Source organism: Bolinopsis microptera, chromosome 3, assembly GCF_026151205.1.
Source record: "Bolinopsis microptera isolate Bmic1 chromosome 3, MBARI_Bmic_1.0, whole genome shotgun sequence".
Taxonomy (NCBI): Eukaryota; Metazoa; Ctenophora; class Tentaculata; order Lobata; family Bolinopsidae; genus Bolinopsis; species Bolinopsis microptera.
This window is the reverse complement of record NC_087074.1, coordinates 7,417,053-8,569,675: the sequence shown is the minus strand read 5'-3', so window position 1 is coordinate 8,569,675 and position 1,152,623 is coordinate 7,417,053. Positions and strand designations below refer to the sequence as shown.

Below are 1,152,623 nucleotides of genomic sequence, written 5' to 3'. Positions count from 1 at the left end.
ACAGAAATAATTTTGAACGGACATTAATTTTAAAATGAACGCTTGAGGCATTCATTTATTTTAACGTATTTAACGTAACTACCTTGTCGGACTTAATTTGAATGGACATTAAAACGAACGCTAGGGCCTTCAGCGTCCAATTAATGTCCGTTCAAATGAAGTCCGATAAGATAATTAATTGTATCAGTTTATGGCTTTAACGGTACCCCAGTCACAACACTTTATAGCAATCTACTAGTAGTAGTACTTACAGCCTTCGTGTACATTGTACGAGCTAAACAAGTGATCATACAATAACCAGATTTTGTAATTAAACCATTTCAAGAACCTTCTGAGGAGGATCAGGAAAGTAACACTGGAAGCAGCACAGAGACCAGTCCCGTTGGCGTTACCGAACAATATGCTTCAAAACAGGAGTCCTACTCCTAACTCGAGATTGTTAAGGCTACATTTTTGTAAATTTGCGAAACAAATTTGTTCCATGCACACTTTGGGAAACCTTCTGCGATCTTCACAATCAGAGATCAGAGATGTATAAAATATTAACAATGGCTATAAGTATAATAAACGTGAATACAAGTACAACCTGAGCATCGTTTTATTTATAAATTAAGAATTTGAAGTTATGAAATCGATTTTTTATTGTAAATAGAGTTGAGTCTTAATGCTCGTATCTCGTTCGTATCTAGAAAATAAAAACCTTTATATTTCTTTTTGATTTTAGCATCTCCAATAACTATTCGAAACCTGACCCTGGAATTTTAAACAATATTACCGAGAAGACAATTTACAATTACACATATATTTTGAAAGCTCCTGCTAAAACAAACTTTTCGTATCTCTTATATGTTTTAAAACAAATCTCCCTGCAGATATTACCGAGCTATTCTCCGTACTTTAAATCGCCACTGTAGCGGCCCATTTGATGTCATCAGTGGCTGTTTCAATGAAAATCATAGTTCGTATCTAGTGACGTCATAGGCAACGAAGTATCTCCGCTGAATGCCATCATGATATTGATAACGATAAGTTAAATTCTTCGCGGCCTTTTTTTTCTTCATACTATTGCTATTTCAGAGGACGATGAGAGCAAGATGGAAAACAAGTTGCTAAGCTACAGAAGTTCAATCTAACTGCTAACAGACAGACCTAGTACCTACTTCTTCTTCTATCTAGCTCGAAGAGGATCCGAATTTCTCAGGAACTCTAGTTTTACAAATATTTTAGAAGAATAGAACTATACTGTACTTATCACATAATCATATAAACTGACAATACGTATCTACTTCGGTTCAAGTGCAATGAAACCTTCTGCTTTCTATACTTTTAATTTTAGGTATAATCTTACGAAAATAACAGCAAACGGACTAGTAGTAGTAATCTTAACAAAGGTAGTTTGTATAAATACAGAAAAAAAAGTAATTAAACAGAAAAGAAAAAAATACATGAATTTCGATTAACTTTGTATCATAAAACTGGCAATGTTTTAATAATCAACTGTGAGCATTTATATATATTTTCCAGCGAGTTTAAAAATTTCCTCGATAGTTTAAATATGTTTTAGTTGACATACGTTGCATGCCACTTTTCGCGCGTCTCTGATATTTGGGATACGTAACATGTATCAATGTTTTAGTTATCAATATCATAATAGTTTAATGGAAAATGAAATCAAATTCAATTTTTTTTGCTGTGTTATTGTGTTAACCTTTAAACTGTTTCACTTTCAATTATGATGATGTTTCGAGCTCAGTGTTATGTTAAGGTATTCACTTTTTATTTTTACTTCTTAAATTTATTATAAATTTTTATTAAAAATGTTTAAAAAAAGGAAAAAAGACAAAAATTTAAAAAAAGTATTTCATGATTTTAAATTTACATTTAGCATTTCCGTAGCAAGAAATGGTATGTGCGGAAATGTTTCGATAGAGATGATAATGCAAATATTCTTATGCAATACCATTACCCTTGCTATTGTGCCTATGAGACAGTATATTCTTATGGTGCGTTGCCGTTTAGACAGTTATATGGTTTATATATCTATAATTTGTAATTAGTCAAAAGTTAAATTAATTAAGAAATAAATTGACTTAATACACCAAAGATTTGGTTTTCGACAACATCAATATTTATTTATAAAAAGCATGCAAAGCAACTTTTAAGCGTTTTATCGATAATAGAATTCTAATAATAATCATTGATTATATTCTTTTTTCCCTTCTTAATAACTGGTGTGATTACTTTTACTTATTCGCACTCGATCGATATCTGATATATCATACACAGTATGTTATAATACACTGCTCAATCTTCATTTAGTATAATTGAAATCAGTGTTCCGTTAAATTGGAATGACATATTCAAACTAAAATACAAGCATACAAATGTTATGCAGGATGATGCAGCATAGTTTTACACGGCTGATTATTTATCTCTTTAGTTTGTAAACGAAAACTGACAGCCTTTATAATAAATTTTTGTATTCAAATTTAAATTCATAAGTTATTAATAACGCTCGGTGGTAACGAGTATACATGTCTAAAATATTCGAAATCTTACTGAAGTCATACGAGAGTGTTCGCTAACAATAACTGCAAAAATCCACTAAGTTTTGTTTTTTATTATCGGGTTTATCTTGGTATCTACAAATAACATGTAGTCTTCATATTTCATAACCACTGATGACTTTCGATTTGAACTTAATAATAATTGTTCAGTGGCAATACTAAGGCTTACAATGAAGAGTAAGGGTTGAGGTCAATAGAGCTTAACCCTAACCCTCACCCTAGAATAAGAGAGCTGACTAGTGTCTACCATGATTAGTGGTAGTGCTTCTTGGATACTGTACGGATTTGGTCTCACTTATTTCAGTTATGGTTATACTCATAGTCCAAGTCGTGCTAGCTGAATCATGATAAACAAAACTAAACACTTGTAATTTGAGGTTAAACAAAATATTTAACGAAAGAGATGAACATAATATCAAAGATGGTATCAAAAATAAACAAATATCAACAAATTCTTTCAAGAATAAAATCAATACACAATTATCACTAGTTGGCAGGCGCCTTCTAGTTCCTGGAATCTTTTGAAATATAAACGAAACTTAAAACTCTTATTGTCGCTGATTAAGTTTTAGGAAATCCGTAATATCACTCGTTTCGAAGCAACAAACTCGACATTCGGAACAAAATTTTGAGTAAAACTGGCGAAAATAAGGATACAGCCAAAATGAAAAATCACTTAAATTAATATTGAAATCAAGCAGTACAGGTACATAAGTTTTTGGGACTATATGATTTATTAATTTTTATGACGACAATATACAGCCGATTAACTTGTTCGTATTTCAGGAAACAATCATAAAATAATGGAAATGATGCAGGATGCAGGATGCAATGTTGATTTACTCTTAGTTTCTATACATACTTATTAATCACCCAAAAATGCAAGGAAAACGTTTCAATATCATTATCATTCTCTACAACAAACGTTTTAAAGCATAATCAACTGCCAATTCAAACAATAAATTAACCAAATATGCCTACTAGCGTTCTGTTTACAACTTTTACTGTCGAAAACAATGTTAAAAACGATAAGAATTTAGCACCATAGGGCCTTCGATACCTAGCAGAGGAAAGCTCAACCCCCATCTACTCCCATATTATCATTAACAAAAAATTAATTCTATCGATAAAAATTAGATAATCCAACAGTGGGAGTATCACCTTGAAGGCCTCGGAATTCCACCAGAGCTGGGTTTTCTGAGGCCTGTCGAAGATGGGGTTTTCAACCCTGATTTAGGAGCTGGAAGTCCAGATTTTGGGAGTTTCGTCTCGGATTTGGGCGGTTTTAAAATCGATTTAGGAGTGTCCGTTTTGTCTTCGGTTCCTCTAGATAGCCTACTTTCGGATGTTTTAGACGAAGTTGACACAGTTCGTAGTTTGGAAACAGAACTAGCTGGAGACTGGGCAGAGGATCGAGATGGAGATCTGATTGAAGATGGAGTAGGAAGAGTGCTGCCTCTAGATTTGGCAGGAGCGCGTGGTGTTGGAGAGGAGGAGTTGGAGCCAGGTAAAGAGGACGTACCTGAGGTTCTTAGACTCGTGCTTCTCTTGGGGACGGAGGGTTCATCACTCCCTGATACTGCATTCTGGTAACTCGGGGAACGCAACACTTCAGGAGCTATTTTCTTAGTTCCTACTGATAAGCGCCTCTTTCCTGTGAGAGTTTTGCTTGTTTCGGTTGACAAAAGTCTACGTCTCATGGACCTCTCAGTAGGATTGTTCCTACTCAGAGAGGACCTGGTTGTAGCCGAATCACCCGAGTCTCTCCTCACTGAATCTCGATCTCCAGTAGAAGAAGCTACTGATTCTCTAGAAGATGATCTAGATCTGACTGTCTCCCGCGAGGCTGGAACCTTCAAACCTGCTGGTTTTTGAAGACCAGTACCCGAAATAGGTCGAGCAAGACTCCTAGATGGTCGGGGCAGAGTGTTGGTCTTCTTGGGGGCCGCAAGTCCTGATGATGAATCACGTGATGTGTTTTTTCTGAGGCCAATACTAGGACTACTGATGGAAGTGGCGCTCGGACTGGCCCGGGGTCCTGGTATTCCACCCTCACTGCTGTTTTGTCTTGATCTGGTCAGTTTGGTCTGTTTAGGAACGGTCTTCTTCTTTCGCGGTAAGGTGCCGTAAGGTGATGTTATTTTTGAGTTTCGTCCCTCTGTTGAGGTTGGTCTACTTTTAGGTAAGCCAGAAACGTTATCTGAAAATAGAAAAGTGTTAAAATAAACGATATAATAGGATGAATAAAGATATTGCAAAAACTTCAACTGTTTATGATTTTAAGCGGCATACAATATAAAATTAATCCGTTGTTAGTTAGTCTAAATTTTGACATAGATACAGTAGTTGGATATGATTGTACGATCACGAGACATAGTACAAACTAACAAACACAAAACACTCCGACTTACCACTAGATCGAGAAGCAGTACATTTCTTAAGTGTGCCATTGCGAGATGTTCTAGGACTGGGAGTAGCTAGTTTGGTTGGTGGCGCAAGGCCAGAAGGTCGAGCAAGTTTACTGACAGGTTTTCCAGCTTTAGGTTTTGTGGCAGCTGGGGGATTGTCAGATTGGGGACTTTCACAACTGTCTATGCTTGATGTTACAGGACTTGGCAAGTCTGCCGCAGAGTGGTCAGTGTATTTGTAACTTTCATCTTCTAAACTTCCTGAAAAGTATTGATAATCAAACCAAATGGAAAAATAACTCTGTTGACTGGAATTTACGAATTTAATAGTCAATTGGTTTTAATTAATTGATCAAAAATTCACCAATATCGTTGAAAATTGAAAAAAAAGGGAGAGAGCAAAACAAGGGAGAGAGAGAGAGAGAGAGAGAGAGAACAAACCTAGTTTCAAAAGCAGTTGATCAGGGAACATCCTGTGCTCGTGTTCCTCAGTTGCTTCTTGGAGGATCTTAGAGGTTCTCAAGAGAGACTCCTCCAGCCCACTGTCCCAGGTCTCTAATTTATCCAAACTGGAAAGTCTGGACACGTTAGAGTGAGATGGTTTGGGTGTATCCTCCAGCGTCTCGGATACTTTGTCTGAATCATCGGGTGTTGATGACGGTGGATCAGAAGAGGAAGTTCCTGAAGAAGAAGAAGAAGAAGATGAAGATGACGGGGAGGAAGAGGTAGGTCTTAAATTCCGATCTTTTGAGGGGACGTTTTCTGTGGCATCTAAAATTTCTTTCTCACTGATATGTTCCAAGGGTTCCTCAGGAGACACATCTTGAGAGACGATGTCGTAGCTCGAGTGTGAAGGGTGTGATTCTGGCTCTGAAACTGGAGTAGGAATCTCTGAAGGCATATCAGATTGCTGGGAATTTCCACTCAGTCTGTTCAGATTTTTAGGTTCATCTAGCTCTTCAAGTTGATCCAAAAGATCATCGAATGGGAAATCTACTGATTGATTGATTAACAGATCATTGCTACTGCTAACTTTTGAGGACGGATCCCTCTCTGAAGAGTCTGCGCTGTCCAATATTTCCCTTTCCATGCGCTCGAACTCTCTGTCTGAAATCAACTCCAAACTCTCCACTTCCGGAAGAAGATTCGAGGTATCAAATCCTATTGACCCAGAAGACTGATTAGAATTTTTAACACTGACAGGTTCGGGCTGTTGCTCCACCAACTCAACCTCTGCAGGTTTGTCAGCAGGCTCGGAACGAGGCTGTCTGGACTCCGGAAGAGGGGGAAGCTCTGCGTAGTCCTCGTCCTCTTCCTCAAAATTAGCTGCCATCTCACGGGTCGTGAGCTTTTCTCGATTGTCTATTTTAGAGTTGATCACGTGATCGCGAGGTTTCTCAGGTAGGTCAGGTGGTTGTGAGGCGTCGTGTTCGTCGTATTCTGGTTCAACTTGCTGCACTTTATCTACCCACTCTTCAACCTGAATTACATAATCTTAGTCAGGGGAGAAATTGAAATTCGGAATATCTAGGTAGGCAAAATACAGCACAATATGGACTGTCAAATAATCATAAGGACTATTGCAAATTTCAATAGATCCAAGAACTAAAAATTGTGCGCCAACATGCCTTACAATGAACTTACCATCTCGTTAGCTTGTCGCTGAGGGACTGATGGAGGCACGTGACCCATATTAACATAGTCCTCGTACTCGGAACTGTTTCTGTTGCTGTGATGCTTGCTAACATTCTCGTACATTCCAGACCCAACACTGTTTAGACTTTCTGCGCTCCCATACCCGGATGTGAAACTGAAAACAAGGATATGTTTATTGATTGACTTTTAATTGGTTTATGAGGTTAAATTCGCATTAGAAAAACTGAAATTAACAAAAGTAGATCAAGAATAGTGCTACTGATAAGAAGGGAACAGGCGAAATATTCTTAAAATAAAGGAGACTAATATATATAAGGGGTGAACTGAGTGACAGATGACGGTATAAAGTCTAAACGAAGGGTAACTAAGGTTTCTTGTGTGGTCCACATCTGAGAGACATATTTAGTCAGTATATAATTACTATGCAACATGTACCTGCATTTGCTTGGTTTGCTTGGAGGCCTGCGTATACTGATAGAAAGTTCGTATTGTGGCATATCGGCCAAAAAGATATTATCAACTATACAAGCCCAGCGAAACGTAAAGGAACGGCAACAAAAACAAGAGATTCCTAACAATATCAACACGTCTGCCACTACTACATCGCAAGCTTGCTGCCACGTTTCACTAAGTAAGATCTGCCCTATCGTGACTCAGAGAAGCAGCCCAAGTTAGCTCAGTAGAATTTGAGGCGGGCAAGGAGCGCGGCGTGTTGACAGAGAATCATACCTTCACAAAGTTTCCAGGTAACCTAGCAACAGGTTGCTATAGTACAAGCATGGTCCGGTGAAAAGCGTCATGGAACGTCATGAGCAGGTGACGATGACATGAAGAAAGGTTGTTTTAAAGCCAGGTGGTATCTTTTTTAAAGCCAGGTGATAGCAAAATAGCAAAACATGTTGACATGTGTCATAAACAGCAGTTTAGTCAGATCATCACAAGCGCTCTGAGGTCATTCCTTACCCCTAGTGAGATCACATTTTTTTCCCTACTCTTGCCGAAGGCAAAAAGATCGTAGGGAATAAGTAATCGGGTTTGGATATATGAGGTGGCCCGACGGTCCTACGGTGTCGACAAAAGTCTGCTCCTTCGCAATATAGACCACTCCCCTATAATTGTGTGTATTGGAAGCGTCTGTTATGCTGCGCGCGACGCTAGCCACGTGTTAATTAATTACAGTGAAGTTCCTCCTTCGCAAAGTTATTTTCCGCAATTTTCTGGATTCATTTATTGTTGATGCGCGCGGCGCTACAATGGTCAAATAAATCGTCAATTTTTACCATGCGCGAATCCCACTCGTTTATTATTTTTTCCAGTCACTCTTTTCACTCGAAAGAATTAATGGTACAAAATACAAGTACATCGTGTCGTAGGGAAAATAGATCGTGCGTGGTTTAACCGCGGCGAAATTCTTGTTAGGGTAAAAGATCAGAATGAACTAAATATTTGAAATAAATACAGACGGTGAAGAATGTGTAAATGTGTAAAAATGACAGGATGAACGCCCAAAAATGACCAAAATTTGAAATGAGCTGTATTAAAATTCCTAACATTTTGGACTGTAAATTGCAACGTGAAGCATTAACTAACTAAATTAGTCGGTGACAGGCCACATGACTTCATTCTTGAGCAAAAGATACGAAACTGAGAGGGGACATTCTCCTGGCCCACACTACCGCCTAAAATATACCCCTATCAGAGAGGGGCTATCCTGCAGATCCACTTCGTCCCACCCTTAAACTTACCGTTCAGCAGGTAGACTCTGACTGCTATTATCCAGTCTTTCAGCGCTGCTGGTCGTACAATAGTCGGAACTCTCGTACTTTCTCCCGAAACTGTCTCCTCGTGTTGACGAGGAGCCGGTGGCGGTGCGCGACCGAATCGTCGTTGCCATGGTGAAGCTTGCACACCACCTCTCAAAGTCTGTTATGTTTTCTGTACCCAGTGTCAGGGTCTGATGGAGAAGGGAGTTCAGTTAGCATGTTAATTGTCAAAATTCCCCGGACTAATCAATGATAATTGATAGCACTGACTTTCATAGCAGACACGTCAGGAGCAATTAAAACACAGGTCAACTAATTAAATACAAACAGAAGAGCAGATAATAGGTACGCTGTTTAGCAACTATCAGGTAAACACACAGATAACTCACAGTGTCCTGATTAGAAGGTGTAATGAGGAAGCGGTAGATGTTATGAGCGTGGTCTGTGGCGATGTCTGCTCCCGACAACTTGACCGAGTTGAAGGGGAGGGCCGAGTTTTCTGAGTCGTAGAGCAGGAGGTTGCTATGGTGCCGGGCACACCACGAGCAGATCCAGTTACCGTCCACTAATCTGAAGAGGAGACCCTTGGTGTGGGCTATCTCCCTCATCTTGCAGGCTGGGATGGGTGCTGGTGGAGCTGGTTCACTTCTGGGGGCCTGGGAGAAGATGATGCTAGGTTAGTGGAGAGGTTCTTGATTGTTTATAAAACATGCCAACAGCTAGATAAAATAATGAGCGCCTACAATCAATGGTTTCTCTCTACATGTAAATAAGATTAAAGTACCTTGTTATGTGAGATTTGGTCTCTTATAGGGACAGGTTTACCAGCGAGCACCAGGAGCCACGTGTCATACTCCTCCTCACTCTCCGCAGCCAGGAACAACTCTCTGGCTATCTGGGTTGATATTAGCCGGAATGCGTACGGTTTCTTCAGTTCTAAGGGGAGCAGTTGTTAGGATAAGCAACTTGTGTGATCTTGGTAGGTTTATGGGGAGTTATAGGAGTGTGACGAGCACTGGGTTTGGTAACCACAGCTCAAACCATCCGCCCAGGAATAGTGAAACCAAAACAAACTCAACTTATATTTTTGTGGTGGTTTCTTAGACTGTTAGTTGGATTTTGGGTATAGTAAAGACAGTGGATGGATTCACACGTGTTGGTGTTAATTTGGAAAGAAACAGGGCGTTGAATCCGTAAGAGTGGTAAAAATAATAATTCGAAAAATAAGCAGGATCTTTTCTAACAGACCAAAGATGGGCATTAAGCAAGGTCAAAATATAAGAATCAGGGAGTGCTAGGCAGTACATGCGCCACAAAGCTAAAACCCGGAGTAGCTCTCAGTTAAAGTAAGCTTGTACCTGAGTCTGGGTTAACGGAGATGGTACTGAGAACAATCTCAAAGAGGGGTTCTAGATTCTCCTCGCTCAGCGTGATGTAGAGGCTGTGTTTAGTGACGAAACAATATCTTCTTGTCCACTGGAATAGAGAGAGGTTAAAAATAGCACGAGGTGAAATACCAGAAATATACAATAAGTAAGTGTTAGATAATCAGTTTATGTAAGATGTTTAAAGAACCAACAGTGTGTACAGTGAAAAGTTAATTAAACCAATTAGACTAATTTAGAGGCTACTTTTAAAGGTTAGTTCGAGTTCCAATTACCTGGAACATGTGTGTCTTCTCCCTCAGATATCCCTTGTATTCTGCAAAAGTGATCTCCTCCTTCACATCTTTTATCTTATCTACCGTGTTTAGTGTTATCGTACTCCCGTTCATGGAGTTGCTTCTGAAAGCTGCGGAGGAAGAAGGAGTGACGGACACGTTTTAAAGTAATTTTCACTTTTTAGATGTTTTAGAGTAATTTTCACTTTTTAGAGGTTTTAGAGTAATTTTCACTTTTTAGAGGTTTAAGGCTCGATCGAATTTCAACCTCAAGTTAACGGCGTTTATGAACTTGTGAATGGCAACATTTTTAATTTCAATTTTAAACTTTGAGAAGTTTAATCCAGTGTTAAGCGCTTCGTCTCACTTAGAAACTTCCTGATGAGTAGTGCAGTCAAACACACGCAACATGTGAATGCTAAAACTTCAACCCAGCCAAACCCATTCATCTTAGTTTTACTAGGTACTTAATTATAATACACAACAAACAAACAAACGATACGCAAATGTTTGGGAAATATGTTATTTACATTTTACAGTCGTCACATAGAAATCTAACATAACAAATGTACAGAGTGGAGTACAAAAGCTAGAGTAAGTGCCCAATGTTCATCAGGAAAAAAACTCGTCACACCATTTGTCATTTGTACCAGACCCTTTTATGTGTTTAAACATTTGTTTTGATCCTCACCTCGGATATGACTTTCAGCGTCATCCATATTCCAATCTACAATCCTAGCTTTTGATAATGATATACAGTTTTACCAATCTCGTTATTCGTTAAACATGTGTCTAAATATGTTAACCTAATGGGATATGTAAAATCAAACAACCGAGAAACAATAGAAAGACACAGAGGATAAAGCAATTTACTGGACAAGTGTCATAAACTGTATACTGGCACTAACTCCACTAAGCAACTTAGAGGAAATAGTTAAGATTTTTGTCCGTTACAAAAAGGCCGATAGCAAAAGCAGCAAAGCGAGGCTAAAAGTTCAAGCGAGCTGAAATTAAATATACAGGCTCCATATATATATGGAGCCTGTATATTTAATTTCAGCAATATATATATCTGATTTCGGATGTGTGCGAAGAAGCCTACAATACTGCAGCACTAACTCCTACGTAATTCATTCCAGCAGGTAACAACAAGTTGACATATGACAGGACTATATTTATACGTTCACTCCTCATACCAGCTTCACTGATATACACGCCCTTTTGGAAACTGCAGCTTCTTGCTCGTGCAAGGTTACAAAACTAGGGTTACAAATACAGGGTGTTTTGAAATTCCTGTGTATACTTTTAACTCGCGTGTATTTCTAAACTAATGGTAAATAACAGTTGTTGCAATGTTAAACTCTGAGTCCAACCATAGCAATAACATAATTTAAAAGAATGAAACCGCTCGTTACTAAATACTTTTTCGAATTTCAAACTATACCCACAAAATATGAAACTCTCTGTAGATGATTGAAAGGGATACACAACTAAACAGAACAGGGAAAGGAACGAGCAACTGACTATGTAATGGTGTTAACGTGAGGACAGATCAGGATATCACGTGTCCACCTCATAGACCCCTCTCAAACAGACAGTTCCCCCTCTAACCATCAACAAATCACGTGTAACTACACTACTGACCAGCCTAAAAAACTCCAAAGCAAGAACGAAAATGAATAAAAAGCGCGCTGTTGCCCGCAGAGCAGCCCTTATTTGTAGCGAAGCGACCGCGGTAAGCTCGAGAAGTGCGGAGAAGTCTAGAAAAGGACATGTCACCTGTCAGATGGTAGCACCCAGCACTGAACTTATCGATATAGTGTGGCAGTGTTATAAGTGTAGTGTTATATATGGTACTGTCACCTAATAAAACAAATACAGAGACTAACACTACAACAACTATCCCCGGCGACAACCATCTAACTTAGGTTTTTACAAACTTTAAACAGGGGTAAAGTATAGTATATAGTAGTACATTGGTCGTTGGAGTACCGGGGAAGATGCCTAGAGGTGGGGAGGCCGTATAAGGTAGAAGAGAATGATGTATCTAGTTTTAGCATCAAGATACCTCTTCCTTGTTAGTAAGGGTTGGTATTTATCTCTGAAGACAAATCATCACTTCATCGAAAACGTACGATTACAAACGGTGTCAAACTAATCTCATCAAAGTTTTCTAATTATAATTCTAGTGATGAATGTATTAATTAAGCCGTGCTGAATGTACTAAATATGAGGCGGTGGTTCTGGGCGGTACACGAAATTTGATATACGACGACAAATTATTTTTCAGGACACGTACAATTTGGAGTAGGAGACAAAGTTCGATGATTAATTTTACTCGGTTAATAAGATTTCCATTCATCAAGTTAGGGAAGAAATTAAATGTCAGACACCGAATTATAGATACGAAGTCACGAGTATCTACGGTTATAAATGTTATCGTGCGATTTGAAATTAAATTATGAGATGAATTAATAATTCTCTAGCGAAATCTTGAGAATTAGTGAATTAAAAGGGTAAAAGATCGTCATGCAAAGTAGGGATGGCGGTACTCACATTCGAGACTGTCGTTACTGCAACACTTGTTGAGGGAGAATATCCATTTGTCACGTGATTCCCGCGTGTGAGCTGCAAACATCATCTTTTCATCCTGCCAAAGTACTGGTCAGATATTTAGATAAAATGGAACCGAATCTGATGGAATAATAGCAAAAGAATCAGTGTCAAGAGCAAACAATGTTGAACAGATTGAGAAGGGAAGTTCTCGTTTTCCAAACATCAGGACAGTTGGACAAAGTTAACATTGAGTACACAAACGTAAGACTGTTACACTCTTGGTTAGTTATAGTGGAACAGATGAGAGACTGCGTTTATGACGAACGAATGATATTTACATACGTCAATCACCAGAATAATGTAAATATTATATATACACAACACACCGTAACTGTTTTAAACGTTTTCTGATTTTCTAATTAATCTCTGAACCACAAAACGGACACGCCCAAACACCTTATTTAGCAGCTTAGTAAAAACATATTCTGCTAACCACAACATTGCCCACATTGTGCCTCTAACCTTGATTATTCCTAATATTACTATATCCAGCATTTCCTCATATTCTAGAAATATCTAACAACTGTTCATAATTCCTGGGTTTCTAAGATAGTTACTTAAACTGTACAGTATACAGTATACACACATGTTTCATAGGATCTATATTTCTATTGAACAGAATTTCAATTAGACACAATTATATAATTGTTATTATCAAGCAACTTAATTAAACTAAACTAAATTAAAACCAAGGGACTAAACTAAAAACAAGAGACTAAACGAGTAGAATAAATTCAGCATAATGAAACATAGTCAGCACGCTAACTCCAACTTGGTCAGGTCGGCTACTTTCATCAAGCTATCAACAAATCCAAATTTCCCGACGTACACAGAGCGACCTCTGATTGCTCAGATACACAAGTCATACTGTCACGTGTTATGGTAATGTCACGTGTTATCTAGATGCATGCTGGAGCACCGGTACTCTCAATATTTCCCTAATCACATGAATTATCATCCGATACGTGTGATTATATTGTGAAGTCTGTTGTGTTTGGACCCACCCCAACCCTAAACACCTCTAGGACACAGCGTGACGAAGTGGTTAAAACTGATCATATTTCAGGTGTTACCAACCAATAAAGTCACCTGCGCCGGGTAAAAATGTTTACAGGGAATAATGTTTCGAGGTTTTAAACTAACGATACAGATAGCAGATGAGAACATGCTGATGATAAATTAAAATGCAGACTAAATTGATAAGTGAACTGGCAGAATTTACAGATAGATCATAGATAAGATTCCTTATCAATCTGTCATAACTGTGGGACCCTGTGGGAGTGATCGATAGGTTGTTTGACGAGTTAATTTACAGAATGAACCAGAATTATAAAAATGTACTGATTGGTAGCACAAAGCCTAAAAGAAAGTGCCGCAACAGTACCGCGAACACTACACAAACTACGTTACAGTCTGCACAGACAGTTAAAGTAAACAGATACACTGTGTACACTGTGTACTAAGCACTATGTGGGTCACTACAAAACTTAGATAATTACTCTCAAAAGTTTGAGGAAGTAGTGGGTACACGTTACTATTTAATATAAATGTCACACCACTTAGTAGCTAGACTGTATACTTCATGTTGAATTAGTTTCTGAGAGGGAAGAGAGGGAGAGAGGATAGAGAGAGGGAGGATGGGGAGGATGGGGAGGAAAGGGCGAATATTTTTAAGAAATCCTTCAACAGAATGACCACCAGCAGAAAACAACAGGATTCTAATATTATACGTATAAGTTCGTTTGTTACAGACAGTTTATTTTAAAGACGGCGTCAGTTGACTGGATTTAAATTCTATTGGATTAAAGAAACATAATACATAAAGAGACTAAATCAAGCACTTGGCAGTTGGCTCCTATCCAGACACGTCAACTATTTGACTTTTGAAGCAGAGCAAAAATTACTTGTCAATAAACAGATAGTACTGGCAGCATTCGTATTTCATCGCGACTTTCGACACAAAGACTACAGCAAATAAAACTAAGAAAATATATAGAAAAAAGAGAGACGGAGGAGAAATTGTGACAAAATACTTGAAAACAGACAAATTACAACGAACAAATAAAGCTGAAAATTATATTTCATGACAGAACGGCTAAAAAATCAAACAATAAGTTCACCGGCCCCAACTGAGAAACTATCTGATATCAGCACACTCGTCCATGTGACAAAACGGCAAAGTGGCTAATATCACAGTTGCTGCCGACCACGGTGGCAGTTACCCGGAAGTGAGGGTGGAAGTGTGGTGGAACCTGTCTGCTACACTGAGAGAGATAGCACTGTGCAGAGGCACATATTAGGTGCGGTAAAAAAATCGAAATTATGCGATACCGCACCCGACTATAAAGGTTAAATGTGCGGTAAGGTGCGGTAAATTTTTACCAATTATGCGGCAAATGTGCGGCGATGTTTTCGAAATTTGTGCGGGAATTGTGCGGTTTTCTTTTGCATTTTCTCAAGGACTTTGGAAATTCTAAACGTATAACCGCCGCTCTTATCAAAAATAGGTCTGTTTATGTGTTACTGAGGGTGTAGTTCTTTACTAAGACCATGATTGAACCTAATATTGAGATTCAGTTATCTGAGAACAGTGACTTGATCTGGTAGAGATCAGGAGACAGTTATTTGAAGACGCCTCTTGATAGAGTCGATCAGATCCCATGCAGGTATCTTCTGTTTCTTGTGTGGTGAGCTTGATGATGGGTCACTGTCTGTAGCTGTTCGTTTCTTTAGGAAACGGTCCATGACGTTGTGATGTGATATACGAGCCTGGTACGGTAACGACGAGGGTTCCATAACGGCCTGGGTCACGGTCCCGAAAGGGCCTGGGTCACGGTCCCGAAAGGGCCTGGGTAACGGTCCCGAAAGGGCCTTGGTCAGGGTCCCGAAAGGGCCTGGGTCACGTGGTAACTGGGTCACGTGGCCTAGGCATGAGTTCCAAAAGGGCCTGGGTCAGGGTCCCGAAAGGGCCTGGGTAACGGTCCCGAAAGGGCCTTGGTCAGGGTCCCGAAAGGGCCTGGGTCACGTGGTAACTGGGTCACGTGGCCTAGGCATGAGTTCCAAAAGGGCCTGGGTCAGGGTCCCGAAAGGGCCTGGGTCAGGGTCCCGAAAGGGCCTGGGTCAGGGTCCCGAAAGGGCCTGGGTCACGTGGTAACTGGGTCACGTGGCCTAGGTATGAGTTCCAAAAGGGCCTGGGTCACGGTCCCGACAAGGCCTGGGTCAGGGTCCCGAAAGGGCCTTGGTCAGGGTCTCGAAAGGGCCTGTGTCAGGGTCCCGAAAGGGCCTGAGTCACGGTCCTAATAAATAAAAGAGCCCGACTTTTAAAATATTTTGGTTTTCACATCGAAAATCTTAACGCGAAAATTTCAAAATTATGCGAAATTACGCGGAAAATTCTAGATTATGCGGAAATATGCAGAAAATTACAAAATGTGCGGAAATGTGCGGAAAACAATTAATTATGCGGAAATGTGCGGAAAACGGTAAATTGTGCGATCCCGCACCCATCGCACCTAATATGTGCCTCTGGCACTGTGGCAGTGTGTGGTGTTCCAGAGCAGCTGGAGAGACTGATTGCATTTAAACAGACAGGGGATGTGACAAGTTCCTAGTAGTGCTCTCTCTCTCACCCTCTCTCTCTCTCTGATAATTAGTAACAGAACTATATGACTATGAAGTTGCTGGATTGTGGGGGTTTCTCGTTGCATATGTAATTTAGAATCGGACTAGGTGGAGTGATGCTGTGGACAAGGCCGTAATTTGTAGGTGAGAATTTTAAACTAGGGGAAAGCTGGTGTGACTGTCTCAGTTGAATTTATAAATGTTGTAAATTCAGCAATAAAAGGTCGGTATTTGGATTATCACGCCCCATTCAACACTCAAAGATCCAGCCAACGCTCGAAAATCAAAATCATAAATTCTGGCAAAGTAACAAAAAGCTCAAAACATTACCAAAGCGACCAACCCTACACCCGTACAGCAATACAGAATAAGGGATGGTAATTACGGTGCACTGATTACTAAACTTAAAACTGTCACACAAATCAATTTCCCACGGCAGAAGTGATGAGTTGCATGCAGTTCTCCTCCCTACTAGGATAAAGTTGCAATGATGTAACCACAGGAACAACACCAGATCCTTCACCCAAAACAACAGATGTTCCGAGAGATCAAAGCTGCATGTATACCAGATACAACAAGATGACGCAACTTCACACAGACACCACCAGAGAAGCGCAGCAACGTGTCTTTGTGATGTCATGTGTGTGAAAGAAGCTCACACCGTGTACACAAGCTCTCGTGCAGCTCACTTATGAATATTGGCACCGGCTCAGATAAACCAGCTATTATTGTTAGCTCTGCAGCAACATTGAATCTTGCAAAAATTTGCAGAGAGTTTAGAGTCTGCACACCTACACATAGCCTTCGTCTTCAACTGTATAATAGTAACAATGACTCACTACTACTAGTAACTATTTAGCAGTCTCCAACAACATGGGAAAACATAACAACCGAGAAATTTATCACCGTTTATCCCTTTTTTGAGCGGATAAAAAGTATAGAAATTACTGGACTCGCGTTACTATAAAGACGAACAGTGCGGTTACTCGTCATTATCATACAACAGCTAGGGAGATTATGGCGGCCAGGAGGAGGAACAGTGTAGGTGCTATCGTTTACAAAATTGTCATTCGTCATGACAAGAAGTAAAAGAACAGTCAAGATTTTCGATAGTTACTAACTAGAAAACGATAAGAATAAGAATGGTAAGTGGAACTGGTTGGAGAAGATATAACTATCTGTTGACAAGGAAGCAGGAAGTGGAGCTGAGATCGGATACACCCACATATCAGATCAGAATTCAGAACAGTAGTAGAGGTTATGTGGAGTTAATGAGGGAGTGGCGCTGAACAGTTAAAAACAGAGATACTAACTTGTGATAATTAGGTCTCATTAGACGCCTGAAAACTTATCAGTTGAATAATGAGTCCTGGTTACCGATTAAACAGCGGATTAAACACCAATCAGCTGGACAAGATTAGGGTAAGATTGGGAGAAGCTGGGTTGCATTTGAGCGGGAAAACGAGAAGTATCGGTTTCAAAGAATCGGATCATCAGAACAATTCCGAGGTGGGGCAGAGTTAATGAAGCGACTAAAAGAGAGAACAGTGCAAGGTATCGAGTGACCGAACAAAGCTACAACGGCACAGCCTGAACTCTCACACTGCACTAATAGAACGACACATTGCTGACATTCCTACCTACCGTGATATCATCGGCACTAGTTCTTCAACGCAGGTGAGTTCACTTGGACAAGCTGTACTTGTAGTTTGGATCATGCAGTACTAAGCTTGATGAATGTTGTGTGCTGCAGGTTTGGGAAGAGGTTTGGTGACTGGAGTATGTGATCTAATTTATACTTCAGATCGAGTCTAATCTCGCAAATGACTTGATAATGGTATTCTTTAAGTTATGAAGCAGACTGAGGGGCGATGGCATGGGTGGAGTGGTAATCAAATGGTATTTAATAAGTTTTATTTGATCAAATATTAAATATTATAATTAACAGAGAGATTGCTTGGAAAAGAACAATATGTTAATTACCTACAAAAGGGGGTATTTATCTGCTTATTAATATGTAATGACGTCTTCTGGAAAACTGTTAAGAATCGGTAAACATTCTCGACTGTTTTGAAATGGATTTCAAAAAACTCCAAACGTTTTCCGGCACCTTCAGCCAAGATGTTGCAAATTTCAAGAAACACAATTTTGAAATCTGTTTTATCATTGTCGAAACATAAGGATATAAAATCCAATGTACAGGGTGAGTTGAAAATAGTGTGTAGAATGTAAAAATCGATCATTTTTTTAACGAAGGAGCAAATTTTGAAAGGTGAATTGCTATCAGTTCATAAACGTTACAAATTTCATTTTTGCCTCTCATTTGATTCTTACTCATAATTTGGTTGATTTTTGGCAGTTTACCAAAAATTCGTAAATTCGTCCTAATGGGGTTCTCAAATCGCGTGCCCTGAAAATCGAGTCTAAAAATCTATCTTCTCCTACATTTTGACAATTGTCTTACACGTTATCAACATGTCATAGCTAATAAAGGACGATGGATTGAGCAAATTATTAATTATTAAGTATTTTTATTGTATTATTATAAAATTTATATATTTTCATTACCTAAATATGCAAAAATTAAGCGGAAATTTCATTTGTCAAAAAAAATAGAGCCATTTACATTCTACACACTATTTTCAACTCACCCTGTAGATACAGTACAAGAAATTACACATGAATTACGATACTTTCTTTGTATATTTGGCGATCAGATATAGAGCAGCTTCATTATATATTGGCCCACAATAAACAATATTTTCAGTAAAAGGTGGGGGTACGGTGTTCGAATCACAAGATTCTTGAATCAGGCTTTATATATCACCCTTCTACTAAGCAGTAATTCATACTTAACTTGTAGACAGCCTTTATTTCAGTTGCAGTAATCTTTGTTACTGTGTCAGTGTCGCGTACTTGATTGGATCTGTATCCGATTGGATCTGTATCCGATCTGTATCCGATCTGTATCCGATTGGATCTGTATCCGATCAATCAAATACCTATATGTAGTATGTACATACAGTCCGCGTATTTCTGAAACCCAAATCTTGCGCTATAGTTGGAATAGCCACCAATTCTCAACACAACCGGCAGTGGTCATCTACACAAACCGGGTTTCGAATGGTTTGCTTAGCCATTCGGCCACCGAGACCCCGAGAAAAGAGCGATTTAGCGATATATAAGGCTCTAGATCACCCATATAAGGAATAATTGGTGAGGTATACGTTCTGAGGGGTCATTTTGACATATGATACCGCCAGGGGTATTTATAAAATTAAGATAAAATTGCTGGTTACTCTTCTGTGCCGTGTTCAGTATTTTCAATTAAATTAGCAGGACACAATCCAGCTAGTATAAGCCAGAAATCTGATATTTTATATTACACATTCTGATATTACATGTCAGGGTTCATCAGACGTTCAGAAGCCTAGCGATTATAAAATTCAGATAACATTACTGATTACTCTTTTATGCCGTGTTCAGTATTTTCAAGTTAATTAGCAGTACACAATTTGCCCCTTGTAGTCCAAATTTACATTCCTCATCGCTAGAATTCATTCCTTAGAATAAATTTTCCAAAAATTGTTCCAAATTCTCCCTATTTGTATGTTGCACCATCTTTGAGAGTGTGATCTATTACTGTAAGCATATTTTTCAAAGTTTGCAGGACTTTTCCTTTGGCCCTTAAATAGTTAAATTGGCACAACAAAATCTTGCTGTATTTATCATTTCACATTGCTAGATTTCAATTCTGGAAGCAAATTTCCTGAAATTTTTTCGAGAGAATACAATTTGCATCCCTTTTTCGAACTACACTTATTTCACAAGAGCTGCTTGCAGGCCCTAATATGAATTTAAAATTGTATTATTTTAATCGTTCTTGAAACTGTGTTTGAAAATGATCTCTATTGCCAAATTGCTAGGCCTTTTTACACGTTTTGCTGTTTTTGAAATTCAGGCTGTGTCCAAAGCGCGTGCTAAATTTGAAAAACCCTAAGATTTTGAGCATCAGAACACAGTTAAGGCAATTTGTATACGTTGACCGGTGCGATATAATATCACTTGTATGCTTGTCGTTTTGATGTTGGTATAACCCAATTTCTAATATCAAAGGCAGCTTTGCCTGCAGCCTGCTAAGTACGGAAAAAGTGAGCTTAGCCACTCGTCCTAATAATTGGTAAATATCAAAATTTGAGAAGGTGGGATACACGGCTTCCCAATTTCCCCTAACTACTCCAATACCAGTTGTCGTTATAACATATGTGCGTATTGTATCAGTATACAGGCAATGAAACATGAGCGTATTAGTATAATAAATGCTTCATTCATTCATTCATTCATTCGTTTATTAATAGTATATGTTATTCGAATTATTGCATTAAGTTTGTTTTATCATTGTTGTTAACTGAGCATTACAGACGGCATGTTCAATATTAACTCGCTCGTTGATTATTACATGTATAATTAGGTGCTAGGAAAAAATCACCTTAACAAATATGGTGCATTTGACATCTGGGCAAACTATCTTAGATACGTCAAGATTATCTAGATAGAAGAGTTAAGATATTCAGTGTAATTAAATATCTTCTTAGTCTTTAGATGTCAAATCAGGATGAGGATGGGCTTTATAACGTAAACGAGGACCCTCAAAATAATACTGAAGCACAAGGTGAGGCTTAATTTGATCTAAAAACCTATAATTCTAAGTTGAAGATAGACAGAGTGATATAAGATCCGATATTTCATCAGAAATTACGGTAGTATACTCGGTTATTGTCACCTTTTTACAATTAATTAGTCGCAGTGATTCACAGGCTTTATATAGAAAATATGGATATTTAGTATGACTTAAAACTAAGATATTGATATTTAAACATTAATCGAGGAAAACTTTCAGGCGAAGTGAGAGGAAATACTTTCGATTCACAAATTGCAGTGTTAGATAATAGCTATGGAAAACCAGGAAAAAAGGTGCTCCGAGCACATTGCAACGAGAAATGGGATGGATCCTCAGTTATGTGCCCTCCAGTTCCTAACCAACAGCGTCTCGATCTAATAACGATTGATTCTGCAGCGATGTCCGAAACTGAACGGCAGGATCAGGATATGCGGATGGAATATGAGGCTGAAGTCACTGTTTACAGATTATTAGAGAAATTGCGGGAGAATTGCGTTGTTCTGCATGGGGTTGAGTTTAAACATTTACTGTATGAACAAGTTTTCTCATATCACAGCTGTACATCAGACAAGTGCCGTCGATCGGGTGATCATGCTTGTCATAAAGAAAATCGGGGCCTCGAAGGAGAGACTGATTTTCTTGTAATTGGAAAAAATTATTTCGCCATTATCGAGGTGAAGCACTGCAAGCCGGAGAACATTGAGCAAAACCTTCGTAAAGGTAAAAATCAAGCAGATAAAGCTGCAAAATTTCTTAAAAGAATCATAGAGATATACGGAAACGACGCAGATATGAACCCAGTCTTTCAGTTTTATGCATTTCCTTTCTTACAAGAAAACGAAGCCAGACAATACCTCGAAGACGCACTGAATGAAAACACATGCCAAAACCCTGTGAGAGGAGAACAATTATTGTTTGAAGATGTTCTCATCAATTTCCATCCGTGGTGGATGAAGAACGTAGAAACGCGTGGTCGAGGATACGAACCCATATCTGAGAATGTGAAATCTGTCGTTATTGGTATAGTAGGTACCGCAGAGAGCTTTGATATGGGAAAATGTATCATCAAAATTGATGAAAATCTTCGGAAGAGCAAAATAACTCGTGAAAACAAGAAGGGTCGCCCAGTTCTCAACAATGCTCAGGTCCACGAGACATGCAATGAGATGAAAATTCTCGGCATTAGCTACATTAGAGATGACCAAAAAACAGCTTTAGATTGTGATGAAAAAGTTGTTATTCTTAATGGACCAGCAGGAGTAGGAAAGACTGTGATTATGTTGACTAAACTGATGCAAATGGCTAAGTACCCAAGTGTCAACAAAAAGATAGTTTTGTTCACAATCGGTAACCAGGCGGCACTTTTTCACGAGAGCTGTATCATAGCAGCGGGTATTGCATGCTATCTTAAGAGGATTAAGAACGATACCAGAATCGAGGACATTGAATCGCTGATACAGAGCACTTCCGAGGACAAAAAAGTTCTAATTTTTTCAATCACCATTTTCTCGTTCCCAATTGAGTTTTTAGGCAGAATCAACGCAATGGTGGAGTTACTAAAAGATCAATGTATCTTTATGGATGACGTACAATACTTTATTGTACCAAGCTCAAAAAAGACATCACTCGAGTACTACTCTAACGTCTCCCAGAAATTCCAGGAACTTCTGAGGACTCTGAGCGAATGTTCATTTGCTCGTATTGCCATTGATGCAGCCCAACTGTTTTACTACCCGAGTTCAGAAGGTGGTATATCAACCGTAGCGGAGGCTCTTAACAGCATTACAGCTCACGCAAGGATAGTTACACTACAATCCAACTTAAGAAACTCTTATGAAATGTCCCGGCTGTTAGCTGTCGTTAGAGAAGACCTGAGAGGTGAATTTCCAAACATAGACCGAACCCTGATGTCCACACAAAATTTCTCTCATTATATACACGGAGCCAAACCGGTCATTCATGTTTTGTCATCCAGTCAACGTGCAAAACTAAGTGATAAAATAATCAGCGTCACCGAGAGAGAATTTGGGCTGCTTGGAGTTGGGGCGTTAGGAAGGAGAAATACAATTGAAAACGATAAAGTTCGGGTCCTGGAGTTTAAGAACATAAAGGATTTTGAAGTAGCAGACAGTCACAAAATGAGTGAAAAGCTTAGAAACATTATGAGTTCAGGGACTGATATCGAGATGATACGAAATTGCTATTCTAGAGAATGGGCCGCAGTAATTGCATTGATCTGTCCTTGTAACATGACATACAAAGAGTTCCTGTCGCGGGTTTATCTTGCTGCTTCAAGAGCTCGTGTCTACTGCTCCCTTATATTTTTCATGAGAGAAAGTAAGCCGCCGCCATTTTTCAGCAGATTTTTGGATAGTGTAGAATCTAGCGATACAGCGATTATTAAGAAATATAATATATATAATATAAATATATATAATATAAATGTTAAACAGGATTCGGTTAACTAATACCTACCTAGTTATAGTTATCAGTCGTTGGTTACGGGCTATCACAATACTTTAATTGTTTATTAAGTTCAGATCAAGTTTTGTGGTGTTTTTAAAGTTAATACGTCATGTTGATTGTTTTCGTATTGATTTTAATACTGTACCACATTTTCTATTTTTTGTAGAAGTGTTTTTCATTGATTAATATTTTTTCACTGTTCTATATACCATTAATTACCCATTATTTTAAAGTATGTATCATTAACGTAAAATAATGTTCATTATGTTATTCTTTCTAAATTATATTTAGACGTAAAATTCAAAAATTATAACAAAATAATTATTCATAACTGTGTAAGCTATTATTTGTTCGAACTCATACTGAATTCCTATACGTCGCCATTATCCATACAATAAATTTGCACAGCAGTTTAAATCCATTTGCTGTTCTAGAATATAAAAAAGTTTTGGGTTTGTAATTTTAACACCACACTCGGTCTCGAACCCACAACCTCCACCAACTAAACAAAATATGTAACTCCTTTGTAGTGTACGCAACTCTTTAAGTTGATCCACAAAAAAGTGATAACAGCCACATTTACCGTTTTGACGGTTGGTATATTTAACCCGGGTTTTTCAAGGCGGGGTAAAGCTCGACTCCAGAGGCGAATAGCGTGATAGCATGGAGACGACTGACCCAGTACAATAGTACTAACAGTATGGGCTACTGCAGCCTATGACTAAGACGGAATATCAAGGCATATACTATAACATATTAAAGTAGGTCATTCGCTACGAAATATGAATATTAATACCCTGTATGGCTGCATTGGTGAGGATCAAGTTACATATGATGGAGCATTATGCGTACCTCTGTATTACAGCGTTAACATAAACCTCACACAAGGTGGCTCAGTATTTAATTGATGTTGGAATTTCAGAGTGAATGTAAGTGTGTGTGACCCCTCAGAGGTCTCTACATACCGCACGTAGTATTGTGATGTGGTTTACTTTGTTCTAGTTACATTCCATATCAGTGATTCATTCGTATTCTAATTGTACTTTATAATTGTGATATAGCTAGGTAAGTGTTGTATGCTCATCGAAGTAAAAACGTTGTAAAATCTGCTAAAAAGAGGTAAAACTTCTGTACGTCCTAAATATTGTACATTAATTACTTATTCAGCATAAATTTCTTAATCATCGAGAAATTTCGTTCAAGTGGATTTGGTGACAACACATTTTTATCTAGAGAGGATCCTGCGTCAAAGGAACCTCGTTCACGATATTTCCGATATTGAAAAAAGATCCTCGGAAATTGTATCAATTGCCAAAATTCGACTCAGCCCTGGATTGTGAATATAACTTATATTTTATCCAAAGCTAGGGATAGATCGAGGCGAAAGGCCATGGAGGGTGTGCAACGATTGTTCTGGAACATTGAAGAAATGGAGGAGAAAATCAAAAACAAACACGCATTGACAGCCGGTAAGTAATATAGAGTATGCCGTTCAGCTGTTAAATAGATAAGCAGTAAAATAAAAACATTATCCGAGTAATCTTAAAAATAGAACATCATTCTTGCGTCGCTCAGTAAAAAACGTGCATAACTTTCGTCCCTTCTTCCCTTGAGTACTGTTTACTTTTCAGATGAGTCGGTATTTTACATTCAGGAATTGTTTGGAGAGACCGGAAGAAAAATTCTAAACAGATACTGTGGAAATGAATGGGATGGATATTCTATAATGATTCCATCAATACCAAACCTTTCCAAACACATCGACCTCATACACAGAGACAAATTAGACATGAGTGAGAATGAACGACAGGAACAAAAATCATCAATGGAGTATGAAGCGGAGGTAATAGTTTTTCGGGCACTGGAAAGAATGAAGAAACATTGTGTGATTTTGCATGGGTTTAAATACGACCACCTTTTGTTCGAAGCAGTCTTTCCTGATCATGACTGTACAGCCGGCAGATGCAAACGAAAAGAACCCCATCATTGTCACAAACAGTGCAGCGATCCGGAAGGCGAAACTGATTTTCTAGTGATCGGGAAGAATTTTTTCGCGACATTTGAGGTTAAACACTGTCGATTAGAAAAGATCGCAAAAGCAGATAACCTCGGCAAGGGCATCCAACAAACAGAGAGGACGGAAAAGTTCCTGAAACGGATCATGGAGCTAGTTGTTGGATCTCCAAAGCCTATATTTAAGTTTTGTACATTTCCTCTAATCAAAAAGGAGGATGCAGAGGGATATCTAGCGGAATATCTAGCGAAACACCCACAATCAGACACTCAGATTCTGTTTAAAGACGATTTTCACAATTTTAACTTGTGGTGGAATGTTGACATCGAAGGTCAACTTCAGCTGCAGTTTACTACACCATTGAAAGAAGAGATTAAAGAAATTGTGACTGGTCTTAGTGGAAGTTCAACAGATGATCAGTTTGGAATTGATGTCAAAAACATAGACGATAATCTTCGTACCAGTAAAGTCACACGTGAATTTAAGAAAGGGGGAAAAATTTTGCACAACAATACCGAGGTCATCACAGCTACTGAAGAAATGAAAATTCTAGACATAAAATATCTTCGAGAAACCCAAAAGGCTGCTTTAGATGATCAAAGTGACCGTTTGCTGATCAACGGACCAGCTGGAACTGGAAAAACTATAGTTCTTCAGACAAAATTGCTCAATATAGCAATGGATGTCTCTTCAGAGGAGAGGGTGGTAGTTTTCTCGTTTGGACATAGAGCCACAGCTGCCTACATTGAAATAATCAAGAGAGCAAATCTTCAGTATTATTTCAAGAAGATTGGAAATAACTTAAAAGCAAATAGCCTCAGTAAAATAAAAGAAACTGCAGAGGAGTCCTCTGAAAAGATCTTGTTATTTTCGATCACTATCATTGACTATTCACGAAATTTTTTGGACACTTTACGCCAGATAATAGAATATTTCAAAGACTGCAAAATATTAATTGACGACATTCAGTGCCTTTTGACCCCAAAGTCTGCAAAGTCATTTGAAGAGCTTATCGTTAGCATCAACAAGTGTTCATTTGTACGAATGACTGTTGATGCTGTTCAATTGTTTTACCATCCAAAATCGGAGGAAGATGCGAGAGCAATAGACCAAGCCATACGAAGTATAGAGACTCACATGAAAATGATAACCCTGCAATCAAACATGAGAAATTCATACGAGGTATCCTCTCTTCTCTCGGTAGTAAGAGAACAATTTAAAGGAGATTTCCACGATTCAACGACAATAATTCCATCACAAAAGTACTCTCATTATATTCATGGGCCTAAAGTAGTGGTTAATTTAGTACTGTCAAACAAGGGCGGTAAATTAACCGATAAAATAAACGAAATATTGAGAAGAGAAATGGGACTTCTAGACTTGCAGGACAAAAAGAGCAATGCCAACGGAAAGATACGAAAACTTAGCAAACATGAAGACTTTCAAATTGTGCGATTGACCAATCCAAAGATTAAGAGCAAACGGGTGCCTACTCATAATCTAACACTTGATGATGATCTTGAAAGCTGCTCGGAAAAGATACGATACTGCTATTCCAGAGAATGGGCTGCAGTTGTTGGCCTAATTTCGATAGACAGAAGGACACTCTACCGAGAGTTTCTGACCAGGGTGTACCTCGCTGTATCCCGTGCTCGGGTGTATTGCTCACTGATACTCTATGTGGAACATGGCAACCCACCCGACTTTTTAAAAGCCTTCCTGGATAACGTCGAATCTGGTTCTTCATCGGTTATTGTTAAAAGACATGTTGTAAAGAGATTTTCGGTCAGATCACAAGTTGAGTCTGCGACTAGATCTACGAAGAAGATGAGGTTAGAAGAAGACGAGGAAGTTCCAACTAGCAGCACTCAGCAAGATACTGACATGGAATCCGCCTAGTCACAATATCATAGTACTACATACAGAGTACATATACAGAACCGAAGTGATAATGTGTATTCACATGGAGATGAAGATATCAATATGACTGTTTTTATTTAACTTAGTGTAATTGAATTGACATGTATCATTATTGAATAATAAAGGGGCGTCATCGCCATAGACTTTGGAGGATAAAAAAGGATTTTGAGACAGTTCTGTCATTTTTAGCCAGTGACGTCATGACAGAGGTTCTTCTTCAAATTTATTTGAAGTTACAGTTATTGGTAAATTTGAATAGACGATGACGCCCCTGACCCTTTTTATATTGAACAATAACTGTGAAAAATATGAATCTGGTTTTCAAATGTTATCGAATGCGAAGGGATTCGAACCCACAACCTTCGGTTGAATAATAGCTTATCATTATCCCCTCGTTCATAATCATAATAAAACACATTCTTTGTCACGGGGCAGTGACGCAGAATGAAAACTATTCTGTGGGTAAAGCTCGTGGGGTGCATGCTGGAGAAGTAACAAATATAGGGTAAAAGACACATCGACAAGAGCACCAATTGAGGTAACAAAGTACCATCCGAACAAGAAAATGCGCATCGAATGATCTGAGGTCAAACCTCATCCTTGATGGAAAATATCATCATAACATTTTCACAAACATTTTTCAGCAATTTGAAAATTTGTGTAGTTTGATTATGATCATTTGGATACCTTTTTTTACTTTTTAATAAGTACATTATACACGATTCAATCGCTGATTTTTTGTATATAAACAAATCTGCCTACTGTACCGTATAGATTTAAATAATTTTGTTATTCATGAGACAGTAAACACCTTACCTTCTAGAAAGTAAAATTCCCATAGAATTGAATATTCTTAATCGGTGTTAAAAGGAATGAAACGGTAAAATTGCTCTTCAAACGCGACTTTCTTACACGGTACCAAAAAGTAATCCACCAGAACACAACTACTAGTTGAACTAGCTTATGAAGTGTCATCAGTCATACTAAACATTTATACCAAAACACTGTTTATTCCCTTTATTCTTATTTGAACTAAATAAATGAATAACACATGACGTGCGGGCACGGCTGATAAAAGGTAACGAGTGTCACTCTGATGAAAAGTTCAGTAATTTTCAGAGTGGTTAGCCAGGTCTGATGACTCCCCCTCCAGGCAGGTTCTCCGGAGACAAATCACAGACAGTACCTGGCAACTAGTGGTAACTATGGTAACTAGTACCTGGCACTGTCTGTAACCTGTAGGAATTACCGGCAAGTGCTCGAAGCTGAAAGTGCTAACTAAATAACCTGTGTCGAGACGTATAGTCGAAAAAAGTGAGAAAATAGAAATGTCTTTTAAAACATTTGACGCTCGTTTCTATTTGACTGTTAAAAGTTTCAGTAGTTGGGACTTGTGGACGCCTTGGTGAAATAAGGCGCTGATAAATCATAGCTTAAACCTTGAGGTCACTTAAAACGGCTGAAAAATAAAATTGAAATTATTAGGGTGATGTCATAAGCAGAGTGAGCAAATTAAGTTTCAGTGCTAAGTTTTCAAAAGACAATATTGACAGAATGAACGCCAAACTACTGCAGCAAAAGAGACGAGCTTGCCAAATAAACTAAACTCAGACAAAACAAGTGCAACTCTAGAACAGGTCTACGTTTTACCAAATTGCACGTTAATTAGGGACGAAGCAGGCACGGTCAGCCCAGGTAGACAACATGAAGCCAAGACGTGTTGTGTACTAATCCACCGGAACACGTGTTGTGTATCTTAGTACGGAACTTTCTAGATATTCTTTACTGGTTTCATTCATACGAGGGGTTCATGTGGACTGTGCTATAAAACAGAAAGCTGATTTAGAATAGAAATACACCAAAACTCAACGTAAAATAAGTTATCAATATGATCTTATCAATTAAATGGGTTGGGTCAGGAAAGTCAGACCTCAAATCATCTAATTTGCCGCACCGGAGCAAATGTGCCAAGCTAAACAAATAATGAAATTGAAACGGAGCAAAACATTAAGATCACTAAATTTACATCTTGCGTGATTTTGAAATATCTTTATGTCCTGAAATATTATGATGATCACAGCTATATTTGTAAATTTACTAGATTCAGACCTCTACAACCAACCCTCGGAAGGGAGTATTTATTTTGGGATGGGTGGTTCATTTTAAAGTATTTATGAGACAACGTGAGTGGGGTAAGGGAATAAAAGCTAAATCTGAACAGTCGCTTATTTCGGGCTAGGTTAGAACAACATAAGGCTGGACATATTCGCGATCCTGTCGCTGCAAAGTGTCAATCCGTTAACCATCACCGTCATCTGATTATCTGACAACAGTTGAAAAACACTCCGGAAATCGCATGGCAGAAACATGTGGGCACATGTCCGGAGAAAGGACTCCCTCGCACTTGCCTCCACAGTTAGACTGTTCTACAAACTACAAACTATATTCAGTGAGGTCATCTCCGCACTGTTATTGTTGTACACCGCAGGTTGCTGTATTTATTAAGCAGGACAAATACAGTGCCTTGTATTGAGAGATGCGAGCATGGACTCTGGAGTGATTTAAAATTACAATGAGTGAGTTTGAAGTCTGAATTTCTTTAGTACTTCACACCTTTAAGCAAGTAGTTTTATAACGGCAGCATAATGGATTAAGTCGATCATAAAGCGATGATAGAACTTTACTTGATCGAGAAGTCCGCCCTAACAAAACCGGTAACCTACCATGTTCCTTTTGATATTACTAAACTTGCGACGTTTTAAGATGAGCGTTCTGGATTTTAGGCAACAGTCTGGTGTTTTATTGAAGTTAAGTCTGGTTTTGTATTTGCGTAAAGATAAGAAAAATTAACCGGAGAAAGTATTGCATCAATAAAATTACATTGAATTAGATTCGCCAGAATATATGGCACAATTCAACGCTAGCAAAACAAATCAAACCAAAGTGGTTGAACAAAAATAAATGTGGTGTTAATAATTTCCCGTACAACCAATGATAAGCCTTATCTTAAAAGATTATACGAATCATCTCCCTTCTTAAACCGTTTTATCGCACAAACAGTATAACTATAGGGCAGAATAGATAAGGGAAACGTAAATGAGTGTAATTCACTGATCTTAAAGTTAAATCATCTCAAACTGAAGGATCTGGTTCAGTCAGAATGGACAATTATGGGAATAAATATAGAATATCTAATTAAATTAAGCCCAAAAAAGACTTCCAATGAACATTAGGAAATTACCCTGTTCATGATTCTAAGACAGATGAAGATTGAAGAGGATGCCCATCATTACAACAATATTCAGTTTACAATTAACATGCTCAGCAGATTCAATCGGGCGTGATCTGGAGGCGGAAACAATCCTGACGTCTGCAATTTGCTAGAACAAATTGCAAGCTGATTAACAGTTGATGGGCGGTGTTTTACAACTGTAACTATAAGAACTAACTCATCGGAGAATATAATCACAAAAGCTGGGAGAAGGAAACTATCAGCGAATTATCGTTTATCGGATATACTGCATCAAGATGGACATATAAGGTGTTGTTTTTGTGACGCGTGTTGTGGGTATAATCACTGTATCGGGGGTGCCTAAGTAGGTGTATAAACTAGGGAGGTGATGAGGTAGTTGAGCAGTTCAACAGTTTCAACTTTCATCAAACTAGCTTCCTACAAGGAGGGCATCTGTTTGTAGGTTTTAGTCCGGTAATCGGGGAGTTTTCTGTAGCTCGTAGGTGCACACCTACCCTCATGGACACAGTAGCTTTTGACCAGTCAACAACCCGCAATCTGTGAATTAACCAATCAGTGAAGGATGTCAGATCACGTGCACATGGTAAAGAGAACGTGTTGACAAAGTGCGCGGGAATTGGTCACGTGGGCGATATAACGTCACACCTCGTGACTATCTGACTGCAGGTGTTATCTAACCTTATATCGAGACCTTACTTCTCGCCTTATCCGAAACAATCGACCGTTATTATTCGTAATTTTACCGGAAAATGAATTTTCGCATACGGTCGAAGTGCAGCTGAGATGGACCGTCCCCGTGCTACCTCTAGATAATATGGAGGTAGGCTGCCCAATACCCAGATACATTCCACTTGAAAATTTACTAGGTTTCCGGAAACCAAGTAAATCATGAATCACCTCCTTTTCTCGCTACACTATTCACAGGATTCTAAAGCAAGCTGAAAATAAGATGCTATTTTATGATGTTTTAAAAGCGTCCCTCGATCGGATTAATTAAAATCAGAGTCCATAACGCCGGACTAAGATTGACGTAAAGCAAGTGAACCTAGACTATAATGAATAAATTAACGAAAATATAAGACGTTAAATCTACACAAACATTCAGGAGAGCGAGCCTAATCAATACCACTAATCAAAGTTCTTAACTCATCCAAAATATACAGAGCGAGGAAATGTAGTCGAATGTTCAAGAAGTTGTGAAGTAGCTGAAGGTAATGCTGGAGTGTCGGGCTCTGAGTCAGGTCCTATCTCACGCCGTGTCCCAAAACAACAAAATCTATACTTTGGTGAACCAGGAACTCCAGTAATGCCGGAATAATATGAGGGTCATTAGCATAGATTATGTGCTCATTATCCCAGGGATAATGCCGATGAGTACGAATCAGACTCGGGCGTAGGTCAACTCAGGACCAGCTTCTTGGATTCTGCAGCTTTGATAATTAACAAGTCGAGTATTCGCTAAAGAGGAGAGGACAGGTTCCAACTTAGCTGGAACTCATAATCATACATCATACTAACGAAGAGCACGACCAAGAGTACCAACTTTACTGGAACTCATAATCATATATCATACCTACCTAACTAACCACCACTCATTAACATACATTGTGCAGAGAGCTGCAAAATGCAAATAAGAGGAAGAGCGTACATTACACTGGGCCCAGATAGAGGACCTGTATATATAATATAATAATACACGAGGAGGGGATTTAATGAAGAGAGGGCCCGTATTGAGGACAATACCATTCACCAACCCAAAACATAGCTCTGTTACTTGATCTCACACTGTAATCAATATTCAATCAACAGCAAAAGATTGAGCCTGCGATGGCTGTGAATGGAATGTTTAAACAAGCCAAAACACTGAGATAATAGATGTGTCCCAGCCATGGAGAGGATGACAATAGAGGACCATTACTGGTGCCGTTTAGGGGGGTATAATCGATACTGATAGTACAGGACTGAATGGAGCTGAAGACGGTGACTGGTCTTCATTAGCTATATCAGGGCTTGAGAATTGAGATGTTACATTTAATTGGACTGAGCTCAAAGCTCAACATCCAATAATTGCGCGATAAAGAGAGTTGGAACTTGAAACTGGTTCAAGGAATGCTGAATGGTTCTTGTGATAAACTAATTATCAACTAATCAGATCATAATTGACACGTTTCAATTACATCAATGACCGGAATAACCCCTCCCTGAGTGAAGTACAACCCTTTTAACAACCTCCCCCACAAAAATACCACACATGTGAGTCACCTACTAAACTTTTAGTCCAGATTGGTTTTGTGATTACTCACAACATGATCAGAAGACGAGCTTTTGGCGAGAGTTTGACCTACATGTACAATGTTACTTTTTGAACCATGATTTCAAATGTGATTTATGGAAACCATCCCAGCCTAAATAATCATACATCCCACTTGAATAATTGGGAAAACTCAAATAAAAAGTTAACAGGACAGATCTTAAACTGAAATTTAACACACTTGAACACACGTCAGACTCGTATTGATATAGACAGTGGACATCATAGCGTGACGCTACAAACAGAAACAGAAACAGAAACAGAAACAGGAACAGAAACAGAAACAGAAACAGAAACAGAAACAGAAACAGAAACAGAAACAGAAACAGAAACTCACATTAGAGCCAGGTTTTGAGAGGAGTATAGCCCACTTGTTATCCTCGTCACTAGAAGAGATGATCCAGCCAGCCATCCGACAGGAGGTGATGACGGTGTTATCCTCCTGAGTTGCTTTTATCCGCACCACGTTACCTCGCACTGACACCCACCTGGTAACCCAATGGTGTGTCTCTGTGGACAAGGAGGAGAGTTTAGAAGAATATTCGGTAAATTAGTTATTATTAACAGCCTTATTGTTGTAGATGTAGATTCTGGTGGGGGAGGTGAAGCATTTTTTGACAACGTGACAGTGATTCTCAGGTTTGATTGGTCGATAGTGGATGCTGATTGGTTAATTGATGTCATGTAAAAAAAATTCATCACCTCCCCATCAGAATCCACATCTATTAACAACTGCTTAGCATATCTATATGGACATAACAGTGTAGATCATTGCCCATTGGGACTGTTGTGCTGAAAATACGAAACTCTACAAGTTCAGCTCAGGTGTCTTAATGAAGAAAATAATCAATTTAAGATGGAATCAGTGTGGTCTTAGACGATATGCCACGACTCTAAGATGTCCAGTGTAAGTCGACCCACCTTTGACCTCGAGATGTCCCTCTGTCGGCTTGTCATCGGCTGAGCAGTGTCGGGACCTGGTAGCCTGAAAGTACAGGCTATTAATTTTATTGCGTAAACTTTTATGGCTAGAAAACCTATGATGAAAATATTTATCCGGCGCTAATTCAATGCAATTTATAGATTTATGGAGTAAAAAGTTGCATATTAGGTATTTTTGCTGAATTCAACTCGGACTTTCGGTCAGAAACCCCCAATAAAACGGTCAGAGTAAACGTTTAAGTATTAAAAACCAGCTGTTTTCATAGCGAGCACTGGAGGGAAGATTTTGTATGGCATCAAGTTGTCATTATAATGTCGGGGTTTGGTTTGGATGTGGAACCCATAAGTTCTCAATTTGAAACCATAGGACACCAACATTAAGTCTAAAGTACCTATATATTTAATCACAAAACTCCTTGATAAAGATTTAAACATGTCACATTAATAAACTCAAAGGCGATCCAAATGAGAAATGTAACAGCTTCTTCTGTTGACCTACCGACAATGACACGATTTGGGTAAAGGGCATGGTTTAAAGAGGACAACCGAAGATCAGTGACGCTCTTGCGAGTTTCATGGGCACATGTGTTGTAGTCACAGCAACTCTCCTAAAACTACAAGAGTACAAATATTATTCAGTGAGAATAATTGAAAGTAAAAAAGTGCCACTGCAAATAAAAGAGTTCACGGTCCGAGCCACCATCACATATCCGGGAATAGAAAAAGAGCACATTGTTATTGTTTTCCTGAGAAACACAACGGCCTGCAAAGAAAGAAACTGCGCTCCACAGTCGATATTGAAACGCTGAAAAGAAGGAGTAACCGGTAGTCACTGAATAATTCGCTAAATTCGCTAATTCAACTGCTGATAACTGTTGACAGTTTCGTTTAGCAAAAGGAGGGGTCGATTCATCTGGACAAGCCGGTCTGGAAACGTCGTTTTTTTTGTAAAAACGACATTAAAACCATGCTAGAACAAATTCAACATCAGCTCCATGTCCAGATGTGCACGATTAAGAGTTTCCAGATGAGGGTTCCTACTCATTGGAAGAAGGAAATGAGGCTAAATAGAGGGGGTTTGCCGGGTTCAGGGCCAATCTAAAGGACCAATTAAACTTGTTAGTCTGTCTATTAAAATCTAGATACACAAAGGCTGACGAATCAATGTTCAGACTTACTCTCTTTACACGAACCTACCGAATGAAGTCAGGTAGAGTAAGAGAGTAGTAACTGAACATGAACATCCTGTATAAAACCAACCCTTGTATACGTGGGGTAGCTTATTTGCGGGGGAACTTGGACCAATAGCGGACAATAGTGATCAGGGGCTAATTGTGGGGGTTAATTACATAAACTGTGTAGTCGGGTGGGGACCTCTATATGTTACAAGTAGGAGGAGGAGTATTGGATACTGTGGAAAGAGATTGGGGTCCGGGAACAGAAGTTATTGAGGCGTGGAGGGAGAGACAAGTAGGTTTAAAGTCTATCTAGTGAAAATGAGTACCTACAGGACGCTAAAATTACGGGGAGACTTAGTAAAGACTGATACGGAAATTGTGAAAGGATCTGACAGCAGGTAGTTATCCTATAGAGTCTAGAGTAAGAGAAAATAAATTATCATGAAAAATTTCCGCTCAGATACAAAATACTAAATCAAACGTAGCTCTCGGAGGCCATTAGCATAAGTACGCATTACGCAAGGGCTGAAGAGTACATAAGCGAACTGGCCAGGGGCCAGGACCCCAAATAGATATAGTACAAGGAAGTCTAAAATTTAGGTTTAGATAAGATAGACGACCCCTGATACGGGGTAGTGGTAGGTACACGAACAAAGAGACCACAGCAGGGGTTATACTGAATTCTTATACTAAATTGTATTGTTTAATGTCCTAAGGATCTTAGCTAACATTTGCTGACATGTAATTAAACTGCCTGTATGTTGCTTTAAAGGGTAAATTATGCAGCAATGTGTCTCAACACAAAGCGTATAATATTTGTGTAATATAAATCAAGTAAACAATAAAAATAAGGCGGGTGTTTCGCAACAGTATAATTTGGGTGCGAGTCTTGTGGGGGGGTACGTTACAAATTGTGATGGTCAGGCTTTGCACAAAGTGACGTAGGATCTAGGTTATTAATCACGCGTATTGTTACGAGTGACGCGATCGCTTGTAATGCTATTGTTTAAAATATGGTTACGCATGTAGTTTTCAGATTTAGTCATCTCATAATATGATCGCTTAAAACTTTACAATATGTCGTCATATGGTCCACGCAAAAAACCTTTATATCGTTTACGATTCTTCTTCATTATTCTGAGGAACGCTATATTATGTTCTGATGGAGTGGAGTAACATTGCGAGACTGATCAGAAGAAATGTGAGTCATACGAAATGTGAATCAAGACTCAATAACAGTGGCCCACAACATCATTTCTAAAAACTGCCGTATTAAACTATCACTTAGTGTAGGTTTCTCTGGTGCCAGTTAACAGTACACGGACAAGCTCTAGGCCCCAGACAAGCCCCCAGACTAAGAGGAGACTTATATGTTATAGAGGAGACATAGTTTTGTCACCCAGTTCTCTACCACTCCTGTAACAGTCACAACAGGTAGAAATTGGACAGAAGCACCAGACCAGACCTGGAGAAACAGACACAAAAACTTCAAACAAAGCAGGGTAGAGCTACGTGCGTACATATATATGAGAAGAATTTGGGTATACTTTTTTACTAGAGTTTGTGAATTGAGGTGATGATAGGAGAACAAATTGTACAGTGTACAGATGTGTGTTGTGTGCTGGGTTGGTAATTGTCTGAACACACCTCACACCTAGAGGCGACACTCAGTCTGTTAGTCACACTGTTCTAGGTGTGATTAGTCACACTCTTCTAGGTGTGACTCTTTCAGCGCTTAACTTTAGGGTAAATCGTGGTTTTAATACCGTAGTCGGAACTATCTGTTGCAATAGTTTCTCTGTCTGTCTCGCGAATAGATCATGACATGATGGTATCGACACACTTGAGATCATATCCCTTATCTGGAGTCAGTAGAGCGCATTCCTTGGTGATATCAGTGAATTCTGAAGATTCTTGTACAATGACACGAGCCTTATGTTGTTTCCGTTTGTATCAGTGTGTCCGAACCGTTCTAAAACCATAGTAACTATAAGCTAGACGATCAGTGAGGTAATATCTAGATAATATCTAGCGGTGTAATGTATGTAACCATAGAAACTGTGAGATAATATCTAGCGATATAGTATCTGTAAAAGGGCATGTGTAGCACACTTCACGGAATCCTCATCACCGCGTACCGGGTACAAGCACGAGTTGACTATGGGTGGTATATTATAATACAAACTGTGTAATTATTACACAGCGATAAAGCCTAACTGTGTAAAGTACGGTCACGCCCACAGTAGTCTGCAGTCCTACAGTATCACGTGATAACAACAGCAAACTAGTGACTAATCATGACTAATAACACAGTGTAACTCCCTGGCTACTCCGTCACAATTGTGAGCGTGTAACTGTCACAAAATCAACTTGCTGACAAAAACTCATGAAAAAAAAGTGCACAGGGCACTGTAGCTAGATTTAATTAGCCGCTCTCACAAATCACTCACCAGCTGGAAATACTGCGCAACGTTGGTTGTGATGTGAACCGTTCTTCTTCGCCTCCCAATCATCACTCAGCAGCCCAGTGGTGGTTGTAGCCACATTCACAACTTCGCTACAAATCGGAGAATTTATTCGTTGTGTCCGGTAGTTGGTTCCAGACAAATGCAGACATAAATTATGTAATACAACGAGGGATTGCAATTGGCCGAATTGGTCAGAAAATACAAAAGGTCTGGCGGATATGAAACTGAGAATAATTTCAAGCTGAGTTGAAGGGAGAGGTTGACGACCACTGTCATCGCTACCCGGCTTCAGCTCTCCTTCGAGTGTTCTAAAATAAGAAATCATATGTCCTGTATGAAAATTGCACAAATTTGTCAAGGCTTGAGGGAATCGCCAGCAAATCAGCTCACACATCAATTAACCCTGACACCTGACAGGTACTTAGGAGAAGGAAAGAAAGAGAAGGCAGAGAAGTGAGCTGGGGGAGATTGTGGGAGGTGAAGAGCTGGGGAATTGTTAAACAAGAACACGCGTCAGAGCGATACAGGGAGCACGTGACTACTCTTGGTGTTTCTTATTGGTGGGTGGCGTTCACAGCTACTGGGTGGGAACAGAGGGTGAAGTCAATGAGAACTTCTGATAGGACCTTCGATTTAACCAGTTTTCATTGGCTGCTTACATCTTTTATCTGACTTCTGGTTGTTTCAGTTTCAAGCAGCATCATCTGATTAGCTATGGCTTGTTGTGTTTGAGCCCCCGCCAGACAGTGTTTTTATGGGGAGATGGAGACTGCTGGAGACTGTTGGATGCGCGGTCTCGTCTGTCAACACTGAGCACACTAAACCTGGATAGGATAAGCCTGCAACACCAAGCTCCATAACTCAGCTTATATTCTGTATTCTGTAATTAGCACAGGGATAATCAGCGTCAACCACTATGCACTGTACCATATTCAATGTACACTCTATTCTTAGCTCGGTAAAGAAGCCACTTCCTAGAGCCTTCATAAAAGGATCTAGGACTTTACAGAGTTCATGTTTTAAGTCTCAAGGGAACGGAGCAGCTCTAAAAGCTACGATGAAGCAACAAAATAAAGCATATCACGGCTACGGACAGATACAAACTATTAGATACAAATTATATCGAGATATAAGTTTACCATACAATAAATCCTGATAACAGGATGCCTGTCGGAGATAGATAACAAAGGGTACCCCCATGAATTGTCACACTACACACACAGGTTCTACATTCTACAAGTGACAAACCCATGGCAAATGTATCAGTATTTGGCACGTGGCCGCGTGGATGGGCTGTAAATAAGTTTAATCATGATGATGGTTCTAAAACAAGGAACACAAGCCTATATTTAGTAGGGTACGTGATCTGCTCTGCTGGGGCTTCAGATAGATGTCTCCAGGATTTAGCTTACAAATTGTTACATTCTATTGTATCATTGGAATTAGTTCGTCATCTTGTAAATCGTCAGATTTAATGACATGACAATCATTGGAAGGAGCAATCAACTTTCATCAACTACTCCCAATTTACAGGCAGTTGCGAAGTATCAAGATTCCGATTTCTATTTTTAAACTGTGTTATCCTCATTTAGACCATATGTTTCATTAGCATGAGTCATGGTTTAAACTAAAACTAAAAACGATGGACAATCTCTTCTGAATTCCACAAATATTCAGCCGTGCAAGATAATGACACTAATCATGTCTTATATAGTTTCATAATATTAATCGCTGGTTAGGAGTGTGTTAATAGGTAAAAAGAATCAGCTTATTTGAGTAAACGAACTGTGAACTGTGAAGTTTGCGGTTACTTTAACCACATACAGTGTAGTTTAATAGTTTCGAAGGAATCTGGAAATAGCATACCTGTATGGCTTCAAGCCAGTGCCGAAATCTGGCGATAGCACGTCGAGCGGGTAACGTTAAACATCCCATACTTCACCCAAGATTGAGATCCATCTAACGAGCAACTGCTTAACAGGAGATCAAGAAGAAAGACTTACCAATTTCATAAAGGCGATGGCGTTGCTGACCCGTCTGAACTTCTTAAGCATGACTGGGCAAATCGGACGGGAACCGCTAGCAGAATGAACAATTTCACAACTTTATCGGAGGAACAGGCGCAAGAGTATACGGGTGCTATATTTGGTAGCAATCAACAACCGGGTAGGAATATTCTGGTACTATTAAAATATAACGAGCGGTTTCGGTCGGGGTAGTATACCCGTACAATTGTGAACTGCCATGTCATGAGTCACCTGACCAAACGTTCACAGTTCTTGAAAAGTCACGTGATGCAGATAAAATTAACCCCACTCCTCGTGAACGCTAAACGAAACAAAGGAACATAAAACCGGGCTGCTTCACCAGACGTCACAAGATAACTAACAACTATAATAGGACCTGTGAAGGTGGCCTGAACAGGAATGAAAACCAGCAGATCAACAAATGCTGATCACCGCCTAACAAGTCTCATTATGATGACCTACCATTGTGGTTGTGTCCGTGACAAATACCGGATAATTGGACCCCTCATTAGTTATCACTTATCTCGTGCTGGACAAAATAAGGTTTAAATAACCTGTCATTAGTTATCAGCCGAGTTGGCTGACAGAAAAGTGAGATACTAGTCGGCCAAACAAAGATTTATCAGGTCACGTGATCTAGATAATGTAGGAATTAGAGACGGAAAACTTATAAAATAGACATGGTGGTAGAATAGGGACAATTGTTGATCACAGCACGTGAAAAAGTCTGTAAGATATTATTACATTGATTTCCCTGATTTGTTCTCAGAAATGGTATCGAGAGAGAGAGAGAGAGGTTGATAAATTAGACATCTTTTAATTAACAAATTGTAACAAATCTCTGCAGCTATCAACTTCTAATGACACTAATTTTCCAATGCAATCTAATAATTCTAATTGGTTACATAAGTTAAGTTTGTAATTCTAGCTAAATCTTCAAGGCTGAGGAGGCCTGAGCGACTCATGACTAAGCTTAAGGGCTAACTTATTTCAATAATTACAAAGCTAAATATTCATTGCTAAGAGCCTTAAAGCCGGTCAGAGTAACCGGAAAATATTTAAAGAAGAAATTGTAAGAAAGCTGAATATAAGCGGACCGAGATCAAGGAGTCGAGATTAGAAAGTAGGCGTTAGGACGTAAGATTCAAGAGTTATTACAACGGAATTAATAGGTAGGCCAATGACTCACCCTGTTTATAGGATCTTTATGGGCAGCAGCGTTGAACAAGGGCTGTCCGCAGTCAAGATCCTGAGAAAGTAGCCGGGTCAACATGACGAATTGCAACTGAAGCCGGGCAGTCACAGCGTTAATGACAGCGATAAATGGATCCAAGATTAGCAATTTGGTAAAACACCCTTCGTAAACGGTCAAACTGAAATGCGCTGAAACTCACGCGGTCATGCTCACTCTCAGACTTTACAACAGACGCCAATCTTACGATTACCGCCCACTCAAAACGGACTAACGCGGTTCACACAACAAATCATACAACTCACACGGTAAATCACACATGCAGGGCTCAATATAAATCACACATTCACACACGCTCTCACCTCTCTCTCGAAACTCTTGTTAAACCTGGTGCCTGGTGGTGTATTTGCTCGACGATTAAATGGACTGACAGGCTCAGAGGGGTCTACATCAGAAAGTGGATTCCGGAAACGAAGGCTCAGAGGTGAAACATTGCTTCCTGATCCTTCTAAACGCTGGGATCCTGTGGAGCCACCTCCTTCAGAACTTTTGAATCGCGATGATTGGGTTGACAAGCTGGTCCCAAAACTATCAAATCGAGACGATTGGGTTGACAAGCTGTTTCCGTAACTATCAAATCGAGATGATTGGGTGGACAACATTCCCGAACTTTCATATCGAGACGATGTAGAAGACAAGGTATTTCCAGAGCTCCCTAATCTCTGAGATCCGGCAGTAAACCTGTTGTACGGTTCTCCTGGATCGAACGTGTCCCTTGAGTCGCTGTAAACGAACGTGCCCCTGTTTCTCAATTTGTCAGGAGTAAAAGATCGGTTCTGTCGGAAGAACGGCGAGGCATTTTCTGCGGAGTGGAACACGTGATCATTGGGTGGACTGCAGTATTGAGACTCCTGGTCAGATAGAGGGTTGGGAACAGGATAAGGCCAGGTACTGTCTTGTGGAGGGACAATTGGTTTGTATTTTGGTGGTTTCACAGGGGGTCGAGAAGGCATGGTTACGTTAGGGGGTCTTGAGGGGAGAGTTGCACCACGAGATCGTGGTCGGGGAGAATCGTTGGGACTGTGAGGAGGTAGAGTGGGACTAGGTTCCGGAGGAAGGGTTGGTACTGGTCGGTTTGGCGGAGGTAACATCGGGTGAACATCAGGTACTGGCCGGTTTGGTGGCGGTAACATCGGCGGAACGTCTCTGTGTGGAGTCACGTGGTGGTACCTGCTGCCACTCCCGCTGGAAGCATACCGTGTTCTTGATTTCTCCTCTTCAGAGTAAGCAGTGTACCGTGGTTGTGGAGCAGCTGGTGTTCTCAGCTCTGCAGGATTAAAGTAGTTATCTGAGTGGGTCCTACGGTGACCTCTCTGGTATTTCCCACCCCCTCGTTTCGGTGCAGGTGGAGTCTGGTGCACTTTGTTCCTACTGCCAGACTGCATGCTGCTCGACCTAGTTTTTTCGTCTGGTTTCTCAGTGTAGGCCCGTGCCCCGAAGGAAACTGTGGCCCCTCTTTGTGGCACACCCTGCTCCTCAGACATATGCGGACCAACCAGCTGGTAAAGATCCACATAATCAGGATCCATGTCTCTGAGTATTATGGGGTCTGGTCTAAGTTTAGAAAGCGCCTTTAGTTCCTGCTCCCAAACGTTGAGCTCCAGCCTAGATTTAGCCGCCAGAATTATTGGAGCCTTGGCAATTGGTTCAATTTTTATAACGTAAGGAGGATTAGCTGAGCTGTTGCATGTTGTGGTTATTTTCGATCCTGGAAGGTAAACTGAATCTTGTGGCCATTCATCAGTCCCACTTACATATTCCCTTAATATTGATCCGATGACGACGTAATGACGGTAATCCCACTGGTCACCACTCCGCCTGTTAGACTTTTTCAGGGTTCCAGAAAGGACAACAGTCTCCGAGCCTGACTCAGTTTCCAACCACACATCATCAGAAGCTTGAGATCCTCCGTGAGATGGGAACTCGCGTTCAAAGGCTGACGTTAGTGATGCTTTGTTAACTTCTGTGTCAGGAGGTGACTTTGGGAGGCTGCTCACACTTTTAGAAGATGTCCTCTCTCGACCCAGTGTAATGCCTTTCAGGGTAGTGAGACTAGAAGTAGCCATCTGCTTTATGGTTGATTTCGTTAGAGTGTTCACCGGAGTCCGCTCTGTTGATCTCGCTGCTTCTCTCAAACCTTGGACCCAGTGATCCCTAGACTGCTGGTTTTGGGCTGCTAAATATATGGTCTTCTTTCCTTCGCCCCATATCTTGAATACCCATTCTTTTTTGTGCTCGTCAAACTTGCTTCTACAAATGGAATAATGTGGCAGATAAACTTTGGTGACCGAGAGATGGTCTTTGGGAGACTTGCTGATGTACAAGGAATTGTCAGAACAAACACACCACCGTTGGATCCAGGACAGACGAGTTTTACGCATCAGGAACCCATACAGAGGCTCCGAGTCCTCATCTACACCCATTTGCTGGTCGATGGTCAATATTTTGCGTGCTTCGTCCTGTACAAATCAGGGGATGAAATCACCCTGCACTCAACTTACACTTTATAGTCATGAAGAAGTTTATAGAGTTAATACTTTATAAAGTTGTACGATGAGGGAAGATTATATCTAAAGAAGTTTATTGTATGGTTTCTTACCATCAGTTGATCACGCTCACTTATGTCAGACATCTTCTGCTTGTTCCTGAAAATAAGGTAATTTAAACTAATTTAGGATTTCTTACGGTTTCTGAAACCGCTGAGTTGATTAAGCATCAGATTTACGGATGGATAATTTGCGGTTATATTATTGACGACTGCGCGCAGTCAACAAGTTTTGTGAAATTAATTCTGTTATGCGCGGCTCAATATTACAAGTACCATGGCATGGTTATCGATAAAATTGAAGCGCGCCGTACGTATATGTGAGGATCGAATTTTCCCGCTTTTCTATCAGTGCGAAAAATTAAATTATGGACCCGGCATTTGTCAATGATTCCAAGATGTATGAAATGGACCTTAATCATAATTAATTAGGTTAATAAACTCTTCGACTAAAAACTCTTCTTGGCACCTGGCAGCAGAATACTATCTTATCGTCCCTCATTAGATTAATATCAACCAACTAACTTTATCAATATAAGTTCAAAGCCAAAGACACGGTTCTTTTCAAATGAAATAAAATTAAAACTAGTTATCTCGATACACCCCTACCTGTCTGCCAGAGTATGTGAAGTATAACGAATCAGACAGGAACGCTTAAATGAACAAAGCGGGCCTGCAACACCCCGGGGCACTAATCAGAACACTAACTCAGCCATTCAAACATGAAATATCAATTTCAGTGGACCACTGGTAATGTTATTTTCAAGTGCATAAATTTTATATCCTGTTATTTGGTAGGCCTGGGGGTTACCAGAACAACACTAAAAACGGATAATAACTCAATAGATATTTAGTAAACTTGGTGAACTACTGCGTGTTGCCCATATTAGATGTGGCTATTTTTATAAGCCATGAAAGTCCTAGGAAGACCGCAAATGCGGCACTGGCTCCTTAAGATGGCTAATAGAAAGTTTGCAGACAGTTCAAAAAAACTAGGAAAAACTTCAACTCCAATAGACCCATAATAACTCTAATTCAAAACCACCAAACAGAGATGCATAAACAATAACAGAAGAACATGATATGTGCATATAATAATATCACGACAGCAGTCTCCAAACGGCACTCCTGAGCAACCAAGTATTGAAGTTTCCTATTTGCAGGCTTGCACTTGTAAGCTTGTGTTTCATGTTAGCCACAGTGGCGCCAGCCCCTTCACCCATATTGTACATTGCTAGCACAGGTTTCAGTGCGATCTAATGCTCTATATTAGTCCATTAGTTCCGGAATAAAGGTGACGTAACACTTAACAGAGAACTGTAACAAATGGAGACTGCCAAAAGATACAGTCACGTGATCACGTCAAACCAATCAAATATCAACATTTAAGAGGGGAATAGCATTAGAGCGCTATGACAGAGATCGAGGAGAATTCGGCAATTGTAAGCTAGTGTTACAACTAATGTTGGGGGGGGGTGTCATGTCCGTCTATGTCCGCCTATGTCCTGTCCTTTTTGGATTCTATGAGACAACGGACGTGTTTTTTGGGACATTGGCGGACACGGACGGACATTGGCGGACTCGGACGGACATTGGCGGACTCGGACGGACATTGGCGGACTCGGACGGACATTGGCGGACTCGGACGGACATTGGCGGACCCGGACGGACATTGGCGGACTTGGATGGACATTGGTGGACATTAGCGGACATTGGTGGACATTAGCGGACAAACATTTTGAGGACTGAAGAGTACTGAAGAGTACTGAAGAGTACTGAGGAGGATGGCTGAGAAGGATGGCTGAGGAGGATGGCTGAGGAGGATGACTGAGGAGGATGACTGAGGAGGATGACTGAGAGGGAGGAGAAGGATCAGGAAGACCCAGGAGGAGGAGGACCCAGAAGGAGGACCTAGGAGGAGGAGGAGGAGAACTGAGGAGGATGACTGAGGAGGAGGAGGATGGCTGAGGAGGATGACTGAGAGGGAGGAGGAGGAGGAAGAGGAGGAAGAGGACTGAGGAGGAGGAGGAGAAGGACTGAGGAGGAGAAGGAGGACCCAGGAGGAGGAGGACCCAGGAGGAGGACCCAGGAGGAGGACCCAGGAAAAGGCCCCAGGAGGAGGAGGAGGATTGGGGAGGAGGAGAACTGTTGAGGACTGATGAGGAGGACTGAGGACGGGGAGGAAGAGTAGGAGGAGGACTGAGGAGGGGAGGAGGAAGAGGACTGGGGAGGATGGCTGAGAAGGATGGCTGAGGAGGATGGCTGAGGAGGATGACTGAGGAGGATGACTGAGGAGGATGACTGAGAGGGAGGAGAAGGATCAGGAAGACCCAGGAGGAGGAGGAGGAGGACCCAGAAGGAGGACCTAGGAGGAGGAGGAGGAGAACTGAGGAGGATGACTGAGGAGGAGGAGGACTCAGGAGGAGGCACGAGGAGGACTGAGAAGGAGGAGGACTGAGGAGGACCCAGGAGGAGGACCCAGGAAAAGGCCCCAGGAGGAGGAGGAGGACTGGGGAGGAGGAGAACTGTTGAGGACTGATGAGGAGGACTGAGGACGAGGAGGAAGAGTAGGAGGAGGACCGAGGAGGGGAGGAGGAAGAGGACTGGGGAAGATCAGGAAGACCCAGGAGGACCCAGGAGGAGGAGGAGAAGGAGGACCCAGGAGGAGGAGGAGGACTGAGGAGGACTGTGGAGGAGGACTGACGATGACTGAGAAGGAGGAGGACTGAGGAGTACTGAGGAGGATGGCTGAGGAGGATGGCTGGGGAGGATGGCTGAGGAGGATGACTGAGGAGGATGACTGAGAGGGAGGAGGAGGACTCAGGAGGAGGACTCAGAAGGAAGAGGAGGAGGACTCAGGAGGAGGACTTAGGAGAAATGAGAAGGAGGACTGAGGAGAACTGAGGAGGAGGAGGAGGAGGAGGACTGAATAGGAGGAGGAGAAGGAGGGGGACTGGGAGAGGACTGGGGAGGAGGAGGACTGATGAGAAGGATGAGGAGGAGGACCCAGGAGGAGGAGGACTGAGGACCGAGGAGGAAGAGGAGGAGGATGAAGAGGAGGAGGAGGACCCAGGAGGAGGAGGACTGAGGAGGAGGACTGAGGAGGACTGAGGAGGACTGAGGAGGATGGCTGAGGAGGATGACTGAGAGGGAAGAGGAGGAGGAGGACCGAGGAGGACTGAGAAGGAGGAGGACTGAATAGGAGGAGGAGGAGGGGGACTGGGGGAGGACTGAGGAGGAGGATGGAGGACTGAGGAGAAGGATGAGGAGGAGGACTGAGGAGGACTGAGGAGGAGGATGAAGAGGAGGAAGAGGAGGACCCAGGAGGAGGACTCAGGAGGAGGAGGAGGACTGGGGAGGAGGAGGACTGTTGAGGACTGATGAGGAGGACTGAGGACGAGGAGGAGGAGTAGGAGGAGGACTGAGGAGGGGAGGAGGAAGAGGACTGAGGAAGATCAGAAAGACCCAGGGGGAGGAGGAGGAAGAGTAGGAGGAGGAAGCATCTAAATGTTATTTCCATTTTTGTCCGTTTTTGTCCATTTTTGTCCGTTTTTGTCCGCTCTATTTTTTGTCCGTTTTGAAAATATAGGGTACCGAACGGACAAAAAACATGATCCCCCTATAACAGCAAAAATTGAACATTTTATTTAGCAATTTAGGTGTCCATTAATGTCCGCCTATGTCCGCCTATGTCCGTCTATGTCCGCTTATGTCCGTCTATGTCCGCCTATGTCCGCCTATGTCCGCCTATGTCCGTCTATGTCCTGTCCTTTTTGGATTCTATGAGACAAGCGGACATAGACGGACGTGACACCCCCCCCAATGTTACTTAGAACATCGAAACAAACAATTTATTGAGGGTCTGCCAGAGGTAAAATAATTTGAACTAACTAAAGTCACAGTATAAGTTACAGTACAAGTCAGTGTTATCTGTTTAAATAGGCCCCTGAGATAGCTGAAAATTAAAACCCTCTCCTCGGTTTTAAGCTTGCTATGGAACAGACGTATATTTAAAACAGAGCAATGAGTCGTCAGACGTTCGATCACCACCCAATTTTATGGTGGCTAACCATGAAGCATTATTACATATCTTATAACATTTTGAAGTTCTATAAAACACCTACCCCAGGGACAAAAGGGAATCGCGGCATGTACGGAATCGCGAATTTTCCCATTATTTGCGACAAATTTTATGTATAGTTTAATATACCGCGAAATGTAATTCGTGGTATCGCGATTTTTGGCCAAAATCGCCGCGAAATCCTTTTGTCCCTGACCTACCCTGATATATTTTGCAGGATATCTGGTACAAACAAAAACTACGGTACAATAAAGTCAAAAGGGAAGCCAAAATTTAAACAAGTAAAGATGACAATCGAGCAGCAATATTGTTAACACTAAATATAAATCAACGTGATCTGATTGACGTAAGATTTGCGGGATGGGCCCTGCTCCCCATGCCATACTCAAAGTAAATATCAACTCTAGAACCCACCAACAACAGGAAACCCTCACCTGGCATAATATCTATATCTAGATATGTCCCCTCCTGCACTGCTACTTTTCTTCAGTGTCAGGTGCATCTGTGCTCGCCTCTCCTCGAAGTACTCAATAGCTGGTTTCCCGGGGGAAACTTCCCGGATAGGCTCCCGCCGGTAGGTCATATAAAAGCAGCTGCTGTCTCACAAACTACAACATGTATAAGACGAAATGTGTGGCCTGGTCAAGCTGTGTTCTAATTAGAAAGGTAAACCGTCAAATAGATGAGTTAATGCTGTATGCATGAACTGCTTAGAACCGCGATTGGACAACTTTAAACACAAGTTTTAATTTAGTGCTGCTACCGGATAAGAAACCGTTCTACCATCACCGTTTGCAAATTAACACTGTTAAGCTGGTTTGAGTCAGAAATTCAATTAACAAATTATCATGGCTTAGTTCATATTTTATATAGTTGTGATAAAACATATTTCGATAGTGAATTTATGTGTAATGGTGACCTATTGGTATGCAAATGTTAAATCTTATAGATTTGTTCATGGCTTAGGCTTGAAGGTGATTTTAATAAACGCTTTCAAAAATATTTTTTCCGTCGTCAAATATTTTGTTACAATTATTTACTACTTTTCAGCGTTCATCACTCATGTAGTCATTTCGCAACCATGCAGTCACTCTGCAAAAATTAATGTAACTTTTTTGCCAACTGTTGTACCTGATTTCCCACGGAGCACATGCACTTTCAGTTAAAATCGTGAAAAAAGGACCCAAATTGCACAGTAGACCTCAAATGTTATGGTCAAATGACTTGGAAGCCGCAACCTTTTGTTGATGGCAAATTAGTTAATGGACCAGGCTGCCACCTCGTGACCTTGCACTAGGTACACCACGTGACCTACCATAGTACTAGGCAGTGTACTATGAATATTGAATATATGTACCTCTATGTACAGTAACATAAGGGACGCTGTATGTTTCAAACTTTAGTGAGGTACGTAAGATTGAGGGTTACTCCCACCTAGGAGCTTTGTATAAACTGGCATGAACAAACTTGTACAATTTAATGTACAGATTGTGGGTAAATGCTAAAGAATTGCAATATCACACAGTTGTGAAATAATGATTTTATTCTGTAGAACTAGAAAGTGTGTATAATAGCTTTAAAACACAAGATTGCATACTTGTGCTCTCAATACATTCTGAAGAACCAACCATTAAAACTAAATTGTCTAAAATACAATTTGTATTTATTCGAACCCTTCAGAAATTCTCATATGTTCGAGAATGATAATATAATTTAAGTGGTTCTTCAAAAGTTCGAGAATGATAAGTGGTTAAAATTTCTCAAATATTAGGGTACTTACTTCTTCCTGAAGCGTTTGGGTATGGGGGCTCTGATAAAAGTCTCTGGTTCTTCCTGAAATTAGAATAGATTAGGGAAAAATTAAAATCAGACGAATCAAACATAGGATACGATATGATTTAAAATTAATCATAGGCGTGACATTTCCGGTAGCTCTAGATAAATCTACTTAAAACGGCTTTATATTTTTACGATTCGTCTGTTAGTTCTTGCACGTTTAATGTCATGCACTTAATTTTCAAAGTGCATTACATTTAGGGCAAGTGCACCTCCCAAATACTTCTAACATAGTGTAATTTCTTGGAATAATATTCATTTGCATGTTATTTATTATTATGTTAATAGTGCGTACTAATAAGTACAACACATCAATCGTCAGACAAAAGACGTAATGTCATTTAATCTCTGATTAAGAAGCAAGATCACTTCGTCATAATAAGTACGGCAACCTGCCAACAGGAGAGCTGTCCTAAATGTTCAGTCTTAGTAGAGTCACGTGTTGAGTCACGTGATGGAGAAGGCTTGTGAGGAGCCTCTCAGATATTAGGATGAGTGGATTATTAAATATAGCTTTATCTAGAACGTTATAGAAGATACGTTAAGATATTACTGATAATGTGCGAGGACAGCATTTGTACTGTATCTACTCAACAAATAGATTGAAAAGCAAGCCACAAACAAAAATTTGATAGACGAGAACTTTTACTTAGGAATAAATTTGTAAAAATATGTGAAGTTGGTCAATCAGGGTTATCAGTAGAAATAGGAGACTTTATTGTATTTTCAACAGACATATTCATAATGACACATGGTTCCTCGGAAATGAATCAAAAACCACTTAATAACCCCTTTATTTCATTTATGAACTCGTTGATAAGTTAATATAGTAAATGTGTACTGTATTTATACAGTACACAGATTTACATCAATTATAAATGATGTAATTTGGATTTTCTCTGATTGTAGATGAGACCAAAGTCTACTTTTCTGTTATCCAAGTATGAAATATATCTTATTGGATGTATTTTTGAGTCAGGCAGTCGGCAGTAATGTAAAAACCTTATCAAATCAAAACTTTTAAAAATTATCTGTTCAGTTAGTTTCATTTGTCGCTGTTAAATGTACCATTATCTACAAGTTAAATCACTAAGATTAAGAACTCCTAACAGTCAGCCCCACCAACCAACTAACAATTTCACGATAAGAACTGGGACTCCAATTAATTAACCAATCAAACCTTGAAAAAACCTTGACAATTCCGAGTCTTATCATACAGACAGTTGTAATATTCTTAAAGACTTTCACAATCCTGCCACCCCTGGGGAGTATTATTTTAACAGTTCTGTCTGTCAGGTAGATAATATGGTTAATATTATGTCTGTCAGTATCTCACCAGTACTCTACGACACCTCCTCTCACATCAGTTTAACACCTGGATACACACCACCCCTGTATCTGACGGAGTTAACAGGTACTATCTGTTAACCCCGTCACAGCACAGTGTTATAGATAATTATAGGGGAGGGATACAGAACACAGATGTGTGTGTTGGGGGATATTGTAAGTTGGACTGGTGGTGGGCATGTGCTACCAATGTGCTACCAGCCTGGTGTACCAGTGCCACCTAGGAGCGGTGAATCTTGCGAGGGTAAATGGTGTGAAGTGTCGGGTGGTGGTGTGAAATGATGTGTTATAGTGTTATCTGTGTCTAGTAGAGGGCAGAGGTGGTATTGTTCAGCTAATATATCACTATCATAGTTATCTAGTAACAGTACGCGCTATGTAATCTTATCATAATTAGAGTACTGAACGTTACCCGGTTTATGAGCAATCTGAGGTGGGTTAGCAGTGAGTCAGTAAGGAATGGCCCGGATGGCAGTAATAAGGTCAGTAAGAAATTAGGACTGAGGTTAAATTGGGATCAGTCGATGGTGCAGGGCTGTAACTTTAGGTATGAAGTCATAGGACAATAAGACAGACCCTGATGTAGGTTTTGGCAACATTTTGCTGTATGTATCAGTGTAAACGTGGTACTGATCACTGTAAATGTCAGAATGTCTGAATGCACATTGTGCATTGTTACAGTATTATAAGATTTGCTTGCATGGCTGATGAATGTTTATTGTAATTTATCTCCTCTGATTAGCGAAGATACCAATGTTTTAATCCACAATAAATCTTGACATGTAGTTTAACTCTGTTGACTCTTTCTCTTGAGCATGACGATTTTCAGAGCAACAGCGATCATTGACTACACTGCCCATGATCATCTCCGAAAGTGCGGGAGATCTTCTTGCCACAAGTATTTAAACACACTTAACACAGCAGCACTTATTATGTGTATTTGTTTATAAATTTCATAATATATGTGCATACGAAGAGTGCGAGGTCGGCGCTGTTACAAACAGGCGTTTTCCAAGCTCAGGAGCCAATCAGAACGTTTGATTTCTTCATGTGCAGCCAATGAAAACGGTCAGAAACATCACGTGATCAATCGGGGTGCTTGTTTTCGTCAGATACATGATGTAGATGTTTCAGAGTGAAAAGAGTGTAGATTAAGACGAAAAAAACGGCGAATGAGATTCCTTGGGGCTCGGAGTAAGGACTGAATCTTTTATTTTATTGTGGACGATTTTGTTTTTAAATTGTGAAAACGAAGTATGCAATAATTGGAAATTTCAGTACAAGCACAGTTTGAAAATGATAGTTATAAAATATAGATGCAATAGAGCAGTTATCTAAACTTAAAAATTAAAAAGTTAAAATTTTAAAACTCATGATCTCACAAGTCACAGGATGATCAGAGTTCAAAATGTTTCCAGTTATTTTGACGAGTGACGTCTCCTCCGTGACTTTTCAAAACGAGAGCGTCACATGTTTTAATACAGCTTAAGCTAATTTCTTTGCAATATATCGCGATATGTGTCTCGAACATGTAATATTAATTAATACGGGCTGTTGACCCCTCAAGGTCCAAGGGTCCTGGAGATTGCAGTGAAATATGATGGTACTACATAAAAACCTTCAGTTGCGATCTTTTTTTGGCTGATTCCCCAAACTTGAGGTAGAGTCAGGTCAGAACATATTCTGACGAAGGACCCGGTGGTGTTCAATGTTTCTCAAGTAACACGACTGTCATGGGTAATTATTTCTAAAACGATTAGCAGAATTATTTTGAGTCATTTAAACTTGAAGATTAAATCGGTCACTCTCTCATTCTCTCTACACATGCTGCCGTACATAATAACACACTACTAACATATTGGTAGCTGTAACATAGTGGTCCAAGGTTCCGTACATTAGTAGTGTAGTAACACAGATACATGTAGAGTACACTGCATATCATTTATATCGTCTGTCAAAGCCACTCTTTTCACTACGAACAGGACCACACTTAAGGGGGCATATCCCAAAACAGTGGTTTGTGCCGTCCAGACCAAATGACCTCATAGGCAGTTCAGTGACCTTCTAGCGCACCGTTTCCACACAAAAAAAATTATTTTGAGAATTCCCATTTTTGTAATCGAGCATTTCCTGGTTAAGAGTGCAATTTTCGGAAAAAATTATTTTGTGGTTGAGACGCTATAAGTTAATTATTTCTTTCGGTATCGGGTTGAAATTTTGCTCGCCGTTTATTCACATCTATGTCAAGGTGTGTGTAAAATCTTGAAATCGTATCTAAAAAGGCTGGTGTGTTATGAATTTTTAAAGTCAAAAAGCTAAAATTGTCCTTTTCAGGCTTATTTTAACAAAAAGTCAGTCAGGGAAGATCGGATTATTTGATGCTTGACATCAAATTGTTCTCTGAATTCTGGCGCAGTTTTTGATGCCCTCAAAAATGTTCTTACTCATTCACCTTCTGATCTATTGGACCTCAAAGCCAAACAACAAATTTAGGCACATTTTTTGTTTTTAATATTTACTGATTTTTCTAAAATTTTGATAGGAATGTGCTAGTGACTTTTTGAAGGGTGCAAAATAACCGCAACTAGCACATTTATATATGAGTTATGAACAAAAAAACACCCTAAACTGCTTCCCTTTGGAGTTATGGGAGAAAATGTGATTTTTTATCTGCAAAGCCAAAAAGCCTGAAAAGGACAATTTTAGCTTTTTGACTTTAAAAATTCATAACACACCAGCCTTTTTAGATACGATATCAAGATTTTACACACACCTTGACATAGATGTGAATAAACGGCGAGCAAAATTTCAACCCGATACCGAAAGAAATAATTAACTTATAGCGTCTCAACCACAAAATAATTTTTTCCGAAAATTGCACTCTTAACCAGGAAATGCTCGATTACAAAAATGGGAATTCTCAAAATAATTTTTTTTGGTGTGGAAACGGTGCGCTAGAAGGTCACTGAACTGCCTATGAGGTCATTAGGTCTGGACAGATTTGGGGTATGCCCCCTTAACAAGCTGAGGTATTTGAATTTACACAACAAGTGTTATCACAACTTCCTGCAACAAGTGTTTCAAATATGTAATGAATTGTTTCAGCATTATTTGAGTGATTACTGTCATTATCCGGGAGCACGGGACCGTTATTTGTTTACTCAGCTACACTACAGCTATGCTACACTTAAATAGCAATTCATCGGCTGTAACTCTGTAATTATATTTTATTTAACCTGTTGATAACTGAGGGAATTTGTATTCTTATTGGAATACTCAGATAGGGGTGGCTTAAATCTGTAACAGACTACTGAGTAGTTCTCAATAGATAATTCCTAACTGCCATCTGGGACTCCAGATTCAAATAGAAACTCAATTATTTGATTTTTTAATGAACACAGACAGAGATCACGACTGTGAAATCAAATTTTCTGATAATATCACCGTATCGGGATACTAGGCTATTACGGAACTACTATTTTTATCAGTGAAAACTCAATTAATCAAATACCAGGTAATCACTGAACTGAATCCTCTCCCACACCATGTACTAGCAACTCCAGGGTTCAGCTCTGACTACCTTTACAAGGTGGGACACTCATCTAGAGCTAGTATTACCACAGTTATTACCACGTATCTCACATCCCCTCACACCCCCCACAGTTACTCCAGATCTATACAAGGGCACATCTGGTACCACTACCAGTCTCAACAACACTGGATCAGAGCCCACGTGATACCAGTCCGGACAACACTGGATCAGAGCCCACGTGATACCAGTCCGGACAACACTGGATCAGAGCCCACGTGATACCAGTCCGGACAACACTGGATCAGAGCCCACGTGACCATCAGAGATACACAGGGTGCTAACTAGTACACATTACCTCGAAACAATTCATTACAGAAACCCAATCAGTTCTGCACAAACTTACCCGTGTTAGATGGCTCTGATAAGATTTCATGAAACCCAGTATTGATGGATGGCAAATTAGTTTAGTAACTATGGCCAGGGTGCCAGCGGGGCCGGGCTGGACCCCCGGAGGGGTCGCTCAACAGGTGCTTCACCTGGGTGAAAACGTGATAAGGTGGGTGGTGGGTGTCTAACCGCTGAGCGGTGTGAACCCTTCAGTTATCGTTCAGGGAGTGGTAGAGATGTGGGAATTATATTGGGAATGTCAAAGGCAAAAGATACTTGGAGCTGGTGCCGAATTATAATCACAGAGTTTCAGATATTACCGGTCTTTAATGGTCACATAGACTTGCTGAAGCTTTGATCTTTATAGATTTATATGGCGGTAGTAATGAGTTTTTGACAATTTTGTGATCAAAGAACTAAGAGAAATAAGATTAAACATCTATTTTGGGATGAGCCCTAAATTAGTAAATTGCAGTGATCGTATTAGACACGTCATATATCCAAGTAGTGAAGTAGTAGCCCCTAAAAAAAGGAGTGACCAACACTCGCCAGGTGGAGAATATTTTGCAGAATGTTTTAACGGAGCTGAAGATGGCACATTTCTAAAGATCTGTTGATGATCTAGTAGTAGCCAGGATACTTACAAAGGAGGTAGTCAACTAGAATGACAATGGTATTAGTCCTTTACAAATATGTTGTCTGGATAAAACGTTATTGAGTTACGCAGACAGGTTCGTTCGTGTTATTTCTAAGTGATGAACCAATACTCAATAGTAGTGTAGCTGCACCCTTGGCCCATGAAGAGTTGACCTTCTGAGAAGACTTCAAGTCATATATTAAATCAGTTAATATTTGTTTTTTAAAGGTAATTATAATCAATTAGCGATCCCAGCACCACTACAACACGCCCGGTAAAGACTAGTTTTGTTATTCTCATGAAGCATCATTCTGCAGTGTTCTACTGTTCTCACCTTTGTTTATCTAACAAATGTAAAACAAACACAACACATTAACCACTTCTTCACCAACCACTGAAGATCACCACTTTCCTGAACTCTAGATATGAATCACATATTTTGGTGAATAGCCAATTGAGAGCAGTTTTCCGGGGTGCAGATTGAAAGGCATTTGATGTTTAACATGGCAGTGGCAGTGTTCGTGATTTAATGGGGTCCATATTTGTGAACAAATCATGATGACGCAATGAACTCCTTACTGTTTACAACCATCGCAGCACATTTTTTGATCTTGTCAAAACGGTTTCAATTCTTTCGACTTCTCGACGAAATCAGAATATCATTAATCTCCACAAATCCATTGGTTCTCCAATCTCCCTGCACAACTCACTAGTGACTAGACACATCATTAACGTATGTAAATACTAAATACTCAAATAGTCCCTGTACATATTTCTTCGGCCTCTAATTTTCAGAACCTCACCCAGAATCTCCGTTCAAAGCTACCTGTAGCGTCCGGATCATTGTAGTTTCTAGGTTCCATATCATTAACATGGCTCTGGGGTCTCTAGCAAATCAATGACAAAACATTCATCATGGTATTAAGCCAAGACACTTCGGCAGCTTCTCTATACACTCTATTATGTGTAAAAAGACTCATTTATAAGACTAGATATTCATTCTATAGCAGTGAACATTTTATCTACATTTTGCGATACAATTTCAATAAGCATGTCCGTGATTACTGATGATGGTGACAACTCAAAGCTCATTTGTATGTAATAGTGATAACTACTGAAAGTTATCACTCAACCTGATGCATAACATATAATGTCAGTTCTAACATTTCTTGTTAAAACTCTAGACTCAGCAGTCAGAATACTTGTCAAAAGTAAGTCAGGACAAATGGTCAAGTGATGGTCAGGAGTCTGAAAGTGAAACAGAGGGTTTAAGGTACAGATTAGCTCATGCTCAAGGGTGAGGAAGGTGAGGAGGGTGAGAAAGAGATTATCCCAGATGTGTTCACCGTTTCTACATACAGTACAAAAACCCCACAAGTATAGGACTAGGTAGATGATATTTTAAAACTCCCCAACTCCCCAACGGTTGAGTACTCCGAACAATGGACCCATTGATCTCCCTCGCGTCATCAACCTTCTCCTAATCAACCTTCACCTCAGTTAACATTTCACCCTTATTTTATAACAAAGATCTGCCGTGTGCTTTTACCAGCGACACGTCATGTGCCTCATACCTCCCAATCACCACTCACCTCACCCAACATGTCACCCTAATTTTATACCAACGATCTGCTGTAGTAGTTTTTAGTAGCGATATGCGGTTATGTTGGCACTATGCCAGGGGAGGGGTTAGTGTATGATGTGTCAGTGAAGTTGCTTCATAGAGCAGTGCACGACAATACCTCTACACACAACCCTACTAAAACAAGACATCTTCATGACCCGGTGCGACCACAACAGTTTCCCATGACAGGGGGTGAGAGAGGTGGCAGAGAGAGAGGGTAGTTGTTTTATATTCTTTGTTAAACAATACCACATCATGATATGGGTGTGATTTTACCAGATCGGTTACACACAACTCAAGATCGAGACTATATATTTGCATATGTGAACACCAATACACCGCATACGCCCAAATCTATTGCAGGCCCTTACCCTGAAAACATTATTACCAAGATCACCTGCCAAGACAGAACATTTGTGGGGTCAGGACAAAGACTAAACCCATGATATCACGTTTATCATTTGAGCCGACCTGATCCATTTTGACAAAAATGGATCAAATGGATTTTGTTCAACCCTTGATAAAGGGTTGAACAAAAATCAGACCTCAATGCATAGCGACCGTTCTCCCCTCTGTCGCTGCGGTTAGCTGCTTAATTTATGTATCAAAACGAACCGGTCACTTTGATTAACTTATTAAACGTCCAATCTTTCAAAATGGCAGTTTTACACCAAGACCAAGTTACAAGCCCTTCTTTGAGTGGTAATAGGGCGATAGTGGTAAATAATAAAGCGTGAAAATGATTACATAATCTTTCTATCGGTCTATTGTCTTACAACAAAACGTTATTTTATTGTTTCAGAAATTACTCTGTCAATATTAGATGGCAGCCGGAAAAATATTCCGACGCACAGCTGAAAGCGTAGTGGATCTCTGATAAGGGTACTTAAGATTAGTATTTTAGGGCTTACAGCGATTATCTTTTAATTATTTATTTATTTAAAAATTGTCCGATAAATCTAAGCAATTATAAGGATGCCAGTACGTGCCCGTCAAATAAACAGAGATGAGAGTACAGAAATAATGTAACTTTATATCTGATTGACATCGAGGAAAGACTCACCAATCTGTCCACGTTACAAATGGGCGCGAAATTTTTGACTTGTTAAATGCTACAGTCAAAGTTCAGCCGATAAAAAAACCTGAGCGGTTTTTCAGCGTCTCAAATTGAGATCATGCTTTTTCAAGACGGAGTGATAAAATCGCAGACGTACCTCAGCATCAACATGCGGACTATCATAGTCCGTATCCTGGAGTTCGTGTGTCGCTATAGCAACCATATCCAAGGGCATTTCGTCAGCATAATCATATTCTTCCTCCAGGTCTTCTTCTTCTAACTCAAACATCTCCTCAACTGTTCACTAAGGTTAGGGTAAGCTGCACTGTTCACTAAGGTTAGGGTAAGCTGTACGGCTTATAATATAACATGTCTCACGGGAATTAGGTAAATGATCTGTTTTCATCTTTAGTTCAGGCAAAATGTTAACTTGTAGCGCTGGGGATTGGCCCACACCCGATATCTTATCAGTTAAAATTATGAGAAAGTTTGATATTTTGAGTTGGCTGAAATCTGTATGACACAACATTAGATGTAGGCATTATCCGAAAATGGAGAGGGAGAAGGAGAGGGAGAGGGAGAGGGAGAGGGAGAGGGAGAGGGAGAGGGAGAGGGAGAGGGAGAGGGAGAGGGAGAGGGAGAGGGAGAGGGAGAGGGAGAGGGAGAGGGAGAGGGAGAGGGAGAGGGAGAGGGAGAGGGAGAGGGAGAGGGAGAGGGAGAGGGAGAGGGAGAGGGAGTGGGAGAGGGAGAGGGAGAGGGAGAGGGAGAGGGAGAGGGAGAGGGAGAGGGAGAGGGAGAGGGAGAGCCTGATCAGTTGATTTTGATCATTTAGATTCTGTCAATTCATAATAACTTTTAAAATATAGCAACACGTCTGATAAAATATCAGGGTCTTTGATATAATTGTGCCACACCTAAATTAAACGAGGTCGTATGTTTTGAAAACAAAGTTATCCGGTATAAAATAACCGTACCGGTGCAGTGGACAGAAATATCAGACTAACGGTTTGAGACCCCTCCATTAGTCTAAAACAGAGCAAAGTTACACCACGGCACGGTTTGGGATCTCATTAGTCTAAAACAGCAACAGTTGTACTACAAGAAACGCCATACATAACCCAAACGAACTAACTGAGATCTGGGGAAGCCAACTCTAAGCCAACTCTACAGTATACAACCAAGAAGTGGGTTGAACTAAAAGTTGAGCCCAGGGAGAACCTGTCAACACCTAACGATTATCGGAAATTAAGAAATAGTTTCATCCGCTCCTTCTTGCAACATGCCGTGCGGATGTCTTCGCAACACCAACTAGTTTAGTGAGAAATTCCACAGTCCGATGCAGGCATGTAATTTGAGTTATAAGTGATTTCCTTATGATTTCTGCCTTGTCGTAAGAGTATTAAGCCTTGTTAAAGTTTTGAAACTCTAGATTGTACTTGGAATGTCTACTCTGTACGGAATAATTAAGTATGTAAAGTATTCTCTCGACAGGATGAATATGCATTAATCTATGCACTTAACATGCTTCAGACAGGAAGGATAAAAATGTGCATGGGGACGGTTTTAAAGTTGCAACACCTTGAACGTAGAATTATGCTCACTAGAATAAACATGTTTCATTTTTAAAAAGGTACAAACAAACAGACGAGCTAACACACGTCACTACAAATATGTTTGGAACTTGCCGCCCGTTCTCAAATACAAACACCCAGCAGCAACACGCTTTAAATTTGTACTGTTGAAGCCATACATCTGATAAATAGCATTATCTAGTGTGTTTGTGGGAAAAACTAGGCGGTTTGGGTAATTGCAAATGTCATACGGCAATTTACAGATTAATTAGCTACACGGCTGCTAGTTCACGGGTATTTCATTTGTAACGGTGTGATAAGAGTTAAAACATTGTACGTTTATTTATCCAAGTATTGTTAAAGATTGCTCAGTGACCTATTTAGAGATTGTATTTAAAAATAAACTTTAAAAATGCTCGGTTATTTTTGCAATCATCTCCCACGCTCTCCTGTCCGAGTCAAGCCTTCTGTCCGCGCAGCACAGGTATAACAGTATTTATCAACTTTAAAAAGAGCACTACAATTTGCCCGGCTCCTAACCCGGGTAAACTTTGTGAGATTACAAGACCGCCACAACTTGGCGCCACCGCCGGTTGCTCCTAGACGAGGGGAAGAGTGAAATTGAAGAGTTAACGGCAGAGTGGCTAGATTGGGGGAGGCATTCTGGGATTTCTGAGCACCAAGTCAATCTTTATGTGATTCGTAGTCCTTCTGTTAACGAGCTATCTGACAATCTCTCATCACAATAACGCAGAACGCTATAACCACGCACCATGCTGTGTGTTTATCATGACACACCAGTCTTCTGAATGATGCAGTGAAACTTTTAAAACCTAGGACCGTACCAAGAACTCGCTAGCAAACACGACATTCACCGCCAAACACCACTCCAAATATACCAGACCATCACTCCGAGGTAACTTCTTCTTATAGTGCAGTAGAGTCCCGACCCTGGCTACAACAACTGTACAACATATCGTACATGTACGACATTTGCGACATTTCAGAACTCTAACCTTAAAACCCTGTTTAAAGTGGCAGGAGGAGGGATATTACATGAAGTGTCTGGTCCGGGTCTTATCGCCAGTAACAGTTAGTCTGCTGCCTTCTTCCACACTGTTAATCTACCTCTAATTCACGTTAATCTAACAATGATCTGGGAAATATGAGGTCCATGTTCAGGTTTGAGGAGCCAGGAGACTGGAGGATAGTGCTATTACTAGGATCTAATGTCAGACGTGCTCCTACTTCCACTATTGTTCCGGGTGGGAGATCAGACCCGCTCGGATTATTATATAAACTAGCCTGGTCCTTGGCGGGAACTCTAACCTGGTTTTGCACAGTAATCTGTGACTTGGGTTGGGCTTACTTTTATTGTATCGGTAACTGATATCGTACTTCTAGTATACTGGAAGTGCTGGAATATATAATTGCATTTTCAGATCTATAATGAAATAATTCAAGATAAGAGGCACTGTCTGTACCCTGGTTATGGAGCATGATTCAAGACAGCCGGGAACCGGGATAATTAACTTATACAGGTACTGGTACTGAAAGTAACAAGATGCAATACAGAGTACTGGTCTTTGCCGATGGCGCCATTAAGTCCCCTGGTTCTGTATAATTTAGCAAGATAGCCATTACAACTAGATTATATTCCTCAGAGATACACATCACGAGATATACAGGTGCCAGATACTGATAGCGCACGTTCATACATGAGATAAACATTCCCGTCATTCCAACATTCATATCGTATGGTAACTCTATTATATATATAATGTAAAGTTATGCATGACTAAGTGTCCCAGCAGCATGGCGGCCAGTAAGTGATAAGGGACGCCCCTGTCAATGCTCTTATCTCCACCCGGACACGAGTACCAGATAAGTTCATGAATCCTTACGCAGGAACTTCACAGGAACAGTAATAGTATAAGGGCAGACGTGATATTTACGTACCAATATCACGACTGGGAGGGAGGGAGGGAGGGGAGGTACCTAATACTGATAGTAATTATTTATACTTTACACTCTTCTAGTGTATATTAACTTTACATAATGTAACATAAATTAGCTTATGCTGTTAGGTCTAAATTAAATGCTCAAATTTGCAAGATTAACAATAATTATTGACATTCACCTCCCAACAATCCTCAGAACTTCTAAAACTGTTAAGTCTTGTACTCTAGCAGCCCAATTATTGTGGGAATCCCCCTGAGCTAACAACCCACCGTTAATTACCGTTTTACTAGGACTTAATTATCGTATTATCGGAGTCAATTATCTTGTTAACGAGCCGATTTGAAACCACACAAAACGGATCTATTGACAGAAAATCTAATTAAATCGCACAATCATTACTCTATACTCATGCTCTAGAGAGACAAGACCTACACTTTCAACTATTCTTAACATTTCGCAATTTTTAAGACAAAGACTTAACTGTGACACTTATCTATAAATATGTATAAATATCATATAAGGCCTACGTCCTTTGAAGAAATAAAGGTAGATCAAATAGATCCGACATTGAAGCTACTAATAAAGTAAAAGTGGATAAAATAAACTGGACAGTTAAAGTAAAACGGGTTTTAAAGCACTACGACCTGCATCGATAGAATATACATACAATATAGAAGCAAATACAAACAAATGTTCGTATTGACGGTTGACGCAGTTTGAATATTCCCAATTATAAAAGCAAATATAATTGGCCAGTTATTGCACAGAAATTCTCTGATTTTATCCGTGACTGGTTTTGAGTGGTGATAACTGCAGATCAGGTTGAACTAATTCAAATCATAATTCTCAATTAAACTGTAGAATATGGGATAATCAGTGCGTGTTCATTAAAGATTCCATTTAACTATGAAGATCTATTTAGGATTTTTGGAATCAATTATGAACATCGACATTCAGCATTACAGTGCAAAAGGAATGTTTAGTCTTGTGATCTGATAATGTTGTACCCTCGCACAAGTCTGGTTATCTCTTTTTAAATCAAAGTTCCCATCGAGATTTCTACTAAACTCCACGGGAAGAAATATGCGGGAAGAAATATGCTACAACACCGTTAAACTCAAAAGATGGCAATGGACATAGAAGTGTACTAACTTGGGAAGAGGAGTAAGAATTACACTTAAAGGTAACTTGGTGGTCCTTATTAAAGCATTAGGGCACAATGCTCGCTTTAAAGCACAATTAATACACAAAGCCTAGGTGCTTGCTTCAGGATAGCTTTAGGGTCGCTTGGGGTACATACACTTGTGGGAAACTTAGGCGACCCTTGAATGTGTTTTAAGCGCCCTTAAGCGACCATATAGACAGATTACCAGGTTGCCCACCTAAATGTTAAATTCTCCAACCATTTCAACCCCTGCCCTATGTCCATAAGATGCTTGATAAGGTTATGACGGATGCCACGTGAGTAGATAGCAGCTTCTTCACCGCTCCGGGAAATCGATATAAATCCGTAATAGTAGTAAAATTACTGGCTCCGGATTGGCAATGCTAAATTTATGTAATAAAAATGTAGCAAAATCGAATTATTCGGATACAATATACATAGCTACATTCACTTGAATGGACTTATATTCATGGACAAAGAACAGTTAGGAGGATTGAAAGGAGAACTGAAAATAATGTAGAGACTTAAAACCAACCAAAGCTGTCATTGATTTTTTTACGTGACTTGACTCTAATATTTTTTTGAAAATAAAATTTCAAAGAACTATCTGTTCGCCACGACTTCAGCTTGTAATACAGATAAGATCACCTCATTACTAACCAATGCTAATTAGAAAAGTTCGAGTAGGTTTTGTTTTGATTGGGCTCAGTGCCAGTTAAAAGAAACAAACAATTAGTACGTTAACTAAAGTATTAACCCTCAGACCACTACAAAGTACTTCAGTCATTACCTAACATGTTACTCTTGTAGCATGAACTTTATCTTCACATCTTTTCTCTTTTTCCAATCATACCAATTAAGGACTTAATGTAAAAGTTTGGAAAGAAAAGAGCAGATTTAGTATAACCACCCTGCAATCTCAACAACATGGTTAAAGCCCTCCACAACTCCTTAAAACCAGCATCATATTAACTCGTAGCTGTGCTAGTCTACCTTTAAATCTCGGACATCTGAGTTAACCGCTGCTCATAACCGTAACGGTCCTACCAGAAAGTAGGGTCTGACTCCGGGTATGGGGTATGACCAGCCACTATTCAATTTCGTGACACCAGTGACCCGTGCCATGCTGTATCACCCCCTAATTGTAATATAATTAGTTGGTGAATGAATGTTGGAAAACTTCTCGACTGGTGTTGAGACTTCCCTCATTCTGGGGGTGTGTCCAGGTGTGACGCATGTCACAGCAACACTTCCCATGCTCCATACTCTTTAGTTCCTTAGTTCCTTAGTCTCAAAACCATACCAATTCTTTCACTTCTTCTATTTTAAGTTCACGGTTGAAGCTGTGGAAGTACAGCTCATTATGTTTTTAATATGTTGGCTATACTTCTCCCAGTAAGAGGAAAAAGAGAACTTTCCATGTTTAGCACGGAAAGTGACAAGTTGACATGGATACAACTTGTCACCAGTCACGCCGGCTAAATGTTGGACAAATTGAAATAATTAGTCGCTGTTAAAACTAAAAAGACGGTCGCCGAAACTTGTTTTATTATTAGATTTCCGATCAAAATGGCAGCGATTTACAGGAAAATCGAGAAATCAGACAGTACAGATGAAAAGCAGGTCTAATAAACGAGATGTACGACCAGGCTTGCAGGTAGTGAGGCACAAGTGACATCTGGCCAGCAATTATCGTCATCTTAATGACTGCCTGTTTAATCATCAGCTCACCTGGGTTATCACGTGACTGTGAAGAATGTTTTGATTGGGTGAGCGTTAGTCACGTGGTGAGATACTCACTTGTGATTCGTTGAAGTTCCAAGTGAGGAATTGGGTGAACCAAAACACAGTCAACTGCGAAATATCAGAACAAACGCGTCTATGTCTAGCTCAATGTACACGATTGTACATTTTTAACATGATACCTATAAATATACTTCACCACAACATCGAGGCTATAAATTATAAAAGTTAAAATTGACTGTCAGTTGTGCCAAAATGACTCCTCATGCAATCAGAAGACAGCAACACCAGAACCAGCCAATAAGCGCTCAGAACAGAACCACGTGACGGCAGTTTTTACAGGCTGCTGAAAACTAAATTGGGTTTCCGTGCGAGTTTAGCTCATTCTGCATTTTGTTTGTCGTGTTGTCAGGCGTATCTGAGATTTGATTGGCTGGAGCACTGTAATTAACCATGTTAATTGGTTAATTGGTTAAGGAGTCGCACCGTCTTATCTAGATATTCACAGTGTGGATAATAATGAGCGGTAAATTAGTTGATTGTTCGGTGCAGTAATTAAGTACTCGAGCTTTTATCGTTATTGATGAATTATCGCATATATTATGATTAGTCTTAAGAAAGTTTATGAGTGCAAATTCACTCAAGTGTATCATTAATTATAAGTAATTTTATGTGGTTATTTCATGAGAATAATTAACTCAAATTTATGGAGCGTATGTAAGTTAAAATGTGGTACTATATATATATATTATGTACATAACTATAAGTTAAGCGGTAACGTATTAACATTACCAGACTCAGACAAAATCTTCAATATAGCACATTTAGTAATGATTTAACTGTTTAACATCGTTTAAGATTTATCTAGACTACTGAACTTATAGAAACTGGGAGATTATGAATAGAATGCTTAGTAAATTACTCAAACTAAAGCGATATTTTTATAATCTTCGCCTTTCCCCTAGCTTAGTAAGACAACTAAACACTCATTCTATCAGAACACCTTATAAAACGGGCTTTCCTTGACCTTCGGGTTTGTTTATAAAACTTCTCCTTTTCTATTTCTTTTACTTCTTTTAGTTTTACTCTATTACTTGGATGAGGAAGTCTGCAGATGACACACTGCAAAGTTTATTAAGTACAATATGCAGAGAGCACTAATCAGTTGAACCAGGTTGTAAGGTCATCAATCATCATGACCACATTTAGTAACAAGCTTGTGACTTTCAGGTCACGTGATGAAAACACCTTCAATCTCGTCGCTAAGCAATATCTTCCATAGGAACCCACGTGCCTTGTCATGTGATCACGTAAAACACCTAGCCAGTATTACATCCAATAACATCCAGTGCTCGCTAGCTTGCTGCAAGTCTACCTTCCCGTCCAATTAGAAGACAGGCGACGTGAAGTAAGTGGTGTTGCTAATTGAGTAGGTAAATTAAATGTTGTCTGTAACACTAACAAGTTAACAAGAGGGGAGAGGTCAGCACTGGTTTAATTCAGACAATTTAGATGTTAGTAAAAGAGAACCCAGCACAATAGCAGACAATTTAAGGTTTATTTGTCCGACGGGTAAAGAGCCCTAATGGATCTATTTGTCAAGAGCAGATCCCAGATGTGGGGGGCTTTACATTTCTTAAGAATTTACACACTCACAACATATTAATGACACTGTCTAATATAGTGATGTCATTTCTAGCACTCTGCACATTTTGAGAGGTCTGATTCCTCAATGTTTCAAAACTTGCACGTATGCTAGACAATGTGTACAATGTATTATAATTATTATTTTAGCGCACGATGTGACTGTGCAGAGCTACATGGGAATAACTATAACCCAAATTGCCTGTAGTATGTGTAATGACTGTACAGGTACGTTGTGAATATCATAAGTCTTACTATAATATAAGAGTCGTTTAGTCTGTAAATAAGTGTGCTGTCTGTAAATTAAGTGAACTGCTATTCAGTCATCAATCATGTGCTGAGTACTGAGCAGTGGGAGGTTCCCAAGTGCGTCATAATGTAGTCATAATGTAGTTTTAGGACAATGCCCAATGGACTACAACAGTACAACAGATGAGAAAGCGAAAATATCACTTACGGCACTGTCCAGCATAAAGTCAACATCTATCTCATACCCATCTGATGAAGATCCTGAAAATAATCTTATTAAAAATCTCAACCTCAAACATAATCGATAAATTTCCACTATAATTTGAGACCTCTAGACAGCTACAAAGCGACCTAAATTTTGACAAATTTACCACACATGTACCTTGGAAAGACACCCGATGAAGGGAAGGAGATACAATAGGACTCAATATTGGAGATACCATGGGAGAGGTAGATACGGATCTCTGAGACTCATTACTGAGCTGGCTAAGAATGTCAGGTATGTCAGGTGAGATGGGACTGTCGCTACGCAGAGATGACGCTGTGCTCCCGAGTCGGCTACTTTGCAGGGACAATCTCTTTATAGTTAGCTTCAATTGCCGTTTATTGCCCAGCTGAAATGATTTGGATACAGTTTAATATTTTAGAAATTAGAATGTTGTTGGTTCTAATTACCGATTTAAATGTATCACTTAGTGTGTGGCAGTAAATAGAACTGATAGAAGCATAAAAATCAAAAACCATGGGATGCTATTTTTTCAAATGTTCCTGGAGATCCACCTCCTAATAACTTACTAAATCCAACAACCGCCTCCGTGTGCATTCAGCACAAGGACTAAGAGTTTCATTCTCCAACTCTTTCAGAAAGCTGGTGAGCTGGTCAAGTGTGTCAGTGCTTTGTGAGGAGGAGTCTGACACACTCTTCCTCCGCAGTATTGAGGACAATACCATCTCTTCAGCATTGACTTAAACCATTGCCCTAAAAAATATAAGAGATAATGGAAGTTAAATGAACAGTAGGAACACAGTACAGACATTAAAAAGTCAGGGTGAAATATGCTAGGAATGTGAATTGTGAAGTTGAAAAAAAGGAATAGTAAAACTTTGACATGAATCTTATAAATCACGCTAATACCTACTTTATTACCCTGCAGGTGCTCTCCGTACCGCAAAAATAAGTCAGATCTTGGCTATCGTAATTACACTACTCAGTGTTATAACATACTACAGAATATTTCATCACACTAATCCGAGAAATGTTACAAGTTTATATTAATTGACAATTAGTTCCTGCAGATCTTGCAATAAAGCACCCCGTACTGTGACGTTTCTGCACAGAGGCACATATTAGGTGCGGTAAAAAAATCGAAATTATGCGGTACCGCACCCGACTATAAAGGTAAAATGTGCGGTAAGGTGCGGTAAATTTTTACCAATTATGCGGCAAATGTGCGACGATTTTTTGAAATTTGTGCGGGAATTGTGCGGTTTTCTTTTGCATTTTCTGAAGGACTTTGGAAATTCTAAACGTATAACCGCCGCTCTTATCAAAAATAGGTCTGTTTATGTGTTACTGAGGGTGTAGTTCTTTACTAAGACCATGATTGAACCTATATTGAGATTCAGTTATCTGAGAACAGTGACTTGATCTGGTAGAGATCAGGAGACAGTTATTTGAAGACGCCTCTTGATAGAGTCGATTAGATCCCATGCGTGATTGCAAATATGTGACACGCTTGTTGGCATTGATCGTCAGTACTTGTAAACCATTTGATCCAAGATCCATTAAGCCCACTATAAAGCCAACGCTACAACGAATAGAGCTCATTACCCGATAAAAAGGGCTGCAGGTATGATCGAAGTACGGTAACGACGAGGGTTCCATAACGGCCTGGGTCACGGTCCCGAAAGGGCCTGGGTAACGGTCCCGAAAGGGCCTGGGTAACGGTCCCGAAAGGGCCTGGGTCATGGTCCCGAAAGGGCCTGGGTCACGTGGTAACCGGGTCACGTGGCCCAGGCATGAGTTCCAAAAGGGCCTGGGTCACGGTCCCAAAAGGGCCTGGGTCACGTGGTAACTGGGTCACGTGGCCTAGGTATGAGTTCCAAAAGGGCCTGGGTCACGGTCCCGAAAGGGCCTGGGTCAGGGTCCCGAAAGGGCCTGGGTCACGTGGTAACTGGGTCACGTGGCCTAGGTATGAGTTCCAAAAGGGCCTTGGTCACGGTCCCGAAAGGGCCTGAGTCACGGTCCTAAAAGGGCCTGAGTCACGGTCCAAAAAGGGCCCGACTTTTAACATATTTTGGTTTTTACACTCGAAAATCTTAACGCGAAAATTTCAAAATTACGCGAAATTACGCGGAAAATGCTAATTATGCGGAAATATGCAGAAAATTACAAAATGTGCGGAAGTGTGCGGAAAACAATAAATTATGCGGAAATGTGCGGAAAACGGTTAATTGTGCGATCCCGCACCCATCGCACCTAATATGTGCCTCTGTTTCTGCACTAAAGCACAGTAAGCACCCATGCCAACATCAACACTGATAACATTGTTTGTATTGATAGTAATGCTAATGATCATATATATCGTGTAATTTCTTTAAAACATTCTGATATATTCTTGTTTAACTTAACGGTTAAGCAGATGCCTGAGTAAAAAGGGAAACATAAAAGTAATAATGTCCTTTGCCGAAATCATATTATGTCATTTTTCGAATATTATGTCTTTTTTCAAATCTTATTAAGATAAGCTTTGAAAACTCGTTATTAACTCGAGTCTTGAAACCCCGCCCGTGATCATATCGATCAATTTCTTTATATAGAGTGGGCCAAAAGTCAGTGGGCATACGTTGGCCTTAATATCTCAGTCACTGAGTGCCCAATTGAAATAATTCTTTCTGGTATGACTTACTTCCACCACTGGTTCGAGGAATTTGTCAAATCGAAAAATATTCGAGTTCATTTTTTTCAAATGAAGGTTCATTTTTAAATTTATTTGATAGTTTGGATAGTCGGATCGAGCTAAATTTTAATGAATTGTATTTGGCCATTCGAATTACGTTTGTCTTGAAATGACTGAGATATGAAGAATAACCAGTTTATTCATGTTACGTGTGATCAGGTGATTGGTTTACATAATCACGTGATTAGGTGACCCCGTTAACCACCCCATTAAACAATATGGGAATTGTTAAGGGTGCCCAATTAAGGTGTCGTGTCACAGTGTCACATAATCTCCCAGTCAATTTTGTTAACGAGATACAGAAAATGCTTGATAACTTCGTCATTTCTAATCCGTTTTGCCTCATGTTTTCAGATCATATGCAACATTTAATAATCTACCGTCTCTGAAAATATTAGGCGTTCAGCATGTTCAGAGAATACAATATAGGTGTTTTGATATTGGATATTGAATGGGCGTGGTCTAAAATATTCGAGTTTTCAAATTTTGACGACGGAATCCTCAAACCAGTAAGTACAGTACGCCATCTGCAAAGCAACAGCTCTCAAATATAAAACACGGCGGAGCTATTAAGGCCAACGAATGCCCACTGACTTTTGGCCCACCCTGCACATTCCTATAGAGTCCTCTTGAACTAAAAACTTAAGCAAACGGAAACATTTCAAGTTATTCTAGCAGTCTTTTCTATTGATAGCAAAAATTATATTCACATAGCGATTTGATATTATATATTACATATTTTCATCTAGAAGTGAAACAAATTATTTATTGTCATACGTTGTATGACCTCCCGCGCGGCTTCCCCTGTATCGTCGAAACTCTACAGTATAGTGAAGCGACCGTGGGGGTCACCACGTGATACAAATTATTTATATTATGGAGCTAGGGTGGGGACTAAATACACATGGTAAAAAATTTTCCATCCCATTACATAACGCTCTATAAATTTAATAAACGTAATTTGTTGTAATTAGTTTAAAACTTGGCCAGTTGTGAGTTGGTAATTTAGCTAGGCACAGGTCTTGAGGCACAAAATTGAAATTCCTTGGGCACAGTTGTGGCAACAATTTATTTGTGGCACACTTGAGCTTGGGGCATAGTCGGGCAAAAACAATTGGGGCACAGCTGGGGCACACTTGGGGCACAAAATGACTTGAAGCACAGTTCAGTGAAACAAATTTTTAGTGAACAGTGAAACAAATTTAAAATTTTATCCTTCATTTTACAATCATAATATAAAAAATATTTATAAGCCTCCGTTTTGAAAATTTAAAATTTTAATATATCCGCATTTCTATTTAAGATTCAATTTTATGTATAAATCAATAATTGGCCGCCAAAGTCGCGCATTCTTGAAAACAGGATTAACTCATGTTAGTACGACAAAGTAAATTTTAAAATAAATTACAATTATATACCTAAATCCAAAGCCAGTTTTGCAAAACTTATTATTAAATCATAATATATCGTCAATTCTAAATATTTACAATGCAATAGTTCATTAATTTATAAACAAGCGTACTCCAGCCCCAATACACGCATCAATTTTTATTGCTTATGCCATAATACAGCCATATGCAGCGCGGCCCAAGCCGCACACGCACGTATTATTTTTGATTTTATACTTTTCCTTTTTAATAAATATCGTGTCAATGTGTACGTCTAAAATGTTTATGTTTTGTGTAAACTGAATCCAATTGAGAGTGACAAGGATAAGGACCCAAGTGCATGTACGTCTTTTTCGGACCCCTGTGGACCACTTCTCTTGAAATTGCTCTACAACATTGAACATTTATATTTATATATTAATTGACCATTGTTAATGGTCTGGCCCGGCGCGCGCTACTTCGTAGCACTTCACACTTGCCGTCGGGCCATTTCGAGAAGAAAGCGGCGCGCGCTACTTCGAAGAAATTTAGACGAGTAACATCCGTCAATATATTAACAGTTATATAATATACTACGTCATTTGACAATTATTGTCATTATTCTAATCGTCTTGCTGAGGGGGATAGATGTGTGGCCAGCATGTTACCACAGATTGAGGATGATTGCGTTGGTGAGTATTGACCATGGTTATATTATTATTAAGCTGGAGGACCTTCTTGGAACATTAATTGAATTAATCTTATTTTATCCTTATATACCATGTATGATGATGAAAATCTTTTAAAAATAACTAGCTACAATGAGCATTTTAATAACAATAAATAGTAGAGATCAAAAACTTTAATTTCCAATAGAGAAATTTATAGAAACACACTTAACAAATTTTACCCTGCTAATAGCTATTTAAAAAAAAACATTAATAGTTTCGTATAAAAATTATGATCTAAACAATTACTACCCTTCAAAAATTGATAAAAATGTTTATGTAACAAAATATTTGACTTTACCAGTCTCTTGACGTTTCACAATGAAACTGAGGTTGAAGATGCAGTTTCACCTAACCACGTGCTTTCGCGCCACTGCGGGCGCGCTTGTTTCACAAGTCAAGAAACCGCCGTGAGGCGGGCGCGCGCTACTGCAAGCGCAAGGGCTCTGGATAGAGCAAGATGCAGTTACAAAAGGCCACTGGTTCTTAATGGTTACTGAAACAAACGTTATCCAAAATAAAAGTTTTAAAGCAGTCCATATCTGCTTTCCTGTGAACTGAACAGTTCAAATAGAAAAACTCATTCCCTTGTTATTACAACAATATTTAGTTTAAAGGTGATTGTTTTCAAATAAACATAGTCCAATAACTATGGAGGGTGAGAATCCCTGCCACGTTTTTGGTCAGTTTCGCCGGGGCTCGTGTCTTTCCTCGAGGGAGCATTAGTGTCTACAGAAGAACTGACAAATCCTAGCGAAGTCCAATCCAAACCACATCTTCCACCAAAGGTGGTGCTGGGTCAGCTGGTTACTGAACGGATTGGCCTGGAGAAAGGCATAGTCCTGTTATTCTCAAGTTAACCATAGAGGGGGTCAGGCGCTGTTCGCTCACGGCTGGTTCTTGGAGCCAACACCCTCAGCCCCACAGAAGTGGGAGCACTGTCGGTGGTGGCTCACCCAGATAACGGACAGTGTCTCTCCTTCTTTCTTCTTGGACTTGCATTGTTGCTGGTGAGTCAGCTGGCAACAGTGTACCATACTGACTGGATCAGATCACACCAGTCTCATTTCCAGGCGAACCCACCCCCACTCACTCACTCACTCACACGCCGCCCCCCGGGCCGCTCCAGCTAGTGGATATCTAGCAATTAGTTATTTTCCAGCTAGTGGATATCTAGCACTTACTCCTTTTCCAGCTAGTGGATAATCAGCACTCAGAAAAACTCCGGTAAACGGAAGCAACACAAACACACAAACAAAGAAAAGTCACGCGCGGCGCTAAATTTCAAATTAAACAAAAAAGGGTCTTCACAAAACACAAATTTGCTTGGTAGCTTCTTATTGTCAACATTATACCGCGCGCGCGTCGCAAAGACGCGCGCAAATAAAAGAAATCGTAGATTTGGGCAAGAGATACTAGATGCTCAGGTATGCCCGGTAGGTTCCTGTCTGCTCACTAGAAAAGACAGGGGGCAGCCTGTTCTAAAAGAGCGCCCGGGAGATCACCTAGGCATGGGTGGTGCTCTCCCGAGAACGAACATTATGACAGTTTTCCTTCGGGAAAACGTCGCTCACCAGGCTTTATCCTCCGGAGGGTAAGGAGCACTAGCCCATGCCAAGTGCCCGTACCCTGAGACACCTACAACTGGAGGGACCCCAATAGACGTTAGTCACCAGACGGACGTAGCCTTCCGAAAGGAAGGTAAAGTGGGTGCCCCAACCCAAAAAAAAAAGAAGAAAAAGTAGTCCAATAACATTATACTACACTTCAATATGCTTGGTATTTAATCCTTTATCATAATAGTAGCAAAATTAGCAAAATTAAATGCTATAATAAAGCCTTATCTTTTCGAAAGATTTATCTTCCGCTTAAGATTTAACCCCTCGCTTTCTACAATTTTAACACACACACTTATAAATATATCGTCCCTTGAACAGTTCAATATGATGGAGCCCTGCTCAGTTGCTAGATCGACTATGGGCCTACCGCTGTTGCACAGGGTGATGATTCGTTCCGCTTGACATTGTAGATTTATGTCCACAAGCTCACAACTTGATAGTAGGTGCAGTGCTGTTTGCTCATCCGAGCCACAGATGCACAGCGGAGAGGCCGCTGCTCTGTCAACTCTGAAGAGAAACGAGTTCAGTAGATTGTTCTTGTACATGAGACTCATAACCAATACTTCCACTTCGCGGCTCACTCCAAAGATTACCCTGGGGCAAAAGCTGCTAAGCCCAAATCAGAAGACCTCCCCGATGTTCTTGTTGAACTTGCCTCAAGAATAAAGAAGCATTGCCCTGGTACAGTTATTAATCAATGCTTGATCAACCGGTACAATGATGAGAGCAGCTTTCTCCCCAAACACTCGGACAACGAGAACTCGCTTGTGCATGACAGTTCGATTTTCACAGTATCCTTAGGAAGCCAGTGCTCGGTTAAGTTCTCAATGAAAGGCTCAACAAATGGGGAAGTCATTGAGACGATAGAGGGACGCAGTCTTTATATCATGAGCAAGCAGTCCCAGTTCCTCTGGGACCACAGAATAGATAAGAGCACTGAGAAGAGGGACATAAGATTCAGTATAACGTTCCGTTATGTTAGCAACAGCACCAATGCAACATTGATTATTGGTGACTCAAACACCCGGTTCCTCCGGTTTGGTGCAGGGAAAGGGACATTTGGTCACAAACTGCCTGGAAAAAGAGTTGAATGTTTCACAATAGATCAGTTAGACCCTGCTATTTGTGTAGGATACAAGAACGTTGTAGTACACTGTGGTGTAAATAATATTAAAAGGGGAGGGGGTGATGTTAAACATTGGGCTGATGAGCTGACGAAGAAGCTCAAGAATATTTGTGATTTGTGTCCATATTCTAAAGTTATAGTCTCACCCATCCTACCAACTAGGTCCTCCTGGCTGAATGACAGAGCCATGGAATTTAATAGTTTATTATTTGGTTACTGTAATACTAACACTAGGATAGGAACTTTAGATTTTGATAGTTTTGTCGATGAAGAGGGTCTACTGAACAAGCAGTTCTGTAGATACAAGAAGCCGGATGACCCAATCCACCTTGGATCAAACGGTATCTTTAAACTCTCCCGGGCAATTGCCCATAAGATCCTAGGTAGCCCCGTTGATGGGAGGTTGTTCAGTGCTGTTGCCAAGGCCCAAAATAGATTTTCCCCACGTCCCCGTAGATCTGTACTTCAGTCATGATAGTCAAACTAATATGCGAAATTTGCTGCTGCTGCAATAGACCTGTGCGTGCTGGACATCCATTCATAATTTGTCAAATGTGTGACAAAATAATGCACTAGAAATGCAAAACTGATGATAACATAGTCAAATTTCGAGATGGAACATACTGCAAAATATGCACTGATGCCAATGATATTGTTCGGTACAACCCTTTCTACCAAGCTCCCCACTTTGCAAACAATGGCCTCATTGATGATGAACCAGTCAATTATATAGAATCTATCTACAATAGCTCAAAGGTTCTTGAAAATTGCAAAACATTCTCCATAAAAGAGTTGAATGCCACCATCCTACCTAAAAATTCAGTTAAATATTTGTCCAAATTATTTCTTAATATTGATGGAAATGCATCCAACTTTGACAACTTTGCAGTTGAGCTGTCTTGTATCGACCACAAATTCTCTGTTATCGGCCTTGCAGAAACAAACACCAATCCCGAAAATGGAGCCCTGTATCAGCTTAACGGATACTCCTCCTGTTACCAATCACGTTACTTTTGTCAAAAGAAAAACCAGTTCAAGAGTAAAGGGTCAGGAGTGTGTCTTTACCTGCACGATTCCCTTAACTTTAACAAGATTACTGGCTTATCTCTCTGTAATGAACACATAGAATCACTATTTGTATCTATCACTAGCTTGCAAGACCCAACTGTTGTAGGGGTTATCTACCGTCCCCCGAACGCATCACTTGAACTGTTCAACGAAGCATATGAACGTATTCTCTCAAAATTGAATGGCAAAAAAGTATACATTCTTGGTGATTTCAATGTCAACATTTTGAAAGACCCATCTCCATCAGAAGACAAATTCCAAGAAATAATATTCAACAACGGCTTCACACCAACCATATCAGTACCAACACACCAAATGCCTGGCTGTTCCAGGACTTGTATTGACAATATCCACACCAATGTAGTAGACCAATCCCTTATTTCTGGTGTGATATCTGATAATATCTCCCACCATCACCCTGTATTCACTCTTGTTGAGCTTCCCCCTAAGTATAATAGCCTCAGGCACACTTACTGATCGTATATCCCACCACTCACCAGTTTTTCAAATATTCGAAAAGAGTATAGGATCCACTAAGAGTAACCTAAAATATAAACAATATTACGACTACTGTAAGTCTAATGTTACCTCTTTTGTAAAGGACTTGGAACATGAATTAGAGAATAAAGTAATTGACAACTTCACGGTATTTCATGATGTTTTCAAAAGTAGTATCGATAAAACGTGTAAGTTGGCAACCCCTAAGTCTTCCAAAAGAACTACACAAAATAACCCATGGATCACACCTGGGCTTATAGCCAAAATCAAGCATCAGCACCAACTCTATGACAATTGGGCTAAAGTTAGAAAGATAAAATGTAAACTCGGTGAAACTGATTATAAAGGTGGAACATGTCAATGCTTGAAATGTTGTGAAAAACGTTCTAGATACAAAACTTATAAAGATTATAGAAGGATGGTTAAAAAAGATCGCAAAGATGTTCAAACTAAGTATTTCATGGGAAAATTTGCAGACACAAACGGTAATAGTAAAAAGACATGGGAACTGATTAATCAAATACGGGGCAAACAGAAACGGCAAATAAAACCACTGTTTACTATAAACAATGAGAAGATAACCAATCGTAGAGTAATAGCCAATGAATTTAATAAGTATTTTGTCTCTCTAGCGTCTAATTTAAACGGGGCATATAATGAAATTGGAGAACTAACTATTAACAATCTTCCTAGTTTTTATGACTACCTGCCTAGAGCAAACACGTCCAGTATTTTCATTAATGACTGTACAGCTGACGAGGTTAGAATGATTATATCTGAACTGAAGAATGGGAAGTCATCCGACATCCCAATACATGTAGTTAAAGAATCGTCTAAAGTGATCTGTCCTATACTATCTTTATTATACAGTGAATGCATGAGGAATGGAGTATTCCCAGATGATTTAAAGACTGGGAGAATCAGTCCGATCTATAAGAAGGATAATGAGGAATTGCTGGAAAACTATAGGCCAGTATCAACCTTAGCTGTTTTTGGTAAGATATTTGAAAAAATTATTTACAACAGACTGTATAGCTTCTTTCAGTCCCAGAAAATGATTTACGAGAACCAGTACGGATTTAGAAAAAATCACTCCACAAGCCATGCCCTCAACTCCTCAGTGAATTACATAGAATCCTTACTTAATAAACTAGACAACTATGGAATACGTGGAAACGCCAATAGACTCATCGCTAGTTATCTCTCTAATAGATATCAATATGTCTCTGTACTGGGCGAAGAGTCTGACAAGCTGCCTGTTCTCTTTGGAGTTCCCCAAGGCTCTTGTCTCGGACCCTTGCTATTTATAATATATGTTAACGACTTATTTAGAACAACGGATCTGGGCAAGTTCATACTATTTGCAGATGACACAAACATATTCGTAGTAGATGAATGTAGAAAAAAACTGTATGAAAGAGCAAACGAAATTCTCCGTTTGTTACACCAGTACATGAAATGCAATCTATTACATATAAATATAAAGAAATGCTGCTACATTCACTTCAATCCGTCACGTACAGCTACTGATAATGAGGCAGATAACGAATCAGAATATATACTAACTCTGAATAATACGGTAATAAAGCAAGTTAAAGAGACCAAGTTTTTAGGTGTTATTATTGACGAAAAGCTAAAATGGGATGTTCAAATAAGAGCCCTCAACTCGAAACTTAGGTGTGAGATCGGAAGACTCAGTAGAATACGACACGTTATCCCGAAAAAACACCATAAAGAATTGTACCACACGTTATTTGAGTCACACCTAAGATTTGGAATATCGGTATGGGGTGGGTCGAGTAATAATATGCTTCAACCTATCTTCATCACTCAGAAAAAATGTATCAGAATACTATTTGGTGACCTTGAAGCATATCTAGATAAATTTAGAACATGTGCCAGAACACGTTGTATAGATGAACAAATCCTAGGAAGGGAATTCTTTGAAAAAGAGCATACAAAGCCGTTGTTTAACAAGAACGGCCTTCTTACCGTCCACAACCTGTACAAATACACATGTCTATTAGAACTGTTCAAAATTGTCAGATTAGAATCTCCAATCTCACTCCTATCTTTACTCCACAGATCACCATCACAAAGACGTTCAGACCAGTTCATCACCCCAAACCCATCCTCCTCTTTCATTTATCAATCAACAAAAATGTGGAACGACTGTCGAAAAATTGACAGTTTGATAAGCTTTACTAAGTCAACGAACTTAGTTAAAGTAACACTGAAGAGTGAGCTACTCAAGATACAGTCAAGGTACGAAGAATTAGAATGGACAGAATTAAACTTTGATAAGAATGAGCTTGTATTTTAAAACAGAGTCCTTTGACTTTATTATTTTGAAATTGAAGAATCGTCTGGCCACAACTCATTTCGTTCGCATTATAGATTCACATTCACTTTCATTCTCACTATCACGCACAGTACAGGGTCATACCTCAATACCAAATTATTATAGGGCACAAGAACAAATTTGTTTACAATTATCAAAATTTGTTGAGCCCAGCAGCTTACTTCCTTTCCTCTCTTCCCCCGTCGTCTGGAGCATGTGATTTTTGTTGATATCCGAGCTCTTGTTTTTATCTTTTGGTTAACTTTCTGTGATTGGACTCGGTATTTTCGTCCCCGCCGAGTGGGACGATGCTTGCTCGCCAGTTAAGCTATACTTTAGATGACACTAATTTCTACAAACCACAAAATATTAAATATAAAATGTGTCCAGTATGGCGCAAATGCATAATTTGATAATTTCTCGACGCCGTCGTCGGGGTGAGAGTTATCTGAACCAACTACATGCCCCTACGATTGCGTCACCACTGGTGAGCAAGCATTTGTTTGTTGTTTAGTTGTGTTGAAAGGGAACATTACTTGATTAATTCATCCATTCGGATTTTAATAACGATGAGCTATGATATACCGTTCATCTTAGACTATTGGATCAATCTTATTATATGATTAGATTTTATAAACGAACTTGGCACACAAAAGATTATAATGCGGAGGTTGGCTGGCTCTTCTATAATAAATACGACACTTCAATTTACAGAATGCTTGCTAGAGGTAAGACAAAATATTATCAGACTATACATGCAGCATGAGTAACTGGTGGATAAGCCTTCGGTAAAAACGGATCCGGAAAAGTCAATGCGGCACTCGGGTCCTTGGTATTGTCGTTGGTATATTGTCCATTATCTACGTTCTGCTTTCGTAGTTTAAACAATAGTGAGTTCTAAATATACAGCTTTAAACCGATTAAGTATGAATGAATGAAATACCTGACAATCCGCACTCTAATAATCCAAAAGCATGAGTAACTCGTAGTGATGTATGATTTTTAGAAACTTTAAATTAATTTTGGCGCTCACAGGTCCTCATGAATATGTGATTGCTGCATAAGGTTCTGTAAATGCGCAGGGCACCTTCAAGCTTAAATTATTCACCTTACTGAGGCAGTCAACCAACGCGTGGCTTTATTTTTATGATATGATATGTTTTGATTGTTATTAATAAATACCAAAATTTAAATTTGTTTTCCTAAAAATTTGTTTTCCTAACTCTGTGCCTAAACCTGATTCACCAGACAAAATTACCATACACTACGACTATAGTAATGCTAACCTAGAGAAGCTCTGTCTTGAAATAGAAAACGATATAGATAGGTTCCAGCACAGCTGTGACACATTTGACTCTTTCATGCAGTTATTTCAAGAAAAGATAGATTTGTCTTGCAAACTTCTTACTCCTAGAACCACTAAACGCAACAGCATAACTAACCCTTGGATTACCCAGGGGCTAATTAATTCCATAGACAAGAAAGCTAGGTTGTATTTCGAATGGAAGAAGACTTGTACATTAAAACTACCTGACGGGGATCAAAACAAGCACATCTGCTACAAGGAATTCGACAAGTTTCTCAAAAACTCAATAAATATGGCAAAAGCTATGTGCTATACTAGAAAATTCGAGAAGTACAGCATGAACTCAAAAAAGACCTGGGAAGTTATCAATGAACTCCGTGGTAAGAATATGTCTAGATGTAAGGACGATTTTGTCATAGATGGCCAGAGAATTACTTGCAGACGAATAATTGCTAACAAATTTTGTGAATACTTTACATCTCTTGCAAGCAATCTCAATAGAAATGTATTGTCGAACAATAGTATTTCTCTGGAACCAGTAGAATCATTTGCTCAATTCATGTCTAATTCAGTGTCTGACTCCATATACCTAGAAGAAACTAATGAAGATGAGATTATCGAGGTCATCAGAGATTTTCAAAATGGCAAGGCAAGTGACATTCCTATAATCGTTGTAAAAAATTCGGCAAAGCTCATCGCTGGTACCTTGGCTAGGCTTTACAACATATGTATAAAAAGTGGAACATTCCCAAGTATTTTTAAAACTGGTAAAGTTATTCCTATTTACAAGAAAGACAATAAGGAATGTATTGAAAATTATCGGCCTGTATCAATATTACCTTTATTTGGAAAAATTTTCGAGAAGGTCATTTACAAACGGCTCTATAATTTCTTCACATCTAAAGGTGTACTAACAGACTCGCAGTTTGGATTTAGAAAAGGCCATTCTACCGCCCATGCTCTACACAAATCTATAGACTCTGTTACAAAGTCCCTGGCTAGCAATAATCATGTCCTAGGCATATTCATTGACTTGAGCAAAGCCTTTGACACCCTTGATCACAATATTCTTCTAAGCAAGCTAAATTCCTATGGTATTAGGGGCACAGCACTAACTTTACTAAAAAGCTACTTGACTAACAGAAAGCAGTATGTGATGTATAACGATGTACCATCAGAAACAATGGATGTGGAATTCGGGGTTCCTCAAGGGTCAATTCTAGGGCCATTACTCTTCCTACTGTATATGAACGATATAGTAAACTGTTTTTCAGACAGTGAAGTGAAATTTGTACTTTATGCTGATGACACTAATATCTTCATATCAGGACCGTCTAGAGAAGCAACATACAAAAAAGCCAACTTAGTGCTTAAACATGTCTCGATTTATATGAAATGTAATCTACTTCATATCAACATGTCAAAATGCTGCTACATCCATTTTAAACCTGCCTCTGAATATGATGACACTTGTGCACGGACTAGACCATTTGCTACCCTGCTAGATGAATCTAGATCAATATTCATCAATGGTAAGGTTATCACTAAAGTCAAGGATACCAAATTCTTAGGTGTTGTTATAGATAGTAAGCTAAACTGGTCTGCCCACATGCACTACATCCGTAAAAAACTGAGGTCCATGACTGGTGCAATCTGTAGAATTCGGCACTCGATACCTGCTGAACTATATTTAAAAATATATAATGCTCTATTTGAATCACATCTAAGTTATGGTATAAGTGTTTGGGGAGTTGTCCTCAAAGAACGGTCAAATGATAGTCTTTTTATCACACAGAAGCACTGTATAAGAATCCTTTTTGGTGATCTCGACGCATATCTAGATAAACAATCAACATGTGCAAGAACTAGACCATATGGCATGCAAATACTAGGCCATAAACATTTTGAAAAGGAGCATACGAAACCCATTTTTAATAGGTTAAAAATTCTTACGGCTCAAAACTTGTACAAATATCACTGTATTTTAGAATTCTCTAAGATTATCAAGTACCACTGCCCATACTCCCTTTATGAGGCTATCAACATTTCAAACCGTGCAACGAGTCTAACAGTTATTCTTCTAAATAAATCAAATACCTTTTTGTTTAATGCAGCCAAGCTTTGGAACACTGTTCATAAAAAAATTTTAACTTCAAGCAATTGTCTAGAAACTTCCATTAACTTGATAAAATTGAGAACGAAAGCACTATTAATACAATCACAGGCTGCTGACTTAAAAGAGACTTGGACTCCTAACAATTTTAAGTTACAGTAATTTAATCTAATTGCAGCGGCACATAACATAATTTAAACTATTGCTATCATTATTGTACTACAGACTGAAAATATCTCAGATCTATTTTGGGCGTTTTTAACAACTTGTAGTTGTAATTCTTAAATATTAGATATCCTAATTTATAACTTTTTAATCAGAGTGAATTAATAATTGATATTTGATAATTTATTTATTTGATAGTTTAGTCTGATATTGATATTAATATTGATTATATTGATATTGTTATTATTGAATGAAGCTAAATCCAGACATAAATAATACTACTTCTATTAACAAAGGGACTTGGAGTATAAACGACCAATTTTGCATAATTGTCTTTCCAACCAAGAATTCAGGAGGCAAGGGTGGGTGCGTAAACTTTATGGTCTGCACTCTCAGATCCTGTATCACCCTGGATTCATTTCGACGTATTTTTGGTAAAAGTATACATATACTTTCTGGTCACTCTCTTGCTACTCCAAGTCCCCTAATATATATGGTCTAAAGTTTGCACTAGTTATATTTATAAAATATGTTTTTGTCTGCTTTAACTGATACTAAATAAAATTGTTGTTTTCTTGAAATTGTTGTTTTCTTGATGGGAAGGGGGTTGCAGGAGACTCTTGGAATATCAGACCATCCTTCCATAAGTAGTAGGTTTTGTAGACTTTCTTGCCAAAGTAGCTCTGTGAATTGCTGTATCATTCCCTTGGTGTACTTGTAAGTCTTTGGGGATAGTAGCAGAATGTGGTCCAGGTTTCTGTGGCTGATTTCACCGAGGTCACAGGCCTGAACTTCTGTGTTAAAATGTTCTGCTTTCCATTGTAGGAATTTCTGCACCTCTCGGAGATGACAGAGCACTGTTGGGTTCTTTTCATTTAGCTGAGTTTTCACAAAGTCATAGTGAATGTCATTTGAGTCATGGAGAACCTTGAGGTAGTGTTTGATCGAGATTATTCTTCCCAAAGTTTGGAGTGGTGGCACACCCAGAATGACTTCAAGAATGGCCCCATGGACGTTGAAAACAGCTCCAACTGCAGCTTTGACACTCTGTACCATAGTTTGTTTATGTCTGACATATTTGAATTGTTCATCCATATGGTAGAACCATAAAACAAGGTCGAGAACAGAATTGTTTTGGTCACTCTCACTATAACTGCTTGGTTCATGCCCCAGTTTCTGTTTGCATAACGGCTCATACAAACCCAGCGGTATACTAGATTGTTGTATACATACTTGCTATGCTGTTTGAAGGTACCACAACTTGCCTCAAGAATTTTTCCCTAAACTGCATGTGCTTATGATAATTGTTTGCCTCAACTGTGCTCCAACTGTTTTTGCCCCAAATTGTGGCCTGATTGTGCCCCAAGTGTGTTTAGTTTTCCTAAACTGTGCTTCAAGTCATTTTTTGCCTCGACTGTGCCCCAAGTGTGCCCTAACTGTTTTTGCCCAAAATATGCCCTAAAGTAAAGTAAAGAGAAACAAATTTTTTTAGAGAAACAAATTTGAATTTTGATCTTTATTACAGATTAAACATATCATATATAACCATAAAAGCCGCGCGTCGGCTGATTGCCTCAACTTGGATTGGTAGTAATTTCAGTTTACAGAAGCTGAAGGACGGCAGCTCAAAAGCCCCAGTGAACCATCGGAAAGATCAAGGACTCGAGTGCCAATAGTGGCTTTAAAGTAAAGTAAAGTAAAGTAAAATGTATGACATCACATCATCACATGGGTAAACCGCCTCTGGACGCTCTCCAGCTCCAAAACAGTCCCCTAACTTGCATGAACCGCAACTGGATTCCACAATTGGACACAATACTCTAGATGAGGTCTTATCAAAGCTTTATAGATGGCTATCATTACACATTTTTCTCTAATTATCAAATTCCTTACAACCCAGCAAATCATACGATTTGCCTTGGAAATACATGCTTTTATTTGTTCATTCCAAAGTAGGGAACTGTGGGTAATAACCCCCAAATCTTTTTCCTGATCAGATACTTCAAGTTCTACGCCATTTACTAAATAATTTAAGTTAGGGTTGCTATTAAGATTAATATGAACAACTTTACATTTATTATCACTTCGAGATGGCCAGGCCTACTCTCATGCTGTCTATATGTGATGATTAACTCTGAAAAACTAGGGACAACTGGGGAATGATCCCAGAACCTCGAGATTTCGCGTCTCTTGCTCTACCATCACATATAGACAGCATGAGAGTAGGCCTGGCCATCTCGAAGTGATAATAATAATTAAATGTTTCGCAGATTGGCAATTGATTGGTGTAGTTGGTGTTGTACACACTGCACTGATAACGATATCACGTTGTACGTGTAATGTAAATATAGTGTGGATAAATGCGAATATATATTCTAAATAACTGATAAATGATATTCCACACAAAGCATGAAATTGTGCTGTATATGAGTGGTGATTTCGCTCTGAGAATCAGGGTCAGTAGCTCAATTGGTAGAGCAAGAGACGCGAAATCTCGAGGTTCTGGGATCATTCCCCAGTTGTCCCTAGTTTTTCAGAGTTAATCATCACATATAGACAGCATGAGAGTAGGCCTGGCCATCTCGAAGTGATAATAAATGTAAAGTTGTTCATATTAATCTTAATAGCAACCCTAACTTAAATTATTTAGTAAATGGCTATCATTACACATTTTTCTCTAATTATCAAATTCCTTACAACCCAGCAAATCATACGATTTGCCTTGGAAATACATGCTTTTATTTGTTCATTCCAAAGTAGGGAACTGTGGGTAATAACCCCCAAATCTTTTTCCTGATCAGATACTTCAAGTTCTACGCCATTTACTAAATAATTTAAGTTAGGGTTGCTATTAAGATTAATATGAACAACTTTACATTTATTATCACTTCGAGATGGCCAGGCCTACTCTCATGCTGTCTATATGTGATGATTAACTCTGAAAAACTAGGGACAACTGGGGAATGATCCCAGAACCTCGAGATTTCGCGTCTCTTGCTCTACCAATTGAGCTACTGACCCTGATTCTCAGAGCGAAATCACCACTCATATACAGCACAATTTCATGCTTTGTGTGGAATATCATTTATCAGTTATTTAGAATATATATTCGCATTTATCCACACTATATTTACATTACACGTACAACGTGATATCGTTATCAGTGCAGTGTGTACAACACCAACTACACCAATCAATTGCCAATCTGCGAAACATTTAATTATTATTATCACTTCGAGATGGCCAGGCCTACTCTCATGCTGTCTATATGTGATGGTAGAGCAAGAGACGCGAAATCTCGAGGTTCTGGGATCATTCCCCAGTTGTCCCTAGTTTTTCAGAGTTAATCATCACATATAGACAGCATGAGAGTAGGCCTGGCCATCTCGAAGTGATAATAATAATTAAATGTTTCGCAGATTGGCAATTGATCGGTGTAGTTGGTGTTGTACACACTGCACTGATAACGATATCACGTTGTACGTGTAATGTAAATATAGTGTGGATAAATGCGAATATATATTCTAAATAACTGATAACTTTACATTTAGCAGGATTAAACTTCAAAATCCAAATACTCTCCCAGACTTCCAGTTCTACAATATCTTCAGCAACACTGCTGTGCTGTGGTTAGCTGCATTACCAATCAACTTGAGGTCAGAGAATAGAGATCCGGCGGAATGGCAGGCTGAGCGCGGCCCAGTAATCTGTAATATGCCCCTAATAAATTTTAACCAAATTCCCTTTTTTATGTATTTTTCCCGTTCCCTGCTTAACCATATATATATGGGCTGTTAAATGTTCAATCTTTTAAAAAACTTAATCTTTGGAGGTAGCTCGAGTGAGCTATCTTACAGTTCAGCTCTTCATTTTTAGCTGCATGGATAGCCACAACGATTCTCTATAAGATGCACACAAGTTCAACAAAATATGACGGGTTACCTGCTCCTGGTTACCTGTTCGCGTCCAGGGGGTTTATATAATTACTGTGATAATATGATACTTTGAAATTCTATTTACCAGTTCATATTGAGAGACTAAGCATTTTCCTGAGAAACTGATCTTAGATTAGATAAGATGTGATCAGCCATTCAATTTGATTTATACTCAGTTGAAATGAAATGAAATGAAATGAAATGAGGTATTTATATCCCGCTCATATGATTAACCAACAACACAAGGAAGAGGTTAACCATGTCAGAGCGGCTGACTGTGAGTAATGTGAGCAAATGTGTAAAATGAACAAAAGTATAACTCAAAAAGGCTTAAGACAAAAATTAAAACATCTTTTATTGTAAACACCGCACTAAACTAAAAAGAAGCAGAAACTTAACCATACAATACGTATAGGTATTATAAATGATAATACAGTGACATGATCAACAAAAAAGAGAGACAGATCCTAGAAAGGTAGAGATCAAGACATAAAATGGAGTGCAGTAAAAAATAAAAGCCAATGTGTCTTGCAAAGTGAAGACAAATGGGAAGAAAAAACATCAAAACTGATTATATAAATGGTTCTTTAACATTCGCTTGAAGCAGTTGGTATCAGTAATACATCTCAACATCATTGGAAGAGAGTTCCATGCAATCGGTGCATGGCTTGAGAAACGTCTGTCATCAACTTTTGACCTTTTATTCTTTGGTACCTTTAACATGAGATGGTCACCAGATCTTTTCGACCTGGTCATGGTGTTTGAAAGTTCTGTATCCACTACAGCCACATCTATTAATGCTTTTAGGTAATCAGGTGCAGTACCGTGAACTGATTTGTGGGTTAAAAGACACCTTAAAGAAGATTCGTTGGTCTATAGGGAGTATGTGGGCCTTCTTATAGAAGGGAACCAAGTCCGTGGTTCTGTCTTCTATGTTGTAGATGAAACGAACTGCCCCATTAAGGGTGGATCTAAGTTTGTTTAATCTGGTCTTGGGTAGATTCATGTACAGAGAATTACAGTAATCTAATTTAGATATAACCAGTTGTTTCACCAACATCAGTTTAATGCCTTCATCCAGGTAACGACCAATAGTTCTTAAGTTCATCATTGTCCAGCTACATTTCCTTTTCACATTATTTATTTGTCTTTCCATGTTTAAAGTTTCATCAAATTTGACACCTAGACTCTTCCAGCTGTCTCCTTTGCACTCCGTAGGTAGAATTTCAGTGCTTCCGAATTGTAGTCTGACACTGAGTTCACACTTTTTTAGAACATGGCTCTTTCCTAACACCAGTAGTTCTGTCTTTGTTTCATTCAGTTTCATGTAATTGTTCACCATCCATGTTTTGATCTCTGCAAGACATTTGTTTGTCCTGTCTTGGACATCAGTGAACTGTACCACACGGTTTGGTTGAAACGAGATGTACAGTTGGGAATCATCTGCATATAGCTGTATATCAAGACCATATTTGGCAGCAATTTTTTGGAGAGCTTTGATATAGAGGATGAAAAGAATAGGCCCCAAGAGTGATCCCTGGGGAACTCCAAACAAAAGCTCCAAGAAAGTAGAAAGAGTATCGTCAATCTTCACACAGAAGTGTCTCTTCTCAAGGTAGGACTTTATCCATCGCAGTGCACTTCCAGTAATTCCATAGTCTTTCATAAGCTTCTCCAATAAGACTGTGTGGTCAATGGTATCAAACGCTGCACTTAAGTCGAGAAGTACAACAATAACAACATTCCCAGCTTCAATTTCTTTGTTAAGATCATCACACATTCTTACAAGTAATGTTTAACAGCTGTGGTTAGGGCGGTATCCAGATTGGACGTCCGAGTAGAGGCTATGTGTCGTGAGATGGACATTGAGCTGGTTAAGTACAGTTCTCTCTAGGATCTTGGAGAAGGCAGAGAGGTTAGAGACTGGTCGATAGTTACTGAGAATATCAACAATCAACATCAGCATTTTCCTTCTTCAAAGTCGGCTTAATGACTGCTTTCTTCATATCTGAGGGAAAGATTCCAGTCTTTAAGGATGAGTTCAAGACGTGGAGTAAAATAGGTGTCAGTTCAGCGACACAGTTTTTTAAGAGAAATGCTGGGATCGGATCCAAGCAGCAGAACTTGTTGGACATCTTCGATACCAGGTCTTTGAGTTCATCAGCTGTTATCTCAGAGAAATTATCAAAGATGAAGTCGTTATCAAGAACAGGATCTTTGTCTTTGTCTTTGTCTTTGTCGTTGTCTTTGTCTTTGTCTTTGTCTTTGTCTTTGTCTTTGTTTATATCTTTGTCTTTGTTTATATCTTTGTCTTTGTCTTTGTCTTTGTCTTTGTCTTTGTCTTTGTCTTTGTCTTTGTCTTTAACAGAATCTTTTCCTTCCTTCTCAATGGCTCGTCTGATGGTAGCAACCTTTTCAGCGAAAAAATCTTTAAAATCTTCTGATAGTTTAACAGGATCCTTGTAGTTTGGAAGGTTTTGGGTGTCATTTCCTAAAAGTCTGTTGACTTTTTTGTACAATGCTTTAGTATCCCCTGAAGAGGACCTAAGAGAGGTTTTGTGGTGAGCACATCTTTCAACAAACTCTACTCGGGAGAACTCATCTCTTAGCTTAACATAATCAGATCTCAAGTACTCAGATCTTTCACATACAATCTACTTTATCTTTTCTCCAGGCACGTTCCGCAGTTCCTCTTTTTCGCCTGAGAATACGAAGTTCTAGATCTAACCAGGGCATTGGCTTCTTGGTAATCTTCTTTTTTATGTAGGGACAATGTTTATCCATTAACTCACTCAGGAGTGAGTACGGTGTTGTAAAGGACGACAGCATCATTCGGAGACATATCTTTGGGGAAGTTTGTCAGTTTTGAAATTACAATATCTTCTTTAAACTGTTCTGTATCAATAAAATTAAAGTTTCTGTAGTTCATAAATTTAACGTCTTCTTTGGTCTTTGTCTTGATGTCTGCATCGAAGAGGACAAGGAAATGGTCAGATTTGGTTCTTGAGGGACGGATTTCAAATGAAGTCAGTTTTTCCTTGAAGGATCTATTAACTTAACTACAAGATCTAGGGTTCCACCTTGGTCATGGGTTGGTTCAAGAGGAACATGTTGATAAAGGTCATACTCCTCCAGGAGTTGGTAGAGCTTCTTTGGGTAGTGTTCTTCAGGCTTTTCCATGTGAATTGTGAAAGTTGAAATCTCCAGCGATAATAGGAAAACCAGGTTTGAGTGTGAGGTCTTTAAGGTAGTCTTCAAATTCTTCTAGAAAGGCACACTCCGTGTACCGAGCCTTCTTGGTATAAGGAGGCCGATACAAGTTCACAAGTCTCACAATATCTTGTTGAGATTGTAGCAGTGATTCCATCACTTGAAAGGATTTGTACTTCGTGACCTTACTATTACATTTTAACTGGAGGACATCACGAAATAGCATGGCTATACCTCCTCCTCCTCTATGTTTTCGTGGGTCCGAGAGTATATTCCAACCAAGGTCTTTGATCTCCATTATCTTAGCTGTGTTTCCATCACGAAAGAAAGTTTCTTGTATAAAGCAGATGTCACAGTCAACTTCTTGAAGATGCTCTAAGACTCCGACTGTTTTGTTCACTAAGGATCTTACATTAAACGTTCCAATCCTTAAACTCTTCCTAGGCGTAGTTTGGTCTCCTTTGTCTTCTGTACGTACCAGTTTTTTGAACTCTCACATCCTGCTGTCCTATTCATGATTCCAGTCCGTTCTCTTACATACGAGGGACATAGGTTGTCAGAGGCTTTGTGGGTCTTTGCTGAGTTCTTCTCAGAGTGTTTACTACTTTTGGCGCAGTTAGAGCACTTTATCTTGTTGACATTATTTTCATTCTTGTTTCTACAGTCTTTTGACTTGTGGTTTCCTGCACAGAAGAAACATGTTGGGTCTTTATCTTTGGCTTTACAGTACAGGGAGTTAGCCATGTGACCAAATTCCTGGCAATGATAACATTGGATGACATGAATGCGGTCTGTGACATGGTGTTCCCTAAGGTCAATGTGTACATAGTCTCTGTTTTGTCTGATTGACTCACGTACTGCTGCAGTGACACGGATGACAGCCGTTTTCTCTTTATCATCGAAGAAAACCACTTTAACCGCATCGTCTTTTTCAGAAGAGGACTTCAGTACTTCATTCTTTTCCAACAGTTTCTCTAGCAATGTATCCTTGTTTGTGATGTCAGAGGGAATATTTCGAATAGACAGTTTGGGGTCCAATTTCTTCCCTGGTTCGGACTTTGTCGATACCTTGTATTTATCTTGACTTTTAAATACCGTCTCAGCTTTGTTAAGTTGATCCTTGGTACTGAACTTGAAAGTCGCGGTATTTCCGGACACTCTAAAATTCTTCACTGGGTTTATTTTAAGGGAACCTTTCATTTCCTTTTCATCATCAATTGTGATAGGTTCTGCGTCTTCAGAGTCTGTGGTCTTTTTCTCAACTGTGAGTGTGTGTTTTTCTGCAAGCATAGTTTCTTCTTTTGCTTTCTTTTCTTTGGGTAGTGTTGCTACCACTGTATTCAATAAATCTGGTAGTATTGTGGGCAGTACTTCTGCTAGTACCTCTTTGAGCTGTGTCTTTATAATTTCCTTGAAATCTGGTGATTCCTGTTTAATAGGAGTTGTGGCTTGTTTTGTTCCTAAAACTTTTTGTGTTAGTTGGAGAGCATTTTTGGAGAAAGTGTACAAATCCTGGATAACAACAAACATCTCCATTTTTTTATTTGCAGACGTAAGGTCATCAAATATCGCTGATTGAATAGTTACCTTAATCTTATTGTCATTATCATCTTTCTTACCTTTAAACAAAAGTGTATTGCGGTTTATCTTTTCCAATTGTTCCTCCATCTTTTTCATGTCCAACTTCATCTTTTCCATGTCAAAAACCCTGCTAGAAAGATCAAGGACCGAAGGGACAAGTGACAAATTGTCAGTTCTTAAAAAAACTAAACAACTGTTTTGTAATAATTCGATACCTCAAATTATTTGTTATATAGTAGTGTTGAAAGTATTAAAACTTGACAGATCTGTTTTAGTTTTTACTGTAGATTTTAGTATACAGTTTTGTTTGCCATTCCCAAAATGTAATTCCCTTTCCTAGTTTGTAAGATATTTAAAGATTTTCAAGATTTGAGTATGTTTCAGTTGCTTTTTGAACGATTTTATTTTAGATTACTATTACTGTTCAGAAGGACAGCTACAAAATATATATATGTGCTTTTCTTAAATTCTTATATGAAATAAAATCTTTGTTCTCCAAACAATTTTTGTTTTTAAATGATCAAGCTCAATGTAAAAACCGACATCTAGAGGTGCACAATAATGATTTTCTACTGTAGGATTGATGTGAGATCATCGCTCAAATTGCAGAATGATACAAAACTCTTGGAAAGTAATCCAACCCATACTCACTATCGGATCTCGTTCTCTCACAACATCTGACTTACACAGACAATTTAAACAGCCTATATTGGTCACCCAATCTTCCTCCTTACAGAAGAAAATTAACTACTATGCACTCGAAGTAAGTTTGGTTTAACAATTCAGTTGTATTTGATTTTACAATGTGATTAAGGATATAACTCCACATTTGACCTATTTGGCGGCCATTTATTAATTCCATAATTGCACCGGTTTTTGTTCCAGGGGGTGCGATTACAAAACTAATTGCACTGTTTTGAGAGTGACCGAAATCTTATTAGGTACGATTACTAAACTAATTGCACTGATTCCCTGAAAGATGATGTAAATCATGGCTCAGGCAGATAATTAGAGTTAGAGAGAGCACCTCGTAAAATGAGGACCTAATTAAAACCGAGTATTTTACTACTGTGAGGTGATGATTCAAGTATTGACTTAAATCAACTACCTGAGGTAGTTTGGCGACCGTTAGTGCAATGGTCGCACGAAATTAATTTTCGGACATAAATTTAAATTTATAGTTTAGGACAACATCTTTCCTTGTGTTTGGAATAAGTCAATCCTTACATTGTATTAACACAACACAGTATGAGGCTGAGATCTCACTAATTATTTGTAAAACAAAAAGTGGCATAACTTATGTTCTGATAAATATTTTTGCTTCTAAATTTCACAGAATGTTAATAACAAGTAGCTTAACCTTTGTGGCAAGTTTTGTGTGATTGCGAGCTTCACTGAGATTATTTGACCAATTTAGCCCCTGAGCGAGCTAGCTTGAATTTCTCACCCAGAACTGTTTACATTGGTTAATAGAAACCACCAAAAAAAATCCTGGGTAACAAAATTTAAAAAACCAGCGATTTATTCACGTTTTACCAATTCTATTCACATGGATCCATCGCACATTCCATTCTCTCTATATTTTAACTGATAAGGACTATCACAGATGATCCTTCCTGCTTGTTTATATCGTTCTTCTTACATGGAATGTGCGATGTATCATGGTGAATAGAATTGGTAAAACATAAATAAATCGGTGGTTTTTTAAATTTTTTACCCAGGATTTTTTTGTGGTTTCTATTAACCAATGTAAACAGTTCTGGGTGAGAAATTAAAGCTAGCACACTCAGGAGCTAACTTTGTCAGACAAGCTCAGACTCACACAAAACTTAGCACGAAGTTGTGTCTAATTATGATTAACATTCTCTAAAAATTTGAATCAAAAATATTAATCAGAACGTAAGTTATGGCGCTTTTCCATTCTGAAATAAAATAATTAGTGAGATCTCAGCGAGCTGTTACAATTTTAAGAGATAAGGATGGGTAGACTTTTGAGGCCCACCCTGTATAACAACAAAGTCGGTGCGATTATAAACTAATTACACTGGTTATAACATCAGAGGCGTGGAGTTATACGCGAATCTAACTGCATGTATAATACGATTACACCAGTTATTGCACTCGGCTGCGCCTCGTGAAATAACTGCAATAATCGAACTCGGCTTCGCCTCGTGCGATTATTGTATCAATTTCCACTCGGCTGCGCCTCGTGCAATTAATAGTGTAATCGCATTACACGCAGTTAGATTAGCGTATATAACTCCACTTTTGACCTATTTGGCGGCCATTTATTAATTCCATAATTGCACCGGTTTTTGGTAGATTTTTTTTCCAGGGGGTGCGATTACAAAACTAATTGCACTGTTTTGAGAGTGACCGAAATCTTATTAGGTACGATTACTAAACTAATTGCACTGATTCCCTGAAAGATGATGTAAATCAGGGCTCAGGCAGATAATTAGATTAAGAGAGAGCACCTCATCAAATGAGGACCTAATTCAAACTGAGTATTTTACTACCGTGAGGTGCTGATTCAAGTATTGACTTAAAACAACTACCTGAGGTAGTTTGGCGACAGTTAGTGCAATGGTAGCAAGTAGCAGATTTATGGGCATAAATTTAAATTTATAGTTTAGGACAACATCTTTCCTTGTGTTTGGAATAAGTCAATCCTTACATTGTATTAACACAACACAGTATGAGGCTGAGATCTCACTAATTATTTGTAAAACAAAAAGTGGCATAACTTATGTTCTGATAAATATTTTTGCTTCTAAATTTCACAGAATGTTAATAACAAGTAGCTTAACCTTTGTGGCAAGTTTTGTGTGATTGCGAGCTTCACTGAGATTATTTGACCAATTTAGCCCCTGAGCGAGCTAGCTTGAATTTCTCACCCAGAACTGTTTACATTGGTTAATAGAAACCACCAAAAAAAATCCTGGGTAACAAAATTTAAAAAACCAGCGATTTATTCACGTTTTACCAATTCTATTCACATGGATCCATCGCACATTCCATTCTCTCTATATTTTAACTGATAAGGACTATCACAGATGATCCTTCCTGCTTGTTTATATCGTTCTTCTTACATGGAATGTGCGATGTATCATGGTGAATAGAATTGGTAAAACATAAATAAATCGGTGGTTTTTTAAATTTTTTACCCAGGATTTTTTTTGGTGGTTTCTATTAACCAATGTAAACAGTTCTGGGTGAGAAATTAAAGCTAGCACACTCAGGAGCTAACTTTGTCAGACAAGCTCAGACTCACACAAAACTTAGAACGAAGTTGTGTCTAATTATGATTAACATTCTCTAAAAATTTGAATCAAAAATATTAATCAGAACGTAAGTTATGGCGCTTTTCCATTCTGAAATATAATAATTAGTAAGATCTCAGCGAGATGTTACAATTTTAAGAGATAAGGATGGGTAGTCTTTTGTGGCCCACCCTGTAACAACAAAGTAGGTGCGATTATAAACTAATTACACCGGTTATAACATCAGAGGCGTGGAGTTATACGCGAATCTAACTGCATGTATAATACGATTACACCAGTTATTGCACTCGGCTGCGCCTCGTGAAATAACTGCAATAATCGAACTCGGCTGCGCCTCGAGCAATTAATAGTGTAATCGCATTATACGCAGTTAGATTAGCGTATATAATTGACTATAGCAGTATAGAGTGGAAGCCGTTTAGTGTCTAAATGAGATTAATATCTAGCAATATATATTCTTTGAGTTTGTGCTTATAACACAATTACTTGATCCATTATTATTTTTTATTCTAAAACTTTGAATCGTGAAATCGGGAAACTTGAAATCGTGAAACTGAACTGTGTTATTTTCAGCCAATAAACGAGCCTACGATTGGCATGCTGATGAAGGAATCTCGGAGCAGAGATAAGAACAAGCTTATCCGGAGCTGCCACTTTATGCACAAGGAATTTCTGGTCAGGATTGCGAAAGTGATCATGGACCTTCAGGTAATTAACAATCATCATGTCATTGAAAATCATTTTTATCAGTATTTGAAAGTTCGATAATTTCTTTTCTACTGTATCGGAAGATTATTTATATGACTTAAACAGCTTTTGTACCTACCAGAAAATTCCAACTTTGGTAAAATGATTATAATATATACACAAATGTAAAAAATATGTACAAATGATTACTTGTTTACCATAACATACTAACACGTCTTTATTACTTCAAGATGTGTTAACGATTACTCTACAATTTTAATAAAATGATGGAGCTGAGCCAGGCTATAGTGTTTCTAAGACCACTCGTATAATATAATAGACCTCATCAACTTGTGTCTTCACATTAGCTTCACCTTATGGCGCACTGTGTAAACCAACTACCTCAGAAGACATATTTACATTTTACATAGTACCAGAGTTGAGGATTTTACAAAACAATTCCACATTCTTGTCGATCAATTGATGAAATGATGATGTCATTATCATGTCAGATATAATAATGTTGAATATGAATATGTCTCCTAAGGTATAATAATTATGATTAATCAGTCTGATATAGTTCAGCAAAACGTTACCATTTGGTTGCTATATCAGTCACAGAATTTAAAATTTAGCGAGGGTAGTGGGTACTTATTGAACTCTTTGAAATTTACTCATTTACTAACCTCAAACTGACTACATAATATTATGCAGGTGCACACTGTACATAATGATCAGAGATAACATTTCATATCGTAAGTATAACACATTCCTTATGATCAAGTTTCAGAGCTGGGGATTAAGATGTTGTGAGTTTAACAATCTGAACTAACATTAAGATCAATAAAACTAACTTTAAATGTTCAGGTTAACCAAACAGCGGTTATACTGCCTTTTCTAACGATCGCATTTTTTAGAACCTACCCTACATATTACTGACAAATGCAGACATCAAGCGGGTTCTGGACCTGTACATGCACGCTTTTTCGGACATGCTTAACCAGCAGAAAATTCAGAGGTAAGAATCTTACTACAATCATAGTTCGTGAGTTGCTCACGTTTAGGATAGAAAAACAAATTGTATGACAAATGATGTGAACAAATATATATTCTTCAAGTCCAGATCATAAAAAAAACACATACTGTGAACCAATCCCACATGCTCTCTCTTTTTCAGTTTAGGAGATGTGGACACGTTTAACGAGGCTCTGAGCGGAATTCTAGACGACTTAAAAGATATAATTCTGCTCCTTTCTAAGGGAATACATGATAGTCAGCCCAATTTCAAAGGCGATAATTTTGTGAGTTCTCATCAATATTTTTATCTGCGAGGAGGGTGAAAATTCTTGTTTAAGTTACCATTCAGATAAGTGAAAATGGTTTTAATTTGTTGACCAGTTTAGTATCCAGTAAACACATTTCAAGTTAACGTTTTCAATTACTATTGTTCAGAGTTCAGGTACACTTCTGTTATCCCCTGCCAATTAACACAGACATGATTTCAGCAAAATACAGTGAAGAAGCTGATGGATCACATAGTACTGAACAGACTGGGTAACAGAATACTTGCACGTCACCACTTGTCCATGCACGTGACCAGGGTAAATATTCTTAATGTTTTTTTTATCCATTTCATGTATTTTATAAAATAGAAATTGTCATATGCTGGAAAAAATTCATTTGCTGGAAAATTTCATATGCTGAGAAAATTCATATGCTGGAAGTGTTCATATTATGCTGTAAACTTCATATGCAGGATATGGTAAGCATCAGCTGCATCCTTGGCCCATCCTTGATCTTGTAGTTATTAAGATTCTCAAATCGTTGTTTAGCGCAAAGAATATCCAAATTAGTATCAACAATTTCATTTTGATGTAAATTTACAGTATTCAAATACATAAATCTATTTTTAGGGAATAGCAATAGCGTGTTGACATAGCAACACGTTGAAACTGCTTTCAGGTAGGGTACATAAGTGAAGTGAACACTGAACTCTCTCTTAAGAAGATCATTATGAAGAACGCTACTTTCGCTGCGTAAGAAAAAACAATTGTTTGTTAAAATATGCACAATTTTAGCGATAATTGATTAAATTGTAACGTAATGAACATGGCGTAATGTTTAAATGTTGATATTGAGAAGAGCTGATATGAAAATAGGTAAAAAATGACATATTTTAGAGGCAGTAAAACTACCAGACTGCGATGAATGGGGACTAGAAAATATCGATTCTGTTACATCGCTTTCATAATAAGTGTAATGGATTTGTAATGTTGTAATCAGTTTATTCTTTCGTCCCAATAACTTGTAGAGCACTCACATACTTACATAGAAATGGCGAAATGAATCCTCATATTTCCAGGAATGTGTGTCAGAATGTCTACATGGACACGTTGCCTGAGGTGCTTATTGACGGACATGCGGAGACTAGAGTAGCTTTTATTCCTAATATTATCGACTACGTTCTGAGGGAGATATTGAAAAATAGTTTCAGGTGAGTCGGATTCCAGTTTTTAAGGAATTCCAGTTTTTAAGGAATTCCAGTTTATTTTTAAGGAATTCCAGTTTTTATGGAATTCCAGTTTTTATTCAAAGGAATTTTAGAATCTTTCTAATTTTCACGTGAGCCATGGGCCGTTATTAAAGACTGAGTAATTTCAAATTAACATGAAGCAAGTGAAGCGTGTCTTATATCGGCACGTAAGCTTAAGAATTATGTAATTAATTACCTATAAATCTCAGAGCGACGGTTGAAGCCAACATGCACCAAGTGGACAAGCCCCCTATTATATGTACTATCTGTAACACGCCTGATTTCTGGACTATCCGGTTCGTTTTTAAACATCAATTTAAATTTATCTAATTTATCACAGGAAATTTCAATTGCGTTACCGGTCAGGTTATATTTATTATTTACATTCGCCTTCTTACTTTGTTACGGATATTTTCGCCGCATATTTTTCCAACGCAACATATTTATACCGGTTCAGCAATAAATCCTCATTATTCTCTCAGTGTCACAGACATAAAGTGAATTTCATCACAGCTACAATTAACAATTATATTTATATGATACTTATTAAGTTATTACACTATACTAGTCCAGTGGGCAGTGGAAGTCCTTATAATAATGTTAATTATAACATTTTAATATAATACAACGTAAAATCTGTATTACATATTTTGTGCAGTGTACCTACCTCCTGTGGGTAATATTAGATAACAATAATAATAATACGTGTCGTAGATTGTGAAGGTTTCAATCCCCAGAGAATAACTCGTGGTGCCATTCCCCAAATTTAATAATACGGTTACTGGTATCTGGTTACTGGAACACTGGTGTTAAGATTCTAGAAGGTAGTTTGTCTAGTATCTTCTTGATGGTAGAGCTATTCCATGTAGTTATCCTACTCAGCCATCTAACTAACTAACTAACTAACTAACTAACTAACTAACTACTATGATAATATTGCAACTATTTAGATTGTTTATTCTAATGAAAGGTCACAATGTTGTCTGTCTTTGAAAAATATGATCCAGACTAGTTATTGACTCGGATTCCTAGGGAAAAAGAAAAGCTTGCTTTTTGGATTATAATACCTCCTCCTTCAGCACCATAATCAAAGTGGCATATTTCTGTATCATAAAATCAATCAGATTTACGATTGAAATTAAATCAATGGATATTGATTCGGCCCATTCGTTGAACAACATATAATCAAAGTCGCATGATTGTTTAGGCAGTAATCGATATGACTCTTTATTTTCCGGATAGAAATTAAAATAATGACTAGCAGCATAAACAATTAGTGAAAAAAACTTACAATATGAACGGAATCGTGTAGGACTAATTCAGTGTACGTGTGCCAAGGTATAATATCATGATGATAAAATGAAGCCTGGGCTAGAATTTGCTGTTTAATGTTTAAACGGGTCTTGGGTTTTAAGGCTAGTTTAATTTGGTGTAAAACTTCAGATTAATGTTGTGAGCAGTGTAGGGAGGGTTGAGATTGGGTTTTGAGGTTGCCCCCTTAAAGGTGTTGAGTAGTACTTTAGAAAGCTGAGACTGTGCTGTTAAAGCTTGCAGAAATATCATCGTCATTGGAAAATTTCCAGCACTAATGAAGGAAAAATTACTACGTAGTCGAAGTGCCACTTCTTTAAAACATGAGTTACGGACTATTGACTCAGTAGGTTTGTTGATGATAGCACGCCTAATTTATATAGAACTGTGCGTGGGACAGTGTACATGAAATTTGATTATATATAAGCCCATGGTGTTTTGCCAGAATGAACTCTTTGGGTTTGACAGTATTATTTGTAGAGATGCCTGAAATACGTAAGTTTATCGGTTCTATTGATCAAGTCTAAGAAATAAGTATCATGAGAAAGCTTTTGTGTACGGTAAATTAGTGTACAATGGTGTATGTATTGTACTTCCGTCTGCATTTTGGATATGTCGAATGTGCAGAATGTAAGAATATGGCTTAAACTTTACAAGGTAACATCTGCGTTGTTCTTGGACTAACCGAACTGTGCCTTACTGAGAGGAAAACTAATTTTATTTCCTACATTGTACACTGTACATTGTACAATGTACAAGGCCGGTATGTGCTTTCTTAGATGTCTTTAAATAGATGTGGGATTACGGTTTCTGTCACATTCCTTAGTACATTAATATATACCCAATACTTTACACGTGTAACATCCTGAAAGTGTCCTATTAATTATATTGCAACCAATGTATGAACAGTGAGCCGACTTGGGAGATTTTTAAATTCATTTCACTGAAAAAATGTGGCTACAATTGAATGAAAACTCAGAAGTTCCTCGCGATTCGACGCTATCAATAGATATTAAGTAATGGTAGTCATTAGTAAATATAGTTGTATGAGTATTCTAGATGTAAGCACAAATCTTACCTCAAACTAACCGGAAAATCCGTTAAATTGTTTGGTTCTTATCCAAGTATGAGATTTTGATATACGCAAGTTGCATTGTTTTAGCACCGTGCAGATATTCCAAATATCGGTACAATTGCTTTAGTCAACATGCACTAAAGTTCGTCACGTACTGCTCCGTAGAATTGTAGTCCGACACGTACGGATACAAGAGAAGTATAGTCGATGTGCGTAAGGATGTTCTGTGTTCAACAAGAGTCGCTTTAAAATCACGGGATTCAAGAGCCATGTACGTGATGGGATTACTTAGTTACAAGAGGATCAGTCCTCACTCCTCATTGATATCAGGTGTAACCACTCACTGCTGCACGCCGCCGCCGATGATTTTTCGGCCATGCCGCCGTTTTCAAACGGCGTACACGGCGTGAACCTGTTTATACGCCAAATGCGCCGTTTCGTAATTTTGGCAAGAATTCTTTGAACGAAATTTCCAACATTTCAAACCATATTATTTACTGTCGCAGGCATCGCTAATGTCGATATTTTGCTCTCCAAAAAAATTGCTCTCCTCATGGCATTATTCTAGAGGGAAATTTAATCTGCGAAATCACGTGACCCCACGTCGATTACGCCGCCACCACCGAAGATTTAAACCGCGCCGCCGCCGTTTTGAAATAAAAACGGCGGCGTGCAGCACTGTAACCACTACCTGGACTGTAGTTCGGGAAAAGGTTATCTCTAGCGAACTTAGGGTGTAAAACTACAATTCTTGTCAACCTACAGTGCACTAATCGTAGATATGCAAACCTAAAAACGATCATTATTTCAGGATAAGTGACAGAGGGATGGGAATGCCGGACAGTGTCTTAAATCAAATACAGAACTACTGTTACACATCCTTCAAGCCGGAGGAGGAGTACTCCCATGCTTTTGGTGATTTAGTCAGCACTGGAGTTCAGGATCAGGGAAGGTACGTTCACATAAATCGTTCTCGTAAACCACCACTTAGGGTGGAATATTTCTTATTTTTTGAAAGTGTACGAATAAAGTGACATGCAAAATATCGTGGATTTTCACAAACACTTAAAATCTTACTCGAACGTGGTCAGTTAAAATGACGCCACTTTTTAAAAACTATGATTAGCTTATGCTAGTTAAACCAACCTGTGATCGTCATTGGATTGATCTCTGTTTTCTATTCTTAGATGCGATTACAATTTATGTTATTGAGGAATATAATATGCACGTCGTATGCGTGATTGTTTATCTAAACTCTCTATCATTATTGTCAGTAGTAGTTAAAATCAGCCCTCACGCCATATATCCATTCACACACTGTATGTGACCGAGGCGATGTGGCACGCCCCTATTTCTTGCCCCCATTTTTAGCACGCTTGCGGCTAGCCCTATATAGTATATATGTATACTACATAGAGTATATATACTCTATGTCTGACCTAATTTCTTGCTCAATTCTCGAAAATTGATTTCATTCATAGTTGTTAATAGCTTAATTCAGAAAAATTTAGAATAAGGTAGAAAAATACTGGTAAGAGCTCAATTAAATAGACAAATTACATGACGGGGGCAAGATTCACATTCAACACAAAAAAAACCGTACTGGGACGTGACCAGGAAATCCCCTACAAAATCCCCTACAAAATTCAGGGAAACGTCTTCTGGGCTAATTTGTGTATCGCGCTTGACTCACAACTCTGTTCAACAAAGCGCGATATTCGAATCATGCTGCGCTGCCGCGCGCGCCCACTGCATGCAATTAACACGACGGAGGACGCACGCAAGGCACCTTCCACTGCCGGTGTCCGCTCGATCGCAGGCATAGATACATGCAAATTGCAAAGCTAACATTGGTGGCTTTTGTAATGTAATCCAGTAATCACAGTTAGCTTATATCGAATCTTCTCAAAACAATGTGTTATTTTATTTTATGTAATTCTATTTTATTTTCAGTTCATTAGCTGGATTCGGCGTTGGAATTCCAGTATCCCGTGCGTACGTTGGGTTTGTAAAAGGGAAGTTGGAGTTCCAGACGATGCCGGGCATCGGAACGGACGTTTACATAAAAATTCCTCAGCTCAGTAAGATTATTGATGAGGTTCGCATATGATATCCTGGAAGGACTGCAAAAACTATTGAAGTATGAAATAATCTCTTAGACCTCGGAAGAAGCCCTACATTGCAAATGACTAATTCGACAAGAGCTGCTGCTATTGTACAGCATGAACTTCAGAGCAGCTCCTCAAATTGAGAGCGTACTTATACTCAGAACGACTCATATTAACATTGTTGGCAAATTACCAACTTAATCTCACTCCAATATGTGTATATATGGACATTGCCCGTCGGAACAGAGTTTCCGCTGGAGTGTTCTTAATTGAGAAACTGCATTTTTTATTGTTATTTTTATTAAACTGCGATTATATGTTTTTGGACTTAGCGTTGTAGCTAAGCCAAAATTCCATGTAATAGCTTTACTTTACAGTCTCATTATTTTAAGATGACTGCCCAAACCATTGCTTAACAATGATGCTTATTAAAATGATGCTTATTGGGTTATTTAAATTTAAATGATTTTAATCTATGGGGATTATATTGTGACGACACAGCAGTCATGAGTAACCATGATATTGAGTCACATGGTATTTGAAGTTTTGGAAATTATTGATTTGATGCCTTATTACGGCTGTTGCATATTTTGTATACGGGTTATTTGAATTGGGGCACTTGATGGATTCTAGTTTATGATTCTAGTTTATGATTTATAACTCATGGCTTCAAATCAAGTTGCCGGCTTATTATGCGTGGGGTATATATTGCTGAGCATGATTTGAAAGATGAATTGAAGGTTTTTACTTTACATACACACTAATATTCAAACGGTTGAACAATAGAAAGTTATTGAATTCAGTTGTATGTATTATCATCTATATAAACATTATTTTGCTATGAATAAAATCTTTCTCGTGTTCTCCGTTCAAAAATCAAAATAAGATGGTAAACATTGTTTGCAGGACTTGCCTGTCATTTATCATCATATCAAATATTAGATAGCAGCAGCAATTATAATCAATAAAACGGACGAAACAATCAACATCTGACTTCTCGAAACCAAACACTGAAATACCATTAAATTCCCTATATGTAAACAGGGTTCATAGCAGACTTCATACTGCCCAATAAACAGTCTATCTTCACGATTGGTTGATAATGTTCTACGGGGCTGTTAAACTTGCGACAATAAGACGGCGAAATTACGGACTCGTCTTTGTAAAGCGGCGGAAAGCTGGAGTCGTTACTTCCCCTCGACTGAGCGATTGAGAAATCTAGACTAGATCTCATGCTGCCTTGTCGACCTTTAGTGGACTCCCTGGTAGACAGTCTGGAGGGAGAGGTATAAGAAACACGTGTTTTACATCGTCGTGGATTGGATATTCTGGAGATGGTGTTCTGCATTCTGGTGCTGGTGCCCCGAGTAGCTGGGGTGGAGTAGCTCCGTGCCCCGGCATCTGTTTGTCGGTTGCTGGTCAGGTAGGTCACTGCTTTGTGGATCTTCAGGGGTAGTACTTTGGAGCCGTGTATGTTGCTGTCGTTCCTGCGGGGTGGTATGTCAACTTTGGGGAATGTAGGACTGGTATTTATACAGTCGAGTTAATCAGATATATGTAACTTAACTTTCTGTACAAATATGTAGTTTGGTTGAAACCTGATCATGTCTATTGGTTGAATATTAAAACCCTTAGATAACAAATGTTCACGTTATTGAAGAATCCGCGTCAACGATTATCTCGTTTTAATAGTAAATTCTGATGTAACTGCGACTGTATATTTATAAACATTCAACAGCGATTGCGAACACTACATCAATGAGTTATTCTCAGCTTAGCTATATTTCGGATATATATATAGCAACAGAGCTGCTAAAATTAAATAGCCTATAAATTCCAAACATGCGATCTTATCACAACATAGCTTACTTGGGACGCGTACTCTCACATTTCACATGAACATCCCTGCTATCTGAACCCAGTCTGAAGTTCTTGCAGAGAATACATCTCTCCTCCTTCCGAATGTAACTGAAATGCTGAGCTTGACACGCAGGGTTATTAACAATAATTAAAGCCTATTTTATTAACATTTAACAATAACAAACGATAGTAGCAACTAGCCTGAGTGCCGCTGGAATTAACTTCAAAGAAATTCTTATCATGCTGACCCGATAAATTTAAACTCTCTTATGATCAGTTTGTACCAGTGACTAGTGAGCAACTCACCTGAATGCAGTGTATTGAGAAGTTATGAACTCTGGTAAATCCTTGTGGAATGAGCACGTCCTCCCACGATCATTCTTGGGTAACGATGGAAACCTGATGTTGAAACATCATTAAAGTATTAGCAACGATTATTAAGAAATTAGAGAATGAGTATTCAATAGAAACCACAATAAAATATCCTAACTTGTGATAGTTAACTAAAGTTCTGTCATGTGAAGTTGGTCTGTGAGATCGGCACTATTTGATCATTCAAAATGCACAAGTTATACGAGAAAAGGAACCCTAGTTTGAGTGGTCCTATATGATATGTAAAGTTAGCAAATAACAAATCTAACATTAATTTTAAAATCATCTACTCTACATCCCTCTATTATAATACTACTTTATATCCTCTACAACTTTTACTGATCATAGATCACGCTCTTCAATAATCTTTTAAATCAATTTATCTACCACCCAATTGATCTACAGATGGTATCAGATTCAAACAGGGGCAGTTGCCAGGTTCAACTGACTTATACTTATAGGCTATAACCTGTTATTCATTTACAAGCAAATAGCAAAGAGCAATAACAAATAAAATGCATACTTTTGTCCGTTAATGTAAACGTAGTTGTTGCAAGATGGGTGATGAAACTTTATGTGAGGAAACTCCAATAATTTCTCTTCTGAAATATAATTATATCTACTAACATGTTGGCACATATTTGGTACAGACAAGGACTGGAGCACAAGAAAACCGATACTTAATAGATAACATATATGAGATAACAAATCGTATTGTGAACATTAAATTCTACTTGTCAGTGTCACACGCATACACCACCAATGGAGGTACTACTATTGTTAATAACCTATGTTAATGTTATGGCTACAGAAGCCAGGAAAAGTCATCTGTCATGGAGATGCAGATTTTAAGGTTTAAGGAATCTTTTAACTAAATCGGTTTTTAAACTAAGTCAAAGTGAAAATGGTAAAGCTCAGCATACGTTACACTGTATTAAATTTCACAAAAGAAACACACTGATTCTTAAAAAATGAACAGTATAATTATTTACCAGGCCAAGCCTTTGCTTTCATAACTGTTGGCGATTTACGATCTATTCAACCTATCAATAATGCAAATGAAAACAAATCATAATGCATCATGTTCTTGCTTGACAATAGATTCTTTATCGACTCAATGATGTTTAAATGTTTGAATTAAATGAATGCGATTTTGCAAATTTTACAGGATTAAGCTGCATATATTCGTATGACCGATGCGGCTCGCTTAATAAATATAAACGACAGTCGCTCTGATCTCGCTAGACTGTGTGTCGATATTTTATAAAAAGTTATTTAAACGCTTTCATAAAATGAAAAGAAACGAGAAGAAAAAAAGAAAAACTGCGCTGAGTTTTAAACGATAACGGATATAACATCACAGTTATTTCATGAGAAATTACCAAGCAAGTCACAAATCGATAGTTTGAAAATTTGCCGAAGTCTTTGTTAAGTCCGACATGCCTACTAGCTGAATCGTATCAACGCTTTCAAATATTACTCTGTTCTTTAACACGAGAAGGATTATTATTGAAGTAAACATATTAGCTGGGGCTACTTATAATATCAAACAAGGCGACAAAGCTTTTACTACGGAATTTTAGAAAATAGAAAGAAACTCTCGTAAAACGGCAATAAACGGTGTTATATATCCGAGCCCTCAGTGTTAACTGACCATAGCTACCGTCTGATTCGGAACACTAGTCTGTTCTAGATGAATCTGATTGTTATTGATGTAAACATATTAGCTGGGGCTACGTATAATATGCAACAAAGTGACGATCTTTTGATACGGAGCTTTAGAAAGCAACTCACGTAAAACGGCAATTACTTGTCTGTTATGTCAAGCATAAACGGTCTGGTTGGCTGTCAATAGTCTGACTAAAAGCGTAATATTTGTGACTCAGTCAATAACTGGAGGTTGGGATCATAATTAGTTGTCATGGGGATAAGGGAGGTGGTATGTAGGGTATGATATTGGTGGTAATAATGTGCTAGAATTTCAATGCATTGATCTTTAATATCTAATTTAGATGGGCTGAATGCCAACCATTAGTTACCAGTTTTAAAAGGAACTGAGACAATCCTCTGAAACTATAGTCAAGGTTTTCTGAAATAACATGATACTTATAAAATCTATTGTTTAAAAGTCACGACTATCTGACTGTCTTTATACGAGCACAGGATAGCAAGTACCTATAACCACAGGTGGCTGGTGGCGCCGATAGATACGACAATTGAAACCTCAAGCTGAACGATTGTCGATTGTGCGATTGTTTATTAGCCGCTTATGATATGTTAAACATTTCTTTTATCTGCTAGCAGCTTATTTGTTGGACTAGCGATGCGATGTATTAAATTTAATCCCTTCCCATTAAGACGTAATATCACGATTCCGATAGTCAATACCAATACGCTCATCAGAACCTCAAGCCTTGTGACTTTTAATCAAAGTTAATCCCTTTCAATGTTCGAAAAACGCATATCAAGATATAGCTAATTTGCAACGTGGTCATTGGTCACTACATATATATATATAATATATATAAACGTTTAACAGAGAGTGTAACTGTAATAAGTCGCAGCATATAGCGAAGCATATAGCGCTTTATATAAAGATATCATATACTTAAACTTTAAGTCGTGACAGATGCATAGAAAGTACATGAAGCTTATATATATTAGCTATATTATATAATATTATATTATATGAACAAAACTGTTCACATACGGCAGCCCGGCAGGTTCATGTTTTATTGCCAACAATTCATTGATATGCAATCACTTATATTACTTCTTTGATCTCCTAGCCAGGCTTCATACAATCAGCCAAGTAATAAGACTAAGAGTCGTAAGACATCATGTGAAATAAAATATTATTGCACTTGAGGGATGGCGCCTCACACCACAGTTCTGGTAAATAGTTTGATATTTTGGGACGAAGTGAGAGTCTCCGACTCCACTCAGTGTTTCAAAACAATAAGTTCGTCCCCAACTATCAAACTATATGATCGACCCACTCATAAGTCTTATGATATAAGAGCTAGCGAAGAAAGATTACCATTATGAAATCTATAAATACTTGGATTTAGACTCGCGTGCGGCGTGTGACTGTGCGTCGCATTTTGTGCCAGTCAAAGCTGAAGTTTACTGGTATGGGCGACGCTCAGCTAATAATGTAAGCCTGTCATTCCGCCTAATCTCTATGATTATGAACATAAATATAATACCCTGGGGTCCCCAGGTAAAGCTGAAGTAAGTCCGGCTTCGATTTACTGGGCGACGCTCAGCCAGTCATTCCGCCGAATCTCTATGATTATGAATGGGATACGAAACATGTATCAATGTCAAATGTGCTCTGACGACGCGCGCACAATCCAATCTTGATATCGAGGTGAACGTTGAAAATTTGTTTAAACACAATCAGATATAAGCGCGTTACATAAACGTGACGGAAGCGGCGAAACGCGTGACCGAAAAGCAAAACAACGCTTTTATTACGTAAGTCATATTGTACAATCATTACAACCGACTATAATAACTATAGACAAGGTGTCTATAGCACATGTCACACCCTGTAAATTATTAGTACACAACGAACAATGAACGTCAGAAGTCTGATTTAAATCTAATAATTAATTAGTTTTCATTAAAATATGACCAGTACAGCCATAATTCATAATTGCGATATTCGTTAATACGATATATTGTGCAGAATTATGACTTATTTCCCTGAAATACAATTTTTCAATAAGCCAAAATATGAATTAATAGCAATATGGATACTGTATAGATTCAGGATGGGGCGAATAAAACTTTTATTGAAGTTTGGAGCGATGAGATGAAAGAAGTGAGAGGAGGGCAGACCAAAGAATATTCTCCTCTCAATTTACAATATAGTCAATAAATGTAACACCAGACGGTGCGTCGTTTACGAAACCAACAAAAAACTATTCCGAAATTACAGAAACATTACCTCATCTTCAGTTAAAGCGAGATTGTTTACTCGATATGTTAACATCTATTTACTTCTTCATGATAAAATGAGTTGTACCTCAGTACCTGTTTTATTCAGGAAAGCAATGAGTTGTATCTTTGTTCTTGATAGGCCAAGTTTTGGTGTAGCATCTCTCAGATTATTACTCTGTCTCATTTCATAACAGTTGTTTCGCTATATTTGGATAAAATGTATTTGTGATGAATGTTAAAATTTTTGAATGTCCTTTTTACATGTTTGGAATTAAGTGTACTTGAGGTGAGTAAAACGAGCAAATGAGCAATTTTTGTGAGTTAAAGTAAACTGTAAATTTGACCAAAGAAATAAAACTGTCAGCAGTTTGAGGAACAAGAATTTCTCATGTGACAACAAATCATAAACTCAAAAAATCTGCATTTAATCCAGAGAACATCTAACAACTACAACTGAACATTGCTTATTTACAAATAATTTAACAACTATCAATTTAGGAAAGTTTAAGCTTAAAGCTAGAAAAATTTACATATTCATTGAAGAATGAGTGGAATTTCGTGCACTTATGGGAATTAAATTACGACTCGTTTATTCTGTTTTCCAGTTAAATTATAAATTTCATTTTATCCCATACCTTATAAACATATTTAAACTTTTTAACTTTAAAGTTATACGATTGAAATGATCAAACTGATTTATATTAACACAAAACTGTCGTATAGTTCAACTTTAATGATTTAAATTAAACCATTAAATCTTACACATATTATGTAGTAAGTGCAGTGAGTAGAGTAAACTGTAACGTGTATGCATATATAATATATAATAACTAAATATACGCATATTGCTCTAAAAGGATATTTACCCTAAATACTTCAAATAACCGACTTAACCATAAACATTTACTGTCTCTAATAATATGGCATTTGACTGTTTTACATAATATAACAAAATTTTCACGCAAATTCATCAATAAATTAGAGCTTATAATACCCAGTGATTTATTATTGAATAAAAACATTTAAATCTGCAAATCTAAATAACAAACCTAAACGCGGGAAAGCTTCAAAATATTCGCAATTTGCTACTAAAAAATGGCCTGACTATTTTTCAATATTAACAGGATTTCAGTTTTCGCCATCATACTTTTAAAAGTAAAAAATAACAGCTCTCCTAACGTAAATCATATGTTCATAAATCTAACGAGCAGCTACACGTTATCACGTACGTGTTTTATGTTTTCTCCCTGTCATCTGTCTACTGGAGAAGAGGAGTCTGTTGTGACTGGATTACTCTGAGATGATGTTGAGTTATTGTGATGACGTGGGCTGGATGGCATGCCTCGTATTGGCTCGTATTTGTAGACCTTGTACTTCTCTGTCGGGTCAACCCAGCCACCGAACGCTTTCTCCAGTTCCCGAGCCACAGCTATCGTCAGCCTATCCTGGTTAACTCCTCCTATAACCTGAAGGAAGAGGACTGTGTTAGTTACTTACTCTCCAAATCTTAAAGATCTGTGATGTTAGCAAATATTTCCAATCAAAAAGATGGATTTAATATTAATTAACTTCTCGTTAATAGTGCACGCTCCACGAGTATTTAACACGTGGATCACAGGGCAAAGTTCTTGACAATATTATGAATGGTATGATATCAATGCGAATAATTATATCGTATAAGGAATGTCAAGCGGGATAGCCACTGCAAAGTGGAGCCCCCACTGACCAACTGCTGAATAAAACAAAATACCAGCCAACCAATGACACCTTACCAACAATCAAGTATAAAGAATGTGTTAAATATTGTGTTTGACATATTAGGTATGTATGCATATAAACCTGAACACCAAGCGGCAGACCATTTTTGTCGAGTCCTAGAGGGACTTGAGTAACTGGAACTCCAATAATGTTCCAGATACCAGTGTACGCAAAGTTAAATCCAGTGAAACATGGCATGTGGTGTCTGAAAAACAAAATGAGTAATTATCAAGCGATAAGGGCGATTTATTCTAAATCATACTAATCCATTATTTGTATGTACTAAGTACATAACCTACCTGCTATGAGCTGGATATAAACCGGCATTTAAAATAAATAGTCGGCTTTATTAGAATAATAGCCATTATTTACACAGTTCACAGCCATTACCCAACGGATTTGTTACACAAAATTGAGTGCATTCTTATTCTGTAGTGCCTTGCGTTTGTAGCACGATGGTTTTTTGAATCCAACTGGAGCTCAGGGCGGAAATTGCACCAAACACCTCATAATTTAATAACGTCAAAATTTATAACGAAAACCCCTGGTGTATTCATGGTATCATAATGGTATATATAAATGATAATCATAATGGTTACAGTGGTACCCATTACAAAGTTTACAAGCCTACAAACCTTGGTGCTGTCATGGGATGGGATGGGTATAACAGGACAGTATCTCCCTCAAGTAGCTCGTGGATAAAATCTCTCAGTTCTTGTCCCATCGCTAGCAATTGATCTATACTCGCTTTAGCCATCGGGATTCTTTCCATCATTCCTGAAATTAACAAAATTAGTGACTTAACTCCATTTATATTCCAAACGTCGGCACTCGGTAGTTAGGTGTGTGTACTAGACGACCACCCAGGTTCATAATGTGACAGCACATGATATCTTTATTCTATATATATCTATAATCTATACGCACAGTGCACACACGAAGCATTTAAAGTGGCTGTTTTTGTTTACAGCCTAGCTTTTAAATATATTTAAATCAGCCTTTCAGGGGTTGCGTATATTTACTATACGTATAGTCAATAAAGAAGCAGCCATAAATGCCTCTTGTTTAAGCTTTATAAACACTATATCCCCCTAAAATGTCGCACATAAGTTAAATAAGGTACGAAATGCGAATATGAGGAGATGGTGAGGATATCACAATTTTCAAATGTACTCTGTAAAATGTGTCATTCACCGGGCCCCTTTCTATCATTCCTGAAACGATCAAACATTTAATGATTTCACTCTTTTCACACTTGTTTGCACACAATGTTTTTCACAAAAACCAGATTTCCTGTGATAACTTACAATGTACATTGTACATGTTACATAGAATTGGGATGTACTCTGCAAAACTAATCATGTGATTTGATAAGAATATCACACGATTTTATCATTCGATTTTTATCAAAGTACGATTTTATCAGCCGATTTCATCGAAGTACGATTTTATCATACGATTTCATCATCCGATTTTATTGTTATAGATTGAATCGAGCTAGTTCCTAGCTCTCTCCTGATTCTTCTAGAACCTTCCACGAGGACCAAATATCTCCTGATATTTACGGGTTAAACCACTAGTCCGTAAAGAGGACAGTTAAAACCACTAGTCCGTAGAGAGGATAGTTAAACAACAGTTAAAACAACGGTTAACTACCTTGTTTTAATTATAAACTTAGACCTCTCCGAAACATGTAGGTTTAGCGTAAGGGTCAGGGTTCCGCGATCTTAGTTTGTTCATTATTCCAATTATTCTGATTTTACTATCATACTATCTTTCACTTGAACTTCGAGTATCTATCTATTCTCCACGCACCGGTGATAACATTATCATACGATTCGAAATATTCTTAACGTGAGCTTTTAAAAAGCAAGCTGCCCTGCAATCTAAAAAGCAGCGAAAATATTTCAAATATTTATTCGAAATCAAAACGTAATCACATCTAACACAAACAGTTCTTTTATCATTTATAGCGCGTTGTTGATTTACGGTTGCCCAGTCTCAGCCTTATAAGGCACGATGAACACGTGATCAACACAACACGTGATCAACAATCTTTAACCCATAACGCAGAACTGATTACACACAGTTGAAGAACATGTTAATTAATCACTCCGTCTACCCCACTCACACTATACCCTCCGTTACCCCCAATATCTTACTACATAGCATTATTAATATGGTAACTGTTACTAGTTGAAGGTTCTCGTAAGCCCGAATTCTTACAATCCAGGAAATAAAAATACAGTGGCTTCATGAAAATATTGTGATTAATAATTTCCCAGGCATTCTGAGAACGGATTTTCAAGATAACATTGACGTCAATTTGTTTACTGTCTGACAATAAAACATGCAGTTCTACAGTCTACAATACGTGTTTTGCCGTAAAACAATTATAATGTAACGACGGAAAATTATGCACATTCTTCTCCGGGAGAATGGTCGTTTCCTTGGTATGTTACGTAGCGGTACAGAATGCTACGTAGGATCGTTGGCTGTCCGAAAACATCACGCTACTTTGGCATTTCACAAAATCTGATGTTGAAAATAAATATAAACCTAAATATTTAAAATTAGAAAAGTTTAAAGTAGGAAATGTTAAACCAAGCTGAACAACCTGTGATGATAACGTAGAAGGTATGATCTGACATTCCAACACACTTCTTCAGCATTTCTTTGTACATGTTCTTTAATGGCCAGATCATAACTCGAGACCTCGGTGTTGTCCTTTGTGGAAGAGCAGAATTGAGAGAATTTAGGATCCCCGTTGTTGTTAATAATTGCCATCCAGATGGCAGTGAGTAACGTAGCAACATGATTTCCTTCTTCTCCACCTAGGAGAGTTCCCAACTGCGATTAACGGTTCATACGGCTGATTAAGATTAAATTAAGATTAAAGCTGTGCTTCTTGAAGTTTTACCCTACACATGATGATAATATCAGTGCAGTATAATGATAGTATTGTCTAGGACATGCCGATCATTACATCTAAATACCAAAGTTCTGATCGTTAAATACCAGTAGCTCTGAGAGGCCGTTAACCATTATGTAGCTTTAAGTAGTTTTCATCAATATCATGTGACAGTAGACATTAGCACTTACACTTGCACATTCCTGATATATTGTATGTGCTGTCAGGTACTCCCCCGATGGTTTTTGTATCAAATAGTTTATGTATATAATGCGTTATCCTCCATCTTGTATTTTTATGATATATCTACATCTATTACAGATGTAGGATATACATACAAATATTAGATTTAAGAACGCAGTGTCCTAGAATACTATCATTAGCGCACTACTATCATAATACCGCAGTAACAGTTTACACAGCATACATTGTGTCTGTCTGACGATATCTCATTAAAGGATAGTATCGCAACATTTGTTTCTACAATTGTTTAGCGCTGCCGTAGGAGATAGGTCTATGAAGTATTGTTACAGGCTCATTGATGCATTGCATCAGGGGTTTAGACGGTCAACATTAATTGTACATCATATACCGTACACTGCTAGTGACATTGGTTACTAGAAAGATGTTGCCAATAAATAACAATACCAACTTCCTGCACTGATAAGAAGGGTTGATATGATGTAATCAAAAGTCCCAGCTCCAGACAGGAATTAAATTTAGGAAGCCTTGGTATGTTACGTAGCGGTACAGAATGCTACGTAGGATTCGTTGGCTGTCCGAAAACATCACGCTACTTTGGCATTTCACAAAATCTGATGTTGAAAATAAATATAAAACTAAATATTTAAAATTAGAAAAGTTTAAAGTAGGAAATGATAAACAAGCTGAACAAACCTGTGATGATAACGTAGAAGGTATGATCTGACATTCCAACACACTTCTTCAGCATTTCTTTGTACATGTTCTTTAATGGCAGATCATAACTCGAAACCTCGGTGTTGTCCTTTGTGGACGAGCAGAATTGAGAGAATTTAGGATCCCCGTTGTTGTTAATAATTGCCATCCAGATGGGCAGTGAGTAACGCAGCAACATGATTTCCTTCTTCTCCACCTAGGAGAGTTCCAACTGCGATTAACGATTCATACGGCTGATTAAGATTAAATTAAGATTAAAGCTGTGCTTCTTGAAGTTTTACCCTACACATGATGATAATATCAGTGCAGTATAATGATAGTATTGTCTAGGACATGCCGATCATTACATCTAAATACCAAAGTTCTGATCGTTAAATACCATAGCTCTGAGAGCCGTTAACTCATTATGTAGCTTTAAGCAGTTTCCAATCAATATCATGATGACAGTAGTACACTTAGTACACTTAAGCACTACACTTAGCACATTCTGATATTATCTGTATGTGCTGGTCAGGTACTCCCCGCCCGATTGAGTTGTATTGTATCAAATAGTTTTAATGTATATAATGCGTATATCCTCCATATTTGTATTTTGTATGTATATATCCTACATCATATTACGATGTAGGATATATACATACAAATATTTAGATTTAATAATAGTCATGTCGTAGACAATACTATCATTAGACTGCACTACTATCATAATACACCAGTCAACAGATTTACACAGCAGTACATTGTGTCTTGTCTGACGTATTAATCTTCATTACAAGGATAGTATTGCAAATATTTGTTTCTAACAAATTATAGACAGCTGCCGAGGAATGATGAGTATGAAGTATTGTGTTACAGCTGCTCATATGATGCATTGTCAGATCAGGGCGTTTAGACTGATCAACATTAATTGATACATCATACTACCTGTAACACTGCTACAGTGGACAAATCCTTGATAAATCCTTGACAAATCCTCGAGTACTAACCTTTGCTCCACAAGAAGATTCCAGGAAGTTGACAACTCTGCGCTGAGCGAGTTTTAACTCCCGATCTACGGGAGAAGTAAACACTGACCAGCCATCAAACTGAGACCAGCCGTCATCTTCAACAGAGATAAACTTTATCTTCGACATCTGAAAGAGTTGTATCGCGTCGATTTGAGTTTCAATTCAATTCAACATGAGAAAGAGGCTTCGTTTTGGTAATGATTGTTATTTTTGACTCTACTCTGTACGGACTACTGTCGACATTATACGATGCTTTGTTTAGTTAGTGTCCCAGCCGGAAAAGCCACCATGCTTTGCAATTCTAAATGCTGAGGCATTGTTCAAAACCACACGTACGCCTTCTCAATTATAATAGACTGAATATTATGTGGAACCTTGATAACATGCACTATCTAATTAGACTCATGTATTGTATATCAACCATGAACCACGCCTGCTGCCAGCATCTCAAACCAAGTTAGATTCCAAGATTGGGACTGTTTGAAGTGATCTGTGTGCAAGCTAAATTCTAAACTTATTTCATCCTGTTTTACTGAAGAAAGTACTCACTAAATCTACTTTGTTCTTCATTAAGGGGGGGGGGGGGACAATGGATATTTTTTTGTGAAAGTTGATTTCGAGATAGCAGTTGACCAACAAACTAGGACCAGTGACCGAACTTTTGAGGGGGTCCCGGACCCCAACCGCCAAACGGTGCCCGCGGGGCAGCCACGCCCATATTTGGTCCAAATTAGGCCCAATTTAGCCAAATACCCTGAAAATGCCCAAAACCCAGATTTTAGGTGCTCTACTTGTAGCTAGTGGTCTCTTGAACTCGTAGATGAAATTTCATCAAGATTGAACAAAAAATGACTGAGTTATGGGCCAAAAACCATATGCCCATATTTGGGCATACGCACCAAATTTGGTAGATTTCGTCCCATAAATTGGGCAAATATCAATATTTTTGAATGAAACTTACTTTATAAGAAAGGTAAGCCTAAACTACATATTCTCTGTAAGTTATAGCTTTGTATTTGTTTAAATGTGGATACTAAGGCGAAAAAACCACAAAAAATGAACTAAATTGCCCGTATCTTGGTTCGCGATATTCGCGGAATTGATCTCATTAAAATTGTAACAACTCAATCAGTTTTCAAAATTTTTGCATGAAATTTTCGGAATCGACTCAAAATCGCATTTCCACCTTATTTTGAGATCAGATTTTTGATTTAGGCCTCCAAAAAAATTTGGCGGCCGAATTCCAAAATTTTCCCGGACAAATTCAGAATTTGGCCGCCAAATTTTTTTGGAGGCCTAAATCAAAAATCTGATCTCAAAATAAGGTGGAAATGCGATTTCGAGTCGATTCCGAAAATTTCATGCAAAAATTTTGAAAACTGATTGAGTTGTTACAATTTTAATGAGATCAATTCCGCGAATATCGCGAACCAAGATACGGGCAATTTAGTTCATTTTTTGTGGTTTTTTCGCCTTAGTATCCACATTTAAACAAATATAAAGCTATAACTTACAGAGAATATATAGTTTAGGCTTACCTTTCTTATAAAGTAAGTTTCATTCAAAAATATTGATATTTGCTCAATTTATGGGACGAAATCTACCAAATTTGGTGCGTATGCCCAAATATGGGCATATGGTTTTTGGCCCATAACTCAGTCATTTTTTGTCCAATCTTGATGAAATTTCATATACGAGTTCAGGAGACCACTAGCTACAAGAAGAGCACCTAAAATCTGGGTTTTGGGCATGTTCAGGGTATTTGGCTAAATTGGGCCTAATTTGGACCAAATATGGGTGTGGCTGCCCCGCGGGCACCGTTTGGCGGTTGGGGTCCGGGACCCCCTCAAAAGTTTGGTCACTGGTCCTAGTTTGTTGGTCAACTGCTATCTCGAAATCAAGTTTCACAAAAAAATATCCATTGTCCCCCCCCCTTAACCCTGTACATTGTGACATTGCGTTATTTGTACGCGCAGTATTTAGTACACCACTAATTAAAAATACACAAATAATTTCACGCTAGTATGAAGCCTCACACAATCTTGAATGGTAGCCAAGCTGTAAGCTATTTTGTCGATACATGCCATTGTCCACAGCCTGACAGTTGACACTGGCTGTAATTATACATTTTGGTGTGTAGAATTAGTGTCCAACACACTCGGTTGTTTATGCTTGAGATACAGATCATTCTAGAATATATATTTTCAACTTAGTATGAGGGGATTGAAATAAAATTTAAATATTTAGAGCGTAATTTAACGCTATATATTCAATAATCATTAACGTAGGTTGCGACACACTAATTTTGAGAAATCTGGAATTTTGACGTCTGGAATTTTACGCCGTGGTTATTATTGGCTGTATTATATGCGGCCAGATTGCGGTCAAACAAAAAACAATTCATTAGCCGAATATTTTATGTAAAATCTCATGAACGGTGCACGAAAGCATTCTAAAAATTCTGGAATTGAATGTCTATAGGCTCATTTCAGGGATGATAAAATAGCAGCTAATGAACTGATATTACAGTTTAACGTCATGTGATACTGGCATCATTCCAACAGCGTGTATCTTGGTCATATGATGTGCAACTATTTAACTGTACGATTAGACTTGCTGCGATATAAACGTATATATAATAATGGCTGTGTTCAGTAAAATCAACTCAAATTGTTAGATTATACGAATGATCTAGAAACGTTTAAATCTTGTAAATAATCAGAAAAACATGAGTAATGAGTAACTTCACGATTCAGATTATTACTTAAATGTGTTATTTCAAAGGAATGCTTTTAATTAACTAAATATTTTATTCAAATCAGTATTCCTTCACCTACATCGTAATTGAGAGGTTGTTCGAAGTCAACAGGTCCGTCCTTCAGGGCCATACACTTCAACATGGGCTCCAAGTCCTGTGCATATCTACAGATGGGGCCTAGTCCCAAGTACTTGGCTGACTCTACCGTTGCTCCCGGAAATTGACCTGAACTTTGAACGGTTTTTACTCTAAAGTCTATGTTTACTTCGGAAAAACTTTCATGGGATGCTTTGTTGGGCCAGATGTTAACATGATATTTTTGTACTGAAAACTAGCAGAAGATCCTCGAATTTTCAAAAATCACTATAAAATAATCTTGAACCAAAATCGATTTTCTCTGAATGAAACTACTGACCCTTGTTGGGGACCAGGAAAGGAGAAGGTTTGTGTCCGAACACGCCATTAAAGAATGCAGGCATTCTGATGCTTCCACCGATATCACTACCAATACCCATAACGCTGCAGGCTGATGCAACTGAAGCAGCCTGATAAGTGATAAATCAGTCATCAACAATTATATTATATAATGTACATAATATTACATTATATTTATTATACGCCTGCACTCTGCAGCAGTTGAGTAAGCATCAGTTATTAATTCAACAATCACGCACTTGAGCATCCGTGCATTGAATATCAAAATAATATGTAAAGTTTAACAATTAATAACATGCAAATATGTAATTCGTTTAAATCATTGTCCCATAACAAAATGTTGAACGACAGAACTAATACTTCCCGACAAAATACAGAAATCAGAACTAATACTTCCCGACAAACTACAGAAATCAGAACTAATACTTCCTGATTGATAATATATTTATAGATTATTAATTACGTAACTTAATATGCAAATGACTAGCAAACGTACCTCTCCTCCAGAGCTGCCCCCAACAATACACCTCAGATCGTAAGGGTTACACGTGTACCCGTATACAGGGTTATGAGACTCCCACCACATCGCTAACTCACTGCAAACGCAGACATGTTATTACTTTACAATATTACATATTACTTTACTTATTATATAACATATTACTTTACTCACTTAAATTTGAATATGTAACAAGTCGGAGTATGACCTCTAGAGCAAATATTGTTAATCAAAAAGCTGGCCTGAGTAAGAAGTCTGAGAGTGAACTGATCCTAACAATTAACATGCATGTCCTAGTTAATGCTTCGCTGTAACAGGGAGAATGAATAACACTTAAATATGCGATTATTTAAATCGACTGGACCAATCGTCAGGAATAAACCCTGGAATCAATAAAATCGGGAATCCAACCATATCACCTACAACTTTCCTAGTCACATTTTCGATTTATAAAAGTTTGTTAGAGTGTTGACACCAGTAATTGAACTAACACCAGCTGTCCATTTCGGTATCTAAAGTTGAGGTTTCTTACGCACTCTAATATCCTGTAGTTAATAATGTGATATCCACCACACAGAATGTAGCAAGACTGCGAGTTACATAACAAGATAACACTGTAACTACTATATAGTTTCTTTTAGAATTACAACACATCAGGACAGGGAGTGGATGATTGGGGTCGTTGATATTATATCTTTTTTAAGTGTCCTGCTTTAAGAAGCCAACACAGTAAATTTGTACAGCCGCAAAATAATAACTAGGCTGAAAGTATTTAAATAAGGCTGTAAGTTCCACAATATTCGAAATTGCTTCGTCGCGAAAGTAAAAGTAACAAAAGTAAATAACTCTAACTTCAGTTTCTTAATATTTCGCACCATGTTTACTTCAAACACAGTTATGCAATGGATCCTGGGACCTAAGAAGTACCAACCTGGTATTGGTGAGACCAATGATGATGGCTCCAGAAGCTCTCATATACTTTACCACCTCAGCATCTTCCTTACACACGTGACCAATTCTCCCTTTCAATCCTGCAGTTGCACTGAATCCCTGAAAATTTACATTTTCATTTCTTATCATGATATTGTCGTTCAAATTCCCTGGAATTTGAGCTGCCAAACCCCAGAACTGACCAGCCTCTAAGACTGAATCCCAATAGAAAATATCTCATATAATAATCTCACCTTAACAAAGATGATTTCTTTGCATGTGATAGGAACACCTAAGAATGGCATCTTCTCTACTGTGAATCTAGGATCAGTTTCGAAACTGTCTGACTTCATCAATTCATCAATTCTGTTAGCTTCATCCAAAGCTTTGGCAAATGCAGTTTGGACTACAGCATTAACCAAAGGGTTTACCTGACGATGAAATGAATTTAACCGCATAATATTACTTTTACTGTAATAACATTTATTGTACTTAAGTCTAATACGGCTGCCGGACATGCAGATGAAGAGAGTTGTTCCGAATCATGCCACTATGACCGTATAAAAGCAAGGCTACTTATTAGAATGGAGAAGTGTAATATTTAGATAACAATTATGCATAATATGTAATATTCATGCATCATACATGTACTTTTATTTTAGTAATATATAAAATATACATTAATACAGCTATTGAATGTTATTTAATTTTACTCACATCCACAATTCTATCAATGTAAAGCTCAACAAGTTGTGTGCTAGTGATTTGCCTTCTTCGGATAAGTTGCTCAAGAGTTGTGGCTGGCATCTTCAAGAAGGGTGATCGGATTGCTGGAAACTCTTTTATTGGTTTTTTTGGAGCAAAGCAACCGACAAACCATTCAAGTGCTATGTACACAAAACCTGATGAAGTTTTTCTTCTGTTACTAAGTACTAACTTCCAGCTCACTATATTGATTTCGACTAAATCTAATTTTCAAGTCCCCTTTTAATTTTTATCCATTAAGTTGATCTTCAGGCATGAATAACCTGCATTTTAGTCAATAAAGAAAAATCTTTTGTTTAAGAGCCATCTACTTAGGGCATCCGGCAAATAGGGAGGGGGTGGTTTTGGAATTTCAGACAAATCCGGACAGGGGGAGGGGGTGGTTTCTGAAAATCCGGACGTCCGGAAATTTTGGCAGAATTAACGAAAAAGTCCCATTTATTTCAACTCTTTGACACTAATTACTCTGTAAGTTAAGATCCCTGTATTTTGAACGAATGTTAAGTACTTAAATGTAATTAAATGTAACTGTGCTAATTGCTAAACTTGTTCGTCACTAAATGTATTATTGTCTATTTTAAGTAACTACACATTTTTTTAAGTGACAGTTGGTGACGAAGTTAGAGTCTCCACTCAGTGTTTCAAAACAAACTAGTTTTCCACGTTTCGGCAACTAGCAACATGCCTTTATCATGGATCGACCCACTCATAAGAGCGAAGAAAGATTACCAACTGCACATTTGATTAACAATGAATTTAAGTTGGATTTATTTGTACTCTTAAGAGTAGCTGGAGGAGGGGGGTGGCTTTGAAAATTCGGACACACCCGGACAGGGGGAGGGGGGCTGGTCTGAAAATCTGCGATTTTGGCGGACGTCCTAAGTAGATGGCCCCTTATTTTTTTTTTATTAAATACTTTTCAAATTTTACAGAGTACAGCAATAGATGAATATAAAATAGAATCGTTCAAAATATCGCCCCCATCTGTAAAATATGATGGGCACCCAAACACGGTAAACACATAGTGAACTATGTCCGCAGTAACTTGGACCCATTACATCGAATTAATCTAAATCCAAAAATTTATGAAAAACTATTTAATAACAAACAAATCCATGGTGAATAACTGTGGATATATAGTCAAAATTGGTATTTCAATACGTCCAATTCCAGATACATTAGATACAGGTCTAATATGGTCATTATGTAGGGTGCATATTTTGATCAGGCTTACCTCTGAGAAGTTTATTGACAACTATCACGTACATGATGCTCAGCACAATTATTTGCCGGAACCAACTCATGGGGAGCTTGACATGGCTCCGGGCTGGACTTTCTGACGCCATGCTGACCTAGTTGATAAAAAAGTGTTAGAAAGGAAAGGACTGTCATTCAAGAAGCCACGAGATGGATACTACATTAGGGACCATTGCTAGAACCATTCATATTTGTGCTACAGCCTACTTATATTAGTACATATTAATGATTTACCTGATAATATTAAGAGTAAAATTAAATTATTTGCTGATGACTTTAAAGGATGAGGGGACCTTAGAATTTACTTCCAAATATTCGCGTTTAAGTCCTGCGAAAGTGTGTAGAATCAAAAAATACACCAGACTGTGTAATCGATAATTCGCGCAATACCACGCTGCGCTCCTATTGGCTGATAGCAATTTTGGGCTGTGACGTCACTTATGTGTTAAGACCAACGTGCGCGCGCACCCTTCGCTCCTGTCAGCATTTTGTTCTGTTCTGTTTTAATTACGTCGTGTTACCTTTAGCGAGAGCGGTATCTTTGGTTGCGTTGAATTAGTTTAAGTAACGATTATTACTCTTTAATAGTTAAATGTAACTCAGAAAGGCTTTCTTGTAGTTGTAGTAGATATTTCTAAATAAGCTAAGATAAGTAGCATCCGCTAACAACAAAACTGCTATTTTGTTTTGACTTGTTTGAAACCCGATATGGACACAATTAAAAATAGACATATTTCTTTATACAAGAATAAAGGAATGTATAACACGGCAAGGGGCCACAGCAGATCTAAAAATCGATTGAATGTATGATGTAGTAAAAGACATTTTACTAACTGGCCCTTGGCGCCTCTAGTCCTATCTGAGTGCGCACGTGCGGTTTGACACTGCTCGTGTACCTTTAGTTTTACACTCATTTATAATTTACCGTTTTGAGTTTGCTGTGACTTGAGTGTAACAAATTACACAATAAATGTGGATGTTTTCGTCTGCTATGCTTGGTATTATATTTTGTGCTGTAATAGTTGAAAATCTGGCTTATGTTATAAGTAGTGTCTCATTGCGAGTTAGAACTTAAAAGCTTGCTGCTTGGTGCTTGTCCAACTGAAATGAAGACATGCATTTCATACCTACCCGATCCATTTTTATAAGGACCGTGTTGTGTTGATATGACATGTTGATATATCAATTGTGATACAATACAGGGAGTTGCTAGGTGTTACGTTGGGACACCTAGCAACTTTCTTTCTGTGTGACTTCAATCTTATTTCAGGTGTATCTCGGCTCATGGTTATCGTAGGGTGATAATTATTTTTTCAACCGGTCATAAAAAGTCTCCTCTCCATTGGTTATAGGCTCGTTAGTATCGTAAATTGTTAATGTATTCTTAATTAGTAATTTAGTCTGCCCGCACGCTCATTTTACCTGTATTTCTATATGCGCGGATCAGAGCAGGTCCCATAATTGACAGGTTCAAATTGTTTTGGCGGGATATCTTGGCGTGCGAATGAAATACAGCTTTGAGGATTTCACTAAAGTGGTTTATACGATTAATGTAATAGAAGGATTTGCACGAGAAAAAAACTTTTTCTAAGGTCCCCTCATCCTTTAAGCTCAATGGAATACTTTTCAGCATGAGTCATGACACTATGGTTAAAGATTTAAAGGAACTTAAAGGACCTCACAGTGGGGCTCCATGCTGACATTTAGCAAAAAAGTCATGTCTCCAAAATCACTTTAAACTAGTTTAATCTAATAGCCAGGTTGTTTCTGAGCTCAGAACCTTTTGATTTTTGATTCTATCTCATTCCTGAGCAAAGTTACAGCCCTGTAAAGTCAGGCGCTGGGATATTTATAGATTTGGCAGTGAAAAATATTCTGAATGTGCATGTCCAGGCAAGATATCTTAACATCGTATTTTTGAATTAAAACTATTGGGATAGTCCCACATGAGTTTTCCTAGTAATGTCAAGCTCGTTGGTAGTCAATTTAAGCAAAATTGAGATTCTTTTGGCAAAAAATCGAGATTTTGTGAATTAATTAATTAGTAAGTGGCCTTGGAGGTTGAATCCTACTCAATGTTTAGTTATGCATTTAGACTTTAATAATAAGATCAAGTTATTCTATTAATGGGGTTATTCTAGGAGAATCTGTGAAAAATATAAATATCTAACCACCCAAATCAATAAATTATTAACTACAACTTTATAAATAAATTACAAAATAAATTCAAAAAGCATCCCCAAAAGATAACCCTATTTATACTTCCCAGTGGAATAAAGATTTATAAATCGCTTTTTTGCCACAAAAGGGTGGAAATAAAGATAATCGTTATGCTTCTCTTTATTATTACTTTATTAGCATAGCTAGGTCCTTCAATTCTCCCTAATACTTCATTTGAAACATTCCAAAAATGTGAATCATTAGAAATATCCTTAGAAATTATATCTTTCTAAACCCTTCTAATTTAATCTTAAAACTTAAAACAGTCACCGAGTTCTTAACATCTGAAGGGAGTTTGTTCCAGTAAGGAATAACTCGCTCTGGAAGAAATGAACTTTGGAGATTCCTAATCTTTGCCATACTCTTACAACATCTGTTGGATGATACAAGATTAACACCAGATCTGCTCACTTTGAACCAATCTGAGCCGTACTCGGTCAAACCATTAATAACCTTAAAAGCTTCAATTAGGTCCCCACGCGACGTATTCGCCGCTCTGCCAGCGTTGTCAAATTGAGAATTTCCAGTCTACGGCTGTAAGGAAGGGTACCCACCTCATCAATAAGACGGGTAAACCGCCTCTGGACGCTCTCCAGCTCCAAAACAATCCCCCAACTTCCATGAGCCGCAACTGGATTCCACAATTGGACACAATACTCTAGATGAGGTCTTATCAAAGCTTTATAGATGGTTATCCTAACTCCTTTTTCCCTTATTACTAAATTCCTTATAATGCAAGTCACTATACTTAACTATTATAAATATACTTTAGTGGAGTTAGTGCGTATGCTGGCAGGCAACAGATAGCTGGTATTTAATACACGAGCTGTTAAAGACGACCTGACCACACCGTCACTCTCATTTGCACAGTTGGTGAAATAAATAATAAAAGGACACAGACGCAGTTAAGCTTTTATAAGCCCTGGTTGACTGCTGAGAGTGGCGACGGGTTCTTCATTATTGAATAAAGTATATTCTGAAATCTGATAATATTGCTACACTCAAGTTACATTTAATTTTTAAGCTAAATTTTCATACATTTATATGTCACATATTAGCTCATAATACTAAATGCTAAAACGATTAAAAAACAATAGGCAAGAGTTCCAAAACCAATACAAGCATGATACCAGGCTGAGACCAACATTGAACAAATTGTTATCGGCGGTCGCGCTCTACTGCAAGAAAAGGGCTTTGGTTAGAGCAAGCAGTGTCCAGATCCATTTTTGATGGATTGACGTCAGACGTGGCGCGCGCTACTTCAAAGCATTTTAACTCGAGTAAGGTGAATATCAATATTTTAGCAATTTTTACCCCCTCCCCCTTGATTACTTCCGTAATCAACCGAAATCAAGACCCAACCCCCCTCCTGACAGCAATGTTACGTAATCATGGCATGACCCCCCCTCCCTTCACATAGCCATGTGCCTACGCGTACTGCGTGACGCGCTTGTTTCACAAGTAGGATAGGCACATACAGATCAGCACACATAAGATGGTACGTGTGCGCGCGCGCAGTGCTGACAATAGCGTCGTATTTAACCCCGGGTGCACGTACATCGTGTGCGATGATTGGTATCTATTTGAGGGTTTATGTCTATTCCAAGAAGTTTTTAGACGATGAAATCAGAAATACAGGAATTGTGGTACAATAAGAAATTAGAAATTTAAAAAATCCTACGATTGAAATACAATTTGAATTACAACAGGATTACATAAAAATATAAGTATTCTTTGTATATTATAAAGAAACTAAAAAGCCCGTGGTCACACAAAGGAAGCTAATAGTATTCTTTTTAGTCAGTTTTTATCGCATCAAAAAATATCTGTCACGACCGAGTATACAGCCCATTAAAATATAGCTCGCAATGAACACAACGTATAATTACCACAACGTATAATTACCACAAAACCGATAAAAATGTCGTTTTAACAACTTTCACGTGGACGGTCGTACAATGTACAAAGATAATTCTAGAATTATAGTAGAGATAGTTTTACAATTTGAATTGCATGTAAATAATTTTCAAATGATTCTGTCATAAATGCTAAAAACAATTTCGTACATAAACAAATAATATGTACTAAATAACTAAAGACAATTTCATAGAAATGATTACGGAAGATTACAGATTGAAAGTATAAATGATAACGAGATTACATCACACTTCGTGATCCGCAAGAAACGGATTCATTTGCATAACATATAACATATAACAATCCGGTGACCGACAACCAATCCATCCGGCCGCAACAATCACTTCGCGATCAGTAAGAAATAGGTTAGATCTTTCAGTCCCAACATTGACTTCGTGATCAGTAAGAAACAGGTTAGATCTTTCAGTCCCAACATTGACTTCGTAATCAGTAAGAAACGGGTTCATTCCTGCAGGCCCAACTCCGACCGGATGCTGAAAAAGTACATGTTGTCATTGACATATTTACTCATCTGTAAATGTAATCTACTAATCTGTTACGTAAAACAGCAAATGATATATTTCAGCCCCTATCACTTGATCGTGCTAATATTTAATATGTAAGATACATTTTGTTCTTTACTACTGCCCGATCGGATGAACTGGGAAGTTAGGGGAGAATAGTGGAACTAATAATATTTTCACAATAAATGTATTTAATTTTAATTGCGGTTGTGAGTATAGTTAAACATTGACACTGAAATGATGCGAGAGATACTCTTTTGTGCTAATAAGGACATAAAGTGCTCGGTTGATCAGGAGCGAGCTTAGTGTGCAGTGTGAGCTGAAGACAATTTACACAAGTATTTTGAAAGCTCCTGCTAATAAAATCCTTTCATATCACTTGTATGTTTTAAATATCCCCCTCCAGGTTAGTGTGAGTGTGTGCAGTGCAGGAGCGACACGGGCGATTGTGTCGCTCCTACGCTACACTCTTAATCTCGGTTTACCGTGCAACTGCAAGGCATAATGCAGAAGATTTTCTATTTCAAAGTTAGCTACTATACTATCAAAGAAAGCTTGTAGGATCAGAGGTTATAAGTTGGCAACATACAGCTTAACTGAATATAGGTAGCAAGTTTTGTGAGATGTGCTTCAGTGAGCGGAAATTAAAGTCACGACGACGTCGCAGATTGTGAGTCAGCGAAGCTACATTTACCGACTTCTAATCCCGGACCTTACTAAAATGTATTCCAATGAAATCGCAAATTTGGAAAGAATTAGCTACGGTAACAAGACATCTGTCCGACAGCGACTATTGTCCGACTCAAGTTATCAGAAAAAAAGACATATGTCCGGAATTGTGATATAATTTCAATACGACACATTTCCAATTAGAGACATGATCTGAACTGTTACTAGCTACTTTGTATACGTAACATTTCCAATTTGATATATGATCTGAGCTGAACTCTACCATAGTTTATTTTCATTTGATGTCGATATATTGGACGAATGTTATATATAAATCAGTTCAGGACATGGTCCTTCGAGCCTTGCTTGCGTCGAGGGGTAAACTGAAGATTGGTTGCGTTTTTGGATTGCGATAACTGATTCCCATACCGCTCTCTTATATGCACTGTAGGCTGTGATGTGATCGACAGCCTGTTACAGCTTGTTAGTGTACGGCTAGCACGATCCTGTCCTCAAATAGTCAATCACGTATCGATGGATCGGATCTCAATGGATCAAATCAGGATTAGGACAGTGGGAGCCACTGGGAGACCTTGGGTCAGAAAACTGATCCGGCCCCCAAGAGGGGTCAGATCACATCACTAATTAGTGACATATAATTAGTGATGTGATTCACTGATTCATGGATTGAATATAATTGACACATAAATGGGCTAGATCTGGGGTAGAGTTCACATGTAAATTCTGTAAATCATAGCTGTACATTAAGAAGTAAACATGATCTGACTGCTCGACTCGTAGACCACATAAGGGACGGGAGCTCTTGCTTAAGGGGGGGGGGGGGGGGGGGGGGGGGGGGGGGGGGGGGGGGGGGGGGGGGGGGGGGGGGGGGGGGTTCTCGTATCAAGGGATGTGAGACGTACTTGCTAAAGGCATGTAAGGAGAGTGAGCCGATCAAGTGTTCTTAGGTATATATACTGGAAGATAGAAGGTCGCATTCTATCAACAGTCATGCCTACCTTCTCCACGTTCCTAAATGGTTTCAACATTGTGGATGTCTAAAGCAATCTACATCCTGAAGTTGGCGCTCATTGGTCATCAACTGAACCAATCGAAACTCTCCTGGCAGAAGAAGGAGAAAGTCCGTACCCTAGCTCCTTGGATAGTATTCTGCTACATGCAGTTCTGGTTCTCTTCTCCCTCCCTAGAAGATGCAGCCGTTAACGACCTCAAGATGTTCACCTCTCTACAGAGGTTTAGCAAAGTTCCTGGAAGACTTTCGAAGAAAATCGTGAAGAAGACGAGCGAAATCATCCAGCGACACACCTGGTACCTATCAGAAGAGTTGATTCCTATTGCACTCTTCTCAGATAAAGTCCCGGACGAGAAGAAAGAAATCCTTGCCGCTAAGATAGGAAAACTACCCTCCCGATCTTTACCTATACAGAAACCGAAGCTGCCCACTATCAATGAGAAGTCTTGCCTTGGTGACTTCGTGGGACCCCGCTCCATCCTCATCTTCCAGCTACTTGGGGAGTCTCACACCTTCCTATCAAAAGATGAGTGGTGGCTTCTACCTCAATACGACGACATGAAGCGGGGTCTCCGGAATCTTGTCCCCCTGAACGACTCCTGCGAGCGGGCTCTAGCGCTAGCCACTCGACTCAACGGGGCAATCACAAGGGACGAGGACTCATGGCAGGAGCTGGTGAGGGTGGTGGCTTCGCATCACGAGAAGTTCCCGATCAAGACCAAAGAAGATCTGAAGAAGTTTTTGTAGTTTAAATAGATGTTTTTAAGTAGTATTACAATTATGTATGATTTAATTTTCATAACTTTTAACAATAAAATTAATGTACAAATTTGTTAAAAAAATATGGGTGTGGCACATAGGGCGTGGTCACAGGAATTTTAAACCATGTTCAAACGAAATGCTTGGGTCACATTTATATTCGAGTAGAAAGTCTCAAAGCTCTAAATCAATCCAATCATTTAAAAATCTGCGATTTTCGTGTTTTTATGTGTATAAGAAATAGGGGCGTGGTCCACGGCCAGGGCGTGGTCACAGAGTTTTGAAAATATGTTTAAACGAAATGCCATCATCACATTTATATTAGAGTAGAAAGTCTCAAAGCACAGAAATGACGCTTTCATGTTAAAAAATGCGATTTTCCCTATTTTACCTGTATAAGAAACGCTATAAAAATGGGCGTGGCATGTGCGGACCATATCCGGAACACTAGAGTCAAAAAAAATTTTTTGGTCGTTCCTGACCCTATATAGCAACTAATAAGATATGATGTCTAATTATTTGAACAACTTTTGGTAAAATGAACCACTCTAGTCAACAAGTGCTTGATTCTGACAGATATATCTACACCAGGAAGAAATCTGATGACAGCGTCCTCTCCTCTGCTTGGCGTTGCCAGAAGAACAAAACTCTTAAATGTCCCTGCCACTGTTACCTCGCTCTCACAGACAACACTCTTTCCATTGGACGTAAACCAGATTCGGCTACCCCACTGAGACTCGAACTCCTTACAACGCTCAAGAGGAAGGCTGCAGAACAACCCCTGTCGGCGACTCAGAACCTGATATCAGAAGTCCTTGCTAATGCTTCAACAGAAGTAAACCAGACGCTACCTAATATGGAATCCCTAGGAAAAGTCGTCCAACTAGCCAGAGCTTCTGCCTCCGGATCTGCCCAACATACCGGGTCGAAGACTTCTCTTGAATTCGTTCTTCCTCCCAGCTGCACATCTACAAGAAGAGACGAACAATTTCTCCTCTTTGATGGGAAGACTGACAGAGATGAGAGAAGATATTTCCCCAAAGTTACACCATACATATCCAGAGGATATGTGGGTGTTCTGGAATCATTTCGCCAGTATTATTCAGGATCCAGAGCTCCCTCGGAGAGGTTTCAAAGAGGTTTCAAAGAGGTTTCAAAACCCGAGTGAATCGCCCAAAGCCCTCTGTTCAAGAATATTTTCGTGCTATTAAGGAACAACAGGTTGTTACAGATTATCATCTGGATCGGCTTGCTGTTGGAAAGACTCCTTCCAAAAAGAAGAGGATTTCCAGCAGTATTCTGTACAACCTTTCTTCTACACGGCATACCCAACAAAGATTGAGTAATTGTTCGCTGTTGCGAAATACTTTGGTAATTATATTGAGTAATTTGTTGTATTCTGAAGTATTATATCATTAATCGATTTAACATTTTAATAACATTTTATAACCAACCAATACATTGTCTCAATTTAAAACATGTTCACTTCTTAATTTATAGCTTCTATGTACAGAGTTGTCATATGAACTCTACCCCAGATCTAGCCCATTTCCAGCTCAATTATATTCAATCCATGGATCAAATCACTAATTATACGAGACAAGCTTCAAGCTTGCATGTTACTTACTTGATGACGTATATGGTAGTCATAGCTGTAATTACTGGTAATAGTAATACTGTAATCACAAATAGCTCTTACTTTTTGACATGCCGTTTCCTTAGTAGTTTAAATAATCCTAATCTGGTTTGGTACAATGGTCCCTTATCATAATGAGATTAACCATTTCAAAAAGTTGCTCAATACGTTGTGCGAGTTGAATAAATTAATTTTCCAATGAATCACTTTAATTTTCCAGTTTTACCAGTAAGTACGACATGTAAGTTGACAAGTAAATACTCCGACTTTAGCTCGAGAAGTCGAGACATCCCAGGAACGTTTCTCGCATTCAGAAGCTCAAACCAGCCCACCCCCACATGTTCGGCAGTATCTAGATAGCCCGACCCCTGTCCGCGGACAACTGTCCACGAACAACTGTCCACGAACACCTGTCTACCAGATCATGTTATAACTGCATAATAACAGTATCCCCTGAATCAAACAACAGGTGTTTGTGAATAGTTGATTGGTTACCAGATCATATGACCGCAAATGTTATGAAATTGAATGGTATGTATGGTATCTTGGATGCAATTAGTTACGACTAGCATAATCAAACTATTGATTACGATTCAAATGTGGTCCCTCGGATATAATGAGTTACGAATAATATTGATTGTAGCGTAGTATATTCCTGACATGGTACTCTTCTGTCTAATGGACGAAATTAATGGACCCACGGCCTCCTTAGAGAATGCTCGAGACTTCCTATTCCAGAAAAACCTCCTAAAGAGCTCCATGTCCTGTCCTGGGTGTAACGCATCTATGTCCCTGGTTCCCTGCTCGTAAGGTTGCTTAATCGTTTCATAAGCCTTGACACCACCGCTGATTGAAATTCGCGTGCGATGATGTGAACCCTGCTTGATTCAGGGGATACTGTTATTATGCAGTAATATGATCTGGTATACAGTTGTTCGTGGACAGTTGTCCGCGGACAGGGGTCGGGCTATCTAGATACTGCCACATGTTCATACTTAATTAATTTCAATGTTCGCAAAAGTTGTGTCTTGCTATTTTCCGATTAGTTGCAGCCAAATAGTACAGCAGGTCGCAATTTAACTTTGATTCTTTCTTACAGCAGGCAACTTAACAAGGATCTGAGAATATTCCGGTAGAAACGTCTTCCGCCCCGAGGTAATAAGTACATAAATTTCGACTCGCGAGAGCGTACAAATAGGTTTTGACCTAAGAACTCAACAACCTGAAGTCTGTAGACTTTAAAACTATGCTCTACCCCACTTAATGTGATGATGCTGACCATTTTTATGCCCAAGATGAGCCCTTAGCTCCCATCAGAAGCTGAGATATCTTGTAATAAGTACATAAATTTTGGCTCGCGAGAGCGTAAAAATAGGTTTTGACCTAATTACTCAACAACCTGAAGTCTGTAGATTTTAAAACTATGCTCTACCCCACTCAATGTGATGATTCTGATCATTTTCATACCCAAGTTGATATCCTTTCTCCAATCAAAAGTGGAGATATGTGGGGTTAGAAATCACGAAAGCGTCAAAAAGGGCGTGGTCAATTGAGCAAAACTGCCCCATATTCAGAAAGTCTACCGAAGCCAAATTTGTTCCTCGGGGCGGAAGACGTGTCTACCGGAATATTCTCAGAACCTTGTCTAGTTGCCTGCTGTAAGAAAGAATTAAAGTTAAATTGTGACCTGCTGTGACTATTTGACTGCAACTAATTGGAAAATAGCTAGTAGTGGCCGATTAGTAGCCACTTTGTGGCTACTAGCCGATTAGCAGCCGGTTAGTAGCCGTCTAGTGACCACTTTTCAAGTGCCGGCTAGTAGCCTGCTAGAAGCCGGTTTGGGACCTCGAGAAAGTAGGTCTGCTTTAGAGACAAGCTAATAGCCGGCTAGTGACCGCCTAGTAGCCACTTTTTGGTCACTAGCCGGCTAGTAGCCGGTTAGTAATCGGCTAGTGACCACTTATTAAGTGCCGGTTAGTAGCTGGTTTCATGTAAAATATCTTTTAAGTGCCCGTACAGTGGCCATATAGACTATAGAGGCCGTATTGAGGCCGTATTAATAGTGGCCGCATAGTATAGGGGCCAAACCTAATCGCCCATTTTCCCCATATGGGAGCATATCAATCATGAAATGTTATGAAATTCAATGGTAATATGTATTATATGGTATCTTGCAATTAGTTATTGCTAGAATAATTTGCCATTAATTGTAGCATAGTAAATTGCTGGATCAAACTATTGATAACGATTCAAATGTGGTCTCTCGGATATAATTAGTTACGAATAGCACTGATTGTAGCGTAGCATATAATAATTATTATTATAAAACAGGATCTTACCGTCAATAATGATTCATAAAAATACTTTAATGCGGTAAACTGTACCCTTGAAAAAATTTTTCTCAACATCTGTTGCATGCAGCTATATCTTTGATTTCGTTTAATTCATGCAAGTTATCTATGTGCTAATTTCTACTACTTAAATCACTTCTTAAAACAGATAAAAGTTCATTTTAGGTCTCCCCAATCTTCTAATAAATAAATTATCTGATTCAATAGCAAAAGAGGGGGTATTCTACATATTATATTGCTCAATGAAATAAATAATTAAGATTTAAATATGGTATAGAAGTCGTTCGTTTTTGGTGGAGTATTATCAGTTGCCATCAACAACAACAACAACAACTATTCCAATTACTGACATGCAGATCCCGGCCGGGATTTGGCGATTTTGTCCCGGTCCCGGTCGGGATTTTGTTTTTAGCCGGGATTTTTCCAAAATAAAGTCTGTTTTTTAGCGTATATTTGAGCCCAAAGTTCACGAACCTGTGAACATTTTCCGAAAAGTTTTACTACAACAGTGCTCTACAGTGCTTCTTAATAGTTAGATCATTTCACTTTCTCGTCGCCAAAAGTTTATTGAAAATTCAACTTTCAAGTCTTATGTGAAATGTTTATGTTACATGATCAAAATTCTATGAATTTTGATCGATGGTAGTTGTCAAATTTCAAGTCAAACAAAATTTACTAATGTTCAAAATTAATCATATGTTCAACTGTTCACTTCATGAGTAACAAATTACAAAATGTTAGAAGAAAGCTGAAGTCCGAACAAACTTAGAAATACTCTAGAGTCAGGGGCCTCGCCCTCATCAGCTTCTTCATCTGATGAAATATATCAAATAATAATTTGTGACACGCTAGGTCGATCCACCAATGAGAGCGCTCGCGCTCTCTATCTCAGAGATAAAGAGAGAGATAGAGAAAGATAGAGAGATAGAGATTAGAGAGAGATAGAGTAGTTACTACTACTTACTGTCAATTTTAACTTGACATACCTCAGTTTGTTCTGGAAGATTTTATTTAACATATAACATTATTTCATTTTAACTGAGATTGAGAAATATTGGAAAAATCCCGGTCCCGGCCGGGATGAATGTCATCCCGGCCCGGTCACAGCCGGGACTGAATTTCGATCCCGGTCGACCACTGCTGACATGGTACTCTCCCGTCTAGACGAAATTAATGGACCCACGGCCCCCCTAGAGATAAGAGAATGGTCCAGTCCAGGAGGAGTACAGTGCTTGCGATAATGTGAACCCTACTTGATTCTGTGTCAAGCTGTCGAGGGGTTCACATCATCCTAAGCAAGTTATTAGGCAGTCATATGATCTGGTAACCATCATATCATAAGTTTTTCACGAACACCTGTTCGTGCTATCTGGATTCGGCTCAAATTATCTTTGCGCACAACACTTCTGTGGTGAACGTACGTTGCAAATTAGATAGAGTTTCAGAAATGTTAACAGGATATACTTTTTATTCAAAAAGTGCAATTTAAGTGGTCTTTTATAGTCAGACAATGCTAGTTCTGAAGCACATTTGCAAATTTTGGCCCATCTAACAATGGGTTTACGCCAAATGGCTGTCGCGCGCTACTGCACAAGCGCGAAAGTGTCTGCAGAACAGATCAGGACTTTCGACAAATCTGTTCCAAATAAAAAGTTCGAAAATCGAGTGTTTTAGTGAATAACTTAGAATATATTTTTGATTTTCACAAGATCTGAATGACAGATTTTCTTCAATTTCCAGATAGTTAGATGGCTATATGACAGATAATGTGTGAGAGTTTGGGAGAATTTCTATGTGCCAAAATGGAGATATGACTTCAAACACAAGAAAATATTTCCAAATTGGCGGTTTCTAGCGGAACACAGGTATATATTTAGAGATCTGAATGATAGATTTTCTCTAAACTTTCCAGACAGTTGTATGACTATCAGACGAATAATCTGTGCGATTTTGGGCGAGTTTCTATGTGCCAAACTTGAGATATGACTTCAAACACAAGAAAATATTTCAAAATGGCGGTTTCTAGCGGAACGCAGGCATATATTTCGAGATATATGCTGGAGAATAATGCACCTCTAAGTCAGCATAAAAAGCACATGAAGAAGTTGAGTTACAATCAGTTATTCTCAGATTTACATCGACACGCCGAGCTAATCAGCTTGTCTTTATACTATGGAGTTCAACTCTGTGGAAAATTTGAACAAACTTGAAAAAGAGGATTGTAGGACTGAATCCCTACCGGACGGAATCACTACCACCCAAATATCACTACTGGTAGTGATTCAGTCCGGTAGTGATTCAGTCCTAAAAATATACCTCAATCCCTACCAGTTGATCTTAGTTCACTAGTCTAATATCATGACGTGATCTGAGCCGGTGCTCTCATGGAGTGCTTGCTATGGGGCCTGTCAGACACTGTGATCCACAGACTTACGTACGCAACGAGGAGCCCTAACGAGAACTGGTTCGGATCAAGTCATCCATAATGACCTGCTATACGACAATACAGTATCTCAATCAGCTAGCGGGAATAATATATAAACCCGCAACGCCTTATACCACTATGTCTTCCTCATCCATCGAGTTTATTCCTGGCAGAAAGAAAGGCAGCCGCAACGTCCTCTACGATGGTCACCTCTACCACCTTAACAGAAAGAGGAAAGACAAGACTACTGGAAGTGCAACAAGTGCAAGTCCCGCCTGATCCCTTGTCCAGGACACCTTCTGTTCGCTACCCCTCATGACCAAGAATCTCAACCAGCAGAATTGCAAGCCCACCGCTCCAAGTCTAAAATGAAGACCCTCGCAGCTACTACTGAGAACTCAACTAAGCAGATTGTTGCAGACTCCTGTCGCTGGACTATCCTTCGAAGCCTCGTCCCGGCTCATCTGTGATCCCAAGTCCTTGGCACGACCTAGTCAGACGAGCCAGAATGACAGCCTACTCCCATCCTGTCAACCCCATCTCCTTAGAAGACCTGGTGATTCCTCCTAACTACCTGACCTCTCCCGGTGGTGACACTATGTTGCTCTGGGACTCCTCCTACGACACCAACACCAGAAGATCTCTCCTCCTTGGTACTGCAGACACATCAACATCATCTATCAGTCAGATCACCTCGTCGTGGATGGAACCTTTAAGACCTCTCCAGACCTGTTTACTCAACTCTTCACAGTCCACGCCCTTACACCCTACTGGATGGAGAATCCTGCAGCCTTTGGACTCCTACCGGAAGCGCACATCATGTACGAGAACATCCTCAACGAACTGGACTCCTACGGACCCTTCTACCCTCAGTCGGTGCTGGTGGACTATGAAATCGCTATGGGGAACGCAAGTCTCCAACGTCTGGCCTGGTACTACTTGAGAGGATGCTGGTTCACTTCAAACAGTCCCTTGTGGAGACACCTGCAGGGCGAGGGACTTGCTGCTGACTACTCTATCGACAACTCTCCCTATCAGAAAGTCCTTCATGCAGATTGGAGCTCTCCCTTCGTTCCAGTCAGTGATGTGGACCAGGCGTGGCGCTTCTCAACCTTCTCTTCCTGCTGAGATGACTGCCTTCGCAAGATACTTTATTGCAAAGTTCAGTAGGAAGTGGTTAGGTTTAGATATTAGCGGTGGTTAGGTTTAGATATTAGCGGTAGTGATTCAGTCCGGTAGTGATTCAGTCCTAAAATATACCTCAATCCCTACCAATAGTGATCCGTTCAGTCCGTTAGGGATTCAGTCATGTAGTGATTCGGTCCGTTCACCAAGTATGGAACTTTGTAACTCTCGAAAACTCAAACCGTTAACAAAGCTGAATCATTCGAGATTGATGGGTATAACGAAAGACCCCTTGGCTACTGCTGTTGAAATCTTCTAAAATGATGACAGGCAATATTGAACTGTGTAAATCTGCGGCCAGTACGAGACAGACTGTGTATCAGCGCAGCCTAATTATCAGAAGGATCAGTTCCAAACACGACAACAGAAAGAGCTCGACTCCTGTCCCAGCAAACTGTACAAACTGAGATTGAAAAAACTTGGGTGTGACATCGTCAAGGAGAACCCTGTGAAAGGGCTGTGAAACAACTACCGGTGCTCCGTCGATTAAGGACAGTATAAAGACAGCTGTTAAAAACGTCGCAGAAAGAATTTCATTGTATACGGTTGTACCAGACAATATTCCTTCCGAAGAGCTAATAAAATGACAAGCAATTATACGATGACGTGACGTGTTAAAAGTATTGATTGTACAATCGCAACATTGACTCATTATGATAGGAGGCTAGGCGGGACCGGCTTTTCTTAATAAGTATAACAATTTCCCTATAGACAAGTCCGTTGAAAAAAAGCAAAGTCCTGTTATAGGCTGGATCAAACGAAGCTTGATCTGCCGTAACAAATTTGTTATGCTGAATGTTTACCGAACTCTAGTCGACCTCACATCGAATACGCTGTGCAAGTGTGGAATCTACCAGCAGAGCACGGAAACTGGAGAACTATTAAAGTATTAAGACTATTAAGAATATGTTCAAGATGAGAACTTACACGAATAATCGACGGGATTGGTATTCTACCATACGATGAGAGACTGAGAATCCTCCAGTTAACAACACAACTGGAGTGCCGTATGAGGAAGTGATCTTATTGAAACCTTTAAAATAACGACGGGCAAAGTGGACTATGGACAAGATCTTTTCAGAATATCACGTAGCGGTACCAAGATTCTAATTAAGATAAAAGAGGAAATCAGGTCCTCAGTAACCGTGTTAACAATTACTGGAACAAAGTACCAAGTTCGGTTAAAGAAGCCAGTTCAGTAGACGCATTCAAAGCTCGACTGATAGCGAGTGGAGGCTCACTTCTAGGATCTTAACGAAACCTTGATGTCAAAAATATTACATGTGAGCATGATTCATATGCCATATTTCATGTCTAATAAGCATTGATTGCTAAATACCGAGGAATCAATGTTTTTTGGTTGTTAAATTCAGAACTACATGTTCTAAAAATAATTAATCATAACACAAAAATAATTAATCATAACATTTTCCGGATAGGAACATTTTCTTTTGAAAATATTGTGTGAACTGCAATAGCGTAGAGTGCAGTTCATGGGTTTCAAGTTTTGTCTAAATGGCTATGTATAATGTGGCCATAGCCCATAATCCTATCATTATAATTATTATTAGTAATTTCAGCCCAATACAAGGTTACATTTAATTCAGAAATTTTGTTATTAAGCATTACACAATAAGTCGGTGGATGTCGGTGACTACGATAATCTTATCTATAACGAAGGCTTAAACAGAAATGCCCAAGTTCCAGTTCACTGAAACAACCATGGGAGGGCTAAATTACCACATTGGTAAAAGTCACTTATTGCGGGATAAACTAAAGGGAGACACGAAGTTAGTAAAAGTGATATTCTCACTACTGAGAAGTTATTAAAATAAAACGTACCGTGCTCTCTGTCTACCATGTACTGTGTAGTGTGTGTACTACCTCCGTTGAACTTTTGCTTTATTAACTGGCACCAACTCACTGACAGAAGAAATGATATTAACTGCGATATAGTGAGTTTATTGTTTATTGACCAATAAAATTATTGACCAATAAAAATAAATCTAATAAGTTCAGCGTATTAATTGTGCATCAATTAAACCAACAACTATACTATTCTATTTGTCGAGGTAATATAATATTAATATTGAACATCAGTCAATTTAAATAAACACAGCTCTACTTACAACAGGTTGTTTGGACAATTGCAATTATAGCGACAACAATAAGCCGCGATCAGGGAAACAGGCCCTCCTCACGAACTCTCTGCTGTGCTGGCGCAACAAGCGATACTGGTGGGGTGGTCAGAAGATGTGATGGCCCGTCAAGTCTTGGCGAAACTCAGCAGAGGTCACATATAGGATAGAAAAACAATGTTACCCAAGAACTTCTTGGTCCAACCTATTGAACTTATATAGAAGAGTAGAAATAGGTAAGTTCACGGTTATCACGCAATCTGCGGTTTCCCGTTTCCGAGAAATGTCTTGAAGATTGCAAAGTCTTTTGATATTGTCACTATTGTCAATTTAGGGAGAAAATTCCAAGTCTCCCAGCTTTCACTGCAAATGATTAGTCGTAGGCATGGAGCGTGAAGAAGCTGATTTTTTTGGTGAGAGAAGATAGTATTACTTTAACTCTCAGTCTGGCATTCTCTCTGAACTGTACATCCGATCATCTATAGGTAATTTGGACATATACCCTGGAGAAATTTCCACAGATGTATGATGGAGTCTAGCCTCCTCAGCATCTTAGCAGCCAGCAGGGATATAAGTTTCAGTTCCTTCGGTCTATCCATAGTCGGTGTTTTTGAGCCCTAGAATCTGTCTACAATTAAACTGGCGTTGTATGCTCTCGACTGACTGGATATTATAGATCTTTTTTGGATTCCAGAGCAGCAGTACTCCACTCGCTGGATCGTAATACCATGGATTTGTAGAGCTGGAGCATTATAGGTTTTGTCCTGTCTTTGAATAGTCCAAGAACCCAAGGTGTATAGTGTGTGATGCCAGTCATAAATGGCAGCTCCTAGAAAAGTTACACTGGTTAATACTCAGGTTTGTGAGAGAACAAGATAAAATTAGATGACCAATTTCTGTCAGTGTAAATATTGTCAAACATGAGCGGGCTTTACAATCATTTGAGGGGAAAGAGCCCTGAAGATCAGCTATCTAAAAGTAACTAGGCTCTAAAGTCTAAATTATATTGCAGCGATATAAAAAGTCGCTGTATCATAGAAAATCTTGCTTTTTCAGAACTACTAGAAAAGTTTGGGACTATAATTTGGAGCAAAGTTAAAGTCTAAATGTACAATTGTAGCTGCTGTAGTGATGTGTTGCATCAAATCAAATATTAAAGATCAAAACGTACACACAACGAGAGCGTGTATATAACGACGGTATACATGCCATGATTATGAAACGATCTGTTTGATCATAACACGTGTGCGCGCGCAATTCTGGAATAATCCATAAGAGATGAACTGTAGATCAGTGTAACTTTACACTGTAATGTGTATTATATAGCGTGTACATCAATAATCAATGTATGCTATTTCTGACGACCTATGGTCCTTTGTATAATAAGGGGTCATCCACATGTTTTAGTAATCACTCGCTCAGGAGAAGGGGGTGGGTGGGGGGGGGGGGGGAGATGTTGGGGGGGGGGGGGGAGATGTTGGAGGGGTTTAAACGCAATTAATATGTAAACATGTATACTGTATAGCAGGGTACCAGATTAAGAGATAAAGCTAAACTAGTAGACAGGGCATAGCTAATACTGTGGTACTGTTTGGTAAGGACAAGGTTACAAGATATTTGAAAGACAAGCTGGAGCCCCAGAGACGAAATCTCCTGGAGTCCTGTCGGAAAATCACACTCTGTACATCTGAACCAGCTTGTCTGAATCTATCTGTGTCCACCTCCTTTCTCAGTCGCGAGTGAAAAGGGGCCGGCTTTCAAGGTGACGAAAAAAGTTGACTGAGCATCCTGCCGGAAAACTTAGAAATCAACTTGATGATCAACTACGACTGAAGAGCCAGAATAACTACGAAATATTATATCAGTTCAAGTTCCCTCCTGATTGTTTATTGTTTATATTACATTACCCCGAACAATATGAACAAAGACGACTCGTACGACGAGAGTATGGTTACGGAGTCAAATGAAGAGCCAGTTAGATTTATTATACTGACGGATCAGGTGATGAGGACATTGCGTAGGGTAGCATACTAGCATGTGTTAATTTACAGATTCTGACACCAACAACTTTTGTATCCTTTTATAGCTGTACTGATTACAAGCCGTCTCACCATAATTAAAAACTGCAGCTAAAACCTGGTATCCGCTACTTTATAGGTATTACAATACCTATTTTATAATTACATAGTATGTACAAGCACAAACACAGCATAAGCTTACCCAACAAACCAGCTTAACCAACTCTGACACTATAACAACCCCATGGTATCCTTTATTGATTACAAGCACAAGCACATCTCACCTAACAAACTGGCACTTATAACTTTGACAGTGTTTCATTGATTAATTAATAACGAATTAATTGGGGACGAATAATTGGAAGATTTTTGACCGACATCGGGATGAAGCCGGGATCCCGGTCGAACCTTAACCGCAATCATAACAGTAGCCTCAGACCGGACCGAAACAGTTTTTGTCCCTTATAATTCTTTAGGGAAGCATTTTTACTACGTCATCGACCGGGTGATTTGGAATCAGCGTCCAAAAATACACCGGTTCAGGTTACTTTCATACCCTGATTAGGACCTTTTTATTTCACACAATATTTTATTGAGACGAGCGATTTAGAAGGAGCGGATTATTTGAATTGTTTTGATATGGTGTGATGAAAACCCCGTTAATTTATTAAAATGGTTTTAAAATCGATGGTCATTCTTGTTTCTCAATTCTATGCGAAAGATTAAAAACTTGATAATCTAGTTGAGAACTTTATATTGGCTGTAACTAATACTATAAGTGCCTCAACTTTGACCCGGGGATATACTTTAATATACTTTAATATACTTTAATATACTTTAATATACCTATATTATCTCCATTAAAATTTTGAACCATATTAAAGTATATTAAAATGTAGGTTTTTTTCCAATTTTGACCCGGGATATACTTTAATATACTTTAACATGTTTAATATACCTATATTATAAAAATATATGTGAAAAATGTTGTTTTATTTCATGTATATAGATTAGATTTACCTTTCATGTAAAGTTAGTCTTGTTCAAAGATATTGATACTTGACCAATTTATGAGCCAAAATATATGAAGTATGAGTTCAGGGGACTAGCAACTGGCTTATCTTCTAATCTACTTATTGTAGGTATATTAAAGTATATTAAAATGTAGGATTTTTTCCGATTTTGACCCGGGATATACTTTAATATACTTAAATATGGTTGGTTGCCCCCCCCCCCCCCCCCCCCCCCCCCCCATATATTATGAATTTTAAAACCTATACCTGTTGTGAACTCGGAGATCATGATAACAGTATTCACTATTCATGGGGTTCCGGGTTGCTTGACCAAAGAGACTAAATTAGTTCCCCACAAAACTCTATTTCGAAATTATAGACAATGACAACCTTTAACATTTTTTAAGTCCAATTGCAAATGACAAAAGTGTAGCAAAGTCTGCTGATTACTGACAATTTAACAGAAACCTTAAAACCTAGAGGGGATATTAAAAACATATAAGTGATACGCAAGGATTTAATTAGCAGGAGCTTTCAAAATATTTATGTAAATCGTCTTCAGCTGACCTTCAGCTGACCTTCAAACACCTTTAAAGTTGTCTCCCTTTGAATCATCCGCCGAATGATCTGATCAGCTGCCGAATAAAAGCAACGAACAAAGAAACATCCGCCGAATGATCTGATCAGCTGCCGAATGATTGCAACGAACAAAGAAACAGGAAACAGTTGTAAAATGAAACGATTGAACAAAGAGATAAAATTAATTCCCTCCAAAAACTCTTATCCAACGAGAAAATATTGCACTGATTATATATGTGCAAATGCAATACACGAGTCTAACAGTTGCAGTAACTATAGACATGACTAACACGTCGCGCGCGGCATCAGAAATATGGGAGGAAATCTGGCACCACGATTTGTGGTGCCAGTTTGTGGCCATCTATAGAGCCCTCTTTTGCCGCCTACGGCGGTCGCGCGCTACTGCAAGCGAGAGGGCTCTGGTTAGAGCAACCCCCTCCCTTGACTTTTTTCCTAGAAAACACTTTTCTCTACGGCTGATTACGTAATATGTGAACGACCCCTTAAAAATTATAAATATCGTTTTTTAAGTAAGGGTAATTGGTGATACTTGAAAAAAAGTTACTGGGCCGCGCTCAGCCTGTCATTCCGCCTAATTTACCAACATTAAAGCCTGAGGTCCTCAGGTAAGAAAAAAAAGTTGCTCCAAATATTTTATTTTTCACGTTTTTACTGGACGGCCGCGGCCGCGCCGCCAATTTTGTTTCAACAGATGTTCCAAATATAATACTGTCGACGAGTACGCTATACCGCGAGCTCAACTCGGCGCGCGCGTCACGTCGTTTCATGGTGGGTTATAAACTTACATTACCTTGACACACGCTGCAACCCCTTTTGAGCGCGCGCCCACCGGCCGGCGTGCACGCTTCGCGTGCAGGAGAGGTATACAACTTGTAGCAAACATTACCCTGGGCCGGGACCCGGGGACCCCAGACTATCATATTCATGTTCATAATCCGAATAAAGATATTAAGCAAAATAATACGGACTGAGCGCCGCCCAGTGAAAACTTGTCATACGTTGTATGACCCACCGCGCACGAAGTGCGCGGCTCCCCCTGTATCGTCGAAGACGATACGCGGCTCCCCCTAGGTATTGTCGAAGACGATACGCGGCTCCCCCTGTATCGTCGAATACGATACAGACTATAGTGAAGCGACAGTGGGGGTCACCACGTGATACAAGTTAAAACCTACAACACGTTTGATTGACAATGCCAATTTGTTTTAGCATTTAGTTTTTGTATTCTTGTAGCCAGTTAAAGTAGAGCCAGTATAGCTGTAGAGCTCCGCTACGATCTCGTCACGAAGCTTATCGCAACCACAAATCGGTGAGATGCGAAGGATTGACATGTGTCTACGCTTGACCATTGTTAATGTGTCTACGCTTGACCATTGTAAATGATCAGGCCCGGCGCGCGCTACTTCGTAGCACTTGCCATTGGGCCATTTTGAGAAGAAAGCGGCGCGCGCTACTTCTGACTTCGAAGAAATTTAGACGAGTAACATCCGTCAAGTTTGTAGCGAGATGCGCTAACTGTACCGCGCCGAGCTGCCATGAATTGACATCGTCAATTAACCGTCAAGTCTACGCGTACTGGGTGACGCGCTTGTTAACGGCGATCGCGCGTTACTGCAAGCGAGAGGGCTCTGTTTGAAGGAATGATAGGCTGTCCGACTGTCTTTGAAACAAATATGCATGATGCATCATGCTTTAATTGGAATATTATGCACCCATTAAAAACAATAGATATGATATGACACAGGACCTAGCTTAACTCGATAAATTCATGCGCTCAAAATACCAACACAACATGGCAATTGACACTGCACACATGACACATTACTGGGCCGCGCTCAGCCTGTCATTCCGCCGAATCTCTATTCCGCCGAATCTCTATCATGTTTATGAACATAATAGCCTGAGGTCCCCCGGTAAATGATTGTCATACGTTGTATGACCCGCCGCGCACGAAGTGCGCGGCTCCCCCTGTATCGTCGAAGACTATAGTGAAGCGACCGTGGGGGTTGCACCTCGTGATACAAGTAAATTACACAATGCTTTGAAATAGATTAATTGTGTTTTGTGTTTGTTGCTGTCGAGCTCGATTTTAGATGTTTAAGTTGTTGCATTTCATAGAGATTGGTTTAATTGTCGATCCCATAGTATTTTGGGATCATCATGCATTGTGATGATGATCAATGCAGAATGACCTTATATCTCTACTATAATTCAGAGAATTCTTTTTGTAGAATGTATGTACGACCGCCCACGTGCAAATCAGACGAGAAATAGGAAGTTGCGTAGTTACCATGGTAACAAGGATTGTTACACGCACGTGCACGTGCAATGATTGTTTTAACGTCATTTTGATCAGTTTTGTCGATATTACGATGTGTTTAGTACGAGCAACATTTTAATTGGCTGTATCTTTGGTTGTGATGGATATTTTTTGACGCGATTTAAACTTACTAAGAAAAAATACTATCAATATCAGCTTCCTCCCTGTGACCACGGGTTTTCTAGTCTATTTATAAAACAAACGTTATCTACTAGTACTAGTATGTAGTAGTAGTAGTAGTATTACCTGGCACGTGAATACCAATGCGCGGCGCTCTTTCCTAGCTTCTCGCATTATGTGTGATGTGGGAGTTAGTAGCGAGCAATAGACTAGCAATGAGCAAGCTAGGTAAGTAGTAGAAAAAGCTTACTTTGTTAGTGCATCGTATTGGGATTGTGAAATCAAGAATGAGGAATGATCTTTGAGTGAAAACTGCATTATACCATGCATGATGCAGTGCATGCCATGAAGAACATTCCGATTTAATTAAAGGTATTTTTTGTGATTGGGTGGTAATATCACGTGATAAGAAGCTTATTATATAACGTGTAACGGTTGTCAGAACTTTATTAGGTTTTGGACAGATTGTAACTTACTTTGACGTTTGACAAATTGACATGATGTGATGATGAAGATCAGATGTAATCATGTTGCAATTTGTCAGGGATTTCATTGAACTGAATCAGATTCTGATCAAACCTATGACAGCCGAGGCGAAATTTTATCTTACAAGTAAATTTTATAATTATAAAACCGCATTTTTGAGCGAAAATCGCGCCTGTAGGCGTGCTCGTGATACGTTAAAACAACTTCCAACCTGACAGAATCATGATTAAGTCGGAATACTAATAGTAATAGTGATCACTAATCATAGTTTGCGTAGCATCCTTTATTTTCGTTTATACTACATTAACACTTTACCATTTTGATCTTAAATTGTCGTGTTTTACTTTGAATACTCCTTACTTGTTATGTAGCTCGTGCTATTGGTAAATGTTCAACTTTAAGTTAGTATAAGGATATCTGAATGATTTTAACTTAATAAATATTTCTCGGATACTGTTATACTGGGAAGAAATTTATTTTCAACAAATCATAAGCTTTTATCATCAATCATGTTAACAACCTAAAACATTCTAGAAATCAAACTTATTTCAAGATAAAATTTGATTAATCAGTTACTATTAGGGGTCGTTCACATATTACGTAATCAGCCGAGGGGGGGGGGGTTTGGTTGTTGATTACGTAATCAAAATTTTAATTTTTTACCGATTTTCGAAATACCAATTGGACAATTTTCGTTAATTATGTAATCAAAATTGTAATCAAATGTATCTCTACATCAAAATTTAACTCAAAAATGGGGGGGGGGGGGGGGGGGGGGGGGGGTCTTGATTACGGAGGGGGGGGGGGGGGGGGGGGGGGGGTTAAAACCTTGATTACGTAATATAGGGGGGGGGGGGGGGGGGTCTTGATTACGGTTGATTACGGAGGGGGGTAAAAATTGCCAAAATATTGATTACGTAATATGTGAAGTAAAATATGTCCCTTTTTAGTACTACTTCTCAAATAAAACTAAACGCAAATAATAAAAACTGAAAACCAAAAACAGCACACAGTTAAAATGTAGACAAAATGTCACTATATCACATTCTTTACACAATCAAAGTAAAATAACATTCTTGTGTGAATGGTCAATGTCTTTGTAAGGCAAAATAATAGAATTAAGAATCAGGGTTCCTTTAGAGATATTGGTATTATGACCTAGAACAGTTATATTGGGATTCAACTTCCCCTCTTCGTTAAACGTTCTGTGGATTGAAATTGTTACTGACCATTTTACTATAACATTCTTAAGATATGCTACTCTGAAATACAGAACCCTTAGAGAATTCTGAAGAATTAGACAAGTATTATACTCACGAAGGATAAGTGATATGAGCGAGGGGTTTGTTAGTATACTTACGGAGGATTAGTGCTATGAGCGAGGGGTTTGTTCGTATACTCACGGAGGATTAGTGATATGAGCGAGGGGTTTGTTAGTATACTTACAGAGAATTAGTGCTATGAGCGAGGGGTTTGTTAGTATACTTACGGAGGATAAGTGATATGAGCGAGGGGTTTGTTAGTATACTTACGGAGGATTAGTGATGTGAGCGAGGGGTTTGTTAGTATACTTACGGAGGATTAGTGATGTGAGCGAGGGGTTTGTTAGTATACTTACAGAGAATTAGTGCTATGAGCGAGGGGTTTGTTAGTATACTTACGGAGGATAAGTGATATGAGCGAGGGGTTTGTTAGTATACTTACGGAGGATTAGTGATGTGAGCGAGGGGTTTGTTAGTATACTTACGGAGGATTAGTGATGTGAGCGAGGGGTTTGTTAGTATACTTACGGAGGATTAGTGATGTGAGCGAGGGGTTTGTTAGTATACTCACGGAGGATAAGAGATATGAGCGAGGGGTTTGTTAGTATACTCACGGAGGATAAGAGATATGAGCGAGGGGTTTGTTAGTATACTTATGGAGGATTAGTGATGTGAGCGAGGGGTTTGTTAGTATACTTACGGAGGATAAGAGATATGAGCGAGGGGTTTGTTAGTATACTTACGGAGGATTAGTGATGTGAGCGAGGGGTTTGTTAGTATACTTACGGAGGATTAGTGATGTGAGCGAGGGGTTTGTTAGTATACTTACGGAGGATTAGTGATGTGAGCGAGGGGTTTGTTAGTATACTTACGGAGGATTAGTGATGTGAGCGAGGGGTTTGTTAGTATACTTACGGAGGATTAGTGATGTGAGCGAGGGGTTTGTTAGTATACTTACGGAGGATTAGTGATGTGAGCGAGGGGTTTGTTAGTATACTTACGGAGGATTAGTGATGTGAGCGAGGGGTTTGTTAGTATACTTACGGAGGATTAGTGATGTGAGCGATGGGTTTGTTAGTATACTTACGGAGGATTAGTGATGTGAGCGAGGGGTTTGTTAGGGTTGACGGCAGTAGGAGTTCCCTCTAGACGAGCCCAGCTACCAACACGAGTGCCGCCTCCCACCACCGTGTACAGAATACAGGCATGTTGATCTACCTGTCATGAATACAATATATGGGATATTGTAGAAATATCTACGAGAATATAGGGGGCATTTTAGAGAGTATTTTATTATATTTTAAATTGATCTCGCAAGAACTTGTTATTTGACAGGTGAAGACCGCCCAACCCTTCTTTGGAAGAGCTGAGTACAGCTCAAGGCGCGCGTCAGTAAGTTATAAAACTACAAATCGACGCAAGTGTCTGGAAGACAAAGTTATCAAATCGGTAGGTATAAATTTTATAAATTTCATAACCTACCGACTTAATTTTTTAAGTAACATAAACTACAAATTGTCTGGAAGATAAAGTTGTCACGTGATAAGCCGGCACTTAGTATACTGACCTGACAGCCCTCTAGTAGAATTGAGTGCTTTATCCTCACTCCGTCTTTAACTACTGTGTTTGCTCCGATCGTTACGTTAGGGCCCAGCACAGCGCTACTGGAAACCTGGAAACAGAAGATTTGAAACACTTCAGATCTCATTTCATTAAACATTTAATCGTAATTTGTAAGTAAATATAAGGGGTCGTTCACATATTACGTAATCAATATTTTAGCAATTTTTACCCCCCCCCCCCCTTCCGTAATCAACCGTAATCAAGACCCAACCCCCCCCCCCCCCCCCCCCCCCCCCCCCCCCCCCCCCCCCCCCCCCCCCCTTGACTTTTTTCCTAGAAAACACTTTTCTCTACGATTCGTGCTACCCTGATCATGCTATCATGATGAGCCGAAATCATTGTTATGATATCCGGCCAAGCACCTTCTAAACTACAGGGTGGGCCAAAAGTCAGTGGGCATGCCTTGACCTTAATAGCTCCGCCGTGTTTTATATTTGAGAGCTGTTGCTTTGCAGATGGCATACTGTACCTTCTGGTTCGAGGATTCCGTCGTCAAAATTTGAGAATTCGATTATTTTAGACTACGCCCATTCAAAATTAAAACACCTATATTGTTCTCTTTAAACATGCTGGACGCCTGATTTTTTCAGAGACGGTAGATTATTAAATGTTGCATTTGATCTGAAAAAATGACGTGAAACGGATTAGAAATGACGAAGTTATCGAGCATTTTGTGTATCTCGTCAACAAAATTGACTGGGTGAATATGTCACACCGTGACACGACACCTTAATTGGGCAGCCTTAACGATTCCCATAATGTTTAATGGGGTGGTTAACGGGGTGACCTTATCACGTGATCAGGTAAGCCAATCACCTGATCACACGCAATGAATAAACTCGTTATGCTTCGTATCTCGGCCATCTGAGAAGCTACAACTTTAATTTTTTTTTCAGGACAAACGTAATTCGAATAGCCAAATACAATGCAATAAAATTTAGCTCGATCCGACTATCCAAACTATCCAAACTATCAAATAAATGCAAAAAAGAACCTTCATTTGAAAGAAATGAACTCGATTTGACAAATTCCTCGAACCAGTGGTGGTAGTAAGTCGTGCCAGAAAGAATTGCTTCAATTGGTCACTCAGTGACTGAGCTATTACAGTATTAAGGCCAACGTATGCCCACTGACTTTTGACCCACCCTGTACTTACTATAAGTATTATAGCCGGATATTCGATCAATTTCTAAATTTTATCACTATCAGAGTGAAATTGAGTGGAATTTGAATTAAAAAATCAAATTTTTATTATTCTAGAGGGTAAAAAAGAAAATTTTGATAACGTAATCAGCGACCGAAACCCCCCACCCCCCCCCCCCCCCCCCCCCCCCCCCCCCCCCCCGTAATCAACCGTAAGCATTTGGAAACCCCCTCCCCCCTCAGCTGATTACGTAATATGTGAACGACCCCTAAGTAGATGTTATAGTGAATTTATTCCATTCTTCGACATTAAAAATGCCAAAAAAAGATAAAATCACTAATATAGTTTTAAACTAATTACGCCACTACAAATCTATTACATTTATTGAGGATGACTGTAAAGTTATATTTTACCGACATTAAGACTCTTACCTACTACATGTACCGCTTATCAAGGACCTTAGCGCTTTAAGACGTGTAACTAATACTATGTATAGGCGGTGCACGATAAAATAAACTTGCTCGGATTTTCAAAATTTTTGTACCATCGTTTTCTAAAGACTGTGAGAATTTTCACAGTACCAAATTTATCATACCTTTTTGGAATGATCAGTGAGTTTCGCCTAGGTGCCATATTTGATGGTGCGCGGCTTTTGGAGCAAAATTAGGTGTGAAAGTCGCGTAATTTGACGAAATTCGTTGATTTTTGTCGTATTATTTTGTCATATCTTCGGTTCCTGAACATGAATCATGCTGAAAATTTGTCAGAACCTTCCAATCATATTTAACTACCGAACCTAATTTAGTTGGGAGAGATTGGCCTTGACTAAGAGGTCTAAAAATGACAAAATAGGTATAAATTCGTTGATAACTCAAATTTTGAGCATCGAAATTGCTCAAACTAAATTAGGTTCAGTAGAACATAAGTGTTTACGTAAACTGACCAAATTTCAACAAAATTGTTATATGGGAAGTATTATAACTTTTCGATTGTTTCCAAAATAATGTGCTGGCCGAAATAAGAGCTAAAAAACCATTCAATGGTCAGCGCGCGCGTCTTATTGTCGATGGCGCACTGCCTACTATGTATTTTATAGTGCACACGGAATTTCAGAATGACGCGCGTCGCCCCAACACCTGCTCAGCTTATTGTAGCAGGTGGACAGCTAACCTGCTGCAATAAGCTATCAGACGACTAATACCTACATATCATTTTGATACCTAGATATTATTTTTTGTACTTGCTCTGAGGAGTGAGGACCTAAGGGGCTCGTGCTAGTTTCTACTGGGCAGCTGGTCAGCCGGTGCAATTCCCACGAATATCGTCGCTTTTGGCAATAATGTCGTTTAAATTTTGATAAGAGATTAAAATGTCGTTTATCTCGTAATATTGTCATTAATAGAATATAATGTCGTTTATCTTGTAATATTGTCATTAACAGAATATAATGTCGTTTATCTTGTAATATTGTCGTTAAGAGATTATAATGTCGTTTATTACCTAATAATGTCGTTTAAGAGGAGTGACATTGTGCCGGCTGACCAGCTGCCCCTACTATTTGTTAGTTATATTCATATTAGTTAAACTGCGCTGACATGTTCGAAGTTTCACACAGTTAATAGAGTTAATAATACACAGCATTTCCACAATAAAATCCGGAGAATGAGTTTTATAATGCGACGTTAATTAAGTCACCTCCTCTGAAAATAATTCAATGTATCCGCACATTTTGAAGAAACATACCTAAGATTTTAAACTTACATTAGCGGATGGATGAATTAGAACGTCTCCAATAATATTTGGACCTTTAGCCAGGGACTCGGCGTCCTCGTTCCTTCGTCTACTGAGGTAGTACTGGGACGCAAACACGGCCGTTCCTGGCGTCTTGATCTGGATTTTAGGGATATGATAATATTATAATATATTATTATTATGTAATAAAATATATGCAATTATCTGCACCTGTCTAGAGTCTACACAGTGGTTATAATGTCAGCAGGTGTTTATACATCTGAGGTATTGTTTCTTACAATAACTTATGCTTGCATTTAATTCATGCTGTAAATGGGGGTTATTTGAAGAATTGTCACATCAACAGAACAAATTCTTCAAAAGGGTTCAAAATTAATGAATTTATCTTTTATATTAGTCTCTACTGTCTAGTCATTGACTTCTGATTACTACATTTTAGTGCACTTGCGTCTAGTCAAATTTTACAAGAGACTTGGTTTAATAATATTAAACATTATGATCACAGTAATTTGGAGATTTAGTACATCCGATTTGATTTTTTGGTGGTGCCTATCAATCACGTTATTATAGCGTACTAAAAAGAATATTCATATAACGTACTTGTAACTTTATACGTTTTTGTTGATTTTCTATTTCGTACTTATAACGTATCTGTTGTGTTGCTATTAAGTTCTTTTTACGTATTTGTAGTGTTTATATTTCGGACTGATTTCGTAGAATCGCTATTTACCTCGTACCTGAGACCAGAATCCATTGTGACGATAAACGAAGAGTTTGCGAGTTCCTGCGAAGGTAGAAAGGATGTTCCGTTCTAGTTGGATACAGTCTGTACTGAGAGTTGCACTTTGTAGTTCTTGGAACACCTCCTGCAGGTTATTTTAGGTTCGGTTTTTTCGGGAGAATTTAGATTAAATATTACCAGAACCCCCTACAATTCAGATGGTGTTTTAACAACTCTCTATATTGGATTCCAAAAGATATCATTGAATTACCTTCATGTGGTCCAAGACTCCTATTCCGAGTACATATACCCCACAGTTGATTGTGTTGCTGACAAATGTCTCTGGCTTTTCCACGTAGTGCTCTACCTGTAATAAGGATTTGTCACACACAAGTTTTGTATTCATTCCGAGAGCACTTTATTAACGTCACTAATCAGTAATCATGTACCGTGATCTGACGTCATAGCTTCGGTCAGGATTTAAAACTGTAATTATTATGTTGAAACTGCTTTTTTACTAAGTTACGCGGCTGTGTGACCACGTGTGACCGCTAGTTCCAAGCTTAAGACACGCCTTTATAATATCTCTACATCAGGCATAAATTAGTGTCTTTTAGCAATCAGGCAACAATATGAAAATTAATTTTTTTAAACAGTTATTACAACAGAAAAGTATTTAAAACTAAACATTCTGATCATCAAACAAGTATCAGATGATATTAAAAAATATAACACGACTTCATACACATTGTAAATAATAAACTTTGTAAATAAAAATGTCGCGCCATGAAAAAAAAAATTAAAACATGCATTACAAAAAGTTTATTTTTCAAAAAAACAAAAAATGTTCGATCAAAAATTCAGACATGTCATAAAAATGATTGTTCGGCGATAATTCCTCCAAAGATTTATCCAGACAATCATCATCATCATCATCAGTTAAGATACAGTGAGTCAAGGCAACCGTGTGCAAGATTATATTACATGGACATGTCAAGGTGTGTACGGTGGTGGGTCATCTCTTCGAGGGGGAGCAGGGGGGTACAGATTATAAGGGGCGTACTGACTTTGAGATGCTCCTGGAGGTGCGTTTGGAGGCAGAGCAGGAGGATCTCTTTGAGGCAGAGCAGGAGGATCTCTTTGAGGAAGAGCAGGATGATCTCTTTGAAGAAGAGCTGGGGGGTACTGTTGAGGGGATCTAGAAGGGTACTGTTGAGATGGCCCAGGATCATGCTGTTGAGGGGGTACCTGGGAAGGTCCTTTGCCATACACGTTAGGATCTGCAGGGAGGTGCTGTTCAGTTGTAGCATAAGACTGAGGAGCGACTGTTACCACGTTCTGTACCACAATAACTTGCTGACTTGCAAAAGGGATGGCTGTTTTGCATTGTTGTCGTTCCTGGATCAAAGAACAACAAGGACAACAACAAATGGCCAGTAAATCCAAACAGCAATTAGTGTGGATCCTGTATTTTCTCCTGATGCCAGGTCTGATGCAGCAACACCAGGCACAAACTGCAAATGGACAGAAGAACATTATACAGCCACAGAACGCCCCACAGCAACCTCCACAGCAAGTCCCAGAATCCCGGGCATTCAAACCGAAGGTGATGCACGGAAAACACCATGCGAGCAGACACTCTCCACAGTCGTCAAAACACCCAAACAGACTGTGACTCCATTCGTTGTTCCATTCATTACCACCCCCTTGGTTTATAACAGTTACTTGCTGGTTCATTGTGGTAACTCAATCTGTGTGACATGAAGATAATTATGTTATTGTGATTCAAGTTCTTAAACACATGCTCATGCAAACTGTATGTCAACTGTAACGAGAAGATTCACCCAGGTCTAAGGTGCACTTTCCGGACAGATAAATCATAAACATTTATTTTGATATATCACTCAAAATATATTGAGCTAGGCTGAGTGACGAGTTTTAAGGTATATAAAGTCGCACTATTAAAAATGATTAATATCCTGAATACTAGATTGCTACCCTTGGGCTTCAGAAAGGTTCCACAGTGAAAAATATCAGTGAAGGTTTTTTCAGACCAGCAAATAACTGATCGTAGGTCTTCTGGGCAGACTTGAAGTTAAAGGACCAGTTAACTGAAAAAAAAGTTATCCTCATATTTTGACAGATTGTGACAAATAGCAAACTAAGCAACGAGTCGAAATTCCTAAATCTCTAACTGCTCTCTAACGCGTGTAATTAGCGTTTGTATTATTTTGGCGATGACGTCATAAAGTCCCTTGCGCGCACAGAGTAGCTCGTGAGACTGTATTTTACAGGTAGAAAATGGACATAATACAATGTTTCTCCCCCAAATAACTCGGAAGTAAGTATTTTAGGGTACATGTTGCTTCATAAGTTGTATATAAACATGGCCATTCTGCACAATTTGCACTCATTCAAAAATCTGTAGGGCCTTCATAGCCCAATTTACGAGATGCCCATATTTTAGCATGATTTCTGGAACCGAAAATCAGTTTTTCGCCAACAACTGAAAAAGTAAGCACTTTAAGGCATATGTTTGTTCGTAAGTCATATATTAATATGCTAATTGCGGTTCTTTTGCACCCTGTCTAAAGACTCTATCACGATCCTATCGAAAATGGGCTCAGCACCACGCCCAAAATGGTTTTTGGCAAATTTCTCGAAAAGTAAGGATTTTAGGCCATGTGTTGCTCAGTAACTCCTATATAAACATGCATATGCCGCTTGGTTTAAGCCTATTTAGAAGTCTCTACGACCTTCAGAAGCAAGGGGTCGGTTACGTTATTGGGTCAATATGGGCGTGGCCCTCCTGGGTTTTCTCCACGGTCAAAAAATGTCTCCAAACGAAAATCGTTTATTCAAACCTTCAGGAAGGTCTGTGCAAAGTTTCGTGAGTATTTGAACATTTGCAGGTTCATTTCCATAAATGTCCATAAATGACTGGACTACACAACTTTAGAGTTAACTTTAGAGAAACTCATAAGTCATTTATCTCAAATTAAGCTGTTAGTGTCCATGATCAACCTGTGGCGACAATGTTTAACGTGAAATGTAAAAATCAGGAGTAATATAAAAAGTGTATTTTTAGATTAAAGTGCTAGCTCATAGTTTTAGAATTGTATAGATTAACGTTGGTCGTTTAGCCATCTAACAATCGATCGTGCCGTAATATATGGCCAGAGAATAATAGGGTCTTGGAAATTCTATAGTTGTTCAGTGGGTCAATTGACTGAAAACGTTTGCACTTGGTATTTAAACTTACCAGTAGTTTATTTATGTTATGTACCGATGATAATGCAATTAGGATAACAACTAGGTAAGCCGTAAGTCTAATTCAAAACACACCGCACACCGTACACACCAATCAGTATTACTATTTGGTAGACCGGGTATTTTGGCGGGAATTCTGTTCCCACGGCACTGTTCTGATAGAAGCTACTTCTACTAATGGTCCCAGAGGAACGGCCGTAAAGTAGCCAGACTTCTTGTCTCCTGTACTGGCTGACACATGTGGATTAAAGTTAGAAATTCCGCTATGATATAAATATAATTGCTCTCGGAATTGAACAAACTCCTACTTATCTAGATCCTTTCTAAATTCGTTAGAGTTTCATGGACTGGGGAAAAATAATCGGTACAGTCTCCCTGCTTGTGTAATTAAGCAATGAAAACAATCCAAAATTATCACATTATATGACATAAGTTGTAATAGCAGAAACTTTCTAACCGCACATTCACCCGCCACTGTTCAAGAAATTATGTCACTGTTTAAAATCATGACGTGAGCACTGTACATACAATCAGCTATTCCTTTAGTTAGGATGATTGCCAAAACTATAAGGATTTTGGAGAACTAGGGTAATAGTCATAATTCTAAAATTTGAGTGAGTTACACGTGTTTTATTGACGATGATAAACATTTGCAATGTATTACGCTATGCAAGCGCGCACTGAGGGACTTTATGACGTCACGACGCCACAGCTTATTATTGCAATAACACGCGTTACACGTACGCTAGAGAATTGGTTCTTTCGGCGATACGATTCTTTACCAGTTTGTCACAGCTGATTTAAATCTTAGCCAAATTGGAGACTAAAAATTTTTCAGTTAACTGGTCCTTTAAAGTTTGTAGAGTTTAAAATGAACTTCTTCCAAACACTAGTAAGAACATTGTTTCTTTTAAGTGTTGTTATTTCATTATCAGCTATTTGTACAATAAGCATTCGTTTAATTATCATAAAGAATCCGGCTATTTTGAGCTTCTTAGATTAATCAGTAATTCTCCGGAAACAAGACTAACTGAAATTAATCTGATCATGCTCTGACCTCAAAATCCGCCAAAATTTTGGTTTTGATGAAAGCGATTGGGTGGGGAAAATTAGCAATTAGCATGATCTTGACTTTTGCTTTTACAATTGGACATGGATAATTAGCCATTAGGATATGCCTTATTATACGAAATTAAGTTCGGTTCGATTTATCACGTCCGCTTTACACGTTGAAAATAGGGAATTTCAGCGCTATTCAGTAAAACTTTAGTCGGCATGAATTCGTTTAACGTAATTTGTTAGCACTGATAGTTATTCGCATGTTTTCTAAATTACTGTAAGATATGCTTTAAATACATTTCATTGCATGAGGACATTTAATGTTGGTCACCTCGACCACGAGCTTAGACTGGGTCACATTCCAGACCATCAAAATAGGAAGTAAGTGTTTAACTCTCCTCATCTATTTAATGGAGGGGAATAATCACAGTTTTTAAGCTTAAAGTCAAAGCTAGCGTCGCGTCGGGAGCTCCAAAAGTACGACAAAAAACAGGAAACTGTTGCTCAACAATCGAAGCATATGATCGTGTTTAACGAACAATTCCTGCTTCAATCCTCTTCCTACTACTTTGCGAAGGACCTTCGTGTGACGAGAAAATGCAGAACGCTTAGTTCCGGATATTTAATCTCATATTAAAATCTCAATGTTAAAATGTGACTAATTAATGTTATTATGCTTGAATGTGGAATTTAAGTTCAATGTGGTAGATATTTAATTACACTATACAGGCTACATCTAAGGATATTCAATCTCATTATTTATAATTTTAGCGTTAACACTCAATTTTCCAAGCCTCAGGAAGGAAAAATTGCACGGAAAATCTAAATGTCCGAATAATAGGGGTACAATTAGTTAACACATGTAAACTGTTAAGAAAATCATCCAGTCAATCGTTATGTAGGATAAGCCATCTTTGGTGTGATGTCAACATCCAATAAGCTTCACTGTTAACAATAAATGTATGTAACTTGGATAAAGAATACATGAGAGAGGTCCAGCAGACCAGCATGCGAAATTTATAATTACACAAACCAACTGAGCATCATAAGCAAGCAATTTTGAGCTGATTTTGTTCTGATTATTATTTGTCTGGGAAAATATAATGAAGCTGATTATGTATAATCGCATTATACATGTTACATGAGACCTAGAAGCAGCAAATCAGAAAACAGGAGGGATTTTATGGCACATATATCTATTTATAGCACATATATCTATTTATAGCACATAATCTAACTTAAGAACCGGTTCAAAACTTAAACTTAGGCGAGTAAATCTTGAGCAGTGTAATAGTCAAATACCACAAATATCTGCAAAACAAAAGAAAAACAAAAGAGTAAGGGTTCGTGAGTCCTGGAGATACAATGAATCAAATCAATTAATAATGACACAAGCATCATCGTACGTCATCAGAAATTAAACTACATATAATGCCTTTATGTGACTAATTAATGTTATTATGCTTGAATGTGGAATTTAAGTTCAATGTGGTAGAACGATATTAAATTACACAGGCTACATCTAAAGATGATCTCATTTTCAGTTGCTAGGGAACTAACTAAGGTTGCTATGGTGACCATGGCAACCTTCCAAACTTAAAATACACCATTTAATTTCATGGCTTTTGAGTAACTCAAACCGTAGGTTATATCCGGACTTTTAGACCACCTTATTAATTTCAAATTTAATCACATCTTTTCAGACTATTAGAAATACAATCCAAATCTTGATATTCATAAAATTGCTCTCAAATAATTTGTCGTTTTCTCTCAAAAGCTCCCTCAAAATTCGTTGGAGATTTTCAGCGAAGTGTTCCAGGGTTATAATTCTATCGGCAGACAGCCCGATTAGGAATTTCATTTTCTAATATGAAAATATGTTGGCATATAATTATACCGCTTCAGGTATCTATTTCAATTTGAACCACTTTAATTAGTGCAGACGATCCCGACATCAGCATTCCCGATGTATTTTCCCGATCGGGAAATTATTACAATTCCAATATTTTGAGTATACATTTTCAGATATTCGATCAATAGACCTAGACCATTGGATATTTTGATCGGTATTGACCTCTATTTACTTTAATCTTTAGTTTTTCACCATAGTATCTCAATTTGGTTAGTGTCAGGAGTTAGTTATATTATATTAGTTCTAGGACCACTCAAACCAAGTTTGGGAATCACTGCAAGTCTAGAACCGATGTTACCAATGTTCCAAAATGTTCCAATTTTGTCACAATAATCCTCCTGAGAATCCAGATTTTTGGAACATGGTCACATCGAAGTATTGGCTGTATTTAAGTGCTGGGAAGTCCAATTCGGTTTTCTAAGATGGATATATGTAAAAACTAGGTTGAGTTCCTCGAGCAACCAGACACTCTATGACAGCTCATTTGCTGTAAGAGGACCAAAACTGTGGAACAAAGTGCCTGATAATATTAAAGCTGAAGCTACGTTTGAGTCGTTTAAAGTTAGTTTGTCCAAGTTTATTGCTTTGATACCGGACAACCCTCCGACTTCCGGTTATAGCTGCAGCTGGTCTAATTCCCTGGTAGACTTCTCGCCATCGAGGTGGTCAGAAATCTGATGACCCTTCCTGCTACGAGGATAAACACAACCAAAGTAAGTAACTAAAGTAAGTAAGAGCCATCAAAAGTCAAATAACATTACCCAGGTTCATGGAATGAACGAAAATGAATATTGTCCTAAAAATGCTCAGAACGGTTTAAAATTGGTCGAAAAGTGTTTAAATTGGTCCTAGGACCACTCAAACCAAGTTTGGGAATCACTGCATGTCTAGAACCGATGTTACCAATGTTCCAAAATGTTCCAATTTTGTCACAATAATCCTCCTGAGAATCCAGATTTTTGGAACATGGGTACATCGAAGTATTGGCTGTATTTAGGTGCTGGGAAGCCTCAATTCGGTTTTCTAAGATGGATATAAGATTTCGTTCATTCCATGAACCTGGGTAATGTTATTTGAGTTTTGATGGCTCTTAGGCCTAGTTTTTTTTACCTATATCCATCTTAGAAAACTGAACTGAGCCTTCCCAGCACTCAAATACGGCTAATACTGCGATGTGCCCATGTTCCAAATTTATGGATTCATCTACTGAGTGTCAGCCTGCTCGATCGATCGAGCGGTCGCGGACAGGCCGGCCGGCCGAGTACGTGATATGAGCGCGCATGTGCGCGTAAAAATCGCGTGACAATCCCACCAATAAAAGTATGGCGCGTTCCATAAGAATGTTATGAAGACCCTTTCACAGGAGATGTACTCTGGGTTTTGTGGCACCGCCCCAATCTTGTCATCAATTATTTGCTCATTATCGAGCTATTAGTTATTACCAGGATTATTCTACCATATTATAACTTAATCCAAATTTAGCTATTAACAACTATGATTGATATCAATTATCGAGATTTGGGCAATTAATTAGGTCAGATAAAGTCCCCGTCCTAGTATTACAAGGAAGAAAGTGACACTATTATTATGATTACCTCGTTACTATTAGCATCGTTAGAAACAATACAGCCATACAGAGCGCTGTGAGCTTTCTCCACTTCCGTTCCCATAACCGTGATAACATCGTCCCGCCTGAAATTAGTGCTGACTGTACGTAATGCGTTATGTCATGGGTAACTGAATATGTAATTGATTTGTTCATTGAACTTAAATTATGGTAAGTAACTGATATCATGTTCGATCTCGTTACGTTATGCATTCTATCTTAAACAGACGGTAGGGGTTACAGTACTTGATCCGGTCTCTGATTTTAATACGAACTGGATAAATTCGGGTTTCTGAACTTGAACATGGCATCTTCTGCAGCAACACAATTTGGAAATACTTTGAAGTGTGTATACTAGAACATATTGAGGAATTTCATAGATATTTTCTGAAGATTCTGTCAATGGGGATTGGGGAATGTAGCAATGAGGAATAGATACTTGCTAAATACTGGATAACTCATCTCACAGTTAGATTCTACATTCTTTATAGTATCTCATTCCATAGATAAGAGAGCTAGGGTCAGTTAAAAGGTTCTTGAAGGTTCACGCAAAATCCTACTTTTGATATCCTGTAACTGTACCTTCAATAGCTAGGTTGAAGTACATGGTAGGACCATCTGCTGAATGAGGGACTCTTCTCTGGATGTAAAGGTGGACATTGTAATCAGTATCAAAAATAGCATTCTTGAGATTCATCTCTTCCATAATATCCACTGCTTATATATAAGTACTACACACCTACTTCGATTCTTCCAAAATTACAGGCCTCACAAAATGACAGTCCACATTCACATTGTAGCTCAGGTTTCCTAAAGATTGAAACTTATTATTTTTGCTACATATAAAATTTTCCAAGAAATGGTATTAATGAGCACTTTCCCAAGGAATGAAAATGAGCTAGGAATCATATTTCTTACATAAATATGAGCGTTTGTGCTGTTCATTCATTGCATCGATATTAAATACCGTAGATCTAGATAGTAAAACCTGCAAAATCAAAATTCCTTTTTTAGCGTCATTTTGTGAGGCATGCACCTGCCTGATTAATTTGATTCTACTAATAATCTCGGTGGATGCGCTTGATGTCGTGATTGCGATTTCATTTTCTCTTATCAAAGAATTAGTGATGCAGTTTAGGCAGGATCAGAGGCCGCGATATGTTATGTGATTAGGTCTCTAGTGGGCCTCTAGTAGGTCTCTAGTAGGTCTCTAGTCTGGTGTCGAGGTCGGTTCACTTCTCAGCTCTGTGAGGACCGCGTAAAAGCATCAGTCGGTCTGAAATATTCTTTAATCTGTTAGTCCGTACTTCATCTTCAAACCACCAGTCCAAATGGTCGGGTTGGTGCAGCCTGCTGGAGGAGCCAGAAAACAGCGCTCTACAGCATTTGGTTGGCTCTGTGAACAGTGATCTCTTCTAGTTGTGGGATGCTGGTGTGAAACTCTGGAATAATGGTAACATTCTTCCATTAGCGAGCATGGACAAACCAATTCCATGAATTCCATGGATTCAATGAATTCCATGGATTCAATGAATTCCATGAATTGGATATAATATAATGCTATAGAAATTCATTTTAATACAATGATATAATATAATAATGATAATAATAATAGGCTGTCATTAGAATGCGCTAATTGAATTGTGTAACAACACCACTATATGAGACAAGAGAAACGCCATCTAACATCTTAGGACGCGAGGAGGATTAGGACTCCTCGGGGCTCGGACTACATCAAATCAATTCCTTTTGCAACGTTCTCAATAAATGTAATAGATTTGTAGTGTTGTAATTAGTTTAAAATGAATATAGTAGCGTGACGTAACAGTGCTAATCAGTGTTCGGTGCTATGTCTACTCCACGCATACACGACTACAAGTTATATTGACAACTGTGAAATAGTTCCCAACTTACCCGTGTCGTAGGTGGCTATTGAGCATGTTCTGCAGTGGAAAGTCACAGCACACGTCCGCATTCAGCACGAAGAAACTGTTAGGGTTCCCTTTCCTGATGTGATCTCTGAAGTGGAATATTCCTCCTGCTGAAATAATGTATTATTAAGTTTGACCACCCAATTAGGACTGCTTTCATGGCAAAAGATCCCATTAAATGATAAGATATTGGTCATAAATCAATTAAAATCTCGAAGATTAAATTTTGATCTCAGATTTCAACTAAATCGGTATTTGTTTAAGTGCTTGAGTAGTTTCGATATATCTGTGAATTTACAAGTTTTAATGATTTCTTGAACAAAGCATTAGTGCACTTATTTTCCCAGCAGCAGTACAACACTATTCAAGACTTTCCTTTAATTTCTAATTCTGTACTAACAAGGTCAGCCTCTCTGTCGTAGAATTACTCATGTAAACTACTGGATACAAAATTGCCCTGTTCCAAGACCTTTGTGTTTTACCATTATAATATGTGTGCACAAAACGGTCACGAGACTCAGAGGCCAAACAAAAATAATTTCCAACAAAAGTTGTTGCTCAGTTAATTGCTTATTATGAGTCTCCACAACATAATAGTTTAGTTGATCTAAATAGTTTTCACGTTTGGTCTTGAAGTCTAGCTCCTGCATATGGGCACGCAATATCATATGACAAAACTTGTGAAAACCACCTCCAGTTACAGCTACTTAGGTGTCAATTTAATGTGCGAACACTGTTGTTATGGCTACTTAATACATTAGCATGACCCGGTAAGTCGTCACTCGGTCAGTGCATACTATTTAGTTCTGATATTATCGTCATGATATTAATTATTGTTTCTTCTTTGTTGCAACTCAGCCCTTACTGCATTCGATTCCTTCTAAACCACTACTTGTTTAATGTTTAAGTTGTTCTGTTCTAATTTCAAGAACACAATATGATTTCGTACTTTTAACTTGGTACTTTTAACTTCAGCTAATAATAACGTATATTAACTATATAATACACTCTGTTATTTGTAATATAATACACTAAATATAATATACTCTTTAACTTAATGAGTTACTATAATCATGTGAGCAATTAACCATTCCTTCCTTTGTGCCCGTCTGTCCCTTTGTATCAGTGTCTGTTATCGAGGTACTTTTGGTAGACTCTTTTGTGTGTTACGATAAGAACAGCTCAATATTCATTTGTTATCGTTAAATTGTACAAGTAAAGCTTAATTACCTGTCTCGAATGCAAATAATAGTGACTTTAATTATCATTTAATTGTCCTCTAATTTATCTTTTATTTATCCTTTTATCATCGATAAAGTGTTTATATTTCGTTTTTATACGTGTCTTCTTAAAGCATTCCAAGTGTAAAGTAATTTTAGAGTATAATTAGAGTGGAATATAAGCGATTGCAGATTGTTGATCTGATCAGCATAAGCATTAATAAAGCTGATGAATCGTTCTAAATGTGATTATTTAAATATTTAATGCTTCTAATTCTAATTACTAACTTATCGGCTAGCTCAAGACATGAAGGCGTCGTCCCCTGTAAAACAAAAATCTCCCCGCAAGGAACTCCCAGAATTCAAACGTTTAAAACCGCAGAAAAGCGAAGGACTTCTCTCAGTCAGGTCAGGCTGCAGTACTCTAGCAGACGAATCTGACAGCATCTACATTGACAGTGACACGGGCCGCTCAGAATCTGATCTAGCAGCAATTGAGAATGGGTTGTCATGTTGGTTATGTCACAAGTTGGAGGTGGAACCCCTGATGTTGGCGTGTGAGTGTTCCCTGCTGACCGGTGCTGTCCACAAGGATTGTCTCATCAACTGGATGAACACATTTTTCAAGGGTAGATGTCCACGTTGTGTCTACATGTACAGAGTTATAACGGATAAGATAAGTTGGAGACATTGGACAGCTGACCCGCTCATTAAAGCTCAGAAGACTAAATATATTCTGATCGGAGCACTGAATGTGGTTGTTACGGTGGTTTGTTTTGTTTGTTGCATTCACCTCCTGACATATGCGGGAAATCAGGAGCACAAAAGAGAACGTATTATCATCTCAATAGCTGTGGCGATCGGTTACGTATTTTACGTGTTTTACCAGGGGAAGATCTACGTGAGAATGTACGAGAGGTTGAAGATATATAATAATCGGATATGGAACGTGTATGATGTGAATGACAGTGTGGGTTCTCAAGTTAAGATCAGGGGAAATATGTCCAGCTTTGTCAATTTCTCCGATTTGAATCCAGTATAGTGTTGGCAGTGATTTTGTATTGTTGTTCATGTTGTGTATTTTGGGGTAATATTTTATTTTTACATTATTGGGTTGTAAATTTTAGACATCATAATGCATGTTAGTCATATTTCATAATTTAATGGCATGCAATTTATTCCATATTTGATTCTCATGAAATGTATTTCGGATTTGTAATTTCTGTCTCACCTGTACCAAGAGGTTTGTACTCTTGTAGATAGGTAACTGGAACTCCATATTTGTTTGATACCTGGAATGGCATAAATTGTGTATTTTTCATTATGAATAAAAAGTATAACCTTGTTTAACCGTTACTATTTTATAATATCTAACATTGATTGGGACACAAAGTTCTAACTACTATGCTAAATCAATCCAGGTCTTAACATTTTTCGTTCTTAAATTTGTATTACAAAACTTTACCAGAGAACTAACACTGAAACTCACCTTTCTGGTGAAGTTGGATATGTCTGACGTCGGTTCCGACCCAATCAGTATTACCTGCGATTAGTATACTGTTTTAGTATCGGCAGTTATCTTTAGTAGAGTGCTATATTTCTGAAAGTTAGATTGCAAGTTAAACGTCACGATGTTTAATGTTTATCAGGACTGAATACCGAACCTCTTGCATATCATTAAGTTCACTGCACGCCTTGATGTGGTGCTCTATCATAGCCCTGCCAGCCAGAGGGAAGAGAGGTTTAGGGACCTCTAAAGAGAGTGGCCTGAATCTTGTTCCTTTCCCCGGACCACCAACCAAAATAACAGCTTTCACCATACTCTTACTGAGGTAAATTATTGTTAAACATTTAGAAACAGAATACAAATAAATCGTAAAAGTGAAGTGAAATGTTGTTAACAAGTTATTAGCTCGTACATCATATTTAGAGATCGCAGAATTTCAATCAACGTTAATCATATTATTTCAGATCTAATGGTGATTCTTGAATAAAGTAACATATCAGTGATGTTATTAAGGGATCAAGCAATGAAACAACCTTTTTTCTCAAAAACCTAGAGTTAAAAAACTATACTCAATCAAGAAAATTAAAAGATTTCAAATAGAAACATCAACATCTCAATTTAAGCTCCTTTCGGTGGTGGTATATGAACAGCAGTTCTCTCATTAGTAAAACTATCTTTAATGATTGCCTCAATGCTACAGTCCTCCAGAATTTCAAAATGTAACGAAACTTTGCTCTTATCATCTGATCCAGCCACCTCTGCCTTAGCAATACATTTACCATCAGCCTCTATCACAATAACATTTCCCTCAGGCAGTTCAATGTCTGTTTTATATGGAAGGGGCGTGTTTTTAGCGACTGCTTGTGTCACAACATCTCCTACTCTTACTTCAATATTACTGGGGGTAAGAGGGATTCCGACCGTGCCGTTACCTTCCACTTCTGATTTAGCGGATAAGTTGGGGAACTTAGAGAGCATTCCAGCGTGTGTAGCAGCGCCGAGTGAGATGATCTCGTCAGGTGCCTGGCTGACAATACTGGACTCAGGGAACAGTTGGCTGATGATAGATTGTACTTTGGGGACTTTACAAGTGCCTCCTGTAAGAACTACTCTGGTTATGGAGATGGAACTGTGTTTGGTTACCATTTTCTGCACGGTCTCCTTTATCTTGTTCAAATCGTTCTGTATTAAAGTCTCAAACCTAGGTCTTGAGAGGTTGGAGATGAGATCCATTCCGTCGAACAAACTTTCTATGCTACATTCTGCTGTGTTTAAGGTGCTAAGATTATGTTTAGCACTCTTTGAAGCCTTCAAAACTTTGCTGTAACTCCGTGGATTTTCCTCTACTTTACATCTGTTCTTCCTGTTGAAATCATCACACAAGAACTTCCCTACAGACCGATCAAACAGGTTTCCTCCAATTTTCTCCTCTGTATTATCAACAACAGAATACATTCCAGCCACAACTTTTACCACAGTGACCGCCATGGAAGATCCCCCAACTCTTACGACGGCAGTGTGTCCGTCAGCAGGTTTAGCAGCGCTGTCAAGAGACAGCAAAGCAGCAACTGATTCCGGTATCAGATCTAGGACGTTTAAACCAGCGGAGATGGCACAGTTCTTGACGGTCTTCCTAAACTCCGGTGAGGATGTCAGTGGAATGGAGATGACAGTGTCGTGTTTATCTTCACCCAGCGCACTATCTGCTGTTTCTTTCAAGTTCTCAAACACACATTTAACCAATGCACTGACACCTTTTCTGGTTGCATTGTTAAAATTAACTATAATTTCCTCGCCGTGCTGCTCCAACTTGCAGGCTTGAGACGCGCTGTCCGCACTCTCAAGTTTGCAAGCCAGCAGACTCTTCAGACTGCTGACAGTGTTAGCAGGCTGTCTGACTGTCATCTGCACTGCGGGTGTCCCTGTCAGCAGCTCTCCTTCTTGGTGCGCCACAACGGTCGCTGTGCTGCGGTCTCCTGCGCTGTTTGCTACTATCTCTGATCTGCCATCTCTACACACCGAAACAAACGCGGACGAGTTCCCGAAAGCTATGCCAACACCAGACATCCTAGAATAGTGAGATCGGTTACAGAAATGTAAAATTCTGTAGGTATGTTGGTAATTAAGTAATAGCATATTATCATAAGAGTATTATACCCAACATTGACCGGCGAACTGATAGCTACTTCAAAAGCAATGAAACTACAATCTTCTAGATAAAATGAGTCATAGTACTTTCAGCCGGAGCCATCATAAGTGACATAAATCTAAAAGATAGTATGGTTAGTTTCTAAATATAAACTCAAACTCTGAAAAGGAAACTGCCGTGAAATATGAAACATCAATAAAAGGACCAATTATTTAAAAAAAATAATTTATGGAAAGCCCCTCAGGCAAAATAAAAATCAATTATGCAATAAAGGAATCTTAAAAGGGTTTGTACTATTCATTCCTGAGGGGCGGAGGGAATTTAAGGCATGTATATATCGGTGCTCCTTAACATCTAAACTACTAGGACTTGAATTTTCTAGGATACACACTGAAACAGTATGTAGTAACATATAAGTGCAATGTCATAGTCTGTGTTGTGCAACAATTAATTTGATAAACACGACTTGTTTTACATTCTAAAATGTACTTTTCTGGACTTTGTCTATTGACCTGGGACAGCTTTGCATAATGGAGGACAATCAGTCATTAGTAAATATAAACTTAACTCATTGGTGCAAGTTTTGACACAGAAGAAAAGTACGTCATAAAAATTCTAAAAATAGAATCCATTAAATCAATACTTATTAATCATTAAACCAAACAAATCGTTTCAAATCGTTAATCATATCTGTTGTAAGAATTCAATGATATCCAAGCTTTTGACTTAAAACTTTTTTCATTGAGAGTCACTTCACCAAGATTATATACATACACGACACCCCACAAATTAATACTGCCCAGATAATCCGATTGATACCCAAAATCACATTCCACTAAATACACATAATTAATTGTTTTATTTCAAGAGGGTCACCCTTGAGGGGGTCACACTTTGAGGAAAATTAAGATCTTCAAAATGGTCAAGTTTAAATAACTGCTATTTGAAAATATGATGTTCAAATTACAACGAAAAGCGTTTAGTTGTCTTAAACAATTTACAATGACAGATCACTTCAAAAAATGTCTGATATAAAACTCTCAAATTTCCCAAAATGACAGGATTTCTTGTACAAGACTACAAGGTACATTTAACACCTGTTCCTCGCATAGAACAATAACCTCCGGGGTTCTTGTGAAGATACTGTTGGTGGTAATCTTCAGCATAGTAAAACACATTGTCCAGTTTTATCTCTGTCGATATTTCGCCTGCACAATTGAGAGGGTTTCATTGATGGGTTATGGAAAGGGGAGGGTTTAAATTAAAAATGCCTTTCAGATAAGTGAAACCTGCTCCCTTGAGCCATGGCTTACTGATTGATTTATATAATCTTATCTAGATGGCTGCGTAATTAGCAATCATAGCCAAAATACCTCTAATCCCTCTGTCACTGAGGTTCTGTTGATATTTCTCTGCACTTTTCTTTGCTAGCTCCAAATCAGTTTCATCTTCACAGTATATGGCAGAGCGGTACATTGGACCTGAGTTTTGTGGTTGGTCATTGCAACATTCTGCCTGTACTTAAATTTTTGTAAATATCATGCTATGAAGCTACAATGACAGTATACAAATATTCATACTGCTAGGAAAAAACCTAATAACAAGTAAATAATGATATTGAATATGCTTAGAAAATCAGATATTCCTTTCAATAGACTCAACAAATCTAAACCACCTGTATCATTTCCTTGTCTATCTTTGGTGGTTGGATTGTGGTTCTCCCAAAAGTTCTTTAGTAGAGCACTGTATTTCACTTGCTCTGGATCAAAAATAACTCTCACTACCTCAGCGTGTCCTGTTGCACCTGTACACGTCTCTTGGTAAGTGGGGTTCTTAGTATATCCTCCAGCATAGCCAGCCTGAAATATCAAAATGATCTTTCTTAATTAATAATAGTAATAATATAATAAGTTGCAGATAGGAGTTTGGTAAGGATTTGGTGCTTCTCTAATTGGCATATAAAATGTTAGACCTGTAAATGACCAACATCATGGATGGAGAAAATGGCAAAAAGTTTGCTAAGTTATCTTAGCTTTTTGACAAGTGAAGCCTCAAAAAAACCATTTATTGAATGTTAGAGATCGAGATTATTCTATGATAGAAGGATATTTTACACAGATGTGCAATGTTGCAGAAAGTTTTAGATCCAACTAAGGAATCCTTAAGCTCACTCCCTAGACTAGGTGACATTGTGGTTTTGTTGTTCTCTTGCTTGGAGGTGGACATTCTAATCGTTTGGTCAAATTAGCATTGAAGCATTTCTAACCCCCTCCAAACTTCGGTTCCCCGTGCCACTATCCTTTATTAACTTGGTATAAGATATTCAAAATTCAAACAATTGATTTTTTCTGGACTTACATGAGTAGAATAGACCCCTTTTATCTTCCAGAAGCTTCTTTCAACTCCCCAAAAACAGCCCATCCCAAAGGTTGCTGATTTGGTCCCTTCAGGAAAAGGTGGAAACATTCTGTTCCCATTAAATGCATGGACTTCTGATATACCCTGAAAAACCATATACATCTTATTTTGTACATCAATTTTACACTAAAACCTGGGAGATCCTTTAAATATGCAGCAGAGGGTAACCTAGAAACAATCAGATCTCACATTGCATGAGAGGAATTTATTTATTATGCCCCCAGTCCCCTAAGTTTCAATTCAAGAACTGAGTTTGAGAATTAGAATAATCCCATGATCTACAATTAAACACAATATAAATTTAAATTCAGCTAAAAGCAGTGAAGTTCAATACAGAATTCAACCAACCTTTAAAGCCTCTGCACGTCCTGGCAAGGCATTGCTTGCATTTATTGAGCCATAGTTTGCTCCCATTGTGACAAATCCAAATAGAAAGTTTTTAAGAATAGACATACATGTGGCCCTAAAAGTTGAGCTTTATTTTAATATAAGATATGTCTTTTTATGGTGCAATGCATACTTATTCTACTTCGATAAAATAGCCATTGATTTTGTAAAAGTGGACCGAGGAGCTGCACAGACCCAACATGAAAAGATTCCACTACTCAAGGACTGAGGCAGTGACTTAACGAAGGGCCCCTCCAACCCCGCTGTTTACCAGCGTTTCCTCTTAAATCACTTAATATGTCCAATTTTATGTTTGAGAGGGGCGCCAATAGGGGGTACTTTTTAGACGGGGGGCTGGGGGAGGGGTGCCAACAGGAAAAGTTACGCTACTGGACTGACGCTTGAAACCAGCAGAGTAACTTTTCAATAACAAGCAGTGAACAATGTCATGACACCACCAATATTATTGGTGGTGTTCTTATTCTCTTCTCCCTCCAAACCTGACGCCTTTCCTTCCCTTAAAAGTTTACTATAAGTACGATATTCCTGTCGGGTGTAAGCTTTTTAATTATAATAGATTCCTTAAATCACTTGATAATACTACTATTTCCTCCATCCTGGAAGGTGATTGCCCCTGTTCCAGTAACCCTTATTGCTATCAGCCTCGAGGCCACATCATCACCGGTGACCTTGCTTTCATTGAGCACGAGGATTTAAGAGGCATCATGAGTTACGGTACCAAATTTAGGGAACCTGTGTCTGTTCCTCCTGAGCAAATCTTGGAGAGCCTCAACGAGTGTTCAGCCAACTTCGCCACCCGTATGGCTAGGAAACATGGACTTTCATGTTTGGAATTCCAGGATTGGAAAGATGAGGTCTCCCGGATCTTCACCAATCGCCTTAACTTCCTCTCCTCCTCCCCTAATAACTTCACTCCCTACAATTCCATTCTACAAAGGGATGATGTTAAATCTTATCTCGACAGTCTTTCTTCTTCTTTTATTATTTGCTCCGTAGATAAAGCTTCAAATAATTATGTTTTTGTCTGCAAGAAGTTTTATCTTTTAACCCTTCTCAACGAACTTGGCTACGATCTCACTTCTCTAGAGTGTCGTGGCAATTCTACTTATCATCCGGTTAACTCTGTAGAGGATGATATTATTCAGGAACATGTGAACTTCATTAAAGATAACTTTAATATTCGTGTTTCTGAGGACAACCTTTGTCTACCGAGAATCTTTTGGATTCCTAAACTTCACAAGAATCCTTATAAGTCTAGATTTATAGCTGGGGCCAGTAAATGTACCACTAAGCAGATATCAGTTGTAGTCAACAAAGCTTTAAAAGTTTTAAAAGAATACTTTTCCAAATACTGCAACTCTATCTACAACAATACTGGAATTAACTGCGACTGGAGCATTAACAGCTCTAAACAGTTCCTGGAAAGGCTGCCTAGACTAGAGATTTTTAATATGCAGGTATACGACTTTACCACTCTGTATACCAATCTAGACCTTCAGGTTGTACAGTCACTGCTTTTCGAGCTAATAGATCTCCTCTTTAGTAATACGAATAAATTTATTTGTGTTTCTCTGTATAAGAACAACAATTTTTTCTCTAAAAAGGAATATAACGGATACTTATGTTTTTCTGCTGATAAACTCAAAACAGCTATTACATTTATTCTGTTTAACACTTTTGTTTGTTTTGGGGATCAGATTTTAAGACAAACGAAAGGCATTCCCATGGGAGGGAATTCTAGTAGCCAGTTCGCTGATCTTTCGCTAGGGAAGTGTGAATTCAACTACATGACACGCCTAATCAAAGAAAAGAAGTTCGGTCTCGCTAAGCTCCTCTCAAGAAACTGCAGATATGTCGACGACCTCAACACCATGAACTATTTGCATTTCTCTAACCTAATCAGGTCCATTTATCCACCTGACCTGCTTATGGAGAGGAGTGGTGACGACAATAAGTCCGTAAACTATCTCGACATCAACATCTCGATGAATAACTCCGGACACGTCGCCACCAAGCTTTACAACAAACTTGATGACTTCAACTTTCCTGTGGTCATGTACACCTTTCCTAACAGTAATATTTCCTCTTCTGTTGGTTATAATGTTTTTTACGGTCAGGTCCTTCGTTACTCTTCCATTATCTCTGACCTTGATTCTTTTCTGTGTTCTACCAACACCCTTTATAGGACACTTCTTTCAAGATGTTATAATGACAGACTCCTGAAGAGTAAATTCAGAAAGCTTCTGAAAGACCGACCTAGTATTCTGTACAAATACAGTATACTTGATGTCAGCGACATCCTTGACATCACATTTAACGTGAACAGGTGATCACTGACGAGTGATTGCTAGGGGGTCTTGGCACATTAAACCGGTACAGGTATTAAACCCCCGAAACCGGTGTGCCAAGTCATCTGCTGATGATGTTCACATAACATTATTTCCTCTCTCCTTTATTCCTTCCGTCTTTTCTTAAACTTACAGTTCAGTTACTTTATTTCACCAGGTCTACCTAAGGATCAATTATTCTTTGGTGGGGTTTCACTTCTGGTATTGGCTTCATTCCCGTTCCTTTTCCTTATTCTTTATACTTATTTTTTATATAGTTTAATGAGAGTGATCTTATCTATTTAGAGTATTCAGTTCAAAAGAATCTTGCTGTGTTACAATCATGCTAATGCAGCTACAGTCACTCAGATATAATTTATATCAGGACACATCAACAAGGACCATAATTTCAATGACAGGACACATGTCTTGCCTACAATAAGAGGTGACGACCATAATAATTGCAATCATTATTATAAACAATAACCACAGCACACAGGAAAATTACAATTTTTAATTTAGTATACTTAGCCATTAATCGAGCTAAGGGACAAGCAAGCTTCTGTCATCAGTAGCTTTCAATCTTATTCTAGGGAAAATAGATCACCACCGGGACACATTTCAAATTATGATTACCATGTTGAACGCTACGAGCTTCAACATAGAACATGCAAAGGATTGTAGCACAATGCGTTACTGGCGAGCATCCAATAATGTTTCTCGCAACCACACTTCGTTAGATCGGCGGATGCGCTACTGGGCCTCACCGAGCTGCAAAGAATTGATATCTTCAATTAAGCAAAGGATTGACAATTGACATCGTAAATCAAACCATGGCCATTTTGGTAGTATACTATTTTCAACTAGCTTGATTGATGGGCAATGTTGATGGACGAAGATCACATTCGATTAATTCCTGATTGACGATGTCAGCCAATTGATATCGTCAATTTTGAAGCAAGAATGTTAGTTCGCGCGGCGCTTCGAATCGGCGAAGTCCTCCAACCTCGAAAGCTTATGCATAATATATGGCATGATGCTACTCAAAAGCATTTTCAAGTTTATATTAATCGTAGCAAGAAACATCGTGATGGGCGGTGCGATGTGCGAGGACGAAAGAAGCAGCTTAACTTCCCCAAGTTTGCGGCTCCTCCTGGGGACCTCTATTATATGTATGTTTATAATCCGAATTTTGGTTTTGTTATCAGTGCCCGATTTATTGACTATGTGGTATGCTGGAACAGTATTAGTGATCGAGTAAGCTTTTTGGACCTAGAACTCCCTACAAAATCAGGAAAATTTATCAAATGTAGGGTGGTCAATGTATATGGACCACACAAGAAACTTGCAGAAAATGATCAACAACTGTTGATCAATTTCTACGGCCAAGTTAGGGACGCTCTAAATGTCCCTGCTAATGTTGAGATATTTGTTTTGGGGGATTTTAATTCAAAGTTGGGAAAAATGACTACTTCAGATAAGGACTTTGGTTTTGGTCGTTTCATGGGTAAACATGGTATGGGTTTGCGCAACGATATGGGGGAAAACTTGTTAGACTTGTTATCAGAATTTGACCTCTTTGCCTCCAACACTGGTTTTTATCATCCTGCTCGACATACGACCACCTACACTGGCTGGAGGAAGGACTGGAGTGCCGGGCGAAATAGTAAAAAGACGATCCCGGTCTATTCTCAGATCGATTTCATCCTGTGTCGGAGTAGGTCGAAGCCAATGCTACAAGATTCTAGATCTTATGCAGGCACTTTGACATACTCTGATCACAGATTTGTTGTCACTAGAGTAGACTTTAAGGACATCTGTCTTTGCTATAAACGCCACTCCAAGACATCCTTAAAGTTCAACACCTCGAACCCCACCATTCAGGTGAAATATCGTCAATCCTTAGATGATAACTTAAGTAACACTGTTTCTGCTCTGGATCCAAATTCAGACTTGAATGGCTTACTTGAGTCCATAAAGGATGCTGCAAAATCGTCAATTGGTGTCATCAGACACAGGAAACGTAATCGCAGCGACGATGATGAGGTGAAAAACTTATCTAGCCAGCGTTACTTGTTGAGACAGCAGCTTAATGATAACCAGTCTTTAGACAGAACCTCACTTAGATCATCTATTAACTGCCTCACCAATCAGATCAAGCAGAGACTTTCTAACATACGATCAGCTGCTGCTGATGCTATCTGTAATACCATCAGTTCAACAACAGATAGTAAGAAAATGTTTGAAGATGTTCGAACCCTGAACTTACCTAAAGCCCCTTCTTGTATTGGTGTTCATGATGAGAAAAGGTGCAATATTGCAACAGACACTGGTAAAGCTGCCGTAGTTGCTAAGTACCTTGAGCAACAACTTACTCGTGATGAAGCACCTTTAGAACCTTTTGTAGGACCTCCTCGCCCACTAGTTAAGCCATTCACAAGTGAAGAAATCGGATCAGCTGCCAGAAGTCTCAAAAATGGTCGAGCTAACGGCCCAGATGGAATTCCTAACGAGCTTCTCAAGTATTCTACTGGATCAGTACACAGACGTTTTGCAGACATTATCAATAGAAGCTTCGAGACCAATTCCTACCTTGACCCCATTGGACAGGCAAACATTACCCCCTTACAGAAGCCAAATAAGCCCATTGGTTCAGTGAAGAATCTACGACCCCTCACTCTCTCAGATGCTGTTAGAAAGATTCTTTCAATGGCAACCTTGAAGAGAATTGAGAATAAAGTCAATGCCTTCACTGGTCCATGGCAATGTGCTTACAAGCAGGGTAGATCATGTGCTGACATTGTATGGTGCCAGCGTGTGATGTTATCAGTTGTCCAGAGGAAGAGGTGGGAATACCATCGTATGGGGATCGATATGTCTAGTGCCTTTGACACTATACGACGATCTACCATCCTCGATCTTCTTGTTTAGTGTGGCTGTGATGATGACGAAGTCCGTTTGGTAAGACTTTTGCTTTCCAACACCAAGCTCAAAGTCAATATCAACGGTACACTGTCTGCTGAATTCCAGAGTTTTCTCTGTGCATTCCAAGGTGACTGTCTGTCTGGATGTTTGTTCACACTTGTCTTAGCGGGTGCCTTGCGTGACCTCCGTAACAGGCTTGAAACTGCAATGAATAGGCCTAACCCACCTATTACCGATATCGGTCTTCCACTTGACAGTGAGTATGCTGATGATATCGACTTCAATGATGAAGATGAGGACAATTTGAGGGAGCTGTTGCCTATTGCAACAGAAGTCCTTAAAGATTGGAATCTCTTCGTTAACGAAGACAAAACTGATTTCACTCATGTGTACTTAGCTGAAAAGGGAGCTAAAGACGATCAGGGTAAGCCAATTGCAGGGAACGAGCTCTGGAGAAAGAGTATCACGCTTGGCTCCATGCTTTGTAGTAAGGAGGACATCTCTAGAAGGATATGTCTGGGATATGCCGCGTTTAACAAATACAAGAAAGCTTGGAACCATAAGATCCCTCTGAGCAAGAGGCTTCTGTTGAATGAGGCTCTGGTAGTATCCGTTTTAATGTACAATTCATCTTGCTGGGCTGCCCCTAAATCAGTATTGGAAAAATTAGATATTGCTCACAGACGTCATCTGCGATCAATTTTGAATTACAAATACCCTCACATCATTTCCAACAAGAACTTGTATAAACGCTGCAATAGCGAACCATTGTCAGCTAAAGTGGCTCGTAGTCGGTGGAGGATGCTCGGACATGTACTGCGTGGGCCTACAGATGGTCCAGCCTATTCGTCGCTTGTTTTTGCTGTTAACACCTTACAGCTTCAAGGGCGGCGTGGAAGACCGCAGTCAAACCTTTTCTCACTGATTCTACACGACCTTAGTGTTCGAAAATTATCGTTAAATAATTTATGTGATTTAAACAATTTAACTTTAATCGCTCAGAATAGAGTTAAATGGAGAAGTATGCAAATTGCATGACTTTTGTTTGAGAAAGAATAGGGGACAGAAATGTTTACTTTGTTTACTATCTGTTTCTTAGAGCTTTTGTTTATATATTATATATATTATAATCCGAATAGAGATTCAGCGGAATGACAGGCTGATGATCTGTGATCGCGGCCCAGTAAGATTAATTACTCTACACTTGACTGTCACGTGACTTTTTCAACCCGTTCTCCATTCTCTAGCTGGTTCTGGACGACTATTCGAAACCCTAACCCTCTTATTTAATCATAACCCTAACCCTAACTCAATCCTTAACAAAAGCATTTGCTGAAACCCTAATCCTAAATTTGATTGTCATACGTTGTATGACCCGCCGCGCACGGAGTGCGAAGACGCTACAGTGAAGCGACCGTGGGGGTCACCACGTGATACAAAAATTTGACGGGTGATTGGTGATACTCGTAAAATATTTGTTTAAATAGGACCGTCGACGACTCCAACTCGGCGCGCGTCCTAGTATAGGTTATTAACCTAGCTACACCCTAACTTATAAAATTAACTTCCTTATACGGTAATATTACGTGATCGATCAAACACAAAACAGTTTTTCGCCAATATCTCGCCAGGGGAGCATTTTAATTCTATGTCATGGCCATGGCACATGGGGTGTGGGGGGTTATTCGGAATCATCGTCCGAAAATATTTAATTGACGATGTCAATTCATCGCAGCTCGGCGCGGCACAGTAGCGCATTTCGCCGATCCATGTCGCTGTGATAAGCCTCATTGAGTTATAGGTTTAGTAGGTTTACAACCTACCAGGACGCGCGCCGAGTTGGACTCGTTGACGGTTCTGTCTATATACATGGAACAAATATTTTACGAGTATCACCTGTTAACATTGAGTGCGCGGCGCGGCACAATAACGCATCGCGCTACAAAAAAAAATGAAATACATCGATTCAAGTTTGTTTCAACTGTCGGGGGTTCGGCATTTTTAGAACAATTTGATCTCGAAAATCGACTGTAAAGTGATTTAGCACGCTTAATTGTCGCTGTATAACTATATATATATGATATAATACGCGGTGATGATCGAATCGAAGACTGGACAAATGATTTTCGTATAAATTTTTTCTAAGTAGGGCGCACCGCTTTTGGGCGTTGTTATATTGTATATTTAAAAACCTAAGCAGCTAAGCTATCTCATCTGCGTACTTAGCTTTTTAAACGTTAATTTCAATTTTTAATATGTTATTGTTAACATGCAGTTGAGGCAAAAAATTGTCCTTCAATTCTAATTTTTATTCAAACTATCACATAAACCCCAAAAACTAACCATTATCTAAATATTTAAATAATTAGAATTACGTTTTATTTTGTATCACGTGGTGACCCCCACTGTCGCTGTAAAGTTTCTACGATACAGGGGGAGCTGCGCACGTGCACTCGTGCGCGGCGGGTCATACAACGTATGACAAGTTTTATTTACTTGTCATACGTTGTATGACCCGCCGCGGACGAGTGCGCGGCTCCCCCTGTGTATCGTAGAACTGCTACAGGGGTTTAGTGAAACTTTGTGAAACGACAATATCTAAGCGAAATTTCCTTAGCTAAAGCTTGTATACTATTAACGCAATAACGCTGCTGGTTTATTAACAATTAAATATGGCTCGTTTTTCTTAAAAAGAGAAAAATAGCTTATCTTACTCTCAGCTATAAAACTGATAATGATTAGATTTAGAATATTCAAAATATTGGTTTGCAGATCAAGTCGGATCAAAAATAATTTAGCATGCAGCATGCTACTACCTCGTGGGAAACCAAAAGCAGTTAATATAAAAAAGCAAGTTAAAAGTTGTCTGTTAAAGTTTTACTTATAATAAAAATACGTTAACCCCCGATTTACCATTTACCACGTTTGCCGGGCAATAACCCAGGCCTAAACTGCAGTCGGACACAAATGACAAAGGTAGATTGTCATTACGAGTACTAGTACGAGTGGGTGGATTGATCCCCAAAACATTAATTAGCACACACACAACATAACACTCTGATCTGCATTCTGCAATATTGGCTTTCAATTATATGCATTATGCCAAATGCTTATAATAATAAAGTAGTAGTACTAGCTGTATATAGTAGTATATAGTTATTAAGTTCGCAAATTCTAAAATCTTAATACCTTTTTAACATAATCGTTACTACCAATACCAGACTATAAATATATAAATATTCATATTCATTATTCAATATTCATGCACATTCTACTGTATACAAATACTGAAATACAATATTATATCAATATGCAATATCATTTCCAGAACAATAAATTGTAATCCATGATATTATACTGATACATTTATTAATACTATATATTTTTATGGATGATAGTCGATAGATCAATAAATAACTTCATAAGTGATAAGATAATGTGTCATTATAAGTAATAAGTATACTTATATTTTATTACTCGATTTACACTCTAAGAATGATCTGAATTGTTTCAAGGCTAGCTTCTTTTCAAGCTGCTAAGTCAAAGTGAGAGAAACGAGCAAAGGCTAGCGAGCTAGGTCAGAGACACTGATGACTGAATCTTTTTTAAGATTCCAATACCCAAATCTGAAATCATTGAATACCAAAAGATTCAAAAGAGGTAGCATGAAAGTGAGTAGGATTTGTGTAGTGCTTGATTGAGCGGAGAATGCAGCACTTCTTTCATTTCCGAAACAACCTAATTGGACCGATGCGGAGGGAATTATGAATCTGAAGAATAGGTTCACGCATCCACTCAGTGTGCCGTTTTCCTGAAATATTAAAATTGATTAAAGTGCTCACATATTAACATGTACAAGGAATTAAGTTGATGCTTATTTTTCGATTCATATCAAATATTGTACTTGAGGCTTAACTTTGAGGTACTATTTGCACGGGATTTGCGATTTATTAAACACATGAAACATTTTTGTTTTCATTGAAAGCATATTAGAGTTATTTATAACTTTTCTATGATATCAGGAACAAAGTGCTACATTGTGAGGCTGATTGTGGTTATATGACTCACATGAAATAATTAATATAAGAGGGTAATGTTTGATCGAAACCACTACACTTAACGCAAAACTTACCCTCGACATCTTCGTGAAATAGACACAAACTTCAACAAGATTTCCAATCTTCCATATCGGGAGTTTTAAGCAAATGCACTCGTTAAAGTCTATCAGTTCAGCATGAATTTCGACTTGGCCGTTCCATGTCAGGAAAACATCAATTGCCGTTTGATTGACTCCCACGTATGTGATATTGACGCACAAACGATTCTTGTGGTGTGGTATAATTTCCAAGTCAGTACAGCATTCGGAACCGGTCCCGTTTTCCCCTTTATTAACACAACCGTTATTTGATATCAGTTCGCCTCCCCTAAGAGTCTTTTCAAAGAGTTGTACTATTTCAGCTCGTTGTAGATAGCTTATGGTTATATTTCCACCACCGTACTGATCGTCCTTGCATTTATTCTTGTTTTCAAAATCTGAGGACAAATTATCTTCGTAATATTGATAAGCATTTTATGCTATAATTTCAGTAATCGACTTAGGATATATTAAAAGCAAATTATATTTATCTCGACACGACACGAACAGCACGACACAAGAAAACAAAACACGAAACAAGAAAACAAAAGAAACACTAAACAAAAACCAAGTATCAGCTTGTAATAATAAACTTAGTTACCAGTATTTGTAATAATTTCTGTACATCGGAAGAGAGGAAGGACTGCGAGGAAAACCAGACTGGGCAGCATTGTCAACATTACGGACTATTTCAAGTTGATCTTATAGTCATAGTGCTTTTGGAAACTAAGTTTTCATTAGATAGAGAAAGAACGAAAAGAACCAAAGGAACTAGTAAAATAACAAAACTGGATAAATATTAACCAACTATTCTCAATAGCACGCCCATTACTTATTCGTATATATTATAATATAATATGCAAACGTAAGAATAATATGCAGTGTGCCATCAAATTCAACTCACGGATCATGTTACATGTTTAACATAACTTGGCAGCTTCAGCAGATTAAAACTACTATAGTGTGAGTGTTGAACATTCCGGTCTTAGACTGGGAGCAGTGAGCACAACGCCGGTCGGCCGCCGGTCACACCATGGTGATACATTCAAGCTATTTTAACTGTGCTAAGACCGACATTCAAACATTTTAGGAAACTATGCTACTAGTTACTACTACTACTATGTCGGAACTAAGTCCGATCTACGCCAGATAACCCCCTCCATATATCCCTGTCCCGCATCAGAATTCGCAGTTCCTCTTTAGAGTTTGTCCCAACTTCCTTCAGTAACAAAATATTCGATGAGTCCTGTCCCAATACAATAGTACAATGACAGGAAGAAAGAGACACAACAGCAAATCAATAACCATGACAACACCATGTCCCACGACTGAGTATGGATAACTAAATCTACCATTACCAATTACATATGTGTTGGATAAATATGGAATAATAGCAAAATTAATGCATATTTAGTCATAACTTTTACCACCAGCTGGCAGCTGAACTATACTAAAAAAGTTTCTTAATTATAAGGGTTTAGCTTGCTTTTGTGCATTGGTGTCCCGGTAATGAAACACGAAAAACAGGCCGCACATTGATGTTACAAATGAAGCAAGCTTAGTAATATAACGGAAAGGAAAAATTATCAAGTTGCAAGATGAAATACGAATCACAAATGTGTTATAATATATCAAAATATAGCTTTCTGCAGTCAAGTTAAACAAAGACCCGATTATAGTCATAGACTCGACCTTAAAGTTAACGGAATTTCTATCTAGCAAGGAGTAGTATAACTATACATTGTATAGGACTAAAACAATATAAGCTAAAAGCTCGAGCGGTTGTTAATTGGCATCCTTAAGGTTATGGATCAATCATCAATGAACGAACCCAAACGCTAACTTACAAGAACTTACGAGAATCCACTGCTTCACAATTGTGACAATATAACCTAGAAGTGACTCATGGTGCGCGCGTCGGAACACTTGACACGTGATCATCCATCTGACATGCACATGACCTCTCTGCTCCAATCATTATTAAGTTGCGGTTTGCCACTGCCAGTAATACTGCCAGCCAAACGGGTCCTTTATTCGAAATGTCGAATAAAGGTCCCGTTTGGCTGGCAGTAGTACTGGCAGTGGCAACCATGTCCAGCTATATCATCAAGACGTCATTATCATATTATGTTAACTAAGGAAGGAGTGCAGAGTGTAAAAATCACGTACTGAAGAGTAAAAATTACCTTATCGGACCTTATTTGGACGGACATTACATGAACGGACATAATTATGAACGGACATTAATATGAACGCTCGAAGGCATTCAAAACCATTAAAAATCCGAATTTTTTTCAATTTTTTGACGTTTTTTTAATTTCAGCAAATGATTTTTAAATCCATTTTTTATACAGTAAGTAAGAAAAGCAGTCATTAAGCAGTAAAAATGTTAAAACATGTGTACATGATCAGTGTCTAATATCACATATCATCTTCATCAAATTAGTTTTCGTCCATGAAATAGTTTATGCTTAAACAAGCATCAGTGATTTCTAGCTTTACGGAAATCTTTTTATCAAAATACCCCGGTCCTGCATTTCATTGTTAACTTTTACAAGCCATTCGGCGTGAAGTGGTTTTATCTTAGACAACTTTAGGTTAACCTTAACATCACGTGGAGCTTTCCTAGAACTGTTTCATTACCTCCCCTCAGTAATATGAACTATAACAACGTCGGACAATGTCCTTGGCAACACGATTTACCGTAATATCTAGAGGCTGGAACAAGTTTGTCATGTTGGCGGGGACTAGCTCATGAACTATGTTGTTGAGTGCCATAATTTCGTTGACTTTTTCCGCCAAGTGACCCTTGAAAACATCATATACTAGTAAAGTTTTCTGTGCCTCCGGCAGACCAAAGAGAACCTTTCCGTCGTTAACTTACGGCACAATAAAGTTCTCATAGTTGTCATATTCTGGACAAAAAATTCGAAATGGAAAAATTTTTGAAAAAATTTCAACGGACTTTAACTTGGACGGACATTAATTGAACGGACTTTATTTGAACGGACATTAAGATGACCGCTAGGGCCTCCAGCGTTCAAGTAATGTCCGTCCAAATAAGGTCCGATAAGGTACGTAATAATATGTGATCAATGACCCCAAATGTATCCCGATTTCGAAGTCCCCACCCTCGATATACGTTCTTGGAGTCAAGGCTCCCCTTTGTAATTCGATCTCGGAGGGCAGGCCTCCCCTGGACCTATGCAATACGATTTCGGAAACGGGGAGATTGCCTTTCAATGTATGCCAAATGACTAAAAGTAAAATATGAGAAGATACACAACATTACCAGTACCTCACTGGGCGTGCTTAATCACTCTACACCCGAAGCTGGAGTGTTTTCTAAAAGGGCCCGGACAATTGAACCAAAATGGAATTGATGTATTTTTGAACGCTGATTCCCAATAACACCACATGACAAAGTGTTAAAATACTCCTCGGCAAAAAACTGCCTCGATCACGTGGAATGACCAATTAAGGAAGTTTGTTTAATTACTCGTACAGGCTCCGGCTCAGCCTGTCAGTGTCATTCCGCCGCATTGTATCTTCAATCTGTTTACGAACAGAAAAACCTGAGGTCCCCAGGTAAGGGTTTTAGTATATGTTCTAGTTAGGGATTGGGATAGGGTTAGGATTGGGGTCAGAGTTAAAAGGATTAGGATTTTAAATAATAATTCAGGGCCACCTAGAGAAAGTGTTAAAGTAGGTCACGTGATAGTCGAGTGTATCAGTAGACCGATTAATCATCATCCTTCACGTCTCGAAGCGTAAGAATTGAGATCCACTACATTTTAAATTTAAACTGATAACATCACCATTACATAGTCACACATGAGCACATTATGTTTATAACTAGTGCACAGAACAACAATAAGGAAAACAAACGTAACAGTTCACACTGTCACACAACATACCTATAAAATGATCATGCTAAATCAGGATTTCATAATATACAGTGTATATTACACTCATTACTGCATGCATGCCACCACGCCCCACGACCACGTAGGAGGTCACATCAAGATTAGGATGTCGAATTAAATGGTATGTCATTACAGCTACCCAAAGTCGACTTGTTCTGGACGGATGAGTGACTTTGAGCTACCTTACTCGGGAATATAATGACTGGGATAAAGTGGTGGGTTTTGGAACATTCCGCCATATTTTTCCCGGTCATTAATTTTCCCAGTCATAAATATAATTAACCCGCTATAATATTCCCGAGTAAGGTAGATTAACAGTAGGTTAATCTAGCCGAAATAGAGCGTAGCTTCTATTTGTGAGGATATAGAAAAGTTGTTTCTATATGAAGAATTTATAAAAGCTACCAAGTGAGAGAAGCGAGCAAAAGACTAGCAAGCTAGGTAAGAAACACTGATGACTGAATCGTTTTTGGATTCCAATACCCAAATCTGAAATCATTGAATACCAAAAGATTCAAAAAAGGTAGCATGAAAGTGAGTAGGATTTGTGTAGTGCTTAATTGAGCGGAGAATGCAGCACTTCTTGCATTTCCGAAACAACCTAATTGGACCGATGCGGATGGAATTATAAATCTGAAGAATAGGTTCAAGCATCCACTCAGAGTGCCGTTTTCCTGAAATATTGAAATAAATCAAAGTTCTTGATGCTTATTTTTATATTCATATCACAAATTATATTTAAGCCTTAACTTGAAATTACTACTTGCACGGGATTTGCATTAAACACATGAAACATTTTTGTTTTCATTGAAAGCATATTAGAGTTATTTATAACTTTCCTATGATATCACAAAGTGCTACATTGTGAGTCTGATTGTGGTTATATGACTCACATGAAATAATTTAAGAGGGTAATGTTTGATCGAAACCACTACACTTAACGCAAAACTTACCCTCGACATCTTCGTGAAATAGACACAAACTTCAACAAGATCATTTCCAAATAACGGAAGTTTTAAGCAGATGCGTTGGCTGAAGTCTATGAGTTCAGCATGAATTTCGACTTGGCCGTTCCATGTCAGGAAAACATCAATTTTCGTTTGATTGACTCCCACGTATGTGATATTGACGCACAAAAGATTCTTGTGGAATGGTATAATTTCCAAGTCAGTACAGCATTCTGAACCGGTCCCGTTTTTTTCGACACAACCGTTATTTGATATCAGTTCGCCTCTCCCTGGAGTCCTTTCAAAGAGGTGCACTGAGTACAGTTGTAAGACTTGTAGTAGTTCAGATCGTTGTTGATAGCTTATGGTTAAATCTCCACAACCATACTGATCGTCATCGTTGCTGCATTCCTGTTCTTCTGAATCTGAGGACAAATTATCTTCATAATATTGATAAGTATGCTATGCCATACTTACAGTAATGAAATCGAAATATACTAAAATTAAATTATAATATCATTCGCAACACGACATGAGACGACACAAGAAAAAAGCACGAAACAAGAAAACAGAAGAAATAATAAACAAAAAGCAAGTATCAGCTTGTAATAGTAAACTTAGTTACCAGTATTTGTAATAATTTCTGTACATCGGAAGAGAGGAAGGACTGCGAGGAAAACAAGACTATTACTAAGCAGCATTGTAAACATTACACTTCCATCAAGGGGACACATACATTTGGCCCTGAAAAGAGGCAGGTCGAAGAAGAAATCGGGTTTTTCAAGAAACTCTTTAATAAATACTAGTAGTGTGTCTTCTAGTGCGTATTTACAGGATCAGCTCTACAATATTTGTAGTTATAGACTCACTATTATCCTACCAACTCTCGAATTTTCTACTGAGAGTTGCAGAATTACTCAACACGTTAGCTGATGTGGAGGATTGTCATAAATGTTCCATTTGTAGAAAGTACGATGTGTTTGAACAGGGATCATAGCGACTAAAAGTACCAGGCTTGAAATCAAAACAATGCTCTCTAATAATTATTAATATATCTGAAATTTTCAACAAAAGCCCAGTCGTAAAGATGCAGGGTTTGGACAAAGCTGAGCAAACAAAATGTTGGTTGTCAAGCACTATAAAAATCACACGAGAGAATACTTTACTTCGGCGAACTTAATCTTGAAATATACCTTAACAATAACCATTTCATTAGCATATTCTGATGAAAGAAACATATACAGTAAGGGCGTATATACATATACAGTAAGGGCGTGAGAGAGACACGTCACGTGTCCTATATTCTCAAATATTCTGGTTCCAGATAAAAGAACAACTGATGAGGTAGTAGATAGCAGAGAGTAAATAGAATTAAAGCTCGACAACTCTGTTCGTCTGTGCAGCTTGGGATTTCGACACAGTAAACTGTGACAGTTCTTTTGTGATCCAGCTTGATTAGGTTAGAGAGTGAAACGATGTCACTTGCTATGCTTTGCTCTACTTTGGATCATTGTTGCGCAATATTGGGTGGCAGTATCCAGATAGCCCGACCCCTGTTCGCCGAACAGGTGTTCGTGTTACCAGATCATATGACTGCATAATAACAGTAATGAGTTGCCAACAAACAGGCAACGTTACGCAACTGATTAAGGAAGGTTTAAAAAACACTAAAAGTGTTAGCAAAACTACAGATGCGTAGAAATGTTTCATTGCTCGAGAGGATTATGTTGATAGGAGTAAACAAATTTGAATCGCCAAGTCGAAGTAATTTATAACTAAGAAAACTGTGAGACGATTTTTCTTTCTAGGCGGGGATGCAGCCGTTTTTGAGTCGCTACGTAACAGCTGCATAACAATAGTCCTCGCTCGTTCATTTGCCCTGAATGTCTCAATCTTTTAGATTCAAATCTCAACTGCATTGTTTATTATCTAGAAGTTTCATTATCGTCGGTCTTGCACCGAGGGCTGAATTTGAGGAGCTAACCAATTGTTTAATCTGTCAGCTCTCAAACTTTTGAAGTTTAGACTGTCCCTCATTACATCGGAACCAATATGCAATATAATGGATATATTTCTTTGGTGCACAATAGTGGTGGTATGTCAACAAACTCCGCCCCCAGTATAAGTAGCCCTATAGTACTCCGTGCATATTAGTCATGATGCGATGAGGGAACGTCGAGACTGAACACACAAAGACGTGAAACCTATTAAGAGACTACCGGTGCCAAACTTTGAAATTGTTGTTTTTTTTAAACCGATAAAACTTTGAAGGAGAGCTAAGTTTGAGCTAGAATATGAAACAATTGCACTGCCACACGTAAAATTTATGATTATAATTTAGCCATATCATTAACAAAAGTGGGCCGGTGTTAATAGCTCTTCTTAAGTGTTTCTTCTAGTTGAGTTCTTCTTCTTCTAGTTGAGTTCTTTTATTTTTTAGTTTAACTTTATTGAGAGATGAGAGACCACGAGTTATTTTGAGAAGCACTAATAACTATAACTGATTTTCGAACACGAAACATACTGTATTTATATAACTTAGGAATCACCTGGCGTGCAGGTACTAACAACTATTTTGACGTTAAACCTAAGTTAGTGCACGAGTTGACCGGGGTTACAATAGTTTAATGAGCTTAGTCCACCTGCTATGGTCATGTGACCTAGGTCACATGACTTACAACCAATGGACGGCTACCTCGTCTAGTGGTTGACCAATAGTAAAATTCCCGTATATTCTGCACCTTTTTCTTCTTATTTAAAGTACTTTATTTAAAGTCAGAGCGGCCAATTATATGCATGCTTGAATGAACCGACCCTAATGGTCCTTGACAGGTCACGATCAAACCACCTGTGTCCTGTTCCCAGTTCCATATTATCTTAATCATAATTATGCAATCCTATTACCTAACACCGGCATCTTAATCTATAACTAGCTAACCCAACTATAACCGTCCAAAAGCAGTCGAATAATCAATAGGCATATCCAATCACGTAGAATATGGTATCGCAGTGGCTGATACGAGAACCGGCCCCTTTCGAACCTGGCTCACGTCCGTTATGTGAACACATGTCGAGAGCTAGAACACTTCTTAATATTATACTTCATAATACACAGCTACTTACTTAACTGTCAACAACAACAACTATGGCTCAGAGAAAACGAAACGGATGAACTCAGCCCTACCCTGCTAGTCGTAACTAATTGCATCCAAGATACCATACATAGTACATACCATTCAATTTCATATGTGGTCATATGATCTGGTAACCAATCAACTGTTCACGAACAACTGTTCACGAACAACTGTTCACGAACAACTGTTCGCGTACAATTGTTCGCGAACAGGGTTCGGGCTATCTGGATACTGCCTATTGGGTCTATATTATATATATTCGAATCTAAGATCCACTCAATATCTTTTAGGATTGCCGGTAGTACTTGCCATTTAAAGTCCCCACCCTCGATATACGTTCTTGGAGTCGAGGCTCCCCTTTGTAATTCGATCTCGGTTTTGTCATCGGTGCATAAAAAGGATGAATAATGTAACAAAGCAAAAGACGTTGAGCCGCTACCCAGTTTTTGCAATTATACCTACATAAATAACATTCTTTTAGTAAAAAGCCCAATAAAAGTTGTCAAAGTTTTGTAAAGTGTGTGGCAAATTACAGTTTTTTTAAAGTTTCGACCAAACTGTCGAACATATGCCTATTGTTCGGACAAATGATCGACAGTTTGGTCGAAACTTAAAAAAAACATTAACTGTTGGCTTTGAATTTCTTATCATCGTGCATTGTAAAAAAAGATAAGCCAAATCAAAAACTTTGTATACAAATTAGATCAAAAAGAGTATACCAGAAATCTTAAATTTTCTCCCCACAATAACAGAAATGTTTGTACGAATGTTGAAACTACAAAATACAGTTAACTCCTGTACCTCGCAGAGAACAGTAACCTCCGGGGTTCTTGTGAAGATACTGTTGGTGGTAATCTTCAGCATAGTAAAACACATTGTCCAGTTTTATCTCTGTTGTTATCTCACCTGCACAATTATTAATCAAGATTTAGATCTGCATTTCCTGTGTGATTTACTGAATACTAAATTAATGTTATTTGATTGCGCCCGTGGTAAAAATATTTAATTGTTTTATGGATTGCTTCTTTCTGTATGACCATTCAAAATTCATTTTATTTGTAATACCTTTTCCTTTAGAGCGAATAGAAGGTGATAAAGCGAATAGAAGGAGACAAATTGTACCTGGTACCCCCCCTTTCGTCTAGGTTCTGCTGAAATTTCTCCGCGCTTTTCCTAGCTAGTTCCAATTGTGTTTCATTGTCACAGAATATGGCAGAGCGATACATTGGTCCTGGGAATGGGATGAGGGAGGTCAATGTGTTATCTACTTTTTAAATTCACATTTTCTACTTTGTGGTTATTCAAAAACAGCAGACATAATGAGTAAAGACATGAAAAATTTACTTATTTAGTGTCAATTAAAAATTAAATTGAAGAAACCAAGGAAATCATACATTCCTTTTAATTGACTAAACATTAAACGCGAGTACAATACCTCTGTTTCTTCCTTCTCCACCTATAGCAATTGGATTGTGGTTCTCCCAAAAATTCTTTAGTAGAGCACTGTATTTCACTTGCTCTGGATCAAAAATAACTCTCACTACCTCAGCGTGCCCTGTTGCTCCTGTACACGTCTCTTGGTAAGTGGGATTCTTAGTATATCCTCCAGCATAGCCAGCCTGAAATATACGGATGTTTAATATCTTCTGACTGCTCTTTATAGTCTTTAAAATATAATTGTATGATTTTCTGGACTTACATGAGTAGAATAGACCCCTTTTATCTTCCAGAAGCTTCTTTCAACTCCCCAAAAACATCCCATCCCAAAGGTTGCTGACTTGGTCCCTTCAGGAAAAGGTGGAAATATTCTGTTTCCATTAACAGCATGGACTTCTGAAATCCCCTGTAAATCACGGATGCTTTATATTATTTTTATGTACGACTCAAATTATATTTCAGCCTGAATCCAGTAATTGACAAAAAAAACACGATTTCTTAAAGAAACACGAACCAACCGTTAATGGCTTTTCTCGTCCTGGTAAAGCGTTTGTTGCATTTAACTTTATTGAGCTATCATTTGGTCCCATAGTGTAGAATCCAAGGAGATATCTCTTAATAATAATATAAAGCGATTCTTTGCTTTTTGGTTTAAAATGTTGTTAATATTATGTCCAACAAGTAAGTTAAGTTATATCTTAATTCAAAATTCACGCCCTACAACTGTATAGCTTGTAATTAAATTGTGAGTTTTGTTGACTAAAATGCTTTATTTCACCATTGAAATCCATAACAAGTGGTTTGGCAATCTCCACACTTAAACACCAGTAAATACCACACTTATACCAGTAAACGAGTAGCAGAGATTTGGCCCTACAAAACTGCAATTGCAAAAGAATGATTCACTAAAAAATTAACGGGTGATACTCGTAAGATATTTGTTCCATATATTAGGACCGTACCGACGGGTCCAACTCGGCGCGCGTCCTGGTAGGTTATAAACCTACAACTAAAACACGACACCAAATACTATGTAGTTGTACTAGATCATGGACCAAGAATCAACATTTCCCGCAATCAGACAACGAATGAATGTTAAAATTCCAAAATATTTATAGCATTGGTAGAATACCAAATAGATAGCCTAGAATGTTTATTAATCAAATGATCTATTCGCTGTACGTTCGCGTAAGTGTGTGTTGAACTTTGAAAGCAACAGTAACTGTAAGTACATAATTAATTTAATTTATCAGTATCACCGCAAGGCGCAACCGTCAAAGTATAATCACAATGCTGGCAAGCATTACCGGTGCCATTATATTCACAATACTATTTACCCCCTTTACTATTTACCCCCTTTACTATTATACCACTTTATTATTTATCAGGCATTAAGCCTCATCGAAAGTAGTTCGTAGGTATATTTAAGTTCAAAACATTCTAATTCAATGTTAAAGATGACAGGATGTTATACGAAATTAGGTAAAAAAACCCAAAATCGCCATATTCAGGTGCCTTAAAAATAAAAACCATGTTAAAAATGAGTTAGAGATCCTAAATTTTGCAGGGCGTCTATACGTTGACCAAATCGACTGTAAAAAAATTTCAAGTTTCAGGTGTATCGGGAAGTGGGTTTTCTGGAACCCCTGTTTTACAACAGATTGTCGTGAAGTACCTTATCGGACCTTATTTGGACGGACATTACTTGAATGGACATAATTATGAACGGACATTAATATGAACGCTAGAAGGCAATCAAAACCATAAAAATCCGAATTTTTTCATCCTTTTTTGACGCTTTTAATTTTAGCAAATGATTTTTAAATCCATTGTTAAAATTTTATAATACCTTGTTTTTATTGATTCAACGATATAGTTTAGTTTAATGATAGCTATTGAAATTGACTGAAATAAAAAAATTGTCATATTCTGGACAAAAAGTTCGAAATGGAAAAATTTTTGAACAAATTTCAACGGACTTTAACTTGGACGGACATTAATTGAACGGACTTTATTTGAACGGACATTAAGATGAACGCTAGGGCCTCCAGCGTTCAAGTAATGTCCGTCCAAATAAGGTCAATAAAATTGAGAAAAATTTCGAAAAATTCCATTTATTTCGAAAAGTAAAGAAAAATGACTATAAAAATTTTTGCCCAAAAGTTTCAGCTGGACAGTTTTTTTTGTGGTTCCTGGGACTATGGACAACACATTCCAGTAGACAAACCTTTGTTACGAATTTGTTCACAGAAAAATCAACTCTTGCCCTAACTACAATAAGGTATTATTATATATACTAGTGTAACCCGGCCTACGGCCGGGATTTCACTGCCGCAGTTAAAAAGGGTAGGAGTAATTACCCGCTGAGTCAAAACCCGCATTAGGTGACCCAATAGTTTCTTAAACAATAATCTCATAATCAGTTATTTCTTGTGGATAATTTAATCATTATTAGGCACCACATTCCATGATCATAAGGTCTGAACACCGAGTATTACACCTCATCACTCCCGTCCTGAACCGCTTTCTATTTTTATTTAAATCGTTATAGAAATTAACCCTTGTTAACTCCGCACCACACCCGCATATTATATTTGAAAACACGCATAACATTGTCGTATGAACTCTCTCTCTCTCTCTCTCTGCAGTCCAAACAGACCCCAAACACTAACAGTACTCCCTCCCCTAATAAGCTTAAGGTATAACATTACAGCAAATCTTCCGGGGACCGGGCTAATCCAATTATGACGCTACTTAAATGCAGCAGATAACATATTACACAGTAATGAGAGAGAGCGAGAGAAAGAGAGAGCAGGCCCCGTAACTCTTGCCGTTCTGCTCAAGCAACTTTATGTAACATTTGTGGTACAAAACCATCAATAAAACCACTTACCACCGGCCGATTTAAAAAAAAATTTCCTATGGGCTTCATCAGAGTTTTGTCGACACTATACCGAAAAAATCAGTCCCGTAACTCTTACCGTTTTTTTTGTATAACCGACCGGAAATTACACACGGACAGACAGACAGACAGACACACACACACACACACATTCTGGTGTTATTAAGGTGATACTAGAAAACCCGTGGTCACAGGAAGGAACCTAAGAATAGTATTTTTGGCAGTCAGTTTGAATTGTGTCAAAAAGTATTCATCCCCAATGAAGATACAGCTGATTAAAATGTTGCTCGCACTAAACACAACGTAATATCAACAAAACCGATCAAAATGACGTTAAAACAATCATTGCACGTGCACGTGCGGGTAATATTAATAACCCTCGTTACCATGGTTACTTTGCAACCTTTTGCTTTTTACCTAATTTGCACGTGGGCGGTCGTACAAACATTGTACAAAAACAATTCTTTGAATTATAATAGAGATAGACGCTTTTGCAGTCAATTTGCAGTCAATTGTAGCTTACATTCAAGTGTCCGTAGATTCAAAAGTATAAACGATACAGTCATCTAGAACCACAGGTTTTAAAGATAATTGTTCACACTTCAGTTTACATTATATCAAAAAATAATCTAACGTAATCATCAACACTTGATGACGTAATCAAATTAGTTGTTTTTAAAACTTGATTTTTGACAGAATAACAACTTTTCAAAACGATTTTACACCATTAAGAAGTATTAGTAATTTTATTCAAAATCTGAGGTCATTTTCACCTTAGAGAATTGTTCAAGCATTCTGAAAATCTACCGAAAAATTTTCTTATCTTGCTCCTTCATAAAGATATTTGCTATTGAAGTTTTAGTTAGTGCTTTTTTGAAGAATAATTTTATAAAAACACAAAAGTTGTGAATTAGTATTCTCTGGTGTTGGGCCATCCCTTGAGTTCTGGAGCTCAATTTTCGTTCCTAAAGGTCTAAATTGTGTTATAGGCTTAGATTATAAAGTTAAAAATCGAAAAGTTGCACACGTGGAGACACGCCCAAATTGATTTAAAATAGCTAAAATCACTGAAAAATGTTATTTTCACGATTTTTATCAACTTTGGAGTCCCGTTGTGACCTAAGTTCTTTTTGAAATCTTCTGAAACTTTGCATGCTTATCAAACTATATATGAAATAACACTATGCAAAAATTTACGGTAATTCAATATTGTATGCGCACGCAACGTCCGCTCAAAGTTTGCACGTGCGAAAGGTGAGAATTTTGCTCATTCGTGATTTCGGATATATTCTGCTTTCCCACGATATTTAAATGGCATTATATGTATATTAATTTAATGCCTACTTGAATGAGTAAAAAGTGTCATATTCAGTCTGTTATCGACAGATATGCCTACCTAAACACAAGGAAACGTTTTCAAAGGTAAAATTTCGAAATCGTTGAAATTACCTACTTATTAACTTTGTAAATTATTCTGATATTATAATCAAAAAGAGATGATATTTGACCAAAACCCATAATCATGGGTAGAGTGAACCGCTGCCAGTGTCTCTCTTTTCCAAACAAAAGGAAATGATATTAATTTGAGGAACCGTCCGCAAATGCAAATTGATACCGAGAATGAAATCGGTCGCTCGCGTTTCCCATTCATTCACGGCTTACGAATTGTAATAAAGCTTAGGTATTGAATGGAAAAAGCGAGCGACCGATTTCATTCTCGGTATCAATTTGCATTTGCGGACGGTTCCTCAAATTAATATCATTTCCTTTTGTTTGGAAAAGAGAGACACTGGCAGCGGTTTACTCTACCCATGATTATGGGTTTTGGTCAAATAACATATAATTATAAAGGACAAAAATGTACAAAGTTTTGGATGTACTGATTCCAAAAGACCCCAAATTATATTAGGTAACAATTTTTCCCTGAGGAGTTAGGGGTCGTTCACAGTGATCACACATTACATAATCATTTTTTGGAAAATTTTTACCCCACCCCCCCTCATATCAGGTGCCACGCTAGGTTATTTTACAATAAATTTTTTAATCCAAAACCGCTGTACGTTTAACTGTTATTGTTAACGGGGGCTTTTCATTCCCTCAGCAGCTAATCTAGACAATTCATTCGATTTTGTACATTTTATAGATTAAAATAAGAAATACATATAGTTTTCGCGGCGGTGAAATTTCGGTATTTGTGGAAGATAAGTATATAACAACACTGTCGGTCTCCTATTATATTCCCAATGGCATAAACAATAAAATGAAAACATTTTCTATGCGGAGAAAATGGGAAAACCTGTGAGTAATTTTCTATTTTATACCATCAATTTTGGTCATCAAATTACTTGGGCACTTTACTTAGTACTTGGGCACTTTAAACATTTTTGGCTCAAACAATTTTTGGCCCGAGTCATTTTCAATACGTACCTCTAAAAGTAAAGGCAGACTCCCCGCTTCCGAGCTCGTATTGCATACGGGAGGTCTGCCCTTCGAGACCGCATTACAAAGGGGAAGCCTCGATTCCAATATCGTATATTGATCAGGAGTAGGTCCGGACTTCGAAAAACCAAAAAATGTTTTCGGTTCATAATGATCAGGGTAGTATGAACTGCGGAGAAAAGTGATTTCTAGGAAAACTTTTAAAATTGTTGACATGGCCAGCACTCAGCAGACGACTACGAGTGTGTCAAGAAATGCTTGTGAAAGTGGATTCCTGGAAACCAATTTTTCCACGGTTCATGCTACCCTAATCATTATAAGCCTAACATATTTTTTTCAGTTTTCTGAAGTCCGTACCTAGTAGTAGTACCTACCGTCCTACCTCTCGATATACGATTTTGGACTCGACTAGGCTAAGCCTAAATAAATTTCTAATTTTCCTAATTAATCAGACATCTTTAATATAAGTCTTTATTAATCTGAATCGTACTTCGCAATCTTTTTGTCGATTTCATTTTAAATTTGTCCGCGTAGATTTTAATTGCGGGGAAAGTGAATAAATGAAACAGTATATTTGTTTTAACATTTACATTGAATTCGTATCAAATCTTGAGTATTACATATAGAACTAAACAATACCATATATGAACAGATATATTGTTAAAGATTAAATAATCATCATGATATGAAAATGACTAGAGAATATATTAGAGTATAACTATGATACAGTCTTGTCGCAAATTGAACGTGCTTGACTTAGAGTGGTGATGTTGGAGGGAGCAAAATGTTAAACTTTCTTTAAATAAATTCCTATTTATAACTATGTGATTTGTAGTTCTGGGTTCTGTTCAAACTGACGGTGTATCTGGAAGTCAGTAAAAGAAACAGGAAGAACTTTCCACGGTCCGCATAATAGTAAGATAGTACAAATAACACTGAATTTAAAATAAATTTACAATCCATTGTTGATGCTAGTCTATACTACCATTCATGGTTTTAAATTATAATCCGATAAATTATCTTCTTGCAATCATTATAATATTCTCCATTAGAAATAAGTAAATCTCTTCATTTAGTCCAATGAGGCACGATATACAATTTTCAGCCCATACTAGGAGTAGGACAATAATCATAATTCTTAACCTGTCCATCAGACTTATTTCATCAATTCAACCAACAGAAGTGGTAGTATTAAGTTTAACAAGACACAGTTGTTGGTGGTATAACGACTAGATTACTAGGTGGTACTAGAGGAGCTATTGCTAGAGTTCCACTGACATTAACTTGCTGACGTTGTCTTGGTTTTCCCATTTGCTCGTTACCTGGAGGAATGTAACTTACTTTTATGTTACGTAAACCTTAAACCAATGTTATTAATTGAATTTAAAGAACACGATAAAAAACATTCTCAATTATTGGAGGTCGAGAGTTAGAAGTAAAGTTGAAGTAGGTTCTTTGTAAGAAAATGTTCCAACCTTATGCCAGACATCAATATGCTTGCAGTCACTGACGCAATCCACTTTGTTAGCTTGACACCAGCGATCTGATATGGGTGGTAAATGTTTGAGATGCAATTTATCAATAATTTGGTCGGTAGACAAGTAAGATAAGGTTCTCTAACTGAAAATTGTTATTTAGCATTTTTAAGCAATTTTTATTTTGCAGCAATTTTTAATTGAAGGTCAAGGAATTTGCGGTAAAATTTTAAAATTATAAGCTCTTAGATGATAAAACGATAGGCTCATCTTCTTTAGGGGTCGCTGGTTACATCATATATATCATAAATATATCACCAATAGTTATTAAATCCAATTTTTGGCGAACAGCCTTAATATTACTCCATAAACATTATCTTATATTATCTGACCTATAATTCAAAGAATTATTTCTGCTGTCTGTACGACCGCCCACGTACAAATTAGATGAAAATAAGAAGTTTTATAGTAACCATAGTAACGAGGGGGGAAGTTGGTCGTTTAGCTCCGGACAGTCTATGCAACGTCTATGCAACGTCCGTGCAACAACAAAAGAACCGTCTATGCAACGTCTATGCAACGTCCCTGCACAATGAACACTCTATGCACACTCCCTGCACGGTCAGTCTATGCAACGTCTATGCAACGTCTATGCAACGTCCCTGCACAGTACCATATGAACACCGGCTACTAGCCGGCTATTAGCCGGCTAGTAGCCACTTTTGTAATAACAGCTCCTCAACTTCACATTAACAACCGGCTACTAACCGGCACTTGAAAAGTGGTCACTAGCCGGCTACTAACCGGCTACTAGCCGGCTAGTGACCACAAAGTGGCTACTAACCGGCTACTAAGCGGTCACTAGCCGGCTATTAGCCGAGCTCTAAAGCAGACCTATTAGTAGCCGGTTCTAAACCGGCTACTAGCCGGCACTTGAAAAGCGGTCACTAGCCGGCTACTAACCGGCTACTAACCGGCTAGTAACCACCAAGTGGCTACTAACTAGTAGGTCTGCTTTATAGCTCGGCTAATAGCCGGCTAGTGACCGCTTAGTAGCCGGTTAGTAGCCACTTTGTGGTCACTAGCCGGCTAGTAGCCGGTTAGTAGCCGGCTAGTGACCACTTTTCAAGTGCCGGTTAGTAGCCGGTTGGTAATGTGAAGTTGAGGAGCTGTTATTACAAAAGTGGCTACTAGCCGGCTAGTAGCCGGCTAGTAGCCGGCTAGTAGCCGGTGTTCATATGGTACTGTGCAGGGACGTTGCATAGACGTTGCATAGACGTTGCATAGACGTTGCATAGACTGACCGTGCAGGGAGTGTGCATAGAGTGTTCATTGTGCATGGACGTTGCATAGACGTTGCATAGACTGTCCGGAGCTAAACGACCAAGTTGCCAACGAGGGTTATTACACGCACGTGCACGTGCAAAGATTGTTGGAATGGCATTTTGATCGTTTTTGTTGTTATTTGTGTTCAGTGCGAGCTACATCTTAATCGGTTGTATCTTCGGTTGTGATGGATATTTTTGATTTGATAAAAACTGACTGCCAAAAAAATATAAAACTACTAGCTTCCTCCCTGTGACCACGGGTTTTCTAGTCTCTACTATAATTCAAAGAATTCTTTTTGTAGAATGTATGTACGACCGCCCACGTGCAAATTAGACGAGAAATAGGAATTTAAGTAACAACCAAAAGGTTCCATAGCAACGGTGTTTTAATGCACACATGCACGTGCAAAGATTGTTTTAACGTCATTTTGATCGGTTTTGTGGTAATTAAGTTGTGTTCAAAGTGTTTTATATTTAAATCGGCTGTATCTTCGGTTGAGATGGATATTTTTTGATGCGATTATAACTTTCTTTCAAAGAATACTACTAGCTTCGTCCCTGTTACCACGGGCTTTCTAGTCTTACTTATAATTCAAAGAATTGTTTTTGTAGAATGTATGTACGACCGCCCACGTGCAAATTAGGTAAACAAATAAAAGTTGCATAGTATTAGTAACCATAGTAACGATGGTTGTTACACGCACGTTCACTTGCAAAGATTGTTAGAACGGCATTTTGATCGGTTTTGTGGTAATTACGTTGTGTTTAACGTGTTTTACATTTAATTCGGCGGTATCTTCGTTTGTGACGAATATTTTTTTGATGCGATAAAAACTGAAGTTACCAAAGATAGATACAAATAATATTACCTTCTTCCCTTTGACCACGGGCTTTCTAGTAATGCGTAAATACATACAATGTACAATATACAATATACAATATACAATGTACAATGTACAATATACATGTGTGTATATGAACTCTATTGTTTGTGTTATTTTTTATTTTTTACATATTATTGGTTTACTTATTAGACTCCCAAATTGCCGGGGAGAAAGTAAATCCATTGTTAACCGATATAATAAATGTTAACAATGGATTTACTTTGGTCAATGTTGGAGACACGTTGGTGGCATTAAATATAATAAACTGCCGCGTGGGAATCCATTATTAGCCAATAACATTGAACCACACACGTCGTAAGTCCATTGAACTTGAAGACAAAGTATTCGTGAAATATATCAATTCCAAAGATATTCACGGTTAGGTTAAGAATTCCATAAATAGCCCTCACCATCGTTTGGGAGGCTATTGATTATCTTCAATAGTTTTTGCTTGAGCTGCTCAGAAGCCGCTCCAAGGAGTTTAGCCACTAGGGTGTTCAAGCCGCCCACCGTGTTGTATAACTTTCCTAACGTAGGCTGGAACTCAATCAGCGTTTCTAGAATATCCAGGGCTGAAAAGTGGTCATAAGTTTAATTTGCGATGACTTTCAATCTTAATTTATCTTAATTAGAATTATTGGCTGTTGAGACTTTAATATAACGTTCAGCTTAGTAAAATTGTACGATTTTTCGAATAGTTTCATTAGGGTCACTTAGAGCCACTTAGAGTGTCATTAGAGATCTCAGAGTTACTTAGAGTCACTTATATTATCATTAGAGTTACTTAGAGTGTCATTAGAGTTAGACTTACCAACAAATATTCTCTCCTCATCACCATTACACAAAATGATATACTCCGTCAGCTTTTCTAGCAGATAATCGTCTACCATGCACAGCAGCTGTTCCCTCTGAAAATAATAAAGCAATTTTGTCAATTTATCATTGATATGCAAGTGCAGGCGGATGGGAATTAACTAGAAAATATAAATATTATTATTGTTATAGTTATTGGTTGCCCGTTCCCAAACATTTTAATATGAGATTGGCTGTACTTACAGTAACTGACTTGGCGATGTCTCTCAGCAGTTGAGCAGTAAGACGGGAGACCGTGTGATTGTTGCAAATCAGTAGGTTTTGTGTGAGAACTCCTGAGCACAAGTGTCCTGAAGGTGTGATGTTATTTTAGAGGCCCTTGTTTGTAGTAGCTTCAGATGATTTCATAACAATCGTACTGAAGCTGAGCTGTGTATATTGTGCTTCATGATATAGTGAGTTCTTAACTATGAAAGCAAAGATGTAAAACCAAAATAACAGTGTTTATGCAACCAATGGTGACTGCAAATAAACATATCGATACTTGCCTATATGATGTGTACACTGCTCAACAACTACAACTGGTTTCACAACCCCTGCTACTGGAATCGTTATAACAGGTGGTCGTACTATTCTACCGTGATTACTTTCTGCTGTTCGAGGCGGCCTGAAAGTATGTATCGTTAATCTGTAGCATCATCGACCATCATTAGCATACTATAACTAAAAATTTAACGAAAAATTTAACGAAAGGAAGGGTTTAATAAGCCGGAAAGTTTGCGTGAACAGAAAATGTTTAGTTGTGATTGATGTTTATAGTGTTTATAGTGTGATTGATGTTTATTATAGTGTTACTTACTGTTTTGAAGTGACAGACTATTAAAAAGTTAGAATAAAATCTGCACTCATTATTATTATATTATCACTTACTCTGTGAAGCGAACTGGCCGACTGTCCCTGTTACTGATATGTTTTGGGGTGACGCTTGTACTCTTCATATATTGAGCAACCTACGTTTTAAAAGAAGTTCGGGTTATGCAGTGAAAATTAAAACTCTAGCTCCGAATTAGGAATCACTGTTCCTGGTTATAATGAAAGAATGAGGTTTAGTCGCTCATGCGATAGTATATAATATGGTATAGATGGAACAACGCCAGAAGTGTTGGAAGATTTCTTTTGAACCAAAAACAAATTACTTGTAATACTAATATCTGTTATAAATAATCCTATGTAAGTCACACTGAAAACTACTTACATCGGAGGGTTGGAGGTTAAGGAAGTCAGGGACGTTAAAAGGTTCCTCCTTGTCTGCAGTGTCGCAATGTAGAGTGAGGGAGTGTACTGAACTGAATGTAAACAGTGAGGACAGACATCTTACCACCTTCTCCTGCGAATATAGTTACGGTTACTATGTGGTTACTATGTGGCTATTAAACGGTTACTTTACGGTTATTGTACAGTTTCATTAAGGTTGCTGTACAGTTACTATAAGGATTAATATGCGTTTACTCTTGTTGTGTCAACCCTCAAAACCTTTTTCAAAACATTTTGGATTAACTTCAAGTGGTGAAATGTCGAAAGTTAACAATTGGGGAAGAAAATGATGAGAAGCAGTATCGCAGCTGAAATCCAAAAGTATAAACCCGCCTATTATATTCGAAAACACGCATTAAATTTTCGTAGTTAAACCGGTGCAAAATTATGAAGTCGCTCAGCCCAAAAAGACCGGAATTTAAGCCCCTCAGTTTTCTGACTTTTATAACATTTTTTATAATCTGCTGCGTGCCATTAAATAACGAATTCAACATTTATTTTCAATTATTTGCAGTTTGTTGCGATTTTATCACATTTGACCTCAGTTTTTCTATTTAGTTTTGATATATTTTCTAGTAGTTATGTTTCTGGAGTGCCCATTGGGGTTTTTAATTTTAACTTATTATGATGTAAACAATAAATCAGAGACAATCCCCTTACGAGGGGCTTTTAAAAAAAAGAAAAAAAAAGAAAAAAGGTTAAGTTTTAAAAATTGTCCCACATTCAAAGCGCCAGCCCCCCTCCCCCTCCCCGTGGATGCTTGAACGTTTTTAGTAGAACATACTTCTGTCAAATTTGTTTTGCTGTCGATTTTGAACAATTCCCCATTATGAGCTTTACATTTGCAGGCTAAAACAATGAATGGAAGATGGGCTGTGTTAATCATTTTCCTGGTCTTAACATTATTTGAACTCAAACGCAGTTTTTTCATCAGTGAATTCAAAGGAAATCGTCCTAAAATTGAAATTGGGGTCCACGTCTCCAACAGTTCCACCGACCTCCATCTACCACCTCCATCTCAAGGCTGGGTTAAAGAACAATTAAACAAGACTTTATCACTGTTAGGTTACACGACTCACGAATCTCCCAATAAGTGGACTGGGAAAAATGAAAGAAATGCAAAACACACTTACTACTTTCCAAAAATAAAAACCATATTTACAGGAATACCAAAATCTGGGTGTTCGAACTGGATAGAGTTTCTACTGAAAGCTGAAGGTGCGCTGAATAAGAATTTAGATCCACGAGCCGTTTGGAAAGTTCATTCGATATACTCAGAACCATTCCGTATGTCCAATAATGCCGTATCAGAGGCGGCTAACAAAGCAAGCCTAGAAGATGATATATTCAGTTTTACAGTAGTTCGTAACCCCTGGACAAGGCTCGTGTCGGGGTATAGAGACAAACTTTCTGGAGAACACACACAGGGCAGAGCATTTACCTCTATGGCTCATATGATATCCAGGAAGATGAATATGATAGATAATATCACAAGCAGTCCTAGTCATCCAACTTTTAACCAGTTTCTCCGTTGGCTTGTGGATAATTTAGATAGATTAAACGTCCATTTTACTCCACAGTATCGAACATTGTACATCCCTGGGGTTACCTACGACTACATTTTGCCATTAGAATACAGCAATCTTCTCAGCCACGAAATACAAAATAAAATCAACACCTCAACGAAACTTTTTGGTTCCTACGACCATACAAGTGATCCGAGGAACCAAACGTCTGCACTGCGGGCCAAAGAGACGCTTTCCCAGCAGGGTCCGGAACTTATTGAAAGACTTTATCGTATATTTAAGACTGATTTTGCTCTGATGAATTACAGTAATTTTTCACACCCTGATTTCCCTTTACCAATACAATAGAACTAAAAAGTTGGGTACCATCGGGTTTACCATCGACCAGAATTTAATTTTATTCCAAATATTAAATTTTGTTAAATTTAATACTGCAACGTGGTATATATGTTCGTATATTTTGTTAAAATTTTCCCCCAATTTTATCGAAAATGGTAAAGCAAGTGTGATGAAAATTAGGTTATACTTCGGAGTAAGTAATTTCAAAAATATTAGGTAAGTGCTGAGACAAAAGCACCTGTGCCTGTAAAGTGTGTCGTTCAGATGGTTCATATTGGTGGTTACTGGTTAGGGGGTGGTTAGCTTTTGAAATAGCTGTCTACAAGAACAATTAAACGAGAATGAATGTGAAAAAGCTGAATCGCAAAACGAACGATTTCATTCTAAGTCTTATTTTGGCAACAGTTTTTCACGTTGAATTTATATAACCACGAATATTGACTGATTAAATTTTGTCTTTGTTACAATTTTTACTTTTGAGTTAATGAACTCTGATGATTATGTATGAATTTTATTTGATAGAGTGCTTATCTTAAAGTTAGATGTTTTTACAGGCTCTAATGATGTAGTTTTACGAAGATTTGTGTGTTTCCCTTCGTGTCCAAAAGCATTATATGAATTAATATAATTTCCTTTGACATGAAAATGGGAAACAGAAACTGAAGTCACGGCCACTCCTCCGCAATTTTGGGCCTTTAATTATAGAGAATGGATTATCCGATCTGAATCTAATTTAGAATTTAATAATTTGTAGAACTTATACTCACGGTGATAGGAGGATATACACAATAAAGCCACGGCACTAACGTCTCCACCACTTGGAAGGTGAGAAGTCTCCTAACCAAAGCTAGATGTTGTTCTGAGTTGTCTCCCACAGCGGGTTTTGAGGGACTGTTAACTCGGCCAGGCAGTACACTCAGAGCATACTTGTTGTAGAGCGAGTCTTGGAGGGTGGTGTACTGTGAGTTGTATCTGAAATATTCAGCAGTTATAATTCTTGAAGGGTGGTGTACTGTGAGTTGTATCTGAAATATTCAGCAGTTATAATTCTTTGAGGGTGCTGGGTGGTGTACTGTGAGTTGTATCTGAAATATTCAGCAGTTATAATTCTTGGAGGGTGGTGTACTGTGAGTTGTATCTGAAATATTCAGCAGTTATAATTCTTGGAGGGTGGTGTACTGTGAGTTGTATCTGAAATATTCAGCAGTTATAATTCTTGGAGGGTGGTGTACTGTGAGTTGTATCTGAAATATTCAGCAGTTATAATTCTTGGAGGGTGGTGTACTGTGAGTTGTATCTGAAATATTCAGCAGTTACAATTCTTGGAGGGTGGTGTGCTGTGAGTTGTATCGGAAATATTCAGCAGTTATAATTCTTGGAGGGTGTATATCGACTATCGAGATATACCCTAAATTATATGAGATGAAGTAGCTGAGCACTGGATGTAGGCTTCTAAAATTTAACAACGACAAACTGCTCAATCTATACTAATAATCTCAAGATGTGTGTTCGTTAGATTAATTTCTGAATGGTATGTTATTAAATAACAACGGTGAATGGATCCACGGAGGAGGGTATACCTAGCACTAGGGGCAATGTTCAATATTCGATATTTAATATTTGAGAGGTTTAAAACTTGAATATATTCCAATATTGAAGGAATATTGGGCTTGAGCCTTAGATCGCTTTTCTGACTGCTTTCGTATAGATATATTCTCGGGGAGCCCCACGATACTTTAAGTGAAACGAGCAGCTGCCACAGACAACACAGGGTTGCAACCTGTGTTACCTTATCGGACACAATTTGAGATGATGCAATGGAAAAGCAAAGCATTGTACATCAGTATTCTGATATTGCTACTCGCTTTACAACCAACCAAAACTGGTGAGTTTAGCTAAAACTAAAACCGGAGCTGCTTCAAAACGATTTAAAGAAGGATGTGACAGAACGATTCTATTTTTATTACGATTAAACCTTAAAGTTTGAACTGTATATAGTTCTAGCAATCAATATCGATAAGGTTCAAAATAATGAAGAAGCTGGGAACAAAATTACATAACTCAATATCTGATACTCAGGTACGAGGTGGTGTCAGCATGGAGACACATTTTTGAAAGACTACACTGCGAGACCTACCTATTATGTCAGTTTGAAAGAGGGGCTGAGCCGATGTTCAGTTAGAAACGGTAACTGTATAATATTGCCTTCTTTTCTAAATTACAAGATCAGGTCTTCATAAAATGAAACCTTGTCCAGGTATAATATAGGGGAATGCCATTTTCTTAAATTTTGGTAATTTCAGTACAATAAAGGGCATTTTATATTTAGATGTGAAAACCAAGCATAGAGATACATTGCACCATCCTGCTTCCTCATAAATGTTATCGATCCTCAATACAGATTTTGGAGGGGTGACCTATGAGCACGGATTAAGAAAATACACACTGAGACGAGGCTCCAACCCTATCCAAATCCCTTACGGAGAGATATCTTGGGTGCGCTGTGCCAAATCAAAAAGTAAGTCTTAAAATAAGACATTTCACAGACAAAAGATGTATGGTTAAGCAGGGCAGCTTAACGATACATGTTCTGAACGTTAAGCATAACTATGCAACAATGTTAAATACGGACGACGATAACAATACAACTAAGTAGTAAATGCAGATTGCTCGAAAGTAAATAAAATTCTAACCAACCTCCTAGTAGAGTCGAGAAGAGATCCACTATCGAGAGTCTGTAAGTTGAGACTACTGCTCACAGTCGTTAGCATTAAACTGAGTATCTTGATGACAGTTTCACAGTACACCAGTTCGTTTCGGGCCATCTCAAAGTCTCTGCCTGGAATCTTCAAGACAGAGTTATCACTTTCTATTTCTTGAAGTTGCCTGTCCAAGATCTGGGAGACCATCACGTTACGTTTTGTTTTCTTGATCAGGTTTATCTGGATCTTCTGGATCTTGTCTTGTAATATTTTCACGTAGCGGTGTTTTTCTGCAATTTTCTTCAAGTCCCGGAAGAGTCTGCTGCCAGTGAAAGCAAAGAATGATTTAGCCAGATCAGCATGAAAGGGAATTGAGCGCCCTTCTTTCTTTAGGGGGAAATGAAGAAGAGTGTAAACCGCTTCGAGCGCCATGAGTCTACATCTGAAATATCTAGGATCAGCGAACGCACCTTTCGACGTACACAGTTCCATGTATTTCTGAAGCATGTCCTTGATATCCGTCTTATTAACAGCCCGTTCAGGTACAGTTCTAGGTGGAGCTGTTTTGGGTCGTTTGGAGAGCTGAGGTTTAGTTTTAGGGAACACTACATCATGTACCATCTTCAGACCTCGGTGAGCCAGACTACGGTTCTGGGTGCTGAACAGCCTTAACAGAGCAGCTCCAGAGGCCGCTTTCACTTTCAAACATTTTGAGTGAGTGAAGAGGTTAGCCAGGTGTCTAACACAGGTCGCCTCATCTGCCCTCTCGTTGGTTAGTTTGCTGGTCACGTGATCTACCCCTGTGACGTCAGCACATATCGCGGAACACAGCAGTGCTGCTTGGTACTGCACTGGACACGTGGCGAACACCAGGACTCGTGATATTGTTTCTATGACAGCGTGGCAGATGAGGACCTTCCGTCCGAAGCTCGAGGAATGGGCGATGTTGCAGAAGATTTTGAGGATTTCCTCCTGGAGGAAGATGTCTTCGTCTAGATATAGTGCTTCTTCGCTGTCATCCCAATACGTCTGCTTTACCTGCAACTGGGAGATTAGTGTTGAACAAGAGACAAGATACATAACCCAATTCCTTAATTGAAAACTAGAGAACGTAACAACCGAAATACAGAGGATAATTGCAAAAGCCGATTGAAAAAAAGGATTCAAGTTTTTATATAAGCTGAAACCTGAGGCAGCATCATGCACTCAGGCAGAGCTGTATTAGCGAGAATATTAGCACAGCAGGGAGAGTCACTGAAGACCCGGAGCAGCAGAGTGCAGCATCGTGCCCTGGTGCCATCAAACGTCATCTTTGCGGTAGTCTGCTCCACTATTTGCTCCTTGTACACATCGTCCAACCAGTAGTCGTGGTGTGTGGAGTGTGTCACCTGCTCACAGTGGAGTTACTTGTCACTTTTTTAATATTGGCTTAAAAATTGTTATCATTATTTAACGTCTTGCAGTTTTTATTAGATTTAGTCCATAGGAAGCAGTGAATGGGGCTTAGTTCTTTGAACTTTCCGTGCTTACAGTTACAGACACCGTTACATGAATACATTAACAGCCATATATTGAGTTTTCACTCTGGAGTCTGGTGGGATGGACCGCTAGTAAGTAAACATTCCAGAGTATTAAGATAGAAACAGTCACAGTATAAATAATGTTGGCAACCAATGCTTACGTTTTCAATAAAGTTGATGATGGGATTGAGAAGTTTACTCGGGCAGTCGTCACTGTTAATAAGTGCCACCCACTTCCTTAACACTAACATGAAGAATTCTTTTATCATCATTTCACCCAACTCTTTCTTTGTGGACAACCTGCAAAAAGGAGGACGTTGAAATAAGAATTCCGAATAACATCAGTGATGGATTTGATTGTCCACTGTTATCAAATGTTTAAAAAATAATAATTATGAGATATGAAAATGCTTTAGTGAAAAAGAAAAAGCATTTTGCATATATAAATATTCTGTATGTATACTAAAATCGACAGACCTTTCTAAGATGCAGAGCGCCGCAAGAACTTTCATCTCACTGGAATCATCTAGAAGATCTCTGATGCCCTCAATCTCCACAATGTTTAACTGTCTACCAGGTGTAAAGGAGCTGAGATGTTGAGCTAGCTCGGTGTAGGTGACACTGCTCTCTAGTTCCCCAACTATGTGGAGGTAGTGAGAAAGTGCTAGCCGCTCTGATGTACCTTCGTTTACTCTGAAGAAGATGGTCGATATAGTGAAAGTTTGTATGATATGATCTTAAAAGTTTGAGTTCAAGTTTGTATATTTTAGCACAAGATTTTCTAGTAGGCTAGAGATGTAAATCATGAAAAATAATTGTCACGTTTTATTAATATCAAAGAGATGAGAGGGGAAGTGTTGACTGGTATCAAGTATGATTCCTTCAATATTCCTACATATGATTTAAAAACATTCCTAAAATACTAATTTCTAAAACAGAAAGTACTCACCTTAACTCCTCATCAGGCTCGTCCAAAACATAGCACTCGCACTCGTAATTAGGCTGAAGTGTCGAGTCGTATATCTCAGACTCACTTATTGTTGGCTCTGTGAACTCGCTAAGTGCCACTTGGGATCCTAAAGGAGTCATCACTAGATATTATTAGTTTCAATAATTCGATATCCTGATGAAGTTTTAAAACAAGCTATAATGTTTATGGTACTCTGAGTCAATAAGCAAACCTGGACCAGGACGCGAGTATGGAGGAGCAGATTGGGCTCTCTGTCTTGGTGTCCAACCAGAGGATGGCTGAAATATAACAGGTTTAATCGAGTTGTGCTACATTATTTATGGGTCATTAAAACAAAGATAAAAAAGCTAAACAATGCAGTCTTCTATTTAAATATTTAGCTATATCCTTCTTTGTTATGGAAATTTTTGTAGCTATTGTCCGTGATGAATTAGATCCATTTAACAAGAATATGTTGGTGTAGGTTCTCGAGTCTCAATACAAAATGTTGTCATTTTCTTAGTTTTCCTGGTCACATTTCAGTGTTTTCCTTGTCCTCCTTCTCTCCAATTTTTCGAAGCCAGATATCTTACTGCATGAATTGAGCATTCATACTGACTTGGCACTGAAGAGTGGTGCAAGGTACTCTGAATACCGCCCTAGGTCCACCCTAGGTTCCCCTGTCGTAACAGCAAGACCCCCCAACTCTTTCGTTCACGGCGCGACTACAATTATTTCAATTTGTTAAATTGAACGTTCTCCGAAAATCGATACAGTGCCGGTCTGAGTCTGCATGACATCCGTTAGGAGGAGTACCAGTCTTTTAGGTGGCAGGCACCACAACCCTGGGGTAAACTCACCGTGCTATGTAGCACTGTACGGTAAACGCACCGTGCTAAGAGCAGGATAGGGTAGGATGGAACTCCCAGTAGGTACTATCGCCTGGATGCAGCCGTGTGCACTGTACATCTAATTACACGGAATATTAGTCATGAGCTGACGTCACTGTTGGAGGGAATCGCTAATAATGTGGCCCTTCTGTTACTCTGTGCACTGCACTGGATCTCTCACTTGAAACCCAGTCAGTAATTAACAAATAATGGAGTGACGACATAACGAATGACACTATATATACAGTTCCATGGCCAGCGCTATATGTCTCCATAGTAATATGGCCCGGAGAGGTTTTGCTTCTGTATTTGCTACATCGTAGGAAGTGTTACCTCATTTACAATTTTGGCATTTTGTTCGCACGCACAGCTCGAAAGTGAAAGTTACAATTACATTTACGTCATCACATTCATAATTTAGATATATTGCAAAGCTCGCCAAAATGAACATTTTGATTGAGTAGTTTAACATTCTGCCCTACCTTTGCATAACTGATATTACCGCGTTTCAACTTTCTCTGTTTCTAAGCTCTTGATCATAAATTCGTGTTCAACCGTAATATAATTCTCGCTCACAGATTTTGCATATTTTCCTTTACATTGCTCGACAGACGACAGTGGTACTTCATTTAACTTCAAAGGCTCATATTTCAGATACTTTGAAGAGTTTGACCGAATGAAAATACTGTCTGAGTATGTACTATAATTGTTGCCCTGCCCTTGCTGCATAACTGATCTTACCGTTTCGGGTTTCTCCATTTCTATGCTACGGATCGTAATTAAGTGTTCAACAGTATAATCGTAGTACACCGAACAAATTCTCAAAGCTATTGACGTCACTAGGATAATTTGTACCATGATTTATCCTCGTCGTGGTATTTGTATCTATTGGAGAACTTCAATTGCCGTGCAAGTCAACAGTTTCCCTTTTGTACTTATTGCAACCATGCGTTATATACTGTGTTACAATTTATTTGCTGTTCTCAATCTTTAGAATAAAGTTTAATGTAATTTTGTACGCCATAATTACTTTTAGGTACGATAAGATGATTCCTAAGAGTAACCACACGCTCGATATGAAAGACGAAGAACGGCACTTTTGGACAGCCTACAACCTCATAATATTCCTGTTCTCATTCACAGGAAACACAGTTATCCTCATAGTGACAACTAAAAACACTTCCTTTAAACTACACAGGGTAATCGTAGTCATCTTGCAACATCACGCTGTGAACAATCTCCTGTTTTCTGTGTTTAAAGTAATGATACCGGAAGTGACACGTGATACTTCAGACCACATGATACTGAGTGATATCCTGTGCTTCATCCAGGATCATGTTAACTGGATCTACTGTCCACTGGCTGGCAGTCTAACATGTGCTCTGTTGGTTGCTAAGTTACTGATGATAAGGATCCCTCTAAGACCTAGAAACTGGTCGAGCAGCTCTGCTCACTCAGTCTGCGCCCTGGTGTGGGTATTCGTTATCTATCTGTGTGTGCAATCAGGCCCTGTTTTTAGCAACTCAGCCTGTGCTAACCAACAGACGGAGCTTCCTAAAGTTGTTTGGAGAGAGAAGAGTGATTTTATACAGAGCGTATGTTTTGTGGTTCTAGCATCAACAATGATCCTAACATCTGTCCTGATACCATGCAAAGTAAGGAGGAGAACCGTGCACCAGCTACACTGGCAGAGTTTACTGGGAGTCACTCTCGTTACCACTATTTACCTTCTCTCATTCCTTCCCTGGTTCACTGTCAATGTGACAAGACATTCTGACTACAGTCCCCCTCTGCTGCACGCTGTTAAATACCTCAGGAACATAAACGTTATCTCAATTATAATTTACTGTTTTCTGGAGAGGAGTTTCAGAGAGTTCTTGAAGGTAAAGTTGCGAAATTTATCAAGCTGCGTTGGGAGGAGACACTTTTCGGAACTAAATGGGAGCAGGGAATGCATCCTTGAAGGTTCCTGACTGATTCCCCACGGTACAAGAGACAGATATCCTATTCTCGTTAATTGACGAGACCACGAACGAATTGAAAATTGCGTTACTATTTTAACCGATTGATTGACTGATTACCAAGTAGGTCGACCACCCACTTCTCACGTGCCCCTTCTAACAACATGATATTTGCAGATTCTTCTAATTAATGGGTATTCTTTTTTAATCTTGTATCCTTGACTAATCCTTGATCCTAATTGACTACGGTTAGTTCTTATTTGTAATTTGAGTTTGTAGTATTAATTATGTTGTTATTTCAAAGCTTTTTTGCACATTGTATTGATTGCTGTGCATGGCTCAAAGTCTACAGTAAGCTGTAGACTTTGAAATGCTCATTATAGCTTTATAGATTCATGATTTTGGGAATGGTTCCAAAGAGATTCATCGCCATTTGAGTCCATGTCAGTACCTAAATATCGCACAAAAGATACCGGAAGATAAAATTCGAAATAAAGTAAATCTTACTTACCCTTTCCCAAGTCCTGAGTACGATAGGTTTGCAATTTCCGAATATTTTCAGCGGTATTGGGTAGTTAATACTACACTCCTTGCTATCGAGGTTTATCTTCCGTTGGGTCTGGGGATATGTTCACTGAGTTAAAATCGCATGAGAATTCATCTGATCGTACCACATGACCAGACAAGGTCCAGTTTATTATCTCTATTAGCAATTAGACAAGTTGTTCGTTTCACAGCCCTACAGTTCGTTGTTACTGATCAACCCAGTAGGCCAATGAGAAATAGAAAGAACAATTAATGAAAGTGGAACTCACCGTTGAATAGTTGAGGGACTCCCTTTTGGCCCGTTTCTCTAAAGATCTGATGATAATGTTTTGGGGTTTACCGCAGATGCCCTCAGGGAAGTCACTACGACACACATGAGTAGGCTCTGGGGGGAGGCGGGGCTTGAACGTCTCCCTGGCCATGGACAACCTTAGGAGTATACATTACGTAAGTTAGAGTGTACCAGGTCAAAATATTTTGAAGTAGTGTTTCCTTAAAAGTTGCATTTTAGTAGTCAAGCAGACGCAGTTATCAATTCAAATCAGTATCGATGAGACTAAATAACCGTACGCTGCTATTTGAAATAAAATAGATGTTAAACAGAAGCAGTAGGTAGAGTTAAAAGCTAGCAGCGCGTTTTGGAATTTGGTTTAAAGATAACACAATCATGCTAGTAGCATGATTGATGTTGATATCTTTAAACCTAATTTCAAAATTAAACGCACGCATCCAACGGAATATAATTCAAATATGCTATACCTCAAGTCAATTTGGCGAGGTTTTCCTTCAGAATCTCTATCCTGGAATTCGTGTCGTGATCTGTACAAGTCGATAGGCCGGACAGGTCCAACAGGTGCTGTAACTGGTCTGGCCATGTCACTGAGGCGACCAGGACTGAATGGCCTGATTCCTTCCGTTGTGCGGAGTGGTATAGATATTTTCCTCGTATCTTGGCTAACTTTGTAGCTTTCTTCTAATCTGCAGAAACAATTCTTTATCAATATAATATTCTTTATTATATTATACAATCTGAAGCTAGAATCGATATAGATTTGTCGACATTGCCGGGATTTTCGTGGACAGTACTAATGGGAATGGCTACGAATTTCATGTTGGTTATGTTGCTGAATTGACAGGCACAGGTGGCATCTGGCCATCTCATCTACAATCTACATGCGTCATGTAATTGTTGGGACATTCCGGACCAGTAGTCCGCCTACATGCTGGTTACAATCTCTTGTAGAATAGCGGTCAATACTCAACGTTATATAGACATGGCGCTGTAGACTGTAGAGCATTTAACAGTTCACCTGTTTATAAATTATGGGATTTTCTTTTATTGTTACCATTGTGCCAGGTACTGCATGGAGGAGGTCCAAAACGTACACCGTTCAGAAAAGCATGTCATGGAGAATGTTTGTTTACTGATCAAGTAACTACCCCTGTACTCTGACTCTTCAGATCCAATGTCCAAACATTAAGATCTCTCGTGCTATGCAGCGGTGCTAGAGTATAAGCAATAAGGACAATACCTACTGAGTACTAATCCGGCGAAGTTCATGTCCTCAAGTCAGCTCGGTTTAAAAGCCACTTTAAAGCGCTCCAAATATTTAAAACTCAACAATAGAATTTAAACAGAGACGGAAAGCCTACGCTTAATAATAATAATAACATGCTACCACATGCTAGCTGACACCAACTGTCACAAACGAGTAGGTCTTGTTAACTAGTGCAAGTGGTTCTATTTTACTGTACAAAATTGCTGCAGACTTTGTTTCATTTTATTGTTGGCAGTGGCACAGGTTATGATTTGCTAAGTTATCAAATTTAAAGTGATGTTGGGAGAAAAAATATTGTTTCAGAGGATGTGGAAGACATCAAACTGTTTCCATTAAATTTCAATCTAAAAGTTCTTTAGAAATGCTACAGAACACGTGTCAGTGCACGGTTAAGATAAAACGTGTGATTCACAAAAACAGAAATACTCAAGCAGATTGAGATCGTATCTGACCTGTAATGTTTGAGCTCGGGGTACATCTTGACCTTTTCCAAGTCTTCGAGTTTAAAAGGAGGCCCATTTCCATTATCTCCCGACAGAGTAGGCTCAGTGAAGGCCGGAACGGAGTATCTGGTCTGTACCATCGCCTGAAACATCTCAAATATCAGACACACCACTTTCACATAATACTGACAGAATGGAGGTGTTCAATTTCGTTTTCAGATATAAACAGAGTTAGGGTACGGTAATAACTAAAATGCATAGTGCATACACAACACACTCGGGACGTATTTTTTCAGATTATAGAAGAATGCATTTGAGAATGGGATCGTCAAGTTTACACCCCTTCCACGAATGCAAGTTAATCGTCAGTAGTATGGTTATAAGAGTCAGTAGTACGGTTATAAGAGTCAGTAGTACGGTTATAAGAGTCAGTAGTACGGTTATAAGAGTCAGTAGTACGGTTATAAGAGTCAGTAGTACGGTTATAAGAGTCAGTAGTACGGTTATAAGAGTCAGTAGTACGGTTATAAGAGTCAGTAGTACGGTTATAAGAGTCAGTAGTACGGTTATAAGAGTCAGTAGTACGGTTATAAGAGTCAGTAGTACGGTTATAAGAGTCAGTAGTACGGTTATAAGAGTCAGTAGTACGGTTATAAGAGTCAGTAGTACGGTTATAAGAGTCAGTAGTACGGTTATAAGAGTCAGTAGTACGGTTATAAGAGTCAGTAGTACGGTTATAAGAGTCAGTAGTACGGTTATAAGAGTCAGTAGTACGGTTATAAGAGTCAGTAGTACGGTTATAAGAGTCAGTAGTACGGTTATAAGAGTCAGTAGTACGGTTATAAGAGTCAGTAGTACGGTTATAAGAGTCAGTAGTACGGTTATAAGAGTCAGTAGTACGGTTATAAGAGTCAGTAGTACGGTTATAAGAGTCAGTAGTACGGTTATAAGAGTCAGTAGTACGGTTATAAGAGTCAGTAGTACGGTTATAAGAGTCAGTAGTACGGTTATAAGAGTCAGTAGTACGGTTATAAGAGTCAGTAGTACGGTTATAAGAGTCAGTAGTACGGTTATAGAGTCAGTAGTACGGTTATAAGAGTCAGTAGTACGGTTATAAGAGTCAGTAGTACGGTTATAAGAGTCAGTAGTACGGTTATAAGAGTCAGTAGTACGGTTATAAGAGTCAGTAGTACGGTTATAAGAGTCAGTAGTACGGTTATAAGAGTCAGTAGTACGGTTATAAGAGTCAGTAGTACGGTTATAAGAGTCAGTAGTACGGTTATAAGAGTCAGTAGTACGGTTATAAGAGTCAGTAGTACGGTTATAAGAGTCAGTAGTACGGTTATAAGAGTCAGTAGTACGGTTATAAGAGTCAGTAGTACGGTTATAAGAGTCAGTAGTACGGTTATAAGAGTCAGTAGTACGGTTATAAGAGTCAGTAGTACGGTTATAAGAGTCAGTAGTACGGTTATAAGAGTCAGTAGTACGGTTATAAGAGTCAGTAGTACGGTTATAAGAGTCAGTAGTACGGTTATAAGAGTCAGTAGTACGGTTATAAGAGTCAGTAGTACGGTTATAAGAGTCAGTAGTACGGTTATAAGAGTCAGTAGTACGGTTATAAGAGTCAGTAGTACGGTTATAAGAGTCAGTAGTACGGTTATAAGAGTCAGTAGTACGGTTATAAGAGTCAGTAGTACGGTTATAAGAGTCAGTAGTACGGTTATAAGAGTCAGTAGTACGGTTATAAGAGTCAGTAGTACGGTTATAAGAGTCAGTAGTACGGTTATAAGAGTCAGTAGTACGGTTATAAGAGTCAGTAGTACGGTTATAAGAGTCAGTAGTACGGTTATAAGAGTCAGTAGTACGGTTATAAGAGTCAGTAGTACGGTTATAAGAGTCAGTAGTACGGTTATAAGAGTCAGTAGTACGGTTATAAGAGTCAGTAGTACGGTTATAAGAGTCAGTAGTACGGTTATAAGAGTCAGTAGTACGGTTATAAGAGTCAGTAGTACGGTTATAGGAGTCAGTAGTACGGTTATAAGAGTCAGTAGTACGGTTATAAGAGTCAGTAGTACGGTTATAAGAGTCAGTAGTACGGTTATAAGAGTCAGTAGTACGGTTATAGGAGTCAGTAGTACGGTTATAAGAGTCAGTAGTACGGTTATAGGAGTCAGTAGTACGGTTATAAGAGTCAGTAGTATGGTTATAAGAGTCAGTAGTACGGTTATAAGAGTCAGTAGTACGGTTATAAGAGTCAGTAGTACGGTTATAGGAGTCAGTAGTACGGTTATAAGAGTCAGTAGTACGGTTATAAGAGTCAGTAGTACGGTTATAAGAGTCAGTAGTACGGTTATAAGAGTCAGTAGTACGGTTATAAGAGTCAGTAGTACGGTTATAAGAGTCAGTAGTACGGTTATAAGAGTCAGTAGTACGGTTATAGGAGTCAGTAGTATGGTTATAAGAGTCAGTAGTACGGTTATAAGAGTCAGTAGTACGGTTATAAGAGTCAGTAGTACGGTTATAAGAGTCAGTAGTACGGTTATAAGAGTCAGTAGTACGGTTATAAGAGTCAGTAGTACGGTTATAAGAGTCAGTAGTACGGTTATAAGAGTCAGTAGTACGGTTATAAGAGTCAGTAGTACGTTTATAAGAGTCAGTAGTACGGTTATAAGAGTCAGTAGTACGGTTATAGGAGTCAGTAGTACGGTTATAAGAGTCAGTAGTACGGTTATAAGAGTCAGTAGTACGGTTATAAGAGTCAGTAGTACGGTTATAAGAGTCAGTAGTACGGTTATAAGAGTCAGTAGTACGGTTATAAGAGTCAGTAGTACGGTTATAGGAGTCAGTAGTACGGTTATAAGAGTCAGTAGTACGGTTATAAGAGTCAGTAGTACGGTTATAGAGTCAGTAGTACGGTTATAAGAGTCAGTAGTACGGTTATAGGAGTCAGTAGTACGGTTATAAGAGTCAGTAGTACGGTTATAAGAGTCAGTAGTACGGTTATAAGAGTCAGTAGTACGGTTATAAGAGTCAGTAGTACGGTTATAAGAGTCAGTAGTACGGTTATAAGAGTCAGTAGTACGGTTATAAGAGTCAGTAGTACGGTTATAAGAGTCAGTAGTACGGTTATAAGAGTCAGTAGTACGGTTATAAGAGTCAGTAGTACGGTTATAAGAGTCAGTAGTACGGTTATAAGAGTCAGTAGTACGGTTATAAGAGTCAGTAGTACGGTTATAGAGTCAGTAGTATGGTTATAAGAGTCAGTAGTACGGTTATAAGAGTCAGTAGTACGGTTATAAGAGTCAGTAGTACGGTTATAAGAGTCAGTAGTACGGTTATAAGAGTCAGTAGTACGGTTATAAGAGTCAGTAGTACGGTTATAAGAGTCAGTAGTACGGTTATAAGAGTCAGTAGTACGGTTATAGGAGTCAGTAGTACGGTTATAAGAGTCAGTAGTACGGTTATAAGAGTCAGTAGTACGGTTATAAGAGTCAGTAGTACGGTTATAAGAGTCAGTAGTACGGTTATAAGAACTGTACGTGGTTTACTTAAGTACACAAATTGAAGAAGCTAATAATAGTAATGAGAGTTACAGGAATACACTAAAATGAACATACGACAGAAATGGTGGAGTTGAGTGGGAATCTACCGTTTATCAAAAGCATTATCATTTATCATGCAACAATCAATAAGCATAAGTGGTGAACAAAATAATACGTTGTGGTCGAAAACGTTGACTTTTGAATGAATCGACTATAAGGATTATTTAGGTTTAAGGCTTCTGCAAATTTAAAACACCAGCGAATATCAATCAAGCATAATCGGTGACACGGCGCTGCAGTTAAATAACGTATGACAATGATGTATTAATATTATCCATGACGATGAGCTATCATTGCTTCTTGCTACAAAATTAATTCAATGATCGCAGATAATATGCAATTATGTACAAAATATTTTATTCAAAAGCCGAAGTATAAACAAGCGAGAAATTGCTTTGATAAAACGGACTTAAATCAGACTTATATAAAAAACTAAACACAGTTTAAAACCGGTTTTCGAGCTACAGTGTGGCCCATATATAAAACAAATGGATCATTTACGGCGACATCCACGGAACGATACTAAGTTTACAAATGGAAAAGAAACTAAGACATGTACTGTGATTATGATACGAAAATGTGATATTGACTTCAAATGCAGGCGTCTTAAAACTTCACAAGAACGGAGCTACAAGTCTCGAACACGTAGTGAGTGCAGTGCGCATACAGAAGTTAACATTTCAGAAGTTAATGAAATGTTGGATCATTTCAAGCATGTCCTATCTGTAAGACGTCTCATGAATAGACTAACTATGTTTTAAAAAGGCGGTTCATTTTTAAAACAAAGTTAAAGAGAAAAATATGTCAAATTTAAACTAAATAGCATCTGACATGTACACCGTTGTCGTAAACAACCCCCCAATCAGATTGAAGCAAATCTTGTGGCCGCAAATTAACAAGAAATCTCTTAGCTGGGGTGGCCAAATCCGCCTTGAGCCGGTGAAAAACATGTCAATAAAATCAATAGAACTAGTGTGTGGTCGGCTGGTGTAACTAGTGACTAGCGAGGAGGAGGAGTATTATAATTATTATACACCTGTTAATATACTAATATACTCAGGTGTGACAATTGAGCAACATGCAATTGCGGAGTGCAACTGCAACATGCACAAAAGTAATTGTAAATTGAATCTCACCACACCGAGTAGTCGCGGACATCCGACCTGGACTTCTAGGTGTTCTACTTCTAGGTTAGCTGCACAGTGCACAGATTATCTCCTCGTCATTTCGGGTGAGATTTTTGGATCGATTAAATTCTTAAAGCATTTCTTTTCACTTTCATTTTAATTTTCAGTTTAAATCACATTCAGGTTTCAGATCGAGTGATATTCATATCGATATCAGATCTACTCGATCATTAATCGCTGACCGTCGGAAACAAATGAAACATCTAGCTCTTGGAGATCAAGGGTCGGACCTTGATCAATGTTCAAACTGAATAATAACAATTACAACACAGCACAGCTGTTAACATGACACATTTCCACAATCGAATGAAAGCTCCTCTTTGGAAACCAGTATGTTTATTCTATTTTTCGCATTGCATAACCAAAACAATCTTCACCAATTCTGACAAGCTATATACCAAAGTGTCCTCTCTTGATGATATAAGGGCCAGACGCGTGTTCTTTGAAAATCGTTCTTGAAACATAAAGTTGATACGCGACTGGTGTTCTAGAAGTTTTATAATAACTTGTGTTGATCGTCTTCAACGAGCTTCATAACAATGCAATTGCGGTTCACTGCAGTACTTACTACTTAGCGCCTGAAAAGAAATTTAAATTAATGTTACATGATTGAAGTTGAAGCGATTTCGCTTGAAACCATCTTAGAAAGATTGGACCATTATGCCAACATGTAATACATTTTCTCAGTTATTGATTGATGATCGCCCTATTCAATTTACCGTGGACAGAGGTGTTGCAGCTAAAGAGTCTTTGTGGTCTACAGTAACTGTAATTATATACCGCGGTTGTAAAGTCTAGTCTGGTGCAACACCGGTCCTATCTCAAGTGCATGTTCGTCACAGTTACGATATATAAATTTATTGTTGAAATGAAATCAGTGTTTTGTTTGTAAATAATTGTCGAACTTCTGTCTAAAAGTAAACTGTAATAGCTAAAGCTATATATTTCTTTATAGTTCATCACTCATCAGGTAATTATAAAATTGGATGCACAAATCACGGAGAAATCATGCAAATAAGCGGAGCATTAAGCAATGAAACGGAGAAGATGGGAGCTCGACAAAATTAGGACATATTGATTTTGAATATGCGATTTCGTGCATTGACAAACCGTGCACAGCATCAAAATGTCTCCAACATCGTTGGTGGGTAATCAAATGAAGTTAAATCACGATGTCTACAATCTCACTCAAACTGACCTATCCAGCTCAATTTATCAGCTGACTTTATCAACAGTTTTGTCGAGGATAGCAATGGGGGCCAGTACCCGTGATCTGTTAGACTCTGTTACAAAACCGTTAACAACTATCTCGTCTAGAATCATGTGAGCTCGGTCCACATTGTGCATCAGATCCAGTTCACATACGTTGCTGAAATATTAATTAATTAAATGTAAATTGGGACTTGGAAATGCCCATCATTACTTTACACAGGACCAATAAAATGTTCATTTAGATGATACATATATTAGGATAGTTTACCTAAAGTATGAGTTGAGAGTTTCAACAAGGTTGTGAATAAAGGCAAAGTGAGCCATGACATTGTCATCAGGGGAGACTCCGAGTACGAAAAACAAGGACGCGTACTGTCTGAATATTATCCTCACTTCTTCACTCCCATCCATTGTCAAGAAGTGGGGGCACTGAAATTATATTCAGATTTAAGTTCATCATTCTTTAACTGAATAGCAATCTTGAAATAGTGAAATGTTTCGTATATCTACTGAGACTTTATAAAACTTGCATAAAAACTTTGTTAAACCGACCTGGCTGGGGCTGTTTCGTTTCAAGCAGTCGTGAAGAATGGACCTAGGGTCAGGTAGGGGGCGAGTAGTGTAACTCCTGGACACTCGCACTGCACCCGTCTTGTTGCAAACTAACAGAAACTCTATCATCCTATAGTTAAATAATTCATGTTGTCAGTAATTAATTTAAATTAATAACTGTCTCATTCAAATTTCATTTAGCAATTGATCAGGAAATTTGTCTGCAGTTCTTAGATCTCAAATTCCTGATAAAATACCTTTATCAATATTCAATATCATGTTGGGACAGTTTTCAAATATGGCACGGTTGAATTGCTCAACGAATAATCAAGAGTTTTGAAGTAAAAACAACAGTATACGTTCAATCATATAATTCTACATAAATGAGTGACATTACAAATTTGTACATAAAATTTTAATTCCAGCTAGAATAGTTAAGAAATCATACAAACAGGCGTTATATATTAGTAAAACTAAAAATCATAAAACATAAAATCAAACAACTGAGGGCTATTAGGGCTATCAAGGCATGCAAAATTAGAGTAAAAATTGGCTAAATAAGTTGGCAGGTTTTTAACACTTTCACCATACCAAAATTTGACCAACAAGTTGTTAGCCGAAGATATCATAGGCGGTAATTTTAATATCGAGTAAAATATAGTTACAAATCCCCAAAGTTATACGCGAGTTCTCATCTCGACTTCCGCAATAAATTGTAATAATAGTTGTTAAAAAAAGTTTAGAGCACAATTGAAAATGTTTAAGATATCTGATAAAATGATCTAGCATCTACTCCTATAACTATGCCCCAACTATAATCTAGTCTAGGGACTCTACACATAATCCACATGTGATAATTAGAACCAGATCCAAAGATGTCATTTCAGGACTTCAGTTGCTGCATGTCAGCCCCGGGAAATCTTCAGAAGCTTCTGAAGGGTATTCCTCTATCTATTTGTCTTTGCGTTGATGATTCTTGAAAACTTCTCTCTGAACCTGAAATAACGATTATTACTTTAGGGGTTTTCAATATTAAACAGAAACGTGTTTGATTTCGCACACGTTTGCCACATGTTATACCCATAACTGAGGTTAACCATTATGGCTTACTTCAATAGTTACTATTAAATGTAGCAGTGGCTCCAAAATCAAACAGATTGCGAGCATGTAATATTCCTTACTTCATGGTGGAGATCTTGGAAGAGTCCGAAGAAGAAGCAGTACTCGAAGAAAACAAAGAAAGGAGCAGTGAGAAAGGCCTGGAGAAGGCTGTCGAAGAGAGCTGGACGTCTACCTTCAAACTTTCCGTGCCCTGAAGATGTTTATTTAGTGCTACTGGGTTAAACAGTGGGCCATATTTATATATATCCTAAAAATCCTGATTTTGCCACCGAAAAGATTTGAAGGCAACTGCAAATAGCTGCAAAGGCGACCAAATTCGGACAAATAAAGTGAGATATGAGTATTACCAACGAATTGAGCGACCCAGGAGACCACGTGAATCCCTACAAGCCACATCCACTTATCCTCACAGTCAGCGTTCCAATACTCGTGTGCCCCGTATGCCTGGTGAAGTGGTGAAATCTTTCTTGTCACTTACTGTCAATTCTATCAGTTTTCAGTCGTGATTTGGACGCTTCATATACTGTACAACAAGGTTATTCATCTTTGTCATATTATCTCCTTGGTTAAATCAAAGTAAGAATATTACTATACAAAACAGATCATGTTTTTTATTGTCAATATCCCATATTAATTATTAATGTTTTTAGGAACAATTTCCACAGAATGAACAGAAAGTACAGTAATAAACCGACTTTTATTACTATACTCTTTGTTGTCCATCGTAAATTAGCTAATGCGAGACTTAATGTCAGCGTTGGAATGCTCAGTCCTACCATCAATATGAACAATAAAATGACCAATAATGAAATCAGACAGGAAGGGTATAATGTCAGTAAAAAAAGTTGACCGCACAGCCAGTAGCAACAATAATTTTCTGTGGAACTAACTATTTGACTCACCATTCCAGAGAGTATAGGTAAAGTTATAAGTCCGACGGCAGGGAAAAGGTAGATGTAGTAGAGAATGTAGATAAGAGTAGCAAGATAAGATACAGTAATATCTAGAGTGAAGTCTGAGACCGTTACTGTCGTTATGTCGATAGGGGCCAACATTGCCATACCTGAGAAGAGAGGATTGAAAAACAATTATTACAATAAAATATACACCAGATTTTCTGTCTTCGAACAATTTGGTTGACAGTGAATTCCGTATTACAATATATATATTATATCCCACCTGTCCAAAGAAGAAGGGGCACACAGACAGCGTGGATGAGTTTGTTGATAGCATCGCTGTGATAACTTCCGTAGAATATCAGCTCCTTCTTCAAAGTTTCAGACGTCATGACCTTCCTATTACAGGTTCAAATTGTTACACAGAAATAATGTGCTATTGCAACTTTGGAAAATCAATATCAAAAGATACTGCTGCCTGAGAAAAGGCATATGTTAACATCCCATAATTTCTTTGTTATGAAATCAGTTATGACGATTTTAAGGTTTCTTAATCACTTTTGGTTATCAACGCAGTGGCGAAACGTTGCATGTTGGCGCCCCTCCCCTTTTAGCGCCCCTCTCTAAAATTTGTTTAAAAAAGTTTTGATAGTACTGAAGTTAAGTTTTTCAAAATTGTCCCACATTCAAACGACTACAGCGGGGTCAGCGGGGTCAGCGGGGCCCTTCGTTACGCCACTGTATCAGTGTTTGTCATTCACATAAGAACTTTGACCATACAGTAAACATAGAAATTTCGACCAATTATATTACTATATTAGTACAAATTATTTAAGCAAACTTTACATTTAAACACAAAATTACTCGCCATTCAACCAACTTATTAAAAAATAAGCTGGCTTTAAGCATTGTTAAAGCTCCCGTTAAAGCTTCTTTCACAGTATGGAAGTTAATGTTTGAATAATCTTCACATAAAAGAAGAAAGTATAAGAAGTTGATATCTTAATTGAAACCATTTTAAAATTGACAGTCATTTATTTTTAGCAACATATCACAGACAAAAACGCACAATGACTATTGCATATTCATTTAAATTCGATCAGATCTAAATTTATCAAAAAAAACATTCTTTGCAGAGCGTCATTATATAAACCTACGTCCCTAGAACAAGACTTTAATAGTGATACAATATTAGGAAGACAATGTTCAATCCACATTCCAAATGTACATCAGACACAGTATACATAATGTTTACAATGGAAATGTTTAGTTTGGAATGTTTAGAATGGAGAAAGCATCCACTCAGTCTTTGTAAGTCCCCTACAAGTAGCTCTACTTGGTTCCCCAAACATTCCTCTACCTCGAGAAGTCTTAAAGAAGTCCCCGACCACACCCTCGTCCCCAGATATGCCGCAGGTTCACAACAAGGAAGACTCCTAGAATTTCAATGAGTCCTCACTTTTCCAGGAACGTAGTTTTTGTCTGAAAACAAATATTTAAAACTCTCTTTTTTTTAGCGGCTTCGGAATTCATGTTGCACGAGTTCACGGAGCATGGTGGATGGGATCTCAGTTCATCATCAACCATCGTTAGAATGTAACATGACATGCATCTATCAAACCGAAGTTATGTTAAAACCGCACGTGTTCAGAAAAAGACAAAAAATATGATCTAAACGAATGATTATGGTTAAGAAACTTACCAATCATTGGCTCCGTGAGGAACATGTGCAAGCATTTCTCGTTTTGTGCCAAAGGATGTCCAGCAATCTTATTGATGAACCCCTCAATTCCTTGCCTCCGGTCTTCGATAAAATCTTCCTCGAATATACCTGAAATTTCCATATCTTAATAAGTTTTAGCGACGAGTTAGCACTCAGACGAATGCAAAGGATACGAGATGCTAACAATACTATATTTCAAATGGATACAACGTGTAATGCATTGCTATATTTATTAACCACACAATGCACTCAAGCCAGTCAATCACGGAACACAATGTGTGACCATTCGCGTAAGTAGATTCTAAATTCTACATATGCGCGCGCACCAAGATACGTGAAATTGCGCGAAAACAGGGGTCCTTTCATTTTAAACGAAAAACAAAAACTAGCAATACAACAATCAAAATATGGAATGTGAAACAGGATTCTTAAAATGCTTGTTGTGTTTAAATATTTGTAACTCGGATCAATCCTTTTAAGCTAGTTAATTAGTTGCAAATAGGTAGATGGCCGCCTAAATGATGATGACAGACAACAAATGCTCATATTTTATCCTAACTTACCGTCATCCCCTCTGAATGGAAGAAGTCTCTTTATAGCTTTTCCTGGCAGAGCGGGAACGATTATCTGAGAATATACTAAGATAACATTACAGCTACACGTATGATGAGATCAATCGTTTAATTTGGACCTATAGCCTTTGTATCGTTGCAATTATCTATGCATACTGTTATAGCGTATCCATATCAGATTACATGAGATCATATAATAATTATATTGTTACTTTATCGACCATAAGCCCTAAAGTCACTTTGGGCCGGGAACCTCTACTTCCCTGATGTTAATTTTTAATTCAAAATATACAGTTTGGCTGGCAACATGCCAAAGAGTCGAATGGTCTGCACTGAGTAAAGGAGAGCATCTCTGGATTAAAATAATTAAATGTTTCATCACCAAAGTTTTTAAAAATAGAATAAGTTTGAGTTTCATAAAAAAGGGGCAAATCGTGGTCAAGAAAACATAAGATTGTAATACCGACCTTGCTTTCTTTCTCTAGCTCAGATCTTAACCACTCAAAGTCACTGTATCTCCTCCTGACAGAACATTCTTGAACCCGGAATATCGGCAGATTGGTCTGAAATGGGTTATATTATATACAACAGGGTGAACAATAGGTTGCTATCAGGATAACAATGAACTGTGTGGAGGTGCCTGGTGTATGTGCGGAACATTAGTACATACAGTATAGTGAAAGGAACTGTATTTGTATGATTATAGAAATCCTGTTAAAGGTCTTCTAGAGTCAAAACAATATGATTACGAACTGATCAAGTATTAATTGTGAGGTTAAGATTATCAAACTGAGTAAAGATATGACACGTCACACGTGTACTGTGTGTAAATTACACAGCTCGAATAGCACTACACAGCTCAAAAGTCAAATAGCACAGCTCAAATAGCACCGAACTTGTAATAACAATCAGTATATGAAATAATCTCTAGACACAATCAGTTTCTAGCTCACAGCTCCTAATCAGGGAAGCGGAAGTATCGATTCCGTGCTTATCATGTTTTATGATCGAATCAGACTGTGTATTGTATTACAAAGTGTCTTGAGTGGGGAGGCGGTTATGACAAACAGTCCCAGAAAACACGTACACACTCAATTACGCTATTAATCAATCACATTTGTATTTTTTGTAAATGGCTAGAAATTGAAAGGTTTGATAGCCTAAATAAGCAGCCTATATTCTGTTCTGTTTGTTTTGGCCAAAATAGTCACAGTACTTTTAACGTGATTTCAGACATTCCCAAACAAAGAGCACAAATATGTGAAATAATATGGGGGGGGGGGGGGGGGGGGGTCCAACCCGATCAATTCCGATCATTCCGATCCCGATTTTGGCCTCATCAACCCTCATATCGGAAAAATCGGGAAAATTTAAATCTTCCCTCTGAGGTTTCTAGGCGATATAGGTAGCTATTTCTGTACTTAAATATGACAAGAAATCGATTGGTGGTGGTCCCAGAACCCCAAAACGGTATCTTGTTCCAAACAAGAATCGTTTCGTCCGAAAAACAACACAATGTCGTACCAACTCTTGTTTGACAGAAACATCTACCCCGGTCCACAATTGAAAGAGGTACGGTTGGTAATAACAATCGTAACAAATAGCGAACGCTTTAGTAACTTTTGATTTAAATTGTCTCCACAATTTGTAACAGGCTATCTGCAGAAATGGGTAGCACGGTTAATGACTATGGTCCTTTCTCAAACTTCCAATCCTCAGTTAGATACAAAGAATAGTCTACACAATTTTCAATAACATTAAAAGGGATGAAAATCACTTTATTTATCAAAATCTTTATTTATCATGTAACAACTTTTCCATAGTACTGGAGAGTAAAACTCTGTTAAACAAAAAAATTCTCGGGCACATTTTGAGTCAGTAACTGTAACATGTCAATATGTTACAGACTCAAATGCGTTTAAAAACATTTTAGTAACAATAAATTGTGTAAACTGATGAGGAGGAGGAGGAGGACTGAGGAGAAGGAGGACTGAGGAGGACAGAGGAGGAAGACTGAGGAGGACCAGGACGAGCACTAGGAGGATGAGGACGAGGACTAGGAGGATGAGGACGAGGACTAAGGACGATGAGGACGAGGACTAAGGACGAGGAGGAGGACGACTGAGGAGGAGGACTGATTAGGAGGAGGACTGATTAGGAGGAGAAGGAAGAGAAGAAGGAGGAGGAGGATGAGGAAGAGAAATGAGGAGGAGGAGGAAAAGGAGGAAGACTGAGGAGAAAGAGGAGGACCGAGGAGGCCTGAGGAGGAGGAGGACTGAAGAGGAGAGGGAGGACTGAGGAAGAGGAGCAGGATTGGTGTGGAGGAAGACGAGAAGGAGGAGGACGAGAGCGAGGACGAGGAGGAAGACTGAGGAGGAGGACTGTTAAAAAGGAGAAGGACGAGGACTGAGGAGGAGGACTGAGGATGAGGAGAAGGAGGACTGGGGGAGGACTAAGGACGAGGAGGACTGAGGAGGAGGACTGAGGATGAGGAGGAGGAGAAGGAGGACTAGGGAGGACTGAGGAAGAGGAGGACTTAGGGAGGACTGAGGAGGAGGAGGACTGAGGAGGATGATGAGGAGGAGGACTGAGGATGAGGAGGAGGAGAAAGAGGACTGGGGGAGGACTGATGAGGAGGAGGACTGGGGGAGGACTGAGGAGCAGGAGGAGAAGGAGGAGAAGGAGGAAAAGGATGAGAGGGAGGAGGAGGACTGAGGAGGAGGAGGAGGACTTAGGAGTAGGAGGAGAAGAAGGAGAAGGAGGACTGGCGAGGAGGAGGACTGACGAGGAGGAGAAGGACTGCGGAGGAGGAGGAGGACTGAGGAGAAGGAGGAGGAGGAGGACTGACGAGTAGGAGGAAGAGGAGGACTGAGGAGGAACAAGATGACGACTGAAGAGGATGAGGAGGATGAGAAGGAGGACTGGGGGAGGACTGAGGAAGAGGAGGACTTGGGGAGGAGGATGAGGACGATGAGACTGATGAGGACTGAGGAGGAAGACTGAGGAGGATGAGGACGAGGACTAAGGACGAGGACTAGGAGGATGAGGACAAGGGCTAATGAAGAGGAGGAGGACGACTGAGGAGGAGGACTGATTAGGAGGAGAAGGAAGAGGAGAAGGAGGAGGATGAGGAGGAGGACTGAGGAGGAGGAGGAGGATGAGGAGGATGAGGACTGAGGAGGAATACTGAAGAGGACGAGGACTAAGGACGAGGAGGAGGCGGAGGACGACTGAGGAGGAGGAATGATTAGGAGGAGAAGAAAGAGGAGAAGGAGGAGGAGGAGTAGGAGGAGGAGGAGAAGGAGGAGGATTAGGACTGGGGGAGGACTGAGGAGGAGGATAAGGAGGAGGAGGACTAAGGACGAGGATGAGGACGAGGACGATTATGAGGAGGACAGAGGATGAGGACTGATGAGGAGGAGAAGGAGGAGGAGGATGAGGAGGAGAAATAGGAGGAGGACTGGGGGAGGACTCAGGAGGAAGAGGATGATGACTGAGGAGGAGGATGAGGACTGAGGAGGAGGACTCAGGAGGTGGACTCAGGAGGTGGAGGAGGATGAGAAGGACTCAGGAGGAGGAGGACGACTATGAGGAGGACTAAGGAGAACTGATGGGGAGGAGAAGGAGGATCAGGAGGAGAAATGAGGATGAGGAGGAGGAGAAGGAGAAGGAGAAGGAGGAGGACTGGGAGTAGGACTGAGGAGGAGAAGGGGATTGAGGAGGAGGGTGAGGAGGACTGAGGAGAAGGACGAGGACGAGGACGAGGAGTCAGGAAGAGGACTGAAGAGGACTGAGGAGGAGAAGGACTCAGGAGGAGGAAGACTTAGGAGGAGGAGGACATCTAAATGTTTTGTCTGTTTTTGTCCGCCCTACTTTTTGTCCGTTTTGAAAATACAGGGTACCGAACGGACACAAAACATGATCCCCCAGCCAAGCATGTGTTACGATACAAATGTACTTGACTATACATTTAAGGTGCAGTGTACTAGTGATATTATGGTATGTTTAAAGACCGGACCACAAAATATAACCCTAGTGTTGTACTAATACATAATAACAAGTAACAGGGATAAAATTAATGAGCAGAAACAATCAATCTCACGTCAAGAGGCCAAAGCACTCGGGTCTGGGAGTACATGACAACTCCAACTAGTAGTGAGCATACTAGCCCCTGCAGTGGAAAAACACATAAAACATACTATTGGAATGTCCAATTAGTTCGTTTTCTCATAACAATATAGCATATGTAGGGGTTTTTTATCACTTCCTCACTTCTGAGAGGTTTTAGAGATCGATTCTCTAAAATTTTTCAATTTTCCGATTTTTCCGATTTTTCCGATTCCGATTTTGGCCTCATCAACCCTCATATCGGACATCGGGTTGGACCCCCCCCCCCCCCCCCCCCCCCCCCAATAATATAGAATACAATATTATATCAATTAAGATAATAAGATAATGATCTAAGCATGAGCAGCTACTAACAATTGGGTTAATACTACATCATAACCACCAGGGTACATTGGTCATAATATATATCGTCGTGGTTTTTTCATGAGGGCGAATGTGAAAGATAATGGCCCTTAAAGTTTTAAAATTGACGTTTTTGTGTGACATTCGCCCTTCCAAAATGGCGAAAGTCAAACATTCGCCACATATTGCACGTAGAGTAGATAGAGTCCGTTAGTGTGACATTCGACCACTATTATCAAACGCTCAATGTATAACATTCGGCGTTTTTTGAAACCTCGAAAATAACATTCGCCCTTTGAAAATCTAAACTTAATACGACAGAGCTTCAAACTGTTTGGGATGTTATAGACCTTTATTAGACATATGTTTTTTAAGCCATAGTGAAATTTGACATTCGCCCTTTTGATAAAACCACCACGATAATATGTCATACCCCACATTCAAAGAATCCGTAATTAACTTGGCGCTCCAATTATTATGTTAAATAAAGAATGGTTAATAATCATTATATTGCATAATATTACAATTCACAACAATTACCTTTGGAACCGTCAAAACGCTCGCATAATCATAAATTACTAAATTACTTCGTCCACCAGATATGTAATTACGGATTACAAAAGGAGGATGCTTATAAGAAGGAATCACGGTGCCCAACTCAATACTGCAGCTGTGGGAGCATAAAATATGAGTAAAGGTTCCCTGGGTCTTGTGAATAATTATTACCCTGGCTCGTGAGCCGTATATTAATTTGACTCTTTACCCACCCTCAGACCACTTAATTATCTAAATGCTAATTAGGCAAGAAAAACGGAGCTGTATAGAAATAGCAGCCATTGTCAGATTGAAACCTGCTGTTTAATATTCAACAGAAAGTAGATCAGTTACGAGGGTCCGGGTGAGAGTCTTCTTATTCTTAGTGGCTGGCTGGAGGCATGAGCAGATATACGGTGTTGTGATTGGATAGATCGTAAAACCACGTGGTAAGGGTCTTGGCACAATCAGCTAGCACAGTTCCAGTCCTCATTTCTCATTAGCTCAGTTCAGTTAAACCGCTAAATATTTCGGTTGTTGTAAACATGTAAATTAAGTCTAAAGACACGAAACAAAAGACAGGAAAGATCGTAAGAGAATGGCGACTTCCTGCTTCCTTATCTTCTTAGCAGTGGAGATAATCAGAAATACTGCTGCTAATCAAGGTAATTGTTTTTTCAAATTAAGCCAACATCAAATATTTGCTAATAATTACTATCGGTAATTACCAATCATTTATTAATAAAAACGTTATTTTAATGGGTTATCAGTTATGTCATGGACCATGTTTTGCAGATTTTGTATTACACACAGTTATGTTTTTAAGTATTTTAAAGCCGTAAACTCTTAAAATTTTCAAAGAAAATTGTTCCAAAAGACAACAAACACGACAGTAAAATGTTCAACACATGAAATATTTTATAAAATATGTGTAGACTGGTAAATGTCACTAAAACTGTACATGTTATAGGTTGGATACCAGTACGACCTGGTGAGGTTCTGGACTACGATTTGGAATCCTTCCCTCTACGGGTATATGGCCCCCAGAATATAGGTGGCCCCCAAAATATAGGTCATGTTAGTGGATACAGTTCTAACCAAGATAAGCGATATTAATGGGATCTGTTACTGCTAGGTTGGAGTAAAACATGTAACTTATGTTTCTGGATAAAAATTTTGGACCTACATGAGGTATTTTGGTATATTTGGTCATGACAGCGAAAGATTTAAACGATGTTGTCATTTTCTAGAGGGGTAAATATGGCGAAAAATTGTCATGACAAAAATCTGTCCAACACATGCCATTAAGACTACTGGTATGAGTATAAGTATTATTTTAAGCTATCTTTTCATCGAGACATCTGCAAACTGACAATTTGGAAAAAAGTTATGGCCACCACAATTTTACGGGCCCCCAGAATATAGGTCTATACGACCCCCAGAATATAGGTTGGTCAAAAACCCTGAACATGCCCAAAACCATGCTTTGGGATGCTCTACTTGTAGCTACTAGTCTACTGAACCCACATATCAAGTTTTATCAAAATTGGATAAAAATTGGCCGAGTTATGGGATAAAAACAAAAACCATATGCCCATATTTGGGCATACGCACCAAATTTGATCGATTTTGGTCCATAAATTGGTCAAATATCAATATTTTTGAATGAAACCAACTTTATATGGAAGGTAAACATATATATTACACATTCTCTATGATTATCAGCTCAATATCTACCTAACTGTGGATTCTGTGTTCAAATAATCGCAAAAAATGAACAAAATCGCCCATATCTCAAACTGACTTCGCTCAAAACAATAGAACTCAATAGGGTTTCAATATTTTCACATGAAATTTTCAGAATCAACGTAGAATTGTCTCATGACCTTAAGTTTTGGGACAGAATTTTGAGTTAGGCCTTTAAAAAAATTTGGCGGCCAAAAATGTCTGATTTACAGTCATTGAGGTGCACATTGTATTGATACAGATAAAAACAGCCCCCCTCAATCATATCTAGGGACACTCCTTCAATCTTATTTAAGTATTTAGTTAAGATCCCTACTAAATGAGTGCATGAAAGCTTTTTAACAAGTAAAATTAAAGATTTTACTCATTACGGGTATATGGCCCCCAGAATATAGGTTTTAAAAAAAAAATAGCGACCAAGATTCTGCATTTTCTCTGTCACCCTGAGCATTAAGGAATGTGGGGTAGTGACGAGAAACAGTTAAAGAACATATGCTGAAGAGATGGCATCATCAAAATGTAAGAAGGTGGAGTATTTGAGGACGATTTTTGCATACCTATATTCTGGGGGCCGTAGTTTTTGATTTTTTGCTATTAAGTATACTCTAAACCATTTCAATTTAGTATCTGGAGCCATTGGCATCATCAATACAGTCTCAGCAACATATTCTGACTGCATATAACTGTCTGTGACAATTTTAGAACAACTTAGGAACAGATGTTTGGACCTATATTCTGGGGGCCCTGTTAAAAAATGGTATTTTTACAGGTGAAAAAAAAAGTACACTTAAAAACCTAATAATTATTTTCAACTACCCAAGAAACATTTAAAGGGTTATTTTGTACATATTTACAGCCCTAAACATGCTTAGAAGTAGTTTTAACACCTGTTTCTAAGTGCTCAAAAAACGACCTATATTCTGGGGGCCATATACCCGTAAAGATAAAGACAGATAGTGTTCTGGGGAGTAACAATAGGGTGGTTGTGAACTTCTACTCAGCTGGGGGAGAGAATGCAGGTTTTACTTCAGCTCTACTCCACAATACCATCTCAACTGGTGCACCTTATCCTGGTATGAGACCACCTGGTATGTGACCACATGGTATGGGACCACATGGTATGAGACCACCTGGTATGAGACCACCCTGTGGATATCACCTCGTATGAGACCTCTCCGTAACATCTAACCCTGAGAAGAGTACTTCGTCCAACTGAACAAAGCTCCCTCCCTCAATAGTAACGAAGTTGTTAGCCTTATCGAGAAGCACCTCTTCTAGATCGTCCAGCGATCTAGACAGTCTGCTGCTTTGTGAGGAGACTATAATTCCGTTACTCTAGACAAATCTACTCCACAGCTAAGATCGCTAGTGTAAGTATTAACGATAACCAGTACCCAGTTTCATATCATAAGTATGCAGACGGGGGATTGACTTTGTCTTGGTCACGTCTATGATCATTATCCGTAACCATCCTGAGATCGATTAGTCGAGTCTCTAGACGATCTGTGACAATTTTGCGTTGTTTGAATTTGGACGGGCATTTGTATTGTGAATATACTAGCTCCACTCATGAATAACCAAGATAATAATGACAATTCCTCTGAGTACTGCTCTGGTATCGACAAGAACAACTCATTTACTCCACTAATCCGAACCTGTTAAAAGTTATGATACTTTGTGATTGGTTTAGAGTCAACAACACGTGACCCAAACCTAATACTTGCTTGGCTCCTTGCTTTGAGGTCCCACAACACAAATCGATCTTTGACCTTTGCTTCTGTTGAACTATCTGTAAGCCAGTTATATTTGCGGAGTAGAATTATAAATAGGGTCCGTAGAAAATACCTCACTTTTCAAGAACATGATGATCTTTACCGTGGCGTGCCTTTTAACATCTGGAGTAGCAGCCAATGAAGGAATCTATATTTTTGTGTATGAACTGTTATATTAATATTTTGTGTACATAGAAACCGGACTTGGTACTTGCTGGTGGAGTACCATCCGTAATTAACGAAACCAAGTAGTATTGCTCTAAGACCCATTACGAGTGAGCAGTAATTAAGGTGAGACTGCACAAAGCAGTGATATATTTGTAAATGTGCTTCCAGAGGCAAGAATTTTTTAAGTTTGATTGAGGAGCACTACCCAGAGGCATTACTCGGCACTAACGCCTTAAAACTACTACATCGCGATAAAAACTAGGTTTCTTTGCCGTGAAAAGATTATATAATTCGTTTTTTAAAGGTTTAGAGCTAAACCGTTGCTATCTACTAATTTATCAATTTACCTAAGACATCGCTAAGAATTGTGAGCATATCATAAACCTCGTTTATGTTTTCTCCTGTTAGGAAGATGTTTGCATCATCTGCGTACATGATGAATTTAGCTATTTCTGAATTCTGATATTTGAGGCAGATAGTTTAAAATGTACAGGGTGGGCCAAAAGTCAGTACCCATACGTTGGCCTTTATAGCTCAGTCACTGAGTGCCCAATTTAAATACTTCTTTCTGGTATGACTTAGTACCACCACTGGTTCGAGGAATTTGTCAACTCGAAAAATATTCGCGTTCATTTTTTTCAAATGGAGGTTCATTTTCACATTTATTTGATAGTTTGGATAGTCGGATCAAGCTAAATGTTATTGAATTGTGTTTGGCCATTCGAATTACGTTTGTCCTGAAAGAATTAGAACTGTAGCTTCTCAGATGACCGAGATATGAAGCATAACGAGTTTATTCATTACGTGTGATTAGGTGATTGGTTTACCTAATCACGTGATAAGGTGCCCCCGTTAACTACCCCGTTAAACATTATGGGAATTGTTAAGGGTGCCCAATTAAGGTGTCGTGTCACGGTGTCACATAATCACCCAGTCAATATTGTTAACGAGATACAGAAAATGCTTGATAACTTCGTCATTTCTAATCCGTTTTGCCCCATGTTTTCAGATCATATATGCAACATTTGATAATCTACCGTCTCTGAAAAAAATTAGGCGTTCAGTATGTTCAGAGAAAACAATATAGGTGTTTTAATATTGAATGGGCGTGGTCTAAAATATTCGAATTTTCAAATTTTGACGACGGAATCCTCGAACCAGTAAGTACAGTATGCCATCTGCAAAGCAACAGCTCTCAAATATAAAACACGGCGGAGCTATTAAGGCCAACGTATGGGTACTGACTTTTGGCCCACCCTGTAAATTATAAAAAGGAGAGGTCCTAGAATTGTACTTTGGGGTACACCGTAAATAATTTGATTGGCTGAGGATTCAGAGGATCCAATTGATACAAACTGGTTCCTGTTCTTAAGATATGATTTAAACCAGTTTAAAGCTAGACCCCTTATGCCATAGTGTTCTTATGCCATATCTTTGTCATTACGACATTACTACTAGCAGTGCCAATAGCGACTATTAAGTTATTCGCACTGAAATTTTTGTACTTCCGAGAGTGCTAGCTTACGTAATAAAATGTGAACAATCCCTAATAAACTAATAGATTATTTCTCTTATAATATAGCCAAAAATGTAAAATAATATGTAGTATGTCTCACGCACCTATCTTTATTAGAAGATACATTCGTGTAAAAAACATGAAATATTTTAAATAATGAGTTACAATTATTTATTTAACATATAAATCGTTGCTCAGGAGTCATTAGTTAAACATACAATTAACAGGTTGGTTACCAGTCGAACGTGGGGTGGAAATAGAGTGGGATCTTGAGTTGACACCTTTAGAAGTTAAGACTAATAGTGTGCTGGGGAGTTACGATTTGGTGGTAGTGTACTTCTACTCTGCTGGGGGAGAGCATGCAGGAGCAGTCAACCTCCATTTCACCTCTACTCCAAAATACCATCTTAGCTGGTGAACCACATCCTGGACTAACCTCCCTGTTAATCCCCCCTCTCCTACTGACAAGGTTTGGCGTATCACTCTAACCAGAACTGCAGGTGTTAGACTAGTGATACACTGTAACGACGTGGAGGTGCTCAACAAACTGCTATCGAAGTGTAGTGACAGAAGTTGGAGCACTATCTGGAACAGAGACGTGACAAAGATAACGTTTTGGTCCAGCGACAAGGCATCTGATTACTACAGAACACAACCAGGTGACTAATAGCTGAATGACAACAAGCATTGAGCTGAAAAAATAAAACTAACTTTAATTTATAAATAAGCCAACTTGCTGCTTCTCTCGTAAGCTCGTGATTTCGTGATCATAATTTTAACAATTACTATTCTCCAAATGAAATCACTCTCACTGAAGGCAGAGTTTTCCATTTAACTGGGTGGTAATAATTCTCAAAAATCCGTGGAACGCGTTGATATCTAATTTGTCACATATTGTTTATCTAATGTCATTGTAACACATCTGAACTGTAGGTCTATATAACGATTTTCGTATCTTCTAGAACCCGTTGCCATTTAAAATGTTACAATTTCAGAGCAGTTGCAGTGTGGAGAGGGAACATATAGGGATGATACTATGACAAGCTGTGAGACATGTGACGCTGGATCGACACCAAATACTGACAGAACTGCCTGTGGTAAGATAACTTTAAAGCGTATATTTGATATTATGGATAAGTTTTAAATTTGAATTAACTGTGCTATAGAATGAAAACCGAGGATATTTGTATTCACAATAACTTCTTAATAAGGTAGTTCAAACGAATTGCTGCTTAAAGATTTCCTAATTCTTCAGAGTCATGTCCAGCTGGAAGCTACAGGAACATTGCGATGAACACATGTGAAGAATGTCCTGATAACACGATCAGTTCAGAAGGAGCAGCCTTGTGTACAACTTGTGAACTTGGCCAGGAACGAAACCCAGGGAGAACAAAATGTGGTAAGAATTGTTAACAAGAACCGAGCTGAGATGATTATGTCTATATTACATAGAAGGGCAAAGATAGGGTAAGGGTTAAGACAGGATAAGGATAAGTTGCTATATAGGGCTTATAATCAAGAAGGCAAATTCGTGGATCGAGAATACAAGAAACGTAAGAGTCTGGGTGGTAATAATTCTCAAAAAACCGTGGAACGCGTTGATATCTAATTTGTCACGTCATATCGTTTATCTAATGTTATAGTAACACATCTGAACTGTAGACCTCTATATATTATAACGATTTTCGTATCTTCTAGAACCCGTTGCCATTTAAAATGTTAAAATTTCAGAGCAGTTGCAGTGTGGAGAGGGAACATATAGGGATGATACTATGACAAGCTGTGAGGCATGTGACGCTGGATCGACACCAAATACTGACAGAACTGCCTGTGGTAAGATAACCTTGTATTGTTAATTTTTAATTTACTGTGCAATTTAATAGTAAACTGTCCAGTGTCCACTGTATCTGAAACTTTAACCCTCGAGTAAGCCGTTACAAGCGTAATGAACAAATAATTCTCTACATCGTGGCCTTTTTAAAACGAAGTTTGTTTCTATCTGAAGCTTATTACAAACACTTCCTCAAGATAGTTGATTAACCCTTCAAAATCCAGTGTTTGTACCCTTCAAAATGTTCTCAGCGGGGCGCTGTGAAAAGAAAGGGCTAGATGAGAAGTTTAAAGTTCCCTCTGCACTGGACGAAACAACTCCGGAGACCACAGTTGTTAACATCACGTGTGTCAGACCTAAGCGCTACGTTCTGATGGGCGAAACAAGCATCACGTGTCAGCATACTGGTACCTGGTCCCAACAACCCCAGTGTAGAAAATGCGGTAAGCATCTTAAAATAATTATATGAAGATTTTTGGATTCATTGTCAAAAAGAACAATAATTAATAATAATACTGTATTATGTATATTATTTAAGTTCAACTTAGCCCTATTCAACTACTTAATCGGGAAAAGCAAATTACTTAAGCACTAGGGCTGTATTAAGGGTTTGCTTTTCTCTCTTAGTATTTCCATAATCTGTCTGTAACTCTGTAAGTTTACAGTACATTTTTACAAGCTAATCTAAGTTCAGTAATTGTCAACGAATCGTGAGTATTTCGAGATGGGGGCCAACCTGACTCGAGGTAATTACATATTACAGTAAACCCCCGAAATTTACCACATTTAGCCGTGCAGAAATTGTGTATGGTAATTAAAAACGTATGTCAATTCTTGAATCTTTGTAATATTTCAATTAAAAGCGATAACAAATAACTCCTCATTTCAATCTGAAAGTATAGTAAAATCGTGTTTATCAATTATTGCAGCCGTAGTCAGTTGATAACAACTTTATAACCTGACCATCGTTTTAGGCTACCTCTAGGGACCCAGATAAAGTCCTAGAACTTCAGAAAATGTATGGCATTCGAGAACTCTGCAGAAAAAACCGCAACACTCTTAACAGTAAAATGAAATATTGGAGACGTTCCCCGTCGGACTTATCAAACTATTTTCTTCAAGAACCTCTTATGAAGTCTAACAAAAAGTAAACCTGGAGTTGATAACATTATCTCAACTCTAATGTAGATATTATTAAGTAAGGTTTTAGCTGTTATTATGAGCTGACCTTGAGTCTGACTTCGTAGTCAGTATATCTTTTGTTTGCGATGCCGTGCGTTTCAGGGTTGCACACGTCTATTTCTAAGAAGTTAGCTGGTACATCGTAAGCTTCTTGCAGGGTTTGATCCTTAGGAGCAAGCCGTTGGGTCATACGGTCGTCTGTCATCCTAACAATGATTGTCGAGATTAGGTCCTTGTTATAAAACTGTTGTATGTATTTGAATTTTGAATGAAACAGATTTAAATTTTGTGGTTTTGGTTTATTATTAGGAGCAATAATAGATCAATTTAGACTCAATAAAAACACACTTTAGTTGACAAAATCCATCAAATAATAACAATGCAGAACGAATCTTAAATTTCAAATAAGGGTACATTAGATTATCAATTATTCAACCCTGGGCGATTCTCATGATGGAATACAATCAATGTTTTTATATTAATCAAAATACCATCTGAAATATTGTGTCGTCATCCTTTAGCATTCAAACTTATCAAGTGTGATAACATAATTATATCATCCGTTCCAATGTTCATGTTCCCTTGACACGAGATATTCTGTTTTTCAAACACTTCTTGATACAAACCTCCCAATACAGTAAGATCTCCGTCAGAGTGCAGTTCATTGACATTGCTATTAGATTGTTTTCCAGATCTTTCTCAATCGCTAATCCTAGTTTATTTCTCGTTCCTTTCACCTGTAATTCGATATGATAGATTTTAGCTTAAATCTTTATTGTAAGATATTACAAACATTGTGCCACTTTGTTTAGTGTCAAGGACTATGTGAAGCTTGTTAGTACATAATAATACTGACTAAAACTACTGTCTACTGGAAAAACAACCGGAAACATGCAACTAGCAGCCCGAGTGCAACTTTATATCATGACAATGCAGTTGTCATTTGACAATTATCCAGTATCAAATTCGCTTTATCAGTGTTATACATTTACAATACACTCAGGAATTCAGTTCCTAGAGCTTGGAAAAGGAATTTCCTGCAATTCTGATCTAGAATTATATAACATTAAATATAAGCACAGTTATGTAGGTACGTAACAACATTGTTGGGAGGGGTCACACAAATTGTCAGAGTACAGAAATGTATGTCAGTCAAATAGTTGTACTCGACCAATTTAAATTAACGTAAAGTAAAGTGACAATAATATAATATCATAAGTTAATAACTTAATGATGAAACTTACCCAGGGCGATTGTTCAGGGTATTTCTTGGGTACTACCACACAGAGAGAAGGTACTATACTGTGTTTCATGTGCTTCACTTCAACTTCCAGATCCCCTCGGGACCTGTTCTTTACTTGTGCCTAGAAAGACAATTAATGTTCGTTAAATAGCTCACGCGAAAAAGATTATCTGCAAATTATGATATACGTATACCAAAATCTCATAGCAAATAAAACAAACAAATTAACAAAACATCCTAACGATTGTTATCGATGTTCCCATTGAAGTTGATATCTAAGGAAATCTTGCAAAACAACCTTCACCGCACTGTATTGTATAACGTACACGTGTTGGTATTAAATATAATAGTGGTTTTTATTAAACTTCATCATTAATCACTACCATTACACACCTTGAATACAGTAGGAAGGCGCTCTATCTCACTGTCCAGAATCTCAAGTGTGCATGGCTCCCCCTTCTTAGGCCTCTTAGCTGGCGGATACTGGGTAACATCCCCGTGTAACGAGTACAGTCCCAAACCAAATGTACGTCTGGAATAACCGCGTGTTATAATGGAAAGTGTCAGATCAATTATTCACTAAAATAATAATAGAACTCATCTAACTCCTAGAATTTCTAATCATGCACGGTCTAAGGCATGATGGAATAGTTACCCCACATATTTAGAATAGTAACCCCACATATTTGATCGTGATTCCTGCTATGTTAAACTTGTTAAATGGTTTCAGTCACCACACCAGAAGCTTCTCAAAACCTCACAATAGTATCATCATAACACCCCAAGAAGAAAGAGAGAGCTACAACTGTTTTCAGACTCCTGTTACTCCAGCTAATTATATAATCAGATTCTTGTTTCAAAGAATGGTGTGTTTTACACTAAACAAACCCTGACAAACGCGCACATTGTTCAGGTGGGATGGGTGAAAGTTATACTACTTGTGGCTCGGGTTATCTTTAACAGGATTACTGATCGAAATAGAGGGAGAAACGTGGATTGTGGTCCATGATTCCATTGTTTTCAAAAGCAATACTTAAGGGCTCAGTAGCGTTATTTCAGTCAACAAGCGCGGGTGGGGACAGCTTAACCTAGTTTACTGGCTTAGTGATCTGTTGTTCTGTAATCTTAAGATATTTCTGATAACTTTACCATTGTCAGACGTCGGTCTCTCCAAGTATACGCTGTTTAAAGTAAACACTTTGTTTTACGTATCTAATCGCCTTTGTCTGATTGCGGAACTACTGATTTTTATTTGCCATTGACCGTGAAGATAATGCTAAACATTTCCCAGATATTTCCCACAAATATTGATTATGAAGAAGATAATAACGCTGAACATTCCCCTAGTACAGAACCATGATAGATCTAGGATGGACGTGCCTGGTAACAGGGGCTAACCGAGGTCTGGGATACGAGTTCATCAAACAATGTGTAGCAGCAACACACCAATCAGAAGGCTCCGCTTACTACATCTGCTGTTGTAGGAGTCCAGACAACGCCAAACAGCTTCACCAACTAATCCAGGAGAACACTACTGATAAGATCAAGTTCTCAGTAGTAAAGTTAGAGGTTACCAGCGAGGTGGACAGAGAGAATGTGGTGAAGTTTTGTGAGGATAAACTGAGAGATGGGGGGCTGAACCTGCTGGTGAACAACGCGGGGATCATGCCACATTACTGCAGTGAGGGGATTGAGACTGTGGAGGGGTCTGAACTGCACAGAACTTATAACAACAACTTTATAGGACCCACCTTGCTCACCAAAGGTCTGATAAAGCTTATCAGGCTGGCAGCATCCAGAAACCCAAACAAAACTAAAATTTTGTCCATGAGCTCCAAATCAGGGTCTGTAGGCCACAAGAGGTTCATGATAGGGGGAGCGTACGATTACAGGTGCAGCAAGGTGGCTATTAATAGAACAGCACGGAACCTAGCAGCGCAGTACGGAGGAGAGGGGGTGATAGCACTAGCAGTCTGCCCCGGGTGGGCTGCCACTGACATGGGCAGCAGAGGTAAACTTAAAGCTGAGGTACCTGTGGTGGAGTCTATTGAGGGAGTTAGAGATGCTATAAGGAATGCTACTCAGGAAACGAACGGACTGTTTGTTGATCATCTGGGTGATTACCCGCCTTGGTAATGTGGATTATGGACCTTGTTTGTTTAGTTGATAGTGAGGGAACTTGTGGCAGTATCTTTTATGATATACTTTGAGTTAAAGACACAGTTATCACCGATTAATTTATTAAGTTTGTTGATTTGATTCTAGAACAAGTTAAAATACCCAGAATGATGTTAAAGCTTGTAAGGAGGATATAACTAGCATGGTAAATATTGTATAAGTGGCATTATATTCGATAGAGTACGAGATTATTTTATGAAAATAATTTCCTTTATTCCAACTTTGATTTGATTAAAATCATTATGATATTTTTATTCCATCAGTTCTTAATTGAACAAAGAAAATGCTGAACTATTTGTGATATTATGAAGAAAGTCATAATATGAACGGTTTAGTTAGCAAATGGTATAATTACTATCTCAACGTGTTGCGTAAAGTATAAAATAAACAGCTGGGCAATCCACAAAGATTAACTGAGTGTTTTAAGTGGGTCTAAGAAGACGTCTAGGTTACAATGTAAAGCTCACCTGACAGTATGAAAGAAAGAAGAGTTACAGGCGTGATTAGCAACACCGTCTATCAGGGGCTGACAGAAGTGGGTGTTTCTAACGTTACCAGCTAGTTGTGCTGCTTTGTCAACTGAGCCTCCTGTGGGATGGAGCGTTTAGAAATCTAAATGTCCAGTAGTGTAAGTCTGGTGACTTACTCGATGAGACGATAAAATGACAAAATCAATAGACAATGAGATAATCAAAAATCAGGGAATTTGAGCACCCCTGGTATTTGTAATGAGGCGTGATAAATAAATATGAGATTTTATAAAGTGTGATAAAGTGCGATCAAGTGTGATAAAGTGTGATAAAGTGCAATAAAATGTGATAAAGTGAGCATTATAAGAATCTCACCAGCAGCTAAGTGCGCGGCTTTATCAGCTGACATTGGAGGTCTTTCAACGGAACCAGAGTCCCCACTACTGGACGACTTGTTGGTAAACAGCTTGAACAGAACTGACTCTATGCTGACTAGGTTATCCATCTTTATCTTCCGTGATGACATGAGAACGTCAAGAACTTCGTCTATTCTTTTCATTTCACCGCTCTTTTTCTGGGCATTCTTTTCTTTTAGTTTTTGGAGCGGGACTATGTACTTCTTCTGTAGTTCCGCTAACTTCATCTGAAATGCAAAACGAGATTTGAGGAGAGATTTAAACTGTGCACATTTTCTGGAATACGGCCAACTTCGTGATTTGATTCGCAAATCAAGAAAGAAATGTATGGTTATACTTTGTCACATTTCTTTGAAAGAATATAACTATACGGGAAAAATTAAAACTATTAAACGATCTTACACCCTAACAATCCAACTTCAATATCATCACTGCATTATTATTCGCTACTATAATAAAATACTCACAGCATACAATTGGTCCTCGTCAGGTACAGGTCCCCCAGTAGACTGAACATGAGGAGATCCAGGGTGAACATTAGGGTTACTGAACATTTGTCTTCTCTGAATCATACCCATCTGCACACCCCCGGGACCCGGAGCCATCCCTGGTCCCATCATACCCGGGCCACCAGGGTCTCCCTGGGTCATCTGTCCGGGATGCATCTGCATCATGCCAGGCTGTGGAGCTTGAGATGGGGGGTGGTGGCCGGGTCCTCCTGGTACCGCACCGTGCATACCTGGCATTATGTTGGAGTTGTGGGGAACTTGCCCTGCCATGTGCCGGTTCTGCATCTTGTTACTGTTACTGCAGTGCACTAATACCTGGGGTTGGGAGATTTTCTTTAAGTGTGTGAAGCAAATTGATGGAACAATAGGTTTTTAATTTATAATTCCTTAAAAGCTTAAGTAGTACTTTAATAATGCTCGAGATGTTTAAAAGCAAAGCCCTGCAAAGTGATCCGATGTTTTCAGTATTGTACATCAAATCAGATTAAAAGGTCAACCATTGCATTGTTACACTGAAATTCAAGAAATGTAGCTCTGAATATTATGTAGAGGAAACAAAAGATGTGACCACAAAGCTCGAGCTAATAGTTCAAATATTTCTAGGTAATTCAGACTCTAACTGGGTATCGGGTAACCAAATGCTATACCAAGTCAACTGAGGATGCAATAGTCAGAGCTAAATGATCTGATGTTCATTTTCGACCGCACGGCCCTGGACCCCTCTAACCTTTACATACCATTAATTCATTATCTAGTTTCAATATATTTATAAGTTGACGGGTTACTATTTACGCTAAGTGAAGATTTGCTATATGAAATCTGGCAGTGAAAGAACATGCCAGCCAAGCCATGTTGCGTTAAAAGCAGCACGTGACAGTACAGAGAATCATGTGACAGTACAAAGAATCACGTGACTATCAAAACAGCACGTGATCTACTAATTTGCCCACCTTGGCTACATTCTGTAAGTACTCCTCCATAGACCGGCTCTTGTCCAGGATCTGCTGCTCAAACTCCTCCACGCTCTCACTCTCTGCCTTGCCGCAGTTCTGCAGCGCTTGCCGCAACTTCTTGATGTTCTGCTGCCGGATCTCTTTCTTCGCCCATGGTTTCTTCTGCATCTTGATACTGGATCCTACTAAATTGTTGAATAATTAATCGCCTTGTTAGGCACTTAATTTGCCTAATCTAATCAAAATTGTCGATAACGTGAAATATTATCGTATACCAGTGTGGCACACATCATCAATATAATCCTTTTATTTCTTGGGAATAGTAAATCAGACAAACGGAGTGACTGATCTTCTTTGATGTAAAGAGCCAGACAGTTATAAACATAGTACTATTTACTATTCACAGTTGACATCCTTAATTAATTTAGTATACAAAATTATCAAATTCAATTAAAACTGATCAATCTGATATACTGTATAATAAGACTTATAAATTAACAAAACTTTCAATACAGAATAAAAAGTGATAAGAGTTAAAATATTGATATTGTGCTAAAAATTAAAAAGTTATAAAAAGATAAAGGTTCCTTTAATTTAAAAAGTTTAAAATCAGTAATAATATCACTAATAATATAATCAATAATAAAAAATTTACTGTCGATCGATTCATCAATAAGCATTAATCATGTGTACTTTATCAGTAGACTGACTTAATTAATAAAGCTACAACACGTCACAGATATAATGTTTAACTACGGAACAATTCTAAAAATAATATTATAGAATAATTATCAAATTATAATGGAATGTCCTGTCATGACAATCACATCAATTTTATAACTAGTAAAATACTTAGAGTTGGCATTATATATTTCAGTTTGAATGTATTGCCATGTAAGTTCTTTCTTATAAAGAAACATGCGTTTTGAAACTCGCTCTGAGCCAAGGATCCAGCATCCAATGAAAATAACAAAAGTTCCTCCATAAATCATGTAAAAATGACTCGCAGCTAGTTCATGCCCAACAATGGTGATTGTATCTTCCAAATTAGAGTCAGTATTTAATTGAAAGCATCCAAAACCAAACATTGCCAACATTTCAAAGCCCATTATAATATAGTAACCAAACATGGATATTCGCTTCCCTTTTTCAGGTGGCAGGTAAAGAAACACCATGAATAAGTTTGAGAGCAAAGTGCTCAGTTTGTTGTCTTCAGCAACAGGGTTATCGCTTTCCTCATTTTCTGTAAAGTTAAATGAGATAACGCAGACAATAACAAACTGGTTTAACAAAACAAACAGAGCAAAAACAGTGCCATTTCCATTGAGACACATTACCAAATATATGCTCAGTATTCTAGATAGAAGTAAAAAAGAGTAAATCATTGTTAAGTAGACTTTGTGCACCGTTTTCATATTTTGTTTTAAGAAGTTGAGTTTCCTCATTTGTCCTGTAAGGGAAACAAGCCTGTACGAAATGTTCACGATATTGATAACCAATGATGCAAGTTCAAATATGTTGAATCGATTTCCCCCATAGCTTGACAAATCAAAAAACAAGAACTTGCTGCCTTTAAATATCTCTTCTGACAACACTGTCCAATACAATAGCTCGATCAATATCATAGGGATAGTCTGAACCGTGGCCATGATCAACGATATTTGTTTTGAAATTACTTTCCATTGGGTATATTTCAGTAGAAAAGGCCGGAAACAAGCTTCTTGGACACCAGCCTTTTTAATCATCTTACAGGCATTCTTACAATATTCTTCTGCATAATGGGTCCATAAAATGTGGGATGTTCTGCAAAATTGATATTCTTGAGGGAAGGGTATCGGGAAAAAATGTGATAATTTCATGCTTAGTGTACAATGTTGACTAACTCCAGTGACAAATTCTTTCCAAGGTAAATCCTGTTGCCTCTTAAATCTAGGCTCCATGTAAGAACCATGATATGAACCACGGTATGAGGGTGTCGATTCAAGCTGACTTTCAGGTTTCTTCCTTTTAAAAGATTTCCGAATCACAGTCGGGAGAAAAGTTATTCCGGATTTCTTACTACTCTGTTCCTTCATTTCTGCATTTTCTTCTATTCCATCCGATTTAGAAATATTAGCAGACTGATGTGAAGTATGCAACTCAGGTTCGTGAACATCATCTGTTTCCAGGTCTTGACCGTCATCTGATTCTGATAGCTGTTCCAGATGCTCATCACCAGCAAAACCACCTTCAGCTCCTGTATGTAACATTTCTACAGTTTCCTCTTCACGGCCAAGGCTACGTTTTTCTATAACCTCACAATACAGAGAGTAAAAAGAACCAATGATACGAGTAAGAATGAGTAGTAGCACTGAAGACACAGCCCATCCATAATGCCCCCTCCGAAATTTCTTGGTGATGGAGTAAACGTCAAAATAAAGGGCAACAAATCCAAGTATTCTGAATATGATAGCCCACTTCCTCTCCAGCACAAAAATCCAGACTCTCCTGCATAGATTTAAATTGACAAGCTTAGGAGTTCTCTTTAAATCAGTTGCATTATGGTTGTCACTTGGTATCGACTCATAATTCGATGCCACCATCTGCATCATACCATAGTTACTAGTTAACAATAAGAATGTTAGCTGATGATTACAATTACAATTGGTGATGAAAAGTGTCAATAACATTACTTGTAATGTGAAAAAGTAATAGGTCAGATCCCGGTCAGATATTCCACTCAACACAATTAGTATTTATTAAAACAGATGAGAATCTATTTTCGAATTGAAATTCAATTTGTACTCGAATTACGAATGCAATTTTGTAAGCAGTTATTCAAATGAGCATAGCACACATATAATAATAGTATACATAACAGTATAATTTCCGAATCACTCGAGAAATAGTACTGTAAGCTACATCAGATCATGCACTACGAGCAACTTGAACGATATTCAAATATTTTAACAGCAAAAATGAAAAAAAGGCAGCCAATTGGGCAATTTCACAAATCTCTAACATAGAAAAAATCCACAAATGTTTGAATAAAAATATAAGATAAAAATCTAAAAATTTAACAGTTTTTAAATAAAATACTGCTAAAATTATTTTGAATCCCAAAAGGTTATAATTATCATCAGGAATAAATCAGCTACCATGCCATAAATAAGCATAATTTGCAACTAAGCCAGATCAAATCATACAATTTAAGGTGTTAGTTACTCAATTACAAGTTAAAACATATAATAATCAACTATCATAGCTCTTTAAATTGTTCACTTAAAATAGATGAATTGTTTGTTGAGCGGAAAAGGATGATTTGTCTTGACCGAAGTATCCAACGATGATTTGATAATCAGTCCCAAATGTGGAATTTGCCTCTCGAAGCACCTCCCTTATCTGGCCTCTATCCATCTTCTCACGATACTTGAAGAGGCACTTTGAAACACGTTCAGAGTTCAAAAACCACACAACAATAAACATAACCAGAGAAGAAGCATAGAACCAATAGAAGGTATAAGGTGGTACATCTTGACCAACTACAGAAATAGTTGGACTTGGATTAAGATCAGTGGATGTAGGCAGCTGATAACAACCAAAAACAAGCATGGCAATCATCTCAACAAGAATGATAACATGATAACTGAACATGGTAATTCTTCTTCCAAACTTTGGTGGCACATAAAGAAACAGCATCAACAGGTTGGACATTACCATTGTTACCTGGTTTCCTTCCGCATATAGATCCTTGGTGACTAGGTATGTAATTGAGAATTGCACACAAAGGATTGATATTGTGAAAACAATTCCATTTTGAGTGAGACACATAACAAAATAAAGGCTGATAATCCTGGATGTTAGCAAGAAGAAGTAGATTATTGTGAGATAGATTTTGTGAAATAACCCCAGATCCTCTTTGGAGAAGTTTAGTTTTCTGGTTTGATTCATCAAAGATACCACCCTATATGATATATTGATCATATTAATCATGAGAGAGGCAAGCTCAAAAATGTTGAATTGCTCACCGTGAAAACTTTTCACATTAAAAAAAGAAGTATCAGAATCTGTATTATATTTTGCAATCGTTTGAGATTCCATAGACCAGTAGAGAAGTTCTATAAAAGTCACTGGTATTGTCTGAGCAACTGCCATGAGAAGAGACAGCTGTTTAGAAATTATTTCTCGGTAGATATACTCATTCCACAAAGGTTTAAATGATACCTCTTTTACGGAGGCATTTTTAATGTGTGATGTTGCTTCTTTATTGAATGGTTCTTTGTAATATCTCCAAAGTATCTTTGATACATAATAAAATTTATACTCTTTGGGGAAGAGGAAAATATGAGATAAGACCATTCCCCAAGAGCAGTGTTCTTTGACTCCCAAAAGGAACTTTTTAGGTGATAATCTTGATACACTAGATGCTTTTGATACTGGTTCTGAATAATCTTCGTCTCCCTCCATTTTAGGATCCATGATTCCTGGCTCCACATAAGTCCCTTTCTTTATTTTCCTTTGCTTAGATGGAGCTTTATTTGGTGGTGTATCATCAAATCTGAGGGCAACTTTCTTTTTCTTTGCCTTTGATGGCTTTGGCTTTTCAGGAATGGTTCCTTCAGTGCTTGAATCCGATTCGTAATCTAAACTCATGACTACATCATTAAACCCTTGAACTGAATCAGATGCTGCCAATTTTGTGTAGTCTTTAATTTCATCCCGAGACTTCTTTTCTTTCTTTGAACTCAATGGGCTCTCACAGCTACCTTTTTCAAGCACTTCACAACACAGTGAGTAAATCGATCCAATAAGAGGATTCATCAGCAAAAAAGTAACAGCAATAATGACCCATTTATAATGACCTCGAGAATATTTCTTCCAAACTGAATAGATATCAAATCCTATTGCAACCATAGCTAGCAACCTGAACACAATAGCTTTTTTTCTCTCCCACAGAAATGAATATAGCCTGCTTTTAAAAGATTCCTCGTCAATTGCTAAAGCAGTTGGTTCGGTGGTAGTCCCTTCATCAGGTATAACAACAACATCAAGTTCTATATCAGCCATAAGATCTGAAAGTACATAGGCTAGTGTTGGAAAATACATTTGATCTTATCGAATCAATTTATTGAAAAATATAGGTAATACAGTAGACATTGAATCTGGTTAGGATCTGATGCAAAACTGTTCAGTAACTTTATAATGTTTGGGCAAGCGAAATATTATGAACCATCGTCAAATTTTCTTATAAATCATACAATCGGCATGATACAGTATAGTACTGTCGAGAGTACTCAACTTGGAAGTGGGTGTTGAGAATCCTCAACTATACTAAAGATAATGATGTTCAGAAGATGAGGCAGTAGAGTGAGTAGTAGAGGCTGAAGGAGAATAAATGTCACAAAGAGATGAGCACTATAATAATCATCTTTACAGTGGAGTTCCCACCTACGAGTGAAAACTGAGAGGTGGCGCTAGGTGGGAACTCCACTGTTATGATAGTTTACCAATGGCAATTTAACACATAGTTTTAATTGTAAACGGTACAAAGCACATCAAGCGCATCCCACTACAGGTAATTTATATGATTTGCTCGTCCAGGACACCTTGCAATTTGAACTATCAACTGTCATGATACTGCTTGGCTCAGATCGTATACGTGAAAAAAAAAGAAAAAAAAAAAGAAAAAAGGGGGGACCCCCAACCCCCCAGTGGCAAATAGTCAGGCGTCCAGGAATTTAACACCTAGTCAAGATTGGTTGATAACCGGTAAAAAAAGATTCTCGCGGAAAATATTTTCAAATTAATTTAAAATTAAATGAAAATTGGTCGCTCTCCGGGTTACGCGTTATTACGCCGCGCAAATCTTATAACCGACTTGAAGTTCGAATCGAGCGCATACCGAGATTGCTTGACTATTTTTTACGCATTCAGGCACCAAAAAACGCGCAGAAAACGCGCGCTATCCATTCCTGCTTCCTCGATCTTCCCGGAAGATGGCTATTTTTACTATATATATTACACCATGGCTATAAAAAAATAGTCATGTAAAATAGTCATGTAAAATAGTCATGCAAAGTTTCAGGGATACGCTAAAATATCGAGCCAAGCTTAAATAATTGACAATCTTGGAATCCTCCCAATCAATTACGGCTTAAGACGAAGTCATAAAAAAATAGCTACCAGCTATATTGTTAATTGGAAACTTACTTCAAACAAATCTTGAATTTGATATCACGTGACTTACGCTTACTTACCGCAGGAATGTACGTTGTATCCAATATCCATTTTATGATATTGAAGCATTCGCTAACCAAACGTGTAAAGAGACAAATTACCAGCTTCCTAATATGGTAATGTCATAATCAAGCGGTACTGGGCATGCTCAGCCTGTCATTTCGACTAATCTACTAACCTGGATTATGGCCATGGGTATCTCAGGCTATTATGATATCGTGTCCAGGTGATAAGGAGACCGAGAAGAAGAAATTCATTAAAAGATCGAAGGCATAGCAGAATTAGGAGGCATCTAGAATTAGCAGAAACCGCGCGTATATATATATAAATATTACTGCGCTGAGTAGGACCTAGTGGCGTGACTGGTAGGCACGTTTGCCCATTAGTTATTATTATTAATTAAAATTGAAATTTAAAAACACCACTATTAAGCGTACACTTTTACTCAGCAGTGTCACTACAACTAGTTTACAAAAATACTTTTAAAACTATATATCAAAAGCAAAATAAAGTTCTATGTATAAATTCGTTCATAAAACTTCCAAAAAGCTAATATAATTTAGATAAGTCAAAGAGAGGGTTAAAATTATTAATAAAACATTTTTGCTACCTCAGTGTCAGATAAAGTAAACAAATAAGTCTTCAGTGCGGACTTAAACGCCTCAACAGAATAACATTGTTTAACTGAGTCTGGTAGTGCATTAAAAACTCGTGGACCAACCACACTAAAACTACGATCACCAAAACCCTTGGTTGAACGATAAGGGACTATGAGCCTAACAGTGTGTCCATGGTGAGCATACTTAAACATATCTTGAAGGTACAGTGGCGCTATTCCATTAATAGCCTTAAAAGATAGGAGACATATTTTAAAAATCACTCTTTTAGGTATATTAAGCCAGTGCAATTTATCAAGATCGTCGCCTAGGTGATCAAATTTATATTTTCCAGTTACTGCTTTTGCACAGGCATTTTGAATAAGCTGTAGTTGATGTATGAGGTACTTGGAGATGCCGTAAAACATGGCGTTACAGTAGTCCAAACAAGAAACAACGAGGCTATTAACAATTGTCTTAAGCTGTTTTGTAGTCAGCAGAAACCGTATCTTAGTGAGGTTGCGTAGTGTTAGGAAACATTTCTTCTTCAACTCAACAACATGGTTGCTCATAGTAAGCCCAGAGTCCATATGTATCCCAAGATTCTTAACTGTGCTCACAAATCGAATAGTTGTGTCACTCCCAAAATTCACTCCCTTTATATTGATCTCTCGTAGGACGGACATAGGACCAAAAACGATTATCTGTGTTTTACTGTCATTCATTGCTAGAAAGTATTTTTTCATCCAAGCTCTAATAGATGCAAAGCATCCCCTGAGCTTAGAGAGTAACGTTTCGCACTGGTTGATGGGTTTAAATCTCTTTAAGATCTGGTGGTCATCTGCATACCCATAAATTGTGAAGTCCATTCCTTGTACAAATCTATAGATGGATCTGATATAAAGGTTAAACAGAACAGGTCCCAGAACTGAGCCCTGAGGAACACCAAACTTAATAACTATTTCTTCAGAGAGAGTAGAACCAAGTCGAATTCTCTGAGCACGACCTTTTAGAAAGCTAGTAAACCATTTTAACACAGTGCCCCTTAGTCCTATCTCCTTCATGAGAATGTTCAGTAAGACATCATGGTCTACAGTATCAAACGCCGCCGATAGATTAGTGGAAGATTGCACGTTCGAAACCCGTCGGAGGTAATTATTCTCCCACATTTTTTTGGCATTTATGAAGAACTCCATACCCGTAGTATATTCCATGGTAATAGAAGAGCTTTAAAGTTTTTCAAATTGTTGCTATAATTGATTTAAATAAAAATTTGTTGTTTTCTTGAAAAAATTTGTTGTTTTCTTGAACTAATATTTAGGAGTGAACTGGGTTAAGCTTAAACAATCTATTACGACTTAAGAAGAAGTCATAAATAAGTAGCTACCAGCTTGTCAATGTGCAATGGGACAACACACGTCAATTAGAACAAGAGCTCACCTGTGACCAGTCGGCTGCGAAGCGGCCGAAAAATATATAGTCTTTTTTTTTCCCCAAACTCCATTCCTAGTCATATTTAAAATTTATTCCACTGGGCCCAACCCATGTAGCTGATACACCTCACAGCAAGTATACCAAAGTGGCTCTTGCTTGTGAAGGGTGTATCAACTACCCGCCGAGGCGGTGGGTTGGGAGTCCCCCCTGGGATCATTTCGTACGTAAAATTTTACACATTATAAAAGCTACAATAAATTATCTATAAAATTTACATAAACAAACTTAAGAGAGCTCAAAGCTCGTCTTTTGAGGAATGAGATTGAAGGATACGTCATCCAGTCCAAGGTGCTGGGCTTTTTGTCTTCCTCTGATTCCCCTGAGTGCTATGAGTGTGCTTCGTAGCAGATCAAACCTGAATCGTGTTCTGATGTGATTTTTGACCTGGCTCTTAGCTTCTTTATTGTGGTCAGCTATCCTTTCAGAAATACGATCTACAAACACAGTGCAGAGTGGGCCCATACCTCCGGATGTTGTAAAGACTAGTGGGACAAAGGACCCTTTCTCTGACTGAAGTACTCTCTCCTCATATAGATCTTTCTTCTCTTTCTCATGCGCACTGTAGATTTTATCTAGTGGCTTAAATGTATTGAGTCGCAATTAGGATGAGTGACCCTGATGTCAAAGAATGTTCTTTCGAATGGTGCATACAGTCCAACAGCTGCTACGTCCAGACGGGCTTCATCCTGGGTGTTGGTCTTCCTGGAGAATGAAGTTGGTTGGACAAGTAGGAGTGCAGGTTCTATCCTTACATCCTTACACTTTGCTTCTTGAAGGAAGAAAGCTGCAGTGTCTCTAATGGCATTGTGGCACATGCAAACGTATCCACCTAATTTACAATCAAGGGAGTGGTAGACACTGTTTGCATGTCCGCAAGCACATTTAGAGGGCATTCCTTGGATCTTCCATCCATAGCGTAGGCGTATGCTGTCTTGGAACTCTTGCTTGTTTAGAACATAGTTGAGGTCCTTTAGAGGTAATGCTGAAAGCCATGTTGATGGTCCCTTCTCTCTTGCTTGGTTTAAGTGGTTCTTAAGAAGATGATCTGACCCATTATAAAGCATCTTGAACGTGTGGTGTTTTATTTCACCCATATTATAAGTTTTTGTTTTTGTTTGCTGTCGCCTGTGAAGTGTGACAAATTACATACATAAGGCCCTGTGTGTAATGCAATCGGTAGTTTGGAGGGAGCTTGGGCCGGCCCCAAGTCCCCCACCCTCTCCTCCCTTGTCATACGTTGTATGACCCGCCGCGCACGAGTGCGCGGTTCCCCCTGTATCGTCGAAACTCTACTATAGTGAAGCGACAGTGGGGGTCACCACGTGATACAACTCCTCCCCAGTCCGTCGATTGGACACAACAACAAAACTGCCAGCCACCTCCCACGAGCCGGTTCTGAAAGTAGCCAAATGACAATCAACAAACTGGCTCTAAATTTAGATCTAAATCTGCTATCTTAACTGCACTACCATTTTAATTTTGACGGATGTTACTCGTCTAAATTTCTTCAAAGTAGCGCGCGCCGCTTTCTTCTCGAAATGGCCCGATGGCAAGTGCTACGAAATAGCGCGCGCCGGGCCAGACCATTAACAATGGTCAACTTTAATTGCATCCCTCTTTCTCCTCGAAGACCGATAATTGTTCAAGTTCTCAATAATTCATATTTTATTCTTTTCCTGATAAATGTCATCGCCTTATTTGCATTGTATCTTTGACCTGATTTTCTAAATAGTTCATCAGCTAACTTTTAAAAAAAGCATTAGCTAGCTTTAACGGGTGATACTCGTAAAATATCTGTTCCATATATTGGACTGTCGACGAGTCCAACTCGGCGCGCGTCTTCATGTTAGGTTGTAAACATACAAAGCTAGCTTAGATAATATTTTGCTATAAAATATCGTGTCAAGACTTTGTAGCGCGATGCACTACTGGGTCGCGCGCGCATCAAATAATGCTTCTCGCAACCACGTATGCAGATCGGCGAGATGCGAAGGATTGACATCGTGAATCAAGTCAAGACTGAAAATCTGTTTTTGTTTTGCGTCAAATTTCTCTCTCTTCGTTTTAACACTAACAGTACTGCACCCCTTGTACTTGTAACTTGATGCCCGACCATATAGCCAAGGCTCAGACGGCCTACACTGAAATTTCCGATATATTGGATAGTTTCCCGACTATAAATAAAAGCAACAGATCAAAGGAAGACAGTCAAAAGGCGTTTGATAATTCAAAGCTGAAGATTTTCAACCTCATGAAGTCAAGCATTCTGCCTGTTATCACTGATAAGGGTGCTACATCATACACTTACATTGTAAAGGAGAATTTGCGAGTATCGGCTGAGATCAAAGATTTGCAGCTCATAATCATATGCACATTTCATGTCTAATAACCCATTGATTGCTAAATACCGAGGAATCAATGTTTCTTGATTGTTAAATTCAGAACTACATGTTAACGTCCTAAAAATAATTAATCATTAAATGTTCCGGATAGGAACATTTTTCTTTTTGATAATATTGTGCGAACTGCAATAGCGTAGAGTGCAGTTGGGTTTCAAGTTTTGTCGAGATGGCCATGTGGCCATAATCCTATTATTATTATTATTAAGACTATTCACAAGGAGACTAATGTGCAAAGAAACTGCTGCTAACTGCTGGAAATGGCGCGCAAGCGACAGCAGCCGTTTTTTCTACTTTGCACTTTAAACTCCGGCTCTGTGTATTGTTGGCTGTGTCATGTCATATGTGAAGGTACGTTAAATTACGTACGTACGTCGGCTATACTAGCTGGCATGGCGCGCAATTTATGATTTAGCGCCGCCTTGTCTATAAATTTTCAAATCGGTCCCCGCGCGTGCAGACAACTGGTTGCTGAATGTAAACAGTTTCTAACATGACGTACACAACGGTATATTAAATGTAGATGATCATTGATCATGATACATATACACAAAGGCACTTAAAGAAGCTTGTAAAAACAATATACAATGTCGATAACAAGGAATTATTAAACTCTTCTGTCAACGTAAAATTTACTGCTGAAATTGATATACTGAATACCGATCATTAAATATGGTGGTAGGAAGTAAAAATAGCAGCCGTATTCTTGGATAGTTATTGTCAGAGCAAGGATCATAAATTACAGGACGGCACTCAGCCTGTCACTCCGCCATTTCTTAGATCATGTTTTCAAACAATAATAGCCTGAGGTCCCCTTACTGGGCGGCGCTCAGCCTGTCATTTATGAACTTAATAGCTTGGAGTCCCCAGGTAAGGGTCCCCAGGTAAGGATCACAGACGCTCGCGCAGTACATTTTGGGATATACTTTTGTATATTTATTGCATGCCTGCAATGTTTAATAAACTTTGTTTTATATTGTATTGCGAGAAATAATCATTAGATTGAGTATTGTGCAAGCTAACTATCACATAATTCATCAAAGTTGTCAGCTCAATAACAAGTTAAGTTCTTCTGTAAAAATGTGCCTTTCTTGCTTTCCGATCACCAAACATTTATATAAATCATATAAATGTTTGAATTAATCTGCAGTTTTAATTCTATGAAATCCAGGATGGCCATGGGTACTAGCTTTTAGACAAATTCAAAGTACAGATATCATGTATCAATTTGGTATTAACAAATTAACTATTCGGATAGATACAATAATAACTAATATTAATGCAAAATCTCATTACATTGACAAAAGATGAAAACTGCCCTTTTTCAATATTATGTCAACTGTCAACTTTAAACTCACTATAATTGAAAGTGTACATGAAACTGAATAAATGAATCAATCAAAATCTCAGTCGTACAAGTCAATGGTAGAACGAGTGAAATTAAAATTAAACGGAGGAATAATTGTTTAATTATATGTTGCATTTTTGCTGCCGTTCTGCTTCCGACATCGACTGGTACGATCATAATTTGCAATATATTAAAGTCTGATTACAGAGATACTATAAAAAAGCTACAAAAAATGAAAGCGGTAAATACAGTACACAATCTAAAACCTTAACACTTAAAGACAATAGCATACTATTTACAGTAAATATTAACATAAGTAACTTCCGTGTGCTCTGGAAAATATCATAATACTATGTTATCTACAATAATCAACTAAACATTCATAATATATTAACATACTATACAACTACAATAATTATAACTATACTAGATCTGGAAACTGGCGGGGAGATCGACCAGAGATCAGTTTTGACACGTGACAGTGATTCTGGGTTGGAATTGAACAATGCTTGAAGCTTATTTGTTAATCACTATCACATGTCAGAAAAAAATTTGGTCCACTTCCACCAGCATCGATATCTATATAATGTTAACAAAAACATCATGACATGTTAGAGTAGGCGTGTGTCACATTATAAGGGTTAGGAGCAACTCTCAAGTCATCGGAAAAGCAGCAGAAGGTATAATTGTAGCCTTGGTATGTGACCCACTTGTCGTCGGACGCCCCCTTTAAGTGATGTCCGTGACATCGTAACTGAAATAGTTAGTCAATTAGTAATCAATTAGATTAGTAATCAATTAGAAGCTCTATTTGACGTTAAGCACTTGCAAAATGAGCAATCAGTACCACTGAATTTACCCCGCTTACATATTATTACAGTAAACACTAGAATAATTCCTCCAAATTGATAAGATAATATCACTGCAGCCAGGTTATTAGAAGGGTGATCCGTGAAACTGTACATGTAATTCAAGAAGCGGCCCAGACACATTCCGTAAACCTAATTAGAAGTTCTAAACAGGGCATCGTGCCAGCAACAGCGGAGTTCTCGAAAAGAGTTTGAAGCCTTATATAATGTATATTGTACAATATAATTCGAACAATTGGAACAAATCAAATTGGCGGGCAAACGATCCGTTTCATGATATGTATAAAACAATACCAATCACCAGTCCAATATATGTATAATAGATCTGCAAGCCAACTTACCCTGTTTCCACTGCAAGGTTCTGTTTTAGTAACTATTCCCTCGTGATACCTCCCACCACCTGTTCTCACCCCTTCCTGGCCACAGTACTGACCTGTAATTAGTTATTTATATAATACGGGTAATATCTTGGGTCGTCGGGAACCAGATTGTGGCTTTCTAGGTTACGGAGGTAAACAACACTTAAGAACTAAGTTGATGAACCACTTCCAATCAATAAAACTCTTCCATTTTCGATATATTTACGCTCTATTTAATTTCACTCTCTTTGAATTAAAAATATTAAATATTATGGAGTATAATAAATTGTCCATTTGTGCCTCAAACACAGTTATTCACGTTTAGAATCAAATTCTCCGCTTGCAGGATGCGGACAATATGCTAATTTTGTAAGAATACAATTCAAACAGATTATGATATTGTAGGAAAGTGCTCGAAGCATCGGCAATTCTTATAAATAAAGTAGTTATCACAAAAATCAAAGCAAGTTACGGTATATCACTACAATTTTACAATTTAATAAATTCATAATACACATTACAGCGCTACTACTGATTCCAATCAAATAAAAAGTATTGATTAGGTTATTTCCGGGGTTCCTAACGATTTATAACGATACAGGGAGTTTCTAGAATCATTAAATCTTGGATCAGTTAAATCAGGAATTTTGCACCTGGTATATTTCACTAGTGCAATAATAGTTTTAAATAAGAAGCTCGTAATACTATTATTATAAATTACAACCTTTGGCTCATTGAGAAATGTTTCAAATCAATCTACGCTAATATTTCCAATCAAATCATGTGCATTTTTTGCCCCGAATCTTATCACACTCATCCTTCATTGCAGGTATGAGACCGAATCTAAACGCTTTATCCAGCAACTGATTACTAGTCTCAACATTAGGATACTGTCTCCCGGCCCAAACTAGATAAAACTTAAACTCAGGCCAATCTATCATTCCATCGTTATCCATATCAAGTGCCTTTAATCCCAGCTGACTGTCCGCACACCGATAACACCCAAAGTAAGGAGCCATGAACCCGATGTAGAAGTGGTCGAAAGTAAGATGGTTGTCAGCCACTCCTTCTCTCCCATCCCACTTGTCCCATTCCTCCTTTATCTCCTCTATGAGATTGTCAATGTGAGGCCCGTTATCGTTGGACTTCTCAATAGCTGCAGCCATAGCTGGGGTCAGCTTACCTCCCGACTGATCAAACAACATCGCTAAACCAACTTCACTGTTGTACTCCTCCCGTCGACCTTCTTTCGCATTTTCTAAAATTTGTGTTCTCATCAAATCGCCCAGTTCTTCCGTAAACTGAGGGTCATCTTCAAACAGCTCTTTCATCTTCAGGATTATCATTTCACCTGATGCCATGGTTGTGATCCTCACAACTCGTTTCACCCCCAGGAATTCTGCCATGTCGAACCCTTCACATATAGTGGGATCATCATCCATCGCTGCAAAGACACCCCCAAACAGCATGTCCAGCGCTCTGTCTCCGTAGATAGGCTTCCTCGGATCAGGGCTGTCACCACTCGCTATCTCGGTCACCTTTATAGCTGCTTCTCTGAGATACTTGCAATTGAATTGTTTCTGAACTGCTTGGTTACCCAGCCTGATCATGTTCATGAGCGTGGTACAAGAATCAGCATGTCCCAGTGCTGCTCCCTCAGTGCACACCCCACACCACACCCCTGTAGCTCCACTAGCGAGACACTCTAGGTTGGTAGCGTGCATCATACCCCACTGTTCATGAACGTGGAATATGAACTGTCCGTCCTGCCATCCACATCTGTCCATTTCGTTTCGCACTGCTTTGGTCCAGGCAGCTAAGTGATCCATTAAGGTTTTACCCATGTCTTCGTAAGCAATACCAGTTACCCTCTCATTTGCAGGTAGGGTAGCTAGGTAGTTCAACACATGCCAGATTCTGTCAGGTCTATGAGTCATTGTGTTGCTGAAATCTCTGAAATTCACAAATATCATGGAGTCTGGTGATAAATTGGCCCGGATCCAATCAATTTTCTCTTTGATGAATTTGCAGACTTCGTTCATGTTAAATTTTGTGTAGTCAATTTTGTGGTACATAAGGTCAAACTCGATCATGACGTTGTTTATTCCATATTTTTTACATTTTTGAAGACCAATCGGAATGTCTGGCAGTGGCACCCAATCTACAACTTTATCCCACATCTCAGAGAAAGCAAATGCTCCCGAGAGGTCTTCTTTGGCTGCGATGAGCTCTTCGAGGAAGAGGTCACCAATTCTAGTCTCAGCTGAAAAACTTTCGATGATGTAGTATTTGAACCCGCATTTCTTGATTTCCTCAAAGATAGCTCGTTTACTTTCCACTGTGTGTGCTCTAACCGACGCTACAGTAGTTTCTCTCAGCGAATTGTCCAGAACAAAGATCTCCATGTATTTCAATCTATCAAGCTTCTTATTTCTCTCATCAATCAGACCCTTTACTTCGGAGACGAAACCTTCCATACTAGGAACAGCACTTGAGCCATCCGTCTCCACATTTCCGTTTGTCTCCACATGTCCGTCTATCTTGGGGCTGATTGGGTATTCGGGGACAAAAGAGTTCTTGCTTTGAAGGCAGGGCGTTTTTCGCTTAAATAGATCAGAGAAGAATCCCATATAAAACTTTATCTGGAATAGTAAAAACTGAAGGATATTTAATAAATATATTGGAAGATGAAGTAAAACTCAATGGAAGAAAACATAAATACGTCGACTGGCGAGGGACAAAGGTATGGAAAAGAACACTGAAAAATGAGAAAGAATATGAAAAGAAACAGATATATTGTGATACAATGTTTGTTTGCTAGAAGTCAACAGCAACACTGCAATGATATGCGGTCAACGCATGTATGTAATATAATATCCAGTGTATCTACTTAAATAAAGAAACTGTCATACAATAAGAATCAAGCAATTATTAGGTTTGTCAAGCAGGAGAGGAACGAGTAATTTTTGATGGAATTATTAGCTTCCAGGATATCATGGGAGTGGCCAGCAGTAACGAATAAATGGCCAAAATTGTACAATTTAACATTAATCGTCAATAACTAATCATTAATCATTAATCATTATAAAAATCATAATTGAAACTCCCAAAGCCTAAATCTTAAACAAGAAGGTCAGCAAAGTAGTTTATGAATTCTCAGGAACCACAAAACCGATCAAAATGCCGTTCCAACATTCTTTGCACGTGCACATTACAACACCAATGCTGTGCAACCTTTTGGTTTTTACCTAACTTCCTATTACTCATCAAATGTGCACGTGGGTTGTCGTACAGACAGACATACATACAGAGAGAATCTTAAGAATAATATTAAATATACTAGAAATCCCGTGGTTACAGGGAGGGACGTAATAGTATTCTTTGGTTGTCAGTTTTTATCGCATCAAAAAATATCTATCACAACCGAAGATACAGCCCATTAAATGTTAAAATGTAGTTCGCACGTAATATGACAACAAAATCGATCAAAATGTCGTTCGCAAATCGTTGCAAAGGCCACGGGCATGTGCGAGTTCAACACTGTTACCTGTACCATGGTTACTATGTAACTTGATCCTATTTCTCATCAATCTCATCATGAATCTCAATAGGCATGTAAAAACAACTTATAGACTTAATGCTTTCGTTTAAAATTGAAATGTAACAAAATTATTAACAAAAATAAAATGAATAACAAAATAAATAACAAAAATGATAACAAAATGAATAACAAATTGGTTTCGTGAGCTCATGTTAAACAGGCAAGAAAAATAAAAACGTGGCCCATCCATTATTTAGGTTCCGTTCATCTACTGTAAGTGAAATGTGTCAAAAAATGAAAAAGAAATGAGGTCAAAATTTTAGACAAATGAATTCCACGCACTCAGTCCAAATACGATAAAAGAACTGTAAAATACTTTATTAAGAGCTCTCGAAAAGCAAACCACTGAGTACTGACGATCTTCGATCTGAGGCTGATTTTAAATAAGCAACTGAGGGACGGCAGCGACAAGTGGGACTGAAGACATACTACCTATATCTCCAAACAACCAAGCCCTGCATCTACCAGCTACCTCTGCCCGCATGATATTATTGGGCTGGTAAGGGTTCTTGGATCCTGATAACCCCGATACAAGGAGCAGTAGGGCAAAATTAGCTACTTTCACTAACAGGGGATGTTCCCGTGTTATACAAGTATTACTGGCCAAACTATCATCTTTCCCTCATTTTTCTCCTAAAATAAATTAATAATTTAATTACCAAAAATCATACGTCCATAAAGTTATACGTTCATAAAGCTACGATAAACAAAAATAATTACAAAAGAACAACTTCAAACACGACAGCAGGGAATTCCAACAAAACACAGCACACAAAACTAGTGTAAACTAACAACCACAGTCACCTTCCCAGTTCCAGTACTACACCGTAACACCGCTACACGTCATGCATCACAATGTAGAACAGAATTCAATTTATTATCTTTTTTAAAAGACTATCAAATAAATGCAAAAATGAGCCTTCATTTGAAAAAAATGAACACGAATATTTTTCGATTTGACAAATTCCTCGAACCAGTGGTGGTAGTAAGTCATACCGGAAAGAGTTATTTCAATTGGGCACTCAGTGACTGAGCTATTAAGGCTAACGTTTGCACATTGACTTTTGGCCCACCCTGTTGTTTCCATAAAAACTCGTATTGCGAAGGGGAGGCCTGCCTTCCGAGATCGCATTACCAAGGGGAACCCTCGAGTCCAAAATCGTATATCGAAGCTGGACACTGTCCGAGGAAGTGTGGGACAGACTTTTCTTCGTCGCCGCACATAGGACTGGTATCTAGTGTTAGATTTGCAGATGGTATGAAGGTGCTTATTGAGACCACAGTGTACACTGTCCTGAGATCAGGTGCACTACAGTTCTCTAGTTTTATCTGTTGTTTTTTAATGTGGCGATGAGGTTTTTAATGATGGTGGCATGTTTGGTGCCCAATGTCATATTGGACATTGGTGTGTCTTGATCTTAAGTTTCGGGATGATTTTAGTATCTGAATACTCATATTTATAGATATAAGTATTCAGATACTAAATAAATAACTAGACGACGTTTTGATTACATTTCCAAATTTTAATTTAAAGTTTTCAAATTTTAGTAAATTGTCGAGAGCGTAGCCCATAGAAATGAAATTATTTCAATAAATAAAGATCTGATGACCCTGAAGGCTGAAACAATGACTCGCCCCACATAATATCACTATTGCAGTCATTTTGCTTATCCTATGGGGCTCCCGGCTCATGGGTGTCTTTTTGACGGTAGTTACGAGTTTTTCAAGTGCGGTCCTTAGTTACCTGTAGAAAATTTACTCTAACGTTTTTCCGAATCAGATCCAGATATAAAACTCTTTGATGTAGTTCCTGAGACTATCATGGACAACACATTCCTTAAGAAAACTGCTTGTCGCAAATTTGTTTCCAGATGGTTCTGTATTAAATTTAATTATCACTAATAATGGAATGTAATAAATTGTCCATTTGTGCCTCAAAAACAGTTATTCACGTTTAGAATCAAATTCTCCGCTTGCAGGATGCGGACAATATGGTAATTTTGTAAGAATACAATTCAAACAGATTATGATATTGTAGGAAAGTGCTCGAAGCATCAGCAATTCTTATAAATACAGTAGTTATCACAAAAATCAAAGCAAGTTACGGTATATCACTACAATATTACAATAAATACATAATACAGATTACAGCGCTACTACTTAGCTACTTTTTACAATCCGGCTACACTGATGCGCAATCTCAGGAGTAATCTGCCTTAAAATCAAATAAACAGTATTGATTAGGTTGTTTCTGGGGTTCCTAACGATTTAGGGGGGGGGGGGGGGGGGGCCAAGTGGATATTTGTAGATATTTGTACATTAATGTAGAATGGATAATCCACGAAAAAAGTGGATGACATTCTACAAATTTATACATTTATCTCCAAAAATTCAGTAGAAATTCTGGGCACATATTTGAGATATACATTTTTTGTAGATAAATGTAGATACTTGTAGATTATTGTAATGGATAATTCACGAAAAAAGTGGATGACATTATCCAAATATCTACAAATATCCACTTGGCTCCCCACCTAGATATTTAAATTTACACTTCTAATTTGGCCAAATGGCAAATTCTACATTTTCTTCAACATATTTTCACAAATATTCATCAGATGATGGGCCCAAAATCTTCGCTTCGTGAAAAGATTGAGAATGAAATTGGCAGACCGATCCTGGAAAATTATTGCACGAAAAGAGATGGTCCGATAATGATGCCCCCGATACCAGATTCAACATTTATAGATAAGCTTCCGGATGGTAGTGCTATAGAGCTCACAGGAGCTAATCAGTTGGATGTCAATGCAAAGGAGAAGATAAATCAGGACGCATATGTAGCCGAAGTAAAAGTATATCGATATCTTGAGGAGATGAAGAGAGACTATGTTGTAATTCATCAATTAAGATATACACATGAGCAATATTCTGCTTTCCTTCCAAACCACCAGTGTAAAAAGAAGAAGAGGGATGACGAAGGAGAATGTGATTTCGTGGTGGTAGGTTATCAGTTTGTTGCGGTGCTAGAAGTTAAATCGTTTCCGGGCACAGCAGAAGACACTTTTAAGTTTAAGGCTTGCTACGATAGCGCACGGAAACAAAGGAAAAGAACGAGTGATCTAGTTAAGTCCATAGAGCCCTCAATGATGGTATACGAGTTCACAGTATTTCCTAATATTTCGATAGAAGAGGTGGAAGAACAGTATCTATGTAATGAAACATTATTGTTTAGCGAAGATCTTGATAACTTTAAACATATCATCAGCTGCTGTGAAACATTTGCTTCACTACCAGTAATTGGGACGGTTGCGAAATCTGCGAGAGATAAATTGTGTTGCTGTCTTCTCGGACTGTGGTGTATCGACCAACAAAACAAATTTAAATTAGATATCTGTAGCTTGTCTTATTGCATCATTGATATAAGTGAGAAACTCAGAAAAGCATTGGTTACAAAAAAATTAATCGATGAAGAAGAGAAGAGGAGAAAAAAGAATAAGAAGAAGTATCCAGAAAATCGTGAAATGGTCGTTGCACCAGAACTCTTTAAAGAGCATCTAAAGATAAACTGTCTAACAAAACACCAGTTAGATGTATTCAATAGTAAAGAGAGATTCCTGTGGGTGGAGGGCCCCGCTGGAACAGGAAAAACTATTGTAATGTTAGGAAAAATAATAGACCTGGCTCTCAACACACCACCTGAGAAGAGGATTCTTTTAATGATAGCAGCACATTTTAAAACACCGATAGTGCTTCAATATATGGAATTACTAAACAACATCAGTGTCGACATAAAGTGTGAGATGATAGTCTAGGTAAACTATAGGTAAAAATATAATATTAATCATAAGCTAAAATGTACTAACCTTTGTATTCTAAATGGGGAAAAAGAAGAAACATTGTCAGTCAGTCGAGAAAATTGTCTGTCAGTGTATAACTTCGAAGAGGATGATACTAATGTAACTGATCAGTTGAACGAAGGGTACAGATCATTATCACAACAAATGTCTAAATGTAAGAGTAAAATCGTATTACTGGTCTTTAGTAAATGCTCATCTAAAAGTGTTGACAATTTTCTAACGAATTTTGATAGTATTTTTGTTGACGACTGTCAGGTGATTGTTGATAAAATTGAATGTAAAATTAGTAGCCTGAATAACGGTATCATATCATATCAAAGCTACTACCTATCCTGAAGAACAGTGATAAAAGCGATAGAATTGTTTGGATATTTTGTGATGAAGCGCAATCTATTCTTGACAAGTTTGTTCATCTACTCTTACCTTTTTAAAAAATGTGTATCGCTAACATGGACAATTTAAAGGGATACTTCGTAAACTCAAAATTAAAGCTTTCAATTAATCTGAGAAACACATACGAGATTTCTACCGTGTTGTCTGTAATCAGAAGACACCACGAGGGAATAGATTATACAGGGTGTGCAACAGGGTCAGCAGATTGGCCACAACAAGTGGGTGGCCACTATCTACGTGGAACGAAACCTGTCATCCACCTACTGAAAGATGATGAACCAGCTTCTTGGGAGGGCATTCTGACCAAAGAGATAGAGAAGTTAAAAGGACCTGGTAGTCGTCTTAAAAACAAAGAAATTGCAGTACTAATAAATGCTGATAATGAGGATAACTTATTGTGTGCAGCACGTACTGTTCGCACATCAACAGAGAGATGGGATAATACAGACGATAACATATCATTGCACAATAGTTTTCACAGTGTGTCAGCAGAGTGGCCAGCTGTTATCTCTATTATCTTCAGTGCAAATACCTTTACAGCTACACTACCTGATAACAGTACAAAGGGAATAAAGGTCAGTGTCAATATTCCTTGCCTCTACGTTGCAATCTCCAGAGCCAGAGTTTACTCAAGAGTGATCTTGTATAATTACACACGGAATATTTGTAAATATGCTGATAAACTTATTGATGAACTAAAACAGCGTGGTGACGTGTGTAGGATAATTGCACAATGATAAGAGTTAAGAAAACAAGTGGAGAAGAGATAAACAGCACAATAGTAGCAACATGTCAGTATGATGATTTGCTGTGATATTTAAGTTGTGCTGTATTGGTTAAATGCCTGAGACGGCCTCTATCTCGACACCTATTAGATTCTAGTCTTGCAATATAACGACATTCTACTGAATATTGTCATGAACTTGATAAATAATTCAACTTTATTGAATAAAAGCGATTTTTGTTAAAACAATTTATTCAATTGGTTGCTAAGATAGCAAGTATGTTATCAGTAGGTTATTATATTGTATTTTGAAACTTAATATATGTACCTTTTTGCAAATAAAAGAGATTATCATTTTTAGTTATTCTCCTTTAAATCGAAGCATTTGTATTTTATCTTCTTTCTACAATCTACAAACCCCAATCCCCATCACAAGATTATAAATACAATTAAATTACATTAAAAGCTCGGAAGAGGCCAGCTTTCTGTTATAACAATAAAATAATGTACATGTAGGGGGGAGCCAAGTGGATATTTGTAGATATTTGTAGATTAATGTAGAATGGATAATCCACGAAAAAGGGGATGACATTCTACAAATTTATACATTTATCTCCAAAAATTCATTAGAATTTCTGGGCACATATTTGAGATTAAATTTTTTGTAGATAAATGTAGATATTTGTAGATTATTGTCAATGGATAATTCACGAAAATTCTACAAATTCTACAAATTTATACATTTATCTCCAAAAATTCAGTAGAATTTCTGGGCACATATTTGAGATATACATTTTTTGTAGATAAATGTAGATATTTGTAGATTATTGTAATGGATAATTCACGAAAAAAGTGGATGACATTATCCAAATATCTACAAATATCCACTTGGCCCCCCCCCCCCCCCCCCCGATTTAAAACGATACAGGAAGAGTTTCTATAATCATCAAATCTTGGATCAGTTAAATCAGGAATTTCGCACATTCTAATTTATTAGTGCAATAATAGTTTTAAATAAGAAGCTCGTAATATTATTATTATAAATTACAACCTTTGAGAAATGTTTCAAATCAATCTACGCTAACATTTTTAATCAAATCATGTGCATTTTTTGCCCCGAATCTTATCACACTCATCCTTCATTGCAGGTATGAGACCGAATCTAAACGCTTTATCCAGCAACTGATTACTAGTCTCAACATTAGGATACTGTCTCCCGGCCCAAACTAGATAAAACTTAAACTCAGGCCAATCTATCATTCCATCGTTATCCATATCAAGTGCCTTTAATCCCAGCTGACTGTCCGCACACCGATAACACCCAAAGTAAGGAGCCATGAACCCGATGTAGAAGTGGTCGAAAGTAAGCTGGTTGTCAGCGACTCCATCTCTCCCATCCCACTTGTCCCATTCCTCCTTTATCTCCTCTATGAGATTGTCAATATGAGGCCCGTTATCGTTGGACGTCTCAATAGCTGCAGCCATAGCTGGTGTCAGACTACCTCCCGACTGCTCGAACAACATCGCTAAACCAACTTGACTGTTGTACTCCTCCCGTCGACCTTCTTTCGCATTTTCTAAAATTTGTGTCCTCATCAAATCGCCCAGTTCTTCTGTAAACTGAGGGTCATCTTCAAACAGCTCTTTCATCTTCAGGATTATCATTTCACCTGATGCCATGGTTGTGATCCTCACAACTCGTTCCACCCCCAAGAATTCTGCCATGTCGAACCCTTCACATATAGTGGGATCATCATCCATCGCTGCAAAGACACCCCCAAACAGCATGTCCAGCGCTCTGTCCCCGTAGATAGGCTTCCTCGGATCAGGGCTGGCACCACTCGCTATCTCGGTCACCTTTATAGCTGCTTCTCTGAGATACTTGCAATTGAATTGTTTCTGAACTGCTTGGTTACCCAGCCTGATCATGTTCATGAGGGTGGTACAAGAATCAGCATGTCCCAGTGCTGCTCCCTCAGTGCACACCCCACACCACACCCCTGTAGCTCCACTAGCGAGACACTCTAGGTTGGTAGCGTGCATCATACCCCACTGTTCATGAACGTGGAATATGAACTGTCCGTCCTGCCATCCACATCTGTCCATTTCGTTTCGCACTGCTTTGGTCCAGGCAGCTAAGTGATCCATTAAGGTTTTACCCATGTCTTCGTAAGCAATGCCAGTTACCCTTTCATTTGCAGGAAGGCTAGCTAGGTAGTTCAACACATGCCAGATTCTGTCAGGTCTATGAGTCATTGTGTTGCTGAAATCTCTGAAATTCACAAATATCATGGAGTCTGGTGATAAATTGGCCCGGATCCAATCAATTTTCCCTTTGATGAATTTGCAGACTTCGTTCATGTTAAATTTTGTGTAGTCAATTTTGTGGTACATAAGGTCAAACTCGATCATGACGTTGTTTATTCCATATTTTTTACATTTTTGAAGACCAATCGGAATGTCTGGCAGTGGCACCCAATCTACAACTTTATCCCACATCTCAGAAAAAGCAAAGGCTCCCGAGAGGTCTTCTTTGGCTGCGATGAGCTCTTCGACGAAGAGGTCACCAATTCTAGTCTCAGCCGAAAAACATTCGATGATGTAGTATTTGAACCCGCATTTCTTGATTTCCTCAAAGATAGCTCGTTTACTTTCCACTGTATGTGCTCTAACCGACGCTACAGTAGTTTCTCTCAGCGAATTGTCCAGAACAAATATCTCCATGTATTTCAATCTATCAAGTTTCTTATTTCTCTCATCAATCAGACCCTTTACTTCGGAGACGAACCCTTCCATTGTAGGAGCAGAATTTGGGCCATCTGTCTCCACATGTCCGTTTGTCTCCCCATTTCCGTCTGTCTTGGGATTGCGTGGCTCTTCGGGGACAACAGAGTTCTTGCTTTGAGGGCAGGGCGATTTTCGCTTAAATAAATCAGAGAAGAATCCCATATAAAACTTGACCTGGAATAGTAAAAATTGAAGGATATTTATTGAAAGATAAAGTAAAACTCAATAGAAGAAAAAATAAATCCCGAATACGTTGACTGGCGAGCGACAAAGGTACAGAAATTATATACATATATATTAAGAACACTGAAAAATGAGAAAGAATATGAAACGGAACAGATATATTGTGATAGAATGTTTGTTTGCTAGAAGTCAAGAACAACACTACAATGTCCTGATCGCATGTATGTAATATAAGGTAGCAAGTATGATGAAACTGTTGCAGAAGCTGTACACCTCCACTTTCAAGTGTATCTACTTTAATAAAGAAACTGTCATGCAATAAGAATCAAGCAATTATTGGGTAATGGGTTTTTTAAGCAGGCAAGAAACGAATAATTATTGATGGAATTATCAGCGTTTAGGGGATCATGTCCGAGAAAAGGATTTTATGACTTCTCGAGAGCACGTACATACGTACTAACAAAGGTAAAATGGAACAGTGTATAATATGTGGTATACTAGTACATTAGCAATACGTGCTGAAAATGAGGAGTATGTCGACTTGGTAAATAAACAAAACATGTTTTGATTGAAGTAAAAGAAAACATGTTCATGGGAACTGCACACCCGTGCACTTACGAAAACATTCCTGTCGTTGTCCAGAATATTGGCTAGTCTGAAATTCATGGTAACGGGCCCTAACGGCCCTGTTAGCGTAACCAACTTAAACCACGCTGCTATAGTGGTAATTATGGTTGATATAAGATAGTTAGAAACTAGATCTAGAATAAATAGATAATACTGTATTGATTAGTTAATTAACATTAGTTCCGGCATGCTTCTCCAAGACAACAAACTGACAAACTCTGACCAAGTCTCACGAATACTCAAGAGCTGTCACGTGATAACACTGCCCGTGTGGGTACTGGCTAAATTCTCGCACAAAAAAAACTAAATTACTAAAAGCCAAAGTTAGAAATAGAGGTACCACACCTGTTCCAATACCATGTCTCTATCTTGGGATCAGGTAACATCCTAACCTTATTTTGAGACGCTTCACTTACATCTACACTCTACGGTTACGTGTTAACTTAGTTTACAGTATTAAACACGGTACCTACTACTGACACTGCAATCCTGTGTAAAATCTCAACACAGTAGATACCGGGCAGTACATAGCAACCAGTAATTACATGATATCACTATTACACGGCTCTTTAAAACAGGGCCTTAGTAACAAGGGCCTTAGTAACAAGGATCACTGTTCACCGGTTGTGGTACCTCTGATATGCAATGAGGCTATAAGCTTAGAGATCTGACGTCTGTTTAGGCTAAGTCGTTGCTATGTGACTGAGGCTCCTAGCAACGACTATAACACTGGGTAATGCTTGATTTACAATAGCATACAAAATAATAGGGGATAATATGTCAATTGTCAGGTCACGAAATTCACCCAAAATTTGTCCGTAACTAAGACTTATGCGTGCGATCAAAAGATTATTATTGTTCGAACTTTGTAAAATGTAGGAGCAATGGCCTGCTGACCACTCACGCACACACACACACACACACACACACACACTTCCTTCACCCTCACTATATAATACACTTCCTTCACATTATATAACAGAACTAAGTCATGTTAAAATAATAATCTCAATAATAAAATTGTATCTAAAAACTACACGAAAGTTCCTACGTTAGTAGCACCTAGTATACAAATAAAACGAACTGGTTGCGTGCGTCTGTAGGTTTCACGAAACATGTTCTCCAGGCTTACAGGCTACTGACACGTAGCAGGGAAATGAGCGGTTAACTCTATTACATAATCGGTTTTATACAGGAGAGCAAGGGAGAGAGAGAGAGAGCAAGGGAGAGAGAGAGTAGATATCGAGAGCCCTGGTAACACACTGGATACAAATAGCACTAGGTAAAGATCATCGGGTTCAGGTTGGAATGTACGAAAACATATTGTAAAAATGTAAATGTAAACAATATGTAAATGTACTAAGACATGTAAAAAGTAGGTGTATTTTAAATTATTTCTAAGCATACACAACAAACCATGAATATTGGTCACCGGTCAAGGCCAGAATTAGTAGCTGCAAATCAACTCCTTTATTAAGTGACAATATAACAGCCTCTATTATCAAGCAATCTTGAGTTACTGTCGTGAAATAATAATGATATTGAATTAATATATTATTATTGATTAAAAATATTGATCGATACTTAGTATTGGAATGAGGACTATTAAGCTATTATTAGAATTGCAGATACAAGGACCAAATCACAGAATGTAAACCAGAAATGACCTAACTACCGACAATACCACTAATACGTCATCATAGCTGTACAACACTCAGCGTTGTTGGTGTGGTTACTCCGTTGCTTAGCAACTGGAAAATGATCTTGACTCTAACTACTCAGACTATTACATAATTCAATGTTCCCACACAATTATAGACCTCTTGACAACCGAAAACAACACAACAAAGTCGACCTAACTACCTAATTAGCATAAAGAGGTACCAATGCCAGGAGAGGGTGGGACTAACAGCAAAACGATTTGATATTTAAAACTGTGTTTACTGCTAGACATACAAAGGACAGACACGTGGGTATGTTAGGCATGCTAGCACGTTAAAAGGGGCCGATTGTAAGGACCATTGTAAGGATCAGTACACTAGTCTATAGTAGTACCAGGTTACATCATATCACCAGGGCACAAGGGAGGGCATTACAAAGGAACCACTGAACCATACAATTTACGTAGTACTCGGTGAGAGGCGAGCCCAAAAATAACCTAAATTTACGATGATCTAGAGGAACTGAGAAGAAGATTTATAAAGATCTAGTGAAAGTTGATTGTTGTCACTAGTAACTGGCAGCAGCTGGTAAGTTGAATGAAACGAAAAACAAATATTTCGATAATAGTTAATACTCAACTTCAACTTGATTTATAACGATCACTGCATGAACAATGGTGAGCAATAATATAATAAAATATATTATAATGTAATACTTTTTGTACAATTAAATACATTTATTGACGTGATAATCTCTTGTGGATGGAAACTAGTCTGATCACAAGCAGGTCGCCTCGAGATACGTCGTTATCATATCTACATGAAAACTTATGATGTACAGTTTAATATTTGTCGATAAAAAAGTAGTCTGGATCTATCTGGAGAGTAGATAGATCATTTCGGTCGCAGCCACATGAACAATTCATACACTTACGACTTCAGAAGTTCAGGGAACACAGTTGAACTAGCCTAGTATAGATGGTAAATCTTAAATCAAGTTAACTAAATGTATTTCCTAAGACAATGTGTATTAGAATGACGAGCTCACCTTGAGGAAAGAAGACCCTGGAACCGACGGAAACTTCCCATCTTTCAGGAACCTTGTCTAGAGCTACCATGGTCACATCCTGACAAATATTGTATTCATAGTTATCTGGGAAATTAAATGACGTTGACAGGGAAAGAGTAAAAACAGAAATGGAATTGTCTTGACTTATAATAATGATTTCAGTAGGCTTGTTAATATTCACATGATGAACGAGTTGAGAAACTTACCGGGAATCTGCCACTCTCATCCTGATCATCCCATCTGATCTCGAACTTCATGGAGCTCTTAATATACTTGACAATCTTAGCTGTAAAGTAGCTGTGTTGCAGCCAGTGCGCTATCACACGATCCCCGACTTGCGGTACTCGTTCTCTGATATCTTCTACCACGCGGCTCTGTTCCTGTGTTAGGGCTTGTTCGTAGGACGGGGGCCCATTTCCAACACCAGCTGTGAAAAAATGGAATAAAGTCTCATTTCTAGACTAGTCTTTAGTGTTATTTTAATGTAATAGTAATCAATTGTGAAAGCTACAAACTAATAGCGATTTTATACTAAATTCATGAAGAGCTATTGGCTTATTCCGCGATAGTAGTACGAGGGCGCCAGATTGCAGAACAATTCATGTTGGCTACGAACAAGAATACAAGAGGGCATAAACATGTGATAACGGTCATACAAAGAGCAGAAAGCGCAAGGCGACGACTAACATCGAGGAAGATATTGAAATTGAAAATTGTCAATAGGGGGTATCGCACTCGTGACCTGTGACCATATAATGCATAATCGTCGCAAAGGAGTTTTCGTTCGCGCTCCCAGTATAATATTCTTAGTTGTAGTGCGCCTACAGAACGTTCACTAAACATTTACTGTACATGCGTTCACTAGAACACATCTCCATTCTGAACGTTAGAAATCTGTGCACAGAAATAGGATTGCTTCATTTTGTATCAGTCTGGGAAAATTAATAATTATCATTTGGGGAAATCAAGATTTCAAACATTTTGTTTTCAGGAATTTTTGTTTTTGATAATCACTGACGTTCACTAACGTTCAATAACGTTCACTAAAAAATGACTGAAACGTGCGTTCAATACGTCAAAATCCACCGTCCACTAAAACTAAGATAATATTATTATAGCAATATTGAATTTTATTTTTTATTGATGTTCAGGCCATACCACTACAAATTTTTTAAAGCATCAGAACAACATGAAGTTTCTTCTCATAGCGTGCCTATTAAAGGCTCTTATCGCACTAGGTGAGTACAATTATTTGATTTTAATGTTGTTTTTTTTTCAATTGCTTTAAGTTGAAATTACCTAACATAAAGCAGATTCTCAAAGTATATCGATGACTTATCGGGTGGTCCGAGGTCAATTTTGAGATTTTGAGATAATATGTTGTGGAGCTCGATATAAATGTTGTTGACTGATCTCAGGGCATATACTAGTTCTGTTGATGTTGATTAGAGACCCATGGATAGGTTTAAATTCGGACCACCCCTGTGGCCTTAATGTCACCAACATGTAAACCGGGCTAATGCTAACAACGGTCTAACCTTCAGTGTCCGCCACATGGATCCCAGTGACAGAACCTGGGGAATCCCGGAATGCAACTACTGGCCGGAATGTAGCTGCTGGCCGAACGACTCCCTGTCGTCCAAGTAAGAAAAACTGGGTTAATTGGTCAAGATTTAGATAATACATTTTTTTAAACACAGCCATTTTCAAGTCACATCACCTGGTACCTTGCTACTTTTTGGATTGGTCACAGTTTACCACAGATTCCACACAAAATACTGGCTGAGAACGTTCCTACCCGGGAATGTTGAATACCCTAAATCATCTAATACCGTAATAACAACATTCAGGATGTTACTCAGGCTACCAACAGAATGTTGGAAATTTCCCCGACTCCAAGAAATTAGGACAGAGACAGTTCTTGAGTTTCGAGCGTTGTCGGGAGTGGTGTGATGATACTCCCCGCTGTGAAGGAATAGCCGTGAGTCCCATCTTTTGGGAAAACCGAGAGTGCTTTTTGGTGGGCACTACCTACATCACAACAAAGAGTAACTGGACTACTAGGATATTAACTACATGTAGCGAAGGTAAATGTTTCTGTGATGAAGGGGGGGGGGGGGGGTTCACCCTGATTTTTTTGTGAAACTTGGTTTCGAGATAGCAGTTGACCAACAAACTAGGACCAGTGACCAAACTTTTGAGGGGGTCCCGGACCCCAACCGCCAAACGGTGCCCGCGGGGCAGCCACGCCCATATTTGGTCCAAATCAGGCCCAATTTAGCCAAATACCCTGAACATGCCCAAAACCCAGATTTTAGGTGCTCTACTTGTAGCTAGTGGTCCCCTGAACTCGTATATGAAGTTTCATCAAGATTGGACAAAAAATGACTGAGTTATGAGCTAAAAACTATATGCCCATATTTGGGCATACGCACTAAATTTGATCGATTTTGGCCCATAAATTAGTTAAATATCAATATTTTTGAATGAAACTAAATTTATATGAAAGGTAAGCCTAAACTACACATTCTCTATGATTATCAGCTCAATATCTACCTAACTGTGGATTCTGTGTTCAAATAATCGCAAAAAATGAACAAAATCGCCCATATCTCAGTTCGCGATATTTGCAAAACTGACTTCGCTCAAAACAATAGAACTCAATAGGGTTTCAATATTTTTTCACGAAATTTTCAGAATCAACGTAGAATTGTCTCATGACCTTAAGTTTTGGGACAGAATTTTGAGTTAGGCCTTTAAAAAAATTTGGCGGCCAAATTCTAAAATTTGCCGGGCATTATAATGCAGTGCATGTGAGCCGATTGCCGAACAGGGTATGGGCATTGATTGAGTGACGGGATCAGTATCACTGATTAAAAGCCGAGATCACGTATATGCCAGATTTTAAAATGGTCGTAACTCGGCTAAATTAAAAAAATCAACTTTCCTAACAATCTTTCGCGAATCGAGCGATGAGCAAATTGAGCATTTGCTTGTAATTGAATCTCTTAACCAATAACTAGCTAATCTTATTCCGAAATTTAATTTTAGATTACACGATGAAGGCAAACTGTGCCGATCGTATGGAACTATGGGTTGATGGAGTCCGGAAAAATGTAGATGGGGAGACGTCTACTCAGACTCTTGACATTCCTGCAACCACTCGGGTGCTTGGGATCAAATGCGTAAAGAGAGAACGAGGAGATTACGGGATCGTGGCCACCGTTCAAGATATGGCAGGGGATGATGTTCTTGTGACTGACGACTCTTGGAACGGCTGATGATGGGTGGGAGAATGAGGACTTTGTTGAAGGAGAAAACTGGAATGCAGCATCTTACTACACCCACACAGGACCATGGAGCTCAATGTCAACTAACCGACAAATCATCTGGACTGGAAGTGCCGCAGATCCCACTGTTTACTGCCGAAAAGTTCTCCCATTGTTAGGTAATATTTATTTTTCCATGCCATTGTAAGATGTAATAGATGAAATTTCTCGTGTATAAGATCACGTCATATTAGCGACAAGAGAAACGCCATTTTCGGACGTGAGGACTCCTCAAACTACATTAAATGAATTACCTCTGTAATATATTATGAGGTCATTTTATTACGGTTGCGGTTGGCTGAGCAAACGTTTGGGTGCATCAAAAACTGCGCCAGAATTCCGTGAATTTAAATTTCATGTCAAGTATCAAAACAATGATCCGATGTTCCCTGACCTCCTGACGGACTTTTTGAGTTTTTGGTAAAAAGTAGATACCACTAAGTTATTGATTTAAATCAAATAATTTTAATGCTGAGCATTTATTTAAACCTTTTAGGGGCGAAACGAGATGCCACATTAAAAAAAAAACAATAATTTGTAATCATATGGAGAATTAATTACACTGAATTATCCAATACCGTAACACAAATATAACACAAATAGGTTGTTATGCAGACCGCATGTTTACCGATTCCCAGATGCCGATACCCACTTTACCCAGACAGGGTAAGTTCAGGAGTTTAGACGCTTGCAGAGCGTGGTTTGTTATAAGTTTTGGCTGTGTATCAGATGTATCGTTAGTCCAACCAATTGTGCTTACAGAGGTTTTTAGTAAGTACTACGACTTACGTGCATCACTGCAATTAGTCACTGGTCACTGGTCAGCAGAGATTGGAACTAGATGTTTAGGTTGTAGGCATGAAGTTTCTTTCTAAATGAAATTTTCCTTCAACTTTTATTCTTACTTTAAGTTTCTTTCTAAATGAAATTTTCCTTAAAATTTTATTCTTACTTTAGGTTCCCTCGTTAGTAGATCCTAGGAGGTAATGGGTTCAAGTATACAGGGAAGTAAACAGACTGAGAATTGTTAAGTAACAAACAGAAGACAAAATTAATTAGCAATTGTATTTTAAACTCGAACGACTGTCTGTAGTAACCTTTGGTGTGTGCAGGACTTCGAATTTGGGAAACTTTTATAATCGTGTCTGATGTGCAGTACAATTTGCTGTCGCGAAAAGATCCCTTTATAATTTACAACAAAAATCTAGAACAAACTGTATAATGATAAGTGGTAAGCTTATAAGCTATCAAGATATTTACGAACATTTATTTCAGGTGATAAATCAGTGCTGGAGTCTAATACCAGAGTCGCTCAATTGGACCTCGCAATATTAATTACAAACCTGCTCTATCTTATAGTCAAGATGTAAGGATAGACTTACTTCCATGTCCAGTTTGTCACAATATTTCATAGCAGAACAATAGAATTTTATTGCTATTTGATTTTATAAAAATTAAATGAAAATGAAAAAGAAGTGAAGAAAACTGTTTGAAATGTTATATTATAAAAGTGATTTGAACTGCAACCGTTCATGATATTATCATGTCAGTGTTACATTTCTCCTCTCTGTATCTTAGGTCGGAATGGGTGTTTCTTGACATGTGGTAAAAACTGACTTTCAAAGAACATTCCCCGTGACCAAGGGCGTCGGGCACCCTAGTTAAATATGAAATTAGTTCTATTTTTATCGAAAATTGGTTTGTGACCGCCGTGAATCCTGTTTTTTCACGTCTCCACGCCGTAGAGTCCTGTTTTGTACGGTGCCGCCGTAGAGTCCGGACCCCTACTCATAAACGTACAAATTTAAAGCTATTGCGCTATTGAATGGAAAAGAATAATCTGAGAAACTAACCTCTGGGTTCCTCCGTTATATTAAGATGATGGAGCCGCTGAGTTTCTCTATCAGTATTAACTGAACTTATCATCTTCTTTATAGCATCTGCTAAATATTCCATCCGCTCATTAAACTCTGCTTCATTTCTTACGGGACTGTCCATTTTAAAGGGTATCCGGCCGTCTTGCTCAATATATGATTCTGAAAATATAAAATATCAGGAATGTGAAAATTTCCGCCCACGCCCAGCACATAATATTTAATTTGAAGCAAAATATTTAAGAAATAAAAAAACAATGTGCACTTGACACTAAGTATCGCGATACGTAAAACCGAATAATAACTCCAGATAAGCCATCTGATTGTAGCTTCTCCGATCAGATCCGGTCTTTCTCTAGATCAACCTTTTGTGTCAACTTAGTCTGCACCGGGTATAATTGTCTTACGATCGTTGGAAGAATGGACTATGTGACTAAAAAATGGCGTAACCGAACAATACACCAATAAACAAAAGATGGACAAAATATCCTTCTTTGTTCGAACATCTCTCAGTTTGAAATAAAAGACGCAAACAGTGTTATGGTATTTTAATCAAGCTATTCTTACAACTCAATATAATATGTAGAGTATGAAGGAAGTTCGTTCTATTCTAAATGAAAAGCTCGGATTAGATATACGGCTCAGTTTTATGTGGTGCCTTCATTTTTTGTGTGCACTAATTTGATCAATCAAGATTCTTTCTATATTTGTTATCGTTTCTATAGGCATCAAACCTCGCCCTTTTATGCAAGATTACCGCAGAATTCGTCAGTTTTTGTTTTCTTCCTCCGATTGTTCATTAATTAGCGGGTCGCATAACCAAACATCGTGTGTCCAAAAACGTAGACCACTTTACATGCTGATGATGTTAATAGCAAGCTTGTTATAGTTATTATTTATAGTTCCTATAATTTGGCTCGCCTTATTAAGTGAGACCCTTGTTATTCATAATTCATTAATCTTAGTAAAATGTGAATGAGTGCCGACTGCCCGAACGTCGATTATTTTCATTTGGTTTTCACCAATCATTTGCTTTGTTTCACTTTGTCTGTCGAGAGCCGTGATGCCCCTACTATTACTAAACACTACTTAAAATGAAAACTTAAATTGAGTTGTTTAATTTCATTTTATTTGCATGGCGATGTAACCCTTCGACATCCATAATACTTCTTGGCAATGTTTTGTGCCAGAATAACACGTGCTTGATAATGCGAATCGTAATTACAGTAGCTCTTGCTTATTTTACATTTTTTCACGATCAAAGACTAGCGGTGTTATTTCAGATTTAAGCTATCGAATATGATTTCCCGGTTAAGCAAGCTAAAGAAGTCCTTCAAGAAAAAGACTAAGATTAAAAGTACTGGAAAAGAACTGTTTACCTATGATGTCAAGGCGCAATTAGCTAATTACCAAAGCAGGCTGGATAGACTTAAAGACATGGAGCTGTTTGTTTTGGACAACTCTTTAAGAGAAACAACAGTCGCATCCATAGTCTCCCATACTGTGCAGAATAAACGTGACATATACGAAGAAATCAAAAAGTGTGGGTTTAAATACTACTTTATAGAATCGTTCACGGCTGACCAACGTATCGGAGAGGTGTTTCTTCAGGAAATGATTGATGAAGGACAGGATCTATCAGGAGCTTTTACATTTTGTGACGCGTGGGATAAGATATCAAGTAAACAAGTTCCCGAGCCTGATCTATCAATTGGTCTTATAAAATGTAAGAAATTTGGTTTACAAAATGTCTTTCTCGAGTGCGACTTATCAGACTTTAGAATAGACTATGAACGTTTCAATATGAAGAAACTTTGCAACTACATGAAGAAGAAAATTGATTGGGTTCGGAGCAATTTATCGGAGAATGCTATGATATTCATAAATGTGCGAGACTTTGGACTCACAATGTATAATCATCCAGAGCGAATGTGGCATCTTGTTAACTTTCTGTGCAAATTACCCGCCCACGAAAGGATTACAGGAATCGCGTATGAAGACATGGGCAGAAACCTGATGGAACATCTAGCTGCTTGGACAAGAGCAGTGAGAACTGAAATGGAAAGAAATGGGTGGGCAGACGGACAGTTTATATTCCACGTGCATGAGCAGTGGGGTCTCATGCATGCAACAAACTTAGCAGTTTTAGCAGCTGGAGCAACAGGGATATGGTGCGCGGTTTGCATAGAGGGAGCAGCACTGGGGCATGCGGATTCCTGCACTACCATACTGAACATGATCCGTCTAGGTAACACAGCAGTTCAAAAACAATACAATTGCAAGTATTTAAGAGATGCTGCTATCAAGGTAACAGAGATAACAACTGGTGCACCACCGGATGCCAAGCAGCCAATTTATGGAGATCGAGCTCTCGACATGCTTTTTGGCAGCATATTTGGCGCAATGGACAACGACCCTACTGTTTGCAACGGCTTCGAAATGGCTGAATTTCTTGGACTGAAGAGAACAATTCGAGTGACCCCCATGGCATCTGGAGACATGATTATTACAAAGCTTAGAGAACTGTTTGGAGACGAGCCTCAGTTTACAAGTGAAATAGGGGAACGTATGAGGAAGAAAATATTAGAAAATGCAAAGGAAGGAAGGAAAGAAGAGTACAATAGTTCAGTGGGATTAGCAATTCTGTTTAATCTATCGGGTGGCAAAATGACACCGGCAATTGCGGCAATAGTTGACAAAGGTCTGAAAAATGCAAAACATATTGATAAGCTAATTGAAGAAATTAAAGTTAAATGGGACATTTGGGATGGCAGAGATGATGACATCGACGATAAGCTGACTTATGATAACTTTTATTTTGGGTTCATGTCCAGTTTCATCAGTTGTGCTAGAGGCAGAGAAATCCAGATGGGCTTGAGAGTTCTTGATATGGATGGAGATGGAATGATAGATTGGTCCGAATTCAAATTTTACCTCGTATGGGCAGGGAGACAGTATCCTGACGTTATGACTACTTATAATTTGTTGGATAAAGCTTTTAGATACGGTCTGCTACCAGCTATGAAGGAGGAGTTTGACAAGATGAGAGAAGGAAAATCAACTGCTGCATGCCCGGTAAGTTATTTATTCAAATCTTTGTATATTTGACAAATATGGAATGACGTAGGCAATAGCAGAGCCTGGGTAAAATCGTGTTTTAGAATCTCGCAGTACGTCAGTACATGAGACTGAACATTCCCATCAAATTTCTCTCAGTCACGCTCATTCAACTGTTGAATATAGATTGTGCCAGACAATAAAGAGTATGGTAAGAATTCAAACTGCATATTTGAGTCTCGTGAGGAAATTAACAGTTACGTCAGCTGGCTCCAGTGTTACTAAGCTGTTGTAAAGGTTTAACAAATTATACCATGTCACCATTGGAACTTCCGATTTTATGACACCGCGACTTGAGACCAAGTCCAGGTGTGTAAATAATTATAAAACAATAAGTCGTATTTCTTTTAAGTAAGTCTGCCTTCCAATTAGATTATAACGTCATGCTAAGTAAAAGTAGTGCTCCAGTCACGTCTGGAGCATAAATCGTGTTCTGACGTTTCAGAATTTTAGTGAGAGAACAAACGAATTAGATTTCAAACACTCATATCAGCATGTTATTATCATAATAATTATACTCTTCGAAACTGTAAAAAAGTCCCGAGAAAACCATAATTCCAATTTCTAAAATTCACGAATTAATCTTATCTAGCCACTGGAACACTTATTAGTTATTAATCAATTTAATTATTTCAGAGACTGAATGGAGGAACAGTAGCTCAAGCTGCTACACCGGCAGCTGCTGTCACAGAAAATCCAGAAAAGAAGGTTGCTCCAAAGAGGGAACTCCCTAAATTTTTGTCATTCGACGATCTCGATCGACGATTCTCTATTACGAGGAGACAGGAAATACGAGATAAACTAGCAGACCGCAAAAGATCACTATCAGTAGGAGAGATTGCCACTACATTAGTATCTGTCAACAAATTCAGAGACCTTATTTGACAGTTTTCACGTACTATATTTTGTACAGTGGATACACTTTATTGAATTTTAAGATTGGTAGGTACGCTGCGATTGTTTCTTATTAATTTATTCTGGAATTTTGTAATATCAATCTGTTCTTGGATTGAAAATTTAAAATCTGCAGTGCTGCATCTTGAACCTTTGTTTGTCCCGTAATCTGATAAGTTGTCTAGATGCAAAAATTATTGTTCTTTTTAGCTTAGCTTTGTTATCAATTTCTTTGGCTTATTGAATTAAACATATCCTATAGATTTCAGCATTAAAACCATATATAAAATGTTTTTAGTGACAGACTTCTTACAATGTATGAAAGAATGTATCCTTAAATGCCATCATATTTGTCAGTTGAATCGCCGCAATCCGACTATCGTCATACGAATAATTAAGACAATACCCACACGCCCTAAATTCCTGACGAAAACAGCACTTCACAATGGATCCGAGCCACACCTCGACGATTTCTTTATCACGTACAATTTTATTTAAATAAAAGACAGCAATGATATTTTCACTATCCAGCTGACTTGATTAAAATGAGATTGAGACGTTGAACTAACAACTGATGGACCATAGAGCGTAATTAAACAATTGCATCCTTCCGAGTTCAAGTTAAATAAAGGTTGATAGAGCAGTCAGCCTTCTGATAAAACTACTTCTCAACCGAGAGGTAGTGGTAGTAGCACTACCGAAGAGGTAGTGGGCTCTAATCTCAACGCTACATTGCCAGTGAGCGTCGTGAATGTTCAGTAAGGGCTGGTTTGTATAATAATACAAGATATAACATTATAATGAAAGTGAGTCAACCCTCGTTTGAATCTGGTCAGGTTGACTCAGGCAATTGAACGGGCAGCCTTAATTAAGTGTAGAATAACAACTAATGAGTATTCCTGTACACTTGTGAAGTGAAGTTTTAGGCTGGCCTTTTAGGATCCTTCACCTCTTGTAATTAGAAACTACAGTAAAACCCCGATTTACGCTGAGTTTGGGGAAAAACCCCGATTTACCACAAACAAAGAATTAAATGTTTTCAAGATGTATTACAGTAAATTTAGAATTTATTACAGAGTTAATAATTCAAGATTTGTTATTGTAGTGTTGTCATTTTATCGACTTTTCACTTAATGTTCTTTATTTGCTTGAACATTAAATCAGCAAAAACAAAAATTGTCCCAGATAATTAAAAATGCACTTTTAAATCACAATATATTATGTGCTTATGTTGCAACTGCCTGAATCTTACCTATAGTATCGTTAATTTTGCCGGGTCCTATAATCACAGGTAAGACAGGTTTCTTGAGGGACAGAAGCGCAAACTGGTATTCCATCTTACACTGATCGCTGTTCGAGTACTCCGGTGATATCAGTGCCACAAAAACCTGGATATGTTTCAAAATCACCTAACTAGTTTCGACTTTCATAATTCACAAAATAACGATAGAATTTTTATTAAATTCTAGCATTTATAATACGTTTTGAGGGTATTGATTAATTTCTTTGTTGTGATTTGATAGAAAAATCCGAAGACTGTCGATATTTTGTGTTACAATTCCAAAAAAATCTGTAAAAATCTGTAAATTACTCTCGTTTGAAAATGTGTTTCCAAATTGTATCAAACTTATTAATAAACAGTAAAATTCATTTTTTAAATTATAAGTATAACTGTTAAACCGTTGAAACTTCAAAAATCAAACCTTGACTTTCTTGAGATGTAAAGCTCTGTCCTCGTAAAAGTCTCCAGAGTGAGAAGGTCCGAGACACACACTAGCTACCCAGGGTTTAAAAGTCTTGGAGAGAACTGCCGCTATCTGGTTGGGATCATGATAACGGCTGGTAAAGGCACTGCCTCCACTGCAGTTGTCAGGACAGTAGCTGATGTAAATGTCGTGTTCTAAGGTAGGGTCCTGAAGATGGGGTCGGGTTAATGTCAGGACAACTTGTAACGTAACGGCTTACAAAGCGATTCAACGAAATGATTTTAATAAAAATATTGTTATATAGTATATTGCCTTTTTGCATCGCTGTTTTGAATAAGGATTAAATCGCACTTGCGATTTTCGTCTTCCCATCGATTTATTTTTGTGGCTAAACCAAGTTCTGTTTTTGAACAGTCAACGAGAAAAACAACTTTCAACAATGAAAATTGTTTGACATGATATATATATAATCTTCAAGTTTAGTTCGTTAAAGTTGTCAGAAACTAGTATAAAAGCAATAGACTACAACCTGCAGCACAAAGAATCATTAAACCAACAACATGTATATGGCACAATATCCGCAGAGACAGTTGTAACTATACATTCATTGGCTCAATTTAGTCGATTTATTTTTTTTGCTATCATTTGGGTAAGGTTTTTTTTTTACAAATGTCTCAGACCCATAGCTAGATCTGTGAATTTTAGGCAGACCCACTCGACAGCGGCCAAATTTTGCGCATTATGAGCCCCAAGCCCGATACCCACTTTGCCTCCCAATTATATTATCATCTCGTAACTTCATAATGAAGGTTCCGTTATTCATTTAAAGATTAAGTTTTTTCGATTCTCGGCACGTAGCCCGACACGACACGTAGCCGGGGCGAAGCTCCTTTGGTTGGCTAGGGAGGGGGGAAGGCGCAGCCCCCCAGAAAATTTTTGAGAAATTATGTGTTTTAGACGACATTTGGCATTAAAGAAATTTGTAGGAGAGCAATAATCATACATCAGAATAATATAAAGTTGGTGGGCTAGGGGAGCGAACCCCCAGGAAAATTTTTGAGAAATAGGGTGATTAAAACGGCATTTGGCATTAAAGAAATTTGGGGATAGTAATAATCAGACATCACAATAATATAAAGTTGGGGGGCCGGGGGGGGGGGGGCGCAGCCCCCCAGAAAATTTTTGAGAAATAATGTGTTTTAGACGACATTTGGCATTAAAGAAATTAGTAGGGCAGTAATAATCCTGAGACATCACAATAATATAAAGTTGGTTGGCTAGGGAGGGGGGGGGGGGCGCAGCCAATCAGAAAATTTTTGAGAAATTATGTGTTTTAGACGACATTTGACATTAAAGAAATTTGTAGGACAGTAATTATAATCAGACATCACAATAATACAAAGTTGGAGGGCTAGGCAGGCGCAGCCCTGGCCTTCGGAAAATTGTTGAGAAATAGGGTGTTCCAGACGACATTTGTGGGACAGCAATAATCAGACATTACAATAATACAAGGTTGGTGGGCTGGGGGGCGCAGTAATAATCAGACATCACAATAATATAAAGTTGGGGGACTGGGGGGGGGGGGGCGCAGCCCCCAAGAAAATTTTTAAAAAATTATTTGTTTTAGACGACATTAGGCATTAAAGAAATTTGTAGGACGGCGATAATACAAAGTTGGGGGTGCAGCACCCGGAAAATTTTTGAGAAATAGGGTGTTCCAGACGACATTTGTGAGACAGCAATAATCAGACATTACAATAATACAAGATTAGTGGGCTGTGGGGGCGCAGTAATAATCAGACATCACAATAATATAAAGTTGGGGGACTGGGGGGGGGGGGGGCGCAGCCCCCAAGAAAATTTTTAGAAATTATTTGTTTTAGACGACATTAGGCATTAAAGAAATTTGTAGGACGGCGATAATACAAAGTTGGGGGTGCAGCACCCGGAAAATTTTTGAGAAATAGGGTGTTTCAGACGACATTTGGCATTAGAAATTTGTAATTTCAGACATCACAATAATACAAAGTTGGGGGCTAGGGGGGAACTCAGTACTTGTCACATTGAATGGAATAAGTACATATTGTATAGTGGGATTTGGGAATAATTTACGAAATGCTAAAGTCGATTGCCTGTCGTGTCGTTTAATCAAACAGTCATAAACACAGCCCACTTACCAGGCGACCATGGGGACTAGGGGGCTTATTTTTTTTGGGGTTCAATTTTTTTCCGGGGGTCTTCCCCTTGGCTACGTGTCTGCATTCTAGTTGCCAGACCCACTCTATTAGAGTGCAGACTCAACATTTTGGTTGCCAGACCCACTATTCTAGAGTCCAGACCCACAATTCTGGTTGTCATATCTCCTATATTCTAGTTCATAGACCCCCAATTCTGGTTGACAGAGTGAAGAATTACCATTCTGGTTGCCAGATTCACTCTTCTAGAGAGGAGACCCACTCTTCTAGTAGGTACAGAGTCAAGACCCACTATTCTAAAATGCAGACCCACCATTCTGGTTGCCAGACCCACTCTTCTAAGGCGAAGACCTACCATTCTGGTTGCCAGCCCCACTCTTCTAGAGTGTAGACGCACCATTCCGATTGCCAGACCCACTATTCTTGAGTGAACACCCACCTTTCGGGTTGCCGGACCCACTATTCTAGACTCTAGACTCCAGACGCACAATTCTGGTTGCCATATATCCTATATTCTAGTTTAGACCCCCAATTCTGGTTGACACTTGACAGAGTGTAGACTTACCATTCTGGTTGCCAGACCCACTCTTCTAGAGTGAAGAACCACTATTCTAGAATTCTTACCCACCATTCTTGTTGCCAGACCCACTCTTAGCTAGAGTGAAGACCCACAATTCAAGAATTCTGACCCACCATTCTTGTTTCCAGACCCACTACCCTAAGGTGCAGCCCCACCATTCTGATTGCCAGACTCACTCATCTTGATTCCCTTGATTGCAGACCCACTATTCTGGTTGCCAGACCCACTCTTATAGATTGCAGACACACCAATCTAGTTGCCAGACCCACTCTTCTAAAGTGTAGACCCACCAGACCTATTATTCTAGAGTGAAGACCCACCATTCGGGTTGTCAGACTCACTCTTCAAGGGTGTACGTACACCCACCATTCTGGTTGCCAGACCAACTTCTAGATTGCAGACCCACCATTCCAGCTGCCAGACCCTCTCTTCTCAAGTCCAGACCCACTACTCTGGTTGTCAGACCCATTCTTCAAGGGTGTACGTAAACCCACCATTCTGGTTGCCAGACCAACTTCTAGATTGCAGACCCACCATTCCAGCTGCCAGACCCACTCTTCTCAAGTCCAGACCCACCACTCGGGTTGTCAGACCCACTCTTCAAGGGTGTACGTACACCCACCATTCTGGTTGCCAGACCAACTTCTAGATTGCAGACCCACCATTCCAGCTGCCAGACCCACTCTTCTCAAGTGCATATCTACCACTCTGGTTGTCAGACCCACTCTTTAAGGGTGCAGACTGCAGACCGACCGTTCTGGTTGCCAGACCCACTTATAGATTGCAGACCCAACATTCTAGCTGCCAGACCCACTCTTCTCAAGTGCAGACCCACCACTCTGGTTGTCAGACCCACTCTTGATCTTGAAGCCTGAAGGGTGCAGACCCACCATTCTGGTTGCCAGACCAACTTCTAGATTGCAGACCCACCATTCCAGCTGCCAGACCCACACTTCTCAAGTGCAGATCTACCACTCTGGTTGTCAGACCCACTCTTTAAGCCTGAAGGGTGCAGACCCACCATTCATGTTGCCAGACCCACGTCTAGATTGCAGACCCACCATTCTAACTGCCAGACCCACTTCTAGATTGCAGACCCAACATTCTAGCTGCCAGACCCACTCTTCTCAAGTGCAGACCCACCACACTGGTTGTCAGACCCACTCTTCAAGGGTGCAGACCCACCACTCTGGTTGTCAGACCCACTCTTCAAGGGTGTACGTACACCCACCATTCTGGTTGCCGGACCCACTTCTAGATTGCAGACCCACCATTCCAGCTGCCAGACCCACTCTTCTCAAGTTCAGACCCACCACTCGGGTTGTCAGACCCACTCTTCAAGGGTGTACGTACACCCACCATTCTGGTTGCCAGACCACTTATAGATTGCAGACCCACCATTCCAGCTGCCAGACCCACTCTTCTCAAGTCCAGACCCACCATTCTGGTTGTCAGACCCACTCTTAAAGGGTGCAGACTCACCATTTAGCGGCCAGACCCACGCTTCTCAAGTGCAGACCCACCACTCTGGTTGCCGGACCCACTCTTCTAGAGTGAAGACTCATTATTCTCGAATGCAGATCCACAATTCTGTTGCTAGACCAACTTCTAGATTGCAGACCCACCATTCCAGCCGCCAGACCCACTCTTCTCAAGTGCAGACCCACCATTCTGGTTGTCAGACCCACTCTTCTAGAGTGAAGACTCATTATTCTCGAATGCAGATCCACAATTCTGGTTGCTAGACCAACTTCTAGATTGCAGACCCACCATTCCAGCCGCAAGAACCACTCTTCTCAAGTGCAGACCCACCATTCTGGTTGTCAGACCCACTCTTCAAGGGTGTAGACACACAATTCTGGTTAACAGACCCACTTCTAGATTGCATACCCACCATTCTAGCTGCCAGACCCACTCTTCTCAAGTGCACACCCACCACTCTGGTCGTCAGACCACTCTTTAAGGGTACAGACCCATCATTCTGGTTGCCAGACCCACTTCTAGATTGCAGACCCACCATTCTAGCGACCAGACCCACTCTTCTCAAGTGCAGACCCACCACTCTAGGCAACAGGGGTGAATAATATCAACAAATAAAGATTGTTTAATTTTTGCGAAAAATTTCTCGTCATGTGACAACCCTTCCCAACCCCCCTCAACCCCCTACCCCTCCCCCCTAAAAAACTCATCGGATTTTTGCTTCCTGCGAACATGATTTTTTCTGAAAATTTTTGTCAAGCCAGATCTGTAAATCTATCAAATATGTAAAAAAAAAACCTTACATTTGGGTACTATCATCAGACTTAAGACATTCTTTTAACAACTGCATATAATAAAAACAATTCCATCTGATCAGCGTTATCTGTGGACTCCTCAATAACTATAATACGACATCTTACTTATGTCTATGATCGCTACCCACCTGGAAAATAATAGTAGGACAGCTAGAGCTAGCTTCAGCATATAAAAACAATTCCATCTGATCAGCGTTATCTGTGTATTGGTCCTAGTGGACGTCAGGGAGCAAGAAATAACAAATTACTTCAAAATAAATAATCAGAACTCGATCACAATAATATTAGATTTGTTGCGGCTATTTTATGGAGGCAAATAACTGAACAGACCGACTTTAAACACAATATATTATCGCGAGTAATCTCACTCTCTTTTGCTTACAGTGACAACTCGTTGCTGGAGGATCCATTGTCGCAAAAATTTCTCCTTTGCTGGTACCACAGCCCATCACTTCACAAACTTTAAAATAACTTTGTAACAGATTTGTAAGCATCAAAAACTGGGATAAACCAAATAAGCTGGAAAATGGTTAGGAAGGAAAGGAAAGGAAACACAGTACTTACTACCCCGCTTGTATGCGACAGAGATATTGAATAAAATATGACTAAAAAAATTTACTAAAAGTTAAAACGCACATAGCCAAAGAAAGAGCAAAGTTCAGATATTAAATTTTTCGATTTAAAAATCGCCAGGAGTTATTAACATGATTAACCAAAGATCAGTTAGATTCAGGTCTTGTGGCAGCACGCCTAGGCCCCCTGGCCATTTGTTAGTACTATGGTAACTGTTAGCGTCATGGTAACTGTTTGTACTTTGGTAATTGGTTCCCTTAGAGATCTAATAGAACGATTGAAAGCGGTTTTTACGGGGAGAATTAACCAGGTTCATTGAAACTTTTAAACGTTTTTTTGAAATTTCAGCACTTTCGATAAAGCAAAAGCACTAAAACATGCTCCCCTAAACTTAAACTTCAATTCATCGATATTATTCAACTGAGACTCATGCTGTGGATCTTTTTGATTTTCCATAACGTTCGATTTTTCGGCAAATAAGATTAACCTTTTTAAAAATTAACACAAGATCTAATTAATTCTGTACACTTTTAACGTAAACCCAAACAGTACGACTTGGCGCCATGCCATCAAAACGATCTTATTTTAGAAAAATAAACTGGTGTATTCAACATTCCCCGACTCCGACTATACCATATAATACTGATCATACACATGAGAATAATAAACAGCGAACTACTCCATCATTTGATATACCATATAATATGATACAAAGAAAACTCCATTTACGGACGTGAGGAGAGTTAGGACTCCTCAATAGTTCTATAATACGACATCTTACTTATAATCGCCACCCACCTGGAAAATAACAGTAGGACAGCTAGAGCTAGCTTCAGCAGGAGGAGCGGAAGGAGCAGAAGGAGTTGAAGGAGCAGGCCGAGCAGGAGAGGTAGAGGGGAGGAGAGGTAAGGGGGAGGAGGAGAAGCCGTGGTGGGCAGTCAGGTGCTCAATGTGGTCTACCCCTGATTTGAACTTGTAGCTGCATCCTGGTATACCTGCCACAGTTGTAGTGGTTTAGATGGAGGTGGCTTTTATTTCTTGTACAGAGATCTTAATAATATGATCTTTTAATGTGGAATAATTTTAATTGATAATATGACATTTTTTGGGGTTTTACATCAAGGTCTTACTAAATTTCAATTAGTAGGGTAAGTGATATAAATAAACGGGGAAAGAAGTATTTTCTATCAGATAACTATGTCAACTGGAGCAAATGTATGTACATTGTACATTCAACCACACTACATTGGCAATTAATTAATAGGGTTAGTAATGTTATATATCGTGAAACTTACCACAAGAAAAGTTGGCCTTGCTCGAAAACATATGTTCGCTTTTAGTTTCTGTTTCTGTTTCTGTTTCTGTTTCAATTTCAGTTTCTGTTAAAGTTACTCACGCCCTAGATACGTTAATCACAATTGCAACTCCCGTACCGTATAAACATGCTGATAACATTTATTATGTTTATTTATTGGGACCATATCTTACAAGGTTCAACACGTTGTCTACTTTACATTTATGATGAAGTTTATTCAAGAGATAAGCCATAACACCGGATTCTTGAGTTAGAGCTAACGATACACATTTCAAGACAGAAAAACATTCTTCATTCTCTATACAACACATGATTATTAATTGACAACATCAACTCCTTGGCTCAAATCCACGGGTTATTAAAAAAATCAGATTTTTTTCATTTTGAATGACATATTTGATATTCACTCTATTTAACTCGTTAAATACTAACGTCGTAAAATATAATTAGTCATGATTAAATTAGATTAAGATTAACGCAAACTTTATTAGTCAGTGTCTATCAATTCCGGAATTTGAGTCATATGTTTAAAAGGTTAAACACACTAAAATACATTACATTAATGAAGCCAAATTAATAAAATCCTTATGTAAAAACCATGTTATCAACTTAATAACACCAGAATGTGTGTGTGTCTGTGTGTCTGTGTGTCTGTGTGTCTGTGTGTAATTTCCGAACGGTTATACAAAAAAAACGGTAATAGTTACGGGACTGGTTTTTTCGGTATAGTGCTGACAAAACTCTGACGAAGCCCATAAGCAAATTTTATAAAAATCGGCCGGTGGTAAGTGGTTTAATTGATGATTTTGTTCCAGAAATGTGACATAAATGGATGGGAGAGAGAACGAGGAGGATAACATGTACCGTAATTAGTTTAGCCCCACGTAATACTATAAGCTTAGAGCTCACTCTTGCGGCCGCTTTGTTTCAACTGCAGGGAGATTTCATACTTTCATAAGACAGCGTTATGCGTGATATCAAATATATAATGCGGTTGTATACTTTTACATTGCAACTGTGACAGTAATGTCCCGGCCGAAGGCACGGGTTACACTAGTAATGCAATAAAAACGTCTGATTTAAAACTGAAGTGTACATTTTAAAACTTTAGTCGGTGCCATGTTATATAAGGTAAGGATGATGGGTTAAGCAATTTGTTTATATGGCCCCGGAGAGTGATTACTGTCACGCCATCTGAAAAACTTAACATTTCCTTACAAGGCATCGTAAAATTAGTTTTAGGTTATAAAGCTTTCAAGTAAGGAATTATAGATCTCTTACTTACCTTTATCTTGCTCATTAAATTGAATGAAAGGATACCCCATACATGCACATTCCAGAAAATATTTTTAAAATTGAACAATAATTTAGTTTCATAACATTAGTCCATCTTAATATCCCGATAGATTTGGGATAAAGAAATCTTAATTGTGAAAGTTCCATATTATTGCTTTGCGTCCCGTTTCGCTTGTTCACTTGCACGCAACACTTTCCTCTGTATTTTACCGCTTGGTAGCTTCGGGATCATGTCAATAAACTCCACCTTGGGAAATTTGAGTTTTTAAACTACAGCTTTACCAAACCCATTTTAAACTAAAACCAATCATTCAAGACTGAAATATTATGTGGATTGTGGATTAATATCTAACATGATTTTGAGATCTATATGTATCTAAATTTGAATGTTAAAACAATGTAATTCTAATTCAAATCAGTTGCACGTCCAACGTTCCTTGTAGACACCAAATTAAAATATGCAATAATCTGGAAACCTACACCAGCTGATAATAAAAAGTTGTGTAATCTGATTAAGGACACCGCGAGTAGGGGTCCCCAACTCGATATACTGTTACGGTACGTTTCCTGCGGTTCATTAAGTGTCTCGACCCATTGCATTTTTTGCAAATGTAATTATGCATTCCATAATTTTATAAATTTCCGCGTTTTTCCCATGTTCAATCTGTTCATGCCGCCTAATATTAGACAACTGTAGAATCTCAAGATGCCTGATAACTGATAACGACACGGTGAAGTGCGTGACTTTGCGAAATTTTATTTCCGGTAAACATTTGCTTCCAGATTTTTTGTAAGTAAAACTTTTCGTTTTTAAACTGTTTTTTATCTTCTTATAAGATTTGTTTTCCTTGTGAATTAAAATTGCCTTGTTCCATAATATGATATAACTACTAGGTTCCGTACAGACTCAACTCTGCACCCATGTCAATATGTTCATTATATGCAAGCCTCTTGATTTATAATGCTGATTTTAGGTAACATGTAATATAATCCTGATTTTAGGTAACTTCGTCTATTATTTCATTATGGGTATCATGATAAGTATAACAATTTCCAAGGTCAATAAGCACGTTTTACTCCACGGCATATTTTATAAAACCAGAAAACTAAAACCAGCTGATCAAGTATTCCCAACCTCGGCAGGTATCTTGTAATCCGAGGCGTGTTCCCCAATAAAACTCTTCACCCCTTCCTCCCCCAGATCAGCCCCCGGTTGTTTCACTACAAAAGCTTTAGGTCTCTCTCCGGCTCTTTCGTCGGGTATGCCTATCACTGCAGCATCAGCGATCAGGGGATGCTCTAGGAGAAGTGCTTCTAGTTCAGCCGGTGCGACCTGTGTGGGTGAGGGGTTGTTAAAATGAGGGGGCAGAAGTAAATACCTGTTGGTGAGGGGTTGTTAAAATGAGGGGGCAGAAGTAAATACCTGTTTTGTGTGAATATAATACAGTGGTATATCATTTTAAAAGGATGGGGAGGCTTAGCATTCAAGTAAATCCAGTTGAGCAGATTAGAATTTCAAGTTATTTTAATTCTTGTGTGAACTGTTACTGAACGGCACACATAAATATTATGGATAATATGTAGTGACCACTGAACATTCTACTCCATACACTCGCCTGGAAATATTCCTCGTTCGTAAGCTCTCATGGGATGTTATCATAGCATAGTTTGAATAATTACATTAACACTATCAGTGTGTAATGTAGGCACTGGCCCGACGAGTTTAATGACAAATAAAGTAGCCTCTCACATTTCCGGACATTTTCTGTCGGCTAATGATTCAACAAGAAATGTAAAATTTCCCTGAACCGAATCAATAGAGCTGCTAGTGGAGACAGCCCAGATTCCAGATTGGTATGATAATAAATGGTATGGAGCTGAGGGAGTTCTTGAAACACATAAATGATAAGATCATAGTTTGTAAAATCTTGTAATAGAGAGTCTGCAACAAGTATTGGTCCCATACTTCTTTCTTGTTAATCATGTTACAAATTAATAATTGGCCAGTAGATATAAGCTCAATAAATTTGTAAGTGTTAGTACTTAGTTTGGATACGATGAAAATACGATAGAAATACGTTCAGTTAACTTACCTGAAAGCCTTTAACTTTAATAAGCTCTTTCAGCCTATCAACGATAAAGAAATCGCCGTCTTCGTCGTAGTACCCAATATCTCCAGTTATTAGGAAACCATCATCCGTAAAAGTTTCTGGGAAATTTATGTCAAACTTAGTACATTTAATATAATTATAAATAACACGCAACTAAGACTCGGTAATATAGCTGTTTGAAGAGCTTTTAAACGTGAATCGTCGTTGAGTATAGGGCATTTCAGAATGACACGTGATGATTGATGAATTCTGAACGTAACAGTGACAACATGGCACGTGACATCTGTTAAAATAAACTGTAAAAGCGTTTTACCAGCATTAGCTTTAGGATTTTTGTAGTAGCCCTTCATAACGCAGGGTCCCTTGATGTAGATCTCTCCAGGCTCGTTTACACCGCACTCTCTACCTGTCTCCGGATCTACCACCTGACCCAGCAAATCAGTTAGCTCGCCTTGTAATTACTATTGTGAAGCAGGCAGAGGTTAGCTTATAAAATCAAAATATTGTAATATTTACAATGTACTGTCTACTGTAATTACCCACGCCATGTACAATATACAATGCAGCAATTTTGTCATGCATTTTTTTCATGCAATTTTTTATGCTATTCAGTAATCAATGTTCATGAAACAGACAATAAAGTTAAAGAAAAGCAATAACACTTAGAAATAAAAACACTACGATTTTCCGATAAAAACATCTCTTTTTGATTAACCAACAGTGATTAAAAGATTGATTAACAATCGATTTAACAGCACTTTAACAGCACTCTTGCATTGATTCCTTTTTAGTGTAAAATGTAATGCGGTCGAAATAAGCTTATTTTTTTCGATAGCCACAAGTGACCTCGGCAATGAAACTGTTTTAAGCTATATATTTTTATGATTTCAATAAATCATGGAAACAAAAGAAGCTATGAGATATGTTTTTCATTTAAAAACAAATCATGGACTTGGCCGCTCTCCATTAGACAGCAAACGGATAACCTTGCTGATAGAATTGCTGCATAATGAACCAATAGATCCTGGTTTAACTTTACGGACCAGCATGTGTGAGGCTGCTCCTGTCTCAGTCAAGCCGTACCCTGCACAGAGCACAATATGTCAACTTGGATAACTATACGAACTTAACTTACTTAGACTGGATACAGGTTAACAGGTTATTCAGCTATTTACTTATTCAGCATTATTGTAGAACATTTCCCTTAAATTATATTATAAGTATCAGCGATAGTTACTATACACTAACAAGGCAATGACAGGTTAAATTACTATACAATAAATAACCGCCAATATCTTAATTTGCCTAATTTAACACAACTGTACTTTTCAAAACATTTGCTTAAAGTTTTAGGTTTATAGGGAAACGTTTGATACATATCTGGCCTTATAATGATTTTCAAAGCTCATTTCATTCCATATTATGCTTCATCGAATGTCAAAGTGTGGCTAAAATAAGCTTATTTCTTAATTAACACAAAACATCCTATAAAAGTACTCAACAAAAAAAGATGCTCCAATCTATATGAATTTATTTAATGTAATCGTATAATCCGGCAAACTGAAAGAAAAGATTTTAAGAATGATTTTATTTTATGATTTAAATTAAGTGTGGCCAGAAAAGAGGTTCTAAGACGTAATTTGGCAGGCAGCTCACGGGTAACCTTGGTTAGAGAATTGTTGCCTATAGAACCAATAGATCCTGCTTTAACTGTGCCAGCAGTTATGTAATGTGACGCTGCTGTAGTCTCGCTCAGGCCGTACCCTGGGCACGTATTGTTACTTCATTATATCAACTTACTAATTATACTAGAATTACTAATTACTACGGTTATATTAATTACTAAACTCAATTTGTATAATTCAGTTCGGTTAAATTGATTTATAACTTAGTTCGACTATGTAAAGAAGTTTGAGTTAGTGCTAAACCTAACATTTGGCATAGCCTGATGTACAAGATTGCTGGAGTACACCTCTCTTACATCAGCATTAGTGGTGGCTAATGGTCAACCTTCACCAACAGGATAGGGCTTGACGGGTAACAAACCCCCTTCACTGAGTTTAGATTATAAGAGATTACAGTGTTATGAGGAACTACACAATGCCCATATATGGCGTATGGTCCATATGGCATATAAAATAGCTTTTAGCCAACAAATTGGTCGTAAGTCAAATATCTTCGATTCAGACTAGCTTTACATCCTAGAGACTTCATCCAAATATAAAGTTTAAGGGGCCATCTACTTAGGACGTCCGCCAAAATCGCAGATTTTCAGACCATCCCCCTCCCCCTGTCGATTACCACAAAACACACTATAAAAGTACTCAACAAAAAAAGATGCTCCAATCTATATGAATTTATTTCATGTAATCGTATAATCCGGCAAACTGAAAGAAAAGATTTAAAGAATGATTTTATTTTATGATTTAAATTAAGTGTGGCCAGAAAAGAGGTTCTAAGACGTAATATTTCATGAACTTAACCACTCTCGATCAGGAAGCCTCACGGGTAACCTTGGTTAGAGAATTGTTGCCTATAGAACCAATAGTTCCTGCTTTAACTGTGCCAGCAGTTAAGTAATGTGACGCTGCTGTAGTCTCGCTCAGGCCGTACCCTGGGCACGTATTGTTACTTCATTATATCAACTTACTAATTATACTAATTACTAATTACTACTATCAACTTACTGCGGTTATACAACAACAAGATACAAGTTGGAATGGCCTGAGGTGCTTATCAGTATCTCCTTTTCGGTAACCCTAAGCCACTCTGTGCCGAGGCACTATACTAGCTGTAGGGGGGTTAGTCCTACTGCGGTTATACTAATTACTAAATACTGCGGTTATACTAATATCCATAACTCCATTCATCATGAATACGATGTTGTCACATTGAAACGTTGAATAATTCCGGTCCTGATAAGAGCCTTTTCCTTGTCTCATCAAACGGGATCGATAGAAAATTACCCAAGAAAACAGTTCAACTATGCGACTGATTTCATTTAATTTCATTTCATTTGGTTTCTACATAATATTTCATGATACATTCTGCCACAAAAAAAGCTAAAAAATTATAGGTTTTTATGTTACACCCACTAGTTGGTACAGATAATTCAGGATATCATGCATTGCATTATTTCAGGGACAGCGGCTTGCTGAGCTGTGACCATTTTACCACGTGTAATATAAAATCAGGCCCATGACAGCTCCATGACAACGCCATGACAACCCCATGCATTATAACACCGGTAACCTGGGTCTCAGAATTGTTACAAATACCACCAATGGATCCTGGTTTATCCAGCCCTCGGGTCATGTAATGGGATATGGCCGTTGTCTCACCTAGGCCATAACCTGCACGTGACATCTTGTTACAACCGAGATAATATATTATTGAGAAAATAGCGAACTTGTCAGAATGCGAGACTTTTAATCTAGCAATCTTTTAGCAGATATTGGTTATGAAAGCATAGCTTCCTCGGGGATGCAACCCTGAACCCGGCAGACCCTGAAGTTTTTTCCTCTCCCGATTCCCATGGGCTAAAGTTCTTCCTAAGTTTCCAAATCTCCAGCCCACTGAATCCCAAGTCCCCCTGCATTATTAAGATTCGAAATTTCTGAGTCTGAATAATATGCATGGCATGAACTTCAAAATTGATCGTCAAACAATCGACCATGCAGCGATTTGTATTAACTGTTATAAGATTTCTTACTAGAACACTAACAAATGAAGCCCATGTTTGCTATGCTGGGGACTACGAACCACCTCCAGCCAGCTTCAAGCTTGTCGCCCTCATTGCATAATAATAGGCTCAAATTATTTGTTATATCTTAGTGTTGCTTGATCAGTTTTCTATGAATAATTAATTTAGATTGGATCGAAATTGACATGCAGTTTTAAACCATTTTAGATTTCTAAGGGGACGAAGCGCTCGTTTTATGGCTATTCTGGAAAATTATGACCCAAAGAATTATAATATGGCCATAATATGACAAAGGGTCCTATCCTAATCTCACAGTTTGCCGTTTGGCATTTGATCACATAATTGAGAATTGAAGATCACAAGCACTCAAATATTATTATTGCATGATACACTCAATAGGCAAATAGTTACAATGCCGACCAGCTATTAACCGGCTAATAGCCCTCTAATAGCCCTCTAACAGCTGTACTGGTTTATAGCCGGTCGGTATTGTACCTATTTGCCCACTCAATAATATATAATATGAGACACTGAACAAGTATTTCCACATAAGAATGTGTGTAATTTATATTTTAAAAGACAAAGAAGGGAACAGCACCATGCCAGCAAGGTCTGTATTATTATTCTATGATAGTCTGGGTAGTGGGTATTGGGTAATGACCTTGGAAACAGTGTTTTTAGCAGTGCCCCCTATACAACCAGCCTTCCCCGTGTCTCTATTAACGTGGTGGGATACAGCTGTAGTTTCCGAGAGACCGTAACCTAAAGTTTTAATAGCTAGTAGTTTACGTTACTTTATTTACTTAGTCTCAGTCTGTACCTCCAAACTGTCCACGTGATAAAAATGTTGAGATCTTAAAATCCGTCTTTGAGTACATAGCTGATAAGGCAAAGAAAATGAATCTGAAAGTGAAGTATACCTTGACGGAAGTTGAGCTTATCGTTGTTTAACCTGGTTCTAACTTCATTCTCCAATTGTTCAGAGAGCGGCGCAGCAGCACAGACCAGGTCCCGCAGGCTGGACAGCTCGTAGTTGTCCACCAGGGGGTGTTTGGCAAGGAATACCATTATTGGGGGTACTACCGTTGCGAAGGAGACCTGGCGAGAGAGAGAGTAGTTGTCATTCAGAGTGATATGAAACATTGGTTAATGTTTGCAGGAGTAATTGAAAATACCACGTGTTAAGAATCTGATAGCGTAGAGGAGCTTCATTATGAGTGCAAAAACAGCCGAATCTGTGGTCTGTATTTATTCTGCAAAAATAAAATTATATCTTTATATCGGATAATTATTATAACCTTATAGTGTTGTGTTGCTTCAAGGAACACTTCCGGTTGAAAAGATTCCATTTGAACGGAGAGTCCGCTCTTCATTAAAAGATGCATGAAAACAGCATTGCCCCACAGGTGGAATGAAGGGAGAAACCCATGCTGTGTGATATGTATTAGATATAATTTAAACAATATCTCCAGACAATACCTTGTAATCCTGGGTAGCACCAAGGAAGGTCAGGGGATTAAACCCATCGAGCATTACAGAGGCTGCTCCTTTGTGAAGTACATGTGCACCAACAACACTTCCAAATACGTGAAACGAGGGCAGAAATCCGTTCTGAACAAAAGTCCTTAATATGCATGCACATATTTTCAAGTAAAATGACAAGGAAAAACTAGGAAATTATAATTTCGTTCAGGTAAATTGTGTTTTGATTTATAGATAATAAACTCATTGCCTACCTGTAGACAAATAGTGTGAGCAATTAATATCAGCGTATAACATTCATTGAAAAATTTTCGAAACGTAATATTATTGTATTATATAATAATACACCCTAGGTAAGATTATCAACACCAATAACCGAACCAGGAACAATCTACTCACATTAACAGTATCAATACTAAAGTTGAAGCACCCCGGATCATCCAGCAACATGCACTGGCTCACGAAGTTATCATGGGTAATCTCCACCGCTTTGGGGAAGCCAGTAGTTCCACTGCTGTAAAACAGGGCACAGGTATCGTGTATACCCATCTCCACGTCGGGTAGTTCAGAGGAGTAATGCTTGCTCTCTTCGATGATGTTTGATATGTCTGCGGAAGTGTGGTCAATTAGGTTGTGATTTTTTATTTCGATGTCATAGAAAATTCACGATAACTGGGATCTCAGGTCATTCATTCAGATGTACGATTCCTCAGCTACAGATCTTCTGTGATGTTATAAGCAATAAATAAAATCTACAAATACCTAGGGGTTCTGGAAGACCCTGTCGTTTAGAAGTATCTTTTATTGCATCTGCATTTTTAGGATGTCCAATAGCTCTGGTGACATCAGCAGTCTGGAACAGTTGGTCCACTTCTCTACCTGGCAAAATCGAGAGAATTGGAGAGTGTATCACATAATTTACTTGTCGAGCAATAGAAGGGGGGGGGGGGGTGACAGTGACACGTCCGCCAATGTCCGCCTATGTCATGTCCTGTCCTGTCCGTTTTGGATTCTATGAGAGGTTGACACTACAAACTGTTCTAACCTGTATAGCCAGGATTACACAGAGCCACCCGACCCCCAGCAGCCATGATGCCCAGTTGTAAGGGGAAGTAGTACAAGTGGTTAAACGAACTCAGTCCCACGTGATCACCAGGTTTTACACCCCAATCTATCATCCTGCGAGCTATTTTACCCACATTTTCTGCTATTTCACCGTGGGTAAGCTCGGCTTTGGTCTCGTAGTCTATCTGGAATGATCACCATAAGGATTTAGGGAGTGAACTGGGTTATGGAGAATATGCATATAAATCATAGAACTGTTCTTGCTTTTTTCAATTGTAATTTAATTAGTACTATGAGTCTACCTAAAGATACGAGGTCTCAGTAGTTGTAACACGTACTCAATTACTTACGATGGCAGTTCTTTCAGCGTTATCTGACATAAAGGGAAGAAGGAACTTGTGAAGTAGGGCATTTTGAGGGGGGAAGGATTTTCTGGTTGATGTCAGGAGTCCTCTAGACAGAATCTTTGACGCTTGAAGTGCTGGTGGTGGAAATCTCATTCTGCTTAATATTGTTGTTATATTAATTTCACATTTTGAAGAAACAGTATTACACAAGGAGCCTTTAGGCACAATGGAGATACGAGAATATAATACAAAGTATGATTATACAGGAATGCAATTTCCAGCAACCGAAGAATTCCACTCAAGGCATTGGGGCCTGGCAAAATTAGCCGAGGGGGAGGGGTTTCCAAATCCTTACAGTTGATTACGGGGGTGGGGGGGTTTGGATTACGTAATCAACATTTTCATTTTTACCCAATATTTTAATTCAAATTCCACTCAATTTCACTCTGATAAAATTTAGAAATTGATCGAATATCCGGCTATAATAGTAAGTAGTTTAGACTTTAGAAGGTGCTTGGCCGGATATCATAACAATGATTTCGGCTCATCATGATAGCATGATCAGGGTAGCATGAAACGTATCGAGAAAGGTGTTTTCTAGGGAAAAAAGTCAACTGATAACAGTTGATTATGGATGGGGGAGGGGGGGTAAAAATTGCTAAAATATTGATTACGTAATAATATGTGAACAACCCCATAACTGATTACCAGTTTTTTAAAACCGCCATAATATTATTGAAAAAAAATTGAATTAAACAATTAAGTGCTATTTTTCTTCCCTGATACGGTAATACAATTATGAAATTATGGATGGGGAGGGGGGGTAAAAAAATTGCTAAAATATTGATTACGTAATAATATGTGAACAACCCCATAGCTGATTACCAGTTTTTTAAAACCGCCATAATATTATTGAAAAAAAATTGAATTAAACAATTAAGTGCTATTTTTCTTCCCTGATACGGTAATACAATTATGAAATTTAATATACCGGTTTAAATTTCGCTAAATTGTGTTAACAGCGCGGCGTCTCAGTTCCAGTAAATAAATCCATAAATTTGGAACCAAATGGGGACAAATTTGAAAACTGTTCATGTTGTTGTTAGGCTTGCAATTCATATGTTTTTGAACATATTTCAACTCTTTGTGTTAAATTGGTGATGAATAATAAAATTGTGTTTTCCTAAAAAATTGTGATTTCCTAAAAAATTGTGTTTTCCTGAGGGACTTTTTCATTTGCCAAGATTCACCCTCTATTGATTGTAGTAAAATTCGCTCCATTTGAAAGAAACATTGGTTTATATTTAAATACTAGCTCTTTAGCACGCAAATAACACATGAATTAAATACCAGGATATATGAATAAAATTCAAGGACCGTTAAGTAAGGAACAAGTAACTCAATGGCAAGAAAGGGGATATGTAGTCGTCTCTGGTCTTCTGGAGCCAGCTCTTGTAGAATCATGTAAACAGATAATGCTGGACACATTCAAGGACAGTGTCAGCAGAGATTTTGGATCGGATGGGAAATGTGAATTTCCAACTAGTAATGACCTGGATGATGTCACCACTCACGAAAAGTTGATTGATGCTGTATCACAGTTGCTGGGAACTCCTGATATTCTCCTTGCACAAAGGTATTCAATAAATCTTCTAATATGATCATTCCAGTAATCATATTTAATAATTAGTAACCGTTCCTCCCTTTCGCCTTGAGATATTTGAAAGGCTGAGCAATTGTTGACAAATTTGTTGGCATTTGGCACAAACTGAATAAATGTGTTCAAAAGCAAGCATGCCATATAATATTTCCATAATTATAACTATATATTTTAGTGATGGGTGGTGTAAAGCGGGACACAGTGATTTTGGCGCACAGCAGAACAATGATCAGAGGTTCCACATGGACTATGGCAATAACACTTTCCTACATCCAACACCTTGGAACCAGCCTGAAAATGTGGCGGCTATTGCTTACCTTGCAGATACTGGTACATTTTCCCTTTCCCAACAGTTTTATGACATCTTATCATTAAACACAAACTTTGCTTTAAATATGGGCACCCCTTATTATATGTAGCATCATACAGACTTTCGATCAATAATGATGCCATATAGTACACTGTTTCACAGTTAATTAATATCCCATTAGAGATAACTGGCGGAGGAACTGCAGTATGTTTTAGAGAAGGTGAAGATGATGAACTGTACAAACCCCCCTACATTAACATGCCAGGAATCGGTGGACACTGGGAGTTTTACAATGATCGGAGTCATACAGAAAGATACTTTGAAGAAAAACACCCACAAATTGCACAATTCAGGAAAAAGATTTATGACAGGGAGGTAAGTTGACAGAATTAACAACCTTTTGGTAACGGTGTAGATCTAATTGACAATGTGTAATTAATTATATCAAAACTTATAAAAGCTTCTTCCTACAAGGTAATACCAATTTATAAGCCTGGAGATGTTTTGCTATACAGATACGACGTCTGGCACCGAGGAACACCTGTTAATGTAGGACACAAACGCAGTGTTATCAATATAGCATGGAAGAAGAGAGACAGTTTTTGGCACTTAACCTGGAACCCTGCTTGGTCAAAATGGAATTATTATGGTAAGGTAGAAAGTGTGCTCATGAAGTTGTCACCAAAACAGAGAGCACTGCTTGGCATTCCAAAACCTGGTCATGAGTACTGGAACGAAGATAACATCAAATGGTTTGGTGCAAGGTATCCCGGACTTGATATAAGACCTTACATGCAGGCTCTCAAACTTTAGATATTTTTGGATTAAATCTTCAAAGTTTTGATTTTTCATGACAAAGGTTGTTTGATGATTTATATACAGAGAACGTGAATTGAAGATCATTGACGATTACTTAAATTGATTGACATTAGTATAAATGAACTCTAAAAACTATGACTTATATTATTTCAATCTTTCCTGATACTGATAATTCTGAAATATCTATTAATTTTATTTTGATTGTATAGATTAGATTAGATTAGATTAAGAATAATGACATAAACATCATCACTAGTTTTAAACATTCTTTCTGATTTAAAAAATTTTCTTTTGGAGGATTATACTATACAGTAGCAATATTGGAATAAATTTTGAACAAACTTGTCATGACTTTTCATGAAGTAAATTGATCATGATGTGCATGTTATTTCATGGTCACAAAATGGATCATTAAGGAAACCATGATAATATAACAAACAGGAAAAAGACGCAACTGTTTCATCAATGCAATCTGAATAATGCATGATTCAGATAACACAGGAAATGAATGAAATTCAAGGACCGTTAAATATTAAGGAACAAGTAACACAATGGAAAGAAAGGGTTTATGTTATGTAGTGGTCTTCTGGAGTGGTCTTCTGGAGCCAGCTCTTGTAAAATTATTTAATAACAGATACTGCTGAACACATTCAAAGACAGTGCATGAAGAGATTTTGGTTAATTGACGATGTCGCAATTCATCGCAGCTCGATGAGGCACAGTAGCGCATTTCGTTACTGGGCGGCGCTCAGCCTGTCATTCCGCCGAATCTCTAGCTCTATTTAGAACATAATAGCCTGGGTCCCCAGGTAACGCATCTTGCCGATCTAGCGAGGCCAGGAGAATCATTATTGAGTGCGCGGCGCAGCACAGTAACGCATCGCGCTACAACAAATTTGCAACACTTTTTTGGATTGATTGATGAGTTTCGTCTTGTAAGTGACTTATTCAATGATGCGCGCGCGGCTTTCGTGTTTTGTAGCCGCAAAAGCAGCTAATTCAAGCTATAAATATATATTATATAACATAATTAGGAATTGCTCGATAAAAATCGATTTCTCGGATTTTTAAAAGTTTTGTTCACATAATGTGTATACGCGTACTGCGTGACGCCTTCGGCGGTCGCGCGCTACTGCAAGCGAGAGGGCTCTGGTTAGAGCAAAAAATTTTGTATTATTGTTTTCTAAAAGAGTGTTAGCCTTTACACTAGTATCACGTCGTGACCCCCATCGTCGCGTCGTTTCACTGTAGAGTTTCTTTGTCATACGTTGTTTGACCCGCCGCGCACGAAGTGCGCGGCTCCCCCTGTAGCGTCGAATAGTGAAGCGACCGTGGGGGTCACCACGTGATACAAGAGTTTCTACGATATAGTATAATTTTTAAAAACCTTCTTATCGGACTTAAAAACTTGGTTGATATCGGAGTTGAAATAGTAATTCACCTAATCATGTGCTTTCGCGCCACTTCGGGCGCGCTTGCGCTTGTTTCACAAGTCAAGAAAAGCACCTATCCACGAACCCCGATGGGAAGGTTCGTGCGCAGTGCTGACAACAGCGTCTATGTATCGCAGGTAGTCTTGGCACTTCTCCCTTCAGTATGCAGTAACCACTTTTCAGGTTTCTATAGTACATAGTGACAGTGTATAGGGGTTAATTAGTTGATTCACGATGTCAATCCGGCCTTCGCATCTCGCCTTGTAGCGCGATGCACTACTGGGTCGCGCGCGCATCAAATAATGCTTCTCGCAACCACACTTCGGTAGATCGGCGAGATGCACCACTGCCTCACCGAGCTGCGAAGGATTGACATCGTGAATCAACATCTCGCCGATCTGCATACGTGGTTGCGAGAAGCATTATTGGATGCGCGCGCGCGACCCAGTAGTGCATCGCGCTACAAGTTAATTAGGTATAATCTACAGTACAGCTGTACTTACACCTACATTCACAAGCATGCAAGCTCACCTGGTCCAATGAGCGGGAAACGGAGGACAAGGTCTGGTGACGTCATAGTCACGTGACCTCATAGGCTCATAATCACGTGACCTCAGACCCAATCAATGATCAATTAGGTTCGGGCATGGTCAGCCCCCTGTCACCCGATCTTGAGATGACGTACGACACCTCGTTTACGCAATCAATGTCTGAAAGGCTACACACGTCGTATATGAGGAGTGAGGACAAAAGCGCGGGTAATTTTGGCACCACTGTAGAGTGGTGCCAAAATCGTTGGGTGGGTTCATGGCTAGAGCCCTTTTTACCGCCGTGAGGCGGGCGCGCGCGCTACTGCAAGCGCAAGGGCTCTGGATAGAGCAAAAATAGTAATGAAAATAGAGCAAAATTAAAAGTTGTTGTTTTGAGTTGTCATACGTTGTATGACCCGCTTGTATCGTACAAACGATAACCCCTCATTTAGCTAATCACGACTTACCTGAGGACCCCAGGCTATTATGTTCATTAACATAATAAAGATTTGGCGGAATGACAGGCTGAGCGCGGCCCAGTAAATCACGACGTAATACTTGACCATTGTTAATGGTTTGGCCCGGCGCGCGCTACTTCGTAGCACTTGTAAAAAGCGGCGCGCTCTACTTCGAAGAAATTTAGACGAGTAACATCCGTCAACGTGACATAATTTTTGATGTTTGGATATCCACCAAGTTTTTCCAGTTTTTGTAAGTCTGTTAGTAATTATATTATTATTAAGCTCAGATCACATAGCTTTACCTGGGGACCCCAGGCTATTATATTATCAATTATGTTCATATATATTTTGGAGCAAAAGTAGGTGTAAAAGTCGCGTAATTTGGCGAAATTCGTAATTTTGAATTTGACGCGAGATTCGTCGGAATGATCACAGGCTGAGCGCCGCCCAGTATTACTATATTAGTAAAGATAAAAGTAGCGATCAGCAATAAGCTAACAAACTAGGTTAGATTTGCCGTTTAATTATGCATGGTAAACTTATACATGAACATGCTACTTACTAGGGCTCTTTTGTTTAAAAAAATTAAAAATCTTCAGATGAGAGTCTAATTGCAATTATGAATTAAGTGCGGAAAAAAGTTAACGCGTAGGGGGGCAAATAAAAGGATGACGGTATAAATATAATTCGTAATTGTAGACAAATTTCGCATAGTATTATAAGTATTTAATCGAATTAAGAAGTCATTTTGATTGTATCACAATTGCATCAATAATACATTATAATACTACAAATTAAAAATAAATACCCAAATATATCAAAAATAAACACAATTTTACCAATACGAGGAAACTGTCTTAAATTTTAAAAACTCTCAAAATGCGCACGACCATACATCATAATTGCAGCAGACAACGCAATGATTATGCATAATCAATATAAATGATACAAAATCAAAAATCGCAGTAAAAGCCGGATATATAATAAATCTTGGTAACACATTTTTTAAAAGTTTATTCATTAAGTCCAAAGTAATATTTCATTTGTTTAAATATTGACGTCGTGTCCAACGTACTGCGATACACGGCGATTGTAGACGACCCTCTCGAAGTAACGTGCATGAATCTTATCTTGGAACATCTCCTTTGTCACTGTCACCCAACCGTATTTGCTGTCAGCCTGAAAAGGGAGATTCAGTGTTAAGAAGTGAGACTAAAATAAAGATTTACTTGTAACTTGTAGGCAGATTGTTAAATTTAGAAAAGACAATAAAAGTAGAAAGAAAGTCTAACCTGGAACTGAACCCCTCTGAGCGCCAGTTCCTCGTCGTCATGGTAACTGGCTATGAAAACCTCGACCCACGCATTATCCGTGTTTAAGTCTGAATCTACAGCTCCTCTTTTGATCAATATACCCCTGATTATATTACGAATAAATTTAAAATCAAGGTTAAAATCGTCCACAAATTCTTACTGTCAAGACTCAAGACCAATGCCGTGTTAATCAACAAAAATTCAAACCTTCTTAATATTTTCTTGAGTTGAATTCTGGCTGAGGCATTTGTGCTTGAGATATGTGAGAACAACTCTTTGATAAATCCACTTGTCAGAGGTTCATCAGCTTTCGAATCTAACTAAAAATAAGAAAATATGATAAAGATAACGGCCTTTAAGTTTAAACTAGAATTATGATTTCGACCCTTAACGTTTTTTCTCGCTGTAAACAGCAAACTAAACACAATATTTGACTGGTAGAAGTTATTCGTCGCTGACAGATTACATTAATCCTATAATAGTTGCTGCTAGCTGTATTAATTCAAAAGTCAGTACCTCAGGAAGATCATAATATCGCTTGTTGGCGGGGTCGGGAAACTCAACCAGCACTTCTAAGGGCGTGTCCAACTTAGGGGCTTCTTCGGGGACCTTGAACCTGCGGGATATTGAGACGAATAGTGTTTTTGTTTCTAAATAATAAATCCGATATAAAAAGAAAATAAACATTGATATTTTTTTTGAGGATCATGGCTACAAAGGATCAATCAAATATACACATTTATCGACTTCTCCCAGTTTATCTCTTATGTAAAATGTGTCAAACCTTGTCAGGATAGGAATAGATTTAAAGTTGGGCCCGTATCTGGGCAGATGACCTCTCCCGAATATCCCAGTTCTTCCTAGTGGATTTCGAGGATAGGACTTCTCGACAGCGTAGTGACCATCATAGCTTGCATTCTTTCCGGACACATTCCAGTCGGTTTCCAATTCCTCTGTGTGAGGTTTGTGTTACTGTTTGTGTTACTGTTTGTGTAACTGTTTGTGTAACTGTTTGTGTAACTGTTTGTGTAACTGTTTGTGTAACTGTTTGTGTAACTGTTTGTGTAACTGTTTGTGTTACTGTTTGTGTTACTGTTTGTGTTACTGTTTGTGTTACTGTTTGTGTTACTGTTTGTGTTACTGTTTGTGTTACTGTTTGTGTTACTGTTTGTGTTACTGTTTGTGTTACTGTTAATTTCTAATTCACATACTAAACTGTATGAATCATAAAATAAAAAGTTAAATTACAAAAAAAAACTAAGAAGTTAACCTTTAACGTCGAGGTTAAGAATGGTCGGCTTGTAGTTAGGGAGACTCATGTTCCAGTCTCTTTTCTCGGAGTTCAAATGAAATCGTACACTGTCACTTCGAGGATAACATGTGTTCTCAAGAATATCGTCCAAATCTGTGCGAGAAAATGATTGGAAGGAATACTACTAATTAGTTCTAACATTTTCAAGATTCACGATACAATTATGATCGATAGTTAATTATAATTATTCGCAGTCTTACTTTTAGCCGATGAAATAAAGCAATACATCATTGATAAAACATTTGGTTGCCTACATTTTTCCATAGGATTGAATCGTCCGGAAGGTGGGGGAGTGGTAGGGGAGGTAAATGTTATCTGGATATCCTCTGCTATAGCGATTAAGCCGTCTATCTCATTCTCATCTAGTTCCTCCTCGTATCCTAACGGTTTTGGAATTTCTCTCTTCAGAGGAGAAACTGATCTGTCGTTCCTGCGATGTTTCTCGGTCCTGAAAAGGAAAATTCTAGCGAAAACTGCTAATATCAAAATATGTTATCTGACATGGAGAAGATAGAAAAGGAAATGTACATACCATTCTGGTCACAAGCGAGTTAAGAATATCCGAATAAAAACGTAAATACTCACTCTGGATCACTACCACGCTCTTTCTGGGCGTCAACCTCAATCTTCTTAATGATATTCCTCAGACACTCCCGCTCCAGCAGTGACATCTGAGCTTTCTTGTACTCGTCGTTCTTCTTCTGAGCCTCTCTCCGTTCGAAAAATTGTGCACTACCGCACGAGCAACACCGCCTCCACAACCACCTTACCAACCGCAGAACATACGCTATAAGACTGAGCGGAAATGGAACCGCCGAGCGTTGCTTGAACTCCATCATCAGATCATACCTCTGCCATTTCCACAGCAAATTGTCCCGATTCTCCACCGTCATTGTCTCATAGGTCTTACTGAAGACAGCAATAAGCAGGTTTAACATGAGCACAGCGGCTAACATCATGTATATGGCAAGGAAGACTTGAACAACTATCCTAGCGTACTGACAAGGCTTGTCTTCGTCACAGGAGAACAAACTGTCGTCTCCCAAACAGGACGAATAGTCTATTTCATCAGCTGTTTCACCGTTCTGTACTTTGATTTTCAGTTTGCAGTAACCAATATTCAACTGATCATCAAGAGTGTCTAACGCTAGTTCTCCAAACAAATGCACGTACGGTCTCCAGATAATGTTCCAAAGGTTGGTAATACCATCTTCCTTTCCGATGGGGAAGATGATCGCTTCAGTAGCAACGCCATAAGCGACAATGAAGATGGCGATGATAAAAATGAAGAAGAGTAAATCGATGAACATTCGAGTTATCGTTGATACCTGGAATAGACTTGTATCACTAATAAAATACATAAATATTTAGATTAGAAAGTAGAAACGTCTTGGTGACATTATGAGATTTGAAAAGGACGAGTAAGTATGACAATTGAGACAACATTTGGGTCATGAAAGTACAGTTGTACTTTCTACTTACTTTGGGTCCCATTTTCGAGTTGATTTGAAGGAATTGAAGAAGTCTTGTAGTAGTAAGAGAGAAGGTCAGGCCCATGAGTGATTTATATGCCACCATATCGTACATCTGATATTTGTCGCCTTTACCAAGCGTAAAATACCCTTGCCTGAAAAATTATTAATCACTGAGAGGGAGGAACAAATAGATATGCAACAATGTGGAAACGACAATTATTGGCGCCATTGATTTAGATTCATTGGCGCTAATAGCAAGATAAATTTGGCTATGGATTCTTCTAAAATCTTCATATTTAATATTTATATTATGCGATATTTTTGTTGCATAGCGAAATAAAACTAACTTGGTCATAACACTAAGAAGCAGAGTGATGAGACTGAAAACGTCGTATTTGTTATACGTATTGGACCAGTAAGAGAAGAGCTTTGCTTTTATCGTCGAGGGCATGCTATGATAAACCTGGTAGACGGTTAATATAAAATGTTTTCTTACGACGTATTTCTTTGATTAAGACTGGAAAAAATGCTACAGCTTCATGGAGAATTGATTAAAACTTGATATAGGACGAATGGACACTGAGAGTGAGTATAATATTCATTCCTATATCTAAAACAATTATCATATGATATTGAGATGTATTACCTGCCGCATCTCAAGAGGAATCGTCGATACCATGTACAGAATGACTGTCAACTCTAGAATGCTGAAGTCTTTAAAGCGGGATCCGAGGAGATATTTTTGATTGCTGTCGTTGAGAACGAGTGCGCAAAAGAACACCATCAGGAATGAGAGGTATATCAGCTGAAATGTGTGTTTGAAAGTTTTACAGCAAAGCAATAAGTTAAAATCAAATCCCAGAGTAATGATAAGATTTCAGCTTCTACAGTAATCATAATGAGGCGCATTTAACCCCAACCATAACCCTTTGACTTATCACAAACACAAGCTAATTTAACTAAAAATAAAAGTACAGCATTATAGAGGATCAGAGGAGAGGAGTTGAGGTTGTATGGTGTATTATTAGCTAAATAGCGTGTAGCTTTGCTAGATAAATTATAAAAATGTATTAATTTTCTTACCAAATTGACGAAATACTTGGTAACAGGTGCCCGATGAAACCAGATGAACTTGAGACAAGCGTAATGAATGCTTCTCATTAGAGACCATGACCGCTTCTTTCTGAGACCCAACTCCGTGTCTCCTTTAGTGAGCTTTTTCTTTTGGCTTATGAACTCGTTCTTCTGTTTTTCTTTCTGAAATAAGTGTTAAATAAGTGTTAAATAACAATACGGCCAGGAATTTAGAAATCTTAATTTAAAATAACGGTTAGGGGATTTTGTATCAAGTATCGATCTTAAGAAGACAGTAGAGACTACAAAAGCATTTTAAAATCGGATCACAAACTAACGATTTCCTCCTCTGAGATAGCAGGTTGAATGATTTTCTTGAATCTCCTGATATCAATGAATATAGGGGTACACAGAATCCCAACCAGAATGTTTGAGTAGCTGGTGTCAGGATCCAAGGATCCCATCCAGCTATCTGTAACGTACTTGTGTACTCCAGGGTGCCCCAGAAACAGGTGCGAGTTCATGAACGCAGCTATCTGAAATAGTGCATGATGAGTTGAGGTTGGAAAAAATAAATAAATAAAATATTCTAGATTTGATAGTTATATTATGAAGACCATTTTGAGGCAATTTGCGAATAAGAACGCGAAACATTTCCTTCAGAATTTGTATAAGCCATGTATTATAACTATGTATTTGCCACGTGTCATTGACATAGTAAAGTACAGCAACGCTCCCCTCGTTGCGCACAGTTACATTACCTCGATGGAAGAGCGGCCTCCCCACGAATAGAACCGGTGCTTGATGAGATCCTGTACCCAGTTAGCATCATAGTTCTCGTTAGTTGTGTCAACTATCTTTATCGCTAAACCTTCCCACTCACTGAACAAAACAGAGGTAATTAATTAACTAACTAATTAAATTTAAGGTAATTGCCTATCAATTGCCTGATTAACATAATTGTGATAATAATAGAAGTTAGCTTATCATATCCTAATAAGCTAATACATACTACATAGTGTATTAGGATGATGTAATGAATAATATGATATATCTGACATTACGTCGTGATCATAATAACTACAAGATTATGACTACAGCGTTTCCTTATTTGGGCTAAGCAGTTCCCCTAGACGTCACACTGAAGGACGTGTTAAATTCTAGGAGTGTTGGATTCTGACGACGTGATAGAAGCCCGACCTCGTCAAACTAGGAGGAGCCAGCTCTCACGACATTATCCGTATCTTAGGGCGGATATTCTGCAGCTAGTATATATAGCGGGAGCTCCACTGAGCTGAACATCAATCTAGTTTACTTCTCTCGATAGTATTTACTACAAAGTTTTAACCGTACTGTTTAACATGTTGCTTGTTATTGCCTGTTTATTTGTTGGAGCATCTGCTCTGGAGGATCTCATGCCTGTTATACTGGAAGGACCAGCCAACTTGACGAGAGGAGTCGGAGAAACTGCTAATTTCCTCTGCAAGGGAGAAGGTAACCCCACTCCTAACGTTATGATCGTGAAAGAGGACACTATATCTGACTTCAACATGTTCAACGTTGGTGGAGCAGGTTTTAGGTCTCTGGAAAGCAAAGTGAGCGTCGAGAGGACTCTCAAGAATGTGGCCCGAACTGATGCCGGATGGTATGTCTGCATCGTATCCAACCAACACGGAGTTACCTTCAGCAGAGCTTACTTGGACGTTAAGGAGGACCCGTGTAAGGGAGTGAGGTGCCCTAAAAGGAAGTTCTGTTCTGCCAACTACGAGACTCTTACCACTGAATGCAGGTGCAAACCTTGTGAAGATTCAACCTACAAACCACTCTGCGCTTCTGACTGTCAGACCTACTTCAACACCTGCCACATGAAGACTCACAGTTGTGAGAACAACATCCCCCTGGCATTTGTTAGCGAAGGAGAATGCAGGATCGACGAACTAGAACTAACTGTACCTGCCACCAGGATTGAGCTGTTCGAGGGAGAGAGCCTGTCTTTAACTGTTTCCCACACTGGTAGTCCCAAACCTACATCTCTTAAATGGGTCAAGATGAGGCAGAACGGAAAACAGAAGATGGTGACTGAAGACAGCGAACACGTTGTACAAGAAGTAACGGAGAAAGACGCTGGAGTCTACAAGGTAATTGCTATGCAATGCAACAACAAGGTCATCTCCAAGGATGTCGAAGTAGTCATACTTCCCAAAGAAGAAGATAACTCCGTTGTTAAACCTACGGAAAAAGTCTGCAAAGTTTTCGGAGATCCCCATGTGCAGACATTTGATGGAAGGACCTATGATTTCATGGGAGCGTGCGACTACGTCTTAGCAATGGATGCCACTGCACACTCGTGGATGATTGTTGGTAAGTTTGAAATACAAAGCCTGATTTCCTATAACTTCTAAAATCATAATTTTATTCTTTCGGAACCCCTATGTTTATTCTCAATATCAAACAGACATACCAAAATTGTAAAATTAGTTCCCATATATCTCAGGATGTACACTTTACTAACAGCAACTTATTTCAGGTCGATTTATGCCATGTGGAAACGGAGTAACCTGTTTGGAGCAGATCACAATTCACCACGACAGAAGCAAGGCACCCCTGATAATCACCAGAGGCTGGATAGTCGCACAGAACGGAGAGAAGTTCCGTCTCAAGAAGAACAAGCCAGTTGATATAGACGACCTGATCGTGAGCTACACCGGATTAACGATAGAGCTGAGCAGCATGGTTCACGGGATAAAACTTCAGTTTGACGGGTTCTGGGGAGTTCAAATCATCGCCAGCCCTGGAGTAGCCACCATGGGACTGTGCGGTAACAACAACGGAGAGGCTGGAGATGACTTGTACCAGGGACGGTTCGGACTCACAGGAGACGATACCAACAAGTTTGGAACAAGCTGGGGCTACAGATACAACTGGTGTAGAGTAGAGGAACCTGTCGGAGAGGTTACCTGCGACAACCAAGCTGAGGTGGAGGAGACTTGCGATAATATCTACAGTCAGAAGCTTTCTCGGAATGTGAAACTCTTATCGGCACTAAGTTCTACAGGGACTCCTGCATAGTGGATGGATGTGCTGCTAAGGTGGAGCGATATGAGGGATCAGCTCTCTGTGCCTACGCTAACTCTATAGCGCAACACTGTCAGGTTGCTGGATTTAAAGTCCCGAGGAACTTTCTCCAGCAGATTGGATGTGGGTCTAAACGAGAGTTCCAGGAAGCTGTCTATAACTCAGGATGTCCCCTTCAAGGTGATCCTCCCTTCCTTGATACCGAATAAACTTTCCAAACCTTCCAGAAACTGACACAGTGAATTTAAGCACTAACTTTGCAGACGCCAAGTTGGAATAATCTGAACATTTTATTTAGTTTTACATTATATTTAAAGAATAATATTGACTACGTTCGAGATTTTCATTTCAGTTTATTGCACAGGATGCAAGATTGAATTTATGAAGTCGAAAGATTTTATGAAATAATTTTAAAGAACTTTTTACCCTAAATTTCTATTTGAAAATATCTTTTTGTCTATAGATTTTTTTACAGCTAAACGATTTTTTTATTTGATGTATGACTATGTAAAATTATTTGGTTTTGTTATTTGATTATTGACTTTTAAAAAAACGTTGACTCATTAATTGTTGTTTTACTTTCCATGTAGGAGCTTGTTAGTTGTTAATACTTAATAACGATTGAAATTAGCGACCATAAAACAATCATCGGGCATGTTAGATAAAACAACATGAACAGTGTACGCAAAGTCGCACAATTTATAACAAACTATCAACCCACTTACAAAATGTAAAAATGTAGAATTTTACTTCTTTTCAACAACTTCTATTAGTTTTTACCATGTACAATGTACATGTAAACTTTTATTTATCGATAAGTTATCGACGATAAAAATAAAGTTCAAAGTATTCCCTAGTTTTTATGTCGTTGCCAGGGAGGTTTCGTCAACTTCAAAATAGAGTATAGATTAGTATAGTGATATATCAGTGTAGTATAGCTATAGTGATATATCAGTGTAGCCTTACCATTTCCATTTTCTCAATTGGACTTTGTCTTCTCCGGTGATTTCTTTTCGTCGTTTCTCTTGGTCAGCTAGCCAACCACATACATGAGCGCATATCTGTAAAACATGGGCTTTTAGATTTCTAATTATCCCATTTTTTAAAATCGCGCTAGCCGATTAATGACCAAATAATTGTGTCGAGACTGGCTGCTGAGTTAAATTAAAATCGTCTGGAAGCCTGCCTAATAGATAACAGATGTCGAATATATGAATTTCATATCGACTATCAGCTATCAACACTAGTCATAGACCATTTACTAGTCGGAGTTGAGCCAATATTTTCTAGCGAGGGTATTATTCGAAGATCTTGCCAACTTTATGATTATGTCACTTACCAAGCTGAGCATGAGCGGAGTTCTGGAGTACCTCCATAAACACTTAGCAACATCGTGTTCGTAGATCAGAACAAAGTACAATACCAGCAGATTCTCTGGATCCTGTACAGGAGAGATTAAGATATGAGATGTTAAGACACCATGCTTTTAAGACACCATGCTTTTAAGACACCATGCTTTTAAGACACCATGCTTTTAAGTCGCCGTGCTTTTAAGACACCATGCTTTTAAGACACCATGCTTTTAAGTCGCCGTGTTTTCTCTATATGACCAGCTGGTCACAATTACGTTACAGCTTTATAAGGTTCCAACTACCATCATTTTCTCAAAACAAAACCGCTATTCATCACTAACTTTATAGCATTTTTTGCGTCTTTTATTGTTTATTTCATTGAGTATTTCAATTTTTTACAGTTAAAAACCTCAAAGTCAGGTAGCGGAGAAACGCCCGGTGGTAGGTCCCCAAGTGTACGTTTGCAGTAGTTAGACATGTTTACTTTCTTGATGTGGTTGTATCCCAACCCACAGCTTAGTATATCCTTCATCAACATTCCTTTCTTGGAGACAACAGCATTGCAAGTCTCTGAACTGAAATCAAGTATATAGATGGACTATGAGTTATAACATTTTATTACTGATCATTAAGTTAGGAATAAGCTCATTAAGTTAAAACGTATCGTAATCAGTATATTTGAAATTTTTACGATTTTCTCCAAGTATTACAAAATAAAATGGTCCTCTTGGAATCGAAAAAGTGAGTCTAAATAGGTAGGAATCTTGTACTTACGGGGTCATTTTCTTAGGACATTTGTAAACTCCCTGACTGATCGTATAGATGACTTTGAAGAAATGCTCATAAATAAAGCTATCGTTAAATTCCTTTATGTTATGCTGAAATTAATAATGGATGTCATTTAGTTTGCAGCTTAAATACGAAATGAAATGCCAAAAAAAGCTGGCTTCGAAAACAGGGATTTGAAACATTAGATTAAACATACATTAGATTAAACATATCTACTGTGTACTGGTACTATTTCTGACTACTTACTGAAACATGCATTTTCATGAGCTTCTTTAGTGGGCTCTTGGCAAGGTGTTTTTTTGAGTTAAGGTAATCCCAGAACCTCTTCTCCGTAAGGTATCTCTTTAAATTAGCTCCTTTTGTCAGAATAGAGGAAGCAAAGTTAATATTTTTGTGCTCGAGAGCAATCCAGAGCAGCTCGTTGAGCTGTTCCATACTGAAGTCTTTACCCTTGAAGAGATGCTCCTCCGCCAGATCCAGTCTGTTCCATCTGATGGCTAGTTCGAGCTGGTTGAACTCTCTCACGTGACGTGAAGTACAGGTGTCCGTGTCCTCTAAAATAGGAGATAGTGTTATTCTCAATTCTTAGTTTTTATTCTTATCTCATTGTTCACTTGGTGAAGAGTAAGATATGAACACGGAGGTTTGGGTTGAAAAAAATCGCGGGATAGTTTCTGATGAAGAGAAAACATTATAAGCTTTAAAAATTGCGGTCACCTTGTGAAGCAGAACCGTCTGAAGTCTGGTCAGAGGAGAGTTGCGTGGAGTCTGGTTCTGCTAACGAGTTTATCAGACCCAACAGTATTGCCTTGTCTATCTTACCAGCATCTGATACGGAGGGGTCCCATATTGTTACCAAATGTTTACTTTTTAATATTATCTTTATCGCATCAAATGCTTGTGTTAAGTTGCCAATCCGATCTCTAGATTTCGTAAAGTGAGTATCAAACTCCCTTTCCAGCTCTTCTAAAAACCTGGGAAGAACATTTGCCATGGGATTGTAATTTTAAAAAGAATATTCGAATAACATTAAGGTGTTGAGAGCCATTTTGGAAATAGGATTCACAATATTATACTTTCTCGACTTGAGATAAGCGTTCAAACTTACTCTGGATCGTCGACCCCATTATGTCGTTGTAAAAGCTGTCTAGCGTTCCCAATAAGATCTGCTGCTCTGCCAGTCCCGTTCATTACCACTATCGGGATCTTATTTTTCACTCTTTCTCCCGCTTCAATCAGAGAGGACAGTCCTCCTGCAGGGGAAGGGGTTTCTCATTCATTGGTCATTAATTATAAATTAATAATTCTTAAAACTATCAAAGAACTATACATTAATATTGCAAGTTAAGCATGGTTATTAAAACTTTTTTTATTAATACAATGTAAATTTTAATCTCGATTACTACTCAATTTGTATTAACTACTAACTAACCCTCTATCAAAATGGTAATGAGGTTGGACTTGGTTGCTTCCTTGAGCTCTTTTTCAAGGTTTATCTTAAAATCACACATCTGAAATGTACATATTGCAAATATCTACTAAAATCTAATAATCATGAACAAAACCAAACTTTGGGCAGCTGTACCACTACTTACACTTGCATACTGACGAGCCACGATATTTAAAATGATCCGAATGAAAACTATGGAAAACTACTGGAAATATAGGATAAATTACCTTGTTAACATGATAGCTTCGGTGTGTACCAAAGTCAGGCAGAAGAAAAGCGGTGTGGTTATGATCTAGAGCGATCTGTCCAGACATTCTGGAACCTTCGGTTACGGTGTAGTTAGCCGGGAACAAACCCTGTAATAAATCAGTTTAAAGTGGCAATAATCAGACAGGTCAGACTGGTTGTGTCAAGCTTCATAAGTTAACATCACCAGTGGTCTGTTCTATGGTCTGTTCTATGGTCTGTTAAAAGTCTGTTCTATGGTCTGTTAAAGTCTGTTCTATGGTCTGTTCTATGGTCTGGTAAAAGTCTGTTCTATGGTGTGTTAAAAGTCTGTTCTATGGTCTGTTCTATGGTCTGTTCTATGGTCTGTTCTATGGTCTGTTAAAGTCTGTTCTATGGTCTGTTCTATGGTCTGGTAAAAGTCTGTTCTATGGTCTGTTAAAAGTCTGTTCTATGGTCTGTTCTATGGTCTGTTCTATGGTCTGTTAAAGTCTGTTCTATGGTCTGGTAAAAGTCTGTTCTATGGTCTGTTAAAAGTCTGTTCTATGGTCTGTTCTATGGTCTGTTCTATGGTCTGTTCTATGGTCTGTTCTATGGTCTGTTCTATGGTCTGTTCTATGGTCTGTTCTATGGTCTGTTCTATGGTCTGTTCTATGGTCTGTTCTATGGTCTGTTCTATGGTCTGTTCTATGGTCTGTTCTATGGTCTGTTCTATGGTCTGTTCTATAGCCTATTCACCTCGCAACTGTCGTACTCAAGTTGGTTCCTATCCCTGATGGTGCCCCAAGCAGCCACTCCTAAAGTTGGGATGGTTTGAGTAAATGTTCTGCGTGTTCCCACCGCCTCACCAACCAACTTGGAAACACCCTGAGATATTAGGTGAAGACACATGAAATATTCTGAAAAACGATGTTGAAAACATCTGACTTTATACCACCACCACGAAAAACTGGCCTCTTAATTACAAGCTTTTAGTGTAATTCTATTGGCTTCCCTGGTAACTTACGCTATCAACACCGCTTGTGATGATCCAGGCCTGAGTAGAGAGAGCTGCCTCTACTAATCCATCTTTTATCTTCTCAATCAGCTCACGCTTTTTGTGGCTATATCTCCTAAATCCGTTGCCTGAACATTTTATAATTATATATAGAATATGTATCAGTATGTTAATGAGAGAAATTTAGCTGGCAAATGGTTCACGGAGTTCATTGCAAAGAATGAATAATTGAACTTACCGTGAGCATCGTTTACGGCATCAGTCTCAACGATTAATCCACCAAGACCTAGAGGGAAGATAAGATCAAATATAGTTGGGGTGATTCAAAAGCGACGCTTCGAGAATGCTTATAACAAAGAATAAATGCTGATAGAATTATGAAGTTGTCTCAAAGTTGGCAAAGTTGCAGAATAAGAAAGACGACTTGCAAAGTTCAAGCAGAGGAGGAAACCAAATAAATCATCTCGTGACAGTACACAGAAAAGATAAGTCATCCATACTGAAAACACTAGATCTGGATATTGGTAAAGAGGTGAACCATATTTTCTGGCACGTAACAGCGATTATTGATAAATCAACCAGCTTTGAGTATCAACGAATAAAAGCATTAATCACTGTCACGTGTCAAAACAAATATGGTTCACTTGTCTACCAGTATCCTTGTATCTCTGGTTCATTGAATTAGTTTAGCAATGATTTTCAAATCTTCTTCGTCAAAGTAATTTATCATATGATCACATTCACTTAGCAGTGATGTTATAGCACAAAACCTACACTGATTTGATTTGTGTACATTGCTTTCTTTATCCTTGCAATTCAGACCTTTGATACGATTATTACGATAAAGATTTTATAACAGAATGTTAAAATGAAGAAACCAATATTTTGGGGGAAAATCAACATTTATGGTGTTTTGAAGAATAAAATTGAATGTAGTAGTTGTACAGCAATACTAAAGTACTAAGGTGATGGGACTACTGCGGACCCTCTACCTAGACATCGAACGCTGTAAGAAGATTACGATCAAACCTCGTTAATAAAATTGAATGAAGGAACAATAAAACCAATTAAACTTCTCATAAGATTAAAGCAATATCAAACAACTCTACCTCCGATGACGACCATGATAAGATAAGTCTTTGGAAGGTTCCACTTGTCTTTGATAAGTTCTCTGATAAGTTTTATATCCGTGTCATGTTGGAACCGTAGGTACTGAACGATTATCATATATCAAAGTTTATCACAACCCACTGCCGTTATGGCATTGATAGTGTAGTAATGAACATTTTGATGACGTATTTAAACAAAGAATTTCCAACATCTGAGACAAACTCTTGAAAGTCAACATCAAGCCAAAGTAATGAAATACAATACAAGGTTTCAAAACGTGTTACTCTGACATGAAGTTACCTTTGGCAATACATCAGCTTCCACTTTAGTAAAGTTTATGTGCCCGAAAGCGTTAGTAGTGAAGGAGGCAGTGCACGTCTCAGTAGTCCACGCTATGGTGGAGTCTGTCTCCGTGGTGCAGGGGAACCTGGTTTTCTCATGATCCTTGTCGTAACGTCCACACTTACATCTGAAAATGGAGCTTTCATTAGCGATTATAGGTCCACGTTTAGAATAACATGCAATTCGTTGTACTGTTTAAGCTTCATCGGTGATCATAATTTATCTGCTCATTGTCTAAGAACTGCTTACAAGGTTGAGTCTTTGTAATCAGTTGGATCCTTTATAAATCTATTGCAGGTCACGCCCTTGAAATGTTTCGTGATCCAATATTCCTTTACGTCCTGAAAATAATATGTTACAGAATTTAGATGTTTATCATAATCATAATAATGAATATTGATTCTTGTATTCTGATCAACATCATCATGGTTCCATCAGCATGGGTATTTGAACTAAAGTGCACCTGATACATCGTGCTCGTGGCGATGCACAAAATATTGGAAGCACGAAATATCGAAGATTGAACTGAGACCCAAATCTAGAGGATAACAATTTTTGCGAGATGACCTTACGAAACATATACGATCGCAAATACAGTCAGACAAGATAAATGAGTACAGTAGCGATTCTACTTTTGCTTGCATAATCAATCTGATTGTAAAACTGATCCTTACCGAAATCAGTATATAATACCGCCCACCAGCGTTAACGTTAAGCGGTCTGAATTGAACCATGAGAACATTCGTGCAAATAAAAGAATAAAACCTCACAATCAATTAACTATTAAGCAAACTAGAATATAAAACAAACGAAACCAGTTTCAGTGTTGAACGTACAATATTACGGTAAATTTGTTAATACAAAGTACAGGTGGTTGTAATCTGATCTATGTATCTGACCAGCTGAAATGCACTGAGGTACGCAACATTCTTGCCAAGGCCTCACAGAAGTCCAGATAACAACTTCTCATTCGTATCACACTTATGCCCGAAGAGATCTGCCTGGGGCCGTCATTCCGTATTCTAAACGAATTGTCCCAAGAAAATATCACAATAAGTCAATATAATATGCCGACCCAACTTGATCTAGAAAATTACCTGTTTTAATAAACCCAACTCTTCGTCCCCCTTCATGTATTTCAGTGCAGCTTTCCATTTAACACCTCTAACTATAGTGTCGTTATACTCTATCTCATCAACAGTCAACTCCGAGTCAGAGTTACCCTGGCAAGACGTGGTTTCGTCGCTGTCGTAAGGGAATTCCTCGCAGCCGTTCATCTTGACAACAACAATACCAACAACAACAGCTGTGAGCTGCTACAGTGACTACCAAACTTCTGGATCACTAGATCGGGGGATCTCGCTAGAGGACTACAGTTTCAAATAACAAGGAAATTCGAGATAGGAATAAGAAAAAGTACTAACGGTTACAGAACAAACAAAGAGGGACTAAAAGTAGGAACTAGAATCTTAGAACTCCGATGTAATAAACAACGAACAGTGCAGTGTTACTATTGAGCTATTCATTTCGTAGTTTGCAAACAATTTTAATTATACCTCGGCTCCTTTAATTAGCAGGTTTCATTGTACCGTACCGCTGTTGCATAAACCGAAATATTAAGATTGAGATTAAGATATACAACTTTTTTTACTACGACCTTGCAGGCATACAAATATCGGTAAAATAACACTCTATTATTTGCTATTTTCCGCTGAATAAGTGGTACCACATTCCTACTCAAACCACACATTTTTTCTGCTCATGCATCCCACAAACTTTGAAAACGTATTATATAACTGATAATTTCGGACCCTGATCTCACGATTACGCAGTTAGATAAGGTTCAGACAGAATTCAGGTTGCTGTGATAAAGGATCATCTTACCTGCAGGGTAGGATTGAATATGACAATGGCCGAGTCGTCGCTGTTCATTAGGTACATAGATCACTGGAGCTGTAACCGAATAAAAGTGAATTCAGAAAATGATGGCCAGCTGGATTGAACCTTGATCATCCAATTTAATAGGTCAGGTGGTATGCTGTCTCAGATTCACGTTCTTATATTCGACACAGGTGTAAACTTACTATGTTGGTTATTTGCTAGGTTGCGCCAGCAGCACTGTTGTAGTTATAGTAAGTCTGTAGTTATGGTATAGTCTGTAAGTATCCATACTCAAGATTAAAGCTGCTCACATTATGATACGGGGAGAAATAGACGGTGATTACATTATAGATCAACTAGGCAGTAGGCAGGGTGGGTTAATCGTTAAATTACCTTCGAATTCATTAAGCCAACGCTGTAAATTCCATTACAAAGTAAATGTGTATGTTCATGAATTTAACAATTTGGCTAAGACAGCTCCCAGAGGCGAACTATTCGTAGTTTATATTGGAAATACGTACATAATAACAATAGTTATTGCAAACCACACCAACAGTTAGCCAGTCGGAAGTTCTCGCCTAAAAGAGGCAAAACAATTATCAAGAAGTTTAACCCATTAGGGACGACGAGTTTTAAAGTTTGCCGATTTTGATGCCGTTTAACACACTAGGTCACATTACAGCAAAAATGAGATATCCAAAAAAGCTAATCTGTATCTCGTTTACTTTAAAAGATACAGCTATGGTCGCATACGACCCACTCGTCCGGGTCGCAAACGACCCATCACGGTTTTTTTGCTTTAACTTCTGAAACAAAGACGTTAGGATAAAATAAAAACTGTAGCATAAGTTAAAAAAATATGGTCAATACTGTGTGACTCCAACTTTTTAAAAATAAAGAATTTGGGTCATTAACGACCCACTCGGCTCACTTGCTTATTACTACATATGTCCATGTTACTTCTTGAATTCAGCTTAAAACATGACATCATAAGTGCAAAATCGCCTCTCAGCAAGTGATAATCATCATAAACTACGAAAAATCGGTAAAATGGGTCATTAGCGACCCACTAGGACCACAAAATTTATTAATTAAATATAATGTTGTCAAACTTTTACAAATATTAGTATGTTATATGTTAAAAAATGTTATATCTTGGTCATTACTCCCGTACGTTGATTTAACTTTTAAAATCGATCAACTGGGTCAATAACGACCCACTCGGAAGTTAAACCACGTTATTAATTATTAGTATCATGCTATTCCACCATCAAGAAAGACACTCGTCGGTCTTAATTCCACGCAAACCACGGGTGGTTGACCACTAGCCCTCCTGAGATTTGGAGTCTCACGGTGATCTGCAGATCACGTCACCTAATCACTGACAAATATAATAATGGGCAGAATTGGATTGATAGGTAGGCGAGTTAATTAGCTGTTAGAACACGACCGTAATGTCGCGAGACAGCAAACAACATGCCTATCTTTTCCCGATCCCTAGAACGTCCAAGAAGAACTATACAACTGCTGGATTCAGATTTCAGATGGCTGCATCTACTCTCTTCGCAGCTTCCTTTCTTTACTTCTTAGGGGCCGTTCATATATTGCGTAATCACTTATTGGACAATTTTTACGCCCCCCCCCCCCCACCACATAGCTATTATGTCAAAATTACACAAGCGTAATCATATGGAAACCCCCCTTGACCCCTTCCCTCTCGGCCGATTACGTAATACTTCTTTTCGTTTTTTAAAAGCTGCTTCGTTGTTGCGGGGTTTGTTACCCACAACGAGGTCTGAGAGATTGCAGGTTGCAGCACCGCCAGCCAGATGGGGGGGGGGGGGGGGCTTTTTCCCTGTCCTTTACAGAGTAGATGTAGCAATCTGAATGCATCAGTTGTTTAGTTATTCTCGTTCTTTCTAGGAACCTCAAACAGTTTGGCATGTTGGATTAGATTATGAAATTTAACCACTCGTCTTTCAGTATTTACCCAAGGTTACAGCATATCTCGTATACTTCGTTCAGGGGATTTTTCTTGAGTGACATGATCTGATCACCGTGGGACCCTGGGTCTCAAGCGGTGGGTTGTAGCAGGTCGTTTACCAAGATTCGAAATTGACGAAAAAGGTAACAGAATCTAATAAGCAACAACAACAGCATGGCTAACCTAGCAAGTTAGGAACGAGGGCCGATTTCCTTTTCTTTTGCGGCACGGCCACGGTCCTTTCGGTACAGATTTCCACGCACCATAGTCAGGACGCAACTCCAGGCATATGCAGTAGTGTTATTCTCGCAGCTCTTTGATGAGTGATGACGGCCCTTCAGTTGGCCCTGGATATCAGAAGGGCTAGTTGTCAGCCACCGTGGTTTGCGTGGAATTAAGACCAACGTGTGTCTTTCTTGATGGTGGAGCAGCATGATACTGATAATTGATGACGTGGTTCAACTTCCAAGTGGGTCGATATTGACCCAGTTGATCGATTTTAAAAGTTAAATCAACGTACAGGAGTAATGACCAAGATATAACATGTTTTTATACTAATATTTGTAAAAGTTTGACAACATTATATTTAATTAATAAATTTTGTGGTCCTAGTGGGTCGCTAATGACCCATTTTACCGATTTTTCGTAGTTTATGATGATTATCACTTGCTGAGAGGCGATTTTGCACTTATGATGTCATGTTTTAAGCTGAATTCAAGAAGTAACATGGACATATGTAGTAATAAGCAAGTGAGCCGAGTGGGTCGTTAATGACCCAAATTCGTTATTTTTTAAAAGTTAGAGTCACACAGTATTGACCATATTTTTTAAACTTATGCTACAGTTTTTATTTTATCCTAACGTCTTTGTTTCAGAAGTTAAAGCCGAAAAACCGTGATGGGTCGTTTGCGACCCGGACGAGTGGGTCGTATGCGACCGCAGTTAGTAAACAGCGTCTAGCTCTGTTTGTGAACATCTGATTATCACGGGCTTTTCATATGTCTCAAGGGAATCGTTGCCCGCAACTATTTTGTCCTCAACAAAATAAGCCTACATAAAGTTTAAATGTCCCAATCAAGGCAAGAAGTTAAGTGAAATATTTTCCAATTATGGCGACTAATTAGCCTAATTATTTAGTTGTTAGTGATTAATTGGGTCTCGACTGGAAAGTCAATAATGTAGCCCAATAAATTTTGAGCATATGTGCGAAAGATTCGTGGCATTTAGTATTTTGGTTTGTCCTCTATAGCCTCTAGAAAAGGTGGGTCGTAAACGACCCTATCGTCCCTAATGGGTTAAAGTGAACCGTAACATAACATCAGATCACATCGAAATGTTCGATGTGGTCGAACAATTAACAAATATACACTATACATTATTATTTTCTTGACGGGACAGGAGGGTGCTGTATGGAATAAGTTTAGTTCAAACCTAGCAAGCAGGGCCAATAAAAATAATGAGTTTGCACTATGCATGAGTCATAGGACATATAACGGCAAGTAACAGTAATCCCGAAACTACCGACAAGGATGATTTCGTCATTAAAATTGCAAAATGACATAGGTTTATCCTAATCATATCAGGTTATATCAAAGTGAGGATTCATAATTTTAAACGAAACCATTATATACATACTATTATATTATACTTGGAATTGGACCAGGCTAAAAGATAACCTTCACCGGATGATGACCAGGCTAGGATATAACCTTCAAACTCACCGGATGTCTAAGAAAATGGTCCCCAGTCTCATGACTCCCCATCAGAACCCGGAATCTCCTCAAAGTTGAAGCAATGGGCATAACACTGCTTCCCAGATGCATACCGTCCTCCACACACACAGTCATATCGTTATCATTGTAACACACGTCACGGTTACTCGTCACGTTATCGTTAGTAGACATTGGAACACAGTATCAGAGGTGTTGGGATGGCCACAGGGTAATTTGTAACATCTTATTCATTATTATTAACCATGGTTCTGGGTGTGGAAGGTGTAGTTAGATAACGTTACCTCGCATTAAGTTGAACTGTCTCACCTGTAAGGCTAAGACATTGCTAATCATGAAAAGAATATTTGAGCAAAACTAGAGCAGGCTCAACCATCAGAGTGAATGTGGATCAAACAAGATATGAATAAACATTAGTCCTTATCTTCAAATGTCACCAAAAAAATATGTCAATTGTAAAAGCTACCGCCCTATTAGGAACACAATCATAAAAACTTTCCCAAAGGAGCACAATATCAGATCACACCGAAAGATCTGATGTGGGCCAAATATACAGTATACATTGTACATTATACATTCATACAATATACACGACAGGGCTCTAATTGATGCCTTGGTCGACATGTATACTATATGATGTATGTGCCTTAAAGAGAAATACCAACAATTATAACTAGAAGCGTCTACTTTCAAATACATACTTGCTCCTCGCGAGTAGATCACGTCTACGTAGAGACGTAGGATCTCGAGCAGCAACAATAGCTGCACCGATCATGAATATTGTAAACTAAATCTCAAGAAGTAACAATTGCGATCACAATTCCTGTACACTGCTGTGTATTATAGATAACAATGTCGCTTCATGAACATTCTCCATCGGGTAAAAGTGTATTGTACCGCCTGATTGGAAGAGTTGTACACTACCAAATATAGGCATTAGGCAGGACACACGAGAAGTTGTTCTGAAATGTTCTGATTGTATGCAAAAATCAGTATTTAGTTTCTAGTTTCGGCACTAGATGATCCTCAAAATTCAGTCTTCACAGTCTGATGTATGGTAATATCTTTGCATATGGATCTAAACACCCAATTAGGCCGAAACTGGATACCAATCAAGTTTCAAGATGAGCAGATCGAGAATTTGAACCGCTCTTCCTACCGTTTTCATCGAGATTGTCTTTGAACATCAAATGACAAATAGGATAAGGTCAGACGAAACAGTTTGACGGCTTGATACAGTTAACATATTAAACTATCACTACAATCCTAACTATCCTAACATATTAAACTATCCTAACTATCCTAACTACTATCAGTGGCGTAACGAAGGGCATCTTAGGGGGGGGGGGGGGGGGCGCAAAATCGTCGTTTAAATGTGGGACAATTTTGAAAAACTTAACTGAGGTACTAGCAAGACTAAGCGTTTTGCTCTAGAAACACACTTTTTAAAAGATTTTACCGGCGTATCCTCTAAAATCGCCTAATTTGTTCAATTTTAGCGAGGGGCGCCAAAAAGGGAGGGGTCGCCAATAGGGAGGCGCATTTTCGGCGGGGGGCGCCAACAGGCAACATTACGCCACTGACTACTATCCTAACATATTAAACTATCCTAACATATTAAACTATCCTAACTACTCAGTATAAACATTAAGAGTCACACGGATATGACTCAAGATAGGTGCAGCTCTCGGCATGCTATATAAAATTATGTAATTAATGTTCACAGACAACAGTTTCAAATCCAAATCTGTAATCTAAAAAATGTTTTCTACTTCATACCTACTTCTACCTACACTTCGTATTTCATATTAAAGAAACCTATGGGGGCAGAATTCACAGAGGAAATGTTGAACGTAGAACATCTATGTTCAAGAAGTTAGGCGCACGGTGCTCGGGAGATTTACAGTACAGTGAGGTTTGTGGCTAAGTTCAACTCACAGAAACGTGTTCAACTAATTTGACGATAATGGTGGTATGATAATTCACGGTGACTATTATGGACAAGAGAATTAAAACACAAAACAATACGGTTGTGGCACGCGCTCAACACCAAACTCTGGTCTCTGACTAGTGGAAAACATGTTTTTGTGGAATAGTATACTATCAATTAAATTGTAATCAGACCATTTTGGTTGAGTTGGACGTCGTAAAATCTCGTGACTGATTACCATACCCACTGCTGACGTAACAAGCTTTAAACTAAAACCTCTGGTGGACTATTACACCTAAATCGATCCAGCATGATCTCGACTTAACTTACTATGCGGTGATTTGAACAATGAAATAATGATACGCACAATAATGTGGAATCGTGGGAATCCTCAAATGCCTTAAATACAATTATAAAGAATAAAATCTAAGCCGTAGTACTAGTTCGTGTAAAAATATTCCTCTATATTACAGGGTGGGCCAAAAGTCAGTGTGCAAACATTGGCCTTAATAGCTCAGTCAATGAGTGCCCAATTGAAATACTTCCTTCTGGTATGACTTAGTACCACCACTGGTTCGAGGAATTTGTCAACTCAAAAAATATTCGCGTTCATTTTTTTCAAATGGAGGTTCATTTTCACATTTATTTGATAGTTTGGATAGTCGGTTCAAGCTAAATGTTATTGAATTGTGTTTGGCCATTCGAATTACGTTTGTCCTGAAAGAATTAGAACTGTAGCTTCTCAGATGACCGAGATATGAAGCATAACGAGTTTATTCATTACGTGTGATCAGGTGATTGGTTTACCTAATCACGTGATAAGGTGACCCCGTTAACTACCCCGTTGAACATTATGGGAATTGTTAAGGGTGCCCAATTAAGGTGTCGTGTCACGGTGTCACATAATCACCCAGTCAATTTTGTTAACGAGATACACAAAATTCTTGATAACTTCGTCATTTCTAATCCGTTTTGCCTCATGTTTTCAGATCATATGCAACATTTGATAATCTACCGTCTCTGAAAAAATTAGGCGTTCAGCATGTTCAGAGAAAACAATATAGGTGTTTTAATATTGAATGGGCGTGGTCTAAAATATTCGAATTTTCAAATTTTGACGACGGAATCCTCGAACCAGTAAGTACAGTATGCCATTTGCAAAGCAACAGCTCTCAAATATAAAACACGGCGGAGGTATAAGACCCAACGTTTGCACACTGACTTTTGGCCCACCCTGTATATTCCCGCTAACCTGTTCCAAGTTTCTCCGGAGAACGGTGAAAGGAATCTGACAATACTGCGACATAACTGAGGAACAACTGGGGAACAACTGCGGTAGTACTAAGGACTATCGTGTAATCTGAAAATCATGTGAAACTCGGATAAAGTCACGTGATTCAAGAACCTCATCAAACATCCCCTCAGGGCTACTCGAGACAAGGTGTGAAGCAATTATGGGACCAATTAGATAGATGAAGGCTTATTATACTAATGTTTAAGCAATAATTAAAGATGGTGTAAAAGTAATTAGGAACGAGGGAGGGGCATTAATTTATTCACTAGCCAGGACACTATTACTTGGTCACCTCTTCCGATCCAATCATTCACCCACACCCTAATACATAACCTCAATTATCTCTAACTCTAACAACATTTTAACCATTTTATACCTCAAACAAGCTAATATTTCTAATCACAACCTGAAAGTCTGAAATTGGTATTTTCCCTCTGATATCGTTATCAAAATATCAAACTAGCCGTATTCAAAATCAAGCACCACGAGCGGGCTCAAGGCCAAGTGCAGTTGCTATGGCCTTATCAAATAAGTGGCGGCGGCTATCTGTGTTGGAATACATGGTGTATATGAAACACCCTGTGGCAGGCTTAACGATAAAATATTCTCCCACAAACGAATACAATAAAAAAGGTTTGCATCGCTACCTCAAAGATTCTATACATGATATAAATACGTTAGTTATCACTAAAAAAGGAATTTAAAATCTACAAATCACTAATTGCACTAGAAGCAAGTAGGCGCAGCTAGTAAGTTGCCTGTACAGTATACTAGCTTACTAGGTATACATTTTGTTAGTTAGTACAAACAATCTCGTCTTTGTCTTAGAACCAGGAAGACGGTATGAAATACAATTATAAACTAGCCGGTTGCCAAGTTGTCATGTGCTCACAACCCGATCAGCTCTATTTAGGGTATGTAGTATAAGCGACGAAAAACGCATAGTTTTACTTTAAGTTAACACTATCAAACATGTAATACTTCGCATGTCGATTAGATTTAATCACTGTAAAATGATCGCCGGTCAACAAAATTGAATGGTAAAGAGTCCACGATAGCTAGCAATATGGCACGTTTAAAGATGTATTTCCGAATAATGCCTTCCACAGTGCGAAGGGTAGCGATACACTTTTAATCGACTAATTATCATCCAATTTAACATCACCATACGTCCGTACCCATCGCTTGCAGTGTGCCTGCAACTGCAAGCAGCTTGTACAATGTACATCTAATTAGAAGAGGATACATTTGTCAATATCTATGATAATTGGGTGTTTTTACTTTTTATAATCCGTTTGCACGGATTAAATTTTCATAGTTAACAATGCAAGAGTCTAGCAGTGTGCTATCTAAACTAATATTGCGTAGGTTTAATTAACTATAAGCAATAAAATTTTAGGTTATAAACCTCATCACCGCAGAATTAGATCACATTCCACGTAAATATTTAACTTAAACGGGTATCACCCATTTAAATAAAACTAAAAGCTAATGTTCGTGTAAAAATACTCCTCTATACCTTATATAATAAATATGTTCGAGCTAACCTGTTCCACGTTCCTCCGGAGAATGGTGAAAGGAATCTGAGCTATGGGTGCGGTGATTGCAGCCAGGTACTCAAACTGTGGGTCCGGTTCTGACTCAGAGTAGCCGTAGGTCCGGGAGTACTCAGTAGTGTCCGAGTCTGTTGAGTCTGTTGAGTCTGGAATATGAGTTGGATTCGTTTTTTGATGGCACAATAACTTGAGAGTGCCAGAATAACATTATTATCACAAATTAAATTTGAAACACTAAACAGGATACTGTAGATATTAGATACTTGATTTTTGCAGAGGTTCTACTCACTACTCAGTTGATCGTTATCTGCTTTTAAATGTTTACTAAATAGTAAATACTACGTTTTAAAAGGAGATCACATCGGCAAACTAGGATTTATAACGACAGCCGGGTGAATAATGAGGTATGCAAATATAGAATTAAAATCACCTAGTGGATCAAAGCGTCGAGTAGAAACCATTCGGCTATTCTTTTTTGAGTTTCGGTTACTCATCTTGTCGTAGAAAGTTCAAACTTTCTGGTCCAGTGTTTTCGAAACGATCTGACTAAGAATAAGACTGTTGGAGCAAACTAGGAGTAAGACAGCCGCTTGAGAAAACGTTGCAACGTAAACACTAAACAGTAAACACAATAGATAACTAAGCAAGTTTGTTAAGTTTAAGGTCCCAAATCCTTTGATTTTCGAGTTATAAGCTTTATAAAAAGAAGAAGTTGAGTCAAAAAGGAGGAAAAACACACGTAGAATAATTTTCTTATATGCTATAGATACCTAGCTAAAGTTCATCATCGATAGTATCGTGTGGTGAGCTGATAATGCGGCAAATGAATACAACAAGAGAGGGTAAAACGTGACTGCAGATGAAGAACTCATGTTGACCGCGTACTCCCAACAGACTAAAATTGAGTCACTTTAGCTCTAAGCACATCACAATCAGATATTGTAGTTGGCAACATATTGTAGTTGGCAACATATTGTAGTTGGCAACAATTTAAGCTTGTACCCACAAATGCACAATGTGTTAGAATATAATTTGCATTTGTGTAAGATTACAAATCGGTATCAGAACTTCTGGGTGTAATTCTAGAAAAGTCTAAGACCAAAGGGTTTGAGACCTCGAAATCTTCATTCGCCTACATTAATGTACTCCAGTACAGCTCATTCCGGTCATTTTGATGGGTTTCCTGATATTCTAAAACCCTTAGTATGCAAAGTTACCTAATTCTGATTTTTGGCTTAGCGACACATTTTTTGGTTTATAAATCGAAAATTGAAGGGTTTGGGACCTTAATAATAAAATCTTTATTCGCCCCTATCAATGTGATCTTAATGGTCATTTTGACGGGATCATTAACCTCAATTGATCAATCAATGATGAATCATAAGCCGAGTTAGACACATTTAAGTACGCATCGATCGCGATTTGGTCACTCAAATTTAAAGCTTTCTGTAGGATAATTTGCTCAAGCTAAAAACGCGAACGTTGTCTCCGAGTGAAATTGAGTTATTTATAGTTATACCTCACTTCGTGCAGATTTATGTGCATAACTGACAGTACTAAAAGGGGCAAATAAACCTGCAACTAACGGTCGTGCTTGCCAGCACTGTGATAATACAGTGTAGAAGCCGTATAATGGCCGTTTAGAGGCCATACTTAATCACCTATTAATATAATCCCATGATAAAGTTTGGCTGAAGTGTGGTATCGGACACATTTCTTTGAACCCCATTTCGTCATAGCAAGCACGACGATTTCAGAACTTTATCATTTATTTGAACCTTTAAGTTAAAGTCGTGAGTAAAATTAGTTTATTATGCTAGCATTCAAAAACTCCTTAAACCAATTTTGTGATTTTATTGCTATCATACGTCATATAGATCAATCAAGTTAATGGTTATAAAATTATCTTTTCTTGTATCATCGCAATTGGATATTATACATTTATCACATGCCTTCTCATGCGATATCAAAACTTTCGCCCACGAGGCTTGCCGAGTTAGCGAAAGTTTCGATATTTCCCGAGGATTGCCGAGGGTTATATCGACATTTTCAATCACGAGGCTTGCCGAGTTTTGAAAATGTTGATATCGCATGAGAAGGCATGTGATTAATGTTTTATCACACTTTCTTTGGAGCCAAATTTGGCCGGGAAAGCAGAATTTGATCAAACGTTAGTTATAAATCTCACCAAAGCAAAACTAGACATGTTGAACTTATTTATGTTCATAATGTCCAAGCTATATATAGCTCTCGATAAGTTAGTATTTCAGATATCGAAGATACAATACGTAAAATTAGGATCTCACGTTCCCACATTTATGACACAGTGAATGCTGTATGCCGCGCCCAATTTGCTTTTTATTGATACGTAGTGCATCGAATATCAATATATTCACGCCTATGGGTCTTGTACTTATTGCATTCTAGAATATTCCACCACGAGCGCGTATTTTAATCATAAATTATTTCCTGCATATCAATCGATGTGAGGGTGATTCTTATACTTTATTTCTATTAGATATATTTTGAGTCATTAAAACTGAAGATGTATAATGTATAGAACATCTGTTTTAGTGTTGATTACATCCTAGTCCTTATCATGTAATACTAATCTGCGATAAGGTGATAGTATTTCCTGGTTGTTATATTTGAATTGGGCTGTGGCGCCATGATTGTCTATTCATAAGTCCAAATTTTCAACTGTTCATGTTGTACTTGTACTACACGCCCTAATTCATATATCAACAATATTATCGCCCGTCTTGATTGTCTGTTATTTCAGAATGATTTATCACTGGAACTTGTAATCATTGACTTTTATTGAATTTTATCGAGTATTATAATAGTCTGCTTATATTCATCTTGCCATTATTTGCTTCACTAGAAATTATCAGAACAGCCGTAATATAATGTATCTCTTCAATACAACTCTAGATTGTTTTAATATCAGACATCCGTACTCTTTAGTATTGTTTATGAAAGTAACTCTTGACTTAATAGCCCGATAATCGGCCTGGTAATACCATTTTAGAACGCACTTCACCAGCCTTTTATAACCACCCTGGTCATTGCCAGGCAGTTCACCCGTACTGTTAGCAATATTGAATTGGTCTAAAGAATGGCAGCATATCAATCATCGGACCTAAATTTGCCCCAGCGACCAGACCAATTTATAACCGGATTATAGCGGATTAAGTTACGCCATTCGTCCCTTGATATCTTTATATACATAATAAATTTTATAGAATGTTTTTATTGCACTAACTAAACTTCAGTTAAAACTGGTGCAGGGATAGAATTTTCGCTCTTTATTGTACAGAATTTATAAGTCTCTTTATATATCAGCCACGAATTCCGCAAGCCATTCTAGGGGAAGCCGGTTTGGAAAAGCCTAGTATAATTTCTGCACAATTTCTATATGGAATATGGCTCACAGAAGGGATCAGAGGGGGTTAAAAGTGAGGTCTGAAATGGCTAAAATGTGGCTAAATTAATATGCGAATGATCCCATATCGTAATGTATCACAATTTATTACGTTACGATTTGCTGACCAGCCCTTTATCAATTCTTGACAATAATTTTCTTTCAAATATAACTACTTGACACCAAGATTATTGTTTTGTGTGTTTTCTTCCTTCGAATAGATCAAACATCGTTTCTGTGTTTACTACTTTTTGTGAGGGTGACTGTAGTTTGTTATGATACTTCCTTTTTAATTTCAAGTAAGCGATTAAGGAAATTAATGAGCCTGATTGATTGTATCGCTGACAAGTACCAAAACTTTGTGCAACTTTCAAGTCTGCTTGTAAACTTTGATCTCGTTTTCAGTAACCTTAAGTCGCTTGAAACTCGTACAGACCAGGGAGTTTTTACTTTGTTTCATCATCCGAAGCCTAATTAAGTTTTGAACTATGAAGTGCAGTAAAAAAGCAACAGCTTGAAAAAGTTTTACAACAAAAAATTGTATTTTGCTTAACACATCTCAAACGCAAGGAAATGTTTTTAAAACAAGGTATAAATATATATTTTTCCTGAATCTGGAAAGTTTATCTGATCACTGCATTTACGGTCATAGACTACTTCAGGTTGTTGATTTAAATCTTTATTTAAATCAGTACCTCACAGTAGTAGAACAGTTGTTGAGAGTGGGCTCCTTGTTCTATGGGATTATCGGGACTCTCTCTGAGCAACTGATTGATATTTCATGCCCCCGGGTGAGAGCCAGTGCTCCCCATCGGGGCATGTAATATCAATTCTGCTTTCCTGCCAAATTTGGCTCGAAAGTGTGATAATATTATTAAACTCGCAATTTTAGTTTTTAACCAATGGAAAATCAGGAGGTCATCTTCTCACTACAACATAATATGTACGTACTTACCGAACTGAAAGGCGAAGTTGATCACATGATCTGAGATCTCTAAAAGGCGTAACAGTCCAAATGTACAACAGCAGCAGGAGTCAGTTGTAGCAAGTGAAATAAACACATTCTTCCAAAGCACCTGAGTGTAAACTCTCGTTATGTAAACAAAAAGTGTTGTTATTATTATAGAGCGCAGATTCAATGTGTATATGTACTGTAACTAGTACTAGTAACTAGTATTAGTAACTAGTATTAGTAACTAGTATTAGTAACTAGTATTAGTAACTAGTAACTACCTGACTTAATATATTGCCTCAATTGTATTATATATTTACTCTATTTTTCATTGAAATTTGACATGTTGTTGATAACAGTTCGAAATATCTTGTATCTATATTGTTGTGACAAAGGGGAAACGGCTTTTATTTACAGTTAAATAGTTAACTTACGTATCCGGATCGGAGCATTATTTATACATTATAAGTCTCATGTTGCAATGACAATTGTTTGAAATTTATTAAGTTGCGACAAAAGAGAAACTGCGAGTAAAATATTGCTATTCGGAATATAAATAAAAGATCTGAACTGAGAATAAAATCTGTGTTATGCAGTTCGCACGGTTAAGTGACTTAACCGGCAAAATCTTTTAATTATATTCCGAGTAGCGATATTTTATTCGTAGTTTCATCTTTTATTCGCAGTTATAATCATTCATTTTTAGTATCAATGTAGATCATTGTCAGTAGCTATCGTCATTTGCATTTTCAATCATTCAGTTACACCGTAAACAGAGACAAAACAGAAACACGGAATATCAAAAAAAAACAAAATAATACAAGGATTACCTTATCGGACCTTATTTGGACGGACATTACTTGAACGCTGGAGGCCCTAGCGTTCATCTTAATGTCCGTTCAAATAAAGTCCGTTCAATTAATGTCCGTCCAAGTTAAAGTCAGTTGAAATTTTTTCAAAAATTTTTCCATTTCGAACTTTTTGTCCAGAATATGACAACATATTTGAGAACTTTATTGTGCCGTAAGTTAACGACGGAAAGGTTCTCCTTGGTCTGCCGGAGGCACAGAAAACTCTAATTATGGCACTCAACAACATAGTTCATGAACTAGTCCCCGCCAACATGACAAACTTGTTCCAGCCTCTAGATATTACGGTAAATCGTGTTGCAAAGGACATTGTCCGACGTTGTTATAGCTCATATTACTCAGGGGCGGTAATGAAACAGTGCTAGGAAAGCTCCACGTGATGTTAAGGTTAACCTTAAGTTGTCTAAGATAAAACCACTTCACGCCGAATGGCTTGTAAAAGTTAACACTGAAATGCAGGACCGCGGGGTAGTTTGATAAAAAAGGTTTCCATAAAGCTAGAAATCACTGATGCTTTAAGCATGGAATATTTCATGCACGAAAACCCATTTGATGAAGATGATATGTGATATTAAAAACTGATCATGTACACATATTTTATCATTTTACTGCTTAATGACTGCTTTTCTTACTTACTGTATAAAAAATGGATTCAAAAATCATTTGCTGAAATTAAAAAAACGTCAAAAAAATTGAAAAAAATTCGAATTTTTGATGGTTTTGAATGCCTTCGAGCGTTCATATTAATGTCCGTTCATAATTATGTCCGTTCATGTAATGTCCGTCCAAATAAGGTCCGATAAGGTAATACAAAATCAAGCTGCAAATCACACACCTAATTACAATAAATCGGGTAAACTACGGTACTAATAAGATATTTAACTCAACAAAACGTACATCTTCATTAAATTATTCAAATTAATCGGAGTGACAACAATTTCGACCAATCGAAAAATTAAATATTCAATTATAATTCCAGCTTTTTTTAAATAATATTTTTGGTCAAAAATAATAATTTTCAATGAGTGGGACTTTAAATTAGTTACGGGAAATCAATCAACTATTAAATACTATGTTTTCAGTTAAAGATTAAATATTAAATACAGCTGGCATACAATACAACTTAATCAAAAATTAAGCTTGCTGCATCGAAAAATTAAAATAATCGTCAGCATGCCCCCTCAAATATTGTTAGATTACACAGATTATATGCATGTTGATATTCAATAAATCAAAATGAGAGTGACACAAACATTTTCTACTTCTACATTTTCTGTTCTAGGCAGGAAATCAAAGGTATAAACTGCACGCCTCATTGCCCTTTTATCAGACAGTATATAAATTTATTTTAATCTAATACCCTAGCCTTTAATACTCGAGAATAGCAGGTTACAGGTTAACAGGTTAACAGGTTAACAGGTTAACAGGTTAACAAGTTAACAGGTTAACAGGTTAACAGGTTAACAGGTTAACAGGTTAACAGGTTAACCCGAACATTGGTTTTATCAGAACGATGTGATATCACCTGATCAGCACAGCCCAGCAGATCAGCAGATTTCACCAAATGTATTATATGGTTCAACATATATCATCTCAAGAGTGTCTCCTAACATAAAACTAAACATCTGATAGCACATGTAAATCTGGACGAGTATAAACAAATTAAAGTCTAGCTCCGGGGCCCTGTTGCACGTGCGCCCGGTGACGCGCGCCCTGTCACGTGTCCTCCCTCAACTCTGAGGTGGAGGGCAATTGTAACAGATCTGTCCGACTCCTTGTAGCGGAGAATTGTCTCTTTATCGTGCCACAACGAGAAACCCTCTTTTCGGAGGGGAATTTGAAGACGTCAACACTGATTGGGACTCGAGTCCAGGATGAGGATTTAGGTGCCAAGCCTTTCAGGTACTGGTAATGATCCGTGAAGTGGTTGTTGTTGATCCAGTTTACCTGAGAGACAAAGCACTATTAAATAAAACTGTGAACTGAATCGAAAACATTGCAATGAATTCTATGCAAAGTTTTATGCAAAGTTTTATGTAAGATTATATGAAAAGTGTTTATGCAAAGTTGTATGCAAAGTTTAAAATTAATGCAAAGCTGCAAAATTTAATAACAGCTGATCACATTTCATAGCAAAATCATTGCTGCTATTCGTTAAGTACTTCTACTCCAACATATTCATGAATTTATAATTTACATAATATCTAGCTGTGGCTATAAAGATGATAAGAATTAAGGCTATTACGAATCTGTAAATTTCAATTCCATGCTTTTTTCTATAGTCGATCAGTATATCAACCCATTGCCTGAATTATTGACAGGGGCCGTTGATAGTACATTTTGTATTGATTTAAAGAAAGAAATATATAAAACATCAATTGTATCTGTTTTCACTAGAAGTCACACATAGATATATATAAGCTGATAATCTGATATTTTGGAGCGACTAATTGGGCTAAGACAAAAGGAGGTCGTACAATAGTTCGTCGACGACAGTACTGCGAAATTATTGTGACACTAGTGCGACAGTACTAGGTTACAGTTACAACTTACAGTACTGTGACAGAACTGCAGCTTAAACAGTGTGCTTCAGAAGGATCTTAATTCTTATTCTCAGTTATTTTGCGGAGAACTTTACAGCTTCACGGGCAGCATATTGACGTGACAGAGACTAAAATGCGACATTTCTACACTACGATAAAGGGGACCTGGACACATGCTGAGAGAGCTGCTGTACTTGATAGAAGTGGACAAAGAACCACGGAGTCCCTTGCTTTTGCCTAGCTCTCTACTTGTGGATGCAGTACTGTCGCAGTTCTGTCGCAGTACTGTCGGACTATTGTACGCCCCAAAAGGGCTCCAATAGGCACAACAAATAACAATTAAAGAATTCACAACCACAATTTTACATAAGATTGAGATAATATTAGCTGGACGGTATTTTTCAGGCAAGTATTCGTTACGATAACATTGATCACAATTCATATGAACTAGGAATTCAGGAATTGTCATAGATATAGCTATGAATACGAAATTGGGATGAAGGGCATACAAAGCAACATCATTTATATGAAAGCCTTGTGTATCAACTATCTTTTCGTGACAAATAAAGGAGAAATCATTTTTAATGACGAATAAAGAATAAATATATGAAGATTTAACACCAAGTCTGAATACCTGCCAGAGAAATATACGTCCAACTGGAATACCTAACGTCCGCAAAATTAGTAGAGCGATCGCATTGTGGCCGGTTTTTCGTAACCAAATGACTATTAATTTGCTCGAACGTTATTGAGTCCTAGCTAGATTTCATGATTAAATTGCTCATTCAAATGTAATGTGTAAACAAAAGTTATATTCAGTAGTACTAGTTCATTTTTTCGGACGTTGAGTATGTACTTAGTAGCTTTGGTTATTGGTAGTGGTAAAGACTATACAGAGTTTATTAAGAAGAAACATTTAAAAGACAAATCACAGGAGTTGATTCCAAATTTCAGTAAAAAGTGCTGCTTTGCCAACAAGTATTCATGAGATATAATAACATCACCATGTCTCACTCTACAAAGCGAATAATATATGAATTAAGCGGCACGGGGTGCGCGCCACGTGCACGTGCGCGTGTGATATGCAAATCACGTGGAGCATCTCACATGTTATTATTGTTCAGATATGACGTTGCGTGAACCCCCGATCTGACTAGTAGAATCTCTCCTATCTTTAGAAATTCTCCTTGAAGTCACTAGGATTGGGGATGTCTCTTTTTGTTCCTTAAATGTGAGGTGCGGGACTTTGAGGGTCGAGCTGGCTCGCCGTTTCATAAGTTGTCTCAGCATTGTCAAGTGAGAGCCGTATGTTTCGTAGTCAATCGTGAAAACGTCATCAAGCTAAGACACAAGGTGAACAGAAACATTATAATGGTGGTGAAATATATATATTCCGTCTGATATCGTAGATTCGGATTTTTGAACAAAAATTATCAGAATCAGTGCTTACATCCCTAACAGTAACATCAAATCGGAATGAAGAGTTTACAATTACAGCGAAATATGAATTATTGAAACACTCGATAAATCGTGAAACATCGAAACACAAAACAAAACGGCTTAATTCGGCTGATTGAAAGAGTGAACGAACCTGATGTTTTCGCTTTGGATTCTTCGGTTTTACAATGTACATTTTACTTAGTGGAATTCCAGCTGATTGATATACATTAATGTCCTTGGAGCTTCCATATGCAGCGTAAATGTTCAACTTGCACTGAAATGGACGGAGGATTAAAGACAAATAAAATCAATAACAGTAGAATCATGTAGTCTCATCTCCAACGAAATGAAATATTATAATTTGTTCGAAAAATACCGCCATGATTTCTTTATTTACTAAAACTGAATTCTGATTTAAGTCCTGGCTATGATTTACCTCGTTTTTTAGTCGAATCAAGTACTCCATCTTGTCCTTGAGGAGATCAGTGGGACTGATTCCATCACTGAATGCCACAATGCCGTGCGGGAAATTGTGGGTACCCAGCCACTCCAACACGCTCTCCTTCTGGAGATCTGGTCGGGCTGTGATGTAGATTATGACGAAACCCAGCTCCTGCCACAACCGAACAACCTGGAGAGGATATTTAATTATTAAGTGTGTATGAGATAGCTTTATTAGTATGTAAAAACTGTTCACAGATTTAAAAAAAGAGAATTGGGAGACCTTCTTGTGGCGAGTTTTACTTTTACAAACGTTATTGCACATAAGCAATGAAATGTGAAAATTGAGCACATCAAACCTCGACGGCACCAGGTCGTATTTTAGCATCCCTTCCCATGAGCGACATGTTAAGAGTGAAACTACCGTCAATAGAGAAGACAACACATTCCGTCCCCGGAGGAACCACCGCCATAAAACCCTCAGCAGTGGATTTATCTCCTCGAACCGTACATTTCACCGGGTACAACCCCGTCCCAAATTTGTAGTTCTCCGGGATCTTGAAGTTAATCCTGCCTCCTTGACTGGTTACTTGGGTCCCCAGAAAGTTGTACTCTCCTCCGGGGTGTGGGTCCATTATACTAATATCCACCTGAAATTAGAAGTACATTCCACGGGAGGCAGTAAAAACAAATGCTGAAATGAAAAAATTCTGATTTAAGCTGGTCAAATGTACTTTTCTGTAATAAATGATTATTAATTCAAAATTGTCCCACCTTTTCTCCGACCAAGCTGAGCGCATCCAATGGTCCGTAGAAAAACTTAGCAAATATCTCCTGCTCTTGCCCCTCCAAATAGATCGTATCGAAGCAGCGGTGGTTAGGGTTCAAATTGTTAACCTTCAACTTAGTACGCCGTCTGAGCCACTTCTCCGTGTTGTTAGCGGAGCTGGCGGACTGAGCAGCAGCAAGGAGATCCGTCTCAGTGTTTCGGGGTGTTATGTGGGGAGTAGAGGGCAGGGCTTCGTCCAGTCCTAGCACCTGGTAACAGTTAAGTACCCTTAAACGCGCTCTGTGCTTACCCTTAAGTACCCTTAAGTATTTGTAGGTGATTAATATTTAGTTTATTGTTTTCTGAAAGCTACAGAATTCGATATTTCCGATTAAATTCATATTTTACCATCTAAAGATCTAATCACAGGAGGTGATACTAAGTGGAACCTGTCGACCACCCACTACCGCTTGGCACTTTGCTACGCAAATAAGTGGTATCGGAAGTTGCAGTACGCTGCACATTTTGACAGGTCACGGGACCACCACGAATTGAATTATAAAGATCTGTCCAAATTCCACGAAGACTACGGACCAAGATTAAATACTTCATTATAGTTGGATTCGGGAAGCAGTTCAATTGTGCTTTGCACGGAACAATTTATATCACGTGACCGTCATTTCTGTTGAACCGAGAGATTGCAAATTAAACTAGTTTCAATTTCAGATCACCCTTGATGTGTTCATTTGTGGTGGACTGGTCAGTATACAAACGTGGCACGTGCGGGTATATTTCTCAGTTTGAGTTACGAATTGCTTCATGCCTGAGTTGGGTAATTCTTTGTGGTCGACTTGCTTTCGATCAAAACTTCATTAAATGAAATCGCTTTAGGAACATGTGTCAAAACTTCATTACTACCAACGCGCACCAATTAGACTCCACCCTTGCTCTATATAGTCGAGTTTTTCTCAGTCAGATTTGGTTGACTGTTATTTCTTTTTGCGGTCTCGACAAACAGCTGATCATACGGTAGGCGTATGCGCGCTATATCTACGCCTTTAGCAAGATCATAGGACATAGAAGTTCAAGGAAATTTAACAACCATAACTTTAAACTTACTTGCTGGACAACAAACGCAGCCACATCGTAATTCTCCCAATAACTGCTGTGTAGAAGAGCTGGCAGGATGAGAGAAGGAAAAGAGCGCAGAGCTTCAGGGTAGTAGAGAGCGTAGTCTATACGTTTAGTTCCCCACCATTCTGATACCCCTGACATTCCTGGGATGGTAAAGGTGGTAAAGGTAGTAAAGGTGGTAAAGGTAGTAAAGGTTGCAACTCCGTGAGTCATGGCACAACGACATTGAAAACGACAAATCAAAATAGGGTAGACTCTCTAACACTAGCTATGATGTTAATATGGCGGCTTTATATTATAATCGGAGCTTTTGCCAATATAATGAGCAGATTCGGCATTGAAAAATTCTGTAGCGAGGTTTACCTAACGAAGAGGTTGTAATGGGTCGAACTAAACTAGCAGAGGTGCTAGTTGGATCATGTGTAGCAATGCTAGGGTTTATAGGGTGTATAGGGTCCTGTAAGAACGTGTGGTTCCGCTCTAGAAAAGAGTTTATATTGTACTTTGTTCCGGCTCCGTACGGAGACCTGAAGGATTAATTGTAGTGTCATTGACATTTAGGGTTAGCGACGTCCTGTCCTAGATTTGCTAACGTTCTGTTATGCAAATAAACATCTTAAGGAAAGGGTAATATTTTTTCTCGTGATTTAAATGAGGTCAATCAGTCACCTTGCCAATGAAGATATCAACTATAAAGATAAGAACGTACTTGTTGAAGCGGGGGATACAGATGGGCGGAAATGAAGCGAAGTGTCCGTCCAGAACAGGTTCAATTCTAACAGCACCCGGCGAGGAAGCGTAGAACAGGTTGTAGAACTGGGTCACCAGCTTCTTTGGGTGCACTGAGAATGTTTTTATGAACGAACAACACTGAAGGGTTTAACTATAACACGAAAAATCAACTTTGGGAATTATTGGATAGTTATTTAAGAAAACTTGGCTTGTTTCCAACCTGGCTTGTTCTGGAGTGCTCGATGTAAGACTAGGTTCCCGATTGGAGAACCGAAGGAGAAAAACTTGTCCACTAGGAAGTCAAACCTGAAATATTGCAAGTTATTTTAATGATAACGAGTAGATAAGTAGTTACCCCGGAACGTAAAAAATGCAGAAAAATGAGTTATTATAATGAGACAATGTCGTCATCAAACTTCATATTATGAGTGAATCATGCACCCAAGGGATATACCGGAAAAATTTAAGCAATTTAAAACTTGTCATCTACGAGCTCTCGTTGCAAATAGCTGGGGCAAAAATCAATGTTTTTAGTTCAGTTGTTTCTGCAGGTTTCATTCGATGAGATGACAAAAATTTAGTATTTAAACGACCTAAAATGGGAAACTAGTATTTTGCCCTTTTAATTTGCCCGAGAGATTAGCCAGCTTCAATCTCAGCCATTGACAATTTATAGGAATTCATTCAAATATCAGGTATGCTAATTATTATTATCAGGAATTCATCATTTTACAATTAACCCAGTAAGATACCAATCCTTTAAAACGGGTAAACAAAAAGATTCGTTCGAACCAAAAATAGAAGTGATTATTTTTTCATTATAGACAAGATTGGGATACAATTAGTAATCAGAGGTATCACAGGACATACCGACCCCCCGGGCTTTGACACACATTATCTGGCTTACTTTTCCTAGTAATAGAGATATGGCATAGAAGAGACATAAAAATTATCACAGTTAAACTTTACTGAACCTAAAAAACTTTACAAATAAAACATGCTGACTAAATTCCACGTTACTTATTCAAGATTAACATTTAACATAAGAATGGGTTGAGGAAGACGCTTTATATGGTATACCGTTGGGACCAGATTCCCGATATAATCACTGACAAATAAGTTAAAATGTTAAAATTTTTAATAAAAATGAAAATAATTCACAAAACAATCCCACAAAACAATTAATAAAGGTTGCTCTGTCAAGTTTTGAATAAAGTTACGTGAAAAATTGAAAAGTTACGCGACACGTTAAAAGTCACGCGAAAAGCTGAAAAGTCACGTGACACATTAAAGAGTCACGTGAAAAGCTGAAAAGTCACGTGACACGTTAAAAAGTCACTTACCCTGGGTCTAGTTCCTCGTCACTATGACACAGGATATCGTAGGCTAAGATAGAGCCTACTACATCCCCTATCACTGTTACCTAGGAGAAGTGTGTTAGGAACTTTCTAGACTATATTATTATTGTCACTGATGATATCATGGTTTTGTATCATGATTGAAACATTTGTCTGACTCAACCGGTCGTTTCATTTTGTAGAAGTTATATTATATAAAGACTACTTACCATCATACCAGGTACCTTGGAGCCATGTAGACTGGGAGCTAAATTAGCTTATATTAAATGAGAATAGATAATAACCAGGTGGCAGGTAGTCTGGCTTGCAACATTCCAGACTCCAGTCCTATTGCGTAGTCCCACGATGTTGGAGACAAGTCACTTATAGTTACCAACCAGTACAATAGATATCGACATTGATATGGTTTAATTACAATACAGGCCGGGCCAGAATTAACTATACACTGAGAAATTGGGCGCCAGTCGCCAGTTCCTCTCTCAGTGCGACCAGGGTGGCGAATACCTACATTCCAATGAATGTTTGTAAAAACATCTGCATACTTAGCTGCATACTGATATAGTATTTCATTCATGGTATAACTTGACCATGCTCGTCATTCGTATGTTTCATAAATATTCCTACTGACAGCACTATAGAGTATAGACATTGTTCTTATGAAAGATCCATGAGATCTGTAATAGAATATAATATTATAAATTAGACTAATTTAAACGATCCAGCCTTCTAGACATGCAATTAGAGCAGAATTTCTTAGCCTTCACAATTCACAGCTCCCAGCTAAACTAGTCTCCCTCACTACTTCACTACCATTCAGTTGCAGTTATTTGGCCACGTCTGTTCTTGCCCAATTCCCCCTCATTTTCCAGTACACTGTTCAGTTCAAGATTTGGTTTCCAGTCAAAATTACTAAATTCCACTTGCCCTAACAGGAATTCGCCACGGTATTGGAGCATACTACAGCCGTCAAGGCTGTCGACTCATTCGTTAACCAGCAGAAGATATAGTAAATATCAAGAAAGTAAGCTAAGTAAGTTTGATAAATGCCAGATCTTACAACCATACTACTATACTAGGCACCTGGTTATGAGTGAAACTACTGTCCTCCTCACGATAAGCGTTAAACACGGAGTTAGCTTCCCTGCACACTGTCTTGAGTCCCTCCTGGTATTTAGCGGTCTGGCATGTTAGCACCGGTATCAGCTCGAAGGGTATCTCCACCTCCCCGCTCAGTCCGTAACCATGATCCAGACATTCGTTCTGCCACCGATCTGAGAAGTGCTATTTTAAAACTTTAACTGTTTAAGACGTTTAATATGGGGAGGTTGATCGTCTACCTTTGGGTTATTTACATTGTAGATTATTCTCGCCTATTTAAACGATTAACATTTTCTGGTCAAATAGTCTTTGGTATTTGGTCTTTTGTTGAAATTTAGGGTCAAAATTTTGTAAAAAATTGGGTTTTTTTAATTTTAAACTTTTTATATGGGATAAAATGGCATAAAATGGAGACTTTTTCTATTGAGAAAATGGAAAAAATGGAGATTTATTCTCCAATTATTATGCCATTTTATGCCATTGCATAAAACATGGGAACCCCACCAACGATCTAAGGAACCCAATACTATTGGGCCAATAGTTGATTGTATATGATTGATTGTAAACCGAGACGGTACCCGGGTGGTTCTAATGACCAATGTTAACCTCAAAGTTTTGTATGCTCCAACGGCCAGAAAGAATAACTCAACAAATTAAATTGTTTATCACAATGGGACAAGTCCCCATCCTCTCACGAACACTATCGTCCCTAATATAATAGGATAGACATGCATTGAACAAATTTACTCCAGTGAAAGTTATATAATCAAGATGACGTAAATGCTCACTTAGAAACCAAAAATGTAAAACATGTCTCGTAATCCGAGTGTGATTTCTGACCTGGTCCAACAGAAGGCAGTGAACCAACCAGAGAAGCGACCACATCGGCACATACTTGTGGGCATTGAACTAACTTTATCTCTATCCTGAAAGGGAGAAATCGTTTATAGAATTCCAAATAACGACATCTTTCTCGTGTAAACATACATAGTAATGATTTCACGGTCTAGCGGTTTAATTAAAAAGGATCAGAAAATATTCGCAATGGATAATATTGGATCCTTCATCCTATGATAAACCTGTTCCATTTTGGTATTTGAGAAAATATAGAATTTATGATGGAAAAAAGCTTTCAACTTGAGCCCATAAATTATATTAGTATGTTTCAGCACATCGGTATTCGGTATTTTGATCTTAATTTTACCGTTTTTGCGGTCCCCCTTTTTTTGACTCGCACTATCAATCCATTAAAAAACTCCCGGCTTTTTATAGGAACTGGTTACTTGATGGATCCTCATATTATATTAATTAAGTAATACCTGGCTAACATTTGGGGGTATGGAGCACACGTTACCAACTATTTGCAAATTAGCACCAGGGACATGACGTACATGGAAGGTGGCCGAGGGGATGGATAAATATTGGGATTGGAAACTCACACTACTGTTTCATATCTTGCCACTCAAGCTCGAGGTAAAAGGTAGTTGTAAGTGTTTCCTTTGATCTTTTCCTATGGGGTTCAATCAAGAGTATACGCGATGAGTCTGGAATGAGTCATTCTTATCACATGACACAACCAACACATACGGTTTGCCCTCTTTCAGATCTCATCAGGGATTATTTAATCACTATCCAGAGCATCAAAGTTTCTTACACGTTCCTCCCATGTTTTCTGGATTCTGTAGTATTTTCTTTAATGCTTGTAGTCAATAAAGATACTGCGGTTATTATGTATTATAATGAAGCCTTTACAATGTAAGAATGTAGATTGTAGACGGTCGATGAGGATTGGGACCCATTCATATCACCTTACACATGTTCCCTCGGTAATTCATCAGCGAAAATGGAATATTGTCAGAAAATATAAATTTAGGAAACGTTAGGAAACTTTAAAGGTTAAGACTAAAGAAAAAATTGATTGTGAAGCACAATCAAGTAAGCCAAATTAAGTAACTCTCGTCTCTCATGAAATAATAATTTTGAAGACGTGGATCTTAAATGCTAAGGAGCTGAACAAGGGGACCATTTTTTTCATGACAGAAAGCACTGAAAATTTAAATCGCTAAATGGCCGAAGATACAGTGAATCCTAGGACCCAATTAATTGAATTGTCCTGAATTCTGAGCTCCCTTCATCATCATCAATGACTGTGCTGAACTACGTAATCCTTTTCAGTTCAGCTAATCATAGTTCGACAAATATCGTCCGGCTCGCAGATCAGCCAATTGAAAATAATAGCATTTGTTAAATAGTTGGATCCCGATGGCACTGTCGCGGCACTTCGTTTAGCTCATTTAGTTTGTATATCAGGTTTTTAAATAGAACTACTTATATAACGACCAGAAACATAGTGAATCCTACAACTAAATTCATGAATCATTGGACTGTGCTGAACTACGTAATCCTTTTCAGTTCAGCCAATCATAGCTCGACAAATATCGTCCGGCTCGCAGATCAGCCAATAGAAAATAATAGCATTTGTTAAATAGTTGGATCCCGATGGCACTGTCGCCGCACTTCGTTTAATCGTTTAGCTCATTTAGTTTGTTTATCAGGTTTTTAAATAGAACTACTTATATAACAGAATCTTTGAACATATAAAACGGTTGGGAATTTCCATTTCCAGCTATTTTTGATACTTAAATCTTAAAATTAACAGCTCTCCGACAATTAAATCTTAATCTAATATACACAGTCGTGCTGCGATTTTGAGCTTCTCATATCTTATGCATTACTTCAAGTTCTTCGCGATCGTCTTCTATATACTGATACATGAGAGAGAAGTTTTTGGGAGAGGAAACAATCGCATTAATCAATAGTCACTTAATGTGAGTCACTTATTCATGCCATATCTGCCGATGCTCCGTCTAGACTCTAGCCCCCTATGCATTGAAACAAGAGAACTAGATATATGCTCACCTCCTTCTGCTCTTCTGTTTCCCTAACATAGATCCGAGGACATACGAGTAAACGAAATGGCAGACACTCTTGCGAAGGAAGAGACCACATGCAGCTCAATAAAAGCAGTACCTCTTCCCGTAAGCCATTTCAAGTCGACTCTGCGGGATAACAACTTTACCACCAGAACCACTGACTGGTCTGCTTCCACTTCCTCTAATCCTCTTCTCTCTCTACTTACCCACTACTCTTTACCACAGCACATTATTTTCTTCAGGTCTCTTAACAGGCGTAACTTTCGCATTCTTACTGTTTTTCTGGATAACCGTGCACCACTTCAAGTTCAAGCCATTCTGAACAAACTAGACGGCACAATCAACCCTAATTGTTCATACTGTTTCTCTGGGCGCCAAGATAATTACCATATACTCTTTTACTGCCCAGCCCTGGAGTTCGAACGTCTTCAACACCTTGGCTCCTCTCCTCATCTGGCAGATATTCACCGCATCTCACCCCATTCTCTCCTCAATTTTCTCCTTAGCATTCCTCTCTATCTGCGATTCGCAGAGTGACATTGTTTTAACGATTCTACTATGCTCCTATGTTATGTCTTTATGTACGTTTATTTTTCGGCAGTACATTTTGACGTTGCTTACGTACGATTTGTGTTCATTTATATTATAACTTCAACTTTCACTTGCTCAACCTCATCATCTCGTATCATTCATGCAAATGAGTTTATGTCACCACCACCTACAACAAGAGTTTGTTACCAGCATCACGGACAAAGGATAGGACAAAGAAGACACTCTCTGCCACCTTCATAGAGCCTGGCAAACTCTAATCACAGGTTAGTCAGGCAGTGGCTCACACTCTGTTGATATCTCTTTAATGAGATTTGATTTGAGGCCTCTCAACTTCCCTAGTATGAGTAGTAGTGTGTCCCACAACCAAGCTCATTGCCCAGAAGTCCACATTATATATATTATGATGAACCTGGACATACATGGCGTGCAGCTCTATGAACAAAAACCAAACAAAAATAATCGTCGAACTCTTTGCAGATTGAGATCCTGTACAAAACATCATTTGAGGACTTACGCTTTTTGGCAGTAATCATGCCATGGGCCAGGTGATCTAGATGGAAATCAGTAGTGACTCGTTGGTCTCGAATAGCCCTAAACTATTCTTGACGGACATCACATCCCTCGACAAGGATAACTGGACATTATGTGACCCTCTGTAATGTCGTTTTGAGAATCTGACATGACGAATCAGATCACGTCACTGATTGGGAACCTGTTAATGGCCTAAATGGGCGCAACTGTCGGTAGGCCATCACACCATGTATGTTAAGCCCAATTTAGGGGAAACGAATATGCCGCGGTAAATCGGAGTTTTACTGTATCATGAACTTTTACCAGAGTAGAACAGCCTCGTTACATCTTGTGCATCATTGAGTTATCTGAAGCATACAACATCATGAAGCGATGGCACCATCTGTAGCAGTCTTTTGTTTCCAATCTTAATTCGTATTCTAATTATCTAATATTCATAAACAAACACCAGCTGTATTATTGTGTTTCGATAAAGGTGCCACGTCAGGACCCATCCACTGTTCGGAACACGAAAGCAGTATAATATATGGGCAGGCCGCTAATCGTCAATTGGTAAACAACATCAGATATTTCCTGCCGTAGTCTCAATTGTTCAGTAACTGTTGGCAATTGTTTGGCAATTGTTCTGCTACCTTTTTTGGCTGACTTTCTTTTGTTTAACTGCAGCCAGTAAGTAGTTATCTATCATGACAGTAAGAGCTCCTCTTTGTTTTTTCCTGTCCCTTCGTCAGTATGGCATCTTGCTTTACTTGATACGTCGTTTTATGGGAACGGAAAGTTTTTTCTAGTCATATTTAAAACTTGATTTTCCGAGTTAGGGAAGGGGTTTGTGACTTGGTGTTGGGTTAGTGTCGATGTGATGGTTAGGGTTAAAAACTTCGGGCGATTGGTTAGAAGTCTTACTTGAACAATACATAATATGTTCATAAATGTTTTTTTGGATCTACTTTTCTTTCCTTTTTTTCTCTTAAGCGTTAGTGATGACAATTGTCAGGAAGTCGAAATATCTAAAATTTAATTCTTCAACCGTATAACATATTCCAAATATTAAATTATGTGAAAGTGGAGTTTGGGTACCATTAATTGTCCTGTCATTACTGTATGACGTTAGACGAGGGATGTTGAATATTTTATCCGCGTTCTGACAAGGATCGAGGGTGTAGTCAATACGTACAACAGCTAATGATCATAAATATATTATGTAAATTTATCGTGGATTGTTGATAAATAATAACTAACGAGTAAATAAAACAAGAATATTTTGCTAATTAAAACATTATCATTATACTTCTTATATTAACTTATCGGTTGCCAACTAGTATATTATTTTTCTTATTGGTTGTTGTTTTTATCTTGTACTAGTACTAGTCATTGTTTTGATCTACCCCTGCAATCTATGTGTTTTGACGTCCTGTTACAAATTGTAACTACCAGCTTACGCAATATCACAATATGTGAACGACCTTCAATGAGAGGTCTGAACATGAGTAGTAGTATAGTACTTATATAGTACTACTGTCGTACTATATAAGTACTAATTTTGCTATGCCTACTGGCTAAATAGATTTTGATCATAAAATAACAGCTTTCATCTAGAACTTCCCACCAGGACATCAGATCTCTCTGTATTTATAAGTTAAAACCATGCGTCCGTAAGAAGGACAGTTTTAACGTTTAAAAACGTTTGGGTTAACTATTTGTTTAGACTAGACAACAATTTAGTGAGCTGGCCATAGCGTTGAGACTCTGATTTGGTATTCGATAGTTTATTCCAATTTTGAGATTTTGACAATCGTTTCAAAGAAAGTTGTTTATAAACAAAAGTTTATAAACAAGAGTTGTTTATAAACAAGAGTTTATAAACTTATAAATAAGTTGTTTATAAACAAACAGCCGTTGGCTGAATATAAATATTCAACCAACGGTTACAACATACACATTATGTTATCATCTTCATATTTAATTCTAACAATTATGCGAATTATGTAAACCCGTGATTCTCTAAAAGTCTAAAGTGGTGTCAAAAAGTCAAGAGACGTTAAGAAATTAGACAATCTTATTTATTTAATTTGTGGTTTTGACACAACTTGGGGGTCCATTTTCTGGACCTAAATTATTTATTCCTTGGCCAATTTTTATTTCTTTATACTTAAAGGCCATAAAAGCATTCGACCCAGCCAAAAAAGTTTCAAAAGTATATCTTTCACGTTTTTTGCGGAAAGTCGTGTTAAAGTTGATGCCGTGGTGTCAGTAAAATGGTATGGATATATACATATATATCGACTCGCTTTATATATTAAAATATAGTAAGATATCAACATGTTTGTAGGATAACAGCCGATATGCTCGAACTATTGGACTTGGTGGTATTTATCCTCATGACTGGAGCTTGTCTTCTCAACTGTGGTGAGCATCTTATCGCAACATTTGGTTCTGTTGTCTTCACCCAGTTGTTAAAACTTTATTTTTGTCCGGCAAGTATGTATTAAGAGAATTGTATCATCAGATAAAGGTTCTTCAATAAAGAAATGAACCAAGAGTACCAAGGGCTTTGACAGGCGACATATTGATAATTAGATAAATAAATTTCTTTAAATGGACACAACTACAACATTATTGTTTCACAAATAATATGGATTTCATTCTGATAAAATTTTAGTGACAGGGAAATATTACTACACAAAATTAGTAAAATGTCTCGCTATTCTGGCAGTTTTTACCGACAAAAATACCATTCCTACTATGAGTATGACTATGGCAAACAACTCTGATTGTTTTTTTTCCACATTTTTCAGTTTAATACATACTTTTCCAGGTTTACTGGGACGAAGAATGTGGTATTGCAGAAGAACGAAGGATCTTATAGAAACTCACAAACGATCTTACATATCCGTCATCCTGTCAGATATCATGCTTAGTCTACACGCCTGCATCTTCTTACCTCTAGGTTGGATACCATGGTTACAATTATGCACATAGTTACCATTGCTATGAGTTTTGCTGGAGAATCTAGCTTGGTTTTAATCTGTTGATATAGCGCTTGTATTTGACATTATGATATGCTTCAGGGGTTTGGTATGGCAGAGATAGTTCACATTTGTGTGAGATAAGCACCAACCTGTTTCTCTGGATAACATACTACAACTTTCTTTCTGTCTCTCCAGTCACTGTCGACAGAATATTCGGAGTTTTCATTCCGTTCAGGTTTTTATTAAATCAAGAAATGTTGTCATTTTTAAAGCAAAACTGTGCTTGCCTTAAGTCAGAAGCTAAGAATAAAATAAAAAAATTATAATAAAAGTGCCTAAAAAGGTTCTTCTCAAGATGTTGCTAACTTTCAACTGCCCCAGATACAAGTCAGGAACGCACATGAGCCTATCCTGGGTGACAAACCTCTTCTCCCTGGGACTCCCTTCCATCACCCTGATTCTGTACCACATAGAGAAAGGTGACAACACCATATCCCTCTACATCCCAAACGAAAACGCCAGCTCCGGTACCTGTCTCATCACCTCCTGGGTCCACATCTCCTCCCTTACCAACCATCTCCTGGTTAAGTTCCTCATCTTCTCCACCAGCTGCTTTGTAACTCTAGTCGTGTATGTTGGGATCATTATTAAGCTAAAAGTGAGAGGTATTTGCAAGGAACATGACAAATGTACCAAGCTCTCCATCAGGACCATCACTATGGGTCTCTTCACTATCAGTTCCTGGCTACCAACTATTGTGGTTAGGAACATTTTAGACAGTCAGGATACAAATTTGATTAAAGCTACCCAGAACTTATTTTATCTTAACGCCATTTTTGATCCGGTTGTCTATATTTTCGTTGAAAAGTTGTTGAGCTTTATATCGTGTTTAAATCCACGGAAAGTTGTTGGAGTTGATGCTTTAGTCCGAAGTAGCCTGCGTTTGCAAATTATTAGGGTCAAAAACTCTAACATCGAAACAATCAGTTCGATCTTGCGGTCAGCTGATCTCTTTGTTACTCCAGAGGTTAAAACTAAACTGACCATTGAATCGTTGTAGCAAGATTTTAGATTTGACCAACGGTGACGATTGAAAAGCCTTTTTTCTACAGGGGGACTATATTTATATATAAATTATAAAATATTGATGTTTTTGTTGGAAATTGTTTTAGTGCTACAATTTGGTTGGTCTGTTGGTTTGGTCTCTTGTGATTCTGTTTTGTGATTATTGCTGTTTTCGAAAATTGTTGTTATGTATTTAAAGATTGCTAAAATCAGCACTTTCAATGACATTACCTGTTTCTGTAGGTAGGACAGAGAGTGTTTATCACATTAGACAGACTCTGATGCAGGGTCTGGCAGTCTGCCAGTTTGGTGGTGTCCGTGTTCATGTCAAGCAGTGTACCTCCGTGAAATACAATAAACAGCAGCTTCTGCGAGGGCAACAACCTTCCATGACCATCTGAAAGATAGTGGGTTATTATACCTTATGGTACTGCACCAATCAGTCGGGCACGTGGTCACCGAGTGACGCAGTCACGACTCACGAGGTACAGTCAGCTGATAGGTAACGTGACCAATATTAGCCAGCTTGAAGGGCTGGATTTCATGCTTAAGCAAAATTAGATTCACAGCACACAACTCACAATTCACATCCAATATCATTGACATCGATACTTACCACCTACATTTATTCCGTACTGTACTCAATAAATGTGACTAACGTGAAAAAAGTGCGCTGTCCAATAGCAGTTAGGTAAGCTGTCATGTGGCAACCACGAGAGTAACACGATTGTAGCAGCATGGCAGGATGCTCATTGGACAATGAACACTTTGTGTCGGAAGTAGATACATTTTGTTTGCCAATTTGACACGGTTAAAATGCAACAAATTTCAAAATTTTGGTCGACTGTTGTCTTGTGCCGTACCATAAGCAATTCATAGAACTTACCGTTTTCTACAGGTCATAAGTTCTTCTTCAAGCGCAAAATAACAACATAAGCTTTCCTAAAAACCAGTATTGGGTAAATAATAACACAGAGCCCCCGTGGCTAAGTGAAAGTACGAGGTTGATGGGCCTTGGGGCACTTACGAGAGTCGTCTGACTTGGCACTGTCCGCAGAGTTGGTGGATATCAACTTGGGGTGGTCGTTGTTGTCGTGGTACAAAAACTGAAATGGGGTCACGTACAGGTGGTGAAGTACGAGATATTAGGTGAAATAAGAAGTAGAACATGTCGGAGTAAGAAAGGTTAGGATTGAGGAAGCAAATCAAGTTAATTCTAGATCTAATAATATATTAATTAAGTATCGGTAATATGTAATCAGCAAAACAATCATATACATTTTCATTTACTCCTGGCGCAAATACAGCCGAATACCGGGACTAACTGCTAAACACCACATACAACATTCTATCACCTGCTACACAGATGGGTCACGCACATACTCAGGATGCGGATCGCGGGGCTGGCTATCATCACCAATAAGTAATAACAACAACAACAACAACAACAACAACATCACTCTTGGAGAAACATCTTCCAAGTTTCCAGCTTATAGCACTCTTTATCAGACAGAACTCACAGCTATCAGGGAAGCTTGCATATAATACCTCTCAACATAATAATATACCAACAAGCATACCATGATATGGACGGATAGCCGCTCCTCCATCCAAACCTCACCTCGTGCTCAACCACGAGACTGTACTCCCTAAATAATCTCAGATACTTGAACACACTGGAGATCCGCCGGTGGATAGCATCACTCACCGGATTGTTGGAAAAAGTGGATGATCTGGCTAAGATTGGTACAGCCAGCGATTCCATTTTGAATTTCCCCGTATACAGTACCTCAATCCTTTTGAAACACCGTATCGACAGTAAAATCAACAGACTCAACCAGAAAGATTGGATTACCAATGCAATGAACCCAGACATATTAAAGACACTGCGGACTCAACGAATACCTCCATACTATCTTCAAATCAAACACTAGTGCCTGCCCTATGTGCAACCACGACAGGGAGACTGTCGTGCACTTTCACGGAGAGTGTCCAGCCGTCGTACACTTAGAGGGTAGTACTTCCAGGACTATTACCTCACGGTCAACATATCCCTTCTATAGCCAACCTTGCCACACGCGTCTTACTGTGCCAGAGCTCCAGAGGAACTGGATCATGAAGTTCAGGCTCCTCATCTAAGGATATGACCCTCCCAGCACCGGGCATTTATTTTCCTACTACCCTGACCCCAGATACTCTCCCCTCCACTTCTCCTAGATAGCCCGGTGAACCTTTTATAAACATGTCACGCCCTAGAGGCAAGCAAAGCATTTCCATGCTTCCATGCTATCCTCTCATGGGCCCTTTCGTCCAGCTTCTGTTAAATGACTTGTTTTAAAGCGGAAATGACTCAGCGCCGTCGAAGAAAAAGCATTTAAATGCCTCCTGTGTATACTTTGTATAACAACCCCAGCAAAGTTAAAACAAATTTAAATTGATTGTTGTATCTAATTATGAAAGGCTTGATATGCATGAATAAGGAAGTTCCAAGTTGAAAGCATTAAAAGCCTAAAATCATGTTGTCATGGTAACAAAGAATAAAAATACCATGCACTAGTTATCACAGATCAGGCTTGAAATATGCTTCAAAATAATTTTCTTTGTTATGTTTGTCAAACAAGATGTTCAAAATTAGCTGAAAAACCGAAAGATATGCCACAGTCCTGAGTCCATACCTCAGGAGATATTATGTTGCTTTTCGCTTTCCAGGATATTCTTAGATAACCCCGTTCATATGAATAGATAGAAATCAATGATGCAGCAAATCAACAATTATGATGTAATAAATCATCGATATTTTAGCAGAATCAAACCAAGATTCAAATTGTTCAGTGCAGATGAAGAGAAACCAAAAGGCTATTTTGAATTCCCGTTAAAAGTTACCATGACAACAATTAATTAACTTCGACTCGTCAGAATACCATATAATAGTTAAATATTTGTTAGATTGAATTCATGGGTACAAAATACTAAAATGTGTCGCAAACCGACCAATCAACCAATGTTGACGGTACTGATAAATTTCTTATCAAAAGGAATTCAATTAAAAAATTGAATTATAAAGCTTAGAGAACTGAGAAAATATAAGCGCATTGAAGGAAACCAGGTTGAAGCATTGGATGATTGAGGACTGAGGTTGTAACCCTTGTCAAACTAGCCCGTAAGATGCTTTACTAATTATAGCACAATTTTCCAGAAGCTGGTTAAATGATAAACATTGGAAAAAGGCTCCTGTCGGACGCGGATGTGAATTTGATGGTGTCAACCTAAATTTACGATATACAGCATGAGCTGCAAACATGGCGAATATCAACTCCATATTCGGCATCGTTTTCTCTGTCTACAGGGTCTGCATAGCTTGTTTCTGCATAGTTTGCCTGTTTTTCATGGTTTGCATGGCCGGCCATGTTTACATAGCTTGAATCGTTTACATAACAATCAGAACTCACAGCGTGGGGATCTTCTTCTTCGTCGTTGTAGTCTGCAAACATTGACAAAAGATAGAAGAAATATTTGCAGACGCAAATTTCCATCTACATATAAAAATTTCATAAAGCAGACGCAAAGTTTCAACTTGATTATAGAAATTAGAATAAAGTTATAAATTTACCGTTAGCGTCAAAGTACTCCGACTCAGAGTCCGACACGGTAAGAGATAGTTGGGAGAGACAGGAAGAACTCTCCAGTTTAGCTATAGCATCTAGCCGAGGAGGAGAGGGGGTAGGGATCACGGAGTTAGTAGGTGTGGTCCCTGTTCCCTCCTGAAATTGATATACACGTTACAGCCCAGGTTCACCCACATTTCATCTCCTGCCCTTTAGAATTACATTATTGGGTTAGTGTAGGGTTTTGTATAGTAGGTTTAAGGTAACATTCTAAGTTACATTAAACTTATTGTCAAATTGCCCCACACAGATCACCTCTGCACTTCTTAAGATTAATGAGATAATGAAGGTAAAGAGCCAAGTTAAGTTTTGGAACAAGCTACACTCCTTTGTTAACTTAAAAAAGCAACTTACAAAGAATTCTTACATTGTCCAATCTCATAGCTGACGTTAAAATTTTATTGTGTCAGAAACGAACGACATATTCTACAGACTACAACCAAATTAACCATCAATGAGATGAACTTAATACCTAATCGCATTAAATTTATTGACGATATTTGAGATAAAATCCCAGTACTGTACACTGCCAATTTTGTACACGACACTGTATCCTTAGACCCTTCCCATAATCTTTTATCTGCATTTTTAGCGAGTTTTAACATCCTTATTTCCGAGCAAATATTCCGTTAATCCGAAAGTGTTTAGTTTTGGCAGCTTAAATTATCAGTTTCTGTTCACACAGGTCACAGAGTCTTATAAAACTCACGTGGGTAAGCTAACAAAAGTAATAAAACTCACAGAGGAATTGAAGCACAGGTATTTGCGAACAGAAGGCATCTCCTGAGATCCTCACAACAAACCAATTCAAGTAAATGCTACTACATACTGAGAACACAATATATATAATATATAAATATATACGATAAATCCCTTCCGTCATTCATACACTGCTGTCAAAGAGAACTACGAAACGTAACTTAGCAATCACGTCTCGACAGCACAGTAACACACGCAATCACTAATACCCAAGCGGCAAGCACGATATAACCATGATACACATACTATATATATATCTATATATTAAATCTATATATAAATTTATATATTACATATATTACTATTATATATGACAAACTTTCGACCATTATTAGATGAGTATTAGAGGAGGTGAGAGGTAATAATAATGCTGTGTCGTTATTGTGCACACAAAAACTATTCAAACACCCAATCTGTTAGCTATACAGCTTACTGTGATATATAACTTAATAATACCTCCTTTTACTGTGATATATAACTTAATAATATCTCTTTTGTAAATGTATAAAAGCACTACACACGAGAATGAGAAGCACGGATAATGCGATCAAGTATAAATTTGAAAAGAACAAGCTCAACAAACCAAAGCCAGCCTCAAAACACATGCCTGATGTTAATAGAGGCCTCATGTTGTCGCTATTATACACACAACAACAGGGTATTCAAACGAACCCAATCTGTTACCTACATTATATGCGGCTTGCTATCAATTCTCACAGGCGTATTAGTATAAAACACTAAGAGACTATGTCCATGAAAACGAAGAAGTGCAAGCTCTACAACTCACTCTACAGACTGAAGCGTACCTCTCAAACTATTCCATGTACTGAAGACAATAGTGAATAAAATGAATATCACAACACACATAATATAATGCATCATCGTGTAGAGGACTTGAAAGAGAGCTGAGCTACAATCTCTTCAATCTAGGTAATATAATATTGGTTTGTGGAGACAAAGTTCCGAGTACAAGGAACAATGTACGGCTAGTGTTTGGAGAGGAGCCAGTTCCAAATACTACCTCTGTGTTGTGTAGATATCACTAACAGTTACGCTTAGCAATTAACATTCATTACGACATCATCATGTAACACCAGCTGTTTATGATTTCCAACAGTTTAACCAATAAAAGAGAACCCTGGAAGATAATCACATACATTGTTGGGATATTTGGGATAATAGTTGATTTTCGTAAATGGCTCTGAAAACACAAAGTGATCGATGTAACCACTATTATAAATATCTAATAATTACCTCAGCATAAAGTCGTTGCAGCATCTCCTGGGTCTCGTATTCTAGTTGCCTGATGTCCTCTATCGTCAGTCCATGGTAACTGTCTTGCCAGACCCAAGCCTGCCTGTGTGCCTTCACCAATATCTTCCTGATACCGTAGTCATTGGCGTACCTGGGGTCAAATAGTAAGGATGGTGTTAGGTCTACTGGCTCTGCTATTTTCTACTGGCTATTATACTGGCTCTACTGACTCTACTGTGTTCTTTTGATGCATAAATAGTGGGACACAACAAATTCCACAGGTCATAGCATGTCGATAATTGTGGTGCAAAAGACAAGTCTTATTGACAATTATTGAAGGTTGGAAATGTGAACTAAAACCATGGATTAGTAACCAGTAACCAGTAACCAGTAAGTAGTAACCAGTAACCAGTAACCAGAAACCAATAACCAGTAACCAGTAACCAGAAACCAGTAACCAGTAACCAGTAACCAGTAACCAGTAACCAGTAACCAGTAACCAGTAACCAGTAACCAGTAACCAGTAACCAGTAACCAGTAATCGGTTAGTGGAACCTCTCATTCCAATAGAATAATTGGATCTTATTATCAGAAGCAAATCAACGTTAGACGATTGCAGTTACGCCCAGAAGTATTCAAATGCAGCTACGATTAACGAACACTGCACAAAGAAAATGTAAGCGCTATGATCCTAATTCCTATCATACTAGGTTATCCATAGACTCCTTTTAACGGGAAATATATTGTTATAAACGACATAATATTTCGTGGCAGTCTACGGACTCTAACTTTAATTACTGCTTTAAAATCTTTATTGTAGGTAGTAAGGATATTCCAGTTATAATACTAAAGAATGGCGGTTGTGTTGAGTAAAAATTAGCCTCTGAGGTGGATCGATCAGAGGGATGGATTAAGGTACAATTAAAAGCTACCTTTAGAAATTAGTTATACGATAGTACACAATTCTGTAATAAAATTACTTAACAATTTTTGTATTTGTGCGATAATAATAAACTATCCCGACCCGCATCAGAATTAACAGTTGGCAACCTTTCAATCGGACACAAGTCAACAAAGCACTGGGAGTCGCATATAAGCTGTGCCAAATACGACACAATTCGTAGGTTAACCACGTGACTAATGTTCAGCAAGGAACAAACGTTTACGAGTTAATAATAATTGGTATCGTGGAACATTAAATCGTGGGATCTTGCTATATTCCTAATGTGTGTGTAGGTTCGTGATACCAAATAATTTAATTATTCTCGATTCAACGAACTATTTTACATGTTGTACAATCTCGCTGCGTCACTAGGCTTTTACAAATATATGGGTTAAATGAGCATAAAAGCCTAAAGAGGTAGTCAAAAAGGAGCCGGCCGTAAAGCGGTTATGCAAATATAATTTCATTCGCTTTAATAAAATCGCAAATTTGATTTTATTTGCATTATTTTATTCGTATAAAAGTTGCTGAAAGAGGTGAAACAAGTGAAGACAATTTCTCCAAGTAATGAATTGAGCTCACGCTTGCTACTACGGTCAAAATTGCAATCAAAAGATTGGCTGGACAATCGCGGTGTATCAGTCTAAGATACTAGTGCAGGGCATCCTAGGCTGAGTGTAATGATGCTTTCATGACTACTACGCTAGTCAATAACTATACCGTACTCATTATATACTATATCTAACAAACAATATCAGTTCTTGGTGAATGGTGATGACGTTGCAACGGTGAAATATTGTATTTACTATGTATTTTCGCAAAGAACCATCAATAGTTGATAAGTTAGATCTATGGAACCCCCGTGCTCCACCAAAAAACCGTAATTGAGGGTTAAATGAGAATAAGTATTAAGTATGGTAAAAATTACCTCGCTGTACTGGCCTTAGGCTTACTATATTAGACCAGTTACTTAATAACCATGTGGATGTTCGAAATACCGAAGTCAAATAAAAGAGTAAGCTTAAAATAGAAAATAGCTGAGCATACTACATCATGCAATGCTTGTACTCTTGTAGTTAATAAAATACTAATTAAAAAATAAAACAAACCTCTCTACTCTGGTCTGAAAGCCCCAAAAAGGAAAATCTACCCTACAGAGTTTGTAAGCACAGAAAACATGCTCCCACTCCTCGTCCTTAATCCATGTAGCTGAAAAAAGTCGTTCACTTGTTATGTGAAAATTGCTTTTTTAGCCATACATTCTGCAAAGTACAAATGCACGTGACATTACGTACTGTGATTATTCCAAAAATGGCGAACCTCTGATTATAAATGGTATGATTGGTTTTAAAAAGTAATTTAGTTATACCTTTCAGAGGGCCACGCCCAGTTTTATCTGATCTGAAGAGAAGAGGATTCTCTTCTTCTAATGGTTCTCCATCTACTCTGTCAGTGACAACGTCTAAAAACACTGAAATTGTCTCATATAAACAACATATTTGCCAATAGGCTCACATAAATTGCCACCACAATGTATTTTACACGCCAAAGCATGAACAGGATAAATTTTGCATAATTCATGATTCTTTCTGTTTGCAGCTGCCAGATGACGTCAAGGAACCTTACTCTGAATTACACTGTGACGTAGGTTAATATCAAGTTACATGTTTGAGATTATAAAGGCGAAATTTCAGGGTGAGTTCACTTTCGCTTAGAGTCTAAAACTCGTTTGTCCTTTAAACGATTACATGTGAAAACCGGTCCGGGAAGATTACACGGAATAGGGATTCAAGAGATGGCATCGGTATTCGGTGTGCTGAGTATATACATTATACATCGGGAGCTGCAGAATACCATATAACGATACCAAGCGGTTTTAAACAGTTCATATCTCATAATCTCATAAACGATTGCAAGAGTGAAGATGGCCTCACTGTTCCCGCTTAACAAATTATCCCATATCATGTAGGACAATTAGACTCTATATCGACCAAATTCAGTCTCTCGTCCGTCGTATTTATCCTGCATTTGCTGGAGAATTGGCAGGCGTAAGGTCGATTTCAGGCCGGCTATCTACGTGTCATTTCTATACACAGCGCATGAATTGCATGACTAAAATATAATATGTTATTAAATAAATAATTAGCTTTAATTATACTTAAATAGAATATATTATATATAAAATTAAATGCGCGCGGTAAGTGATGCGCAGTTTTCTGTAATTATCAGCTTGCGCGCGTTCCAATTTTATGTTGAGTAGACCTTTGACATGATGGGCATGTCTGTTTACGTGTGATTGCCAAGATATGGTTAAACTGGCAGCGCAACTGAACGAGTTCTGAAAGTTGTATGTCATAACTTTGATGCGGAAACGTTGATGCGGCACTCAATTTCACTGACCACATACGTGAATAGGTTGGCTCAAATTTCGTGCGGTGTTTGCAATAACGATGGTCCATTTTTACGATGTAACTCTCATTATATAACAAATGATACTCGGGTAGCCGATATGGAATTACAAAACAATCCAAGATTGCTCTGACACGTGAGGATACAGTTAAATAGACAAAGTCTCTATATATAATGTGTAAACGATTGCTTTTACAGGTGACCGTATGCGAGCGATTGGGAAATAAAACAGAATTGCATTACTAACCCTAGTAATTACTATTATGTTAATATTTTGACAGATATATTTACATAAGTATCATATTATTACCAAAATTGCATAATATAATTACACCCTTCCAGACAAGCCCCTACTCTGATCCTGGATAGTGGATACAGTGCAGAAACCTCGAACTCGATAACCGACTGGTGCAATCAAGGTGGTCCGCAGATTGAGTGATGACCGTTATTATGTTCAAAATTTATAACATTATGTTAAGATCGGTACTCAAATAAAACATACCAACTTCCCTCTGTGCTAACTCTTCTGGTGACAGATTGAAGATATTCTCCTGAAATAAAGAAGATTAGTTCACGCGAAACTTGTGTGGTTTTGGTTGTTTGTGTATGTAGGGTAGGTGACGTTAGTGGCTCCCAAGGTTTGTGCATTGTGTAATCAAGATTATCAATTGTTTGACGTAGAATCAAGATGGTATTAAAGGAAAACGCTCGACATGGCATAAAAGCCCCACCGGCCACCACTGATGGTCGTTAGTCCCAATTGTAATATTAACGGCAAAGGGTCCTTATTGTGCGTGGACCCATTCATTAATGGGGACAAAACTACAATAGGGCTCAGATGTGAAAGCACCAACAGCAACACGACCTATTGTTGCGAAGGTATTATTAGAGAAAAATGTACCCTAGTTCGCCACGTAATTCATGGGCTTATATATTAGGACGTAATGAAACTACCTGACCAAGATGTATGGGGACTTGCCACCCCATGGCAACATATACCATCTCAGTAGTACCATCTCACAAACACACATATCATCATATGGTCAGACAGTCTCTCCTCTATTCAAGCTATATCCTCACCTTCAACGAGGAGTAGAACTACTAGAGACTGCTACGACACCCTCAATACACTCGGATCCACTAACACCTTAGAGATCAGATGGATAGCAGCACACATCGGATTGTAGGGTAATGAAAAAGCAGACGAGCTGGCCAAAAATGGCACAACCAGTGAATCCACTTTGAATTGCCCAATTCCACAATCTTACATCAAACGCCTGATCAACGACAAAGTCACAAAACTTAATCAAGAATCATGGATTACTAATGGTCCCAGACACACAAAACTGACACTTGGACATAAAAACATCAACATCATCAAAAATCTCAACACTACACTCAGTAACAACAGACAAAATTACAGAACTGCAGTGCACCTCATCACGGGACATTGTGGCCTCAACAAACACCTACACACCATTCACAAATCAGACACAAGTGCTTGTCCTAAATGCGGCGACGGAGAGGAGACTGTCTCACACTTTCTCGGACAGTGCCCGGCTATTGCCCAAATAAGAGGTCAATATTTCCGGGACTACTACCTCTCTGTCAATGAAATATTCGACAACCAACACATCTCCACCATTGTCAATTTTACAAACCACACTAAACGCTTAGTGGTGCCGGAGGAGTTGGACCAGACAGGTGTAACATAGCGACTACTTTAACGCCGTCTTGTTTCGCCCCTCTCTTCCACACTCAACCACCACTTAAGCGTTTATCTATAACACACCCCACAACACTTACCATCATCCGTGATTACACATCTTGATTCCACTGGCATCCTCCCACAGGACTGCCATACCCCAGAGGTAGGCAAAGCATCCATATGCTATCCTCTCGTGGGCCAACCAGGCCCAGCCTCTCTTTAAAAAAAAAAAAAAAAAAAAGTACCATCTCAGCATACGAGCTTTTTATCCCAATCAATGTGATCCGATAGCGTACAGCAACAGACTGCAACTACTGTATATGAGTAGCAACAGTGCATGCCATAGGATCACGAAAGAACACGAAACTCTGTCCTCATTAATACCACTGTTCATGACGTGTGCAGTTGGATCACAAGCAGAAAATGGAGGAAAAATATTAGTCCAACTACTCTACCTGGACTTTAGTTCGACAGAGGTGATTTCTAGCTCGAACTAGAGTACGTGTCGAATTAGAGTATATAAATCGTTGCATTGAATATTAATTAAGTACTAAGCATACACATCCGATTTTATCGTCTCACTCACTCTCACTGGCCAACATAATATCACAGACTCAGAAGCCTACTCACAGTCCAATTAGTACCTGTCACGTGGTGACACAAGTAACGTAGAAGAAAAAAGTAAGAAGCTGATGTTAGTGCACTGAACTCGTTAACTTGGCCACTCCTTCTTTCTCTAATCTGCTAACAGACCACTTCATCAGCTATTTATCAGTAAATTGTTGGTCAATCTATTTATTGAGCTCTCCTGGAACTCAAACGAGAGCTCGCTTCAGACGCTTTGTGGCTCACAAGTAGTCACATGGAAACGTGACTCGGTAACAAGAACACATTTTTTGAATATCAATATGCAGTTATTTTGATAGATCAAATTGTTGAATGAAATTGTGGCGTAGAATGATCTGGTAATGCTGTTGGAAGATTCCAGGCATTCCACCATGTGGTTAACCAGGACAGGATACATGCTCCAGCAACTGTTGACATTATTATGCCAGACAACACACATCAGCTTTGCATATTATAGCATCATTAGGAGTTAATTAGAGTGCATAAAAACGTGCTGGTACCAAATTACTGGATGTTTATCGCACCAATTCAGCTGCAATAGAGCCAGGATGTGACGCGGTGTGCAGGCGCCAGGAAATTGTTGTTTTGCTATTGTCTTCACATCTAATGACTTGATCCGATGGTATGCAGCTATGAGCAGGAAGATCGTTTGAATACCAAACAATTAAAATCAAACCGTTCACCACACTGCACTTTAAATACTACCAGGACAATTAACGGTCGTTTTATGACTGTCGTCGTACGTGACTGGCGTAATCAGAAAAGATAATGTTATACTACATGTACATGATATTATTAGGATAGTTATAATACCTAGGTTTTTGAATTTTCAGCTGCTGATCAAAATCCATTCTTATGTCTGGACAGGATAAAATGTAATGATATTTGATAACTCCTAGAACCTACTCAGGTTTATTATCATAACCTACTCATATTTATTATTATTATCTCTATAGGAAGAGTTGGTTAAATGTGACCTCAACTATAGAACAACCGCAAATAGCTGGCCGCGAATAGTTGGTCGTTAGAAGATCTAAATTGCAGTATAAATTATAACCAGACAAAACGCTCACAATTTAGAGGCCAGCTTTTCACGCAGCTGTGGTGTAATATCCATTGTTTTAGAATTGGTAAGTAGTTGGCTTTCAATCGACAAGCACAAAATAGCAATATATTTTATTACTAACAGAGTTGCATAGATTTAGTTTATTGGGATCATCCTAACAACAATTTAAACACATTATAAATGTTGTTAATGACATGTATTATATCGTGGTATTAACCTTGATATTGTTACATAAACTGGTGACATTCTAAAAGGGGACATGATCAAAGAGCTCCTTAAAACATTTAACTTATTTACTATAATTGCCAAATCACCTGATCAAGACAATACAATTCCCACACATATTCCCGCACATAACATTAAACATGTGTTTAAACACACTGATAAGAGCTACTTGTTTTAATAACGGTTTATTCGCGAGGATTGCTGCAGGGTGGCGGTGCACAATAACCAGACCCTAAGTACGTAGCTCCTCTTTCAACAAAATATAAATTCAGTATCACCTGCCAGATACTGACGGCCATTAAAAATGCGCAGTAAATTATAATATCTTTCACTCGAATGTCTAGGCCTTTGTGAGGATTAACCCAAGAAAGGTTGATACCGGCTTCGAAATTATTCTGTTGAAAGAGAACCTCGAAGTATGACAAATCTACATAACAAAGGAACTAGCTCTTCAGTCTTCAACCAATGTAGTTTGTAAGTTAAGATTTAACACATTAAGCTCACGTACGGATGTGTGACGCCTAGCGAGAGGCGGGAAGGCAACACATCTAGCGAAAGGCAACACACCTTCCAAACAATAGAGCTACAATTTTACAGTGTATTTCAAGTTATCCTTGCTGGGGAACGAGACACTCTTCACTACTTCACTGTAATTAAATCCCGCATACATTATTGTACACTGTGTATTTAATAATAATAAATACTATTTATACATTAGCTTCACGCAATGGTTTATCATATTATATCCTAGAGTGCAGTACATTAGGCTTGCACTTGTAGTGTCAACTTTCATAACGTGTACAGCATTGGTAGAGAACAAAAAGTGAGGTTTGTAAAGCGGAGTCACGATACTAGAAATGGGCACATTGCCAAAATAGAACAGTTATATTTCACTTCTGGGATACTTCTGGGGTACTTCACAGTTCGAACTTCGATGCAATATGCAATTTCCTTGCTGTATTGGTTTCCGAAGAGGTGATGAGCAGGATTTCATATATAAACATCTGTGTTGATGTATCAAATCTGTAAACTGGTCAGGAGATTTAAAATATTGTTAACCAATCAGCTTGCAATATTGACCAATCAGCTTGCAATATTGACCAATCAAACCCCAGCATTAATATCACGCGTGAAAACAAACACAGTTCACCTCCCCACTAGTATCCAGATATTTTAAAACCCCCGGAGATTCTACATGAGTATAAGTTATGCCTGCAACAGCTGCTAAAAGTTTAACACTGATACTTTGACTCTGCAGTTATTAACACTTAAATACTACAATGTAATTAAAGTGTGATCTCCAATGGCTTCCCATTAATCTAGATACAGTACACGCCAAAACCGGACGCCTTGTGAAAATGCCTTTATCAAACCAGAATAGATCTCCTATGAAAGCCAGTAACGCTGATCTTTAAAACTAGAGCTATACTGTGCAGTTAGAACTGTGTGCACAATTAAAAACACAGCAAGAATACGTGCTGGACCACTAAAATGTGCCATGATAATATGCATCAATAACTATTATCGACTTGCTTTTAATCTTCCCAACTGGCTGCACGTAAATTCGGGGCTTACGGGAGACAATCAAGCAGCAATTTAAAACACCGTTCGAATTATCTACTGGCAGCGCTAGCAGTTCGTTTAATCATACTTGTTAGCTATCTTTGTGCATGCTGCAGCACTCCGCCTCTCCGATACACACCAGATCTCCAATAATACTTGTCATTTTGCAAAACTTTCAAACTTAGTCCGCTTATTATAGCTACACGGTTTTGTGTTGTTGTTACTGTATTTGTTTGTTATCTCTGCTCAAAGTTGCATGATATCCAGCTGATCTATAATGTGGGGTGTATTGATCCTCGTCATGCCTATACTGGTATGCGGTAACGAGGTGTGTGGTGATGTTAAGTGCTCCAGCTTCCAGCACTGCTGTGTTGAGAACGGGGGACAATCGTGCTGTTCAAAGAGCTCCACCGCCACGATAGGAACGATCCTGGCGTTCATAGTGGTCGTGTGTCTGGTGTCTACTGGAGTGGGGATATGTCTGTACCTCAAGAAGAAGGTTCACAAGGATACCCTCTACACGGTGGATGATATCGAGAGTATGTATGCCAGGTCCCTTAAAAAGCAAGTCTCGTTTGGAGGTGAAACTGAGTTGGTGGAACCAACACCCGAGCCCCCTGCGGTCCTCCTGGACGAGTTTGGACACCCTATTCCTCTAGATGAGGAAGGAAATCCCATCTTGAAGGAACCAACTCCAGAACCCGAGCCAGAACCAGAACCAGAACCTGAACCAGAGCCGGAGGAGTCTTCTTTCCCAAGGGGTCTGACTGAGAAGAAGAGCAAAGCGAAAGGAAAGGGAAGCAAGGGAGCTGCTCCTGCTAAGGGAGCCAAAGGAGCCAAGGGTGGAAAAGCTGCAAAGGCTCCGGCCAAGAAAAAGAAATCAAAGTGAGGACAATAGCTGATCAATATAGGGCTTTCATCATTATGTACATAATATGAACCCACTATGCAATTCGGGCGAGGGACTGTGATAACATACTTGCTAGCATTATCAAATAATTTCTTCTTGCTTGTCGAATATCGAAAGATCAGAATAATGGACATATTTATAACTATCTAAGTCCTCTGAAACTTTGAAGCGATGAACATGGAAGCTTTGCATCGTTGAGGCAGTGATGTTGAAACGTTATGTAATTTCATTACAGTTTTATGAAGAGATAAATGGTATTTAGTTTCAGTAGATCTTGGCAACCAATTTTATATAATAACAGTACATAATGGGTTTTGTAACCATATTTTTGTATGGCTAAATTTGTCTTTAAGATGAAATCTTCGCCATCGAGAAATAAAACATATCTAGGAATTGTATGTTAATATAATGTTCAATTTTACCGTGTATCAATTTTCAGTTTTAACATATACAATGCTTTATTAATAAGCATTAACAACGGATGTTTTTTAATTTGAGAAACAGATTAGATATGACATGCACGCACTCTAAAGTCTCGAGAAACTACAGATGAATAGATCTAAGAAACTGCAAGTTTAAAGCAATAACTATAGGTATAAGTTTAACACGTGCGATGGCGGTTTCTTAAAATTCTAATTTTAGAGTATATTAATATCTGTTGCTTCTTATATAATAAATGTGGACAGTACCAATTTTGCACCGCTCTTTATGCCATCCCAAGCTTGATTATTGAGCGTAAATATGATAATGTAGAGTTAGACTAACTCACCATCGTTATCTACGTCTATAATTTGTTAATTAGCGTGAACGAATTAGCAGTTTTTTGAGAAGGGAAACGTTGATGACTACTCCATTATATATATATTATATAATTAGATAATTAGATAATTAGATAAGGAACCTTACTGTAGCTGGAGAACAACAGGTTGACTAATAATAATAATAATTACTTTTCTAAGTCTATAAAACTGAATGTTGAGACGTTCCACCCAACAGTACACTAACGTGTATACTGTATATATAATTATAATGAGACTTATTTAATTGATAATAAAGAGACAATGATAACCACACTCCCTGAAACAATTACCCGGTCCAATTATAAACTTCAAATCTAATATGATGGGATTTGGTTCACATTCGATAATTCACGACAGTCGTGAGTCCGTCTTACATTATTGAAAGCTAATTAAAAGCATTGTTATTATATATATAATATAAGACACAGTACATTTTTCTCGCATGAACAATAAAACACGTCACATTAACACATGTCACATTATATTAAGCAGCTGTAAACACTTAATTTACATGAGATTTACGTTGTCATGAGATGAACTCTTAACGAGCAATTACCTGGCAGTGACCTTGTTTTAAAACAATTAATTTTAAAACAATTAATTAGATACATGTGCCAGGAAACGAGAGAATTATACATAATACATTTTCTCACCGAAGAGCTGCCCGGTGAGAAAAGAAAAATTTGCTCCACTTTCTTAGCTAAAGCAAGGTTTGGAAGAAACTATTTATATTCACGCGCATAGAACATGCTGGACATAGCACAATTGAGGGCGTTTTCAGCTTCTACACAGTACACAGTGCGATTATACCATAATATGTCATGTACACCTTCAACGTCATGAAGTCATGATAAAGTATGTTTGCATGTGTTCCTAGGATAGTTCAATAGAGAACTATACAATATACATACGACGAATGCTTTAATGAGGTGTCAGGTTATTATATATTATGTAATTACCAGGATAATTTACGGTTATATGTTTTACGTAACACAGTTTTCTACACGGAGGGTACCTCTAGAGTCTAGAGTGTTCCACTGATGTTGGTACTGTGCTGATCAATTGAGAACACACTCCCCCGCACCCTTCTTTTGTAGGATTACCATACCTTAGAGGTGAGCAAGTCATATAATACAGTCTATTCTTGTTACTGCCTTCCTAGTATATTGAATAACACCTTTCTCCTTCTCTCTGTCTCACTTCTCCTTCTTTCTGGCTCACTTCTCCTTCTTTCTGGCTTTCAGATGAACTATTTAAACAGTTATACCAGGTGAGAACATATTATTATTACATGACACAACTGGTTACTTGTTCTAAATATTATATCTTAACATTAACAATAAACATGCGGCCATGTGTTACAGTATTAGTAGCACTGATCAAGACTCTTTACAGTTAGGATATGGTGGTTAGAGGTGAAAATACTGTACATAACTTACTAACGGTGAATATCTCTTGTCGTATCCGCTCTCTTATACGGTCCTATTATTTGAAGGTGTCGAGATAAAAAGGTGTCGAGATGCCTGGTAAAATATTTAGAAACCTCCACAAATCCCAGGAAATCGTTGTCCGGAATGCCAGTAATTCTGGTGCGGAATGCCAGTAATGTAGCTGCCTGAACAGATGGTAGTTTATGTTGCCCGCAGTGACCTGGCGCTAATTATAATTAACTCTTGTGCACAGAGCGCAACAATATAGACTGCAACGTCATGCAGCTTATATTTACTTCAGAACAGCCTGTATGCTATTAATCTAGCTCATCTGACAACCGCGTGTGCACAAAACTCCACCGATAGTTACATCCCAAATCGCCTAAATTGCAATTGCTTTTATGAGCCTTAGCTGATATGTCATAAAACCCTGCTGACGCATATGGCAATGAAACATGATTCAGTATTGTCTGCAGGCCACGTGCTGGTCTCGTTACTGTGTCACGTGCACAAGTTAAATCACGTGGGCACAAATTGCAGGGTCTGTGACGTCAGAGACCGTTGAGAGAGTCAGGGAGTGCGCGGAGATTACTGCAAATACAAATATAACCGGCTCTTGACCAACTATCAGTTTTGTAAAGGCTGACAGCTCGAAACTTTGCCATACTTTAATGTTCTCAACACGTTGGAACACACACTTACTGTCATCTGGTTAAGTGTAAAACTCCACAATATTATATAAGATAAATTATTGTTGTTTCATAGCAATTTTCTACAGCCTGAGAATCTTGCGAAATCGTACAATGGAATTCCAGCCCAAATAGCAACATCGCTCTGAAATTTAACCTCTCTGGATGGAAATAGCATCTTCAGTTAATTAACGTAACAGCTGCTGTATTTAAAGTCTATTACAGAGCCGAACTGGGCTATGAACGTGCCCACTCTGTGTATTCAATAATTGCACGCAGTAAAAATATAAAGGAGCATTGGGGGGATGCTGATGGTTGATAGGTATATTGTGGATGGTAGTGGACATAGTGATAGAATCACAGCTTTGTGAATCATTAGGATTTGCTTTTAAACACTCTTTCCTAATTCATTTTATTCTATAATATGTACAATGGCATAACGTGGTGTAATCTATCATCTAAGTTGACTGACAAAAGACTATAGAGTTACTGTTAACTTATACTTTATAACCGCCTAATAACAGAGAGGCGAAAGCTAAACTTGTACACTAAGCAGATTAAAGTGGGACGAATCGATCTCCACATTATTGTTCTCTCCACTACAATTATAATGAACGTACAGATACAAATAACTAAAAGCAAGAATGAACAGTAACCTGTGTCCCACAGTCAGCTACATATCTGCTCTCGATATCCAGGACAAATCTAGGTACAAACTCGCAGGAGAACTTGGTCCTTGCATAGGGGTAGGCATTCCACGCCTCTTCGTGCAGTGACCGCGCTGACTTGGGTATAACGTCTGAAATAAAACCTCGTTACACACAGTCAAATTTTTAAACAGTAAAAGATCAAAAATAACCGTTTTCTTCTTCTCGATGGAGAGGTACGAGCAGAAATAATACAAATGAGAGTGTCTTACTTACTGAACTGATGATGTACAATGAACATGCCTGAACATGCCCAGCTAACTTACTTTTAATGTACTGAGGAACATGTCCCGCTATGTGGTATATCTTTTTAGTGTACTGCCCCTCGCCTCCTGGTCCGTCAGTGTATGGTTTGTTCTCTACTATTTCTATCCCACTGTTCCGACCTTGAGACTCTTCTTTACTTTTCCTCTAAAGAAATGGAAAATTGTTATTTCAGTAATGATATAAATATCTATTATCTATTTAGGTAAATGGCCAGGATGGTAAACTATTTTAACCTGACGTTACAATGATATTATTGTATTAACTACTCAAGTGCTGTAAGTTTTTTTTTAACGAGTCTAATTTATGAAATAAGAAAACCATATTTTACAACAAGGAGCTTTTACAGACCTAGTCTATAAACTTTATTAACAAACCTGGATCATGTACAGTTGAGCAATTTTGTACTCCTCCACAGACATGGGCAATGGTATGCGATATTCTTTAATCAACATTCTTCAAGCGTAGCAACAAGGGCCTGGAAGCCTCCCTTTCCCTCAGGTGTTCCTTTTCAATGCTATTTTCATAGCTATAAAAGTATAAGTACTAAAGTTTCTGACATTTATCGTATGGTATTTACATTAACTAGAACTTCATTTCGTTTTACATAAAATGTGTCCACATATTATATAAATAATTACTCTGGTGGGTGGACGCTTTATTTCCAATAACTGTAATTTTTCAGTTCCTGCTGAACTTAGCTCAGTTCTCTGGCATACAGCAGTAAAGCTCAATATATTAAACATGAAACACAGTGCTATAACAGCATGAAACCATGATATGTGTACTGTCCATATAAGGATTGATCGATTTGTTGCATGTGTGGTGAACTATTGGATCTTAGAGCATGACGGAAGTTTTCTTGTACATTCTTGATCTTTGGGCTGTTCACAAGATCGTACACAGTTTGATTTTTTTAAATCTTGAATTATTCTATGGAATTGAGGCATACCTCAACATTGAAATTTGACTGATTAATCAACTGATGAGGTTTTTGCACCATCAACCGTTATTTGTTCTATCAGATTTGTATACTTCAACTTGGCATCGCTGTGTACAATGAGATAAGATCGACATGCCCATAAGTTTGGTTAGGGTCAAATGTTTTACTTGACGTAACCAGTGGCATAAGGTTCCCTGTAGAAACGTAAAATTGGACAAAATTGAACAAATTGGATTATTTTAGAGGATACAATTTGCTACGGTACTACCTTAGTTAAGCTATAACTGTTATAGGAAGTTCTACCGTTATAGTACTACAGTTTTAACTACTAGTATGCTTTCAAGCATTTCCCTCCAACACAGTGTCATATCACAAGAATGAGCTCATATAACTAGATCTGTGAGCTAAAAGAAAACAAGCAGAGACTGTTATACAGTGCAAGTGATAAAACAAACATGCCAGGACACATTTAATTAATTCATGCAGCAGTATGTTAAAATAAGTCAGGGTAAAAAATAATACCAATGGGTACCAGTACGGACACCAAACGTATGCATCAAAAGACAAAATATATTGTAGTGTTAGCAAAGGCCCCAGCCTATTTAAAATACACGTAGTGCCAATATTCCACAAGCGGCAAGGGGTCAAGACATTTTATGTGTAATTACAGAGGGCCTTTGACATTAATCTTTAAGGCCCTGGGGGCATTTTCAAACACACCATACACATTTGCTTGTAAATTCTAGGTGGTAATTACTTGGCCACATTCTTCTTATCGATGATAACAGTCTTAGCTCTAAGAATTGCCCTAACATCAGGCAAACCATATAACGGTAGACGGGGTAGACCACGCATAAACTTACTAGGTATAATACAAGATGATTTGAAAGAGCATCATTCTAGTTAGAAACTGTTAAGAAAACAGAAGTTAATAACTGTAAATTAAATCTTGATTGACATACCTTGCATGCCATTTTTCGCGCGCCGCCGAAGGCTGACTGACAGAGGACATGAAAAATGGATTATGATTACAAGAAATCTCAGTATGAAACTCATCAGCCTATCAAATGAAGAAGACATAATTCCATAAATATTAAAATTTCTATAAAAATTCCTATTAGACACAGACACATCTGTCCTATCAAAGATGTCATATGACAGTTCCCAGTAGTGGCCAAGCTTATTTGCCTGATATCCATGAAGGGGAAAGGCATCTAATCCCCTTTTGAATCCAGTAACCGACTCACTAGCTTTCACAAGTGGTGGTAGACTGTTCCAGTAGCGCAAGACCCTTTGGGCAAAGAAGTCACTCTCATTTGTGGTTAATCTGTGTGGCTTTGACCTAGCAGAGACAGTCCTACCAGCACGACCAAATATATCAGACCCATAATCCACAAAGCCTTCCTGGATCTTGAACATCTCAATGAGATCCAAACGGACCCTACATTCAAGCAAGGTTTTGAGCTTCTAGTAATCCAGTCTCTCTCTGTAGGTCATGAGGCCCAATCCATCGATCATACGGGTGAATGATCTTTGAACACCTTCCAATTCAAGGATCAGTGACCAGTTTCCATGCCTTTCGAACAATACTCTATATGAGGCTTTACCAGTGACTTATTATACAAGCCCAGCATAACGCTTGTTTCCCTGTCATCACTCCTGGAGTAATGGATATTATATGTTTATTTCAATAAATATAATAATCAATAAATTAGAATAGAATCTTGTCTTCTTTTCAGCCCACTCTTCTGAAACCTCTTCCTCTACATTCTCAACCTCATCATCAACTTCCTCATCTTCATCATCAACATCATCACCCCTGTCTTCATCGCTGGTGGTGTGTGCAAGATTTAGGTCCAGTTCGTCATCAGGTATTGCTTTCTCATAATACCGTCCTCTGTGTCCTCTCACTGCAATCAAAACTGTTTTAAGTAGCTCAAATCGCAAACGACGTCTGCGATGATGAGGCTTTTGTCCTGGCTGGTCTTGGCTGCCAGAAGTGTTGCCACTTGTTTAAGGAACATGGTAGCCTGTGGGCCCATACCTCCGGTGGTCGAGAATACAAGGCCATTGCAGGTTACTTTTTCGATCTGTAACATGCACTTCTTAATGCTAAAGACAGAATTCTCAATTCAATGTCCAAAAAGCAAGTTACTTTGCTCCTTTTGATTGACTTTAGCAAAGCCTTTGACCTTGTGGATCACTCCATACTCCTGAATAAGCTCGAGCACTATGGCATAAGAGGTCTCGCTCTAAACTGGTTTAAATCATATCTTAGGAACAGAAACCAGTTTGTATCTATTGGATCCTCTGAATCCTCAGCCAACCCCATTATTTACGGTGTACCCCAAGGTTCAATTTTGGGACCTCTCCTTTTTATTATCTACATAAACGATCTTCCTCAAATATCAGAAATAGCTAATTTCATCATGTACGCAGATGATGCAAACATTTTCCTAACAGGAGAAAATATAAACGAGGTTTATGATAAGCTCAAAATTCTTAGCGATGTCTTAGTTAAATGGGTAGATAACAACGGTTTAGCTTTAAATCTTAAAAAAACGAATTATATGATCTTTTCTCGGCAAAGAAACCTCATTTATCGCGATGTAGTAATTTCTGGTGTCACAATCGAAAGAAAAACAGAAGCCCGTTTCTTAGGAGTTATAATAGATAACAAACTGAACTGGTCGCAACATATTTCTGCCATGAAAATGAAAATGGCCAGATACATTGGAGTCATGTACAAACTTAAAAAATATTTGCCTCTGGAAGCACGTTTACAAATATATCACAGCTTTGTTCAGTCTCACCTTAATTACTGCTCCCTCGTCTGGGGTTTTGCTGCCAAATCCCATATAGAAACACTATTTGTAAAACAAAAAATGGGTCTTAGAGCAATACTACCAGGTTTTGTTAATTACTGGTACAAAGATGGTACACCACCAGCAAGTACCAAGTCTGGTTTCTATGTACACAAAATATTGACAGTTCATAGTATCATTGTGAAGAACGCATTAGTGTTTATACATAAGCTGAAAAACTTCCCAAGTCTAGTGCCTCCCTCTATAAAGAAAACAATACCTAACAGTGCACCAATATTTAACGTCGCCGATCCGTATTCGAGTTTTACAACTTTATGGTCAGATGAATACGGTAAACACCCTTACAATAATTCAGTATTCTACAAAGGTCCACTATTAGCAATAAACAGATATAGTGTCGCAGCAACTTCCTTACCAAGTCTCTTCAACCTTAACATCTACAAAAGGTGCATAAAAAACATGCTCATTGATCAACAAAACGAGGGCATCACAGACGAATGGCCTAACTTTATGTTACACAATATAACGGGACTAAGGAAATCAGAGCGCAACATCAACCGTAATGCTAATAATAACTCTGTCTCAATACCATAAGCACGCCATCACAGAATCAATTTCACTGCATACCATCTCAGTTACACTGCCATCAATTCGCCAGCAAAAACGGCATGACGCTATGCGACTGATAACAGTCGTTAAATTTTAAAATTTTGGAATAGCTAGCTAGCCGTAGCTATGCACCTGTTTCCACTCTAACAACTCTTATAGCGCATTAATATGATAATTTCAACTAAAGGCAACTTTATATGTGCTCAGCTATGTTTTGTTCGACAAGCTCCATTATATACATTTTAATCTTTTTAATGAGATCTAATCTTGTGCGAGTTTTGAGTTTGAATTGGTACACAGCGGTCTCCATATTTCCTTTCTTTCTCTCTCTCATGCTTACTATATACTATACTGTACATCTTTGCTGGGGTGTTGTGATTAGCGTTGCTTTTGGCTCCGGGGTGTAAAACCCTGATATCAAAAAATGCCATCTCCATTGGTGACCACAGACCTATAGCTGCAATGTCAAGCCTGTTGGAACCCTGTTCTTGGGTTAATTAAATAACAAATAATACTTGTTGTGTGTCGAGAGTTACCAAATGAGACAGTTGTTAACAGAGTTACATTAAATATTAAACATCCTGTAAATAGTACATATTAGTAATAATAAATCTCACGACATTCTCCCCAGCTAAATAATAGAAGTCAATATTGAAGTCAAAATTACTTTAATCTCTCACAAAACTATAAAACAGGGGTAAAATTTAAATTATAAAACGGTAAAAAACGGTTCATAAAACTGAGATATAAAACGGCGAATATAAACGTAATATCGTCTCCGCGCGGCTGCGCTATATCATAAGATAATTAGATTAGAAATGTTTATGGAGACGGCTTCCAGATATGCGAAAGTCCCCGCGCGTTACGTAAACTAGTAATCAGGTTGCTGCCACAGAGTGACGGCGCCATTACGTACACACGCATAAATTATAATTTAGGCTTTAAAACTGCCAAATATAAAATGTCTCATCAATAGTGAAAAGTCTCGAAATTCACGCGGTGATCAAGCACGATCAAGTGTCTAACCAGCCTGGAAGCGGTCAGGAGGACGAGATTCCCTAGTTGAACGGCGGGGGTTGGGCTCAGGCAGTTCGGAGAGATGACACGGTTCAGGGATACAGGAGGAGGTTGGAGGGTTAGAGGGAGCGGGAGTAGATGGAGCGACCGTAACAGAGGGGGTCACTGCAACTGGGGGTATTTCCTTTACAGCAGATCCTGTGGAGTTTTCGGCATTAGATTCGCTGACAGGTAGAGGTGCCAAGTCCCTCAACGAAACAGTGTCCTCGCGGCCCCCTGGGTACCTGACTCTAGCATTTGCGGGGTTGACTGAGACAAGATCGACCTCGTCACATAATGGATCATACTTAGACCTTCGAACGTGCCTCTTGGCCAGCACTTTTTTTTGAGTCAATAGCCAAGAAGGGACTGGTTTTCCGGAAGCGGATCTCCTTTGGAAGGAGAAAAGGCGTTCATGGGGAGTCTGGTTAGTGGCCGTACAGAGCAGAGTCCTTTGAGCATGAAGTACCTCGGGTAGGACTATCTCCCAATGGGTCAGAGGGAACTTTTTGCTTGATAGTGCTAGCTGAATAGCCTTCCATATGACGCCATTGTAACGTTCAACCTGGCTATTACCACGGGGGTTGTACTTCGAACTATTACTAAACCCTACCCCGTGATCTAGGAAGAATTTACGGAGCTCACTGCTTATCAAGGAGGGGCCGTTGTCTGAGTGTACATATCCTACCGTGCCAAACATAGAGAACAAGTTAGATAAACATCTGATTATGGTAGAAGATTCCATGTTAGGGCAGGCGTAGACAAAGGGGAACCGGCTATACTCATCTATGATGACCAGCATATACTTATTCTTTGTGCTCGATGGGAGGGGTCCCTTGAAATCAATACTAATTCGGTCCAGTGGTTTTGTAGCTTCTATTAGCGGAGGGTTTAGAGGTCTGATGAACTTGGGCTTAATCCTAGCACAGTCCCCACAATCAGCTGTTACTTTCTTGACTTGATCGATGGAGAAAGGCATGTTTCTGACCCTAACAAAGTGATATAACCTGGCCACACCTGGATGACAGAGATTTTCATGAATATCAACCAGGTCAGGGTAACCATAGGCGAGGGCTGAACAGTAGGCTCGCGAAAGGCAGTCGGCTGTGACGTTTTCGGGCCCGGGCCGATACTTGATATCAAAGTCCAAGGTGGAGAGCTCGATCCTCCAGCGCTGTATCTTATTATTTTTGATCTTCCCGTGGGTCTGATGACTAAACATGAAAGAGATAGCCTGTTGGTCGGTGATGAGAGTGAATTTTCGTCCTGCTAAATAATGTTGCCATTTTCGACATGCTTCAACAATAGCGCAGGCCTCCTTCTCCACAGCGTGGTGTCTGCGTTCATGTGCTTTTAGGGTCCTAGAGAAAAATGCAACAGGCTTACCACCTTGGTTAAGACTAGCGGAAAGGGCAAACTCAGAAGCATCTGATTCAAGGACGAGATTATCACGATCATTGGGACACACGATACATGAACTTGCGATTTTTGATTTAATACTCTCGAAAGCAGTATTACAAGTCTCTGACAGTGGAAATGAGGGTTCCTTAATGAGTGGCTGGACCATATCTGAGTACTTTTCTACCCACCGTGAGTAGTATGAAAACAAACCGAGAGCTCTCTGCAAGGAAGCAGGGTCCTTAGGCAATGGCAGTTTAAGTAAGGGCTCCATGCGGTCTGGATCAGGTCTCATCTGACCTTTTGAGACCAAGTAGCCTAGGATATTAATAAAGGTAGTAGGCCCCGCTGTTTTCTCCTTGTTGAGGGTTAGACTATATTTCTCTACAATGTCTAGAAACTTCTTCACATTCTCGTCATGTTCTTCTTGTGACTCACCCGCCACCGTAATATTGTCAAGATAGGCGAAAGTCCCCTCGAGCTTCTCCTGTTCTATGATTTGGTCAATGACTCTCTGGAAGGCTGCTACCCCATTTTTAACACCAAAGGGGATGACGTTGAACTCAAATAACCTTCCGGCGGCTTCGAATGCGGTATAAGACTTTTCGTTTTCCATTATTGGTATTTGATAATACGCAGACTTAAGGTCAAAGGTGCTGTAGATTGAGTACTTTGCAATGCTAGATACAACCCTCTCCATGTTTGGTAATGGATATGCGTCCAGTAGTGTGAATTTGTTTATCGTGCGAGAGTAGTCTACAACCATCCTCGGTTTTGTGTTCGGCTTGTTGAGGCCAGTAACTAGAACCTGAGCCCTCCATGGGCTCTTGCTTGGCCTGATTATGTCACTTTCAAGTAGGCTATCAATGGTTTGTTTAATGAAAAATGACTCTTGATCGGAAAACTTGCGAGAACCGCAGGCAATAGGACGGAGATTACCCTCGAGATTGGCGAACAAAGATGGGGGCTCGATATCTGCTTTAGCCAGTGAGCAGGAAATTGACGGAGAAAAGGGACTGGTGAGTTCGATGGGTGCTTTGTGACCACTAAATGAAAGTACCAGGCGCTCGTGTTCCTTCAAAATGTCCAAACCCAGTATGATATCGCAACACAACTGTTCAAGAACCATGAGGCGCACGTTACAGAGGGAATGTTCATTTAAGTTTATATCAACATGACAGGCACCCACAGTTCTACTCACATGATTTTCTGATGCTAATGTTATTGAATTATTACAGTTTGAAAGTTTAACGCCTAATTTAGAAGCAAAACTTTTAGAAATGAAGCTTTCGGAGCTTCCTGTGTCAATTAGGAGATAGCCATTGAAATGGTCATTTACCTTGACGTTTACTACGGAGTGGGAGAGGGATGAGGGGTAAGGAGTCGACGAGGTAGCAGCGAGGAAGGGAGTATAGGCGTCCATCTCAGCAGGTACGTGATCATCGTTAGCAGGCCGGTGCATGGCTGCAGAGCGTTTGTCAGGATTTCTCTTGCGTTGTCGGCAAACACTGCTGAAGTGGCCCCGTCTGTCACAGTTGTGGCAGGGTGCATCTCTTGCAGGACAAACTTTTCGGTCGTGAGGGCTGTAGCCGCAGTAACCGCAGTGTTTGTCTCCTCCTTTTTGTGATTGGAATTGGGCACGGCCCTGAACAGCTGCAACATGAGAGATAGACTCTTGACCAACAGAGCATGAATCGGTTGCCGCTAAGTGACCTTCGTCAGAAGCCCGGTGATTGTAGTGCTTACTCTCCCTGAGGGCTTGCTCAAGTGTGGTAGCTGCCTTAGTTGTGTCAGATAAGGATTTAGTATCCTCAAGTAGCCGTTGGCGGATCTGATGTGAGCTCAATCCTGATATGAATGCCGTTCTGATACATTCCTCTTGGTGCGCTGCAGCAGTTACCTCCTTGAAGTCACACTCTTTAGCTAGTTTTTCTAGTGCCAGTAAGTATAATTCGATGGATTCTCCTTCCTTCTGGGTTCTCATGGCCAGGCAGTGACGAGCATAGTTTGGGTTTTTCGTCTTTACGAATAGAGCCTGTAAGAGGGTGCTGGCTTCAGTGTATTTAGTTAGCCCCGATATGTGCAGGAAGATATCAGGGCTAATAAAGTTTATTAAAACCTTGTATTTATCTTCGTCACTAGTTACGGTTTCTTTCAGTGTCTCGATGAAGTTGTCCATCGTAGTGCTCCAATGTGTGTATTTGTTTGCGTTTCCTCCTTGAGTTGATGTAGCTAGGTCCAGTTCTAGTCTATCCGGTCTCAGTACTTTATCCATACTTTTGTTTAGTTGAGGATGTTTAAAGTGTTGTGTGTCGAGAGTTACCAAATGAGACAGTTGTTAACAGAGTTACATTAAATATTAAACATCCTGTAAATAGTACATATTAGTAATAATAAATCTCACGACAATACTCAATTATTATAAATACAAATTAGATGAATAAAGAGGTTATACAAATAAATGGTGTTTCAAATGTAACCTTGTTACTCTATGTACTCACCCTCAAATAGTGAATGAGTGATTGAAATGTGATTGGTGTGACTCAGCTACTCACACTGCTATAACTAATACACAAATCAATACTAAACTAAATAATGTCTTTTTACTATTAGATTAAACTACTATTAAATTAAAACTACTACTCCTGATGATGATGTTCTTCTTACTATAAATGAGGTACTTCTGAATGATGAGGACTTCAACTAAACTGGAACTGATAACTATAATAAAAACCCTGGGGGAAAACTACCGTGAGTAAAGTGAAAGGTAATCCACGTGAAACTATAAATGAAAGTGAAAGAGGAAGCGGGAACTCCTAGACTAAACTACTAAACTATAACTATAAACTACTTACCACTCTTTCCACGTCACAGAACACAGATAGTATCTGTCGACTGGAATCTGTGGGATCACTAAAACAACGTCACTCCTCTCCCTTCTGCTACGCTAGAGTCTGGAGTCGACAACGTCACTCCTCTCCCTTCTGCTTCGCTAGAGTCTGGAGTCAACTAAACACTGGACACTCCTCTCTCTTCTGTTACTTCAACTAGAGTCTGGAGTCGAGCCTTGTCTGCCTTCTGGAGTCCCTTTACCCCAACACTGTATATACAATCACTGGAACTAAACCTTTGCTAAAGTGAGATACAGGGTTAGTAATATGAAGTACAAAAACAAGCTACAAATAGAATTAAGATTCTAACATTCCCCCTACTTTAAAAAAGAAAAAGTACTTACTAATAATTTAACTCATGACTTTTACAATCTTAAAGTCATAACTCCCTATACTTTCTTTGTTAAAAAATAGATATCCGACTATCCAAGTTAAATTAGGAAATAAACTCTAGAAAAAATGTTAAGTTAAAAATATTCTAATCCCGCACGCTGCACAAAAACGTGTCGTGCGCGCTAAAAATACTTTCTATGAGTTTGAGCTATATAAAAAAATGCGCGGCTCAATCTGAGTTAATCCTAAATACGTGTCGATACACTGTCATGAAAGCAGATAACTAAAAAAGCAGTTAACGATTATTCCATATTCGGCGAGTCACGTGGTACAAGTGGATTAAATCTCTGTTAACGCGGGAAAAACATCCGCTGTAAAACAGGCTAGTGGCTAAAATGACTGCCTTCCACGCTGAGCGTGAGATCTGAGAGATATAATACTTGTACAAAACGTCCGATAGAATTAATACAGTCTAACTATTAGCTAATAACTATCAAAGTTCTTAATACGAAAATCTCTTTTCTATGAACGGAATGGAAACATCGTTCTTAGACTGACAGGTGCACAAAAAATACCCATCCAACACTGTAAACAAGTGTGATCTTTAGAGATTTCTGTATCGAGTTATCGTAATGACAGAAAAACTGCGCAGTGGAAGCGTGCTGGGCCCATAACCCAGAGGTCGGTGGATCGTAACCACTTCCTGCTACCACTGTTGGAACCCTGTTCTTGGGTTAATTAAATAACAAATAATACTCAATTATTATAAATACAAATTAGATGAATAAAGAGGTTATACAAATAAATGGTGTTTCAAATGTAACCTTGTTACTCTATGTACTCACCCTCAAATAGTGAATGAGTGATTGAAATGTGATTGGTGTGACTCAGCTACTCACACTGCTATAACTAATACACAAATCAATACTAAACTAAATAATGTCTTTTTACTATTAGATTAAACTACTATTAAATTAAAACTACTACTCCTGATGATGATGTTCTTCTTACTATATGAGGTACTTCTGAATGATGAGGACTTCAACTAAACGAGGAGAAAAGAATATTCAAACAATATACACATAATATAGCAATGGCCAATTGGCTGACTATAAGGTCATGGCCTGAACAAACAATTTTTTTTAAATAGTCAAGTGATGCTAAAGCAGAGCACAAATGTGTAATAAGTTAATAGATTAAAAAACTGATTCATGTGATGCATTCACAGAGCACAGATAAAAATACTGATTCAATGATTAAAATTATAGCTGTGAGTGTCAATAAATTACTGTGTCGTAAAAAAAGGAACGATGTACACGTGGTCTGAAATACCAATATCTCAATATCAAAAGGATAGTGTCTAGAAACATTCATAGTCCATGGTGGCAGGTATCAAGTTAAACGAAGTTACACTGACTGGCAATGTATACGATTGCCGTCTCCCTCTCTCACCCCTGACCGCTATCAGGGTGCTCCTGAGGATTGAGAATCTAATCCTGGTGCGCATATAACACATAATAGCCGCATAGTCTTCTCCTCTCTTCTGGGATAGTTTTTCAGCGAGTCTCTTGTGGTATCTTGTGGCTTGTGGACCCCATCCGCCATTTGTTGAGTATATAAGTGGAGTAAAGGTGCCTTTTTCCACCTGGATGATTCTGTTGTTGTACTTTTTCATTTTCCTCATTTCATGAACTTTATAGATCTGTTCCATATCTTTTTTGTCATATGTGGGTGAGTTGGGGTGGGTAACACAGACATCAAAGAATGTTCGTTCAAATGTGCTCCAGAGACCTCGTGAGGATACATCAGGTGCAGCTCTATCAGCATTGGTACCAACAATTTCTTCATTATCAAGGGGTATCAATGCTGGCTCAGTCACTACATCTCTGCATACTTCACGCTGCAGCTCTGCATTTAGATCGCGGATGTTGTTGTGTCTCATAGAAACATAGCCACCTTTCTTGCATATAAGTGTGTGATTCACATTATTTCTCTCTCCACAAGCACAGTGAAATGGGGTGTTAGGGATCTCCCAACCATAACGCAAGTACAGAGCATCACGGAACTCAATCTTGTTCAGGGAGTAGCCAAATCTCTTCAATGGAAGTGCAGTAAGCCAACATCCTGAACCTTTCTCTTTGATGAACTGGAGAGATCTCTTTAGGTTGGGATCTCTTACACTGTCCTCTATTGATTTGCTAACCGTAAATAAGTGTTTCTCCTTGATTGCCTTGAGACTTTTTATAGTGTCATTTTGAATTGACATGTTGTAATATTCAAGGGTGTTTTGCTGGTTGATAATCAGGTCTGTGAGGTCTTTTGTGATGGTGACTGAGGCTGTGAATTCTCTATTGCAGTTTTCAACTGGGTTGGAGATACCTAGGCCACCATGTCTGACTGGCAATGCAAATATGGAGCGGTCCAAGTCTGATACGTTCTTACCCAAGATTGCTGGAATAAAATCTGTTCTGATGCAATCCTCCAATGGTTGAAACAAGTGACTTATACCCGGGATGGTCCTCTGAATGAACGTCCACCGGTGACAAATTCCCTTAGTATATGCAGTCAAAGCAGCTTGGGGCTCCTCAACAGCAATTGATGACAACAGCTTGATGTCCTGACACCATTTATGGACTTTATCTGAGACATATTTGTTCTTAAAAACTTCGCTGCCAATTGCTGCACCCAAATGGCGTTCTCCTTCAGACTCGATTTTAATACCAGTGCCTGAGAATACTTTCTGCGCAAGATCTAGGTCCTCGGTTTTCTTCACAATCAGGACGGTCTTACTGGCTTTTGGGTAATATCCATACTTTGGTCCTTGCTCCAACAGCGTATCCCACCATATCTTAATACCTTCAATCTTTCCACCAGCACTACTGTCGTCTGCATACCAAGACTGTTTGCAAACACTGGGCTTGGAGGCTGTGGCTAGGTCATCTACTAGAGGCTTGATCCCTAACGCATAGAATGCCATTGCTGCTACATCTCCCTGAGTTGAACCTTCCTCAGACTTAAGTTGGTAGTGGTCCTCGGTAGTATTAATGATCAGGTCTGCTGGCTTTTGGTAGTGGTTCTTTAGATACTGATAGAGCGGAGGACAGATCTCATGAACATTGTGAAGGGCTGCTTCTCTATTAAGACGATTGAACGCATTATCAGCGTCAACCTGTAGTATTGCTTCAGTGTCACTGTCTTCCCAGATCTGTCTCATTGCATGAATGGAAGCCTCTATTCCTGATTTGAGCCCTGCACAGGTCTGCAGTGGGCCAGCAGCATATTGTATATCAGTTTTGAAAGACATTATAACTGCTTTTCCAATGATTCTGCGCAATATCTCGCCGATTCCAATTGGTCTTACACCAGGTTTCCCGTTCTTATCCTGGCCTTTATCAAGAGGGATTAATCTGCATGCAGTGAACTCTTTCAGACAGCTACGATGGATATCTTCTCTACAAAGGCGCCTTGCAACAATTGCTATAGACTCAGCAAGTGTCACTGATGCTTTGCCAAATGATTTGCTGCAGATGATATGCTTCCACAAATCTGAGTCCGTTAGTGTTGGGTCGCCTGATCCATCCAAATATAAACAAGCCCTCTTGACAGTCTCTGCGTCAATCCTCTCAAATATCACTTCCTGAGGTGGAGGAGTACTGTGAGGGTGCAGAACAACTGGATCTGCTTTAACAGCTGGAGGGTGTTTCTCCCCAAGGACCTGTTTAATGTTTGCTGTTAGGCTGTGAACTCCTAAGGTGTCATTGGAACTGTCAACATATTTGGTGGCTTGTTTAACTTTCCCAAGAAGTATTAGTCGGCAGAAACTCTTCTTCCTGGATTCCTCGCTGATTTTTTGTTGCTGCACCAAGGCTTTCTGAATACTCCTGCACTCCATCATTAGATCGTCAAGTTCTCCATTTTTCCATTTAACCAAACGCTTGGTGAGATATGTTACATGGTCTCTTGCTTTTGACTTGCTTGACGGTTTTTGCAACATGATTGGCAAGAAGATATGAACCAGTGCGAACGATAGCCTTTCCCACTTGGTAGCATCTGCAAATAAGAGGATGAGCCGAGTCAGTTCTTTTATAAAGTCGCTACCTGATTTACCTCTGGGAACTAGGAAAAGATTCTTTCTCCATGTCACCATCTCTTGATAAACAGCTTGGACTTTCTCAGCTATCAACTCTTCATCAACCATTGAGCCCCAATTAATTTTGTTTGCTTTCACTGCTTGACAAGTATCACAAAACCATATCTCTTCATTATCCATCTCAGCGTACTCGGTTTCACTGATAAACAAACAAGGTGCATGGAACCATTCTTCACAGCCATCACAACCCAATGCCTTATCCGAATCCCCCACAACACTCCTACACACGGGACAGTTATAACAGATATCATTTTCCTCGTCAGGAGCATCAATGATCTGCTGGTTCTCTACATTATCCCTACATTTCTGACAAACCCACCGTTCACTGTCCACTGGTGCAGACTTGCCAAGACATTTAGGATGGAAAAATGTCTTACAGGAATCACATTGAATGCTACAAGGTTCTGATATAAGATCTTTGGGACAGATTCCACATAACAGAGAAACAACAGGTGTAACATAAGCAATACCTTCAGAAGACAGGTGTTGAGATATCTCCGGATCACAGGTGTCTGGTAGCTGTACACTCTCTGTTTCTGCTGTCTTGTCTTCACCGCTGTTTGTTATCATCGTAGTGGACTTTCCATTGTCATACCTCAATAAATGTAATAGATTTGTAGTGTTGTAATTAGTTTAAAACTTCAACTAAACTGGAACTGATAACTATAATAAAAACCCTGGGGGAAAACTACCGTGAGTAAAGTGAAAGGTAATCCACGTGAAACTATAAATGAAAGTGAAAGAGGAAGCGGGAACTCCTAGACTAAACTACTAAACTATAACTATAAACTACTTACCACTCTTTCCACGTCACAGAACACAGATAGTATCTGTCGACTGGAATCTGTGGGATCACTAAAACAACGTCACTCCTCTCCCTTCTGCTACGCTAGAGTCTGGAGTCGACAACGTCACTCCTCTCCCTTCTGCTTCGCTAGAGTCTGGAGTCAACTAAACACTGGACACTCCTCTCTCTTCTGTTACTTCAACTAGAGTCTGGAGTCGAGCCTTGTCTGCCTTCTGGAGTCCCTTTACCCCAACACTGTATATACAATCACTGGAACTAAACCTTTGCTAAAGTGAGATACAGGGTTAGTAATATGAAGTACAAAAACAAGCTACAAATAGAATTAAGATTCTAACAAAGCCTTGCCCCATCATCAAGAAAGGTGCCAGGGCGAAGGCTTTCTCCAGTGCATGGCTGGACTGTGGGCTCTACAACAACCTAATTACAGATTTTTTTCAAGAATGCTTGCAATGGTGTCTCTCACACAGGAAGAGCAAAGTGCAAAGAAACTGCCACAAACTGCTACAAACTGCTACTAACTGCTACAAACTGGCACTAACTGCCACAACCTGCTACTAACTGCTACAAACTGGCACTAACTGGCACAAACTGCTACTAACTGCTGCAATCATACCCACGCATTCGCGCGCCGTTTGCAGCAGTTAGTAGCAGTTTGTAGCAGTCAGTGCCAGTTTGTAGCAATTAGTGCCAGTTTGTAGCAGTTTGTAGCAGTTGTGCGCGGCGTGCGTTGCGCAGTAAAGACACGCGCGCAACTGCTGCAAATATTCTGTTGGAAACCAGACGTTTTCTTTTATTTTCAAAATTGGCCCCTACCAGTAACGTTTCCTGGGAAGGGCTCTCATGGATAGAGCAAGTACATTTTAGGTTTATACCTTACCTTGTAGCGCGATGCACTACTGGGTCGCGCGCGCATCAAATAATGCTTTTCACAACCACAGATCGGCGAGATACGAAGGATTGACATCGTCAATCAATACCTTACCATGCAAGACGCGCTCTGGACAGAGGTTTGCTCTATCCAGAGCTCTTGCGCTTGTAGTAGCGCGCGCCCGCCGACCCGTGTGAAGCGCGAAAGCACATGTGACATGATTAGGTGAAGTCAAAGGTTAAACAAGAAACTGTTAAAAGCAAATTAAAGGTTAATATCGCGTTTTTACGATACAGGGGAACAGCGAACTCGTGCGCGGCGGGTTATACAACGTATGACTTAAGTAAAACGATATTTGAACTGTTTTAAAGTAATCATGGAAATATAAATGATATAAAAATTTGAAATACAAATTCGTTCATTTTAATTTCAAATATGTACCATTACACCATTCAAATAATTACCATTACAATAAAATGTTGCATTGTAAATATTTAATGATGACGATATATTATTTGTAGGTTTACAACCTACCAGGACGCGCGCCGAGTTGGACTCGTCGACGGTCCAATATATGGAACAGATATTTTACTTGATTGACGATGTCAATCCTTCGCATTTCGCCGATCTGCTTAATCTGTGGTTGCGAGAAGCATTATTTGATGCGCGCGCGACCCAGTAGTGCATCGCGCTACAAATATTTTACGAGTATCACCCGTTAATATATTATGATTTAATAAAAAATTTTACAAAGCTGGCTTCGGGCTTAGGTTGCTCTAACCAGAGCCCTCTCACTTGCAGAAGCGCGCGACCGCCGAAGGCGGCAAATTCAATTTGTAAAACAAGCGCGTCACGCAGTACGCGTATACACATGGCTATGTGAAGGGCTTAGGTAAAATTACAATTTATTTTTTTTAAAACCACGGATAGTTTTAAATTTACGTTTTCGTATGATTATAAACAAGTTAAATCTGTTTTCAAGAATACGCAGCTTTGGCGGCCAGTTAATATTGACTTATACATAAAACTGAATTTTAAATAAAAATGTGAATATATTAAAATTTAAAACTTTCAAAACGGAGGCTTATAAATATTATTATATTATGATTGTAAAATAAAGGATAAAATTTTAAATTTGTTTCACAAAAAAACCTGTTTCACTACATACCATACCATAAAACCTGAACATGAAATTAGCATTAACAAATGTAAACAGTACGGTAAAAATTTAATTGTTCCCCTTGAACAGTGCAGTGAACAGAGCGAGCAATAAATAAAAATATCATATTTTTAAAAGAAATGTATTAAATTTACACTATGTGGTTGGGGCATTTTGCATAGTAAATATGGTTACTACTCCTATATATCATATTATTTGATTGGTATTAATACCAGAATTAATTAATATCAGAAATCGAATTCGATTTCTGATTATTTCCCTAGGAATATATTTATTATATCTCAATTTGGCTTTAGGTAGGGTGCCCCGCTAAAAGAACTGAATTCTTCCAGGAAGCATCCCGTGCACAGAGCTTGGTCTACAGTGTGAAACAAATTTTAGTGAAACAAATTTAAAATTTTATCCTTTATTTTACAATCATAATATAATAATATTTATAAGCCTCCGTTTTGAAAGTTTTAAATTTTAATACATTCACATTTCTATTTAAAATTCAATTTTATGTACAAGTCAATAACTGGCCGCCAAAGCCGCGCATTCTTGAAAACAGGATTAACTTGATTATAGTTATACGACTATGTAAATTAAAAACTATCCGTGGTTTTTTCTTTTAAATAAATAAATTATAATTTTACCTAAGTCCAAAGCCAGCTTTGAAAAATTTACTATTAAATCATAATATATCGTCAACTTTAAATATTTACAATGCAACAATTCATTAATCTGTAAACACGCGTACTCCAGCCCCTAAACGCATAAATTGTTATGCGGCGCGGCTCAAGCCGCGCACGCACGTATTATTTTATACTGTTTGCTTTCTAATAAATATCGTGCCAATGTGTACGTCTAAATTGTAAACGTTCACGTTTTGTGTAAAGTGAATCCAATTGGGACTAGTGACAAGGATAAGGACCCAAGTGCCTGTACGGCTTTTTCGGGCCCCTGTGGACCACTACTCTTGAAATCACTCTACAACATTGAACATCTATATCTACTACGTCATTTGGCAATTATTGTCATTAATCTAACTTTCTAATTAATTGCCGAGGGGGAAGAGTAAACGCTTCACATTAAAATTCAATATACAAAATTCAAAACCATCAATACGGTATTAAATATTATGGACAAGTCTATAGATCTATTTCGTAGTCATATATTCACATGATTTGCTTTATATTATATTATCTTAATACTGTAATGAAGTACAGTAGGATTTGTGTTTCGAGAAAGAAAGGTTGCGGTCAAATTATTAACAAAAGTAAACAAAAGTCCATCAGGGACTCCGTGGAGTCGAAAAAGGTACACGGCTGCTGTCTGGTGCTGCTAGGCATTTATTGATCAAGATGTTTTATTGTATTGATTTATAATGATTCTATTGTTCGTGACTAATCAAGTTCTAAGTGGAGGTATAAAGTGCTGCTCAAGATACTTCGTCATCTCATGTCCAGTATAATGATTAAGATAGTATACAATGCAGTTTTAGTAGTTGACCCATACAGTTAAGTCCGTCATAACTCACAATCGTTAAGTCGTCGGTCAATTGTCAAAGTCGTTGTGTGTTTATTCGTTGAGATAGCAGTAAGATAAGATGTTACGCGCGCGCGCGTTTAATCCCGTCGACGTGAAATGTGACAATGAAAACTCCATAGAATTATTATTTTCGCGCGTTACGTAGAGTTTACCAGTGTGTAATACTAGTTAACACTGGGTGTACACTGAGTGTAAGTGTAAGTTTCATATACAAGCCGTTGAATATTTCCAATTTTGAGTGTATCGTGAGCATGTTTTACAGTGCGATTGCTCGGTACTAGTGTGTTTGTGTATATATATATATGTCATTTGTGGAGTATGGTGTAAGTAATGTTTTTGGTTGGAGTGCAGTGGTTATATGTATGAGAAAAGATATATGGTCATTTTAGTAACTCACATAAATCAGAACTTGAGCTCATTTGTGGCAAAATTAAGCTCACACCAATCAAGTGTATCATGCTTGAATTGCAATTCTCGTAAGGCAATTTTCAATATATTCTTAAACCCGTTTGTCGGAGTATTAAAACTTATCTTACTTGATGTTTGTCGACAGCTGTTCCACATGTAGGATGATTGGTAGATGAATTGTGAGGATGGTTGTGATGTAATGAAATAATCCTCTCGTCGTGGTGACCTGTTAAATGATGAGTACAGTGATAATGGTTCCTCTAACTTATTAATTTTGAATAGTTCTAAGAGACAAGTGTACTTGTACAGATTGTGGACCGTCAACAACCTGTGGGTTTTAAACAAGGGCTTGGAGTGTTCTTTTTGGTAAAAGTCCACCCCCAGTCTTTGCTTATCAACAGGTCGTGTTCGGGCACACGTTTTAAACTTCTCTAGGTAAGCTTCTCTATCCCCAAACAGAATTCTTATACACTTTTTCTGTGTTTTAAAGATAGGTTCAAGTCGGTTATTGCTAATACCACCCCACACAGATATTCCAAATCCTAAATGTGATTCAAATAGAGTATGATATAAATCCTTATAATACTGCTTTGGGACAATGTGTCGTATTCTGCACAGCTTTCCTACTTCGCATTTAAGTTTTGAGTTAAGTGACTGCGTATGTGATTTCCAGTTAAGTTGGTCGTCAATAATAACGCCTAGAAATTTAGCTTCTTGAACTCTTTTAATAACTACATTATTTAAAGTTAGTATGTTCTCGTCATTTTCTACTTCCTCTTTGGCCCGTGAGGGTTTAAAATGAATAAAACAACATTTCTTAATGTTAATATGTAATAAGTTTAGTTTCATATACTTGTACACAAATGATAGAACTTCATTTCCTTTTTCGTATAGTCTTTTGACACATGTGTCTTCTATAAATATGTTAGTGTCGTCGGCAAATAGTATAAACTTTCCTATAATTGATGAGTTACGGATGTCATTAATATAAATAATAAAAAGTAAGGGACCAAGACAGCTCCCCTGCGGCACTCCATAGACTACTGGAAGTTTATCGGATTCTTCACCTAATACCGAGACATACTGGTATCTGTTCGACAGGTAACTTGCTATAAGGTTATTTGCATTTCCACGGATTCCATAATTTTCTAACTTATGCAGTAACTTTTCATGTGATATTGTATCAAAGGCTTTACTAAGATCAATAAATATTCCAAGAACGTGTTGTTTTTTCTTGAGGCAAGATTCTACGTGGTTCACTGAGTAATTTAGGGCATAACTGGTCGAGTGATTTTTACGGAATCCGTACTGGTTTTCATATAAGGAGTTCTGTGAATGAAAGAAGCTGTATAATCTATTGAATATAATCTTTTCAAATATTTTACCAAACACAGCTAGCGTTGATACAGGTCTATAGTTTTCAAGGAGTTCCTGGTTATCTTTCTTGTAAATGGGACTAATCCTTCCAACTTTAAGGTCATCTGGAAATATGCCATCTTTCATACATTCATATACATATATATTAAATTATTAACCATTCATTCTGTATGTGCACGAACATTTATTTCAATCAATCAATACCCTGAAAGTGGTTTCATTGAAAAATATACATTTTTACCCACATTATGTAGCAAAAACGGCTGAATTTTGTGCACACGCCCATATTTGGGCATACGCGTCTTGCCCATAACTCAGCCATTTTTTGTCCAATTTCAAAAAGAAAGATATCTGGGTGCACAAGAAGTCTGTAGCTACAAGTAGATAACCTCAAAGCCGCTTTATGAGCTTGTTTCAAAAACTCGATTTTTGGGGCCAAAATTAGGCATCTGAAAATGATGAAAAACTCAAATTTACAAGTATCCAAGCATTCTAGGGCCCTGAAATTGCTCTAAAACGTAAATTTGACACAGGTTAACTCCCTCTAAAAGCATGTGGGTATGTCCTTAACAAACAAGAATTCTTTGATGCCCTCTCACTCAGATATAATCTTACACTGTCTACAGCTAACAGAAGTTCCCTATGTGTATGTGGAAATCAAAATCATATCAACCATACTCTAACCTGCAAAATCGGAGGCTACGTTTCACTTAGACACAATTCACTAAGAGATACAATAGCTGAACTCCTAACCACTGTTTGCAAAGACGTTGAAACAGAACCCCAGCTTCTCTCCGTTCCTCACACACTTGAACTATCTAATGGAACAAATAGACAGATGGTGCAAGACTGGACATCAGTGCGAGATCGTTTTGGTTGCCGCTGGACAGGGCATTCACAGATGTAAGGGTACTTCACCCTCAAGCCCAGTCCAACAGTGACAAGAGCATCTCACAGATGTACCAATCTCACGAGAAAAGCAAAAAACGTGAGTACAATGACAGAGTCCTCAATGTTGAAAAGGCTACCTTCACGCCACTGGTGTTCAGTACTACAGGAGGAATGGCAACTGAGGCTTCACAGTTTCTAAAACATCTCGCTGAAAAGATCAGCCTAAAGAAAGGCCAACGGTATTGTGATGTGATGTCATTTGTCAGACGCAGACTGCGTTTTGATCTACTCAGAACCTGTATAATCTCTATCAGGGGGTACAGAGGTACCAGAACCCTTCCACCCACGGCAATAAGTGATTTGGACCTTAACCTGATCAACACTCTTAAACCCTAAAAGGTCATGGAGTGCTCTAGTTGGATGGGGGTCTAAACTACTTTTTGTTGTGATGTGATTTAGTGGTTTTTATATATATTATTACAAAGGGTTTTATTTTTATTTTTACCTCAGTTTCTAAATTTGTACCATTTTTACAGAATTTTATATAGGGTCATTGCTATATTATGTGTATATTGTTTGAATATTTTATGGTTAACCCAATGAAATGACATTCAGTATGTCCAATGCCCAGAAATATGCCTAATATAGCATGACCCACTGTTCTGGCCCACTGTGCACTGGCCGCACCCAGGATCTGAAACTTGGCACAGGTGTTCCATTACTTGTACTGTTACCAACAATTCCATTGTTCAGAATTTTGATATTTGCTTCTGTTCTTAAAACATGAGGTTAACTTAAACCCAAATTTTGTTATATTAAGACAGTTAACCTCATACTTCAAGAACAGAGGCAAAGTTTCGTCAAATTTAATTAATTACAGTGGGTGTGGCACGTCAATCCCTCTTTTTCGCTATTGTCACCATAGTGAGAACGCTTCCAGCTAGGAGCTTCAAAGTTTCTAGACATGTTTGGTTTGATAATTGAAGTTTGATAAATTTCAAGTTGGTTGTTTACAATTTAACCGAGTTGTGACCCTTTTAAGATATTGCAGACACGTGATCTTGGCACTTAATCAGTGATTCCATCACCCAATCAGTAATCTCATCGGGAGCTATTCGCTAGCGAGCAACAATGAGACTCATTAGGCGGTAACAAGCATGTTGGTGGATGACGATCTGATCACTTTGATTGAATACCACCCCCCATCTGGCCTTAAAAACAGAAAATTGTTCAAACACACAAATATTTAAAAAAATGGTAATTGTCTATTTATATAATTAGACACCCTCGAATATGAACAAACCAATACAATTTTTTCAATTCTTTCGATTCTTTCCACCATATTTTATCTGGTTTTATCTGCCAAACCTATCACAGCTAGAAAGGATCTTTGCTGTCAAGATCTAAGCTACAAAGAATGGAACTTCATCGTGATCTCTTCCAAGGTACATTATCAGTTATATGCTATATGAAATAAACAAATAAATTAAGTCACATTTTATACAGCACTTTATGAGTATATATTTTTCAGTTACATAAGTAGCTGGAAATCTTTTAGATTCTGATGGTGGTCTTACCTATTTTCAGTTTATCTTGTCAAGTCAGGTCTACCATCTATGTTAACGGCATACAATAGGAGATATTGTGGCTTAACAGTAGTAATAATTAAAATTTTTTGTATCTCTTTTAAATATTTTTACCATGTGCATGGCAATATAACTGGGGTCGTTCACATATTCAGCTACAAATTTTAAAGCTATTTTTACCCCTCCCCTTTTAATCTGCCATAGTCAAGACCCCAGAGGCGGCTTGTGGGAGCTGGCTGGCAGTTTTGTTGGGTGTCCGACCGACTTGGGGAGTGGGGCTTGGGGGCCGCCCCAAGCTTCCCCCCCCCCCCCCTAAACTGCCGATGTCTATTCACCGATGACTGCATACAATACCATTACCATAGCAGAGAGTTAATTAATTAATTAAATTATTCCAAAGTACATTACAGTTACACACAGGCCACAGTGAATTTGTTGTTCTCTTGTATGTAATGTGTCACAGGCGACAGCAAATAAACATAACAGTTCAGATTGCAAGGTGTCCTGGACAACCAAATCACATAGATTACCTGTAGTGGATGCGCTTGATGTGCTTTGTACCGTTTACAATTGGGACAATTAACTATGTGTTAAAACTGCACGTCTAAGTTGTCCAAACGAGGATTGGACACCCTACAACACAAAATTTCACAAAGATCATGCGTGCGCTTACATTCGAACGTATGAATGAATAGAGAGCTTATATTGCGGTTAGATATTTCCGAATACCATTACTAATCACTATTTCTATTTTCAAGCACCAGTCACCAGATAATAATTTTAGGGCGTCCATGGACGCCTGGACGCCTGGACGCCTGGACGCCCTCAATAGCCGCCTCTGAAAGACCCAACCCCCCTTACTCCTGAAACGTTATGAAATTTCCATCATCTGGTTAAATGCCAGAAAATGTATGATTTGTCTTGTAACATAAATTTCGAAATTGATAGTCTCAAGCACCTGTTATTTATATTGAACCCTTAGATCTGAAGCTAAAGACTGATTTACCCAAAATCAGATCCCGAAACAACTTTTTTTGGACCAGAGATCCAAACCTAAGGACCTGGCATGTTTAATTTTGAAACCCCCTGCCCCTCAATCAACCGTAATCATTTGAAACCCCCCTCTTTGCTGATTACGTAACATGTGAACGACTCCTAGCATAAATCTATAATTTCTAAATGAAAGCTTTTCAGGTTATTCACATGACCTCTTTGGTGATTTACCACTGCAACTGTTTGCTAGATTCTTGGATGGCGAAAGCTTCGATGAGATGTCTCAATACATTAATGATCGACTGGCTGCTAATGAGTGGAATGAATTGAAAATTGTCATGATGGCTACTGAAGTGCCTCCTTTTTCTGAAAACATAGAGTTTTTGGACAAATTTTTCAATGGAATTGTTATCCCACAGAAACATTGGAAATCTTTGCAGAGGGGAAAATCAGAGCAGTCGCTTTTTGTTCTTGATATCATAGAATCAATTGCAATTCATGCAGACAAGAATGTTGCTGTAAAAAATCTCTCCAAGTTTAGTGGCATCGAAATCTTGTGTAATATTATCATGGATCAATCAAGAAGCGATGGTGAAAAAATTTGTTGTCTCAATGCAATTAAAGCAATCCTCCTCAGAACAGAGGATGTTGAACTTATTAGACCAATTTTGCCTCTTGTAAAGCACATTTTTACAATTATGAAACAGCCAAAAGCAAACTGTGGAATTGTACATCTTGGCATTGATGTTGTTCACGCTGCTTGTTGCTGCCGCAATTCTACTAGTTTAATGATAGAAATACTAAGTTCTCTAAGCTCTGAAGTTGTTCATTTTTTAGCAAGTGCATTCAAAAGGGGTCAGGAACAGAAAGGATCACAAATTGAAAACGGATTGTACACCTGGACTGCAGCTATGAAGACCATTTCAATGATTTTAAAGAAGGCTAAGTCAGTCAAGATTAGCAAAGATAATCTATTGAACCTTACCAAGACTGTTGTTAAAATAATCAACAGTTCTATTGCAATAACTTCAGTTGAACTTAATCAATCAAAGTTTTCATGTGTAGAAGCTGCTGTTGTGGTCATTGCACTTCTTATGGACGAAGATGACAGAGCTAAAGACATGAATGTCACTCGAGGATCTAGAGTCGTGAGAGCAATCATTGAAGGAATACTATTTGTTTGCAACAATAGCAAAATCAGAAACCGCTGCTTTAAATATGATATGATGGGGAACTCATTCTTGATAATCGGAAAGATGATTGAGAAGAACATTGGAATTGATATTAAATTACTAGCTCCAGCTTTCTCTGCACTTTCTACTTTCTTTGCAGTCACAGTTTGCCCTGAACATTATGCTTCAGATTTTGCTGTAGTTTGTCTTGGAGCTGTTGATAAAGGTAGTAAAGATGATGTAAAGCACCTGCTCAGTCAACAAATGATGCCCTTACTGGCAATATTATATAATGTTAACAGCAAGAGTAAAATGTTGGGTGTTCTATTATCCACACTGTATAAAGTGATTCTTAAGGTACCAGACACAGACCAGTTCTATCATTTCAAAGACAAACTTTTCACTGCTCTGCTGTATCGCTATTGGGATCCAGTTATCTGTGATTTTGATACCGATGATGCTGAGATTGGCAATATGTGTGCCTATGTGTTAACAGCTATTGGTATAAATTGCCATTATACAGATGAGAAAAGGTTTCAAATCCTGCAAAGATATTTTCATCACAAATATGAAATTATTGAGACCGGAAAAATCCCAATAAAGGCACCCTATCCTGGGTCATTTCTAGTAAAAAAGATGGTTAATGTCAGCTGTTTTAAATCAAATGTCTTACCACATATTTGGTATGTTGCAGAGACTGGACCAAATGAACTTGTAAGTGCTCTTTTCGAGTCTATTTCTGAAGCAGAAGTGCCCACCAGCACTAAGGATGTAACTACTCTAAAAGAAATGAAAGAACAAGTGCTGAAGTTTGTTTTGATTGAAATTAAGGCTATCATTGAACTGAAATCACAGCAAGAAGATAGTACAATAATTACCATCACCCAATTCCTAACCTCTATCCCCTGCAATGAGCAAGGTGACACGGTGTTGTATCACTTAGAAGACTTAGTGTCACCTTGTCTGGGCTTGTTGGAGGATCAGAACAACAAAAGGATCATTGAGAACGTCAAGAAGTTCATCAAAAACCTGCACTGTTGGTAGATTGTTAGCTTGAGTCTGTTGAACTGAGACCCTGCAATTTTTAAATAACGGCACCGAAATTTAAATGATAATTTATGTTCAATCTTATTTCGAATCGATATAATATTAGGGATTCATTTTAATGTCATTTTTACACGATTTGAAAATTGATTTTTTATACAAAAATGTACAAAAGTCAAAATAAGTAGCTTCCCTCACATTGACGTCCAGTTGTTGGAATAGGTAGGACTAGGGGAAGCAATAGCTCACTGCTAGGAAGTAAATTAATACCTGTATCGATATTTGAAGAGCTGTCTCTAGGTAAATCAGACACACTACACAGCAACCTGAAATATGAAGGTGAAAAAGTAACGAATGAATGCAATAATCTGGAGGCAACAGGAGTAAGGATGTGCAAACCTAGCAATTACAAAAAATCTTAGCCTTGAATAAAGAGAATAGGGCCAAGACTAAGTCTAGCATTAGTTTAAACGTAATAATATTACTAATAATAATATTCATGCCCAACTAGGGATTTAAATATAAATCCCTAGTTGGGCATGAATATTATTTAAAGGACACAATAATATTCGAGAAAATATCATGATTACACCTTGATTACAAGGTAATCAGTTATAATTTATTAAGTAAATGATTTTTAAATAGCAGACTTTTATTTCATCTACACATTGAATAATTTCTGTATTCACTGCATTGTTCCATTTTTCTCTTTAATTATTTTTAACAGCAGATCGATAATTGTAAATGAATATCGAAGGTATCGAACAGTATGTCTTATTTATTATCGTAACTCGATTTAAATTTTACTTCCAATAATGTGTCGTTTCTATTATTCTCATTCTTAATCTTTAAAAAAATAAATTACGATAATAAGTATAATTATAAGCTATTTAAAAGTGTCAAAAAGTAAAGATTGTTATTCTTGTTCATCACCTATAAACTAGAAATTTACTCATTGCAGAGCTATTCGAGCTAAGCTGTATTCCATCACCAGTCTTAATAGCTAGGAAATTATAGATTTTACTTATCGACATTGCTCTGCTTTATCAATATTGTCAAATCATGATAGAATATAATTTTCAGGATTTATGGCTCACCTCCTAAATGTTTCAACATCTCTATCGATGGCAAAGATTCTTTTGGATTACTGCAAGGGAATTAATGAGGATATAAATATATATCTTAATGACGGCCCCAACGTTAATGTGGCTCTTGCTATGTGTTGGTTCAGCCGAATTAATTATTATGTAATCAAGTTTATTTTTCTCTTTTAGTTAGTTGTCATCCGGCCAAACATTAAGCAACTTATATTGCAGTTCCATTTATCAATTAGTATATCAAAATATGTCATTGTAATTTTGCATGGCTGAAATGTAACGCTTGATTTATATATATAATAATAATTAATTGAATTTTCAAAAAAAAAAAAAAATGATAATTGGATTGAATTGGACATGGCCATAAGGAATCTTGCTGAGGATCCAAATATTCGTAGCAACAATGATATATTGGGTGTGATTTTTGGCAAAACAAATGTACCTAAAAGACATTGGAAAGCTCTTGAAGGAGGAGAATCAAGGTGTTCGTTATCAATTCTACGTGTTATTGAAATCATTACCCAACACGGAAATAACGAAAGTATTTTCAAATACTTCTCAGAAAACAATGGCATTCTATTCTTAGAGAAATGTTTCAAAAGCAAACTATCTTCGGAAATGGAGCATAAGTATTGTCTAAGCATACTCGTTTCGCTTTTGAGTAAAACAGAGTCTCTTCCATATGCTAAGCTAACCGTTCCTGTAGCTGCACGATTCAAAGATATGGTAGAAGAGGAGAAAATGGGGTTTAAAGTTATGCTGCAAGGTGTCACATTGATCGACTTTTTGTGTTATTACCAAGGTTCCGAAGACCTCATGTCAGATGTTTTTAAATCTGGAATGGTGTCGTTTGTTGTTAAAATCCTCTCTAAATGTCAAGAAGTGAAGCAAGAAGAGCCACTAAAATCAATTTTTGATGTTTGGACTTCTGTTTGTACGATGATTGGAGCAGTTTTAAAGAAGGATACTGTTAAACTTAAGTTTGATAAAGTTGATCTTCCAATACTTATACTGAATGTAGTGGAGATTGTTAGAGAAACTGCTATTGGTCTGAAAGAATACGAAACCTACAAATTGAAAGCTCTAGACAATGCTGTACAAGATTTGGTGCTCCTAATATATGAAACCAAAAACGTTAGTGATCTAACTGCTATAAAAGAGTACGGAGTCATAAAAAAAGTTGTCAATGCCTTGGTTGTTATACTTCAACTTCAAGATGATGAGCTCAAACGTCATTCTCATGGACTGGTACGTAATAGCATCAAGATAATAGTATGGATGATGGATGTAGAGCCCAGTGTAAGAGTCGTTGCTCCTGCCGTGTCTACAATTCTTAAATCAATCAATGAAAATCCGATGTCTTATTCATCCTCTGATCGTTTTCTAGTCGCCAGTTTTTGTTATAAGGCTGTAGAAAAAGGTAGCCGGGAGGATTTAAAGCACCTTTTAAACCAGGGATTGATCTCGATATTGGCTAGCCTTCCTGACCAGTTAGATAATGAGATTAAATTGTTTAAATTCTTCTCAGTTCTTTATGATATGATCCTCAAGGTGCCTGATACGGATGAATTTTTGCATTTCGATAAAGGGTTCTTCGATACCCTATTTGCTAACTACCAGAGTTATATTTGCTGCGATGTTCCAAACTGTGAACACAAGGAACAGGTAACAAAAACAGGGGAGACTCTTGAACAGAAGCTTGTTTTTGTGGTAGCTGCACTTGGTATATCGTGCAAATTTACAGACGATGCCAGATTCAAGTCACTGGATAATCATTTTTATTGCAACTTTCAAGAAATCCAAGAAGGCAAAGTTGCAATAGAGTTACCATATCCTGGATCTTTCATGATAATAAAGATGCAAAAGTAAATTGCTTCAAATCGAGCGTTTTACCACATATTTGGTATATTGTAGAACATGGGCCAGATGAACTTATAAAGGATCTTTTTGAAGCTCTTCCACAAGCAGAAGAGAGGGCTAAAGTAGTAAATCAGGAGGAGATGAAGGAACAAGTTATGAAGTATGTTTTAGTTGAAATAAAAGATGTCTTTGAGAGAAAATCAAAATACGGGGGGGGGGGGGGGGGGGGGGGGGGGGGGGGGCCAACCATATTAAAGTATATTAAAGTATATCCCCGGGTCAAAATCGGAAAAAATCCTACATTTTAATATACTTTAATATACCTACAATTAGAAGATTTATATTCTTCGTTAAGATTTACATGATGAACTATATTTTTCACTCAGATTCGCAAGATAAGCCTGTTTTAGGACTAGTACATGAATTTCCATCCAGATTGGTCAAAAATTGGCTGAGCTATGAGCTTTAAAAATTATGCCCATATTTGGGCATACGCTTTTGCCCAAATTCGCTTTTGCCCAAATTCGATAAAATTTCAATATTTTTTAATGAGACTAACTCTATGTGAAAGATATAACTCAGTGTTTGTTGAATATAGTGGATACTAAGTAAAAAGACCTCCATGAACAAAATTGGGAAAATTGCACCTAATATCTCGGTTCGGAATACTAGCCAAAATGACTTCATTAAAATTGAAATAACTCCATCAGTTTTCAATATTTTTTCAAGAACTTTTTGGAATCGATTAAGAATTGCATTTCAAGCTTATTTTGGGTAAAAATGTTGGATGTAGGCCTCCAAGGAGATAGGGATATATTAAAGTATATTAAAGTATATTAAAGTATATTAAAGTATATCCCCGGGTCAAAATCGGGAAAAATCCTACATTTTAATATACTTTAATATGGTTGGCCCCCCCCCCAAATACAAAAGATCTATGATTATAAGATTAACCGAATTATATTATTCGGTTCTGATCAAATCACAAAGGATTTTTACGGGGCTCTGCAACATGAAGAAGAGAACAGTAAAGTAGCGACTCTGGAGGAAATGAAGGAACAAGTCCTGAAATATGTTTCTAGCTGAAATAAAAGAAGTCTTTGAGAGGAAATTAGAATACAAAAGATCTATGCTGATAAGAATTACCGGATTCCTCACCTCTATCCCCTGCAATGAGCAAGGTGATACGGTGTTGTATCACCTAGAAGACTTAGTGTCACCTTGTTTGGGCTTATTGGAGGATCAGAACAACAAAAGGATCATTGAGAACGTCAAGAAGTTTATAAACATTTTGCACTACAGTTAGTTTGACCATAAGTTTTCATTTCCTCCTGAACAATGATTGAGACAAAATTTGATGTAAATACTATACAGATAGCATCCGAGTTTTTTTAATTTACTTTAAAATTATTATTTGAATGATAGGTAAACAGCAGGGAATCAGCATAATATGATTTATAATATTAACAAATACACTTTACAATACACTGTACTGTACAATACAATGTATTTAATTCTCTTTTATCGTTTAATTAATTATTCCTTTTTGATTATTTCCTATTTTATTGAACCAACCAATCGTCAATTACTCACACACATTAAACATTTGATATTGGATTGCTTTTAGTAATGTCTGTTGAAAAGTTTCTCAATCACATTTCCCAAACTGCATTTCAATTAATATTACCATAACAACTCTGTGAGTAAAACGTAAGCTACATGCAAATTAGAAATTTCAGTGTTTAAAATCTGTTCCCAGTTTTATGATAGTCATATAATATTAATATCGTTATGAAATTGGCCCTTCAAAGCCAGATAGTAAAATATGTTGTCTGTTATCCAATTGTAATCCAAGGTAATTGTAATCCAAGGTAATTATAATATATAATTAATTATAATATATAATTAATTATAATATATAATTAATTATATATAATAATATATTACACATGAAGTAATTTTGACGACTATACAATCCTTGCAAGCGAAAAATTTGATATTATATCTACATTATACGGTATAAAATCAGCATTGATGTGTTTATTTGTAAATCCTAAGCGTTTAAATTGTATGTACACAGTCAGTTGTAAATAGCTAAGATTATTATTCATGATATAATATGCTTGAGTTGTAAATTTTCAATGTTAAATCATTTAATATGAAAATCCTGTTTCAGGTTTCGTGTCTCATCTCTTGGATGTGTTGCCGCTACCGCAGATGTTCAAGCCTAACTTCTTTTGTGATAGGAACAACTACAAAGGAATGCATGAGAAAATAAACAAACTTATTGCTGATGAGAAATGGATTGAAATGGACATTGCCATGAGGAACATAATTCAGGGTCCATTTTCTGACGACAACATTGTTCTGAGCGAGCTTTTTAGCAAGATCATAATTCCCCAAAAGCACTGGAAAGCTCTCAGAAAAGGAGAATGGAAGTATTCCGCAGTACTCCTTCGTATCATTGGAAAAGTGAAAACATTGTCATCTACGGAGACGAAGCAAGTATTTTTAATTATTTCTCTGAAAGCAATGGCGTTCAAGTCATAGAGAAATATTTCCAAAACCAACAATGTACGGAGATGGAGCAAATATTTTGTTTAAACATACTTAGAGTACTTGTACACAAGACGGGTGATCCCCAGTATGCTAAGCTGACTGTTCCTGTAGCTGTGCGATTTAAAGATATGGTTGAAGAGGGCACGGTAGGTTTTAGCTTCATGCTGCAAGGTGTTCGGTTGATCTACAATCTGTCTGATTGTGAAGAGGTCATATTAGATGTTTTTAAATCAGGGATTGTGTCGTATGCTGTTAAAGTCCTCACTACATGTCAAGAACTGAAGCAAGAAACGCCGCTGGAAGGTATACTTACGATTTGGTATGCCACTTGTAAGACGATTGTAGCCGTGTTATCAGAAGAGTCTTACAATTTCAACAAAGTGCATGTTCCGATACTGACACTGAATATTGTAGAAGTTATGAGAAATATTGCCATAGATGAGAAAGAACATCAAACCATCAAGTTTGACACTGTAGATGCTGCTGTTAATGTATTGTGGTTACTAATACAAAGCTGTGAACAAGTTAGTAAATTAAAGGCTATCAAAGAGTATGGGGTTGTAAAAGAAGTTGTCAATGCCTTGGTTGTTATACTTCAAGATGATGAGCTCAAACGTCAGTCTCATGGACTGGTACGTAATAGTATCAAGATAATAGGATGGAAGATGAACGTAGAGCCAGATGTAACAGTCATTGCTCCTGCCTTGTCTAAAATTCACGAATTATTAAATCAGGATCCTACCTCCTATTCAACCCTCGCAGAGTTTATAGCCGAATTTTGCAATCTGGCTGTAGATAGAGGCAGTCAGGAGGATGTGAAGTATCTTTTAAACCACGGACTGATACCTCTAATGGCTAAACTTCGTGATTACCTAGATTGTGACCGTACATTGTTTGGACTTATTTATGCTTTGTACAGTGTGATTCTCAAGGTACCTGACACAGACGAATTATCTCATATTGATAACCGGCTTTACAACACTTTGTTCAGTTTATACCTCAGCTGCCCTGCCGGTAAAATATGTGAACACGAAAATGGACACGAAACAGAGTTGATAATTCTAGCCTTTGTGATCGCAGCTATTGGTATATCGTCCATTTATTATACAGATGAGGAACGATACAAGTCTCTGGATGATCATTTTCAACGAAAATTTAAAGAAATCGAGGATATCAAGATTCCGATAGAGTTTCTTCCGATAGAGTTTCTGTATCCTGTACCTTTTATGATTAAAAAGATGGCAAAAGTAAACTGCTTCAAATCAAGTGTGTTACCCCATATTTGGTATATTACAGAACATGGTTCTGATCAAATCACAAAGGATTTTTACGGGGCTCTGCAACATGAAGAAGAGAACAGTAAAGTAGCGACTCTGGAGGAAATGAAGGAACAAGTCCTGAAATATGTTTCTAGCTGAAATAAAAGAAGTCTTTGAGAGGAAATTAGAATACAAAAGATCTATGCTGATAAGAATTACCGGATTCCTCACCTCTATCCCCTGCAATGAGCAAGGTGACACGGTGTTGTATCACCTAGAAGACTTAGTGTCACCATGTCTTGGCTTGTTGGAGGACCAGAACGACAAAATAATCATTGAAAATGTCAAGAAGTTTATAAACAATTTGCACTACAGTTAGGCTTATAAGTTGAATCAATTTCTCTCCAAAAATTACAGTCATTAGTTATGACTGAATTTAAGTGTTATGATTCTGACTTTTTTGTGGAAGCTGTTCTTTACTTCAGCATAAATTCTTGACGAGAGATGCGAATCTTGCCTATTTTGACAAATTCATTTCACATTTATTGAACATTATTTAATTGTTAAATTATAAGAATATTGAATAACAGCGTATAGTATGGGTATTTGCCTCACAGAATGGCCAAAAAAAAGGAAGGTCTCTCAAAGTCACAAAACACACTTTATTCCAGTTTTTATCTCATAAGAAGCTAAGTTGACACTCATATTTTTCTTCCCGGGGGTTCATTTAATCTCATAACCATTTTTTCTTTGAGAAAAATTGGCCGGAAAATCTTCCTCGAAAAAAACATGCCTCACAGAATGGCCAAATCTGAATTTCCATAATTTTGTTGATGGAGATACTTTTTAAATTTCTATCACCACACGTTCTTAGAAAACCTATTAAGGAATGGGGTAATAACCTAAAACTCACGAAAAAACTGAGCTGTGAAAAATTATTTCACAAAAAAGAAAAAATGCCTGACAAAATGGCAAAAAAAAAAAGAAAACGAGAAAATTTTATTTTTCTAAAACCTTTGGCTCTTGTTTCAGGCATGCTGCTGGTATTAATATGCCTTGTTAACACCCCCATATAGGTGAAATTTCTTAGAACTGAATAAAAAGGGCATAATTTCCTACACCAAAAATGGCCATTTTGTGTGGCGTTGTTCATATAATTCCCTGATTTCATGATTTATAACCTTCATTCGGCTGTAAAAACACTCCATCTGGGGTGTTATTGTATAATAAATAGCTTGTGAATACTTTAGACTTATGGTTTCATTGAATAAAAGGAGTTTTAAATTTTGGCCATTTTGTGAGGCATATTTTGGCCATTTTGTGAGGCGTTTAGCCATTTTAACATTTTGTTTCTTCCTAAATTGAACAATGTTCGTTTTGTTTGATGAATACTATTCTTTAAACATCTTCTGTCATACTGGTGCCAGAAGTTCTCACCAAAATGCAAACTTAGTTCAAAAATTTGAAAACAAATTTTGTGAGGCATATTTTGGCCATTTTGTGAGGCGTGTAGCCATTTTAGCATTTTTTTCTTCCTATATTGAACAATGTTCGTTTTTTTTGATGAATACTATTCTTTGAACATCTTCTGTCATACTGGTGCCAGAAGTTCTCACCGAAATGTAAACTTAGTTCAAAAATTTGAAAACAAATTTTTCAGTGCTCAAAATTTCTACATAAACAGTCATATTTATGCCAGAAAATGTGGTCCTAGTTAATGATTTCACCACAGGAAGTGTTGCCAGAAGACTTTTGTTTCATATGGTATCCACAAAACCTACCAGTCTTTTATAAAAAATTAGTTACAAAAACATTTACAAATTTGGCCATTCTGTGAGGCTAGCCATTCTGTGAGGCATTTACCCGTAGGCCATACTTTCCAGTCGTTTTTGGCAAAAAATGATGCCGATTGTTTATATTTTGATGTTTATTAATATGAGGTACCTACTCAAATGAACTCAGTATTTTTAAAACTAACTTTATGCAATTATACTTTTCACTTATTTTTTATTGCTTTTTACTTATAAAATAGTAATACTTGTAATATTTTGTTTTGTTAACTTATAAAGAATGTTTATAAACAATTTGCACTACAGCCAGTTAAGTTGGCTTATAAGTTGAAATACTTTCTCTTGTAGAATGTCAGTTATGTCTGAAGTAAACTGTTATGATCGAATCCGTTTTACGTCTTATAATACTTAAACTGTCTTGACTTATTTAAGACAACAATTATAAACGTTGACCTTATTGCTACATTATTATTTATGATATACCTCCATACTTATCCTTATGGAAATTATTTTGCAGAGGCTGTACCTTAGCTCACTGAGCTGTGTGAATTGCTGAATTCTGCAAAATGTGCTTAAATAATATCGTTTTTACAAAAACATTTCATGACTATTGAACAATGATATTAAATAATTTAATAAATACAAAAATTGAATCAAAGTTGAAGCTAGCAACCAGTTACTATTGGTAAAATTTGATGTCAACTATGTTTTTAATGTTTATATTATAGGAACCTACTTAGATAAATCAGAATTTTTGAAACTTAACTTATTATTTGTAATTTGTATGTAATATTTTGTTAAATTAACAATTTGTATTCAACTACTGCAACTGTATTACTCTTTAATACTGTATAGCTTAATTTATTTAACCTCAGAAAGTCGTTTCATTTTAGTAAAATTTGTGTTATGCTATGCTCAATGAGAGTTGAGGATCCATATAATATATTATAGTAAATACTCGGTATTCCCAAATGTTGAACTTAACACAAGTAAAAACAAGGTCAATGAAAATTAAGAATTCATTTTCAGAATACGTTTACTCTTTATAGTTCTATGAAGGTGACATATCACAATATTATTTTCATTTGCCCTTCGAAAAGTAGAATGAATTTGTTATTTGTGGTATTTAATTTAGTTTCAATTTATTGCAGCTGCATGAACTGAACGGTAACGACTTGAACGGATAGTAAAAGAATGGATTCAGCTGTTCTAGAAGGTAGTAAGCAGGATGTGTTAACACCCAAGTATTTGTTGTAAAAGCCTTCAGTAGTATTATTATCAAAACTTTTTAAGTTTTCCGTGCTGAAACAACCGTTATCCACAATAAATAAAGAAATAAGACTATTTAGATCACTATTTCTATAATGGTGCTATATTTCAGGTGTTATCTCCCAACTGTGTGATGCCTTGATATTGTCCCCCTTTTCCGAGTCTGACTACTTCAACAGCAAAGAAAACTTCAAGGGAATGCATCAGCTAATAAATAGCTATCTTGCCAACGATGAATGGATTAAATTGGACATTGTTTTGGGAAATATCTTTACATCTCCATTCCGTGGTGACAAGGATGTACTAGGCAACGTTTTCAGTCAAATCGTATTTCATAAAAAGCACTGGAAACTTTTGGAAAAAGGTAATCCCGATCATTTGAGATTATTTTTATGTATCGTTGAAGCCATTACTTTCCATGGAAACGAAGAAAGTGTAGCTTTATGTTTCTCAGAAAATCACGGCATCCAGGCTTTAAAGAACCTTTTTAAACGGTGCACTGAGTTGCAAAAAGTTATTTGTATTAATATACTCGGGCAGCTTTTATGCAGAAAGAATGATGTTAAGTATGTGCAGCTAATTCTTCCAGTCATTGTACAATCTAAAGATATAGTGGGAGGAGAGAAGAACATCAGTTTTAAAATTCTACAAGCAGGTGTTACATTGATCCACAACCTTTCTCTTCTTCACGGGTCCGAAGATTTTATGCTAGGAATTTTCAAATCGGGGATAGTGCCCTATGCTATCCAAGTTTTCAGCAAATGTCAAAAATTTAAAGAAGATGTGCCAATAGAACGTGTAATTCTAATTTGGAACTCGGTTTGTGACACCATTTCAGCAGCGGTCATAAAGGCAAAGTCAGATATCTTCAACAAATGTGACGTGCCAATCCTTACTGAAGCCGTCCTTAAGATCATCAGAAAGTGCACAATTAATCTGACAGAGCACAAATCTCTAAAAATTAATGCCGTTGACAGTGCTGTACGAGTTTTAGTGCTATATACTGATCACCTAGTCACAACACCTGATTTGAAGACCGTAGTAAAATACGGGATAATTAAAGAACTAGTTCCTGTCATGCTGCTCATACTTCGAGACAATGATCTTAAACGTAGTCATCGCGGATTGATTCATAATTGTTACTTGTTAACCAGCTGGATGATGTTTATTGAACCTGATGTAAGAGTAATTGCGCCTGCTCTGCTCACAATTCTTAATTCTTTCAATGAGGATCCATTATATTATTCGAGCGAAGCTACTTTGATATCAACTATTTGTTATCATGCTGTTTTGAGAGGGAATAAAAAAGAAGTAAAGCACCTTATAAACCGTGGATTGATGCCATTATTGGCTAAACTTGGGGTTCATCTTGAAATTGTCCGTGAATTATTTGAACTTGTTTCAGCTCTGTATTCTGTGATCCTCAAGGTACCTGAGACTGAAGAATTTTCTCATTTCGAAAAGAGGCTCTACGATACCCTAATCTCTAAATATTGGAGTATTATTTGCTGTCTTAATTCAAATTGTGGACAGGAGGATCTGAAAGAAAATGAAAGAAAGGAGATAAAGCTTGCCTATGTGATAGTGGCGCTTGGTATTTCAAGCATGTGTACTGATGATGATAGATTCAAGTCACTGGATGATCATTTCCATCATAACTTTACAAAAATCCAGGAGGGCAAGATTCCGATAGAGTTACCGTATCCTGGATCTTTTATGATTAAAAAGATGGCAAAAGTAAACTGCTTCAAATCAAGTGTGTTACCCCATATTTGGTATATTACAGAACATGGTCCAGATGAACTCATAAAGGATCTTTTTGAGGCACTGCCACGAGCAAAAGAGAAAACTAAAGTAGCGACTCTGGAGGAAATGAAGGAACAAGTCCTGAAGACTTATGTTTTAGTTGAAATAAAAGAAGTCTTTGAGAGGAAATTAAAATACAAAAGATCTATGCTGATAAGAATTACCGGATTCCTCACCTCTATCCCCTGCAATGAGCAAGGTGACACGGTGTTGTATCACCTAGAAGACTTAGTTTCACCATGTCTGGGCCTGTTGGAGGACCAGAACGACAAAATAATCATTGAAAATGTCAAGAAGTTTATAAACAATTTGCACTACAGTTAGGCTTATAAGTTGAATCAATTTCTCTTCTAAGATTACAGTCATTAGTTATGATTGATTTTAAGTGTTATGATTCTTAACTCTTAAGTCTATTTGAGCCTCCTGAATTTTTTGTGGAAGCTGTTCTTAACTTCAGCATAAATTCTTGACGAGAGATGCGAATCTTGCCTATTTTGACAAATTCATTTCACATTTATTGAACATTATTTAATTATTAAATTATAAGAGTATTGAATAACAGCGTATAGTAGGCCATACTTTCCAGTCGTTTTTGGCAAAATATGATGTCGATTCTTTATATTTTGATGTTTATTTATAAATATGAGGTACCTACTCAAATGAAATCAGTATTTTTAAAACTAACTTTATACTTTTCACTCATTTTTTATCACTTTTACTTATAAGCTTATATTATAAATAATATTTTGTTTTGTTAACTTATTACTGTATTTTAATTTATTCAATCCAACAATTGTTTTGTGACTCTCAAACTCATTTCATCTCAGTAAAATCTTTCTGACACTTTCCCGGCATATTTTACAAACAATATCTCAATTAAGCAATTAGGATCCTATAATCCTGTTATGAATAAAAACACAAGCTCCACGCAAACTCAAAATTCATTGTTCTAAGAATATGTTGACTGTTCTATGATTGTGATTAGTGATGTATATCACCATTTCATTGGCCTTCGGAAGACAGATCTTCCTTTCGATATAATATATATATACAGGGTGGGCCAAAAGTCAGTGGGCATACGTTGGCCTTAATAGCTCCGCGTGTTTTATATTCGAGAGCTGTTTTCCTGCAGATGGCACACTGTACTTACTGGTTCGAGGGTTCCGTCGTCATAATTTGAAAATTCGAATATTTTAGACCACGCCCATTCAATATTAAAACACCTATATTGTATTCTCTGAACATGCTGAACGCCTAATTTTTTCAGAGACGGTAGATTATTAAATGTTGCATATTAGTGCTTTTCATTCAAACAAGGAAAAACGAATCTTTTATGTCATGTTTCCAGGGTTTGGACTGGAATTGCCCGCTTAAAGAACATGAGACTTAAAAAACATGAGGCAAAACGGATTAGAAATGACGAAGTTATTTTCTGTATCTCGTTAACAAAATTGACTGGGTGATACTGATTATGTGACACCGTGACACGACACCTTAATTGGGCACTCCTAACAATTCCCATAATAACGGGGTCACTTAATCACGTGATTAGGTAAGCCAATCACCTGATCACACGTAATGAATAAACTCGTTTTGCTTCATATCTCGGTCATCAGAGAAGCTACAGTTCTAATTTTTTTGAGGACAAATGTAATTCGAATGGCCAAACACAATTCAATTAAATTTTAGCTCAATCCCACTATCCACACTATCAAATAAATGCAAAAATGAACCTTCATTTGAAAAAAATGAACTCTAATATTTTTCGATTTGACAAATTCCTCGAACCAGTGGTGGTAGTAAGTCATGCCAGAAAGAATTATTTCAATTGGGCACTCAGTGACTGAGCTATTAAGGCCAACGTATGCCCACTGACTTTTGGCCCATCCTGTATATAATAATATAATATATTATATTCAAGTGGTGTTATTTGTTGTTCATTCATTTAGTTTCAATTCATCTCAGCTGCATGAACTGTGTGGTATAAAGTCGTTGATAGTAAAAGGGTAAAAGAATGGGGCATCATTCAAATCTTCAAGAAGGTAGTTTATAGGATGTTTTAATTCCTAAGTATTTGTTGTCTTATCTTCAAGGCTTAAAGTAGCGATATTATGTCAAGATGTTTTAAGTTTTCCAAGCTGTTAGGACTGTTATTTGAAGTACCCTTATCATTGCCGAATTGCAATAAATTTTAACTGCAGACATCTTTAGAAAATATCTATTTCTTGGCCGGATTAAGATGAATTATTATTAATGGTGCTATATTTCAGGTGTATCTCCTCTATGCGATGCCTTGACTTCGTCTCCTTTTTCCACACCTGGCTACTTTAATGATAAAGAAAACTTCAAGGGAATGCATCAGCTAATTAATAGCCATCTCGCCAAAGATGAATGGATGAAATTGATCACTGTTTTGAAGAATATTTTTGAATCACCATTTTGTGATGACCGGGAGGTACTAGGCGTCATTTTCAGTCAAATCGTCTTTGCTAAAAAGCACTGGAAACGTCTGGAAAAGGGTGATACTGATAAGATAATGTTATTAGTATTACGTGTTGTTGAATCCATTTCTTTCTATGGAAACGAAGAAAGTGTTGGTTTATTTGTTTCAAAAAATAACTTTATTCAAGCTTTTCAAATAGTGTTTAAAAGGGGCTCTGAGTTGGCACAAGTTATGTGTGCAAACATACTAAAGCAGCTTTTAATCAGAAAAAAAGATATCAAGTTTGCAAAGCTAATTCTTCCGTTTGCTGTACAATTTAAAGATATGGTGGGAGGGAAGAACATCAGTTTCGAAGTCCTACAAGCAGGTGTTAAATTGATTCACAACATTTCTCTTCTTCAAGATTCCGAAGATTTAATGCTAGAAATTTTCAAATTGGGAATGGTGCCCTATGCTACCAAAGTTTTAAGCAAATGTCAAAAATTGAAAGATGACGTGCCAATGGAAGATGTAGTTTTCATTTGGACTTTACTTTGTCAATCTATTTCATCAGTTGTGGAGGCAAAATCAGATATCTTGAACAAATGTGACGTGCCGATACTTACTGAAGAAGTTCTTAAGATCATCGAAAATTGTACTACTGATCTGACAAAGCACAAATCTCTAGATAAAATTGCAGCTATTGCAGCTCTTGAAGAAGCTGTACAACTTTTGTCGATACTTATCGATAGACTAAACACACGTATTCATTGCAAGACGGTGACAGAATATGCAAAAAATAGGGAACTAGTTAACCTTGACTTAAAGACCGTGACAGAACATGGAGTAATAAAAGAACTAGTTCCTATCATACGTTTCATACTTCGAGATGATGATTTCAAAAGAAGTGCTTATGGACTCGTTCATAATTGTTATTATACAATCAGCAAGATGATTTTTGTCGAACCAGATAGAACAGTGATTGCTCCCGCTCTGTTCCCAATTCTTAAATCATTCAATGAAGATGCTTCCAATCATTTAGACAGAGCTCAAATCGTAGCCACAATTTGTTCCCAGGCTGTCAAGAGAGGGAATAAGAAAGAAGTAAAGCATCTCATCGACCATGGATTGATGCCGTTACTGGCTAAACTTCGTGATCATCTTCACCATGTCTGTGAATTGAATGAACTCTTCTTTGAACTGTATTTTGTTATTCTCAAGGTACCTGAGACAGGCGGATTTTCACATTTCGGGAAGGGACTATACAATACCCTTCTCGCCCTATACGGGAGTTATATTATCTGTCCAAATGGTGAAGAATTGGCTCGGAAAAATGGAAAGGAAAAGACAATGCAGACGATTGCCTTTGTGATAACTGCGCTTGGTATATCCTGTAAGTTCACAGAGGATACAAAGTTCAAGTCACTGGATGATCATTTTCACCGTAACTTTACGGAAATCCAGGAGGGCAAGATTCCGATAGAGTTACCTTATCCTGGACCGTTTATGATTAAAAAGATGGCAAAAGTAAACTGCTTCAAATCAAGTGTGTTACCCCATATTTGGTATATTACAGAACATGGTCCAGATGAACTCATAAAGGATCTTTTCGAGGCTCTGTCAGAAACAGAAGAGAATACTAAAGTAGCAACTCTGGAGGAAATGAAGGAACAAGTCCTGAAATATGTTTTAGCTGAAATAAAAGAAGTCTTCGAAAGAAAATTAAACTATAAAATATCTATGCTGATAAGAATTACTCAATTCCTTATCTCCATTCCTTGTAAAGAACAATGTGACACTGTCTTGTATCATTTAGAGGACTTAGTTTCACCTTGTCTGGGCCTGTTGGAGGACCAGAACAACAAAACAATCATTGAAAATGTCAAGAAGTTTATAAACAATTTGCACTACAGCTAGATGGCTCATCAACTTTTACAGCAAAATCGATTATAGCTGTTTACTATAAAATGCAGATAAACATTTCGTGCAGAACTGTTCACCTGTTTAATCAACCAGCTATCTTAACTTATTCTAATGCTGTTTTTCGCCTTACAATAATGATTATGCATTAGAAGTCAGAATTTTGTTTTTGGAGTTTTGTTTCGGGTTTTTAAAAGTTTTAACGTTTTGCGTGGATCTTATCTATCATCCATGCATGTAATTATAATATTTTATTTACTATGGAATGATTCATATTTTTTAGATAGTTTTTTAAAAGTGGATTTCTGCTTTTTAATATTCATTTTTTTGATAGTCAAAGGAGAAGTTCTTGAATTGGTGAATGCAGTTGTAAATTATTATATGATCTATATTTGTATCCTTACTAACCTTGCATCCAATCCAGACAGTTGACTTCTTTTAATTTCAATTATTTTTACTCTAATATTTTAACATACAGAGTGTTTCGTTGTATCTAAGGGTAAAATTTTTAAAATCCAATCATTGTCATGCTCATAAACAAAACAGTCAATGCTCAAACAACTTAAATATTTAAAGACTCCTCTCATCATTATAAAAAAGAGAGCATGAAATGTAACTTACTAACAGCCAACTTCGCTCAGGATTGATATGACAACGTCATGATCTCATTACTAAAATCACCTCTGAAAATGCGACCTCTAAACCTACAACTCGTGGTGTTACTAGCCTTGTTGAGCTGTACCACTGCATTCCATGAACCTGCACCTCCAGATTACAAGGACCTGGTGGGAAATGCTCGATGGATGGTAAAGTACACCAATGTCAGCATTGTCTCTACTCACTCCTCCTTTATGGATGGTTACCCCTTTGCTCAGAACAAGGATGTTGCGGATGGGCTGTACAATGAGACCCTCAGCACTGGGATTCCTATCATCTACGATTCTCCGATGTCTACTCTTACACACGATTTCTTAAAGGACCCAAGAGTAACATTCACATACAGCGCTGGGTTCACACACTACTGCAAGGAGCAAGGTATTGACAACGACAGTCCAACTTGCGGTAAAGCCATGTTGTCTGGCCTGATGGAGAAGGTTACTGACGTTGATGAGGTGGCGTGGGCTAAATATGGGATATTTGCACGGCATCCTGATACAAAGGACTGGCCTATCGGACATGGATTCACGTTCTACAAATTGAACATAAAGAATATCTACGTGATTGATTACTTTGGAGGAGCCACAAAACATCTGAATGTTACGGAATATCTCAGTTACAAACAGCCATCATGGATGTAGAGAAAGAACTCCAACAACTGGACTCGATTAAAATGATTATTTGCCAATTTTCAAGACCTTTTTATACAGTTTAATATTTTTATGTTTTTTATCAGTTTTTGAGAAAAGGTTTCTGCATGTTTCAGTAAAGATTAATTATGCATAATTTGTTGTATCGAAATTTATCAATTATTGTGAAATGTTAATGATTTATTTTTAATGTGTGTGAATGTTTCTAATATTTTGGTGTTTTAATCGTATCATGAATAAATCTATATGGAAAAATGAACTAAGAAGCAATATTAGCTCGCATTTCAAAATATTGTGCAATTATTCTGTTAATGAGTTCCCCAATATTACCCCTCGGTGATACAATGATATCAATATTAATCAAACTAATCCTAATTATTACTTCCCAGTTGAAAACATGTCTTACGCCGATATCAAAGCAAACATTGACGAGCTCCAGTTCCTACTGAGTCAAAGCAAGCAAGCAGCTGTACGCAGCTTGTTGGAAGGTGAGATTCAGAAACACAACGCACTTCTCAAGACAACATCTCCCCCAGAGAAGAAAGTGATTGTTAAGTCTGGGACCAGGACCAAGAAAATCACCCTTTACTCATGGGAGGAGAACCTGAAGTATGTGAAGGTTCATGTTCGTGATATCAAAAGTGCTGAGGACGTGATTGATGAGGAAAACATCGAAGCCACTTTCAAAGACAGGTCTTTTAATGTGATCGTAAGGAAGGTCGGACCAAAGGCTCTGAATTATTCTCTTGCTATTTGCAACCTCAACAAGGACATCAGCCCTGACGATTGCAAGGTAGTTGTTACTAAGACCGGGCTGTCTGTTCATCTGTTCAAGGTTAAAAACTCAATGTGGACTGATCTGAAGCTCAAGAAGGGGGAGGAGGAGAAGAAAGAAGACATACCAAAGATGGATAAAGATGCCGATCCCAGTGCAGGCTTGATGAGTTTGATGAAACAGATGTACGAATCAGGGGACGATGATATGAAGAGAAATATTGCGAAGTCAATGTACGAAGCACAGAACAAGAAAGGAGGTGAAGCCAGTGAAGCTCCTGGTGGTGGTATGGGTGGAATGCCTGGCATGGGAGGTATGGGCGGCATGCCTGGTATGGAAGGTATGGGCGGCATGCCTGGTATGGGAGGTATGGGCGGCATGCCTGGTATGGGAGGTATGGGCGGCATGCCTGGTATGGAAGGTATGGGCGGCATGCCTGGTATGGGAGGTATGGGCGGCATGCCCGGCATGGGAGGAATGGGTGACCTGGCTAGCATGTTGGGAGGCATGGGCGGCGGCGGTGGCGGCGGCGGCGGACTGCCTGATATGGGTGATATGGGAGCTGGATTTGATGATCTCTGAAGACAAATCGTTCTATGACTTTTATGTGCCAATCAAGAAAATTGTTTCCATATTTAGATTCTATGATCAAAAATTTTGAACTTCAATGTCCATGACTGCGGCTGCTTTTACCGTCATAATTTTATTTATTTTACAGATTGAGATCTATTTCTCTAAAACTTTGTTTCATTGCCGATAAAATTGCTGAAATCATAGATGTGGGGAGGTGAAACATATTTATTTGACACGTGACAACAATTAAGCTTCTACCACTATTGAGTATTGACCAATCAAACCCTAGAATAACTAACAGATGCCAAAAAATTTGCTTCGCCTACCCACCAAAATTCAATGTAACTATGTAAGCCTCGTTGCTGTTATATCACGAGCTCGTTTGTGTTTAAATTTGAATTATTTAAGATTGATGCTACAATATTCAATCATTTGTTGTTTGTTATCATATTCCTATCTTATAATCCTAATAGTATTACGAGAATTGTTTAGCAGTAGATGCTAGGAGCAATTTCAAGCGATAAAAAGAGTACAAATATCAACGTTCGCTCGATCTACAACAACTTTATCTCTTCTTTAAATGATGATCTGTTGCTACATCTACCTAAAGATGAGGTAAGTAATATCCTGTTTTTAGGAAAGATGATGGTCAAACTTCCGTAATTAAGATAGGAGGTAATCTATAGCTAAACCTTCATAGAACTCTCACCAATAATATCTTAAAGGTTCATGACGCCCAAAAATAACCCACCCTTATATTTTAATATATTGTTGTTATGTAACATATAACTAAGATTAGTCAAAACCGGACCTTTCTATCTGCTTCCTATCCCGAGATATTGGGAGATCTAATTATGCTCCCCACCGAGCTTGTGACGTCACGTTTGTGCCCACCTTGCTTGGTTAAAATAACACTGCTCCTACAGCTATAATAAGGTTGTTTCTGTTGTTTCTGACATAAATTAGGTTGACCCCTCTCCAGGTGACCAAGAGCTTAGGGTACCGCGACAATTGACCCCCGACAATTGACCCCCCGACAATTGACCCCTTATGTAATTACACTGGGGTCAATTGTCGCGAAATCTAGGGTTTAGTACGACAATTGACCCCCCGACAATTGACCCCCTAGGTAGTTAAACTGGGGTCAATTGTCGCGAAATCTAGGGTTTAGTACGACAATTGACCCCCCGACAATTGACCCCTTATGTAATTGCACTGGGGTCAATTGTCCGGAAATCTAGGGCTTAGTACGACAATTGACCCCCCGACAATTGAGCCCCGACAATTGACCCCCCGTGTAATTACACTGGGGTCAATTGATCGAGTTAGGGTCAGGGTCCTAGGTCAGGGTCCTAGGTCAGGGTCCTAGGTCAGGGTCCTAGGTCAGAATCCTGGGTCAGGGTCCTCGGTACGGTCAGGGTCAGGGTCAGGGTCAAGGTCAGGGTCAGGGTCAGGGTCAGGGTCAGGGTCAGGGTCAGGGTCAGGGTCAGGGTCCGGGTCAGGGCCAGGGTCAGGGTCAGGGTCAGGGTCAGGGTCAGGGTCAGGGTCAGGGTCAGGGTCAGGGTCAGGGTTAGGACTTAGGGTCCTGGGTCAGGGTCAGGGTCAGGATCAAGGTCAGGGTCAGGGTCAGGGTCAGGGTCAGGGTCAGGGTCAGGGTCAGGGTCAGGGTCAGGGTCAGGGTCAGGGTCAGGGTCAGGGTCAGGGTCAGGGTCAGGGTCAGGGTTAGGGTTAGGGTTAGGGTTAGGGTCAGGGTCAGGGTCAGGGTTAGGGTCAATTGTCGGGGGGGGGGGGGTCAATTGTCGCCCACCCGAGCTTAGCCAGCAAGGCTATGGATCATGCGATACTGATACAGACGAAGAAGGATCGTACATCCCGGAAGGATCTCGCCTCAGTGCTCTAGTACCGGTCAGGGTCAGGGTCAGGGTCAGGGTCAGGGTCAGGGTCAGGGTCAGGGTCAGGGTCAGGGTCAGGGTCAGGGTCAGGGTCAGGGTCAGGGTCCTGGGTCAGGGTCAGGGTCAGGGTCAGGGTCAGGGTCAGGGTCAGGTTCAGGGTCAGGGTCAGGGTCAGGGTCAGGGTCAGGGTCAGGGTTAGGACTTAGGGTCCTGGGTCAGGGTCAGGGTCAGGATCAAGGTCAGGGTCAGGGTCAGGGTCAGGGTCAGGGTCAGGGTCAGGGTCAGAGTCAGGGTCAGGGTCAGGGTCAGGGTCAGGGTCAGGGTCAGGGTTAGGGTTAGGGTTAGGGTTAGGGTCAGGGTCAGGGTCAGGGTCAGGGTTAGGGTCAATTGTCGGGGGGGGGGGTCAATTGTCGCCCACCCGAGCTTAGCCAGCAAGGCTATGGATCATGCGATACTGATACAGACGAAGAAGGATCGTACATCCCGGAAGGATCTCGCCTCAGTGCTCTAGTACCGGTCAGGGTCAGGGTCAGGGTCAGGGTCAGGGTCAGGGTCAGGGTCAGGGTCAGGGTCAGGGTCAGGGTCAGGGTCAGGGTCAGGGTCAGGGTCAGGGTCCTGGGTCACGGTCAGGGTTAGGGTCAGGGTCAGGGTCAGGGTCAGGGTCAGGGTCAGGGTCAGGGTCAGGGTCAGGGTCAGGCTCAGGCTCAGGGTCCTGGGTCAGGGTTAGGGTCCTGGGTCAGGGTTAGGGTCAGGGTTAGGGTTAGGGTCAGGGTCAGGGTCAGGGTTAGGGTCAATTGTCGGGGGGAGGGGGTCAATTGTCGCCCACCCGAGCTTAGCCAGCAAGGCTATGGATCATGCGATACTGATACAGACGAAGAAGGATCATACATCCCGGAAGGATCTCGCCTCAGTGCTCTACCAGCTCTAGTACCGATTGAAAGCTGGTGCTCATGTGGTCTGTGTATTAGACTGCCATCAAGATAGAGAACTACTACTGTCGAGAAAGCATGTGTCTCATGGTTTCGATTTTGGAAGACAAAGGTATACGATGTGTGACAGAGTACGAACTGTTCAAAACGGCTATTGGAAATCAGGAGGTACTGGTCTACTGGAGTTGTGTGCCTTCGGAATGGGCTGTGTGTAATCGGGGAAATAAGAAGACTGTATCCTTCAGACCAATACACAGCCATTAAGGAGTCTCAATTTTTCTCCCGTCTCGAATAAGCTGCATATTTCTTGAAACTGTTTCCACGGTTGTAAAATTTATGAATACAATTTGATTTTTAGTTATGTTATAATTTTATAAGCATGAAGTATTGATGTTTACATTGAGTACACAGCTGATTCTGAACTGCTGCAATAAAAAGTAACTAAATATAGCTAAGTCAAAACTCAAAACACCACAAGCAAAGGAAGTGGGAACACAAAGTGCCCTAGTACTGTGTTATTTTAACCAAGCATGTCATGGAGAGGGCTGCCGTGACGCTACATGAAATTAGTGATATGGGGCTGTAACTTGGTAATTGAATCAGTTAGAAAGTCCGTTCTTTCACATAGTGATTGCATTTTATATTATAAATACTATTTTTATCACTATTCAAATATTTTTTGATACCAAATCTCCAGCGTCATGACCCTTTAATATGTAACACACTTTTTTTTCATTTGTTTCCAATTCAGGGGTTGAAGGAGTTGAACAATGCTGAAAAGATAGTAGATTATCTCTACACATGCTGGCTAGTACCTGAGATATGTTATCATGTTGCTTCCACCTGTCGTTCCCTTTGCAAAGTAAGTTTTTCGGGTTTAGTCTTTTAGTCTGTGATCACTTACCCAGTGGCGTAACGTTGCCTGTTGGCGCCCTTTCCTCTTTTGGCGCCCCTCCCTGAAATTGAACAAATTAGATGATTTTAGAGGATACGCCGGTAAAATCTCTAAAAAGTGAGTTTCTAGAGCAAAACGGGCAGTTTTGCTAGTACCGTAGTCCGTAGTAAACCTGTAAACTTTTTCCAAATTGTCCCACATTCAAACGACGATTTGGCGCCCCCCTAAGATGGGGGTCGGCGGGGCCCTTCGTTACGCCACTGCAGCTACCTACATTATCTTGTAGTAGTGACTAGTGATTGACTGAGTCATCGGTCTTCATTTGGCAGAGGATGGGCGCCATGTTTTCAGTACTGCTTCCAATCACTGTGTTGTCAACTTCTCAAGTCAAATCTAATTCCTGTACCTCTAGTGAATTGTCCCCAACACAATTAATAATTTCTTAAGAAACGTTTTCAAATCCGCCTGATAACTGATCTCTTTCCGTCCAGGTTTTCGTGGTGCGAGGAAGTGAGGACCAGACGAAACATGTGGAGTATGTGCATGCCTTAGGAAAGACTGCAGCGCATACCAACATATCCGTGTAAGTCTGCCAAAAGCTCTGCCGCCCGTTAAGTCTAACTTTGTACTGTTTAAATAAGCATTCGTGACATTTTCAATTTGACAGAATATCTAGAACACGAGTACGTGTGTCGTATGTTTAAACGTGATGAGTTAATTTCATTCCTATTTCATATATAATACTCAAATTACATGTGACCTATGTTGAGTTTCGTCAAGACTTGACGGGGCCATCACATCTTCTGACCACCATGACATTATGATGACATACTCAAATTAATCTGACAACTTTCAGAGAATGCTACAATTTTATGATATCAAAGGTGGGAATTCTCAAAGATGATCTGTCCTCGAAAGATACTCTTAACATATTGTCAGGAATAACAAGGTACACTATTTACAAAGAATGTGCAGTTTTCATTCAATTCTAATCCCACCGTTCCAAAAAAAGAGGAATTTACGGAACTAAATTTGCTAACTATGGGTGTGCAAGATATTTTCTCAACTCTTGACTCTTAAATTTCAGCATTGTCAAGAGTGTTCCCCAATGCAAAGATCTTATCTGTAAAGAAGATTTGCTGAGGTTAAGGAAATCCGGTGATGCTGAAATAAGCAGGTAGGACCACTCTTTTGCCACATGTGCTCAAACGGAGCACTGTGAAATAGTAGGTTGTGTACGGCGCGATGGCACAAAGTCATGACAACTTCCTTGACTAAGCGACGAATTTTAGGTTTTTACGCGCCGCGCGCCAATTCTACGGCATGCGCATAGCACGTGAGTGCCCATTCGCGTCACTGCAGTTTGGAGGTGCCGCGTAAAGTTTGCTTGAAGTACGGCTATAATACAGTGCCCCCTTTAAAACAACTCTCACCCAGGAGTGCAGAGCACTTGCTGACACTGTGCAATGGTCTGAATGACGACGTGTTTGGTACCTCGACACCTGTGGATTACCCCGGGGATCTTTGGTAAACTCTCAAATTTTGTTGTCCCATTATTAACTATCAGGTAATACTAGAGTTGCAAAAAAGAGGTTTGAAAGAAACACCACTTATTTCCTCATTGTTAATCTGGCACCACGGGTAGGACGGCAGAAGCAAATTAATAGAAAATCCCCTCAGCTTTTTAATATTTGAACATGTTGTAATCATAACCTGCCTGGCCTTTATCACTTTTCATTTCCTTGTTTTGTCAGGAAGGAAGACGGTACTGGTGACGCAGTTATGGATGATTCAGAACCAGTGTATCTGGAGAGATTGTCACATTCCATATTTGACACTTGTGGCGGTACCCTTCATATAAAGCAAAAGAAGGTGAGTAGTGCAATGTGCATTGCTTGCGGATCAAAACCTCTTTACATTCAAACTTACAATTTTAGCCATACCATCCATTTTTTAAGGAGAAACGCTCTTAGGTGCTTACATGGTAGGTAAATCCACTTGGGACACCATAAAAGGGTTTGTCATATTGCTTTCTGCTAACTCAAACACGTGTGGTAAGGAGATGTCACAAGTTTGTTCAGAATCAAACAGTAAGTATGAAATAGATAGGTTGGTTCTACAAGCTGATTGGATTACCACTGTCACGTGTCAAATAAACTTGCACCACCTTTACCCGTGTCCGTTGGGTTACTTTAAATAACGCAGCTCAATGTTCAGGGTACAGTTAAAGAACTCGTCCGCACATCAAATGTTGAAGAAGCAATCGCACATATCGGCGAAGCATATGATGCTAGAAAGCCAGTTTTATTACAGGGTCAAATAGGGTCAGGTAAACTATATCTTGTCATTATACCTTTCGTTTTAGTTGATTTTAGGAGTTCCTGCTAATTATTGAAACCTAAAATGGTTGCTTTGATTAAATCTCTGTTCGGTCTCGCCATTCAACCGTTTCAATTTCCAGGAAAAACGTGCGTCTTGGAGCATTTTGCTTCGTTGTTCGGGCTCAGTCAGGAGGATGTGTTGTCGGTTCAATTGGACGAACAGACTGATAGCAAGGTAGGCCTAGGGGAGAACAAGTTGGTCACTTTCTGCTATCTGTTTCTCCTATTGTAATTTAAACAACATACTTAAATACTTTGTTCTCCTAAATTACTGATTTTGTGACATATTTTATGGGACTAAACCACTTCGATCACGTTTCTTTTGTTCACATTGGAACCATATTTGTGGACCATGCAAGCAATCATCTCATTGATATTTCCATTTGATATCGTCCAACAAAATCTCCTTTCTTATGTTTACCCTATTAATTAATTTAATTTATTGTTTACCTTTGACGATATTCAAGCTATGCCCAATTGGGTGGAGGGTATTGTTTGTTTTAACTTTTAATTTGTTTATTTTTAAAAGTAATTGCATGTGAACAGCATTCTAAACGATTCTCATATCATTTCATAACCGGAAAAGTATTTATCTTTTTTCCTCCAACGTAAGATCGACAATAACAAAAACTCTCATCCCAATTGTAGATCCTGATAGGGAACTACGTATGCAGTGAAGTGCCGGGACAGTATGTCTGGCAGCCTGGTATCATTACTCGGGCAGCCTCCACCGGGAAGTGGATTATATTCGAGGATATCGACCACGCTCCCTCCGACATCGTGTGTTTACTTTTCAAATTTGATCAATTTTCAGATCTCCTATTTTTGTACCAGCTGCGTCTTTAATGAAAGTTAAGGTAAAAAAGTTTGGTTTGTATTTCCTAAATATTGGCATAATTAATCTCAGAAATCATTAACCAACTCCATCGCCTCCTCAGATAGCCCTGATAAAGTCTGTAACAGAGACTCGTCGTATCCAGACCCCGGTAGTGGAACTTCCAACCCACCCCAACTTTACGATATTCCTTACTCAGCGGGTCACTGACAATGGTTTCAGTTACAAACATAACCCTGTACTGGCTATGCTGGACAACACTTTCATTCAAGTCAGACTGAAATTTTACGACGATATCCAACTGAAGCAGGTCTATATCTTGAACGGAATTAAAGTTACCAGCATTTCCTAGAGTAATATTATTGAGCAAAACTAGAAATATGAGCCGTAACTTTTACTTGCATAAATAGTGGGGATGAAACGACTAGTCATTGCGTGGCTCCAAATTTTATGGTAATCTATGAGTAATCAGAAGCATATTATGATGGTAACTCATAATACGGATTTGTAAAATGTCTAATTAGTCGTAGTCGCATTAGTCTGCTGCATAATCGGCCGCTTCTAAACAGAGCTTTTGTTTTAAAAACAAACTTTATCGTCTGATCAGCACCCTTGTCAGGTTATATCAGGGAAGTTCCCAGCACTGGCCGGCTGCTCGGAGCGCCTGGTTCACCTCTACAACTCTCTATCTAACTCTACCCTCAGACAATTAATGAAATGGTCGAGCAGGGTGCAGGGGCACCTCACTCACAACCTCACTGTCGTCACTAAAGAGGTGTTCTTGGAGGTTCGTGCTGGCAGTTTTTAACCATGTTCCTTGCAGTACTTAATATTACGTATAATAAGACATTGTAATATGAAGTAGAACCTTAGAATTTATATAAATTGACTGAGAGGAAATTTCGACATGTCCTGATTGCTCCGAAATGAACGATTTTAACTGTTGCAGGCAGTTGATTGTTTTTGCAGCTGGCAGTCTTGCCCTCAAAAGCGCACTGAGACAGCCTACAAGATCGGAACTTTTCTCAGCATGCCAAAATCGAAGGTAACAATCATTAATTTATTCAAAATCAACAAAATGATTTTGAATATTTTAAATTCGACTTATTGAAGACAGAAAGTATAGCATCATGCTAGTAATGAATATCAAAATATTTTCTCTTTTAGTTTCAGTTTTAAAACTCGAATCACTCAAGGTAGAGAGCTATCTGACGAGCTACCAGCCAGTAGTGACTGCCTCCCGAACCCACTACACGGTGGGGCGGTGCACTCTTCAATGTGGGGGAACACCCCACCCCACCCCACTCTTCGCCCACACTCGGCACACTGTGGTGTTGCTGGAGAAGCTTGCCTGCGCTGTCCTGCACTGTGAACCTGTGCTTCTCACTGGCGAGACTGGTAAGTTACCCTCACTTCTTACTTCTCACGGATTGATGATTGTTAAGTAGTTTCTCTTGCGCTCATTGGTCTGAGTTTGTCGTGTGCGAATTCGTAGACATATTTCACGGAACCGTATAACGAGGCATATTCTTGGTTTTTTTCGATTTTTTGACACGATTAACTGCCTAATTAGGTAAATAACATGAACGATCTCCAAACATCATAAGATCATGTATTATTCATGTTCTTCAGTTTCTTGGTAACAGTGTTTAGTTTCAACTTATTCGGTGAACAATTACATATTCAATGTATTATCTTGATAACGTGACGCTCTAAGTTATAGTTTTCAGTGATCTCTTAAGGTATTGTCCACCTTATCAATATAATTGTAAGTTCGAGATATTACAGTCTTACAATTTCTCTAATGGACTTCAGATGAAAGATAAAATAAGGGGCGTAACTCACATCTTGAGGAATGAATTTAATTGTTTTACTATTGAGGCCTCGCCCAACCGCTCCATGAAAGGTATTAATATCTCTGTAGTCTATTCGCGATAAATTGTACAACAAAATATTATATCGGTGGGTAGACAAGGGCGTCGTTTTCAAGTCAAGACTCTTTAAGATTATAAAATATGTTTTCCTCTGAAAGCATTCACTACAAGCAATAAATAAATTGATCAGGGAGTGGACGAGAATCTAGCGTCCTCCCCCAATAAAGCAATAACTGAACATTCTGGTTTATTGCAGATCACTAATCAGGCCGTCTCTTAAAGATTTGAATATTTATGTTAATCTGGTTAACGTCAAAATGTTGCTCTTCTGAGTGCAACATTTTCCAACTTTCCACCTATAGCTGGGTACTTGCTTGTTGAAATGTAGGTGCTGTAACTCTAGATTCACATCTTATCTGTCCTTGTTTCGTCCTCCTCCTCTTCACAAAGCAGCCTCTAACCCATGCTCTGATGGCTGTTACTCTGGTACAGAAGAGCACGGGATTAACTACAGCATTGAGCAGCACACTGTTGATGCAGGAGATTATGAAGCAGTAGTTGTAGTTGCTGGCATCCCAGGAAGCAAACACCGAGTTGTTGGGGTCGATAGATGAGTCTAAGAAACTGATCGTGCTGTAGATAACGATTGGTGTGTTGCAGACAATGTAAGCGCATGCCAGCAGAATAATGGTCGTGGTTGCGTTGTTTTTTGTGTTTACGCAGTCTGGTGGGTTATGTTTGTGAGTCCGTTTGGATTTACGGAGAGATACTATCGAGATGATACAACAGGTTATGATGACAAAGTATGGGGTCGCAAACTCGAATATTGCCCTGTAAAAAAACCAGACGTAGAATCCGCTAGTGGGGTAACCAAAGACGATATCCTCCGGCCAAATACACATGACGATCTGTTTCAGGTAGCTGTATTTCAGGCCAAAATAGAAAGGAATTAAAGAATGTGCCATCTCCCATGCAAAATATACCCCAATAAAAACCAGGATATAAAACTTGCTTATCCTTCTAAAAGGGTGGAGTAACATCATCATCCTACTGACCGTGAGAGCCATGATGATAAAGATGGAGAGCCTCATGGCAGTATTCCAAACCACACCCCAGACCCCACATCCCACCCCACCCTGAAACCACACTGCTGGCTCTCTCTTAGCAGTGAGACTCAGAGATACCGGCACATGGAACACGATGATGACAATGTCGACCAGGCAGGTGAGGAAGTAGAGCGTGTCACTGAGTCTTCTCCAGGCTCGGTTGCAGAGGAAGTATGAGAAGAGGATGAGGTTGCTGAGTAGACCTATTGTGGTGATAACCAGGGTGATGTCACCTAGGATTGTATCTCCAAGGTGATCGTACTCCATCAGGCAGTCCAGGAGTTTTCCCTATTGTTGTGACTATTTTAGTTCCAGAAATTGGTGAAGTAGCTCTTTGATCGTCTTATCGTCGGCTCATGTCACATTATGCTGACGCTACGATTTGTAAATATTAGATCATTCTAATTCTAAAGGGTAAACAAGATAAATGTTTAAGGGTCTACAAAGTGACGAAATATTCCGTTCCTTTGAAATCCTACGATTTCGCTGACTTTAACTAAAAATAGCCCTGACCAGCAATTAAACCTATCTTACCGGTAACAGGTGGACTTTAAATTGAAACTCTAGTTTTATCTTTGAACTTTATAGCAAGTTAATGCGATCTGGTCCAATCTTAGCATTGGTAATAGGTTACAGCTGCGAAAGCTACCGAGACTTTTAATATGATATTTCTCAACAGCAGTTCCAGTTCTATAAATTTCCCATATTGAGACCTTATATTGGGTGTTATGTAATAATTATACTGTAAGATAATTGCTATATAATTTTCTAATAGATTTTTCTATGCGACCTCTCACCTGAAAGTACTGTACGTATATCGGTCTCAATTTCGAAGTAATCTTACTATATATAAAGCGAGACGACATATATATATATATATGACGTATACATATTGATAAGGTAACAATACCAATTAATGTTTCTCAGCTGATTAAAATAAATACTGAAAAAAAAAATAAAAAAATAAAAAAATGAAAAAATAAATACTGTTAGAGTTGTTCATCTTCAGCCAGAGATATCATAAGTTTACCATGCTAAGTTGGATATTGTGAACACTTCCCTATTCCTCAATTTTTAGTGGTGTCATAGATATTACATCGCCACAAAATTTACTACAGATACGCTAAAGGGTCTGGGCCTTGTACTAGACAAATTCTCCAGACTCGTGATTACACTCACTGCTAACAATATCACGTGACGTGCACGCAAACTCGCGCGCTAAAATGCGCACATTCAGAAGTGACGAAAACATATGTCACCCCACTGTATACTATACGAATAAAGATTGGCGGAATGACAGGCTGAGCGCGGCCCAGTATGAGTAAACAAGCACCTGCTCAAATTGCCTTTTAAATTCGATCATTAAATCGATCCAATGATTTCTCTCCTAACAGCAGAATAGGCATGCCATAAATATAATATATTTGATTTTGTTGCCATCACAAATATACATATACTAATACAGTAACAAGTAGTATATTTCGTGAACTCTCGCTTAATTAAAGGTCTCTGTAGCAAATTATTTGCAGCTGACAAACCTGGCTCAGATTTGTAATCTTTGACAATAAAAAGCGTAATTTTTCATCCACAAAAGATAAGCGGCCGCATAATACCAATAAAGTGGTTACTGGATAATAATATCTTAATTGCTGATTGCACGGTTGAGATATTCTGTGGAAACATTTAACGGAAGGGATCCTTAATTATTAAATACTGGTATGAAGGCAGATATGACTTAGCAGTAAAAATGGGTTTCAACTTTCCAGCGAGATACAATGTTTTGATGTCTCGAATAATTGCAGTTAATAGTTACAAACAAACTACAATCTTCCGACTACCGCAAATACGTAGATATCGGATGTTATGTTCGACTAAGTTCAGATGGTCGGGTATTCTAATTCAATTTTAGATAGGGCCAAGTGCAGGAATTAAAATTGGTCTTATAATAAATTGGTCTGTGATAAGATGGTCCGTAGTTAGGACTTAAGATTTTCACTGTATATTGTATACCAGGTATACCAGGTATACCAGACCTTTCAGCTTCGAACACAAATCGGTTGAAACAATTAAAATCTTTCAAAACGAAAACTTAACCAATTACAATACTGTTATGTGCTACCGAGATTTTAGTTAATATCCAAAGTCAAACGAGTTAGTTCTATTCGGTTTAACAAAAGGCTAAAAGGTTGGCACATTCTCGAGAAAACTTAATGGTACGATAGTATTATATAAAATATAGTAGAGACAGGTGTTTCAACTATAAAGTATCGCACTGAATGATTTTCTAAGTTGATATCGGTCTGGGGGTCGTGTCACGTGTACAGTTAAACAATTAAAACAATGGCTGAAATAGACAGAATCAGTTTAACGAAATAACAAGACAACTGGACAGTTACAGTGGACGTGTGAAGAACAATTATTGAGAGACAATTATTGGAGACCTGACTGATAACCTGACGTAGCGTCTAGCTAGGGCCGGGGTTGGGACTAATATTATTATAATTATTATATTTATAGCTTGTTAAATCTTAAAGGTTAGGATAAATGTTCTGATCATTACATTATGATGATTATAGCTAGATTCAATTGTAAGTCTTAGGTAGCAGATGCTCGACTGGATTTCGGTTGTAGCTGCTTTTATAACCAAATCAAAGAAATTAAGTGGTAGCTGCCGTACGCGTAGCTGCCAGGTCAATTCGTTATTATCATCGCCCTATCATGAAGACTGAAGAGTGCAGGGGCTTTCCGAATTTGTTTGATGTGTAATGCTTCAACGTCCTGTCTCAGCTTCCCATAACAATCGAACCTGGTAACTGAAGAAGACCAGAGTGGTTACTGGTCGAGGGAGAAGCCGAGAAGGGGTTATTAAGCACAGCTGCTTGCAATATATTGCTTAGTCCGACAAAGGAAAAACGCGGCTATTCCTACTCCCTTTTCTCTATCATCTAAATTTACATACTATAGTTTAACAATTTAATTTTAATTTTACTGACAACATTAAACCTCGCAGGTAACGGTAAAACGGCGTCAGTCCAGCATCTAGCAGCAAGAACGGGCAACAACCTGGTCGTGATAAACATGTCTCAACAGAGTGATGCAGCCGATCTTATTGGCGGGTGAGGAGTCTAGATTAATGTGTTGTTATAATACTATATGTTTTAATAATTTATTTTATTAGTGGACCGCATGAGAAACCAGCCAGACGCCATAATTGGCTGAGTTTCAAAGTTAGCAGTTACACAAGGTCATCGAACGTCGCGTTTTTAGCAAAAAAACAAACCAATGACGATAGAACAGTTTCTAATCAACAATTTTATTTCAGATTTAAGCCACTTGATGTAGTCCAGCTCATGAAACCACTATACACCACCTTCGAGCTCCTTTTTAAAGATTCCTTCTCTGTCACTAAAAACGCAAACTTCCTTCAAAAAGTTCAGGTGTGTGTGTGTGATGTAATTTACTGGATAAAGAAGATTAATGAATTACCGGAGGAAGAAACGCGTGTCTGTCTTGCATCACATCTGACATCTGGCTCTTAATTACAGTTCTGTCGTCGAGGCTTTGAGATCTTATGTAATAATACATCCTTTAGATTTGTTGGAGACAAAAGGAATGGGGCACCCTTCTGCAAGCGATTCTTCACATTAGCAAGAAGATGCCAGCGTCAAAGCAGTGGTGCAAACTTGGTGCCGAGGCGAATAAGATAAGCAAGCAGATAAACCAGATTGAAAACTCCTTTGCTTTTGCGTTTATTGAGGTAAATTTCGTTTATAATTTTGATTTGTTGGTGTCATTAAGAGGTGACAGGAAAACTTTAAGTTGCCACTTTTAATCATACATTTTTTTTTGATTTGGTAGGTGATGTCTTTTCCTAATAACTTCCTGTCGTGAGACATGTTCGATGTGAATACAGTCCCCCTGAGTCTTTCCTCCGCTGGTTCCCAGCTCTATTTTGTGTAATAACAAACATAACAAATGTCGTATCTAGGGTTCACTAGTTCAAGCGGTAAGGAACGGAGACTGGGTTCTACTAGATGAGATAAACCTGGCCCCTCTTGAAGTTTTGGAGAGTTTGAACTGTATTCTAGACGGATCCGGATTTCTTGTCGTAGAATCAGGGTGGGTAGAAAGTTGCCAGAGTTTTTCTCAGTAGCCTAGTGTTGTTTCTGAAATCAGACACTAGACCTCATGATACTGACATGTTTATTTTTGCTGTTATTAAAGGTACCATGTATTTTATAAGCCAGTTCATTCAGCGAAGGATTTCATTTTCAGGAACATGGATGTTGTTAAAAAGCACCCGAACTTCCGTTTGTTCGCCGCTATGAATCCGTCTACTGACATTGGGAAAAAAGATTTACCCGTGGGAATAAAGAATAGGTTTCCTTCATACATTCAGAATGCATTTAATTATTTTCTTTTGCCTTCCACGTTATCACTTTATGTGATCGGAGATTTAAATTATATTTTTCAGTCTGGTTAAATTTATCAGTTTAATTATTAATGGTTAACTGCACCTGGTATGTCAATATTTGATTTTATTTCGACAGGTTTACAGAGATATTTGTAGACGAGCTGACGGAGGCTGGAGATTTACGAACTTTGACAGCTGCTTATCTTCACCACCTCAACTTGCCGTCCGTTATGATCACTAAAATTGTACGTCATATTATTGTTTTTAATTATTGTAGATTTTCATTTTTGAATTTTTCTTGGAAACTAATTTATTTACATCAACATTTTAAATTTCACCCTAAAACTGCAACTGGTCTTTACTTAAATGAGATAAATATCTCAATTATAGCATACTATTCTTCTCAAAAATGATTAAATAAATAATTAAATAGCTCATTGAGTTAAATCCTCCTTTAAATGTAGCTTGTCGCTCAGGTATCTCTGTACACCGACCTAAGAAAACAAGCAGCGGATGTTTTGACTGATGGTCGAGGACATAGGCCCTGTTACAGCATCAGAACACTTTGTAGGGCCCTCAAATACATCGGTAAGTTTGTGATTTTGTATGTAAATACATCGGTAAGTTTGTGATTTTGTAAGTCGAAATTGGTTCCCGAAATCACTGAAAGTAGCACATTGGGATATCAATTTTAAGTGATAATACAGATTTTAATTTTAAATTCAAAAAAATAATATTTTTTTCCCGCTTATGTACTGTATCAGCAATCTAAGTAAAAATAAAAATTGATTATGTCAAAGCGGTTATCACAATACTCCAAAAATCACAATACTCCGAAAACTAAATACTAAACTTAATATGAACTAAGATCAAGAATATGATAGTACATCTAAAAACAAACCAATTAATTCGACGTTAAAACCTACTACATCACAAAGTAAACACTCATGTCATTATTAATAATATTCACTATGAGATAATATTAACTAAAAAAATGTTACTATTTCTGATATGATGATTTTTTTTGTCTTTTGGCCGTCAGTTCTATCCCCAAGACCAACTGATGATGCGAGGCTCGCTCTTCGAGAGTGAGGGATATGAGGAGATGAAGACAGTTTAATGACGCTTTAATAATCTTTTTAATTTACTGGGATTACCAAACTGCTGAAAGGTCTCACACTAGTTCATGAATATGCCTGACTGCATACATAATCGACTATAATCATCTAGCCAAATAGACCTAAATGGTTGGGCGTACAGTTTTGAATAATCATGGTCATTGCAAATTACGTACAACCCCTACCATAATTTCTAAAAATTAAATAAAATTAAACCGTAATCTGTTCTGTCTCAAGCTCATTGATATCCCGACAAGATTTCAAAAACTGTGCTGAAAAAAGGTGGAAAATTCGGTTCGAAATATTCACCCTTAGATTCATTGAAGAACTAAACTCGAGGCTGTCATATCGTCGTTTCCAACGGGTATGTTCGTAACCGCTCGGTGGTGATATCGTCCAAATTAGTCTGTTTTGGGTGACTGTCTGTTTCATTTCTATTTAGTATAGCCGTTGACGTTTTTAAATCATTTTTACGACAAGAAAGCCAATGCGATGTTACCATAGTAATCTTAGACCATATGAACCTCCTGAAGCTACGAACAGTAAGACTGTAAATGTAAAAGTTCGCCATCACGTTTAGGAGTGTCATGTACTCGGAATGTCTTTTGAATTGTATGTGAAAGTAACCCGGTGGAGTCTCTGGAACGAATGGTCTCCTCATCTTGTAGACGGTGTATGGGAGCGAAGAAACACAGTACACAATGCCAGTTAGCAGGACTGCCATCATACCCTGCCATCTCAGAGTTCCTCCTCCACGGCGGGATATCTTTCTTGCTTTTACCAAAAATTTGAAAGTTAGCACGGAGGATAGAACCACTGCAACTATAGGAATACAATACAGCAAGCCCACACTCAACCCAGCATATGTCCAGACATAGTTTTTAGACCGAACAAAATCAACTTCATAGCTGGTGTAGTCAAATATGAGGTCCATCTTGTTGATGATGAGCAGGGAAAATGAAAATACAACACACGAAATCCAAAGAAAACCACAGGCCAGGTGAGCCTTCTTTTCAGTCCACCGTGGTACTTGTAACCGGTATTTTATCATGAGGTACTTGCTTGTTGTCAGAGCGCAGACCAGGATGTTGGTTACTGGAAACACTGAATAAGCAAAGAACTCGTGGGTGTACGCAATATAGTCCCCAAAAACCCACTTTTCCAACACCAATGACACAATAATTGGAGATATGTAGCCAACTGACATGATCAAATCGCTGATAGCTATGTGTTGTATCAGGCCAATCAGGAAGCCGTTGAGCTTAAAAACGTCTGCTTTTTTGGAAGCCACCAATATGACGACATCGCCGACGAGCGATGAGATGACAACTGTAGATAGATATCCGATCCAGAAGTATCTTTCCGCATCAGTCTTGATCCCATAGATTGTCTTATCATTGGATTCTATCGTCATCCGTAGGGCTGACTAGATGAAATTGTAAGGGTGAGAAGTTGGAATTGTTATAGAAGAATTATCAAATCGAATGAAAAGTGTCAAACCATAAACCATAGGGCTGACAAGACGAAATTGTAAGGGTGAGAAGTTGAAATTGTTATAGAAGAATCGACAAATCGAATGAAAAGTGTCAAACCATAAACCGCGACTAAAGCTTGTATTTATAGAACGTTTATTGAACCCGAGCAACTATTCAGATTGAAAATGAGCTGTAATTGTTCCAAAACAAGTTCCGTCATCAGAATTATGCCTAAAATATTTAGGTTGACGTAAGAGATCATGCATTTTGATGATTAATAACTACAATTGGCCAGTGACGATCACATCCTGCAGCTAATTATTTTTAAGGCAGATCATTCTTATTTTGAAAGGCAGCATTAAGAAGCCTCAAATGAGGTCATCAGATGGAAGGGTTAGTGTCGACACGGTCCTGAAGTGCAGTCACAAAATGGTAATTTGATGTTATATTGAGATCGGGTTGACATCAGCAAACTAATTACATATAACATATGCATCGCAAGCTTCTGAAGAATAGACGGCAAGTGAACGGAGTCCGACTTACTACCGAACAGACTGACTTGCCTAGAAATAACTTTGATCTGGTTGAAATGTTAATGACCACTTGCTCTGGAGAGAGCACCGCATCACCAGCATTTAAAACCTAGTTACACAACACATTTAACATCTGATTACCTTATTAGTATGGAACTCGTTTAAACAAATTGAGCCAGTCCAGTTTCGGGCGGCACTGTGATCGGAAGTCCCCTTTTATTTCCTGGTAGTGATAACGAGCACAAATAAGCTATTTTTCGACATAGCGGCGACCGGTCTGCGATCCGTCCTATTTACAATAGTGAGCCAAATCAAAAGCAGCATTAAACAACAGGTTGCACTACCAAGAAAACATAATATACCGAAAAACTGTTACAACTGATGAGATGAAACAATTCGAAGAGGCATTTTTCTCTTTAAAGACCGAAAGTAAATTGCCAGCATCGTAATGAAGACAACAAATTACACATCTATCGAGCTTGCAAAATACTGGCGTGTTACTCGACGCCGAGAGAAGGAATGGCTGGAGCCTGGAGAGCTAATGAAGTAAAAAGGAAAGTAATAAAATGCCGTACGGAGCACTGTCTTGGAAACGAATTATAATTGCCAAGGAAACGTGTTCATTAAGATACTGAGAGATAGTTGGTCGTTCACATAATATTACGTAACCCTTTTTTGGAACATGTTTACCCCCCCCCCCCCCCCCCCCCCCCATCGTAATCAGTTTTACACATAGCTATTGTGTCAAAATTACACTAGCGTAATCATTCGGAAACCCCCCCCCCCCCCCCCTCAGCTAATTACGTAATATGTGAACGACCCCTAACCCAACAGTGTTATAAGGTCATGACCAGTATAAATATAGGACCAGTATGCAGGACCACTTGTATATGCGATAGTGGGTTACGTGTGCCCTAGCTTTGATCTCCTGGTTCCTTATGCATGGCTTGTGCTCATCAACAGCGCTTGAATAGTGATCACAGCTCCGTGTAAAATCTTGCCCTGAAGCAAATTATTATTCATTATTAGGCCATGCTCAAACTAGGGCTTAGACTAAAGATCTTTGATGGGTATCAAAATTCTGTGGTATCAGCTGCTTATATAATGGTGATTAGATGGACGGTTACTTCAAGGCAATTTGCATCTGTACGGTTTATTAACAACAAATAACTTACTTACTTGTACTTGATTAGGTCTCCTCAATCATTCGAGTGGCCTGCACCAATGAACTCCCGTTTGTGACGTATCATCTCCCTCCAAAGTTTTCGGTCACTAGCCATCTCGCTCGCTCCTTCTAGGTCTATGTCAGTGTTTCCTGTAAACGATGCAGCATCTTCCAGCAAACATTTCCTCCAGTTCTTTCTTGGACGGCCCCTAGATCTTCTCCCATGGGCAGGGGTCCAGTTAAGCAGGTACTTAGGAAGCCTAGTGTCTGGCATTCTGGTGACATGGCCAAACCAACGCAGGCGGTTTGCTCCTATGTACGTCTCTACTGGATTTATCTTTGCACGCTCCAGCACTTCAGTGTTTCTAACCCGATCGAGCCATCTTATCCTAAGTATTCTCCTCAAGCAACGCTGATGGAACACCTCAAAGCGATGTAGCTGCTTTTTGGTTGTGTTCCAAACCTCACTACCATATAACAATATTGTCAAAACCGCTGCCTTATAAATCCTGATCTTTGTATAAGACTGGATGTTGCGGTTTTTCCATATATTACTCAGTTGATTGAAGGCTCCGGAAGCTTTCTGAATCCTAGCTGACAGCTCACGGTCGATAGTACCGTCGCTGGAAATAATTGTACCTAAGTACGTAAAGTCACTAACTTGCTGCACTGGCGTGTCTTCAACAGTGATGTTCACTGTGGCTTCTTTCGTGTATGGCCGTTGAGAGGTTGCTTTACCAATGACCATAGCCTCAGTCTTTTTACCATTGATTCTAAGACCTCCCTGGGCACCATACATACACAAAAGGTCAGTTGTTTCTTGAAGACCTTCCTCGCTGTTATCCAGTACAGCCATGTCATCTGCATAATCTGTATCTAACACAGTGATATCATCAACGAGCGGACTGATAGATCTTTGAAGAACCGCTCCGTGGGACACCACTTTGTTGCTTTCTGTTCTCTCAGCAGCCACATTGAGGCAGACATTAAAAAGTGGGGGACCCTGAATGTCTCCTTGGCCACTGCCTGAACTTACTTCAAACCATTCTGATAGTTCACCATTGTGTCTAACAGCACTAACAGTTCCATTAAAGAATGCCTGTATTATTCGAATGTATTTACATGGCAGGCCATAATGACTGAAAGCTTTCCAAATATAATTCCTGTCGATGGAATCAAAAGCTGCCTTGAAGTCCACAAAATTTACATACAGGGGGAGATTATATTCAATGCAGTTATGTATAATAGTGCGGAGTGAATAAATCTGATCAATGCATGATCTGTTCTTTCTAAACCCACACTGATTGTCTCGTAGCAGACTTTCTAAACCGTCACTCATGCGTTGTAATATGATGATTTGATACAGTTTAGATGCTGTAGATCTTAGAGTGATCCCCCTATTATTGGAGCAATGAGAGGTATCACCCTTCTTTGGTACAATTATCACGATGCCTTTCAACCAGTCGTCAGGCACTGCTTCTGAATTCCAAACTTTAGAGAACAATTTCTCCATCCTATCCACAAGACCACTTGCCCCATACTTTAACTGCTCATTAGAGATTTCGTCAATCCCAGCACTTTTGTGATTCTTCAATTTTTTGAGACAGTTTAAAATCTCAAGTCTTGTGGGGGGACCATCACCATCACCAAGATAAGGAAAGCATGGAACCACTTCAAGATGGTCCAGGTCAGACATATCCGCATTCGTGGGAGGAGGGTTTAATAGCTCCGAAAAATGTTCTCCCCATCTCTCTCTCTCTGAGCAGAGGGATCAGCAATCAACTTCCCGGATTTGTCTCTTACAGCAGTTGATTTTCGATTCTTCTTACCGGACAGTGTTTTTATCCGTTGCCAGACTTCCCTTTGACGGCCATGGACAGCAGCTGTTTCCAGATCTGCTGCAACTCTAAGAGCCCAATTCTCGTCGTCTTTCCTGCAGCTCTTTTTGACAAGTTTGTTGGCCCGAGAATACTCGCTCCTATTGTTGTTGTCATTAGGCGCCATTTGTTTAATCTTACTGCGTTCTGCAATAAGGGTTTTTGTCTCCTGAGACAAATGCTGCTGCTTTCTGCGCCGGGGGCGCTCACCCAGTACCTCCATAGACACTTCTTTAATAGTATCCTTAACTAATGTCCATTCTCCATCAAGATTCTCCTCCATTGGTAGGCAGCTAAAACGATTTTGAAGAGCAATGCAGTACTCTTCAACCTTGGACTGATCTCTAAGATTCTCAATTGCTGGAGATATCCTACGAGAGGCGTTCATTTTTTGAACTGCCATAAGTTTGACTCTAAATTGACCCCGAACCAAATAATGATCGGAGCCAATGTCTGCACCCCTGCATGATCTTACGTCAAGTAGAGAGTGACTCCACTTGGTAGAAATACAGACATGGTCAATCTGATTTACTGTGCGGCCATCTGGAGACTTCCAACTTCCTTTATGAATATCACGATGCTGGAAAAGCGTCCCACCGATTGTCAACTGATGTAATGCACAGAAATCTAATAGTCGAAGGCCGTTGTCATTTGATGAAACGTGAAGGGAATGCTTACCAATCACACCGGACCAAGCTGAGTTATCTTGGCCAATGCGAGCATTTAGATCTCCAAGTAAAAACTTCACGTCATGAGCTGGTAGTTCATCAAATGCCCCAGATAGCTGCTGATAAAAGTCATCCTTTACCCCGACTGCTGCATCCTCAGTTGGAGCATAAGCTATCACAATCGAAATGTTGATATGTCGACTGTGCAGCCTCGCTGCAAGAATACGTTCTGATATCGGACTGTATGAAATCAATGAATTTTTAGTCTTCTTCGAGAGGACTAAACCTACCCCTTGTCGTCTGTACCCATCACTTCTTCCTGAGTTAATAAAGAGGGACCCATCATCCAAGGTAACCTCACCAGTGCCGGGTCTGTGCGTCTCTGTCAGCCCCAAGACATCCATTTTATATGCTGACATATTCTGTGACAATTCATACAGCTTTGAGGAACTGCTCTCCAATGATAACACATTCCACGTTCCCACATTAATGCTGTGTTTGATAAAGTTGCACGGGAGTGCTCTCCCCTTCTCCGGGTCCACATGAGTGATATGCTGTGAACTAATAACACTGTTGAAATAAGGCGACTTCTTTGTTCTCATCTGCACACTGGGGTCCTTGCGGCTTTGCCCAGAGCACTTCATCCTGGCTACACCCCTCCTTGAACTCCGAGAGTCACTCCACTTTTGGTTATTCATTGATGTTTCAGTAGCTATTTTAAGGTTGAAGGGTAGCTGGCCCCTCGAACCTGGTAGTTTTTTGTCGACCTTTACTGGTCTAGATCCATAGTTTTTTGTTGCACCTCATCTGTTTAAACTGGAATCACCCAGAACAGATTACTGTACTTAATAGTGGCACCTCGTAAAGGGTGTACTATGGTCATTGAAATAGGAGAGGTTATAAGTTACACGATCACTATTTCCTGAGATTATAGAAATCTCTTGCCACCAAAGAAATCTCTTGCCACCAAGAAATCTCTTGCCACCAACAAATAACACACCTGATCAAATGATTCGTAAGGAATTGCAATATTTCAGATTAAGATTTCAACACGTAGCAGCAGCTAATAACTTGTTAACTGAATGGAAATTAACGTAGCGCGGTGATGAATGCTCAGTGAATGTGATTATTCTTAAATACAATGAGCTATTATGCGTAACGTATTCTTATCTAATTAGTAAAGTACAGAATTTACTGGCTGATAATTTACCTTATATCCTATTCCCGACCATGATCAAACCGTCAATTGACCAGCTGTGTGGAAATGGAATTCCAACGAAAGCATGTTACGGTGGAATTCCACCCTATCCCTAATTAATGAATTCCACAGAGCTGTGTCAAAGCTTCTCGGACAGTGTCTAAATTGTAAAATGACCAACTTCTACCTCTGCAGTAACTTATCGTTCTACCTCGACACAGTGACAATGTACATAAAGGATCTGGATAGAAGCTAAACATGTGTAAAGTAACAAAATGAACCCAGAGTAATGAAATGAACGTATGAGCTTGTGAAGATATAACATATATGTAGAGAGTCTGTGCAAGGTGGGAGAAGCCCAAAAGTTTATTACGCTATTTCTCTGATATCGAGTATCTACTATCTACTAATCTCGTGATATAGCTTTGTAGAGAGGGGTAAATTCAGTGGTAAGCAGTTGGAACAAAAAATAGGTACCCGTTTATTTGTATTTTGACCGGGCCTGCTGCCGCCTTACAGTTACTGTCTTCAATCTTGTAGTAAGCGTTGTTTATAGGCATACGTTGCGTTCATTGATAAACGTAACAAACGAAATAACAAGCATAAAATATGAGAACAAAAATATTATGTAAATAATATGTTGACAATATGTAGACAATATGTAGACAATGTAAATAATAAGTAAATAATGCGAACTTATGTATTTCAATGAATGCAAAAGCGAAAGATCAATGTTGTCAGGATGAAAAAGATCAGAATTTCTACTGGTTAATATGTTCTCCTGATATTAAAATTGATGTCAATTATTTGCTGATTGGTGAACTTTATCTGGACGAAATGCCCACTATCGAAACTAATATTACAGAGTTTTGAGTTTCCCGTACATCTTCTGTTTAGGTCGGATTCTCTATTCTCATCACGCTGCCGCGGACATAAAGCTGGTTCAGCATACATTCCAGCTGCCATTCCCTCAAATTTCAGATTACCTTTTCTAACTCTGATATATCTGGTTTGCACCATTTCCTGTTTCTCCTTCTTTCACTCGTCGTAATTTTGGAATGCCGAATAGGTCAATGAGTTAATGCTATTAATAATGGTAACTGTATGATCATTGTGGCAAAACATCTATAAGTCCTATAATAGGTCCTATAATGATTTGTATGAATATTATGTTGATCAATATACGTTGATACTGACCATTCTCCCAGCGCAATGTCTTTATTTGTATTTTGTGCTGAAATTAAGGTGAAAGAATGGCGTGCTGTTGTAAGCCAGCTGTGCCCGGACATGTTAATGTTAATACAAACTCGATCATTTTTAAGAGTAATTTATAATGTTTGGCCGGTTGATTGATTAAAATCCCGGTGAGGAGTTGTCTCACAAGGAAAATGTCATTATAAACTTATTGCATGGCAAATTTTGCAAATGACTTATGGCAATATCCCACATCAAATCATAGAAAATATTGTACAAAATGGGTTTATTTTCAGAGCTACGTTTTATAACGTATCAGTATGACAAAGAAGTATATGAAAAATACACACAGATAATAATTATCAATGTGGACCCAATCCCAGCGAGCAGTCGTAGAAATTCATTTCATAGAAAGTATGCTTTAGACTTCCGAGTGGGAAATTTGCTCAAGGATCAATCATGATTATCTCCTTTCTTTTGGAGCTTAAGTCTAAGAAATAACAATCGCCCGCTTATATGCAACTCACAGTAAATCAATCCGATAACTCCAAAACAGTCGTCGGTATAAAAAAATAAAATTCAGATCTGTTTTTCCCTATCATTTGTACGACTGTGAGAAAAACTACAAATTCTAATTAAAGTTGATGCTGATATTTACTGTGTTTTCAGGTCGTAACCCGTGTGGTAATACATTACGATCACTCTACGAAGGGTTCTCCCTCAGCTTCCTCACTCAGCTCGACAGATCCAGCTACCCCAGAGTAAGAAAACTCATCACCCAGCACTTGTTACCAGAGAACACTGCATCCGAGATTATCCGACACAAACTTCCACAACCTGGAACTAAGTTAGTTATATAACTATATAACTTGTTGTGCTTAATATAATAATGCGTTGATATATTTCTATGAATAATGGATAAAAATAGCCACTGTTATTATAATTAGTTAAACGAAACTAAATTACATACTTGTACTTGGTATATCGATTATTTATATCTTCACTTCGAGTTCTTACGTTCTTTTTCCAATATTCATGAACTTGGCCCATGACTCCAGGATTAATACAAATTCGAAACCACTAACCAAGCCTCCCCTCAGTCATGTGTTAGTAGAAGGGTACTGGATTGAGAGGGGGGACCTGGAACCGGTCACCACGCCAGGTTACATCCTTACTCAAACTGTAAAGGAGAACCTGCACGACCTAGCACGTGCTGTGAGCTCGGCTGAGTACCCTGTATTACTGCAGGGTCCTACCAGCGCAGGTCAGTACACTCAGTAGTGTTACAGAGTTACCTTTATGTTATATACTGCAGGTTTCGATATCCTCTCAATTAATTATCTTTGATCTTGCGGTCTCACTAGTTGTAGAACTTGTAAAGGTAGTAATATCATAACCTCTAAATCACAGGAAAGACGTCTGTGGTAAAGTACCTGGCCGGTATAGCTGGGACAACAGTTATCCGGATTAATAACCACGAACACACGGACCTACAGGAGTACGTGGGTAGTTACTGTGTCGGGGAGAACGACAAACTCGTCTTTAAAGAAGGTTTGGGAAGATCTACATATTACTTTTTCCAAATTATAAATAAGCTATTTTTGAGCAATAGTTACTTTTATGGACAGATTTTCCTGACATTTCTTTCCTCATGACAGGTCTTCTGGTGGAAGCAATGAGAGCCGGACACTGGTTGATCCTGGACGAGTTGAACCTGGCACCAACTGACGTTCTTGAAGCGTTGAACAGAGTCCTCGATGACAATAGAGAGCTTTTCATCGCAGAGACTCAGATAACTGTAAAAGCTCACCCTCATTTCATGTTGTTTGCGACACAGAACCCAGCTGGTGAGTGAGAGGCGGCTAGACATATTCAATTTGGGACATAGTTGGTTCGTGCGTTACTTTTCCAGAAAAAGTGCGTTTGGTTCGTGAAGATTTTTTCGTGCGTTTAAGTGCGGTAAAGTGTGTCTGCCTTTACATTACGAGGTTTACGAATTAAAAAATGTCAAAATTCTTCATTCCTACATCTTACTAAGGTAGTGTAAAAGAGAACTACCACGTGCAGCTGCACCAGTCTTTTCAGATGCACTGATATTGCGCAGATTACCGTGGATATGTACAAGTTTCTCCACTTTTTCCGTGCCCACGCACTGATTTGTTAGAAACAGATTTAAAAGTGCGTTTGTAAAAAGTTTTCGTGCGTAAAGTGCGTTCGGTTTTAAAAGTGCGTTTAGTGCGCACGAAGCAACTATGATTTGGGATAACTGGTATTCGCAATTTCGCTGAAAGTATTCCTTTCCATTATATAAAAAAATGGACCGCCATTCGCTCCTTGGTGGATTGCTTTGCGCTTCATCCTGGAAACTTACAAAACGTGGATGGCGATACGGGTGATAATTCCCTCTTACGGACCCGGTTATTCTTTTTTGTGATTTCATTGTTTAAACGTTGAACATTACATTCCAGGTAGCTATGGAGGCAGAAAAACTCTCTCACGAGCCTTTAGGAATCGGTTCATTGAGTTACATTATGAAGATTTGCCCTTGTCTGAGATAAAGACAATCATAGAAGAACGATGCCAACTTCCTCCTTCTTACAGTAAAAAGATTATCTCGGTGATGGAAAAGCTCCAGGTATTATATATGGTGTGCTCATTTTAAAATTGAGAGTTTACCAGCAGCTAAAATTGTCTAATTACAAGGTAAACATGTACCTGGCATGGAAATCAGCATATTGATTAAATTGTGCGTGACGGCGTACATAATATACAAAATATATAAAATATACAAAATCCTATTATCGGTATTACTCATTAATCAGCCGTCTCGAAGCCAAGATTTATAATCATGAAACCACTGTGAAACAACGCATGCGTTAGTCTAATTTTTTTATGAACACTGAGCCGCAGTCGGGCGTTATCCAACAGAAAATTTGCAGTTTTTTGCATTATTCGTCTACGCAAGCCACTCCACGATCCGTTGTTTTGCTGCCGAAGTTTGTAATCAATAGTTCCAAATTACGATTCTTGAAAAACGATCGTTATTTCCAAAAACTTAATCATAGTCATTACCATATCTTTATAATTAATATCTTTAAAATTAATATCATTATCATGTACAGGTTATTAATAGTTTTACAATACTCAAAAAGCGGAAATTACTTCATAACAGCTCTATTTTTAGTTTCCTCAATTCCTTACTGTGCCTTCCTTCGCTTTCCTTACGCTAAACCACCGTGAAGCAGCCGGACGCGTAATACTGGCATACTGAGCAGTGCACAGTTTGGCAGAGTTTAAATATTTGCGAATTTTCTGGGTTCACTAATCACTTGATTCGGCGTGTGTGTGCATCTCATGAGTCAACGTCTTCATATTAATCTCGAAGTAACCACGCGTCTGTTTTGTTTTTTCATAGGTGTGATAAAGCTTCCAAAACGCCGGTCATTGATCAGAGAGAGGTTGATGTTGCGTCCAATTATATCATCGCTCTCGCCGTGCCGAGTTAGTTTTAGATTAATAAGGCGCTGCATTTCTAGTAGATTGTATTAAACTCCCCTATTCTGGCTTACCCAAGACATTGAACGGCTGAATATCCAATCTCCACGCACAATTCGAGTCTGCACCACAGATTGGGAGTGCAGTTATTGTTTGCTGCTAGTGCTAAGTCTGACAAACTCCTTTACTAATTGTTGTAAGTTTATCAATAATAAGATTTACAAATTAATTTGAACTTCATGTTTATGATTGCACAGGGAGTGGGCGGTGGATAAAAATGTATAGATAGAGTTTCTTGATATGTTGTGGCCATATACTGTGTGTGTACACTGTACAATAGCATTGGTCGCAAACTCGCATCGGATGTCATTCATTAATCGACTCAATACTAATATAATGTTGTACTATTAATATAATGTTATACTAATATTAAAATGTTATACTAATATTAAAATCCCATAATTATAATTTGTTGCAATAATTTGCCTCGTCATCAGCTTTTTCCTCGTCTCCTCTTCGTATGGTTTACAAAGCACAATGATCAATTATTAAGTTACTAGCACGCAGTTAATTTCTACCATTCGGCATGTTGAGACTTGAGACTATAGCTTGAAAAATTATTTGTTTATAATACTGTTGCCAATTTCACTGTAATATGATGAGTGATGCAGTATAAAGCTATAATCTGAAAGTTAACATGCATACAGAATACAGATGACCATTACTAATACCATTAGTAATTTGTTACGGTACTGCTTATGAACATTTCGTTGCGAATTCTTTTGCCTTTGTCCTAAGATAATAGGTACAATTTAAAGGTCGAACTACATTTTGGAATTTAACTCTCAACATAGCTTCTTGAAACAACACCATTCAATTTTATGAAAAATTGCCGAAATATTATTAAATGATAATTGATGTTTTGACTTCAATTCACGATATTTCACGATATCGAGTTTCCCACGGACTACACGCATCGATAGTATCGTCTTTTAGAAAACTCGGCAGCACGACGTATTCTGTCACTCGTAAAAAATCACCATAATTAGATTCATTTAAAAATCATGTACAAATACTTAAAGAATTTGAAGACAGATCCCAGAGTTGAATTTTTGTTTGCAGTACAATTTACGACATATTTTCCTCTTAAAAATACCATTACCAGTGACTCGACCGGCCACCCCGGTCGACCGTGCTAGCCAGCACTGTGGTTATATACTACAATTTTACCTGTTAAAAGTTACATTATTAATATATTGACTCCGTTTTGTCTCTCAATTATACACTGTGTGAAGTTGTCCGGCAGCCACCATTTTAGATCGTACTTAATACGGCAGAAACTAATCAATCATAATCAAAGTGTAATTGTTGATCATGATCATGGCCCATCATTCCCATAGAAACGGAAGCATGTATTCTGCTAACTGCTTGAACTTAGAGTGCTTCTTATACTTTCATTCCAGTTACCATAGTTACCAGACTACTACCGCGTACGGCAAAAGTGCACGGCGATGTTTCATGCTTGTTTATTTCCGAATTAACTTCACCTTCGTCAGTGGCACATGGCATCACAGTTCTAATTCACTTCACAACTGTGGACCGTTTACTAAGTAATGGCAAGTGAGGGATCCTGATTAATGAAATTGAATGAAAATTGTTGCTCCACCGTCACAGCGGGAATACCCACGTTCGCACCCTCATCTAATCATTCCCCCCGTTTATCGCTCTGTTGACTCGCCTTTGGTTGTGATTGTTGACACGGAGCACCTGAGCTGCGTTACTATGTTATCCACACGTACAGGCCAGCGTGTGTTTTGCACATAGCTTTCGTTTGTTTTTTTTTGTGTTTTGTAAAACTCTGATTTCCGGCTAAAGTTTTGAATATTTATCACAGGTTGGTTTCGAGGTTAAACTGCTATTCAGATTTGTTGTTGTCCTGTAATTCTGTGTAAATGTAATCGTGGTAATGCATTACGTTTAATATTCCCTCCAAACAGAATGAACAGCACAACTACAATATCAGCACACAACACGACAGACACCCTCGTCTACCTCATTCCCTGGCTAGATAATGTGTACGGAGGAGTCAGCCTACTTGGATCTCTTACTGGAACCGTAGGGAATTTACTCAGTATACGATACTTTGCTCGAGAACGAAAGAAAGTGTCCAACATGCTCTACCTTTGGATGATCGGAATAGATGTGGTAACCTGCGTTTCCTTGTTTCATTTTGGAGTGGCCAGGATATATCCAGCATTTGGGGTTAAGTATCTTGCAGCTGGGATTCTGTGCAACATATTTGGATTTCTATACAACATCTCATCCCGGTTATCTGTCTTTATTGTGGCACTTCAAAGCATTCTTCGTAGTTATTCCCTCGTTTACCCATTTAAGAAAACTGGTTCAAGATATGTTTTGATAATTGTCAGTGTAATGGCAGCGATACAAGTATTCCAGGCCAGTTTACCCTATCTTTGGTGGAAGAAATACGAGTTCAACTCGCACTGGACGCTGTGCCTGTGGTATTTGGACGATATTTGCAAACCAGAAAGTAAAATGTATAATGTTCTGTACATCTTGACTCTTATTTTGCCGTTCTTACTTCCCGCAGTGCCTGTTCTCATCAGCTGTGGGGTTTCAATCACGTTCATCAGAACTTATCCAGTTCCAGACATTCCCGGGATGGAAATTTCTCCTAAAATCACTGTCTCTAATCGCATTTTAAACAAACTCTGTTGTAGTTCTGGCGCCGCGCCTGTCAAGAAAAAACGGCTCAGTGTTGCTCCTCGACTGAGTCAGCTGTCTTCGGTCGTGAAAAGTAGGCTGAAACATCGAGCCACAGTCACAATCCTCATCATAACCGGGATTTATATCATTCTGAATATCCCTTACTGGGTTTATCTAACCTACAATCTCATCATGCCGTACACCTTCAGCCTCTTTGATATGTACCTCGGGATATTTCTCAATCCCCTTTGTGTAATCCTGAACGCTGCCATAAACCCTGTCGTATATTTTCTGCGTATTTCTGGAATGAGGTCTCACGTGACTGATACCTTTAAGAACATTCCTCTCCCTCGATCTCCACGACCAGCGAGGAGGATGGTTAATATTTCGAAGGGGGCTGGGATTTCAAATGTTAACAGGTCGTGTGTAACGTTTAACTCTTTAGTAGTTGAAAGGACGCGTTTTACAGTTCCAGACGTCGTTGGGTCGCATGTTAGTCGAGTCAGCAGGCTTAATGATTATAAACATTTGGGCCTTGTGGTGACACAGTGATGCCAACTATGTGTTGTCAATAAATATAATTCTCGTCTTATTTTTTTCATTTCAGTTTTATTAGGAACTAATATTTTATTGAAAATGAATTTTGTGGCAATTTGTAACATTCAACTGCCATTGCAATAATCTGAGATAATCCCGATTTTTAAATATTAAATATCAATGCAATGGACATTTCTACACGACTCCATCTTCAAAAAACAATCAGACATGATTACAAAGGGACATTGCAGTCTGGAACATCGTACAATTTCGGGGCGTCGTGCGTTGGGTGTTGTATCAACGTCATGTTGGAATCGATGATTTGATCATTATTAATGGCGAAAATGTTTTTGCGATTTTTGCCTTGGACGGATGCCAACTGAATGTTAACTTCTACTCGTCTTATCCTAATATATTTTAGCATTTGACACTGTTGAAATTACTACTTTTCATAGCTTCTTTGTACAAAAGTCTCTCAAATATCACCTTGTAAGTGTCATATTTATATTAATTTTTAATTGTCTGCACAAACTAACTGGCGGTTGAAATCATGGATAATTACAATTAAAAGAGATTAAAAGTCGTCCGATATAATTGAACTGATTTTCATGGATATTTTGAAATTTATTGAGCAACCTTACTGGAAATCTCTATTCAAACTACCAATTTAAAATTGCCGCACTAATGCACTTTATTTAGGACGGAGACTGCACTCGATTGACTAAAATAGGTAGCACCGTTTAGCTAGGGTCTAAAAATCACAGCCCCAAAGTCCAAACAAATCGCAATCTAAATAATACCACCCACGGAAGTTTTGATAAACATTAACATAAATAAGGCTTTCGTAAAAAAATACGGTGCATTTAGAGTTTTCAAAAAATACGCGAATAATTTGCCAATTTACTACTTCAAGTTTTAATCTTTAGGGCTGTTAAATTTGCCAAGAAATGCGCGGAAAATTCGGTAAAAATGCGGCTGTGGGCTGTGAGAACGCGCAGCATTCTCAAATCAAGAAAGCAATGCATCGTACAGACCTTCTGTTAATGTCTTGACGGTGATGCTGTCAATAATATCTGACATCGGAAACTTGGTTTTTTCAAGATGAACTTTTTAAGTTTTTACTGAAGAGTGGTCGAATATTTTCTAGGCGCCTAATTGGAAAGACAAAACATTTGGAAATGGATTGCAAAGAAAATTGTTGTTAAATTGTTTACATTTCTCATTTTCAGCTAATAAATCCTTGACTTAGATACAGATTATCTAATAATAAATAAAAGGTTTCACTGCATTAATTGGGCATTAATATATTATATAATAATCAGAAATAAATAGAAAACTGCTTAATCGAAATTGAGTTAAAATATTCACGATAATTTTGTACTTCGACTTCTGCAAGAACATCTCTACTCGCTTGCGCTTGCAGAATTAATTTCGCTGATTTCTTTAACCACTTCGAGATGGCAGGGCCTACTCTCATGCTGTCTATAGGTGATGATTAATTCTGAAAAACTAGGGACAACTCATCACCTATAGACAGCATGAGAGTAGGCCCTGCCATCTCGAAGTAATAATAATAATTTAATGTTTCGCAGATTGGCAATTGATCGGTGTAGTTGGTGTTGTACACGCTGCACTGATAATGATATCACGTTGAACGTGTAATGTAAATATAGTGTGGATATATGCGAATATATATTCTAATAACTGATAAATGATATTCCGCACAAAGCATGAAATTGTGCTGTATATGAGTGGTGATTTCGCTCTGAGAATCAGGGTCAGTAGCTCAATTGGTAGAGCAAGACACGCGAAATGTCGAGGTTCTGGGATCATTCCCCAGTTGTCCCTAGTTTTTCAGAATTAATCATCACCTATAGACAGCATGAGAGTAGGCCCTGCCATCTCGAAGTGATAATAATAATTAAATGTTTCGCAGATTGGCAATTGATCGGTGTAGTTGGTGTTGTACACACTGCACTGATAATGATATCACGTTGAACGTGTAATGTAAATATAGTGTGGATATATGCGAATATATATTCTAATAACTGATTTCTTCAACCAGTTCTAAACATTACAATGTAATGTTTGGAACTGGTTGAAGAAATCAGCGAAATTAATTAATTAATGTCATTTAAATTTATACTGCAAATCAGTAAGTTCTTTACTCCAGTTATCAGTCATGTCTAGTCAAGTAATTTTATCATTAAGATGACTAATATCTATAAAAAGAAGGGAGCGTATAGTATTTCGTACAATAGTTACTGTCCACCACCGCAATTTCCTAACATTTTAGAGGAAGTGCAACCACACTCGAAAATCATTCTCCGTACTTTCCCGCAGGTCTTGCTCCAATTTCACTAACGTTACGCCACACTCAAGCCCCACATTCAACGATAAATTCGGCCGCATTTCTTTTTTGGGCAACCGCTCGATTTCCTGATCCACAGCGTTCCAGACATTATCCATCCCATTTTTATCTCTCAGTCTTAAGCAAGTTCTAATTAGCGATTTTTCGTCCTAATTTTAACTCCGCGCATTTAAGACGGTGATTAAACCCGGAAACCACGTAAAATACCTAACGCGAATGTCACCTTAGCAACTAAACAAACAACATCAGGAACGAGACGCTCGTGACCAACTTTAATATCCCCCTCCCAACTGCATTGATCCGTTACAAATTCCCATATTTTTCTCCCTCAGAGCAGCCGGACAAAATCGGGAATATTTGCTGGAAGACACGGTCTGATAACATTGCGAGACCTTTTTAGATGGGCAGACAGATACAGGCTGAGTGCTGAAAACGACAACTTCACTGACTGGGACCAATTGCTAGCTAACGATGGTATGCTGCACACCAGCTTGAGCTGAGAATAAATACTATTCAGTAGTCAGTTTGGCAACAGATACGCTAATAGTTTAGTCAATTCTGTCAGCGTGGGCTTGTATAAAAATCGTATACAATGTAAAAATATCCGTTAATAGTTTACGATTGTCTCATCTAGCAACGATATTAACTAGAAAAATACCGTTATAATGATCGTAAAATTTGTTCTCAGGATACATGTTACTGACGGGAAAAGTCAGGCGGTGCGATGAAGAAGAAATCATAAAGGATGTCCTTGTAAAAGTCTTTAAGCGAAAAATAGATACGAACAGTTTCTTTGATGGGTCACTGGTCTCTTTAGATTTCTTGTCTATGACCGTGAGTAATAAATGCTGGTAGACAGTAGACTTGCGTTCCTTTGGTCGTATAATTATCTTGTTTTCGCGGTATTGGAGCTTATCTAGACTAGATTATATATTTTACTTATAAAAATTCCAGTTTAAGTCTCAGTATGGAAGTTTTGCACGTATTAAAACCAGTATTTTAATTATCAGGAGAGCATTGGTATAGTGTGGACACCCAGTATGTTACGACTGCTGACCCTGGTTAATCGTAGTCTGGAGTTTCAGGAGCCGGTACTTCTCATTGGAGAAACAGGGTAATTATTACTATACTTTACAATTTATTAGCCCTTATTTGTAGTTATTTGTAGTTTATAAACTGACTCAACAGACATGGGCGCTACTTTCGCATTTCATCAGCACATTAAACCGTTTGTACCAGTTCACAAATAAAATTTGCCATCAAGATGTCGTCAATGATAGGTCTGGGAAGTATTTAGTAGTGCTGCATTTCAACTACGGGCTACAATATATTTAGAACTAAATGCTAAGAGTATACGTCATTACGTCGGATGAACAGTTTGAACATCATGAAGCTTTGCAGGGGAAAACCTATCTGATTGTTCCACGCACACTACACAGGGTGAATATTTAATATTATGTTTTAATGTCAAAAGCTCTAATTAATTGAAACCAACTCAGGTGCGGTAAAACCACAATCTGTCAAGTGATGGCAGCCCTGAAGAATTTGAAACTTCACATACTCAACTGTCACATGCATTCTGACACAGCGGACTTTATTGGGAGTCTTAGACCAGTGCGCGATCGTTTGGTGAGAAACATTAAACATTGCTGATGCTTGATTTTGAATAGATCGGATATGGTAATAATTATAGTTGTCTGTTATTGGTATCCAGAATTGGAAATCGATTGTCGTAATTCTTTTTTTTTATTAAGGGAGATAAGCTCTTCGAATGGGTTGATGGACCACTGATCGAGGCAATGAAAAAGGGGGATATGATCCTACTGGATGAGATCTCTCTAGCGGACGACTCAGTGCTTGAGCGACTAAACAGTGTCCTGGAGGTGGAGAGACAACTGACCCTGGCGGAGAGTAGTGAGTCTCTCACCCTCACTGCTCACTCAAACTTCAGGATTATTGCCACCATGAACCCTGGAGGGGACTACGGTAAAAAGGAGGTCAGTTCCTGTCTCTAAAGTCATTTCTGATTCGTTTATTCTCTTCGATCATCTATCGAACTATAGTGGTTTTATCCTCTTCTTTTGCTCTGAAATCACAATATAATTGTAATATTATTAATATTTCCAGCTCTCTCCCGCTCTGAGAAACAGGTTTACCGAGATTTGGTGCAGTGCGGGTGACACACTAGCTGAGATGAGGGCTATCATCCACCATCATTTGACCCATGAGGATAACCGGGATAAGATAAGTGATATGATGGTTCAGTTTATTGGGTGGTTTCAGGAGCATACTTCTGGGAAACAGATTATAACAGGTGACTTATCCTCTGATAACCTTTCAAAATTATCATTGTCGCTCAAAATAAGTATAACAGCGTAACCCACGATGAGATTGTCGTAATAGTTTATCTGATAAACTTATTTTGACATTGAAGCTAAATAGTATTTATGTTATCTGATGTCTGGACAATAAATCAAGACGATGTTTATGTTTCAGTCGATGCTGACTGAATTAAACCTGACTTATTATTCGAGAACTAAATCCACTTACATGAAAATAAGTATAACAGCGTAACCCACGATGAAATTGTCGTAATAATTTATCTGATAAACTTATTTTGACATTGAAGTTAAATAGCATTTAAGTTATTTGATGTCTGGATGATAAATCAAGACGATGTTTAAGTTTCAGTCAATGCTGTTGAATTAAACCTAACGTACTATTCGAGAACCAAAAATCAGAAAATCCCAGAAATTGCCGAAGTTTTCCGCATTTAACAGGACTACTTTCAGTACGTGATGCCCTAACATGGACGACATTCCTGAAGAACACCTCAGAACTACCGACCCCCTTAGTTCAGCGATACCTTCACGGTGCTCACTTGGTCCTGGTGGACGGGTTATCTGACCTGGCACTCAAACACCACTGTCGATCTTACCTGGTGGAACAGTGCGGGGAGGTCCTGGACCTCGCCTGTGAAGTGCGTGTTGCAGCAACTTGGGTAGATTTCGGATCCCTTCGTGTGAAGCGTGGATCCTTAGAGTGTCCTGACTTGGACGGTTATTCTTTGGGAGGCCCAACAACTACCGCTAATATTCTCAGGATTACTCGTGGTCTGCAAGTGAGTTTTGAGAATTAGACACGTTGAGCGAATTTTGAAATTGATTTAGAAAATTTTACTGATTGCTTTTCTAAAAGATGGCAAAAATTAATTATATGGAGTATGGACACGTTCATTGAAGTTTGAGGATGTTGTTAAACAAAAAAAATAGCGTTTTCGACGATAGTGGCTTAATTTTAGCATCTATCCATCTAGCGTGTTCAGAAGTTCTGAACATTAGCCACGTGACCCATACTCCCATATGCACTGCTCAGAACGAAAATGTATTGTTGGCTGTTTAGTTTTTAATTTTCTATTCAGGTCGACAAGCCCATTCTTTTGAAAGGGACATCCTGGAGTCGGTAAAACCAGTTTAACCAGTGCATTGGCTAAGCTGCTAGGATATCGGTTAACTAGAATCAACCTCTCCGAGCAAACGGTAACGGTTACACTGATATTGTTTTAAGTTATCACCTATCATGTCTTTTATTCAGAGTGTTTTTTTTTTCAGTTGTATTCTTCACATTTATTAATACCAAATCTTCTTTGCAGGACATGTCCGATCTGTTCGGTTGTGATTTGCCAAGTGAGGATGGATCTGGGTTTTGTTGGCGGGACGGTCCACTACTAAAAGCTTTAAAACTTGGAAATTGGGTTCTATTGGATGAAATGAATCTAGCTAGCCAAGCTGTTCTTGAAGGTATGAAATCGTTCATGTAAATTTTGATATTATATTTTTGGTAGAGTAATATATTCTCTTGACGCACTATAATTGTGAAACGAATAATCTAATTTGTAATACGTCCTCAATGAAGCAGCTTACAGTTTCTCTAATTAAACGAGCAAATATTCAGGTCTAAACGCTTGTCTTGATCACCGAGGGGAGCTATATGTCCCTGAGCTCTCCAAAACATTCACCATTGGAAACAGCCACAACAAAACTCGCTTCATTGCTTGTATGAACCCGGTGGAGCAGGGTGGCGGAAGGAAAGGTCTCCCCAAGTCCTTCCTCAACAGATTTGTCAAGGTTCGGATGCAAAAAAATTAAAGACCTTTCATACCTTATTTAAGTCAAAATGTTACAGTTTCAATTTCGATAAAATAATTCATCAGAATGTTTTTACCCTGCCACTGCCAAACATAAGCCTTTGAAATTATTACATTTTCACCAACCTTTACTCTTTAGGTCATACTTCACCTCATTTGAAATCTCTCGTAATACTTATTTATAAGTTCACAGTTGCGAGCTGTTACGAAGTGAGACTTAAGCTCAAGTTACCTATCAACTGTTTAGAACTGTCCTCTGCAGTAGCCTGAATTCAGTGTCTCTCTTAAGTAATAGTAACGCGTGTCGCAATCTGCTATTCACGTTCGTGCCGCACTTTGTTGGGAGAAGAAACTAACCGACCAGTAAGTTTACAGTTATACAGCCTAGTAAATAGTTTAATAATGACTTCTGTATATCAGGTTTACATAGAGATGCTGACTAAGGAAGACATGGTCCTGGTATTATCGAACACACACCCGCACATCCCCTCCGAAACTCTGGGCAAGATAATATCCTTCAACTGGTGTATTCATGAACAGGTTTAGAACATTTTACCAAAATAAGATCATTACTAATTTTCAATCCATATCAATATTTCACCATGTCTTGAGACATGATTGAATGGAACAAAATTATTAGATGGCTTGAACTGGATCTTTATTTTTTGAATATTTTTGAAAAAGTAACTTTTTCAGCTATAAAGCGATGAATAAATGTTATTGATGAATAAATTGTTATTATTACCAACCAGGTATGTGTTCGTGGAGAATGGGGGAAGCGAGGTTCACCCTGGGAGTTTAACCTGCGGGACACGAGACGTTGGTGCGATCTCATCTCAGCATATCCCAATGTTCCACCCCCCTACTTTATCGATACTGTCTATACCTCAAAGTTTAGATGTGAAGTCGACCGGGAGAAGGTATATCATACAACTGCATTGTCGGGCCATTTTTGTAGATATTGTAAGATAACCAGTCGTGAGCGTAGTTCGTTGATTTTGAAGTTCTCATACAACTTATTATCTTAGACCTTAGCGCTCATTTAAAGATTTAAACGGGTTGACACAAATTGTCCTCCTTTTCGGGTTGATTTCTACGTTTGTTCTATAACGATTTAATGAGCCGAACCACGTAGAAACCTAATATCGTCACAGTCGATAAAAGTGGTTGACGTTTATAAACAACCTACCGACAATCCGAGACGCCATAACCCAAGTTCCGAAATCTCAAAATTCGCTATTATATAACTCCGTAACAGTTTAATTTTAAACGTTTCGGCGCGGTAAAGTCATGAATTTAAACTCAATACAGATAATCTTCAGGTTAGGAAACTTCGATCTCTGAACTTTCCTGGTGAAATTTCCCGACCAATTCCTCTCCTTATGAGCAGCGACAAGGTTCAAATTGGTCCGACTGTTCTCACCAGACACTGCGCAAGCGTTCCTACAACCTCTCACATCTACAGTCCTCAGCTTGTTGCCATGGAGACTCTGGCACATGCTGTCAAAATGAACTGGATGTCGATATTGGTAAGAAGGAGGTTCAGGTTGTTCGGTGGTTAATAGTATTAGTAGTTTATAGTTGTAGTACAGTTGTAGTAGTTGTAGTAGTTGTAGTAGTTGTAGTAGTTGTAGTAGTTGGAAGATAAGATAGTGCTTTTTTTGACAGGTCACTAGTAACAGTTGTCTGATTAGCTTTCAGCCAACAACTAGACTAATTATCCTCATATCAGTTTAAACTGTCAAAATAAAATATTGGTAGAAGTTGGCAATCGCTTTCTCTAGAACTTCAACTGAAGTACTTAAGTCTTTAAGTGGTTTATGAAATTATATATTCACTCTACAAGAACTTATTTATCTCAGATTGGACCCAGCAACTCAGGGAAGTCGACCACTCTAAGAACGTTTGCGGCGATGTGCGGTAGAGATGTACTGGAGATAGGGTGCAGTTCCGTGTTTGATATAAGTGATCTCCTTGGAGGCTTCAGCCAGGTAGAAACAAGTTCATAGTACGGACTAAGTTCATAGTACGGACTAAGTTCATAGTACGGACTAAGTTCATAGTACGGACTAAGTTCATAGTACGGACTAAGTTCATAGTACGGATTATGTAATACTATAAGTCTAACTGCACTGCAGATGCTCTCACCTATCAATGTCCAGCAACAGGACACTATAAATAGCTCACAAGTGATCGTTTCTCAACATCTACGATCCAACTTAAGGGGGGGGGGGGGGGTTCACCCTGGTTTTTTGTGAAACTTGGTTTCGAGATAGCAGTTGACCAACAAACTAGGACCGGTGACCGAACTTTTGAGGGGGTCCTGGACCCCAACCGCCAAACGGTGCCCGCGGGGCAGCCACGCCCATATTTGATCCAAATTAGGCCTAATTTAGCCAAATACCCCGATCATGCCCAAAACCCAGATTTTAGGTGCTCTACTTTGTAGCTAGTGGTCCCCTGAACTCGTATATGAATTTTCATTTGCCGGCCAAATTCTGAAATTTGCCTGGCATTTTTCAGAATTTGGCCGCCATTTTAAAGGCCTAACCATTTTAAAGGCCTTACTCAAAATTCCATATTAAAACTTAAGGTCGAAATGCGATTCTTCGTTGATTCTGAAAATTTCATGAACAAATATTGAAACCCTATTGAGGTCGATTTTGGTCATTTTTGCGATTATTTGAACATAGAATCCACAGTTAGGTAGATACTGAGCTGATAATCATAAAGAATGTGTAGTACGGGACCCCCTCAAAAGTTCGGTCACCGGTCCTAGTTTGTTGGTCAACTGCGATCTCGAAACCAAGTTTCACAAAAAATCAGGGTGAATCCCCCACCCCACCCCCCCCCCCCCCCCCCCCCCTTAATTGGCCCCTCAGTCCTCACTGCAGATACCTTAGCTTCAGAGGGGTGCACCGTATATCATTTAGCTGCAGTGCAGATGGCGTAACTGCACAGTTAGCCGAGAAATATCTTTGGAAGTTCCCATGGTTTATTGTTTCTGAACAATTAAATGGTTATCACTGCGTCACGCAGTGACTGTGTGTGATCTCATTGAGAAATTTTAATATGCAAGTAGAATTGCTCTGTGCAGGCTACAAGGTTACCAGGTTAAGCATTTTTTTCTACGTGTGCTACCACTACTACTAATATTGTCAGGAATACTTCGGGTCTTCAAGTAAGCTTTGTCAATAAAACTCGTTGAGTGATTCCTTAACTATCTGACCAAAATTGTCTCTAAAAATTAATATTGTGGGGCGTTGGTCGCCTGAAAACTCGCTACCGTAAAAATGATATTCTCAGTATTAAACAATGTTATCAGAACCTTACCGGTTGAGAGATTCCCAGAAATCTTAAAAATTATACTGATTGACATTTATTTGAATGAGTGGTCAACGTAAATAAAACTATTCCGATAAAACCAAACTAATAGAATATAAAAAACATAATAGTCTACTGCTTGAAAGCTTAATAGTAAACTGTGAAAGAGTGGTTAACGTAAATAAAACTATTCCGATAAAACCAAATATCTCTCGCAAAAGGAAACATGCATAAGGAATTAGAAGGAGGCCTAACAGTAACACACACTATAATTACACGAAGTCATTAACTGTGAAATTATGCCAGTGTCTGAGGATAAAGTTGGCTGACTATTAATAAATAATTTAACATGTTTAAGATATCTATGTAAGATCTTCCGTTCAAAATTCTGGGTAAGTTTATCAATTACTAATTTAACATCATGAATAAATTTTTGAATATATGTATATAAAGTTGAAAAATCATATGTACTGACAGACTTTAAACCCTTCTGGGTGTTATCATAACTAAGAAAATTTATATAGGTTCATTATTATCAATAACAAAATAATCATTTCTAACGTAAAATGTATTATCATATATATAATTATTTTTAGCTGAGTGAAGCATAGATTTAATACAAATGCTAAGATAGACTGATAATTGTTGTAAACTTCTTCCACTACCAGACGTTATATATCTAACTCTGACTGGCTTTTTATGCTGTTTTGGTGTAATATATAAATAAGGTAATTTACTATTATCTTCGTCAAATTTAATACGATGTTTAAGTAGAAACGCTTTATGCTCATTAATTATATAATCTTCTGAACGATCAATGCAACTTTAGTAAATGTGGGGGGGGGGGGGCCAACCATATTAAAGTATATTAAAGTATATCCCCGGGTCAAAATCGGAAAAAATCCTACATTTTAATATACTTTAATATACCTACAATTAGAAGATTTATATTCTTCGTTAAGATTTACATGATGAACTATATTTTTCACTCAGATTCGCAAGATAAGCCTGTTTTAGGACTAGTACATGAATTTCCATCCAGATTGGTCAAAAATTGACTGAGCTATGAGCTTTAAAAAATATGCCCATATTTGGGCATACCCTTTTGCCCAAATTCGCTTTTGCCCAAATTCGATAAAATTTCAATATTTTTAATGAGACTAACTCTATGTGAAAGATATAACTCAGTGCTTGTTGAATATAGTGGATACTAAGAAAATTTATATAGGTTCATTATTATCAATAACAAAATAATCATTTCTAACGTAAAATGTATTATCATATATATAATTATTTTTAGCTGAGTGAAGCATAGATTTAATACAAATGCTAAGATAGACTGATAATTGTTGTAAACTTCTTCCACTACCAGACGTTATATATCTAACTCTGACTGGCTTTTTATGCTGTTTTGGTGTAATATATAAATAAGGTAATTTACTATTATCTTCGTCAAATTTAATACGATGTTTAAGTAGAAACGCTTTATGCTCATTAATTATATAATCTTCTGAACGATCAATGCAACTTTAGTAAATGTGGGGATATGATTGTGTATTCGATGATAATTTTTTTTCAATCATACTTATTAAATATAGAACTTTTTACAAACAATAGTAATATTATTTTTAGCTTTATCGGTAGGAACCAATACAAACTCTTTATGTCCTCTATGTCCTTAGAAGGGTATTCTTCTAACGGTTTCTGACTAACTTGAATGTCCTGCACAGCAGTTTGAAGCATCTTTAAATTATTTTTATTCTTATTGTATTGCTGTGTAAATTTAATTCTAGTTCTAATTCTAATCACTATCACAGCTATGAGAAAATACTCAATTATTTGCTAGTGTGACAACAATGGCAATTTTTACGAAGATTCAAAATTGACACAATCTGACAACGAATCTAAACTGTACCAGAAAATACTTTATTGCCCCACAACAGTCATGATTTGTGTTTTGAGATTGGCACTGCTCCTTCACTACCCACCACATGAGCAATAGCTAAATCGAATGTTCTATTTGTTGAGCAACTTGATCACATTAAATAACATAACAAATTTTCAGCAGTGAACTAATATTTGAAATGTTTCAGGTATCCAAATCTGCGTATTTTGAAATAATTCGACAGTTAGTAGATGATTTGGTGAAGGAGCTAATCGTTGTTCAACACGACCATCTCGCCCCTCTCTTGGCTGCTTGCCCGAGATTGCAGAACGACGATAAATTCGAAGAAAATGTCCGGAAAATTCTTAAAATTCTATCTACTGGTTCGTATTGTCTTCTTCGTTCATTAGTTTAACCCTAGCATAGGTAGTGTTGGCTAAAGAACCAATCATCGCCTCTCAAATCTATCACTGTGTTAATTTGAGAAATATCAAAAGGGAGAGGATGTTTGTGTTATTATTTAAATGGAGTATGTTTTACACAGTTCACTTACAACCTTTTCAGGAGTGTTCCCCGTAAAAGTGAATCTCATTTTGGAACGAATCTTAACCGTTATCCGTAAAATTGAGAAAAGTACTGATGGGACGTTTGAATGGAAAAACAGTCGCTTTGTGGACGCCCTTATCGAAGGTACAATTTAGAACAACATAGGAAATTACCGCTATTTTGGCGTTTTTATCTCCGAATTGGAGCCAAAACACCTTCCTAAGTGGGCATTATTGAAGGATGGACCAAGCAAATAGTGTGTAATTCAGGACCTTTGTAAGATCCTACCTTCACTATGATAATTTTATGGATGGCACTTTATGTCTAGTATTTCAAGCTTTTGGGGATCGACATACTTACTACAATTAAATCTAAAATCCCTTTTCATAACTGTTTCTCGGGACCGGTAAATCTCAATTTAACAGGTAGATGGGTAGTGCTTGATAACGCCAACTTAATATCTCCGAGCGTCCTAGACCGACTTAACCCACTCCTCGAACAGAAGGGTGTCCTTGTACTGGATGAGAGGGGGTATGTTAACGGTGAAGCTACGGTCATAACTCCCCACCCAGCTTTCAGGTAACTCATATTATATCCCCCAGTTTTTCTTCAAATGTTCGCTGCCTCATGTCATATACTAATAGCTCATTTAGATCTGGTATCTAAAAGCGTAAGTTAAAATGTTTGATAGTAATAATTGAGTAGTCGCAGAGGTGAAGGCTGTCATGTAAACGGGTAAGAATTAAGATCAATTTCAGTCACGATTAAAGATATTGCAAACTGCCTATTTATTATGTGAACTAAAACGATTACCTTCAGTCACGTTGAAATGAATGATGGTTAGCCAATTACCTAAAATGGCATAAATATCTATTATGCTTCATAAAATTTCATGACATTTTATGCTATTTAGAAATTTAAAATTTGGAAAAACCAATCTTTGTACAAAGTTTCAGCATTAAAGAATTAAAATGATAAAAATGTAATTCAATATTCATCTAGAATCTAAATATCATTTTGAACACAAAAATGAAATATGAACTTAAAAAAATTCCCAGCTCGAACACCACATGGGTCTCCGGTCCCTCTTGTATAAATTTTGTACCAATTTAATAAATTCGGTAGTAAATGTTTAGTCCCTCCAAGCTGATTACGATGCTGTAAAGAATATTTCAGAATAACGGACGCTTTTAAAATTATGTGACCAGTTGCAGTGACCAGACTTTATGCCATTTTAGGTCATTGACACCCCCTCCCCGACCTCGCCCGGACGTTAACTTCGACCTTTATTGACAATCTGATCCCGCAGGTTGTTTATGACAATGGACCCCCGGTACAGTGAGCTGTCCAGGCCGATGAGGAACCGAGGAGTTGAGATATATCTTGACTGTGATTATCAAATCAGAAATAATCATCAACCCCGCCTTCTCCCAGAGAACTCAGCCGCTTTCAATGTTAACCTCTATTGTCATTTGTTAAGGTAAGGACATGTTGATTGTTGATGATGTGCTTCCAGCAAGATTGGTACGACAGCGAAAATATCAAATTTCATATTTGCGATTGAAAAATCTTAATTTATTAGAAGCCGTAGAAGTTATACAATTTTATTCAATAAGATAATAATATGATAAGTTTAACATTTAATCACAGTAACAAAAACGATCCGAGAAATCGTTGAACAATATACAATTTGTGATATTCACTCCATATTAACATATTGCACTATTTCATATCTGAGAGGCTTACCTGGACTATAATTGAGATTAATTGACATAAAATAATTAAGTTATTCAAATTAGACATATAATTTATTTATATACCCTTTAAATTTAGATTTCATCTATTCGAATGAAATAATGTCAAGTAGAATCTTGACGTTCTAATACTATGTTAGAGAACGCGTTTCAAAAAACAAAAGTCCTTGATAATTATGATATGTTCTGTATATTTGAACCCTTAGGTTACAAAACCATCAAAAAAAATCACAGTTACCAACTTAAATCTTACGTGACGCCAGAATATAGGTTACTTAACAGTAAATATCTAAGAATGGCTTTGTTTTGCATTCTGATGAGTAAACTTTGACGTATTCAAAATTGAAAAGTTCTGTAAGGAAAATTGTTTACCTTGGTGATTTTAGTTACAGAATGTGTGTGAGGAACGATCCTATCGATAGCCGAGCGCCATTAACAGAAAATTATTATAATTTCAAATATTTTGTTTAAATTTTTTTTAAATGCTCTGTAAATCGATAAAATTATCTGGAGTATCTGATGATAAATGAAGTAAATGAAAACAACGGTGAAATGTCAAGACACAGTGTCAAAATGATACATGAGATACTGGCTGCAATAAATGAAGATAGAAATAAATCTGACAATCAAAAATAAAATTAAGGCTTATTCAAATTTAGCGAATTAATACAATTTATTTATATCACCCCTAATGTACATTTTACATACTCCCATTGCTCATAATGGAAAATAATGTCAAGTAGAAAAAAATCCTTGGTAACTGTTTCTAACTAACTATTTCCTGTCCGAGACACGAACAGTATAATTTATCTAAAGAACACACTGTGAACTCTGAATGATGTTTCCTTACAGATTAATAATATCTGAGAGAGACCCCTAAAGGTACAAAACATTCAATTAGAAAAGGATCACAAGTGACACCACTTAAAAAGATTTTTAGTGATGCTAGAAAGATGTCAAGCTAAAAAAAGACGTCGACTAATTAAGAATGGCTCTATAGATCTTTGCATTCTGGCGAGGAGGTGAAACATTTGACAGTGATTCAGGAAATTGAATCGCTGTGACGTGTAAGGAAAAATATGTTTAGCCTCTCCGCCAGAGTACAGATCTATTTAGTTTAACATAATCGTTGTGGTGTCATTTGTGAACGATCTCTTATCTGATAAACCGTAGTTCGTCAATGCATAGAGCAGAAAATCGTATTATGTAATATTCAAATATTGCTTTGTTTAAAGTTTTTTTAAATGGCGCCGACATAAAAACGTGAAAACCCTCAGTTCTGTGATAAACTTCCACTTCTTCAGAATTAAATCAAACATTTCATTATCATTTAGACTCAGCCTTAAATTGAAAAATACCAGAAACTCCTAAGTAAAAGGTCCCCCAGCATTTTGTCATGACTCAATGTTTCATTTTTGAAAATTCAACTTTAAATTTAACTTTAAAATGACGATTTAACAATGTAACATATCAAAGGAGCATAATTCAAGTACGCAGCGTGCAGACAAATATTACTTCATTTATCGCCGATAACCGATATTATCGCAACATTGCAACCAATAATCAACTATAAATATCAAACCAAATAGGCAAATAATGTAAATAATAGCAACTAATGGGCTTGTCGTCTTGAAATATTTGAGAAACTCCGGATCGGTGACGTAACGAAGGGCCCCGCCTACCCCGGGGGGGAGGGGGGTGAAATATTCGAGATATTTAATCAAGGAACGTCAATCAACCTCCCCCTAGTCGGGGACTGCGAGGAAACGCAATTCCTCGGACCCTAAATTTAGGGGAAGATCGCGAGCCTCGCACATTGTCATCGAGTGTGGGGAATGTCTTTTCCTTATTGGCCTCACTGAGTTTGCGGTTGTTGGAGAGAAGGAATATGAAGGGGTTGATCAGACCGTTTAGCAGGATCATCACGTAGCTTCCAATCGTACAGTAGCAGAAATCTGTCGAAGAAAACTTGGTTTAAAAAAGTATAATTTTGCTTCACATATTAAAGCAAGTAAATAAATCGACTTTATTATATCTTATTATATAAAGAACTTTCACGATTTGTGGACTAAGACTTATTTAATTGAAACAATTGGTAAAAAATCCTTACCATTAAATTGCAGTTTGGTGAGAAACCAGAAGTTAAACGTTGATGTAATCTGAAAATGGAAGCTCATCAAGATTATTTTAGGTGTTCGAGTAAATCTTCTTACTAAACAAGAATTTCGCTGCGGTTAAACCACCCACGATCAATTTTCCCGGCCCTACGATGTACTTGTACCATTAATTCTTTTGAGTCAAAAGTGTGACTGGAAAAGAAGTGCAACATATTTACACACTATTTTTTTAATAAATGAGTGGGATTCGTGCATGGTAAAAAATGACGATTTATTTGACCAATGTAGAGCCGCGCATCAACAATAAATGAATCCAGAAAATTGTGGAAAATAACTTTGCGAAGGAGGAACTTCACTGTAAGTGTAATTAATTAACACATGGCTAGCGTCGCGCGCAGCATAACAGATGCTTCCTATACATATAATTATAGGTTAGTGGTCTATATTGCGAAGGAGCAGACTTTTGTCGTCAACGTAGGACCGTCGGGCCACCTCATATATCCAAACCCGATTACTTATTCCCTACGATCTTTTTGCCTTCGGCAAGAGCAGGGAAAAAATGGAGCATAAAATAATTAAATTATCTATGATGTAGTCATGTTATGTGTCTACGAAGGATGCACTTAAACCTACCCTTAAACTACCCTTAACTAACTACCCTACCTACTGACTATTATAAAAAATCCACCAATTTGATTAAATGTCCAACCGACCTGTTTGTTCAAGTAAAAGTGTTGGATGTATTTTATCAATATTTCCACGCAAATGGACCAGTATGATATATAGCAGATGAAAAAGAGCGACATCACCAGGATAGTCGTCATGGTTGCGTGTTTCAGCCATTTGCCTCGTCCGTCACTCTCGGGCGACTTCTTTTCTTCGTCCTTTTCCCTACAAATCAGTAAAATTATTAGGCATCATCGTGAGGCTTTAATAAAATTGAAAAGATAAAAATAATATACGACTTCATATACTTCAACTTGTCTGTATTTAGTATTATAACCTATTTTAACGTGAAGATAGTTAATGGTCAACAGATTAGTAATCATGGCGAAATAAGGTTTCTTTGTGGGTGATCCTGGACTTACCTCTTTTTAGTCAAGATAGCTGACTCGTTTGTTATCGTTCCCTTGTTATCAGTTTGTGACTGCGATACAGATTCCATCTGTAATGCAGAACGAGCCTGAAATTTAGAGGTCTTGATAACTGATAAGGCACTCTTTTGAAGTCCGTCATACTAAAATGATGAAATCGAATAGATTCCTAGTTATCATATTGATTGTAAACAGGATTTTAGGTTTAACTCACCATTGTAAAAGCCTTCCTACGTTGGCGTATCTTACACATTGTTGAAACAATGCCGATGTACATGACGATGATGAGAATCCCTGGCACCATGAAAGGCACGATCACGAAGAATAGATGCGCCCATACGATTATTTTTCCATCTGGCACGATCTGGGTAGAGAAACTGGTTTTAGCCTCCAAGTTTAAAAAGATAAATGAGAGGATCTGTCGAGTGACGAGTGACTATAACCTAATCGTGATTATAATCTAACTGTTACCAAGATGTAACCCTGTTCAGGACTTTAACAGGGTTACATCTTGGTGACAGTAACATAATATGGTGGCTATACATCACGTGACATAACAATAGCGTCTAAGATCTACTACAACTGAGCTAAGTTGACAATTTTTTGATGATAATATCTAAGACTGCAACACTGAAAACATGTACCAATGCCGAGAACAAAAGTGAATAAATTAGGTTATAAACAGTGATTTAGAATATCTGATACCGCTTTACAGTCCCTCATTAATGTTAGGACGGACATTAAACATACCTCATGAACAGACCAGGAACAGACTGCAAGGTACTCGCTGTAAACATACTTCTTTCCCTTCACGAAGGGCGCTATCGAGACCAATATTGGGAGGATCCAAGCGACTGCTATGAACTTCTTGATGAGGCAGCTGTGGATTACTCTTTTGAAATGGATTGGCCTTGTAATGGCAAATAGTCTGACCACACTGAGACCTGTAAGTTTAATATTGTTAGTAATGTTAATAACTGCCAACAAGGTGTCTCATTCGTAACAAGGTGTCATCCCTTACATTTAATCACGTACATTACGCTTATAGAGTATAATTACGACTAGGGATTAAGACGGTACCGTCATACACTCACCCAGGATAGAAAGCACGGCTTGTCGTGTTGTCACGTTAAATGTGAACCCTGTGAGGTTGCAGATTATCTCACTGAAAACACCAGATCCCATGGTTCGTCCGGCTGCAATACTGCCGAATGCTGCGATCATCGGCAGCAGAGTGTAGAAGAGGTCACTGAGCGCCGTGCTGAAATCAGACACAATTAGAGGATGAACTAGTGAGATAGTTACCGTGAGCTATTAATAACTTTCCTGCTGATCATTATAATGTCCTGCATATTTGATATTGGTAGTAGTACAATTTAATTTGCCCACAACTGTCTGTGATTTATACTAGGTGCAGGATACCTGGTTGCTATTTAATTTTGCCTGGTAATGCCGGCAATATTCATATAATATTAATACTATTTTCGGATGCACGGTCATTATAGAGAAACCACGAGTTGGCTTGGGATGCCTATACAGTTGTAGCAAATCGACAAATTTTGTTTGCCAAAATTAGGAAATGTTAGCCTTTTGGTATGAAATTTAACTTTACTTGTTGTCTTAGTTTGAGGGAAAAAAATTAGATGTGACAAAAAAGCATTCAGGTTATTCTGAAATTGCTCATTGGTTTACGTTCCGTTACTTAATAGAATAAGATCATCATCACGTAATTTAGAAACATAAACTCTAGTATTTTTGCACTTCCTTTACAGACTATTATGGAACTATTCCATTATATATTTAACAGGTTATGGAGATAAACACTACGTCATGCAGTATGAGTAATGAACTATTTTTATTGGAAATGCGTTGAAGATTTGTATATTTTAAATAAAGAGCAAATCCGGTGCAAACTACCATCCAGTTCGAAGGGGGAAAAATGCTGAAAAACCCGCCCAGTTCCCAAATTGAATACTTAAAAAAGCTGATCCGTTCTGTCCCAGTTGGTTAAAAATAAAAGTCTCACTTGAATATGATGTTGAGAGTAGGATTCTCAAAACTGGATGGACTGAGAATCTTCTTGATTGTTGTGACAGTCATGAGGTTGAGACAGGTGGAAACTGCAACCAGTAAAGCGATTGATATGCAAATGTAAACATCTACACTCTCCGAGAACATCTTTTCGGGCTCCATTGTATTGTCTTTTGATCTTGCTAATGGAATAGTTTTCGTTAAATCAATGGTGTTGATAATAGAACAAAGGTCAAACAATCTGTTGTGAACGATAAAACTGCTAGTCCTGTGACGTGGGGTAAGTACACTTTGGGCAATTGGGTTGTACAGGGTGGGCCAAAAGTCAGTACCCATACGTTGGCCTTAATAGCTCAGTCACTGAGTGCCCAATTGAAATAATTCTTTCTGGTATGACTTACTACCACCACTGGTTCGAGGAATTTGTCAAATCGAAACATATTCGTGTTCATTTTTTTCAAATGAAGGTTCATTTTCGCATTTAGTTGATAGTTTGGATAGTCGGATCGAGCCAAATTTTATTGATATGGTGTTTGGCCATTTAAATTACGTTTGTCCTGAAAAAATGAGAGTTTTAGCTTCTCAGATGACCAAGATATGACACATAACGAGTTTGTTCATTACGTGTGATCAGGCGATTGGGTTGAGGCTAGATCCGCGTCAGCATTATGGGAGTCGTGCAGAGAGCCCAATTATCACCGTGCCCACAGAATGCAAATCCTGCTAGCTGCACGCCAGGACTCCCAAAGTATATACGAAATCATAAAATAATAAATATCAATGCAACAGACCCCTGGAGTCTTGAAGCTGTCGCTACCTGGCTCAGAGCAAACCCACTTCCGTTGTAGTACTTCTGCGGGCAGACAAGGGACTTCCGAGCAAGGTCAAAGCCTAGGAGATATGTCTCTATGCAGAGATAGGCCTAGGTTGAGTTCTTAGTGTGGGATTTAGCGAAAGTTCCTGGTGAAGAATCCAAGGAGGTTACCCAAATAAGCAATTCAATGTTGATTGGGTGTGGCCCCCAAAAATCGAATTTTACAATTTTGGTGACGGAATCCTCGAACAAGTAGGTTTTTTGACACGTCTTGAAACACCCTGTACGAAAATTATGATGCTCATGAAAACGAAACCTTCGTAGTTTACTCATTTTGACATTCACGTGTCTGCAGTCAAGGTAGGACCAGTGCGAAGTGTCTCGACGAGATTTGACAACTAATATTGGGTTGAGGAAATAGGCATAATTTATAACGTTTGGAATTTAAAACAAGTTTGATTATAGGGTGCGATACTTATATAGCCAACCATGCCGACCTATATCGTTATGTCATGGCAACGCGTTATGATCATATTATGTTTTAAGGGGGGGGGGCCAATGGGTATTTTTTTGTGAAACTTGATTTCGAGATAGCAGTTGACCAACAAACTAGGACCAGTGACCGAACTTTTGAGGGGGTCCCGGACCCCAACCGCCAAACGGTGCGCGCAGGGCAGCCACGCCCATATTTGGTCCAAATTAGGCCCAATTTAGCCAAATACCCTGTACATGCCCCAAACCCAGGTTTATGGTGCTCTACTTGTAGCTAGTGGTCTCCTGAACTCGTATATGAAATTTCATCAAGATTGGACAAAAAATGACTGAGTTATGAGCCAAAAACCATATGCCCATATTTGGGCATACGCACCAAATTTGGTAGATTTCGTCCCATAAATTGGTCAAATATCAATATTTTTGAATGAAACTTACTTTATATGAAAGGTAAGCCTAAACTACATATTCTCTGTAATTTATAGCTTTATATCTGTTTAAATGTGGATACTAAGGCGAAAAAACCACAAAAAATGAACTAAATTGCCCATATCTCGGTTCGCGATATTCGCGGAATTGATCTCACCAAAATTGTAACAACTCAATCAGTTTTCAAAATTTTTGCATGAAATTTTTGGAATCGACTCGAAATCGCATTTCGACCTTATTTTAAGAACGGATTTTTGATTTAGGCCTCAAAAAAAATTTGGCGGCCAAATTCCAAAATTATATTACAGAAATTCAGAATTTGGCCGCCAAATTTTTTTTGAGGCCTAAATCAAAAATCCGTTCTTAAAATAAGGTCGAAATGCGATTTCGAGTCGATTTCAAAAATTTCATGCAAAAATTTTGAAAACTGATTGAGTTGTTACAATTTTGGTGAGATCAATTCCGCGAATATCGCGAACCGAGATATGGGCAATTTAGTTCATTTTTTGTGGTTTTTTCGCCTTAGTATCCACATTTAAACAGATATAAAGCTATAACTTACAGAGAATATGTAGTTTAGGCTTACCTTTCATATAAAGTAAGTCTCATCCAAAAATATTGATATTTGACCAATTTATGGGACGAAATCTACCAAATTTGGTGCGTATGCCCAAATATGGGCATATGGTTTTTGGCTCATAACTCAGTCATTTTTTGTCCAATCTTGATGAAATTTCATATACGAGTTCAGGAGACCACTAGCTACAAGTAGAGCACCATAAACCTGGGTTTTGGGCATGTTCAGGGTATTTGGCTAAATTGGGCCTAATTTGGACCAAATATGGGCGTGGCTGCCCTGCGCGCACCGTTTGGCGGTTGGGGTCCGGGACCCCCTCAAAAGTTCGGTCACTGGTCCTAGTTTGTTGGTCAACTACTATCTCGAAATCAAGTTTCACAAAAAAATACCCATTGACCCCCCCCCCCCCCCCCCCCCCCTTAAGACGTTATGCGGTGGTGTATTTTCAGAAGCAACATGTTTATATATGGTTTATCAAAAATTCCCTGGTAAATATTAATGTGGTTTTTCATTATGGTTTTTGACTGATTGAAATGCGACAGATATAATGTTTGAAATCCGAAATCAGGACATTAATTTCGACGGAATAGGATCTGACAGATTGTTAAACAAAAAATAAAAGTCATGATATGTAATTTTAAAATTAAATAAACTCGTCTATAATACTCGTTTTTCAAGCAGATTTAATCTCCACCGGGCTGCATAACGAGAACTAACCTCGACCGTGACAGAAATGCCTTCCTTGTTAAATTATAAAATGACAGCCCTATAGTCAAGTTGTACTAGTCAAGCTGTACTAAACGTTTAAGCACTACCAATACCGCTATTATAACCACTTTTATTCTATTTCTAGAGCCCCAGCATAGCTTTTTTGCACATTTCGCATGTCATGTCAGGTATAATTGAGTTCACGAAATGTTACTGGATTTCCACATTTGATTGGTTATATTAGGTAACTTAACCCTAATGTATTGGTATAATGTTACGCCTATTTAGTTCGTTAAAATCTTAGTTCATTAAAATCTTAAACAGTTTCACTCACGAACTTCATAATGTCGATAAACAACAATACAAGGTCATTATCAAAGTATAGTAGTTAAGTAGGTATAGCAGTTTCGTAACAATTTCTAATCGCAAATAAGTTATGAAGTATTAAAGTTGATTTCAATTTCCATTCTTTCAGGAAGCTTTCATATGAGAATACAGAAGAGGTGATGAGGAATATTCTAGGATACCTCCCCATTTCAACATGGTCCTTAATACTCGCTACCTTTGGAAATAAACTTTCCAGTGCTTTCGTGGATTCATTGCGCAGCTTTATCAAGTCAAAAGGTTTGGAGAGAAAAATTGCATATCTGCTTATTATGAAACTATACCAAAATTTGTGGAAGATATTTTCGCTGTTACCTTAAGAACCACTAATGACTAATTTAGTCTACCATAAATTTAGTCAAACTTTTGACTAAAATTGTTGTAAACCAAATTTCTTGAGACTAAATTTTTCGGCGACTAATTTTAAAGCAGACCAAAATTTCAGTAGAGCAAATCTGAGTATGACATGAATATTATTAAGCTAAAATTGTTTATAATTAATATATGACATCACCGTTCGTACTGCACAAAACTGTACCAAAGTCCTATTGCAATTAAAGGGTTAGAGCTCCTCTTGGATATTACATTTTTAATCGATCCATCCCAATGCATGCTCTGTTGAAACGACTGAAGGATCATATCGACATAAACTACGTCGTACCGACAAAAATAGTAAAGTCGAAAAAGGGTGAACAAGAAACTGAACAGTGTACTGAAGAACTTAGTGATACAGAGTCGCAAACTCTGGATCTGATGTTATTGAAATTCCTGAGTAATGCATCGCAGCTTAATCTGTAATGCTCAGACGGGGTAGACTAAATTTGTCGTTCTTAAGGTAAATGGAATGGAAAATGGTCTCGAAAGTCGAAAAATGTGACTAAAATTGTTGTAGACTAAAAGTTTGCGAAATTTGTGACTAAAATTATGGTAACCAAAATTATGGTAACCAAAATTATGGTAACCAAAATTATGGTAACCAAAATTATGGTAACCAAATTTATTGTGAACCAAATTTATTGGCCCTACGGTAGTTTATTGGCCCTAAGGTAGTTGTTGCTGCAAAATTAGTCTTTTGCTGAAACACTCTGGTGAGGCTCAGTGAGTTATGCCATTATTCTATCACAATTTCGAGCTTTTAAAGTTTTAAGATGCAGCTTGCGTCGCAATTCTTGGAAATGTAATAGCTCTATCATAATTGCTAGCTTTTAGAGGTCAGCTTCTCGCGTTGAGGGTATGGACATAATTGTAGACATAGCTATATTGAATTTAAAATGTTAATGGGATACAAATATCAACAGCTAGTGGATTCGATTGCTATTTCTAATATTAGGTGCTGGGCCCCAAAAAATAATTTATAGTTTCAGTCGACTGATTACTTTGCTACAAAATTCCAAGACATGGATCAGCCTGTGACTAAACGCATAAACAAAATAAAACAACCTTTTCCCTTGTGGTGTTGCAGTACCTGGTATCCTTACCGTCACGCAACAGCCATGCTAAACCGTGACACCCGAGGAATTGACGGGCCTCTGATGCATTAGGCAAAGATCAATTTCCAGATTGATTAATAGACATTTCAACGATGACCCGAAAACGTCCATAAAACCACGTCCAACAAAACACGTCCAACAAAACATGTGCGTGGTCGTAGGTTTTCAAGGTGTAAGCTGCATAATACAAGTGGGTGAATTGATGAGATTGGAGTCTGGGCTCACCTAGCTTGAGAGGTTCTGCAATTCTTCAGAACCACACGTCGCCTTAATTTCGTATTATAAAATAAGCTGCCGAATTTCAGTCCCCAAAATGGGTCCCTCAAGAAAGATTAAGGAGCCATATATCCTTCTGTGAGTGCAATGTTTATGCAAAAATGTACCCATGTTTGATGTAATACCCTTAACGTTAACTCAAGGAAATTTCAGAGGGTCACATTGACCTCACTCCAAGCGACTCAAAACTAAGCTCATGGACTGTTAAACCCAATTCTTCATTCAAGTAAGTTTAGAAGCGTTAACAGTAATCATTTGTTGGGAAACCTTTGAATCTTCAAGATATTGATGTACACGAAAAATCTATCTTGGATTGCTCATAATTTGTTTTTTAGGTGTTACAACAAGTTTGTGTGTCTAAGTTATGATCTGAGTACGATGAGCAACAGCAAAACTCTCACTGAATTGGGAAACAGCCTGGCAGCGGTTGAGTGGACAGATCTATATCTCTTCAGGAAATTTTTGCTTTTGTTCAAAATGTTAGTGAAATCTTCATTATCGGCATTATTGCATCACACAGAGAACAGAATTCACTTTAAGTTTAAAAGTTGCAATTTTACCGAGCTGCATCAAAATGTGAAAATTGGCAATAAATCCACAGCATTGCTAACAAACGATGAACTTTTTGTCAATATAGAACTTTAAATACTTTAATAAATCGAAGAATTGCTCGATCGAAATCAGCCAGTCATGCCGTGATGCAGTACGACGTCAGATCTATTCGATAGTAAGATTAATAGTAGCCACAAATTTACTGGCGACTATCCTGTTCAAACAAACCTATCATTGTTTAATTTATCTGTACTACCTTAATTTTAATGGAACTTTTTAATTTTTATTGAGATGGCACGCTTGGTGTATATGAGTGGTTCCTCTATACAGTAATACCCCGATTTACCGCAGAGTTTGGGGAAACGAACTAACCGCAGTAAATCGGGGTTAGTGGTAAATCGGGAGCTATAAAATCGGGGTTTTACTGTATACCGCTTGATAAATAAAGTTTATTCGGCACGGCATGTTGGGCAGTCATATCAAACTCTTAACCGATTTGTTAACGCTAATTATAGCTGATTGCTCCCCCATAAATCAATCTACAGATGTTTTATCGGTACATTATTTTAAATATTAGTACATGATTTCTCAACGAAGTGATCTTGGTACAATTTGCCAGTTGTATTTATTATGGTATTTTGCTGAAACTTCTTGGCGGTTGCTTCCTGAATTTGGAATCCTTTAAAATGATATTTCAATTTGCAACAGCCACTTGTTTTTTCAGGTTCAGTAAAGGCGAGAATGGAACGCTCTGGTGGGAACTAAGAGAGGCATTACTCGACCACCCACTATCCTCCCTGTACGACGACCGGTTTGGGTCCTCCAGGGACGATGTTCATTGGCACCTGGTGGAGATTGTTGGCCATCCTCCCCTGGTTCAGTCAGAGGAACTTGGCTGCATTATCGTAAGTTGTGTGACGTAATCAGAAATACGGCCATTTTGATTTCTGCAAATAAAATTAAACAATGTTTCGGTTGTAGTAGTAAGTAGTAGGTTGTCTGGCAAAATCGAGTATTCTTGAATAGTGTTAGCCTTTTAAACTCATTAAACTGTCTTATTTAAATGCAGTATAACATTGTTTTACTGAAAAATGGAAATTGCACGATCAAATACCGGTAGTGGAGGTACGATATTATAAATAAAACTACAAACGAAGACTTGCAGTACAAACAATTAGTTACCGAGTAAATCGAAGCCCGGTAACCGACGATCATCCACAGAATTAAAAATGTCGTCTCGATTGCTGAGTGCTGAAGCAGGTAGCTGGTATGACAAATCACACGATGACGATTTGTTTGACTCTATAATTTATATGTCTCGACATCAAACGAGACGAAATCTACTTTAAGAACTTAATTTTTGCTTCTGTGGAAATGTTAGAAATAGCGGCATGAGTGCATTACCATCTACCATTAATTTCTCAGTGGCTCACTGCAAGAGTGCAAGAGGCAGAATTTTAAATATAAAACGTCCATCTTAAAGCTTTACAGGGAGGAGAGGAGCTACTGTCTTCAATAGTATCTTATTCATTTCAGATCAAGGACACTCATTGCGAAATTAAATTTGTTGGTTTGAAAGCTGGCTAGGAAAAGATTAAATTTTAGTAGATTGTAGTATAGATCTGAAAATCCCAATATCATAGCAGATTAATTGACAGAATTATTCACCGGAAAATAAAAAACAAAAATCATCGTTCTAACACATACTAAAACGACACAAAATCTTGTTACCACCTGGGTGGGCCAACCCAATACCTCAACTCGCATGGCACTTGGATAGTATAGTTAGATGAGGTAACACAGCTCTTACAGCGGAACACGCGTCCGATGAGCGTGAGGAGCGCAATTAGATACCATGGTAACCATGAAAACGCGATACAACGCCTGTACTTGTATTGTGACGCGTTTTACTAGACAACTTTGATTAACTCAGTGAGAATCTAGTAAAATTTGCAAAGATATACTTAATATTCATTCAAACCTAATAAAGCTAAGAAATACGAACTTTATTCCACGCAAATATGTTGACAGCTTAAATAATCCGGAAACCTTTTGATGTGCTCGATGTTAAACCGTTAAGTGGTCCAAGTAGCAGGATAGTTGCTAGTCAGCTCCAGGTTGATATCAAATATCAAAGTCGAATATTCGAATATTCACCTGGAAGTGACTCAAAATGTTCATATCATGGAGCCAAGGTGTAGACTAGCCACAACAGCTGGCTAAAACGGTCATTACCAAACATGATCACATACTACTCAATAAGTGTTATATATTTGTAGTTTTGTTATTAGTTTTAAATATTCTACAAAGTACGTTACAAAGTAGTTCAATTTAAATATTATAAAGATGAATACATTGCAAACAACTGAATAGTTATCTCAAAGAACCTTCATTAAAATCGAATATATTACAGGATAGTTATTTGACGGAGTGTGACGTATTCACTAGTCACGATGATGCGTTTCTGCAGATCATATTCGAAGGAATAACTCCTGACCAACGCAATCAAACGGTGAACTCGAGTGTGAAACCAGTCGAGGGTAACTGTGACAACAATGAAATACCTAATTCGACGGGGAAGGAATCCTCACGAACCACTGGACTGGCTCTGTTGTTAGCGGAGATTTTAGTCACTCCCACCAACCTGTTAGTAGAGCCTACGTAAAACTTTCCACATATTTAAACACAATTCATCAGACAACCCTAATATTTTCTTGTAAACTCCATTTAATGTCATTGAAATTACACCTAACAACTTCATGAAACCGCCCAAGATCCACTTAAATGACAGAACTCACAGAAGTCTACACAAGAAGTCATAGCTAACCCATATCCTTGTAGTGTACTGGTTACCAATACAAAAGGCTTTCTATCATGCAATCAAAAGAATCAAACTCCTTGATTCTCATTTCCCTTAACTAAATCACATTACTGGTCTTATTAAATAACCTTATTCCCAGCAATTATACACCAAAGAAGGATAGTATTATATATTATTCTGTTGATCTGAATATAATAGTATAATATCATAAGGTAATCATAATCGACCGATCACCTCGCCATGGCCCGTGTCCATTGTCCAAACGCTTTCTTCGGTATATTGTCTCGATTATTTTATTTTGATTTGATGAGATTTTTATCGGACCTTAGATTGTATAGACACAGTTCCTTGAGGTTTGATATTACTTTATTTTGAGCTATGGTCACGTTACACGAACGGCTGGGCGTACCTAATGTTAAAGTTTAGTGGCGGAGAAAAAATTATCAAATAGAAATAAGAAATACAAAAAGTTACGAAACCTTTTGACTCGATTACAGACTCGAAGGAGTCTATAGATTATCACTCGGACTAGCAGCAGCAAGGATTGCCTTAGATTAGATATGAACTCGATTTGAGCAAGAAGTTGATTACTGTTCACTCACGTGACCCGTGAACATGACCTCTGCTATAACTCGAGAGACTGTGGGATACTGAAGGGAAAGGAAGCAGTTCTAACGAGCTCTTCTCAAACACAAGGATATATCTTGTGAACTTGGCTAGTATATATGAAACATTTGATATGGAGTTGTAGAGGGAGTTATGTGCCTCGCCGGGCTAAAGTAGTGGATGACCTTGCTGTACGGCAAGTTAAACAAGGATCTGAAACTACTAGGTTCCGTACAGACTCAACTCTGCACCCGTGTCAATATGTTCATTATATGCAAGCCTCTTGATTTATAATCATTGATCAAGTCGATATATAAATCAGTCCATCAAAAAGGATCCATGCTGATAAATTGGTTCCACTTGCAAGGAGTCCGCACAACTTACAAACTATTAAGAAGAGTGGTATAATTAGTGATAAAATAATTTACAATTACCTTTTTATCAGTAACGAAGACGATAAGAGAGCTATTAGGAGTGCAGTGTTTCCTCACGTCTCACCGTATTTAAGATGGTCTCTCAGAGCATTCACGGGACAATCTCAACATCTTACGGATATACTTGCTTATCTGATCTACAAAACGTCTGATTCGGTAGGTCTAGTTTTACTAAGATAATGGAGACAGTTTCCAGTGTGATTCATGAATCAATTGGATGAACAAATACTTGATCGATAATTATAACTTTTGTTTTCAGGTTGATTCAAATGGCAAAAGTTTTAGTAAAGATCAAGATACGGTGCTCGATGTCCCATCAATGTGTTCCTTTGACGAATGGACCAAGAATCTCACACAAACAATATCAAACCAGATCCTTCGCTCGCTTATCGGGGGATCTTCAATAATGTAGGTGGAATAAAATGCAACAAAATAACCTTCGTAGAATATCATGGTGCTTGAGTCGCTTTGCGACGGAAATTGATATTTCGTCGTCTACCCGATCATTGGCTAACTATAAATTGTATGCTTAGTTTACTTCCATTTTACCGTAAAATACCATTTTTACCCAAATACCTTGTTACACTGGTCGTCTGGGCAATTACAGGAAAACGGAGCATTTTAAAATACCAGCGCTGATTTTATTAAATTGTTATAATTCAAGTAGCATGAGCTAAACTGCCGAGGCATAAAGTTTAATAATGTAGTTTCCAGAATATTCAAAAAGAAAGTGTGCTCTTTTATAAAGATAACGGAGTTTGTAGACCACCCAAGTCCAGGTATTGATAATACAATGTACTTGGCAATGATGGATCTAGCAATTACTATCCGTTCAGTTTAATCTTTCAGGAAGAACTTGCGGCACGCACGCTTGAAAACAATAAGAAGTGTTAGCGGTAAAAGGTGAGTTTCACTCTCATTCCCGCGTAATGATTAAAAAATACTCTAATAATGTTGTATGCTTTCTGCAGACTTTAGAGAAGTTAAGCGTCCTTTTTGGCTTGCCAAATGAAATTTTTGCCCGTTGGCAAGACCCGGTGGCCGGTAGGTCTATTAAAGAGTAAAATTACCCGGAAATTGGAATATTATAAATTCTTGTTCGATCGGGGAATCACAATTATTGTGATTCCATAAAAAGATTTCATTTGAGATCTGTTCAGAAATTTCGTTCGAAATAAAAGACGTCCAAAAATGCAACTCGATTTATGACCAAAATCGGCGTAAGGGTACGAACTTGCGCAATTGATAAAAAACCACCCCTTACCGCATTAAGTATAAATGATCTTCAATGATGATAATCAAATTATAATAACAATACAGTATAGAGCATTGCTAAAGAGTTTCTTACAATTGTATTTAAATATGTATCATGAATTACGTTATCGTAGAGGCGCACATGTTTGATGTTTAGAATTGTTTATCGACATAAATATTTATCGATAAATTGCTGTATAAAATTAAAATGTGACTTTATTTATTATTTATTTATGACTCTTTAGGACGGATGCGGGGACGGTGGATTCGCTGTTGGAGACCATGGAAAAGACTTGTTTACTTAGTAAATCAGATCCTGTGAAGCACTATACCATCCTCCACAATTTTACCTTGGCATATGTAAGTTCTATTTATTGTTATTCAGATGACTATAAAACAGAAACCATAACGTAGGATGATGCTCAATAAAACTGAAAATCATTAAAAACCGTTTTATTTAATTGTTTTGACGCGACGGTTGTCTTATGTTGGTACGTAACCTACCCTTGAGCTTCTCAAATATATGGATTGTTCGGCATTCCATTTAGCCACCCACGATGGCAAGATACGACATCTTGGGTGGTTTAAGGGGGCCGGGGGTCTTCATCAAAATGCTCTCTATATAGTTGTTTCTTAAAGATGGGAGTGATATCTACCAGCTGCTTTTGTGTCCCATGGAAAAATATCGTTCCTAGCCGAAATTATCGCCTGAAGCTTTCAGGATATGTTCTAGGGACCATTTAAAAGAGATCGCTCAGACACAATTTTGAGATGGGCCTTTGAAAATGTTTTATTTGATTTTGAAGATCGTGGACCTCAAAAAATCGTCAAAAAACGAGGTCGAATGCCGAACAATCCACATAATATTAAAGACTGGAGAGCTACGACAGAATATAAATAGTTAGCAGTGAATGGGAGCACTGGCCACTGTATCCTTTCAGATGTTCACTATTTACTTGACTAAGAAGATTGAGATTAGGCTTCAGTTAATCTTTGCTAAATTTGGTTTAATGATAGAATATAGACGACACAAAACCATATCTTGGTGTATGGGTCCTTTAGTCACACAGGTTGTTACAACAATCGCCCTAGAACTTTCTATTCAGGTGGAATTATTGGAGAACCACCGAAAGATGCATTCCTCGATACAGAGTCACGCTCAAGGGGGCGCCCAGGTACCGGAGTCCGCATATCCATATACTGTTATCCATGAACATCTGGAAAGAGCTAGAACCACTGTTGGTGAAACTGCCTGTAAATTAGGGCATCGTCCTGGTCAGGTGAGTGCAAAGTGGGACCCAAATAATTTGTAGAACTAGCAAAATTCTTACTATATAGTGTATGGTTGAAATTTATATATGGTTGAAATCTACATTATATATGGTTGTAATTTGAATCTTCTGCGGATGAAACCATCACAGGATTGATTTTGATAACGTTGATCCAAATCTTGATTCATTTTGTCATTCCTAACTTGAGATTCTCGACCTTCAGCCTAGTTACAGTGATCTATCTGAGGAGTTGGCAATCTTCAACCGTATTGTTTGCCAACGGGCTAGCGAATTGAAAGGAGATGAAGCTAAAGTGGAATCTTGGATGAAATCTGTCGGAACATTCGTCTCAAAAACCTATACCAAATATTGGCACTACAGAGACGTTCTGGCCCCATTTGTGGTAAGTTCATATTTTTCCAAATTTGAATAATTATGAATGAAAACAATGTTGTCGTTCAATTGAGAGAGGTTTGTCTTATTGATTATTAATTATTATTCATCAAACCAGGAAAACTACTTGCCGTTACAATCAATCCCACATCCAGAAACACGCCATCTTGCAAGGCAGCCTGGGAGGAAATTTTTTTTTTGGGAGGAAAAACGGGAGAAAAAGAGGAAATTTTTGAGAAGTTACTCCTAAATTTCGAAATATTTTTTTGGAATAAAGACAAATTAGACAAATTTTTGAAGAAAATGTTTCGATTGTATAAAAATCAAAGAGGAACATCCCGTCAGTTTTGGAACACAGTGAAATATTCTGATTGGAGAATGCAGATTGCTGTTGTGAAGTTACCAAATTTACGTGAGTACTTGATTCTTTTCAATCCCAGTTTATTGCTGTCCTACAAATTTCTTTAATGCCAAATTCCGTCTAAAACACCCTACTTCGCAAAAAATTTCCGGGGGCTGCGCCCCCTAGCCCCCGCCAAGGGGCTCCGCCCCTGGACCCCGCTGGGGGCTGCGCCCCCAGACCCCTGCCACAGCTTGCTTGCTTCGCTCTCTGTGCAGCTGGATTGGACATGTCGACTCGCTTCGCTCGCCGGCAGCCCCCCCCCCTCAAACTTGCGAGCGAAGCGAGCGGGCCACAGAATTTAGAAAAAACGCATCTGGGAGGAAATATAAAACTTTCTGGATGTGGGCAATCAATGCCAGGTTTTTCTGATGAAAACTAATTTGTCTTCGTATTTATTATTCTGAATTATTCTTTCGCAGATAGCTCTATATTGTTTGTATCGAGCGATCGAAGAGTCAGTAAAGCTAACAACTCCGAAAAAACAACATGGTTTCGTGTTATTCGACCGCATAGACCGGCTTAACCAAGTGATATCTTCAAGTTTGCAGGTAATTTATTTCAAATAAATGATTGAATCTTCTTGTTGTTCGGTATTCCAAAAAGTGTTTCACTTCATTTAGGGAGGGTGACTGATAGAGTGTGTTTCAAGTCAAATTTTTGTGGACAATTTTCGAAGAGCAACTGCGTAAATTGTGGCCAGCAGAAATGCGCGACTAATTTCAGAATTCCACCGGTCCAGAAACTCGTATTACCAGCGATTTTATTAGCTGGTTTTATTAAAAACTACCTACTAAACATTGAACATCTTCAAAGGCATTGGCGGGAAAGTTCTCTGAACGGAACCCAGCATATTAAAATGGAATTTCATGACGTGCTTAACAATAATTCTAACTGCAAAGGTATTAGGTGAAGAATGAACATTTCTGAACGCTATACTATGTAACGAGACTGTCAGCCAGCAGTATGAACTGTTTGAAAGTTGAAGACGTGATTAATTGAGTAATGAGAGGCACATGGCGTGGGCGCACGTCACTTTTTCAACGTGACTGAGATCTGGAAAATTAGAATTTGATTGATCTCTCGGTGGCTGCAAGTTGATTAAAAATACTACAGCACCACTTAACTTCTAGCTCCATGTCTACAACTGCAGTAATTTTATGACTAAGGGGCCATCTACTTAGGACTTGACTGACTGACTTAAGGCGGCTTCAGCGTCCGAGTAGAGACGTCTACTTAGGACGTCCGCAAAAATCGCAGATTTTCAGACCACCCTCCCCCGGACGTCCGGATTTCCAGATACTTTTAAGAGTGAAAATAAAATCAACTTAAATTCATTGTTAATAAAATTAAAAGAGTTGAAATAAAATTCAAAGAGTTGAAATAAATGGGACTTTTTCGTTAATTCTGCCAAAATTTCTGGACGTCCGGATTTTCAGAAACCACCCCCCCTCCCCCTGTCCGGATTTGTCCGAAATTCCAAAACCACCCCCCCCCCCCCCCCTCCCTATTTGCCGGACGTCCTAAGTAGATGGCCCCTAACTATGTCGATAGAATTCAAACCAAGATTCAATTCAACAACTTATTTAGTCAACTGTCAAACGCCTCAGTCATTTATTCAAGATGAGAATCAGCAGTAAAATGGATTGTTGGAGTATGAGACTCATAGACAGCAATTTTTATTTAATTCGTAGTAGACTAAACTTCCTGGTGTTATTTCTCGGAATTATAAAAACTTACGGACCGTTTGATTACCACAGAATTTGTTGGGAAACGGCGCTGTTTAATAAACTAAGTCCAACAACAACACTAGTGGGTTTTAAGTTTGTGGGCCAAACGTTGGTGGTATAGACACCTGTAAGTACAGTTGCTTACAACTGGAAACGTTTGAACAGTGATCCCAAGCCTCGTTTGCTGGTTTATATAGTGTTTCGAACCATCATGACATCATTCTTATTCCAAACAAATCTGTCACATGTCTTTTTCAGGGAAGTCAAGTGGCAACGAATATAAAGCTAATGGACCATATGGTAGCTCTCTACAGCTATAGGGAGAGCATAACCACCTTTGTCGAAGAGGATCTGGCAGGGTAATCATTGTATTCAGTTATAAAGCAATAATGTTTTCTGATGCTTTTAACTCGCAAATAAAAATGGGTGCACCTATTACACCACTTAATGCATAAATGCATTGCAGTTTAGCCCAATATTTGTAAACCGTATATTTAATAGTAATACAGTTCAATGCCATCTACCCTTGATCTTTGTCTCCCAAGCTGTTTCAGGCTTTAAAAAGGCGTCAGACTAGCTAATGGCATTTACTGTTTCAGAACTGTATCTGTTGTGAAATCGTTTTATCTCTCATGGGAGCGTAACAAAGAACTGCGCGATAAAATGGAGAGAAACCAGGAGTCGATCTACAAAGATACAGAACGTTTTCAAGTAAGTATGCAGATTATAAAGTGGCATTATTTCTAACGCGTATAGTTAGGGTTAGGGTTATAGGGTACATATCAACTCGCACTGGTCAAACAGGTATACTACCTGTTAACCTGTTAACAGGTAGTATTGCTCCCTCTCCGGGCACGTAGTTCTGGGTTGAGCGAATAGAAACTCTTTCACTTCGTAGGTACGCAAAATGAATAATTACAATAATTTGTGCTTTCTAAAATGAAAATACTTAACACATCTTCAAAAAAAGACACTAAGATTAAAGTTATTAGAAAATGTGTATTGTACAGCTGAAAATGTGTGTTAAACAGCTAGATATGTGTTAAACGTCTGAAAATGTGTGTTAAACGGCTGACTAAGGGTGGAAAGGAGGGTGAGTAGTACATTTTAAAATCCCCAACATACAGAAACAGCCAAATATTGTGTCTCCTGGAAATGAGTATGTGGATATGGTATTCCCAAAACGTATGTAGCTATTAAATAAACAAGAATAAGAGGTTTTATGACGGGTGCACTTGCGTCTTGCAGATGGCTGCAAATGGAGTTCGCGTCTAGAGCATCGAAAGCAACACCATTGAACCCCAATTCCTTTCGTTGATTTTACTGACTAATGGGATCGCCATCTTAACCCACCCTCATTATAAGTAGTTGCATTAACTCATTTGTGATACCTTGGCCAAGGTATCAAGCTGGCCTCTACATTAGCCCACGTAGATCATAGACATATTGAGTTCTCCCGTTTTCTCGAACATGTATCGTCTGGATCTCTGGATTAACATCACATACCCGATATATTGTCTATATGTACATATGGTATGAGATATCCAGCTGCAATGATCAAAGCAAATTATAACTGTCCATTTATCATTGGTTTCTCAAATCCTAAGCGAACTGACTAGTATAACTCAAAGAATTCGCGACAAATCATTCGACTCAGTAGATGATCAATTCTTTACTTTCGTTTCCAAAGATAAAGCTGTAAAGCCAAATTTGTTGGATCGGGACGACTACGCGTTGTGGTGATTTAAAACCACTTGAATGTATTGACAAAGATTACAGAACATAAAAACAGACTAACAATAAATTTGGTTACACCTTACTTCTTAATCACGCAATCACATTTTACCATGAATGCACTCTGAAAAGATTTTAATTTTCTTATTATCAAATAAAAGGTTTTAAACAAGGGATAGTTAAAAAAACAACCTGCCCAAGGCTAATCTTTCCCTAAAACAAATAACTAAATATCAAAACTTCATTGTAATTTCTGCCAATATCTTTTGTCATAAGCTAAATTACGGAGATAATACAGATCAAAAATATTCTTCATAGAAAGATTTCTTTTACATAAATCATGCACAATCAGCGTGAAAGTAATGTCCGTGATAATTATGACCGATAATGTATTTCTGGTAAAGTGATAAAGATAATCCGTAGTTTAAAAGTTGACCTTTTTCCCAGTACTCTAGTAGCAGTGTGTAGTTGAGTGTGCACTTCGATGTCCACGATTTCTGACAACACAGGGTTGTTTGTTAGGTCATCCTAAACCAAAATCGTTTAGGTGCGCAATTTGTATCGCTAGAGACAACCCTACAGGGCAAATTTTCTAAATTACCCTCAGTCGCATATACAGGATTTTCGTATTTCGGCTCCTGAACGTCATAGAAACTTCATTTTTAGCTTAAAATTACCGCAAAGGCCACATTTATATACAACTTATTAATCAATGTATACTCCAGTAGCAGGGAGGTGTTGAGTGTGCACTTCGATGTACAGAGTTTTTTGCTATTGAATCGGGTTAAATAGGTCATTGGTAACTCAAATCACCGAGGGGGGAATTTTGTGTCGCTAGCCCCAACCCTGTGGAGCCACGCCCATATTTCATATCAGGTGCGTATATGGGAAATATGTATCTCAGCTTCTGAAGGTCTTAGAGACTCAAATTTGAGTTTAAAATGACCGCAATGCACATGTTTATATTAGTACTATGAAGGTCATGAAAGCCCAAAATGCTTATTTTTGGAAAAAATTCAGAAAAACCGATTTTCACACGAGCGTGAGTAAAAAAATCTACTCTAGAAATTTAGTGAAAATCGAGTAAGCAGTTCAGTGTCTACAAGATTTCTAAACACAGGGTCCTCTGTTAGGTCATTCTGAATTAGAATTGATAAAGTAAGCAAATTCTATAAGTAGTTTCAACCCTGTGGAGCCACGCCCATATTTCATATCAGGTGCGTATATGCATATCCCATATATATGGGAAATATGTATCTCAGCTTCTGAAGGTCTTAGAGACTCAAACTTGAGTTTAAAATGACCGCAATGCACATGTTTATATTAGTACTATGAAGGTCATGAAAGCCCAAAATGCTTATTTTTGGAAAAAATTCAGAAAAACTGATTTTCACAAGCAAAAAATCTACTCTAGAAGTTAAGTGAAATCGAGTGTAAAGTTCAGTGTCTACAACGTTTCTAAACATAGGATCCTTTGTAAGATCATTCTGAATCAGAATTGATAAGGTATGCAAATTCTATTAGTAGTTTTAACCCTAGGGTGCAAAACTCCTAAATTACCCCCAGGCGCAAATATATGACTTTTCTATCTCGGCTTCTGAACGTTGTAGGGGCCTCTCTTTGAGCTCAAACTAACTACAATGGCCACATTTATATACCGACTATAAAGCAACATAGGGTCTATATAGCTTAGTTTATAGAAATTCATTAAAAACTGTTTTAACCTTCATGCATCATAAAATAGTAATATGATCAAACATGTACTTAATAATGATATCTCGGGCTAAAAAGATATTTGCAGCACAGTAAAACGTTCAACATAAACACATTAGGATTATAACATTTATGGAGCAGCACATACCACCTAACTTTAATTTTGGTATAACTGCGAAAATACTCAGTTTCAGAAGGCTGCCTTCAGCTCCCTCTCTGGGGCTCTCTCCAGTACTGCTCGGCTATTATGGCTAATCAACTTGAATCCAACCTCATGTAGCAGAATCTACTTCTAGCTGCCTTCTGCTAACTCCAGGTCAACTCTACCCAGCTACCACCATACGTTATAATTTTAGATCTTATAACCTCTGATATGAGTGCTACCACCGCTGCATCCAACAATTTCCAGCTCATTAAGGAAGAGGAAATTTTTCTGATGGTTGCTAGATAGGGCAAGAAGTAGTCCACTAACCTAAGCTAAGATTGCTAGAAATAGCAGAAGTTGGAGGAACCTTGGTGGTAGCTAAAGAGATAGTACCGAAGTAGGTGAAAACAGCTGGAATTGGTGGTATAGTAGCTGGATAGAGGAAGAGGTAGCATTCACATCAGAGGTTGCTAGAAAGATCTAAAATCAAGAGTTTAAATTCCCAAATAGTCAGACTGAGCAGGTTGAGCTGTAGTAAAACACAGTACTGAGGTGTTAAAACATTTTCATTACTATCTTCAGTAACATCCTGAATCAGAAACTCGGTTAATATCAGTTCCTACAAAGTGTAACATTGGAAATGAAATGACACAACTAAAAACGATATGAATATTTAAAAAAACATAACTCTTGTGCCCCAATGCAATGGAAAACTTTAAGATAAATCCAATAATGGAATCCCAAACGGGTCCATGGCATTGAGCCCCAATGGACGTATAGTTCTTAGTTTCTGAATATAACGGTGTTCATCCACTTCTAGAGTTCTTGGGCTACTATTACTGAGAATTGACACTTTATAAGCCTGGTTGAAATTGTCACGTTGTTTCATGTTATGAACTTCTACAAAGATCTAAAATCATAACGCACTGGTGGTAGCTGGGTAGAGACTAGAGATGATGCATGAAGGTTTAAAAATTTTTTAATGAATTTCTAAAAACTAAGCTGTATAGACCCTAAGTTGCTTTGTGCTTTATAGTCGGTATATAAATGTGGCCATTGTAGTTAGTTTGAGCTCAAAGAGAGGCCCCTACAACGTTCAGAAGCCGAGATAGAAAAGTCATATATTTGCGCCTGGGGGTAATTTAGGAGTTTTGCACCCTAGGGTTAAAACTACTAATAGAATTTGCATACCTTATCAATTCTGATTCAGAATGATCTTACAAAGGATCCTATGTTTAGAAACGTTGTAGACACTGAACTTAACACTCGATTTCACTTAACTTCTAGAGTAGATTTTTTGCTTGTGAAAATCAGTTTTTCTGAATTTTTTCCAAAAATAAGCATTTTGGGCTTTCATGACCTTCATAGTACTAATATAAACATGTGCATTGCGGTCATTTTAAACTCAAGTTTGAGTCTCTAAGACCTTCAGAAGCTGAGATACATATTTCCCATATACGCACCTGATATGAAATATGGGCGTGGCTCCACAGGGTTGAAACTACTTATAGAATTTGCTTACTTTATCAATTCTAATTCAGAATGACCTAACAGAGGACCCTGTGTTTAGAAATCTTGTAGACACTGAACTGCTTACTCGATTTTCACTAAATTTCTAGAGTAGATTTTTTTACTCACGCTCGTGTGAAAATCGGTTTTTCTGAATTTTTTCCAAAAATAAGCATTTTGGGCTTTCATGACCTTCATAGTACTAATATAAACATGTGCATTGCGGTCATTTTAAACTCAAATTTGAGTCTCTAAGACCTTCAGAAGCTGAGATACATATTTCCCATATACGCACCTGATATGAAATATGGGCGTGGCTCCACAGGGTTGGGGCTAGCGACACAAAATTCCCCCCTCGGTGATTTGAGTTACCAATGACCTATTTAACCCGATTCAATAGCAAAAAACTCTGTACATCGAAGTGCACACTCAACACCTCCCTGCTACTGGAGTAGTATGGTCTAAAATTGTTTGTTTCCGATATATCTGCAAAAAACTAATTTTAAGCTCAGGCGTACGCACAAATTTCATCAAATTTGTATCTCAGCTTTTGAAAGTCTTAGAGACTCAAACTTTGGCTTAAAATGACCGCAATGCACATGTTTATATTGACACTATAAAGGTCATAAAGGCCCAAGATGCTTACTTTTGGAAAAAATCCAGAAAAACTGATTTTCACTGGGGCGAGTGAAAAAAATCTACTCTAGAAGCTAATTGAAATCGAGTATGCATTTTGGTGTCTACAACTTTTCTAGAAACCATGTCCTTTGTAAGGTCATTCTGGATCAGAATTGATAAGGTACGCAATTTCTATCAGTAGTTCCAACCCTAGGGGGGAAATTTCTAAATAACCCTCAGGCGCAAATATATAACTTTTGTATCTCGGCTTCTGAACGTTGTAGGGGCCTCTCTTTTAGCTCAAACTAACTGCAAAGGCCACATTTACATACAAGCTATAAAGCAACATAGGGTTTATAGTGCTTAGTTTTGGAGATATTCATTAAAAACTGTTTTAACTTTTGTGCATCCTAAAATAGTAACATCAAACATGTACTTAATTTTGGTATCCCGGGCTAAAAAAGTCTTACAGACACTTTACTTGCAGCACAGCAAAAGTTCAGCATGAACACATTCAGATAAAATTTATGCAACACAATTCAGTTTCAGAAGAGGAAACCTGCTATTTCTAGCAAATTCTGAATGCTACTTTCTGCTCTATCTAGCTTCCACCAACACCCACTAATTGTTGTTGAGCTACCACTAGCACCAGCAAATTCTAATTTCTAGCCCTATCCAGCACAATTAGACTACCTTATGATATATCCAGATAGCACAAGCACCCTCAAATTCTAGCTGGAGCCTGGAGGTAGCCTAAATTAGATAAAAACAGATAGAATTTGAGAGTGCTCAACCAACTGAATAAGGATGGATGTAGTCCGAAGTAGCTAGAAGAAGCTAAAATTTGTGGGTACCGTTTGCTAGTGTTACCTGGATAGAGCAGAAAGCAGTCTCAGGTTGCTGGAATTAGTGCTAGAATTTGCAGGTTCTGGTGATAGCTGAACAGAGTAGGAGTAAGTCTGAGGTTGCTGGATAGGGCTAGAATTTGCAGGTGCTAACAGTAGCATAACAACAATTATTGGATGTTGGTGGAAGCTAGATAGAGCAGGAAGTAGCATTCAGAGATTGCTACAAAGAGCTAGAGTGGAGATAGCAGAATTGAAGAAAACTAGAAGTAGATTCTACTACATGAGGTTGGATTGGAGTTGATTAGCTATAATAGCCAAACAGTACTGGAGAGAGCCCAACTTATGTTAAGGGGGCCGGGGGGGGGGTCTTCATCAAAATTATCTCGAAATCGACTTTATAGTTGTTTCTGATAGAGGGGAGTGATATCTTTCAGCTGCTTTTGGTCCCATGGAAAAAAATTGTTCCTAGCCGAAATTATTGATTTCGAGAGAATTTTGATGAAGACCCGGCCCCCTTAACATTAAGACCGGGATCCGGGCTTAATCCCGATCCCTAATCCCGGTCCCGGTCTTAATACCGGTCCCGGCACTTATTCCCAGTCCCAGTCCCGGCCAAAAAAGTGGTCCCGGTCGAGCCTTGGCTTTAACGAGATGTAAGCAACAAAAGAGATCGTATAGAGATGTATAAATTTGGGGATAAGATAAGATATCTGGAAGGAGCTTCTGAAACTGAATTGTGTTGCTTCATAAATATTATCTGAATGAGTGAATGTGTTCATGCTGAACAGTTTGCTGTGCTGCAAGTAAAGTGTTTGTAAGACTTTTTTCGCCCCGATACCAAAATTAAGTACATGTTTGATGTTACTATTTTAGGATGCACGAAAGTTAAAACAGTTTTTAATGAATATCTCCAAAACTAAGCACTATAATAAACCCTATGTTGCTTTATAGGTGGCCTTTGCAGTTAGTTTGAGCTAAAAGAGAGGCCCCTACAACGTTCAGAAGCCGAGATACAAAAGTTATATATTTGCGCCTGAGGGTAATTTAGAAATTTCCCCCCTAGGGTTGGAACTACTGATAGAAATTGCGTACCTTATCAATTCTGATCCAGAATGACCTTACAAAGGACATGGTTTCTAGAAAAGTTGTAGACACCAAAATGCATACTCGATTTCAATTAGCTTCTAGAGTAGATTTTTTTCACTCGCCCCAGTGAAAATCAGTTTTTCTGGATTTTTTTCCAAAAGTAAGCATCTTGGGCCTTTATGACCTTTATAGTGTCAATATAAACATGTGCATTGCGGTCATTTTAAGCCAAAGTTTGAGTCTCTAAGACTTTCAAAAGCTGAGATACAAATTTGATGAAATTTGTGCGTACGCCTGAGCTTAAAATTAGTTTTTTGCAGATATCTCGGAAACAAACAATTTTAGATCATACATTGATTAATAAGTTGTATATAAATGTGGCCTATGCGGTAATTTTAAGCTAAAAATGAAGTTTCTATGACCTTCAGGAGCCGAAATACGAAAATCCCGTATATGCGACTGAGGGTAATTTAGAAAATTTGCCCTGTAGGGTTGTCTCTAGCGATACAAATTGCGCACCTAAACGATTTTGGTTTAGGATGACCTAACAAACAACCCTATGTTGTCAGAAATCGTGGACACCGAAGTGCACACTCAACTACACACTGCTACTAGAGTACAGCTTTCCACAGAACAAGTTTCACTGAATCAGAGCTCCTCGTGATAATATTCAATGCCTTCGATGGTCTGGTGCCACTTGTTTATGATAAAATCTTGTTCCCCCTTAAATGCGTCGGTATCACTCTCAAATATCTTTATGTTTGCCTGGAGAGTGCCAGAATCAGAGCTGAACAGACCATCAAAGAAGGATGTGTGTTGTAGTACCTTGTAGTTTTTGCCAGCAGGAATGGTTAACTGTATTTTTTCTTTCCGAGAAAGACCTCTGATGTAAACTCCGCCGATACTTCCAGTCCAATGTTAAAGATCTCGATGGCAACACCCAAGGATATTTCCATTGACTGCTTGTAGGTGGTTTTGCGTTGTATTGTAGAGGTACTTGTTCTCTTGAAGCCAGTTGTTACTGATACTGTTCTGGTAATGAAGGTAGTGCCTTGTCTGTTGTCGAGGTGAAAGACTTCTAATGTGCGGAACCCTGCCTTAAACCTGGGAACCAACTTCCACAGTTGGTCATGTTATCATCGTACATATTACGGACTCATAATATTGACGCTTTGCTGCCCACGATTACGGTGAATGGTGGTGATCAAATGGAGGATATTTTTATATTTTTTATTTAGTTTTATCACGTTTATAGGACTTATCTGGCCTTGTATTGTCTTCCGAATGATCTAATGCAAATGAGAAAGTAAATTATATCTTTATATATGATAAGACAAACGTGAAATCGTTCACGTGAGAAATATATCAAATCTTATTGGCTGTCAGCAGACCAGCTGGCATAATATATATTTTTATCGTGGACACAACTCCGATAAACATATGTTTTTCCGGTTTAACTTTTAACGACAGTGTTGGATGACAGCTGAGAATAGACCTTTGTAACACAGCTAATAGTCTTTTGTCGTACCAATGCTGGGCTATGACCAACGAAACGTAATCGATCTTACGTTTCGTCTCGAACAAGAAGATCAGGATATTCACTATTTGGTTCCGTAGAAATCTTCTTCTAATATGTTTCTTCTTAATCGATTATACATTTAAAAAATGGAACGCAACTTAACATATTTTGAGCAGGCTAAAACAATGAATTTACATCAATGTATGTTATCGTGACACTCCAATCAACTTGATATGATTTGACACAATTAACTATATATAGTAAAATAAATTTGTTAGACAATAGTATTCTTATAACACTAATTTTTCAGCTAGAAGACGACGTAACTATCGAAAAACTGTTCCCTACTTACGAGGATTTCAACGATCTTGATTCACCTGAAGATGCACAAATGGATACTACAGTAAACGAATCCTCTATCCGATTCGTAAGGATAATCCCATCGTTCGAATACTTTATATATTACCAGAAACCACTTAAATCTTCACGTCATCTGTGGATCAAATTATAGGCTTGGCTCAGCAGTATTACTGGCCCAGTGATTATCTTATGCACTACATAATATGCGATGACCACATACATCGTGGGCACAACTTTAAACCTGATTCTCGAACTTTCTCTCACTCAACAAAACCATTACGAAATCCTGAGATGGAGTAAATATTTATTTAAATATCATATTATACAAAATGAAACGATGGGTAGGTTAACGGCACAATCGTTTAAGTCGCAGGATAAAGATGGAATAGTTCCTGTTGAAGTGATGGGAGACTACATACAGCGACTTATCGACCTTTTACAACATGACGGTAGTGTCAGCCAGGCAGAAACCCTGTTACGCCTCAAAAAATGTTTATCTTTGAAACACTTAGAAGGATTGGATATTATAGACAAAGGTACGACTAGATAGACTAGGTAAAACTAGACTAGATTCTTAAATATCTTCAGAGGTAAAACGAGACTAGATTCTTAAATATCTTCAGAGGTACGACTAGATTAAATTCTTAAATATCTTCAGAGGTAAAACTAGACTAGATTCTTAAATATCGTCAGAGGTAAAACTAGACTAGATTCTTAAATATCTTAGAGGTAAAACTAGATTAAATTCTTAAATATCTTCATAGGTAAAACTAGACTAGATTCTTAGATATCGTCAGAGGTAAAACTAGATTAAATTCTTAGAAATCTTTAGAGGTAAAACTAGACTAGATTTTTGAATATCTTCAGAGGTAAAACTAGATTAAATTCTTAGATATCTTTAGAGGTAAAACTAGATTAGATTTTTGAATATCTTCAGAGGTAAAACTAGACTAGATTCTCAAATATCTACAGAAGTAAAACTAGATTAAATTCTTAGATATTGTCAGAGGTAAGATTAATAATAGATTAAACTATCATTTAGTTATATAATTAAGTGGTCGGAGTCTAAGCGGCACAATGTGAGTTCTGAATTGAAGGATAGTCAAGAAACGATGAATAATTAAATTTACTTCCTGATCCCGCTCTCAAGCTGACCGTTGACACGTTTCCAGCTTGAATTATTTAGTTCCAAAATTCACTTAAGTCTACACATCACTTAAGTTGGACAGTTCTTGTAGGGTAATGGAAACTATAGATCTGGTGATGTGTGTCTACCTGCTCACAAGCTGCACCCACAATCTTCAGGCGAAGCTATTACGGTAGGCTCCAGCTGGAGCAATCTTGATCGTTTCACCTCGCCCTCCGATACTGGTGAAGATTGTGTGGACATATACCGGGGGTCATACCCCGCGCAGGTCAAGGCAATCAGACCTTTGTTAAAGGATCTGGGTGACAGAACAAGAGGCTTCCTGGAAACATGGCCCGAACATCCCGCACTCCTTCAGGTATGGGTTCTGCTATCCTATGTAAAATCTGGTGAAACAAACTCATCCAATTGGTAATATCGTCTGACCAACATTGACTCTTCTGCTCCCAAATTTAACATTCCTTAAAATCGATTTAACGCATATACCGTAGCCTTATAGCAGCCTAGCTGTACAGATCATAATTTAGATTATTTACTGTTCCAGATAAAAGCTGTCGTTGAACGAATTGAAGGTTTTCCTCTTGACCAGCCAATTGTAAAGTTTTTACAAGGTCTGGAAATACTGCTCACCAAATGCCAGGTATTATAGTGTTTTTGTGACGAAAATTGTAACACAATAATGGTACGGTATCTAACAACTATAAAGAAACTGGGTCGACTATAATGGTGTCTTAAACTTGATCTTGTTGTAAATCTTTTAATATTGAACTTAAAGTGCTCTTGTTTTATAGTTGTGGGAGGGTATAGCGTCACGGAAAGTGTCTATGTCGGACGCTGTGGAAACGCTGACCCAACAGATCATACAATGGCGATCAAATGAACTCAGGTAATGACAGTGGCTACAGGGGTGCACTAAGTCTAAAATGTATAATCAATAATGGGGGGGGGACAATTATAGTGTTTATGGATCGTGCTAAATAGATTGCATCTGTCAATCTGGGGGTTAAATTTATAAACATAATACTACCTATTATACAACATAATAAACATCACGATGTAATGCACTTACCCATAAATCATTAATATAATGATTATCACGTGTCCTTTCAGGTCATGGCCATTACTGCTGGACAAAGCCTTCCGTAACCATCTGGCCAGTACCAATGACAACTTCTTAAAACTTGCCAACTTGGTAATCGAATCAGGAAATCTGGAGTCCGGGGCGCAGTGTTCCAGTTTTGTTTCCGCAGTATTCGCCTTTATAGGTTATTAATATTTTTAAAATCTATTTACAGTGGATGTTTTAAACGATAGTTGATTATATTGAATGAAGGGGGAGGGGGGTTGGTCTAAGAAGCGAAATAAAATTTAGCTTTAGTACTGGATTGTTCATGTTTTATTAAAAGTGCTTAATTTTAATTTCTAACTTATTTCAGAGGACAGCTCCGTCGGCGATTTCCAAGAACGTCTCCAGTATTTGAGACTTTGTTCCGATAAACTGGGTGTACATGGAAAGATCAAGAAAGTTCTTCAATCAATACATTTTTATTTCAGCCTTTTCAAAGAATATGTGAAAAAGGTACATATTAATATAGTGACAGTTTTGCGGAGTAGGTTTGTTAACACTATTCCCCTGTGATTTACCTATCGGAACTGATTTATGACAAAAATTATAATCGAGGGATGATAAATCTGTGACCATAAAATTTGGTATTAAAATCGATGATTAATTGATCAATATTCTATCGAAATAGTCGGCACATGCTGTCATCCAATTATTGCCTCGTCAACTTAGGCAAGGTTTTACTTGTCGGATATCGTGCTTCTCTTTCTGTGAATCTGATTACTCATGATTTGAAATTAAAAAGGTCCGGTATTTAAAAGGTCCAGAACATAGTTGGCCGGAATAAGTTGTTCCGAAGGTAGTAATGCCGGGAGTTAGGTGGTCCGGAATGAATAATCCAAGAAACGCAAATTCCTCCGAAAAAAGTCAATTTAATGCTTAAGGGGACGTACATCAAAACCTTTTTTTGCCGGGATTCGGGATTCGACTTCATATTATGAAAATATAGATTTTAAAAAATAAGATTTGAGACATTGAACACTTTTTTTGAGAGTACGCCCTTTCGAAAAACATTTAGTCATTTTAAAAGTTTTGTGGCTGATGTTTTTACTGAACATTACATATTATCCGTACAAGACGCCCTCCAAAGGATTATACAATTGAATAATAAATGACGAAGTTACAGACCGAACAAGGTCGAGAGAAGAAATGTTTGCCTACTATTAAAGTTGTACATTTTACCAATCATCCAGGTCATAAGATATCGCTTAAAAAATTCTTGTGAGTGTAGCCGATGATCATATCCAACGTTTTGGAACAAGATTTCTCTCAATTCTGAGTTTTAAGGTATGAAATCTGGCCTCAAAGGACTTAGTAAAATTCATGTAAAAAAGAGCCAAAAATGGCAGATTTAAGACTTAAAATGCCTATAACTCAAAAAATTCAGTTTTTTTGAATTAATTTTGCAGAACCGTAATCAGCTTGATAAGACGAAACTTTTAGTACCAAATAGATAGAACTTTTAAAATGACTAAATGATCGGTATTTCAGTGACAGACTAAACCAATTCTTTTTTAATTTCCATAAAGAAAATTTTTTTTTGGAAAGTGCGTACTATACTCTCAAAAAAATTTTCAATGTATCAAATGTATCCACTAATATCGAAGACCGGCATGATTCTCAAAAAACATAATATGAGCTTATATCCCTAAAACCGCGTTTATATTCTGCAAACCATTTATATTCCGCAAACTGTTTACTTGACGCAAACCGTTAAAACGGTTTGTGACATTAAATTATGTCACATACTTAATATTCCCCAGAATTGGAACCATTTATATTCCGCAAACCGTTTATTCCTAAGAAATAGCTTTAACGGCGGGGGCTAACTCCGTTAATTATTCCTTAGCTGTTCGTCAAATGGGCATCGATGGGCAGTCGTTTTTAAGGCTTTGTCCATTGGGCTTATACCTTAAGAACATGACTTTAGGGCTAAAAGGTTATTAGCGTCGAAAATATTTAACCCGTTAACACTAAACATTCCCTTCAATAAATATTTGTCTGCACTATCGGCAATTTTAAGTTAATAAAACCTTATTGCAGGAGCTTGAAAATTCTACTGCTGGCATGAAGAAGGAACTGAAGGACTACATCAAGATCGTGCGTTGGAAAGATGTTAACTATTTCAGTGTCAAGCAGTCTACAGATGCATCTCATCAGAAATTAGTTAAATTCGTAAGTTTTACCGACAACCTATCTTTTAATCTTTAAAAGATTAATTTAAAACTTATATTAATCGTTACGTGTTCAATGGACAGTTATAAATCACGAATGCTGAGCGGCAAAAGTCAATTTTGTGATAGTTTCATTTATCAATTTTAAGTTTTCAATTTGTCAAAATTCACTTGTCAAAATTGCAAAATAATTAATGATATTCTTATGATGATGTAACCCCGCATTTACGTTCAAAATTAGATTTTTTTCAGTAAAAGTCCATCACGTCCAGACTCCAGAATGGAGTGCTTGCGAAAGATCATTATTTTACTGATTTTTTAGAAATAAGAAAATATTTAATGCCAGAAGAACAATAAGGCGGTAATAATTAATTTTTAGGGAACGGAAAACTTAATATTGATAAGGTATAACGTGATTTCGGTTCATCAAGTATATGTGTAACACTAAAATGAGAAATGCGTAACAAACCTATACAGACCCCGTACAAGCCCCGCAGCGACCTTGTCAAGGGACCGATACGCAATCAGAACTGGACCCGAAGTTATGAGTGCTCCAAGGTGAACTTAACAAATTGCTTAACCAACATGGGAGTTATTAATCAAGATAATTTCAGATCAAGCAATATGAGGGGTCCCTCAAGAACCCCGTTACCACCACGCTTGAGAAGGATGATATTCTACCTTTGCCGCTACAAACACCGTTACTGGTACCTCAACCAAGGTAATTTGAGTATTTTACCCATCCATGACTCTTGAGCCGTAGGCACAAAAGAGTCAAGTACTAGGGTTATCGAATGAGGTGTTTCTGTATATTATGGTAGCTTGCCTCCGTGCGCTCGGTTTCGTACGTATTAATGTGATTGAGGTTCATCAAGGTCATGTTTAACAGAAGAAATGTGTTACAAAACTATATTGGCACCGTACAAGCGCGCCTTACAGAGCCAAAAAGTACAAACCGGGATTTCATTCACTGATATAGTTGATAAATCCCTGATACATACTTGTTGATTTATTTCATTTTCGACTGCAAACAATTTCTTTAAAGTTGAAGTTTTTAGCTTGCCTCCGCACGCACGGTTTCGTACGTACACAGTACGTCCGTGATATGGTAAGATTTGCAAAGTTATTTTAATTTGCGCGATTTTATGAATTTTGTTACTGTTTGTGCGCTGCGCCAAAATTCCTGCAAATTGAAAATTATCACTATGCACGGTTCCCAGCCATTTTAATTGAAAATATAGGCTAGTGGTGGATATGCGAATTGCGAATATCTTGCACTTTATCATGAATTAGCATTATGCACAGATTCGTGTCAGCTTAGAGTAATAGATATAGTCTATAATAGAACATAGAAATGATTTTCATGACCAATAATATGAACGGACGCCATCGTCGTCATAAGAAATGCAACTGCATGTTTTTGATAGTTTTTATTAGTTTTTTCACTGCCCGAAAAGAGAAGTTTTCTTGTAATTTTTGTCTATATTTCTAACATCGACAGTGAAAATTGTCATGGCACCTTTCAAATGACATCTTTTTAATGCCCTTTTAGATATTTCTGATTGAAAGCCCCCTCGTAAGGGGATTGTCTCTAATGGACTAATTTCATTGTTTACATCATAATCAGTTAAAAATAAAAACCCCAATGGGCACTCCTGAAAACATAACTACTAGAAAATATATCAAAACTAAATAGAAAAGTGAGGTCAAATATTGTAATAAATCGCAATATCATTAATTCGAAAATGATTGCAATATATTCTCAAAGATGGCTTGCAAATTCTCATTCCCTAAAGAATTAGAAAGACACTGTGCATGAAGGCGATTATTGCATGGAATAGATCAAACAACCAAGTATTAATTCAATGTCCAAAGCTGTATTCGTGAACTTGATTGCTCGCATTAAGGGTAAGATAGAAATGGGGTGGTGATTGCCCCATTATAACAAGATTATGTGATGGTTCAATTGTGATGGTAGTCTCGGAAATTTGTCGAACTAATGCACACAGAGTAATAGACATTGGTATTATCTGTATTCTGCATGCAGACCCTGGGTGGCAAAGGAAAGCAATTTGTTTTAAACGTAGACTGACCAGACACGAGCTTTCATTGTAACAATATATTATATTGGCTCATTTCACTGTGCAATTTTCCACGGAGCTATCTTGCGACCAATAATTAAATAATTAAACAATTTCAGAATCGACATCGTCGTGGAATTGGGGACCTTGATAAAAGATTCACTGTCGGAGCTACAAGAAGCTTCGTGCGGTTTTGATAAAATCGAAGATAAAGAGAAACGACTGAAGGTATGGAATGACTAAACTTGTTCAGTCCGAGCTATTCTAAGAATTGAATGCCGTTCTAAAATTAAAGGCCATTAATAATCTGTCGCAGAATGGCCAACCTGTGACCCCACAAATATGTCGGGGAATGAATAATATAAGATTTGATGACGATGTGTCAGTCTTGTGGTTCGCGTTCACTCTGTCAATCTTGCACTTGATCGCATGCAAGATCAGATTGCTGTAGCTGTACTCACAAGCTGATTAGCTCCTGTACCTGTTGACATATATAACGTGATATAACGTGCTCAGCAGCAGCTCCATAATTACTCTTTTGTCAGTTACCAAAATTTTGCGCTAAATGAACTGGTTCATAGCACATAAATCGCGAACTTACAAGTTATTAAGTTAGAGCTGAGGCGAGTTATTAACAAACGTCGCTTGGTCCTTTTTTTTGGGAAACCCTAAATTTATCCATTGGCTGCCAACTAAACCTAATTCCTTTTCAGGCTATGAAAGGGATTGATCTAAGAAAGAGGAAAGCTCTATCAGACCTCTTTAAATGTTTATCACATTGTGGGCTTTCCTTTACCAGAGGCCTCTCTATGAACTTTAGGTACGTGCACGATATTCTGCAGAGAACTTCTGTGAGTTTTCGAACAAGAAATCTATTAATATTAGCGATATCAGGTTGAGTAAATGTAATCAGTAAGTAAAAATATGTTGTTTCCATATTACCGTAATTACTCTTCAGTGTCGACTACTTCTACTCGATGATGAGTGAGACGCACCCTAGCTCAGAATCTTCCTGGGTTCTTCACAACCTGAAGACACTCCTAAAGCTTGTAACTGAGCCCTCTGACCAGCTTGGTCCTACTGAACTTGACAGAATTAAAGGGTTCTCCGGACATCTTTTTGGTAAGTTTTAGATTTACATGATTTGTATAATTTATATGATTTGTATAATTTATATGATTTATATGATTTATATAATTTAATTCACACCATTTTTAGATACCCTTAATTCGTCCGTGCTAAATGTTAAACAGATCGCAGTAATCTATCTAAACACAGAAAGAGCCAAGAGGTAAGGAACACTATCCAGTATCCAACCACAACGCGTTGCCTGACACATGCCGATATGTGTCAAAGCAAATAACATTATATGTATTATGTAGACCACGTCTGTGCAGACAACAAATAAAACTGCTTTCGCTATCGAAGTCAATCTTATGTATTGATCTGATCTGTATGGGGTCACAGATAATACATTGGTTTGATGCAATCATGCATATTAACAAACGTATCAGTGAGCACCAGTAAGCCCTGCACTGGTCTTTTTTATTGTTACAACCACTTGCAAATTAGATATATCACAGATAGCTCACTGAATAGTACAGATTTGAATGCGAATTTTTTGTTGCGTCACGCACCAAGGAATTGTTAATATCAGCTACAAAATTGACGCCAAAGTTCTGAAATTCTGTTTCCCGCGGCCGCAATAAGCTAATGTTATGCGTGAAAATTCATCGCCAAGAGATTTCCAATTTATTTTTAAATACTTCCGAAGCAAGATTAAATACATATTAGTGAATGAAAACTCGCGATTTGATCGAACTGCTTCGGTGAGTTCGGTACGATCGTTTAAAATATCCATAAATTACAAATTCTTGGAAACTTCATTATAACCTGATCTTGCTAGATCGTTATCGTGTTGGCACACATTGTCATTACGTAACGCTTCATTTCTTACCTCGCAGGTATTATTAACGAATTGCTCAACTTAAGGGACCAATCCCGCCGACATATCTCAACTCTGGAACAGATGAGCTCCAATTTATCAAGTAGACAGTATGACGCTCACCAAGTAGCCGTAAAGAACAGATGGGAAATGGTTGTTAAAAAGGCGGTTCCTCTACAAGATTGCTCCTACCAAACACTTTATCTTACGTGAGTATTTAACGGGTAATAACTTTACTTCTGACTATCGAAATTATAAAATCGAAAAACTGGTTTGAGGAAAAATAATCCGAATTTTTCTCCTCTCGAATATCAAATATACATAATATAAGAAATTAACCACAGAAGTTATCTTCTGGTTGTTTTAAACTACTTGAGTAAGCTTAACTATGATCACGCATAATTTCCAACATGACGATAATTATGATACCTTGCTGTAAAACTAAAGAAAATCGAGTTGGTAATCGAGCGGTGTTACCGGTTACGTCGATGTTTTCTTTTAAAATAATACTAGGTGTGTGTGATTCACTCACTCAGAAATTTGTCCTACAATATTACGGCAATTGGTATTGCGTTGGCACGCCTTTATAATTGAACGTGAAATATAGAAATGCGCAGGTTAGGACTTTAGGAGGTATAGCAAGGAAGTTTGAAGTTTTCGGGTAATATCCGTGACAATTATGTCCGATAAGGTAGTACTTACTCTATTGAACGCCGACGATGCATGTACCCAAATTATGATTAAACTATGTCATCGTTCCTCGATATACTATGCACTGATTGCTTTTACCCCTCGAAGGAAATTTGGTGCCAAAGAGGACATTTTTAGAAGACCTAACCTCGTTTTTGAGGGCATAAGGAAATTTGTAGGGGGGAAACATTGAAATTTACCAGAAGACATTGTACTAGCAAGCACTGACCGGCAATTACTGTTCGCATTCGCTGGTTGAGACATTCAGATCTTGAATTGTGATTGGTTGACATACATACTTATACTGTACATAATATCTACGTTACAATATATAATAACGTTACTGAAACGCAAAAAAATTAATAATATGAAGCCTGGAACTCGCTGGACTACTTTACCAAATTGTTTCTACGCACCGCGGAACTATGTGCCAAGCATGCCGCAAAGTCGAGTAGACTGACATATTATGCGCTCTCGCCGTGTCAGCCGTGGTGTCAAATCGATCGCTGAGAATTCTGTCTATAAACCTAACCACGACGGAGACCTACCAGTACCAAAATGTTTAAATGAGCTTATGGAACTAAACGTAGCCTGTTTCCATTTTAAAAGCAGCTGAACAGCAAACCCGAAATATTGTTTTGCAAATCACAGAAAATTGGTACAATTAATAACCGAATATCTAAGGTGAAATCATAAAGAATCGCTAGTGATGTTTGATATATTATGTTTTGTACATTATATAAATGCAAAACTTGATATGAGGCCGGAGGGGTGTAAATGTGTGATAGAGCCGCTGTAGATGAATAAGTAAAGTAGGAAAAAGCCGCATCAAAATCTGACCTTACGTTCCTGAGATATTGCGCACCAAATTATGTTAAAATTACAAGAATTATTTTTCCCCCTTCTCTGGCTGCTGGCATACCTAACGACTTACAATATTACAAAAGTTGCTGGAAATGCGCGAAGAAATGTTGAGATGTTCATATCAGGGGCTCTCAAGATTAATCAAAGAAAACAATTTAATTATAAAAAGTGGGAAGTCCCTTCGCTCTCTCACTCTCTCCATCATGGCTATAGTAAAAACAGCTTAGACAGCATGAGCAAATTCAAAAGGAAGCGTTTTACGTGAGCAAAGGATTTAAGGTGGACATGGTAAGTATCTGCAGTTGTATTTGCTACGGGTTACTGTCCTGGTACTTGCAGTCTGACTTTTTAAAGCATATTAATCCATATTAGTCGAATGCAGGTTCTGTAGGTTCTGTCAGGAGAAGAGTGGATCGCTGGGTCACGACTCACAGTTCATGTTTAGTGGTTTTCAGCGGTGTTATTGACGTTATCTTTGATGCAATCGCATTTTTAATCTATTATTATGTTAATTTGTAAGTTTTAACAGTAAACTATGAGATTATGCAGCAAGGTTTGGCGCAGTAAACAGAAAATAACAATCGCAATTTTCTGGTGGAATTTTTCCCCGATTCATGACCGTTATGCCGTAGGCACAAAAGGTCCACATTCAACAACTAGGGTTAGCGATCGAGGTGTTTTTCTGGTGTTTTCCTGTGTATGATGCATTGAAACTATTATGGTAGCTTTAATTTTTGTAGTGTCTAATGTCTACACTATAGAACTTCCTTATCGGACGTTACTTGACCAGACATTGTGTGAACGGACATAATTTTGACGGGACATTGAAATGAACACTCGAAGTCATTCATGATCAGTATTTTATTAAATTACCTTATCGGAATTTATTTGAACGGACATTAAAATGAACGCTAGGGCCTTCACCGTCCAATTAATGTCCGTTTAAATAAAGAAGGATGAGGTATACCTATGTGTAAAGTAGCTCACAGATGGGGTCTAGAGACTAGAATTGCCAAGAAATCTGTTAATCGTCTAAAGTAATTCATACAAATAGGCCTCTGGGAAGGACAGAGTAACATGTAGAATAATCAGATAGACGACCAGCCAACGTCAAGAATCCACTAAAACGCTTACCGAAATTAACATGAAGTGAGCCGAACCGGAGTCGTGGAGGCAGGTCTAAATTTGAGTTTTACCCTTAAAAAGGTTAAATGGTTCATAGTCGGGCTCTAAGATGAGATGTACGTACCGTACCCGGCTTAAAATACGTACGGTACGAAGTTTTTTATTAGTCCGTACCGTACAACCACTTTAAAGTACGAAATTTTTCCGTTTTTTACCTTATTTTTCTATTGTTATAAAATTGGCAGGTATGTATGCAATTTTCAAACCACGATTTTGGTGCCAGTGAATGCTAAAGTCGAATTAAACAATTTTTAAGACGCTAATTTATTTTAATAACTGCAATTATACTCAATAGGAGTACGTACACTGTACAGTCATACTATTCTAATGATGGAAATAAGAATGCGGCAACATAAGTTTAGGTGCCCGTAGCGCCATTTCAAATGTTCCTGTTATTCTTTTGTCACGAAAGTCGGACTTATCGAAAACCCATTTATCGTACTTCATAACCAATTTAATTAGTACGTACGGTACAGCCATTTTTAAAAGTACGTACAGTACGAACTTCTCATCATAGGTCGGGCTGTACAGGAATGTGGAATCGTACCTTTTAACGCTAAATATCCTAATTTTACTACTATACCCCAATTTGACCACAATGAGGCTTGATGCCCAGGAACGTAAACTGACCCCCGAAGAATGCGTTATTCATTACCGATAGCAGAATGGTTTCACTAAGCGAAATAGCGTGGTGTGCATTATCAAGAAACGATCGAACATGTGCATGCGTTGTTATGGACCCCTTATGGACACTAGAGATTCTTACAGTGATGCCATACATATAGGATGGCACTAATAATCACTCTACAGTCTACACTGGACTGTAACGTAACTGTTTCAACCCGTTCTCTAGCTGGCCCTGGACAACTAATCGAAACTCTAACCCTCTAATCTGATCCCAACCCTAACCCTAAGTCCTAACCCAATTCCTAACAAAATCATATTATGATGAAGCCTTAACCCTAACGAGAAATTTGACCAACTTCCTTATACGGTCATATCACGTGCTCGATACAGTTTTTCGCCAATATCTCGCCAGGGGAGCATTTTAACCCTATGTCATGGAGGTAATTCGGAATCAGTGTCCGAAAATACATCGATTCAAGTCGGTTTAAACTGTCGGAGGTCCTTTTAGAAAAATCTCGAAGATCGAGTGTAAAGTGATTTAGCACGCTCGAGACATATATCTGGTTAGCGATCATCTGCCACAAAAGGACAGCTTGTAAATGCTTCGCTAACCTTTGAAGTCTGAGCCAACTCTACAAAAAGGTGGAGTAGCTAGTGGACAATGGTATGAAAAGAAGGGATTAAGTACTAAGTAGTACCGGGAGGCAGAATGCCGAAGTGAGATAATACATATATAATGTACCTAAAGATTAAGAGCTAAAGCAGCATAAATATGACATAATTTCAGTCCGGTTTGATCACGTTTCTTTGATTAATCTTGTACCAGTACAGTATTAGTATGAGGCTGCAGGCAATCTAGATGTATCCGTATTTTATAGTTGTTAAAAGATGAGTTATAAATTGTGTGTTACACACTTGTGTGTAATACAGCAACTGATAAGGCATGTAATCTGTAGTACAAGTAGTGAATTGTTCGGACTGATTTGTGGCGAGATAGCTTAGTGGTTATAGCATCCGAGCGTTCATCGGGAGGTCGTGGGTTCAATTCCCGCTCTCGGCACATCTCACCCTTACTTTTCACGAAAACGTACTACCTTACTGCCTTATTCCAGTGAGCTGCATGATTAGACTTCTGACCCAACCCAGTTAAATATATGTACCAGAATGTTGCTCTATGAATCTTGGCTGCTTAAATGCTTAAATGCTGGGCCCTGAAATACGGGTGCTAGGCCCTGAAATACGGGTGCGACCGAGTTTCCTCCCCCACTTAACCTAATGGTTATATCTGCAACGATCCTTAGTCGAGAGTCTGTATAAATTGTGTGTTACACACTTGTGTGCTGCCGTTCCCTGAGAGAAGGCAGTAAGTCCATTTTTCGAAATTTTGAGATATTGGTGCCAAAATTTTCAGGAAAAGATTCTCTACAACTTAAGCTATGAATCACGTTATAAAAATACTGTTTTAGCTGTCACGAAAGGCAGTAAGCCACACAAAACGTGACAATTTAGCACGTAATCCCAAAACCTTCCCTGAGAAAAGGCAGTAAGTCCATTTGTACAGCCTTCTCTGAGGGAACTTTTTCCGTGAGGGAACTTTTTCCCTGAGAAAAGGCAGTAAGTCCAGATTTAATTGCATTTTTTATAGTTTTTGGCCTATAACTTCCACAGTTTTAGTTATATCGAAATAAATTTTATGTGGTCGTAATCAGCTCAGCAAGCAAAACATTTTGGTACTAATAATTCAAAATTTAAGAAAATATTATTTTCAAAAATTTTTGAACGTGAACACAAGGGTCCCCCCTTGTGTGAATTATTGAAAAAATTTTTGAAAAATTTGGTGCTTTAAATATTTTATGTTCAAATATATTTTTTTCGAATTAATGCGTCCGACCAAGCTGAATACGATGCTGTAAAAATTATTCCAAAATATTCGATATTTAAGGAGTTATAGGCATTTTGAGCGAGAAATTATCCATTTTTCGTCAATATTACACACTTGCAATGCACAGGAGGCCCACATAATTATATTGCAAGGATATGATCAAAAATATAGAAATGTTGTATTTTTTGTGTTGACTTTATCTGAGGAAAAATGGACTTACTGCCTTTCTAGAGAGGAATCGGTTGAAATCGATCCTGATAAAAGGCAGTAAGTCCGCAATTCCCTCAGAAAAGGCAGTGAGTCCAATGCGGATGGGAAAATAGTTCAGTTATTATGAAGAAAAATGGTTTTTATAGATCAGTGTTGGTGAATTTATGCTTTTAAGCATGTTTAGGACATATGACAATAATTTATTTACACATAGATGTCAAAATTAACCCCGTTTATACGAATAAAATTACCTAAAAAACGACAAACACGTTTGTCCCATTTTCTCAAAATGACATCGATGTGACTTACTGCCTTTTCTCAGGGAACGTATTATTAGTTATTAGTTATTAGTTATTATTAGTTAGTAACTTATCAGTTACAGCAACTGATAAGGCATGTAATCTGTAGTACAAGTAGTGAATTGTTCGGACTGATTTGTGGCGAGATAGCTTAGTGGTTATAGCATCCGAGCGTTCATCGGGAGGTCGTGGGTTCAATTCCCGCTCTCGGCACATCTCACCCTTACTTTTCACGAAAACGTACTACCTTACTGCCTTATTCCAGTGAGCTGCATGATTAGACTTCTGACCCAACCCAGTTAAATATATGTACCAGAATGTTGCTCTATGAATCTTGGCTGCTTAAATGCTTAAATGCTGGGCCCTGAAATACGGGTGCTAGGCCCTGAAATACGGGTGCGACCGAGTTTCCTCCCCCACTTAACCTAATGGTTATATCTGCAACGATCCTTAGTCGAGAGTCTGTATAAATTGTGTGTTACACACTTGTGTGTAATACAGCAACTGATAAGGCATGTAATCTGTAGTACAAGTAGTGAATTGTTCGGACTGATTTGTGGCGAGATAGCTTAGTGGTTATAGCATCCGAGCGTTCATCGGGAGGTCGTGGGTTCAATTCCCGCTCTCGGCACATCTCACCCTTACTTTTCACGAAAACGTACTACCTTACTGCCTTATTCCAGTGAGCTGCATGATTAGACTTCTGACCCAACCCAGTTAAAGATGAGTTATATCTACATTAAATGTGGGCCACTGCTTCGTTCACAAACCTGACAAGGTACAATTAATTTGAGAGAGTTCCATTTCTCACGATTTGAACCGCGAACTCGTACGGCAAATAGTAGAAAGACAGGATGAACCGAAATATTGGCGGCCCCTGTTTTATATGTCAAGGAAAGAGTTGACCGAGTGACGTGAACACAACCACCTTCTCATGGAGCATTCTAAAACGTGTGCTTACCTTGTGTCAGAATTAAATGTTAAAATGAATTTTGAACTACACCTTGTGAGAAAATGGCCAGAGTTACCCTCCATTACCAACTTTACCAGACGCACAATTTACATCCTGAACTTTTTTTCCTCGCCAGGGATGCCATTACTAAATTTGATAACGGAGCAGCTGCATTTTCGGACCTTTACGATAAAGGGTCCCTCGTTGATGGAAAACTAATGACTGACGTTAAAGGCAACGTGGACGACATCAAGACCAGACTGCTGCACCTCAGTAAAGCTGTGCACCACCCGGATCATATCTTTACGTGTGGAGAGGCTGCTGAGGTAATTCCACTCATTTTCTATGGCTTTTTTAGTATATATTATGTATATACAGGGTGGCCCATGAAACACTACCCATCCTTATCTCTTAAAATTGTTACAGCTCGCTGAGATCTTGCTAATTATTTTAAAAACAAAAAGTGGCATAACTTATGTTCTGATAAATATTTTTGCTTTTAAATTTCACAGAATGTTAATAACAAGTAGCTAAACCTTTGTGGCAAGTTTTGTGTGAGTGCGAGCTTCACTGAGCTTATTTGACCAATTTAGCCCCTGAGCGAGCTAGCTTGAATTTCTCACCCAGACCTGTTTACATTGGTTAATAGAAACCACAAAAAAAACCTGGGTAAAAAAATCAAAAGACCAGCGATTTATTCACGTTTTACCAATTCTATTCACTATGATCCATCGCACATTCCAATCTCTCTATATTTTAACTGATAAGGACTATCACAGATGATCCTTCCTGCTTGTTTATATCGTTCTTTCACATGGAATGTGCGATGGATCATGGTGAATAGAATTGGTAAAACATAAATAAATCGGTGGTTTTTTAATTTTTTACCCAGGATTTTTTTGGTGGTTCCTATTAACCAATGTAATAAATGTATAAACAGTTCTGGGTGAGAAATTAAAGCTAGCACGCTCAGGAGCTAACTTTTTCAGACAAGCTCAGACTCACACAAAACTTAGCACGAAGTTGTGTCTAATTATGATTGACATTCTCTAAAAATTTGAAGCAAAAATATTAATCAGAACGTAAGTTATGGCGCTTTTCCATTCTGAAATAAAATAATTAGCAAGATCTCAGCGAGCTGTAACAATTTTAAGAGATAAGGATGGGTAGTGTTTTATGGGCCACCCTGTATATTAGAACGAGCCATGCTATACTGGTATAGATTTAGAAGTATTGAAGATGTTCATTTATTCACAAAATAACTGCATATTATCATGTAACATGTTAGCTGATGGAACATATTTTCTGAGATCACTTAGAGCGTTTCTGAGAACAGTTGAACCAGCTGCACGAGATTAACTACTTTATTAACCTCAGATAGAACATGTGGAGGGTATGGTGGAAGAAACTCTGGTGTACCTGGAAGCTCTGGCGAATAAAAAACAAATTTTGTTCAATAATGTTCCCACAACCCTCCCCCTCTTGGATAACTTGTCGAGCACAGTGAAGCAAATAAAGGCTATGACTGTGACCCCCACCACCGGTATAAATCGATCTATTTGATTGATTGATTGATTGATTGATTGATTGATTGATTGATTGATTGATTGATTGATTGATTGATTGATTGATTGATTGATTGATTGATTGATTGATTGATTGATTGATTGATTGATTGATTGATTTTGTTCAATCGGTCAGTCTGAGTGGTGACCCCCGCCATTTAGTTTTGAAATTATTTATCGATAACTGCACTAAAGTTTTTCGAAATGGGTGCTAATAACTTTAGAAATGCCAATGGTTCTACAACTCACAAACTAGGAAGTATTCGTCATGGGTAATTTCCAAAAAAACTACGATTAATTTGAATTTGGGGATGAGAGAAAATGGGGTTGAGTATCTGCATAAGGTGGCTTCCTATCATAGCTTGACAGAAAGAAAAAATCTTTGACAGAGTCCTGGACGGAATTATAATCTGTAGTATTGGTAAGATCCCATTAATCTATTGTCTAGAGCAACACTTCCTCAATCATTTAGCCCTCCGTGATAGGTATAGCGCACGTGAGATTGCTTGCCGGTTTGGAACTGTCAGTTCTTATAATTGAAGTTTCTGTTGCATGGTTTATCATGACTTCATTGATGTTGGCGGTCATGATAATTTAACCAGCATATTATCTATCAAGAGAACTTGATTAATGTCAGAGATCAACAGCTGGATAGTTTTCAGCTAGACTGCAGTAGAAGTTAACGTATGAAATTATGTTGGAAATTCAGTAAAGTCTTAGAGTGATTCCGCTAGACAGGGGTGTAGGAAGCAGGGGGGGCTAGGGTCAGTCAACCAGCGTCTAGTTATGTGCCACCCCACGAATTTAGTTCCTGAATTGATTTATGTAGATTCAGCCGGATCAGCCCCCATCTAATTTTACCGATATTCGTGCATCTCCCCGATAGGTCCGGTCAAGAACTATTAAAACCCGTATGCTGTCAAATAAATTTTAATAAACTTGATGATAATATATAACCTTTCAGAAAGTAAAATACTCTCTTTAAAAGAGTTGAATTCACTACTTGCCTCCGTGAAGCTACCTTTGTTCAAAACCCCCAACAGCCCTGTAACTGAGGTTTGTGTCCAACATATTTGATGTTATCATTTATCATGTTATTTACTATGTTTTGAAAGATTTTTCGGCTTGAATTCTTTCTTTTGAGGTACATGTGTGTTAAACATTTGAGGTGTGTTAATCTTCATTCTCGATACTAATCTTTATTCTCGTGATTTTCAGGACTGGGGTTGCGAGAAAGGCATGTTTGTTAACCAGCTGAAACACATGACCGATTTAGCCGGAATTGCTGACCTTGAACGGCCCTTAGCTATCATATCTGATATTCTTGTCTCAGCTAAGTTCTGCAAACCACTGCCAACTAAGGTATTTAGCCAAATGCCGAATATTCATTAATCATTTAATCTTTAACCGTAAAATTTATGTTTATAAATCATCCGAGTAATCTTTAATCTTAACTTTTACGATTAAGATCGCAGAATATTTGCACTTATAATATTATGATAAAGACGTAATAAATTATTAAAGATGAATCTCAGCGATTTGATAAGATAGCCTGTTAAGCACTTTAGTTTCTAACTCGCATATCTTCAAAATCCTTGAAATTTACCTTTTAAGGAACTAACGGGACACAGAAGCCCCCAGCTTATTGATAGTACTACCTTACAAGACTTTTTCATAACGTACGAAATGCGACGGTTTTCCCGAAATTTCGCCATATTTTCGGACCGCCAAAATTTCGGTCGTCGTAATAGAATCCGTCGCATTATTTTTAGCTTATTCCAATAATTGTGGCTTCATCGATTCATTTTGTTCTTGAAAAGTTAGTGATATGATGGTGGGACAAATAAACACAATATTCCATGATGAATTTAATGTCAAGTAATACTTACTTGTACTTGAAAAGGTCTCCTCCTAGTCGTTGGAGTGGCCTGCACCACAAAGTAACTCCTTTCTCCGGTGTATTAGACCTCTCCAGTGAGCCCTGTCTGTAGCTTGTTGTTCTGCATCTTCTATCGTGATGTTATCGACACCTGTGAAGATTGCTGCATCCTCCCGGACACATGACAACCAGTTTTTCCGAGGTCTACCTCTTGACCTTTTACCATGCTTTGGGATCCAGTGCAGAAGATAGTTGGGTATTCTTTCTTCTGGCATCCTCACCACATGGCCAAACCATCGGAGTCTAGCTGCTCGTACGAAAGTATCAACAGGGGCGATGTTAGCCCGCTTAAGTACGTCAGCATTAGATACGTGATAAAACCATTTGATTTTTAGGATTCTTCTCAGACATCTATGATGGAACACCTCGAATCTTTTCATCTGCGTCTGTGTGGTATTCCAAGTAATACGTTTTAAATTTACAATAAATTACATTTATGTGCTAACTGCTAACCCTAGTAACATAAACGTCTTATAAGAGACTAAGTCAAGATAAACAATTTAATACCAAACTCAATAAGTGAAACTGAAAGAGTCGAGCCGGACCCCTTAGAGGAAGATGAAGAAATCGATTTATAAGTTTCATTTTGTTTCAACATGATTTTACCGATTTTTAGAAAATTTTGAATTTCCTTTGTGTCAGAAAACAAAATGATGAAAAATACCCTTATTTTCTGTGACGTCCGAAATGTGACGGTTTTTGTTCAATTTCGCCATATTTTCGGACCGCCAAAATTTCGGTCGTCGCAAATTGGTCCGCCACAAAAATGTCTTGTAAGGTATTAATAAAGATTAATAAAGATTTATGTCGCAGCATGACTTTAACTGGATAAATGTCTCCCAGATTTTATACAGAGTGAGAGATGTTGTGGGTCGCCTGCTGGAGTTTTGTAAGGAATACCTAAATCATCTGGATAGCTGGCTATCTCATGGGCTTCTACCTGTTACTGCGACTCTGGTGAAACTATTCAGGGATATTTTAAAGGTTGGTACAGTCTAATGTGCTACTTGACAGCTTGATGGGGACTGGGGTAACCTTCATTGAAGGTTCCTATGGCATGAACAACTTTACAACATCAACATTAAAACTAGAATTTTTCCCTACTCTTGCCGACGGCAATAAGATCGTAGAGAATAGGTAATCGGGTTTGGGTATATGAGGTGGCCCGACGGTCCTGCGTTGATACAAGGGTGGTACAGTCTTATGTGCTACTTGACAGCTTGATGGGGTAACCTTCATTGAAGGTTCCTATGGCATGAACAACTTTACAACATCAACACTAAAACTAGAATTTTTCCCTACTCTTGCCGACGGCAATAAGATCGTAGAGAATAGGTAATCGGGTTTGGATATATGAGGTGGCCCGACGGTCCTGCGTTGTTGACAAAAGTCTGCTCCTTCGCAATATATACCACTCCCCTATAATTATGTGTATAAAAGGAGTATATTTTGCGCGCGCGACGCCAGTTATGTGTTAATTATTTACAGGCATAGCAACCAGTTTTTGGTGCTTGACGGCTGTTACACAGGTTTCCACCTGGTTTTACTCTAATTCATCAATTTAGCGTACTAGTCTTTTGAACGGATCAATCATCAGTATAAGTGTTATTTTTATGAAACAAGCTTGATGAATTACCAAGTGATAAAATCCAGCAAGTCCAAATAGGGCCTGTCGTGATATCATGGATCGCTTAGGTTCCACCAGGATCTGGTAGTCCTCATAATTCTGCGGCCTCTATGTGTCGTCATCTCGCACAACTCCGAAAAACCGTTGTGAGTTTGGCATGTGAAAATTTGCAGCCCTCCAGACATCGATTGGGTTAACGAGTTGTCGTACGTCACCTCAAGATCGGGTGACAGGGGGCTGAACAGGCCAGAACCCAATTGATTGGGTCTGAGGTCACGTGATTATGAGCCTGAGGTCACGTGACTATGACGTCACCAGAGCTCGTTCTCCGTTTCCCGCTCTTTGGACCAGGTGAGCTTGCATGCTTGTGAAAGTGGGTGTAAGTACAGCTGTACTGTAGTTACATCCAATTACCCCTAATAGAATGAAGATTTATTTTCTGACAGAAAGCTAGAAATTTACCAAAATATCGACTTTGTTCAAAATTTATTTTGATGATCACTCCTAACCTAAAATTGCACGAGAAATCGATTAAACTTGGTTTCAGAACTCAACAATGCTTCCTTATGCCTTAAGGGGGGGGGGGGGGGGGGGGGGGGGGGATTTTTTTGTGAAACTTAGTTTCGAGATAGCAGTTAACCAACAAACTAGGACCAGTGACCGAACTTTTGAGGGGGTCCCGGACCCCCTCAATCTGACTAATCTGACTAAGAAAAACTCGACTACATAGAGCAACTGCAAGGGTGGTGTCTAATTGGTGCGCGTTGGTAGTAATGAAGTTTTGACACATGTCCCTAAAGCGATTTCATTTAATGAAGTTTTGATCGAAAGCAAGTCGACCACAAAGAATTAATTAACTCAGGCATGAAGCAATTCGTAACTCAAACTGAGAAATATGCCCGCACGTGCCACGTTTGTATACTGACCAGTCCACCACAAATGAACACATAAAAGGTGATCTGAAATTGAAACTAGTTTGATTTGCAATCTCTCGGTTCAACAGAAATGGCGGTCTCGTGATATAAGTTGTTCCGTGCAAAGCACAATTGAACTGCTTCCCGAATCCAACTATAATGAAGTATTTAAACTTGGTCCGTAGTCTTCGTGGAATTTGGATAGATCTTTATAATTCAATTCGTGGTGGTCCCGTGACCTGTCAAAATGGGTTAGACGGGTTCCTGCTAGTAGACTTGAACCTGTCGACAATATTTCAGGAATGATTCCCGCAAGAAATTATATTCCTTCGTTTTGCTCTGATCCCTACTCTGGAACTAACTGCTGATGGAATTTCATACGATTCGTTGATTTTTTGTAAAAATTGAACTTACATTTTATAAAATTCCGATATTCTTCAAAGGTTGAAAAATTCCGAATCTTATGGTTAAGTAAGAATTTTCATTGTGTCTTATCGAAAGTGAATGAGAGAAACACTTGTGACAATTTTATTTACTGGTCCTCTTATTTGTAAAGCTATCCTCAATACATTCAATGACAAAGTGTGATAACCGTTAAAACAGGGGTCGAATTCACAAAAATAACGTAAACCGTTGATTTAAAGCAATCGCCGCTCCTGTCTCTTGATTGCTGATGATGATCAGGAACGCATGACGTATAAATATCATCACGACGATTATTGGTCACTCGAAATCGACCCTTTAAGAATGCAATGTAAGTGCGATGGTTTTTTGTGTGCATTTGTTACCTGTTACTAATTAATCCACAGGATCAAAATGTTTATTGTATCGATAAAAATGGATTTTAAGGCATAAGGAAGCATTGTTGAGTTCTGAAACCAAGTTTAATCGATTTCTCGTGCAATTTTAGGTCAGGAGTGGTCATCAAAATAAATTTTGAACAAAGTCGATATTTTGGTAAATTTCTAGCTTTCTGTCAGAAAATAAATTTTCATTCTATTAGGGGTAATTGGATGTAACTACAGTACAGCTGTACTTACACCCACTTTCACAAGCATGCAAGCTCACCTGGTCCAAAGAGCGGGAAACGGAGAACGAGCTCTGGTGACGTCATAGTCACGTGACCTCAGGCTCATAATCACGTGACCTCAGACCCAATCAATTGGGTTCTGGCCTGTTCAGCCCCCTGTCACCCGATCTTGAGGTGACGTACGACAACTCGTTAACCCAATCGATGTCTGGAGGGCTGCAAATTTTCACATGCCAAACTCACAACGGTTTTTCGGAGTTGTGCGAGATGACGACACATAGAGGCCGGAGAATTATGAGGACTACCAGATCCTGGTGGAACCTAAGCGATCCATGATATCACGACAGGCCCTAATTAGTCCAAACCAATAAAATTATGATATCAGCTGATAAACTCGCGACTAATTATCTAATAGTTTGACACTGTATGGTAAACAGCGACTACATAGTTGAAAACAGATGTTACTTTACATTTACTATATACATTCAATGAGCAAATAAGATTGCAGCATGCTTTTAATTAAGTGTCTTATATCAAATCAAAGGCTCGATTAAGGGCCTGTCGTGATATCATGGATCGCTTAGGTTCCACCAGGATCTGGTAGTCCTCATAATTCTGCGGCCTCTATGTGTCGTCATCTCGCACGACTCCGAAAAACCGTTGTGAGTTTGGCATGTGAAAATTTGCAGCCCTCCAGACATCGATTGGGTTAACGAGTTGTCGTACGTCACCTCAAGATCGGGTGACAGGGTGCTGAACAGGCCAGAACCCAATTGATTGGGTCTGAGGTCACGTGATTATGGGCCTGAGGTCACGTGACTATGACGTCACCAGAGCTCGTTCTTCGTTTCCCGCTCTTTGGACCAGGTGAGCTTGCATGCTTGTGAAAGTGGGTGTAAGTACAGTTGTACTGTAGTTACATCCAATTACCCCTAATAGAATGAAGATTTATTTTCTGACAGAAAGCTAGAAATTTACCAGAATATCGACTTTGTTCAAAATTTATTTTGATGATCACTCCTAACCTAAAATTGCACGAGAAATCGATTAAACTTGGTTTCAGAACTCAACAATGCTTCCTTATGCCTTAAGGGGGGGGGGGGGGGGGGGGGTTCACCCTGTTTTTTTTGTGAAACTTAGTTTCGAGATAGCAGTTGACCAACAAACTAGGACCGGTGACCGAACTTTTGAGGGGGTCCCGGACCCCAACCGCCAAACGGTGCCCGCGGGGCAGCCACGCCCATATTTGGTCCAAATCAGGCCCAATTTAGCCAAATACCCTGAACATGCCCAAAACCCAAATTTTAGGTGCTCTTTTTGTAGCTAGTGGTCCCCTGAACTCGTATATGAATTTTCATCAAGATTGGACAAAAATGACTGAGTTATGAGCCAAAAACCATATGACCATATTTGGGCATACGCACCAAATTTGATCGATTTTGGCCCATAAATTGGTCAAATATCAATATTTTTGAATGAAACCAACTTTATATGGAAGGTAAGCCTATACTACACATTCTCTATGATTATCAGCTCAATATCTACCTAACTGTGGATTCTGTGTTCAAATAGTTGCAAAAAATGAACAAAATCGCCCATATATCAGTTCGCGATATTTGCAAAACTGACTTCGCTCAAAACAATAGAACTCAATAGGGTTTCAATATTTTTTCATGAAATTTTCAGAATCGACGTAGAATCGCCTCACGACCTTAAGTTTTGTATTAGAATTTTAAGTTAGGCCTTTAACAAAATTTGGCGGCCAAATTCTGAAAAATGCCCGATATTCTTGAAATGTTGAAAAATTCCGAATCTTATGGTTAAGTAAGAATTTTCATTGTGTCTTATCGAAAGTGAATGAGAGAAACACTTGTGACAATTTTATTTACTGGTCCTCTTATTTGTAAAGCTATCCTCAATACATTCAATGACAAAGTGTGATAACCGTTAAAACAGGGGTCGAATTCACAAAAATAACGTAAACCGTTGATTTAAAGTAATCGCCGCTCCTGTCTCTTGATTGCTGATGATGATCAGGAACGCATGACGTATAAATATCATCACGACGATTATTGGTCACTCGAAATCGACCCGTTAAGAATGCAATGTAAGTGCGATGGTTTTTTTTGTGCATTTGTTACCTGTTACTAATTAATCCACAGGATCAAAATGTTTATTGTATCGATAAAAATGGATTTTAAGGCATAAGGAAGCATTGTTGAGTTCTGAAACCAAGTTTAATCGATTTCTCGTGCAATTTTAGGTTAGGAGTGATCATCAAAATAAATTTTGAACAAAGTCGATATTTTGGTAAATTTCTAGCTTTCTGTCAGAAAATAAATCTTCATTCTATTAGGGGTAATTGGATGTAACTACAGTACAACTGTACTTACACCCACTTTCACAAGCATGCAAGCTCACCTGGTCCAAAGAGCGGGAAACGGAGAACGAGCTCTGGTGACGTCATAGTCACGTGACCTCAGGCCCATAATCACGTGACCTCAGACCCAATCAATTGGGTTCTGGCCTGTTCAGCACCCTGTCACCCGATCTTGAGGTGACGTACGACAACTCGTTAACCCAATCGATGTCTGGAGGGCTGCAAATTTTCACATGCCAAACTCACAACGGTTTTTCGGAGTCGTGCGAGATGACGACACATAGAGGCCGCAGAATTATGAGGACTACCAGATCCTGGTGGAACCTAAGCGATCCATGATATCACGACAGGCCCTTAATCGAGCCTTTGATTTGATATAAGACACTTAATTAAAAGCATGCTGCAATCTTATTTGCTCATTGAATGTATATAGTAAATGTAAAGTAACATCTGTTTTCAACTATGTAGTCGCTGTTTACCATACAGTGTCAAACTATTAGATAATTAGTTAGAGCCGCTCGATAGTCGATGGTGCTGTAGATGTGTCGAGTAAGCATCAACATTTATTAGTTTATGTTAGATACAAATAATAACTAAGATGAGACATAATATTATATAACAGTCAATAAAGTTGGCATACGATGCAATAATATGACGTGACATGATACGAAACAAAACCGCGCAAAATATGAAATGATCTACAACCAAACCACATACAGATCGACGGCGAAACCTCAGATTCGTGCAGGATTTTTCAAGTTCTAGTCTGACGCCTAATATAATATAAAGTTAAACGATTTTCACGTGCGACAGACACCACACTGGGATGCAATACAAGGAGAACAATTACATTTAATTGTAGCTTTGTAGGGAAATTTGATCGTGCGTGGTGTAACCGCGTCAAAATCCTTTTTATTACTGAAATAATAAGAAGATGGCCCTTGTAATTGTAGAGCTATCACGCGTCGCGCGTGTTCTCACGCGAATACAATATTTATATAGCACTCTAGTAAATTTTATTTGAAACAAATTTCCACAGAACCTCAAACTGCATATTATGAACAATAAATCGTACAACAATATGAATATGCTGGTTTTTGTGCATCGCAATAAATAATTATATAATACAAGTAGGATGGAGGCCTAATGATTGCACTATGTACGTTAATATATAGATATATATTGGTCTGGTAGCATGGTGTTGTCTGTATTTCTGTTATAAGCGAAGACTACAATAAGCCTATAATGGCAGATGGATATTAAAACGTGCCGCCGTAATTGTATTCCATTTAATATCCGGATAGGAACATTAGTTATTGTTGTGATGATTCCGTAAATGCGAAAAAAGGAATATTAGCTCTTTTCAGGTAAAGGAAATTGTTCGACGTTTCAATGTCACTAGATCATATTTATCGGCACTTGAGTCATGGATCGGGAAAATGTTAGATGGCTCAAACTGTTCAATGCCCCATCTAATTAATTCCCAATGCAAATGTCCTGAAAGTAATATCTTAAACTAATGCAGAACTATTTGGTCGTAGCAGAACAATTTAATAGAACTTCCCTTAAATTTGATTTTGAAAGAGGTTGTCAGTACTGGTTATGCTCTGCTCGGAGTAGCAGTGGTAATTAGTTTGCGATGACAGTCCTCCTTCAATTTGCCAGATTATTGGTTTACCCCAGTAATCTGTCTTGGCGCTACCGATGTGATCCCTACCATGTCAGACATGAGCCATGTCACTCTGGGTGAGAAAGTGTATTTCTGCTAATTACTGATGGTGGTGATGAAGGTTTAGTAATAACCGTTAGTTCAATATTCTAGCTCTGCATTTAAAATCCGCGGCAGTAAATATTACTTTTACTATATCGTAAAAGATTTAAAGAACTGTCAAGTCATGAGCTTTGAATGCAACAGAGTGATTTGAATAGTAAATTTAATCAAGTTTCAGCACAAAATGTTACATGTTTAATTTTTATTCATGTGCAACTTTAAACATACATACATGAAGATGTCTCCTCCTAGTCGTTGGAGTGGCCTGCATCACACACATCCCTTGTACGGCGTAACAGGTTCCTCCATTCCACTTGGTTCAGTGCTAACTGTCGTACTGCATCTCGACTGATGTTGTCAACACCTGTAAGGTTAGCAGCATTCTCGAGTACACAGGCCATCCAGCTTTGTCGGGGTCTCCCTCTCGATCGCTTTTCATAGTTAGGTTTCCACTCTAGTGGAAAATTTGGTAACCTAGTCTCTGGCATTCTTACAACGTGTCCATACCACCGTAGTCTAGCAGAACCGATGAAAGTGTCTATATAGACTTTACGCCAGCACGCATTAGAAGTTCATCATTGGAGACAAGGTAAAACCATTTAATCTTCAAGATTCTTCTCAGTTCAGATGGAAAACCTCATTAACTTTAAACACCTCTAAATTCTGCTACCATTTCCTGTCTTGAAAATTGAAATCGCTCGTCGTGAGATTATTCCAATCAACAACAACTTAACAGTTTTTATGATAGTTTCATGGCAATACAAGATAGAGAGGGGTAGTCAGTGTTCACCATACAACCATTAACTGTAAAGTTGTGATTGGCCAGAATAATCTCTCGACGAACAATTTCAAGACTTCCTAGGAACAGGAGATTATATCGGAGGTGTTAAAAGTATTCGCTCACAGTTTACCTGTTAGGAGCTGGCAGAAAGTTCTCAATTAATTAATCCCATGTCTGGAGCTCTAGTACAGGGTCTGGGTGAGATATAGTATCAATGTATTAGTATCAATGGCTAGTAAACGTTACTATGGCATATCTCTCACGGTTTTCGCGGAAAGTCGTGTTAAAGTTGATATCGCTTTGTCAGTAAAATGGTAACAGATATATTTTAATTGTGGGTGGAGTCGTCTGCTGACAGTGCTCAATCGGCAAGCCGAGAGCTAGATACAAATAGAAACGACCGGTTGAGTCAAACAATTGTTTCATGCAAAGCCATGATATCATCAGTGACAACTGAGGTAGGAACTAAAATTATTGTAAGTACAAAGCTAAAAGGTCTGTAAAATTTTACATAGCTTTTGAAAGTTTAAATAGAAACCGGTCGTTTCTATTTGTAACATATATTTTATATATACATATATTATATATATATTGTTTCGGAGTAGAGACGGGGCTCCAAAACCAACCAAGTAGGTTTTCTGTGCACAATTTTTTAGCAAGATTTTGGAGATGTTTATGTAACATTTTGCTTTTCAGAGAGGATACTGCAAGCCTGATGAGCTGGAAGAAGCAGAGAGAGAGGGAGGTGAGATGTTTGACAGTAGTGAGAGCGGAGGAGTAGGAGAAGGACAAGGTACTACTGACGTTAGTGATCAGATCGAGAGCCAGGATCAGGTACTTAATGCTGTATTCTTTAAACATAGGGAGGGAAATTGAGCTATTTTACGATTTCAAACATCTCAATTGTAACATAATTACGACCCAAAAGGAGAAGAAGGATACATTTTAATTTTAAAACAAATATAATATGTACGGATGAACAAGATACAATACACGACTCACGAGTGGCTGGTTACATTATTAAGCTGACTGTATGAACAACTTCCTTCGACGATTAACCAACAAACTTACGTTTTGCAGCTGTTTTATTATGAATCAAATCAAACCCACTTTAATACGATGCATTCTCGGTTGTGGAATGTGGTATCAATTTGAATTTAATGAATAGTATTTAATACTGAATTTAATTTGAAAGTTCTTTTGAGAACTCTCCGATCTGAAGACCTGCAGATTGTGTCGGGTGCTTGCTCACGTGACTAAACTTGGTATGTCAGGTGGTTCAGCATGCAGGTTCCAAATAAGCATGACTGTCCTTTAATTATTGTCCTTTAATTACTGTAATTCTCTCTAGCTAAGCTGGACTGCAAGTTAGATTATAACTGAATTCAGCAGAAGCTAGCTTGAGCTTGAGTTTGTAGATGAGTTTGAGGTGACCAGAGATAATAGCCGAAAGGGATTAGAAATAGCATAGCTTCAGTAATCAGTATACCATTTCAATTTCAAACATATCTAAACTAAAAATCTGAAGATATGTAATTTGATGCGCAATAAATGTTACACAAATGAGGTTTAAAAAACTGTATTTTATGAATCTCTCAATAACTAAGCAATATATTATACTCAATGTTGCATCCTAACTTGTATATGGATATGGTTGATTTGAGCTAAACAAGAAGCTCCTAATACTTTCAGTACCCGAGGTGCACTCTCGTCTGAGGGTTATTAGTGCAGCACCCAACACCTCCCTGCTACTAGAGTAACACCTCCCTGCTACTAGAGTAGCAGAAATACCAAGAAATTATATCGATTATACGTCAAATAACAATTTGAAACTGACTATTTATATAATAAGTCCTCCTCCTCCTTAGTCGTCCTCCTCCTCCTGAGTCCTCCTCCTCCTCCGATCCTTCTCAGTCCTCCTCCTCTTCAGTCCTCTTCCTGACTCCTCTTCCTCATCCTCCTCCACCTCCTGAGTCCACCTCCTGAGTCCTCCTCCTGAGTCCACCTCCTCCTTCTCCTCATCCTCCTCCTCCTCCTCCTCCTCCTCCTCCTCCTCCTCCTCCTCCTCCTCCTCTTCCTCCTCCTCCTCCTCCTCCTCGTTCTTCCTCTTCCTTCTCCTCCTCCTTCTCCTCCTCTTTCTTCTTCCTATCAGTCCTCCTCCTCAGTCCTCCTCATAGTCGACCTCGTCCTTAGTCCTTGTCCTCGTCCTCCTCCTGGGTCCCCCTCCTGAGTCCTCCTGAGTCCTTCTCCTCCTCCTCCTCCTCCTACTCCTCCTCATTCCTCCTCTTCCTTCTCCTCCTCCTTCTCCTCTTCCTTCTCCCTATCAGTCCTTCTCCTCAGTCCTCCTCACCCTCCACCTTAGTCCTCATTCCCCCTCCTCCCCCTCAGTCTTACTCCCAGTACTCCTTCTCCTCCTCCTCCTCCTCCTGCTCCTCCTCTTCCTCCTGCTCCTCCTCTTCCTCATCCTCCTCCTCCTTCTCTTCCTCCTCCTCCTCCTCCTCCTCCTCATCCAGTGTGACATATTCATGATTGAGTCGATCCAACGCTCATTCACTGCAAAAATAGCAGGATACAAGTATCTTAGCTACTGGGAGCGCCTGAAGCAGCTTGATCTCTACTTCCTACAGCGCCGCCGCGAAAGGTACACGATCATCCTTGTCTGGAAAATTTACTACGGTGAGATTCCCAACAGTGTAAACATTACTTTCCAACACTCTCAAAGAAGAGGAGTTACATGTCTTCGTCCTCTTGGCGGATCAAAATACAAAAGCACCAACACCATGAGGTTTCATTCTTTCCCTTCAGTGGCCTCTGATTTGTATAACGCTGTGCCTCACGACATCAAGTCTATCCCAACCTTGCCAAAAATCCTTCTCCTCAGTCCCCAGTCCTTCTCCTACTCGTCAGTCCTCATCCTCAGTTCTCCTTCTCCTACTCCTAAGTCTTCCTCCTCGTCAGTCCTCCTCCTCCTCCTCAGTCTTCCTCCTCCTCCTCCTCATCCTAATCAGTCCTCAGTCCTCCTCATCCTCCTCAGTCCTCTTCCTCAGTCCTCCTCCTCCTCCTCCTGCACGTCAGCCCTCCTCCTCCTCCTCCTCCTCAGTCCCCAGTCCTTTTCCTACTTGTCAGTCCTCATCCTCCTCCTCATCCTCCTCCTCCTCCTCAGTCCCCAGTCCCCCTTCTCCTCCTACTCCTAAGTCCTCCTTCTCCTCCTCCTCAGTCCTCCTCCTCTTCCTTCTCATCAGTCCAGCCCCAGTCTTCCTTCTCCTCTTCCTTCTCATCAGTCCTCCCCCAGTCTTCCTTCTCCTCTCCTCATCCTCAGTCCTCCTCGTCATCCTCCTCATCAGTGTTCTTCCTCCTCCTTATCCTCGTCATCAGTCCTCTTCCTGATCCTCCCCCAGTCTCCTTCTCCTCCTCCTCCTCTTCACTCCTCCTTAGTCCTCCCCCAGTCCTCTTCTTCATCAGTCCTCCTCCTCAGTCGTCCTCCTCCTCGTCCTTAGTTCTCGTCCTCATCCTTCTAGTCCTCGTCCTTAGTTCTCGTCCTCATCCTCCTAGTCCTCGTTCTCGTCCTCCTCAGTCTTCCTCAGTCTTCCTCAGTCCTCCTCCTCCTCCTCAGTCCTCAGTCCTCTTGCTCCTCAGTCCCCAGTCCTCTTCTACTCGTCAGCCTTCTCATCATCCTCCTCCTCATCAGTCCTCCTCCTCCTCAGTCTCCTCCTCAGTCCTCCTCCTCAGTTCTCCTCCTCCTTCTCCTACTCCTAAGTCTTCCTCCTCGTCAGTCCTCCTCCTCCTCCTCAGTCTTTCTTCTCCTCCTCCTCTCCAGTCCTTTTCCTCCTCCTCATCCTCCTCAGTCCTCAGTTCTCCTTATCCTCCTCAGTCCTCCTCCTCCGTCCTCCTCCTCAGTCCCCAGTCTTCCTCCTGCACGTCAGTCCTCCTCCTCCTCCTCAGTCCTCCTCTTCCTTGGAAGTTCAGACTGACAGCACGGGTAGAGATCAGAGCTTAAGTCCCCCCCCCCCCCCCCCCCCCTAATATGCAATATGGTACAACATTAAATTAGATAGTTCCACCCTGTTAGATCATTGCTTTTCTCTATTTGATAGTGTTTATGGACCACATTCTCCATGTAATACACTCAAATAAACATAAAAGTACTGTGCAAGTAGTCAGATAATATCATTTAAGCACTTAGCATATATCAAACTTGATGAAATTGAAGTTAATTCTAGGGCCCCAAAAGGCCCCACACAATACACATATCGAAATCCATAAAGGGCCCTAGAAATCGGGGCTTTTTGGGGCCTTTTGACCCTGACCACTATTTGATAGTGTTTATGGACCATAATCTCCATGTAAATACACTCAAATAAACATAAAAGTACTGTGCAACACAACAACACAACAACAACAACAATGGCGAACCTAGCAAGCTAGGATCGAGGGGCCGATCTCCTTTTTTTTTGCGGTGCGGCCACGGTCCTTTCGGTACAGATTTCCCTGCAGCATAGTCGGGACGCAACCCCTGGCATATGCACTCGTGTTATTTTCGCAGCTCTAATGAGAGCCACTACCATTCACACCATGGTTTGGTGAGTGACGGCTGCCCATCAATTTTGAAATCTTGGCCCAACTGGGATTCGAACTCGCAACGTCAGGGCCAGTAGACAAGCAGATTAACCAACTAAGCCACTGGGCCAAATACACTCAAATAAACATAAAAGTACTGTGCAAGTAGTCAGATAATATCATTTAAGCACTTAGCATATATCAAACTTGATGAAATTGAAGTTAATTCTAGGGCCCCAAAAGGCCCCAACATGAACACATATTCAAAATCCGAAAAGGGCCCTAGAAATCGGGGCCCTTTGGGGCGTTGGCCCCCCCCCCCCCCCCCTATCAATTTTTCTTATTACTTTTGTATTGATTTGTCTGAAATGATATGCTCAGTAATTTGAAATTGGCGTTGGTTTCTTTTGTTTTTGACGATCATTTATGGAATATTCACAAAAGAGTGCTTGTCAGTGCTTAAAATAAAGATCACCCAAGTCTGTTCACAGAACGGCTGTTATAAATACTCATTCACCCATCATCTAACATCTTTAAGTGTATTAGGAGGGTAAGTCGAAGGGTTAATTCATGATTTTTCAGCGAGTCGGCTACTTCTACCTTCACGAGAGCTAAACTTCAATTAACCTCAATTTGAACTGACTAGTACAGTGGTAGAACACATTACAACCGGGCTTATCATTTTACTTTTAAGTCAGATTTATCCTACTCTTATCTTGGACAAAACATCTCGATCGTATCGTTATTAAACTAACTTGAAAACCATGAATAACTGTCAAAAATTCTGGGGACTTATGGGGACAAATGGTGAATTACGTCAACGAGTTGACCTCTAGTCCCCATGATTTTTAGTCCCCATTAGTCCCCAAAAGTCTCCATTGGTAGTCATTACTCCCCCCCCCCCCCCCCCCCCCCCCCCGGTTCAAAAAACAAAATGTCCTTGAATAATTATGAGTATGTTCTTATCTGTTGATCCTTAGGTTCAAAGACCACCAAAAAAATTTCAGCTTCAAACTCTTCCATCTTCGGTCCCCACCGGCCACGCCCATATTTTATTGGTTTCTTATACAGGTAAAATATCTAGAATCGGCTTTTTTAGTATGAAGGAGTAATGCTAGCTGTTTAAGATTCGTTATTCAAATATAAATGTCATGAAGGCATTTCGTTTAATGTGGGTTTTAAGTTCTGATGATGTTGAGAACCACGCCCTTGGATGGCCACGCCCATTTAAGAAAATTAAATTTCGGAAAACCGTATTATTTTAGTTTTATTGTTTAATGATCTGAATTTTTTTCACATTTCACATTTCCATATGTGATAGTAGTGAATAAATTGATGATATAAACGTTCTAAAGTGCTAAAAATATGGTAGAACTACATAATCTCTGGTCGACAAATATCGTGTCAATTAATGTCAGTATTCCAAAATTTTGCAAAACTGACATTGACATTAATTGACATTAATTGACATTAATTGACATTAATTGACATTAATTGACATTAATTGACATTAATTGACATTAATTGACGTTGCATCCCCCCCTTTTTGACGTAAAATTCGGATTGATTGACCAATAATTGAAAAAACATAATACAGGAGAATAGTAGTACCTTAACAAATTCTCCCGGCAAGGTTGAGGGCACAAGAAATGAGGAAAAAGAAGAGCAGGACGATGTTGCCGAAGAAAAAGAGGGTCTAGAAATGGAGGATGATTTTGAGGGTGCCCTAGGTGATGTGGAGAGGGATGAAGAAGGAGAGGATAGTGGCGATGATGACCAAGGTTTGGCGTTTTTCGAATCACTTAATGTATTCTAATTTTATCTGCGTGGAAATACTGTTATATTCGATCCAAATGTTAGCTTCTCGGCTCTCGCTATTTTTACCTATCGTCAATAAAGTAGGGGTTGAATTTTGTGCAGACACTGCACAGTGACTGCAGAAAAATGCATTAAATTTCCCATTAACTGATTCGTGTGTTAAATCATTTCATGTTGATCTCTAATGGTTCTCTAATGTTCAAAGATTATTTCAAAAAAAATATGGTCCAATATGAAAGTATGGTCCATTGCTAAAGTAAAATAATGCCGAGGTGGCAAGGGTTTGTTTCGGGCTCTTGCGTACCGGCTATACTTCTGTATTTTCAGAAGAAGGTGAAGATGATGAACAAATGGGGGACGTTGACAATCCGGAGGACAAACAAAAATCTGAAACTTTCGGTGAAAACGAGGAAAAACTGGTAAGTCAGTGAATCCGGACGGATTGTTCAGTTCGTCATCCTGAATTTCGTGTGTATATATTAGTTCCAGTCATAACAGAATCTCATTATTATTATTGAGTTATTGAAGGCTAATTATCTCAAAAACTTAAGATTACTTAAATTGTTTAAGAAAACACCGTGGTCGCCATACTGTAAAAACCCGCCATGAATACTGCAAGGTTGTACAACAAATCCAGGTCATAAGGTTGCTACACTACTCAGCATTTATTGTCAGGGTGCGGGGCTGTTCTAAACATTCCTCATGTATTTCTGGAATGTTTGACGGAATTGACCTGGGGCTCCTTTTATCGGAAAAGGTCGTCGAATATGTAGGTTATTGTCATATATGTACCCATCCTATCAACTGGGCTTTCACAAATTTGGTCAAACACAGTAGCAAGGGGTCCACGTTTATATTAAATTCGTCGCATGTTTATAGTGTGACAATGTAAACATTTCCGTGCCCGCCGTATTTAGGCGATATCTTATCACCTGATTGAAGTAGAGAATGAGACGATTATGAATTATCCTAACCAAAAAGGGCTTATATAATTTTTTTGTGTTACAACGTTAACAACAACGTGCCTTTTAATAGGGTTACTAGTATTATCATTATCCTCAACATCAAAATATTAACATGTCTATATAGCAAAATTATGCACAACACTACTACTACTACTACTACTATGTCGGAACTAAGTCCGATCTACGCCAGATAACCCCCTCCATACATCCCTGTCCCGCATCAGGGTTCGCAGTTCCTCTTTAGAGTTTGTCCCAACTTCCTTCAGTAACATAGACAAGTAGCTTTTTCAAGTGGTCGGCCTTGCTGTGCTCTACCATGCATAAGTTCCCATAACACTAAATCACTGGCAAGTAGCTCAGGATGTCTGATGCAGTGTCCCGCTATTTTTAGTCTCCTGCTTCGTAACTTGTTTGACAGCTTTGGTAGACTATCATACAAAGTTATATTGCTGACCTTGTCCTTCCATGAGATATCCAGCACCATACGCAGCATATTTGTGTATGTCCCGTCCAAACTTTTTTCTTGAGCCTTTGTCAGTGTCCAGGTTTCTGATCCGTAGAGCAGTATTGACTCACAAGCCGCTATGAACAATCTAATTTGTAAGCTCTTTGATATTTTGGATTTCCAGATATCCTTCAGTCTATGTAGGGCACCCTATGCTTTCCCTTTCTAACCCTTGTCTCCCTATCTGTGCTCTCAGTCCAGGAGCCTAAGTAGATGAAATCATCCACATTTTCTATGGCTTTCCCAGATCGACTTCGGAGGTCGCTAGATCGATCCTCCATATTCAATGTCATAAACTTGGTCTTGCTTTCGTTTATGTGAAGCCCCACGCTCGCTGCCGCCGATTCTACTCGGAGCAGGAACTCGTTAGCTTTGTCCATGTCCTCAGATATAAGTGCTATATCATCTGCAAAGTCCATATCGGTGATGATCTTGGGCCCCACTCTTCTGCATTTTCTACACAACAGTGCATACAAATTAAAATAGACAGCAAATTGTGTGATCCTGCAGCCGCCGCAATTGAATAGTACGTCTGGCATGCTCGAATTTTAGTTAGGTCATTTTAGCCGATATATCAGAACACTCGATCGAACTCTAAGACCACACAAACCACCTTAGAGATGCCTAGAACGACATTCGCCCTGAAAATCAACTGGAAACTTTGAAGCTCACTTCATATTATTTTGAACTAATAGGTAGTGAAAATAAAACAGTCTACAAAGATTGGGTGGGTTAAATATTGCTTTGACGATTCAATTGACGTCAAACCAAGGCTACTATAACTGCTTAGGGAAATACTATCTATTTTTAAAAGTTGAGATAATTATGTGAATTGTCGTAAAATTGAACATACATCGAGTATTGACGTCATAACGAAATCGTTTGCGATGGATTTAAATTTTAATTTAATAGCATTCGTTTGAAGCTGGATTTGTATATAATAATATTTAAAATTTAAAACCCTAAAAAGCTAAAATTGCAGCCTGACTCCGAAGCTGAAGCGGACAAAGGTGCTCAAAGTGAGCAGCAAGATGAAATGGTCGCAAAAGACGATGACTTGGATCATGAATCCGGCGAAAAAGGTTTGCTGACTTGGTTATTTTGCGATTGTCTAAACGTGATGGCTAGTGCTAGTTAGTCGTAGCGCTAGCTCTAACTATCAGGTAAACTAGTGGCAGTGCTAACTAGCGAGAACTATAACTGGCCACCTGATATAGTGTCGTCGTGTCGAACCTGATAGTTAGCGCTAGTTTTGAGAGTGTGCGTGAAGTGTTTACGTCTTTGACGTCGCTTTTTTAATAAAACAATTATTTAATAATAAAAAAGTCAGCAAAAGAACCGCTGACTGTGGATTAGAATCCAAAGCACAAAAGAAGTACAGTTATTTGATATTGAAATGCATATAATCCGAATCCATTTGTCCTTGTCGACATCTAATTTCTCCTTTAATTTCTCAAATATGGAGCTTTATATCAAACCTTTTTCTTTAGAAACTGAAGACCAGGAGCTACAGCAGGAAGATGACGTTGAAGCTGAGGAATATAACCCGGAAGATGATGTTCCGGATCCCGAAGCTTCCGGGCAACCCGACGATGAAAATCCTCCTCAAGTTGAGGACCTCCCAGATGACATGGAGGGGTTGGAGGACCAACAGGTTTGTAGGGCACAAAAGAAGCTGCTTTTTTAAGTGTTCAGGAGTTTTATTTTATTTTTAAATTAGTAATTTGTATTGCCATAAACCACTGTTTATTCGATTTCCTCATTGATTATCCAGGATAACGAAGGAGGTGACGTTGACATGGAAGAGGTTGAAGAGGGTGGAGATGATCAAGAGGAAGAGGGTGTAGAGGAGGGGGAGATTGATGACATAGCCGAGGAGCAAGAAGACCAACCAGATGAAACCAACGAGGTAAAATCCGTTCCTTCAGCCACCAAAATCAACCGTTATTTTAATTGTTTGTGATTTTAACCTGAAGTGATAGGGCTATAATAGGGTTCAACTTAATTTTACATCAGGAAACGGAGAAGGTTGGGGCGAGTGTACCAACGGATCACAGCGAGGCAGCACCCGATCCACAAGCGGAGACAGAAAGTACACAGGGAGGTGTTGATGCTGAACAGCAATCAGGTGGACAGGATGACCAGAACCAGGGTCAATCAGCTGACGCTGCCGGTTAGTTTTAGCCAGAGATAATTTATATCGGACAGCTCGTGTTGTAATATCAGTACTTCAGCGGCCACTATCTTGAGATGGCAGTTAATTGGTTTTTAGCAACAACCTACTATGGATACATTTATGTCAGTCAAAATTCAATAAAAAACTTTTAGGCGAGAGCAGCCATGATAAGAGTGATGAGACGGATCCCGCTGATTTAGGAAAAAGACATCGCGAGAATGAGAAAAAGCAAATGTCAGAGAGCAAATCCGCGAAGCGGGCCAAGACTTTGCCAAAAATAAAAGAGGACCGTGAATCTTCCAACGCTGAGGTGAACCTCGTTTTTCAAATACCCCTTTTTATACCCCGATGTTTCTTTTATTTGAGTGTCCAAATGCCATTAATTGGAAATGGCCACCAACGAAGCAATTTATTGAGATATTATTTAATGACAATTTTGTCAAATTGACAAACTCGCGACAAATTTTCTCAATTTTATTTTATCCTGAGAACAATTTCATATGGTTATTTTTCCGCCAGGTAAAGGATAACCCATTTTTTACCCCGATGTTTCTGATAATTCAGTTTTAAAAACCAGTAAAAAAATTTCGTGGCCGCCAATTTATTAAGATATCATTTTATTGACCATTTGGCATTTTGTTGACCATTTTGTCAAATTGGTGAACTCGCGACAAATTTCCCCAATTTTATTTTATTTTTAGCATAATTTCATATGGTTATTTCACTACAGGTAAAGGATACGGATGTCTTCGAACACACAGAGGAAGGGGAAGCGTATGACAAAGAAGTTATGGATACGACTGAGCAGAAGACAGGTTGGCTGCACGATGCTTGCTTACTTTATTTCTGCTAAAATTGTACGAGGACGAATGGTCGTGGGATGATCGGCGCGGTTGTGAAAATAAAATGTCGCAGATTTTTGATAAAATTGGTGTCACCAATTAACGTTATGATTGTTTTAGATCAGGACTATATTGCTGATGAAAAAGAAGATGAACCAGGGGAACAGAGTGGAGTGTTGGAAGGTTACGAAGAGGAATTGCAGGAGGCTACTGATGACAAAATAACGAACAGCCAAACTGACAAACAGAATGTTCAACAAGCAGCGGAGGATGGAAAACAGGACGAAGTTGAGGATTCTGACCAGCCTAGCAACCAGCGGGTAAGAGTGAGAGCAAAAACGTATTACTTCATTTTTATTAAATTTTCACTTCTTCCTGATATACTCAAGTAGATTTTAAATTAAACGACTGGCTAACGATTCACATCAAGATCAGACTGAAACTTAACATGGTTAAGGAAAGTTAAGATTAAATCTATGAACAAAATTTCAAAACTAAATGAATGCTGAATGACGTTGAATCTCTAGCAGAGTAGTAGTACCAGGACGCACGTTGAACTGATTGAGCAAGAACGTGGGTTTTACCAGATAAGCGTTTCCTTATCAATATAGGGTATAAATGAATTAAGTTGGGTCCATGAGCATATGAGCCAGACAGTGACACTACTGTTAACGCCAAACCCTTCGTGGCAGTAGTCGATTTATTTTTTATTAGATATTTTAAATTTATGGTGGTCGAATATTAGATGGTGATGACGTAGATGCTTGATCAAATGCTTATTTTATTGACAGATTGCGATTTATTAGATATTTTGGTCATACCGTCTGATAAGTTATGCGGTTTAACTTTAGTTGTAGTGTACGTACGGAACGTTCATTAAATATTTTCTGTACATGCGTTCACTAAAACTCATATCACGTTCTGAACGTAGTAAATTATGGGCAATTCCACCGTGACGGACACCACGATTATGCCATTTTTTAAAGTTCAAACGAATGTTTTGCTCAGGATGTTGCTTCTTTATCAGTTTAAACTATTTATTAGTCCACATTTAACCTTTCTATAGGTTGTGTGAAAATTTCAGACCCCTACCATTATTACTTTCTGAGATAGCACCCCTGTGACGGACGCGACTTAGATATGACACTTTTTTTGGGTGTCTACTCAGAAGGTACCCAAATCTATCTCAAAACGTTATCTATTATCTCTTATTTGGACATGCAGTGATAGAAAAAGGTTTAGTGATTTCTGAGATACCATTTTTTTGGAGATTGCTCAGTTTTTAGTTGCGTGGCGCCATTTTCAAATTGTGACGGACGTGACTGTGACGGACACACGTTTTTTTTCAATTTCTCCAAATCTTCTATTTGACACTTTTATCTTGTTCAGTGACCTTCATTCTATATTTATGCCAATTTTTAGGCCGCAAGTACTTCCACGAGGTCTGCAATAGCCAAAATCGTCCATTTTGGGCATACGCTAGGGTATCAATCTAGGGGCAGCAATTATTTCTCTACTTGAACAAATTTATAACTCTGGTAAAACATTCATCTCTGTTCAACACATCACACTGTTGAGACCATCTCCCAAAAGTTTCATTACTTTAGTGTTTAAAATGTGGAAGATATTGAATTTTTACTTCAAAAATATGCAAAAATAGGGTAAAGTCCATTTTTTGTGCCTTTTACCCCTGAAAAAGGTTAAGGCAAATAAAATGGCAAAACTCAGTAAATTTAATTATTGAATTGCATATGATGTTATTTGATAGTCTAGTCAACATAGTCAAACCTTATTTGACTTCAATTTGTCTTGGTTTTAGTCAAAATAATGGAAATATGGATAAAAATGGCTAAAAGTGAGCCGTAAGCCCATATATGGGCATATACAAAATTATACATAACTCAGTCATTTTCTGTCCAATTTTCGATTTGACAACAATGTTTTGTTAAGGACGGTCTCAGCTTTAACAAAAATGCATTTAAAGTCTGTTAAAATATTTTTTGGAACATTTTTTTTAAATGTGACGGACGCGACAAGTTGGGACCCCCCTTCCAAAAATTTTTTCTTAAAAGATACAAGTCTGATAATTTCTACGGTACTCCCTTACCTTCAGAAGAGATAGGTTACAGTGGTTTTTTGAATATAAATAGCACTATGTGGCTCTGAAAAAACTTTTTTGCTTAATTTTGTGACGGACGCGACACCATCTTTGTGGAAATTTTTTAGAAAAAGTATTTGAGCAACGGTTTTGAAACTTTGCATAGCTCTCATTCTTATGCCTATGCTTAAGTGTATGGAATTTCATAGAGAAATATTGCTGCATACCCAAACTATGGCCCTTTGAAAATTTGAATGATTTTTAAAATTTCCGAGTAGTGTTCCTTTGAATGAGAAAAATCAAAAGTTAATGCAATATGAAACAAAAAACTTTTGTTGACCTGTAAGGTTAATAGTCTAATGAACATATTTTAACCAAAATTAGGTGCCTATCTTAACATTTTTCATTTTCACCAAGTGGAACCTTACCGTGGAATTGCCCAAATACATTGTGTGATCATTGGCTCATGGCGACAAAGTCAGAAATATACTCTCTCGCGCGACGCACACGCGTGTAGAAGCATTCCCAGCCAACCGCCATGTTCTAGAACAGACTAGATGGCTCCTCTAGTATTGCGATACTGGAGCCGATAATAGTGTTTAAATTAAGACTCTCTGATAATAGCTATAAGATTCCGGTTGGCTTTATAGGTCTGATTTACTACAAATATTATCTGTTTACTGTGAATATATAGCAAATTTTGTGTTTCGGGATAGAACCCACAAGAGACAAAACTTGCGAATAAGAGATGGAACGAATTGCACTCGCCAATTCACTCTGTGGTTTTCTCTGTCCACCCTGCATACTAGGGCTTTGACCCAAACATAAATCAAGATGTGTGGAAGGAATTCTTAGACGTTACAGACAAATGGTACGATCGAGACACCAAGAAAAATATCTTGTCTCAGTACAATTTTTACAGAGAAAAGCGAGGGCTATTTTCAAGGGAGGTTGCAGAGTTCAATGTGAAAGAAGATGACCCTGTTTCATGGTGGAACAATTTAGGCTGTGAGGTCCCGGAATTGCAGGCGCTATCGATCCGAGCTCTCTCCCAGTCAAGTTCTGCTTCTCCTTGCGAGACCAACTGGAGTTTGTTCGATTGGATCGTCAATAAAAAGAGAAATAGACTGACAGTAGACAAGCAGAGAGACTTGATTTTCATAAATGCAAGCCTACGATTCATGGACAATTCTCATGTCAAAGAATAATTCAAGTGACATTACCAGTTTATATCTACTACTATTTTTTTGTTTATATCTTGTAACTTATTGATAATCATAATATCAATATTAATGTTTTAATATTTTATGCACACAAATAGGATTGCCTCATTTTATATCAGTCTGTAAAATTGATAATTATCAGTCTGATAAAATAACATCTCAAAAATTGGCATATATTTGTATTTTTGATAATCACTGACGTTCACTAACGTTCAATAACGTTCGCTAAAAAAAACCGGAACATGCGTTCAGAACGACAAAATCCGCTGTTCACTACAACTACTTCACTGTGTTAAATACTTTAACCGTTAAAGTATTTAACACAGTGAAGTAGTTCGACCTACTTCATACCACGATTTTAAGTAACTCTTTTAAGTATTTAACGATTTCAGCATGTCAGTAAACCATTTCTCAGTGAACGTGGTAATGGTACATGGTAGTGATCATTGTAAGATACTTTCTAAGAATATGGGATCCAATCAATCAAGAGTGGCGTTTTAGGGGTGGGTGACATTTTAGGGGGGGGGGTTTACCCGTACCACGTATGCGGTTAAAGTATTTAATACAGTGAAGTAGTTAGACCTACTTCGTACCACGATTATAAGTACCTATTTATATTTAGTAAACCATTTCTCAGTTAACGTGGTAATGGTAATGGTAGTGTCTGGTATCAAAATCATTGTATCACGTCGTGACCCGCATTGTTGTTTCACTTAGTGAGGTGGAAGTCGCGATACAGCCGTGCACTTGTGCGCGGCGGGCCTACAACGTGAGTCAACAAAATCAAAAGCAACCTGTGCTACTACTGAAATAGGTTACTACTGAAATTTGAAGTAGGAAGTTATTTCCAAAACAATCATCGAGTTCGTAGAAAATCTTCGATCAGCAACCAAATTATAGCATGAATTCATCAGTCTTAAACACCCTAAGTGTTTTCTTGGGTAAATTCTATTGATCCCGTTTGATGCGACAAGGAAAAGGCTCTTATCAGGAAAGGAATTATTCAACGTTTCAATATGAAAACATCGTATTCATGATCTAAAAATATTTCTATCGAAAATTCAAAAAGGCTCTTTCCTGATAAGAGCCTTTTCCTTGTCGCATCAAACGGGATCAATAGAAATTTACCCAAGAAAACATTTCAACTATGCGACTCAATAATATTATCCGATCCGGATTTTACACGCCCTAAGTGCTAGGCCCGTGCTAGGGAAAAATCTACCTGTTTTTAATTATTTTTTAAAGACACGTTCGCAGTTCTCAGTAAATCTTAATTAAATCTGGGTATTCATCACAAGCAGCCCCTAGACAGATTTAAAAATATACAAATCGCGCTAACACTATTGGCTGACGTTCTATTATACCTTATAGTTATATGTATTATAGAGCAACCGTGATAAAACAGCAACAATATATCAAGTATTATCACCGATACCTCGACCACTACTACGTTAGGGTTACGAAACGGCAAAACATTAGAAATACTGGTGGGGCTGTGCATGATTGGGACTCGATAGGGCAATGCAATTCTCTGAGTAATGAATGATTGTCGGAATGAATGAATGATATTATACCATTGTTCAGACCACGGCCGTGGCATATACCTACAGGTTACCGTATCCAGTTATCCACGTGATCTGTAATTACTCTAGATTGTCTAGCATCCGGAGTTGGCGGTGCCATCATGTCCACAAGGAGTGTTGCTCGGGGAACCAGTCTAAATTTCTCTGAAATTGAGGAACTCCATTCTAAACTCCATTCTAAACTCCATTCTAAATTCCATTCTAAACTCCATAGCAGTTTAGAATGGGCAGGTATAAACCTGCGAGTCCCCTGTAAACGATCATGTTTTTTCTCATGATCTATGCGATCTCCTCGGTCGACTCAGCCGACTGATAGGAAACTTAATTGAGGGTTAAATGAGGAGGGGTACCTGTTAAAAGTCCAATAAACTTCCTACGATACCCCTTCAGTGCATACTCTAAACATACTATTAAATATATTACGATTATTATTATGATCGATTGATTGAGGAGCACCACCTGAGTCAGTGCTCGGAACTAACGCCTTACAAGAGTGACACGGTACAGGGTGGTCAGAAAGAATGCGCACTTATATTTAATCAGGAAAATGGCAGTGAAATTGTGTAGTTAAGTGGTGAACTTTCGTGATTTCATTTCATTTTCACCATTTAAGCAAGCTAATTGACTGGGTTATCGCCAAGATGAGATTTACAAAGTGAAACTATCTTCTAAAAAGTTGAACTATTTTTTCGCTCCACTAAAAATGTCGTCAATCAGTGTACCTTACAAGACATATTTATAACGTACGAAATGTGGCGGTTTTCCGAAAATTTCGCCATATTTTCGGACCGCCAAAATTTCGGTCGTCGTAATAGAATCCGTCGCATTATCTTTTAGCTTATTTCAATGACTGTGCCTTCACTGCTTTATTTTGTTTCTAAAAAGTAATATCAAGTAAAATAAATAAATAAATTCTGGCATCTTGGGACAAATTATCACCACACCAATGACGAATTGAATGTCAAGCAATACAGTTTAAATTTGCATTAAAATACATGTATGTGCTAACATGAAAGTTTTACAGTCTTGATACAGACTAAGTTTGAACATGATTTTACCGAATTTCAGAAATTTCCTTACTGCTTACTGTCACAAAAAATGATGAAAAATACCCTTATTTTCTGTGACGTCCGAAATTTGACGGTTTTTGTTCAATTTCGCCATATTTTCGGACCGCCAAAATTTCGGTCGTCGCAAATTAGGCCGCCATAAATATGTCTTGTAAGGTAATAGCTTTGATCGTAGAAAATGTAAAGGGAAAATGGATCTGAGGTCTGTAATTCGGCTTTTTTTCTCATCTTAAAGATGAACTGGCATGGTATATTTAATCTTAATAACGAATCCACGATTCCACGTGACAAAATTGAGAAAAGCTTACTCCCTCAACACATTAGAAAATAGAAATTTCTATCAAAAGATCATCAAATTTATAATATCTGATATAGTAGTCTAGCATGTCTAAAAGTGACATTCGGTAATATAGTTTTTAGGTCCGTATTGGATGATCCGCCTGGAGTAGGCAGTTGTTAGTTAGCGTGGTTACACATGCTGCTGCGTTTAGAGCCAGCAATCTATTAGAGCACCCTGAAATTATCTGAGTCCAGGCTGTGTCTAGTCCTTTCTGTTCTGTTTGTACTTTGTTCCCTGAGGGTAGTACAAATTAAGAAGTGTCAAGATGTGATATTGGATGTTCGCTTACCTAAACTTGGTAATCTGGAGAGGTTTTTTGAAATCTACATCGAGAGGTTTTTGTAATCTAGAGTTTTAGCGAATTTTTTGTAATCTATTAGTTTTAGTGAATCGGTATCACAGGTTTAAGTGACCCTCATATTACATGAGATTTCAACTAAGCTAAAACTAAACAGCTACCTGCTACAGGTTGAGATATTTCAACTCGTGTTACTTACTTCTTGAGGTATTAAAAGGTAGCCTTGTTATTTTATCTTCTCCAGGAACGGCCAAGTGATCACCTCAAAGAGCACCTGATAAAGACAATTTTGTATATGAAATAGTATACTTGACATTAAATTGTTGTATTCAAATATAACTTGGTGAATTAAGAGTTAGAATTAGAAATTCATCAGAACAGATACAATAACTTTAAGAGGTAAATACTTATATTTATTTTCTCTCTTTTCATCCAAAAGTCGAAGAATATTTGCTGTCATCAGTACGACTTGACAAAGAAGCGCTCACTGCAGAGTCTTGTTAAGTTGCTGTGGTTGAAGCATATTCCTCTAGATTTATTGTTATTGTGGGGTTGGTGTTAGAACTAATATTTTAATAAAAGCTGTTAAAACTTACACCCTCGTCAGTAACACCTGTTGGCTGTCTGGTATATTAACTAGATACGTTTAATTAGGGAGCATCAATTTATTAAACGTAATACATGTGCATTACGTTTAATGAATAATTATGCGGTGTGAATCTATATATTATTTCATAAATTAATCTAACATCAATATATTGGTCCCGCCAATGTATTGATGAAATTATTTATTATTAACAATTTATTTTCATAAATTGTTAATAATACATAGATAAACTCAAATATAACATAAGAATAATCAATATAGGTACTGACAAACTGATAACACCACGTCATCTTACCGTATCTCTTGCACTGATGCTGGGAGGACCATGTCCCGTTATCTTGACACGTCACATTCTTTTCTCCTACAACTACAAACCCCGCTACACATTGTATCTTGAGACTTGTCCCTACTTGTTGATCGTCTTGTGGCAGAAGAGCGTTAGTAACGTTCAGTGGCTTGCAACTGTTTCCTGCAAAACATGCTACAATTGTACTCATCAAGATGAATCAACCTTTCATATTATATTTATTTTATCAGTTTTCAGTATGCAAAAAAAACGAATACATATTTATATGTTTTACTGTACCATTTCCTCCTTCGGTTGCCCTCCATTTCAATGAAGCCGAGTCTGATGAGAATGTGATTTTAGTTATTTCTGACCAACTTGTAAAATCCGCATTATCACAGCTTACACTGTACTGTTAGATTCGTGCCTTTTCTGAAAATACTCCAGGTTTTATCCTGATCGGTTGGCATTACCTCAGAGAAGGAGTGCCAATCTTCGGTACAATACTCAATCTTGTACTTCATAGGATATTTTAAACTGATCTTGAGTTTTCCCACTATTCGCTCATCGTCATAGAGGTTAACGATGATTTTCTTCTTGCTAATCTGACTTGAATTTGTTATGATCTCCAGCACATTTTTCTGTAAGTTCAAGTCTATTTTATCACTTTTATCGCTATCATTTATAACTTGGTTCCAATCTGAAATACCATCATGGTATAAGGTATTACTACATAAATAATAATATGTGTTTTTATATGAACCTGCACATGCAACAATGGGCCAAGTAACTTGGCCCGGTTTTTTATTTTGTTGCTAGAAGTGATCAGGATGCCAAGACGCATCTACATGTCAATTTTGAACAAAATCGGACAACATTTTAGAAAATTCAGCCTTTTCTATAGTGGACAATATAATGTGGATCTCTACTTCAATCTAAGTTATGCAGTGCAAGAATGGGCTAGCTAACATAGCCCGAGATAATAATTAAGCTGTGCTTCTTCGCAGGTGGGCCAAGTTAACATGGCCCGTTATTACACAGATATTAGCAAGACACGATCTACTGTAAAGGTGGGTCAAGTTAATGTGGCCCGTTATTGCATAGGTATGAGATTACTTCTATTAAAAATAGTTGCTGGTCTATGTTACATGGCCCATATCCTTTTATATGAATGGGTGGGCCAAGTAATGTAGACCACATAAGTTTATTGGAAATCAGCGAGCCATGTAACTTTTTTCCAGATGCAGACGAAACTATTTACAATTTTGCTTAAAAAATTAATGTGCCTAATGGGCCAACCGAATACCTAACCCACGAAAAAAAAATGTTTGATGATCCAACATATCCTGTAAAAATGGGAAAGTTTTTTTCGTTTATCTCAAAACCACTAAAAACTACTTAGCCCACTCTTGCATGTGCAGGTTCATATAAAATCTGGATAATGGATATTGGGAGGTGAACCCTATTTTTTTCTGGCCCAGACAGTAATGTACCAAAAAACACTTCCCCAGCAGTATCTGGATCTTTAAGTATGTAATATTGAAACAGTTAACACATTTGTTTTTCTTCCCTTCGAGCGTTCTGATTTAAACATCTCAAAACTAAAGATAGCATCATAAGGGATCAAACACTCCAAATTTAATCTTTTCAGAGGTCTATAATATATCGTACCTTGGGCGGAGATGACATGGATTCCAAGCAGTAGAAGGATTAATGTGATCATCTAAAATCTTAAATTCTTCACATGAGCTCGTCACATGCTCATATGTTATACTTTCACCTTAAGCGAATAATGATTAATGGCATTCTCGCTGAAACTTGAAAATTCGGGTTCCATTGTAACACGTAATATTCAAAATGCACCTTACCAACAAGACGTGACAAGAACGCACAAGGACAAGAACACAATTTCAATCACAGCAAAACAAGTAACCTATCATTTTATTCAGCACGTAAGTAATAAGGTCAAATTCGACTTATTGGTGCCAAAGTTCGTTATTTAAATACTGAAACCTGGTCAGATTTTATTACGTGAAAAAATGTTTAGTCGTCCTCGTCGGAGATTCATTCCGACATGAAAATAAATTTTCCAGCTGTTACTGCTGCTTGCTGACGGAGTAATATCAACGTATTGACAAGTAGTATAGAGTTTGAATCTCCGCATATAAACTCAATATATGCTTTACTGCTTTAGAAATTTACACCACACTAATTATTGGTTCGTATATAAGAATAGATGAATAGAAAGGACTGAGTTTTTTTAAAGTTACATATTCCCTTCTTCTACTAATCTACTCACTGAAAGAAAAAAATTTTCAAATTTAGTTTATACCGTAATCTACTAAACGCTGGCAACATGGAATCTTAAAGTTATTGTTGGGGGGGGGGCCAAGTGGATATTTGTAGATATTTGGATAATGTCATCCACTTTTTTCGTGAATTATCCATTGACAATAATCTACAAATATCTACATTTATCTACAAAAAATGTATATCTCAAATATGTGCCCAGAAATTCTACTGAATTTTTGGAGATAAATGTATAAATTTGTAGAATTTGTAGAATTTTCGTGAATTATCCATTGACAATAATCTACAAATATCTACATTTATCTACAAAAAAATGTAATCTCAAATACGGAGATAAATGTATAAATTTGTAGAATTTGTAGAATTTTCGTGAATTATCCATTGACAATAATCTACAAATATCTACATTTATCTACAAAAAATGTAATCTCAAATATGTGCCCAGAAATTCTACTGAATTTTTGGAGATAAATGTATAAATTTGTAGAATGTCATCCACTTTTTTCGTGGATTATCCATTCTACATTAATCTACAAATATCTACAAATATCCACTTGGCCCCCCCCCCCCCCCCCCCCCCCCCCTATTGTTCTGTCTCACTAATAATAAAAGTGAGATTTTTGAGTCAGAGCATTACTAACTCTAAGGAATCCTGACAACAATAAAAAGGAAGTATAATCACTATTCACCAGAAAGTAAAAGTATTGAGATAATAATGGTGCGCCGTACAATGAATAATCACAACGTCACAACGTCAGGACCACCGCTAGCCAGTCAATCCTCGTGATCTCCTCCTCACTCCGTGGATCTGCTCATCCTAAGATTTCATTCACTTCACACCACACTCATACAGTTCTCCCAGGCTAATGTTGCCTCCCTTTTCCTTCTTGGCTATCTAATATATACCAGATAACCAGCTGATCTCCATTCTCCATTCTGCTAACTTACACTGAGATGAGACAGTTCTTACAAAGGTGATAATTCCTAATGCAAATGGTAGATAACCGAACTCAACTAATATCTTATGTTTTTTCTAATAAATAATAGTCCTTGAATTGAAGTTTACTAGTGCATATTGGGGAAACGCCTCCGACTACACTAAAAGGAAGCTAAACCCATATTCAACACAAAAGATAAAATTGAAAACATTGTCATTATGTATAATATATTATGTTCGGTACGATATTTAGCATAAATCAGCCACGGTTAGTCTGTGACTCTGTAGCCAAACAGTCGTATATATTACTTAGAATATATTTCATCCCTCCATACTTTTCGAAAGGTATTTTACTCTCGCTGTTCAATTATTTTAGGTTTAAGAATGGAACTGGTCAGTAAATCTGAGTTTTGCTGACCTGGTGTAACAACGTGAAGTGAAACATCTGAATATTGTGCCACGACTCGGCAAAATTTACAATTGAGGAACGTTCTTTTTACGTTTTTTTTTTTTTCTCAACAAAATGGTGAAATAATAACATTAATGATCACAACGTCAGGACCACTGCTGGTCTGTTATTTCTCGTTATCTCTTCTTCACAAGACCTGCTCGTCCTAAGATTTAATCCACTCCTGTCTTCACCTGCCCGTTACCCGACACTGATATATCCCTTCTTTATCCTACAAGACTAAGCAATTTATTTTAGAGAATTAATAAGTTTAATCACCCAGTCTGGAACCTACTTGCTGCCCCTTCCTCTTGAGTTATTGGTTTTTATTCTTCAGAATACTGTCTGGTTAATCTCTCAATTTGCACACATAGCCATATTTAGTGAAGTACACAACCTAATAATGGTTAACATCCCATTATTCTATAAAATAGGCGAAATTTAATGGAAATTTGTCTTGTCTAACGCCAACAGACTTGCATTGCTTCTTACGAACTTAAGGAAGCGTCATGCGATGCTATTACGCACGTAGGTTTACGAATTGCGTGGGTAGCACTTTGCAGGTTCAATTGACGCCCAAGAACCAGCCTAGTTATAAGTGAAACATAATCATAGTGCTATTAAACTTTAGCTACAAAACCATACTTTTATTATGCGGATGATTAAGTTACTGCAAGGAAATAGGTTATAATCTTAACTGTATTTGATTTTAAATTTTCTCTTTTTATTTCCCAAAACTGGTCAGTAAATCTGAGTTTTGCTGACCTGGTGTTACAAGGTGAAGTGATTTATATTAAGAGAAAATATTGTGCCACGACTCGGCAAAATTTATAATTGAGAACGTTCTTTTTACGTTTTTCTCAACAAAATGGTGAATCATGAGTTTTTTCATTTACATGTTTCACAACTCTGAATAATAATGTCGTGGCTGTGCCGTAACATAATAACATTAATGATCACAACGTCAGGACCACTGCTGGTCTGTTATTTCTCGTTATCTCTGCGTCACAAGACCTGCTCATCCTAAGATTTAATCCACTCCTGTCTTCGCCTGCCCGTTATCCGATACTGATATATCCCTCCTTTATCCTACAAGACTAAGCAATTTATTCTAGAGAATTAATAAGTTTAATCACCCAGTCTGGAACCTACGCTGAGATGAGAGATTACTCACAGTGATAAATCTTATATTAATCGCAGTTAAATTCCCACGAAACGCGATGAATTCTCCCTCTTGCTGCCCCCTTCCTCTTGCGTTATTGGTTTTTATTCTTCAGAATACTGTCTGGTTAATCTCACATCTTACTATATATAAAGCGAGACGATATATATATATATTTATCTGTGCCATTTTACTGACACCACGGCATCAACTTTAACGCGAATTTCTGCAAAAACCGTCAAAGATATACAACTGAAACTTTTTTGACTGGGTCAAATGCTTTAATGGCCTCCAAATCAGCATGAAAAAATAAAAAATTGGCCAAAAAATAGGAGTTTTAGAGCCCAAAATTTGGTACCCCAAGTGGTGTCAAAAACGCGAATTAAATAGGTAATAATTGTTTTAGTCTCTTGAGTCTTGACACCATTTTAGGGTTAGACGGGTTCCTGCTAGTTTAGCTAAATACACAACCTAATAATGGTTAACATCCCATTATTCTCTCAAATAATCCAAATTTGTCTTGCATTGCTTCTTAGAACTAAAAGAAGCGTCACGCGATGCTACTACGTGCGTGGGCAGCACTTTGCAGGTTTAATTGACGCCCATGAACCAGCCTAGTTCTAAATGAAACATAATCATAGTGCTATTAAACAATTTAACTGCAAAACCATACTTTTATTATGCGGATGATAAAAGTTACCGCAAGGAAATAGGTTATGCTTCATAATCTTACCTGTATTTTAATTTTATAAGCCAATCTTCGAGAGTATTTTTTCTATGATTAATTACATACATAAATGCAAATCACTACGGAAGTGACTACGCAGTGCGCTGCATTATATTGAAGTACACATATCCACAGGAAACGACAGAAGATGTCAGGACTTCCCACTTCATTACCAACGAAGATTATCAAACCACAAGAAGTCAGCAGCTCGAACAGATCAGATCTAACCTTATGGAGATCAACATATCGGGTTAGATTCGGTTTCCCAATAATTTGATCCTTAGAATATACTCAGGTTATGTTAGGGGAGCAGTGTTGATTTGGTTTGACACATAAACTCTGTCACGTGCCTAAACAAACCTCTATAACTCTGTTTGTTTGGAGAATTTTTGGACATTTTTACGAGTATCATTACTAAAATCAGATTTTATAAAAACTTATAGATTTTTTATTTAAATCCTTGGTTTCTTGTACAATTAATGATATGAACGACTCTTCCAGGTAGAGAAGATATGACTCAGAATGAAGCATCAGTACGTTGGACACAGTTTGAATCTCTGACCACCCCTCTCTCCCAGGTAATTATTATAATATTATTTAATATGAATATGATCGGGTTGGTTAAATTATATGACAGTTCGACGGAGGACATTTACAATTTTCGTATGGTTTGCAGATATCATGCCTAGCTGGCAGCTATCATGCCTAGTTGGCAATGCCAGCGCGGCGTTCAAATAATATCATTGAAGAAGACTTCTGCTAGTTATTTACCAAACTCAAATATTGAATATTGCCTGGTGATTGGTCCGAATTTGTCGAGTAAAACTTCTGTCTGGTATGAAGTTATCAAACTAATCGTGCTGTCGTTCAAAATATCACGATCAAGATAAACGTCTGTCAAACTGTAATAAATTAATATCATGACACATATAAATTCCAGGACCTTTGCGAACAGCTGAGACTTATACTGGAACCGACTAAAGCTGCCAAGCTAAAAGGAGATTTCCGCACTGGAAAACGTTTGAACATGAAACGAATAATACCGTACATAGCTAGCAAGTTCCAGAAAGATAAGATCTGGTTACGACGGAGCAAGCCATCAAGCAGAGATTATCAGGTTATGATAGCTCTGGACGATTCTGCTTCTATGTCATCTGCCGATTGTGTTCAGGTGAGTCATTCATAAATTCCCCGCTACTCTGGCCCTAGGTATTTTGTAAACTCTGTTGATTCTAACAATTTTGATTGTAAATCTTTATGTTATACTAATTGTATAGCAAATGTAATGTGAACCAGTCAGGAGCCATGATATTACGTCTGTATATTCCCTCAAATGGCTATTGTGTGAAAGACATAATTTGTAAATCATCCTCATCGCTAACATCTCCCTCTCCCTCTCTCTCTCTCTCTCTCTCTCTCTCTCTCTCTCTCTCTCTCTCTCTCTCTCTCTCTCTCTCTCTCTCTCTCTCTCTCTCTCTCTCTCTCTCTCTCTCTCTCTCTCTCTCTCTCTCTCTCTCTCGTTAAATCATCCTCATCGCTAACATCCCTCTCCCTCTCTCTCTCTCTCTCTCTCTCTCTCTCTCTCTCTCTCTCTCTCTCTCTCTCTCTCTCTCTCTCTCTCTCTCTCCCTCTCTCTCTCTCTCTCTCTCTCTCTCTCTCTCTCTCTCTCTCTCTCTCTCTCTCTCTCTCTCTCTCTCTCTCTCTCTCTCTCTCTCTCTCTCTCTCGTTATTGTGTTAATTATGCATTTAATCTATATAATTTTAGCAACCCATCAAACCCCCCAGATGTCCCTTGAGGCTGTTGCTGTCATAACTGGAGCTCTGTCCAAGTTGGAGATAGGAAGACTCGGGGTGTGTGGTTTTGGTTCTGACACGTCCCTCATTGTTCCGTTTAACGAGCCCTTCACCAGCAGTTCCGGAGCTAGGATCGTCAAACACTTCAGTTTCCAAGATACCAGCACGGATATTATCAGGTACATTTTAGTTTTAGGATTGCAACACGGATATTATCAGGTAAATCATCCCGCTTCAATTTTCATTTATTTTTGATTTTTAGTCTTTAAAATGATTTGGAATGATATACTTTTTACAGATTGTTGGAATTGACTAGAAGTCACTTCGCTCAAACAGCTTCCTTGCACTCCAACCAAGCTGTTTCTCAACTTCTATTCATTGTCAGCGATGGCAGGGGTCTTTATATCAAGGTAATGTAAATTCTATTTATTTTATGTCCAATGTGGCAATATTTAACGTCGGAAAATGGCTTGCAACATGTTTTGTAAGATTGCAAAATTCTTGTGAATTTCAACAACTCTAAAAATATATTATATATATAAACTCTTGAAATCCTGCACGTGAATTATAAATATAACCATATATTTTTCTGGCGAAAACATATATATGTATATATATATACAGTATCATATTGTGTAGCTGTACTTCTACACATTGAAAGCCGGTGTTGATTAGTATCTCTTAACTCTTTGCATCATTTTATTATTCATCACCATCTCAAATTATTTGATATAATAATAGTAGTTTTGAAAGTATTAAAACTCATATAATATAAGCTTGCATATAATATATATATACATTATACAAATGTGTTCGTTTCTCGTGGTCATCAGAGTGCTCTACTTAAAAATAAGAGCTATTTATAAGCGTTACAAAGTAAACGACATTATTTTCCAACATTATGTATTATATGATATATATCTTCCAGGGAGTAGAGGCGGTGAAGAAAGCGGTGAAGGAATCCTGGGATGCAGGTGTTTTCATGGTCTTCCTCATTATCGACAAACAGAGAGGCTCCGAAAGTATACTTGACGTCCGAACTCCAAGTAATATTTATTTCTTTTTGAGTTTTGACAATTGAATCACTGATCAGATGTTATTTTTTATCGTACAGTTTTTCTACCAGAGTGCTATCGTCAAACTATGTATTATTAGGCTAAACGCCTAGAACGTTCAAATTAGGAAGCGGTGGATTTGAAGTGACAGACTACTACCCCAATTTAATACAGATCTCACAAGGTTATCAGGGTACCTGATCAGCTTGACAAGGTGTCCAATCGAATCGCTGCTTTACCACCGTCCACCAATAAAAACAGTAACATAGTATAAGGATCCCGTCAAGGTTTCTGCATTCTGGTCAAGCTTAACGAGATTTGCTCTCATACATATACCCAACTATAAAACGGTCGAACTTAAGAGACCAGCTATGGATATGGTTACCCTAATATCCTCTGAAAAAGTGATCATGATATGTGGTACAGTTAAAAGGCCGGAATCCTACAATTTTGAACGATTTAACATTTTTTAATATTTATCTTATACAACTTAGCATCACTGGCACACGAAATCACGAAAAGCTGAAGTATTCTACCAAGTTTCTGAAGTATATTCAATTCGAGGTAACAATAACTACAAGGGAATTAACAATCATGGCAATTCCTTTCGGCTATAACCCAAAGGTTCATTTCAGTATTCGACAGTTCTGGGAAACTAGTGAAGATAGAATCATACCTGGACAGTTTCCCCTTCCCGTACTACGTTGTGCTGAGAGATCCGTCTGATCTTCCTGCTACCCTAGCTGACGCTCTCAGGCAATGGATAGAGATTGTAGCAAATTCCAGTTAACCGCTCATTCTTTTAGGCTTTTTAACATTTAAGAGTTTCTGCTTCAAGACTGAAGCCTTATTTTAACTTTGTTTGGGGTTTACGTTAAATTATTTATTATTTTATACGTTAAATTATTTACATCAGAGCGTTAAAAATTGTTAAAGCGCTTTCTTTGGGTTTAACGCCGTAGTACATACATATTACATTGCGCTGAAACCTACATTGCGATGAAAACTGCGATGAAATGCCGCGCATTTATAATACAGGCACACGTTTATAATATGTATATGTAATATGTATGTACTACAGCTTAACTTTATCTGTGCAATCTTAACATTATAACGAATGCATATTTAAGTAACTTTGTGTGACTGCCTAATCGGCGATAAGGTCAGTTATAAAATTTCCTGAATAGCTTGGAAGAAAGCTGACTTATTGATTTCAGATCTAGACAGAACTTTATTTTTATTGATCTTAGGAACAAAATTATTCATAGTTTCCGTATTGCCTGCCACTAGGGACATCCGTTCAAATATGGCAATCTGCATAATTGTCTCAATCTGAATGAAAACTGTATCGATGGAACCTATTTGAATGTAGAATTTTTGTTTGTTTCCTCTCGGTCTCCGTTCAAGATGTATTTATACCCATTTCAACAGGTCAGTTTTAACGGAACAGGATTCCGAAATTGATTTCGTTTTAAAATTGTGTTTCACTTTGCAATCATTATATTTATACAAATTCGAAGAGCCAACGTCTTGCAATGATACTAGATACACTCGTGAAAGAATTACGATAATTTCGGGCTTCGATGCAGTTACCACTACCAGTGCGGTTCACCTCAGATAATCATGCATCAGATCGAAGTGATCTAAAGTTCATTCTACTAGTACATAGTACTTATACCCATTACTGTCACCAAGATGTAACCCTTCACCTAACCAGTTGCTTTCGCGCCCCTGCAAGCGCAAGGGCTCTAGATAGAGCAAATGTAACCCTTTTAAGGTCCTTAACATGCAAGTAGACCCGGCCCTAGCACATCTAATAAAGACCTTTACAGGGTTAAATCTTGGTGACAGTTGTTATTGTTGGTAATCAGATTTGAACCACCTACTTGCACAATGTACCCTGTGTAACTGTAATATCATACACGTTGATAGTTCTCGGGGTATGTAATGTGTAACATCAATCGATGTATCTTTGTACGATGATTCCAGATCACCCCCACGACATAATAAGGTAAAAACACTTCCCTGAGGAGTTACTCAAAAATATTTTCTTAAACACATGGGTTGATTGACAATGCCAATCCCTTCCTGCTACGGTCTCGTCGAAGCAAAGCAAGCATGATAATGCGTCGAAATGTTTGATGTTACTATGGGTCGTTCACATATCACGTTATCTGTTATCGCTTTTTGAACAATTTTTACCTCCTCCGTAATCAGTTTTACACATGGCTATTGTGTCAAAATAACACAAGTGTAATCATTTGGAACCCCCTTGGCTGATTACGTAATATGTAATATGTGAACAACCCCTTACAGGAAGCATCCTCCAATATGCTCTAGGGCACACTCACAGGGTGGACACTGGACATCCACCATCAAGATCTTAGACGCGCACTACATCACCACAGAAAGCACATCCAATTTGATGTTTAATTGACGCTGTCAACCTTGTAGGTTTACAACCTACCAGGACGCGCGCCGAGTTGGACTCGTCGACGGTCCTGGTACAAATATTTTACGAGTATCACCCGTTAATGTCAACTCTTCCAATTCTAAATCGATGCGACGCAACAATGATAGTCCATAGTCGAACCAGTGACGTCCTCCTAAATTGATGTTTAACGGGCGATACTCGTAAAATATTTGTTTCAAATATAAAACGGGACAGGACCGTCGTCGAATCCAACTCGGCGCGCGTCCTGGTAGGTTATAAACCTACAACATTGAACATACAAACTTGATGTATATGTGTTTGAAATAGTTTTATATTTTATAACTTGCTTGATTCTGCATTAAGTTGACATTGATGATTGACATGGACAAATGATCCTGATATTCGTTTAAATTTCTTAGAAGTAGCATTCTTGCCCGAGTGCCGAGGCAAGTACTACGAACTAACGCGTGCTACTAGTACTTCGAAAAAATTTAGACAAGTAACATCGGCCGTCAGGACAACTGATACTCACACTATTATGGTCGCTATTATTTATTAGATCTCGACCGTTCTGTGTACACTGTACATTTCTAAATGCTGATTTCCATTTTAATCATTTAATGGTAAGTATTTAAAGTTATGATGCACTTCAAATCTTTATACTATCTTCACAATTGCTCTAAAACCAAAATAACTTGAATCCTTATGTAGCACAAACAGCCCAAATCTGTTTTACAAGCCTGTCATGTGCGCGCGTTTGACTTTGATTAACGGGTGATACTCGTAAAATATTTGTTCCATATATTGGAACAGGACCGTCGACGAGTCCAACTCGGCGTGCGTCCTGGTAGGTTGTAAACCTACAAGCGTTTGACAAAAATGGTTATTATTATTCATAACTCGTCAAGAAATAATTTTCATGCTACGTAATAGGTTTTATTCGAAATCAGCGTAAAAATACAAAATACATTGGTTGTTGGTATAGTTTACTTTTACAATCTTACGGATGATAATTAATCACTCTACACTCGACTGTCACGTGACGAAAACGCCGTGATTTCATTGGTTAACCTGATAACGCGCCGCAGATCTCTATAAACACAATTTATTCATCGCGCGTGCAGTAAACTCAAATTAAGTCTTAATTTGTTACCGAAATTTGGCAACTATCAACATCATGGCACAATTAAGTTGTAAATCGCTTGCCCAGTAAATTGCTGATCAAATGTACGGCACTTATAATACAGTCTACACTTACAGTGTATGAAGTAAAGTGATTTAGCGCGACCGTGAAGATACAGGGGGTGAGGGGGAGCCGCGCACTCGTGCGCTGCGGGTCATACAACGTATGACACGTGACCCCCAACGTCGTTTTCACCCCTTTATCATTTCTTACGACACAGGGGAGCCGCGCACTCGTGCGCGGCGGGTCATACAACGTATTAACAATTAATTGACGATGTCAATTCATCTCAGCTCGGCGCGGCAAAGTAGCGCATCTCGCCGATCTAGATGCTAGAGATGTATTGTATCACGTTGCGACCCCCACGGTCGTTTCCCTTTATCGTCCTGACGATACAGGGCCGGAAGCCGCGCACTTCGTGCGCGGCGGGTCATACAACGTATGACAAGAGATGTCGCTGTGAGAAGCCTCATTGAGTGCGGGGCGCGGCACAGTAACGCATCGCGCTACAAACAACGTATGACAAACAAAAATGGGAAACGTATAAGCATGTACATGCACTGTACACAGAATGACAGAACGGTCAAAATCTAATCGCGATCGCCATCAGCAACTATTATGGTTTTTTGTGGAGAAAGAAGACAGTAGCGTTTTTAAGTTTGTTTATTTATCAATATATCATATGCAATATGTGTTATAATTATTCATATTTCAGAATCAAGAATATAATTTAGCATTCCAAGTGCAAGTGATTTGTAAATTGCATAAACGTATATACTGTATACATAACACAATTATATTGATTCTGAATAAATTTGACATTGCATTGCAAAAAATAAAATCTGATCTCGATTCAGTTTGAATCGGTAATTGTTAATGGACTGACCCGGGCAATGCCATGAGATTTCGAGAAAAAGAGGCGCGCGCTACTTCGAAAACTATGAACTAGTATTATCCGTCAATTTGCTAAAATTTTGTATTTTGGAATTGTATTTTATCACATGTTTATTTTGCTTAGTTGATCCCTTCACAATAATCACATATGCAAAATGCAAAAAGCTCGAAAAGCTAAAAAGCAAGCTACGCATAGTAGTGATAGGCGCGTAAAAAGTGGTATAGCGTATGCAACGTGTATCATTATTTAAGTTTTGGTTAGGCCATTAGGGTTATGGATAGTTTCGGATTAATAGGTAGGATTTTGTCATACGTTGTATGACCCGCCGCGCACTTCGTGCGCGGCTCCCCCTGTATCTTCAGGACGATAGTGAAACGACTGTGGTGAAACGACCGTAGTGAAACGACCGTGGGGGTCGCAACGTGATACAAGCTTGTTGCAAGCGCCGGGCGCACTACACTGCCGTTTTCTTTGTAGCGCGATGCACTACTGGGTCGCGCGCGCATCAAATAATGCTTCTCGCAACCTCGGTAGATCGGCGAAATGCACCACTGTGCCTCACCGAGCTGCGAAGGATTGACATCGTGAATCAACCGTTTTCTCAGAAAAGGCAGTAAGTCCAATTTTTTCGAAATATGACAATATTGGTATCAACATTTTCAATAAAAAATTCTCTACAACATGAGCTACATATTAATGTATAGAAACATTGTTGCATGCAATTCCTAAGGAAGTAAGTCCGAGTTGAGAAATATTATGTTCGGTTTTGGCCAATTATTTTCTGAGAGAAGGACGTAAGTCCGGACTTACTGCCTTTTCTGAGAAAATATTGAAAATTTTCTGAGATAAGGAAGTGATTCCGTGGACTTACTGCCTTTTCTGAGATTAACTATCTGTGATAGGAAGAAGTAGCTGGACTTACTTCCTATAAAAGCATGCTAAAGATTACTGGGCCGCGCTCAGCCTGTCATTCCGCCTAATCTCTATTATGTTTATGAACATGATAGCCTGAGGTCCCAAGGTAAAGCCGTAGTACATACATATTGCATTACATGAAAACCGAATTTACATGAAAACCGACTGTACTTAGACGCGACGCGCGCGCTTTATTCACCGCGCGAAGAATCATTTATTCTTCGCTATGCGTGTTACGTTGAAAGAAGTCAGAAGACGTTTCCCTGAATTTTGTAGTGGATTTTGTAGTGGATTTTGCGCGCCGCACGTACTTAACAATATTTATCATTGTAGAATCTACGAGTCGTAGAGTCGTAGTACGACGGTAGCAGTCAGAAGTCTCAATAAACTGCTCGTACTTATACTTTTAAAGACACTTATAAGATATGAAAATCTAAGTAACACATCCACCCCACTCAGGCCGCCCATCCCAAATAGCTTGAAATCTGTGACAAATCCCTAAAAATCCAGAATGAGAATCTTTACCCCTGGGCCCTGAAGGGGATTTGTGTTGCTGAGTATTTGAAATATGTTTGGAGGTTAAATAGGTAGTACATATCCCTAACGATCACAAAGACCAAGTTTTAAGCTCTTGAACCACTCACGCCACTCACAGAGTTGGCCAATCCAAAAATGACTGAAATCCTGGTAAAATCCAGATCGAGAATCTTTACCCCTGTAGTGCTTTTATGTTCGGGGTAGGTGGGACATGTTTTAGTTTTAAAATGGGTTCTACCTGTCCCAAACCATCATAAAAATCAAGTTTCGACCTCTCAACCCACTCAGGCCACTCCCAGGGGCCACGCCCATCCCAAAATTACCGAAATCCAGCTAAAATCCAGACTTTAAAATCTTTACCCCTGTAGTGCTTTTATGTTCCGGGGTAGGTGGGACATGTTTTAGTTTAAAAATGGGTTCTAGCTGTCCCAAACCATCATAAAAATCAAGTTTCGACCTCTCAACCCACTCAGGCCACTCCCAGGGGCCACGCCCATACCAAAATTACCGAAATCCAGCTAAAATACAGACTTTAAAATCTTTACCCCTGTAGTGCTTTTATGTTCCGGGGTAGGTGGGACATGTTTTAGTTTAAAAATGGGTTCTAGCTGTCCCAAACCATCATAAAAATCAAGTTTCGACCTCTCAACCCACTCAGGCCACTCCCAGGGGCCACGCCCATACCAAAATTACCGAAATCCAGCTAAAATCCAGACTTTAAAATCTTTACCCCTGTAGTGCTTTTATGTTCCAGGGTAGGTGGGACATGTTTTAGTTTTAAAATGGGTTCTAGCTGTCCCAAACCATCATAAAAATCAAGTTTCGACCTCTCAACCCACTCAGGCCACTCCCAGGGGCCACGCCCATCCCAAAATTACCGAAATCCAGCTAAAATCCAGACTTTAAAATCTTTACCCCTGTAGTGCTTTTATGTTCCGGGGTAGGTGGGACATGTTTTAGTTTAAAAATGGGTTCTAGCTGTCCCAAACCATCATAAAAATCAAGTTTCGACCTCTCAACCCACTCAGGCCACTCCCAGGGGCCACGCCCATACCAAAATTACCGAAATCCAGCTAAAATACAGACTTTAAAATCTTTACCCCTGTAGTGCTTTTATGTTCCGGGGTAGGTGGGACATGTTTTAGTTTAAAAATGGGTTCTAGCTGTCCCAAACCATCATAAAAATCAAGTTTCGACCTCTCAACCCACTCAGGCCACCCCAAGGGGCCACGCCCATCCCAAAATTACCGAAATCCAGCTAAAATACAGACTTTAAAATCTTTACCCCTGTAGTGCTTTTATGTTCCAGGGTAGGTGGGACATGTTTTAGTTTAAAAATGGGTTCTAGCTGTCCCAAACCATCATAAAAATCAAGTTTCGACCTCTCAACCCACTCAGGCCACTCCCAGGGGCCACGCCCATCCCAAAATTACCGAAATCCAGCTAAAATCCAGACTTTAAAATCTTTACCCCTGTAGTGCTTTTATGTTCCGGGGTAGGTGGGACATGTTTTAGTTTAAAAATGGGTTCTAGCTGTCCCAAACCATCATAAAAATCAAGTTTCGACCTCTCAACCCACTCAGGCCACTCCCAGGGGCCACGCCCATCCCAAAATTACCGAAATCCAGCTAAATCCAGACTTTAAAATCTTTACCCCTGTAGTGCTTTTATGTTCCGGGGTAGGTGGGACATGTTTTAGTTTAAAAATGGGTTCTAGCTGTCCCAAACCATCATAAAAATCAAGTTTCGACCTCTCAACCCACTCAGGCCACTCCCAGGGGCCACGCCCATCCCAAAATTACCGAAATCCAGCTAAAATCCAGACTTTAAAATCTTTACCCCTGTAGTGCTTTTATGTTCCGGGGTAGGTGGGACATGTTTTAGTTTTAAAATGGGTTCTAGCTGTCCCAAACCATCATAAAAATCAAGTTTCGACCTCTCAACCCACTCAGGCCACTCCCAGGGGCCACGCCCATCCCAAAATTACCGAAATCCAGCTAAAATACAGACTTTAAAATCTTTACCCCTGTAGTGCTTTTATGTTCCGGGGTAGGTGGGACATGTTTTAGTTTAAAAATGGGTTCTAGCTGTCCCAAACCATCATAAAAATCAAGTTTCGACCTCTCAACCCACTCAGGCCACTCCCAGGGGCCACGCCCATCCCAAAATTACCGAAATCCAGCTAAAATACAGACTTTAAAATCTTTACCCCTGTAGTGCTTTTATGTTCCGGGGTAGGTGGGACATGTTTTAGTTTAAAAATGGGTTCTAGCTGTCCCAAACCATCATAAAAATCAAGTTTCGACCTCTCAACCCACTCAGGCCACTCCCAGGGGCCACGCCCATCCCAAAATTACCGAAATCCAGCTAAAATCCAGACTTTAAAATCTTTACCCCTGTAGTGCTTTTATGTTCCAGGGTAGGTGGGACATGTTTTAGTTTAAAAATGGGTTCTAGCTGTCCAAAACCAACATAAAAATCAAGTTTCGACCTCTCAACCCACTCAGGCCACTCCCAGGGGCCACGCCCATCCCAAAATTACCGAAATCCAGCTAAAATACAGACTTTAAAATCTTTACCCCTGTAGTGCTTTTATGTTCCGGGGTAGGTGGGACATGTTTTAGTTTTAAAATGGGTTCTACCTGTCCCAAACCATCATAAAAATCAAGTTTCGACCTCTCAACCCACTCAGGCCACTCCCAGGGGCCACGCCCATCCCAAAATTACTGAAATCCAGCTAAAATCCAGACTTTAAAATCTTTACCCCTGTAGTGCTTTTATGTTCCGGGGTAGGTGGGACATGTTTTAGTTTAAAAATGGGTTCTACCTGTCCCAAACCATCATAAAAATCAAGTTTCGACCTCTCAACCCACTCAGGCCACTCCCAGGGGCCACGCCTAACCCAGAAAAGCTACAGGAAGTGGGGTGGGGCAAAATTAACGTTACATACGTTGAGTATTATACCATCACCGTGTTTCATATTATGGACCTGCAACTTTGCAGATGGCATGCTGTAACTATTCATTCGAGGATTCCGTCGCCAATGTTCGAAAATTTGAATATTTAGACTACGCCTATATAATATTAAATCACCCATATTGTTCTTTCCGGACATGCTAGACGCCCATTTATTTCAGATTACTGCAGATAATTAATTGTTGCATCTGATCTGAAAAATTGAGGCCAAACGTATTTGAAATGACGAAGTTATCAAGCATTTAATGTATCTCGTTAACAAAATTGATTGGGTGATTATGTGATAGGTCACCTTAATTGGGTTCCCTTGCAATTTGACGGGGCCATCTAATCACCTGAACAGGTAATCGAATCACCTGATCACACGTAATGGATAAACTCGTCATGCCTCGTATCTCGGTCATCTGAGAAGCTACAACTCTCATTTTTTCAGATCAAACGTAATTTGAATGGCCAAATACTATCCTATAAAATTTGGCTCGATCTGATTATCAAAACTATCAATAAATGCGATCATGAACCTTCATTAAAAAAATGAAAATGAATATTCTTTGATTTAATATATTCCTCGAATGAGTGGTGATAGTAAGTCATACCAAAAAGAATACCCCGGAACATAAATCCCCTACAAGTGTAAAGATTCTCATTCTGTCTCAAATGAAACTACTTTTGTTCATGTTTCATGCTACCCTGATCATTCTGAGCCAAAAATAATTTTTTTCGGTTTTCGAAGTTCGATATACGATTTTGGACTCGAGGGTCCCCTTTGTAATGCGATCTCGGAAGGCAGGCCTCCCCTTCGCAATACGAGCTCGGAAGCGGGAGCTCTGCTTTCAGAGGTACGTATCGAGAATGACTCGGACCGAAAATTTTCTAAGTCAAAATTTTTCAACGTTTTTCTGGAAACTACTTTTGTTCATGTTTCATGCTACCCTGATCATTCTGAGCGAAAAATTATTTTTTTTCGGTTTTCGAAATTCGATATACGATTTTGGACTCGAGGGTCCCCTTTGTAATGCGATCTCGGAAGGCAGGCCTCCCCTTCGCAATACGAGCTCGGAAGCGGGAGCTCTGCTTTCAGAGGTACGTATCGAGAATGACTAAGACTGAACATTTTCTAAGTCCAAATTTTTAAAAGTTTTTCTGGAAACTACTTTTGTTCATGATTCATGCTACCCTGATCATTCTGAGCCAAAAATAATTTTTTTCGGTTTTCGAAGTTCGATATACGATTTTGGACTCGAGGGTCCCCTTTGTAATGCGATCTCGGAAGGCAGGCCTCCCCTTCGCAATACGAGCTCGGAAGCGGGAGCTCTGCTTTCAGAGGTACGTATCGAGAATGACTAAGACTGAACATTTTCTAAGTCCAAATTTTAAAAAGTTTTTCTGGAAACTACTTTTGTTCATGATTCATGCTACCCTGATCATTCTGAGCCAAAAATAATTTTTTCGGTTTTCGAAGTCCGTACCTACATTCGAAAATTTGTGGATGTGAGTGGGTTGAGAGGTCGAAACTTGATTTTTATGATGGTTTGGGACAGGCAGAACCCATTTTTAAACTAAAACATGTCCCACCTACCCCGGAACATAAAAGCACTACAGGGGTAAAGATTTTAAAGTCTGGATTTAGCTGGATTTCGGTCATTTTGGGATGGGCGTGGCCCCTGGGAGTGGCCAGAGTGGGTTGAGAGGTCGAAACTTGATTTTTATGATGGTTTGGGACAAGCAGAACCCATTTTTAAACTAAAACATGTCCCACCTACCCCGGAACATAAAAGCACTACAGGGGTAAAGATTTTAAAGTCTGGATTTAGCTGGATTTCGGTCATTTTGGGATGGGCGTGGCCCCTGGGAGTGGCCCGAGTGGGTTGAGAGGTCGAAACTTGATTTTTATGATGGTTTGGGACAGGCAGAACCCATTTTTAAACTAAAACATGTCCCACCTACCCCGGAACATAAAAGCACTACAGGGGTAAAGATTTTAAAGTCTGGATTTAGCTGGATTTCGGTCATTTTGGGATGGGCGTGGCCCCTGGGAGTGGCCCGAGTGGGTTGAGAGGTCGAAACTTGATTTTTATGATGGTTTGGGACAGGCAGAACCCATTTTTAAACTAAAACATGTCCCACCTACCCCGGAACATAAAAGCACTACAGGGGTAAAGATTTTAAAGTCTGGATTTAGCTGGATTTCGGTCATTTTGGGATGGGCGTGGCCCCTGGGAGTGGCCCGAGTGGGTTGAGAGGTCGAAACTTGATTTTTATGATGGTTTGGGACAGGCAGAACCCATTTTTAAACTAAAACATGTCCCACCTACCCCGGAACATAAAAGCACTACAGGGGTAAAGATTTTAAAGTCTGGATTTTAGCTGGATTTCGGTCATTTTGGGATGGGCGTGGCCCCTGGGAGTGGCCCGAGTGGGTTGAGAGGTCGAAACTTGATTTTTATGATGGTTTGGGACAGGCAGAACCCATTTTTAAACTAAAACATGTCCCACCTACCCCGGAACATAAAAGCACTACAGGGGTAAAGATTTTAAAGTCTGGATTTAGCTGGATTTCGGTCATTTTGGGATGGGCGTGGCCCCTGGGAGTGGCCCGAGTGGGTTGAGAGGTCGAAACTTGATTTTTATGATGGTTTGGGACAGGCAGAACCCATTTTTAAACTAAAACATGTCCCACCTACCCCGGAACATAAAAGCACTACAGGGGTAAAGATTTTAAAGTCTGGATTTTAGCTGGATTTCGGTCATTTTGGGATGGGCGTGGCCCCTGGGAGTGGCCCGAGTGGGTTGAGAGGTCGAAACTTGATTTTTATGATGGTTTGGGACAGGCAGAACCCATTTTTAAACTAAAACATGTCCCACCTACCCCGGAACATAAAAGCACTACAGGGGTAAAGATTTTAAAGTCTGGATTTAGCTGGATTTCGGTCATTTTGGGATGGGCGTGGCCCCTGGGAGTGGCCCGAGTGGGTTGAGAGGTCGAAACTTGATTTTTATGATGGTTTGGGACAGGCAGAACCCATTTTTAAACTAAAACATGTCCCACCTACCCCGGAACATAAAAGCACTACAGGGGTAAAGATTTTAAAGTCTGGATTTAGCTGGATTTCGGTCATTTTGGGATGGGCGTGGCCCCTGGGAGTGGCCCGAGTGGGTTGAGAGGTCGAAACTTGATTTTTATGATGGTTTGGGACAGGCAGAACCCATTTTTAAACTAAAACATGTCCCACCTACCCCGGAACATAAAAGCACTACAGGGGTAAAGATTTTAAAGTCTGGATTTAGCTGGATTTCGGTCATTTTGGGATGGGCGTGGCCCCTGGGAGTGGCCCGAGTGGGTTGAGAGGTCGAAACTTGATTTTTATGATGGTTTGGGACAGGCAGAACCCATTTTTAAACTAAAACATGTCCCACCTACCCCGGAACATAAAAGCACTACAGGGGTAAAGATTTTAAAGTCTGGATTTAGCTGGATTTCGGTCATTTTGGGATGGGCGTGGCCCCTGGGAGTGGCCCGAGTGGGTTGAGAGGTCGAAACTTGATTTTTATGATGGTTTGGGACAGGCAGAACCCATTTTTAAACTAAAACATGTCCCACCTACCCCGGAACATAAAAGCACTACAGGGGTAAAGATTTTAAAGTCTGGATTTAGCTGGATTTCGGTCATTTTGGGATGGGCGTGGCCCCTGGGAGTGGCCCGAGTGGGTTGAGAGGTCGAAACTTGATTTTTATGATGGTTTGGGACAGGCAGAACCCATTTTTAAACTAAAACATGTCCCACCTACCCCGGAACATAAAAGCACTACAGGGGTGAAAAGCACTACAAATCCACTACAAAAATCAAGGAAACGTGCTCTCAAAGAAGTAATCCTGCTATAAATTGCCATTTATGGCGCATTTGTGGTATGAGAGAGATAGATGGAGAAAGAGAGAGAGAGAGAGAGAGAGAGAGAGAGAGAGAGAGAGAGAGAGAGAGAGAGAGAGAGAGAGAGAGATTTATGGCGCATTTGTGGTATGAGAGAGATATATGGAGAAAGAGAGAGAGAGAGAGAGAGAGAGAGAGAGAGAGAGAGAGAGAGAGAGAGAGAGAGAGAGAGAGAGAGAGAGAGAGAGAGAGAGAGAGAGAGAGAGAGAGAGAGAGAGAGAGAGAGAGAGAGAGAGAGAGAGAGAGAGAGAGAGAGAGAAAGGGGAAAAGAAAGAGAGGCAAAGACGGAATTTTAGAAAGCGATTTCCCAAAAAGAACATAACTTTACTGCCGATCGATATTTTCGCTTTAAATTTTCAGAATCGATGTATAATTACATTTCAACCTTACGTAACCTAGGAAAAAGCAGTAAGTCCATATTTGCCATTTCGAGATATTGCGACTTTTGCGTTTATGGTTTCAGGTTTTTTCTCCGCTTACATTTTGCGTAAGATCGAAAATAAACACGTTGAGTTATCAATAATGAGTCAAATTTTAATTTGTCAAAAACATTAAAGCTTTGCGCCGTCCATAAGCTCAGTTGTCCTACCACCACTGGATGTGCAACTCGAAGCTCTTTCGGTTAAATTCATGTGCAAAATACTCACACAAGGTGACAATCTTTCAGCTACCCTCTACCAAGTTGATGAAAGCAGAATACCAAGTTTTCATGTCCTAACAATGTCACTGAAAAAGTACTTCCTCTGGAAAGAAAATAAGTCACACGGAACCAGAATGATAGACCTAACGCAGCAACATTTCAAGGATCTAGCCTATTACACTCAGGCAGACATAATGAGCTACAAAAATAAGATCTGGATTGACAGCATCGAAACAAATCTGCAATGCAGAACTGTCAGTAACAACAAGGAGACCAAGATACTCGGTGTGATCACAAAGATCAAAAACAGTGGGCTGCTCCTAGACAAAAACAACTTTTTATTCGGGCACAACACGAGTAAAAATCTGGACAGCCGAATAATGGACTACATTCACGGCAGCTCACCACTCTTTGCGAACATCCAAAAGATCATGGGTGGTGGCAGTGGTGAGGCCTGTCGTTTCTGTAACAGCTTCATTGATTCCCCCGTACACCAGCTCCTATTGTGTCTGGAGGTGCAAGACACCAGTTACCTGCAACTGAAAGAAGAGCTGGGTGGGGCAGACTCACATTCCTATCTAGATGAAGTGTTAACAAAAAGCAGCACACAAAAAGCTTTCATTAGGAGAGTCGAATTTCTTTGGGGACAAAATGATGCTCTCCAGGATTTATCCGACTAGAAAGATCATGAAATAAAGACTCTGCAAACATCTCAGAGAAATATTACCACCATAAAGAACAAAGAGGGAGTATCCTGGACCCCGAAATCCACCACTTTTCTGTACTTTCAGAGGTACCAATGTGGCAGGAAACCAGGGCTCATGCTGCCGCTGAGCTAAAGCAGTAGAGGGGATGGCGGCTTCTTGTTATGAATCGTTGTGACAAGGTAAACGCAAGACTAAAAGCTAAAAGCTAAACCAAAACCAAAACCCAGGTAGTCATCCTGAATAGTATATCGGTTAATCATACAATAAATTACTAGAATATATAACATCCCGTTCAACTAAAAAGTGTTAAAAACAATATAGATTTAATAATTTAACTGAATTCGTAAAAAAATGTGATATAAATCAATCGTACAAAATTTAAAATGTTTGAAAACGTGGTCAAAATGAAATCTACAAAATTGTTAAGTGAACTCACGTGAAAATACTGAAACGTGTTGCGCTCGCTACACAATTTAAAACTTAGCACATTCCGTTTAAAACAAAAAATAACGTGTTATTCTTCAAAACTTAAACGTGACAGGGAATATTAAATAACTTTATACTCCAGTAGCAGGGAGGTGTTGAGCGTGCACTTCACTGCATAGAGTTTTTTGCTACTGAATCGGGTTAAATAGGTCATTGGTAACTCAAATCACCGAGGGGGGAATTTTGTGTCGCTAGTCCCAACCCTGTGGAGCCACGCCCATATTTCATATCAGGTGCGTATATGGGAAATATGTATCTCAGCTTCTGAAGGTCTTAGAGACTCAAACTTGAGTTTAAAATGACCGCAATGCACATGTTTATATTAGTACTATGAAGGTCATGAAAGCCCAAAATGCTTATTTTTGGAAAAAATTCAGAAAAACCGATTTTCACTTGAGCATGAGTAAAAAATCTACTCCAGAAATTTTGTGAAAATCGAGTAAGCAGTTCACTGTCTACAAGATTTCTAAACACAGGGTCCTCTGTTAGGTCATTCTGAATCAGAATTGATAAAGTAAGCAAATTTTATAGGTAGTTTCAACCTTGTGGAGCCACGCCCATATTTCATATCATGTGCGTATATGGGAAATATGTATCTCAGCTTTTAAAGGTCTTAGAGACTCAAAGTTGAGTTTAAAATGACCGCAATGCACATGTTTATATTGGTACTATGAAGGTCATGAAAGCCCAAAATGCTTATTTTTGGAAAAAATTCAGAAAAACTGATTTTCACAAGCGAAAAATCTACTCTAGAAGTTAAGTGAAATCGAGTGTGAAGTTCAGTGTCTACAACGTTTCTAAACACAGGATCCTTTGTAAGATCATTCTGAATCAGAATTGATAAGGTACGCAAATTCTATTAGTAGTTTCAACCGTAGGGTGCAAGACTCCTAAATTACCCCAGGCGCAAATATATGACTTTTCTATGTCGACTTCTGAACGTAGTAGGGGCCTCTCTTTGAGCTTAAACTAACTACAATGGCCACATTCATATACCGACTATAAAGCACAAAGCAACTTAGGGTCTATAGAGCTTAGTTTTTAGAAATTCATTAAAAACTATTTTAACCTTCATTGCATCATCTCAAGTCTCTACCCAGCTACCACCAGTACGTTATAATTTTAGATCTTTCTAGCAACCTCTGATATGAATGCTACCTCTTCCTCTATCCAGCTACTATACCACCAATTCCAGCTGTTTTCACCTACTTCGGCTACCTCTATTTAGTTACTACCAAGAATCCTCCAACTTCTACTATTTCTAGCAATCTTAGCTTAGGCTAGTGGACTACTTCTTGCCCTATCTAGCAACCATCAGAAACAGCAAATTTCCTCTTCCTTAATGAGCTGGAAATTGTTGGATGCAGCGGAGGTAGCACTCATATCAGAGGTTACAAGATCTAAAATTATTATAACTTATGGTGGTAGCTGGGTAGAGTTGACATGGAGTTAGCAGAAAGTAGCTAGAAGTAGATTCTGCTACATGAGGTTGGATTCAAGTTGATTAGCCATAATAGCCGAGCAGTACTGGAGAGAGCCCCAGAGAGGGAGCTGAAGGCTCAAGGCAGCCTAAGATAGCTGGAAGGAGCTTCTGAAACTGAGTATTTTCGCAGTTATACCAAAATTAAAGTTAGGTGGTATGTGCTGATCCATAAATGTTATCCGAATGTGTTCTTGTTGAACGTTTTACTGTGCTGCAAATATCTCTAAGACTTTTTTAGCCCGAGATATCATTATTAAGTACATGTTTGATCATGTTACTATCTTATGATGCATGAAGGTTAAAACAGTTTTTAATGAATTTCTAAAAACTAAGCTCTATAGACCTTATGTTGCTTTATAGTCGGTATATAAATTTGGCCATTGTAGTTAGTTTGAGCTCAAAGAGAGGCCCCTACAACGTCCAGAAGCCGAGATAGAAAAGTCATATATTTGCGCCTGGGGGTAATTTAGGAGTTTTACACCCTAGGGTTGAAACTACTAATAGAATTTGCGTACCTTATCAATTCTGATTCAGAATGATCTTACAAAGGATCCTGTGTTGTAGACACTGAACTTCACACTCGATTTCACTTCTAGAGTAGATTTTTTGCTTGTGAAAATCAGTTTTTCTGAATTTTTTCCAAAAATAAGCATTTTGGTCTTTCATGACCTTCATAGTACCAACATAAACATGTGCATTGCGGTCATTTTAAACTCAACTTTGAGTCTCTAAGACCTTCAGAAGCTGAGATAAAAATTTCCCATATACGCACATGATATGAAATATGGGCGTGGCTCCACAAGGTTTAAACTACCTATAGAATTTGCTTACTTTATCAATTCTGATTCAGAATGACCTAACAGAGGACCCTGTGTTTAGAAATCTTGTAGACAGTGAACTGCTTACTCGATTTTCACAAAATTTCTAGAGTAGATTTTTTACTCATGCTCAAGTGAAAATCGGTTTTTCTGAATTTTTTCCAAAAATAAGCATTTTGGGCTTTCATGACCTTCATAGTACTAATATAAACATGTGCATTGCGGTCATTTTAAACTCAAGTTTGAGTCTCTAAGACCTTCAGAAGCTGAGATACATATTTCCCATATACGCACCTGATATGAAATATGGGCGTGGCTCCACAGGGTTGGGACTAGCGACACAAAATTCCCCCCTCGGTGATTTGAGTTACCAATGACCTATTTAACCCGATTCAGTAGCAAAAAACTCTATGCAGTGAAGTGCACACTCAACACCTCCCTGCTACTGGAGTATTACGTTTGATCTGGATAATTTAACTGGCTTAATGTGTGGTTAGATTTACACATTCAAAATAAAACAACTGTCATAAAATGTGATAATGAAACGTGTTTTATGTTCCTCCCAGTTTGCGGTAACTTAGCCTATCTGGTGGTTTACTATCACGTGCAAAGTTTGCTGGCAGAAGCAAATTAGGTTTTTGCAATTCATGCTCTCTAACAATATTAGGTTTTATAGTGCTACGGTTAATTTCTATGGCAAGCTCACGTGGTTTAAGTACAGGTTGTGCAGTGATTATAGGTTCAACGGCTGCCTTATGGTCAGGCTCAGCGGGTAGATTTGGATTATTACCAACTATAATCGAAGTTTCCGGCTCTGTACTCTCAGGTAAGCTAGCTGTCTTCTTGAAATCACCATCAGTAGCTGTAGAACTCTGCTCATCTATTATCTCCAGCTCAACTCTCGGTGTATCCGGATCTGTTTGTTGCAACGGCTCTGACACAACAGATCTCTTGATCACCTGGTCCAAATGCTTGCGGTAGACTCCATCAGGTGTCTTGATCAGTAGCACTTTGGTACCTTCTTTACCCTCGATAACACCGTTTCTCCAGCACTTCTTGTTCTCATCATAGAACGATATAGTGTCATCAATCTTCAGATCACGAAGTCTCGATTCAGCAATCGTGTTCTGATCGTTTAAAGCAACTTTGGCAAACTTACTACTCGAACTCGGGTGTAGAAAACTCAAGGCGTTTCTCGTCCGTCGTTTCATCATCGCAACTGCAGGCTCTACTCCGGTAGTAGTGTGTGGTGTGTTGCGGTAGTTTAGCAGCCAATCAGCCAGGTTACACATAACGTCAGGGTTTTTCAAGATCATCCGTTTCATAGCTCTTTTAAACAGTCCGACTGCAACTTCTGCTTGTCCATTACTTGCAGGTGAGTAAGCAGGAATAAGCACGTGTCGAATCTGGTTATTGTTCGTGAATACTTTAAACTCTTCTGAAGTTAAACTCGATCCATTGTCTGATACTAGTATCTTGGGTAGTCCCCAACGGCTAAAGATGTCTCGTAACTCTTGAATCACTCTCTTACTTGTAATGTTCGTCATTCTAACAACTTCTAACCATTTTGAATACGATTCACAGATAACTATCAGCCACATAGATCCAAGAAAGGGTCCACAGAAATCTAGATGAATCCGCTCCCAAGCCTCCATAGTTTTAGCCCATGGGTGTGGTGTAGATCTAGCGGGTTTCTTCTGGTTTAGTTGACATGGTTCACATAGTTTAACCATTTTCTCGATCTCAGCATCCATGTTTGGCCAATAAACATAGCCTCTCGCTAGTGCTTTGGTCTGTGAAATGCCCATGTGTGTTGCATGAAGCATTGAAAGCACGCTCTTTCTCATACTCTCTGGAATAACAACTCGAGATCCCCAGACAATACAGTTCTGGTCTACTGACAACTCGTTTCGACGTGTGTAAAACGGTTTCAGCTCGACATCAACAGGGGGTTTCTCGTTCCAGCCGTCTTTAACAAACTGTAACACTCGACCAAGTGTTTTGTCTCTTCTCGTGTGACTAGCTATTAACTCAGCGTCAATCAAAGGTTTGTCATCACCGAAGTAGTGCACGCTGAAAACAGTATCTAGAGGTTTCATTTCAAACTCCTCTGTTAACTCGTCATCAAACTCTCTTGTCTCTGCCGATGTGTCTAAAGGCAGTGGAAAACGGGAACATAGATCAGCATTACAATGTTTACCAGTGGGTCGAAACTGGATCTTGTAAGTGTAACCGCTTAGGAACAATGACCATCGTTGTAAACGACCTGCCACCATGCTAGGAATCCCACGACTAGGGTGAAAGATAGATTCCAGCGGCTTGTGGTCCAGCGGCTTGTGGTCTGTAACTAGGGTAAACGGTCGTCCAAAAAGATAACGGTGCAGTCTCTTAGTCGCCCAAACTATTGCCAATGCTTCTTTTTCTATCATGGAATAGTTTCTCTCCGATTTCGTCAGTGTTCGAGATATATACTCGATCGGTAGCTCTGTCCCATTTTCATCAATATGTGACATAACAGCTCCTAAACCAACGGATGAAGCGTCCGTGTCAAGCTTTAACTCCAGCTCAGGGTTGTAGACTGTTAGAACCAAGTCAGACGATAACAGTGCTTTTAACTCATCAAAAGCTCTCTTTTCTCTATCTCCAAAGTGGAAAATACTGTCAGCGGGTCTTAAACGGTTAAGTGGTTCAACAACTGTTGACATGTTGGGAATAAAACGTGAATAGTACTGTGCACCACCAAGAAATGATATCATCTCCGCTCTAGTAGTAGGATACGGTGCTCTCACTATGGTTTCAACTTTCGAACTCAGCGGTCTTATCCCGTCAGCAGATACTTCATGGCCAAGAAATGTAACCTTAGGCTCCATGAAAACACACTTGTCTAGCCGGCATTTGTAGCCTTCTTTCTCTAGTGCTGTAATCACCGTTCTCACGTTCTTCATGTGACTCTCATCATCAGGTCCAGTTATTAGAATGTCGTCAACACGCCATGCTGTATTCTCTGTCTTTCTCAAGGTATCATCAATCTTGCGTTCAAATATCGGTCCGGCAGATGAAATACCGAATGGTAGAGAAGTAGGACTGAACAATCCTTTGTGTGTGTTCAAAGTCACAATCTTTTGGTCACATTCTCTCAACTTCAAACTATTATAAGCGGCTCTGATATCCAGCTTAGTAAACAGTTTACCTCCGACAATCTTACTCAAGCAATCTTCTATCGTAGGAAGTGGGTAAATAGCTGTGTCGAGATTAGGATTTACAGTAGTCTTGTAGTCACCACATATGCGAATCGTACCATCCGCTTTCATGACAGGAACTATGGGTGAAGCCCAGTCTGAGTGCTCTGTTGGAATCAGCTGTCCATTCTTCACTAACTCGTCTATGGCTTTCCCAACCTTGTCTACGATGGCAAATGGGACCTGCCTTGCCTTGCAAAACTTTGCTCTCGCATCAGGCTTAAATTGTAGACAAGCTTCGAATCCTTTAACAGTTCCAACACCAGGATCGAACACAGGACTGCGGAGTATCTCACTAACAAATTCATCTCTCTGAAGCTTGGAGACAGCGTAAGATTGCTCAACATCAACAAGTCCTATCATATGATCCAACCAGTCTTTACCAAACATCTGGATGATCCACTCTCGACCTAGGAGTGTGGGAAACCGACAATCGACAACATATAGTGGTAAAATCCATTTCTTGCCTCTAAATTCAACGTTTACAAGGGCCTTGCAGTCAATGCTTTCACAATTAAAATTAGCTACTCGCAATTTCTGGGAACATGGAACAATCTGGCAATCAGTTAGTCCTAGTCTAGCAAAATCAGACTTACTTATACAGCTTAAAGATGAACCAGTATCTAACTCCATTTTCAAAATCTTATCATTAATCTTAACTTTAAGAAATGGTTTCTGATTACAATCAATACAACTGGATAAATTACTAACAACTGATGCAGGAAGAGTACCATTGGAAACAGGAATCTGTACTGGAATCTGGACAGGATCAGCCGTCTCCACGCAGTACAACGTGTTCTCCAACTCTTGGTGTGTGTACCCATAATCAGCAGCGCAAGCGTTGCCATCATCATGATCACCAATCCCTTCAACGCAATGGGATTGCTTCTTAGCAGAACGACAGTTCTTCGCGATATGTCCGGGTTTGCGACAGTTTCTGCAACGAACTTTGCAGTTTTTCGCAACATGACCACGAACAGTACAACGTGAACAAACAATGCTAAGGTCGGCCTTCTGATGGAACTTAGAGTTTTGAGGTTTTTGAAACTTCCCGGGTTTTTGAACATAGTGTGTTGTGACTGACATTGAACTTTGCAGAGCGTTCTCCTTCGTCTGAGCTTTATCAAACAGGCTGGCAGACGTGTCGTTGGTAGCAGATTCTGATATGAGTTCAGCACGTATCCTATCAGAGGATAGTCCAGCCACAAAACGTGTACGCACCATTAAATCAAACAAATCACCGAACTGACAAACATTAGCAGCTTCCTTCAATCGTGACATAAAAGTACATAAGGATTCACCAGCAATCTGATTTAAAGTCATAAACTTCTGCTGTTGAGCTACAATGTTTGTTTTGGGTGATAACCGATCAACAAGAGTTTTTCTCAGGGTAGCGTAGGTAGTGTCTTTAATTTCATCTGGAAATGTAAATGCACGCAACTTCTTCAACGCGTCAGGCCCCAGATTGACTGTTAACAGTGTTCTCATGAGTTCTGCTTTTTTAGCAGTTTTCTCGTTTGCGTCATCTGGTAACTTATCTGCGTGTGCGAAAATGAACACAGAAGCGGCGTTTTCAAAGATTTCCAGCCACTCTCTGACACAATCAGTTTCCTTGGATAAGCGTAAGTTCGAAACCAGACTCGTCGCCATTGTTATGAATCGTTGTGACAAGGTAAACGCAAGACTAAAAGCTAAAAGCTAAACCAAAACCAAAACCCAGGTAGTCATCCTGAATAGTATATCGGTTAATCATACAATAAATTACTAGAATATATAACACTTCTCTAGGATCTAACACGTCCTGAAGCAGACCAACACTATGTCCCAACGCACTGGTGTTGGGATGTCTGCCCCCGGTGCCTGTCCGGGTCAATAAAGCAGTCAAGCATCATGTATGTTATGTTGAGCATTCTCAACCAACAAATGTGGGAACTCCCACGAAAGACCAAAACAGATCTAAAGAGACACTTAACAACATTGGAAAATAGACTTCAATTTGTTTATATAATTTATAAAGCGTATATTATTGCCCACGTTAAGGGGCCTGTTAATAATTTATTAAATTATTAGCTATTTTAGATTTAATAATAATAATAATCCGAGAAAACGGCAGCACACACAGGGGGACTATAATAGTGCAAAGAAACTGCTGCTAACTGCTGTTGACTGCTGCTAACTGCTGCTAACTGCTGCTGTCGCGCGCGCGCCATTTGCAACAGTTAGCAGCAGTTAGTAGCAGTTTCTTTGCACTATAGTCCCCCTGTGCGCAGGGTCTATTCAATTGTTATTTTACAATTACATGTAACATTTATTAATTACTGTATAGATAAATTCAAATTAAAAATTCAACCATATTATATACTTGACCATTGTTAATGGTCTGGCCCGGCGCGCACTACTTCGTAGCACTTCACTGCCGCGCGCAGTGTTGTGACCCCTCTTCGTCGTATTTTACAAATATTTGGACGTTGGCAATTTATTCAATTGATAATTTTAAAGTTTTAACATTTTTAATATTAAATTCTTTTTTAATATAGTTCTAAAACGATTAAACTTGCTTTCTGTGAAAATTTAATGTACTTTCGTAAAATAATTTTGATGTGGCAGCGATTTGAAAAAAAAATTAGTTAAAAATGATACAAAAAAATTGGACATTTTTTGATATTAAAACATGTATAACTTGGGCTGTGTTGACAGTAGAAAAATAATTTAACCCTTGTCCGAAAGGTTTACAAAAGTTTTACGCGCCGCGCATAATTGCCGCGCAATTTCGCGTGTCAAATCCGTCTAAGAGTGAACATAATTGATGAAGGAGCACTTTGAGCTTTACACCTCGTGCGTTCACTGTTCGCGTCTTAATTGCGCCCAGTTCACTGTTGCCTCGCGTTATTCCATCATCCATATTTCTGCTCTTAGTTGCTTTATAATGTGTCAGCAGTAATCAGCCCTGCTGTATTATATATTGTGCTTGATTGTTGATACCTAATTAATTAACTGTTTACGATGGCAGTTATGGTGGATGATGATTAATCACTCTACAATCGCCTGTCACGTGACTTCTTCAACCCGTTCTGTAGATGGCCCTAAACAACTATTCGAAACCCGGAAACCATAACCCTCTAATCAGATCCCAACCCTAACGGCCTAACCCTAACCAAATCCTTAACAAAAGCATATACTGAAACACTATAGAGAAATTAGGCTAACTTCCTTATACGGTCATATCACGTGAGCGAGACAGTTTTTCGCCAATATCTCGTTAGGGGAGAATTTTAACCTTATGTCATGGGGGTAATAGGTAAGTACTTAGTAACCTCTTTGCTTTTATTCGAGCCTTTTATTAAATCGAAGTTACAGTTCACGAGGTTGATCCTTTGGGAGATATTAAATCCTGTTTTACTATTATTTATAAATTCTAACGTTTAACTTTAATAATAATAAGTAAGTTTGGACGCAGACTAGAAACGAGTTTAATCGACTAAGTTTTTGATTTTGTGTACCTTTTTATCATACAACTTTTTAATTTCAGCAAATTTTAGTTAAAGAGTAAATCAAAGTTAGCAATCATTGAACTCAATAGTTAAAAAGGTGACTGTAAAAATAGAACTAAGATTTCGATACTTTTAAATGAACTTCTAGTTCTAATGATATAATTTTAAATTATTAGATGTTTAAATTTTCCTGATAGCTGGATCATAGTCATGTAGAAATTAGGTTAAACATTGTCATGCAGAAATTAGGTTGAAATAATTTTGTCCATAGAAAACACAGTCACGCCTTACATTATTACAAGCTTTAAAGGGCTCGTGAGTCGTGTTAGTGTTACTATTACTTTTGAGCTTGAAAGCAGACAAAACTTTGCTTATTTGTTTGTTTATTATTTTGTTTGTTATTAGAGAAAGAAGACAATATTACCTCTCGATTATTTCAGGAGAAGCTAAAAGCGCTGAAAGACAAAGAAGCATCTCCCGCAGGAGCTGTTGAATCAGCACGCTGAAGAAGTACAGAGACTGGTGAACAAGCTGATAAACTCAGACAGCAGCAAAAACTTCAAGTGAGCTTCGTGACGTCATTGACATTACCATTGATGATTACCGTCGTTGTGACGTCATTTTCGATGTTGATCGAATGAATTTATTTGTATTCTAGAGATTCTATTTTAGCATTCGACAAGTAACAACTTTGGCTCTGTTTACTGTGCTGTAATGCACTGAACGACCGGGATTCCCGGCGCCGGGGGAGGTGTTTATTCCCGGCCCCGGCCAATTTTGAGTTTTTGGCCGGGAATTATAGATTAAAAAGTCACATAAGAACTTAAAAACTACTGTCTTATTTGACCCACAATTCATACTTACATTTACAACTTATCTTATATTGGTAAGGGATCAATTAGCCGAAGTTAAAATGGAAAGTGCCAGTTTTACTTAGTCTGAAGCACTGAGCGTGAAAAGTGATATTAAAATGGACTCTAAAAGTGCCTGTGTCTTCATACTATGGTGTTCCGCCTCACTTCTATATACTACTATAATCGAGCACAGGACTTGACAAGCCCACTAAAACAAGTTGTGTAAAAATACCACCAGTTCACGGCCCAACCACATTGTTTATTTGTACACCCAGTGAATTATTCCTTATATGGCGCGGAACATTCCTGGCCTAACGTGTGTGCCGTGTTTCTCCGCACTATCAGTTGACTACCATTCATGTAGTTGACTGCCACTGTACTCGCATTTATGTGTTACTTTTTTTTACGTGTTTGATTTAAATTGCTCGTGATTAGACACACGTTCGGTGAAAGGGGAGGGGATAGTTTTCACTTTTCAGACAAGGGAAGGGGCAAGGAAACGTGTGATTACTTGATTATTGATTTTTCACGTTTTAAGTTAATCTCGACACGTGTTCAGTAATTATGTGTTTTATAAATACCCTACTGTTTACACTTTTTAAATCCCTTTAAAGCCAACAATATAATCCACAAAACAGACTCCTGGCACTAATTTCAGGATCTAAAATAGGCCCGGGCTTTTTTTTAAGTTACTGACATGACGCTGGTCCTCACTTTTTGGAGTCTACTCCCTCATTTCCAGGTTAGTGCACTATTAGTGGGGCGGAGGTGTATTAACTTTATCAGTCACGTAACCTCATGACACTCCCCATCACGGGTAACTTGTAATGGTAACGTTGTCATGGTAACAGAAATGTGTTTTCAGGCTGAACAGGAAGCTGTACAACAACCGGTCTGACAAGTTACAAGTGGTGGACCTACATCATCTAGATGTACAGGTTCGTTCATTTACTGATTGATAGCTATTTTAATGAACTTATTTGTTTAGATTTATGACGTGTTTCTCAATTGACAATTTTATACCCTCGAGATAATACAAAATTCTATGAAGGATACATTTTTAATTTTCAATTACATAAATGACAAACTTAAGTTGACTAAATCGCTGCCTGTATTTGGATTATTTAAAAAAATCAATTTGGTGTGACCACAGTACCATAAGTCGCACTGAGCATAAAACCTGTGAGCGAATCACCATACTTAAAGAGTGCGTGCCAGCTCATGTCCGTCTTCATAACCTCTTCCCTCCACTGTCCCCATCTTGACTGCATCTCAAGAGAGCCGCATTGAACTTCACTTTCATGCTCGAGGTTTCTTTTAACTCTCTGAAGGACCTCAGCTTGTTGTTCCCGGGCGTTCATCTTCTTCCACGGTTTCTTCCATTCTCCAAAACCAATCCTTGCCCTGCTGTACGGCTGGACCATTCCTCTCACCGCTTCACAGACTAAGTCCCTCTCAGCACAATCTAGTTCCTTGTCTGGTCTCCAAACTCTCCCTGACCTGACTTGCGGTTGAATCGCCCTTATCATGTCATCAAAAAACTGCTGGTAGGACTGTTGGAGTCGACATTTCTCCAGCTTCCAAGTATCAGACAGGCTGCCGATGGGCAAGGCCACACTAGATGTTTGACTAAATAAGCAGATGTTACTCAGTTTGACCCACATGTGAAGGTCGCTAAACTAAATGTAATATTTCAGGTACAAATTCTACTAGTACGATTCGATGCAGTGGAAGAGGTTGAAGTTGACGTTTAAGCAGTCACCCTGCCGAACAAGAAATCAGTCAGGCAAAGAGGCTAGGTTGACTAGAAACTCAATCACTATATCCGTGAAACTTGCTGGAAGCTATGTGAGTTATTTTACCTCCTTATTTCAAATGACCTCCAAACCAATTACATTGAACTTTGAAGAGGTGAAGAAACCATTAATATTTACTGAATTAAATGCGACTATAAAACCGAAATAGTAATACACTGCTGACTACAAAGAAACATCTTACATGGGGTTCAGGCTCATATAAGTGTTCATATGTTAGTGTTCATAGCCGTTGAAAATATGGCGGAATGACAGGCTGAATGTGGCCCAGTAGAAGAAAAAAACATTATAATTCTTTCCGACCATAATAGAAATACAATTAAACTAGAATGAAACAAAGAGTATTAAATTTTTAAATTAGTCGAGCCAACCAAATTTCACAGAGAAGCTGGACATTTATACGACAATTTAAACGCAATGTGTATGCGCCGTGATCAATGGTCACGGCGCAGAACCATTGCGCCGTGACCGTTGATCACGGCGCATAACCCGTAAGATGCTGCGCACATTTTTGATTTTAAAATGGCGGGAACACATTTCAACTGCCATTGTTATACGATACATTGAAGTGCATAGTGGAGTGTGTGGTCTGATAGTAGACAGAGGATTTATTCGAAACATTCCCGGTGCCTTCAACTGTTCTTTGCACTGACTATTTGATTGCTTAAACGAATAGGCGAGCCTTCAAAAACATTAGTTTTCATAGTTTTATGATGCAAATATGATTTTTCCATTTACTTAACTGATAATACCCCCAATATCTTTTCAGGTGTGGAGGTCGGACCGAAACTGTAATCAGACACTAAACATTAACGAGGACCAATTATTTTACTCCCTTAATGATGAATAAAGATCGCTGATTGCTTTTACTAATATATAGTGTTAAAATGAAAGAGAAACTGTTGAGACGAAAGAGAAAAACGCACTCATTTATTTATAGTTTTATGTCTTAACAATGTTATTCGAAAGCTAATTTTAAAAGCTGGCTCTGAATCCTTGCTAAATGATTTGGGAAGGTGTAAGGGCTAAATATGCCTGTAGACATCATTTTCAGTGGGTTTTATGAAGTTTATGATTAGGGTATATTTTGGGACTGAAATAAGCGCAAGACCTTCGACGTTTCTATTCCTACTGTTTTTTTAATTTAGCAAATATACAAAAAAAAATTATACTGTCGTAAAGATAAAATGTTTAGTCATCGGATAGATACTTCAAAATTAAGTATTAAAATAACCGAGCTAAGATATTCAATGTTAAACTCAAAAATGTTCACGCGTTTATGAAGAAATATCTAATTCTGCGCGTAGTTTTTTGGTCACAACTATTGCAAATTTTTACCAATTTTGTTCATAATTTCAAAATGTTATTTAGTAGACAAATTACTTTCGGACTAAATCCTTATTGTTTATTCAAATCTAAAAGAAACAACATTTATTTGACTTCAAAATTGTTCAATCTGAATACGAGCTAATTACGACGAAGGGAGGTCACAACACTGCGCGCAGGAGTGCACTTGCCATCGGCCGGGCCATTTCAAGAAGAAAGCGGCGCGCACTACTTCAAAGAAATTTAGACGAATAACATCCGTCAACCATATGCATGACACTATATAACCCGCCGTGCACACAGCATCACATTATTTAGAAATCCTTTGGTACAGCTGTAAGAAAAGCTAAAATTTCAGAAGCAGAAAAATGTATAGAGAAATTTCGGTCTTAGTTTTCATGTACACGTCTTCTTCCATTCGAAATACAACCTAGCTTTCTTGTCGATGGAATTAATTAGCCCTTGGGTAATTCAAGGGTTGATTATGCTATTACGTTTAGTGGTTCTGGCAGAGCGGCGAATACATGGGGACCTTATTGAAGCTTTTAAGGGGGCAGGGGGGGGGGTCTTTTTGAAATTTCTCTCGAAATTGATTTTATAGTTGTTTTTGATAGAGGGGAGTGTTATCTATCTGTTGCTTTTGATCCCATGGAAAAATATTTTTCCTAGCCGAAGTTATTGCCGGTCAAAGGTCAGCGCTCATGGTAATTGTATTGCGCGAGCAATTTTCAATCGCGCGCCCTGAAAATCGAGTTTAAAAATCTATCTTCTCCTACATTTTGTTGAGCAATCGCCTTTGACCTTGAAACTTTCAAGATATGTTCCTGGACATTCTTGGACCTCGTTTTTTGACGATTTTTCAAGGTCCGGGATTTTCAAAATTGGATAAAAAAATTTAAAAGGCCTATCTCAAAATTCTGATCGACCAGAAGTTTCTAAATGGTCGTTAGAACATATCCTGAAAGTTTCAAGGTGATTGATGGTTTGACCGATTATGGTTCAGAGTTCAGACTTGTTCAGACCAAGCAGATCAGGTCTTAATCTGGTTTCATCCAATAGATGTAGTGAAAGTGTGACAAAGGTCAAGAATCTTCAGTGTTCTTTTCTTCCAGAGCGAGTTGTTCCTTATTGGAACAAACTCCCTTCGGAGGTAAAGAACTGCTTGACAGTTTTGAGTTTTAAAATTGGATTGGAAAGTTTTAAAAAGGATATAATTTCTAAATGTATTGTAAATGACTTTCATTTTTGGAATGTTTCTAAAGAAGTTTTAAAAAGAATTGAAGGCACTACTATATTGAAGGCCGGACTCCGAGCGGACTCCGGCGGAGCTCCTCCAAAATGTATTTCGTTTGGACTCGAAACTATTCTGGCGGACTCCAATCGGACCCAAGCGGACTCCAAGCGGACTTTAAAGTCCGCCGCGGCTCCGCGGCGGGTCGGTGGAGTGTCCGCCGCGGACTAAGTAGTAGTAGTAGTAGGTGACAGAAGCTTCTAAGCTTTCCGTAGTGCACTCCAACCTGCTTTCAGATATGGAGGTCATATATGCAGATCAGCTTGCCACCGGGCGTCTCTGGTCGGCGAGCCACCAGTGGCACCTGCGCGTAATAATATGCCGTACGGGTAATAGACCCCGGTTTGGCTGCTCTGAAATTCCGGCGGAGCTCGCGGAGTCCACTCCACGACGGATAGTGCCGAATTGAAGGTACCAGTTATGTCAGTAATAAGGAAAAACACAATGATTATCTTTGGTTTCATCCTTATGTAGCAAAGAAACGTTTTATAAATCTTTACTCCACTGGGAAGTATGAATAAATTAAATTTTTTAATGTTGTTGTTATTCATGATTAAAATTTGATAAATTATTACTTTTAAATTTGATGGAGAAATAGTTACTGTATACTTTTCCGTGTAGTGCAATGATACTTTGTAGACATTAGTGATGATGTTATGTCATAATTTTTACTTTACTTTACTTTTTTACTTTAAGAAGTTTGCAGGCCAAATCTATCTTTTCTTGAAATAACTGCATGAAAGAGTCAAATGTATCACAGCTATGCTGGAACCTATCTATATCGTTTTCTATTTCAAGACAGAGCTTCTCTAGGTTAGCATTACTATAGTCGTAGTGTATCCAGTAATTTTGTCTGATGAACCAGGTATTGGCACAGAGTCAGGGGAAAGCTCAAGTTGAATATAGCTTAGGGTGATGGTGGGAGATCTTATCAGATATCAAGTCCTGTAACAGCCAGGCATTTGGTGAGTTGGTACTGATATGGTTGATATGAAGCCGTTGTTGAATATTGTTTCTTGGAATTTGTCCTCTGATGGAGATGGGTCGTTCAAAATGTTGACATTGAAATCACCAAGAATATATACTTTTTTGCCATTCAGTTAAGATATAATACGTTCATATGCTTCGTTGAACAGTTCTCATTTCCCAGAAAAACAGTTAGTACATGATACTTAGGGGGTTTACAACCCCATTTTACCTCAAATTTCAATTTTAAGAATGGGTTTTTTGGGTTTTGAGGGTTTTTTTGGGTTTAAAAAAAAATGTTTGTAACTTTTTATCTAATTCGACTACACTGAAAACAAATACCCTACTAAATAATGGGCATAATTTGCCCATATCCCAATGTTTAATGAGCTGTTTAAAGCAATTTATGGGTGGGTATCTTATTTTATACACCAAGACACAGTTAGTACCGTGATTTCTCAACAGTTAGTACTGGCAAAAGGGGTGGGTGTTTTAATTATTATGTTCAAAACTTAGTACCTGACCCCCCCTCATGTTGATTCAAACAACACCTTTGGATTTTTAGCATCCTAAATTATAGGATTCATTTTTCCTTTTCTCTCTGCTATGCTAAAGAATTGAGATGATAACAACTCAAATTTTCTCAAGGTAGGATATTTTGATATGTGATGTTTGGCAGTATATGGGGCAAAAACAAACCTTATCGAGCAACTGATATGCCTCTTGCAACAGAAGGAGATACAGGTTAGTTCAAGATGTAACTTTCCATGGGAAACTTTGTTTTCCTCACCATTTTATTTAAAATTATAAATTGGAGATTCTTTTACATACCTTAGGGCCAATAAATTTGGTTTGCAATAAATTTGGTTACCATAATTTTGATTTACCATAATTTTAGTCACAAATTTCGCAAATTTTTAGTCTACAACAATTTAGTCACATTTTTCGGCTTTTCGAGACCATTTTCCATTCCATTTACATTAAAAACGACAAATTTAAACTGAGCATTACAGATTAAGCTGCAATGCATAATTACTCAGGAATTTCAGTAACATCAGATCTAGAGTTTGTGACTCTGTATCAGTAAGTTCTTCAATACACTGTTCAGTTTCTTTTTCACCCTTTTTCGACTTTACCATTTCTGTCGGTACGACGTATTTTACGTCGATATGATCCTTCAGCTGTTTCAACAGAGCATGCATTGGGATGGATCGATCAAAATGTAATGTCCAAAAGGAGCTCCAACCCTCTAATTGCAATAGGACTTTGGTACGGTTTTGTGCAGTAGGAACGGTGATGTCATTATATTAATTATAAATAATGTAAGCTTAATAATATTCAATATTCTTGTCATATAATATGATCTACTGAAATTTTGGTCTCCTTTAAAATAAGTCGCCGAAAAATTTGGTCTCATGAAATTTGGGAGTTGATGAATCCAGATTTTTGGAACATTTTTGGAACATGTCCCAAAATTGTCCCAAAAGTGTCCCATGCATTTATTTGCCCTAATAAGCTCTAAATAGTGCCAAAAATAATTGTAAATGATGGATATAGTTGCAAGCTAGGTCTAGGGGCCTTCAAAAGTAACATAACATTACCCAGGTTCATGGAATGAACGAAAATGAACAAAAATGAATATTGTCCTAAAAATGCTCAGAACGGTTTAAAATTGGTCGGAAAGTGTTTATATTGGTCCTAGGACCACTCAAACCAAGTTTGAGCATCACTGCATGGATATAGGTAAAAACTAGGCCTAAGAGCCATCAAAACTCAAATAACATTACCCAGGTTCATGGAATGAACGAAAATGAACAAAAATGAATATTATCCTAAAAATATTCAGAACGGTTTAAAATTGGTCGGAAAGTGTTTATATTGGTCATAGGACCACTCAAACCAAGTTTGGGAATCACTGCATGTCTAGAACCGATGTTACCTATGTTCCAAAATGTTCCAATTTTGGGACAATAGTCCTCCTGAGAATCCAGATTTTTGGAACATGGGGACATCGAAGTTGGCTGTATTTAAGTGCTGGGAAGCCTCAATTCGGTTTTCTAAGATGGATATAGGTAAAAACTAGGCCTAAGAGCCATCAAAACTCAAATAACATTACCCAGGTTCATGGAATGAACGAAAATGAACAAAAATGAATATTGTCCTAAAAATATTCAGAACGGTTTAAAATTGGTCGGAAAGTGTTTATATTGGTCCTGGGACCACTCAAACCAAGTTTGGGAATCACTGCATGTCTAGAACCGATGTTACCTATGTTCCAAAATGTTCCAATTTTGGGACAATAATCCTCCTGAGAATCCAGATTTTTGGAACATGGGCACATCGAAGTATTGGCTGTATTTAAGTGCTGGGAAGCCTCAATTCGGTTTTCTAAGATGGATATAGGTAAAAACTAGGCCTAAGAGCCATCAAAACCCAAATAACATTACCCAAGTTCATGGAATGAACGAAAATGAACAAAAATGAATATTGTCCTAAAAATGCTCAGAACGGTTTAAAATTGGTCGGAAAGTTTGGGAATCACTTCATGTCTAGACCCGATGTTACCAATGTTGTCACAATAATCTTCCTGAGCATCCAGATTTTTGGAACATGGGGACATCGAAGTTCTGGGTAGCCTCAATTCGGTTTTCTAAGATGGATATAAAAAAACTAGGCCTAGAGGAGCCATCAAAAGTCGAATAACATTACTCAAATTTATGGAATGAACAACGAACATGAAAATTTTCCTCAAAGCGCTCAGAATGGTTAAAAAATGGTGGCAAAGAGTCAATATTTTCGTCCAACAGGGTCTTAAAGTTGCAATCAGAATTATGTACAATTAGACAGAAATTATTTTATTGGGCAAATATTTTGGTTTTAATAATCCTCCAATATTTTGATATAAATTTTTGACATCACTAGCTGTATTTGAGTGTGCTGTGTATTTTGAAAACAAAGACAACAGTCATTTAGTAAACAGCAAATTAAATTCTACGTTTATTATCTAGTAAAAATACTGTATGTTATAAAATACTGTATATTATAAAATCTGTATATAAAAATAAACTACTCAATTACTCTACAGTAAGACTTCTTTATACAGACCGTTTTAACGGACCAGGTGGAGATGAAAATAGATTTTGTCGTTGTGTCGGGGTTCAGTCTTCGTCTTTTTGTCAATTTTAAACCGTTCTGAGCATTTTTAGGACAATATTAATTGTTGTTCATTTTCGTTCATTCCATGAACCTGGGTAATGTTATTTGAGTTTTGATGGCTCTTAGGCCTAGTTTTTACCTATATCCATCTTAGAAAACTGAATTGAGGCTTCCCAGCACTTAAATACAGCCAATACTTCGATGTGCCCATGTTCCAAAAATCTGGATTCTCAGGAGGATTATTGTCCCAAAATTGGAACATTTTGGAACATAGGTAACATCGGTTCTAGACATGCAGTGATTCCCAAACTTGGTTTGAGTGGTCCTAGGACCAATATAAACACTTTTCGACCAATTTCAAACCGTTCTGAGCATTTTTAGGACAATATTCATGTTTGTTCATTTTCGTTCATTCCATGGACCTGGGTAATGTTATTTGAGTTTTGATGGCTCTTATGCCTAGTTTTTACCTATATCCATCTTAGAAAACCGAATTGAGGCTTCCCAGCACTTAAATACAGCCAATACTTCGATGTGCCCATGTTCCAAAAATCTGGATTCTCAGGAGGATTATTGTCCCAAAATTGGAACATTTTGGAACATAGGTAACATCGGTTCTAGACATGCAGTGATTCCCAAACTTGGTTTGAGTGGTCCCAGGACCAATATAAACACTTTCCGACCAATTTTAAACCGTTCTGAATATTTTTAGGACAATATTCATTTTTGTTCATTTTCGTTCATTCCATGAACCTGGGTAATGTTATTTGAGTTTTGATGGCTCTTAGGCCTAGTTTTTACCTATATCCATCTTATAAAACCAAATTGAGGCTTCCCAGCACTTAAATACAGCCAATACTTCGATGTTCCCATGTTCCAAAAATCTGGATTCTCAGGAGGATTATTGTCCCAAAATTGAAACATTTTGGAACATTGGTAACATCGATTCTAGACATGCAGTGGTGCACAAACTTGGTTTGAGTGGTCCTAGGATCAATGTAAACACTTTCCGACCCATTTTAAACCATTCGGAGCACTTTGAGAAGAATGTTCATTTTCGTTCATTTCTGGTCATTCCATGGGTAATTTTATACGACTTTTGATGGCTCCTAGGCCTAGCGTACGGCTATATCCATCTTAGAAAACCGAACTGAGCCTTCCCAACACTCAAATACGGCCAATACTGCGATGTGCCCATGTTCCAAATTTATGGATTCATCTACTGAAATTTGGTTTACAACAATTTTAGTCTAAAGTTTGATTAAATTTATGGTAGACCAAATTTGTCGTTCTTAAGGTATTTAATAGTCTTAAAGACTTGACCAATGGTGTAAACTTAAAACTAGAAATGTTGATATTGTCTTGGGATAACTGCTGTAGATGATAGTGGCTCTCATTAGGAACACTTCTAATTATGATTACGTATATAATATATATTATAATTACGTATATTATGAGCCATCAGATTAAAAGTTAAAACTTCTTTGCAGGTCACCTGTATTAAAGATTGTATGCATTTCAAAAAACAAAAATGTTACATCTGACAAGGTTTAGGTGACTGACTATATTAGAGTTTGTCAAACAGTAGTACACATGAATCACCAATGTTGGAAACGACCATGTAATGGGGAATCATCCAAATGGGGGAATCATCCAAATGGGGAATCATCCAGATCAATCTTACTACTCTCTGTTGATATCCCATAAAGTAGTATGACATTAACTCGGCTGTACCAAAATACTAAAGTTTATCCAAAATCTAAGAACAGATAGTTTTTTTTAGACACATACTTGATCAATAAGTTAAATATAAACATACGTATTCTGCATCTTTTAAGCTATTGTTCGATTGTCTAGGTGCTATACTTCGCAGGTTACGGCATTAATGGGTCCACAAGCTGTCGCGATAGGCTGTAACCAAGGAAACGCCGCGGTCAACCGTAAAATATTGGAGTAGGGCTCCAAAATATTTTTAGTTTTACTATGTATAATTTGAGACAGGAGGAAAATTTAGGAGGAAATAGTCTTGTTCAGTTCGTAGCACACTTACAGGTTGACTCTTGATGTCAATGCATTTGGTGACAGTGGCTTAACGTTGCCTGTTGAGTGTTGGCGCCCCCTCTCTAAAATTGAACAAATTAGGTGACTTTAGAGGATACGCCGGTAAAATCTCTAAAAACGTGTGTTTCTAGAGCAAAACGTGCACTTTTGCTAGTACCTCAGTTAAGTTTTTCAAAATTGTCCCACATTCAAACGACGATTTTTCGCCCCCTTAAGATAGGGCCCCCCCCACACCCCCCCCCCCCCCGCACAGTGGAAGAAAATTGGAAGAAAATGGGCCTTTTTCAGGAATGGAGTGACACTGTCCCATTTTTTAATAGCTTTTCTACCAAACAAGAATCGTATGTCACAGGAATTTTGTACCTTCTGGAGTTTCTTTATGAGAAAATTAGATAAACCATTATATAGAAGTCCATTGCAATAGTCTAGTTTTGAAAAGATCAAACAGTGAATGAGCTGCCTTTTAGGTCATAGTTAAGCTTTGAGCCTATAACTCGAAGGTTCCTCAAATGGATGTTGCAACAACTGATAATTAAATTGACTTGATCTTCAAAATATGTAAGGAATTGGTCAAAGAGGACACCTAAACTTTTTACTGTGTGGGATGCATCCACAGGGTCAGCTGCATTGTCAAGTTGTATTGAATCGACTGGACATGAAGAGTAACTGTCCAATTCCAAGGAAGCATCTCTTTGATCTTCATTTATCAATATTTAAAGCACGAAGGATCTGTTATTGAGGTATGTTATATATCATAGTCGGCCAACAGCATTCTGTGCGTGATCTGCATTATATCATACAACAGGCAGATATCTGACATGTGCTGCAGAGAAACGCCCATTGTATACTCATTTTTCTCTCTATGTTCTGACAATTAACATTAATTGCCGACTACAATAGCTGACATAATTTATCAATGATCTGAAACAACTTCTTATTATATACCAATCATATGTTTCCAGAATTCCATTCATCTTCAGTAGACCATAACAGTGTCTAGACGTTACTTATAAGCCTTGAATGAAAGAGGATGCCACCACTAATTTTATTAGAACTGAGTCTAAAGGGCTAATGAAACTTGGCAAGTATCATAAACCATTAATATTTATTTTCTGGAGTCGACTCAGTGAGAAGTAATATATTAGGTCTAAATGAAAACGGAGATTGTATTAATATAAAACACATATTCCAAGGATCCTAGCTTTATTATATACTTTAAATACATCTTTTAAAGATTTAGGATAAACGATTTAAGATAAACACATTTCCAAACATATAATCGAAGTCTTATTGTGCTGGTTAATGGTTATCCTCAGATGATGTTTTCTTCCGCAAACTAATGTATCAAATCTTATTGTTTTGATGTATACTTTCTTAATATGACGTTAACAGCAGGGCCAGGGCATAAAAGCTTTTGGTGTATGTCCCCTTAATAACCATAGATAATAGAATTGTCATTTATGACCATTACAAGTAAAAATTCATCAGTTTGCCAAGGACGTAGGTTTCATTACTGCTGATAAGTTTCTTTCAATATATGGATGAGTTCCAATACAACTCGCTCCAACCGAAAGTCAGGGAAGGGCCGCCAAAAACTTATTCATCTTCTCCACTATAGGCTTCTCTGGCTCTTGGGGGAGGACATCAACAATTGGACAGTTGTAGAGATACATCTTATCATACAGTAAGACACATCTTGAATAAAAAGCTATCAGACCTGTTATATACATTGCGAACAAGAGAATCATCACTGATACTCTTAACGCAACGGGCAGCATTGTCAGCCAGACCAAATACATGACGAACCCATCCAGACCTCCGATTAAAAGTGACATGAGGATGGCCATCAAATACTGGCAGGTCATCCTATCTGTGGAGGGGTGAGTTCTCCACTCTCGTACGGGGGTTATCCTGTGGATGACATTGAAGGTAGTGTGGCAATCAGGACATACGATAGTCAGATAGTGGCGAATCCACTTGATCAGACATACCATGTGTGCGAATCTACACTGTCTTCTCAAACAGTAACAAGGCTCTATCAATATGTTTGAGCCAGATGATTTCATCACTTTGTGGGTCGTACTTGTCATCAAACTACCACTTCCTTGTTTCAAAATCTTTCCGAGAAATATGCCAGATTGTCCACAAAAACGGCAGTTTTCAATTTCCTTGAGACCGCCCCATTTCTTGGCTGCAAATCTTCCCACATTGATATCCATGCTCCAGCAGTAGTTTCTACTATAAGCGCAAAACCTGCAAAAATTGAACAAACGTAAACCACAACCAAAGGTTATCTCAGACTATCTCGTTTTAATCCCGTAAATGAATAGCAGCACATTCTTTTGCTTTGTGCACAACATTACTGTTCGAGAAAGAAGAAATAGATCTAGCTGAATAGATCTGAAATTAAACAACGGATTAATGATCTAGTCATTATCCGCCAATTCGGCTAATGACATTACTTTTCTTTTAACATACATCAGGTATCTTTATCACATGACCATCGGATTTGTGGTCTGTTCGGCATAATAGAATTTTTTTCAATACCCTATTATTTTCTTAATTCGCTTTGACAAAAGCAAAGACCACGTGGTTGTTTTAGAAAATGATGATTTCATCACTTCAACTGAAGAACTTCGGTTGAGGTGTTGAAATCATTCAATATTCCCCAAATAAAAACATTCCCAAACAAGGCAAAAATTCCCCAAATTTAAACATTCTCCAAATTAAAACGCGCTTGAGATATTCAACTGCATATAGCTGGGATAACTTTAATTATTACCAAAATATCGGCGTTGGATCATGTCATGTCGTGAGAACTCACGAATATGATGTCTCTACTAGAGGATATAATACATCATATATATAATATGTTTCCAGAACTCCCCATCTTTACACCATTTAAATGTTTCTTGACGTTATATTTATTTACTTTGATTAGAACCGCTGGACTAATCGGGACTTTGTAAGTAACATAAACCATTTAATTTTGAATCGGTAGTCATTCGAGATAAAATTTGAACTTAATTCATTTAAAAATATTCTTAATAATTTAATAAAATCGAAGACTCCAAGTGCTCATTACCTAAAAAATGTGTCCTTTAAGCTTGTATTATATATAATATAGCTTACAAAGGCAACACATAAGTGTGGTGGCCGGTGGGTGCAGAATCGCACTATTGACCTAATATCGCAAATTTTTGCACCATCGGCCGGGCCGTTATTCGTTCTATCAGATTTGTATAATTGGTATCGCTGTCTACAATGAGATATAATCGACATGCCCGTAACTTAAACTATGGTTAAGATCAAGCGTTTTTCATGATTTAACATTAAAAAAGCGGAAAGTAGAAAATTGGCTTTTAAAACATATTATACAGAAAGTTGATTATCATTATTATCAGGATAGCAAGTTAATATAATAATGCATAATTGACTTTCAATGCTATCGATATAAGATTAAGAAACAATTGAAAGTGAATATTGGATAATGAATAAATCGTCAAGCCGATTAGCGATCCCCCAACAGATTGAAATTGAGTCATATTAGTCTGTTATACACACAATGCAGGGACAAAAGGATTTCGCGGTATGTACGAAATCGCGAAATTTCCCATTCTCCGCGACAAATTTTATGTATAGTTTAATGTATAGCCTGTTAAATTTCGCGGTATCGCGAAATTTGGCCAAAATAATCGCGAAATCCTTTTGTCCCTGACACAATGTGTTAGAATCCCAGCCATCCTGATTCCTGCCCATCTAATCGTCAAACCTTCTAGGTTTACACAAAAGAATTGCCAGAAAATTCAGCCGTAGGACATTAGTCATTACGTAAGACACCCTACAAGTTAGTTGTCGTGTTAAACAAAACAATCGCGCTAGGCAACCTGAGAGTACCTAAAGACTGCAAATTTGGCGAATTGTTCAGCTCAATTGCGGTGTTTTTGTCTCCAAATTTGCTGCACATAAAAAGTTTTAGTGTTTAGGCACTAGGCAGGTGCAGGATCGCACTATGTATTTGGAAAATATTACCACACCTATATGGTATGTTGCCTCTGCCAACTTATTGGAAATATAAACTAAACACTAATTATAGCTAAAAATCCATCATCTTGTCCTCAAAGTTAAGGTAAGTTCAATAATGCAGCTTATTAGATTCTTGAGCTCCAATACATAGATTATAAGATTCACAAAGATGGAAGTTTCTTGAACTGAAAATAGTCAGGGAAGGGCTTCCGACCTTTCTGTGCTCTTCTTCTCCGGCTTTTGGGGGATACTATCGTCAACAGAATGATTAAAGGTATACAAATCACGGTCTAGCATGGCACATCTTGAATACGTTGTTATCATGCCTACTATCATGCCTGCTGTGATAGCTAGATACATTCCAAACAGAAGAATCATGATAGTTAATCTCAATCCGATGGGCAATGTTGTCGACCAGACCATATAGATGACGAAACCGTCCATGATTCCAATTATAATTGCCATAACTTGGCTCATAAAGACCGCATTGCAACATTGTCTAAAAATTCGGAATGTCATGGTCCGTGAAAGATGCAGATTTGTCGACGTCAGATCGTCTCACCCATATTCCTGGCAGTCATCACTCATAAATCTTAGACGCACGTCTATCAAAAGAAGAAAATAACACCACGACTGATGGCACAACTACTGTGAATTGTGAACAGATATTAGTTTTGGTGAAGCAGCAATATCGCAGCGACTTAGTGGCGCTGGCTGCCAGTTTTATTAGATGTATTGTAGTATGAATTATCTCTTTAATTTAATGAATAGCAATCGCAATTTTCAAAGTAGCTCTTTTGTGCACTAGAGTGCTCATGTAAAGAAAGAAAGTACGGAGGAGTAACCTAGAATGGACGTTATTGTCTAGAGCGTTAATTATAGCGATGTAGCCCAAGAAATTGACATCGTACAAGAACGAAATGTGCGATTTGAAATCATACTCGTGTAGTAGCTTTAAACAGTTTCTACAGCTCCCGGAACAAAAACATTCAGCTGAAATTTCATAAAATGATTGGCCATCAACTGCGCTGTGCTCTGTGGCTTTGGCTTGGGTTGAACATCAACAACTGGGCAGTTGTAGATATACATCTCACGATATAGCATGACACATCTTGAATAAGCAGCTATATAACCGGCTGCATACATTGCAAACAAAATAATAATGACACATATTCTCAATAGAGTTGGCAGCGTGGTCAGCCATACCATCCAGATGACGAAAATGTCGAGGAGTCCGATAATAATTGCCACAAGGATCGCACTGCAATATCGGCTCATCATCCTGTCTGTGTCGGGGTTGGTTGTCCATTCACGTAATGGGGTGACATTGTGGATGCAATCATAGGTGACACCACACCTAGGACATTCTTTTGTCAGATTTTTGTGAATCGATCGGATGAGGCAAGACATGTGCGTCATTTTGAAATGTCTGTTCAAACAATGACACGGTTCCATAAGTTTAGATGAGCCTGTCAGACAGGTGCCTGGTAGTCTACAGAAGCGACAAAATTCAACATCCTTGAAATCTGGGAGCTTCCCGTTTTCAGGGTCATTCTCGTCGCTGGAGTTCTCCGTAGTCATTTCGTGACCGTGTTTTTGTAGAATATTTTGTATCGACTCCATTGTCTCTCTAAAATAAAATACTGGTAAAAATAACAATAATAAATTAGAAGATATGTATCATTTCACTCTTGTAGATGCCATTTAATCAGTCCCGAATATAAAAAGAAAACAAATTATATTTAAGGTATAAAGCAAGATCAAAAATTCTTAGAAATTACGGGATTACTCCTGTGTCTTATATTACAAACTATTTCATTTCAGTATCAGAAGTATCCACAGAAGGTGGAATTGAGGAGACTAATGATGTAGTGAGCTCTGAACCTGTGGCCTCGGAGGACACCAAGGAGGACACCCCAACCACTGAACCAGTCCCAGAACCAGTCCCGGCACCAGAACCTGTCAGCTCATGGTGGGACTACACTGCTAGTTACACTAACAAGCTCAAACAGTCCGCTCAGACTCTACAACAGTCTGCTCAACAGTCTGCTCAGACCCTACAACAATCTGCCCAGCAGTTTGATTACAATAAACTTGGAGAAAAAATAGGTAACATGATTATTGATCGTGCAGATTTCATTCGAGACGGAATTGTTCTTGTTATGAATGTTTCAAATTTTTCTTTACACAGGTGAGACAGTGAACAAGGAGAAGGTTACCAGTGCAACCAACAACTTGGGATCCTATTTCAACTCCATGTACAATGGCTTAAAGACATCCGTCGAAACAATACAGAAAGAAGGCATCCCTGTGAGTCAATTTATACTTTAACTTAGACAACTTTGATTTAAAGCTTTAAAGGGCTTAAGGGGGCCGGGGGGGGGGGGTCTTCATCAAAATTCTCTCGAAATCGACTTTATAGTTGTTTCTGATAGAGGGGAGTGATATCTATCAGCTGCTTTTGGTCCCATGGAAAAATATTGTTCCTAGCCGAAATTATCGCTGGTCAAAGGTCAGCGCTTATGTGTAATTGTATTGCGCGAGCGATTTTCAATCGCGCGTTCTGAAAATCGAGTCTAAAAATCTATCTTCTCCTACATTGTTTGAGCAATCACCCTCAAACTTTCAGGATATGTTCTTTGGATCAGTAAGAAGAGAACTCTAGAGCCAGAATTTTGAGATAGGCCTTTAAAGATTTTTAATCCGATTTTGAAATTCTTGGACCTCTAAAAATTAAGGTCCAAGAATTTCAAAATCGAATTAAAAATCTTTAAAGGCCTATCTCAAAATTCTGGCTCTAGAGTTCTCTTCTTACTGATCCTAAGAACATATCCTGAAAGTTTGAGGGTGATTGCTCAAAAAATGTGCAATCACCCTCAAACTAAATAGAAGCAGAAACCATACAATACATTCAGTGGCGTAACGAAGGGCCCCGCTGACCCCGCTGTGCAGGGAGGGGGGGGGGGGGGGGGCATCTTAGGGGGGGGGGGGGGGGGGGCGCAAAGTCGTTTGAAGGCACTAGCAAAACTGCGCGTTTTGCTCTAGAAATACACTTTTTAGAGATTTTACCGGCGTATCATGGCTTGAGAAACGTCTGTCATCAACTTTGGACTTTTTATTCTTTGGTATCTTGAGCATGAGATGGTCATCCGGTCTCTTCGACATGGTCACGGTGTTTGAGAATTCTGTATCCACTACATCCACATCCAGTAATACTTTGACGTAACCAGGTGCAGTACCGTGAACTGATTTGTGTGTTAATAGACAAACTTTAAAGAAGATTCGCTGGTCTATAGGGAGTACGTGGGCCTTCTTATAGAAGGGAACCAAGTCCGTGGTTCTGTCTTCTATGTTATAGATGAAACGAACCACCTGAGAAGTAGTAACCTTCAAATTTCCAATGACCATGTATATTGTAATTTGATTCAAATTGATTAACGGGTGAAGAAAAAATGGTATATATTTATATATACCATAAAAGAGGGCAGTATCCAAGTAGCCCGACAGGTGTTCCCGAACAGGTGTGAGGTATGTTAGGGTTAAGGTTAACCCTAACCTTAACCCTAACCCTGTTCGAAAACACCTGTTCGGGAACAGCTGTCGGGTTACTCAGATAACAGTACATGCGATACAATTTATTGTAATTGCATAATGCATATTGACACACCGATAAAAACCACAATAAAAAGTGCGCCGAAAGTTGCGAAAGATCTGCCGACCTATTGTTATACAATCATTATTATATTAAGAAACTGTTTACACCATTAAAATATTCAAAACCCCTAAAAGAAATCAAGAATCAAGACATCCTAAAATGAAATCAAGACATCCTAAAATATTGTTATACATTACATACCTAATTGCAAGAGAATGCAAAGTATTTATAACACAGATCATACAACTTCAATTAACGGTTAAACAGTAAACAGACCTAACGTTGAAACTCAAACCTCGGAACCAATTCATTACCGGACCAGCAAATGAACATGCACATTCATAAGATTGTATCATCAAAGATGCGTCGAATGATCTTCAAAGATCATTAAATTATGTAAATAAATATATAATATTATACAATAATAATGATACAAAGAACTAACATAATATGAACTACTGATCTAGGAGTCGAGTTGATCAACTTGTTGATCTGCATCACTATAAAATATCCATATTATTATAACTTTCAGTATACCGATGAACTCCTGATAGATATTGGTATCCAAGATATTCCAGTTAAGGAGTATGGCTAAGCATTGCTGCGCTTAATTAAGAATTTTAGTTCAATAAAGCATGTGTATTGTGTAAGGGAATGAACTACAATTGGGGATTATTTTCGTCAGTTGTAGTTTCAAAATGTCGTTAGTTATTCTTTTTGCTTGAATTTTGGTCATTGTAACCGACGAAGATAATCCTTGATATGATAAATAGTTAGCGTTGTACTAGGTTTTCTGTTAAATACACTCCTTGGCTGGCCCTCCTTATAATAACAAGTATTCCTCCAGATGTTATCAGAGTTTGATGAAGAGCAGAACCAGTTTGTCAAAATGCAACAACGTCGTCAAGGTAAGTTACACGACTCCAGTTTATTTTAATTTGAAGCTTAATACTAGATCTGGATACTATATATACTATATATACTATATATAATATATATACTGGATACTATAAATACTGGATACTATATATACTGGATACTATATATACTGGATACTATATATCATATACTGGTTGTTGGGAGGTGAACCGTATTTTTGACCAATCAGAACCTATAATCTCTGTCACGTGTCAAAAACAAATATGATTCACCGTATCAGTGTAATGTGGTCCAATAAATACTCAAAATCAATTTTCGAGTATGAGAATTTGGCCATTTTCGTCGGGACTCTCAAAAATACTTATGACCCACGCTCCTCAAATTTTGAAGATTCTGCACGCCACTTTACATTTAAGTGCACCAAAGGAGAGTTACAGAAGATAATGCGCTAGTTACATCCTTTATCACTGGTGATATAATGTACACCGTCAACCATCATTCTATGTTGAATGTACACTCAATACAATGTGTGTTTGCTATACATTGGGTCTCAGCTTATTATCGAAAAGAAGAAAAGGGAACGCGATCGGCACCTAAAAGAGTACATACAGATTATACATGTTAAATTTAAAGTTAATAAAGAGTGAAGACTGCTCGATACAAACAGTTAGCTAGTGCCTTGTATACAGTGCACAGGTAGTTAAAAACATTATGACTCATTCAGTTTTAACACTGTTTAGGTGCGGCTGTTCCACCATGGGTTGGTTATAACGAGGAGGAAAAGATGAAGAAACAAATACTTTCACTTTCACTGGTTAGTCAATTTCACTTTCACTGGTTCTAGTCAAATTTAACCACCTTCACTTCCACTGGTTAATCAAATGTTACCACCTTCACTTCCACTGGTTAATCAAATGTTACCACCTTCACTTTCACTGGTTAATCAAATGTTACCACCTTCACTTCCACTGCACTGGTAAGTCAACACTCCGCTAGTATATTCAGCTGTTTAGCTAAACAATAATATCAGATCTTTGTAACAGGACGAACGAAATGTTTTGAGGGACCCTCCAGCGGGTGTAGACTTTGTGTTTGATTTTGAGAGCAATATGCCCGTAGCAACCGCAATGTTGGAAACCGATCCTAAACTCAACGACCTCAGATTTAAACTCGTTCCTAAAGTGTAAGTAGAAGCAAACATAGTTATACAGTCTGCACTGCAGCCTTTTCAGTTTTCTCATTGAAGAAATTCAAAATACTTAATTAACCAGAGATTAAAGCTTAGATCTTACATTGATTTCGATCGAAATGAAAAAGTAAGTACTCTGACCTCTGCAGGATTAAAGAAGACAAGTTTTGGAGAAACTACTTCTATCGTGTCAGTCTTATCAAGCACAGTTCTCAGCTCGCATCTCTTGATAGTAAGTTGTTCTTATATGACTACAATTATATTAAATCTAGATTGTTAATTCTACACCTAAACCACCACTTTACAAAGTTTACAAAGGTTTCACCTACATGCTATTCAAGTCTGTCTAAAATATCAGATACATAGAATAGAGTAGAATATTGTGCAATGTTACAAAGCAAAACACGTTTGAAACCTAATAAATGATTTGACCACCACGTACGCTTTGAACGATTAAACAGGTCATAGTGTTTAAAATTAAATAGAATTAATAAAATTAATTAATGAAACACAAAGAAAGGAGTTGAAGCACCAATGACATACAAATATTTTATTCATAAGAGTTGCAAGCAGAGCGTTCCTGCTTTGTTGTGGCAAAATACCTGTTGCTAACTCCCCATTTCCCCATAAACCAAGGATTAAAACAAAGGCCATTATGCATGTATGCCATTAGAAAAACTATCCTTATATCATTATTCTCGGTTATATCAACGCCACGGATTTGTGAGAGCTGGGTTTTTGGATAAAACAGGTCATAGTTTAAAAATAAAATAGAATTAATAAATTAATTAATGAAACACAAAGAAAGGAGTCGAAGCACCAATGACATACAAATATTTTATTCATAAGAGTTGCAAGCAGAGCGTTCCTGCTTTGTTGTGGCAACATCCCTGTTGCTAACTCCCCATAAACCAAGGATTAAAACAAAGGCCATTATACATTTATGCCATTAGAAAAACTATCCTTATATCATTAGCAGTTCTGCGGAAAAGATTTGCAGTTTTTGAACAATTTTTCAAGAATTAAACGAAGATGGGAACATCACTTCAAATTAAATGAAAGATTAGCTGTTCTTACTCAAATCATCTAGTGGTGTTGTTTACTGCAGACCACTTCATGACCACTCAATTCAATCAATTTGCTACTACGTAGTTGGTATTTTGTTACTCATATGAAAAATTTTATTATAGAGTTTTTAAACGAATCCTCAAAAACTTAGCCTCTTAGGCCCTAAGTAATAAGTATGTTCATTGCTTTAATATAAACATGTATCTTGCTCACATTGGTATGCAACTGAGCTCTGTATCTCAATCAGAAGCTGAGATCCCAGCATAGCAAATCTATGTTCCATAAGTTAATGTTCTAAGAAATTCTGTGGAACATACCCAACAAAGTGCCTGATAATATTAAAGCTGAAGCTACGTTTGAGTCGTTTAAAGTTAGTTTGTCCAAGTTTATTGCTTTGATACCGGACAACCCTCCGACTTCCGGTTATAGCTGCAGCTGGTCTAATTCCCTGGTAGACTACTCGCCATCGAGGTGGTCAGAAATCTGGTGACCCTTCCTGCTACGAGGATTTAAACACAACCAAAGTAACCAAAGTAAGTAAGATGTGAGTCGTCAAACGGGTACGGTTGAAAAAAGCGTGGTTCCGAGTCGAGATATGGTGACAAATACCAGTTTAGTATGTACCTGAGCTGTGTATATAAAGGTTATTTGAGCAGGCTTGTTGTCAGGTACATGATTATCATATTCCATTATTTTATAGTCATATTCATATAAATATCTGCGTAAACAATAAAGAAATTGTGAACAAGACTACTCGTCCGACACGATTACATCCCCGAGGGTAAGACCCTGTCAAAAATTTGGATCTAGAAGGCAAAGAGTGGTGACTTTATTGTCCTTGTTTTAACCTGGATATGTACCCTCAGAAAGCCCGACACCAGAAGCAGCACCAGAAGTAGCACTTCCCTCGCCCGGCCCAGACGAACCAGACTACTCCTTTTCTCCACAGGATGATGAGTTTATCAGCGACCATCTCAGTAACTATGAGGATGCTGCCGAAGGTGCCTTTATCGCTTTAACTTGTCTCGGATATACCATATGGATATTGAATATATTATACCATATGGATAGTAGTTTAGTTACTGATACTTAGCACCTCAAGACTTCCTATCAATCTGTTGATTCGTTCAGAAAAACTAACCAAATAACGCTCTGTCTTCAGAGGAGCTTGTACTTAACGAAGATGAGTTGAAACATTTGGGGCTACAGAAAGATGGAGATAAAGAGACGGAGACTGCTACAGCGGCAGATGAGGAGTGGGAGGCTGAACTTGCTCGGGAACTCCAGGTTTACCATCTTAATATAATGTTGAAGATATATTATACATACCAGTATATATATATCAAGGTGTACTCCACTTTTAGTAAGATATTATTATCTTTAGTAAGATATTATTTAGAATATCTCCGCAAACTTGGAAGTGAATCCGATGGCTACCTAATAGTTATACCTCTCGCCAGGATTTCGATATGGTAGAGGATGTTGATGGAAAGCTTGACGCAGGAGATTTCGAGGCAGAGCTAGAGGAAATGTTACAGAATCAGTAGGGGACGACAAACGTGAACAACAGACTTTCATACGTCATGATAATCAAAGTGAACTTTTTCTATTTGGACTTTGTAGAAATTTGATAGAGAATTTCCTAGTAGATTATTCCAGAAACTAGCAGATTTTACGAATATTGGGAGTAATTGAAGGTACAGCTGCCACATGACAGTGACCAGATGATTAAATTGCATGTGAGAAATAAAGTGGACGAGAAATTGCAACACGTCCAATTAGCGATGAGATTGGGTAATGTAGTAATGTGTAGGCTGATTCATGTTCTTCCAGTAATACTCTAGATGAGGACCAGTACTAGCGATCCGATAGAGATATAACTCTTGAGAATCCTTTCTATCGGTGCAAAGATTCCCAATAACGTACCTCAAGCTCAGTCATCAGTGATATCTTTGATTAGAATTGCCCTTAACGCTGATTTTTAAGCGTCTTGACTTGTCCAGGATAAACTTGCACTAGATTAGTGTAATACATTTTTAAACCCCAATTTTTGTTTGTGTTAACTACGCTAAAATTGAATGATTACTAAATATACTGTAGTTTTAAATATTCGAGAGGAAATATGAACGCCTGTTTTGTTATAAAATTATAATTCATTAATTTAATTTCGAACTGAACATAAACAAAACTCTTCTTCAATATAAACAACTCGACCGTAACAATAATGAGTACCTCGTTTCTGCACACCAATTCAGAGTAACAAATATATAGGTGAGTAACAGAGGCTAGCGTACCATGAATATCCCCTCCTAAAAAGGAGCAATAGAAGTTTAGATATGTCGCTCTGAACGCGGGCGACAGTGGAGAAGCCATTAAATGTCCATGAAACTCAATAAAAGTAACGTAAAAGTAACCCCAAAGAAAAAAACTACATGTTTCTTTTTACTATTCATTTCTTCTGGAGTCATATCTTTGAAACGCTTTGGCATTCCGTACCGATCCACTGGCTTCCGGGACAGCTTCTCGTAATGTTCTTTCTCCCACTCCTAAATAAAAATTGGTCATTTGCTCTTTTATTTTACAGTAAATATTTAATCCACAGACATGACCCTGGAGTGACTCCTAACTGAACGAGTCAAGTCTCATTCTTGGCCGTATTCGAAAGTAATTCATTTATGGGACAAAATTTGACTTTATACGATTTCACAGATATAAACTGGTCCGGGAATGAAGTTCAACTGTAGTTTACTCGCTCCAATGTCCTTAATGAGATCTTGGCTAATCGGTCACACCATTCAACTACAAAAAGGGTCTTCCTTCTAAGAAAGCGAGAGGCGCATGAATAAATATTTTGGTGTAGAATGCGCTATGTAAACAGTTAAGGTGACATGACGTGACGCGCGCGCATGTAGTTAACGCCCGGGACCGGACGGATTCGGATATATAATACAGTACTATACAAGTAATAGTAAGGGGAAAAGTGGCATTCCGTTGGATTTGAATGTTCACAAGGATTTCTCAACGGAATATGGTAGTTAAGACCCCTACGAACATAATTAGACTTGTTGCCAATTTTGTATCTCAACAGAAACACCACTTTTACCACTTTTTACCACCTTTGTACCACCTGTCTGGTTTGCCAAATATCTTTAGTTGTGAACGTCGTAAAAGGCTGCAAATTAACCTAGAATGTTTATCTTATCAAGGAGTAAAACTTTTGTGTGAAAAATTTTTACATTGGACAATCAGCTAATTGGATAATTACCAATTAGTTAATCACCAAAAAAAGTGAAAATTTTTTATTGGCTCAAAATGATTGAAATCGTTTGAAACACGGAGAAATGTAGTTTTTAGAAAAACTTCAAAAATTTTTCACTTAAAAATTTTTTTCGAGACTTTGAAAAAAGTTTGAAAATTTAAAAATATTTTTTTCCGCCAAAAGTGATCGAATTGCATGAAACGTGGATAAAAATGCTTTGCAGAAAAACTTCGAAGATTTTGAGATAGGGGAATACTAAAATCATCAATATTTGAAGTTGGAGTTCAGTAAATCTCGACATATTTTAGTAATTAGGAATAGCTTAGCGGAAAGGGCTGAACCTGAAAAAGGTTAACCACACAATATTAGAGTTTCATAACTAATTACAATACAGCTTTATCAAATTCCACATAAAGAAACAGCACAAAAGGACCATTTAAGATCGAACCGATTTTACCTGCTGTACTATCATTTTATTGATTTCAATGATCAAAACCTCTGTACCGTCAATCTTGCCAATCTATACCGGGTATCTGAATGTACCGGACCTCTTATTTACCTCTATAATTAGACCCAGTTGTGCAAGAAATGCGATTTCTCACAGGGGTTTCTTTTAACTGTGCACTTTTTGTCACTCTCGCAACTCGCAAGAGGCCCGGTATTATAGGGGGGTATAGGAAGCGAGTGTAAATATACCTTCCATCATCCACTGTGCCCCCACTGTGGCTTTTTTGTATTGTGAATGCGCATGCCGCTTCGTTTGCTATGCCAGATACCTCGAATAACCCCCATATGTCATTGCCAGGGTCGGGATAGAGCTGGAGATAGCATTGAAAAGTTGCTAGAAATAGCTAGATTTAGAGTAAACTGGTGGTAGCTGGGTGGTGCTAGCATGGATGTAGCAGAACGTAGCTACACGGGGTTTCATTGGAGTTGGTTATTTTAATGGCCAAAGAGTGCCGGAACTAAAGTTACTTAAGATTGCAGTTGAGGGGCAGTGTAAACCACGGTGTAGTCAGGGACACAGAGCTACAGTGCAGGAGTACTGCAAGTGCAAAAGAACAGTGCAAGTGATACAGTATGCAACAGTAAAACGCCGAAGAAGGAGATAAGATTGTGGCTGCAGAGGAGGAGAGGAGCTGGAACCTGATTTTGTTTGGGTTGAAAGAAGAGTAGGAAGAAGAGTTTCCTGCTCTGGTCACTGCATTTTTGGAAGAGGTGGGGTGAGAACTTATTTTCAAGCGACAAGGGTGGGCTGGAAGCAACCAGGTACAGCTATCCGACCTATTAAGATCACCGTCCTGAGCTTAACAGCCTTTCATCAGAATCTGATGAAAACAGAGAGACTGACCCACCCTTTTTAGATTGATTGATCAAAGTGAGTCTCTTTAGCCCTCTTCTTCTTTAGAGCTTTAGGTTAGTGATCAAACTCTTCGCTACTCGCTCTTCACTGGATCTATCAGGACAGATTCACATCTTTTTAGGTCTCAACCAGCCTTAGTTTTCCTGTTTTCATCATGTAGTACGTTCTGCTACCTCCATTTTAGCACCACCCAGCTTCCATCAGTTCACTCTAAGTCTAGCTTCGTCGGCGTTTTACTGTTGCAGACTGTATCACTTGCACTGTTCTATTGCACTTGCAGTACTCCTGCACTGTAGCTCTGTGTCCCTGACTACACCGTGGTTTACACTGCCCCTCAACTGCAATCTTAAGTAACTTTAGTTCCGGCACTCTTTGGCCATTAAAATAACCAACTCCAATGAAACCCCGTGTAGCTACGTTCTGCTACATCCATGCTAGCACCACCCAGCTACCACCAGTTTACTCTAAATCTAGCTATTTCTAGCAACTTTTCAATGCTATCTCCAGCTCTATCCCGACCCTGGCAATGACATATGGGGGTTATTCGAGGTATCTGGCATAGCAAACGAAGCGGCATGCGCATTCACAATACAAAAAAGCCACAGTGGGGGCACAGTGGATGATGGAAGGTATATTTACACTCGCTTCCTATACCCCCCTATAATACCGGGCCTCTTGCGAGTTGCGAGAGTGACAAAAAGTGCACAGTTAAAAGAAACCCCTGTGAGAAATCGCATTTCTTGCACAACTGGGTCTAATTATAGAGGTAAATAAGAGGTCCGGTACATTCAGATACCCGGTATAGATTGGCAAGATTGACGGTACAGAGGTTTTGATCATTGAAATCAATAAAATGATAGTACAGCAGGTAAAATCGGTTCGATCTTAAATGGTCCTTTTGTGCTGTTTCTTTATGTGGAATTTGTGGAATAAAAGCTGTATTGTAATTAGTTATGAAACTCTAATATTGTGTGGTTAACCTTTTTCAGGTTCGGCCCTTTCCGCTAAGCTATTCCTAATTACTAAAATATGTCGAGATTTACTGAACTCCAACTTCAAATATTGATGATTTTAGTATTCCCCAATCTCAAAATCTTCGAAGTTTTTCTGCAAAGCATTTTTATCCACGTTTCATGCAATTCGATCACTTTTGGCGGAATAAAAATATTTTTAAATTTTCAAACTTTTTTCTAAGTCTCGAAAAAAATTTTTAAGTGAAAAATTTTTGAAGTTTTTCTAAAAACTACATTTCTCCGTGTTTCAAACGATTTCAATCATTTTGAGCCAATAAAAAATTTTCAAATTTTTTGGTGATTAACTAATTGGTAATTATACAATTAGCTGATTGTCCAATGTAAAAATTTTTCACACAAAAGTTTTACTCCTTGATAAGATAAACATTCTAGGTTAATTTGCAGCCTTTTACGACGTTCACAACTAAAGATATTTGGCAAACCAGACAGGTGGTACAAAGGTGGTAAAAAGTGGTAAAAGTGGTGTTTCTGTTGAGATACAAAATTGGCAACAAGTCTAATTATGTTCGTAGGGGTCTTAACTACCATATTCCGTTGAGAAATCCTTGTGAACATTCAAATCCAATGGAACCCTTAAATCGACCACTTTTCCCCTTACTATAATACGTACTAGCTATTTATATGCACGTACTATTATAAAATTATAGACCCGTATAGCAAACAGCATACCATGATAAATATAACTATCTGGAACGTTTCAATGAAAAGTATATTCAGATCTCGAGATGTATGCGTTGTAACACCGCAAACCACTCATTTGGAGATAATTTTTTGTGTTTGAAGTGATATAAAAATTCGCCCAAACTTCCACAGATTATCCATATCATAACCATATAGCTATCTGGAAAGTTTCAAGTTAATCTTATATCCAGACCTCGAGATTACAATTTATTGATTTTTTTATCTAGACACTTATTTTACTTCGGTGTATTCCAACAGCCACAATGTTACACAAGTGCAACCAGCCAATTACAGGAAGCCGAAGGATCTTTTTGGCCAGTGACGGTTAAGGTAGTGTGTACCATACTTTCTTCGTCCGAGACTTTGCTGCAATGTGCAGCTCCTCATTTAACCCTCACACCCGATTTCTCGAGTATTCGGCTGAGTAGACCGGGGGGCTGCATAGACCACTCATGATCCTTAGCTGAACGTCGACGACCAGGCAGTCAGTGGGTTTCGAACTCGCAACCTAACGATTGTAAGACAGGCGTTCTAACCAACTGCGCTACCTGGCCGATCACAATTTATTTCCTGCTTCACGCTTCCACGCAAGATGTGACATTTTTCTGCTCCCTCTGTCGGGCAGACTTATCTGGAAACAGTTCTTTACACTCTAGGGTTATGTACCGCTCAAACAAGATACCTATTATTATGTTGTTATTCCCATTGGCCATTACTTGGTTGTTTGCATGTAGTAATTATGTAGATCGTATAGTACACATCTGTTGTAATCAAGTATTATCACTACACATAGAAGACGCTGGAATTTGTAACTTAATCCAAAAAGCAAATAACAATATACATACTAACAAACTATTTGCAAACTGCATCGGCAAAAATACTTGTCATCACAGCGATAAGTACGTCTTATTATTAGTTATAACTTCAAATATGCATCAGGTTCACACTGCACAGTCTCCATGTTCCTGACATTGTCTCTAGGTTCACACTGCACAGTCTCCATGTTCCTGACCCCGTTTCCAGGTTCACACTGCACAGTCTCCATATTCCTCACCTCGTCTCCAGGTGCACACTACACAGTCTCCATGTTCCTCACCTCGTCACCAGGTGCACACTGCACAGTCTCCATGTTCCTGACCTCGTCTCCAGTTTTACACTGCACAGTCTCTATGTTCCTGACCTAGTCTCCAGGTGCACACTGCACAGTCTCCATGTTCCTGACCTCGTCACCAGGTTCACACTGTACAGTCTCCATGTTCCCGACCTCGTCTCCAGGTTCACACTGCACAGTCTCCATGTTCCCGACCTCGTCTCCAGGTGCACACTGCACAGTCTCCATGTTCCTGACCTCGTCACCAGGTTCACACTGCACAGTCTCCATGTTCCTGACCTCGTCTCCAGGTTCACACTGCACAGTCTCCATGTTCCCGACCTCGTCTCCAGGTTCACACTGCACAGTCTCCATGTTCCTGACCTCTTCTCCAGGTTCACACTGCACAGTCTCCATGTTCCCGACCTCGTCTCCAGGTGCACACTGCACAGTCTCCATGTTCCTGACCTCGTCTCCAGGTCCACACTTCCAAGTCTGAATGTTCCTGACCTCGTCTCCAGGTGGCAGTCTCCAGGTGTCAGTGAACATCGCGATCATGTTCACCGACCATCTCCTACCTGCCAATAGGTAACCAACAGCCTTTTTGTATAGGTCGCTATAAAATAAGGGATTCAGAAAACTGTTGCCTGGGATGACCACCAGAGCGAACACCTCAAAAACTGAAGGTGGTACTGATTGTTTGGAAATGAGCTGGTAATAGACTGTTGCTATGATGAAGGGTATCCAGGCTATGAGTTGACTTCCGATCATAAGAGCTACTTTTACTGTTAGAGATTGTGTAATGTTCGCCTTTTCTGCTTCTCGTAGAGCCGCAACACGTGCTTTACTCTTTCTATCTTCCAGCAATATATTGGTGTATGTTACAAGTACTGTGACCAACAGTACTGCCAGAGTCGTGCAGTATAGAAGTTTGTAGATCTGATAAGATTCCTGAAGTTTGAAGATGTTGTGGACACATAATCCGGTGTTGCCGTAGTAGCCTATCTCCTCACTATCGAATATGCTTCCCTTTGAAGTCGTGTTTCGGAGCTTTTCCAGCATGGCGTTTGTGTTACTTTCCGTAGCAAATGCACCCTCGTACATTTTTGTAAGTCTAGGTAGGTCGATAGGATTCTTGCTAAAAAATGGATTTTCATCAAGATGAGTGAAGAATATTTCCGTCCTAAAAATATCCTGTACGGCAGAAATGGATAGGAGCGGAAGAACAGCATGAGCTACATTTAGGAGAAGACCTAAAGCGGATCCTAAGACAACCATCCTTGTTTTCATTTCCCAAACCATACTGGTGCAATTCAGCCATCTGATCACACTAACAGATGCGACAGTCAACAAGGAGCCATGAGAAGATACAGAGAAGAGCACACCAAGACTAGAGCACGATATACTGGCTCGCCACTTTCTCTCCAACAAGCAGTAGTCGCCTTTGAATCGGAGCACTGTAGCGGCTATAACGATACAGCACAGATATAATCCCATCAGCAGATCGTAGAAGAATATTTGGAGACGGAAAATTCTGTCAATTTGACCGGTCTTTGAATCCTTTTGGGAGCGATAGCATTTGTATCCCTCTACAGAGTTGATGATGACTATGAAGAGCCCCATGAAAATTGTGACTACTAGAACCGGTATGGATCGAATAAGGAACTTTGAGGAGGACAAACTTCCCAAGTCACATGTCCCACATTCATCACTACCGTCAGCACAATCCTTCACATGATCACATACTTTGTCAGGATCAACCCACTCTGCTGTTGAGTTTGGGCTGCAATAGAACCTGCCCGGACATCCAATTTCATCTGCCCCATTTTTACAGTCTTGCTTTTCATCACACAATGCTGTCACGTGGAAAGACTCTGTTCCAGATCTAAACGGATCTTTCTCACAGTTGAAAACGAAGTCGCTCTCTGACCATAAATCACTAAATATATGATCACAAAATTGTACCCAATTTTCCACCACGAAGTCTGTCTCGTTAGCGCAGTTATATTTGCAATAAGATGACACGAAACTTATTGGATCCTCACGCATTGATAACGTAAATGACTGGTGGTTATGTTGGTATTGTCTATCAAGACACGAGTACAAGGGAGAAATTTTATCAGTCTCCCGAAAAGCCTCCTCACATTTATCAGCGTCACTCTTATCTGGAATAGTACAATTCAAATTAGTTGACAGGCTACCCAGGCACGATACAGCAGGCAAACAATTGGGAGTGCTGCTGATTAGCGGGCAAGATATCTTCACAGAATCTTCACAGTAACACTCATCAGACCCATCAATGCAGTCCTGGGTACCATCACATAGATCGTCGAACGAGATGCAGCCTGAGCCGTCAAAGCAGTAGAAAACTTCAGTCAAGTTATTTTTGCAGCCACACTCATCAGTGAGACACTGGGACACACCATCACAGAGGTTCTTATCAGGCAGAGAACAGGTCCATACTGCATCTTCATCACTTGCAATCCGGACTATCTCATCGACATAATCTGTGGGGTCAATCCTTCCTTGGCCTTGGTAAGGGTCGAAATTGAACCGACATATTGTGGAACTATTCCCTATTTCTTTGGCCGGTTTATCATAATATTCAGGAAGCAGCAATCGAGAATATTGGAAGCATTTTGTTATTATCTCTGTGTCTCTGGGTAAATAGGGATGCTGTCCGTCATACTTCGCAAAATCAACTGCAAACTTTTTCCCCTGAGGACCAGTGCCCGGGACTTGAAATGGAAAGAGCGACAGAAGAAGCAGCAAGAAGACACCCCAAGATGGAATATCCCTCATTTACCCCTCTATTCAAGTGTATTGAAGTACGAGCTGGGTTCCTTGAGAGAACTGACGATGACTGAGGACGAGTGTTGCTTCTAGGGTTTGACCTTTTATACGCTAATTTGAGAGAATTACACAATACCCTTGGTCCCCAGCTACCTTACATGCCATTCATTTAGTTCGGTGCCACACAATAGATTATTGTATTCATAGAGATCAAGATATCAGAAAATAGTGCGAGGTCATGTAATCTTATAAAATATTGTATCGATTGCAAGGCAAGAACAGAAATGTTTCGCAAGATTACAGATTTTAGCTAGCTTTGTTTCCCAGGAAGCCTGCCGTTGGAAATTTTATGTTAAATCCCATCAGTAGTCAAGTCTATAAAAGTCAAACTTTTATCAAACTTTGTATCTACTGTGCCAATTTAAAAAAAGAAAAACCCTTACTTAGATCAGCACATTATTGAAAAAGAAATGATTTATTACTTTGACTCGAAATTTTGGCACAAAATAAGAAAGAGAGTGTCCGTGAACCTTTACCGTAGACGTAACCTTCCGTAAACGCGTTTTCTATTCGAATCACGATTTTTCACGGTTGCCGCGACATATCGCGATTGTCTCCACGAATATCTCAGCCCAAAAATTATGTTTTTCTATTATTCATACTGTATGTACTATACTATTTATTAAAGCAAGCTTCTAAATTCGGGATAGCCTGTGGCAGGCAACGCCCGATTCTAATGCTTCTACAGACCTACACAAGTGCAAGTAAGTAGGTAAATATTTCATGCTAGGCATGTGGCACCCATTAAGGTAACCACTAACCATCCATTGAGTTTTTGCTTTTTCGCTGTACTATTGCACAGCTCCCCATTTAACCCTCACACACGATTTCTCGAGCATTCGGCTGAGTGAACCGGGAGGCTGCATAGATCCTATGGGATCCTTAGGGCTTAGCAGAACGTCGACGACGCTCGCAGCCTTACGATTGCAAAGCTGGTGCTCTAACCAACTGCGCTACCTATACTATTACTAATGTATTATACTGGCTGCACGCATGTTCTCCAGCTAGCCAGACTATTACCTTAAATTGAGTGAAACGTGCTTAAATTTACCAAACTTGTGCGGGTAAAGGGTGGCGACAATCCTTGTTAGACTTAGAAATACAATGGAATGGTACTTGGGAGATGCTCTCTCAATATTAATCAATAAAGATATACATAATATAGAATATCGAGGATCTAATCAACACCGCTTATTATATTACTGTGTAGAAGTACAACTATATATAATATATATTTACCTCAAAGGCGCTCATGTTGGCTTTCTTTCCCATCTCAAAATCAGGCTGCTCGAACTGCTGTCTTTGCTGTTTTCTACGGTTGAAACGATCTTCGGTCGTCTTCTGAGCGTTCTCGAAGTCTGACATCCAGTCTTTCTGATTTCCCATAGCCCTTTTCATGGCGTCGTCAAATCCCGTATTTTTACCCCTGATGAAAGATTTTCTCTTCATCGTCCATATATTGGGTCAAGGTTTTAGTTACAGATAAGAGATCTATAGGACCTTTTCGTGGCAAAAATACGGCTAATAGGCTGTATTGTTCTACTAAACACCCAGAAAAGTGACAATTTCTACTCACACACTCTCGGCAGTTCTGTGGATCTTTCTTTTATCAGATTTACCGATCAAATCGTAAGCTTGTTTCACCTCCATAAACTGCATTGCTGCTTTTGGGCCAGGATTCAAGTCTGGGTGTAACAACTGGAAAACTTTATGTTACACTCATTTTAACTTAAGGCACTGACAAAGAAGAAACGGGTCGAATATAGAGCACAAAACAACTCCTTAATTAATTGTGATTAATACAAAATCGAATAATTTAGGTCATATGTTTCAAGATTCACCAGAATGAAATTTATATCAGACTTGAGGAGTTATCAGAAGAATCCGCCCACCTTAACTTTCTTGAGATAAGCTTCTTTTATTTCAGCATCACTCGCATTCCTATTCACTCCCAATAGTTTATAAGGATCTTTAGTCTGAGTTCCACCTAGATAATAGAGTGATAAAACTCATGTTGTATGGATATGTTAAATATACAATGCCAGAATTAGCATCTTTAATCTAAATTGTAATGCATACAAAATTCAGAACAATCGAAATCCTAACATGGTTTCATTTCAATAAAACGAAAAGAGCAGTATTGCGTACCGAACACAGTCCTCCTTATTATGGTAGGTCCGTATACTCTAGTACATATTCTTCCTTTTAACATCCTACAGGTAGATTTTAAATTCATTGCTAAAACCTATGACTTTAGTGATCATTGATGAATCGATACCTCAAGACTGAGGGTATAAAAAACAGAGCAGAACAATTGAGTAGAACAAGTAGAGAAACCAAATGCTTATAAATACAAATTCTGCAATCGATATAATTTAGAAAACTCAAGTATAACCTAATTTCATAAAACAATAAATATACTCATGATGCTAAAATCGCGATCTCACTGGGTCACCGATATGAGATCTCCTACATATTCATTTTCATTAGTTGTGTCACTACCAACTAGTTTAGCTTGATCGATTGATCATATCAGATTATATCGATCATCGAGATCTTAATTCACTCGATTTTATGATGTCGATCGGGTACGGTCGATCGATCGTTCGACGCGATCGCTAGCTAGCTAGCTCGCGTGATCCGATCAAAACAAAGAACTCGCGTGCGCACCGTTGAATTCGATGACGCCGCGCCTTCCATATGTTCCCTTCTATGGTGAGTTTGGCACACTGGCACATGACCCACATTACGAAACAAGCTTGGAACACTGGTTAGTGGTTTGGAACAGTTTTAACACCTCTGATGGTAGTCAGGAATCTAGATAGTCATAGCTTGGCTGGACAGGAGTCTTAAAATTCGGAACTATCAATTCAGAAAAGTTAGCATCAGCGTTTGTTTATAACACAGAACGTCAACATGAACAACGCTACAACGAGAACGAGAACAATGTTAGGTTCCGATGTTTGTACGCTCATTCTTGCACTGATATGCTGTTGTGTGTAATGCTGCGGATAGTGTTCAATTGTTAGTAATATTCAACATTTAGGGCGGAGTCAGTGAGATCTATTAAAGAAAGAAAAGCAGCCTTTAGTTATCATACACAATACATAAGTAACACGGTAAATCATTGAGCGAGAAAATAAGCTATAAATTCTGCCATCATATTATGTACCTTAGCCCTCTGTTCATAGAAACCAGTTCCAGTTCGTGTGCTCATGCTAGACGTTCGAGAACTAGAGCTTCCAGCTGCAGCCTTGCGGTATTTAGGTCGATACCCGGAATTTGAACTTCTTTGGGTGTATTTGAACCTATCTCTCAGGTGCTGGCTGTAATCTTCACTTACTGTCACTGTACCTGCCCTGTTGCCTTTTCCTGGTTGACTGGGAATAGAAGGGTTGATACACTGTTGTTGATTTTGAAGCTAAAACAAGCAATCTTTGGTGATACATTGAGCATTTGTGGGGGTTCTTTCAAACACATTGCGTTAAACTGAACAGCTGAATACCAGAAGCAAAGGTAACAACTTACTTTTGCAATTTATCGTAAGTACGTCTCTCATCAACATTTCCCAGGACCTCGTAAGCCTCTGCTAGCTCCCTGAACTTGTCTGCACCCTCCTCAGAGTCATTTAAATCCGGGTGATATTTCTAGGGGGAGCCAGCTTTTAGCTTGTAATATATTGACCAACAAAACACTGGACGAACATGATGGTAACTTAACATAATCATGATAATATCATCAAGATAATTAGACAATTAGGTTAATTGCTAATTAGGAAACCCAACCTTGCTAAGCTCGTAGTATCTGTTCTTTATCTGCTCGTGAGTAGCAGCCCTGGACACACCCAGAACATCGTAATGTGAACTTCTGGAGAGCACGGATATAATACAAGTACGTTGTATCCACTTGAGGTGTCCCAGTGCAAAATGCATACACTTATCGGACACCGATTAGAAAATACCCAGACCCCAGATACCGACTCATCGACCTATATGGATTATGGGTGTTCACGGTTATGTGTTAAGAAGTTAAATATTATGAGAATCACCAATAATCTTTATTTCGTTAGTTTGAAAATTTATGTGTAGTTTGATAATGTTTTTTAGTGCAGTAAAAGAAGTAGTAGAAAAGTTCAACTTAAATTGAATATTATCAGTATTTTACATTTGACACAGTAGACCTCGATGGAGGCAAATACTCCAGAAACTGTTTTAATAAGATTTAATTAACTTCTATCATCACAAAATGAGGACCGTGAATGGCTCTGATCATCAATGGTCATCTCAACATGGAAAGATAAACAACAGCTAGTCCAAGAATCCACAGGTTATCAGTATAACAGTACACCCCGATTATACACCCTAAACCACCTAATTTAACAACAGTTATTAACGCTAATTTCTTGCGCAAAGCTCTGAATTGATCTTCAAAGGTGGCGCTCTGTGCTTCCTGTGCTTTCTCTATCAGGTAGTCGTCGTCATGGTTTTGTTTGTACCAATCTAGTCTGGTTCTTCCGGGCCGGTAATTAGGATTGACTGAAAAGTGAAGTGATCATACCGCCATAAGTCACAAATGCAAACATAATATAACTACAATTAATGTTTTTACAAGCATTAACATATATCCAACATAATTCAGATAAATACAATGCACTAGGTACTTTGAAATTTCGATTCATGATAAACTAAAGGTTAGATAATCCAAATTTTCTTACCGCCTGTATAAAACTCAGGAGTGTCTTTATAAGGATTTTTAGAGAGATCAAAATGTTCGTCATACTCTATCCGCTTCCTACGACATTTGACATAATTAGAACGAAAATTACTTTAAATCGGTAAAAGAGGTTTAACTTAGCTAAACGAACGTCACAAAAGTAAGCCCAGCTAAGCTGATAAACACCAATTAATGGTGACAAAGGTAATAACATTATAATAACATGTAAAAAACAAGACCACAAACGTGAGATTTGTGAGGGTTTTATAAGCATTAGATATCTCTGCGAACTTCTCTGACGCATTCTTATCTTTGTTCCTATCTGGATGGTATTCCTGGTGACAATTACTCGTTAGGTATAAAAAGTTTTCTCGGTTATAGGAATAATGAATTGCCTGAATATCGAATATGGCGGACTGGTGTACGGACTGGTTTCTTGGGTAATGGGTAATGGGTAATCCCTCAAGTATTATCATCTTGAATCATTATTTCAGTAAAAATATATCACAGTACCTTAGAAAGTTTGATATATTTAGCTTTGATTTCCTCAGCCGTTGCGTCCTTGTTGACTCCAAGTGTTCTGTAGTGATCTATTGTAGACATACCACGTGATACAACACGTGATGAACCACGGAACAGGGAGACACTAGATGTGAGGGTGTGTAGTGTACAGCATCTGAAATTCAAACCGATTGTCACGGATGTTAGCATGAAATATAAACCGCTCACCTGTTAGCATGTACGTACATTATATTTGATCACATTATTTTCACAGAAAATTTCCCACAACTCGGAGCATTCAAATTTCAGTTTAACTGAAAATTCCAACCTTTTTCTGAGGAAGAAACGAGGAGTTAAATTCATATTCTTTAACGCCTGATGGTAAAGTTTTTAGTGGATGTCTTTATCAATTTAATGAAAATTTATTCATTCATAATAATATGGTGATACCCAATAACGAGTATTAATTTTTGATCTCTTACGCATGAAGATTGAAAAATTATGTTAATAATATTTTACTTTATGGTTGGAATCTAAGCAAATCAAGATTTCAAAACATCCGAGCTTCAGATTATATAATAATACATTTATTGAAGAAATAAAATTCGTTAACTATTTCAACGGCTTTTAAAATAAAAGAACATTTTACATCAATCAAAATGAGTAGAATTCGGTTAAAACATTAATGTGTTAGTTTCATTTCATTCCAGCGGCTTATTAAAATATAATCAGGAAGAAATCTTGTCATGAATTGAAATTTTATGTAAAAAGTTATTTAATTTACAACAATTTGCTGTATGTATGTATGAAAGTCCAATTATTGGCAGTTAACGACAAAGAAAAAGGTAGCTATTTTTACGTCTTTTGAACTCCTTAAATTTTTTAATTTTTGAAAGCTCAGCAACTACCAAACTGATTTGCCTTTTAGGCGTATGAGACTATATTACATCATTAAGTATTTAAACAGAGAAACAGAACACATACTGAGAAAAGAACAAAATACCATTATCAACACAACAAATAATAAAGACATCTCCGGTCCTAAGGCTCTAAGGTCCTTATATCGCAACTTCAGGATTTGGTGTTTTTAGGGGTGTTATGAGGAGTTATGACTCTGTTCCCCTTCATATGAGTAGCAACATAGTCTGTAACCTCCAGCAACAAAGAGTGTTTAATTGTTCTGAAGGCTGGTAAAGGTTGCACCAATGTGAAATGCTCCGCAATCATTTTCAGGGCGTGGCACTTCATATCCTCGCTATTTACCTGATCAGCTGCTTTCAAAATTTCAATAACATTTGAAGTTTTAATGTTCGTTTCCAGACTCTTCTTGCAGTACGCTTGCAGCTGGTTGTTGGAGAATCCGTAGAATTTATCAGCAGTAAAAAGGTACAAAGAATCCTCCGGAGGTATTTCGGTATCATTATAGTAAATATAGTTCATAAGGGAGTTAAAAGCAGCTGGAGTGGGTTCCAGTTCACCTATCTTGATACCCACTGTGTCCTGTGGTGGGGGTAAGGACCGGTACATACCCCTGAAGTAAGTACATCTAGCAAGGAGAATAGCACGGTGAGCTCTCCTAGCGATCCCGTCTATGGTAAGGGTGATGTCACTCAGCTGCTGATCTCCCATCAGGGCCTGTAGGTCCTCTTCCAAGGACTGTTGTCCTGCGTCACTGGAAATGTGAGGTGATCGGATTGCTGTTGTTATGTTGGTTTTCAGTCGGATGAGCTCTATAATGCTTGATTTTTCCAGCAGTTCGAACTCTTCTCGAGTTATGATGGCTTTGAAGTTCTGATCTCTTATGATGAAGTTTTCCAGCACTCCGACAAGTTCAGTAAGATTTCTATCCTTAGCAACTTTGAGGGCTGAAAGTGCATTTTCAATGCTGATGTAACTTTGTATGTAGGTTATGCAGATCTTCTCCAGACGAGACAGTTGGAAATAGTTTGCAATTCCATAGACATCAGTCAGAGTAACAATACTGTTATCATCCTCTCTAACAGAGTGGGGGATTCTGTCCGTGTAAATGAAAGTCAGGACTATTTTAAAAGCTGCAGATGAAACTTTAGGAAAAGGCAGCACTACCCTCTCTCCATTGTCCAGATCTAGAACTGTCAGTATGTGATCACGGTTCTTGTGGTTTTTAGCATCGCATAACTGGTTTAACTGGTCCATTATTTTCATCCTCAGTATCGGAGACCGAGCAGCAACTATAGATATGTGTGCAAAGAGGGACTCCTTTTCAGGTTCCTCTCCTACCACAAACTCCAGATCACATAACATCTTGTTATCCAGCAATCCAGATAGGTCCTCTCTTAAGGTAGATTTTGGGAAGGAGGCAAAGATAAAGCAGTAGAAATTGTCGGAGCCCCTGTCACTTTGATCTTTTTTGAAAGTGACTCCCCCCGAGATGAACATGATGTTGTCGATGATGGTGGCGGCATGGTAAGACCTGTTACTTGGGACATGTTTACTGGCTTTGTTCCTGGATTTAACTATGTGCCAGGCAGAGGCTTCCGGTTCGAAACAAAACAGATCGTTCGGGGATCTTGAAGTGTTGTTCTGGCCCCCGAAGATGTAAAGACACTTGCCGTGAGATACCATGGTGTGTCCGCGTCTCCTATCAGGTGCGGCACAACAATTGTTAATCAGATCAGGCAGGACTATGGACCATGTCTTTGTTGTTAGGTTGAAAGAGAGGATGTCGTTAGAGGTTGAAGCACCACACAACCCTGAGAATGTGTAAAGCTTATCGTCAATAACAGCACAGACTGCGTGGAGAACTGGAGGGTGGATCTGACCATGTTGTTCTACTTTCTTCCATGTTGGATTATCATCATCCAGTGGTAACATCCACATGTCATTCAGCTTGTTCCGACCATCATAGCCACCAAATATCCACATGTGAGCATCATACACAAAAGCACAGTTAGCTGACCGTGGGTTGGGCTGGGTTCCTGAGATGTGTACCCAAGGGGTCCAGACCTGGCGATCAAACCGGAACTGGTGAACATCATTCTTGTTGGTCTGACTGAAACCTCCGAATATCATCATAGAGTTCTCGTAGACCACTGCAGTGTGATTGTATCTAGGAGCTGGTGGTCTGGTTTGAGGTTGCACTATTTTCCAGACCCTCTCTGTTATGTTGAAACTTATCATGTCATTCAAACCGTTCCCATTTCCTGGCAGCTCACTGATGCTGTCATTGGAGAAACATCCACCGAATATGTAGATGGAGTCCTTCCAAGCGACAGCAGTGTGGTGTCTCCGAGCAAGTCCAACATTTAGCTCGCTGGACTCCGGGAGTTTGATCCAACAGTTGAGACTCTGAGAGTAAGAGTCCAGGGTTATACCATCTAGTGATTCGTTCCTCGTTTGTTCTTTAACTCTGCAATTTACTATTGCAGAGCTCTCTTTATCGATCATCACGTGTCATCACGTGTCATTGGCATATCTAGAAGGATGGTAGTTTTAAGTTTAGTCAATAGTGAAACTTAATAATCTTTAAAATAGGATTTTAAAGATTGCCTATTAAGTCTATGGTTTTACATTTTACAAATATCGTAAGGTCATCAAAATTTCCATCGAATTTGAGTAAGACTTCAAAGCTAGTTTACAAAAAGACTAAAAAACAAAATACAACGCTTATACACACATCATTTAAATTGCAGAAACCCATGAACTTAAACGTATAAAATTATTAATCTGTTTATAAAAATCAGTACATACACCAGTTAAGGAAATAAAATAAAATTTACAGACAAAAGTAATCGTTCATGCACATTATAACAGTTAACAATAATTCAAGCATAATCGATCCCATTTTTAAGGATCTTTAACAAGAGTTCTGTATAATTCTGAAACATAGATGTTTTTTTCTCATCACCTTTTATTAGTTTTCAATGTGAAGAGTTTTAATGTAAAATGGACTTGTGCTAGTTGTACCAAGCTTAATTACCAAAATTTTGTGATAACAGTTTTCACGTGATCTGAACAATGTATAAAATGTAAAATTACATCCTTTTGGCTTTTTCGTAATATCATAACATTATGTCAGTAAATTGTGCCTCGTGCTATGGGTCCTAAATTCAGCAAACGAAATAGGATACACTCTATCTTGTTTTAAATTATCCGAAACATAATATACAGATATACAAATGCCCTTTTCCGCAGAGAAGTGCTCAAGGTGCAACATAGTCTTGCAATATAATTCTGAATGTGTCGATAATCAAATTAAAAAGATGTTAAAAGGATTTTATTTAGTGATTGGTTATTAAAGTTGAAACTTCAAAATAGTCATGGAATTACCCAGTTTCAAAATCAAAAGTAGTATTATAACGAAATCAAATTATAAATTACTACGAATTTAAAACAAAATATTAACCAAAAAACAAACAATCGTATTTGCAATTACTTGAATAAAAAAATGCGGAATTAACCTTTAAATTTATTTCTTAGTTTAGCCCTAATAATCAAATTCGAAACGACAGACAAATTGTATAACAAAAATATCTGACACGTCATGACACAAATTCGAGTACAGTACATAATATATAAATTATTATCAGATTAAAACAAATTATAGTCCGATATATCTCTTCACACAAACAAGCTACAAAACAAAACGGAAAAGATCAGATAGTTTAAGAATACAAGTAAATGCAGACATTATTTATTATTCGTTGATGTTAACATTCCATTGGTAACAACGCATATTGTATGTTTTGAATTTAGTCTTGGGTAGAATTATTATATTAAATAAATAAAATAAATAATAAATTCTAACATTTATTACACGCTTCGACATTAAAATATACCCAACAAAGATGTACATTAAAGTCATTCAAGCGAGACTTAGTGTTGAAATAGCAAGATTATGGACTTTTTAAACAGTTCAGATTTTATGAACAAATATTTGTATGAAGTTACCAAAATTATGCACTTTCATATCAGTTCAGACATTATGGACAAATATTAGAAATATTATCAAAAGCTAGTTGGAAATAAAACGTCTTTAGGGCATTTTTAAAACATTCTACAGATGATAATGATCTCACTGAGTAGGGTAGTTCATTCCAAATTTTTGGTCCACAAAACATAAATGCAGCATCTGTTCGTCTGAAATGAGGAGCAGGAGGAACTTTCAACAAATAAAAGTCATCATCTAGTCTGGAACTTTGTCTTCGTACTTCCCTTAGATTGACGTGTCCTTGTAAGTACTGAGGGGCTATGTTATTAAGACACTTGAAGACCAGAAGTGATATTTTGAACTTAATTCTGAACCGAACAGGCAGAAAGTGGAGCTTTTTGAGGTAAAGCAAGATAGGTTCACGTAACTTTTTTCCGTAAAGACCAAAGATAAATCTAGCAGCATTGTTCTGTATCTTTTGTAGCTTATGAAGATTCTTTTCTGTTATTCCATAATAGACTGAGTTGCAGTAGTCTATGAAACAGAGGATATTGGAGTGAACTAACTGAACTTTTAGGTCATGGGAAAGCTTCGAACCGATTCTTGCTAAGTCCCTTTGATTCAAATAACATACTCTGGAGACAGCATTTATTTGAGAGTCCAGATTCATTTGGTGATCGAAAAGGAATCCCAGGTTCTTGGCCTTGCTAACAGGGCAGATTGAGAGGTCTCCTAAATCCATTGTCTGGATTGGGCTGACATATGGTCCTATATCAATGAACTCTGTTTTTTCATCATTCAGTTTTAGGAAGTTAACTGTCATCCATTGCTTTATCTCCAGAAAGCAATTTTTCACAGCTGTTAAATCAGGATTAGAACTGTGAACATCAAAAGTAAAGTACACCTGTGTGTCATCTGCATACAAATGTATCGAGAAACCATATTTTGTGACAATTTCTTCAAGATCTCTGGTATACAATATGAACAGTAGTGGTCCTAAAATGGATCCTTGAGGTACACCAATATCCAGATAGCCTTCAGAAGATGTGGCTTTTTTTACTTTAACCTTGAATGTGCGATTATTAAGGTAACATTGTAACCAGCTGAGTGCTAGTTCTGTAATACCATACGCATTCTTGAGTTTCGTAAGAAGGAGGTTATGGTTTATGGTGTCGAAAGCAGCTGATAGATCTAAGAGTAGAAGCACAACATTCGATTTGCTGTCAATCATCATTAGAATATCATTATGTATTTTGGTAACTGCAGTTTCACAACTATGGAATTTTCTATAGCCTGATTGATATGGGGAAAACAGGTTGTTGACATCAGCATATTCATTTAATTGGCAATGAACTACTTTTTCTAGTATTTTGGACAGATAAGTTAGATTGCTAATCGGTCGATAGTTTTTCAGCTCATCAACATCTAAGGTAGGTTTCTTGAGTCCAGGCCTAATAGATGCTTCTTTTAGGGCAGATGGAAACTTTCCGACTCTTAGTGATTCATTCACGATGTAATGGATGATTGGGAGAAGCTCGGGTAAGCAGTTCTTGAAGAGCCACATTGGTATGACATCGAGTACGCTTGATTTATTGGGAAGACTCTTAATTAAGGTTTCAAGGTCTGATAATGAGACTTCCTTAAACTGATTAAGTCTACACTTTGCATTATCTATCGAAGTAGAGTCCTTGGTACCTTGACCGTTTAGGGAAGTGTTTTGAATTTCCTTCTCAATATTAGAGTAAATGGTCTTTACTTTTTGATCGAAGAAAGTCTTGAGTTTGGCAGCCACTTCGGTATCTTCACCATTTGGCAATTTGTTGGAGCCATATTCCTTATCTAAAAGTTTATTTATGACTTTATAGGTCCCTTTCGAGTCTCCTTTGCAAGAACTGAGCTGTTTATCATAGTAGCCATCCCTAGCTCGATTGATAGTGATTTCTGCGTCAACACCATTTTTCAAAATGAGTAGTTTTAAACTCATCATTCTCTGGATACTTTTTGGCTTTTCGTTTTGCCCTTCTCCTCTCTCTGACAGCAATTTGACATTTATTATCCCAAAAATCAGACTTTTCAGCAGTAAATCGTTTCGTAATAAGTGGGGCATGTTTGTCTAGCACCTGTTCAAGGACATTTTGATAAAGGTTCACAGCCTCGTCTAAGGATTGATATTCAGAAAGGTTAAGCTCTGAACAAAACAGATCTTCCCTGAACTTATCGATGTCAATTTTGCTTAGCTCTCTGACATCTTTTTCTTCATATGTACGAGCTTTATGAAGATCGAATGTAACTGGGACCTGAAAACTTACTAGATAGTGATCAGAGCTGGTTCCAGTGCTTGTCTCTACCATCATATCTGTTACAGACAATGAGTCACTTACACAGCCTAGAGTAAATAACAAGTCCAGTGTCCCGCCGGAGATGTGAGTAGGAGAGTCGACATGCTGAAGGAAGCCTTTGCTCTCACAAAGAGCAATAAAGTTCTGGGCAGCATTATTGTATATGTCTTCAACATGGAAATTAAAGTCACCACAAATAATTGGAGATCCAGTTTTAAGCAGAAGATTGTCCAGGTATCCATCAAAGTCATCCATAAACTTAGATATTTTTGTTTCATCATATTTCGCTTTGGCCTGAGTGCTGCGATAAACTACACATAGCCTGATAATCTCACCAGCAGTTTTAATGACACATTCAAGTACTTCAAAAGATGAATATTTAGTAACATCATTGCGTACAGGCGATATCATTTTGGGGTTGAAGAGAAAACCAACACCACCTCCCCTACCTCTTCGAGGGGCACTGATAATATCGAACCCAAAATCACGGATTTCGGCAAACTTTGCCCGATCATTAGTTTTTAGCCAAGTTTCCGTGATACAACAGATAGAAATCGAGTTATCTTTAAAAGCATTTCTAGTACGCCACAAGTTTTGTTGCATAGAGACCTTGCGTTGAAACAACCAATAGAAAGCTGTGATTTCTGTCGATTAGCACCTAATTTCACATTACGTTTTTTGAAATGAAGTCAGTGTTAGCAGCAATACGTTTAGTTTCTCTTAGTCTTACCAACACAGGACAATCGTAAGCTGCCGCATTATGTGTTCTTGAATTCTCGGCATCATTAGTGTGTGTTGAAGCCAAACATCGAGCACAGGCATGTTTGTCCTTCTTCTGCTTAAATTGGCATGCTGAAGACCGGTGACTTCCCATACAGTACATGCAGGTAGGATGTTTATTTGTTTTGACTTCATTACAGTCAACAGAAGTGTGTCCAATCATTTGACAATGATAACACTGTTTGATGTAGAAGCGATCAGTTACTTTGTATCTGCGACTACCTAAATAGAGAGATCCTTGTTGTTGGTTAAAGAGGACTCTATAGACAGATGGTGATAGTTTGATTCCAATAGTGAGCTCTATGCGTTCCTGCTTATCGTTGGTGAAACGTTTTATCTTATTGAGATAGACAATACTGATAGTGTGCCCTGCTTCATACAAATCTTTGATGGACGAGTTTTTCTCCACAATTTGGGCGACTAAGTGGTTCTTTTCAAGATCCCTAAGTTTATCGGCATCATTCCCTACAGCTGTAGTGTCTATATCGTCAAGAACTTCAGAAGAAACACCATAAATAGTAACTTTTGGCAGCATTTTGTTGCCATTCTTAGACTGATATCCATACGAATCTAAGGTATTTCCATCATTGAGAAGTGAAGTAGCCTTATCACGAATTTCAGCATTAGGGAAGCCAATTGAAACTTTCTTGTTGTTTTCATTACATCTGAGAAATACTACTTGACTGCTCTTTAATTTATCAGTAGCAAATTTTTTCACATTCGTCATTGTTGCAGCATTTACCGATTGTTCTTCTTTCGGGGACAGAATTAGAATCTCGGGTGATGAAGGTTGTGTACGTGTTGGAGCAATTGGAACATGTGCAGTGGTGGTTGAGCAGATGGTGTGGAACTGTTTGAGTCGGTAAACAAGCTGGAATAGAGAACGTCCTTTGTATGAGAAACAGTACCGGATTTTGTTACAACAGTGTTTACTTTATTGTCAATAACATCATTGATATTTTTCGTGAGGTCTTCTTTTAAAGATGAAAACTGTTCAGCAAATTGTTTCATAAAATCAACCTGATCTGAGGATCGCTCTTGAGCTCTCTCAGGTTTCTGGGACAGTTGTTCCTTCAGCAAGGTTTTAAGTTCAGACATCTCTTCCCTGAACTCCAAATATTAGCAGTTCATAGAACTGATTTAAGTGTCCTTCAGAGCTGAAAGAAGCATCTTTAAATTATGTAATAATCTTACTGTATTGCTGTTTAAATTAATTGATTCTAATTTTAATTAAACTACCTAATCACAATAAAAATAAAATTAGTTTTAAAAATATCTAGTTCCTACTTCCTTCCCAGCAGAAAAATAGATATATTCTTTTAAAATCGGAGTAACACCTTTAAAACACATTGACCACTCAAAATTAAAATTTCCCAAATTGTCCAAGCTATGCTCCCAGGCCCACAGAAAGCTGTTTTATCATGCTTTAGATGCAGGTAGAGGATCTGCAGCGTTCATCAGTTCATCAGGGCTAGTAAGTTGACACCTTGTATCTTCATCTCCGTCCTGAAATTATGGATGTTTCATATCAAGGGGGTTTAAAACTTTGATGGAAAATTTGGATTTACAAATAGAGCGGACCTTTTTTTTTAACAAGATAGGCTCTCAATTACTAACAGGAGTTGTTGAAGCTTTAGGTACACCCCCTTTGAGAACATCAGAACTGGGGACAATAGGGGAGCCAGGGGTATCATCATCAGTTGTCAGAGGGTTCTTGTCTTCTCTTGTAGTCTGAGGATGCGTGTAGAACCTGGAGATAGGGATTATTTGTAGTGAGTTAATGAGTTAAATTTTAGAGAAATGAAGTAAACTTTATCTTATTCAATTATCTAAGTGAACAAAAATCATGTATACTTAATACTGTGCGTGAGTAGACATCTAGCATCAATATTCTAGTACTAACATTGCTATGACTAGGTTACATCCCAGGAAAAAGGATACAGCGAAAAAGCAGAAGCCATTCATGATGTGTTCAGTTTTATTGTAAACCAACAGGATGAGATCAACAAGAGCACTTTCAGCAAAGCCCTGCCCAGCCGCCATCAAACCCACAGCAGTACCAACTTGCTCGGGCTCAACGAGAGACAGGATAATTGATTGGATAGTTGGGGTTGTTATAACAATGAATGAGTTCAACCCCATTCCTGAAAAACAAATATATTTGAAATTTTGAAAATTGAGAAAATTATGATTGAAAAGCTAAAATTGAATAACAAATGTCAACAGTTCAGCAAGCCTTTATTTGCTTACCTATCAGTAGGATAGGGCTATTTGTAGCAAATGCTAAGAAGAATGTTCCAACAAAACCCATAAATACTCCCACTCTAACAATGGCAGGTCTGGAGAAGTGGAACATTTTCAAAATTCTCACTGTTAATACACTCTGAAGGGCAAGGACCAACATAAAACCTGTAAATTATAAGTAGTCAGTAATTTATTTTTTGTGAAAGATAATATTAGTGTTGAAATGAAAATGAAATATAATATGGTTTTATTTGAGGCAAATGTGATAATATGCTAAATAATTGCAAACTAGATTTACCTGAACCGAAGTATGCTCTAGAGCTAGTTGTCCACTTGAAGGGATCTGCAAGTAAATACACTGTGACCAGGATAGTAATTGGGGAAATGACTCCTACTGAGCTCAGTAAGAACATGAAGTTGGCACTAATAAACTTTCTAAGGAAAGTTTGATACTTGAATAGATCAATGGTATTATGGTACTGGAACTTCAAGGCCTCCACAAAAGTATCGAAAAATCCATTCTGCCGAACACTAGCTTTAATTCCTGATTTGTTTTCGAGTGGTTTCAGACAGAGAATTCCAATAGTCAGAGTGATAGCCATCAATGATGTCGACAATAGTCCGATAATCCAGTATTTTGTCGTGACCCTCAGAATCAGGCCACTCGTAACTGGGCCAAGCACAGACCCAATAAGACCACAACCCAAGATTAAACTAAACTTGCCAGTTTGTTCGGAAGGTGGTGTTGTAATTGACACGTAACCAATTAAGAAGCTGTTGACAGTAAAGGTAGAGCCTCCATTCAGTCCTAAGATGAACCCACAAACAAGCACGTACATCCAGGAGTGAAAGCCAGTAATAAATATTGTGTTGGTGAGGAGCAGAGTGGACCAGATCATATTTACAGAGAGAAGTGTAATGATAGCAAACTTTTTGCCCACTGCATCAGAATATCCACCAAGCAAAATCACAAAGATTGGAGCACAAACACCCTTAAGGGGGCATACACCAAATCTGTCCAGACCAAATGACCTCATATGCAGTTCAATGACCTTCTAGCGCACCGTTTCCACACCAAAAAAAATTATTTTGAGAATACCCATTTTTGTAATCGAGCATTTCCTGGTTGAGAGTGCAATTTTCGGAAAAAATTATTTTGCGGTTGAGACGCTATAAGTTAATCATTTCTTGCGGTATCGGGTTGAAATTTTGCTCGCCGTTTAGTCACATCTATTTCAAGGTGTGTGTAAAATCTTGATATCGTATCTAAAAAGGCTGGTGTGTTATGAATTTTTAAAGTCAAAAAGCTAAAATTGTCCTTTTCAGGCTTATTTTAACAAAAAGACAGTCAGGGAAGATCAAATTGTTCTCTGAATTCTGGCGCAGTTTTTGATGCCCTCAAAAATGTTTTTACTCATTCAGCTTCAGATCTATTGGACCTCAAAGCCAAACAACAAATTTAGGCACATTTTTCGTTTTTAATATTTACTGATTTTTCTAAAATTTTGATAGGAATGTGCTAGTGACTTTTTGAAGGGTGCAAAATAACCGCAACTAGCACATTTATATATGAGTTATGAACAACAAAACACCCTTAAATGCTTCCCTTTGAAGTTATGGGAGAAAATGTGATTTTTTATCTGCAAAGCCAAAAAATCCCATTTTCTCCCATAACTTCAAAGGGAAGCATTTTAGGGTGTTTTGTTGTTCATAACTCATATATAAATGTGCTAGTTGCGGTTATTTTGCACCCTTCAAAAAGTCACTAGCACATTCCTATCAAAATTTTAGAAAAATCAGTAATTAATATTAAAAACGAAAAATGTGCCTAAATTTGTTGTTTGGCTTTGAGGTCCAATAGATCTGAAGCTGAATGAGTAAAAACATTTTTGAGGGCATCAAAAACTGCGCCAGAATTCAGAGAACAATTTGATGTCAAGCATCAAATCAATCCGATCTTCCCTGACTGTCTTTTTGTTAAAATAAGCCTGAAAAGGACAATTTTAGCTTTTTGACTTTACAGCATTTATATAGACAGCTAAAGACGACATATCATTGGAAATTACATCCCCAATATCCTTGCATGTCACATTAGAAGCATTTTCCTTATAGCATGCAGCAATGAGTGTCACATTTTCAATTCCATACTTTTCAATTCCAATAGTTACATATTGCAGAGCAAGTTACAATATGTAACTGGTCCAGAGCATTAGCCAGGCAGCTTCCCGGTAATTCGAGCGGCTGGGTGGGTCCTGGGCGGGATTGGTGTGGGTTCGTGCTCCTCGTGGTATGGTCTGAGATCTGGGGGTTGGCACGGGGGTGCGGCGGGGATGGGTGAGTGGTGCTGGCTGGAGGGACGGTTACTATTCATACCGACCAGCTTAAGCAAGTAAAGTTGTTTGCAGTCGGGACGGATGGGAACTTTGAATCGACAGTTAGCATTGCGATCCTGGCTCTTGTCAAACTCTCGGGCCTTGGACCCGTTTCTCGGGGCTAGCACGGGGGGTTTGGGCTCCCGCCTCTCGTCTGGGGCCTCCTGGACGCTTTAGAATTGCTGGGATTATAAGTACGGCGGCGGAGTCAGTCCTGAGCACCAGAGCATTCGTGAAGACTCCGCCCACTTACTCTGATTTATCTGACTGTAATTCCTTTCAACCCACTTCTTGTTCGTGTCTTTCATTCTTGGATTGATTGGAACTGCAGCCTGGAGTCGGTTAAGTGACCTTGACGTGGTAAGGGGGCTTACTGGGCTTCACTCGACCTGCCGAAACTAAGCCGTACTGTCCAGCTGGGCATCACTGGACATAAGTCGCACGTGCACTTCTTTTGGCTATTTAACTCACCTGATCCTTCCTTCCTGAGCACTCACAGCTTTCATTCACATTGAGCTATAGGGTTTTTGAAGTTTAGGGTGTGCGCTTCAGGTCGGGCCCTTAATGCCGATCATTAGCACCCATTTTCCCTGTTTTATTGGGCGGCATTTCAACACTGTCGTCGTAGTATTTCTCAGCATCTTTCTACGATTCGCAGAAAGTGTTAAAACTCACGATACACCCTCACTGATCAACCATTTGCTTTATAGATTGTGGGTAGAGTGTGCTTCGGCAAACACGAATGTATGTGCACGGACTCTTGGGTCTGACTCATGCACTTTGTGCACCGTCCACGAACCCTATAAAGTAATATACTGTAACAACACCAAAAACCAACCTTTACTACCAACAGTGGTGCCAACTGGAGGGACGGTCACTATCCATAACGACCAGCTTAAGCTAGTAAAGTTGTTTGCAGTCGGGCCGGATGGGGACATTGAATCGACAGTTGGCATTGCGATCAGACCAACAACCTACTTTCAACCGACCACTTTTGACTCTCGGCAAGTCTCAATGGTCCAACCGACATACGACATTATTGTGTTAAAAGCTAAAAAAAATCATATCTTCGAGCGGGTGCGCGCACCCACGTGAGAACATATGGTCACAAACAAAAGATAACAACAAACACAATTTCACACACAAACGTCTATTGAGCGGACTGTGGGAGCCATGTTCAGGGAAGGTCTGGCGGGGGCTGTTTGTCTGGAAGGGACCATGCGTACCTTCTGGAGGGCCAGCTGCTGCTACCCGACCCTGTCCAACTCCTCAGCGCCCCACCGGCAATGATAGGTCATAATACCTGTCTAGGGGGAGGGACGGCTTCCACTCCGCTCAATGACGCTCAAACTAGCACAAAAAAGAAGAGACGCCAAAAAAAAGTTAAAAACTACTATTGCAGCATGCAATAAGCAGTCTGAAACTTACTCTGTCACCCAAATTAATCTCAAACGCAAGTTCAATGCATGGAAAACCCTCCTTATCAACACTCACGGCCGGAGAAATCCAATCATTCTTGCAACAGAACCGTACTCTAATAACAAAAACCTAATACCACCCATCAATAAGGATCTCACCCAATATTACTACAAGGTCGGGATAAAAGACCCCGTGCCGCTATTGTACTGCACAAAAACCTGACAGTAAAATGTTGGGAACTTACACAATTCACAACACCCGATCAAGTGGCCATTAAAATCCAACTCAGCTCGACAGAACTCATTCTGGCAGCTTCGTACATGGATATAAATGGGCCGGGTACCCGCCACAAGAAACATCACCTCTAGCAAAATACGCAAATGATAACAACATCCCGCTCATTATAGGGTCGGACACCAATTCCCACCACACCCTTTGGGGGAACAAGGCATGCAATAAAAGGGGAGAGGAGCTTCTTGACTTTCTCTCCTCCCTAGGGCTGTCATGTGCCAACAAAGGATCATCCCCAACCTTCCTCAACTCTCGAGGCCACAACTCAATTATCGATCTCACAATAACAAACCAGTTGGGAGGAGATCTCATTAGTAACTGGCATGTTAGTGACCTTTACTCCAACTCTGACCATCGCTATATTATGTTCGATATAACTACAGGGCCAAAGAAGGAACCCAAACAGATCCGACTAGTCAAAAACACTGACTGGGACAGATTTGATGAGATCCTATCGAATAACCCCAACCTTAACAACACACAAATCAACACTACGACTGAAATTAATCACAAAATAGACATAATCAATACTGCACTAAAGGAAGCCTTCGAGGAGGCATGCCCCATCACTTACATCTCAAGTTCCGTCCGCAAACCCCCCTGGCTAACTCAAGAAGTAGAGGAAGCACAGAGGGGAATAAGACAAAAACTGATTACTGCCCGCAAAAAGAAGACTGATGCCCTGTGGCTCGCTCTTAGAGAGAGCAACAAACAATACAACAGACTTATAACCAACTCCCAGCGTAATGCCTGGAGAACTTTTTGTCAGGAAACAGAGTCTGTTAAGGAATCCGGAAGGATGAATAAGATTCTGAAATCCTGTAACGACAACAAACATACACTAGAAGCCGTTTACAAACCAAACGGAGACATCACCAAAAATGCAGAGGAGACATTGGAGGTCATGACACGAACCCACTTCAAGGATAGTGTCACTGATCCGCCAGTGCCTCCACCTGGTCCTCTACCAATCACCACCACCTTACTCAATACCATCTACAGCCCAGACAGAATCGAGGAGGCTCTTAAATCTTTCGATCCGTTGAAAGCTGCTGGACCCGACACCCTCAAACCTATCATCATACAGAAAGCTTGGACACACATCAAAGACATCACCAGAACCATTATGACAAAAAATCATGAAACCCAACACATTCCAACTTTGTGGAAAGAATCCCTTAGAATCTTTCTTCCAAAGCCTGGAAAAACTGACTACAACCAACCAAAGTTATTTCGCACTATCACCCTTTCTCCAGTGATGTTAAAACTACAGGAGAAGGTGATACTGTGGCATATGCAACACGACCTTAATATCGCTAAAGACATCAACAAACGACAATTTGGCTTTAAGAAAGGATGTTCAACCGAAGCAGCCCTTCATAAAGTTACTCACACCATCGAGCGCAGGATAGCTAAGAAGGGATATGTCCTAGGCGTCTTTCTAGATATAGAGGGAGCTTTTGATAATGTCTCTTTCAAGGCTATTTCTGACGCTATCAAGACCACGAAAGTGGATCTGGCCACAGCACAATGGATTATCAACATGGTAACTAACAGATTCATCACATTAAATCATAAGGATAAGTCGACAAGGGTTCGGATCCGGAGAGGGTGCCCTCAAGGTGGCATCCTTTCCCCTTTCCTCTGGAACCTGGTAGTCGATGATCTCCTGGCCTACACCGCAAGAGACATACCAGGTTATCTGCAAGCTTTTGCAGACGATCTGCTCTCTCTAGCGGAGGGGAATGATTTAGACATCATCTGGAACAGAACACGCAAAACCATCAACACAATAGAAAAATGGTGCCAAACCAAAGATCTATCCATAAGCGCACTCAAAACACAAATAGTCATGTTTACCTGGAATAAGAAATGGACACTAAGACCTGTGGTGGTGGGTAACACCACTATAGGTCTATCCAAATCTGCCAAATTCCTAGGAGTGACCCTCGACAGCAAGCTCAATTTCAATGAACATATCACCAATACCACCAAAAAAGCTACGGCATCCCTTATGCAATGTAGAAGAGCTGTCGGCCCCACTTGGGGTATGAGCCCTAAAACATGCAAATGGATGTACACCGCTGTCATCAGACCTATTCTATCATACTGCTGTAGTATATGGATTAGAGCAACCCAAACAGACACCAACGCGAGGAAGTTCAAACGAGTTCAGGCATTGGCATTGAGAATGATGTCTGGTGCCATGCCTAGTACTCCCTTCATCGCACTGAACCACCTCACTAACACTCCAGATATCATACTTTTCCTGAGAGGTGAAGCAGCAAAGGGCACAGCCAGGCTTCAAGCTTATGGAAGCCTAACCCTCGAAACTATCGCCCCCAGAAAAGGTACCATCACAACTCACACCACTATCAACAAACAATTCATGGTAGATCTCAACATACCACCCAAAGCAGAGAGAGACCTATCTATACCAACCATGATGCTTGAACGACGCTTCACGGTCACCACTCCTGGAGCTGACAACATTGGATATAGAGGCTCACTCCAAAACACCATCGACAACATCCCCAGTGAAACCATCACCTGCTACACAGACGGGTCACGCACAGACTCAGGTAGCGGGGCTGGTTATATTATCACCACAGACAACAACAACACTACACTAGATGAAAGATCATTCAAGCTTCCCGATTATTGCACCGTTTATCAAACAGAACTCACTGCCATCATCGAAGCTTGTAAATATCTATCAACTTATACAAACACACACATCATCATATGGTCAGACAGTCTCTCCTCTATTCAAGCCATATCCTCACCTTCAACGAGGAGTAGGACTACTAGAGACTGTTACGACACCCTCAATACACTCGGATCCACTAACACCTTAGAGATCAGATGGATAGCTGCACACATTGGATTGTGGGGAAATGAAAAAGCAGACGAGCTGGCCAAAAATGGTACAACCAGTGAATCCACTTTGAATTGCCCAATTCCACAATCTTACATCAAACGCCTGATCAACGACAACGTCACAAAACTTAATCAAGAATCATGGATTACTGATGGTCCCAGACACACTAAACTGACACTTGGACATAAAAACATCAACATCATCAAAAATCTCAACACTACACTCAGTAACAACAGACAAAATTATAGAACTGCAGTGCACCTCATCACAGGACATTGTGGCCTCAACAAACACCTACACACCATTCGCAAATCAGACACAAGTGCTTGTCCTAAATAGGGCGACGAAGAGGAGACTGTCTCACACTTTCTCGGACAGTGCCCGGCTATTGCCCAAATAAGAGGTCAATATTTCCGGGACTACTACCTCTCTGTCAATGACATATTCGACAACCAACACATCTCCACCATTGTCAACTTTACAAACTACACTAAACGCTTAGTGGTGCCAGAGGAGTTGGACCAGACAGGTGTAACATAGCGACTACTTTAACGCCGTCTTATTTCGCCTCTCTCTTCCACACTCAACCACCACTTAAGCGTTTATCTATGACACACCCCACAACACTTACCATCATCCTTGATTACACATCTTGATTCCACTGGCATCCTCCCACAGGACTGCCATACCCCAGAGGTAGGCAAAGCATTCATATGCTATACTCTCGTGGGCCAACCAGGCCCAGCCTCTCTAAAAAAAAAAAAAAAAAAAAAATATTGCAGAGCAGGAACAATTGCAGAATACAGACTTGTTGAAAATAGGTTAATAAATGCGATAACATAGGGAAACTCAATACCACATCCACCCATCTGTTCTTCTGTACTTAGGAAGCATTTAATTTAAGTACATGGTAATTAATTTTTGAAATCTTGTAATCATTCTTGTTTAAACTCCTTTACAATAAATCATTTTTGAACGAAATTTGTATTACAAATCAACCAAAATGCAGTTACATGTAGAGGTGACTGATGACAACAATCAGGGGTAACCAATACATCCAATTGTCTACATAATCAGTCTGACAATCAGCTTGGCCCCAACAACTGCAATAAGTGGCAGGCTGGTCGCACATATAATACGATCACACACTCTTAGTAATGAACCATAGCCTCCTTTCTATGACTTCTGTCACAGTTGATTTTACATTTTTTCATTTTAAAGGCCTTTAATATTTTGGCCAGAAAATTCTTCTCTAAATAATGTTTAATTTGTACCTGCCAAGTTTCAGTGCAACCCTATCAGAAATGTGGGAGGAGTAGGGATTTTCGTTAAAATTCTTCATTCTTGTGTGTGTTAGAATTACACATTAATATTATATGAGCTGAACTCTTGCGTGTGTTAGGATCAAGATAAAGATCTTACTCTCCTCTTTAAGGAAACGTCATAAAATCAAGTTCCATGATCAACCATATTGGAACCCCCAAAATGGTTCCATCGATCTAGACTATAATTGGATTGCTGGGATAGCCCAAGTTTTCAATGATTTATTAACATTTGCACGGATACACGACGGACACAATCATCTAGAGAAATAAAAATGCTGATATTTTATTATTTCACACGAATAAAATAAGTATCTAACGATTCAACAATAATATATCGATTTAAAAATTTAAAACAACCATGATCTGATAGCTAGAAGTACCAATCTGTTTATAAAAATCAGAAATCTATAATCCATAATTTCCTAGCAGTAGACATAGGTCAAATATAAAATCAACAAGCATGAGCACTGAGCAGTACGTTGTAACCAGAGTATTAACAAGAAGTAACAAGAGTAGAAAGTTATTATCAGAAATGATTTTCGAATATTCTCGATACGGGAGGTACGTATCGAGAATGACTCGGACCGAACATTTTTAAAGTCAAAACGTTTTCAAAGTTTTTCTGAAAAAAAAATCCGGTCGGTTCCTAATTGAGATCTAGTAGTAAGGTGCTTCAACAAATTTATTAACCTATACCAATTTTACACACTGCCAAAGAAAATACTGCTCCGATTTTGAAAATAAAGATAATCAACAGTTACAACCAATCAAATATCGATAAAAATTACAAACTTTAAAATAAAAACCATACAAATATTAATCTTTAGCAAAAACAAAATTAATCTTTTAGTATCTGTAATTAAAAACGTACGAATAACAAACTAAAACAAGACCAATTTTAGTTAAAAACATAAATGCAATGATTAATTTAGCTGTTCAAAACAATGAAAAAATGTTAACCTTTTTTTAATTATTCAATTCCGTTAGTATAATCACATTAAAAACAGTATAACTGATAAAACTGGTAAAAAGAAATAATTCCATTTAAAACTTACAGAAGAATCAGAATTAAGATGGGTTAAATTGTCCGCAATCTGGCTCATGGACTCACAAAAAGCTGCCTTTATCTTTAAGCTTCAGATGCAGGTAGAGGATCTGCAGCATATATATTATCAGGACTAGTACGTTCACTTTGTCCACATCCATCCTGAAATGATAAATTTAGCCTAGTCTTTTGTGATAGAAATATTCGCCCACTGCCTTGTTACTTCTTAAACGCAAAAAAAGCTGGAGGTTCAATATCTTTATGGAAAAATTAGATTTACAAAGTGGAGTCCTATGTTCATCTTTTGTGAAAACAAGATAATATGCTCTGCCCCTCAGGGAAGTACCCCAAAACACTCACAGGAGTTGTCGAAGCTTTAGGTACACCCCCTTTGAGAACATCAGAACTGGGGACAATAGGGGAGCCAGGGGTATCATCATCAGTTGTCAGAGGGTTCCTGTCTTCCCTTGTAGTCTGAGGATGCGTATAGAACCTAGAGATAGGGATAATTTATAGAGTTAATGAGTTTGAGTTAATTAAAGTACATTTTTCTGATTTAATTAGTTAAGTGAGCAGAATTTAAGAGTATTGGCCCCCACCCCCCCCCCCCCCCCCCCACCCCCAGTATTCTATACAAGTATTGAAAAAGATCTAGTACTCACATTGCGATCACTAGGTTAATACCAAGAAGAAAGGATAAAGTGAAAAAGCAGAAGCCATTCATGATGTGTTTAGTTTTGTTGTAAACCAACAGGATGATATTAACTAAAGCACTTTCAGCAAAGCCTTGCATGGCTGCCATGAAACCGACAGCAGTACCAACTTGCTCAGGCTCAACGAGAGACAGTATAATTGATTGAATCGTTGGGGTTGTTATTACAATGAATGAGCTCAATCCCACTCCTGAAACATGTTCTCATGAAAATTTTAAGATATTTATCTACAATTAGTTACTTGTAAGCTTACATCGAATCAGAAATGTCAACAGTTCAGCAAGCCTTTGTTTACTTACCTATCAGTAGGATAGGGCTATTTGTAGCAAATGCTAAGAAGAATGTTCCAACAAAACCCATAAATACTCCCACTCTAACAATGGCAGGTCTGGAGAAGTGGAACATTTTCAAAATTCTCACTGTTATTACACTCTGAAGGGCAAGACCAAACCCAGACCTGAAATATAAAGGTATTAGAAAAATGAAAGTTCAGGTTTAATAGAACTAAAGAGCTAAAAACTAACGAAATTGAAGTATCAAACAGGTGAAAGTTATAATTAATAAGGCAATTTTTGAATTTTTTGTGAAGTATAATAATTAGTGTTAGTAAAGTATAATATATTGTTATATATTATTAAGCAACTGTGATTCACAAGTAACAAGACGCTTGATTTACCTGCACTAAAATAACCTCTAGAGCTCGTTGTCCATTTAAAAGGATCTGCAAGTAAGTACACCTGGGACAGGACGACAATGGGGGAAATCAATCCAACAGAACCTAGCATGTACATGAAGTTAGCACCAAGAAACTTTCCAAGGAAAGACTGATACTTGAATAGATCAATGGTATTATGATACTGGAACTTCAAGGCCTTCACAAAAGTATCGAAAAATCCTGTCAGCTGAACATTAGCTGAAATTCTGGTTTATTTTCGATAGGTTTCAAACAGAAAATTCCAATTATCATAGCAATGAACATCAATGACGTAGACAGCGCTCCGAGAATCCAGTATTTTGTTGTGACCCTCAGAATCAGGCCACTTGTAACTGGGCCTAGCACAAAGCCAAGAAGGCCACAACCCAAGAGCAGGCTGAACCTGCCAGTTTGTTTGGATGGTGGTGTTGTAATTGACAGGTAACCAGTCAAGAAGTTGTTGACAGTAAATGTAGAGCCTCCATTCACTCCTAGGATGAACCCATTTGCAAGCACATACATCCAGGATGGATAGCCAGTAAGAAATATTGTGTTGAAGAGGATTACAATGCACCACACTATATTTACAAAGAGAACTGTATTGATAGCAAACTTTTTGCCCACTGCATCAGAATATCCACCAAGCAAAACCACAAAGATTGGAGCACAGACAGCTTTTACAGTATTTATATACACAGTTAATGATGACATGTCACTGGAAATGGCATCTCCAATATCTTTACACGTCACATTAGTATCATTTTCTTTGTAGCATGCAACAATGAGTGTCACATTTTCGATTCCATACTTTTCGACTCCAAGAGTTACATATTGCAGAGCAGGAACAATGGGAGAATACAGACTGGTTGAAAATAAGGTTATGAATGAGATCAAATCAGGGAAGCCAATACCACATCCACCCATCTGTTCTTCAGTACAGCTAAGAAATAATGTTAGAGAACTTTATGATTGTAATCTTGTAATTTTTCCTATGTCTTTTAAAATAAACCACTTTTCGACGAAACATGTCCATGTATTCAAAATGAACTAAAATGTGACATGCGACTGACGATAATCAAGGGTTTGTCACAGGTATCACATGATGAAAAAGCCTAGGCAGGGTAAGGCCTAGAGTATTTAATCTGGAAATGCATGGAAGCCAGTTAACAGATTAACAACAAAAAGAGGCTAAGAGATACTTTGTCTATTGTGAATCTATATGAATCAATCAAAAATGTGAGGTAGAGCAAATATTGGTTGTGCGTAGAAGAAAGCATGGGAAGAATTATAGACAAAAAGGAGAGGGGAAGGAGGTGATGAATGGAAGGAAAGATGATATAAAGAGAAGAAGTAAAAAATAGATTTTATTTTATAACCACACTAAACGTGTAAACTAGCAAACTACGATGGAAGTAATATTATTCAAGAAAACAAAAATTTCAAGAAAACAACAATTTTATTTAGTATCAATTAAAGTAAACAAAAATATATATTATTTTTGTTTTTCTTACAAAAATACATATAAATAAAAAGAATCCAGGGTGATACAGAATCGGAGAGTGCAGACCGTGAAGTTTACGCACACACCCTTGCCTCCTGAGTTCTTGGTTGGGTAGGCATTTATGCTCCAAGTCCTTGACATACGTTGCATGCCACTTTTCGCGCGATGCGCGCGCCGCCGAACATGTATCAACCAAGTCTGTAACATGTATCAACCAAGTCTCTTTGTTCATTGTTAAAAGTAATAAAATTTATCTCAGGAGTTAACTTCATTCAACAATATAAACAATATCGATATCAACTAATCAGTGATCAGATAAACTATTACAAATGTTTGAAAATCGATCTGAAATTAAGCTTTTCAGCTTATAGTTCAAGCATGATAGTAATAGTAAGAGTTTGCTGCTATAATTTGATAACTGCAATTTAAAATTGCCACTACTGTGATGTCAGATGTTATCTTTTTACACTTAGTGTAAGTCAACATCATGCATCAACTTGTATTGATTGTACATGAAAAATTGAATGTTAAAATGTATATATATATATATTTGCTTGCCAGTGCAGCTCGGGTTAGGGTTAGGGTTGTGGTGAGGGTTATGGATAGCTTCGAGGTTATGGTTAGGGTTAGGGTTGGGATTATATTAGGGTTTATGTAAAACCGTTTTGTACGGCTGCAAAACCGTAAAAACCAAAGTCACGTGAAATTTTTGGGCGAGCGAATTAGTAAAAGCCGCAAGCTCCACGCAAAAAAATATAAAACGTGTGTCAACAATTTGTCTGTGTTAAGAATTGGTATGAGTTAACAATTTTGAGTGGCGCTCAGCTTTCGCACCACTTTAGGCGCTTGTTTCACGGTACGGGCGCGCGCTACTACAAGCGCAAGGGGCCAAGGGCTTTGGTTAGAGCAACGCTAAGCCTGGCCTGTCTTACTGGGCCGTGCTCAGCCTGTCATTCCGCCGAATCTCTATTTATGAACATAATAGCCTGAGGTCCCCTGGTAAGGCCTGTATTTCCGCTGCAACTTCAACATTCAATATTTTTAGCGGGTGATACTTATACCGTCTTGCCCGCGCCCACAGTGGCGCGGAAGCACATGGTTAGGTGAAGACTGAAGTTATAAACCTGAAACCTGTAACAATATATTTATGGACATTATCATAATATATTGACGGATGTTACTCGTCTAAATTTCATTGAAGTAGCGCGCGCGCCGCGCCGTTTTCTTCTCGAAAGCCCGATGGCAAGTGATACGAAGTAGCGCGCGCCGGGCCAGACTTGCTCTAACCAGAGCCCTCTCGCTTGCAGTAGCGCGCGTCACGCAGTACGCGTCGCGTAGGCACATGGCTATGTGAAGGGCCAGACCATTAAAAATGGTCAACATGATATATTAATTATACCTTGAAGTCTCCAGGTGATCAACGATGAAAAATACGAAATATCACCACCATGAAATAGTTAAACAAATTTTAAAATTTCTTTTCTTTAGCCTTTATTGATTATTGATAGTTGAATATTTTAAAAACTATGTGTTCCTTTATAATCGATGATGCCGACCCTTCAAAATTATGTTTTTGCTTTGCAACAATTTGCAATTGCTGATTATGTGCGCAGCAATTGTGATAATGCGCGCGTCGCATTGTCAAATGGCACCGTCTTTTATGTATTTTTCCGCTTTAATAGTTTAAAAAGAAAAAGAAATAATGTAAATTTTATGGAGTTAAATTAATTAAAAAACGTAGTAAGCGTAGGCCCATGGTTAAATATAAAATTAAACGAATTATGAGATTGATGTTTAGTTGATTGACGATGTCAATTTTTGCAGCTTCGAAAATTAGTGAAACAAATTTTAGTGAAACAATTTTTAAAATTTTATCCTTTATTTTACAATCATAATATAATAATATTTATAAGCCTCCGTTTTGAAAGTTTCAAATTTTAATATATTCACATTTCTATTTAAAATTCAATTTAATGTATATAAGTCAATAACTGGCCGCCAAAGCCGCGCATTCTTGAAAACAGGATTAAATTGTTTATGATTATATACGACAAATAAAAATAAATTTAAACTATCCATGGTTTTTTTTAATGAATTATAATCTTACCTTAATCCAAAGCCAGCTTTGTAAAATTTACTATTAGATCATAATATATCGTCAATTCTCAATATTTACAATGCAATATTTCATTAATCTACTACGTATTCCAGCCCCTGCACGCATCCGTTCTTATGCGGCGCGGCTCAAGCCGCGCACGCACGTATTATTTTATACTTTTTGCTTTCTTATAAATATCGTGTCAATGTCAAATGTGTACGTCTAAATGTTCATGTTTTGTGTAAACCGAATCCAATTGAGATTAGTGACAAGGATAAGGACCCAAGTGCCTGTACGGCTTTTTCGGACCCCTGAAAAAGATTTTTTGACGAAATCTCTCTGGCGTTGATCATGAAATGAAATGAAATGAAATGAAATGAAATGAAATGAGGTATTTATATCCCGCTCATATGATTAACCAACAACACAAGGAAGGTGGTTAACCATGTCAGAGCGGCTGACTGTGAGTGATCATGATGTGAGCAAAAGTGTAAAAAGTGAACTAAAGTAATAATATACAAAACACAAAAATGTATTACTTAGTGCAAGAGATCTTTTGGGCTTTTACTTGACCATTGTTAATGGTCTGGCCCGGCGCGCGCTACTTCGTAGCACTTGCCATCGGGCCATTTCGAGAAGAAATTAGCGGCGCGCGCTACTTCGAAGAAATTTAGACGAGTAACAACCGCCAAGGCTTTTACTAACACATAACAACTAATTCGCTTGCCCATAAAATTCACGTGACTTTGGTTTTTATGGTTTTGCAGCCGTATAAAACGGTTTTACATAAACCCTAATCCCAACCCTAACCCTAACCATAACCCCGAAGCTATCCAAGAAAACAACAATTTCAAGAAAACAACATTTTTATTTAGTATCAGTACAGTTAAAGCAGACAAAAACATATTTTATAAATATAACTAGTGCAAACTTTAGACCATATATCTTAGGCCGGGACTTGGAGTAGCAAGAGAGTGACCAGAAAGTATATGTATACTTTTACCAAAAATACGTCGAAATGAATCCAGGGTGATACAGGATCTGAGAGTGCAGACCATAAAGTTTACGCACCCACCCTTGCCTCTTGAATTCTTGGTTGGATAGACAATTATGCAAAATTGGTCGTTTATACTCCAAGTCCCTTTGTTAATAGAAGTAGTATTATTTATGTTTGGAGTTAGCTTCATTCAATAATAACAATATCAATATAATCAATATTAATATCAATATCAGACTAAACTATCAAATAAATAAATAAATATCCATAACCCTTACCACAACCCTAACCCTAACCCGAGCCCTAAACAACCGAATTCGTGTGTTACTAGCGCTAGTATAGCCTGTCACGTGACCAAAACGGTGTTTTGCCCATAACTCTCCAGGGAAGCATTTTTACCCTTTGTCATGGGGGGTGATTTGGAATCAGCGTCCAAAAATACACCGATTCTGATCAATTTCTTACCCAATTTTTTTACCCAAATTACTGTATTGTGCTCTGCCAATTGCAACACTTGAATTACTTTATTGTATATATACTGTTTGACACACTTTTCTTTCGTCCGTAAAAATTTCTTACCCAAAGGGCCTTTTCTCAAGAATTTTCTTTTTTTTCAAATTCAAGAAAATTTGGGCGAGCAATTTAGTAGGAGTGGGTAGCGGATCTTTTGCAATGATAATAACCAAATTTAGCAATTGCAAATTAATGTAGTTGAAAACTGCAACTTTTAAGTTGCAGAAATCATAAAAAGAATATATAAAAATACACATTTTACTGAATTGTGAACAAAGCTTTTCACTATCTAAATTATGTTTGTTTGGGACTCTATATTACATGCCAGGATCAGGACCATTTCAGATCATTTTTCAATTTCAGAGATGACTGTATCAAAATTATTGATAGAAATGGAAATTTGTTCTTTCAAGTGAGTTTTAAAATGCTTTATGAAAATTATGTCTCATCAGTCACTGCATATAAATAATAGCCATTTGTCTTTAATGTGTATTTGAGTGCTCCATTAGTCAAATTTCCACATGGAGCTCTCATTGTATATTGTATTAAATCTCTGATTTCGAAAAATTTCAGTAACAGATCAAGAATCCATGAATGCTATCGTGCATGTGGGAACGAAATTTGCAAAATAAGGGGAAGATGATGACCCTTCAGTACACATGCTTGCTGGCAAGGGTATGGAACAACGGGGTTAAAACTTTCAGACCTTTTCTCTGGACACCAAGTGCTACGTTTATGTATATAATGAGCCACTTTATTCACGTAAGGATGATGACACTGATTACATGTACTGAGAGAAATTAAATAGATACAGTTTTCTGTAATAATTGGATGATTTTAACTTCTAATTAATTAGGGCCAAATGAATTAGAGGGTTGCTGATAGTGGGCAGATTTTGGTGGTCACTTACAAATAGGCAATATATTTCATGATAATTTAATTACCTCAGCCATGCGAAGCCTCTAGTAATGATGAAAGCATCTGTCATAGGATTTGGCATAAAGATATACGACGGAGAAACTCTTGCCAAAGCAGCCCTGTAATTTTCTGTATCATTCTTTTGTAAGTAAAGTTTTACAAATTTGAACGATAGTAATATTTTTTTCATCTTACATTTAAAAAAAAAAAAACTTAATAAGATTATCAGTAATAAGAAAAGTAGCAAAACGGTTACATAGAAGCTAATCTTGAAAAAGTAAAATTACCAAATAATTTAGCCATGGGAAATCACAGTCTGCAGTCATGGTACAACATTAATTTCGGTACTTTCTAGTTTGACAGTAGCATAAGATAAATTCAAATGTATCCCTGGTACTGTGATGTATCCCTGGTACTGGTTGCCTGCCATGCACAGGTACGCGGCCCCATGAAGTGCCAGGGGGTTCATTTTGTGTTATATAGTATTTACCATTGCATCGATAATGAAGCATGACTCTTTTGAGCTAGTGTGAGACCATGTTATGTCTATTACATGATTTTTAACCTGAGTCAGACACATGTTCTACAAACATGGTGCAGTGTAGAGTGGTGCTATTCCTCCAGATGTTGTGAAGTCTAGAGGGACAAAGAATACTTACTCTGACTGAAGTACCCTCTCTTCGTACGAATCTTTCTTCTCCTTCTCAGTTTAAAACCTATCTTCTCTTAAAGCTGCAATCTGTTTCATCTCAAATTTGGAACTTTTAATTTTGTCTCTGAGTTGTGGCAAAATCAAGAAATATGCGGCGATTTTTAAAATTTTGCTCCTTACTCTTTTCATGAGGTAAACTGTTGACAATTTCAAAAAACATCAAATTTAGGCCTATTTTCTCAGGTTTTTGCCAATTTTACCGTGGCAATTCACATTCTAATGTATCGAGGAGATAATCCTGTAACAATCTATACTTTTAGATCTTCCAACCATAACGTAGACATATTATATGCTGTCATGAAATTCTTGCCTGTTTAAAACATAGTTGAGGTCCTACAGAAACAGTGGTGGGTTCGAGAGCCAGGTTAGGGCTCATTTCTCTCTTACTTGGTCGAGGTGGTTCTTCAGTTGACGATAAATCTTTGAGAAAAGACTCCTCTTACTGTTTTCTTAGTTCTTTTTCTTTTAGTTCATCTTGCCCAAATCCAGCTGACAGATTTAAGTCACACGAGCAGAGACCATGCTGTGAAATTTCCCTGTTTGGGAACGGAATACTGTTTTCTAGATTATGAGGTATCGGCTGGACATTTCAATAAGTGGTTTTACAAACAAGCGAATCAATAACTACAATTACAAGAAGCGTAAAAGTTTGTGACGTTTACGAAGTTACAAGTATTATGACTATCAATTATGATGCATATCACCTACTGCACGAGTGGTAAAGTTTATGTCGAGACTCGAGGTCTTGAGGTCTCGAGTGGTCAAGTTTATTTCGAGTGGTAAAGTTTAAGTCGAGTGGTCAAGTTTATGTCGAGTGGTCAAGTTTTAGTCGAGTGATCAAGTTTATGTCGAGTCGTCAAGTTTTAGTCGAGTGGTCAAGTTTATGTCGAGTGGTCAAGTTTATGTCGAGTGGTCAAGTTTAAGTTGAGTGTTCAAGTTTATGTCGACTGGTCAAGTTTAAGTCGAGTGGTCAAGTTTTAGTCGAGTGTTCAAGTCTATGTCGAGTGGTCATTGGTCAAGTCTATGTCGAGTGTTCAAGTTTTAGAGAAGACAGATTCTGAACTCTGGTGCTTGTTAGCATGCGCCAGCAAAACGTGATATTTGGCCTTTAGGGGCGGCACATAATCTGCACTGTGTAGATTATTTGGTGTAGTATGACAAATTTCACTCCTGTGAATATATCATTGATGATTAGTATTCGAACCATAATTCCATCAGTGGATTTGTTCATTGGCCTACTAGTGATACCGCGTCAAAATTACTCCATCCGATAGCATGAAGCGCATTGTCATGAGATTACTTGTATTATTTTTATTACACATATTATTTCTATCACACATATTATTTGCTGAGATATGTTATTGCACTCATATCGCGTTCGAAGTTTTTGTACCTTTATTTTTGTATACAGGCTAATGGTGTTTCACGCTTTATTTCAAACACGAGAGATTATTCGGTCACTGATGTAATAATTCGCTGAAATTAAGACTAAAGCAACGCATGGCAAATGGCAATACCCCATTCAAAGCTAAAATTTAACCTATCACAGACTCGAGATTATCAAATTTAGCTCTGCCAAACCCTGTTCTATAATACTAGGCAGACGTAGCAGCATACTCTAGCAGACTAGGTCTACTTTTCTGCATTCTTTTGTGCCGTATTTCACCTGCAGAATCTGCCAAAGTTTACTTTCAAAGACACATCAGTTGTCTGTCTCACACTTTTCACGTTGAAAAGAGTCTGTCTCGGACCAGACCTGAATCTGTCCGATGTTTTGCAAACTCCTTTTAAATACACCGCTAATGAGTGGGTTTTATATTACAGGCCGCATTACTTACTTAGCGTTTAATTATTAAACTCGATTTGAAAATTGGAAACCCATTACCCATATACAGGGCGGTGTGGCTTCATAACTACTCGAGTACTTGGATATTCATTAAATATTTTTGAGATGCCGCTAATGCATGCACCCCCTTGGTTCCAGTGTATTACTAATTATTCCTTTGCGATTAATTCGTTGCTGTTCCTTCATATTTTGACATTACAATAAAGTGGAATTATTTTTCATTTGACAGCAATATATTTACAGACCTTTAGCAGCCAGGTAAAAATGACACTTAATTAAATATCAATTTCTAAATTCGCCTCACAGTAGATCACATATTACCTCACTTTCGGTTTTGAAATTGGATATTTCCACGTGAGAATACTGCTGTAACGCGTGAGCAGACTTTACATTATTTCACCGGAGACCTGCGAACATTTAATGTTGTTCAAGTTAATGTTAGTTTTGCTACACGTTGTATACCTCTCTCGTGCACGCGAAGCGTGAACTCCGGGTGGCCGGCCGGAGAGAGAGGCCGTCAATGTTAGTTTGGTGGTATCTTGGTGTGTGTTTTTGACACAGCCTCTACCCGATGGGAACATCAACCAGTGCAGTGCAGTGGTCACATGGTAGTTACACTTCCGAGAGAGAAATAGTTATTTTCTTTGCGTTATTTAATATTTTGTACATTTGTAGCCGAATTACAGATTATGATCGCTCCGTGTAACCCCCCGTATTAACATCACTAATAATAATGGTAGAAACTGCATCTGCACTGTCCGTCCGCGTCCGTTTGTAATTTACAGACCACTTTATTAAGAAAACGGTAAGAGTTAGGGGACCGGTTTTTTCGGTATTATAGTGCCGACAAAACTCTGAGGTTGTTATTAAAAAATGGTTTCAAAATATTTAAAAAGTATGGATGCTTTTTATTATAGCGGCAGGTTGATCTGAAATATATACGAGGTCTATACATCGGCTTGAGTAAGGGAGCGGATTTGCCTTTACCGGCCACCATGACATAACTGGTGTTTTGTAGGAAGTTCAATTGGAGCACAACATTCCGTTCCGATACGATCCTCTTTATATCCCCAACTACTCTAGTAGCAGGGAGTAGTTGCCCAATGGCAACGTTTCATCATTTTGTTTTATATACGTTCTTCCGTCACATGAAATTTTACGAGCGTATCTTGATAATAATGATTGCTTGATGCGGCTTTTCAACTGAGCGGATTACACTATAGTTAAGATGATAAAACCAAAATAATTAAAAGAGTTTAGATAATTGGGAGGAGTAGAGGCAAGACAGTCAATGTGCTGGCATTTTAGCCGGATTTACTAATATCTACATACCATAATATTTGCACCGTGTAGATTATACGGTGTAGGATGACAACTCTTTACTTGTAATGTCAATACAAGTATTCGAACCATGATTACATCGGTGGATTTGCTCATTGACCTACTACTCTACTAGTGATACAGCAGCGTCAAAATTACTACGTATGATAGCATGCGGATTGTCATTAGATTTACTTTTATTAGATTTACTTTTATTAGATTTACAGTTGATTGTGTCACACTTTCCTTAGTAGCATATCTCGTTGAAGACTAAGAGTGTCTATCTCGGAGTTGTGCAGACCTGAATCTGTCCGAAGTTTTGCAAACTTGGTTCACAATGCGAACTCAGCGACAATGTAAATTTGACAGACTTAAAATGCTAAAATATAATAATTTCATTATTATAATATTATAGCAGACTATGTGAGGCGAACTCCAGAATGCTGAAAAATCTGCTTTGATGTTTTTTTAACGGGGCTTTTAGCCCGCTACACTTATTCCGAGTCTGCAGAGCTGGGTGTCTTCCACGAACAGTTTATGGTACAGACTATGATAGACTTATCACCCAAGAGTCGCCATTGCATAATGACAATGTGATGCAAAATATTCATTTAGACATAATAGTCTTCTCTACTTTTAAAACTTGAACTAATGAGCAGCCATTGACATGATTGCGATATGCGTGTATGTTCACTCGCTGTAAGTGAATTAATGAATAACTTTGGAAATTAAATCACGATTATCAACTAGTAAGCATGACGAATAATATAGTAGTAATATAAAAGTCTTAGTAGCTCCAGATAAAGTTTTCACAGAACTCCTTACTCGTTCTCAAAGGGGAATACCCCTTACGAGGTATGATCGCTTTGAATTTTGATCAGTGAGCATTCTATAATCATCATCAGCTGTATAAAAGTTTCAAGCCAAACGAGGAGCCCACCGTCCTTATCAACGATGTTCCCAAATGTTTCCAAGAAATTAATGACTGGATGAAAAAACATTATCTCCAGCTCAATGCAGGAAAAACTGAGATTCTTGTCTTTGGGACACCGCTTGTTCTCCAGCAGCTGTCCATAGGGGGCGTGTTTGTTAACTCTGAGACGTGTGTCAGGCTGTCACCTGTTGCAAAGAACCTCGGATTTCGTCTCGACTCTCAACTAAACTTTGGTGAGCAAATCAAGCAACTTAAAACATCGTGTTTTCTGAAACTAAGAGACCTTGCTAAGATGAAAACTTTCCTCACAACCAAACAGATGGGAACACTGACTCAAGCAATTGTAATCTCATCGCTTGACTACTGCAATGCACTTTACTACGGTTGTAGTCAAGCCTCAATTACGCAGCTGCAGAACATTCAGAACCGAGCATGCCGTCTGGTTTTTGGATTAAAGAAGAGAGACTCAGTCGAGGAGAAGCTCAAATCCCTTCATTGGCTCAAGGTGAAGGAGAGGATTGAGTTTAAGTTATGCTTACTGATTTTCAAAGCAGTCAATGGTGTTGCTCCTGCATATCTGTGTGATCTAGTAACATTTGTTAGTTCGAGTAGCAGAAGAACTTCCTCCTTACACCTACCCGTCGGATCTACAAGATCACACCCAAGAGCATTTCAGACTGTTGCTCCGAAAATCTGGAACCAACTACCAATTGAAATTAAGACTTGTTCCGATGTTGATCTGTTCAAAACATTATTAAAAACTCACCTGTTTAAGAAAAGTTATGGCATGAGCGATTAATTGACAATATAATAACTTTATGTTATTTGCTTAAACTGTTTAGGATGCAACCTAATGTCATGATCTTTTTGAACTTATTAGCTATTAGACTGTTAGCTCGCTTCACAAGCATGTCATCTTCGTTCCAAAACTTTTTATGTCCTATGCATACACTCCTTGATAATTATCTTGATCTAGTATCTTTGTTTCACACAATAGAGCATAAGTTTTGTGGTTTATCCACTGGGCTTAGAGTTTGTGTTTAAGCTACCAAATTTTATTATTATTATTATTATTATAATAACGAGTTAATTTGACGAATTTAATCAGGGTAATTAGGATATTAGTCGTATGAGGTCTGTCTTTTCTAGAACTAGCTTCCTTGTAAGTCTGTGTTTGTTTCATTGGCAAGTAAAATGAAATGTCCGACTAGTTGATACTTTTTAAAATTATGTAGAAAATAAGAATACACGGTATGCGATTAATTTACAAGTAGGACCCGTCTAATTTAAGTGAAGTTTCAAGAGGTGTGACATCATCTTCTCATCGTAACTGTAAATAAGGATGATTAGCCGATGGACTCAACCTGAGTATATGTAGTTTCCATTCTACCTTTACAGCTTTACATATTGGATCTGATCGAAAAAGCGATTTTCACATTTATTTGTAACTGAAAACTAGTTTAAGACTAAAGATTACGTAATTGCTGGCTCTAAATTCCCACCAGTTCTCGCAAATCGTTTATAAAGTTATCATCTGATAAAAATTCACATATATTTTCTATCGTCACATCTTTTAGGTCGGCATGGAGTACGTTTAATGAGGTATTAATTTCGCTTACAATATTGTATTAATTATACCGGAGGGAGGTATAACTCCCCTCTTAATTAGTATTTCATGTCAACATCTAATCTAAATATAATTTGTATCTTGATGACGAAATTTTATTTTAAAGCTTTTAGTTTTACGAGATATATCGTGCTCTCCTGTATTGAATAATGATTAATGACTCATGACTTATAGCCCGATTCACATATCTCTTAGAACAATGGAAATTATTCGGGTTTCCTGAAACAGTACCTTTGTTTTAAATTTCATCGTAGCCGTCTAAACGATTTGTCTAAAAATTTGTCTAAATCCAAGTAGAGAAGTCGATATTATATGAATTTAAGCCAAAATTGGTTTTAGTGGCTTCAAGCTATTGGCAATTTGCCAGGTTTACCCACGAAATATGTAATTTATTACAAATATTTTCCTCCTGTAGTGTTAGACTGTGACATGCATCTGGTTCAGTTTATCAGCTTTAAAAGTAGAGAGAAATCAGGTACAAACGTGACCAGTGTCACTTATTTAATTACATACAGGATAAGAAACACCCAAATTAAGATAATGAATAATCAGTTCTCCGTTTTTGTGGATGTTCCTTTGATGTACCAGAAAAGAAAAACACCCTACAGTGTAGACTGATGATTCATGATATAGTAAACTACATTAACGGACTGTAGATAAGAAATGGAGCATCTCTAGGTATCTTCGTCCAGACCACATTATTTTCTTTTTACAGCCCCTGGGCCCTGACGCTTCTCGTACCGTTTAAGAAGTATTGGTTCTGGTTCGCAGTCGTGGTAGGCAGTCATTTCAAGCTAGGCGGCAGTCCCTTTTGTAGTGAATATATCTCGCGCTTGTGATATTAGATATTAGATACCCTGGCGAATGACGCAGAGTTTGGGTGGTTACCAGGAAGCTAAGGGATTCCTCTGTCGACTGTAGAGGCTCATTAGTAACTCCTCCTACACTACTCTCATTAGCTACCCACAATAAGCGCCAATATTAGGGTTAGCTTTTAGACTGATGTTCGGATATTTTTGACACATTTTTAGAAATATGCGTAGATCTCGTTAGGCCGAGTTTTTAACACTGTACTGTTAAGATTAGTGCTAAGATTCATCTTATTAAAAGGTTAATTAGTGCCGAAACGTCGATTATTTCATTTAGTTTTCACCCGTCATCCGCCTTGTTTCACTTTGTCTGTCGAGAGCAATGATGCTCCCTAAATCCTAATGAACACTACAGAAATAGGCGTGCAAAACGTTTGACGTTGCAGTTATGTTTTCAGTTTTGGCGGCAAGTGTCAAATATTAAGATTCAGTGATTTTACATCGTTTGTTAACCGTGTATTCGTACATACTATACTGCATTGCACTGTGTCGTTTTTGATAGCACATTCTTTGTGGTAATAATCCAGCAGACAGCCGAATTAACGCTAACAGTTCTTTTAATTCTCACCTAGTTTGGTTTGTCTTGCCCTGCCGACCATGGCTATATTGGCTATTTGTCAGGTTCAAGATAAACCATCCGTAATTCCCCTCAATTTATCAATTTCCCTTCTATTTATTACCTATTCCACAGTTTATGCGCATTCTTCTGAACATTATTCGCTGATCTGGCTGTTACCAGCTGAACTTTGGTAATTTGGTACGTCGTGTTTTGTCCGGCTTCTTCACTTTTAGTCTGAAAATTACAGTATTTTGGTATTCTGTGAGTATTTAAAACACCACACTAACACACGTTCAGTCCTCTTCTTTTCCTCCTTCTACCCTCGTTATCTTGCTGCAGAGAGTGTTCTTACTCTCGATCTCCGGCTAGTCTTGATCTCCGGCTACAGTTCTTGAGTTCTTGTATCAGTTTAGCTGGTAATTGTATCCGTGCTTGCAATTTAAACAGTCTGGTAGCCGCATGTCCCACCTACGTACCATTCATTAACGGTTGTAGAACATAATTATAATTTTAGTTGATAAGGGATCTTGGAGATGTCAACAGATGTCAGCAAACCTAATTTTACTGCCATGTAATTTAATTTTACTCAGGTCGACTGAAAGTTTTGCTGCGAACTGAGCCTCAATTTTACTTCCACAAGACGTCTTGATTTATAATTATACAAATGTCAGTCCTATCCAGGACTATTTGCAGCATCACATTAGTTCTCCATTTTTTTCAACATTCCAATTATTCGTCGGCAATATAGAAAAACACTAAGCAATTACTTTGCAACATGTTTAATGACGAAGACTACCTCAGATCAGTAAAATGCCCAAAGGGTTCACCGCCGTTAACAATGATGACGGAGCGAAAGTCGGCACACCACAGCCTCGAACGTGCATGTCATCTCTCCATTCCCTATGTAATACCATGCTGACTATATTAGTGGCTGTATCAGTTGTAGTAATGCTGGTGAGGATGGACCAGCGTATTCAACAATCAGAGATAGAGATACAGCTACTAAGGGATGAGAATAAGATAAAGAGGGAGCAGATTGAATATTTGGAGGTGATGCAAAGGAGCCGTCCTGGTGCTCTACAAGTGGTTAAACACAGTGATGATACCCCCATTGAGGCAATCACGGGTAAGTTACGGGTAATATATATAGGTACCATCACTTAACAGTTAACAACCTAACCTATATAGGTATCCTTACTTAACAACCTAATCTATATATATATAGGTACCCTCATTTAACAACCTAACCTATATACTCAATATAGGTATCCTTACTTAACGCTAACTTTTTGTGTTTCAGATACTCCGACAGAGGGTGGAAAAGATAATCAAACTGAGATAGTGACGGGTGAGTTAGTAACTTTCCAGTGTTAATAAAACAAGAAGATTGAGAGTTGATAAATCTACTAAATCTCTTCCCAGTTTTCAAGCATCAAACTTACAACTTAAAAATAGCCATTATTCTAATAACAAGTTATCTCAATTCTAGTTCTACTAATATTATTTAATTCTGCTCTAACTTTCTGAATTTCGTTATCCCTAACACAGAGAATATAACAGAGGAGACGGTGTCTTACTGTAACTGTTCAACTCCACAACCCCAAAGCAATGATAACAATCACAAAGCCACTCCATCAGATTCAGATGAGAGCACTAAAAGCTCAGAACCCTCTGAGACGACAGGTAAGATAAGTAATTTTAAAAGTTGAGGTTATTGTATCATTCAATTAATTTAATAAAAACCCGGATTCCTCGATCGAGTTCAAATATTGCTGTCATGTAACCTCATAAAAATGTGCATTGCAAGTTATACTGTAGTTTGTGATATAAGTACCGATTAAAACCGATGTTGCTACAATATGTGAATTGACAGTTCAACCTATTTGAAAATATTTGCAGAACCACCTACGATACCAGTTAGTCCAACAACAAGCAGATCCTCGGAAATCCCCGCATCGCTCTCTAAAACCTACCAGAAGATACTGTTTGAGGTTGTTGACTGCCACGACATTTCAGTAAACTCAGAGTCAGGTGCCAGTACTTGGACATGCGGTGAGATATACCATGACCACAATATGATCTATCGGTTTATAACGGGTGTACGAGTCAATAAGAAAAAGATATTGACTCACGTTAACTGCTGTAATGTGACTGCTAAACTTGATGTCCCCTAAACTTTCCCTCTCCTTCTGTCAGCTAGTACTACTACTACTAAGCGCCAAGAAAACTTCATATTTGACAGAATTCAGGTCTTGTTAAAGCGCAAGTCTGACTTTAATTTTGTTTCATTATGTTAAATAATAGGGAATTTCACTGACCTTGTACTTCAATTATATCTGAGTTTTTAAAAGAATGTATTGCTGTTTCATCATATTGAATGCGAGAATAACTGTACATAAAATCAAACTGTAGTTGAGTCTGATTGAGGTTCATAATCATCGTTTCCGATATTATTTCTATTATGCCCAGTCCCAGAGTGGTCAGGTATTTAGCATCATATCTATTGAGAAGATATTTAAGATTGGAAATCAGTTAACATACCAACTTTTTAGATTAGTCATATCTTACGGGCATGTCATTCAATCAATCCCAGGGCAAACCCTTTAAAGTTTTCGTATTTTTTGTTCTGTCAAAGATCACATAATTTATTAACTTATAACTAGTTATAACTAAACGGAGGTAAAAATTTTATTCATTATTTAGAGCACTCTATTTGAATTTATATTTATTGTTTCAGTTTTTATACGATGATCGATTATTATTGAAAAACTGCACGAACTGATTTTGTATTGAAATGAATATCCAACTTTACAATGGAGTCAATTTTTGTTTGAAATTGATATATATATATACGGGCATTTTCGTTCTTAATTGAAAATAACATTTTAAACACTTTTTAGCGGCTATTCTAAAGAATGGTGATTTATAGGACATATCAAGGGATGTTCAATTTTATTATTTATTTAGATTGCAATTTGTAATCAATAATTCACGTATTATTCACGTAAAAAATATACATAATTTTCCCAATCGTAAAATCTTTTGATTTGTGGTGATAAACGACCAATCCTTATTCCACAACCCTTACAGGCAAAATATTAAATTGATAATTATTAAAACTATTGGAATTATTTGGAGAATTTACAGGAATTTCGTATAACTCGTGTAATATAAGTGATAATGACAATAAAATAAGTGATAATGACAATAAAAATGAACGGCTATATCGTCAACGATCAAGATGCAAAATATAATGTACATCTGTATATTGAGATTTTAAAATAAAACAAAAACCGCAACTTTAATGTTTTCTCGAGGATCATGATTATACAGGGCCAGGGTGTCCCAAAAAGGCAACCGAGTGATTAGTATTATTAACTCAAGAAAAGTTTGAGAACATAATTTGTTATTTACAGTGGTATGACCTTCAGAGTCCAAGGAAACAATTACATACTCTTCAGTCGTGTAATGAGCAATTTATTGCGGGTGTCAGATCATAATAGAGTAATAGGTGGTGCATATTAGCAAGTACCTAATCAGCATATTATGCACTGCATAATATGATGATTGGGTACTTGCTCGGCTCTAACAGAGCTGCTGGGCGCTGACTGACTGACTCGTTAGCATGCACCTTGCACTTAATCAGTTACTGAGATGATCAACTGATCCCACAAACTGACATGATCCTCGAGTCGATTCGTATTCAGATTCTGAACACATTGCACTAATTCTTAACGGAAAAATGTACTCAGAAGCTGCAGCTCCATAAGATCTTTAAAAATTTCAATCAGTGAATCAGTGTCTATCTGGTTTTATAGTTACGTTGCATTAACTGAACGGTGGTTCATTGCTTTTATTTAATTGTTTGACTTTCTTTTTTATTGATGTGTTATCCCTTTGCAACAACTTCTCAATTTATATATTCAAAGCTTAGCTATGTCAAAACACAAGTCTTTTTACGGAGTAAGTTATACATCAGTTCTACTACATTTTATTTCTACTTTTTCCAACAAGTTTTCCATCCAACAAGAATAGGTTTTAAAGATGAAAATATCAAATTATGTAGCTAAAATGAGCACTTTATTAAAAATGTATTACAATTTACAGGGTAAGAATAGATACAAATATTCCAAATGCTGTGTATGTCTTCCCAGGATTATACGATCATACGATAGTTCTGATATGTTTTTAAAACCTTTACAGGCTTGTGAAAGAGGAGACTTGACTATGATCAAGGCAATGTTGGATGCTGGCCAAGATGTCAACTTATCAAATTCATCAGACGGTTTCACTGGACTCCACTATGCAGTAGATTCAGGGAACCTTGAAGCTGTAAGAGCCCTTCTCTTTAGACATGCAGGTAAATCCACTGGGCATTTCCTTTTTCTAATCTAAATTATAATATCTGTAATTATCATTCATGAGATAGAGAGTTTCAAACGTATTTTTTAGATCCAAACAAGAGAGGACCAGATGGTGCTTCACCTTTACACTGGGCAGCTAGGACTGAAGACAGAGGTGACATTATCAAATGTCTTCTGAAGCATCGAGCTGATCCTAACTTACAAGTAGGTTCTTCTTCATTTTATCTAGCTTATATATAGCTTAGGTTCAATTGTTATGTTTCTAAGAAACAGTCATTATGAAAATCGTATCTTTGCAGTTGAACACTGAGACAATTTACTATCCACTGATCAAATATGAGTACGACTAAATTTCAGGAAAAGTTTGGAAGGGCAGCTATTCATATTGCAGCAAATAAAGGGCATGTTAAGAATCTACGGGCCCTCATGATGAAAAGCGAAACTAACTCACTAAACATTAACTTATCAGGTACTATCAGTGCACTTTTCTAAGATTGTAATAAGCTTAAATTATGTTTTTAGATTTTCTACTGACGAACAACAGTACTAGTCACTAGCAACAAGTGCAGCTTATTTTAGTTATCAAAGTTAAATAAACTTTACCTCAGACAACGTTAGTGACTTTGCTAAAGGGAACACTGCACTACACTTGGCAGCTGCCCAAGGGCACGAAGCCTGTGTTAATTCTCTATTGCTCGACTACAAAGACAATCCTGACCTTTGGGCTAGAAATGGGTAAAATAGTGAATAATGATAAAATTATTTGTCTTATCGTACCTGGCCTGGTTCATACCAACTGAAAATGTATTTGCAATTCGGCTGATGGACTGAAATATTGTTTCTAGCACATGGTTGACCTTTTTTGATGTTTGTTGATTATTATTGTTGATGTTTGTATTTCAGGAAAGACCGGCTGCCACTCCATGTTGCGTGTACCCGGGACAATGAAAATATTGTCAAAGAACTTATCAGGAGAAATGCTTTAGACAAGGGATCCAGGGACTGTATGGCGGCTGTTGATGCGTTCTCACGTAACCCCCTCCAAATTGCTTGTTTGAATAACAATGTCAACGTGGTGAAATACTTGACTGACGGGGTAAAAGAATTGCTGCCAATGCTTGATATGGAAGGGTTCGTTAACTGTATAACAGGAGAACATGGTGAGTTATTCTGTATAATATTCATGCTGTGTTTAAATAATGCATTTCTCTTCAAATTGTTGTTTAAATTTACCAAGTCCAATACGAATAACCTTGATGACACAGTACTAAATATTTTCAGGCGAGACAGCACTTCACTGTGCTGCAAGAGGAGGCAGTAAAGAGGTGATAGATATGCTGATAAAAGCGGGGGCTAAAACAGATTGTGTTTCAGCAAGTCAACGCACCCCACTGCATGTGGCTTGTAAAAGAGGAAACCTGGACGCTGCCACTGCACTCGCCAATTGGTTTGTTCAATAATTTTGAGTTAATGTATTGCAATGACATGATGATCACCTTATTACTAGTGTCTGTAAAACCGTAATTTGATTTAGATGAAAATTATCTAATTTTTGTCATCTTACAGGAACGGAGATGTGATAGGAAGTGTTGATGAATCAGGAAAAACTGCCCTGATGATTGCCAGTGCTGAGAATGATTCGCCCGCTATTGCTCAAATGTTGATAGGACTTGGTGCTAAAATTTTAGCTCACGATCATACTGGCAAAACTCCTGTCTTTGAGGCTGGTAGGTTTTATATAAGCAATAAGCATGGCTCTGTTTTGTGCAGCATACTAAACAATCAACATGGCCCTCACATAAAACTCATGTAAAATCTATAATCCCAATGTATGCAATTATTTTAAAAATGTCATTCTAACGTGGTTCTTTCAATGGTGTCTCACTCAGTTCTACACAATCGTGTAAACGTTTTGGAGTATCTGATGACACAGTTGACATCAGACATGATAGAACAAGATATTGACAAATCTCAGAACACACCGCTTCACTGGGCTGCTGATAAGGGTTTTCTGATATGTTGCAAGGTTAGGGGTTGGAAATTATCTCTTTTCGATAGAGTCAATCTAATAGGATCTATCTGATCATTAATTTGTATATGCAAAAGAACGTATTATAGTAAAAAAAGACCTTGTAGTCGAAACGATGTAGCGTTGGCGGTAGTTCAAGTTGTAACAAACTTTAACTCGTCAAATTTCTAACAGATTCTGATTGAAAAGAAATACAAGATCGGTCAAAGGAACAAAGTCAAGGGAAAAACACCAATTCATTATGCAGCAACGGAGGGGAGAACTGAGTAAGTTCGGTTTTTAATTTTAGTGGTGTTTCTGTTTTGTGTAATTTAACGTCCCTTAATCTTATCAACAATTACTTTTAACCGTACGATATCTTAACAACAAAGTGATATGCTTGATGAAATGAACCGTGAAAATAGATCTAATCAAAACTTGCAGGACGCTGAAAATAATGTTAGAAAGTGAAAGTAAAAGTTGTCGTTTTGTCGATACAAACGGCAACACGCCTCTCCATGATGCCGCTCAGCGGGGCCAGTCCCAGTGTTGCAGGTTAAATTAACAACTTTTTCCCAGATTTAAATATTTTTTTAACTCATTCGAAGGAAAAACAGCGGTTTAAAAAAAATATTGAATACCAAATATATGCGAAAAACTATTATGTCTTTAATAACATCATGAAAAAAACACGAACATCTGTATTTCAATAATCGATTATCAAAATGTATTTTGCTAGCAATAGTTTAAACTAGTACCGGGACTGTTTTTTATCAGAAACAAAATTCAGGTGATTTTAAGACTACAGAAATCGGGCAAAAAATCGAATTTGATGCGACCTAAAAAACTTAAACTCACTCATACATTAATTTTAACGCATAAAACAATAATTTACAATTTTCAACTTTAATGAATTTATAAAAGAAACAAATGTTATCAAATTCAATTGGCACACTAAAGAACAAATAAACACAAACTGACTGTCACGGTTAGTAATTTTTAATGAAAATACACAATCAATTTTTTCATGGAAACTAAAATGTTTGTATTAAAACCGAGCTATAATTAAAAAGTAAGCACTGTTTTTTAAATTTCTCTCAGCACACCTAACTGTGGGTCTCGACCCATGGTCACATCACAATTACCTATTGTTACAGCGTAGTTAGAAAAGTTAGACGATAATCTTCTTGCTCCCCTATCAATGTATATTCTAAAACTTTTGATCGAACCGTAGTAAATTAATGCATTTGCTGAACTGTTGAGGAAAGGTATAAAATAAGCAAACTGTCTAAATACTTTAAATTCATGCAAGTTAAATATGTAAAGTAATCCGATGGGCAAGCAAGTTATGAAATAAACTAAAGTAACTAGCACAACAGTAGAGACAGCTTGTCTGTTAAGCCCCTGTACTTTCCGGACTATCATCAGCATCCAGACCGCAGCTCCGCCCGTAAGAAAAGAAGGAATCACCATCAATATGAAACTTTGAACTTTGTCAACCCAAGCAACTCTGTCGGAGCCATCATCTGTCACGAGTGTACAATGGTAGACGTCGCCGTAGGTAAAGTTTGAGTATGTCTGGAGCCCTGTGTTAATAAATATTGCATGTTCAACAGAAGGGACAGTAGCTAGAGTCCAGAGAATTAGCGCAGCTATTCGAGCTTGCTTTTGTGACCATGCTTTAAGTGGGTACACGAGGTAAAGAAGCTTGCTGATAGCAAATGCACAGATCATATTGAAATCTGCAAAGCAAAAAAACTGGGCTATCAGTTCTGTTAGTTTACAATGAAAGTCCCCAAAGACCCATTTCCTCAGCAGCACAGCCAGCAAAATAGGTCCGTTGACGAAAACTGCAAATCCCATGTCTGCCACTGCAATGTGATTGATGAGGGTGGTTGACATGATGTTCAGTTTGATAGCCTGATGTCTCATGGAACCTACCAGGATGATAAGACTTCCCCCAATGGAAAGGAGCAAGGTTACACAGCTCCATATCGCTATGGCTTCTGGTTCCCCTTTGGGCACATTCAGCGTTACGTCTCCTTCATCCATAGCACCTAGAAGAGTTAAATAAGTTACACCTTCATAGTTAACGACTGGAGGAGCAAAAGCTGAAATCATAATACATAATATCTAGAAAAGTTAAAATGCTAAGTACGAACTCAGGATCATATTTTGTAATCGTTAGCTAAGACTCGTCACAGTCGACCTTTCAACAAATCTCTTCAGAAATGCAACATTTGTAAAAATAGGAGTACCGTTATTTTTTTTCCAAAAAAAAAGTACTCAGTTAACAATTACTCATGAATTTTTGTAATGCTCTACGATTCTAAAATTATCTCAATTCTCAATATTATCTTATAGCGGTGACTGATGTGTGCCTTCCAACTCATCCCTCTCTCCTCAGGATCTTGCTGTCAAATGGAGCAAGTATAAACAACGAGAATGGACGAGGTGTCACTCCCCTGCATCTTGCTGCAGAAGCAGGCCACAGAACTACCGTAAAAGTTCTGTTAGAAGCAGGTGCTAAGTTTAACGTGCCCGACCTAAACGAGGAAACTCCACTGCACTACAGCGCTCGTGCTGGGCAGGAAGACACAGCAAAGGCTCTGATAAATAAAGGTGCAAACTTGGCTAAAGTTAGCCAGTTCGGTGACACTCCTCTTCTGACAGCTATTCGGAATAATAATGAGAATGTTATAGCTTTGCTGTTACAGTCAGAACAATGGAAAGAAGCTCTGACTGTTCCTGGAACTACTAAATCAACTCAAGGTATGCTTTATAATATCACTGCAAGATATTTAAGTTTAACGTAGTTATTTTGTACAAAATAACTACGTCAAACCTGACTTTCATAGGGTTTCTTCCAAGAAAATCTTAATCCCTCACGACACATACGTATACTTGCTTTCGATAAGGAAATAGCAAATTATGAGTAATAAGAGGAAACGACACAAGCCAGATTACAAGTTGTCTCGATCTAACGCCCATTATAAAAGCTCTCTTTGACGACAAACTCATCAACAACTCCCTAACACCACCGTATCATGGATCAGTTAGATCATATTACAAGATTGCTGTCTTAAACATGATACTGGATTTTAATTCTTAATTTCACCTGAAACAACTTTTGAGTTCTCATTTACGACGTACCTTAACTTTATCATTGGTTGATAAAATTTGGCGATGCTCAAGTCATCTTTAACTTCCTTAATCGTTATCGTGAAGGGCTTCTATGGAATGCAAGGCAATTTGTATCAATGTTATATTTGAGGTATATTTAAGGTTATTTGTATCCGGGAACTAAAATAAATTGGCCCCTACGGAACAATCCATTTCATCACGTACAAACGTCACAATATGATGATGATATAGGATATCTCGTAGTGGAGAATAGATATTTATTGATATTCCCTCAAGCACATTATCAGCACGCCGGCAGCAGGCACAAACCTGTCTCCCTGATTCAAGCAGCAGAACCGAGAATATAACACTTAACTTACTTACTTACTCCCCACAATCTTCTTCTCCGCATATTGAATCTGGGATTGCAGTTCTCAACATCTGAGCCTCCAGCGGGTAATTCAGTCCAGAAGGATTTGAACACTACTCCAGAATCAGAAACCTTTCTGTTACAGATTGTTCATTTATTTCTCTGAATGCACTGGGTGACTGACTACTGACTACTGACTACTGACTACTGACTACTGACTACTGACTACTGACTATTGACTACTGACTACTGACTACTGACAACTGACTACTGACTACTGACTACTGACTACTGACTACTGACTACTGACTATGGATTTGGTGATACGATGTTAGGTGTGGTCCCAGCGAAGACAGATGTGTGCTTTATGTTAGCTAGCAGATCTTCCTTCAAGTAAGGACACCTAATCTCATAGAATGTATTGTTAAATCCCTGTTCAAATGCCTCTCTCACACCACACATAAGTACTTCATTGTTTTTACGGTAAATAAAAAATTCTGATAAATAACAAGAACTGATCACGGTACCAGCATAACATACAAGAAATATAATATTATCTAGGCTATCTCGAGCAGTATTAGAGGGATTCAGCTAGTTGTAGTAGATAACGCGTTACACTGGGGACTATATATCTGAATAACAATGCTGCTTCACCCCCTGGTTATCAGAACTTCACCAATGAATTATAGTCTTGCCATGATAGTGTACAGAGTGTGTAGTTGTTCGTCAGAACTTGGAATTCTCCGACCAGCCGGGATGGGTACTTGCGAAGCCGTGCAGAAGTCAGTACATACTGCGTCATGTTAGCCACGGAAAGGAGACGTCTGTAGATGCATGTTTTCGAGAAATGTGGTTTCAGGAATCGGTTTTTAGCGATGAGAATTTATGGAAATTGTAGCGGGATTTTACTGTGCTTATTTTAGGCCTACGTAGCGTAACACAAGTCTATAATAGCATATTATAGAATAATATATAGTTACTCCAAATGATAGTAGCACTTAGCAGCATGTTGTAACTTTTATTATGGTACAGGGTTGGTACTAATTTATGTAGACGACGGTAATTCGGCGTCAGTACTGTGGTTATAAGGCCGCCGCCGATAAGATCTTCGGCTCAATCTTTGACCAGATTTCGTGTGCCACATTTAAAGAAAACATGGATAAGATGATTTTAATTATAATAGAGTATACAGGTTGTAGAGATCTCCCCCGAAGAGGTGAGGTCCCCGGACACAACACCCCCCTCGTCCGGACTTCTCTCCGCTCAGAGCTGGTAGATCCGATAACTCCCCCCTTAAGGAATATCGTAGTGGTGTTGCTCCCCCAGGTTCAGCACACATGGAACCATGTCAGACAGTGAGAACTTGCTCTGCAGAGGTTAGTGCGAACCACGTAGTTATAGGCCCCGTCGTCGCCTAGCAACATGCTGTATCTCCAGCCATTGTGGGGAATGTAGGACAATACCAGAGGCCAGCTTGCCCGGTACCTCTTCCGAACCCACGTGCACATGCTGAACTGTCTTGTGTCTGGGATATCCAGGATGTCCGGGACCCACTCTATGTAGTCTCCTATTGTCTCCCCGAAGCTCAGTGCTCTTTCTTCACCCTCAGTGAGTGCTGGATAGTGACAGAGGAATGTAATTAAGGTGAACAGTAGTATCATGTTAACACTCCTTATATTATGGTCATCACGTGGTCACGTGTTAGCTAACAATTGTAAGGGTTAGACACGTTATGTACTGAGATGTTACAAGCAACTTCAGATCAGTTTAAAACTTTAAAACGTAGTAATATGCCACTTTTAAGGTTTACCGTGCAATGCTGAAGCAATCGGCCGGAGACTAATAGTAATTTCATGTTTTTTGGAAGATCGAAAAGATCGATAAACAAAAAGGGGGTTGAGTCTATGATGGATGGTATATTGATTATTGGTGGTAACCATGGTAACTGTAGTTATAGTTATAGTGGTATATTGGTGGTAACCATGGTAACTGTAGTCATAGTTATAGTGGTATATTGGTGGTAACCATGGTAACTGTAGTTATAGTTATAGTGGTATATTGGTGGTAACCATGGTAACTGTAGTTATAGTTATAGTGGTATATCGACCTGGTAACCATGGAAACTGTAGTTATAGTTATAGCTATAGTGGTATATTGGTGGTAACCATGGTAACTGTAGTTATAGTTATAGTGGTATATTGGTGGTATATTGACGGCCAGGTAGCGCAGTTGGTTAGAAGTTATAGTGGTATATTGGTGGTAACCATGGTAACTGTAGTTATAGTTATAGTGGTATATTGGTGGTAACCATGGTAACTGTAGTTATAGTTATAGTGGTATATTGGTGGTAACCATGGTAACTGTAGTTATAGTTATAGTGGGAGAAAAGGCAATCTGTAATGATTTCCACTTGACCAGTGTGAAAGTTAAGCTTACAACAAACTGCTAGAAACAGATTTAACGTCACAAAACAACTTTTCTTGAACAAACAATTTTATTTAAGAATTTGAACTGATAGCACAAATAGTTAAATAAGAGACTCGTGATTACAAAATGCTGCGTAACTCTGTCTGATCTGTGTTTCTAAAACACAAAATAGAATCGAATAGAATTGTAAAGTTGTGTCAAGTTTATGAATTGGTGCACAGTGCAGTGCCCTGTAGATCTAAAAACCTTACAAAGTTACAATTTCTCCTCAGAGCCAGCGTTAGAATCTGGAGGTGATGCAGTAGATACAAGTGGTGTCAAACTAAACATGTTATCGGAAGTCGGGGGAAAGAAAGCCCGGAAAGAGCAGTTGATCAACAGTCACCCTCTGCATCAACTAATCATACACTATCCCTCCCAGGCGAGAGCTGTTTTTGACAAGTAACACAATTTCTTTACTTAAATCAAATTTATTTTATATTGTTAACGTTTGTTTTAGAGGAGAGGGATGATTTCTGTTTAATTGTTACGGTAGAAAAAATGCAATAATTTTGTCTTACATGGTTGAAATTTTATACGCGCTTTTATGTCCTTACTCCTTATCTTAGATTCAGCTTAGTAAATAGAGGGAGGGGGTTATAAATAACCAAACAGTGTGACAACTACTCCTCAGGTGCACCTATGTGGATCCAGATAACATGGTTTCAGAGGAAAAGGAGGACTATTGGGTTCAGTTTGACTACAGTGTTATTGACGATGCTACGGACGGTACCCTCCACCCTTTTAACACTATGGTACCTATTTATTATCTGGATAATGGTCATGGTACTCAAACTGTATATTAAACGGTTGTCGTGTCATTAAAGCTTTTATCACAGTTTGATTTCGAGTCATTACGAAGTTTCATTTAAATTACATCGCATTTAAAGCTCATCACTATGATATTAATAATACCCGTATTTCCTTTTTATCTCGGCCCTTTTCCTTAAAGTTAAACCAATAACAACCCAGTTACAACACGACAGAATAGACTTGTTGGATCACCCTCTCATCAGCTCTGTTATCACTTACAAATGGAATGCACTAGGCAAAGTCTGGTGTTATCTCAACGTGTTCCTCAATGTCATCTTCGTCATATTCATCTCGTTTGTCACCTTACATTCACGCATTATTCACTTTTGTTATTCACTTTTGTCCAGTTTTCCTTAAAATCATTCAAGCATTATTCACTTTTGTTATTCATTATTTTCGAAAAGCCAGATTTACTGCCTCATTTTAGTTAAATCATACATAATGTCACACGCACATACATGATTCATAGGTGTATTATCTTATCATCTCCTTATCAGCTAATGTCCGCAGAACGTACGCTCTGATGGAAATTCCACCTCATGGATCAACTGATAACAGGAAGAAGGGAATTCTATTAGTCTTGTCGCTGTGCTCTATAGGACTTAGTGGGTTGAGACTAGTTCTCGAGCTCTTTCAGCTCATTACCAACACCAGAGGATATTTAAAGTGAGGAGGGAGGCTAACTTTGTTCATCATTACATTTTTAAAGCGATGAAGATTATGGCTTTGTTATTTGCATTTTTGTTGTACCAGGTTTGCTGGTAGCAGTCTAAATTGAACTGAACTCGCCGCACTAGTCATAAAATATGCTATGATCAAGACTCGAGCGTGCCATGAATTTACTTGTTAGTGTTACACAAAATAAACAAAATTAAAGATTTGCAACCTAATATAAGTGTGTTAAAGTAATATTACGTTTATTTCAGGGACCCGATGAACTATCTGGAAGTGGTTATATTTGGGCTGACTATTGTTTTCTGTCTCTCCATCATACAGTACCCAGATACTCATCCCAGCTATTTTCAGTGGGAGGTGAGTATTTCCCTGTAGTTCCCAGTTCCCACCTTGTTTTGACATGTACCATGTCTGTTCCATTCTGATTTTATGCAATGTGCTCAAACTAGCTGCACTGCAAGCTCATCGGGCTCGTTCAGGATATTATTATCATAACTCTTCTAACTAGCTTGTGGCTAAAATTTTAGATGATTTAAAGTTTCCCGGTTTTTTTTCTTCTTTGATTTGATGTAAAAATACGGGTCCACTAGATTACTAACTGCTACGATAAATTATTATGAACATGTACAATTTACAGGTTGGTTGCTATGTGGTAGTATTTGCCTGGTACAACATGTTAATGTCCCTCAAGAAACTCCCCTTTATTGGTATCTACGTAATCATGATTAAAATCCTCCTGGAATCCTTCATCAAAGTGATGCTGCCAATCTTTCTGTTTCTCATTCCATACATTCTGATGTTCCATATGAGTTTTCCACAAGTGAGTTTTCATCTACTTTGTTCAATGTTCAGTGTTCATCATAAACACCCTGATTTTTTTGTGAAACTTGGTTTCGAGATAGCAGTTGACCAACAAACTAGGACCGGTGACCGAACTTTTGAGGGGGTCCCCGACCCCAACCGCCAAACGGTGCCCGCGGGGCAGCCACGCCCATATTTGGTTCAAATTAGGCCCAATTTAGCCAAATACCCTGAACATGCCCAAAACCCAGATTTTATGTGCTTTACTTGTAGCTAGTGGTCCCCTGAACTAGCATATGAATTTTCATCAAGATTGGGCAAAAAATGACTGAGTTATGAGCCAAAAACCATATGACCATATTTGGGCATACGCACCAAATTTGATCGATTTTGGCCCATAAATTGGTCAAATATCAATGTTTTTGAATGAAACCAACTTTATATCAAAGGTAAGCTTATACTACACATTCTCTATGATTATCAGCTCAGTATCTACCTAACTGTGGATTCTGTGTTCAAATAATCACAAAAAATGAACTAAATCGTCCATATCTCAGTTCGCGATATTTGCAAAACTGATTTCGCTCAAAACAATAGAACTCAATAGGGTTTCAATATTTTTACATGAAATTTTCAGAATCAACGTAGAATCGCATTTCGACCTTATCTCTTGTATTGAAATTTTGAGTTAGGCCTTTAAAAAAATTTGGCGGCCAAATTCTGAAAAATGCCTGGCAAATTTTGGAATTTGGCCGCCAAATTTTTTAAAAGGCCTAACTCAAAATTTCAATACAAGAGATAAGGTCGAAATGCGATTCTACGTTGATTCTGAAAATTTCATGTAAAAATATTGAAACCCTATTGAGTTCTATTGTTTTGAGCGAAATCAGTTTTGCAAATATCGCGAACTGAGATATGGACGATTTAGTTCATTTTTTGTGATTATTTGAACACAGAATCCACAGTTAGGTAGATACTGAGCTGATAATCATAGAGAATGTGTAGTATAAGCTTACCTTTGATATAAAGTTGGTTTCATTCAAAAACATTGATATTTGACCAATTTATGGGCCAAAATCGATCAAATTTGGTGCGTATGCCCAAATATGGTCATATGGTTTTTGGCTCATAACTCAGTCATTTTTTGCCCAATCTTGATGAAAATTCATATGCTAGTTCAGGGGACCACTAGCTACAAGTAAAGCACATAAAATCTGGGTTTTGGGCATGTTCAGGGTATTTGGCTAAATTGGGCCTAATTTGAACCAAATATGGGCGTGGCTGCCCCGCGGGCACCGTTTGGCGGTTGGGGTCGGGGATCCCCTCAAAAGTTCGGTCACCGGTCCTAGTTTGTTGGTCAACTACTATCTCGAAACCAAGTTTTACAAAAAAATCAGGGTGAACCCCCCCCCCCCCCCCCCCCTTAAAACTTCATAATATAGATATAATGTTATATTATCATCTTTATCTATAATAGCTGACTTTAAAATGCTTCCTTAAAAATGATGCGTGGATGTATGTAGGGACAAAAGTTGTCTGTTACAAAGTTATCTGTACGAATTTATATTAAACAAATTTACCTAGATGTAACAAATTTACCTAGATGTAACAAATTGATCTCTATGTAACAAATTTGTCCGTCACAAACTGTTACAAACTCAGCACCAAACTCCCGCAGACTGGAACGTTTGAAGGAGTTGGCACCACGATTGTCAAAGTACTGACGATGTTCATTGGAGAGATCAACTTCGACATGTACTTTGTACCCCTGGCTTTTGAAGGACCGAACCCTGTTAAATACCCGTACTCAACTTATCCTCTTTACATGATGTTTCTCTTTCTCTGCCCTATCATCCTCATGAACCTGCTGGTACGTTTAATTTTTGTGAACTTGTTAAGAGTGCTTTCTATTTACAGTGTAGTGCTTGGTATTTAAGTCTAGTAGTTGTGACTATGACGGGGTTGTATGAGTCGGTTGAGTTTAAATGCTGTCAAAAAATAGCGTAAGAACCAAAGAAGTTATAATGTTAACTGCAAAATATCTTTATACATGCTTATTTCTTTAGTAATAATCCAACTGCGCATCGTCTTCTGTCCTCGAGAAAATGTATTCTTATCGCAATTTTCCTGTGCTCACAATTGCAGTAGAAATAAATTTTGGCCGCCATATTAATGGCCAGTATAATATGTGCTCATTGGTCGAAAGTAAGCTATAATGTAACAGAGGGATTACACATGCAATGGGAATTTAAACCCCGTTTTAATGGCGTTTTCGAGGTTCGCTTGGTATTGTAATTCCAGGAAGTCGGAAAAACAACTTTATCTTCTTATGAGTCGTATAATTTTATCACCTAAAAAGCTTTTGAAATTTCTCGACGTATTTGCCCCCGCGTTTACTGGTTTATGTTTCAGACTTACTTCCTAGCTCACCCAATCTGCTTTTACCCTCATTCAGTTAATCTATTGTCTCATTCTACCCCCACATGTTTCCTGATTGTTGTCATGTAACCTTATCACGTGATTCGACAACATTTGGGAAACATTGTGCGTGATGGTCGTCACGTGCAAACTCGAGACAGGAGAATAACATCACGTGACACCAACATGACCGTCTGATTAGGTGAAATGGCTTGATGATTGGATGACGGAACTTAGTGTATCATGTTTCTCGAATTGAGCTATGTGCTAAACGAGACTGCGTGACGTACTGGATCGAATAATCCGCCATCCAATCAGCAACATAAGCTTATAGCCCCTATATATAACTGTCTTACCTCTGGACACATATCCCATTATCCAACTTGCCATTTTACGAACTCTCCGTAGTTACAATCTTTTAGTTTTATCGATTTGAAATGTTTAAACGTATCCTCGAGTGTCTTCATCTTTTCAAGTTCAAGCAATTCTTCAAGATCAAGAAGAAGTTGGGTCAGGGAGGATTTGGAAAAGTTTACCTTGTCTCACGAAAAGCAGACCAAAAACTTTTAGCCGTCAAACGAGTGGAGAAATCTAAAGTCAGTGTCCTTGTTGAGTCAACAGCGGGGATTCTTCCTCTTGAACTGTACTGTTTGAAGAATCTGAGGCACGACAACATTGTTCAAACGCACGGTTATTTAGAGACCAAATTCCACTGGAACATCTTCATGGAGTACCTGCCAAACACGATGGACTTGTTTGACTTTGTGGAAGAAAAGAAACGCCTCTGTGAGAGTTTAGCTCGAGACATCTTCATCCAAATACACGATGCCGTCACTTACTGTCTTTCCTTGGGTATCGATCACCGGGATATCAAAGACGAGAACATCCTGATCGACACAACCACAAACAAGATCAAACTCATCGACTTTGGTTCAGCTTCTCTATACGACAGGTCTACCCCCTACACAATCGGTCGCGGAACAGAAGTATTTCTTCCACCAGAGTTTTTCTACAAAGGATACTTTTACCCGATAGAAGGAACAACTTGGGCTCTAGGTTGCCTGGTTTACAAGATGGTAATGGGGTACTACCCTTTCGGAAGTTCAGAGGAGGTTGTGGATTGTAAACCACGTATTGTTAAAGTTTCTCCTATGTGCAGGAGTTTCCTCAGACTTTGTCTGGTGAGAGATCCACTGGAAAGGATTGAGTATAAGTACCTGCTGAAACATCCTTGGTTTTCTTTGGATAGAACTCATCTGTGAATATGTGGTGCTTATTTTTTTAAAGAACTGATGTTTCATATTGAAATGTCTTTTTGTGAGTTTTTAGTGTTGATTACTTTGTGAGTTATTTGAAACTTCGTACAAGTTCAAAAGATTTAAATTTGTTAATTATTTATTACCAACAATATTCCAAATATTGGTTACATCCGTAAATTTCTTGTCTTTCTTAGTCATGCAATCAATAATTGATCAACAATCACCAGCCAACAAAATCACCAACCAACAAAATGCATCAATTAATAGCCTAATTTCTCCAGCAAAAATTTGTTGATCATCAATGGAAGATATAATCGATATCACCAACCAACAAAATACACCAAGCCTTATCCACTATCCAGTGAAAATTTCTTTAATCTACATAATATAATAAATCTGAACTCCACCTAAATATGAAGCTCTGACAAAATAACAAAATCTTTTATTACAGACTGGTTTGGCTATTCTTGATGTGGCTGAAACGAGGAAAACCTCCAAGCTGCGGAGATCAGCAGAGAGGATCGAGCAAATATTTCTAGCGGAGAAGATAGTTGGAAAACTTTCATTCTGCGATGTTTTTGCGGTGTCTCATTACCCTCACGTTAGTTTACAAATTTCCAAATTTTATCACAAAGGGTTACATTTGTATGTCAGATTGCCATCATTATTATCATTCCTTAGCCCCGTTTGCGTGATGTTCCTCTATACTCTGAAGTTATAAACAAATTAATTTATGAGTAATCACTAATAGGGGAGAAACACAATATCTTAATTATGAACACTTTTAAATAAAGGTTAGATGCAGCTGGACTGCTGATTGCTTACTACTGGCTAATTTAGCAATTAAGGCTATTAACATTGATTGGGGAATGGGGAGAAACTTTAGTAATTAAAACTTTCATGAAGATCGAAATCTAGTTTAACATTTCAGTTCATAGGTATGCTACCTAGTTATGACTGAATTTGCCTTCGATGTGTTTTCATCATATAGGAAAGTGTGGTATAGGAATAAAAGTATTTCGGTTCTGACAGCATATCGTCATTCGTTGGCCCCCTCAATGGGACTGTTAGCATAGCTGTTAGTCGTAAAATATGTGACCTCAATTAACACTCTGTAAACAACCCCACTTTTCAGGGAAAACTTTACCCAAACAAGGTAGTCTATTCATTGTCCAAATTGTTTGGTGGTACAATATACGACTTCAGAGGCAGCTGTGTGGTCGATATCGTGTCTAGACGTCGTCAGGTATTTTTTGGTTTACTCTCTGTTAATTCCTCAAGATTTAGAACTGAACAATTTATAATTTACGAATCATGTGTTTTATTGTGTGGATACAAGGTCTTGTTTCCTATAGCAAACACACACCACAATATGGTCATCAAAGTTCCGGTTATTGTGTTTTTTTTGCTGGAGGACAAATGTTAAATTCTTTCGTCATATAATGTTATTCCACCATAATAACCATGTGAAAATGCGAATAAGAGGTCATGTGATCTTATATATCTCAAATTTACCGCAGGTTGACGGTGATGGAGAATTGAGACTGAAGAAGATCCAGGGACAAGTTATACGAATCGTAACAGCACTCAACCAGTTGAGCGCTAAGATCGATGTAAACACCATGCAGGTCGACAAAAACGTTAACTCTGAGGAGATCGAGATAAGGAAAAGTAGAATTATTGACACAGAATCTGGACCTGCTTGATTAATGTGAATGCTGTGGTGTGAAATTATGATAACGTATTTCGCATACTTTGAATAATACGATAAAAAGTGCTTGGATAGTAACATATTTATTAAACTTTATTAACTCTAAATTGATATTCGAGTTCTGCTAGTAAGAAATTGTGGGGGTGTCATTTTTTCCTTTTTTTAAAAGGACATAAGAAACATTTAAGGTGTGTAGCAGTAAGATTTAGCGTAGAGCGGCACAATTAGTTACGACTACGTTTAGCCACTGATTCCCCACTGATTATACTTACATGCATATTGAATTTATATTTATATTTTAATACTTCGATTCAATTTAACTGCATTTTAGTGAACGCTGATCTTGAACTTATACTCCGTATGAGTCTGTAGTTCGCAGCTCCTTGGAACGAAAATAACTTAAAATTGTAGACTTAAATCCAAGAGATTAAGATCCGATTCACCGACTGTGCTACTAAAAAGTGAAACAGTCGCTCTATTCTTGTTCACCGTAAACCGGTAAACCTGAACCTGAATCAAAATAGTGGTAACACTGAAGCGCGATCCACAGTATATTGTTGTGGCGCGGATACCGAACAGCATTATTTAGTTAAAAGCTCTAGCGCGAATATTTACCTTGACATAAAACCCAGCGCGCATTAATTTGTAAGAATTCCATTTCTAAACCATAAACGGTTTTTAATTGTATTGTAATTGTATTGGGCTCAGTTTCAGTGCTGACTGCTGTGTGACGAGTTTTACATAACAGGTAAGCTGGTAAGCAGACCCCCGGGCCTTCGTTCAATCTATTAGGTCGGTTCAATCTATTAGGTCGGTTCAACCTATTAGGTCGTTCGGTTCAACCTATTAGGTCGTTCGGTTCGACCTAGTCGAACCGTTACCTAGTCGAACCGTTACCTAGTCGAACCGTTACCTAGAACAGTTACAATTATATTTACATGCTCAAAAATGCTTCTGTCTGATTTACCCGTTAAAAGCACAATACTATAGTAGCAAATATAGCTTGAGCTGAGTACAGAGTAGCTTTTGTCGATGTGCCGGATGTGCCTCGAAAGTGATCTTAAACGTCAAACGATTCCCGACGGATGATGATTAATTACTTTACACTCGACTGTCACGTCGGGTCGTCGGGGGCCCTTTTAGAACAATCTCGAAGATCGACTGTAGATATAAAGTGATTTAGCACGCTCGCTACATGTGACATGACAGTCGATCTTCTTTTACTCGTTTACTTGTCATTACTTGACCATTGTTAATGATCTGGCCCGGCGCGCGCTACTTCGTAGCACTTGCCATGCCATCGGGCCATTTCGAGAAAAAAGCGGCGCGCGCTACTTCGAAGAAATTTAGACGAGCAACACTAAAATCCGTCAACTCGTTTACTCGTAAAATATTTGTTTCGAGTCCAACTCCGTGCGTGTCCTGGTAGTTTATAAACTTGACGGATGTTACTCGTCTAAATTTCTTCGAAGTAGCGCGGCGCGCGCCGGTTTCTTCTCGAAATGGCCCGACGGCAAGTGCTACGAAGTAGCGCGCTCCGCGGGCCAAACCATTAACAATGGTCAAGTTATAAACCTATACAAATTAAAGGGTTAAGGTTTCGAATAGTCGTTCAGGACCAGCTAGAGAACGGGTCGAAAAAGTCACGTGACAGTCTGAGTCGAGTGTAAAGTGATTAATCATTGATCATCATCCAATTTGTATTCTATTAGTATTTTCTTTGTAGGTTTATAACCTACCAGGACGCGGGCCGAGTTGAAACAAATATTTTACGAGTATCACCCGTTAATATTTTCTAAACGCTTTCTAAATGGACTCGGGGTAGCACTAGCAGCAGTATTTGTTTTGATCGACAAGAAACAAACAGTTTAAAAATTGAAGGATAAAAATCATCTTGAGAAGCTGCTATAGTTTCAACAAAATAAATTCCCAGTTTTTCAAGTTTAACGTCCGACTTGGTATATATATATGCATCTTGCTACACTACTTAACACTACTAATAGTAACACGTACTACTTATACTTGTAAACACGTTGTTTACCTCTTACCTTTTCTTAGAAAAGCGGCCTTCGGCCGCGCGCGAAAAGAGGTTTAAAGCGTGTGTCAATATGCTTCCGCATAATATAATAGAAGTGCCCCCTCCGTATATATAGTAATCAGTTTTACACTTGGATATTGTGTCAAAATTGCACTAGCTTAATGATCATTTTATTTGGAAACCCTCCTCGGCTGATTACGTAATATGTTAACGACCCTATATTAAGAGCGGAAACATTCAGAATGTGGAAGCGAAATGAAGAGAGGGTTTCATACTACTTAATTGGTCCATTTCAAAGTCGTTCTCAAACCAATTATCAGTATAGTAAAATAATTTTGCCACTATTTCCTAACTCCCGTCATTCTTTCAGAATCAATAGTTCTCTACTAGTACTATTCTAAGGGGTCGTTCACATATTACGTAATCAATATTTTGGCAATTTTTACCCGAACCCCCCCCCCCCTATATTACGTAATCAAGGTTTGCCCCCCCCCCCCCCCCGTATTCAAGACCCAACCCCCCTCCTATATTACGTAATCAAGATTAGACACACCCCCCCCAGCTATCACAACGGATTAATGAATGAAATAATCGCAGAGCACTTACTAAACGAAAATTGGTTTAAAAAACGAAAATTTTGATTACATAATTAACGAAAATGTCCAATTGGTATTTCGAAAATCGGTAAAAAATTACAATTTTGATTACGTTCAAAACCCCCCCCCCCCCCCCGGAATCAACCGTAAGCATTTGAAAACCCCCCCCCCTCGGCTGATAACGTAATATGTGAACGACCCCTAACTGTACCTTTAAGTTTAGGTCACGTCTGAGTCGGAAAATTGCAGATTTAGTGGACAGAAAGTGTTAAAATGAATTGTAACATATTCTATATAAAAACTGATAATCACCAAAAAAAATATTAAAACTATAAACCCGTTAGCAAAAAGGTTTTGCTGGGTAACTCCGACAGAGTTTAATCAACAGACTGTCTTTAAAAGTGTATGTCTAATGTCTATGAAGATCAAGAGTACATACTACCCCATTTAATATGCATAATACGCGTGTCAATCTTTTTCCAGTGTATGTAGTTCTAGTTTGTAGTTGTACCAAATAAGTCTCGTGTAAATACAGTTTACGTTGAAAATAATGATTCTCATAAGATATGACTGTGAGAGCGAATATCGGGGGACTGTCAGACTTGGGGACGGTCGTGGTGCTATTCCGTAACCGAGGTTGTTCATTCATCAAGCAACAGGAGTTCTTGGCCTTGGGCTTGACCTGTGGAAAACGAATTTATACGATTTACCAGCTTAAATTTTCTATTTGCAGTTATGTTTAACGTCGAAATGATTTTAAACATGTTTAAGAATTAAAAATTGAATTTAGGAAATATAGAGAAACGTCAGAGGTTAAGGGTAGGTCGTGCTGCGAATTCAACGTGAGTAGAACATTCTAGGTATGTATGATGATCAATCACTTTGCCACCAAACTTACTGAGGAGGAACTGGTTCCATAAGAGACATCGGGGTCCTGGATCCAGGTCTTCCTGGAGAGGGGTACTGGTGTCGGCCGTGATGTGGGCTCTTCATCGGATGATGCGGACTTGGATGTGAAGGATGGGGACTCTTGCTGCTTGAATAGCTAAAGAGAGTGTAGCGCATTAGTTACAGGTCATGACTATTGATAATGCTTTAACTGCACGAGTGAGACGAAATAGTGAACAAATAAAGAAATTATTGTTGAGATTGACCTAGTTTTTATTTTCAAATATGATTTAAGCTAACCCTTGAAGATAGGTATCCTGTCTGGGAGTCCTCTGTCCAGGAGTCCTGCTGGCGTGGTAACCGGGTGTGTGGTGACCAGGGGTTCGTCCTCCAGGCGTCCTCGAACCAGATGAAGGAGGAGGCATGCCGCTTGGGGTTCGGTTGCCGTGAGGAGTACCATGTCCAGGAGTTCTTCCTCCTTGTGGGGTGCCGTGTCCAGGAGTTCTGCCTCCTTGTGGGGTGCCGTGTCCGGGAGTTCGACCTCCTTGTGGGGTGCCGTGTCCCGGAGTTCGACCTCCTTGTGGGGTGCCGTGTCCAGGAGTTCTGCTGCCGGGTGTCAAATGCCCAGGGGTTCTACCTCCAGCAGGTGATCTAGCAACTGATCCAGGTGTTCGGCCTCCAGGAGGAGGATAGCCGGGGGTTCTGCCCCCGGATGGTGTCCTTCCGCTCGGCGGAGGGTGTCCAGGAGTTCTGCTTCCAGGAGTACGACCTCCAGGAGTCCTCCCACCCTCATAAGGAGTTGTAACACCAGGAGTTCTGGCACCAGGGGTTCTTCCTCCAGGAGTTCTGGCACCAGGAGTTCTGGCACCAGGAGTTCTGGCACCAGGTGTTCGAGCCCCAGGTGTTTGAGCGCCGGGTGTGTTCCGATAGTTGGGTGTTACTCCAGGAGTTAGGATAGGTGTCTTGTGACCTGGTGTTCGTAGAGAAGTGCCTCCACTGTAGACTGAGGCTGCGTCTGAGAACGCCCCCGACTGCGAAGGATGAATTTGCTATATAACAAACAGTAATTTCATAAAACATTAATTTAAAGATCCTTCAGCATTGGTGAATATTTTACAATAAAAATTAAAGCCACGAGTAGTTTATTTTCAAAGGAATCACAAACCCTGGGAGTTTGGAAAGGCTCTGTAAAGTCAGTGAAGTCAGCGGTGTAGTCGGTTACGGCTGATTTTGCTCCAACAGCGCTCATCGCTTTGGATGATCTGATCGGAGGGGCGTCGCTCCAGTGTTCCTGAAAAATATTGCCTTATACTAAAATCTAATCGATCGTACTGAATGAAAAATTACCTCAAGTTATAGTTCTTTTGGTTTGCAGTGATCATAATATTTAAAGGATTACCTTAAACCATCGAATGAGAGATCCGAAATTGGTGTGGACCTTGCCGCGGTACTTGAACCCTATGTGAGAGACTCCGACAGGCTCGTGTCGCGGCATTGTACCAGGCATATACGACAACATAAATCTGCCTGAGAGGATGAGATATGATCAGCTGAAGCTGACAGATCTCGGGCAACGGCATAAAATCTATAGCGAGATTATGGAGTTACTCAAGCATCACATGACTGAGGATCACGAAGTCTACATTACGGTGAAAAATCTAACCTGGCCTTTTGGCAGATGCTGTCATGTAGTACGGTATGCGGTTAGGAGTTAGGGCTTTATCATTCTTAAGTAGCATATTCATTGTCTCTGTGGTCGTAGAGCTCTTGTAGTACTTGAAGGAGATAATATCCCGCGCGTTTTTGGCCTGTAAAATTGTAAGTTATATCACCGACGACAAAGAAGTAAGTTGGCTGGGTAGGGGGTACGCGATTTAAAGTTGATTAATAACAGTGTATGTGTGTTCTGCATGCAATTATTAGTACCATTGGCTCAACATATCGAGCTATGACTTCATCCAAATCCTCGAACTCCTCATCACTGATTCTGAGTTTTTTCCCCAACGAAAACTGGTTATCTTTCTCCTCCTCAAGTATCTCTTCGTGAGATAGGATGTTATTCTGTTGGTCAACCTGCACACAGTGTTTATACAGTGGGCCATGGTATATTAGTATATTGACGGATTCACGAAATGATGCTTTATCTAAATGGTAATGTACTTCCTAAGATTGGTTCGCGCCAATTCATCGCTCTCGAACCTTCCAAGTGAGAGTAAGGAACTGGGTTCCTTTCCTGGACGGTCTTATGAGAACGGAGCCCTGCTCTTTGTCTGCCAACAACTTCTCGCACTCTGCATATGTAACGTTCTTGAAGTTGGGATGCACTATGATTCTGTTGATGTACTCTGAAATAAGTTTTTTAAATGCCAGTTTAAACTTTGAGTCGGCCATGGGCTTATTCATAAATGGCCTAGACACTTGAAAATACCGTCAGACTGGCCGATTAAGATTCTTACGAAATAATCTTGTAAAATTGATATTCAGCTGATAGAAGTCCAAAAGGAAGTGTTTTAACACTTACGGTTAACTTTCATTTTCTTGTTTTTCTTTGCGTTTTTAGCCTGCTTCAGTTTCTCGGCAGCCTCCTTGTCGTAATAAAGGTCCTTAGCAATCCCGATGGAATTTAGATCAGAGGACTTACAAGACAAGTCAACAGTAACTTTATCGAACAGAATCTTTACAACTTTCGCGTTTATCTGCATGTTTATCTGAGAATTAAGTTATGATGTGTAAATGCAATAAATAATAATTCTACGATATCAAAATCGATACTTTCCATTTTCATGCTAGGTAGAAGAACTCAGTTTCAGAACTATCACCAAAAAACCAGTGAAACCTGCTTTACACTACTATTTAGAATTATAAAAATATCATTCTGTAATCTGTATAAAAAATTCTACCTTAATCCTGTCCTCAGGATTAGTGATTCTGCTATCACTGATGTTTTTAGTAGCAATGAAGCCTTTAAGGCCGTTTACTAGCCTCACATGAATTCCAACTGCTTGTCCAGGGCAACTTCCTGTTAAAAACAATTGGTATAAAATCAAGAAACAGTTTTCACTGAGGATACAAGTTACAACTATCTTATCTTATGAAGAATGAAGATCATGACCACAGACCTGATATTTTAGGTAAAAATGAATGATAGTGCTTAGGCAGTGTTAACAATTACGTAATAAAGGCGAATATAAATCGATAAAATCATTCGTGTCCTAAGTTTTCAAATCCAGACCTGTAGTATCGAAATGGTTCCAAATTTCGCTAAGTTCGGGGAAATTGTCTCTCAGACAGAGTGGACACTGCCACATTCCGTTCTCTTCATTCCTTTTTGGCTGAATATCTGGCTCGTCTCCCTTCGGCTTTCGTCGCGCTATTGCGAATACTTTACACAACGTTATTATACCCTCCGTAAACGTCTGCGGAGGAAAAACAAACCCGGTTACCACGGTGAGCTGATTATTGAATAATCATGTGATAATGTCCTCGTATGACTAATCAATAACCATTTAATCAATAACTAAAACAAGTGTTGATGATCTTGAAAGTATAGTGATACAATGGTTAGTTCAAGCCACCATTATATCACGAGGCCATATGCTCATCTCCCATCACAATGACGTCAGTGAATGTACATTACACTGTACACTTTTCATTTCGGAATATCCGACTCAAGAGCAAATTGTTATTGTCTCATGCCCGAGCGCTGCGTATTTACTGATTACATTACACTATAAATGAGCACATTTGTCCGCTGCGATTTCCAATATTTTTGTCTCTTTGCTCAAGATGAACAGTTTCGTCATCCAACATTTAATTTGTTGTTATCAAGAACGATGAAAAAAAAGGCAGTTTCACCCATCTTATCAGTTTCAGGTTGGTAATTTAGATAATGTTATTTTGAATATATATAATATTAATTGTCATGTGCTTTTAACTAACTATCGCAGTTTATCGTAATTAATATGTTGCTTTAAAATCTGCAATTTTAGCCCCGTATGATTTTATACATTGACTCTCCTTAATCTTTACTATTTAATCCTTATAGAACAGATTTATTAGGCAATAAGAGAATAAGGTCTTACAAAACTTTTCAAATGACAGTATTGAACGACTTGAAAATTTGTATGGTTATTCTAGAATATAGAATTCTGTATAAAATATAAGTGAGAAACTTTGACTGGTCATGGTAAAATGGCCAATCATAGAACTGCCAATTTTGAAATTAGTTACCTTAAAAATACTCAAATCTAAAGTTGGCATTGGCTTCATCTTCTGGAGAAGTACTTGTTCTTGCCAAATTTAAATCTACCCGAGAGAAAGCAGAAAAAGTGCTCATACTGTAAGATTGAAAAAGAAGAAAATGTAACATCACAAGGCAGAAGTATTTACAATAATCTTCTTTGACTATGGCTGCATTAGTGTCAGTTTTCAGATCACTGCAGCCAGTAACATTTAAACTGTTAACAAATATCAAAACACTGTAACTGTACTAATATGTCTGTACTGAATATAAACTGTACAGATTTCGAAGAATGCAGTGAGCGAGATCTATCTAGCGATTGAAGATGTGGATTTTGGCGGGGAGGCGAAGCATATTCTTATATATTCGCCACCAAAATTCACATCTAAAAAGAAACACAACACTGCAAGGTTTAAAGTCGAGCGACAGATAGCTTTATTAGGTTAATTCATTAATTGTTTCAGGAGAGAATGAGGAAATGATATTACTGGTGAAGCTGTGAAGGTTTGAGGCAGACATGTTTGATAGAAAAGTCCATACATCTTTTATAGGAAGGTAAAGATATATACATTCAAGATTTATATATTATACTTTGAAAGGACATTATTAATTTACTAGTGTGACCAACGACTAACAATTTCGTAGTCAATGTAATGTCGATGATTAGGGCTAGGAACTCATTGTGTATTTTCTGGATGTCTTGAAAAAAGTCTGAAACTTGCGCCGAAATTTCAAGTTGATAAGGTTTAATCCAACCGAGTTATGAACTGAAGTCCAAGTTCGGCAAATATTTTCCCTCCATGACGTGAACATATCAAGTGGTATGTAATATGTATTAGCATTTAGCAAACAGTCGTCCTTTATCTCAATATCAAAACAGTAGAACACATTATCAGTTAAGCCTCATAGAAACGTTCTGTCACTTAAATGCGTAACCCGCACACGACATTCACAGCTTTGTTTTTCAATAGATTTCTACAGATTGAAGATCTTAAATTTATATATCTCATCTTTGTCCTCCTCCTATTCTCTGGAATGTCTTTTGACGGTCCTGTGTTTCTGTAGCCTAATGACGTTAATGCTCCAATGGACGTTATATTTCTGTTCCGTAACGTAGCAGTATTTTATTAATTTATTTTTATGAATATCACTTCCAACCAGTCGCAGTTCTCTTTCCGAACTTCTGTACGTGTCGGAGTAGACCCAATGTAGCATACACTAGTTCGAAAGTCGAAATTATCTTGTCGAACTTCAGTATGTGTCGAATTAGAGTTCAGGTAGCATACTCTAGTTTGACAGAGTCGAACTTCAGGGTTTATCTCATTAGAGTACGTGTTGAACTAGAGTACGTGTACCAACAAAATCTTACGAAACTTTCTCAATATATATGTAGCTCATCAAATTGTTGTTTTATTCAGGGGTTGCAGTAGGGTAGTTATTTCTGGCCAACCCTGTATAATAGATGATTTTGAGAAGACCCTGTGTAGTGTGCACTGCAGAGGGAGAAATGTGTTTGGACAAATTTTCAATTATCTCAATCAAGCAATTACAGTCGAAATCCTAGTAATACTTGATTGGGAACATCTTATAAACGAAAGCCAATTCTGGGTAACTACGTGCTAGAATTTCCAGTTCCGATACGAGCAACCTTCAAGTACTCAAATATTGCATTGATACAATTTGCTCTGTATTACACAGATGTTCGTGAGACAATAAGGACGTTGAGGACTTGTGCCTCACTAAATTTTATCAACCAATGAAAAAATTGCGGCGCATCATGGACGAGAACTCAAAGATACCTTAAACATTTTTGTACAGTATCATGACACAGTAATTTTCCCAATTTTGTTATGATCAAACCGACCCATTGCATCACTAGCTAGTGTCGCTGGAATTTCGGACTTCTGTTTTGTCCTTTGTTGTCTAAGGAAGCCTTATAAATCATAGGTTCACTGATATTATGACTGCCCCAGGAGTCAGGATTCTTATCACGACCTTGAGATTAGAATGTTTTGAATGGTCGCCAGTATGTTTGAATGGTCGTGTACCAACCTCTGGAGTCTCATTAGACAAGAGATAAAATCGTTCCTCGTCAGTTAGAGCATGATACGGGACCCTCTTGTCAGCGTATCTGTTGGTCAACTCGTCTCTTATATCGTATAGTGTGATACGCTTGTCTGGATATTCCTAAACATTAAGTTAGATACGGTTTGTGATAGTGATATCTAGATAAATGAAATGCAATGAAACTATATCGTCTAAACTTCAATTAATTTTGAATTCAGTTAGTCTTACTTGACGCTCAAGTTCGATAGCGAAAGCATCAAGGTCAAGATCTCTTAGTTTCTCTGGGTCTTCCATTGTCTCTTCAATGGCTCTTTGTTTGATATTTGAATCCTCTTCGTCATCATCGTACTCAAGAGCATCGATCGCCATTTTTGTGGCCCAGATGTAGGTCTCTGGATGGATTCTAGTAGAGTCCAACAATTGCACATTCTCTGTATTCAATCTGAGGGAAAGGTTCGTTATAGCACATACGATAAGCTAGTTAGACGATATATAATAGCTGTAGTGCTTATACAGGAACGGGTACTTTCCGCTTACACCAGTCGACCTGTCGTACCAGTATAATTATAGAGATCAAGCAAGGCTGCTGCGCGCATCTATTGCTAGTTTCAGGGGGCTACAATAAATCTTCTAAACCGTAATTCAAATTTCGGCGGCCGCGCGCGACGTAAGAACTGTTTGGGCATTCATCTTTGAAGGCATTATATTGCGATTCCTTGGAAACTCCAAGGAATCGCGTCGCTATGTTGGAATGCTCCTTCAAGATGTAATGTTTACAGTTTACATAATTCAACATAAATTAAATTTCAAACACTTACGAGTCATCTCGGGCGTGATTTATCCTGATAAAGCCAGCACAATTCAAGAAAACTCGGCCACCTAGTTTGAAATTGGTCACCAACGCCGCTCTCGATTCTAGATTCTCATTATTCTGCTTTAAAAGCTGAAACAATTGACATGTTTTTTAATTGAATACAGCGTATTAGTCAAGTTATACGTTGTGCATTAATCAGATGGATATACTGAGTGTTAACATGCTAAACTTAATATGATCACCTCACCTAATTTACAAAACTTACTTTAAGAAGTGCATCTCCTTTTCTAGGCCCAAGTCCGCAAACAAACTGAACCAAAGATTGGTAGTGGTAATGTTCCACTGCAAAGTTTAGATCTACTCCAACTTCGTTCACACGAGTCATAAACTCTTCATACAGGCACTCCTTTAATCGCTCCGGGCTTATAAACTTCTGAAGAGTTTCATAGTTCGAATTGTTGTGTCCATATTTTGGCGATTAGCATCATGGATTACTGATAAGCTAAAATACTAATTTATCATATTCATCTTAAAATTTAAAACGTTCCACTAACTTTAAGTGCTCCCCAAGGAAGGTTGAAAATATCGTTGTTGAAGTTACAGAGCTGAGAAAACTCTACCAAAGGATCCCGCAACCTTCTGCATATTGAAACTGCCATCTTTTGTTCAGGTTTGTAGCTCGGAAATTCTGTCTGAAAACAGTCGACTGTCATTATCAGTTTAGTATCTTAGTGATTATTGATTGGTAAAAATATGATTATGTCTATATGTAATGAAAATGTGGCATATCAGCTGTATGACACATAAAATTCGACAATTACGTGCCATTAACTGTGAATGTTAAAAAAGTTATTAATTAAACTATAAGGGTAAAATTAATAAACCATACCTTAGATCTTGTGGTTTCTTTGTACAGTTTAGCGACGGAAGGGTCGACTAACTCAATAGCAATAGGATCTATCTGGTGCTGTTGTTCTAACGCAGTCACTATTTCTTGTAGATCCTTCTGATAGAACATAGATCTGAAATTGGGGTCTGAGTTATGTAATCGTGTAAATTAGATTTCGGAGTCCGTAAAGCGTTTTAATCTCGGCAACTTGAATCTTGACAACAATCGTAACGAGCAGCAGTAAATTTGGGTAACCGAAATTTTTACACTTACCAGCGGCAGATGTTTTGAATCATCAATTCGAACTTTTTAAAACAATTTGAAAATTTATGAAATTATCACATACCTGCCCTCACATGGCAGTCCAATAACATGTGGTTTGTGCTCCAGTATAAAATCTTTGAGCTTCTCTATATCGGCGACCTTTCCTTTTGTCAGGTCACGACTTTGGCTAGTTCCTCTATGACTGTACCTGACGCACGATATAAATTTAAATCGTGATGAACTGCCCGCAAAAGGAATATCTTCATAACTATAAATTCGATCAGAAAATTATTCGCTAATTCAGTTTTCTTACTAGAATATCAGTCAACATGGGATCAAGATACGCATACCTAAAATAGGGTAGAGTTATCATTTCTTCCACTTCCCCTTCCCCATTGATCAGTATTCCGTACGCAGGTTTATCCATTTCGTTTAAGTCTATGTAAATTCCTAAGACTCTTATGCCTGGTTTAAGGTATTTAAAATTAGTTATCTATTTGATGCATGATAGCGAAACATTCAAAACAGCTTACTCCGGTAAAATAGATAAAACAGCTGATAAAGAGGATAATATATTTAAAAAAGCATCGTGGGATAATATTGTGTGGTTAAATGTTAGCACACACCAGGAACTTGAGATGATTCGTCGATATTCTCAACAGTGTAGGGTGCCATCTGCAACCACCTCCTTAATTTCATCTTACATGTCTGACGTGTTTATATGGTTTTTACTTTGTTAAGGTATATTTAGAAGACATAATGCGATTTGCAACCTGATTGTAACGTATTATATAATATTATGATGCTTTACTTCAAACATTAGAGAGAAGTTGTTTTAATCATTTCTATGACTGAATGATAATTCAAAATTCGTACAGAGCCTGAATTTGTAAACATAGTGAGCTGCATTCACTTTAAGCTAAGCGTGTGAGGTTTCTACAAAGTTCCGCATTAATATCATCATGTCATTTCCGAAGAATGACGATTATTACTCAAATATCAGTTTACGACTATTTTTGTTCCTCACATGATGTACAAGCCCTATATAATATGACCTTATCCTTATCGCACACAAGTTAACGAAAAATTGTGTTATATTTCTTCTGTGAGTTGCCTTGCTTGTACCCATTTTCCTTGGAAAATTGAACATCTTTTTGTTGCTGTAGAATTTCAAATCGGTATTTATTACATGTTCAGATATTCAAAAAATAAAAAACATATTAAAAACACCGATTTTTTGGAAGATAGTTTGAGCTGAAAAAGTAAAGGCCTTCATGCTACTAGTATTCTCTGTTCAATGAGATAACACTACAATTCTCATGATTCAGAGTCTTATGATTCGGATCTTTTTGTTAACCAAAATTTCAGACAAAATTTGCATAAATTCTCTGTGGCTATATATACACTGTACATCATAATATGGCTGACGATTAGCCACGTTTTAAGGAAATGCACACTCTACTCACTATCACACTCACCCAAATGCAAATCAAGGTCGTTTCTCAAGTAGAATGCCCAAATGCATTATATATGTATATCATTCACAATACTCTTGGAGACCAATGACAGCTAAGGTCCCTACTCCCTAGTCCCTACTCCTTGTAAAGGGTATTGTGCTTACACAGCTACAGTATGCTCAACTAGTGCCATCGAAGCTTTCCAGAATTACGCATGCATGCCCGTATGTTCAAAACCTAAGATAAAACGTGGGGCAACACTTCTTGACCGTTCTGCCTAAAACCTTCGCCTCATCAGTTTTGCAGTTTATTGCCATCACATTTCCTGCCTGCTTCCAGTTTGATTATTTCTTTCATAACAAAGTCCAGACCGGATTCTCGGATTGTGTAAAATTACCGAAATGATTCCGAGAAGGTACACATTCGATATCTTTCGATTTGTAAAACCACCTTCCTTATGTTTTAGCTATTCTTCCGAAATCTCACGGCTTATAAAATATCGCTGTTTAATTAAAGCTACCTGAAGATAATGGTTTGCGGCTTCTTCCTTTAACTTTTGAATGAGTTCCTGTTCGAACATTGGGTAAAGCATCTTGTTGAGTGCAAGACCAAGAGCTTCTGTTCTTTGTTCGTTCCAGGTCTGAAGAAAAAGCGGTTATTTGTCATTGATAATGCTATAAAATAAAGATCCCATACTATAATATAAATCCTCAAATAAAATTTGTCCTGAATTTAGCAAAGTTTTTCCTGCAGTGCACAGAAATTCAAGCGATAGAAACACATCACATGACATTACAGGGACAAAAGGAAATGTGCCCCAGGTGGTTCTGCCCGAGGTGTGCTTTGTGCCCCAGGTGTGCCCGAGGTGTGCCCGAGGTGTGCCCCAGATGTGCATCGGCAGATTACCGAGTTACCGGAAATCGCGGCATGTACGGAATCGCGATTTTTCCCATTATTTGCGACAAATTTTATGTATAGTTTAATATACCGCGAAATGTAATTCGCGGTATCGCGATTTTTGGCTAAAATCGCCGCGAAATCCTTTTGTCCCTGCATGACAAGGATTAAAAATATTAACTAAGTTACAAATTGTATAAATCACAGAAAAAAGTTAACAGTTATACGTACATACTCAATTCTGTAACAGTACAATCTTGTATCAAAACTAAAACAGTTCTAATTTGTTACTTTTTTAGATGGGTGATCATGAGGGTATACGCGTAGCAAGTGCTTTCGAGAAAGACATTTGGTTCCGAGTTACGGGTGATCAAATTACGGTAAGTTTTTAATAAACCATAGCTTTTGAACTATCCTTTAAGTTTTTCATATAGAATAGAATATTAAATTATGCATATTCCAGTTGGAGAATAAACAAATATGTGATGTACCCAGTGCAGTGCATGCATATTAATTAATTTTGCACGAGTTCAGGAATCGTCCAAGGAAAAACAGGTTGGTTTTGAGGCTAGTTTTGGTTGTAAGGAAGCCTCTTTTAAAGCGGATTGCAAGACAACATCTAAAGATGAAGCTAAAGTAACAGTTGAAGCTAAAGTTGAGCCAGGATTTACTAAGTTGGCACATCTTGAAGAGAATACGATAGATCCACCGAATTCCATTGGTCTTGAAAGTGACAAAACTAGAGTTTACCTGACGGTCTATTACCTGAATAAGGAAGGAAATCAAAGATATCTCTCGGAAAATGTTCCATATAAGCGTGGACACGCCTGCATAATTACTGCAAAGGGAGGGATAGTGGAGTCTCTTAATGAGTCAGATATCTGGCTAGATAGAAACGAAGTCAACCACAAGACGCAAGATAGAAAAGAAAAAATAAAGACATGGTTAAAAAGCTTACGAAACATAGCGGATACTATGGGTCCTTCTGATGATAAAGACAAGATAACTTTAAATGCCAGGAAAATATCTAAGAAGTACAGGAAACTAGAAGTAAGAACTGATAGGGTCATTAAAAACGTTTTCCTTTATGGAAAAGAAATCTTAAAGGCAATGGAGAACCTACAAAAGGTACTTAAGAATAGCAACAAGACGGTCAAAGACGCCATTGATGAGCTTGAGTGGGAAATGGAAGAAACTAAAAATCTAAAAGAATCATTAGAAAAACTTCGCGAAGATTACCCAGTCTTGGTTGATGACCTGGATGATTTTCGAGACTCACTGAAACTAACAGAAAACAAAGATTCAATAAACTTGATTGACGTGATAAGTTCACTTCTTAGCTACGTACCCGAAGTTTCGCAAAGAATCTCGAAGAAAGCCAAAGTTCATTTGTCACCGAAGGAGACCTTGGATAACATCGTCAAAGAACTTGAAGGAATTATAGAAGATTTGGTCGACTTGGAAAGTAAATTTAATATAACTGAACGTGCTAAGGCTAAGGCTATGGACCTCACAACAGATGAAATAGTAGACAAATTAATACAGAGGGCAAAAGAACTTGTAAGTGTTTGTGATAGATTCTTAATGGAATGAGGATGATACACGATAATAGTACATATTGTAATACTGATATCTGGATATTATCCGGTTGGAAGAGACAAGGACAAGTGAAACAAGGAAGTTAGGAGTAAGGGCAAATTTTCGGCGTCAACGCCATCTTCAGGCTCAAATTATTTGTTATATAGCAGTGTTGAAAGTATTAAAAGTTTTAATATAGTATTTCAATCATGAGACTAATAAACAGCGAACTACTCCGTTATTTGAGTACATATTGTGATTGGTAATCTTGTTTTGCTCTTATGAGTGGGTCAATCATTTATTTTTAATTGTAGTTGACGAAATGAGAGTCTCCACTCAGTGTGTTAAAACATAATTCTTTGTCGACGTTTCGGCTACATGCCTTTGTCATAAACAGGACGTACTGAAAACTTACATAGCTGCAAAGATACAATGTTAAAATAATCTATTAATACTACGAAATATAACAACAACAAATAACATTTTGAAACACAACAACAATCACAAATTTTTTCCAAAAGAAACATAAACTAAAACGGCTAAAAGAATCCAAATCGCAACAAGCCGTGAACAATTCTTCATACTACTACAAACATTTTACCAAGATAGCTCCTTCATAAAACTGATTAATCAAAAATTATCTAGGTTTATAAGTTCAATATTACATTAACTTCCAAGTATATTTTATCCAATCACCTTCATTTACGGACTCAGACAATTGAGTATTTATTTCTGGGTTTTCACGTTTTATTAGAACCGACTGCCACAATTGACGGTCCACATAGTCTTTACATCTTTTTCGAACTATAAACCGAAACGGTATGTTTGGCATTGAAATGTCTGCATGCTCCTCTAGGTAGTGCTTCCCCATGGCCGTAGATTTGTTGCCATCCCTTACTGATTTGTAGTGTTCCCAGGCTCTACTTCTTTTAAACCTACCAGTTTCCCCAATGTAGGACTTATTACATATTTGGCATATTAATTGGTAGCAAATGTTTTTGATCATGCAGGATTTATCGCACTGGTAGCATTTGCTGTCACTTTGTGACAGCAAATGCTACCAATGCGACATACCGTTTCGGTTTATAGTTCGAAAAAGATGTAAAGACTATGTGGACCGTCAATTGTGGCAGTCGGTTCTAATAAAACGTGAAAACCCAGAAATAAATACTCAATTGTCTGAGTCCGTAAATGAAGGTGATTGGATAAAATATACTTGGAAGTTAATGTAATATTGAACTTATAAACCTAGATAATTTTTGATTAATCAGTTTTATGAAGGAGCTATCTTGGTAAAATGTTTGTAGTAGTATGAAGAATTGTTCACGGCTTGTTGCGATTTGGATTCTTTTAGCCGTTTTAGTTTATGTTTCTTTTGGAAAAAATTTGTGATTGTTGTTGTGTTTCAAAATGTTATTTGTTGTTGTTATATTTCGTAGTATTAATAGATTATTTTAACATTGTATCTTTGCAGCTATGTAAGTTTTCAGTACGTCCTGTTTATGACAAAGGCATGTAGCCGAAACGTCGACAAAGAATTATGTTTTAACACACTGAGTGGAGACTCTCATTTCGTCAACTACAATTAAAAATACATATTGTGATTAATACAATTGATTATTTAGTTTTTAGTTCCTTTTAATCAATACACTATAACTATCATAATATAATACGTAACATTTTACCAAACGTGTTCAAAAAAATAATGTTTGCTTCGTCGCCCATTTTCAAGTCATAAGGCGATTTTGTAACGAAATATTCAGTGAGCTTGTAGAGATATATTTTTTCAAACACTACATTAGATGAATTATTGTTTGTATTGTGAGTATTTTATTAACTTTGTTGTTGCAACGCATAGCAATCCACCGGTTGCCCAAGTGTCCTCTCACACAAGAAATGGATTATGTTGTTTCTAATTTAGGATCAAATGATCCTTTTATATTGTGTGTTGATCATTGCCGTTGTTATTATTTTTTAAAATTGTGTTTTATAATGTCACCATTTTTTAGTCAACACTTTTTATAGTTAAAAAATCTTTGAGAATTGCAGTAAAGTATTAATTCATGATTATTATATATAATAATCATGATATATTTTTTCAATATACATATTATATATATTTTTTGCATTGTTATAATAATTCTATGATAGTTTTTTACGCGTTTATAAGCGAAAAAATGTGAGGAATTCTGCTGTTAGTCTGTTCTTATTGTGAGAATATCTTTAGTATTGTTATTGAATAAACTTACACTCGATTTTGTAACTAATCACAATATTCTAAATTTTTCAAAATATAAAAATTTCGTTTGATTTTCAAAACTAAAATCGAATACAATGTGACGTTTAATCTTTTAAATTAATTGGATAAGCGAAAATTATGATTTCCGAGTCATAATAGACGCCAGCTACAATTTTAACCGTTAGATATGGATGCTAATAAGTTGTTTATTTTTATAGCAATGGCTGTGCAATCTTGCTCCAGAAATCGCAGAAGTGATGGCTTAAGCTCAGATGAGGTGAATGCTTTGCAATTTTAAATTTAAAAGCTTAATAACATAATTCTGTAGGTTATGCACACTACTGAGTCGTTAGAAATATGTCCCAGTTTTGTATCCCTGTACTACCACGATAGTCCATAGTGCACCTCTAATGTTCAGAATACACCTGGCCCCTAACGGTACTCTATGCAGCCACAAATTTTTGTGATAAAAATAATTTTTCAGGACGGTTGGGAGAATGCTTTGGAAACTCCTGAAATGATTGACTTGAGTGAGCTGCAAAATGCATTAGGTTGTATTGAAGAAAGTAAAAAATCATACTTAAGATGGAAAGCACTTATGCTTGAACCATTTAAGATGGTTCCTGTGGCAGGAAAGCAGGGAGAAACGTTAAACACCAAAGAAATAAGGAGGCATAAGACCATTTTGGAGGTAAGGATCTTCCGTATATTCGAAGAAATTGAACGTTACGGAAAGGGTGTCGCTGATGCCCTTAGAGTTGTTGTAAGGGCAGAAGATGCAGACGACATAGAAGATAGTATAGATGAACTAAAATGGGAAATGATGCAAGCAAAGCGTATCGCGGAACCTTTAGATAAAGCAAAAGAAGGGTATAGAAATCTGATCAGTGAAATCACTGAGAAGGGAGGCGTGGATGTGAGCTTATTTCGTCGGATGATCTTCGATGAAACAGTTGAAAAGATCATATCGAGCTTGGAAGATGTTTCCAAACATCTAAATAAAGTGAACAGTAACATGAAACGCTTAACAGGGCGAAATATTTCTCCAGAGCAATTAAATCTGCTGCTCACTTTGCAAGGACAAATAGAGGAAATCACAACAAGTCAGGATATCTCTTTGAAGAGAAGGCGAATGAAGTAGTATTTGATTACCTTAGTTCCCAAAAATTTATTATATTGAGCTCAATATATACGAGCCCGAAAAATGTGGGCAATCATTTGGGCAACCAAAAATTTGGGCATAATTCCTTCGAAAAAATGAACGATTTTTCCTCTAAAATTTCAATTAGATCTATCAAACTAAGCGGCACATACTCTCGGGAGAACAAGAAAGGGTGTGCAGAATTGCTGTAAACCCGGACCAAAGAAGTCTAATTTAAATTAACCATATATTATAGGCACCATCACATTCTTATTTTGACTTTTAAACTCCGTTCCTTCAAAATAAGCCTTCACATGTTCAAGCCACGAATGACAGTTCAGAAAACTAAAATTTTAAATATTATTTCGCTTGGATATGAAGAGAAAGTCATCCTTCCGCGGATCTTAGGGTGAAAGGTCAAATACCAAAACTTTGGTTAGCAAAAATTTTAGTCGTCGAAAAAGATTTTAACAATTAATTTGTGTGCAAAAAAATTGGGTGATAGGCCCGCTCAAATTTTTGGGAAATAAGGTATTCTTTGTTATTTCAAAAAACATGATAAAATATTGAATGATAAGAATGTCCTCCTGAAGCAAAATCGTGTAATATTTCATTTTTGAAACCGTATTTTTATGATTTGCAGATTTTATGTACTATGTATGTTTGACAGACTGTGAGACTGACAGAGTCTGATCGCAGTTCACTATTTTTAATGCATCCATTATGTTACTGATTACTTGATTACATAAAAACAATAAAATTATTCATCAAACCTGCACAAGTTTGCTGAACTCGTCTCTGTAGAAAAACATTTTTATCTCCTCAAAGTAACTGTCTTTTGAGCCACGATCACAGATTGAAAGAGAAAGTTTCACAAAACCATCCTTTTGAGCACCCCACATTTTCAAAAACTCTTCTCCGGTTAGATCCTGAATAAGAACTGATGATAAAACACTAAAACTATGCGAATATGAACAAGTTTGAGATTTGATTTGAGTTTAAATGTGAACTTTCCTATGAAATCGGTTAATTGATTTTAAATGAAGACTCACTGTATTATTGCAATACATTTTTAGGAACTATTTTCTGTTTTTGTCAGCAACATTGCTAGGATATTTGAAATTGAATTCAGATAGCCACTGTTTACTATCCGCTGTGACGCTGTGTACTTATTTTTGTAAATCTTTTTAGTGACCATTTTAATTTGTACCGATTTTTACACTGAATTGCGAATTCATTGTATTTTTGTTTCGATTATAATTGTTCTTTTAATATTTTAATTTCGTGAATTATGTTGATCATTGAAGAAAGTCTTCGTCTTTGTACATAGTTACCACCAAATATTTCAGGATCACAACAATCCAAAGTTCGAATTTAAAAATCAAAACTATTTGATCGTTTAAAGTAACAGAAACTAGATTCTCTCATGATCAGTGTGTAACTGTCCATAATGTAAAAGTTGTTATCTCACTCTTGTTTACGCTAATATAATGCATTAAATAGGGGTGCAATAACTGGGAGGGAGATAACTGTTGTTATCTCCCTGGTACTACATTTAGGCTGTGATTAACAGGTAAATAGGAGTGCGATAACTATTGTTATCGCACTGGTCCATCCTTATCTCTTAAAATTGTTACAGGTCGCTGAGATGTTGCTAATTATTTCAAATTGGTCAAATAAGCTCAGTGAAGCTCACACTCACACAAAACTTGCCACAAATGTTTGACTACTTGTTATTGACATTCTGTAAAATTTTAAGCAAAAATATTTATCAGAACATAAGTTATGCCACTTTCTGTTTTTAAAATAATTAGCAACATCTCAGCGACTTGTTACAATTTTAAGAGATAAGGATGTGTCCTCTAGAAAGTTTGACTTTGGAATGTTATATGTAGTAATATTATCGGTCGTTAATTTCCGATGTAAATGCTGCATTCGCTAGCATCATTTCGTAGATCATCAGATAATGCATTTACATCACTGCTTATAATATGATAACATAAGTTACACACCTCAGTCAAACCTCGGTAGTGTAACTCGTTTTATCCAACTCGTCAAACTCGTTGGATAAAACTATTTTCACAACTCAAAGTTGTGAAAATAATGTTATCACATTATAAGCAGTGATGTAACTGCTTATTATCATTGAACAAAAATTACTCTAACCTTGACAGGTTTATCCTTTATAAACTTGAATTTAGCATAAGGATGAAGATCATCAATCTCCCTTACTCCTTGTTGAGTTGGGGTAACGGTGAGTAGAGCACGCTCGTAGAATGCCTGTCGAACACACGACCTCACACTCGGTTCAGCAGATAGCTGACATGCTATCATGTACCTAGCACCCTCAAGAACCTTAGCTTCGTCACAGAACCTCCTCTTGTCTGTAAACTCAGCAGCCGTTTCTTCTGGCATGAGGGTGAACTGTTCCACTGAGTGTCGGTTATACTGATCACTGAGATTCTCTGCAAACTGCCGTGCTGTGAGACCGAATCTTTCAACAAGGGTTCCCAAGTTCTTCTCTTGGCACATTTTGTAGTTGCTCCTCTTTTGACTCAGTTTGCACTGGTCTGCTGTACCCAAACCTGTTTAAGACCAACATTAGATTGAAAGTAGTACGGTGGTCGAACGTTAAAACAACGTAATTATTGACATTAATGCTGAAATGCTGTATATCAATGATCACATATTTCTTTATGTCTGATCATGATGGTTCCTCAAATACTTTGTCCATACCATCAAGGGTAGCATTAGCTTTTGCGAGGTTCTGAAGGTCAATAATATCTGAACTATAATAAAGGGTAAAGTGTGCGTTGACATCGTTAAACTCCTCGACTGTTTGTATCGTATCAACTCTGAAAGATGTACATGTGACCGATGTTTTAAATCATACCAGAAAAGGTTTCGTACATTTGGATTAAGTATGCTTCAAGCAGAATTACAAAAGCAAAAACAAATTAAGAGCTTAAGCAGCTCCTGAAGTAGCAGAATCATATTTATTTATTATCAACTTATCAACAACTGTGGAGAAGCACAGCTTTGGTGCGATTACCAAGTTTTTATCATGACTAACATGAACGCTGTCTCATAGTTCATAATTGTATAAAACAGGACTAGTAGTATAGTAAAATATTTTGAAATGTTTAAATATTTTACAGGTTTTAGGTTTTACAATACCTGTCAATGTCCTCAGCTTCAAGAATGCGTTCCGTTCTGATGTAGGCAGATTCTTTAGTCCGTTCAAACTGATACTGCTGTACCTTCATCATGAGATTCTTCAATTTCTTTTTCCTTCTACTCAGCCTCATCCACTTCTCGTCCCAAGCATAAATTTTGTATAAATCGTCTACCGTCAGATCGTCCTGCAATCATGATAAATGAGAGTTATTTTCATCACAACTCAAATTTTAGCTGTTTTGGGCAAGCCTTAAAAACATTAATGCCCATCGTGTCGATATTATGTGTCTTACAGTAATTACAGTGCAGTTACATCAACTAGATTAAATGACATAATCTAATGACAAACCTGAATAATCTCTTTTCTGTAAGTAGCAATGAAAGCAACCTCGTATTTATCGTTTCTGATAAGTTTGAGCACCCCCTTGATCCTACCCTCAGCAGATTTTGGTTTGGAGGTCCACATCATAATCTCTCCAAACTCGTCCACGTCACCCTACAAAAATGAACGCTATTCACGCGAGGCATTTATAAGATAAACATACTATGTTTATCAACAGAGTTGTACGTACTATGTAATCTAAAGCATCCAGAAACTTCCAGATTACAGCTAGAGTCATTACAGAGTTACAGGCGGTATGACATATAACAATGCTGACCTGATAAGAAACTGGTCGGGTGTTGAATGCCTGGTTGAATATCCAAGCAGCTTCCTGCTCCAGTTCCATATCGTCAGCCTGTTCCACAGGGTGAGACCGCAACTGGAACCTGATATAGCGAGGTTTGTGAGTTAATTTAAACAAGAGCAAGGTTTATAAAGTTATAGACTATTTAAGCAAGGTTTATAAATAATTTAATATTATGAACAGTAGCATTTCTTTAAAATTATTGATCACGAATTCTAGCAGCAGTCAATCCACCCGGTGCGGAACCACCAATATCCCTAGAAAGAGGTTGTGCAACCTTCATAGATAAATGTCTAACCTCTCGGGTAAGTCTGTCATTTTAATCTCGTGATCTTGCATTGTAAAGTGCCCCTTTTCAAGATCAAACGGCTCATAGATATCGTAGATATTGACCTCTGCCTTTTTCTTTTTTCGTTTTCTCCGTCCACCGTCAATGCCACCATCGAGGTCATCGTCGTACTGGGAAAAGTTAATTTAAATTCGCCTATATTAATCGGATCAAGAAGAGGATAATTTAAAGTAAATACATAAATTCTAGTTTTATCTATTATATATTATGAAGGTTATAACTTACGTCATCTTCTTCGTCTTCATCAAATTCTTCTTCCATCTCTTCTTGTACTTTATCAAAATCGAACCCATCACCAAATATTTCTTCAGCCTCTCGAAGCGCACTGCAAGGCAATAACTTGATAAGTCAGTTACTGTTAGCTATAACTGACAGTATAATTTTGTTTGTCAAATTGTCAGGACGCCCTACATGATATCATAGCTTTTAAAATTTTAAAACATCTACTGAATGAGCAGATGAACGGTGGAAATTTTAAATTTGATTGCCTACTTTAGTACTAACTACTAGCGCGAGCGGAATTAAAACTTTATGATTGATCAGGCAATAACTAAATTAACTTAAGCATCTGGATTTCGTATGAGATTTCGGGGAAACTTTTAATATTAAACTGATCTTAAAGTTTTCTAACGTTACTTTTAGGTCAAGGTTACCTGTTGGCACTGCCATAGTGGGATCTATCTTCCGTCCTTACAGGTCGCCCCTTGTCATCCACAATAAAGTCATCAACCTCGGTGTCACTGTCACCTGACACCACATTGTCCAGTGTTACTCTGTTGCTAGGTGTTTTGTCCACCTCTTGACTCTGTAAAGTAATTTTAGGGATAAAGCCGATGGTTTGTCATTTGATAACGAATTCAGGATACATCAGCTGCATTAGTGAGCAAATAACATACGCACAACATGATTTCAAAAAGGTCCCAAAATGAGAAGTCACGTGTCCACACAGTACCTGATCCCTCTCCTCAACGGGCTCCTCATCTTCAGACTCGAACAACTCCCTGGCCAGGGCATCTCTGTCGTCTCCCGGCTGCTTTCCCTCCTCTTCGTCACTGCTCTCCAGTCGAACCCTAGTGTACTTCTTCTGCAAATAATGCTGTTCAACGGTAGATTTTCATATCATTATATTATTTTGTTGCTTAATGTGCTTCGGGTTAAACTGAGTGCTCAACGAATTTGAAATATCCAGTTGAATAGTAGCAGCACTTATTTAGAGCAGACTTCTGTTGGTTCTCGAGCGGTAGATGGAACAGCTGTATGATGGAAATCAAAGTTCAATTCCATTTTTCTTCAACTTAGTTCGTTCTATTAAACATACAATACAATACATTTTTACAGTACTCTGCAATGAACATGCGATTTTCGATGAGACATCAGACACAGAACTTATTTTGAATCTTTCAAGGCATAACCTTTCAAGACATAACATGGTAAGTTCAATTTGAATGCTTGAAAGAACCACAATTATATACCTACATCCAAACATAACAAGAGCAGAATTATGAAAGATTTAAATTGAACTAGCTTTTCTTTTTAATCTTAAAAGGTTACGCATACTGGGCCAAGCTACCAGACACGATACCCGTACAGTGTATACACTTCACTCACTCGTTTTACTGATACCCCCAGGTTTTCTTGCAGCAAATCATAATCATCATCAGTCAGCTCCTCCTCTGAAAGGGAAATATCAAATCGAAAATCACAATTTAGTTTAGCAGGTTTAGAATGTTTGGATGTATTAACTCAAATTTCAGAAAGTCAGAAGACTCAATGGGCTTTTAGTGCCCAAATTAACTTGAATTAGATTTATGCCATTATCTAATAGTCTAAATGTATAATGTCTATTGTCTATCGATCAAAAACTTAATTCCTTGGTTAACAGGTTAGGTGTGTGTTACCCGAAAGATGTCTCCGTCGCTTCTTTTTCTTTTGAAGGACCTCTCCTTCTTCGTCGTCAGAGTTCTGCCCATCATTCACAACAAAATCCTCTAAAATTTGATGATTTCAGACATTGTTTAAGATACTAACTCATCAATGTTTATAGTTGCATGCTCATATTAAACTTCTACGTTTCACCAAAGCAAAATTAAATACACTAGAGAATTCTCACTGACCCATGTCTTTTGGTATTTCATTCATATTCCCCTCTTCCTCTTCCTCGTCATCACTGATCTGCGGCCTGGCCCCCTCGTCCCCACTTCCACTCATATTATCAAGTTCCTCATCCGTCCCTACCTCCGCTTCACTGTCAACTAACTCTGACATCTATTGAAATAGTGATCAAAATAACAAGGTGATTCAAGGTTGAAACAATTACAGAATGTAATTTAATTAATGTCAGATATTTCTCAGATATCAGGAATAGAAATATTTCCCGATACTTGGACCTGACGGAGATATAATGATGATCTCCAATTCTTTGCTGATAATATAGAAAAGCTTGGATCATAAATGGAATAAATTAAAAAGTTTCCTAACATCATTTAATCAAGTTGTACTAGAATAATATGTCCAGTCAAATTTAGATTATTGACAAGAAATAATTCTACTAAAAGTAAAAGCCAAAACTTTATCATTGAATCAATATCCAAGGAACTTGCATTAACAATTTCAATAATCTACAACACAGTAAATCATGCTGACTTAAAGTTGAATGATGACTAATTCATTCAAAACTTCTAACTTATTCACGAGTCATCACGTCATTGTAAAAGTAACACCTTTCCATTAAAAGGTCACAATATGATGAATTCACCAATATCTTGAATTTCAATATAACGTCAAACCGCTTTTAAAACTTGTAGAACTTAATCAATCACAGGAACCGTCATCCCAGCCATCTCGCCACCGTTGTTCAATCAATGAACAATCAAATAGTTTCTTGCCCAACCTCTCGTTCACATCATTGTGCGCCTCACAAAACCATCTTGATAAAGTACTCTGTGAAGCTACATCCGGGGGATTACTCTTCATCCAGACTCGCAGCGCGTATGCGCAGTCTTCACATGGGTAAGTCTTGGAAAATTGCCTGATAAATGTGCGCATGGCCGACTTGTCCTTGGTGGAAGGGGCATCTTTCCAATAGGCAGCCATGGTGTGCAGGTATCCCCACGTGTTACGTCCAAGCTCTTCTCGATCCGGTGGACATACTTTATGTACACGTTTAGGCTTTGTAAATCTATTGACTGTCTGCAAAAAGTCTTTCTTTTGGTCGGTGTAAGTGTTACATGCCCTACATGGTTTCTTTTTATTTTCCTCTGCCATATAATAATGTCTGATCCTGGAGGGTTTGAAGGTTGAAGAGGGTATGAGTGCGATAATGGACACGAGAATTTTATATTGAATTTACCAAGATCATGTAGGTAACTATATTGGAACCATTGCAAGTGATTAATAAAGCCGATATCGCCCCTAGTTCAGCATGAACTATGACTTTATTAACTGATATCATTTTATCACGTTACATGAATAAATTTATTCATAAAAATATTTTTGGTTCACTCGTACTTATATAATGTAACCTTGGTGAACATACATTCTCAGCCAAAAGATGATATGATTAAACACAACTAAAGTTGGTCAATAATTCTGAACATAAACAAAACGTCAAACATCGTCATCAAATATAAAAATAAATAATAAAACAATAAATTACAATGCGTTAAAAATGTCCGTAGCAAAACTACCTCGCACATAAAAGCCAATTTAAACGATCTCAACTTTTTTTCTTCTGTGAGGGACCACCTTTCTTCCGATGCCTGTGCTTCTTATGAAGGATCTTTCCAAAATTAGGATTCTTTTTGTTCATTTCGTTTTGGTTAATCTGTTTATCCCCCTTAGGCTTCAAAAAGTTTTCCATGAATCTCGCATACTCCACTGCTCCAAGCTCACACTCAAGTTGTGCCTTATTTAAATGAGCGAAAGCACATGTTCCCGTTTTAGAGCAAGTCTCTTTAGAGAGATACTCATGGCAAAGATATGTGCCATTCTTCCTTGGTAGAAAACACATAGGCAGTCTCACATTGTGTCTCTGCCAGGAGGTCAACTTAGTTCTGGATAGTCGCACTGGCCTAACAATCTTACACAGTTCCATTGAGACATCCTTGTCTAGAACGAGATCAGCTTGAATATGTTCGCTTTGCAGCTCCTCATAGAGCACACCGTGTGCCTGGTTGATATCATGACTGTAAACGTGTATTCCCTCTCGCAAAGTGTGGAGCAGCCCGAAAAATGAGGTGAGCCTTCCGATTGCTTCTGCTCTTGGGAAGAGGTCAGACAGTTCCTCCAAATACAACTTATCTACATGGACTATGTTGAACGTCTTCATATCGACGTGGAAAACAATAGCTCCCACACATTCCAGAAGTAAAGTTTTAAGGTAAAGAGCTGCGTATTCTGAGTGCGTGATATCTTCTAATCCATATTCGTAACAGTATTGAGGTTTAACGAGAATAACGGCTTTCTCAAAACTGTCCTCAAAGTTAACCATGAAGGGTTGTTTAGAATGAACGATAACATTGGTATCTGACACACTGAACAGTGAGTACAGTACGTTATCTAAAGACTTAGAATTTAAATTTCTCCACGGAAGATATGACGTGAATTTGAGTGGCTCGACAAAGTCTTGCAGCTGAGTTTTCACGTCAGAGTTTGAATTTGCCTTGTCAATTAGCTGGGTACCACAGTCGTCCAGATACTGCATAAAAGCAGTGTTGGCGTCACCCTCGTGGCCAATATCTATATTACGACACGAATTTATCAAAATATCTGACATAATATCTTGTTTTACTGATTCGGCAGTAACTTTGCCATGAGGTAATGGTTCTGATATCTTGAAGTATTTCGATTTGTCTTCTTGAACCACAACATCGATTTTGAATAGGAAAGACTGGACAAAATCTGGAGGGGATACGCTGAAAACATGGCACAAAGAGTCAATGTCAGCAATGCATTCTGCTACTTTCAGCCCAAGTAAAAACTCTTTGACATGATCGTGAGTCAAAGTCTTCTGATCCTTACCGTTTAAATCATTAACAGGAACATCAGTGATAAAAACATCGAGGTCCTGTGATATCGCAACCTTGACATGTTTATACACCACAGAGCTAGGGGAAGAGTTTGTTTCAGAATTACCTGTATCTGCAGCATCATTCCCATCCGCATTAGTATTGCTTGCTTCGTCAGAATTCTGAACAAGAACACTAGTTGAATCTGATGCAGGAAGATCAGAGGCGGTCAAAACGTTTTCTGTTTTGCTGTCGTCAGAAATTGTGTTTTCCATTTCAAGCATAGGCTCTGACGATGGAATATCACTAATTTCCATATCTAATGAGTCATTCAAACAGTTTATAACAGGACGATTAGCTGATTCAACGGAATCTCTTTCTTTTTCATTTCCAAGGGTAGAATCATTTGGACTCGATTCCGAGGACAGAGAATGCAACAAGTTTTTATCAGAACTCTCACTATCTTGAACCTTTTGAGTATTAGAAACATCTCCATTTTGGAGCACAATTTGATCGATGCTGGCGTTTTCTGTAATGTTTGTGACAATTCCACTTGGAGTCGGACTTTGCTCTCTACAAGGCACAGCTCGGGTAATTTCATGTGTAGTCCCGTCAGAAGGTGTCTTCTTTGATTTATGACGTGGTCGGTGTAAAACACTTAGATCCGTTTTAATCAGCTGACCCAATTTAGGTAATTTAATCTTGAAAATGTTGCCATAAGCAAGAAGTTGGCCATATATTTCGATTGAAGGTGATGCAATTGAAATCACTGAAACATTTAGAACATGTGTTGATAAAAGTCTGAAGTTATTTGCACAATTTCCGTACTCTTTCATGACAGCTTGATCAAACTTTTGATGAGCGTGCTGATACCAAGGACTTGGGATTTTAGATTTAACCATAGAGAACTTGTTGTTTAATGAACCAAGAAAGTTTTCAAACAGGTCCTGCTCTGAATTGACTAGCTTCATGAGTTTATTGTGAGATTGATACTTTGCAGATTCTCTCAAAAACAAAGCATCCTCCATATCTTTAAAAGTGAGTTTAGAGAATTGAGTAAATTTAACTTCGCAGTTCAGAGGTACCTTGTAAATTGAATTTTCTTCGCAAAGATTGCAATGATGATTATGATTTTTCTTGGTCTTTTTACTGATGGTCTTGACAGACATTTTATTGTTCCTCGAAAGAACGTTCAGAGCACATTCGATTCGACCAAGTTGATTTGCCAGGGGTGGATTGAGGATATCACTGAACAACTCAACTCTGAAAGTGAGGTCATCGTTGAAATTCGAGCAATGTTCTTTCGACGGTGCGGAAGTTACTTGCCATTCCATTGCTGTAATGATAAGTAGTTAGCTTGGCTATGACTCCTTAAAAATGTTTAGACGATCAATTTAAACAATTGAAACTGTACAGTCCAATTCACTCGAAGTTCATTGAACTTTTGTGATTACTATACTGATCTCATCGTGTATCATTCCTAGAGAACAGAAAATTACGAACGAATGATGATTATTATTTTGTTTAATCGAAAGTTACCAAAATATATTTTCCTATCCAGCAATTAGATGAAGGTCATGGGGTTAATCATTAATGATAAAAAACTACACAATTCAGTTATAAAGCCAATTAACCATATTTATAGATTAGTAGGTATTATTATATAGATGATATGGCTACTTCATAGTTCATTTAATTTATCAAATCATATAGTGCCCGTCTGATCTTAATTATCAAATTGATCACAGTTGAAAGGAGCGATTGATTATATAATAAATAATGAACTAAGTTACTACAATCTTACTTAGCCTTCCTTAGAATTCAATTATTTAATCAGCTTCTTGCCATTCTACCAAGACATCTTAGTTCATAAAAACCTTGAAAGGACACAATATTTACACAGTTTTTAGTCCAGGATTAATACGGAAAGAGCATGTCTCTTATTTATACTTTGCCGTACTTCGCCTCCAATTCCTCCAAGGAAGGAACTGTCTCTCTTCTTGGAACACGGTAAATCTGCGGGGAGAGACAACATTTTAGTCCTGATGATTATTTTAACCAACGTGATATTTATCGTCTACATACACTAATCAATGAGATATGTATGTTGCAATTAGGTTAGTGGGCTGTTGCTTTGTTTCACCAATTGTGATAAAGACCAAAAAAAAGAAGCTTTGTGGTTTAACAATTAAAATACTAAATTATTGTTGGGTCAGTGAAACGGTTTAACATACCGGGGGTCCCGCAAGTTTTTCTGCCTCCATGTAGCGGGAGTCTGAATCTGCAATTAGCAAATAACACACCGGAATAATACTCATGACGCTTGCGTACTGAACAGGATGTTTCCTCCACATTTCAAAATTGAAATTCAAAAACGGCTTTGCGTATTTGTCATAGACTGGCTTTCCGATTCTCCCAGCTTTGGTAAAAATACTTGTCATGGCTGGAAAGCAGTTTTGATCAACTATTTGTGTTTGGACACTAATTTGAGTTGTTAATAAACATAATTTAATCATTTATTCCCAAGAAATAAGTTCAAGTGTGAAATTAATTAATCTTGTTAATCATCATATTATTAAGATTATTACAAATCATCATTTCTGAAACCGTTGCCAGATAAAGTCATATCAGTGCTTTTTATGTCTAATTATCATCAATGGAGAAATATTTCGATTCAATTCAGACAATGGATCAATTATATTATGATTTAATATTTCCACAAAATTTGTAAACACAAAGAAATAAGTCATCACTTCTTGTACACCACCAGTTAGCACATGTATATTAGTGAAACACCTTATTCCAGAACAAAACATTCCAAACAAATGCAAAGTTAGACCAGTCGAATTGAATTTCAGAATCTAGATCTTCAAGAACTTACTGGTCCACAGTCCACACATGGCATTTATTTATTGTGCCTTCCTGAACTCTTCAATAGTTCAGTGCATTTACTTTGTTGGCATGAATCTCCACGTTTTTCTGCATACTTTGGAAGACCCCGGCCACTATAGATCAGACTTAGTCAATCGTAAATTATTCAGATTCGCTATCAGAGGAGGCAAGGTATCTCTCGCCATTATCCCTGGTCACTGTTCACTGTTCACTGTTCACTGTTCACTGTTCACTGTTCACTGTTCACTGTTCACTGTTCACTGTTCACTGCAACTGTTCACTGGTCACTGTTCACTGGTCACTGTTCACTGTTCACTGTTCACTGTTCACTGCAACTGTTCACTGGTCACTGTTCACTGGTCACTGTTCACTGTTCAGTGTTCAACGATTTTTCTTTATCACTCTGAAGTTCTTTATACAGATTTTTCTCAGGATTTGATCTATTTTCTCCCAACAATTTATCAGCAGTCCGTCTGATGAAATCATCTAATCGCTCCCTAAAACTGTTAACAGAGTCAGGGGTATATTTTTCAACCATGTGATCTATTTCAGACTTGATAGAGGGAGGTTTACCATACCTTCTCTTAAGGTTATCTGACATACTCGGATCAGATGTTCCCATGTAATCTCCCATTTTGGATTGTCGCATTGTAGTGTCGGAATAAGGGACAAACGCTTTGCCAAAAATGAAAAGAGCCGCGGTGCTGCCGATTCTGAAACAAATTAAAATTTAGATTCCAAGCACATTTAAGAAGTGTTAATTATGCGGGGAAAAGGATATCTAGCGGTTTACACTGTAAAAACGCTATATCATAGTGTAACCGGACCAACCGGTACAGGGACACTACTCAAAATGTTGAACTTAAGAAATCTAGAATTTGGAAAAACCGAAATGCGTACGGAACAGTCCTTTTTTAATCAAGTTTTAAAAACCTGACTTCATTTCTCCTCAAGCCTGTGTGCGAAAACTCACATAAAAGCAGTTCGTGTGACACCAAAATACATCTTTTGACGGTAAGCATGGCTCCACTCATGCCACTTCAAACTCCGGACCTGAGGTTGCTCCCAGTTCCGTCTGGTCCAGCCCATTCCGTCTTTATTGACACTTTTGTTCATAACACCCATTATGCTTTCCTACTGTAATAATTTGAATAGGAAAGTCAACGAATTATTACTCAAAATCAGAAAAATAGGTGACCATAACATTATAACCCTTATTTAGGTAAATTTTTAATACTTGTTTCAGCTGTTTAAATTTTAGGGACATATTATTATTTTATCTGCAATATTTCGCTCTTCTCTCAGGATGCAAGAACTATTATTCAACATTAAATTGCATTGATGATTGCATGTTGTTTTTAAAAATGTAACACACATTTAAATTAAAAATCACAGCATAAAATGGAAAACAAAAGTGAAAAGTTGCTAACCGAAAAATAGATTGACTCACTTTAATAAAACCGATAAGAAATTTACTATGCAATTAAGTAACCACTAGAAAAGAACGGAGACCTCAAGATTTTTCAGGTGTTATATTAGTGAAAAGAAATCCCCTGTCAGGCCTAAAGAAAGTAACTCTGACAGGGTTACCCCCAGACTGCTGCACAGCCCTACTGAGATCATCTTTAGTATGTACCTCGTGGTTGTCTATAGCTATTATTACGTCACCTTTATCAAGATTCGCATGATATGCTGGTGAGTTTTTAGCTGAGTCAAATACAAAAACACCTGAACTCAAACTGGGGTCAAGTTTACCCTGCTGGTGAAGGAAATTAGCCATTCCAGGGGTGAGAGTGATAATGCGTAGTCCGAGTGAATAAGTAACTTTCGAAATACTAGAAGAGTGCTGCTGTCCTTCGGAAAATTCTTTAAGAAATCTTTTCACTTCCGACACTGGAATACTGAACGCCATACCACTGGCGTTGCCAAGGACTCCAATAGTGTTAACAGCAATAACTTCCCCTGCCAAGTTCACCAAAGGCCCACCTGAACTACCCGGATTTATGGCCGCATCCGTTTGAACGTACTTAGAAGTGCCAACTTTGGGGGCCTGGTGTCTCAGCATGTCATTATCAGAAATACTGCGTGCAGTGTTGCTCACTATGCCTGCTGTAACAGTATTGGGGAAGTGAAGACTATTACCGATTGCCACTACCCACTGCCCTGGCCTCAGCTTTGAATCGTCACCCATTCTTATTTCAGGTAGGTCTAAATCAGTTTCCACTTTAACGAGAGCAAGGTCAGTTAGGCTATCTACCGCTACAACGGTTCCGGGTATTTTCCTGCCATCTCCAAGTACAACGGTAACACCTTTACAGCCAGTTATCACGTGCTCGTTAGTGATGATGTAACCCCGTTTGTCTACGATAAAACCGGATCCAGAACCCTGAACCTCAAAAACATAGTTCTGTCGCTGCTTTACATCGATTGATACGACTGCTGGCAAAGCTTGCTCTGCAGCATCTGCAATGAATTCAAATTGGTGCAAATCTTTTTTTTCTTTGCAATGAGCGGTAAATCTGATAAAAGGGTTTGGTGGTGTTTTCAATACTTTCTTAACTAACATAGTCGTTTGTTCGAGACTAAATTCATCGTATTTGAGTATTGAGTCTTGGTGGCAACAAGTATGATTAAAGAGATGCAAGGAGGATCCAGCTGCTGCAGCTATAACATGATACTTGTAGCGTGTGAGAGCTCTAGTAAACCAAGACATTGTTTTATACTTTTATAATCGACTCATATATCCTGGTTCCTAAAAGTAACGAGTTTTGATCATGTATTAGAAGTGAATTAATCCCCGACTGTTAGCTTATCAAAGGCACTACAACTTTAGATAGTTAGATGTTGTGGAATGTGGACATAATCTTAATTCTATGCATTTAGTTTCAAAATAAAGCCGCAACAACATTCTAGACACTATACCTGATACCACTGTTGAAATACACTCAATAATTTTATTTTGCTGTTTACTTTGAAAAAAGATAGGCTTTAGGGTCACTCAGTAAAGAATATAAGTGGTCAAAATTAGAAAAACAACCATTGTAAATTTGACCAAACATCGAATCATTGAAAAAGAGTAAAGTTGCTCAAAGACATTTTAATTTTAATACCGCAATTACAGAGTCAGACATGCAAAATACTACGCTGTCCACACAAATATCATCAAATACCACAATTTAAATAAGTGAATTTGACTAATCAAGATTTAAGATCTTCTCAAAATCGAGTTCCATTGTTCCAAATTTTTCAAATAGTATGACTATAACTATGTATGCAATAATATAAGTCTACCTATGCAACTTAAATATTATAGGTAGTAACTAAAAAAGAATTCATCGGAAAAAATGTACTATAACTAAACTGCACATACAGATAAATATTAAAAACTATCAGATAATATTTCTATAATTAATTAATCTACAAATAAAAAATGTTTCAACAAACTAAAATGTCACTAAAAAGGTTAAAAAATTAAATGTAATACTCAAATAGTTTAATTAGTTTAGCTAAAACCTCTTGATACTGCTACAAATTAGTTAGAATGCTTAATCTGAATCCTGCTGCTAGAAAACTTTATCATAAACTGTAGAGTGTAATCAAATAACAGGAATATTATTTGAAAGATTAAACTGATTCAGGAAAATTATTTCTTAAGGCATACATCGAGTCCCTCAGATGTGTTTTCAGTCATCACACAATACATTTCATAAGCTGAAACATGAGGTTTGTAACGGAATTGGTATGTGTTCATAAGACGAGCGGTATAAGTCTCCATACCGTCTTCAAAATCAACAATCCTCTTCGTCAGACCATCCATCAGAGCCCCATCAATAGCTGAATACTTCTCGTTAAAATGGAAGTTCTGCTCTTTAAATGAGTACTGGTAAAAGTACCGAGGGGTTTGATCTGCCCTGGTCAGCTGCTCAACAGGAGAGTGATAGTAGAGCAGATCAAGCAAGTCCCACCCTCCATTAGTAACTCCGACAGAGAAGGAAGGATGACCCCGACTAACTGGAGATACTGGCGGCATCAGGAAGTGGTTAATGTAACCGCCGTTTGGGCTCTTTCCCACGTACCAGTTGTCAGTGTGTTGATGTGCAAAGAAGGAAAGTTTTATGATATTTGAGAATCGGCCGACTATATCGTTAAATCTGGCTACACAGTCTGGTTTCCAGGTCATGTTTTTGTTAGAATCCCATCTAACCAGGTCGAGGAATTCTATTTCAGGTGGGATATGGCCAAAAAGGAGTACAGAAACTGATTTCTGATTTTCAGCTTGATGGAGCGTTTCGTTTAACCAATCAAATTGAGCACCAATGTCCTCTTCTGTGGCATTCATACTATTACTGAATACATTGGTGTTTAAAGCCACCACCCAAAGCGAAGAACTGTGCTCAACTTTGTAGAATCCGTGTTTGTTGAAGGTTTTTGTAGCTGACAAGAGTTGAAATTCGGTTGTATGGAGGCCGGGAAACAAACTCGTTGATATCATAGAGTACCATCGCTCTACGTATTCAGGAATGCGATAGTGCACAGTCGTTAGATCGTGATTTCCTAAAGCAAAGTAAACAGGAGTCGAAGGAAAATAAGAAGAGACAAGGTTTCTTACTTTGTTCACACTTTCTAAAGATGGCTCAATTCCCTCAATCCAATGACCCACTAGATCACCGATGATAAGAATAAATTCAAATGGTCCAGTCTTATCTTCTATCTCCTTGAACTCGCGGATAGTCATGTTCAGTAAAGTAGAAGATGAATCACAAAGTTTTGCTCCATATGGTGTCGGATAATGAACAACCCACTCACCTTCAACATCGTCCCCATTACGGCAATGTGTATCGTTTTGATATTGGTCCATATGAATATCAGCTAAAACACCAAAATAACGACCGTTTTCATAATTCAGGTCTGAGTTCGTGAGCTGCTTGTTTATACGAAACTGATACCGAGCAACTAACAGCAATCCCGTCAGCAAGATGATGAGTAAACCCAAGGCTGCGACGCTTTTTCTTTGTTGTGAACTGCATAATCCTTCATCGTTTGGATGCTCACCTTGAAATTCCAGCAACATTCCAGCAATCCACCATGACCTCTGACATAAATGATATGAATTAATAATAAGAAAATCAGGAATAGAACAAGAAGTATCTGTGTATACTTTTTGACTGACAATCAAGTATCACTACCGCTATTTACAAAGAATGACATGTACCAAATTGCGAAGGAAAAGGTCAATTCACACAAAATATGACTCAATTTTCTATGTTTATCCAATTCAATACTCTAGCTTATTATTCCAAAACAGTTGAAAGTAATACAAAATTGATAATGCAATATAAGAATAAACAATCTGAAATAATTCGCAAATTTCTTATCAGTAGGCCGTATAAAAAGCTACCTTACAAGACATATTTATAACGTACGAAATGTGGCGGTTTTCCGAAAATTTCGCCATATTTTCGGACCGCCAAAATTTCGGTCGTCGTAATAGAATCCGTCGCATTATCTTTTAGCTTATTTCAATGACTGTGCCTTCACTGCTTTATTTTGTTTCTAAAAAGTAATATCAAGTAAAATAAATAAATAAATTCTGGCATCTTGGGACAAATTATCACCACACCAATGACGAATTGAATGTCAAGCAATACAGTTTAAATTTGCATTAAAATACATGTATGTGCTAACATGAAAGTCTTACAGTCTTAATACAGACTAAGTTTGAACATGATTTTACCGAATTTCAGAAATTTCCTTACTGCTAACTGTCACAAAAAATGATGAAAAATACCCTTATTTTCTGTGACGTCCAAAATTTGACGGTTTTTGTTCAATTTCGCCATATTTTCGGACCGCCAAAATTTCGGTCGTCGCAAATTAGGCCGCCATAAATATGTCTTGTAAGGTATGCAGAAAATGAGAGGTTAGCCAAATTAGGAAGTTTACAATATTTTTAATGGGCTACTTAACTTGAGACGTGATATGTGTGTTTATTGTTGAATCAGATAACTGCTCAACAATTTCCCACTAAGTTTTTATTGTCAACTCCACATACATAATTTAATTCATTTAAAAAATAATATACAACGAAGTTCAGCTTGTAAAACGAAACAAAGTTTTAAAATGTATTTCCCCCTCAGGGGAACACTTCTCTTTTCAACCTTAACCAATTAGCAATTCCAACCTCGGTGTGATAGGTTCATTTTAGTATTAACAAATGTGATAATATAATATTAACAAATATTTATAGGTAAATTTAGCAGGTAAATCAATAAAATTCAATTATTATGAGTAAAGCATTATCGCCAATCAATAAATTAATTAAAGTACATAGTTTCAAATTTTGAGATTTCAACTTTAGCCAAGATACCATATTGGCACTAATTTGAGCGGACCAAACTGTAGGCAGCCCCAATTGTGACCAAAAAAGGGCAGATAGTTTAAATAATAGTCGTTTAAATTAAGGCCGATAAGGTAGAGCTCTATACTGATCAAGTATCATATATTAGATAATAATATGATCGAAAGGCTCGAATCAAAATGTGAAATTGTATAGTCTTCCTTCCACATCATTGTCCTATTGGGTTTATATTTGGAAACCTGGAATAGTGATAAACTGGGACAAATATGACCAATAATAACCACTGCCCTTTTGTGAATTGCAGCATTGGATAAAACTTCAGATAGCCACTGCAGTTGCTGCATCCCCGATGAAATGTTGACATTAGACCTTACAGCTCTATACTGATCAAGTATCATATATTAGATAATAATATGATCGAAAGGCTCGAATCAAAATGTGAAATTGTAATCAGAAAAGCATTTTTTGACACCCTCAACTGTATTTTGGGTCATGGTACAAAACATTTGATATGGAGAAACATTAGCAAAGTTGTAGAGGAACTGGTATGAATTGTATAGAATCTTTTTGTATGTGTTTTGCATGTCCTGAACATCTAAGAGTCTGGATGTTAGAGTAAAGAGGAACTCATTTGTAATCGGGATGTCCTCAACAATAGCGTGATTTTTGTCGTGATAGTAAAAGTAACTCTCTTTAAAGGAAAATTGAAAGAGATATTTCGGCTCCTTGTCTTGCCTTGCATAGAAAGATAGTGGACAAAAGTAGTTCAAAATATCCAGCAAATTCCACTGATTATCAACAACTCCGATGGAAAAGGCTGGTTCGTTCTCATATACAGGGGATATTGAAGGAAGCACATAATAGCTCACGAAGCTGGACTTCGATTCATGGTCCTGCATTTGCTGAACAAACCAAAGGTAAGAATGGTGATGAGAAAAAAGTGTGAACTTGATGACACCACTGTAGGCGCTGACAATGTCATTGTATCTTGAGATATAGTCTTCCTTCCACATCATTGTCCTATTGGGTTTATATTTGGAAACCTGGAATAGTGATAAACTGGGACAAATATGACCAATAATAACCACAGCCCTTTTGTGAATTGCAGCATTGGATAAAACTTCAGATAGCCACTGCAGTTGCTGCATTCCCGATGAAATGTTGACATTAGACCTTACAGAGAAGGTTATGGAATTGAGTGAAACAATTTGAAGCTTTGCTGAATGCTCTAAAGTAAAATAGCCTCCAGTCAAAAAAGTTTCCTTTGCTCTGTGTTTGGCAAGTACATCAGTTGAAGCATTCATCATCGGAATTATCGTCATCCATATGCTCTCAAAAAATTGACTAGAGTTACTTGGCTGCATATAATCTTCAGGCATATCATTGTTACCAAGGGTTGAATAGATTGGGATATCAAATTTTGAATGAAACAAATCAGACGAATTCGCGATAACGTCCCTATTGTCGACATAGTTCCTAGTGTAATGATTCACAAAATCACCCAAACAAAATACAAGATCAACATTACCAACATCATCAATTAGATCTGAGAAACTGTCAACAGTGACTGTAGCGAAGTCATATTTTGTGTCACATCCAGTAGAACCATACTCACTTTGATAGTGTGTAAAATATGTTCCATTCCACCACTCACAAGCGGTGCTATTCTGCTTTAGATCAAGATGTAAGTCAGATATTATTCCAAACTTAGTGTATCTATCATAGTCTAATGAGAGGGGTGCTAAGAAGAAGCTCAGGCGAACTTGAAGGTAAAGAATGTATGAAAGGAATGCAAGAAGAACTGTGAGTATTATGCCAGACCATACACTAATATTTCGTGAACTGCGGTAGCGAGAAGTATCCGAATCTGTCTCATCCTTTTCTTCCAACATAACCTGCAATGAAGTAATTTATGATTGATCATCCAGCAAAATGTGTTAATTGATAATGTTGTACACATTATTAGGGGTCCCAAACATCGATTTTATTTTAGTTATGAACATTAATGCAATAAGCAAGCAAACTCAGTAAAATTTCACTATTGGCACATAATAAAAAGTTGTAACAAATACACAATCTAGCATCACATAACATAAATATTATGACATAATCATATTTTATATAAATATAATACATTATTTTACCAAAATAAAGCTCATAGGTACAATTTATTTCCATACACTTGACTGGTGTCTGAGAAGGCAAAGCAAACATATTTGTCGATTCACTGCAAATTGACTGATTTTAAATCCCTTTCTCATGCAAAAAAGCAAGCACTATAAGTTGCTTGAACACCTCACAAACCATAGTCAAGCCCATAAAATATTTAAAAATAATTATTAGACTAAAAACACTGGATATCCGACAGCATCATATTTTACAGATCGATTATTTATTGTAATTGGATTACTGACAGAATGTTCATGAGTCTGAGACCCCTGATTTATGAACCAACTCTGCTAGTTTTTATGCCATATTGAGAAGATAAAGATATAATGCTGTTTTTCTAAACAACTGAAAGAATGCAGAACTTCAAATAATTATTATAAACAATAATTTACTCTGGAAATTTACATAACAGTACTAGGTATGCTCACTCTAAATAACAATTAATAAGAATACCTATGCTATTTAGAAATTATTAACAGTTGAAATAACTACGATTATCATCAATTCACGTTAATGCTGTTGTAGTTAACTTGAGAGGAGCTAAAGTTTCCCGCGGTAGTTGCCTGTTATTGATCATCATGTTCAAAGGAGTATCAATCCGTAACATCTCAAAATCATTCAACTCATTGTCAATCACAATATTAACTGCAGATTTTTGGGGATAAGGAACAGTCATGACATCTCCCAGCTTAGGTGCTTTTCCACAATCAATATTATAAATGTTCAATGCAAAGCAGTTACTTTCAGTGTCAAGACAAATACAAACAAAAGGTGTTCTTCCATTTGGGACAAAACTGCTTATTAAAATGCAGTTGATTGCTTTGTCTTCATTTGTACCAGCATTAAGTTTATCAAAGGTTGTCATTGAAACTTTAGTAGGCTTCTGGCTCAAGCTCTTTTCCTTTAATTTTCTCAGCATCACAGCAATATTTTTCCCTTTAAGCTTTCCTTTGTTTTTAATAAGTTGTCTGGTCTTTAAGATCTGATCTTTGAGATCATTAAGCTCGCTGAGGCACTCAGAAAACTGAGGGTGGATACTTATAGCATCAGTAAAGTGAGCAATAGCATTGTTGTAATCATCCAAATATTTGAAGACTATGCCCTTGTTGTAGTGGTAATCTGGATCAGACAATACTTTTTCGTCAGCACTGGCTTTACTGTAAGCATTCAATGAACATTTTAAATCATTTGAGGCTTGTCCGCATAAGAAAAATTGAGCAAGGTATGCATTGCCAAGTATATACCAGGAAGTTCCATCAGTGACGTCCAAGGATACTGCTTCTTTGCTTATTTTCACGCTCTCCTCAATTTCTGCATTTGTTACAGACTCTTGCTGCCTCATCACAATAGATAGATTTCGCAGAGAAACCTTGTTTCTTTCCTGATTAAGAGCCCTTTCAAAACAATTACGAGCTCCTTTTTTGTCTCCTTTCTTCCAGATGCAATCCCCTAATTCATTCCATATTTCAAACATAGTAGGATTCATTTTTGCAGCATCAATAAGTATTTCTTCAGCTTTAAGGTTATACTTATTTCCAACATTCAATGCACAACCTTTCAGATATTTCAATTGGTGGGGGTCCAGAGTGAGCTGATCTAGATCTTTCGATACCCGTTCAGATTCACAGGACAGCCAATCACACTTTTGATCTTCTGTGGCTCCAACATTGTTCTTGAAATAGAAAGCTTCATCTCTTGCAAGTATCTTGATTGCATTTTGCCCATCCTCCATGACCTGTATAGTACATTTAAAACATAAGTTTTGTTATAATTGATTGAAATAAATTTTCGTGCACATACAGAATGAATGGTTAATAATTTAATATATATGTAGACCAAGGTCTGTGCACGGGATGCTTCCTGGAAGAATCCAGTTCTTTTAGCAGGGCACCCTACCTAAAGCCAAATTGAGATATAATAATCATATTTCTAGAGAAATAATCAGAAATCGAATACCAATCAAATAATATGATATATAGGAGTAGTAACCATATTTACTATGCAAAATGCCCCAACCACATAGTGTAAATTTATATAGAATTCAAATTCCATATCATCATTAAACCTCAATAGTCAATATAATAGCCCAGGCAAAATTAAATAACTTCTTATATACCTTACTGTCATACTACAAATTAATTAAACATTTGAAATCTGTTAACCAGAGAATAAATTTCTAAACCTAATGCAAGTGAAATAATTTAGATGCAATAATGAATGCCTAATGTGAGTATCATCTGTCAATGTCCTTGTAAAAAAGTCTGTAAAAGAGATATGAGTAACTTATATAGAAGAAAAAACAGGAAGTTGTCGTCTGTTGAAAAATAAATAAAATATCTAGAATATAAATTAGAATATAAAATAACATTCAGTCAATGTGTCGTCAAAATGTACAATTATCAAATGTTAAAACTGGGTGATACAGTCACCAAAAATAAATACTAAGTATAATAAGTAAATAAATTAAATGTGGTCTATAAAACTACCACTAGGTATAATAGGTCAATAAATTAAAAGTGGTTTATAAAACTACCACTGTGCGAACCCTTATTTCAATATTAAGAAAATAATAATGATAATAATAATAAAAATAAATACAACATTTATAAACCGCCTTATAGCTAAATCATATAACTCGATATAATTTAATCCTGGAGATAAACTCCAGTGCTTTCTAAAGCGGCTCTTACATTAACTGAGCTTAGTTTAATTGAAAATTAGACATGACAAGTTCATTTTACCTATGTAAATGCAAAATCAATCAAATGCTAGAGAAAAGAAGTATGTTTTAAGTTTGGTCTTGAAAGATGTAACTGACTCAGCTGATCTTATGTCGTATGGCAAGGAATTAAATACTTTAACTGCACAGTGACTAAAAGCTTTCTCTGTGTTTACATAGTTAGGAGAGGGCGGAAAACTAAGGTAAAAATAATCATTATCAAGACGTACATTTTTAAAACTTTGCTGCCTAGGAGATATCAACTCTTTTAAGTAAGGAGGAGCTATATTATGATATCATGTATGTGAATTTAAGATAATGAAGTTAGTAGTATTACTGAGCTGTGTTTACATAACACTACAATTTAGATGTACTGATTGGGTATTTAACGATACCTGATCTTTTGACAGCTCCCTCCTCATAAGGGCCTCAAACACCGATTTTTCGATCAATCAGTTGAGTCGACCAATAAAAATTCACAGTATAATATGTGTAGATCCAACAGAACCTTAAGATCACTGATAAAGCTATTTTAAACCGAAAAGATGCTACATCATAAAACATTTGGAAGTAGCATTATGTTTTATAAAAACGGTCATTCAAACAATATTATATATACAATAAATTGAATCGAGTGATGCAATTGGCAGAGCACAATCATAAATCATGAGCAATAAATCTCATCTTTCCCTCATAGCTCTTTTCAGGGATCAAGTTGAAGGACTAATTGGATATAGGGGCCGTCCATACCTTCTTTGTCTTGGCCAGAAATGCACAGTTGAAACAATCACAGTTATAAAACATTAATCTAGTTAATGATCATATAGATGTTAATCATGATTAGTGATATTCATAAATAAATTGTCAATTTAAAAATTACATGTGAATAGTATCAATTATAGTGAGTTATGTTTACAGAACACTACAAAAAATCAAATTCTTGATCTTAATTTGGCAAGACACCTCAACATATATAATAATACCAAACACCTATCCGTTCGGTATGCCTGGCACTCGTTTCGAACTTCTTGTATACATCCGTGAAAGGATATATCCATGATAGGAGCGAGCAATAGACTAGCAAGCTAGATAAGTCATCATTTAACACTCAATCACGTTTCCGATCATACAGTCCACCAAGGAAACATTACTATTGACTATATGATGTGTAATTTTACATAGATTTAACGGATTTTAAGCTACTCCCTAAACTAGGTAACACTGGGATTCTGGACGATGAGCGCAGAAAACAAACCTCTAACCACTTTAAAAAAACTTTTATTCACCACAAAACAATCAGTACATATTAATGTTATATTCATAGATAAATTCAAATTTGAAATTCTGCCATATACATAGCCACACAGCCACACATTATTGAAAAATCTTTAGGTGCGTTCCGGCTGTATACGCCGCGCGCAGGGCCTATTCAATATGCCGGCCGTGCACTTTGGCCGGCCGTGCACCGTGCACTCCGCGCCATTCCGGCCGCCGCGCGCGAAAAAAGGTTGCATCAACGTGTGTCAAATAAGGCTTGATCATGTGTATTTCGGAACAGATTCTTCATTTTTGATCTTCATATGTCATATTAAGTTCATAAATTATATATCAAAATTCGAAATTAAAATATTAAAGCTTGAATACAAAATTCAATCCAACGATTTGTTAGGTCGTCTGGGGTCTTTTACATATTACGTAATCAAATTTTTTGGAACAGTTTTACCCCCCTCCGTAATTAGTTTTACCGCTCCCACTAAGCTAAATCGCTCGCCCAAATTTTAAGAAAATTCTTGTGTAAAAGCTCTGAGGATATAATAGCAATCTTGATCGGTGTATTTTTTACCTGGGGACCTCAGGCTATTATGTTCATAAACGAATAGAGATTAGGCGGAATGACAGGCTGAGCGCGGCCCAGTAATGTATTTTTGGACGCTGATTCCAAATTACCTCCCATGCCCCATGACGCTGACGCGTAGGCTAAAAATGCTTTCCTGGAGAGTTATGGGCAAAAACTGTTTTGGTCACGTGACATGGACAGGCTAAGTTAAACACGAATTCGATTGTTTAGGGCTCGGGTTGCATGGGTCATGGGTAGGGTTATCGATAGCTTAGGGTTATTTATCATACGTTGTATGACCCGCCGCGCACGAGTGCGATAAAGGCCTAATAGTAGAGGCTCTTACGGGCATTGTCTGCTCGATACGTTAGGGACCCCAGGTACACCTTACTAGACGTATTTTTGACCGTAGAATCGATTGAAAGTGGTTTCAAGATGATTGGACTGATTGTTCTGGGGTAAAATCGCAAAAAACCGATTTTTGGGCCAAAAATAGGCCAAAAAACCATGTTTTTTGATATTTTGAGCAAGTTAATTTTGTTGGCATGTCGGCAAAACTTGCATAAAGATAGCTAAAAGACAGCCGCACAAGATTGTATAAAAATAAAACAAATCCCTCTATTTGTTCTGAGGTAAAAATCCAAAAAAGTTGTAAAAATTTTGACTTTTTTGCTTTAAGTTTGAATAATTTTTTGCAGTTGTATTAAATCAACCCAAAAATAGTCACATCGTGTTTGCCTAAATTTTTCCTTTCCGAGAAGTACCCACTTCATATACTTAATCGAAGTTTGAATATTGTCACTCCGCAAGCGTTTTTGCCAAATTTTCGACGCGCACTACGCGCAAAAGCATTTAGTTGTTATCAATTGGCACCCGCGCGTTCATCATAAATTTCAAACAGCTATAACTCAGCGAGATTATGTCCGTTCTAGCTCATATTTTCACACTAAATAGAAAATAATGTGATCTTATTGCTGACAAAATATGGATATAATTACTTTATTTGCCTTAGAGTAATAGACTGTCAAAGTTTAAAACGCGCATTGGTATAGCACGTGACTAATAAGGCCAAATTTATACTTCTTAACATATTATCGATCCTTAGACATCATACTATTGTGTCCAATTAGCGGTTAGGTCTCTAAACTCGTAGCAGAAAACACGTCTTTTTGCCCGTAAGAGCCTCTACTATAAAGGGGTTTCACCGTACCATAGTAAAACGACCGTGGCGGGGTCACGCGCACGATGCCTGGGGACCTCAGGCTATCATGTTCATAAACATGGAGATAAACATAGAGAATGACAGGCTGAGCGCGGCCCAGTAAGGGTCACGACGTGATACAAGGGCTTATGGTTAGCAGTTAGGATTAGGGTTGGGATTATGGATTATAGTAAAACCGTTTTGTTCGGCTGCAAAACTATTAAACCCGAAGTCACGTGATAATTTTTGGGCGAGCGAATTAGTAAGAGCCCAGTTTTACACATCACACATATAATAGCTATTGTGTCAAAATTACACTAGCGTAATCATTTGGAAGTCCTCTCATACTGATTACGTTAAATATGTGAACGGGATCATGATGATTAATTACTTTACACTCGACTGTCACTTAACTTTTTCACCCAGTTCTGTAATCTGTAGCTCTAGCTAGGCGCTGGCCCTGAACGACTATTCGAAACCCTAGCCCGATCTTAATTCTTATCTGATCCCAACCCTAACCCTAACCCAATACTTTAAAAAGTTACCTGGGGACCTCAGGCTATCATGTTTATAAAGCCTGTCATTTCGCCTAATCTCTATTCGGATTGTTCTATGATTATGAACATAAATAAAATAGCCTGAGATCACCAGGTAGAGTAGCTCTGATACGTCCGATTAAGTTGACGGATGTTACTCGTCTAAATTTCTTCGAAGTAGCGCGCGCCGCTTTCTTCTCGAAATGTTAATGGCAAGTGCTACGAAGTAGCGCGCGCCGGGCCAGACCATTAACAATGGTCAACCGATTAGGTAAAGTTTTCTGGGTTGTATTCGGAACAATATTTTTTACGAGTATCACCCGTTATTATAGGGGTCGTTCACATATTACGTAATCATTACTCAAAACAGTAAACAATTTGCAAATTGAGAGCAGGAGTTGAGCTATACTTAAAGTTATGTTATCCGAAAAGTTATGTCATATGTTATCCGAAAATCGTAGCAGAACTTTTCTACGTATGGCATATACTTTATTATATCTTGGCAGCATCCAAAAGCCTCACAACCAAATTTGTCATATCCACAATGAACTCCAAATATCAGAAACTACTACAGAAAAGTTTACGAAATCATAGACATTGATTGAAGAACTAAACTGAAAGTCAAGAATAAAATTGATCGAAGAAAAATTGAAAGTTAAGAATAAATTTAGTCAGAAAAATTCGTTGCTGTCACCAGTCAATAGACACAATCTACGATAATATCAAATATCAGCAAATTCTGTCCAACTTTTATCAAAATCGTACTGCATACTGGGATCCACAAGTTGTAAAGATTTATTATTTGTTCTGCACCAGGCCCAGAACGTGATCTCCGACAACTGAAAACATTGTAAGTATAACATTAAAAGAATTGCCACACGACTGTTACATGTTACTGTTAGGAGTCTTTTTAAACAATAACTGTAGGCACGATTTATATCCCCGCAAATAGTGGGTCTTGTAGACTTCATGAATTAGAGTCAATTTTTTTCAGCGTATCGTGCAGTAAAAAGTAAAATAGCGTAAGTACTTTCTAGTTCTGTCGAGCGCGAGGGGAACAAAAGTTATCTTAAACGATTCCCCGTTCACTGTTCAGTTTTGTAGAAACACGTGTCAATTTAGTGCACAATTTAGCACGTAGTATTTCATACACGTATCAATTTAATGGGATGTTCTTTTTGCGGAGAAAAGTTCATCCCTCTAGTGTCTAGATACTAGATCTGTTGCAGTTTACACTGTTAGCTTTTTTGAAATCGAGTTGCTCTAATATAGTATATACCTTCTCCTGAGGAGACTGTTTGAAGATTCACAGAGCTTTGCAAAAACAACTCTTCATCATTGCTGATCTGAAAAAACAAGCATACAAAAATAACAGAAAAGATTAAAAAAAACACAATAAAATTACAATCCCTAAAAAAAATTACAGTCCCTAATCATATTTATAGCGCGGATTATCTATTTAGCGATGTTTGATGACTGGTGAAAAGAACAAGTATTTTATTTTTCTGCACCTGTTGACCCAGTTTCTTGAGAGCTGTAAGTATCTCTATCTTATCCTGTTTACTTTCCTCTGCTGTTCTCTTTCCTAATACTACATCTCGGTCTAGCTGGGGTAATAATCAGAATTATTATATCCCAAGATTAGAAGACTATGTAAACTTTAACAACATCAGGTCGCAAAATAACTTAATAAGTTATTTCTTCAATCTTCATGTTCAGAAAATATGAACAAAATTAAGAATTTTTAAACATCCCACAAAATCTTCACCAAAGCTTATTTCCAAATTCCATTAATTAATCAATTCGTAAGGAATAAAACACGATTCAAACCCCTGAATGTGGAATGTAAAGCCAAACGTTTTCTGTAAAAGTCCACAATACCTGTGTGAGTAGTGTTCTGAGCTGGGCAGGTTCTTGTTTAGCGAATAGTCTCATGACTTCCGGAGTTTTAAACGCGTTGCTGATAGCAGCTTGAGTAGCCTGAGAAGGATATTTTAGAGTTTTGATTTATTACAGATCAGGAATTTAGGCAAATTTAGGGACGCAGTTATCAGACATGTAGGCTGAACGAGGAGAAGAACCTACTTACTAACTTGAGTGAGGACAATTCATCCTCCAAAGTTATGTTACCAGAGGTAGCTCTATCCAAGCTGTCCTGAAATTCCTTTAACTGTGCCAATGTTTCTTCTTTTGTTTCTTCGTACTCCTCATCATCCAAATCTTCCCTGAGTTTAAAATGTTTTTAGGCAAAACTACTTTTACCTAAACAAAAAAAAACAAAAAAAATGTTATCCCCCCCCCCCCCCCCCTGTTTTACAGTTTTTTTCACAACACATTGAATATCACAGTTTGCAACACAAAAATAAACATCGGTAAAAAGATAGTACAGAAAACTTTCTATGAAACAATGAAGAGTTCAGAGGAACATAGTCATAATCGAAACTCTTAGAAATGACAAACAACTCGTACTATTCATATTGTAAACAGTACACAGTATGTAGACTGTAAAGGGGTCCCCTAAAGACATCTGAGAATGAGCCGCGCACTGTGGCATACCTGCATTCTTCTAGATCTGCTAGCTGACTGAAGAGCCGGTCCAGTTGTTGTTTCAAGTTCTTAACAAGAATAGGTGCCGACATCACCTGTCCAGCATTTATTGGAACTTAGCTGCTAATTGTAAATTAGGGGATACTTTGTGATAATTCATCAAATAGAAGCACTCGATACTGTCAAATCTGTCAACCTAAACAAAAGTTCATGAATCAAAACTTAAAATTTACAAGGATAAATTTTGAGATTTGCAAAAAAAAACCACTCGTAGCAAAATACTTGTAGTAAAATAACTGTAGCAAATTCCAATCTTACATGTTCCACAATCCATACATCAAATCATCTTAAAACGGGTTAAGATCTTAAGATACAGTAAACTAGGTCTGTTCACGTTCCTAGAAGGAACAGTTTATATCTCCACAGAAAGCACACTCCCCAAATTGAAAGCACACTCCCCAAATTTAAAGCACACTACCAAAATTGAAAACACACTCCCCATATTGAAAGCACACTTCAAATTTCATGAATCGAGATAAAATCTTTTGCAATCAGCATTGTATTCGGATCAATGTATGTACTTATACAAATCACTTGGAATACTTTGCGAAGAGAATGACAAACTCAAAAACACTAATGTCTTATTTCTCCGTGAAAAGCACAATAGCGTCGTAGTTTTTGTCGAGGTGCTTCGAAAGTGATCTTAAACGATTCCCTGTTCAATTTTGGTCAACACACGTCAACTTATTGCAGAATCAATCAATTTGAAGAATTATTTCATACGTATCAAATTGGCTGTGCTTTATGTGGAGATATAGTGCGCGCCTTCCTAGAATAATAAAATCTGTTGAGTAGTAATTACATCTTTTCCTTGTCAGTAACAAAACAGTTAAAAGCAAAAATCAAACTTAAAAATAACTCATTCATACTCTGAAAGTTACTCTAATAAAGGTAAATAAATAAATTAAAAACTTCTTTTACGATAAAACCTAAGAAAACTAAAAATGTCAGTATTGTAATTTAGATCAGTCGAGATCGCAAAAATGGTTGAATAATTGAAAAATGTATAATCTAATTGGTTAAATGACCTATTACCTAATGACTATCAAATATTACTACCCACCAGAACCTTCAAATTCTAAATTAGGACTGGTCACTAGGTTGGTAGCCAACTCCCTTAACTTAATCAGAGAACAGTTCTGAGCGAACCACTGATGGGCAGTTTTACAGAAACTGTCCAAAGAGGTGTTGTCTACCATACTGTTAAAAGATAAAAAGAGGGGTTCTAACATGGACGAGTAAAGTTTCATCAGGGGGTTCAAACTAACTTGCTGCTCCAGAAACTCCGAATATTGAGTCTCGACTATACTGGAACCGTAACAAGCGGAACTGATCCCGTTTTCTGGGATCTGGGCTTGCTGAGAGATGATGTGATCTTTAGTCTGGTTGATGAGTGAGTTCAGCCTGACTATCTCGGTCTCCAGAGTGTCTAAAGAAGCTTCCTCCTTCCTCAGGTACTCGGCAGCGGTGTTGAGAATGGCAGCGTGGGTGTGTTTGGTGCCCACTGGAGCGGGAGGTAGCACTTGCTTCAGGTTCTGTAACCTGTCCTTCATGGCTCGTCTCCTCTTCCTGTCTATCTCTATCTCGGAGAGTTTCTGTTTATAGCCGGAAGCCTGCAGAGGTTGCTGTTGCTGTTGTTGCTCAGGGTAAGGTTGCTGGTGGGAGAAGGTTATTGGTGGTTGAGGAGGATGGTGGGATCCCTGTTCTATAGGACCACTGTACGAGGTCTTGTCGGAGTAACAGTATTGGAGACGGGTAGGAGGGTAGTAAGCAGGACCTTTAGGTACCGGCATGTTAGGGTTCATGTACATGGTCTGATGAGTGGTCTGGAGAGGAAGAGAGGGGTTTGCTAGAGTGGTGGTCATGTTGTAGTCGCTGTTCTGCTCCATGTTCATAACACTTGGTGTGACTGAAGGGGGTTGCTCTGAGAACTGTCTACAGGCAGACTGTTGAGTTTCTACTCCGTTATAAGGTCTCTCCTGTCCCATGTAGGGTTGCTGGGGGTATGGGGGCCGGTAGCCCGGATCAGGGGGCCGATAAGGGTACTGGGGCTGCTGGGAACCAGACTGGTAGTACTCGGACATGTTAGCAGCCGTGGCTAGGGTGTTAAGACTGGTCGTGTCTATTTGATCCTCGCTTGATGTTGTGACTTGTGGGGGTCCTGAGGTTGTTGTGTGTTACTATTTCGAACACTTTGGTACAGGATTTTACAGAACATTCTAGTGAAATGGTAAGAACTCATGAATGGGGACAGGTCTAAAGTTACATAATAATATGGTTGGTAAAGCTTCTGACCTGTTAAAGGATAGAGAACAGGGGTTGGAGGATGATAACCGTTAGCACTGGATACTGGCTCAGTTACTGGTACCTGATACACATTTAGATTTATTCTTTCAGATCAGTAAAGTTATATATAATATATATCATTTAAAACCTTTACAAATGAATCATAATTTTAATTTGAATAATCCAGCATATATCTCAGGCGTCTTTTCAGTCCCATTCTTATCACCTTATCAACCCATGTCGGTGTATCAAAGTTGAGAAGGTTATCGCAGTTGCCGAAGAAGTCCGGTAGGTCGAACTGAACTGACAGATCTAAAGCTTCCAGATCACTGAACCCATTTAGCATACCAGAGAGGACTAGATCATCGACACCAGGTGAGGAAATATCAACTTCTTCCTGCACAGAGACAAACTTCAGTGTTGTGGTAAACTATATTTTGGTTAAATACAGTGGTGTTGCGGACAACAAATTTCAGTTCATAGCAATAATCATGCCTTTATATTAATGGAAATAATTTTTTAAACAGTAAAAACCTGCTGTTTATCTTTGACGACGAGGTTGTCGATCTTAATCACAGGTTTGAGTGGTTTTCTGCTGTGCCTCCAGTTGTTGTATTGTGCTCTGATTGCAGTGTGCTTCCTGTAACACGTAATTAGCAATTATTAATTATGTGTAATTGCGGTAATTACACCATCATATGCAGTTCATCGTTAGAAAAGAAGAATATTTGCAAAAATGTGTGATGAGAGTTGAGCGAAGAGTTTAACAATGCACACCCCCAATTTTAGAAACGATTAATTTTATTTAATGCTCTATTTAATGTTTTATTTAATGTTTTATTTCATATTTTATTTGATGTTTTATTTAATGTTTTATTTACTGTTGTTGACATGATGGTCACTAACATACCTGCACCAATAGTGGCCCTCAACCACTACAGCCAGCACTCGGGCGTGGTACTTGTCAGCTAAAGGCATTGGGTTTGCGAACTTTACCACTGTTTCTTTTCCTTTCACGAAATGTACATACCTGAGTTACAGTTTATTTGACCAGATACATTTTATCAGTGTTGGATTCATTGATAAAAGAGGATGTCACATAATAAAGAAGTCGGTTGGAGAGGGTAAAAAGAAATCTAGTCACGACTCAAGTTCGCTGATTGAACCTCTAGAAAAGTAATCCATTTAGTTATATCATGTTATATCTAGTTATAATATCATGTTTAAATACTAACCATTGTCTCCAGATGGTATTGTTGATGCGGGTTTTCTCAGCGAACCCCTTGAAGTTATCAGCGGGTTTCTTCCACCAATGCGGAGCAACTATTGGGTCAGAGAACTCCGCTTTTAGTGGCTTTATCACCTCCTTGTACAAATCATCTTCTGCTATGTTCGAGTTGGGAAGCTCATCTCTCTGGAATGATTAGTAAGCATTATATTATACAATAATATGTAGATTTAAACTTTGCGCTAGTTTAGCCCAAATTAGAGACAGCAAATTCGAAAAATTCCGGATTATTTTAACGGCGGATCGACTTTTAAGTCGAAAATCCACGGGATCACTATCCACTGACCTTGTCCTTTTTAGTCCGTTTATCTTTCTGCACAGCTCTTATTATCTCACTGTCCATAAGTTCAGGCCGTGTTGGCTCGTATCCATAGCTACGGTAACCTTTCACTGGCCATGCTATCTTAATTAGGAGAAGGAAATATAAGAATTTGATATATATATAACGTAACACTAACTGGTCACTGGTTTGGTATCGAGGCTTGTAAATTGATTTTCCTGATTGTTTGGCTGGTTTACAGTGGTTTTAGTAGTACTGCACAAAAACACTAGCTAGTGTAACATCTAGGGTAAAAAAGACTAGAAACACTGCGGGAACACCCTAACACTACCCTAATAACCGTGACAGAGCACAAATATCCTGTTCACATCAAATTACATTCCTCTTTAGAATATTTTCTTGCTGCATATGAGCAGAATGAACAGAATGAGCAGAATGTAATCAAATCAAAAAAGCATCGAATGAAATTTGTTGACATAGATATGTAATCAACGATTAAACTCATTAAGAAAACAGTAAAAATTAAAATTAATTTATCAAAACATACACAAATTTATCATGGCGATGACATCAAATACATCGGTATGACACGTAACTCTTAATTAACAGAAGTCGGGCCAGCCGAACAAAGTGTTCCTCACAATCTATTTACAATGTAATTTTAAAGGTACTTTCAGTAACTGGTCCCCTTATTTATATTATCTTACTCATTACTATGTGTTACTTAACGTAAAACGTTTCGTTAGGACAGGGACCGGATCAAGTATTCGGAAAATACCGTTAAGTCACTTCGTTACTAAATTAATTATTTAACGCATCCATTATTGTCTATTTAAGGTGTTACTCTTAGAAATTAACACTCTTAGATTAGACTATAATATGTGGAATTTATGGATGATACTTTTTCATAATTTAACAGATCACAAATTGGTTTGAAATTGCACGGGGAATCGTCGATTTGGCAACAGTAAAAATCGTAATAATACTTAAGAAAAGTTTACTCTAAAATTAAGAAAGTCGAGAATTTTACTGTCTTCACAGACCACAGTCTAATACTCTTCAGAGACTAATACTCACAAAAATATGTTTTATTAAATAAGTTCAGGCTAAGTCTCCGAACGTCCTCCACCACGTTTATGTAGTGCATGTTCTTTTGGAGGATGAGCGAAAAGAGGACGCGACTTTTGCTTTTTCTGGCTGAGATCCAAATATCTGATCCTGTCTTTATCACTATATCAGCTTCTCCTGTGATGGTTTTAAATTTCTTGCATATGGTACTGGTGTCAAAATTACCATATCTTTTCTATGGAACACATGACTACGTTTTGTACACAGGTGTAATGTATAAGCATAAAGGAGGTGCTGATGTTTATTTGGAGTAAACCAGGTATTAAGTAGGCTTTAAGTAAGTTAAATTAATATTAACATCTTAAAAAGCTCACATAAATCTAGAAGTTGTAATTCTAATAAAACAGAGAAATTCAACCAAACCTTATAAAATACAAAACTAACGTTTATCCTTGATGACGGCGGTGATATCACTGATGGTCCTCATGAAAGCTGTTGAGATGAGAGGAGGAGTATGAAGCGTTGAAACGTAGGCAAGGTTATCGTAGTTGTAGAGGAGATAACGGATATTGTCGTTAACTGGAGTCACGTGGTGTGATGATGATCCACCGCTCAGAGCTTTGGGCGCTACCTGGGAGGAGATATTGAGTAATTTTGGATGATCGGTAAGATTAACATTTAACAGTGTACAGTAGGCGCGGTAAATGGGGGTTGGCGGTAAATCGGGGCTTTACATATTATATGGTGCTTTAGTATGATTCACGTACTCTAGTTCGACACGCACTATAGTTCGACAACTTAAGTTCGCCAGATATTACCCCTGTCGAACTTCAGTACGTGTCGATTGTCGAACTAGAGTCCAGGTAGTGTACTCTTGTTCGACAAATAGTTTCTGCTTGTGATCCAACGGCTGTTGCCGGGTCCTCAATCCTCATCATAAGATCACAGGGTGCTAAGGCTGATAAAACAATTTTCTGACATCTAGCAACCAGCGGTTAGAAATTCCGGAACCTTTCAGTATAGTTTAAATTCTCCTGTTTGCCACTCGGTTCTGGTCTAGCTAACAGGAAAATAGATTGATATCCGACTGTTTCCGGTTCAGCAGCCAAATCTCTAGACCGGTACTCGGTTACTAGTCGTCTGTGATAATATAAAGTGTGGTATGTGGTAGATATTTATATAGCGTACTCTACAATCTAGATCTATAAAACGGAGTACGAATTATCTCTTCGCTAAGTCTACAATTCTGCTAATTAACAATTGAGTCTGAGGTCAATTAAATGTTATAGAGATTACATTGGCACACATAGTTGAACAGCATGAGACAAGTGGAAAACAAACAAACGAATATATTTCAAGCTCGTAAAGGATCGTTCAAATGTAATTTCTTTAAATAAAGTTCAATTTACAAACAAATAGTGCTGATACAATACAGCTTAAGATTCTGACAACCATGATGTTAAACTAGTAAACTACTAAAGAATGAAAAGTGAAAACAAACCACAATTCCGAGTACCTGTTTGGAGACGATGTTATCAAGAGTTGGAACGTTTGTAGAGAGAAAAGCGTGGAGAGTCTTGTAGAAGGTCTTGGTACAGGAAGTGGTGGCGTCTATCATAAGACACAGTGTAGTGTCCATGTTGTTGTACACAAGAAGGAACACCTGAAATGTACCCAGTGTGACGATTTGATATCAGAAGCTTGTGCTACTTGTACGATTTTAAACATACGTAGCAATTTTTGAATGATTCAAACGGCCATCCAATTCCAATGTGAATTATAGAATCAGCGAACAAGAAATGTCCAATGGATGATTTGCATCAAACAGCATAAAAACAGGAGATATCGTCAGACTTGAGCTCGATTGAGCAGCGAATCAACACATTTAGGGGGCCGGGGGTCTTCATCAAAATAACGGATAGAAGTTACAACACATGTTCATACTCGACAACATATTTAATATGTTATCTCAAAATACCCTTCATAATCAAAATCACCCCATTTTCATATTCAGTGCATACTGAACCGATTACAGAAGGCTGATTACAGAAGGCTACATACAATAACCTTGAAATTGCCCTGGAATACGACACCAAAAGTCAGAAGGGCCCGAATATGGTAAGAGCCCAGATATGGCAAGGGCGCAGATATGGAAAGGACTCAGACATGAATCCTCATCGAGTTACTTTCTACTTCGAAATATATCTTAATCTAATTTAAATGTGTGACTGGTCAAACTGCTGACCTGCCTGAGGGCTGAACAGTTATTGCGATCTGCATTGTTTACTATGGTGCGGCGTGACCACGTATTTTATCGGAAGTAAACATAGTCTACTCATAGTTAGGGCCAGGGCAAGAATAGAACTCTATGGGATCATAATGTGTGAATAAATTCGTAACAAAGGTTTCTCTACAGGAATGTGGTGTCCATGTAAAATTCGGATCGGAACATTATTCATGGGTCGCATTGTTGAAATGTTTCTTGGGTACAATTTGTATTGATTTTATTTGATGCGACAAGGAAAAGGTTCTGTTTGTTTTTTGTTTGGGCCCGGACGGTGCCGGTGGTTCTAATGACCATTTACTAAAATACATAGATACAAAATACAATATAGTATAAATATTATAATCAGAAGTTTTTTAAATCCTATCCGTCCAAGTTAAACTTGAAGGGCGCTACACGCACGACGAAAACTCCCTTTAATGTGAGCTGAAGTAGACTACTAGTAGTAGAGCTAGTAGCGCTTGAAATTGACAGAACTGAAAACGAAATCTGACAATTGTCGCGAAAACTGACAGTTTTGTGTGCTCAAAGTGTCGAGAAATACTGACAGTGCAAGACTGGGCACACAAGAGTGAGTTAAAACATCCTCCACACAACAAAAACTTGAATACACTAATAATAATCAATTATTAAAAACACACAAGCTCATTCTGCAGTCTTATTAGTCTTATCAGTACTCTTTATAGTACCGTTTCTGATAAAGTGTAGCTTATCAGGCTGCTCAGTTACCAGTTTTTTCATGTCCCTGACGAGTTCTCTTTGCTTGGCTCTCTGTTCTGGAGATCGATCTGGGCTGATAAAAACAGTTTTAAACTTTTCCGTTGCTCGCAGGTTTCTCGATTTAGCGAGAATCTGATTAACAATTGTTGCACTTGCCGCAGTCACTTTAACTGGTCTCACAGCCTTGCCAGGTTTGAGCTTTCCGACTCTACTAGCTTCGATTCTGGGTTTCTCTCCGATTGCTGAGAACACTTCACTGACCACGGTGCTGAGCTCCTCATTGTCCTGCTCCGATAAACCAAAAATCATCAGATTTTTGTTTCGGTCTTCCTCCTGTACCACAGTTTTCACAGCTTTCTTGATCATTTCAGAACTGACAGGCTTCTGAGATTCTGGACAATTCGCCTGTAATACCGAGCTGAAGGATTGGAATTCAGCCTTGACAGACTCTCCGACTGACGATTTAACTGACGTCTGCAACGATTCCAACTGTTCATTTTTGCAGGCTAGTAGTTCTGACTGCAGCTTAATGATGGTCTCCTGTGTCTCGAACATAAGATGTTTAACTGAGTTTGAGGCCATCTTGTAGTCCGTGGATACGACACCAGTGAACTCCTCCAAATATCTTAATGCATCGTGCAACAAGTCACACGCAGTGTTCTTGTTCATCTTCTTCACGCACGAAGGGGATAGTTGCTTCATTGCTGTGATCTCCATCTCGTACATAGCCTTGCTGAGAAGTTCAACTGAGTCACCCCTTAACATGTTGATCTCCTTTTCACCATACTCGCTGGGCGGGATGGTCATGGTCGTGTAACACGGTGATACACAAACCACTGTAGCTGCACGTTACAATCAACAGAGATAAGCACTAAGATAAGAGAGTAAGAAAAGAGCAACGTATGCAATTAGTGTAATACTGAACTCAGAAAATCTTTTCTGATAAGAACTTTTTCCTTGTCACATCAAACGGGATCAATACACATTTAAAAAGAAAAAGAAAAAATGTATTGTTCATAGTCCCAGGAACCACAAAAGAAAAGCGTAAGACTAAAACTGACGGGGAAAACTTTCTAGAGCAATGTTTCTCCAGGCGCCCTTCCGCCCCAACCTAACCTTGAAAGCCATAACTCGATTTTGGAAGGTCTGTGAGATCTCCCACAAAAGGTTATCGAAATTGACCTACGAAGACAGGTTTTAAGTGATTTTTCAATAAAAAAAACCTAAATTTATCGTTATATGATTGTCAGATCACTTTGGAAACCGCGTGCGTCTGCCATAATGTAGCAATTACAGTACTTTTTATATCCCCTGTTGTGATCACACAGACCTTCCAAAATCGAGTTATGACTTTCAAGGTTCGGGGGCAGGCGAATAAGCACCTAGAAAAAGTTCTCTAGAAAGTTTCCCCCATCAGTTTCAGTCTTACGCTTTTTCGTGGTTCCTGGGAATGTGGACAACACATTTATGTAGACCTTTGTTACGAATTTATATAAAGACTACGCTATTCTCTCCCTATTACTATTAAGGAACATAGCAGACTCACCAAATTTTCATTACCTTTTTTGCTTTTATTGACTTCGTCAAAATTTTTAAATTAGGGGTCGTTCACAGATTACGTAATCAGCCGAGGGGGTAGGGGGATTTCCAAATGATTACGCTAGTGTAATTTTGACACAATAGCTATGTGTAAAAAGTATTACGGAGGGGGGAGGGGGGGGGGGGTTAAAAATTGGCCAAAAAGTGATTACGTAATTTGTGAACGACCCCTTACCTTCCGAAATTTTGGAGTGAAACGAGTCAAGTACAAATGATAAAGTTACCTGAGACAATTCACCGTCTTTGCTGTCGGTAGTCAGGTGCAGTCTGCTAGCTTTGATGTTTTCGTCGAAATTGTCTGGACCGTTCAGATACCTGATAGATGAATATGAGTATGGAATATAGATTGGAGATTTATATCCGTAACCAAGGAGTGGAAAAAGGGAAACTGTAATACTTATTCCTTGAGACAAAGCGAATTCAACAACCGATGACAAATTCTTACATTTACCTGCCCATGGTCTGTAAAGATTTGCTGATGAACTCCATGCCAGAAGTTTCTAGATGAGCAGGGAAGAGAATGTTTATGAGATAGTGGTAGAGAACCTTGGTGTCGTGCTTATTTAATGCTGAGTAGATTAACTTGTCTTTGTAGAGGAGCATGGTGTAGAGGACGGGTGAGAAGCGGTCTTGGAGGGAGGACAGGAACCGTTGACAGCACAAATACGTGTTCGGATCTGAAGTAAATGTTCTCAAAATATTTCAAATATTTAGCAAGCTTTAGAACCTGTTCCATCATAATTTATTATTGTTTATTTTCATATATAATATGGCACCGAATGGTATAATGGTATACTGAATACTGAGTGAACTGAAAACGTGTTGATTCACTGACCAATAGGTAGATACTGAACACCAGCTACATGATCCAGAATTTCACTTTCGCCAATTTTAAGAGTTGTACGGTATGGACCGAAAAACCTTTTCAGTTTAGCCTGAAAAAATATAATCATAAAATTGCAGATTGATTTTATGAGGAACTGAGTAAATCGATTATCAAAAAATATCTGGGTGGAAGCAGAACAGAAAGAAAAGAAATGATTTGGGATTGAAATGCTTCAGAAACAAATCAACTAAATTACCAACCCGAAATGCGGGAGTGTCGGCTAGCTTGTTCATCAGAGGAGTGAACGGACCATAGAATAGGGTGAATAGATTATAACTTGTGATGAGCAAGGACCTCATAGTTAAGTTTGAAACAAATCTGCAGCCTTTTTCAGGAACTCCAACCGTCAAAACCATCCAGAAATCAGGCTCAGGTCCAAAATAAACCTACCAAAGTAAGCAAGTTTAAGGATTAAGTATTCGCAAAACTCATCGTATGAGGTGCACAATGCACATTAGGAAAATAAATAACGGATTAAGTGATCTGATGAAAGGTTCAATGACACATCCAAGCAGGTTTCCTGATTTCTTCTACTTATAAAAGTGATAAGTTAGTAGTAATACCTGTCTAGTTCGTTTTGTTTCCAGGACCTCACAAGTGTTGTTGGAGAATTTGTTGGTAAAGTTGATCATACCTTCGCACAAACCAACTTGTCGGATTTTGGCGTCATCTGACTTCTGGAAGAAGCAAGTCGTTGGTTGTTTATATGAGCAATTTGTAATTTAATACCCACGAATCATTACAATAACTCAATGATGTCCCCACTTAATCGATTTCCCGCTTATTTACCTCATCTTTGCAGTAGTAGAAGAGAATCTTTTCTTCCTCCTGTCCCTCTTTTATACATAGTGTAGGGTTAAAAATTATAAAGTTCTGCAACCAGGGTACTGGAACTTTCTCCATAATCCGATGAACTTTTCACATAGCTGAAGATAAGGAAGTTTAAATTCTACGGAATATTTTATAACAAGGTACGTGCGCGCGGATATAATCAAAAGATTTGTTACCGCGCCTTCCAACAGCCTCCTTAAGAAGACCGTTTTAGCAAATCCGGGCTTGAGAGCAAAAACGCCACACGTGGCTGCCTCAGTGGGACAGAATAAGAAACAAGAACAAACGAGTAAATAATGAGATCAGTGACAAGAGACAGGAGTTAGTTAAAAACAGAATAAAACAGAAAGCAGGTGAAACATACACAAAACGAAAAACAAAGCAATCATATTACGAACAAAATATTTGAGACGATTCAAAATATTCAAAATATTTTGAGAAGATACAAATTAAACATGATTCTTATCATTTAATAGTACATCAGACGACAATCAGCAAGTAGTCAACATCGCTTTTAACATAAAAAGTGTATCCAAAAAGAACATGCAAACTTTAACTCAGTTAAAACGTTTAAAAATAGTCAGCGATAACACAGTACACTTTCAACTAGTATTAGAATCAGGCGATAAGTTCAGCTTTGTAAGCTCTTCTACAGTCAAAGTCTTCTTTCTGGAGCCTTGATCTAGAACCATTGGACAAGGAACTCGGAATATGTTGGGTAACAAACTGCTGATAGATTGAAATGTTTTCTGGGGAGTGTTCTTGGGAAGAATAAAGTGAAAAGTTTTGCTGTTAATAACGCCAGTAGAACCCACTTCAATCATAAAACCCTTGACACACTTAAATACAAGTTCACTGCGTTTCATGCACCATGCATGGTTCATACCTGGCTCAAGAGTCGATGTTAAAAACAAGGGTATAACCAAATTGTCCATGTTATTTTCTGAAGCTATTTTTAGCGCACTTTTCAGCCCAATAAGTAGTGAATCCCGCGAAGTCACCTCACCCTGAACCTCGTGAACAGTCCCCACAAGATGTATAACACAGTGTACCTGCTTGAGATTGGAATGTCTGGTCAGATAACAAGTTCCTGTAGGTAAGATAAGATCTCCCGAGGTCTCGTCCTCTTTGATAACTGCGTCTGGAACAGTATCATCGATCAGATAGTTTGTGGGAGTCCTCCTCTTCACAACATCAGGGTTGAGCAGTTTTTGTCGGATGGTAGTTAGCTGTTGATCAAAAGGTGGAAAGTGAAATTCCGGGAATACTTCAGATATTTTAGATAACTTGTGAGTGTTGCCGCTGTACAGGTTGAGTCTGTTGTCGACTAGCAGTATCAGACCGGAGAGATTGTTTGTGTAGAGTGATAGAGCAGTTTGAAGTCTCTCAGGGGCTCTGGGATGACCCGCACAGAGATTCCAAACATTATCGACAAAGAGTCGTAAACTGTGTGTTATTTTCAGTTGAGAACCGATACAAATGGAGAAACTCTCCTCCAACTTAGGATAGGACTGCGGTTCAGGCGAGTAATTGTTAGTGTTTGGAATGTTAGAAGAGTACTCTTTGCCACCAAGACTCTCCTCGTAGGTCTTCAGAACCCATGAGTAAAATTCTTTCCTCTGTTTCTCCATGAGATGTGATATTTCACTCGCCCACTTTACTTCACAGTCCTGTCGTTGTTCAATTTGGCTTGCTGCCAAATCATTAACTGCTGTAGTATCGACATGTCCACCGTTGTTCACATAACCCTCCATCGCCATGATGTGATGATCCTGAATCTTCTTGATTTCGTCATTACGTTTCTTGACTAGACCCCGTAATTCCTGGGCAGCTCTATTCTCCTCCGCTCGCATGGCATGTAGGACAGGTGAATGATAGAGCTTGTGACAGATCTGTCCAAATTCCTCCTCCTGTTGTATGCTGTGAGTTGAAACAGGTGTAGTGACACGAGCCTCGCTCTCCCAAATATCAACCAGATCCCCAAGTTCTGTCACCAGGTCTACTAGAGCAGCATCACCTTCCTCCTGACGTATTTTTTCTTCTTCCTCTGCCACAAATGTCAGGAATGTTTCCCTGAAGACGTCCTCGGCAAAACATGGTATCCGACTGTCTCTGATGTGAACCTCAGCGTAGTCAGTGGGTAAACCGGACAAGGGAAGTAGCAAAGGGATGGTTACATTCACTGTCTTACCTTTTGGGACACTGTAGGAGAATTCAAATTCCAATGACTTTTTCGTTTCTGGACTCATATCGCTTTTCTATCTACTTCATTCTCTCTAAAATATATTGTGGTTATCAAATATAACATCTTGATTGACATTGTGCAGATCAGCAAATTAATTTATCATGTACATCATACAGTTTAACATCTGCATATAATAATCAATTACATTTGAAACGTTTGACGGAGTGAGGGGAAGAAGTAAACCAGCCATGATATGACTAAAGTAGAACTGGATAGTTTGAAGACAGCAAGTAAACAATCAGACTTAAAAGACAGCAGGTCAATACTCAGACTTTGAAGACAGCAAGTAAACACTCAGACTTTGAAGACAGCAAGTCAACACTCAGACTTTGAAGACAACTTAATGTCAGTTATTAAAATTTCTCTACCTCACTCCCTCTCATCTTTCATCAGAAATATAGATAGTCTCCTTAGGGTTGGCTTAGGTTTAGATTCGAATCATAAAATCAGCTACCAAGAAAAAGAAGTCCTCAGGATCTCACAAATTCATCACCCAGATGTATCACTAGAATTATTATTATAACTTTAATTTTTTAATTGTTTATATATTTCTTAAACCAGCCTAGGAGACACAGGCAACTTGTAGGTGCAGTAATGTTTTGTAAATAGACGATTGTTTTTTCAACACGACAATTTAACTCACAGGTGCCAAGTATGTGATGTCTTAAACTGAGTTTCTTGACAATTCAAGATACAAACACATTGCATTGTGTGTGTAACCACCAAGGATATGATTTCTAAATGTATCGTAAATGACTTTCATTTTTGGAATGTTTCGAAAGAAGTTTTAACAAGAATTGAAGGTACCAGTTATGTCAGTAATAAGGAAAAACACAATCTTTGGTTTCATAGCAAAGAAACGTTTTATAAATCTTTACTCCACTGGGAAGTATGAATAAACTAACACCATGTTAATATATTGATTACAATGATGCTTTTTATTGATAAGGTAAAGAAACATTTATGACATCACATCATCATGTCACATCTCTACAAAGTATCATAACACTTGCACTGATATATGAAAATATATATAAATCTTTCCCCACCAACATTAACAAATGCAGTTTTTATTAAATATATTTATAAAATAGATTTAGATTTATAAAAAATTTATAAAGCACTCTTTCAATAAGACTACAATCTTACTATGACGTATAAAGCGAGACGATATATATGGGGAGTTCCGTACCATTTTACTAACACCACGGCATCAACTTTAACGTGACTTTCCGCAAAAACCGTAAAAAATATACAACTGAAACTTTTTTGAACGGTTCAAATGCTTTAAAAAATGAAAAAATAAATAATAGGCCAAGAAATAGGAGTTTTAGAGCCCAAAATTTGGACCCCCAAGTGGTGTCAAAAATGCGAATTAAATAGGTAATAATCATTTTAGTCTCTTCAGTCTTGACACTATTTAGGGTTATACGGGTTCCTGCTAGTTTAATTAATTGTTGCTTCATTCAGCGATTTACAACACTATAATTTCAAATGCTAATTCCTTGTTGTCACTTTTTCATCAATAAATTTTCAAATTGTTACACAACGAAGTAAATAATTTTATTACAAATAAAATCCACTGAAAGAGCTGTAGACGCCTTCACAAGTGACTGAGCTGAGTGTAAACAAAATTAGGGAACCAAAACACCAAATAACCAGTAAACTGGTCCTTCTTAGGGAGCTTTTTAGGGAACTGTGGTCATGTTTAGGATGACCACTACAAGATAGTTCATTGGAGCCCTGTGCTCACCTCATTAAATCTTATGAGTGGAAATTAAAAGTTAATCTTTATTTTTTCCACATTTGGTGAAACGTTTCGTTGCGCTTATGGATCAAATGATCCTTCCTAGATGTCCACTATGTCTGCCACACTAAAGGTAAAAGGAGTCAGAGTATCCTCCTCGTTGAAAATACCACTTCGGGCACTGACCAATAAAGTGATTCATTGTCTCCTCTTCCAGGAGACGGTATGGTAAAGTGACGTGACGTGATGTGACGTGATGTGACGTGACCGTGATGTGACTTGATGTGACGTGACGTGATGTGACGTGAAGTGAAGTGAAGTGAAGTGAAGTGAAGTGAAGTGAAGTGAAGTGAAGTGAAGTGAAGTGAAGTGAAGTGAAGTGAAGTGAAGTGAAGTAAAATTTATGACATCACATGATCACACATAATCACACATGATCACACATGATCACACATTACTTTATTCAATAAAGTAATTATCCCTTTTGTATCCTGTATCCTTGTATCCACATGACGTCTACAAAATATCATCGCACTATGTGAACAAAATATACAATAAATATTTCCCCACCAACATTAATTATTTATCAAATACAATATTTAAAAAAAAATTATCAAAACATTATCCTATTTTAAAAACCTAATCCAATTTCCCAGTGGAATGAGGATTTATAAAACGCTTCTTTGCCACATAAGGATGAAACCAGAGATAATCGTTATGTTTCTCTTCAGGTCCTCCTGTGATGCAATGGCATAACGTTACAGATTACAACTCGACCCACACTTAGCAGATAATTCAAACTTCCTCAGACCTGAACGGAACTGAGATAAAGCTGAAATGAGGACGGAATACAACATTCAACTACGATCAGAGCCCGAACCGATCACTCAACAGCTGAAACGGGAAACTTGCCACTCCATCACATCAACCGGCAACATGGACTATCAAACAATCCTGATAGCGAACAGAGTTATTATCTCAATCACACAATTCTTTTGGTTTCCATTCTATCTTTAAACAATCACACTGTGTATCATTCCTGTCTCTGTATGCCACTTATTCCTTCATGTTCTCTAAATATTACTCAGCACCCCAGTTGAACCTCAAACACAAAATGTACTCATTACCACCAAACAACCCTTATAATCACCCCGTCCCTTTAAAATTACCTACTCATGCGGTCCAAGCAAGCTGCTTGGAATCATCCTGGATAATTGTCATCAGAATACAAATAGAACCACAGGTAGATCGGATTGATACTCTCCAAGATACAGTCCGACAATAAAATTACAATCTCATCGTACTCACATCTCTTGAGTTAAACGCAAAGCGTCATTATAGGACCATCGTGATGCGAACCAGACACTTAGTCTGGACTGGTACCTCAGACGCAAACGCGAAACTTACAGAGTATATAACAACTTGCTCAGCGTAAGGAGTCAATACGGAGCTATTGCGATGCAATCCAGGCAAGTGTCTGGACTGGCTCCTAAGACTCCGAGCGCTCAAGCTCAGGTGAGCGGTATGGCAACCCTGATTCTCTACCAATAATTATCTTACCAGACACACAGAACGGAAAACGATCGCAGAGTTCAATTCTGATATAGCGAAATAGCCAAAGCGCGTGGACGCCAGGGAGGTGGGCTAGCTCCGGCACGCGCGCCGGGATAGCACCCCAACACGGCAACGCGCAGCCACACTTACTGAATACACGAGAAGTCGGCCACACTTACTGAATACACAAGAGGAAAACAAATTTTTTTAAGGAAAACAAATTTAAATTTTGGTATTTATTAATAACAATCAAAACATATCATATCATAAAAATAAAGCCGCGCGTTGGTTGACTGCCTCAGTAAGGTGAATAATATAAGCTCAAAGGTGCCCTGCGCATTTACAGAACCTCATGCGGCGATCACATGATCATGAGGACCTGTGAGCGCCAAATTTAATTTAAAGTTTTTAGAAATCATACATCACTACGAGTTACTCATGCTTGCTTTTTTAATTTTTATAGGAGTGTAGATTGTCAGGTATTTCATTCATTCATACTTAGTCGGTTTAAAGCTGTTATATTTATGTTTAGAACTCACTATTGTTTAAACTATGAAAGCAGAACGTAGGTAATGGACAATATACCGACGACAATACCAAGGACCCGAGTGCCACAATGACTTTTCCGGATCCGTTTTTACCGAGGGCTTATCCTATCCACCAGTTACTCATGCTGCATGTATAGTCTGATAATATTTATTTATTTTATTCTATAACAAGCATTCTGTAAATTGGAGTGTCGTATTTATTATAAAAGAGCCAGCCAACCTCCGCATTATAATCTTTTGTGTGCCAAGTTCGTTTATAAAATCTTATCATATAATAAAATTGATCCAATAATCTTAGATGAACGGTATATATATCAAAGCTCATCGTTATTAAAATCCGGATGGATGAATTAATCAAGTAATGTTCCCTTTCAACACAACTAAACAACAAACAAATGCTTGCTCACCAGTGGTGACGCAATCGTAGGGGCATGCAGTTATTTCGGATAACTCTCACCCCGACGACAGCGTCGAAAAATAATCAAATTATGCATTTGCGCCATACTGGACACATTTTATATTTAATATTCTACAGTTTGTAGAAATTAGTGTTATCTACTGCAGTAAGCTTAACTGGCGAGCAAGCATCGTCCCACTCGGCCGGGACGAAAATACCGAGTCCAATCACAGAAAGTTAACCATAAACTAATGATAAATATAAGAGCTCGGACATCGACAAAAATCACACACTCCAGACGACGGGGGAAGAGAGGAAAGAAAGCTGCTGGGCTCAACAAATTTTGATAATTGTAAACAAATTTGTTCTTGTGCCCTATAATAATTTGGTATTGAGGTATGACCCTGTACTGTGCGTGATGGTGAAAGTGAAAGTGAATGTGAATCTATAATGCGAACGAAGTGAGTTGTGGCCAAAAGATTCTTCAATTTTAAAATAACCAAGTCAAAGGACTCTGTTTTAAAACACAAGCTCATTCTTATCGAAGTTTAATTCTGTCCATTCTAATTCTTCGTACCTGGACTGTATCTTGAGTAGCTCACTTTTCAGTGTTACTTTAACTAAGTTTGTTGACTTAGTAAAGCTTATCAAACTGTCAATTTTTCGACAGTCGTTCCACATTTTTGTTGATTGATAAATGAAAGAGGAGGATGGGTTCGGGGTGATGAACTGGTCTGAACGTCTTTGCGATGGTGATCTGTGGAGTAAAGATAGGAGTGACATTGGAGATTCTAATCTGACAATTTTGAACAGTTCTAATAGACATGTGTATTTGTACAGGTTGTGGACGGTAAGAAGGCCGTTCTTGTTAAGGGGGGGGGGGGGGGGGGGGGGGGGGGGGGGGCCAATGGATATTTTTTTGTGAAACTTGATTTCGAGATAGCAGTTGACCAACAAACTAAGACCAGTGACCGAACTTTTGAGGGGGTCCCGGACCCTAACCGCCAAACGGTGCCCGCGGGGCAGCCACGCCCATATTTGGTCCAAATTAGGCCCAATTTAGCCAAATACCCTGAACATGCCCAAAACCCAAATTTTAGGTGCTCTACTTGTAGCTAGTGGTCTCCTGAACTCGTATATGAAATTTCATCAAGATTGGACAAAAAAATGACTGAGTTATGAGCCAAAAACCATATGCCCATATTTGGGCATACGCACCAAATTTGGTAGATTTCGTCCCATAAATTGGTCAACTTTCAATATTTTTCACTGAAACTTACTTTATATGAAAGGTAAGCCTAAACTACATATTCTCTGTAAGTTATAGCTTTATATCTGTTTAAATGTGGATACTAAGGCGAAAAGACCACAAAAAATGAACTAAATTGCCCATATCTTGGTTCGCGATATTCGCGGAATTGATCTCATTAAAATTGTAACAACTCGATCAGTTTTCAAAATTTTTCCATGAAATTTTCGGAATCGACTCGAAATCGCATTTCCACCTTAGTTTGAGAACAGATTTTTGATTTAGGCCTCCAAAAAAATTTGGCGGCCAAATTCCAAAATTTTCCCGGAGAAATTCAGAATTTGGCCGCCAAATTTTTTTGGAGGCCTAAATCAAAAATCTGTTCTCAAACTAAGGTGGAAATGCGATTTCGAGTCGATTCCGAAAATTTCATGGAAAAATTTTGAAAACTGATCGAGTTGTTACAATTTTAATGAGATCAATTCCGCGAATATCGCGAACCAAGATATGGGCAATTTAGTTCATTTTTTGTGGTCTTTTCGCCTTAGTATCCACATTTAAACAGATATAAAGCTATAACTTACAGAGAATATGTAGTTTAGGCTTACCTTTCATATAAAGTAAGTTTCAGTGAAAAATATTGATATTTGACCAATTTATGGGACGAAATCTACCAAATTTGGTGCGTATGCCCAAATATGGGCATATGGTTTTTGGCTCATAACTCAGTCATTTTTTTGTCCAATCTTGATGAAATTTCATATACGAGTTCAGGAGACCACTAGCTACAAGTAGAGCACCTAAAATTTGGGTTTTGGGCATGTTCAGAGTATTTGGCTAAATTGGGCCTAATTTGGACCAAATATGGGCGTGGCTGCCCCGCGGGCACCGTTTGGCGGTTGGGGTCCGGGACCCCCTCAAAAGTTCGGTCACTGGTCTTAGTTTGTTGGTCAACTGCTATCTCGAAATCAAGTTTCACAAAAAAATATCCATTGGCCCCCCCCCTTAAACAACGGCTTTGTATGCTCTTTTTCAAAGAATTCCCTTCCTAGGATTTGTTCATCTATACAACGTGTTCTGGCACATGTTCTAAACTTATCTAGATATGCTTCAAGGTCACCAAATAGTATTCTGATACATTTTTTCTGAGTGATGAAGATAGGTTGAAGCATATTGTTACTCGACCCACCCCATACCGATATTCCAAATCTTAGGTGAGACTCAAATAACGTGTGGTACAATTCTTTATGGTGTTTTTTCGGGATAACATGTCGTATTCTACTGAGTCTTCCGATCTCACATATATTTATATGTAATAGGTTGCATTTCATGTACTGGTGTAACAAACGGAGAATTTCGTTTGCTCTTTCATACAGTTTTTTTCTACATTCATCTACTACAAATATGTTTGTGTCATCTGCAAATAGTATGAACTTGCCCAGATCAGTTGTTCTAAATAAGTCGTTAACATATATTATAAATAGCAGGGGTCCGAGACAAGAGCCTTGTGGAACTCCAAAGAGAACAGGCAGCTTGTCAGACTCTTCGCCCAGTACAGAGACATATTGATATCTATTAGAGAGATAACTAGCGATGAGTCTATTGGCGTTTCCAGTTTTCCACGTATTCCATAGTTGTCTCGCTTATTAAGTAGTTTTTCATGTGAGATCGTGTCAAACGCTTTAGATAGGTCAATAAATATTCCAAGCACATGCAGTTTTTTGCTAAGACAGGATTCTATGTAATTCACTGAGGAGTTGAGGGCATGGCTTGTGGAATGATTTTTCCTAAATCCGTACTGGTTCTCGTAAATCATTTTCTGGGACTGAAAGAAGCTATACAGTCTGTTGTAAATAATTTTTTCAAATATCTTACCAAAAACAGCTAAGGTTGATACTGGCCTATAGTTTTCCAGCAATTCCTCATTATCCTTCTTATAGATCGGACTGATTCTCCCAGTCTTTAAATCATCTGGGAATACTCCATTCCTCATACATATTCATTGTATAATAAAGATAGTATAGGACAGATCACTCTAGACGATTCTTTAACTACGTGTATTGGGATGTCGGATGACTTCCCATTCTTCAGTTCAGATATTATCATTCTAACCTCGTCAGCTGTACAGTCATTCATGAAAATACTGGACGTGTTTGCTCTAGGCAGGTAGTCATAAAATCTAGGAAGATTGTAAATAGTTAGTTCTCCAATTTCATTATATGCCCCGTTTAAATTAGACGCTAGAGAAACAAAATACTTATTAAATTCATTGGCTATTACTCTACGATTGGTTATCTTCTCATTGTTTATAGTAAACAGTGGTTTTATTTGCCGTTTCTGTTTGCCTCGTATTTGATTAATCAGTACCCATGTCTTCTTACTATTACCGTTTGTGTCTGCAAATTTTCCCATAAAATACTTAGTTTGAACATCTTTGCGATCTTTTTTAACCATCCTTCTCTAATAATCCTTATAAGTTTTGTATCTAGAACGTTTTTCACAACATTTCAAGCATTGACATGTTCCACCTTTATAATCAGTTTCACCAAGTTTACATTTTTTCTTTCTAACTTTAGCCCAATTGTCATAGAGCTGATGCTGATGGTTGATTTTGGCTATAAGCCCAGGTGTGATCCATGGGTTATTTTGTGTAGTTCTTTTGGAACACTTAGGGGTTGCCAACTTACACGTTTTATCGATACTACATTTGAAAACATCATGAAATACCGTGAAGTTTTCAATTACTTTATTCTCTAATTCATGTTCTAAGTCCTTTACAAAAGAGGTAACATTAGACTTACAGTAGTCGTAATACTGTTTATATTTTAGGCTACTCTTAGTGGTTCCCATACTCTTTTCAAATATTTGAAAGACTGGTGAGTGGTGGGATATACGATCAGTAAGTGTGCCTGAGGCTATTATACTCTCTACATCGTTAGTTATAATATTGTCAATGCACGATGCTTTACAACCTGGCTTCTCATGAGTTGGCAGAGATATTAGGGGAAAAAATCCTCTACTGAACAGGACTTCCTCATAACGTTTTACAATCGCATTATCCTTATTATGTAGATCAATGTTGAAATCACCTGCCAGGTAACTGCATTTCGGCAAATTATCGAGAATTGCTGAGAGTTCTAATAATGCAACATTTACATCACCACTTGGAGGGCGATAAACTACACCAACAGTGACCGGAGTATTCTTGCTGCTTATCGTAACAAATAGAGTTTCTAGGTTTTCAGATATATGGGACAAATTGCCATTTACTGTAGCACTGAGGGTATCACATACATAAAGAGCGACTCCAGTGCCTTTTCTTTTATCTTGCAAAGTGTTTTGGTAGAAACTATTGTATCCAGTCAGTTGGTAAAGGTCACTTAATTCGGGGCCTTCATTTGTTTCTGCTAAAGCAATGATCGAAAATTTCATATATCTCTGTAGTTCTATTGCCAGAGTATCAAAGTTAGATTTATTACCATCAAGAAGCCAGCCCCGCCGAAAAAATCGCCCCCCTTTTGGCGTGCCCTCTCATTTTAGCGCCCCTCCCTAAAATTAGACAAATTAGGTGATTTTAGAGAATACGCCTGCAAAATCTCAAAAAGTGTGTTTGAGCAAAATGCACTAGAGCAAAATGCACAGTTTTACTAGTACCTCAGTTAAGTGTTTCAAAATCGTCCCACATTATAACACCGATTTGGCACCCCCCTAAGACAGCAGGCCCTTCGTTATGCCACTACTGCGATGGATACCAGCTCACAAAGGCTATGCAGGTTATGAAAAGGCAGACTCTGGCCATAAAAGGTTCCTATAACTTGGACTCCCAAAAGTAAACTGGTCATAGCAATTACATCTCTTAAAAGTTCAAGAAACTTCCTAGGATACCCCTTTAATTCATACTGTAAACATAGTACTATTAACTATTGTATATACATTGTATAGTCTGATAATATTTATTTATTTTATTCTATAACAAGCATTCTGTAAATTGGAGTGTCGTATTTATTATAAAAGAGCCAGCCAACCTCCGCATTATAATATTTTGTGTGCCAAGTTCGTTTATAAAATCTTATCATATAATAAAATTGATCCAATAATCTTAGATGAACGGTATATATATCATAGCTCATCGTTATTAAAATCCGAATGGATGAATTAATCAAGTAACGTTCCCTTTCAACACAACTAAACAACAAACAAATGCTTGCTCACCAGTGGTGACGCAATCGTAGGGGCATGCAGTTATTTCGGATAACTCTCACCCCGACGACAGCGTCGAAAAATAATCAAATTATGCATTTGCGCCATACTGGACACATTTTATATTCAATATTCTACAGTTTGTAGAAATTAGTGTTATCTACTGCAGTAAGCTTAACTGGCGAGCAAGCATCGTCCCACTCGGCCGGGACGAAAATACCGAGTCCAATCACAGAAAGTTAACCATAAACTATTGATAAATATAAGAGCTCGGACATCGACAAAAATCAAACACTCCAGACGACGGGGGAAGAGAGGAAAGAAAGCTGCTGGGCTCAACAAATTTTGATAATTGTAAACAAATTTGTTCTTGTGCCCTATAATAATTTGGTATTGAGGTATGACCCTGTACTGTGCGTGATGGTGAAAGTGAAAGTGAATGTGAATCTATAATGCGAACGAAGTGAGTTGTGGCCAAAAGATTCTTCAATTTTAAAATAACCAAGTCAAAGGACTCTGTTTTAAAACACAAGCTCATTCTTATCGAAGTTTAATTCTGTCCATTCTAATTCTTCGTACCTGGACTGTATCTTGAGTAGCTCACTTTTCAGTGTTACTTTAACTAAGTTTGTTGACTTAGTAAAGCTTATCAAACTGTCAATTTTTCGACAGTCGTTCCACATTTTTGTTGATTGATAAATGAAAGAGGAGGATGGGTTCGGGGTGATGAACTGGTCTGAACGTCTTTGTGATGGTGATCTGTGGAGTAAAGATAGGAGTGAGATTGGAGATTCTAATCTGACAATTTTGAACAGTTCTAATAGACATGTGTATTTGTACAGGTTGTGGACGGTAAGAAGGCCGTTCTTGTTAAACAACGGCTTTGTATGCTCTTTTTCAAAGAATTCCCTTCCTAGGATTTGTTCATCTATACAACGTGTTCTGGCACATGTTCTAAACTTATCTAGATATGCTTCAAGGTCACCAAATAGTATTCTGATACACTTTTTCTGAGTGATGAAGATAGGTTGAAGCATATTGTTACTCGACCCACCCCATACCGATATTCCAAATCTTAGGTGAGACTCAAATAACGTGTGGTACAATTCTTTATGGTGTTTTTTCGGGATAACATGTCGTATTCTACTGAGTCTTCCGATCTCACATATATTTATATGTAATAGGTTGCATTTCATGTACTGGTGTAACAAACGGAGAATTTCGTTTGCTCTTTCATACAGTTTTTTTCTACATTCATCTACTACAAATATGTTTGTGTCATCTGCAAATAGTATGAACTTGCCCAGATCAGTTGTTCTAAATAAGTCGTTAACATATATTATAAATAGCAGGGGTCCGAGACAAGAGCCTTGTGGAACTCCAAAGAGAACAGGCAGCTTGTCAGACTCTTCGCCCAGTACAGAGACATATTGATATCTATTAGAGAGATAACTAGCGATGAGTCTATTGGCGTTTCCACGTATTCCATAGTTGTCTAGCTTATTAAGTAGTTTTTCATGTGAGATCGTGTCAAACGCTTTAGATAGGTCAATAAATATTCCAAGCACATGCAGGTTTTTGCTAAGACAGGATTCTATGTAATTCACTGAGGAGTTGAGGGCATGGCTTGTGGAATGATTTTTTCTAAATCCGTACTGGTTCTCGTAAATCATTTTCTGGGACTGAAAGAAGCTATACAGTCTGTTGTAAATAATTTTTTCAAATATCTTACCAAAAACAGCTAAGGTTGATACTGGCCTATAGTTTTCCAGCAATTCCTCATTATCCTTCTTATAGATCGGACTGATTCTCCCAGTCTTTAAATCATCTGGGAATACTCCATTCCTCATACATATTCATTGTATAATAAAGATAGTATAGGACAGATCACTCTAGACGATTCTTTAACTACGTGTATTGGGATGTCGGATGACTTCCCATTCTTCAGTTCAGATATTATCATTCTAACCTCGTCAGCTGTACAGTCATTCATGAAAATACTGGACGTGTTTGCTCTAGGCAGGTAGTCATAAAAACTAGGAAGATTGTAAATAGTTAGTTCTCCAATTTCATTATATGCCCCGTTTAAATTAGACGCTAGAGAAACAAAATACTTATTAAATTCATTGGCTATTACTCTACGATTGGTTATCTTATCATTGTTTATAGTAAACAGTGGTTTTATTTGCCGTTTCTGTTTGCCCCGTATTTGATTAATCAGTTCCCATGTCTTCTTACTATTACCGTTTGTGTCTGCAAATTTTCCCATGAAATACTTAGTTTGAACATCTTTGCGATCTTTTTTAACCATCCTTCTATAATCCTTATAAGTTTTGTATCTAGAACGTTTTTCACAACATTTCAAGCATTGACATGTTCCACCTTTATAATCAGTTTCACCAAGTTTACATTTTTTCTTTCTAACTTTAGCCCAATTGTCATAGAGCTGGTGCTGATGGTTGATTTTGGCTATAAGCCCAGGTGTGATCCATGGGTTATTTTGTGTAGTTCTTTTGGAACACTTAGGGGTTGCCAACTTACACGTTTTATCGATACTACATTTGAAAACATCATGAAATACCGTGAAGTTTTCAATTACTTTATTCTCTAATTCATGTCTAAGTCCTTTACAAAAGAGGTAACATTAGACTTACAGTAGTCGTAATACTGTTTATATTTTAGGCTACTCTTAGTGGTTCCCATACTCTTTTCAAATATTTGAAAGACTGGTGAGTGGTGGGATATACGATCAGTAAGTGTGCCTGAGGCTATTATACTCTCTACATCGTTAGTTATAATATTGTCAATACACGATGCTTTACAACCTGGCTTCTCATGAGTTGGCAGAGATATTAGGGGAAAAAATCCTCTACTGAACAGGACTTCCTCATAACGTTTTACAATCGCATTATCCTTATTATGTAGATCAATGTTGAAATCACCTGCCAGGTAACTGCATTTCGGCAAATTATCGAGAATTGCTGAGAGTTCTAATAATGCAACATTTACATCACCACTTGGAGGGCGATAAACTACACCAACAGTGACCGGAGTATTCTTGCTGCTTATCGTAACAAATAGAGTTTCTAGGTTTTCAGATATATGGGACAAATTGCCATTTACTGTAGCACTGAGGGTATCACATACATAAAGAGCGACTCCAGTGCCTTTTCTTTTATCTTGCAAAGTGTTTTGGTAGAAACTATTGTATCCAGTCAGTTGGTAAAGGTCACTTAATTCGGGGCCTTCATTTGTTTCTGCTAAAGCAATGATCGAAAATTTCATATATCTCTGTAGTTCTATTGCCAGAGTATCAAAGTTAGATTTATTACCATCAAGAAGCCAGCCCCGCCGAAAAAATCGCCCCCCCTTTTGGCGTGCCCTCTCATTTTAGCGCCCCTCCCTAAAATTAGACAAATTAGGTGATTTTAGAGAATACGCCTGCAAAATCTCAAAAAGTGTGTTTGAGCAAAATGCACTAGAGCAAAATGCACAGTTTTACTAGTACCTCAGTTAAGTGTTTCAAAATCGTCCCACATTATAACACCGATTTGGCACCCCCCTAAGACAGCAGGCCCTTCGTTATGCCACTACTGCGATGGATACCAGCTCACAAAGGCTATGCAGGTTATGAAAAGGCAGACTCTGGCCATAAAAGGTTCCTATAACTTGGACTCCCAAAAGTAAACTGGTCATAGCAATTACATCTCTTAAAAGTTCAAGAAACTTCCTAGGATACCCCTTTAATTCATACTGTAAACATAGTACTATTAACTATGGGGGGGGGGGGGGGGGGGTGTCATGTCCGTCTATGTCCGCCTATGTCCTGTCCTTTTTGGATTCTATGAGACAACGGACGTGTTTTTTGGGACATTTGCGGACATGGACGGACATTTGCGGACTCGGACGGACATTGGCGGACTCGGACGGACATTGGCGGACTCGGACGGACATTGGCAGACCCGGACAGACATTGGTGGACTTGGATGGACATTGGTGGACATTAGCGGACATTGGTGGACATTAGCGGACAAACATTTTGAGGACTGAAGAGTACTGAAGAGTACTGAGGAGGATGGCTGAGAAGGATGGCTGAGGAGGATGGCTGAGGAGGATGACTGAGGAGGATGACTGAGGAGGATGACTGAGGAGGATGACTGAGAGAGAGGAGAAGGATCAGGAAGATCCAGGAGGAGGAGGAGGACCCAGAAGGAGGACCTACGAGGAGGAGGAGGAGAACTGAGGAGGATGACTGAGGAGGAGGAGGACTCAGGAGGAGGACTGAGAAGGAGGAGGACTGAGGAGGATGGCTGAGGAGGATGGCTGAGGAGGATGACTGAGAGGGAGGAGGGGGAGGAAGAGGAGGAAGAGGACTGAGGAGGAGGAGAAGGACTGAGGAGGAGAAGGAGGACCCAGGAGGAGGAGGACCCAGGAGGAGGACCCAGGAAAAGGCCCCAGGAGGAGGAGGAGGACTGGGGAGGAGGAGAACTGTTGAGGACTGATAAGGAGGACTGAGGACGAGGAGGAAGAGTAGGAGGAGGGATGAGGAGGACTGAGGAGGAGGACTGACGATGACTGAGAAGGAGGATGACTGAGGAGTACTGAGGAGGATGGCTGAGGAGGATGGCTGAGGAGGATGGCTGAGGAGGATGACTGAGGAGGATGACTGAGAGGGAGGAGGAGGAGGACTCAGGAGGAGGACTCAGAAGGAAGAGGAGGAGGACTCAGGAGGAGGACTCAGGAGGAGGACTTAGGAGAAATGAGAAGGAGGACTGAGGAGAACTGAGGAGGAGGAGGAGGAGGAGGACTGAATAGGAGGAGGAGAAGGAGGGGGACTGGGAGAGGACTGGGGAGGAGGAGGACTGATGAGAAGGATGAGGAGGAGGACCCAGGAGGAGGAGGACTGAGGACCGAGGAGGAAGAGGAGGAGGATGAAGAGGAGGAGGACCCAGGAGGAGGAGGACTGAGGAGGCCTGAGGAGGACTGAGGAGGATGGCTGAGGAGGATGACTGAGAGGGAAGAGGAGGAGGAGGAGGACTGAGGAGGACTGAGAAGGAGGAGGAGGAGGAGGAGGACTGAATAGGAGGAGGATGAGGGGGACTGGGGGAGGACTGAGGAGGAGGATGGAGGACTGAGGAGAAGGATGAGGAGGAGGACTGAGGAGGACTGAGGAGGACTGAGGAATGAGGAGGAAGAGGAGGAGGATGAAGAGGAGGAGGAGGACTGGGGAGGAGGACCCAGGAGGAGGACTCAGGAGGAGGAGGACTGGGGAGGAGGAGGACTGTTGAGGACTGATGAGGAGGACTGAGGACGAGGAGGAGGAGTAGGAGGAGGACTGAGGAGGGGAGGAGGAAGAGGACTGAGGAAGATCAGGAAGACCCAGGGGGAGGAGGAGGAAGAGTAGGAGGAGGAAGCATCTACATGTTATTTCCATTTTTGTCCGTTTTTGTCCGTTTTTGTCCGTTTTTGTCCGCTCTATTTTTTGTCTGTTTTGAAAATATAGGGTACTACCGAACGGACAAAAAACATGATCCCCCTATAACAGCAAAAATTGAAAATTTTATTTAGCAATTTAGGTGTCCATTAATGTCTGCCTATGTCCGCCTATGTCCGTCTATGTCCGCCTATGTCCCACATCCAAAAAGTTTTATATTTCCTCCCAGATGCGTTTTTTTCTAAATTCTGTGGCCAGCTTGCTTCGCTCGCAAGTTGGGGGGGGGGGCTGTCGGCGAGCGAAGCGAGTCGACGTGTCCAATCCAGCTGCGCAGCGAGCGAAGCGAGCAAGCTATGGCAGGGGTCTGGGGGCGCAGCCCCCAGCGGGGTCCAGGGGCGGAGCCCATTGGCAGGGGCTAGGGGGCGCAGCCCCCGGAATTTTTTTGCAAAATAGGGTGTTTTAGACGGCATTTGGCATTAAAGAAATTTGTAGGACAGCAATAAACTGGGATTGAAAAGAATCAAGTACTCACGTAAATTTGGTAACTTCACAACAGCAATCTGCATTCTCCAATCAGAATATTTCACTGTGTTCCAAAACTGACGGGATGTTCCTCTTTGATTTTTATACAATCGAAACATTTTCTTCAAAAATTTCCTCAATTAATTTGTCTTTATTCCAAAAAAATATTTCGAAATTTAGGAGTAACTTCTCAAAAATTTCCTCTTTTTCTCCCGTTTTTCCTCCCAAAAAAAAATTTCCTCCAAGGCTGCCTTGCAAGATGGCGTGTTTCTGGATGTGGGGCCTATGTCCGCCTATGTCCGTCTATGTCCGCCTATGTCCGCCTATGTCTTGTCCTTTTTGGATTCTATGAGACAAGCGGACATAGACGGACGTGACACCCCCCACTATTACTAACATCAGGCCCTTGGTGCAATAAACTAATTGCATACAAAATACCATTCATATGATCTGCTTACCAAAATGTCATAAGTAGTCTGGGGACTGGCCCAGGCTTCTTATGATGCCCAGTGCCCACAATGCATCTTAAGTGAGTATTTGTATACCTAAAACCGGGTACAGAATTTACCACCAGAACTAGCTTTAGCCATATTGCATCACTTGCTATATTATAGACCATATGCAGTAAAATTAGAAATTGGGTGTTAAATGAGAATGTCCTACAAAAAGATTTAGTTTCTTGTAAGGGTAACCGTCAGTTCATCTATATGAAGTGTGAATAAACTCACAGCATGTTATTTAAAACAGTATAGGTTCTTAGTTACCTGAGGACCCCAGGCTATTATGTTCATTAACATAATTAGGCGGAATGACAGGCTGAGCGCGGCCCAGTAAGTTCTTAGTTAAAAACAAAGATTTAATTCTTAAAAATCTAATTGATCTAATTGGTTCTCGCCGAAGATTGAGTCATTAATGGAGCCAAATAAAATATATTGCCAGTACAATTACTGGGCAGCGCTCGGCCTGTGAACATTTCGCCATTTTCTCAATCGGTGTTTCAATCGTTGTTTCAATTGGTGTTTCAATTTAAGCCCAGGATCCTTAAGCAATCGTCAAAATGCAGAGAGCACAGTGTTCAAATTGCTTGTGAACTCACAAGCAATTTAATTTAGGTGACCGCATTTTTGTTCCATTTGATGTTTTATAAAATAAAAAACTAACTGAAAATAAATGCAGCGGATATTGATTTTCGGAATTATTGATTTATGTAGCTATGCTCTAATGTAGCTATGATATGCCCTCGACGATGTCAATCCGTCGAGATCGTTGCTCTGCGAAGCAGAGCAACGATCGACGACTTGCTTCGATGCGAAGCAAGAATGCCAGTTTGCGCGGCGCGTCGAAGCAGCGAAGTCATCCAAAATTTTTATGTGATCCATGATCGTGTGACATTTAAAGTGCAAAATAACAAACTTTAAAATTATTAATTATTATGTACTATTTCAGATCATACGTACCAACTTTAAATTAATTTTTTATAACAAAATGTTTCAAACAGTATACACATAATGTCAAAATGACCCTATAGAAAAAGAAAAACTAAACCCTTCAAAAACTCAAAGTTTTAAAAATAACCTTCACATAGCCATGTGTATATGCGTTGTCATACGTTGTATGACCCGCCGCGCACGAGTGCGCGGCTCCCCCTGTATCGTAGAAACTCTACACTATAGTGAAGCAACAGTGGAGGTCACCACGTGATACAACTTTATACACGCTCGCTTACTGGGCCGCGCTCAGCCTGTCATTCCGCCTAATCATTATGTTAATGAACACAATAGCCTGGGGTCCTCAGGGGTCCTAAGGTAAACGCTTGCGTGACTTAATTCGCTTGTTTCACATAACAAGACTATAACGTTCAATAGAGATTCGACAGAATAACAGGCTGAGCGCCGCCCATGAGTAACAATTTAGAATTTAACGTTTGCGAGAAGCATTATTGATTATTAAATGCGCTGCGCAATCCAATGGCAGTAGTGCATCGAACATTCGCACTACAAACAACAAAAACAACATAAATACATGATACAAATTTATAACAAGTTTGATACGTATTCTTGATAGTTTAACTAAAACTTCTTGAATTTATTCAAGTCCTAGGTAGAATTTATGTAAATTCGACATTAAGTTCGCCATGAGTCTACGCGTATTGTGTGGCGCGCTTGTTTCACAAGTAAAATAGACTTCGGTGCGGCCGTTCGGCGGTCGCGCGCTACTGCAAGTGAAAGGGCTCTGGTTAGAGTAAGGCCGGCCTAGTTAAGTCATCCAGTATTATTTAATACTTACAATTAATAAATAATAAGTTTACATATTTATTTTTTTCGAGCTTCTTGCACAGGAGAAAAAAGCTATAAACTAGCAAGCTAGGTAAATATTTACTTACACCAGAAACCTAAGTTTTGAGTTTCTTTGTATCAAATATGCAATAGAAAGTCATTACAATTTATAAAATATTTAAGTATTTATGAGTCATAAATGTTACATTAAAAATAAAGCCGATTAAACGGCTGTTGGGCGACGTATATCTATACGTGCCTTACAGTCAGCTACTTTACTAGTCAGAGAATAAAGGGGCAAGTCTTTCCTTATAGATTCCTTGTGATGGCTATCATTTCCTGATATCGAAAGAATATTTGCACTATACCTTGTCAAAACTGCCGTTCGTGTTGATACATATGTCTTAAATCTCTCCAATCTGTGAGTTATCACATTATCATATAGTAACGGGTTTATAACATTGTTTATAGGTAGAATGACTACAGAGAATAGAGCAAACCAGGGAGTTCCATCAAGAATGGATGCAGAGTGAAGACAACTGATCATAACAAACGGGACCCAACAACAAAAGTCAGTCGCAATGATGATTGAGATCTTTCTTTGCATTCTATGATTTTGTCCACTGATTTGCCTGTTGTTGTTTCCGACTGACTTTCTCGATTTCATGGATGCAAAATTGATGAACAAATATGACAAGCTGATAATAATGAAACAGAAGCAGTTTACCCCGAGGACAGTCCATGAAAATACTCTCTGTGGATCATTGTCAGTCACAAAGAATTTAAACAGACATACGCCATCATTGCCATAGAAGTCGATCTTTCTTCGTTTTAAACCACCATATGCCTTTGAAAACATTCCATCAACCAATGCCAAAGTAGTCACCCAGCTTATAGATGCTTGATCACTCTTCATTCTGCCATAGTATGCTTGAGCAACTTGCAAGTGAATATTTTTATCTGGAAAGCCCACAAACATTGGATTATTTTCATAATTCATTCCATTGACAAAGAAGTCCTCGAATTGTGGTAGTATAGGGAGAATGGCAATGCTAACAGATAACAAGACTATGAACAATGCCAAGATAACGACTTTCGTGTAAGATTTTATGGAAATACCATATCTTATTCTCATTGCGTTTTTTACACCAAACAACCTCGTGGAGCTCAGAAACGTCATTGCAAATAGGGATAGTTGCGATCCCAAGGTACTCAATACTCCAAGAGCAGAACAGTGTTTGCTGCTTAACCATTCTGTTTGTTTTAAGCAATATATTGAGCCATATAGGATATCCATTATAGAAATGGACAACAAGTATCCACCAACCAGAAAGTCACCCAAACTTATCATTGTAATGAACATTTTGTTCAATAGACCAATGCTTGTATTGGCACATTTTATAGATTTCAGTGATTTAAATGTGGTGAAGCCGTTCAGTGTCACTGCTAAGACACCAATTATCCATGATGACATCTTAAGTGGCAGGCCCTGTATAATTTGCTTGCCACAATCATCATTGCATTCGTCTGATAGATCTTGGCAGTTAATTTTACCATCACATTTAAACCATTTAGGAATTCTTATGCCAGAGGAATTGCATTGAAGTTGATTAGTGCACTCTTCTTCATCAGATCCATCCCCACAATCATCAACAAGGTCACAAACCTTTTTGTAATCAACGCACCTAGTGTTCCTACACACAAAATAGTCATTCTGATATGCATCTTCTTTGGAAGTCACAAATGTCAGGTATTCCATGTTAGCCACTGTGTAAATTCTGTTGGGATACTGGCCGCTACAAGAGTCGTATCTAATTGGTCTTTTTAAAGGGCATTCAGATGCCATACAGTATCCTGAACAGCTTGACAGTAAATAAACCTCTCCGAATACATACTCACAATTAAAGGTCTGACTCGGCATGATTATCGTCTTGGTATTTTCAACTCCAAATGTGTTAGTTTGTGAGTGCTTGAATCGTTTTGCAGTGCAGTGCATGCTTAAGTCTTGTAAGTTCTCTAACCCTTTCATACATTGAGGAAAATACTTTTTGTTGACATTTTGCCCATCGATCATTTTCACAGACAAATCAGAAGACCCTCTAGATTGCTTGCAGATTTCGTTTTCATTGCCACAGGTATCTATTAAGTCACAAAGCTGCTGAAGAGGCACAAATTTTACTTCACTGTTAAAACAGAGAAGATCATCAGAGCAAGATTTATTGTTTCTGACAAATCTCCTTGATTCACCAACCCCACATGTTGGCCAGATTGGCTGTTCATCCTCCATGGAGATACAATCTGTTGTACCATCACCCAACCAAGACAGAGGTAAAGGAAGGTTTGTCCCTCCCAACACTCTTGTACAGTTTGCATCCGTCATTTGAAGACAATTCGAGTTTAACTCATCACTGTTGTCTGCACAATCTTGTTTTTTATCACAGATTTTATGTTTGTGCACATAGCAAGAGGGTGACAGATTCAGACAGTTGTTTTCTATTCCATCGTCACAAATTCTAACTTCTTGTCTCCCATGGCAGATTGCATACTTGGAGACATTTGTTGGATAACCATTGACCATGCAAGAAATTGCTACTCTCTCAGGATCTGTGCAGTTGGTTTGATCCATCATGTCAGTACAATATGCAATCTTTGTTGAGTTTATCCACCAAAATTCTGGGTCAGCTACTACTGATGGATTGTATTCAAGGGCTGCACAGCGTGTACAGTTGAAAATTGGAACTGTAACCCCAGTTATGCTATGCTGGCAGGTTGGTCCAGTGTAGTTGTATAAAAATGATTTTCTTGCAGTGTATGTATCTTCATATTGACCCCAAATTTTACAACCATATTGCCCATTCATAAAGTTGTGTAAAGTGATAGCAAGAATATGATGATAGAAGTCATAATTGCAGTATTTCCCGTAGGTGAGGCCCTGGCATATCGATTCATCTTCACAAAACCCTACATCACAGATACCATCACACATTTTCTGCTTCCGTTCGTTAGTACAAATGTCTTTTATTCTTGTATTGGTACAAGCTTGACCTTCATTAACGTCGCAGATCATACTCTCGTTCAAACTCCTACTTTGACAAACAAATTTTCCGCAAAGCAGGTTGTTACTACTTAGCTTGAATCCTGTAGTACTTGAACTGCATGCTTGGTAGAATTTAGGATCATTTTCACAGATATTACTGAAAAGGTCTCCTTCTGTTGACGTTTTTATGGTATCATAAATGGTATCAGAGTTTGCACATTTTATTCATCTTCTACTGTTGTCTTGACATAGTGGCTTCAGATAACCTCCAACTGCACTTATTTTACAGTCTCCTGAAAGAGGATTATACAGTCATGATGCCGATAAGAGTGCATATTTAATGACTACTAAACTGTACTACCTGTCGAAGTTTCAGTTGATTTAACATATTGGCCATTGCTTTATAAAGATCAGAGGCCAGAGACGAGAGAAGTGGGATATTTATCGGACAAAAATAAAATATTATATATAACTTTGATTACCAGAAATTTTAAGAACTATAGCTTAGAAAGGAGGATAATTGTCTAGACTGGGTTAAACAAATAGAAGTTAGCTATTCAGTTAGTGGATTAATAAGCAATAAAAACATGACCCTAGAGAGCAATTCAATGTACGAAAAAAGTACTGGACATTGGGTTACTGATATAGAAGGAATAAAAATATATTAGTAACAGCGAAACGATATTTTAAGGTTAAACTGCGTTATTACCTGGTTTTATAGGAACACATTTTGGAAGTTTTCTGTCCAAGAAAAGTCCATTTACACTGGTCTTGCATTGTAATATCCAGTCACCGACTAGTCTAAAAGCATTGTCACATCGAGCAGTGACTGAAGATCCCTCTAATACTTCTGCCGGATAAACTTCACCACATCGGCTCCAACACAGGTATCTGGTATATTAAAATTTCTTAATCGGCAATGGCCATTGCATCGTTAGATAATATACTGACTTGAGAACTCGTGATAATATGATCTTTGAGGTAGAAGTGAACGGGAGATTTACAATTAATGGTCACATTTTACCTGGTGGATTGAAGGAATACAGAGTCAAAACACCAGCATCATTTCGTCCACCGAAAATTGTGATATTTGTATCTGTTATATTTCCACAATCTATACGATAGGGGTTAGTTCCCGAGAGTAATTTTACAGATCCACAGAAAACGTCTTCGAGATAAACCTAGGAGAATTAAGAAGATAATATAACGTAAAGGGCTTTGAACATCTAATTCTACATTTAAAAACATTTCAAAGCTTTACCCAAATCGCAATTTAAATTTTCAACAAGAAGTCGTAAACAAAAAGAGGGATTTTCGTTTTATTCGACATTCATCCTAGAATTTTTAAATCAAGTGGCTCAAAATTTTTAACATTTTGCGCCATTGATTCTTCTTTCTACCTAGATCAACTTCTCTCTTTGTAGATATTAAAGCACTGAAATGTATATGTTAAGAAGTTTACCTCCGCTTTATCAATTCTGTATTGGACGTTATATCTAAAATCCATTCTGTTCCATATGTCGATCCAGTTTATTTGTACGCTTGTAGAAAACTCTAATTTCCACCAAGATGTGATATTTTCTCCTGCTTTACCGTTGTTATGCGTACATCCCCCACTGAAATAACTTGTATTGAGACCATTGTTGATATCATAATATTATCTGGTTTGCTGTTTAAAAAATCTCACTGTACAGACTTCCTATTTAGTCATGAATAAACTTTTTGCATTTAGAGATTCGATTTTGTTTTAATTTTCTGAATGTTCTTTTGTCACTAAATATCACGATCTAGTGTTATAATAATCTAGTGTTATAATCGCAACAATAATTTAAACAGTACCGCTAAAAAAGTGGTTAATTCATCTAACAATTAGGATAACATGGAAGGTGCTACCTCGACCAGATGCCATCTTTGTTGCCATCTATTGCTCTACTAGCCACACCACCATAACTTGTACTCTTTTGTGTCGCTGTCCCGTACTTTGCTATGTTCTTAAACACTGATTAGTTATTGATTATTGTAAATGATATTATGGACGGTTGATAACACGTAAATTTTAGTCAAATTTCCATTGGCCATGGACTATGATTTCAAGAAGTAAAAAAAGGTAGTTACGAATTTTTGAAATAACTGTGACCTTTTACAAGCTGGAGAGTCAAACATTGGTTGTTGAAAAGTAATTTCAAGGTGTCTGAAAGGTTTTACCTGGGCCATTGCTAGAATACACTTCCACTTCACACAGAGTTAAAATTCCGTCCTTGTTTGAGCCGCCTACAATTGTTACGTTTCTTGCTATTAAAGGACCACAGTTGATATGGTAAGGATTGGTACCCCAATTGTAGTCTATTGTTCCGCATGTGACATTGCCAACGTATACCTGCAATTTGATGGTGGTATTCTACTAGTAGTGGGACCAGGGGTGTAGGAATGATTTTTTTCATGGGGGGGGCCAAATTCAAAATATTTTTTGGCGCTTCGCGCCACACCCTAAATTTTTTGGCGCTTCGCGCCAAACCCTGAATTTCGAGGATTTTTCACGTTTGCCGCGACAAATCGCGATTTTTCAGATTCTGGCCTCACGACAAATCGCCATTTTTTTCAGTTCTCCGCGTCAAATTGCGCATTTTCCTTTAAATCTACGGACCAAATTCTCGTTTTCTATAATTAGTATATGAAACCAATCAGTATCGCATCCACAACCTTTCGAATGTAGGCACGGACTTCAAAAAACCGAAAACAGAAAAATATATTTTCGGCTCAGAATGATCAAGGTAGCATAAAACATGAACTAAAGTAATTTCCAGAAAAACTTTGAAAAATTTTGACTTAGAAAATTTTCGGGCCGAGTCACTCTCGATACGTACCTCTGAAAGCAGAGCTCCCGCTTCCGAGCTCGTATTGCGAAGGGGAGGCCTGCCTTCCGAGATCGCATTACAAAGGCCAAAGGGGAACCCTCGAGTCCAAAATCATATATCGAACTTCGAAAACCGAAAAAAATATTTTTGGCTCATAATGATCAGGGTAGCATGAAACATGAACAAAAGTAGTTTTCAGAAAAACTTTGAAAAATTTTGACTTAGAAAATTTTCGGTCCGAGTCATTCTCGATACGTACCTCTGAAAGCAGAGCTCCCGCTTCTGAGCTCGTAATGCGAAGGGGATGCCTGCCTTCCGAGATCGCATCACAAAGGGGAACCCTCGAGTCCAAAATCATACATCGAACTTCGAAAACCAAAAAAAATATTTTTGGCTCATAATGATCAGGGTAGCATGAAACATAAACAAAAGTAGTTTTCAGAAAAACTTTGAAAATTTTTGACTAAATAAATTTTCGGGGAAAAAATTTTTTTTCCCAAAAATGTTTAGAAACCTAAATTAAAAAGTTGGCCCTTTTTGGCCCCTTGCCCAGATTTCATGAGGGGGCGATGGCCCCCCCCTGCCCCCCCGCTTCCTACACCCCTGAGTGGGACTGTGTGGAATTGTTTGTTTGACTTGTGGGCACTATTGTTTCTTTTTCTGTTCAAGATTTTTCATTCATTTGCATTTTTGTTCCTTATCGTTCGTTTTCCCTTCATCATTTGTAATTGTGTTTATTTTAGTAACCTTAACTTTATCTATGCGGTACTGAAAGTCTCCCCAAGTTACATCCAGTCTATTCCATATATTAATCCAATCTATCTGCACCTCAGTAGGAAACTCTAGTTTCCACCAGTTTGGCCCTGGCATTCCGTTCAGGAGAACGGAATGTGTACTGCTTGTACACGATCCACTGAAATATAAACAAATTGATTTTTTAGATGTTGAAAAGAATCAAATTTGAAACCGTACGGTTTGTTGTATATTTATATACTTTTTAATTTTTATGAAAATAGAACTGTTGGTTATCTCAATACTCTTGATTTAAAAAACTACGACCAATACCATTATTATATTACAGAAAATATTATAGAACAATAGGAACAGATAATTTAAACTCTTCAACCCTAACCTGGTCCAGATTCCATCTGTGTTGCCATCTATTGCTCTGCTAGCAAGACCACCATAACTGGTACTCTCCTGTGTAGCAACACCGTACTGTGCGATGTTCCTGTACTCTTTTTGGGTAGTGGGTGTTAAGATTTGGTAAATGGTTAAATAATATACAACTAGAGAGCTGTGTACAAGTATGAATTATGTATTACTATTAGTACCTAATACTGAAAGGATCTACCTGCCGCGTGAGGTCATGTTCAAAGATTTCGATAACAATGCACAAATGGGGCAGCTACGAATTTACTCATTTTACGGGCATGTAATCTGAGAATTGATAACTATAGTAGGTATATTAAACGTACGCTGTCTCATTTTAAGTTATGAGTGCCCAGGCACAAAAGAGTCCTCCTATTCTGCACCAGACGTGACAAAAGGCTAGCAATTTTTGTTGTTGTCAAATTACGATTTTAACGATCACAAATGTTTGGTCTGTAAATGACAAAATTCCCCGACAGGATTTCAGCTCAAAGCTATAACAGAACAACTAACTCAAATTGGTTGTGATCAGAAATTGTTGGTATTTCATTTTTAAAACGTTAAAGAGAAAGATGTTTCACCTGGTTCAGCAATTACTGTAATAAGACCGTAAATGAGGAGTTGCCAGGTCATTGAGAGGTTCTTCATTCTTAACATTTTAACATTCTGAAAATACATAAGTTAGTCTAGGTCTTTAATAACAATTGGAGGCTCTCTCAAATACAAACTACCAAGACTAAGATTACTCGTTCATGGCTGGTTTTTTGTAAAAGTTTGTGGATAACCGAGTCGAATAAACGAACTTCTGAAAAGACGATTGAAATCAGCAAACAAATGAAAGAACCATAGCCACTGCCGCGGCATTATCATGTTAGCAACTTAGCAAGGAAAGAAGCGACTATCGATCTGGAAACTGGCGGGGAGTTGAATTATTCGTTTAAATAATAACATAAATATCAAACAGTAGCAGCCTATCAGAAAAATAATATAGTAGTATGATTTTCATGAATAAAAGTAGTATCATATTAAGTAGTATCAACTTGTATAACCAACATATTATAGTAGTATCAGTGTCGTGAATCAAATTAGTATAATGAAGAAATATGAATTGAAAGTAAACAGGTTTTAAGATCGCAAATGATAAATATTCTTAAAATTATAATGATAACATACTACAGAGCTGTTCCTTACAATAATTAGAAATTTGACTCGTAGAAGACAGAGCATTTGCTGTTGGCGGAAAAAAGAGGTTTATGTATCTGCATTGTGCTTTGTGAAATATTTGTCATTTCTTTAATGTTTTTGAAGTTCTCACTTCTCGAGAGCAATATCATATACTTTGTTGGATCTAATCGATCAATAATTGTTCGTTGCATTGGATTAGCCTTTTTCTAAGCGTTCGAATTGTTCAAACGTTTAGAAAAAGGCTAATCCAATGCCACGGAGACGGCCAGGTTTATGGTAAAGAAGTTGAAAAGGTTATCTTTTACTAAAATTAGGGGCGACTACGAGTTGGCACGATGTGAGACAACGATTAGCCTATTATAGTAACTTTTCAAAGAAAAATCATCAGGGTGTTGCAAAATCTTATTTCAAATACTATACCCAATACCCATTAAATAATACAATATCACCTCGATTAGAAATATCTAATCTTTTTGCCCCATTTTGTGAAATTCATTGGATCGTATTGCGTAATGCGTACATGCTGTTTTGAATCCAATCATTTTCGTTATTTGCCCCCTCCCCCCCTCGTCCGGCCCCCTCTCCTTCCTAAACTTTATTTCCTTAATAATGATATGCTTTAGGTAAAGGTATAGCAAAATGGAAGACCAGAATCCTCAAGACTTGACCTCACCCCACATAACGCGCGTTCCATCCGCTGCCAGTACTGGGACTATGGAGATCATATCTGATTCATGGTATAATACACTATACGCTGTTACTTCTTTACTTCATTATCATCTTGTCTAATCAATTTAGTTCAGTTCAGGAACATACACGTCATGTTATGAGATGAACTCACGAAAACACTAGTATAGAGATATTCACAGAACTTCCTTACGTTCAATATTATTTTATCACATGCAACAAAGATTATCGCACATGTATACTATAGTTTTGCCTCACGATTATCACTTAATTAATCACTCCACGCTTCTAAGTTTGCTAATTAACCCATATAGTCGCAGGTTCGAAGGAAAGGATCAGATGGACAGTGGCGGAGGTGGCGGGGGCTGGGGTCCCCCGATTATACACAGAAAGGAGAACGCCTGGGAGCAAGGTAATCAATTTTAACTTATTAACTTATTTAATTACTAGACAGATATATTATGATAATTACTATATTATGATGATTACTCTCCTTGTAACAAAGGACCCCGCTGACCCCGCAGCCATAGGATAAAATTAGTTTATAATAGGATATAATAGATTTAATTACAAAACACTTATTACCGCTCCTCTAAACTACCTTTATCAAAGATAATTATTAATTAAGTTTTTAACGTACAAAGCTCTCGTCAGACCCGGTCTGACAATATGTAAACTTATATAATGTATTCCTCATTACTTCTCAACTATCTAAGTTTTATTTTCCGCAGAAAAAGAACCTGTCAGAGTTAACCCGTATAAACGTTTACAAACTGAGAAATGGGTAGATACTGCCGCGCCTGCTGGATCCAAACCAAAAACAAAGGTAATATTTAAAATGAGATCTGTTCCCTGGGGAGAATGTGCTCACTGATCGCGACTCCTGACACATCCAATTCACAACATATAACACGCACGTGAAACGTACGTCACAAGACAGGGCTATTGTAACACTAACGAAAAACAATGAATGATGACGTCTCGAGTCTGGGCTTACAACTAGCTTAGAGTATATTACAAGTGGCCTGAAAATTTACACCACGTGTTTTTATAATCTTCTACCAAGAACCATGTAATGGTTCTGTATTTCAACTTTAGCCTTTAGGTACCATTACTTATTACGTGGTGAGCGATTATAAAAGGTCATTTCCAGAAATTCTCTTCCGGGAAGAAGGCCGCACTCTATAACTCCCGTGTTATCGTTAGTTATCTAAGATTACTTTCGAGAAGCTCAGTTGAACTGAGATCTTTCCGGAACATTCCTAAAAATAACCATATATACTATCAACAACTACCACAATCCACATACTTCTATGATTAGAAGATAATTACTTCCGCCATAACCAGGAAAGCAGTCATCCAGTAAGCCAAGGAACACAAGACTTTCTAGCTAGTTTGGTGGATAACATGAGAGATGGAGGCAATTCTAACACCACTGTCATGTCTCTACTCAATAAACCGGTTAACTTTAAAGCTATTTTTATATAAATTTTTGAAATTTTTGTATATTTTTGTAATTGTTGTTGTAAAAACTGAATGGAGACTCTCACTTTGTCCCAAAACATCAATTATATGATCGAATGGAAAACAGATTATTATTATAATTTACAGTATGCTGTAAATTTTGTTAACTAAAATATAGAATGTTCGCAAAGGTAACGTTACTCGCAACGTAAAGGAGTATGTGAGTTTATAATAATTGTGGAGACTAACATTGCCCGACTCATGACCAGAGGCGCAGGATTGGAGCCTGGAGGGAGCCCTAACAAAGCCATATCACACCAGGTGTCAGTGTTCGAGGAACAGGAACTTGTTCCATCAAGAGATATAGATCTGACGGCCCAGGAGAACATAAACAAGGAGCTGGAGGGGTTCCTACAACAGATTAGGGAGATTAGGGACGGTCCTCCCAAGCAGTCTATAGAGGGTAATGGCGGTTAAATTATGGGTTTTGTTAACAAAAAAGGGTTGCTTTTTATTACTCAATAGAATCATAAACTATTTTGAGGCGATGGTATCATTTACTCATATAGCTATATAGGTTTCCAGACATGATATTATATTATATTTTTAATACAGTAAGATCTGTAGTTTCTACATTACATCGTCTAACTGCCAACAATAAACCGTGTTCTACGCTAGGTCCTGTAGCCACTGAGATAGAAGCACATCTTACAGTCCAGAAGACAGCAGTGGAGGAGGCGCTAGCAGCACTCGACAGGGAACTTACCCAAGATAGTGGTGTCAATAGCAGCGAGGCTGAACACGAAGGTAAAGCGCTTCCATTTTAGTGTACGGTAGTGCTTCATAGGTACCCTTGATAATTGATAACAGATATAATGTTCCCCCATCTCGATTTTCCCGTGTATAATGATCTGAGTTTAACTATCACTGTTTTCTGTAATAATTACACACTCCACTAATTACTATATCGTTGTCAAGGGTTCAGCTGACCAAGTGCAGGGAATTTAGGCTGCTATATCCACAAACTTTACTTGCTGGTTTTTAACTAAGATATTGCAGAGGAGTTCAAAAGGATAATAACACGAGAAAGCACGATGACAAGCCAAGGATCAGCACAACAATCAACCCTGGATCTGATATCGGAATCAGATCAGATCACCAGATCTAATTCCCAGTGCACTGTCACCACTCAGCAAACGGGTATTTTCTTGTTGCAAGTGAAGTTGCAGCTTAGTTAAAGGCCATTGTTCTATTTTATATTTCTTGAACTACTCGTTTAACAGTGAAAATGCTGCCTGTTTAAATAGTAAAGTTGGTTTAAACAATAATTATTTCTAATAGATCCTGGTAGAGCTGAAGACTCCACTCCTGATCTCCAACCTCAAAAACTGACCAAGTAAGTTTTTATGTTGGTAAATCTTTCCATTCTGGTGAACTGTGTTTAATTCTAGACATGAGTAATAAATTGATCTCATTTTATGTTCTCATACTACTGATGTATCCCTACTAAATGTTTAATAACCAGTCATCACAACCACAGAATGGGGTTGTACGAGCTGCTAGCGCTGCACCCTGACGCGAAGGTGCGCAAAGCAGCGCTGAAGATGAAACAACTGGATAAGCACCTGAGACTTGTTATACAGCGTGAAAAAGAGGTTACATTTCTTAAATTCTTACCTTCCACCTAGTACATTTTACCAACGTCATTTTTTGTGGAGAATCTAAAATGCTAAAGATATATCCCTTGACACGACTCCTATCACTAATTTGACGATTTGACTAATTTGACGATTTATCAGGTGAAGAAACGACACGAGTTGTTCAATAAACAGATATTATTGTACAACTCTGGCTCTCAACTCATTCAGAATAATGAACTTCAGGATGACGGTTAGTTTTTGGTAAATTTGTAAACAGTGTTATATATTTGAGTATCCAGGCAACTCAATTCTTTATTTGGCTAATATACAGAGATTATTCTCCACCGGGGGCGTCATCTCTGTGAATTACCTTTTGTCTATAGTAATTAGTAGTATATATAGCCTTATGACTTTATGATGGGGACCTGTTGATAAACATAACAAAATTATTATCGAATGACGATATAATAGAGGTGTCAATATACAGTGTGATTTCTAATTATCTGACATAACAAATTATAAACAACTCATTTTCCTCATCACCCCTAATTTACAATAGATAACAAGTAACAACACCTGTTCATCAGGTGGAGATGATCTGACTCTCATATCAGATCTTAAAGGCGATGTCACCCCAATATTTTTTGCGACCCAACTCCTGGACGGAGAATCAGACACATCCTCTCTACCGCCGATCAGTTCAACCGACTCAGTCACTAGCAGGACGAACAGCACAAAAACAACACCACGTGATAAGAGCAGAAACAAGTCACGTGATCAATCTCGTGGTGGTCAGTCGCGTGGGATGAAAGGGAGAGGAAGTGCCCAGTCAAAAAAGAGCAACTTTTCAAGAAAAGAAGATCGGAAAAATGCAAATAATAAGAACTTTATTGCAAGGTAAGGCTCTGATAATTTCGTGATTGAGCTAATTGATTTCCCCGCTTGACTCTTGAAGTCTTGACAAGTGTAGACCTTATTCGAATCATTAATTTACGCTGGAAAGATGAGAAGACAAGAAAAATTAGAGGGAGTGCGGTCAATTAAAGTATGACAGATATTTAATTATGTATATTATTGTTTAGCGCACATAATGACATAAATTTCGACTTTCTCCTCAGAAATAAAGAGTTAGCGAACGATGCTTTGGCTGCAATTGCGATGACAGAAGAAGAAAAACAGCGGCTCAGTGAAATTCTTAGTGACTTGGATACAGTCACAGAAGAACAGACTGAAGTAATCTAGAATTTTGTCTAAACGGTCTTCTAAAATTTAAAATGGAACACGCGATAATAAATCTTGTGTACTTTTTTCATTGTGCGCAGTGACTCATACAATTCCGCCGCGCGCGCATTGCCTAATTATTATTTGTAATTTTATTTATTTCGTTTACAGATTTAATTACAGAAGCATTGTTTACAAAATCATTGTAATACATGCCAAAAAGACGGTACTTAAGTACACGCTTGCTTCAAATCTTAAACTTTCCTCAGAACGTTGTGGCGATTGCAGACGATGGTGGGTTCAGAGCCTCTCTCGAGGAAGACAAGCGGTTGAGAGAGATAGAATCTCTGCTGATTGTGGAGGAAGGTAGTTCGATGAGTGTGTGCAGTGGACAGACTACTAGCACTCTTCTATCAATTCAGGTTTGTCTGAGTACAGAATGCCAACTATTGCTGAGAGATCTTGTTTAAAAGAATAGGGATAGAAACTTAAAACATCTTATACCAGACCAGGTCAGATGGCTTACACTTATTAACAATCAGTTAGTTAGTTAATTATGGACAATCGACACAATTGAGATACTGGAAGTTAAATTCCCTATTTCCGGAGAAAGAATTTTTTAAAGGAAAATCACATTGTTCTATTTTTTGTCCCATTTTCAAATATGATATTTCCTGAACAGAGATTCCACAAATTTAAGTACAAACTACGCTATATATTCTAAGAGCGGTCCAAAATCGAATTTTGTGGAAACTAAAACTAGGGATTGTGGAAAAGGAAAACAGTTTTTGGGTTTTAAAATACGTAAGAAGCGTAAATTTTTATCATTTATCAATAAGTTGACTGAAACATCAAAATGGTTAGTTATATGCTAGCCACAGGTATAGCTACTGTCAATATTTAGGTAACCAAAATATAAGAACACCGGAATGATACAGTAAACATTTTAATAATTAAAAATGTGCTTTATACAGCATCCATTATTAGTGAGCACCATAAACATTTTCTCGAAATAAACTTTATAGTTGCATCTGATTCTAAATCTAATATTATATAGGGTGTGATATATAATACTACTTGCATAAAACGAGATTCAATGTCGTTTCGTCAAGGGTTATTGGAAATCTACCAAAAATCGGCCCGTAATAGTGGCCACGTTTTAATCACATATATCTGAGTAAGTGTACCACTTACGTTGTGTGATTTGCAGGGTCCCCCGTTTTGTGATTTGCAGAATCCCTTGTTGTGAGATTTGCAGAGTTTCCCGGACGCCTTAGAGTTTGATAGACCCAGTTTCGATATCCTCGCATCCTCAGCAAGTAAACCAGTGGGTTGATTGTAGCGTTTAAAAATACTGGGAAATACTGCAACATGAGTTGGGAATAGTAGAATAAATATCTACGATCTTTGACAAGTACTTCCGCAGCAAGAGGTAGGATATTCAGCAAGCCGAGGTAATCCCATATCACATAAAGAGAACAAGGCAGATTACACATCAAAAACACGGCAGTAAAAACACAGATCGAGACTGAGACTCTGCGAAACTTCTTGTCATCTCCGTTACCAACTGCTGGCCTGGTCATTAAAACCCACATACTGACCAAAAAGCACAATAACGTTACCACTGATGGCAAAAAGAGTTCTAAAATAAAAGAAACTGCTCCAAAATAAGCAGCAAATACGGGTACTCCACTGCGAAAGTTCAAGGTGACAAGAATGCAAGAAGATAGTTGATACGAGTATGCTCCGTAATGCCACTTCTGAGAGAGGTAAATCAAGAAAATTACCAACATATAGCCTGCATATCCAGATGTAGCTCCAATCAACCAAGATCGTTTTATATGACGGAAGGGACACTGCATTACGATGGTGCGAGTTAAACATATCATCATCGCTAGAAACATTGACATCCTTGCAGTGAATGTTATAACCGATGCCCATGCTGTGCAGAACACTTCATTATTGAAGAGCATTAGTTTTCGGTCATTTAGCAGTGATATTGTACATAGAATAAATAAAGAAACAGAAAGGAAATCTGTTGCTGATATAGCAAGATACAGAAGGTCCGGAATATTCTTGCATCTTTTTGTCCAGAAGTAAAAAAGGGCAGAAAAGTTTCGCAAAATTCCAACCACACTAAAAAAAATGATAACAGATGCAAGGATCCAGTCAGAAGTCTGAATTCCTAAATTCTCAGCGTAGTAATATTCCCAGGAGACGTTCCCGAAAAAACGACCAGGGTGAACCCCCATTCGAAATATTTCCAATATTGAGATGAATCAAGACAGGAAGAATCTTTGGAACTGATTAGAGTTGTGAGATGATTGCAGTTGCTGAATACTGATACCGATCGAAATTCGTAGACTTAAACAAAATTACATGGCAACCTGAGAATACAAATAGCATGAGTTAACCGTATTAAGTTGTTGTGTCGTCCAAATGCACAAGAAATCAGTGAAAGTAATCATATTTTGACCGTCTTGTGGCACAAAGTTAATTATACCAAAGTCTCACTGTAATATACATACTGCGTGGCCTATAAGAAATCGTTCGCATATTACATAATTACTGAGGGGGGGGGGGGGGGGGGTGTTTCTAAGTGATTAAGATATATTACTTATCAGTAGTCAAGTAGTGTTTGGCCGGATATCATAACAATGAGAAAAGTGTTTTCGAGGGAAAAAAGTCAAGGGGGGGGGGGGGGGGGGGGGGGGGGTTGGGTCTTGATTACAGTTGATTATGGAGAGGGTTAAAAATTGCTAAAATATTACGATCCCTTATTGTAATGAAAATGAAATGATTTTTGATTTGAAACTTTTATAAATAGTACATATACAATACAGCAAAGAGAATTACAAATAAACGACATCATGAGGCATTATGGTGTGTAAAAGTCGTAGACCATATTGTTTAAATACTAAAGGCATGGGTAATATATTATAGTATAAGTACTAAGTAATATGTAATATAAGTACTAAGTGGTACAAATGATAGCGTCTGGACTTGAGACCAGCTCGCAGTAAATTATATCAATGTTCTCTGATTACCATCAGGCTGGCTAGAAATAAATGAATATGTTAGGTAAAACGAACCGAGAAATAAATTAAAATAAAATTATAAATCGTACCATGTCACATGCTAGAACATATGGTGCATATTTAAATTTACTCCAAATTTTCCCCAAATATTACTTATGTAACAGACGTACTTGTCCACACACAATCGGGCTCAGGCTATTTAGGGGTAACATTTGAATAAACAGTTACAGAGCATTGTGATTCATCACTCGATAATCATGAATGCCATGAGGATTCAAACGATCGAACAATGCGAGTCTGATCGTTTACATACATGCTACATGAAGAGGTCCCCTCCTAGTCAGCAGTCGTTGGAGTGGCCTGCATCACACGCCTCCCTTGTACGGCGTAACAGGTTCCTCCATTCCATTCGGTTCAGTGCTAACTGACGTACTGCATCTCGGCTGATGTTGTCAACACCTGTAAAGTTAACAGCATCCTCGAGTACACAGGCCATCCAGCATTTTCGGGTCTCCCTCTCAATCGCTTTCCATAGTTAGGTTTCCACTCCAGTAGAAAATTTGGTAACCTTTACCTAGTCTCTGGCATTCTTACAACGTGTCCATACCACCGTAGTCTAGCAGAACCGTTGAAAGTGTCTATTGACTTTACGCCAGCACGCCTTAGAACTTCATCATTGGGGACATGGTAAACCCACTTTATTTTCAAGATTCTTCTCAGGGAGGTCAGATGGAAAACCTCAAAACGCTTCATTTGCTTCTTAGTGGTGTTCCAGACTTTAGCTCCGTACAACAGGATCTGATCGTTTAAATCATCATAAATAATAACCGAATGTCAACTTTATGAGAATGGAAAAATACCGAAAACTTTGACGAAGTCTGGTCCTTAAAATAAGAAAGTAAGGGGTCTCATATTATTATTACGTGGGAGGTGGGGGGGGGGGGGTGTGTAATTTTAACACAATAGCTATCTGTAAAGCTGTTTACAGAGGGGGGGGGGTAAAAATTGTCCAAAAAGTGATAACGTGATATGAACGACCCCTAACAGGCTAACGGACCAACGGCCGGGACTTACTATCGCAGTTGAAATGGTACAAAGTATAAACACGTTCAGTCGAAAACACAAAATTTCATGTGACTGCAGAAGAACACACATAAAACATTACCGGTTAGGATAAAGAGAACACGTTGTTGAACGTGTTGAAACGGAAAGTTGCGTTACAAGTTGCTTCCTATAAAGCACTGTTTACTTGACAGTTGACAGTCAGTAGCAAGCGCCAAGCTACTCTAGTGTTATATAAAGGCGGCCAACCAAACTAGTCCTCCCGGGGCGTACCAACGATAAACTTTGCCTGCTCACAATGTAGCGCGTCCCTGGCTGCTTGGCTGATCGTCTAGGGGTCTAGGTGTTTGCTAATTTATTTAATTCCATTATTAGGTAATGTTTCGTCATGAGTTTGTTATTACGAGCTGGACGGCTAAATTAGAGCGGGAGGGAAATCCCCTCGAATTAAAGGTCTCGAGAGTATTATGGAAATACTTGCACTCAGATTCATAGATTTGACCAAAACTCAAACTGTCTATATAAATGATTCTACATGAACGTCACTCAAAAGTGAGCCGATGAACCTCTAATATATCTATGCTGTGACCTGAGTATAAAGTAAATGGCCCTGTGCAAATGCTCCACTACACAGATATTTCACGAGTATTTGACGATTCATAACTATGAACCAATTAACTCACTAGTTCATGTGGAGAATTAAACGGGAGTAAACTTGGAACCATTAGATCTACAGAACAACTAATAGGCTTTTAATTTCGAGGTTTGCAAAAAATCAATAGTGAAAGTAGTCATGTACAGAAATCCAAAGATATCTTTTCTAATCTTCTATTTCGACAAATAACTAGAAAATTCCTAAACCCTAAATCACTAAGGAAACCAAACCGGTCCATACCGGAATAATCCGTCCCGACCACGTTAAAATCCAATTCCCAGGATGCAACTTTCACGTGATACAAAAAATAGCTGAGACTGTCAACGAACTTTCAGACGGCTGGGTCGAAACAGAAAACAAAAACCTTAGTTTTTGTACCATTTCACGGCATGTTTTAGTATTTTCACTTCACGAAAACGGCCGTTTCGCCCGCAGTTCGATGACAGTCCCAGCCTGTTTCCCAGGCAAACTAGTAGGCGAGGACATTTTAATCAATTTACAGTAATACTAAGGTATCTTTAAAATATTTTAGTCTACGAAATGTTATGTAATCTAAGATAAATATTTAATTTCCCGATCAATTTTTAAGAATTTAAGACTTATTATTCACTGACCCTACAACAAGTACTGCACACTACACACCAGGCTTGTCCGCCGTCGCTAAATGGATCGGCGGCGGCGTTTCACTAAAATTACACCGGCGGCGGCGGCGTACGCCGGCGTGAGCCGTGAAATCAAGGCCAACTAAATTGAGGTCTATGAAATATGAATATGATCATGTACTTAATTTGGGTAATTTAGACTTAACTTCAACAAATGATGTTGGTATATTGTTATGGTATTATCTGCTATCAAATAAAAGTTGAGACAAATTGATACAATTATTTTATTTAAGGTAAAATACATAAACAATAAATTATTGCTGAAATCAATGGATCTCTCAATCTTTTTTGTTGGAAACAAAATCATAGTTTTTAGAACAAAACAGTGTATAGATTTGAAATTCTTAACATTCATCCTAGATCGCTGACTAGAAAGAATTAAACCTGCAGCCGACCAGGTTCTTTCAATTTCCGCACTACTGGCAGGTATACAATGCACTATTCTTACTATGTTTGAGAGTATTAGGGAAGTTTTTTGCCTATCGGCCCAAAATCTTAAAAGTTCGAATTGTAAAATTTCTTCTTCAGTCAAACTTATGAGTAGGTATCTGCTCAGTTCTTCTGATAATCAATATTGTTAAGTTAGCTAAAAGTGTGTATCATGTGTGTGTTGCCCCTAGCCGCTAATCGCTATCAGTAACACTGATATATCTTCAAATGAAGACAGAATTATTTTGAAGTCAGAAAATGCACGCCGTACGCCGATGTACGCCGGGGTGTATCGGCGGCGTTCGGCGTGGCAAAATCACCCGGCGGCGGCGGCGTTCGGCGGCGGCGGACAAGCCTGCTACACACTGCACTAACTTAGTCGTTTAGCGACTAAGAACTATAATTACTCACGATAATTAAGTATCACACACTAGTCTAACACTATAGATACGATATTTATGTATCGTATAATGCGTAAATAGAAAGGGTACAATATCAAGTATTATAAGAATGGGAATTACGAAGGTACGATAATTAGTATCGTACACGAATAGATTCACAAACCTCTACAAGCAATCCGTGCTGTGATAGGACGTATAATACGATAACACGAGAATCGCTAACTACTCTTATTTGACTTTTACACGCGATTTAGTGCTGTAATACTTTCAATTCGATCGAGTGATTGTAACTTGAATCCTAAGTAAGGGATGTACAAAGGAAACAAAGTATTCGAACAAAAAGTCTCGAAGTGGAATATACAACGATTGGGCGACATCGGACATTGGTCATATACTTCGTAGTGCCAGCAACTCCCCAGCGTTATGTTCTTTATTTTTTGCAGTTGAGAGTATGAGGGATATGAAGGGTCGTGTCGGAGACACCAATGTAATTTATTAAAAACTCTTAAAAATGACTTATCAGATAGAGACATTAAACTTGTAAATACAGAAGACATTTACAATTTGATTTTTTAGCCCAAGACAGACCTAAGTGGAGAAAGTTATTTTAGTTTTAGTAGGTTACTTATCACATTTTTAATTTGTTTATACAATTTATTTATTTGAATAAAGTTTTATAATAAATAATAATAATGGGCGACATCTGTCCGACAGCGACATCTGTCCGACTCAGAAAATAGGTTATTCGGACAATAGTTTATGTCAGATCCTACCATACGATTTTCTTGAAACTTTCCATAAAGTATGGTGGTTATAGGACGGATAATCTGTGTAGATAAGATACTCGGACAACACGACATCAAAGTCACCCACTCCTCGGCTACCTCCCTCCGCAACCTCCTCACCAAAACGAAGACCACACCCCCTACTCACCTCACTCCCAACACCATCTACGAAATTTCCTGCTCACAGTGCCCCTCCAAATACGCCGGACAGACCTACAGACCCTTGGTCCACCGCATGAAAGAACACGAACGATGTTACAGACTCAACAACGCCATCGACGAATCCACAGACAGAATCAAATCAGCCCCTGCACATCATGCCCTGACCACTGGCCACACCATCTCCTGGAACAACATCGAAGTCCTCAAATCCCTCACCTCACGCTCCCAACTTGACCTCACAGAACACGCAGCTATACAAATACGACAACCAGCTATGAACAGAACAGACCGCGCACCCAAATGTAGTTCCCTCTGGGACCCCATTCTTCCTAAAATTGCCAAATCCTTAAAGTCCAGACCATCTGGCATTTCCTTCTCAACCTCAACAGAAGACTAAATTTTTATTAAAATTTTTATTGACATTGTACTGTAATTTTCACTTTCCCACCCACACCTCCCCCACCCTACATCCCTGACACCACTCACTCACATATAAGCATTGTCCACCACATCACATTCAGCTGACGACGATTAACACATGTTTATTGAAAGCTTCTACAAGTTAAATCATCGTATCTCTTATATGTTTTTAACCCAACTCCACTCAGTTATAATCTGTGTAAGTTTGAGCGAGTGTCTATGTGCCAAATTTGAGATATCACCTTAAACACACAAAATATCTCCAATTCGGTGGTTTGCAGTGGTTCGAAGGCATAATGATCAATAAACTAAACTAGCGGCTCGTCGGCCACGCGACAGTGTTCTCGGCAGCGGTAACTTTTTATAACTGTACCTAAAAAGCTACTCGAAGAACTAACTCTAGCGGGGCAGGTGAGCACTACCAGCACTGTGTCACGTGGTATGGCGAACCACGTGACACGGCGCGGCCCAGTCTGTCCAATAACCTAACCTAACTAACTAACCTGACTAACACATGTCTTCCTCCGCAAAACCATCCAAAATCTATTACACTAATCCTACCTAATCTTACACTCAGCTCCAACGGTTTTTCTACACCAAACTAGAACATTCTAAAAGATGAAAGATCGGTTCTTTTGCGATAGTCAAAACGCGACAACTAGCGCTGGATGGCGACAACTAGCGCTATCCAGCGCTAGTTGTCGCCATCCAGCGCTAGTTGTCGCTATCCAGCGCTGGATAACGCTGGCCAGCGCAAAATATATATGTTCGATAATTGTCGCTATCCAGCGCTAGTTGTCGCCATCCAGCGCTAGTTGTCGCCATCCAGCGCTAGTTGTCGCTATCCAGCGCTAGTTGTCGCTGGCTATGCGACACTGTCGCACGCGATAGTTTGCGATGGCCAGCGCAACTGGCCATCGCAAAAAACAGTTCGATAGGCCATCGATATCCAACTGGCCAGCGCTGGCTATCGCTTAGCGCTGGCCAGCGCTGGCCAGCGCTAGTTGTCGCTATCCAGCGCTAGTTGTCGCTATCCAGCGCTAGTTATCGAACTGTTTTCTGCGATGGCCAGTTGCGCTGGCCATCGCAAACTATCGCGTGCGACAGTGTCGCATAGCCAGCGACAACTAGCGCTGGATAGCGACAACTAGCGCTGGATGGCGACAACTAGCGCTGGATGGCGACAACTAGCGCTGGATAGCGACAATTATCGAACATATATATTTTGCGCTGGCCAGCGTTATCCAGCGCTGGATAGCGACAACTAGCGCTGGATGGCGACAACTAGCGCTAGATAGCGCTAGTTGTCGCCATCCAGCGCTAGTTGTCGCGTTTTGACTATCGCAAAAGAACCGAAAGATCACTAAGCTAAAAACCTGCTATATCAACACCCAAATCACAGAACGAAATATTCTGGCTAACAATTCACGCCCATTAACAATCAACATATTATAATATTCATCTTTCTCCCTTGCTGTCAAATAAGGGACGTAGGCTTAATTAATACGAGACAACTTCTCATTCTGATATGTATAAAACTATGGATCGTCGCTGTCCAGCAGATTATGAATGAAGTCTCTTTACAAACTTACAATTAGACCGAAGGTGAGAAATCAACTAGAAATGTACTAGCAATAATAATATTGATGACAAAGGAACCATTCACTCTTTTAATTTGTCGGAATATCTGCTACCAATTATTTACAGCCACGGCCCACGAGTGACAATCACATTCTTAAAATTTTATTAGAAGCCGTGAAAGAATGCTTTTTTTTCGTGGTATTAAACATCAGTCTTCTTGTCTCCGCTCATACATGATTCAGTCTATTATTAAACACCTCCCTGGTTGTGAAGAGAGAAGCAAAGTTTCGTTGAAGAAATAACAATGCACGTGCCATTGGATGTAAAACCAGTACTAGTAACACTACTACAATCATACTAACAGTACTAGCCAGCACCACGGACAAAGGATACTCAGAATCTTAACAACTCAGAAGATACTCTCTGCCTCAATCATAGAGTCTGGGCAAACTCTAATCACGGGTTAGTCAGTCAGTGGCTCACACTCTGTTGATATCTCTTTAGGGAGTTTTCAAATTTCAGGTATCTCAACCTTACTTAGTTGAGTGTGTCCCACAACCAAGCACCATGCCTAGAATTCAGGCGTTATGTATTATAATGATCCTGGATCTAAGTGGCAAGCATCTCTACATCAACAACAAAAAATCACGTACGTTTCTCGTACATATACGCATTAACACTAACAGTCGTTTTCCGTACTTTATCTCACAGTTTGTAGCTTCCCGGCGACAGATTTTATAGAATTTTTGTCCAGTGACCAATTAGTCAGTTAATTGAGGAGGGTTTGAGACCCAAATTGAGGTACTGGAGGAAGGCAAAATGGAAAATCACCAAAATTTACTACCGATATTAGTACACTTTCAAATACAATACACTTTCCTGGACCGACATTTAACAGTTTGGATAAAATTTCTCTCAAGTTAACAAGATGTTACTTAATTATGTTTTAACAATGGTTAGCATTAGTAAGGGTAAGTCCTGTAACTTAATAACTTTGCCATTGTCATCTGGTTTGTGTTTATACCGGTCTAAATTTTTCAAGTTCATCACACTTTTCCAGACTGGGTCCTGTGAATAAGGCATGTCAGTCACCACCGGCTTCTTCGTAACTCACACAATCAGTGTATCGATATTCGATTTTGGTACTGTAAATTCAAATTCTAAACTGCATCTGAAGCCGACAATTAAATACGCTGCACCCCACGTGCTTTGATATGTCCAACCATTTTAATATCGAGACATTAACTGTCAACATGTTTATGCTGGGTGACTGAATGCTTGAATGTACCAAATGGTATTTCCAGATTGTCATAAAATAGGGTGAGAAGAATTGTTCAGTGGCAAAAGGTTATTAATGATTAATGACAATACTGTCAAGACATCAAATAACGGAGTAGTTCGCTGTTTATTAGTCTCATGATTGAAATACTGATATCTGGATATTATCCGGTTGGAAGAGACAAGGACAAGTGAAACAAGGAAGTGAGGAGTAAGGGCAAATTTTCGGCGTCAACGCCATCTTCAGGCTCAAATTATTTGTTATATAGTAGTGTTGAAAGTATTAAAACTTCCTTGTTTCACTTGTCCTTGTCTCTTCCAACCGGATAATATCCAGATATCAGTACTGTCAAGACAGTATTGATTTACCCTGACTAACCTGGTAAACCTATATCTGCAAAGTAAGAAGTGAAATTCCTCGAATTTAAACATCAAACTTGGTTGAAAATCAGAATGCAGAAGCATAAATTGAACCTACATCATATCAACCTTTAAAAATGTTGAAAATGATATAGTAGTACCTCGTTATAACGCGCCTGATAACTGTATTAACTTTTTAATAATTAGATAAGATATGAGATATCAGCCTGTACCTTCCTTTTTTTAGAGTATCGCAGTGTCAGAACTGAACAGCAAATGTGGAGAGGGAGAGCCAGCAAAGTTGGGTGAAACAGCTTTGAAGTCGTTGAGTGAGAAGAGGACCGAGGAGGAGAGACTGAATCTGATCGACGAGATGTTAGCGAAACTCACTGGCCAAGATGAGGAAGTAAGTTCTTACAGATAAAAACCAAATTTCTAGCGTCAATGGGATCGCGTATTGCATCATTAATAATTGATATCGATGTTATATATCTACTTGATTTCCTTGTTCTTGTTTAATACAGAATAAAACTTAGGTTTCAGATGAAAAAGTTTCAGACGATCTTGATTTTTTTAGACTGACTAAAATCTAAAATGGTAACCGCTGGATAAGCCAAGCTACAGTGTTAATTGAATTAGCCTCAATAAATTAGTGTGCTGTTGTTGACTGCCCAAAAGCACATTTTGATTATTATTCACCCAATAAAACTTAACTTATCTCTAAGTTTCTTATTAATGAAATTTTCAATCGCAGGAATTACCAGAAGTGCCAAAGTCTGTGTTAGACGAACTTCTCTCACAGTGCCGAGCAGAGTCGTCAAGACAAGGATCAGAGGAAACTGTTTCGGTTTCATAGACTATTTTCCGGGGAATCTGTTTTTTGTCAGCTGCTGTGATTTCAGTTTTAAAATTTTAAGAACAAAGAAGGACCGGTTTGATATGATGATGAATTGCCCAGATTAAGAGTTTAAAGTATAGCCGAGTTTCAGCTTTTCCGATTTTTTTTCAGTGATGAGGAGATGATATGCTTTCAGTTAATTCCTAACTGAAGAAATTTCGAACCACCGACGTTTTTAATCAAAAATCCTTCTCTCGATATTGATAGCCGGTTGATCTTTGAATATCGTTTCAAAGTTTTCACAGTGCAAGTGTCCAGAATTCAATTTTATATTTGCTTGTAAATATTTTCTTGTAAATACTTAAAATCAGTCACAAAATCAGTATTTCAATTTTTAGTCCATCATTCAAAAAGATATTCCCAATCTGGTTTATGAAATTCATGTGCTCCGCTTATTGAATGACTTTTAGGTCATTCCGCGGTAAATGGAGGATGATTCCAGGTACACCAAGTAGTTGAACAATGTTTTTCAAATTCCCAATATTATATCATAATTGTACGAGGGATTGAAGACTGAGGCTGTGTGTGAACTAAACACACGTTTATAAATTGTCTGCTGGTTAAATTATATTTATATGAACGTTGAGCGGCAACCATGTGCTAACATGAGGTGTCGTCAGTCGTGGTTTAGATTCCCCGGAAAGAGATTTAAATGCCTCGTGCAGTTGCAGCGGTTGTAGGAGCCCACATGGTGGTTCTGCAGAATCATAGCTCTAGATTTAAATTTCTCACGTGTACCACGTCAATCTTCGTGTGTTCCAAGTTTAATTTCTGTATGTTGTCTTCTAATACCATGACCAGTTGGTAAATACATTATCAGGATGGGTGCATTTTATACCACTCCCTTCTCCGCTTGCCACTTTACAGTTACACAGCTTATGTTTTACGAAATCAATCCCTATGTAGAAATTATTACACCCAATACAAACGCTACTAAAAAATTGGTTAAAATTGGAATAAATTCGTCAAAAATTTAAGCCGTGATGAAGAGATTTCAGAGCCTGATAGTGATTTATAACCATTTACCTTACCTTAAAGACAAAAGGTTTACTTTTACTGTGATCATGTGAAATACTAGAAATTATCATGTCAAATAATAACGATAAAATACTGACAACTTATAGTGATTAATTAATTAATATCAAAGAAGAATATCCCCTCTTGTCAATTTTACACACAACATTTTAATTTTACAGTTACACTTTTATCAACGTTTTTGCACACAAAATCAAAATGAAGAGAGCCACAATATCGGAAAAGCGCCAAGCAGACAACATCATAAACAAAATACGATTAAAAATGAAAAAATGCAATACACTACGTAATCAGCTAATAATAATATTTTAACTGCTGCACCACTACGTAGAGTTACACAAATTGAAAGAAACAGAAAGTTCGGGATGGCTGGCGGTGATCACTCTTCTGCTATTCTTCCTCCCGGGAATGGCCCTGAAAGCTCCAGGGGCGTAAGAAAATCGCCTTGTTTGAGAATTCCGAGAGGTTTGAGTCTTGTTGGGCGAGTTGTTTTCGAATATGATCTCGAAATTTGTCCATCTTCTCACCCGATTATTCAGCGTCTCATTTTTGTGGGCTGTGGTCGTTGTTGTTGTTGAAAATGATGTGGTCGCTTCAGAAACCTTCCTGGCATGTTCTTTCATGAACTTCTTAAAATTCCGGTTGACGATTGTGTAGATGATGGGATTGACACAGAGACTAACCATGTGGAAGTACTGAGGAAGTCTGTTAAGGGATGAAGACGAGAGACTCTGGTCAAATGTTCTCCATATGGTGAAGACAATGTGGGGGGACCACGAAACCACAAAGGAACCTCCGATAAGGAGGGTGGTTATGAGGATCTTCTTGTTTTTGTTCCATATCACACCGGTTAGTTTTAGTGATGTTATTGCAAGCAGTACGATACAAATTATAACTAATGTAAATGGCAGGCAGATGGATAGAATCCAGAAAATTGTCATTATGGTACCGGTTTGTATTCCTGCTATACGAGAAGTTCCAAAGTCATAGGTGTCCAGGGTGCACGAGTCAGTTATAAGACGGATTTCCTGCTGGGAGAAGAGGGTGAAGATAGGGAGGATCGCACAGTAGGCCCAGATGAGCCCCACGATTAAGTAAGCCTTGTTCTTCCTGAACATAGCCCCAGACTTAACCGGAGCGATACATCTGAGAAGCCTATGAACGGAGATAAGCAGAATGAAGTGGATGTGAAGAAGGCCAGGGTAGTTGTTAACCACACCCAGGAGGTAGCACGTGCCACAGCCTAGCACCCAGCGTCGTGCACCGTGTAGGATAGCCAGAGGAAGCACCACGAATATCAGAGAAAGCAGGTCAGCTATTGCTAGGTGCTTCACGAATAGGATCGTTATGTTGTCAATGTTGTAAGTCACGTTTATGTAGGATATTGACCCAAATAATACCACCAAGTCACCTAGGAACCCTGAACAAATGAAACATTTTGGTTCAAATATATACGGCTTCGGCCCAGAAATCATTTTAATCAAAATATTCAGATTCAAAAATTATCCATCGATATAGCCTGTCAATACGAATACAATTTTACTTCGGATGACCATCAAATAAAAACCACAATAAAAACTACAAACCAACAGCGAAGACGAGGATACTGTACACTAGGAGAAAACCGTTCTGAACATCAGAAGTGACATCGTCGTAGAGGGTCTCCAGTCCTGTGCAGTTCACCACTGCTCTAAGTGTCATTTCCTTCAAGGTACTGCTGTTTAGTTTAGTAAGTTTAATGATATTGGTTATAATTTTATAGTTTGAGTTTGAGTCTTGAGATAACCACGCTGTGAATTCTATGCCGAAGATTTGCATTTTAAGCTGATCAAATGTCGACAAAAAGATGAAAAATTGTCGAAATCGTCACATAATTTTATGAAGTACGGTTTAAAAAGTCAAATTAATGTCGAAGTTAACCATGATCAGTAAATTATCTCATCAATTAGAGTATTGTTGTATGATGATCGGATTGGAATCGATTCGTAAAATGAACCGAATTCAAAATTTGATTCGTGGAATATTACCACAATTATTATATTATAAATAACCTAGTTCTCCCAAGAAATTATATTAAAACACCAGACTGATTTAATCATAGCCAATCTCAATCTAAAAGTAAATGAAATTAAAAATCTTCCAGTTAGTAAAAGTCACCAAAATACTATAAAAGTATAAAGCAGTTGCAAGTTGAAAGCTGACAGCCAATTTACGAGGCTCGGCTTTGAGGTAAAATTTAAAACGATCCTGGGCTTGCATTGAAAAACATGTTGCTTAGGATTAATAAATTAAAATTCAGCTTTACAGTAATATACAGGGTGGGCCAAAAGTCAGTGTGCAAACGTTGGCCTTAATAGCTCAGTCACTGAGTGCCCAATTGAAATACTTCCTTCTGGTATGACTTAGTACCACCACTGGTTCGAGGAATTTGTCAACTCGAAAAATATTCGCGTTCATTTTTTTCAAATGGAGGTTCATTTTCACATTTATTTGATAGTTTGGATAGTCAGATCAAGCTAAATGTTATTGAATTGTGTTTGGCCATTAGAATTACGTTTGTCCTGAAAGAATTAGAACTGTAGCTTCTCAGATGACCGAGATATGAAGCATAACGATTTTATTCATTACGTGTGATCAGGTGATTGGTTTACCTAATCACGTGATAAGGTGACCCCGTTAACTACCCCGTTAAACATTATGGGAATTGTTAAGGGTGCCCAATTAAGGTGTCGTGTCACGGTGTCACATAATCACTCAGTCAATTTTGTTAACGAGATACACAAAATGCTTGATAACTTCGTCATTTCTAATCCGTTTTGCCTCATGTTTTCAGATCATATGCAACATTTGATAATCTACCGTCTCTGAAAAAATTAGGCGTTCAGCATGTTCAGAGAAAACAATAAAGGTGTTTTAATATTGAATGGGTGTGGTCTAAAATATTCGAATTTTCAAATTTTGACGACGGAATCCTCGAACCAGTAAGTACAGTATGCCATCTGCAAAGCAACAGCTCTCAAATATAAAACACGGCGGAGGTATAAGACCCAACGTTTGCACACTAACTTTTGGCCCACCCTGTATATATATATATATATATATGAACATAATAGTCTGGGGTCCCCAGGTAATATATATATACAGCATAATAATAGCATCAATAATAGCATAAATAACATAATAGCAAAATATGATAGTATCATTAATAAAGTAATACTAATAGCATCAAAGTGGTCGACAAGCATTGACGGATGAAACGATTGCATCGCATAATAAATAAATAAATAAATAATGAACATTTCTTTACAAAAAGTTTAGATTTTCCTTACCACATTTATAGTACTAATAGCTTAAGCTGCGTGGCCGAGCAGACAACAAATAAGCCCAGCCCCGACTAGCCGGACTGAGAGACACGGAGGAGGCTCAGCGGCAGGGCATGAAAATTAAGACGACCTAATTATGATAGCGGGCCAGATTTCCTATTAGTGTCGCCGATTTGTGCCTGAATCTCATGAATGCCGAGACTGATTAGTAAGGATTCTGAGTTGAGATCAGACGTGTACGAAGCAGTTATGCTGCATGAATACTTGTTTGTTCGCGGAGGTATAAGTTGGGTTCATCAGTGAAGGTGACGAGAGTCTAAAGAAATATAAACGGTATTAGTACTTAACAAAGTGTACTTGTTTTCACTAAATCATGGTTAAAGGTGAGGCTTTTATACTGCAATATATAATATTTGATACATATAAAGCATAAGATATTCATCGACAATCTTGATCCGCGTTGTCACTACAAATATATATAATTGCCGACCTTATCATTATGAATAACAAAATCCAATGTCATTTGTCACCGACCGATTTGTGCAAGTTTGGGTAAATTTCGATGTACCAAATTTGAGATATCACTTCAAACACAAGAAAATAGTGCTGTCGGACAGATGTCGCTGTCGGACAGATGTCGTGTTACCGTCACCGAGTTTCGAAAATTATGCGGTTTGAGAACTAACAGTCATTGCTCGATAGTCAAAGCAGTAACGATAGCGAATAATTGCTGAATTTTGCTTTTAGCAGCAATATTTTTTATTAGGTCGCGGCAGCTATCGGGGATTAGCATGAGAAACCTAATTTCTGGGAGGTTAGTCAGCTCCCTATCTGGGAGCTGACTAACCTGGGTTGTTACCAGGCACCAGCTGTAGCATGTGAACCCTCACAGTCACCCAGCACCATTATAATGGTGCCAGTTACAAGGGTGTATTAAAGAATTATATTAGGCAAATCCTAGCTACTTTTCAGTTAATTTACGGGTAAACTGCGTGCGACATATCAGGCATAATGTCAGGCATATAATGTCAGGAATCAGGATCATATCGTAAAAATCCACTCATTTAACTGAAATTTCGATTTTTACAATGGGCAGTTTTAATATCGAAAAAATTAGTGTCGGTCCAAATTTAACCCGGTTAAATTTCCCTCGTATCGGTAATTATGAAAGAACGGTATTGATACTTGATAAGGTATACTTTTACTTGTCCTTCTGACTTTGCCTCAATAAATTCTGGTTAAAGGTTAGTTCGTGAAGCTTTTATACTGTAATATATAATATTTGATACATATAAAGCATAATAAGATATTCATCGGCAATCTTGATCCGCGTTATCATTACAAATATATATAATTGCAGACCTTATCATTATGAATAACAAAATCCAATATCATTTGTCACCGAGTTTCGGAAATTATGCGGTTTGAGAATTAACAGTCATTGCTCGATAGTCAAAGCAGCTGTAACGATAGCGAATAATTGCTGAATTTTGCTTTAAGTTTAAGCAGACCTATAAATCCTTGAATTTTCTATAAATTGTGCTGTGATCAGCCAACATTTGGAGATGACTGCGAAGCAAGATGTTTTACATTTTGAGCTAAGAGTGCTCAAATATACTTTGGTCCTCACCATAGCCATAACCATGAGTATGCTTATATTATACAGATACACGATTCAAAAATAACTCCCTTTAAGTAAGTTGGCTAAGTAGGCACTAGCAGACTAAACTAGCAAACTGACAAATCTAGTTAACCACTCATGCTGACTACTCGGGCTTACTAATAATAACGTGAAAGTATATGTTAGTAATAATATGGCCTGATAATTTGAATGCGGTCAAGAAAATACCCTAATGTTTGTTGTGGAACACAACAAGAAAATTGAGAATAATCTTGTGTGAGGGTAGGGACCAAATGTCGTTTTTAACCTAAATTATCGGTAGTATTTAAGTATTTAAGCATAAAGACGTAACTATAATAAATGAGTCTAGTCAATGCAGTTATTTAACCCCTACACTTATAGTTATATTAATTAAAAACTCTTCTTATGACAAAAATATTACAATATTCTCTACCTCCTGCTATTAGTATTACTCTTCCGATGAATCTATAAAATCATATGTATTATATACTAGTAGTTAGCTACGTGGGACACATAAAACGCACATATATATACTGTGAACTGCCCAATAAAAAACGAATAAATGTCTCATTTTCCCGATCCATGGCGAAGCTTTACGAGTACTTAATCAAATAATACTAAATGAAATATCCCCTCCTTGAAGTAATACCTAATCGGCCTTCGTATTGGAGGAGTCTTATGGCCCCCTTTGCCAGAACTATAATTTTTGGTGCTAGGCGGCCTCACAATTTATCGAGGGACTTTAGGACCGGGTAAAATATGATTGACAACTATGATGATTATATATGAATTTTACTTGATAGAGTGCTTATCTTAAAGTTAAATTTTTTTACAGGCTCTATAATGATGTATTTTTACGAAGATTTCAAGCCTTACGTTGTGTGTTTCCCTTCGTGTCCAAAAGCATTACATGATTGACAACTATAATATAAGTATCTACTGAGTCCGACTCGGAGCAGCCAAATGCTGAAAAAAGCTCAATTTCGAATTCGCACGGATACGACTTTTAAATTAAAAGGAGAGAGAGCAAATTAAATATCTGGGAACCATACTAATTGGGAACCATCAACCAGGCATTTTATTTTAAACGTGGCAGGACCACGTGTCAAATCACGTGTTCATACAGTAGAAAACTCTGTGATAGGTTATAGGATAGGTTTACGAAATTTGTAACAGGTCTAATATTAATAAGTATTAATAACCTATATGACATTTGCGGGGTAAAACAAATTACAAAATATCTTAAAGCCCGCAGTAGCTTAAACAGCTGTCAACTATATGTCTTGCTTCTCGTCGGAGACCACCTTTTATAAATATGTTAAGTCTAGGATTTTAGAGCTCCTCAGACCATATAAAGAAAAATCTAACGGTGGGTCACGAGACTTTCAAAGCCGGATAGAACGGTCTCACTAACGATAGGATGTGAACTACCTTATACTAACGGTAGCCAAACCAGAATTCAGAACTCAAATCTCTATTATAACGTCAATACCGAAACAAAATCAAAAGAATCCATAATATTTTAACACTACGCCCGTTCCCCTGCCAGACAAAACCAGTAATAATGAAGTGGCCCCGCTGTTAATTTGGATCGGTATACTGCACTCAAAACACTTACTGGGCCGCGCTCAGCCTGTTATTCCGCCGAATCTCTATTCGACTCTATGTTTATGAACATGATAGCCTGAGGTCCCCAGGTAATCAAAACACCTGCATAATAATTACCAAGCTTATACAATTAAGTATTGCCTTATCTTGAGTATATAAATTAAAGCACCCGGTACAACCTAAAAATGCTAAGCGACGGGCACAAGCAATCTTTAACAAACATTGTGCATAATTATGTATGAAACACAGGGCACAGGTAATATTTAACTATTTAACAAACATTGTGCATAATTATGTATGAAACACAGGGCACAGGTAATATTTAACTATTTAACAAACATTGTGCATAATTATGTCTGGTACAGTCTTCACATGAACAGTGCCTCAAATCTAGTCTGTATGACACCACAATCAAAAACTTAGGCTGATCACCTGTTCGTGTTCGGAAGATGATTAATCACTCTACGCTCGACTATCACATGACTTACTTAAACATGTATGTTCTCTAGATGGCACTTATAGGCTATAGCTGAGGGACTATTATTATTTAAAACCGCAACCCTCTGCAGCTCTACTTTGACCCTACTTTTGGCAGTTCACTCATCATATTCCGAGCCCACCCCTCACCCCTCACCCCTCACCCCTCGCCCCTCACCCTCACCCCTCACCCCTCACCCCTCACCCCTCACCCCTCACCCCTCACCCCTCACCCCTCACCCCTCACCCCTCACCCCTCACCCCTCACCCCTCACCCCTCACCCCTCACCCCTCACCCCTCACCCCTCACCCCTCACCCCTCACCCCTCACCCCTCACCCCTCACCCCTCACCCCTCACCCCTCACCCCTCACCCCTCACCCCTCACCCCTCACCCCTCACCCCTCACCCCTCACCCCTCACCCCTCACCCCTCACCCCTCACCCCTCACCCCTCACCCCTCACCCCTCACCCCTCACCCCTCACCCCTCACCCCTCACCCCTCACCCCTCACCCCTCACCCCTCACCCCTCACCCCTCACCCCTCACCCCTCACCCCTGCCCCTCAGGTAGCTTTAAAGACTTTTAACGTTATACGACATGTGATTTAGATTTTGTCCAATACAAAGTATCACATTCAACATTTAAGTTAATTTGAATTCAACGCACAAAGGGACCACTTCAAGTTCAAAGAATAAAAATAGTGATATACCTAACCCAAATTGAGCAAATTAACATGACCATGAGAAACTATCAAACTAAGTGAACGTATAGCTACCATACAGCCAAATTGCTTATAGTTATGTAACAGACATACTAGTCCATACACAATCGGGCTCAGGCTATTTAGGGGGAACATTTGAATAAACAGAGCATTGTGATTCCTTACTCGATAATCATGAATGCCATGATCATTCAAACGGTCGAACAATTGCGAGTCTGATCGTTTAAATCATCATACATAACAACCGAATGCTTTAAAAAAATCTCAACACTTATTTAACTTCGGACATTCCAACAGCCACATTGGTACACAAGTGTAACCAGCCAGTTACAGGAAGCCGAAGGATTCAATTATACATTAGACCGGCCAGTGACGGTTAAGGTAGTGTGTACCATACTTTCTTCGCCCGAGACTTTGCTGCAATGGGCATGGCTCCTTATTTAACCCTCACACCCGATTTCTCGAGTATTCGGCTGAGTGGACAGGGGGCTGCATAGACCACTCAGGATCCTTAACTGAGCGTCGACGACGCTCACCCCACGGCTAGTGACAGAGTCGGCAATCGAACCTGGTACCTCGAGAAATGCCAGGCTGATTTACCAACACACAATCGGGCTCAGGCTATTTAGGGGGAACATTTGAATATAGTTATACCGAGCATTGTGATTCCTTACTCGATAATTATGAATGCCATGATCATTCAAACGGTCGAACAATTGCGAGTCTGATCGTTTAAATCATCATAAATAACAACCAAATGTTAACTGTATAAGAATGGCGATATTGCGAAAACTTCGACGAAGTCACGTCTTTAATAAAAAAGTAAGGGATCGTTCAGTGTTCACATATTACGTAATCACTGACGGGGGGAGGGGTTTAAATTATTTAATGCTAGTGTAATTTTAACACAATAGCTATGTGTAAAACTGATCACGGAGGAGGAAGGGGGGCTAAAAATTGGCTGAAAGTGATTAAATACTTTAATAACATGTGAACGACCGTTTACTTTCTTAATGCTTAAGGACCTGACTTAACATTTTCCAATACAACAGTGTTAAAAATAAATGCAGTTGAACAATTACGCGTACGAATTGTACAAATCGGAGTGTTGTCAGATGAATCTTAAAGGTGGGTAGTCGTGATTCGGAAACTCAAATTCGGCGATACATGAAATATGTACTTGTAGTCAGGGCCGGCCGGGAAATACAAAGTTCTGGGCCGATACTGCGGTTAAGGCAATCTTGACCATCTTGAGGGCGACATGTTTAATTCTTGGTGGATCTGGATTTTATTTTGTCGGAAGACAAAAGATCTATGTTAGTGGATAGCCAATTATTTGCGTGACCGATGCAGGTGATTTGAGCTCGCAATGACTTCGAGCGTAGAATTTACTCGTAGTTGTAGTATCAGCATGTCAATAATGACAAAAACGATGCCGAATGTCGATTACGGTAATAATGACAATGGCACCAATGAATAATGATGCCAATGGTGCTAATCATGTTAACATATTATATATTGGTCACACCTAATATATAACACCTTAATTCCTTTTTTATAATTGCGATATGATGGATTTGGTCGTCTTTCAACGTTGCTATGTCACATTTGCACAACTGAATGGTGGCAATATTAATAATGAGTTCCACAATCCATTTGCACTGCTGAGTGATATTATTGTCTCCAACGGTGATTCCATGATTGTTTTCCTCATTTGCGTTCGCCACTTTCAACTTTATTGGATCAGCCATAAAATAAAATTGAAACAAACGACACTTACTGTGTTCCCTATATGGCGAAAGAGTTATCTCTGGATAATCTAAACATGTGTATGAATAATGATTTTAATGTGGAAATGATCCGGGTAAGCCACTAAAGAAGCGAATTGGTGTGCCCAAATCTGATGCGATACTGAATACTGATGGGTGTTGAATATCTCAACACCCATTATTGTCAATTTCAAGCCTGGGCAAGCCATATCGACGTTAGATTCACTTATGAATTCATGGCAATAAATTCTTTACTGGACGGTGCTCTGTCATTCCACCAAATCATTATTTAGGCCAGGTAATTATATATTTAATGTTTATGAACATTAATATTATAGCCTGGGGTCCCCAGGTAATAAATTTTATTACATGCACGACTAATTTCATTCAATTTAAAAGAGGAAGAAATCCAAATTGAAAGTCGCCATTCGTTCCACAGAAAAAATCGGCCGAACGAGAAAATATTCCGGGTGCGATATTAATTTCCAACGCGGAAAAATTACATCATGACCAAGAATTAATGATTAAATAATTGCTGCTGGAATGATAAGTCGTAGGTAAAGAAGCAGATTAATTAAAGTTAAACTACACTTACAGTGCTACTGCTGGTGGCCTATGGCCAAGTTTTCTAACATTACCGTAATATTATGACAGAAAATTAACCCTCGTCACCATACCCCCACAAATATAAGGAATAATTGTTAAATCAGAGTTGAGGCCGGGGCAAAAGCTAAGCTCCACACCGCTAGTTGATTGTAGTATGGACAAATAGCTTTTAAGAGGGCACATAACACATAACAGATTGCGAGGTATAAACTTGCTTGCAACAACTCCATATTTAGAAACTTGTGAGATAATTAAGTATTCATGATAATTCGAGGAAATTTATAGCTATAAAGCTATAATTATAAAAGCTCGGACAGTATTTTTATCTTTATAACAGTTAAAGTTAAACAAGCTACAAGGGGCCTAAATATTATTGGTTAGCGCATCATGATTTCATGATGTTCGATTCCATGACCAATAAAGCAATAAAGCAATAAGCAATAAGCATTATAAGTTCCATGGTTTTATCGGCATGACGGTATTATTACCACAATATAACATTGCGATGGTGATGGGTTTAGTTTATTATTTGTCATTGCATGCCACCACACACCAGCCATCGCAAATTAACAACCTGTCAGCTGAAAAGTGAAACATAATATTTATAAGTTTGACGTCGGGATCGTTCATATATATTACAACTAATGTAGGGACCGTTCATATATAGATATATATTACGACGGACCGATCGAGATATTTTGGGATCTGATCATGCCGGGTGAATGTTCAGGAAAAATCATAAATTTGCTGAAATCAAACCAGAGGCCAGAGATGTCAAAACTTTTCAGAAAAATAAAATTGCACATTGTATAACTGATAACTATTGAAAATTTGAAGGATGAGGGGGGTCGGGGGCGGGGTCAGGCTCTAGGCCTTTATTGCGTCATATTTCTGACAGGAGGGGGATGGTTTGGTCTTTACGGTTGATTACGGAGGGAGAGGTGTTAAAAATTGCCAAAAAATTGATTACGTACTAGGTAAACGACCCCTTTGCCCTTGGCCTTACTAATAATAATATCAAATATGTGAAACTCAAAGAGGATCAACTCTGAACTCTTGCTTTTAGGAAATAGTCCAGTTCAAGATCTTCAAAAATTACAATTATACTTAAAGTAACCTAAATTAAATATGGGTTTCGAAAAGGAAAACGTACGCGTATAACTTTTGTATCTGAAATGTCAGAGAAGTTCAAAGCATTACTTTCAAATTAATTGTTTACTGTTTCAAAATTGTGCAACACATTTTCCAATATCAGATCTCGATCGCAACAATGAACAATTAACAAAATTGAAAATGCTACGGCAGAAAATGTTATACAAGATCATGTATTTAATCTTGCCATTTACTTCAGTCTCCAGCTTTACTCAGTTTAGTACTTATGCTTCCGAAAATAACTGGGATCTTTGACGTTGAACTACCAAAGTACTTTACCTATAATGGCATGGCATTTGAAAGCAGCAATTTTGCAGATTTAAATTTAATTTTAACTTCATGACCTCCTAAATTTTTGTCTCATATATCTGCTCATTTAATTAAAATCAAGTTACTTTTCGAGAGAATAACTGCTTCTAATCCTAAAGGACCATTACTAGAATCTCGAAATCTGGATGCTGGGCCGGAGGTTAACTGACTAAAACCCAAAATTTCTGTCACGTACATAAACAAATATGTACAAGTAGTCCACCTCTAATTGTCCAGATGTAGATAGCCGTGCACATCCAACGGTTTCGAGTGAAGGTAGGGTGCCACAAACGGGGATATTGGTGATAATTGAAGGTGACTGGTTATATTTGTCCATTAAGGTAATATTTTAGTATTTTCGTATTTTGTTGATTATAAAACTTATTACTTTACGTAAAAGCTATAATTATATCGGTAATCTAAATTCGAGACCCAAAAGTGAACTGCTCGATCTAGGAGTAGGAATTAAATAATTAAGTTACCCTAAATTAATTCCAAAATATTCAGCAAATCATGATTTGATTAATCATATACGTCAGGACAATTTTATCAAAATAAAAATGGGAAAAGTTGTAAAGTAGCTGGTGACTGAAGACACCAACGAGTGTACCCCAAAAATAAAAATCATTCGACAATTTCCGTTACTTCAATGTTATCAATAATAAAATTGATAATACAATTTCAGTACAAAATATTTACCGATCATAAGCCAGAGACTGCTCATTGGCAACCTTAACATTGTATAACAGCTACCTGCAAACTGGAGTCCACAAATGCGACGTGATAGAGTTTCATTCTTTTATTACTGTGTCTATTTTTCGAGACAGTATAGGTATGAAGAAATTAAATTATCAAATATATGACCATCTCGAGTTTTGTGTTTAATTGTTGACTTAATTCAAAAATCAAAGAACTGAAGGTATGATAACTCTTACAACATATATTAACAAAAGGCTACAGGGAAACAGATTCCCAATTTTGGGGCCCGGTCAAAGCATATTATTTCGCGACAGCTTATGAGTAGTATTTATTACAGCTGGTCTGGTCTACATCACATATCGGTGTTGCACTTGCAGGAACAATTGGTGGCACTCTCATGTGGTGGGGAGGGGAGAGAGGGGGGGAGGGGAGAGAGGGGGGGAGGTGGGGAGGAGGTAGGGAGGTGGGGAGGGGAGGAGGTGGGGAGGGGGGAGGTGGGGAGGGGGGTGAACCATATAATATGTGACACGTGACAGCGATAAACCAATCCCAGCATTGACAGATATAATCAAAACCCAGAATCACTGTCATGTGTAAAAAACATGGCTCAACTCTCCACCGGTATCCAGATATATTAATTCTACAAAAAAGCGATGGTTAGTACACATGAAAGTGGGTAAATTATTTGTTATAATAAACTCAAGCCACCTCAGGTAGTTTATTTGCCAGCTCGCAGCAGGTCAACGAAGCAGCCAGCAACAATGTAATATTATATATATATATATATAATATATATGTGTACAACTTTGTATCTATAGAACACTACGATATCTGTGCAACCTTTGAAAAGATAACCACAAGATATATGATAAGATTGGTAGACCGATCTGATAAGATGAGGCCTATATAGTATATAAGCCTCGTAGTATGTGTAGTTAAGTTATTGAAACTCTCTTTTTATAACTAATAAATAAATGAGTAAAACAATCTCAGGGGTTGGTAAGCACGAGGTCTGATCGACACTGTGCAGATTGTAGGCTTTTATTAGAGCATTAGCATCGACGCAATGATGCCGCTTTAAATGTCAAGATCAAGCAAGTTAAGTGATTAATGGAGGAGTGATCTGATCAAATTAACTGTTGGGTGGTTGGTGTAAAAGATAGTCTGTATCGTGAATATAGACACTGGGGAGATCAAATTAAAATGCTCAACTTAGTTTATAAAGTCTGCTTTAAGAGTAAATAAAACGAAACATTTATACAACAAAATCTTTCTTGGTAGGAAAACATATTTACAGTTTTATACAACTATTAGTACAACAAAGTGGACAAAACGATAATCAATAATGTTACAAGGCACGTGCGTTACCACAGTGCCGGGAGACAAGGTACGCACGGGCCACGGGGGCACGGTTACTACTATCACAGTTTGTGTGCTCTCCATCTCAGTCGTTTAATAATATATAAATTAATGGCTCTAAAAGTTTTAACGGGAAATAGCTCTAAAAAGGTCTCTCTTTGTCGAGGTAAATTGTTTACAGTCACCACTGATTTTAATTATTCCAATTCCGGAGAACTGGAAATTAAGGTAAACGTGGTATAACATTTACATGGCACAGTGTGACGTCACGTAACATTGAGTGATGTCACGTTGCAAAGTGTGACGTTACGTGACAGCATACCACGTGAATAACTCCTACATAAGGAAATATCTCAGAAGAAGGTAGGAGTAGATCGCCAATCGGAGGACAGTAGCGGTGTGTTACGAGCTCCTGAAAATCACAGAATTGTCATTTTAAATATCGGTAATTTTACTGCTTTACAGCTGCACGTCAATTAGATTTGGCAGATTTTATTGGCACATTCTGAGTGGACTCCCACCAGGTTTCTCATTGAGGACAGTTCAAGTCAAATAACTTTTTATTTTTACCACCCGCTATCATGAAGTCCCTTCTTAGTAACCGCATGTCTGGTGTCACCAGCTGTCATTCGCCATAATTACTTCTAAAGAAATGCAGTTCCCACAAGCAAGATCACTCACAGAGTATTTAGCTGCTGTCGAAGGCTGTCAAATTGTAAATAGGAGCTTACCTTCGTCAAACTATTAATATCAAACAGAAGATTAAAGTAGCATGATCTGCCCTCACAATTTTGTTAAGATAAGGATATGAGTTAAGATGCTTCACTTTACAAAACGAAGGTTTAGAAAGAATCGCTGAACTCTAACGGAAATCCCACCCTCCGACACCCGTCTCAATTATAATAGTTTGAGAATTTACTAATTAAATAGCATGCACCTCTTACGTCTAGCCAAATGAGAACTAAAGAGTTTAGTAACGCTCAACTTCACAGTTCACAGACACCACATTTCTGCTATTTACCATGGTTACCATGGTTAAACTCACGCGAATTTTAGGATTTAAGAAATTACTTTGAAGGCACTCCGAGGTATGTTCACTGCAAAAGTGGATGAAATTAAATCGCAGTGGCTATGGAAATGAGTGAGTACAATTTGCATCATATCAGGCGTCAAAATTTAAATGGTACAGGGATCCTAAACGAAACGATTTGTGGATGCGATTAAATAGCCTCCCTTTTAGTATTGTCGCAAAAATTACATTTGAGCACATTTGACCTTATCACGGTTGAACGCTGCTGAAAATCGCCTTGTGTTAAAACATTAAGTTAAAAAACTGCCCAAACAACCGTTTAAACAACGGTTTAAGTTATGAATAGTTTCACAGTGCCATAGCCAGACAACCTCCAACTCCATTCACTACAAGCGCTTTAAATATGGTATTATTGCGACCATTTCACCAAAATAAAAGTTCATCCTCTGATTGCAGGTGCAGTGAGACGCAGTGAGAGCGGGGTCGACTAATCAAGCTCATTCTAAACGTGAGCAACCGAGAGCAAATATTAGACCTGTTTAGGCTGGAAGATAGGTGCGGTTAGCGCTAACCTCCCTCCCTCGTCCCGGTATTTCAACTGTCAAGGTGAGTGCTACTAAAAAAAACTGATTCGGCAAAAAGATTTCCGGGGAGCCTTTTCTGTAGCTCACACAGCTGAGATTCACGTTGAAGAGTAAAACATCAGCATGATAAGCAACATGATAAGGGTTATAAGAGAATGATTGAGTGATATTTACCTGAACTTGTGCTGTTCACAAAACTGCTGATATCGATTATCTTTATGTGCTGAGGGAGTCGAGTGAGCCGACCACTCTTGGAGCGTTCGTCGTATTCCTGAGAGTTAAATGTTGCAATTGAATCTATTGAAGACAGTTAGAGGGAAGAAAGTAAGAATTGCAGGAGGAGGTTGTGAAATATCAAATTGATAAAAATTAAAAAAGGATGGATAGAGAATTATTATCATGATACGAACCTGCATCGGAAGGACAGTAGCAAGCACTGGTAGTCTGAACACCTCAGTTTCCATGGTGATGATAATATCCAATGCGACGTGACCAATCTCAGTTACCTCAGGAGCTTGGATACAAACATCGAACTTTACAGATATTCCTGCCGCCACCTACGGGAGTAACGCATGTTATAGCTTTATAATTATATCAGTTTCCTCGCAAATTTCTTTTAGCTGTTTGGACAAAAGACGCTTGAGAATAGATTGAGAGAAAAATAAAGATTTTTGTCACAATTATCAAATAATCGATTAGACCATAAATCGTCGCCAAAATATCAAACCAGACCTATATCGTATTAAGTAGTTAAGACAGAACTGCCCGTCAGAACATTCTTTAACAAACGATAAAAATTTACTAGATACCGCAAATTCTTCTTGGACGATAAACTCACAAAATTGGTTTCAGAATGAAGGCAGACTGAGACACCCTCAATATTCTTAGGACACTTTATCTGGAACCGGCAACTATCGATACCAATATTCTTGAGAGTCACGGTGGTAGCGTACATTCCTCCGGGACAGAGTACTCCGAAAGAGACTTCGGGTGGGTAAACCTGGATCAGACCATCTTAATTCCTTATTCTTTGAACCAAAAACGAACTTTTGTTGATTAATTCATGGACAAAAATAGTTGATGGTTTTATAAAAAGTTGAATAAGTTCTTTGTGACTTGGAAAAAAATATATGTATATTTATATTTACTTTACTGGTTAAGTAATTTTTTGCTGGGAGTTGCTACAAGTGATTTTAAAAGCTATTAACCTGGAACCCTCTCATGTCGCTGATATGTTTCCTCCTCCCGGCAGCTAGAACACTGGACGTCTTTACTCCTCGTCTTACTGGTTCTTCCTGCTGTAGAAACCGTTCGTTTGGCTCAACTCCAGGTTTGTAACCTTTTATTGATCGTGGAATTACGACTTTACCCTTCCGCGCGTCTCCCTTCACATCCACGTGCAAACTCTTCACTGTTCCTAAGGATCAGTGCTATTTTGTTAAAACGCATCAACCCATGGTAATAACATTGAAAACAGGATATCGGATCAACATTCAGCAGTACTAACAGTTAGAGGGTCTGTACGATTTACTATGGTGCTTTTATTTATTTGAGCCAGTCAAATACTCAGTTTATTGTAGCTTTCTTGTTAGAATGTGGCCTACAATAATTGTAGGCCACATTCTAACAAATAGGATGACAGCAACACAATTGAAGTAATTGAAGGCATGCATTTACCAGATGTAGGTTGGGAAGTTTGTCGGGAGGAAAGTAGATCATGTACTGGTGTTTCTATCTCGTCGTGTACCGGTGATAGCTGAATTGTGATTAAATAGTCATTTCTAGAGAGACATTGCTCAATAGTAGTTATCTGGTAATTTATATTTGAGAATGTAATCGTTAAATACTGTTATGAGACACACTATTAAGTTTAATATAGTAGGTTTATTATAATATAACCAACGTTGCGGTTAGCTTTTGGAGAAGGTCCGTCACTGCAAGGAGACGATTGTTTGGGGGAACACTTTGGAATATCCCCTTCCACCCCCGTGGCTACGTTTGGCGTTGGATTTCCTGAAATCTCAGACATTACATAAGTTATTGTGACATACCATGACTGTCATAATGTTGAACTGTTGCGAAGGTGACAGGAATATTTCGAGACTGGTAGGTGGTTAACTAGTTTTAATTTCAGGTCCAAATCATAAAGTAGGGGTATTTGACTTAAACAGAATCCTGCTGCACGATTATCATGGTTACCTGCCGCACGGTTACCTGGTCTAGGTGTGGGAATTGCTCCGGCTTGAGTAAGACTGATAGCTGATCCAGCGTTCTCTTCACCGTCTATCAGGATCATGGACGTGGACAAACTCTCTCCTTTACCTCCTGAGATTAGTTACAAGATTTGAGGAAGGAGGCAGATATATATAATACATATATTAATATATAATATGTGTCTATGTATTTATAATATATATTCGTAGTTCCAAAGAAGGCTGGCCCTTTTATCAGCGAAGAAAGGACGGACATTTTTAATTTCATACATTTATTCGGAGAGACAAGTTCAAGAGATATTTATTGCAAACCATTTTCAAGGGATTTGTCAGAGGGAGTTCCCTGTACTGGTGACGGTACATTCTCCGACAGACCCTTCATATCAGGACCTAGTGGGAAATCAGAAGATTACGTCAGGTCGGACTAGTGGACATTGGAATGGTAATTGTTCCATTTCGGAAAAAATCCAAGGAAATATAAAAATCAATTAAACATTTCGAAACATCCACCGAAACCGAGTTTTGTCTGTTTTTAATTTACCTTCTCTCAGGCTGCTGAGGAAACTTTGGCCAAATTTGCTATCAAAATAAGGCGGCACCCTAAAGTTTCTAATATCACTCTTCAGAATGTTGACCTCCATTTTCTCCACCATTATCTGGTCCCACTTTGCTTGAGGAATGATGCCTATGGGAACTAAGTGTTTCAGTGCTTATCACCGTTAGATAGAGAGTTGTTCCATGAGAAAGATCATCATATTTTTATGACAGGAAAAAAAGGTTATATGAGATATAAAAAGGTTATATGAGAGTAGGTAAAATATATCGCTCTAAAACCATTACTATCATTCATATAGTAATTGATAACGTTATCTGAGTTAACTTATCTAAGTTACAATCTTATCTGAATTATCCAACAAACCTTTCTTCAACTTCATCTTCATCTTGAAAGGATTATTGGAAACAGCGGTACTGTATTTTCTGGTTACAACTTCCACAGTGTTCCGTTTTTTTTCCAACCGGTCCATAGCACTTGGAAGATGCTCATCTTCCGTTTCCGAACTGTCATCTTCCTCCAAGAGATCCTGGTTAAGGGGTTCTGTCACGTGGCTTAAACTTACTTGATAATAATGAATTTCAGTCAAAATTCAGCCCTATTCTCCGAGTCTACACCAGCACGCTGTTAGATTAAATCAGTTATAATACCAGATTGATGAATTTTCACTCCGTCCTTTTTAGTCAGTCAAACTGATTATCTTACGGCAAAATTTACGTGCATTCACATATAAGTACACACGTCGAGTTTTTACCGTGAGTCTGTCGAAAAATTACATGCGTTAAATTATTTAAAAGGATAGAACATCATTTAGTGTACAAGGCAGAGAAAGAAAATAAAAGGCGTTGTTTAACTTTTTTACGGTAAAAAACTTCGGTGTTAAAACCTGTATCGAGCTGTGAGTTTCTCCCATACTTTACCTTTCAATGCAATATTAATCTATTTTGCTCAAAAAATGCTACAAGCTAAAACTACACTGAATAAACGAATACAATGTAAGGCTTAATCTGCTTCCGGTACTGCATGCAGGTAAACTGAACATGCGTGTTGAAAGATCTTTGGTGATGATACACACATTGTTCATGAAAGTTCAGATAAACCAATCAGCTGCCAGCAATGTGGTCTACTATAAGTGAAGCTGATGATCTACCCTTGCTTGTCCAAGCATGCATGTATCGTCGCCTCAAATGATTATTGCATCTAAAGGATATAGTCAGTCTGCTTGATTTACCTCATCAAAACTGTCATAACTTGCGTACTGATAAGAGAGGGAAGATAAGAAATATATGAACTGTTGATGGAAATCAGGCGAAAGAAAATTAGGCGGGAAAAATGTTGTGGCTAAAGGATTTTACTAAGCGCGAGTTGAATAAAATTCAATAAAGCAATATTAAGTTCTAAATGAAGACTCTAGTAAATACTAACTATAGAGTATAAGTGTGTAATTTAATGGCTATAATTGGCTATTTTAATAGACTAAGCTACACTGTCTCGGCAAAATTTTCAGACTTCCGACTATATTGATATAATATGTTGAAGTTAAAGATTGTAGTACAGCCACGAAAAGCTAGTCGTTAAAAGCTCGAAATTGCAATATAGAATTACGTTAAAAGCTCTGAACATAGAGGCCAGCTTTTCGCGGCCGCAGTATAAAAGAATACGTTCACTGCACGGAGGCTATATACCTGCTTGCTTTCACTGCGCCACAAACGGTGTACCTATGGTTTGTTGTTTGTATGCTTTGTGTATTATTTGTATGGATATTTGATCAGTTCACTGGTCATTTATTTATAGCTGATAGAGTTATTGAATTGATGATTAGATTAATTTTAGAGATTAATTGGAGATAAAAATGTACCCAAGATTTATCCAAGAACTCCTCAATTTGAAATACAGAAGTAGGAATACTTGTTGGATAGTGAATTGATACAGAAAATAATCTAAGTTGAATCGATATTTATATCTAGAAATGTTCTCTTACATTCTGTGGTGTCCGAGGCTTGGAAGCAGATCTGCCGACTCTGATTGCCATCTTCTCTGCATTGTCTTTCTCCAGCTCCGTTCTGCATTATAAACTTGTCTAAGATATCGAAACCAGTAATTTGATTATTATAAAATAATGAAACGTACAATTGAATCCAACGATATTAAACGCGACGAAAAGTTCCAATGCTCAATCTGGTCAAACTCAATGTCTACTATCAGACATCAGTAGGAGAAGCGAGGTAATTTGTGAGAACTTACCTTTCGTCCGGTACAGAAGCTTTACTAGAGTTTAGCTCCCGCTCGATAAGCCACTGCGTGTGAGCTTTTATGCCATTTAACACCAACTCTCGGTGGTAATCATTGAGTGGGGTTTCCTCGATCACCTGATACATTGTTACTTTAACTGATACAAATTCTGGAAACGTTATTCACAGATTTGTTTCCAGGAACATATCACAGATCAAGTTGCACACAAATTCAATAAATACCTTAAAATTGGTTGAAGTGACGTAAGCGTAGTGCTTACACTCCCCACTCTTCTAATATATACCTGGTTATAATGAATAGCTGGAGGTAGTTCAGGTTCGGTCGTGACCGGTGATGAAACCCTCTTTTCCCATCCTCCGATTATTTGTTCAGCAGGTTTGACAGTTCCAGCATAAACCAGACCACCAGGCACTATGTCTCCCTCATCAAACTCTTTGACCCACTTAGAGCCCGGACTTGAGTAATAGGGCGTTAGGAATGTGTACCTGAAAAACAAAATTTAGTTATAATGCATCCGAAGTCCGAACACCAGTCCAGGCGTCCGGCGGGCATTCTTAATGCCAAGATTTTCATTTTCAACTTATGCCTAATCAGTAATCATTCACATTATAATTGATCGCAAAGTCGTATCAATTAAAATGTGAATGGAAGACTTGAAGACTCCCGGCCGAAGGTTTTGAAATATTGCAGGGCAGTTAAAATTTCCCAGCGCGGCGCGTGATTAATATTGTAACCATGGAAATAGGGTACTTAAACGACTCACAATAGCAATTTAACAACCAAAATACAAAACGGCGTTCGCGCGTTACGCAAAGTTCCTGTTGCAGAACCCGGTAAAAAAAGTTATCGTGCTGCACTGGAATTATTCCAGTGGAATCGTCTTAAATTATTACTTGTAAAATAATCTATTTACCCTTTCGCGAGATCGTCAGACTCCACATCTTCAATGACTTGTACAATATCGGCATTTTTGTCAGGCGACTCGAATAGAGTTCGAATTTTCTCTTTATCCATTAATTCTGATCCGGTGTGGTCGGAGTGGATTACAAATAGTCTCATAGGCGGTCTGTATTTCTCCTCAATCTCATGATATGCTCCCACCTATCATAGTACAGTAAGTTTCAAAAGTATTGAAAATAAGGTTCATTTGGGAGATACTTTACACAAACACGCTATTTGCTTGTAATTGTAGGCTTCGTCATAAGATTAAAAACCTTAAAATTGAAATCGTGGCACTTACTGCGTTCTGTTTGTAGAAATGATCCAAATGTTGTACGATGTGCGTATCAGGTCGCTCTGTCAGTATCCTTCCTTCGTAACTTACATTGAAAATATTCCCTGCTACGTCAGTATGATCGAAACAAATCTCATTATCCAGATCAAATTGGTGTTTTCCCAGTTCAGAGTACACTAATTCCCCTCTTTCTCTTATCGTATTCAGAGACTGAGGGTCCATCTTCTTGGCGATGTCTTCTGTTCCAATCAATTCTACCTTGTTTTCATAAGGCGAGATGTGTAGGTCCATCCCTCCTTCTTCCTCGATTACGAATGTTTTGTTGCCATTGCTGATCACTCGAGTGGGAGTTCCAAATATGGTGCGTGATTCAGAGCCGGAGTATTGAACTGTAGCGTAGCCTACACATTCTATTTTGTAACCAACTTCTCCTGATTTGGGTTGATATGGTCAACATTCCTTGTTTTATTGCAAGGTGGAGGCTAAAATTGATTGAGTTATACGTTAAAAGCTGAAATGTTAATAAAATCAGCTATTTAAGACACAAGTAAGTATTTTAAGGATCGTTTGTGACCACCAAACCTACCACATGGATTTGTGACGGTTGTTATCCTGGTACCATCAATGTGATCGACAATCCTTGTTCCGTCTGGTCTGATCACCGACAGGATGCTATCCATACGAGTGAACATTACCTGGCGTAGTAAAATGCTTATCGTTCGGACTAGACAAGGACAGAGCGAAAACAAGATTTCAATACAGTGTTTTTACGGGATATTTATCAACAAAAGATATCGTAAAGTTGTAGGGAACAGTTTTACTGTAGTATAGGGAATAATCAGGTACTTAAAATTATAGGTCAACTGTTATTTTGCCGAATTTCTATCATAACAATGTTACCTCTTTAGACTCTGGGTCAGTGGCGGTGTAACATTGAAGAGGGGTATTCTCCTCAACCTCTCCGTTACTCATCACATGTTCTCTTCCTCCCTTCTCTTTTGTCACTTCCCACACTATGTAAGGTGGGGGTGGGGCTGGTGTGGCCACAGGAGTCGGTGCTGCAAGATATGTAAGATATGTAAGATATGTAAGATATGTAAGATATGTAAGATATGTAAGATATATAAGATATATAAGATTTGTAAGATATGTAAGATACGTAAGATATATAAGATTTGTAAGATATGTAAGATATGTAAGATACGTAAGATATGTAAGATATATAAGATATGTAAGATATGTAAGATATGTAAGATACGTAAGATATGTAAGATATATAAGATATATAAGATATGTAAGATATGTAAGATTTGTAAGATATCTAAGATACATAAGATATATAAGATTTGTAAGATATGTAAGATATGTAAGATATGTAAGATATGTAAGATATATAAGATTTGTAAGATATGTAAGATATGTAAGATACGTAAGATATGTAAGATATGTTATCATATTGAGGGGGACGAGGAAATGGGGGAGGTGAAGTTGCAGATGTTAGGATAAACCAGACAAAATAATAACCTAATTAGGAGCTGAAGTTAACTAACCAGCGCTACCAGTATCGAGGGGTGCAGGTGTACCAACAGGTTCCTCAGGAGGAGGAGTAGGAGGAGGCGGAGGAGGTACGTGTTTTAATGAGTACCCTCCGTCTGGATACAAAATCAACGTCTGACCTGTGGGAGTAATTATATCAATATAACCGTCTACCGTGTTACTGTTAAGAACATTTAATATGTTCATTCTAATATGTTTAATATATTCATTTTATAAGCTCATTCCAATATGATTCAAATTATTTAATTTCTTATGGAAGTCTCACCGTTCTTCATGTGTTTCACAACAGTTCCATTTGAAAGACACAGTCGAGAGGTTTCCTCGGCACAAGTTTTAGCTTGTACCTCTTCACAACGGTGTTTCAGTTCTGTCTTACTTTCATAAGTCTGTCTTATGGCGAAGTAATCTGCGATAAAAGCAAATCAGTCTTGTTATTTTAAAATCACTGTCGTAGAATTTAATTGTATATAAGTTAATTGCCCATCTGAATAAAAGTCGAAAAAACACAAAATTTAGACAACAAATAATACTCAACATTTAACCTACAATCACAACATTAAACCCACAATCACAACTTTTAACCCACAATCCTACCTGAATCCTCCTGCTGCTGACAATATTGTAAAACAAGACCGTTAGGTATAGACAGCACCATCACCGAGGGCAGAGGTTCTTCAAGCAGCACAGCGTCTTCTCCGTCTAGTTGTACTGATTTGGGAGGAGGTACCGGCTTCTTGAAACTCATACTCATACCACCTGAGATGAGGATGAATTAGGTGACAGGAAACCAAAACATTTTCTAACATGAAACAAAACTATTCTCATTACCAGAGCCTACTTGTCTTTAAAATAAGTATATTAAATTTGCTTTGTAAATAAAAGCCTATTTAACCAACTTACTTTTGAGCTGAGCATTGAATGAGACACTTCTCGCTAGAGGAATTTGAGAGTCAGCCACTGAGCTCAGAGCAGAAGTGGTGGTTATATCTTCGGTAGCGGGAATGTCAGCGGAGGAATCTACTCCAGTATCTGGTGTAGCTGCTGCTGCTGCCTCCTGGAATTATAGAATTTACCATCCAAACTGAAGATTAAAATTTTGCTTCCCCGTTTCAGAGTTATGATTCAAATGATATTGATAGTCGGGAGATGATAACCCAGTTTTTAATACTAATAACAATCTTACTGCTTCCTGCTTCAGTTGTTTTTCTTTAGCGGCTCTCTGTTCGTTTCTCAAGTCCATGTCAGATTTAAGAACATAGTTAAGAGACAACACGTGACCACCTTTCAAAAGGGACACACGAGTTTTTGGGCTCTTCCCCTCAAATCCCCACCTCTCAACTCGAACCAAACTACCATCAGCAGGGTGGCAGTGAGCCACGTTTCCTGATAAAAAGTTACATGAAAACTGAAATGTAGCAAGATTTTACATAATGGGGGGTTTATGGGGCGATGGCCAGTGTTTCAATTCTCATATACATCTACTGATATTTAATATTTATCCATCGCAACAAAGAATAATTGTAATGCTCAAAAAGAATTACTGTCGGACATTCAAGTATTTACCTGTCGCTTCAAATATTTGGTTGGGAAGTTTGAACCCAACAAACATATTCTTCGCTGCATCCTCCTTCATCACGATATCCATTTCCGGTTCTGGAACGAGAGGAACTTGTTCGAACTCTACTTTACTCTTGTCCTCTTTACTCTTAGCACTGCTTCCGCGAGACGCTCCTGCACTTCGTTTAGGGCTCTTAGAAGGAGATCCCTTTCTTTTGGGACTTGGGCTCCCCTTTCTACCTTTACCTGCTGACTTCTTTCCTTTCTTCCCTGAGGATGCTCTCTCCTTTTCTTCTTCTTTCATATCTGATCGCTTCTTAAATCCTTCAAGACGATTGTCTGGCATCTGTTGAATTAAAGAAGTTGTATATTGAATATTGATTAAAGAGATCATGAAGTGTAAATTTGCGAATTCTTCAAAAATACTCGAAACTTGGGTAGTGAGCTAGGCTTGGTAATTCTGCCACAATCCCAAAATAGCTCCGTCATAATTGCTTCACAAGCTGAGATAATATGGGGCATATCAATTACATTTTTCCAAGTTGAGGCTAGGTGACGGGATAGCATATACGACATGTGTAAAAACACCTGATTTTAATTGTCCATAACAAGTTTTCTGTTGGTTTTTTTGTTGAACCGACAAGATTACCATCAGGTATAAACCATTATATTCCACATATCTTCCTAAATTTGGTGTACAGCGATTAATCTAGTTCCTACAAGCAATTAAAGACAGCTCACTTCATGAAATTTGAATGTAGCACGATCAGTGTTCAATTTGTTTACTTTCGTTTTGTACGGTCTTTGTATTTTAAAGCTTGCGAATGTGTGCTTTCTTGAATAACGTGTAATGTGTAGACACGAACCTAACATATGTATCCGTAGTCTGTACCCCGTAGATAAAAGTCTTATCTTCCAATTAAAGAATTAATAACTAAGTCAGAGCTGTTACAAATTTTCGCGTTTGTCGACTGCGGCACGTGTTTTCAGAGTATAGTAGGTCAAGCTTTGCAATTATGACATTACTAAATATATTAGTTTAGCTTCATTCCATTATCACTGCAACAACTCTTTACTAGTTAAAATTTATCAAAAGACGGTTGATGGTAAGACATTGTGCAGTCGGAGGTTGTAACAACCGTGAGGGAAGAGACACCAGTAGTAGGAGAAGCTTTCTGGTTTTTCATTCCGTCCCAAGCGATGCAAAACGTCGAACAGCATGGGATAAAAGAGTGAACAGGGCCGACCATGAACAAGGCCTTAGATATTCAAGATACCTGTTTAGTTTCACCATCAATGATGCTGTAAAACGGGGAGACTATCTAAAAGCACATTTGACACAAAAAAAGTGGAGATATTTAGCCTACAAATCATTTGTGAATTTGATAAGCTCCCAAGATTTGGATAAAAAGGTTCGATACGTACTTCCATCATGTGTTGTGTCGGCGATCCGAGAAAAGTTTCCAAACACAGATGGATCAAGATATACGGGTTTTATCAGTATCGGAACTGATGATGGACATATTTTGCCATGAAGTTAACAAGTAAATGTTTGTATCCAGAAAAAACTATTTACAATTTAAGGTTAGTTTAAGTAATAGGTTCTTACAAACGTGTATTGTTATTTAGCGTTTGGTAATTGAATGTTTTTCTTCCTACAACATAACACAGCAGTACGTAAACTTATAAGACAATTATTTGATGCTTGTGTATATTATGCACATTATTCAACCACAATTTTCGAAAGATAAAAGTCAAATCTATCAAGTGTCGTTAATTTGAAGATTTTATCAATTAAATTGGCGCCACAGCACATGAATAAAAATGTGCGTTTTAACACTGTTTCTATTGCGGTGTCTGACAGTTAGCCACAATCCAACAAATTCGGGCGATCTTCCTGTATCGATTTCACGCGACATAATTAAGTTACGAATCTGGGAATTCCGAGCCCTATTGTTATATTAGTGTTTCTATGTGATAGTATATGTGAAATGTTTTGACGATTAAGTCGGGGACACTTCATGATCCCTTTAAGATATAAACAGACGGTTGAATTGTACACTAATGTAACTAAAGTATTATAGAACGCACCACGAACTCTGGCTCCTCGACAGCCTCCTCAGCAGCAGGAGTTACAGGTGTTGGAGGGGCAGTAGCTTCTGAGGGAGCTGGAGCTGGGGTTAGCGGCGGCAGCTTCTCTAAGAGTGTTGGGAATCTGTCCTTTGTTCTAGAGATGAAGTAGTGGAACCCTGCAAACGTAATGTATTGGTAACAGTTAAATCGTCAGACGTCATCACTAGCTACTTTCTTAACTAAACGGACCAAAAACTTCGGCTATTTACGAAAATGATTGCCATTAGGCAGTAAACTTGGTATTTTATCTAAATTAAATCTTATGAGCTCTGACCTATTTCAGTGTGAACACGCTCGTTCCAAAGGGAACTAGATTGTCGTTTGTCATTGTATCCAGCGTGGAAGAGCAGTAACATTGCATTTTCATGTCGGTGGTATATCCTCTCACAATATGGGAACTCGTAAAATGCATCACCCAATACCTGTCGTCAGATTCATGAATTCAGTTCAATTATTTAGTATTAATCATTTATAATTGACTCGAAATTTACTCCGTTAAAACTTAACAAGCGTCCATTCGGGAGATCTAGATAAAGTCTCATCAGTTAGATGTGAACAATCATATCATTCAGCGAATTTCGTAGAATTACTTGTAAAAGAGCATCTTTCTCATAACTCGTCCGATAGTTGAAGTGATCAAGTCTTTGCACAGGATTAGAAATCTCAGTATCTTTGAGTTTTTGTAGATTCTCTACTCCAACCTCAGCCGAACCTAACAACATCTCTATATCCCAGAAATATTCTGCCGGGGTCTTCAGCTTAGAAATACCTGGCTCTGTTTTAGTGTGGTCACAATTCTCAAAAGCAAACTGACGCAATGCCTTGTTTACTGTGCTCTGTCCGGTTTGTCCGCAGAAACTTTCCGTTTCGTAAGATAGGGACTGAATCTTTGTAAGTACTTCAGCGTTAGTTTCGGGGAGTTCTAGGAACGCACTACTGATGCTGTGTTGTAGCAATATTCTGAAATTAGGGCAAATTAAATGTCAACGACAGCTGGAATTATTTTGATTAAACTTAAATTCGGATAAATTCACGATCTAATCATTAATATAATCAATGTTAGTGAGAGATACAATTCTGCAGCCTCATCACTTACAAGTCGTTAAGAGGATAAACTTTTGGGTTAAGATGGAATGATTTCATTCTGATTTCATCAGCCTCTTTCAACACTATTGGCTGATCATCCTCCTCCACTTTTTCTTGTTTCAGAGATAAAAATCCTTCGAACTCCTGATGTTGTGATTAAATGAGTTACGATATTTAGTATTGGATAGTGCAGTTTCTCTCAGAAATTTATAGATTGTCAGGATACAGATGATACTTCTTTACAATTATTAAATCTTACAGATTGCTGCAGAAGGGTAAGAGGCAAGCCATGTATCATTTCTCCCAACTGTTTATTCACTGGATCCTCTCCAATTTCTTTCAGTTCTTCCTTTTTCGGCTGCTGATCTTCACATACCTTCAAAATTATGTATTAGGACGTTTCTGAAGATGGCTCACTTGATTCCAAGTTTTAAATACTTACGAAATGTTCCAAAATACGCGCATAATTATACAGCATACACTATACAGACTATAAAGCGAATCTTGCTCTAGTATTTACCTGCTCTAGCATACAATTAAGGACAGACACGTGAGAAACACTCTCGTAGGGAAGTAGAGATATTATCTTGTTGTAGTATCTCATATCTAGGGGGTGCAGTAGTTCACCATCCTCTGTTCGTTCAGTTAGGTCCGCTACCTCAACCATGTCCATACCTGGTTGAAAGTGAAACTGAATTTAATAACAAATTTAATTTACCATGCATTTCAGGATCTTTAAGTTTCCAAACTTGCCACCAGACATGTCATCTATTGTCATACATGGATTTAGAAACAGTACAGATGTATTTACAGGGTCACTCACAGCATTTAAAACGTAAAGAACAAACCTTTGTAGTACTGTTTAAATTGACATAGGGAGGATTGAATCGAATAGATCTTATTAGCAACTCGTTGATAAAGCGCCAGTAATAACTTCTCCTGAGATAAGCAATGTGTAAACCAGCAAATCAATAAATGAACCAACGTGGTTCTGGAAATTGATAATGAACATAAAAGGAAGATAGATAAGATAAGATAAGATAAGATAAGATAAGATAAGATAAGATAAGATAAGATAAGATAAGATAGGATAAGATAAGATAAGATAAGATAAGATAAGATAAGATAAGATAATATAAGATAAGATAAGATAAGATAAGATAAGATAAGATAAGATAAGATAAGATAAGATAAGATAAGATAAGATAAGATAAGTTAAGATAAGATAAGATAAGATAAGATAAGATAAGATAAGATAAGATAAGATAAGATAAGATAAGATAAGATAAGATAAGATAAGATAAGATAAGATAAGATAAGATAAGATAAGATAAGATAAGATAAGATAAGATAAGATAAGATAAGATAAGATAATCAGTAAATTCACCATTCTCTCGTTGTCTTTCTTAATTTCAGCATCCACTTCCAATTTAGGTAGGGACATCTTTTCGAACCCAACATCCACCAAATGAGCTGGCAGGGGGACCTCGGTAGCTTGTTCAGCAATGTCTTCCCAGAACTTATCAATCAGTTCCTGGTGAGCATCTACCCGCGCCTCAACTTCTGGACCTTCATTATCGTCTGGTAACACCACCTGGACACGACGAAACTATGGTATTAGCATGAGTCTCCCGGGTAAGTTAGTACAATCACGTTATTTATTGTTAAACACAATTTTCAACATGCTGAACTGATGCATTTATTGTATAACATACTATAGTTATAATCACTATTGATTATATAGATAAATTTAATCATGCGATTTTAGAAGTAAAATTCTGTTCATTTTATGGAGCATGCTTAAAGACTACCTTCGATCCCATATTAAAAGATGAGATGTGTTCCATCCAAGAGAAGTCAGACGAGTATGTCAGAGAAGATGATTTGAGAAGGGAGGTGATTGGAAGGTTAGCTTTGTGGCACTCTGCCATGAAATCAGCTTGCTCAAACCCAACACAAAGTACAAAAAGGTCAGGACTAAATTCTGGATAATCGTCTGAGAGAGTAAAATAGTGAACTATCAGAAAACGTATAATTCGATGTATTTTTGTTTTTTAAAAAGCCAAAATCGAGACGAGCAATTGAGAAAATGTAGTTAGCATCACTCAAGGAGTGTAACATGAATCACCAAAAAATAAGCCGCTCAAACTCACTGATTTTGGCAGGTTCTTCTTTCTCCTCTCCCCTTTTTTTCAAAGGACACTTCCCTCTTGCGACTTCTGCCTCAGGATCGATGTTAGTTCCACCTTCTTTTTTGACAGGGGACTTTTTACCTCCTTTCTTTGCATCTTTCTTACCCCCTTTGTCGGGAGAGACAGACTTGGTTGGGGACCGACTTGCATTACCCGTTTTACCCTGAATGATAATAAGTAATTTAAAGTCGCTATGACAGCTTGTCTACATTTTGGAAATGTTACAATTTACATGGTTATGAAGCAACGTTTTTAGAACAGAACGACAACATACTACAGTGAGAAACTGTAATACCATTGTCTTAACTTGCCCTCATGCACATATAAAATACCTAAAATACTGCTAGGATTAACCCTAGATACCTTCTTATCGTTTTATTTTGTACACGTGATCAACTTTATTATCTTATATAATATCATGCAAGTTTAATGTCAGTGATGCAGTGGATATAGCTCAGCATAACAGCTTTATCAAGTGATATATTTGCAAATGAATTGGTTTTTAAATTTAATAAGCATGCAACAGTAGTAAAGAAACGAAAATAGAAAAATAGATATGCACTGCATTAACAAGCAGCATGAATTATGAACATTCTTTGTTGTAAAAGCAAAACGTCGCTGTAACCGCCAATAATCCTGAACTGATAAGTCCAACTTTGTCCACGGTATAAATGAGTTAAGGGGGCCGGGGGGGTCTTCATCAAAATTCTCTCGAAATTGACTTTATAGTTGTTTCTGGTAGAAGGGAGTGATATCTACCAGCTGCTTTTGGTCTCATGGAAAAATATTGTTCCTAGCCGAAATTATTGCCGGTCTAAGGTCAGCGCTTATGTGTATTTGTATTGCGCGAGCGATTTTCAATCACAAATTCTGAAAATCGAGTCTAAAAATCTATCTTCTCCTACATTTTTTGAGCAATCACCCTGAAACTTTCAGGATATGTTCTAAGGACCATTTAGAAGATTTGATCGAGCCAAAATTTTGAGATAGGCCTTTAAACATTTTTTATTCAATTTTGAAAATCTTGGACCTGAAAAAATCGTAAAAAAACGAGGTCCAAGATTTTCAAAATTGAATAAAAAATTTTTAAAGGCCTATCTCAAAATTTTGGCTCGATCAAATCTTCTAAATGGTCTCTAGAACATATCCTGAAAGTTTCAGGGTGATTGCTCAAAAAATGTAGGAGAAGATAGATTTTTAGACTCGATTTTCAGAATTTGCGATTGAAAATCGCTCGCGCAATACAATTACACATAAGCGCTGACCTTAGACCGGCGATAATTTCGGCTAGGAACAATATTTTTCCATGGGACCAAAAGCAGCTGGTAGATATCACTCCCCTCTACCAGAAACAACTATAAAGTCAATTCCGAGATAATTTTGATGAAGACCCCCCCGGCCCCCTTAAAACTTCATTCCATTGGAAATATTACAAATCAGCCAATTGTTATTGAGAATTTTTGGGTTGTGGCAATTATTCTTAAAAACCTAGAAATGCCTCCTAAGTTCACAGCTCATATTATTTGCCCATTTTTCTCCTTCTGCACTTGGGGCCCAATGTAATTGCTCGACTTTTCATCAGGTCTCTCGAGGCCTTTTGTTTGGTTATTTGGGTGTATTGGTGTCCCCTGATTGTTATCATCGCTGTACACTTGTCAAGGCATTTTTTGGTTTCTCTAGTCCATTTTTAGAAATTCTATACAACATTGATATTGTAATAAATTCTGATGATAATAATTGAAAGATTTCAATAAAAAAATTGATGCTAGGGTACATTTTGACACTAAGTAATGTGATAACAGCTCCTTAAGACGAATTATCCAATTAAATCAAATGTGTTGACTAATAAACACTTCTAACGATTCATTCCAGCACAAGTTTAACTGCAATAACCATATTGGAGTCGTTAAAAACTCTTCATTTAAGCCCATGCACATTGCATGATGAATACCTTGGCCTTCCCTTTAACCCCCTTAGCCTTTTTCGTTTTTTGAAGCTCTGCCTGGGAGTTAGTTGAGATAACTTGATGAGGAAATAAAGTCAACACATTATTTGCTTCAAAACACAGAAAGTAGGATGATTATAATATTCAGTGTACCTGCTGAAGTTCCTCTCTTCTGTTCAGTTCTTCGTCTCTGTACTCCAAAATTTTTACTTTAAGCAACTTTGCCAAGACTGCTGAAGGCAGGAGCTCATCTGCCGATTTAAGCATGGCAAATATTTCTGGGAAAGATGTTTTTGATCCACTATCTTTACCTTTGCCATGCTCTTTTCCCTGAAATATTTTCTAATCTTGCAAACATTTCTTATGCATTTAAAAAAACAAATTAAAAAAACATGGATTCTACAGTACAACAAAGGTATTCTAACATAAATACCTGCGCAACAAGACTGTCCTTCTCAATATACACAAATCTCTGTCGAACATTTGTCTCTACAGCTGATCCCAGGATTTGTAATTGTAGTTTGTCTTCAACCTTGTCAGGCGATATGAGATAAACACTCGTCTTAAGTTCGTCCTGAAAAATGTTATATAGTTACAATACTAAATTTAATATTTCTTTATACAATTCCAAGTTATAATAATACAACTGTAAGGGTGATAATGATCTATCACCTAATCTAGTCATTGAGTTAAAATTTCAATCTGTATGATGAAATTAAAATCAAATCAAATAATAATGACACAAACATCATCACACGTCATAATAAATATTGTTACAAAACTTGAAATAAAAATTAAATAAGATAGAATAGAAACATACACTATACTACTAAAATATAAACATCATCAACTCACATTGTTGATAAGAGTGGATGCTAGACTGGCTTCCCAAGCACCAGTATTACTTGGTGCTGGATTAGTGGGAGTCTTGGGCTTTCCTTTGGGCATTTTAGAGGAGCATGTAAATCCTTCAAAAAATTACATAGGCTTTAATTGTCCCACAATAGTTAGTCTAGTTTAAATGATATATTTCTAACTGTGGGTGCCTGGAATAATATGCTAGCAGCTAACAAGTGAAATGTAAATTCAAATCAAAACTTTTAGACATGAATGTGGATGTTCTTGGGGCAAATCATTCTAACTGAAGATTTTGCAAGTCTGATTTTTATAGACTTTGGTTCCATCACTCTATCATATTAGCCAAAGCAGAGATATTAAGTTTACATTCTTGATAAAATTAAGTATGTGAATGGTGGTGTAGTACAGCAACTCCCGAAGACTGTTCCTACAACCCTACGAGACATATTTAAATGGTACGAAAGTCTGTGGTTTTTCGAAAAAAAACACCATATTTTCGGACTACCAAAATTTAGGTCACCATCATTATTTTCCCCAAATTATTCTTCACGTATTTTGCGATTAGTGGAAGATAACAAACACTGTCGGTCTCCTATACCCTCTAGAGCATTATAAGTTAAGTTGAGGCTAACTTTCAAAGGCTATGTAGAAATCGTTTACAAGATTAAAGTTGAAACAGCTGATCGGAGAAGATTTGTGCATTTAACTTTTTCAAATATTGGGTTTCATTTTTGTAAAATAAGGAGATGGAAAAAAATCCCCAAATACCATGATTTAATTTCCCATATTTTCGTTCCCGAATCATATAGGTCACTGGAATTATGTCGAACATAAATATGTCTCGTAAGGTATACAGAGTCAAGAGTAGAGATACTTTACAAAAACATTATTCAACCGTCACATTAGTAATATTACAATAATGTATTATTGTATATACAGTACATTACTATACAGATGTACCAACGAAGTATCATACGAAGATTATTTATCTTTAAGCAGGACTATTCCTAATTTAAACCCTCGATCACGTTTCTGACATTAAAGACAGAGGATTATTAATATTGACCCTGGTCATTAGGAAAGTTCGCACGAGATGGACCACGTTTTTCCCAATTTAACTTTAGAAGATTGTCACAGGAAGAAATTGTTTGATTCACGATGTCAATCCTTCGCAGCTCGGTGAGGCACAGTGGTGCATCTCGCCGATCTACCGAAGCGAGAAGCATTATTTGATGCGTGCGCGACCCAGTAGTGCATCGCGCTACAAGAAATTGTAAGATAGGCATATTATGATATTTTACATATCTATAGTTAAACTAATTGAGTTTCGATTAATAGTAAAACAAAGAATTTTTAGTAAAAGTAAAACAAAGTATTTTTAGTAAAAGTTAAAAAATTTTTGAAACATTTAGTCGAAGGCAAATTGAGGCTAACGAGTCATTTAACATTTAGTTTTTATTTATAATGACAGCCTCCAAGCATGCAATAAAAATTTAAACATGTTTAATCAAAATTTGTTTTCTCTAATTGAGGAAAAAAATTATCAGACCTGAGGCTAATAAGTCGATCATTGCTAATTTTTGAATTATATTTGAATAATAACGTAAATCAGAGTATATCCTCTGATTGGGCCGCACAGGGGGGGGGCTGAAACCAGGTTTTCGATCAAATGCTGCCATTTGTAGTCAAACGTCGCCAACAGTTGCTCTCGTCCAATGAAATCGCTGCATTTTGCAAATCAGTATGCATAATTGAATTACATATATTCATATGCGGAGCTTGGCTTACATAATGCAGCGATTTTATTGGACGAGAGCAACTTTTGGCGACGTTTGACTACACATGGCAGCGTTTGATCGAAAACCTGGTTTCAGCTCCCCCTGTGGCCGCGCCGCGCACTCAATTATGCTTCTCGAGCTATATCGCGGCGAAATGCGCAACTGGGCCTCGCCGAGCTGCGATGAATTTACATTAATTATAAAACAAATATTTAAAAAAACAAATATTTATTTTTACGTCACAATCAAACAATATCAATAATAAATAAATCAGGGGAGGTTTGAAAAGGTTTCAAGTGCACTTAACTGCTTATCTTTAGGATTTGAGAGTGACCTGTGCTTGAAACCCCTTAACCATCCACTACGTCAATATACTTGTTATACAAATATAAAAAATATAATAATCTAAAATTACTTATTGGTTTAGTTTGGTGACATAGGAGAGCCCAGTTTAGTTTTAGTTTAGGTTTAGGTTTTAATCATAGTTTAAAAGGTTCGTTAGCCAGGCCAATGGCCATGTTTCATGGCATAGAGAGATATCATGTGTGCAGAGCTAGCCGTACCGGATTTATTGTAGCGCGATGCGCGTTACTGTGCCGCGCCGCGCACTCAATGAGGCTTATCACAGCGAGATGCGCTACTGTGCCGCGCCGAGCTGAGATGAATTGACATCGTCAATTAACAGATTTAGAATTTGAGGTATAATATAAAGTAGTTACCATGTATTAGGTCATCTCGATTTTGGAGGGATAGCAAGTGCTTTTTAAGGTTAGATTTAATAATACCTGACGAGGCTGACCTCTAGCCTCTGACTTGTCATACGTTGTATGCAGTATGACCCGCCGCGCACGAAGTGCGCGGCTCCCCCTGTATCGTCACTATAGGGAAACGACCGGCCGTGGGGGTCGCAACGTGATACAACCTCTGACTGGACCAAAAATATATAAAATGGATGCTTTAGGTTTAATTGTAGTGCAATGCACTGCCACTACTGGGCCGCGCTGCGCATCTTCTCGCAACCACAAATCATTTCTAATTTTTGAATTATTTTTGAACAATAACAATAACGTCTATCAAGTATTCTTCGATCACCTAAAATACAAAATAAATGCAGCGCTTGCTCATCATGCTACTAGTACTAGACTTCGAAGAATAACATCCGTTAAGGTTTACATGTAATTTGATTGTAAATGAAAATTTTAAATAAGGTTTTGGCAGAAATCTATATTCAATAATTTTACAACGTCTACATAATGGGTCCTTGTAACTTGGCAAAAATGTTAATTTTAATTGTTAACTAGGTTTTGCATGTTCAACAGAAACATTAAATATGAGCTGGCGATGCGATCGCGATTTTTGATATTTTGCTCCTATTATATAAGCTGAGGAGTGAGGTATGAGGTTAACAATGAGTTTACCTAGCCATGAGTCTAGGCGTACTGCGTGACGGTACGCGCGTTCGAACCTAGCCATAAGTCTACGCGTATTAATTAACGATGTAAATTCATCGCAGCTCGGCGCGGCACAGTAGCGCATTTCGCCGATCTAACGATGTGAGAAGCCTCATTGGCACAGTAATGCATCGCGCTACAAGGAACATTTTTACCCCCCTCCGAAATTAGTTTTACACATGACTATTACGTATCAAAATTACACTAGCGTAATCATTCGGAAACTCCCCTCTACTCAGCTGATTACGTAATATAATGTGAATTAATATGTGAACGACCCCTTAAGATGAGAGCAACAAAATGTTATAAATAAGAACCGCAGTTATTTGTGAGGTTAACTGATTAAATAAGCAATTGTTAACCTCAATTTTTCGAGCTCTACTAACTGCTGCTCACTGCTTGTAGCGCGATGCGTTACTGTGCCGCGCCGCGCACTCAATAAGGCTTCTCACAGCTGGCTAGATCGGCGAGATGCGCTACTGTGCCGCGCCGAGCTGCCATGAATTGACATCGTCAATTAACTCACTGCTTGCTCTATCCAAAGCCCTTGCGCTTGCAGTAGCGCACGCTGAAACAAGCGCGCCCGCAGCGGCGCGAAAGCACATGGTTAGGTGATATGAAGCTCACTGCTGCTATGGGCGTGCGCGCGACAGCAGCAGTGAGCAGCAGTTTGAGGGATGTTACTCGTCTAAATTTCTTCGAAGTAGCGCGCACCGCTTTCTTTTCGGGCCAGATCATTAACAATGGTCAAGCAGCAGTGAGCAGCAGTTTCTTTGCACTATGATCGAGATAGTCCTTCGTGGGCTAAGGTTAGTGCATGCGAGCGTCAGGTAGTACGTACACGTGGTCTGCCAACTTCACATAGCCATGTGTATACGCGTACTGCGTGACGCGCGCTACTGCAAGTGAGAGGGCTCTGGTTAGAGCAATCTGCCAACTGGGGAAAAAAGTTGTGGCCTCGGACCCCCCGGCCCTGTGGCCTTAAAGCCGTAGTACATACATACATATTAAATTACACTGAATCGAGCTTACACAGTGTAATTTCCTCCAGTCTGCGCCGCGTAACGTACGTTTATATAGGCGCGCGGCGCAGACTGGAGGAAATTACACTGTGTAAGCTCGATTCAGTGTAATTTAATATGTATGTACTATACGGCTCAACACTATGAACTAATGTTTGGCAGTTTTAGGGTTAAGTATGGACTCTGATTTGTGTATGATTATTTCTTATTGATATTATATTCTGTTATCAGTTAGTATGTTTCATATTCCAATTTCAATAAAACGAAACGGAAATCGGGTCTTTTCATTTACGGACCTAGTGTAAAATGATTAAGCGCTTGAAATGCCGCCAGAGTATCATCAAAGCCTCCCCTCCCAAGGAGAAACATAAATTGGAATAATTTAGACATTTTCAGAAATTTTGGTGTGGTTTAAACATTAGAAAGGGTACAGTATTACATAGGACTACTTTTCTGTAAACAAATGATAAACTCAAATTAAGATGGTCTTTAATATCAACATAACAATAAGTTGGTGAGAATGGTAGATACTATCATTTTTACTGTCTTTCATTGTTCATACAGTAACCCATAACTGATCTCATAAAATAAACGAGAAACTACAGAAAATTTCAGAAAATATCCACACATTAATGACACTTACAATCTATGTTACAAAATGTATTTACATATAATTTTGAACTCTTTTTACTCTGAATAATCATCTCAATATCAGTGTCTGTACGAAAAGTCTAAAAACACGCTCCTCTCAGCCCGAAGGCACATTGTTCACAACATTGTTCACAACATTGTTCACGGAGTATTCTGAGCAAGGACCCGCATATTTTGTCTGATAAAGTTCTTCTTGACACCTGGAGAGGGCTTTGGTAGCCTGCTAGGGGTGGTGGTCACTCCAACTGGCACACTAAAAGCCGGACTTTGTCCCTGGATCACGTACGACCACTGGTTTGTCGGAGTCTGAAATTATTACCGCTCATAATTTTCAGTATCACTATCTACTGTATTACAGTTTGAATTAGTGCCGCGTCGAAACAAATGGAGAGGCATAACAGACAAGATAAAAGCTATGTTGGAAGTTAAAATGGTGAGTTTGAATTTACTCCGGCGCGAGGACTAAAGTAAAGCGACTACATAACAATGTAATAATTAAGAAAGTTGCTGTTTTAATAATGCTTCCGTTCCCCACCTGAACAATAAGTTTGGCGTTGTGAGTTTTTCCGTAAAGGGTGGGTTTATAAGCGACACAAATAAGAGTTCCCTCAGTTCCCAGAGGCAGAAGCTGTCCTGTCGGAGGATAGACCCTGAAATCAGGATCTGATCCCTTATCTAGATATGCTTCGTACGAGATACTGGAACTGGGGGTCAAAGTTGGAGTTAGTTTGGGTGGTTTATAGTGTTTTAAAAATATTGGAATTATTCTAAATCTCAATTAAAACATAATCATAACAACAAAATAAATAAAACAAGAATTTCGCCGCGGTGAAACCACGCACGATCAATTTTCCCTACGATGTACTTGTACCATTAATTCTTTTGAGTGAAAAGTGTGACTGGAAAAAAGTGCATCATATTTACATACTATGTTTTTTATAAATGAGTGTGATTCGTGCATGGTATAAATTGACGATTTATTTGACCAATGCAGCGCCGCGCATCAACAATAAATAAATCCAGAAAATAGCGGAAAATAACTTTGCGAAGGAGGAATTTCACTGTAATTAATTAACACATGGCTAGCGTCGAGCGCAGCATAACAGACGCTTCCTATACACTTAATTATAGGGGAGTGGTCTATATTTCGAAGGAGCAGACTTTTGTCATCATCGCAGGTCCATCGGGCCACCTCATATATCCAAACCCGATTACTTATTCCCTACGATCTTTTTGCCTTCGGCAAGAGTAGGGAAAAAAAATTAGATATTGGATTATTTTGTTGTTACAAAGTTGCAATATTTTCATCGTAATTTGTCATTGCGCGCGTGCAGGATTGCATGTACTATATAGAATATTTAGTACGCCGCGCACAAATTTTGGGCTAATTTAATTTGAACGGCATCGTTTGACAATTGAAATTCGCGTTGGATACTGCAATTAACTAACACATGCCGAGCGTCGCGCGCAGCATAACAGACGCTTCCTATACTCATAATTATAGGGGAGTGGTCTATATTGCGAAGGAGCAGACTTTTGTCGTCACCGCAGGTCCATCGGGATAGCTCATATATCCAAACCCGATTACTTATTCCCTACGATCTTTTTGCCTTCGGCAAGAGCAGGGAAAAAAATATCCTGACCAAGTTTAAAACCCTCATACCTATCAAGGCTGTTGAGTCTGATGCCCACGACAGAGTCCTTGTGCAGACCTGAAGCTCTAATCACGATACTGTCGTCAGGTTCGGCTGAGGTAGAGTGGATTGTGAACGGGTAGATCCACCGACCTCCATTTTTACTGTCCACTGTTAACTTTACTGTCTTCCTGGTAGGGAGATAATTGTTAGTTTTCAGTATTAATCGGCTAAGCTGAGTCATTGATAAAGTCAAGCTGATTTAATTCGTTGTTTTAGACTACGATATTTATATAAAATCTAATCTGAAGTAACTGAAATAAGAACATAAGAATTCTTTACTTGATGGGTTTGCCGGGAGCGAAGACTAGAGTAAAGGTAATGAGACTGAGGCCAGGAGGAGATATGTGAGAAGAAGAACAGTGTTGTAAAGAAAGCAGATTTGTCTCGTCTACTGAGAAAGTGAACTCTTGTTCGGATTCCTTCTTCTTCCATCCTTCTTTTAGCTCACTCGGTCTATCGCTTACTAAAGTTTAGGGAGCATTATTGTAAGTTTTAACTGTTTTATAAAAAGTTGTTTTCCAAACATTTTTAGTACAGAATATCTTGATGTCTCCCAGATCTACAAATTATGTTAAACTAAGAAAAATTACCCAGATGCCAAACACTTACTGGCTGCCTCAGTGTATTTCACGTTCTGTGTAGGTTTCACTGAGTTCGTATCCAGAATTATTTCCATGAAGCACTCCTTCCGTTCTTTTGACTTGCAACTTATTACCGGTAACTGGTAACCTTTACTAACATTGAAAACTGGCGTTCCTGCAAAAAAGGCCCGCCAAGTCAAGACAAATATGTGATACGAGTAAAACAATTGAACATGATATTTTGTAGATTCTAGAGAGCAGAAACTAAAATTCAGAACCAGTAAGAAGACTATTTACCCTTTACAGGGAATTGCCATTTAACACCGTCCACTTTGGATCCTTCCTCAACTACCTCCACTACAATATACGCAGAAGCCTGAACCATGTCCAAAGGTCTGAAGGTGAATGGTAATTCCAGGACACCCCGCTCTGGCACCGTCATCAGCTCCTCATTCCTCTCCAATTTCTTTCAGTTCTTCCTTTTTCGGCTGCTGATCTTCACATACCTTCAAAATTATGTATTAGGACGTTTCTGAAGATGGCTCACTTGATTCCAAGTTTTAAATACTTACGAAATGTTCCAAAATACGCGCATAATTATACAGCATACACTATACAGACTATAAAGCGAATCTTGCTCTAGTATTTACCTGCTCTAGCATACAATTAAGGACAGACACGTGAGAAACACTCTCGTAGGGAAGTAGAGATATTATCTTGTTGTAGTATCTCATATCTAGGGGGTGCAGTAGTTCACCATCCTCTGTTCGTTCAGTTAGGTCCGCTACCTCAACCATGTCCATACCTGGTTGAAAGTGAAACTGAATTTAATAACAAATTTAATTTACCATGCATTTCAGGATCTTTAAGTTTCCAAACTTGCCACCAGACATGTCATCTATTGTCATACATGGATTTAGAAACAGTACAGATGTATTTACAGGGTCACTCACAGCATTTAAAACGTAAAGAACAAACCTTTGTAGTACTGTTTAAATTGACATAGGGAGGATTGAATCGAATAGATCTTATTAGCAACTCGTTGATAAAGCGCCAGTAATAACTTCTCCTGAGATAAGCAATGTGTAAACCAGCAAATCAATAAATGAACCAACGTGGTTCTGGAAATTGATAATGAACATAAAAGGAAGATAAGATAAGATAAGATAAGATAAGATAAGATAAGATAAGATAAGATAAGATAAGATAAGATAAGATAAGATAGGATAAGATAAGATAAGATAATAGATAAGATAAGATAAGATAAGATAAGATAAGATAAGATAAGTTAAGATAAGATAAGATAAGATAAGATAAGATAAGATAAGATAAGATAAGATAAGATAAGATAAGATAAGATAAGATAAGATAAGATAAGATAAGATAAGATAAGATAGGATAAGATAAGATAAGATAAGATAAGATAAGATAAGATAAGATAAGATAATATAAGATAAGATAAGATAAGATAAGATAAGATAAGATAAGATAAGATAAGATAAGATAAGATAAGATAAGTTAAGATAAGATAAGATAAGATAAGATAAGATAAGATAAGATAAGATAAGATAAGATAAGATAAGATAAGATAAGATAAGATAAGATAAGATAAGATAAGATAAGATAAGATAAGATAAGATAAGATAAGATAAGATAAGATAAGATAAGATAAGATAAGATAAGATAAGATAAGATAAGATAATCAGTAAATTCACCATTCTCTCGTTGTCTTTCTTAATTTCAGCATCCACTTCCAATTTAGGTAGGGACATCTTTTCGAACCCAACATCCACCAAATGAGCTGGCAGGGGGACCTCGGTAGCTTGTTCAGCAATGTCTTCCCAGAACTTATCAATCAGTTCCTGGTGAGCATCTACCCGCGCCTCAACTTCTGGACCTTCATTATCGTCTGGTAACACCACCTGGACACGACGAAACTATGGTATTAGCATGAGTCTCCCGGGTAAGTTAGTACAATCACGTTATTTATTGTTAAACACAATTTTCAACATGCTGAACTGATGCATTTATTGTATAACATACTATAGTTATAATCACTATTGATTATATAGATAAATTTAATCATGCGATTTTAGAAGTAAAATTCTGTTCATTTTATGGAGCATGCTTAAAGACTACCTTCGATCCCATATTAAAAGATGAGATGTGTTCCATCCAAGAGAAGTCAGACGAGTATGTCAGAGAAGATGATTTGAGAAGGGAGGTGATTGGAAGGTTAGCTTTGTGGCACTCTGCCATGAAATCAGCTTGCTCAAACCCAACACAAAGTACAAAAAGGTCAGGACTAAATTCTGGATAATCGTCTGAGAGAGTAAAATAGTGAACTATCAGAAAACGTATAATTCGATGTATTTTTGTTTTTTAAAAAGCCAAAATCGAGACGAGCAATTGAGAAAATGTAGTTAGCATCACTCAAGGAGTGTAACATGAATCACCAAAAAATAAGCCGCTCAAACTCACTGATTTTGGCAGGTTCTTCTTTCTCCTCTCCCCTTTTTTTCAAAGGACACTTCCCTCTTGCGACTTCTGCCTCAGGATCGATGTTAGTTCCACCTTCTTTTTTGACAGGGGACTTTTTACCTCCTTTCTTTGCATCTTTCTTACCCCCTTTGTCGGGAGAGACAGACTTGGTTGGGGACCGACTTGCATTACCCGTTTTACCCTGAATGATAATAAGTAATTTAAAGTCGCTATGACAGCTTGTCTACATTTTGGAAATGTTACAATTTACATGGTTATGAAGCAACGTTTTTAGAACAGAACGACAACATACTACAGTGAGAAACTGTAATACCATTGTCTTAACTTGCCCTCATGCACATATAAAATACCTAAAATACTGCTAGGATTAACCCTAGATACCTTCTTATCGTTTTATTTTGTACACGTGATCAACTTTATTATCTTATATAATATCATGCAAGTTTAATGTCAGTGATGCAGTGGATATAGCTCAGCATAACAGCTTTATCAAGTGATATATTTGCAAATGAATTGGTTTTTAAATTTAATAAGCATGCAACAGTAGTAAAGAAACGAAAATAGAAAAATAGATATGCACTGCATTAACAAGCAGCATGAATTATGAACATTCTTTGTTGTAAAAGCAAAACGTCGCTGTAACCGCCAATAATCCTGAACTGATAAGTCCAACTTTGTCCACGGTATAAATGAGTTAAGGGGGCCGGGGGGGTCTTCATCAAAATTCTCTCGAAATTGACTTTATAGTTGTTTCTGGTAGAAGGGAGTGATATCTACCAGCTGCTTTTGGTCTCATGGAAAAATATTGTTCCTAGCCGAAATTATTGCCGGTCTAAGGTCAGCGCTTATGTGTATTTGTATTGCGCGAGCGATTTTCAATCACAAATTCTGAAAATCGAGTCTAAAAATCTATCTTCTCCTACATTTTTTGAGCAATCACCCTGAAACTTTCAGGATATGTTCTAAGGACCATTTAGAAGATTTGATCGAGCCAAAATTTTGAGATAGGCCTTTAAACATTTTTTATTCAATTTTGAAAATCTTGGACCTGAAAAAATCGTAAAAAAACGAGGTCCAAGATTTTCAAAATTGAATAAAAAATTTTTAAAGGCCTATCTCAAAATTTTGGCTCGATCAAATCTTCTAAATGGTCTCTAGAACATATCCTGAAAGTTTCAGGGTGATTGCTCAAAAAATGTAGGAGAAGATAGATTTTTAGACTCGATTTTCAGAATTTGCGATTGAAAATCGCTCGCGCAATACAATTACACATAAGCGCTGACCTTAGACCGGCGATAATTTCGGCTAGGAACAATATTTTTCCATGGGACCAAAAGCAGCTGGTAGATATCACTCCCCTCTACCAGAAACAACTATAAAGTCAATTCCGAGATAATTTTGATGAAGACCCCCCCGGCCCCCTTAAAACTTCATTCCATTGGAAATATTACAAATCAGCCAATTGTTATTGAGAATTTTTGGGTTGTGGCAATTATTCTTAAAAACCTAGAAATGCCTCCTAAGTTCACAGCTCATATTATTTGCCCATTTTTCTCCTTCTGCACTTGGGGCCCAATGTAATTGCTCGACTTTTCATCAGGTCTCTCGAGGCCTTTTGTTTGGTTATTTGGGTGTATTGGTGTCCCCTGATTGTTATCATCGCTGTACACTTGTCAAGGCATTTTTTGGTTTCTCTAGTCCATTTTTAGAAATTCTATACAACATTGATATTGTAATAAATTCTGATGATAATAATTGAAAGATTTCAATAAAAAAATTGATGCTAGGGTACATTTTGACACTAAGTAATGTGATAACAGCTCCTTAAGACGAATTATCCAATTAAATCAAATGTGTTGACTAATAAACACTTCTAACGATTCATTCCAGCACAAGTTTAACTGCAATAACCATATTGGAGTCGTTAAAAACTCTTCATTTAAGCCCATGCACATTGCATGATGAATACCTTGGCCTTCCCTTTAACCCCCTTAGCCTTTTTCGTTTTTTGAAGCTCTGCCTGGGAGTTAGTTGAGATAACTTGATGAGGAAATAAAGTCAACACATTATTTGCTTCAAAACACAGAAAGTAGGATGATTATAATATTCAGTGTACCTGCTGAAGTTCCTCTCTTCTGTTCAGTTCTTCGTCTCTGTACTCCAAAATTTTTACTTTAAGCAACTTTGCCAAGACTGCTGAAGGCAGGAGCTCATCTGCCGATTTAAGCATGGCAAATATTTCTGGGAAAGATGTTTTTGATCCACTATCTTTACCTTTGCCATGCTCTTTTCCCTGAAATATTTTCTAATCTTGCAAACATTTCTTATGCATTTAAAAAAACAAATTAAAAAAACATGGATTCTACAGTACAACAAAGGTATTCTAACATAAATACCTGCGCAACAAGACTGTCCTTCTCAATATACACAAATCTCTGTCGAACATTTGTCTCTACAGCTGATCCCAGGATTTGTAATTGTAGTTTGTCTTCAACCTTGTCAGGCGATATGAGATAAACACTCGTCTTAAGTTCGTCCTGAAAAATGTTATATAGTTACAATACTAAATTTAATATTTCTTTATACAATTCCAAGTTATAATAATACAACTGTAAGGGTGATAATGATCTATCACCTAATCTAGTCATTGAGTTAAAATTTCAATCTGTATGATGAAATTAAAATCAAATCAAATAATAATGACACAAACATCATCACACGTCATAATAAATATTGTTACAAAACTTGAAATAAAAATTAAATAAGATAGAATAGAAACATACACTATACTACTAAAATATAAACATCATCAACTCACATTGTTGATAAGAGTGGATGCTAGACTGGCTTCCCAAGCACCAGTATTACTTGGTGCTGGATTAGTGGGAGTCTTGGGCTTTCCTTTGGGCATTTTAGAGGAGCATGTAAATCCTTCAAAAAATTACATAGGCTTTAATTGTCCCACAATAGTTAGTCTAGTTTAAATGATATATTTCTAACTGTGGGTGCCTGGAATAATATGCTAGCAGCTAACAAGTGAAATGTAAATTCAAATCAAAACTTTTAGACATGAATGTGGATGTTCTTGGGGCAAATCATTCTAACTGAAGATTTTGCAAGTCTGATTTTTATAGACTTTGGTTCCATCACTCTATCATATTAGCCAAAGCAGAGATATTAAGTTTACATTCTTGATAAAATTAAGTATGTGAATGGTGGTGTAGTACAGCAACTCCCGAAGACTGTTCCTACAACCCTACGAGACATATTTAAATGGTACGAAAGTCTGTGGTTTTTCGAAAAAAAACACCATATTTTCGGACTACCAAAATTTAGGTCACCATCATTATTTTCCCCAAATTATTCTTCACGTATTTTGCGATTAGTGGAAGATAACAAACACTGTCGGTCTCCTATACCCTCTAGAGCATTATAAGTTAAGTTGAGGCTAACTTTCAAAGGCTATGTAGAAATCGTTTACAAGATTAAAGTTGAAACAGCTGATCGGAGAAGATTTGTGCATTTAACTTTTTCAAATATTGGGTTTCATTTTTGTAAAATAAGGAGATGGAAAAAAATCCCCAAATACCATGATTTAATTTCCCATATTTTCGTTCCCGAATCATATAGGTCACTGGAATTATGTCGAACATAAATATGTCTCGTAAGGTATACAGAGTCAAGAGTAGAGATACTTTACAAAAACATTATTCAACCGTCACATTAGTAATATTACAATAATGTATTATTGTATATACAGTACATTACTATACAGATGTACCAACGAAGTATCATACGAAGATTATTTATCTTTAAGCAGGACTATTCCTAATTTAAACCCTCGATCACGTTTCTGACATTAAAGACAGAGGATTATTAATATTGACCCTGGTCATTAGGAAAGTTCGCACGAGATGGACCACGTTTTTCCCAATTTAACTTTAGAAGATTGTCACAGGAAGAAATTGTTTGATTCACGATGTCAATCCTTCGCAGCTCGGTGAGGCACAGTGGTGCATCTCGCCGATCTACCGAAGCGAGAAGCATTATTTGATGCGTGCGCGACCCAGTAGTGCATCGCGCTACAAGAAATTGTAAGATAGGCATATTATGATATTTTACATATCTATAGTTAAACTAATTGAGTTTCGATTAATAGTAAAACAAAGAATTTTTAGTAAAAGTAAAACAAAGTATTTTTAGTAAAAGTTAAAAAATTTTTGAAACATTTAGTCGAAGGCAAATTGAGGCTAACGAGTCATTTAACATTTAGTTTTTATTTATAATGACAGCCTCCAAGCATGCAATAAAAATTTAAACATGTTTAATCAAAATTTGTTTTCTCTAATTGAGGAAAAAAATTATCAGACCTGAGGCTAATAAGTCGATCATTGCTAATTTTTGAATTATATTTGAATAATAACGTAAATCAGAGTATATCCTCTGATTGGGCCGCACAGGGGGGGGGCTGAAACCAGGTTTTCGATCAAATGCTGCCATTTGTAGTCAAACGTCGCCAACAGTTGCTCTCGTCCAATGAAATCGCTGCATTTTGCAAATCAGTATGCATAATTGAATTACATATATTCATATGCGGAGCTTGGCTTACATAATGCAGCGATTTTATTGGACGAGAGCAACTTTTGGCGACGTTTGACTACACATGGCAGCGTTTGATCGAAAACCTGGTTTCAGCTCCCCCTGTGGCCGCGCCGCGCACTCAATTATGCTTCTCGAGCTATATCGCGGCGAAATGCGCAACTGGGCCTCGCCGAGCTGCGATGAATTTACATTAATTATAAAACAAATATTTAAAAAAACAAATATTTATTTTTACGTCACAATCAAACAATATCAATAATAAATAAATCAGGGGAGGTTTGAAAAGGTTTCAAGTGCACTTAACTGCTTATCTTTAGGATTTGAGAGTGACCTGTGCTTGAAACCCCTTAACCATCCACTACGTCAATATACTTGTTATACAAATATAAAAAATATAATAATCTAAAATTACTTATTGGTTTAGTTTGGTGACATAGGAGAGCCCAGTTTAGTTTTAGTTTAGGTTTAGGTTTTAATCATAGTTTAAAAGGTTCGTTAGCCAGGCCAATGGCCATGTTTCATGGCATAGAGAGATATCATGTGTGCAGAGCTAGCCGTACCGGATTTATTGTAGCGCGATGCGCGTTACTGTGCCGCGCCGCGCACTCAATGAGGCTTATCACAGCGAGATGCGCTACTGTGCCGCGCCGAGCTGAGATGAATTGACATCGTCAATTAACAGATTTAGAATTTGAGGTATAATATAAAGTAGTTACCATGTATTAGGTCATCTCGATTTTGGAGGGATAGCAAGTGCTTTTTAAGGTTAGATTTAATAATACCTGACGAGGCTGACCTCTAGCCTCTGACTTGTCATACGTTGTATGCAGTATGACCCGCCGCGCACGAAGTGCGCGGCTCCCCCTGTATTGTCACTATAGTGAAACGACCGTGGGGGTCGCAACGTGATACAACCTCTGACCGGACCAAAAATATATAAAATGGATGCTTTAGGTTTAATTGTAGTGCAATGCACTGCCACTACTGGGCCGCGCTGCGCATCTTCTCGCAACCACAAATCATTTCTAATTTTTGAATTATTTTTGAACAATAACAATAACGTCTATCAAGTATTCTTCGATCACCTAAAATACAAAATAAATGCAGCGCTTGCTCATCATGCTACTAGTACTAGACTTCGAAGAATAACATCCGTTAAGGTTTACATGTAATTTGATTGTAAATGAAAATTTTAAATAAGGTTTTGGCAGAAATCTATATTCAATAATTTTACAACGTCTACATAATGGGTCCTTGTAACTTGGCAAAAATGTTAATTTTAATTGTTAACTAGGTTTTGCATGTTCAACAGAAACATTAAATATGAGCTGGCGATGCGATCGCGATTTTTGATATTTTGCTCCTATTATATAAGCTGAGGAGTGAGGTATGAGGTTAACAATGAGTTTACCTAGCCATGAGTCTAGGCGTACTGCGTGACGGTACGCGCGTTCGAACCTAGCCATAAGTCTACGCGTATTAATTAACGATGTAAATTCATCGCAGCTCGGCGCGGCACAGTAGCGCATTTCGCCGATCTAACGATGTGAGAAGCCTCATTGGCACAGTAATGCATCGCGCTACAAGGAACATTTTTACCCCCCTCCGAAATTAGTTTTACACATGACTATTACGTATCAAAATTACACTAGCGTAATCATTCGGAAACTCCCCTCTACTCAGCTGATTACGTAATATAATGTGAATTAATATGTGAACGACCCCTTAAGATGAGAGCAACAAAATGTTATAAATAAGAACCGCAGTTATTTGTGAGGTTAACTGATTAAATAAGCAATTGTTAACCTCAATTTTTCGAGCTCTACTAACTGCTGCTCACTGCTTGTAGCGCGATGCGTTACTGTGCCGCGCCGCGCACTCAATAAGGCTTCTCACAGCTGGCTAGATCGGCGAGATGCGCTACTGTGCCGCGCCGAGCTGCCATGAATTGACATCGTCAATTAACTCACTGCTTGCTCTATCCAAAGCCCTTGCGCTTGCAGTAGCGCACGCTGAAACAAGCGCGCCCGCAGCGGCGCGAAAGCACATGGTTAGGTGATATGAAGCTCACTGCTGCTATGGGCGTGCGCGCGACAGCAGCAGTGAGCAGCAGTTTGAGGGATGTTACTCGTCTAAATTTCTTCGAAGTAGCGCGCACCGCTTTCTTCTCGGGCCAGATCATTAACAATGGTCAAGCAGCAGTGAGCAGCAGTTTCTTTGCACTATGATCGAGATAGTCCTTCGTGGGCTAAGGTTAGTGCATGCGAGCGTCAGGTAGTACGTACACGTGGTCTGCCAACTTCACATAGCCATGTGTATACGCGTACTGCGTGACGCGCGCTACTGCAAGTGAGAGGGCTCTGGTTAGAGCAATCTGCCAACTGGGGAAAAAAGTTGTGGCCTCGGACCCCCCGGCCCTGTGGCCTTAAAGCCGTAGTACATACATACATATTAAATTACACTGAATCGAGCTTACACAGTGTAATTTCCTCCAGTCTGCGCCGCGTAACGTACGTTTATATAGGCGCGCGGCGCAGACTGGAGGAAATTACACTGTGTAAGCTCGATTCAGTGTAATTTAATATGTATGTACTATACGGCTCAACACTATGAACTAATGTTTGGCAGTTTTAGGGTTAAGTATGGACTCTGATTTGTGTATGATTATTTCTTATTGATATTATATTCTGTTATCAGTTAGTATGTTTCATATTCCAATTTCAATAAAACGAAACGGAAATCGGGTCTTTTCATTTACGGACCTAGTGTAAAATGATTAAGCGCTTGAAATGCCGCCAGAGTATCATCAAAGCCTCCCCTCCCAAGGAGAAACATAAATTGGAATAATTTAGACATTTTCAGAAATTTTGGTGTGGTTTAAACATTAGAAAGGGTACAGTATTACATAGGACTACTTTTCTGTAAACAAATGATAAACTCAAATTAAGATGGTCTTTAATATCAACATAACAATAAGTTGGTGAGAATGGTAGATACTATCATTTTTACTGTCTTTCATTGTTCATACAGTAACCCATAACTGATCTCATAAAATAAACGAGAAACTACAGAAAATTTCAGAAAATATCCACACATTAATGACACTTACAATCTATGTTACAAAATGTATTTACATATAATTTTGAACTCTTTTTACTCTGAATAATCATCTCAATATCAGTGTCTGTACGAAAAGTCTAAAAACACGCTCCTCTCAGCCCGAAGGCACATTGTTCACAACATTGTTCACAACATTGTTCACGGAGTATTCTGAGCAAGGACCCGCATATTTTGTCTGATAAAGTTCTTCTTGACACCTGGAGAGGGCTTTGGTAGCCTGCTAGGGGTGGTGGTCACTCCAACTGGCACACTAAAAGCCGGACTTTGTCCCTGGATCACGTACGACCACTGGTTTGTCGGAGTCTGAAATTATTACCGCTCATAATTTTCAGTATCACTATCTACTGTATTACAGTTTGAATTAGTGCCGCGTCGAAACAAATGGAGAGGCATAACAGACAAGATAAAAGCTATGTTGGAAGTTAAAATGGTGAGTTTGAATTTACTCCGGCGCGAGGACTAAAGTAAAGCGACTACATAACAATGTAATAATTAAGAAAGTTGCTGTTTTAATAATGCTTCCGTTCCCCACCTGAACAATAAGTTTGGCGTTGTGAGTTTTTCCGTAAAGGGTGGGTTTATAAGCGACACAAATAAGAGTTCCCTCAGTTCCCAGAGGCAGAAGCTGTCCTGTCGGAGGATAGACCCTGAAATCAGGATCTGATCCCTTATCTAGATATGCTTCGTACGAGATACTGGAACTGGGGGTCAAAGTTGGAGTTAGTTTGGGTGGTTTATAGTGTTTTAAAAATATTGGAATTATTCTAAATCTCAATTAAAACATAATCATAACAACAAAATAAATAAAACAAGAATTTCGCCGCGGTGAAACCACGCACGATCAATTTTCCCTACGATGTACTTGTACCATTAATTCTTTTGAGTGAAAAGTGTGACTGGAAAAAAGTGCATCATATTTACATACTATGTTTTTTATAAATGAGTGTGATTCGTGCATGGTATAAATTGACGATTTATTTGACCAATGCAGCGCCGCGCATCAACAATAAATAAATCCAGAAAATAGCGGAAAATAACTTTGCGAAGGAGGAATTTCACTGTAATTAATTAACACATGGCTAGCGTCGAGCGCAGCATAACAGACGCTTCCTATACACTTAATTATAGGGGAGTGGTCTATATTTCGAAGGAGCAGACTTTTGTCATCATCGCAGGTCCATCGGGCCACCTCATATATCCAAACCCGATTACTTATTCCCTACGATCTTTTTGCCTTCGGCAAGAGTAGGGAAAAAAAATTAGATATTGGATTATTTTGTTGTTACAAAGTTGCAATATTTTCATCGTAATTTGTCATTGCGCGCGTGCAGGATTGCATGTACTATATAGAATATTTAGTACGCCGCGCACAAATTTTGGGCTAATTTAATTTGAACGGCATCGTTTGACAATTGAAATTCGCGTTGGATACTGCAATTAACTAACACATGCCGAGCGTCGCGCGCAGCATAACAGACGCTTCCTATACTCATAATTATAGGGGAGTGGTCTATATTGCGAAGGAGCAGACTTTTGTCGTCACCGCAGGTCCATCGGGATAGCTCATATATCCAAACCCGATTACTTATTCCCTACGATCTTTTTGCCTTCGGCAAGAGCAGGGAAAAAAATATCCTGACCAAGTTTAAAACCCTCATACCTATCAAGGCTGTTGAGTCTGATGCCCACGACAGAGTCCTTGTGCAGACCTGAAGCTCTAATCACGATACTGTCGTCAGGTTCGGCTGAGGTAGAGTGGATTGTGAACGGGTAGATCCACCGACCTCCATTTTTACTGTCCACTGTTAACTTTACTGTCTTCCTGGTAGGGAGATAATTGTTAGTTTTCAGTATTAATCGGCTAAGCTGAGTCATTGATAAAGTCAAGCTGATTTAATTCGTTGTTTTAGACTACGATATTTATATAAAATCTAATCTGAAGTAACTGAAATAAGAACATAAGAATTCTTTACTTGATGGGTTTGCCGGGAGCGAAGACTAGAGTAAAGGTAATGAGACTGAGGCCAGGAGGAGATATGTGAGAAGAAGAACAGTGTTGTAAAGAAAGCAGATTTGTCTCGTCTACTGAGAAAGTGAACTCTTGTTCGGATTCCTTCTTCTTCCATCCTTCTTTTAGCTCACTCGGTCTATCGCTTACTAAAGTTTAGGGAGCATTATTGTAAGTTTTAACTGTTTTATAAAAAGTTGTTTTCCAAACATTTTTAGTACAGAATATCTTGATGTCTCCCAGATCTACAAATTATGTTAAACTAAGAAAAATTACCCAGATGCCAAACACTTACTGGCTGCCTCAGTGTATTTCACGTTCTGTGTAGGTTTCACTGAGTTCGTATCCAGAATTATTTCCATGAAGCACTCCTTCCGTTCTTTTGACTTGCAACTTATTACCGGTAACTGGTAACCTTTACTAACATTGAAAACTGGCGTTCCTGCAAAAAAGGCCCGCCAAGTCAAGACAAATATGTGATACGAGTAAAACAATTGAACATGATATTTTGTAGATTCTAGAGAGCAGAAACTAAAATTCAGAACCAGTAAGAAGACTATTTACCCTTTACAGGGAATTGCCATTTAACACCGTCCACTTTGGATCCTTCCTCAACTACCTCCACTACAATATACGCAGAAGCCTGAACCATGTCCAAAGGTCTGAAGGTGAATGGTAATTCCAGGACACCCCGCTCTGGCACCGTCATCAGCTCCTCATTCACTAGGAGCTCGAACAGTTCATCTGATGGGGCAACTAAACGGGTTAGCTGGTTAGTTTAGTGTAACTTAGTTCATCCGATGGGGCAACTAAACGGGTTAGCTGGTTAGTTTAGTGTAACTTAGTTCATATGGTGGGGCAACTAAACGGGTTCTAAGCTGGTTAGTTTAGTGTAACTTAGTTGATATGGTGGGGCAACTAAACGGGTTAGCTGGTTAGTTTAGTGTAACTTAGTTCATATGGTGGGGCAACTAAACAGGTTCTAAGCTGGTTAGTTTAGCGTAACTTAGTTCATATGGTGGGGCAACTAAACGGGTTCTAAGCTGGTTAGTTTAGTGTAACTTAGTTCATATGGTTGGGCAACTGAACGGGTTAGCTGGTTAGTTTAGTGTAACTTAGTTCATACAGTGAGTGATGGGTTACTTGGTTAATTGAACTTAACTTCTTGAAGTAACTTGAACTAAGTCAGAGAACTAAATTTGGGGTATTTTAGGCAATACCTTATAAGAATTTATCTTATATGTCAGCATTGCAAACTATATTGATGAATCTAAAAGTTATCCAAACATGAATTAACCATAAAACGTACTTTTGTGTTCTATCTTATTCCTCTCCAGAAGTCTACATGACACAGTTATAGGATGATCTAGAGGGTTCTTGAAGGGTAGGAGAGTCTGGGTGACTTGTCCTAGAGAGCAGGCGATATTCACAGGATCCATCACTGTGGGTCTTATACCCTGTCCTTGCAAGGTGTACGACCATTCTCCTAACTGAAATATATTGTTCTTTAACTGTGCTTTAAGGTAGAACAAAATATAGGATATGAAAATCGACCAGGAGAGAGACCAAGATTTTTGGAGGAGGAATTTGGAGGATTACAGATCGGTGAACTGGGATTTCTCCAGGAAATAATCACGATTCACGTTTTATCATAATTTGAATTTAATTTATCCAAACACCTAAGAAAATATAAAATTGATAAATGTCACATAAAAACCTGAGGGCTGGAGAACTCAACGTGACAAGTATGTTTGTCACTGCTACCAAGAGACGAAGGTATAAAGGTTACTTCCAGGTCTACTTTACCATTTCCTGGGACTGATACTTTCCTCTGAAATAATATCTGGTTGTAATATCGTGAATTGAGATAATAATTGAGATAATAAGCAGGGCCAGAAATAAAGGGTATTTGGCGACGTATCTTCAAAATAATCCTGAACTAACCTGACTGTGCAGCACAAAGTGGGAAGTGTTAGAAAGAGTGATGTGAACCAGACAGCTGTCCGGCAGATCGTTCCTCACTGATATCAGGGTAGTCTCAGTTTTACCCAGTTCAGCGCACATCTGTGGCAGGGAAACGGGGCGGGGTTTCTCTGCGTTCAGTTTCACCTCGTACCAGAACTCTCCTGATAACAGGAACATGAATAACTTTGCGGAGTTTGAAGTTCATATTTTGTAGTTCATATTTTGTACGTAATGACTGAAAAGACATCCTGTATAAAACTAAACGAACTTACCGAGCTCTTCGCTGACAAACACAACTTTTCCCGCAGATTTTCCAATAAAGGTTGGCTTGTAAAGGATCTCATAGCAAGCTTCTGTCTTGGGGCCCACGGAGACAGTCGGGGGTCCTGAAACCCCCTCCCCTTCACACGCTACATCAAATATCACTTCCTTATCAGTCGGGTTAGAGATAGACAGCTGCAAGATACAAATGTTAGTTGTAACCAGTACAGTGCGATTACACACATACTACACACATACTACTCTTTATAAAAATAAGAAAACATCAAAAACTCAGGACAGTGAGAACATCAAACCTCTAGAGTTAGCGCTTTCTTAGCCTCACAGAAGAGATCAACAGTCTTCTCTGGAGGAGGAGGGTCTACAAATATCTCCACGGAGTACCAGACGCTGTGTGCTTCTGTTGTGTTACTACTTGTACTCTCTCTCCCACTAACTGAGGGGATTGTCTGGTTGGGTGCCTGCAGCAATCCATTTGAATATGGAAAATATTGTGAAAAGCAGAGCCAGAGGGATATATTTTGTGCCAAGTCGAACGGGTGCGAACTGCGAATGGAATTACAAATCACGGATGGAATTACAAATTCAGCAGGGTCCTTATAATTAGCTAACTTATATTTGAGTTTGACTTACCAGACCCTTTGATTGACTCGAAGCTGAAAACGCCTTTGTAAACCCCCTGCTTTATTGGATAAGCTGTGATCTCGTAAGGAACTGATATTCCTCCTTCTATCGAGATCTCGTGTAGTCCCACTATGCAATCCAGATCAGTGTACGCCTATTGTGGGGGTGTTTGAGAATCAAAAGGGGCGAGATAATTCAAGAAAATCGATAACTGAATTATCACATTAACAATTTTAATTTCTTGATAAAATATTAATTATTGTAATTCGTATTTGAATGAATGTTTAAGTCTTAAAATAAGGAATTTTAAAAATAAATTGAAGCTAACCTGGAAAGTTTTTCTCCTCTCAGAAGGATTATGAACGTAGACAGTATGAGAAGATTTCTGTCTGGCATGGCACCTCAAAGTAACAGTCTCCTGTGGAAGTGGCTTGAGTCCTGATCCGGACAATTTAAACTTGTGAACTGTTCCGTTTGCTACGTTCGTCAGCGTCAACTCTCCCTGTGGTGTGGAAATATTGTACAGTTTTGTGTTGCAATTAGTACAACCCTTTTAATCGAACCAAAAATAAACTACTGGTGTTTCGGAGCATCAACTGTGAGGGCACCTCCTTTCGGGGTATAGTGAGAAATAAGTAAGACTTTTAAGCTGATCAAATAAGAACTAACCAAGAAGCACTCAAGTACTGGTTGTGTCTGTTAATTGCTATAACAGACAACTAGGAAATAAGAAGAGATACAAACCTCAATTTCGCCCTGATAAAGAGGTTTGAACATGAGAGGATAAAGTGAGGTAGAGGATGATTTGGCGAGCATGGTAGGAGGTCCGAGATACGCCTCACCTTGGATCACAGCAGACAAATTCCAATCATGCTGCGTTTCGTTTATCTGGCAGGAGGTGGATTAAACTCATTGATAAGGAGAAACTGTTAAAGTTTCACTTTCACAAAAAGAAGTTTCATTTTCGGAATTTTCTATTCACTTTGAGAATTTCCACTTACGATTGGTATCTCCTGTACAACGCTCTGCATTGTAGGAGCACTGAAGAGGATCTCTGCCTGAGTCGTACTGGGAGTACAAGTAACCTCCAATTCGTACACTCGGATATCGCCACTGTTTACTAAAACTACCTTGGCTGGGTAGAACCCTTGTCCGTCCGCCTGAAAGAGGTTCATACATTATACATTTATACAATATACATTATACTATACAGTATACTATACACTTACATTATACTAACTCTATCATTCACGAGATGGCCAACTCGACGGTCTATTAAGCAAATGAAATTCAAAGCGAGTCAAAATATGTGTGTTGCCTCAGAAGCACCTGGATATGGCGCATGTGAAAATACAGTTCTGCTAACCAATATTTCTAGAGTGTGAAGAATATGATACCCGATTGTTACGATAAAACAAGATAATCTACCTGGAAGGTGAAAGGAAGTTTAGCTCCAATGCCCGGATCACATGATACCCGCTCCGGGAACACGAAGTGTTTGCTGTTGCAGTGAACCTTGAAGTGGCCGGTGTCGTCGGGCTTGTTGGGTTCCTTGTTTACCTGCTCCAAACAGGCTACACTGGCACTGGCCAGCGTTCCAGTCAACTTTCGTCTTCTTATCTGAGGGAAGAAGGGTCAGGATGACATTCAGATGCTGATGTTGTTGTTTAGATTTCGTCTGTGCGATTACCCAAAGTCTAGCAGTAATTCGTTTTCATAACATTTAAACATAGCCAAGAAATATCCGATTGATTTGGCTCTAACGTCTTAATCCTCATTTTAGACAGAACACGATTTTAATTGAAGAATCAAGAAATATCTTTGCCGCCCTGATTTATATAAAAGGATAAAAGGTCACAAAACTAACGATAATAACATTAATTTAATCACAATAGTGATAATCCTGAAATGATTTACACATCATGAGCAAGTTATGGCCCCCTGATTAGGCCTATCTCAGAATAGCAAAGGTTTAAAATCAAACGCAGACTAATTCTACCAGACCAAATTCGAAGTAATTCTACCAAATAGTTCAAAAAACGTGGGGGGATCTTAATTTCATCTGGAGTGCAAGTTATTGGCATTGACTCATAAGCGATCAGATTTAACAGAGCTGAAAACTTCGCCTTAATATTGTTCAACACAAAATATGAGTTATCTTTTCGAAGGTATCAACTTATCCATAACAGAGAACAACCATCGCAACACAACTGTTCTATGATAATTAGTCTACTATCAGTTTCAAGTGTAGAACAACTTCTAGAACAATCCCACAATGCAATTATTTTAACACTTACCTCAGTTTCACTCATCCTGTGCTGAGCGGTCTCGATGAGAGCCTCCATCTTCTGGGGGTTCTCTGCGGGGATCTCCAGTACCCCCTCCAGCTCCTTTTCAGGGTCACACCGGTACCTTATCACGTTACTGCTACCTGTGTTACCATGGCCATGGTGATGGGTTAGCAGGCAACTTATAATAACATGGAAAGTGTGAGCTCAATCAAGTAAAATGTCATATCAATACTAATAGTCAATATTTGTTGGGTCAATAACAGTAAAACAGACAAAAGTAGTTTAAACTGAGTAACTTTGCTGACCTGAGCCGAGGATATCCTGTCTCATTCTGTCTACAGGAGATTTCAGTCTGATATCCTTGTTTTTAGACAAGTTTAGTGGTTCAGGATACAGTCCCATCCCTTCTATGTTCTGTGTATGAAGACGTGAGATGTTGCTTACAAAAACGTATTTTGTATCCAGATAAAAGTGAAATATACATTATACGTACGTTGAACTATCTAGATGCGTGATATTTTCAGTAAGCTTTTCTGCCACAGTATTTCCCGCCCCAGATTTGACCCTAACATAACATTACTTCAGGATCCAGTACAATAGGATTGAGATAATAAGTCAAACCTGTAAGAATTCGCCAACTCCCGGACAAGAAAAGAGGAGAGCACAGTTCCTGGGGCCAGGGTGAGAGGGGCAGGAACTCCAGCTCTAGGTTAGCAGTACCCCCTGGTGCTAGCTCCACTGTGGTCTCAGAGCACCAGAATGATGATGGGGAACTTGTCGGCACCGCAGCTGGAAGGGGGAGGCGGTGTTTATTATAGTTCTCATGGCGAAAGAGCTGTTAGGAGTTATTAACCCGTGTTTATTATGGTTTCCATGGAATTCAAAGTTTAAAATTGTGGATTTAAACCCCCCAAATCATTTAACTCGACAAGCCACGTGCATAACAGACAAATGTCGCATAAGGAGGATATGCTGAATGGTACGGTTTAAAAATAAGACAGACCAAATCAAATCTAGAGGACGAAGACGACAGAATGCATACTTTGTAAAATTTCCATCGGCTAAATAGACGAATTTCGATTCCTAAAATGAACATCATTCATTTTTAGCGCGTTTTATATATACACAAAATGTGTGGGAGTAAGTGCTTTACATTTTCGAATGAAATAAAATCAGCAGATTCCCCTCATCGAGCGGATTATCTGACAGTTACTGATGTGTACAACCGCATCAGTTGTACAACAAAGTTCCTACCTTTGGTCACGTCGAAACTCCCAACGGTTGTGTCGGATATGTTAGGGTTTTGCTGCTTCTTTCTGCTCTTCAGTCCTTCCTTTAAACCCTTACTCTCCACCAGTGCTATCTAATAAAATAGTAATGATTTAACCAACTCATAACCGTGAATATTGACAAAGGATTCATTATTTCTTGGGTATAAAGAGGAGCTCTTACAGGAAATGTCTCCTAAATACAGCCTAAACCCAAATTAGCAATGTTACCTTGAAGGATCCACCGTTACCGAGAGGGTTGGTTACAGAGAGGGGGAACTTGAGAGGCTTGTACACTGCACTCTCTACTTGGACTGTACTCTGGAATAGAGCTGTGAGTGAAACATGAACTCACAGAAAATAATAGCAGTTGTTATTAAATAAAATGTAGTAAAATCAATTCCAGGGATTTTGTTTTAAGTAAAATTGCACTATATAACCTGATGTACAGAGTACATGGAGAAAACTCTAAGTCTTTGAAAACCGATTCTAAAGCAAGATCTAGTCTATAAAAGAATGACAACAGACTTACGATAGGGAAAATGTCGTTGACGAGGGACTGTAGACTGAACACGAGAGTGCTGCCACACGCTACCCCAGTTCGTCTGGAAACTAACATGAGGGCAGCGTTGCAAGGGTGCAGCCAGCTCGAACTGAACCGGACCTTTATCAGTGCGTGAGAGTTAGCACTTATCTGAAGAATGTTAGGAGTTAGTTTTAGCTGTATGAGAGGGATGAATTATGGATTTTTCTAACGTTAAAATTGTAATTTGTATAGGTCAACTATAACATCTTAAGGTTGGATGGCTGTATATATAATGTATAATGTATAATGTACATTGTACAATGGTGTATCGTGTATAGTGTATAATGGTGTATGGTAACGGTTACTAACATTGAGAGTAGAAGGTTGTACAGAGAACGAGGCGTGGTCCTCACCCACTACAGTCACACAGTAGGAGATTGTCTTGTTGGAAGGGTTCTGAACCTTCAGCTCCTTTAGAACAGGCTGGTGTAACGCTCCTTCAAACATTACTGTTGTTTTAGGTCTGAAATTATGTAGTTTAGAGGAGGTGTAATCGCTCATTCTAGAGGAAATTGGCTGGGTCGTCGATGATATTAAATAACATCAATTTTGCGGAGGACCAAAACTCAAATAAAAACGTCAAACCATTTTCAAAAACCTAATTAATTATGAAATTATTAATTATAAATCCACGACTTACTTGTACTGAGGAAGTGTAATGTAGAGATGAGTAATAAAGAGGAGCATGTTAATGGCATTGGGCTGCATTATATCAGTAGGATGGATATCGTAGTCCATCCCCAGGGTCCGCAGGGCGTGTATTATAGAGAGAGCGTTGTGGAAACACTCCTCCGGGGACCTCACGTTCAGGTACATGTCAGAGAAATGGAGGTTCACCTGTCGAGAGGGAGCTGGTTATTGTTTAGATTATTCTGGACAGAGATTTGGCTATTGTTTAGATTATTTGAGAGTTACATTCTTTATGGTAGTTTTGTTTGTTCTGGAAGTTCGGGATTTTAATTTAATTCATGAACTCGCTCATATTTGTGTGCTTTATCCGGCTCAAGAAGATTATCCTGTTTTAGAGCTTAGAATCTGTCCGTATTTGGAGTGAAAGTGAAAGTGAAAACTTTGTGAGACTAAGAGTAAGAGTGAAAGCTACCTATGTGGACACTTATAATGAAAGAGAAAGTGTTTTAGACTAAGCATAACTGCAGGGTACTCTAAGAATATTCTAGACAGGGACCTTCTTCATTTAACCCTCAATCACGGATTTTCGGATCATTCTGCTGAGTCGACCGGAGCGACTCAGCAGATGATCGGGAGTTCAGAGAAAGTGAAAGGATAGGAGAATAGGAATGGAAGTAAACAAAGTGGGCATTAATCGTAAAAGTGAAAGTGAAAGTGTTGTAGGCAAGAAATGGATGCAACTCAGCAGTCAAATTCATGAGATTCAGAGCATGAGTGACGCGCACAATGGAGCAGGAGCCACCACCAGTAACCTATTATACCAGACTCTCTTTCATCACCCTTTAGACTCTGACAATGCTCAGTTTCTTTAGAATAGCGAAATAATGGTACCTACAAGAAGGTGGTCCCCTAAACGGTTAGCTGCTAGGTAACACTGATAATCGTACAGAAAGAGACTAATTTTATACAGAAGAGGGTTGCTTGGTTTCATTGTCATTGTGAGCATACAGTTATTAGTCCCACTTGTTACTCTCTAGTTTATACAATGAGCAGATAAACTCCCCCACGCATGCAGGCTGCTGACGTAAAAGAAAGAGAAAGAGATCTACAAACGTAAGATAATGACTCTCTGTAAGGGAAACCACTTCTACACCTGCACACGGACACGTTATATAGCTTTAGCAGCCCACAAGACAAATTATTTCCTATCCAATATGAATCTCACATATTGTAAAATTATAACATTATAATGTGAAACTTGAAGGATAATAACTTTGCGGGTATTTCCGTTTGTAACTGAGTCATGTTCCCGCGCTGAGAAGGGACATTTCCTGGTTATATAATAAAAATGTGGACTGGTATGATTAAACTACAGATAATGCTATAACTGCGGATTATAATGGACATGTCAGACCGGATGAAGTGCAAAGTTATTGTTAGCAACCTAACCGCAACTGTCGCCACGCACTGTAAAGTAACTTTCACTTCACTTTCTCTATTAACAGTAAGTTGAACACGTGCTTTTAAAACAGACTTTGTCTCGTGCTTGAATCACAGCTGACAAATAGAGAAAAACTGCGGAGGCGTGCTGAAAATAATACAAAGAGTTCTCAGGCTTTGATACGCAGGTCACCATGACAACAAGAGATGAAACTGAATATAAGATGGGGCGGGAAGATATTTACAGCTCCATTATTCGTAGCTCTAGAGGAAAGTGAAACGAGTATAATTACCATAGAAACGTCTAGATTCTATTTAAATTATACAAAGTATTAAAAGTAAGGACCTGCATGTGATACTTACAGAATACAGTATCTGAAAAGTTCTTTCAAATCTTACAGAGATCGAGAATTGCTAGCCCTTAACAACCCTACTGGCATTTTTTGTGACACATTTTAAAGATTGTACCAGTAACATACAAAGAATAGGCAATTATCAGTTTTATTACGATCATCTTCTTTCTGACAGATGATATTTCAACAGGCAACCAGTGAGCTCACTTCTTCAGAACAGTTTGTTTCAGACGCTCTAAAAATTCAGTTTGTTTTGCACTGAACTCACATTTCTACTCAGATGATATTTATATTCAGAGACAATATTTGCGCATAATGTTCCGCAGCCCAACTGGGGAAAGATACGTCTTTTTGTTTTCCCTCATGTCGGGGAGAATCTTGGGAGATGTTGGGGAGTTGATATATTCCTACGTTTCACTGCTTTATTCTTAAATATTCTTTATGGAGCGTAATCTCCGAGAATAGCCAGAACTTGTACAATAATTGTTAGACATAGAGCAAGTGAACTTACTTTCACTTTCTGCGTGAAACTTAAAGTTTAGTAATCGGACACAAATGCACCACGTGACCGTTTATCGCAGCATTACGCTCCACGTGACTTACTCACGGAAAATATCGCTTTCGTAGAACAAGTTAGAGGTGCTCCATTATAGTATTATCGATCTGTTGCTTTGAGCTCATGTCCGTACTATCAGTTTCTCTCTCGCTGCACGTGGCGGTACTTAGTCGCACAGTGCGCGCCACGTGATTTGCACGTGCATAACACGTGACAGGGGGTCACGCTGCAACGCGGTGTTTTACGCCTGCCTTTTTATGTCACTCCCTGCCACTTCTACAGCAGACAGTTTCTTTCTCAACATTTTAGCTTTAGCTAGCTTATCTGTATACGATTAACATCTTATTCTTATCATACTGTAAAACTTAACCAGATACTTTCGCAGCATTTTCACGGATTTTTGGGTCCTTTAAAAATCGCAAATCTAAATTCACCGCGGAAATTAATGGTTTTACAGTAGCAGTCTATTCTGAGACAATATAGAACCCCGATTATTTACTTCGTTACTGCATCATTAATTTATGAGTTCCTTACATTAGTTACAGTTACCAACTTAATAATTACACAAATTAGTTACTTACATAAAGTTAAACTAATTTACATCTGTTTAGCTAAGATGAAGATGTTCGCTCTCCTCCTCCTGGTGGCAGGTAATTTGCATTTTAAGCTTAATTCTATTTTAAACTACAGCAAAACCCCCATTTATTAATTACCATACTTTTTCTTTCCCCAAACTGCACGGTAAATCAGGGTTTTTCCTGTATTTTGTTAGTAACCATTTGAACTTACATTGAGTGATATATTTAATTTTAACTGAGAAAATACTAAGATTTCTACACCGTTCGTTTTCCCTGCCAGCATATTATAGAGGTTCTACTATATTATATAAGCAATCGATACATTTCTATAATTCTCCATATCAAACAAATGATTATGCAGTTTACCGAAGTGAAGCCGCGATCAAATGCGTGCAGGGTACCGACGGAACGGCAGCTGGAACAGATTGCGCGGGCGAGAGTGAAGCCGCATCCGACTGCAGCCAGTAAGTCATTCAATACTTCACGCAACATTTCTGACACAATTTTCTAGTTGTGTTTCTAAACGCTTTCTGACTGAAGTATATCCTAACATGGTCTGGAGGTGGCCCTAAATCCCACTTATTTTCCTGAATTAATCAGACTCTCTCAGACAGGTATACACCATACCTGGTATACACTACTTTCTAAGACAGGTATTATACACTGGCACCATATCAAATTATCGGGATCACATATGTATTAAGTATTATAAACGTAGATGACCCGCAGGCCCAAGTTCGTCGAATACACAGGGATGAGTGCAGTGGTCGAGTACAAGTGTGGAGCATGTGCTGCCAACACTGAAGCCACGTGTGAGTCCTGCACTGGGGCAGCCGAGGCTTGCAACACGGTGAAGGAGACCGCTGACGACTTCAAATGTAAGAACTACGCGTACAGTGCCACTGACAAGAAGTTCAACGCCGCAGCGGATTCCACTGTTTGCAAACGACTCAAGGCTACCAAGATCATGTGCAACATGTACGTACCCTTCTTAAATATCGATCTTATCATATTTATTCTTAATTAATACTTTATATTTATCCATGATTAATTGCTTAAATGACACCCAAAATTAAATTTGCCTGTGTGTTAATATGTCAAAACAGTATCCGCTCAAGTTGAATCAGCTCAACTCTAACACTAACTTGACACTTTGACAGGCCCGGAACTAAAGCTACTGACGCGTACAAGGTTAAGATGGCGGGATGTGGACCCTGCACAGCTGAAGATAAAAAGAATGAGCTGTGTGCTGAGTGCGACACAGCAGATTGCACCAAGGCCTCCTCCGCCACCGCCCTCGCCGCCCTTCTCCTCCCCCTCATCGCCTCCCTCTACACTCTCTTGTAGGCACATTGTGACTTGTGTGAACTTTGAGAATATTCTTCACGAGAACTTCCTATTTACTTATTTACATTTGTATGATATGTCATTTCTGTTTTACTAATATTTTATTACTTGAGAAATCCTTTAGTTATCCGGGTGTTTTTATTGGTACAAGATATTGCTGCATAGACATTGAATATTGAGTAAGCAGAAATTGAAATGATATAATTATTTGTCAAAGGTCGTTGGATCATTCAAATTAAATAATTGACTACAAAAGATAAGATTATGACACGTTACTTCTGCTGATTTCAGAGTATTATAACATCCACTAACAATATTATAAAGGGACACAGAACATTAAAGAATGAATCGTGATGTTCCAGGCCTAATCTGAACATTATCTTTTTCTATGACTGGCGAGCAAAATGGAACTGGGCATTGTTTCAAGTTAATGCTGTAATCTAGATAGAATAGAAAATAAGGCTCTCCGAAAATAATGATAACCCAATCTGTGGTCGTTGGTCATCGATTCCTATTAGACAAAAAGTTGAGGAAAAATTACGGATACCTGTTCGCCGTTCGGGTAAAGGAAACTATTCCGCTAAAGTGACGTTTTGGTTTATTTATACTAGATACCCTAAAAAATACATGAAAATTACCATTTCAGGATATCTAGAAGCGCCCGGTATATCGTGGCTCGGCAAATTAGAGTTTGACTAAAAACCCTTTAAGGGGGCCGGGGGGTCTTCATCAAAATTCTCTCGAAATCGACTTTATAGTTGTTTCTGATAGAGGGGAGTGATATCTATCAGCTGCTTTTGGTCCCATGGAAAAATATTGTTCCTAGCCGAAATTATCGCCGGTCTAAGGTCAACGCTTATGTGTAATTGTATTGCGCGAGCGATTTTCAATCGCAAATTCTGAAAATCGAGTCTAAAAATCTATCTTCTCCCACATTTTTTGAGCAATCACCCTGAAACTTTCAGGATTTGTTCTAGGGACCATTTAGAAGAGAATGATCATACAGTAAACCAATTCAGTTCGCAGTAAACCAATTCAGTTCGCAGTAAACCAATTTGTATTTGCACTGTTTTTTAGCTCGCTTATCAGTGATCGTTATCAGTGAAAGTGTTACTCGCCACGTCGACTTTCAACAGCGCCGACTGTGTAGCATGGATTTTTCAGTGGACCGGCTCAACGCGATGGACCATGAGATGACATCAGAATTTCAGAAAATATTCAAGGTTGCCAATGTTTCATGTAGATCTGACTTTACTGAGACCGCTTTAATGAAACTTAACAAAAATCCACTCGTCAAAATCATCGGCAGCTTAATGAAATTGGCGGAGAAGAATATTGAACTTTGTAAAAGTGCTGCTGGGAAAATTGATGTCATGAAATCGGAGAAAATAGCGGATCAGAAACTAATTATTGAAACTCAACAAGGACAGATGAATTCAGTTCAGGAGACAGTTAAATCAGAAATGAAAAGTTGGACGGATGTTGTCAAGAAAAACACTGCTCAGCGTCCTAGCGGGAAACCTTTAACAGAAAACTCTATCAAACAAGCCGTAAGGACTGTAAATGAAGAGAAGAAACGATCGAAGTACTTGATGATCTACGGTTGCCATGAAAGTGATAAAGAAGCCGATTTTGAGCTCAACAAAGTTGTCAAGGACATACTTTACGGAACTGACGCTTTCCCCGTGCTCCGCACTGGTGAGGTCTACAGAATCGGAAGGAAGGAACCGGGTAAGAATAGGCCTATCAAGGTCGAATTTGGTTGTGCCAGTGAGGTAGACTTGATTTTGATGCGTGCACGAAACCTCAGAGACAGTGACGTTTTCAAACATGTTTATTTGGGACCGGACAGAACCAAAGAGGAACAGCTTGCGCATAGTAAACTTGTTAAGGAGATGAAACAGATGATCCAGAAAGACTCAAATAAACATTATTTCATACGCGACAGAAAGATCCGCACGGCTGATAAAACCTTATCATCTCAAACGTCCCAAAGCTCCTGATAAGAGTTAATGTATGATGTATGTTGAGTGTTATTTGGTGCTGACTGGAGTTGCCGTGTGTAGATTTACCACTTTTTACAATTAATAAATGAACCGCGTTGAAAGCTTATTTAGTGTGTTTTTTTCAGTGCTGAGACTGGTAAATGTTAAAGTAACAGAACCTGAACTGCAACTCATATTTTTATGCTATTTTCTAGTTACGTCGACACACAAGGCTAAATAGTTTTCGGAGGCTTGCTAGAATTTTATTCTCTATGTTTCTCTATAATTTTATATTGTATGTTTTTTATATTTCGGTACAGACCAGCGCCCATTGGGCGTATTCAACCAAAAAATACAAAATTTTGAGATAGGCCTTTAAAAATTTTTTATTCAATTTTGAAAATCTTGGACCTCGTTTTTTTACGATTTTTTGAGGTCCAAGATTTTCAAAATTGAATAAAAAATTTTTAAAGGCCTATCTCAAAATTTCTAAATGGTCCCTAGAACATATCCTGAAAGTTTCAGGGTGATTGCTCAAAAAATGTGGGAGAAGATAGATTTTTAGACTCGATTTTCAGAATTTGCGATTGAAAATCGATCGCGCAATACAATTACACATAAGCGCTGACCTTAGACCGGCTAGGAACAATATTTTTCCATGGGACCAAAAGCAGCTGATAGATATCACTCCCCTCTATCAGAAACAACTATAAAGTCGATTTCGAGAGAATTTTGATGAAGACCCCCCGGCCCCCTTAACATAGATATATTCAACAGCCGTAAAATTCCAAACGCTTGAAGTCCCCATCATCACCGTCCTACAAGTATGGCCCAATCTCTATAATCTCCCATAACACGACGATTATCCAATTAGATAACTAGACCCCACACAGTGAGCTAGTCATCCATCCTCCTCTAATCACTCCTTGATCTGACTAAAGCAAAGATAATCTCCAATCTCCATCATAGTTTCCCCATTCATCTACTACGTTATAACGGTTGAAGAGTTTGAAGGTTGCCATGGCAAAAAAAAAGGATCAGCTATAATCGAGCAGCTAAACCTCATAATCGACTTGAACCAGAGTCGTTTACCTTCATCGTACATAAAAGCATAAAACATTGGTGTGATTCACAGCTAACACTGTCATAACACAACATAGCTCCACAGTAAACACTCACCAAGAAGGGGCAGTAAGAGGACAGTAAACACTCACCAAGAAGGGGCAGTAAGAGGACAGTAAACACTCACAAAGAAGGGGCAGTAAGAGGACACTCACCAAGAAGGGGCAGTAAGAGGACAGTTAACACTCACCAAGAACTAAGAAGGGGAAGTAAGAGGACAGTAAACACTAAAAACTCACCAAGAAGGGGCAGTAAGAGGACAGGAGAGCCGCGAGCACGAGCCCATCTAACAGATCATTATCAAAAGAGACGATCCAGCGAGTAGGAGGGGAGTTCTCACTCCAGATAACCTTCCTCTGGGTCTCGTAGTGATGAGAGAGCCATCCTAGCAGCGTCCTCTCTTCTCTGCTGTACACTGACCTGGCCAGACTGCTTTGAGTTAGGGTATTTGTAGAGTGTAGCGGATATTAGGTTTAGGGTGCTGTGGACTAGCTATAAACGGTAAATATTACAGTAGTACTTAACTTGTTGAATACGGAGACAGTTATCTGATTATAAACTCACGATTTGTAGGAATCAGAGTTAGCGGGAAGTGACTTGGAAGGTTTGACCTTGACCAAAACAAACACTTTAGCGAGCTGAAGGACCAAGTCCACCCAGGCCTGGCTGGAGTATTTCTCGTGCTTCACAACCAGGATCTCCTCGGACTCGGACGGAAGTCCGCACTCGAAGTTTGAGAGATGAGACCAGAGCAGGAAGTCAGAGAGACTCAGGAACCACTCTGCTTTAACGTGGGTCAGCTTCGCTCCTTGTACCCTTGTAGATAAGGTGTGTTAGTGAGGGGTCAGGTGAGTTATTGAGGGGTCAGGTGTGTTAGTGAGGGGTCAGGTGTGTTAGTGAGGGGTTATGTGTGTTAGTGAGGGGTCAGGTGTGTTAGTGAGGGGTCCGGTGTGGTAGTGAGGGGTCAGGTGTGGTAGTGATGGGTCAGGTGTGTTAGTGAGGGGTCAGGTGTGGTAGTGAGGGGTCAGGTGTGTTAGTGAGGGGTCAGGTGTGTTAGTGAGGGGTCTGGTGTGTTAGTGAGGGGTAAGGTGTGTGGGAAATGAAAATCATCTTAGCCAAACTTAACTAAGCTTTAACTTTAGTTTAGTTAAATACGCAGTTAAAAGGTCTGTTCTAATGATTACACTTCACATCTCGCTAAAAGGCGATACTGACGACGCAGTATCAAATATGACGTCACACACCATGTGACATGACGTCACACCCAACGCATCATGATAATTACTTTAGGAAAGTGAGCATAGTATTGAGTTGCCAGTGTAGTAGTTTGACTCTCTCCTGAGCGTTAGTTGGGATGGGAGGGTTTACAGGGATACCAGGTATTGGTCTACCACACAGGTTCTGTACCAGCTCAAACACACTCCGTCTCTTACCACCATCGTTAGTTACCTGCAAGTAGTAGTGGTGGGTTAACTCTAAAGTTAATAATAATAGCTACTTAGCATGATGGGTTGATATGATTCATGATTGGGCGGGTTGTCATGATACGCAATTAATAAATAAGTTATATCATCTTTAATTCCAAACGTCCCAATATATCGTTAGACTTGTCTGACGGATGATGAAGGCAAAGTGTGACTTACAGTTCCCTTTTTAAGGAGGACAGTCTGCCATATAGTATGAGGTATTGAAACAGGGTTAGGAAGATTAGACCACCCCATCTGGGATATCCACCTCTCTGCACTGTTCAGTACTTGTAGGAGGAAACTCTCTTCTTCTTTTATTTCCTCTTCTTCCTCTTCGTCTTTCTGAAATGAACGGGTAAAGTAGTTGGGCTCTGAAGATAAACTACACTTAACTGTACTTAAATCTTGCTAAATGTAGCAGGATGTAATGTCCTTAATTTGTAATAAGTGATATCTTGATAACCCACTAAAACTTTGCTAAATGTAACATTATTGTCCCAAATGTGGCACTAACCTCAGCAGCATGAGTTTTGATAGGGGTGATGTAAGCCCTGAAAGCGTTCCTTGCCCCGTCCCTCAGACTCAGAGTAGAGAGGGGTGTATAGAGGGGAGGTGCTGATTCGCACTGTCCTCCGGAGATCAGGGACACTGTTGAGGGGGTCGCTGTAGGAGGGGTGTACTGAAGTGGAAACTTTTAACATTAATGTAGAGTCTCAGTCAACCGATTTCTTGCTTTCTTATATATTATTTAAAGGGTCCTATAAAACTGGTATTTATCAAGAAATAATGTATATTATATACCAGTTTGTAAAATTTTCGAATTAATCAATTGCTTGTTTTATTCCGCAAATTAAATAGGGGCTCAAAATTCCCGTAGATATCCAATAGATAGCACGCCGCGCGGCGGAGTATAGTAAAATAAAGGATGTCAAGGTGAGGCCATCTCAAATATGACTTAGAGAAGCAGAGTAATACACTTGTACTATTTGAACAACTAATGTCCGTGTTTTGGGATGTGAGTAGCTACTAGGTAAAAGCTGTGGATTCCTATGTACTCATCACTAATCTAATCTTATCACTGTTAACAGACCCGCATGGCAAATGAGTCACGAGATTACCTGTTGAGTGTACTCCGTCTCTCCAGAGAGGAGGTGGAAGCGAGGATTAGAGTTTACGAAGGGGTAGTTAGTCAGCAGACAGTTCTCCGAGGTCCCTGTTAATGACACAGAAAACCTGCGGAGTAAACTGTTATTAAACAAAGTCACATGTTACAAAGTTCAAATAAAAGGACGTGTCTAGGTGTTCCACTTGTACCTGGTTGGAGCAGAATTCCACATCGTACCATTATGTGGGATAATATAACTGTAGGAGCTCTAAATTATACACAAACAAAGGTCTAAGAGGAGGAAATTTCCGGAGTTTTAGGCCACATGATTACTGTATACTTTAAACTTCTAAACAGTAAACTAACGTGTTGTTAAGAGGATCAATAAAGACAAGTCTAGTCACAAAGCTAGTGCTCTTTTCAGCGCAGTAGTTTATCTCCAGTGTAATCGTCTGAGAGGGTTTGTCCTTAGAGCAGGGAGGCAGTTTCACTTTCTCCGGGTTCACGGTGATGGGGGTGATCACGTCACCTTCATCTGATCTTATCTCGTCTATCTCTATTGTTATCTCCACTGGACTGCAGGGTAGGTGACGGCTGTTATGTGGCGATTATTATTTGAATTAAATTATTGAGACTAAATTATGCGCACTAATATCACTGGATTAATAAACTTTCGTCATCAAATTGACGCAACATACATGTGAACTGGAAATTGACAGTTTAGTAAAATTAAATAGAAAGTGAAAGCGAAACAAGATGATAGTTGAGAACTAACCAGGTGTAGTTGAGAGCAGTGAGCTGAAGAGAAGTAGCAATACTAGCAGAGAGGGGTGTGGGCAGTAACATAAGGTGCTGAGAGGAGAACTGTAGTTTGGGAGGCTCCAGAGACCCGGTGACAGAGAGGACACGGTAAGGGTACCGCTCCACTGACTGGAGGACTAACGGTAAAATCATCTCGTAGTGGCAGTCCTTACCTGCAGAACGTGTGATATCTGTGAGAATAGGGTTAGTTTGGAATGTTGTTAGGGGTCGAGAAGATAGTAGTTGCTTGATCATATCTACCAAGTGTGTCATTTTATACAGATTAGCTTGCTTCAAGGGTTTGGTATCACAAAGTATAAGAACATCAGCCTCGGAAATAACCTAACAGCAGCCGAGCTACGGCAGTATCAACTACATATTATATCAATACAGGAATTATCTTAGTTTTTAAAGCTCAAACCTGTCGGTTCATCAACATTCAACAGTTATTGTGAGATAAGTACCCTCACAAAAGGAGAAAGAGGTAACTAATAAGATATGCTAATTCCATTAGAAACTAAGAGATTAAAATCTAAGTACCTACCTGCACACATTTCACTGACTTACCCGGAATGAATTGTAGTCCGATGAAGGTAGACTCCTCGGGTTTCAGAGTCTTCCAGTTAACAGAGTGCACATCGATTAGAGCTGGCAGAGTTGGAACATTCTTATCGTTTGTAAACCTGGCGAAACAAGAACTATAATTTGGGAAACTCTTATTATATTATTAGGAGTAGGAGGTAGTTAGGAGCAAACTTTGAAATTTATTTAGCTTCTCCAAAAGGATTTAGTTACGGAAATGAAAAGAGGAAATATTCCAAAATCTAAAACTTTCTGAGTTGATCATATGTTTGAGTGACGAACCTGAAAACGCCCTGCTCGAATATGTTACTGTATTCTTTGATATCCAGCGAAAAGGTAACGTCCTCTTTTCCTTCGTTTGTTATTTTGAACCCCTGAAAATTAAAACACTCAGATACAGATTCGTGCTAGGTAATGATGTAGTAATATAAAGTTCTGGGTCATAGTTTTATACAGATCAATTTGAGAATGATAAATGTCTAAATGTCTAATAAAAATAGTAGTATCCTCGAATAGATACTCAAATATCAAACTAGATATAAATTATTTTAGCAAATAATTAACTATAACTTATGAGCATAAAATACGCACGTTGCTATTAGAGGGTTCGGGAGTAAAGGTGGCAGTGGTGAAGGGAGACGCAGTGAAGTTAACCTCCAACTTGTCTACTGTGAGTATAGGGAACATTGCTGTAGCTGTGACTCTTCTGCAGGGTGTGGACATCACACATGACTGTGGAGACTGGGGGTGGTGGAGTTAGTGGGGAGGTTCAAAATGACGCCACAACATGAGGCGCTGATGTGTCGGAATCAATCAAGGAAATTAGGAACAACGAATATTGATTGAGGTATCTCTACATATTATGGTAATGTGACATATAATAATAACTGCTCGTTATAAAGCACTTATACTAGACTACTTGGTATATAAGTAATGAAGATATTACCTCAGTAACAGAGCTAGTTCTGGAGAGAGCAGTGCTTATCTTGCGGTTGGGCGGAGGAGGCGCTATCATGTCGTTTATCAGTACTGGCAGGTTGAAATCGTAGCTTGCCACCTGCAGAAGTGCGGTTTATAAGACACGTGTTGTGAGGTGGTGTTAGCTGGTTCTTTAGAGAGTTCTTACCATCTAACTCTTATACTTAGTTAACTAAGCATTTCCTCCTCAAGACGCAAGATATAAGAAATTTATTTTAAATTATTGGATCACGACTCACGAGTGCCTGGAACATAACTATCTAGCTATTAATTGTAATAGTTATCTAAAAGTATATTCTTTTATGGTAAAAATATAAACGCTACAAACCTGCTGAGGAGAGAAGAGCAGGTTTACGTTGACTTTCTCTCCCGGACTCAGGTAGATATGATAATAGTTATCTTCTACATAGTTCTTCTTGTCATCATCTGAAATAATGATCTGGTATTGACGGAACTATAAGAATCACAACAATAAGAATGTTGTTGTTACACTTGTTGTTATCACTTTACAATAAGAATCATTATAAAGTGACGGGTCTATCTAACTATAACTCACAGTTATCTTTTAACATCACGCTACCTGCGAAGTTCCTATGGGGTATCTCCAGTTTAAAATCCTTGAACTTGTTCAAATTGTAGACGATCTCAGCCTCCGAGCACATCGGGTTAACCAGGTTGAAGCTCTTGGACAGAGAAGAGCCCACGTGCACACCGTGGAATGCGAAAGTATCCAGATCACATTCCACTAGGGGAGGTTCCACTGATCCTCCTACCCTCAGAGTCTGCTTCTTACCTCCTCTGATCTGTGTTGAGGGTTTACAGTTGTTACATTTTTGTTACCGGTTTGTTAACTTTTTGTTGCATTTTATCTGTTTTGTTGATTTGGATATCCATGCAAAAGGGTATCTATGCTTCTATGGGCCTATGGCTTCTAAAATCCTGACGATAATTGACAAGGTTCCCCTCACACTAGGAACTTACCCTGACATCTATCTTAAAGTCGAACTTCTCGATATCCACAGCAAAGAATGATAGTTCCAGATTAACCATACCGCCAACAGGGATACAGCCTGACTCTGGTTTCACCGTGCAGAACGGAGTCGGCTGTGAGTTAAGAACCTACACGGAATATGTGTTATTTCTAGTATAGAGTAGAACTGTGTGTAAGATGGATTAACTTGAGGGTTATCATTACTTCATAAACATGTTAACAATTTGTGTCTGAAATGATTATCAAAATATCATGTTATTGATAACAACATGATGAAAAAAAATGCAAAAGTAATAGGCTGAGAGATGTCTGAGAGATAGGCTGAGAGATGTCTGACCTGGAAGAAGGCGTGGTGATGTCCGGTATTCTTCAGAGCAGCGCTGACTTTGTGGGGAACATGTAGAGGCAGCACTCCTACACCTAACCGTCTCTCTACAAACTTTACTAACGGGCTGAAACACAGGACATGTTACCTCCGCAAGCTTCTTGTTAGTTACTTTGGAACATTGCTGGGTTGGTTTGTATCATTTATGTTTGTTTTAACTCGTATGTAATGCATATTGTAGCACTCACAAAATTATTGTTATATTTGCTAGTACCCACATATTAGCATATTGTAGCGGTAGAGTGATTTAAGCCCAGATAATAAAAGTATTAATTTCATTCAAGTTTAGCACACAGTAAACAAGTAAGTGTTGATAAGAAACCCACCTAGCAAACTCCGCAACACAACTAAGTTGCTCAGTGTTACCCTCCACTACATCCAGCGTAAACACAGCATCTAGAGGCGAGCTGACAGAGGGGAAATAGAGAACTTCACAGTTCAGAGTCGAGTGTGGCTCAACAGTTCCCTGAGAGAGTTGTGGTGTATGACGTCATTACATGTGGTATGTGACGTCATGGCAAGTGGTGTATGACGTCATTACACGTGGTGAGTGACGTCACGACACTTCTGATAATTACAAATTAATTCTAAAGTTCAATAAAAGCACTGATGGTGGTTGTGATATTAATATTGAAACCTGTGAGGGTCGCACTGCAAACGGGCTAATCTTATCAGGTCTCCAAGTGAACTCTGCGGCTCCGTTTGTCTTGTTCGTCAGTTTAATTACCTCACTATAACCTGTGGAGTCTGGAGTGTGTAGTGTTAGCCACAAATAATAAATACGTGACATTTTTACCCTGCTCACTAAATTCAGACAGTATATTATGCTGGAAATAATACAAAGCACAAAACAATCAGCATTTCAAAAATAAGCTTTTAAATTAAGCTAACCATAGGTTTGAGGCACCCCAAGCGTGGGTTTCAGTGTAACATCGGAATGAGATAAAGATATCTCCGGAGTCACAATCTTAGATAAGATGTTGATATGTTGTTTTATGTGGTTGTTCACAGTGTAGACCACACTCCTGAGGAAGTTGAGGTCAATTGCTGCAATTTTAATTATCCCTGGTATTATGAAGTCTAACACACCTTCAAATGATGTTTCATTCTGATCTACCCAGGCAAAAAAAACGAACCTATTTGTTATCCTGTGGATTCAATCAATATCAGCGATATAAGAATTTGGTACAATAAAGATAATTAAAATCATGGCAACTACCTCTGGAAAATTCCAGCTTTCTGAGACTCGAACACGACATCCACTTTAGAGAGAGATCGTGGTGGGATGACCTGAGTGAGTGGCAGACACTGTCGCAACTCCCGGCAATCTATCTCGATCTGAATGAAGACATGGATGTCCAGATGGTTGACGATAACAAGAGGTTTGGTATTCACTGTCCGTATAGCTACTTCACCGAAGTCGATTGTTGATGGTCCGATGACTATCTGAAAGTAATCCACGTATGAAAGGATAATTCAGAATTTTAATTGTAAGGTAATGAGAAAGGTACTCGGAAACGGGCTTTAAAGTTGTTTAGAATTTGGTTCAGGTCTGTTAAATACGCGCGCTATATGCCGTTACTATGGCAACACGCGCAAATTTAGCGGCGAAGTTGTAGCTTTTCATATTTAAATTTGTTTCGCGCGGTACGTAAACCAATAATCTATGATGTGACCGATGCCAAATATTTAGCCTTTTCCCACAGTTAAGTTATTTATTAGACATAATACATATTCCATATGAATTTTTACAGAATCATGTTGAAAGCCGCCGTAGAAACCAATGTGATTGATCCGATTGGATTTGTGTACCAACTTACCAAAGGGACAGTTAAACCTTTGTTTTGTCATTTGTGGAATGTGGTGAGTTGTACATCGTAGAAATCATGGTTGGACACTTGGGTAAACAATACCAGAACGACATTAGTTCGACATTGTATAAATCACAACTTAATAACTTAATGCACATTCTGTCGTCTGTCATTCAATGTCGGTTATATAAACCTGGTGCATCTGTTGAGGAGAGAGTCTGGTGCTGCAATCTCTCTTCTCCTGTGCAGTGGTAGGCTGGTTGTTGGTTGTAGTTACAGTGTTCTGTAAACTAGCTTGTCTTGAGGCCAACTCTACTGACGTCAGCACTTTCTCGGATAGCCCATCTGTGGTAGTAACACATTAGCTGCATAATGTTTCTCTTATCTGGTGTAGTTATTATAACATTAGCATATTATTATTCTGGACAATATAAGAGTCCTTTTCAGCAGAATCATTTTTATAAGAGTCTCAAATACAAGACGCACTAACCGGGAGGTGTTGGAACTTGCTTCTGGTAGTTGTTGTAGGAGTCCACTATCGGAGGAGGAATAAGGCCACAACCTGGCACTATGCCAATATCAGTGTCGTTATCGAACTCTAGTAACTCTCTGGGTATTTTGTCCGTGCTGTTGGACTGTCACATATCTTGTACACAATATAATCTCATACATTTCAACAACCAATGGTCGTCATGATAAGCTTCTAACATTATAAAACTAAAGTAAAGGAACACATTTAAACATGAAAGTTCCATGAACATCAGTACTAAAGTGGTACAAATGTTCCCGGACTCCATTTTACCGTCGCTTGAGTTTAGAGAGTCTGCTCTCCCTGAGAGAGTCTACGTAGTGTTTGTATTTGTCTCTGTGAGCCTCTCTTTCTCCCTGTTGTCCCTCCGTGTACGCGTAGTCCTCGTCTACATACGAGTATCTCTCTAACTTTGAGAATGTCGTTCTGAGGAATTGTTCTATTGTCAGCATCTACATTTTACTAATAAAACAAAAGTTAATAAAACAAAAGTTAAATTTATTACCAATTATTCAATCAATACATATCATAAATTCTAATATTGGAAACACAATGCAAAATGGATGTCTTAAACTATAATTTCATTGTGACTAATAATCTATTTACTAACGATACATGATTTCTCCGGCCCGGGAATCTAACTTCAAGTATTGAAATTGTGTCTTATATCATCCATAGTTGACTAATTTCAGTCAAAGACGTGAAATGTATCTATCTATCTTGAGAATGCTGTTATGACGGATTATTTTAGTCAGAATGTATTTGGTATTTCAAAGGTAGACTGTTTCGTTTTTTATAAATATCATATTATCTATTTCCAGAAATCATTCATGGTAATCCAGCATGAGACCAGAGGTCAAATATCAAGTAAAAATAGAACACACTATCACTTCAAAAGACTTACAGTGACTTGATAAGAGTATATTTTATAACTTACAGTGAGTGGACTCTGTCGTTGCTGGGCCTTATAGAACTGTACATCTCAAACTTAGTCTGTTTTCTAGCTCCAGTCTTTATGTCCTCTAACTTTGTATGTTTGTTCAGATTTGAGACCTTACACACCCCTTTTACCTGACAACGGGATAAAATAAACAAACAATTTTTAAAACAATTTTAAAAACAATTTTAAAAACAATTTAATCGAACTAAGTAACTACTACTACTATAACTAGGCTACAATTAAGTTAATACTATATACGTTGTTTAGTTCTCCATGTTTTTTATTACAAAAACTAATGCAAATATTTAGTATCCGAACGTACACAGTTTACAACTGCTAAATTGAAATACCATGCCCATATATGGGTATTGCGAGATAATAATGACTTTTAACACACTGCTACCTAGCTACTTACCTGGATGTTGATACACTTCAGAACTTTAAGCTTGCCCTGAGCGATCACTTTCGGCTCAACGTCACCATTTGTGTCAGTGATAAAGTTACCAATACCAAGGATATCCAGCTGTACCCTGTAAATATCAAATTTTATTCCCAATCATGTTAGCTAGTCATTTTATGCGAGCATGATTATTATCAAGCACTAACTGTAAAACATTGTTACATTAATAAAACAAAAAAACGAGAAGAAATTCAAGATGACGAGTATACGTATAAAATAGAACGAGTATGGTGAACTAATATGGTTTCTTAGAAAGAAAACGGTGTCAATGTTAACATACTTTTTAGAGAAGGATCCAAACTGGGAAGGACAGAAAGTTATTTCTATTGGGATCTCCTCTCCGGGACCTATCTTTCCAGAAGATGGTGCTATTGTAAAGTGAGCTATCTTTGAGAAGTTGAACTGAAAGAAAAGAGGAAATGAGAAAATGTTAATTTTAGTCATCAGTAAGTTAATGCTTGAAGTTGAAAGGGTTCCGATAATTGTATTGCAAAGAACCAACTATCAAAGAAATTTTAAACCACATCTACCAATTAATTAAAGTTACTAATTTAAGTACTGTAACCTGTAGAGGAATAGTATTGTTGTTAGCTAGCAGTATAGTAGCAGAGGTAGTGCTGCCCACTTCACAATGTCCCAGATTGTGTAGAATGTTGGGAGACACAGTCACATCCACTCCTACTGCTTTACCAGTCACTCCTACTTCAACTAGCGGGGTCAGCTTGTCTGGGAAAAATTGTTGGTTAGTGGTCATATTTCTATTGTTTTACAATATTTATAAACATAAGGAGAATTAAACACCTAATAAATGTTAAACCAATAGTATAACCAATAGTAACCAATAATAACCAATGTAACCAATAGTAACCAATAGTAACCAATAGTAACTAATAGTAACCAATAGTAACCAATAGTAACCAATAGTAACAGCTAATCTTACTCTGTTTGATGTACTGCGCATCTATGAGCATCTTGCCGGAAGGGACAGTAGTAATAGGTACAATGTGCATGAACAGCACGAACTCCTTGTTCATAAGTCGGGTTCGTTCCCATTCGCTCTGAAGGAACTGGGAGGACGGGGCGAAGCAGAAGTTTATAACTACTTTCTCGTACGGTCCAATACCACCCTGTACAATAATTTTTAATATAATAAAGTTATTGGTTAATGGTTCACTAAAACATCAAGCCTTCTCTATTTGAATATGATATTTTAACGAAATAAAGTCATAGAAAATTTTGAATACATTCTAACTTTGAGGTTCATATTTTATGTGTGTACATCTGAAGTTGTCTGTGTGTTTAATTTCCATCGACAGAGATTGTATCTTCTAACCAAAACTTTAAAGTTATGAAAATTAACCTGGTTAGGTGAAGCAGTAATGCAGCTTGATAAGGATCTAGGCAAGGTCTTATCATCTCCTTGCTTTATCTCTTGAGCCACCCCTCCCTCTTCTAATATTATCACAAATCCAAGAGATGTTGGACCGTTATTAAACAACACTGCCGGCTGAAGAAATAATTATGATTAATATCTTCACAATAGTATAACTTCAATGTAAATTGTAAAAGCTTCATTTTTATTACAATAATCACAGTTATGTAATAGGTGTAATAAGTGTCTTTATTGACTACAAGCATCAGAAGTGAAATATGGTAAGATGATTTAGGTATCAAGTCATAAAAACAAAAAGCAGCAATCAAATCAGAATACCTGAAATTTCTCACACTCGAACACAGTAGACCCAAAGTTAATAAGTTGTAGATGAGAAGTACCGGAAATGTTGAAGAGCATGAGAGAACTGGGTCTAACCTCACCGTACATTCTCAGCTCCATGTACCCCGACCCTTCTAACTCTACTCCAGCTATCTCCTCCCAGGTTCCTAAATCTCGGCTTATAAACTCGATCTGAAAATGTCATTACAATGAAGCTGGAAAGTTATTACATGGTTATCTATATACAATATAGTTTATTACGTCACCAATCACCATTAATATTGATTTTATGCAGTCATCCATTTCAGACGTTACTAAAAATAAAATTTATTTTCGGTCAAACCAGAAACATATTGTAAGGAGTTGTTATAACTAAGCGTGTATAAATACACACTTAGTGTAATCAATTGATAGTACTTACTTTGATACTCCTAGAACAATCAGGTTCTATGGTGCCCACACAGGGAAATATCTTAATGGGCTGGTCACCAGCGTAGTCAATCCGGAAGTTTCCTGCTCGTTTTCCATTGTTCTTGATGTCAACAAAACGAGTTAATACCAAGCCATCTGGTATCGAGATACCAAAACTGACTGGAGACTCAAATTCCAATTTCGGTGAGGGTGGCAATCTGAAATATTAATGAATAAGAATAATTTGGCTCACAAAGAATTTATGTTTGTCCCCAAGTACGAAAGACAATTAATAAACAATTCAGATTCTTAAATTTAAAAAATACAACTTATAACACCTACACTTTTATAGGAACAACAACAGGTTCATTATCCACAAATGCTACTATCTTGTCCACGTAGTGACCCTCTTCCTTGCAGTCAAATTTAAGAGTAGCATTAATGACCAAGCCACTTGCAACTAGCTGTTCTTCATTTGGAGCTTTCAACAGAAAATGCTGAAATGAATTGGTCAGTATACTTCGTTGCACAACTAACAAGCACAACCAGGTCTAGTCAGAAAATGTTGCAGAATAATTAATTATTATACTATTACTACAGAGCAAAGATACTATATTTTAGAAAACTTACTGTAGTTTCAGGTCCACGTAGTCTTATGACTTTGGAATTTTTGGAGAAATTTTGGAAGGTTATGTCGACATTGAACTTTGATCCCTTCTGAGCATCTTTGATCAGAATACTGTCAGGTGATATCTTAATACCACACTGAACAGCCATTAGTCTCTGTGACCTTAAGTCATGATCCTTAGCTGCTAAAACTGTTTGGTGTAATCAGGTTACAGATATATTATCTAGTGTATAGGAACTGTTGATGACTTACAGTTGAAACTAAACGTATGATCAAAAATAAATATTCATCTTAGTTAAATGTTTTAGTTGATAGCCACAAATAGAGACTCTCATAATATGGCGATCTCATTTGTATCAAACAACAAGCAAACTGTCACAATAACCAAACTTTCACTTTTTGATTGACAAAAATTGCTGTAGAGTACTTTACCTAACTGTGGCAAGAATTCGATCTGAAAACTGAAAAGTCACATTTCTACCGCCAACCAGTTGCCAAAACTGGCATCAAAAGTATCAAAGGCCTTCAAAAACGGGCCATCAATCTGATCCTGCTGCACAGAATTTCTGCTTTTTCTACAGGTTCAATAAATTCATGCTTCATCAGCAACCAGAGTACCAAAGTAAAGTAAAAGTAAAGTAAAATACTTTGCCACATAAGGATGAAACCAAAGATAATCATTGTTTCTTTTTATTACTAACACTAGTGTCGTATACATTACATTGTCGTATGGAAGTAGGAACTCTTTCTTTAGTCAAAATAGACCGCAATGAGTGCCGCATTTGTGGTACAAAACCATCAATTAAACCACTTAACACCGACCGATTTAAAAAACCTTCGTCAAAATTTTCTCCGCACTATACCAAAAAAACCAGTCCCGTAACTCTAACCCTTTCTTGATTAAGCCGCTCCGAAATTACACGCGCACACACAGACAGACAGACACACAAACAGACACACATTCTGAGATTATTATTTGAGATAACTGGCTCCCTCAATTCTTAGAAACATTCCAAAAAAAGCAATCATTTGTAATACTTTTAGAAATCATATCTTTCTTAAATCCTTCTAATTTAATTTTAAAGCCTAAAACTGTCACAGAGTTCTTAACGTCCGGAGGGACTTAGTTCCAATATGGAATAACTCGCTCCAGGAGAAAAGACTACTGGATATTCTTGATCTTAGTTAAGGGTGCCGGAGGGGGGGGCGGGGTCTTCATCAAAATTCTCTCGAAATCGATTTTATAGTTGTTTCTGATAGACGAGAATGATATCTATCAGCTACTTTTGGTCCCATAGAAAAATATTGTTCCTAGCCGAAATTATCGCCGGTCAAAGGTCAGCGCTTATGTGTAATTGGATAAGTTAGAAGAGAACTCTAGAGCCAGAATTTTGAGATAGACTTTTTGGGATTTTCAATTCGATTTTGAAAATCTTGGACCTCTAAAAATCAAGGTCCAAGATTTTCAAAATCGAATTTAAAATCTTTTAATGCCTATCTTAAAATTCTGGCTCTAGAGTTCTCTTCTAACTGATCCTAAGAACATACCCTGAAAGTTTGAGTGTGATTGCTCAAAAAATGTAGGAGAAGATAGATTTTTAGACTCGATTTTCAGAACGCGCGATTGAAAACAAGATTAAGACCACCCCATATCATATATCGATATTTTAATACAGCTTATAATAATTTAAAATTGAATCTCTCTTTTCTTCAGTAGTCAGATCTATAGGTTTAAGTTCATATGATCAATATAATTAGGGAGTTGGTAGAATATTCCACTGATAAAGATAAAGGTTGTTCTGTGTTAAATGTAAGTATATGCAGTAAGTATATGCAGAGTTCATGAGATTGATGGTGTGTTTGAATAAAAATAATAGCATTGTAAGCTAACTTTCAGTGCAACATCACACATCTACATGTAAAACCTCATCGGTTAACTCAGCTGATAGGGAAATCCGTGATTGATGGTAAAATAAGGAGGGGGGTGCTAAAGGTACCCTTCAGTACATTTACATTTTCACTTTCCCATGTCTTTGTTTTTCTAATTTTAGCATCGATTTGTAATTGTGCATGTGATTTCCTCGCTACTGAAGCAGAAGCACAGACACGAAGGTTATGTCTCTCCTACATGGCCATGACATCACCTTTGCAGCCTTCCAGGCAAGGGTTGCCATTGGCCTGAGGGTCGCAATTGTTGGCCACTGGCCAACAACTGCGACCCTCAGTGTCCAAATTGTAAGGTATTGGACACCAATTATCACAGACTCTTCTACTGTCCACTGTGCAGCTGCTCTTACAGGGAAACCAAACCCTGCAGGAGCATTCCTCTAATGACCAACCATCATGGTCTATCTTAAGAGATGATAGTGATAACAGCATCACTGCCTTCTGCTCTCTAGCACGAATTGCTATTGGTATAGATGTTCAATGTTGTAGAGTGATTTCAAGAGTAGTGGTCCACAGGGGTCCGAAAAAGCCGTACAGGCACTTGGGTCCTTATCCTTGTCACTAGTCCCAATTGGATTCACTTTACACAAAACATGAACGTTTACAATTTAGACGTACACATTGGCACGATATTTATTAGAAAGCAAACAGTATAAAATAATACGTGCGTGCGCGGCTTGAGCCGCGCCGCATAACAATTTATGCGTTTAGGGGCTGGAGTACGCGTGTTTACAGATTAATGAATTTTTGCATTGTAAATATTTAAAGTTGACGATATATTATAATTTAATAGTAAATTTTTCAAAGCTGGCTTTGGACTTAGGTAAAATAATAACGTATTTATTTAAAAGAAAAAACCACGGATAGTTTTAAATTTACATAGTCGTATAACTATAATCAAGTTAATCCTGTTTTCAAGAATGCGCGGCTTTGGCGGCCAGTTATTGACTTGTACATAAAATTGAATTTTAAATAGAAATGTGAATGTATTAAAATTTAAAACTTTCAAAACGGAGGCTTATAAATATTATTATACTATGATTGTAAAATAAAGGATAAAATTTTAAATTTGTTTCACTAAAATTTGTTTCACTAACTAGCATAAAGATGATTAATATAGTGCTCTCCCTGCCCTTCTCCTTGTGCCATTTCTTCTCCTTCAGCCTCTACCACTCACTAGTCACTCTACAGTCTACTGCCTCATCTTCTGGATGTCATTATCTTTAGTTTAGTTGAGGATTCTTAACACCCACTTTCAAGTCGAGTACTCTCGACCCACTTAGTCCACATACCTTGCAAACGGTATTTGTAATGGTCTAAGTTCCTAATACTCGCCAAAGATGGTCCCACTAGTCAATCGTAGGAGGAGAGAAAGCTTAACAACAAATTAGGTGGCTGCATTTTGTTTTGATTTTATTAGGTCTTCATATTTATCCCCATTGTTTTAAAGTTTTAAGAGAATTCTCCTTAAATTATTTTAATGCAGTCACTCAGATAAGTTTATACCAGGACACTTCAACAAAGACACATACTCTGCCCACAACAAGGGGCCATAATTGTTTCAATTATGTAACTGTATAGAATTATTATTATTATTATTGTGTATGTGACTCATTGACAATTTTTTGATCCATAATCAAAAATTAATTTTAAATCAGTTGGTTTTATAGCATGTGTGAAATTTAAGTAGCGAAACGTTATCAACAAAATATTGGTAACATGTATAAGCCATGTTGCATGTATTTGTTATTTTAGAAAGTTTATTATTAACCATTGCATATATTGTTAATTGTTTGTTGCATTGTTTGATTTTCTATTTCCAAGTAAAGATGTCGGCCGACTTTTTTGTTAGTCGGCCGACATCTTGGGTTGTATTGGATGTAACAAGTTTATTATCGGATGTCTTCTTATATTTATTATGATATCTTTATTCATTGTAATGGAAACAAAATTTAAATGTTGTTTTACTTAAAATTTTGTTTTACTTATATACTACTAATCGCACAAATCATAAAATTAAATTTCATTATATCGCGGCAAAATGTTGAAAAGTGATTAACAAAGTAAAAAACTGTTAAATACGAATCGGAATATTTTTTAAGAGTCGCATAGTTAACGAATGAAACTCGTAAAATATTTGTTTCAAATATTTGTTTCCAATATCCAATATTCAAGAAAACAACAAATTTCAAGAAAACAGCATATTAAAGCTAATATAGCATATAAAGCTAAAGACCGTCGACGAGTCCAACTCGGCGCGCGTCTTGAGCTTGATAGGTTATAAACCTATAATAGCATAGTAAATATATAAATAATAGTTGAAATGTTGTTGTTTGTACCATTTTTATTAAATATAAATCCTGTACGATGCGGCATTGCGGCAACATTGTAATTTTTATTGATCATAAAAATAAATCTGAGGAAAAATTATTGTATAATTATTTATTTAACGGGTGATACTCGTAAAATATTTGTTCCATATATTGGACCGTCGACGAGTCTAACTCGGCGCGCGTCCTGGTAGGTTGTAAACCTACAATTATTTATTTGAAATTTAATTCACTTAATTCAAAAATTTTAATAAAAAAGTTATAACAATTACAATTGGAGGACTTTGCCGATTCAACGCGCCGCGCGAACTAGCATTCTTGCATCGATCGTTGCTCTGCTTCGCATAGCAACGATCTCGATGGGTTGACATCGTCAACCAACAATTACAAAATATTAATTTAAACGTTACCTGGCACGCCAATCCCAATCAAGTGTTAAAGCCTAATGTGCAGCGCTCGCGCTCTTTTCGAGGTTTTCGCAGTGATAGAAGCGAGCAATATATTTGCAAATTAGATATATGTTGGTTTCAATTTCAACTGTCGGAGGTCCTTTTAGAATAATCTTGAAAATCAAGTTTAAGTGTAAAGTGATTTAGCACGCTTTGCGCTTGGAAGTTTTTTCAAGTGAATCGAAAGATTTGTGCGCGGCAACTTAAACTTTTTCGCACCGCATTATAAAATATGTGTGACAGAATCAAGCAATAAACTAGCAAGTGAGATAATTATAAATTATAAGTTGTTCTAATTTTTAGCTGAAAGTTAAAATATTAAAATAGAAAATGTAATATCCGCCACGCAATTAGAAGAATTAATGAAAAATGGAGTGCTATTTTATATATTCATTTAACTATCTGTTTTACACATTATTATTATAAAATCTTAGATGGCTAATAATTAATTAATGGTAACACGACATCTGTCCGACAGCGACATCTGTCCGACAGCACTATTTTCGTGTGTTTGAAGTGATATCTCAAGTTTGGCACATAGAAATTTATCCAAACTTGCACGAATTATTTGTCTTAAAACTATCTTACTATCTAGAAAGTTTCAAGAAAATCGTATCGTTGGATCTCCAGATATATGCTTTGGAACCACTGAAAACCACCGAATTGGATATATTTTTTGTGTTTAAGGTAATATCTTAAACTTGGCTCATAGAAACTCGCTCAAACTTACACATATTATTCGTCCTATAACCACCATACTTTATGGAAAGATTTAAGAAAATCGTACGGTAGGATCTGACATAAACTATTGTCCAAATAACCTATTTTCTGATTCGGACAGATGTCGCTGTCGGACAGATGTCGCCCAATCTTAATTAATTATTAACAGGCCCCTTAACGTGGGCAATAACATACGCTTTATAAAATATTGCTCTAACCAGAGCCCTCTCGCTTGCAGTAGCGCGCGACCGCCGAAGCTACTTGTGAAACAAGCGCGTCACGCAGTACGCGTAGGCACATGGCTATGTGAATATAAAATATATAAACAAATTCAAGTCTATTTTTCCGATTTTGCTAACTGTTTCTTTAGATCTTTTTCGGTCTTTCGTGGGAGTTCCCACATCTGCTGGTTGAGAATACTCAACATAACATACATGATGCTTGACTGCTTTATTGACCCGGGCAGGCCCCGGGGGCGGACATCCCAACACCAGTGCGTTGGGACATAGTGTTGGTCTGTTTCAGGATGTGTTAGATCCCAGAGAAGCCGCCATCTCCTCTACTGCTTTAGCTCAGCGGCAGCATGAGCCCTGGTTTCCTGCCACATTGGTACCTCTGAAAGTATTGGAGGACTTCGCCGCTTCGACGCGCCGCGCGAACTAGCATTCTTGCTTCACGCGAACTAGCATTCTTGCTTCTTGCATCGTTGATCGTTGCTCTGCTTCGCAGAGCAACGATCTCGATGGGTTGACATCGTCAACCAATGAAAGTACAGAAAGGTGGTGGATTTCGGGGTCCAGGATCCTGCCTCTTTATTCTTTGAGGTTTTATCAATTCTCTGAGATGTTTGCAGAGTCTTTGTTTTATAGTCTTTCTAGTTGGCTAAGTCCTGGAGATATTAATTTTGTTCCCAAAGAAATTCTACTCCTAATGAATGCTTTTTGGATGCTGTTTTTTGTTGATATCAGAACTTTTTCTAGATAGGAATATGGTTCAGTTCCATTTAGTTCTTGTTTAAGTTGAAGATGACTGGTATCTTGGACTTCTAGGCATAGCAGTAAGCAGAAGCTGGTGTTCAGGAGAATCATCGAAGTTGTTACAGAAATGACAGGTTGGTGTTCTGCTTTCATCAACTTGGTAGAGGGTAGCTGAAAGATTGTCACCTTGTGTGAGTATTTTGCACATGAATTTAACCGAGAGAGCTTTGAGTTGCACATCCAGTGGTGGAAGGTGGAGAGCAAGTTCGGTTAATTCCTTTGTGGGTTCAGGACTGATCCAGTGTTTTACACAACAAATGTTGGATGACCTTTGTTACTGCTAGGCCGAAAATGAGGTATTTTTAAAACTTTAAATTCTGATAGACCTTCACTCTAAATGGTGAAGCGTAGACTTTAGTAACATAACTATTAGTTTCATAGCTGTTTGTCTTGTGACCCAGTATTATTATTTTAACTGTTAATTCTGCTTCTGTATAGTTGTTCTCATGACTGTTGACATTGTTCTTGACACTGCACCTGATTTGTATTGCTTGGATATTCCGGGTACTATTTACTGATTTTTTGAAAATGAATGTTACTAAAGTGACTTCAAATAACTTTGGTAACGAAGGACCATGTCTGTTACATGTGTACTGTGCTCTGCCAATTACACCACATGAAATAAAGTATAGTTGTTCTTTGCCACTCTAGCACCCCACCACATTTTTGGGTACTTTGATTCAGTTAGCTTAGTCTTGCTATACATTACATCCTTAATGCAGACAATATTGTGGGACTAGTACAAGGATTCATTTGACCCATACGTATTTCATAACTTAAATTGCAACCAGGTTTTATAGATCCTTTGACCAACACTTTGATGGAAATCTTAAATTAAATTTTACTACAAGAGAACAATCGTCTCTTGACAATGTTGTAGGTATTTCAAGTTTCTAGTATGTTATTTAATATACAATGTACATGCTTTTTTTCTAACCTCCAAATTAAGTAGCCATGGAGATTGTTATAGGAACCTACGAAGGACCGATAATTTCCTATGCAGCAAAGCTTACAGACGATATAAACTTTGAGGCTCAATTTGTAGACAAGTCGCACAGTGGATGTGTTAAAAGTGTAGCCTGTAACAACAGATATCTTGCTACAGGTAAATTTAGATAAATTTCTGTTTATTTGAATGTAAATAGATTTATTTTCCATTCTTTTTATTTTGGCATGTTATTTTTCATGTTGAAATGATGTATAATGTATGAATGTATGAAGGTAAGTTCTTCAATGACGCCTTGAAATTTAACATAGATTGAAAACTGCCAATATTGCTACAATAAACCGACTCATAACTAAAGTGTAACCAGGGAGTTCAGATGAGTCAATAAGGCTGCTGGATCTTCACAAGAGAGTGGAGTTAGGTGCGCTGATGCAACACTCGGGAACTGTAAACTGTCTCTCTTTTCATGGCTCACATCTTCTTAGTGGATCAGATGATGGAACTATTTGTGTGTACCAGTGCGGAACCTGGGAGTGTTTGAAGATATTGAAAAGTCACACTGCTGCTGTAACTCAGGTAAATAACTGTCCTTGATTTGATATCAACTGGTTTGATGCTGATGCTTTATAATAGTTTGCAATGCAGTGAATAGCAAATAAAGCTTTAACAAAGTGTTTCTCATTTCAGTTGTCAGTCCACCCCTCTGGAGTGCTAGCATTGTCTGTTAGTCGAGATAAGACCCTTAAAACTTGGAGTCTGATCACTGGTAAACCTGTCCATACTGTCAACCTACAGACTATACCTGACAGGTAAATTTACTACTGGTCTGCTATACCTAGTCTCTGTTTGTCGTGACAGGTAAACTTTGTCTCGTGACCATGTAAAGTTTATACTTATTTCATACAAAAACGCAGGAAGACAGATTTAGTTCAAAACTATTTAACAATCTATGATCATGTCTCAGTGTTATCTGGAACACAGATGGGTCATCCTACGCTATCTTATCTGATAAAGAGATTCTAGTGTTCCAACCTCATTCCGGTAAACCTGTCAGAAACTACTCCTCCCCTAAACGAATTGTTGCTTGTAAGTTTCTAGTCAATATATTTATTGAAATGTTGCAGTATATAATATGTTTTAACTTGCATTTGTTTCTCGTTCCATTCAAATGAGCAAATGGTAGGAAATTAAGTGAACCCTTTTTGCACTGGTAGCAAGTTTTATAGCTACCAGTAATACTGTACTACTACTATAGTAGTTCATAATTATAACAAATAACAGTAATTAATAAAGTTTTAGCTAAGTTAGTACGTTTATAAGTTTATTTACAGGTAAGTTCCTATCACCAACGCTACTAGTGTACGGAGGTGAATGTAAAGATATAACAGCAGTTGAGATAGAAACTAACTCAGTACAGACATTAACTGGTCACGTGTCTAGAGTCAAATCATTGGACTTCGTCAGGTTGGTTACAGTGCAGTTATAGTGCAGTTACAGTGCAGTTACAGGGTGGTGCTTCTGGTGGGGAGTCGGCAAAATGACGCATATGATCACCAATGCTATTCTAGGCCCTCTATTTAATCCTGCAATCAACATGATTCAATTGTAGCTAGTTAATTCTCCTTATTCTCAGGTCGGATGTAAAAGACCACTATCTCCTGATATCAGTTGCAAGTGACGGTGATATAAAGATATGGGCTCTTTCGCAGGACTCTCATGAATTGATAGGTACTGGCTTCTTCGTTTCATTCTCAGTTCATTCTTAGTTACAGTTTCTAGTCTTAATGTTATTTGACAGTCTACAAAAACGAAAACAAGTAAAAACCATGTACACATAATAAACATTATGCTGAACACAATACATTATATGGTAGACTGTTAGACTGCGATTACAGTACACAGCACTGTTATAAAACTACAACTATTTGTCTTCACGCTTAGAACATTAACACTATAACATGTCTTCCTAATAGACTCTCTGAAATGTCACAATGATAATAATATACATAATTAAGGAAGTAAATAACGTTCCGATCATAGTATAACATGTGTATAATTACTAGGCGGAACAACACTAAACAACAACAGACCCGTGTGTATGTGTGTTTACACTGGGGAGAAGAAATATGTTAAACAGATGACTACACCAGCACCAACACTAAAACATCAGGTAAATTTAACATTAATTATACTTGATTAAACAACATCATATCAGGTAAATTTAAGATTTAAACTTGATTTAAAACTAATTTTGACATAATTAATATAAGTTCTTGTTTTAATCTTAACTAGTCCTTTAATTTTGTTTAATATTAGAACATTACAGGGTATCTAGCTTATTTTATACTAGACTCATTATTTTATTTCTAATTAAGTAGGTAATTAACCAGACACTGTTATTTCAGGTTGTGAAGAAGCCGAAAAAGAGGATAAAACGTAAAGTACTATTTGCAAATATTCACGCAATAAGAGGAGGAAAAAGCATTACACGTAAACTGAAACATAAGAAGAGAAACAGAATTATCCCGCTAGCTTTAGAACATTAGTAAAGTTAGTTTACTGATCAATTGATGAGTCCAGAGTTGATTAATTGGTTAATGATTGGATAAATGATAGTTAATTGTTTCCTAGTTAGTATGAAATGTATTACCATAGCTATATTTCCCTTTTCAATGTATTCTAACCAAAGCTAGTGGCTGCTGTTTTTCATAATCTGCTATTATATTAATAGAGGTTTACTAAACCTTGCAATACTTTGAAATATCTGATATAATAATATTTGAATTTCTAAACCGTGCCTTATTAAGCCAATTTTGATGTAGTTCACTAAATATTACACCAGATGTTACACCAGATGTTACACTAGATGTTACACCAGATGTTACACTAGATGTTACACTAGATGTAATATTAGATGTTACACTATTTCTGAGGAGTTTGTTTTTAACTATTATAAAAAGGGGAGTGTTATTATCTCATGCTATTTGTATTTTGTAATTATTTCCCTATTTCACTGGTTGTCTACTCAGAGTCCTTACTTTATTGCTTACAATAAGTCTCTTGTATTCCTTTTAAATTGGGGTCCAGTTCTAAACGATCTATACTAGTGTGCTGATCAATTTTAAAGAGTCTTGGTTTCTGACCTTCGTGATATTGATGTTATGTGTACCATGCACTGTTATTTTTAAATATAATATTCGTGTAAAATGAAAATAACTGCAACTACTATTACAAAGTTAGAGCTATGGTGAAGAGTAAAGCATCAACAGTAACACAGTTACTAGTGACAGCATTCTCAATGTTGATTGTACCTGTGACACTGTTCTTTGTGGGCAAGTGGTATTTGTTTGCTGAACTAGAGAATTCTGATGTTTACTCTGCTGTTATTGCTATACTTGCGGTAAGTTTACAGATTACTTGATTATACAGGGTGGCCCAAAAGTACCTACCCACACGCAACCCTTTAATAACTCACGTAATTCGTGTCAGAATATCTTTCTTCTTTGTTTTATAACAGACTTATTTCTAAAACTTATATCCACTTTCTATTAGAAATGTGCTGGAAGTTCTAGCGATAATTCGAGTGCTCTCCCCACTAATTAGGCCCCACTAATTAGGCCCCACTTAATTAGGCCATTAGTCGACCTGTGAAATTATTAAACTATTGCTTGGTAACTAGTATCACGTCACTGTGTGAGACTTTGACTAATTATCAAGCAATTAATAAACCTTCTCCAATTAATCAAACAGAAAGAAAACTAACTGGGCCACTTAATAACATAATATGATAATGTTAGCATGTTGGTTATTACTTTTTATTAATTACTGACAACGTGTCTCCCCAGGTACACGTTATACTAGGGATATATTGTTACGTAGCGTATCAAGAAGTGAAGGAGGACTCCCAGTCCCCCGCTCCTGTGTCACAGCTAAAGAAAGCAGACTAGTTATTTAGTATTTTATATTGCAATGGTAACTGCACTTACTGCACTTACTGCACTAACTGCACCTGAATCCTGATGTTGTTGATCAACGATCGTTATTTTGTATAATTTATGGAATTTTATCTTCAGTTTTGTAATAAGATTTACTTGTTAAATGCATTACAATGGCAATGTTATGACTGCCGAACAGTTAATATTTTATTACAATTTCTTAATATATCTTAATCGAAGAAAATGTTTACATTTTGATTTGATGTAATTGTATTGGGTAATTCTGTTTAATATTATTTGTTTTTACTCTAACTGCAATTTGTCTCGTGAATTTTATCCATCATCCGAACAACTAAGATAATTCTAGATCAAATGTTGGTTACTACATATTTATGCTTGCTTGAAACTTGAATCTACTTTTCTAACATATACTCAACGTGTAATAGTCAATACTGTAACCTGTAACGTACTCTTATAGCTGAAAGATAGCAAGATGGTGCGTCTCAGTGTGAAGAAAGGTAACGACTCCCTCTTCATACACGACACAACAGTTAAACAGAATGTGGCTGAACTGGTGACAGATATTCTGGCTGTGTATGGTCTGAGACTCAAAGTACTGCGACTTTGTGATGGTATGTACTTCAATTATATAAAACACAAAGTATTGGGAACTTTGTAAACACACATCCTTCATTTTAATCCTCCTTATCACTGATTGCTGATTTCCGGAAAGCGGTTGCGATATCGCTTCTTTCATCAAAAGAACCTTAGTTACCATAATGTAACGACTTTTCTGTTCAGAGATGCAGTCGTTGGCAAAACACGGTCACTTCCTGCCCCCTGACATGCAAGGTTTGACAGAGGATCAGATTGAAGAGCTTAAATTGCACGATAAGTATGAGAAGATCTGTGTTCCACAAGGTGGCTCTGTGGAATGTGAAGACCCTATTGGACGTAGATCGGGAAAAGGTGGGTCAAAGTTAGCATTGTTCGCTAAAACTGCATGGTCACATCAACTTCTTACTAGCGGTATTTGTCTTCGATTGTATGTAAAGTTTCATTGTCAGCCAAGTCTTAATGCGCGGCGTGGGAAATAAAGCCGCGCAGATAACGTAATTCATGAAAATAGACTTCATTCTCACCACCATCTATCATTTATGGTAATAGCTTTAAGAATTTATATTCTCCAGCTCCAAACGAGTCAATGGCGGAAGTAATAATGAAGACGATAACAGATGCTAAAGAAGGAGTATCCAACAAGATTGCCGCTGCTAACAAATCCTTGACTGTGAAAGACGTGGAGGATTGTCTCGATAAGTTGAAAGGAGCTATCATGATTGTTTATCCGATGAAATTGCCCACTTACGACCCAGTACAAGCAGAGATTGATAACTGCGAGGATTTGTCGGGAACTCAGGTTAGTTCAAACTCTTGATAAGTATCTACAGTGGCAAGCAAGTCTCTCCGTTGTGACAGTGAGAAATCTCCGCGTTAACTGATATTTATGTGTTATCTCAGGCGTCTCTAGAAGTGATCGAAAAAGAACATGGCAGTTTATGGTGGGCGGGAAAGGAGCTTATGCCTGAGAAGACGCTGGAAGATTACATTGGGAAGAACGAGAAAACCAAGATCATTGTGAAGCTGGCGAAGAAAGGATCTTCTGCGCCGGGAAGAGAGCAGCAAATGACAGAAGAGCAGAAGAAACAGATGATGGCTTGGCAGTACAAGAAACAAGAAGAGATGAAGGTAAGATCTGCAAAATAATCAGACTAATACTGGTTTGAGCTAGCTTTGTTAAGATAGTGCGATGATTCGCGCCGTAATCTATTCGATAGAACTTAGCTTTATTTTTCCATGCTATTAAGGAATCTCACACAATATTTTACAGAAGCTACACACAGCGGATGACGGTGATGACTACTACAACAGTAAGTGGGCGAACTCTGGGGCTCTCAAAAACCAGTTCCAGGGTATTGGTAACATCAAGTGGGGTCCCAGTTAAACTCCACTTCTCCCACCAGACCAGTGCCGGACACTAATGCCCTTATAAACCCAGCAGTTTACAGCAGTTTAATTTATCATTTTTATGTGTAAATATAATGTATTTTGTGTATAGTACAAGTAAACTTGTTTGTTTTGTTAACAAAACGGTAAAATTCATTGAAATATTCAAATGGGTCACATACTGAATCTCACTATTCAATTATTAATAGTTGGGTCAACAATCAACATCTCCATGTAATAAATTATATAATGATTCGGTTTATCTTCACTATGAAGTATAATACTTAAAATACCTAAAATAATCCACTGGGCTACAGATGGCTTCACCGATCTACTTCAGAGTCTCAACTCTCTGAACTCTTTGAACAATATTAATAAATAATACAACTAGTCTGCTACTACTGCTCATTTGAACTCTTTGAACAATATTAATACTTAATACAACTAGTCGGCTACTACTGCGAACCTAATATCACCAGATTAAAGAGAAAGATAACAATATGAGAGTTGTAGAGAGTGTGAGAGGGGTAGCTGAAGACCATCTGTCTTTAGATCTGGTTATTAATACCTTCACAGAGGGCTCAGTTTCGTTCATCTGGTACATCCGATGCTGAAAAATAGACGGTTACTAGATAACATGATATGTTTGATCAGTCAACTAGTGATCCTCTCTTCAGGACTGTTAACTGTTAAGTTAAAATTTATTCTTGAAGAAAGTCGAATCTTTCATAAGATATCGGACCTCTGATCAACAGGATATGCTCTTTAGTCTATAATGCTCTATAATGCTCTATTCGGAAATCCTAAGCTAGGAGGTCCCAGCTGGGTGTCCTCGGTTTATAAGCTCACCTCTACGCTGGTATCGTCAATAAAGTTCAGTTCACAGTGGCCCCAGTGAGCATTATCTCTGTGAGCAGACCAGCCCGGGTTGGACTTGTGGTACGAGTCGAACTTCGTGCCATTCTCGTAATAATCGTAGTACCTGGAATCGATTGTTATCCTTTAAGTTAGGTATCAAGGATGCAAACATGGAGTCTCGAACCCAATGTTCAAAGGATGCAGGATGTTCAGCTGGACAAATTACCGGTAGAAATTATTTCGTAGGCCCTAAAATTACTCCTCTAGATCCAGTCTTACCCTTCAATTGGACATAAGTCATAACTCAATAGCTGAAGTATTTCTAATACGTCCGTTCAGAACCTGTAGGACTAGCCTCCAGCTCGCCATTTTTAAGATTCAGGCAAATCGAGGATGTTCAAAGGGTGCAGGATGTTCAGCTAGACAAAATACCGGTAGAAACTATTTCGTAGGCCCTCAAATTACTCCTCCAAATCCAGTCTTACCCTTCAATTGGACATAACTCAATTATAGCTGAAGTAGCTCTGATACGTAAAATTATCCCGAAAATCGTCGGGAAATCTCGGGAGTCGGGGATCCCGATGTCGGGATTGATTTCACTAACCTGGATAGTGTGTTGTAAACAAGTTTAAGAGATTAAAATAAACTCCGAGATAAATCTTATATCTTGAGAATTATGAATTTCATCCGGATGAAAGCATTTGAGAATTGAGGAGAGAACATTTGATTACGTCAACCATTAAATAAGCTACTTTATTCAATACCTGTACAGGCTTTTACCAGAGTGACCACAAGTGATGTGAACAGGGAACCTCACGTTATCATAACTGAACAATTAGTTAATTAGTTATAATGGTAATTGTGATGAACAATTAGCTAATTAGTTATTGTTAAACTGTGATTTATAATTAGTTCCATGATAATTTCAAGCTACTCCATGCGAATAGACTGCTCATATATTGTCGGTAATATTGAGATCGCTAGTAAACTTGTAAAGTAATTCACCAGCTATGTTCCACAAACCTTGTATCGTAGGTCTGAGTATTCTTCATAGGCCAGGTCCTCTCATAGTGGTGAACATGTCCCATGATGACCAGGTCCACGTTCTGCTCCACCAGTAGGGTGGGGTAGTTGTCCGTCCAGCCTATTATCTCCGGGTTAACGTATTTTTTACTCGTGTTGAAAACACGACCTTCCCAGTTCTTGTGCTTACTGAAAATTATTGGATCTCGTAATACTAGCATTGTTTGGACAACTTTATAGAAACGTTTTTGTTTCAATAAAACGTGTCCATTTAAATTTCATCTTGGTGACTTACATTTTTTGGGTTAAATATTGGGTTACGATTTTAGCAATATTACAAAATGTAGTTAAGTTAAAAACAAAGTAAAAGTCACAGCAGAAAAAGAGCAATCAATCGTTAAAGTTAAACAAAAAATAATTTTACTGAGTTTATCAAAAATGTCGATTAATAATATTAAAAAATCAGAATTCCAAATTGTACAGGGTGGGCCAAAAGTCAGTACCCATACGTTGGCCTTAATAGCTCCGCCGTGTTTTATATTTGAGAGCTGTTGCTTTGCAGATGGCATACTGTACTTACTGGTTCGAGGATTCCGTCGTCAAAATTTGAAAATTCTAATATTTTAGACCACGCCCATTCAATATTAAAACACCTATATTGTTTTCTCTGAACATGCTGAACGCCTAATTTTTTTCAGAGACGGTAGATTATCAAATGTTGCATATGATCTGAAAACATGAGGCAAAACGGACGCGGATTAGAAATAACGAAGTTATCAAGCATTTTCTGTATCTCGTTAACAAAATTGACTGGGTGATTATGTGACACCGTGACACGACACCTTAATCGGGCACCCTTAACAATTCCCATAATGTTTAACGGGGTAGTTAACGGGGGCACCTTATCACGTGATTAGGTAAACCAATCACCTGATCACACGTAATGAATAAACTCGTTATGCTTCATATCTCGGTCATCTGAGAAGCTACAGTTCTAATTCTTTCAGGACAAACGTAATTCGAATGGCCAAACACAATTCAATAACATTTAGCTTGATCCGACTATCCAAACTATCAAATAAATGTAAAAATGAACCTCCATTTGAAAAAAATGAACGCGAATAATTTTCGAGTTGACAAATTCCTCGAACCAGTGGTGGTACTAAGTCATACCAGAAAGAAGTATTTAAATTGGGCACTCAGTGACTGAGCTATAAAGGCCAACGTATGGGTACTGACTTTTGGCCCACCCTGTATTATTGACTGAGAACATGCAAATTCATGACGTCGGATCAAAAGTTTTCCAACAAAAATTTGATTAACATTAAATCCGTTGATCACCTCACGAATTAAAATATGATATGGTGACCCCCATCCGCCAATTTTGTCCTAACCTTTTGGCAAAATGGGCTAGGGAATCGATGAATGCGGGTTGCCCCTGCCCCCAAAATATGTGATAACTTGGTACGTTATGGTCAGGGTCACTAAAGAAGATATCCCCAATCCCCATATTTCCTTAAAATCACTGTGATCGTATTTCTTCGAATATTCTATTAAACTTATTTCAAATGAACGTCTCAGATCGTATCTCAGAAAATAAATAATACGAGTCCAGCAATAACAAGCGATAAGTTAACAAAAGTTGGCGTAGTGCCAGATGCTTTGGTAATGATCGCCACGTGTTCCTCTCTTGGTGTATTCTCTCCCATCAGATACATAGCGTGCTGAAGGTGTACGTGTAGTTTATAATTATATGTGAAATCTAATCATAAGCATATAGTTTTACTGGGCGGCGCTCAGCCTGTCATTCTGCCGAATTTTAATAGCCTGGGGTCCATTGGCCATATAATATATATAATATAGTTTAACATTATAAACAGTAAATCTAAACAGTTAGCAAAGTTGTATCAATATCATCAAACTATATTCAGCTATAGTTTCACCGAAATTGAAAGAATAATACCGCCTAATTCCTTATCGAGAATATCTTCAGATTTATTTAGTTTACTTAATATAATCAGCAAGAACTAACCTTGACAGTAGTGTGATTAATGAACTCCAGCTCACAATGCCCCCAGTCTGTATTAGTTCTAGAAGCTACGAATAGCGGCACCGTGTCATTGTAGCTGTCCTCTTTATCCGTCTTTGGGACGTACCTGGAAATGGATGAGTTGTTTGCGAAGTTTAATTTTGCAAAAATCACCAGGCGCCGGTGCTGAGTTGACTGTTATTATCCATATGAATTCTGGCTTTTGGTTTCTTTGGTTAAAGTCTGGAATGTGGTCAAATGTCCTAGTTCTCTACTAGTTGGAAGTGGTAAATTAACACGTACTCACTTGTATAAGCTCTGTCCTCCGTGGCCACATGTTATGTGAACTGGATACTTCACATTCTGGTACCTGTGACATGAAGGTTGGTGAGTTATCTGAGATAACTGACAGGTAAAATTTATATTGTGACTATACAGAAAAACAGTTGTTTACAACTATCACATTCAATCCTATTTAGTATTTATCGCGAAAGTCAGGAGTACGGAGACCTTCAAATATTACGTAATATTTACTGAGGGGTTTCTTAATGATTACGCTAGTTTAATTTCAATACAATAGCTATGTGTAAAACGGATAGTGATAACGGACGAGGAAGGGGTTAAAAATTGACCAAAAAGTTATTACGTAACATGTGACAGTGAACGACTCCTCAACACTAACAACAACAAATAACAAGATTTAAGAACTCACGATTTCACGGTCTCTACCCTGTTCCTGATTGGCCAGGTCCTCTCATAGTGATGCACGTGACCGTTAAGGACCAGGTCCACTCCGTGTTCCACCAGTAAAGTCTCGTAATACTCCTGCCACCCTTCAAATGGGGGCAGATCAGGGGGCCCTGAGTACTGGGGCGTGTTCGTCCCTGTCCAGTTCCCATGTATCCTGTCATGTTGCAGTCAGATATGGTGATATATTCGGCATAATGTCATGGTGCTTTCATATCCCAACAGGCCATAAATTGAATCTTAACATGCTTTAATCTTTACCCATTCAGAAATATAATGTTAAAATGGAGCTCCAGGAGAAAGATATACTACTTTGTGCATTCACAATATTGAGACATGAATATTGAATATATTATGTAATCAGGGATATATTGAGATTAAGTTGGAATCATTAATTCATGCTCGACACAATTAACAATTGAAAAGTTAATAATTTCTTACCTAATAATATGGTCCTTTTGCAGTTTTGACTTTTGCTATGTTGTATTTTCAATCACTGTACAGTGTACATTAATAAATTATGTGTAAAGCATTAATATAAGGCTTATTATATGGTAGTCGGTGCCACTATGTTCGATGGGCCCGCGATGTTAAATTTTATTAAATACATATTAAATTTATAATATCATTGGAAGTGATAAATAAGATTTAGATTACGAATAATAAAAATATCAAAATATTAAGAATCTCGCATAAAAACCTTTTCCTTCGTCCTTTCATCTCACTATTTATTGTTCAGATATAATGAGCACAGAATGTCCGGCGATGATATATCGCGAGGGAAAAAGTTCAGCAACCAAGAGGTCACACATAATTATTATAAGCGTTATTTAAGTTATAATCAATAATTGATAACCAACATGAAGCTTAAAATGGACCATAATTGGAGTTGATAATTTTACAATCGCCGCCCATAAGGTCAATTATTGAACCAATATTTGATCAAGTTGTTAAGTTACTAATGGGTGTCACAGTTACTTGTAATTCAATTTCATTGGTCCAACGGGAACGGTTTGTAACACTGTAAAATCCAACAACGGTTCATTTTTACCTTCATTTTTATTCAAACAATATCGCCGTATGTATTCAAAAGTCATTTCTGGGTCACAAATTTCCGAGATTTGGGTCACTGCTATTTATATCGCTCTTTGAATGATCTTAAACAAAACTCTGAAAAATCAAAATTCTATAGTCGTTAAATATAAATCAGTTAATGCTTTATAACTTTCAAATCCTTTGGACTCTCCGCCTTAACAAAATCTGCTAGTACTAAGTCAGTAAGATAATAAAGTTAGCTAAAAGCACTGCCAGGCTCACAAATACCCTAACACCAACTGAGCGTGTTATCGTAATGTTTTCTGTCGGTATGTCACTTCCCATCCTGTACATACGGTGCTGAAACGAGGGAATGTTAACTGTTACTTTGACAACTTTAACTGTTACCTTGACAACGTTAACTGTTACCTTGGCAATTTTAACCTTGACAATTATAATTACTGCCTTGTTATAGACTTGTTTTACCTTAGCGGTTTTAGCGTCAATAAAGTCAAGTTCGCAGTGGCCCCAATTGTTGTTATCTCTGGCGGCACTGAACATGGGGGGTACCTCATCATACGTGTTAGTGTCATTTGTATCCCACACAACTCTGAAGAATTTTAATTAGTCAGTAGTCACTAGTCAGTGTGATTGATCACAGTCAACAGGGTATGAAGTCATAATCATGACAGCTTACCAACAGCAGAAATATACGATAGATAAACAATGTTTCCAGAATTAAAACAATATATGTGAACTTTATAATTAGTTACCTGTACAGTCCCTTGCCCCCGTGTCCACACGTGATATGTATAGGTCTGTCAACCTTGTTGTACCTGAACAGATGGTAGTGGATAGAAAACACTATTTCTTCCAGATATTTCTTGGTTCATTATTGTCTCAATATCTCAAACCTCGTAATTTGCAAAACGCAAACTACTTAACAATAATTAGCGCAAACTAACACTTGTATTAAATCTAATAAACTATAGAAACTCACGACTGTATTAACTAACTAACACTTTTATTAAATCTAATAAACTATAGAAACTCACGACTGTATTAACTAACTAACTCATGTATTAAATCTAATAAACAGTGGAAACTCACGACTGAACAGTATCATTTCTGTCCCTGACCGGCCAGGACCTCTCGTAATGGTGCACGTGACCAGCCAACACTAGATCCACCTTATTCTCCAGGATCAAGTCCTCAAAGTGGTCAGGCCACCCCAAGTGGTAGGGCTTGTAACCGTCTGGGTTCTCGTATGCGTTCGTACCCGTCCAGTTTCCGTGATTTCTAGTGGTTTCTGGTTACCATGTGACGTTTATTGCAGTGATTTCTAACGGTTACCATGACGATCACGAGGATGATCCCCTAATTATCGGTAAATGTAAAAACTAAAAGTGTCCGTGAAATAATGTATTAAACGATTAAGTCACGACCCGAGATTTTAATGATGCGTTTGAAAAACGAAACAATTGAATACGATGGGACCCAAAGAATCTTAAAACGAGTAAATAAAATCAAAACATCGATCGAGAAACATAGCAATGACAAACAACGATGAATATCAAATATTATTGGTTTATGTACCAATCATGCTGTACCCATGAATTTGTTTTGGATTTTTGAATTGATTATAATATAGAGGTTATCCTTTCCAAATTTGAAGGTTAAATTGTATCCTCTAAATCGATTAAGATTTAGGCAAGTAAGATTTTCTGTCATAATCGTATTTGAATCAGAGTTTGACAAACATATTAAACAAAAAACAAGAATCTCGACTCTCAATGTTCACGCGCGATAATTCATGAACACGAAATTAAATCTCACACTTATGAGATATACACATATTTTTGGGTGGATATTAAAATATACACATATTTTTGGGTGGATATTAAAATATACACATATTTTTGGGGGACATTAAAATATACACATAATCTCACTTGTTGGAGTTATAGATGGGTCTGTGCTGGAATACAACCAGCCAAGGCCACTGTTTACGGTTCTGGTTCACTTTCTTCAGAACATTCTGGAAGAAAAAATATACATAGTTAACTGTGACATACATAATCAATTATCATAATGTGAACAGTGAAGGAACAAAACCTTTATTTACCACAGCTCTTTCTTTTCCCACAAACTCCACGATAAATCGAAGTTTTACTGTACACCATTATCAAAAGAGCATAATTGCATTAACTTTGTTTAAAGATAAGAAATTAAAACAGAGTATTAAAGTATTATAACAGAGTATTAAAGTTATATTAAAGCATTATCACAGAGCATTAAACTTATATTAAAGTACATATTATTAAAGTATTATTAAAGTTATATCAAACTGTTAAACACGAACCTTGAACCATTCCCCCTGGGTAGAGCTTGCATCAATAGACTCATCAGTAGAAACTGCTACGAAGTGCACCATACCCACTCCAAATGAGAAATAACGCTCGTTACCTGAAACTTATCATCATTAAACTGAAGATATTCCAAGAAGACAACTTAGCTGGTTTTGTGAAAGTCAATGTAAATCTCCATCTTATTGCTTTATTGGTTTGGGTGTAAACAATAGACATGTAACACACTCGAATTCGATTGGAATCGCACATTAATGTTAACAATAACTACTGACCCGGCATGATGAAGCGTTTGGTGTAGATTGTCCCGTTTTCGTTAGTAGAATCGTAAATGTCCAGCTCGTGGTTGCCTGGAACTGCCATGTAAGCCATCTTGCTTCCAACCGGCTCCACCATCTGGCCCCACGTGTCCCAAACTTTCTGAGAGGGGGTTATCAATAATGGATATCTGGGGGCCCTTTTACGATACCACCACTTTCAAGAATCAATTATTTCCAATTCCAGATCTATAACAGTATAACATACAGGCCGGGAAAACCAGAAAGCTTGAATTAAGTTCGGATGGATAACTCTGGGTAGATAAAAGAGCTGACTGCATGTTTTAGTTGTTGAAAAGATGACTAATCAAATACTTTACCTGCTCGGCGTTCTTAGGACGACTGTGGTTGAACTTGTTCGCATAGCTGATATCCCCACAGTGGATCAAGCCGTGAAACTGTTGTTCTTCCATCCTCTTCATCATGTCATTCGTTACCTTCACTGACGTCCTGAAGTTTTAGATGTAAGTTTTTGTTATGAATAACGTCCAGAATTTAAACTGGCCATGAGCAGATGCGAAATTTTGCAGCAAGTTCTAATATAGCTTTGCTGCTATAAGCTTCTATCAGGGAGAGAGGACAAGAGGGAGTTCACAATCGCAGAAAGAAAATAAATATATAAAGTCAACTGATTATAAACGTTTAAGCGTTTTAAATCCAAGTTACATAGGACGTGTATTTAGGAACTAATTCTAGGAACTGAAAGTTATCTACCCGAATGTTCCGACATCTCCAACATGCATGAAAGAGACGGGAGTGTTGGAGCCCGGATCTGGAGCTGCTACAAACTTTATCACTGCTGATTCCTCTCCGTTACTTTCGATCTGCGGGGGAGAACAACATTTTAGAGGTGAGATTGTTTGTAAACGTTAATTATAATTGTGGTTTGATACTGGGAGTGAAACCAAGCGAATGGCAAGGCTTAATTTGATATCAAAAATGAATGTCCTAACCATTTTCCCTATCATCAGTCCACTCACGACCCATTTTCTGATTTTCTGTTTCAACCATTAATATAACCATCTTGTGGACACACTTAATCTATAACCATAACAACGAGTGACATTACACCATAACAACCCTCAGAAGCAATAAGAACCTGATAGTAGTGGATCATGCCAGGTATGAGGTTAATCATGAGAGCCTCGTGTATGAAGCCGCTGGTGTAGTACCATTCACTCAGCTCCGCGTCCCAGTGCCATTTATACTGGTGGGAGATGGAGGTGGACGTGTAGTTCAGATCAGATTTTACTGGTCCGTAGTTAACCTGACGAGGTAGATAGATTAATGAAGTACTGTTTTAATTAGTAGGAAAGGAGAAATCAGAATTTACAAATCAAGGTTATGATATAATTTATTTTGCATTATTGAGTGATGATGAGTGATGATGAGTGATGATGAGTGATGATGAGTGATGATGACTGATGATGACTGATGATGACTGATGATTACTGTTGGAAATATACCAGCTCATGCTCAGTTCGTCCGTTCGTAGTCCACGTAATAGCCATTTCAGTTGGATCCCCTGAAACACATTCGCCGTTTATCTCGAGACATAATCTGGTCAGTATTCTTTCAAAAAACTAACGATTTCACAAAGTGGTATTATAATTAAACTTATATCCTATATTGAAACAAAAGTAGCGTTCAAACCAGTGTAAGAAAGTCTAATTTGATGAGGTTTCTTCATTTTGGACACGTCCAGCTGGTCTATCTCATCACCACACACTGGAGACGCAACTCCAGTAAAGTCTTCAATAGCCTTATCATAAGGTATACTAAACTCGTACGCTTCTCCGTTTTCTCCGTCTTCTCCGTCTTCTCCCTCTGATACTTTATAACTCAAGTTATCATTCGCCGCCCCGTTATAGGTAAATCCTGACTCAGACCGCTCCACAATGTTGGATACAGGGTCTCCAATTAAGTCCATTTTACTGGATACAAAGGAGACAACCACGAACAAAAGGAGTAAAACTGGCCTTCCTTTCATTCTGGGAAAGTGTTGAGTGAGAATTAGAGCAGTGGTTTATGAATGATACGAACATTAAGAACTAACCTTTAACCACCTACCAACCACCTACTAACCGCTTAACCACCTACTAACCGCTTAACCACCTACTAACTGCTTAACCACCTACTAACCGCTTAACCACCTACTAACTGCTTAACCACCTACTAACCGCTTAATCACCTACTAACCGCTTACTAACCTCTAATCGCTTACTCTGCCTTTCCTAATTTTGCCTCAACCCCTCCTACCCCTAAAACAAGCACACAATAAGAAGTGCACTGCAAAACACTTAATTAATCAACTATGTTGCTGAAATACGGTGGACAAAACAATAAATGGCACAAAACTAAAAATGAACACGTCGCTTTACAGGACAAAGTATAAAACAAAGTGTAATTTATAACCATAACGACCAGTGGCGTAACCACACCAACCAGCGGTGTAACCATAACAGCCATTACAGGACGAAGTATGAAACAAAGTTTGAAAAATCAAGATTCAAAGCAAAGATGTGCACCGTGTTACTTTTAGGCGGCGGCGGTCTGGACGCGCCGCCAAAATTGATCGGCAGCGGCGGTCTGACCGCGGTCTAACTATTATATATCCAAACCGCGGTCTACTATGTAAATGATGGTAATTTGGTTGTGTAACTGATGAAAATGAATTGATTTCTTGATAACACTCTACATTGAAGAACTAATTAATATCGTTAACAGCTGTATTAATTGTTGATTTGACGATTTGATACATCAAAGACCGCGGTATGGGTCAAAATTTCACGGCGGCGGTTTGGGTCAAAATGAATTAAATGATAGAATCTTACCGCTCTGTATAACTATATGTAAATACACTCAGTGTTATTGAGGTTAAAACTTTTTCAAAAAAATTGGCCTGATCAACAGTGAAGAAATGTTATTTTGAGAGATTTCACAAAAGCCTCAAAATAACGTAAAACGTGCGGTTACTATTTGCCTGCCACCCTGGTTCTTGGCAGGCTAAGTTATTAACTTATAGAAAAAGTGCCACCATGGTTTATGTTGTAGGTCTACGTTTCATTGATTCGGGCACCAATCAACATGGCAAACAATACTCGAGTTTTATCTAGTATCTATATGGCAGATAAAGGGTCAGTTTGACTGAAGAAGAAGAACACCAACCCTCACATTATCATAAAACTGGTGTGCAGATTTTAGCTGATAAGAGCCCGCCCCATTTAACTTCTCCCGATCGGATTGGTGGGAGCCTAGATCTTTCCCTAGTTCTAAACCACAAATGTAATTTAAATTTTCTTATTGTCCTGGTCCAGGATTCTGGATAAACCTCATCAGTTAATTAGTGGTTCAGTGAGATGTTATGCACTGGTGGTCAAATTCAATATGGTAGTGTAGAGATTGCAGATAATGAAATTACAAAATATTGGCGAAGGACCCTGTGACGTCACATTACACGGTTCATTGTAATTGGGTTTTTATTAATTCGGGGATTGTCTGTACACGATCAGCCAACTTAACGTTATCTCGCTGTAACGTTTTGTAGCCTAGTAATATTTAGGTAGAACAACTGAACAAGAATACGAGTATAACCGTAGCTACTGCAGTCGAAAAATCGGTCTGACTATCATGCCAAAACCGGGTGTGACGAACATAATAAAATCTCAAGTTCTCAAGTGTAACATTTGTAATTACTGTGCTCAGATTATGTATAGTACGGTAGTGTCTACTGACCGACTGAAGACTGAGCTAACTGTGTCGTCGGTGTAAAACAAGTACATTCAAAATGACAGTAGAAATATATTTATCGATGGTATCGGTAAAAGCAGATTCATCAGCACGTTATCATATGAAAATGGTAAAAGCACAGTTTTAATTAATCCATACATAAGGTGCTAGGAATATTGTGTCCATAACAACGACTATGAAGAGTATGAAAATAAATTCAATATGAGAGGTAGAACCACTTTAAAAATTGGATTAAATAAGGCTGAACAGTCGTGGGGGTCCCCCAGATCACAGTAAGTTACCACTTCTACAAGGTATACTGGTGATCGGACCACTGTACAATTATACAATTAGTTACCACTATTTACCACTAGTTACCACTAGTTACCACTAGTTACCACCAGTGGCGTAACGTTGCCTGTTGGCGCCCCCCTGCCGAAAAAAAGCGCCCCCCTGTTGGCACCCTATCCCCTTTTGGTGCCCCTCCCTAAAATTGAACAAATTAGGTGATTTTAGAGAATACGCCGGTAAAATCTATAAAAAAGTGTTTATCTAGAGCAAAACGCGCAGTTTTGCTAGTACTTTAGTTAAGTTTTCGAAATTGTCCCACATTCAAACGACGATTTGGCGCCCCCCTAAGACGGCGCCCCCCTGCACAGCGGGGTCAGCAGGGCCCTTCGTTACGCCACTGGTTACCACTAGTTACCACTAGTTACCACTAGTTACCTGCACTTCTACAAGGTTAACTGGTGGTACTGGTAGAGAGATCACGTGATCTTTTTTTGGAGAATAGAAACTTTCTGAGAAAGTAACTTTCTTTATTCTAGAGACTAAATTACTAGATTTCTATCTACACAGTGAAAATAGTGGGAGTAGCAGGCTTAATTAGTACCTGACAAATTATGACTGATAAAGATTTTGAAAGAATGCTGTGAATTAGGCAATTTAAAAGTTTAAAATCGGAAAGTTCGACCTTAAAACACAAAAATCACTAAAATCGTTAAAATCAATAAAATAACTAAAAATAGTTGTTAATGTTAGTGTTACAAATGTTTGAGTCAGCAAGGTATTTTTATAATAATCACAATTATACGTGAAGCTTATTCACTTTGTGAGAAAACTTTCCGGTACCACACAATTGAGCTCATATTATTTTGCGAATTGCGTGACCAAAACGTGACAAAACAGATGTTTGCTCATAAATCCTCAGGAAAGCATACGTCATGGGAGTGATTCGGAATCAGCGTCCAAAAATACATCGATTGACGTTTATGATTATGTGTTGCCTCCCGTCGACTGTCTGACTATTAAACAAATAAAACCATTCCATATAAGTGTGGTGATTCAATGGAAATATGTTCTGTCACAGCGTAGGTATGTATTTCCCGCTAAAGATACATTAAATGTTTAAACCTAATTACAAAACTAAATTTATTACATTTACTGATGAAAGGATGAAGATGTCTAACATCCAGAATGCGGCCGGACGGCGTGAGACTCTAGGAGTGGGACTCTCGGAGTGAGACTCTCGGAGTGAGACTCTCGGAGTGAGACTTTCGGAGTGGGACTCTCGGAGTTGGACTCTCGGAGCGAAACTCTCGGAATGAGACTCTCGGAGTGGGACTCTCGGAGTGAAACTCCAGAAGTGGGACTCTCGGAGTGGGACTCTCGGAGTGAGACTCTCGGAGTGGGACTCTCGGAGTGGGACTCTCGGAGTGGGACTCTCGGAGTGGGACTCTCGGAGTGGGACTCTCGGAGTGGGACTCTCGGAGTGGGACTCTCGGAGTGGGACTCTCGGAGTGGGACTCTCGGAGTGGGACTCTTGGAATAGGACTCTAAGATTGGGACTCTCGGAATAGGACTCTAGTAGTGGGACTCTCGGAGTGGGACTCTCGGAATGGGACTCTCGGAATGGGACTCTCGGAGTGGGACTCTCGGAGTGAGACTCTCGGAATGAGACTCTACGGTGCTGTACAAAACAGGACTCTACGGCGTGGAGAAATGTTCACTTTGTTTGTTATGACAGCGTTCTACAAAAGTATCCTAGCAGAAGCATTATACTAAGGAACAGTTCCCCTTTTCTGCCAAAACCTTATTTAAAGTTTTCATTTACAATAGAATTACAGATAAACCTCAAAATATCAACAGATGGGAAACTTTTTTTTCATTCAGGACAAAAGCATTTGAAAATTTAGATCGAGCTCTACTATGAGTATATATTTTAAGGCCCCGGGGCCTTAAAAGGTAACTTTACATGCCAATGTTTTTGATGTTACGTCATGAAAAGGTTTAATCCTATAACCATAGTTACGTGCATGTCGACCTCATTGTAGACTAAGACAGTGATATCAAGCGCTCCTACTAAATCGCTCGCCCAAATGAATTCAAAGCATAAAATACCATGTTTAACAAAGGAATGAATAAAAATGAACGACTTCAACACCCAGGGATATTGTGATTTACACATAACGGTGCTACTGCCCATAATCATACCGAATATGGAGTTATGTTATGTGAGTTAATCAAGGTCCGCCGCGAGTGGAATTGGAATTCTTTTGTCTTTTCTCATATAATTATGATATAACTCCCGACATCTGACAAGATTTGCTCACAAAGTTTGTAACTGGATTAATTAGAATTCCCGACAATAAGGCCCCTCGGTTAGCAGATCTGATTGAAATTAACTAGTCAAAATCATTCTGGTTTGTAACTAAGCATTCACGCAAATAACTCCGAGTAATTTAGCTAGTGAGTTATGTTTAATTGCGAAAGGGGGTTTATACAGGTGAGATAACAACAGAGATAAAATCGGACAATGTGTTTTACTATGCTGAAGATTACCACCAACAGTATCTTTACAACGCGGAGGTTACTGTTCTCTGCGAGGAACAGGAGTTAGGAGCCATCTACTTAGGACGTCCGCGAAAATCGCAGATTTTCAGACCCCCCCCCTCTACTCCCCCCTCTACTCCCCCCTCTACTCCCCCCCCCCCTCTACTCCCCTTGGAGGACTTCGCCGCTTCGACGCGCCGCGCAAACTAGCGGACGTCCTAAGTTCTTTGCAAGGAATAGGAGTTTAAATGTATTTTGTAGTTTCAACATTCGTACAAACATTTCTGTTATTGCGTGGAGAAAATGTAATGTTTAAGACTTTTGGTATATTCTTTTTGATCTAATTTGTTTATTAAGTGTTCGATTTGGCCTACCTATTTTTACAATGCACGATGATAAGAAATTCAAAGCACATTTAATTTTTTTTAAAGTTTCGACCAAACGAAGTAATGAAATTTGAACTTGAACGTGTAGTTGACTAGTTTAGTAGCAATGAATTACTATTAAACTAAAAATTTATGAAACCTGACTATTTACACTTTGGTATGGCCCCCATCACAAAAAGGTTTATATCAAAGGAGAGCATGATATGGCAGAATGCAGATCTTCATGAAATTATCATGAATCATGAATATAATACAACCATGAATTGAATAAAAAAGGAGAGTTTGTATTGCATGAGTTACACGAAATATATTTTAATCGGCTGTATCTTCAGTTGTGATAAAGTGATGGTTTATTTTTGATACGATAAAAACTTATTATTAAAAAATATTATTAGCTTCCTCCCTGTCGGCTTTGCTCTAACCAGAGCCCTCTCGCTTGCAGTAGCGCGTCACGCAGTACGCGTATACACATGGCTATGTGAACTGTCGGCTGTCGGCTGTCACCTGTGACCATGGGTTTTTAGATTTAGTCATCTTACTTACAATCCAAAGGTTTATAATTCACGGGTTTTCTAGTCATTCATCATTATTATAATCCAAAGAACTATTTTTGTAGAATGTCTTTGTCATACGTTGTATGACCCGCCGCGCACGAAGTGCGCGGTTTCCCCTGTAGCGTCGAAGTGAAGCGACCGTGGGGGTCACCACGTGATACAAAAATGTCTGTCATCTGTACGACCGCCCACGTGCAAATTAGGTAAAAAGTAAAAGGTTGCAAAGTAACCATGTCCATGGTACGTAACAATGGTTGTTATTAATTGATGATGTCAATTCATGGCAGCTCGGCGCGGCACAGTCAACAGTAGCGCATCTCGCCGATCTAGCCGTCGCTGTGAGAAGCCTCATTGAGTGCGCAGCGCGGCACAGTAACGCATCGCGCTACAATGGTTGTTACACACACGTGCAAAGATTGTTAGAACGGTATTTTCATCGGTTTTTTTATATAAGTATTAGTATTACGTTGTGTTTAATGCAAGCAACATTTTAATCGGCTGTCATGTATTTCGGTTGTGTAGTATATTTTTTGACACGATTTAAACTTACTAACAGTAACAAAAAATATTATTAGCTTCCTCCGGCCCTTACCTGTGACCACGGTGCACGGGTTTTTTAGTATTCTATAAATATAATGTATAAGGGGCTGCTCAGCGTTGATACACGTTGCGTATCACAAATTCTAGTGGCATGCAAAATTAAAATATTTAATTGACGATGTCAATTCATCGCAGCTCGGCGCAGCACAGTTAAAATGCGTTTTATTTTTAACTCTATATACATTGCAAAATAATTCATCTCGAAATTCATGAAGTTTAAAAGAAGTTACAACAATGGTGCAATGTGCGCAATTTGGGGATTGTGCTTTTGGCGGAGATATAAACTGCGCCATTTCGGGTATAATATGAAAAAAGTTATGTATAATGTAAAACTATAATTTGTGCAAAGAATTGGAAATATTTGGCTTAATTTTGAATTTGCGGTGTTCAATTAAATTTCTTAAAGGTAATTATAATTTGTGGATATCTAAGTTAAGGGTTGACGGATGTTACTCGTCTAAATTTCGTCGAAGTAGCGCGCGACGCTTTCTTCTCGAGGCAATTGCTCCGAAGTAGCGCGCGTTAGGCTAGTCCAGTAACAATGAACAAAGTTAAAAGGTGTGGAGCTGCTATTGTATGTGGATATTGTTTGACGGATGTTGCTACATGTTAAGTATCCCAAATATCAGAGCTATTTGGCATGCAACGTATGTCAAGACGGATGTTACGCGTCTAAATTTCGTCGAAGTAGCGCGCGCCGCTTTTTCTTGACGGATGTTACTCGTCTAAATTTCTTCGAAGTAGCGCGCGCCGCTTTCCTCTCGAAATGGCCCGATGGCAAGTGCTACGAAGTAGCGCGCGCCGGGCCAGATCATTAACAATGGTCAACTTTTTTCTCGAAATGGCCCGAAGCCTAGCAAGTGCTACGAATCAAAAATTGCAAATTGACCATGATAATGATATTATTTGATTCACGATGTCAATCCTTCGCATCTCGCCGATCTGCATGTGGTTGCGAGAAGCATTGTTGGATGCGCGCGCGCGACCCAGTAGTGCATCGCGCTACAATGATATTATCTGTGTCTCCTTCGACTTAGTTATATAAAAGGTATTGTAATTTGTATATATAAGGGCTGTCGTCAGTTTAATAATTAAAATTTGATGTATCTAACAAAGCTGACGGACCCTCTCATGGTTTTGGGGAAAAATTATCAATTAAGTAAAACGCCGTTCTACATCGCGTCGATTATGACTATGGGCACAATGTGGAAGCTGTGGTCAACAATTTATATAATTTAGTTATTAGAATTACGCCATTGGCCATGAATACTGCCGTTCCCTGAGAGAAGGCAGTAAGTCCATTTTTCGAAATTTTGAGATATTATTATTGGTACCAAAATTTTCAGGAGAAGATTCTCTACAACTTAAGCTATGAATCACGTTATAAAAATACTGTTTTAGCTGTCACGAAAGGCAGTAAGTCACACAAAACTTGACAATTTAGCACGTTATCCCAAAACCTTCCCTGAGAAAAGGCAGTAAGTCCATTTGTACAGCCTTCTCTGAGGGAACTTTTTCCGTGAGGGAACTTTTCCCCTGAGAAAAGGCAGTAAGTCCAGATTTATTTGCAGTTTTTATAGTTTTTGGCCTATAACTTCCACAGTTTTAGTTATATCGAAATAATTTGTATGTGGTACTGGTCGTAATCAGCTCATCAAGCAAAAAATTTTGGTACTAATAATTACAAATTTAAAGAAATATTATTTTCAAAATTTTTGAACCTGAACACAAGGGTCCCCCCTTGTGTGAATTATTGAAACATTTTTTGAAAATTTTGGTGCTTTAAATATTGTACGTTCAAATATTTTTTTTCCCAAATTAATCATTAATGCGTCTGACCGAGCTGAATACGATGCTGTAAAAATTATTCCAAAATATTCGATATTTACGAAGTTATATGCATTTTGAGCGAGAAATTATCCATTTTTCGTCAATATTACACACTTGCAATGCACAGGAGGCCCACATAATTATATTGCAAGGATATGATCAAAAATATAGAAATGTTGTATTTTTTGTGTTGACTTTATCTGAGAAAAATGGACTTACTGCCTTTCTAGGGAGGAATCGGTTGAAATCGATTCTGATAAAAGGCAGTAAGTCCGAAATTCCCTCAGAAAAGGCAGTTAGTCCAATGCGGATGGGAAAATAGTTCAGTTATTCTGGAGAAAAATGGTTTTTATAGATCAGTGTTGGTGAATTTATGCTTTTAAGCATGTTTAGGACATATGACAATAATTTATTTACACATAGATGTCAAAATTAACCCCATTTATACGAATAAAATTACCTAAAAAACGACAAACACGTTTGTCCCATTTTCTCAAAATGACATCGATGTGACTTACTGCCTTTTCTCAGGGAACGGCAGAATACCTGACATCTACATTTTGTATTTGTGGTAAGATATAGCCCTTTAGTTTAGGTAACATTTATCCTTACTGGGCCGCGCTCAGCCTGTCATTCCGCCTAATCTCTATTGTTTGTTTACCAACATTTGCATTAAAGCCTGGGGTCCTCAGGTAACATTTATCCAAAATACGCGCGCAGATTTAAACAGCTTGAAAGGGCTTTTACTAAATCGCTCGCCCAAAAATTTCACGTGACTGTGGTTTTTTTGGTTTTGCAGCCGTACAAAACGGTTTTACATAAACCCTAATCCCAACGCCTAACCCTAACCATAACCCCGAAGCTATCCATAATCTTAACCACAACCCTAACCCTAACCCGAGCCCTAAATAATCGAATTCACGTTTTACTAGCCTGTTACGTGACCAAAACGGTTTTTTTGCCCATAACTCTCCAGGAAAGCATTTTAACCCTACGTCATGGGGGGTGATTCGGAATCAGCTTCCAAAAATACACCGATCTTTCATGCCCAAAGGGCCTTTTCAAAAGAATTTTCTTAAAATTTGGGCGAGCGATTTAGTAGGAGCGGCTTGAAAGCCACGCAATTTTAAGGCTCTGATCTCAGAGATTCAGTTATCGGCCCCAACTGGCTCTAATCAGAGCCCTTTCGCTTGCAGTAGCGTGCGACCGCCGAAGCTGCGGCACGGGATATTATTCGATCTACTTGTGAAAAAAGCGCGTCACGTTTAACGTTTTCTGAGCTGAATACGCTACGCGCGTATCTAACAGCATTGATAAAGTGTATATTTGTGCTATGATGTCTGTTGTCCAATGTTTGATTTTTTGCCTTTGTTTACCTTAAACTTACTTAGGTTGTATAGGGTTTTCTATTTGATCGAAGAATTATGGATAGTATAAAATTTTCAGGAGAAGATTCTCTACAACTTAAGCTATGAATCACGTTATAAAAATACTGTTTTAGCTGTCACGAAAGGCAGTAAGTCACACAAAACTTGACAATTTAGCACGTTATCCCAAAACCTTCCCTGAGAAAAGGCAGTAAGTCCATTTGTACAGCCTTCTCTGAGGGAACTTTTTCCGTGAGGGAACTTTTCCCCTGAGAAAAGGCAGTAAGTCCAGATTTATTTGCAGTTTTTATAGTTTTTGGCCTATAACTTCCACAGTTTTAGTTATATCGAAATAATTTGTATGTGGTACTGGTCGTAATCAGCTCATCAAGCAAAAAATTTTGGTACTAATAATTACAAATTTAAAGAAATATTATTTTCAAAATTTTTGAACCTGAACACAAGGGTCCCCCCTTGTGTGAATTATTGAAACATTTTTTGAAAATTTTGGTGCTTTAAATATTGTACGTTCAAATATTTTTTTTCCCAAATTAATCATTAATGCGTCTGACCGAGCTGAATACGATGCTGTAAAAATTATTCCAAAATATTCGATATTTACGAAGTTATATGCATTTTGAGCGAGAAATTATCCATTTTTCGTCAATATTACACACTTGCAATGCACAGGAGGCCCACATAATTATATTGCAAGGATATGATCAAAAATATAGAAATGTTGTATTTTTTGTGTTGACTTTATCTGAGAAAAATGGACTTACTGCCTTTCTAGGGAGGAATCGGTTGAAATCGATTCTGATAAAAGGCAGTAAGTCCGAAATTCCCTCAGAAAAGGCAGTTAGTCCAATGCGGATGGGAAAATAGTTCAGTTATTCTGGAGAAAAATGGTTTTTATAGATCAGTGTTGGTGAATTTATGCTTTTAAGCATGTTTAGGACATATGACAATAATTTATTTACACATAGATGTCAAAATTAACCCCATTTATACGAATAAAATTACCTAAAAAACGACAAACACGTTTGTCCCATTTTCTCAAAATGACATCGATGTGACTTACTGCCTTTTCTCAGGGAACGGCAGAATACCTGACATCTACATTTTGTATTTGTGGTAAGATATAGCCCTTTAGTTTAGGTAACATTTATCCTTACTGGGCCGCGCTCAGCCTGTCATTCCGCCTAATCTCTATTGTTTGTTTACCAACATTTGCATTAAAGCCTGGGGTCCTCAGGTAACATTTATCCAAAATACGCGCGCAGATTTAAACAGCTTGAAAGGGCTTTTACTAAATCGCTCGCCCAAAAATTTCACGTGACTGTGGTTTTTTTGGTTTTGCAGCCGTACAAAACGGTTTTACATAAACCCTAATCCCAACGCCTAACCCTAACCATAACCCCGAAGCTATCCATAATCTTAACCACAACCCTAACCCTAACCCGAGCCCTAAATAATCGAATTCACGTTTTACTAGCCTGTTACGTGACCAAAACGGTTTTTTGCCCATAACTCTCCAGGAAAGCATTTTAACCCTACGTCATGGGGGGTGATTCGGAATCAGCTTCCAAAAATACACCGATCTTTCATGCCCAAAGGGCCTTTTCAAAAGAATTTTCTTAAAATTTGGGCGAGCGATTTAGTAGGAGCGGCTTGAAAGCCACGCAATTTTAAGGCTCTGATCTCAGAGATTCAGTTATCGGCCCCAACTGGCTCTAATCAGAGCCCTTTCGCTTGCAGTAGCGTGCGACCGCCGAAGCTGCGGCACGGGATATTATTCGATCTACTTGTGAAAAAAGCGCGTCACGTTTAACGTTTTCTGAGCTGAATACGCTACGCGCGTATCTAACAGCATTGATAAAGTGTATATTTGTGCTATGATGTCTGTTGTCCAATGTTTGATTTTTTGCCTTTGTTTACCTTAAACTTACTTAGGTTGTATAGGGTTTTCTATTTGATCGAAGAATTATGGATAGTTCAGACTATTGAAATGTTGCTTATAGTTATATAAAAGTTTCTGAACATTTTGAACAACAATCAAAAATAAGTTTTGACAATTAATGGTACACGTCAGCATATTACCTGGTTTAGATCTGTAGGATTCTGCATCGTATGAGGTGATCTTTATCTTTGACACAGCATCAGCCCATCTTCCCCACTCGAACTCACACGTACTATCCGATATCGTGATGTCTATTAGTGGCTCCTCGTTATACTTCACAGTTATCGTTGGTCCGGCTGATTCAGATTGCGTCTTCGAGAAAGTCCACACAATTTCATCATCAAACGGCTCCGCGACATTGAGACTCTCATAACTATAGAAGCAGTTGTAGATTGAGTATTTTGCGGCCGACGATTTGAGGTCTTTGATGAAGATACGTCCTATCTCTTGATAATCTTTATTGTATAACCGCATATACAGTTTGTCTGCGTTGTTCGTCTTTATTTGAAGATCTTCACTTTCCCAGTTGAAGTCTACTATTGCATCTTTAGTTACTGGTATCCACCAGCCTGAAGTTTTGGATGGAGTTTAAAGACCACAAAAGCAAAGCTAACAGTTACATGGTTACATTTTTTTGATATCATGGCGGACTAACAGAAAATTGTTTACGATCTGTTGTCGTTGAAAATGAATACGATATTCTAACTTAAACTACAAACTAGTAACTGTTGAATACGATATTCTAACTAGCAACTACTGACACTGTGTACGTACCATTAAAAGTAGCTAGCAGCAGTACCAGCGAGGAGGAGGGCTGCGAGGAAGATAACCATCTTGATCCCAGTCTGATTGCTTGCGGAGACGTGATACTGATAGTCGACTACTCCGGAGGTAGTTATTTAACTTTGGATAGCTTTAAAATTGTAAGCAGTGTCACAAACGAAGGTAAACCGTTGGCTTGTATTGTGGCTATAAAGAGAGCATGCTCCCTTTTTCTAACCTTGTATCACGTGGTTGTTACGTGGAGGAAAAGGGCCTAATGGCTCAACACGCCCAGGTTCGATCTTATTGTTACTGAGAGTCAGGGTGTGTAAGGGGTGCTCTTTAAAACGTCCGTAGGGCATTATGCTCGATGATCTCAACCCGTGCTATTTAGCAGCTTAAGCGAGAGAATTGCTCTGTGGACCTGTAAAGGTATACCTAGCAGTCCACCAGGCGCGCAGACTATCACTAATATATGAGTCACACATGCATGGTTCTAGCTTTTTAAACAGTAGCTGAGATGAGAATCCCGGGTCTATGGTTTACGAAGCCAGATAGTGTGGATAATGTTCGGGTAACCAGGGTGTTGTTTCTTTCTCTAGCTGTTGTTTAATGCATTGTTCACAAAATCATAAGGCTAGGTTAATCGAAGATTACTGAGGTCTGAGAGCGAGAATAATTTGGTGCTACAAATGGGACTCTAAGTTTAAGAGGGACTGGGAGTCACGCATCAAGAGTAGATTCATTACAATATTATGTAAAACACTCCGAGTAAAAATAGTTGTTAAATCTGGTTGCAATAACGTACCCTTGACAATGGTACTCAGCCTTCATTCCTAACATTCACCGTGCAATTTATTTCATGTTGTCATACTCATATAGTTCAAGTCCCTGATAATGATATCCATTTATTGGGTTTACGCAGTGGATCTTGATTGTGTTTTTGTACTTTCATGAGCTAGTAGACTAGCAGAGGGAAGAGGGATTCAATTCTGATCTCAATATGTAAATAACTTGACAATCCAGGGTGCTGGTTTTCAATGCCATGTTAAACGAGTTTAAATCGCAGAACTGAGAACATAATCTTGGAGCCGGTCCTGTATCATATATAATACACCACAAGCAGTATTCTTTTCGATTATCCTACAATAGAACAGTTCTTTAGTAAACGAACTAATGCTTTGGGGAATGAAAAGAAGGCAGGTCATGTTTTGGTGCACGGCATGGTACTTGAATATTCAAATACTTGACTCCTCGATCCCTGAACGTTTAATACTCATGATCCAACACTGATTGAAAGGGTAATGCACTTGTAGTTGTAGTTAAATTTAAAAGAGCGCTGAGATTAAATTGAGGATTGGGGAGAGCGGACAGTAAAACGAGAATTTTGGGGCGGCTTGAAAGCCAGACTGAGAAATAGCAAATTTGACCAATCCACATAATATCAATTATATGGAACTGGAAGTTTACCCGGGTAAGCACACGGTTCCAATACATTTTATCTCATCGTGTCCCTCGGGGCTGCAACAGCGCCCTACTACAGTGGCCCTTGGGGCTGCCACAGCGCCCTTACCAATAAATGGCAGAATTCTTTTGGCTTTATAACCAAGTTGGCTCGGTTAGGACGCTAGGTACATGTAATTATTCATAAATGAAAAAAAAGGAAAAAACTCAAATATTTTAGTGCTTAATAATTGGAAATAGTTGTTAAAATCAATTAAATTTTACGGTTAAAATCTAAGAAATACATAGTTAAAAATATGATCAACAATTTCTCTCAATCCTGCAAAACTTAAAATGAATTCAATCAAATTAAAAATGTCACAATTGAAAATAAATTCGGTCCATGAAAAAAAAAAACAAACCAAAAGTTATTATGAACCTCCACGCCCTGTAGTCCAAGTAGTTCATGCTGTAAAACATAATTAAGATTAATGAAAATCATGAATAGTAATATTTTTCTAAATCATTCTACTTCTAGTGGTTCACTCTAACTGAACAATCCCACCTACAGAATTGTCCTCGATAGAGAAAGTGACTCTACCAAGTACAGTGCTACACTCCGTGCAGAAGACACCCATGTTACCCAAAGTAGAATTAGCCGCGTTTTCGTCAGGAAACGCTGTGAACTGAAGTTTCCCGAGAGCTCGGATATCATACCTCCCTCGGATAAAGTCTGATATTTTAACAGTTTTGTTTGGAGAAGGTCTGGTTTTGAGGAGCTTGTTGGAGCAGGTAGGACATGAGTTAGAGGGGGTGGAGGAAGGACTGGCATAGGATACAGAGTTATAGGAACTGTGGTTCTCGCTACTTGACTCATTCAAATGCTGCTGCATCCGACTAACCTTTCGTCTCTTGATCACCAAATTTGAAGTTTCTTCTGGAGAATGGGCCCGTTTATCATCTGCGCTAGAATTAATTTTAAAAGGGGTTATCCCCTCTGAAGAAAATATTCGTCTATCATCTAAATGTGAAGTTAAATTGGGAGGAGATATTTCTTTTATAGACTTGTCTGCTAGCTCTCGGATGGTCGCCCCACCCTCAATCTCTTCCTCAATAAATAACTCTGGAGAGGATGAGATATCAATGCTAGCTTTAGAGTCCTCGTTTTCATATTTCACAGTAACATTGTGTTCGGGGGAGGTAGACGTGTCAGAAGCATCAATATCCGCAGTCTGTCTTTCTTGTACAGCCGCTAATGTTCTGTTGTCAGAGAAAAGAGGGATATTTGTAGACAGCGGTTGTGAGGTCGGTGACAACGTTAGATCAATTACAGGATATTTGCTGTGAGGGTACTCGGTGGTCTCCTCAATACTGGCACTGGTATCAGCGACAGTACTGGTATCAGTGACAGTACTGGTATCAGCGACAGTACTGGTATCAGTGACAGTACTGGTGTCTGTTACAAACCCCCCTGAGTTATACTGGTCTAACATGCCCCGCTTGTCATGACAAAAGTATTCTAGTCTCTCAAACGCCTCTGAGCAGTTCTCTGTTGAGATCATCTCGTCTCTGATCCAACGCGAAATACTTTTCCAGTATCTCTCGTTGCCAGGGAGACGAGATTCTATCATGATGATGGCTCCCCAGTCCTGGATGTGCCTCAAACATCGACCCAGAGCTTGATTCACCGCTCTGAAATAATCGGGTCTTACAAAAATAACTGCTTCATACTTTCATATCATTGAAAGTTATTAATCGAGTCACCAAAACTCTTTTTCATTAATGCCAAGACATCATGAACAATAACTACATAATATGTATTATGTGTATAGAACATTGCAGATATTACAGAGTGAACTATACAGTTGCAGTATACACCACACGTTTTACCTGAAAGCCTGTATAGTGTACCACTCCTGACCACTCAGCAGGCCCTGCTCCTTACAAAACTTATCGTTATATTTCCGCTTATCTGTTATCTCCGTACTCTTGAAGTTGGGGAAGGGCAGCCCGATAGTGATAACGGCTCGAGCGTTGTTATCAGCAAAGTCCACTCCCTCGCTTATCTTCCCTCTACATACCGCGAGAAGTAGGGCTCCTGATTCTACGTTTGCGTCAAACTCTTCCATTGCCTGGAAGGGGACTATCACAGCAAGACTAATCATCAGAATCAACGTTCAACATTCAACATGCTATGGTAATTATTGAGATGAGAACAAGAGTGCAGGTTCCGTGCAGAGGATTATAGGGTTCTATGCTGAAGAGTTTCAAGAACGAACCTCGTTAAACGCGTTCCGATTACTGCCCCTAGGTTCGGACACAACAACCTTGTGATCCTTCATCTTGTCCCACTCTCCCGTAGCCTGCCACCGTTCTGATACCTTCTCCAGGAGTCTGTAACTGGGGAAGAAGACGAGGACTCCGTGAGGGACCAAGCTGCACACTCTGCAGATCACCTGGCCGATATCATCTTGGAACTTGAAGGTCTCCGCGTTCTTGTATCCTGGGAGGTTATTGTTTGTTACATTGTGTACGGGAAACTTTTACTTACAATTAACCACCGTTCCAGTTGAGATTAATGAGAACTAGAACCCTGCAAACTGCACAGAAAACTAGTGGAAATATTAAATAGCTAACCTGCGTTGAAGGAATGTCCACTAGGTCCAGCAGTGAGGTTCATAGCTAGGAAGTTAGATTTAGGCACCACATGTTTACCCTCGTGTTGGACCCGGAACTCTGCTCCCAGTTCAGACTGGAATGTGTCCATCGGACTCAGTGTTCCTGTTAGGGTTTATATGATCATAGATATTCTCATAATTATTAACACGCTGAAAAGTTTGCGGTAAAAGTGACTGATAGATTGGGGAAAAAGACAACATCATGTGACCAGTAAGATATTCTAAGATGATAGGCAGTTGTAGTCGGAAGATTTTTGTACATATCCGTGACGATGTACCTGATGTGACAATGAGAAAGTAGTGATATAGCAGTAGAAATGTACCTGATGTGACAATGACAGAATGACACTTCGTACTGAGATGTTTGAAGACGACAGAAGGATTTAAGCAGTTTATACTGAGAGTTATACCGATCAGACGTTCGAACCTGTGCGTCTGAGGATTCTCCACACTTAAAGGGGACTGTTTTATCTGAGAGAGAGAGAGAGAGAGGGGGTTAGGGGTATTGGAGAGGAAACCTGGAATATAAAATATTATTGTCATTGCGCTTCTGGATAAAGATATCTCGTAAACAAAACTGTGTTCTCATAAACTTACACATAAACTGAAGGATGAATCGTTTCCAGTAGACGCGAAAACTCGATAAGTTATAACAAACTTCTCGCAAAGAAACAAGGTAGAATTTTTGGGTTTAGGACGTTTGTATTCGGGTTCCTGAGGTGATGACTCGGAGGGTTCTTTATCCTTCTCAGCAATAACAGTTACCCAGCCGGACAACTGCTCTACTCGGTCTGAGGTTATTCCTATCGCCTGAGACAGACAGTTAGGATAGGATACACTCACATATTATAGGTGCATTACATAAACATGATATTTTTAGCATAAGGTAACATTTTGGTTAGGACAGAGATGTATCATAGCTACGATCTACATGCTAGATCTTTGGATATAGTTAGTTGAATTGTCAAGATGTACTGTACCTGTTTGTAATAATGATTATGTGGAAGCTTTTAATCTAACATCATATCTATAAGAGTGTTCTGAAAAACCGAACTTAGGATTTAGGGAAATACCTGAAGTTGTTTGAGACAAGTACCACCCTCTAAAGAGTAATGAGAATGCTCAAAGTAATCATCAACAAGTCTACTTTTATAGGCTAGAGTCCAGTTTAGAAGGGTCTCCAGAAACAGCTTCATTCCCTCCAGTTGTGGCTCCTGAGACTCGAACCTGGGGACGTTATCAGTTTAGTAGCTACAAGGTAATAGGTGTGTTGTCTTTTATCGGCACTGTGAATTATAAAGTCTTACAGATTATAAACTATAACATGTTACTCGCTTTAAAGTACAAGACAACACTGATCATGCCAAAATAAAGCTGCCACCCACATACCCCATGTTAGAATCAGGATACTCCTTGCTGTACCCAACACACTGCCTATCTTTACCAATAACCTCATCCAGGTTAGCAATAGCTTCACCCATCATAAACTGGGTAGCTTCGTAACCCACCGAGCTTCTACAGACGTCCTCTATGTTGTGTCCTTCATCGAATATAACCACCTGAGGAGGGAAATACGATTACACTAGGCGCTTAGTGCCGCCTAGCAGTACCGCCTAGTGCCGTCTAGCAGTACCGCCTAGTGCAGCCTATCAGTGCCGCTTAGTGCCGTCTAGCAGTGCCGCCTAGCAGTGCCGCCTAGTAGTACCTCCTAGCTGTGCCGCCATCAGAAACTGTGGTCATTCTTACAATTAACAATACCAAGTTATAAGAATTACTAATAGAAGAGTCACGCTGTTTTACGTATTTTTGATTTGACAAGACACTCGAGACTAGGATTAGATGGTTTTAAATTGCGAGCAGTATAACAAGGTTGTCTGTATTGATTACAAAATATTAAAATAATATTGTACGGAAGCTAGGTAGAATTATACTCTAACTAACTAACTAACGTTGTCAGAAAGTGCTAGTTCTCGTTGAGCAGCAATAAAAGGGTCCAGAATGTAGTTATACGGAGCGAACACTATGTCAGCCGTCTTGGACATTTCCACCTGAAAATACATAGAATTGTAGAACTCTGATACCTTATAAAATAATCATATAAGTTTAAAATGTTCGTTATATTAATATAAGAATATCATTGATTTCCACCTGATACTATTATCAAATAAAATTCATCCTGATAAAATACTGTTCGTGATTCTACGTATATTATTATTTGTAAGTGAAATCGTCAGAAAGGATTGAAACGCAAGTTTTTACAAACGACAATTATTATAGGTTAACTATTAGTGAACACTGAGCACACAATATCTCAGAGCTCACAAAAACAACTCACAACACTGAGAAAGAGGTGGGATTTACTGAAACTTCTATAGTTTGACTGCCACATATTTACAGATAACCACATTCTCCAGCTTTACTAGCCCTCAATAACTACTAATTACACTGGCAGCTAGTTACTGGCTACGACGAAGACTTTGTCAAGACAATACAACAGTGCGTTTCTCATCACATTTTAAACAACGTGAGAGTACGACAATTGAACGCTATAATAATAACAATCTGATAAAACAACCTGATTAGTTCTACACAGTTAAAATAAGCTTACAGATGCGTAGTAAGGACAGGCTATTTCCCGTTTCCCGACTCGAGCTAACTCCTCAACGTCCCAGGCCTGGTTTATACCGTTCCGTTTCAACACTGACCGGCTGGTAAGTTTGTTGGCGTTCTCTCCGTACATACACTTCTCTGGAAAGAGTTGACTAAATTATAAACGTGGTACTTGAGTCAGATTATCATGATGATATCGTTAAAGGACACGTTCAGAATGTTAGTAGATTATTACTTTCATTTTCAATATTAAATTAGAAACTTACTTTCTTGACGAAGCTCTCTGCACTTATCATTTTTATTGGATTCCTTAGCTAGTTTAGGGTTAACACAGGAGTGCTCTCTGCTGGACAGTATTGACATATGCACCTGAAACAGAAAATTTTAGATCGAAGACTGCTTCTCGGACAATCTATCAGGGTAAAACAATCCCGTGTACGACCAGTTTAGATGCTACCGCAATCGTTGATGAGTAATCTAGGCTAGCAGCGACCAATGTATGAGAGAGGCAGGCACGAAGAAACCCCTGGCCTCAGGACCCTTGTTAGGGGAACTTCGCGACCGAATATCATAAGTAAGGCGACCATTTGGTACTAAAAGGAGTTATAACGATTCAAGTGGTCTGTAAGTTACTCTAGAGCCATGCTTAATTCCCGCCAATAAATCAATAATTCGATTTTATATTACATCTCAGCAACTTGGATGGTGATTTCAAACCACGCGGTAAAACATTAAAATTTAGATGAATTTGTTGTGTTGTGCGCGCGGCTATCCTAATTCAGACGCGATGCGCCCGACAGATAAGTGAATTTTCATGAGGACTGAAAAATAAGGACCTAGTCTGCGGAGAAATTTGTTTTAAATTTCATATCAACATCATATAATATTTATTAACCAGCTGCTATGCGGCGAAAGTAGAGAATATTAGTGATTGATTCCAATTGACTACATACACCAAAGAACTCTATGATGACAAATAAATGACCGTACATCTAGTATCTACTAAGCACTTAAGTAAACCGGCTCACCTTGCTGAACTCTGTTTTGTTTAATTCCCGAATGATCTGCGCAATTTGCCGGTGAGTTCTGGTGCAGAAGTAGATCTTAGGAGGATGTTTCCTCTGTCTCATCTCATCACAACAACAATCTGATAACACAGCACCGTTCCCTGGCTCCGTCTTTTCCAGTTTCTCAGATTTTACAGGATCCGACTTTTCAAAGTCGTAGGTATCATGTTCATTTGGTACAATACCTGTTGGAGAAATATTTTTTGTTGGGGACTGGTCCGTGGTACCAGCCAATGTTTACTCAAAAAATATATATAATATCAATGGTAATAAGAAATTCATCCCCGTGGGGCACATGCATAAATATAAAATGTAAAGGAAATCTCTAACTATTTAATTTAGACTCTACCGGAAAAGTATGCAATGAAGGTTTATAACTTAAAGTTTAATTTTCTAATGGTTAATAGGTAAAGATTAAAAACAGTAAAACAAGACTGAGCACTTCAAAATTTGTAGAATTTGTAACTTGATTTGAAATACGCGGCGATAAAAAAGAATGTCCAATGTTGGCAGTGTAAATGATGAGATATGCGACGTTTATTGAGTGATGCATAAGTGTGTGCATATAATCTAAGATGTAGAGACAAGGTTATTATCGGCATTTTGGTTTATGTTACGCTTTGATTTTCTTAGTCCTGTTATACAAAATAACATGAAATTAGGCCATTCGTCTTCGATGTTTTCATTTTGCTGATCGATGAGCATAGTTTTTATACAAGTTTTGTAAATGTTCAGGTTAAATAGACTAGGCGGGGAAGTTGCTGCAACATTATATCGGTTTATTGCTAATAATGGACCTTTAAAAAATACTGAGTTGTTGTAAGGGTGTTGACCATACTTTTCTGACCATTGTGTAGTGAGAATAGAATCCGTGTTAGTATTAAATAATGGTGCGCTTTTGGGAATTGTTTTCTTGAGAGACAATGGTACTAGATTAGGAAAGTTTTTCAATGTATGCATTAAAATGAGTGCGTTCTTTACAATGATACTGTGTACTGTCAATATTTTATGTAAATAAAAGCCAGACTTGGTACTTGCTGGGGGGATACCGTCCTTGTACCAGTAATTGACGAAACCAGGTAATACTGCACGAAGGCCCATTTTCTGTTTTACAAAAAGTGATTCAATATGAGACTTAGCAGCAAAACCCCATACAAGGCTGCAATAATTAAGGTGTGACTGCACAAAACTTTGATAAATTTGAAGACGTGCTTCGAGAGGCAGATATTTTTTAAGTTTGTACATGACTCCTATGTATCTGGACATTTTCATTTTCATGGCAGAGATATGATAGGACCAGTTTAGTTTATCATCTATTATAACTCCTAAAAAACGGGCTTCTGTTTTTCTCTCAATTGTGACACCAGAAATTGTCACATCACGATAATTAAGATTTCTTTGTCGAGAGAAGATCATATAATTTGTTTTCTTAAGGTTGAGAGCTAAACCATTATTATGTACCCACTTATCTAATGCATCGCTATGAGTTATTAGTTTATCGTAAACTTCATTAAGATTTTCTCCTATCAGGAAGATGTTGGCATCATCTGCGTACATAATGAAATTGGCTATATCTGATATTTGAGGCAGGTCGTTTATGTAGATTATAAAGAGTAAAGGTCCTAATATTGTCCCTTGAGGCACGCCGTATAAAATTTGGTTGGTTGAAGATTTTGACGAGCCAATTGATACAAACTGTTTCCTGTTAGTGAGATATGACTTGAACCAATTTAAGGCTTGACCTCTTATGCCGTAATGGTCCAGCTTGTGCAAGAGTATGGAATGATCCACAAGGTCGAAAGCTTTGCTGAAGTCGATTAAAAGAAGTAAAGTTACCTGCTTTTTAGACATTGAATTAAGAATGGTGTCTTTTGCGTTGAGAAGAGCATGTTCACAATCCTACCCGGGCGAAAACCGTATTGGTTTTCACATAGTATGCTGTATTTATCTAAAAAACTTAAAACTCGGTTATGCATTAGCTTTTCAAATACTTTAGAGAATGAAGCAAGAAGAGTCTGTAATTTTTTATGTCAGATTTAGATCCACCTTTGTGAATTGGGACCACCTTCGCTTCTTTCAAAGCCTGTGGAAAGATCCCCTGTTCAAAAGAACTGTTGACAACGTGGGCTAGTACACTAGTAAAACTGGGACAACTGTTAGCGATTTTTAAAGGTTCAATTTTAGTGTCTAGTGTGGCTTTATTCTTAAGCAAGTTTATGACGTCCTGAATTTCTGTGGCAGTGACTGGCTTTAAGTAAATACTACTTGGAGTGGCGTTGCGAAGTGTGCTCTGGGTTCCACCAGGATCAAAAGTGGTCCTACTACTAATTTCAGACTTAATTTTTGGAGCGATGTTTGAGAAGTAATCGTTAAATTTTTCTGCTACAGCTGCCGGAGTGCTGATTGAGCCGTCTTCGTCAGTCAGTTTTATTGAAGTAGGTTTAGATTTTTTCCTATTTAGAAGACTGTTTATCATTTGCCACTGCTTCTTAGAATTTTCTTTGTTTTGCTCAAAAAAATTTTTGAAGTGCTTGTTTTTTGCTTTATCGATGTGTTTATTACAAAACTTCTTCAGACGGTCATATTTACTGAGGTTACTATCAGATGGTTCCTTAACAAAATCATAATATGACTTATTTTTACGTTCTATAGCTTCTTCGAGCCAGGGCAGCATCCATGGTTTCGGATTAACACGTTCATTTTCTCTTCGTGATTGTCTTTTTGTAGGATAGGCAGACTCGTAAATCTTATTATAAGCCGTATTAAATTATTGAACTGTTCGTTGGCATCATTGGTATTGTTAAAAATTTCTGGCCAACTTTCATCTATAATTAAGTCTCTGAATTTTTGATTGTTGGTGTCGTTAAATCTACGTGTTTCAGTTTGAGATACATTTTGTGAGTTAGACGCAGAGCGGTAGCTGCTGGTTGGCGTGTTATCAAGATTTATTGTAGTGACTATTGCTAAGTGATCCGACATATCTGTCGTTAAGACGTTACAGCTTATTGTATCCTCAAGATTTTTTGTGTAGATGTGGTCAATAAGCGTGGCACTATGGTCCGTTAGGCGAGTTGGGCGTGATACAATTTGAATAAAACCGTAAGAGGACGCAATATCTATAATGTTCTGACATGCTATATAGTATCGTAAGTTTCCCCTGTCGTGTAAACATACTGATACCAATTCGAAAGTGTTATAATATAATATTTAGTAATTAAAATTAAATCCACAATTTTCCATCAATCCAGGTAGGAAATGATGAGAAACTCTATACGAACCAGGACTAGGATACCCCTTCAGTGCATACTGTAAACATAGTACTATTACTATTACTATTACTATTACTCTACGAACCAGGACTAGGATGTGTAGACTTATTAGGTGAGATAAAGTCGTCATCGTCAGAATTACGATCAGGAGAAGTTGTATTGGAGGGTGCCTTTACAGGTGTAGTAGAGTGGGACCTACCATTCGGCCGGGCAGGGGTTGTTGGGAGAGTGTTATCATCTGAGGGGGAGGGGTTGTTGAGTCCAGGGTACGTACTTTCTTTCCAGTTTCTAATCGTACATGAATATTTATCATATTATAGATCACCAAAATTTGAAATATTTCGTTTCAGTCGTTACCGATAAACTTAGGAGCAGGTTGATAGTTTTCCGGCTCAGTCAGGACCCAAGTCTCAAACTTAGTGTTGGGTTTAAGAAACAGCTCCTTTTGTACCATCGCCACACCACTTTTAGGGATCTGACAAATGAAACGATCATCAGAATAGATTATTGGTCGATGAAAAGTTGTGAAGTCGGACAACTTTCTTAGATTACCACCCAATCAGTGCTTGCTGTTTCAGTGGGTGCTTAATTTTAAGATCCATAAATAACCGCCATAATTGTCAATGTAATGATTGTAAACCTCTACAAAAATAGATCTGCTACTGGTCTCGTCTATTTCAACTAAACGAAGGGAGTTCTCTTCTTGTATAGTGCGCACGTCTACTCGCTTTACTTTCTGAAGTGATCTGATGATAATGTATGGGAAAAATATTTTAACAGGTTTACTATTCCAAAAATTTCATAAATTAAGCCATCAACTCTTTCTGCTGTAGTTTCACAAATAATGAACAGTGCAAAGCTCTCTTCACACAGAACTACATAATTTAATTTAATAACTACTAAAACCTAAAGTAGTGATTATAAGATAAACCATACCACGTTTCTGTACACATCGTGAATGAACAAATGAACACTTCTCATCTTCTTTTCCATGCTCTTCTTCTTTGAGACTGGGTTGTGAATCTTCACAGACGCTATTCTTCCAAACTTCTTCCCTGTAAGTAAACTCTGATAATGATATTTGAGACCAGCTCTTTCGGTTACATAGTATTGGAGGAAACATTCGAGGAAATATCCAGAAGTTAATGTATTAATATAAAGAACTTAATGTATTAATATAAAGATTAAAACAATGATTCTTGTGAAGTTGTGAAAGGCACACCTAAAATCAATATCATCGATTGTGATAATGATACGGTTTTTAAATCACAGAAGAGGAGAAAAGCTAATTAACGTGTCTCTTAATTCCATACTATTCTACAAGTTTAGTTTTAAAGAATAATCTACCTTTTTTGTAGTCAGAGTCGTCTTGTTCTACAATAGAGATGTTGCCATTGGTACTTGAAGTACCCGCTTCTGCTCCCTTTAGAGTCTGGTTCTCTTGGTCTGAGATGAAGGTTATAAATACAGCTGATATATACTGCCCTTACTATTTGATACACAATGTCCAATTATAAAGGATAGTTGTCTCAATGTTGATGGTCCTTTCCACTATCACACTAGCCCACACTACGTAAAGTTTATAAATGAAGCTGAATAAAGCCAGATAGATCTACTAACCAGGATTAGGGTAGTAGGAATGAAGCCGAATAAAGCCAGATAGATCTACTAACCAGGATCAGGGTAGCTGTAGGAATGAAGCCAAATAAAGCCAGATAGATCTACTAACCAGGATCAGGATAGTAGGAATGAAGCCAAATAAAGCCAGATAGATCTATTAACCAGGATCAGGATAGTAGGAATGCAGCCAAATAAAGCCAGATAGATCTACTAACCAGGATCAGGATAGTAGGAATGAAGCCAAATAAAGCCAGATAGATCTACTAACCAGGATCGGGGTAGTAGGAATGAACCCAAATAAAGCCAGATAGATCTACTAACCAGGATCAGGGTAGCTGTAGGAATGAAGCCAAATAAAGCCAGATAGATCTACTAACCAGGATCAGGATAGTAGGAATGAAGCCAAATAAAGCCAGATAGATCTACTAACCAGGATCGGGGTAGTAGGAATGAACCCAAATAAAGCCAGATAGATCTACTAACCAGGATCAGGGTAGCTGTAGGAATGAAGCCAAATAAAGCCAGATAGATCTACTAACCAGGATCAGGATAGTAGGAATGAAGCCAAATAAAGCCAGATAGATCTACTAACCAGGATCAGGATAGTAGGAATGCAGCCAAATAAAGCTAGATAGATCTACTAACCAGGATCAGGATAGTAGGGATGAAGCCAAATAAAGCCAGATAGATCTACTAACCAGGACAGGGTCGTATGAATGAAGCCAAATAAAGCCAGATAGATCTACTAACCATGATCAGGGTAGCTGTAGGAATGAAGCTGAATAAAGCCAGATAGATCTACTAACCAGGATCAGGATAGTAGGAATGAAGCCAAATAAAGCCATATATATCTACTAACCAGAACAGGGTCGTATGAATGAAGCCAAATAAAGCCAGATAGATCTATTAACCAGGACAGGGTCGTAGGCACCAGTTCTTGTCCTATGTGCGGCGACGAAGAGGAAACTGTCTCACACTTCCTTTTACAGTGTCCGGCTATTGTCCAAATAAGAAGTCAATATTTCCAGGACTACTACCTCCGTCAACGACATATTCGATAACCAACACATCACCACGATTGTCAATTTCGCAAACCGCACCAAACGCTTAATTGTGCCAGAAGAGCTGGATCAGCCTGGGGTGACATAGAGTAAACTCATATGCTGTCTCGTCTCATTCTACATTTCCAAACCCAGCTGGCACTTAGGCGTATCATTTTGACTCATGTCACTTTCAACACCATCCTCCACCATTTACTCTGATTTCTCCGGCAACCTTCCCCAGGGTTGCCACACCCCTACCTACCTTGGGTTCGTTTCAGGCTAGCACGCCCAGGCCAAGACATCTTGCGTCTCCACCAGAGGTAGGCAGAGCATCTCAATGCTATCCTCTCGTGGGCTATCTTGGCACAGCCTTTCTTTCTTTTTTAAAAAGTTGTAGGAATGAAGCCAAATAAGCCAGATAGATCTACTAACCAGGATCAGGGTAGTAGGAATTATCTACATCGTGAACAGGACACCTCCTGGCCTCCTCAACTTCACACTCCGCCTTCATCTTCTTCTGCCAGGACAGTGTGCTACATAGAAGAGACAGGGTTTTACCAGTACCAGTGGGTGACTCCAACAGGGCATGCTGACTGTTCTTCAGAGCTTGGATCACTTTAGACATGTACTGAAACTGTAAGAGGAACTTGTGGTCATTTTTAACATATGTTTCACAATATTCAGATAACAATACAGAACAACTGATGGAGCTGAGTATATCGTTATATAATGTGCTTTAGAGACTTCGAATGAAGATACCCCTGAATAACTCGGATCCAAAAAGGCTAATATGAGCAAAAATTTCAATAAAAATTTCATTTTACAATAACCAAGTTCTCAACAGTACCTGTACAGGATATGGTTTGTAAGGAAACTTCACTGTTACTCCCCCAATAGGATAGCCCTTATTATTCACCGGTTTTGGCTTCACACTTTGCTCAGCTTGTTTCTCAGCTTGTTGAGCAAAGAAGAGCAGGTCACGGTGACTCTTGAGACATTTTGTCACGTGCTTCCCATAGTGCTTTGCTTGCAGTATTGCACCACAGTTTTTACACTTCATTCCACTGACTAGATCAGGTCATCCTTATCAAGGATGTTAAATTAGAAACATGAAATTTAGCTTCAATAAAGCTGCACATTGATGGTTGAACCTGTTTGATCTATATAAAGTATACATATGCGACCACGCCCATTCAATATTAAAACACCTATATTGTTTTCTCTGAACATGCTGAACGCCTAATTTTTTCAGGAAAACAACAATTTCAGGAAAACAACAATTTTATTTAGTATCAGTTACAGCAAACAAAAAATATATTTTATATAATATAATATAACTAGGACGAACTTTAGTTTAGAAATCTTGGGGACTTGGAGTAGCAAGAGATTGACTAGAAGGTATATACCTTTTACCAAAAACGTCGAAAAGAATCCTGGGTGATACAGGATCGGAGAGTACAGACCATAAAGTTTACGCACCCACCTTTGCCTCCAGAATTCTTGGTTGGTTGAAAATGTATGCTAACTTGGTCGTTTATACTCCAAGTCCCTTTGTTAAAAGAAGTAATATTATGTACGTCTGGAGTTAACTTCATTCAATAATAACAATATCAATATAGTCAATATCAATATCAGACTAAACTATCGAATAAATTATCAAATATTATTTGTTAATTCGATCTGAATAAAAATTTAGTTAAGTTAAGATATTAAATAATTAAAAACATTACAACAAGTGGTTAAAAACGCCCAAAATTGATCTGAGAGCTTTTCAGTCTATAATACAATCATGATAGTAATATTAAGTGTGTTAAGTGTGTGCTGCTGCGATTAGAATAGATTACTGCAATTTAAAATTGTTTGGATTCCAAGTATCTTTTAAATCAGCAGCCTGTACTTGTAATAATAGTGCCTTGGTTCTCAATTTTATCAAGTTAATGGAAGTTTCTAGGCAATTGCTTGAGGTTAGAATTTTTTTATGAACAGTGTTCCAAAGCTTGGCTGCAGTGAACAAAAAAGTATTTGATTTATTAAGAAGAATAACCGTTAAACTCGTTGTACGGTTTGAAATGTTGACGGTAGATTATCAAATGTTGCATATGATCTGAAAACATGAGGCAAAACGGATTAGAAATGACGAAGTTATCAAGCATTTTCTGTATCTCGTTAACAACATTGACTGGGTGATTATGTGACACCGTGACACGACACCTTAATTGGGCACCCTTAACAATTCCCATAATGTTTAACGGGGTAGTTAACGGGGGCACCTTATCACGTGATTAGGTAAACCAATCACCTGATCACACGTAATGAATAAACTCGTTATGCTTCATATCTCGGTCATCTGAGAAGCTACAGTTCTAATTCTTTCAGGACAAACGTAATTTGAATAGCCAAACACAATTCAATAACATTTAGCTTGATCCAACTATCCAAACTATCAAATAAATGTAAAAATGAACCTCCATTTGAAAAAAATGAACGCCAATATTTTTCGAGTTGACAAATTCCTCGAATTTGTCAACTAGGTATTTAAATTGAGCATTCAGTGACTGAGCTATAAAGGCCAACGTATGGGTACTGACTTTTGGCCCACCCTGTAAATATAATAATAATTAATTCAGATGAACCAACACAGTACATAACAGGTGCCACATTAATGTTGGAATTTGGGGCAGTATACACAGTGGCGTAACGTTGCCTGTTGGCGCCCCCCTGCCGAAAAAGCGCCCCCCTGTTGGCGCCCCCTCCCCTTTTGGTGCCCCTCCCTAAAATTGAACAAATTAGGTGATTTTAGAGAATACGCAGGTAAAATCTCTAAAAAAGTGTGTATCTAGAGCAAAACGCGCAGTTTTGCTAGTACTTTAGTTAAGTTTTCGAAATTGTCCCACATTCAAACGACGATTTGGCGCCCCCCTAAGACGGCGCCCCCCTGCACAGCGGGGTCAGCAGGGCCTTTTGATACGCCACTGAGTATACAAATGTAAGTTTGAATAATTTCATATTCGATCTCAAAGACCAAACATAAAATTTGTGCATAAAAATATACATACCATGCCTCTTCAGTCTTCCAGAGGCGGCTCGTGGGAGCCATGGCTGGCAGTTTTGTTGGGTGTCCGACCGACTGGGGGAGGGGGCTTGGGGGCTGCCCCAAGCTCCCCCCCCCAAACTGCCGATGTCTATTCACCGATGACTGCATACAATACTATTACCATAGCAGAGAGTTAATTAATTAATTAAATTATTCCCACGTACATTACAGTTACACACAGGCCACAGTGCCTCATGTATGTAATGTGTCACAGGCGACAGCAAATAAACAAAAACAAAAACTTATAACATGAGTGAAACAGGACACACACGTGTACGATCTCAGCCGCGCAGTATCATAACAGTTCAGATTGCAAGGTGTCCTGGACAACCAAATCATATAAATTACCTGTACTGGATGCGCTTGATGTACTTTGTACCGTTTACAATTAACCATGTGTTAAAACTGCGCGTCTTAGTTGTCCAAACGAGGATTGGACACCCAACAACACAAAATTTCACAAAGGTCATGCGTGCGCTTACATTCGAACGTTTGAATGAATAGAAAGCTTTATATTGCGGTTAGATATTTCCAAATACCATTACTAATCACTATTTTTCCAAATTGTTGTGTTGCAAATTCACATAGCCATGTGTCTACGCGTACTGCGTGACGTGTACTGCGGTCGCGCGCTACTGCAAGCGAAAGGGCTCTGCTTAGAGCAATGTTGCAAATAAAAAAGCATTACAATTTTGTTGATTGCAATGTGAAGCAAACATGGTATATTCTATATAAGTTTGCGCGGCGCGTCGAAGCTGTGACGGCCTCCAAATAAAATAATAAAATTATAAATGTTTAAAATTTGAAATTATTGTGTAAAGATTTTGGGTGTAAAATAAAATTGTTTGTTTTACTAATATAAAAGTGAAAAGGCCAGTCGATCATAAATTTTGAAGAGCAAAAAGGTATTTGGCAAATTCGACTTTAAAAATATTGTAGGTTTACAACCTACCAGGACGCGCGCCGAGTTGGACTCGTCGACGGTCCAATATATGGAACAGATATTTTACGAGTATCACCCGTTAATAAAAATATCGAAATCATTTTCTCTTTCGACGCCGCGCATAAATTTGTTGCTTTTGCTATTTTCATTGCGCTGAGGCCGAGGGGAATAAAAAGAAAATCAACGGCCACGGCCCATAATGCATAAGCATTTTGGACTGCAAAACATTTCCTTTAACCTCATCCATCGGAAAACGAGCTTTGAGGTCTTCTAGATCTGTTTATGTAAATATTTTATATATAAACAAACGACAGTAATTTCTCTCCGGGGAGACAGAGGGGCGAAAAAGAACTTTGTCAATATAGACAGTTTTGATTTGAACTTGGAGCCGCAAGGCCAAGGGTGATTTTCAAAATATTGAATTTTTGAAGGGTTATTTTTATATAGGGTCATTGTGACATTATGTGTATACTGTTTGAAACAATTTATATATATAAACAAAAGCTCTAAGTAACAGATAGTAAACAAAGTAAACATTTCATCCCCTAATCTTTCTCAAACAAAAGTCATGCAATTTGCATACTTCTCCATTTAACTCTATTCTGAGCGATTAACGTTAATTAGTTCAAATCACATAAATTATTCAACGATAATTTTCGAACACTAAGGTCTTGTAGAATCAGTGAGAAAAGGTTTGACTTACTTACTTACTTTACCATCTGTAGGCCCACGCAGTACATGTCCGAGCATGTCTCCTAGATTTGTTTATGTAATTTTTGTAGATATTTTTCTGTACTATTTTATATTATATACAATTTTACGGACGAAATGATCCCAGGGGGGACTCCCAACCCACCGCTTCAGCGGGTAGTTGATGCACCGCGACCGTTCACAAGCAAGAGCCACTTTGGTCTACTTCTGTGAGGTGTCTCAGCTACATGGGTTGGGGGTCCCCCCTTTTTCTTTTTTAAAAAAATTACTAAATACCTTAGAAATGTAGAGAGGCTGATAACCAGAGATAATGAGCTATGAAAGCACGAGGATAGGCACTGGGTCACTCTCGTTTGTTCCTTCAGTACATCTACATCGCAATGTACTGTAACACAGTTCTATACTATACTATGGTACTATAATTGTACAGATGTTTACAGTGCACTACGATGCAAGTGTACATCTTCATTTAAACCTTAATCACGTCTCCGATTATTCGGCTGAGTCGACTGATAAGACATTACACAGATGTTCAATTTTTGATAGATCCAATGGATCCTTAGCTACTCCCTAGATTAGGACTGTACTATGGTGTTCTGTACTTTGTCTGATGTTCTTGAGTGTAATGTTTGTTCCAGTCTTCCTGATTCACTATTCAGTCTGGTGACTTTGTTGTTGAGAAAAGACAATTTTTTGAGAAAAGACAATTTTATTATTTATCACCAATTCAATACATAATCAATAAATATATATCCGAATATATTTGATTAAAAATTAAATGATACAAGTATGCTAGCAGCTAGCGCGCTTATATTTGATAAGTATTCACGCTGTTAAAATGGGTTTTACCACACCGCCACTCACATTAGCACAGTTGGTGAACGGACCCAGGCGCTGTTAAGCTTTTATGAGCCCTGGTTGACTGCTGAGAGTGGCGAAGGGGCTGATATTAATTCTATCTTAGTTTAACCTAGATTCCAATAAAATTTTAGTTTTGTGTTATAATTATATGATTTTTATGCGATATTTAAGTTACAGCTGCTCGCAATACATTATAATTGCTTAAAAATTGTTAAATATGCTCGCTATACGCTTAATTTTAGATACCGTATGTATATATACATATCAGCTCATAATACCAAATAACAATAATAAATAAATTAAAAGCATTGAAGAGGTCCAAAACCAATTCAAGCATGACACAAAGTTGAATCAGGCGTTTGATATAAGATTGTGGTATGGGACACCTGATATTTTAATAGATGTGATAGTTATTGAAAATTGTGTTATATTGATTTTTAACCCAATTATATATTCCAAGGATGCCACAAATCTTGGACAACCCATCCCATGTCACTGTTTCTACATCAATGGGGGACATAACCATTGAGTTGTATTGGAAGCATGCACCCAAGACATGTAAAAATTTTACAGAGTTGTCACGAAAGAAGTATTATAACAACACTATATTTCATCGAATTATTCCTGGATTTATGATACAAGGTGGAGATCCGACCGGTAAGTGCATGATACTTGTGTTATATGACTAGGGATACTGTAACTTAGTATCATTTTGCAACATTTTGGGTGGGTTGTCACCATTTTCGCCATAGATGGATGGCAGAAATGGAAAAAAGCCACTGCAATCGTTTTGATCATTTTTGCCACAAAAATGGAAAAAACTTTTGAGAATGACGCTGGTTATCCTGAAAACTTGACTTTGACCACCCTCATACATTATTACATTGATTGATTGTTGAACAGTCAGAATACTGTGTTAATATACAATACATGCACTATGGATTATCTGAATGATTTATTTTGCAGGTACAGGAAGAGGAGGTAAATCAATCTATGGTGAAACATTTGCTGATGAAATACATCCAGGATTGAAACACACTGGTGCTGGTATTATATCAATGGCCAATAGTGGTCCAGACACCAACGGAAGTCAATTTTTCATCACCTTAGCACCTACATCACATCTTGATGGCAAACATGCTATATTTGGCAGAGTCAGTAAGGGCATTGGGATTGTTAACAGAATGGGATCAATTCAAACAGACGATGATGACAGACCAACTGAACCCATCAGAATTGTTGATACTTTACTGTTGATATAGGAATTAAATCACAAAAGATCACTGGTAGAATCAAAGCTAGCCTGACTAATGTTGTGGTGTTACATATAATCGATAATTCTTATTTATATAATCAAAAACTTGCAGTGCTTTTTAATTTTCCAGTGCATTTTTTGGTGTACACTATTCTTTAAGATGCTATAGATTGAAGAAGTTGCAGTATTCACATGTAATTGTGTGACTAGAACCTACTTTGGTGGAAGATTGTACTTTACAGACAATGGTATGGATTATAAACTTTATCAAATTGTCAATTTCTTACCAATATTGTATGTCCTTAATGAATATCTGGAAAACTAACCAAATTATGATTCAAATCAATTTGATAAATCACCACCAAAATCATCTATTTGTTAAATTTACTGACAAATTTACTGACAATTGTTGATTTATACCTGCTAAATAACTACTACTTTTAGAATGTAGTGCGTCTAACTCTTTTAGAGCTCCACATCTATCCTAATAATATGTCTTCCTGGTTCCCCTTCCCCTCCCAAGAGACAGTAGAAAAGGAATTTCAACTGAGTTTCGTGAAGTTGGATAATATGCTTCATGATTATTATGTTAAAAACAAAGAAAATGAAGCCTTCGTCAATCAGGTTCGTGAAATCTCCTTTGTTGCTAATAATTGATATGTTAATCTTATCTAGCCTCCTGAATTTCGATATTCCATCAAATAAACACACGAAAAAACTGTTTCTTTCATGTAAAATTAGTCACTACAATTATACTATAATAGCATTTTTAGTCTTGAGTTTTCCGAACGTGATCTTGCCATTGTGTTTATATCTAAAAGTGGGTTATTATCAATTTATCATTTAGTTCAACTGTTAAATAGCATTTTTAGTCTTGAGTTTTCCCAACGTGATCTTGCCATTGTGTTTATATCTAAAAGTAGGTTATTATCAATTTATCATTTAGTTCAACTGTTAATTGTCAAATTTACAGGTTCGGAGCCATGTTTTCAGTATGGTAAAGGCTTTTACCAACCTCGAAACTCTCGCTCAAACAGTTCACCAAGAAAATTTAAAATATGAAGTAAGTCCCTGCCCAACCTTGACGAGAGCCTACTATGGCGAATGGCGATGGGTCAATTATTTTTAACTCGAGTCTGCTCATTTTACCCGGTTTTCGTCTAAACTTGTGCTGAAAAGAATTTTACCCCAAACATTCCTGTTTTAGGCAAAGCTAGTGGGTATGAAGCACGATCTAGCTGAAGGAAAGAAAGATATGGCAGTACTTGAGAAAGACAACGAGGTCAGGCTGGGGCAGCTTCACGAGGCTACGTCTGGAAACATGCTCAGATTTGTAAGTACAAAGTTACAAGAATGTTACTGCTATTTTCCATGCTAAGATTTGTGAGTTCATATAAAGTTACAAGAATGTTACTGCTATTTTCCATGCTAAGATTTGTGAGTTCACATAAAGTTACAAGAATTTTACTGCTATTTTACAGTATCGATATAATTAATAGTTGTTGCACATATTCAACCTACAATAACTTGAGATATTAGTATTAATAAGCTACTTATGAACTCCTGACCCAACCACTACTTCCCGTGTTTCTAGAACAATTTAGCCGAACAGCAGCGTATGTTAGTAGAAAGGGAAGCCTGGATAAACGCCCAGCTGGAAGAAGCAAACAAAGAAAACAAAGAACTTCACGGTGATCTTGTGTCCACAATGAAGGACCTGGGAGGCTGCAAGGTTACTATAAAGTACATGGACAAGGAGATAATAGGGAGAATACAGCAGCTGCAACTCATGCAGCAGGGACTGGACAAGCATCCTAACACTCTAACCTGGAACACTATCGAGGCTGAAATATCTCTTAATCGCCACAAGGTCTCAAGTTTGGGGCTTTGTTTTAATTGCACATTCACGTTGTTGGTAGTCACATCTGGTATTAAATACTGAGCTAGAATCTAGATCATACTGATGTAACCTGTTAGATTATGCTGTAGCCTGTATTATATAATACGTAGAATCTACTTGCTGTTGCAAAAGCTGAATTACAATAATTATAACACCTCTAGCTCTCCTGGCTAGTGATTGTAACACCTCTATTATCTAGGCAGTGATATACGCCCACAGTATGAGGAAGAAAGGAACAATACAGAAGTGTCCGTTTAGACGAGGTCTGGTTAGGACTGTGCTATTGCAGAGAGGATCAGAGGGACTAGGACTTAGTATCACGGTAAGTTTTATTAGTAGCACAATTAATCACAAAGTTTTAAATGGTAACTGTTATAGAAATATTGGCAGTCGACTAGCACGGATCACACGAAAATTCTGTTTTATTAGGCCAAAGTTACCTCCGTTTCGGCCTTTGAAGGCATGACTATCGATTACTCCGTGCGACCCGAATGCTAGCAAATAGCTAAAATGATATAAAATAGCAAATGTAATACTGTATTAATAAATGAAGATAGTCCTAGTCATCATTTTGTAAAATAAAATGCATGGAAATACATGCCAAATAAATCTGATCAAATAGTATGTTGTATAATTGACAGTAGTCTTACATAAAAGTATGGAACCTCTGATGACACGGTCTCTATCTTGGTTTGGGAGGTTGATATTTAGCACCACCAGCGACTATTTGTTTCCCAACGTTCATCTCCACTGGTCTATGAGATGTTACAACTCTTGGTATCTTGCTAGACTTGTATTTTCCTAACAGTCTCTCTCTTTCTGACTTTTCTTTACTTTGACGGTTCTTCCACTCCTTTAATAACTCCTGCTCTGTCTTTAACTCTGCGGAAATCAGAGTGATATGTAAATACCTATAGTGAACCCTGTAGAATGTAGATACCTGTGTAGATACCTGTGTAGATACCTATAGTGAACGAAATTTTTGTAAGATTTGATTTTAATTAAATAACTCATTTTAATTAACTTATTATTTAATTATATCTAATTTTAATTAACTTATTAATGTCAGGGGTCTGACATTGCTGTTTAGATTAATTTCTGAGATCTAGGTTTCTTATGACTCTCAAACACTTCCATCAAAAGAAGCTGCAATACAAAACATTAATAATCACGCAACGTACGGAATCAGTTTCATAAAAGAAGATGACAAATTACCTTTCCTCTTATAACTGTTGTTGAGTTCATCAACTAGTTTTTGAAGTTTCACAAAAGCGGCCATTACAGTTATGTAAATAAAAAGAGTAGAAAATCCCTGAAGCAAAGCCTGGTCGAGCGGTGGACTGAATAATTCAAGTTGCAGCAATATAGCGAAAATGAGTACATTTTTGTGGGTATAGTCGAAGTCAGAGGGGAATCCGAGCCGTAATGCAGTTGCACATGATTCGTAACTTGGAGTTGAGCAGGTAGGGAAATACCTGAATCTCTGGGCTGGGATTGGTTAAAGCCTGAATCTCTGGGCTGGGATTGGTTAAAGTCCGAATCTCTGGGCTGGGATTGGTTAAAGTCTGAATCCTGTGGGTTTGGATTGGTCCAATACCTTGCTCTTTAGGATTGGTTATACGGGGTAAATTCAGGCTCTTCATGAAAACCAAACAAAATTGCAAATATTTTGTTGAAAATTTTTGTAGTATTAAGAGGTGGAATATTTTCAAATCTATAATCTATTTAACTATCCGTTTTTTGAGCTCCGTTCTGTGGCAGATTGTAAAATGGTATCCAAGAAGTCAGGGTTCCGATAGTATTTATTTTGTTGACTAAATATTTCTGAGGAAAGGACTTTATTTAAAACGGGTCATGTCAGATTACTCTAACAAGAAATGCGGCCGCTTTTCTTTTGTGGATGGCCGCTCAATTTCCCGATCCGTGATGGAGTCTTTACTGTTTATAAGCACTAGCAGGAACCCGTCTGACCCTAAAATGGTGTCAAGGCTCAAGAGACTAAAACAATTATTACCTATTTAATTCGCGTTTTTGACACCACTTGTGGTACCAAATTTTGGGCTCTAAAACTCCTATTTCTTGGCCTATTTTTTATTTTTTCATGCTGATTTGGAGGCCATTAAAGCATTTGACCCAGTCAAAAAAGTTTCAGTTGTATATCTTTGACGGTTTTTGCAGAAATTCGCGTTAAAGTTGATGCTGTGGTGTCAGTAAAATGGCACGGATAAATAAATATATATATATATATATATCGTCTCGCTTTATATATAGTAAGATGCAGATATGGCAGAGTGACAGGCCGAGCGCCGCCCAGTTGATATAATTCCATATTGAATTTGAAAATCGTGTATATTTCTATGTAACCATATGTTTATTGTTTATGCAACCTGACACGGATATGTGCAAAATAGTAATACTAACTCAAAATAATAATAATATGCTATCAATTAGTCCCTAGCGGGATGCGTATATGGTGAAATTAACAATGTACTTGAACATTTCAGCACCGCGCGCCAACAATTGTTTAATTCAGATTTTCGCACAAAATAACTTTGCGCAGGCAGTCACGTGGGCGACCCGTACGCAGGCACGCACGGTGGTCGGTCGCACGGTCGCAAAGCTACCATATCCCAAAAAAAACCTCGATCGCTAACCCTTGTCCTTGACTCTTTTGTGCCTTCGGCACTTTGAGTCATGGATCGGGAAAAAATAGTAGTTAGTAAGAATCTGATTCTGGGTTTGGGTAAGAGTTGGAAATATATAATATATGGGGTAGGGTGTTGTGATGCAAGATTAGGTGAATGGAGATATCTGCTAGAGTAATTTTACTTTACTACAAGACGTATAATAGCAAATCACTAAGAACTATATCATGTCAGCAGTTATTATATTACTAAAAATATAATGTATTTTTAAACGCATAACTAAAACACTTTGGGTAGGTATGATACAGAGTTTTAGAAGAGAAAAAAAAAGAATACGTAGGACAAAAAGAAATATTTGTTATAATCAAATATATATAATATAGAAAGTTGTAATCTTTTGATGATATTTTAACCCAGGTTCACTGGGAGCTTGTGTTAAAGTTAACTCAGAAATAACCACAACTTCTTGTCTTATTGTACTAGATGTATTATGTTTGAACAATCAAGAGATTTTAAAACATCCCATTGATCTCGATTCTCGACGATAAAGCATTACGTTAGTTCCTGAACGTGTCCAAAAGTAGCTATTAGCCGAATTCACAATACATCCACGGTTTTGTATTCAATAAATCAATCTTCCAAAAACGAAAGTATATCTAAAAAAAGTGCTACTCAAATGCACTCAATTATCAACTCGATATCATTCGTGAGTTAGTTTACAGCATTATAATATACATAACTTAAAAGTGCCTAATTCTCCAGTAGTTCACTTTTTCAGGCGTATCCTAATCTTGGGCATCACCGCGTCTATATTTCTCTCAGTCTTACTTTCATCGTCTGCTTTCCTTTTTGCTGATCTCCTCTTCTTCGCTTCTTCCTCAGCTGCAAAGTTCACATTTGAGCTGATCGGAATTTGAAGTTTCGTCAAGATATCTTATATAAATCATTATTCAAATTCAGTAATCCATTGAAACTCTTCAAGCCATGGACCAACTATTGTACAGTAAACTCAGTGGCCACGTGACTGATATTTGATACAAGAGAAACGCTATTTTCGGACGTGAGGAGAGTTAGGACTCCTCCAACTACAATAAATCAATTCCTTCTGTAACGTCCTGAATAAATATAGTTACGAAAACAAAATTGACTTAACATTTTAAAACATTACTGTTACATACCTGCCTTTAAACGCTCCTGCTTTTCATAGCTGCTGCCGTCGTGTTCGTCCGCTGAAAGTGAGCAGTGTAATACTCTGAACTTAGGTAATAAATAGATTAGATAACTTCAACTTTGAAAAATAAAATATTACAAACTTAAAAATATTTAGCGCATTTGTTGAAATATTTAGGATATCACCATCAAAAATCTAAGGGTTTTTAATGAATAAAAGATGCAACAACAAGCCAAAAAACGTAGGAAAAAAATCAATACCGTAATTTAAGAGAAGATTCCAAATGCTGCTCTTCGGCATAAAATCTCACAACTGTTCACAAAGAAGAGTCAATAGAGTTTGTCTACCAAGCTATCTTACACTGAGGGAGGGAATATCAAATAGACTGTATACAGAGTCGAAAGGATTAAGGTAAACTTTTATTGACTGTGTGAGGGAATATGGGAATATAGAATTAACTTTCTGAGTCGAGGGAATATTATGCAGGCAGGTTTACTTTATACTGGATGAAGTAATACAGAGTAACCTCAATCAACACAACGTTTAGTCGTAGAGAGTTGTATAATATAGAAACTTATAAGACAATTAAGCGTGCTTGAAGATAGATCGCTTTGTCGGAGAGTAGATCTGAGAAAAACTAAAACTTGGCAAGCTTCCAACCTAGATAAGCAGAGTAATCAGCTGAATTGTACCTGGACGTAAGTAGTTGAGAGGCAATGTCTGGGGCTAGTCCACGTGACCTTATAAGGTTATCACGTGACCTTATAAGGTAGTCACGTGGTTCAGTGAGGTCAATAAATGCAGGTGTGCGGGACTGTGACCTGGTCTTTTTGCCGGGTTCTCTCACTACATCTGTCTGCAATTAGCTGTGAAATGTGGTTAGCCCGAGATCATCAGAATTTACTTAATCCTTTAATCACGATTCGGAATGAGAGCAAAACGAAATGAATTTTAAATGAGCTCATATTACTTTATTAGTTCAACACGAGAAATTATGCACTGTAGAGTTGGTACCATGAGGTTATACGGGGTATATTCTAATAAGGTCACGTGGTCAATTAGTGTAACTATTCACATTGCACAGCAAGATAGTGAGTGGTAACTGTAGCTGTGGCAACTGTGGTTAGTGGTAACTGTGGTAACTGTGCCATTATCCATAACAATAACAAACTCTGCTCTAACATTAAGGAAACATGATGGAATTTAAATAAATACAGTTTGTTAAACCGATGAGTTTCCTAAATAATTAAAAGTGCACGCCACTTGTTTCTTTTCACGGCAAGTTTGATAAGTTCCTCCACATTTCTTAAGCTTAAATCTCTAGAATTAAGGTTGGATTAATTAGTTGAATGAATTACTCTGATGCCGACCTTTTCTACTCTAAAACTCATTAGTCATAAAATTAATCTAAATTTCAAGACTTAAAGAGTACGGAACGGCAATCAATAAAAAACGGCTACTACTACAAAACGGCTACTACTAAAAAACAGCTAGTACTATAATAATACAAAACGGCTACTACTACAAAACGGCTACTACTAAAAAACGGCTATTACTACAAAACGGATACTACTACAAAACAGCAAGTACTATTATAATACAAAACGGCTACTACTACAAAACGGCTACTACTAAAAAACGGCTACTACTACAAAACAGCTACTACTACAAAACGGCTACTACTACAAAACGGCTACTTATACTACTACAAAACAGCTACTAGTACTACAAAACGGCTACTACTACAAAACGGCTACTACTACAAAACGGCTACTACTACAAAACGGCTACTACTACAAAACGGCTACTACTACAAAACGGCTACTACTACAAAACGGCTACTACTACAAAACAGCTACTACTACAAAACGACTACTACTACAAAACAGCTACTACTATAAAACGGCTACTACTACAAAACAGCTACTACTATAAAACGACTACTACTACAAAACGGCTACTACTACAAAACGGCTACTACTACAAAACGACTACTACTACAAAACAGTTACAGTTATTACTACAAAACGGCTACTACTACAAAACGGCTACTACTACAAAACAGCTACTACTACAAAACGGCTACTACTACAAAACGGCTACTTATACTACTACAAAACAGCTACTAGTACTACAAAACGACTACTACTACAAAACAGCTACTACTACAAAACAGCTACTACTACAAAACGGCTACTACTACAAAACAGCTACTACTACAAAACGGCTACTACTACAAAACGGCTACTACTACAAAACGACTACTACTACAAAACAGCTATTACTACAAAACGGCTACTACTAACTAACGGCTACTATACTAGAAAATAAGAAAATGACAAGAATGTTAAGTAACAAAAGAACAGCACGAGGAAAGCAGCTATTGAACTCAACTGTTACAAAGCCTCGTAGATAGATACATGGAATTGGAGTGTATCATGTAATGTTTAAGGAATTACAATCATCACTTCAGCAGCCTGAACCTCATGATGATAATATGCTAATATCAGTTATATTGTGCAATAATAGAAATAATCCAGAGCTCCAATTTTGAATAAACAGTTGGAGCTGTAAGTATAAGTCCACGTGTCCCACGAGATGAGCAACAAGAGCAAAGTACGAAAACCTCCGTATCCATTAGCGACTGTGGTGCTCACTTTGGTGCTCACTTTGGTGCTCACTTTGGTGCTCACTTTGATGCTCACTGTAGTGCTCACTTTGGTGCTCACTGTGGTGCTCACTGTGGTGCTCACTGTGGTGCTCACTGTGGTGCTCACTGTGGTGCTCACTGTGGTGCTCACTGTGGTGCTCACTGTGGTGCTCACTGTGGTGCTCACTGTGGTGCTCACTGTGGTGCTCACTGTGGTGCTCACTGTAATGCTCACTGGGGTGCTCACTGTAGTGCTCACGAAGGTGCTCACTGTGGTGCTCACTGTGGTGCTCACTGTGGTGCTCACTGTGGTGCTCACTGTGGTGCTCACTGTGGTGCTCACTGTGGTGCTCACTGTGGTGCTCACTGTGGTGCTTACTGTGGTGCTCACTTTGGTGCTCACTTTGGTGCTCACTGTAGTGCTCACTTTGGTGCTCACTCTGGTGCTCAGATCACTCTCGCGAGCACCTTATTTCCCCAGGCACCCCTATATAATACACATCAGATTATACCTTTTTATTACAACTCATTTAAACAACCAAGACGTGAGAAAAATTAAAGTCTTGAAACTCGTACAATGTAAGGGGCAGTCCTCTTGATAAAACATGAACTAAAAGAGTAGAGTGAATAGAACTGGCATCTAATGACCTGCCCCTAAAATCCCTCATTACGACACACCACCTGTTATACCGCTTTAACTAACGTATCACGTGACTACCATAACCAGTCACGTGACTAACTAACTAGTATGACACGTGCCAGGGCGTTATGCCAGACTACAGCCATTATTTTCGCATTACAATCCACCGGCCCGGGACTAGCCTAGTTTCGTTACCTAGTTACCGGGACGCGTAACCTGGTTGCGTATCTGGATATGGATTAGGAGATTAGGGCGGGCTGTGGAGATCACACATAATGAGGGGGAATTAGGAGGGAATTAGGAGGAACGCTTAACCGGAGTAGTGATATGATGATAAGACTGCAGCTGATGTAAAGATCAGATGCTTACAACAGCTGTACATGAAAAAAGAAGGAATGTTGAAGTAAGTTGACATTGTAAAGGTAAGAAATATAAACAACGTCGTGTGGGGAGTCAGTGAGAAGTAAGATAAGACCTGAAATTGTGCAACAGATTAGCAGGTACTTAACACATAGCACTTTACTGTAGACTAATTTTATTTAACATGGGCTCTCCTAGTCCTACCGTTTTGAAACGTTACATCTATCAATGAGTTCAATTACTTAAATTGCTTACAATTTGCTGAATTTGAATTTTAATAACTCGCATAAAAGGTCACGAAATTTGGGCTCTCTTTTCTAAGGGTGTTTTCAGATGATGTAGAAAAATATTTCAATTCAACGTTGTTTGCATCTATTTGTAAGCGACGAAAAATTTAGCACTAATTGCTTACAATTTGGTGACTTTAAACTTTAATAACTCGAATGATAGGTCATGAAATGTGGGCCCTCTTTTCTATAGAAGGGCGTCTTCAGACGTTATTAGAGAGTGATAGAGAGTCAAGTGCGTCGGCAAATTTTCTTAATTGAACGTTTATGAACTCGAATGAACTTCAACAATAGATAAAGAAGTCAACCCCTGGCTCCATAATAATATGAATGACTTGATTTAATTCTAAATGAAAAGCTCGAATTTAGAATGTTAATTTGCCAACTTTGCGATTTAGATTAATATTTAATAAGTTCCGTGCTTGCCAAAAATCAGGATGTCAGTTTACAGGACGATGGCATAACAATCACTAAATCCAGACAGATTGAATACCAAAGGCCACCAAATACAAGGGACCACAGCTACAGCCCCTTATTACATCCGGTCACGTTTGACTGGAAATGCAGTGGCATTCAGTTTAGCAGCGGCTTAGGCAATAAACTTTGTAAAAGCTTTCATATATAAATTTGTTAAAATAGTCATGGTTTTCATATATTCGTAAGGGACGAAAATCTTATTACTGGTAAGAAAAACTCAAGAAATTAACGACAAAGTTTTAAGACAATGTGACAGTAAACACGGCATCACGTGATATCACAGCATCATGTGACAGTAAACACGGTTTACAGTGCACAGTTCTCAGGCTAATTTCTTATTTTAAACCTCATTACATACCGACTTGTTGAAATCCTGTGAAACTCAGTTTGAAACTGCAGTTAATAACAATTCCACTAACTCAAAACACACAAAGCGTTTTCAACACTGGTTTAAAGAGGCAGGTTTGAACATTCCTAATTTCCGAAACTTTGACAGTTTGCCAGTTTATATCTGAGTTCCGCTAAATAGCGTACAAGGTTTAAAGAAAGGGTCATTTTAATTCTGTTGAACTTGTTTGTCAGTGGCGCACCATGGAAATATGGAAACACAAATAAAGATGTCTCTGTACAAAATCTATACTGTTATCTATGAACGCCGAAATATTTATAATAGCAATGGCATAGGTTAACATTTCATCGTGCAAATACAGGAAACAAATTTGTAAAAAAAAAAATATTGCATCAATTTGCTCATGATCAAATTACTCTGCAAATAAATGTATAAATAGGTAGGAAAATTGAGAATATGGTGAACTTAAGTGAGCGATTGAATGCAATCTATAGGTACCTGAAATACGAGCGGCTTTTAAAGAGTTGTAAGATTCTGAAGGATAAAGCACGGACGCTTTCCCAAAATATTGTTGAAACCAGAAATAATACACGCATGAACCAACGAAAATGTAAATCTTGTTTATTATTTTACCTTCAAGAATAAGAGAGGAAAGCGAAAAACAACGAAATATCATTGTGGTTTTGTGAGGAGTACTGTATGTGAATTTGATAGTTTATTTTATTCGGAAGGAAATATGCAGTTCACAGTTGTGATAGGAAGGAATTCATTGTTCCTAAATGAATTCTTAAGACGTTCACGATAATATACAATGATCTCATTCTCAGTAAGATAATTGAATTAATAGTTGGCACTGCTACTCTGTAACATTGAACCATCTTCAATCTCCAGACATATAATGTCTAGGAATCTGGGAACTGTTCATACACCTATGATGATTGATAAGATAAGGTTTACTGCGGTTCTCACGATACACAATGACGTCGTAGCAGCTGATCAACGCGAATATAATAATGTCATATGTGTCATGACAAGACAATATTATCAGCTGAGAATGGATAATTCTGAAGGGACTATGTTAAACTAGGAAAAAACTCAATACAACTAAATATCAACAACACGACACGCAGGCAGTCTCGTTTTTATTAATAAATGGGAAATTCAATTCTTTAAACTCGTATGTGTTAAGTTTTAAAGAGTGTATAAAGGAACATCAAAGCATTATAGCCTACACGTATGTCAGGTATAATGGGACCCTGACTAAAGTACTGGTGACAACCTACGGTAATTGGTCTGAGATATTTGTTAATGAGTCAGCGTCGAGTAATATCTGGCGGCTGGCATTACCCAGCGTCGGGTAATATCTGGCATTACCTAGACGCTGGCTAAGGTTGTAGTCTTATTTGTTAACAGTTTTTAGACGTAATAGTCGGAGTACTGTGAAGTTTAGCAGATGTACATTGTACATTGTACATTGTACATTGTACATAGTGTTCAGTGTCTAAGACTAACTATTAGCCCGTGGAGTCTGAACACTTACGAAATGACTCAAAAGGGTACCTCCTTTCTCATTATGCAAAACTGATATCTTTTGGCAAGAAGGATATCATAATATCTCGCATATTAACGGTATCAATAAATCAATGAACGGACAAATATAAAGTTGAGTACGCGAACAAAACTCAAGGGCAAATAAGCGTAATCCAAAAAGTGACAAGTATCGATGTTGACTGGTTAAGTGGTCGAGTGGTCGAGTGGTGAGTGTAGTCTGTACCATGCAGCTGTAACTATCTTAAACATGCTGTTCAATGGAACGCTAAGAGTCATAGATGGTAGATACATTAAAGTATCCTACATTTTGGTAGTCAGGTAAAATTATAATAGAAAGACTTTAAATATAACATCACTTAAAATGAGCGAGTCCTTGAATAAGATATCGATAGGGGCCTCACATTATTTTAAGAAGAACAAAAGTAAAAAATGTTTAAGACAACATCTTTCCTTGTGTTTGGAATAAGTCAATCCTTACATTGCATTAACACAACACAGTATGAGGCTGAGATCTCACTAATATTTGTAAAACAAAAAGTGGCATAACTTATGTTCTGATAAATATTTTTGCTTCTAAATTTCACAGAATGTTAATAACAAGTATCTAAACCTTTGTGGCAAGTTTTGTGTGATTGCGAGCTTCACTGAGCTTATTTGACCAATTTAGCCCCTGAGCGAGCTAGCTTGAATTTCTTACCCAGAACTGTTTACATTGGTTAATAGAAACCACCAAAAAAAATCCTGGGTAACAAAATTAAAAAACCAGCGATTTATTCACGTTTTACCAATTCTATTCACATGGATCCATCGCACATTCCATTCTCTCTATATTTTAACTGATAAGGACTATCACAGATGATCCTTCCTGCTTGTTTATAGGGGCCTTTTGAGGCCCACCCTGTATAACAACAAAGTCGGTGCGATTATAAACTAATTACACTGGTTATAACATCAGAGGCGTGGAGTTATACGTGAATCTAACTGCATGTATAATACGATTACACCAGTTATTGCACTCGGCTGCGCCTCGTGAAATAACTGCAATAATCGAACTCGGCTTCGCCTCGTGCGATTATTGTATCAATTTCCACTCGGCTGCGCCTCGTGCAATTAATAGTGTAATCGCATTATACGCAGTTAGATTAGCGTATAGTACTTGCTAATTAGTATTTACTAGTAAGTATTTACTAATTAGTATTTACTAGTAAGTATTTACTAGTAAGTATTTACTAGTAAGTATTTACTAGTAAGTATTTACTAATTAGTATTTACTAATAATAATCATACCACGTGACATAACCATCACACCACGTGACTCTGTGAAGTGGTATTTGTCTGGAGAGTACAGTTTTACCACGCTACAGTTCTAGTTACCACTACACAGTACCTACTACTTTTATAGGTGGGGTTCTAATTTAATTCCACGCCTTTGCATATCAATAGATTCTCAATTAAATCTGCAATTTAATCCAGCTGCAGCACCTCTACACAGGTGTGCAGTGTGCACGCTGCAAAGTTATTGTTAATACCTGCAAAGTTATTACTAATACCTGCACTCTGCAGTCTGCAGTAAAGTGGGATAGTAAACTACCATCATAACATCATACCGTCCAGTCAGTGTATTCCACAACTTTAATACTGTCCAGTCAGTGTATTCCACAACTTTTATACTGTCCAGCAACTGCTTTATTCAGGCTGTTAACGTTAGATCAGACTGGCGAGACTTTAGCACAGCAACAACAAAAGTGCTCTCGAATGAATGTTGAATATTATATATATATAATATTTGTTTAGTCTGATATGTTCATAAGCCTCAGAGTCTAGATCCCTGGTAACTTTAGAAACATTCCAACCAATATTTAAAACATTCCGACTATTAAAAACATGTCGACTTCACTCAATTTCAAACATCACATATTTTGACGAATAAACAAGTCGTAATTAAGTTGTCACTGAATGACTGTTAATGTGAGATATTAACTTACTAATAAATGAACTGTTGCAGGGAGGAGCGGACCACAGAGCTCCTATAATAATATCTGCAGTTCATCCCGGAAAACCAGCTGACAGGTACGTGTCTTTACTCCTGACAGGAACGTTCCTTTACTCCTGACAGGCACGTGTCTTTACCCCTGAGGGAATAAGGGTAAGGGTAAGCGTAAGGGTTAGGCCAGGGGTTCACTGTTCAGTCAGGGACACTGAAAGATACCTCATCTTTTGAGAGGGTTTCAATTCAAACTTAAAGTTGTAACTTAAAGTTGCAATATTTTCAAAATCCAACGAGTTGGTTAACACTGGTCAGTACCTATCACAGGGTTTGTCCCAGTAATACTGACTATTGGGTAATACTGAGTATTGGGTAATACCCAATTTTAATGTATAATAATTACATTAACACTCCTAACACGTGGTCTATGTGCAGGTTTGGAGGGTTGTATGTTGGTGATGCTATCGTGGTGTGTAACAGGTCAGGATCTCCGCACAATGTCGCACTCAGATGCAGTGCAGTGGCTCAGTGCCTGCGGGGACGAACTCGTTCTCAAGGTGGCTGCTATTATATGCTCTTCTTTCTTTTGATTCATTTCATAGAGATCGACAACAGACTCCGAGAGTCTTGAAGCTTTATTATCTGTTATTACATTGTCTGTTAATGGATGGAGTCCATCCGATGACTTGATCTTCAAATGTTGTCGAACTGAAGTCATCAAATAAGTAGTGAATAGGGCGGTAGTCTCGTTGTGATTCTTGATAAACCTGTGTCTTGAATTGTAACACAGTTTTTAAACCAGATATTTTATTCCACTGTAACCGAGTTCTGTCTCCAGGTAGCGCACATAGCAGGGTACGATGACGAACACCACTTGGAGAAAGCCCCTATATTGGAGATAGACCCCATACCAGAAGAGCGACCGAAGTCTCAGGGTATTCAGAAATATCAGGTACAATCCCTGGCTTAGTGCCAACTTCCTGTTAACGCTGGCTTAATGCCAAGTTGTGTGTCTCAATTCCCAACCCCCCGCGAAATATGGCGCCCAACATACCCACCACTCAGCCTACTAACTCTACAGTTATGAGATAAAAAGAGTAATATAACAACAATGTATTTTTAGCAATCTGTGGAGAACAATCCGTTAACTGGTCATGGTCCTCACACTGTTCTGATTAACTTAATATTGATATTTATCACTCAGTGAGCCCCCTGTAATCTCGATCCTATTTTGCCGATAGCTATCCTTACCTTTCATTATTGAGTCTATAGACTACTAATTTCCCAAATAACTAATTAACTAATTACAATCTTATTACCTAATTACCTCCCAATTACCGCCCAATTACCACCCAGGTTGGTAAGTTCCCCCGAGAGAACACACTAGGAGAGCGCAGTAGTCAGCTAAACGGAGACACTGTGAACGTGAAGGGGGCTCCTGTACTGGAGAATGTGCTGAGTACTAGGAACACAGTTAAAATGGTGAACGCTAACTCTATCAGCAACATGACTGGTTAGGACTGAGTTGTTTAGATTTGGGGAAGGGTGGGAAATGGGGGAGGGAGGGGTAGGACTTCAAGTTTCCAGATCTTTAGATGTCGAAAGATGACATTTCATAGGATCATATTAATTTGAGTGCAATTTGTTACAGTTATTGCTAACTGGCATCACCTGTTCTGTTATTCTATAATCTGAGTTTACCACTTTAACATGTTATCTGTTCATCTCCAGGTACAAATATAACGGAGCCAGCTAAATCGTTTGATTATTACTACAACGGAGGGGAGAAGGAGGAGGAGGACGTTCAAAATACTATTCTGGTTAGGAACTTTATTGTGTGTAGTGTAAACTTGTAACTTAGAATGAGATAACATTACTGTTAAGGTTTTGGTGTAAGGTTACGTTATACGTATCAAGTTTAAAATCTTAAAGTTGTTAAACTCTCTGAGATAAAGAGATACATTTTTGACAAGTTAAAAGTCGTGAACTCTTTTAAATAAAGGAACTTAAACACATTTAAGTTTCATTTCAGCTTGCCTAGAATTAATTAAGATTTGAGATCTTTATTCAGTAATATCCGACATATAATTAATATAAGTCTCTCCAGCTTGTATAACTTATTAGCTAACCCTCACACGTCCCCCAGATATCAATGCCTCCCAACTTCACCGCCCCCACCATCCCTCCCGGCCCTGTGTTAGAGAGCGAGGAGGTGAACCTGACTGATACTATTGTAACGGGGGTGCGCGCACTGGACATCAAGAACGACAACGTGTCTTATACTGCTGACCCAGGTGACATTGTGTCTGATGTGACTGTAGTGAGTAATGGGAAGACATCACCTCCAGCGTGTGAGGATGTGGTTAGTGTCGGTGAGAACGGCTCTTAGTTTGGAGAGATACTGTTTATAATTTAGCGAAGGTCGACTGTGTGTGTTTGGTGCAAGGACAGGTTTCTATCTATTATGGAATGGTGTCTTGTAAGATAAGATGTTGAGCAGAGCTATTATATGACTTATGTCGTGACTTAACAACTTGGGTGTGACTGTGAAAAGGACTGTGTTGCTAACCTATTTAAGAAAACACCGTTCCTTAAATGAATAATATGTTAATGCCACATATTTGTTTAAAAGTTTAAGTTGATGAATTATATTTGTGTTTTATCATTGCAAAATGGTTAAATTCCGAGGAAATCTTATTTGACGTAACTAACTTTTAATTATTTTTCAAACTTTAAATTATTTCTGCGTGAAAATTCTTTAAAAATGAACGAACCAGTAAAATTGCTGATTTGTCAATTGTTCCGGTGTTTACAATCTTATAATTATTTTACTTTGATGTTTTTGTGAATTTCGTTTCGAGAATATTTACTGGTTTTCCCGATGTTTTCTCTTATTTTAGTTCTAGAACACAATTTAAGGATATCATTGCAGTAGAGTACAGTACTTTACCAGTTAGAGTGATATTTCTAACCATTTCTAGTTAGTAATATTGGATATAATTTTACTTTACAGGTAAACAAGTTCATGAGTATTTAGCATGATGTTTTCATGTTTTTTCAGTAATTAACTACATTTTTCAGTAATTAACAGTATTTTATCAGCGAAAATTTTCAATTTTTTCTTGTTTTCAACTTGTAGTCCGAAGTAAGAAAATTAAAAATAGGAAAGTTTTTAATTTGGGATTAGTGATTAGTATGATACGTTTGTTAGTACTTGATATTGTTTACAGATGAACTTCAATACTTTAATCGTTTAACTGTTCTCAGCATGGAATAGTAAATCATAACAAAAAACATGTGAAATTATAGTACTTAGTTAAATCTTAATCAGAGGATACTTTCATAATATTGGACTACAATCCACAAAACCATGAACCATTATCCTGGCACTTCAAAACGAAGATTTTACCAACGACCAGTTGCCTCATAAAAAAAAACAAGTCCTTGAGAGTATTAAATGTAATATCTGCATACTTGCTGCCTGACTTGCATTCATTATCTTGAATCGAGTGTTTGTTGTGTTGAATTATACAGTCGGTGTCTAAATACAGCACCTTATAATACATTGTAACACTCAGACAGCTCACTATATCACTTTATATCAATAATTTCTTTCTAATACTAATTACTTACTTTATCAGGAGCATGGCTCCGAAGGTTACAGTACCGTTAGATTTTGGAATAGAGAACCTACACTGTGAGTTTCACGGTAACGTGGTCCTAAAGTTACAAGGAGGAGAGGAAAAGAGAGCAAACTCTCTGATCCTGTCTTACCACAGTTCAGTGTTTGTTCACCTGTTCCTGGAACTACACCAGACAGAGCTAGAGGTGGAGGACTTTGCGGGGGAGGCGGTGAAGAGGTTCCTTGGGGCCCTGTACAGCGGGGAGATCCTGCAGGAGAAACACTTGTTCAGAGATGTTAACAAGCTGTGTCACGTGTTCAACGTAGAGTGGTTAGCAGGGAGGTGTAGGGACTACTTTACCAGCCTGGTGGGTGGGGTGAGTCCCTCCTCTGATTACCAGACTTTGTTGTTCTTGTTTGAGGAGGCCAGGTTTTGTAGCAGGGTCATGAAATGTGACAAGTTTCTAGACCTGATCCTAGAGAAGATTTGTAGTCTGGAGAACAGAGCTGAGATATTTGTTGAGCCCTACATGAGGAATTACTCTGAACTAGAAACTAGCCAACTAGATGTAATGTTGCAGATTACAAGGAGTAATCCTGTTTTCTTGTTGAAGATAATGAAGAAGAATCTGGAGAGTGAGGGAAAGATATTTGATGAAGCTTCTCGTTACCTCTTACAGAATGTAGATCTTTGTAAATGTATTTCTGATGATGATGCTTCTTTTGAGGAGCTATTCGATGTTTTGGATAGTGCTACACAATCCTCTGATTCTGATGCATCATTTGTTAATGTGCTATACAGGCGGTCCACGAGAGAGTTTAAGAAAACGATAAGTTTAAATTCGTCTCTACCATCAAATAATACCATCCCCCCTGCATCTGCACATCTCCTAAGTACATTAGGAGAAATTCCTCACATCTTTTCCTCATTTCAGATATTTCATGGACTGAGTTGTCAGGAATATCTTGAGGCTGCTACAAATTCACCTCTTGTACTGAATTTATACATGCTGATTGAGGGGTTTCCGCTGTGTGATGAAGATATTCCCTATTACATGGAAGATGAAATGCAAATGGTAGATGAAATGGAAATTATTCGTCTCAAGAGAGGATGGAGCAGAATATCACCTGAATTTCTTGATTCGTGGGAGACCGATTATGCAGGATATGCCGCTTCAATAAGACAAAATGGAAATGATCTTACATCTAAGGAAGAGAGTGTTAGACGAGTTGGGAGAGTAGTTGGGCCGGACAAAAAGATATTAAGTTGGAATTCTTATACAGTCAAAGATTTGTTTGAGACTTCTCAATCTTTTGCATTTAATTTTAAGCACCCTAACACTACTAATTGTGATCTTAATGGGAAATGTGGATTCGTTCTAACGTTTACCCCTGAAATGAAGTCAGGAAAACCCCATAAGTTTAAAGTAAACCTTTGTTTAAATCAGGAAGAGTATCCTGAGGGTCTTCATATTCATCCTGATGTTGTGAAAGCTGACAAAATTCATTTGGTGCCCATGTTCGATGTGACAGATTATTCATGTGATGACGAATTTGACGATGATGATCAGCCCGACATGCGATACTCAATAGCTGCTTTTACGTGGAATAATGTCGGTTTGTGTGATTTTTACGCTCATTGTGAAATTGGTAATTGGAATGGAAAACTTTTAGATGTTTTTAAGTTGGCAGCATTTATAACTTTATAAGTTTATGATAGCAGTTAAAGCCTACCTTGAGAGTATAAGTATGTAAGTATATGATGTTATTTATAATGATTCCTTTGAATTGGAATATTTAATTTAAATGACTTGGTATTTCCTGAAACTTAACGAGTTTGCATTTTACGAAATGCTTAGGATTCTATCCTAGCTCCATCTTAATTAGAGGTATACCCTAGGTATATACATTGAGTGAAAAACCAGAGCTCTCTTAAATTGTACACCTAATATGAAGTCTGTATAACACTGGAATATCGTTGGAATAGCCTCCAAATAGATATAATTTTAATGGATTCTTTTAATTGGTACAGCTCATGGTGAGTTTAATATCAAGAGTGTAATTTAGTTGTAGAACATATGTCTTGATGTAAGAACTTCAAGAGTATCTGAATTTGATTTTATTTCTTTCATTTTAAACAGATTATCTGAAGCAGTTTATATTAAATCTAAATTTGTCTAGATCTCTAACTTCGCTTTAATTTCTTCGTTTTAAAGAAATCATATTTTCAATCGATTTAGATTGACCAATTTAACCTTTTTATTTAATTATTTGTAACCTTGTTGCATGGTTAGAAAATATCTAAAACTGTTAAACTTGTTGCCTGAGCTGCACAAACTCTAATGTTTCCCGACGTTTGTTCTAATTTTGATCCCGGTAAACATGCAAGCGATATTAAAATATCATTGTCAAGATGCAGTCAATTACTTCTCAGCTCAGTTCACAGTTTATGTAGATATTTCTAGAACCTTGTCTACGTAGTTAGTTATTTAATCTATTTTTTAGAATTAAAAAGAAAGGACATTGATAAATAGCATAATGTGTTCATGTATGTTTTTACAGTAAATAATATAAAATGCAGATGAACTTAAATTCTTTTAACAATAGTTTGACTGCTTAGGTAATACCCTAATAGGTAATATAATATAATTAATAATAATACATCTAGGACCACCCAAGTTATCTCCTTCTTTGAAGTTTTACTTAAAACACTAATGTACATTCTTCAGGTAGGTTGCAATCAAACTTTAAAACTTGTTCAGATAACACTATAACAGGGTAGACCACCAAGACATTTATTATAAGTCTATTTCCTTTTAAATTAAGAGTTTTCTATGACAGTGATAAACCTATATTCAACGTATCCATCCGCTTATTATTTTAGACAATATACAGTCCGTATCTAGTAACAGCACCTTATAATACACTCAGACAGCTCACTATTGTATAATATCAAGAATATCTGTATAATTCTTTTACTAATCAGTTACTTTATCAGGAGCATGGCTCCGAAGGTGACAGTACCGTTAGATTTTGGAATAGAGAACCTACACTGTGAGTTTCACGGTAATGTGGTCCTAAAGTTACAAGGAGGAGAGGAAAAGAGAGCAAACTCCCTGATCCTGTCTTACCACAGTTCAGTGTTTGTTCACCTGTTCCTGGAACTACACCAGACAGAGCTAGAGGTGGAGGACTTTGCGGGGGAGGCGGTGAAGAGTTTCCTGGGGGCCCTGTACAGCGGGGAGATCCTGCCGGAGAAACACTTGTTCAGAGATGTTAACAAGCTGTGTCACGTGTTCAAAGTAGAGTGGTTAGCAGGGAGGTGTGGGGACTATTATACCAGCCTGGTGGGTGGGGTGAGTTCCTCCTCGGATTACCAGACTTTGTTGTTCTTGTTTGAGGAGGCCAGGTTTTGTAGCAGGGTAATGAAATGTGACAAGTTTCTAGACCTGGTCCTAGAGAAGATTTGTAGTCTGGAGAACAGAGCTGAGATATTTGCTGAGCCCTACATGAGGAATTACTCTGAACTAGAAACTAATCAACTAGATTTAATGTTGCAGATTACAAGAAGTAATCCTGTTTTCTTGGTGAAGATAATTAAAAAGAATCTGGAGAGTAAGGAAAAGATGTTTGATGAAGCTTCTCGTTACCTCTTACAGAATGTTGATCTTTGTAAATGTATTTCTGAAGATGATGCGTCTTTCGAGGAGCTGTTTGATGTTTTGGATAGTGCTACACAATCATCTGATTCTAATGCATCATTTGTTAATGTGCTATACAGGCGATCCACTAGAGAGTTTAAGAAAACTATTAGTTTAAATTCCTCTCTGCCATCAAATAATACCATCGTGCCTGGCCCTGCATCTGCAGTGCCTCCCCAAAGTACAACAGAAATTCCTCACATCTTTTGCTCATTTGAGAGATTTCGTGGACTGAGTGTCCAGGAATATTTTGATGCTGCTAAAAATTCACCTCTTGTACTAAATTTGTACATGCTGATTGAAGGGTTAGTGTTGTGCCGTGGTATTGTTACTCCTGACATGGTACACATGAAATGGAGATTATTCGTCGCAAGAGAGGATGGAGCAGTATATCACCTAAATTTCTTGAAAAGTGGGCTCCAAAAGTCTTAGTAGGTGCCGCTATAATAAGAGAAAATAGCATTGATTTTACATCTAAGGGACAGAGTGTTAGACGAGTTGGAAGAGTAGTTGGGCCGGACAAAAAGATATTAAGCTGGAATTCTTGTACAGTTAAAGATTTGTTCTTGACCCCTCAATTTTATGCTTTCAATTTCAAGCACCCTGACACTGTTTGCCATCTTCCCGGAAAATGTGGGTTCGTTCTAAAGTTTACCCCCAATTTGAAGTCTGGGCAACCCCACAAGTTCAAAGTAGACATTTGTTTTGACCAGGAAGAATATCCTGAGGGACTTCATATTCATCCGGAGGTTGTGAAAGCTGAAAAAATTCATTTAGTGCCTATGTTCGAGATGACAGATTTAAATCCATTTTACACATGTTATGATCCTGACCAAGAATATGATCAGCCCGACATGCGATACTCTGTAGCTGCTTTTACGTGGAATTATGTCGGTTTATTATCGTCGGAAGATGATGAACTTGATGAAATTGGTAATTGGACTGGAGAACCATTATTAGATGCTTTTAAGTTGGCAGCATTTACAACTTTATAAGTTTATGATAGCAGTTAAATACCTTGAGAGTATAGGATGTGATTCATAATGATTCCTTTGAATTGGGATATTTAATTTAACCTAAAGTAAGCAATTTATGTTTTAAATGACTTGGTATTTCGTGGAACTAAACGAATTTGCATTTTACCTAATACTTTAATTTCGACCCTAGCTCTTAATTAGAGGTATACAATAGGTATAAAATAGGTATATATTGAGTGAAAACCCAGAGCTCTCTTAAAATGTATACCTGATATGAAGTCTGGTTTAGACCTCTAATTTTTTCCCGATCCATGACTCAAAGTGCCGAAGGCACAAAAGAGTCAAGGACAAGGGTTAGCGATCGAGGTTTTTTGTTGTTGTTTTTTTTTTTTGTTTTTTTTTTGTTTTTTTTTAATTTTATTTTTTTTGTTTTTTTTATAAATTAAAATATGCAACCTACTAAAACCAATGGAGCCCTCCTCGGGGTCATTCCTCTCGCATTTGCGAAAGTCGTCCCGAAGGTGCAAAAGGAGGTCAGGATTTGTTCCCGCCAAGCTCTTGCATCGCTAATTGTTGACCATCGGCCTTCACTGAATGTAAGTTTTTTAGAGTGGAGGCCAACCGTCAGCCTGGGATGCAGGGCCAAGCGGGAAACAACGTCAAGGCCCCTTTCCACTTGGGCCATGTTGGTTTTGGCAGATACTGTGGTAATAAAATATGAAGTGAATGAGTGAAATGAAGTGAGTGAAAAGGGTGTAAGAGAGGTTTTTTGTTGTTGATATGGTAGCTTTGCGACCGTGCGTGCGAGCGAGCGTGCGTGCCCGCGCTCCAATATGTCGCCCACGGTCTTAACTAGCCTGCGCAAAGTTATCTTGCGAGATATTCTGAATTAAATAATTGTTGTCGCGCGGCACTGAACTGACCAAATAAACTGTCAATTTCACCATGATGTGTACGTATCCCACTATAATACTAGGCACTTATTGATAGTATATTGTTATTATTGTTAGTATTACTATTTTGCACAGATCCGTGTCACGTTGCATAAACAATAAAGTCAAACAATAAACATACGGTTACCCGATTTTCAAATTCAATATAAAATTAACTGGGTAGCGCTTGGCCTGTCACTCCGCTATATCTGCATGCTTATAAACAGCAAAGACAGGGGACCCAGGTTATATCGAATATAATAAAATAAGCCATCACGGATCGGGAAATTGAGCGGCCATCCACAAAAGAAAAGCGGCCGCATTTCTTGTTTAAAAAGATTATACTTTCAATCGATTTAGATTCACCAATTTAACCTTTTTATTTTGAACCTTGTTGCATAGGTTTATATCAACAATTTCTTTCTAATACTAATAACTATCAGGAGCATGGCTCCGAAGGTGACAGTACCGTTAGATTTTGGAATTGATTTGTAAATTTGTACATTACGATTTATTTTGTATGTTTCTTATTTTCTGACTTTTGATCTTGGTCCTGATTATTTCATTGATAGTAATGTTCAAGTTCTATGTAATATACAATGTATATTAATTGTGTGCAAATATTTCGTTTTATTTCAGAGTCATTTACCCATTATTCTTTTCCTCCATTCCTACAGAAAGTATGTACATAATAATGTAATGATTTTTATTCTATTACATTTTAAAATATATTATCTATCTACAGATTTATTATAGATATGAACAAACCGAGAAAAGCTAAATCAAAAAGAATTTTACCGCTTCCTTTGGATTCGAGTGAAACTAAATGTGGTAGGTGCATTCTATACATTCTTTGTATTCTCAACCGTTTTCGTCATAAGTTGTTCATACCATAAAAATAATGGGTAGATTAACCCCCTCCCTCCTCAGGAATCTGTCTAGATGAGGTAGTGAAGCGTGGTAAGATAGGGCCTTGTTAACCCCCTCCCTCCTCAGGAATCTGTCTAGATGAGTAGTGAAGCGTGGTAAGATAGGACCTTGTTAACCCCCTCCCTCCTCAGGAATCTGTCTAGATGAAGTAGTGAAGCGTGATAAGATAGGGCCTTGTTAAGTGTTAACCCCCTCCCTCCTCAGGAATCTGTCTAGATGAAGTAGTGAAGCGTGGTAAGATAGGGCCTTGTTAACACCCTCCCTCCTCAGGAATCTGTCTAGATGAGGTAGTGAAGCGTGGTAAGATAGGACCTTGTTAACCCCCTCCCTCCTCAGGAATCTGTCTAGATGAGGTAGTGAAGCGTGGTAACTGGTAAGATAGGGCCTTGTTAACCCCCTCCCTCCTCAGGAATTTGTCTAGATGAAGTAGTGAAGCGTGGTAACTGGTAAGATAGGGCCTTGTTAACCCTCTCCCTCCTCAGGAATCTGTCTAGATGAGGTAGTGAAGCGTGGTAACTGGTAAGATAGGACCTTGTTAACCCCCCCCCCCTCCTCAGGAATCTGTCTAGATGAGGTAGCGAGGCGTGGTAAGATAGGGCCTTGTTAACACCCTCCCTCCTCAGGAATCTGTCTAGATGAAGTAGTGAAGCGTGGTAAGATAGGGCCTTGTTCTCATCTTTACTGTTACACATGTCTACTAGAGTGGTCCAAACTTAACAACACTTGTCCACAGTGCAAAGTCATCTTCAGATGTATTTCCAAGGTGAGTCTTCAAGTTTTGTTATGATGCACTATCAGGGTCAGTCTTCTTGGAACTGAGCTGGTGATTTTTAATAATCAATCATGGTCATTTCTCCAACAATTAAAATTTCATAACGCGAACGATTCAAATAATTCCCAATAAAAATCTAAAACAAATTACTTTCATTACTTATTTAAACACATTCTCTGTTCAGATGGACTTCAAAACGGACAAGTTAGAAGAGAAAGTGTTCATAAAAGACAAGACACTTCGCACTGGTCACGTGTCCTCTGAAGAAGAAGACTACTACGTTAACAGCAGTGAGATAGAAGACTCAGACCCGGACTTTATTGACCACACTGATATCCCCAACACTCTGGCTCCTGGCTCTGACTCTGAATCTGATGCTCAGTTCACACAGCGCAAGAGAAGGTGTGATAAGACTCCACCTAGGAAACAGCTCACCAAGAAACGATCTAAAGCGATGATATTCTCAGATTCTGAGAGTGATGAAGATAACGGTGCAGTCCACCAAAAGATAATCAGCTGCTGTCAGTCACCTGACTTATTTGACAAGTCACCTCAGCCGGGAAGGAGTGACAGATCCCCTACTTCTAGTAAACGGAACTGTAGATTTAACCCAGCAGCTGGGAGTAAGCAGCGTCAGACCCTATCTCCTAATAAACACGTTTCTCCTAGATCGTCTAAGAGATCTTGTGTTTCCGCTCCTAAAGTCAGCAAGTTTGTCTTACCTGTGAGAAGTGGTAGAAGTCCTAAACGTAATCTTACCTCCCCTAAACTAAGCAAGAATGCACGCTGGGCGTCCCTAGATCAGAGGGTTAAAAACTTAAAACGTAAGTTTCGTTCCTTTGTTCTCTGTACATTGTAAAAGAGTACTTTCTCTGTATAACGTGTCGATTGTAGAATGTTGGTTTGAGCCATATGGCCCATAGCAACCCTGTTACCATAATAACCTTGTTACCATAACAACACGTCCTGTACATTGTACATTGTACAACTACTTATACAACATCTCCAGGAAAGAGAAAGAATAAGACGAGTGTAAAATCAACAGTAGCTATCAAGACTCTGTCACCTAGCAACAGAACTAGCAAATGGATATCTACACAAAATGGCGTGTCATCCACCAAAAGCGTAGTAAACAAGCAGTTTGAAATGCCCTTCAAAAAGAAGCCACGTAGCCCTGAGAAGTTGTTCGATGATCCAGAGCAATATTTCCAGAGTATCCTTAACAGCGTGACGAATTCTAAAGTTAAATTCTAAAGTTTTCACGACACATTCTTATGTGTTTTCTTTGTATTATTGTGATTATTGTAATTATCTGACACGGATTTTATTACGACATTTATAAACGAGTTATTTCAAAGTTTTCTAAATTATCTTAAAATATTATAGCACAAAGGTAACTTTTGTAGGTTATATTCCTTGTACCTGCTTTCTTAACGTGGTTTTTTAATTGTTTTCTTTTGGATTGAAGGAATAGTGAATATTTCTGTTATTTCTGTTATTATTTCTAGTAAATTCTAACCATTATAAGACATCTGTCATTCGTTTCACCATTTATGATGAATTATTGATGACGTGCGATTAACATTATTTACTTTGTGAACAAATTTTATCTTAATAGTAATTTATAACAATATAAACTTTATCAAGGATATGAAAAGGCGGAAGATAAGCCCAGATTCCTCAGAAAAACGCCCAAAACCCTCCTCAGACGAAGCCACTAACTATCACACACCTAAACGAACTGCCTCAACTCGTCCTAGATTTGTTACTCCCTTTAAAACTCCTCTAAATACGTGTAAACATGAGTCGGGCAGCGTTGAGAGCCCAACTTCTCCTGTTGAAAAAGAGAATCGTTCTGAAGCTGATAAAGTAAGGAAATCAGAGCAGAGCGAGAGTTCATCAGTAGGTTTGGGGCACACTCCTAAATCTAGAGTGGAAACTCCGCGATCTAAAACTGTTCTCAGACGTTTCAATACCCCTTTAAAAGTATTACAACACACTGACACTCCTCAATCACCGATGCAAACATTTCTTGAGAAGAAGAAACTGCAAAAAGAGCTCGATGATAAGGAGAGCTTGCTGAGAAAGTTCAAGCAGTACAGCCGAGCAAAAGAAAATGGAGAGATTGAGAAACTGGAGAGTCTGGTGAAACAGTGGCGAGGTGTCAGTCAGGAGGTTTTGTTGGAAATGTTAAAACATGGTAAAAATAACGAACCATCTCTTTCTCTTGGGTCGGTTCTTCAGAGGTTGAGGGTCAATCCTATTTTGGTCAATTTTGATGCGGAAAACGACGATTTCACAGAATAGCTGTTGTTTAGTCGTGGTTAATCTTGTGAATTACAGTTTCTAATTAAATAAGTGTACATAGTTGATTGTTAAGAGGTTTGAGGTATGTTCCTCATTGCGCTTACTGAAATTTGAAATTGGTCGAAAGCGCCACATGGACGTCCTGGGAGAATCTTTAGTTTACGTGTGGCGCGCCGACAAACCTTTGTGACAAGTGGAAATTTCAGCGCAACGCACGTATCGTTATGTTCATAAAAGCAGTCTGTTATTGGTCAGTGGGTTCGCTGGCAAATGCAAAATCCAGTTACAGAAAGCCTGAAGAAGTTTTTGATCCGTACTTTTGAAAGTAGCGTACCAAGAAGTGGGTTGAGGACCTTTGTCATAATAAGTTCAAGTTACAATATTTGCTTCTATTGTGTTCAGAATTTCTGAGTGTCGTTCACAAAGGATATCATTTTAAACTGACTCACAAGTTGTTCTTTCTTGTCAGTCGTTGTAAACACCGGCAGGGTTGTTGTTGCCCATATTACAACTATATTCGTTGATCAACGTTAGTAAAACATGTGTTATCCGAATTCCCATCTATAGCAGATAAATACCATGGCAGTGGCAACTACTAAAGAAGGGCACCCCTTGGAGCACGAATATACCATATGGTTCGGTTGGAAGAACAGAAACAACAACTTTAAATCTGCCATGGACAAAATAGGGTGCTTCCAAACGGTGGAAGGGTTCTGGGAGTTGTACAGGTATTTTCACTGTTACCTTCGCTATTTTTTATTTCGGTTCGAATTCTCATACACACTCGTATACCATGAGTATCTCTGTTTCTTAAACTGCTATTAGCGTTTTGCTGATTAAATTCGAGAGCTTGATAATGTGCGATTAAAGACGTTTATATATATATTATATAAGGTATTTAAGAGCTTTATCACTATACCACAAAGCATCAAATTTATTCTCCATAGGATAACGATTAACGGTGAATTCGCTACGATAAATCTCGCTACAGATAATTAAATTATGTGGTGGCAGTTTAATCACACAAATCTCACCCCACATCTCTCTATCTCAGTTGGATGAAGCGACCCCATGATTTGAAGCCGTGTGATATCAGCATCTTCCGGAGCGACATTCAGCCGTTCTGGGAGGACGAGGCCAACAAAAGTGGGGGAACTTGGATTGTCAGAATAAAACGACAGTTTGTGTCAAAAACCTGGGAACTTATGGTCTTAGCAATGCTTGGTGAGTTGAAAGTCTTTATGTAATGACGCTTCATTATTATTCAAATTAAGGTTTTTGTGTGCATTTTGTTTTAGTTTTACAACTCCAACTACAGTTTGGTGTATTCTGCTGTGGAAATTTCTCTAGTTTAGTATGATTTGCCGTTTCCAGGAGAACAGTTCATGGTAGGACCGGAGATTTGCGGAGCTCGACTTAGTATGAGACATAATGAAGCTATTTTATCATTGTGGAACAGAAATGCTCAAGATCAGAAAACCTGCTACAGGTTCGTTCACCTTCTAAATTAAGATTTTGGGTCTTAATTTTGGCCCAGGATGATTAAAGCTGCTTCACAATTACTCGACTAATTATCCGAGTTTTTCCCGTTTGAATTATAGCAATTAAGCTTATTTGTTAATTATGGGAAGAATTGTATTGAGGATAATTCTATTTTATTTTTGAGAATCTGTAAAAAGGTAAACTGGAAAAGTATCCCCCTTCAGGATCAGGGACACGCTAAAAAGAGTGCTGCAACTTCCAGACTTCATAAAGTTAGAATACAAAGCACACGCGGAGAGTATGAGAGACAGGTCCAGTTATCAATACACTCACGTCATCACAGACTAGCAAAGTGAAAGCGAAGGTGAAAGAGAAGGATGTAATTGGTGCTAACTAGCATCTTCTTTTGCGTAGCTATTTGATTAGGGTTTAGTTTATGTTATGGGTTCGAGTTTACTGTAGCTTAATTCATTCAAATCTGGCATTTTACTATAGCTATAGTTTTCTTTAACAAGATTGTTTTTAGTTACCTGATTCGTGACAGTAATGGTCGGTTAAATTTGTGAATATAAAAAGTTTATGGAATTTGGATAGCTCCTAACTGACTGACGATCCTGCTTTTATTCAAACACTGTTTGTTGTTTATAAACCCACTACGATCAAACCCAGATTTACAAGTTTTATCGGTTTTTAGGGTTTATTTTAAAATCTCATTAGACATCTGTAATGACTACTGACTAGTTCAGTACAGTGTTAAAAAAGTAACACACTGGTAAATAAGGGTTTGACTCCTGATCCTGTACCCAGAGCTTTTAGAAGCTGACCCGCATCTTGTAACCTAGTAACCTGTTGTAACCTAGTAACCAGTTGTAACCTAGTAACCAGTTGGTAACTTGTAAAAGATCTATTTATTATTCAGCACCTGTTTTGTGTTCAGTGTTAAAGTTGAACAGTTTTGAGGTTTTTATAACGATAATATTTTACCAACACTGCTTCACCTGTAATTATTCGCTTCCTGAAACTAAAACTGATAAAATTTGTATATTATCGGGTTCTGTTAACGTGGTTGATATTTTTCAAAATTATTTTAGAACAGTACGATGTTAATCTTCAAAATATTCAACCGTGCAATTTATCTATATATACAATAAATTAGCAGTAGAGACACTTGACATCCATATCCCCTCACTATAGGCATGTTGTGTCGGAAGTTGCTGGCAAGTGTTCGCTCTGTGAGAAGCGAGCTGATCTACCAGAATGTCAGGACTGGAGCTCATTTTACTTACATTCCTCAGACACCTAACCCCTCCCTCGGTTAGTAAAATCTCTATCTTACGCAGATATGTTACACTTCTAATCGTGCAACATGCGGTCTCACTAGTTCTGCTATGTATGTTATGCTGAATTATTCTCAGAAACATGTTTATCTATGTTCTTACTTTACTTTATTTAGGAGAGACGAGTAAATTGAACATGTTCCAAAGTATCAACAATGCCATGGACATTGCAATGGAAAAGGATCCCAGTACAGGCTAGGAATTGTTTTTACTTTTGAAAATTTAACAAATTTACAAGTGCGTTTGCATTGTGTAGTGTGTAGTACACACTTACAAGACGTGTATCATGTAGAATCGAGCGTCCAAATCTTATTCCCACGCCGGTTCGTCCAGATTATGATAACAATGAAAGGAGAGTTTTCTATCATAAGAAGTTATGATAGAAAACTCCACTCCTTACAAACTAAAAAAGTGTGAGGAAAGTGGACGTTCTCGTTTTATCCTTCTGTGAGGACTCAAGACTTGATCGTTTAAGGTGGAATTTTGAGATCCTCTGCCCGGTTTGAATAACTTCTGAGAGCTTTCTGTTTTATACATGATCTCTGAGGATCCTGCCTCGCAAATATCAAGACGATATTGTGAAGTTCAGGAACTTAGAATCGTCGATAGACCATGTGATGCCCATATAAGGAGATACATTGACTCCACAATTTTCCATAATGACTCCACTGCAAATTTAGCAATGTTGCAGGAAATTTGTTGGCAGTTGGTTGCAGTAATAGATCGGTACAAAATTGTGGTGTTTTAGCCTTTTTCGAATTATATCCGCAACCTTATCTCTTGTTAGTGATATTTAACAAATTATCGGTATGATTCAACAGTTCCAGGAAATATTGCCCTAATTGAAGTTTATTTCTGGGTTTTTAAGGGTTTAAGGGGATAATCAAATTTGGCGACATGGCGTTTTTTAGGCTTATCTCGAGGTATAATTAGAATCTGAAAGCAGCACGGAAGCTTGGGAAGTGTAAGGTTTGAGGAGAGATGTTCCCTGCGATAGACTATAGAGGATAGCAATACAGACGCATTTGGAATGATTTTGGAAATAGGGTATCCATGAAGAAAGATCCTTGATTAGATTGGATTTGTTCGCAATTTTTTTCCCTACTCTTGCCGAAGGCAAAAAGATCGTAGGGAATAAGTAATCGGGTTTGGATATATGAGGTGGCCCGATGGACCTGCGATGATGACAAAAGTCTGCTCCTTCGCAATATAGACCACTCCCCTAGAACTAAGTGTATAGGAAGCGTCTGTTATGCTGCGCGCGACGCTAGCCATGTGTTAATTAATTACAGTGAAATTCCTCCTTCGCAAAGTTATTTTCCGGAATTTTCTGGATTCATTTATTGTTGATGCGCGGCGCTGCATTGAAAAAACGGTTAGAATTATGGGGGCAGGGGAATATTTCTGCACTTATGAGGGAAGCAAGAACTATACAACGACAACTAGCGAGGAGCTCTCGGAAGCAAGAAAAGGATTGTGCGAGAAAATTTGCCAACCTCATGTTTGAAGGGAAAGTCAGCTCTGCGGTGCGCATGTTGTGTGATAACGATAACAAAGGAATACTAGAAATGTCTACAGAGACTATGGACCAGCTATTGAAGAAGCATCCAGAACCAATGCCTATAGTGGAGAATAGTTTACTTTTTGGACCGATCGAGGAAATAGAAGAATCGTTGTTTTATAATATAGACGAGACAATGGTATTTAGGGCGGCAAAATTTACTAACGGTTCTGCTGGACCATCACAAACTGATGCTGATTTTTTTAGATTCATTTTGATGCATAAGAATTTTAAAGAAGAGGGAAAGAAACTGAGAGATGAGATTGCTAAGTTTGCAAGGTTGATCGCGTCAAAACCGTATAATCCTGATCTGTTGGACTCCTACGTTAACAGTAGACTCATCCCGCTTAACAAGTGCCCAGGGGTGAGGCCAATAGGAATAGGGGAAACTTTTAGACGAATAGTGGGAAAATGTTTGAGTTGGGAATTGAAAACAGCGATCCAAGTTGCTGCTGGACCACTGCAGGTTTGTACAGGACTAAAAAGTGGATCGGAAGCGGCAGTACATTACATGCGGGAGCAATTCGAAACAGAATCTGCAGAAGCAGTGATTTTAGTTGACGCCAGTAACGCTTTTAATTCTGTTAACAGACAAGCTCTCTTACACAACGTGAGAGTACTATGCCCGGAGTTGAGCATGATTGCAATCAACATGTACCGGAAACCATGCCGGCTATTTGTTGGGGGAGCTGAAATCCCGAGTCGGGAGGGTACAACCCAGGGCGATAACCTGGCAATGTCGCTTTTTGCCATTGCAAATCTACCAGTACTACGGAAATTAGAAGATCACGAAAAAGTGGCACAAGTATGGTTAGCAGATGACGCCACAGGAGTGGGTACTCTTCACGCACTTTTAGGATGGTGGAAAGATATCATTGAAGAAGGACTTAAGTATGGCTACTTCGTGAACCAGGAGAAATCTTGCTTAATCCTGAAAAATCCCGAACATTTACATACAGCTCAGGAAATATTTTCCGATTGCAATATAGATATCAGAATAGATTGTCAAAGGCATTTAGGAGCTGTGCTGGGGACGCCTGAATTCAAGGATACCTACATTAACAACCTTGTATGTGAGTGGAGTGATATGCTAAAAAAGTTAGTACAGTTTGCCAAATCACAGCCTCAGGCAGCCTACGCTTGTTTTACGCACGGTGTCCGCCACAAATTTACATATTTTATGAGGACACTAGATATCAGCTCTTATATGGGCCCTCTTGACAAAATAATCACTCATGAGCTTATTCCAACTATATTTGGTTGTCCAGTATCTCCTATACACCGAGAGCTTATGTCATTACCATTAAAGAACGGAGGTATGGGAATGCCACAGTTGGAGTATCTAGCGAAAAGAGAACATGCTGCATCGCTTTTGGTAACCCGGGGACTGGTAAATTCCATGAAAGGAAAATCTCTTGCTACAACTGACACGGAATCGAGAGATGAGCTTCAAGATATGTTAAAACAGCGTGTTTTGGAATATAAAGAACAACAAGAGGAGATACTTAAAAAGGTTGACAAGAAGACTGCAAGGATTTTGGAGCAGATTAGCGAACCAGGGAGCTCAAATTGGCTCTCATGTCTACCACTAAGAAAACATGGTTTCGTTCTAAATAAATCTGAATTTAGGGATTCTATCAGATTGCGATACAACTTAGATCTGGATCGTTTACCTTCACACTGTCCATGTGGAAAAACGTTTGATGTGAACCATTCTCTAAATTGCCATCTTGGTGGCTACATCATTATCAGACACAACGAAATTAGGGATTTTTTAGGAGGCTTGTTGAAGACGGTTTGCTCGGACGTGGAAGTTGAACCTCAGCTTCAAGAACTAGAAGGAGAGCAGTTCACGAGGTCTTCGACACTTACGGGTGACCAGGCGAGACCGGATATAAAAGCTCGTGGTTTCTATAGGGCAGGCCAAGTGGCTTTTTTCGATGTTAAGGTAATTAATCCTAATTCTAATTCCTACCTTCAACATTCGACAAAGAAAGTCATGGAGAATGCCGAGAAACAGAAATCCAGATGTTACAACGAAAGGATTTTAAATGTAGAGCACGGATCATTTGCTCCATTAATCTACTCAGTGACGGGGGGCATGGGACCGCAGGCTAAGACGTTCGAGAAACTACTATGCAATAAACTTGCATATAAACAAAAACAGAATTACAACGATATTATTAATTATTATCAGTGTAAGTTATCTTTTTTAATTAGAAAAATGATTTTATTATGTATAAGAGGATCTAGAAAAACCTCAAATAGAACTGTAGAATTATCTAACATGGATGATTTAGAATTTAACTCTTTCGAATCGAAAGTTAATTAATTTTTTCAGTCCCATGGACTGGTTTTTATTTTTGACAATGATGATATTCATTATATATAACCTGTAATACTATTCTGTATATATCTAATTTCGTTTCCCAAAAAAAAAAATTGGTAAAATAAATCGTCAATTTTTACCATGTACGAATCCCACTCATTTATAAAAAACATAGTTATATGTAAATATGGTCACACTTTTCACTCAAAAGAATTAATGGTACAAGTACATCGTAGGGAAAATTGACCGTGCGTGGTTTAACCGCGGCGAAATTCTTGTTAGCTTTTGTGTATCCGTCAGACCGACCTTTGCAGCTCGAGTTTAAATAAACCCCTCTAGCCTAGCTGCGTGGTAAATGTTAATGTTGCCTGATAACTCATGTGATCTAAAAGCTTGGAAAGTTAACCCAAATGTGCGACAAAAGTGTTACCACATGTTTTCAAAACGTCCCTTTATAAATGTATTTTGTCTGTACGTCAGTACGTGGTCTCTGTGGTCGTACTTCAAGGGCGCAATCGTTGTTCAATGGGTACATGGTACTGTCTATTTATCAATCAAATTACTAATGGCTAGCAAATAGCTATGGTATACACTGTGTAGTCTTAAATCATAAGAAGAAGTATTATATAATATATACGATATAGTATATCGGAAGGATGATCTCATCAAATAACTTTCTCCTCCAGCGAGGTCGTAGTGCGCGGCACACTCATGTCACGCGCACGCATGGTCAGTTATTTATAACTTACGAAATATCAAGAAAATAATCGCCGCGCCTTCCATACAGTCCTCCATCCTTAGTCCTAATGTGTTTGAGAAAGTCTGACAGGTGCTTGTGTTGCCCAATAACTACGAAATGAGCATTTGTGGACCCTCTAGTAGCGGCCCCGCCCCTACTCTGTAATTAGTGCGGGGTAACTTAACGTCAGAGAGGTGAAGCGTTGCCCGCTGCTGACAAGGCTTCTTGTTCCGTAACACTGTCACTGTTGTAAGACAGGTACTTGGTTTAGAGAGGGTACCCTGTGGTTCAGGGTGTGGTGATGTCACCATCTGTTGAGCACGGACAGTAAGAGGACAAGGTGTTTACTTGTGAGGCTATTGTGAAACTCTGTGTGTCACTGTTTGTCACTCACCACTGTATTCCTGGACTTTTGTTATTTCTACTTTCGTGTGAAATGTGAAACATTACTATTTCAGTTCTGTTCGGAGAGGATGTGGCATTTGGAGGAGTATTTAGATGCTCACTTGGACTGCAAGACAAATACGGTGAGGGAATATTATAACTGTCAACTCTAATAACACAAGATCCCATATATACTGAATCCTGGGTAATATTCGTCTTAAGTCTGCAGAGGGAAGCCATAACTTGTGAGGTTTTAAACAACATGTCACACATAATACCATGTACATTATATTGTGAAACATTACCTGGAATTAAGGCTGGTGCGTCTTGACAGCACGTTCAACTGTTTAATATCATTGTACGAATCAATTAACACGTGAACTGAGCAGATGCTCTATTTAATGCGCATAATTATGTATCATATTATGTTGTAGTTATGTTAGAATTATATATTTATCCTCACTCCTCTTACTTTGATTATATCATAACGTCAAGCCCATGGTTTCGCAATAATTAACCCACCAAGCTGTGACACAATAGCGCTGTGTTAGTGCTACAATTAGTTATTACAGCTATAGTGCTGTCAAATAAAACTGGCACCTGCAGAACAATTTCCTTTGTTGAAATACACTGGTAAATAAGAGTATGCTATTAAAATACGTTACAATAAAAGAGACTGGTATTGAAATAGGGTAGAAGAAGAGAAGAAGTTGTAGTATTGATTAGTCTCGGAGCACAAAATTAACCGAGCAGGCTTTGTTGTAAAGTTGTAAGGTTAAAATACAGGAGCAATCCACCAGTGTACCCAATTAGTCTGCTTCTGTGTTTCTATTGTTGTACAGAGTGTGGCAGTACACAGAAGTGTCAGGAAACAGTTTAATATTACTGGTTACTAGGTTACATGTGCATGCAGCCGTTTACTAGGTTACATGCAGCCCGTTACTAGGTTACCAGTAGTTGGTTACTAGGTTACCAGTAGTTGGTTACTATGTTACATGCAGCCGGTTACTAGGTTACCAGTAGTTGGTTACTAGGTTACCAGTGCAGTAGTTAGTTACTATGTTACATGCAGCCGGTTAATAGGTTACCAGTAGTTGGTTACTAGGTTACCAGTGCAGTAGTGGGGGGGGGGGGGGGGGGGGTCCAACCCGATGTCCGATATGAGGGTTGATGAGGCCAAAATCGGAATCGGAAAAATCGGAAAAATCGGAAAATTGAGAAATTTACAGAATCGATCTCTAAAACCTCTCAGAAGTGATATAATTCAACCAGAACCCCTAAATATGCTATATTGTTATGAGAAAACGAACCAATTGGACATTCCAATAGTATGTTTTATGTGTTTTTCCACTGCAGGGGCTAGTATGCTCACTACTAGTTGAAGTTGTCATGTACTCCCAGACCCAGGTGCTTTGGCCTCTTGACGTGAGATCGAATGTTTCTGCTCATTAATTTTATCCCTGTTACTTGTTATTATGTATTAGTACAACACTAGGTACCGGGTTATATTTTGTCATTTTGTGGTCCCGTCTTTAAACATACCATAATATCACTAGTACACTGCACCTTAAATGTATAGTCAAGTACATTTGTATCGAAACACATGCTTAGCTGGGGGATCATGTTTTGTGTCCGTTCGGTACCCTATATTTTAAAAACGGACAAAAAGTAGGGCGGACAAAAACGGACAAAAACAGACAAAAACAGACAAAACAGACAAAAACAGACAAAACATTTAGATGTCCTCCTCCTCCTCCCTAGTCTTCCTCCTCCTTCTCATCAGTCCTCCTCCTCCTCCTAAGTCTTCCTCCTCCTCCTGAGTCCTTCTCCTCCTGAGTCCTCGTCAGTCCTCTTCATGACTCCTCGTCCTCCTCCTTCTCCTCAGTCCTCCTCACCCTCCTCCTCAGTCCCCTCCTCCTCCTCAGTCCTACTCCCAGTCCTCCTCCTTCTCCTTCTCCTCCTCCTCCTCCTCCTCCACCTCCTCATTTCTCCTCCTCATCCTCCTCCTCGTTCTCCTCCCCATCAGCCCTCCTCAGTCCTCCTCATAGTCGTCCTCCTCCTCCTTCTCCTCCTCATCAGTCCTCATCCTCTGTCCTCCTCATAATCGTCCTCGTCCTCATCCTCGTCCTTAGTCCTCCTCCTCCTTATCCTCCTCCTCAGTCCTCTCCCAGTCCTCCTCCTCATTCTCCTCCTTCTCCTCCTCCTCCTCATCCTCCTCCTCCTTCTCCTCTTTCTTCTCCTCCTAATCAGTTTTCCTGCTCAGTCGTCCTCCTCCTCCTCCTCGTCCTTAGTCCTCGTCCTCGTCAGTCTTCCTCGTCAGTCCTCCTCCTCATCATCCTCCTCCTCCTCCTCCTCCTCAACAGTCCTCCTCCGCCTCCTCAGTCTCCTCCTTCTCATCCTCCTCCTCAGTCCTCCTCAGTCCTCCTCCTCATCATCATAATCCTAAGTCCTCCTCCTTCTCCTCCTCATCAGTCCTCATCCTCAGTCCTCCACTAGTCGTCCTCGTCCTCGTCATTAGTCCTCCTCCTCCTCCTCTTCCTCCTCCTGAGTCCTCCTCCTCTTCCTCCTCCTGAGTCCTCCTCCTCTTCCTCCTCCTGAGTCCTCCTCCTCTGGAGTCCTCTTTCTCCTCCTCATCATCAGTCCTCCTCCCCCTCTTCAGTTCTCCTCCTGAGTCCTCCTCCTCATCCTCCTCCACCTCCTGAGTCCTCCTCCTGAGTCATCCTCCTCCTCCTCCTCCTCCTCCTCCTCATTCTCCTCCTTATCCTCCTCCTCCTCAGTCCTCCTCCTCCTTCTCCTCATCCTTCTCCTCTTCCTTCTCCTCTTAATCAGTCCTCTTCCTTAGCCCTCGTTATCATCCTCCTAGTCCTCATCCTTAGTCCTCGTCCTCATCCTCCTCAGTCTTCCTCCTCAGTCCTCCTCCTCCTTCTCCTCATCAGTCCTCCTCCTCCTCATCCTCCTCCTTAGTCCTCCTCAGTCCCCAGTCCTCTTCCTACTCGTCAGTCCTCCTCCTCATCCTCCTCCTCAGTCCTCCTCATCCTCCTCCTCCTCCTCAGTCCATCCTCCTCCTCAGTCCTCACCCAGTCCTCCTCCTCATCAGTCCTCCCCCAGTCCTCCTTCTCCTCCTCATCCTCAGTCCTCCTCCTCATCATCCTCCTTCTCCTCCCCAGTCCTCCTCCTCCTCAGTCCTCCTCAAGTCCTCCTCTTCCTCAGTCCTCCCCCAGTCCTCCTTCTCCTCATCCTCAGTCCTCCTCCTCAGTCCTCCTCTTTTTCTTCTTATCAGTCCTCCTCCTCGCTCTCGTCCTCCTCCTCAGTCCTCCTCGTCCTTAGTCCTCCTCGTCCTCCCCGTCCTCAGTCCTCCTTCTCCTCCTCCTCATGAGTCCTCCTTCTTCTCATCAGTCCTCCTCCTCCTCTTCAGTCCTCCTGAGTCCTCCTCCTCATCCTCCTCTACCTCCTGAGTCCTCCTCCTGAGTCATCCTCATCCTCCTCCTGATCATTCTCCTCCTTATCCTCCTCCTCCTCAGTCCTCCTCATCATCCTCCCCATTCTCCTCCTTATCCTGCTCCTTACCCTCCTCCTCCTCCTCCTCTTCCTTCTCCTCCTAATCAGTCCTCCTCCTCAGTCCTCCTTCTCATTCTCCTCCTCCTACTCCTCAGTCCTCCTCCTCCTTCTCCTCCTTCTCCTCCTACTCCTAAGTCTTCCTCCTCCTTAGTCCTCCCCCAGTCCTCCTCCTCATCAGTCCTTCCCCAGTCCTCCTTCTCCTCCACCTCATCCTCAGTCCTCCTCCTCATCATCCTCCTCAGTCCTCCCCCAGTCCTCCTCCTCCTTAGTCTTCCTCAAGTCCTCCTCTTCTTCAGTCCTCCCCCTGTCCTCCTTCTCCTCATCCTCAATCCTCCTCCTCAGTCCTCCTCCTCCTCCTTTTTCTTCTTATCAGTCCTCCTCCTCAGTCCTCCTCCTCGTCCTCGCTCTCGTCCTCCTCCTCAGTCCTCCTCGTCCTTAGTCCTCGCGTCCTCTTAGTCCTCCTCCTCCCCGTCCTCAGTCCTCCTTCTCCTCCTCCTCCGGAGTCCTCCTCCTCTGGAGTCCTCTTTCTCCTCCTCATCATCAGTCCTCCTCCCCCTCTTCAGTTCTCCTCCTGAGTCCTCCTCCTCATCCTCCTCCACCTCCTGAGTCCTCCTCCTGAGTCATCCTCCTCCTCCTCCTCCTCCTCCTCCTCATTCTCCTCCTTATCCTCCTCCTCCTCAGTCCTCCTCCTCCTTCTCCTCATCCTTCTCCTCTTCCTTCTCCTCTTAATCAGTCCTCTTCCTTAGCCCTCGTTATCATCCTCCTAGTCCTCATCCTTAGTCCTCGTCCTCATCCTCCTCAGTCTTCCTCCTCAGTCCTCCTCCTCCTTCTCCTCATCAGTCCTCCTCCTCAGCCTCATCCTCCTCCTTAGTCCTCCTCAGTCCCCAGTCCTCTTCCTACTCGTCAGTCCTCCTCCTCATCCTCCTCCTCAGTCCTCCTCATCCTCCTCCTCCTCCTCAGTCCATCCTCCTCCTCAGTCCTCACCCAGTCCTCCTCCTCATCAGTCCTCCCCCAGTCCTCCTTCTCCTCCTCATCCTCAGTCCTCCTCCTCATCATCCTCCTTCTCCTCCCCAGTCCTCCTCCTCCTCAGTCCTCCTCAAGTCCTCCTCTTCCTCAGTCCTCCCCCAGTCCTCCTTCTCCTCATCCTCAGTCCTCCTCCTCAGTCCTCCTCTTTTTCTTCTTATCAGTCCTCCTCCTCGCTCTCGTCCTCCTCCTCAGTCCTCCTCGTCCTTAGTCCTCCTCGTCCTCCCCGTCCTCAGTCCTCCTTCTCCTCCTCCTCATGAGTCCTCCTTCTTCTCATCAGTCCTCCTCCTCCTCTTCAGTCCTCCTGAGTCCTCCTCCTCATCCTCCTCTACCTCCTGAGTCCTCCTCCTGAGTCATCCTCATCCTCCTCCTGATCATTATCCTCCTTATCCTCCTCCTCCTCAGTCCTCCTCATCATCCTCCCCATTCTCCTCCTTATCCTGCTCCTTACCCTCCTCCTCCTCCTCCTCTTCCTTCTCCTCCTAATCAGTCCTCCTCCTCAGTCCTCCTTCTCATTCTCCTCCTCCTACTCCTCAGTCCTCCTCCTCCTTCTCCTCCTTCTCCTCCTACTCCTAAGTCTTCCTCCTCCTTAGTCCTCCCCCAGTCCTCCTCCTCATCAGTCCTTCCCCAGTCCTCCTTCTCCTCCACCTCATCCTCAGTCCTCCTCCTCATCATCCTCCTCAGTCCTCCCCCAGTCCTCCTCCTCCTTAGTCTTCCTCAAGTCCTCCTCTTCTTCAGTCCTCCCCCTGTCCTCCTTCTCCTCATCCTCAATCCTCCTCCTCAGTCCTCCTCCTCCTCCTTTTTCTTCTTATCAGTCCTCCTCCTCAGTCCTCCTCCTCGTCCTCGCTCTCGTCCTCCTCCTCAGTCCTCCTCGTCCTTAGTCCTCGCGTCCTCTTAGTCCTCCTCCTCCCCGTCCTCAGTCCTCCTTCTCCTCCTCCTCCGGAGTCCTCCTCCTCTGGAGTCCTCCTCCTCCTCCTCATCAGTCCTCCTCCTCCTTAGTCCTCCTCCTCCCCGTCCTCAGTCCTCCTCCTTCTCCTCCTTCTCGTCTTCCTCCTCACCAATCCTGCTCCTCTTCCTCAGTCCTCCCTCTCCTCTTCAGTCCTCCTCCTCTTTAGTCCTCTTCCTCCTCCTCAGTCATCCTCGGTCCTTCTCCTCCTCGTCAGTCCTCCCTAGTCCTCCTCCTCCTCAGTTTTCCTCCTTCTCCTCCCCCTCCTCCTCAGTCCTCCTCTTCTTCAGTCCTCATCCTCCTCCTCATCAATTTATTGTTACTAAAATGTTTTTAAACGCATGTGAGTCTGTAACATATTGACATGTTACTGTTACTGACTCAAAATGTGCTGTAGAATTTTTTTGTTTAACATAGTGTTACTCTCCAGTACTATGGAAAAGTTGTTACATGATAAATAAAGATTTTGATAAATAAAGTGATTTTCATCCCTTTTAATGTTATTAAAAATTGTGTAAACTATTCTTTGTATCTAAGAGATAACCGTGCTACCCATTTCTGCAGATAGCCTGTTACAAATTGTGGAGACAATTTAAATCAAAAGTTACTAAAGCGTTTGCTATTTGTTACGATTGTTATTACCAACCGTACCTCTTTCAATTGTGGACCGGGTGGATGTTTCTGTCAAACATGAGTTGATACGACAGTGTGTTGTTTTTCGGACGAAACGATTCTTGTTTGGAACAAGAAACTATTTTGGGGTTCTGGGACCACCACCAATCGATTTCTTGTCATATTTAAGTACAGAAATAGCTACATATATCGCCTAGAAACCTCAGAGGGAAGATTTAAATTTTCCCGATTTTTCCGATATGAGGGTTGATGAGGCCAAAATCGGGATCGGAATGATCGGAATGGATCGGGTTGGACCCCTCCCCAGTAGTTGGTTACTATGTTACATGCAGCCGGTTACTAGGTTACCAGTAGTTGGTTACTAGGTTTCATGCAGCCGGTTACTAGGTTACATGCAGCCGGTTACTAGGTTACATGCAGCCGGTTACTAGGTTACCAGTAGTTGGTTACTATGTTACATGCAGCCGTTTACTAGGTTACATGCAGCCGGTTACTAGGTTACATGCATCCGGTTACTAGGTTACCAGTAGTTGGTTACTATGTTACATGCAGCAGGTTACTAGGTTACCAGTAGTCGGTTACTAGGTTACATGCAGCCGGTTACTAGGTAACATGAAATGTTCATGGTCAGGTTCATCAGTGTCACGTGTGTTGTATAATTTGTTATTGACCATATAAGGAAGTGCTCAAATAGAGACGTATCGTGAGAGTGTTAGACCACTTTAACACTTATCGTAACGATGAATCATTGCTCATTTTAGACAACTATTTGACACAGACAGTATCTTTGTCGGAACGATCACCGAGCTGGTCAATAACACATTCTACTACAAATTACAATTAAACTCTGAATATCCATACTCTGAAAACTATCAATTTATAATAATTCTTGACGCGAAATCGCCGGAATTTCTATAATAAATACCTCTTGGAACTAGCAGCTCCCCTCCCTCCCCTCCTTGGAACTAGCAGCTCCCCTCCCTCCCTTCCTTGGAACTAGCTCCCCTCCCCTCTCTCCCCTTCTTGGAACTAGCTCCCCTCCCCTCCCTCCCCTTCTTGGAACTAGCTCCCCTCCCTCCCCTCCTTGGAACTAGCAGCTCTCCTCCCTCCCCTCCTTGGAACTAGCTCCCCTCCCTCCCCTTCTTGGAACTAGCTCCCCTCCCTCCCTTCCTTGGAACTAGCTCCCCTCCCCTCTCTCCCCTTCTTGGAACTAGCTCCCCTCCCCTCCCTCCCCTTCTTGGAACTAGCAGCTCCCCTCCCTCCCCTCCTTGGAACTAGCAGCTCCCCTCCCTCTCTTCCTTGGAACTAGCTCCCCTCCCTCCCTTCCTTGGAACTAGCTCCCCTCCCCTCTCTCCCCTTCTTGGAACTAGCTCCCCTCCCTCCCCTCCTTGGAACTAGCTTCCTTCCTTTTCCTCCTTGAAACTAGCTCCCCTCCCTCCCCTTCTTGGAACTAGCTCCCCTCCCTCCCCTCCTTGGAACTAGCTCCCCTCCCTCCCCTCCTTGGAACTAGCTTCCTTCCCTTTCCTCCTTGAAACTAGCCCCCCTCCCTCCCCTTCTTGGAACTAATTCCCCTCCCTCCCTTCTTGGAACAAGCTCCCCTCCCTACCCTCCTTGGAACTAGCTCCCCTCCCTCCCCTCCTTGGAACTAGCTCCCCACCCTCCCCTCCTTGGAACTAGCTCCCCTCCCTCCCCTTCTTGGAACTAGCTCCCCTCCTTGGAACTAGCTCCCCTCCCTTTCCTCCTTGAAACTAGCTCCCCTCTCTCCCCTCCTTGAAACTAGCTCCCCTCCCTTTCCTCCTTGGAACTAGCTCCCCTCCCTCCCCTCCTTGGAACTAGCTCTCCTCCCTCCCCTCCTTGGAACTAGCTCCCCTCCCTCCCCTTCTTGGAACTAGCTCCCCTCCCTCCCTTCCTTGGAACTAGCTCCCCTCCCCTCTCTCTCCTTCTTGGAACTAGCTCCCCTCCCCTCCCTCCCCTTCTTGGAACTAGCAGCTCCCCTCCCTCCCCTCCTTGGAACTAGCAGCTCCCCTCCCTCCCTTCCTTGGAACTAGCTCCCCTCCCCTCTCTCCCCTTCTTGGAACTAGCTCCCCTCCCCTCCCTCCCCTTCTTGGAACTAGCTCCCCTCCCTCCCCTCCTTAGAACTAGCAGCTCTCCTCCCTCCCCTCCTTGGAACTAGCTCCCCTCCCTCCCCTTCTTGGAACTAGCTCCCCTCCCTCCCTTCCTTGGAACTAGCTCCCCTCCCCTCTCTCCCCTTCTTGGAACTAGCTCCCCTCCCCTCCCTCCCCTTCTTGGAACTAGCAGCTCCCCTCCCTCCCTTCCTTGGAACTAGCTCCCCTCCCCTCTCTCCCCTTCTTGGAACTAGCTCCCCTCCCCTCCCTCCCCTTCTTGGAACTAGCAGCTCCCCTCCCTCCCCTCCTTGGAACTAGCAGCTCCCCTCCCTCCCTTCCTTGGAACTAGCTCCCCTCCCCTCTCTCCCCTTCTTGGAACTAGCTCCCCTCCCCTCCCTCCCTTCTTGGAACTAGCTCCCCTCCCTCCCCTCCTTGGAACTAGCAGCTCTCCTCCCTCCCCTCCTTGGAACTAGCTCCCCTCCCTCCCCTTCTTGGAACTAGCTCCCCTCCCTCCCTTCCTTGGAACTAGCTCCCCTCCCCTCTCTCCCCTTCTTGGAACTAGCTCCCCTCCCCTCCCTCCCCTTCTTGGAACTAGCAGCTCCCCTCCCTCCCCTCCTTGGAACTAGCAGCTCCCCTCCCTCTCTTCCTTGGAACTAGCTCCCCTCCCTCCCTTCCTTGGAACTAGCTCCCCTCCCCTCTCTCCCCTTCTTGGAACTAGCTCCCCTCCCCTCCCTCCCCTTCTTGGAACTAGCAGCTCCCCTCCCTCCCTTCCTTGGAACTAGCTCCCCTCCCCTCTCTCCCCTTCTTGGAACTAGCTCCCCTCCCCTCCCTCCCCTTCTTGGAACTAGCAGCTCCCCTCCCTCCCCTCCTTGGAACTAGCAGCTCCCCTCCCTCCCTTCCTTGGAACTAGCTCCCCTCCCCTCTCTCCCCTTCTTGGAACTAGCTCCCCTCCCCTCCCTCCCCTTCTTGGAACTAGCTCCCCTCCCTCCCCTCCTTGGAACTAGCAGCTCTCCTCCCTCCCCTCCTTGGAACTAGCTCCCCTCCCTCCCCTTCTTGGAACTAGCTCCCCTCCCTCCCTTCCTTGGAACTAGCTCCCCTCCCCTCTCTCCCCTTCTTGGAACTAGCTCCCCTCCCCTCCCTCCCCTTCTTGGAACTAGCAGCTCCCCTCCCTCCCCTCCTTGGAACTAGCAGCTCCCCTCCCTCTCTTCCTTGGAACTAGCTCCCCTCCCTCCCTTCCTTGGAACTAGCTCCCCTCCCCTCTCTCCCCTTCTTGGAACTAGCTCCCCTCCCCTCCCTCCCCTTCTTGGAACTAGCAGCTCCCCTCCCTCCCTTCCTTGGAACTAGCTCCCCTCCCCTCTCTCCCCTTCTTGGAACTAGCTCCCCTCCCCTCCCTCCCCTTCTTGGAACTAGCTCCCCTCCCTCCCTTCCTTGGAACTAGCTCCCCTCCCCTCTCTCCCCTTCTTGGAACTAGCTCCCCTCCCCTCCCTCCCCTTCTTGGAACTAGCAGCTCCCCTCCCTCCCTTCCTTGGAACTAGCTCCCCTCCCCTCTCTCCCCTTCTTGGAACTAGCTCCCCTCCCCTTCTTGGAACTAGCTCCCCTCCCTCCCCTCCTTGGAACTAGCAGCTCCCCTCCCTCCCTTCCTTGGAACTAGCTCCCCTTCTTCTCCACAGCATTACAGACACTCCAAACACCTCGTTATTTTACCGAATTCCATTGTAATTATCCTACTATTTAGTAAACATCCAGGGCTGGCAGCCTGCCAGCAGACACTGTCGGTAATTACTGGGTAATCACTGTTGAGTGTTGGGTGCAGTGTTAGCAGAATGGAGACTGGATATTCGGTACTTCTTAAATATGACCTGGGAAAATGAGGCTACTAATCACTGTTGGGTGCAGTGTTAGCAGAGTGGAGACTGGATATTCGGTACTTGTTAAATATGACCTGGGAAAATGAGGCTACTAATCACTGTTGGGTGCAGTGTTAGCAGAGTGGAGACTGGATATTCGGTACTTGTTAAATATGACCTGGGAGAATGAGGCTACTGAGTTACTATTCACATTTTATAAGTTTAAACTTATTCAACCCTGTAAATCTAAGGTTACAATTTTATGCTGTTTACTGTGACCATCTTTTTCCAGGGACCTCTTTGTCATATTAGGTATTTAACCAAGCAGGTCAAGTTGTTATACATCGTTAACAGAGTTTTCAATCAGCTCAACAAGTTAAGAGTTATGGTTAGCGTTAGAAATTCCGGTTTAGTTGTTATAACTCGTACATAAAGACTGCAAAGGTAACCACATTACAGTTTACACTGCGACAGGTATTACGGTAATGTTCTCATGGATATAGAGTTAGCATTTACTAATTGTATGCTAGTAACCAACTGCTGGTACCCTAGTAACCAACTGCTGGTACCCTAGTAACCAACTGCTGGTACCCTAGTAACCAACTGCTGGTACCCTAGTATCAAACTGCTGGTGCCCTAGTAACCAACTGATGGTAACCTAGTAACCAACTGCTCAACTGCTGATAGTCTAGTAACCAACTGCTGGTACCCTAGTAACCAACTGCTGGTACCCTAGTAACAAACTGCTTGTACCCTAGGCCTAGTAACCAACTGCTGGTACCCTAGTTACCAACAACTTGTAGCCAGTTGCTGTACTCTCAAATGTCTCAATATGACAAGTAACAATGTATTGATGTCACTGTAGCACTGTTTCCTTGTCAAAAAGGCCACTCAAGAAGCAATTATACCTATTTTGTAACTATTACGAGCTGAGAATATCCCTCTTAGTAACTATTGTAACACTTAGATAAGAAACACCTTTCAGAGCTGATAAATGTGAGGAAATATTTAGTTATTTTAGTTATTTTCACAATTTTAAAATTAAATTGATTTAAGAAAGAATTTCAAAACCGCAGAATTATATGACCGGTGTAAGCAAATAAATGCCAGTAACCATGGCTATAGTAACCCGGTTACCTAGACAGCATTGCTTCCTGTTGGTTGTCACAGACCCAGTATGCACCATTGTATAGGCTTATTTAACCTTCCTACAACTTATACAACTCCAATAAAGTAGAAGCCCTACATTTTGGATAATTTCTACTATCTGTGGTATTCAGGTAACAACACCATAGTAAAATACAGCAGCAGCAGCAGAGTGCAGATATCTGCTCATTTCTGCAGAGTACTTCCTTCTTTTCGGGGTTTCTCTTTCTTTAAGCTATCCAGTAATACCAGTAAGACTCATGCCACCTTCTGCAGAAGTATCTTTAAATACCGAGTAGGTTTCTCTGATTTATTTATACGGGCCTATATTCGCCAACCTGCGACCCGTACACATTTAAAAATAATAATCATGTAATACACGTCTTAGTAATATGTTAAATAATACGGTGATCATTTGCCAAAATAGTGTCAAAACACGTGTGATAAACGTTACGTCATTCTCCCTGACACTCAAATCACAGCTATATTTTAACTGTGTTCATATTTTATAACACAGTGTGCTTTATACTAGTTATAATACAGGCAATAGAGCAACTAGTATAGTTTGGCGTAGTGTGGTGTAGTGTAGTGTGGTGTAGTGTGGTATATTAGTGGTGTAGTGTGGTATAGCGTGGTATAGTGTGGTGTAGTGTAGTGTGGTGTAGTGTGGTATAGTGTGGTATAGCGTGGTGTGGTATATTAGTGGTGTAGTGTGGTGTATTAGTGGTGTATTAAAGTTATACCAGTTACCACCCACACCAAACCTAGTGTTGGGTCTATACAGGCTCATTCTAGACACACAATATTACCGTGTCTAAATCACATCCAGACGTACTCTCACGTTAGGACCCGCTCTAAATTTAGAAGTTCGGCACTTTGGGGCAGCAGCAGTCAGCACCGTATTATAGTTGTTCCAAGAGGTATCACTTAGTTGCGGAGTTTCACAATTAGTCGTATAATTTTTGCATTTTGCAAAAGAAATCGAAAAGTTTGCAGAGCCGCACAATCCGCCATGGCATTATCTATCAAGTGTACCCTCTAGGTCTGGTTAGGAGAGGAGATTGCTGAATACCCTCTCTTCCCGAAATATAAATACACTAATAAAGTAATAAGTGATAAATCTACGTAATTCTGCTGAATCTTTACTCTCACGACGAGTTGAGCTCGGAAGTGGGGAGATCTGCCCTCTGTAGGCTACATAATACACGAATCCTGGTGTGTTAAACACGAGATGTGATTTGGGTATAAAAGTGGGTAAAATGGAGTCCTAAATTAGTTCATTTTCACGTGAAACCACCTTTATCTTAAAAGCTTTATCAAATTGGGGAATTTAATTTATAGCAGGAAATACATACTCTATACTCTTAGTATCTTAGATACTATCGGATGATGTATCGCAAATATGTACTATCTTTTATCGTGACAATAATTACTGAAATTAAATTCGAACCGGAAAGGCGGGAAATACACCCGAATTCTTGGAAAAGGCGATTGGGAACTGTCGGATGATATCAATTATCATCGCTTCACGTGAAACCCCCTATAGGCTATATCTTTCTCAAAGTGAAACCCCTACGTCTTCAAAATGTAATCAAATTTGGGAGGTTAATTTATAGCAGGAAATGCATATCATATTAGTGTCTTGAACAAGAGACAGTGCAAAAAAGACTGTAAAAGCAGGAAACTTGACGGATAATGTGACTCTCGTATCTTATCTCGTGACAATAATTATTTTTATCTGTATTTGTTTCTCTTTACTTCCTTATTTTATTATAACGATTTAGAGAAAAGGCAATAAAGCTAAAATTCTACTTATAGAAACCTAGTGACCGGCTGATACTGCTAGTATCCTCACCCTCACCCTCACCCTCACCCTCACCCTCACCCTCACCCTCACCCTCACCCTCACCCTCACCCTCACCCTCACCCTCACCCTCACCCTCACCCTCACCCTCACCCTCACCCTCACCCTCACCCTCACCCTCACCCTCACCGTAATCCAAACCCTAATCTTTTGCATCGAGAAGTCTGAGTAGTCTCACGCCGGTGAGTCCGGACACAGTAATTATGCTAACATTCTGATTTTCAGGCTCCGACAGAGTTTTCAACACACCGTTAACAGAGCAAGGTATCATAGGGTTTGGTATTGGAGTTGCTGCTGCTGGCACCACTGCCATTGCTGAGATACAGTTCGCTGACTATATCTACCCCGGCTTTGATCAGGTAAGCCGTAAGATCTGAGTAATTTCTATCATAGCACAGTTAAGTTGTGGAACACAACAAGAAAATTGAGAATAATCTTGTGCGAGGGTAGGGACCCAGATGTCGTTTCTAACCCAAATAAACTTTAAGGAGGCTTCTCATCAGTAGCCGCACCTCCTTACTCGGTTTCTGAACTGGAATTCTATGGGCTTCCAGACGGCCAGACCGAGTATTACCACCCCATCCTTCTAGAGTTCATCACAAGTAGCACCCACCTTGAAGATCTTTGACACCCAGACACACCCCATTGGCGAACAAACTTTGGATATAATCTTACATGCTCCCGAAGGAATCCCTGGTTTATGGTCTTTCTCATCGTCACCAGCACTTTCACTAGAGTCACCAGCCCTTTCACTGGAGTCATCAGCCCAATCACTGAAGTATACAGAAGTATAGTTGTGGAACACAACAAGAAAATTGAGAATAATCTTGTGCGAGGGTAGGGACCCAGATGTCATTTCTAACCCAAATAAACTTTAAGGAGGCTTCTCATCAGTAGCCGCACCTCCTTACTCGGTTTCTGAACTGGAATTCTATGGGCTTCCAGACGGCCAGACCGAGTATTACCACCCCATCCTTCTAGAGTTCATCACAAGTAGCACCCACCTTGAAGATCTTTGACACCCAGACACACCCCATTGGCGAACAATGTGAACTATAATTATATCGCAGTGCCTAAGCAGCAATTTGCGTTCATTATTCTGGAGGAACTTTTGAACGGTCATCACACTATATTATATTATACCATGTACACGTCAGGTTAGAGGTTAGAGGTTAGTCAGGTTAGCGGTTAGTCAGGTTAGCGGTTAGTCAAGTTAGCGGTTATCAGGTTAGCGGTTATCAGGTTAGGGGTTAGTCAAGTTAGAGGTTACATGCAAATCAAGTTAGAGGGAGATTTGGGCCGGAGATCAACTGCTAAACTACGTTAAACTACTTCCCGTTCTACAAAGTACCTCTGAAACATATTACAAAATGTCGGTAATAATATGCGGAATGACAAGCCCGAAACAGCAGTTTAGTGTAATTTCACAGGCTGGTTGCGTAGTTGTATTGGAGTATTGAAGGGAGCTAGTAAATGGTATGTAACAGGTTGTAGTGACACACACGAGGGGAGTAAACACTCCTGTTAAGCAGTTTTGAATAACACTACTTCTGTCCTACCTCTCCTCTAGGTTAGACAAGCTGAGGAGAGGATGTCCTGAGCAGGAACACAGTTTAGGGGTCTATCTTGTGAGGCAGGAACACAGTTTAGGGGTCTATCTTGTGAGGCAGGAACACAGTTTAGGGGTCTATCTTGTGAGGCAGGAACACAGTTTAGGGGTCTATCTTGTGAGGGAGGAACACAGTTAAGGGGTATATCTTGTGAGGCAGGAACACAGTTTAGTGGTCTATCTTGTGAGGGAGGAACACAGTTAAGGGGTATATCTTGTGAGGCAGGAACACAGTTTAGGGGTCTATCTTGTGAGGCAGGAACACAGTTTAGGGGTCTATCTTGTGAGGCAGGAACACAGTTTAGGGGTATATCTTGTGAGGCAGGAACACAGTTTAGGGGTCTATCTTGTGAGGCAGGAGCACAGTTTATGGGTCTATCTTGTGAGGCAGGAACACAGTTTAGGGGTCTATCTTGTGAGGCAGGAACACAGTTTAGGGGTCTATTTTGTGAGGCAGGAACACAGTGCAGTTTAGGGGTCTATCTTGTGAGGCAGGAACACAGTTTAGGGGTCTATTTTGTGAGGCAGGAACACAGTTTAGGGGTCTATCTTGTGAGGCAGGAACACAGTTTAGGGGTCTATCTTGTGAGGCAGGAACACAGTTTAGGGGTCTATCTTGTGAGGCAGGAACACAGTTTAGGGGTCTATTTTGTGAGGCAGGAACACAGTTTAGGGGTCTATCTTGTGAGGCAGGAACACAGTTTAGGGGTCTATCTTGTGAGGCAGGAACACAGTTTAGGGGTCTATCTTGTGAGGCAGGAACACAGTTTAGGGGTCTATCTTGTGAGGCAGGAACACAGTTTAGGGGTCTATCTTGTGAGGCAGGAACACAGTTTAGGGGTCTATCTTGTGAAGCAGGAACACAGTTTAGGGGTCTATCTTGTGAGGCAGGAACACAGTTTAGGGGTCTATCTTGTGAGGCAGGAACACAGTTTAGGGGTATATCTTGTGAGGCAGGAATTCAGTTTAGGGGTCTATCTTGTGAGGTGCTGTTATATCGGCTTCTGAAATTACCAATAATTTCTTATTTCTGTGTGTGTGACTGTGTGATCGCTGTGCGTGATCACTGTGTGTGTGTGTGACTGTGTGTGTGTGTTTGTAGATTCCGATTTCCGGTTATGTTCTCCTATAGCTTCTTACTCGTATTCATAATGAAAACACTACACATCATTAGCATTCTACTGCTGCATCACTGTCTGTCCTCACAGAAAGGCTTTTCACACGAAGAAATGTCCTTACCACTTACGCTTCACTGTTCTTTACTGTTCTTTAGTGTGTGTTGTGGCCTTTGTTTGACTCTACAAATTAGGCCACATCAAAATTCAAACCAGAAACAGGTGCCATGAAAAGTGGAAAAATTTAATGGCAGACTATTAGATAAAATTGTCTGAGCGCCAAACCATGGGAATTACCCGACTGAAATGATTTGGTAATGACTCGTTTGAAAAAGAGTTGGAGATTAAGAATTGAGCAGAGAGAAACAGTGATGCCGGGATGATAACTATGTAATAGGGTACTGTTTCGTATTAAGATAGGTAGTGCATAGTGAGCAGTGGGTCACAGTTTGAATAAACCTAAGTTACAACTTATAATACAATAATACCTTGGCTGTTGAGTGCTACGTGCGATAATGCCCGACGCTTTAGCGGGGGGCGAGCCCGAGCACAAAACTAAGCCAAGGTATTATTTTTTATAATTTTTTCCGGTTCTGATTGGAAGATGTGTAATGTGATACGTTCGCATGATACAATATAGTGTGTAACGTATAGTGCGCCACTGTCATGTTATTTGTTTTGAACCTTCCCGCCAGCCAGTCTGAAGTGACTCGCAGTCTGTCCTCATAATACTCTGGCAACCCTTTCGGAAAATTATTGGTTACCAGCATCCACCACTTTTCGGGGAAATAATTCCCGGAAAATATTAAATAAGGTATTATTTATTAGGATGGTGTGTGACTGTAACGGGTCCGCATGACTGCTAAAGTCAGTACGTTTAACGCCTCGAGGAAGATCGCAGGATTCCTAGTCTACGCTACTCTTTTCATCATGGCTACGACACTCAATTTTGGGACATGGAATGTTTGCGGTCTATCGACCACATACAGGCAACACTTCGTTGCAGAGGACATTGACAGATATAACTTAGACATTTTAGCACTTCAGGAGACCAAGACACGTGAATACTTGGAAACAACACTCCCTGGACATCATCGATTGTTTTTGTTTGATCAGAGACACGATAGACACGGTGGACTTGGGTTTATTGTTAACAAGCGTTTTTTGGAATGTATAGTATCTCATCATCAGATCAGTGACAGAGTTGTTTATATGGACTTTAAATTAAGTGCTAAAAGGGTGGATCAACCACCTTGTCATATCAGAATTGTTAATTGTTACAGCCCTACGAATCCCAAGTCAGTTCAGAATCCTCGATTAGCAACCCAATTTTACGATGAGCTACTCGAGGCTATCAGTGTTCCTGCTAGATTTGAAGTATGGATGTTAGGCGACTTTAATGCCAAACTTGGCAAAAGAAGCCCTGTTGATGTAGAAAATGGTTTACATGTGAATATTGGTAGACATGGTGTTGGGAGGAGGAATGAAAACGGTGAAAGGTTGCTACACTTTCTCACTGCTAATGGCCTGTTTGCTGCCAACACTTCATTCTCCCATAGCAGCAGACACATTACCACACGGACTGGTTGGATTCGGGATCGAGCAACCAGGAAAAGTAAACCTTATTTCCAACAGATTGACTTCATACTCTGCAAGTCCAGAAGCAAGGCACTGCTAACTGATGCCAGGTCATATGCAGGTACAAAGCACCGCAGTGACCACAAACTTGTTGTTGCCAAGGCAGATTTTTCGCAGCGCTTCAAGTTGTACAAGGAGAGCAGAGCATTTCAAAAGACTTATAACACAACAACCTTGATTGGAAGCAAACAAGCTCAACAACAATATCAGCAAGAACTTCGTCAGAAACTTGAGCAAACTGTATCAGATCCTGACTTTACCTCCAACAACACGGAACAGCAATTTGATATGCTTTTTGGTGAAGTTAAAGAAGCTGCTGTTTCCACTGTGGGTTTTCGCGAGTCACAGCGAAAGAGGAATCATTCCTCTGACAGTCAAGTTTTTGGCATGTCTGAAGAAAGGAAACAACTTTTACAACAACTGAACAACAACGAATACAGAGACAGGACAGCTCTCAGAGCTAAAATCAACAGGCTCTCAAACGACATTACTAAACGGTTGAAAACATTGAGAGTTGAGTTAGCAAACAGCCTAGCTGACTCTATAGCCACCATAGACGAAGGACGGAGAATGTTTGAAGCTGCTCGTCAACTATCAGGCAAACAGAAAACGGGTGCAGGCTCTGTGTCTGTTTTCAACACTGACAACCAACTGGTAGATAATGAACGAGACAAGGCTGAAATCATTCGCCAGTACTTCAAAGAACACTACACTGGACCTGACAGTGAACCACCACTAGAACCGTTCACAGGTAACCCTAGGCCCCTTCAAAACCCCATTACAGCGTTTGAAGTTGAGCTTGCGGCCAAGAAACTCAAGAACGGTAAAGCTGTTGGAACAGATGGGATCCCAAACGAATTTCTCAAACACTCTCCTGAAATCTTTTTTTCCACATTTGCACAACTTACTAATCGATCCTTTGAGCTCCATGAACATGTACCTTCTTTCACAGAGGGATACCTTACTCCGCTCCAAAAACCTGGAAAGCCACTAGGCCCCCCTAAGAGTTTGCGCCCACTTTGCCTACTAAACGGAACTAGAAAGATATTGTCCATGATAGTCTTAAAGCGCATCCAAAGGCAAGTATCTCAGTACACTGGTCCTTGGCAGAATGCCTATAAACCTGGCCATAGTTGTGCAAATATCGTTTGGACCCAGCGAATACTAGTGTCAGTTGTCAAGGAAAAACGCTGGTCTCTTCATAAGATGGGCATTGACATGTCCTCTGCTTTTGATACCATAAAGAGGTCGGTATTACTTGATATTTTAGCTGATGCTGGTTGTAGTGAGGACGACATTCGACTGGTAAGGTATTTGCTCGCAAATACTAAACTGAAGATCAAAGTGAACTCAACAATATCGGGAGAGTTTATTGTCACGATTGGAGCTTTTCAAGGCGACAGTTTGTCTGGAAACTTGTTCACTCTATATCTGGCAGCAGCACTTTACCACCTGCGTGCTGTTATGTCCTATCTAAGACCTAACCCTCCCATAGCTGAGAATATGTTACCCCTCGAGTGGGAGTACGCAGATGATGTTGATTTTACTGATGAGGATAAAAGCAATTTGGAGTCTTTGTTGCCAATATGTAAAGAGATATTGGAAGAGTGGAATCTTTTTGTCAATGAGTCAAAAACCGAGTTCACCCACTTCTATCTGGCCGGCAAGAACGAGGTTGATAACAAAGGAGAGACACTCAGAGGTAGAGAACCTTGGAGGTCATCTATCTCTTTAGGCTCTAAGTTGTGTAGCATCGAAGATGTCAAGAGACGATGTATACTTGCTAACATTGCTTTTCAGAACTACAAAAAAGTCTGGGAACAAGGTAGACGTATATCCTTGAAGATTCGACTCAAGATATATGAAGCACAAGTTGTTTCAATACTGATGTATAATTGCAACAGTTGGGCAACATCTAAACAACTCCTTCAAAAACTTGATGTCTGCCACAGGAATCATCTCCGTACGATCATCGGCATGACCTACCCTAATGTCATACGAAATGTGACTCTATACAAACGCTGCGAAGTTGTTCCACTGAGTGAGCGTGTTGCTCGTGCACGGTGGAGAATGCTCGGTCACATCCTCCGCAGTGATAATAACTCACCTGCCCAGCTTGCCTTACATTTTGCTGTAGAGAGTCAGAGTTTGATGAGAGGTAGAGTCGGACGACACCAGTCAAACTTGTTAAAAACTATTTTGAACGATTTAAGTGACAGAAATTTTAGACTTGTAAATACAGACGATTTATACCATTTAAGACTTTTTGCAACAGATAGAAAAGCATGGAGAGAGTTAAGCATGATTTAGTTTATTCTGTGTTATTTTTCTCTTGGTGACTTATCATCAAGATGTTCTTTATGTTCTATTTTTGATTTGAATAAAGTTATATAATAATAATAATATTATTTATTAGACACACTTACAATTTACATGGTACGTCCTAAATCTGATTCTTCGTTAATGACTAATGACCAGTGAGTAGTAACTATGTTGAGGTTTTGTGTCTCCGTCCTTTGCCAATGTACCATAGTAATTTACCAAAGTACCAACTGCACAACATAAGTTCAGGTTATAGTACATATTGATATGTATGTCATGCAATATGTACAGTAAAACCCCGATATACCGCCATACCCGATATACCGCGGGGAATTTCCTTTCCCCCAAATATGGCTAAACATACGTACATAATGTTTCCTTTCCCCCAAACTCGGCCTTTTATAACGGTAGCTTTTACTAATATAAGCAGTTTACAGGTTAGTGAGGATTCCTTGTAACAGGTAACTGATAATATATTAATTGAGATGGTTTACTATTGTGTCAAATTGTGTGCTATTTCAGCTCGTAAACGAGGCAGCAAAGTACCGATATCGTTCTGGTAACGAGTTCAACTGTGGAGGGCTAACAGTGCGCGCACCCTGGGGCGCAGTTGGACACGGTGCACTCTACCACTCTCAGTCACCCGAAGCGTTCTTCGCGCACGTGCCCGGATTAAAGGTATGTAGTGACGTCACTGTGACGTCACTGTGTCGTCACTGTGTCGTCAATGGCAAGAAGGTCGTTAATTTGTTATTGTTTTGATGTGGGGATGTTGTTGTCACTGCTTGATACTTTGTGAGCTACTTGAATTATTTACCAACCTTTGTTCGATGACTTACGTCATTAATTGAATCCTACAAAAGCGTCACAGCGAGGAAATGTACAATGTGGAAATATACAATAATGCAGTTATAAGATGAGATATGTCAGTGGGGCGTGAATACACACATTATATCTAACTTATAATTCGAAAGATTCTCTCTTCTCTGTCTGTCTGTCCGTGTGTCAGAGTACGACCGCCCACGTTTTGAGATATAGGACTTTGCATAGTAACGAGGATGGAAATGCGCACGCGCACGTGCAAAGATAGTTGGATTCCAACTATTAGTAGCTGTGATTCTGAAGAAGCTGCTTAAAACCTTCGTATGTGACCAGATTATACTGACACTGTGCGTGTTCAATCATACTATAACGAGCTCACAAATTCAAAAGAGCAAGAGAAACATCTCAAGTGTGAAATGATACATGATGTGAGATGCTCTTTTGTTGGTTCTTAATACCATTATCATAGTATGATTGTAGTATAATGAATCCTAATTGATAAAAAGATGCGCAGCATATTCTGGTCACGAAAGAAGGTTCAGCAGCTGATCATAGTTAGGTTCTTTTGTTGGTTTTTTATACCATTATCATAGTACGATTGTGGTATCATGATGAATCCTAATTTATTGATCATAGTTACCAAGAGTTGGAAACTATATTTGCAAAACATCTCAAGTGTGAAATGATATATGATGTGAGATGCTATTTTGTTGGTTCTTAATACCATTATTATAGTATGATTGTGGTATCATGATGAATCCTAATTTATTGATCATAGTTACCAAGAGTTGGAAACTATATTTGCACAACATCTCAAGTGTGAAATGATACATGATGTGAGATGCTCTTTTGTTGGTTCTTAATACCATTATTATAGTATGATTGTAGGATAATGAATCCTAATTGATAAAAAGATGTGCAGCATATTCTCGTCTCGAAAGAAGCTTCAGCAGCTGATCATAGTTAGGTTCTTTTGTTGGTTTTTTATACCATTATCATAGTACGATTGTGGTATTATGATGAATCCTAATTCATTGATCATAGTTACCAAGAGTTGGAAATTATATTTGCACGTGCAACGACGCGTTATGGAAAACACCATATAAACATCTTTTACCCCTTTTAATTTTTATAGAATACGTGCGTCACCGTGGCGACTTAATAACATGGAGATTAAGACAACCCCTAAGATAAGAATATTTTTCTCTGTAAAAAGATAACTCAGCTCTCTCGAGCGGCTCGATTGTGCAAAATTTAAATCCAGGTCGCAATGATTGTTAATCTGAAATTCCCTGATTTGATTTGTTGTATTTTTGAAAATAGATTTAAGAAACTATGTGATGAAGTTTTTAAAAGTATTTGGCCTTAATTTTTATCAGGGCCGTATTAACACAAAGTTAAAAAATCAAGAATTGAGCGTGCATATGTGTCGAATACAAATTATATTACGCGATAACGTTCATAAATAATTTATTTCTGCATCGCCCGCAAATTAAGTGTTCCGTCATTCAAATAACCAGCTGAATCCAGTGCAACCACTTTAGCAACAAGACAATGTAACAGCAACTTCATTAATAACTGTCATTTAACCAGTCGCTGTACCCACGACAGGAATTACAACACGATCTATGGGCAAGGTAATTTCATATTAAATCCTATGGTGGCGAGTTAGAAGGTAATCGGATTCTACAATGTTTCTGGGCAGACGTTACAGAACCTTTTAATGTCATGAATATTTAATATGTAAGATTTTGAAATGCTTCGGCTCAACATGAAATTGATATTTGAAAAGTAGATTTCGGGAGCTTGCCCGTTGACTTTTAAATGCTTATAAAATTGTTTAAAACGAAAAAAATACGTTAATTATCATTACTTTGTTACTGAATAGGTGCCGTTCTCGAATTTATTAACGTTTCAACAGACCAATAATAATAACTCATAATATTTAACTAACTTATCTCTTAGTTATAACATACCAATTCCCAAGAAATAGTTTTAGTTTTCTCTCGTCATTACGTCATAGCACACTAAAAAGCTGAGTCGTGAAACTTACGACATATTCACATTAATCATATAATATTACTTCAATTTACATAATGATATTCAATAATTATTAATATTCTGATATAGAATCTACAGTTTTTCCCTGTCCATTTCTCACGATGAAACAACCAGAATATAGAACTTAGGTCCGATATAATGAATATAATCAGCGTAGGTTAACAGTATTGTTTACAGGTAGTGATACCGAGGGGCCCAACCCAAGCCAAGGGACTGCTCCTGTCCTGCATCCGAGATCAGAACCCCTGTATTTTCTTCGAACCCAAGATTCTCTACAGGATGGCAGGTAATGTGTACTAAACTTGGGGGGGGGGGGGGGGGCGAACCAGACCAAAGTGACCAACCTGCCCCTCATCCTTGCCCCTCTAAAAACCCCTCGTTGGGCCTAATGTATCAGTATTTATCCCTCACAAGCAAGTAAAACAATGTGTGAAGTGTACTAATTCTAAACTGGGGGCGGGGGGGGGGGGGGGGGGGATTTAGTGAAGAAGACAAGATCAGGTCTTTATCTTAGAGTGTTATAACTTAAAGTCTTTATAGGTTATAATAGTTATTTATAGGTTGTAATAGTCTTTATAAGTTGTAATAATCTTTTTAGGTTGTAATAATCTTTATAGTTTGTAATAATCTTTATAGGTTGTAATAGTCTTTATAGGTTGTAATAGTCTTTATAGGTTGTAATAGTCTTTATAGGTTGTAATAGTCTTTATAGGTTGTAATAGTCTTTACAGGTTGTAATAGTCTTTATAGGTTGTAATAGTCTTTATAGGTTGTAATAGTCTTTATAGGTTGTAATAGTCGTTATAGTTTGTAATAGTCTTTATAGGTTGTAATAGTCTTTATAGGTTGTAATAGTCTTTAAAGGTTGTAATAGTCTTTATAGGTTGTAATAGTCTTTATATGTTGTAATAATCTTTATAGGTTGTAATAGTCTTTATATGTTGTAATAATCTTTATAGGTTGTAATAGTCTTTATATGTTGTAATAATCTTTATAGGTTGTAACACTTGGTTGTCAGTCAGTGTCAGTTTATGTCAGTACCTACTTAGGTTTGTGGTATGTACTCGTTAAACATAAGGGCTGAGATCAATGAACGAGAGACTTTTAATTTGTGCACGTGCAAATGTTAAGAAGCCAGTAATCCGTGCACGTGTGCTGTAATATCTGTTTCAACAAGTTCACTTTTTCTTTTGGTCACCATTCAGTTAGTCCTATTATCACAAGACCAGAACAAGTTAAGGACCGTGCAAATACTACGTATACAATAATGTGCGAACCATCCCTATGATACATATTCGGGGGGACAATCCCATATTTGGGATATTTTAAGCGAAGGAACAGGCCTTAACTGAGTTTATCCAACCTTCGTAGTAATTCTAGTGTGTTCTCTGTGTTACGTAAGATAAGTAGCACGTATTTACAGCAGCTCTAATACCTGACTATCCAGTACTTCACACTACATTATGTGTCAAAATTATAATTCGAATATAATGTTCCCTGCTTATCAGTTACTGTACTCAATTTAAATTTCTGGAGTTCTGGAACGTTCGGGATGTAGATCGGAGAACAAAGAAGTTGTATTTCTTTTAAGAAGTTTTATTATTTAAGGTGGGCTAGAGAAGTAGAAATTTAGTGACCACAATGAGAGAATTGGCAGATTTCTTAACATAGCTGAATTTATCATTAGTATTAAGAGTTATGTAAGTTATTCAATACTTAGAATAAAGTTTCAATAATACTCGCTTTATCATATTATTTCCATAAATAATATTATGAATAGCTGAATTCCCCTATCGGCAGTTTATATAATATAACGGTAAAATATTAGTCATTAATCGTACCCAACCCCCGGTTAGAATACCCGGGGTTCAATTCTATAAGCACCATTCTAGAGAATGTGAAATTAACACGGCCATAATGAAAAGAAGCAAGGCCCTGCTCAGCGCCCAATCGGGTATGCTTGGACAAATAATGCAATGAGGGGAGAGAGAAGCAAGCTTCCCTAATAATATTGTGAATATTGTTTTCTGTGTGGTAGTGAGAAGAATAGTACTAATATTATATACAGTGTGAACAATACAATACACTGTACTGTTGCTACCTGGTTTCTGGGGTAGTTCTGTGAAAATTTACAAACGGAGCAGTGTAATATAATTAATGTAATTAATTAATTGGTAGGGTAATTATCTGTTAATTGTTGGTATTGGTATTGGTAATCAATGTGAAACTGGTGGGACAGGTATGTGGAATTATGTTGTCATGTTATCTAACAAGTGGGGCATTGGGAGCTTTTTGGAGTTTTGGAATCTACAGATCAAAACATTCCCATATTCCCGTTCTGCGAACAGGATTAACAGTCCTTCATAAACCTGCTCTTTAGATATTAGTAGTCCACATATCCACTGCAGGAGACAGATGAATATTACAATAACCATAACAAATGTTTCCTGGTTGCCATGGTGACCGTTTTAGGTTTCTAAACTACAATCAAAATTATTTCCTAGTTACTTATACAAAACATTTCCTAGTTACTATATAATCAACTTTAAATGACAAATCTTTATATTAAACGTCCCATATTTTGTCAAATTAAAGTTAGTTTCGAGAATGCGATTATTTTGCAGTATTGACTCTCAGAGAGTATTGATATTTAAGAGACCGTATTAATTTCAGCTGAGGAAGTTCCTGTCAATGATTACACGCTCCCCCTGTCCACAGCAGAGGTCGTCAGAGAGGGTGAGTTGGATATTATATAATATTATATTAGTAGAGATAACATCGTTAACCATTATACAGATTATATTCTTCTTAATCTAAAATTGTTATTAATTGGTATTCTTTATCTTGGTATCTACAATAAAAAGTTATAAGATTCTACATTTTGACTTGTCAAGATGAGTGAAACTTAAATTCTCACATCCTCTCCCTCAACTCTTGTTGCTAGGTAACCCTCAACTGGGTTTGTGACATTAGTTGCGTGCGTGTTATGGGGTGCATTAAGCTGCAATAAAATCGTCACTATTCATCGTAATTAGCAAAAAGAGTCTACTTCCTCCCACTCACTGATTTAATGAACATTTTGTGACTGATAAGCAAAGGTAATAAATGGGCATGATATATAAATTTAATGTGAAGTAGTTTTAGCTGTACAATTTATCTGGGGCAGATCTTGTGTAGAGTAGAAAACCTCGGTTATGTCATTTTATTTTTTCCAACCTGAAGAATATTTGCATCGATGGCTTGAAATCCAATAAGTTCTTGAATCCCAAAATTCCCGTAAAGGGTTTAATGGACAGACCTGAAACATATTGACTCGGTGAGGAGTATAATTTAGCTGTCAGGGGTGTGGCATTTTGCACATGGTAAAAGGCAGCTTCTATTCATAGTTAACCTGGTTAAATGTACAATATGCATCATATAATTCTTTCTAATTTTATTGCAATGCCAAAGACGTGTTATGAATGATCACTCATTATGATGGTAAGTAGTAAATTGCAGCACATGTAATTAGTCGATCATTTAGCACATGACCTCAGCTTTCAATTAGCGCTAACAAGCTGTGTTTAATTAAGATAAATAGTTAAATTAATGTAGAAATATCGCTTTTGACAGAGCAAATTGGCACACACATAATGCAAGCCTTATAATTCTGTTTTTGAGAGAAAGATTAGCGTTGTGTTTACAATATATTCTGTTATCTAGAACTTGTATATTATATAATATAATTAATGTTGTGTTATGAACACACAGACATTAGAACTCCTGAACCAGGAAGCCAAACACAAAGAGAAGTGTTTACAGACAAACGCACCGAGCACAATACTCCTTTATAATACACCTTTTGTTGTGGTTATATTATCTTTAGAAGCGTAGACAATACCATGTAAATTGTTAACAGTGGTGATAGGAAGAGGGGGGTCTTCTTTAGGATTTTAAGTTTTAACTGTAAATTAGTTAACTTTTTAAATGTTGACACAGCAATATTATCAAATTTTTTAAGTTTTTTTTGAATAAACATTCAAAATTAATCGATATTGATTAATTCGTATTAAAATAAACAAGGAAGGTCATAATTAATTAGCCTTAATATTAACAAAAATTTAGTATATATACGGTAATAACTACTATTTGGTTGCATTTCATAAAACGATTCGACGTTCAAATTGTCATATCCTAAAATTTAACAACAATTTAATAGCCCCCCCCCTGCTGCCCCCCCCCCCCTTCTATCTCTTTGCCCTCTTGCCCCGCCCTCTAGCTCATCTCCATTACCATTAACAATATCATGTAAACAGTGCCGAAACTGTAGTATAGACTAGTATATAACTCTACATTGTATAGACTAAAATAGTGATCATAACACTCCTAGGTAGACAATAACAACGTGTTGTTATTAGAACATTGTGACCCCACCCTCACACAAAACATTGTTCTTCCAGGTTCATCATTCACATCTATTAGATCTTAACGTTAATATCTACACGCTTATTATAAAAGATTTCTCAGAACATTAACAAATGAAACACAGGTGTGTTATACTAGCTTACTAGGGGACTATAAACCCCCCCCCCCCCCCAGGTGTGTTATACTAGCTAACTAGGGGACTACAAACCCCCCCCCCCCAGGTGTGTTATACTAGCTTACCAGGGGACTACACCCCCCCCCAGGTGTGTTATACTAGCTTACCAGGGGACTACAACCCCCCCCCCCCCCTCCAGCCAGATCCAAGCTGGTCGCCCCGATTAGTGCGCTGTTAATTACACTGTCGTATCTCACTGATCTTCTAGACTAAAAAGAACAAAAAGAAGGGGCTTAATTATAATCGGTGGAACTGACGCTAATATTAAGACAGTTATATATTAGTAATATATTATGACGTATTAGTTCAACTAATAACTTAGCGATAATACATAATGTGGTATGAGAGATTTTTGAGAAGAAAATAAGAGTGGGATTTCTTGTCAGGAATTAGAAATTTGATGCTACCTTGTAATATTACTAATATAATACTACTAATATAAGTAGGTAATCTAACGAATATTTCTATTTTAGACACGTACTAGTGTCACCTTGCATTACATCCTATGACAGAGACACATACATAGAGACACTAATTTACGTATTAAATGCTCGCAATAAACATAATAAACATAATCAGCCCTGATTTTGTCGATTGGCTCCCCAGTCCCCAGCTGCTTTGTTTTAAAGGTAGCATTGTGTACTACCTCCAGTTTGAGCCCTATTGGCTCTAAAATCCACTAGTTAAAAGTCATTAGAGCTCTCTGTATATAATTCAATATTATAACATAAATTAATCATGATATATAGCTAAAGGGACGGCTCCGAGTGGCTTGTACTGATGTAAACTCCTTGATTCCTGTAAAGAATTATTTTATAAATATAATGTCCTGTGACGTCACATGTCCTTTGGTGTCACATTCAGGTGTCACCTGGCGTTCACATGTCTTAGCCCATTTGGTTTTAGTCCATCCATTTGGTTTGTAATAACCATAAATTTGGTTATTTTATGCAGTAGATACTGCATTGAATTGTTCCTGAATCGGGTCTCAGTGACTTTAATAATGATATTGATAAAACAGGGCGAATAATACATCAGAATATGATATTTTTTTATTGCATAAGGAGCAAGGACCGTAGAAAGATGTTAATCTCAGACATACAATTGCTATAATAATATATTAATAAACACTGTATTGTATTAAAATTAGAATTCATACCTTTGGATTTTGGCCTCATTATTATTATTAATATTCTTGCAGTAAAGATTGGTGGTAAGCAGGATTACCACTCTCAATCCGTTTTTATGAAAACAATACCCCATTATTAGTTTCGTGTTATATCCGGTTTAATAATAGTTATTATGGGATAATTTTAATTTAGCAAAAGCGTCACTCTACAATTGAATTACCACACAGCAGAATTATTTCCCGAATTTAAAGATCCAACTAAAACGAAATAATTCTCTTATTTTTACTCCTCATATTCTCATATTAATATACTGAAGGTATTGGTGGAAGCACCAGTGAAGGTATTGGTGGAAGCACCAGTGAAGGTATTGGTGAAGGCACCAGTGAAGGTATTGGTGAAGGCACCAGTGAAGGTATTGGTGGAAGCACCAGTGAAGGTATTGGTGAAGGCACCAGTGAAGGTATTGGTGAAGGCACCAGTGAAGGTATTGGTGAAGGCACCAGTGAAGGTATTGGTGGAAGCACCAGTGAAGGTATTGGTGAAGGCACCAGTGAAGGTATTGGTGAAGGCACCAGTGAAGGTATTGGTGAAGGCACCAGTGAAGGTATTGGTGGAAGCACCAGTGAAGGTATTGGTGAAGGCACCAGTGAAGGTATTGGTGAAGGCACCAGTGAAGGTATTGGTGGAAGCACCAGTTAAGGTATTGGTGGAAGCACCAGTGAAGGTATTGGTGAAAGCACCAGTGAACAGTGTGTACCTGTTAATAATCTGAGGGAGGGACAGGGGACATATCTTAACTTATAATCCACCACCTGTATTAAGATAACAAGATCATGACAATACACATTATCACGAACATGACCACATCTTCTAAGGGTCCCTTAACTTGAGATCAGGTACAAGATGCTGGAATCATCTAGAAGATCCCATTAGCAGAAGATCTAGATCTTTACTAGATGGAAGTAGTCTATGTGAACAGCTAACCGGTCATTATGTGATAGTGGTTTGTAGTGATAGAAGCACGCAGCTCTAGCACTGCTACAAGTGGGGTTACATCATTAATCCAGTGTGAAAGTAGTGTTAGTAATGTACGGTGTGATTGACAAGTTGGTGTGTCAAGATCTTGTGGGACTCCAATTTTACATCATTCAAAATCACGTACTCTCTGCTGAAACATCAGGCAAACTCTTTTGGATCGTATTACTAGATTCAAACTAGACACGATCAAACTAGACCAGATCAAACTAGATCAGTTCAAACTAGATCAGTTTAAACTAGATCAGTTCAAACTAGATCAGTAACATTGTTATATTCCAGGTACGGACGTGACCATGATAGGATGGGGGACTGTTGTGCACGTGCTACTTGAAGTCGCGCAGATGGCGCACGAGCAGATGGGGGTGAACTGTGAGGTTATTGACCTGCAGACTATCATGCCTTACGACTCAGCTACAATTGAGAAGGTTAGTGAGAGGTATCCCCTGATCTCTCCTGAATATACAGTGGCGGTCGAAAGGTCGGGTGGAAAAGTGGTTGAAAGAAAGATTGAACAATACCCAATACCTTTATTTGGTCAAAACATGTTGTGTGTTCAGTCGGAACATCCTGTTGAAAATTAACCGAGTATAACACGGTTTAAGAAAAATCAATAGCTTATATTGCCCAAATAAGGAGTTGTAATCTCACTATTCAAGCTACTTTTCAACCGACCTTTCAACTAATGGATGACGTCATCATATTGTAACGCACGTGCACTTTGTCACCGCGCACGTGCGCATTGTCGCCACGCACGTGCTCATTGTCACCCTGTCTGGATACACTATAGTGTGCTAAAAGCTTGAAAATTTTAATAGAAAGCTTTAGATCCTTGTTTACCAAACACAGGTATATTACAGTGTTACATTTTGATATAATATAGTATATTAGATTTACATACTATGTCTACAATCTCGCTAAAAGCATGAATAATAATTGAAGAAACAGAGCTATTAATGTGTACTAACTTACAATTAGTGATCATGAGGCTTAGAGATTGCTTTTTTGGATATTTGGCTGCAAGACACTTTTTATAGAGCACTTTAAAAATGAGAGGTGAGCAAATATGGACATTAGATTTGAGCATTTTCATATGAGAGGTGAGCTAAATTTATAGACATTAGATTTGAGCATTTTCATATGAGATGTGAGCAAATATAGAAATTATATTTGAGTACGTTCATTGGAGATGAAATGCGAATAAAGACATTATTTCGTTTTAAAGATGTTCGCCAAATAAGTATGTTGCTTGGACGTGACTTGCAGATATTTAGATACCATGTAGCAACAATATAACTTGTATGGACTTCAGGAGCGTGCGCAGGGTTTTTGAAAGGGGTAGGCGAGTAATCGGCGGGAAGCGCCGGCTCCGAGTGGAATGCCGCGAGCTGAGGCCGCAGCCCCCGGAAATATTTTTACTGAATTAGGCGCTAAACCAATAGGATATCAGATTATAAAATTCTACTACTTTTGAGAAGGATATTTACATATCATGTAAAAACAATATACCTTGGACTTCATTCTATACAAGTTGGAGTATTGGTTGTATATATAAACTGTTCAGCTGTGACTTCGCAGCGTAGTTCATTAGAAATCAAGAATCAGACGGTACAAGTGCTCAAGTTCGACACGTACTCAAGTTCGACATGTACTGTAGTTCGACAAACCCTAAGGTTCTACTCTGTCGAACTAAAGTGGGCTACCTGGATTCAAGTTCGACACGTACTAAAATTCAACAAGAGATATTCGAACTAGAGTTTTTAAATCTCCGATCTCAAGCGACGATCCTTTACGAGCTTGAAATCTATTCGTTTGTTTGTTTTCCACTTGTCTCATGATGTGCAGCCTTCTGTCTCTGTCAGGACAAGGCTAGCAACTCTAAACTGTATGATAACTTTATAATACTGATTGAGGTATTGGTGGCTGCTGTAAGATTTGAAGCGGTATATCATAACGATTTGTCTGTTTGTCGGGACAGAAATGTAGGATTTCAAAGAGAAAACTTAGAATTAGGCTACTTAATTATATTGAGTTGTTATAAGAGATTGACTTCAGATCTGACGGCCCTCAAAACTAAGACATATCATGATTCCTGTACGGTCTCCAGTCTGCTTAGTATACTTATATACATAATAACTATATCGAGTTTATAAGAACTCTTAGTATAGGTCTTTGTCGGTATTGTGTGCCTAAAAATCACAAATCATCATCCTGGTTATTTAAATCAAATAACATACCATAACTGATCGGGGAAGTCGTTAAAAACGCCCAGAGAATAAGATTCATATGGTTGGTTAGAAGCAGAGATAAAATTTGTGCATTTATAAGTGATATTTAAAAGTAGCAGAAACGCGTAGTTCATAGGGGCCCCTTCGAAGCTGTTAAGAGAGTTTGAGGGACGTTATATAGCTCAGAAATGTTTCTTTGCTCGTCTGGGAAATGTAAAAACAGCCAACCCCTGATATACTGGCACACAAATCTTTCTGATAAATTGGAAAAGACTCAAAAACGAGGTCGCTCCATGACGTATAATGTACCTCTATTGCACTCTCCTGTACAGTGTACATTGTACATTGTTCAGTGTACACTGTACTGGTACTACAGGAGAGTGTTTGATCACCTGTCCCTTCTCTTGTTCCCTCTAGTTCCCTTTAGTTTCCTCTAGTTCCCTTTAGTTCCCTCTAATTCCCTCTAGTTCCTTTTAGTTCCCTCTAGTTCCCTCTAGTTCCCTCTAATTCCCTTTAGTTCCCTCTAGTTCCCTCTAATTCCCTCTAGTTCCCTCTTGTTCCCTTTAGTTCCCTCTAGTTCCCTCTAGATCCCTCTAGTTCCCTCTATGTGCCCACACAATAAAGCTGCTGCTCTCAAAGTAGCTCAATTCACCAACCTAGCTCTAGAGCTCATCTCTAGAGTACAATTGCTCGGAAATAGCAACTTTTAGTAACATGACTAACACAATATAGTGACGAGGGAAGGGGACCTAATCCTAATAATTCAAGATTAAAGTCCTATTTTGGGCTCTTCTCCGGCAAATATGAGGGGAGAGTGTGGTCGCACACTGTTGCAGCTTCACACTCATTCTCACATGCTTTATGAGGCGAGATGTTCTAAAGTAATCACCACATCTTGTTCCAGGTTTATTGTGTCAAAAGTTCTTGATTTCAGGTGTTAGATTCCACAACGAAACCCCAACTGTGGTTACCAGGCCCCAGGGTTAACTCAACCATGATGGAGATGCCGAAAATGGAAATGTTTTTGGGCTAGAATAAATTTAATGTTTGCATCGGCTCCATTTTAGAGTTTAACTCTTGGGGAGCTTACAGAGAGCCGTTTTAGTATCCAACTGAACATGAGCCTTCCACGTTTCAGAGTTTTAAAATTTATTTGCAAATTTTGGAATGAAAACCATAGATTATTGCTCATCCTTCAATTATCTGTTTATAACTAATTAGCAATCCATCAAGACCAACCGTCTAAAAGAAGAGTTGTTGGTAGCCAGTTACCAGATAAGTAACAGAGGGGTCTGTCGTATAGTACAGCTAGTATAACAGTATTATAGCTGGTAGATATGTATGATTATACCTAGTCTTGTCGAACTACCGCGAGGCGCGACCGTGTATTATATGTTGAACTAGAGTCCTGTTGTTCTACAGAGTCCAACTACAGTGCGTGTTGCGTGTACCGCTATATTGTATCAGTCATGTCGTAACATTTCACCCTGCTGCAGTACGTACTATAGTTGATATCTATCTCAGGAGATGAGAGGCGTCTAAAAGAAGAGTTGTTCCAGTTACCAGAGTTGTAACTTGTATAGTACAGCTGGTATAACAGTATTATAGCTGGTAGCTATGTATCAGTTTGTTGTTTGTTTCAACACACCATCTAACATCTCGCCCTGCTGTAGTATTATGAGCTGTGCTGCTTGTAGGTCACAGCATTGTGTCCCGGGAGATGAGAGGCGTCTGAGCGGCGACACCCACAAAAGCCAACTCTACACTTGCTGTTCTCTTCCGGATAGGGCTCCCTGAGATTTAGTAACTTTAGGCTATTAGGGGGAGGTTATTGTAGAGGGTGCTGAGCAGTATGTTACATACTTGTCACCTTTATCTCTGACAAATGGGGCAATGTTTAGAGAGATAATGGCAACATTTACGGAGGTATTTGAGTTGAAAACTGACAACTGAGACAATTCACCTTTTTTTGCAGTTTTCTCTGCCTATTAATATCGGCTGAAGACTCCAAGAGTACGCTGTATTAAACGTTATTATTGGCCGCAAGACAATACGCCATATTAACTATTACTACTACTACTACTATGTCGGAGCTAAGTCCGATCTACGCCAGAAAACCCCCTCCATATATCCCTGTCCCGCATCAGGGTTCGCAGTTCCTCTTTAGAGTTTGTCCCAACTTCCTTCAGTAACATAGACAAGTAGCTTTGTCTTGGTCGGCCTTGCTGTGCTCTACCGTGCGTAGGTTCCCATAAGACTAAATCACTGGCAAGTAGCTCAGGATGTCGGATGCAGTGTCCCGCCATATTAACTATTAACTATTTAAACATTGTTACTGGCACAGTTTAATATGCAATTAGTATAATTGCGTAGGGTTGATGGTATGGAAAATCACCGTGAGAATAATAATCCATTGTTAAAATCTTTTATGTAACCATCTAGTAACCATGGTGGTGGTAACCATGGTAACCACTAACCATGGTGACTGTATTATGGTCTCTGAACGTTAATGTTTTTCCGACTCAGACCCCATGGTCATGTTAAATGTAACCAACTTTTATAGATATATAATTATGACACATTATTACAATATCAATCATTACTGCGAGATACCTTATATTTTAAATTGAAGTTTTGAACTGCAAAACTGGTCCTGGCAGGTATTAAGCCTTAAGTGGGGGTAAAACCGGCAGCTGCAAAATACAAGCAGCTTTTAATCGAGACATCTCATATTAACTTATTAATATCTCAGCATATTGTCCCGTCTTAGTGATATTGCTTCTTTAAAAAAGTTAAATTACAAATTTAAGCTGGAAACATAATATCGAGGAACTGAACACTGAACAGGATGTGAAGTTTATTAACTTTTTAATTTCAGTCGGTTAAAAAGACAGGCAAGTGCATGGTGGTCCACGAAGCTCCTCTCACACAGGGATTCGGAGCTGAGATTGCAGCCAGATTACAGGTATTTACTGTCTCCTACTACTATACCTATTTTACAGGGCTTTAAATGAGTTCTGAGGAGTCTAGTCCCTGATGGGCGGTATCTGGTATGTACTACTGGTATGTACTACTGGTATGTACTACTGTTATGTACTACTGGTATGTACTACTGGTATGTACTACTGGTATGTACTACTGGTATGTACTACAGATGCTGTCTGTCTAAACTGAATTCTTCATATCTGTAGTGTGCTATAAGCTGTACTACTACTATTTGTTTAGTAGTGGCTAATTTAGTTGCCTTGACCCACCTCCTCACTATTTAATAAGACGTAGTTTGATTTCAAAGACTTGAATCACACCTGAATAAGTTAAAAGCAAAGTCGGGAGGAGTTGATAATAGTTTGTAACTGATCACGACTTATATGGTATTAGCAGTGACAGTATGATTCTCAATTAACATAATAATTACTAGCTTAGTTAGACATTGGGTTGATATATTGGAATGTTGTTACATATCATTGCAGTTTCTAACAATGTACAGTACACTTTCACCCTACTTTTATTAGCCATTCTACTGCCAATACAGCACAACAAGTCAAACCGGGACTCCTGGGGAACATTAATTGTTTAAATTTAATTCTAAACATGTCCGTGTAAATACACCGTGTTGGAGAGTTAGAACTTTGGTCCCCTCCACCCCACTTCCCCACCCCACTTCCCCACCCCACCCCACTCTCACCTCCACTCGCGACAAACCCACTCCACCCCCCTCCCCCCTGAAGGTGACAGCTCAAGAGTCAACTGATCACTAGATGGTAAAGATATCTCCACCAGAGACAGCAGCCTACCTGTTTACTGTTTAATCACTTAACCTCCAGACATCTCTAGCATTATGAAGTGCAACTCTTGCAGATATCCCTCAATAACCCTCAATAACCACCCCGTAGATTTAATCACGAACCAAGTTCTGGTGGATATTTCAATACGGCGGCTGTTTAAGTGCAGTATTTAATAAATAAATACCATCTAAGAATCTAAGATGTCTCCGGAAGATCAGAAGAATTTAACTCCTGGTGCTGAATAGTGTGGGCGGTGGGAGTTGTCCAACAGAGACAGCCGCTGATTAGACACTCTGCTCCAAACGCCGGATACTGTTTGTAGAGATCAGTGCATATAAATATACAGTATAATCCGGGATATTTAATCAAAATCAAGCCATGACATTCAATACAGCAGCTGTTGTAATACAGTTATCAAGACGTGTCTCCAGAGCATCAGAGTGCTTGAGTGGGCAGTACTTGATCTCCAGAGGAGAACTCCCCTCCAGGAGCCAGAAGACGCCCAAGTCTCCTACTTTGTAGTGTGTGGGAGTTGTCTACAACAGAGACATCAGCTGCACGGCTAATTAGGCACATAATATTACTTTCAGACATGTTTCTGTCCACAATTTATGCAACTGGCAGATCTGACATTTAATCATGGTTCAAGCTCTTTAAATCTTGAACAAGACCCCAAACTCTATAATCTGCCAAAATGGCAGCTATGCTAACTTGCAGGATAAATAAGATGGTATCCGGAACATGAGAAACCTCTAACCAGAACTCAGCCTCTCCATACCCATCTCCCTCTCTCCCTCTCCCCCTCTCCATGTCTCCATCCATCCCTCCCCTCCCGGCCTCCCCCTCTCCATACCCATCCCCCTCTCCCTCTCTCCCTCTCTCCCTCCTCCTCTCTCCCTCCTCTACCTCTCTCTCTCTTTCTGATTCTCTCTCATTCTCCCCCTCTTCCTCTCTTCCTCCTCCTCTTCCTCTCCCTCTCTTCCTCTCTCTCTCTCTCTATCTCTCTCTCTCTCTCTCTCTCTCTCTCTCTCTCTCTCTCTCTCTCTCTCTCTCTCTCTCTCTCTCTCTCTCTCTCTCTCTCTCTCTCTCTTTCTGATTCTCTCTCTCTCTCTTTCTCCCTCTCGTTCCTCCTCATAGTATGTTATTTTGCAGTATTAAAGACAAGATGTCAGGTCGTATCCTGAACATCACTGTTTGAGTGGTTGAGTGGGCAGTGACGAGGGTCGTTCTCTTATTTTATAATGGAGGTGTGGGAGTTGTCAACTCCTCCTCTGTCCAGTTTAAGGGTGGAGTAAATTAGTCAGAAAAATTTACCCGAAATAGCATTAAGATCCATTACATCACGTGACAGTGACTTAAAGATACCCTCCTCACTCCAGCGACCTGCTTGCAATATCACGGGCAATATCATGGTCATTGTTCAACGTTCGTGTAAATTAGCTCATCCGACAAATTTCCTCGATAAAGCTGAATAAGATCTGGCAATAACACAGCTAAAAGAAGACTTTCCTGCTAGGTTCGTATTAAGATGCAGCTAGTCTCTAAGTCTCTGCTGCTTGAGTGCTTTAGCTCCACACCCGCGTGGGCGGTAGGAGTTACCGGAGATATTAGTCAGTTAAAAGGTGTTTATAATAAATGATTTGTTCTCCCTGTGCAAATAATTCATCAGCGTAATCATTTAGGAGCCCTTCCCCAACAAACAACATGTTGGTTACTTCCCTGTCACCCTGTGCGACAGTTCCGACTATTATCATTATTATATGTTGTGAGGGTAAATAGTGGCTCGGTATTAAACTTGTTTCATAGCAAAGTGGCAAGGTTAAGTGGTGAAACCGTTTAAAGTGGTAAAGCAGAAAGTAATTTGTTTAAAGAGTTATTTTGAAACAGTCATGAACGAACTAATTGTGTTGGATTCGCTTTACTAGGATGAAAGTATCTGCGTGATCCTCAGTTTTCACAGTACGTCTATTTCTTAGAAGAAACGATCAGGAATTAAAAGAATAGAGGATATGAGGATATCTTTACAATGCATGAGTGTTTCCTCCATCTAGTAACCATGGGAACCGTATTTCAGGAAGAGTGTTTCCTCCATCTAGAAGCTCCCATACAGCGTGTAACAGGATGGGACACACCCTTCGCCTACATATACGAGCCCTTCTACCTGCCCGACAAGTGGCGTTGCTACGAGACCGTCAAGAAGCTGGTCGAGTACATGTAATCACTTTATCATCTCAGTCACGTGACCACGTGGTCTCTGTCACGTGATCACCAGAACTGCAGATTCTGTGATCACCCTGGAAGAAATGTTAGGTACTGTTGAGGACTTTTAGAGTGAACTACCCAGGTCAGATTTCAACTAGATATTTGATATTTTTTAGTTAATTTTGTGAAAGTATTTATATTAGGACAAGATATGGCCTAGATATGACTTAAATAGGTCACACTGTTATAATAGAATTGTCTTGTATTCTGATTTGATTATGTGATATTGCTGATAACACCGGTCTGTGCAAAGTTACTAACAAGCGGTTACATCTAATTTGCTATAAGTCGCCCACCTGGTTGACTCTTAAAGTGCAGCGAATTGCAAATTATATCAAGTTTTGAGAAATAAAATATAAATTATTATGACTATATCCCATATTTTGTCAGCAGCGTGATAGACTGATAGAGATCAACTTTTTGATAATGGTTTTTGCAATAGCTATTTTTAAAGTCTTAGCTTAATTTATTTGGAAATTTTTAGTTTATATAATTAATAATGTATTATCTATATTAGTAGTGTGCTTTCGGTTTCCCCTTTTGATGTTTTTTGTATGCAGTAAAATATTTATTCTAGATTTAAAGACTTAATTATGAACTATTCAACCTTGCATTTTACTTAGCGGAACAATCAACAATCCACCACAAATTTACAGCTATTCTCAGATTCTGGGTTAATGGCTTCCACTGCGCCCACGTGTCTACATGTCACGTGGTAATTCTGAACTACTAGACTCACTAATTGTTTATTAACTAATCCAGGAATATATCGTGTTTATTCCTGTAATATTTGGGATATTATACTGTCTTTGCTGGCTTCCTTCCACGTGTATAAATGCCTTTTAATTAGAACTTCAGGACTGGATCAGAGAGAAGGTAATTAATAATTTAAAAACTGTAATTAATAATTTTAAAACTGTTGTGACGTTAATTGAAAATGAGTCGCCGTTTTACGTGGGGTGGAAGCCAGAAACCAGTGACCAAACCAGTAGTAATAACACAGGGACTAATCAGTACTCAATTAGCGCGGGGAATATTAGGGCAGCAGAATAACACTTTATTTTAACACTGTTAAGCTAACAATAACAATACGGTAGCCAACAAATGGGTTCATTATGGAATATGTCTAACCCTAGCTCACACCATAATTCACACAAACACAATGTTAAACTTGGCACCCAGCCAGGATATTATTATTTCAGTCTTTTCGCCTAGATTGACAGTATTGTCATGTGCTTCTTCCGGTGTATTACTACTATTGTGTTCACGTGGATACTGGAAATTAGTGGATTAAAATTTGCAGGGCAATTATTGCTGGAGGAGGGGGGGGGGGCGCAACCCCATTTGGCCAAACGTTGAGGGATGAAGGGGGAAAATGGGTATCATTTTCATAATTATTTGGTCAAAATCGAAAAACAAATATTTCTAACACCAGTACTGCCCTCTATTGAGATGAAATATACTATTATATATATATATATATACGGTACTTACTATTTGGAGGACAGTGAACACGGTGGTGATGTTTATTTTCATCGTAACTAAAGTTTTAAATGTTTTAAGCTATTGCTCATTTGACTATCATTAGTAACCCCAGCATGGCAAGTGCAGTACAGACCACCTATATTTCGTACTCGGGGCGAAACGATCACTGCATAAAATTAGAACTGTAATTACTGCAGTAAGTTACGCTAGTGAGTCCACTATTAAGTTGACTACCTCCTTATCAAGTTAACAGTCAGGTCACCACTATTGTTATATATTATTGTTTGTATAGTTAGGATAGAACCCATGTTAGGTGTCCAGTCTCTACCCGCCCCGCCCCCTCATGATGTTATCCTTCCAAAGCTATCTTTGCACTCCTCCTGCATCATATTCTAAGTATAGTAGCAAAAACACCTCTGATATAATTTAACTGATGTAATTTAACTGATATAATTTAATCTTAATGCAGAATAAACGCAAAATAATAGCGTCATCATGATTAGTCAATAAATGTCTCAGTCTATCGGAGTCGTTTATTCGGAGACTATAGCTACTGGGCTTTTGTATTTTGTATGAGGGATCATGTTAGACATTCCGAAATATCATGCATAATAGAGTAATGATATGATTATAATGTTTCTGCGGTACCTACCACAGTACCTACTATAGTGTCATGTACCTTTCGCTGGACTTGAAGACTGTTTTACTTAGCACAAAGAAACTGTCACTACTGAACCTCTGGATGATCTTTATCTGAATATGACGTTTCTGCCCCTCACGGGTTAAAGCGGCCCTGAAATTCAAGTATGATCTAAATATTGGTAAATATGGAAACTCTCACAACTCACTAGCAGAAGCCGCACTAAGTCGGATCCAACTGTAAGATCACCGGGGTCACGTCTATAAATAATAAATATTCCTGGAAACATCCCAAGTATTCTCCACATTGTCTACATTTGATCACATCTAATTGGGTATATTCGGTCCATCACCAAACCGAACCATAGTTGAACATGTCACGGAGAATTACAGAGACGGACGGACAAACAAACAAAAAGACACGTAAAACGGACTTTGCGGTAGGATCAAAGCTGCTTTTGTATCTCTGCAAAGCTCCGAAAATATGCACAAGTCTGCACAAGTAGCAGAATTAGACAAGTTTGGACATGATTCATGTGGATTATATCGTAATATGCGGATAATATCTGATGATTATATCCGATGATCGCTGCTAAATAGCAAATCGGGTTTGTCATCCTCCTTCTACAACTGCAACCCAACTTTAACCCAGCAAACATGCAACCTTACTGTCCTGAGACCTGATATAAGCGTGTCTTTTCACTTAGATACGGTTACCCTGGTTACAGAGCGTCTGGTTACCCTGGTTACAGCGCGTCTGGTAACTCTGGTCACAGAGCGTCTGGTTACCCTGGTTACAGAGCGTCTGGTTACCCTGGTCACAGAGCGTCTGGTTACCCTGGTTACAACTTACAGCGCGTCTGGTTACCCTGGTCACAGAGCGTCTGGTTACCCTGGTTACAGCGCGTCTGGTTACCCTGGTCACAGAGCGTCTGGTTACCCTGGTTACAGCGCGTCTGGTTACCCTGGTCACAGAGCGTCTGGTTACCCTCGTTACAGCGCGTCTGTTTACCCTGGTTGCAGCCCGTCTGGTTACAGCGCGTCTGGTCACCCTGGTCACAGAACGTCTGGTTACCCTCGTTACAGCGCTGGTTGCAGCGCGTCTGAGGAAGTGATTACCCAGTGTCAGGACTACAAGCTAACAAGTTACTTGCAGTGCAGGTTTATGCAGCTACCATGCATTTAGCTATTTAGGTTTCAGCTGGACCCGGGCTTATTGGAATGATCATACAATTATTTTAAAGATCATTTTTTCCCTTTTTGCGACCTGTTGGAATTTATAAGTGTTGAAGTATAGAGATTAAGGAGAACTTTGTGCTCTTGGTTGATCAACTTAACAAAGTATTTTACTGAACAATTAATTATAAACCAAGAAGGGTCTGTTATCCCAGGCCATGTGTTAGTCCCCCATGACGTCGTGTGCTAATGTCAGTAACAAATACTATACTGCAGCATGTACAGTGGGGTGCCATATGTTTTCGTCATTTCTGATAATGACAATACAATGTATAACTATAGACTAAGGGCGATTTAAGATTCTTATTTCAGGTTTAGGTATGGAATTGAGGTAAAAAACTAGAAATAAAGGGTTTATTACCTCCCTTAATTTTAAGATCACTATTACTTACTGCTTAGAACCATTTCCCATCCTCGGTTCAGTCGATGTTATTGAACATAGCTCTGACAGATACAATAGATTGTGAAAGGATATAAAACTTGAGACATCTTGGTCGTGGGAAGAGACAGCATTGCACAAGCAAGTCTACTGATGAGGAAAAGAGAGGGGGGTATTGCACAATTTAGTCTACGGAGTAGAAGAGAGGGGGGTGACAGTATTGCACAAGCGAGTACACTTAGGAGGAGAAAAAGGGGGGGGGGGGGGGGGGGGGGTATTGCACAAGTGGGTCTACTCAGGAGGAGAAGTTATTGGGTAATTCTTTTTGCCATCTAAATTCAACTAATTGCCACACAGAGAGAGGAGAGCGGATATATCCAGTATCCACCCTCTCGATTAGTTGATAATGACCATGTTCGGCGGCCAGCCTCACCACTACCATACCTTCTACTCCTAAATTGATTGGTCACGTTATTAACCACACCCTAGCAACCACCGCTTAGCAACCACTCCCCCGGCCCCACCCTGTTATTAGGTAGACTTGGTAGCTGCACGTGCTCGCTAATACAGCTGTGACGTAACCATTGTTTTGCAATCTCTGCCAAGTGAAGGGTATAATGGACTATTATAATGGCAGGATCAGAGCAGGCCATTTACCGGCGGCAACTCCTCCCTGCACGAGCAGTGGAGGAGTTACACAATCTGGAGAATATGCTGCTAGATGCTCTAGAAAGAGTGGGGGCGAATATTTTCGGTAGTTTAGATAGCTATCCTCGCCTATACAATTAGTTGGTAACGCACCCAGGCCCCTCCCTTCCCAATCAGTTGATCATGATATTATATATTTACCAACTCCCTCCTGCATCATCTTAGAGTGGCTTGCAAAAGTAGCTGCTGTGCAGAGTGGGTGGTATATGACTCTGCTCCTCCTGCTCAATTAATTGGCTGTGCAGGTAGATAGCCCCCTCCCCTCTTCCTCCTCCTCCTCCTCCCCTCTTCCTCCTCCTCCCCTCTTCCTCCTCCTCCACTCTTCCTCCTCCTCCCCTCTTCCTCCTCCTCCACTCTTCCTCATCCTCCCCTCTTCCTCATCCTCCCCTCTTCCTCATCCCCTCTACCTCCTCCTCCCCTCTTCCTCCTCCTCCCCTCTTCCTCCTCCTCCCCTCTTCCTCCCCCTCCACTCTTCCTCATCCTCCCCTCTTCCTCCTCCTCCACTCTTCCTCCTCCTCCCCTCTTCCTCCTTCTCCTGTACACATTACACAAGCGTATTCCTGGGTCTTCAGTTCCGGTGCACACGGCTGTACCTGCACAGGAGTATTGAATTGCTATTTCGACACAGCTTATTGTGACAGATTACCTATATTTCAACACTGTGACGTAATGTGACGTCACCTACTAATTTGACAAATGACATTACACATCATAATATATAGAGGAGAGATACCGATACTGAGTGGTACTGCTGTTGAAGTGTTGCAAAGGGTAGGTGTGCACGTGGGCGGGTGTGCACGTGGACGGGTGAGATAGTTGCAACACTGAGTGATCAGTGATGTAGTACTCAAGTTGGCAGGATAATGTTAGTGAAGTGTCCAGGGCAGGTGTGTGTGTGTGTTGCAATCCCTGCATTTCTGCAATATTTACACCTGGTACAAGCTGCATGGTTCTACAATTTCTCAACATTTTAATAGTTGGGGCCGGAGAGGTAAGAGCGTAACGAGCACTTAAATTGTAAAGAATGGAAATATTCATAGATTATATTGGTAGAATAATAGCTGTTGCACCCTTGATATCACGCCCTTCCTTCAAGCAGCTCTCCTTGGCCCTTCCCTCGAACTCGTGGCAAGATCTACTTTACCACGTCGTGACAAGGTCTTCTTTACCACCATCCACCTGACTAAGCACTCACTTTTACAAAAAAGCAGCAAATCATTTTTATATCGATTGTTACATAACCCTGCCTGTTTTCTAATGGTCCCCAAGATGGTGATAAAGGTACTGTAATCGTAAATCTAAAAATAGAGGGATGGACATAGAGGGAGGGGGTGATCTGGTCACAATGTCAACATGTGCAAACCTGCAGAATATGGTCAAATAGTTTCGCAATTCACGGATAATGCACCACTACGGTCACTCTAATGAGGTATAGAACAATGCACTGTTAATAATGCACTGTTAAATACACTGTAAGTGTAAAGCTGGTTTGCACTGTTCACGTCCCCCTCAGACTGTTCACTTCCCCCTCAGACTGTTCACGTCCCCCTCAGACTGTTCACGTCCCCCTCAGACTGTTCACTTCCCCCTCAGACTGTTCACGTCCCCCTCAGACTGTTCACGTCCCCCTCAGACTGTCCACGTCCCCCTCAGACTGTTCACGTCCCCCTCAGACTGTTCACGTCCCCCTCAGACTTTTCACGTCCCCCTCAGACTGTTCACGTCCCCCTCAGTGAATCCGAGAACTTAATCAACTGTGGGGCTGCCTACTTTCTACTGTCATACTGAGACCACTACTACACTGTACTTGATAACATCGTATATATAACTATATTGTAAGTCTATCGTGTAACATAAAACTTGTTAAATTAACATCTCCTAAACAAGACTAATTCTGGTAACAATAACCGTTATATTACTAAGATAAAGCTGTGAGAGTTACAACGCCCCACCTCTGTTACACTCACACTACTACACCAACTTTAAAGTGGGGGCTCAGCTACTTTTGGGATGAGGGGGGAGGGGTTGGGGCTCAGCTAAAAGTTTTGGGAAGGCGAGGGTGGTTTAAGTGCATTTTAGGGGGAGGGGCCTCAGTTGCATCTAATCTAACTGTATAACTGAGCCCCCCCCCCCCCCCTGAGTCCTCCCATCATTTTACTAGTTCTAATTACCAACGTGACTTTTACAGGGTGCTGTGTACAACTATTGCAAAACTCATTGTGTGCTGTTACACAATTGGAGCAGCTCAGCAGCAGCTGTATATAATATAATGACTAATGATCAGCTTTATCTTTCAGCTGGTGTTTTAAAAACTCTGGCTCTGTTGCAACATTCTGATTTCCGGGGCTACATATAATTATTTTTTATATTTGCAACGGATTACGGCACCTAACTAACTGTGATTAGAACAGCGTGGTAAACTCCGGTTTAGTAGGTATTAAAAAAAATTAATTATTTTACTATAACTAGATTAGTAGATGGGGGTTGTCACAGAAACTTTGGCGATATATCAGCATGAGATCAATTGAGAGTTTTGCACTAACTTGATCACAAATTTTATAAAAATGAATCTATTATTTAAATCATATTATCCTATACTATATTAGAATAATAAACGCGTAAATCCTGTAAAAACTAAGGTGGGTGGAGCACTGATGACAAATGAGGAGGAATTATAACAAGCCCGGAAGCCGAGATATTAAGACCAATAGAAAAAAGGCAAAATCAGAGTAAAATAGGCTTTAAGTCACTCCGGTCCGACCCAGTGCTTCAGGCGGAATAAGAGACTTAGTGCAGGTAGCAAAGTTAACAATAGTGGTATTAAGTGGTAATAGTGGTATTAAGTGGTTATAGTGGTGAGATGTTGTGAGATGTGTGGTTTACAGATAGTTAATACTGGCACGTGTCCTGTGACCTGTTTGTATGTGTTTTATCGGCTATTAGGGAATAGGGACGTTGTGTAATAGATCTCTCTTCTTTTAACATGTTACGTTATCCTAGGAGATTATGCAGGAAATGCTCAGGGGTGGTGTGTTAGGACCAATTATAGTTATGGCATTATGAATATTTTCTGAATAATTTGCCACTAACATTTTTGTGCGGGAATGTGTTTTCCATAGTCCCAGGAACCACCCAAAGAGGTGTAAAGGTAGATCTGATGGGCACAACTAGCTAGAGCATATTTTCTCTAGGTGCATAGAAACAAACTTTTAAAATTTGTTTAAACAAACTTTTAAAATTTGTGTTTGCCATTAGCAAGGCACTCAGGAGCTCAATTGGGGGTGTAAAATGACTGCAATGGTCATGTTACTGAACTAAGGCAAATGATGGTTTGAAGACAATCGCGAATCGAGATCTATATTGGAAAAATTGAAAATTGTTGTTTTTTGTCAATATATTACTAGTTTTTCGTTTGGAAGGTATTACAGACTTCTGGAGAAGTGCAAAACAGAACTAGTATATTTATAGTTATACAGACATATTTATGGACACGTTCATTGAAGTTTGAGGATATTGGTAAATTTCTAAAATAGCGTTTTCGACGATAGTGGCTTAATTTTAGCATCTATTAATCTAGCGTGTTCATAAGTTCTGAACATTAGCCACGTGACCCATACTCCCATATGCACTGCTCAGAAATAAAATGTATTGCTTTTAGGCACTATAATGTAAAAAATGTCACATTTTTGTGACATTGTTTACCATAGCTGCCCAATTATTATTCCTTGGACTGAAATATAGTAGATTAGGTCAATCTAACAATTATGATACAACATTGGTTAAAGGGCAGTGATCGAACGGCTTTAAGGCAATATTTCGTAAACTTTGTCACACTCAAAATACGAGACCTCTTTTCTACTGTGAGGTGTCCTCAAAACCCTTTCAACTCATTATTTGATGGTTCTTCTGCCAATCATAGCCCTAAAATATGTTGTTTTGAAAAGTTAGCTAATACATGCACTTGGTTATTGGGAAATGATGTAAATTCTGTCACATTATATGGAATTTGAAATTCTGGGTGAATTTCCGAAATCATTTATATCTGATTTTGCTTTGGAAGGCGGGAAAACTCTATATAAGGACGATACACGGATACAGTTGATTCAAGTATAGGGCAGTTGATGTAAACATCGTCACAAAATGATACGACATCGTAAATACTAAATAGGTTACATTTTGCGGGGAAAATCTATATAAGGACGATACACGGATACAGTTTATTCAAGTATAGGGCAGTTGTTGTAAACATCGTCACAAAATGAAACGACATCGTAAATAGGTTACATTTTGCGGGAAAACTCTATATAAGGACGATACACGGATACAGTTGATTCAAGTATAGGGCAGTTGATGTAAACATCGTCACAAAATGATACGACATCGTAAATAAGTTAAATTTTGCGGGAAAACTCTATATAAGGATGATACACGGATACAGTTGATTCAAGTATAGGGCAGTTGATGTAAACATCGTCACAAAATGATAAGACATCATAAATAGGTTAAATTTGGAAACAATGATTATAGAATGAAATAGTCTGTGATTAACATATTACATACATTATAAAATGGCAGGGGTTTTTATATTTCCTGTATCTCTGTATTAATCGTTTCGGACTGTAATTAGGACTGTTCACGTGAAAGAAATTGTATCTAAATTTTACAATGACGTACTCGTATGTGACGAAATTTACATTTCTTGACCCTATTTTGAAGAACCATACCTCGGTTAGAATTCAATGTTCTTCCAGGAATTATTGGTTGGTTATTGTTTAGCAAAATAGAGCTCAAGTTTAACAATGCTGAGTTTAATTTTACTAAGTTACTGAAATGTGACGAAATTTACTTTTCCTGCCCCAACAGTATAATTTCAATGTGATGAAAAATTGGCATGGGTTTCTATATTTCCTGTATAAATCCATTCCGACTATAATAAGGACTATTGGTAGGAAATAAAATCTATCTAAATTTTAAAATTACGTATGTGACGAAATTTACATTTCTTGCCCCTATTTTAAAGAACCATACCTCCGTTAAAATTCAATTTTCTTCCAGGAATTATTGGTTGGTTATTTTTCAGCAAATCAGAACCCAAGTTTAACAATGCTGAGTTTGATATCACTAATTTACCGAAATGTGACGAAATTTACTTTTCCTGCCCCAACAGTATAATTTCAATGTGATGAAAAATGGGCATGGGTTTCTATATTTCCTGTATAAATCCATTCTAGCTATAATAAGGGCAGTTGATATGAAAGAAAATCTATCTAACTAATGCTATGGCTGATGTGACGAAATTTACATTTCTTGCCCCTATTTTGAAGAATCATACCTCAATTAGTATATAATGTTACTTTATCACCATCACTATGTCGATAAATTAGTTATTTTGCCAACACGGAGCAAATAAAGTTATAATATTTTTTTTGTGACGAAATTTACAAATTTTTACCCTGTTCAGGTGTTGGAATTTTGCCAATGTTAACATATCACTGCCATATAATAATTTATATGACCGGCGTATGGTTGAAATATTGTTAATTGATCCATAGTACGTAATATAGGGTGTTTAAGTTGGTATACTAATATTTACTCAATTTCACACATGTTGAGATATCATACAAATTTATGTGACTAAATTTACCTATTTCTGCCTTCTGTATTTGTATTTGCCTATAACAATGAAATATGTGAACAATTCCAAACACATTCAGTTCACAAAATAATGTAGACTATTCGGCATTTCTTGTCAGGATGTCATAAACATCCCTCATATAAAAAACTTAAATGTGTGACGGAGTTTACATGGTGCTACCATTTAACGAAAAAAGTCGCTAAATATGTAGATAATGGTCATATGCAACTATCCTATAAATTTTAAATTCGAAAATTTGGTCAAACACGGCAACAAGGGGTCCATATAAACTCTGTCACGTTTTTATAGTGTGACAAAGTTTACAACTCACTGCCGGCCGCATTTAAGCGATATCTTATCGTCTGATAAAGATATCGTTATGCGACAAAGTTTATCTAGAGGATGAAACGATTATCCTAACCATTCAGGGTTTATATAGTTTTATGGTGTGACACATTTTACATCATCGTGCCATTTAGTAGGGTCACTAATATTTACCAATATCCTCAAACTTCAATGAACGTGTCCTTATAGACAACTTATGAAACAACATAATACGACCTAAAACCCTTACTTTTCGAATTATTAGCGAAAAACTCATTTTTGGTTTCGCTCGAAAAAAAAAACTCGAAATTTAGAGATAGGTGAGTTGTAAATTGGCCTAGGAAAGTCACAGAGACTTCCGAATAGGTGCAAAATGTTCGTAATGACCATATTTAGATACAACAACATATGAAGCAATATAAATATATAATATATCATAATATACCTTAAAATGCTTATTTTTAAAAGTGTGTCCGTAGAAGCCTGGAGAAAATATGCTATAGCACTGCCCTGGAAATTGCGAGACAATCTCTGAGTCTCTTCTTCATGGTCATACAGAGAACCACTTAAGTGGTGAACAGTGAACCACCTAATTGTTGGGCTTTCATAGTAGTGTGAATTATACCACTAACACAGGACACAAATTTAATTTAATTAAATTCTACCGGGTATAACAGCTGGTACTGGTACGTGTGTGTTTTTATCTTGAGATAATCGACTTTCTTCAAATATCATTTCGCGGAATAATTTGAACGGAAAGTCCAGCTCAATTGTATGAGCCACCAACTTGCAATGAATCTGAGGACTAATTTCTGGGATTAACGGAAAAACACGTACTAATTAAGTAACAGTCCTTGGCCACACTGAATGTAATGTCAGTATAACAGTAGCTGTAGGGCCCCCATATACAGCACAATATATATACAGTGCTGTAGTTCTGCTTCTGTTAGTGGAACAACTCCTCATGGCCAACAGGGGCCCCGTACAGCACATTATATACAGTGCTAAAATATGATAATATAGTTCTGCCTCTGACTAATGAGTCTAATTTATTATGAGCATGTTCATGTGCCAGTTGGCTGACAGCCGTCCTGAAATTACATTATTAGTTAATATTACAGAGTCTTATAGTTGCAGAGTCTTATGCAGAGTCTTATGACTCTAATTAAGGACCGTTCACATAATATTACGTAATCATTTTTTGGACCATTTTTAAGCTATTGTGACAAAATTACACTAGCGTTATCATTTAGAAACCTCCCCCCCCTCCTCTCGGCTGATTACGTAATATGTGAACCCCTTAAGTTGAAATGACGCTTCTTAACCCACGCTCCAGAACCTACGGTCTACACTACCTGTGTCTTATATTTGCTGTGTCTTATATTTCTACAACATCGCACTGAGGTGCTAAAACTCACACACTAACGTTCACATTACCATCCTCCTCTGATGTGTGTTCCTATAACTCTCATCAACTTCCCTCTATTATTATTATTATCCTCTAAATATGATCTGCTATATTCCCTCTACAACTTATCTACTAATTATATTCTTTAAAGATTCCTTCACAGTCCATTGTCCACACACAATAGTAAAAGAACCAACGCAGAAAGAAATACACTTTAGTTCACTCTACTCCGGTCTGTCCCAGTGCTTCGGGCACAATGTTGCTTGGTGCAGGTTATTCCTCTTGTTTTTAACCTCTGGTTCTCTTTACTCCCTCTAGATCAGAAGTAATCTGTTCCGTGTCAAGTACTGCTCTATACTCACAGTCTATGAATACTGTACACTATGTGTCACACGCCGTGTCACATGAGGTTTACAAATACACTTTGTAACATGGCCCTCACTTTCTGTTACACTCCTCCTGCTAGATCCTAAGTCCTAGCTAACTTGCTCACTGCAGTCTGTAACGCTGTGATGAGTAATAACAATCACCTTTACACGCCCCTCATGAACCTATACCCACTGAGTACATCCTACTCTGGAAGTTATAGGATCCTAAGTGTTGGCTTCTATTACGTGTTCAATCTTCTGCTGAGTACATCAGAGGGCGTGTCTACAATCTACATAATTATTAGCGTCCTTTAAGTCCTATGTGGTACGATCATCATACTGCAATAGTGTGTCATCCAGGTACACCTGATGTTCTACACTCTGTGTTATAATAGCAATAGTAGAATTAGTAGAATAAATAGGAGTTGAACACACTCAGAATGAGTTGGAATAAATAATATGATATCAAAGTGGTCCCTATGGTGGTTACATTGGTGGTTCCTATGGTTATGATAGAATTTATAGACTTTCCTGATAAACTATAAACATTTTTTATGGCTTTATAAGGCCAGAGACTCCTATTCCATCAGCCCAGAATCAAACATTCCACAGCACACAATTTCCTCAGAACGAAAAAAAAATTTATTCTACAGAATGAAAAGTTTCCACGTTCCTTACTGGTATGCGATGTGTTACCAGCAAGTTGTTTATTTGTTATTATTATAACTTATATATAAGTATCATCACATATCATGTAGAACCTGCGAGAACCCCTGTCGTTGCATCACCTGGGTAGTAACAGCAGTATTCTGTGCTATTTTGAGCTTTATACCAGCTGACACCCCCTCTGAGTTTGTAAAACCAGAACCCACCCCCACTCCACATTCTAAACCCTTTATGTTCCAGTAAACACACTATTAACACCTCCCAACTAACCACACTCCCTCCCTTCTAGCACCATGTCAGCAGTGGAGAAGGAGAAGGAGGAGGAGTTCGTGAGAGCGCTGGGTAGAGCAAACACCAGTCTGAAGCCTGATAAGAGCTTGTTAAATTCCAAGTTCGAGCAATACAAATACACTTCAGGTAGGTTTGACAGGCTGAGCGCTTTTTATGGATATATTATTATGTTTTGACAAGGAAATATATTGTGTTTTATATTAAGTTAGTTAAGTGTATAATAAATCTTATGTTTAAGTAAGGTGTTAATATGACTTTTTACATTAGGTCAAAGAGGCGTCGCAGTAGACCATAGTTTTAGATTTATTATAAAACATTAACTTAGTTAAAAGTATATTATTAGAATATATTATTAGAATATATTTTTAGATTTATCTAAGGCCTACTAACTTAATTAAGCATATTTTTTAATAATTTATTGTAAAAACATAATATAATAATAGGAATTGGTAACATAATCTTGATATTATAACTAAGGAGTTGTTTCAGTTTCCTGACTTGCAGGTGCGTTTTAATAAAGTAATAACAATTGAAACAATTGAAATTGTCTCCGTTATTATTAATATTATATATTTTATATTTTATTGTAAGGATATTATGTATCTTATATAAAAAATTATCTATCATTTAAAAAAATAGAAGGATAAACTTTTTCATAATACGCATTAATGTCATTATAACAATAACAAATTGCAAATTACAAAAAGAAGTTATACATCCTTATCATACCGTTCTACTTATCTGAATTCTTTTTAATCTATAAAATACACTGCTTAAATACTCTAGCCCCTTATCACCACAAACATATCAATCCAGCGTGACGAACAACTTTACGAATTACCAATGATAAGTAAGTTGAATTATATCTGCAAATTATGCAGAAAGTCTCAAATAATCAGCAAATTACGGGGGTATGTTCTGCAGAAAAAAACTTCGAGAAGCCCCGTACAGACTAGTTCAGGCCCCGTACAGACTAGTTCAGGCCCCGTACAGACTAGTTCAGGCCCCGTACAGACTTCTTTAGGTGCCTAAAGTACAGACTAGTTCAGGTACTCTTCAGCAACATTAATTAGTACGTGATTTGGTGATCTCTGTCTGAAGCAAACTAAAAAGGGGACATCAGCATTATTTCTTCGTAGGCTAGGTGGCGGACGGTAATTCAATAAATTGCCCCCCAAGATTCAGGAAGAGATCACGGCCACGGACACATAAGTTCCGAATATAAATTATAATTGGACAGAAGTTGAGAAGTTTGTGTACACCAACTCGGGAGCGCTGTAACACATATTTTCACAATGAATAGAAGGTAGCTTAAAGTGGTGGCAGACAGGAATTTAATGAATTGACAATATATTTCTAACTGCCAGGTAGAGAGCACGAGATAACGTACAGATCCCTCCGGACTCCGCCCCACCGGACCAGGTTACCCGACTCTGACTACTCCTACCAGATGACTAGAGCCTCCTGTCTCTTCAACCATCTCATAGCCAGTCCTACAGGTTAGTAATAATATAGCAGGTCATCATAGTGCTGTATTGTGATGATAACGCACTGTTGTAGATATATCGTCTCTTCATGGACTGAACCAATTACTTTCTATAGAAAACACTGATGGTTTACCAGCACTCGGCAAATATACCAGATATTTTCAAAAGTTTCAATAATATTTGGCATAATTTCAGGTCATCTAAAATTAAAATAGCTCCCCCCCCCCCCCCCCCCCCCATCACTTACTCCCCCTAACAACACTAATTACAACAACCCCCCTCCAGGTAAAGAGTTCTACTTTATCCACCACAAACCAGCAGCAAACAGATACGTACTAATAGACGCTCTAACAGATACTGAACTGGTAGAGTTCACTAACACCGAGACTCTTCTCTTTAATGTGTCAGCAGTGTGGGGAGACAGTGAGACTCTTATCATCTGTATTGGATCTAATCTCTATGTCATGACTGTTACCCCGGTTACCCCCACCACCTCCGCAGGCATCTCCTCCGCAAGCATCTCTGTTAAGCAGAGAACTACACTAACATTACCTCATCAGTGCCTTCTTCTCAGTTCATTTCAGCGAGTCGGAGCGGTTCACCTAGTCACGTGTTATAAGTCAGATAACCTGTTTATACATCAGATTCTGAGGCAGGATGACGAGGAGGAGGGGGTGTTTGAAGTGATAGCAAGGATTAAACAGTCGGGTATTGCCAGATTCGCTGCAGTGAAGGGTGATCTGTTAACTTTAGTGAGTGAGGGTAAACTGATAGTACCAGAGCCACAGCCACGTGCTACAATAATAGAGGAGTCTGTTAAGAGCACGGAGGAGGAGACTGTACTGAAGAAGGAGGAGGAAGATAAGAACTACACGTGGACCCAGTCTCTCGAAGATGTGGAGATCAGTATACAGCTGCCCAGTGGGATATTGAAGACGGACTTGATGGTGGACATAGGACTAGACTCGCTCGAGGTACATTATGAGTGTGTTATGTCATAGCTTTCTTGACACGTAGTAATCGTGTACTCTGCTGATAAACTAAACACATACCGTAATGTGACATACACATAACACACGCGAAGAAGTCACTTTATCATCTAGCACCATCACTTAGTCAGACCATGAAAATGTACAGTATAATAACGCTCCATCTGAAATGTAACACACTGTAACAAACTGTAACACTCTATACCTCTCAGGTCCGCACCAAAGGCGGTCAGGAGCTATTCAAATCCAAGCTATTCAGCAAAGTAGAACCGAAGGAGTCAACCTGGAACATGTCCTCAGATAACAAGAAAGTAGAAGTGATGCTGACAAAGTACCAAGAGGCCCACAACTGGGCGCATCTGCTGGACACGCCCCACTACGACCCCTCAGGAAACCTGCTCTCCCAGATCTCGGACCTCAGTGAGGAGGAGCTGAGGAACGTTATGCGGAGGATGGAGTCACTCAACGAGTACACCTCTGATACGATAGATAAGTCTCCTCTTTACACTCCTGACAAGGAGTTTGAGGAGTGCGATGAGATGGACGGACAACAGGTATAGAAGAGAACGTGGTTTATTTTTATGCGCATATTATGAATTATTAAAACTTCATTATGCAGTTTGCATAACGCGTTGTTTCTGCGAGCGAAGTGAGACAATCTGACAAATTACTTAGCTTGGTGCTGATGGTCAGCTGAACCGTTTTCAAATTCTAACTTTCCCTGTATTTCATTTGTCATAAACCCCGTTATATATCGTTCCAAATTATAAGATTATTACTTAAATAATTATAAACTAGTAATAACTATAATAATTATAAACTTATTAATTATTCCAGGTCCTCCTGTCCGGCTTCACTCTTGGCCCTCAGGAGCTCCAACAAGAGTACTTAGTGGAGCTGTCTCCAGGCACCCTCCTCTTCTCTGATTCAGACCGGGGATTCGTTGTGAGCCACAGTGTTGATGCCTGTTATTACAAGTCGGGCGACCCTGACAACTCGGCCTGTAACCATGGCAACCTGAACACCCCTGGTAACCCTAGCAACCTGAACACTCCTGGTCACCAAGGCACTGTAACCTCTCCCTGGCTCCACACGGACACTTTCCACGCCTTCAACATGGTCCAGGCCACCAAGACTCAGAAGAAGTTTATTGTAACGGACAGTAAGAAGTACGCAGCTATAGTTGACATCTCCAGACATGTTTACATTTACAACTGTACTAGAGATAGTTCCTATGGTAAACTTCTTGTTATGACACTGGACAATTCGGATGATTCGGAAGTTTTGGGCGTTTATCCTCGAGAAGATTCGATCGTTTTATTGACTGAAAAGCATCTTATAACTGTGAAGTTTTCACTTTGATAGCAGTTAGTACGTGGAGCCGGAGAATCTGTGTTGATTATCTGCTTCACTACCGTTCACTACATACAGGGTTTCTCTCAAATATTTAACTGTTTTGTAAGGCATTTAGAAGGTTATCCCGACATCGAACTTAATTATTAACTCTGAGAGCAGACCGGTTTTTTTAACATTTGAGTCTTATTTTAGGCTATTTTATTGCATAAATTCTTTATAGTCTATTTTGTAACTTATAACTCAATAAACAAAGTATGAATATATCTTTTATTTTATTTTACTCCGGGCACGTACTACCTTCTTATACTGTTCTATTGGCTCGCTTGAGTTTACTTCAGATCCTTCCCAGTTAATTATGCAATAAACATAAATGAACAATTACTACCCAACTAAACCATGCCGTTCAGGGATTATTAATACAGTCCAATGTGCATGAAACCTCTTAAAATTAGTATGCCTGCCTCCATATTTAACTGTGACTCAGATAGCATAACAAATACTCAGCTAGAATAAGATCAGCTCAAACTTAATTGCTCTCAAATTATGGAATTGTAGGATTGTAATTGCTCTCATATTACAGAAGTAAAATGAGCGATGATGATGATTTCGTTACAAAGCCGGCTCTCAGAACCTACAAAAGAAGACGGCGCACAGCGCCCCTGGCACCGGTCCAACCTCCAGTATCCCCTCAAAAACTTGTTGAAAATGAGTTTCTGAGCTCCAAAGAGTGGTCCCCTGGAAAAATACCTCCAGTTTCACACAACAACTGCAGCAAGCCAGCAAGTGAAGTCTCTGCAGTACTTTGTGATAAGCGGTTAAATGCAGCAGATGAAGCTGTAAAACATGACAGTAAAGTATCAGAGTTGGACGCGTTTCTGAGTAGTAATAGCAGTGTGTTAGGTAGATCAGTGTTGGAGGTCACCTGTTTACGAGACCTGGAGGTAGAAACTGTTCCTAACGATGAGAACGAGAATGAGAGAAACATTATCACTCCTACCGTGAAGGAGCAGAGACTGAGTGAAGAGAAAGTAGCTGTGAAGGAGCAGATAGCGAACATTAAGATAGCGACCAAGTCTCTCTGTAGCAGGGTTAACGGGAGGAGACTGAGACAGAGCTCCTTGTTTAGCAAGGTCAGGGGAGGGACGTCTAGTGAGTTGGGGGATAATACCACTTCTCCCAGCAAGAAGGATTCAGAAAATACTAAAAATCAGTCAGCTAAGAATCAGAATGAGAAAAATAAATCTCAGGTAATATCAGGTCAGGGCAAAAAGGAATTCGTGAGTCCAGACAAAGAACCACATCCAGCCTCTTCAGTTCCAAAAACACCCCTTCAACCAAAGAAACTAATCAAGCAGGCGGGTACTTCTCAACTAGACTTGGGCTCAATGTTCGGCCTAGCACCAAAGCATCACGACAAGAAATTAGTAAAACAGGAGGGTACATCCCAACTAGATCTAGGTGCAATGTTTGGCCTCAAAGCCAAGCACCCTAAGGTTGAACCTAAACCAGAGAAACCTACAAAACGTGTAGTGCCCTTCTACAAGTGGGTCAGAGGGACGACCTTTACTGTGGACGCCTTCAACTTCGGGGAGATCCCCAAATGCACCGCCTACTTCCTGTCCCACTTCCACTCAGACCACTATATGGGTCTCAACAAGCACTTCACTGGTATAGTCTACTGCAGTAAAGTCACCTCCAACTACGTTATCAACAACCTTAAAGTCAGTCCTGACAGAGTGAGGAGCCTGGAGTTTGATCAGATAGAAGTGGTAGAGGGGGTGGAAGTGAGTCTCATAACAGCTAACCACTGTCCGGGCTCTGCTATGTTCCTGTTCGAGTCTCCCAGTATTGGGTCTATTCTACACACTGGGGACTTCAGGTATGTGGTCACGTGCAAATGTGATGTGATCACGTGCAAATGTGATAACGTGCCAATGTGGTTATATTATAATAATTCTACTCTCTGATTAACTCATTGGCTGAACTTAAAATACAACATAACGTAATACAACGTTGAAGATTTTGGTTTGGAATAAAAATGAATTACACGTTAACTATACACCTGACTATAATAACCGCCAGGTATAACGCTACAATGTTGTCCCACCCCCTGCTCCTCAACAAGTCCCTCTCAGTACTCTACCTGGACACCACCTACTGCGACCCACTCTACAAGTTCCCGCCTCAAGAGGACGTTATTCAGTACATGGCGGGGGAGGTTCTACAGTTCACCAGGGATACTCTGATAGTGTGCGGATCTTACACTATAGGTTAGAATACGATCAGATAGTAAATAAGGGGAGATATTCGAATGAAAATATTCGTTTGAGGGGGAGGAATAAGCTAAAATGTCTAATTATAGCATATATATAATATACAAGCACATTACCTCATTTCATTCCATATGTGTAGGGGTATGCTCATGAACATGTCCTCATGTCTCGTTTTTGTTCAAATTTCCCAATACTATACAGTTCACGAGCGTGTATACCCTACACAATAGGCCCGGGTAAGTTAGCATTGTCTACCGATTTGTCTATTCTTGTAGAACGTGTTGCGAGCCGAGGATAATCGATGCATAATATAAAAAGAGTTTTGATTCCTGGTAACACGTGATGTCCATATAAGGTAATAGTTTGGTATGGCAGGTGTAAATTGTAAATGTCCCAGTATTATGTTGTCTAACTGCCAGGATTGTTGACTTATTTGCCCACTTTTCCGTGCCAGGGTATTTACCCGTTTACTGTCTCTAAACACAAGATTAAACCTGTTGCTTTTGTGCGGCCAGGTAGGAGAGTGACACTGCTGAGAGGAAAGTTCAAAAACGCAATGGTTGTATTACCAATTATCAGAGTCTAAAGAAATAGTTGTGAGTAAGATTCGGTCTTGGCACGAAACACTTACAGTGACAGCGTATCATTCCTCAGAGGCCAAAACTACTAATAACGTGATTATAACACGTTCATAACACTAAAATAAGCAATGATATTATTCTTTAGAAAGGTGACTTTTCCAACGAATAATACCATTGGTTATTCTTCTGAAAGCTAGCAAAATTCCATTGATAACTTATAACTATTGCCTATTGGCCTTTTTTTGTGGAAAATAAAATTGAAGTATAAACTTCCAAAATTCTAAATTATTGTTTTTTTCGATATCAGCCCACTGCACAAATATTAGACATACAGTATTACATAAACCAGGCTATAGTCTGTACTCTGTAGGGTAGACACTATATCGTGAATTTGCAGGGATTTGCAGGGTGCAAATTTACTCCGAATATTTCTCCGAATTTATTATATTCAGAGGCGCGTGCTTTTAACATCTTATCAGTACGCTTAACGCTTTGCAAAACTGCAATTTTGTTGTTCCAACTTATCATACATACTTGTTCTTACATATTATTTTCATTAACTAACTAAATTATAAAGTCTAAATATCAAACAATTCACGATCAATGCGTGGCTATGTGGCATTTAATATTACAATATTCGGAGATACGTAAAATTACAGGCACCTCTCTCGCCGTACCTGTCTGCTCTACTCACTGAAGGAATAGATAATAATATTATTGAATCAAACGTTTCACCAGGAAAGCTTGCCAACTAACTAACTAATATATTATTTTACAAAACATTAAAGTGGACTTTAAAGTTAAACTAGAAAGTAATTAACCATCTCTAAATATTAAACTTACCGCTTTTTGTCCCACACTGTCTGGAAACTGGACTTGAACGCTATTTTTGGGAACCACTACTTCTCCCTTATTTTTGGGAACCACTACTTCTCCCTTATTTTGGGGAACCACCACTTATCCCTTATTTTTGGGAACCACTACTTCTCCCTTATTTTGGGGAACCACTACTTATCCCTTATTTTTGGGAACCACTACTTCTCCCTTATTTTTGGGAACCACTACTTCTCCATTATTTTGGGAACCACTGCTTATCCCTTATTTTTGGGAACCACTACTTCCCCCTTATTTTTGGGAACCACTACTTCTCCATTATTTTGGGAACCACTACTTCTCCCTTATTTTTGGGAACCACTACTTCTCCCTTATTTCTGGGAACCACTACTTCTCCCTTATTTTGGGAACCACTACTTCTCCCAGGTTATTTTTGGGAACCACTTGCACTGCACTACTTCTCCCTTATTCCTGAATCTAAGGATTTATTCGTACTGGGAAGGGGCTGGAGGTTATTTAATCAGAAAGTGCTCTGAAGTTTGTACGACTAATTTATTAATTTGATAAGATAATGAAGTCTGTAGAATAAGAGACTAATTTGATAACATTTCGAGTCACGCAATTCTCGAACAGGATATAATATTATATTTAGATAGAATTGAACGGGACCCAGTGCTCTCAAAATTTGTGAATTTTCCTCGGGGATCAGAACAAAACTTCCGTTAAACTCCGAACCAGAGAGAAGCAGCTTCTTAGCGAAACCCAAGTCATCATTTTATGCTGAAATTAAAGAGTTATGAGCAGGAATAAAGTTGTGATCGGCCTCATCTCGTATAGGCTATAAAACGCCCGCCCTTAAATCCAATCGGAGTTTTCTTCACAAAAGTGCAATGCTGTTCCAACATATTATTCTTGGATATTCTCATAATAATCCCAATAATATTCAAAATAGCTCGAGATTAGTGTTTCCCTTCAAAAGTTCGGTTACTATACAGTTTTCGTTACAAATTTAATTAAAAAGCAATGAAGTCTTTAAAACTAGATGATAAATGACTTTATCACCAGACAAAAAGCCTTGTAATTTGATATAACTAAGGAGTAGTGATTGAAGCTTGGAAATATTTCCAATATAAAGCATTAACAAATCAAATTATAAAGTCTTACAAATCAAATTATAGAGTCTAAGAATGTCTTCGCCTTTTGAGGTTTTCGTGTTCGGAGGGCATCCTGTCTGTTCTTACTTCTTAACAAAAGTGAAATACTATTCATCCTTGGAATTTGCTGGAGTAGCTAAGGAATTAGATTATAACAATACTCTGAGAATACCGACCCATCTTGTGCTATTTTGGGTTTTGAACTTTCACTTTAAATGCAATAGAGTGATAAATTCTGGGGTGAATGGAGGAATTAGATAATACTAATAATATTAAATCAAACTGAAGTCTGTAAAATAATTTTGGGTCAAGCACACATCTCTCGAACAAGATATCTGTAGGTACTGAATTCAGTTTGGTTACGGCTTTCGTTAGTCAACTGCTATTTGGAGGTGGGGTTTGAGTGAGAATCGTGGTATTTTAGATCATAATTCATAGTGAATTCTGGACTTGAAGGGAATGTGACGTTTTCTCCCACGAAATGTTTGGCGGTGTTTGCAGAATTGTTACAGAACGAATACAGCTGAAAGTCTGGAACTCGAGAGAACCAACATTTTGGTCGTATGGTAAATGAAACCCTCAGTAACCCCTTCCTTGCAGGCCTGTATCCTAATAATTTGTGATAATTAGTAATTTAACCTCAAACTTATAAGTCAAAGAATATGATCCCATCTTTTGATATTTCAGTTTCCGCATGATTTTTTTCCCCTAAATGCAGTAGCCAGTAGAGCGGAAAATTAAATTAAACTAGATAACAGCTTATCCTGGTGACCGCCCTTGGCACGTACGAAATCTCAATATTCTCAGAATCTCCGCAAACCTTTCATTGAATCTCTCGATCAGGAGCAACGGTTGAGATCTTGGCAGAAATCCAGACGCACTATTTTGGGTAAATTTAAGAATTAAGGAACGTGACTGAGCACCCAATCAATGTAATTTAAGTAAGAGGGGGGTCATTAAGGAGAGAATTTCACACGTAAAATAGATATTTGTGGGGAGATGGACTTTATTGACTATTGAACATTTCAATCAATATCTATAAATAGACATCACCTTCTCCTAAGTGAGATTTTAATACTTGATTAATAAATTGTTCGCTTAATAGATAACGGAATTCTATTTCATAGCTTATAACCACAGTTTCCTCCAGGCAAAGAGAGAATAGTTGAAGGTATTGCTAAAGTTCTGGACTGTAAGATATGTGTTAACCAGACTAAGATGAACCTGATTAAGATGCAGGAAAACAAGGAACTCACCTCCAGACTCTCCAAAAACATAAACTCCAGACTCCACATAGGTAAGAAACTCAACCACCACACATCTTGACGCCAATAAATAACCCAATGTTGACATCGTGTCAACCTCCCAATGTAACAATTTATCTCCACATAATATATCAAGTGGATAATATCATCTTTCTCAATATAACGGGGGGGGGGGGGGGGGGGGGGCATATAACCCGGTCCTGGAGACTCTAATTCCGGCCTAATATTCTTTTTAGATAATCCCCAAATATTATAAGTTATAACCCAACCCTGTAATACCCTAATATCTTGCCGTCGTCACACGCAGATTGTCCTAGGTTATTTAGGCTCCGTAAACTGTAAGAGCCTCAGAAGAGCCTATTAACCAAGATCCTCCCCCACCCTGAACAACCCCTCTACTGCGTGCTATGTCACATTGACTACGCAGTTGCTTGGTCACCAGGGGTTGTTGCTGCGTCTGGTCTTCGCTAACAGCGGTTCTGGAGGATTATTTCCAGATATTAAACATGGTACAGAGAGGCACGGTTATTAAACTCCACCCTCTCTCTCTACAATTACAGCCCTATAATAAATAAACAATGCGGTGAAGACTGCCAGATTTACTCAGACTTAAATAGCTTGTTAAATTATAGACATAGGTTACCTCCCTTCCATTTATTTAACTCTACAGATTGCACCACAAAGTGGATATCCACAGACCAAATCCCGCCCATATCAGAACTTGAACTATATTTGGGAATTAGGTCAAAGACCGACCACCGCTTAAGAGCCGGTTAAGAGCCGTTTAAGAGCCTTTTAAGAACCGCTTAAGAGCCGCTTAAGAACCGTTTAAGAACCGGCTAAGAACCGCTTAAGAACCGGTTAAGAACCGGTTAAGAGCCGGTTTAGAGCCAGTCAAGAGCCGGTGAGCGGCCGCTTAAGAACCGTCTAAGGACCGCTTAAGAACCGCTTAAGAACCGTTGAAGAACCGCCTCTAAAACTGCATTTAAACAACCTAAGAACCAACTTAGAGCCGGTTAAGAACCGGCTAAGAACCGGTTAAGAGCCGGTTAAGAACCGCCTATAGAAAACAGATTTATAAATCTACTAATAAATTTAGATCCGGATAAGAACCGGCTCTTAACCGGTTAAGAACCGGTTAAGAACCGGTTAAGAACCGCCTATAGAAAACAGAAATATAAATCTACTTATTTCCGCATACTACCCGCATTCTGCCCTTATGAACATTACCTTGAAAACCTCAGAGTGAGTCCGTCTCCATAGATACAAAAACCTCTATTATTTGGTGTAACATGAGCTTATTTCATGAAGTGAAGACAAGACAGTGCCGATTGTGAGGTATATTGTGTAGTAATTGCCTCCTCCTCCTCCTCCTCATCCTCTGCTTTATTATAACTATGAGCCTTACATGGCATAAACGCTGCACGTCAGTAATGAAGTATAAGTAAGGGAAATAACAATGTGCGTTATAATAATATAGCTCCTTTATCAATATTTTAATATATCGTCAGTTTCCGCTAGAAACGTCGTAAGTGTACGCATGACCTTTTCATGATGATCATTCAGGGTACAAAATTTGGGGTCAATTTTTTCTCAATCAAAAAGTCGTATTATATCTTTTCGACCAAATAAAGTTCCGTGCTCAGAAAACTAAGTACGGATGATCTTAAAGTCACTTAAATCTATTTTTGACATACGACTTAAAACTGTACTTAAAATGATCATTGAAACATTAAGATCGGCTAAGTATCGGTGGACACATGGCTCAGAATGATCGTGCTTATTGAAAAGGTTATAACTAACAATTTTGTGATTTTAAACTGCTCGAACTCCTATTATATGATATAAGTCGAAAAGAGACAGACACTAGACAGAAGAAGAACTAGAAAGTTGTATTCCATTCGATTATCTCAGAACTGTGCAAAAATACTTCAAGTTCGATCTTTCCATTTGTAACTGACTATATTATCATGTTTGTAGAGGAGTGGTACGTGATATTATATCGGTAAGGAACATATAATTTTATATTGTGCCAAATCGAACGGGTGGCCGGAAATGTGCTGAATTATGGGTCGACTAGGTGGCTCATAATAATTATAGGCTATTCACTCTATTAAAAAAATAGATATATATATAATAACACCAGAATGTGTGTGTGTGTGTGTGTGTGTCTGTCTGTCTGTCTGTCCGTGTGTAATTTCCGGTCGGTTATACAAAAAAAACGGTAAGAGTTACGGGACTGATTTTTTCGGTATAGTGTCGACAAAACTCTGATGAAGCCCATAGGAAATTTTTTTTAAAATCGGCCGATGGTAAGTGGTTTAATTGATGGTTTTGTACCACAAATGTTACATAAAATTGCGTGAGCAGAACGGCAAGAGTTACGGGACTTGCTCTCTCTCTCTCATTACTGTGTAATATGTTATAGCTGCATTTAAGTAGCGTCATAATTGGATTAGCCTGGAAGATTTGCTGTAATGTTATACCTTAAGCTTATTAGGGGAGGGGGGACTGTTAGTGTTTGGGGTCTGTTTGGACTGCAGAGAGAGAGAGAGAGAGAGAGAGTTCATACGACAATGTTATGCGTGTTTTCAAATATAATATGCGGGTGTGGTGCGGAGTTAACAAGGGTTAATTTCTATAACGATTTAAATAAAAATAGAAAGCGGTTCAAGACGGGAGTGATGAGGTGTAATAATCGGTGTTCAGACCTTATGATCATGGAGTGTGGTGCCTCATGGCTAATAATGACTTAATTATCCACAAGAAATAACTGATTATGAGATTATTGTTTAAGAAACTATTGGGTCACCTAATGCGGGTTTTGACTCTGCGGGTAATTACTCCTACCCTTTTTAACTGCGGCAGTGAAATCCCGGCCGTAGGCCGGGTTACACTAGTATATATATATAATGCAATTTCATGGATATTTGATATAGGTTTCCTAAATTTTTGATCAGAAAATCTTCAAAAATATTCTAACTTTTTTGCTGAGTAGCTCCACCTCATGAGAATTAATTAAATTTCCCAATTCTCAGCTCCTGAGAATGATCCCCTGGTCACACCAAGCAACATTTGAATGGCTCTTTAGCTACCAAAAGCAATATTTCTCTCACGTTATCATGAATTGAGCTTCTCAGGAATAAGGAGCAGTCCTTCTGACGTAACTGAAAGAAGGATATAAAATAACAGTTACTACAAAACTTGACCAGATTTTACACGAGGATTACACTACTCAGATAATACGCTTCATTAATCATTATTGATACTCAGTTACCGCACTGTACAATAACATTACTGGTACCTTGTTTATGAATTTGCATGTTTGGATTTGCTTATGTTAATAATTCTGTACTACCACCATTATTTTTACTGTTAATTTCTCAGTGCCTATGAAGGAAATAAACCCTGGAAGCCTCTCAAAGCTACTGGCAAGAACAACCTTTTCCTCAGTAGTGGGCGTCAAACCAACCGGGTGGACTCACAATCAGAACACTGATTTAGCAGGTTAGCAGGGTCAAAAACTTATTTCTCAATTTTTTTTCGCCACATTTATCCTATCTATCCATGAAATGCCAGAGAGTCCATTATAACAGTAATTGTTAATAACAATTATAATTGTGTGAACATTGTACCTGACCTACATTGAGCAGACAAACTCTGTTGATAATAGAGTGCAGGTGTACTCAATAGTCGTTTTCCGAGAAATATTCATGGCCCATGAATATTTCTCGGAAAACGACTATTGAGTACACCTGCACTCTATTATCAACAGAGTTTGTCTGCTCAATGTAGGTCAGGTACAATGTTCACACAGTTATCATGGGCGTTAAAACCACGCCTGTTTGCAAAAGTGTACTTTGTATGAATATTTAGGGCATTTATTTTAATATATATTATTTTACATTATTATATTTTAGTGTGACTTCTATAATTTCATTTATCATGTAATTACCATTGATTAATAAATTGCGGCACACGCCAGCCTCCACCGTGGGGTTTCAAAACAAAACAAACAATTTGGAAATATGAACTGGATGTGATCATCATAGCGTGTGTGTGATCCAAGTTTTTAACTATATAATAGTGATTATGTGCTATAATATTATTAATTTAGGCCCACAGTTGAACTGAGATTGAGAAATAATTGTGGATTAACTAACAACTGTATATTTTTATACCGAAACTGAAACTGAACTTTTGATTCAACGAATCATGCGCGTTATTCCACACTTAAAAGGCAACCTTAAACTACAAAATATGAAAAAATAAAATATTTGTGAAATTGAAAGTAGCATGTTATTAGTCTCGTCAGTAATTTTGCGTGAGGGACGGGAGCTGGAGGAGGGACAGACTTCGTAAATATATGCTTAAGACTATTAAATTTGATTTAGGTAGCAGGAACATTCCATTTGTAAATACAGACGATTTGTACAATTTAAGACTTTTAGCCTCTGATAGAGCGGGATGGAAGAAGTTGTTATAGCTTGTGTATCAGTTTTTCTTTTTTTTCTGGCTACTTATCAGATCTTTAAGATGTTCATTTATGTTCTATTTTTGATTTGAATAAAGTTATATAATAATATTAAATACTTTATTATATTTTATTACATTTTAAATATATTACCATATTTTGCTAAAACAAACTTTTCGTATCACTTATATAATATGTTTTAAACAAATCCCCCTCCAGATATTTTAGATATATTACATTTTATACAGCACTATAATCTATATATATATGCTTAAACACGTGCTAACACGTGCTAACACGTGCCTATTCCCTCAGATATCCGGCCTAGTGGGAGTGGTAAAGTACGAATCTACCCAGTACCGTACAGTGAACACAGCAGCTTCTCAGAGCTGGAAGAGTTTGTAACCTCACTCTCTGTTACCAAGGTAATTGCTACTGTGTTTCCCCGGGAGGACGCTAAGAGGACCTTCATGTTTGAGAAACTAAAACTGTGGACTTTACACTAGGACTTTACACTAGGACTTTACACTAGGACTTTACACTAGGACTTTACACTAGGTGTTGGTATTTTGGAGGAAAGTGTTGAGTTTTGAATCTGAGTTTGTTTTTGGTGTCTGTTCTTAAGTGTACAAGATAATTGAAAGGGAAGTTTAAAATGGGGGATTTTATTCTTATGTTATTGCAAGTAGTTGTTTTATGTTATATTACGATTCTGTTTTTAAATTTGGTATCAACGTTTTTGTTGGTGGAAGCAAGGCAATTTTTGTTCAATATCTTTCAAACAGATAGATCCTTAACGGTTAAAAGGATGTTTGATCTTTATACAGTTTTTACAGTTTTTCAATGTAATTATTTCAATGAATTTATTCCAATTCTGTGAACAAATTGTCTCATTTTGTTTACTTGCAGTCAGTTTGTAAAATTCTTGGGTACTAAATTGTTTAGTACGTCTAGATATAAACTGATGAACAGGCTAAATGGTCCATTAGTTAACAAAATATAACAAAATATAACAAAATAAAACAAAATTTAACCGTAGAAGCCACCTTTCGCGACGCTTCTTGACTCAACTTTCATAATGTCCTGTTAAATCTGAGCAGTCCAGCAGTTTATTTTACGTCAAGGTCTACTGTCCTGACACTAAATCAAACCAGGACAGATCAAGATAAGCATCACGTGACGAGTAGCATTGTCACGTGATAATATTACAATTTTCAATCTAATCTAGTACTTTTTCAGTGCAGTCCCCTGGGCTCTCCCGAAATAGTTACTAAAATGGGATCCGCCCCTCGCAACCATGTGCCCCTGTAAATCTAATCAAACCCCCTGCCACTTTCATAAGTCACACATCACGTGACACATCACACATATTATACTTGATCACGTGACACGTGCTATACTTGACATACCGTGTACCACGTGGTATGTAATGAATGTAATATCCAAACATTTTCACGACATGCGCATAAATAGCATTAAACGGATCATGAAAGATAAGAAATGTGCGTCTGAACAAGTGAACCTGGGACCAGTAACAAGCTACACGTTTTATCTCGAAGTCACGTGACCAGAATACAGCTCTGTGATTAGTCAGTTTGTGTCACGTGACGTGCGATCCCTGGCCTTGTTGGAAAAGTGCCAGAAAAAGCAGCGTCGGTTATTTTAATGAAATTGGATGGAGAGTGGTAGTGATATGAGAGATGTTTCATCACTAGATTCTATACGGGTAAAACACGGGCTAGTATCTTAGTGAGCCGTGTTAATGTTGTTAACAGGGAGAGAGCTGGAGTGGTACGGACAGTTTCGTAATACATACCAGGTGAACTTTAAACTTAAGCAGGTTAAGGTTCTCTCTCCTCTTATAGTTCTCTGTGGGCTTCATGTGTAGAGAAAATCTGGTATATTATATAATATTATTATATATATAGGGATATATAGATTGGTATATAATTATAGTAACCTTGTTGCCTGTACTAGAGTAATTATAGCTGCACATCCACATTTACAGTAAACAAACTGATATGGATCCTATTTTTCTCTAAATGTTTCTCAAGGCTTGGTGGGCTTTCGTGACTATGTCGGCTTTTGCCGAAGAAAATAATTTGTCACTGTTAATGCTAGGCCTGCAAAGGCATTTCACCGGGTGTATTATTAGGCAAATAGTAGTGTTGAAAGTATTAGAACTGTCAACTATTACTACTTTCAACGCTCCTATCCAACAAATAGTTTCAAATGACTGAATTCCCAAACTGACGGCCCAAACTACCTGTGTTATTCCAGGCTGATATAATAACTTAGAGAAATACAAAGTACTTACTAATACTAAGTATCTACTAACTAGATAACTAGTGTTGTGACAGTTCCTGGAGACACCCCTCTGGAGACCCTCCTGGAGACCCTCCTGGAGACCCTCCTGAAGACACCCTTCTGGAGACACTCCTGGAGACACCCTTCGGATCGGACAGATGGCAGCTCTCATTACGTTCACATTTTATGCAAATTATACTGTTGAAAATTCTGTAGAAAGCTAGAGCTACAGGAATTTTCATTGGGGATAGTGCATGCCCTGCAACTTCCTTTGACATTGAGCAGTCATTATATAATGCGTTTAACGCTGGTAAAATATTCCTCAGAACATATAATTATATGTTTCTATAGAACATAATAAATGTTTCAAGAACCCCCTCCAGTTATAGAACATAATATCACCATTATTGTAGCTGATATTAAAGCTTGACCGGTTAATAATTCTCACAGACCGCGTCCATCTTATCTCTATAGATCTACACCTGTCTATACTACAACTAGTGTCTCTATTAGAAACAAAGAAATTACTAGTTTAGCTCTTTCTAGTCCCCTGCTACACGGCATGTAAACAGGGATTGACTAGTTAGAGGCGGTCCGTGTAGGCCTTACACTGTGCTTTCAGCAATACTCATAAGTATTTTCGTGGCTGTGGTTGCAATGCGCCTAGTCTACTGGAATGATTCTTCGGAATTTCGCTGGATTGTACAACTTTCGTCTTGGTAGATTCCAAACACAAGGAAATTTTCCTTCTGGTTGGTAATATACTCAATGATGGAAGTTTAGTGTATTGGCTATGCCCCGCTTACTAGTTTAGCTCTTTCTAGTCCCCTGCTACACGGCATGTAAACAGGGATTGACTAGTTAGAGGCGGTCCGTGTAGGCCTCCTTAGTGCAAGAAATATAGGCGGCAAGAATATAAGGCGCTAGAAATTAAGGCGGCAAGAAATTAAGGCGATATTTTTTTCGGAAAAAATACGATTTTTGATCGCAAATTTGGTTATAGTTTTGGTCGAAATAGTGTCAATTTTATTCTTTTATCAGTCTATAAAGCATAGAAATCTGTTTAAAAATACGATATATTGGACATTGGTCACATAAAAACTAAATGGTGCATGCACATTATATTTATAGTGATTGCTGTTCTGTCGTCTAAGTTTATAATTTTAAATTAGGTAGACATCCACTACATCAGCAAACTGCAAGTCAATTGGTATATTCATTGCATTTGACAAAATGATAGTGCACATTCTGTACGCGGCAAGGAATTTTTATGTATCTGTAACTGCTTCATGGACCAATGAGAAGGGAATAACGCTCCTCAAGAAGTTAGTCGACGAAAAGTACAGCTTCGACAAACGTTTGGAGGATGAATCAGCTGATATTATCAAGAAGCTATTTCCAGACACGACGGAGCAAGATGACGACGACTATCTTGGTTATGGATTGCAGCTGCTGGAGATATATGACTCTGATGAAGAAGGAGAAGACGAGAATATTAATTGATATATTAATGTATTTAGACTCAAGTTAATTTATTTTAAATATGTATTTCATTGAATTCTAGCAAATAACGAAATCGACATGTAAATTTAAAATAATAAAATCACACGAAAATTTCTTATGAAAAAATCGCAAGAAAAAAAATTAAGGCGGTTAGAAATTACGGTGGTCAGATATTAAGGCGGCAAGAAATTAAGGCGATTTTGTCAGAATCGCCTTAATTTCTTGCCGCCTATATTTCTTGCACTAAGGTACACTGTGCTTTCAGCAATACTCATAATACACCCCCACTACGACCAGTAACATCACAAGTTGACTCACCAGGAGAGAGACTTGGACATGCTACCAACCACATCTTGAAACAAGCCCTTCAGTATGTACCTGTTCACCTCAAAGACTCCACTGAGGCCCGACAGCGACTGCAACAATGCTCAATAAACTCCAATCACATGCTCATAACAGCCGATGTGAAGAGCCTATACACCAACATCCCACTGGAACATGGAGTCAAAGTGGTCTCAGACTTTATCAAACATCACAGGGATAAAATCGATATGCTTGGGATAGAACACCTTGACTTTGTCACTATGCTGAAAACCGTGACTCAGTCTGCATATTTTAGATTTGATGAACAATACTATAGACAAACGGAAGGACTAGGGATGGGAGTAAAACCAGCCCCACCATTTGCCATCATATACGTATACTTGACAGTAGAGAAACCATTACTGGAACAAGATTTCACATACAGTGAAGCTGAACCAGGAGATAGACCATCAAATCTCATGCCTGTGTATTGCTGGAACAGGTATGTTGATGACTGTATCACTATAGGGGAAGGAACAGAAAATGACGTCAGTCAACTCTTTAAGTATGTTAACACGCTTAACCCGAAAATTCAGTTCACATATGAAGCTAACCCTAAACAAATAGACTTCTTAGATCTCACTATCCACTTGCAAGAGAACTCAGATAAACCACAATTCGAACTCTTCATAAAACCGACAAGTTTGGGCATATTCCTCAACTACAACTCTGGACATCCGAGAAGTACTATTATGAATAGTGCTAGGAACGAGTTGTTAAGAGCAGTGAGAAATGGATCTACAGACGAATTCAAACAACGTGGTGTAAATAAAATCAAAGACATGTTACTCTCCAACGATTTTACACCCAGTGTTATAGAGAGTTTGACGAGGGAAATAAACAAAGATAAACCACCTAACCAGACACGACTGAGAATCACACAGTACCTAAGCCTCCCATATGTTAATGAATACCACAAACGGAAAGTATATCAGATTCTACGTCAAAATGATCTATTGGACAAAACCAAAGTATCATTTTATCCGGACAAGAAACTGGGAGAAATACTCACTAGATCAGCACTACACCCTACACCATGCAACAAACAGAGTGCTTCAAAGTGCTATGATTGTGATGATCTATGTATGCAGAAGAACATAGCGTACAAACTGACATGCAATATCTGCAATGCAAAGTACTGTGGTGAAACAGGCAGGTTCAAACGCAACAGATGCTGGGAACACCTAAAATCTGTAAGGAATAAAAATAACAAGACAGCCATGGGGAAACATTATCTCATGTCACACCCTGAAATAAAAGAAATTCCTATCGAACCATTTAAATTTGAAGTCCTCAAAGTATGTAAGGATTATGCAGACCGAATGATCTGGCAATCACTGTATATCAAGCAGTTACTTCCTAAAATAAACACTCAGCTCTCACCTGAAGCAGACTCGTGGCAAAAGACCACATGGGCTATTATGTAAATGTCATCAAAATATATGTACGTGGCACCCTTTCAGTTTCCCCGAAAATGTTAGGGAGTAGGAAGCTATTTTCGTTGCTGTTCTGTGTACGTTGGTCTAGCTCTCAAATATTGGACAGTTCTAGATTCTTTGGCCTAACATCTATCTTTTGCTTTAAAATTTTCTACCGCTTAGAATCTTCCCATTTATTTTTAATGTTTCTCAGAGTTTTATGTATTAATTTGGATATTTACCAGGTCACTATGTAACAAAGTTTTTGTTCCGCCTTGAAGAAGCCATGGGGGCGAAACGTCGGCAATAACGTGTGTTATTTGTATTCAATTCAGAGGAGATTAGCCAATTTCAATCTAAACTCATAATACTCATAATAACAGTACGGACACAAAGATATTATCATTATGTATAATAATGCCACATAATTCTGAATAGTTATATGATGAATTTTCTGAGCTTTGTGATAGTTTCTGGTGAAAATTTCTGATGATTCCGTGTATTTATCTTTGTGGCATAGGTCTTACAATAAAGCCACTAGACCTTGCCAATAATAAATCGCTCGCATCTCATTGTATTATAGGCTATACAGAGCTTATTGATATTAAGACTACAGAGCAATATCCAATTGTCACTGCCGGGGAAGTAACCGGGGAACTGGGCTGGAAGTTGATATTATAACATTGAACGTGGCGACAGTGACTCTACAAATACCACACATCATGTACATAGTGAGTTAGAACTAGCTTACACTACACTGTGTACTAGGCACCTACACCTGCGTACTGGGGTGGGGAGGCGTCAATGTTACTGCACTACAGTGGTATTGGGTTAAACCTACCTGGTTATTAGTAAACAGTGGGTTCAGGGGAACATCCAGCTTACTTCAACACCTAGAACAGGACAATATCAGGAGAATATTTAACTTTAGGCTACTACACTGGAACAGGAGAATATCTAACTTCAGAAAGAGTGCATCCTATATTAAGTATAAAGCTATAATGGTAGATCAAGCTGGGTTTGTCCTGGAATGACGTGTAGGATTGTTCACATACACTACGTCAGTAGGATGAGGGGTCTCGGAATTGGCGGAAATGTTTCCGCTAATTTAATTTGTACACAGAATAGAGAAGTGTGTAAACAGTAAACACACAGGGGAGTCTAAACTCTAGCGAGAGTGTTGTTCACAAAATATTCGAAATATGTGAAGAGTCCCTAAGGGCAATCAACTAATCCTGCAAGGTGCACAGATGATTTTGTTAAACCTGGAGGGGGGTTCTTGAAACATTCTGGAGGGGGGTTCTTGAAACATTCTGCTAAATTTATATTGTTATCCACTACTGTAGCCGATAATTTTTGTAGATTCCGTTAAACAGAATTGTAGAATTCGGAGATCTTACAGATGCAGGAATCGAATTTAACCGTTGAAACTAGAGGGATACCGGATAAATAGGTGTTAAGTTGCAAAATTTAACTGCAAAGCTGCAAAATTATAGTACTGTATCGTAGATTTATACGTGCCGACTGCCAAGTCTAGCTAATAACTAATGCAGGATGATAGAGCCGTATTTATATAATAAAATATGATTATAATCTAACAATATTATGTTTAAAACTTTCAGTAAAACATAAAGTAAATAGAAAGTTTTGTGTCTGCGCCTTGATGACCGGATCATAAGTCTATTATTACTCTGAGACAGGTACACTAAGCTCTGCTTGGTTGATTTAGAATTTAGGATTAAACTGATGTCTACTTTTTCACAAAACTATGACAGATAATAGCTCCATTTCCTGAGGATTGCTGTTATTATTGACTACGGTGGGAACTGTATGTGTATAATATTTGTGTGTACTTGGAGACCGAGTCAAGCCACGTGACAGCAAACCACGTGTTAAAATGTGCAAACATTCCTACACTCCGCAAGCATTCCTATGCCAGACTCCGAAATACAATTTTTTCACACTTTGGAGGCCTGGTGGAGTGTTGTAAGGTTGTGTACGGTTGTTGCCAAGATGTCAACTGCCTCTGAGATCACACTTTAAAGAATCAGTTTGTACAAATAAAACATGATATCACAACCAGGATTAACTTAAAATAAAACGAATGTGTGATATTCAGGGCTATAAACCACCAACTCCACCCAGTGACAGTACACACACACACACCAGGCCTACTCTCTCATGGCCACACTCGACTATTTGAACCACTTGACCCACCTCAGCCAATCAAAACACGGTATTCCCACTGCGTCAACCAACGAGAGCACAGTATTCCCAATCCCGGACCCAGCAGGCTTGCTCTGCAGCTGCAGTGGGAGAGGATAGAACAGCTTGACTAGTCACACCTTGTAGGGGTAGTGTTAGGGAGACCTCACACCTTACAGGAGGATAAAATATGTCATGTAGGGCTGAGAGAGAGCAGGCTAGTGGCTGAGAGAGAGCCGGCTAGTGGCTGAGAGAGAGCCGGCTAGTGGCTGAGAGAGAGCCGGCTAGTAGCTGAGAGAAAGCGCCGGCTAGTGGCTGAGAGAGAGCCGGCTAGTGGCTGAGAGAGAGCCGGCTAGTGGCTGAGAGAGAGCCGGCTAGTGGCTGAGAGAGAGAGAGCCGGCTAGTGGCTGAGAGAGAGCAGGCTAGTGGCTGAGAGAGAGCCGGCTAGTGGCTGAGAGAGAGCCGGCTAGTGGCTGAGAGAGAGCCGGCTAGTGGCTGGGAGAGAGTGGCTAGTGGCTGAGAGAGCCGGCTAGTGGCTGAGAGAGAGCCGGCTAGTGGCTGAGAGAGAGCCGGCTAGTGGCTGAGAGAGAGCCGGCTAGTGGCTGAGAGAGAGAGCCGGCTAGTGGCTGAGAGAGAGCCGGCTAGTGGCTGAGAGAGATCCGGCTAGTGGCTGAGAGAGAGAGCCGGCTAGTGGCTGAGAGAGATCCGGCTAGTGGCTGAGAGAGAGCCGGCTGTATTATGCAAGATACCGGCTGAGTTATGCAAGATACTGGCTGCGAAATCTTTTTTTGCTGAAACCGGTAGATCATTGGAATTCTGAACAAATCGTAATGGATCTAAAATAACCAATCAAAGCACCGGATTTGAAGTATTTGATCCCGAGCGCATTGTATAGCTGGCTGTGGACCGTGAGACACGTGTTAAGTCAGAATTAGATACCTGTATAATGGACTTGTATGAGCTTAGAGATATTCTTAGAGACAGCGTTACAATATCCTGACGTTTTAGAGACAACATTCAGTAATTTAATTCCTCTATCTGGGGAAATCTTACTTACATTTATATAACGTTTTAATTTAATGCCGTAAAAACAACAGATGATAGCGTCTAATTTTATCGTATAGTCAATGTCTTGCGGTCAGAAAGCTTATATTTAATTTATAAAATCAAGTTAATGTCATTCTACATACGCATGGAATTGTTAGTAATATTACAAACCATTGTTATGTGCAATGTGCATATAGTAACATTTAAATATACATTTTTATGTCATATTATAAAATATAATGGTCATAATATTTATAATATTTAAAAACTATAACAAAGTATTTTGATTTGGTTACTGCTTTACTGGAGTCTTGACAGATCTGCTGTATAACATATTTATTTTACATAAAGTAATTAAATGTTGCAACACAACACCAGTTTAAACATGGTTTCAACCAATAAATTCCAGCAGTAAGCTCAGCAATCGTAAGCCAATCCTTAATCCTAGGCCAGAATTTACTAACCTTACATAAGTTTTAGTTTTCCCAAGAAAAGTAGCAATATTCAGACGAGATGCTGTGTCAGAAGCATGACCGATATTATACTTAACTAGCCACTATGTTATGCTAGTGCGCGCAGTAGCACGTGCGGTTTACAAATTAGTGGGTCGTCTCTTTCTGGACACGTTATTTAACCGACCAGCTTCCAGTTAGTATCCAGATCTATTGTAACTTGTGACGAGAAAACTGCTGTTATATCAGTCCGTGTTGTATTGATTTATTTAACAAAGCTGTCACGAACATCTGCACTAGCTGAGTCACTAGTAACAACTGCACTAGTATTATAATCCTGAGATAAATTCACCTTGATTTAGAGAAACATACCTATATTTCGTAGAAATTAACCTACGTACCTAAAACCTGTTCAGCTGTGATACGGGTGCACTTTATGAAGGAGTAACCCACAAAAGGCAGCCCAAAGAGCTACCTAGCTACTGGTATAGCGTTGTACCTGTACCTGCTAGCTATTGGTCACACGTGATACTATTAACCAGGTGTGGTGGGATCCTGGGTCCTTATCAATCGTTACATAATATAATGGTTATATAATTACTGTGGAATAATGCTTTCTAAAACACTTGGTCCCACATCTCAGCTGGGTCACTGGTAACTATTATATTTACGAAGGAGTAACTACAGTCCAAAATATAGTATATAATATAATATTAGCAGGCAGGTACTATTATATTTAAAGTATTATTATAGTTCATATTAACATTACTTTATACATCTCCCTGTACAAACTGAATAAATTGAAGAGGTGTTTCGGTCATCAAGGCGACTAACATCCCATTTAAAAGAGTACCATAACTTACTATATAAACACAACGTATTATATAAACATAACTTATTATTATAAAGTTATTATGAACATAACTCATTAATAAACTTATTAACAGACCAATTGTTAACTCCCAACATGGCTCCACATAATGATATGTTATTATGCACATAATGCCTGCCAGCCTTCATAACCATAAGTCTTTCGTACCCTTTCGTACCACTTACAATTTGTTTCCAGAACACCCTCCAGATAATATAGCTAATACCTACAATACTTATCAGTCCATATTGTAGGTATTAGCGACACGTGTGAGTAAGTTGTAACAATTGTGCACGTGTGAGTGAGGATACGAGTAAGTTGTAGCGATTACAGTTCCAGTCACTGTACTTTAAACATAATTTCTCACACTTGGTAAACTACTTCAAGACGCCTGCAGGCTGTATTGTGTGCAGTGTGCAAGGGGTAGCTGAACTTTTGGACAGAAGCGGCTCCACGTACCGTGGGGCTTCTCTCGATGATATTAACATTGAGCTGCACTTTCTAGCATGACTATAGACTGTAGGTCACATTCTATTGAGGGTGCTTATAAAGTTATAAGAGTTACCAATGTTAATTCCTGGCTGGAAAGTAATTATTGATTGTAAACCTGACTCCTTGGCCTGTCCTAAAGTACAAAATCTACTTAACTATTCTGATACTAAACCCCCCGAATAGTTACTGGTAAGTGGTATGTGCCTAGGTAAATAGTTTTGATTTCCCTCTGCTCTGTTGAAAGTATCATAAAAACCAATTCCCATATTCCCCAAGCCCCCGTAATAATCAGTTGATAAATCTGATAAAACTGCTTCACTTACCGGAGACAGTAGAGTGTTAAAGTAGTCAGGGATAAAGGAGCTATATTTAATCCAGTGAGCGGTGTAACTTCACTAATTATTGTAATCCTAGATATCATCAATTTATTTAGGATTCCCACAATTTCAGTGAGATATTACCCTAATATTATCCTGTCGAACTTTGGAAAGCCCGTCCAACACAGGGAACCGACAGGAAATCCGTCCCGGTATCCGGTTTATTATAATCTGGACATACTCTGGTGCGATTTGCAACTTTGCACCTTATTATCCCAGACCCATTCAATTCTTGCATTATGTTGCAGAAAATACCAGGGTAGACTCTGTGGCTGATATTGGAACCTTAAATAAAAACAATTTGTTTAAAGTGTGGTGAAAATAAATAACAACAATAACAATGTTCACAGTTTATAATGTGCTACCATGGCAACACACTTTTATATATGTTTCAGTTAAAAACCAAATAAAGAATATACAGCTCCCATGTCACAGTTACCAGGGCATGACGTCACAGACATGACGTTTCCACAGCTTAACATTTAACATCTCAGTAAACAACCTCGTCTTATCATGTCAAAACAAGTAAATCTACATTATATTATCTTAACCTATTAAAGAGTACATTTAGTAACGAAAGTAGCGTGGAATTTTTAGAAAGCGTGGACTAACAGCCTGGAATTTCGGTGAGTACGTGAAATTTGGTGCTAGATAGCCTGGAATTTGGGTGAGTACGTGAGATTGGGTGTTAGATTATTAGATAGCCTGGAAATTGGAATGCATCTAAGATACCTACCAGAGTTTTAAAACATTTAGAACTGTAACTCAATCGGATGCTCAGGTTTTACCTGGCACTCCATTGGATGCTGCTTATTTTACATAAAGTTTATCTAGTTTCCACAATTTACGATGAAGCTAGTATTAATTACTGTTAAGAGAAGAGAAGCAATGGCCAATACCACACACCTCCTATGAAGAAGCAATGCCACACACCTCCTACACTACAATCACCTCATTATATAATCAAATAATGAGGAGACAATCATATAAGAGGGGACACGTACCAGGTACCTGGGTCTTGGGAGGGAGGGACAAATCTTAGCCTAGCCTGGACAGTGGACATGATTGAGCCTGCCCGAGTCTCATTTACGCAATGGTGAATATCTTTATTTTATTCTTGGTAAAAGGACTGGCCGGAGTGTTTTTGTATTCTTTTTTAGTTTTTTAACGGCTGAGTTCTAAAAACAGCGAGCATTGACAGACAGTAGAGCAGAGTTCCTGCAGATGGAGTTTACATTTCTGCACTCTCTTGTCAGAGTGTTGTCAGAGTGTTGTCAGAGTGTTGTCAGAGTGTTGTCAGATGAAATTGCTCGCTGGTTAGCCAGGTATTTGCCAGGTATTTGGTGCCGGTATTTGGTGCCGGTATTTGGAGTGTTGCAGTACGGTGTTTGAAGCGTGACAAATGCTCTCCAGGGTGGGTGTTACAGTGTGAATGGTGAGAATTTGGTGCTATAGTGTTAACTGCAGTGTAGTGAGCCTTAATTCCACGCTGTACCTTAATTATCTAGCCTTAATTCCACGCTACATTTCATAACACAGTACCAATAAAGCAACAAGATCATAGTAAACATGAGCCCTAAAACCAAGTTACTATTATCTTTGTTAAACAGCGGACAGTAACCAGAAATACAGCGAACCATATAAGGGAATAATATTATCTTTATATTATCTTCATATTATCTTCATATTATATTGTAACGTGCCGTTACACCCTCGTTGAAGCCCAGAAAACCCAAAATAGTAAATACATAGAAAGCATACACTAGAACCCCTTTCAAGGCTGTTAAAACTTATAATACCTTCCGGGAATTATATCCACTAAAACTCGGGGACACCGAGGGCTGATAATTTGCTCATTTTTCCCGCAAGAGAAGCGAGGGTATTATCAGCCCAGACTCAGACTGGCTGGCGGCAAGTTTCAAAACAAATAACACTGGCGTTCTATATATTAGACACTATATTGTATGATGCGCACGTATCGGATTACACCCCTTCTGCAATCGGAACCGGAACGTATTATAAAATATAATACCTCCGCAACTTCGTGCCCGCAAATTCCCTCCAGCAAGCTGTCGGGAATTATAGCGCGCAGCACTCAGTGGCGGAGGTATTATAGTATTATAATTCATTGGTTTGAAAAGTGACAGGAGGACCAAATCTCGACTTTCTCTCTCCCTACTCTAAAAGCTGATAAAAAGGGATTCTAGTGTATTTATATCATATAATATTATAACGTATCATCCTCTTTATTTATTACAGAAACTAAAACATCTCCAATCATCGTTTGAGACTACACAGCCAATTACTAATTAATTAGTAACTTATTATAAATCATGTATCAACAATCTTTATCTTTATCGCATAAATCTTCCAAATTTACTATAACTTTGCTACATTTATTATCCATTTTTATAACTTGATTACTGATAAACCGTTCATTACACGAAGTATAAGATATAGAATATATCATAATAGTGTTAGTAGATCCTTGTGCTTATTTCCTTATTTAGGTATCACGTGCGTCTCGGTGTAATATCTAATTAAAAGATCTTTAGAAACCACACTCCTGAGCAATATAAGTGTGGTGACTGGTGAGGGTTGGAAATCTAAAATTTAAACCCCTTCAGTTAGATGACACGCACAATGCACAATGCACAATGCACATATAACCTTATCACTTTATTCATATCTTATCAGTATAAACTTTTTACACAATTTACAATTTTCAAATCAAGCAAATTTAAATCATCGAACGAAACCAATATCCTGAAAAATCATTAACTTTCTGCTTAATTTCTTCGATTATCCATTTTTTAATGTTTTTCAAGTTTTCCGCTGATCTTACAATAATTAAGATTACAATCTACTTTTCACATTTTAAAAACTAAAGAACAATTACAAAAGTCGTACAAAAAGTTTTGAAAGCTTAAACACATCAAATTTTCACTCCAAGGTGCTTTAAATGATTTTCTGAAAAATGTACTAATACATGGTATGTGTGAGTTGCTATATTATTGACTATATCTCATGATATTTTCTCATTGTACTGACGCACAGTGTATAATGTAAGGTTTCAGGTCCTCGTATTATTTATAAAGTTTCGAGTCCTTCTTGTAAAGGTCTCACTCTACTCCATGTGATAAAGAATGCATGTATACTCCTGGCAAGTGTATTCTCGTACATTTCCATCAGAATAGTTATATGTGACAAAAACACTGTCCAGTTCAACCTTCAACACTTTCATGTGTCCAAATATGGTTACAACCATGCCCAAATATGGAAATATTTGTTACCAAATATTTGTTTCCAAATAGTTATGGCTGAAAGTTCTATTTTAGTATTATTAAATACGCCTAGCCGTGTACGATGATCAGTACAAATGAAAATTTGGAACCACGTTAGTAATTAATTACTAATCAATTAGTACCTAATTGCACCATTACTCCGTATCAATCAAGATTTTATTTCAAAAGACATTTAAAACAGTTTTTAGCATTTTTTGTTTTTATATTATATACATTTTCTGTCCGCAAATTAAAATTTAAATCACATGTAACAAAGAAGCTTTCACCACATTTTAAAATGATTTAAAAACTCCATTATGTTAAATTCAAGTTCTTTTATCGGCAGACCAGTGCCTTTTGAGCCGTTTTCTAGCACAGTTTCCCGATTCGGTCACATGACGTGCCACACAGCTACGCGGGAACTGGGGTCACCAGCAATTTTCAGGGTATAAAGGCTGTTTAGGGCCGTCTGTTTTTTGAGGGTCGTCAAAAATAAAATTTAAGGTTTTTAAAGTCCTCTTTATAGGAGCCTTTTTAAACCAACATTCTTAAACCACTTGAAAGGAAACCTTGTAAGATGCTGTTCTTTAAAGGTTTATTTGCTGGCAACCCTGAACGCTAGATGTGCTGCGCTGTACCGCACGTGGGCGCGACCCCGGCTGTATGACACGTGGGCGGTGTGACCCAGACCCTGCGCTAGAAGACGGCGTGGCCCGCCCCAATTTGTCTGAAAGTCTATATTATGACATGTCAGCTAACTCTGACATCTGTACAGGAGCTGGCCGGGGATGAAGGGGAGGGCCGTGGGTGATATGCGACTCTTATAGTCTTTGTTACCTTGGTAACACGTCTTATAGTCCCTGTTGTTGCTGTTGTAGTGCCGCCTGGACCTGAAGTTAAGGTTCTTGACGGGAGAACTGCATGCAGAGGAGGAGGAGGAGCTGCTCATGCTGGAGGGGCTGGTGGAGTTGGCGTTCGCTTGCTTCAGACATGCACACGCGGCCTGAGTGATGAACCGCAGGGTCTGTCGTCGCTCGTGGCTCATCAGACACACCTGAGGCAGGGTTATTTAGGTTAAATAAACCAGGCAGAGTCAGGGTTACTTAGATTATTTAAACCAACTGATTAAAACAATAAAAACCCAGACAAGGTTCCTGCCCCGGATTAGTACCAAATAATATCCGGGAAGGAGTTTGTTTATCAGTGCTACTTTTTAATTGTGTCCTTAGTTCTCCTGTTGATAAGCGGACAACTGCACAGCACTTCCCAGCACTTGCGTCTAGATGCATAATATTATTATCTTAGGTCTTAAGTTGCAGAATTGCAGTGCAGATTTCAGTTCGCAGGCTGTCGTGTGCCACTGCACTGCTCCTAATTTCATGCCCAAATATGCTCACTGTAATGTCTAAATATGGTTGAAAGTCCGGGACCCTTAATCTTATTAGAAACTTCTCCTTCAAGGCGATTATTTTTTACGAATTAAATTACTTTGCCTCGCTTATCAGGACCAGGTTAATTAATTATTTGACAAAAACCTGCAAATTTTCAATAATTACCCGCATTATTACTGCAGTTTACTGGTGAAGCGAATCCGGAATCTTAGGTTATCTCACAAGGTGTTGAATTTCACGTCCCAATATAAGATCTTAACATGTGAAAATTATCCAAAAAAAGTCAGAGTAACCAGCAAATACACATGCTGTGTATTTGCTGCTATAACCATTATTACCAGTGTAAAGATTAGTTAAAGGTATAGTGACAGTTGGTAAGTACGCGCACCTAATACAATAAGTGGGATGCAGCCTAAATACGGCTACAATATGCCCAAGTATGGTAATACCGTGGCTGCGTGCTGTCTTGACATGCTAATCTAATTGACAGCATTATCGAGCCTTACTGCTGTACTGGTGGAGCCTGTTTATTGATAACTGATTATTTTATTATTAGAACAGGGAAAGAGGGAAGCTCGTTCAACCATACCAGCTTGCTGCCTTAACACAAATAATAAATCCTTGTGTTTGAACTTAGATAATATTTCCGAGAAGATTCTCCATCGATGCCCAGAGAAATGAGCCTACACATTAGGTTTCACAATGAGAGAAGCGTGGGGAGGCAGTGTATAGCCTTATTGCACTGCAACACGTGTACAGCAGCATTGTATAGAACATGGTCTGTAAAGAAGAGTACACAATTAAAGTACACTATCACTGTTCTACTGCTCTACTGGATTCTTATTACCCACAGATTAGCTATTGTAGTTTTGGCAGCACACTAATCTACAAGTCGCCTAGATTTGTTGTCGACATTACATAAAAGAGAGGTAAAACATAAGTGTAACACGTAAAACATAAGTGTAACACGTAAAACATAAGTATAACTCGTAATAAGCGTAACTCACGGTGCTTTGCTCGATGACGCGGTGTAGCACCATGAGGTATGTGTAGCGTGCACGTGCACACTCCACTGTGCCACGACTCGCACTGCAGTGCCCCACCAGGTACTTCTCTATCACTTCACCTGAGAGGGGGCAAGTTAAGCTAACAACAGGGGCTTGAAAAGTTAAACTCAATTTTGCCGAATATTCGCTGCTATTGAACAAAAAAGGAGCCGAATTGTTGCCTAAGAATTTCCCAGTTTGCACATAAGTGCAGCGCAGTAAACAGCTCTTTAAAAGTTCACATATTTGTCGAGTAACAAACCTTGTTTGTCGATGTCAGGGAAGTCAATGAAGAACCGGCTGCACATGTACCGTTCCATCCTGGCCAGTTTGGCAGGGTAGAGAGGTTTGTACCCTGAAGCAAGGAGCCTGGCGTACTTGAGGAGTCCTCCTCCTCGGATCTCCTCTGGTTGGATCGTGTCTATCCAGTGCTCCTTCAAGTGCCCTGCCTGTAAAACATTGTACATTAGACTTACACATTACACAGGAAGTAAGGTTTAAGGAAACTTTATTAATTCTCGCCAAATAATATGCGTATAATATTATAATACTTCACACCATATATTTAATATTTATGCCTCTATTCGCACGCAGTAAACAGACTGTCCAATGTATTAAGTAAAGTTACACACCGCTTCCTCGAAATCTCCATACAAGCTGACTCCGTACACTGTGGGGTAGAAAGTTTTGGACATGTCCACGGTAGAGTGGGTCTGGTAGTAGAGGAGGGGGTCCAGGTAAATCTGGAAACTGTCCACGGAGAACTCAAACTGTCTCCTCATCTTATCTACAAACCTGGGGTTATTTGTTAGGTTACTACACAGGTAATTTGCAGGGTTACTCGACAAGTAGTTCAGAAGCCCTTCATAAACACCAATTTACAAATAACTGTTGTGCTAATCACTTGGCACTCTGCCAACTACTGTTCCTATTGGTTGAGAGAAGAAGACATTCCATTGGGTACTGAGTACTGACGCTGGTCATGTTAAATAAAGCTTAGAGAGTACTATGAGAGTAGGTAGTTTTTTACTTTCAGTATCTTAACCTAGTATATCTATAATACTTATGAGCGTGGAGAGATTGCTTGTTTACATGCTGAGTTGACATGTTTGCCCGTGTTAGCGCTAATTACAACTAATTACAACTAATAACCCTATTGAGAACGAGCTCGCAACTCATTTGTACACTAGGCAGAGGATTTATACTATCAGTCATACTGGTCATAGTGATACCCGTCATTTTACTCGTCATTTTACCCGTCATTTTCCCCAACTTTATCATATTGTAACCATTATTTACGGTTTCTTATAATATAAATACATCACGTGGAATGAACAGTAGCTACAATGATATGAATTATTAAATTACAGCGACGGGTTACTGTACAAAACACAATATATTTTCGCGTCACACTGGTTATTTTCGAATTTAATTCTCAGAACAATGGTAGAATAGTCATTAGTCAATTATCGTATCACATACAATGATTTTGAGAGTAAGACAGTAAGTCCTGTGTGCAGGGAAATGGCAAAGTCACAACATTGTTCTTTTAGGAAAACATTGTTCTTGTGGAAAATCATAAATCAGACAATCTTTTAAGTGTTAGCAGTACAAGGGCCGATTAATTTCGGTTAAAACCTAAGAGCACGGATAAAAAGTGAAAACGTTAGTAAACTTTAAAAATCTCACTTGAGTTCAACATTGCAGCCCCCCTCGTTATGTAGAGACATGAGAGACCAACAGTCGTTCCCTTGGGCCACCTTTACCATTTTGTTCACATACGCGTCAACCATCATCTTGGATCTCAGTCGCATTTTGGACACCTACAAGGATTACGTGCTAGTAAAAAGATTGAACTGTCAAGATAATGTTTAGATGGACTTAGCAATCATGACGCGATCTTCCTGACAGATTGTAGCGGGTGTTACAAGATGGGTGTTATGAGAGTTACCTGCTCAGGAAGAAGTTTCAATAGACTCTCTCCAACAGCCTCCTTAACACGCTTGAAACTATCTGCTTCATCCAAATTGACTCCGAAAATAAGATCCACATCGTTGTAAGTGTCAATGTTTGAGTCTGCCACCACGTAGCTTGCTGCGGATCCGTTTAACCTGACATCTCTTAATTCTACACCTTGTTCTTGTAGGGAGGACTTGACAGCTCTTACCATTGCTTCCAGGGTAACCTGAAAATCAGGGATGTCAAGACAGAGCTACAGGTTCCTCTAATCTGAGATTGTCTGGAAACGAAAAATACCCTGTCAAACGTGACTTAATGTTAGACTCGACCACTTAGGTCTTTGAATAAACCAGTATTTGACGTCATTGATTTTAGAGGGGTAAAATTGCATGTACCTGCATTTATACAAAAGCTTGGCACAAAAGCTTCCGCTCCTGAACTCTCTGAATCCCATTAAGAAGCGAGTATTTTAAATTGTTTTAATAATGGATCTAATCATTACATTGCTTCAAGAAACTAAAGCTGCCGGCAAAGTGAAGTAATACTATTAAGTTTAGATGGACTAAACTGTTGAACTACCATATTTAAAATGATGTCATGCTCTGGTTAGTGGTTATATAATGTTGTACAAAAAAAAAAGGACTGGAGCTTTAATCTGCAGCTCTTACAAATCCCATACCTAAGCAAATAATCGTAAAATTGAATAAATTCTTAATAGTTATGAACCATTAAAGGTGGTCTTTACGAAAGCAACAGAAGCCTTTACACTTGACTACATTATATCTTAATAACTAACCTATCGTCTACTACTATACCTGCAAGTAATATGTTCTATTTCAGATTGTAGGCTGTGGCTGCATATAATAAACTGCAAACTGTTAAACATTCTGCAACTAAGGCCACATTTGGTAGCTCAATTACAATTAACTGTTAAAAGTAAACATACCTCCAGGGTGGGGAAGTTTCCACATCCATGTAGAGGGAGCTGTTTGTTCAGGAGTCCTACTAATCTCTCGACTTGCTCATATTCTAATGCTTTTAACGAAAATGACATGCTGAATGGAAAATCTTATCAGTAAGTAACACAGAGATAGATTAAAAAGTTATATAAAAGAAAAATGTTTTCAAAAAATGTCCTGCTATAAGTTTGGACACCTTTGAAAAATAAAAACTAATACAATAAATGCAATAAAACGGTAGAAAGTTTTAAAAACCAGGGTAGAAAAAAAACCTTAACAATTTACGAATTGGTAAATTAAAAATAGAGTTCACCATATTTACAAACTGACATCACTACAACAAGCAATTCAGATCCTCACCCAACAAGCACTCCCTGACCTTTTAAGAAGTACTAGGAGTGTTGATTAGGTTGAGGTCCAAATCATTTGTTGCAGTGGGTGTAAGAGTTCTGGAACCTCTGTAACCCCTGATAGAGATTATACAGGTTCTGAGCAAATCAAGAACGGAGATAGATTGAATTTATTGCAGATTTACAAAAAATGCCTGCAATAAAACCAAATAATTACAAACTTCGTTAAAAAATCAAACTGACTGTTAAAAGTTTGTTGAATAGATAAACTATTATTAAAATTTGTTCGACAAGTGACATGTATTGCAATCCAAATCATCAGAAAAATATGAACAACAATCAAAAGTCATAAAAACCTGATTATATCTATTAAAAGTTATACCATTGAGTAACAGATTGGAAAAGGTTACAATCTTGTGCCTGTAACTCTGTAGCATCATCCATGGTGTTTAGCTACTTTTGGCTTCCCATGATGCAATCAGAATAAACAAAAGTAAGCTGAAACAGCTCTCTAGCATATTTTTTCCAATACACCTCACAGCAATAAGATCTGTGCAAGGTGGTGAAATGACCAAACATGAGGCAGTGGTGTAACAATCAGGGGATGAGGAATAGTAATTTGGATCAGTAACATTGTACACGTATTGTACTATAAAGATGTGCATCTTAATCATAGCCAAATGATGGGTGTCCCATGATTTTACTCTGGAATGTGTCATTTATTTTAAAACTTTCTACCTCCTCAAAAGGACGAAGCTGGGTGCGTCTGTACTGATTTTCTGCTACTGACGAGTTAAGCAGCAAAGTTAGATGATTAGAGCTGTAAAGCTTAATGTGGTGTATAGTAACCTCCATGTAACTAATACATCAATCAAAAATTGTAATTTCATGACATTTATCATAGTCAAAAGTAACAACAGTATCACTTATTAGGCACATGCAACATGATTCACTTGCTTTAAATACTAATTAAAAGTGCAACAAATAAGCAAAATATGTAATCTGCTATTTCTAAAATGAGTGACATGGATGGAAGACAGAAAGGAATCACAATAAATGTAGTACTTAAGTGAATCCCTAGGAACAATGTCGCAGGTTATCCACAAACTGACAAACATCAATTTTTTCAATCTTGAAAGTTTGTTGTTTTCTTGATTATATACCTGACAGGCGCTGCATGCAAAGGCAGTGCAGACAGCAGAGCTACATACATCTACATTTATACTGTGATCTTAAGCAATACATGATACAAAAAATTTTTTTTCCTAACATGAATGGTGAACATAGAATTATTTATATATATATATATAATCCCTCACTTACTATATACCACTGATGCATTACATTACTAGCCCTACATGCTTCACACAACACTGGTAAATAGTCAGTAAATAATAAAATTATCATAAGTTTCACGATCAATAAAAACATCATTCATAGGGAGACTAAAGTGCAAATAAACTGCTGCTGACTGCTGCTAACTGCTAGTAACTGCTGCTAACTGCTGCAAATGGCGCGCGCGCGCGCGATAGCAGCAGTTAGCAGCAGTCAGCAGCAGTTAGCAGCAGCAGTTAGCAGCAGTTTCTTTGCACTTTAATCTCCCTGTTATGTGCATTAAGTATAGTTTTCATCTTCAGTACGCTCAGAAAATCAAAAATTATTATATGTTTTATTTCTCAGTTAAACAAAAAAAATTTGTGCGCGTGCTAATTTCAAGCTTTAACATTTAAGAAGCTGGAAGTGAGCAATAAATTGTAAATGAGGAAGCTAAATAAAATTTAACAGGTGATACTGTACTCGTAAAATATTTGTTTAAAATAGTGAATATATTATATTTGTTCCTAATATTATATATATTTGACCAAATATTATATTCCAAGACCGTCGACAAGTCTGTTCCAGCGCACGTCTTGATACGCGTTATGAACCTACGATGTACTTCAAATAAAGTCTAACTAATCAGCTGCGCGCAGCTTCGTAGCACTTGCAGAGCTCAGGCCATCGAGCTAATATTTCGTTAACGGGTGATACTTGTAGAATATTTGTTCCAACTCGGCGCGCGCCCTGGTAGAACATAAACCTACAAATACTTCGAAAAGAAAGCAGCGCGCGCTTCTTTCAACTTTGAAGAAATTTAGAAGAGCGAAAGTAATATCCGTCAACTATACGATTGCACAAAAAAACATTATTTGATTTTTCTGTATAGTACATCCCAGGCTATAATTTTATAAACATAAAGCTGCTAAATAAAGCTGCAACGAAATTACAGGCTGAGCGCCGCCCAGTAATATTTGATGCGCGCGGTTGATCGTCTAGTTCATCTAGCTACAACAAAAAAGCGAACAATTTTAATTTATTTAACGCGCCACTCCCTGTTTGTGGCGCTTTTTTCATTTGACGCGGATGTTACTCGTCTAAATTTCTTCGAAGTAGCGCGCGCCGCTTTCTTCTCGAAATAATATGATATGTGTGTCATCTCAGATGATGCAATTCTGACGTCCTAATTGGCTAAAAATATATCACGTGGCGCAGTTTTGGCCAATCGTAAACGCGTGTTTTAGAGTACAGCGCTCACTTTGTAGCGCGATGCGTTACTGTGCCGCGCCGCGCACTCAATAAGGCTTCTCACAGCTAGATCGGCGAAATGCGCTACTGAGCCGCGCTGAGCTGCCATGAATTGACATCGTCAATTAACGCTCACTTTGAGCGTGATCAAATTCTGGCCTTGTAATTGGTTGCGCGCGTACGTTTTGATTCACGATGTCAATCATTCGCAGCTCGGTGAGGCACAGTGGTGCATTTCGCCGATCTAGCTGTGAGAAGCCTTATTGAGTGTGCGAGAATCATTATTTGATGCGCGCGCGACCCAGTATTGCATCGCGCTACAAGGGTACGTCACAGCACAGGAGGAGCTAAGTGCAAAGAAACTGCCACTAACTGCTACTAACTGCCACTAACTGCCACAAACTGCCACTAACTGCTACTAACTGCCACTAACTGCTACAAACTGCCACTAACTGCCACTAACTGCCACTAACTGCTACAATCGCGCCCACGCACTGCGCGCGCCGTTTGCAGCAGTTAGTGGCAGTTTGTAGCAGTTAGTGGCAGTTTGTAGCAGTTAGTGGCAGTTAGTGGCAGTTTGTAGCAGTTTTCAGCAGTTGCGCCGCGCCTTTTAGCAATTTGTCTTTGGCGCCTTACATGCCACATGACTTATTGACATTGTATTGGTCTTAAACCAATTTTATATTATTAGAAAATAAATGAATTTAGGACAAAATAATTTACCATCGAAGGAAATAAATATTAACTTTTTGACAAGAAAAGCGATTACTAACTTGAGTTACACAAACACTGCATGGCAATACGATTACAAATTGTTTAAATGTTAAATCCGGGTATCGCTATTAGTATTGTGCTATTGTGCCAAAATTACAATATCATATGGTCAATCGTAATCATTTGCAATTTGGAAGACCCCTCTGCTGATATGTAAACGACCCCTTATATCAACTTAATTGTAGCAAACCGCGTGATGTTTATTGATCATCAGTTCGATAGGACGATAGTTATGAGAAAAGCTACAAAACTACAATTTCCATAACCAGTTTTAGAACTAAACGCTTGATTGACGGTTCAGAACTTTATTTGAATAACAGGGCCTCCCACGGATTAAACAGTTTTGTGCGGAGAAAGAAGTGAAGAGAGTACGAAGCCAAAGAGTTCTCCGACAATTGTTCCAGCTAGCATCACCGCATCAACGCCAACAGCAAGCAGGGACTTATCCATGCAACCTATACAACGCTGACCCAGAATGGACATGCCATACGGTACCACTATAATATTTGCTTTGATTCTCCTTGATTGCACTAGCAGTAGCAGAATTTGCTGCTTGTAATTCCTGGGCGTTGCTGAACCTGTCATTCCGCCCTATCTGCTATAGGCATATTTTTAATCGCCATAATATGTTCAATGTTAAATCAATGTGTTTAACTTAATAAATACAAAAGCCTGAGCGAGGTACCGTTCCCAGGTAAATTCATCTTTGCAAGTTGAATTTGCGTTTCTGAAACCACTCTCTGCACTGGTAATTGTATTTAAAAGGGAACACAAAATGATGTACGTGACCAAAATTATTCCCCGCGCGACGCAATCTAGATTCTCTTTCAGCATTAAGTTTCAGTTTCTGGGTAATTCGCGCGTAAAATCATATTTGCACGTGTGCGTTCCATGTTCTCAGAATTAGGCAACGGTAAGTTTAATCTTTAACTTTAACTGTTTTGAAACAGGTGCTGTTATTTCATGCTGGGAATCCCAAAAAGTGCTTGATCGGCCAGTTCATCATTGTGTCTTGCTAAATACTTGGTTAGTTTCATTATGCTTCGACTAATCATCACTGTTGGATTGGGGATGGTATTCAACTGTTGAGGGCCTACTGTAACAGCCATTGATACGCTTATAGTTATCAGACAGCAACTAACTGATATCCAATGGGTCTCAGCCATAGAACAATACAGGCTCAACGGTGGCTCGGAAAAGTATAATCTTCATGGTCTTATATATGATTTTGGTCTATTAGAACGAGTTTTAAGTGAAATATATCCTCCAGAGATGATTACTAATAAAAATAATACTTCAGTTCGTGAAACTGACTTTTTAGATATTTATAGTCTTAGGCCCGTATTCACCAACCTTTAGGTCATACTTAAACAGCGTTTTAAGTATGAGGTCGGACTTAAAAAGGAGTTTAAGTGGCAACTTTATTAAAATGGTATTCACCAAATTCCCGATTAAGTGTCACCCTTAATTTTTAAGGGTGACACTTAAAATCCCTTAAATTTGGTATTCACCAAATCAACTCACGCTTAAGTTGGTACTTAAACTCACACTTAAAACGGATATTTTTAAGGTACACCTATATCAACCTTAAACTACAGACCTCCTACTTAAAATATTACTTTCACAGTTTACATACGTAGCAGTCACACATATACATCATGTGTTTGATATTTCCGACACGAGTTTTGATACTTTTGACCCTCACAAAAATTAAAATAGTTTGATGAGTAAATGTAATCGTTAAAATCTGAAGTTTATTATTTATTATATACTAGTGCCGTGTGGAACAAAGAAAAACCATAGTGTTTCAAGAGTAAAAGTAGTAGTAGCGTTTAAAAACAATCTTAATAAAAATAATAAAAATTACGATAAATCCGTTATGTCTCCATTCTCAAGCTCCGCGAGAAGGCCAGCCGAGAAAGGCAGATCGGTAGAGGTGGCCGTTGGTACCAGGTTGTCCCTGTGGACCCTTAGAATCTCCAACCAAAGTTCGTGCCTTTCAGCCTGCTGCATTTGCATTTGCTGCATCTCAATTTGCTGAATTGCCAGAATCCCCATTCTTGCTTGATGAAGCTCTTCTGCCCGATCCTGCAACAGTTCTTCCCTATGTGTTGCCTTGGGTTGAAATGATGAGGTAGGAGAATTTCTCTGCCTCTCGTTCTTTACCTCCAACGAGGGTTTCCTCTTTGAGCTTGCTGGGATACCGATGCTCGAACTTGTTGCTGGAGTGCTGGGGCACTCTTGCTCCTCTTCGCCCAGGTTTATTACCTCTACATCTGGTGAGGGGTCAGTATCTTTTAGACTCCCAAGGGTGGAGTCAGAGTCAAACTCATACTTGAGAATTTAGTTAGCCATGATGCAGTGCATCATGGCTAACTAAATTCTCAACTTTATAATATCAGTTGTGTGCATCAGATGCACACAACTGATACTATAAAGTTTTCAAATTTGTGTGTGGCGAAATTACCCTGATCTTCTGATCCATTTGTTTGGCGAAGTTTGGCGCGAAATTCGCGCGCGGCTGGCAAAGTCACGCACGTGTATTGGCGAAGTTCGACTACATTTCTACTTCATCCCGGCGATGTTACCCACAGCATGGCAATGTTACCCCGGCGACCAAATTGCCCATTGTAACACGCAGGCTAGAGCTAGATAAGTAAAATTGGCAGGTATATCAACTGCAAGGAAATATAATTGAGTTTCAAGTGGTATGGTGCTTAGCACCGAATATGGTATAGTTTCAGAATGGCGAGGTTACCCCGTATTGCAGGGTAAATTCGCCCTGATTTCAGTGGAACCAATCTAGCTGACTATTTATGCCTGGCTGATGTGGTTCATACGAAAACATTTGCTTTACCAATCCTGTTCATATGAGCTATAAACTTTTTCAAGTACTCGTGTCGTATTTTCTAAATAACATGAAATAGCTGTAAAACAAGGCGAAGTTCCCCCATTCTACGGTACTATATTTCATGTACACATCTATTTTCCTAACAGTTTAAGTTAAAGCCTAAAGTTACCGGTACGTGACCAGAACTGCATTAAGTGCACACGTGCGAATTTGATTTTACGCACGAATTAGTTTTAAATGTTAGACCAATTAGAAATTGATCTAATACACAACTTTACTTCTATACACTTCAGTGATTGGGCTGATGACTCCAGTGAAAGGGCTGGTGACTCTAGCGAAAGTGCTGGTGACGATGAGAAAGACCATAAACCAGGGATTCCTTCGGGAGCATGTAAGATTATATCCAAAGTTTGTTCGCCAATGGGGTGTGTCTGGGTGTCAAAGATCTTCAAGGTGGGTGCTACTTGTGATGAACTCTAGAAGGATGGGATGGTAATACTCGGTCTGGCCGTCTGGAAGCCCATAGAATTCCAGTTCAGAAACTGAGTAAGGAGGTGCGGCTACTGATGAGAAGCCTCCTTTATAAAGTTTATTTGGGTTAGAAACGACATCTGGGTCCCTACCCTCGCACAAGATTATTCTCAATTTTCTTGTTGTGTTCCACAACTACCAATAAGTATACTTACCTTTATGTACATGATATCTTTCTATAACATATTCTCTATACAATATTGTTTCTCCTATAATTATATATTGTACATGACAGACATAAAATTTATCCTGACTGCCATCTTCTGTGTTCTCAGTTTACAATGGTTTCCTGCGGACCCTAATTCTTTCTAACAAAAACGTAGTCTGTGCTATCAGCTAGTTATAAGTGTCCAAGACTATAAATAATGTTTTTCTTCTATCCGCACCCCGGGATCGAGATGTAAGCCTTCTAAAGAATTACCTTCAGCAGTTCCATAACTTAAGGTAGATACCATACTATACTATTTGTATCACGTCGCGATCCCTACCGACATGTCATTACTTTCTCTTAGTAGATCTTGAAGTGAAAATCTTTTCCGGTTTTAGCGTTGATGTCGCTGAAAATTATCGTGGTTCTTAGACTTGCCAAAAGCAAAAGTTATTACTTCTTTCTGATCAAGGTATTCCATTAGCGTTGCATTACCATTAGCCTTAGGTGAAGGTATAAAATTCGATAACTGTTTTATCGTCTTATCGGTATCCGCGTGGTTTTCTGATCTAATTCTACCGGCCGAATGGCAAAGCGATAAACATTATTTTTCATAACACATCCGCGTTTTCCAACCAGTTTAAGTTAAATAAGGTTAACGGTGACCAGTCCTGTGGACAATGTCATGGAGCCTATTACGTATGACTATAAATTTATAATAATGCAATTCACAGTTGCATTTTGACGTACTTTTGGGAGTACCAAAAGCGCGCAAACTGAATATATTTAACGCGCGAATCTGTTTTTGAAATAAACTGAAAGTGAAAGAGAATCTAATTTGTAATTACATCGCGCGGGGAATAATGTTGGTCACGTACGTGTAATAGTAAAACTATACTATAAGTATACGAATACCTAACGATTCCCTTAAAAATAAGGATAATCTATAATCACTTTGACGCGGGACTGGGAAGCTATTCTCGCACATAACTTAGGAATCCAAAATTACTAGGTCTAGAGAAGGTTCCAAAATCAAACCAGCAATGATAAGTTTATCTTATTGAACTTTATTTAATTTTAATTTTGAATGGACACAAATTCAAATTGAACGCTTGAGAGTCTGAGAAGAGGCCCCAGCTAGGGCATCCGCATAGCGTACATATATTAATATCCGTTTAACCTTAAATAGTCTGCCCATTTACGTTCAAGTCAACGCCCGTACGTAAACGTTTGAATGCCTCCGGGCTCCGAGCGTTCATTTTGATGTCCATTTTTAACTTTAAATGGATACAATGAGATAAAACTATGTTGTCGGAATTAGACAGTAAATAAACAATAATGAATAAAAATAAGTCACTAGTATAGCAATAAGCAAATAATAATGAAATTATTGCTCCTTAATTCGTGAATTTTTCATAAGACGCAAACTTGCGTTAACATAAATAAGGTCTCGCTGCTTGTTAACTGTGAGGCGGTTTCTTTTTTTGTTAATCGTCCAGTCGTACAAGCTCCAATTCGTCTCACAGGGTGAGGCTGATGTCGATTGCGACAGCGCTTTCATTGCAAAACTCTGTAGTTGCGAGTTCGGGTACCTCGCAACCGAAGTTGCTCCACCAAGAGACTGGACCGTCAGAATCTTGGCTAAAACTTGAGGCAGCGTCAGTAGAGAATAAGCCTCTTTTCTCTCGGTAGAACGTGTACTGCGAAAGTATCTTCTTCTTTGTTGCGCCGTCACACCACGTGTCCATGACATCTAGAAACTCCTTCCAGACATCCTGATTCGTGTGTTGATCATATCCCTGATATATAAGCCGGGTGAACACAAAACCCTACTGAATGTAGGGGGGAATGGAGCTCGAGCCACCTTTTGTTGGCAAGACTAACCATATCGCTTTTATAGTTTCAATTGCGAAAAGCAAAATTTGCTAACTTTAAGGTGAACAGATAATATTTGTAATAAATTACACCGATGAAACCAACAGGAATCTTAAGACTATTGTCTGAAAATTTAAGCAAGACTATTATCGGCTCGAGAATTGAGCATAAGCCATAAATAGTCGACTTCTATCCAGAAACACTAGCGGAGTTTTAGGGCCTGAAACGTGCATGCATGCGCGCTAAAACTCTTTTAGCTCATCTAGAACATGTAAAATTGCGGGAAACGATGGCGTGTCGACGTGTTAATATTTTAAATCTGATTAACGTTCCTTTATATGTTCCGAACAGTAAAATCTTTTAGCGAACGCGTTCACAAACTATTTTTAGTGAGCGTTCCGTACGTTCACTACAACTAAGCCGGGTGTCTATCAAAGTAAATACTCATACTTTGACTCTTTGACAATGACATCAACTGTGTGGAACCCGATATCCTAAAAAGAGTACCGATATTGACAATATAATCCTTAATCTGTTTAACCGTGCTACTGCTATTAGTATTGTGGATGGAGATTGGAGATGCTCCCGCCCATTCATGCATGGCGGATTATCAATATTGTCCCAATGTCCAAAATAGGAAATCTCACCGAGGCTGACAACTACATTAAATGGATCACCATCATCAATTGTCAGCAAAACTCTCAACCGCATGATCCTTATCAGTTGAGAGAGACCCGCTCGGGGTATTCTGATGAACATACTGACAGCATGCCTACGGTATCCGTATAGTATTCCAAGGCCCATAAGTTAGGCTGATTCGACACTATGGAAAAATTCATTCTTGCAGGAGTTATGCAAGGGAATACGCTACCTGTTTGTCATTACTTATATTGAAGCTGTGTTGTGCAAAAGTCATAGAAGGTCGTGATCTTGGCTTCAAACTCGTTCTAATAGACCAAAATCATATATAAGACCATGAAGATTATACTTTTCCGAGCCACCGTTGAGCCTGTATTGTTCTATGGCTGAGACCCATTGGATATCAGTTAGTTGCTGTCTGATAACTATAAGCGTATCAATGGCTGTTACAGTAGGCCCTCAACAGTTGAATACCATCCCCAATCCAACAGTGATGATTAGTCGAAGCATAATGAAACTAACCAAGTATTTAGCAAGACACAATGATGAACTGGCCGATCAAGCACTTTTTGGGATTCCCAGCATGAAATAACAGCACCTGTTTCAAAACAGTTAAAGTTAAAGATTAAACTTACCGTTGCCTAATTCTGAGAACATGGAACGCACACGTGCAAATATGATTTTACGCGCGAATTACCCAGAAACTGAAACTTAATGCTGAAAGAGAATCTAGTTGCGTCGCGCGGGGAATAATTTTGGTCACGTACATCATTTTGTGTTCCCTTTTAAATACAATTACCAGTGCAGAGAGTGGTTTCAGAAACGCAAATTCAACTTGCAACGATGAATTTACCTGGGAACGGTACCTCGCTCAGGCTTTTGTATTTATTAAGTTAAACACATTGATTTAACATTGAACATATTATGGCGATTAAAAATATGCCTATAGCAGATAGGGCGGAATGACAGGTTCAGCAACGCCCAGGAATTACAAGCAGCAAATTCTGCTACTGCTAGTGCTATCACGGAGAATCAAAGCAAATATTATAGTGGTACCGTGGCATGTCCATTCTTGGTCAGCGTTGTATAGGTTGCATGGATAAGTCCCTGCTTGCTGTTGGCGTTGCTGCGGTGATGCTAGCTGGAACAATTGTCGGAGAACTCCTTGGCTTCGTACTCTCTTCACTTATTTCTCCGCACAAAACTGTTTAATCCGTGGGAGGCCCTGTTATTCAAATAAAGTTCTGAACCGTCAATCAAGCGTTTAGTTCTAAAACTGGTTATGGAAATTGTAGTTTTGTAGCTTTTCTCATAACTATCGTCCTATCGAACTGATGATCAATAAACATCACGCGGTTTGCTACAATCAAGTTAATATAAGGGGTCGTTTACATATCAGCAGAGGGGCCTTCCAAATTGCAAATGATTACGATTGACCATATGATATTGTAATTTTGGCACAATAGCACAATACTAATAGCGATACCCGGATTTAACATTTAAACAATTTGTAATCGTATTGCCATGCAGTGTTTGTGTAACTGTAGTTAGTAATCGCTTTTCTTATCAAAAAGTTAATATTTATTTCCTTCGATAGTAAATTATTTTGTCCCAAATTCATATATTTTCTAATAATAATATCTACTTTAATTTTTAGTGCTGACTTCAGCTTCAATCATATCACCGCGCACTGTTAACATACTCATAGTCTGGACAGCACCCTTCTAAATCCGAAAAGTGTTATACTTGTAGTGATAATATTTGGTAGAATTCGGTCCAGGACAAGCTATTAAATTTTTTGCTGCGCTCCGATCTATCACAGCAGTTAACCTAATTGCTAATACCGTAGAGAAGTTTTTTTTATTAACAAATAAAACTCGATTACTAGACTCCTAGCCTGATACGAACTAAATTAAAAATTGCTCATAACGAACTTATCATCTTATCATAAATAAAAATAAATGCTGTTAACTGTGAGCTTTTGCTGGTCCCATGAATATAATTATAATTCAATGGATATGATATAAATATTCATATACTTGCACATTTACGAGTTTTCTGAATCTATTACCAATTACACAATACACGACTTCTCATTTCATAATTCATATCAAACATTTATATACTCATGCGAGAACAAAATATTTAATGTCGAAACTAACAGTAACACAAGCAGTCATATTGACGTGTTGTAAAACGGCCGACCGTTTACTACAAGTTAAGTCAAATCAAATCAAAACATAGTTTTAAAAAACGTATACGCTATCTGCAACATTTGACATCTAGCGCAACGTGCACAGTTTGGTTTCCGTTTAGTCAACAATGTTCCCTGGGGACCTCAGGCTATCATGTTCATTAATGAATAGAGATTCGGCGGAATGACAGGCTGAGCTGTGAGCGCGGCCCAGTAATCAACAATGCAGCTCTAAACGCTGCGGACTTGCTATTATAAAAATTGATGAGCGCTCGATTTGAAACCCCGACGCGCATAAAAACTGCCACTAACTGCTACTAACTGCCACTAACTGCCACTAACTGCCACTAACTGCTACTGTCGCGCGCAAATGCGTGGGCGCGATTGTAGCAGTTAGTGGCAGTTAGTGGCAGTTAGTGGCAGTTAGTAGCAGTTAGTGGCAGTTTGTGGCAGTTAGTGGCAGTTAGTGGCAGTTAGTGATAGTTAGTAGCAGTTAGTGGCAGTTTCTTTGCACTTAGCTCCTCCTGTGACAGGAGGAGATAAAACTAGGTTTTCGATCAAACGCTGCCATGTGTAGTCAAACGTTGCCAAAAGTTGCTCTCGTCCAATGAAATCGCTGCATTATGTAAGCCAAGCTTATCACATGAATATATTTAATTCAATTATGCATACTAACTTGCAAAATGCAGCGATTTCATTGGACGAGAGCAACTGTTGGCGACGTTTGACTACAAATGGCAGCATTTGATCGAAAACCTGGTTTCAGACCCCCCTTGTGACGTCACGTGACGTATGTCGTAGCCAATGTCAATCAATGTTATTCTTTTGTTGTTGGACGTCGCTGCGCGTGCAACTATGTATGCTTTGCTATGGAAAAATTGACGGATGTTACGCGTCTAAATTTGTTCGAAGTAGCGCGGTAGCGCACGCCGCTTCCTTCTCGAAGTGCTACGAAGTAGCGCGCGCCTGATTCTTCTAACCAGAGCCCTCTCGCTTGCATTAGCGCGCGACAGCCGAAGGCGGCAAGGGATCAGCTACTTGTGAATTAACAAGCGCGTCACGCAGTACTATACGCGCGCGTACTAGACGTACACCTGGCTAGGTAAACTCGCCGGGCCAGACCATTAACAATGGTCAATTATGGTCTCCACTAAATGGAGAAAGTGAAATTGTTCAAGAGCCATATCATAATAGGAAAAGACTAGGTATGTTAATTAAATCCATTTCAGTTCGTAGCGGCCCAGTAATGTTACGATCTCAGTACTGAGAAGCATTATTTGACAATTGATTATACCTTAATCTAACTCCATGCGTTGATTTCAACTTTAGCCCTAACTGAATTCCTAGCATTAGAATTTGCTAACATTCTTAAAAGAAAGTGAACTTACTTTTTTGGCTACTGCCGTTGTGGTTTATTTATATTTTATATTTTAGATTTTAGAGCTTTTAATCAGTCTCAATTTATGGTTACTTGAACACAATTGATAGAGTCGTATAATAAGCCTTCAAATATAATAATACTTCCATTAATTCATTAAATAGATACCTTCGGAGATAAGGTTCATATATTAGTAAAACAAAAATTTTTTAGTAAAACAAAAATTTTTATTTACCACAATCAATCAAAACATATTTAATATTATTATACATTTACAAATAAATCTAAATTTAAATTCAGCTATATACACAATACACAGCCCGCCGCGCAGACAGCCACACATTGCTGAGAGATTCTCAGGTGCAGATGTAAGCGCCGCGCGCGCGAGGTTTGTTATCTTACAATTACATGTCACGATATATTATTAATTATCAGAGAATTTTAGAAGCAAAATAATAATTGCATATTGGGAAAATTTCGGTCGTTAACGCAGTATAGGGCGTGGACACTGCAATGCTAATAACGGAAAATTTTGAGGCACGAGTTTCATTCAGCTACCCAATTTATATGTGACATGTACTTGTATTAAATTCAGATAAATGTTAGTAACAATCGACGCCAACATTGCGCAACTGTAAACTGCAAAATGTTAACGCCGATTATCACTAAATCACATCTCGCAAGTTACTAATTCTTTGCACTATATATGTTACGTCACTATAGCATATGTCATTCATATTATACGTTATTGGTTATATAAGATAAAAATAAACATTTTATAATTGTTTCAATGTTCAACACTGCTAAAAAACAAATACCTACTTGCCCATCGATTAAGCAGTCGCCAAAACAAGGCTCAAAGTTAATTTACCTTCACACCTCGTTTTGGAGACTGAAGGATGTCAATAAATAAATAATGGATAACATTAATACTGAATATGATGGATAATCAGTAATATCAATAAAATCCACAATCACTAATCATGTTTTCGATGGGCAAGCACTCGCAACTGGATGCTGAAACAAACGGCGCAAGTCTTGCACCGTTAATGCAGCATACATCGCGAGATATCATGAGCTCCGCTAACTCTGCGATTCTAACGGATGAATTAGGCTCCCCTCCGACAGAAACATAGGTAATAGGGGGTTGTGGAAGGACACGAACACTGTTCGTTAACTCGTACCCCGGGTACCCCCTATATAGATCTATGTCCCGCCGGAGACAGCCCACCACCAGTCATATCGAAAGCAGCTTTTAATTCTGCATTATAAATATCGCGTCGTCATAATAAATAATATACATTACCACTACACACTTGTCACTACACACTTTTATGCACAGTACAACTAAAATATTAACAAGAGACAGAAGAGTTTTACATCGGCTCAGTACCGCAAGGACGTTGGCTATACACGTGGTTCATAAATTAGTTTGATTTGGGTACGGTTCGACCGGGAAAGTGGTCGGGGTTAGTTCTCATAATGAGTAATCACTGTCGTCAGATATATTAGAGCGGGAACTCCCCCAGGTTCCGGACGAAACGCGCACAGTATTTAGAGTATCAGCGTATTGAGAGTCTTTTTATATTTCCGATTTGAATTGAACTTGTAGCTTATTTGAGAGCTACGTCGAATTGTAACTTGTTGCTATCGCAACTAAAATTCAGATATAGTCGGGCAGTGTTGTTGCCGTTAGGACGCATCGAAACACGGCTTCTAGATCGCCGATGCGTGGCCTCGTTAATGCTCAATTGAAACTAATCAACACGGAACTATGTACCCTAGATCATTTGAAGGTCCGTATATTTTGAAAGTTTTTCCGGACTAATGACCAACACCCTGGATCATTTGAGTAGACCCGTTATCGGTGTTTTATATTTTGAAAGTTTCACTGGACTAATGACCAAAGTCACTGTAGATGTGCGGGGGTTTTACGGGTTAATTCAATTAACTGTTTCAATCCGTAAAATAAATTTGACTTGGAGGTATACTAAAACTTTGAGTTCTCAAGAGAAATGGATTCGACAAATTCAGCCAAATGAACGGAACTTTAGCAAAGAACCACCTATAATTAAAGACTCTTGTTGGTCCGAGAGGCCAACACGATCCCCTTTTTCATAGAGTTTTTAATTTGATCATTTCACCGATTAGCCGATTCGCCAACCGAGGGCTTACTCGTACTATTCTAATGAAATATTTCTTCTTCTTCTTCGTCTTCTTCTTTTCTTCTATTAAATTTTCCTTGACATCCTTAAATTTTAAGACTCTGAATTTTAGAACCTAGGTCTCCTAATTATAATCATCATCTAACACCAAAGTTTTCCTCTCCTTCAAATAGGAGAATATTTACTATAATTTAGCCATTAGGGCTGATCAACATTTCTTAAAACTGTTAACATATATTAATACCTAATTCGCCATTAGGGCCGCTCACCACTATTACAAGTAGTATTTTTCTTTTCTTTTCTTTTCTTTTTTTTTTTTCTTCCTTTCCTTTCCTTTTCTTTGGTCTTCTTTCTTCGACGACAACGGGGGTCAGGTTACGCCCTGATTGCGATGCTTTTAAAGTCGGGTTACGTCCCGGTAACGAATTGCTACAATTATAATTCTTTCCATTCCCTCTTCTTTCTTCTTTCTTCTTCTTCTCAACGGGGGTTACGTCCCGATACGAAACAGATTCGGGTTACGTCCCGATAACGATGCGTCTACGGTCTTCGTAGGAAATGTTCCTGTGCAGAGAGGGGATACGGTTGCGATCCAGAATCTCAATAGACCGGCTAAACGAGAAGATCTACTAGCTTGTAATTTTCTATTCAAGAACTATTTAAGAACCTATGAAATAACTTGATCATAACCCCTGGATGGGCCATTTTGGTCAGTAGACTTCAATAAACTTAAAAGGCTCTGAAATGGTACTAAATTAATAGTCCTTTGACAAACTACTTTCAATTTATCGGATATTTAACTTATTTGCCTTTTAACTTATTCTTACTTATTTATAATTAATTTCTTACTTAACTTAATAAATGTTTAACTTATTGAAGTCTTATAATAACTTTCACAATTTAAACTGTATACATATATTTATTATTTAGGATCTCAGTTGGGCTGAGTTCGATCCTTTACTTATCTAACTTCCTCATCTTTAAACCTGCCCGTTTTCAGTTTTATATTTTAAGTTTCAAATTTTTCAATATTTACATTTTTCATCATTCTTTATCTAAATGCAGATTCACGCATAGTTATGCGATGAACTCATTTACCGTATTGCTTATCTTCGTATTTCATCATTTTACTGATTTCTTTTATTTTCTCTTCTGTCATTGTAATAGACAACCAGGTTCCATAAGCTTTACAGTATTGGTACTTTAAATAATAATCGAATTTGCATTCCATCTTAATAATTGATTTTTCGATTCTTGACAATTTCGTCCATGACTCGTGTTTATACTTTCCCCAACGTTCTAGGATAACCCAGTCCGATTCATTTGGGAATAATGACTTGTATTTTTCAAATGTTAGACATCTAGTTCTGACAAAACGAGAATAACATTTCTTTTGTCCTACTACTGCTGCATTATACGCTCCTCTCATGGTTAGGAGTTTTATCGCGAATTTTCCAATATTCGTTTGTATCCTGGTCCAATACATCTCGTTCTCCATTAGAATGTCAAAGAGATAATATGTTTCATAATTATAGAAGCTGAAGAGATCTGGATATCCACTTGTTGTGTCTCGCAAATATTGTGAGACGATTTTCCCCATCCTTTTGCAAATTAACCTGGCTTTGAGTAAATCACGTAGATTCAGCCTTGTCAAAATAATATGCCATAGTTCAATAGGTAGATTACAGTTGGAAACTGATTTGACTTCTTTAATGGATAGACTTTGAATTTCTTCTGTTTTTGAAGGTATCTCTTCTGATGTATTTTCCATTTGCTTTGCTGATCAATATGTGGTTAGAAAACTTTAATTAAAGTGATAATGGAAATGACGAAAGAGCCTGTTTCTATAATTTTGAACCCGTTGGTGAGTTGTGATATTACGTTTGACATATTACGTTTGATTTACATTTTACATTTTACATTTTCCTTTTTACGGTTTGATTACCCTATTAGAACTTCAATCGGGGGTCTATATTTTATAGCTTGAAGAAGATTGAAGTTTTTATTCTCTTCGGTTTTCAGCATTTTGCCTATTCTTTGGATCTTTTCCCGATTCGTAGTTATCGGTAGAGACGTACCATATTTATTCATATATAGTTTCGTTAAGAAAGTTTGGAACTTGCATTCCATTTTAATAATTGATTTTTCCAATGGGGAAATATCCGCCCAAGAATTCTTCTTATATTCCTTCCATCTTATGATCACTTCGTCGTCAGACGCTTTAGGAGTGAAGCTTCTTAGCCGGTCCTTGAAAGTATACAATGGTAGACACCGTGTTCTTAAAAACCTCAAGTATGGGTTTTCCACTTTATTGATGGCGCTGCAGTACACCCCTTTCATGATCATGTATTTCATGGCAAACTTTCCAATTTTAGTTTTCATATTCGTCCAACACATTTGATCTTCTATAAGTATTTCCGTTAAATAAAACGTTTCGTAACTATAAAATTTAAAATTTTCCATTATTACATTGGTAGGGTTCCGCAAGTAATCCTTCACCAAACTACTGAATCGTTTATTTAATTCTCGTACTTTCAGTAATTGCTTGATGGTGAGGTAATTAAATATCATCACCCATATTTCTATTGGTATTTCTGTTTCTCGTTTCGTCTCTTCTTTGTGTAGTTGTTCCAAATTATCATCGTTAGAAGCGTCATGCTCGATGTTCAATTCCTCCAGTTCCTCGTGTATATCCGAAGCACTATTTGAGTCTATTGTATTCTTTGATTCACTTTCCCAGTCGCTGACATCTTGAACACTATCATTTACATTTTCGTAATGTAAATTTACAGCTTTCTTTACCTCTTTTTCTGGCACGTTTCCACAATTTATATTTTCGCAATTTAGGTTCCAGTTCAAGTTTAAATTTGATTCTTCTACTTCGTCTAGTCATAAGACTCTGTTTTTCACATCGTCCACTGAATACACCTTAGTTGTACTAGGCGCTCTTTGTCGCAGTCCTTCGCTATATTCACCACTGAAATTAGTTTCATCTACTCCAGATTCTTCATCTTTTCCGCTTTCTAAAAGTTCGTCTTTATTTTGTTCTTCTAATTCTATGTCCTTTTCTACTTTCCTTGTCCTGAACCGTTTTTTCCAATAGCTGTATAGAAGGAAGATTCCCACTATAATGCTAATCATTACTGTTAAAATTCCTATAAAATTCACAAGAGTTAGATCCTTCGTCAGATTTAGTCCGATTCTTTCAGATTTGATATGTTTAACAATTTCTTTTTGTTGAACTACATGAGCACTGAGCTGACTTAGATTCGTTCTTTTCAGCAATTCATTTTCAGATATCAAATATTCGTCCCATTTTTCGGGGTTCGTCAACTCTAGTTCTTTCGTAAACATTGGCTCTTTAATTGATCTAATGATGTAGTTGTCGGCAACTATTTGATAATATTTATCGTAGTTGAGAAATTTCACCGTACTTCCATTTGAAATATCCACGTATTCAGTAGGACTTTCTTGCGTCGATGCTTTCAAATGATGTATTGCTCTGACCATGACACCAGAACTAGTCTGAATATTGCGCATTTGACATTTTTCCAAATTCGTTTTACATATTCTTGGGTCGGCGTTTAAACACCTTGCTTTCTTTGCAGATTCTTCGTTTTCTTTATTCCCCAGACATAATTTTATCCCACTTCGGACCTCGCAATTATTTTCGTTTTCCAATTCGTAGAATTCGCCATCTTTTTGATACACGTGATTCGGTATATCCAGACGCATGCACTGAGTACCATTGACCAAACCTACTTGGTTCACTTGATATAGGATGTACATTTCATCACTTTTTATTTGAGGTATCGATATAATCACATGAAGATTGAAAAATTTTCCATCTTTCTTTACATCAGCTAGCCACATTCTGCCTAGACGATAGAATAAAGGGACGTTGTCAACATAAATTGCGTCCTCCATTCTTTTATGTTTCAGCAAATCCAGTATATTCACGGGACCTTTTAATTGGCCGTCTATCAAATCTTTCGAGAGAGTGTATATATACTCTTTCCAGTCTTGAAGCTGATTTCTTTTCAGGTTATACCGAATTATACTCATCATTTCACAGCTTAATTCTTCCAATGACTCCTGGGAATTTAATTCCAAAGTTTTGTACATTTTCAACATACCTTCATGAAATTCCGTTGCTGATTCAATATAGTCCGTCATTTCATTACGGAAATCCTGAAATTGGTCGTAGAACTCGTTAAGTTGAGTTGAAATTTTCGATTGTTCATAGAGACTGAACACTCCAGTAAGAATAGAACCGGCAAAAAATCCAAGGGCTGCTTGAACAAATCTTTTCTGTTTCCTGTTTTTCGTCAATTCAGTAAGTTTTTCTATTTTTGTCATTGTTTCATTGACAAAATTTTCATTTGATTTTTCAAACAGAATATTGATTCTGGACTGATATTGTCCACAGAATTTATTCTTATCTTCGACCATGCATCGCATGTCGAATTCGCTTGAACCTTTAGAATCCTGATGATACGTAGGGATGGTTTCTCTCAGAATGCAGATCACGACGTCAGATCTATATTCCACACCGAAAGCTTTACATTTCGGTATTTTGATACATTCTCTGAAACATCGTTCCGCCATTTGTCTAGAATCATTTTCGAGGTCTTTATCCACCGAATTCTCGATTTCCTTTATTACATTTTGGCGATCTCCGATTTTGTTGTGCACATGATTACATTTTACGTGGGTTAGCAGTCCCCAAATTACATTTTCGTCAATGTTGCATATGTTTTCGCATTCATTTACATTTTTCATTGGATTTCTTATCTTTATAAATGTTGATATCAGCACAGGGGTAATCTCCGGTGCGACGATTCCGATTCCTTGTAAGATGAGACCAGTCTTTTCCTGGTGGTAATTGATTTCTTCAATCATTCCTTTTGAAAGTGCTATGCAGCAACTGATAAAGAAGATAACTTGTTGATAATATCCTTTCTTCCGCATCCTTGCTATTTAAGTATTTAGATTAACCACCATTAACCGGTCATATTATAATATATTTTTATAACTGTAACTTTAGTTACAAAGATACAAGATTCTAAATTACTACGTGCCTAATTTGGTTTTTGTGTTTTATTAGAAAAGTATACAAAACAGGTCATGCTAAAGTAATTATTTTGGTTCCAGACAACAATCACGTTCAATTTGCCTTGGATCTAAAGAGTCTTTTGGCACATTTAAGCTCAGATTTGGCACAAATCGTGCACGCAAATAAATAAATAAATTAAGAACTAAATAAATAAATAAATAAATAAAATTTTCCGGGTGACGTCATTTAATCTAGTTCCCATTCCATTTGGCCGGCCTGCATTTAAAATATGGTTTGTTTCATGGCGTTTCATATCTCACATTATTTTAATCTTATATTTTCATAGCGCTTGCTTATCACTTATTTAAATATCATGCCATATTGTGCATTACTTGTTACTCATCTTGATCATATCTTTGCGCATACACTTCATTCATAATCTAGCTATCTTGTGCACTTTCATTTTATATGATTGCGCTTTATTATCTTTCATAACATAATCTTTGTCATACATAGTGCATTTACTTTAATATCATTGCATACAAATACTGTCATATTGCGCATATTTATTTCTTATTACATATCATATTGTGCACTTGTTATTCATTATCATTGTTTCATTGTCAATCATAATATAGTTATACTGTCCTAGTACTCATACTTCATATATATATATACTTTATTTATAATAGTTCCTTCAAATAATGTTCATCATACATAGTAGCCTTGTTACTACTTATCCTTATTTACTAACATAATTAAAATTCCAGCTAATTAATTCTTTATGTTGATGGAATATCTAAGGAGAATATCTAAATATACACATTTACTACAGTACATATAAAGGACAGTGTCAATCTAGGAATTAAACTTCCGTATCATCCTGACCATCCCGGTCAATTGGGCCCTCATTAACTGGGATCCGTCCTCTGGTGCGATCGACGCATTTACTTATAATTAATTCTACTATAATGTACCTCCAGATTAGATACCATACGGCGATGCTTTGTACGTTGCTAATAATAGCAAATATAATCGTAAACTTACTTTGTCCGAATATTCCAAATAATTCCCGCCAATTGGATTTTACATTTACACTGCCGGCAGTGCTTGGTCGTTCCACTGATTATTGAAATTCTGTCTCTGATTTTGTTGGCGATTGAAGTTTGATCTCTGATTGTACTGACGATCGAAATTTGGTCTTTGATAGTTTTGTCTATTAAAATTCGGCATCTGTCCATTCTGAATGGCGAACAGTTCTGTTTCTTCATCTTCGAATTTCACTTCTTTCTTTTCCACTTTAGGTTTGACACTTCGAAGTGCGTGTATAGCTTCTAAATCTAGCGCTTGACCATATGCCGTCGCGTAGTCGTTGGTCCCGTTTTTTATAATTTCAAAACAGATTTGTTCAGACGCTAATCCGTTGATGAAACAGTCGTATAAAATCTGCGATTTAATTGTTGATTTTTCTGTGCCGTAACAACGCTCCGCCATGTCGTTAAGACGAGTTACAAAATCCGTGATTGATTCAGTCGGTTCTTGCTTTGCTGAGAATAATTTTGTTCTCCATTCTGCTTTCGAATTTGATCCCTCTATTGTTCGTACCAATTTTTCACAACAACTTTCAAAATCCAGCCTCTGCATTCTGTCGAAATTCAATGTGTCGACTTTTGATTGACATGTTTGATCCAAATAGGTAATTAATACATCCACACTTCTGGTCTTCGACCTCCTGTTACATTTCAACTGCTTCTATTCAATCATAACTTTTAATTTTTATGCACCCTTACTTACTTATTTATTCTTACTTAATCATTATGTGTAACCAGGCGCAGTCTGAGCTGACCCCATTCCCGCAGTTTAAAGAACTGCCCATTGCTTCCCAAGGTTCACTTTTTAATCCCCTTGATCACAACAGCTACATTCGCTTACTAACTGGACGATCATAAAGACCAAGTCGCTTTTAGCTTATGTAGGCCCGACTGTACATTGAGCAGATCACGCAACCTTTTACATAAAAGGATGTTACGCATATGTGAACCTACCGGCAAGGGACCCAGTCTGTAGCGATGGATGACCAGTAAGTGGGATTGGCACTCCTAGGTTCCACCGACGGTCTTATCCATAGAGGACTTAGCTGTCACAACTATGAACTTTGACCGTTTTCTCTTGCCTTGCCTGTTCACTAGATCTTATCTTCCAAATTTTTATTTACTCCCTTTCTGGGTAATTTTCCACCTTTGTGGGGTTCAAAAAGATAAGATACTAGCTAGGTGTGGACTGTCGTCCACGTACCACCGTGTTCCACTTGCCTGGGGACGTATGTCCAGTCCTGGGGGTGACAAGCTCCAGGTACTGAACACCAGGTAGCCCGAAAACACGGCCGACTAGAGGGTACCAAGGCAGTGTGTTAATTCACACTTCGTTAGACACGGGAGCCTTCAGTTTCCTCTCCAGCACTATAGAAATGTTTAACGTGTCCCCGGATCCTCGCGGATCCACCTCCCCCTGTTAGAGACTGGGATTATAAGGAGCTCATCCCTCTTCCCAATCTCTTGTTTTCTGGGATTTTCGATGCAGTCGCAAAATGTTGAAAATTCTTTAGCCATCGTTTAAAGTTTCCCCCGTGACGAAAGATGTCGGGTTTTCTTAGCGGTATATCTGATTTTCTATTTCCGTCCCATTTCTCCAGAAGCTCCAATTTTCCAGTTTTCTGTCCGTCAAGATAGGCTTTATCCATTTCCTGTTCTTTAAGCTGAGTTCGTTTGTCCAATTCATGTTGCATTCTTCTATATTCATTATCTAGCTTCTGATTAGTCTCGAGCATATTATTATTTCGGTCCGATAAATCGTCTGCATATTTCTTCAAATCTTCGTTCTTCTTTGCAGTGTCTTTGACTGTATTTTTAAGTTTGTCGGCATATGTCTTCAGATCCTCATTTTTATCATTTATTTCATGTAGCTGCTTCTTCAAATTGTCTATTTCCTTCTTTGCATTGTCCAGTTCAGCCATTTTATTGAACTTGATGTTTCAATGATTGAAGTTTGATGTTTCAGTAATTGAAGCTTGATATGAAGAGATCGTCAATTCGAACCAGGAGGGCACCAGTTTTGGCTACTGCCGTTGTGGTTTATTTATATTTTATATTTTAGATTTTAGAGCTTTTAATCAGTCTCAATTTATGGTTACTTGAACACAATTGATAGAGTCGTATAATAAGCCTTCAAATATAATAATACTTCCATTAATTCATTAAATAGATACCTTCGGAGATAAGGTTCATATATTGAGAGTCTTTTTATATTTCCGATTTGAATTGAACTTGTAGCTTATTTGAGAGCTACGTCGAATTGTAACTTGTTGCTATCGCAACTAAAATTCAGATATAGTCGGGCAGTGTTGTTGCCGTTAGGACGCATCGAAACACGGCTTCTAGATCGCCGATGCGTGGCCTCGTTAATGCTCAATTGAAACTAATCAACACGGAACTATGTACCCTAGATCATTTGAAGGTCCGTATATTTTGAAAGTTTTTCCGGACTAATGACCAACACCCTGGATCATTTGAGTAGACCCGTTATCGGTGTTTTATATTTTGAAAGTTTCACTGGACTAATGACCAAAGTCACTGTAGATGTGCGGGGGTTTTACGGGTTAATTCAATTAACTGTTTCAATCCGTAAAATAAATTTGACTTGGAGGTATACTAAAACTTTGAGTTCTCAAGAGAAATGGATTCGACAAATTCAGCCAAATGAACGGAACTTTAGCAAAGAACCACCTATAATTAAAGAGTCTTGTTGGTCCGAGAGGCCAACAACTTTCTTATATGACCATTCCAGGTGCTAGAAACGGTTTTCCCTCGATTACTCATTGCATTTTAATCCTTTATTATGTATCAAATAACGGAGTAGTTCGCTGTTTATTAGTCTCATGATTGAAATACTGATATCTGGATATTATCCGGTTGGAAGAGACAAGGACAAGTGAAACAAGGAAGTTAGGAGTAAGGGCAAATTTTCGGCGTCAACGCCATCTTCAGGCTAAAATTGTTGTAAATGTTAGTATATAATAAATGCTTCTATACTAGTTAAAATGCTAAATTAAAATTACACACACTGAATACAGGTTACATCAAATGGTATTGTACATTACATTGAAAATAGTGATGTACACACGTTTTACACTCTGTCCAAGTACATAATATCTACTGAACAGCAGGGTCGTGTGCTATTTGTTTAAATTTGTCTTTGAATATGTTGTAAAAGAAATCCCTTAAGCTTCTCGCACTCTTCTTTGTTATTGATACTAGGTTTAAATAAATTAATGTAGTAAGCTTCTGTCACTTTACGTTTAATGGTGCTATATAAGTTAATCTCTAAAATATCGAAGGAAATATCTGGTTCTATGTTATCGTGAAACTCTGAATAATGAGCAGCCAACGCATTATCAGGATAGGTTAAAGGCCTGTTGACTGCTCTTCGATGCTCTGAAAATCTATCGTGTGCTGTTCTACTCGTTTCCCCTATATATAGCTCTTGACATAATTTACACGTAACTTTGTATATGACACATTTTGGTTTGCAGTCGTGATTTGTTGTGATGAGTGGACATATGATACAGTTTGGTATGGTGCAGTGTGGTTTGTCGTGTGGTCGTGATGAACATAAGATCTCTGAGAGTTTCTTACCTGGTGTGAATATGAATTTGACCGGTAAGTTGTGTGAGAGGGCAAATTGAGTGACTTCTTTGGAAAATGGCTCGTTGATGAATGGTAGAGTGCATGTTGCGTGGTCGGTATCTTGTATGTTTGATGATGAAGGGTTATGACGTGTTGTAGGTGAGAGAGGGTGAAGTCGTCCTGTTTTGTTTATACGTCGTGGGTCTTGGTAACCGTTGTTGACCAACAAGTTGTCTACTATCTTCATGGACTCTTCTTTATACTCTGGTGTTGATGAGCAAAAAGCAGCCGTTTTGTAGAAGTTCTTGATGGTTGCTACTTTAGTTCCCTCATTGTGGTGGCTGTTGGCGTGCAGTGTGATATTCTTTTTCTGCTTCTTTCTGTAGAATTTGTGGTGTAGTGTTCCCTGTTCGTCGATCTTTATCTGGGTGTCGAGGAATGGGGTGAAATCCTGACGGCTTTCCGGATAGTCAATTTCCCATTTGAGCAACTGGTCTGGGTCCTCGTTTGAGATGGACTCCACTATCCTCAGAGCTTCTTCTTTGGAGCTGGCTAGACTCCCGGCATCATCCACGTATCTCCGGTAGAATGAGACGTGTAAATCAGTGTAAATCGATCTTCTCTCGAACATATATACTCGTACTATCGCTCCTATTGGTGATGGTTGGCACCCCATGAAGAGACCAATTTTCTGGAGGTAGAGTCTTGAGTGATATGTAAAGTATGAGTTGGTGAAGACGAATTCAAGGATCTTGTGGATGTGCGTGAGTGTTAGACCCCAGGTGTCGAGGTCTTCCCAATGTTCTTCGGTGAGTGTAATGAGGTCTTGAATGCAGCCACTGATGTTGATGTTTGTGTACAGTGCTGTGACGTCAGCTGTGAAGAATGAGAGACCTGAGAGTTGTTGATGTGACATGTTTTGAAGCTCTTCTAGGTGAGTGTGTATATTGCTCAGGTGAGATGGAACATGATTAAGCAGAGGAGATAGAATAGATTTAACAATCCAAGCAAGCTTCTCAGAAGGGGAATTTATACAAGACACAATTGGACGTATTTTACAATTAGAATATATATGTCTTAGTTTCAGATGTAGATATTATTTCTAATTGTAAAATACGTCCAATTGTGTCTTGTATAAATTCCCCTTCTGAGAAGCTTGCTTGGATTGTTAAATCTATTCTATCTCCTCTGCTTAATCATGTTCCATCTCACCTGAGCAATATACACACTCACCTAGAAGAGCTTCAAAACATGTCACATCAACAACTCTCAGGTCTCTCATTCTTCACAGCTGACGTCACAGCACTGTACACAAACATCAACATCAGTGGCTGCATTCAAGACCTCATTACACTCACCGAAGAACATTGGGAAGACCTCGACACCTGGGGTCTAACACTCACGCACATCCACAAGATCCTTGAATTCGTCTTCACCAACTCATACTTTACATATCACTCAAGACTCTACCTCCAGAAAATTGGTCTCTTCATGGGGTGCCAACCATCACCAATAGGAGCGATAGTACGAGTATATATGTTCGAGAGAAGATCGATTTACACTGATTTACACGTCTCATTCTACCGGAGATACGTGGATGATGCCGGGAGTCTAGCCAGCTCCAAAGAAGAAGCTCTGAGGATAGTGGAGTCCATCTCAAACGAGGACCCAGACCAGGTAATCTGGTTATTGAAAAGATCAGCCCAAACCTGATATCAGCTTTAGAATCATCGAACCTCAGAGAGAGCCCCAGCAGTCCAATGAGCCCTCTGTACAAGTCCTTTCCTCCATTCTCCCGTGCTGAAGAGTCTGCTGAAGAACTTGAAATCCAGGATAAACCTACAGTAAAACAACGGGCTTCAAAGAGTGATTGTCCTTGCCGATCAACATCAGATGGTAAGGAATGGAAGTTCAAGTGTACCAGATGTTTTCAGCACTGGCATGCTTCCTGTTGCAATCTCAAGGGTGCTAACAACATTCAGTACGATACACCTCTTGAAGCTTCTCTGAATATTATTCTCTCAGAATGGCTATGTCCATGGTGTTTCGATACATCATTCCCCAGACCAGGCTCCAGCATGTCAGCCAAGATGGACAACAACCTAAAGAGCTCTGTAGACTACAGCCAGAACATACAGGCTATATCAGATGCTATTTCTAATGCTGTTGGTAACAGTATGCCTACTGTGGAGATTGTATCCCTGGAGACAAGACTGAAGAAGCTGAGTCAAGAGATTCATGAATTTCAGCAGTCCAGAAGTCCATCTGAAGCACCACCTGCTACAAAAATCCCCCTCCCTAAATGCACAGAACCTCCAGTGTGTGATTACCTGGTCGATGTGCTAAGTGCTGAGATCCTCAAAGAAGTTACAGAGTTTCTCCTGGAGAGCCAAGCTAGTAATAAGTTCATCCCGAAGAATGGAAGACAGGTCCTCAAGTTTGGGGAAGACTACTCTTATACTGGTGATTCAGACCCACCCCTATCCCCCACAATCCCAGCACCCCTTGCCTCAGCCATAGACGCAGTTACATCAAAGTGCAGACTGACCCATAAGCCCAACTCCATCCTAATAAACTACTACCCTCCCTCAGTTGATACCACCACTAGTAGCAAGCTCCCTTTTCACTCTGACGATGAGTCTGAGATTATTGCTAACTCAGAAATTGCTACTATCAGCATAGGCGACGTCAGGAAGGTGTGCTTTAAGTGCATCCATGAGACCGGAAACGAAGCCTCAACTGAGTATGTTCATAGTGTGAGTCCAGAATCTAACTCAGTGTATGTGATGACACGATCGTCACAAGCCTGGTATCGTCACGGTATTGATGAAACAGGTCCTGCTGAAACTCAGTCTTCTGTGCAGACAGGAAGGTTCTCCATCACACTGAGAACTGTGAGCAAACAGTTTAGCCGGAGCTGCATCATCATGGGCGACTCTAACACCAAGCCCATCAAGTTCGGTGTCGGTACTGGAACCCTTGGACAGTCCTTCCCAGGTGAACGTGTTAAAGCCAACAAGGTCAGTGCAATAGACCCTAAGCTCTGCATTGGTTATAGCAACGTCATCTTAGTTTGTGGGACCAACGATCTACGAGTTGAAAATGTGCAGTCACCTGGTGATATACACCAGCTGGTAGACATTCTCCACCTGAAAATCCAGCAGATCCAGAAACTGTGCCCTAAGGCGAAGTTGTTTGTCACAGCAGTTTTACCGTCTAGACTCCCTAAGATGAATAAAAACATTATGGCATTCAACAGCTTGGTTGATGAAATGTTGTACTCTAGCTTTAACCAGAATGTATGGCACCTTGGTGTTGGCCACTTTTTAGACGGTAAAGGGTTGCTTGCTATGAAACTCACGAGAAATGGTGATGAAAACCATCTCGGAGAGCTTGGTATTGCTAAATTTGTGAGATGTCTGAAACAGTGGGTGTATGTGAGGGAGAGACAGGAGAGAGTAAGACAAAGGAAGGCCACCCGACCAGTGGGAGTTTATCCCACTTAGTTTATCATGATTATGAAACTTATTAAAGATGTGTGCGACCCCTGTAGTAAATACATTAATATTGGCCAGCCACTCTTAGAATGTGGAAATTGCAGCAAAGTTGTTCATACTAAGTGCTTCAGATCCGCGAAATTTACAAGCAAAAACGGTCTATGGATGTGTAGTGATTGCTGTAGTACAATAGAAGATAGGTATTGCCCATTTCCAAGCAGCCAAAGATATGATGATTCAGATAAATTCTATGATACAAACAACCAGGAAGATGTCACCATAGCTAAATTCTCTTCAATACTTGAAGACTGTAAGCGTTACACAAAACAAGAACTAGCAAACTCAATCAGCAAACTTTTTCCTGAGAAAAATAAAAATTCTGCTTATCTGCCCGCTCTGTTTTGCAATATAGATGGGTTTGCTAGTAATTTTGACAGCTTTTTAATAGAACATAAGACCCTCCCGTGTAATTTTGATGTCATTGGATTGGCTGAGACCAACATCGATCCAAGCCAACAAGGCTTATACCAAATCCCCTCCTATACAACATTTTGTCAAGTACCATTCCCTGATAAGAAAAAAGGAACAGGAGTATCCTTATATGTCTCTGATCGCCTGAATGCTGTAGTAATCGAAAATCTATCTCACTGTACAAAAGATATTGAGTGCTTATTTGTTGAAATTACTCTTAGCTTGGGTGATAAACTGACATATGGGGTTGCTTATCGTCCTCCAAATGGCTGTAGTGAGACCTTTTGTCAAACTCTTGAGGATATATCTAAGCAGTTGGCTGGTAAAAAGTTCCATATTCTTGGCGATTTTAACTCTAACCTCCTCAATGTACAAACCTCCAGCCAGTTATTTGAGGACACGTTACTTCGTAACAATATGTATCCTACTATATCACTTGCTACCCACTTCCGTCCTAACTGTAAAAACTCATGTATTGACAATATCCTCACATCAGAGATAGATCATGTACTTCTCTCCGGTGTATTGAATGATAGGATTGGTGACCATGCCTTTATATTCACCTTCACGTCAATTCCTACCGAAAACAGTACTGAAAAACTTAAACATGTTCGCTACTATGATTATTCAAGTTCCAAACTCACTAATTTTGTTAATGAACTCGAGGTGAAGGTGAATGACTTAACTCCCTCGGTAAACTTCAATGAGTTCTTGGACTGCTTCAATGAAACACTTGATAAACACTGTAAGCTTGATGTACCAAAAGTTACCAAAAGGACTCCCAAACTCAACCCGTGGATTACCGATGGAATCATTGTCTCAGTTGAAAGAAAACATGAACTCTGTAGAGACTGGTCAAGCACTGTAACAAATAGAAACCCAGAGGGTAATGTACTGCTCTATAAAGTCTTCAGTGACTACCGAAGAATGCTTAAAAGTATTATCAAGGTCGCCAAACGATCGTACTACTGCAATGAAATCCATAAAAATATAGAAAACAGCAAAAAAACGTGGCAGATAATCAATGAGCTCAGGGGCAAGAAAAAGAAGCAAACTAAGCCTCCCTTTATCATAAACAACGAACGAATCATGAATCGTAGAGTCATAGCCAATGGATTCAACTCTTACTTTGTTTCTATTGCCCCTAAGCTCAATGAAACACTTAGTAGCAGTGAGGCCTCTGGCTTACCAATTCTCCCTATAAAAACATTCTATGATTTCCTTGGAAAGACTAATGAAAAATCGATTATGTTAGAAGACTGTACACCTTATGAGATAACGGAAATAATAAAAGGATTTGAAAATGGAAAAGCAAGTGATATTCCTGTTAGTGTAATCAAAAGATCATCTCACGTAATTACACCGATCCTTAGTCGATACATCAACATCTTAATGTCTAATGGCACGTTCCCCGACGTTTTAAAGACTGGTAGAATTTAACTCCTGTATTTAAGAAGGGAAACCCTGAAGAGATAGAAAACTACCGCCCAATCTCTACTCTCTCTATATTTGGTAAAATCTTTGAAAAGATCATTTACTCAAGAATATATTCGTTTGCTAGCTCACAGGGTATAATATCTAAAACACAATTTGGCTTCAGGCAGTCACACTCTACTTCACATGCAGTTAATCACTCAGTAAACCTTATAACTGAATCTCTAAAACTTAAGCATCATGTCTTAGGCATATTCATAGACCTTAGCAAAGCTTTTGATACAATAGATCATGGTACATTACTTGTCAAATTACAGGGCTATGGGATACGTGGGGTGGCAAATGATCTTATAAAAAGTTACTTAACAAATAGATCACAATATACTGAAGTTGTTGGTGAGAAATCTGACGCCTTGAAAATACAGTTTGGAGTCCCTCAGGGTTCGATTCTTGGACCTCTCTTATTTCTCCTATATATTAATGATATCGCCAACAGCTCCAGTTTGGGATCATTTGTCACCTTCGCTGATGACACCAATATATTTGTGACTGGGAAATCTAAAAAGGAGGCATATATGCGTGGTAATTCTCTTTTAGCTAGTTTATATTCTTACATGCGAGCAAACAAACTCCATGTCAACTTGTCTAAATGCTGTTTCATTCACTTTAAACCAGCATCGTCCTCCCAGACTGACAATAATTCTGAATATACTCTAACCATTGATAACTTTCCAATAAAACAAGTTGCATCTGCTAAGTTTCTGGGAGTCGTCATCGATGAAAAGCTAACCTGGGAAGAACATATAAAATCACTTAGGCGTTCTCTCAGCCATGCAACATCAACTCTCTGCCGCCTACGCTGCTCCCTCCCAGATTTCTTACACCGCCAGTTGTATTACACTCTATTTGAATCACACCTCTCCTATTGTAGTAAAACAAAGTATTTTAGTAAAACAAAGTATTTTATTTATTAGCAGTGCAATCAATTCATATGATATAATTATAAGAATATAATAGTATGTCACACCTATTTAACTGTTACGTTCGAGTAGTCGTGCCATGGCTAAATTTAACTAGGACCAGTGGTGTCGATTAACATTTTAAAAGGTGATTCTAAGTGACACAAATGGAAAATTTTAAGAAAAGACGGATCAAAACACAGATCCAAGGACAAGGAGACCCCACTGCAGGACCATACATGCTATTGGCTTGTGCATGGCCCAAAAGGTTCCAGCTGTCCAGGAAACTGTACGTAGCTGGTCAACTAGTTTTGAATTCAGACTAGGCTTGATGAGTTCTGGGGTTTCTAGAGTAAGATTTGATGGTGCCAGGTTTGTTCAGGCGGACATGGAAATTATGCGAGGAATATATAGGTATATAAAAATCATATCAATATAAAAATAGATCCAAAAATAGATCCAAAGATTCACACGGCAGTCAGGGAACTTCCAGACAGGATGCTTTTGAAACAGGTATAATTAGCGCTTTTGTAATTAGTTGTATGCAAGGGATGGGATGCTGATTGACTAAGCTGGTTCAATGCCCCAGCTATTTAGGGGGAGCCACTCAATTTCACGCCCAGGTGCTGTCAATTGCTGGGTTTCAAGTAAGAGCTTTTTGATACGGCTCTTGATAATTGAGATGGGGGAGGAAAGGTCGGAAAATTTACTAGAGCCAGGGACCATGACATTGTTTTCATTAGGAGTGCATTTGTCGAATATTTTATCAACCAAACTGTTCCATATAGTCGTACCTTTGAAGACAAAATTGTGTTTAGAAATTTCAAGTTTGTGTCGGGGGACCCGCATAGTTTGGCTACATGCTCTGGAACTTGTTTGGAATAAACTTGTCAGAGAGATAGGTTGATGCAGTTTCAAGATTTTAAACAGTTCAGTGGATATATGTTGGGTGTACAGGTTGTGGATTGACATGATTTTCTCGGTATTGAATATTGGCTTAGTGTTTTCCAAAGCAAAGCTCCTTTTTGCGATGTGTTCACTGTATGGTCTTGCACGTGCACATGTTTCATAATACTCTGCCCGGTCAAAGCTTGGTTTGCTTCCAAATAGAAGGCGTACACATCTTTTTTGGATGGAGAACAGTTTAGATAGTCTATAAGGTGTGACACCACCCCAGCTACTGATACAGTAGCTCATATGAGACTTGAATAAGGAGTCATACAGCTTATGGTACTCTGTTTCTGGAATAAACTTCATAATACGTTTAATTATAGCTATACTTGTAGTTAGTTTACTTTTTATGTTATCTAGTTGGGGTTCCCAGGATAGTTCATGGTCTATGATAACACCAAGGAATCTCACTTTATCTACTCGTGTAAGCGTGTTGCCTGATAACGTGAGTGAGTTCTCAGAGCCATATTCACGAGCACGTGCACAGGACGAGTACCGGCCAGGTCTGAATAACATGTAGACCGATTTGCTTTGGTTAATGTGCAGCAAGTTAGATTCCATATAGTCATTTACAGATTCAAGTACTTTATTAGCATTCAAATAGGCTTCTTGTTCAGTTTTTCCAGCAACAAATATGTTCGTGTCATCTGCAAACAGTATGAAGTGTCCAAGTTTGCTAGAGTTGGTAATGTCATTAATGTAGAGTAAGAAGAGGAGAGGGCCTAGAACTGATCCCTGTGGTACCCCATATTCAATTTTGCAGTGATCAGAGTGTGTATTTTGGAAATCAACATACTGCTGTCGGTTACACAAATAGCTTTCAATTAGGTCAAGACAGGGCCCTCTTATGCCATAGTGTTCAAGTTTGACAAGTAATTTTCTGTGGTCGATTGTGTCAAACGCTTTGCTTAAGTCAATGAATATGCCAATTACATGATTCTTACTTTCTAGGTTTTTAAGAATGTGGTCAATGGAGTAATTGATGGCATGTGCCGTTGAGTGGTTGGATCTGAATCCAAACTGTTTATCGTATATGACCATATGTGAAGTAAAGAAGCTATATAGTCGGCAGTAAATTACTTTTTCAAATATCTTACCAAAGATAGGTAGAATGGATATAGGCCTGTAGTTATCAAACAGCTGTGGGTCTCCTTTCTTAAATACGGGGGTGACCTTACCTATTTTTAGAATATTTGGAAATAGACCCAGCTTCATGAATGAGTTTAGGAAACCAGCTAGGTGTTTAGAGATTGTAGTGCAACATTTCTTAAGAACAGCTATTGATATGTCACTAGCCTTGTCACCCTGGAAGGTTTTAACAATTTTTTCGATTTCCTCAGAATCACAGGGGTTTAAGAACATACTGTTGGTAACTCTTTTGTTAAAGTAGTTCTTATAATTAAGGGGCCTCTGGCAAGCTGTGTCACGACTTATTGGTTTTTGTATCACGGTTTGGGGTGGGGCAGCCAAAACTCGTATAAGTTCTGTATTCAAAGCACAAAAATATTGTCTCAGGGTACTGTTTGGCGACAGGGAGGCATACCTAGATAAATTTAAGACCTGTGCTCGTGCTCGACCGTTTGGCAACCAAAATCTGAACAAAAAATTTTTCTTGAAAGAGCACACGAAACCTTTGTTCAAGGAACACGGAATACTTGCCGTCCAAAACCTGTACACTTACCATTGTTTCCTTGAGCTCTATAAAATCATGAAATTCCGTGCTCCGATTTCCCTCCATGAAAATTTCACCTGCTCAAGTAGGAAACCCACCCTTATACTAAGCCAAGCAGACCCCCCTGACAACTTCAATAGCAGAACGACTCGTATTTGGAACGTAATTGTGCCTAAGCTTGGTATACGTGACTACTGTCTAAGTGTGGCCTGCCTGAAGTCTAGGATGAAGCAATCACTGCTCGTCAACCAGCATAACCATGCTGATCTTGATTGGACAAACAAAGATTTCGAATGCTCTAATCTAAATTTTGACATTAAGTCTACCCTAGGGTCCACACATCCAAAATGATTATCTTGAAATTGAAAATTAGCTGGGTGTGCATTTTCCTTTGTCTTACTAACGTGTGTGAGCGCAGTGTAGTGAGAAAGTGTTTTTAACAGATTTATTATTAGACTTAGGATTATGATTTTTAATATATTACATTGATATAAGATTTATTTTTGATAGGTACTTAATAAAGTTGATGAATTTCCCTCCCTATTAAAATTTTAAACCCATTTAGTGAAAATTGATAAACGAAGATCTAGATATTGATACATATTATAACCAACATTGCTTATATTCTGCCTTGTAAACAAAGAGCAAATCTTCTTAATGCCTTCTTCCTGTCCTAAAACTAAAACTTCATCCTATTAAAGTAAAGGCCAGTTGTTACCACAAGCTATTATACCGTCCCTCTCAAAAACATGCCTCAGCCTCCATCAAAAACAATTTTAGTTTTCAGTCCTTCTAGTTTCCAATAATCTACCGAGCTAGTGTTCTGGTGTGCACAAAAGCCCCTAAGCCCGTGCATTCCTTGCCCCCGCTAGCTGCCAGTCCTTGACAAACTTCCAATAGCAAAGATCAGCTAGTCATTTACAAATTGAGCACTATACAATTTTAATTGTTTTAAATATTTGACTTTGTAAAATGAGCTAAAACATTGATTTATTAGTTTCATTGATTTATTAGTTTCATTGAGTTGCTCAAATGGGAAATTGACTATCCGGAAAGCCGTCAGGATTTCACCCCATTCCTCGACACCCAGATAAAGATCGACGAACAGGGAACACTACACCACAAATTCTACAGAAAGAAGCAGAAAAAGAATATCACACTGCACGCCAACAGCCACCACAATGAGGGAACTAAAGTAGCAACCATCAAGAACTTCTACAAAACGGCTGCTTTTTGCTCATCAACACCAGAGTATAAAGAAGAGTCCATGAAGATAGAAGACAACTTGTTGGTCAACAACGGTTACCAAGACCCACGACGTATAAACAAAACAGGACGACTTCACCCTCTCTCACCTACAACACGTCATAACCCTTCATCATCAAACATACAAGATACCGACCACGCAACATGCACTCTACCATTCATCAACGAGCCATTTTCCAAAGAAGTCACTCAATTTGCCCTCTCACACAACTTACCGGTCAAATTCATATTCACACCAGGTAAGAAACTCTCAGAGATCTTATGTTCATCACGACCACACGACAAACCACACTGCACCATACCAAACTGTATCATATGTCCACTCATCACAACAAATCACGACTGCAAACCAAAATGTGTCATATACAAAGTTACGTGTAAATTATGGTAAGAGCTATATATAGGGGAAACGAGTAGAACAGCACACGATAGATTTTCAGAGCATCGAAGAGCAGTCAACAGGCCTTTAACCTATCCTGATAATGCGTTGGCTGCTCATTATTCAGAGTTTCACGATAACATAGAACCAGATATTTCCTTCGATATTTTAGAGATTAACTTATATAGCACCATTAAACGTAAAGTGACAGAAGCTTACTACATTAATTTATTTAAACCTAGTATCAATAACAAAGAAGAGTGCGAGAAGCTTAAGGGATTTCTTTTACAACATATTCAAAGACAAATTTAAACAAATAGCACACGACCCTGCTGTTCAGTAGATATTATGTACTTGGACAGAGTGTAAAACGTGTGTACATCACTATTTTCAATGTAATGTACAATACCATTTGATGTAACCTGTATTCAGTGTGTGTAATTTTAATTTAGCATTTTAACTAGTATAGAAGCATTTATTATATACTAACATTTATAACAATTTTAGCCTGAAGATGGCGTTGACGCCGAAAATTTGCCCTTACTCCTAACTTCCTTGTTTCACTTGTCCTTGTCTCTTCCAACCGGATAATATCCAGATATCAGTACTTTATTATGTAATTCAAAGTATAAATTAAGTAAGCACTCTCAGTTTGATCTCATTGTCGTTTTCGAGTAAATGAGGAAATTTGATCCCTAACTTTTATAGCTCACCACAAAACTGTTATAGCAATTAAAGGTACATCAAACTTGTTTAAACCTTGATAATAATTGCTAGATCGGATCACCTCATTACACCTTGTAACACAAAGAGTGGGGGCGAGTACTCATTGACATTATTAAACAAAATTTCCCTTACCTGGGGACTTCAGGCAGAATGACAGGCCCTATAAACTTCCCAAGAAGTAGCTCCTGCCGCTGATGCTCCTATTATATAGTTTTCAGGAAAATTAATGGTTGACTTCAACTTACTCGACTTAGGGCGACTTCAATGTCTGAGCTGATATGATCTTTCTTCAAATTTGTCCATCCAGCATGGGCCTTTATATCTTGCTGTCCTCAAGCCCTATTTCCCTCCACAGAAAGTCAACATATTATGTGAGCAGTGGCGTAACGAAAGGCCCTGCTGACCCCGCTGTGCAGGGGGGCGCCGTCTTATATATTAGGGGGGCGCCAAATCGTCGTTTGAATGTGGGACAATTTCGAAAACTTAGCTAAAGTACTAGCAAAACTGCGCGTTTTTCTCTAGATACACACTTTTTTAGAGATTTTACCGGCGTATTCTCTAAAATCACCTAATTTGTTCAATTTTAGGGAGGGGCACCAAAAGGGGAGGGGGCGCCAACAGGGGGGCGCTTTTTTCGGCAGGGGGGCGCCAACAGGCAACGTTACGCCACTGTATGTGAGGTGTGGTCTTGCCTACGCCGATGTCCGTAAAGCGTTCTCAGAGGATAAGCTGATGGGCCAGTTCGTCTTGTCTGGCAAGATGACCAGCCTCATCTTCTGCTCAGCTATCTTAGCAGCCTGGCAAAGAATGTAAACAATATAATTTTTTATTTTTGGAACGTTTCAAATGAAGTATTAGGGAGAATTGAAGGACCTAGCTATGTTAGTAATAAAGAGAAGCATAACGATTATCCTTGTTTCCATTTATAAATCTATTCCACTGGGAAGTATTTTTTTTTTTTTTTTTTTTTTTTTTTCTTTGGTGCAACACTTACTGACTTGACTCTTGCGAGCAAGCGACCCATGAGAACGATGGGTCCTACTGAAGCCCAGCTGATTTGCATCGAGTCCACTATTCCAGGACGAATCTGCTGGTACCATTGCTGAGCAATGGCAGTTGGGTCGGGGGCGCCCCTCCTAAGAATGACTGCTGTAGATCCCGGGGATTGCATACTTATATTTGATATGCGTTTATACTCACTCCTTGCTAAGCCATTAATCTTACACACAACCACAAGTCGATGCCGAGGAGTTAATGTTTTGGTGTATTTAGTGTAACTGGTATATATTGGTGACGTGCACAAGGCTTAGTAAGGTATTTGCTCGTCTTATCGGATGTAACGGCAATGTGTACACGTTATTATATTCCCAAAATCTGAATATTTGAATTCATTCCCAAATCTGAATATTTGAAACTATACAATGCTCTTTTTATGTCACATCTTAGCTATTGTATAAGTTGCTGGGGTGGATCCCTAAACATAAGCTGAATAAAATCTTTGCAATTCAAAAACGATGTATAAGACTGCTATTTGGTAACATTCCCAATTTTGATCATAAAGAATACTACTTAACCTGTGCACGTTCAAGAACTTATAACGAACATATGGCTAGCAAGAACTACTGTCTTGAACACACTAAACCGCTATTCACTGAGCAGAAAATTATGAACCTGGAGAATCTGCACATGTACCATACATTTATGGAGCTATTCAAAATTCTTAAATTTGATGTCCCCCAGTCGATTAAAGATCTTTTCAAGTTCTGTCCTAGAAATGAAAAACTTCGTCTGATTGTCCCATTACTGAGGTTAGATATCTCCCAACAGAACTTTTTGTACACCTCTACGAAAATATGGAATGATCTCATCCCCTATGTATTCGAAATATGTGATGCTAATGTAGATGGGATAATAATCCCGGGTTCTTCCAAAAATTCAGACTTATCAGCCTCGTCAGGTATTATTAAATCGGCAAGTTTCCATAAACGATATTTTATGATCGGCGCCGATAATCGCTTATTGAGCGCTTTTTCGGCGCTTTTTAAAAAAAAAATCGTTTACAATCGCTTTTTTTACGATTATAAACGGTTTTAAAAAATCCCTTATAATCGACTATAATTGATGTCATAATTCAAAAAAGCGCTTTTTTGAATTTAAAAGCGCTTATAAGCGCTTATAAGCGCTTTTAAATTCAAAAAAGCGCTTTTTTTATATTTGTATAATAGGTCACTCTCAAATCCTAAAGATAAGCAGTGGCCTTCGGCACTTGAAACCTCTTCAAACCTCCCCTGATTTATTTATTATTGATATTGTTTGATTGTGCCGTAAAAATAGATATTTGTTTTATTAAAAATATTTGTTTTATTATATATTGTGTGTATTGTGTGTTTGTTGCAATTGGGGTACGTTAATTGGAAGCGTCGTCACGCTTTCTACTCACATACAACCGCCTCCGAGAGAATTATTCTCAGAACTAAGTGTAGTTTTCGATTTGTTGTAATTGGTGTGGTTTACTCTGCTGTTTCCACACAGCAGGGGGGCTGGGATTAATGATGCAGTGCTGGGGCCCGAAGCAGCGATCTATCGATTGCTGGCCGCGCTGCCCGACACTACACCACCAAGCCCAAGGCTAGTGGCAGAGTCGGGAATCGAACCTGGCACCTCAAGCAATGCCAGGCGGATTTACCAACTTAGCCACCAGCGCCCCCACTGGGAAGTATGAATAGGGTTATGTTTTGGGATGCTTTTTGAATTTATTTGAATTTTTTAAATAAAGTTGTAGTCGATAATTTATTAATTTTGGTGGTAAGATATTTATATTTTTCCATAATATAGTGATTTGATACTTTGTAGACATGTGTGATGATGTTATGTCATAATTTTTACTTTACTTTACTTTCTTACAGAAACATAAGATAACAGCATTCTGTTTTTAAAACGACTGTTTTCGATATGAATTCATGTTATGATATGAATTCAATCTATGTGATAAAATAGGCCAATTCATTATATAACTCCACTTTTGACCTATTTGAGTGCCACTTATTTTTTTTCATAATCGCACCGTTTTTTTTTCTTCTTCAGGGAGTGCGATTACAAAACTGATTGCACTGTTTTGAGAGAAATCAAAACATATTAAGTGCAATTACAATACTAATTGCACTGATTTTCTGAAAGATACTTTAATATCGTGTTCCGCAATTTCCTGCCCATACGTTAACATAAGTTTACATTATATTAATTGCACTAGCATCAGTGGCGTAACGAAGGGCCCCGCTGACCCCGCTGTGCAGGGGGGCGCCGTCTTAGGGGGGCGCCAAATCGTTGTTTGAATGTGGGACAATTTCGAAAACTTAACTAAAGTTCTAGCAAAACTGCGCGTTTTGCTCTAGATACACACTTTTTTAGAGATTTTTACCGGCGTATCCTCTAACATCACCTAATTTGTTCAATTTTAGGGAGGGGCACCAAAAGGGGAGGGGGCGCCAACAGGGGGGCGCCTTTTCGGCAGGGGGGCGCCAACAGGCAACGTTACGCCACTGACTAGCATAATATTATGTTAATAATAAAGCTCAATAGTGCAGTGTAAATAAAGAGCCACACGGTGAGGCTACGAGGGCGGGCTGACGGTTATCCGTTGAAATGTTAGGTTCGCGTGACCACAGCGATTCACAATAGAAGAACGAATCATCTTGACAGATGCAAGTGACGTGCCAACGTATTCACTGCTCTGACTCTCTGAGACCCTATTAGCTATGAGGCTTAGGCAGTGGCGTAACTTAGGGCCCCGCAGACCCCGCTGTGCGGGGGGGGGCGCCGTATAAGGGGGGCGCAATTTTCCTGAATTTTAGGCCCTTTCACTGAAAAATCGTCTTGTTTGTGTATTTCCCTGTCCAATTTAGCGTTCGGTCGACGTGAAAAAAATATTTGGGGTTCCCTTTTTTGCTTCAGGGGGGCGCAAAAAGCCTTAGGGGGGGGGGGGGGGGGGGGGGGGGGGCGAGAAAAAAAGTACCAGACTTTTTTTTTTAATTTTTTTTTTTTTTTAGGGACACAAAAAATTTTAGAGGGGCGCTTTTCTTCACTGAGCGGGGGGGGGGGGGGGGGCGCCAACAGGCAAAGTTACGCCACTGGGCTTAGACCGCTTTTTTGCTTTTGTTACGGGGCCGCTATGGCAGCTGATTGTTTGTTGCCATGTTGTGGTGCATGGAAATATCGTCCCAATAATCAAATCGACCTGATAATGGACAACTGAGCGTTTCACAGCAATTGATGAGAGCTAATACATACTAATATTAGTTCTGTATTTTTAAGATAAGACAATGCCGTAATACTTATACAAAATATTAACATAAAGCATATTTGATCTGTAATCTGTATCTTGAAGTTAAAGTTGTCTATGTCAAAGACATAAATATAATTATAGGTTGTGACTATGATACTATAATTGGTGTCAAGAATATTAATACTGTTTTAGGGGTGTAAATCATAAGTTTTGAAACTTGTGACTTGACAGTTGACAGGTAGTACGATTATAAACTAATCGCACTGTTTTGTCAGTTGCTCTCAAAACACTCACACTCTGGCTCCATAATATGAAGGACTTAATTCTAAATGAAAAGCTCGAATAGCCAGTGCGATTATAAACTAATTGCACTGATTCTAACACCAAAAGCGTGGAGTTATACACTAATCTACCTGCATGTAGTATAATACGATTACACCAGTTATTGCACTCAGCTGCGCCTCGTGAAATAACTGAAGTATTCGAACTCGGCTTCGCCTCGTGCGATAACTGTATCAATTTGCACTGAAGCAATCAATAGTGTAATCGAATTGTATGCAGTTAGATTAGCGTATATATATGACACCACTTATCAACAAATGAGTGAAACATAAAGACTTGATCATATAATACAATGTAAAATCAGTAGTCAATAACTACATGTATACAATTTATAATCACATCATTATTACTGATTGTACAATGTATACAATTTATAATCACATCATTATTACTACTGATTATACATTGCTCACTTACAGTTATCTGACAGGGGCAAGATGGCTAACCGGGGACCAGCCTATGGCATGTCAAGAGAAATTCAAGATAAAGTAAGTCGTTTGATTGTTTGATTTGATAATTGATCCAAGTACATAATTAGATTTTAGTCATTAGTTTTTGTTTACGTCTTTAGCTGTTGATGGAGTGATTAGTATTTTTCTGGACATCTCATGCTGCAATGTACTCAAGTCAGCAGCCTGTACGCTAATTTATTGACAGAAGAGGACAGTTAGGGCCTGTCATGATATCGTGGATCAAATTAGTTTCACTAGATCTGGTAGTACTCATTATTCTGTGACCAGTTAAGTATGTATTGTAATCTCGCACAACTCCTTTAAAAAATAACATGCTGGCGTGTCTGATCAAATTAATTGGCTCCATAAATTAATTCTAAATTTTTGTCTGTAAAAATATACAGCAGCTCTAGTATTTGATGTTTTACTGTAATCTGATTTCTTTCCGTTTTACTTAAGTCCCTCTAAAGTAATTTAACAATGTCACATTATACATTGCAATTATAGCGTTATGTGCACTAACCCTTTAAGTCCAGTGAGAGCGTACATTATAATTAGTAGTCTATCCCCAAGGGAGTGCACATACTGTACTGGAAGTGTAGGTGACACCTTATAGTCATCTAGCAAGTGACACTTATATACATTCCACTCAACACTCAATCTTCATTATTACCGAGTTTGCAAGTATTGCTCTGTAGTTTGGAGCATCATTGCGAATAGTTCATATAATGTTCATTCCTTACAGTTCATCTGCCGGGATAGTAAAATACCATCTTAATAAAGAGAATAAATAACCAAAACGACACAGATGAATATTTAGCTTTTCATACTACACAATTATTTACTATTTACATTCCCTATATCAGTTAATTACTACTACTGTTCTCTTTTCATTACCCCATGTGGTCACAAACTAATTTATGATTTGCCTTCTTTTAAACTATTTCCTTTATTTTACGTGTTGTTGAAGTACTCACGATGGACTCTGACTGGAATTCAACTCCAAAATTAAAAACTGCCTCCTTTATTACCATTATTTCTTTCACTCTGCTGTTCTTTGGGTTAAACTTTATAGAGAATGACCAAAACAAGGAGACCGTTATAAACGTTTTAATTGAACCATACCAGAAGATTACAGAGCAGGAACTACTGACCTCATATACAAGACCAACGTTAATAGGAGCTCATTCTTCGTACGAGATGATCACCATAAACAGCATTACTTCCGAGAATATGACTAAAAAGTTATTTCGAATTCAGTTTGAACACAAAGGTAGGTGTGTTGGAATCGCCGAGGATGATTCTCTTATTGTGTCTTTTTGTGACCCAACAACTAATCAAGCTTTCTTTTTCTCCGACCAAAAACTCAAATCTGAAGAAACATCACTCTGCGTGGGACTCAAAAAGTCAAGTTCGAATGAGCTATACCTTCTCGACTGCGCTGAAGCTATTCGACTTACATTAGAGAGCGAAAAGCTCATACTCAGAACTGGGAATACAGCTGAGAGTGAAATCCGTTGTCTTTCTCCTTGCAAAGATAGAGATAAACCTGCTACAGGTCCGCATTTGGGTGCGGCTGTAGCTCTAACAAAATGTTTTCCAACAGCATCTAAAATCAAACTTTTAAATGAGTCTACATTCCTCCGTGATAGAGCGGCCCTAATGATGCCACTAATCAATGAAAAGTCCTGTAATTTAACAGCCTGCCGTGCCAACCATAGACCACCAATGGCTAAACTCCTTCCAGAAATTGAAGTAAACAGGTGTAATAACTTGTCTGAATGTTTAACTGTAATAGTCAAAACAGCACGAAGACCTCTTCTGGTTATCAGACTTGCTGAATCAATAAGAAAGAGACTCAACCAAGACTTACCAATTATTGTTATTGACGATGGGCCCATGCCACATACCCCTGAAATAATGGCTCAAATTGCCAATTTTCCCAACATAAAATACATTGTATCAGAGAAGGCCGATCTCGGAATAAGTAGAATGACAGGAGTTAAAATGGTAAAGACAAAATACTTTGTCAACATGGACGACGATAACGTGGTTACCAAAACGTGGGACGCTGCAAAGATGACAGATCTTTTAGACACTACTGACCTGACGTTGGTCGGCGGGAGAACTGACAATAAGGATTGGAACTCGTTTCTTGATTTCCGAGCTGATGATAACGGAGACCCACAACTGGTTCATTACCATGGTTCTTGTAGGGCAGCCAATCAGGGCTTACCTTTCTATCCGGACTGTTTACGATGTGATCTGACCAGTAAGAGTTTTATAGCAAAGACAAAAGATATTCTAGAAGTTGGAGGCTGGAGCCTAGAGTTCAAAGTTCACGAGCATCAAGATTTGTTTTTAAGACTCAAAGCTGCTGGAAAGAAAGTGGTTTGGTGTCCAAAATTCCTAGTTAAGAACCTGCATCCTGAGACGACTGCTGAATATACCGAAGATGATAAAAAGGCTTACAAAAAACTTCGTCATAAGAGCCTTAACAGAATAACGAAACTGTTTTGTAACCATTGGAATATTAATGAATATAGTCATCACGGGGCCGGTGAAAAGGGGGATAGAACATGGTTACTTGACGTGTAAATTAGACTTGAAATAGTGTTGAATATTGTGATAATATACAAAACGTATTGATCTTTACAGAACATTTTACTTACATTGTAATATTTCTTGCTTTTTTTGTATCTATGACTCATTGTGCTAAATCCTTTATCAGCACTTAACAGGAATAGAATAATATGGTGGTGTTTTTATTCGTTCATTGTACTCGTGTTTGTGCGCATGTTTGAAACTCTTATGTAAAATCTTGAAATAGGTCATTAAATCCGGGATATGATCTGAAAAGATGGCGCGAAACGGATTTAAAATGACGGAGTTATCAAGCAATTTGTTTGTCTCGTTAGCAAAATTGATTGGGTAATCATGTGATATTTGGTAATTACCTTCTCCACAAAATAATTGTACGCATCAAATACTTACAGTGATAGTCGTTAGAGAGAAAACGATATAACAACCCAGCCGAATCACCATACCAATCGCAGTTCGGATCGAGAGACAAGCCTAAAATTATCAAAAACAAACGATTAACATAATTCAAAGACGTGAATCTGCACTAGAACAGAAAAAAAAGAATAAAACCGAAAGCCGGAAAATACTAATAATTGTAGTGTACTGAGTTTATATGGTACCTTGGCAACTATAACGAAACTCCCGTACTAAAGCTACTATGACGAGGGACACGAGGGACACGTTGCAACATTAAGAGGAGGCTGAATGTTAGTAATTAGATCAGTGGGAATGTGATTACGTTAACTCCATTATCGAATGAGGAGAGAGTGTGAACCTTTCACTAGCCAATAGGATCACAGCATTTTGCAAGGCTGGATATTCTGCAAAGTCCTGCTTATTAAATTACCACTGGGACGCAAAAGTCACCACTTACAGGTGTTTATTCTCCAAAAACTATGATATGAAACATGTGCGCAAAAAGTCCCTAGAAGATTATTGATAATATGTTTTGAGACGAATGAAGTTTAGTGTTATCTTCAGCAGCGAAAATTAGATCAATGTGACTATGACAGTGTTACCCCACTGTTGAATGAGGAGAGAGCCTTAAATAACCTATAGGATCGCTGCAAAACTGCGCGATGGAACAAAATAACGCCGCCTTTATTTTCTATCCCGTCTCTAAGCAGTATACCGGAGGAGTTTATAATCATTTCTTCGAGAATATCGTTAAATTTCTGCCAACTCAGTCTTAGTATTTGAAACAACCCTAAAACCGTCACGAGTTTGGGTTACTATATAGGGTAACCTGATGAAAACAGTCAACTAAACCCTATCTTATCCATTTACACTTACCATTAAATTATAAAACGCTCGAGTAGTGAATATTTGAAAGTTTCCTGTTTTGTATTTCTGCAACATTGTTTCAATAATTTCAATAATTTCTGCGCTTTCGGAACGTCCAAATTTTCCCAGTTAATTAGCAATGATCCGGTGTCAGATAGGTAAAGTAATTGTATATTAACAAGCAAAGCAATCTATCACGATTCGTTATCAGTAAACAAATATGCTGCTTATCTACAGATAATCCACACTCAATACGCACAACGTGTAACCATGTACTACATTACCTGTTTAGACTTGCAATCACTTGAGAGCTACTAAACATCTTATTCTAACTCTCCTCTTCAGATAGAGAAACAGTACGACGTGGAGCTAGAGTCACAGTGCCGGCACTGGATAGCCGCTGTAGTTGGGGAGCCCTTCCCGGAGGGGAGCTTCCACGAGGCTCTTAAAGACGGTCTTCTTCTTTGCAGGTTAGTTGTAGAATTAGTTTATACAATGACCAGTTATGAGATACCTAAGAGCCGTTGTAGAACTGCTAAAGAGCCGGTCAGAAGACATTTAAAGTCAGCTTTAAAGTCAGCTTTAAAGTCAGCTTTAAAGCTGTGATGATCATATTGTGGGCTGATAGTTAGCCCGCAGCTATGTTAGGCATCGTCAGTGTACACTGTTATCTCTTATATCCTGTGCTTTCCGGACTAAATTGTTGTAAATATCTGATCACTGATCAGTACACTAAAGTACTAAGCTGTCACCTTGTCAATGATCCTCACTGTAACTCTATTATAACTCATTGCTTGTCGAGTGATAAGTATTGCACAGCAGCAGTCTGATTTAACACGTGTTCTCACTGTGTGTGAGAGAGATCTACTATAACTCAGCTATGTAATCAAAGTGATGTAATCTACTCGTCCATATGCTAGAGTTTCAATTTGATTGAAATGGAGTTTATGCCCAAATATGGTCATAACACAATGACTATCCAGCTAGATGTGATATGAAGCTTCTAAGTGTTCGATCTAGTCAGCTAGTGTAAGACTATTTCCCTTGATCCATGATTAAACTATAAAGATTGGTGTTGGAGGGAGTCTGGAGGGGGTTTTTGAGGGGGTTCTGGGGGGAGTTCTGGACGAGGTTTTGGAGGAAGTTTTGGAAGGAGTTTTGGAAGGAGTTTTGGAAGGAGTTCTGGACGGGGTTCTGGACGGGGTTCTGGAGGGGTTTCTGGAGGGGGTTCTGGAGGGGTTTCTGGAGGGGGTTTTGGAGGAAGTTTTGGAAGGAGTTTTGGAAAGAGTTCTGGACGGGGTTTTGGACGGGGTTTTAGACGGGGTTTTGGACGGGGTTCTGGAGGGGAACAACATGTAATTACTCGTACTATGTATCATCATATAATTTACAGGAAGTTCAACTACCTGAGTTGTCAAGGGAGCTTTCAAATAACAAGTTCTAATCGCCATCTGCTAATCGTCTCAAGTCATAAAGTGTGGTTTATTAACTTTCCAGGGAGTGTATGTGTTTTAAAAAACTCCTCTATGGTTTTTATAATCTCACACAGAAATTTGTGCGCCCATAAGAACGTGAACTTGCTTATTAAAACTAAAAGGTTATGTTAATGAAACTATTGGGTTATGTAAAGAAAGAATTTAATTTTGATGGATTTTACACGGACCGTACCAATCATCAGATGTATTTTTTCAAAATTCACCGACAGATCGGAATTATTCAATTTGTCATGCACGTCAAACTGTTAAAATAATATTTCCGATTGACGAAATGAACTGGTCCCACTTGGCACACACGGGCGCTGTACAATGCTCACCTGTTACACAGAGTGGGACACAATGTACACATGAGATCATGGTGTGCCAGTAGTTCTGTTTTCACGAGCTATTGGTGGCTGAAATCTGAACTTAATTTGACTTCTCGTATATTTAAAAGGTTAGAAACTAGAAATGGTAAAATAGCCCCAACATCCATTATTAGGGGTTGACTACCGGACTTATGCTATCGCTATAGAGAGTTATATTATGAAATATACGTTTTTAAGTATAATAATATGCACAATGTTTTACACGAGCCGCCGCCCCAACTTACACACATTGTTTGTTCTAGTCCGCTTACAATAGCCACACTGTATATTTAGTACTCAATAACCCAGTTTTACACGCTCAACTGCACCTCCAAAACAGACTATTACTGACTAGTTCCCTTTATTGGCACCAGATGAAGGATATTCCCATGTGATATATTATATCGTCTATTTTGAGTGTTTCTGTGGAAACGTGGTATCCAATTTCGTTTTTGTGAAGCAAGGAGAGGCAGAATCACCACTAGCCAGTAGCCCGTGCCCCGTACCATCGTGTATATTCGGCTATGATTTTATGACGGAATAAAACAGGATCTAGAACCTTAATAAGAGTATCAGTAACTTCTGGCCACACCTAGAATATCAAACTATGAACACTAATTTACTTGTTAATCAATGTGGTTTTATCACAGGGTTTTAATTACAGTAAATATAAAAATAATGATTTGCGGTTTCTGAAAACCTCACCCTGAAGGATTATTAGACAAGCGGACTCATTCTTTCTTTTAAAATGTATTTATTTTCAGGTTGATGAACATCCTGAGCCCGGAAAGTATCCCGAAAGTGCACACCTCAAAGTTTGCTTTTAAAATTGTGAGTCAACTTTAAAGTTAATCTGAATTGAAATAAGTTAACATGTAAGGTGATGTAAATTTGTAATTTTAGCTTTCTGTCCCCACACAACGTGTATTACTTTCAAATGCTGGACTTGTAATCTCATTACGAAATGAGAACGTCTGAGCTTATCGACTAGAATGTACTTTTAAACTCATCTTTTAGAAGTCAAACGTTCTTTCGAATTTAAGGACTGATATTATTTGATTTGTCTGTTTTATAGTTGGGTCTCTAAAAGTCCGCTAAACTTTTATCCACTCCTCCACCACGACTTGTTGAACAGCTTAACGGCCCACTAACTCCGAATTTGTTTATTTTACACTTAGAATTAATCGTTCTGGGGCTATGATATGTAATACCGCACAAGATCCGGTATGTAAAATACATTGGACGTGGAACTGTGGTCAGTACAACTCTATGTAAGGCGCAATGTTTTGGTTATTATGAAAGTTTTAGCGTACATCACAGAAACTAGGCCGCGCGTCGCGCGCTCATACTTTCTCCATGTGCGATTTCTTTACTTCTCACAAATCAAAACATTGTTTGTCAAGCTAGCATGCAATCTCGTGTACAACAGAAAAACCGAATGAGATTCTGCACATTGTGTTGACTATAAGGACTACTTGTTGACTGAAGAGGTCTACTTGTTTGTACACGCAAATGTGCTTCATGCTTGATTCGACATGAAGTATGAATGGTATTTCACCTTTCAGTGCTCCAACCACAGTATGATATCTATTGAGGTGTTTCAAAATGTCACGTACTATTAGTCTCATTTAAATTTCATCGTGGTAGTGTAAGCAGTCTCGTTAATCACATACCAGTTCACGGACTATAGATAGTGGATCGAGGATAGTGGATAACAATTCAAAGATCACGGATATGAAGTAGGCTATCCATTATCGGTATGAAATCTTTTATCTAGATAAACAGATAACGATTTAGGTTTTATCTTGATAAAACCGATCATTTTTCTGCTGAAGGCAAAAGCCAAAATGTTGTCCAAATTTCAATAAAACTAACTGTCGACTTTTATCACCGGTTACCAGTAAAATTTTTACAGCACCACTTCTTTTCTTCTGAAAATATTAGAGCACTAGTTTTCTTCTCCTGAGAACAGTAGTGCACCAGTTCTCTGCAAAACAGTATAGCACCGGTTTCCTTCTCCTGAGAAAAGTAGTGCACCAGTTCTCTTCAAAACAATATAGCACCGGTTTCCTTCTCCTGAGAACAGTAGTGCACCAGTTCTCTTCAAAACAGTATAGCACCGGTTGGTGGTTTCCTTCTCCTGAGAACAGTAGTGCACCATTTCTCTTCAAAACAGTATAGCACCGGTTTCCTTCTCCTGAGAACAGTAGTGCACCAGTTCTCTTCAAAACAATATAGCACCGGTTTCCTTATCCTGAGAACAGTAGTGCACCAGTTCTCTTCAAAACAGAATAGCACCGGTTTCCTTCTCCTGAGAACAATAGTGTACCAGTTCTCTTCAAAACAATAGAGCAAAAGATCCCTTCTCCTGAAGACAATGTATCACCCCCAGAACACTTCTGGAATTCAATTGAGTGCTATTATCCTGACTCCTGTTAACAGTAACATGCTCGTGCCCGTCTCCAGAATGGTTGTAAGATAATGCACCTTCCTCAAGAGAACAATGTCGATAATCTTCTCTTGATTTCTGCATAGCCTAATATGAAGTGATCACGGATCACGAATCAGTGATCACGGATCATAATTCATAAATCAGTGATCACCGATGTCGGATCTTTCTTCCTGATCCTTAGTTGTATTGATTTTAGTAATACAAGATAGATATGTACTAGCTTACTAGGGTTCAACTAACCATGTGCCTTCGCGTGGGCGCGCGCTACTGCTAGCGAGAGGGCTCAGGTTAGAGCAAATACAAGGGCAGGTCACTCCCAGAATTTGGATGGCCTGAGGTGCGCTCCTTTTTCTGTAACCCCAAGCCACTCTGTCTCAAGGCACTATAATATCTGTCGAGGGGTCAGTACTACGAACATGGGAGTGTGCATCTCCAGTCGAAGCTGTAGTGCTGTACCAATTTGCAGCTTGGTGACTGGCTGACTTGCATCAGACGGTACACGTACTCAAGTTCGACACACACTCTAGTTCGACACGTACTGTAGTTCTACAAACCCTAAGGTTCGACTCTGTCGAACTAAAGTACTACCTGGACTCAAGTTCGACACGTACTAAAGTTCGACAAGGTAACTTCGACTGTCGAACTAGATTTTTGAAATCTCCGATCTCAAGCAACAATCCTTTACAAGCTTGAAATCTATTCGTTTGTTTGTTTTCCACTTGTGTAAAATGTATGCATGTGCAAATGTAATCTCTATAATCCATATAATATATGAACATTTGATTGACCTCATACTCAATTGTTAGTTATCAGAATTGTAGATTTATAAGCGGAGAGATAAAAAACTAACGTGGTAACTCGTACTCCGTTTTATAGATCTAGATTGTAGAATACGCTTTATAAATATCTACCACATACCACACTTTCTATTATCACAAACGACTAGTAACCGAGTACCAGTCTAGAGATTTGGCTGCTGAACCGGAAACAGTCGGATATCAATCTATTTTCCTGTTAGCTAGACCAGAACTGAGTGGCAAACAGGAGAATTAAAACTATACTGAAAGGTTCTGGAATTTCTAACCGCTGGTAAGCTGGTTGCTAGATTGTAGATATCAGAAAATTGTTTTATCTGCCATTGAACCCTGTGATCCTATGATGAGGACCCGGCAATAGCCGTTGGATCATAAGCAGAAACTATTTGTCGAACTAGAGTACGCTACCTGGGCTCTAGCTCGGCACGTACCGAAGTTCGACAGGGGTGATATCTGGCGAAGTTAAGTTGTCGACCTATAGTGCGTGTCGAACTAGAGTATGTGTCGAACTATAGTGCGTGTCGAACTAGAGTATGTGTCGAACTAGAGTACGTGTCGAACTTGAGTACGCTACCTGGTCTCTAATAACTCATATTTGTTAATTCTGTTAAAGATATTCAGTTATTCAGTTTGTTTAAACCTTTTATTTTACATTCTCTGCCTGTCACGCGACGTCTTGTTCACTAATTTTACCCCAATATTTCCCTAGATGGAGAACATCAACTTCTTCCTGATGGCCGCAACAGAGAAACTGGATGTACCTGTGGTAGAACTGTTCCAGACTGTAGACCTGTTCGAGGCAGCCAACATGACCCAAGTGCTCTGGGGCATCACTGCTGTCGCTAGATACGTAAGTTATAGGGAGTGACGTCAACTCGCTTTTTAGTGACGTCACAAACTCTGGAACTCTGGAGTGACGTCAATGGCTCTGGTCGTGGGACGTTATACAGGTCACTGGTCCTGAAATTGTCTGGTTAACATTTTGAATACTATTGAGATAAGTCATGATATTGACCTCGTACCAAGATTAATAAGTATGTAAATGTGGACTCCGTAATAATATGAGGCCCCTAAACACAAATGCAGTTATCACGAATTACGATAACACAAGAGTGCGAAGAGATAACTTTTAATTAATCCGATATAAATGTAATCTCATCTGGTCAGGCCCGAAGAATGGACGGAGGATGCCCGCCCTTATTGTACCCCTATTCAAAACTCCACAATTATGGCTATGCGTATATAGAGTGCGTACCTTTCGGGGTCTTCTGGTTAACAAAGATGACCGGAAAGCTTAAGAAGCTTCTAATTCAGTATTTTTTCTAATATGCAAATCTAGCGCAAGTAATTGTGCGCTTTTTCCCCATCTTATTTTCATCAGCGCCTTCACGCGCATCAAATATTTTTAAAAGAAATATTTGAATGTAAAATGTGCACTGGCAAAAAGAAGAAAGCACAAATTGGTCGCATTACCAAATCGTATGTAAGCATGCTGATTGATGATATTGAATCACTTTTCATTACTACTAACTATACAAATATTTGGTAAAGTAGCACGTTATTTTAGAACTGAGAACTTCCATCGACTGATTTCTTAGTATGCATTCAGTATTTCGCCCTTTACCAATTTATTTGTCAAAAACTAGCAAATCATTTATAACTCTCTAAGGAACCTTTGAGTAATTAATATTAATATTTATAATGTACACTGTATAGATTATAATCTCGAGTAGAAGTTCGGGAAATATTATACTAAAGTTCCCCTTTAGGCAAGATATTTTAACTAAAGTTCCCCTTTAGGCAAGATATTTTAATTAAAGTTCCTCTTAATTTAGGCAAGATATTTTAACTAAAGTTCCTCTTTATTTAGGCAAGATATTTTAATCAAAGTTCCTCTTTAGGCAAGATATTTTAACTAAAGTTCCCCTTTAGGCAAGACATTATTTTAACTTAAGTTCCCCTTTAGGCAAGATATTTTAACTAAAGTTCCCCTTTAGGCAAGACGAGCTAACAAGGAATTACCAGCTCTAGGACCGGACCTCTCGGTGAAGTATGAACGAAACTTCGACCAAGAAACCATGAACAAGGGAGCCTCAATAGTAGGGATGCAGGCGGGGGGCTTCAAGGGGGCTAACCAAGAGGGCATGACCTTTGGCAGACCTAGAGCTTTGTGAGCTGATTCCGGTTATCTTAACTGAAGTTATTGAGTTTACCGATATGATATATGCGATTAGACTAATGTCAGGGACAACGGGTGGGGTTTACTGGAGGAGGTAGTGTACATATTTTTATTCAGCTGTTTTATAGAAGTTTAGATGGTTGACGTGAAGATATTACAGAGTATAACTATAAGAACATTCTCAGTGAACATATGCTACAATTGGGGGTTCAGATATCAGTCCCACTAAAATCAGATCTGGTGAAGATACTCGATACCGTTATGTTTTATTTGATCCCACTATTGTTTCTCACATCTAATTACTTAATTATATAATTTTTAACTGTTTAATGCCTCGAAAAGAATGTACTGTATGCCATATGTCAAGGATTTATGATGGTAATATTTTTTTCTTTCATGTGATATTTATGAGGCAACTTTATCTTAATTTGGAGTTTATATTGAAGATCCGAATTAAACATCGTTTTAAACCAAATACATAATATCATAATAATTGGTATCAAAATATGTTGTTTTACTTTGACGATCTAAGATTTATGAGGGAATTTCCGTTAAATTTGGAGTTTATTTTGAGTGATCGATTTAAACGGATCGTTTAAAATCAAATACATATTTCAGAATATCAATAATATCTTAATAATAAATATAATACGTAACAGTAACACCTTCTGGTCAGTATATCGTTTTCCTTTATATTTAATTTCGGAGAGACGTCGTGAGTGCCCCCGAAATCAATGAATCCAGTATTAGTTCTCACGCGATACAAATATTTTATTAGGATCAAATGCAAAATAACATTAGAATGCCAAAGCTGCTCATGTAAAATTTTATTAAATCAATGACCCGACTTAGATCAGTTGTATAAAGTAATCAGGGAGATGGATTTGAAAGATGGAGCGGCGGTGGCCCATTGCCCAATAAATTGAATTTGTTTTACAAAACGTGACAAAGTGTTGCCATATGCCCTATTTTGTATTTTACGTCACTGTGTGATGTGTCCTACTGATTGACGTACCTTGCCTCTTAAAGAAGAACAGGGCTTTTACCAATAGCAACCTTTAGCATATACTAAACCCTAACGAGAAATTAGATCAACTTCCATATATGGATTATGGGCATGTCACGTGACCGAAACTCAAACAGTGTTTAATCACCAAGAGGGCCATTCCATGTGGGGTAATAATTCGAAATCAGCGGTCAATACTATATTACTAGTAGTAGTAATACAAGTACAAATCAGGGACAAAAGGAAATCGCGGCATGTACGGAATCGCGATTTTTCCCATTATTTGCGAAAAATTTTATGTATAGTTTAATGTATAGTCTGTTAAAATTCGCGGTATCGCGAATTTGACCAAAATAATCGCGAAATCCTTTTGTCCCTGGTACAAATACATCTATTCAAGTTGGTTTCAACTGTCGTGGGCCCTTTAAGTTCGATTACAGAGTGATTAATAGCACGCTCGGTGATTTACACTATATGAGGAAATCCAAACGAATTTAATTTTCCCGTTATTATTATTAAGAGAGTAAAAGTTATGCCAAAACCAAAAACACTTAGAATTTAGATCAATTTTCAAATTCAATGAAACATGTCTTGGTAAATACATACATGCTTTAAGTTTAAGTTTAGGTTTTGGGAAATATGTGTTTTGATAAACCATACCATGTTCAAGGTACATACTTCAGTCGCTGTTACCTAGCTTGCTAGTCTATTGCTCGCTCCTCTCACGTATTATATTTATACAGGAAGCTTGAAAATAGCGCCGCGCACAGTGACTGCCGGACTGGTGCAGTCAAAATGTTTAAATGTTTGCCTCCCCGCCAGATTTCCAAAACTAAATTACAGTATTATCTTATTTCATAAAAATGAGCACCGGCACAATGCACAACACTAACAGCACATATATTGAAGGCGAAATCCGATAAGTTTATTTGAATCCTATCTCACCACAATTACAAATTGAAAAGTTCGTGCTTCGGAACTAATTTAATCTCGGTGATCGGAAATTACAATCAGAACATGACTGAAAAGAACGTGCTACCGGTACCGATAATAGATTAACGCGTTATATTTATAACGGCCCACCAACCTCTCCGATTCTACAAACTACTTAACCTTCCGCTACTTTGGGTCATGTTTTGTGGAAATTTCACGGAATTATGGTTGCTGATTTTGTTAAGATAATTCACATTTCAGAAATCCAATAAAAAAGTACGATATAGGCGAAAACTTTGATTCATATCATTTAAAATGAGTAGACGCAAGACAGCCTTGGCGGAATTAACGTATCCATGACTTGCCAAAATGGTAATCACATCAGCGTTCCTCTAATTGAACACCCTTTCAGATGGCCCCACGTGCCTCCAGCCAGCTGATCATAACCACGTGATAAAACGGAGGCATATGATTGGTCGGGACAAGTTGATCACGTGACGGTCAGATGGACCTATCCTGGATTCTCAATGTCCTATTTTAACAACCTTTCTGGAGTCTCCATCATCAGGTGAAACGTCGGTCTGTTCATTTTTTGATTCTGCGACTTTGTCGACAGCGCGAAACAGGATTTTCTGGTTTTCTTCTTTACAGCTGTCGTTTGATAAACCTGATTTTCCAGTTAGGACCCTATATCGAGATGATTAAATCATTAGATGCGTATGTAATCGTTGTAGGTGGACTTATTCATGACTGACAGCTGAGGTCTCCAAATAACCATGACCAAAACCACGAACCATATTTAATCTGCGGCAAACAATTAATTATCACAGTACACACTATAGTAGAGGCTCTTACGGGCTTTTTCTGCTTGATACACTAAAATCACCAGACCCATCTTAAAAGACGTATTTTTGACCGTAGAATCGATTAAAAGTGGTTAGAAGTGTTTAAAATGGGGGTTACCTGGTTTTATTTTGAAAAAACCGATTTTTGGCCCCAAAAATGGCCATTTTTTGAGGTTTTTTAGAAATTTCGACAGGTTAATTCAATCGAAAAGCTTAAATATTTTGGGTTCTTGTACATTTTTATTTGCCGCACTAGCTTATACCAATATAATAAGCACACACAAGAGTTTACCTGGTCAAAATTTTAAAAAACCTCCCAAAAAAAATGTTTTTTTGCGCGCTAAATTTTTTCGGCTCTTTATACATCCACAATGAAATATTTTTGCCCACAAAGTGTTTTAATACTGTTCAATAATAGTTTTTCAGCGTCAAAACAATTTTTGAAAGCGGAAGAAAAAATTATATTTTTCGTGGTGCTGAGCACTTTGAAAATTTTTGAATAAAATCGAGCGCTACCGTAAAATTTTAGTAACCCTTCCCTGAAACTCATTTAAGTTTTTGTACCGGTAGTGTTTTGTCCTTTTGTGAAGTTCATGCCTTCTCTGGCTTAATTTCATTTAATATTGTTTAATACAGTACAGTTAAGTGTTTTATAATAGTAGAGTGGCATTTCTAATACTTCAATGTTATATTGTTGAGATACTTTTACTTGGCTGATTACCTTTTGTCAATTCAGTTAATACAATTTCACCAATTTAGTATTGCATTGCTTATATGACTATTTGGATTTATAATTTATCGATTGTGGGTATGAATAAACTTTTGGTTCACAATCAACAATATAATGTCTACTGTGTGGTACCCTTACAAGATTAATTATAGATCTTTTGACAGGAATGCCTGACTTAAACCCCCTCATCCATCACTTATTCCGTGCTGCCTGTTGGATGGGGAGTAATCCTACCACAAACTGAAATATTGTTAAAGTACCCTTCAGTACACATATAGGGCACTGTAAATAATGTAGATTAATTACTGCTATCTTCTCAATGCAATTTTGAATACATGTCAGGAACACCTGACTTAAACCCCCTTATCCATCACTCATTCAGTGTTGCCTGTTGGATATGGAGGAAATCTACACCACAATGTGGAATATTGTAAAGGCACTCTTCAGTACACATAAAATAGAGCACGGTAAATAATATAGATTAGTTGCTGCTATCTTCTTAACATGATTTTGAATTTATAAATAATAGTAGAGTCAATGTCAGGAATGCCTGACTTAAACCCCCTCCCTCCAACAATTTGAACCAGATTAGCATATTCAACACATTTAACATAAACTTCAGGAACATTTTAAATATTTCAGCATATTCAACCACAATTTTACATAAACATCAGGACGTGATAAAGAGAAATGTGACTAGAACAGATAGTGTTCGTACTCTTATCGGTAAAGATTGTGGCCGCTACAAGTGGGCGCGAGATACCTCGCTTTCGTTCATTCTGTGTATGTTTCGTGAATTTTATATGTCTTTTCGTGATGTTGTTCATGTTCTACAAAAAACTCTAGTATTTCAATTAGTTATTTATTAATCAGAAATTTCATCAGAAAACATCACAACAATGCGACCCATAATAAATGTTCTATCCTTATATTACAGAATATATATAAATTATATTCAACTAACAGGCTACTTTAACTTTTCACTGACACGTTGGTATAGACTGGTTACCAAGAGAATGAGAAGGTCAGCTGGAACTGTTGGGAGTTAAACTCATCAGTAAAATTAACTCCTTCCAAGACTAGAGATGTTACCATCCGAAGTGGGTGATCCACATTGGAAGAGGTGGCCATTCAGTTCCTTCAGACAGGTACCTTTGGTGGACGGCACCAAGTTTTTTACCGCAGTTATTTTCTATTTCTTGATATATAACTATTTAATAACTTTAACTCTTTGTGTTCTTTGTTGATGATAGGGGACTGTCCTTAAATAAATCCATGTTTTTTCAATATCAATTTCATTACTGAACGATAAAAATCACTTCAACGAAAACATTTTCTTATCTTTTCAGTGCCCATAATCTCTCTGCTGTTTCGTAGGGAATCAACGCTTTCCAAATTATCCAAACAGTCCTCTCCCGCTCCACCACGTGCACTTCTCCAGCATCAGACACGTGACCGTTACGCCTGCACGTGGGCGTGGAACACGTGACCATTGCAGCAGTATCATGTCAGAGACACAGATATGGTACAAGCTAGCCAGTCTGCTGTTCTTTGAGAAGGACTGTACAGTGACGAGATCTGAGGCCTAAACAATTACAATCTCCCCACCCAGGACTCAGTTAATGTATCATCAGCAAGGGAGGCGTGTGTACTTTCTGATCAACACTATTTATATCAAAAATCATCGCTATAATTTTGTTGCCGGAAAATTGTTATGTATGTCAATTATAAGTTCAGCTTTTTGCCGCCCTAAAGCGAACCCTACCACAATACTCTGAAACCAACTTTTAATTCTCATTACCAGCTTACCCTCTAACTCCTCTAACCCCCTTTACCATATTACCCACAAACCCTCTATACCATCTACCCCTCTGACCCCTCCACAGGAAAGACACCACTTATCAGACCTACCTGACAGGACTAGTTACAATCAAAGGGGGGGGGGGGGGGGGGGGGGAGGGGGGATATGATAGAGTATGTTAAGTCCTCCAGGCTACTCGCCTCTATCTTTGTGACCGTCCAAGTAAGCATTTTGGCAAGATATCAAGAGGTTGGAACACGAAGGTTAGTGGTTGTAGACTGTGCATTTGTGGTTTAACTCCTTGAAGGATTAGTTAATATATATTATTGTTAGCGAAGAAATTGTGTCTACTTTAGCTTTATTACTATGTTTTGTTTTGTTCGAAATTATTTTCAAATATGAGCAAATTCTAGTGTTGGTGTTGGTAGTAACGTTTTAATTAAAAAGTAACAATCTCAACCCTCCTCCAAGAGTTTACAGTAGTAGGAGTACAACTAACACGTGACACGGACAGCTTTGTGTTCTGTTGTACAAGCAGAGAGCGGTAATTACAAGCATGCTACAGCTGGTTGGACTAGTGATCTTAAGGGTGGGAATCTTCCCATCAGTTCTAGTGTGAGGGCCTTCTTTTGCTACACACTCCGACTCTTTTTATGTTATTTTAGTCCCTTTAATCAGCTTTACCCGAATACGATTAAATCTTTAAAATATTGATCTTTATGCTATCGACGTTATAATACAATAAAGTTTTCTTGAGATGTATTGGGCTAAAAATTATCAATTTCGCGTCCCCGAGTATATGACAGTGGCACTGATGTAAAGAGATATTTCCCTGATGACTGTGTTGTGCAACACTCTTGATATGCGGCTGTGGGGGCTAGGTTCCTAACATTAATACTTATTATCTATTCTTCATTATTCATATATCTTTCATCAAGTTAACCCTTACCATATCTAGGCTATAATTCATTTTGGTATTCTATTTTATTTTGTTTGCGCTGTCTCTCCACCAAATCCAAAGATAACACGGCGCCACCACGACATCAAGTCAATTCCCTATAAACTCCTCTTTTCACTCAAGTATTAAATAATTCCAATACTCAGATCCTCACTCTACAATAGGACGAGTTGGTGAATACAGCTGAGCGCTAGGTGATAAGTTTTCACAGATTCATATCTGAAGCCTCTCCTCCAAGACGGGTGTGTTGTGTTCTCCTACTTGTTTAATGAGGACCCCGCCAAACACTGCGCCTATCACCTGCTAGTCAACTCATCACGGTAAGTTCTCTGTCTTACCTTTCATTATTTTACCTTGCTTATTCAATAATTATATTTATTATTCAAATATATACCATATTTCAGTATTTTCTCAAGCAAATTCGTGCATTAAAATCTAGTTTCATTTCTGATGGGACAAGCACTGTTAGATTAGGATGATACTCAATAATGACAGTAGTTAATTATTTGAGAGTGAGCTATTTTGTTAATTAATTATGTTAAATTACCAGGCTGCTACAGAGTTGTCAGTTTGAGATAGTTGATTGTTGCGGCTGTTAACCATACCCACTCCAGATACACCCTTCAGAACTCTCTTTAAGTACACTACGAGGTATTAAGTAATTGATCAGGTGCATAGATTAAGTAAATTAAGTTATTCATAAATAAATTAGTAATTAATCAAATAAGTGGACTTCATTCGTTTTAAAGAAAGATCAACGAAAAATGTTCTTGTTTGATTTCAAGTGATTGTTTGGATTTTCTGATTTGTTGGTAAGGCTTTCTTGTGATTTTACGTACTGTTTGAATTTAACCTACACGAGTAAGATATATTACCCTCTTGTATCATCTTATAACCTTTCAGTTGAGTCAGACTTTCGTAAACAGACCCATGTCTTTTATTGGTGCTTCAAAAGAGAAAACGCCAGCCTCTGCTTTTCACAAATCTTGCAAGGGTTAGTTTTAGAAATTATTAATAATTCAATTTCTCTCGTTTTAAAAATGGCTCTATTCGATTTCTCATTCTTTGTTGGATCAACGTTTCAAAACGGTTTCTTACTTGAACCAGATATTGCTAACCAGGAATCTATTCAGATTTTCGAACACCACTACAGGAGAAACTTTTAGACTCGTACGTCACTTGATGCTGACGTCAACTCCCAATAAAACAAACGGTAAGTTCTTATGGGGGTGTTGTGTTGGTTCTTGCATCAGTATGAGTTAATTATACACGGATCGGGAATTCAATATCATGTTTCTGGCAAAATTTGTAGCGTTTCAATTATCCTCGTATTAGAGCATTTCGCAATAAATGGAAAAAAACTAAAAATTTTGCCCCAAAATAATTTGCGTGGTATTTCCTGGTTATTGGACATATTTGAAGACGCAGTGATCGAAGTTCAGATCCATCAAAATTATAAACTTGTTAAGTAGTTTCGGTTCTCATCGCAAATATTTGTAACGTTAGTAGCGCGCTTAATTTTGTTGATTAAGAAGCACTTTGTTTTTGCATTCAGTGTAACATGGAAATTTTTGGTTCTTAACAGTATATCGATCGGTTTGCGCGCGAATCGATTATTTATTCTGGAATCTCAGAATTAAAGATCAAAAAGTTGCTCTTGAAATCTATTCCTTTCCAATTCTAGTTATATATTCTGATAATTTAGCTTACTAGCTTATAATCCATTCATGCTCAATCTATTTTCAGTGCGAAAAATCAAATTCAAGTTCTTCTTCGTACTTTTTACCTGACCGCTGTAAAGACCAAATGGAGATACAGTGATGAAGAACTTCAAGAAGGTTGTTCTATGAACAATATAGCGGCAACTTATGATAGCTGACGGAGCTTTGAATATTGCAATCAGTGCGTTTGACTACTGGTGGGGATTTGAATTTTATTTTCTTGGACACATTTCATGTCCAGAATTTAATTTCACACAAAAGGACCCACTGATTTGTGTCAAAACAATTAATTTAGTTTGACTATTACCATATTTAGATGTATGATCGAATGAGCGCTCTTTCCGTGATATTATGGGAATCATTCGCTTTAATAATTTCTTTGTGTTTTCAGGGCCTCAGTTCCAAATGAACAAAAAATGGTGTTCGTTGGCCGAAAACTGATCGTATAATATTTAAATTTTTGGGAGCATTGTTTAAGCTTCAATCGATCCTGAGGACATCGCAAGTGAACTACACTCGTAATTCGTTTCTTCCTAGTTTTCTACATTTTGTAGCTGTCTAGTGTATAGATTGTAGGGTTTTATTCTATGCTCCAGTGCAGTTTGTATTCTTATTTAAATTTGTACAGATGTTTGTAGAAACTTTTATAATGAAAATGTTCGTTAACTAGTTATTGTATCAATTTATAAGAATTAGATTTGTTCTCAAGAAACTCTCAGCGAGACTTCTTTCCTTATTAAGGTCGATCATGTTCAGAGAAATAATACTATCGATTGATGGTTTCTTTAAGTACAAAATCCTACAGAATACTTTAATTTGGAGCAGAATAATCTATAGTTTGGGGTATTCTACCTATTATGGGGAAATAAATTGAGGACTCATCCAATATTTATTTAAATTAACAGTTTGGATTTTCTAAACCACAGGATGCTCTCAAACACTCATACATCCATTGCGAGCATTACTATATTACATATGGATGGAGGTTCGTTAATTAAAGAAAACTAGTAACACTGACTTACGACTTTACAGCAATATTGTTTAGATAATGTTTAGTAGAATTAGCTACAGGCGACAGTGACTACTGGGACAGAATCAGTCTGTTTACAATAGATCATTGTTACATACCAGCTCACGCTGTGATCGGCCTTGGAGAATATAAGCACACTTTCACAATAAAACGAGCAATTCTGTCTACTTTTAGATCACACATACAAAAATTTAAAAGTTACTGAACCCGAATCTGGTTTTAAAAAATGATGAGACTCTGCCAAGAATTAAAATCTAAAACGCGGCACGGAACATACATTGTTAGAATTATATGGGAACAAAATTTGAAAAAGTCTGACTAGTCTCCACGTCTGATCCATCAGACGGTTTTTTAAAAACCGTATAGCCATTTTTTGTTGTTTTTTTCAAGATCAGTGGTTTGTAAGCACAACCACATTGAGAAGGCGGACACGCGAAATTTTTCAACTTTGCCTTATCATGTACATCTGACTCGCAAAATATAATAAAACAAAAAGTTTACCTTTTCATAAAGTAACCCTTTGGCACAGTCTCGATATCAAAAATGTGGGACAAAAGTGGAATTATCGTCTTTAATGCTGCCGTCAGGTGCGATTTTATTCCTCTTGAACCCAACTTGCTGTACAATCTCTTCTACCTACTAATTATAGTAACAAAAATAAAAATACAACGAAATATTTTATAATTATAATTCAACACACTGAGAGTTGAAAAAGCTAAAATCTGAACTCTGAACAAAAAGACATGTTTTGGTTCTAACATGCTTGATAATTTATTTAATTTAATAACTAAACGGCATCTTTTTGATTCATCAACCAAAGAAAAAAACTTAAAACTTTGCACAAATTGGGAAAAGTAAAATTATTCTACCAGCTATAATGATTCATACCGAATTTGTTAATTTCTCGGGTCGGGGAGTCATCACGAATTTTCTTTCATTCTCGGTTGACCCAATGGGCAGGTGCGTGGATCGCTCCTGAATATCGTTCTGAAGAATTTGAACAACTCCGCAGAAGAAAAGCAGCGGTGAACGTCTGTCTAAATCCAGACTCGGTCGTGTCTTCTTGTATTGTCGATCTCGCCTTCCGAATCTTCGGTTACTGAAATAAACAAAGATTAGTGTTTAGTGTGAAATTATGACTTGCATTTTGCAAGTGGTCTGTACTTAACGGATTCGGATCATTTGCTTGACCATTGGATCGGTCCATGCACGTGTAAGGTAGCTCATGTACGAGTGTTACTGAGTTGCACGTCGTGCGCGGCTCCGACTGGCACTTGTGGTAATAAATAACCATGAGCTGATATAATGATTCCCGCCAAATAATGAAAACAGCTAGTACTGTGTTCTTCTTGATGATTCGCTGGGATGTTATGAATGCCTTTGTCAATATTTACTAATCCACGTTCAATCTTTGCGATGATATGTATGTAAACGCATGTTATAGGTATTATAATAGTTGAAATTTATAGTTGGTTTAGTTACCGAGCTGTTGCGTGATGTTGAGAAGTTTGTGATTTCTGCATTTTCGAAACGTTCTTTTTTCGAAAAGGAACGCAAACCGTTCTGTCAGTCGACTAACAAAACTGAAGGGTGTTCCCTCAATCCGGTCGAGGTCCGGTTAACTTAAGCTGCTGTGAGCTGTTCAAGTGCAAAGCGAGCTGGCAGAATGATGTTAAAACTCTGCAGTGCAGAACCGAAGTGTCCTGCCTAACTTCATTCATCAACTAGCTCTTTCCTTAGTTTACACCGGAGACGCATATAGGAATTTCCTGGATAGCTGTCACGTGGACTGTCACAGAGTATCGAGTGAGGGTTTATGGTTGAATATATAGCGCGTGATATTGAGCTATTATGCAGATCCAGTACGGTCCATATAAGGGCGTAATTAAGAGCTTGCAGCTAGTTCGGTCTCTATACTTTCACTAGCTGCATCTCGCACCGTGATATTTGCACAGCTAGTTACCGCCTTATACGGTATAATCAACAGGTAGAGCCTGTTCTCGGTGTGTCGTCGTGGGTGCCGTGCGTGCGTGCAAGTATATATTTTGTAAAACAATGTTAGTATAAGTTAAATCTTTGGTTGGGATTAAACATGCAAGTGTTGAGTTGCATAGTTGGCAGTGCACTGGTTTGTGCTCAGATGGGTGAGAGCAAGGTTTGTATGAACCCTCGCGAAAATCGTTGTTACGTTTGAAAACTGTAACTCAGCTCGATTATCATGTTACATAGCTTTAGTAACTGGTGATGGAAACAGAGCAGTGGAAAAACAGACGGAAAGCCACAAGACTGAAGTCTCGGGATGGGGAAGCGCTGATGATGGGCAAGAATAATTTAAGCGCCTAGGCGCTCCCCAAACAGCCAATAACACATTTTCTGAAAATTTCTAATTTGCGAGTAAAAAATTAGGTACGACCATAAATAGGCATATTTGTATGTTGTAGCAATCTCATCAAATTTCTTTAAGTTCTGGATTTTAATTTCCTTGACGCTTTAGAACTGGAAGAACTGGTGAACTGGTGGAGAGTTGAAAGAGGCTAGTTTTATGGCAGGACATGGGACAGGTAGGGTGCATGTCTTATCTGTTATTCTCCCTGTGATTTTTTTATATTCACGGATGTCAAACTTTCGCAGCTCGGCGCGCGTGGCCCAGTGTTTGTGATTTTCGTTAAGGCCCGTGCTCAGCCTGTCATTTTACCTGGGGACCCCAGGCTATGATGTCATAAACATAATAAAGATTTGGCGAAATGTAAGGCTGAGCACCGCCAGTAACCTGTCATTCCGACTATATCTATTCGTATGTTATGAACAGAAGTAATATATAACAGCATGCTGCATGAGGTACCGGCAGTTTCTGGTTAGCATCTTGCCGATCTTACGCCGAAATTGTGGTGGATTGCAAAAAACATTTTTTGCGCGGCGATTAGCTTCTCGACGGTAGCTATAGAGGTTCTTTCTACAATTAATACCTATTTTTTGTGGTATTATTATTGATTATATGGACGTATTAAATATGAAAATAAATTTGTTGAAACCCTAAAATTTTTTTGAAATATCTAAATCGATTTTCGAAAACTATCTTTGTGTATGCGTGTCTGATAATTTTATTAAAAAAAAAAAACATTCCATATTCTTCCATGTGTTTAGATAAGTTAGAACTCTTTTTACATAAACAAGCTATTTTGACCTCTGACGTGCAGTCTTTTATTTATATTGTTTTGTTTTGAACAAGTAAAATAGATCCGATTAATCCGTTTGTCGTTTTGACTTGAACCGTTGAAATCAATTTATCAATTGTAATTTGAGCCATTATTGACTTCATTTTAAACTGGATAGTAGTTCGAAGCTGTTACGGGGATTGTCTGCTAGATACACCAGAGTAATCAGTCATGTCTTAAAAGACGTATTTTTGGCCCTGAATCGATTGGGGATAGTGGGAAGTGTTAAAAAAAAATGGGGGTTAACCCGGTTTTATTTTGAAAATAAACCGATTTTTGGCCCCAAAATGGCCCATTTTTTTGAGGGTTTTTAGAAATTCGACAGGTTAATTTCAAAGAAATGCTTGCATTTTTGGTATCTTGTACATTTTCATTTGCGCACTAGCTTATATCAATATATAAGCACGCACAAGAGTTACCCGGTCAAAATAAAAAACTCCAAAAAAATGTTTTTTGCGCGCTAAATTTTTTCGGCGGCTCTTTCATACATCCACAATGAAATATTTTTGCCCACAAAGTGTTTTAATACTGTTGAATAATACTATTGATAGTTTTTATGCGTCAAAACAGTTTTGAAAGCGGAAGAAAAAAAATTATATTTTTCGTGGTGCTGAGCACTTTGAAAATTGTTGTATAAAATCGGAGCGCTACCGTAAAAATTTTAGTACCCTTCCCTGAAATCTTTAAGGTTTTTGTACAGTTAGTGTTTTGTCCTTTTCTGAAGTTCATGCCTTCTTGGCTTTTTTCATTTAATATTTGTTTAATAACTGCTTTACGCACGTTAAAGTGTTTTATAATAGTAGAGTGCATTTCTAATTCTTCAATGTTACTTTGTTGGATTACCTTTACTTGGCTGATTACTTTTGGTTAATACCAATTTCTCAATTAGTATTGCATTGCTTATATGTTCAATGATACAGCTTCGTTATATTTATAGTAAAAATGAAACTGCATCCTTTTACCCATAAGTATGTATCTCGTATTAGTCGTTCCATTAATTGTACCAATTTGTCATGTTTTTTTTTCAATGTGATCTACGTTTTTGGAATCTTTACGGTGTCTTTTCTTAGTATTGTGCTACATTTTTAGCTTTTGAAAATTGAAAATGTTTCAATATTACAATATTTCAAATTACCACTAATTTTAACTTTTAAAAATTGAAAATGTTTCATATTTACCAATAATTACAGAACATTTCATTATTTTTACTTCGTTCATAAGTTTGTGATAACTATTTGTTTTGTTATCGATTAATTATGTAAATGTGTTGTTTTATCCTAGAATGGTGGTTTAGATCAGTTAAATAATAAAAATGTAATTTAAAATGTTAATTGATTTAAACTTTGTTGTGATAATGTTGAAGGAAAAAATTTGTTGTACTTTCATTGAAATTATTTTTGAACATCATTCTAAGGTGACAAAATTTGCCTTTTATTTCGATTTTTCGACATTAATTTAACATTATTTCAGCATATTCAACACATTTAACATAATCTGTGGACACCATTTTATCATATTTCAGCAATTCAACACATTTTATTAACCTCAGGAGTTGATAACAGAGAATGTGACTTAGAAACAGATAGGGTTCGTAGCTCTTATCGGTAAAGATTGTGGCGCTACAGCTGGGCGCGAGATACCACGCTTTCGTTTCATTTCTGTGGTATGTTTTCGTGAATTTTATAGTTTTCGTGATGTTGTTCAGTCTACAAATAAACTCTTAGTATTTTCAATTTTATATTTTTTATCGAATTTGTTCATCAGGAAAACATTCACAAACATGCGACCCATAATATTGTTCCTATCCTTATAGTACACATATATATAATTATATTCAACTAACAGGAGCAACTTAACTTTTCACAGACACGTTGGGAATAGAGGTACAGAGATTGTGACAGGTTCAGCTGGAATGTTTGGGAGTTAACTCATCAGTAAAAACTTAAACTCCTTTTCCAAGCTAGAGAAGTTACTCAGTACGAAGTGGGTTGATCCCATTGGATCTGAGTGACATTCTGTTCTTCAGACAGGTTATTTGGGTGACGGTCTCCAAGTTGTTACTCGCAGTATTTCTATTTCTTGCATAATAAACTTATTAATACCTTAACTCTTTGTGTCTTTGTTGATGATTAGGGACTGTAATACAAATTAATCATGTTTCAATACAACTTTATTTTAATGAACGATAAAAATTCACATCACGAAACATTTTCCTTTCTTTTCAGTGCCCATAATCTCTCTGCTGTTCCGAGGAATCATCGCGTTTCCAATTTATCAAACAGCTCCTCTCCCGCTCCACACGTGCACTACTCCCAGCATCAGATCACGTGACGATACGCCTGCACGTGGGCGTGTATCACGTGACCATTGCAGCAGTATCATGTCAGAGACACCAGAAACATGCGTACAAGTAGCCAGTTCTGCTGTTTTTGAGAAGGAACTGTACAGTGACGCGATCATGAGGCCTAACACAATTACATCTACCCCACCCAGGCACTTTCCATGTTTAATTGTATCATCCAGAAGGGGGGTGGTGGGTACTTCTGATTTCAACCACTAATTATATCAAAAAATCATGCTATTATTTTGTTGCCGGATAATTGTTAATATGTCAAATAAAGTTTGCTATTTGCGCCCGCAACAGGAACCCTACCACAATACTCTGAACCAACTTTATTTATTTTTCATTACCCAGCTCTTCCCCTCTAATCCTCTAACCCCCTTTAACCCATATAACCCCACAAACCCTCTAACCCTTCTAACCCTCTGACCCCTCCACAGGAAGACACCACTTATCAGACCTACCTGACAGACTAGTCTACCAATCAGAGGGGATACTGAAGAGTTTTGTTAGCTCCTCCCAGGCTACTCGCCTCTATCTTAGTGGAAGTACAAGTTAATCATTTTGGCAAAGATATCAAGAGGTTGGAACAAGAAGGTTAGAGGTTGTAGCTGTATTTGTGGTTCAAACTCTTGAAGGATTAGATAATATATATTATTGTTAGCGAAGGAAATTGAGGTCTACTTTAGCTTAATTACTATGTTTTGATTAGTCGAAATTATTTCAAATGAGCACAATTCTAGTGTTGGTGTAGGTAAGTAAAGTTTTAATTAAAAAGCTAACCATCACAACTCTCCAGAGTATACAGTAGTAGTATGAGTACACCTAAACACGTGCACGGACAGCATTTGTTCTGTGTACAAGCAGAGACTGTATTCACTGCTACAGCTGGTTGGACCTAGGATCTTAAGAGGCTAAATCTTACATAGTTCTCGTGAGGGATTTCTTTTGCACACACTCGCTCTTTTTATGGTATTTTAGTTTTTATCAGCTTAACCCGAAACGATTTAAATCTTTTAAAATTTGCTATTTCATGCTACGACGTTATAAACAATAAGTTTTCATGAGATGTAATGGTCTTAAATTATCAATTTAGCGTCCCCACTTATAATGACAGTGTCATGATCGTTAGAGAATTTCCCTGAGGGACTGTGTCCTTGTGCCAACACTCTTTGATATGCAGGCTGAGGGGGTATGTTCCTTACCATTAATACTATATATCTATTCTTTCATTATCATAAATCTTTCATCAAGATACCCTTACCTATCTAGGCTTTAATTTCATTTTTGGTATTCGATTTTGTTTGTTGCGCTGTCTTCACAAATCCAAAGATAACACGGCGCCACCACGACACACCAAGTCAAATTCCCGATAAAACTCCCTCTTTTCACTCAAGAATAATAATTCCAATACCTAAGATTCCTCACTCCATACTTAGGACGAGTGGTGAATACAGCGAGCGCTAGGAGATACGTATCCTAGATACTATCCCTTGAATAGCCTCTCCGCCAGACGTGTGTGTTGTGTTCCTCCTGATTTACTGATGACCCGACAAACCACATGGCCTATCACCTGCTAGTCAACTCATCACGTAGTTCTCCTGTTTACCTTTATTATTTTACCTTTCATTATTCATTAATATATATTATCAAATAGTACAATATTTCATTATTTTCATCAGCAATCTCGTGCAATTAACTCTTGTTTCATTTCTGATTGGGACAAAACGCACTGTTAGATTAGATGATATCTCACTAATGACAGTAGTTAATTATTTGAGAGATTGAGCTAATTAGTTAATTAATATGTAATTACACAGGATGTTACAGAAGTTGGTCAGTTTGAGATAGTGAAATGTGCGGCTGTTACAATACCCAAACTCCAGATACAAACCTTCAGAACTCTCTTTAAAGTACACTACGAGGTATTTTAAATATGATCAAGTGATTGATTAAGTAATTAAGTTATTCATTAAATAAAATTAAGGTAATTATCAAATAAGTGATTTCTCGTTAAAAGAAGATCAACGAAAATGTTCTGTTTGATTTCAAGTGGATTTGTTGGGAAATTTTTGATTAGTTGGTAAGGTTATCTTGTGATTTTTAGTACAGTTTGAATAACCTTCACGAGTAAGTTATAATTTACCCTCATTCATGTCTCATCTTATAACCTGTCAGTTGAGTCAGTCTTCGTTAAACAGACCTGTCTTTTATTGGTTGCTTCAAAGAGAATACGCAAGCCTACTGCTTTTCACAAATCTTGCAAGGGTTAGTTTTTGAAATTATTAATAATTTCAATTTCTCTCGTTAAAATTGGCTTATTCTGATTTCTCATTCTTTGTTGGATCAACGTTAAAACGGTTTCTTACTTGAAACCAGAATATGCCTAACAGGAATTCTATTCAGGGATTCAAATTTTATCGAACACCAACAAACAGAAACTTTTAGACTAGTACGATCACATGATGGGACGTCAACCAATAAACAAACGGTAAGTTTTTATGATGTGGTTCTTGTTCCATCAGTCCTGAGTATTTCACGGATCGGGTCATTCAATTTAATGTTTCGGGGCAACATTTGTGTAGCGTTTCCATTATCCTCGTATTAGAGGCATTTTCGCAATAAATGGAAAAAACTATAATTTGCCCCAAATTAAATGCGTGGATTTAATGGTTTTTGACATATTTTGAAGAAGCAAAGTTGAGCGAAGATCTGGATCAACAAATATAAATTGTTAAGTTTAGGTCTCATCGCAAATATTTGTAAACGTAGCGCGCTTAATTTTGTTGGAATAAGAAAGCCACTTTTTTTTTTTTTGGGGGGGGGTATTTTGCATTCAGCTGTAACATGGTAATTATGGTTCATAACATTATATCGATCGGTTTGCGCGCGAAATCGAAATTATTTATTCTGGAATCTCAGGAATTAAGATCAAAAGTTGCTCTGAAAATCTATTTCCCTTTCCAATTGCTAGTAAATATATCTGATAATTTATGCTGTATCTGCCCATCTAACCTCAGAATCACTGTAACATACTGTATGAGTATCAGAGTTATTATAGACGTAGCTGTTGGTGATTTACAGAGAAAGTTCAGATAATCGATCCTGAAATCATGCTTTAAATTGGATTGGTTTCTTAGCAACTGCTAAGGTTAATATAATTTCATATCTAATTTCTTCTGGTGTCCGGGACTAACATCTCTAGAATGTAGTTTTAAACGACGTTTTAAGGGCCCAACATCTGTCTTGGGAGTAGAGTTGTTCGCTTCCCTTATCTTCTCCACTTCTTGTACAATATGATCATGATCATGTCTCCAATTGTATCTTCCCTGCTTCAAGAACAAAGGACAGCATGTAAGGATATAGTCCACACAGGGGACAGTTGCTGGACGAGTTGTAGCTCCACAACTTGAGGTTGTTAGGGGTGCTTGCAACGTCATGAATGGCGTTGAGGTGAAACTTCGTGAGCTCAGGACTCAGATTGAACAGCACGCTCTGCCAACCTGTGAAGATATGGAGACCAAACTTTGTGCTTCAGATGTGTTATGATTCTACAAGTTTTTGTGCAAAATCTTTTGATTACTTGACATATATTAATAATGAGAATTAATTTGAGAAGATGTGGAATTAGGGTTCAAGCATTTATAACTATTATCTATTCGGAATTTTCGTGTGTTTCAGTGTTTGATATAATGAAATAATTATGTATAACATAAATTTAATATTATATTACATCAGGGGTCTGACGAAGAGCTGTTGTTTGTACCACGAGGTTTTAACTCAAACCGGCTTTTGAGACGCAAGAAAGCTCAACGGCGAAAGGACTTTGTAAGTTCTATTACTTTCTTGTGCAGTTGTAATCACTAGTTTCATAGGTAGTTCTGTGTCTGGTTCCTACTCTCAGAGTGTCCTGTTTAATCATGACATTCTTAAAACAGGACGCGTACTATAACCCAAAGTATCGTCAGCAACTCTCGAGTTTAAGATATTAAAGGAGCTGTTAGAACTTTAGAATACACGAAAACATGAACAATTTCAGAGGGGCTGGACAAAGTCAGAGAACGGTTCACCAAACATGCCAAGGTCGCTTCCAATTTCAATTTATTCGTGTTTGGATGATGTTTTATATTAATGCCATACAAATTCCGTAGCTTTTCATCTAGATGTGAAACAAATTCTTCATATTATGGAGCTTATAGGGTGTGGACTAGCTAAACCTTAATAAATTTTATAACAGATTTGGACTGTTGTAATTAGTTTCGCCTAAACCTGATTTGTATGTAAAACCTTTTCATCCTTGCATTCAGTCTTGCTTAGAATCTAATCATGCTCAAATCTAAATTATAAGCATATGCCATATTGGAAATTGCTAAAATGATTGATCTCGTTCCAGGGTGGGCATTTTTATATTCACGCGCTCACGACAAAGGATTATTTTGTGTGATTAAGGCGCCAACTTGTGGTTGCTCGCGGGCCGCGCACACATGTTTTCTACTTCTAGTTTTTGGCGAAACTAAAACTTTGTTTAAACTTTGTTAAATAAATAAATAAAGGCATTCAGTAACGATGTGATAAAACTACTTCTAGTTTTTGGCGAAACTAAAACTTTGTTTAAACTTTGATAAATAAAAGCATTCAGTAACGATGTGATAAAACTCAGATCGGTTCCAGATGTAATCTCTCCCTCAAAGCCCTCCCCGGATATGACGGTTTGAATATATATTGTTTCTCTTGAAAGTTTTCACGGGCACCCTAAGATTTCTAATGTATTCTTTTATTGATAAAATCACAGAACTTCTATTTAATCCCACTGAAAAGTTAAAATCACAGGAGAATAGCCCCAGTATGTTACCAAAGGCGAAACATAAGCTCAAAGCAGGTGACATCACGTCCATTCTGAAAAATAGAAAATCTTGTGATAATAGGAGCAGTGAGAATATAGCTGATCAAGGATCCGAGGTATGTTTGACGATAAATAATGTTTGATGATAAAGATGAAAACTGGAAACTGATGAGTTATCCAGTTGGGATTTGGTTGGAGGCCATATTGGTTTGATTAAATTCCGAGTAATTGTATGCTAAACTTTCCCTCTGGGTTTTCAAAGGTCCAATTTAATGGTGAAATGCCTACCCATCTCAGAGATTTGTTTGTTAGGTTGAAGTTAAGAAGATAAGCTGTGAAATAACAGTTCAAGAGCCCAGTCGTCGTAGACTCCCAGAGAGACAAAGATCACAGGTCAGCATTTGTTGTGATGTGTCGTTGATTATTTTTCATTAAACTTAAACTTTACATCTTTCACTCTTAATAAACAAAATTTCAAATGCAACTTTTTGAAACTGGTATTCCGTATTTGGTTGATTTAGTTAACGTAACTTGCAGAATGTACAGAGATTTATTTGATATTAAGTAAAATAACTGTTTTTAAGTATGTATTTCAATACAGTTCATTTTTCTTAGAGTGAACGGGGCCACAGATTGGACAACTCTATCGTTCAGAAAATAAAGCTATCGTCTACTTCAGTAAGTGAAGAAACTTTAGAAAACCATGTTATTTCGTCCTGTTATTTCGGAGGGATGTAATAGTGATGAGAATCTTGAACAAGTTGATGAAAGAGTCATTTTGAGCTTCGAAAATAACTAAAAACGATCAATTTAATTGTGATATCGTTATAAAAATCGTTACAAAAATTAGTCGTTGCATCCGTTTATCACTCCGATTAAATATTTACCGAGCTGGTAAATTTGGTGAATCCCAGCTTATACTGCTATATATCTGAAACCGACATTAGTCAGAATAAATGGCTACTCGAAGATGCTTACCATTAAAACAAATGATATTCCAAATTAAAATTCTATCATTGAACTTATATCTGATTGCCACTGTGAGCTCAATGTCTTCAGTCATCAGTGTGGATGTACTCAGTCGCAATAGTCTTCATTGAGTCAAACAACACCTGGTTACTCTTCAAATGTGGAGTGAAGCAGCTTGCATGACCAGCCCCTGGAATCACAACAAATTCCAGTAGCCTGCCAGCTCTGCGCAGTCTGTGAGCCAGCCTGGTGGCTTCTGTGATAGACTGGTCAAACTCACGCTCCATTATTATTGTCGGAGGGAACTTCTCCAGCAGCTCATCGCTCGCTTTGCCAGGGAACAGATGCGGGCTTGACTTCTGTTCTTCATAATTAGCGGCGATGAGATCTTTCCACACTTTCATCATAGTTCCCGCTGAATTACGTTCCTCCTTCGTCATGGCGAGGGGGTCAGAGAAACAGTAATCGTCTACCATCGGTAAACCAGGTATAGCCAGTTTGACTAAATGACTTTCATTATTCTGAGCTAGCATCACCATAGAACCAAGACAGATATAGCCTCCACCGATGTCTCCTGCGATAATAATCTTATCTGGATCCACCCCCAGACGTTTAGCATTCTTGCTTATATATTTTATGGCTTCGTAAAAATCCTTGACGTTATTTGGGCACCGAGTTTCTGGAGCAATACGATAATCAACATTGAACACAACAACTTTAAATTCCACAGCATAATGCCGCAAAAGGGTGCCAAAATCGGCAGCGGACATCGCCACCCCAGCTCCTGCGTGAGCGTAGATATAAGCGCAGTTATTCGTGTTTCCCTGGAGATTTTTGGGGGTATAAACTTTGATTGGCAAGTCAAAATCTCCATCGTGTGAAGTTGGAATTTCTAATGAGGTGGTAATGGTTTGCTCAACACTATTTTTAAACTTAGGGCTGGCTTTGAGGGCTTCTGCGTAGGGAGCACATCCTGCTCGGAACATAGCCACAAATTCCTTGTTAGACTTATCATCGTTCTTTACTTGTAGTTCAGTAAACCGTTCAACCATTCGCTTGACTTCTGGTGACTCGAAAGCGAGTTTTTCCGCATCAGTCATCGCTTTGAAATCTTCATCAAGTTTGCCAGTCAATTTGAAGTGAAAGAGATTTTTCGACACCACCCTTGACATTTTACCTATAAAGCTTTGATTGAAGATAACACATGCAAGAATTTTAATCGATAAAACAAAAATAGTCAAGCTGTCAACAAAAAGTTTGAAGATCAATTAAACTAGATAAGAGTTCGGGAACCAAATCAAAACGTGAAATAATAAAGTCTTTATGAAGACTTTATAAAGTATAAATTCTTCTGAGTTCAAAGTGAATAAAAATAATCGTTTGAAAGAGATCGTCATAAAACAAAATTTAACTTCAAGAGCAAACTGCTCAGTGTGCAGAAAGAAAAGCATCATCAATACAATCAATACAATCAGTATACACTTACAGAATTACAGACCTGAACATCATGCACATTTAAGCTAAAGCACTGAACAATGAATATGCACGTTGTGAAACTTCTGCAGTATTGACGATGAAATTCGGCTGCGAATGGAATGTTTACTATTACGTATTATTATTATGAAATAATAGTTATGTAAAGTTATAGTTATACAATATGCAGGGGTGGGGGGGGGGGGGGGCAAAAGTCAGACGTTGGTGCGTATTTCTCAGTCACTGGATGCCCGATTGAAATAATTCTCTGCGTTCTCCACAGTATCGTATCTTGATAGCTTAGGATTTGTATCTCCCAGTTCCACCGCAGTAAATATTCACCTGATAATGACAAGAAAGGTGGTGTGAGTGGAAATGTCCTAGATACGGCAAATAAAAGAAAAATAAGTTAACCACGAAAATATGAGGCGCGAAAATTCAGTAAAAAAATTAAATTGAAAAAAGAATAACCGAGATATTACATATAATTTCGTCAGGAGGGAATGTCAACAACAGAAAGATTCAAATGTGGATACATACCACATCTGTGAAACAAAAAAAACAGACTCGTGAGCTGGGAATCTATAGCAAAAGCAGATAATCGTGTAGTCGCCAAAATATATTTCCTGTAGTAGCTGACCTCGTTTAAAATTTAGTATTGAGTAGTTTTAAAACATGAGAGATCACATCATATTCTGGCGTCAGTGGTAATTTCGCTTTGTAATATGAACCAGATAAGATCATTTTTGTTCTATTAATTTAAAAAAAAGTAATGTAATAGTAAAGAAGACAGTTTTATAACTTAGCTTTAATAAATCCATTCCAATCAAGGTTAATACTATGAGTCGATGCCTGAAGTTAATCAGTTCAGTAAAGAATGAGAAGTAAACACAATTGTTTAAACCTTTTCTGATCAAAAGATAATAAATGGCTTTACTTAGACATATAAGACATTTAAGATTCGTATCGATTTAAAACAGACGTCATAATCTGCAGACTAGGTCCTTTCCTCTTAATACCTCATCAAATTCAGACAAAAAAGTTTTCATCATTTAAATTTACAGTCCTACAGTTGGGGATTTCCGACAAACTCAACAAATCTACATAATCATATGAAACACTAAGATTGGACGCTCTTATAATCACTGATTCAACCAGCAAGTTTTGTTGCTTTCCTGGGCCATTTTATACCGTCCCATAGTGTTTACAGCTTGCTACGCACTTTAACGAAAACAGCTCCTCTGGAATAATACCAACCGAATTAGGCAGTCGTGCACATCGGCGTTCACAAACCCGATAACAAAATCTTAAGTTTTCGGCTGATTGTTCAAATTCTGCCGTTTGTTCGGATATGATTGATTGGCGACCAGCTTTGCTTACTGGCCAATGTTTAATGTTTACTTTAAATATAATATATTATTATAGATACAAAATTGATGTAAAAAAGTAGCACAAAATACTTAGTAACTCCTAACCTCTATATGACTGATAAATGATAAATGTGATTATTAATCAGGCAGTATATTAAAAGATAGAACATAACTTATTATAAACACTGTCACAAAGATGAATTCCAACTATATGTGCAAGTTAGAAATTAACTATGCTTAATAGGCTCTCGAAAACTGTTTAGTCCTGTATGATCACTTAAAAAATCAAAAAAATGTACATTAAAACATGTTGCAAACACTCAAGCTAGCAACGTCAACTCAAACCAATTAATTCGCCACAAAACATATTTGACCCATATTATCTCTCAGCCTCAGCTTCAATCTTATCTCTGCAAAGGATTTTACCAGCCTTTATGAAAAACACTTTATCCTTCTCTTCTGCCGCTCTAATGTAAAAGTGGAATATCTGTGAGTAGGAAGCCTAATTAAAAACATGTACAACTTCTTAACGGCCTACAGTAGGCCTCGACTGGTTGCAATCTGTTTTTATCAGTAGGAACTTTGTACGGTTGGAGGAGAAAATCTTAAGATGGTTTAAAAAGCTAGTGGGCATTTTGGAGCGGGATGTTTATGGAGGTTTTGTAAGCGCTTCCCTGGTAATCTCACTCAGAGACTTCCCCATTTTCTTGACACCAAGATAAGTTGAATAGGAAATATTGCTGTACATATTGCTGTGCAATGTACGTTGCAAAATCTTGAATGTTGAGTAGGAATCACACCAGTTGAGGTGATTAATAAATCCATGAAGTTGATACATATTACGTTTTCTGAGCTCTTATATACTCACGACAACATTTGGGGATTGGCATCATTCTTACAAGATCTGATTCGTATCATGTTACCACTCCAGTCTTATTTATGGACACGAGGTTAATCACGTGGTCTGTAGGAATGTGATGTTAGGTACTAAACGAACATATTATCAGCAAGATATCTTTGTACTTTCATATTGCTTTGTTGATCTACAACTCAACCAGTTCAATAGTAATATGGCTGATTTTTACCGCTGAACTTTATCTGATGTCCTTAATAAAAGATGCTTTTCTTCTGATTGTTTTGCAGCTCTTCTCACTGGTAAGTTGACACATGTTGAACCTTTCTGATGGCAAGATATTTATATTCAGATACATTTATTGGAATTGATGTTTCTACGGCTCTCATTTTTGGAGGTGCTGGTATTTATTTTGAAAAATAATATTGAATAGTCCATAATTGAACTGAATAGACCAGAAAAGGCAATCTACTATTTTACCTACTTAATTATGTAATATCCGGATCGGAACATTATTTATTAGTCGCATAGTTGTAATGTTTCTGGGGCAAAATTTATAGTGATCCCGTTAACCTACTTTACCTACTAAAGACATGTATACTTATAGTTTATACGACCTCATATATTTACCAGAATCGTATAAACTGCGGTGGAACGGGAGAGATTCAATTTTTAAATTACACGGATTCGGCAGACTGTGTGGATGTGCTCCCGGAAGTGTGTGACTTTTACTTCAAGAACATTCTAATAGAGAACGAAGATGGCAATGAGCTCCACGTTCTTCCGAAGACAGATGATATCGGTAATTCCGTTAAAGTTAACTTAAGTAGAGTAGACGAGCTTGGCGAAGCCTTTGCTGTCAATTTCACGGCAAAGAAACGTATTACGATATCGATTAAAGTGTCTGGAAATGAGGAAAGAGCAATGACTGATTTGGTGGTGCCGTTTTCAAACACGACAGTTAAAGATGGATGGGTAAAACAGGACTATAGGAGTCAAGAAAGCAAAGGAACTCTCACTATACAGTACAGGCTGACAAAATGCGATGACAACTTCACTGGTTTAGGATGTGATTCCTGTGAAGATTCCTACTTCACACCACAGTGTGACAAATACTGCAAACCAAAACCAGGCTACTTCAAGTGTAACTCATCCGGAGAGAAGGTCTGTGAGGGAAGGAGAAGAGGACAGAACTGTGACAGTTGCACGTCATTTTATTTTGGGCATGATTGCAAGACTAACTGTGAACCTGCAGACGAATATTACATGTGCTCAGAAAGTGGACACAAGATCTGTTTGGATAACACAACGAGTGTTGCTAACAACTGCAGAGAAAGTAAGAATACTAACCTTGGAATGACCGTGGTGGTAGGGTCAGGTTCACTGATCATAGTTCTTGTAATGATCACTGGATTCACTCTTCTGCTCAGAAGGCAGAGGAGAGGGAGGATGGAGGAAGGCAGCAGTAGAGAATCTGCAGCTCATGTTCGCACGGATGAGAGAGTTGATTGTAAGAAGGGTCAAGCTATTACTGACAATATTGAGCATCCAATACCAGCCTACAAAGAAGTAGAGAGAGAAGGAGCAAGGAGTAAGCAAGGAGATGATGAAAGTGACAAGGATGGATACGTTCCAATGAAGAATATAAGAAAAGCTCGTCTTCTTTGTGAATCTACATCGGTAAGGAATCAAGAAGGATTGAATCACGAAAATGATGATAGATTAAACGATTCTAAGAGAAATATTCAGGATTTAAGATCAGTGTCTGGTAAAGCAGCAGCACTCGACAGCCAAGAAAAAGATTTTACTGAAACTGACAAGGATGGATACGTTCCAATGAAGAACATACGAAAATCTCGTCTCCTTTGTGAATCTAATTCGGTCAAATACTAGAGAACTCAAAACATCATAGACGGAATTAGCCTTGGAGAAATATGAAGGATCGCCAATAGGATACTGGAGTAATGATTAATCTGAAATTCTCTCTTATCTACGAATAAAACATAATGATTAAAGATTAAATTAGTGCTTTCGTTGAAAAAACAATAACGCCTGAATTTGTATTGAAACTTGTTGCAGTTGACCAACAAACTAGAACCGTGAATTGATTTTAATATTAACTGATTTTAATATAATTGTTAAGCAACTATTAATGATTTGATTTAATTAAGAATTATTGGCTTATTGCTGAGTGCAATGTTTCATAAAAATGTTTGAAAATGTGGAAGGTTTTTCAATATCAAATTGCCAAATCTTCCTATTAGATATTGTTAATTGTTATTATGTTTTGTTAACAAATATATTAGTTATTAGTCATTACTTATTTTCTATAACATATACATGTTATATGTGTTTAAGTAAAATATTTGTCTGTGAGGGTGTTGCGTACTTTCACATTTCAGCTTCTGGATCATTCGACTTACTGGAGCAGGTTGAGATTCGAGAAAGGCTAATTAGAAATGTTTTTTGTTTCTGGTTAACAAACCTTTATAGACTTTCCTCCGGCTTAACACTTGGTTAGAGTAGCTGAGTATGAGATACCTTGCCTAGAATAGAATAGAAAGTTCATGGGCAGTGAGTCTCGTGGTGAACAAGGAATTTAATCTATACATTATAACAAATTAGATCTTCTCTAATTTATCGAATTAACACCCCAACCCACGCGTTTCTGATTAACCTAGATAGTTCCACCATTCAACTTAAACCGTATATAATATGAATTGTCGACTCTAGATTACAAAAAGCTTTATCCAGGTAAAGGTAAATTTAAGCTATCATATAAGTAAAAAAGCCACAAACTAGACTCAATAATTAGTCCTACCCAGCCATTCAGTGCGGAGCGAGAGTAGTCGTCCCAGTATATAACAGAGTATATAATGTATAACAGAGTACGACAGCAATGAGATTGTTTGAAAATTCGATAAGTCAGAGGGCTGGGAAGCTCAATTAAATTTTACATGCTCGTTGATCCCCTAACTATAGAATCATTAATCTCTGCTGTTGCCAATCTTTCTAATTCACTGCCTTTGCCTTCTTTCAGTTTATATTCCTTTTCTCGTGTTTGTATCCGTCTATTCTGAGATAAATTGTTGGATTAATACCGGTTTACGATATGGCTAAGCTCATGGTCCACGCGATACAGCGAAGGCGTCAGGTTACAACTTTGACTTACATAATTTTCTCATATACAGCAGTTATGTCGTACATAAATGAAATACTATAGCATCGTAGGAGTATTAAGTAGCGACCTCAGACCAAATTTTCTTTGTACTTTGATAATTAAGGTGGTATTTAGTTTTAGGACGACCAATAAATGAGCAAAAAATTACATTTATATCTATTATTTATTGTACATCGCTCTTTTCTGAGTTCGCGAACTGGAACATAAATGCACAAATCCATTCGAACCTGTATTGACTATAGATAAAGCGGTTTTATCTACGGAGATTATGGTGGCTTTGTTCATAAATATTTAATAATATGTGATTGCACAAAAGAAAACAATATATAATACTGTAAAATAATTGCAAAATAAAGTGCCAAAGAGTTAATCAGTCCTGCATGAAGGATTAACTATCGCACCGACTAAGTACAAAAATATAAAACCGTTTACTCCAAATCAAAATTATCACGATCATTAATATTAATGTACACTTACAGATCTTAATTCTGACCTATGAAAGTTCGTAATTCTTCACCTACATCTAAACTTCTAGATAGAGTTAATAAGACCTGATAAGAGATAATACAATTTAATAACCAGAATATGTCCATTACTCTTTTTTCCTGGTGTAGTTAGTTTCAGGCACTACTACTACTACTACTATGTCGGAGCTAAGTCCGAGCTACGCCAGACAACCCCCTCCATATATCCCTGTCCCGCATCAGGGTTCGCAGTTCTTCTTTAGAGTTTGTCCCAACTTCCTTCAGTAACATAGACAAGTAGCTTTGTCTTGGTCGGCCTTGCTGTGCTCTACCGTGCGTAGGTTCCCATAAGACTAAATCACTGGCAAGTAGCTCAGGATGTCGGATGCAGTGTCCCGCCATTTTTAATCTCCTGCTTCGTAACTTGTTTGACAGCCTTGGGAGGCTACCATACAAAGTTATATTGCTGACCTTGTCCTTCCATGAGATACCCAGCACCATACGCAACATCTTTGTGTATGTCCCGTCCAAACTTTTCTCTTGAGCCTTTGTCAGTGTCCAGGTTTCTGATCCGTAGAGCAGTACTGATTCACAAGCCGCTATGAACAATCTAATCTTGAGGCTCTTTGAGAGTTTGGATTTCCAGATATCCTTCAGTCTATGTAGGGCACCCCACGCTTCTCCCTTTCTAACCCTTATCTCCCTATCTGTGCTCTCAATCCAGGAGCCTAAGTAGATGAAATCATCTACATTTTCTATGGCTTCCCCGGATCGACTTTGTAGGTCGCTAGATCGATCCTCCATATTCAGTGTCATGACCTTGGTCTTGCCTTCGTTTATGTGTAGTCCCACGCTTGCTGCCGCCGATTCTACTCTGAGCAGGAACTCGTTAGCCTTGTCCATGTCCTCAGATATAAGTGCTATATCATCTGCAAAGTCCACATCGGTGATGATCTTGGGCCCCACTCTTCTGCTTTTTCTACGTTCGAGGGTGAGTCCAAGTCGCTCCGCATCATCGCCTATGGCTTGCCTCATACAGTAGTCGATGACTATTGCAAAGAGGTAAGGTGCTAAGGTATCACCCTGTAACACACCTGCAAGTATCTCGAACAATTCAGTTTCTCCGTCTGGAGTTAGGACTTTGGCCATTGTCTTCTCGTACATGAGCCGTATAAGCTGCGCGATTTTGACTGGAATGCCGTAAGCTTCTAGAATCTTTAGCATTTTCCCACGATGTACACTGTCGAAAGCCTTCTTAAAGTCTATAAATGTCAGAACAGCTGGCAGTTTCCGACTCTTGACACCCTCTATAAGACGTCTCAGTACCAATATCTGTTGAGTTGTTGACCTTCCTGGTCTTAATCCATTCTGGTTTCTACGCAGAATTGTCTCGATTTCTGGCTTCAACCGGTTTAGAACCATCTTGTTTAGAGACTTGGCAACTAGGGATGACAAGCTTATTCCCCGATAGTTCATTGGTTCGCTAAGGTCGCCCTTCTTTGGAATTGGTATGATGTTGGCAGTTGACCATTGGTCTGGTTTCTCACCTTTCAATAGAGCATTGTTACAGAAGTCTAAGACAATTTGATCAAGGTCGCATCGTTTTAAGACTTCTGGGGCTATGTTGTCGTCACCCCATGCTTTCCCTTCCTTTATGCTGGACTATGCTTTCCTGTACTCATCCAACGTAAACGGTTCTGTTCCGATATTCAGAGGTGGGTGGACTGGATCAATATCCTCTTCCGCGTTCTCTACCGTCGGTGGTGAGCCGAGAAGAGTAGCAAAATAGTCCTTCCATTTCTGAACCCTTTCCGTTGGTGAGTTTCCCTTGATTTTGCCAGTATATGATGGAGCTTTACCTGTGATCTTGTTGATCATGGTCCAGCTTTTAGCATGTCTGCCCTGCCAACTTGCTTCCTCCAGTTCCCGGACCTGCCCCTCCAGCAGGTGCTCTTTGGCTGCTTGATAAGCATCGCCTAGCTTTTGTTTGCCCTCTTGAACAGCTATTCGGTTGTCTTCTGTAGCATCTGAGTGGTATTTTATGCTACATTCCCTCAGCTTCAGCCTGGCAATCTCAACACTTGGAGTCGCTGAGATTTTACATCTTTTCTTTTTCTCCTTTTCAGGTAGTAAAAGTCGAGAAGTTGTCCTATTCGCATCAATAAAGCATTGGTACCTTTCTGTCTGATCATCCTTTTCAAGTATGGAAAAGCGGTTTTTAACTTCCACTGTGTACCTCTCTTGTAGAGCGATATCAGTTTTAAGTTTATACCAGTCCAGAACCGGAGCCCTCTTCTCCGTCTTGCTTATCCGTAGACTAAGCTTTACCCTTGCTACGACTACTCTGTGATCCGAGCCAATACTGTGGAAACTACCATATGCTTCGGAGTTTTTGACGGAGTTCCGCCATTTCTTCCGGCAAATGATGAAGTCGATTTGAGATTTACTTTGACTCATATCTGAGAGATATGTCCAAAGTTTACCTCTTCGCTTCTGAAATCTGGTGTTTGTGATTTCTAGCTGTCGCTCCAACAGCATATCCTCTAGCAGTCTACCATTTCGGTTTGCTGGACCCTTGTGGAAGGATGTCCAGTTTCCTGATGATGAGACATGCGCATTGAGGTCTCCTACAACGAATAGTAAGTTGTGGGCTGGTATCTGGTCGATGGCACCACCAAGGCTGTCGTAGTAGTTTTCTGCTTCGTCGACAGTCGCCCCCTCTGTCGGGCTATAAGTCACAATAACAGTTGTGACCGGGTTCCCTGTTTTGTTTTGAAACCCCACGGTGGAGGTTGGCGTGTGCCGCAATTTATTAATCAATGGTTATTACATAAATGAAATTATAGAAGTCACACTAAAATATAATAATGTAAAATAAAATATATTAAAATAAATGCCCTACTAAAAGTACTATATAACTAACGGTCTGCAAAACTGGTTGAAGTCGCAATTTGTAAACATGCTAATTACTATTTAGTAATAATAGATAAAAAGTTTTGCGCGGCAGATGTAAATTCGGCAATATAAATGGCAGTGAAATTAAAATGATATGTTGTTGATAGAAGATCATAGTCATTTGTCGCGAGTGATCTTTCTTTACGCGTTGTCGCTTACTTATAACTCGGTGCTGTAGTCTATTTGCGAGCGCCCTTCTCTTTGAGACTTTCTTAGCCCTGGTATACTGCAAAGTTTCAGGCACATTTTTCGTAAATTTTATTACTGCTTGGTATCTCTGAGGCCGGTCTTCTCGGAACCTCCATTTCCTTCTTTCACCTGTAATTTCATTTTATCGGTCTTTTTGAAGTTGTTACTCGGCCTTTGGCAAAAAGTTTTGTCTTCAGAAGAGATGGTATGTTCAGGACACCTTGTACAAGAAGACGAGTGCTTTCCGCTGAAATTATTTTCTTGGCACCTCTCGCCTGGTTCCCTTGTTCCAAAACGTTCCCGCAGGGCAGCTGCATATTCCGCTTCTTTACCTGGTCGATGTTTCACAATCCACACAACCCGTCCCGTTCCACCTTAGTTCACCTGCGAAGATTGTGGTAGAGAAGTGGCTTTATCTGGACAATCTCTGCAAATGCCCTGATCTTGGTTATTGTACGCGGTTGAAGCTGGGCAAGGTTGACAAGATCCAGCAAAGTATTTGGTCCAGATCCAACCATGTCCTCTCTTACAGCTGCATCCTTCTCCATTACTATAAGTGGGACAGGGGAGACAGTGACCAGAAGAAGTCGCCCCTTCTAGCCGCACCATCCCGAGAGGACAATTGATACATTTTCCAAGATCTGAACTGAAGAATGCGTAACCCTGGCAAATGCAGTGTGAGAGACCAGTAGGGGACTGGGGAGGGAGTAAGTAGTAGATGAAGGACAGTCCTGGCAGGTGTTCAGATCTTGACTCCAGTTCTGTCCAATAGAGCAGAGTTTCACACAGTGAACAGTCTGAACCATCCTTACAATATACACAGCCGTGAGTTACGCTGTCCCACATGTATCCTTCAACACATTGACAGTCTTCTGACAGAACGGGAGATGTGGCCCCGATAGGACAACGTTTGCAAATTCCTTGTTTTGTGTCTTTGTAGGTGTTCATTGAGCAAGGGTTACACTGCCCCTGGTCAGAGTTCCAGGCCCAGCAATACCCTTTCTGCTCGATTAATTGGTCAGCTTATGAACATATTATTGGCAGAGCCGATCCTGATTCGGTAACGTTTTTCATGAATTATTTCAAGTGATGCTTTCTATTTGTGCATCGGTACAACTGTTACAACATCCAACGAGTACTGAGCATGACGGCTAAAACCTGGAAATATCTATAGAAACCCAACGCATTACCTTCAATGAGTATAATTGGCCTTTCATCATTAACCTTTTCTCAGGATTATAATTGAGTGTTCACTATAAGCTCTGTTTATGATTTAAATATTTAAATAGGTAAAAAGTAAGCTCTTAAGTCTTACTTCGAAGGTAAAGGGATTGAATTACGCAGATGGCAAGCAAAATGAGTATTGTATTTCTTGAAGGCGACTTCTACAACAGATACTGAAAACGGATAGTTGAAACGGAAAACCGTCGAAAGATTTTATTACTGAGAAAAATTCGCGAATCAACCCCATTGTTCTAAATGGTTGATAAAATGGATAATTCAATAATAAATCTAGCAACAGAAAAGGTCATCGTGACTCACTGTAATTTTTGTTCTTATGAGGTCGTTCAAATATTACGTAATCATTTTTTGGAAATTGTTTACCCCCCAACCCCTTCCGTAATCAGTTTTCCACATAGCTATTGTGCCAAAATTGCAAGAGCGAAATCATTTGGAAACCCCCCTTCCCCCTCGGCTGATTAGTATTACATAATATGTGAACGACCCCTATCTGGTATGTGCTTTATTTTATCGGGGGCCTCAGTTCTCGATTTCTGATTTCTAATAATGGTGATTGTGAGTTTAAAAATGTGTATCTAGGACCTAGGTCATTTAGAAACATGAGCATTATGCGTGCGACCTATTTCTACCTCTCGACGATTTTTGAAGCTTGATTATTTAAACTTATGGCGAGATATGGAACCATCACCTTCGTATATTAAATGTTGTACACTTGACTGGATAGAAATTATATTCGTTGATTCAATATCACTATTATATTATTTCAGTCGGCGCCATCTGCAGCTTTCTTCCTCAACAACGGCAATCCTCTATCCTCAACATCTCAGCCAAACCTTTCTAAAGGTTCGTGAATTAATTTACACTGTTTATTCAATAGTTTGTCTAGAGTTGATAGCGCCAAACGCAAATGTTGAAATCATTCCGGGGGTCTTTGTTGAATATTAACGAATATGTGTCAGTTTTAGAGGCAGAAGGGAAGGAGGGAGAGGACCGCACGAAGGATGTGGTGTATGAGAATAGGGAGTACAGAGACAGAGTTTCCCGTGCATCTACTCCCCCCTTGCAGCGAGTATCCCGTGCATCCACTCCCCCCTTGCAGCGACAGTTCGAGGAACCACTTCAGGGTTTCCACGTTGTCAGGCCAAGCTCATTTCAACCCAGGTATATTAACGGATAACAATTTTGATTATTATCAGTATGTTGGAGATAGTAATTAATCTTAATTCAGTGACGCTGTCCAATCTGAATAATGATGTCCTCGGCTAGGGTCCGGTCCCAGTTGTACGAGTGATTTTGCTGATTTTAGACCGTGAATCGCTGCTTTTTTAGTGAGGGTAAAACCATTTATCCTGGATTAACTCAGAGAAATATCCACCACTCCTCCACGAAGCGTGCTGGTCCCCAAAGCCAGAACCCCTGTCTCTTCTCACCACCTGGAGAAGCTGAACTCTGTAGAGACCTTGCTTTGTGAGATCATGTCCCGACTTGACAACTTGGAGTGTTGTTCCAGAAGCAGTGTCAGACCCAACAAAGTCAGACGTAAGTATTTCTGATTGTATTAGCTATGAGTCTAAGACTCTCGGTCAAATCAGTCAGACGAACAGGTGATGATCGAGATGAATGATGTAAACTATAAGTTATAAAAAAGCTGCTGGTTGAGAATAATAAGGGTGACAGCTCATAGTTTTATACTGTTATATTACACATCATAATCAAATACTCCGATTATTCTTTTATATGACAATAGATTATAATATGAGCTTGTTCTATGTGCTACAAAAGAAACCAGAAGCAAGACAAAAGTGTCTCTGAAAATAAGGATATTCCGGGAACAGCGTCAGATCAGAAAACACTTGTCCATGATCGACAAAAGGACTTCTCTTCTTACAAAGAAAGTAGACAGACTCAACAGGTTTCCAGTAATTAAATTTAATATTATTGATCAGGCCCTGATTATGTTATTGTTATGCTAGTAATATTTTTATGATTTCTTAAAGTAGAAAAACGATTGGTTCCAGAAAAACAAAAGGAATGTTATTGAAATTCCCATGTTGTGAAAACTCAAGACCCAGAAAATGATAATAATCGATAGTTCAACGAATTTACGATTGATTTCGGAGTGATTATTAAGTTACTGCTGCGCCAGCATTCACGTTATTGTCGTCTTAACTGGAACCAATATGGCATGATTATAATAATATAATATTATCGAACTTCAATTAAAAACTTTTAGAACATTGTCTCTGGCTAGCTTACAGTTCACACTTAAACTTCATTTCAGTCAGACACGAATTGGAAAAGAAAGACCCCAACAGTTAGACGAAATCCTGAAATTTCTTCAAATTGAGGTGAGTTCAACTCAATTCATGAAAATCTAATAATATTTGATAACATGAAGAAGTTATGAGTGTTTTAAAAGAGCTAAAAATGTTTATCAAGGATTTCAGAGGTATATTGGAAAGAGAACATGTATCCAGGGACGACTTTTTCCTCCTAAACAAGCCAGATCTCAAAGAGATGGGTTTTCCACTTGGTGTCAGAAGAAGAATTCTAAATTACATCCGAAACTGAAACTGCTGACCAGTCCACCTCCAACCTGGAAGTGTAACTGTAAAGCACATAGTAAACATTGCCGATGGCTTCTGACAAGATCAAGGGAAAATGAAATGATATATGCTATCATCAGGATCAGAGATAACTATTAATTTTCATTAGTGCAGATGTAGGCTGATAACGTTTTGAGATATTCATCCGGGTTATTGAATCATATAAAGGATGTAGCTGAGTAGATTTCATGCGGGTTATTGAATCATATGATAGATGTAGCTGAGTAGACTTCATGCTAGGGGGATTTGAAAGAAGCCTGTGAAGCATGATGTCATGATAAATTATGGTTATGTGGATTTGGTATGTCGCATGAGAATTATTGGATCTGGTTGGATTTTTCCATTTGCGATCGTGGTTTACGAATTAACGAAAACAGTACTGTTTTTAATAAAGACCTGTTTCATTTGTCCCACGTAGGTTTATTTCATAAAAATAATGAACAGTCAACACCACTAAAATAAAAAGCGTCTTTTTCAAATATACTGTGGTTGTACTAGTGTCCCGTTGTTTAATATTAGATTCGTAGAATAACATAAGTCCGACGAGAAGTTGACCCCAACTGTCTTCTTATCCAAATCCAATACTCACAGTCATGCATCATCAGCAGGGGTGTAGGAGGAGGGAGGGCAGGGGGGGGGGGGTGGCGACCGCCCCCCATAAAATCTGGAAAAGGGGCGAAAAGGGGCCAACTTTTTCAAGTAAATTAGCAGGATACGATCCAGCTGTGAGCTGGCATGAACCAGAAATCTGATAATTTATATTACATATTCCGATATTACATGTCAGGATTCATCAGAAGTTCAGGAACCTAGCGATTATAAAATTCAGATAACATTAGTACAGTCAAATCCGTCCTAATTTAAGCCTTTGTCGGACAAAATTCGCAACAAAGCGATTTTAACGGGATATGGTCGGGACAGGTCCCAGGAATCATTCCAGAGAGTTCCCAAAAAAAAAGACTTCAGGAAAATCCACAATTACCACTTTTTTACCACCTTTTTACCACTTTGGTTTTCCGCAAATAAGTCACGTTCTGAATATCCTAGAAGATTCTAGTTTAAAGCATTGTGTTTAGAAAAGAAAGAAGAACAACTTTTTCTTTAACAACTTTTTCAAACAAAAATTATTTAATTAATTAATTAAATAATTAATAAATTTTCAAATATTTCAAAAATATATTTTCATAAAAAATGTTCACAATTACATTCCACGTATATTGAACTAATTTTTATAAAAATTTTGAAAATTTTCACTTTCAATATTTTGGACTTGTAAAATTTTCGAAATTTGTGAAGAAAAACCACTATTTACCACTTTTTACCACATCGAATTACCGCTAATAAAACGACTTCTGACTGTCGTAGAAGGTTCTAGATTAAACCAATGTGTTCAAAATATAAAAGAGAACAAGTTTTTATGTGACAACCTTTGGATTAGATAATTAATTAATTAAATAATAATTAAATTTTCAAAAATTTCAAAATATAATTTTTATCAACAAATTTGCCGTGACGTAAAATGAATTTACTTGGATAACAGAACAAACACCGTAACATAGATTAGATAACAGATAAAAAGAGATGTAGATAAATGGAATAAACGGTAAAATATCCAAATTAGTACGATACTATTATAGCTAATAACTATTTACACATCATCTCTCGACTTAGTGTTGCGCTTTTAAACTAGATTGTTAAACTGGTTTGTTTGGAAGCTTAAGCTTCCACTTTTAATTTATGTTGACTTCTCTTCGTCGAAAAGTTGAATCTGCTAAAAATCGAGGACTGGAATCACTCGAAATAGTCGATATTTTGAGTTCAGAAGAGCACATCGTGTGCCTGATACTGTATGCGTGCAGATTTTATGTAAGTAGCTGTCAACTAATAGTAAAATATTTTTACCGTTTTACTTTTAAGTTTGATTTCAGCGGAGAGCACAACTAGAGGCATTTTTAACCAATACAATATTTTAATTTACAGGCAAATGAGCAGTTAATTTCGGTGAATAGCTTTAAGAGGGCGAATGATAGACAAAGTAAATTTGTATGGAATGAAATATGGAAAGGGTTGCTGTCCCCAGGTACTATTTTAACTATTTATCTTTTAAGTAAGTGCACTAACCTTTAAACTATGCCCAGCAAATTTGAAACGGATAGTTACAGTCCTATTCTTTATCCTGACGCCTCTCATACTCTGTATAAATAAACAAATCATCGCACCACAGGTTGGATCAACAACCCATGGTCACTGAACGAAATTAAACAGCAGTACAACGGCCTGACTGATTCAGCTCAGAGTGACGTCTTGTGTGTACTATTGCAGACAGTGACCATAGTCCAATTCCGAAGATTCATATCAGCCAATGAAGAGGAGTCCGTTGTAACCGAGGCAGGACCATCTTTAGTCCACGAACACAGTTTAAACAAATGTCCATTCTGTAACGTAGAGATCGAACCAAATGATAAATCCTCGAATCGGGTTACAGACAGGGTAAGTTATTGTGTGGGGGAGGGGGGAGGTAGTATAGTACACATACGTTAGGCTCTTACTAATTCGCTCGCCCAAAATTTCACGTTACTTTCCCCGTAGCTTAGTGCACTAGATTGCCACTATCGGAATCGTTCTGAATAGCCGATCCTTACCAATACAACACCATGGATCCGACTGGTGGTATCTGATCCAGTGAAAGCGTGGCACAGAAATCGTACAGAAAGCCCAATTACGGGATCCTAGCACCCTGTCACGTGATTAGCGATTAGGTAATCATTGATACCCCAATCAATTTCGCTAACGAGATAAACAAATTGCTTGATAACTTCGTCATTTTCAATCCGTTTCGCAGGGGATTGCAGCAGTATTGTTGCACTTACCAAGTGACACTGATTTCAAAGTTGGTGACTATCTACACACGAAGTGCAGAAGAAATATGACACGTCGCCCCCCAACTGAACCTGCATTGGAGCGTACTGTAGTAACGAGAGCTCAAGTCGATACATTTGATTATGCAAATTGCTGTGTATTCTGTGGGCGCCGGACAGTCTTGGACGCTAGGAATCCTAATAAAGATACTTACTGTTTGATAGAAACACTCGACTGTGCAGCTAACATCAATAGTGTTATTGAGCATCGCAATGACGATTGGAGTGCAGAGGTATAGACCGATTTTAAATGGCTTCATAAGATACCTACTTCTATATTATAACACTAATAGTACAAAATATCGGAATGGATTGAAACTTAATTTTAAAACATACTTCGTCTTCACAGTATAGTATAGGTTTCGTCCAATCAAGTTAACATCCTCCAGGTAAAAGCGAGAGTTCCAGTTGGCATTGATTTGCCAGCAGCTGAAGGCCGCTATCACAGGAAATGTTTCCAGTCGTTTTTCAAGGATCGAGAGAAGCCCCGTTTCGACAAGACATCTACACCAATTTCGAAGAGGGGTAGAAATGTAGATGAGCTGAAAAGTAACACACTAAATGCAGTGATACTTGAACTAGAGGGGTCCAACGATGGTGTCAAGTCTATGAACGATATTGCCAAGACTCTCGAAGAGAACGTGGAAACTTATTCGACTCGTCACATCCAGAGAAAGCTAAGGGAACACTTTGGAAATAATGGGGTTAAATTTGTAGGTAAGATGCCACATGTAAACCGTATAATAAAAAAACTATATCCTAGGTTAAAAGTAGGTTTACATTCTAAATCCATTTTTCAGATCTTATGCATACTATTTTATAACATACAAATTTCCTTTCCTTAGATGGGCTGGTTGTGGTGACAGATAGGACAACCAAGATAATAAAAGACTACCACACCCATAATAGTCGAGACAAACAGAAACTTATAAATGCGGCAGCAGATACGATCCTTGAGGAGACAAGAGTTTGGCTGCTGGATTCCGATAATCTCCGTAAAGAGACGTCTTATCCTGACATCGCTAATCTAGATATCAACAGCTTAACGAATGGTATTATTAGTTTGACAATAGTATAGTACGCTTTTCCTATGATTTTCATGAGTAGTATAATTGGGAGAATCTATAGCTTTCTAGTTCTACCTCGATTGTACGGAAAATAATTTAATTCACGCTTCAGATTTACCACCACTCCTCAAGTCATTGGTAAAGAAGTTCATCCGGACAGGTGTTAAGTCAGAGGCAAAGCTTGTTGCAAGCTGTCATATGTTAGTTCAGTCAGCATTTCCAGGGCTGGCAATGATGCCTGTTCCCTTGGCTCTTGGTGTTGCAATGCACCACCATTTTTCATCCAGATTTTTGATAGATATTCTTAATTCGATGGGATATAGTGCACCATACACAACCGTGCTGGATTTTGAAAAATCTTCTGCCTTAACACAATCTTCGACGACCTTGGACGTTTTTAGTAGAAATTGCCAATTTATTGCAGACAATCTCGATGATAATCCGGAAACTATTGACGGGAAGAACAGCGTACATGTTATGGCTATCATGAAGGTTGTAACATGGATGTGGTAAATAGTGGTTTTTCTTCACAAATTTCGAAAATTTTACAAGTCCAAAATATTGAAAGTGAAAATTTTCAAATTTTTTATAAAATTTAGTTCAATATACGTGGAATGTAATTGTGAACATTTTTTATGAAAATATATTTTTGAAATATTTGAAAATTTATTAATTATTTAATTAATTAATTAAATAATTTTTGTTTGAAAAAGTTGTTAAAGAAAAAGTTGTTCTTCTTTCTTTTCTAAACACAATGCTTTAAACTAGAATCTCATAGGATATTCAGAACGTGACTTATTTGCGGAAAACCAAAGTGGTAAAAAGGTGGTAAAAAAGTGGTAATTGTGGATTTTCCTGAAGTCTTTTTTTTTGGGAACTCTCTGGAATGATTCCTGGGACATGTCCCGACCATATCCCGTTAAAATCGCTTTGTTGCGAATTTTGTCCGACAAAAAGACGGATTTGACTGTACTACATTGCTGGTTACTCTTCTATGCCGTGTTCAGTATTTTCAATACCAGAATATTTCAATGAACCAGAAATCTGTTAATTTATATTACATATTCTGATATTAAACGGGTAGCTGATTTTGATAAAATAAAATCGTGATCCGGCGTGATCAATTATTTTAATAGAAGTACAACGGCTGCACCCCTGACTTTTTAACTTAATAAGAGACGTATATATTAGGACATTTGTAATTTGATAAAATTTAAAATTTTGGTGTGTGAATTAGAGGTCTTTAAAACAAAACATATTACATGTCAGGATTCATCAGAAGTTCAGAAGCCTAGCGATTATAAAATTCAGATAACATTACTGATTACTCTTTTATGCCGTGGGAGTAAATTAGCAGGACACAGTGGCCCTCGGGTCTTTAAAACAAAACATATTACATGTCTGGATTCATCAGAAGTTCAGAAGCCTAGCGAGTATAAAATTCAGGTAACATTACTGATTTGTGATTACTCTTTTATGCCGTGGGAGTAAATTAGTAGGACACAGTTTGCCTCTTGTAGTCCGAATTTACATAACCTCATTGCTAGAATTCGTTCCTTAAAACAAATTTTCCAAGAATTGTTCCAGTTTCTCCCTCCTTGCATGTTGTACCCTCTTTGAGAGTGAGACCTATAACTGTAAGAATATTTTTCAAAATTTGCAGGACTTTTCCTTTGACCCTTAATGCTTAGTTAAATTGGCACAACAAAATCTTTCTGGATTTATCTTTTCACATTGCTAGATTTCAATTCTGGAAGCAAATTTCCTGAAATTATTTTCCAGAGAATACAATATGCATCCCTTTTTCGAACTACACTTATTTCGCAAGAGCTGCTTGCAGACCCTAATAATTAATAAGCATTTTTTTTTTTTTTTATCTCAACTCTTATTTTACTTCGGACATTCCAACAGCCACATTGTTACACAAGTGTGTAACCAGCCAATTACAGGAAGCCGAAGGATTCAATTATACATTAGGCCAGTGACGGTTAAGGTAGTGTGTACCATACTTTCTTCGCCCGAGACTTTGCTGCAATGGGCAGCTCCTCATTTAACCCTCACACCCGATTTCTCGAGTATTTGGCTGAGTGGACCGGGGGGCTGCATAGACCACTCAGGATCCTTAGCTGAGCGTCGACGACGCTCACCCCACGGCTAGTGACAGAGTCGGGAATCGAACCTGGTAAATCGTATTATTTTAATTATTCTTGAAACTGTGTTTGAAAATGATCTCTATATTGCCAAATTGCTCAGCTAGGCCTTTATTTACACGTTTTGCTGTTTTTGAAATTCAGGCTGTGGCCAAAGCGCGTGCTAAATTAGAAAAACTCTAAGATTTTGGCCCCCTCATGAAGAAAATCATTCCTACACTAGTAGAGGCTCTTACGGGCTTTTTCTGCTTGATACACTAAAATCACCAGACCCATCTTAAAAGACGTATTTTTGACCGTAGAATCGATTAAAAGTGGTTAGAAGTGTTTAAAATGGGGGTTACCTGGTTTTATTTTGAAAAAACCGATTTTTGGCCCCAAAAATGGCCATTTTTTGAGGTTTTTTAGAAATTTCGACAGGTTAATTCAATCGAAAAGCTTAAATATTTTGGGTTCTTGTACATTTTTATTTGCCGCACTAGCTTATACCAATATAATAAGCACACACAAGAGTTTACCTGGTCAAAATTTTAAAAAACCTCCCAAAAAAAATGTTTTTTTGCGCGCTAAATTTTTTCGGCTCTTTATACATCCACAATGAAATATTTTTGCCCACAAAGTGTTTTAATACTGTTCAATAATAGTTTTTCAGCGTCAAAACAATTTTTGAAAGCGGAAGAAAAAATTATATTTTTCGTGGTGCTGAGCACTTTGAAAATTTTTGAATAAAATCGAGCGCTACCGTAAAATTTTAGTAACCCTTCCCTGAAACTCATTTAAGTTTTTGTACCGGTAGTGTTTTGTCCTTTTCTGAAGTTCATGCCTTCTCTGGCTTAATTTCATTTAATATTGTTTAATACAGTACAGTTAAGTGTTTTATAATAGTAGAGTGGCATTTCTAATACTTCAATGTTATATTGTTGAGATACCTTTACTTGGCTGATTACCTTTTGTCAATTCAGTTAATACAATTTCACCAATTTAGTATTGCATTGCTTATATGACTATTTGGATTTATAATTTATCGATTGTGGGTATGAATAAACTTTTGGTTCACAATCAACAATATAATGTCTACTGTGTGGTACCCTTACAAGATTAATTATAGATCTTTTGACAGGAATGCCTGACTTAAACCCCCTCATCCATCACTTATTCCGTGCTGCCTGTTGGATGGGGAGTAATCCTACCACAAACTGAAATATTGTTAAAGTACCCTTCAGTACACATATAGGGCACTGTAAATAATGTAGATTAATTACTGCTATCTTCTCAATGCAATTTTGAATACATGTCAGGAACACCTGACTTAAACCCCCTTATCCATCACTCATTCAGTGTTGCCTGTTGGATATGGAGGAAATCTACACCACAATGTGGAATATTGTAAAGGCACTCTTCAGTACACATAAAATAGAGCACGGTAAATAATATAGATTAGTTGCTGCTATCTTCTTAACATGATTTTGAATTTATAAATAATAGTAGAGTCAATGTCAGGAATGCCTGACTTAAACCCCCTCATCCATCACTAATTTCGAATAAATGTATAGATGCTGCATTGAATTCATGAAGATATCATTCGTTTTGAGCAATCATTCTCTTAGCTCCCCCGTTCTTTGATTGTTTCAAAGAAGTAGTCAAACTACAATATGTATTGTTTAGTTACATCTATTGCCAAGTTATTTAAGCCATTTCATCTCTAGTAGATTCAAATAATTTCTGTAATTCTGAATTATGTTGCTGAACAAACTTCTATCTTCTTAACATGATTTTAAGTAAATGTCAGGAATGCCTGACTTAAAGCCCCTTATCCATCATGTCTTTCATTCCGTTTTGCCTGTTGGATGTGGAAGAACTCTACCACAAACTGGAATATTGTAAAAGTACCCTTCAGTACACACATAGAGCACTGTAAATAATATAAATTAGTTGTTATTTAAGCTGTGTCATCTCTAATATAGAATTTCTTTAATTCTGAATTATGTTGCTGAACAAACTTGACAATCACCATTAGAAAGAAAGTGACATGTTTATGGACCCAGAACTAGCTAAGACAGTTCTCTGTGTACATGCGGATCACTTCAAGAATCTTCTCGATGAAAGAAGCTCGTATGGTTTGTTAAAAGACTTCGATCCGCTCACAGCCATGCAGATTAAGACGAATTTAGATCGACATCATTGTGATAACACTGAAAACTCAGATGGTTTGATTTTCAGCTAAATTATCATAATTATTATAATTAATTATACAGGCTCATAATGTTAAATTTCACAAACTGAATCTGAATAAGTTGTAATTTTAACTCAATCTAATACTGTTCAAACAGCTTTGTTGGATGATATTATCAATGCTGTGTAAGTTTAAACCTTTTATAATGAGAGGTACATAAACAAACCTATATTTAACAATACTACATTCCAGCTTGGAACAAAATGAGTGAAGTAGAACAACGCCCTGTTTATCGAGACTACATCAATCAACTTGTCGGCTATGCAGGTCATTAATATTATTATGCTTTTAACAATATCTATTGTGAAATACATGACGAAGGGTTGAAAATGTACAGTAACAATAATATAAGTTGCAAATACACAATATTATATGAACGACCCTTTATAGGCTCTATAAGTTTTGAATAATGATTACTGCAGGGTTTCAAGATGTACAAGGCATCATATCGAAGATTTCATACGCCCGAAAGAAGGCCAAATCCGATTTGGCTCTCTGGGTGTATGGAAAGCTCTCAACCTTCGAGAAAAGGACTGTTCAAAGGAACACTCAAATCCCTCCGACAGGTTTCTTGAATTTGTTGTTTTCTTGTAATTATTATACACAATAATTTAGTCTACACTACATTACGTCAAATTACCTACTATAATAAAGAACTAATATTTTTGTGTTAGCCAAGTTGAATGTGACTAAATTTTGGTGGACTTTTAGAATTTGAACGTTATATCTATCATTTTCATCTTCCATCTCATATTATATACTAAATATTCAAATAAACAGACAAAGTTAAGCTCTCGAGGCTCTCTGGTGGCGACATAAAAGTGCTTTCTCAGTACTTTCACTCGCTTTTGGACAAATCCAGTGAGTTACATTTTTATGTCATGCTTTTTAAAACTTTATTCATAAGTTTATGATTCATCAAAAGTGGCTCAAGAAGGGTAGACAGACGTAACAATTTTGAATTTGTAGAAGTTAAGTTTATGCATTGATAAAAACTATTTAAAAAATATCATTATTTTGCTGTAGGGTATACAAAAATGTGACCATACATCAATCTTCAGAGTGCTGTATCTGTACTCGAATAGAAATAAAGGATTTTAATGAAACAGTTTTCTTCCACTCTGAAAGTGAACGGATGACAAAACAGTCGAGAGAATTCCTCGCCCTGCTTCAGAAGATCAATCCTGGGTTGTGCCCACCAAAGCAAACATCATGTGTGTGTATTCAGTGTCTGAACGATGTGAAAGACAACTATGACAGGGTGAGTGGTTTCCTCCTGTGTAACTAACACTTTAAAACAATATTATTTAAAGTTAATTAGACAGATAGCGAGTAGTAATTTTTTATCCATTTCTATTGGATTTGCAAACTATTTACATAATGTATTTCTCTTTAAGTGTGATATCAAGCTTATGTCACATGGTATTATTGATATAAACGTGGGAAGTTATCGAGGATTTGCAGGTGAACACTGCTGTTTCTAAGATTGACGAATCCTCTTGGGATGAAGAAACTATTGCCATCCAAGTGGAAAAAGTCCCGCCTTTTTCACCCCCCTCAAGTAGACCTCAGACCATGTGGAGACCTTCCTCATTTAGTTCCCAATCAAGTGGACCAGATGTTGATATGTTTGAAATGGACTGGGACTTGTGCTTCATATGCCAGATCGATCAGGTTTGTGTGAAACTTTTGCTCGCAAATATAATTATTATAATATTATTTCAATTTAATTATAAGAGTATGAGAGGCCATGTTAGTCTTCTTTTACAATACGAATTTCCCTAGACGTTAGAAACGAAAAAGGATAGTCTGATTCAAGGAAAAGATGAAAGTTTCTTCGTCGATTTCGCAACATGCTATCTGTGGATGTACAGAAATCGTCCGGATCTGTGCAACATTGATGTTAATCCTGATGCGCATATGAATAATTGCCCTGTTCTTACCCCTGAGAGTCTTGGAAAATATCTCTTTAGCAAGCTAGGTAGATATCACAAATCGTGTCGTGTGAGGTACAGCAACTCTAGAGTGAACAAAGAGAAGGGTAAAGTATCTGTAAGTTTGAAACCTGCCTCTAAGGCTGCTAAAAGGGAAAGACACGTGTCTGCGCACGACAACACCAATGCTGCATTAATGAGTGCTGGTATTGACACTGTACGGACCTTTTTACTGGAGCAGGAGAAGTTTTCACCAGAACTTTACCGCGTGTCTGACCTGCAGCTTAAGTACAATGACTATGTGACGTCTAATCTACCTGAGAACACCGCAAGCTCCAGCAATGTTTTATCTGATCACATCACTAAGTTTTCAGAGAAACTTGCGGAAGCAATCCCTGGACTAAAACGATTCACTGTTGGTAAGACGTGTTATGTGTGTTTCGACAGCATGATCGTTGCTAGTCTTGCCGCAACAATAGATGCGGAGATGAATAGAGATGATGACACGTTATCAAAGACAGCACTTATAAAGGAGATCAGAAAAGAACTCTTTCGATATAGAAACGAATTCGTAGGCAGGTTTGATGCATCAATTCTCTCGAACACTCCTTCTCGACATTTACGAGCTCTGTTGAATGAGATTCTGGACGGAGATGAAGACTCGATATCAAAAGAAGCGGATATGGTTACAGATATCATCCAATTCAACTGTCGGGGGATTTTTAAAAGTAAAAGAAAGGTATGACAATTCCTCAATATCAGTTTATCCTCTTTGTAAATGGTGTGAGCATACAGCTGACATAGTTTAATTCGTTTGTATGTGAAGCTGATTATCTTGATTAATGCTGAAGTTAAAACTAATAAAAAGTATCTAAAAGCGTTTTTGGTTCTATCGTGCTTATTTTATTAATTGTAACGTCAGCATTGATATTATGCTTTCCGCGTCAAAGAATGGCGTTTGTCACTTTATCACAAACACTAATTATGAAAAATATTTCAGACAAGTTTCAGAAAGAAAAATCCCATGAAGGAAACGCCTCAGTTCCAGTACATATCTCTGCATTTGTACGGCATTATTCCGTCGCGAACACTGTTTGATTTTATTTACAGTAATGGATTGGTGCTGAACTACCAAAGGGTAAGAGTTAAGACATGGTTTAGTTTATGGCAAACCAACAAACTCTATGTTAATATAAATATGTAGCATTGCGACAATTCTGCAATCCATTTCAAATTATGGATATCCAATTTCACATTTTATAACAATTTATAATGATCTTCAGATACGGGAGTTAATCAACATTCTTGTCGCCACTTCTTTGGAACAGTTCAACGAAGATGGTGCAGTAGTGCCACTCAACCTCAGATTAAAACTGTTCCTTATTGGTGTGAAAGACAACCTGGATAAACATGCTCTCAGTACAACTGGTCGAGAGGGCTTTCATGGCACTACCGTTAGCTTGTTTCAGCAACCTACCAGAGGTTAGATCATTTGGCGCAATAATTATCAATAAAGAAATTTTGTTTAGCTAGATCATGCATTTCTTAAAACTGGTTAATACGTATTTAAACCTATTTTATCGTAATATAGCATTGATTTTTTCTAATATTTCTGAACTCAACTAGTCATTGCTAATTTACTGTAACCTACAGATAATGTGGGAGAAAAACGATCTCGTCCACAACTATGTCAGGTTGATTCTGAAACAACTTTTGAGGTTCCAGAATTCTTCAGACTGGATTTTGCTGACTTTACTGAAGTTCAACCAAAGAAAACCTATCAGTATTTTGCGCCTTATGAGTGTGATTCGCCACTGATGATGGAGCACGAACAATCCACGAAGAGTTCCTTGGACGAAGAACGGAAGTGGCTGGAGAGTGCTGCCGAAGTTGTGCAAGCAATTCAAGAGCCAGAGAATATCACAATTACAAACGTGGCGTACCATTCTCGGCAGGAGAATGCAGTGGAGCCGCATGAACACCTCACCATAAGTGCGCTCCTGCCTGTCCAGTTTGAAGTCGCTCACACCTTCAAGATGATGCGACACTGCATCGACCTAATAAAAGCCGCCAAGGATGTGCTGAATCCCTCGCAGAAAACAACAGTGGATGTTTCTGATATGCCACTGTATGCTCTTTCGAAGCAGATTCAGTTCACCATACCAGATCAGTACGGCTTACAACTTTACTTACCACTCATGGGAGATCTTCACACGGAGCAGGCAAGCAATTATTTACGTATTATTATCCAAAGTTTTTTGATTTTGGTATCACCGCTCACGTTAAAAATTTTCAGAAATTTGTCAAAAAGAGTAAAATTGCACAGTAACTTGCTCGTGCAACAATAACTGGTGTGTCATTATTATCGGTTTTGTTGCGAGGAGTGTGCTCAATTGCCTCTATTCTCAGTTTGGTTGGATATTGATGTAATACTATACTATTAGCGTTCTCATATTAGCCACAAGCTTTCTAAATTTTAACGTATTAGACAAAGAAAAAGCTCGCAAGTCGCAACTTATTGCAATTATTATAAAATACGAAACACATTGCTCTCAAAGGAAAATCGATATCTTTAAAAATCAGCATACATAATCGGGGTCCAGATTACGTTCATCTCTAACGCAACACTTCCATAATTTTATTGATACAATCAATAAACATATAAATAGAAATGCAACGAAAAATATGATAACATAGTCAATAATCGAAAAATTCCCTAAGGTCGATTTTACATCATAAAAATTTAAGTCAACTTTACTTTCCGTTTTTCTTATTCTTTCGTTGAGGTTTTTGAGTTCTGGAATGGTAGAAATATTCAGAACATCAGATTCGTCAAAACGAAACAGGTCAGTAGAGTTGGCGTCGTAGTGCATGTTTAGGGTGAGCGTGTTGTTGTAAGTACTAGGGTTAAACAAAATCCTAGTACCCACGTGCACTGCCTGGTTCTCTACAGACCAAGGTATAAAAGTTGCCTTATTGGGCGCGAAATGTTGAAGAGCATGCCCATCTCCGTTGAAGGCTGTTGCTCTTTCTGTCGAAGTAATAAGTACCCCTGTGTTCAACGACTCAAGGTTGTACGGGGAGCAATTGCTCTTCGTGAGCTGACAAGAGGAGCTGAGCGATGAATTTGTCAGGCAAGACAATGACAAGCTCCTCCTGAAAGATTCATCAGAACACAGTCCAAACAATCCTTCTCTGCACCCCTTGAAGCTGAAGAGAGCACCGTCCTCGATAATTATCTGAGACGATTCCCTTACTTTGTAACATTCGTTCTTTTCCACTGGGTAGAAGCCAGTTTGCAGAACCTCGTAAACAGGACTCGGTCTCAGAAGTCGTGGCAAAGTCATAACAAATGAGAATCCTATATATTCGTCACCAAAGTTTTGACACGCTGCCACTGGCAAAAGACGAGCGTGCTTTAGCAACAAAGCTGGGTCTGACACATCACTTCTCCGAACGACGTCATTGTCCGAAATAGAGTCAAACAGTAAGTCGTCGAAGAAGAGATCAGTTAGTTGAAATTGTCCTGCCATGCCCAAAATGCTCAGCTGCCTAATACGATCCTTGTAAGAAGCTACGTCATGTACCTGTTGATGGAATTCTGTGTAGTCATTATAAAAATGTATGGGTCACCCATTCAGTAATGGGAGACCCAGAGTAATAGTGTCAACTGACGAAAAAGCCAGAACAGTTTGAACTTTTTGTTCGATATTCAATATATTGCAATATTTTGTTTAAACTACATAAACGTAAAAGAAACTTGTAATGTAGCTAACCAGGTCCATATACAATGTCTGCACGTCAAACAGGCAGGAATCCAACATAATCTCGTTGTTTAGATATAATTCGAATGTCTCGATTGTCCCTACAAACACTTCACTTGACGTTACCTACGGATGATAATATCAGGCGTCTGTGATATGTTAAATACACTGGTTAATTTTGGTGCCATTTCACTTATCTATTGTACACTCAACAATTGCACGTCAATGTTACCTGTTGTTCGAGAGCTGTTTTAAAGTATGCTTGATTATCCTCGACTTGGTTAAGTTGATCTCTCTTACTTCGGTCCTGTACTTTCATCTTTCTTTCATCTGAAAATTGTAATCAAATTTCAATTGACAAAGTTGTCATAACCCCACTGTAAGCAAGTTTAATTCAATATTTAGAACTTTTTCTGCAGCTTTAGAATAATAGTATAAGAGTTTTAATCATCTTCGACTATAAATTCGTGTATATTTGTGTAACTTACGCAGCATTCGGTTTGTACAGAAATGCGATGTGTTCAAGGCTCGACGAAGGTGTTTTTCGTAAGACTCCCATGCTTCAACACATTTATACCTTGGATTAAATAAGGGTTTATAATTATTATTTTTTCCTATATTCAAGTTTCTTTAAATGTATGCAGTAGAAAAGGGCAGTAATAAAGTTAAGGGCGATAATGTGTTAAATCGTGAAACTCACTTTTTGTGCAGCTCTTTCTGACGAGTTTGAGAAACCATCGCCATCAAAGAACTGATCATTATCTTGCTATCTAGGATAAACTGGGGCGTTTTTAGGTTCGGTATTTTTAGTTTTATCTGCAGACCTACTGTGTTCACTTCTTTATAGCCTGAGATATATAAAGTAAAACATTAATATATCATACAAAAAACAAGCTCGAGTTTGTTTATCTATAAACATAATATCTACTTCATAGTCAGAGATGATGAAACGCCAACTTTGTAATGAATGAATCATTATTTATTGCATTATTGTAACTTTGTAATAATTCCAGTTCTTTTATTTACTTGTGATGTTTCCAATTCTGGTAAGTGCTATCCCTAAATCTGACAGCACGATGATATCGGGGTCTTCATCGGCTTCAACCAACCGTAATAGCAGTATGATGCACATAAACACGGTTAATTTCATCCTTCTGTCAATAAATATAGTTAACTTAAAGGAGTATAATTTCGGCTGTTGTTCACACATTACGTAATAATTTTTTGGAACATCCCCCCCCCCCCCCCCTCCGTAATCAGTTTTACACATAGCTATTGTGTCAAAATAACAATAGTGTAATCATTCGAAACCCCCCCCCCCCTCAGCTGATTACGTAATATGTGAACGACCCCATATTCAGTAGTTTCAGCAAAACAAAAAAGTCTACATAATAAAGAGTAAATCAAGCTAGTATGTTATCAATGTGAATGAAGTAAAGGTCATCTGGTGCAGCGAGTCAACATTAATCGCTAGGCGATTGAACGGCAGCTCGCCAACATAGAAAGTCAATAATTGAGGTACAAAGAGTTAGAATAAAGCAACAAATAAAGAAATAAATACCAAAATCTGTTTATGATATAAATTGTAATCTTCTCCGTCCTTATATACGGAAGGACCCGTGATACAGCTTGCCACCTTTGAATATTTACAAATATCACACGTTTCAATTCAAGCCTCAAGGGCTATATCAGAAGCTATATAAATAGCCATTTATTTTGAGCTGCACGATTTTTAAAGGCTACGGCGTGGTATTTTGCCCTAATTTCAATTTTAGCAATTTGGCAGGTATTGGTTGCTACATCCATATCCAGTTACAAGGCCAATATGATTAGTCGGAATTTGATCAATTTATCAGCCTATTATCTTATTTCGGTTCACGATTTTGTTTATGTAGGATCAAAGCTTGCATCAAAGACTGACCGACATAAAACTTTAAAGGCTACGGCGTGGTATTTTGCCCTAATTTCAATGTTAGCAATCTGGTAGGTATTGTCAGCTATATCCATATCCAGTTACAAGACCAATATGATTAGTCGGAATTTGATCAACTTATCAGCCTATTATCTTATTTTGGTTTTTATTGGGTCTTGTCCGGATGATTATCTAAGAGTGATATTTCCTGGAGTGATGTAATCAAGTTATCTAATGTACCTGGCTGCTGGTTCGTCTCAGGATACAATATAAAAGACTTTATATTGTAGGTTTGTGTATTTAAGAAATGTAAAAGAAACTTACATTACTATTCGATACAAGAGATAATAGGTAATCAGCAGAACTCTTTTAGACTCAACAGCACTCTTTAGAATAATCTGAACTCATAATTGTCCAGTCTTTCGAATAATAAAACAATTTAAATAACTCTAAATTGTCGTACGATAAACTCATGTGATAGTTCTGTTTTTAGAAACGATGACAAATGGTATCGACAGGAGTGAACTTAGAATGAGGTGTTAGGACACATGACTTGTTTGTAAATAAACGACTAGGTTTATGAGTGAAACTATTGGACATTAGTGGACTTGAATTCTGTCTGAGGTAGTTAATGACAGGTACGAAACTAAATGCTGGGAGTTTGGGAGTGTCTATGGTTTGAGGTGCTGAAATTTTGGAATCTAAACGCTACAATTTGAGGAGAAGGTGATTCGTGATAATTTACAACAAACAAAATATGAACTATATAAATACTACTGAGCAATTACCTTAGTAGGATAAAAACTTGATTACATTAAGATTAAAGCTATACTAAATTTCAATCTAATCCTATTCTAATGCCTAAACGAAAATATACCTTCGAATAAAAAGATATTGATAAAAGAAGTAATATGAGTGTTGTTAGTAAGTAAGATTGACATCACGGATCAATGATGAACAATTTGTTTCTTAAACAAATATCTATCGAGATAAAATTTGACTAGTTATAATATTTGATAATATAATCATGATAATAATCTGTTGCTGATATCTGTTATAAACAGAGACATAAATATCTGTTAAAAACAGAGACATAAAACTTTGAACAATTGTTAACAATTTTTAAAACAAAAAATACATGATAAACACTTTAACAGCATTTCTGACAGAAGTTTAGTTTAACCTTTGGGCATAAACATTTGATGCCAATCCAACAAAATAAGGCAACCAAAATTAAACCAGCAGAGATTCCTAGCGGGAGCCCTATTTTTAGTCCCAGGTTCGATCTCTTAGGTACTGTAGCTACAGTATCCTCTGTTCCTGCAATATGTTTAGAATAAGTAAAAGTTGGTCAAAATAAGGTATAAATGATTTCAGTAAAGAATTTGTGCACTATATTGTGCATGGCTAATCTCATATTCACTCGCCTCTCAGAATTAAAGGTTATTCATATCAATTATACATAAAATATAAAATATAAATGGTTCGGGTTATGTTAGTTTACACTTCAAGAGTGCAAGACGACTCTCTCGTATTTGAAATCTCGACTCACCGACTAAGCTTTTACAGCTTACTGTAACCATAATCTTCTTCTTACTACTTAGAAGAAGGGGGAAAGTGGAACTTTCGCATTCCTTCACCACCTCGCATCCTAAAATGAAAACAGTCAGAAAATATACAATTATTTTGTATCATGCAGCATAAGCTCTAGCTAATCCTGAATATATTGGTCTCGATTGAATTATCGGTATACTTTGCTCATCATTTTATTAAGGGGACCTATTTACAGACTTAATAGAACATACTTTATATTTGCTGTATTATAACTTAAGATGGCACTCACCCTCATACTGCGCTTGGAGACCCTCCAGCTCTTCCTTGCTCAGATCTGCGCTGCTCATCCTGACACACTCTTCGAGGTCCTCGTGGGCTGTGTCGGAAATGACGAGCCCGACGAGGACCAGGATCAAAATCAGCTCAGAAATATTCATTATATCAGTTTAAATTAGGTGTGCAAATGATGGTGTAAACTACGGAACTGAACAGGTCACAAGTGCGAGCACTGGTACCCTGTGTCACGTGACGATGTAGCAAGCATTCATGCCTCGTTAGACATCTGCCAGGGTCTAATTACTCCATATAAGGAGAACTGCAGTTGGGTTCATACTGGATCAGAGTCACGTGATAGAAGTAGTTGTCACGTGACCTCATTTCACAGACTATAACAAGCATTCATATCTCGTTAGACGTTTGGCAGGGTTATTCAATATTAGAATAACACTAGAATTTAACCATGGATATGGATCAGAGTCACGTGATACTGATAGAAGCGCTGGAAAGTTAATGTTAATTTAGGGTAATGGATATTAATATTTACTTTACTTTACGTTGGTTAGCTGCAAGGCAGCAGGGTCATATAAAAATATAAAACCACCGTTTTACCTTTACTTCGGACAACCATGGCCAGCACCAGTACTACAGGAACCCGAAGGATCGATAACTAAGGCGATTAAGGTAAATATTACACCACACTTTCTTCGCCCGTGGCTCCGCTGTATAGATCATGTACATCTTCTCATTTGACCCTCACACACGATTTCTGGAGCGTTCGGCTGAGTAGACCGGGGGGCTGCATAGGTCCATCAGAACCCTATTATACACTTTTATTTGCAGTTTACCACGTTTCAAGTCGGATGATATTGGCAAGCATCACATTAACCGCTATATAAATAGCCATTTATTTTGGGCTGCACGATTTTGTTTATGTAGGATCAACAGCACTCTTTAGAATTATCTGAATCGGAACCGCTATATAAATAGCCATTTATTTTGGCTGCACGATTTTGTTTATGTAAGATCAAATTTTAAATCAAAGACTGATCGACATGGTATGAAATATGAAACTACTTTAAAGGCTACGGCATGGTATTTTGCTCAATATCAACTTTAATTTTAGCAGTGTTGGTAGGTATTATCAAATTGTCAAATGAAGATATTGATAAAAGAGTTTATTTAGCCATGGATATAATAGAAATTAAAAATTATGTTACAGAGACCTATGTATTTTGAATGTCGTGATTGACCCTATGTATTTTAGGTCATTCATAACTTAACACAGAAAAGAATTGTAATCAAACAAATTATCTATACCAGATCGGTTCAAAATAAGTATAACTTAAGCTGGTTGATGAATGTAATGTTTGAAATTGGTAGATGTAGCAATGTAATCTATATATATTCTTAGGTTTGCATGCACATTCAGTCTCAGCTCTTGGAGAAAACTGGCTTGGAGGACATTCTCAGTGCTTGTGACATATCTGTAGTTTCACCTTCAAATGCTGTTCTCAGTGTACCTATGATTACACGCGCACGCTACATGATGGAGGTAAATGTTTAGAAGTTGAGCCAGATGACTCCAAAATTATAAATTGTGTCTTTGAACGCAGAATTGTGCGAAGAAATATTTACGAGTCTTACATCCTGAGCCTAATGTTACGTTGATCGTAATGTTATAGACATTACAGTTTTCATATAATGCCAGGTTATTGCGATCACACTAGAAGTTCTCAAAAGGAAAGCATACGAAGATTCGTGCAGTGATGTCGAGATAGATGCCTGGAGTGCTAACTGCTTCTCAAAATATGTCAATTTCGCTTACTGGGAGACGGTTCTAGAATTTCAAATAACAGTCCTGGCTTTTATGAGGTAAAGAAAACAGACAAAAATAGATATGTGTATATATTATTATAAAATTGTGATTTATAATCTGTATAGGGGGCATTTATGCTGTCAATATTGGATACATTATGATCGTTATCTTCCAGGTCAATACGAGAGAGAAATTTCGAGAAGAGTAGGGCTCTGTTGTCAGCACTGACAAAATACTTCTTTGCCCTCGATCACACCAATTACGCTAGATGGACCCCAGTGAGCCTACTTGACTTAGAGAACTTTAAAAAGTTGATTCCAGACGAGTATGAGCAAGTGAAGAATTTCTTCACTGTGACCAAAACTCGATCGAAACATTCTGCCATTGCTTTAGACCAAGCCCATGAGCAGAATAACGCAAAGATAAAGGATATCAAGGGTGGTCTAGCTTTCCTTTGTTCCGACGATAAGACGACACTATTGAAATGGGGTCTTTACAGTCCAGAATTCCTTAGGCTACAGGAGGAATACGAAGCAGCCGTGAACCCTACGGCGCCTCCAACTGATGTAAAGAAACATCATAGTGACTCTGTTACCCACCAAAAGGAGTGTCTAAAGAACATCAAGAAACTTGAAATGGCTGTTGGGGGTGTTTTAAACCCATTCGCTTCGGAATCGTCCACACTACGTTCATTAAGAGATGGAATGGAGATCCCACAGTCAGCTGAGATTGAAAATTCAATCAGGACTCTTAAGGCAGTTGGTAATGAACAGTATAACGAGTATGTAACAGAACGGCTACTCAAACCACTACCTGAGAGGAAGCCTATTACTGACGCTATTCACAAGAACAATCTCATCTTACCCAAAAACAGCAATGCTGCAGAAAAGAAAGGGCAAGGGTTATCAGATCGAGACGAGAAAGCCCTTGTTCGTGATCTGCAAGTTATTGGTCTTCTAAGACCAAATGAAGTTAAAGATGCCCTTAGGTTAACATTCGTTTATTACAACAATTTTACAATCCCAATTATCTAAAATTTGAATTTTTCTGAACAGTTTAATCTATCAGCTATTATTCCGCATTTCAATATTTTGACTTTTCTAAAGATAAGCGATTGAATAGATAAATTAATATGTTATCTTAGTATCAATAAAATAGCCGATTTACGATTCAGGTACGAGCCTAAAGGTTTTCCCTTGGTGTTTATGACGAAAGGAAAAATGTACCAAAACCAAAAGTCAGCAGTACTAGACCGTTTCAAGGCATATAGTGCGAACCTTGAGCGACCTGATGTTGAAGTGGTCGTTGTAGACTTAGCTCACTACCTCTACATGTTTTCAAACAGAACAGGAGTCACGCTCATCAGACATATGTTCAATGTAAGTGCTCTGCTATGCCGCTAATAAGCTCCTTCCTTCTTTCTGAAAAGCCAACACTAAGGTTTCGACGTTTGCGTCAACCCTTCTATTGTGTCAGAAAAACGTGGATTACTCTTCCATTAAATGATAGTTCAGTCCTTAAAAAGTATACTTGTTTTGGAAACTGGATCTGAAGTTTTACCCTGATTTTAAAATTTCTCCTGTTTCAAATTATTATAAAACCGAGAGAAGTTGCAGTTACTGCGGGCCTTCTGTTTGGAATCAGCTTCCTTATCAATTGAGAACATTGACCGATATTGCTTTGTTTAAAAAGAGACTAAACACTCATCTCTTTGGAAAGGTATTCATATAAGTATCATATAATATCTTTAAATTCATTAAAACCATACTTCATAAAAAATAAGTTCTTATTTACATGTTCAAGAGTCGCTTTAGATGGCTTGAACTGAATCTTTAGGTTTTGAGTTTTTTGGCCATAAAGCGATGTATAAATTTATAGTTATTATTATTATCATTATTCACCAGGAGATTTGGAACGCAATTGAATCCTTGGTGCAGAAGCATAAATGCAAGACACTTGCTTTGGTGCAAGATCGGTATGATGTCCCAAATCCACTAAAGGCTCAACGTGGATCCGGTCTTCGCCAGCGTGTGACACTAGACTCCCCGGTTTGTTCACATCATGTGTTGGTAGATTTTATAACAACCGTATTTATAACACTTCTTCAGAAATATTGCATCCATTTAATTGAGCATTCAATCAAACTCCAGAAATCACCTAGATGCGACTTAATCTAATCCGTTTTTTTTCAGGTGCCCAGCCACTTTAGGGAAGATTATATGAAGAATCCTCAGAACAAAGAAGAGCTGTACGAAATGTTCATGACGTTTTTGCATGAACGGTCGTTAGAAAAGGTGGAGATGAGAATCTATGTCACCAAAAACTCTAGAGTTCTCTCAAATAGAGGTCCATCCTTTTTTGAGCCAAGCAACCACATCGAAGCTGACACCCGTGTGGCTCTCTTCGTGAAAGATGCGTTGCAAAAAAACTTCAAGAGAATTCTTGTGAGAACTGGTGACACTGATGTCATATTTATTCTTGTTGGACAGTGTCGAAAGTTTCTGCTGTTGAATAAGAACCTGCAACTCTTTGTTGATATGCACACAAGTTCGTCTAATAAGGGTTCTTCCAGTTACATCGATATAGTGAAAATAGCGACTTCTATTGGAATCAATAGGTCTGTTGGACTACCTCTTCTTCACGCCTACTCTGGATGCGATTATACGCCCAGCTTTTACGGTATTGGAAAATCGAAGTGGTTCGATACATACTTGTTACACCCAGAAGTCATGGACATGTTCACAAGGATTGTGGAGAATCCTGAATCAGTACAAGAAGCAGAAATCGTCAAGATAACACAGTATACCTTAGCTGTGTACGGGGTGGATGATCCTAAAAAAGGCCTGCTAGAGGGCAGATTTGATCGACTTACTTCAAAGAAAATTAACACCTTTCGTTCGCTGCCGCCATCACCTGGTGCTGCAATCATCCAATTCCGTAAAGCTGTTCATATTGCAGCACATATCTGGGGCAAAGCGTGTGAACCTGAAATAACTCCGCCAGATATGTGCAGCCCACTACAAGGGTGGAAGAAGGTCGGCGAGAACGTGGAACACATTTGGACTGTAACACCTGAGCCAACTGACAAGGATCGCTACGCTTGCTGCAAGAAGACATGTGGTTGCAGAAGAAAGCAGGACATTTGTCAAGGAAGATGCTCCTGTCGTGATGCAGACATGCCTTGTCTTTATTTATGTAAATGCAGAAGGAAATGTGCAAGTTAACGTCTTATATCAACGTTGATCCAAAATGTATATATAGGAAAACCTATTAACAATTAATATTGTAACCTTGATGCCTGCATCATAAAGATTTATTTTGAAAATGATAAAATTAGGACACTCTAATATATTTCTAACCCTTTTTCGAACAGCTTTCCATGTCCAGTCCACATTAAGCCTTATTTCAAGGGAAAAAGTTGATTTTAGATATTATTATTCATATTTGATAGTAATACGTGAATCGTAAGAAGATTTATCTTCAAAAACATGTTCGATTTACTGATTAGATCGGTGGCATCTGTAGAATATAGTGTTTATGTGGATCAATCTGTTAAAGCAGGGCTACTGTATCATTTTAACATTAATTTTGCATAGTGACGATACATTTATTCTGCCTCCTGTAATTATCTATTTCTCCAGTACAGTGTTACGGTACCACGAGGTTTTTAGCGCGGATATCGTGCTAGATACGGCACGCGCGGCAACCGAATCAGATTTAAGTGCAATTTTTTCATTGTAAACACTACATACAACGCGCAACACGTTCTACGAGGTCTAAATTTTTGAGGTCTGTAACACTGGAATGGAGCAATATTTAGACGATCTGACACTTTCTGGGGCCTAAGCAACCTAAGAGAAATTAGGGGAACAACTCAGAACAAATTTTTAGTCGAAATTCTGGTGTCTGTCGATGTCCGAAGTTTTGGCAGTAAAGTGATCACAACACAGCTTCTGAAGGCACTAGAAGGTTCCCGATACCGTCAGAGTGTTCAGTACACTCCATTCTATCATATAAAAACCCTAAAAGAAGTCCCAGGGCTCGAGCAAAAAAGCGTGATATTTGCCCGTAAGAGCCTCTACTACTACACAGTAATAAGATAACGTTTGGCCAGCATGTTAATTAATGGTCGATAATATAAACTGATAATAATGGTCAAACCAATAAAAACCTACATAGTGTTCATGTGATATTCTTATTCATTATATTGTAGTCATCTAGATCATGTTGACTTAATTAAGACATGAATAATTAATTTAACAAAATGAACCTAGGTCGAGTTAAACATGAGCAAGAAACAAAATTTAATTTTTACTCTATGCGATCTTCAAGCAATCTTGGATTGAAAAAGTAAAATCTGTTAGCGAAATTTACATCAGCTATTATGGTTTAAAAATTTAAAATCTTTCAACCAGAACCACAATTGCACGAACCAATTTGATTTAAGCGGCAAACAATTAATTATCACAGTAATAAGAATAAGATAACGTTTGACCAGTCAAATGGTCGATAATATAAACTGATAATAATGGTCAAACCAATAAAAACCTCCATAATGTTTATGTGATATTATTATTCATTATTTTGACGCCTAGATCATGTTTACTTAATAGTTAATTAAGACATGAATACTTTTTAACAAAATGATCCTAGGTCGAATTAAACATGAGCAAGAAACAAAATTTAATTTTTACCCTGTGCGATCTTCAAGTAATCTGGGATTGAAAAAGTAAAATTTTTCAGTGAACTTTACATCAGTTATTATGGTTTAAAACTTTAAAATCTTCCTATGCACTGATCCTTACCGGGGTTCATGCTATCTTAATCATTATTAGCCGAAAATATTTTTTCGATTTTCGCAGTCCGCACCTACCCTTCGATATACGATTTTGGACTCGAGGGTTCCCCCTTGTAATGCGATCTCGGAAGACAGGCCTTCCTTTTGCAGTGCGAGCTCGGAAGTGGGAGCTCTGCCTTCAGAGGTACGTATCGAGGATGACTCGGACCGAAAATTGTCAAAATCAAAAATTTTAAAAGTCTTCTTTTAGTAAACAATTTTAAAGTGGTTTTCCTGGAAACCACTTTTCTCCAGTGTTCATGTTACTCTGATCATTATAAGCCAAAAGTTTTTTCGGGACCTAGCCCTCGAGAATTTTTCCTGAAAATTAATGAAATTTCTGATTGATATCCGGCCAAGCTAAGCACCTTCTTAACTACTTACTATATATATAGCAGGATATCCGATCGATTTCTAAATTGTAATTGTATCACTACCAGAGTGAAATTGAGAGGAATTTGAATTGCAAAATAGTCTAATTGATTCTAGTAGCCTGGTATGCGAAAACAAACAAGCTGCCACATACGTAATTCGATGATCAAAATTCATGGCATAAAATGGAGAATTACCCAAGGGTTTTTCCATTTTCTCCATAGAAAAAGTCTCCATTTTATGCCATTGCCCCCCCCCCCCCCCCCTCCCCGTCTGATTGATTGAGACAGTGGCTTTTTATTTAGAGATTCTGTCTTAACAAATTCCGGCTATGGTATATTTTACTGCATTACGATTTACCTCTCGTAAACGGGTAATGGTACTTCATAGAAAACAAAAACAATTCATTTTCTTGCGCTTGATTATCCTTTATTAGTTGGTGTTCTTTTGTAATCTGATTTTTAAATCTGCAGTTCTTTTGTAATTCAGAATTTGATTCAGATAGGAAAATTTCATTAACGTACCAATCATTTATTTAAACGAATCAAAGCCGTTTTTATTTTTAAATCTTAGGGAAACTGAGCCTTTTGATTTTCATTAAAATATCAATGTTAGTCGTTAGACATTGCTATTTCGAACTAAGGACTGTCGCCATTAAACCTTAGAACTACCAGTACCAGTAACGTTTTACAGAATGAAGTTTCGACAGAAACTTTATTCAAAAATCACATCCTAGCAAGACTTATGAAGCACCCTGTTCAACAAATTTCTATCATGCTAATTAGTAATCATAAATCAGTCACTGCGTTTTGAATACGGGTCTTGGCACTTAGAGTAAGCGTCCGCCGTTTCTTCAATCCTCCTATTTCATATATATTAACTCAGGCGTAAGTCATGGAGAAAGAAGAAGTGACCATGACAAAAATTGAACTCACAAATGGGACGCTCGAAGAGGAAAGTGAGAAAAAGAAAGAGACAAAGAAACCAAATTGGCAGGGAGCTGTGATAGAGGATAAAAGTGTGTGGTTTGCAGCTAAATGTGGCTCCTGGGATGCGGCTCAAGTCAGGTTAACATAATATTTGTATATTCCGTGTAATAATTGATGAGAAGAGGCAGAAACTTAATTGAAGTCTCCCATACGATCCTACTAAATTTAGTTCACATATTTTTCTAAAAACATATTTTACAAATCCGAAAGTCGGCTGTTTTAATTGGTTTTTTTTTCCGTTATGTAATTACAAAAATCTTCAGGTTTAACCCGATAGTATCTATCATATCATTTCTACTGATCCTTGGGTTTGTTACGTACTGTATTGTTGATACGGCGAAGGCTCTGGCATCTTTCAAGGAAGCTAAATTCATGGTCGCCAAAAACTTCACTTGGCTTTACGTTGGCAGTTTCGTAAGTTTTTTGGGTGTTTTGTGGAACCCATTTTGGGTTTATTCTTACTGGTTGAAATAATTTGTTAAGTGAATGGTGGATGGATTAAAGTTAAGTGCATGGAGTTTTGGTTCCGCCGCTTACATCAGATCTTTTTTAATGTGGACGATCACGTTTATAAAATTCTATTTTGTTTGCTTATGTGATAATTTACTATTACTTAACATAATATCTCGATCTGTTATACCCTGACAATGATTATTATCTCACAAGATAACCTTCGAACAGACTTCGTAATTCGGGAAGATAAAATCCTGCACTTGATATCAATGCTCCTAGTGATCAGACGAATTGCATTACCGAACTGACCTGGTGTTACTATGGTGTTACCATGGTGTTACCATGGTGTTACCATGGTGTTACCATGGTGTTACTAGGAGTGACTGACCTGTTCAACTGGATTCCGAGAAACTTCCCCCAATCTAAATCATCCAATTTGGTAAAATTATAACCCCAAAATAAGTATAACGCTAAAAGTTATTAAAAAGATCAAGAAAGTCATTATTTTCAGGACATGTGGGCCCTGGTGTTATTGGCGATCTACTTTAGCAAATACGGGAACCTGAAATTGGGTGAGTTCCCCTAATCTCATTAAATTGCCACGCATCACTTAACATTGTAATTCTTCCGCATTCCGAGAAGTTTCATCGTGAAGTCTAGGTTCGATTTCATGGTTCTGATTAAATGATTTTTGTAATCGAGTCGGTGTTTAATAAGACTGAGCAATTTTACGCGATAAAAGTTTTTACTGGCGTTATTAGTCTATTAATACATTACTACTGTAATTCTGTTATCTTATCAACAAAAACTGTAATTTGAATTTTCACGGTACTTGGTGATTCGAGGTTTTTAAAACAAATCTCCACTCTAATCCGTAGCCTTTTAATTCTAATCCTTGGAGAGGCGTTTCCAGACATAAGAGTTGGCACAGAGCCGCCAGCAAGATTTACCCTCAGTTCCAAACTGGAAATTTGTTCGAGACCGTAAGGTTCAAAAGATATAGACAGGAGATTGAGAATCTTTATAAAGCATGTCCAGGGGTTCATGGCTAATTATAAGTCCCAATAAAAAACACTACCTCTTTCAACTTCCCAAAAGTTTCACTGTAACCTCATGTAGGTTTTCTTGGATTTTAAAATATGGTTTTTGTAATTAAGTTGGTGTTTCATGAGATTGAGCATTTTTTTGCTAACATCTTCCCTAACTGCTGTAATCATTGTTTAACTTTATTGGAGGAATTCTGTGATTAGTGCGCAATTGTCAAAATTCCGTAATTTCACGTCGGTTGGCGATTGGAAGTTTTAAAACAAATATCCCTAGTTGTAAGCCATAATAATTAAACCCTTTGAGAGTCATGTTAAGAGTTGGCATACAGCCAACATTCACCCTCAGTTCCAAATTGCCAATATATATTTTGGTAGTGAAAGTACTAATCTGAGTTATGTATATTATCTAATTTATATGGGAAACAGCCTAGTTGAACAATTCTTTACGCATCGAAATTAATCACGGCTAGAATTTTGAATTGTGCGAAACTATTCGATTCATGCTAAGAAGCAGCTGACAAGGAACAGTACACTTCAGACTTACTTCTCCTTTATATTATGACACTAGCAACTGAGTTTATAGTTGCTAAGCAACTCCATCTCAGGTAAGGATGATGACGAGGTTGAGTACCCTGACGGCTCGTGGTTCTGTATGTTGTTTGCTTGCGGAGTTGGGGTGGGGCTCTTTTTCTACGGGGTGGGAGAACCCATATCTCACTACACTAGTCCCAACAGGTAAACCATAGTAACACCGTAGTAACACCATAGATCATAGTAACACCATAGTAACACCATAGTATCACCATAGTAACACCGTAGTAACACCATAGTTACACCATAGTAACACCATAGTAACACCATAGTAACACCATAGTAACACCATAGTAACACCATAGTAACACCATAGTAACACCATAGCTCACTTCACCGGCCTCAACAGGTTGGGTAGACTCATTCTAGCAAAGATATGGTTTCTAGTAAATATACATCGGTTCGAACTCATTTAAGTTGGATATTTATTGGTATGCGATTATTCAATATTTCAATATAATTTAACTCATCGACATAACTTCAATGCTGTCGGGTATTTGATCTTATGTTATCGGTATAATAATGCAATTTCCGGAGAGAATTATAAATCATATTATTAATGTTGGTTTTTCAGACAGAATGGCACATGTATTAACTTACAAATTGGTTGTAAATAAATTATTGGAAACTGAAATTGATTAAGGGTGTTTTCCGTGGAACTAGAAAGAAAAAGTTGCAACTAAAACCCCCTTTTCTCAGGTACACAGCAGACAGGTACATGCCGGACAACATGGTGGCTCAGGACGCACTGAACCAGACTTTCTACCACTGGGGGTTCCACCCCTGGGTCACATACGGGATTATGGGGATCGTGCTCGCTTTCGTCACCTTCAGGTACTGCGGAACACTCCTAGTAGCACCATGGTAGCTCCATGGTAACACCATGGTAACACCATAGTAACACCATGGTAACACCATAGTAACACCATGGTAACACCATAGTAACACCATGTAGTAATACCATAGTAACACCATAGTAACACCATAGTAACACCATAGTAACACCATAGTAACACCATATTAACACCATAGTAACACCATAGTAACACCATAGTAACACCATATTAACACCATATTAACACCATAGTAACACCATATTAACACCATAGTAACACCATAGTAACACCATAGTAACACCATAGTAACACCATAGTAACACCATATTAACACCATAGTAACACCATAGTAACACCATAGTAACACCATAGTAACACCATAATAACACCATAATAGACTTTTTAACCCTGAAGGATTTTCTCCCCTGGGTTACGTTCAGAGTAATAGACATCACACATTACACAAAATTGCTTTCATTCTTTCAGTGCATCACTGATTTAAAACTGGTGACTTATCTCCTAAGTTCTGGCTGATAAATACGAGTACAATTAATGAGAGTGCCACACGCGATAACGTGATAACATTAACAAAACTAAACAAAAGATAAGCATCTCAGGACAGTGCGCGTGTGGACTGGGATTGGCCATAACGTGTGTCACGTGATTCTGATGATCGACACAGGATTGGTTGCGTAGTTCAATATCAGTTATTGGAGCATATTAGCTTTGAGTTGTCCTTGTGTTGCTATTTCTTTCGGTTGTTTTCAGTGCATCCAACCATATGTGGAGAGTCGTCCTCTGTTTCTATTTTTTTCATGTGCATAAAATATCTAACTAATTTGTGTCGACATTTCGATCGTAAGATTAAGTAAAGGAGAAACGACGAATAAATGCTGACCACAGACAGTGTCCCACTTTAGTTGAGTAGAAAACTGCAGTCAAATGATTTGTCCTAACTTCATTTGCACAAACGGTATGGCAAGAAAAATAGCGAAAATGTCTGTTTACGGCATGTACCTAATCCAACAGGTAATCCAACGAAAGAGTGGAAACAGACTCACTAAATCTGAGATAATAATCGCTTTATGAATGCGTAAGATTTGAGCATGGGCCGCTGTATTAATCTAGTGTAGTCAAGACTTCGATTGTAACACCATAGTAACACCATTAGTTTGGCCGCTGTAATTTAGTGTAGTCAAGACTTCGATTGGCTAAGTCAAAACGTCCAGCCAGTGAGCCAGAAATCTGAGCCAGTTAGCGAAAAATATGAACCAAATAGTACTTTGAGCTGCGGCTCATCAGTCAAGACCTAAGATGAGAAGTACGGACTAATCGTACTTTTCAATTCGACGGATCCATACTTCTCATCTAAGGTCAAGACTCAGACTCACAGATTGCCTGGAAAAATGAGAACTATTTTCTAGCAGGAAAGGACTGCCGAATGATAAGTACTACCATATCTCGGTGAAACTAAATATTAAGTAAGCACCCAAAAACTGTAAAATCGCGAACATACGAACATACTCCTACCAAATCTTAATATTTGAATTATTATCTCCCAGGAAAGGATTGCCGATGACGATGAAGTCTTGTTTCTACCCGCTCATAGGAGACAGGATCTACGGGTGGATGGGGAATGTTATTGACATTATGTCTGTTATTACTACTGTATTTGGGGTGTGCACTTCTCTTGGACTGGGAACCATGCAACTCAACGCTGGTCAGTTCTTTTATATTCTATACTTAAATTATAACTTAAAATACTCACGCTACACTGTGGTTAATATGGTAACTGCTACACTGATAGTTTCCAGTCAACCCACCGCTTTTTATGAGGGACCTCAGACACTTCTATTAAAATATCTGAATCTCTAGTAATTCCACTCCATTAACCCCTGCAACCACTAGTAACCAATAGTAACCACAGTAACTAATAGTAACCACATTAACCACAGTAACCAATAGTAACCAAATTAACCACTAGTAACCACAGTAACCACAGTAACCAATAGTACCCACTAGTAATCATAGTAACCACAGTAACCAATAGTAACCAATAGTAACCACAGTAACCAATAGTAACCACAGTACTACCCCAGGTTTGAACTACATATTCCCGAGTATTGAGAAGAACACTCTGACCCAAGTTCTTATTATCTGGATAGTGATGGCTGTTGCTACAGTGTCCGTCGTGTCCGGTGTGGGTGTGGGGGTCAGACGGCTTAGTGAGATCTGCTTCGGGGTAGGAATGTTCCTTCTCATGGCTACTTTCTTCCTTGATGACAGCTGGTAAACATTAAACAATTCATGGTTTCTCATCTTATTTTTTATCTTTTTTTCTTCTTTAATAAACTCCAGGGTGCCTTTTTGTTCGCTGACAATTCGACATTCAAATATTCCAATTATGAGATCACCCCTGATCCGAAGGCTGCACTTAACCCATAACTATTGTGTGGGAGTTCACAAGTAGCAAGCTTTTCAAAACCTCTCCCTAATGGACAGGGTTACGTTAAGATCCCTATTATTCGCCCCCTCCCTCTAACACATGTTCCTACTGAACCTCTTCTGTGAGACGGTGTAACCACCGTAACCACTAGTAACTACAGTAACCACTAGTAACCACTAGAAACCACTAGTAACCACAGTAACCACTAGTAACCACAGTAACCAGAGTAACCACTAGTAAACACAGTAACCACTAGTAACCACTAGAAACCACTAGTAACTACTAGTAACCACAGTAACCACTAGTAACCACAGTAACCAGAGTAACCACTAGTAATCACTAGTAACCACTAATAACCACTAATAACCACTAGTTACCACTAGTAACCACAGTAACCACAGTACTACGCCCTCTAACACTATGATTACAGGTTCCTCCTAAACCTCTTCTGTCAGACGGTGGGTTATTACATTCAGAACTTTCTTGGGCTGGGTTTCAGAACAGACGCATTTGAGCTGGTCGGTATAAAATCCAGTTTGGAGGGAGATCGGGGCAGGTAGGTCACCCCATTCAATAGCCATCCTACTCATCCTACTCGCATGTTATTTATAGATTGTCTTATCCTTATCAGGCGACAAGGTGCTGCCTTATAAATATGTAGGCTCAGAATCAACGTGTGTGGTATTTGTTATGTCGTATGTGCCGCCTTATCATAATAATTGGGCTATCAGCATGCATGAAATCATATCGCGTAACGAGTTACTAATTATCATAATCATACTCAATATTATATTTACACAATTATAATATTTTTTAACAGCCAAGGTATTATTGCATATTATAATGATCTCATCTCCACAGACTGTATGGCGTTGGGGAGGATGGAGAGGTCCGAGAGGATGGACTAGCTGATGGCCCGCAGGGCTGGATGGACGGCTGGACAATATTCTATTGGGGCTGGTGGGTGTCGTGGTCTCCTTTTGTCGGCATGTTCATCGCTAAGATTTCTAAAGGAAGAACTATTAAAGAATTCATTAACGGTTAGTAATATATAGATTATCCGGATCACAGGAATATAATTCATTTATTTATGAGTGGCATTGTTGTAAGTAATATAATTATACCCGGGAAAATGAATTTTAGTGCACTGTTTGTCTGCATAGTCTAGACCACTACCAATCGCTGCATTATATGCCAAATCCATATCAGCAAGAATTATCCAAGTCAACTTTCACGTTATTACTAGTATAGGTAATAACAGTAGGATTCTCACCTATTGTTACGTTAACTTTCGCGTTATTATACATATATTATTTGACCAAAACCCATAGTCATGGGTAGAGTGGACCGCTGCCAGTGTCTCTCTTTCCCAAACAAAAGGAAATGATATTAATTTGACTGACCGTTCTCAAATGCAAATTCATACCGAGAATGAAATCGGTCGCTCGCTTTTCCTATATTCAATAAGCTTTATTACAATTCGTAAGCCGTGAATGAATGGGAAAAGCGATCAGCGACCGATTTCATTCTCGGTATGAATTTGCATTTGAGAACGGTTAGTCAAATTAATATCATTTCCTTTTGTTTGGGAAAGAGAGACACTGGCAGCGGTCCACTCTACCCATGATTATGGGTTTTGGTCAAATATCATCTCTTTTTGATTGTAATGTCAGAGTATTTTATAAAGTCGAAATATAAACTGATATCTTCATTAATAAGGAGGAAGTTTCAACAATTTCGAAATTTTTCCTTTAAAAACATTTCCTTGTGTTTAGGTAAGCATATCTGTCGAACTATATAATCTATCAAGTTGGCACTAAACTCAAATATAATGTCATTTAACTGTCATGTTACTGTTAAAGCAGGAACTAAATCTAATCGAAATAAAGAGAGTGAAGTTCTCACTTTTTGCAAACTTTGAGCGGACGTTGCGTGCGCATCCAATATCAAATCACCGTAAAATTTTGAATTTTCGTATTTCTTATGTATTTTAATAAGTGTGCAAAGTTTCAGAATATTTTAGCAAGAACTCGCATCACAACGGGACTCCAAAGCTGATAAAAATCGTGAAAATAACAATTTTCAGTGATTTTAGCAATTTTCTATCAATTTGGGCGTGTCCCCACGTGTGCAACTTTTCGATTTTCAACTTTAAAACTAGCCTATAACACAATTTAGACCTTTAAGAAGCAAAATTGAGCTCCACCACCCAAGAGATGGCCCAACACCAGAGAATACTAATTCACAACTTTTGTGTTTTTATAAAATTATTCTTCAAAAAAGCACTAACTTCAATAGCAAATATCTTTATGAAAGAGCAAGGTAGAAACATTTTCCGGTAGATTTTTAGAATGCTTGAACAATTATCTAAGGTGAAAATTTGCTCAGATTTTGAATAAAATTACTCCTTAATGGTGTTAAATTGATTTGAAAAGTTGTTATTTTGTCAATAATCAAGATTTAAAAACGCTTAATTTGATGACGTCATCAAGTGGTGACGATGACGTTAAATTGTTTTTTGATATAATGTAAACTAATAAGTGTAAACGATTATCTTCAAGACCTATGGTTGGAGATGACTGTATCGTTTATACTTTTGAATCTACGGACACTTAAATGTAGGCTACAATTGACTGCCAAAGCGTCTATACATATATATATACCACTATTTGACCAAAACCCATAATCATGGGTAGAGTGGACCGCTGCCAGTGTCTCTCTTTCCCAAACAAAAGGAAATGATATTAATTTGATTGACCGTTCTCAAATGCAAAATGATACCGAGAATGAAATCGGTCGCTCGCTTTTCCCATTCATTCACGGCTCACGAATTGTAATAAGTTTCGATTGATTAGGTACATCAATCAGATGCTGTAAAAATCTCTTTGGGTTGCGTTCGGGTCGATACCTAGTATTTCGGGGTAAGGGTGGTAGTTATTACTTATTGAATTAGCTGAAGTTTATTGCCGAGTACAGCTGCCTTTGGGTAGTTCTTCTTAATCTATTACAATTGTAAATGAATGGGAAAAGCGAGCGACCGATTTCATTCTCGGTATCATTTTGCATTTGAGAACGGTCAATCAAATTAATATCATTTCCTTTTGTTTGGGAAAGAGAGACACTGGCAGCGGTCCACTCTACCCATGATTATGGGTTTTGGTCAAATATCATCTCTTTTTGATTATAATGTCAAGGTACTTTATAAAGTCGAAATATAAACTGATATCTTCATTAATAAGGAGGAAGTTTCAACAATTTCGAAATTTTTCCTTAAAAAACATTTCCTTGTGTTTAGGTAAGCATATCGGTCGATCACTGACTGAATATGCCACTTAATACTCATTCAAGTTGGCATTAAATTCATTTATAATGACATTAAACTGTCGTGGCAAAGCAGAATTTGTTGGAAATCACGAATGAGCAAAATTCTCACCTTTCGCACGTGCAAACTTTGAGCGAACGTTGCGTGCGCATCCAATATTGAATCGCCGTAAATTTTTGCATGGAATTGTTTTATATATAGCTTGATAAGCATGCAAAGTTTCAAAGTATTTCAAGAAGAACTGTAATCACAACGGGACTCCAAAGCTGATAAAAATCGTGAAAATAACAATTTTCAGTGATTTTAGCAATTTTCTATCAATTTGGGCGTGTCCCCACGTGTGCAACTTTTCGATTTTCAACTTTAAAACTAGCCTATAACACAATTTAGACCTTTAAGAAGCAAAATTGAGCTCCACCACCCAAGAGATGGCCCAACACCAGAGAATACTAATTCACAACTTTTGTGTTTTTATAAAATTATTCTTCAAAAAAGCACTAACTTCAATGACAAATATCTTTATGAAGGAGCAAGCTAGAAAAACTTTCCGGTAGATTTTCAGAATGCTTGAACAATTATCTAAGGTGAAAATTTCCTCAAATTTTGAATACAATTACTTTTTAATGGTGTAAAATCATTTTTTAAAGTTATTACTTTGTCAAAAATCAACTTTTAAAAACGGTTAACTTGATGACGTCATCAAGGGGTGTTCATGACGTCAAATAATTTGTTTATACAATGTAAACTAAAGTGTAAACAATTATTGTCAAGACTTGTGGTCGGAAATGGCTGTATCTTTTATACTTTTGAATCTATGGACAATTAAATACAGGCTACAATTGACTGGCAAAGCGTCTATCCCTGAATATGTATATATCACAGTGCTGGCAAGCACGAGCGGTGTCTTTATTGGGGGTATACTATGTACCCCCTTTACTATAATTGTACCCCCTTTACTATTATACCCCCTTTGGTACACGTTACAAGCCTCTTTCGTGCACGCGAAGCGTGCACTCCGGCCGGAGGCGGCGGCCGAAGGCCGCCGCCTCCGGCAGGAGTTTTTCAGGCATTAAGACTCATCGGAAGTCGTTCAGCAGATTTTTTAAAGTTCAAAACATTCTAATTTGATGTCAAAGATGACAGGAATAAAAAATAGTTATGTTGAGATTTTTAAGAAATTTGCATAAAATACTCGCCAGCACTGTTATACGAAATTCGGTAAAAAACCCAAAATCGCCATATTCAGGTGCCTTAAAAACCATGTTAAAATTAAGTTAGAGATCTGAAATTTTTCAGGGCGTCTAGACGTTGACCAAATCGACTGCAAAAAAAGTTTCAGGTTTCAGGATCATCGGGAAATGGGTTTTCTAGAACCCCTGTTTTACGATAGATTGTCGTGATACATACATATATATATATATATATTTGATGTATATATATATATATATATATATTTGACCAAAACCCATAATCATGGGTAGAGTAGACCGCTGCCAGTGTCTCTCTTTCCCAAACAAAAGGAAATGATATTAATTTGATTGACCGTTTTCAAATGCAAAATGATACCGAGAATGAAATCGGTCGCTCGCTTTTCCCATTCATTCACGGCTTATACGAATTGCAATAGGTTTCGATAAATTACATCGATCACATGCTGTAATAATCTCTTTGGGTTGCGTTCGGGTCGATACCTAGTATTTCGGGATAAGGGTGGTAGTTAGTGAATTAGCTGAAGTTTATTGAATCTTTATTGCCGAGTACAGCTGTCTTCGGGTATTACATTTGTAAATGAATGGGAAAGCGAGCGACCGATTTCATTCTCGGTATCATTTTGCATTTGAAAACGGTCAATCAAATTAATATCATTTCCTTTTGTTTGGGAAAGAGAGACACTGGCAGCGGTCCACTCTACCCATGATTATGGGTTTTGGTCAAATATCATCGCTTTTTGATTAATGTCAGGGTACTTTATAAAGTCGAAATATAAACTGATATCTTCATTAATAAGGAGGAAGTTTCAACGATTTCGAAATTTTTCCTTTGAAAACATTTCCTTGTGTTTGGGTAAGCATATCGGTCGATCGCTGACTGAATTTGCCACTTTATACTCATTCAAGTTGGCATTAAATTTATATATAATGACATTGAACTGTCGTGGTAAAGCAGAATTTGTTCGAAATCACGAATGAGCAAAATTATCACCTTTCGCACGTGCAAACTATGAGCGGACGTTGCGTGCGCATCCAATATTGAATCGCCGTAAATTTTTGCGTGTTGGTGTTTTATATATAGTTTGATAAGCATGCAAAGTTTCAAAGTATTTCAAGAAGAACTGCAATCACAACGGCACACCAACGTTTACAGAAAATGGTAAAAACAGCAATTTTCAGTGATTTTAGCAATTTTCTATCAATTTGGGCGTGTCCCCACGTGTGCAACTTTTAGATTTTTAACTTTAAAACTAGCCTAATACACAATTTATACCTAAAGGAAGCAGAACTGAGCTCCACAACCCAAGGGATAGCCCAGCACCAGAGAATACTAAATCGCAAAATTGACGTTTTTATAAAATAATTCTTCAAAAAAGCACTAACTTCAATGGCAAATATCTTTATGAAGGAGCAAGGTAGGGAAACTTTCCGGTAGATTTTCAGAATGCTTGAACAATTATCTAATATAAAAATGTCCTCAGATTTTGAATAAAATTACTCCTTAATGGTGTAAAATCAGTTTGAAAAGTTGTTATTTTGTCAAAAATAAAGTTTTAAAAACACTTAATTTGATGACGTCATCAAGTGGTGATGATGACGTTAAATTATTTTTTGATATAATTGAAACTGAAGTGTAAACAATTATCTTTAAGACCTGTGGTCGGAAATTGCTGTATCTTTTATACTTTTGAATCTCCGGACACTTAAATTCAGGCTTCAATTGACTACATTTGACTGGCAAAGCGTCTATCCCTGAATATATGTATCACGACAATCTATCGTAAAACAGGGGTTCCAGAAAACCCATTTCCCGATACTCCTGAAACACGAAATTTTTTTTACAGTCGATTTGGTCAACGTCTAGACGCCCTGCAAAGTTTCAGATCTTTAACTTAATTTTAACATGGTTTTTAAGGCACCTGAATATGGCAATTTTGGGTTTTTTACCGAATTTCGTATAACATGCTGGCGCGTATTTTGCGTAAATTTCTTAAAAACCTCCACATAACTATTTCTTGTTCCTGTCATCTTTAACATTGAATTAGAATGATTTGAACTTAAATATACCTGCTGAACTACTTTCGATGAGTCTTAATGCCCGAAAAACAATAAAGGGTTATATTTATAAAAGTAAAGGGGGTAAATAGTAAAGGGGGTAAATAGTATGTGAATATAAGAAGCACGGTCATGCTTGCCAGCATTGTGATTCAGGGATAGACGCTTTGCCAGTCAATTGTAGCCTGTATTTAGGTGTCCATAGATTCAAAAGTATAAAAGATACAGCCATTTCCGACCACAGGTCTTGCAAATAATTGTTTATACTTTAGTTTACATTGTATAAAAAAATTATTTGACGTCATAAACACCCCTTGATGACGTCATCAAGTTAACCGTTTTTAAAACTTGATTTTTGACAAAGTAATAACTTTTAAAATTAATTTTAAACCATTAAGAAGTAATTTTATTCAAAATCTGAGGAAAAATTCATCTTAGATAATTGTTCAAGCATTCTGAAAATCTACCGGAAAGTTTTTCTAGCTTGCTCCTTCATAAAGATATTCGTCATTGAAGTTTGTGCTTTTTTGAAGAATTATTTTATAAAAACGTCAATTTTGCGATTTAGTATTCTCTGGTGTTGGGCCATGCCTTGGGTTGTGGAGCTCAGTTCTGCTTTCTATAGGTATAAATTGTGCATTAGGCTAGTTTTAAAGTTGAAAATCGAAAAGTTGCACACATGGGGACACGCCCAAATTGATAGAAAATCGCTAAAATCACTGAAAATTGCTGTTTTCGTCATTTTCTGTCAACTTTAGAGTGCCGTTGTGATTACAGTTCTTCTTGAAATACTTTGAAACTTTGCATGCTTATCAATCTATATATAAAACAATTACATGCAAAAATTTACGGCGATTCAATATTGGATGCGCACGCAACGTCCGCTCAAAGTTTGCACGTGCGAAAGGTGAGAATTTTGCTCATTCGTGATTTCCAACAAATTCTGCTTTGCCACGACAGTTTAATGCATAGTTGGTTCGTGCGCACTTAACGTACTTTTAAAACATAACGCACTTAACGTACGAAAAAAACGTAAAACGGTGAATTCACCGGTAAATGTACTTAACCGCACTTTTAACGCACGAAATAATTCAAACGCACTTTACGTACTTTTCCCGAAAAATTGACGCACGAACCAACTATGGTTTAATGTCATTATATATGAATTTAATGCCAACTTGAATGAGTATTAAGTGGCATATTCAGTCAGTGATCGACCGATATGCTTCCCTAAACACAAGGAAATGTTTTTTAAGGAAAAATTTCGAAATCGTTGAAACTTCCTCCTTATTAATGAAGATATCAGTTTATATTTCGACTTTATAAAGTACCCTGACATTATAATCAAAAAGAAATGATATTTTACCAAAACCCATAATCATGGGTAGAGTGGACCGCTGTCAGTGTCTCTCTTTCCCAAACAAAAGGAAATGATATTACTTTGATTGACCGTTCTCAAATGCAAAATGATACCGAGAATGAAATCGGTCGCTCGCTTTTCCCATTCATTTACAATTGTAATAGATTAAGAACAACTACCCAAAGGCAGCTGTACTCGGCAATGAAGATTCAATAAACTTCAGCTTGTTCAATAAGTAATAACTACCACCCTTGTCCCTTACCCCGAAATACTAGGTATCGACCCGAACGCAACCCAAACAGATTTTTACAGCATCTGATTGATGTAATCAATCGAAACTTAATTATACAATTCGTAAGCCGTGAATGAATGGGAAAAGCGAGCGACCGATTTCATTCTCGGTATCATTTTGCATTTGAGAACGGTCAATCAAAGTAATATCATTTCCTTTTGTTTGGGAAAGAGAGACACTGACAGCGGTCCACTCTACCCATGATTATGGGTTTTGGTAAAATATAATATATAGATATCACGACAATCTGTCGTAAAACAGGGGTTCTAGAAAACCCACTTCCCGATGTTCCTGAAACCTGAAACTTTTTTTGCAGTCGATTTGGTCAACGTCTAGACGCCCTGAAAAATTTCAGATATCTAACTCGATTTTAACATGGTTTTTAAGGCACCTGAATATGGCGATTTTGGGTTTTTTACCGAATTTCGTATAACAGTGCTGGCGAGTATTTTATGCAAATTTCTTAAAAATCTCAACATAACTATTTTTTATTCCTGTCATCTTTGACATCAAATTAGAATGTTTTGAACTAAAAATAAATCTGCTGAACGACTTCCGATGAGTATAAATGCCTGAAAAACTCCTGCCGGAGGCGGCGGCCGAAGGCCGCCGCCTCCGGCCGGAGTGCACGCTTCGCGTGCACGAAAGAGGCTTGTAACGTGTACCAAAGGGGGTATAATAGTAAAGGGGGTACATAGTATACCCACAATAAATGCACCGGTCGTGCTTGCCAGCACTGTGATACTATACTTCACGACAATCTGTTGTAAAACAGGGGTTCCAGGAAACCCACTTCCCGATACTTCTGAAACTTTAAATTTCATTTACACTCGATTTGGTCAACGTCTAGACACCCTGCAAAGTTTCAGATCTTTTACTCATTTTTAACGTGGTTTTTAAGGCACCTGAATATGGCGATTTTGGGTTTTTTACCTAATTTCGTATAACATGCTGGCGCGTATTTTGCACAAATTTCTTGGAAATCTCCAAATAACTATTTCTTATTCCTGTCATCTTTAACATCGAATTAGAATGGGGGTAAGCAGTAAGGGGGTTAAACAGTAAAGGGGGTAAATAGTAGAGGGGGTAAATAGTAAAGGTGGGTAAATAGTAAAGGGGGTAAATAGTATTGTGATTATAAGGGCGACGGTCATGCTTGCCAGCATTGTGATTAGTTAATGAAATAAAATGAGCAAATAAAAGCCATGCATTAGAAACTGTGCATATTACATATGCCATTAGAGCAGCAGTCTCTCTCAGTCCATTGAATTTCTCTATCACTCCATGTCTACCTTACCAATTATCACTATTGAGTAAAGTAACGAAACCACTTTAGTAGTTTTCCGGGAACATACTATCGGCACTGTCGAATATGCCACCTTCAGCAAATACCTTAGTAGGCATATTTATGTTGTACAAAATTTGGGGATTTTAAAAAATCCCCATATTTATGCGCCATCAAAATCCCGATCCCCAGATTTATGTGCAACTTAAATAATTGCTTATGTGAATAAGCAATTATCGGAAAGAGCAAGTACGATTATAATATTACAATTCCCGTCCCCAGGTGCCCTAACGGCTCCCATGATATACAGTTTCCTGTGGCTCACTATATTCGGGGGCTCAGCTCTGTGGAATGAGAAGTATGCAGCTGAGCAGCACACGGTGGAGAGACCCTTCTGCTGTCCTGCCGATCCTGGTGAGTGAAATTAGTTTTTCAGCCTATTAATGCTTTTCATACAAAGTTACAAAAAATTCTTCGTGTTGTGCATCCTGGGTTTGACATACTATAATATATATATATATATATCCATATACAGGATATGACCCGTTTGAAATATTTCCATCACCGCGTTACATAATTCTGAAACATATTATATTTACAATAAATTATGCAATCACAACATTATGATCAACAAAATAAATTTATATTTGCTGTCCTGCTGACCCTTGTGAGTGAAATTAGTTTTCAACCTCTAATATCAAATTATATGTTGAAGATCTTTGCCAATTTTCATTTGCTCTAGCTTGTGCCATTTTTAAACCGATATTTTTTACAACAGCGAAAAGTTATCATTATGTAGTTACTGAATATATATTGTAATATTTTTTTTGTAAAAGCTAATAATTCCAGAGATGTTGGACTGGGCAGGAGCTTATAAAGCAGATATCTCTAAATGGGACGAGGTCCTAGTATCTGGACTGAAGGATACATACAACAAGAAAACAGGAAGGTACATTAAACTAGATTTATATATCAAATAACGGAGTAGTTCGCTGTTTATTAGTCTCATGATTGAAATACTGATATCTGGATATTATCCGGTTGGAAGAGACAAGGACAAGTGAAACAAGGAAGTTAGGAGTAAGGGCAAATTTTCGGCGTCAACGCCATCTTCAGGCTCAAATTATTTGTTATATAGTAGTGTTGAAAGTATTAATTTAATTATTTGTTATTTAATACTTTCAACACTACTATATAACAAATAATTTGAGCCTGAAGATGGCGTTGACGCCGAAAATTTGCCCTTACTCCTAACTTCCTTGTTTCACTTGTCCTTGTCTCTTCCAACCGGATAATATCCAGATATCAGTAGATTTATATACTGGTCCCTTCACCCGGTCGGCCTTTCACGTGAAATTCACGTGATACTTGTCACGTGATTCGCCCCTTCTTAACTACAGTCTAACCGTTGAACTTGTAGGTTTGCTGTAAATTAGGGGGTGGTAACTCGGGGTTCGCGGTAACTCTGGGGCGGTGAATCGGGGTTTAACTGTATATAAGCCATATAACACGGCACGATAGAACACGATAAGTATTACCCCTAATCTAACAACAGGTATGACAGATAACTGACTATATAACAGGTATGATGCTGACAGTGTGGTGGAGTGTACCAAGAGTACCATAACAATGTGGGGGACAAGTGGTTAAATGGGGAGGAGAATAATCTGGGGAACTTTGAGAAGTTCTACAAAGTTGATAAGAACAGATACAAGATGTCCATGTCTGAGGATAATAGGTGAGTAACCAGGTAACTGCAGGTAACCAGGTAACCAGGTAACCAGGTAACCAGGTAACCAGGTAACCAGGTAACCAGGTAACCAGGTAACCAGGTAACCAGGTAACCAGGTAACCAGGTAACCAGGTAACCAGGTAACCAGGTAACCAGGTAACCAGGTAACCAGGTAACCAGGTAACCAGGTAACCAGGTAACCAGGTAACCAGGTAACCAGGTAACCAAGTAACCAAGTAACCAGGTAACCAGGTAACCAGGTAACCAGGTAACCAGGTAACCAGGTAACCAGGTAATCAGGTAATCAGGTAACCAGGTAAACAGGTAACCAGGTAACCAGGTAACCAGGTAACCAAGTAAGTTCTATAAAGTTGAAGAGTTGATAAGAACAGATAAACGATGTCCATGTCTGAGGATAATAGGTGAGTAACCAGGTAACCACTAACCAGGTATCCAGGTAAGTTCTATGAAGTTGAAGGGTTGATAAGAACAGATAAAATATGTCCATGTCTGAGGATAACCGGTGAGTTTCGTTTGCTGTCAAATAGTTGTTGAATAGGATTAGAATGGGACACATACTAGTCGTTGATCACTGATTGCATGGATCGTTATCCTTGTCCCTGTTCCTTGTCCCTGTTCCTTGTCCCTGTTCCTTGTCCCTGTTCCTTGTCCCTGTTCCTTGTCCCTGTTCCTTGTCCCTGTTCAGTGTTCAGACTGAGATGCGACCCACCTACCCCACTTATGTCGAAGCCACGGCGGCCCACGAGGACACTGTACTCTCACACCCTGTTAATGTTTCAGAATAGTGCGAATATCCTGCCTCAAACTGGACACTAAACTGTAATTTCATATCCTGCACTCTCACACCCTGTTAATGTTTCAGTATAGTGCGAATATCCTGCCTCAAACTGGACGACCAGTGGTTTGCTCTGATGTACACTAAAGGAAAGCTAGGAACTATGCTGAGTGTTGTATCCCTCTTTGGCATCGTCCTCTATTTCGTTACCAGCGCTGATTCAGGTCAGTTGGCGGAGAGCCAGCTTTAACAGATTATATGGCGGAGAGCCAGCTTATTGTTAAGTATTTCCGGAGTTTGAAAATCTGAAAAATTGCCAAAACGTGGAAATATAATCAGTTTTGTTCTTAAAGTGGTTTCGTCTGCTATGAAAGTAAAACTAAACTGCTCGATATCCTCCAGGTAGTCTTGTGATAGACATCATGGCCGCTAACGGAGACCAGAACCCACCCCGATTACAAAGGGTGTTCTGGGCCATGGTGGAGGGAGCTACCGCTACTGCACTACTTATAGCTGGAGGCAAGGAGGCACTGTCTGCTGTTCAGGTTAGATATTCGCTCCGGAGTATATTGATAGTTTCCCCCTTTGTCTTGTATTTGTGCGAGTCCGTTTTTTAAATGTCAGCAAGGCCTTATCATTATTTCTCCATTTAATGTTAACACTTTATGCACAGTATAGTCATAAATCATAAATGAATGAGTTTATAATATAATAAAACCTTCATCGGGAGCAAGAAATAATATTTCATAGAAATATTTGATATTTTCTTGTCTCAAATTCTAAAGAAATCGCTCTTTGACACCTAGCTTCGACGTGAAATTGAAGGGTGATACAAATTGTTAGGTCATGAATTGTTTATTACAATTTATATGTAACAGAAGTGGTCGTGATGATAGATTGTGTTCTTAACTGACGGCTTAAGTGCTGATAGATATGACAGATGTCATGATATATCAAGTTTTCGGAAATAATATGTTACTGATAACTGCTCATCGTAATTCGTAACGTTTAGGTATTACCTCATATTTTATCGTATCTTATTTAGGGATTACTTAATCGTATCTTGTGAGCTTTTAGTCATCATCTTTAGCTCCTTTATAATTTATTCAGTTCTATAGAAATATTTTATGAGATTATGCACCATTATGAGAGGCTGCCCCTGTAAATGCAGTATAATGGACGACTATTTCGCGTATATCGGACAGTAAAACAGTTGTACAAATCTGATCGTTGATTGTCGAAGTTAATCAATAATCGGAGAATGGAGCTCGAAGAATTTCTTGAATCGGTGACCAATTCAATGATTACATTGCCATAAACCCTGTGATTGGTCGGATATTGTGGCACGTGCTCTTTCCTGAACAATCTTGTTACTAATGGCGCGGAATCGTTCAATATCTTATCAAACGCGCTAACTCGTTCACTTTGGAGTGCGGATCAGTGGCTCTGAAATCCACCGTTAGGATGTCTGACCTCAGAACACAAGGTATGTTATACTGATTCATACTCTTTAGGGACACAAGTGGGACACAAGGACGCAGCGCACAAGGCATGTTGAAACATAGTATTATTGGTGCACTTTTGGGTCTTGTGGTACTATCGCACTTTTACTCTGTTATGACAGATCACGGCTTTAGGTGAATCATTGATCATGACATTATCATACCTATCGTTGTGTCGGCAAATTGATTTTTTCAGACGGATCTGTCTGTACTATTAATAGGGCCGGTTTAAATTTTAGAAATCAGTATTTTTAATTCTTCAGAAAATTTTAAGGGGGGGGGGGGGGGGGGGGGGTTCACCCTGATTTTTTTGTGAAAGCAGCCACGCCCATATTTTGCCCAATTTAGCCAAATACCTTGAACATGCCCAAAACCCAGAGTTTAGGTGCTCTACTTGTAGCTAGTGGTCTTCTGAACCCGTATATGAATTTTCATCAAGATTGGACAAAAATTGGCTGAGTTATGAGCCAAAAACCATATGACCATATTTGGGCATATGCACCAATTTTGATCGATTTTGGCCCATAAATTGATCAAGTATCAATATTTTTGAATGGAACCAACTTTATATGGAAGGTAAGCCTATACTACACATTCTCTATGAATATCAGCTCAATATCTACCTAACTGTGGATTTTGTGTTCAAATAATCGCAAAAAATTAACA

At 38.4% G+C, this 1,152,623-nt stretch overlaps 71 protein-coding genes, 4 long non-coding RNA genes and 3 other non-coding genes across 122 annotated transcripts in view; 33 read left to right on the top strand and 45 right to left on the bottom strand.

Annotated features, from left to right (window-relative positions):
• Positions 1-2,938: 2,938 nt before the first annotated feature.
• LOC134813402 (serine-rich adhesin for platelets-like) lies at positions 2,939-90,441 on the bottom strand. 4 transcript variants are annotated; one of them, XM_063821141.1, is made up of 20 exons: positions 90,416-90,441; positions 66,979-67,162; positions 66,566-66,797; positions 66,392-66,444; positions 49,210-49,262; positions 43,403-43,448; positions 41,106-43,262; positions 40,741-40,800; positions 33,858-33,921; positions 33,274-33,446; positions 12,611-12,704; positions 10,055-10,185; positions 9,753-9,870; positions 9,179-9,330; positions 8,784-9,050; positions 8,377-8,585; positions 6,620-6,785; positions 5,417-6,455; positions 4,979-5,236; positions 2,939-4,767 (listed from the first exon to the last, which is right to left on the bottom strand). In XM_063821141.1, exons 2-20 carry the CDS (start codon positions 67,132-67,134, stop codon positions 3,725-3,727), a joined length of 6,471 nt encoding a protein of 2,156 aa, XP_063677211.1. In that variant the 5' UTR covers positions 67,135-67,162; positions 90,416-90,441; the 3' UTR covers positions 2,939-3,724. The 4 variants fall into 4 exon arrangements, with proteins under 4 accessions (XP_063677211.1, XP_063677213.1, XP_063677212.1 ...); XM_063821143.1 differs by lacking the exons at positions 41,106-43,262; positions 90,416-90,441 and adding an exon at positions 67,323-67,420; XM_063821142.1 differs by lacking the exons at positions 66,392-66,444; positions 66,566-66,797; positions 66,979-67,162; positions 90,416-90,441 and adding an exon at positions 58,007-58,149.
• Positions 90,442-90,776: 335 nt separating this feature from the next.
• Positions 90,777-101,742, top strand: LOC134812683 (branched-chain alpha-ketoacid dehydrogenase kinase-like). Its single transcript, XM_063820187.1, has 10 exons — positions 90,777-90,963; positions 94,058-94,192; positions 95,089-95,189; positions 95,349-95,472; positions 95,677-95,772; positions 96,134-96,207; positions 96,534-96,665; positions 96,914-97,000; positions 99,902-100,042; positions 101,044-101,742. The coding sequence occupies exons 1-10, from the start codon at positions 90,811-90,813 to the stop codon at positions 101,198-101,200; spliced, it is 1,200 nt and encodes a 399-aa protein (XP_063676257.1). The 5' UTR covers positions 90,777-90,810; the 3' UTR covers positions 101,201-101,742.
• A 231-nt stretch (positions 101,743-101,973) lies between these two features.
• On the bottom strand, positions 101,974-107,576 carry LOC134812684 (uncharacterized). Of its 3 annotated transcripts, none has more exons than XM_063820188.1 (5): positions 107,472-107,576; positions 103,954-104,032; positions 103,365-103,457; positions 103,068-103,166; positions 101,974-102,685 (listed from the first exon to the last, which is right to left on the bottom strand). In XM_063820188.1, the coding sequence occupies exons 1-5, from the start codon at positions 107,560-107,562 to the stop codon at positions 102,229-102,231; spliced, it is 819 nt and encodes a 272-aa protein (XP_063676258.1). In that variant the 5' UTR covers positions 107,563-107,576; the 3' UTR covers positions 101,974-102,228. The 3 variants fall into 3 exon arrangements, with proteins under 3 accessions (XP_063676258.1, XP_063676259.1, XP_063676261.1); XM_063820189.1 differs by lacking the exon at positions 107,472-107,576 and adding an exon at positions 104,423-104,525; XM_063820191.1 differs by lacking the exons at positions 103,954-104,032; positions 107,472-107,576 and adding an exon at positions 104,058-104,406.
• A 165-nt stretch (positions 107,577-107,741) lies between these two features.
• LOC134812828 (fatty-acid amide hydrolase 2-B-like) lies at positions 107,742-123,270 on the bottom strand. 2 transcript variants are annotated; one of them, XM_063820404.1, is made up of 13 exons: positions 123,107-123,270; positions 120,594-120,711; positions 119,312-119,496; positions 118,849-119,025; positions 118,596-118,714; positions 117,662-117,761; positions 117,146-117,275; positions 116,810-116,955; positions 113,952-114,098; positions 112,945-113,161; positions 109,772-109,913; positions 109,218-109,341; positions 107,742-108,844 (listed from the first exon to the last, which is right to left on the bottom strand). In XM_063820404.1, the coding sequence occupies exons 1-13, from the start codon at positions 123,194-123,196 to the stop codon at positions 108,629-108,631; spliced, it is 1,911 nt and encodes a 636-aa protein (XP_063676474.1). In that variant the 5' UTR covers positions 123,197-123,270; the 3' UTR covers positions 107,742-108,628. The 2 variants fall into 2 exon arrangements, with proteins under 2 accessions (XP_063676474.1, XP_063676475.1); XM_063820405.1 differs by lacking the exon at positions 112,945-113,161 and adding an exon at positions 111,754-111,970 and having other exon boundaries at positions 108,527-108,844.
• A 21,630-nt stretch (positions 123,271-144,900) lies between these two features.
• On the bottom strand, positions 144,901-163,366 carry LOC134812612 (mannose-1-phosphate guanyltransferase alpha-B-like). Its single transcript, XM_063820098.1, has 11 exons — positions 163,195-163,366; positions 163,020-163,073; positions 162,762-162,822; positions 160,294-160,420; positions 158,369-158,465; positions 150,804-150,899; positions 150,549-150,677; positions 149,821-149,949; positions 146,860-146,964; positions 146,380-146,510; positions 144,901-145,235 (listed from the first exon to the last, which is right to left on the bottom strand). The coding sequence occupies exons 1-11, from the start codon at positions 163,348-163,350 to the stop codon at positions 145,088-145,090; spliced, it is 1,233 nt and encodes a 410-aa protein (XP_063676168.1). The 5' UTR covers positions 163,351-163,366; the 3' UTR covers positions 144,901-145,087.
• A 289-nt stretch (positions 163,367-163,655) lies between these two features.
• Positions 163,656-165,104, bottom strand: LOC134813154 (heat shock 70 kDa protein 14-like). Its single transcript, XM_063820840.1, has one exon. It carries the CDS (start codon positions 165,102-165,104, stop codon positions 163,656-163,658), a length of 1,449 nt encoding a protein of 482 aa, XP_063676910.1.
• Positions 165,105-165,793: 689 nt separating this feature from the next.
• Positions 165,794-168,075, bottom strand: LOC134812778 (peptide methionine sulfoxide reductase MsrA-like). The gene is made up of 5 exons (XM_063820341.1): positions 167,953-168,075; positions 167,545-167,688; positions 166,862-167,045; positions 166,560-166,667; positions 165,794-166,394 (listed from the first exon to the last, which is right to left on the bottom strand). Exons 1-5 carry the CDS (start codon positions 168,055-168,057, stop codon positions 166,264-166,266), a joined length of 672 nt encoding a protein of 223 aa, XP_063676411.1. The 5' UTR covers positions 168,058-168,075; the 3' UTR covers positions 165,794-166,263.
• Positions 168,076-171,803: 3,728 nt separating this feature from the next.
• On the top strand, positions 171,804-173,270 carry LOC134813153 (uncharacterized). The gene has a single exon (XM_063820839.1). It carries the CDS (start codon positions 171,804-171,806, stop codon positions 173,268-173,270), a length of 1,467 nt encoding a protein of 488 aa, XP_063676909.1.
• A 2,679-nt stretch (positions 173,271-175,949) lies between these two features.
• On the bottom strand, positions 175,950-178,177 carry LOC134812888 (uncharacterized). Its single transcript, XR_010159973.1, has 3 exons — positions 178,001-178,177; positions 177,397-177,797; positions 175,950-177,075 (listed from the first exon to the last, which is right to left on the bottom strand). It is a non-coding gene; the product is annotated as an uncharacterized LOC134812888 (long non-coding RNA).
• Positions 178,178-186,073: 7,896 nt separating this feature from the next.
• On the bottom strand, positions 186,074-187,481 carry LOC134813152 (peptide methionine sulfoxide reductase MsrA-like). Its single transcript, XM_063820837.1, has 5 exons — positions 187,362-187,481; positions 187,106-187,249; positions 186,842-187,025; positions 186,536-186,637; positions 186,074-186,312 (listed from the first exon to the last, which is right to left on the bottom strand). The coding sequence occupies exons 1-5, from the start codon at positions 187,431-187,433 to the stop codon at positions 186,182-186,184; spliced, it is 633 nt and encodes a 210-aa protein (XP_063676907.1). The 5' UTR covers positions 187,434-187,481; the 3' UTR covers positions 186,074-186,181.
• A 5,276-nt stretch (positions 187,482-192,757) lies between these two features.
• LOC134812989 (uncharacterized) lies at positions 192,758-214,163 on the bottom strand. 3 transcript variants are annotated; one of them, XM_063820637.1, is made up of 20 exons: positions 214,083-214,163; positions 210,443-210,576; positions 209,191-209,409; positions 208,701-208,860; positions 208,397-208,504; positions 205,267-205,333; positions 205,035-205,176; positions 204,563-204,778; positions 204,247-204,385; positions 203,753-203,953; positions 202,561-203,603; positions 200,631-200,835; positions 197,940-198,071; positions 197,615-197,694; positions 197,233-197,351; positions 196,928-197,034; positions 196,683-196,779; positions 196,282-196,443; positions 193,660-193,727; positions 192,758-193,506 (listed from the first exon to the last, which is right to left on the bottom strand). In XM_063820637.1, the coding sequence occupies exons 2-20, from the start codon at positions 210,571-210,573 to the stop codon at positions 193,447-193,449; spliced, it is 3,456 nt and encodes a 1,151-aa protein (XP_063676707.1). In that variant the 5' UTR covers positions 210,574-210,576; positions 214,083-214,163; the 3' UTR covers positions 192,758-193,446. The 3 variants fall into 3 exon arrangements, with proteins under 3 accessions (XP_063676707.1, XP_063676705.1, XP_063676706.1); XM_063820635.1 differs by having other exon boundaries at positions 214,051-214,156; XM_063820636.1 differs by having other exon boundaries at positions 205,035-205,161; positions 214,051-214,156.
• Positions 214,164-215,430: 1,267 nt separating this feature from the next.
• Positions 215,431-217,119, bottom strand: LOC134812258 (AP-4 complex subunit sigma-1-like). Its single transcript, XM_063819534.1, has 4 exons — positions 216,987-217,119; positions 216,703-216,863; positions 216,421-216,591; positions 215,431-215,800 (listed from the first exon to the last, which is right to left on the bottom strand). Exons 1-3 carry the CDS (start codon positions 217,113-217,115, stop codon positions 216,438-216,440), a joined length of 444 nt encoding a protein of 147 aa, XP_063675604.1. The 5' UTR covers positions 217,116-217,119; the 3' UTR covers positions 215,431-215,800; positions 216,421-216,437.
• Positions 217,120-217,342: 223 nt separating this feature from the next.
• On the bottom strand, positions 217,343-219,399 carry LOC134812257 (uncharacterized). The gene is made up of 5 exons (XM_063819533.1): positions 219,288-219,399; positions 219,011-219,171; positions 218,456-218,552; positions 218,168-218,298; positions 217,343-217,982 (listed from the first exon to the last, which is right to left on the bottom strand). Exons 1-5 carry the CDS (start codon positions 219,394-219,396, stop codon positions 217,938-217,940), a joined length of 543 nt encoding a protein of 180 aa, XP_063675603.1. The 5' UTR covers positions 219,397-219,399; the 3' UTR covers positions 217,343-217,937.
• Positions 219,400-219,808: 409 nt separating this feature from the next.
• LOC134812255 (sorting nexin-12-like) lies at positions 219,809-293,577 on the bottom strand. Its single transcript, XM_063819530.1, has 6 exons — positions 293,567-293,577; positions 234,565-234,726; positions 221,767-221,862; positions 221,291-221,354; positions 220,707-220,835; positions 219,809-220,486 (listed from the first exon to the last, which is right to left on the bottom strand). The coding sequence occupies exons 2-6, from the start codon at positions 234,721-234,723 to the stop codon at positions 220,449-220,451; spliced, it is 486 nt and encodes a 161-aa protein (XP_063675600.1). The 5' UTR covers positions 234,724-234,726; positions 293,567-293,577; the 3' UTR covers positions 219,809-220,448.
• On the bottom strand, positions 234,848-240,531 carry LOC134812403 (uncharacterized). The gene is made up of 7 exons (XM_063819802.1): positions 240,285-240,531; positions 239,293-239,649; positions 238,785-239,052; positions 238,407-238,527; positions 236,155-236,293; positions 235,763-235,882; positions 234,848-235,255 (listed from the first exon to the last, which is right to left on the bottom strand). Exons 1-7 carry the CDS (start codon positions 240,453-240,455, stop codon positions 235,091-235,093), a joined length of 1,341 nt encoding a protein of 446 aa, XP_063675872.1. The 5' UTR covers positions 240,456-240,531; the 3' UTR covers positions 234,848-235,090.
• LOC134812246 (uncharacterized) lies at positions 252,210-286,479 on the bottom strand. 2 transcript variants are annotated; one of them, XM_063819519.1, is made up of 9 exons: positions 286,328-286,479; positions 285,831-286,027; positions 279,388-279,597; positions 278,937-279,072; positions 273,653-273,835; positions 268,677-268,897; positions 268,450-268,528; positions 253,551-253,642; positions 252,210-253,094 (listed from the first exon to the last, which is right to left on the bottom strand). In XM_063819519.1, exons 1-9 carry the CDS (start codon positions 286,356-286,358, stop codon positions 252,942-252,944), a joined length of 1,302 nt encoding a protein of 433 aa, XP_063675589.1. In that variant the 5' UTR covers positions 286,359-286,479; the 3' UTR covers positions 252,210-252,941. The 2 variants fall into 2 exon arrangements, with proteins under 2 accessions (XP_063675589.1, XP_063675590.1); XM_063819520.1 differs by lacking the exons at positions 285,831-286,027; positions 286,328-286,479 and adding an exon at positions 284,588-284,653.
• LOC134812239 (uncharacterized) lies at positions 253,969-256,221 on the bottom strand. The gene has a single exon (XM_063819506.1). The coding sequence runs from the start codon at positions 256,196-256,198 to the stop codon at positions 254,348-254,350; it is 1,851 nt and encodes a 616-aa protein (XP_063675576.1). The 5' UTR covers positions 256,199-256,221; the 3' UTR covers positions 253,969-254,347.
• LOC134812251 (2-oxoisovalerate dehydrogenase subunit beta, mitochondrial-like) lies at positions 268,124-972,590 on the top strand. Its single transcript, XM_063819525.1, has 11 exons — positions 268,124-268,146; positions 929,596-929,715; positions 929,855-929,932; positions 934,826-934,894; positions 948,099-948,232; positions 955,080-955,235; positions 957,618-957,726; positions 960,114-960,176; positions 964,467-964,612; positions 969,291-969,377; positions 972,272-972,590. The coding sequence occupies exons 2-11, from the start codon at positions 929,598-929,600 to the stop codon at positions 972,413-972,415; spliced, it is 1,104 nt and encodes a 367-aa protein (XP_063675595.1). The 5' UTR covers positions 268,124-268,146; positions 929,596-929,597; the 3' UTR covers positions 972,416-972,590.
• LOC134812236 (uncharacterized) lies at positions 274,961-277,767 on the top strand. Its single transcript, XM_063819503.1, has 2 exons — positions 274,961-276,748; positions 277,427-277,767. Exons 1-2 carry the CDS (start codon positions 274,973-274,975, stop codon positions 277,673-277,675), a joined length of 2,025 nt encoding a protein of 674 aa, XP_063675573.1. The 5' UTR covers positions 274,961-274,972; the 3' UTR covers positions 277,676-277,767.
• LOC134812242 (uncharacterized) lies at positions 286,595-296,521 on the bottom strand. Of its 5 annotated transcripts, none has more exons than XM_063819512.1 (11): positions 296,355-296,521; positions 295,985-296,189; positions 295,702-295,818; positions 295,339-295,547; positions 294,937-295,068; positions 294,378-294,555; positions 294,119-294,219; positions 290,068-290,179; positions 289,737-289,852; positions 288,779-288,976; positions 286,595-287,890 (listed from the first exon to the last, which is right to left on the bottom strand). In XM_063819512.1, exons 1-11 carry the CDS (start codon positions 296,502-296,504, stop codon positions 287,792-287,794), a joined length of 1,617 nt encoding a protein of 538 aa, XP_063675582.1. In that variant the 5' UTR covers positions 296,505-296,521; the 3' UTR covers positions 286,595-287,791. The 5 variants fall into 5 exon arrangements, with proteins under 5 accessions (XP_063675582.1, XP_063675580.1, XP_063675581.1 ...); XM_063819510.1 differs by lacking the exon at positions 294,119-294,219 and adding an exon at positions 293,007-293,107; XM_063819511.1 differs by lacking the exon at positions 294,119-294,219 and adding an exon at positions 291,418-291,518.
• LOC134812968 (uncharacterized) lies at positions 297,714-299,320 on the top strand. Its single transcript, XM_063820602.1, has 4 exons — positions 297,714-297,987; positions 298,187-298,341; positions 298,503-298,696; positions 298,796-299,320. Exons 1-4 carry the CDS (start codon positions 297,827-297,829, stop codon positions 299,132-299,134), a joined length of 849 nt encoding a protein of 282 aa, XP_063676672.1. The 5' UTR covers positions 297,714-297,826; the 3' UTR covers positions 299,135-299,320.
• LOC134813564 (transient receptor potential cation channel subfamily M member-like 2) lies at positions 302,243-324,940 on the bottom strand. 6 transcript variants are annotated; one of them, XM_063821393.1, is made up of 31 exons: positions 321,665-321,926; positions 316,328-316,419; positions 316,037-316,205; positions 315,736-315,838; positions 315,401-315,448; positions 314,865-314,912; positions 314,636-314,754; positions 314,368-314,496; positions 313,632-313,760; positions 313,387-313,465; positions 313,063-313,207; positions 312,672-312,928; positions 312,201-312,508; positions 311,940-312,043; positions 311,575-311,740; positions 311,153-311,254; positions 310,780-310,874; positions 307,500-307,620; positions 307,077-307,274; positions 306,748-306,921; positions 306,311-306,469; positions 306,012-306,127; positions 305,672-305,816; positions 304,775-305,517; positions 304,444-304,637; positions 304,148-304,282; positions 303,662-303,830; positions 303,394-303,493; positions 303,085-303,197; positions 302,857-302,980; positions 302,313-302,743 (listed from the first exon to the last, which is right to left on the bottom strand). In XM_063821393.1, exons 1-31 carry the CDS (start codon positions 321,845-321,847, stop codon positions 302,612-302,614), a joined length of 4,899 nt encoding a protein of 1,632 aa, XP_063677463.1. In that variant the 5' UTR covers positions 321,848-321,926; the 3' UTR covers positions 302,313-302,611. The 6 variants fall into 6 exon arrangements, with proteins under 6 accessions (XP_063677465.1, XP_063677463.1, XP_063677464.1 ...); XM_063821394.1 differs by lacking the exon at positions 321,665-321,926 and adding an exon at positions 317,176-317,534; XM_063821397.1 differs by lacking the exon at positions 321,665-321,926 and adding an exon at positions 316,753-316,898.
• LOC134813566 (mucin-2-like) lies at positions 307,997-310,025 on the top strand. The gene is made up of 2 exons (XM_063821399.1): positions 307,997-309,099; positions 309,266-310,025. The coding sequence occupies exons 1-2, from the start codon at positions 308,100-308,102 to the stop codon at positions 309,805-309,807; spliced, it is 1,542 nt and encodes a 513-aa protein (XP_063677469.1). The 5' UTR covers positions 307,997-308,099; the 3' UTR covers positions 309,808-310,025.
• Positions 332,915-383,114, bottom strand: LOC134813563 (membrane-associated phosphatidylinositol transfer protein 2-like). Of its 4 annotated transcripts, XM_063821390.1 has the most exons (26): positions 383,083-383,114; positions 368,660-368,811; positions 368,285-368,429; positions 367,968-368,110; positions 358,796-358,844; positions 357,254-357,355; positions 356,994-357,093; positions 354,942-355,092; positions 352,874-353,024; positions 352,713-352,744; positions 350,291-350,369; positions 349,495-349,660; positions 342,054-342,139; positions 341,196-341,386; positions 340,101-340,180; positions 339,628-339,669; positions 338,978-339,063; positions 338,735-338,867; positions 338,389-338,552; positions 338,011-338,168; positions 336,897-337,160; positions 336,482-336,772; positions 336,118-336,312; positions 335,833-335,955; positions 335,349-335,582; positions 333,557-333,645 (listed from the first exon to the last, which is right to left on the bottom strand). In XM_063821390.1, exons 2-25 carry the CDS (start codon positions 368,735-368,737, stop codon positions 335,355-335,357), a joined length of 3,237 nt encoding a protein of 1,078 aa, XP_063677460.1. In that variant the 5' UTR covers positions 368,738-368,811; positions 383,083-383,114; the 3' UTR covers positions 333,557-333,645; positions 335,349-335,354. The 4 variants fall into 4 exon arrangements, with proteins under 4 accessions (XP_063677459.1, XP_063677461.1, XP_063677462.1 ...); XM_063821389.1 differs by lacking the exon at positions 335,349-335,582 and having other exon boundaries at positions 332,915-333,645; XM_063821391.1 differs by lacking the exons at positions 335,349-335,582; positions 339,628-339,669 and having other exon boundaries at positions 332,915-333,645.
• LOC134812677 (uncharacterized) lies at positions 373,184-378,247 on the bottom strand. Its single transcript, XM_063820181.1, has 2 exons — positions 377,969-378,247; positions 373,184-377,848 (listed from the first exon to the last, which is right to left on the bottom strand). The coding sequence occupies exon 2, from the start codon at positions 377,386-377,388 to the stop codon at positions 373,681-373,683; it is 3,708 nt and encodes a 1,235-aa protein (XP_063676251.1). The 5' UTR covers positions 377,389-377,848; positions 377,969-378,247; the 3' UTR covers positions 373,184-373,680.
• LOC134812693 (uncharacterized) lies at positions 390,925-395,245 on the top strand. The gene is made up of 3 exons (XR_010159942.1): positions 390,925-390,994; positions 392,330-394,816; positions 394,878-395,245. It is a non-coding gene; the product is annotated as an uncharacterized LOC134812693 (long non-coding RNA).
• Positions 411,016-411,624, top strand: LOC134813151 (protein CREG1-like). The gene has a single exon (XM_063820836.1). It carries the CDS (start codon positions 411,016-411,018, stop codon positions 411,622-411,624), a length of 609 nt encoding a protein of 202 aa, XP_063676906.1.
• On the top strand, positions 412,027-413,142 carry LOC134812538 (58 kDa phosphoprotein-like). The gene has a single exon (XM_063820022.1). It carries the CDS (start codon positions 412,031-412,033, stop codon positions 412,988-412,990), a length of 960 nt encoding a protein of 319 aa, XP_063676092.1. The 5' UTR covers positions 412,027-412,030; the 3' UTR covers positions 412,991-413,142.
• On the top strand, positions 413,472-426,452 carry LOC134812235 (midasin-like). Its single transcript, XM_063819502.1, has 16 exons — positions 413,472-413,596; positions 416,554-416,664; positions 417,189-417,280; positions 417,554-417,646; positions 417,785-417,874; positions 418,135-418,224; positions 418,452-418,569; positions 418,915-419,026; positions 419,159-419,253; positions 419,727-419,858; positions 420,017-420,223; positions 420,533-420,700; positions 420,863-420,958; positions 421,110-421,311; positions 425,904-426,009; positions 426,216-426,452. Exons 1-16 carry the CDS (start codon positions 413,480-413,482, stop codon positions 426,430-426,432), a joined length of 2,046 nt encoding a protein of 681 aa, XP_063675572.1. The 5' UTR covers positions 413,472-413,479; the 3' UTR covers positions 426,433-426,452.
• On the top strand, positions 436,595-542,190 carry LOC134813150 (midasin-like). Its single transcript, XM_063820835.1, has 73 exons — positions 436,595-436,607; positions 437,205-437,382; positions 437,636-437,799; positions 437,946-438,086; positions 438,194-438,386; positions 442,028-442,235; positions 445,998-446,139; positions 446,354-446,499; positions 446,676-446,779; positions 447,165-447,294; positions 447,420-447,662; positions 447,793-447,979; positions 448,458-448,786; positions 449,112-449,204; positions 449,318-449,465; positions 449,620-449,792; positions 450,233-450,352; positions 450,565-450,732; positions 451,135-451,341; positions 451,675-451,803; positions 455,230-455,404; positions 455,586-455,711; positions 455,993-456,146; positions 456,877-457,047; positions 466,059-466,207; positions 467,887-467,959; positions 468,069-468,212; positions 469,010-469,190; positions 470,699-470,931; positions 472,158-472,302; positions 472,406-472,554; positions 472,996-473,049; positions 473,646-473,760; positions 474,507-474,680; positions 474,895-475,074; positions 475,887-476,015; positions 477,453-477,553; positions 477,794-477,905; positions 486,677-486,793; positions 487,094-487,262; positions 488,032-488,231; positions 488,418-488,513; positions 488,665-488,759; positions 488,984-489,138; positions 489,310-489,452; positions 491,040-491,171; positions 491,785-491,891; positions 493,371-493,479; positions 493,965-494,071; positions 494,210-494,373; positions 495,216-495,405; positions 502,042-502,231; positions 503,283-503,448; positions 504,435-504,526; positions 504,689-504,832; positions 506,253-506,393; positions 514,609-514,746; positions 520,103-520,250; positions 520,615-520,706; positions 522,740-522,839; positions 523,248-523,411; positions 523,532-523,666; positions 523,774-523,930; positions 524,086-524,243; positions 524,664-524,748; positions 524,896-525,095; positions 538,000-538,114; positions 538,366-538,442; positions 538,805-539,035; positions 539,650-539,837; positions 539,957-540,068; positions 540,587-540,704; positions 541,349-542,190. The coding sequence occupies exons 1-73, from the start codon at positions 436,595-436,597 to the stop codon at positions 541,501-541,503; spliced, it is 10,671 nt and encodes a 3,556-aa protein (XP_063676905.1). The 3' UTR covers positions 541,504-542,190.
• On the top strand, positions 499,550-499,622 carry Trnan-guu (transfer RNA asparagine (anticodon GUU)). The gene has a single exon. It is a non-coding gene; the product is annotated as a tRNA-Asn (tRNA).
• Trnan-guu (transfer RNA asparagine (anticodon GUU)) lies at positions 501,094-501,166 on the top strand. Its single transcript has one exon. It is a non-coding gene; the product is annotated as a tRNA-Asn (tRNA).
• Positions 501,512-501,584, top strand: Trnan-guu (transfer RNA asparagine (anticodon GUU)). Its single transcript has one exon. It is a non-coding gene; the product is annotated as a tRNA-Asn (tRNA).
• On the bottom strand, positions 558,268-562,605 carry LOC134813148 (uncharacterized protein K02A2.6-like). The gene is made up of 3 exons (XM_063820834.1): positions 562,040-562,605; positions 561,667-561,892; positions 558,268-561,492 (listed from the first exon to the last, which is right to left on the bottom strand). The coding sequence occupies exons 1-3, from the start codon at positions 562,603-562,605 to the stop codon at positions 558,268-558,270; spliced, it is 4,017 nt and encodes a 1,338-aa protein (XP_063676904.1).
• LOC134812610 (uncharacterized) lies at positions 563,819-568,433 on the top strand. Of its 3 annotated transcripts, XR_010159930.1 has the most exons (7): positions 564,205-564,253; positions 564,485-564,543; positions 564,887-565,009; positions 565,959-566,042; positions 566,166-566,238; positions 566,998-567,148; positions 567,884-568,326. It is a non-coding gene; the product is annotated as an uncharacterized LOC134812610 (long non-coding RNA). The 3 variants fall into 3 exon arrangements; XR_010159929.1 differs by having other exon boundaries at positions 564,195-565,009; positions 567,884-568,325; XR_010159931.1 differs by lacking the exon at positions 565,959-566,042 and having other exon boundaries at positions 563,819-565,009; positions 567,884-568,433.
• On the top strand, positions 571,343-588,852 carry LOC134812247 (synapse-associated protein 1-like). 2 transcript variants are annotated; one of them, XM_063819521.1, is made up of 11 exons: positions 571,343-571,441; positions 581,765-582,049; positions 582,132-582,250; positions 584,128-584,172; positions 584,443-584,503; positions 585,215-585,288; positions 585,518-585,657; positions 585,813-585,895; positions 587,598-587,732; positions 587,894-588,018; positions 588,192-588,852. In XM_063819521.1, exons 1-11 carry the CDS (start codon positions 571,366-571,368, stop codon positions 588,276-588,278), a joined length of 1,230 nt encoding a protein of 409 aa, XP_063675591.1. In that variant the 5' UTR covers positions 571,343-571,365; the 3' UTR covers positions 588,279-588,852. The 2 variants fall into 2 exon arrangements, with proteins under 2 accessions (XP_063675591.1, XP_063675592.1); XM_063819522.1 differs by lacking the exon at positions 584,128-584,172.
• Positions 589,010-599,237, bottom strand: LOC134812253 (chaperone protein DnaJ-like). The gene is made up of 5 exons (XM_063819527.1): positions 599,160-599,237; positions 598,904-598,998; positions 598,588-598,709; positions 598,251-598,437; positions 589,010-589,277 (listed from the first exon to the last, which is right to left on the bottom strand). The coding sequence occupies exons 1-5, from the start codon at positions 599,221-599,223 to the stop codon at positions 589,104-589,106; spliced, it is 642 nt and encodes a 213-aa protein (XP_063675597.1). The 5' UTR covers positions 599,224-599,237; the 3' UTR covers positions 589,010-589,103.
• On the bottom strand, positions 599,333-601,001 carry LOC134812835 (dnaJ homolog subfamily B member 9-like). The gene is made up of 4 exons (XM_063820410.1): positions 600,797-601,001; positions 600,540-600,658; positions 600,184-600,391; positions 599,333-600,016 (listed from the first exon to the last, which is right to left on the bottom strand). The coding sequence occupies exons 1-4, from the start codon at positions 600,941-600,943 to the stop codon at positions 599,897-599,899; spliced, it is 594 nt and encodes a 197-aa protein (XP_063676480.1). The 5' UTR covers positions 600,944-601,001; the 3' UTR covers positions 599,333-599,896.
• On the bottom strand, positions 601,135-602,596 carry LOC134812162 (uncharacterized). The gene is made up of 5 exons (XM_063819402.1): positions 602,554-602,596; positions 602,238-602,400; positions 601,971-602,059; positions 601,726-601,802; positions 601,135-601,546 (listed from the first exon to the last, which is right to left on the bottom strand). Exons 1-5 carry the CDS (start codon positions 602,586-602,588, stop codon positions 601,290-601,292), a joined length of 621 nt encoding a protein of 206 aa, XP_063675472.1. The 5' UTR covers positions 602,589-602,596; the 3' UTR covers positions 601,135-601,289.
• LOC134812161 (leucine-zipper-like transcriptional regulator 1 homolog) lies at positions 602,803-606,214 on the bottom strand. The gene has a single exon (XM_063819401.1). It carries the CDS (start codon positions 605,649-605,651, stop codon positions 603,297-603,299), a length of 2,355 nt encoding a protein of 784 aa, XP_063675471.1. The 5' UTR covers positions 605,652-606,214; the 3' UTR covers positions 602,803-603,296.
• LOC134812160 (transient receptor potential cation channel subfamily A member 1 homolog) lies at positions 602,814-657,441 on the top strand. The gene is made up of 23 exons (XM_063819399.1): positions 602,814-602,819; positions 641,060-641,094; positions 641,335-641,491; positions 641,584-641,699; positions 641,853-641,964; positions 642,104-642,230; positions 642,399-642,655; positions 642,777-642,942; positions 643,062-643,222; positions 643,385-643,521; positions 643,699-643,790; positions 643,948-644,058; positions 645,911-646,275; positions 649,696-649,864; positions 650,097-650,217; positions 650,435-650,568; positions 650,786-650,941; positions 651,202-651,307; positions 651,588-651,770; positions 653,430-653,621; positions 655,880-656,029; positions 656,564-656,674; positions 656,949-657,441. The coding sequence occupies exons 2-23, from the start codon at positions 641,068-641,070 to the stop codon at positions 657,132-657,134; spliced, it is 3,336 nt and encodes a 1,111-aa protein (XP_063675469.1). The 5' UTR covers positions 602,814-602,819; positions 641,060-641,067; the 3' UTR covers positions 657,135-657,441.
• On the bottom strand, positions 611,374-624,193 carry LOC134812603 (proton-coupled folate transporter-like). Of its 2 annotated transcripts, none has more exons than XM_063820089.1 (5): positions 623,220-624,173; positions 622,843-623,000; positions 622,493-622,733; positions 611,871-612,003; positions 611,374-611,759 (listed from the first exon to the last, which is right to left on the bottom strand). In XM_063820089.1, exons 2-5 carry the CDS (start codon positions 622,946-622,948, stop codon positions 611,673-611,675), a joined length of 567 nt encoding a protein of 188 aa, XP_063676159.1. In that variant the 5' UTR covers positions 622,949-623,000; positions 623,220-624,173; the 3' UTR covers positions 611,374-611,672. The 2 variants fall into 2 exon arrangements, with proteins under 2 accessions (XP_063676159.1, XP_063676160.1); XM_063820090.1 differs by lacking the exons at positions 611,374-611,759; positions 611,871-612,003 and adding exons at positions 620,434-621,992; positions 622,191-622,323 and having other exon boundaries at positions 623,220-624,193.
• LOC134812598 (uncharacterized) lies at positions 628,681-640,281 on the top strand. The gene is made up of 7 exons (XM_063820084.1): positions 628,681-628,758; positions 628,920-629,108; positions 629,296-629,408; positions 637,933-638,257; positions 638,432-638,479; positions 638,680-638,814; positions 639,031-640,281. The coding sequence occupies exons 4-7, from the start codon at positions 637,942-637,944 to the stop codon at positions 639,303-639,305; spliced, it is 774 nt and encodes a 257-aa protein (XP_063676154.1). The 5' UTR covers positions 628,681-628,758; positions 628,920-629,108; positions 629,296-629,408; positions 637,933-637,941; the 3' UTR covers positions 639,306-640,281.
• LOC134813394 (tachykinin-like peptides receptor 86C) lies at positions 644,255-645,556 on the bottom strand. Its single transcript, XM_063821132.1, has one exon. The coding sequence runs from the start codon at positions 645,553-645,555 to the stop codon at positions 644,590-644,592; it is 966 nt and encodes a 321-aa protein (XP_063677202.1). The 5' UTR covers position 645,556; the 3' UTR covers positions 644,255-644,589.
• LOC134812357 (serine/threonine-protein kinase pim-3-like) lies at positions 654,607-655,479 on the top strand. The gene has a single exon (XM_063819747.1). It carries the CDS (start codon positions 654,607-654,609, stop codon positions 655,429-655,431), a length of 825 nt encoding a protein of 274 aa, XP_063675817.1. The 3' UTR covers positions 655,432-655,479.
• On the bottom strand, positions 660,026-683,045 carry LOC134812233 (transcription elongation factor SPT6-like). The gene is made up of 34 exons (XM_063819500.1): positions 682,574-683,045; positions 682,358-682,447; positions 682,068-682,132; positions 681,412-681,543; positions 681,113-681,264; positions 680,685-680,784; positions 680,409-680,569; positions 680,084-680,192; positions 679,774-679,920; positions 679,425-679,609; positions 678,984-679,102; positions 678,414-678,832; positions 677,021-677,176; positions 670,913-671,032; positions 669,562-669,643; positions 669,286-669,400; positions 669,018-669,143; positions 668,672-668,804; positions 668,337-668,474; positions 668,048-668,215; positions 667,787-667,911; positions 667,197-667,410; positions 666,954-667,088; positions 663,894-664,077; positions 663,562-663,680; positions 663,183-663,369; positions 662,861-663,006; positions 662,588-662,734; positions 662,325-662,469; positions 662,061-662,188; positions 661,827-661,952; positions 660,962-661,692; positions 660,672-660,818; positions 660,026-660,455 (listed from the first exon to the last, which is right to left on the bottom strand). The coding sequence occupies exons 1-34, from the start codon at positions 682,722-682,724 to the stop codon at positions 660,422-660,424; spliced, it is 5,436 nt and encodes a 1,811-aa protein (XP_063675570.1). The 5' UTR covers positions 682,725-683,045; the 3' UTR covers positions 660,026-660,421.
• Positions 668,381-672,976, top strand: LOC134812249 (uncharacterized). The gene is made up of 3 exons (XM_063819524.1): positions 668,381-668,452; positions 671,589-671,669; positions 671,824-672,976. Exons 2-3 carry the CDS (start codon positions 671,589-671,591, stop codon positions 672,880-672,882), a joined length of 1,140 nt encoding a protein of 379 aa, XP_063675594.1. The 5' UTR covers positions 668,381-668,452; the 3' UTR covers positions 672,883-672,976.
• LOC134812244 (uncharacterized) lies at positions 683,028-687,907 on the bottom strand. The gene is made up of 2 exons (XM_063819515.1): positions 687,700-687,907; positions 683,028-687,481 (listed from the first exon to the last, which is right to left on the bottom strand). Exon 2 carries the CDS (start codon positions 686,797-686,799, stop codon positions 684,175-684,177), a length of 2,625 nt encoding a protein of 874 aa, XP_063675585.1. The 5' UTR covers positions 686,800-687,481; positions 687,700-687,907; the 3' UTR covers positions 683,028-684,174.
• On the bottom strand, positions 689,686-691,070 carry LOC134812649 (serine protease HTRA1B-like). The gene has a single exon (XM_063820142.1). It carries the CDS (start codon positions 691,068-691,070, stop codon positions 689,871-689,873), a length of 1,200 nt encoding a protein of 399 aa, XP_063676212.1. The 3' UTR covers positions 689,686-689,870.
• On the bottom strand, positions 691,473-693,428 carry LOC134812647 (sphingomyelin phosphodiesterase 1-like). The gene has a single exon (XM_063820141.1). The coding sequence runs from the start codon at positions 693,426-693,428 to the stop codon at positions 692,001-692,003; it is 1,428 nt and encodes a 475-aa protein (XP_063676211.1). The 3' UTR covers positions 691,473-692,000.
• Positions 694,263-696,619, bottom strand: LOC134812925 (sphingomyelinase phosphodiesterase C-like). The gene has a single exon (XM_063820531.1). It carries the CDS (start codon positions 696,605-696,607, stop codon positions 695,147-695,149), a length of 1,461 nt encoding a protein of 486 aa, XP_063676601.1. The 5' UTR covers positions 696,608-696,619; the 3' UTR covers positions 694,263-695,146.
• Positions 696,758-698,620, bottom strand: LOC134812248 (tetratricopeptide repeat protein 5-like). The gene has a single exon (XM_063819523.1). The coding sequence runs from the start codon at positions 698,614-698,616 to the stop codon at positions 697,390-697,392; it is 1,227 nt and encodes a 408-aa protein (XP_063675593.1). The 5' UTR covers positions 698,617-698,620; the 3' UTR covers positions 696,758-697,389.
• Positions 703,779-705,822, bottom strand: LOC134812256 (protein LZIC-like). Of its 2 annotated transcripts, none has more exons than XM_063819531.1 (5): positions 705,734-705,822; positions 705,059-705,157; positions 704,689-704,784; positions 704,457-704,523; positions 703,779-704,016 (listed from the first exon to the last, which is right to left on the bottom strand). In XM_063819531.1, the coding sequence occupies exons 1-5, from the start codon at positions 705,737-705,739 to the stop codon at positions 703,976-703,978; spliced, it is 309 nt and encodes a 102-aa protein (XP_063675601.1). In that variant the 5' UTR covers positions 705,740-705,822; the 3' UTR covers positions 703,779-703,975. The 2 variants fall into 2 exon arrangements, with proteins under 2 accessions (XP_063675601.1, XP_063675602.1); XM_063819532.1 differs by lacking the exon at positions 705,734-705,822 and adding an exon at positions 705,271-705,342.
• On the bottom strand, positions 705,734-709,761 carry LOC134812240 (MLX-interacting protein-like). 2 transcript variants are annotated; one of them, XR_010159911.1, is made up of 8 exons: positions 709,645-709,761; positions 709,306-709,484; positions 708,981-709,100; positions 708,605-708,710; positions 708,297-708,467; positions 708,080-708,152; positions 706,550-707,945; positions 705,994-706,142 (listed from the first exon to the last, which is right to left on the bottom strand). XR_010159911.1 is itself a non-coding variant. In XM_063819508.1 (7 exons), exons 1-7 carry the CDS (start codon positions 709,699-709,701, stop codon positions 706,840-706,842), a joined length of 1,812 nt encoding a protein of 603 aa, XP_063675578.1. In that variant the 5' UTR covers positions 709,702-709,761; the 3' UTR covers positions 705,734-706,839. The 2 variants fall into 2 exon arrangements, 1 of the variants encoding a protein (XP_063675578.1); XM_063819508.1 differs by having other exon boundaries at positions 705,734-707,945.
• On the bottom strand, positions 710,087-761,184 carry LOC134812245 (vacuolar fusion protein CCZ1 homolog). 2 transcript variants are annotated; one of them, XM_063819518.1, is made up of 10 exons: positions 761,160-761,184; positions 716,985-717,120; positions 716,759-716,872; positions 716,396-716,581; positions 716,145-716,244; positions 715,761-715,986; positions 715,534-715,624; positions 712,223-712,369; positions 711,151-711,337; positions 710,087-710,883 (listed from the first exon to the last, which is right to left on the bottom strand). In XM_063819518.1, exons 2-10 carry the CDS (start codon positions 717,096-717,098, stop codon positions 710,705-710,707), a joined length of 1,344 nt encoding a protein of 447 aa, XP_063675588.1. In that variant the 5' UTR covers positions 717,099-717,120; positions 761,160-761,184; the 3' UTR covers positions 710,087-710,704. The 2 variants fall into 2 exon arrangements, with proteins under 2 accessions (XP_063675588.1, XP_063675587.1); XM_063819517.1 differs by lacking the exon at positions 761,160-761,184 and adding an exon at positions 719,218-719,314 and having other exon boundaries at positions 716,985-717,121.
• Positions 717,357-719,310, bottom strand: LOC134812241 (protein C12orf4 homolog). The gene has a single exon (XM_063819509.1). The coding sequence runs from the start codon at positions 719,273-719,275 to the stop codon at positions 717,629-717,631; it is 1,647 nt and encodes a 548-aa protein (XP_063675579.1). The 5' UTR covers positions 719,276-719,310; the 3' UTR covers positions 717,357-717,628.
• On the top strand, positions 746,045-762,487 carry LOC134812238 (fibrous sheath-interacting protein 1-like). 2 transcript variants are annotated; one of them, XM_063819504.1, is made up of 15 exons: positions 746,045-746,164; positions 746,429-746,526; positions 746,846-746,940; positions 747,462-747,575; positions 747,900-748,041; positions 748,257-748,385; positions 748,638-748,778; positions 748,920-748,974; positions 749,119-749,233; positions 749,378-749,468; positions 749,806-750,115; positions 750,337-750,451; positions 750,709-750,861; positions 761,520-761,678; positions 762,027-762,487. In XM_063819504.1, the coding sequence occupies exons 1-15, from the start codon at positions 746,067-746,069 to the stop codon at positions 762,126-762,128; spliced, it is 1,917 nt and encodes a 638-aa protein (XP_063675574.1). In that variant the 5' UTR covers positions 746,045-746,066; the 3' UTR covers positions 762,129-762,487. The 2 variants fall into 2 exon arrangements, with proteins under 2 accessions (XP_063675574.1, XP_063675575.1); XM_063819505.1 differs by having other exon boundaries at positions 746,052-746,164; positions 746,435-746,526; positions 762,027-762,486.
• LOC134813147 (galanin receptor type 1-like) lies at positions 763,193-764,906 on the bottom strand. Its single transcript, XM_063820833.1, has 3 exons — positions 764,792-764,906; positions 763,733-764,625; positions 763,193-763,201 (listed from the first exon to the last, which is right to left on the bottom strand). Exons 1-3 carry the CDS (start codon positions 764,904-764,906, stop codon positions 763,193-763,195), a joined length of 1,017 nt encoding a protein of 338 aa, XP_063676903.1.
• LOC134812202 (sperm-associated antigen 17-like) lies at positions 776,768-796,198 on the bottom strand. Of its 11 annotated transcripts, XM_063819450.1 has the most exons (41): positions 796,065-796,198; positions 795,643-795,783; positions 795,363-795,539; positions 795,216-795,266; positions 793,226-793,427; positions 792,884-793,068; positions 792,460-792,666; positions 791,921-792,011; positions 791,593-791,747; positions 791,332-791,448; positions 791,083-791,216; positions 790,577-790,946; positions 790,261-790,408; positions 789,945-790,102; positions 787,860-788,199; positions 787,480-787,679; positions 787,197-787,350; positions 786,891-787,052; positions 786,562-786,702; positions 786,290-786,415; positions 785,640-785,797; positions 785,326-785,434; positions 784,746-785,170; positions 784,419-784,606; positions 783,789-783,990; positions 783,497-783,621; positions 783,234-783,315; positions 782,938-782,970; positions 782,484-782,510; positions 781,619-781,781; positions 781,241-781,384; positions 781,012-781,089; positions 780,701-780,811; positions 780,390-780,499; positions 780,164-780,242; positions 779,695-779,903; positions 779,325-779,486; positions 778,897-779,043; positions 778,661-778,757; positions 777,918-777,969; positions 776,768-777,284 (listed from the first exon to the last, which is right to left on the bottom strand). In XM_063819450.1, exons 1-40 carry the CDS (start codon positions 796,155-796,157, stop codon positions 777,932-777,934), a joined length of 6,039 nt encoding a protein of 2,012 aa, XP_063675520.1. In that variant the 5' UTR covers positions 796,158-796,198; the 3' UTR covers positions 776,768-777,284; positions 777,918-777,931. The 11 variants fall into 11 exon arrangements, with proteins under 11 accessions (XP_063675520.1, XP_063675519.1, XP_063675522.1 ...); XM_063819449.1 differs by lacking the exon at positions 777,918-777,969; XM_063819452.1 differs by lacking the exon at positions 782,484-782,510.
• LOC134812597 (cilia- and flagella-associated protein 47-like) lies at positions 800,796-803,697 on the bottom strand. Its single transcript, XM_063820083.1, has 6 exons — positions 803,545-803,697; positions 803,276-803,422; positions 802,946-803,129; positions 802,633-802,794; positions 801,505-801,673; positions 800,796-801,275 (listed from the first exon to the last, which is right to left on the bottom strand). Exons 1-6 carry the CDS (start codon positions 803,687-803,689, stop codon positions 801,111-801,113), a joined length of 972 nt encoding a protein of 323 aa, XP_063676153.1. The 5' UTR covers positions 803,690-803,697; the 3' UTR covers positions 800,796-801,110.
• On the bottom strand, positions 803,697-808,701 carry LOC134813146 (sperm-associated antigen 17-like). The gene is made up of 10 exons (XM_063820832.1): positions 808,568-808,701; positions 808,146-808,286; positions 807,866-808,042; positions 807,719-807,769; positions 805,729-805,930; positions 805,387-805,571; positions 804,963-805,169; positions 804,226-804,316; positions 803,898-804,052; positions 803,697-803,753 (listed from the first exon to the last, which is right to left on the bottom strand). Exons 1-10 carry the CDS (start codon positions 808,658-808,660, stop codon positions 803,697-803,699), a joined length of 1,359 nt encoding a protein of 452 aa, XP_063676902.1. The 5' UTR covers positions 808,661-808,701.
• Positions 813,511-843,516, bottom strand: LOC134813145 (cilia and flagella-associated protein 47-like). The gene is made up of 57 exons (XM_063820831.1): positions 843,307-843,516; positions 843,019-843,173; positions 842,687-842,894; positions 842,263-842,457; positions 841,912-842,058; positions 841,492-841,678; positions 841,117-841,277; positions 840,832-840,953; positions 840,507-840,621; positions 840,089-840,222; positions 839,425-839,577; positions 839,113-839,249; positions 838,816-838,967; positions 838,031-838,257; positions 837,703-837,836; positions 837,449-837,558; positions 837,138-837,277; positions 836,764-836,878; positions 836,417-836,554; positions 836,016-836,238; positions 835,764-835,861; positions 835,404-835,514; positions 835,049-835,198; positions 834,740-834,831; positions 834,443-834,558; positions 833,850-834,066; positions 833,441-833,650; positions 833,088-833,202; positions 832,484-832,648; positions 832,147-832,311; positions 831,789-831,952; positions 831,068-831,319; positions 830,743-830,932; positions 823,133-823,329; positions 822,802-822,955; positions 822,439-822,600; positions 822,138-822,227; positions 821,893-822,001; positions 821,219-821,427; positions 820,944-821,052; positions 820,645-820,778; positions 819,776-819,967; positions 819,349-819,507; positions 819,092-819,235; positions 818,676-818,849; positions 818,357-818,501; positions 818,020-818,159; positions 817,717-817,900; positions 817,424-817,605; positions 817,197-817,310; positions 816,789-816,969; positions 816,044-816,235; positions 815,775-815,921; positions 815,445-815,628; positions 815,132-815,293; positions 814,004-814,172; positions 813,511-813,774 (listed from the first exon to the last, which is right to left on the bottom strand). Exons 1-57 carry the CDS (start codon positions 843,451-843,453, stop codon positions 813,610-813,612), a joined length of 8,943 nt encoding a protein of 2,980 aa, XP_063676901.1. The 5' UTR covers positions 843,454-843,516; the 3' UTR covers positions 813,511-813,609.
• LOC134812186 (uncharacterized) lies at positions 826,076-827,523 on the top strand. The gene is made up of 4 exons (XM_063819428.1): positions 826,076-826,121; positions 826,411-826,513; positions 826,779-827,027; positions 827,210-827,523. The coding sequence occupies exons 1-4, from the start codon at positions 826,088-826,090 to the stop codon at positions 827,394-827,396; spliced, it is 573 nt and encodes a 190-aa protein (XP_063675498.1). The 5' UTR covers positions 826,076-826,087; the 3' UTR covers positions 827,397-827,523.
• LOC134812594 (p21-activated protein kinase-interacting protein 1-like) lies at positions 850,735-854,959 on the top strand. 2 transcript variants are annotated; one of them, XR_010159926.1, is made up of 9 exons: positions 850,735-850,892; positions 851,101-851,309; positions 851,421-851,542; positions 851,698-851,819; positions 852,065-852,197; positions 852,367-852,461; positions 852,797-852,903; positions 853,139-854,133; positions 854,579-854,959. XR_010159926.1 is itself a non-coding variant. In XM_063820081.1 (9 exons), the coding sequence occupies exons 1-8, from the start codon at positions 850,742-850,744 to the stop codon at positions 853,277-853,279; spliced, it is 1,080 nt and encodes a 359-aa protein (XP_063676151.1). In that variant the 5' UTR covers positions 850,735-850,741; the 3' UTR covers positions 853,280-853,283; positions 853,576-853,763. The 2 variants fall into 2 exon arrangements, 1 of the variants encoding a protein (XP_063676151.1); XM_063820081.1 differs by lacking the exon at positions 854,579-854,959 and having other exon boundaries at positions 853,139-853,283; positions 853,576-853,763.
• LOC134812595 (cilia- and flagella-associated protein 298-like) lies at positions 855,151-856,794 on the top strand. The gene is made up of 5 exons (XM_063820082.1): positions 855,151-855,300; positions 855,470-855,637; positions 855,859-856,085; positions 856,187-856,414; positions 856,557-856,794. Exons 1-5 carry the CDS (start codon positions 855,162-855,164, stop codon positions 856,668-856,670), a joined length of 876 nt encoding a protein of 291 aa, XP_063676152.1. The 5' UTR covers positions 855,151-855,161; the 3' UTR covers positions 856,671-856,794.
• LOC134812966 (uncharacterized) lies at positions 856,827-867,034 on the bottom strand. Of its 4 annotated transcripts, XR_010159980.1 has the most exons (13): positions 866,701-867,034; positions 866,514-866,572; positions 866,147-866,314; positions 865,762-865,871; positions 865,368-865,497; positions 865,006-865,150; positions 864,727-864,830; positions 864,317-864,402; positions 858,554-858,742; positions 858,295-858,357; positions 857,810-858,134; positions 857,522-857,654; positions 856,827-857,282 (listed from the first exon to the last, which is right to left on the bottom strand). XR_010159980.1 is itself a non-coding variant. In XM_063820597.1 (12 exons), exons 1-12 carry the CDS (start codon positions 866,975-866,977, stop codon positions 857,145-857,147), a joined length of 1,602 nt encoding a protein of 533 aa, XP_063676667.1. In that variant the 5' UTR covers positions 866,978-867,034; the 3' UTR covers positions 856,827-857,144. The 4 variants fall into 4 exon arrangements, 3 of the variants coding, with proteins under 3 accessions (XP_063676667.1, XP_063676668.1, XP_063676669.1); XM_063820597.1 differs by lacking the exon at positions 857,810-858,134; XM_063820598.1 differs by lacking the exons at positions 856,827-857,282; positions 857,522-857,654; positions 857,810-858,134; positions 858,295-858,357; positions 858,554-858,742 and adding exons at positions 859,822-860,277; positions 860,586-860,709; positions 860,890-860,952; positions 861,295-861,486.
• Positions 880,457-893,882, bottom strand: LOC134812234 (Fanconi anemia group J protein-like). Its single transcript, XM_063819501.1, has 19 exons — positions 893,645-893,882; positions 893,230-893,431; positions 891,482-891,580; positions 891,071-891,189; positions 890,775-890,870; positions 890,492-890,609; positions 890,220-890,372; positions 886,827-887,050; positions 886,065-886,167; positions 885,797-885,936; positions 885,138-885,236; positions 884,578-884,747; positions 884,262-884,415; positions 883,786-883,998; positions 883,512-883,659; positions 883,148-883,291; positions 882,790-883,013; positions 882,401-882,642; positions 880,457-882,202 (listed from the first exon to the last, which is right to left on the bottom strand). The coding sequence occupies exons 1-19, from the start codon at positions 893,855-893,857 to the stop codon at positions 881,053-881,055; spliced, it is 4,011 nt and encodes a 1,336-aa protein (XP_063675571.1). The 5' UTR covers positions 893,858-893,882; the 3' UTR covers positions 880,457-881,052.
• LOC134812252 (Golgi-associated PDZ and coiled-coil motif-containing protein-like) lies at positions 900,088-916,917 on the top strand. Its single transcript, XM_063819526.1, has 11 exons — positions 900,088-900,285; positions 900,635-900,724; positions 900,869-900,994; positions 901,256-901,531; positions 901,761-901,883; positions 913,697-913,761; positions 914,114-914,235; positions 914,517-914,630; positions 915,035-915,191; positions 915,410-915,498; positions 915,825-916,917. Exons 1-8 carry the CDS (start codon positions 900,154-900,156, stop codon positions 914,540-914,542), a joined length of 960 nt encoding a protein of 319 aa, XP_063675596.1. The 5' UTR covers positions 900,088-900,153; the 3' UTR covers positions 914,543-914,630; positions 915,035-915,191; positions 915,410-915,498; positions 915,825-916,917.
• LOC134812754 (uncharacterized) lies at positions 904,551-906,733 on the bottom strand. 2 transcript variants are annotated; one of them, XR_010159950.1, is made up of 4 exons: positions 906,070-906,733; positions 905,638-905,738; positions 905,385-905,435; positions 904,551-905,088 (listed from the first exon to the last, which is right to left on the bottom strand). It is a non-coding gene; the product is annotated as an uncharacterized LOC134812754 (long non-coding RNA). The 2 variants fall into 2 exon arrangements; XR_010159949.1 differs by having other exon boundaries at positions 905,638-906,733.
• On the top strand, positions 923,639-926,137 carry LOC134812453 (uncharacterized). The gene is made up of 4 exons (XM_063819878.1): positions 923,639-923,741; positions 924,464-924,603; positions 924,797-925,436; positions 925,622-926,137. Exons 1-4 carry the CDS (start codon positions 923,669-923,671, stop codon positions 925,864-925,866), a joined length of 1,098 nt encoding a protein of 365 aa, XP_063675948.1. The 5' UTR covers positions 923,639-923,668; the 3' UTR covers positions 925,867-926,137.
• Positions 926,236-929,394, top strand: LOC134812992 (eukaryotic translation initiation factor 4E type 2-like). Its single transcript, XM_063820639.1, has 4 exons — positions 926,236-927,647; positions 927,974-928,143; positions 928,294-928,408; positions 928,626-929,394. The coding sequence occupies exons 1-4, from the start codon at positions 927,499-927,501 to the stop codon at positions 928,747-928,749; spliced, it is 558 nt and encodes a 185-aa protein (XP_063676709.1). The 5' UTR covers positions 926,236-927,498; the 3' UTR covers positions 928,750-929,394.
• Positions 972,591-985,600: 13,010 nt separating the features above from the next.
• On the top strand, positions 985,601-1,000,614 carry LOC134813144 (uncharacterized). The gene is made up of 10 exons (XM_063820830.1): positions 985,601-985,728; positions 986,970-987,097; positions 987,371-988,059; positions 988,287-988,628; positions 988,912-989,429; positions 990,011-991,309; positions 991,513-991,700; positions 995,423-995,569; positions 998,925-999,044; positions 1,000,327-1,000,614. The coding sequence occupies exons 1-10, from the start codon at positions 985,601-985,603 to the stop codon at positions 1,000,515-1,000,517; spliced, it is 3,750 nt and encodes a 1,249-aa protein (XP_063676900.1). The 3' UTR covers positions 1,000,518-1,000,614.
• Positions 1,000,615-1,002,112: 1,498 nt separating this feature from the next.
• Positions 1,002,113-1,072,985, top strand: LOC134812254 (muscle-specific protein 20-like). The gene is made up of 6 exons (XM_063819529.1): positions 1,002,113-1,002,116; positions 1,061,301-1,061,360; positions 1,065,537-1,065,661; positions 1,067,799-1,067,865; positions 1,071,011-1,071,151; positions 1,072,299-1,072,985. The coding sequence occupies exons 2-6, from the start codon at positions 1,061,310-1,061,312 to the stop codon at positions 1,072,473-1,072,475; spliced, it is 561 nt and encodes a 186-aa protein (XP_063675599.1). The 5' UTR covers positions 1,002,113-1,002,116; positions 1,061,301-1,061,309; the 3' UTR covers positions 1,072,476-1,072,985.
• On the bottom strand, positions 1,013,673-1,019,781 carry LOC134812799 (terminal nucleotidyltransferase 5C-like). Its single transcript, XM_063820367.1, has 7 exons — positions 1,019,673-1,019,781; positions 1,018,719-1,018,952; positions 1,018,457-1,018,590; positions 1,017,400-1,017,562; positions 1,017,030-1,017,216; positions 1,016,729-1,016,847; positions 1,013,673-1,015,384 (listed from the first exon to the last, which is right to left on the bottom strand). Exons 1-7 carry the CDS (start codon positions 1,019,778-1,019,780, stop codon positions 1,015,085-1,015,087), a joined length of 1,245 nt encoding a protein of 414 aa, XP_063676437.1. The 5' UTR covers position 1,019,781; the 3' UTR covers positions 1,013,673-1,015,084.
• Positions 1,072,986-1,083,596: 10,611 nt separating the features above from the next.
• LOC134813143 (uncharacterized) lies at positions 1,083,597-1,107,564 on the top strand. Its single transcript, XM_063820829.1, has 14 exons — positions 1,083,597-1,083,659; positions 1,088,881-1,088,985; positions 1,090,799-1,090,888; positions 1,091,100-1,091,143; positions 1,091,721-1,091,769; positions 1,091,891-1,092,019; positions 1,092,216-1,092,296; positions 1,092,519-1,092,581; positions 1,105,367-1,105,442; positions 1,105,559-1,105,760; positions 1,105,963-1,106,138; positions 1,106,382-1,106,511; positions 1,106,881-1,106,947; positions 1,107,039-1,107,564. The coding sequence occupies exons 1-14, from the start codon at positions 1,083,597-1,083,599 to the stop codon at positions 1,107,168-1,107,170; spliced, it is 1,407 nt and encodes a 468-aa protein (XP_063676899.1). The 3' UTR covers positions 1,107,171-1,107,564.
• Positions 1,096,732-1,099,159, top strand: LOC134812939 (uncharacterized). The gene is made up of 2 exons (XM_063820559.1): positions 1,096,732-1,096,870; positions 1,097,202-1,099,159. The coding sequence occupies exons 1-2, from the start codon at positions 1,096,817-1,096,819 to the stop codon at positions 1,098,459-1,098,461; spliced, it is 1,314 nt and encodes a 437-aa protein (XP_063676629.1). The 5' UTR covers positions 1,096,732-1,096,816; the 3' UTR covers positions 1,098,462-1,099,159.
• Positions 1,107,565-1,115,361: 7,797 nt separating the features above from the next.
• On the top strand, positions 1,115,362-1,130,430 carry LOC134812699 (uncharacterized). Its single transcript, XM_063820205.1, has 16 exons — positions 1,115,362-1,115,547; positions 1,115,766-1,115,840; positions 1,115,996-1,116,139; positions 1,116,354-1,116,434; positions 1,116,635-1,116,834; positions 1,117,038-1,117,247; positions 1,117,359-1,118,246; positions 1,118,508-1,118,645; positions 1,118,791-1,118,989; positions 1,119,161-1,119,729; positions 1,126,428-1,126,568; positions 1,126,725-1,126,888; positions 1,127,008-1,127,820; positions 1,128,007-1,128,211; positions 1,128,737-1,128,880; positions 1,129,025-1,130,430. The coding sequence occupies exons 1-16, from the start codon at positions 1,115,370-1,115,372 to the stop codon at positions 1,130,054-1,130,056; spliced, it is 5,181 nt and encodes a 1,726-aa protein (XP_063676275.1). The 5' UTR covers positions 1,115,362-1,115,369; the 3' UTR covers positions 1,130,057-1,130,430.
• A 2,500-nt stretch (positions 1,130,431-1,132,930) lies between these two features.
• Positions 1,132,931-1,152,623, top strand: part of LOC134813142 (uncharacterized) — a 74,951-nt gene continuing 55,258 nt past the window's right edge. Inside the window, exons 1-15 of the mRNA XM_063820828.1 lie at positions 1,132,931-1,133,108; positions 1,133,294-1,133,444; positions 1,133,995-1,134,055; positions 1,135,135-1,135,264; positions 1,135,820-1,135,954; positions 1,137,519-1,137,676; positions 1,138,056-1,138,245; positions 1,138,833-1,138,958; positions 1,139,264-1,139,442; positions 1,148,210-1,148,341; positions 1,148,777-1,148,876; positions 1,149,348-1,149,354; positions 1,149,526-1,149,665; positions 1,150,543-1,150,679; positions 1,150,858-1,151,000. Coding sequence (XP_063676898.1) covers positions 1,132,936-1,133,108; positions 1,133,294-1,133,444; positions 1,133,995-1,134,055; positions 1,135,135-1,135,264; positions 1,135,820-1,135,954; positions 1,137,519-1,137,676; positions 1,138,056-1,138,245; positions 1,138,833-1,138,958; positions 1,139,264-1,139,442; positions 1,148,210-1,148,341; positions 1,148,777-1,148,876; positions 1,149,348-1,149,354; positions 1,149,526-1,149,665; positions 1,150,543-1,150,679; positions 1,150,858-1,151,000 — 1,962 coding nt within the window. The 5' untranslated portion in view covers positions 1,132,931-1,132,935. The remainder of the gene's footprint in view (positions 1,133,109-1,133,293; positions 1,133,445-1,133,994; positions 1,134,056-1,135,134; positions 1,135,265-1,135,819; positions 1,135,955-1,137,518; positions 1,137,677-1,138,055; positions 1,138,246-1,138,832; positions 1,138,959-1,139,263; positions 1,139,443-1,148,209; positions 1,148,342-1,148,776; positions 1,148,877-1,149,347; positions 1,149,355-1,149,525; positions 1,149,666-1,150,542; positions 1,150,680-1,150,857; positions 1,151,001-1,152,623) is intronic.

Coding starts and splice junctions, on each gene's coding strand:
- LOC134812925 (XM_063820531.1), bottom strand. CDS start 696,607: ATGTTGGAAGAAAAGGATGAGACAGATTCGGATACTTCTCGCTACCGC.
- LOC134813145 (XM_063820831.1), bottom strand. CDS start 843,453: ATGGCTGTTCAGTGTGGTATTAAGATATCACCTGACAGTATTCTGATC. Junction 832,649..833,087: donor AGACGGAGTACACTCAACAG/GTAATCTCGTGA, acceptor TTTCCACTTCAG/TACACCCCTCCTACAGCGAC. Junction 830,933..831,067: donor AACTCTGATTCCTACAAATC/GTGAGTTTATAA, acceptor AACTCAAAGCAG/TCTGGCCAGGTCAGTGTACA.
- LOC134812248 (XM_063819523.1), bottom strand. CDS start 698,616: ATGGAGGATGGGCAAAATGCAATCAAGATACTTGCAAGAGATGAAGCT.
- LOC134812239 (XM_063819506.1), bottom strand. CDS start 256,198: ATGGGATTCTTCTCTGATCTATTTAAGCGAAAAACGCCCTGCCTTCAA.
- LOC134812254 (XM_063819529.1), top strand. CDS start 1,061,310: ATGGCTAACCGGGGACCAGCCTATGGCATGTCAAGAGAAATTCAAGAT. Junction 1,067,866..1,071,010: donor CAAAGTTTGCTTTTAAAATT/GTGAGTCAACTT, acceptor ATATTTCCCTAG/ATGGAGAACATCAACTTCTT. Junction 1,071,152..1,072,298: donor TCACTGCTGTCGCTAGATAC/GTAAGTTATAGG, acceptor GTTCCCCTTTAG/GCAAGACGAGCTAACAAGGA.
- LOC134812253 (XM_063819527.1), bottom strand. CDS start 599,223: ATGTTAAAAGGAAGAATATGTACTAGAGTATACGGACCTACCATAATA. Junction 598,999..599,159: donor AATAAGGAGGACTGTGTTCG/GTACGCAATACT, acceptor TCTATTATCTAG/GTGGAACTCAGACTAAAGAT. Junction 598,438..598,587: donor CACAGAACTGCCGAGAGTGT/GTGAGTAGAAAT, acceptor ATCTTTCATCAG/GGGTAAAAATACGGGATTTG.
- LOC134812966 (XM_063820597.1), bottom strand. CDS start 866,977: ATGGACTTAATTGGAGACCCTGTATCCAACATTGTGGAGCGGTCTGAG. Junction 866,315..866,513: donor GACGAACTGAGCATGAGCTG/GTATATTTCCAA, acceptor CTACCTCGTCAG/GTTAACTACGGACCAGTAAA. Junction 857,655..858,294: donor TCTGGTAAAAGCCTGTACAG/GTATTGAATAAA, acceptor AATCGATTCCAG/GTACTACGATTATTACGAGA.
- LOC134812992 (XM_063820639.1), top strand. CDS start 927,499: ATGGCAGTGGCAACTACTAAAGAAGGGCACCCCTTGGAGCACGAATAT. Junction 927,648..927,973: donor GGGTTCTGGGAGTTGTACAG/GTATTTTCACTG, acceptor TCTCTATCTCAG/TTGGATGAAGCGACCCCATG. Junction 928,409..928,625: donor GATCAGAAAACCTGCTACAG/GTTCGTTCACCT, acceptor ATCCCCCTTCAG/GATCAGGGACACGCTAAAAA.
- LOC134812234 (XM_063819501.1), bottom strand. CDS start 893,857: ATGAAGTGTAAAAACTGTGGTGCAATACTGCAAGCAAAGCACTATGGG. Junction 891,581..893,229: donor TTCCTACTACCCTGATCCTG/GTTAGTAGATCT, acceptor CCTTCATCTCAG/ACCAAGAGAACCAGACTCTA. Junction 883,999..884,261: donor CTTGTCTCAAACAACTTCAG/GTATTTCCCTAA, acceptor TGTCTGTCTCAG/GCGATAGGAATAACCTCAGA.
- LOC134812241 (XM_063819509.1), bottom strand. CDS start 719,275: ATGAGTCCAGAAACGAAAAAGTCATTGGAATTTGAATTCTCCTACAGT.
- LOC134813150 (XM_063820835.1), top strand. Junction 466,208..467,886: donor CAGCTTTATCAAGTCAAAAG/GTTTGGAGAGAA, acceptor AGGAAATTTCAG/AGGGTCACATTGACCTCACT. Junction 486,794..487,093: donor ACGAATCCTCTATCCGATTC/GTAAGGATAATC, acceptor CAATCGTTTAAG/TCGCAGGATAAAGATGGAAT.
- LOC134812256 (XM_063819531.1), bottom strand. Junction 704,524..704,688: donor TCAAGAAACTGGGTCAACAG/GTGCAGAAAAAT, acceptor TTGTTTTTTCAG/ATCAGCAATGATGAAGAGTT. Junction 704,017..704,456: donor AACAGTCTCCTCAGGAGAAG/GTATATACTATA, acceptor CAATGTTTTCAG/TTGTCGGAGATCACGTTCTG.
- LOC134812236 (XM_063819503.1), top strand. CDS start 274,973: ATGATTTCCCGGTTAAGCAAGCTAAAGAAGTCCTTCAAGAAAAAGACT. Junction 276,749..277,426: donor AATCAACTGCTGCATGCCCG/GTAAGTTATTTA, acceptor TAATTATTTCAG/AGACTGAATGGAGGAACAGT.
- LOC134813564 (XM_063821393.1), bottom strand. CDS start 321,847: ATGTCTACTAACGATAACGTGACGAGTAACCGTGACGTGTGTTACAAT. Junction 312,509..312,671: donor AGACGGTTCTGCTTCACAAG/GTGACCGCAATT, acceptor CTCCTATTTTAG/AGGACACGGACACCTGTACT. Junction 305,817..306,011: donor CTTCTTAGTGTTATGACCAA/GTTAGTTTTATT, acceptor ATAATTTTTCAG/GCAAGGGTATTTTACGCTTG.
- LOC134812202 (XM_063819449.1), bottom strand. CDS start 796,157: ATGCCCAAAGGAAAGCCCAAGACTCCCACTAATCCAGCACCAAGTAAT. Junction 787,680..787,859: donor CCAAATATTTGAAGCGACAG/GTAAATACTTGA, acceptor ACTTTTTATCAG/GAAACGTGGCTCACTGCCAC. Junction 780,500..780,700: donor AATTCCCACACCTAGACCAG/GTAACCGTGCGG, acceptor CTGAGATTTCAG/GAAATCCAACGCCAAACGTA.
- LOC134812989 (XM_063820635.1), bottom strand. CDS start 214,104: ATGATAATGCTTTTGATAAACGGTAGATTCCCACTCAACTCCACCATT. Junction 205,334..208,396: donor TACTCAGGACTTGGGAAAGG/GTAAGTAAGATT, acceptor GTTATATTTCAG/CCATCCTCTGGTTGGACACC. Junction 193,728..196,281: donor CAATAGCCTCCCAAACGATG/GTGAGGGCTATT, acceptor CACCCATATCAG/ATCGCTGGTGTCAAGCTAAC.
- LOC134813152 (XM_063820837.1), bottom strand. CDS start 187,433: ATGGGACCAAATGATAGCTCAATAAAGTTAAATGCAACAAACGCTTTA. Junction 186,638..186,841: donor TGGAGAAGGAAGAAACAGAG/GTATTGTACTCG, acceptor TCCCATTCCCAG/GACCAATGTATCGCTCTGCC. Junction 186,313..186,535: donor GAACCTAGACGAAAGGGGGG/GTACCAGGTACA, acceptor ATAATTGTGCAG/GTGAGATAACAACAGAGATA.
- LOC134812603 (XM_063820089.1), bottom strand. CDS start 622,948: ATGTTCCACTTCTCCAGACCTGCCATTGTTAGAGTGGGAGTATTTATG. Junction 622,734..622,842: donor TAGCCCTATCCTACTGATAG/GTAAGTAAACAA, acceptor AACATGTTTCAG/GAGTGGGATTGAGCTCATTC. Junction 611,760..611,870: donor CTAAAGCTTCAACAACTCCT/GTTAGTAATTGA, acceptor CCATAATTTCAG/GACGGAGATGAAGATACAAG.
- LOC134813146 (XM_063820832.1), bottom strand. CDS start 808,660: ATGCCCAAAGGAAAGCCCAAGACTCCCACTAATCCAGCACCAAGTAAT. Junction 808,287..808,567: donor CATCCACTCTTATCAACAAT/GTGAGTTGATGA, acceptor AACATTTTTCAG/GACGAACTTAAGACGAGTGT. Junction 805,572..805,728: donor AGAAGAACCTGCCAAAATCA/GTGAGTTTGAGC, acceptor TTACTCTCTCAG/ACGATTATCCAGAATTTAGT.
- LOC134813566 (XM_063821399.1), top strand. CDS start 308,100: ATGTTGCTTGTTATTGCCTGTTTATTTGTTGGAGCATCTGCTCTGGAG. Junction 309,100..309,265: donor ACACTCGTGGATGATTGTTG/GTAAGTTTGAAA, acceptor AACTTATTTCAG/GTCGATTTATGCCATGTGGA.
- LOC134812403 (XM_063819802.1), bottom strand. CDS start 240,455: ATGCAGAAGAAACCATGGGCGAAGAAAGAGATCCGGCAGCAGAACATC. Junction 238,528..238,784: donor AGCCGCGCACTTAGCTGCTG/GTGAGATTCTTA, acceptor TCCATCCCACAG/GAGGCTCAGTTGACAAAGCA. Junction 236,294..238,406: donor TCTTTCTTTCATACTGTCAG/GTGAGCTTTACA, acceptor CGGTTATTCCAG/ACGTACATTTGGTTTGGGAC.
- LOC134813394 (XM_063821132.1), bottom strand. CDS start 645,555: ATGGATGAAGGAGACGTAACGCTGAATGTGCCCAAAGGGGAACCAGAA.
- LOC134812778 (XM_063820341.1), bottom strand. CDS start 168,057: ATGTCTATTCTTAAAAACTTTCTATTTGGATTTGTCACAATGGGAGCA. Junction 166,668..166,861: donor TAGACAAGGAAATGATACAG/GTGGTTTAGATT, acceptor CACAAAACTCAG/GTCCAATGTACCGCTCTGCC. Junction 166,395..166,559: donor CAGTGACAGAGGGATTAGAG/GTATTTTGGCTA, acceptor TCAATTGTGCAG/GCGAAATATCGACAGAGATA.
- LOC134812677 (XM_063820181.1), bottom strand. CDS start 377,388: ATGGATAAAGTACTGAGACCGGATAGACTAGAACTGGACCTAGCTACA.
- LOC134812251 (XM_063819525.1), top strand. CDS start 929,598: ATGTTGTGTCGGAAGTTGCTGGCAAGTGTTCGCTCTGTGAGAAGCGAG. Junction 929,716..929,854: donor GACACCTAACCCCTCCCTCG/GTTAGTAAAATC, acceptor TACTTTATTTAG/GAGAGACGAGTAAATTGAAC. Junction 969,378..972,271: donor AGATTGCAGCCAGATTACAG/GTATTTACTGTC, acceptor ACCGTATTTCAG/GAAGAGTGTTTCCTCCATCT.
- LOC134813148 (XM_063820834.1), bottom strand. CDS start 562,605: ATGGCGACGAGTCTGGTTTCGAACTTACGCTTATCCAAGGAAACTGAT. Junction 561,893..562,039: donor AACGCTCTGCAAAGTTCAAT/GTCAGTCACAAC, acceptor AGTTCGTTGCAG/AAACTGTCGCAAACCCGGAC. Junction 561,493..561,666: donor GTACTCTTCCTGCATCAGTT/GTTAGTAATTTA, acceptor CCATGTTCCCAG/AAATTGCGAGTAGCTAATTT.
- LOC134812835 (XM_063820410.1), bottom strand. CDS start 600,943: ATGCATTTTGCACTGGGACACCTCAAGTGGATACAACGTACTTGTATT. Junction 600,659..600,796: donor GATACTACGAGCTTAGCAAG/GTTGGGTTTCCT, acceptor GGCTCCCCCTAG/AAATATCACCCGGATTTAAA. Junction 600,017..600,183: donor TCTATGAACAGAGGGCTAAG/GTACATAATATG, acceptor CACTATCCGCAG/CATTACACACAACAGCATAT.
- LOC134812594 (XM_063820081.1), top strand. CDS start 850,742: ATGGAGATTGTTATAGGAACCTACGAAGGACCGATAATTTCCTATGCA. Junction 851,543..851,697: donor CTACAGACTATACCTGACAG/GTAAATTTACTA, acceptor ATCATGTCTCAG/TGTTATCTGGAACACAGATG. Junction 852,904..853,138: donor CACCAACACTAAAACATCAG/GTAAATTTAACA, acceptor CTGTTATTTCAG/GTTGTGAAGAAGCCGAAAAA.
- LOC134812235 (XM_063819502.1), top strand. CDS start 413,480: ATGCTAGGAGCAATTTCAAGCGATAAAAAGAGTACAAATATCAACGTT. Junction 419,027..419,158: donor ACAGGGTCAAATAGGGTCAG/GTAAACTATATC, acceptor TTCAATTTCCAG/GAAAAACGTGCGTCTTGGAG. Junction 420,701..420,862: donor CTAAAGAGGTGTTCTTGGAG/GTTCGTGCTGGC, acceptor TAACTGTTGCAG/GCAGTTGATTGTTTTTGCAG.
- LOC134812799 (XM_063820367.1), bottom strand. CDS start 1,019,780: ATGTCATTTTCGTTAAAAGCATTAGAATATGAGCAAGTCGAGAGATTA. Junction 1,017,217..1,017,399: donor ATGGAGATTTCGAGGAAGCG/GTGTGTAACTTT, acceptor AATGTTTTACAG/GCAGGGCACTTGAAGGAGCA. Junction 1,016,848..1,017,029: donor CCCTGACATCGACAAACAAG/GTTTGTTACTCG, acceptor GCCCCCTCTCAG/GTGAAGTGATAGAGAAGTAC.
- LOC134812246 (XM_063819519.1), bottom strand. CDS start 286,358: ATGTTTTCGAGCAAGGCCAACTTTTCTTGTG. Junction 279,598..285,830: donor GTCCTACTGTTATTTTCCAG/GTGGGTGGCGAT, acceptor CCCCATCTTCAG/GACCCTACCTTAGAACACGA. Junction 268,898..273,652: donor TATAACGGAGGAACCCAGAG/GTTAGTTTCTCA, acceptor ATTTTTTCACAG/CTGGTGTTGGAAATGGGCCC.
- LOC134812684 (XM_063820188.1), bottom strand. CDS start 107,562: ATGAGACAGAGTAATAATCTGAGAGATGCTACACCAAAACTTGGCCTA. Junction 103,458..103,953: donor GTTTACATTAACGGACAAAA/GTATGCATTTTA, acceptor TTTCAACATCAG/GTTTCCATCGTTACCCAAGA. Junction 103,167..103,364: donor TCTCAATACACTGCATTCAG/GTGAGTTGCTCA, acceptor TCAGCATTTCAG/TTACATTCGGAAGGAGGAGA.
- LOC134812649 (XM_063820142.1), bottom strand. CDS start 691,070: ATGTCTTGGTTTACTAGAGCTCTCACACGCTACAAGTATCATGTTATA.
- LOC134812245 (XM_063819518.1), bottom strand. CDS start 717,098: ATGGAGAAAGTTCCAGTACCCTGGTTGCAGAACTTTATAATTTTTAAC. Junction 716,873..716,984: donor TCTACTACTGCAAAGATGAG/GTAAATAAGCGG, acceptor TGCTTCTTCCAG/AAGTCAGATGACGCCAAAAT. Junction 716,582..716,758: donor AAACAAAACGAACTAGACAG/GTATTACTACTA, acceptor TTACTTTGGTAG/GTTTATTTTGGACCTGAGCC.
- LOC134812240 (XM_063819508.1), bottom strand. CDS start 709,701: ATGGACAGTGAGATAATAAGAGCTGTGCAGAAAGATAAACGGACTAAA. Junction 708,468..708,604: donor TCGTCAAAGATAAACAGCAG/GTTTTTACTGTT, acceptor GTCTCTGTGCAG/GAAGAAGTTGATATTTCCTC. Junction 708,153..708,296: donor CACCGACATGGGTTGATAAG/GTGATAAGAATG, acceptor AATGTGTATCAG/GTACCAGTAACTGAGCCAGT.
- LOC134812828 (XM_063820404.1), bottom strand. CDS start 123,196: ATGGCAAAGATTAGGAATCTCCAAAGTTCATTTCTTCCAGAGCGAGTT. Junction 119,026..119,311: donor ACATTGATAGAATTGTGGAT/GTGAGTAAAATT, acceptor TTTCATCGTCAG/GTAAACCCTTTGGTTAATGC. Junction 117,762..118,595: donor ATTGGTCTCACCAATACCAG/GTTGGTACTTCT, acceptor CTGCGTTTGCAG/TGAGTTAGCGATGTGGTGGG.
- LOC134812597 (XM_063820083.1), bottom strand. CDS start 803,689: ATGACGGTGCCAGAGCGGGGTGTCCTGGAATTACCATTCACCTTCAGA. Junction 803,423..803,544: donor ATGGCAATTCCCTGTAAAGG/GTAAATAGTCTT, acceptor CCTTTTTTGCAG/GAACGCCAGTTTTCAATGTT. Junction 802,795..802,945: donor GCTCCCGGCAAACCCATCAA/GTAAAGAATTCT, acceptor TCTCCCTACCAG/GAAGACAGTAAAGTTAACAG.
- LOC134812538 (XM_063820022.1), top strand. CDS start 412,031: ATGTCTTACGCCGATATCAAAGCAAACATTGACGAGCTCCAGTTCCTA.
- LOC134813154 (XM_063820840.1), bottom strand. CDS start 165,104: ATGTCTGGTGTTGGCATAGCTTTCGGGAACTCGTCCGCGTTTGTTTCG.
- LOC134812598 (XM_063820084.1), top strand. CDS start 637,942: ATGCCCAAAGGGTTCACCGCCGTTAACAATGATGACGGAGCGAAAGTC. Junction 638,258..638,431: donor CCCCATTGAGGCAATCACGG/GTAAGTTACGGG, acceptor TTTGTGTTTCAG/ATACTCCGACAGAGGGTGGA. Junction 638,815..639,030: donor AGAACCCTCTGAGACGACAG/GTAAGATAAGTA, acceptor AAATATTTGCAG/AACCACCTACGATACCAGTT.
- LOC134812160 (XM_063819399.1), top strand. CDS start 641,068: ATGTCAAAACACAAGTCTTTTTACGGA. Junction 651,771..653,429: donor TCCATATGAGTTTTCCACAA/GTGAGTTTTCAT, acceptor AAACTCCCGCAG/ACTGGAACGTTTGAAGGAGT. Junction 653,622..655,879: donor TCATCCTCATGAACCTGCTG/GTACGTTTAATT, acceptor CTTTTATTACAG/ACTGGTTTGGCTATTCTTGA.
- LOC134813402 (XM_063821141.1), bottom strand. CDS start 67,134: ATGGTATTGTCCTCAATACTGCGGAGGAAGAGTGTGTCAGACTCCTCC. Junction 9,871..10,054: donor AGAAGACACACATGTTCCAG/GTAATTGGAACT, acceptor TCTCTATTCCAG/TGGACAAGAAGATATTGTTT. Junction 5,237..5,416: donor TCAACTGCTTTTGAAACTAG/GTTTGTTCTCTC, acceptor AATACTTTTCAG/GAAGTTTAGAAGATGAAAGT.
- LOC134812683 (XM_063820187.1), top strand. CDS start 90,811: ATGATACAAAACTCTTGGAAAGTAATCCAACCCATACTCACTATCGGA. Junction 95,473..95,676: donor ATTTCAAAGGCGATAATTTT/GTGAGTTCTCAT, acceptor ACATGATTTCAG/CAAAATACAGTGAAGAAGCT. Junction 95,773..96,133: donor TGTCCATGCACGTGACCAGG/GTAAATATTCTT, acceptor AACTGCTTTCAG/GTAGGGTACATAAGTGAAGT.
- LOC134812257 (XM_063819533.1), bottom strand. CDS start 219,396: ATGACGTCTGAAACTTTGAAGAAGGAGCTGATATTCTACGGAAGTTAT. Junction 218,553..219,010: donor TACCTATACTCTCTGGAATG/GTGAGTCAAATA, acceptor CCACTTCACCAG/GCATACGGGGCACACGAGTA. Junction 218,299..218,455: donor CTGGGTCGCTCAATTCGTTG/GTAATACTCATA, acceptor AAACATCTTCAG/GGCACGGAAAGTTTGAAGGT.
- LOC134813143 (XM_063820829.1), top strand. CDS start 1,083,597: ATGCAAGTGTTGAGTTGCATAGTTGGCAGTGCACTGGTTTGTGCTCAG. Junction 1,091,144..1,091,720: donor GGTTCACCAAACATGCCAAG/GTCGCTTCCAAT, acceptor GATAAAACTCAG/ATCGGTTCCAGATGTAATCT. Junction 1,092,582..1,105,366: donor TAAAGCTATCGTCTACTTCA/GTAAGTGAAGAA, acceptor ATATTATTTCAG/TCGGCGCCATCTGCAGCTTT.
- LOC134812249 (XM_063819524.1), top strand. CDS start 671,589: ATGGGTGATCATGAGGGTATACGCGTAGCAAGTGCTTTCGAGAAAGAC. Junction 671,670..671,823: donor TTACGGGTGATCAAATTACG/GTAAGTTTTTAA, acceptor GCACGAGTTCAG/GAATCGTCCAAGGAAAAACA.
- LOC134812699 (XM_063820205.1), top strand. CDS start 1,115,370: ATGTTTATGGACCCAGAACTAGCTAAGACAGTTCTCTGTGTACATGCG. Junction 1,118,990..1,119,160: donor GTTTCAGCAACCTACCAGAG/GTTAGATCATTT, acceptor TGTAACCTACAG/ATAATGTGGGAGAAAAACGA. Junction 1,126,569..1,126,724: donor GCGCACGCTACATGATGGAG/GTAAATGTTTAG, acceptor ATATAATGCCAG/GTTATTGCGATCACACTAGA.
- LOC134812968 (XM_063820602.1), top strand. CDS start 297,827: ATGCTGGACACATTCAAGGACAGTGTCAGCAGAGATTTTGGATCGGAT. Junction 297,988..298,186: donor GATATTCTCCTTGCACAAAG/GTATTCAATAAA, acceptor TATATATTTTAG/TGATGGGTGGTGTAAAGCGG. Junction 298,342..298,502: donor TGCTTACCTTGCAGATACTG/GTACATTTTCCC, acceptor ATATCCCATTAG/AGATAACTGGCGGAGGAACT.
- LOC134813147 (XM_063820833.1), bottom strand. CDS start 764,906: ATGACACTTAGAGCAGTGGTGAACTGCACAGGACTGGAGACCCTCTAC. Junction 764,626..764,791: donor TATCCTCGTCTTCGCTGTTG/GTTTGTAGTTTT, acceptor TCATTTGTTCAG/GGTTCCTAGGTGACTTGGTG.
- LOC134812244 (XM_063819515.1), bottom strand. CDS start 686,799: ATGGAATGGCAAGTAACTTCCGCACCGTCGAAAGAACATTGCTCGAAT.
- LOC134812242 (XM_063819512.1), bottom strand. CDS start 296,504: ATGAGATTTCCACCACCAGCACTTCAAGCGTCAAAGATTCTGTCTAGA. Junction 294,220..294,377: donor TAAGCTCAACTTCCGTCAAG/GTATACTTCACT, acceptor TTAAAACTTTAG/GTTACGGTCTCTCGGAAACT. Junction 288,977..289,736: donor TTAAAGTTAAAGGCTTTCAG/GTAAGTTAACTG, acceptor TCACCCACACAG/GTCGCACCGGCTGAACTAGA.
- LOC134812595 (XM_063820082.1), top strand. CDS start 855,162: ATGGTGCGTCTCAGTGTGAAGAAAGGTAACGACTCCCTCTTCATACAC. Junction 855,301..855,469: donor AGTACTGCGACTTTGTGATG/GTATGTACTTCA, acceptor TTTTCTGTTCAG/AGATGCAGTCGTTGGCAAAA. Junction 856,086..856,186: donor AGGATTTGTCGGGAACTCAG/GTTAGTTCAAAC, acceptor GTGTTATCTCAG/GCGTCTCTAGAAGTGATCGA.
- LOC134812186 (XM_063819428.1), top strand. CDS start 826,088: ATGAAGATGTTCGCTCTCCTCCTCCTGGTGGCAG. Junction 826,122..826,410: donor TCTCCTCCTCCTGGTGGCAG/GTAATTTGCATT, acceptor ATGATTATGCAG/TTTACCGAAGTGAAGCCGCG. Junction 827,028..827,209: donor ACCAAGATCATGTGCAACAT/GTACGTACCCTT, acceptor ACACTTTGACAG/GCCCGGAACTAAAGCTACTG.
- LOC134812161 (XM_063819401.1), bottom strand. CDS start 605,651: ATGATCGATAAAGAGAGCTCTGCAATAGTAAATTGCAGAGTTAAAGAA.
- LOC134813151 (XM_063820836.1), top strand. CDS start 411,016: ATGCGACCTCTAAACCTACAACTCGTGGTGTTACTAGCCTTGTTGAGC.
- LOC134812453 (XM_063819878.1), top strand. CDS start 923,669: ATGAACAAACCGAGAAAAGCTAAATCAAAAAGAATTTTACCGCTTCCT. Junction 924,604..924,796: donor TCTTCAGATGTATTTCCAAG/GTGAGTCTTCAA, acceptor TTCTCTGTTCAG/ATGGACTTCAAAACGGACAA. Junction 925,437..925,621: donor GAGGGTTAAAAACTTAAAAC/GTAAGTTTCGTT, acceptor CAACATCTCCAG/GAAAGAGAAAGAATAAGACG.
- LOC134812258 (XM_063819534.1), bottom strand. CDS start 217,115: ATGATAGAGTTTCTGTTAGTTTGCAACAAGACGGGTGCAGTGCGAGTG. Junction 216,864..216,986: donor AACGAAACAGCCCCAGCCAG/GTCGGTTTAACA, acceptor ATATAATTTCAG/TGCCCCCACTTCTTGACAAT. Junction 216,592..216,702: donor ACTCTCAACTCATACTTTAG/GTAAACTATCCT, acceptor TTAATATTTCAG/CAACGTATGTGAACTGGATC.
- LOC134812255 (XM_063819530.1), bottom strand. CDS start 234,723: ATGACAGACGACCGTATGACCCAACGGCTTGCTCCTAAGGATCAAACC. Junction 221,863..234,564: donor ACTACGAAGTCAGACTCAAG/GTCAGCTCATAA, acceptor AACCCATTTCAG/ACCAATCTGCCGATATTCCG. Junction 220,836..221,290: donor TCCATTCAGAGGGGATGACG/GTAAGTTAGGAT, acceptor TGGAAATTTCAG/GTATATTCGAGGAAGATTTT.
- LOC134812252 (XM_063819526.1), top strand. CDS start 900,154: ATGTCTTCCTGGTTCCCCTTCCCCTCCCAAGAGACAGTAGAAAAGGAA. Junction 900,286..900,634: donor ATGAAGCCTTCGTCAATCAG/GTTCGTGAAATC, acceptor TCAAATTTACAG/GTTCGGAGCCATGTTTTCAG. Junction 913,762..914,113: donor CCCGGAAAACCAGCTGACAG/GTACGTGTCTTT, acceptor GTCTATGTGCAG/GTTTGGAGGGTTGTATGTTG.
- LOC134812238 (XM_063819504.1), top strand. CDS start 746,067: ATGGAAGACCAGAATCCTCAAGACTTGACCTCACCCCACATAACGCGC. Junction 746,165..746,428: donor GAGATCATATCTGATTCATG/GTATAATACACT, acceptor TAACCCATATAG/TCGCAGGTTCGAAGGAAAGG. Junction 750,116..750,336: donor AATAAGAACTTTATTGCAAG/GTAAGGCTCTGA, acceptor CTTTCTCCTCAG/AAATAAAGAGTTAGCGAACG.
- LOC134813153 (XM_063820839.1), top strand. CDS start 171,804: ATGACTACTTCAGATAAGGACTTTGGTTTTGGTCGTTTCATGGGTAAA.
- LOC134812357 (XM_063819747.1), top strand. CDS start 654,607: ATGTTTAAACGTATCCTCGAGTGTCTTCATCTTTTCAAGTTCAAGCAA.
- LOC134812233 (XM_063819500.1), bottom strand. CDS start 682,724: ATGTCAGAGTTAGTTGACAGTGAAGCGGAGGTAGGGACGGATGAGGAA. Junction 680,785..681,112: donor CACTATGGCAGTGCCAACAG/GTAACCTTGACC, acceptor ATTGCCTTGCAG/TGCGCTTCGAGAGGCTGAAG. Junction 667,411..667,786: donor AATCACGCCCGAGATGACTC/GTAAGTGTTTGA, acceptor CCTTTCCCTCAG/ATTGAATACAGAGAATGTGC.
- LOC134812939 (XM_063820559.1), top strand. CDS start 1,096,817: ATGTCCTTAATAAAAGATGCTTTTCTTCTGATTGTTTTGCAGCTCTTC. Junction 1,096,871..1,097,201: donor TTTTGCAGCTCTTCTCACTG/GTAAGTTGACAC, acceptor TATATTTACCAG/AATCGTATAAACTGCGGTGG.
- LOC134812612 (XM_063820098.1), bottom strand. CDS start 163,350: ATGGTGAAAGCTGTTATTTTGGTTGGTGGTCCGGGGAAAGGAACAAGA. Junction 150,900..158,368: donor ACGATGCTAATAGTAACGAG/GTAATCATAATA, acceptor TCCTTATTACAG/GTAGAGCACTACGTGGAAAA. Junction 145,236..146,379: donor GCTCACATCACTAATCCTCC/GTAAGTATACTA, acceptor TTCAATCCACAG/AACGTTTAACGAAGAGGGGA.
- LOC134812247 (XM_063819521.1), top strand. CDS start 571,366: ATGTTTGGCAGTATATGGGGCAAAAACAAACCTTATCGAGCAACTGAT. Junction 585,896..587,597: donor TCAGCTCGCATCTCTTGATA/GTAAGTTGTTCT, acceptor ATGTACCCTCAG/AAAGCCCGACACCAGAAGCA. Junction 587,733..587,893: donor CTATGAGGATGCTGCCGAAG/GTGCCTTTATCG, acceptor CTCTGTCTTCAG/AGGAGCTTGTACTTAACGAA.
- LOC134813563 (XM_063821389.1), bottom strand. CDS start 368,737: ATGTTGATTAAAGAATATCGCATACCATTGCCCATGTCTGTGGAGGAG. Junction 339,670..340,100: donor GACGAGGAACTAGACCCAGG/GTAAGTGACTTT, acceptor CTCTATTACTAG/GAAAAGTAAGCCAGATAATG. Junction 336,313..336,481: donor TACGACCTGGTGCCGTCGAG/GTTTGATGTGCT, acceptor TATCCTCTCCAG/GTTGTTCGGTTGTGGCAGGA.
- LOC134812162 (XM_063819402.1), bottom strand. CDS start 602,588: ATGAATTTAACTCCTCGTTTCTTCCTCAGAAAAAG. Junction 602,401..602,553: donor CGTTTCTTCCTCAGAAAAAG/GTTGGAATTTTC, acceptor TTTGAATTTCAG/ATGCTGTACACTACACACCC. Junction 602,060..602,237: donor AATATATCAAACTTTCTAAG/GTACTGTGATAT, acceptor AATTGTCACCAG/GAATACCATCCAGATAGGAA.
- LOC134812647 (XM_063820141.1), bottom strand. CDS start 693,428: ATGTTGCTGGAATTTCAAGGTGAGCATCCAAACGATGAAGGATTATGC.
- LOC134813144 (XM_063820830.1), top strand. CDS start 985,601: ATGTCAGCAGTGGAGAAGGAGAAGGAGGAGGAGTTCGTGAGAGCGCTG. Junction 988,060..988,286: donor TAGGACTAGACTCGCTCGAG/GTACATTATGAG, acceptor TATACCTCTCAG/GTCCGCACCAAAGGCGGTCA. Junction 988,629..988,911: donor ATGAGATGGACGGACAACAG/GTATAGAAGAGA, acceptor TAATTATTCCAG/GTCCTCCTGTCCGGCTTCAC.